This window comes from Sus scrofa, chromosome 10 (genome assembly GCF_054392235.1).
Source record: "Sus scrofa isolate SSC_HxYL_T2T_F1_AM1 chromosome 10, Sscrofa_HxYL_maternal_Yorkshire_Landrace_v2.0, whole genome shotgun sequence".
Classification (NCBI taxonomy): Eukaryota; Metazoa; Chordata; class Mammalia; order Artiodactyla; family Suidae; genus Sus; species Sus scrofa.
In genome coordinates this window covers 2,996,372-3,993,087 of record NC_139392.1, presented here as the reverse complement: position 1 = coordinate 3,993,087, position 996,716 = coordinate 2,996,372, and the positions used below count along the sequence as shown (strand labels likewise).

Sequence of the window (996,716 nt, the reverse complement as noted above, 5' to 3'; positions counted from 1 at the left end):
TTAGTAAGAGTATCATAGCATTCCAATCGCTGTCAGGGTCACTCAACTGATTCCCACTCTGTTCCCTTCAAATCAAAATAATTACTTACTCTCTAGCATGCTTGATAAAGAAATATGATTTTCTTGAGCACGTAAGAGACATTTTTGACATTTTGTGAAGGATCCTACAAAATATTAATTTGGAGACATGCTCCTATGTCTCATGATTCTCTGCTGATCGGAGTGCTGTAATGCCTTAGAAAGGCATGTGGCCTGGCACAGCCAGCTCTCAGATTTCTTCCTGTAGCTTTGGGATGTGAAACCTCCTATAAGGTCTCTATGCCTCCTGCAGCTTCTTCTCTCCTTCCACAGCCATCGCCACCCGCAAGAGCATCCCTGCCATGCAGTCTGCGTTGCTAGTGGTTTGTTGGAAGGAAAAATAAGTACTTGGGGGCAGAGGTCCTGGTGAAAAGAGAAGGAACGAAGACTCAGTAGTGTGGCTACCTAACAAGAGACCCTGGGGAACTGGGGAGGACACTGCCTGGATTTCCATCGGAAGAGCCAAGATCGAGCTTAGAGAGAAGCACAGCATCTTCTTGTATGATCTTAGTTAGCTTCTGTTCCATGCATCCGAGTCAGGATATGCCATTAAATGAAATCTGGGGTGCATGGTTTTCATCCACTGTCTTCTTTCTCAAATATAATGGAGATTTCACCCAGTGGTAGTTTATTTCTGCTTTAGTTTTTACGGTTATTTTTAAGATCTTGTCTTTTTCCCCCTGAGTTTTCTTGGTCAATATAAGGAGAAGTTTTGGCAGCACTACAACAAATACGGTTCAACAGAAGTTACTTTGAATGAGAACTTCTTTCCCAATTTGCTTTTATACCCTCTGGGATGGGTACTATTCCAGCAGAGTTCTAACATAAAACAGTAACAACACTCGCTAAGCAAATGGATGTATTTCTGTTCCTTTGGTTTTTCTATGCCATTTTCTTTTCTAACGGTCCGAAATAATAATCGAATTAATAACTACATTTATGGAGGGTGCAACGGGTGTTAAGCACAATATTCTATCCTTGCCCCTTACCAGTGCTTTGACTCTGACAAACAGCCTCATCTCTCTGTGACTGTCTTCCAACTCTAAAGGAGGCAATAATGATGTTACCTCCTCACAGTTTCCAGAGGACGAAATGAGTTAATGTGTCTAAAGGATTTAGACACATGTGTGACGTGGGATGGGCACTCGATGCGTGGTAGCTCTTATTCCACGTCAGCTTCTAAATAGCGGAACTACAGGTGGAAAGGAACTGCCAATCCTCCTTCTTCATCCCCCTTCCTTAAAGGAAATAATATTAAAGAAACAGTAACAGTATTTAAAAGAGGATTTTCCTTGATCTTGCCTCTTGCCTCCATGGTATGTGCGCGTGTGTGTGTGTGCACCCTTGCGCATTGTGGAAAGCAGAATTCTAAGACGACCTGCAAGTTTCTCAAGATTCCGGGGTGCTCAGGAATGGGAGTGTCGCCTGTGCACATGATGGGAGAGTCACCCCTGTAGTTACATAACATGAGCCAATACCTCGATTTCAGCCATCGGACCGAGAACTGAGGACTCCAGTGAGCGCTGCCCAGAGTCCTGACCCACTGCTAAACCTGCGGTGGTTTGTTAACACGACGACAAAAACATGAATCAATTTCTTTAGACCTCTAAACCCTTTATGAGCACACCTTCTATGGCATTTATATAGTCATCATCTTATTTTAGGTCAGGTATTAAATATGTATTGAACAACTATAATATATCATCAACATATAAGGAGTGCTGGGGATACGTAATATATAAACCAATAAATTAGACATGATCGACCACCTAATTTAAAGACGTTACACCCCCAATTGACCAAATACATCAGGTGATTCCACACCAGTGCAAAGTTCAATGGGACATCGATCTGACAGTAGACTTTGAGGCTGCCGAAGGAAGCAATAGATTTTTGGGGGCTATTTATTCAATGTTAGGTCATTTATTCCCACAGAGAAAATTCTTTTTGCAGTGACATTTTTAGAGAGGAGATCTGTTTCATTTTTCAGAGTTACTGTGAAACAGTACAAAGATATTAAAAAAGCACTTTAAGCCTCTTGAAGGAAGCATAACTTGCAAATGCTAAAGGAGGTTGCTATTAACAAAAGGCATTTGATTGACCTTATTTATAGACTCATCTGTAGCCAAATATATCTCTATGGTGTCCTATTTAAGAACAGACTTAAATTTTAGTTACTTCATCAGTTCAAATATCTTCCTCCATCTTTTAAAATATGTTAAGCAATGATTGTTGCTAGACATGAATATTAAATGACATTTAATAAGCATCTTATTAATCTTAATTTCAACAGGCATCAGGCTCACAGCTGATTATGGTTTCATAATTTCAAGTAGTATAGTTAATTAAGTTACCATCTTAGTTTTGACGCTAACTTAAACATTCACATGTAGAATTCCCAAGACAGATGTCAGTTTGGAGTGATACCTAATCCCACCACTTTTTCACTGCTTTCCCACCTAGTCCTATAAGCCTCCAAAAGAGACAATGGGTGTACTTACAGATGTGATCAATTCATTTGAGTAATAAAAAAAAGTAAAAAAAAATAAAAAATAAAAATAAATAAATGATGATGTTAAGGAAAAAAGAGAGACAACAGGTATACTGAAATTCTAATTTCCAATTGCCCACTGTCACACTTAACTTCTCCGGGATGCACGGAATGAAGATGCAATTCGAGACAGAAGGAAACCACAACACATAAAAAAACAGACACACACCTTTTCCAAAAGTCCAAGGGCACCTGCCTATGATGTGATTTGAAAAAAGAACACTGGGGAAACACTTACTTTTCAGATCACACATATACACCCCATCTGTCTTTAGTTTGAAGCAGAAAAGTAAAATGTCAATTGGAAGCAGCTATTGGTGCTACAGAGTGAATCTAAACCAGAAAGCAGCTGACATTTCTAGAATCTACTGTAACTGTCATTTGGAGATTAACACATTCTAAAGACTGTTTTATAAGCAGCTTTCATGACACTAAGTATTTGAACTTCTGAACAAATCCTTAGTGTACACTAGAATCATTAACTTTGAAAATGATTCTATGACTTCTGAAAACAAATGTGCAAAAACAAAACAAAAACAAAAACAAAAAACCCAAAAACCAACCCAAGCAAACGTGAAGTTAGATAGGAAATATCTTTCCTGTAAAGGCCTTTTTTTTTTTTTGTTTTTTTTTGGCCTTTTGGAACACTGCCTCTCTTTATTCTGGGATCAGAATTTTGTCTCATTCTTTATCAGACACACACTCTAGGCGCATGAGAAGGGGGTGGAAAGGTGGGAGAAGAGCAAAAGAATTTTGCTAAGAACTAAGGTTAGTTCTTCAGAACACAGGAGCTTGCGAGAAAGAATAATACCTGGGGAAAAAGGGCTTATGAAACACTGCTCATAGTAATTACAGTAGTGATATCCTAGCCACCATCACTCTAGCTGTTTACTTGCCTGTTTCTCCATGAAACTCGAGTTCCTTAAGGACATGAACAGTTGGGCAAAATAGAAAAACAGAACTAGTATTGGAGTCGCTCATACCCATGCTTTGACCTAGGCTTTCACTTTCTACCTAATTAGATTATTTGTCAAAAATGAACAGTGGCTTCATTTTTTTTTCCTTTTTTTTATTTTATTTTATAGCTGTACCCATGACAAATGTAAGTTCCCAGGCCAAGGGTCAAATCTGAGCTGCAGCCGATGCCTATGCCACAGCCACAGCAATGCCAGATCCAAGCAGCATCCGTGACCTACGCTGCAGCTCACAGCAACGCTGGATCCTTAACCCACTGATCAAGGTCAGGGATGAAATCTGCAGCCTCACAGAGCAATGTCAGATCCTTAACCCACTGAGCCACAAGGGTAACTCCCCAACTTGATTTTTTTGTTTTATGGTCTTGCCAAGGCTTGCGAAAGTTCCTGGGGTAGGGACTGAACCCCTGCCACTGCAGTAACCACGCTGGGTCCTTAACCACTAGGTAACCAAGGAACTCCCATTTTTCTGTCTTTATAAGTAAGCTAGGCTTGCTTTATAGTTTTGGTTTATTTACTTCTTTTTTAAAAAATTCTATTGACGTATAGTTGATTTGCAAGGTGGTGACAATTTCAGCTGTATAACAAAGTGATCCAGTTATACACACACACATATCCACTCTCGTTCAGATTCTTCTCCCACACAGATTATCACAGAATATTGGGTACAGTTCCCTGTGCTGTACGGCAGGTCCCCACTGCCTTTGTTTCCATGGTTGCCACGGGCTACAGCAGCGGTAGACGGATGTCCACCCGCCCACCTGAAAGAGGATAAGGACGAAGGGAAGAGTGCAAAGGGCTTCCCCCCAGTGGACCACCCACCACCTCCTTTCCGGAAAGGCTCCCCGCCAAGGACTTCTGTCTAATCACATCCGCTGTGTTCCCTGGTCACAGCAATACTGCAATTTCAAGTTGATGCTTTTCAAGTGAATGACATTTACATGATACATAGGAAAAGCCTGACGAAGTGCCTGTCCAATACTGACACCAAGTGAATATCAATTACATGAATGAATATATAGAATCTATTTATTGAGAAATTTGAAAATGTTCACTGAAGTGTGGAGGTTCCTTCCACATGGTCAAGGTGGGGGTGGCAGGATTGGATAGGTTGGTTTGTATTTCAGGATTTCATGTATATGCTGAGGGTTTAGACCGAAAAGAGATTTTCCCAGTCATACACTTTCCTGAGTAGCCTATTTAACACCAAAAAAAAAAAAAAATGCATACTACTATTTAGCATAAAATATACTCGGACTACGTCAGCAGAATAATGTATGTGTTGTACTGAGTGATTGGTAACTGAGTCAAAACAAACCACATCCGGATTAGGACAGGGGTGTCTCGGGAGGTATGTATATTGAGATGCTTGTACATTCATTTATGAGAATATCTCATTCTTATACCATCTTTATGGATGGTATATACATATGTGCTTATATGTATTTAACTGTTTAAGTAGCAGTATATGTTTTTTAACTTAAAATGTGGAGTCCATTCACTTCAGTTTATCCTTTTACTTTCTTTTGAAAACCAGGAGTCAGGATAAATGAATACGTTGATGATCTAACAGATCATCTAAGGAGAGACTGAACAGACCCATCAAGGAGAACTCTTGGCAGAATAAAGCCAATCATGAGTTAGCATTTTATTGCTATACAAGTTATTTCACTTCATGAAGACAGTCTGAAATTTGGGGGTATCAACGAAGACTTTGAATTACCTCCCTAGCTTCCTGTCCCTACCCCAGAGTTTAAGCATCAGGTGCCATGGCACCCTTCGATCAGTGGGGTATCAAGTCTGCATCGAATCATTCTTATGGTAGATCCCAGGCTACTTAGATACCTTATTTCCCTCAATTGGGTTCTCCCCATTCTAGTTCTGCAGAGACTTGTATAGCTGTGAGCTTGTAAGTATGAGGGCATTTAAATGCCCTTCCTGGAATACACCGGCTATGAGCATAGAAACTGGAGTATTATGAAGCTGACTGTATTTCTTTTTCTTTTTCTTTTTTCTTTTTTTTTTCTTTTTTTTTTTTTTGCTTTTTTAGGGCTGCACCCACAGCATAGGGAAGTTCCCAGACCAGGGGTCGAATCGGAGCTACAGCGGCTGGGCCTACGCCACACCCACAGCCATGCAGGATCTGAGCCACATCTGCAACCTACACCACAGCTCACAGCAATGCCAGATCCTTAACCCACTGAGCAAGGCCAGAGATCCAACCCACATCCTCAAGGATCCTAGTGGGGTTCGTTAACTGCTGAGCCACGAAGGGAGCTCCAGGAAGCTGAATTTAAATCTCTGCTCCAAAACACACTCTTCTGTGGATTTGCCCAAGTTGCTAAATGCTGTTTACTCATAATTTTTCTCATCAGTAAAATGAAAATAATTATTCTACTTTATTTATTTTTAGATTTTTAATGATAATCGATTTACAATATTCTGCTAGTTTCAGGTGTAATATAGTGATTATTTTTATAAATTATACTCCACTTAAGGTTATTATAAAATGTTGGCCTTATTCTCTGTGCTTCACAGTATATCCCTGTATCTTATTTCATTTTATTATTATTATTTGTCTTTTTAGGGCCACACCCATGGCATAGGGAGGTTCCCAGGCTAGGGGTCAAATCAGAGCTGCAGCTGTGGGCCTGCACCACAGCCACAGCAGTGCTGGATCCGAGCCGTATCTGTGACCTCCGCCACAGGTCACAGCAACGCCGGATCGCCGGCCCACTGATCGAGGCCAGGAATCAAACCCACATCCTCAGCCACGCAAGGAACTCCTTATTTTTTGTTTGGTTGGTTTTTGTTTGTTTGTTTGTTTGTCATCATCTTCTCTTATTTTTACTTATTCATTTTAGGAAATCCTTACTTATTTTATTTTATTTTATTTTATTTTTTTTTTTTTTTTTTTTTTTTTTTTTTGTCTTTTTGCTATTTCTTGGGCCGCTCCTGCGGCATATGGAGGTTCCCAGGCTAGGGGTCTAATCGGAGCCGTAGCCACTGACCTACGCCAGGGCCACAGCAACGCGGGATCCGAGCCGCGTCTGCAACCTACATCACAGCTCACGGCAACGCCGGATTGTTAACCCACTGAGCAAGGGCAGGGACCGAACCCGCAACCTCATGGTTCCTAGTCGGATTCGTTAACCACTGCGCCACGATGGGAACTCCACTTATTTTATACGTAATAGTTTGTACCTGTTAATCTCCTACCCCAGTATTGATCTTCCCCCTTCCGCATCCCCACTGATAACTACGAGTTTGTTCTCTATATTTGCGGGTTTGTTTCTGTTTTGTCATATACATTTTTGTGTGTTGTTTTTTAGATTTCACATGAGTGATAACATGAAGCATCTGCCTTTCTCTGACTTATTTCACTAAGCATGAAATTATTCCAGCCCATCCATGTTGTTGCAAATGACAACTCATCATTCTTTTTTAAGGGCTAATATTCCATTATAGGTATGTGTGTGTGTGTGTGTGTGTGTGTGTGTGTGTGTGTATACACACCTGTTCTTTATCCATTCTTCTGTTGATGGGACACTTAGGTTACTTTCATATCTTAGCTACTGTAAATAATGCTCTTATGAACACTGAAGTGCATTATGTTTTTGGGTTTGGGGTTTTTCTGCCTTTTTAGGGTACATGTTGTATGGCAAAACCCATACATATGGGAGTTTGGGGACTAGGAGTCCAGTTGGAGCTACAGCTGTCAGCCTACACCATAACCACAACAAAGTTAGATCCGAGCCACACCTGTGACCTACACCACAGCTCACGGCAACACTGGATCCTTAACCCACTGATCAGGGCCAGGGATTGAACCCACATTTTCATGGACACTAGTTGGAGTTGTTACTGCTGAGCCTCAATGGGAACTCCTGAAGGTATGTTTTTCAATCAGCGTTTTTGTTTTCTTCTGCTATATACTCAGGAATAGAGTTGCTGGATCATATGGTAGTTCTGTTTTCAGTTTTTTTGAGGAAGATTCTTAATTCATTTAATTGCTTGGGGAACTAAGTGAGATAAGATATTTACTCAGTTAACATTTGCTCAATACCCACTATGTTCAAGGTTCATAGTACTTAGAACAGAGAGGTTCTTTTATTTTATTGTTAAGAAAGCTTTTTCGCCTGGTCTCCTCGACATGTCTTGATTTTTGTCTTTCTGTCTATTCATAGGACTCCTATTTGTTTCCAGACTTATCTCAACATGGCTCTCTACTAAATACTCCCTGATTCTGAACTGAAAATAGTGTAGCCCTCTGCACACACTCACTACTCTTAATTCTCCAAAGATGTGCTCACCTCATTCTCAGAGACTCCTCATATCCTTTCTTTGGTAGAAATATTAGACATTTATCAAGATAAACACAGGATCTCCCCTTCCCACATTTCCAGTCCCAACTGCTGGAAATGCTCTAAATGCTAAAAACCCAGAGATCACATCCTGATGCAACTATCCTCTCTATGGATTTATGATTATTTATATTACATTCTATTATCCTCCCAATATAGAAGTCTCGTTGAAGATTCTAACTGTGGCTTATTTATCTTTGTATCCAACATAGCATCTCGTGAGAGCAGAAACTAAAAAAGTTTCAATGAATGAATGAATGCATTCACGAGCAGAAAAGCAGAAATTGACCTTTTTTAAGATTTTACAATAAAAATTGTTTTAAATATCCACTTCTGTCCTAACAACTAGAAGGTGAGAGGGGTTGAAATGGGATGAGACGCCAGATGCAAACTCAGAGATTTTCCAATTACAAGATACCCTTCTCATTACTTTTCTAATCAAAACGACAAATGAGAAGTACAAAGATGGAAACACTGAGGAAACAATGATACCACCGAGGAAAGCGCTTACTTAGGTAAAATTTAAAGTGTTCATTTTATCTAAAACATTTTTAGTCTTCCATTAAATTAAGACTACCGAAGAAATATAAGCAGAACTTAAAACGAAAAAAAAAAAAAAGGCAGAAAGAACAAAAACAGTAACAGGTAATTTCACATGCATGGTCATATATCAGACCCAACATATTTTGTTTTTGAAACTTTTATAACGTGGAGGTGTCTGGTATTCTCATTCGTATTCTGCCCAAACAGCTGCCATTCACCACCTGCTGTGCAAACCCACTCATACTTTTAAAAGCCTCTAGAATTATGTAAAAGAAACCTTGCTCCAAATCAGTGACGCAGTACTTCAAATGTCACCCACACCTTTGCTTGGCAGTCAAAAAAAAAAGTATCACAGTGAGAAAGTAAATAACACTAAGATTTACTTCTTACTCCCCTCCAAACCCACAAAATCCTTCACATGCTAGCACAATATATTTGGAATCCTGCTGAAGAGTTAGTGAGTGAAATGGGCACAGGAGAAAAACGTGGGCAAGAAGTTATCTGTATGTTTATGGCCATGTCTACCCCACACCAAGTTGTTCACCCATAGAAGACATTAAAAGAACCATAATTTGGGGACTGATGCCAGTTCTGAGGAGGAGACCCTGGTGCTGGCAGCTTCGCGATGCTTGCACGATCGGAGCCAAGCTTATACTCACGTTCACATTTAAGCTGAACTTGGCGATATCGTGGGTTCAGGTACAGACCATTGCCGTAAAGTGAATATTGCAATAAAGCGTGTCACGAGTTTTGGTTGTTTTCCAGTCATATAAAAGTTATATTTACACTATATTCTCGTCTATTAAGTGTGCAATAGCATTATGTCTAAAAAAACAGTGTACATACCTTAATTAAAATATGATGCTGCTGGGGAAACGGTGCTGGTAGGCTTGCTCAAGGCAGGGTTGCCACAAACCTTTCATTTGCAAAAAACAGCAACAACAAAAACAAACCACAATATCTGTGATGCCCAATAAAGCAAAAAAGCATGACAAAATGACTGCCTGTAAGTGCCTGGACACTTCTGAAAGGTCGGCTCCTCCAGGACAAGTCAGATAGCTTCCAACAACTATCTCAAAGCTGGTAGGAACGGGTTGTGCAGGCTCTGGGTTCAGCTTGGCTACTGTACTCTCCCCACAGGAATAGTGCATGTCTTTAGGAACCTAAAGCGACTCTTTCCTCGCTCATAGTTACGACACTGGCACCTCTTCGAGGGACAACAAAGACAAAAGGTGGTCCCGTCTAGAAGGGTCCGTGTGGAAGACACAGCGGCAATTTATCTGAACAACCACACGTCCACAGAGTTTGACATTTGTATTAAAACAAACTTTAAACCCACTGTTTCCCAGGGGGAAAGTGGCAGTGGGGGAGGAGCAAGATGGCACAACACACAGTGGCTGCCCTGAGCCAGTGTCACCACAAACCCATCAATTCTGTTCAGAGTTCCCACTGTGGCTCAGCAGGTTAAGGACCCAACATTGTCTCCGGGTGTATGCATGTTCCACCCCTGGCCTCACTCAATGGGTTGAGCATCTGGTGTTGCCACAAGCCATAGGTTGCAGATGCGGCTCAGAGCTGGCATTGCTGTGGCTGTGCCATGGGCCTGCAGCCAGCCTGAGAACTTCCTTATGCTGCAGGTGCAGCCCTGAAAAGGAAAAGGAAAAAGAAAAAGAATACTGTTCTGTCACTCTCTCTATGCACATGGCATCTCCTTTGCAATTTAGCGAGCTAATAGAAATACCCTTCCTGTCACACTGCACAATAAAATTGTAGCACTATATGAATAAGAAAGATAATGGAAGAAGATTTTTCCTGGAATTTCAATTTTCTGAACTTCATCTGTAATTTCTAAAGTTCTACTTGTGCAAACTTGACTCATCCCACCATGGAATTTTCATACAGTTGCCAAAGGTACTGGGAAGCACATTAAATCACTTAAATCCTGCCAGAGGGAAAAATAATAACCAGGAAGAGAGTTAATTCTGAAAAGTAATTTCTGAGCAAATAATCGAATTACCTTCTACAACAGCAAAAGAAGGAACACACTGTTTTCTTTCATTTCACATATGCTAATAGGTACAAACTACTGAAAAATAGAGATTTAATACTCTTTCAATCAAGGAAGATTTATTTTTAATCTAAGAGAAAGTTATTTTAGCCGTAAAATATGATAAGAATGACTAAATAAAGAATGCATAAAACACAGGGCCTGGGCATTTAGGAGGTTATTGTTCTAACAAAATTCAAGACGCACCCTCAACATATTGGGTCGCGTACATAACAAAGGTTGGGCCACATGAGCCTTGAGGACTTAGGAGGTGGCAATTTCTGCTTTGTTTCCGTCTTCTTTCATCCATGGACTATTTTCCATCAGTCTCTATTCTTACTGTTTACTATGTGCTTGGAGAGCAATTATATTCTATTTCCGCCATAAAAGGTTCAATATTTCAAAGCGAGGTGAAAGTGGAAAATCATTATAAGTTAAAACTACCAAAAGGCTAATATCATGCACAACAGAGGAGAGACAAGGAAAACTGATGAAAACAGGCAACTATGTTCAGTTTTCAGATAATCATTCCAGATATAAGGCTTTGGGGTTTTTTTTGTTGGTTTTTTTTTGTTGTTTTTTTGTTGTTTTTTTTGTTGTTGTCTTTTTGCCATTTCTTGGGCTGCTCCCATGGCATAAGGAGGTTTCCAGGCTAGGGGTCCAATTGGAGCTGTAGCTGCTGGCCTACACCACAGCCACAGCAACACTGGATCCAAGCAGTGTCTGCAACCTACACCACAGCTCACGGCAACACCGGATCCTTCACCCACTGAGCGAGGCCAGGGATCGAACCCACAACCTTATGGTTCCTAGTCAGATTCATTAACCACTGAGCCACGACGGGAACTCCTAGATATAAGGCTTTGTGACAACAACGAAAAATAAAGGCGCAAGTTACTGTTGGGCAGAGGTAGGTTGTCGTTAAGTTGTCTGCCTTCCTTATTCTAGGTTTGCAATATCTGCCCTTGGAGTCTCTCTTTACTCTGGTAATCACAACTAATCCCTTGACACAGTAACATGAAAATCCTCTACAAGACAGTTGGACAAAGTGATATTTTAAAGATTATCTTGAACAGCCTCTAGATACTACGGTACAGCCATCAACACATCATGGCTTGAATACCAAAAGTCAAGGAAACTTTCTTTCCAGACTGTTTCAAACGCAAGGCGACACTAAGACACATGTTCTCGAATGAGCACAATACATAGAGGAGAGAGATGGAGAGGGGCATTGCAGAGATGTGAGGAACGGATGGCTAAAGTCCACATGTAGGAAAGTGCTTGTCCCATCCTGAAAGTGCCCAGTACTTCGGATCAAAGTGGTGCGTGAAGCAGGAGATGGAGATGGGAATTGGCGAGCGGAGCTTTGTAGATGGTGTGGCTGGAAAGAGACTTAGGGGCAGATTGTAAATGGATGTGTTGTGGAAAGACCAGAACAACAGCCACCTGGTGAATGAATGGATCACCAGTGACATCTCACGCACAAAGGCCTAGCAGGTCCTCCGACGGGGCCAGAGCATTCATTGCGTGGTACCAGAGCTTATCCAAGAATGTATTGAAAAGGATAATTTATATGGCTCTGAGAGTGAAGAGAAGAGACGGCTGGGGTTATCCTGGCCCCTCAACCATAGAAATTCTACAACTTCTTTTTTTTTTTTTTTTTTTTTTTTTTTTTTTTTTTGCTTTTTGTTTTTTAGGGCTGCATCCATGGCATATGGAAGTTTCCACGCTAGGGGTTGAATCAGAGCTACAGCTGCTGGCCTACACCGCAGCCACAGCAATGCGGGATCCAAGCTGCATCTGTGACCTATATCACAGCTCAAAGCAATGCAGGATCCCCAATCCACTGGGATTGAACCTGCATCCTTACGGATACTAGTCAGATGCTCTTCCACTGCACCACACTGGGAAACCCTACAGCATGGAATTCTGGACTTGCCTTTTGGGAATTTGAAACAACCTTGGTGTTCATGACTGAGCGAAGAAACTGGGATCCACTTTTAACAAACCCACGCTTAAAGATTCAGGCGTTTCTGCTGTGGTGCAGTGGGTTAAGAATTTGACAGCGAGAGTTCATGCTGCAGCTCAGTGGGTTAAGAACCCACCACGGTGTCTGTGAGGATGCAGGCTCGATCCTTGGCCTCAGGGGGTCAAGGATCCGGCATTGCCACAAGCTGCAGAGAGGGTCGCAGATGTGGCTCAGATCCAGTGTTGCCATGGCTGTGGTATAGACAGGCAGCTGCAGCTTCAATTTGATCCCTGTCTCAAGGAACTTCCATATGCCACAGATGCAGCCATTAAAAAAAAAAGAAAAGAAAAGAAAAGAAAAAAAAACCCAACCCCCCCAAAATACAAAAACAAAAAAAGTAAAAGAAAAAAAAAAAAAGAATTTGACTCCAGTGGCTTGGGTCACTGTGGAGGTGTGGGTTTGATCCTCAGCCCAGCACAGTGGGTTAAAGGATCTGGTATTGCCATAACTGTGGCAAAGCTTGCAGCAGTGCAGCAATGGCTCAGATTTAATTCCTGGCAGAAGAACTTCCATGTGCTATGGGTGTGGCCATAAAGTTTAAAAAAAAAAAAAAAGATGCTCAGATTCAACAGCAAAAAAAAGTCTTAGTGCTTCACAGTGGCTACAATGTGACTAGAATGACAGATGATCAGACTATTAATTATAATAAATTTGATCAATATATGATGCCAAGCCCACTGGCAATATATAGGCAGCTAATATTTAAGAATGTCAGGGACAAATTCCTGAGGAAGTAACATTTAAACTAAGAGTTGATAGATGAATCACAGTCCTGCAGAAAAAAAGAGAATAAGGCTAGTATAAAAAGAGGTATATTCCAGGAATAAAAAAAGAAATTATTGCAAAAACAAAGAATAATTATTTTCTTCTTCTACTGTACAGCATGGTGACCTAGTTACACATACATGTACACATTCTTTTTTGTCACATTATCATGCTCCATCATAGTTCCCAGTGCTATGTATTGGGGAAATAAAAATTAATTATTTTAATTAATTAATTTTAAAAAGAATCATTATTGATAGGGATGAGGAGAAACTGAAACACTCCTGCACTGCTGAGGGAAACATAAAATGATGAGTGGCCTTGGAAAAGTGCCTCAGCAGTCTTTTAAAAGATGAAACGTAGTTACCATGTGACGCGGCAATTCTACTAAAAATTATACATTCAAGAGAACAGAAAATATATGTCCCCACAAAAATATACGCACAAATGTTCACAGCAGCACTGCTCATAATAGCTAAGAAGTAGAAACAAACCTAAGGCCATCAACTGATAAAGAGATAAACTGAAGTATTGCAATATCCATACAATGGAATGTTATTTGGCAGCAAAAAGAAATGAAGTATTTATTCAGGCCACACCATAGATGAAACTATTATGTTAAGTGAAAGTACAGAGACACAAATCATGACTGTATGATTCCACGGAAGACACGTCCACATTACGCAAATCTAAATAGACAGAAAGTAGATTAGTGGTTGCCTAGGGCTATGGAGGGTGGCCTGGACCAGAACGAGACAGACAATGACTGCTGATGGGTATGGGTCTTTTTTTAAGAGGGATGAAAATGTTCTAAAACTGGTTGCGTTGATGACTGCACAATTCTGTGGATACACGGACAGCCGCTGGATTGTACAATTTAAATGGGTGAAATGTATGGCATGTAAATTATATCTCAAAAAAAAAGTGCTGAAACTATGGCAGAGCCTAGGGCATAGGCAAAAGCATCAGTCCTTCAAGAAACAGGAGAATCCAGTAGAGTTAAAACTGGAGCATGCAGAGGAGACATCAACGAGGATTGGATATTTCTGGATTCACAAGCCGGGTTAAGAACTTTGGACTTTATGTTAACAGTGAAAGAAAACAATTAAGCGTTATGAACTAGGAGAAGGATACGACCATTTTTCTGTTTCCAAGAGAGGTCATTAAAGCATGAAAGAAAATAAATTAGAGAAAAATAAGAGGCTAAGCGATCATTAACAAGCTATGGGAGTAACACAGGAAAAATGATGGCGCATTGGTCTAATGTGCCGGCAATGGAGAAGGAAAGAAATGGATTAGCTGGAGAACAACTGAGAGTCAGATACAATGAGACTTGGTGATTCCTTAGAAGACAAAACAGATACAGACTATGCTTTGGTTGCTGGCTTGGCTAGTTGGGTATATATTGCTATAAATATATATATTTATATATCAAAAACACAGGCCAGCCAATTAAAAAATGGTCAGAAGATCTGCACAGACATTTCTCCAAAGGTAGCCAGATGGCCAAAAAGCACATGAAGAGATGCTCAACATCACTAATCATTAGAGAAATGCAAATCAAAACTACAATGAAGTACCATCTCACCCCAGGCAGAATGGCCATCATCAAAAAGTCTAAAAATAATAAATGCTGGAGAGGGTGTGGAGAAAAGGGAACCCTCCTACACTGTCAGGAGGAATATAAGCTGGTGGAACCACTGTGTAGAACAGTATGTAGGGTCCTTAAAAAACTAAATATCAAACTACCACATGAACCAGCAATCCCACTCCTGAGCATATATCTGCAGAAAACCGTAATTTGAAAGGATACATGCACCCCAATGTTCACTGCAGCACTATTTGCAATAGCCAAGACATGGAAGCAACCAAAATATCCATCAACAGAGGAACGGCTAAAGACGATGTGGCACATATGTGCAATGGAATATTACTCAGCCCTTAAAAAGAACGAAAACCTGCCATTTGCAGCAACACAGATGGACCTAGAAATTATCATACTAGGTGAAATAATTTAGACAAAGAAAGACAAATATCATATGAGATCCCTAATATGTAGATTCTAATAGAAATGACACACTAGAACTTACAGAATAGAAACAGACTGAAACCAAACTTAGGTTTACCAAAGGGGAGACATGGCAGGGGGGTGGGATAAATTACAGAGTTGGGACTGATGTAAACATATATTATATACAGAATAGCTGGGTAATGGGGACCTGCTGCATTGGAAAGGGAAGTTTACTAAGAAGTACAGTGTGGTAGCTAATTTGGGAAAAGAATGTGAAAAAAGAATGGATATATGTACATGTACAACCGATTTACTTTGCTGTACACCTGAGATTAACACAACTTTGTGAGTCAACTATAATCCAAAAAAATTTTTAAAAAAGGAAATATACTGTAAGTACAGTTTTTAAAATTATTTTTGTTGGGTAAACAATATTCTGTAAATCACATCTCAAGTTAACATCAACCTTCACCAACTAAGCAGAAGTAAACAGTCAATATTTGATATTCATGCACATCGTTAATACTGTCTGTTTTTCTATAAATCTGACATCTATCAAGATTCTTAGTAATATTAAATAATAGGAAAACCTTGTTTATTTCCACTTATTCAAGTAAAATATTAGGTGTAGAATCTGGCTGAGGTATATTGATAAAATTCTGACACATTAAGATCCCAGCCAACTATAAATAATGAAATAATAGTGGAAATTTTTTGCTAAGTTTAGATTTAAATTGTAAGGTATACTTGCTCTCTGAGCCGCTGCATCTGATATTCAAGTATTGGTTCTACTCTCCTGGTAGGTCCGGATAATCACTATGTAACATAGTATTTTAGAAAAGGAAGAGTCTGTGAATAAAACGAAGCTTTAAGAATGAGGGTTTTCTAGATACATGTACTCCGGTGTTCACTGTAGCTAGATACAATAGCCAAGACATGGGAGCAGCCTAAATGTCCACTGACAGAGGAGTGGATAAAGAAGATGGGGTACATACACACAATGGAATATTACTCAGCCATGAAAACAAATAATGCCACTTGCAGCAATATGGATGGACCTAGAAATTACCATGCTAAATGAAGTTAGGCTGTGAGACACCAATGTCATAATGCTATCACTTGTATGTATAGTCTAAAAAAATGGATACAATGGACTTTGCAGAATAGATACGGACCCACAGACTGAAAAATGTATGGTTTTCAAAAGAAGATGGGTTGGGGGTTGGGAGGATGGGCTGGGATTTGGGGATGGAAATGCTGGAAAATTGGGTTGTGATGATTATAAATGTCAGAAAATTCATTGAGTTAAAAAAAAGAATGAAGCTTTTCTATTAGATGACGGGCATTCAAATAAAAATGTAAAATGGATTATATTTTAAAAACAAAATTGATTGTATTAGATGATAGAAATTTGCTAAAATTAAGACAATATAAGTTTCAGTGCCAAATAAGTAGTAGAGGAGTTCCCGCTGCAGCTCAGCAGTAACAAACACGAGCATCCATGAGGCTGCATTTTCGATGACTGACCTTGCTCATCGGAGTGAGGGTCCGGCGTTGCTGCGAGCTGGGGTGCAGGTCACAGATGTAGCTTGGATCAGTGTGGCTGTGGCTGTGGCGTAGGCTGGCGGCTGCAGCTCCGATTTGAACCCCAGCCTGGGAACTTCTACATGCTGTCAGTGCGGCCCTAAGAAGCAAAAAACAAACAAAACTAAATATGTAGTAGAAATTATAGAAATGACGGAGCCTCTGCTATATATCAGGAATTAAAGTAGATCATTTATGCATCTATTACTGATCCTTGCAAGAACGCTGGAAGAAATGCACATTTTATGGCTGAGGAAAATGAGTTGGGGAAGAAGAGCCGAAGCATCAGGAGGAATGCACTTGAATCAAACAGCAACATTTACTCACTCCCTCTGCTTACTGAATTCCAGAAGATCGAGTCCTCCTCTACTGCAGGAAGATGTTTCCAGGAAATCATGGAGCGTATTTCTTTCATGTAATTCAAGATAGCGACCGTGGTCATATCTCCACTGTTGAATATATGTTCTATGAACTTGAAATCATGGACTTTCTTCCATTCAAAGCCTTTGAGAATTTTCAATTATTATAATTTTACTGTCTTCGGTGGTGCTTAATATTCACATTTGAAGTGCCAACTTTTACAAAGCCTAATGTAAACTTTCCCGTCTTTCAATTATTAAAACTTCTTGTGTTTGTTTTGGGTAGGTGTGTGCATAAGTACCAGGGCAAAGATAGCTCTCTACTCAAAACTATCTCGAGACTCTATTTTGTAATAGCGAAATAGCAAAATATTTTATCTTAAACTTGTTTACTGTTTGGATCACTCATATTTTCAATTCTTTCTTTTTCTTTTTTTTGGTCTGTAAGGGCCTTCTGTAACATGGAATGCATAGAAACATGTAATGTTTCTATGCAAACATAAGCTGAGAAGCAGATAGAGTTCTCATTTTTCAAAAGTGTCTTTTAAAGTTGTTAAAAGGTTTTTATTTTAAAATGGCATAAGCATACTTACATACATATCTATCTATCTATCTATCTATCTATCTATCTATCTATCTATCATCTATCTATCATCTATCTTTTTAGGGCTGCACCTGCGGCACATGGAGGTTCCCAGGCTAGGCGTCTCATTGGAGCTACAGCTGCTGGCTTACACCACAGCCAGAATATTGCAGTATCCGAGCCGTGTCTGCCACCTACACCACAGCTTATGGCGATGCCAGATCCTTAACCCACTGAGCGAGGCCAGGGATCAAACCTGCAACCACATAGTTTCTAGTCGATTCGTTTCCGCTGCAGCACGATGGGAACTCCCATTTATTTAATCTTATATTTAATTCTGAGGAGATGTTCCTTCTTTACCTGGTGGATTGCAAACATTTGAAAGAGAAACCAATACCAATTTTATTTTGATTTTCTGAATTTTCTTTTTTTTTTTTTTACTTTGAGTTTTTTCATTCTTAGAAAGAAAAATATGTCCATTATAGAATAATAGTTGAGTAGGTAATTGAGAAAACCTCTGAAATCACTTAGAAAAGATAGAAATAGTACAAAAATCATGTATCTGAAGTCACAGAAAGACCTGACAAGGCAGTGAAATACGTGACTAAGATACATGAAAAAAAATTAATCTAGTGAGAGAGGCTTGATATTGGGGAGCTTTTCCTATGTGAATCCCAAGCCTGGTGTGATGCTCAAATACTAAGCAGCATTTTCCATAACTTTAAAGAGCTGTAGAGTCAATGGAATCTAGGACACTAAGGGCAAGAAATTCTTAATAAACAAACCAGTCTCACAATTTCTACCCTGCAGGCACATATGTAATAGTATGGGTAATCTAGAAATAAAGTGAATCCTAGCTTCTAGATGCCCCAGTCACAGAAACTGAATTAAGAACATCTGAGATGACTAGCCCTTTGGCCTTAGGCTAGAAGAAAATTCCTCTCTAGGGGCAGAAAACTTCCTCTTAATTCTTAAATTATCTTGACTATTTTGATATAAACTTCCATAACTCCATTAAAAATAACTGGACACCTGAAAAGTTGATACAATAACAGGATCAAGAGACAGCAGAAAAAAGTCAATAGACATAAACTAACCAATGACACAGAAAATTAAGATACTGGACACAAACTTCAATAATTATTTTCAAAATGCTCCAAAAGATAAAAAATTATAAGGGCAGAAAATTGAAAATTACAAATAGCAAATGGAAATTCTAGGGCTGAAAAAAAATAAATGGAAAAAAGTGAACATGCATGGGTAGATTTAACAGCAGATTAAACATGGAGGAAAACAAAATTATTAACCTGAAAGGTGAATCAGAGGAAAATATCAGATTGAAAGTTGAAGAGATGAAAGTAACGGAAATTTCAGCGACAACAAAAAAGTTGAGAGTACAGATTATGGTAACATGTTCTAATACTTTTTTTTTTTTTTTTTTTTGTCTTTTGTTGCTGTTGTTGCTATTTCTTGGGCCGCTCCTGCAGCATATGGAGGTTCCCAGGCTAGGGGTCCAATTGGAGCTGAAGCCACTGGCCTACACCAGAGCCACAGCAACGCGGGATCCGAGCCGCGTCTGCAACCTACACCACAGCTCACGGCCACGCCGGATCGTTAACCCACTGAGCAAGGGCAGGGGCCGAACCCGCAACCTCATGGTTCCTAGTCGGATTCGTTAACCACTGCGCCACGACGGGAACTCCTCTAATGCTTATTTTAATTGAATTACCAAAAGAAGGGGACAGAGGAAATCGGAGAGGAAAAATATATGAAGAGGTAACTGAGAATTTTCCAAAGCTAATGAAAAGTTGATCGACCTATATATCTCAACCAGAATCATTAAAAAAAAAAATCAGCCTAATCTTGTCCTAGCAGAACTGTTGAAAGTCAAAGACAAAGAAAAAAATATAAAAAGGGTTGAAGTTTAAAAAAAAAGCGCCCGCATTTCCTTTAATAAAGCATCAGACCGACCATGAACTACTGAACAGAAATAAGGGAAGTAAGAAGTTAAAGAGGAGCAATATTCTCAAAGTCTTGAAGTAAAATAATTGCTCATGGAAAGCTATAGTCAGCAAAAAGAGTCATCAAGAATAAAAATGAGATACAAAGAGTTCCCTTGCGGCGCAGGGGGTGAAAGATCCAGTGTTCTCACTGCTGAGGCTCTGGTCACTGCTGTGTGGCAGGTTTGATCCCTGGTCTGGGAACTTCCACGTGTTGCAGGTATGGAAAAAAAAAAAATGAAATACAAACATATTTGGGCAAAGAAAAACTGAGACAAACCAACAACGGCAAATCCATTGTAATACAAAAACTAATAAATATTCTTCAGAGAGATGAAGAGTGATCTCAAATACACCTTTCACAAAAAAGTATAGTTTTCTTTTTTTTGGTAGTATCTTTGTGTGGTTTTGAACAAAAAAGTAACTCAAAATGGATCACGGAACTAAATGTCAGATGCAAAACTATTAAATCCTAAATGAAAACACAAGGAAAAGTCTAGATGATCTTAAGATTGGCTGTGACTTTCAGACAGAACCCTAAAAGCATAATCCATGAAACAAATAATTGCCATAAATCATTCAAATTTAAAACTTTCACTCTGCAGGACACTGTCAAAGAAATGAAAAGACAAGGCACTGACCGAGAAGAAATGATTGCAAAAGACATTATCTGAGAAAGGGTTGTGACTCCAAACATGCAAATAAGTCATAAAACTCACCAGTAAAAAATGAATAATCCAGTTTATAAATGAGCACAAGTTCTCAACAGACAACTCACCAAATGTATATACTGACAAAGAAGCACAGAGAGAGATGTTAACATCACATTATCAAGGAATTACAAAGTAAAACAATGAGATACTACTGCACACTTATTAGAAAGGCTAAAGTCCAAGAAAAAAAAAAAATGCTGGTGAGAATGTGAAGCAAGAGAAAACATCATTCATTGTTGGTGGGAATGAAAAACGGTCTGCCACTTTGGAAGGCAAAATTTGTCAAGATCTTACAAAACAAAGCATACTCTTACCTACTATTCAGCAATGACACTCCTTGGTATTTATCCAAAGGAGAGGAATACTTACGTCCACACAGATGCTTATAGGATAGTAGGTAAATGAATAAATAAACTACGCTCTGTCCAGACAATGGAATTTTATTTAGTCCTAAAAAGCAATGAACTACAAAAGGACGTGGAGGAATCTTAAATTTGTACTGCCAAGTGGAAGAAGCCGATCTGAAAAGGCTACAATACATATATCATTCCAACGATACGATCTTCTGGAAAGGACAAAACTATACAGGCTGGTGCTAAGGGCACCTTGGCTCCAGAAAGCAAATGCTGCCTATTCCTCACTGTCTGCCTTGCGCCCTCTGCTGACCAAGCTTAACGTCACGTCAGCCTGCAAAGCCACATTTAAAAAAATCTGTCTCCCAGACCACGGAACAGGAAAAGTTACGTGCATTTGGAGCCAAGTGGCAAGGAATTGATAACTGGAAGCATCAACAATATTTGTAGGGAGGAAAGCAAAGAAAATGATAAATAAGTGAGTAACTATAAATCAATACTGACTATACAAATTATAATAATTATTAATTTTGAACTTCAAAAAGAACAAGAATAAAATAATGTGACTACAGTAGTATATGTGCTGCTAGGTCGGAAATATGATCCCAGCAGTCTGCTCACTAAGATATTAAGATGGTAAAGAAATATTTAATAACTATGACAATGAAAGTATAAAATAAAATTGTTAAAAAATATATTTCAAAGAAAAACACACAACAGGCAACACAAATTGAAAGTAAATAGCTTGGAGTTCCCACTGTGGCACAGCAGAAGGAAATTCGACTAGGCACCATGAGGTTGCGGGTTCGATCCCTGGCCTCGCTCAGTGGGTTAAGGATCTGGCATTGCTGTGAGTTGTGGTGTAGGTCGCAGATGTGGCTCGGATCCGGAGTTACTGTGGCTCTGGTGTAGGCTGGCGGCTGTAGCTCTGATTAGACCCCTAGCCTGGGAACCACCATATGCCACGGGCGTGGCCCTAAAAGGACAAAAGACAATAAAATAAAATAAAATAAAATAAAATAAAACCATTCTCTAAAAAGAAGAAAGAAAGTAAATAGCTACATGGTAAATTTAAAACTAAATATATCAATAATTATGTTAAAGGTAAGTAAATGAGAAAAAGCTAAATATCGCGATGAAAAATGCTAGATTGTAATTTTTTGAAAAATTAAATAAATGCTGCTATTGAGAACACACCTTAAATATAAAGCAGAGAGGGTGAGGTGTAAAAGGATGGAAAACAAAAACCTGACAGAAGCAAACCAAAAGAAAGATACAGTAGCCATATTACTATTTCATAAAACAAGACTGCAAAGAAAAAACAGAACACAGAAAGATATTTTATAGGGTGAGAATTTTAATTCACCAGTACATTATAAAAATTGCAACATCTTATGCTATTAATAACAAAGCCTCAGAAAATATAAAAGAACAATGACTAAATAAAAGGGCTACAGAAAAAACACAATCAGTGAAATACTGTAATCTACCTCCCAAATAAGGATGAGTTATTATCTCTAAGAGTATGTAGGAATTTTTCTTTTTCTTTTCTTTTCATGGCTGCACCTGTGGCATATGGACATCCCTGGGTCAGGGACTGAACCTGAGTCATGCTGCGGTAATGCCAGATCCTTTAATCTACTGCATGGGGCCAGGAATTGAACCCATGCATCTGTAGTGACCTGGGCACTGCAGTCAGATTCTTAGTCCACTGTACCACAGCGGGAACTCCCAAGGAATATTTCTGATACAACTTCAATACACAAAAATAAGTTTTTCTATATAGTAGAACCAATTGTTAGGAACGTAAAAATGTCGAAGTTGCAATTTAATAGCACATCCAAATGTCAAATATCTAGATATAAATCACTTGAAAAAAGTTCAGGACTTATATACTGAACTATAAAACACTGAGGGGAGAAACGGAAAAATCCTAGATAGAGCTGCATCATGTTTATGGATTACAAAATTGACTACTCTGAAAATATAATTTCTCCCCAAATTAGTTCAAAGGTTAAAAAACTCTCACAAGTGGAGTTCCCATGATGGTGTGACAGGATCAGCAGTGTCTCTGGAAACCTGGGACCCAAGTCCCATCCCTCGCCTGGCACAGTGGGTTAAAGATCTGGCGTGGCCTTAGCTGCAAATGCAGCTCAGATGTGATCCCTGACCTGGGAATTCCATATGCCATGGGGTGGACAAAAAAGATTAAAAAAAAAAGCACTCATAATTGAAGCCTCAGAAAAATATATTAATGATACAAAAGAGCTTCTAAACTTTGTATGGAAATACAATGAGCCAACAGCCAAAACACCCCTAAAGAAAACAAGTTAGATAGACAGCGTCTACTAGACACTAACTTCTTAAGGAGCTATAAGTAAATGATCAGGATATTAACAAGAGACAAGTAGTCCAATGTTACAGATGGAAAAGCCCAAAAAGGCCTTATTATTGAATATTCTTTTTTTTAAAAGTTAAGTCAAACATTCCACTATAAACAAAATTCATTCCAGGTTCACTATAGACCTGAAAGTGACAGATAAAACCATAAAGCTTCTAGACATAATACAGGAGAATATTTTCATGGGCTATTCCTTAGGATAAGGAAATATATTTAAGCATGACAGAAGCAGGATTAAAATCAAAGTAAATATTGATATATTGGTGAACATTAAAATTAAGATTCTGTTCATCATAAGAACCTATAAGAGCGTCAAAACAAAACAAAACAAAACAAAATATAGGGAAGAGCCTTTTGATACATAAAGGCTAACACTCTAACATCCAGAATATACCTTTTCCTTTTTTAAAGGAAAAGAATTCTATAAATCAGTACCACTAAAAATAAAATACAAAAAAAAAAAAAATAGTAAGCATCACGAACATACCAACACGGTAGATGGTACCCAAATGACCAGGAGACATATTTTAAAAGTTCAGTCATTTGTCATCAGTAAAAGGGACATTCACATACAACGGCACATGCACCTACAATCTCAGATGCATGGATGCGTAGCTATGTGTGTGCGCGCATGCGTACCACCTAGGCATGCAGGCAGCCACCTGAAATACAGCTAAAAATAAAGGCGCAATAATGTAGGTAAAGAGCAATGGAAACTTTCACGTAAGTCCTGGTAAAAGTATACACGTGTAGCCTTTTAACAGACACTGAAATGAGAGGTGCCAAATGGACAAAGAAGCCCCATTTCAGAGAGAAATTTCCATCGATGAGCATGAGAAGTCGATCCGGCTTGTGAAATGCTGCTTAGTGCCGCATTCATTTCAGACAGGCCAGACCCCCAAGGAATGGGAGTAAAGCTCCCTGGAGGGTGTTTTATTTCCGATCGGCGGAGCATATAATGACCAGCAGCCACGGTCCGCAGAGCATCTGAGGACCACCAGCCGTGTTCCTACCACGATGCCAAAGGGTCTGATACAGGAAGAGCTGGCCCTGGTTTCTGTCTCGCAGATATTTCCTATTCTTTGATTGCAGTGTATTTGAATGTCTTCCTTCTTCTTTCCAGTTTATTTTCTTTCATTTAATTAGGTAATGAATTTTTGGATGGGAAAGGAATTTATTGGTGGAAATGAGGGGACAGCGCCCAGGCTCTCCTGTGTGTAGGGTGGGCCATTTGTCCAAACGGCCACCATTGGGGATGTATTTGATCCCACAACCATCCCAGAGGAGGCATTTTTCTGCTGCTATGTTTTGAAATCCATCTGCCTTAGACGTAGTAAACCCCCACCTCTTGGAAAGGTGGATTTTCTGACGGTCTGGGAGCTTGAACTTGGCCTGGGTAGGACCTGAATCACCTGCTCCTTATTCTGCACTTGGGGCGGATGGACATGATGACGTGGCCACTGTGCCCTGGGGCTTTCCAAGAGCACCACGCCTATCTGTCTGGAGCCTGGACTGGGGGCAGCACGCCAGACACGAATGTCCACTGGAAAGGGCTGCTCCAAGGTTCCCTAGAGCAATGCGTACAGGCAACAGGCTGCACACGTCACTGAGGACACTGCTGTTTGGGACCAAAGTACACTGACCCCTGCGGGGAGACGAGCATGGTCAGCTTGATTGGCTGCCAACGTTTAGAACTTTAAATCTTTGTGTGCACCATATACTCTTTAGAAAAAGTCATCAGATTGTCTTAATTTGTTAATAACTCAAAACTTAATAATGTAGAACATAAATTGTGTAAATACTTTTCAAAAAGGTGCATTTGATTATGTTTAATAATCCCCAGAACCTCATGAAAACAGTAAGTGGACATTTCTAATTTCCTCCAGTAGTGAAAGCTACAAACTCTTCAAGTATCACCCATATTACTTTTCCTAATTATTAAGAAATTGATTAGATTTTTTTTGAGAAAAGCTCTGACCCCTTCAAAATGATGGCTTTGCACCCTAGTAATTCTATGAGAAAAATATAGTTAGCTAGTTATAGTTCATTCTAGATTATTTCTTTTTACTTGAGAATTTGACAGTGCTAACAGAAGATGTTTCTTTTCACAGGTTAAAATAATTATTCCTTTGGGAACATTCTGTTAACTTCATTTATAGAGATCTAGATGCCATCTAAGCAAAAGGGAAAAAATGTGATACATAAAAAACTCAAGTGGAAAAACAAGTACGTAGATGACTCTGCATCAAGTGGAAATAGACTGAAAAATCAAACACCATTCCATAACTGTATTGACCTTCCCACTTGGTAGGCTGTGTGTGGAACTCAACTCGGTTGTCAGATGAAGGTGAACAGAATATGAGGTAAAGAAATACTGGAGTCTTTGCCTGGTACTCAAGGGACTGAAGCAAAGCAGAGAAAAATGTTCACAGTGTCAAACACTGCAAATACAGTGAGTAGCACTGAATACATAGAATAGAGTCAGGGTGTGTTTGGAGAATGCGAACAGCAGTGCTAGGGCATAAAACACGTGGCATGAAAACAAGGCTAAACTGCTTGTAGGATCTTTTCCACTGGTTCCCAAAACTCTTCTAACCACCTGGGGTGAATAAAAATTTATGTTCTCTCATTCAGATATCCTTACATATTTTTTCTTTTTATTACGGTATACTCGTTTTTAATCTAATTTAGAGTTATATAAATCATCTCTTGTGGTGTAATTTTTTCTTCTCAAGAAAATTTCTCAGGTATAGCTATTAATTTCTCCCTAGTGGAAAGTTATATGTCAGTTCTCTGGTAGACTGAGTGCTCCTTTTTCAATTTCAAAAACAGTGATCATATTTACAGATGTAAAGGGGGAATTTGCTGAAGCAAACTGTCATTCCTAAAGATGATGTGGGGAAAGAAATGCTAAATTCAAGTATGGTAGTAATTCAAATTGTTCTCACATTTTATTTGCATCAAGAAAGTAGAAAAAGCAAAGTTTACCTATTATTCTCTTATTTTGTTCAATAAAAATAATTTCATTTATGCATCTACTTGTTACTGTTACCAAAAAAAGATATCAGTAATATACAAAAGTACACTAGGGAGTTTCTGCTGTGGCTCAGTGGAAACGAATCTAACTAGTATCCATGAGGATGTGGGTTTGATCTCTGACCCTACTCAGTGGGTGAAGGATCTAGCGTTGCTGTGAGGTGCGGTGTAGGTCACAGATGTGGCTCAGATATGGTGGTGCCGCGGGTGTGGTGTAAGCCAGCAGCTGTAGCTCCGATTAGACCTCTATCCTGGGGACTTCCATATGCTGCACCTGCGGCCCTTTAAAAAAAAAAAAAAAGTACAATAAATTGTGAAGTTATTTTTATGAGAGTTGTGTGATTAAGTAAAGCAGAGGACATTGTGATTTAAAAAAAAAAATTATAGATTCCCTTCATTCAAGGGGCCAGAAGAGTATCCACTGTTCTATCCTAGGAAACAACTTTTAAACAGATTTCTTGAGAGCAAGGCCTCTAGGTTTCTGGGTGTACTTGACAAGTTGCATGAAGATATTAGACACCATTTCATAAGCTTATCATCCTGAAAATAGGATTTAACAAGTAAAGTAGAATAATGAGGATGTCAACTTTTTTTTGAAACTTCACCCCTTTCCTTCCCTCTTTTAGTTATCAGCAATTCTCCTTTCTTTTTCTTTCTTTCTCTTTCTTTCTTTCTCTTTCTTTCTTTCTCTCTCTCTCTCTCTCTCTCTCTCTTTCTTTCTCTTTCTTTCTTCTTTCCTTCCTTTCTTTCCTTCTTTCTTTCTCTTTTTAGGGGGGGATTATATGACATCTTATTTTAGTCTTGGTTGCCCTAGAGACATAGGAGGTGAATGAGAAAACAATGAACATCCAATAACTTGGCAAAATATTTCTAAACACGACTTCTGGTTTCCACTTCCATTCTCACAACAATAAAACCTGAGCAAACTGAAAATCAACAACTTGTCTTAGATCCATCTGAGGTGAGGTCGCAGGGCAACCTGCTGCCCTGAAAACTAGACAGATGGACACAGACAGTCATAGCTTACCAGGAGGGGAAGGCCAGAAGCAGCAGCCCACAGCTGGAGCCAATATCAGTAAGCACATGTGAAACTGCAATTGACTGATGGCTGTAGGCCCAGTGCAGACTAACCTGAGAGTCGAAATCTCCAAGGGGGCCCAGGCTTAGTGGAGCTACACTTTACAAGGATCTTACTGTGAGATCACAGAGTCATTCCCTAGTGCTTCCCGCAGAAAGTGGGAAATGTAACCACTGTGAGATATGCCCAGAGCTTTCTGTTATCCTTTACAAGGTCTGTTGTAAAGGAAAGTATTCTACCAGAGCCTAGCCCACTGGCCTGGGGGTAGGAAAACACCCAATTCCAGCCCCCTCTAGCCTTCCACATGGAGGAAGAGAAACACCCAATTCGTGCTTACTATATGACACAGACCTAATCATAGGACTATAGGGTGCTTTTCCTCCTCCCTTGCCATACCACCACACCAATAGAATTCCTAAAAAACTGCCAGCCTCGGATCTGACTTCAGAAGTCCCAAGGGACATCCCAAAGCAACAGGAGAAACATGAGCAAAAATACAAGAGAAAATTTTAGCCTCTGGCACTAAGACTCCAACAAACCATAAAAACAGCCAAACTCCTAGTCAGGGAAAAATGAAAACTTCACACTCAGAGTCTGTCTTCATCAGTTACTTTCACCTGATACTGTTGCCAAAACTGAGCCTCTGTGCACCAAGACAGAATTGATTCTTGAAGACAGAGTTTTGGGTAAAGAAGAAAAGAATATCTTTATTGCTTTGCCTGGAACAGGAGAACATAGCAGGCTTATGCCTTCAAAAATTGTGTGTTTGAAGAGTTCCCACTGTGGCACTGTGGGTTAAGAATTTGACTACATCAGCTTAGGTGGCTGCAGAGGCATGGGTTCAATCCCCAGCCCAGCACAGTGGGTTAAGGGGTCCATTGTTGCAGTAGCTGCAGTATAAGTCACAGCTGTGGCTCAGATTCAATCCATGGCCCGGGAATTTCCATATGCCATGGGTGCGGCCATTTAAAAAAAAAAATGTGTGTCCCAACTCAGGAGGATTTGATGAGAAGTTTTTTGTTTTTTGTTTTGTTTTGTCTTATTTTTTGTCTTTTTAGGGCCGCACCCATGGTATATGGTGGTTTCCACGCGAGGGGTCCAGTCGGAGCTGTAACTGCCAGCCTACACCAAAGCAACAACAATGCCAGATCTGAGCTGTATCTGTGACCTATACCACAGCTCATGGCAATGCCGGATCCTTGACCCACAGATCGAAGCCAGGGATAGAACCTGTGTCCTCATTGTTACTAGTCAGATTCATTTCCACTGAGCCATGATGGGAACTCCATTTTGTGTGTGTGTGTGAAAAGTTTTATAGCAATGCTTCAAGGATGGGGCTGCTGATAAGGATCAGGCTATGTGTGTATTCCTTTAATCAGACCTGATAGGGTCCTCCGATGAGCTTCTGTGGTTGTTGAGGTTATAAAACTGTGACCTTCTCTCTGGGATGAAGAAGACTTCTTCAGGAAGTTAACATCTTCCACTTGTTGGGGTTTTAGTTCTGCAGAAGAACTTAGATACTATTCTGTGTATCACTTAAGGGGGAACCAGGACTCTGTCCCCAGGCTGTACTGTTGTTTCTTGACTGTTTCTCGCTTGTCTCTGTATCCTTTCCCTTCCCCGATTAGCAAATGTTTGAACCTGCCCTCAGAGAAGGTCACGGAGGCCAAAGCGTATTCCCTACAAGCAAGAAACAGGGGATGCAAGAAAGCTTTCATGCCCAGGAGCCCCACAGGGTTCTGCTATGTTTCAATACATCATGCGTGGTTTCAACAAAATGTTACAAAGCATGCTAAAAGGCAAAACAAACAAACAAACAAAGACCCCCACATAATCTGATGTTCATATATGAGTAAATTTCTAAATGTTTAGATGGAGAAATCTGAATGTTCATAAATGGCAGAGAATTTAGAATTATCAGACTAGAAATTTAAAATAACTATGATTAACATGTTAAGGGCCGTAAAGGAGAGTAGACAACATGCAAAAACAGAAAGGTACTAGAACAATGGAAGCTCCAAGAATCAAAAGGAAATGTTAGAAATCAAAGACACTGTAACAGAAACGAAAAACAGAGCGGATGAGCTCATCAGTAGACTGGACACAGCCAAGGAAAGCATCAACAAGTATGCTACTGAAGGTGCATCAGTAGAAACTTCCAAACTTGAAAGGTAAATAGGAAGAAGAATGAAAAAGATGGAAGAGAATATCCAAAACCTGGAACAGTAAAACCAGGAGAAGAAAATAAAAAGGGAATAGACATAACAGTTGGAGAAATAATAACTGAGAATTTTTCAGAATTAATGACAGCCACTAAACCGATCCAGGAGGCACAGAGAACCCCAAGCATAATAAATACTAAAAAACCTACACACAGGCAGACCATAGTCTCACTGTAAGAAATCCAGACCAAGAGAAAATCTTGATGTAGAACAGCTGTGCCTGAGTCTTCTCCGATATTCACTATCTTGGACAAGGCCCTGGAAAGAATGATTCAATACCAAACGTATAAAGTATCTGACATATGGACTACGAAGAGGTTATCAAGGTATAACATGGTTGGGACCCAAGAGGAAAAAAAAATAAAAAAGCACATTAGGAGAACATAGACTCAGAGAAATGGAGTATATAGCCATGGTCTAACAAACTGGGTGAGCTATGCTGGTTCCTCTGGAGGAGGCATAGGATTTAGTTATGAGCTGGTCAGACAGGGATTTTCTAGGAGGGAGGACTCCCTTTGAATCTGCCAATCAACAAGTATGTACTTTGTTTCTGTGGTTTGCAAGGTACGTGGCAAAGTGGAGCGGATCATAAAAATGCCTCAGACATATGGAGTCCTCGCTGTGGCACGGTGGGTTAAGAATCCAGCCGCAGTGGCTTGGTTCACTGGGGCACATGGGTTTGATCCCTGGCCTGGTGCAGTGGGTTAAAGGATCCAGTGTTGTCACAACTACAGCTGTGGCATAAGATCAGATTCAATCCCTGGCCTGGGAATTCTACATGCCATGGGTAGGGCCATAAAAAAAAACAAAAAAATAGCATCAGACATGGGCCCATTTTTTAGTAACTTGAAATCTATTGGGAAAGAACCAGTAGCCATCATACAGAGAACAGTAAAGTCAGAGTCAGAGCTCTGGGAATCTCTTCAACTCTCTGAAATGAGTCAGTTTTATGGACTGGGGTAACTATTTCTTGTAATAATGAAAAGTTTATTCCCTTGAAAGATAATCAAACATTCCTTGTGTGTATTCTGCGAGGATTAAATGAAGTATACATGAAACTACCTGGTTTCTATTAGCAGTTTAATGCACACACACTGAATATCTTGACTGGGGCATCCAATAATGCAAGACTTTAAGAGTAAGACAAGGCAGCCATAGTCGATGTAAATGCTCTGAGTTCAGCCAAAGATCATATACAAAAAGTCGTCAAAGTTCTTAGAACCATCTCTGTTATCAATGACGGTAACTCAGATACAATACTGCGTTATGGGTGGAGGTATGAATATTGGTCTTAGAAGTAGTAGGAGTTTTGATTTCCGTTTCTCTAATACTTAGGGATGACGAACATCTTTTCATGTGCCTACTGGCCATCCATATGCTGGTTTTGGAGAAATGTCTATTTCGATCTTCTATGCATATTTTGATTGGGTTGGTTTTGTTGTTGGTTTTTGCTGTTGTTGTTGTTCCTGACTTGTAGTTGTTTACTATTCACAATAGCCAAGGCATGGAAGCAACCTAAATTTTCTTCAACAGAAGAATGGATTAAGATGTTGTGTAGGGTTAAGGTTGTACATATGTGTACACATACACAATGGAATACTACTCAGTCATAAAAAAAAAACAAAAGAATGCCATTGCAGCAACATGGATGGAACTAGAAATTCTCATACTAAGTGAAATAAGTCAGAAAGAGAAAGACAAGTAGCACGTGATATCATTTATATGTGGAATCTAAAGTATGGCACAAACGAATATTCTATTCTAGCTACAGAATAGAAACAGACTCATAGACATAGAGAACAGACTTGTGGTTGCTGGGGGTGGGGAGGGAAGGGAGTGGGATAGACTGGGAGCCTGGGGTTAGTAGATGCAAACCACCACATTTGAAATGGATAAGCAATGAGATTCTACTGTATAGCACAGGGAACTATATCCAATCTCCTAGGATAGAACATGATGGAAGATCACATGAGAAAAATAATGTGTATGCAGATACATCCATGACTGGGTCACTTTGCTGCACACAAGAAATTGGCACAAAACTGTGCATCAACTATACTTTGATTTTTAAAAGTTTAGGAACCTACAGAACATAATAATTTTAAAAAAGGTAATAGACGTGATGGTGCCCACCATATCTCCATATATCACATCAATATGATTTTCAAAAAATGGATCACTGGGATGGTAATACGTTGCCATTAACGTAAGCAAACAGTAAACCAGCTGCAGCTGTCGTGCCATATATGGTATATGGAGGCATCGCGTGCCAGAGATCAACGCTGCTTCCGGCACTTATTATGCAGTTTTGGACTAGAGCTGGAGTCAGCAATCTTTTTTTTTAAAGGGCCACTTAGTAAATATTGCAGACTGGCAGGCCACATAGTCTATGTCTCAATTACGCCTCTCTCACTGCAGCACAGAAGCAGGCATAGACGATACGTAAATAAATGGATGTGACTGTGTTCCAATAAAACTTCACAAAAATGGGTGATGGGGAGTTCCCACTGTGGCTCAGTGGGAATGAACCCAGCTAGTGTCCACGAGGATGTGAGTCTGATTCCCCAAAGCACCTGAGGTGTCCGACAGGGATGTGTGAGGGATGGACACGTACTCAGAGCAATCTTGGGCCCAAGGTGGGCGTCTGTACATAAATGCCCCTAGGTCCCCATTGCCTGGTAAGGCAGTGCAGAGGCTGGTGTCTCAGGCATAGCCCCAGTAGGCTCGAGTCCCAGGAGACCAGTGATAAACCACTAATAAATGCACATTCACGTGGCTTTTCTCTTGCCCCTATTTCTGCTTTCCCTCTTTCTTCCAGACTTCCTGTGGTCACCTCCTAAATGAAGGATCTGCATTCAAACCTTTGTTTCTAGGTCTGCTTTGGGGAAAACCCAACATAAATCATATGGCAACTCAAAATATAAAAAAAAATATGAGTTAAATATATGTAATAAAATGAATGTATAAATATCCATTTTAGGAATTCCCTTTGTGGCTCAGCAGTTAACAAACCTGACTAGGATCCATGAAGATACGGGTTCGAGCCCTGGCCTCACTCAGTGGGTTAAGGATCTGGCGTTGCCTTGAGCTGTGGTGTAGGTCACAGACGTGCTTGGATCCTGACCTACTGTGACTGTGGCGTAGGCTGGGAGCTCTAGCTCCGATTTGACCCCTAGCCTGGAAACTTCCATATGCCACAGGTGCAGCCCTAAAAAAAAGCAAAAAATATATATATATATATATTTTATGCTTTATATATGTTATATTTATACACACAGATTATATTAATTATAATAAATATAAATCATATTAATTATAATTAAATATAAATTATAGTTAAAATATTTAATAAAATTATATTCAATTATAATTACACATAAATTATAGTTAAAATATTAAATAGAAATTTATATTTAAATAGAAATTTATGGAGTTCCTGTCGTGGCACAGTGGCTAACGAATCCAACTAGGAACCATGAGGTTGTGGGTTCGGTCCCTGGCCTTGCTCAGTGGGTTAAGGATCTGGCGTTGCCGTGAGCTGTGGTGTAGGTCACAGACACAGCTTGGATCTGGCATTGCTGTGGCTCTGGCGTAGGCCGGTGGCTACAGCTCTGATTAGACTCCTAGCCTGGGAACCTCCATATGCCACAGGAGCAGCCCTAGAAAAGGCAAAAAGACAAAAAAAAAAAAAAAGAAGAAAAAAAGAAAAAAAAAGGAATTTAATTTATACATATATATAAAACAAAACCAGTTACATCACTTTATGTGGACACTGAATACATCACTCCTCAGAGGCAGGTCTTGCCCAGCAGTCATGTGGGTTGAAGGAATATGTGAGTCATGCTGTGATCCTAGCAATAGGAAACAGCACCAAAACCTTTCCAACCCATAATGCACACGGGCATAATATAATTAGATCAGCAAATCAAGCAGAGAGTTTAAAGTCTAAATGGAAGACAATTAAAATGATCCCTATTATTCACGCTGAGAAACCGATCCTGGGCAGCGCATGCATTGCAAGAATTGTTATGAGATAAAAGAGCACATAGTCTGCACAGTCTGACCAGTATCACATTCCCTGACCTGTTCTTGGAAGAGCTCTTAAGAAAGAAAAATTGAACCTACAGAATTAAGCAGTGGAAAATTGGTTCCTTCTGCTAAAGCGAAAAGAGCATTTGTTTATAAAATGTAAAGCCTCTGTAGAGAGAGTCTATTAGGCATCAGGAATAATCTAGATGCCTTTAAACATGCATATGAACTGAAGTAATGTGTTAAAGGCTAAGAGTTTCCACACTATGTGGCAATACAAGAGATCATCATTTTAAATTTCCATTTCCTATCCATAGATACATCAAGGGTCACGGTCAAAGCCTGAAATTTCTTCAGTATCAAACTCTCAACATTTAAAATTATAAATAATTCTCAATAAATCGAATGCTGAAAAATGCATTCTGTGTTAAAAATGAGATTTTTTAAATAACTGAAGACAAACATGAAGAGTTTAGCAAAGTCAAATAAAAGGATTTAAATATGTGATAGTTTCAAGATGTTTTAGCCCAATTTAATTTCTAATTTTCTTAACTGTCTTGTTTGACTTGATTTTTCTCATTCCAGAATTTTTCTCTTTCAGTGAAATTTGCTACAACCATGATATTCAGTAAATAATCTAGTGTATGAAAAGAGTATTTATGTTTCTTTTAAAATTATTGTTGTCACTTGGCCCTAAGAAATTTCATTTAGCGGCAGGTATTGAGTGGGTGAAGGCGGGAATGGAAAGGGGTTTAGATGATTTTACTGGGGTACAAAACCCATAATAAAAAAGACAAAAGGAGGAAAATGAAAGAAATATTAAGAACTGTACTTATTCTGACCTACTCTTCAATTTAATACAGATTTTATAAGAATTTAGAAAATCACACTAAATTATGTATAGTAAAAATACAAACTTGCAATCATTTATACTTGTAATTTCCTGATAATTTAAAGTGAAATGCATATTTTTATTAAAACTCAATAGTTTGAACTAAGTAAATAAATTTCATAGAAAAATTTACCATCCTTGTTACTTGTAGAATAAGAAATTAGGAGTTCCCGTCGTGGCGCAGTGGTTAAGCAATCGACTAGGAACCATGAGGTTGCGGGTTTGGTCCCTGCCCTTGCTCAGTGGGTTAACGATCCGGCGTTGCCATGAGCAGTGGTGTAGGTTGCAGACACGGCTCGGATCCAGCGTTGCTGTGGCTCTGGTGTAGGCCGATGGCTACAGCTCCGGCTGGACCGGAGCCTGGGAACCTCCATATGCCGCGGGAGCGGCCCAAGAAATAGCAAAAAGACAAAAAAAAAAAAAAAATTAAAAAAAAATATTGTCTAGATTTAATTTTGAGCTACTTTCCAGAGTTAAATTTTTAGCTAATACCCATCTCCATAAATATATTCTGTAATTCCTAGTGTTTTATGTTTCATATTGGAGAGGGATTAGACAAGCTCAGAAGTATAGAATTGTTGTTTAATATTAAATTTTATAAAGATTTGAAAATTTTTTTTTTTGTCTTTTTTTTTTTTTTTTGCTATTTCTTGGGTTGCTCCCGCGGCATATGGAGGTTCCCAGGCTAGGGGTTGAATCGGAGCTGTAGCCACCGGCCTACGCCAGAGCCACAACAACGCGGGATCCAAGCCGCGTCTGCGACCTACACCACAGCTCACGGCAACGCTGGATCCTTAACCCACTGAGCAAGGGCAGGGACCGAACCCGCAACCTCATGGTTCCTAGTTGGATTCGTTAACCACTGCGCCACGACGGGAACTCCTTGAAACTTTTTACTATGACTAAAAAGCCAAACGCGTATAAATGAAACAATTCTTAGTCATAAGAACCACGATGTCATAAGCGGAGTCCCCCAGAGAGGGCCGGGCCAAATCCTTGTTTTGGAAATGAAGAAATCTGCATTTAGGGACATTTAATAATAATCCTAAGAGTTAGAAAAACTGAATATTAGATAAAATATCTCCTGCCGTCTTTTCACATATTGCCTTAAATGTAAAAAATGCCTTAGACAGCAAACATTTCTGGCCCCAGAGAGTGGGGAAGCCATACTGATGAAACGGAAAATAGCATTTTTACGGTATGGGAGCTAGCCTCCTATTTTTTAGTAAAGTGATTCAAAATTCCAGACCTACCCGAACTTGAGAAACAACCATAAAGCATTTTGTTGTTGCTGTCCTCGACGTGATTTTTCAAAAATCCTAAGACTAATGTGTGAAAAAAAAATTAAAGATGATGAAAGTGAATCATGAAGCTATGAAGCAACAGTACCCAGTTTATACGCCCTTCCCCTTAAGAATGTAGGAGCCAAAAGGTACGAATCCGTAGTTACAGAAGAAAAAGTGCCATATATCTGTATTAGGCACTGTTCATCACCCTGTCGATACGATTCTTTGGGGCTTCAAACCTTCAACTACTTTATCTTAAGGTCTTTCACTTTTTGCTTCTCACCAAAGGTGGTATTTAATTGAGAACCCTAACCTGGCTCTATATATAATATGACCTAGAAAAAGCAGGGCGGCCAGCGTCAAGGGTGACACAAAACTGCTCTTAGCAGCAAACCCTAAATTTCTCAAAAGAATAAGAGATTTTTCTTTAAGAGTCTCATTCTGAATCTCAACTTAATTTTTTATTTTTATTTATTTATTTATTTATTTATTTTATGACTGCACCTGCAGCATATGGAAGCTCCTAGGCTAGGGGTTAAATCGGAGCTGGAGCTGCAGGCCTACGCCACACAAACTTCAGTAATTTTGTAAAGGAACAAATTGGTTTCCCAAACTCCCATCTATCTTTTCTCTTGGTTCCAATAAAGATGACACCAAAGGAAGGTTACTTAAACAGCGTCTTCTCTCAGAGCTGCTAGGAACCTTCTCGTCACTGCAAGCCTTTCCTTCTTTCACCGCCTGGCAGATGCTGCTTTCTTCACGCTGCCTCTAAGGTGGTTGGCAGAGAAGACAACCCCACACTCTCTTCTTCCAACAATTCACATATCTCCTTAACGTGAAATAGCAGGTAAGCCAAAACGGAAAATAAACTTTACTTGCCACTGAGCAGGGGGAGGAAATGCAGTTTTTTTGTTTTGTTTTCTTTTTTTAAAGCACAACTAGAAATAAGCGAGGAAAGGCCGTCCGTTCATCATGGAAGATGACATTTGCCTCTACTCTTCCAGGTGCTTCTGGCTGGTCTTAGAAGTAAGGTGATAAGAGGCAGATGAACAGGAGAAAATCAAACAAAAGCACAGTAATATGAGAGTTCCCGTCGTGGTGCAGTGGTTAACGAATCCGACTAGGAACCATGAGGTTGCAGGTTCCATCCCTGGCCTTGCTCAGTGGGTTAGGGATCCAGCATTGCCGTGAGCTGTGGTGTAGGTGGCAGATGTGGCTCGGATCCTGCGTTGCTATGGCTCTGGCGTGGGCCGGTGGCTACAGCTCCGATTGGACCCCTAGCCTGGGAACCTCCATATGCTGCGGGAGCGGCCCTAGAAATGGCAAAAAGACAAAAACAAACCAACAAACAAAAGCAGCAAAGTAACATGTACACAGGAGAGAGCGCCAGGAAAAGCGGCAGAATCACTTACCTTCAATACCATCTTCAGCTAAAGACAGAGGAGGATGTCGGGGGAGGGGCTTGGGGCTTTGAGAGGGACAAAGGCAATTCACATGCAGGTGGAAAAGCAAATATTTGGTAAATAAATGTTTGCGGGCCTTGAAGAGACACGGGGACACGGAGGGGAGTCTGATCTCTCACGGATTCCCCCCAGGCTGGCCCAGGTCCCATGCAGATGCTTCTGGGGATGCTCTGTCCTACAAGCCCTTGCATGTAAATTCTCGTGTTGGGCTTCAAGTCCCCTTCGAGGAGATGCAACTGAAAGCTTCTGGCCACAACAAGCATCACCTGCCAGACCCTTCTCATCGCCCCACAGGTCTCGTGGTACTGCCCCTTCCCCTCCCTACCAGGAAGGGTACGTGACCCACTCCTCACTCCGTCTCTGCAGGGGGAATATGGGAGAACATCCCTGTAACCTGTCTCCCATGCAAATAAGTGATGCTGCCCAAGACCCATCAGAAGATCAAACACACCCCACACAGAGACCAGTCAGCCCTTAGGTACCCGCAGTGGGTCAGGGCGGGAAGAATCCGTGGGCTGGGGAGGGAGAAATCAGCCCCCACTCAGGTCCACAGCACGGGCATACAAGGAAAACCCAAGTGTAACGTGGGGCCAGTCCCTCCTCAGGGGCAGCCTGCTCTCGCTCTGAGAGTGCACTTTTGCTTTAGTGAACTTTCTGGAACATGCCCGCGATGCAAGTCTGCTGCAGCGGTGGGAACCAAGGAACCAATGTACTTTTAGGCAGTGAGATCAAAGGTCAGAGTTTCTCCCTGCGTCTTTGGGGCAGTGATTGTTTTCAGCTTGAAATAACCAACACACCAAAGAGTCATTTGGGGGTGGCAAATTTTGTTCCCCTAAGCATTTTTCCTTTTCATGTCTCAGGAAAAAAAAAAAAAAAGACATAGCTGTTGACACAGTAGAACCAAGGGAGCATTGATTAAGAAAGAGCGAAGAATCAAAAAAGTGGCCATATATATTTGTTTGTGTGTATACATAGGTATACATGTGTATATTTGTATATGTGTGTGTGTGTGAATTTATATCTACAGTATTCAAGTGGGAAGAAACTTTTTTTTAAGGGCCACACCTGTAGCATATGGAAGTTCCCAGGCCAGTGGCTGAATTGTTGCTGCAGCTCCTGGCCTACACCACAGCCACAGCAACGCGGGATCTGAGCCTAGTCTGTAACCCACAGCTCACGGCAACACCGGATCCTTAACCCACTGAGCAAGGCCAGGGATCAAACCTGCAACCTCATGGTTCCTAGTGGGTTTCGTTAACCCCTGAGCCATGATGGGAACTCCTGTAAGAAACTCCAAAAAGAGAAAACATTTTCCCCATTTCATCATAGTAACTAATGCCAAGCCACGCTGAATTTAATTTAAATATACCTAAACATAGACGATGAATATAAAAATTTTCAAACTCTTCTGAAGGCAAACATGGAAGCATATAAAATGCTGTTTTCATTATTAGGTATAGCACTATTTCAATGGCTTATGTGGAGCTGAGATTGCAAAGCTAGAGCAGTGTCTTAGACATCACAGAGCAAATTTTAAAAAACAATTGCAATGAAAGATATAAAATGATCTTTCTTAAAAGCTTCTCAAATTTGTTTATGGCCCATTTAAGAAGAAAAAGGTTAGTAACAATATCAAGTCAACTGGGCTCTTTTGATTTTTTAGGAATTTGTGCTGTTTCCTGGGAACCTTTCTCAAAACCACAATACACATTTTAGCAAACGGTGGCAATGAAATGACTTGATGATACGAAGGACTGACAAACAGAAAAATTAAGAATATTCATGGCTTAAATTAAATATCCAGTGGCAGAGCTCCCACGGTGACACAACAGAATCCACAGTGTCTTGGGAGCACTGGGACCCTGGTTCAATCCCTGGACGCACACAGTGGGTTAAGGATCTGGCATTGCTGCAGCTGCAGCTTAGGTCACAACTGCAGCTGGGATCTGATCCTTGGCCCCGGAAGTCCATATACCGTGGGGTGGCTGAAATATATACACATGTATATTATAAATTTACAGTATAGAGATATACGCTCTCTCTCTCTCTATATATATATATACACATTAGAGGGATACTGATTTAAGAATAAAAACAAAAAACCAGTAATTAGCTTTACAATCTTGTAAGTCTATGTATTTTTCATTCAAAGCTACAAATTTTAGCAAGATCATGGGACCTAGGCCTCTACCTAAAACATCATAGGCCTTAACCATTTTTGCTTTTAAAAGATTTAGCATCGCGTTTAATGTAACACTTGGTAATTTCTTTTTGGCCATGCCCATGGCATGCAGAAGTTCCTGGGCCAGGGATTAAACCCCACCACAGATGTGACCTGAGCCACAGCATTGACAACTTGCATCCTTAACCCTGAGCCACCAGGGAACTCCTGGTCGTGTGTGTGTGTGTGTGTGTGTGTCTTTTTAGGGCCGTACCCACAGCATATGGAGGTTCTCTGGCTAGGGGTCGATTTGGACCTGAAGCTGCCAGCCTATGCCATAGTCACAGCAATGTCAGACCCAAGCTGCGTCGGCAACCTGCACCACAGCTCCCAGCAACGCCAGATCCTTAACCCACTGAGCAAGGCCAGGGATAAGAGTCAGAGTCGTTTCCTCTGAGCCCCAGTGGGACCTCCCTGGTCATTTTTTATAAAGCTACATCTGCATGCTATTTGTGAAATGCTTTAGAAGTTTGAATATCCTGACCAAAGTGGCACACAGCAGAGCACAGCACCGTCATGACCTGCTTGCAGAGTGTGGTCCCCGGATCCGGCTGGGCCTGGGGGAGGAAGACGGCTCACAATGCCTGTCATTCGTGTGCTCGCCAGAAACATCGGCCCCACGCTAGAAACTCCCACACGGAAGTGACGGTAGCAGACGAAGGGACGGGACTCGTGGCGAGGTCCATCGACTGCCGCTCAGTTTCCTGAAATGGCCCACTTAGAATATGCGTATCTAGACATGACAAGCCTCCCTTTCTCGAGTGTGAAGCCTGAGCTGACACGAGCTGACATAAGGTGCAGGACTATGTTCCCTGACACTGCATCTTCCAGAAAAAGGCCCGAGTATCCACCTAGAATTAAAGCGGCAGCCCCCCTCGGGCGGGACCCGGTGACACCCAGCAGCGGCCCAGGAGATTCACTCGGACCTTTATCCCGAGGACGGAAGAGGGGCCAGGGGCCACGGGAGAGTCTCAAAGCCCGAGTGTCCGCTCCTTCGTGCGGGCAGCCGGCCGATCACGAGTCAGAAGCCTGGCTAAAGGAATTACATTCCTCCCGGAACATTTTCAAAGCAGCCCCATTCATGTCTTCCGACAAACATCTTTTTTAAAAACAATGTCTGTCTGTGTGAGTCATCTGGAAAATTAAATGATAGAGCTTGACGTTCTTAACAAAATGAGACCTCTTTTGTCTCCGGGAATGTTTTTGAAAACTGGGAGGATTAAAATCCCCCGCGTGTGAAAGCAGTGAGCCGAGGGATACGATTTTCTCCTTCTGCAGCGTCACCTTCCCGGCTGGGAGGAGCTTTTTTCTTCGCAGTTCAGAGGCTAATGATGCTAAAGCCTTGTGTGGAGAAGAGAAACAGCATTGGAAGCGGCAGGGATCCTGTGTCCTCGCCTCCAAAGTCCAGGTGGACCGTAAATAAATGCTAGCTACCAAGTTTCCACCACCCCTTGGTTGTGGAGCAAAATGAGTCAGAAGAACCTAAGTGTGTAAAATACGCTTTCAATTTTTGTCTCATATAATTGTCATGCTTCCTGTGTTATGAATACAGGAAACCCTCTATGGTGTCTCTTGGTTACTAACTCTTCGACCAGGATTGGCTTACTTTGGTTTCGGGTAACAGGCATGTACCTCGGGCCCCTACCCCCAAAGAGGTCACGTATTCGAGTAGAATTCAGATCCCAGCTGCAGTTACTCGGGCCTCCGGGTTTTAAATGGCTTGGTTCTGAGTACGCTCCCCGGAATTCTGGGGGCCTCACACCAGCCTCACCCACACGTGAAATTCCCAGGACTTACACCAGCTCCGTCGCCTTGTTCCCGTTTAATTCTCGATTTAAAGTTCTCTCTCTTCTCCGTGGCCACACAGATGTTTGGCTTCACCCCTTTAATTTTCTCAAACCAAACAAAACCAAACCCTTATACAAGGCGTTTTGCTGTAGGACCAACCCAAGGGAAGGTTTGGGTTCTACTAGGGATGAGCTCCCAGTAGCACTAACAGTTATGAATACTAGAGGCGCCCCTCTCTCTCTCTCTCTCTCTCTCTCTCTCTCACACACACACACACACACACACACACACACACACACACGAGGTGCAGCTCCTCTCCCTTTAAACTTTCTCACCTTTGTATTTCCTTTCCTAAGCAGAATAACTGAGCTCAGCACCTTCCACTCAGCTCTGAGCTGACCGTTGTATGAATGCGCCCTGAGAAGGCACATCCATCTCTTAATTTCCTTCCCCCTCAGTTGCTTTTCTTTTTGCTTTTGGCTATTTTTAGGGCCACACCCACAACATACAGAAGTTCCCAGACTAGGAGTCGAATTGGAACTGCAGCTGCCAGCCTACGCCCCAGCCCCAGCCACGTGGGATTCGAGCTGCCTCTGTGACCTACACCACCGCTCATGGCAACACCAGAGCCCTGACCTACTGAGCGAGGCCATGGATCAAACCCACATCCTCCTGGATGCGAGTTGGATTTGCTTCCGCTGCACCACACCAGGAACTCCGCCCCGCAGTTACTGGAAAGGAGCCAGTGCCAATCCCCTTCTCGCCCTCCGCAGTCCTCACTCTAGTCCTTGATGCTCTTCTCGAAATGCCTCTGACTGTTCTCCCTGCCAGGCATGCGGTAGGGCTGTGCTTCCCGGCCCCTCGTGATGCACGAAGCTATGGGACATGTCCCAAACAATGAGTTATGGGTGGCGAATGTCACTTGTTCTTTGCTTGAATGGCCACACTCATGGTATATGGAAGTTTCAGGGCCAGGGATGGAATCTGGGGGGGTCACGCCACTTCTGCCTCCCTTCTGACCGTCCTCGAAGACAGCTCTGCTCTTTAGGGCTGATGTGGTGGAACGTCTGAGCATCTGTGAACACGGTTGTAGGATGAAGCGCATAGTATGACAACACACGCACAGAATTATCCTAATATACGAATCATATAATAATACTTCTGAGGCCAAAGAAAACGAGCCAATTGCTTTTGCTAAATAACATACGTGAGGATTTCATGGAAACCAGGAGCAGAGACTACGACTAGGAAGGGAACCCCAAAAGAAGGGAACCCCAACGGCAAAACCATAAGCAATCCCATGTTTCTTTCTCTCTGACTCTCATATTGGTCCCATATCTCCGTGTCTCTATAAATACAGCATTTTAATTTTACTTTGCTTTCTCTCTGCAAACTTGACCTTGAGTCTTCGTCGTACACGCTGTTGTACGAAGCTCCTTCCCCAAGTGAACTTAACCCCCAAGCTGATGTTAATGAAAGTTGAATAATCCAGACTGAGTCAAATTTTAGAACCACAGCTTCAAATTCCAGGAAGGGAATTCTCCCTGACCTTGCTTGGGTCTGTGTGGATATGAAAACATCAGATGCCTCCAGGGACATAAGGTCATTGAGCATGATTGTGCCTGATGTAATTCAATCTTACAAATAAGGAGAAAACTCTTTTTTTTTTTTCCTTTTTACAGCCTCACCCATGGCCTGTGGACGTTCCCAGGCTAGGGGTCAAATCGAAGCTGCAGCTGCAGGCCTACACCACAGCCATGGCAACACCAGTCCGAGCCATATCTGCGACCTATGCTGTAGCTTGCAGCAATACCGGATCCTTGACCCACTGAGCAAGGCCGGGGATTGAACCCGCACCCTCAGGGAGACTACATCGGGTTCTTCACCACAATGGCACCTGGGAAAAACTCTTCAGTTAAGAAATGTACCACCACGAGACCTATCTGGAGCCAAAGAATCCCCACCCACCCCAAAAGTAAAATCCTTGGAGCAGCCACCTGCTGAATGCCTTTGTTCCCCTCCTAAATGCAAAGACACCTGAATCAAGTGGCTCAGGTGCTGAAGACACTGTATTAGGGTGTCACTACCCAAACGTTAGGGAGAAATGACCTGGAAAACTGCTGAGCAGGTAGCACAAGGCAATCATGATCAATTAAAGTCACTGCTCACGACGGAGACACCAGAGGGATCTGGCTCAGCGGGCCGTTGTGTTTCTTCTCCCCATTCCATCCTGGGCATGATTCGTCACCCCCATTGGGACAAAGGTCCTTTAAGCTGCCAAAGGAAAAATAACCTACAGGCCTCTAGTTACTGACCAAGAAACTTTTCTGGATGATCTGTCAAAACGTACGCATCCTCTCCCTAACTTTAACTAGTTGATGAGAACTGATTTATTCGTGGAATTGTTCCATTTTTCACACTACTCCGTTTCATTTTGTTTGTTATTTTTCATCGCTTTCATTTCTATGTCAGATAAAAATAATTGGGGAAAGAAAAACATTTTCAGCTCCGATTATGTGTCTGCTATTTTAACCAAAGTTAAATGGATATCTACTAAGTGGCAGGCCATTTTTCTGGGCCCTGAAGGTACTGTCATAAACAAATCAGAAAGCATCTTTCCTTTGTGAAACTTGCAGTCTGGAAAGAGAAAAATGGTCAGCAACAAACAGCAATTAATTTTAGAGAGCTCTAAAATTAAGTGAGGAGGAAAATAAAAGGAGTGATATACCCACTAATGACTAGATGGTGGGTGATCTTTCAGTTTGTATGTCCCCAAAGGCCTCTATGAGGCGCGTTTGACAGGAAAAGAAGGAAGAGAGGAATCTTCGGGTGGCAATCAGAAGAGAGGAACATGCCAACCAGTAAAAATACCAGAAAGGAGAAATACAAGTGGTGTGTTCCAGGAACCCTAAAAGGCCAGAATTACCAGGGTGTAGATAAAAAGCAAATTATCATTGTAAAATAGTTGCCAGGGGAGAACTGGATAGAAAGAGGAGGGAATGAAGGAGGGAGAGAGACAGGGAGGGAGGGAGGGGAAGGAGGACGAGAGAAGAAAGAAGAAGAAAAAGAGAAGGATGAGAGAGAGACGTGATAAATGAGGGAGCTTTAGAAGGAGGCTACCCAGCTTGAGTAGGAGAAAATGCTGCATTGCTGAGTGTCGAGAAGGGACTATCACATGCCCTTGGAAAATGGGGAAGAAAAAAATCCATTTGAATACGCAACATGAGATACTCAATTGTGTGGTCAAGGAAGCGAATACATATAAGAGCCTAGAAGATGTAAAAGCGATTTGAATTTCTTATTTTCTCCCTTGCACTATGTCTCAATTGCATAAAGTCTGTAATTTCTTTTCTTCCCTGTTCTCTATATACATTTGTAACTCTAGCTATATTGAGTGGCAGTACTTAGAGTTCCTTAACAAATGTTGTCTCTCCTTCCTTTATCTTTCTAGTTGCTGTTCTTTCTGCGTCTAAGGACGTCTCCATCTGTCTTCAATTGTTAGCTCCAATATATCTTTTAAGAATTAGCCTAAACATCACTTCTTTTATCAGTTAACTTGCACTGCATTCCAGTCACAGAGAGCCCTACTTAACGGGCTTAAGGAGTGACAAAATTTATTAGCTCATATAGCTAGAAATGCAGAGGAAGGAGATATTTCTAAATGCGTCTAACCCAATGGTTCCAGCTCAATCAATTTCTCCTTATTTTCCCCCACCATAAACATCTCTGTGCTACTTTAATCCTCCGTCTGCATAGATACAAAATGGCTAGAGGGTTTCCTGGATGCTGTTCAAGGAAGAGACCAGAATTCAATATCTGAAATGAAAGCTTATTAATTAAGTAAGCAAGGGAGAAGAGCCTTTCCAGGCAGACTCTGTGGGAGGAACGTCAATCCTATATAAGATTTTTGGACACATAGACTTCAGAGGTTGGTGGGCTTTTAGAGGTGGGACCATTTAGGCATCAACCAAGTGTGACTAATGCCAAAGTTCTGATGGTCAGGGGTGGACTGCCACTCATTTGGAGAGCCTTCGGAAGTATGGCCAGTGAGGAGCATTGTCTTTGTTTAATTCAGTGCATGAAAACCGATGCTGGTGGATGTGTGTTACAATGGCTGCAGAACAATGAGCCTTTCCTAAGAGTATGGGAACTGAAAATTTTTCATTTCATACCTGCAAGCTTCAGTGCCCAAAGAAAGAGAACAGAGGCACTTCTGGAAACTCTCTCAGGAGATCATAGAACCATCTTTCCTAGAGGTCCCTACCTAGCCTGTCTTTACATACCATTGGGCAAAGTCACTGCATGCTTATTCTTGAAGAAATCTCCGTAGACTCCACAATCATGTATCCTAATGAGCTTAGAACTGCTTAGTTCAGAGAAAATCAACGGGGGGAGGGGAGTAGCATCACTGGATTGGCTTAGACAAATCCTGCCCTCCCCCGCAGTTGGGATGAGTCCCACAAACTGCAGCGTGGAGATGGAGATCCAGAGAGAGATCGCTGGATGCTGAGAGAAGACGGTGTTGTCCTTGCACCCCTCTGGAAGTATTCCCTGAAGCATCCCTTGTCATTCCCACAGGACATTTGCTGTCTTGGCTGCCCCTCTCAATGTTTCTGGCAAATGGCTCCCTACCTTTCTGACCAGTAAGACAAGGTAACAGGTAACATTCCCCCAAATGTCTTGGAATATGCATTCTGAGATAGAAGAAAGCAAAGCTCAGCTCCTCAGCAGGGTTGTCTACGGTTAGTCCTGAAGCATTACATGCTAATTTTTAATCCAATTTTTTATATCATAGTAATGCATGAACATGAAGACGATCTAAGTGGAGGGAGAAATAAGCAGGGATTCTCAGGCAAGATCACACTTGCAGTGAGTCTTTATGGACGAGAAAGTCTGAGCCAAGTGCGAAGGGTGGTCTAACTCCCCTACATAACCTTGTAGGTGGAGGCTGACAGTCCTACCTGCGATGCTACAGAGAAAAGCTAAAACTGTGGGGCTTTTTTCAGGTGAACACTCAGACCCACTCCTTTGCCTCTATCTTTATTCATGAAATCCCTTATATAATGGTCTTAATGGGCACAGATGTCTCTAGAAGACTAAAAGAAGAAGAAGGAAGCAAGAAAGAGGAAATGAGCGACAGAAATAGAGACTGAAGTGAGCCCAAAACTGGTTTCATGTCCCTCACATTCTCCCAGTGGTACCATGTGATGGCTGCTGCAATTTGCTGCCTACATGCCCTTCAAAGACTGAAGGACTTTCTGTTCCCCAGCCACGGGAACACTGCCAAAGGGCACCTTCGACTCGCAGCTACCCTCGTGTACCACCAGGAAAAAAAACTGAGTTTCCTAAGGTCACACTTCTTTCCAAAGCAGGCTGCCATCAATAAGTGGTGAGGCTGAGGGGGAAAATCCAGCCCCTCATCCAACCTGGGGTGATTCTGCAGACCTGTCTCAGCTGCAGAGCTCCTTCGTGTGATAGACGGAGACCTCTGCTGATCTGCATTGTGTTCCACTTCCCGTTCAGCCTGGTCTGTCTTCTTTCCTCTTCCTTCCACAGATACTTATCCTAAACACTCCCTAATAAAAATACGATATGCCAATCTTCACCTCAGAAGCTGATTCCCAGGGAACCCAACGTGCATCCGTTATTACCAGGACCAGGAGTGGTCCATAAAAACCAACACTGAGACGGGAACTTGGAAGTGGATTGCTTTCTATTAGGCAATGAGGATCAAGCCTAGGACTTATTGTAAGGGTAGCTGAGGTACAAAGGTGCAACTCCCAAAAGGAAGCAAGTCTGCCACACCAAGTCCAGAACCCTGGGTGGGAAAGGATAGGAATCTCTGGTCTAGACTTCTACCCCCAGTGTTTTAATTCCCAGATTCTTCAGAGCCATGTGAACACAAAGAAGGAGCCTATTCATCCAGGTTAAGAGCTAGGATGCCCATTTTTTTAATGAACATTTTGCACAAAACAAGGGCTTCCCTTGTGAACAACTTCTTCGACTCATAGCTCTCAGGCCGATGACTGGTCGTGAGGCCGAGTGAAACATGGATTTTTTTTCCTATGGAAGTGAATGGATTATACCATGAAGGAATGGCAAAAGACCTAGAAAATGTGTATGGGTAGAATCTGAGCGAGTCCATTCTAAGGTCATGGACTAAGGGGAATGGGTAACACACAAATTTGGATAAAAGGAAGATGATAGGTACAGGAGCACTCTCCTGGGTATAAGCGTTCACACTTTGGCAAGGAACCTGAGAAATGGTGTTAAAACATGGCTAGGATGGCTATTATAAATGGAGTAAGTGATGGCTCAGCTTAAGTGAAGTGGAAAGGCCAGAATTTCTGTAAAAGATTGAGGAAGAAGTTTAAGGTGCAGGGAAGTGAGCATTTGAAAGCAGACGTAAGAATTAAAACCCACCAGAGAAATATGTTCTACAGAGAAGCCAGTAGGGAACCGATTACCAACACAAATACGAAGGTGCTGGTGGCAGGTGCACCAGCACCACTAACAAAGCCGGCCGTGGTTCTCTGCCAGCGAGGACAGAGGGCAGTAGATAAGGCAACTGGACGAGGCTCCCTCAAAGAGAGGGGGTGATAAGACGCCAAAGTTTTAAACACCAGCTGGCAGCACCTAAGGGTCAGAAGCCACCTTGGCGCAATTATCATAATGAGCAGAAGAGTCATGGTGGCAAGAGTTCTGCTCAAAGTGAACACTCAAGACAAATGGATGATGAATCTTTAGGAGAGTGAAAGCAGTTTCCCCAATAGGGAGTTAAGATCGTTTACCCACTTTTCTAAGGCTCAGACAGTTTTCAAACCCAAATTCATTTACTGAAGGAAAGGCCAAGTTCTCAGGAGAAAGATGCCTGCCCTCCACAGCCAGTGCATATGCTACATAAGGACAATCACAGCAATCTTTCCTTAAAGGGACTTAGGGCCATCTCCCTGTGTTATACATTGAGGTGGGCAGAGCACACAGGCACTACGCAGTCTGAGTTGATACTCTGACACCCCAAGTGTCATTATGATGGCCCACATTTGAATGTGAGCGTATAGAGACCACGATACGGAGTCTTCACTTGGTCTTGGCTCAAAGAAGATCCTCTGGATCCACAAACGTACCTGGGGCCATTTCTATGGTCTCTAAGGATGAGGGGACCTAGAACAGAAGTTTATACACCCGGTAGTTGGACACACCAATGTGTCATTGACCTGAGAGTCTCAGAGTAGGGGACCTAGAACAGAAGTTTATACCCCCAGTAGTTGGACACACCAACGTGTGTCATTGACCTGAGAGTCTCAGAGTAGGGGACCTAGAACAGAAGTTTATACACCCAGTAGCTGGACACACCAACGTGTGTCATTGACCTGAGAGTCTCAGAGTAGGGGACCTAGAACAGAAGTTTATACACCCGGTAGTTGGACACACCAACGTGTGTCATTGACCTGAGAGTCTCAGAGTAGGGGACCTAGAACAGAAGTTTATACACCCGGTAGTTGGACACACCAATGAGTCATTGACCTGAGAGTCTCAGAGTAGGGGACCTAGAACAGAAGTTTATACACCCAGTAGTTGGACACACCAGTGTGTGTGTCATTGACCTGAGAGTCTCAGATTAGGGGACCTAGAACAGAAGTTTATACACCCAGTAGCTGGACACACCAATGTGTCATTGACCTGAGAGTCTCAGAGTAGGAAAGCCACGTGAAACCGCCCCATGCCCAGCCAAGATAGTACATCAGACATACAGCTGCACCCTGTGGGGGAACGTAAAAATATCGCTACCTTTGACCTGAAAGACCAGGTGTGAGGGGCCCCATCACATCGTCCTTTACTTCACTAGCCTGGCCTCTGCCAAACCAGATGCAACCCAGAGGGAGACAGCAGAGTGCTTGCAGATTCCACTGCATAGTGTCCCTAATGTAAGCCTATGGGCCAGAGATAGCATCTGTGCTGGAACAAACTATCACGTATGCAGACACAGAGAAGGTGACCGTTAGTCCAGCAGAGACATTCCTTTCTGCCTTAATGGTGCCCAGTGACTATTTTAACTCTCCTACCCTCTGTCATAACATAGACCTGGACCATCTGAACATCTGCCAGGGCATCACACTGGTCCACTGGATTGATGACCGCATGACGGCTGAGCTGGATAAGCAAAATTCCGTGAAAACTGAAAGGACCAGCCAAAGAAGTAAAATTTTTAGACTTCCATTTGCTGAAAGCATGCCAGGATATTTCTTCTATGAATTATATGTATTTTATAATGTATAAAGAAATATATTTATATGTAAATATAAAATATACATGTATCGAGAGAATATAAAAATTTCATACACATGTATACACATACACACAAACACACACACACACGTATAAAATATTGCACGTTTTGCAATTCCCACCACAAGGAAACAAAGAATAGGTATCTTTAGTCTTTAAATTCTGGAAAGCAGTACATTTCATATGTGGGAATATTGCTAAAAGCCACTGCTGTAGACAGAATTGTTTGTCCCCCAAATTCATGTGTTGCACCCCAAACCCCCCATATGACTGCATTTGGAGGAGGGGCCTATGTGGAGGTAATTAAGGTGGAATGAGATCATAAGCGTAGGGCCCTGATCTTATAGTGTCTTTATAAGAAGAGACAACAGGGAGCTCACTTTTTCTTTGTCTCCCTGTGTGCTCCCAAAGCAGAGGTCCCTTGAGCACATGGCAAGGCCTCACAGTGACGTCTGCCTTGCTGGCACCTTGACCTTGGACCGCGAGCCTCCGTCACTGTGAGGCAATATATTTCTGATGCTTAAACAACCCAGCCTATGGTATTATGTTAGGACAGCCCAAGCAGCCCAATACACCTACAAACCAGGTAATATAAAAAGCTCTAAGCTATGTATAAAGTCCATTAAAACCCTCTGCAGTAGATCCAAACTGTGGTACATGCTGGCCTGTGGCTGAAGCCAGATGACCTATCAGAACCTAAAGTTTTAGAGGTATCATCCATGATGAGGAAAATGCTGAGTAGGGTTTGTGCAAAGCCAGCTGGAGAATCTTTAGTTTAAAATTTTTTATGGCCAAACCTGCGGCACATGGAGGTTCCCAGGGTAGGGGTCGAACTGGAGCTGTAACTGCCGGCCTACACCACAGCCACAGCAAGGTCAGATCCAAGCTGCATCTGGGACCTACACTACAGCTCACGGCAATGCCAGATCCTTAATCCACTGAGCGAGGCCAGGGATTGAACCTGCATCCTCATGGATGCTAGGCAGATTTATTTCCAGCTGGAGAATCATAATGCAGATCCCTAGTGTCCAGGAGCCATTCTCTAACTGAAACGGAGAATCACGCACCTTTTAAAAATCAGTTCCCATGTTGCCGGCTCCTGGTAGAGACAGAGTGTCTGAGCATGGAACGCTCATGATGCCAGAATGGCCAATCATGAGGTGAGTTCTATCAGACTCCCCAAGTCAAAAATTTGGGCAGGCCCAGCCGTGGCCCACCGTGACACGATGGAAGCATTGCATCTGGGATTGAGCATGAACAGAACTGAGGACACTGCAAGAGCCCTCATCCCAGACTCTGGGTCGTCTCCTACTGGTGCACACCCCCCAGTCAGCTCCTGTTACAGCCACATCAAGGGAATCCTGCATAACCCATAACCAGCTGTCAGAGAGGAAAATTCTCGAGTTGGGTTTACTGGGGGATAAGCTTGGTATGTGGGTGAAAGCCAAAGATGGATTACTGTTGGACTACGAGCTAACTCAAAGTTGGCTACCAAAACAATGGTAAGGAGACAGAGCGCCCGTCGTGGCGCAGTGGAAACAAATCCGACGAGGAACCAGGTGGTTGCAGGTTCGATCCCTGGCCTCGCTCAGTGGGTGGGTTAAGAATCCAGCATTGCCGTGAGCTGTGGTGTAGGTCGCAGACCCAGCTCGGATCTGGCGTTGCCGTGGCTGTGGTATAGGCTGGTGGCTGCAGCTCCCATTAGACCCCTAGCCTGGGAACCTCCATGTGCCGAGAGTGCGGCCCTAAAAGGACAGAAGACATTAAAAAATTAAAGAAAAAAAAAAAAGAGAGACAATGGTAAGGAGATATTTGTGTGAAGACTTCTAGGCATTAATGAAAAGTTTGCCTTCGGTCAAAGGCTGCAGTAGGAATTTAGGAAGATCAGGGACCAGGCTTCCACTGTGAGGACCTTCAGTCACATGGTCATGTTCACCAGAGATCATGGCCACGGAAAAGGCACTAAACCACCCAGGGAGATGAAACAACTTGGCCGGCTGATGTCAGTGGGCCTCTAGCATCAGTCACCCCATCATTGGTCCATGAACCGAGTAGCCATGGTAACAGAGGTGGGAGCCATCCATGAGCCCAATGGCCTGGGCTCCCATGTACTGAGGCTGATCTAGCATCCACTACTGCTAAACATAGCAACTGATAACAACAGGGCCCCCAGTTCACCCCATTTGGTGGCAAATGGACAACACTGGACCTCTTTCAGTGAAGGGGTAGCTGTTTATTTTAACAGAAATACATACATAGTCCAGGCACAGGTTGAACTTTCCTTCCCACAGTCTCACCAAAAACCACTATCTGAGGGCTTAGAGAGTGCTTGACTCATTGGCATGATACTGCATCAGACCAGAAAGGACTTGCTTTATGTAGCAAAGGAGATGGAGAGGTGAGAGTGAGTCTGCTCATACTACAAACCATGGCACCCAGAAGCTGTCAGCCAGGTAAAGCACCGGAATGGCCCATTAAAGGGACAGCTGAAGCACCAGCTCAGAGCTAATACTTTACAAGGATGGCATACCATCCTCCAGGCACAATGTATAGTTTATTTATGTTTTAAACTTTATTTTACTGGAGTATCGTTGACTTACAATGACTGACAATGTTGTATGCTTACAGCAAAGTGAATCGGTCATACATACACATATATCCTTTCTTTTTCCCACATAGGCTATTACAAACTATTGAGTAGATTTCCCTGTGCTATACGGTAGGTTCTTGTTAATCATCTACTTTACATACTGGTGTGTATAACGCATGCACAATGCATATTATAAATAAAAGATCTTTATATGCTGTTATGTCCCCAGTAGGTGGAACACATGAGCCAGGGACCCAAGCAGGGGACACGGGACTGGGCCCGTTACCGTCAATCCCAGGGAATCATTTGGAGAATCTGTGTTCTCTGTACCCACAGCCCTGGAGGCTTCAAAGGCACCCCATCTGCCTTCCTGGGAAACCCCACACTGCACCCCCTCAGGCTCTGTCCCTGCCCCCAGCATCCTCATGGTATTCAAGAGAGGAGAATCATTCCTGCTGCGGGGCCTGGGGCTCTTCTTCAGGGGAAAGACTTGAGGAACAGGGAGGGATGGTCTCCTGGGAAAGAGGAGCTACTGGTCCCGAGGACACGCTGTGGCCTTGGCCCTTGGCAGACATCTGACTGGGGCTACAGGGGTCTATGCCATAAGCCCGCATTGCTACCCAGGACACTGGCATACCAGAAGGCCGTGGATCTGTGGCCCTTGCAGGTGTCGTTCAACACCCCCCACACCTCTTCTGGCCTTGGGAGGTCTCACCCCTCCACAGTTTTGGTATTATCCCCCTGCACCTGGCCAGGTCCCTGGGCAGAGGCATCACTGCCCTGTGACTCTGAGTTGGGAGTAAGGCTGGGGGGGTGAAGCATCCACAAGGACCGATAACCTACTTGGTAGGTGATGTGAACCAGACTTTTCAGGGGAAAATCTGGGAAGAGGGGCCTCCCGCACCAGCCATCCAGATCTTTCTCATCTCAGAATCCCTCTTCCTGCTCAACACGACTGGTGAGATCCTGAAAGACTGGGCTTCCTCTGCGAAGAGTGGGATCTGCAATGTTCCTCGGGCCTGGTTTCACGTTCTCTGAGCTCCCCAGATGCGCAGCGCACCCCAGCCCACCCTCTCCCTGCTCCTCCAGCGGGACCCTATGAGTTTAAAGGGTTCATAAAAGGATGAACTCCTTCCCCGGTGGACACCATGCACATTCCATGGAACTGGATCCCATGGCTGACACTTGGATCTTTTGGGGTCTTGATGCCAAGGGTCCCAGCAAGGGGGTCAATATCTTGGCGGGTGTAATTGATCCTGTCACCAGGAGGTGGGAGAGCTTTGCATACACCAAGGAGAGTAGGGAAGAATATTTCCGCACCCAAGGGTTGACTTTGGATTATTATGATGGAAGATGGACTAGAAGAGACATCTCCAAGTGAGAAGAAAAGAGAGACCAGGGTCACAGACCCTTTGAGGTTGAGGGTCTGTATCATGACAAACAAGGAAACCCCTGGGCCCAGCAGGGGCCTTCTTTGCTAAAGCTCAGGAGGGCCTGGCTTGGATACTGGAGAAGGGGTCATTACAGGGATGGGGCTGCAATATATCGTCTCCAGCTTCTTTTGCTAATTCTCCCCAGGAAGAGACACCCACCAGGATTTTGACAGAGCTGCTGCCAGAAGAGAATCTGTAAGGAAAATTGTACTAGAGAAGAGAATATACCTCTTGGTCTTTCTTCAAAACAATGGAAACACACACCTCTTTGCTGGGAGGGTATCAAAAAAACAGCTCTCCGTGTCTAATCTCCTTGGGGATTGCCTCGGATGCAAACCCGTGAGGCTCCAAGGCCCCTGCACCCAGAGGCACTCTGAATTCAATGGCTGTCAACGTGAGAATTAAAGGCCTGGATTCTCTCCCTAGCTGGAGACAAGAGTGAGTCCCAAGTCCACGGTCCCTGTGGGGGTCCGCGGAGGCCTTTATAAGGATGACTTCACGGCTGAGTGTCTGCCACTTCCTGCTTCCTTTTGTCCCCCCCACCGGGTGGATCTGCAAAGCACTCCTTGGCAAACACCCCACGCCTTCATCCCCATCTCAGAATTTGTTTCCCAGGGAAGCCAACCTATACCAGGTCCATGGTCTGTTAAAGTGGTTTTGCCAGCTCCACTGGCTACTGTGTCATCCAAGGCTAATGTCATACCCAGTTGGATCTCTGCAGAGTCGAAGCGAGATTTAAGTTTTGCGTGGAACTGCATTTCAGTAATAGAAGAACCACTATTTAAGTGCTTATTATCTGTGAAATTAACTTTTAAAAGAGTCTGATAATTTTAAACTTCAAACAATGTTACTATGGCACAGAAGGCTTTTTTCATTCCTTTGAGTCACTACTGGAAGCAAATTGATTAATAAATATATTTTGATCTGCAAACAGTTGGCATTAATGATAATTTGAACAACTGCAACCACAGTCCTAAAAAGGACGGTTTTCCTTGAAAGCTCGACAGAGAAAACGACAAATATTCATCCAAGATTGTTTTCCTTTGATGAAATCTTCACTCTTCTTAGCAACTGGCACTAAAAAAGGCAAAACTCATCTATTTCCTTCTATCACTAATGAAAGTTTTTTAGAAGGTCTTTGGAAATACTGTGTCCTTTTAGAGACTCAGACTCAGGGTAAACCTTTAAATAACAATCAATCAATAATGTTTCTTATACGTAATTGATACGCTTTCAATACACTAACCACAAAATATGAAAGCTTCTGCAGACGTTGATTTTGTTAGTGACGTTACCTTGCACACTTACCTCTGAAAGGTATCTGCATGCCAAATTCAGTTCGATTTGCATATTCCACCGAAGATTAACTAGCCTGTCACAGATCTGAAAAGCAGAAGAGAGAACAGATCATTAATATCATTAGCTTAATACATTGTTTATGAAAACCCCAAAGAAGAGAAACATTAAAAAAAAAAAAAACTGGAAAGCTCAGCACAGAAATTAGAAAGAAGTGTTTGTTTTTGAATAGAAGAAAATTTGTTTAATAGTTTGCTAGTCAAAGCAACAGAGGGAAACAACCAAGGTAATTTAAAGAGCAAGCAGACATTATTTGGGAAAACACAGAATATTAAAAGAAATGAGTCTTGATGGCCACATCACCCCTGCTCTTCCTAAATGGTACTGTATCCTCATGTATTTTATATACTTGTTGGAAAAGACGTTTAAACATTAATTTGTGCTGTAGTAAAATTACATTATGTAAAGTGCTTTAAATGCTAAAGCTTAGCCTGGTTAAGCGATGCTGAAACTATTGTGATGCTGCAGAAAACGAGCAAACTTATCTTCAAGAAAAGGAACCAAGAGCTTCAATTATCTGCCCACAGACTGTAATTTGAGTTTGTGTCTGTAGGCTTATAAAAAGAATTTTAAAAAGAAGATAAGTCCCGTGCATTTGTTTAGGAATTTTCAGCAGTATTCATGACCACTTAATTTCCATCTCAGTTTCCCAGGACTTACAGTAAATTATGTACAATCTCAGTTATCCTCTATTTAAAAAAGGGACCGATCCTTTAGATCTTTATTTACTCTCTGCTTTAGAGATTTGAGACTCTTAAGGAGGAAAGAGCTAAATTCACCATCTAGTCGTTCAAATCAGTAATTCTCATTTCGCTCGAGGAATGTGTTCCTTCGTCCTTTTTACATACCCAGCTCTCACCTATTTTTCAAAACCCAGTTCTCTCCCTCTTGCCAGAAGTGTTTTAACCTGTCCTTAACAAAATTTTCTTCTTAAAATTTTCATGACATTAATATCTGTACCACACATGTTAGCTTTTAGTAGCCTGTTTAGCATCATCTGACTCTCCCATTTGCATTGAATCCATCACTTGTAAACGGTGTAAATCATTTTCAGACAAATGTCATGTCATCTATCTTTGTCCCTCTGTTGCACACCATGCACAGAGAAAGTGACCAAAATAGGTACTCATGCATCGGGCCAGCAAAGATTTTTCTTTCATTTATGTTAAATTTAGGACTTCTTGAAATGAGATAATGAGCTGAGAACCTTTACACCTAAGCACCCATTTGTGACCTCTTTGTAAGAGCTCTCCTTGTTCTTAGGAATTCTAACGTTAAGCTCAGAGATTATTTTTAAAAACAATGCAAAATTTCTTAGAGGCACATCCAACCACATGAAGAAAGGAGAGGTATCCTTCATGCTTCGTGTCAAAAAGGTATATGCTTGGTAAGGTTTGACTGTATTTATTTGGTACCTTGGAAAGATGTGTTATGTCATTTTTGATGACTATAACATCTCTTGAGAACTCTCACGTCCCATTACTTATACCAACAACAATAATTCTGTCTCCATATCCTCAGGCTATCCTAACAGGGCTCAGCTAGAGCAGCTGTGGAAGAAACGTTTCTCAGAAGCTGTTGGAATGTGGGGGCTTCCTTTACATGAACTTCTCCCCAGCAGGTGACATTAGGGTGTCTACAGGGGCAACGGTGTTGAGAGGGAATGGTACAAGATTTTGGAGAGGGAAGGAAGGCAGGTGCCATTACCGCCGTTAGACCATCACGGTTGGATCGATGACATGACAAACAGCCGCAGGGCGGCTGCCCATCTTCCCACCTGTCCTCACGCAGCCCTGACCGTGGACCACCGGCCCTGCTGACTGAGAGCAGCAAAGCCCAAGTGCCGGGTGGCATAACAACCATCACAGCAGCTTCCCAGAGACTATCCCAAATCAGCACGCACACACGCTCGGCTTCTCAGCCAGATGAGTCAAGGGCAACCCGGATCATCCACTTCTCACTTCAGAACGTCGTTGTCTGACTTCTTTCCACACCTCTAGAGGTTTTCATTCCTCTGCTCTACCCCTGCAGCAGGCTCTGTTTTCCAAAGATGACTCCCCTTCTATGTGGTCACACCGTGGCTCTGATCCAGACGCTCCTCACACCCAGTGCAGGGCTGTACTCTTCACTCTCACAACTCGAATCTGGGGAGACACTCGTGACAACCTCAGGTGACAGAAGGGGGTGGTGGCGCTGCTGTATTCTTTCTCGCTCTCTTTTTTTGGCCATGCCTGTGCCATGCAGAAGTTCCCAGGCAGTGGATCGGACCTAAGCCACAGCAGGGACCTGAGCCACAGCAGGGATGCCAGGTCCTTAACCTGCTGAGTCATCAGGGAACTCTGACGTTGTACTGTTTCTGAGGCAGACCATCGTGGCATCATTCCAAGTGCCACACTTTCACTCTGCTTTCTTGCAATACTCACTCTTAGAAAGCATCTACCTCGCTGTGAGTCTCACACAGCCCACCTCCCTCAGTGGCTGTTGAAGAATTTATGTCTCTCCAACATGTTATCTTTTTCAAACTCTAAAATATTTCTTTTCTCCCCCCTTTTTAGGGCCACACCTGCGGTATATGGGAGTTCCCAGAGCAGGGGTCTAATTGGAGCTACAGCTTTAGGCCCGTACCACAGCGTCAGCAACGCCAGATCCTTAACCCACTGAGTGAGGCCAGGAATCAAACACACATCCTCACTGGATACCAGTTGGGTTCTTAACCCACTGGGCCACAAGGAGAACTCCTAAAATACTTCTTGAACATATCTCTTTATAAGAAAGTGAATTTTATCATCACAAAGCCCTTATTAAGTGTATCTAACCTCAAAGGGCCTTATAAATATTCCACTGTCAGCACAATTCCTGTACCACTAGAACAAGGAGCTCAGCTCTGCATCCCTCAAAGAGCATTCATTCATTTCCTATATGCAACACCTTCAATGCACGGATGATCATTCAGAGTAGCTGTGAAAAGAAATTTTTAAATGCAAAGTTCTCAGGTTTATGAGCTAAAATTTTTGAAATATCTTTCATTCGCAGGATCCAGAGCACAACCTAGTAGGTTTTTTCCCTGGGAAAAAATATGTATAGAAATAAACTTTACTATAAATAATCTTAATTAATATTGAACTGTAATATGTAGAAACTCTTTGAATAAGTAAATCATCCTTATAAACATTTGATAGATAAGAAGGCATGACTTATCTGGAAAAGTTTTTTTAAAGTGTGTATTTTTTAAAGTGTTGCTTTTCAATCTCATAATCTTGGAGTCAGGTTTTTTTTTTCACATTTACTATGCAATGATTCATAAATTCCTATAACCACCATTGAACATGCCTTGGCTTTTTGTGTTTCAGAATTCTTAATGCATTAGTAAAGAATTTTCTGCCCTGAGATGTATTTGATCTTGGGCTGATCTAATAAAAGTCAAATTTCATGATGAGGAAGATACTTTATAGCCAAATGTATTAGTATTAGGTTTCTTCAGAGAAATGGAACTAACAGTATATTGGGGGAGAGAGAAGGAAGGAGAGAGGGAGGGAGAGAAAATATTAATTTTCATAAATTGGCCCGTGTAGTCATGGGGCTGGCAAATCTAAAATCTGCAGGGAAGGCTGGCGGGCTGGAAGTTTCTAGAACAGTTCGTGTCACAGTCTGGAGTCTAAAGGCAACATGGAGGCAGAATTCCTTCCCCTTCCAGAGACCCCAGCCTTTTCTCATAAAGCTTTTGACTGATGGTGTGAAGCTCTCCCACACTATGGAAGGTAATCTGCTTTAGGCCAAGTCTACTGATTTCAGCGTCCATCACACTGGACAAATGTCTTCCCAACAACACCTAGACTGGCGTTTGTCCAAACAACTGGGCACTGCAGCCCGGCCAAGCGGACTAGCGGAATCAACCATCCCACCAAGGCAAGCTGATCCTGTAAACTTTTATTTTATCTCATTTTACAATGACTTTAGCTGCATAAAAATAATAGAAGCACATTATAGGCATACATCAAAGTCAAAATTAACACCAAAAATATAAGAAAATATGCATTATTTGAATGGGTTCTGTTAAACTTGCAATTATAAAACAAACTATGAATTTTTTTGCTTATGTTTACCATATACAATGGAAGTAAACGGAGTTGTTTTATAGCAAAATCTATTTTAATCAAACATTATTCAAAAATATCACTTCTTTAAACTTCCTTTGTGGAAAAATATGAAGTACATGACAAAGGTGAAATTGTATTCCCATATCTGCATTTCAATTTTAGCCAGAATTGAGTATCTCCTTGCTGTTAAGAATCTCCCGTAGGGCTGGGTCACATATGTGTTCTTTTTCCTAGACAACTCTTGACTAGGTATCTACTTGATTGACTCTTTTTCAATCTCCAGTTTTTATCACAATTCTCACAGAGGTTTCATATATCCCCTAACACTACTTATATTTTTTAAAAAGTTATTTTTTATATACTCTTGAATTTGTCTTCAACACAATTAAAGCTATCTGAAATATTTACTCAGTTAATTTTACATTATTGGGCATTTTCATTGTGGCTCAGCGGTAACAAACCCAACTAGTACCCCTGAGGACTCAGGTTTGATCCCTGGCCTTGCTCAGTGGGTTAAGGATCAGGCATTACTGCGGCTGTTGCAGCTCCAATTCAACCCCTGGCCTGGGAACTTCCATAGGACATGGGTGTGGCCCTAAAAGACAAAACAAAGAAAAAATTATATTATTGCCTCATTCCCCCTGGAAAGCAGTAAGACCTCTAATAATACAAATTTTAAAAATAAGTAAATAAATGATTGAATGAATGAATAAATCATGTTTGTTATTTGGAAGTAAGGTTTTACAGACTGTATGCTGAAGAATGTTGTTTTCCAAAAGGCATATTAACTAGACAAACACTACCTTATAAGATATAATTGGCTGAACATCGCAGAAATGTATTTTTTGTTCACACTAATTACTGAACGAGTGGTCCTGATCAGTTCGGACCTACGTGTTGATTCCTGTCTTAGAACCCCTCTGTCTCATCGTTCGGCCAGCCTCCACCATGACTTGCAAAATGATCAAGCTTGTCTGTATCAGAACAGTGGCCTGGGAAAGAAGAAGTAGAGAGCCTGGACCTCTGCCTTGATGTTAACAGACTTCATTGCAAGAACCACTCACGGGCTAAGACCTAGACACAAGGGAAGACACAGCCCCTTTCCAGCCACAACTGTGTACTGTGGAACGCTCAGGATTAAGTTCTGGAAATCTCTCTGCCATTGCATTTTTGGAAAAGTGACTGCATATTTTTTCAGTTATATCTTATTACATTTTCTCTGTCGGGCTTGCAAATGAAGCTGGTATATGGAGAATCCGACCCATCATCTTGCGTGAGGAGCGCACTCAGAGCCTCCTTCACAGACAGCGTCTGGCAAGGCCTCAACAGCATGATCCATTGTGTTAATCGCATTACTTTCTTTACACCGTTTTTATTCACGTGAGTTCCCATTTCGGGTTTCTCAAATGATTAAGTAAGTTCCATGCAGAAGTCCCAGGGTCTTCAGGCGCCAAGACAATCGGGTGTGACATAACTAGAATATCCTTGTTCTGGTTTTTTATTTCTGCTTATGTTCACTGCTCATTTTAAACTGTATGGTTAAAGATGCAGGATTAAAGATGTTTTCCTGCCTTTATATACCATCCAAAGAGATTATTTTATATATATATATATATAAAATATTGTCTTTTTAGGGCCGTACCCACGGCATATGGAGGTTCCAAGGCTAGGGGTTGAATGGGAGCTGTAGCTGCTGGCAGACACCACAGCCACAGCAACGCCAGATCTGAGCCACATCTGCGACCTACACTGCAGTTCACAGCGATGCCAGATCCTTAACCCACTAAGCAGGGCCAGGGATCAAACCTGTATCTTCATGGATACTAGTCAGATTTGTTTCCACTGAGCCATGACAGGAACTCCCCCAAAAATTCTTTCGTTGCTTACGAGTTTGGAATGTGGCATCTTGGGTCCATAAACAAGTAACAAATTTTGTTTTTCTCCATTTTCTCATCTTCGAAGGGGAAAAATATATTATTATAGCATCTACTTCACAGGGTTAGTTTAACAGATAAATTGGTAGCCTATGTAAAACGATTAGCCGAGTGCTTAGTACTTTGTACAGTCCAGTATTAAAAATTACACACAAACGTATCTATGAAACAAAAACAGTCTCACAGACATAGAGAACAGATTTGTGGTTGCTGGGGGCGGGGAGTGGGGGGCGGCGGTGGGAGAGGGAAGGATTGGGAGATTGGGATCAGCAGAGGAAAACTACCACATACAGGATGGAGGATGGATAAACAACGAGGTCCTACCGTAGAGCACAGGGAACTATATTCAATATCCTGTGATAAACCATAGTGGAAAAGAATATGAAAAAAGAACAGATAGATAGATAACTATCACTTTGCTGTACAGCAGAAATTACCACATCATTATAAATCAACTACACCTCAATGAAATTTTAAAAATTAAAAAATGAAAGGACAGAGTTTGATGTGCTTTTTTTTTTTTTTTTTTTTGCTTTTTAGAGCCCCACCTGTGGCATATGGAAATTCCCAGGGGAGGGTTGAATTGGAGCTGCAGCTGCCAGTCGATGCCACAGCCACTCAGGATCCAAGCCACATCTTCTACAACCTACAAAACAGCTCACAGCAACACCGGGTGCTTAACCCACCGAGTGAGGCCAGGGAACAAACCCCACATCCTCATGGTTACTAGTCGGGTTTGTGACCCACTGAGCCACAGCGGGAACTCCTGATGGGCCTCTTTAATTATGGAAGTATTATATTCCTCTTTCGTGGGTGGTTCTCTCACATTTGGATTTACTGAGTAATCCAACTTTGATTTCATAACCATCTACAGAAGAGAACACTGTGGCACCTTGGTTTCATGTAAATTAATTTTTTCCTGTGCCCTAACTTAGCAATACGAGGAGTAATGAAGCATGTTACTTGGTGTTGTTGTTCAGTAGAAAACTGGCCAAAATGACATTATTCCACCATGGTATTGAAGAGGCTAGGTTTTTGTGTTTCTTATAATTATGAACAGGTTAAAGGGCAATTTTTTTCTCCTCCAAATCTATGTTCTACCTAACTCCAGAAAGCTCTATGTTCTTGAACTTTGGATTCAAATAATTCTTTGTCTACCCAGAGCTGGCCAAAATGCAAAGATTCAGGGCACAGTACTGAGACTGTTGTCACTTCTGACACCAAGTGCAAGTTTGGGAGTTTCTCACAAGCATGCTCACATTCAATAATTCACTATAAGGACTTACAGAACCCACTCAAAGCAGTTACACTCATGGCGCAGTTTATTGCAGGGAAAGTTCAATAACTTTGTTCTCACCCAAACAAAGGCACTTGGCTTGTGTATGACACAGGTCATCTCTTAGAAGCCAAGGGCAAACGGAAGACATTTCTTTGGACAAAGCCAAAATCTCTACGATAGTGTAACCAGTAAGAGATGGCTTATTGCCTCTGAATGCCAACTTCTGCCCCAAAAAAACCTGATCCTGTGTTTTACATTCAAAATTCCCAAGAGAGGACTGATTGTTTGGCTGGTCACTATCATGGAGTGAATTTTGTGTAGAAATTTCACCTCAACCACTTCTCCAAAGACTTATAGTTTATAATAAACACTAACCACTATGGTTTTATTAAAACAATCATTGCATAATATAGATGGAAGATACATTCATTTATGTCCTCAGTTTACGCATAATGGAAAGAAAATATTGATAGGTAAAACAAGCAAAAGAAGAAAAAGTCATTTAGAGTTTGGCCATCAATTTTGCTCCATTATCTATATTCTTAACTTTCTGTTCCAAATCATGGTTTGCCCATATTTAATGATTTTTAGTGAATGGAAAAATACAGCTTTCATCAATAATCCACTTTCATGTCTAACTTCTCTTTGAACCAGAAAGACTTTTCTTATGCTTGATCCAAATTACTCTTGCTCAAATTTAAATGAATTTTCTTTGTTCTGTTTTTAGCAGTCAGATCAAGCACTGCATTGCAGAAAGGCAGTAACACAAAGCATTACTACTAACCATTTCCTAAATATGTCAAAGCCACTTTAAATTCTAATTCCTTTTCCCCAGATTTTAGCCATTCCTCTCACCATGAGGTCATCACAAATCTAATAAGAAATGCAGAATGCAAAAAAAAAACCCTCTCAAAACTATTCTAAAATATGCTCTTTAACAAAACTACATAAAAATGAGTTGTGTGTACTGTATTTTTTAAAGTTACTCATTGCACATAATAGAAAAACTGTCTCCATGCCTCACAACAGGACATGGAACCAACTATAGGGTTGAATCTTTTGCATCCTCAGTTTCTAAATTTTAGAAATGTTATGATTATGTTGCTAAGCAATGTGCAAATCAATGGCTCCTTAGGATCTTGTATCCTTTGGAAGAAGCTATATTTAACAGTTTGTTTATAATGTTTTTTCCTAAATGCAAAATATCTATAGCCCTGCTAGAACACCTGGCTTTAGGGTTATCTAATTAAACTTATTGGAAATACATATTAGGGATTTTCTCATTATATTATGTAAAATATAATGCAAATGTCCATATATATAGACTGTGCTATTATTACTTGTACATTTATACTAGAGGTCAAATTTCTGATTTTTCTAGATGTCAAATTCCAAGCGACTCATAGGAAGAACTGCTAATACTTGTTAACCAATGTAAGAGTTCCACTCAGCCATTTCCGTAATAGCCATAGAATGCGTCCATCAGCCCTTTGCTAAAGTCTCTCTTCTACATAGTCATGGCAACTTATCAATCCTGGCAGTCTAATCTAGGTGTATCAACCTCTCAACATGAACTAAAATTTCAGAGGTGCTCAAGAATCAAAATAACTCCTGTTAAATCCCAGAACTGAATCTTATAGAAATTTATAATTAAGGATCACTAAAATATTTTACCAGCTTATGCTTTTATGCACTCATGGATACTAGCCAGGTTCTTCACCCTCTGAACCACAGGGGGAATTCCCCTGGACCCTTACCTTCGATGACAAATGACAACCCCAAGTGAGGTACGTGTCCCTTCTGGACTAGAGCATGTACTTATTCATCAACATGAACACCTCTCATGTTTATTCTTTTCTCGGGCGCATGAATGGTAATGCCCCCAAAGCCAGTACTCCTGAAAGCTACGATGGTTGGAGCAACTTGCAGACCTGCCATGATCTGTAACAGGAACGAGAAATACACTTCTGCTGTTCTAAGCCACGGCAGTTTTTGACTTGTTTATTACTCCAGCATCAGAGGGCCTGATCTGGTTGATTCAAAAGCCTTTGGTGCAAAAACAGACAATTGGACCGATACACCAAAATGGAGAGCTCCCAGAATAGGGTGCCCCACAAATCAACAAGAAAAGGAAGGACTGTCGGGTGTGGGAAAATGGGCTGACCATACGGATGAATATAAAACTAGACCCTACCTAAGACCATTCAAAAATGAGAAATCCAGACGGATTAGAGACCTAAAGTTCAAATAAATGTTCAGTAAAAGAAATGCTGGAAAATTATTATGTCCAAGGAAAGAAAAAGAATTTCTAAAGCAAAACTTTCCAAGTATTACCTAAGAAGCAAAAAACAGACAACTAAATCTCACAATCAACCCAAAACAGAACCAAAAGCCCCTGCAGTCCCAAAACCAAAACAGGCAAAGGTCTTATCAGACCCTTTCCAGCAGAGAAAACCAAATAAAGTGACAAAAAGAAGATGAGGTGCTCAAAATCATAGTTGTCAGAGAAATGCAAATTAAAGGCACCAATAAACTTATCACTTTACTCCCACTGGAAAGCTGTTTCATGCCAAGTCTTGGGCACACAAGCCCTCATTCTCCGCTGTAGAAAGGTCAACTGCTGAGACCACACTGGAGAATGGTCCTGAATGGCTTAAATAAAATATACACAATCTGCTCCTGATTACACTTCCAGAGAAACTTTCACAAGACAGTTTAGAGGGCAGTGGAAATCGAGGTTCATTGCAGGGTCATTTACAGAGATGGACAATGAGTGCCCACCATGGTGGGCACACCCCATGGAATATTGTGAGGCAAGCCATGTATTAGAGATAATCTAAGAAATGAATCTTTTTTTTTTTTTTTTTGGTCTTTTTTGCCATTTTCTTGGGCCGCTCCTGCGGCATATGGAGATTCCCAGGCTAGGGGTGGAACTGGAGCTGTAGCCGCCGGTCTACACCAGCGCCACAGCGATGCAGGATCCGAGCCATGTCTGCAACCTACACCACAGCTCATGGCAACGCCAGCTCCTTAACCCACTGAGCAAGGCCAGGGATTGAACCCACAACCTCATGGTTCCTAGTCGGATTCGTTAACCTCTGAGCCACGACGGGAACTCCCTCTAGGAAATGAATAATTTTAATGTATTGATTAATCTTAAGAAGAAAACTAAATCATGACATATAATCCTATGATGCACTTTCAATCTGGAGACCAAAGAGTCTTGAGAAAAAGAACACAATGTAACAGACACAATAACAATAATAATCCAATATTAATAAGCACACGAACGTGACTGCCTACCTTAGCGGGGATTGTAGAATGCGCCTCAGGTATAAGGATAAAAAGAATAAGTAAGTAAATAGAAAGGATGAAGAAAAGAATGGAAAATAGTTGTACATGTCAAATGGTGACCCTTTGCAGACTGAGAACTCTGCATCCTATCAGAAGCAATAAGAAATGCCCTTCCTTTGAGTTAACATTTTGAGACTAGTTTTGATGATCTATATAAATCATCCAGGATGGAAAAATAAAAAAATATTGTGATAATTTGGAACATGCTGATTACTGACCAGCATTCATGACCAGATATGACAGTGTTGCAACTGTTATGGGCAAACCATAACAGTTTGATTCAAGTTCTAAAAGACTAATTTGTATGAAGAGATTCCAAAATGCTTCTGGGATTCAGTATATACTTTCACAAGACATCTCAAACTCATCTGTGCACGTAAAGCTGCTTTTTTTCACATTTAAAATACTTTGCTATGCCTACTCTCAAATTTTTCTTAATTCCTCCTTTTTCCACTACTACCTGCCTTTTCTGCCCATCTCTCAAACTTTGGGCCACCCGTTCTAAGCGACAGTCAATCCCTATGTTTGTTGTTAAGGCTGACATAAGTTTGCCACAAGCATGTGAAGAATTAAAAAAAACACGAACTATGGCCCTGCAGTCCTATTGTTGTAAAGTAAAGAGACAGATGTGAACATCTTACCATTTACTAATAACTCCAGAAAAAAGGATAGGAAGAACTGACTTACATGAACCTCTAGGATACAGCAGTGCAGGCGGCTGGATAAAAGGGGGTTTGTTTGTGGTGATGTGTGAGTGTGGTAACATGTGTTTGTGTGTGTATTCATGCTCCATTACTCTAGGAAACAGAGCGTTAGATTAAGTCTAGATTAAGTTAGATTAAGATATGCTGAACCAGAAGTTCCCAGCATGGCTCAGTGGAAATGAGTCTGATTGATATCCATGAGGACGTGGATTCAATCCCTGGCCTCACGCCGTGGGATGAGGAGCCAGCATTGCCGTGAGCTGTGGTATAGGTTGCAGATGCGGCTGGGATGCTGCATTGCTGTGGCCGTGGCTTAGACTGGGAGCTGTAGCTCACATTGCATGCCTAGCCTGGGAATTTCCATATGCTGTGAGTGTGGCCCTAAAAAGCGGGAAAAAAAAAAAAAAAAAAAAAAGACATGCCAAGTCAACGGCATTCACAGAAATGTGAACTGAATGGACGTCCGGAAGACACAGAGGTGATGTGGGACAGATTCAGGCTTCCTGTGAGCCACACCTGTGAGACGAGTGGACTTGACATATCACCTGTTCTGGAGAGAAAGTATGACTTTTCCTAATGCAGGAGGTCTAGAAAAAAATGAATGTCAGCTGCTGCGATTCAGAATTGCCATTTGGATAACTGTTCCTGGAGTGACTGTATTTCACAGGACACTGGTAGCCAATGTTGTGCAGTAGAAGAAAAACTGAAGAGCACAGTTAAGAGAAAACAAAGTTTCATATGCAACAGGATATACTTTAGATCCAAACAAAATTATAATATTCACCGCCAGGAATAAGAGAAAGAGCAATGAGTAGTACAAATGAAAAGTTTAACACTTGGGAAACAGAAGGGCACTGAACTGCTGTCGCAGACATTTTTAATTGCTCTGAAGACACGAAACAGATCCTATACCTAAAATACCACGGATAATGCAGAAATCTGACTTGAAACAAACTCTGCAATTATCATTTCACGTCTTGAATCGCTTGTTGCGACACTTACTAACACGGCAGTCGTCGGCTTTTCTCTAACTTGTCACTTATTTCTTTCCTAGAAGCAAGGCTCCTGACAAAACATCATATGCATTCATCTCTTCGTACAAAAGCACTTCCTTCTGTGTGTCTTGTTCAACATCCCACTTACACACACACAGAGTTTAACTGAGTGTCAGAATTCTGGAGGCACGATCCCACCAATCTGATCTACTCCTGTGTGATGCCAGGTCTTCGTCGTCATGTTAATCAATACTTTTTTCATCTCATGTCTAAATGTTACCCCAAGGTGTTTGTATGTGATCATCAAACATTTTTCCTGTATTTACCTCTCCTGAAGGGGAATTGATCTGTAACACCAATAACAGTCAACAACAAAATAACTAAATTAGACACTTGAGCATAAAAGTGTTTTCTAGCGGATTAAAAAAACCCTTGGCTCAGAATATTCTGAATACACTCATACCAACAGCAGTTTTCCATTTTTTTTTCTTGCATGGAAGACTAAGAATAGAATTATTAAAAATTAGAGGACTTCCATAATTCTGCACAAAAATAAAACATTGATAATTCTATTGTATGAAGTATATAGCCCCCAATTATCCTAATCTGAAGTAGACGCCTGGAGATTTTCCCCATGTAACAACAGCGAGTTCTCACTACAACCCTAACCACAGGGGTGGACTTTGGTAAGAGAAATGCATTTTGCATTGAAAGAGTTTACTTCTGCATGTGTACTTAAACATAATTGCTAAACGTAGCTGTGAACATGACAATTTAATGCGATGGGAAGAACACTGACCCAATGGCAAGACAAAACCAAGGCAGGACGTAGAACATTCTGCAATAAGCAAGGGCGATGTCATTTTTTGGCAAGTAGCTGCTACTTACAGAGAAACATTTCCCTCTTTCAAATGAAAGCAGATGCTTCTGCTGTAGAATTAAACAGATTTTTGAGTCTTTCATCTCGTCTAAGTTTTAGTACCGACATTCATATTAGCGTATGTGTCTGGTAAAACACCTAAAATGGTTGAGCTTTATATCTTCCAGGAACACAAATTAAAAATGAATAAAACACAATAAAGTCATTCCTCAGAAACAACACACCGAAGTCCAGTAAAAATCTACATTGCACAATGCATATATTTAAAAAACATAAAGTTGTACAATTAAAAATAAAAAGATGGAGTTCCCGTCGTGGCGCAGTGGAAGCGAATGCGACTAGGAACCATGAGGTTGTGGGTTCAACCCCTGGCCTTGCTTAGTGGGTTAAGGATCTGGTGTTGCCGTGAGCTGTGGTGCAGGTTGCAGACACAGCTCGGATCTTGCACTGCTGTGGCCCGGGTGTAGTCTGGCAGCTGTAGCTCCGATTGGACCCCTAACCTGGGCCCTCAGAAAAAGCCAAAAAATAAAAATAACCCAAAAAACCCAAGACTGATGAGAAGAAAAATCTCATATTTGAGGTCTTAGAAGATGTATAGAATTTAACCTAAGTTCCCAGGAAAATATTTGGATCAAGAAAGTAATTTTCTGAAAGTTCTATCTCTTGCTCCAAGGCTGTTTTCACGGTGTTCATGACCTAATTTCAAAGAAAGTGACAAAATGCAAGTAAAGAAACCACCATAAAGTGTGTTCTGTGTCTACGTGTCATTGATGCAGATGGTGAGTTAACCAAGCTGCTGCATGTTGATCTCATAGGAGGAAGTGCATAATTATATCTCGCCATAAATGGATTGTCCTCTTTACCGTTTTACACCTAAAAACGTGGCCTTTTGTTTTCGTATCCTTCTGTAGAAAGAGTTTTCTTTTTTAAATACAATCTGTCATTGAAAGCTCAGTAGTTATGAAAGTCCTGTAGGCAGACTTCTTTTAATCCACCCAGCCACTTGCTAGACTGGTCTTGAGAAAACAACCCTTCTGTATTCCAGTTTCTTTCTCTCTAAAAAGGGACTAATAGTGGTATTTACCTTGTAGGCATCTTTTAAAGATTAAATGAACTAAGATTAAATGAACAAAGTTTGATACATTATTTAATTATTAAAGTTGTTCAATCTAGACTGAGAAAGAGACAAGCAAAGATCTCATTAAAATAATAGGAAAAATAAAAATATGTGATGTGACCAACTTACTAGCAATACGTCATGGTGCCTTTCTGCATTTCATTCTTCGTGGAGAAGTGGCCTCCAGAACTGATGAGAGACCACATCAGTTGAGCAGTGAACCATGTTAAAGTTTCCAAAAGAGAGATAAAAGGCAAGAGGCTTAGAGAATGGAATAAAAAGGCATGGAGTCACAAAAGTGCATGAGAGATGCAGAAGACATCACGCAGTCTTGGGCAACTGGCGAGTTAAAATAAACATCTTTACTTAAGGGATGGATACTTTTTCATGGCAAAGGAATGAAAACACATGAGGCAGTGACTGCAAATCATCATGCCTCCCTTTCCTTGGCTCAGTGTTCCTATTTTTGCCTGGTCAAAATCCCACCCTTAGTGAGAAAGTAACAACCTCTCTCAGTCAAGCAGACACAACCAAAACTCCAGCCACACCACAGCGACTAGCTTGCTACCTAAGAGTTCCTGAAACACCACGTTTCTGAAGGATGTGCTGACCTCACCTGAGCCTCAGCCCCCATTAGGAAGCCTGACGGAAGCTCTCTTGGCTGAACGAGGCTTCACCAACCGGGATAATCATTTCAGTGCCGCTATGTGAAGTATTCTCGGTCGACTGTGACCTAGTTCCTTGCTCTTCGGGAGCTGTGTCAGTGAGCGCGCATCCGTTAGGCTGCAGCTAGAGAACCCAAAGTAAAAAGCTCACGAATCAGGACAGGCTGCGGAGCTTTCTTAGGAAAACATCCTGCAGTCTTGATCCGCTAAGTCCCTTGGGACGGCTGGGTCTTATGATGTGACTTTAGGGCTCCGGTGTTCTCACTCCCCGATAACCACCCCACTTCTTCTCCTGCCTCAAGGCTGGGGTAGACCCTTAAAAACAGTCTTGGTGCTGAGCTGGCACTGGGTCAGCACCTTCCACACACCTGCAGTCCTGGCAGAGGTCTGGGTGGCTCTCGAGAACATCACTTGGGCTCTTCCTCCTGTTTTGCTCAGGTGCCCACAAGCCTGGGTCGGCTTCACTATCAACAGCCACCCCAGGAATAACCCTGTTCGCGTATGAAACACGATTCTAGTTACCTCTGTTCTCAGATCACAGCCACATGGGCATTCTCTGCCCCAGTCTGGCCCTTGTACCAGTCAACATGTCTGACTCTCCTTACCGTTCACAGCTCAGCACAGGTCTCCCAGATTGATGCTGACACGTTCTGGGGTTGGGAATAGGAGTTTATTCTCTGTTCTCTGTCATTTCCTCTATCCCTGTATATCACCTCTAATTTCCTATAGTTTTTCTTCTCTAGTCCGTGAACTCTGGGAGGTGAAGGATCTTCTTTAACTTATCTTGTAAAGATAATCCCCAAATCAAAAAATGTCTGGCATGAAATACATGTTCAATAAATGTTTCTTGAATTAATGAATGAATGACCTGTTTTCTCCAAAATAATTTGGGTACTCAAAATGCTAATATTAAGATTCATTTATTTTTAAATAAACATTATCATTTAAATGTAATATTTTAAAACGATTTTTTTTTTGAAAATAGCACAAGAAATCTTTAATGTATAACTAAGAATCTCTTTCTTTCTTTTTTCTTCCTTTCTTTTTTTTTGACCACACCCACAGCATGTAGAATTTCCCGGGGCCAGGGATTAAACCCACACCAGAGAAGTGACCCAACCACTAGCATCCTTAACCACTAGGCTACCAGGGAACTCCTTGTAAATTTTTTTCTAAGTAACTAGGACAGAAAGATGAAGAATGAATTAAAAAAAAACTAGATGGGACCCTGAGGACAAACATTTTCTACTCCCAATTTCTTCAAATATACAAGTACCCTCGGATTTAAGGCACAGGTGTCTCCAACCACGCCAGCTAGCACTGGATGCTGCTAATACTGTAGAGCCAACGGAAGCTTCAAGCTACTTAGGGTCTGAGACAGTTGATATGGGTTTCATTAGAAATGTTTACATGCACCTAAGTGTTTTACACAGTGAAGGGTAAGTGACCACTAAATGGGAAAGACTGCATATGTTACTTTAATACATACACCAACACAATGCATCTGCTACAAAGCATAACCCATTAGGTTAACAATCTATGCTGAGGTGGCAAAAACATGAGGGAGGTGATTCACTGATTCCCTCACCCTTTCCTGGATCAGCTGCCCCCGGAATCCTAACTAGGAGTGCAAACCCTGGGCCTGGCTGACTGCAGGCCACAAGCTCCTTATAGCTTTCCCTTCTGCCTCTTGTTCCTTTATGTCCTCTTCTCAGCAGGATCAGTATCCACCACGTAGGTGAACCCTTATTTCCGGAATCTTTCCTGCCTCCACTTCTGCCATCCTACAGTTTTCCTTCTCTCATCCCCTGACCACTGTTTCCGAATCTTCTCCTCATGCCTTTTTCTCTCGACCCTTAAATTCAGAAATCCTTCACATCCTAAGACTCCTCCTGCTCCTCCTCTTTTCTCACGGTCCTCAGCGCCCACAATACCAACTATTTCCTCGGAAGGCTGGATTCCCACACCTTTCTTCCAGAGCTGTGCTTCTCACTGTCAGTACACGCACTGCGAAACACTGGATGCATATGCTGAAGCCCTAATACTTGAAGGGATGGTACCAGGAGCTGGGGCCTTTGGGAGGTAATTAGCTCATGAAAAGGGCATCTTCATGATGGAACAGGTGCCCTGAAAGGGAGGAAGAGACCACAGCTCTTCATGTGAGGGTCCAGCGAGGAGGCCGCCCCCTGAAAACCAGGGAGATGGTTTACAGAACCAAGAAGCCCACCCTGCTGGCACCCTGATCTCGGACCTCCAGCATCCTTAACTGTAGGACACAAATGTTAGTGGTTTAACCCACCCGGTTTATGGTATTTGAGCTAGAAAACTGAACTATCTAAGACATCCTCCACATCAATTTTTTTTTCTTTTTTTGCTTTTTAGGGCTGCACTTGCAGCATATGGAAGTTCCCAGGCTAGGGGCTGAATTGGAACTACAACCGCCAGCATATACCACAGCCATAGCAATAGCAACACAGGATTCGAGTTTTATGTCTGCCACCTACACCACAGCTCACAGCAATGCCAGATCCTTAACCCACTGAGCAGAGCCAGGGATCGAACCCATATCCTCACGGAGGCTAGCTGGGTTTATTACTGCTGAGCCACAGTGGGAACTCCCCACCTTAATATTTCAAAAAGAAAAAGTCCAAAATTCAACTTATCTCGTCCCCAAACCAATATAACCAATATGAAATATAATAATTCTTCAAATCCTCCAAGTTCAAAATGGCAAGCCATCCGGAAATCACTTCTTCTAAGCTCCTGCAGGGTAAGTTAATGATCGAGTTAATTTTAACTCACAAAGACCTCTAGAGTCACATCTACTTCCTGAACAAAAATCTGTCAGTTGCATGGAAAATAAACTTCCTGCTACCATTCGAGGTCTTTAATGTATATTTATTTCCTAGTTGTACTTGACCTTCCACAATAATTGGACTGCCTCTTTCCCAGCTGGGTCACTGATTACAGCGCTCATTTTGCTTGGGTTTTCCTGCCCTGGTTGTATTAAGTCCTACCTCAACTATGCGAACATTTCCATAATCCACTGACCTTCGTTTGACAACCAATAGCACTTTCCAGTATCTCGATTATAGTGCATACATTTTTTTATTTTATTATACTTTCGGGATATATTTTTTTATTACTCAAATGAATTGATCCCATCTGTAGTTGCATAATGACCATAACTATACTTCCAACAAATATTTGAATGTCCACCTTTGCTCAATGAAGGAGATTGGAAGAAGAAGAACACTGTTTTAGAAACTGAGACCTAAAGTTTAGTTGGCAAAAGTAGAACAATGTAGGCAAATTACAACAGAGTCAGTTTCATTACCCTGGACCAGTTGTAGCAAACTCTACCATTACAAGCCTCAACTGATGACGTATGATGCCCAGTTTACTCATAGGGAAATAGAAATCCTGAGTGCTAAACAAGTTATCACAGCTATTAAATCCTAGAGTTGGTAAGGAAGCCAAAGTAATTTAACATTAGAATCTAAGTTCTTAATTGATGTACTATACTGGATAAATTGCTATGAAACACAGGTCCTTTAATAATGAAGCCTTCATAGAAATCAGGAATGATATGTGAGAAATAGTTCTCCAGATGCCCACCGCCCCCTGCCAAAAAAAAAAAAAAAACCAAAACAATAAAAACAAAAAACAAATGGGAAATAGAGACAGAGATGATAGATAGAGACATTTACTTGAGGAAATGGGTCAATGAAAGCTGAAAAGTCCCACAATATATAATCTCCAAGCTGGACACCCAAGAAATCTGATGGTGTAACTCAGCCCCTGCGCAAAGATCTGAGGACCAGGGGATCAGGTGGCGTACGTCTCACTGCGAGAGCAAAGAAGACTGACCTCTCAGTAGAGTCAGGCAGAAAAAAACGGGGGTGAACCCTCCCTTCCATCCTTGGTTCTATTCAGGGCTCCGTGGACTGTATGACTCCCACACACCCGGGGGATGGCGACTGGCTTTACTGAGCTCACCGATTCGAAGGCTAGTCTCATCCAGAAACATCCTCGCAGCCACACCGGGAAATGATGTCTAGCCAAATGTCTGCTCCCCACCACTCCAGTTAAGTCAACACATGACATTAAGCATTACAGAGGACTTAGCTGATGGAAAGAAATCTAAGTCAAGTATAGATAATCTTTAGTCAAAGAGTTGGGGGTATGATTCTAGGTAATGAAAAAAATCTGAAGCTTCAAGTAGAGTGAGGGCTAGGAGAAAGCACAGTGAGCAGAGGGAGTGCAAAGAATGTGACTAGAAAAATTAGACTCAAATCAGATTGGGACCATATTTTAAAGTCTCTCTGCTACGTGAAAGAGGATGCATTTTCTCATGGAGTCAATGAGACACGAACCAGGATTTTTAAGGAAAAGGAGGGGGTGTACCTAGTTCCTGGAACAGCCTAGTGATGGGGAAACCAGTTAGGAAACTGGTTGATAATCCAAAGGAGACACCGTGAATAATGAGGCTAAAGTAAATGGAAATGTAGGAGAGACACTAAAGAAGAGAAATGTGTTAGAGTCTGCCTGGAAAGAGAAGGGGAGAGAAAAAAGTCTAGAATATTCTAGGGTTTTGGCTAGCACTAAATATACTCTGCTGTCATGGACCAGGAGCAAAAGCATTGTGAAAGAAGAAGGAAACATATGGCTTTTCATATAATAGGCACTCAAATATCTGAAGAACTGAATGAGAAAAAAATATGCTAATGCTAAATCAATCAGTGTTTTTTCCTCTGAGTCTTTTTCAGTATATATGTCTTTTTTTTTTTCCTCTGCCATATGTTCAGCCTAAGTAAATGGACGTCCTATCAGTACATTCTAAGTGAATGTATGGGATATGTGAGAAAGACGAGGCTGGGAGTTTGGGTTGTACAACTTAAAAAAAAAATCCTCATTCTAAGGTTTAATTTTGAAAGCGACTTTTAGCACCTCAACATTATGAGACAACTTGAAACATTTTGATAAGTATCAGTGGTCAACCCATATTTCCAGGGTGTGATCCACTGAATATTAGAATTACAGTTCTGGAAAAGACCCCATGAATCATTCAGTTCAATCATCAAAAGACTGTCCAGTTACATTCTTTAGTAGTGTTTTGTAAGGAAAAAATGACACTATAAACCAGTAGGCTTCCCAAATTCTGTTATAAATCCATAAAAAAGAGAAAGAAGATGAGAGAAGGAATAACCTGTAGCACAATTATAATTGATGACATCAAGAAGGAATTTGGAGCAAAAAAAATAAGGTTGAGAACCTGGATATACGTTATGCCAGAACTTTCTCCATGCAGCTCAAGAGCATATCAGTTGATCTATTCCAAAGCACTGGTTGTCCTATTCTGATTACACACACTGCTATAATTAACAGAAAGTTCTTTCTGATACAAAAATAAACTCTGCTTCCCTATAAAATTAACTGTGACCCCAGAGGATGCAAAATGTCACATGCCTTGTTATTTTAATAACAATATTATACAATAAGGAAAATATACACAGGGTTTATAAGAAATTATAATTTCATTAAATTCAATGCCTAGTACCAACCCAATCCTAGAAATATACTTTGTTTGTTCCAAGAATGTGGTATGCGTTGGAATTTAAACCTGAACAAGACAGATATGGGTTTATCCTTATAAAAATGAAAGTCCATAGGGAGAAAAATAAAGAAAAAATCATCTAGTGTGATACAGGCAGTGGTAGAACATACCATTTCAGAACCTTTGGCAGATGCCCAAAGTATTCTTCAGAGGCAAGACTGGAGAAATTGCCCCAGATACAAGGAGTTGTCATGGCAGAATACTCAAGGCAGAAGGAAAGTCCTGGTTAACATTTTAAAGAAATTTAGTGTGGCTAGACTCTGCGGTACAAGTGGTATTGGAAAAGGCATGAAAAAGGAAGATCAGAACTAACTCAAAGACAGCATTGGTTACCATGTTACAGAGTATTACTTTAGTCTATGTTAAATTATAGTTATGGGCTAAATTTGAAGCAGAAGTGTAATGTGATATTTCCATTGGAGAAACAGCTTCCAGGTGAAAAATGAATTGGAAAGGGCAATTCTGGATACAGGAAGACAACTTAGAAATGTGTTCAATAACCCAACTGAGAGAGAGCTGTACGTCTGGGGCTGGGGCAATTGATAAACGGGTGACAGCATGTGGACACGTTTCAAAGACATTTATGGACCAGAACTGATGAGGGGTTAGTAACTGATAATGTTTCTCAGATTGTAGGGAGAGAAACCATAGATGATGTCCAAGTTTCTGTCTTCACCTGCGTAGATATTAGCACCATTGCATCATGTTTAAGGACAAATGGAGGAGAGCAGGTTGGAGGAAGGGGATAAAGAGATTAGCTCTAGTTCCGAATACTGAGTGGAGGGTGTTATGAACAATCCAATTGGAAATATCCAGTATGGTGCTACATATATGCCTCTGATGTTATGGAAATATATGTGACAGCCACGGCTTTAAGACACACACTTAGGAGCCATCAGCTTCTTGGTGGAAACTGAAGGCTTGGAGATGCTTTGCATTGTCAGGTAGGAACATACTGCTGCTTAGGTGCACTTCTTATGTTCCGTGCACTCAGTTAAGCACGTTTAGTTCAGTCTCAGGACAGCAAATGATCTGGAGTGCGTGAGAACAGTATGAAGTATGTCAGTGCATGTTCCCGTTCTACAGAAGCTTCGAGGCTCACTCTCTACCCGAAACACACACCTAGGCTGGTGAACCACGTCGAAATAATTCCGGTGTCTTTGCTCTTAACCACTTAGCTACCCTTCATGTCACTGCACCAAACACATAGAATAAGAACTCTGGGCAATTCCAATATTTAATGGGAACAGAAAGTACAGTTAAGGAGTTCACACTTTGGCAAAATGGGTATCTGACTACAGCAGCTCAGGTCACTGCGGAGGTACGAGTCAATCCCTGGCCCAGCGCTGTGGGTTAAAGGATCTGGCATTGCCACAGATGCGGCTGCCACTCAGATTCCGTCCCTTGCCTGGGAACTGCCATATGCCATAGGTGTGGCCATTAAAAGAAAGAAAGTTCAGCTAATAAATGAAACAAAGAAAAGGCCAGGAGGGGTATGAAGAACATTAAGAGATGAGCATCAGAACAGGCAGGGAATGAGAGCTTTGCAAAAAGGCAGCAGTGATCCAGAGCAACCCCAGCTCTTGGAAATCTGGGCAATGTCAGGACTGAAAAGTGTCCTTAACGCATAAGCAACTTTGGCAAGATGATTATCAGTGGCGTTTGGTCTCTGTCTTTCACTCCCTCTTTAATCAAGAGAGCAGCCTTTTAAAACATTAAATCAAGATCTTAGAATGGCTCCTCGTTTTCCTTTGCAGCAAAGCCAAGCCCTCTGAACGGTGGACACGTCTCTGTGTGACCTGGCCTCTGTCATATCTCCCTGTCTCAGTCCTACTACACTTCCCTCCTTCATTCAACTCCAGTCCTGCTGGCTTTCCTGTGCTTCAAGCACCCCAGGCACACTTGCACCTGCTTCCACACGAGGACCCACGCCTGGCTATTCCTGTGCTTATGCTCAACACTGTGTTTCAGCACCGCTTCAACCATTGCGTAAACTATCATCTACGCCATGAGAACTACCTTGGGTATTTTTTTTTTTGATCTTAGATTTTTTATTAAAGTATAGTTGATTCACAATGTCATCTCAATTTCTGTTGTAGAGCAAAGTGACCCAGTCATATATAGATTTTTTTTTCTCGTATTAGCTTCCACGATGTTCCATTCCAAGAGACTGGGTGTAGTTTTCTGTGCTGTACAGCAGGACCTCATTGCCCATCATTCTAAAAGTAATAGATTGTATCCACTAACCCCAAACTCCCAGGCCATCCCCCTCCTTCCCCTTCCTGCTTGGCAAGCACAAGTCTATTCTCTATGTCTGTGAATGTGTTTCTGTTCTATAGAGAGGTTCATCTGTGCCATATTTTAGATTCCACATGTAAGTAGTATCATATGGTATTTGTCTTTTTCTTTATGACTGACTCCACTTAGTATGAGAATCTATAGTTGCAAATGGCATTATTTTGTTCCCTTTTACGGCTGAATAGTATTCCATTGTGTATATGTACCACATCTTCTTAATCCCTTCATCTTTCAGTGGACATTTAGGTTGTTTCCATGTCTTGGCTATTGTGACTTGTGCTGCTATGAACACACAATAACCGTCTTGGATAGTGCAATCCACTGCTGTTAGTCCGCCCTAGCGGTCCTGGTTCCATTCACTCAAGCAGTGCTTGACACAGAGATGGCACTTAATATTTGGTGAATGAATACTTAATTAAATGAGTAGTAAGAGTTATAAAGGAAACATTTACCCAGACACTGCTTTGTGCCAGACGTTGGTGTCAGAATTTAGCATTTGCTGTATCATTAAATATTCACAGCAATACCATGAGAGCTATACTAAGATCAGCACCATGCACTAGAAAATGCACAGAAAGTTTAAGCGATTTGTTCAAGGACACACAACTATTAAGTAGACAAACCTAGACAAACTTTAGAATTGAGGATTTTATTTTTCTCTTTCTGGCCACACCTGTGGCATATGGAAGTTCCCTGGTCATCATAGGGGTGGTTTATTCTGCAACAATAAATAATTGCTACCTTCCCTATTCAATTAAAATTCCCTCAATGGCAGGAATCATGTCTTATTCAGCTTTGTACATATGACAATTCTTCATTTATTGCCTTTTAGGTAAGAACTACTCAAGGGCTTACTGTTACGTTATTAGGAATAAATGTAACAGTAAGATTCTATGGATAAATGTGTGTATAAAAGATCATCATAATTCATTTAATTCTCACATTTAATACTTGTGATGCATACAGTATCAGTTTCATCTTACAGATGAACAAAATGAAGCTCAGAAAGAGTTTTAGTCTTAGGAATATATCTGGAAAAAGAAGGAAAACTCCAATTTGAAAAGACACAGGCACCCCAAGCTTCATGGCAGCACTATTTACAATAGCCAATACATGGAAGCAACCTAAATGCCCACTGACAGATAAATGGATAAGGGTGTGGTGTATATACACAATGGAATATTACTTGACCATAAAAAAGAATGAAGTAATGCCCATTTGCAGCAACGTGGATGGATCTAGAGATTATCTTACTAAGTAAAGTAACTCATACAAAGACAAATAGCACATAATATAACCTATATGTGGAATCCAAGAAAGTGATACAAAGAATCACAAATAGACTCATAGACATAGAAAACACAGAAAACAAACTTATGGTTACCAAAGGGGACAAGGGGTGGGAGGGATAAATTAGGAGTTTGGTATTAAGAGATAAACACTACTGAATATGAAGTCGGTAAATGCCAAGGATCTGCTGTAGAGCACAGAGATATTCAGTATCTTGTAATAACCTATCATGGAAAAAAATCTGAAAAAAGAATATATATATGTGTGTGTGAGTGTGTGTGTGGTGTGTGTGTAATGGAATCACGTGGATATACACCTGAAACCAACACAATACTGTAAATCAATTTCATTTCAATGAAAAATATTTTTAAAAGTAAAGCATTTTAGTTGTAGAGATATGAAGACCAAGACAAGTGTGTGTGTGTGTGTGTGTGTGTGTGTCTGTGTGTTTATACTTGAGGCAGGCATAATGTGTTGAGGAAACAGATGAACAGTTTCAACAGAATGTGATATGCACAAGGAGGATTAGAAAATGGCTAAAAATGGCATTCCTTAAGTTAAGTAACATACAGTCTTGAAGAGTAATGTCAGTCCTGCTACTACATGCAGTTATTACACAACCAGCTGAGGTCATTAAGAGTCAATCATGTGCTGGAAGATGATTAACGTATCACATAACGTACTTGTAGAGGAAGACACGTTGTGATGACTCAGACAATACCAGTTGCCGGGTGATGGTACAAGGAAGAAGAACTACACAGTTCAGTGGAAGAGAAATCCAATACGATTTATTCAGGGCAAAGCTGGCAAGGGGGTGACCAAGAAATTATGAGGTCCTAGATTCCTCATGGACCCATAATTCTGGGAGAATAGAAATTATCTTTATAGAGTACTAAAAGTAAGCTGTACTTTTGGTGTTCATATTTTTAGACAGTGTCTCTTTCCATCCCTCTAGATAAAACATGCACAAAATCTGAAATATCTAAAAAGCAAAGATTTTTCTGAAAATAAGTGTATTGTAAGCTATCCTGTTTGAGTATATAAATATGCCAATATACTTCTTGCCTCAAATTTTTCCTGCTCAGTTCTTACTTAGTATATTGAGGTTAATTCAGAGGGAATTCCATAGAGGATAAATGAATAAAAATACTTATATAATTAAATTTATATATCAATTTCTTATCAGTATTAAAGCTTAAAATAAATTTGTCATGTTTCTATACAAAACATGACTCATTTTTGCATTTTTGGGTGGCTTTTCCATTTCTGAAAGAATTTACAAGAGGCAATATTTTAAAACGAGGAGAAAAAGCAGAGCTAACACTGAATATTTTAGAATGACTACATTTAGGAAAAATACTTTAAAACTTCGTTATTTTACCATGAAATTAAAGCCACTCACTCAGCAAAAAAAAAAAAGTGTTTGTCCTCTGATATTGGAAACTTGAGTATTATACCAGTTTGATATGTTACATATGTTTAGAAAATATACTATTTCATTTGTTTCAGTTAAAATCTGGACACAAAATTCAAAGTGTATTTGAAACATAAAATGCTCTTTAATTTACTTCAGCTTGTTTAACATGACGATGGTGTTTGAAATCTTGTCATTACCATCATTTTGCATCAAGTTCCAAACCTACACAAAATAGACAGTATAAACTCCTCAGACTGTGGGAAGAAAAGCCGTGCAATCCGTTACAGTGACACACTTACTTGAGAGCTAAGTATTTAAAGAGTGGCTTTGTAATTTCCTGAGATAACTGCCATTGGTATTCACTTACAAAAAAGAAAAAGTTTAAAAAAGAACAGAAAGGAAAAAAAAAAACTATAAATGATTGTCTCATGATTTAAAATTCCTTTCACGCTAAAATATTTTCAGTCCTAGAAATCTATAGTTTGAAACTCCATCAAGTCAAACTTTGTCTTTTTTGGGGGGGCATGGGGCACGCTATACCTGTGGCATGTGGCAAGCCAGGGACTGAACCTGCACCACAGCAACGACCTAGGCTGCTGCAGTGACAATGCCAGATCCTTAAGCCATCACACCCCAAGGGAACTTCAAACTTTATCTTTTTTTAATTTTAGAAATATATGATGAATTGTGTATTTCACCGAGTCCTTGACACTAAAAATGAATCCATCCAATGAACATTTATCACCATGGGTCATACTCAAGGCAATATGCTTTACAAGTCAAAACTACAGGTTTTCTTACTGAACCTGCACATGCCACTTTTCTATTTCCCTTTCTCACACTTTAGATGCTAGCTGTCAATGAAATTAACTGATAGTGTTTTTCCTGTATATTATTCAACATTTAATAAATACTATGCATGCACAAACATAAGGCAACTCACCCTTAAAAATTATTTTATCAAATTCCCAGCTAGAAGAGCCTTTTTAAAAAAACAAACTTGAATGTACTGACTTGTGGAAATTTGTTTAAATTTTTTATTTATTTATTTTTTGCTTTTTGGGCATGCCCATGGCATATGGGAGGTTCCCAGGCTAGGGGTCCAATCAGAGCTACAGCTGCTGGCCTACACCACAGCCATGCTGGATCCAAGCCACATCTGCGACCTACACCACAGTTCATGGCAACACAGCTCATGGCAACGCCGGATCCCCAACCCACTGGGTAAGGGCAGGGGTTGAACCTGCATCCTCATGGATACTAGTCAGATTGGTTTTTGCTGTGCCACAATGGGAATTCTGACTTGTAGTGATTTTTGCAGAGGCTGCTCGTCTGGCCCCTGAGGTGTGCACTCCCCTTCCTAAAGATGCACAGCTGGACTGAGTTTCCCAGCTCCGTTGGCTATTACTCGCTTCCGTGGAACAAAGGACAAGCGTGAGCACTGCTCCCGGATCTTCCACCTCCTTCCATGGGCAAAACCCACAATGACCTTGGAGGTGACAGAGCCACCACTAACTAGCTCAGACTCCTGAACGAGCGTGGGTGACAGTGCTTCTGCTCCCTGGGGACAACTGCTCTGGACTCTTAGATAATAACGAAGTAAATTTCATACAGTCCACGAAATGTTGGAGGTTCACTGTCAGAGCAGTTCAATTCAGGAGGCTGAGAAAATTCTCAAGTGCTTTCTACATTAGTTTCTGATCTTTAGGAATATCTTACATAGATCCACGTAAACATCCTTGGGGTATTAAGATGCTGGTTTTGAAATAAAATTATTCTCATTCAGCACTTGTGACATAATTTTCTGAAAAGTTCATGTCTTTGACATCTTGCCCCTCAAGCTAAAGTGTTTTAGACAAAGTCTTTTTGCTACCTCTTTTTTTTTTTCTTTTGGCTGGGGGCAGGGCACACCCATGGCATATGGAAGTTCCCAGGCTAGGGGTCAATTGGAGCTGTAGCTACTGGCCTCCACCACAGCCACAACAACACCAGATCTGAACCACATCTGCGACCTACACCACAGCTCACGGCAATGCCAGATCTTTAACCCACTGAGCAAGGCCAGGGACTAATCATCTTCGTCACCTCTGAGTCACACCAGGAACTGCCGGAGACAAAGTCTTTTTGAACTCTTGTTATCTGTTCACAAGTTTCTTTCCCCCTCTCCCCGTTACCATGGCATCCAGCTCCATGGGAGGATAAGACTCCACTGGTCCACTAGCTCCAGGCTCTGGACATAACTTCCATCCATCAGTGGGAGGTTGGTGGGCCTGAAATGAGGGGCATGGCCTTCTCCCCGCAGGGATGCTGGTCCATGGAGATCCAGCAGATCTGAACTCAACCTGAAGTCTGAAGCAGATCCACCCAGCCACAGACATTTTTTAAAATTTAACTTTTTAAAAGTTATTTTTTATTTATTTTATCATAGTTGATTCACAATGATCTGTCAATTTCTGCTGCACAGCAGGTGACCCAGCTACACATCCGCATACATTCTTTTTTTTCCCATCATCCTCCATCATGTTCCATCACAAGTGATCAGATACTGTTCCCTGCGCTATGCAGCTATACAGCAGGATCTCATTGCTTCTCCATTTTAAGTGAGAAAAAGAAACAGTCGGTGACAGCTGCCGTTAAGGCATTGATTTTTATGCAACATTATCTCACCACCAGCTGATTGATATCTTATCTGTAATGCTCACTGAAAATGTGATCACAAGTACCAATTTTTTGAACACTAGTTTTTTTTTTTTTAATTTTCCCTGTTTTATTAGCATTAGGAACGCTGGACTCTAACAAAAGAAATTGTTTTTTAATGGCCTTTAAACAGGGGCATTGCAATGACATTTTACACTTGCAATCCTGAAATCATACACCTGGATATAATAATCTGCTCAATTTACTTACTTCCTTTTCTAGTTTTTCTGTCAGACAAACTCTCTATGCATCCCATACTAGCATTGATTGGAGTGGTTTCACTCTAATATTTTTTCATAAATAAAGAGTTTTATTTTAATAAAGGCAGTGCAAGAGCTTTGTAAGGATTTCATGAAGGGTGAACTTTTTAAAAGAGTTTTTTAATGGTGGACCTTAATTTATCTTTTGACAAATATTATTAATTCAGCAAAACTGTTCTAGATTCTGCACTAGGGCTAGAATGGAAATATGATTTTAAAAAATATGTCCTGCTCTCAAAGACAGCTACAAGCGTGGCAGGCAAATCTCTTGGGAGTATTCTGGGATATCAGCCTGTTGGGTTCATGTTTCTTCTTTTTCCTTCTCTTAACAGTCCCTGCTATAAAGGGAAATGTGTCAACGCTATAAAGAGATCATCTTGGCTGGAAGCCGGGGGAAGACCACTTCTTTCTTTTCAATCCCACACATCTCTCCTCTTCCACTCCCGCCTTAGGGCAAAGAAAAACACAGGCAGGGCAGGAGGTCTTGAAAGCAGAAGACTAAAACCTTACTGGCAGGGAGCAGGCCAGGGCAGCACAAAGAGCCCAGCATGAGATGACTGAGCCACGGGGCAGGTGACTGCATGGGCATCCTGACCCAACCTCCAGACCCTGAAAGGACCAGAGAGCCTCCTGGCTTGAAAGGCAGATGGTACTTCCCAATAGGTATCAGAGGGGTAACCTGAGGGGACAAATGACCAATGACCAGAGGAGCTGCAACCCCTCATACTGTGTCTGAAGGATCCAAGACAACTCACAGCAAGAAAGCAGCTTTACAAAGGGTCTCATGTTTCCCGCATCCTTAATCTATGTTTCAGCAACATGACTCCCATCTCAGCTCCTAAAACATCTCCTAAACGTTATGATACAGATTCACAGGCGTGAAAGGGAGATTCAGAAGAAGGGAGCCTTTCCCAGGTAGGGGGAATAAGAATATACTCTAGCACTGAAGTCACAGAACCATCAACCAAGTAATCCGGCTTGATAGCTGTGCCCGCCCCTCTCTGTCATAAGCCCAAGAAGATGCTTTCTTTGTAAATTCCCAGGACAAACATGAAGCTGTGTGGACCTACACGTTATCTGGAAGGAGAGGCTCTACAAATATCCCTTTACTCACATAGGTATTTCTTTAGCAAGGCCAGGGAATATACTATTAACCTTAGGTTGGGCAACCAATATTTCCTAGGCAATTTGCAAGCTACTCTGTATGAATTATCTCATTTAAACCTATCCGATGCGTTGTGAGAGAGAATTCCCAACTTCCATTTTACAGATAGAGATGCCATTGCCCTGAGGGTTTAAATTCTTGCCCAAGATGACAAGGAAACACTCAAAAAATAACACGATGAATACTAGTCCACATAAAATGAGATTTATCTTAATACAGCTGTCAAAGATACAAAGCAATGACTTTGGGCTCAGGGTTTTTTTAAATGTTTTAATATGTTTTATCTCTACAAGTCAATTACCATTTCCATTCACTCTACTTGGTTACAATTCAGGTAGATACACTAGTATTTGAGTTCAAAGGCTTTAGGTTCAGCAGGAGTGTTTGATAACTAGCAGTTATTCATTTTTTTAAAACAACACGAGAGTGCGCCAAAGGAATTCTTGAAGGTATCTCGCCGTAACATCCATACAACACTCGTCTCTTATTTCAAGTCGGCCTCTGCCCACATGCACATACATTTTTCAAAAATTGGCCCACAATCTTAGTCTTGAACGTGGCTTGCTGTACAAATGTGCCACATTTTAATTTAGCATTTATAACTATAAATACCTGATGGCCTGTTAAAATAATGCAGCATAACTTATCACCCCTTCTCATTTCTCATATCCAAATACCAGCAGGCACTCCACATGCTGTCTCCTGAACAGCTCTAGACTCTGGCCTCTCCTCTCGGCTCCTCCTTCCTCATTCTTGCCCTCATAACCATTCCCCTACTCTCTAACTGTGTTTCACCGAGCTGTCCTGTTTCTGGCATCATCCACAAATAAGCCAGCTTCGACAGCGCTGGCAAACTTGTCATCCTTGAAAAATATCCAATACGTAGTGAAACCTAAAACATGGCACTTAACATATTAGGTACCTGTACTGGAGCTTTATGTGGCTCAAGGTCATCTAAGGCCCTTCATTGCTAACCTCACCACCTCCCTCCCTACCCACCGTGAGTTATATCTGCCTGCTTTATTTGCATTTTATCAAGTACATTGTCCAATGAGATCCTGTGACGTGACAGGGAAAAAGAAATTGAATCTTTGCCTCTATTTCAAAAATACTACTGTTATTTACAAAATATGGATTGCGCGGTGTTATTTTTCCGTAGGGAAATTGAAACGAAAGGTAAAGGTCAGTTGAAATAAAGTCCAAGTAGCATCTGCAACTGAAAACTATAAAGCAGAATAATCACATTGATCAATTAGATAGAAAGGGAAAATCCAGAGGAACCCAGCAGAAGTTGAGTGATTTGAACCTTTAGACATATTCCCACAGTGGAGATGACATCCTTGTAAAAACCAACAAGTTTCACAGAGCAAGGAGAGATGGAAGGCCATTATCTTGCTAAGAAGTACCCACATTCCTAATACTGTTTATGGAACACTGAAATCAGAAAACACTCCACAAATAGGTGCCCAGCCTTAACAAAAGCTTCCACTGGGGAGACTGGCTTCCAGCAGGCTCCATGGCACCTCTTCACATCAAAAGCCCTTCCCTAACTTTATCTCAATATATCCCCACCCATCCTCTTATATTTTTGAGGGATTCTCCCACTTTCAATAATAACAGCAGTTTCCAGTCATCTGACCCTTTCTGCAGAACTTCAACCAACCTGAATTCAGATGCTATTTACTTGAATTTTAAAAGTAGCCAATTTTTTGTCCAAAGAATAAAGTCCTGGTTAACTGATTCAAATTGGAATCATAATTTTCTTAAGCAGAAAAGAAAAGAATGCATTATACTTGACAATCCAAACCGAGACTGACTGTTTTTATTGAGCAGGAGATTTCTCTATCTTTAAAAAAAATAATAATAATAGGGCCACACCTGTAGCATATGGACGTTCCCAGGCTAAGGGCTGAATCAGCTACAGCCGCCAGCCTACACCACAGCCACAGCAATGCCAGTTCCGAGCCACGTCTGCGACCTACACCACAGCTCATGGCGTCGCCAGATCCTTAATCCACTGAGCGGGGCCAGGGATCGAACCCCCATCCTCATGGATACTAGTCATGTTCGTTACTGCTGAGCCACAAAAAGAACTCCAGAATTCTACTCTCTAGACAGAGAAGCTTTATCTAACACTTGCCTAAAGATAGTGAAAAGTTTGTGGAAAGTTTGTGCTAATGCAAGCAATTCCAAAACTCCCAGGTCTCGGTATTTCTTACATCTCCCTCTGCCTCATCAGGACTCCCCGAGCCCTTAAAATGCCAATGTCATATTACAAATGCGTGCATACAAGTTTATTCAATAAATGCTTAGTTGAATGATAAATATAACAGGTGGGGGGGATTCTAGGTCTGGGCCATATGTGAGTGACCAGACTTCTTAGCTCTATGCTTCCTCTCCCAACAGTCCTGGAGTTTGCTTGTGATTGTTCCTAGAATTTAACTGTACAATTGAGTTGTTTGTTTGGGACCTAGTTATTCTCCCCAAAAATCCTCCTTATCTCAGTTGAGTTCCTTCTCTTGTTTAATCAGAGACAGTTCTTTAAAGGAAAATGATTCCTTAGGAGAAAAAAAAAATTTTTAGGCTAGAATCTTAAAGGAAATAAATAGCCACATATCTACGTGCATCCTTGCTTCCTTCCTAGCCTGCATTTCTTGTCCACTAAGAATGGAGAAGTGCTAGTCCTGGACCTTTGTTTTAAACAGACCACAATTGAGGAAGCAATGATTTTATATTTGCATTCACTTAATTTGTTATTAAGTGAATGCAAATATAAAAGATGATGGTGAGAAAATAAAATTCTGGTTCGTTCACTCTTCTGTCTCTACGTGGACTAGTGCATGGATTTGAACTAATTTAACTTCAATTCTGAGCTGTGCTAGTAAGGAAAAAACTTTCTAGTTTATGTGGAAAACGTCATAGGAAAAATATCATGATCTTTTTCCTCAAATGGTTAAACTGGCATTAAAAGACATTTAAAACGAAGCTATAATTTTCACACTGCACTTGCTCATATCCATAGTTGTTTTTTATGTGGCACCTTTTTTCGAAGCAGTACCACATGTTTTAGAGACTGTAAGTTACTAATCAAAAGGGTAACTATGCTTTAAATTTGAATAGATTTCACTTATCTTAAAGGTAAGTGCTATTTTTAATTTTCTGCACTTTCAGATTTTTTTCCACCTCTAAAAAGTAAGTCGAGCATCCTTCTGGATATAATAAACTGCCAACAACCTAAACATATTTCTAAAGTTAGGAGCTGGATGGAAAAGACAGGAGGAGGAAGACTGCTTTATGAGATCAGAACTTTGGTTTTTCTGTCTCAAAGTCTGACCTCTGGAAAAAATCTTACCTCTGGCAGTGGCCATTATCCGATGACTTACATGCTGAATGGAACATACTTTTGATTTTTGAATTTTCATGACTTTGCAGTATTCTACAGGGAAATACATTTTGCAAGAAATGTTTGCAGAAATATGTGATGAGAAAACCATGTGAGCACAACAGTCATCGATCATATTCATACAAAAACATTCCATAAAAACATGGATTTAAAAAAAACGGAGTTTCCATTCTGGCTGAGCAGTAATGAACCTGGCTAGCTGTATCCATGAGGATTCGGATTTGATCTCTGGCCCCACCCAGTGGGTTAAGGATCCAGCATTGCCGTGAGCTGTGGTACAGGTCGCAGACGTGGCTCAGATCTTAGCCTTGATGTGGCTGTAGCAGCAACTACAGCTCTGATTTCACCCCGAGCCTGGGAACTTCCATATGCCACGCATGTGGCCCGAAAAAAAAAATAAATAAATAAATAACAAAACTGAGTTGGGTACCCTAGGAATAAAGAAGCCAAATGATTACCTGAATTTTCACTTTCAACCAGCTTTTCAGTAGATGCACGTCAAAGACCAGCCACCCCTTGAAAAGGATTGCATGTGTGGGGAAACCTCTGAAAGGCAGCCCCTGTGAAGAAAGACGTCGGCAGCACTCATCACATCGTCTTTGCACACGGGTCCCCTTCTTTTCTCCCAGGACTCGAGCCGTGTTGTCCTTCTCCTCATGTCGGGCTCCTTTATGCCACTGCTGGAGCCTTTCCCTGATGGAGTCCCTGCCCTTCCGGGGCTCGTCCACCAGCGAGGCTGGGGACCCCACTGATAAGCCTTGGATTTATAGGCAGAAGCTGCCCTCCAATGCCTTGGACCTCTGTTTTTCATTTCCGCTGAAGAGCTGTCACCCGCTGAGGATGAAAAGACCAAGGAGGCTTTTCTTTCTTCTCTACGACTTCTTTTTCAAAAATCATGCCCGTGAGAGGATGTGTGTCTGGGTGTGTTTGAGTGAAGGTATTAAACTTACATTAAAAGTGCTGTAAGTCGGGTTAACAAACCCGACTAGGAACCATGAGGTTGCAGGTTCGGTCCCTGCCTTTGCTCAGTGGGTTAACGATCCGGCGTTGCCGTGAGCTGTGGTGTAGGTTGCAGACGCGGCTCGGATCCCGCGTTGCTGTGGCTCTGGCGGAGGCCGGTGGCTACAGCTCCGATTGGACCCCTAGCCTGGGAAACTCCATATGCCGCGGGAGCAGCCCTAGAAAAGACAAAAAAAAAAAAAAAAATGCTTTATTTATGGAAGTAGAGTTGATTCACAATGTTGTGTTAGTTTCTGTTATACAGCAAAGTGATGCCACTATATCCCCACACACATGTACACTCTTTTAAAACTTTTCCGTCAGGGTTTATCACCGTATATGGAACACAGCTCCCTGTGCTATACAGTGGGACCTTGTTATTTATCCAGTCCATATTTAGAATATTGAATGCTGCTCCTAAACTCATTTTTTTAAAAAATAAATCCTCCAGCCGCCCTGGGGCATATGGAAGTTCCCGGGCCAGGGATTGAACCTGAGCAGCAACTGCAGCAATGGCGGATCCTCCAACCCACTGCACTGGGCCAGGGATTGAACCCAGGCTTCCCCAGCCACCTGAGCCACTGCAGTCCGATTCTCAACCCATTGTGTCACAGCAGGAACTCCCCGAACTCACTTTTCACTCTTTAGCTTTGATTCATACGTCTTCTATACGAATACTTCAAACCAGAAATAAAACAGCAAAATGTAAAGACCAAATTTCTTCGTGAAATCTCTTTGCAACACTTGTTTTAAAAATACACATGTCTTGGGAGTCAAATTGCAAACACCTCTGAAAGTAAGAAAGAGCAGAGAATGAGAGGTGTTGATGTATTCCTAGTATCTCTGAGTAACTGCTGCCACGACCTAAGGGGATGGGGTCGGATACACCCGTGTGGATTATTTTTACTTCCTAAGGCAGAGATTACCTGACGAGGGGGAGAAAATCAGTTGGAGGGGTTTAAGAGCAGACTTCACGGAAGGCAAAGAGGGGAGAAGAGCTCCAAAGGACCCTCCTGGGAGTGGATCCCGAGGGGACCTGTCCCCGTGACCCGCAGGTATGTGCTAGGCCTGTCTCACTGCCTGAGGGATTTGCCAGTTGCACGCTTCCTGACTATGAGCTGGTCTCCACCTAGAGACGATGCAAGCATGTAAAAACATTCTTCAAACTTAAGTGATAACGAGCCGTTCCTGAAAAGGATGGAAGGGATAATCCAGTGAGGAAAAGTCAAAAGGAAAGAAAACTATGATTTTTAAAGACCAGAGGAGAATAAAACCAGAGACCGAAGGTTGATAAGTTATAGAAACTATGGCAGTAAAGGAAAAAGAAATGAAATTTGCACTCTCAGAGCTGTATACTTAGGAATCTTTTGGAGTTCCCATTGTGGCGCAGTGCGTTAAGGACCCAATGTTGTCTCAGTGAGGATGTGAGTTTGACCCCCGGCTTCACTCAGTGGGTTAAGGATCTGGCATTGCTGCAAGCTGCAGCACGGTTCCCAGCTGTGGCTCAGACCTGGTGTTGCTGTGGCTGTGGTGCAGACCTGCAGCTGCAGCTCCAATTCACCCCCTGGCCTGGGAACTTCCTTATTCCTCAGGTGCAGACATGAAAGAAAAAAAACCTTTTTTTTTTTTTTTTTGAGGTTGTTTCCAGTCATCTAAACTCATTTCTATCAGGAAAAGGAAATAAATAAACTGAACATGCGCCCTGAGTATATGTAGAATTATTTCTTTAAAATTTTATCCACAGACTAACGTGCTAACATGTTACATACATTAAAAATATACATAAAATACGATTCTTAAAAAAATGAGACAAATACGTTAATAAATCACTTATTGGCTAAGTGTACAAAAACTTTCTTAATGTAAATACTTCAATTTTTTTTTTTTTTTTGGAGCATCCAAATTTCCCTTCCATGTAAAGTGCATTTTGGTAATTGGGTTTAAGAGCTAAAATTAACATTTTTAGCAAAATAAAATACCTTGAAAACACTAAAATACAAATGGAAGGAATGTATCAGCAGCTGTATCAATAATGATGACACACATTTTTCAATCCCTATGTAAATAGGCTAAATTTTTAAAAATTAAGTTCCACGTTAAATTTCTGTACTGAATCAGTTGTTCTTAAGAACGGGTTAGAAAATGGTTTCTAGACCTTTTTTATAATAAGAACAATGAGAGTTTTTATAGGTGACATTTTTGCAAAAAACATTTCCAAATACCTATCTGCAGAATGTGCTCCTTGGCATGAGTTTCTTTCTCACTGTGGGGGAAAAAAAAAATGTGCACGTTTACCAAATGGCACATTTATTTCCTAATAAAATGTGATTCCTTTAAAAAAGAAATCTCAGGTGGCTTGGAATTGTATGATTAGATTACAGTCCCCAACTCTCCTCACCCACCGATCTATGCCTGACAAGAAGCTGAGGGAAGAACTCCAACCCTTATCTTCAAAACGAAGTTTCTTCCCAGGCATCCTTCCAAGCAACTGCTCCACTCTGTGAAAGTTTTGTCGAAATGAAATATGTAAACAATAAATCAGATAATTTAAATTTTGACTGAAGACACACTGAGGCTACTAGTATCAATCCATATTATTTATGTAATAAACATTTGGTGCATGTCTTTGGTGTTTAATCAAAATAGCTGTAAAGGGAAATGCTGATATCTCCTTCCAGGGGTCCAGCGGATTATCGTTAGCACTCTTTTGTCTGCATGCGTGCTATGTTGAAGACCTCTGGTCCAGGAAATGATGAATTACTTTAACATGTCCTAGCAGGTTGCAAACCATCAGGTTAGAGGTGGCGGGAGGCAGGTGCAAGCAGGAGAGAGAAAGGAGCGGTTTACGTAGTAGGCATTTCACTGACAACCAGTGAGGTAGCCGTTTCACTGATGAGAGACCCGAACTGCAAAGGTGTGAAGGAACTTTCTGAGTGCCACACAGTTACGAAAACCTTCAGGCCTGTGCTTTTAGGAAGTGCCATCCTCATTACAGACTTTCTGTTCAAAGCAGATGGAGCTTTCTGAATGCAAAATGGCCATGAATAACGAAACGTCTTCGTTGAGGCACTAGAGAACACATTTAATAGCCACAACGGAAAGTTCCTAAACCTTAAACTCCTGATTGGATTCCTTGGATCAGAGAGAACAATGCTGCCACCTTTAAAGCTTTAACAAGCAAAGCAGCATCCCCTTCTATTGATGACTTTAAGAGTTACAGTGAAACTATGTACTACAGGTACAAGCTATGTGCCAGACATGATAATTAAGGATTCATTCAGTCTGTATATCTCTGTCTATATATATCTGTTTTTTTTTTCTTTTTGCCTCGCCTGTGGCATATGAAAAGTCCCAGGCCAGGGGACTGAACCCACGCCACAGCAATAATCAGAGCCACAGCACTAATCAAAGCCACAGCAGAGACAACACCCGCTGAGCCGTCAGGGAACACCAATAAATTTTTATGTGAAACATTTCTAGGTGTCAGGCCCTAAAAATAAAATGGAGTAAGAATAGATACATTGATATCACCTTTTGAGAGACACAGTCATTAAGTACTAAAACCAAAGGGTTCAAGGGCAAACAAGGAGTACTCATTATGAAGAAAAGGGACGTGGCATTATGTGGGTTAAAAAAAAGGAGAACTGTCCAAAGCCATCGGTCATGAGAGGCTTCCCTAAGATCTGCAGGACGGTGTGGTGTGATCGAGCGGAGAGATGGGGGAGACGGTGCCGGGCACAGGAGCCATCTGTCAGGGCCTGTGAACGCAGGGAACATAGCATGATCTGGGAAGGAACAGAAGGCAAATGTGCCAGGAGGTCAAGAGGTGACAGGAGGAGCAGAATTCTGTGCGTCATGTGATGGAGGCGGGGGCAGAGTCCACCGTGGAGGACCTTTGGCGCATCAGCCTAGTGATGCTTCTTTACTATGTGAACAGTGAGAAGCTGTTCGAGAATTTTAAGGAGAGAAGGACATGATCAAAATTCACTGGGAAGGTAACCTGGTGGCAGAAGGGTGTAGGACTAGCGGAGGCCAGGTGGAGCTGAGAAGGGCGACGGAAGTAAAAATGAGAGTCTAATACGGAGGCAGAACACCCAGTTGTGGGGAGGAGGTTGAACATGCCACAAAGAGACGCTACCTACATAGTTATGTAGCAGAATGAGAAAGAAAAATCGCAAATTTCCTGAGAAACTAAGGGAGAGGGGTATGGTGAAGAGCCAGGGATGAACTACGGAAATATAAAGAAATAATTAGGATTTTAAATCTGAAGCACTAACCAAGATGACAATATCCCCAAATCAACTGCATTTCCCTATGCTAGCAATAAACATACCAAAAATAAAATTAATAATTCTATCAAAAATAGCATAATATATAATATATGTAAGAATAAAATACTTGGGTAAAAAGTTGACAAAGTAGCATAGATACTTGTACACTTTAAACAATAAACATGGTTGAAATGAACTGAGACATAAAGGGAAAGATAGCCCAAGTTTATGGATCTGTGGAGATCTTCCTGCAAAAAGAGCAGCAATCCTTAAATTGATCTATAGGTTCAATGCAACTCCTATCAAAATGTCAGCTGGTTATTTTTAGGAATTGCCAAGCTGATTCTAAAATGTATATGGAAATGGGAAGAATCTGAATAGCCAGAACAGGAGTTCCTGTCGTGGCTCGGTAGTTAACAAACCCGACTAGTATCCATGAGGACTTGGGTTTAATCCCTGGCCTCGTTTAGTGGGTTAAGGATCCGGTATTGCTGTGAGCTGTGCTATAGGTCGCCGATGCGGCTAAGATCTGGCATTGCTGTGGCTGTGGTGTAGGCCAGCAGCTGTCGCTCCGATGTGATCCCTAGCCTGGGAACCTCCATATGCTGCAGGTGCAACTCTTAAAAAAAGATTAAAAAAAAAAAAGAGTAGCCAGAACATTCTTGGAAAAAAGGACTCATTTGGAGGACTCGCAATTCCTGATTCTGAAACTTAACTACAAAAATAGAGTAAAGACATTGAGACATTTGCATAAGGACAGACGTAGAGGTCAAAGGAATAGAACTGAGAGTTCAGAAATAAATCTTTCCATTTGTGGTTAAATGACTTTTGACAAGGATACCAAGATAATTTGATAGGGAAAAACAGTCTCTTCAACAAATGGTGCTAAGAACATGTAGCTATCTACATGTAAGATAATGAAATTGGACCTGGCTCATATCATACACAAAAATCACCTCAAAATAGATCATAGACATAAGTCTAACAGTTAAAACTATAAAACTCTTAGAAGAAAACATAGGAGAAATATTTGTGAATTGTAGTAGTGGTTTCTTAGATATGTCGCCCAAACCTAAGGGACAGAATTAAAAAATGAATAAATTTGACTCCAATGAAATTAACCCACAAGTTGGGAAGAAATCTTTGCAAATCATACATCCCATAATGGATTTTTACCCAGAATATGCATATTAAAAAAACCCTCTCTCAACTCTGTAATAAAATGATAAATACTCAATTTTAAAAAGTGCAAAGGATCTGAACATAGATCCTTCTCTGAAAAAAGATATACCAATGGCCAATAAGAACATGAAAAGCTAGTATTTCATTAACTATCACAGAAATACAAGTCAAAACTATAACCGGATACGATTCTACATCCACTAGGAGGGCTAGACTACAAAAGACAATCTCAAGTGTTAGCAAGGCTATAGGAGAGAGAAATGCCCACAAACAACGTTACTTTCTTTGCGGGGGGCGGGGCATGCCCATGGTATATGGCGGGTCCCCAGGGCAGGGATCAAACCCTTGCCACAACAGTGACCCAAACTGCTACAGTGACAATGCCAGATCCTTAATCTGCTGTGCCACAAGAGGACTCTCTCCTAAACTTCTAACGTAAGACGGTCCCATTGCTTTAGAAAAAATGTTTGAGAGTTCCTCAAATGTGAAACCTAGAGTTGTCTTATAATCTAGCATTCCCACCTTTTCATACACAACCAAGAGGAATAAAAACATACATCCCATAAAAACCTTGTACATGAATACTCATGGTTGCCACATTCCCAATAGCTCCAAGTGGAAATAGCTGAAATGACCATTAACTAATAAATGGATAGATAAAATGCGGTGTATTCATGCCACGAAATATTTTTGGCAGTAAAAAAGGATGAAGTAATATACTTCGATATGGGTGTACTTTGAAAATATGCTAAGTGAAAATCACAAAACGCCATATATTGTATGATTCCATTTATTAAAAAAAAAAAAAACAGAAACAAACAAAAAACCCTTCCAGAATAGACAAAAATAAGATGGAAATAGACTAGTGGCTGCCTAGGACTGGTGGGGGGTGGGGTGAGCTAACAGTGTTTCTTTTGCTGGGGGACAAAAATGTTCTAGAATTGTATTTTGACGATGGCTACATAACTCTGTGAGTATGCTAAGAAACACGGAATTGTACAGGTTAAATGGGTGAATTATATGGTATGTGAATTATATAATAAATAAAACTGTCTTAAAAATCTTAGCTTTTGAAAATGATTTGTAATAGGAAGTGTATGGTAAGAGAGGGGAGAGATCAATGATGATAAATTAACATTTTTTCTGTTAGAGTAGATGGATTTTAGTGCCAGTCACTGAAATGGTTTGGAAAGAGTTTTGAATAGGTTGAGTCTGAAAACAAGAGGGAACGCGTGTGATCCAGAATGTGGAGGAGAGGGAACCCTCGTGCACTGTGGATGGGAATGCAAATTGGTGCAGCCCCTACGGAAAACAGTATGGAGGTTCTTCTAAAAATTAAACTACCATACAATCCTGCAATTCCTCTTCTGGGTATACATCCAAAAGAAACAAAATGATCATATCAAGGAGGTGTCTGTACCCCTTGTTCATTGCAGCATTATTTACAATAGCCAAGACCTGGAAACAACATAAATGTCCATCAACAGATGAATGGATAAGGAAGTGTAATATGTACATACAAAGGAACATCACTCAGCCATTAAAACAAAGATGGACATCCTGCCATTTGCAACAACACGAAGGAAACGTGGGGGCATTATTACAGATACCATGTGATCTTGGTCATACGTGAAATCTAGGAAGACCAAATTCACTGAAACAGAGAACGGATTGTTGGCTGGCAGGGGTAGGAGGTTGGGAGAAATGTTTGAAGGTTAGTCAAAGGGCGCAACCTTTCAGTTATAAGATGGATAACTTCTATAGGTGCAATGATAGCATGGCAACCACAGCTAAGGATACTGAATTATACACTTGAAAGTTGCTAAGGGAGTAAATCTCTTATTTTGTGGGGTGACAAACGCATGAACTAATATTACTGTGGCAAGCATTCTGCAATAGATATGCATATGCATTGATCACACTGCACACCTTAAATGGACCCAATGTGATACATTAATTATAGCTCAATAAAGCTAGGGGGCAGAGAGGATTCTAAGCTTACTGGCTGGATAGGGATCATTACTGCAAGTGGGAAGCAAAGTGCTCTGCACATCTTTTTGAAAAAGGAAAAAAATTCAATTGATGGAATTTACAGAAGTGACTAATCAGGAATTTTTTTTTTTACAAATTTAAGAAATCTGAAAAACAGAATGATTTGCCTTACATTCAATTGTAGTTGGTGGATAACTTTTAATCACACGGCAATTTTAAAGAAAGCAAACTATACTATGAAATACGAAATACTTTAGATTCAGTTTTCCTCTTTTTGTTTACCACCCAACCTCATCAATTAAGACTTATATTTGAGAAGTGTCTGATTAAGAAGATGACAAATGGGATGAAGATCTATAATCCAGCCACAGACACCTGGGAAACAAACCATTTTCAGCTATGATCTCTTTATAATTGTACTTTAAACAGCTCGTGCTGCTTATATGACTTGTCTGCCATCTAGAAGTGAGTGCTACTGCTTATAAAGCTAGAGACAGGTCAGTCCGTGGCCATAATGCCACTGACCAATCATCCACTAGCCATTACATGGCATCAACTTGAATTTACTTTTGATGGGCTATAGAATGTCAAAGCCCAGGAAAAGGACATTTTAAAGGTTAGTGTTAGACCCTGCCACATGAGACACTGGGGGCCTTTTTTTTGGAAAAATATAACCTGAGGTTATGGCAATGCTCATGTTTCTTTTCTCATTTATTCCACTTTGTTATTTGATCTGATTAGAAAAAGAGAAAGAAGGAAGTAGGTCATGTCTATTGTCAGTTTGCTCTACAGATACGTCCGTGTGGGGAAAAAAATTAGATGTAGCATAACCGCATAGCTGCCTAGATCAGGAAATATTCCTGTAATTCCTACATTTTCTTGATAAATCTTGTGAGTAAAATGTTGGTATAATTCAGCAAGCAAAGCCACATTGAAGTGAAAGGTTCCAGGCCAGGGACTGAATCTGAGCACCACTGCACCATGCCAGGGATTAAACCCATACCTCTTTAGCAACCCGAGCCACTGCAGTCAGATTCTTAACCTCCTGTGCCACCGCAGGAACTCCAGAGTTTGGGAATTTTTATCATTCAGTTATATCTTCAGTAGCCACCAGGAAATGAGCTAGACTTTGGGACACTGAACGTACTGAAAGTCTGACAAGGAAAACCATGCTGGAGTATTTATGTAAAACTATATTCTGAGTGTACTTAAGCACAAACCATGCTGTGTGGCACTCTATGGCTCACAAGTTAGACTCACTGTTTTCGTCTGTATTATAGAACAACTTGAGAATGCAAGTCGTGCAGGTATATTATGCCTGTTTTACTCATAAAGAAACTGGCATGAAGCGTCCCAAATGTCCTCTGAGAGACACACTGTGTTGCATTCTCTGCAAAATGTGATTGAACATTTTCATTAGATGTGTATGATGCCAAATTTACACATTTAGTGAGTTCAGTGGGTTCACATTTTTTTAATCCAAGCAGAACCGCCTACCATTTGGTAAACTAGAAGCTACATAATCGAAAGGTGAGATGATCTAAAACCCACCACCCCATACCCTTCCTGTCTCTGTAGTTCATCGGTTCTAAAACCACCGTCAGGTCATCCCTACAATGAATTAACAATCAAGACCAAAGTACAGCATTAAAATGTCTCTGGCTGGTCAAACTATTACACACAGGATGGAAAAACGATAAAGTTCTACTGAAGAGCATAGGGAACTCCATTCAATATCTCGTCATAAACCATAATGGCAAATAATATGAAAAAGAATATATATATATATACATTATATGTATAACTGAGACGCTTCGCTGTACAGCAGAAATTAACATAACATTGTAAACCAACAACACTTCAATAAAATTTTAAAAATAAAAGTAAGTTTATAAATAACCAATTTCTGGCTAAATGAAATCTTCCGTGAATGAGGAAAGCAAGCCCCGCTTCCATCTGCTACAAGCAATCCCAAGAGCCAATCCCAGTTGGCTCTTGTGATCTAATCTCACCAGGAAACATGGAGACAGAGACCCCGAGGAGCTGAGGTTTCCGTGACCAGAGCTTCAGTGGCGTTTGGAATAGAGAACAGAGGACGCACAAAACCGCAAGGGCAACCTCTCGAGGCCTGGCCAGGATGAACTCTCGATTAACCACCTGGTCCAGGGGAAGCAGGACGAGGTTGCAAGACACGAAAATAAATAAATAAAGGCACCCTCTGCTGATTTTGCAGTCGTGTCAAAGACTAATGCTATTCTCCTAATTCGACTTGCCAAGACAGTTTTCTATATTGACTTCACATACTCTTTTATTTCCTTCTAAAGTCTTTCTCAGTCTAAAAATGCACTTATCCTTCCTTTGTGTCCTCAAGAAAGACACACTGCAACTTCCCTTTTTAAAATGTAATGCTTCATAATATGTACTGGATTAAATTTTATCTTGGAGAATTGCGTTCTTTATATTCTTCTATAAATTACATATTTTTCCCAGCCATAAATATTTGAACCATTAGACTCTGCCTCTCTTGTCTGTTTTTTCTTTGGCTGCACCCACGGCTTATGGAAGGTCCTGGGCCAGGGATCAAACCTTCACCACAGCTGTGACAACACTGGATCCTTCACCTGCCAGGGAACTCCTGTGCCTCTTTTTCTTGCCCACAAATAATATGCTAAGCTCTCTGCCTTATGTCTCTGTATCTCCTCATTACCTTATTCCCTAACTCACTATCTTAATTTGAATTCCCTCATAGGCAAATTTACTTGCCTTTCGCCCTGTCTCATCCCTGATTTATTTTATACAGCTGCCACATTTTCTTTCTAAAACACAATTTTACTCAGGTCATAACTCCATGCAAACACCTTGACCCATCTTTCACTGCCCCACCCTCAAGTGTCTAATTGCAGGCTTGCATCTGAAGAGCTTTACAAATGGACAGCCTTCCTTTCCCATCTCGTTTCCCACTGTTCTCCCATCCATTCTGCACAGGCTAAAGAAAATGATTTTTCTAAATTTTTTAAACCTCATGCAGTTGCCGACAGGATTCAGTACTCCTGGGACGTCTCTTGTGACCTTCTTCTCCTATTTAATAACGCCTCGTGTTCTAAGACCCATATCAAGTGTCACCTGAAAATGATGCTTTCCCTGATACCACGGTCCTCTGAACTCCCACAGAGTCTTGTTTATACAATACATCACGTTCTACTTTATATTACAGTCATTTATACGCATCTATTCCCCACACATGAGAAAATTCTTAAAGCGATTTTACTGATTTAACTTTCAAATCCTCCACAATGTCCCCAATGAAATGATGCATTACAGAGAAATCAAATAGAGCTTGGTTAAATTTTTAAAATAATCACTTGCAACATCAATAATATTATCGAAACGATTTCCTTACAAATCCTCATGACAACAAATGACATATATGTTTTCTTTCCTTCATTCACTTGCTAATTCTACATGTTTTGAGGGTGGAGAAATGAACAATACAGATGCTGGCCTTAATAAAGAGAAGACAGAAGAAAAGTCAGCAAGAAGGAAAATCAGCCCAATAAGCTGCAATTTATATTACGATACTGAAAGAAATGACATCCAATTCTGTCAGAAAGCAAAGCATCTACCTCCTCGCACTGCTCACAAATATGAAATACTGTCTCATCTATGATGTGTTGTAAATCAGGACCCACACAATATCTCCTCTTTGAAATAGAAGGAATCATAATATTCTAATTCAGAGAATATTACCTAAACAGAGACACTGTTCTTTCTCATCTTTGTCACTCTCTGTGAGATTAACATATTAACACATTACTAACCTTTTCAAAATGTATGCAAAATACTATGTCATTTTTCTGCATGTATTTTCTTTGATTATTTCTATTGTTTCTACACTAAGGAGATTCAATAATCCCTTGGGCACATATCAAGACGTTTTGGTATGTAGATTGTCTGAGAATGCTTACGTGGCTTGGTTCATGGTTTAATTTGCTGAAATCCTGTTTTTTTTTTCCTTCCAAAAAGATGCTCAATATGTCTTGCAACACATATTAAAGTGGTGTATGTATCCTGAGTTATCTTTCAGCGAGTTGCTCAACTAATTTAGAAGGAGGCTGAAAAAGTAAAGATTAATCTAAAGATAGAAAACTATCAAGAAGGTGGGTACCTGTGGCACTTTACACATCTAGGGCAATATGCAAAAAAATGTTCAGTTTTATATAACTCATGGCTCAGGTGAAAGAACTATGCTAACAAAGATATACCAAAACTTGATGGCTCAGTCAATTGAGAAGTTCCCTTATTTCCCACATACCAATCCAGAGATAGGCAGCCAGTCCAGAATCCCGTTCCAGAGGTCTTAATAGCTATGAGCTTGTTCCTTGATCTTAGCATATCAACAATCCAGTAAGAAGAGAAACTGGAGGACAAGCTAGGTTCTCATAAAATTACGATGTAGCCCTCAAAGCCACTTCTTCCAGCTGAATACCTGCAAACAATTCCTAGTCACATGGCTGCACCCAGCTGCAAAGAGACCTGGGCAACAGCGGGAGCTAAACTCAGGGATTCCATTAATTAAAGGCAGAAAGGAACAGTGGGTGCTGGGAGGCCACTGAATTTGCAGACTCTGCCACAAAACTTGACATTAAAAAAATAAACACTGAGTTACAGGAAGACAGAGCAAAGCTCTTTAGATGGTAAATATAAATACATTGGGAATTTGAGAGAAAAACAATCCAAATAATGGTTATATGATGATGGACTCCAAAGCTATTGATTCTTACTGGGGAAAAAGAAGTAGTAGTCACTACTGCATGCTCTCTGAATGTATCAAAGAAGTAGGGTCCTCTGGATAAAAAGATTTATACCACCATGAGCAATGAGGAGTAGAATTTAATTTTACCCTTAAAGGATAACATCTTACACCGAAGAACTGAAGTCCCAGAAACAGTGATACACTTTAAAATATTAAAAGAGGGGATAAATAGAGAAGATAAAATAAGTCCTTTACATGAAGGAGAAAAATGGATGGTACCTATTATTCCAAAACTCAAAAAAAAAAAATTAGATTTGGCAATAATCTTTATAATGGATGATATGCTTGTAACAGATTCAGTTAAAGGGCAATTAAGATATTTGGGAGAACTAGAGCATTTTGAGACTGTCGTGGGTGACTTCCTCAGAAAGCATACTCCCTTCACCATTATTCTCTTGGTATCAGAGTCAGAGACAAACACCGTGTTTAAGGAACCAGAAATCTGACTTTTTAAAACAGACGTTGCCAAAGATTTTAAGTGTATAAATCACAGGGCCCTTAGGTAATCACTGGTGTCGTCAATACTGTTACAGGGTTTTGCAGACAAAATGGGTATAAGCTAAAGAATGCAATTAGACATTCGAATCTTATGTTTTCTGCTTTTTCTTCATCTAATTTACTAAATTTTAAGTGTTCTGTTAGAAACATATTACCTCTATTTAATATTAAGCAATGATATTAAGGCCATCAAATTAATAGAACCTAGAAAGGTCTAAAAGTCCATCCTTAAATGGAAAGGAAAAATGTAGACAAACATTAATCTTCACATGTTTTGATTGAAATAATAAAGTTCTCTAGTAAAGTTTAAGAGCAAAAGTTTTGTATCCTGATGTCATATATACATATATATATACACATATTTGTCTTTTTAGGACCACACTCATGGCACATGGAGGGTCCCAGGCTAGGGGTCAAATTGGAGCTGTAGCCACTAGCCTATGCCACAGCCACAGCAACACCCACATCTGAGCTGTGTCTGCAAACTACACCACAGCTCGTGGCAATGCCGGATCCTTAACCCACTGAGCGAGGCCAAGGATCGAACTTGCTTCCTCATGGATACAGGTCAGATTCATTTTCTCTGAGCCATGAAGGGAACTCCTCCTTGACATCATATTTTTATTGCCGTTGTTAACAGAGGCTCAGCCGCCCTAAAACAAAACATAGGGTCATCACCCTTTTGAAACAATATTAATTCATTTTGCTCCCTGTCCAACTCTGATTTCTCCAGGAGTTAAGAGGCTTCCTCTGAAATGTTCTTAAATACATCTCCCCTTTAGAAGCGTGGCATGCCTTTCCAACAGCATGAGAACCTGGGATCAAAGCCCACGCCTGTGCAAGAGTTTTCTTTCAACAAAGCTGAGAACGTTCTAATGATTGCCCTCATCTCGCAACGGCCCTGTGTGATTACCTTTGATCTCTTCATTATCCTCTTCTAATAAACTAAGCATATCCTGTTCAAAATGATAAGGTTGGATAAGGCAGGGAACCAGCCATTTTGAGCACTTGCAAAGTACAGATAGGATCCTAAAGGCTTTGCATATGTTACAGATTTGCCTTTAATTTCACTAAATCTTGCCAAGATAGAGAGAGGAGTGCTCTTGAACCGCTGAGAGAACCAAAGCGCAGCTTGCCTGAGTTTCCACAGGAATTAATTGGCAGAGCTGTAATGCTCCATATAAGTCCATGCAAGTGAAAGAAAAGCTGGAAAACAAACATGGACATTCAAGCTTTAATGCTGACTTCCCTTCTCGCTGGATTTCTTACCTTTTGCCTCCAGACTATGAGCCCTTCACGAGCACACCAGAGCATTTTTGTGAGTTGTTGTTGCTCTGTTTTCATGCAGCGACAACAACAACACTCAATAGAACAAAGAAGACGTGTTCGTTTATTTGAAATTGGTGCTCTCTGCATGTGTTGGAATGTAGAGCTTTACTGTCAGACTCTTTTGTGCTAATTCCCAGCTTTTCCCGTGCGTAAACTGACATCCAGAAATGACTGTCCTTCCTCTTCAATGCTGTTCAGCCAGAAGCAGCAGAACCAGGATTTGAACTTATGCCCTCTAAGTCAGCAAAACGCCCGCTCCACTGTTTTCCGACAGCAAGTAGACACCATAAAAGCAGGCGTTTTGAAACTGCATGTTGTTTCATAGTTTCTGCCTTCACTGGCTTTAATAGAGCACCTCTTCTATTTGGTGTCTGGACTGCCTTTTGCCAGAGATAAGCTCACCAACTCAAATCTCAGAGCACTCCAGAAAGAACCTGCTTCCACGGCAGGGTCTTGACCACCAAATTACCTTCGCTTTTCTTTTGACAAAATTCAAGTTTACTAAGTTTCATGGTGTTGCCCAAGGACCATGGCTAAATATAAGAGAAAGATTTATGCTCATAAAGTTATTTTTTCCTCTACTGTGTAAGCAAGCTCAAGGAAAACATCATGGAAGCCTAGAGAAGAAGAAAATGAAAATTTAAAATAAAGTATGGGTTTTCCTAATAATCTTCCTTACTTCTATTTTTATATATATTATACATAGTTTATACATAAATGTAAATTCTACACATATATTTAAATAAAAAATATATAAAACATATATATATACATGTCCCCCTTTCTTGCATTTATGTTATCATACATCTTTATGAACAAAACCTAACACTTATGGATTGATTGATTGATTTTCGGCCATGCCTGAAGCGTGCACAAATTCCCAGGCCAGGGATCAAACCCGCGCCACAGCAGTAACACCACCAGATCCTTAACTGCTAGGCCACCAGGGAACTTCCCAAAACCTAGCACTTTATAATTGTGCATTCAGCTTTTAGGTGGAGAGAGCTGAAGAAATGGATGTAAGTTCAGGCTCTCTGGTTCCAACTACAACAACCAACATAGTCTGCAAAGGTTTTTAATATTCATCTTTCTTCTATGTATTTACCAACTCAGAATGCTCCTTCGAATAATGCTTTCGGACCATAATACTGAAAAATTTGAGAGGGACACCTATTAAGCCATTCAGTCTCTGCTGTACATAAATTACACACAGACTCAGCCATGGAATTACCAACAATGATGGGAAAGCTTTAGTCAGCAAAGACAAAGGTCCTTATGGGTGACCCTAGCTGGGGAGGACAGCCTGAAACTCCATTCCTTAAGCCTCTCAACTACAGGTGAAAAATAATTTACATTCGATTTTGAAAAGCAAACGAATGAAAAAGAGATGTGATTTTTGGCGAAGCCTCAATCCCATAGTAATTTTCTTCCCATCACTTATTTTCTTCCACTTATACTGAGATATAATTGATCTACAGCACTGTCTAAGGTTAAGGTGCACAGCATAATGATTTGACTCACCTGCGTCATGAAATGATTATTGCGAAAAGTCTAGTAAACATCCATCACTGCGTACAGTTGCAAAATGAAAGAAAAGATGTAAAAACCCTTCCTTGTGTTGAGGATCCAAGATTCACTCTCTTAGCAACATCCATGGTACATCACATCCCCAGTACTTATCTATCTTAAAACCGGAACTTTGCACCCTGTCACCACCTTCCTCCAATTCCCCTCCCCCAACCCTCTCTCTGGGGACCACAAAGCCGATCTTTTATTCTATGAATATTTGTTTCTGATGTAAAATCGACCTGCAATACCGTGTTAGTTCCCGGTACACAACACAGTGATCCGATATTTCTATACATCTCAAAATGGTCACCGTGATATCTAGTTACTACGCCACCGAAGATATTACGTAATAATTACCTGCATTCCCTACACTGTATATCTAATACCTACCACCGATTAATTTTGTAACTGCAAGTCTGTACCTCTTCATCTCCCTCGCCCTTTCCTCTCCTCCCCGCTGGCAACCACCTGTCTGCTCCCTGCATCCATGACTGCTTCTGCTTTGTTATGTGTGTCCATTTGATTTCTAGATTCCAGATATAAGTGATGTCATATGGTATGTGTCTTTCTGTGTCTGACTTATTTCACTTATTTCCTCCCATTATTTTAAAAGTAGAACTTAAGAAAATGATACATTAAAAAAACGAACCTGACGGATGAACTGACCCTAAGCGGTGTGCGTGATAATGAGTAAATGTCAGGCTAAGGCAACATGAGCATAGGAAAAAGGACTCAGAACCTCGCTCTAACACATTTTCCTTGGATGGAACTAGAGACTCTCATACTGAGTGAAGGAAGTCAGAAAGAGAAAGCCAAGTACCATACGACATCACTGATATCTGGAACCTAATATAAGGCACACACGAACCTTTTCACACAAAAGAAAATCATGGACATGGAGAACAGACGTGTGGGATGTTTGGGGATAATAGATGCAAACGATTGCCTTTGGGATGATAAGCAGAGAGATCCTATTGTATAGCACTGGGAACTCTATCTAGTCATTGAGCATGATAATATGAGAAAAAGGAATGTATACATGTATGTGTAACTGGGTCACCATGCTGCACAGTAGAAAAGGGACAGAACACTGGAAACCAGCTATAATGGAAAACATAGAAATCATTATAAAAATTTTAAAAGTGTTTTTCTTATAGGAAAGACTTTTTTTTTTTTTTTGGCTGTTGAGGGCCACACCCCGCAGCATACGGAAGCTCCCAGGCTATGGATCAAATCCGAGCTGCAGCCGACCTACACCACAGCCACACCAACGTGGGATCCAAGCTGAGTCCTACCTACACCACGGCTCACGGCAGTGGCAGATCCTTAACCCCTCGAGTGAAGCCAGGGATCAAACCCACGTTCTCATGGATACTAGTCAGGTTCGTTACCACTAAGCCACAACAGGAACTCCATTATTATTTTATGCATCCATTACACAAAATATAAGCAATCTCGAAGGGCTTGTGGAATGAATACCTCCGTCTGAAATACCTGAAAAGAAAGGAAGGGAGTGACATCTTTCCCAGAATCCTTAAGGGAACGTTCCTCTCCAGTGAGTCGGCCCATTTCAGTTGTTTCATCACAAACTTTGAGTATCCACAGGAAATTCAATGCAAACTGTTATTGCCAGGAAGTGCTAAATAAATCAGCACAATAAGTCCCAATTTGAATATGTCTGGTTGTATATGTCTCATGCACAAAACAGCCATAAATCACAGGCATTATGTTGTTTAATGACCCTTTTATTTAAAAAAATAAAAAACACCTACACCATGATTTTCTCAACACTGAAAGCCAGCAAAACCAAAAAAACCCAACTTCGTTTCTTCCGACAGTCTTTACTATGTCAGTAAAAATAAAGCAAGATAAAACAAACAAAAAAAGCTGTGTTCCGTTGTGTTTCTCTTTTGATGGTATCTTCAGGTAATTTCAGAACTACCTTGTGTGCCTTAAGTGACTGCACCTGGAGCAGGAGCTCCATTTCCTTGTTTCACTTCTCCCTTTTTATCACCGGAGTCTGGTCTTTTCATCTACACTTTGTGGTAAAAATGAAAATGACTCAAATGAGAAAAGCCATGTATAGACCTGGTGAAGCATCTCAAAAAACCCTTCATCTGGAATAAAGAGTCTTTATGGAGTGATAGACAATACACTGGAATTACTCTGCTTATAATTATGACACATCATCAAGTTCCATTCTCCAGTATTTGCTGGGGCACAGCGTGTGGACAGAAAAGCAGAGGAATCACGAACAATTATCTCATCAAGTGCACATTGCTCTGTAAACCACCCAGCTCTCTCTGGAAGCTTCCATCACGATCCCTTTTAGTCATTTCCCTCCCAAAGGTATTGTTTTTCTGCCTCTATTAATTATCAATGACTAGTATTAACTGCTCTTGAACTAATTCATGGAAATGGGATAAACTGTCCCCTTGTTGTGACCAGTTTCTTTCACTCAACATGGCTGTGGTCTGCATCCACGTTGCTGCAGGTAGTGATAGTTCATTCTTTTTCACTGCTGTAGAGTGTTCCTTGCATGCAAATTCCACCATTAACTTTCTATTATAAGCAGGCATGTGGGTTATTTCTAGCGTGGGGTCTTTACGTTACTAATGACACTCTAATGCATATCTTTTTATTTATTTATTTAGTTTTTTTAGGGCCGCACCTACAGCATATGGAAGTTCCCAGGCTAGGGGTCGAATCAAGAACTGCAGCTGTCAGCCTACGCCAGAGCCACAGCCACATCAGATCCAAGCCATATCTGCGAACTACACTGCAGCTCATGGCAACTCCGGATCCTTAACCCACTGAGCAAGTCCAGGGATTGAACCTGCATCCTCATGGATACTAGTTGGGTTTCTTATCACTGAGCCACCACGGGAACTCCTGATGTGTATCTCTGAAGCCTGTGCCACTCTCTAGGAATTAGCAGGTCATGTTTGTGGCATATGGTCGGCTTTCAATGATAACTTCCAAACAATATTCTGAAATACCTGTAACAACCTACACTCCCATCAGAGCTGTGTGAGGGACCCCACTGCTCTACAGCCTTGCCTTAAATTGGTATCACCATCTCTTTTTAAAATTTTAGGCATTGTGTTGGGTATTTAATAATTTATTTCTCTGATGACTTAAATTAGTGGGGCATCTTTTCATTAGTTTATTAGCTGTTAAAATAGTCTCTGTTAGGAAGTGTGCTAGCTTAACCATTTTGCCTGTTTTGTTGTTGTTGTTGTTTTTCTGCCTTTTTTTTTTTTTTTTTTTTTTTTTTTTTTTTTGACCCTGCCTACAGCATCTGAGTTCCTGGACCAGGGATTGAACCAGAGCCATAGCAGCAACCCAGGCCGCTGCAGTGACAATGCCAGATCCTTAACCCACTGTGCCATAAGAGAACTCCTCGCCTGCTTTTTGTTTGCTTGTTTTTTAGTCATACTGCATCTCTTTTTCTTGATTTATTTATGAATTGTTTATATATTCTGCACACACGTCTTTGGTCAGATTAAACATTTTGCCCATACTGTCTCCTGCTCTGCTGCTATATTTTCTTTTACTCAAAGAGTATTTAAAACTATACTCGACATTTTGTAAGAACCTGTAAAAGAAACACATCTGAAAACAATACGTATGTATCACTGAATCACTCTGCTATGCACCTGAAACTAACACAACATATTAACTTTATACTTCAATTAAACACACGCATACAACCATCTTATCCACAGAAAAAGGAAAGCAAAACTCTTCCGTACAGGCTGTCTGATAACCAAAATCATGTTAAACCCCTGGCATAGAGTAGGAGCTCAATAAATATGTGTTGCATTAATTAATAAATGATGGCCTACATTTCAATTCTGTCCAATAAAATCCTTATCAAAATATCACTTCAATATCCAAGTCAATGTAGTAATGGCAGTTTTCCAGGGGAAAAAAACATGAATAAGAAAAATTTTGAAATATCTCGAAGGTCTGTTCATGTCTCACGGGCCAAAGAAGAGAAGCATGGCTGACTCTTCGTGACTATTCTGAAGGACTGTACTAATTTTACGAAATTCTTAATCCAGCTAAACCTGCCATACACCATTTTATTCTAACAGTACATCTAACTCCAAATGACATATTAAAGGAAAGAAACACAGAGAGGATAAAAAGCATGAAAGAGCCAAAAAGGAAATAGACAAACAAATGCATCGCTGGAAGACTTGAAAATGAGACCATTTCATGTGAATGGGACATTCACAATCACGTTCAACAGACAAAACGTGTTGGCTGCTCAACCACCATAAACCACTTTCAGGAGTTCCCGTTGTGGCTCAGCGGGTTAGGAACCTGACTAGTATCCACGAGGGGGCGGGTTCAATCCCCAGCCTCCCTCTATGGGTTAAGGCTCCGGCATTGCCACTAAGCTGCAGTGTCGGTCTCAGATGTGGCTCAGATCTGGTGTTGCAGTGGCTGTGGTGTAGGCCAGCAGCTGCAGCTCCAATTCGACTCCTAGCCCAAGAACTTCCATATGCTGCAGGTGTGGCCCTAAAAAGAAAAAAACCAAAAAACAAAACCTTACTTATTAAAAAAAAAAAAAGAGAAAGAAAAAGAAAAAAAAAAAGCTTTGTCAACTGCCTTGGATACTGTTCCTGGTTTTGTTTGTAAATAAGTTGCATGGAACCCCAGTAAAAAGCTCCATGGTGGACATGGATGCGAATAAAACCCTGGACCTGTGAACAGCTGCTCTTGTACTGGGAAAACGGTTTGGTTGGAGGAATACATGTAAATCTATATAAACAAAGTGAGCATTTTATAACAGCATCTTAATTTTGTGAATACTTCCTATAGCTCGTACATATTTCAACAGTTGCAATCAATTAGGGAATCTATTAACACTTTCTATTGTCAGTCCTATCATGTCATAAATATATATTACTTCTCAAGGTGAAATAATAAAAAGGACCATTTAAAGAATGAAACATTCCCTTAAAGTCAAGTCTTTTAACAGTGGCATAAAATAAGCACATCTGCAATCATTTCAGTAAAATGGTCAACCACTGACATCTATTGGCAAAAATAAGCAGACAAGTCTTGGTTAACTTATAAACTGGTCAGAATTTTTCTTCAACAGCTTCAGTTCACATATTATAAGTTTACTTAGAAATTAATGTTTAGCTATAGTTTTGGTTAAGTTATGTAAGGTAATGACGCTTTAAATATACAGCTCCAGGAGTTCCTGTCATGGTTCAGTGGAAATGAAACTGACTAGCATCCATGAGGACACAGGTTTGATCCCTGGCCTCGCTCAGTGGGTTAAGGATCCAGCGTTGCCATGAGCGGTGGTGTAGGTCGCAGACATGGCTGGGATCTGGGCATTGCCGTGGCTGTGGTGTAAGCTGGGGGCTATCACTCTTATTAGACCCCTAGCCTGGGAACTTCCATATGCCACAGGTGCGGCCCTAATATTTAAAAAAAAAAAAAAAAGATAAATACACAGCCCCACATACTAAAGTTGTGTTAGAAGTGGCCTAAATAATTGTTTTTTTCCCCTCATAAGATCACAAATCAGAAAGAATGCCAATTTTGTTTTTATAAAAAAGATGAAATGTGTGGTTTGAGAACAAGTTTCATGTTTGGCAAACTCAATTTTCTCATTTGCCAAAGGATTAGTTTAAGCTCATCAAATACACGGTATTCTTAACTTTTGTAAAAAGAGAAGAAGATACATCTCCTTAAATCATCAAGCAAGTCTGATCATAGTTCCGTTTCCCCCGTGAATTTCTTGGGCTTCTCATCGTCTGTGTTCCGTGCTTTGCTCTCATCTCCCTCTCCCACCAAATCCCCCTTCCTGGACCATCATCCAGTGACCTCTCCCAGCATTTTGTAACTTCAAGACGATGATGTCTTCTCAAGGTACCATCACACCAGCAAGCCTCTGGGTGTAACCTTCATTTACACATTAAACACCTACTGTCCACAATTTCAGCTGGTGTGATTCCAAAATAGATGAGATGGACACACGTGCCAGGTTACCAGGAGTTTTCCGTTCAAGTAATCAGAGAAAAAAGCAAAATTAATAGCATAGGATTCTGGACAGTATAAGGGCTATTGATGGGGGTATAACAATTAGGGAGAAGACAGGTTGCTGTGTGTTAGACAGAGTAAATGTAGTGGCGAGTAAGGCCTCACTGGACACTTGAACAAATGAGGGGAGGTCATAAGTCACCGAAAGGCTAGAGAAGGACTGTCCAGAACGAAGGCAACACTGCTGAGGAAGAAGGAGGCTTGGAGAAATAGAAAAAGTGGCAACGAGACCAATGTTGCTGCGGGGAGTGAGCCAAAGATCACATAACAGGAGACAATGTCAGAGAGGAGACAGGGCCAAATTCGGTGATGAGCTGCAGCTCGCTCCAGGGCACTGGCTATACCACTCAGGGGCGTGAGAAGCCGTGGGACAGGCGAAGTGGAGAAGCCTGTGATCTGACTTATTGGCAGATATTTTAGCGAATATTTTATATAAAAAGGAAAGAAACAGGGGAGACTAATGTGACTCCATCTGACAAACTTTTCCCTGCAATGAGCTTCATGCAGAGAACGTAGTGAGAGATGACACATTTCAGAAATACGTGTTTTAGGGTTAACGTTATAAAGAATTCTAAGTCAGAGAAAGAGCATATGAAATATAAAAAAGTAAAAATTCTTTTTTTCAGTAAAAAAAAAAAATACCATGTCCTTTAAGAAGCCTACTTTCAGCTGTTTATACGAACATTCTATCAGTAAAACTAGGGAATGAATTGAATTCACTATCTGCTACAACAAACCAAAAAACTTCTTGTTTTAGTCATAGACGTTTTTCAGTAAAATTTCACCACACGTCAGAGTATTCCCCCAGTTTGATCACTTCTCACTACCTCCGTTGTTGTCACCTCTTTTTAAGCCACCATCATTTGTCACCTGAATTATTTCAGGAGATTTTTAGTAGCCTGCATACTCCTGCTGAGGCTTTTCATTCTCTGTTTAATAGCGATCGGGATCCTATTAAAAGAGCTTTGACTTTGTCCCCTCTGTGTCTTCCCACCTTCCCAGAGAAATGGCAGAAAAAAATTAGGAGTTCCCATTGTCATCCTGCTGTTATGAAACCAACTAGTATCCATGAGGATGCGGGTTCCATCCCTGGCCTCGCTCCGTGGGTTAAGGATCCAGCATTGCCATGAGCTGTGGTGTGGGTCACAGACATGGCTCAGATCCTGTGTTGCTGTGGCTGTTATAGGCCGGCAGCTGCAACTCCGATTCAGCTCCTAGCCTGGGGACTTCGATATGCCGCAGGTGCAGCTCTAAAAAGAAAAAACAGAAAAGGATCCCCCAAGTTGCCAGATGTAGAATAGACCACAGGGGTGAAGGACGCAGAGATAATAGCCATCATTCAGGGAAGAGTTATCGCTTAATTCGTGTGGGGTTATGAAGGTGAATGAGTAAAAATCGGGGTGGGGGGATATGTCTTCGAAGTCCAATTAAAAGGCTTTGATAAGTAAATGTAAGAGTGTGAAAGAAAAAAAAAAAGAGTCAAAGGAAAAGTCTATAAACAAAGTCAAAAGGACTTCTTCTGCAATTCCCAGAAAAAAAGACTTCTCATCAATAGCTAGAGATTATTCTTGCCTTATTTGCACTTAAATCTGTGCTATATGGGTATACTAAAACTATCTGATAACATTCAAAAATTCAAGAACATTATGCTATCACTTATATCTGGTACCTAATATACAGCACAAAGGAACCTTTCCACAGAAAAGAAAATCAGGGACTTGGAGAATAGACTTGTGGTTGCCAAGGGGGAGGGGGAGGGAGTGGGGTAGATGGCGAGCTTGGGGTTAATGAATACAAACTATTGCTTTTGGAATGAATTAGCAATGAGGTCCTGCTGTGTAGCACTGAGAACCCTGTCTAGTTACTTACGACAGAGCATGCTAATGGGAGGAAAAAAAGTATGTATACATGTATGTGTAACTGGGTTCCCATACTGTATGGTGGGAAAAAAAAAATTATTTGGGGAAATAACAATAAAAAAAAGAAAAAAATCAAGAACATCGAATTACTTCTTTCATAAGATTTACAACAATTGCAAATGAAAAAATTCTAGTATTTTCTTTCCAAGTGTATATCAGACACAAAATATGTGATTTCACTTTATGGTAATATTACAGTATTAATTTTCTGTGAGCATTTTCTAAATCTGTTTTCCAAAGAAATACCCCTTCCTCAAGTCATAAGACATTGGCCATCAGAACCCCAGGTACATTCAACTATAAAATTCCAATTAATAATACATTCCAGTAAAAACATACTAGGGTTGCCTAATTAAAGCAACAATATTCTACCCAGATTTAGGCATGAAAGGAGTGGACACGTTTCCTGGGAACTCGCTGCAATTCAGTAGTGTTTGCAATTGGGACACTTGATTTGTTTCAAAGGCACTGTGTGGGCCAAGTTACCTGAGAACCACCTCTACACCAATTACAACATCCGGATATGCGGTCGGCAGCTCAACGTGAACCCTCTGGGTGGGTTCCCATTTCCGGTATTTCCTCCAACTCACTCGGGATACCTAAAAGTAGCCATAAATCCTCACGCCAGCTTTTCCTCCCGGCACCACCACATGAAGACTTTTATAGGGAAGTTCTTAAAATTTTTTTTCATCCTTCAGTATATCCCTGAAGTTTTCGGCCAAAAATAATTATTAAAATACTGTTTCTGCTGTACTTTTTCTTTTCAAACATTGCTTCCCTCAACATTTGTCCCAAGTTCACTCTGCTCTTTTTGATCACAGAATTCATTTTAACTTCATGCACTTCAAGTATTCACTTCTGAGTGCAGTTATCTTGGTGATTAAAAATCCTTTTAAAATACAATCTATTCTTGCACAGCAAAACTCGAAATGAAGATACTTCTGTTTAAAGTGTGCTTTGTTGTGCATGAGTGTGTATGCGTGTGAGTGTGTTCTTAGAAGGCTTTAAAATGTTCTCCTTTTCTTGAATCTAACCTTCCATTTTCCATACCCTTTGCTTCTCACTGGATTGTGAATGTGCCCTTTCGTAAGTCTGAAAATCTTTCAACCTTCACCCATTCATTCTGAGAATCAGCAATATGTTATGTTTTTATAGAACCTTTCTTCCAGGGAACAGAGAGTGTTTCATATATATTACCACATTCATCCTTTAAATTTCTCTCGCAACACCCATAGCCCTGGCTAAACTATGCCTCAGTTGAAATCTCAATCTGTATCTTTAGTTCTTTCTTTCTTGACTGCCTTTCCCATAAACTCCGTAAATCACAGTGCAGAATCCTGCGTCTGTAGAAAATAAGCATAATTCCATCACTCAAGTGACTTTTCTTTCTATCCTTGTTCTCAGGATTCACTATCTTTATTTCAAAACTTTACCACTGTGGACCTGGCAGGCCTTCAGTTACTCAAGTCTTGCTACTTCCTCCTGGAACTTCTCCCTCATGAGTGAAATAATTTTAAAACGGAGCAGAACCCTGCAGGACTCCCCTCCAAATACAAAACTGAGCAGTTAATGATGAGGGCAACACAGTCGCAGACTCACTGTCTGATGCCCATTCCTGAGTTGGTTTATAGGTACTAGAACTGCCACCAGAGGATGAAAAAAGCTACCTGCGTGATGACCAGACTGCAGCCATGACAGAAACTGCTCTATCTTGAGTAGCACTAAGACTATAGCCTGCACAGTTCCAAAAACTGGCCTCAAGAGAATGGGATTCACATGATGGCTCATAATAATCAATATCGGGAGTTCCCATCATGGCTCGGTGGTCAACAAATGCAACTAGGAACCATGAGGTGGCAGGTTCGATCCTTGGCCTTGCTCAGTGGGTTAAGGATCCAGCGTTGCTGTGAGCTGTGGTGTAGGTTGCAGACAAGGCTCGGATCCCGCGTTGCTGTGGCTTTGGCGTAGGCCGGCGGCTACAGCTCCAATTCGACCCCTAGCCTGGGAACCTCCATATGCCACGGGAGCGGCCCTAGAAAAGGCAAAAAAAGACAAAACAAAACAAAACAACATAATTATCAATAATCAATATCAGGCATCAAAATAACTGTAGCTTGCTCCGCCCATATATGTAAGCAGGCAACTAAAACTGTCAGCAAACATGCAAGAGACCCACGTTGGCATCTTCCACTCTGAGCACACGGTGCCCTGTGTTGGGATGAGGAGGCTGCACAAGACAGGTGATTGGCCCTAATGCCATAGAAATGGTGTGATGTTTGCCAGTGGGGAAGGGAAGGCAGCTCTCTGTCCCTTTGCTGTTCCCCTTAAAGAACCTGATTACAGGAATGAGATCACCAGGCGATTTCCACACCATGAATGCACGCCGTGCCTTGTCTAACCTGTTGATTCTTTTCCTAGCTATCAAGAAGAAGGAAGATTTGAGCAGTTAAAAAATGACTAGCTCTCTCCACCCAACAATCCTGCAGGCAGACCACACAGGCAAAAGAATACCTGAAGCATCGGCCCGTCTGCACGCCACTGAGAAGGATGCAGAACCCAACCTCCTGCTTCCACGAGGCACCGAGATTCTCCCCAGCCCATTTTAGCCTGTAGAAGCTGTCATGGCTGAGCAGAATCCTTGGAATGGATCTCTGGACACGAGTCCACCTTTTCCCCAGACTGCTGGTTCTTCTGATTAAAAAGCACCTTTCCTTCCTACTCACACTTGACTCCCAAATTAGTGGCTTATGAGCAGCAGGAGGCCAAACCTGGGTTTGGTTACAATTTGACTGGATAACCTGCTTTTTTTTCAACCATGTCACTGATCTTTGCTCTAAGTCAGAGTTGTGCTCCTTTTTAATTTATTTTTTCTACTCATAATTAAAAATCACATTCTAGGAGTTCCTGCTGTGGCACAATGGGATTGGCAGCATCTTGGGCGTGCTGGGATGCAGGTTCGATCCCCGGCCTGGCACGGTGGCTTAAGGTTCTGGCACGCCACAGCTGCAGCGTAGGTCACAACTGTGGCTCAGATCCAATCCCTGGCCCTGGAACTCCACCTGCTATGGGGCAGCCAAAAAAAAAAAAATTAAAATAAAAAAATAAATAAAAATCACATTCTAAGTTTTACATGATTTTATGTTATATAAAAATGTGTATCCCTGGTACTAATACAGAGGGTCTGTTAATTTTTACCATGAAGAAATCACTTTGATAAATGTTCTAGTCAATTGCCTCATTTAATCCTGACTATAGGCACAGAAGCTCAGGCCTATTTTATAGACATCAGAGATGGAAACACCCAAGATTTTCAAAGGTTAAATAACTTTCTCAAGGATGAGCAGAGTAAGTAGTTGAACATGGACTCAGACTGAAGGAGCCAAAACATATCACTATTTGTCACCCTACATTATCTCTGCACAATTATCTAAGATGGGCTTTTTTAAAGCAGTATTACTTTTCCTCAGAACTCATCAATTATCTGTGAAACACTGTATTTCACAGCTCAGTTCTGGGCTCAGACTAGTTCAGAAAATCAGTCTAAAATCTGACCATTTACTTAGACAAGCTTAGCAGACTATTCAAGAGTAAAAGTTTTGCAGGTTTAAAATAAGCTATTATCTTTCATCAGTCTTTAAAAAATAATTAACTTCAATATGTATTTTAAAATAAAATAAAACCATGAGAAAGAACGTCAAAGGAAGAGATATACTGTAAAGAATACATTTCTGATTTCTGTGTCCTAAGCTGTCCAGTTCTTTGCTTTGTTTTGCTTAATGAAATGCCTACTTATCTCCGTTGAAGCTATTCTGATCCAGATGGCCTACTTTATATAGCATTGACTTTTCCCTTTGACTTCTTAATTCTAAGGGCTTGCTCAGCATTTCTTTGCGAACTGGTTTCTTCTCACAAACCTCATTTCTCTTCGATCACTTCAGGTAGGACCCGAGAGACAAGGGCTCAGTCCCAGACACTGAGACAAAAGCAAAATTTAACAATCTAGTTTTAAGGATTGTCTGGGTAAACTGAACGACAGTGCTAAATGTTTGCCTTTACAGACTTATCGCATTTCACAAAGGACACTCATAAGTATAGTTAACAAAGCAAAATGCCAAGCGAATTACCAAATAAAGGAATATGAAGGTATTTCCTCCATAATGTAATACTGAAATAACACTACTAAATTTGAGGGCACGGGAGGGAGGGAAGAAGAGTTAATTATTTGAACTAAAACCCCAAAAGTTCAAGCGTAAAAATGTGACAAACTAATCTACTCAGCTTTTTCTATAATGTGGGTATTGCAGCACAAGAGATAATCCATATTCCATAAGTTAATCTTCGGTGCTTTAAGTCTTTAAGTAGGACGAGGAGCATGAACAATGATGCAGTAGGAGTTCCCACTGTGGTGCAGTGGGTTAAGGGTCTGGTGTTGGTGTAGGTAACAGCTGCGGCTCGGATTCGATCCCTCGCCCAGGAACTTCCACAGGCTGTGGGTGTGGCCCAAAGCATGTTATTAATGAAAAAAAATTTAAAAAGAATTAAAAAGAAAAGAAAAACTACCCAACAGCCACAACACTGCAGCAGCTGCTATTTCACAAGTACAAGAAAGAGTCAAAGATCTGGGCAGACACACTGGTTATTTCTTCCTTTTCCGCCACTTCGAGAATGTCTCCTCTGGTTTCGACTGATTCCTTTAAAAACTACAATGGCAGTTCCCCTTTGAGTCTCTTTAACCCAAGATTGTGTTTATGGATTCAAAATTATTTCCTAATTAGCTGAAATCATAAAAAATAGGTATGCAGCTTCTAAGCATTTTATACGTCCTTCAGATAAGCTTTGCGTCATTGAAACTAAAGGATACCAGCCACGCAGATGTAAAAGGAAAATTTCCTAGGCAAACATTTATACCATATAAAAGCCATGCAAATGCTGGCTTTCAGAGCGAAAAAAAAAAAAAGGCTTGTTCTTTTTTTTTCTCAAATGAAGGCCTTTCCTCAGAGCACAGTTGCAAAGTTGAGATTTACATATTTTTTGACTGAAAAAATAATTTTCATATCACAAGGTAAGTGACTTCACAGTGTGAAGAGTTCAGGACACTGGCGCTGCAGGTAACAGGCCATTAAAGAAAGAGGCCTCAGGGAGTCAAGTTCACGGTTGAACTTGATTATTTCTATTTAGTGGAAACGCCAACCAAGTCCTTCAAGTTAAAGATAAAATCTAAACATCCTGAGTATGGAATGGATTCAGTGGTGTTTAGATATTAAACTTGACCTCAAAAGTAATGCAGTTAGATGAAGACTGTGGAGGGAAAAAAAAAAAATAGGTGATAGGGACCATGTCAATATAGAAAAGTTTCCGCCTGGAAAAATATTCAGCGGCAGCAGCACAGATTCTTCCATCCATCCTGTCAACGAAGAAGACATCAAGAGAGCAAGAAGGAAAACGGTTTTCCCTGCACGGCGTTTGTGTGAGTATAGAGATTTAACGTTTGTGATATAAAGGAACTTGCGACAGAGATTAAAATGATGACATTTAACGATAAAATACTAAATATTAGATCCTATTCATCAAACTCTGCAAGTTTAGAATCATAAGATGCAAAACTCTTACTAGCTATTCATTTGGTAATGTTGGCAAAAAATAATATATTGTCACAGACTGTCAGAGAACTGACATTCTGCCAAGTAGTCTTTGATTCAAATTTGTAAAAGAGTGTGATGAGCAAAGGAGATCAGACTACAAGGAGGAAAAAAGAGACAAGACACAAAGACACAGGGGCATAGAACCCAAAGAATTTGGGAACTAGAAGAATGGGTAAAAACTATCTCATTCTTTTCCTCTATCTTTTTGGAAAAGCAACTAGAACAAGTAGTAATAGGACCTTTACTCAAGGGCACAGTCAGTAGGTGGCTGATTACCATACTTCAAGTAATATATTATAGAAATAAAGAAAACGTGATGCCCTATCCAGCAAACAAAAGCATATTAAATGTAAAATTACTCCTCCTATATATGTATTTCTATATAGTTAATAACTTGGGCAGAACTTAAAAGGGTAAAAGCACTACTTTTATAATCTTTAAAGTTTTGAAGATCTATTTAGAGTTTTCACTCTTCAGCTTTTTCAAAAATCATTTTGAAAAACACATCCTCATACCATCCCAAATAAAAGCGTAGGTCCGGAGTGCCCATCGTGCCGCAGTGGTTAACGAATCCGACTAGGAACCATGAGGTTGCGGGTTCGGTCCCTGCCCTTGCTCAGTGGGTCAAGGTTCTGGCATTGCCGTGAGCTGTGGTGTAGGTTGCAGACGCGGCTCAGATCCTGCGTTGCTGTGGCCCTGGTGAAGGCTGGTGGCTACAGCTCCGATTCAACCCCTAGCCTGGGAACCTCTATATGCCGCAGGAGCGGCCCAAGAAATGGCAAAAAAGACAAAAAAAAAAAAAAAAAAAAAGCGTAGGTCCTTTAAAAGAGTGCATTCTTTAAAAATCATTTATAGACTTTTAATTTGCAATTGAGTAAGATTTTGCTATTGTGTACATGTTCCAAACTCAAGAAGTGGTGTCACCTTATTTGAACATTTACTGTTGCATGTGCCATCCTAGTACCGACGTGCATCCAGTTACATACTGGAGATGTGGAGCATGCTCTAAAATTTACAACATCAGATGCTAACGGCTCTTATTTCTAATATGCATAATACGCAGTACTCACACATATGATTTTCTTCAGCATATATCGATATTTTAAAGAAAGCAGTGCCTCACTATTTCCAGACACTGTCAAAATATCGCATTACTGAAAAAACATCATCACTAAACAGAAATGTCAAGTATGCCTTCGGGTTTGTTAAGGGGATACTACGATTTTCCATTTGATTTGAAAATAAATCAGGCATCTACCATATCCTCAAAGTAACACTATTAATTACTTCTGCTAATTACCTTGGAGCCGAGTGAACCCTTGGTGGGGAAGAAGCAGAGTGAGCGCCTCTGTGGACTGATCTGAGGACATCGCAGGCTCTTTCTTACCCCGTCAGCCTGCCTCTAACTTCTCCCCTCCCCGTGTCTGGACTCTGACCTTCCTCCTTACATGGTGCTGAGCTCAACTCTCTGTTCCGGCCTTTCTGCTACACTGTCCTCTCCCAGAAGTGGTCTTCCAGCAGAAATACGGAGAGAAAGGTGTTCCTAATGGAAGAGCCAAACTTAATCTCCCTCCCAATTTTGGCTACCTCCTCTTTCTCTGTATCGATGATATTTATCATTAGGGAGATAGTCTGATTCTTAAACCTATACTGACTCATCCTTGCACGCATCACTGCTCAGGCTTAGTAGGGAAAAACCATCTATGGAAAGAAGAAGAAGGTTTGTTCAACCCTTTTCAGGAATTTTCAAAATGTTCCTTCAAAGAACAAATATGTACTGTTAATGACTCCCTGTCATTATTGCCCTAAAGACCTGGGTTTAATCCCAGGGGATGTTTATTTAGAGGAAAATGGTGGAGAAAGAATGTTCTAACAGGGTCTGGGTGTCCACCTGGACACCAGTGAACACAGGAAGGTGAGGTTCGAATAATCTTAAGCATGCAACAGGCTTCGTAATATGAGGTCCCATTTCTTTTTTTATTATTATTATAGTTGACTTACAATGTTTCTTCAATCTCTGCTGTATGAGGTCCCATTTCTAACTTTTGTTTTAAATCAATTTAGTTGTGAAGTGTTTTGTTTTCTAGGAAAATGAATCTCTAGCTCATTTCTGAAACTAGAAATGAACAGTTTCCAGTGTATTTCTGAAACTGGAAATGCATTTTCTATTGTTGCTGCCTCCTACAGGTTATTTAAAAGAAAACAGGCAAGCATATAGAATTTGGCGTTCGGAAAGAATTTCACACAAAACTTTGCCAAGAATGCTGATACCTGCAAACTGCCAAAATGAGATAAACACCTGGGTCATCAAGAAAACTTGCCCCATATTCTTACTTTTGTTTGTTTTTGTTTGTTTTTTTTTTTTAAAGAATACATTCGCTAAAATGAGACCTTATGGTTCAGTTAAAAAAAAAAAAAAAAATTAGCTTTGAGAGCCAACCAATATTGACTGAATTTCTGACTCTGCTGACAATCAGTGGTGAGAATTCAGGCTGCTTTTCTGATCTGTTAGTAGAGAGCCATTTTCGCTACTTCGCAGGACAACTAAGTAGATAAAGTTAATTACTGAACATAAAGTTTCTGCTATAATTTCTGACAGATAGAAGACATTTGCTAACTGGAGGTTACCTATCCAGTTTTGATTAGACCTATATAAAGTAGTATTTTTAGGGAGTTCCCATAGTGGCACAGAAGAAACAAATCTGACTAGTATCCATGAGGATGTGGGTTCAAGCCCTGGCCTCACTCAGTGGGTCAGGGATCCATCGTTGCCCTGAGCTATGGTGTAGGTCACAGATGCGGCTCAGATCTGGCATTGCTGTGGCTGTGGTGTATGCTGGCAGCTGCAGCTCTGATTTGACCCCTAGCCTGGGAACCTCCATATGCCACGGGGGTGTCCTTAAAAAGACAAAAATATAAAACAGTGTTTTTGCTCTTCACTACATACTATGTACCTTATTATAATGCTGATAGCATTGAGATTCATGGATTACTCATGAATTATTCTGCTTGACATAATTACAAAGGTCAAGGCTGACCCAGCACAGTCCTTCTAGAGACCACGTGATATATAATGTGCAAGATGGCTACTGATCTGAGCTTTGTGCTGGCGGAGCTGGGCATGCTGGTGGCATCTGGGTGGGGAGTTCTGATCCCAGCCATGCAATCCTGCTGAGATTACCAACTCCTCAGGCCTCAGCTTCCTTACAGAGAAAATGGGGATGGAGAGACGTCAAAAGAGGATGTTCAACTGAGTCAGACCTGTGGTTTCTGGGAGGTGGAAGCATCAGGGGAGAGGGCAGTGGAGGGGCCAAACAGAGCGTGAAAGCCAAGGGCACAGAGCAACATGGTTGCATCTTTGAAAAAAGCATAATGCAGATGAGAGACATTAAGAGGCAGCAGGAGATACACAACATTGTATCATTTAGTTAATTCAAGTGCATGCAGATACAGAGCAATACACAGAGTGCATGCACATTGCAGTGGTTGCAGGAGAGGCTGTGCATCAGAGGACAACACACAGCAGAAACCCAGAAAGGGCTAGTTCTGTAGCTCGGAACATTCAAAATGTAAAGGAAAGACTACCTGAAGATGCGTTTTAATTATTTCTTCAAGCTTTGCTGGTAAGAAAAATATTCGTTACCTAAAACAGGGCTACAAACAATGGACTTTTAAAATTTCGTCAGAACATGCTATTTATGATTTACTGTACTGCTGGTTTAATTTCCTACTGCTATATTAGCATTTTCAGGAAAAAAATGAGAATAGGAATAGCATGAAGAAATAAAAAAAATTTAGAACTAGCTAATTGACTAAAAATATTGAAAAATTCTTTCTTAGTTTGGTTGATCCTAAATTAATCATGTATATACTTTCAAATCTGGCTAGCCAAAAAAAAAGAAAAAGAAAGAAAAGAAAAATCGTAAAGGCTAATTACAATGCTTACGGATTTACCAAGATTTTAATCTCCAGGTCTTTTGTAAAGCCTGCAATTAGCATAATATCAAAGAATAGACTGTACAACAGGTAATATCATGACTTTGTCTTTATCCAATTAAACATCTATCTTAAAACTGAAGTCTCATATAATGAAAAATTCTAATATTTAAATTCTAAGCTAAAGCACTTCATCTTTAAGCATATTAAAGTTTATTAACAAAATCAAGTCAATATTCAAAATATTATTTTATTCTGTTAAATTTAGATTGCTATTAAACCCATTTTTCTGCTAAGCACTTACTTAGAAGAAGAAAGAACAATACATCTTGATTTTGCAAAAGAAATAAACTCTCTTAAACTGTCCATCAGCTAATGCAACTACCAATTTAATTACTTTTCCCATTCTCAAGAATATAAAATGATCTAATTTATAATTAGAGTTGTTATGACAAGTGCCTAATAAACTTATAATGATTTGACATTACGGCTGAATTTTCATTGGAACTAGTGGTAAGTTTTATGACTTGAGTTTCTAATCCCTAGGCATATGGATAAAATCCAACTAATAAAAAATCATCCTGATCCTTGCTGTTTTCTAATTATAAATTTAGGTACTAAACATTAAAAATATAAATCAATAAGAAAGTTAATGACACCTTACAGAAAGGAGTAAATTCTTATTGATTTTTTTAATGCCTTATTACTGCATTTACAAATTGTTTACATATTCATATATAATATAAACATGGAGATCAATTAAAATAGGTTCTATATGGCTGTACAATTAGTATAAATCAAAATACTTCTTCATTAATACTACCTGCATACACTGACATAATAAGAAGCCCTGATCTGAGAATAAGGTGCTTTTTGGCCGGTTTTTCAAATTCAGTACTCGAACAAAATCCTTCATTGTCCGTGCTACCTCACATTAGAATGGAAAATTTGACTGCTCCATAAAACAACCAAAACACAAGCCTGCACCAACCCTTCCCCCACACATGTAAATTACTGCATGCGAATCTTTTGTAGAGTCTCATTTTTAAAAAGAAATTTAATACAGATTTTTCATATGATGTCCTTGGAACCACACAATATGTTCCCAGGAAATTAAAAGGGAAACAGTTAATCCAATATCCTGCCCCTTGCAGGGGCCACAGCTGATGCTTTCAGGAAGGCCAACAACCACCAGGCCTTCCCCTCAGCTTCCTCGGTAGATGAGTCCGCCAGAAGTTAAAAGTGTCCCTTTAGCACCTGAGACAACTCGTTTGAATCAGGAAACATGGCCCTCAGATACTTAAGGTCAATCACCATTTTTGTAGCAGCTGAAGAAAAGCTATCATGACAGGCAGAAATCAAACTAGTTGACGCAGAGTGTCTGCCCCCTGCCTCCCCAAACCAGAACTTCCTTCAAAGGCCACACACAGGGCCTCTTAAGAAGGAATCTATACATTTGCAGTTCTAGTCAATGGCATATAGACTCTTTTCATTTTTTTCTTCAAATATTTTCCCATCCCGTGTTTGGCCTTATAACGGTCACCATTAGCTATGTAGTTAATAAATATTATTCTCAAACTAGGAATATAAAGGCTTCCTTGCAGTAATTCACGTTACTTCTTTATTCACTACCCTCTCTGCTTTGCACTCCCTAAATCAAATGTCCTCACAGTGTTTCCTGGTTTCCCAGGCTCCCCCACACACCACACATACCCATCCTGGCCCAGCCTCTGTCTGCGCTAGAACAGACACTCCAACTCCCCAGCAGGCCCTCTCCCACCTCTGCTACCCACAGCCCACTGTCCCTTCATTTCTTCAGAGTGTGAAGCATGATTGGCTCATTCATCTGATCAACTGTCTGAAATGTCATTTTCAATAGCTCCAGTGAACTTTCTCTTTATTAAAATAAGTGCTGGCTAGGAGTTCCTGTTGTAGCTCAGCAGGTTAAGAACCTGACTAGTATCCATGAGGATGCAGGTTAGATCCCTGGTCTCAGATGCTCAGTGGGTTAAGGATCTGGCATTGCTGTGAGATGTGGTGTGGGTTACAGATGCGGCTGGGATCTGGCGTTGCTGTGGCTGTGGCATAGACCAGCAGCTGCAGCTCTGATTTGACCCCTAGCCAAGGAACTTCCATAGGCCCTGGTCAAAGCCCTAAAAATATAAATGAAATAAGTAAATAAATTAGTGCTGGCTACAGGCACTGTGGCTTTCCAGAAGAGGTCTTGGAACAAAGGAAGGAAATGAGAGGGAAACCAGATGAAATCTGAATAAACGCTGGAGTGCAGTTAACGGTAATATGCCAATGCTGGATTCTTAGTTTGGATCTACATACATAATAATAATGTAGTATATTAGGGAGGAGCAGGTGGAATCAATGAGGAACTCTGTGTTGTCTTTGCAACTTCTCTATAAAACTAAAATTAGTGCAAAATAAATGGCTTATTTTTTTAAAAAAATATTGCCTTTTAAAACAAGACTTTGATTTATTAACACAAAGAAGGAAATTTCAGCTACCATGATGGTTCTGCAAAGAAAGAAGTTTGAGATGAGGAAATTCTCCCCTTTACCCCACAGAGGCAGCTGCCTCTCTCTGCCTTTTGCATAAAGGTTGGCTGTGAAGGAAACTGCCTTCATTTGCATGGCATCTGGTTGGGCATGGCCATCAGTGCAGATTTACTTTGCAGGAAGATAAATCGCAGTGGGTCAAGGAATGTGGCCTTTAGGATGGCATGAGAGGCCACCAGGTGAACAGCATAGGACTATCAAACGAGAGTCAAACGAGACTAACACAAGCCAAGGGAACGTGAAATGACGAATCAAGAGACAGTCAGAAACGACCCAGGACAAGGTAGAGAGAAGAGACAAGAGACTCCCAGGTTGCTTTCACTCAGGTTACTGAGTACATGACAGAAAAACTGACTGAAAAAAAAAATTATAAATGAAAGAACCATTTAGATAGAGAGCCAAGATAATAAGCATCTACATGCCCCTAAGTTTGTGGAGATTTTAAGTAGAGATGAAAGGATAAGACGCTCCAGGGAAAGATCTGATCTGCAGATGAAGATTTGCAAATTATCAGCCATCAAATGGTATGGATGGGAGTTCTCCTCGTGGCTCAGTGGGTTCAGAATCTGACTAGTATCCATGAGAATGAAGGTTCGATCCCTGCCGAGCTCAGTGGGTTAAAGGATCCTGTGTTGCCATGAGCTGTGGTACGGGTCGCAGATGTAGCTCAGATCCTGTGTTGCTATGGCTGTGCTGTAGGCTAGCAGTTGCAACTCCCATTTGACTCCTAGCCTGGAACCTCCATGTGCCATAGGTGTGTCCCTAAAAAGCAAAAAAAACCCACCAAAAAACAGTATGGATGAAGTCACTCAAGAGTATTCAAATAGTTATTGGGATGCTGCAAAAAGAATGGATATTTAGGCTAGAAAAAAGCCAGGTGCTAAACCTTAGATATGCACAGCCCTGTGATCATTTACCAAGTTATTTACTAGAGAGGTTCACAGCCTTACACTACAGAATTTATACCCCCAAAAAGTAGCTTATAGGGAAAAACTGATTGTTAAAAACTAATTTTGCCTTATGTAAATGTGTGTATCACGTTTCATTATCCATTCCTAAGAAATACTACAAGTGATAAAAAAGCAAATATGTAACCAAATACAGATAGAAAGGATACACATGCAACAATTATTGTTTCCACAGATACATGTATATTTCTCTGCAGTCCATAATGTCAAAAACATAAGAGACTTTTCTTTAATATTAAAAGATCAATGAGTCTCATAAATATTTAGTTAATTTTGGTTAAAATGAAGTTGATAAAGCACTAGGGTGAGGGCAAATTGTACAAGAAAAATTTTACAATTATTCTCCTTACATAATTTTCTCCCTAGGAGAGTTTTTGCTTCAGCTTATTGGTCTCCATTTGGTATAATTCTCCCCTTGTTTTAGTTTCTTTGTGAAAGAGATCTATTTCACAGAAGGATAAGGTATTAACACTTGCACTTACCTGTGATTTCATGTCGCACTGGTTGTGGAATTGAACTAAATGTCAAAAACATGATGTGCTGTTCCCTTTAGAATCGTATTTCACCTCAATGTGAATTTGACATTGGGAAATGGAAATAATGATTAGGTTAGACTGGGAAATCTGCACATAAAAACCCAGAAGTATTCACAGACAGATATATATTTATAAAATTTTAACTTTCAAGAATCTCCGCCTACAGAAAACATATGTTGGCTCCCTCTATATTTATTAAAAACCACTTATCCCTTTTAACTTTAATGTTGAAAATAAGTGATATCAAACTTCATGAAAGGTAAGCTGACAAAATCTATTCCATGCCAACTAATGTCTTGGTCACAAGGTAGTCAATCAGAAGCTGTATTGAAGTCACAGGAAACTGATGTTTCTAAGAACAGACTAGGAAAATGACATCTTTTAAGCTATGAAAAATCATTTCCCGAGAGAATAAGATAAAGTCACAAACAGAGAGAAACTATTTGCAAGGACACATCTGATTATCACAACACTGTAAATCAACCATACTTCAAGAAAACGTGAAAAGAAAACAGAAGAACCTGGCCAGAGATCTTAACAGACACCTCACCAAAGAAGATATACATCTGGCAAATAAGCATATGAAAAGATGTGCCACATTCTGTGTCATCAGGAAAATGCAAATTAAAGCAACAAGGTACCACCTCACACTTCTTAGAAGGGCCAAAATTCAGACACTGACAACAAATGCTGTCGAGGAAGTGGAGCAGCAAGAACTCTTGTTCATTATCCATAGGAATTCAAAATGGCACAGCCACTTTGGAAGAAAGTTTGGTGGTTTCTTAGAAAACTGAACGTAATTTTATCATACAGTCCAGCACTTAGGCTCTTTAGTATTTACCCAAAGGAGTTAAAAACCTCACCCACAGAAAACCATACCCAGCACAAACACCTGCTCATCAATGTTTGCATCAGCTTTCTTCATAAGTGCCCAAACTCGGTAGCGGCCATGGTGCCCTTCAGCAGGTGAATCGAGAAATCAATTGTGATACGTTCGAACAATGAAGTTTTATTCAGTGTGAAAGAGAAATTAGCTATAAAGTCATGAGAAGACATGGTAAATGCATGGTACCAAGTGAAAGGTGATCACTTGAAACGACTACCTACTGTGTGATTCCAAGTATAAAACATTCTGCAAAAGGTAAAACTATGGAGGAAGATCCCCTTGTGGCTCAGTGGTAACAAACCTGACTCGCATCTGTGAGGATGTGAGTTCGATCCCTGGCCTTGCTCAGCGGGTTAAGGATCTGGCATTGCCATGAGCTGTGGTGTAGGTTGCATGTGCACCTCGGATCCCACGTTGCTGTGGCGTAGGCTGGCGGCTACAGCTCTGATTGGACTCCTAGCCTAGGAACCTCCGTATGCCGTGACTACGGCCCTAAAAGACAAAGACAAAAAAAAAAAAAAGCCTCCTCTATAGCTAACAGTTAATACTGAAAGGTAACTATCCTGTATAATATATAACCCATATAATTTATACGCTATATTCTATAATACTATACCTATTACATCCTTATTACAAAGAATATAGAATGACCATTGTCTCCATAGACTGACAAATCTGGCGAGGCTTTGTGGGACTGGATTAAAAAAATACTAGACGTGATTTTGAAATAATGATATTCCTTTTCATGTTGTACTGCTTGATGAAACAAAAGTTATTTTAAAACACACAGTTATGACATAAACAATGACTTATAGCCAGGATTACTGGGCTAGAGAGGGAAAGAAAGAAGCCAAATTAGACTCCTCTAAGATTTTTGGACATACCTGGGTTCCAAATTTAACTCTATAGCTTGTTAATTTATGAACTGAGTCAATTTCCACACTCAAAAAAAAAAAATACAGCTACTTATCACAGCACTAACTCTGAGATGATTAATAGAAATAATTCTATAAGAACTAAATATATGCGTATGTTTATTATTTTTAAGTTGTACTGGCTCATCAAAACAAAATCTACCAAGAAAGTTGTCGTTACTTTGAAGAGTAAAATCGAAGTAACTGGCAATGTGAATATCCTATATCAAAAAAATTAAATAAATTTTTTCAGTTTTAGGGAAAAAATATACACAGTGATACAGTTCTGTTGAAATCAACACTGATTTTATAAGCAGGATGTACTAAATAACTCGGTTTATCTTTATAATATGCAAAACAACTGCTTTTTTAAATACAGTGTTTCTCCTAAACGTGAAAAGCAGCATCTGGATGTGACTCTCCATTATTTCAGACAAGAAGTACATCAACTGTACCAGCCACTTGCTCATAGCAGACAAATGACACCAATACGCTGGTGTACAATCTGCATAATTCCAACATGAATTATGACGCTGAAGTCCAAACCTTTCCAGAAAGTTCAACCAGACATATAAGTCTGCAGTCCCCCTTGGCCTGTTTTAGAGCATTGTCAAGAATGGTAGAAGAAACAAAATTTGCTTTGTGTTCTGATGAAATGGTTTTACAGTGACTTTTTGTCCAGAAAAGTCAACCATTTCCTTCAAACATAATAAGGGAAACTCTGGAAACATGTAAACTTTTTCAGTATGCGTTCAAGTAACATAGTGTTAAGCTTTTAACACGGATATTTTTCAGTATCCATTAAAGTAATATAGTGTTAAGGTTTTAAAAGAATCCTCAGAAGCTAAGAGTCCATCCAATACCCTGAATAAGGAGATGGATGAGGGGGTTACCAAGCAGTAAAAGGCACAGTGTGAAAAGAAACAAACAAAAAAAGAGCAGAGCCAGGAAAATGACAGCTCTCTAGCCACAAGCAGATTATACCATGTACAGATCATGTAAATGCTAGAAAGCACCAATTAAAAAATAAATATGAATGCTGAATCTCAAAAAGTATGAAATAAAAATACAGTATCTTTAAAGGAAAAGTGAAAGCATCCTAAGGGTTCTGCTTACTGGGAATCAAATTCTTATTAAATAATTAACTGAGCATTTAATGGAAAATCAGTTATAACCTCAAAATGATGAAAGGAGGAAAAGTTACTACGGCAATAAATTGAGACTCTGACTCCAACACCTGTAGCAATTGAGTATTGACAGTTCTTTATGAGATGCCTATTATTTTTAAGTCATATTGCCTAACCAAGTGAAAACCAAGAAGGCTTTTTACTTTGATGAATAAAATCCAAGTAATTGGCAATATGACTATATCCCATATACAAAATAAAATACAAATTCTCAATTTAAAAAAAATGAATGTATAATGATACAGACCTATTGCAATTAACACTAATTTTACATTGTGTATTATATACATAGCATATAATTTCCTATTAAGAACTCAGTTTATCAGATTGGAGGTAAAAGAATTGGAGAGAAAAGTTAAACACAGATGGTTATCATTTACCTGAAATTAGTTGTGTCACTTGTGTTTAGTAAGTTTCATTAATAATTTGTCTCTATTTTTTAATCAAATATGTGACAAGTTGCATACGAAATTTTTAACAAAAAAAAATGTCATAACATAGGTAATTGCCTGTTACCACTTTCTTCAATCAGAATGGCAAAGATTTAAAAAAATACTAACAAAAGCTCATTGGAGAAAATATTTGGATAAATGCTATTTGTATAAATGCAAATTGGTTAAAAGTTTCTAATGGGCAGCGGGACAATGAAAATACAAATTGTGCATAAAATTTGATGTGGAAATCTAGGCTTTAGGAATTCACACCGATGCAACAATATGTGGGTAAAAATGTGTGCAGATAAGAATGATCATCAGAGTATTATCCTCAATAGTGTAAAATGGGGAACAACCCAAACTTTAATAGAAAACTGATTAAATTGTGAAATAATTTGCAAACACTAGCTACTACGCTCAAGAAATACACTGATTGATGTCAACAGATTGTCTGATATCACATTATAAATACGATTAATTTATCAAGAATTATACAATTTTAGATGTTTTCAAACAGCTCAATTCTTACAATTCCATAAGCGTTTTTATCTCTCTTTCAATAAAAAAGAAATAACAGAAGTTAATCTCAGAGTAATGCCTGTGAAAGTTATCCTAGCCAACAAATCCCAAGTTTAACATTAACAAATATTTTTCATGAACATTTCATGGCTTAATAGCATCAGGTCTAACTGGCAATAAATGCAGCACCTCATTAAACTCAGAGAAAAAAGCATATATCGGACATCTAAAATATGCAGGACTGATCCCATTAATATGAGCACAAAATTCAATGACCTATTCTTTTTCCCTTTGGATGTATGTCAGCCTCAGGACGGACATAAACTGTCAAGCATTCCGCTGTTACTTTGACTCCTCAAGGCCGTTACCCTGAGATGAACTAGTAGGTCTTCTGTCTACCTCAGCCACGTTTTGACCATTTCTGATTCTGCAGTGTCCATTTCTGAAAAGGGTGAAATGTGGAAATGTCTTTTAATTTATCTGCTGGCTCCTACTAAGGGAAAAAAGGTATCTATGCAAACTGCAGCTTAACGTAAGAAAAATAAAACTGCAGAGCCACCTGTTAGTCTGACTTGAGGAAAACATTTCTGAGGAATTAAAATACTGAGGCCACTTGATGGACTTTATAAAGCAGAAGGCTGTTTCTCAAAGGATGTGTGTTATGCAATTAATGTAAAACTGTAGCCAAATCACTGTGCTACAATCTTGCTGCCTGAGGCCATCATACAAACGAGGAAGGAAGGTCAGCAGAGACAGCAAACAGCACTACAACTGACTCTTCCCCCAAGCCCCCCAAATCTACACAAAGCCCCCAGACCTTCCACATTACGCACAGGACTAGGCATAGGAGCTTGTTTATTTAAACAGAGCTTTTCTAACCCAGTGATAAAGCCCACCTTGCAGATTCATTCACAGCACGTTAAAGCCATGTTGCATGAAAGGCTCCCAAGCTTTTGAGGGAGGAATAAAAATATATTTGGTTTTTTTGTTTTGTTTTGTTTTTTGTCTTTTTGCAATTTCTTGGGCCACACCCGCAGCATATGGAGGTTCCCAGGCTAGGGGTTGAATCGGAGCTGTAGCCACCGGCCTACGTCAGAGCCACAGCACTGCAGGATCCGAGCTGCGTCTGTGACCTACACCACAGCTCACGGCAATGCCGGTTCCTTAACCCACTGAGCAAGGCCAGGGATCAAACCCATAACAACCTCATGGTTCCTAGTCAGATTTGTTAACCACTGTGCCACGGTGGGAACTCCCCAAATGTTCATTATTTTTTTCTACTCTACTGAAATAAATTTTTACATCTAACATTTTTAATATTACACGCCAGCCAGTTTTGTTGTGATGCATCAAGTAGTGTGCTCCTTACGGAGAAGACTTTCAAAACCGAATAAAAACCAAATACATTTAATCTCAAAATGTTCATAGTCTACTTGGTAAACTGAAGCCCCAGAAAAAGAAAATAAATTTTTAAAGCAGAAATTATCGGGAAATAATGAAAGAAAAATTTCCAGATCCAAAGAAGAGAAAGCCCCATATAGAAATAATCAATCATATGTCCAGCTCATTCAGTGAATGAAATAGAACCACACTAAGCAACAGTATCAAACAATTTCATGATACAAAAATAAAAATATAAAGAAATGAGAATTATGTCAGATCAGTCATCAGCAACACTGAATGGAAGCAGACTATGGAGTAATACTATCAGAATTGTAGGGGAAAGGATTTTCAACCTAAATTTCTATCCCAGCCAAATTATCAATAATACAGCCATAAGCAAAACAAAAACAACAACAACAAAAAAACAAAACAAAAAAGAACATACAGCTAAACTTCCACCTTCCATAAACGTTAACTCTAAATAGATTATAGGATTAAACATAAAACATAAAAACTTAAACTGTATAGACTGTAACAGGAGAAAATGTTTGAAATTTAGGACTGGGGGAAAACTCTTAGAAACAACACCAAAGGCACATCCATAAGCAAAAAAGCAATGTTAATAAATTGGAGCCCACTAAAATCACAACCTTTTGCTCTGTGAAAGACCCTGGCAAGAGGATCTAATAGTACTAGGAAACAATATCTTCAAGCTACATATATTTGACAAAGGACTCATATCTGATATACACAATTTCCAAATTTTAACAGTTTAAAAAAATAACCAGTAGCCCAATTAGAAAAGAGGAAAAACACATGAAGAGGTACTTCACCAAAGAGGATATAGAGATTGCAAAGAAGCACATGAAAAGATGTTCAAAATCACTAGCTATTAGAGAATTAAAATTAAGACCATGATGAGTTATTGCTACACACCTCTTAGAACAGATAAAATTTAAAAAGTGACAAATCTAAGCTAAAGAGATTGCAAACATAATGGATATTTCATACATTGTAGGTGGAAAATAAAATGGTAGCCTTTATGATAATATTTCAACTGTTTCTTTAAAAAAAGTGTGGATGTTATGTGTATACATATATATGTACATATGTATATATGTACATATATAAACATACATTTACCATATGAGCCAACAAGTGCAATCTCAGCATTTATTCCAAATACATGAAAATGTATGTCCACACAAAAACTTGCACCCACAGTTTCGTAACTCCCCAATTTATAACAGACCAACAACTCTAAACAAAGGGTATGTCCCTCAAGAGGTGAAGGATTAAGTGAAGAGTGGCCCATCCATACTATGGAAAACTACTCAGCAATCAAAAAGGAACACATACAGGACGACGACTTGGGTGGATCTCAAGGACATTTTGCTAAACGAAAACAGCCAGTCTCCACAGTTGCACACTGTACAATTTCATTCATGTAACATTATCAAAAGATATAAAAGACAAAGGAAAACAGATTGTTGATACCCAGAGGTCAGAGATGATGCAAAGGGGTAACTATAGAGGGAAAGCAAGAGGGAGATCAATGCGCTTCTGTATCTTTTTATTTATTTATTTTATTAATGAATACATAGTCAATCCACAAAGTTGTGCCAGTTTCTGCTGTCAGCAAAACAGTCATATTCTCTCATGTTATCTTCCATCATGGTCTATCCCAAGAGATTAGATATAGTTCCCTGTGCTGTACAGCAGGACCTCATTCCTTCCCCAATCTCAATGAAATAGTTTGCATCTACCAACCACAAACTCATCATCCATCCCACTCCCTTCCCTAGAGTTTCTGTATCTTGATTGCAGTGGTGGTTACATGAATCTACACATACGATAAATGACAGAACTAAACACACATGTGCTAATGTCAATTTGCCAGTTCTGACACTGTGCCATATTTTCATAAGACGCAAGCACTGCGGAAGACTCGAGTGAAGGGTTATATGGGACCTCTCTGTCCTATCTTTATAATTTCCTGTGCATCTATAACTGGGTCAAGATTAAAAACTTTTTAAAAAGTAAAACAAAACATATTGTATGAATTTAAATAGAACTCAAAATTTTATCATTAATCCTGTGGAAAGAGTGAACTACTTTAACATATGGCTCCCTAAGCACATTGGAGTTATAAAAAGATGGACTTCCTGTATATATACCACTGTTTTGGAGTCTGCATGTCCTTTGCTAATCTAGGCTTTATTTTAAAACAGAGAACTTCTCATCAGGAGTATAGTAGAAAACATACTTAGATTGAGAGACACCTAAGCTTCAATCCACAATTCAACAGTTAATCATTTAAGTTGACTTACTGTAAAGTTAGTCAGCAAAAGAGAAATATCATGAGATCACTAATATGTGGAATCTAACAAAAAGGGATACAAAAAAGCTTACAAAACAGAAATAGACTCAAATGATTTTGAAACCAAATTTATGATTACAAAAGGGGAATGTGGGATGGAAGGATAATTTAAGGGGTTGGAATTGACATATACACACTGCTATACATAAAATAGGTAACTAACAAGGACCTACTGTGTAGCACAGGGTAATCTACTCAATATTGTGTAATAACCTCCAAGGGAAAAGAATCTGAAAAGGAATGGATATAAGTACATGTATAACATTTGCTTTGCTGTACACCTGAAACTAATACAACTTTCTTCTTTTTTTTTTTTTTAGTCTTTTTGTCTTTTGTTGTTGTTGTTGCTATTTCTTGGGCCGCTCCCTCGGCATATGGAGGTTCCCAGGCTAGAGGTCTAATCGGAGCTGTAGCCACCGGCCTACACCAGAGCCACAGCAACGCGGGATCCGAGCCGAGTCTGCAACCTACACCACAGCTCACGGCAACGCCGGATCGTTAACCCACTGAGCAAGGGCAGGGACCGAACCCACAACCTCATGGTTCCTAGTCGGATTCATTAACCACTGCGCCACGACGGGAACTCCTAATACAACTTTCTAAGCCAACTATACTCAGAAAATGTTCATTTAAAAAAATATTTTAAAAAAAGAAGTTTACTAACTGCAGGCATAGGTTAAAAAAAATCCTAATCCATTTTCTGAGCTTCAGTTTACAAACTTCAAAGTACACATAATGAACAGTGATTGTTTAGTTTTGTGATCCAGATAAAACACAAATTACGAAGATGCTTCCATTTTAGTTTGAGTTGACTTTGTCTATTTTTTTTTTTAGTTTTATTTTATTTTTTATTTTTTATCATTTATTTATATATTTTTTATACTGTAAGCATGGTGACCCAGTTACACGTACATGTATACATTCTTTTTTGTCACATGACGTGTTCCATCATAAGTGACTAGACAGAGTTCCCGGTGCCACACAACAGGATCCCATTGCTAATCCATCCCGAAGGCAACATTCTGCCTCTATTTACCCCAAGCTCCCTGTGTTTTAGAGAAATGGGTTTACTTACCGCCATGCTAAGGACAGTAGACTTACTGGATAAGCAATGGGAAACCAATGCTCGGAAAGTATATTCGCCGCGGTAGCACCTTGGTTAACACCACATCCCTCTGTGCAAAGCATACTGTCTAAAAATCAATTGATTGAAAATTAATGTACAAATGACATTTCTGAATTTCCTGTAGCCAGTCTATAAGTCAAGCCTAAGCACCAGTGATCAGAAGATTAAAAGGCTCAAGTAGTCAGTCAAAGAATGACAAGTCCCATAGAAGACATTGCTCCTGTCCGATTCCCAGCAGTGCACATATTTGATGACTTCCTGCCTACTTCATAATATTGAGAAGAGAGTTCTTCCAGCAATAATATGCAAATTAAGAGAAGCCCATTCAGCCTGTCAAAAAATTAAATGGTTGAGTATGTCTAAGTATCTAGCCAGATATTTCACTAATCCTTTCTACAAAGAGTGAAGAGTTTTTCATTGCCTTTTCTCTCTCATTCCAGGCAAGTAAACGTCCTAAGTCTAGAAGTTAAAATATATACATATATATATATATGCACATGTACTATACACATATATGATATAAAAGCAAATTATTACACAGGAGGAAATATGTGGCTATGAAGAAAAGAAATAAAAATAATCTTGTCATATGTTGAGGAAGAAAGGTGACTGCATGAGAATTTTACTTGCCTTTTTCCTTTCCCTCCCCTGCCCTTTTTCCTTTTTTATTGTGGATAACTGATAACTAGGGTGGGCCACGTTTTCCCCAGCAGGAATTTGAATCTGCCTTTAATAACAGAATTAAGTAAAATTTATTTACATCATGGCTTAGGTAACTGATTTTAATAATATATAATAAAAGAAATGGAACCATTACCTTATAAAAGAGTACAGGATAATGTATGCCATGCTTGAAATGTATTTGGATGTAACAGAGTTTCTTTTTGGACAACATAGCCTGAATTCATGTTTCATCCCTTCTTCTTAGGTATTAGTGCTCTCTAATGTAAGGAGTACTTTGGTATCTTCTTTCTACTGTGTGTTTTTTAAATTAAAATGTACATAGAGTTCCCTGGTGGTCTAGTGGTTATGATTTCAGTGCTTCCACTCCTGTGGCCTGGGTTCCACCACTGGTCTGGGAACTGAGACCCCATATCAAGCTGCTGCATATTGTGGCAAAAAATAAAAATAATAATGATAATAAATAATGATTAAAATAAAAGGTACAGGGACTCACTCTTTTCATTGTGTCAAAATTCCACTACTCAGACTATGAACTCCTTACTAAAATGTCTTGAATATTTTGGCGGGGCCACAAAAATTGAACAAAATATTTTTAGCCAAAGATGTACACAGACTTTAGTTGAAATATTCTTTTAAATATTATACTTAGTGAACTGAGAGTTTAGGATTAGCAGACACAAACTATTCCATTTAGAATCGATCAGCAATAAGGTCCTGCTGTACAGCACAGGGAACTCTATCCAGTCTCTTGGGACAGAACATGATGGACGAAACCATGAGAAAAAGAATGTGTACTTAGGAATGACTGGGCTCACTTGTTATACAGCAGAAATTGGCACAACATTGCAAATCAACTATACTTTAAAAAAAATCAACAAAAAACCATGTATGTGCCTATTCAAAGTAGTAGAAGAATGCCAGATTAAAAAATAGATTTAATTTCTTAAAAGAATTACACTTAATTTTTCTTAAAAATTCTACTTAATTTTTCTTAAAAAAATTATTGTCTCCCATAACTGCTGTCCCACCTTATTATTTTTGCATAGAACACTGAACTCTATCAGATGGTAAGAAAAGAGAAGTTTAGCTCAGGGGCAAAGTCAAATGCTGTGCGTACAAGACAGCAACCCAGAAACGGGCACATCAGGGGACAACTGAATTTAATGGTTATTGTTCTCTGTTGTTAAAATACTGAGAGTAAAGCAAAACCACAGGCCGTCAATTAAGAACAGATATTACGAGACTGTGAAATAATGATATGGCATTGAATAGTCCTTACCAAGGGAAAAAGAGAAGTTGATCTTTTGATTTGCACAATTCATTGAGTTTTACTTATTTCTATCATATACTCAAATGTAATTCTCATTAATTAATTTAGGTATATGAATCTATTAAAATGTAAAATGGTATTTCATTTGGAAAACATAAAAGGCATTTTTTGCTTGCTTCAGAAGCGTGGTAACCTTTGAAACATTTCACTTTAGCAAGGCAGATGTTTCTTTGTACCAGTGACTTGGCATTCGAAGATAACAAAGTACACGGAGGACATATACAATCAGGAGATGTGACTCGCAAGTAATGTGATCGATTTATCCACCAGCATCCTAAGAACTAACCATCCAAATGAGCACCCCATTTCTAAGCTGCCACTCCAGGAGATCAGACACGTTTCAGCGGTGCTGCCTGTCCTGAACACATTGCAAACGTCTCCCACAGAATACTCTCAGAAATAATTTATGAATCATACCAAACTCAGGCTCATTGCTTTATAAATGGCACCTCATGGTGCAGCAACTTGAGGCAGAGCAGAAGTGAAATAGATAATTTTCTCTTCTCTCCTGTTTACCAAAAGGAACACATGTTAAATTATTTAGTCTCCAAATAAACTGTTTTTATAGGCCTATTACTTAAATCTAGAAAGGCCATTGTAAAAATAATCATTAAAAACATAATTATCATCGTCATTCTGCCTTTCCCCTTATAATTTTAATAGGAGCAGAATATGGACCAATAATCAGTGCAACTTTGATGTAAGCTACCTCACTCATCTAAGCCAATTTTTTTTTTATCTTTTTAGGGCCACACTCATGGCATATGGAGGTTCCCTGACATTCTTGATCACCTTTGTTTTCTCCTGAAAAAGGCAGTGTTTTGAAGGAAAGTGCACACCACTCCACGTCCTTAGTCTTTCTCTCACTACTGGGCCAGCTCTTCTTCCCCAGTTTGTATTAACTGTTGCTCTACGCAGTTACTAAATTATGTAAATATTCCTTGAATAAATAAATAGTGAAGCCCTTGGATCTCTGATCTGCTTTTCTATGCTACTTTCCTTGTTAAGCTAAATTTTACAGGTTTAGCTCTCAGCACTACTCAGTTATCAAGTCCCATTATTCAACCTTGCTCCATCTGTATCTCTCTCTAGTTTTGCAACCTTGATCAAGTCATTTCACCTCTCTGAGCCTCAGATTCCTCCTGTATAAAATAAGGATAAAAACATTGTCTCATAGAGGAGGGACCAGGGAAATAAGGCGTAGCATGTTTCTGATACATGTAAATGTTCAATTATTTTAGCTATTATTGTTTTCCCCAGATACTTCATGGTATCCTCACTTGAATGTTATAGGATCAATGCAGCATATTTTTTTAAAAATATAAGCATTACCTAGAATTTCCACCAAGATAACACATTACAACTTCACTTAGATTAAGTAATGCAAGTGCCAGATTTCAGTGATTTTTTTTTCTCTCCTACCTGTAGTAGTGAAGGGTAGGCAGCAGTAGTTTTCTGAAGTTAATAGAGAGGCTTCATGCAGATGGAAAAGCTCTGTATCATCTTGAGATATGCTGCCAAAATGTTGTGACTTCCAACTGATGGGAAAGTTAATCAAAACTGCGTCAACAGACTGTGTATCTCTAAACTTCCTTATACCTCCTACATTCCCGAGTCTGCTTTTCTTTTGTTATTGCTGACTTCTCTCGTGGGAACACCATTCTTTGAGGCTATCAGGTCTGAAAGCTCTTCCTTTTACCCTCACTGGCCCATCCCTTCCACACAAGCACTGCACTACAGAGGCCTTTTCACCCTTCTGTGATCCCCCTTTGTCCCAACCCTTGTCCTCTCACAGGTGGACCCCAACGCCATACTTCTTACTCACCCATGTTTATCTCCTGGTCATCCAATTCATTCCAAACACAACCTCATCTTGCTAATTTTCCAAAATCATCAATTTCACACGGCCTGCTTTAAGGGTTGCATTCCTCTCATGTACGTGCTTTTGCGCACCTATCCTAATTAATTATATAAAGTCAACACTCAAAAATTCTTATGCCCCAAAGAGTTTCATGTTTCATCTTAGCTATGGGGCTGTCAATGTCAAGCAAAGGAAAAGGATGCAAAACAAACATACGCAAATATCTTGTGTAGGATGCTCTGGCTTGGTCTGTTTCCACTTAGTCTCACACAATAACCTGTGACAAAGGCACTATCGCCATTTCAGCAGCCAGCAGCTCAGAGAGGTCAGGATTACTGTGCAGCAGAAAGGAGCCTCACTTGTATACAAACCCACTGCTCTGCCCTCATTCCGTTCCCATCGTCTTTTAGGCGGCATTTTACTTTATTTCATTTTTGTCTTTTTGCCTTTTCTAGGGCTGCTCCCATGGCATATGGAGGTTCCCAGGCTAAGGGTCTAATCGGAGCTACAGCTGCTGGCCTGCACCACAGCCCCAGCAAGGCCAGATCCAAGCCACATCTGCGACCTGCACCACAGCTCACGGCAACACTGGATCCTTAACCCACGGAGCAAGACCAGGGATCAAACCCGCAACCTCATGGCTCCTAGTTGGATTCATTACCCACTATGCCACAATGGGAACTCCATAGGGGGCATTTTAAAGACTAAAAGTCCCTTGGATGCATTGGTTTCCTATTGCTGCTGCAAGAAACTACCACAAATCTAGTGGTTTAGTACAATACAAATTTATCTTAGAATCCAGGAGGTCAGAAATACAAAATCAGTTTTACTGCACTAAAATCAAAGTGTTGGCAGGTAAAAATGTATATATATGGACATATACATATATATCTATGACATATACACATATATCTGTATATATACATATATACGCGTGCATATCCACATATATACATACATGTATACATGTATGTAATATACATGCAACACTGTATCACTTTGCTGTACAGCAGAAATTAACACAACAGGATACATCAACCATACTTCAACTTAAAAAAACTGTTAACGTGTTTCTGATACATGTAAACATTCCATTATTTTAACAATTTTTTTCCCAACTACTTCATGATATTCCCACTGGAATGTCATACAATCAATTCATCCTATTTTTTAAATATAAACATTACCTAGAATTTGCACCAAGATCACGTTACAACTTCACTCAGATGAAGGTATGCAAGTGCCAGATTTCAGTTACTGGTGGGTCTGGTTCCTGCTGGAGACTCTCAGAGGAAAACTGACGTCTCTGCCTCTTTTGGCTTTTAGGGGCTCCGGAACTAGTTGGATCCTGCCCTCCACACACCTCTCCATCCTCAGCTTCTGTCCTCACATATGTGTCTGCAGGCTTTTATGCTCCAGTCCCTCTCTTGTAAGGTCCCTTGTAATTACACTGGGTCCATCTGGCTCATCGAGAATCCTCGACCTCCCTTTTCCCTGTAGGATAACATATAGGTTCCAGGCGTTGACGCCTGGGCATCTCTGGGGGCTCTCAGCCTATTACACTGGGCATGAGCTCTGATAGAGAGTCTGAATCTCCTGAAACTCAGTGCTGGCCTAACAATACCTACACATGGCAATCTTGTGTCCAGATGTATTGAACATATAATCATTTAGACTAAGGTGACAGTTTATTTACTCATCTGCTCATGTATTATGAACTTTGAGAGTTTGGTAAACAAAATAAGTTCTGTTCTTCCTAAACACTTAAAAAAAGCTTGAAAGGAATGGGAAGCACACATCAAACTAATAACATTTGAGCATGTGGAAGGAGTTATGAGAAAGAGTATACTTGCTGTAACTGCACTGAATTCCAAATAGAAATTTCAATTTTTGAAACATTTTTATTAGAGTATAGTTGATTGCCAGTGTTGTGTCAATTTCTGCTCTACAGCATAGTGACCCAATCATGTATACATGATTGTGTGTATATATATATATATATATATATGTGTGTGTGTGTGTGTGTGTGTATATATATATATACACATATATATATACACACACTATTTTTCTAATTATCTTCCATCATGGTCTATCCCAAGAGACTAGATATGGTTCGCTCTGCTATACAGTAAGACCTCATTGCTTATCCATTCTAAATGTAATCTCAAATTTTAAAATTTTAATGTAAAATTAGTCTACTCTTGGCGCATATTTCTTACAGACTTAGCATGGTTTGTGACTGTGAGGGGCTTTAGATTTAGAAAGTTCATTTTTCCAAAATGTTCCAAGTTCAAGCATCGATAATAAAGTTAGTACTTCATTATCTCCCCCCTCAGCAAAACAAGTCGAAATATGTTTAATGATTCTGTTTTTGCATATCATAAGGACACTACCTAATGATGCTTGAATTAAACAAATGAATTGAGCTCACTGATGACATCCCTTCTTAATGATGCACTGACTTTTTAGGGCATCTCTCCTCCTTCCATCAGTCTCATTAGCCCAGCGCCACCTGCACAGGAAGTGCCCTCTGGCATTGCTGTAGATGAAGGAAATGGGGATGCTTCAAGGCCACCTCAGGGACAAGCAGCTTTTGTGCTGTCTTCTGATTCCTTTATTTCTTCCACCCTGAAAATCATCAGTCTTTCAGGAGTGTTTGTGTTGAGGACATAAACAGATACTGGTAGAATTTTACTACCAAATCACTCTGTCATATTGACATAAAAGCTTGATAAAGCATGGGGTAACAGTCTACAAACAGAAAGGCCAGGAGTTCCCGGTATGGCACAGTGAGTTAGGAATCGAATCTGACTGCAGTGGCCTGGGTCGAGGCAGAGGCATGGATCCAATGCCAGGCCCAGCTCAGTGGGGTAAAGGAAAGGACGTGGCATTGCCGCAGCTGCAGCACAGGTCAGAGCTTCGGCTTGGGTTCAATCTCTGGCCCAGGAATTTCCATATGCCCGGGGTACGGCCATAAATATGTATGTATTATATATGTATATATAGTCTTTGTCTTAATAAGTATATTCAAGTATTCTTGTCTCTAACATCAGCATTGCATAAAAAACAACGGCACAAACTGTCTTGAGTTTCATGGTTAAAATAAATCAAGAAATGCATGCTATTAAACTATAAACAAGTGCACCATTTTTTAACAAGTATGATACCCTGTGTTAGAGGATTTTAGTCCATGAATAAAACTGTAAAAATTCGTAAACACATAGAGTTAAGAGTATTAAAAAGAGGGGCTTCCTCAGACTTTGCGAAAATCAAGGAACAAAGGAACACAAAAGGATCTTGGAGACAGATTAGGGACCTAAAGGTGAATACGGAATTATATCGATGATTTTCTGACTTGATTTAACCACAGGTGAACAATGGTTGTCTTGTAAACAGATTTATATGAACTTTAGAAACCAGATTTTCAAGTGGAATTCATCTCAGTTATGCCATGGACTTGAGAAAATATCACACTTATTCAAAGAGTTATTGGCTACGTAGAAGTTTCAGGGTCCTGGCCAGTGAAAAATTAACAATAAAATGAAAAAAAAAAAAGGCCGAGAATAGCATGATTTAAAGAATGCCAATTTGTAACTCAGGAGATAGGTATTTGCATACTAATTGTCATGTTCCTGCTGTCACATTCCCTTCAGCCTGAAGATCAGTCAGAAAGAGAAATTCAGCATCATCTGTGACAGTCAGACAGTGGAACGAAAAAATGCCAGTGAAGTGAGTTGCTGTTTAAAGCTATTTTTATCTCAGAAGCTGTATCAATGAGACACTTGAGTCTTCATTAGTCTGGATGTTTTGTTTCCTTCATTTATGATAAATATGCTAATTGTTGTCTTTCTTCCCGATTTTTTCTTCTCCTTTCTCCATAGATTTCTTCCTCTTTGCTAAAATATGTCAACAATGCCTAGCTCGCTTTTGCAGTTAATTCTTTCTACTTGATAAGATAAAGAAAGGTTACAAAGTGGAGAAAAACCACTGAGCTCTCTCTAAATGAAGCTTTGCCAAACTGTTAAATGTTCAAAAGACTTCAGATATATACATACGATCTTTGCAAAAATGATTTGTTCTTGCAACGGTGACTGAAAAATCTGAACCTAGAGATGAAATGCTGGGTAAGGCAGCAGCTGTCACTTGCAGGAGCACCCAGGCTCCTTGCATGAATCTCCGCTCCCCAGCACAAGGCTAATTGAGTGTGGAGAGCACAGTTGTAGGCGCCCACTCTTTTAATGCACTGCAACTGGTTCCGGCTGGCACAATTAGCAAGATAACTGGGAGCTTTCACGCAGTTCCCATCTGTCCTGGCTCTTCTCCGGACACAGAGCATGGGGACTGCTGGCCTTGACGGCACCCGCTTAATGAAGGAAACAGGAAGGAAATCAGCCAAAACCCCATGAAATACCAAGTGCAATTTTGTCTCCAGCTACACAGTGAATTTCCATAGCACGTCATCCTCAGACCCACACACTGTTTTACAGGAAATATACACCTACACACAAAGAAAAGCTAGACAAAAGCTTTGAAAAGTTAGGACTAAAATCCAAATAAAAGGGGGAAAAAGGGAGAGGGAAAGAGGGAGGGAGTGGCGTTTCGTCCATTTATTTAAGGTTAACATTTAAGGGTCCCTTCACTGTATTTTTCAGTCAGCCACCCGCTGCACCCTCCACTTTAATTCCACAGAGTCTGTTCTTAACATTGATTCAGTTGCAGTTTTAAAACTTTAGGGAGTTCCCGTTGTGGCTCAGCAGTTAATAAACCCAACTAGTATCCAGGAGGATGCAGGTTCGATCCCTGGCCTCGCTCAGTGGGTTAAGGATCCGGCATTGACGTGAGCTGTGGTGTAGGTCGCAGATGCGGCTCGGATCCTCTGTTGCTGTGGCTCTGGTGTAGGCCGGCGGCTACAGCTCCAATTCGACCCCTAGCCTGGGAACCTCCATATGCCGAGGGTGCGGCCCTAAAAAAACAAAAAAAAAAGAAAAAAAAGATTACATTAAAAAAAGAAAGAAAACTTTTAAACATATGTGTCAGTCACATTTAACCTAAGAAATGTCCTATTTTTGTTTGATAATATGCAAAATTTAAGAATCACTGTGTTCTGAAAACTTTCTACTTGCTAGAAATTCCTACAATTTAACTGTTCTTTAGAAAAAATACGTGACATGGGACCAACCATTAGAGAAAAAGCCTTCTAGAACTTATTTGAAACATTTCCTACAGACGTCCTAAAACATCAGCAGAATATAAGCCCATGTGCATGGACTCTGCCATTCCAGGAAAATTTGTAGAAAGACTTCAAGTTCCAAGCAGATTATGCTGTGTTTGAATTTTAACTGCTCATTGTTCCGTGTGATATTAGACCAGTTACTAGCATCCACTCTCTTTCCTCACTGGTAACACGGGATTAAAATAGACTGTCATTTTCCAGATTGAATGAGGTTAAGTCTAGGATATATTTAACTGTCATTTTCCAGATTGAACGAGGTTAAGTCTAGGATATATTTAACACAACTATAAGCACTCGGTACATTGTTTTGCACTTTAGTGCCATTATATAAGTTATCTTCCAAGTTTCTCCATACACAGCAATAAATTACTCTTCCACAGAATTATGTACAATCGACCCCACATTATAAAATTTCAACAGCAAATTAACAGTGTTTCTTAAAATAGTTGCATTTTGCCTAACTTCTGGAAGTCAATACTGCATTACCACCAAGAATTCCATCATTTTAGGATGGTCAAAATTGTGTCTTTCAAGCCAAAATTGCCAACTGCTGGCCAACAGTGAGCTGAGGTCAATCTAGGCACTGTCACACACCAGCAGAGGTATTTCTTCAGAGGGTTGAAGGACCACATTTTCCTTTATATCAATGTCAGCATCTGGTGGACCTTAAATGATGCCACGATATCCTAGTATCTCTAATTCTGTTACCACTAACACTCTCTGTATACAATACGTCCATGTACCTTTCTAATTCAAAACATTCAGAATTCTCTTTTGCCCTTGGTTCCACAGCATCTCCCAGCCTTTGCTTTTGTTTTTCTGTTCACTTACATTAATGACGATAATAAGAATAGCTACCACTCATTTCAATACTTCCATCCCCAAAAGACTCCTCTACGTCCATTCCCTTCAGGGAAGATCCCTTTGCTTTCGGCTTAAGCACACACTGGCTCTCCTCCAAGGACACAGCCTGCCTTGATGCCTTCGGGGTGGACGTTGTCCATTTCCTCCAGCTCCAGAGGCTCAGGTTGAGAGTGAGGTCCGTGGCCCATCACTGCCCAGCCACGCTTTCACATCACGTCTCCCCTGTCTCACCCACAACACACTCTGAAGCGACTATGACTCACCTATACCTTTAATAACGTCTTAGCACTGTCATCTACCCCGCATCTTGAAAGCCACTGCACCACTTCCACTGATGGCTTTACTGCCTGCCCTCTTTGGGGTTTGGCCATTCATGACGGATCTATATGTTCAGCAAATATTTCTTGAACCAGACATCCTGTTCTTGGTGTTAAAAAATAACTTCTTCCTGACATCAAAGAACATATATACTAATAGGGGATAATATATTCATCCTTGAATGATTTTGCCTAGATTTTATTTCTCAGGTTTTTATCTGATGGCTATTCCTTATTCCTAATAGGTGTACTATGTGGCAGGCTGGGCATCAGAGCTCCTCTTTTCCCTATTATTCATTAACAAACATTCCAAAGGTACCAAGGAGCAATTTGAATACCCTGCTAACGCCACATTTCAATTTATAAGTAGAGACAATATTTTACACACGGACATTTTGGGGTTCCCATTGTGGCACAGTGGTAACAAACTCAATTAGTAACCATGAGGATGCAGGTTCAATCCCGGGTCTTGCTTAGTGGGTTAAGCATCCGGTGTTGGCAGTGCCATGAACTATGGTCTAGGTCCCAAGCATTGCTGTGCCTGTGGTGCAGGCTGGCAGCTGCAGCTCCAATTCGATCCCTAGCCTGGGAATTTCCATATGCTGCAGGAGTGGTCATGGAAAGCAAAAAAAAAAAAAAACTCTAATTAAAAAAAAAAAAGGGTATTTTAAGTGGTCCTATGATCATTGTAGCACTATTTGATAGAATTCCTAATATCTCACAGAAGACCTCATATTTGAGTCCTAGATGAAGTACAACGCAAGCATGGTAGAGTAACAGGTTCTAGAGTGTACACAAGATCTTCAACATAAAATTAAATCTTACATTGGTTCCCACTCTACATTTATGAAAGACAGAAACAAGCCAAACCATTTAAAATGTCCAACCGGGGGAGTTCCCGTTGTGGCTCAGTGGTTAACGAATTTGACTAGGAACCATGAGGTTGCGGGTTCAATCCCTGGCCTTGCTCAGTGGGTTAAGGATCTTGCGTTGCCATGAGCTGTGGTGCAGATCGCAGACGTGGCTCAGATCTGGCCTTGCTGGGGCTGTGGTGCAGGCCAGCAGCTGTAGCTCCCATTAGACCCCCAGCCTGGGAACCTCCATATGCCATGGGAGCAGCCCTAGAAAAGGCAAAAAGACAAAAAAAAAAAAAAAACAAAAAAAGTCCAACTGAATGAAAAACCACTGCTTCAAAATGCCTTCATAGGAAACCTGAGTCCCCAAGATTTAGGAGAACAAGAGAGTAAGGAAAATTAGCTGCCTGCCATTGGGGAAGAAAATAAAAGAAAGGAGAGACCGGAAATTAAAGGGATGGGAAATAGCAAAGTGAGTTCCCGGTCACGTGCCCTGCCCGTGTCCCCACCCCCCACCCCTCCCCGCGCAGCCTCTACAAAGTCAGGCTTCACTCTCTGAAAATACACCTGCGACAGCAGAGGGAGCACAGTCCGTACTAACACAATGAAAACTGCAGCAAACCACAGCAAGTACCAGAATATAAAAGCCTAGAGATCACTTCACCCTAACACAGTTAGGTTCCTCACCTTGATCTGCCAATGTAAAATTCTAGAAGAATGCCTGGATATCAGACGATGCTATTACCCCTCATTATAAAGCAACCTGCAGTTACACCTTTTCCTTCCATAACTAAGTCGCTTGCACATCACAGCGGCATAATCTGCGATTTTTTTTTTTTCTGGGCAGCAGATGCTTTCTATGGATGGAGGCTTATTTCATCCCAATCTTTGTTTATTAAGGGGAATAATGCATGATATATTTACCTCTCGGAAAGTTTGTATCTTAAATTTATCATCTCTACATCACATCCCCAAAAGTATACCTTCTTCAGAAGACTTAAATCAATAAATTTTTGGGCTGCTTTGGAAAAGATATTTCTCTGTCCTGACAGATTCCTAGATTTAAATAAATCAGCTCAGAACTAGAAGCACACCAGTCTGGAGAGAAATAAAGGCTGTCTCAGGGTGGCATGAAGATTCCACAAAACACTATAAATAAACATTTTCAATATCACCACATGGTAGAAATCCTTAAAACTTTTTAAAAAAAAACTTTAAGATGCATAATTACGAAGTGGACAATTTTGTATACCACGAACACTTAGAAAACAGTCTGTTCATCCCTACTGAACCCATCATAACTTTTTAGGAAGAGACACATGAGTGCCCCGTCAATTAACCACGAATATAATTGAGAAGAAATTCACAGCTCCAGAGAACAATGAGCCCTCTCTCTTGTGTCTTTACCAGATTTCAAGAATTTGCAAATATTGTTAACACTGTTGGCTAGATTAATAAATAATTTGCTGGTGCCAAATGGCATTCCGCTTTGCTTGGCTCTGGCTGCCCACTGTGGAAAAACATTCTCTAATTTGTGTTGACCTTTCCCAGCTTAGGGATGCAAAGCCCACTGAAAGGATAGAATTCCACAAATCACATACTCAACGATCACCGTAGGTTATAGAAGAAAAAGATTACGATGCTATTGTCAAGGGTAGATGCTGTTTCCACAGGTCACCGCCTACAGAGACAATGGCCTGGTCTGAGAACATGGACACCCTTCTAAGCAACCAAGGTAAGAGCTGACTGATAACAGGTTCAAAAACAGTGATGAGGAAAAGCTGTAGACATGTTACTAAGCAGGAGTTTCATCAGTATTTGAAGCCTAAGATTGCCAAAGGCATACCCAAGTATACACGCCCGAAGTTTAAATGGAATTAGGCTGGGTTAAAACAAGATTACAGAAATTCCAAACATGAACAAGAAAACCCCAAAGAGGCAGTGATAAAGCTGTCAATTCCTCAGACTCGTTATCATTTCATGTGTATCATGACCACTTTTGTTACAAGTTGAAAAGTTGAAAGGTTAAATAAATCACTTGTTTTCCATAAGGTTTTAAGTACTGATTTCAATTGGGTTTCTCTTATTTCAGGGAATAGAAAAATATAGAGGGGGTATGTGTATGTATTAATATATACACTTTACATGTTATGCATATCAACTATAAATGTCTATATATATACATTTATGATTGATATGATGGCTTAATAAGGTAATTTTGGTCAATTATAAGTATCCCAGCATTTAATACCAAAAGAGTCATTTTCAACATTATCTAGAACTTCTGTTTCTGTTGTACATTACCCTGCTTTGCAGCATTTCTGTCTCCTATGGGATAGAAATGACACTGTAGCAGTATACACAGAAAGTGTTTAAAATGCAGTATTATTGGCTCCAATCAAATAGCATTTCCACTGTATAAAGTAGGAGTTCCTGTCCTGGTGCGGCAGAAACGAATCTGACTAGGAACCACGAGGTTGCGGGTTCGGTCCCTGGCCTTGCTCAGTGGGTTAAGGATCCGGCGTTGCCATTGCCGTGAGCTGTGCTCTAAGTCACAGACATGGCTTGGATCCCGTGTTGCTGTGGCTCTGGCGTAGGCCGGCGGCTACAGCTCGGATTCGACCCCTAGCCTGGGAACCTCCATATGCCACAGGTGTGGGCCTCAAAAGACAAAAGACAAAAATAATAATAATAAAATCAATTTATAAAGTAAATATCAGAATATTAGAAAAGTTTAAAACATGGTAAAAGCTGAGTAAGTTCTTCATGGCTATTTATTTATATATAAAGTTAAATTGAAGTAGATGAAATTACACCCTCATGTTTTTATTCTGAAACTACCTATTCCTAAACCATAGACATAAAATAATCAATAGTGCCACTAGAATCCAATTAAGTACATGTACTAAAGACGTCAAGGGGAGTTCCCGTTGTAGCTCAGTGGTTAACAAATCCGACTAGGAACCATGAGGTTGCAGGTTCGATCCCTGGACTCACTCAGTGGGTTAAGAATCCAGTGTTGCCCTGAGCTGTGGTGTAGGTCGCAGACGTGGCTTGGATTCGGATCCCGAGTTGCTGTGGCTCTGGCGTAGGCCGGCTACAGCTACAGCTCCAATTTGACCCATAGCCTGGGAACCTCCATATCCCGTGGGAGCGGCCCTAGAAAAGGCACAAAGACAAAAAAAAAAAAAATTAAAAAAATAAAATAAAGACGTCAAGGGTATGGAATTGCATTTGTGAAAGTCGTGAATGGAATGGTTCGTTTTTACTTAACAGCAGGTTTGCTAAGGGCCTCAGGAAGTCAGACGCTTTTGCCCATTATCGGCCTGTTTTGTGACCTGAGGACAAGCCTTGCATGTGCCGGGCACAGGTCCTAGGGTGGGTTTCCCACCTTCTGCGGAGTCAGCCCTCGTCCCCCCAACAGCCACTGCCTCTGGCCCCCGGAGCACCCTCAGCAACAGGGCTGTGACTGTGGGTAGCTCCTGACATCTTCTGAATATTCCAACTGAATGTACAGAAGAGCAGTTCAACAACAGTGCATCCTTGCAGAGATAACCAGCAACGGTGGGAGCTGTTTCCTGGGCTCCCTTGTGTCCTCAACAGAGCCGTGGGAGGAGAAGAGCAGGCAATGGGTGCTAGGTCCCTGCCGCCCTTCATTAAAACGGCAGGATGGGAAAACACACAGCTTCTTCTGTATACAGATACACAGTTCACCTCTGGGATGCCTTTAGATAATCTGAATTGGGAACAGCTTCACATGCCCTAAGGACACACATGTAAAATGACACCAGACGAGAATCTACACTATGCCTTCGGTACTGGCGAAGTATATACTTTTCCTTCTCTATAAAATAGATTTTAGTCGAAATTCAGCTTCAACCTCTTAAATTCATCATGGGCTGGACCACACTCACAGCACATTTTAACTGTGATCCTAAGACACATTTTTTAGAACCCAACTTGTGTCACAGAAGCTTCTCGGATGTGTTTTTAAAGTGCAAGAGATGTGCAATTAACTGAATTTTTTTAGAGGGCTCACGTATTAATGACATCCACCCTCCCCCACACTTCTACCAAGAATTTTAATTGGCACCTGCTAACCTTCTGCGAGGACCTGTTATTTCAACTCTACTTGCAATAATTTTTAAAAAATTGTCTATTTTCAATCCCATGTTTTTAGACACTTTTTTTAGCCTTCTTCCATGAAGCTCTCGTCTGTATTCTCTCCCTGACCCTGACAATACTTTCCACCTGCGGCAACCTACGAGCCACTCAGGCCCCCTTTCCCTACACTTTTCTCTGATAGCTTCTTTTTCTCATCAGTTCTTCCTTGCCCCCACTTCTCTGTAAGTTTATTTTTCCCTACTTCGCAACATGAAGAGTCAGCCTCCAGCACAGCGTCAGGGGGATGCTGCTGGGAGCCCAGGCAGAGCGGCCCTCAGGGCAGGGCGAGGAGAAAGCCACCAGAGTGCAGGGGGGCCAATCCCTCTGAGTGACCAATGTGCCAACAGGTGTCTCCTCCTCAGAGACACAGTCTCAGTTCTGCACAGACACGTGCTGGCAGAAGGGACCAACTGAAACGGAGGAACCTCAACGCCAAGTACTGGCATAGTTCTGCCAACTGCAGGAACCTGATAATGACTTTTCTCCCTTGCCCCTCGGTGGAGGCAGCTTTTGTCATCCTCAGCCCTAAAGGATTTAGAATTACGGTCTCCAAGGAGCTCCAGGTGTTCCCAAGAAAGACGCTTTCAGAGCACATCTTGATGAGGAAAGAGGGGCAGGGGAGAGACAACGCAGGGGGTCACACACTTAAGGGTTAGGACAGCAAAAGAAATAGCAAAAAGTGTGAAGCTGGCTGAAAATAAGATCGTGGAAAGAGCCAGGACCTATGAGAATCCCAAGCTTCACCCAATACCTGTGGTTACTCAATTTAAAACATGCTCAGTGTTTAAATACACCTACAAGTATTTTGCTCATGACGGCTGATCCGAAATAAGGTTTTCTAAAGTTCAGAATACATCTATAGGAGTTCCCGTCGTGGCGCAGTGGTTAACGAATCCGACTAGGAACCATGTGGTTGCGGGTTCGGTCCCTGCCCTTGCTCAGTGGGTTAACGATCCGGCGTTGCCGTGAGCTGTGGTGTAGGTTGCAGACGCGGCTCGGATCCTGCGTTGCAGTGGCTCTGGCGTAGGCCGGTGGCTACAGCTCCGATTCAACCCCTAGCCTGGGAACCTCCATATGCCGCCAGAGCGGCCCAGGAAATAGCAACAACAACAAAAGACAAAAAGACAAAAAAAGACAGAATACATCTATAAATGTTAGATGCAGACAAATGCAAAGTATTTGGCACTGAATCCTCAAATGCTCACCCTGTGCAGTGTACTCACTTGGGTCGTGTTACAGGAGTTTTTCTCATGTATCTTCCAGCTGGCCTAGATGCTTTTCGAACATTCCTCAAATCGGAGTTTAGTGAAGAAAATGTGGAGTTCTGGCTCGCCTGCGAAGACTTTAAGAAAACAGAAAGTGCAGAAAAACTTGTCTCCAAAGCCAAGGTGATTTATTCGGAATTCATCGAAGCGGATGCCCCTAAAGAGGTAAGTGAAATATGCCATGGTCCCGAACGTTCGGCCGCTAACAAATCTGCTCCCGACTGAAAGACGCTGAGTCCGTCTCCAGGTAAACGAAATGGTCACGAGGGAGTCAAACAGAAAATATCCATCGACTCCAACAGAACCTCCTTAGAGTGATCCTCTAGCCTGACTCAGCAAATATGTTTAAGCAGCTTCTAAATGCTTCCACGGTTCTGTTTCCTGAACACAGCATGCAGGCTCTTAAAAAATCCTGTCCAGTATCACAGATGAACGGCTCACCCGATAGAAATCCTACCTGCATGTGCTGCTGGATTTCAAATTCTCTTTCGCTTTTCCTCTGTCAACCACATGAGTCAATTTGGAATAGAACTCTTGAATTAAGTTTTAAAATTAAAAAGAAGTATATGGGACCAACTACTACCAACATAATACTACTGCTAACAGCGTAAATTCTTTAAGTTGACTATTTCGAAGGCCCACATTCTAGCAGATAATCACGTCTTACCTTCTCAAAGAGGCGTTTGCTTACCTTTATTTCTTTGGTGGTTGTTGGGCGGGAGCCTGCTGGCCTCCAAGCCCCCGTGCTCGCCCAACTTCAAGACCAAAGAAAGGGCCCAGCATCAGCGACAATGGTTTAATGGATGGGGGTGCGTCCTGGCTGAAGCAAAGTTCTAGAGCGGCACCCCACCTGGGGGGCAGCCGATGGGGCAGAACAGGGCCGGCAGCCTTTGCTCCGTGGGAGAACGGACTTCAGATTGGCTCATTGGTCACCAGGGAAACCAGAAGCACAACAGCCCTCATGAGCCCTTGGGCCCCGACCCTTTGTTACACTATCAAAGGGGAGCCACTGTGATCAAAAGAAGGCAACAAACACCAGCTGGGTGGCAGCGAGTACGTGGGTGTTTCCTGATTGGGCTCCCCCTCCCCCATTTAGGAGGAAGGTCAACACGTGAGGAGGATGTAGGTGAAGCAGGGACCGGTCCAGCCGGAGAGTAGCTATCTTGGGTGGCCGGACCACACAAGGGGGAAAATGAGCCAAAGGTGTGAGGCCTGGTCTCGAGTGGTCAGGACCCACCTGGGCTGCTTAAAGATCTGGTAAATAGAAAAGGCCTTAGAGAGAAACCTGGAATGACTCCCAGAATAGCTCCCCGAAGTGTTTTGTGTGTGTGATGTCTCATTCATATTGGACTTCGTTTCCAGGACCAAACCAGGAGCAGCTCCACATATCCCTTTCATGGTTACAGTTTAATCTATTTAAGCTACTTACACTTGAAAACTGCTTTGAGGATTTCCTACTGTGGCTCAGCAGTAACAAACCCGACCAGTATCCTTGAGGAGGCGGGTTCAATCCCTGGCCTTGCTCAGTGGGTTAAGGATCCGGCGTTGCCCTGAGCTGTGGTGTAGGTTGCAGACATGACTCAGATAATTTCCATAGGTTGCAGGTGCAGCCCTCACAAGCAATAAATACATAAATAAATAAATACTTTAAAAAATTTAAAAAAAAACCTGCCTTAGTCCTCACTGAACATAATGCATAAGCAAAGAGTTTTCATGCACAAACAGCACCCAGGAAGCTACATTAAGCACTAGCCCCAAGCCTAACCTACCAGCATAAGTCATCATCTTTCCTTACAGAGTTGAAATACTTATATTCTCCTAAGTGACAGCTACTATGTTTTCTAATCCAAAATTAAAATTCATGTATGAGAAGTTACTGTACTTACGAGGACAGAGGACAGAAGAGATGAAATGCACGCATTTCTGAAACTCTAGGACAGAAGGGTGCTGAATCAATAGCTCAAGTTGAGATGGACATTAATTACTGCAGTGTCTACTGGCACAGCAGAACGTGGCAGGCATAGGAACCGGTGAAGCTTAGTCTGGAATTCAAGGGGAAAGAGAAAGGGACTGAACTCCTGCGGAGCTATTCTAACATTCATTTCCCAGTCACTATCTAAGAATCAATAAATAATTCCGGAAAATTGAAAATGTAGTATACAAGACTGTCAAGTTGACCAATGTGTCAGTCCCTCAAAGGATTCGAAACCAACGCTAAGGCTATCCTACTTATTGTGATATTGGCTTGAAAGCCAGATTTTTTTTCCTTCTTTTATGAATCTATCCACTTAATGATTCTTTTAGGAAAATGTCCGCAAATATTATGTGTGAAAAATCATCTAATAAGAAATGAGGAGTTTCCCGTGTGGCACAATGCATTCAGAAGCCGACTGTAGCGGTTTGGGTGGCTGAAGAGGTGTGAGTTCAATCCCCAGCCTGGTGCAGTGGGTTAAAGGATCTGGCATTGCTGCAGTTGCAGCACAGGTCACAGCTGTGGCTCAGATTCAAACTTTGGCCTGGGAATTTCCATATGCAGTGATTGCAGCCATAAAAAAAAAAAAAGGAATCTTTTAATTATAGCTGAATTCAAAGTTACAGTATATAAAAATTATCAATTTTAACAAAATAGTTTTAATTACCTTCCTAACTTCTTCCACAATAAATTTATATAGCAATAATTTTTTAAAGTAGTACAGTTATTATTCTAGGATATAAAACATTTAGTTCTTCAATAAGTTGTCCATCTAATAAATTTTTATGATATAAAATATAATTAAATGTATAGCTTCTTTCCAAATAATAATCATATTGCCTCCTTGAAGTGTCTATAAGTATTATAGAATATGACAAAATTCTCATTGAAAACAAAGAAGTATACATATACATTTGAAAGAGTTATTATCTTTCTTATTATTTGCCATTAATAATTTCCAATTTAAATTACTAACGGCGAGTTCTCGTCCTGGCTCAGCAGAAATGACTCCGACTGGTATCCCTGAGGACACAGGTTCGATCCTTGGCCTCGCTCAGTGGATTAAGGATCCGGCGCTGCCGTGAGCTGTGGTGTAGGTTGCAGATGCAGCTTGGTCCCGCATTGCTATGGCTGTGGTATAGGCCAGCAGTTGCAGTTCCGATTTGACCCCTAGCCTGGAAACATCCATATGCCTCGGGTACAGCCCTAGAAATAAAAAAACAAATTACTAATGGGCATTGGTCTCTTGTAGAGCGGCTGCTGTCTTCAAGGTGCCCCCTGTAGTCCACCATTTCTACGTTAAATATAATGCTACTGTTAGTATGTGGACTCACTAAATGGATTTTTTGAGTGCCTCTTCCCACCATGAAGCCACACAGGGGAGACGGACATGTGATAAAACCAGTCAAATACACAATGAGCAACACGGTAATTTACATGATTTAAAGTCTGTTATTAGCAGAGTGGGAAAGAGCGACTAAGTCTATCTGGAGAGTTAGGCGATGGACTTGCAGAGTGTTCACGCGGGAAAAAGTCCTGTTAGGAAAGAAATAAGTAACATTTACCAAGACCGCAAATGAGGAAAGGCTATTTAGGACTAAGGGCGCAGTGTGTCGCAAGGATGTACGAAGCTCCCAGGTGTTTCCCAGAAACCGCAAGCATTTCGCTATTGTTAGTGAGGAGCAGGGGATAAGGCTGGACAGGCAGCAGCAGAGGTAAAGGGAAGAATTCCAGATTTCTCTAGTAGGCAGACATAACGAGACAAGGTGGCATATTTGACGTGGAGGTTAGAATATATGATTTCCATAGGTGGAAAATTAATTCAAGGATGAGATGCATATGAAAGTATCCTCCCGTTTTCTATATTTAACTATAGTTGTATAACTGACTCTCGTCAAGAATCAAAATTACAACCAATTTCCTCGGCGGAAAACCCTGAAACAGAGAACACTAACAAGGTCACATCATCCAGACGTCAGTTAGAGGCCGTTCACTTTCTTTCCAACTTGTTTTCTTTTTTTGTCTTTTTTAGGGCCACACCTATGGCATATGGAGGTTCCCAGGCTAGGGGTCGAATCGGAGCTGCAGCCACTGGCCTACACCACAGCCACAGCAATGCAGGATCCAAGGATCCGAGCCGCGTCTGGGACCTACACCACAGGTCATGGCAACACCGAACCCTTAACCCGCTGAGCGAGGCCGGGGAATGAACCTGCACAACAATCATTTTTAATTGATGCAATTAGACAGTTCACAATGAGACTATACTAAAGGTATGAAAATGATCCCTGTCTATAAACTGAGGTCACGAGGGCTTCTCAGCTTCCTGCTCTAATAGGCAAAGCTGCACATGCAAATTGAACTTTCAGGTCTCAGCGAGAGGTGGGAGTAATCGCTTGATGCCCTCTGTCAGTGGTACCATCTCTCTAGTCTCTACTCTCGTAGCGAGAGTTAGTGTGATGTTTAGAACATGTACGGACTAGAGATATGAATTCACATCCTGTCATCGTGTGGTGACCCGTTTTACCCCCTGAGCCTCCGTTTCCTTACCTATGACAAAGCATATATCAGCCACACAGGGCAGAGGAGCATGATGAGCCAGATCACATTTCTAGGGTTTACATCCTGCCCAACAATTGCGAAGAAATTTTCAGCCCTTCCTTTCTTTATACAAGTCAATCCAAATGCCCCCGAACCAGCTTGAAAGCAACCACTGCAGAAGGCCTAAGAACAAACGACTTTAAAAGGCTGGGTAAGAACTTCCCTGGTGGCTCAGTAGGTTAGGGACCCCGTGTTGTCGCTGCCCGTGCTCCGGTTCTATCCCTGGCCCAGGAATTTCTGCCTGGCGCAGTCACCAGCATCCCCCCCCCCCAAAAAAAACAAAAGACTTGATGAATGTATGTATATGAACACATATTAGAAAAACATATTAGCAAATCACTAGTCTCAGATAGAGCTGCTCATTGAATGGATTGTACCTAGATATTTTCAGAAGAAGATGCTGCAGGAAAAAAAGAAGTGTGAGCCAGGTATTTTGACTAAGCGATTTGAAAAAAGAGAACATTGTTAGATAAGAATTGTGTATTTCAGGAGTTCCCGTCGTGGCGCAGTGGTTAACGAATCCGACTAGGAACCATGAGGTTGCGGGTTCGGTCCCTGCCCTTGCTCAGTGGGTTAACGATCCGGCGTTGCCGTGAGCTGTGGTGTAGGTTGCAGACGCAGCTCGGATCCCGCGTTGCTGTGGCTCTGGCGTAGGCCAGTGGCTACAGCTCCGATTCGACCCCTAGCCTGGGAACCTCCATATGCCATGGGAGCGGCCCAAGAAATAGCTAAAAAGAAAAAAAAAAAAAAAAAAAAAGAATTGTGTATTTCAAAGCATCCCTCCTTTGCAAGCACTAAGAACCTGTGGGTGACAAAGGGAAAAAATTCTTAACTCTTACTTATTTTTCCTTCGACTTAGACCAGTCGTTTTAGAATATTTGGAAATTTTCAAGAAAACATAGCTTGATTTCAAAAGAGTATATACATCTTCAAAAAATTAAAATAGTATTTTCATATTCAGCCAAGATCCTGACATGTCTATTATCTTTATATCATTTATATACATTATATTTGTATCGTCATCCCTTATATTGCAAAGAGAAGTGGTCAGGATGGAAAATACGTGATTAAAGAGTACTGCCATTCTGTGATTGCCATTCTGTGAGATTAGAAAATGATCCAAATCACGCGTGTTGTAGTATCTTAAACGTCAGGTAAATTCAAATTCATAACATGACTAATCCAGGAACAAGCACACTGGCCATTTTTCAAGTCAAAAATACCAGTAGAAAATATTTAATTCTTAAATGGTTTTATTAAATGTGAGGATATCATAACTCTTTAAACAGAAGAAACTATAGGAGTTCCCCTCGTGGCGCAGTGGTTAACGAATCTGGCTAGGAACCATGAGGTTTCGGGTTCAATCCCTGACCTTGCTCAGCAGGTTAAGGATCCAGCGTTGCTGTGACCTGTGGTGTAGGTCACAGATGCCGCTTGGATCTGGAGTTGCTGTGGCTGTGGTGGAGGCCGGCAGCTACAGCTCCAATTAGACCCCTAGCCTGGGAACCTCCATATGCCACGGATGTGGCCCTAGAAGAACACAAAAAAAAAAAAAAAGAAAAAAAAAACAAACAGAGGAAACTATAGTCATAAAGGGAAAGGTATCTTAATGGGTCTGTGCAGGACACTTTTTAAATATCTGTGTCTGGATTTTTTGCTTTTATTTTTAATGCAGTACGATGTTATTTATTGACTTGTATTTTATTTCACATCAGTAAATGCTTGTTTTGCACCAATTATTACTCACCTTCATAAGATAAATTCCCTTCAAGGAAGGGAAGCTCGGTCTAAGCAAGAGAAAAGGGAATGAACACATAAATATAATTTTAATGTGCTGTGTGAACAAGGCAGCTCAATAAGGAAACACAAGGGAAAAAATAGATTGAAATGATGGTTTGGCTCAAAAAAACCTTTCACTCTAAATGGATTAAAAAATGAAATTCATAAGGAGTTCCCTGATGGTCTAGTGGTTAGGGCCAGAGCTTTCACCCTTGTGGCCCAGGTTCAATCCCTGGTCTGGGAATGAGGTCCCACATCAAGCCCCTACAGGCAGGACCCCTCCCCCCAAAAAAATATATACATATACATAGAATAGGAAAAAATATCAAAGCAACAAATGACTAAATGCAAATTAAAAAAAAAAAAAAGCAGATTAAATTGCTTGCATTGTACCTGAAAGGATAAGATTCAACAGTATGCAGGCAGAATATTGAGATAAAGCCTTTGTTTTAAATGAGGTTCGTTTTAACAGAATCTTGAGGGAGGAAACAGACACGCGGATTATTGGTGGAGAGAAGCCCCGGGGCAGGGGTTTCATGATGTGATGACACTGCCAATTCTGTATTCTCCATTTTATATTCCTATTTTCTTTGCATTTTAAGTGCCACTTCCCCCAGGTGCTGATGTTATTTTGAACCCCGGTCCTGCCCTACACGTTGCCAGCAGTGGCCTCCGCCACTATAGAATCACCTCCAGATATAATGTTTGCTTACTTAGTCATTTCCTAAGTGTTTGTACACTGATCAAAAGTTAGGTGTCTATTAGAGACCAAGCACCATTCTGGTGCAGTTAAGAAAAAAGAGAGTCTCTGAATACATAAAGCCAGCCATCCTGGTAGGAAGATTCTAGATAAAAAAATAAACCAATAATTACAGGAGTTCACTGTGGTGCTGGGCGTTAAGTCTCCAGTATTGGGCTGCGGCCACTCAGGTCACTGCTGAGGTGAGAGTTCAATCCTTGACCTGGGAACTTCTGTATCCCACAGGTGCAGCCCAAAACAAACAAACAAAAACAAAACACTAATTGCAATAAACTTTCCTGAGGGTCGTGAGAAGGGAATACAGGTGATGTGGCGGCATGCTCAGGACATCCAAGTCTAAGGGGACAGGAAATGTATCTCAGAGGAAGTAATTAGTAAGCTTTGATCAGAAATTTGAGTGTAGAAGGAAACAAGACAGGATGGGAGGAGGGAGGGACAACAGGCGAGCAAGAGAAAGAAGCGTTAAGCAAAGGACCAGCCAGTGCTGCAAAGGCTGGTCCAGGAGTGCAGGAAGCCTGGCACTGTGTGCCTTGCGGTGGAAGGTGCGGCAACAGCACCTCCTGGACCCCCGAGATTTCTGCATCCTTACTTATTTCATCTTAAACTCTGAAGACAGCAGGTGGAGGTGGGGAGGTGGAAGAAGAGGAGGAGGAAGAGGGGAGAAGAAGGGAAGGAGGGGAGGAGGAAGAGGTGGGAAGAAAAGCAGAGCTAAAGAAACTCTAAGCCACACATGCCCAGATGCTCTGACATGGACTTTCTGATGTGACCACCGCATGTGCTGTCTTAGGGAGGCATGCGGGTCCTCCCCCTTGTACGGGTAAAAGATGAAGCGAGCCTTAAAGGTAAAATGATGAGTCCTGCAGTCATTAAGACACACAGACTGTGGGGAGGCAGGGCTTCGGCCCCTGCTTTTCCATTTCAGGTTCCTTCTCTAAATCTACTGCTTGTTTCCCATGTTCATGACCCAGCCCGGGAGCCCGGGTGTTTATGCGAAAGGCGAAAGCATACAATCATCTTCCCGTGCAGGGTCTGTCTTCCTTCCCATTAAACGCTGCATTTCTCTTGTCATAGGCTCTCTAATTTGTATAACTTCTTCAACAACAACAAAAAAAAAAATGGCAGGAATATGTCCTCTCATACTTTGCAGCATCATTTTGGCCCTTTGCAAAACTGATTGCTGCCTTTCAACTAAAACTCAAAACGCTCAGGTGTGTTTTGAATTTTTACACCCCTCCGTGCCACTGAAATTAATCTTGCGCTAGCCCGTTAGGGTTGGTGAAGGAAACCAGTGGGTTGGACTCCCTTTTAGCTGCTCTGGAAAGCACAGGCTATGTACATCTATTTTTAGCAACCCGCATCCATTATGCTTTTATATATTTTGATCACGACGTTTGATTCTTTTTTGTACATGCCCCATTTAGGGTGTGAGTACTGCTTCCCAGCCCGTGTCATTTATTTCTGTCTTTAAAACCCATGATGACAAAAGGATCCAGTCCTGTGCAGGGTGGATGCCTTCTGATGTTACAAACGCGGCTGGTCTCAACGTTAAGAGCCCCCCTTTCCCGGTACATTTCAGGGTATTCCTGTGCCTTTAATGATGCCAAAAATGAAGTCATACCAGAGGTGTTCGTGGTGATTAAATAGAATTATGTAACCCCAAACACGATTATAGGCGGCTTTAATTTGAATCGTAATTTTCCAGCTCTGTTGTGAATGAGGTCTAGGGAGCTGCCTGCCCGCCCCATTTGAGTAAAGCATTTTGCATATGCATGCACACACTTTTTGCATAATGACGTTCTCTGGCTCCACTATACATTCTAAATGAGGGAAAGGCTACCTAATTTGAATGTGAGAGCTCGATTGAAAACTTCTCATTCAAATTATGTAAAAATATATAAAGCACAGTTGAGGGTCACAGGAAAGCCAAAAGGTACAGCCAAAAATGTCTTCTTCCAGCGAAAATAACTTGTTGGAAGCCAAAAGAATTTAAAACGGCTGGTGTAGAAAAGAGGCATTGGCTTGCATAACTTGCTGTGATCAAAATCACCTGAGTATTAAAAACCCCCTGCCTCATTATAATAAAATCGTTTTTAAACAGCTACCACAAACGTCAGTCAGAGGGCAGTCATTTTAATGCAATGGATTGCTGTCGGTGGCAGCTGTGTCAAGGCTTTTTCAAAATTGACAGCATTTAAAAGCCGCTAAACAGTCGCGGTGACATCTCAGCTGTCATTCTGTAAGAATCGCAATCCTAAGTCTTGTTTTCTGAGATTGGCAGTGCAGCGGTCTCAGGTACTTGAGATAACGTGCGACCTTTTGAAAAAAAAGCAAAGTAAATGTATTTCTCAGCGTCCTTGAAACGTGGGTGTCTCCATAAAATACACGGCAGTAAATACTGTAAAATACTATAAAATACACGTCAGTAATTAATACAGATATAACTGTTGATGTCATCAGTTGATACACCATTCAACCAAGCTCTGGACCAACTAGTTTGGAGATAGTCAGCCAAGTTTAAGTTTCCCTGCACCTCCCAGGAGCTCAGGAGGGGCTCAGGGCCATAGAGTTGGAAGGTCTTTCGTCTCTGAATTACCTCCTTTCCGGGGTGCCACCTTCCGTCTGCTCCAAGATCAACATCTCTTTCTCCTGTTTTTGAGAGAGAGATTTCTCTGTGAATCTTCCAGTAGAGCCCAGCCAAAAATCAAATTTGAGATGAGAGTCAAGTTGGGAGAATGGTCTGCGGACACGTCCCCCAAAGGGATGACATGAAAGGAATGGATGTGTCAAAATATACAGTAGGCTTAATACTTTCACTGTTGTCTGACCCTGAAGTTTTGGGGGCGTCAAGGAGGACAGACAGGGCGCTTTGGGTAGCCTAGCCTCAATGTCACCTGGGCTGACTGCTCATGAGCATAGACAGCACTGACCAGCCTCTCGTAGCTGAGGGACTACCCTCAATCGGCTGCTAGGGCTCACATGGCCTCCTGGCTCACGGATTGCTCTTCACATCCTTGCTCTTCCTACTCAGGAGTCAGCACACCCTCCAAGAGGAGGAATGGGCCTCATCTGTTTCCTGCTTACGCTTACTCTCCTTGGTGATCTTCCAGTCCTCTGGCTTTTTGTTTGCTTTCTGATTGTGTGTGTGTGTGTGTGCTTTTAGGGTTATACCTGCCGCATATGGAAATTCCTACACTAGAGGCTGAATCAGCGCTGCAGCTGCTGGCCACAGGCACGCCAGATCGGAGCATCTATGAGCTACATTGCAGTCACAGCAACGCCGGATCCTGACCCCACTGAGCAAGTCAGGGATCAAACCCACATCTTCATGGACACTAGTTGGGGTTGGTAACCTGCTGAGCCACAGTGAGAACTCCTCGTCTTCTGGCTTTAAAGGGGCATCCTGTGTGGCCTCTGACCACCGGTGCTGAACAGAAATGTTTTGACCAAGCTCTGGGTGGACCGAGGCCAAGTTTCTGGCCACTTTCTTCTGAGTCTCTCCATCTCAGTTAATGGCCACTCCGTTCTTTTTGCTCCAGCCAAGTAACTGATAGTCATGGCCCTTGTTCTCTTCTGCTCATCTGCCATATTCCATCCGTGAACACTCAGTCACTTCAGAAGATTTCTTAAATTCATTCTTAAAGATTTCAGTCCTTCTTAAAGATTGTGTTCCTCATCCTACCTCATAAATATTCAGGCACAAGCTCCCTCCATTCTGCTCTCGAAATATCTTTGAAATCCATGCATTTCCCTCCATTCTCTTGACACAACCCAGCCTGATCCACCATCATTGCCCCCTGAATTTCTGCTACGACTTCCTAATTTTTCATCCCTTTATCCACACCAAGCTATTACATCACAGAGCAACCAGTGATAGGTTTTTTCCAAGCGTGTTTATATCAGCCCCTTACTTAAAATCCCCTCATGGCTCTCAGGATACGTAAAAATTATTTGATAGACCTCTGCCGTCTACGTGACTGGACCTTCATGCTTCTCCTGGTAGTTAGTTCCTCTTCCTCCCCTGAAAATCCCCACTGGGCTTCTTTTAATTTTTCCTCCCATGTACAAGTCCCTTCCTTAATCTTCCAGACTCATAATGATACTTTGACGAGCAGCTTAAAATCTCATTTCTTTCAGAAAAGCTTTTTTTCAGAAGATATTTTTCCCCCTTTGGATGACTTTCTCAAAATCTGTCTTCTTGGTTGACTTTCAACTTCATCATATGTAATCTTCAGATTTGAGCACACTTCCTAAGCACCCATTCCATGAAATACTTTCCATGGATGAATTATAATAATGACTCCCAAAAAGCAATACTTTTTCAGATGAGCTTTTTTTTTTTTCCTCAGAAAAAAACGGGGATAATAATCCTACCCATCTGATAGCTGGATGGACGAGAGAAAGTAGCCATGTGAACACTTAGCACATGTGGTGATATTTGATAAATGTCAACGTATTATTTTCCGTTGAAATAATCATCTTTAAATATCTTTATGTTTTTTTAGAGATAAGGCCAATTGCTCAAACATTTTGAAATGGGAGCAAAGTCACCAAGGGAAAAAAAATCCAGATGTGGGGACAGATCTTAGATAATGCATATCTGTCCTGCTCATATTTTGAGGGACATGCAGAGAAAAAAGAATTGGTAAAATAGTCGGGAAGAGATGGCAGATAAAAGGTGAAGTGCCTGCCGCAGACGACTGGATTGCCTTTGTAGTGACCAGTCTTCTTTCCCTGATGATCAGACTGAAGGCTTAACACTACCAAAGTTACTGTAGCCGAATCTGCTTAAGCAAGAAATCAATTTTTTTTTAAGATTTCTAAGTCCAAATGATGAATGATAATAAGGAAGTGATAGTGGCTTTCCTTCTGGGATCAGGGGAGGCTTCTTGGAGGATATTCAACTTAGCTAAATCATAAGGGATTGAAGATAATCTGTACAGAATAAATTGTGGCGGCAAGAGGGATTTTCGATGGCGAAGCAGCATAAACAAGGACTTTAGATGAAAGATTCATTTTGGGAAGAGAAAGTATGGATATCACCAAAGATAAATAGATGATTTCAAAACAACGCACTGAACTCCAGGCATGAGGAAGCGCAAATGCTGGGGTAGGATGTTTACATGTTATGTTCTAGAAAGTAATGCGTTGTCAGCTGAATAGTTATATAATGAAACTGACATTTTGGTGAAATTGATGTAGTAAGCTGTCCAGAGTGTTTAGAAGGGAAAGACGTTATAAGAAGAAGTATCAGGTAAGGGGTAAGTTCTATGATTTAAGGAAGAGATTAGGCTATAGAAGGTTAAACTGAGAGAGAGGCGTGAGAATGAAAAAGAGCCCTGCGGGTGTTCTCATGGTGGCTCAGGGGTTAATGACCCCGACTAGTATCCATGAGAATGTGGCTTCAATCCCTGGCCTCGCTCAGTGGGTTAAGGATCTGGCGTTGCCTCAAGTTGCAGCATAGATCTCAGGTGCGGCTCTGTGGGTGTGGTGTAGGCTTCAACTGCAGCTCCAATTCAACCCCTAGCCCAGGAAATTCCAATGCTTCAGGTGCAGCCATTAAAAAAAAAAAAAAAAAAAAGGGAAATGAAATAAAAGGTGAATAAGCAAAGCATCATACACACACACACACACACACACACAGAGTGTATAAAAGAGAGACATCAGAAGGAAAAAGAAGTGTCAGAGGGGAGTCTTAAGTTTCAAGCTTGAACACCTTGGAGAAAAATAATGACACTGATACAAACATGTGGGTGTGATATTTTGTCTCTGACATTAAACCGAATTGCCAAGACACGTCTTCACGAGACCAGTGATTCCAGGCATTATCTCCTGGGAACGGTGTCCCTGCTTGTCACGTAGCGATCAGTAGCTGAGATGGGGCAGCCTCTGGGTAGGAATGCAGGCAAATCAGAAAAGTGAGAGGGATCAGTCAGAAGTACCAGCTTGGCATTTTTGAACAAATAATATTATCGGTTTTAAACTGAAATGGAATAGTTCTGCTTAAAATGAAACTGGTGGGTTTTTTTTTTTGTTTTGTTTTTGGTTTTTTTGGGTCTTTTTGCCTTTTCTAGGGCAGTACCCGCAGTATATGGAGGTTCCCAGGGTAGGGGTCTAATCAGAGCTGAGCCGCCGGCCTACACCAGAGCCACAGCAACTCGGGATCCAAGCCGCGTCTGCGACCTACACCACAACTCATGGCAACGCCAGATCCCCAACTCACTAAGCAAGGCCAGGGACCGAACCCGAAACCCCATGGTTCCTAGTTGGATTCGTTAACCACTGTGCCACGACAGGAACTCCTAAATGTAACATGACTTTTAACAAATGTGGAAACCTCTTTACATATTTATTGAACCCTTATGCTGTGCAAGGCATGGGGAGGGACAGATGAAATGTAAGTATCTCCTTTTGGGGGTCAGAAAAGGGGAAAAATCCACGAATTAACTTCACAAGGTAGATGTTATTTGGGGGTTTTTTTTTTGGGGGGGCGTGGTTTTTTGGCACTGCCCACAGCATGTGGATGTTGCTAGGCCAGGGACTGAACCCACACCACAGAAGTGGTCCAAGCTGCAGTGACAATGCTGGATCCTTAACCTGCTGCACTACAAGGGAACTCCTTTTTTTGTTCTTTTTTTTTCTTTTTATGGCTGCACCTACGCTATACAGAGGTTCCCAGGCTAGGGGTCGAATTGGAGCTGCAGCTGGTGGCCTACACCATAGCCGTAGCAATGCAGGATCTGAGCTGCATCTGTGACCTACACCACGGCTCATGGGAATGCCAGATCCTTAATCCACGGCACAAGACCAGGGATCGAACCCACATCCTCAAGGATACTAGTCAAACCCTCTGAGTCAGAACAGGAACTCCAAGGTAGATGTTATTTGAATGTAGGCTTAAGAACATAAAAGATAGGAGTTCCCGTCGTGGCGCAGTGGTTAACAAATCTGACTAGGAACCATGAGGTTTCGGGTTCCATCCCTGGCCTTGCTCTGAGGGTTAAGGATCCGGCGTTGCCGTGAGCTGTGGTGTAGGCCGGCGGCTGCAGCTCTGATCAGACCCCTAGCCTGGGAACCTCCATATGCCATGAGAAGCAGCCCTAAAAAAGGCAAAAAGAGAAGGAAAAAAAAAAAAAACCACATAGAAGACGGAAAGATTTGGGTGAGAAGGAGTGATTTTCAGCTAGACCAGGATGGCATGGGAAAATGTGCATCAGTAACAAAATACAAGGAATCTGAGGGGAAGGGTCCAGTTGGGTGGGGATTCAGGGCACGCAGAGGAGGGAAATGTTTGAGCATTATTATAAAGGCCACGAATGCCACGATCAGGGCTTTGGGCTTTTTGAGTGGGGAATGAGGCGCGACTGTAGGGGTTCAGCTGCGATTAAGAACCTCAAAGTAAGAAGCCAGCACCCTGCACCAGGCCCTGTGCTGGCACACTGGCCCTGGCGTCAGTGAACACGCACCCAGTGAATGAAGGTCTAAAGGCGCTAACTTGCTCCCTTTACCACTACAGGGGATATACGGTTAAACAAACTGCAGATGATGCATTAAAGAATTAACGGCATAGTTAAAGGAGGAAACAGGCCACATAGAGTCTCACGTCCTCACCACACAAGACAGGATTTATGAAACCAGATTTTTAGAAACCACTACAAGCTCTCACTCATAACCACCACTCACTAATTCTCACTGGGAGGCGGGTGCTATACCAGGTTCGTGACGTGTTATTACACCTCTTTCCTGCTCAGAACTCATCATCAGTGTCTTCCCAGAGCTTCTAGTAGAAAAATAAGAACCCCCAACTCTGGAGATAAGCCCCCCAAGACTTGACCTGCAACACCTCTCCCACCCTGATAGCAGGAACGTTCCTTCTCGCTCACAGCACCCGCCCCGCAACCAGGCACCATGGCTCTTCAGAACATAGTCAATTCTTCCTTGCTTCAGGGACTCTGCATGTGCTGCTTATCCTGCCAGAAACGTTCTTCCCCAGATTCTTCAAGAACTGGCTTCTTCTCATCTTTCAAATACAAATCTAAACTACTACTATGTATTTAGATGCTAGTGGCCTTTCTCCAACCATAGAAAGGAGCTGGACTATAACAATCATAATATTTATGGGGTCAATGATTGCTTAGATGATCTCACTTTAATTCTTCTAACAACTCAGTCCAGAACTGCCTCACTTGAAGACAAAAAATCAGGGCTTGGAAATATGAAAGTGACTCACCCCAGGTCACTGAGCTCATAACTGTTAGAACACAGATTTGAAAACTATCCTAAAATCTTTCCACTACCCAATGCCATCTTCCTATATAAAGAAGCAGAGATTGATTCCAGATTTTGAGGCCTTCAAAGATAGTGCAGCATTTCATCTGGAAGTTTGATGGAGGACCTAAGAGGATGGTCAAAGAAATAAAAGAGCAGGTGTATCCTGGGATCCCTGAAAACCTGAAATCTCTACAGAAAGAACAAAATAATCAGCGAGCAAATAGTGGCCTTGGGTAATTCTTTTCAAAATATTTTTTTTCTTCTTTGTACAATAGTGCTATTAAAGTAGTTTGATACCACTTAACTCATTTTGTCCTTAAACCTTAAAATTACACCATGGTGATTGAAAAGTGAAGGAAATTATAGAACTTGTTTCACACATATGAATAGAAAGTAGCTACGGAGAGATCTGATAGAAGGTCTGTCTGCCTCTCTTTAATTTCAACTCAAAAAGCATAAATGGTCATTGAGAGTCTTTTACCAGAACCCCTCCCCCCAAATTCTGGCATTTTCTTACAATCACTCCCATTTTGTCAACAGATATTTTAATTCTATTCAATCAGTATTTATTGAATGTCCATTATGTGGTGGCTATTCTTCTAAGTACCAAAAAATAAAATGTTGAATAAGACAGATATAGCACCTGCCTTTGGTGAGCTTTGAATTTTAAGATTCAAGTTTTTTCTGCACTTCAGGGATATTTTCAGTTTACATGGAATAACCTGGATGTAACATTTTCTGCCTCTCAGAATATGGATGGAAATGGACAAGTACCCCTACAAGTTTTAGGGCATTTTACAAATTTGCAGGTGAACGGTGTGTCCTAATATCATAGATTTCTATTAGACCTTGCTTAAAATTTTATGTGCAGTTGTCTAAGGGGAAAAAGATATATCTGCACAAACATGTGCATGCATATATACATACATTCTGTGGGAGGCATGGAAGCCTGTGTCATAAACTTAGGGGGTGTTCTTTAGTACATTTGGAAACAGAAAGAAATGCAAATTAATATAGAACTACCATATGACCCAGCAATCCCACTCTTGGGCATATATCTGAACAAAACTTTCCTTGAAAAAGGCACATGCATCCGTATGGTCATTGCAGCACTATTCACAATAGCCAAGACATGGCAACAACCTAAATGTCCATTGACAGATGAATGGATGAAGAAGATGTGGTATATATACACAATGGAATACTACTCAGCCATAAAAAGAACAAAATAATGCCATTTGCAGCAACATGGGTGGAACTAGAGACCCTCATACTAAGTGAAGTAAGTCAGAAAGAGAAAGACAAATACCACATGATATCACTTATATCTGGAATCTAATATATGGCATAAATGAACCTTTCTATAGAAAATAAACTCATGGACTTGGAGAACAGACTTGTGGTTGCCAAGGAGGAGGGGGAGGGAGTGGGATGGACTGGGAGTCTGGGGTTAATATATGCAAACTATTGCCTTTGGAGTGGATAAGCAATGAGATCCTGCTGTATAGCACTGGGAACTATATCTAGTCACTTGTGATGCAGCAGGATGGAGGATAATGTGAGAAAAAGAATGTAGATATGTGTGTATGACTGGACCACGTTGCTGTATAGTAGAAAATTGCCAGGACACTGTAAACTAGCTATAATAGAAAAAATAAAAATCATTTGAAAAAATAAAATTAAAAAAAAGAAATACAAATTAGAATGAAAAGCAATATATGAGAAACAACCCAGGAAGGATGGAGAGTGGAAACGGGTAGGTGAAAGGCAGCCTGGTACAATGTAATTGTTGTTCTTCCTCTGAGAAGGGCATTCTAGGTATTAAGGTCAAAGCACTAGAAAGAAATAAAGGGCAGGTAAGAAAAGAAATTTAAAATCATCACATGTCTTGGTTGCCTTTTCATAGGCCATCTTTCATAATCTCAGACTAAGGCCTGACCTCTGTTCTCTGTCAGTCCTAACCCGCTCCACCTAACCCTCTCAACCTAGGAAGAGCAATTAAACCAAGCATGGGTTCTGCATTTCGGAAAATGAATGTACGGCCTTTCTGTCCTTCTGTGTCAGGTTAACTTCGCATTGAGAAAAAAATGCAAACGCGGTGTATCTGGCATCTGTACACACCGTGCATTCTTTGATTGCACTAACGCAGTGCGATGCAATTTCCTCCCACAGATTAACATCGACTTCAGTACCAGGGACCTCATCTCAAAGAACATCGCGGAACCGACTCGCAAATGTTTTGACGAGGCTCAGAAGCTAATCTACAGTCTCATGGCTAAGGATTCCTTTCCTCGATTTCTCAAGTCAGAGATTTATAAGGAACTGGTACATAGCAGACAGGTTGGAAATCATAAAAAATGGCTCCCTTTCTTGTAGAGAAGGCAAATGACAAACTAACAATCCGGTTATAAATGGGGAAAAAACAACCGATAGGACAGATCAACTCTTATCACTCCAAGGCTAGAATGGTTTAAGTATTTCAATGCAATATATGGCTCTTTAGGGTTTAGAAGACATGTTTTACTCCAATAGGGAAATCATTTTACGTACGAAACCTGAATGTCTAAGTCACTTGTTTAGAATGCGTTTATTTTATCAGGTACTTAAATCTCGCCTCTACTGGGAGAGTACAAAGGACGTTTAAGAAGACACAGCACACTCTTAAAACCTAAGTGGATGTTCTTATGACATTATACATTCCAGAAACTATATATCTTCATGTTGCTGCGTGGGAGACTGTTTAGCATTATGTACATGATTTGAAATACCATTTGCATTATTCAAAACCTCATTTCTATAAAAGAGAGAAATTCCGACCCGAAACATAACATGTCCTTTAGAATATTCAGCTATTTCTTTTCGACCAGGGTCTACTACATAATGTGGTGGTTATCTAAACTGCCATGGCCCTCAGATTAATTAAAAGGAAAAATGCCTATATATTTATATGTATGTGTGTGTGTACACACACACACACATATATATGCCATTGATCAAACTGTCAAAATATATCACTTGGTTTAATTCAATGGCATCACACATGCATATTTAAAAAGGGCCTCGAGGGTGGGAAGGATTGATTTTTTTAGCTTAATAAAAATACAAAGGGAAGAGGAGGACGAAGGGGCACGGATCAGTCCTTCTACAACGAACTGCGAACTGCGTAGCAGTGACTATCTCATGAAATAAAAGATTATTGCAACATCGTCTATTCAAATAAGAGTGAGGTTAAGTGCCTGTTCTCTCCTTCAGCACTGGACCTTGATAAAATTCAAAGAAATGTTTTAAATGCATTTATTTTGAGATGTTCCTAAAACTGCTTCTTTGTACCTATAAATGTCCCACGATACGTATGAATAATTTCATGTCAACATGAGAGGCTATGAAGAGTCAACAGATCTTGCATGTTTCCATTTTGTTTTCACAGATTAATTCAGCTTTGCTGAAATCTCCATTTTGCAGATTATTTGAACATTAGAAAATAGATGAAAAACAGCATAATTTATTTTATGTTTCTACAAACCATTCATTTGATAGACAAAGTTTGGTCTCCCCTGTTCTCTTGAAAAACAAACATTTAAACACATGCAGATGGAACATCCCCAGGACACCTGCAAATTCTTTAAAAGAAGACATAATGCAAACTGGTGGTGAAGTATTCAGCGCGCCTGTAGGTGCACTTAAGGGAAAAGAACTACACCCTTTTCGACATTTATTCTGGCGCTTCAAACCTGAATTGAGTCTCTGTTTAAATTCGGAATTTAAAAATTATTCCGAGATGAAAAAGACTTTAAAAGGTAAAAGGGACTTTAGACATTAAAGTTACATTCCTTCTTTTAGACATTAAAAAAAAAAAAAAAAGTGCTCTTGGTTATTTTCCTAAGGTGCTCTGCTGATGAGAAGGACCAGTGCTTTTCCCACGAGGCCACAACCAGCACCTTGTTCCCAGGGCAGCAGAGGAAGCTCCCCATTAGAACTGCGCTGAGACCTGGAGCTCTAATATCCTCGAATATCCAGGCACTGTTCCTGTCGTTGAATATTCAGATTGTCCTTTTACAATCAGTTTGCAAACTCCTTCTTGTTACTGTAGAGCAAGACTCCAGGGTCACTGACTGCCTCTCGCCTTTTTTCTAAGAATGCACAAGAAGTCACAGATCAAACGCAGAAGGAGACAATGGGTAGAGCGTAAAAATACAGTGGGTGTCAAAATGATCTGTTCAAAAACTGGATGTTGAATGACCTCTAATAGATCCCAACCAAAGACGCTCAGCGGTGATCCTTCCCTCCCACCTCGTCCACTCACCCCCCCCCCATCCCAACCTATAGATGTTCTGACTTAATAGAACAGAAAGAATAGAATACGTCAGGAGGTCCTGTCCTAGTATCCGTGAGGACGCAGGTTCGATCCCTGGCCTCAACCAGTGGGTTAAGGATCCAGCGTTGCCAACAGCTGTGGTGTAGGTCGCAGACGAGGCTCGGATCCCACATTGCTGTGGCTGTGGCGTAGGCCAGCAGCTGTAGCTCCGATTCAACCCCTAGCCTAGGAACTCCATATGCCTCGGGTGCGGCCCTAAAAAAAAAAGAATATTTCAAAAACAACTGCGGGTTTTTGAAATAAAAACAACTTCAGGCTTTTGGAATACTTGGTAGTGAGGATTTGCTGTGAAATATCAGATGTACACCCTTCGTATGTTGTTCTATATCCTCTTTCACTCTATATGTTACTTATTTCATCAATTATCATTGATGAGTGATTTTATGGATGGAATTTTAAAATAAAAGATGAACTTGCAAAAAAAAAGAATAACAATATTAACATTCCTAGTAACATACTTAAATATTCACTATGTGTAATGCCGTGTTCTGAAAATATTTACATTGGCTTTAAGAAATGAAGTAATAATATTAAAACGTAAGCTAAGCAGGAAAGCAGGAAGAAAATTACAAGATAGTGACATAGATATGATCTTCAACTTTTAAGAAGCGTTTTCCCAAGCAGTGTTTTCCATTTTCTGGCATTTCCTACAAAATATATTTTAAAACAATTTGTGTTTGCCCTCCATTAGATGAGAGCTAAAGAAATCAAATGATACACATATTTCAAAATGAATTTTAGCTTCTTTAACAATCCTATGTGGCGCTACAATCCATGAACATCTAAAATCCTTTTGAATTTATTTGAATATCAGTATCAAAAGTGATAATTCATCAATAATGAGTGCTGATTTCCTATAAGCTTTGCAAATAGTGTCTTACACTTGCATAGGAAGGCTCTATTTCAGCCTCAAAATACAATTAACAGATTTTTTTTTTTTTACTAACACTATATTGTAAAAATCTAAAACCCTTAGGGCATTATAAACATGAGCTAGTGTCAAACCTTTTCTCCAAACATTTTTTTTTTAAGTTTGTGTTTATTTAGAAGTCACTCTAATCACCTATATTGTTTTACTTTTTTCTAGAGTTTTTCCAATTGCGCGTGATATAGTAACTATATGTATCCATAATATTCCTGGTGAGAGTCTATGTTGATGTAATAAAAGCAAAGAATGTCTTGTGTTCTTTGTGTTTGTTTCCTTTCCAATATCCTTTCTAACAAGCTTAGTATCAGCTTGGCTTTTAAACAGTAGGAGCATTCTGGCCCAAACCTTTGGAGAATTGTCTGGATTTATGTTCTGGAATTTCAAGGAAAGTTCAAACCCATTCTCCAGAACTTTAAGTTATATAGACCTGGTTTCCTTTAAATGGAAGCCAGTCAGCTAATCTTCCCAATCATTTAGGGCATGTTCTAACATAACGAGTCACTACGAATCACTGTTAGATAACTTAAGAGATCCATGAAAGAAAGACAGACAGACAGACAGAAAGGGAGTAAGAAAGAAAAGAAGAAAGAAGGGAAGAAAGAAAAAAGAAAGATCTCTTTAAAAACAAAAACAGGCAATTTGGTCTCAGTGTCACTAACCTCCACACATTTATTGCCTCTGCAAAAATTCCATCCCTAGCTTTCACCCACACAATACCTATATTTCACTCCAATTATATCAATTGTGGGCTAGATTTGCTTTCGAACTACATAGTCAGGTAATTTTTTTTTTCATGGTGATGCCAATTAATTCGAAGGAACTCTTTTCACAACTATGTGAAAAAGATGGGAGGTTATCACAGCAGTAATCAATTATTACAGGAATAAAGAGCCATTGTTCTATGTTCCCTTTATTGTTTTGTCATTTGCCATCGCATTTTAATTGGAAAGCACAGAGAATGAGTATTAAGAGATAACTATTCACTTCAGCTATACCATTTCAGAAGAGTTGTATATGTTTTATTATAACTACTATCTACAGTGGGCATTTGAATGTAAAATACATGTGCGTAATTAATTATAATAATGAACAGATATTGGTTGTTTCCATTTATAACAAACAGAGGGTGGGAAAATAACATTTTTTAAATGACCTCATTTCTTTAAGAAATCACATCATTTTTCTTTCATTTCATTTAAGATTCAAAAATAGGACTGGATGTCTAGTAAAGCGGAAAAAAAAAAAAAAAAAACACCCCATGAAGTTTAATTGGGTTATTGTTCAGCCATTGGATATTTAGGTCTTGTCTTACATCCAGAGTCAATTCAGAGATGGGTATTTCTAAAGAAAGAAAACTATCTTAACAAATTCACATTTTTTCTTGGATGATTGTTTTAACTAACATTCCTGGATATCTCACATAAAACATCATTCATTGACTTATATTTTTAAAAATAAGAATTTTGAAGCAGTTAATTTTTTGCAAATATGGTTTAAAAAATTGGTAGTTTTGGTAGTTATGGTAGTTTCCTTGTTCTGATACATTTATTCATTTTGTGCATTATGGAAAATAAGTTGTAAATTAATTTTGTGTATGATGATGACTTAGACATAAAATACAATAAATACCTGGCTCTTTTTAAAAACTGGTAAGAACACAAATGTTTCATAATGTAGCTATATTAAATATTATTGCATATGTTTCATATATATTTTAATTAAAATGTCTTATGGTATCAGTTTTAGGTCTTTAAAAAGTAAATATTTTGTGAGTTATGCCTTTGAATTATTGCTTTTGTTCTACTTTCCAAATATGCCATGTTTAGCACAAAGACATAATCATGAATCAAAATCACATGACTGGTTTTCCTTACTTCTTATAAACAGAAAAGACACAGGAAATTCCTATTATGTACTAGAAAAAGTAGATTTTAAAACTAATCATTCACAGCACCGTTTGTTTAATGTCTGAATATGAACCTTTTATGGGATATACCAAAATCTATTATTAAAAACCAACAGCACCTTCAAGGGACATTTGAATGTTGAACTTATGATTGAGCAACTAAAAATCTGCTTTTAAAGCATTGTTTATTGTCAAAAAATTTTACAGATTCTTTTATAGGATTTTCTTTTTTTGTTAGATGCAGTCTTTCAAAATGAGTAAATAAGCCCCAACACTAGAAGGTCAAAGATTGATTGGAGACTTCAAACCATGAGCCCTCAATGCGATTTAAGCCTGATAAAAGCCATTTTCCCAAATGTAGTTTTCATATTAAGTGGTAAAAGCCAGTGAAGAGTAAAAAGCATCATTATGTGATGGCTTGAAGTAAATTTAGAACTTCATTGAGAAATCTAAGGTTACATGTATATATGAACATATACATACACACACATACACACACACACACACACACACATACATATATATATCCACTTAAGAAACTGTTTCTTTTTAAGCTTCTGTCTTTTGAAAGCATAAATTACTTAGTTCAGTTGATTATTTTTAAGTCTATATAAAGTGGGTTTCAGAATACCATTTCTAGCAAGTGTAAAGCCTCAGGAAAAAAAAAAGTGAAAACAAGTGTTACTTAAAAGATCTATTTTCTAAACCAATATCTTTGGGGGAAAGGTCTAAATATAAGCAAAATACATATTTTCTCCTTCTGTAATTAAAATTAAAATTTAATCATTAGCCCTGAAACGTGAAGGAATATTTCTTAAGTCAATGTTGAAAGACTCCAACAGCATATTTCTAAGCATTTAATAACTACTGTCTGATCAGTTGAGTTTTAAGAATTTCTCATCGAATTAACAATGCTGAGGCAATTAGTGCGGAAAACGCAAAAGGTTTTCTAAAGCCTTCCAAGAGTGTACCATAAACTGGAAAGACAGCAGCATTTGTACAATAGCTTCTAGTTTAAAGTTATTTTCACAGAGAAAAGTTTTTTCTTTGTACGAAATGTACAATTAAAAGAACTCCAGCGTAAATGTTACCTGCAGGACTACGAACATGTGGAATATATGTTTAAAATATATAAACATATAAATATAAAGACATGGAATTAGCTGAGACGGAGGAAAGAGAAATTGTGAAATAATGGATGAAACCACCGCAGGTGCACCTACGTATGTACGAGCGTGGAGGGTCGGGGAGCAGGAGGAGCAGAGAAGGCGCAGGCGCAGTGAAGAGAAAGGGCGGGGAAAAGGCTCAGGTCCCCGGCGGTTGGCTCAACACTGGGGACGAGGCGGGGGTTCAAGATTTGGGCCTTGGAAGAATGGAGGAGCAATGCTTAACCGAACAGAAGTGTCTTGCAGAGAAGCAGAAGAACCGAAGGGAGACCAAGACGTAGGCTTAGGTTAAAGGGCTTCCACTGAACAAATCAGGTGGGAGCGCTGCCCACGTCTCGTGGTTTTGAAGGATGTCAGGAAGCGCAGGCTTCTCTCTGGTTTCCGTGAGCAGCTGCAAAGGCGCACGTCTTCGCCTTTGTCGTGAGACAGCTTCTCTCACTGTTTGTCCCTCTGCTCTCTTTCTACCATAATGTATACCCTTCACTTCTAAGCGTCGGGAAAATGCGATCCGCACTTCTGTCCTTCACTTCCTCATCCTCAGTTCGTGTGGGGCTTTTGTCATTGTCCCTCATGTGTCCCTGAACCTGCCAAGGCTGTTTGCAATGAAATCTTGTGTCCAATTCCCAGCCCTCTCCTGATAGCCGTTGGCTTCCTCCTGAAAACTCAACTCACGAGGTCTCGGAGACGTCTTTTCCCAATAGTGCCTTTGTTCCCTAGCTGCTGCTGTTTCGTCTGCTTCCAGGGCTCCTCCTTCTCTGCCTGCTGCCTAGTTGCCCAAAGGCAGGTTTCCATTCCCCTTCTCCTTCCCTGCGGTCAGAACACGCTCTGGGGCACCTGCGCCCCCCAGTCTCCATCACTGTGGCTATTCTGACTCCCCGGGGACTCAGGTCTTCTGAGGTCTGAGCTTATATCATTTGGAGCACCCTCTTTAAGAAAAGGAATACAGACGTCTGAACACAAAATTAGTTTAAAAAATGAATACAGATGACAAATACCACAGTATCATAGAAACCAAAAGAGTAACACATTTTCATTAATTGTCTGACACAGTTCTATGCTTTGCTCCCCTTTCATTGATTATTTTGTACTATTGTGGAGAGATGAGAAAGATAAATCAGTCTTTCATCTGGTGTGGTTAGTCGGACGTGGTTTCTTACTACTGATGTTTTGAATGCAAAAAAAAAAGTGAGCACAGATGAACTTACCGTGTGTAACCTTCTTATAGGTTTGTGTCCAATGAACATAGGAATTCAGATAAAGTTCATTTCTTAAATTCCCTTCAAAATAAAAAAATATGGTGCATTTATAATTATGTGCTTCATCATCAAATATTGTGAAAGAAAATGAACTTCTGTTTCGATCAAGCATTAGTAGAAGTCGTTGATTCAGTTTATTTCCATATCCCCTATTGCTGCTGTATGTCAGCGCCCCAGAATTTCCTCTGCCTTTGCAACAGCCACCGAACAGGCACCCTCTTTGCCAGTCTTGCCTCACCATGACTCCCTTGTGTATTTCTGAGAGCTTTTTGATCAGAAAATCATATAATCACCCTCTTACCTAAACTGTTAATGGACACTCATTATGCTCAAGATAGTTTCCAAACTTCTTAGTCTGGCAATCAAAACCCATTCCTAACATCATTCCTGCTTCTTATTTGAACCTCACCTCTCATGGAATATCCACCCCTCATCTCGACACCATCCTACATTCCAATGAGACCAAAATGTTAGAATTGGCTATGCCATGGTCAAATATGTATATCCACTGCTCCTTCTGCCAGAAGTATCACCACATAAAAACTTGTTTAAACCCCTCTGGTCTTTTAAACTCCTCTCCAAAATGCCTTTTCTGTCCACTGACACCACTCTTTATCCCTCTAACCTAAATCACGACTCACCAGATGAACCTATTCTGTATCTTTACCAGGGTATGAATCATGCATTATAATTGATATTCATATTTTTAAAAATCCATTAATTTGGTAGGCAAGGCTCTGATACCTGGAGGGAACTGTGATATTGATATTTTGTGAAATGTTCCGTGAGCGTTGATAATAATCCAAAATTCCCAGAAAGCCAGAAGCTATATAATTTTCATAAACTCAAGACTTTCTAATCTCAGATCATCAAAATACCTGCTCAAATACCTTTATGTTTTTTAAGCCCCTTAGGTGACTGCAGGTCATCTTGTTCAATAAGATGAGGACTGGTTAAAGTGGGGAATCATAAAAATAAATACATAAATAAATAAGGAAGCACTACCTAAAATATTTTTTCTGTGAGTATGAATCAGTGATTTGGGTTTCAGTTTGTCGTCCTTATCTTTTGACTTTAGACTCATCATAAGAATTCTTCACATTACAGTTCCAGTTTCTTTAAAGTGAAGGAGAACTTAAAGAAATAGGCTGAATGGAATTCCTGTCATGGCTCAGTGGTTAACGAATCTGACTAGGAACCATGAGGTTGCGGGTTCGACCCCTGGCCTTGTTCAGTGGGTTAAGGATCCGGCGTTGCCATGAGCTGTGGTGTAGGTAGCAGATGTGGCTCGGACCTGGCATTGCTGTGGCTGTGGTGTAGGCTGGCAGCTACAGCTCCAATTAGACCCCTAGCCTGGGAACCTCCATACGCCATGGTAGCAGCCCTAGAAAAGGCAAAAAGACAAAAAAAAAAAAAAAAAAAAAAAAAAAAAAGAGAGAGAGAGAAAAGAAAAGAAATAGGCTGAGTGCAGGAATTCTTCCAGATTTGTATTTTCCAAGGGTGGGAGCCCAGTCTAGGCATGGGGTCCGCACTTAGAATATTTATGGTAATTCCCTATGGTTTCTTAACTTGCGTAGGAAAGCTCAATAGGCACTGCTTTCCCATGGCTCTCAGATGCCTTACAGGTGTATTCTGGATTCCGGGCCATAGGTTAAGAGAGAGGAGCCTCCTTGTGATGGGGCCTTTAACCCCAGTTAACTCCTCTTAGCTCCAATGGCAACCTAAGAAGATGTTGTTACATCTGTATGAGCTCCGTATGACCCATAAAGCATACGATGGCCACAGTGAACAGAGGGGCCTGACAAGGAGCACAGGTGTTTCAAAACCGGGCATTTCCAAGCAGAGGCCTGGTCACAGTCAAGCTTGCCAACCTCTGGCTGTGGCTTCACCCAGACGTAACTGCAGGGCGATTATTTAGCAATTCATCTTTGTTTTTCGTAGCCTTTAGCATAGTTCATTGACTCCACTCTCTCTTCCTGCACTGATTTTATTTGCTTGTGTATTATTGAATCAAATTGCATATGAACAATAAGTAAAACTTCATAAAGAGAAAAGAAAAAAAAAACACGCTCTCTTAATAAACATACAACTCTTAGGTATGAAGAGATGAGCATTAGAGACAAAAGACTCAACACTGCAGATATCAGACCATATGTTAAAAAAGAGAAAGTGGAGTAACTCAGAGAGGCCTCTGATTAGAGTTCTGGTGTGAGAACACCCAGACTTGTTTTTAAGATAAGCAATATAGGCAAATCCACGGTGATCCCACATCATGTGGTAGTAAAACCCCAAAAGAACTGAGAGCTAAATAGGAAAGACGGAGGCGGCCCATGGACTGTCAAAGCTTAAATTCTAAGAGTGTAAAATTCATTCAAATGCAAATGTAAAATAAACACATGTTGACAAAATCATTTTCCTTCTTAAGAAGGGAACCAGCAGGGTAGTACATGTTTCCAAAGAGAATGAGAGAGACTGAACTACTCCTCCTCAGTTGAAGATGCTAAAATACAATTGCAAGGTGATGTAGGAAACTAATTAAGGTCCTGGCGAGCACTGCGGCCATGTTCTTTCTCTTTCTCACCAGACACAAATCCCTTGCTTTCCAATGGATCTGCAACTCGTCAGTCTGTAAGCTATCATCTACTTTCATGGAAGCTAAACCCTGATCAACAGTAAGGAGTTACGTCAAACAATGGTTCACTCCTCCACAGCAGGGCTGGGGGTTGGCAAACATTCTCTATCGAGTGCCTGATAGGAAATATTTTAGTATTTGTGTGCTAAAAACAAACAAAAAAAAAACCTTTATCACATATTAGTCTCAGTTTATTTCCACTTTAAAAAAAATTTTATTTTTGGCCACCCCCATGGCATGTGAAAGTTCCTAGGTCAGGGATTGAACCTGAGCCACAGCAGTGACAATACCAGATCCTTAGGCCACTACACCACCAGGGAACTCCCTTTTTTTTTCTTTTTAAAAATGTAAAGTCCACACTTATCTTAAGGGCTGAACACACAGGCCTTGGGCTGGATCTCATCCATGAGCCATAATTTGCCAAACCTTTGCCCTAGACAATAAAATAATCCTTGTATGAACCTGTCACACAATGCTTCAGTGTGACACTGAGAAAACTTGCCATCTTCCCCTGCTTCTTCCAAGGTTAGGGTAATCTGCTAACCATGAAATGAGGCAGGAGAGACAGTAAGAGGTAATTAGCGCAAAGCTCTAAAGCCAGATGAGTGGCTGGGACTGGAGTTGGACTTCAATGCCCTGCTCTCCTTTCATCTCTCTTAATCATGTATCTGCATACAACACACACACACACACACACACACACACATACAACACACACACACACACACACACGCATACAACACACACACACACACACACACACACACACAATGACAGTTTTGATGAACTATTTTTTTTTTTTTTTTTACTTTTTAGGGCTACACCCATGGCACATGGAAGTTCCCAGGCTAGGGGTCAAATCAGAGCTGCACCTGCCAGTCTACACCACAGCCACAGCAACACAGGATCTGAGCCATGTCTGTGACCTACACCACAGCTCACAGCAGCACTAGATCCCTGACCCAGTGAGGGAGGCCAGAGATTGAACCTACATCGTCATAGATACTAGTGGGATTCATTTCCACTGTGCCACAGTGGGAACTCCCTGAGGAACTATTTTTTAAAAGACTTTATTTTATTTATGTTATAATATGATACGTAAGATGTTTACCAAGAAATTCCGTTGGCATTTTTTTCCATACTGCAAAATTGGGTAGCTGTCATCATGGGCTATGCTATCTGCAAAAAAGTCAATGCCAGTTGAGGGGGTCAAAAGCTAAAAGAGATGAGAGAAGAACCTAGAGGAAAGGCTAAAAGGAAATGAAACCCTGACTAGAAGAGAAATAAAATGTTTTATCCCTTCAAGAGAGTTTTCAGGGTCCAGTAGGAAAAACAGAAGCCATTCTGGGTAAGATAAAAAGAAGAAGGAGTTCCCCCTGTGGTTCAGTGGGTTAAGAATCAACTGCAGCAATTTGGGTTCTGCAGAGGTGCAGGTTTGATCCCTGGCCCGGGGCAGTGGATTAAAAGAACTGCAGCATTGCTGCAGCTGCTGTGTATGTTGCAGCTGTGGCTTGGATTCAGTCTTAGACCCAGGAATTTCCATATGCTGCAGGGACAGCCATTAAAAAAAAAGAAGAAATTTAATACACAGCACTAGTTATAAAAGAGATGGGTGAGGGAGTTCCCTAGTGGTCTAGTGGTTAGGGGTCCTCACTTCCACCACTGTGGCCTGGATTCAGTCATTGGTCTGGGAACTGAGATTGCACATCAAGCATGCCACGTCCAAAAAAAAAAAAAAAAAAAAAAAAAAAAATACAAAGGAAAAAAGTGATGGGTGAGCAGAAAAGCTAGGCAGAGGCCAGTGGTGAAACACTGAGACTGACATTAGCAGGAAGCACTATTGCTTTAGGGCTAGAGGCACACAAGAGGAGGGGGTATAAACAGACCCTGAAAGTGGGAAATGTCTGTTGGGGCTGGAAGGCCATGTGAGCAGCCTGGCACGAGTTGGAACCACAGAAAGAAAGTCATGTTTGGATGGATGGAAAACACAGTCCCTGATGGGAGACACCATCTAACACCCAAGACAGACAGGGAAACACTCTGGAGTCTTCCTTCCCCTCCACCCACCAAGCCCTGCCTGTGACTCCCTTGGGCCAGCCCTCTAAGGGTGTAAAAAACAAACAAACAAAAAGGGAAGAAGAAAGCAAGGTAATCATGGAAACAGAAGCAGGGAAGAAATAAGCACCAAAGAAGAACTAAGAGAAAAGAAAGTACAGTGCGCATGAAAGCATGCTGATTCTTGCGAGTCAGCTGTCATTTCTGCACAACGGAAGTTGCCAGCCCCTAATAAACTACCCGAGTTGGTCTATGAAATATAGGGTGTTGAAAAAGGAAAAAAAAAACCATAAAATATACATAACTCACTCATCTCAAACACATTTATTACTATTAAATTATAATTATCAGACAATATTTTTAAAAATCTGCTAAAATTGCATAATGAAAAAGAACATTATTATATCTCCCTGAATTTGCATTTTCAGGCAATTCTAAACCCTAAGTATAATAACAAAATTATTATGCTGAATTACCTTTATTAAATCTATAGTATGAAATAAAGACGTATTTAAATCAAAGTAAAGTGCTAATGAAAATTTTTTTATGAAATGCATCTATTATGAAACTGTATTTGAATTATTTAAAACTGTTGTTTAAATTAGGCTTCTTAAATATTTTAAGAGAATGCTACCAAACTTATAAACAATTATAATGTTCCATGAATTTAAGAAATTATTTAGTAGTAATTAAACTATACAAGTTTTAAAATATAACCATATTTGAATGTGAACAGAGAGAGTTTTATTAAGCATGAGTGCCTCTGAATCATGCCTTAGGAGAAGTATAATTTCTTGGGGACATGCAATGTGAGAAAATAAACGAGGAACCGTAAAGGTAGAAAGGACCTGGGAATTTTTAACAACTGTTTTTACTTAAGTTTACTCTTCTCTCAAGATTAAAATGCTAAGCTTAGAAGAGTAGCAACTTTTCAACAAAGCACGCAATGTACTGGCTGTGAAGAGCTATGCTATACATTATGCAAACTGAGTTTTACCCTCCCTCTAACACCGAATATACGCACATACAGAAACCAAATGAAACATTTCTTCTTCGTACTATTCTAAACTTAACACACAACGCAGCCATCAGTAAAGTGTTATTCAATATATACGTGTTTGTTAAAACCAAAGTTTTAATTTAAAAAAACCCAAAGCTTTAATTAATTAATTCCATATCACAATGCTTAAGATAATATATCTTATCTCACCATCCTCACTCACTGGAAGAATACGGGATGTTATCCTATTTTTAAGCTAACAATTAGCCAACTACAATCCCATAGATGCTAGGAGAGGACACGAGACTCCTAAATCTGAAACAAAAGATGTTATTACTCCAAGCAAAAGCACTAGCCAAAGTATCAGGACACTGGAGTCCCACGGCCACAAAGTAAGGTGCAGAGGCAGGGTAACAGCTGCATATTCAACGGTTTGTGTTACATACTCAAGGGTCTGCATTACAAGACTTACAAGACAGAAAGCCTGAACTCAAGGAACCCGAATCTTTATAATGGGCAGTAAACACACTTAGCCTTTGCTCTGGAGAGAGAGACACTATTTTCCAAGGCAGTTTACAAAAGCCATCAGTGCCTCTGCTTGCAAGATGGGCAGAAATATGAGATGCCCGTGGAGAACGGTCTCCCAACGACTACCCAAAGACTGGAAAAGAACAAGTCTTATTACAGGGAACACTGGGAGAATGCTCAGACACCTTTGCCCTGTGGACTGTGAATGCAGATCTGCATGGGAACTTGCGGAAGCCCTTCCCTGAGAGCAGGAGGCATTTATCCACAGTCATCCTTCATTAGAAGAGACACTTGCCATGAAAACGAGTCAAAGTATATTACATCGAATGAGATGGGATTTTTCTCTTTGGAAGCACTTCAACAAGCTGCCTACACACGGATAAGAGAAATGCCCTCGAAAAAAGGGCCTATGTTTTCCAAAGTCGGTAATACTTGGAGTTAAACAGATTGCATTTAAAGTAAGTGTCACAAGTGAGATGACTCAACTGAAACTTTGCTGCTCCCAGCTCTGCTGTTTGCTGTCTACTAAAAAGAAGTCATCATTTCAGATCTTAAATGTACCATAAAATAGTTTCAGTTGTGTCATACCCCTTGTGGCTCCATATTTCAGTTATGCAATATTGCAGTGGGACAATGCTGCTCACTTGAAAGTCAGCTTCATTTACTGTGTTGCCGGAGTTCTGAAAGCGCTCTGAGTAGACATCAAAGCAATCATTCCATTTCTGTGTGTCACATCAAAGCAATCGTCACACATTTCTGCGTGTCTGTTGGAAGTAATACTAAATTCTGGTGCTATACAAATTTTAAAAATAATTAAACATACTTCCCACTAGATGTGGCACCAAACACCTCCTTATGAATCCACTAATTCCTCAAGCACACAGATATAATTTATGCACCCATTAGGCAAATTATATAATAAGAACCATAATCAAAACAATGCATTAAAATCACAGATTTTTCTTTTCTTTTTTATTTTTGGCCTCATTTAAAAAATTTTTGCGGTTCCCGTCGTGGCGCAGTGGTTAACAAATCCAACTAGGAACCATGAGGTTGCGGGTTCAATCCCCGGCCTTGCTCAGTGGGTTAAGGATCCAGCGTTGCCGTGAACTGTGGTGTAGGTTGAAGACGCGGCTCGGATCCCATGTTGCTGTGGCTGTGGTGTAGGCCGGCAGCCACAGCTCTGATTATCTGATTAGACCCCTAGCCTGGGAACCTCCATATGCCCCAGAGTGGCCCTAGGAAAAAAGGCAAAAAGACCAAAAAAAAAAAAAAAAAAAATTTTTTTTGTGTTATCTCTACTCCAACCCTAACAAAAATCTGCACAAAATAGGGAGATATCTTAACTTGATACAGTATTGTACAATATAAATGTTTAAGAAGGTGCACCAGACTACTTGAAATAAGAATAGTTTACTTGGCTTATTATTTTGTTATTAATTCCTTCCTGCATTGTTTTTACTCTCATCTACAATCCAAATCGACACGTTAAGGTAAAAAAGCAATTACGGCTGCAATTCATCCATCCCTTCATCCGTCCACTCATTTATCCAGTCATCTATATAATCCTTTCAACCCTTAATGAATCCAGCAAATAATCGCTTCATAATTGTGGCTGATTAAAAAAAGTGAGTGGGAAAAAAAAAACAAAGCAAGTGAGCAGGGGCTTCTCTCAGTGGGTTAAATAATATGCTACTTTCACTGATCCCATAACAGGGAACTCATTACAGGAATACAGTGATAGAAGGGCCTGTATTGTGAGTCAGCTGGGATGGAGCAGAGTTTTAGTGAAAAAGAGTGGGGGGGGGGGTGAGATTGCCTGTGTCTCTATCTATTTGGAACAGGAAGAGTCTCAGAAGAAATCTAAAGGATAAGTTAGGCTTAAATCTATCTTTAAAACCTACCAGATAGGGCGATAGCACATGAAAGGGTGTTGGGGAAAAAAGAGAGAGCACTGAGGTTTAGGAAACCTGAATGTCCAGCCAGCTCTAAGCCTGCATGAAAGATTTTCAGTCTTGTCCGGGTTCTATTCACATTCACTGGTCCCCTCGTTTCTGTAGCTGAATCTGAGCGTGCAGACACATGGCAGCCCTGGAAATTCTACCACTCCTCTCCCCAACCGACACCTAATAAGCCAAGATTGTAGGTGTCCACCCAAGAGAGGAGTAGAACTTCTCCTTCTGGCTTTGCCTTGTTGCCTGCCGATGTGCCACGAGTTAGAGGCATTAATATTCACACATTCCAGAAATGCTTACTGAACAACTGTTGTGAGGCATGCAATGCACCAACCAGTTTCTCGGGATATGACAATGAACAGGGCGGAGAGAGCACCTGCCTCTTTGAAAAGTACAGCTTAGCAGTGGAGAGAAAACTAGACAAGCCCAATAATATGGCCTATTAAAGAAAAGTTCATAGAGGGCACCCCAGAGTCTTTGACAGGGAGCAGAGCTCAAAGGATGAGATCATGGGAGCAGAGTCAGGAGAAACCCAGCATGGGGTTTAAGCAACAAAGTAACACAATTAAAGTTTCTTTTAGAGAGATGTTTCAAGTATTGAAATGCCTTGGAAATGAACCACTTTTCCACCTGGAGATGTTAAATGTTTATGTATAATCTCCAGAGTGGAGGCATGTTCACCCCGATAGCCTATATTTTCTATCTACCTTTTCACATACAAGTTACAAGCATCTTTAGGGCGAGAAACTTTTTCACTAAGCGGTGGAAACGCATTTTAAATACTCTTGCCATGTCTAATCCAAACCCAGACAATACAACAGAAGCTGGCAGTGCTGGTTTGCTTTCTGCAAATGAGAAATAAGCTGGTCATAAACCCTAAAAGTGGTCAGAAATATGGTTGACGTAATTATAAACACCTTGATTTTCTTTATCTTTTTGCCTTTTCTGGGTCTGCTCCTGCGGCATATGGGGGTTCCCAGGCTAGGGGTCTAATTAGAGCTGTAGCCATCAGCCTGCGCCAGAGCCACAGCAACACGGGATCCGAGCCTCGTCTGCAACCTACACCACAGCTCACAGCAATGTCGGATCCTTAACCCGCTGAGTGAGGCCAGGGATCGAACCTGCAACCTCATGGTTCCTAGTCGGATTTGTTAACCATTGAGCCATGACTGGAACTCCATAAACACCTTGATTTTTCAAGCCTCTCATGTTCCATAGACCATGGAATTAAAAAATTATGTCAAAGTTTGACTCTGTAACCAGGTTCTTAAAAATATCAATTAGCCTCCCACTACTTATTTCTCTGGTCTACACCCTCGGAGGATGGATTCACGGATGGGAAGAACGACTCACGCTTTTCTCAGTCAACTCTTACAGGATCCTCTTCAGATAATCGTCAGAAGGGACCCCCAGTTGGGACACCCATTGGTATTTTACAATGACAGCAACTTCTGCCTGGTGATGCCACATCAAACTTCATACCATTAGAGGGGAAAATTCACCTCTAAACTTCCACCCAGGTAAAAGTCGAAAAATGGGAAGAAATGAAAGAGAACCTGGTGGAAAAATGAAGGCTTTCTGCTAATTAGGCGTCTCCACAATACCCCGGAAGGTGGGTAGCCAATTAAGCTTAATTGCTGAGCACCAGGCCTTGGGGTCCGGTCCCTGCAGAACTCACAGCTGTGGCTACAGGGACTTCTTTGCCCAGAGCAGGGTTTCAACCCCACACTAATCTCAGTGATGCTTTACCCTAAAGCACTCAAGCTAAGAGAGGGCAGATCCACCTTTAGAAGGCTACCCTATTGTTTAGGATTGATTTTCAATTAGGTTTTTTTGAATTTTACCCTATTCCCTAGACGTTGCTCTTTACCTAGGCTATGACGAACAAGAGATGTGCTGGAGAAAAACACACCTGTGGGAAAAGGGGACTGCAAATTATTATAAAACTCAAAAATGCACAAGTAAATAAAATCCAGAACTTGCTCCAGATATATTTTTTAAATTTCACACCTTGCCCCTAATTTAGAAAATATTCCCCAAAATTTTCAGTTGTAGAAATCTCAAATAACCTAAAGATCAGTTTATGTTATATCCCCACCTTCGTAAAGGTAGGGTTTTCTTACTATTCCTTCTCTAAAGCTTATTTTTTAGGGTCCCAATAGCAAAGACTTTTCGGGCTATCTCCATCTAACGTTGACAGGAGTGAAGTTGCAAACCTGCGCCTGACTCCCTCTCTTTTCAGATTTATTTTTATAAGTGAGTTGCTATGCCTCCTTGTCACCATGACAGCTTTCTGCAGCGCTGAAAACACTCCCTTTCCCTCTGACACTCTTGTCCCATTCGGATTCCACAATTTGCATTGAAAATGAACGTATCCTGAATGATATTCTTATTCCAGGCCTTCTGCAAATGGATTCGTATCCAGGTTGCTGCTGGAGTGTGAATAATTTCCATTCTGCATTCATTAGTCATAGAAACAGGCAAAGATGATTTATAGGAAATGATGGGATCTGGAGGCTAACTTTTTTTCTCTCTGATGGTATTATTGATTTGTTGATTTCTTTTCTTTTTTCTTTAGTTCTAGGGACACAAAGCATAGGCAAGAAATTTCCTAAAACATAATTAAACAATTATATTATTTTCTTCAAGGGAAAAAAAAAAAAACTATATGTGAACTGGGACAGGAAGAGTATATGCATGTGAGATAAGTATAGAAAAAAGACAGGCAGTGATGCCCCAACAGGTAGGAAGAATGAAAAAAGGAGGCCGGAAAAGAACAAGGCGATGATGTCAGTACTATCGCAACGGTGGCTCGAAAGAATGTCATGGATTTTGCTCTGCGTTCCTTTGACACCTGTGTCCTCACGATCTGGTTACACGTTGCATTCATGCACACTGTGTCCTGGCAGTTTTCTCTATGAGGATCAACAGGTCCCAAGGTTCCTGATTCTCCAAAATTGTGTGAATGTGTCAAAAGAGAAAGGTAACCGGAAAAGGAAGTGACATCATGGAAACTATTTTAAATCCTATCTTCTTAAGCTGTAGTTTAATTAATTAAACAACATTACAAGTAAATTCATGGGACAATTAGGAAAAGAACTTTAAAAACAGACTTATATATATACATTTCTACTAAGCAATGACTCCTGCGAGAAAGCTTCGAGAATCCTGAGCATATTTAGAGGAGAAGAAAGCTGTATATTTTTCAGAACTTCAATCAAGGGTTGCTAGTGTTGTCACAGCCAAGAGTCACACTGGAATATGGTGTATTAACAGGTCTGCAGGCTATAAGTCTGAAATCAAGATGTGGCAGTTTTCTGAGGGGCAAGAGGTAACACCTGTTCTGTGTCTGCTGCCAGCTTATAGACGCCGTCTTCATGTTCGCGTGGCATTCTTCCTATAGACATGCCTGTGTCCAAATACCCCCCTTTTTCAACTCCACTCTCTATTCCATTATGACCTTATCTTAATTAATTATATCTGCAACAATCCTATTTCCAAATAAGGACCCATTCTGAGGTACTGCGGTTTATGACTTCAACCTATAAAATTTGGGCAGCACACAGTTCTACCCATAACAGTTACGAAATTCTTTTAAAGGGAAAAATATTTTGGCAGATAGCCAACATTAATTATTTTATTTGAATGTTACCTGAATGAGTAACAAAAGAAACATATTTTTATAATTCACATAATGCTAAGCAGACAAAGACAAAATTTAAAATTATACACATATAAATTTAAATTAACAATACTGGGAGTTCCTGTTGTGGCACAGTGGAAACAAATCCACCTAGTATGCGTGAGAATGTGTGTTCGACTCCTGGCCTCGCTCAGTGGGTTAAGGATCCAGCGTTGCCCTGGGCTGTGGTGTAGGTTGCAGATGTAGCTTGCATCCTGAGTTGCTGTGGCTGTGGCATAAGCTGAAAGCTACACCTCCGCTTTGACCTTCAACCCCTAGCCTCGGAAGTTCCATATGCCACTGATGCGGCTCTAAAAAGCAAAAACAAACAAACAAAAAAACACAAACTTATCATAACAGAAATGTCATAATGTCACTTGGCTGGAGCTGAATTACATGTCGAATGTGAATGTGCTTTTAGTAGCAACAGTATTCATTCTTTGGATTTCAGTATGGGCCATGGATGATTCCATTTTTCCATCACCTTTCTCTATTTGAACTTCTAAAAGCCACTATGGTCTCAGCAGTTCACTTAGGAATTGGGTATAATTGAGTTAAGAAACAAGATCATCTCTTGCCCTGAACCTCTCTTGAGAGAATTAATGTAACAGTGGATTCCTCTGCTTAAATAACTCATGTATACATTCCTTTACCGTCAACTACTTCTCCCCCCTTCTCTCCATCTATCCCCAAACTCTTCTGCCTGTGGGAAGGACATTAGGCTCAGCCACTGGTCCAGCAGGTATCCCCTCAGTCCACTCCCCTTCAGACAGGGGGAGGCCACCTGGGTGCAGAACCAGTGGTTCTCTAGACCAGTAGGCAGTCCAGCTGCATTCACTGCTGGGCCCAGTTTTGCTAGATGGGCAAAGGCACAACCCACCCTTCCAGGCCCTCAGGAATTTGGATGCAAAGGTTTAAAGATCTAGTTACAGTTTCTAGCTTAGGAATCATCTCTTTCCAGCAGTTGTATTTGCAGCCTTGTGACCACTGCATCAGGTAATAAAAAGAAAGTTGAGGTGATTTGCAGAAGAAGGAAAGGAAAGGAAGGGATAGTCATACCTCCTCCACCCTTCTTCTCTGGACCCACCAGAAAAACAGGGGAATCTCTCCAGTGGGGACCCGCCTCCAGCCCCTCTCATGTACTCAATACACATGTGAAGATGCAACGCAGTCCCTCATCTTAATCTCTTCCCATTTTTGGCAACCAGAGTTTCAGCTACCAGTTCCAATTCTCTATCACATATTTTTAGGGCCACACCTGGTGGCATATGGAAGTTCCCGGGCTAGGAGTCAAATCAGAGCCACTGCTGCCAGCCTACACCACTGCCACTGCAACATGGGATCCAAGACTTATCTGCAACCTACACTGCCGCTTAGAGCAATGCTGGATCCTTAACCCCCTGAGTGAGGCCAGGGATCAAATCTATATCCTCATGGATACTAGTCAGGTTCGTTTCCACTGAGCCACAACAGGAACCTCTCTATCATACTATTATTCCAAGAAGAATATCTGTCTATTGGTGGACACTGTGGGTTATAAAGCATCTTCCTTGTTCTAAAGAAATGATGATTGACTGTCCGAACTGTGCAATTTCTTCATTCTGGTTCTTTTCCAGCATTATGAGCCCTGGTTTTGCTTGCTTCCACACTGACTGCCCTCTTGGTGGCCAAGGTCTTGGAGCTACTTGCTGTTGACCCCTTTGTGGGTGGCTCTGACGCTAGTGGTCAAAGCTCAAACTGATGAAATTCTGAGGTCGGTCCATCATCAAGGACCAACTCAGCACTTTCTTTTACTCTCATTGTAGCTCTTGTGGATTAAAATAGCCAAGAGATCATATACTGAGCTTTTTTATTATTGGTTTGCGTTTCCTTAAGTATCCAGTGAGCCAAGTCCCTGGAGTTCGGTCCAACTCTAAATTCCGTTAGTGACTTTTAGTAACTAAAGGCACAGCTACTTTCCTACCATGAGTGACCACGTGGCCACCCAGGAACCAGGGTTCCTCATCCCCCACCCTTTCATCCTTTCTCTTCCCAAACCACACGCTTCCACAAGCCAGGGCTGTTCTAGCAAATCCTACTCCTATGACTCCAGTTAAAAGAGAAATACTTGATCCTATACTCACACAGCCACACTTCACTTCTAACACCAAGTGTGGGGGTGTTTTCTCACACCAACCAATTCTCCAACTCTCCAGATACCAATTGGGTGTCCTATCATTCAATTCTGACACTAGGTAGCTGGATTTAGGGCAGACCTGCAAGTTAGGGGCTCAGTTCCACAGGAGCCCCCCTGCTTCAAAACCAATCCCAGGTTGTAGAGTTCCCAGTTATCCACACTTCTATCTCATTTGGCTGACAAAGCAGGAGTTCCCATGACTTTTTCCTCAGGCTCAGATAACTTGCTAAAATGACCCACGGAATTCAGGAAAACACTCACATTTACCTGCTTATTATGAAAGATGTGACAAAGGATGCAAATGAATAAGCAGATGAAGAGATGCTTAGGGCTCGGTCCGGAAGGATCTCCAACGCAGGAGCTTCTGTCTCTGCGAAGTTGGGGTGCGCCAGCCTCCTGTCGCATTGATGTGTTCGCCAGTCCCAAAGTTCTCCAAACCCCATGGATTTATATGGTGGCTTCATCACAAAGGCATGCTTATCCACTCAATCTCCAGCCTTTCTCCCCTCCTCGGAGGATCAGGAGTGGAGTTGAAAGTTCCAAACTTCTAATCATGGCTTGGTCTTTCAGTGACTAGCATCCCCCCAATTCAGGAGATATCTAGAGATCGCTATCCACCCGTTGTGTCATTAGCTTATAAAAAGCTGTTCTCACTGACCCAGAGTTTCCAAGGATCTTAAAAGATCTTGATGTCAGAAACCAGAGTTAAAACCCAAATATTGGGGTGGGGGGTGGGAGAGATGCTCTTAATACCTGTATGGCTTAGAGAGACATGAGGCTTTGTACCTGGGGCTGGGAGCAGAGACCAAATATGTGATTCTTGTTATGTCATAGAACTCTCTTAGTCTGAGAGCCTACCATATCAGCCTGGGTCCAATCGAGGCAGAGAAACTACTCAATTAAGACTGAGAATGTTTAATATAAAGAATTATTAACTATTACAAGGGATGAGAGTAACAAAAGATTGGCTAGTAAGTAAAGAGAACTTAAAGAACCCAAAATTATCAGGTAAAACAAACAACCTTTACTCTACAGTTAAGACAGAGCACTCAAGGAAGAGACACTGCAGGGCTGAGATCCAGAACCTGCAGCTGTGCCTCGTTTTATGGCAAAATGAGCTTGCTAGGAATACCTCCTTTAGGATACCAGGTAAAGCCACTCACTGGGAGACGTCCCAGCAGATTCTCCCTCCTACAAAACCTCTCAAGACGGCACCAAGGGGAAGCTGTTGGCTGCCATGCACTGCAGGAGCCAGCAGCTCCTGCACTCCCTCCATTGGAAAGAGAAATTATTTAAAGAGACGATGTCCATTTTCACTGACTAGACAAAACGTGTGAATTTATAGCTAAGAGGCGATGCATCAAGAAGCTACACTACCATCACTGAGTGTACCAGTCACTTCTACGTCCGGGTCATTCCATTCTTTTCTTTTCTTTTCTTTTTTTAATTAATTAATTAATTTTTTTTAATATTTTTTTATTTTCCCACTGTACAGCAAGGGGGTCAGGTTATCCTTACATGTATACATTACAATTACATTTTTTCCCCCACCCTTTCTTCTGTTGCAACATGAGTATCTAGACAAAGTTCTCAATGCTATTCAGCAGGATCTCCTTGTAAATCTATTCTAAGTTGTGTCTGATAAGCCCAAGCTCCTGATCCCTCCCACTCCCTCCCCCTCCCATCAGGCAGCCACAAGTCTCTTCTTTTCTTATTTGGCAATAAGAACAAAGTACTACTGCTTTGCAACTTCTCATCCTCCCTGTATATTCTTGAAAATGATTTGAAAGTGATTTTCATAATGTATTAATGGTAAAACCTGAGCTGATCTAGCAGGGGAATGTTTATAGTCTTTACCTCTCACTTGCTTGGATAGACACATCCATCAGTGTGTTGGTTTCAGGGTTCTGCCCCCCGCCAACCTGGAAGTTATATACTTGTAGTGTGCACACACCATATACCTTTCTCAGATCCAGAATTATAAAAGACTTCCATTCCCAAGGGTTTTGGATAAGGGGTTGTAGACCATACTACTTGGAACCAATTTGATCTTTTTTTTTTTTTTTTTTTTTTTTTGTCTTTTTGTCTTTTTAGGGCTGCACCCGGGGCATTGGAAGTTCCCAGGCTAGGGTCCAACTGGAGCTGTAGCCGACAGCCTACGGCACAGCCACATCAACATCAGATCTGAGCTGTGTCTGCAACCTACACCACAGCTCATGTCAACGCCAGATCCTTAACCCACTGAACGAGGTCAGGGATCAAACCCGCAACCTTATGGTTCCTAGTCGGATTCATTAACCACTGCACCACGACAGGAACTCCCCAATTTGATCTTAAATACAAAAACAGATATGAGGAGGTTACATTTAGCAAAATGGCAGAACGGGAAACTCCAGCCCTCATTTCCCAACAGACACATCAATTTAACAACAAACAATATGCCATCCAAGAAGTCTTTCTGAGAATTCCAGAAACCAGTTAGGAAGTTTCAGTGCCCTATACAAGGCCAAGGCCAAGGCCAATCCCATAGAAATGGGCAGGAAAAGCCATTTCATTTCAGCTACATTAGTGCCTCCCCTAAGCTGGCACTGCTCACCAGTAGGAGCAAAAAGCCCACCTCCCCGTGAGAGGGGGAGAAGAGCAGATTGTTCACCCAAAGCTCCAGCTCTTCAGTCTGCCTGAGGGACTGGTTTCTGTCTCGCCTGGTTGGATAGCTGATGGGGAACCAGCATACTTTGGATGCCTGAGGCTGCTGAGAAAAAAAAAAAAAGAAGAAGAACTCAAAGGCTTATGTCAACATCAGGAAATTGCAGCACTATAGACAGAAGGCTATAGCTGTCATGATCAGGAGAAAGCGCTTAGCTCAAGACTTCAGCCTTTTGGGGGGGGTGGGTTGGGGGCTGGGCAGCCTGCCCTAAGGACTGGTTTCTGCCCTGCCTAACTCAGGGTACTGATAAAACCGGCACACTGGATATCTGGGGTCTGTGGAGGAGAGAACTAAACCTGCAGTACCACAGAGAAACACCAGAGGGGGTAAGATAACACAACCTCCTAAAAGAGAAACCACTAAATTTCTTTCTTTTTTTTTTTTAGGGCCACACTTGAGGCATATGGAAGTTCTCAGCTAGAGGTCAACTGAATCGGAGCTGCATCCAAGCCTACGTGACAGCCACAGCAACACCGGACCCAAGCCTCATCTGCTACCCTCGCTGCAGGCTGAGGTAATGCTGGATCCTTAACTCACCGAGTGAGGCCAGGGATCAAACCTGCATCCTCAAGAATGCTATGTCTAGTTTTAAGCCGCTGAGCCACAGTGGGAACTCCCTGTTTGTTTTTCAAATTTCCAGCCGGGAAATGGTATACTCAAGCCCAGAGAAGACCCCTGCTGATAAAAGGTTTGGAAGGCCCCCAGAGTCTCTACCCAAACTGACTGGTAAGGGTCTTCTCCTGTATGAGAGCATCTGTGTAATGACTGTGAGAAGTGCCTGCTTTTGTCAAATGCAAAAATCATGACAAACAAACAAATGAAAAAAAAACAAGTCATATGAAGAAACAGGGAAACGGGAATTATGGCCTAATCAAAGGAACAAACTAAATCTCCAGAAACAACACTAAAGAAATGGAAATATGGATATCTCTTGTGGTGAAGTGGGTTAGGGATCTGACATTGTCACTACAGCAGCTTGGGTCACTGCTGTGGCACGAGTTCAACCCCTGGCCTGGGAACTTCTACATGCCTTGGGAAGTAGAATGGTGGCTGCCAGGAGCTGGAAGGAGGAGGAAATATTTTATATTATATTTTTTATAATAATAGTAATTATAATGATAATAATCAAACAGACAGGAGCCCTGAAATGGCTCACCTGTACTCAGTTACAACGTGGTTATCAGGTGATTCCGAATATGCTTCCATTGTTTTTAAGGTAAATGAAATTAAAAAAAAACAGATTTTCCTTATAAGGATATGGAGTCCCCCCTAGGATATTTCTAGAATGTGGGGAGTTGGATGGGAGGCGTGTGGAGGAGGTAGAGGGGTCCTTCCATCCCCAAATTTGAGGAACGCAGGGTAGACAATTAATTCAGACCTCATATATGACAGAGCAAAGCTTTAGACACTGCTTAATTGTCCTTTCAAATGCCAGACTGCTGGGAAGAAGCAAAATACAGGCTGCCGACACCCACAGTCAACCCTATCCCTGACTGTAACCTTGGCTTCAGTGAATTCTTGTTTTCGATAAACAATAAGAAACTTTAAATGAATCTTGTTGTAAGTGGGAGCTGTGATGAATACAGTGGTTTCTAATCACAAGACATCGGACTGGTCTTAGATTAAAATCTCCACCATGATCTAACATTTCTAAACATTAAGCAATCTGGTCATAGCTTCTGAGTTGTTTCTTTAGTTGCCATTCATTATTTTGAACTATACTAAGTGTCAGTACATGTGCTTCGTAAGTTCCATCGTCTGGAACTTTACACTCTCAACGTTCATTTTAATTGAAATTAAAAGTGTGAGGCCATCGGTTTTCTTTTCTAAAAAAACAAACAAACGTTGTCTCATAAGGTTGTCGTAAGTTTGAGCACCACCATGTCCCCCCCACACAGCGCAGAGCAGACATGATTCACTTCCTTCACGTAGCTCTTATCAAGTCCATGCTTCCATCCTTTACTGTAACTGCCGTGACAGAATATGTTACCAGGTGTCACCTCTTGGGCTGAGGTGACCTGAAGGATCTATTCAACCCAATGCAGAAATCATTCAAATGAGGCCAGACATTCATCAAATATTAGACATGCAACAGGGCACCTCATAACAGTCATGCAATCATTTAATTAAAACAACCGTATGAAATAAAATAGTGGCCAGAGATTTAGCAATAATTAAGCATTAAGGGACATACTGAATAGCCACCGAAAAGATGAGCTTCCTTATTGCACATTTGGCAGGTAAATGAAGACAATAACATCCCCAGCTACTGCTCGAATATAAGCATTATTAGCACTTTGATATTTGCAAAGACGGCTCAGATAATGGCCATAAACCCCTGGGAGTACACGCTGTCAAGCATTCCTGTACCTGACCCTACGCACTTGGAAAAATGTTCTCTCGGAAAATGTAACTGGCTCAGAGCGTGGCCGTCTGAAACGAAAGTACAGGTGCGCTATTTGAAAATTAAAATACAGCTCCATGCACTGTTATAGACAGATATTGTTAATCCTTTCATGAGAAAGTTTAAAATAATGGGCACCTCAAATAATTTTAAGCTTCAGTGAATGATGGTAAAAATGGCAAAGCTGGCCGGTCAACGAGCAGCAGGCTACCTTTGAACAGCATGGGTCTGACCTGCCCTGGTCCTCAGAGAGGTGGATTTTTTTAAATAAATATATAAAATAAGCACATAGTCGGCCTACTATATAACCAGGTTTGGCATCCGTGAGGCAAAATTTCCATCCGTGGTTTGTTGAATCCACAGATACGAAACCCTTGGATATGCAGGGTCAGCCATGGGAACTTAGCATCTGAGAATCTTGGGTATATGGAAGCTCCTGGAACCAATCCCTCTCAGATACTGAGGGACAAGGCATGAGGTCTGCTTAGGCCCAGGCTTCCGTCAGAGATGGAAAGAAATACTTCTAAACTTTTACACTATCTTATGATTCAAGCTGCTGCTTATACACACAGGAACTTCCACAGGTGATTATGTTCATGCTAGTATTTTTAACCTAAAAGAACATTCATCTTTAAAAAAGTTCTAATAATATTATGCAAGCATTCATCAAGTGGCAACTACGGTGCTTAAAATCATAACTTTGGGAGGGAATTTTTTTTTTTTTTAATGGCTGCATCTGTGGCATATGGAAGTTCCCAGGCTAGGGGTTGAACTAGAGCTGCAGCAGAGGCCTGTGTCACAGCCATGGCAACACCAGATCCTTAACCCACTGAGCAAGGCCAGGGATTGAACCCATATCCTCACAGAGACAATGTCGGGTCCTTAACCTTCTGAGTCACAATGGAAACTCTGGATTTTTTAATATCAAAAAAAAAAAAAGACACTAGGAAGGCATGCAAAGAACCAGCACGATTCCCTGTACTGTTAGTCTATTGTCTTAGGGCCTCCTCGAGCTACCTGGGTATGATCTGAAATAATCCCTGTCTCCCCTCCCCACGACCCAGAGGGCAGTGAGAGACAAAAGAGGCAGATCACTCCAGATTGGTAGGTTTATTTTTTTTATTTTTTATTTTATTTGTCTTCTTGCCATTTCTTGGGCCGCTCCCACAGCATACGGAGGTTCCCAGGCTAGGGGTTGAATCAGAGCTGTAGCTGCCAAGCCTACACCAGAGCCACAACAACACCAGATCTGAGCCGTGTCTGTGACCTACACCACAGCTCACGGCAACGCAGGATCCTTAACCCACTGAGCAAGGCCAGGGATCGAACCCGCAACCTCATGGTTCCTAGTCGGATTCGTTAACCACTGAGCCACGACAGGAACTTCAAATGGTAGGTTTAATAAAGGAACTTGAAGGAGGCTTGTCTTGCAAGACGAGTGGATCCCTCCATCCACCTGCCAGAATCTTAAAAGTTTATGAAGAGACCTTAAAAGGGGTCAGTGACGTATTCATCCCGGAGACCTTCCGCAGCACATTCCGACTTCAAGGCTGTGTGCCTGGAGCAGCTTCTGGGCGCTGGGAAGCAAGCAGCATGCAATAGCCCAGGACGGGAGTTGAGGGTGGGGAACCTCCAATGGCTGGAGGCCAGCTTGTGGGTCAGCTGGAGGCCATGTCTTTTCCATGGCCTCCTCCAACAGCCCTGTGACATGTCAGAAGTAATGCTGAGAATGTAAAGGTACCATGAAGCCAGGCACACCCTTAAACTAGCTCAAAGCATAACACCCCAGGCAAGAAAACAGAGCAAATGCAAGAGGAAGCTCTCCTTGGAAAGTGCCCCTGCCTTTAGTCCTAGGAGAAATTAAAAGCTATTTGGGATCTATCAACCCCAACCCCATAATTTATGCCCTCCCCCCGCCACACACACATTTCCCCTTTGGTTGAACATAAACGTGGTTTGGAAATCTTTGAGCCTGTTTCTGTTTTGTTACGGGGACCTACTGTAGAGCACAGGGAAATTTACTCAGTACTGTTTGCTAGCTTGCCTGGGAAAAGAATCTGAAAAGGCATGGATATATGTATACATATAACTGATTACTTCGCTGTACGCCTGAGATTAACACAACTTTGTGAGTCAACTGTATTTCAATAAAATTAAAAAACAAACAAACAAACAAACAAAAAAAACCTATCTGGTGACCTAGTAGGCGCTAACTCTCCCCTCAGCTTGACTAAATTTTAGACTCCAGGCCCCTGACATCCTAGTTCTTAGAGCATTTTCTTGAGAAAACTTGTGATAGTAAATCCATTCTCTGCCTCTGTGAGAAGTTAAGTCCTTAATCCACTGAGCCAGGATGGGAACTCCAATATGTTCTTAATTTATTCCTTGTCAGCTAGAATCTCCTGCTGCCTGCCTTCTACACTGACTCTGAGTGGGGAAACTTAAACTGGGTTTCTGGACAAATAAAGGTAAATTGAGCCAGAGGAAGGCGAATGAGGTGGAGAAACAAAATACAGAGAAGGAAGAAAAGAGAAGCAGCAGGAGAAGGAGAAGGAAGAAAAGGAGTAGTGGTTGGCATTCAACTCTCAGTTGGGAGGAAGAAGTCCTCAGAATATCCTGAAGAAATCTGAGACGCCTCAATCTAAACAGCAAGAGATTATTTTTTTTGCTTTGCTTTAAAAAATTTTTAACCATGGAGTTCCCGTTGTGGCTCAGTGGTTAACGAATCCGACTAGGAACCATGAGGTTGCGGGTTCGGTCCCTGCCCTTGCTCACTGGGTTAAGGACTCAGCGTTGCCGTGAGCTGTGGTGTGGGTTGCAGACTCGGCTTGGATCTGGTGTTGTTGTGGCTCTGGTGTAGGCCAGTGGCTACAGCTCTGATTCGACCCCTAGCCTGGGAACCTCCATATGCCACGGGAGCAGCCCAAGTAATGGCAAAAAGACAAAAAAAAAAATAAATTAATTAATCCATGCAACATTATATGTTACAGGCATACCATAGAGTGATTTGCAAATTTTAAAGGTTATCCTCCATTTATGGTTATTATAAAATATTGGCTCTATTCCTCGTTTTGTACAGTACACCCTTGTAGCTTATTTATTTTATATACAACCGTCTGTGTCTCTTCCTTCCCTTTTATATTACCCCCCCTCCCCTCTTCCCACTGGTAACCACTAGGTTGTTCTCTACATTTGCAAGTCTGCTTTTTTGTTTTCTTCACCAGTTTGTTGTATTTTTTAGATTCCATAATGAGCGATGTCATACAGTATTTGTTCTTTCTCTGTTTGGCTTATTTCACTTATCATAACACCCTCCATGTCCATCTATGTTATTGCAAATGGCCACGTTTTGTTCTTTTCTATGGCTGAGCAATATTCCATTGCATATATGCACCACATCTTTTTTATCCATTCCCCTGTCCATTGGCACTTTGGCTCCTCCCATTTCTTGGCAACTGTAAATAATGCTATTATGCATATCTCTTTTTGAATCTGTTTTGTTTTTCTGAAAATATACTCAGAGTGGAATTAAGTCATACAATAGTTTCACTTATAAACAGTGAAAAAGATTAAGGCCAGCACAGAGGAGGAAGACTTTCCCACACTTAGACATAGACAGTCTAAACGGCAAATTTATTCGCCCAACAAATATTTCCTGAGTGCCTGGTATGTTCCACAGAGTGACTCACAAATTTTAAAGGTTATACGTACAGCACCAGAGTAGACAGAGGAGGTAGAGAGACAGACAGAGGAGAGAAGATCAACCAAGTTGTGTCTCAGGCAGCTTATATTCTTGTGGGGGAAGAAAACAAACAAACAATAATACAAATAAGAAAACAGGAGATAATAACACTTGCCAGAGGAAAACGAAAGTAGGATGATTTGATAAAGCCATTTTTATAATTTTATTATTCGACTGGATGCTCAGGAAAGGCTAACAAAGGTGGAGATGTTTAACCCAAGAACCCAAAAAGAGGCCACCCAGTTGAAGGTCAAGAGGGCAGCTAATCTAAAAACCCTGAGGCAAAGGACCTGGCTGTAGGAGGGGCACAGCGGTGGGCTAACACACCAGGTAGGAGGTAGGGGGCAGAATAAGAAGGGGTGGTAGGGGATCCCGGGAGGGCTTTGAAGAAGGTAGGAGCCACGAGTCAAGGGATCTTTACTGAGGAGCTGGTCTGGACAGCCAGCCCCTGGGGTGCTGGGTTCTAGGGAGACCCAGCTATGTAATGATAACAACAGCCATTAATTGGTCAAGTAATCTTTGTGCCATAGAATCCAAACCTGCAAGTACCCAATAATCTACACTTCTTTCCATTTTACAGCTTGAAAACTAAACCTTAGGGAAGGGAGGGGACTCAATAAGGCCCCTGCAGCATCACTGGTAGAGTTTGCAGTAGTTTACGAATCTCCTGGGTTTGATTCCTTGGTGAAAGTATGTGGAGGTGTGAGCTGGCTGAGGGGACACTTCCTGCTTCCTTACTTCTTTTTGTGCCTTCTCGCCACTGGGCCCTGGGCTCCCTCCTGCCCTCCCTGACTCAGGTCGGTCTTTGGCCGGAAAAAATGTTCACCGTTGTGAATTATTAGAGAAATGCAAATCAAAACTACAATGAGCTACCACTTGCCACTGTCATGAGATGGCCATCATCATCAAGTCAACAAATTATCACAAACCCTGGAGAGGGTGTGGAGACAAGGGAGCCTTCCTTCACTATGGGGGGGAGCGGAAATTTGGTACAACCACTATGGGAAACAGGATGGAGATTGCTCAGAAAACTAACTATAGAACCACCATATGATCTAGCAATCCCACTCCTGGGCATATATCCCAACAACTTTCATTCAAAAAGACACATGCACCCCAATGTTCACTGCAGCACTATTCACAATATCCAAGGCATGGAAACAACCTAAATATCCATCAACGGATGAAAGGTAGAGGTGAAACTCAAGGGGAGGCGTCTGCTCCACCAAAAAATTGTTAGAGCAGACTCTGTGCCAGAAAAGTCATCTTCCAAGGGGCCCCCTTTACGAATTTATCCTTTGAAAGGTGCTCCCTAATCATTAAAAGGAGTAGCAGCTTGGAATACAAGTGCATTTTTAGTGTAATCTAAATGTAGATCATTTAAGATTTCTTGCAGAGACCGGCTCAGCAGGTTGGGGCTGAAGAACAGGTGCTATGAAACTTAAGGAAAAAAGCTAACATAAAACAAGACACAGAGACATTGATCTTAAGCAAAGGTGGGAACCGGGGGACTCAAGGTCTCAGGGACCAAGAGCGCGGCCTCAAGAAACCACACTGCTTTGATTGTGCTCTTGAGGATGGCGTCAAGTGAGGGGGCTATAGGTGCAGGATATAGTGGGTTTTTTTATTATTTTATAAGTTCTTTTATTATTTTAAAAGTCACTTAGCTGGTAGATGGTTAAGCTTTTACTGGGACCTTTAGGCATTTAACAATCATTAGCATTGAGGAAGCTTGGCCTTAGCTATCTAGGCATAGCATCTAGAGAATCTTCACTGTGCTTCTGCAAACTGCATGCCTATCTGTGGCAACCTGGTGTGCCTAGGTTTGCACCTTGGTTCTCCTGGCTAATGCATATTCTGTTAAGGACCGCTCATAAACCACCTGGGGCCTTGAGGTTCCTCTTTCTCTTATTCTTAAGAGGACATATGCTGTGCAAACAGCGTGCTGATCTGCACAGGTCCGGTGTGCCTAGGCCAAAGCATTACGTCCTCATTCAGCTGACCCTATGAATAACTTAGGCCTTTAGGTCTTTGTTCTTAAGCTTAAGCCATTTACCAGCACTGCACCTGTTTTCTAAGCAGGAAGATGGGGTAAAGCAAAGCAGGACAAGATGGGGATTTCAGCAAAGAGGCTAAGAAAATAGTGTAGAAACATGTCTCGTGACAATTTCTAATACACATATGGTTAAAAAAAAATTAACCAGGATAGGAGTTCCCGTCATGGCACAGTGGTTAACAAATCCAACTAGGAACCATGAGGTTGCGGGTTCGATCCCTGGCCTTGCTCAGTGGGTTAGGGATCTGGCGTTGCCATGAGCTGTCAGGTAGGTCGAGGACGCCGCTCAGATCCTGCATTGCTGTGGCTGTGGTGTCGGCCAGTGGCTACAGCTCCGATTGGACCCCAGCCCCTCCATACGCCATGGGTGCGGCCCTAGAAAAGGCAAAACAAAACAACAACAACAACAGTTAACAAGATATTTAACTAATTAGAACATTCCCACCCCCCAGCCTCTGGGTAGCATAAACGTATTCTGCCCATCGTTCCCTTACCCAGGCCACTACTGCTTTTCCTATTAAACACGGAACATGCAGCTTAAAACATGCTACAGGACGCAATAAGGGCAAGACGGTAACCGCACATTCGAGTCCGAGAACATTGCAAAGTAACTTTGAAATGGCAGGAGTTCCTTTAAAAACCGAAGAAGCAAGTTTATTAAATTCCCACTTGTGATGAGTGTGTATAAGAAAAAAAAAAATAAATTGCTCTACTTTCCTCCTGAAAAGGAAAAACTCATTTCATATAAGGAACATTCCACAGATTTTTATTTCACCCCACGCCTCTGACGGCGTGTGTCTGAAGCCCTTCCGCACCTCTCAGTCTGTCATCCTTCTGCACTTATTTAGAATTCAGTGAAACATCACAGAGCATAACACCCTCACTTGATAACCATTTGGGTGTCCCATTTATTTCTATAGGTGTTCAATTGTAATTCAACATTCCTGGAAACTCAGGAAAAGCCTTAGCCTTAATGTCTAGAGCTGCCCGCTGTCAGAAGCCATCCTTTGCATCTAAAGCAGCCTATTTGCATGTACAATGTATTCTTAATCTGAGCTTTATATTTTAAAGAATCTCTTTTTCCTGATTATCACGGTTCGATGCAAATTTTTGATACACTGCTAGTCTGCACAGTCGTGAAGAAATCTTATGAAGCAAGAGATTCCTTAGGTTAGGCAGAACCGCAAAAGTGATGGGCACGTGGGCTATTTTCTCATCCCAAAAAAGTCCGCGGTGCCAAAATAACTGAAGCAAAACTGCCACTTTTTCCGCTGGCAAAACCCAAGCAGGGCTGTGTTAAAATATAACTCTCCCACGGGAAGTTGTCTTACATTTTTTGGGTTTTGAGGAAGGCGATCCCTTACATGTGACCTCTTTATGTGGCAGCGAGGGAGCCGAATACAAACACAGGGGGTCAGAACACAGTTTTGGAAGCGAGTGGATGCTTCTGAGGTTTAAGGGCCAGCACGAGACTTGAAAAGCGGGAGTGAGAAGAACGTGGATGGACATGTTCCAGCTCCGATGACAGATATAACAAGAGAGATGTTAAATCAGAATTTTAATTCTGATCTGCTGAACTAAGTCTACGGGGTCACAGTAAAATGTAAATATGTGTGTATGTGATAAAGAACTTTCCATTGTGCATCAGGTAGCAATATGAACCAAACCATGATAATTACAGCTCCCTGAAAATTACAACTTACATGAGCTGCACTCAAAAGTATAATAAATATATGTAAGTACACATGTATTTTATACAGCTAGAATGGTTTACTATTGGCTAGGCAGCATATGATTCTTCATTGTAAACAAGATCGAAAATACATTAAAAATAAAATTTCCAATTTATTGGAAAGATGGAAGAAGGTGAAACCCCATTTCACAGAAACAAGCAGAAGCAGAAGTAAATTTCTGAATTTGTAATTCGGTTAACTCATCATGAACTTAAAAACAGGGCTGACTTTCCTCCCATATTTTTCTATGGGTTTTAAATACGTTCAGTTGTCTTCAATTCTCAAAGCCAATATATTCTCTATTGAGAAAATCAGCTGAGAAGCCATAAATCATTTGCGAAATTAATTTTTTTTTCTTCTTATGGCCACACCTGCAACATAAGGAAATTCCCAGGCCAGGAGCTGAATCACAGCTGCAGCTGCCAGCCTTTGCCACAGCCACAGCCACACCAGATCCAAACCACATCTGTGACCTACTCTGCAGCTTGTGGCCACACCGGATCCTTAACCCACTGAGCGAGGCCAGAGACTGAACCAGCATCCTCACAGAGACAGCGTCAGGTCCCTAACCCGCTGAGCCACAACAGGAACTCCCAAACGAATTGATTCTTATTTCTCATTGGCCTTGGAAAAGCTAAATCACAGATGAATGAATGAACTGTAAACAGACTGATGAATAAGTAATTACCCAGCTCTACTTTTGAGATTCTGTGGAATCATCCACCCACACAGAGAAGCACGCAGTGTCCTGTGCCACCACTTGGCTATTCCCTGGGAGGTGACACCACCTTCTCCGAAGTGGCTCCCATCTTCAGACTGAGAAGCTCTCCTTGCTAAGAACTCGAAAAAGGAAGGAGTGCCTGTTGCGGCTCAGCAGGGGCCAACAGAGTCTCTATGAGGGTGCGGGTTTGATCCCTGGCCTCACTCAGTGGGTTGAGGATCCAGCTTTGCTGTGGCTATGGTGTAGGCCTGCAGCTACAGCTCCAATTCAGCCCCTGGCTTGGGAATTTCCATATGCCACAGGAGGGGCCCTAAAAAGAAAAAAAAGTCTTAACCAAAAAATAACTGAAATGGCACAGCGGCCCTTTTAAACAGCATGTCAGTCATGCAATAGAGGAAAAAAAATGTGCGATCATTTAGCATGTATAATTATACCAGCTGAGATAAAATATTTTTAAAAAGAAAATTTTATTTAAGAGAGATGTAAGAGGAGACTTTTAAAGAATCATGGATTCTTTTTTCCAACTACTATTCCTAGCCCAAATGTCTCTGCTTTACCATATGTTTGCAGATCTTATTTTTAATTTTTTTTAGACTGTAAATTCTCCAAATGGTATGCGGTTATCACGAGTTCACATCATTTAATACATGAAAGAAAATTTTCATTTAAAAAGATCGTTTTCTATTTCAAATTTTTCAATTAGGGATATTCAAGATTCCCCAAGGCAGTCTTTAGTGAGGAATTTTTCTTGACAAACACGATCAATCAAAATTCCCAAGGAATGGAAGATAAAAGATGTTTCAAGGAATTTTTATGCCATGAAAAAAAAAAGCTAGAATTTGTTATGACATCTAAGTGTCTCTGAATAACTAAATAGTAAGCGAACTGCATGAAATAAGACATCTGTTCTTGTCTTTCAAGGATGAATTCTTTGTTTGACCTTGAGATGGTGGTCATACCACATTACACTTTCTAACTTTATCACATGGAATGCTGTTGGCCTTAGATGCTATTTAAAAACCACTCAAACTTGTCTCCAAGGGGTAGGGGAGACAGCCTTTCCAGCAAGCAGATTATTAACCCCTTGCCTAATGAGATGAGTTTGTTTCCCCTGTGGGTTGAGATATTCTATCCAGAATGATTTCTTTTCAGAGGGTATCTGCTTGATCAGAGATGGCAGATAAACATTTAATCACCTCCTGTCTCTCCTCCTTTTTCCTGACCTGTTTCCTAAGCGGGAAGGGCTGGTTGCCAAGCAACAGAGGACTCTGAAGAGCCCACCTCCTTTAACTCAGTAAGAGGCAGGCAGAACTGAGGCTTGGCCAAGAGGAAGGGGCTTTGGCTGGGTCACCTTTCCCGGCTAGGACAGCACTAAAGTCAACCGTAGAGTCTGGTAGCCATAGACTTGCATAGTCGCAAAATATGAAATGCTTTTGTAATAAGTTGCTAAATTAGACTTGATCTTAGCCAAAAGGCTGAGAAGTGATATAAGTTACTAAATTAGAGTGAACTAAATGTTTAAGAAGTACTAAAAATAATTAACCTAAGTCTCAGGAGTACATAATAAATCCAAAATGTACTGTTTAGTTTCCAGACAATAACTTTTGTGTTCTCACATGGGTTAGACTAGAAAGCAGAATGATATTTTATGCATATATTTAATTGCTTTACTTATCAATCTACCGATGTATCTGTGCATTTATTCACTTATGTTGGAGGGAACACTTTGGTTTATTAATAAACACATAACAAATTTCATCTGAAGGCTGTTCATTAGATTTTCGCTGACTTCAATTATGCTGTCCTGCGATTTACATAGTTGATTTTTAAATTGAAAATTCACTTAATGTCCCAGGAATAAAGACCTTTTTGGTTGCATTCTGTGAATGAAAGAATAGCCATGTCTACAGAACCTCTAAATTGTTTGAAATTTCAGCATTTCTTGTCATCAGAAGTGAATTCCTAACTCTTAATTCTTTGGTAAAATTGCTGCTCTGCCCAAAGTTTTAAACAAATCAACAAGATTCAATAAACTTGTCTTTGCTCTATTTCAGAACGTGTATGAGCCGTGATTTCATGAGAGATACATTTAGTCTCTTTATTAAAAGAGAATCTTGCAAAAGTGCGCTATGTTTTTCTCATTAGTGTGCACACACATACATACACACTAACACGCAATGGAATAATACTCAGCTATAAAAAAGAATGAAATCATACTGTTTGTAGCAACATGGATGGACCAAGAGATTATCATACTAAGTGAAATAAGTCTGACAGAGAAAGACGAATATCATATATGGCTTATTACATGAAATCTTAAAAAAAAAAAAGTGATACAAATGAACTTATTTACAAAAAAAGAACTATACTCAGAGACACAGAAAACTAACATATGGTTACCAAAGGGGAAAGGGGATTAACGGATACACACCACTATGTATAAAATAATCAACAAGGACCTACTGTCTCTCCCAGGGAACCATACTCAATAGCTTGTAATAACCTAAAATGGAAAAGAATCTGAAATATACATGTACAGGAGTTCCCGTCATGGCACAGAGGTTAACGAATCCGACTAGGAACCATGAGGTTGCAGGTTTGATCCCTGGCCTCGCTCAGTGGGTTAAGGATCCGGCGTTGCCATGAGCTATGGTGTAGGTCACAGACGCGGCTCGGATCCCACGTTGCTGGGGCTCTGGTGTAGGCCGGTGGCTGCAGCTCCGATGCGACTCCTAGCCTGGGAACCTCCATATGCCGTGGGAAGCGGCCCTAAAAAAGGACAAAAAGACAAAAAAAAAAAAAAAGTATATATGTACAACTGAATTACTTTGCTGTACACCTGAAACTAACACACTGTGCATCAATGATATTTAATGAAAAAAAAGTTTAAAAATCCCCCCCAAAACCAAAACAGAAGTGCTAAAGTAACTAAAAGAATGAATTTTTTCCACCCGGATTTTACTGACACACACTCTGAATCTCTGGACTCCACCCCAGTAGAAACAGCTATAGTCTTGCCTTCATGGAGCAGACAGTCTAGTAACCTGACGGACTTTGTTTTTTAAAAAATTACCGTGTGCCTGTTATGTCCCTGCCTTGTCTGGGTGCTGAGGATGCAGCAGTAAACAAAGCAGACAGATGACATCTTAGCTCTCGGGAGCTCACAACTGCAGCTGGGAGAGGCAAACAAGATACAGAGTCGCTCCTGTGTCAGACTGTGAGCCGTTCCACGAAAATCAATAGGGTAGGAAGGAAGGAAGCGGTGGCAGACAGAGGACAGAGCAGGCAGAGGAGAGGGCCATTTCCCCAGGACTGGCTGACAAAGGTAATTTTCACTCGTGATACAGAGTTGGACTCTGTGTTTGATGATTGACTGCGGACAGCTTTCAGACATCCTGTCTCCCACTTTTCCTCTTTCGCCACATCTGTGCAACCAACACGTAAACCCTGGGTTCTTCTTTCCCTAGCACAGGGCAGCGTTCAAACCATGTCAGTCCCCACCCCGCCTGGGAACCTTCACCTCACCTGCCCTCTGACCCCAAGAAAAACTGAAGCCAAGTGCCTCCCCCATGTCTCAAGCCATTTGCAAACCATCTTGACAGCCTGCTCCCCATTCCCCGGGAACCCTCTTTCTGCGAGGAATACGGGTCTTCACACCCTCCCCCACAGCGTCTGCACAGGGTCCCCAGTCCTGACACAGAGCAGGTGAACCCTGCCCTCCCTGGGGCGATGACACAACAGCTACTTAGAGTTTTCAGGGAGCTCCAGCAATTTGAACCTTGAGAGAAGTGTTCTGATCTGTACATGTGATGATCTAGTTACTGACTGTTTCATAGTTAACTAGTTACACTTTTTAGTAGTTACCAAAATATCACCATTCAGCAAAAAAGACACAGAAAGGTCAAGAATCTCACTGAGACTAGACCGAGGGTCAGAAACTCTACATGTCTTCACATGTGTTGTAGGAATTTCTTGTAAAAGCCCCTTGAAGTTTTCCTCAGGTAAAAGTCAGTAAATAAGTATAAATACACTGGCGTCTTCAAACAAAACATTCACACGGAATATACCTGCCCCAGCGACAGGAGACGCCTGAGAAGAAAAAATGAAATTACAAACATTTATTCCAGATGCAAAACATTTCAGATGTTTCCACTGGTCCCTTTTTTTTTTTAATCTTTTTAGGGCCACACTCACAACATTTGGAGGTTCCCAGGCTAGGGGTCAAATCAGAGCTGTAGCTGCTGGCCTACACCACAGCCACTGCAACTCGGGATCTGAGCCACATCTGCAACCTACGGGACAGCTCACGGCAGCGCCGGATCCTTAACCCACTGAGTGAGGCCAGGGGTTGAACCTGCATCCTTGTGGATACTAGTCAGAGTCATGTCCACTGTGCCACAACGGGAACCCCCGGTGCTGGGTTTTTTGTATTTGTTTTCTCTAACGTAGGTGCTAATCTACCTTTAGGTTTGCTCTATAACGTGTGTGACTCTGTATCACCAAGAAGGCCCGCTGCCCCTTCCATTTCAAGTTGAGAGAGTGTTCGGGAACCGCAGACTGACAGTTCAGGAAGAAGAGGGGAAATGGGGCCGGGAGGGAAGGCGAACCCGGGACCCAGTCTCAGTCTGTGGCTCCGGGAATAGGTAGGGGTTCAATCCCTGGGGCAGTCTTAGGGAAAGCACAAGTCTTTGAAAGCTCAGGTCCTGACTCTAAACATCAAGGGTATTTCCTGAATCATATCACATTATAAAAAACAAACTGACGTCTCTATCTAGAGAAGCTGCAAACTGCAGCTATTTCACGGGAAGACACTGGAGGTGAGAGAGTTGGCCCTGAGGCAGGCATTTCGTGCATTTTGCTCAAGTGAAATCAAAGACCTAAATCGAGAAAGATACTAGGAGAGACGTGCAGCAGAGCCACCGGGGATTTGCCCTGATCCCCCACATAACTGAACCCCACGGCCTACCAGCTGTCCTACCGTGACCGTCTTAGCACCTTTCAAAACACAATGAGCATTCCTCATTATCACTTCACCTTTTTTTTCTGCCAGTGTTATTCTGATTCAACAGGTTGTTTTCGAGTTGTTGTCAGGCATCTTACCTGTACCCAGAGTTTTCTCAACTTCAAAATAAACTCTAAGCCTTGTGGTGTTCTAAAGAGTTTGACTACTGAAATGAATTCTGCCCCAAATCATCATTAGTGAATGTAAGATGACGGCAAAAAGAGGAATTTAGTAGAAAAAAAAACATGTTTTCCTGCTCGGCGTCACAAGATAAGGGTGAATTTATTTGCTCCCCCCCAAACTCATGAGCAAAAAGGAACCCCCCAATTATATCCATTCCAAAGTGGTCTTAAAAAACCTAGAGATAGCACATCTTTGGATGTCCGCTTTACTGTGTCACCTGAAAGTAAGAAAAAATTTCAGATTATGAACTCAGCATTTCTCATTTGAACCAAGATACACTCCTACGCCACTTCAAACTCCATTCAGTTTGTTCTTTTTTTTGGTCCAAATAAGAAAAAAAGTAGCATAGTAAAAACAATTAGTTTAATATATGAGTCACATCAAGGAAAAAGCCCACGAAATCCCCCTCTCTCCTTTATCAGACTCGTTCACATAACTGGAAGTCCACGGCAATTAAAATCTAAACCGTGGAGTTCCCGTCTCGGCTCAGTGGTGAACGAATCCGACTAGGAACCATCAAGTTGCGGGTTCGGTCCCTGGCCTTGCTCAGTGGGTTAAGGATCCGGCATTGCCGTGAGCTGTGGTGTAGGTTGCAGACGCGGCTCGGATCCAGTGTTGCTGTGGCTGTGGCTGTGGTGTAGGCCGGGGACTACTGCTCCAATTAAACCCCTAGCCTGGGAACCTCCATATGCCACAGAAGTGGGCCTAGAAAAGGCAAAAAAAGACAAAAAGAAAACAAAAATCTAAGCTGCGATGCTGACATTTGGGAAATTATCCCCTCCGAAGTGAAGGTGCTGGATGCTTTGTCTTCCTGTTACCTTTTTAAACTGAGAATCCTGTTGTCGGCTCCTATTTCTCACAATACCTTTTTCACTGACTGTTACTGTGTCTTTCAAAGAAATCATGAGAAGTTTGCATTAAAACTTTAATACTGCCTTGTTAATCTGACCTTAAGGAGTAGTCTAAATTTCTTCTGGCTTTCTTTGTTTCAAATAAATATTATTCTCAATATTGATTAGTCTATTCCTAGATTATATAATTGCTCAAGAAACAGGGGAGGAAACGTTGAATGTTGGAGACATAAGAAATATGAATGAGAACATGAAAGAGGGCACGTACGTGCAGAGCTAAGCGTAGAAATTAACCTGACGGTAGTTTTCATGACTCACTCGCCTTTTGGGTTTCATCTCAGCTGAGAACCTGAGTCCCCCATAAACATGGAATACGTTATCATGCCGTTAGTCATATCTTTGAAATGAGGCATGCAAATGTTTCTATAAAACTATGAATATAAATATAAATATGGGATATGTTAATCATTACTCCAACTTCTACTCCTACAATTACAGAGCCTATCAGTTGTCTAAACACATCAAATGAGCTTTGAGGAGCAAATACCACTCCCAGCAGAGTCCTTCCAGCAGAAAGCTCCCGTAGTATTTATGCAACACAAACACACGTGGACTGAGGGTCCCTGTTTGGTGTTTAGTAATTATCTCAGGCAATTCTTATGCACATTACATTGTGATAACTGCATAGAAGGTGATCGCAAAGAAGACACACAAAAGGAAGGCGTAGCGTAAAAGGACATTAATAGTCGGGCTACTAACTCTCTCCAAGGATTAATTGGTGAGAAGACTCCTCAATTAACGAAGTATCAAAGACTCAGCCAGTAGGCGTTTAGGCCAATAAGGCTTCAAGGACGAGCACCTGCTCCCTGTTGCCCCTCATTGTGCTGAATTCCCAGAAATTCCCTTGATTCCAGGTTTCCTTGGACTGAATGCGGAGAACAAAGCGAGATCATCAGCTACACCTGGGAGGCTTGTTAAATTAATGTTTTGAGACACTGTTGTTCTCCACCAGTTGGGGTGCTGCTCCTGCGTGGATGACTGTGTAAGACCCTGCACTGTGTGGCCGTGAACGCTAAGAATGTGAAGAGCCACAGGAGTTTCCTACAAGGCCAGAAATCTCTCAAGCGGAAATTCAGAACAATATTTTAAAATTCCTTCTCTTCTTCCATAAGCTAAAGAAACATAACCACCACCACAACAAATCTGGATTCAGAAAGAAATGAATTCTTCACTAGCAGCTTACTCATGCACGACCTGGCCCCAGTGTGCAGGCACAGAACATCCGTGATCAAAAGTGCCGCTGTCTTGCACAGCTGGTAACGGGAGCATCAAAAGATGCTCCCTGTCGCTCATCATCAGGGAAATGCAAATCCAAACCACAAGGAGATACCTCCTCACGACTCAGAATGGCCATCATCAAAAAGAACACAAATAGCAAATGTTGATGTGGATGCGGAGAAAAGGGAACAGTTGGGCACTGTTGCCGGGAGTGTAAATTGGGGCAGCTGCTGCGGACACCAGTATGGAGGTGTCTCAAAAAACGAAAAACACAACGGCCATATAACCCAGCATTTCCACTTCTGGGTATATCGCTTAAAAAACAACCAAAACAAAAAAGCCCAAAATGAGAAGACAAACACGAAAGGATGTATGCACTTCAGTGTTCACAGCAGCATCAGTTACAAACGCCGAGAAACGGGAACAACCTAAATGCCTACCGACAGCTGAACGGATAAAGAAGATGTATATTTACACAACGGAATCCTACTCCGTTATAAAAATAATGAAATGCTGTCCTTCGCAGCAAACAGGAATGGACTTGGAGGGCATTGCGCCTCAGTGAAATAAGTCAGACAAAAACAAACACTGTAGGATATCACATGGAATCTGAAATATACAAGAAACTAGTGAGTAAAACAAAAAAGACGCAGACCAACGGATATAGAGGACACACTAGTGGGAACCAGTGGGGAGAAGGGCAATACAGGTGGGGGAAAACGGTTATTATGGGGCTACATGAAACCGTGCGTGTGAAACTTTGGAACACTGTAAAGCACTAGACTTAAAGAATCATTCAGTTAAAAAACGTTAAAAGATACACCAAGAAAGGAGTTGTCTTTCAAGCAAGATCACTTTCAGCATTCAGCATATATTAAACTATTATTTAAAACTAATTTTGGAAATTAGAATGATAACATCCCAAGTATCGTATCTGTCATTCCAATATCTATTGCATTTTGAAAAGACTATGCTATACTCTCTGTTAGCATTTCAGAGTTTGAGCTGCATATGACAGAAAAATGTGCCATCTAGAAGTGTATTCTACTCTAAGGACCATCCCCACTCACCTCCAGACACACCAGAACTTTTCATACCTGCATTTACAACAAAGAAATGTCTCTAATAGGGTATCTACCCACTCTGAAGTTAGTTATTTTTCACTCTGCCCTCCAAACACACACACACACACACACACACACAGACACCACATAAATACACAAATTACGATGTCAGAGAAAAGCAACATTTTTAAATGTGAAAAGTTGACTTCGTTGTTAATACCAAAACCATTTTCCCAGACTTTTTAGAATTCCCTCAGGACAATTTTGACAGCAATTTAATCTTAATGACATAAACAAAGTCGTTGCTCAATAATTCATTTCCTAAAACCATAGGGAAAGATGGAGCAAATGCAGGACACTAAATCACTCTTTGGATCTTAAGAATGCCTCACAGTCACCAGCCCAGCTATTCTCTTTTTTTTTTTTCTTTTTTTTTTTTTTGGTCTTTTTTTTTGTATTTCTTGGGCCACTCCTGTGGCACATGGAGGTTCCCAGGCTAGGGGTCGAATCGGAGCTGTAGCCACTGGCCTACACCACAGCCATAGCAACGCAGGATCCAAGCCGCATCTGCGGCCTACACCACAGCTCACGGCAACACCGGATCCTTAACCCACTGAGCAAGACCAGGGACTGAACCCGCAACCTCGTGGTTCCTAGTCAGATTCGTTAACCACTGCGCCACGACGGGAACTCCCCAGCCCAGCTATTCTTAATGAGCGTGTAGTTTCCTGGGAGAGGTACTACTTTTAATTTTACTAGCCAGGCTATTCTTTCTTTATAAATCTGCAGGTTTCTCAGGAAGATACAGAGTTTAATTGTAGATATATGGAGAAAAAAATGTGCATATTGCTTCAGATTCCTAAGGACTTGTAAAACCTTTTATAGCATAGGCTCTGTTAATTCGAAATGTATGGTAATGTGCATAGAGAAAATTTACTTAAATTCATCCTTTATATAGGAAGAAAGAAATGTTGAATAAGTGGATGGATAAGGGAGTTTCCACTGTGGCACAGTGTTAAGAACCTGACTGCAGTGGCTCAGGCCACTGCGGAGGTGCAAGTTCAATCCCTGGCCCAGTGCAGCGGGTTAAAGGAGCTGGTGTTGCCATAGCTGTGGTGTAGGTTGCAGCTGCAGCTTGGATTCAGGAAGTTCCCTGGCCTGGGAACTTCCATATGCCGTGGGCATGGCCATAAAATAATTGTTGAATAAACGAAAGTTCAACCAATTGAAGGAGTCAAATTTTGTTTTCACAAATTTTTACATTCACATTCAACACATTTCATATGATAGTAGTAGTAATATCAATTAATCTGGGAATACCAGACATAGGGACTAATAGTTGTTCTTAATGAATCCAGTCCAGGGTGTGAGCTTTAGTTATGAAACACACATGAAATAATATTCCTCTGTCATTATTTACAGCATGCATTTCACAAATGATCACATAACTGTGGCATCTTTTTAAATTTCTAACACAATTTTCTATTATTTTTCAACTTTTTATTTGCTTATTATTTCTTGAGCCTGGTACTAATTTATATATATAAATATGTATAACATATATATATATTCTACAACACCTACCTGGAATAAATGTTCATTGCTTAAAATTTTTTCTTTAAATTTTATTAATATGTCATTATGTAATAAGTATAATTTTTTTAGAATTACTATTTAAATCTAGTTACACTATTAAATTGGTATATATCTGGAGTAATTCCTGTTTTTTTTTTTTCTACATATACCAAATATACATGGTTTATCTATATGAACAACATCTTACCAGAGTAGAGTTTTGGGATCCCTTTTCTTATAAAAATCCTAAGAGGGAGTTCCTGTCGTCACTCAGTGGTTAACAAATCCGACTAGGAACCATGAGGTTGCAGGATCAATTCCTGGCCTTGCTCAGTGGGTTAAGGATCCGGCGTTGCCGTGGGCTGTGGTGCAGGTTGCAGACACGGCTCGGATCCTGCGTTATTGTGGCTCTGGCGTAGGCCGGTGGCTACAGCTCCGATTTGACCCCTAGCCTGGGAACCTCCATATGCCGCGGGAGCAGCTCAAGAAACAGCAAAAAAACAAACAAACAAACAAAAAATCCCAATACTTAACTGTTTAATTTGTACATAGAAAGTACATGATGACTCCATGGACTGTCGCTGCAGGCTAACTGGACTGTCACTGCTAACTGGGCTCTAGTTCAAATGGGAAGGACAGTGCCTGTTAAGCGGGGAAGAGCCCAGAGCCAGTAAATTCAGAGGCAAAGATCCCGCCTTCCATTGACGACACTTCCTGCAAACAGGCTGGTTGTTCTTCAGCTCAACAACCAGTGTGTCATCATTTCTGTTGTATACACCTTCCTCCCAGAAGGATCAACAATTGGAACACTTTGAAGTCACTTGCAGTGATGTCATATATAAATAAAAACAACCTGTTCTCATTTTTCAGACAAGCACTTAATTATTTCCTTCTGGTTTTCTACAGTTCAACATGTATAGCAAAATACAACTTAACATCGGATAAGTAATGGCACTCCCCTCAAATTCCTATCCCGCGGTGATGGGGCCACTAAAAAGCAGGCAATTTCTGTTCGGTTTGAGCAAAGTATCTACTAGGTTTGTTTCATGAAAAAGGACCCAAGTCAACAACTACATTCGGGTTCTATCTAAGAAAAAAACAGGTAGAATTTGAGGTTCATCTAAAATTAGGTTCAATCCATGGCACAACAAAATTAACAAGAAATAGTTTTGACTAAATAATTACAAATTTTCTAAATACAAGGAAATTTAACAATGACAGATTGATTGTCTATTATGCAGGTGTTATGGAGTATTTAGGGTGCTATTAAACTTACTGCGTGAACTCAAGAAAAATTAAATAATCAATTTAAAAATCGACAGAAGTGCTTGCTATAAATAAAAATTTTAAAAGAGATGTCATAGAATGGCATATGATTCATGCTAAGAGGTAGTATAAGCAATGAGCCAGGAATTCCTGTTGCAGCTCAGCAGAAATGAACCTGACTAGCATCCATGAGGACGCAGGTTCAATCCCTGGCCTCGCTCAGTGGGTTAAGGATCTGGCATTGCCGTGAGCTGTGGTGTAGGTCATAGATGCGGCTCAGATTTCGTGTTGCTGTGGCTGTGGTATAGGCCGATTTGATCCCTAGCCTGGGAGCCTCCATATGCTGTGGGTGCGGCACTTTAAAAAAAAAGAGAGAGAGTCAGTAGGGATATTCTTTCATGTATACTCCATAATCAAACCTCAGAATGACTTCATTGTTAGCCAAGAATGATTAATAATCAAGTCAGGTGTTCACATATGAATAGATCCTGCAACAAAGTTTGAAGTTTTCTGAAAACCTAAACATCTATTTCTACATAACTATATGCATCAATAGTAAACAAATATTACACCATATTGTCCACTTTTATATATAACATTAATATGAATAAATAAGATGAACAGCTTTTAATATTCAATGATGGGTTTATTGAACTTACTGTGAACACAGGTACAATAAATTATATGTGGATTTTTGATAAAAGAAGAAATCTGTAATCCTTTCTATTAACTTGTATTCTCTGTACCTGTTAACCTTTAAGAGTCCCTAAGTCGTATTAGCCATTGTATCAAGTAAAATTTCCTTATTTTTATTCATTGCTAAGATTTGAAATATGCGTATTTATCCTAGCATTTTGAGATTTTTTTTTTGTAGGAAAAAACTGTTTACCTCATCTGTGTCATTCATGATTCTATATGTTTAGCATTGATTTCTATTTAGTTTATTTTTTAGGCTTTTAAGCCTAAAAGTTTATACCCACTTCTGTCTATTTTACAGCTTTAGATTTTGGAAAGAATTCTTCTGAGTAAATGTCTTTTTGTTTCTTTTCATTAATTGCGCTAGCTCTTTCGGTTGCTGCATTACCATACGTGAACACCTTAGGATTCCACGTCTGAAACTAAGACGCTTTCTGCTACCAGCGTCGATAGCTATTAAACATTTAACTGCTTAAAAAAAATTCTGTCGTTTTACTTTTTACCAAACATAAAACTAACCTGATAACTTTCTACCAATGCAAAGGGTGACATGTCTTTTTAGCCCAGAATAACTTGTACCCTTGCCTTCTATTCTCTGGCTCTAAGCCACTTTCTTGGGGGGAAAAAAACTATTTATGTTACACGGATATAGCATATTTAACCCTAGTTCTTTGTGGAGTCCCTAAGTGACTCTTTAAAAATTAAATAGATTGTATAAACTGGGTCCTTTTTCATTTATATAACCTAAATTAGCATGATTTGCCACTGGATGAGTGAAAAAAATCACATAACCTATTTTTTCTAATTTGTCATTTAGTTAGATATTCAGAGTTTTGTTTTTTCTTCTCCTGTTTATAAACATCTATAGTTTATCCACTAGGGAGGTGAGGCTAAATAAATCCTTAAGATGAATTAAATTGATAATCGAATTTGAAATAGGGCCATTAAGATTTTCATATATGAATTATAGATTTTGCCTCATAAAGCCTGTTTTCAGATTCCTTTAAATCTCTCAGATATATTCCATGCCAATGTGTTGATTCATCTGTATTGATTTTGTTGGACTGGCTTAAAAACTTCTCGTGAACTGGCTACACCAATCCAATTCAAGAAATAATTTTAGGGAGAAACTACTTGCTTTGCACGGCAAATACAGATGTATTCCAAGTAATTGTCGATACAGGCCTATTCTTTCTCTCAGGATGTTAACTATTCTCATTTCTAAATCTAGCTTTCCGTCAGTTATTATCATAATGAAGATTCATTTTGTAATCTGAAGATTTCTGAAGAAAAGTGTAATGAAACCAGGTTTAAGTATAATTCTTGCACAAAATGACTGATTCAAAGTCTATAATAACACAACGCCTGGGATGACTTTAAACTAGAATACAATCATCTCCCAATCGTGTTTCATTTAAAATTCCACTGCCTTTTAAAATGAAAATCTTCCTTCCAATCTCCTTAAGAGCTTCGGATTTTTTCTTCTAAGCATTTCAGGTTCTGCCAACATATTGTTCTGTAATTAGTGGCTTAAGGCCAATAAATTCATCCTGCACATCAGTCTTTCCATTTCTGCTAACTTCGGGCCATGACGTGAAAAGCAAATCACTGCAATGGCTTCTCAGACTTGCAAGTGAACTTGACAAACACTCTCTGGGAGTTTTGTAGACGAGGAACGTGAACCACAGACAGCAGTGACACCTGTGACAAAGGCCATGGTCTAACTGCACGGCAGATCTTCAGCTCCTGCTGCCTGCAGGAAAGTCCTGAGCAGGTAAGAAGATACACAAGTGAATGCCTAACACATTTCTTGTGGCATACAGAAAATGTCACATTTCTCACTGAATCTGGGAGTTCCAGGTTCCACGGGATGACACTTTTTTTGGTCTGCTATTTAAATAATGTCCATTTTGGCATATTATTCCAAATAGATCTCAGGTCCAACCACATTGCCCTAAGAATGTAGTCTCAAAAGCGTAGTTATGAAAGACAAAAACTATCATCCATTAACGATGAGTGCTGGGCAAGTCAGAAGTCAAGCCAGCAGAAGATGATGAAGCAATTTCAGAAAATGTTAGAACAACGAAGGAAATCAGAGATCTTTTAACACGATGTCTTAACCTAAGAGAAAACACAGGCTCAGAAAAGAAAATGAGAGACCAGGGTCAAAAGTCAGTTAGTGACAGAACCGGGAATAAAAATCAAGTCTTGTTTTCATTCTGATGTTTTTGTATCAGTGAATTTCCAGCAGAAAAAAAACCCTATAGTCTCAACTTTTATCATTTCCAACTTTTTTCTACTATAAATCCAAAGATACTCAAATCTAGGGATGCTTCTCCAGATCATTATTTTATCAACCACAAGTTCCTTTTTACAGTGACAAATTCCAAATAATTTGCATGTTAATGTGGGTTTCGAAACCCAATTTATTTTGAAAAATTAACCTGACTCATGTATTTATCACCTAAGTAAATGTTACTGCAATGATCATTTTAAAAGTTCTATTTAGAATATCTTTAACTTTCTCTCGTTCCTTCAGAGCCTCTTTTAAAATTCAAAAAACATCAGGCAGAAATGTACTTTGTGTTGGCTTAACTTGTAGTTGAATGATAAACTCAGCCGTGTTCTCCTCCAGCTTTCCTCCACCTCAAGGGCTGTATCCAAAAAAGACAAAAGGGCAGGGTAGCTTTTGGTCTCTAATTAGTGTTCTGGCTATTGTTCCAGCATTCAAGCACAAACAAGTTGAGAACCTCAGTGGACTCCTTTGGAAAATGAAGGCACTGGTTGACTTTTGATTGGTGCTTCAAAAAAATATCCTGAGGAAATATTTCATCTTTTATACCTGCGCATTCCTGACCTCATAAGAGAACAAGTGCTCCCAACAGCTTGCAGGTGTTACGTATTACCTTAAAAGTAAAAGCTCTTGAAAATGGCATGCAGTTTCCTAGTATCAGTACTTCCACTGATATCATGAAATAAAAATGAATAAATCAATGAATAATGAGAAATCACAAATGTGCTTGCTTTGTCCTCTCATATAAATTATGATGGGACAAGAAGAGTCCCACAGTGAATTCAAAGAATTAAAACATCGGTGTTGCTGGAGGGGCTGTGGAGAAAAGGGAACCCTCCTGAACTGTTGGTGGGAATTTAAACTGGTACAGCCACTATGGAGAACAGTTTGGAGATACCTTAGAAATCTGTACATAGAACTTCCATATGACCCCGCAATCCCACTCTTGGGTATCTATCCGGACAAAACTCTACTTAAAAGAGACACGTGCACCCGCATGTTCATTGCAGCACTAGTCACAATAGCCAAGACATGGAAACAACCCAAATGTCCATCGACAGATGAGTGGATTCGGAAGATGTGGTATATATACACAATGGAATACTACTCAGCCACAAAAAAGAATGACATCATGCCATTTGCAGCAACATGGATGGAACTAGAGAATCTCATCCTGAGTGAAATGAGCCAGAAAGACAAAGACAAATACCATATGATATCACTTATAACTGGAATCTAATATCCAGCAAAAATGAACATCTCCTCAGAAAAGAAAATCATGGACTTGGAGAAGAGACTTGTGGCTGCCTGATGGGAGGGGGAGGGAGTGGGAGGGATCGGGAGCTTGGGCTTATCAGACACAACTTAGAATAGATTTACAAGGAGATCCTGCTGAACAGCATTGAGAACTTTGTCTAGATACTCATGTTGCAACAGAACAAATGGTGGGGAAAAACTGTAATTGTAATGTATACATGTAAGGATAACCTGACCCCCTTGCTGTACAGTGGGAAAATTAAAAAAAAAAAAACTGAAAAAAAAATAAAACATCGGTGTTAAAAAAAAAGATGGATGCTAGAGACTGCCACCAAGCAGGACCCTATGGGGCCTTCCTAGGACAGAACGCCGCCCCCCCCCACCCCTTTTCCTCTGCCTGCCTTTTGTCTGCAGAAAAACCTTAACCCCCCAGGCCTTGCCCAAGTTCCAAAGAGTAAATTTAATCAGAGGAGGGAGAAAATGCAGAAAAAAGAAAAACAATCAAGCAAGACAAAATAATAATAGTTTAGCTATTAGACAAAGTCAAGGACGTTTAGTTTCTCCCAAGGGCTATGGATAATATTCTGAGCCAAATCCCTTGAGCTGTTGTGCAGATACTGAAGCCCCCACCAGGTGGAAGAAGTGAACTGTACGCTGCCCACAGCACGTAGAACCCAGACCGGCTGGAACCAGGTTGGTGAGGTCGACTCCTGATTATCTCACCACCAACCAACCAGAAGAATGTTCACGTGCCGGTCACACCCCCACCATCCTGCTCCCTCACCTTGTCTTTAACAATCTTTCCCGGAAGGCCTTTGGAAAGTTCAGGCCTTTTAAGCATCAGCCACCTGGACGTCTTGCTCGGTACCTGCAATAAACGCTGGACCGTCCTTCACCACTACTTGGTGTCAACAGATTGGCTTTACTGTGTTTGGGCAAGCGGACCCCACTTTGGCTCAGTAACAAGAGGACTACGTCTAGAAATGCACAGTGCAGACCCGCAGCGGTCAGGATGCGCTGATGGACTACCCTGGGACCACACCAGTACAAAAGGACTTTGTGGTAACCGATACATTTTTCACTGATGCACAACTATGGCTTCCTGTTTTAATACCAGCTGAAAATTTGGTTGCCACAGGCAATGTGTGGGCCCCAGAAGCAGAAGAGCAAAAGTGGTGAATTCAAATCTCGAAGGGTCAGTGAAGAGTTGTCTTAGTGTAGAAGCATAAGCTAAATAATTTACAGAATGATAAGGAAGAGTATTGCATCAATTCCATGACTTTAGGGGATGCTTTGCCAAACACTTACTGGAAATCTACCAATAGATGCACCAGGTCGCATGCTGGGGGCTTCATTTATATCTCATTTACCCTTCACAACAGCTACGGGACTAAGCCTACTTACACCTACCTGACAAAGAAACTGAGAGTCCATGAGCTTAAACAGCATGATCAAGGTGACGCAACCAGTAAGAGCAGAGGTGTTTTTTTAAACAATTTCCCACTGTTATTCTTCAGCAAAAGTAATAGAGCATGTTGACATGTTTAATATTTCAAAAAACTAATAGAGCATGTTGACATGCTTAATATTTCAAAAAATATAATATTTAGTGTTTTATAAATGGCTGGAATTTGGCGTGCATGTTTTCTTACCAGAAGAATTTATCTTGCCAATTTAAGGGAATACGGTCCCTTTCCAACCTAAAATTAAATCAGACCAAGTCCTCTTCCTCTTCCTGCTCTCCACCCCCTTCTTGCTCCTTCTTCTCCCTGAGCTTATGCTAATTCCAGCTGGCCTCGTACGTTTTCCTAGAACTGAAGGAAGGGCATCTTGCCCGTGTAATGGCACACGCCGTCACTGGCCTCCCCTGAACCCAGCTCATCCTCCCTTGTCTGGGTACCATCTTCTATCTCTACTGCATCTGCTGCTCAAGCCTTGGATCCTCCAGGACATCCAGTTGACAGGCTCACCCTCCATATATCCCTTTTTCCAAAGGTGAGGCTCACACACCTATTTCCACACCTTTCTTGGAAACAGTCAACTGATAAATCTTCCCTCAACATGCCTGGCCTGGGGATGTGCGCAACTCCACTGCATTGCTAGGACTCAGGCTGGTCCACCAGGTACCTCACTCAACCACTGACAACCTGCAGTTCTGATGTGCCAAAACACTTGCCATCTGGCTTAGCTGTGCCCCGAGACTCACTCAGTCGTGGTATATTCAGTTCGGAGATACCTCTACTTAGCTGGGGTCTCCAGAGACATGCCTTCTCCCCAGACTCAGCTGAAAGGAGTATAGCAAAGACTGAAGCTCTTTCCAAAGACTCAGCAACCGTTACACTAAATGGGTTTTCCTCCAATCTCTTTCCCGCCCTGTGGTTGAATCCATCTTCTTCAAGAAGAGTTCCTGGGAAGAAAAGCATTAAGGAGGATGTCTGCAATCCACAGTCCCCTTTGCGGCAGGAGGAGGGAGATGGGGGAGACGCCCGGGGACACAAAGAAGCTAATCTAGCCAAGCCTCCTTGCAAACATGCCGATGATAGTTCTCCCGGTGCACATGCTAATAGCGCTCTCTCTCAAGAGAGTCCTCATCTAGGAAAATATTTTAGCAGCACATACTTGCTTTGTCTGTGACTGTCTGTACTAAACAAACCTGGGATCTAGAAATTTATTGCATACAGCTTCTTGGAAAATGTCACCTAAGCTATCCAACCACCTGGAAATGAAATGATAATGTGTCACGGCAAAACGGCCCTCTTTTGTGTCATTTACACAGACACAAATATCACATAGGGGCCCATGTAGTAACCGGAGCCAGAGCACGCCTTGACGGCCAAGAAGTAACCCGAGACCTGCAGAGAAGGTCTGGGTTGCTCCGTTTCACCTGTAGCTCATGAGTACACGTCTTCTTGAAATTATTAGCAAAGCTTGTTACTGGGTAAGATTTCTCACGTGACTGTGTGGGATCTGACAATCCAGCCCGTTGTATTTCTCAACTCATCATCAATTCTCTCTCACTGATTTCAACCCTATGCTCCAAGTCATCCAAATGTGAGCTATTGATATTTTAAAATGAGACTATGAAATCCACTAAAGGCTTTTCTCTTTAAAGCACTTGGTTCTTTTTTTTTTTTTTTTCATTTTTTACAATTTTTATTGTAGAGTTGATCTACAATGTTAATTTCTGTTGTGCAGCAAAGTGATTCGGTTATACATATTCACTTTATCCATCTTTTTCAGATTCCTGTCCCAGACAGGTCATCCCAGAATACCGAGTTCCCTGTGCTGTATGATAAGCCCTTGTGGACCATCCACTCCAGAGACCACAGTGTGCATAGGCCAGTCCCAAACTCCCCATCCCGCCCTCCCTCCCACCTGGTAATCATAAGCTTGTTTCTGAAATCTGTGAAGCACTCGACTCTTAACAACTAAAAGTAGGGATATTTCTGACTCCTGTATGCTTGACACAGTGAACATAAGACTATGACTGATGCGTGAATAGTGAGCGGCAGAGTAAGAATAACAAAAATATTAAAAACTCATAATCTGATACTAAAATACGACATTGGAAAAAGAGTAATAGTACTTCTTCCAGATGGTTACATGACAGTGTCACGACATCATCTTTAGAATATATTAGAGTGCTACTTTTATTACCCTATCTCCGTGAAATTTTAACCCAATGAAAATTTAACTATTTTAGCTAGATGCTAGTTATCAATATAATTTTTAAATTTATGATATTGTGAATAGATTGATAACCTCCTATGTCATCATATATTTTCAAATATTGTTTAAATCAAACATGAACGGCTGGAGTTCCCGTCATGGCTCAGTGGTTAACGAATCAGACTAGGAACCATGAGGATGCGCAGATGTGGCTCGGATCCCGCGTTGCTGTGGCTCTGGTGTAGGCCGGTGGCTACAGCTGCGATTCGACCCCTAGCCTGGGAACCTCCATATGCCACAGGAGTGGCCCAAGAAATGGCAAAAAGAGAAAAAACAAACAAACAAACATGAATTGCTTCCATGTCTTGGCTACTGAAAACAGTGCTGCAATGAACACTGAGGTGTATATATATTTTCAAATTATGTTTTTTTTTCTTCAGATAGATGCCTAGAACTGGGATTGTAGGATGATATGGCAGCTCTATTTTTAGTTTTTTTAAGGAAACTTAATACTGTTCACCAAAGTGTCTGCACCAATATACATTCCCACCAACCATATAGGAGGGTTCCCTTTTCTCCACAGCCTCTCCAGCATTTGTTATTTGTAGACTTTTTGATGATGGCCGTTCTGACTGGTGTGAGGTGATACCACTGCAGTTTTGATTAGCATTTCTCTGATAATTCGTGATGTTGAGCATTTTTCCATGTGCCTATTAGCCATCTATATGAATTCTTCAGAGAAATATCTACTTTGATCTTTGGCTCATTTTTTAATTGGGTATTTTTTTTGATATTCAGCTATACAAGCTGTTTGTATATTTTGGAGATTAATCCCTTGTCAGTTGCATCATTTGTAATTATTTTCTCCCATTCCTGGGTTGCGTTTTCATTTTGCTTATGGTTCCCTTTGCTGTGGAAAAAAGCTTTTTAGTTAAATTAGGTCCCATTTGTTTACTTTTGTTTTTATTTCCATTACCCTAGGAGATGGATCCATAAAAATATTGTTGTGATTTATGTCAAAGAGTGTCCTGCTTGTGTTCCCCTCTAGGATTTTTATAGTAACCAGTCTTACATCTAGGCATTTAATCCATTTTGAGTTTATTTTTATGTATGGTGTTAGAGAATGTTCTAATTTCATTCTTTCACTTGTAGCTGTTCAGTTTCCCAGCACCACTTATTGAAGAGACCGTCTTTTCTCCATTGCATATTCCTGCTTCCTTTGTCGTAGATTAACTGACCGTAGGTGTATGGGTTTATTCTGGGCTTTCTATTCTGTTCCATCAATCTATATTTCTGTTTTTGTGCCAATACCATACTGATTTGACTAAATGTCCATCCACAGAGGAATGAACAAAGGAGATATGGCATATATATATATATATATATATATATATATATATATACACACATACACAGTGGAATATTGTAAATCAACTATACCTGAATAAAAAACAAACATAGGCTATTAACAATTTCATGCACAGAAAGATTGAGTGAAATATTCAATTACAACAATCAAACTGTAAGAATTAGATTTGTTGGGTTTTTTTTCTCTTTTTGCTTTTCGGGGCTACACTTATGATATATTGAAGTTCCCAGGCTAGGGCTGAATCTGAGCTACACCTGCTGGCCACGGCCACAGCCACGCAGGATCTGAGCCACATCTGCAACCCACACTATAGCTCATGGCAACACCAGATCCTTAACCCACTGAGCGAGGCCAGGGATCATACCTGAGTTCTCATGCATGCTAGTCAGGTTCAGTCCTGCTGCACCACAATGGGAACTCCTATTGAATTCTTATAAAGAGGTTTCTATGAAAGTTTATCAGACATGATTTGAGTACTAGAAAAGTCACATACACAGATATCTTGTTAAATTGACATAAAATGATTAACCATTTCATAAACAAAGTATCATATTCAGTGACCAAAACACAACAAATTAAAGAGCCTAAAGCTGACATAAGACAAAATGTAATATAGAACCCCCAAAGCAATCTATACAAATTAGCTATTTTCCTGTTGATATGAATAATATTTTCAACTTTAACTGAAACTAACTATAAGTGAATAAAAAAACTTTATCATTAGGGAAGAATAAAGAAGCATTCTGGGTTTTCCAAATGAATCTACCATTATGGACCAAACTGTATGATAAATACTTGAGAATTTAATTATTTCACATTAAAGTTAAGTATATTTCAACTGGTAACTACAAAGTCGTCTATTTTTCATGTTTATGTTTGGCATTTTTTCTTGTCGTTGATGTAAAAGAGCTAACAAAATTTTATGAATGTAGGAAGGGAAAAAAAAGGACAAGGACCTTGAAAAAGAAAGTTTGAAACCTTACTTTTAGGCCATTTCTTTTAAGGTAAGAATGAATGAAAACAGTTCTAATCATATTTCCTAGTATCACAAAATTTTCAAACTTAAAAATTACAATTCCAATGAGGTTCTGCAAATGTATCACTGCTTATGAGAAACTGGCACTGTTTCGCTACTAGAAGAAAATAATCAGAATATAAAATTTTAAAATCCAGGTATTTCTACAGGATCTTGAGGAGATGTATCATGATGGTGTTTCTTAAGGCAATACATTTTAATAAACCTAGGGGACAACGGAGCTCTAGAGCAAATCTATACATTTAACTTAAAAGAGCAGAGATGCTGTTTGCATGCAAAACATCTTCTGTACCAATGACAGAGTAACAGAGGGAGCCAAGCACACCTTTGATGATATATGTCTACATAGCTTTGAACTAAATGTGACAAAACAGGTCCAGCACCTGTTTAAATTCACATTCTTTCATACACATTATTAAAGAACAAGAAGTTTTTCAAGCAACGTTTACATAAGATGCTTCACTGGATGGGACCTGTTCTATTTTTACATCAGCGCTGCCTAAGCAGAAGTAACCTTCCCAAGTGAAATAACAAAGCAAAAGTGTGTGTTGCTGGAATGGCATTCTGCGGAAGGATATCACTTAGCATAGTCTAAAATCTAGAATAAATGTAGTCTATCGGTAGCCATCACAATATGGTATATATTAGACTATGGGCTCTTTCATACTTAACTTTTTTTTTTTTTACCCTGAGTCTTTTACATAGTATAAATAACTATACTATGAATAGTTAACTATAAATAACTCAGAAAATTTCTATTTTGATACACTTGGATATAGAGTATCCTCAGGCTGAAGAACAGAAAACTTACCTTATAGCTATCAAGAGAGAAAGAGGAAGGAAGGAAAGGAAGAAGGAAGGAAGGAAAAACACTGGTGGAAATTAAAAACAAAAGGGCTTTCTGGACAGAACAGTATCAGTCCCAAAGAACAACCTATTCTTTGGCCTGCGGGTACCTTTGGATGGAAGAGTGTATCTGTCAGCAAAGAAGACTCACACACTGACTAACCTTTGCCAACTCAGAGTAGAAAGTCAAAATACACCATGCCTAATAGTTTATAACATTTCTCATACACAATGAATATTGCTTTACAAATGCCTGTTTGGCTAATTTTAATTATTTCTCGAAATTCAAGTTCAGAGTGGCAAGCTTATGAGTTTAGATCAAAGTTTTTTAATCCAGGACCCTGGACTCCAGGGTTCACACCAAAACGGATTCCAAAATGACAAGGCCAATGCTAATGATGTTACCAATAAGAAAAGGCACTCAGTGTGTGCCTACTATATTACAAAAATTTCCATATATGGTACATGTATTAAATACTTAATCCTTTAACAGGCTATGAGCTTCACATGTTTCATTCTACAGGTGAGGAGACGATGAATGTACAGAGACGTGAGGAATTTTTCCCCAGGTCATTCAGTTACCAGCTGAGTTAAGATTTGAATCCAAGCCACCTCGATATTTCAATCGCTGATGCATAGCATCTTTCGAGAGAGCCATGGGAAGTCTGTGAGCTATTTGCAATCCCAAATTGTCTTAGAAACATGCACATTTATCTATTTTGGGTGAAATAAATAAAACACTGTTTCTCTGACTTTGGTCAAAATTATGTCAATTCACAGTGGTAACACTGAGTGAAAATTATGCTCTGAAGTCTGTAGACATCTTGGGACGCGAGGCAGATCATGGCTTATCCATCGTCTGACGTGGGTAATAAAGTTAAAACAAGAAAACCCAGCCCGGCCCATCTGTTCCTGAACCTCCATCTACCTTCCTTTAACATAACAGGACATCAGAATCTCCTTCACACAACGTTTCATGGTTTTCACTGCACTTTCTAACCTTAGCACATTTGAAACATCCGGAGCTAATGCTTTAAAGATTTGCAAACTTTTAAAGAGGCTTCTATGCTCCCAAAAAAAAAAAAAAAAAAAAAGAAAGAAAGAAAGAAACAAGGGAAAACCTACTTTTCCTCCAGTCAGCACATCCTCTGGTAACATTCTGTTTCTTCCATCTAATTTTAAGGTGCCCGGTTGCAATGGTGTATAACAACCCAATAAGGTTTCATTGCAAAATTCAGTCACAGGGTAGGTCAGTCTGGAAAAAAAAATAATAATGTTCACATAAATCCGATCTGGATCAAAATTTTTATTGCAGACATGAAAGGCAGCTAGGGTTGGGGCAGAAATGAAAGCGCTATAGAAATGTAGCACACTTACAATCTTTCATTTCTGCCCTGGAGAGGCTTGAAATGTGGAAGCCAGGAAATAGAATGTGATCAAACAGCCCTGCTTGGATGTGACTAAATTGATAAAAGCCAGGAAAACCTAAATCTAAATTATAAAGCACATTTATGAAGTCCTATCAAACTGAATTGTTATCTTTAGGTGTTTTAAACAGAAATTCTGGACACTGAATAATGGACCAATAAATGCTTAATGAAGGAATGAATATATGGTACTATCAACCTACACTTTATCAGCTGAGAGAGTTTCTTTCCCATCTCTAAAATCCACATGAAGCCGAGACTTACAACCTATCCCAAGTGATTTGTGGAAGAAGGAGAAGGTGCTGCATTACTCAGAGCAGAAATCTTACGCATTTTGAATATGGAGAAGTTATTTTAAAATGTGAATAGAAACAGAATCTGTCCTAAGACTACTTGTTTGCTGTAGTGAATTGTCACGGGATCCCACAAATTATCTGCTAATCACAATCGCTAAAACAAAAAATGTAGAAGTGACAGATATGACATGTGGGCCATTTCGTTAATTTTAAACTGTCATGGGGTAGGTTTAAAAAAAAATGAAGACTAATTCAAAGCTGAATGGCCAATGTGTATAACCATTTTAAGCTTAAGTATTTAATCTGAGAAAAACATCCAATCATTCAGATTGGAGAAGTGGGAAATTCTATCGCATATGAATAAGGACAGAAGAAAGAAAGACTATAACCTCATAATTTCACACATTTAAAATTGCATGTCCTGTATGGTTTGAAGACTGGACATGCTGGAAATACATCTACCATAACAGTGTTAAGCTGTAGGTGTTGGCTTGCTAGGTCACGCAAATATTATACATCCATTCCTCAATACTCCCCTAAATTACCTAGAAAAGGAAGGGAAACACTTTGACAGGTACTTATAACATTTAAAAAAATTTTAATAGTTATTTCCCCAACACAATTGTTTTTCTACTGTACAGCATGGTGCCCCAGTTACACATGCATGCACACATTCTATTTTTGCATATGACCACGCTCCATCATAAGTGACTAGACATAGTTCCCAGGGCTATACAGTAGGACCTCATTGCTAATCCATTCCAAAGGCAATAGTTTGTATCTATTAACCCCAAGCTCCCCAACCACCCCACTCCCTCCCCCTCTTATCATAACATCTTAACTCCATGTTTTTTACGTGAATAAATTGTTACACGTGCATACATTTTCTCCAAGTGTCCTTTCCATGACTACTACTTGACATAAAAAGTTAAAATTACTATAGATACAGTAGAATGCTCCTCAGCCTTAAAAAGAATGAGACAATGCCATTTTCAGCAACATAGCTGGACCTAGAGATTATTACACTAAATGAAGTAACTCAGAAAGAGAAAGACAGGTGTCACATGGCATCACATATATGTGCCATCTAAATATGATAAAAATGAACTCATCTATGAAACAGAAACAGACTCACAGACACAGAGAACAATCTTGTGGTTGCCAAGGGGCAGGAGGGGTGGCAGAGGGAGGAATGGGAGTTTGGGATTAGCAGATGGAAACTATTTTATATACAGGATAAACAATAAGGTCCTAATGTATAGCACAGGAAACCACATTCGGTACCCTGTAATAAACCATAGCGGAAAGAATGTGAAAAAGAACATATATATACATATATAACCGAATCACTGTGCTGTAAACCAGGAACACACCATTGTAAACCAACTATACTTTGATAAAATAATTTTTTTTAAAGTTTAAATTAATCATACCCACTAGGGAGTTCCCATCATGGCACAGTGGAAACAAATCTGACTAGGAACCATGAGGTTGCAAGTTCGATCCCTGGCCTCGCTCAGTGGGTTGAGGATCCGGCGTTGTCACGAGCTGTGGTGCAGGCTGCAGATGCCGCTCGGATCTGGTGTTGCTGTGGCTCTGGGATTGGCCAGGAGCTGCAGCTCCGATTCGACCCCTAGCCTGGGAACCTACATATGCCAGGGGCGCAGTCCTAAAAAGACAACATAAAAGAAAAAAGAAAACTAATAATAATTATACCCACTAAATATGTCCTTTAATAAGCAGTCTACTGAAATGATCACAACCTGGTGAATCAGCTTCCATAAAACTTACAAAAATGAAAAAAAGCATTCAACAAGCGTTTTTGTCCTTAAAGACAAAACAACATGAATATTTCCTGAATCATGGAAATAAACCATCAGTGCTAAGGCGCTAACTCTTCCACAGCTGCTAGAGAAGTAAGTAATCTTTCATACAGCTCTTATTTCCTTTGCTTTTACTCTGAGCTGTGTTTCCAACAATAACAACAAAATAAGGAATAGAAAAAATATCCTCTATGTAGGAAATAAAAGATGTAATCTAATCATCAATCGCAAAGTTTTCTGGGCCTGGTATATAGGAAAATAGGCTTGGGCAGTGCCCCTTGCACTGCCCTCCTTGGACCAGGGCCAGACAAAAAAACTGATCCCCGTGGGCGGTGAGATAGGAGCTTGAAACGGAATTTGTCAACCATCGTCACCAACCAATATTTACTTCCAGTCCTATATTTTTCTCTTCTTCTTTTTTTTTTTTTTTTTGTCTTTTTGCCATTTCTAGGGCCACTTCCCGCAGCATATGGAGGTTCCCAGGCTAGGGGTCTAATCAGAGTTGTAGCCACCGGCCTACGCCAGAGCCACAGCAACGTGAGATCCGAGCCGCGTCTGCAACCTACACCACAGCTCACAGCAACGCTGGATCATTAACCCACTGAGCAAGGGCAGGGACCGAACCCGCAACCTCATGGTTCCTAGTCGGATTCGTTAACCACTGAGCCATGACAGGAACTCCAGTCCTATATTTTTCATCAAAAGCCTGCCTTGATGAGGAAAGCGCCGTGTAGACGTACCTTCTGACAGAAGTTCTTTACCCCATTCCTAGACTGGTAACGACAATGAGTAACACTGAACAAGAACAGGGCTCGGCAAATTAAGGCCTGTGAGCCAAATCTCACCCATGATCTTTTTTTTTTTTTTTGTAAATAAAGGTTTTTTCAAACAGTCATACCCTTTTTTTTTTAACTCTCTCTGTCTGCCCTCCCTCTACAAAGACAGAGTTGAATACTTGCAGCAGAGATCATCTGCTTCACAAAGCCTAAAATTTTTACCATCTGGCTCTTTATTTATTTTGCTGTTTTGTTTGTTTTAGGGCCGCACCCACGGTATACGGAGGTTCCCAGGCCAGGGGTCTAATCGGAGCTACAGCTGCTGGGCTATGCCACTACCACAGCAATGCCAGATCTGAGCCACATCTGCAACCTACATCACATCTCATGGCAATGCCAGATCCTTAACCCACTGAGCAAAGCCAGGGATCGAACCCGCAACCTCATGGTTCCTAGTCAGATTCATTTCCCCTGCACCACAACAGGAACTCCCATCTGACTCTTTAAAGAAAATGTTTGCTGACTCCTGAGTTGGAGAACAAAGACTATCTTGAAAGCTTTTGAAAAGGAAAGCTGAGTATCGAAAACAATAATCAAATGAGAGACATGAATAACAAATATCTCTAAATGTGCATGTTAGGACACACGTATTTATTGTCTGCTACTCTGTAGGAAATGGCATGGCCTTCAGGAATATAAGCCAAATTACAGTTTGAGAAGAACCATATAATCTAACCAGATGTTCTGACTTGGATGTCAAGAGTAATTAAATATTTCTAGGGAAATCATGAGGATTATTCAGGTTTTAGCCTGAACAGCAGTCAACCTGGAATATGGTCTACAGCAGAGAATTTCTACTCCCTATTCTGAGAGTGATGAATGACTCCCACATGACAAGATATTTTTACTCCTTTATAGAAAGGCCGAACATTTTTCAACAATAACCGTGAGGGATCTTTAAAAAAATTAAAAAAAAATAAATAAGGTCATGCCCTACATATACAAAACTATATCTGAGAAAAGGTAAATTTAGAAAGACATAAATGGGAGTTCCCATCATGGCTCAGAGGAAACGAATCTGACTAGTATCCATCAGGACGCAGGTTCGATACCTGGCCTTGCTCAGTGGGTTAAGGATAAGGAATTGCCGTGAGCTGTGGTATAGGTCACAGATGCGGCTGAGATCTGGTGTTGCTGTGGCTGTGGTATAGGCCAGCTGTTACAGCTCCAGTTCAACCCCTAGCCTGGGAACCTCCATGGGCCACAGGTCCAGCCCTAAAAGGACAAAAAAAACAAAAAAAGGACATAAATGAAAATAAGCCCAATAAACCTCTTCTCCATTAATTTGAAATGTTTCCTTTAAATTATGATATATTTTTACTTCTCTCAAGCCATATTCGAATATGTTATTCTTTCTCTCTATGCTTTAACTAAAAGGAAGAGGATACTATGAAAGAAGTTTATTTAAAATTGTATTTAATTGAGGAAATAGAAGTTTCCTGGTGGTCTAACTTATAGTTAAGAATTCAGCACTGTCACTACTGGGGCTCAGGTTTGATACCAGGCTCAAGAACTCCCACGTGCCACAGGTGGTGGCAAAGAGAAAGAAAGACTCAATTGAAGAAACAATTATTTACATACATGAATATATATCTATTTGTGGATCTACACATATACACATATATACAAGAAAATGGGAAACCAAAATATTATCTAATCTTGATTAGTCAGGATAAATGGCAATGAAAATTTGATATGATGTATCACATATAAAATAGTTGAATATGTTAAATAAGCACAAGTTTACATATAACATCTGATTGTTTAAATAATCTAAACAATTTGTTTATACATGTAGATGAGACACTTACAATGTGTAGGCCAAAGTGATATGGCAAAGTGGCAGGATAGACCAAAGCCAACTGCTTTCTTAGAGAAGAGAAATGAAAAATTAAAAATTAAATTCAAAATTTAAAGCATGATACAATTTTTATTAGCATCATAAATTTGAATACTTATGTATATATCTAACAAAATATGTGCAAGATCTATACGAGGAAAACTCCAAAACTCTGACTGAAAAAATAAAAAAACGAAAGGAAAAGTTATTCCATGTTCATAGACAGAAAGACTCAAAAATCTCAGGATGTCAGTTCTCAGCTTTATTTATAGTTTCAACACAACCCCAATCAAAATCCCTGCAACTTATTTTGTGGAGATTGATAACTCGAGTCTAAAGTTAATAAAGGCAAAAGGCACCAGAGAGTCAACACAATACTGAAGGAGCACCAAGCTGGAAGACTGACAGACACCAGCCGGCTTCAAGAGCTACTGCAGAGCTACAGTAATCAAGACAGTGTGGTGGTGATAAAAGAATAGACAAATACATCAACAGGACAGAAGGGAAAGCCCAGAAATAGATCCAGACATAGAGTCAAGTGATGTGTGACAAAGGAGCAAAGGCAATACAGTGGAGCAAAGTCAGTCTTTTCAACACATGGTGCTGGAAAAACTAGATGTCCACTTGCAAGAGAAACAAATCTAGACACAGATGTGACACCCTTCACAAAAATAAACTCAAACTGGATCACACAGACTTAAGTGTAAAATGCAAAATTATAAAATCCTAGGAGAAAACATAGGAATAAATCTGGATGCTACTGCGTTTGGCAATGACTTTTAGACACACCACCAACAGCACAATCCATGACGGAAATAATTGATACGTTTAACTTCATTAAAATAAAATTCTGTTCTGCATGAGATCTTGTCAAAAGAATTAGAAGAGAAGCCATAGACTGGGAGAAAATATGTGCAAAAGACATAATTGATAGAGAATTATTCCAAAATATACCCAGAAAGCTAGTAAAACTTAACGATAAGAAAATGAACCACCCACTTACAAATGGGCCATAGACTTTTAACAGATACTGCTCAAAAGAAGACACACGAATGGCAAATACGTGTAGGAAAAAATGCTCCACATCACCTGTCATCACGAAGATGTAAATTAAAACAAGATACCGCCACACACCCATTAAAACAGCCCAGATCCAGAAGATGGGCAGCAAGCAACGCCAACGAGGAGTATCAGGAACGCGCATGCTCTTCCGGCGAGGATGCAGAATGGTACAGACACTCTGCAAGGCAGTTCATCGTCTTCTCACAAGACGAAACATATTTTTGCCACAGGATCCAGCAACAGCATTCCTTGGTGTTTACCCAAAGGAGTTCAACACGTATGTCCACACAAACACCTGCCCATAGGTGTTTATGACATCTTGGCTCAAAACTTCTCAAAACTTGGAAGCAACCAAGAGGTCCTTCGGTAGGTGAATGGATAAAGTGTGATACATCCAGCAAAGGTAATAATGTTTAGCACGAAAAAAGAAACGAGTTCTTGAAAAACAAGGAACTATACACGCATATTACTAAGGGAAAGAAGTATAATTTCAGCGTAAGGACATTCTGGGAAAGGCAGAACTCTGAAGACCTTGTCAGCACATGGAGGGAGAGACAGACTAATAGATGGAGCGCAGAGGATTTCAGAGCATGGAGCCACTCTGTATGATCCCAGAACCAGAACACTGTATCCATACCACTACACATTCATTCAAAGCCACAGAATGTACAGCACGGAGAGTGAACCCTATGTAAGCCATGGACTTCGGGTGATGATAATGTGTCACTTCAAGTCCACAGGTTCAGCAAATGCACCAGGGAAGGGTATGTGAGAACCCAGCAGGTACAGGAAAAAAATCTCCACACCTTCTTAATGCTGCTGTAAACCTAAGACTGCACTAAAATAATAGTCTGTTAAAGATACGCTGGCCACTAGAAATCCCTAGTTAACGCTGAAATGAAAATGCACCGACAGGCTAAAGACCTATCCTTCCAAATCCCCAGAGGAGTGTCCAGAGGAGGGAATGACTCAGTAATCAAGAATTAAAAGGAAAAATATTCTAGGAGTTCCCGCCGTGTCTCATTAGCTAATGAATCCGACTAGGAACCATGAGGTTGCGGGTTCGATCCCTGGCCTTGCTCAGTGAGTTAAGGATCTGGCGTTGCGGTGAGCTGTGGTGTGGGTCGCAGACGCGGCTCAGATTCCACGTTGCTGTGGCTGTGGTGTAGGCTGGTGGCTACAGCTCTGATTCGACCCCTAGCCTGGGAACCTCCATATGCCACAGGTGTGGCCCTAGAAAAGGCAAAAAGACAAAAAATGAAATAAATAAAATAAAAATTTTAAAAGTCAGGATCAATGGTGACTTCCATTGTCTGTTTCATGTTTTCAGTTTGCTTGGAAACATATATATATACACATATATTTTACAAAGACTACCTTTGTAATTTCACAACAAGCTAAAACATACAAGGAAGGCTGAGAATCATATGTAACCACTAAGGAAAAAAAGAGAGGCCTGTTCACAAGTTTTTAAAACACCCTGATCTTTAAGACCTGGCCATAACCTCTGACAATTTCTTCAATCTAATTGCCAGGGAGAACATTAGGGCGGGAAAGATGGAAAAGATGCTGGTTTAAATACAACAGGAATTAATTCACGCCTTCATCTTGGTTTCACTGAGCATGTTTTCTTATGAAGATGGATAATCTTGGAGCTGTCGTCGTGGCTCAGCAGAAAGGAATCTGCCTAGTATCCATGAGGATGTGGGATCGACCCCTGGCCTCGCTCAGTAAATTAAGGAGCTGGCGTTGCCGTGAGCTGGGGTGTAGGTCGCAGAGGCAGCTCGGATCTGGCAATGCTGTGGCTGTGGCAGAGGCCAGCGGCTATAGTTCCAATTCAACCCCTAGCCTGGGAACTTCCATATGCTGCACATGCAGCCCTAAAAAGACAAAAAAAAAGAGAGAGAGAGAGAGAAAATAATCTTTGGTAGCATGGCTCTAAGGGGGAATTAATGATATTTTATATGTCAAGAATTTGTAAGAGAATAAAGAAAATCAGTGTTTAAAATATTTATGTGCGCAAATGTACACATATCTTCACTTTGATCGGGGGGTGCATGGGTGGTTTTAGAGATTCCTCTGTAAACTAGGTTGCTGGTTCTCATGTGAAAACAGAAAGAGATGCTAGGACATCAAAGCACAGCCTTGGCCCGACCTGCGGCCAACAAAGCCTCTGGCACTCGGAGGGGGAACGGATTTGAACTTCAGCCTCCTGGAGGTGACAGAGCATGTCTAAAATCTCTGCCAAGTCCCTCACATGGATGACTGATAATCAGCTGAGACTGAGAAAACGGGCGCCCTATGCCACCTGTAAACTGGTTTGTGGAAATGCTGGTGGAGCCAGGTGCCCAGGGGCCTGGGGACCAAGCGTACACAGACCCCCCAGGTGGGGAAGGCAGTGTATGGCCCAGGCCAGTGAGGGGTGAACCCACACATAACCCTCAAAGGAACTGGGCTTGGCCAGACTCAGACAGGCGTTTCTTTATCCAAATATGACTTGCTTTCCCCATGGGATGCAATGGGTATGCAACTGCATCCTTCATCTTTGCTCGCTAACTGAACATAACTGAGACAATAAGAAGTGGTGGGAATTAAAAAAAATAAAATTCCACGAAGAGACGTTCCTAACTTCAAGGAGCTTATGCTCTATTACAGAATCTATGAGAACAAAAAAATAATATTTAAAATGTACGTTGGAAGTGAATAAGCACCAAAGGCTAGACTAGCCCAGGCAGAGCACTGCAGGGATTCAGCAGAAAGGAGAGGTAGCCACAGTATATCTGTCTGTGCACTAGACGTGAGCTAGAAAATTCTGCATTACAGCTTAAAAAGCAGTATGCTTTTAGCCCAATCAGTTAAACGCGCTCATCTGCAAAGAACATATTACCACCTGTTTCAAAGGATCATTTTAGGAATTAAAGAATATAATAACGCATTTGTGAATTATTTTTTGAAACCCTATAAATAGATAAGCACTAATCAAAGACTAGAAAACGCAAGAAATACTGAGTTAGAAAAGAGAGCATTTGAGCTCCATGAAAGGGTAGGGGCAGGAAGAGGCTAGCTGCCACGGGAGGGAAAACACACCACCAGGGAGGCTTGGAGAACAGATCTTCTCATTAATTCTCTAATAAAACAGGGGAGGCAGACAGCTCCATGGGAGGCTGGAAGGTTAAGAAAATCCAGAAGCAGGAGTTCCCGTCGTGGCGCAGTGGTTAACGAATCCGACTAGGAACCATGAGGTTGTGGGTTCGGTCCCTGCCCTTGCTCAGTGGGTTAAGGATCCGGCGTTGCCATGAGCTGTGGTGTAGGTCGCAGATGTGGCTCGGATCCCGCGTTGCTGTGGCTCTGGCGTAGGCTGGTGGCTACAGCTCTGATTAGACCCCTAGCCTGGGAACCTCGCGGGTATGGCCCTAGAAAAAGCAAAAAGACAAGAAAGAAAATCCAGAAGCAGCCCAGAATGCCAGAATAAGGAGCTGATAATTTATTTCTTAGACTTTAAGGAAACACTGGCATTTCAAAGGTTGCTTATTGCACGATCAGAGACATGTTAGGGAAACACTCAAAGTTTGTGGGACTGAGGAGCGAGAGAGACCTGGAGGGACACGGGCGCCTCATAAATTACGGACACAGCTCGCGTAAGAAAAACTAGCGGACATCTAAGGCAAACCACTTTTATTCTCGCGATTGCATTTCTAGGATGTAGCGTACGCGAGTCCAGGTGTATCCACATGAAAGTGTGTGTACAGAAGAAAGTGCATGACTACGGAAGAACAGCGACCTTGTTTAAAAATGGAGCTCCCTGAATGCTATCAAGGGGATAGGAAATAAATGCCAGTGCATCCAGACTATGCGATGCCATCCCAAAAAGAGACTTAAACTGATGGGAAGTCTCATATTTCTTTTTTTTTTTTCTTTTTTTTTTTTTTTTTGCCTTTTCTAGGGCCGCTCCTGCAGCATATGGAGGTTCCCAGGCTAGGGATCGAATCGCAGCTGTAGCCACCAGCCTACGCCAGAGCCACAGCAACGCCAGATCCGGGCCGCGTCTGCGACCTACACCACAGCTCACGGCAACACCGGATCCTTAACCCACGGAGCAAGGCCAGGGATTGAACCCTCAACCTTGTGGTTCCTATTTGGATTCATTAACCACTGCGCCACGACGGGAACTCCAATATTTCTGAAACATGTGAACTGGAAATAGCAAGTCAAAGACAAGACATAAAGTGAAATCACATTCAAGGGTTTCCACGTCCGTATTGCACCTGTATACGCGTGAACACAAGTGCAACTGGAAGGTCATAACCGAAGCAGACTCCGGAGAGAAGGACCGAGAGGGCTAGGAAGGAGAAACTCCACTTGTCTGTCCACACTTGCTCCTCTCTCGACACTGCTCCACATGCTGGGAACAAAACTCTAAAAAGACAGCAAGTCACCGTCTCCAGGTCGCTTCCATTCTGGTGACGTGTAGATAACAGCTGATGTGTAGGTAGCAACGTACCGTATGGACCGAGGCTGGACCCAGGCGTTAGGCAGAGAATCAAAACAGAGAGGTGGGTAGAGGGGAGAACAGAGGGCAGACTTTAGACTGCATGATTGTTTTGATTTTCTGTTGCTACAAATGTAGTGACTTAAGGTAACACCCACCTATTATCTTAGCTTCCATGGGGCAGATTTTCTGGATCCTCTGCCCACGTTTAGGTGGTGGCCAAGCTGCCTTCATTCTAGAGCCCAGGGCCCTCCTCCAAGCTCACCCGATGGCCGGCAGAGCTCGTTTCCTCTGGGCCATCTGATTGGGAGACCTGCTTCTTCCTGCTGGAAGCAGCCCCAGGTCCTAGAGGTGACTGCCTTCTGTGCCCTGGGGCACATCACAGCAAGGCCTGTGACAGCCCCTCTCAGACTGCTCTGCCGAGATGAAATCTTGTGTAACATGACGTGACCACAGGGCCGGCATCCCACCATCGCTGCCCTGTTCTGTCTGGGAGAAGCAAGCCATGGATTCCACCCTCGCTCCGGGGAGAGGATGACACATGAATGACTCTTTGGGCGACAAAAACCAAAGAACCCAATCAAAAAATGGGCAGATGACCCAAACAAACATTTCCCCAAAGAAGAGAGACAGATGGTCAGTAGGCACATAAAAAGATGCTCCGCATCCTTAATTTTAGAGAAAAACACACCAAAACTATAGTGAAGTAACACCTCGCACCCGTGAGAACGGACGTCATTAACAAGCCTACGAACAGCAAATGCTGGAGAGGACGTGGAGAAGAGGGAACCTCCCACACTGTGGGAGGGAATGTAACTTAGTACCACCACTGTGGAGAACAGCGTGAGGGTTCCTCAAGAAACTAAAAACAGAGCTGCCATAGGATCCAGCAGTCCCACTCCCAGGCATCTGCCCAGAGAAAACCATAATTCGAAAAGATACATGCACCCAGGGCTCACAGCAGCACCATTCCAAAGCAACACGGAAGCAACCTAAATGTCCACTGACAGATGAATGGATTAAGATTCAGGTATATACAATGGAATACTACTCAGCCATTAAAAAGAATGAAATAATGCTATTCACAGCAACAAGGATAGAACTTACTTCATACTAAGGGACGTAAGTCAGAAAGAGAAGGACAAATACCATCTATCACTTATACATGGACTCTAGAATATGGCACGAATGAACCTATCTACAAAACAGACCCACAGACATAAAGAACAGACTTGTGGTTGCCAAGGAGGAGGGGGGAGGGGATGGGATGGATGGGGAGTTTGGGGTTAGTAGATACAAACTACTACATTTAGAATGGATAAAAAGGAGTTCCTGTTGTGGTGCAGTGGTTAATGAATCCAACTAGGAACCATGAGGTTGTGGGTTCGATCTCTGGCCTCGCTCGGTGGGTTAAGGATCGGGCATTGCCATGAGCTGTGGTGTAGGTCGCAGATGCTGCTCCGATCTGGCTCGGATCCTCCATTGCTGTGGCTCTGGTGTAGACCCCTAGCCTGGGAACCCCCATATGCCGCAGGAAGTGGCCCTAGAGAAGGCAAAAAGACAAAAAAAAATGGATAAACAGTAAGAGCTATATATTTTTTAAAATGTATATACATGTATAACTAAGTCACTTTGCTGTTCAGCAGAGATTGGCACATAGTAAATCAACTACACTTTAATTTTTTTTTTAAAGGAATGGCTCTTTGGGGATTGGGAAAGCCCTTCTGAATAGGTGACACTTAGGCTGAGATCTGAATAGTGAGGAATGGACAGTTAGGGTGGACCCTGTGATGGACCAGCCACAAGTCCCTAAGGACTGACGGATATTCCCCCAGCAGCTACAAGTGCTGCTGCCTGGAAGTGCCTGATTGCATTAAATTAATTAAACAAGGAGGCCATTAGGCAGAGATGGCTCTCCTGTGTGGCAGCCTATAAATGTCTCAAGATTACAAAATAAAACCTACGAACAACCAACCACCAACAGGCAACTAGGATTTAAGCTACAGCCAATCAGTAATTTCCTTACTTTGTTAGGGCCTTTTCTCTATAAAAGTCTCCCGCAAGATCCCATCTGTGGAGCACTCCTAACCGCTTCAGGTTTGGCCCTGCCAAGTTCAAATTCATCTCTGCTCAGGTACAGGGAAAACGTCTCAGTTTACTTTGCAGCAGTGCACAGCCCTCTCTGGAGAGGGCAGCCTTGCCCAGGATCACACCTGTTCCAAGAGCGGTTCTCCGTCACTCCCTGTTCAGGGTGGCCCCTCAACCCACTCCGGACACGTCTGAGGGGCCAGCCCAGCCTCAAAGCTCCCCTTGGGGTCACCTAGGCCTCTACCGAGGCTGGAACGCAGCCCGCTTTCCATTCCCACACATGCGCAGTGCTGATCCCACGGCAGTCACTCATAAACCCCAGGCATCCTAATTTCCACGTCAGAGCCTCTTTCCCCCGGGAAGCTGAGCCTGCAGCCCTAGCCTGATCACAGGGGTGAGCATGAAGCACTTTCCAGGAAGAAGGGCTCCTGGGGCTGAGGCTTCTCAAGAAGGAAGGAAAGGAAAAAAAACGGGGGTGGGATGAGGTTAGAGTTATCTGTTCAAAAGTAGGGCTCGACTTGAGGTCTGAAGATTAAGCCAGGATTAGATCACGAAGGGCTATGTGAGCCAGGAAGCAGAAGTTCGACTTTTGAGTGCGATGGAAAACCATTTATACTCTACTTATATGTTAAAAAAAATTTTTTTTAAAAATCAGTAAAAAGCAATTCAATGTCAAGATGAAAATAGGCAAACAGTAAGAGGATAAGTGAGTAGATACATTGGGTAACAGGCGAAATAAAGGATGCGAAAGCCTGGAAAGGGAAAAGATGCAAGTGTCTCTTACTAATGCAACAGACAAGTAAGTTATGTACTCTCAGTTGTTCATATCTAACTTTGTTTTAATAAAAACACCACTGAGTCCACGATGGTGACAAACCTATATTTGAAAAATTCTCATTGATGTTGCCATACACTTTTAAATTCCGCTTTTTTTTGCAGCAATATGGATGGAACTAGAGACTCACATGCTGAGTGAAGTAAGTCAGAAAGAGAAAGACAGATACCATATGACATCACTCATATGTGGAATCTAACATATGGCACACATGATCCAGCTACAAAACAGAAGAGATCATAGACGTGGAGGACCAGCTTGTGGTTGCCAAGAGGGAGGAGGAGGAGGTGGGATGGACTGGGAGTCTGGGGTTAGTGGATCCAAACTGTTGCGTGTGGAGTGGATGGGCAGTGGGGTCCTGCCGTAGAGCACAGGCAGCTATATCTAGTCACTTGCGATGGAACAGAATGGAGGATAATGTGGGAAAAAGGATATATGTATATATATACGTATAACTGGGTCACTCTGCTGTCCAGCAGAAATTGGCAGAACATTGTAAATCAATTATAATAAAAACACATAAACAAATCAATCAAGCAAGCAGCTCTTCAAAATTCAAAATTGACATATCCTCTGCAAACAATACCAAACCAGTTGACCTGCTAAATCACGGCATCCTAACAGGAAACAATACTTGCATAGAACCTAAAATCTATAATGTTCAATCCTCTCAAGCTGTGCAATGGAGTCCTGCAAAGAGTCAGACTTTTCTCCGCCAAGTACAGGACGAGGAGCGCTTGGCAAGGCAGGGCCCGTGTGGCTCCATCGACAATGGGTTCTGTTCAAAAGCAGAGGAATCTGACCAAAAAGATGTTTGAGAAGTAGGATTTGAAGAATTTCCTAAATTCCTCTCTTTCTTTCCAATTAAGGACAATTCAAATCGCTTGCTTCTCCCCCAGAAGACAAGATGGTATTAAGCTTTTACCCTTGACAGAGAGGAAAACTGCAGTATCGTTGTGTAGGAGGCTGCCTGCTGAGCGCCACTAGAAACTTAAAATTCCTTCTCAAGTGGAAAGATGAACATTCTTGGCAAATTTCATCGGGGAGAGTCAAACATTAGATCTCTAGGACTTAAAGGTAGAATTGTGTTAAGATTTCAATCAATTCTCTACTTTCGCTGCGAATACTAAGAGCTCAGTCATTCAAGGGGTGCAAAAAGGTAACTCGAATGGATACTAATTGCTTTCGACCCAAGTACCTAATGAACCACAGGGTCCAAGCAGATGAAAACGACTTTCCCTTATTTAGCATCAACTCCGCTTTAGAGCTTTGGCCACAGGAGTGAACGGAAGACACAGTTGGTCTTGATCTTATTCAAGATGACAGTGGAAAAACTACCCCCATAAGTAGGGCTGTTTGTTTATATAAGGTGCTGTCACAGGCATTCCCTTCCCTGTTATCAGAGCCCTGCGGGGCAATAACAGGAAAATAAATATATCCCCCACTTTACACAAGAGAAAACAAGTTCAGGGACCTCTAACAGTTTGTCCAATCCACACGGCCACTAAAGGGCAAAGACCGAGACACACTCACTTCTTCCCGTTCGACACAACTCGGGCGGTACTATCACTGGGTAAGCTGCCGCCTAAGCACCACCGCAGGTGCCTTCGAATGCTGTCTCCGAGAGCTAAAGGCACCTGTTAGATTTCATCAGAAGAAGACTTCCGACACGGCTATAGCCCTGTGAGAACATTAAAAAGTGTACGTAGTCACTGTGCTGTCTGATTTCAGCCTCTTTGGTTAATACCAGTTTATTTTCTCGATATCGCCTCTTTACGAGCTAAAACGTTTCGACAACAGAGGGTACCTGTAACGGTCTGTGAAGGATGTAATGCACATGCCCAAATGTACAGTTTGCTGAGTGGACATGGGAACTACAAACAGGCAGGAGGGACTCTCGGGGAGACATGGACATGTTGCAAAACTGGGTTTTGATGAAGGTGGAGCAACACCACAAATTTACGCGAATCCCTGGACTGCACACTCCCAATGTGACGGTCACGGTTCATACGTTATACCTGCATAAGGCTGTTTTTAAAAGGGTAAGAAAGAAGGGGGGCTGCACATGCCTGTTAAATAGGAATCTGTGGATATAAACTAATTGATACCAGATTTGAAGGAAAGCACAATACAGCGTCACCGAGGGCCTGGATTTCAGGCCCTGAGCACTTAGGGCCTAAAGAGGGAACAGGGGAGGGAAGTGACGGCAACACGGAGCCTTCTGCGGTGCATCCCCACTGCACTGCCCAGAGGCAAGAGGACTGAGCGACGGGGTGTCACCGAGCCTCCATTTATACGCCCCAGAGGAGAAGGAAGTGTGGAGAGGGAGGGGGCCTCCACCAAGATGAGAGAACAAGTCTCGGCACTGCGTTTCCTACTTGGCCCCCAGAATGTAACCTTGCACCCCAAAGAAGTTGGATTTGTCCAGAGTATTTCCGTTATTTCTAATACTCATCTATTCAATAAACTTCTGTTGAGCAACTCGTACATGCCAGACACAATCCATCAGCTAATCCTCCTGTCTAATCCCATGAGACAGAATCGTCACGTCACTGTGATTTTAATGGCATGTGTGTCTCCTGAGTCATGACCAACCCAGGAGGACACATGTGGTCATATGAGCAACACCAACCCCTGTTCTCCTGGCTCTGGCTACACGTCCCTCACAGGATCCCAAAGACTTGCAAAGGCCGCCACTTTAAAATATTTCTGAGCATCCCAAGGATTGTGCTCTAGGAGAAGCTCTGAGATACCGCTCTGCACATCTCTGGACTCTGTAGAGGCCGGGCAGAAACAAGAAGTGTCTCTGACAAAGGGCTCAATGCCTCTCATCTTCTCTGGAACACAGACCCCCAGGGCAAGGTTGCCTGCACATCCAATATTTTAAAATACCTTTAGTACAAATGCTCACTCTTCTAGTTCCAAGCAGAAGCCATCAGTCTGTGATGAAGTCATGCACCAGCCACCACTCTGAACTCACAGCCACTGCTGCCCTAAGACCATCAGGGCGTTGCTGCTGAGTGCATCCCAGCAGGTCTGGCTTCATCTCTGCTTTTTCTGTGCCATCTCCCAGGAGAGTTCACCTTACTTGCTCAGGGAGATCCCTAGGGATCCCTTCAGCCCCTTCACTTTCCCGCACACATTATACAATCTGAATCCAGATTAGACAGCGCTGGGATCCTACACTTTTAGGGATTTGGTGATGAGCCTGTCATTTGCCTGGAGGACACACTCCCATATGGGGCATAATCCCTCCTGAGTTAGGAACTCTTTGTCCTGCATTCATCCTATTAAATACCTCGAAGAAATCTTTCTAATATCACACAAAATTAATTATATTACATACGTGCAAATGGATTCTATAATGCAAATTTTGTGCTTATAAATAAACCAGTCCCTAGATGTTGATTCAATTCTCAATATTCCTAATTTCTTAATCAATCATGCTAACAACTCAAATTTAAACTCAGCCTTTTCAAATAGCATATCACAAAACTGACGGTGGAATTAAAAGTTAAGGGAAAGTGATAACGTGGAATAAATGCCTTTTAAATACAGCAAAACAGCTCACCATTAAACGAAAACATATGGGTTTGGGCTTTTTTTTTTTTTTTCCTATTTTCTCTGGCTGTGAAGAGAAATCTGCAGAGATAAAGTAAGTCATTTGCAGGAGAGCTCAGTAAACAACAGTAATATTTACACAGTTCTTCACATAAGCCTTGAAAAAACTGAGCACATGGCCAGACTCCCATCTAAGTTTTATGATGCACATAATTCACAATCGTTGCTAGTCCAGGTTTAGAAGATTGTTAAATTATACTCTTGATCTCATGTGTATGCAAGAAGAATCAATTTACACTTGGCTATGTAGTCTTGCATGAAACATAATTTTAAGATCAGAACATTTATAATTTGAGAGTATTGACTAAAACTTTGACCTGACTGGTTCTGCATTTAGCTTACAGCTGAAATTTCTACATTTTCCTGTATTTGTTGGAAAAAACATGCAAAATAGTATTTTAAAAGTTCATGGTAATAGCTCCCAAAAGGATACATAGAGGGGTTTTATTTTTATTTTATTTTTTATTTATTTATTTATTTTGGTCTTCTTAGGGCCATGGAGGCTCCCAGGATAGGGGTCTAATCAGAGCTGTAGCCACCTGCCTACACTACAGCCACAGAAATGCCAGATCCAAGCCGTGTCTGTGACCTACACCACAGCTCATGGCAATGCTGGATCCTTAAGTCACTGAGCGAGGCAAGGGATCCAATCCATAACCTCATGGCTCCTAGTCAGATTTGTTCCCACTGCACCACAATGGGAACTCCTATTTTTAACAATAACATATTTAAAATGAAGATACAAACCGAGCCAGATTCTCCTAGGATCTAAAATGACTCCTAATATAGGTTATTTGATTAGGGCAGTTCCATCAGAAAAGGACCTATAGCCTGATGGTGGCTCTTAGGGAAGAAAAATAACCCATAAAATCCAACTGATAAAGAAATACACATTGAATGTTTCTGATGAGTATAACTTTTCTGGCCACGCCCATGGCATGGAGAAGGTCCCAGGCCAGGAATCAAACCCATGCCACAGAAATGGCAAAGCTGGATCCTCAACCCACTAGGCTACCAATAAACTCCCCAGTGGGTATAAGTTTTGATAAATATCTGATGGATGGAAAATTAGTTTATTTCATTTGAATATAAACATATTATAATATTTTATACATTATCCTATTGATTCAATGAATATTTCCTGATGTTTAGGCGAGGCACTCTGATACGAACTAGGATTAAATATGGTAAACAAATCAGACAAAAATCTGGGGTTCCTGGTTGCTCAGCGGGTTAAGGACCCAATGTTGTCACTGCTGTGCCTCGCGCGACTGCTGTGGCTTGGGCTTGATCCCTGCCCTGTGGGGCGTGGCCCAAAAAAAGTAAACAAATCAGACAAAAATCCTTGCCTTCACAGAACTTGCTTTCCAGTGAAAGAACAGTAAACAAAATAAGGGAATAAATGATACATCAGATGGTAGAAAGGTTACGGTAGGAAAAATAAAGCAGAGCAGGATGCTGGGGACAGATGGAATGGCTATGATGTAAACAGGACAGCCTGAAGACCTCAGTGAAAAGGCGACATTTGCACAGGGTCCTGGAGAGGAGAGCGCCGGTCCCCTGGCTTTCTAGAAGACAAGAAACCCAGGACACAGGATGACTGCAAAGGCCCGGATGGAGGCATGCTTGGTAGGAGGACGGGATAGGTTTGGGGAAGACAACAGGGGAGAAAACTAGAAAGGATAGATGTTAGTGTGGGGGCTTTTAGGCCATTATGAGAACTTGGATTTTTGTTCAAGTAAAATGGGAAGATACTGAGTAAGATAACAAGGTTTTGAACAAAAAAGTAGCATGAACTAGTTTATATTTTTTTAAAAAATTATTCTGACTGCCTTGTTGAAAACAGACTAGAAAAAGGCAAATGCATAAGCACTGAGGCCAGAGATGAGGTTATGAACACATATTGCAGGAGCAGGGATGGTGGGGTGCACCAGGGTCACAGCCTTGAATGTGAGAAAAGGTGACAATATGAAAACACAGACAAAAGAAATACCTTCCACACTGAATGCAATGATGTGAGAAAGAGAGGAGACAACAGGCAGCAGATGATTTTGATTCCGAGCAAATGAAAGCACAGGGCAGAGTGAAGGGGAAGGGGGTTTCTAGGGGGGAGGGCAGGTCAGAAGGTACTAGGATGTCAGCAATTCCATTTTGAACATGTTAAGCTTGAGATGCTATGAGACAACCAAGTGGAGAGGTAGAATAGGGGGCCTGAGCCAGAAATTATGTGTATGTGAAAGCTGAGATAGAGAGATGAGATAGATGATAGATAGATAGATAGATAGATAGAGATAGATGATAGATATAGAAAGATTATATAGATAGATGATAGATATAGATGATAGATAATAGATGATAGATAGATAGATAGAGATAGATGATAGATTGAGATAGATGATAGATATAGACAGATGATAGATAGATAATAGTTAGATGATAGATATAGATAGATGATAGATAATAGATGATAGATGATAGATGATAGATATAGATAGATGACAGATAGATAAATAGAGATAGATGATAGATAGATATAGATAGATGATAGATAATAGTTAGATGATAGATAGATAGATAGATGATAGATAGATGATAGATAGGTGATAGATAGATGACAGATAGATAGATGGATGGTTTTTAAGGCCATGGAACCGGATGAGGTCGCTAAGTCAGGGAGTTGGCAGTGCAGAACAAAACAGGTGCAAGGACGGCATCCTGAGGCACTTCTGAGGTTGGAAGCTGAGAAAAGGAAGAACCATTCAAAGACACCAAAACGGATTTGCCATCCACGTATAATGAGTTGTCTCCACAAAGACATTCCGTCCTTTCAGATCCAAGAGGCTGAAGCACCTGCATAGTGTTGCCCCGTGGAGAAAGGTCGGACCGTTCACTGTCACACAGAATCACGAATCTACAGTGGCCAAAGTTCTTGTAGCTCATTTCAGGAAAAGGAATCAAGTACTACTGAGACCAAGAACCCCAAGGTGTGATCAGGAGGCAGAACCAGCTCAGTCACCACATCATTTACCTTCATTCCACTGAGAAAGACTGAGAGCCAACTATGTGAGCCACTGTCCCAGGTGCTGAAATCCGAGTGCAAGTAAATTCAGAGCCCACTGCTAATCCTACACATGCAGAAAGATGCATGGACATATGTTATAATGACTTATCCCCTTTACAACGAATGGGAAAAAATAGGTTTGGGTTCAGTTAGTCTGGCCAAGCACTATGCAGAGAGAGTGCATTAAACAAGGATGACAATAGTATTTCCTACCTTTGGGCTCTCCTGCCCTGTGACCTTGTCCATGCCTGGGTAGCACCTAATTCCCCTTCACTTGGGACCTAGGCTGGACGTAGTGACCAGCATGTAACCAAAAGAACATAAAGCAAGTGACACTCCGTGACACCTGGAGGCCAGGTCAGAAAAGTTACTCATCTTCTAACTGCTCGCCTTGACATGCATGCTTTCCAGACACCACTCCGAGGCCAGGGCCTCTTGGAACCCAGCCCCCACCGTGTCAGAAGCACAAACAAGACAGAGAGGCCACACATAGGAGCTGCAGCGGACAACTCCAGAGGAGCCTGCTCCTCAAGTCAGCACCGATCAGGCATTGATTAAGAGCTCTCCATACAACAGCACCCCGTCATTGCTGCCCTGCTTCTCCGTCTTCTGAGCTGAGGCCCCGCAATGCCATGACGCCTATCTGAAATTTTGAGCATAACACCATAGGACTTAGGGGTTTTTTTTTGGGGGGGGGTTGTTGTTGTTTTTATCTTTTTAGGGCCGCATCTGTGGCATATGGAGGTTCCCAGGCTAGGGGTCAAATCAGAGCTACAGCTGCTGGCCTGTGCCACAGCCACAGCAACTCGGGACTCAAGCCACATCTGAGACCTATATACCACAGCTCATGCAATGCTGGATCCTAAACCCACTGAGTGAGGCCAAGGATCAAATCTACATCCTCGTGGATGCTGTTCAGATTCGTTTCCACGGAACCACAACAGGAACTCCTCGGGGTGGTTTATTAAGCAGCAACAGATGACAGGAATAATTACATTCATGCCATTTAATTCATTTAATCTGCAAAAGAAATCTGTTAGTGGGGTAGCATTGCTCACTGCATTCTGCAATGGGAACTGAGTCTTAAGAATGGTTAATGCAACTGATAAACCATAGAACCAAGATTCAAACACAGTTACAGCACTAGAAATGACAAAGAACGTCATAGGTACACAGAATGGTGGGAAACTCTGCCAGGTACTGAGTAAATATGAAACATGTAGAGGGATAACCCCTGTCTTTGATACTGCTGAAACCAAATAAGGAGTCAAAGACATGCATGTGTGGCACTGGCTCTCAAAGTCTTTAACTCAACAGCCTGGGGAATGGTCATTCATTCATTACCCAAGCCTTCCAAAATGGCCATTGGGTGCTGGACCTTGTATTAATCAGAAAACCAGCTAACCAGAGAGGCAGAGGGAGCAAAAAGTAGTGAAACGAAAGAGAGTGTGCCTTTATCAATCAACCATTTGTGCCCTAAGATTTCTAAAACACCTTGCTGATAAAAGAAAAACCAGTCGGATTGAAGGATGAGAAAATGGTTCATCAAAGTGATCCATGACTCACACAGAGAGAAACCGATTCTAAAAGATTACATAAAGCACGGAAGCAATGACTAAAATAGGTACGTATGTTCCCGGTGGGAGAGGAAACAGGGAGGAGGGAGCCAGCGTGGGGCTGTTTCTGGGAAGAAGAAACTGAATCTGGTGCGGCATATGCAGCATTCAGAAGTGTTCATGTTTAAGGGCAGGATGTATGTGCACAGATTTAGATCAGGATGCATATTTTTCAGATTTTATTTACAAATTCCACATAACACGTTCGGAGGAATAAAAAAAGGGGGTTTCGTCCACACTGCCAGGGAAAACAAGAATGGCTCCTTACAAAAGAGAGTATGTTTCTTTCTCTTCTGGATTTCCTAGGTCAAGTAGTGCATGTATATATATTTTTTTAATCTGAGCAAATTTAAGAAAAATCTAAGATGGCAGGACCAGAGCACTAGGACTGCAGATTTGGCACCATCTCTCAGTTCGCCCAGTCAAGGTCATGGGAGACTTGTGTTTGGCCAGGATGCATTAGCGTCACCTGTTTGTAATCTCATGTCACTAAAGATCTTAATGAGAGGAGACAGAGACGTGTGTGTACGCGCGCGCGCGTGTGGTTTCTTTAGTGTATTGGTTTTTAGCAGAAATGAGATCTAGGTCAACTCCATTTAGTACCTTTAACATGGAAATTAATTAAAATATTGGGATGTATTGGGTGTAAGATAGGCTACGAGAATGTTTTGCACAGCACAGCAACTATAGCCAATATTTAGTAATAACTGTAAATGGAGTACAACTTTTAAACATTCCATAAAAACTTAAAATTAAAAAAACACACAAGGAAATACTGTGTTTGTTAAAATATGACCACAGAAAATACCATTCCAATTTTACATAAAGCAAACTTAGTTATTTTAAACACTTTTCTTCAAAGAAACTAAACTACTCACAAAGGTATTCATTAGTCCACATGGCTCCAAGATACTGTGTCTTTATTTAGCTGAGCATTTGGTTCTTGAAAATGAAGTCTCATTGGCCCAGGATTTGAGCATTGGTGCATTATTTGAAAATAAGCAGAAGGTGTGTAAACAGGGGGTTTAAAAAATTAGAGATCTAAACTCAAGGCTGATGAAGGAATGCCAACTAGCATATGGAAGGCTCAATGCTGAGCCTCGTTTTAACTGATGGGGTTTACCGCTGCAGTGACTGGGGAGGTGGGAGAAGTTCACAGTCCAGGTTGTGTGCAAAGTGGTGAAGATAACGGTTACCAAGCTAATCCTGCTGTCTATTAATATTAGTTGCTTCCACCCCACACCCCAAGACAGAGGAAGAAGAGTAAACATTTAACAACAATTTTCATATTAATAATATCAGCAAATTTCTCTTTCTGATCTTTCATTGTTAGTGTACAGGGATGCAATAAATTTCTGTGTGTTAATTTGGGGCTTTGCAACCTTACCAAGTTCCTTTGATGAGCTCTAGTAGTTTTCTGGCAGCACCTTTGGATTTCTATGCATAGCATCATGTCATCTACATATAATGTCATCTACACATCTTCTTTTTCTATTTGGATTCTGTTTCATTTCTTTTTCCCCTCTGATTGCCATGGCTGGGACCTCCAATGCTATGTTGCTTAACCGTGAGGAGTGGACATCCTTGTCTTGTTCCTGACCTTAGTGGTAATGCTTTCAGCCTTTCGCCATTGAGAATGGTATTTGCTGTAGGTTTGTTATATACGGTCTTTACTGTGTCGAGGTAGGTTCCCTCTCTTCTCCCTCTCTGGAGAGTTTTTATCAGAAACTGGTGTCAAAAGCCTTTTCGGTATCTATTGACATGATCCTACGGTTTTTATTTTTTAGTTTGTTGGTATGCTGTATCACATTGATTGATTTGCATATACTGAGGAATCCTTGCATTCCAGGGATAAATCCCACTTGTTCATGGTGTATGCTTTTAATGCATTGTTGGATTTTGTTTTCCAGTAACTTGTTGAGGATTCACCTATATTCATCAAGGATATTTTCTCTTTTTTGTGGTGTCTTTGTCTGGTTCTGGTACCAGAGGGATGGTGGCCTCATAAAATGAGCTTGGGAGTGCTGCTTTCTCTGAAATTATTTTGGAAGAATTTCAGAAGGATGGATGTTAATTCTTCTCTAAATGTTTGATGGGATTCACCTGTGAAGCCACCTGGTCCTAGATTTTGGATTTTGGAGGTTTTTAAATCACAGTTTCAATTTCAGAACTTGTGATTTATCTATTCATATTTTCTATTTCTTCCTGGTTCAGTTCTGAAGGTTATACCTTTATAAGAATTGGTTCATTTCTTCTAAGTTGTCTATTTTATTGGCGTATAGTTGCTTGTGGTAGTATTTTATGAGCCTTTGTATTTCTGTATTGTGAGTTGTAATTTCTCCTTCCCATTTGCTATCACATCAAAGAGAATAAAACACCCAGGAATAAACACACCCAAAAGACAAAAGACCTGTATTATGAAACCTATAAGACACTGATGAAGGAAATCAAAGGTGACACAAAGAGATGGAAAGAAATACCAAGCTCTTGGATTGCAAGAATCAACTCTGTCAAAATGAGTATATGCGCCGAGGAAATCTACTGAGTCAATGCAATTCCTATCAAATTACCCATGGCATTTTTCTCAGAACTAGAACAAAAAATTTTTAAATTTCTATGGAACTACAAAAGACCCAGAATAACTGAAGCTATCTTGAGAAAGAAAAATGGAACTAGAAGAATCAGGCTCCGCAATGTCAGACTATACTATACAACTATATTCATTAAAACAGTAGACACAGAAATATAGATTAGTAGAACAGGAGAGAAGAACAGAAATAAACCTGCACTCTATGGTCAAGTAATCTGTGACAAAGGAGGCAAGAATATACAATGGAGAAAATGTAGTCTTTTCAATATGGTGCTGGGAAAACTGGACAGCCACATGGAAAAGAATGAAATGAGAACCTTCTTTCATACCCACCCATTCCATGCACAAAAATCAACTCAAAATAAAGACCTAAATCTAAGGCAGGAAACTATAAAACTCATAGAGGAAAATGTAGGCAGAGACTCTTTGATATAAATTGCAGAAATATCCTGTTTGATGCACATCCCAGTAAGGAAAATAAAAACAAAAACCAACAAATGGGACCTAATTATACTTACGGGCATTTGTGCAGCAAAGGAAACCATTAAAAAACTGAAAAGATACCCCATAGAATGGGAGCACATCCTTGCAAATGAAGTGACTGACAAGGGATTAATATCCAAAATATATAAACATCTCATACAGCTTTATATCAAAAAACAAACACACAGCCCAATCAAAAAAAAAAGGGTTCTTTTTCTGAATATGTGAATATTAAGAAAATTTAAATAGACCTTTCTCCAAATAAGACATACAAATGGTCAAAAAATACATGAAAAGATGCTCAATATCACTAATTATTAGAGAAATGCAAATCAAAGCCACCATGAGGTACCTACCACCTTATATCAGCCAGAATGGACATCATCAAAAGGTCTACAAACAATAAGTGCTGGAAGGATGTGGAGAAAAGAAAACCCTCCTACACTCCTGGTGGGAATGCAGGTTGATGAAGCCATTATGGAGATCCATGTGGAGGTTCTTTATAAAACTAAAAATGGAAATACCATAGAATCCAGCAATCCCACTCCTGTGTATCTATCTAGAGAAAACCATAATTTGAAAAGATACATGCACCCCAACGGTCACTTCAGCACTATTTACAATAGCCAAGACATGGAGGCAAACTAAATGTTCATTGACAGAGGAGTGGATAAAGAAGATGTGGTACATATATGCAATGGAATATTACTCGGCCATAAAAAAGAATGAAATAATACCATGGATGGGTCTAGAAATTATCATACTAAGTGAAGTAAATCAGACAAATATATGAGATCACTAACATATGGAATGTAATAAAAATGATACAAAAGAACTTATTCACAAAAGAGAAACAGACTCAGATTTCAAAACCATACTTACCAAAGGAGAAACACTGCAGGGAGCAACAGACTGGGAGGTTGGTACTGGCATGTGTATATATATATATATATAATATACAAAATGAGTCTGTAGCAAGGACTCACTATACAGCTCAGGAAAATCTATTCAGCACCCTGTGATAGTCTATATGGGGAAAGAGTCTGAAAAAGAATGGATGTATATGTATGTGTGGCTGATTCACTTTGCTGTACACCCGAAACACAACAGGGTAAGTCACCTCTACTCCAGTAAAATTTATTTTACATATGATAATATTAGCAAAAAGCATGACAAATCCATAAATTTTTGATCAGCACTATTGATTAAATGCGATTAATGTCAACATGAGCCAGAAAATGCTGACATTTTGGACCGTAATTTATGTATATTCTCTGTTTTGTGCACTTTCTTCCCCATAGTCTTCTGTCAGCATGGAATGCCTGACGTTCATTCACAAAGCTTTTCTTAGGCGCCTCATATGTGCCAGGCTCTGGGAGTCAAAACCAAATAAGATACAGTTCCTTTTCCAAAGGACTCACAGTTAAAGAAAAAATGGCAGGTAAGGAAGTAAATTAATGCACTTAGAAGGCATAGATACTGAGAGAAAGTTGCATAAGGAAACCATGGGACACAGACAAAAAAGCAAGTAATAATTTTTTTTTAACCCAGGAGAGGTATCAGGTTTCCTAGTGGAGTCTAGTTAGGAACATGGGGCAGAGGCAATTCCAGAAAAGGCATGAAGGCACAAAACAGCCCAGCTTGCTTCCTTTCAAGAAAATATTCTGCTCTGAGAGATAGATAGATGAAAAAGGATAGATAGGGATAGAAAAAAATTATAGAATAGACATATTCCATTATATACATGATATAGGCATTATATAAAATACGTATATGTAATACATGACTATATGTAATATAGGAATGTGCAGTATGTGAATACACAGGGGTGAACATAGACATATCTATAGATACACACACACATGTTCGTACGTATGCATCCTGCATTCTTTCAAGCAGAGTAGACATCTTCCCCAGCCGATGGGATGCTCTTTGCTACACATCACTTCTTTGGCCCTTTATTTCTGACTTGATCCAGAGTTTGGCTTTTTAACATGCGTCCTCGGTGAGCTTTCACATTGAGAGCAAAACACCACCCAGAAACTATATGAAATTTAAAATTTCAATCCTGTTTTTATTAGGTCACTTACATATAAATCTAAAATGTTTTTAACAGAACACCGTGCCCTCATTGTTTGGGAATCAGCAGCGCTAAATGCACTTACTTCAAGTACTCTGGTGCCCCCTTGTGGTTTATTTCCATATGACACCCACTGATAAATGGACCGCTTTTATTTTCTTGTAGAAAACTTTAAAAATGCTAGCGTCATGCTCAACAACTGTTTATTAAGCATTATGTTGGATCAGAAATAGTCTTAGTCATTTAGGTTCACAAAAGTAAATAATAAATGGATATTTTCTCAAGGGATGTAATTTCTTTTGCGTGTGTGTGTGTGTGTGTGTGTGTGTATTTTTTTTCAGGGCCTCATGTGCTGCATATGGAAGTTCCCAGGATAGGGGTCGAATCGGAGCTGCAGCTGCCAGCCTACACCACAGCCGCAGCAATGCCAGGATCTGAGCCACATCTGCGACCTAGACCACAGCTCACGGCAACACTGGATCCTTTAACCCACTGAGCAAGGCCAGGGATCGAACCCACATCCTCATGGATACCAGCTGGCTTTGTTACCCCTGAGCCACATGGGAACTCCAAGGGATGTAATTTCTGACATGTGTGTTGAGGGAGGGACTGGAGATGAGACATAAAGATCAGACACCGTTAGGGCATCTGTAACAGACCTGGAAATCACGGCCGTATCTTCACCATCATTTGCGTCCCAGTAAAAAAGTCCCTGGGCCGCATTCCATCAGCTTGGGAAAGTTCGAAAGTTATGTCTACGTCTCCTCAGGAGACTGAAAATCTAAAGAAGTAGTTGGTCATTTGAAAGTCTGTCAAACTGTGGAATTTACCTTTTTCGGGGAAGAAAGAGCATCCTGGTCTCACCTAGTAAGTAACGGCAGCAACAGCAGGCCTCAGTTCACCTGGAACTCCCTCGGCTACTCAAACCTCCTTGCACTTTCTCCTCTCTTGCCCCAGGGTCCCCGCAAACTACCTCAAACCCAGTTCTGCTCCTGAAGCAGGGCTAGACCACACCTGCTGTCCCCTGAGAAACCCTGACCCGCTTCAACAGCAGGAGGTCTCCTGGGCTGCAGAGCTTAAGGAGCCTCTCTGGCGTCGTCACTGCAGCGGCTCAGGCTGGGGCTGTGGTCCCTGGCCCAGGAGCTTCCACATGCTGCAGGCATGGCTTTGGTCCCCGGCTCAAAAACGCAGGCACCCAGGTCAGACAAAAAGGGAAGACGTGCCCTTAAAAGTCCTCCACCACCTCCCGCCACCCCACGGCCATCACCCATCTGGTGACGGTCCTTCACTTTCAGTGATAGGGACTGAGAAGCGCCACGATTATAACTATTCTTATACTATTATTCTTTCTCAAGAAATACTGACATTTTGGAGTCCCTGTCGTGGCGCAGTGGTTAACAAATCCTACTGGGAACCATGACATTGTGGGTTCGATCCCTGGCCTTGCTCAGTGGGTTAAGGATCCGGTGTTGCCGTGAGCTGTGGTGTAGGTCGCAGAGGTGGCTCAGGTCTGGCGTTGCTGTGGCTGTGGTGTAGGCCGGTGGCTACAGCTTTGATTAGACCCCTAGCCTGGGAACCTCCATATGCCGAAGGAGTGGCCCTAGAAATAGCAAAAAGACAAAAAAAAAAAAAGAAAAAGAAAAAGAAAAGAAAGACTGAGAGCTTTCTATAACTCAACATTGAGAGAAGTGCTTTATATAAAAATTTCTCATTTAGTCTTCATTAAGCTTCAGCAGTGGATGAAAAAACAGAGACTTAGAGACTAAGTAATTTGGCCACATAATTTTCACCTGTAGTAAGTGACAGAGAGAACTTGATACATGAAGTTGTTTCTGATGTTTTGTTTTTCTTTTGAGGGTCACACCTGCCGCATGTGGACCTTCAGGGTTAGAGGTGGAAGTGGAGCTGTAGCCACAGCAACACCGGCTTGAGGCGCATTTGTGCCCACACAGCAGCCTGCAGCCATGCCAGATCCTTTACCCACTGAGTGAGGCCAGGGATCGAACCCATATCCTCACGGACACTATGCTGGATTCTTAATCTGCAAGCTGCAATGGGAACTCCATTTCTGATTCCTTTTTTTTTTTTTTTTTTTTTTTTTTGTCTTTTTGCCATTTCTTGGGCCGCTCCTGCGGCATATGGAGGTTCCCAGGCTAGGGGTCCAATCGGAGCTATAGCCACCGGCCTACACCAGAGCCACAGCAACGTGGGATCCGAGCCACATCTGTGACCTACACCACAGCTCACGGCAACACCGGATTCTTAACCCACTGAGCAAGGGCAGGGACCGAACCCGCAACCTCGTGGTTCCTAGTTGGATTCGTTAACCACTGCGCCATGACGGGAACTCCATTTCTGATTCTTAATGCCAGGCTTACTTCTGATTTTCTTCTTTCTCTCCCTCCCACTCCCTCCCTCCCTCTCCATCTTTCTCTCTCTCTATATTCACTCCTCCCTATTCTCTGAAACAAATTTTCATATATCACCTAAAATGCCTCCATTTTTTTTTCCATCAGAATCCAGCCCATGTGTCAAATCCTACCCAGAGCCTGCATCCTCCGTACAGGCATCCCCATCAGCTTAGGTCAAAGTCACCTCTCCCTCCTGCCAAACCAGGGGTTCCCACCGTTGGCTGGATATCGGAATCACCTGCGCAGACCTGCTGTAACTGGTTGGGGGAGACACCTCGGCATCCCAATGCTCAGTCTCTCAGGGGATGCTGATGTACAGCCAAGGTTGAAAAGGGGCTCTCCGCGCTTCATGCTTTTTCGGACACTGGAATCACAGACGAGCATGACTTGGGGATGGATGGGGAGATCAGCTATTTTATCCGTAAACGCTGAAGAGCACCAGCAATGTTCAAAAACACCTGGCAAAATACTCTGACGTTATTTGGAGACACATCCAAAATACGGTTATTTTAAAAGAAGAAAGGTGAACTCCTTGTACAGAAATGGGAAAAGGAAAAGTCAGAATCCATGAACGTGCGTCCCTCCCTCATTACGGCCCTGGGCTCTCCAAGGGAACTGCATGATCAAACCCTGGATATCCTGAGTTAATCAGTCCCTTCCCTCTGCAAGAGCTGGACAGCCCAATGTGGCATCGTGGCCACATGGAAGCCCAAGGAGCGCTCTAGGGGTCATCTCTATCAGACTACTTCTCCCTGACCACATGTCACTTAGCTAACAGTTTCTGTTTCTTAGGGAATGATATTTATCTAATAAACAATAGGCATATTTTCAAATGACCTAGAAATGGCACCGTGTACCAAACAGCCGGTATTAAATATTTCAAACTCACCGCCTCCTCTGAGAGCAAATACTAGTAGAACCCTTTCTCCAGGGAGGAAACTGAAGGTTGAGTGACTCACCTCCCAGTGGGGTACAGTTTAGGGCCAAACTCCCCACTCCTAATCCAATTTATTCCATTTTTAATAAATATTTGATGTAGCAGGTTCTTCACCTGCCATCCTGGGCTTAACCACAGTTCCCCTGAGGAGTCGCACAGAGCTACTGGGAACCAAAGTTCAGCTAGAATTTGGTCTAACAGACAATTCGCATTTCCGGAGATGAGGGAGCAGGTGGGAAACCACAATACAGTTTTGCATTCACGTACCATAAAATGTAGTGGAGACATTTTTCTTTCCACGACAAATACAAAGTAAGATTCTTTGCAACAACAACAACAAAAAGTGGCATATTGAGCTTGAATTCCACAACTCTCAAGGAAAGATGAGAGAAGAAATAAATCAATGGCGAAAACCTGTTATTTCAAAACAGATCAAATGGTAACAAAAGGAAGACCATTTTTACAATCTTCTGGCATGGACATCTCAGCTTTCTGAGAAAGCTCTGCTTGCCGCAGCTCATTTTTATTCCCATCTTAGCGTCTTCTCTTTTCCCATCGGATCATTTTCCTTCCTAAATGGGGATCAGTGCAGAGGTCTGCCATGTGATGCTGTCACGAGAATACAAGAGAGAAAAGACTCTGGAGAGGGAGGGAGGCTTGGGTGAATGGTCCATCAGGAAATGCCACCACTAAGTCAAGGTAATAACACAGTCAGGAGGAGGCCCATCCGTCCACAGGACTGAGTCCTTTCACTTTAGTATCTCTTACTCCTTGTGCCGACAGTCTTTAAAGTGTGAAAGGCACAGCATATACCCTATAAATTACAGAGTGATTGCTCTTTTTATTAACAGCCAAATAAAAAGAACCCAGTATCAAGAGAACGGAATAACTGAAGGCTTATTTAAAAGAACTGACTTCAATACTAAACCTGCCGTTCTTCCATTAAAGACACATCTGCTCTCAATTCTTAAATCTCCTTAAGAAAAGACCTGTAAGGATGTGGAAGCTGGTCAGGTGTGTTTAACGGCATACACATTGAATAATATGTGTTCTAATCTAATACTTAGCTAACACTTTTACCTTAATTACGTGTTGAGAAAACACTGCTTTTTCATTTTAAATAAGAAATCCATTGGCTGACATCTGGCTTAACTGAGAAACGATTTTAGGCGGACGGCACTGACATGGTTTAGGGGGAATAGATGGAGGTGTGATCTGGACATAATGTGTCGAAAGCCTTCAGCTCTCTTCAGGGGACTGAGCCAGGAATTTCATAAGCATGGGCTGTCGTGCTGGGCACAGCTGTTTGGAGACCTGAAGGCAGCCATCCACAAGTGACTGTCACAGGATTCCATCCCTAAGAAATGCACTTATAACAAATGATGACAACACAACCAAAATAAATCCTCTGGCTTGTGGAGTCTGAATGGGAAGCTTGCAAAGACAATCAGCAGCAGCAGGCGTAAAGGCAGGTGAGAGAGAGACAGACTGGGGCATAAAATTGCCAAGCTCCCTAGGAAAGAAGATGGACCGATGTTTCTGGTGGCATCAGAGAACCAGGTTCCAACCAGAGCCATGCTGAACGCTAAGCCAAGGTCCCCTTCTCCCCAAGGCACGACGGCAGAACTGCGCTTGTATTCTGAAGTAGGACCTAGAGATGCAGCTTTTCTGGCTACTTCCTGCCCATCATTCATCAGAAGCCCTATTACATATGTAACCAAACACATCTCTGTTCCTTGCAGCCTCGAAAATCCATATGCCTTACAGATGTCTGCCTTAGATGCCTTTAACTGAATATGGTATGGTTTAAAAAAAAAAAAAAGGAGTTCCCCTTGTGGCTCAGGGGAAATGAACCTGACTCGCATCCATGAGGACGCAGGTTTAATCTCTGGCCTCGGTAAGTGGGTTAAGGATCCGGCATTGCCGTGAGCTGTGGTGCAGGTCTCAGATGCAGCTCGGATCCTGTGTTGCTGTGGCTGTGGTGTAGGCCGGTGCAACAGCTCCCTTTCAACCCCTAGCCTGGGAACGTCCGTATGGCACAGGTGCAGCTCTAAAAAGACAAAAAAAAAAAAAAAAAAAAAAAAGGACTGGATTTCAGGGCTCACTGCTCTTTTTCCTTTTGACCTGAGTATTTTTTCAAAATTTCCTCGACCTTACCCCATAGCCGACCAGCAACACTAAGTAATTGTAACCCGTATTATAAATGCTGCAGCGGTGGTAGAACACAGAGAGGAAGGGCAGGGCTCCGGGGCACTGGTTCAGGCTACCCGAGAGCTCTGCGACCTTGGGCGTGTGTCTGAACGTCTCTGGATCTCGGTCTCCTCCTCTGTACAGCAGAGACACTAATGCTGTCTCCCTCATACAGTTTTTGTGAAAATGAAGTAGGTGAAGCACTTAGAAGGTCGGCTGACAACAAGCGCTGTATGAGAACATTTAAATGAGAAAATAAACACTACAAGATTGCGTTTCGATTTTAAAACAGCATCATCTGCTTTAAAAGGGTGATTCATCTTAGCGGAAATGGGTGGCATGCTTTTGTCCCCTGAGGGCAGCCATGGGTATTATTCCACTAAAATACAAAGGTGAAGGAGTTCCCGCTGTGGCTCAGCAGTAACGAATCCAACTCATATCCATGAGGAAGAGGGTTTGGTCCCCGGCTTCCTTCGGTGGGTTAAACGATCTGGCATTGCTGTGGCTGTGGCTTAGGCCAGTAGCCTCTGCAATTCGACCCCTAGCCTGGGAACTTCCATATGCTGCAGGTGCAGCCCTAAAAAGACAAAAAAATTAAAACAAAATCAAAAGGTGACAATGAAAGCAACTCTCAAGAGACACCAAGCAGACACATCGTTTCATTACACTTAACTTCAGATACAAGATCTGGCAAGAGAAATATGCTTAACCAAATTATGCTGAATTCTTCTATGACCCAGACAAGAACCCTAAGCTCTTTAGAAAAAGTCCAGGCCCCAGGATATTCACTGGGGCTGCTCATCAAAGAATTCACACAGCTGATAAAGAGTTGACCGAAACAAAAAGAACTGAATGCCTCCCTAAGGAGCCAGAGTGAGTCTCTGGCAAAAACAAGAAGCTATTGTGTCTTATCCCATTTACTTGGTCTGGTGATTCGAAGAACACTCCTCCACCCACTGTCGTCATTTCCCTTTCTAAGGTCCTTCTATTCATTAGGAAATGTCCTCAGCGACCCTAAAGCGTTCACATTTATGACCCGCATTAGATTGAACAAACTGGACACGGCCTAGCCGAGTGATAACACAGCAGCAGCCAGCAGATGCTGACATGAGTGCCCGAACGTGGCTTTCAGGGGTCCTCTTCCTGGCCAGTCCCTCCCCACCGGAGTCCACCCTCACTTGGTTCCCTCTGCACCCCTCTCCCCCCAACTTCCTTTCCTGTTTGCACTCAGGGCTGGAGAGTTTTTATAAGCAAGAGGATTAATGGGCCCGGAAGCAGATGCTTTTTTACAGTAAGTGCTCTTGCCATCTCACCTGTGCCTTCGTGGGCGTGATGCCAATCCCTCCCCAAGGAGACAAGTCTTAAATCTCTATTTTAAGATCCCACATTGTGGTCATTTTGTTAAGTGAGAAATTAAACACTTGCCAGCTAAAGTGCATCAGTGCCTACAGACAAAACGGTGCTTGGAGCCCCTTGCAAACCATGTCTTCTCCGCAGTGTTCAACGAAACCCACGTCCAGCTAAATCCAGGGCCAAACGAGTGAACACCCGGGATGCGCCTCTCCCACCGGCCACAGAAAAGCCCGGTCCCAGGGCTGCCTAAGGTCTGAGAAGGGCGCGGGGACGCCAGCATCACAGCGCAGACCCCTCAACTTGCATCTGCGGAGCTCTTCCGCAGTTTTCACGATAAGCATGCTGGATTTTTCTCTGGCCCTTCCAACAGAAAAAGTATAATCCCAGGGTTTCCTCTGAGTGGCATGAGAGGCGGGAAGCAGTCAATGTAGAAAGCATGTCCCAGGGCTGACTCGTTCTAGCCTTGACTTAATTCTAAAGTGATAGGTGTGCCCTGGGTGAGCGGGAGGGAGACACAAATGCAATTAATTATGGAGGCTTCGTTCATTCGTTGTCAATACTGATTACCCATTTACTGATGATCATTTTGGTAAATGCAAACCAAGAAGGAAAATCAAGAAAATGAACGACGAAGAAAGGTGACATCATACAGAGTCTTAACATGGTTCTCTCGTGTGCTTTGACCTGACGGACTGCAAACCGTCTCTGCATCTCTTTCCCCAAGCAGTTTATCACCTAGTGACCTCTGCGTAAACATAGTATGAGCTATGTTTCCCTACAAGAAAAATGTTTGGTGCATCAAGCATTTTTCTTTTTGTAAAGCCTTTCATTATTTTATTAATTTTTTTGGTCTTTTGTCTTTTTAGGACCGCACCTGAGGCATATAGTGGTTCCCAGGCTAGGGGTCGAATGGGAGCTGTACCTGCTGGCCTACACCACAGCCACAGCCACACGGGATCCAAGCTGCATCTGTGACCTACACCCCAGCTCCCGGCAATGCCAGATCCTTAACCCACTGAGCGAGGCCAGGGATCGAATCTGCGTCCTCATGGATGCGAGTCAGATTCGTTTCCCCTGAGCCGCTTTGCAAAGCCCTCATTGTCCTTTTTTTTTTTTTAATTTTTTTTAATTTTTTCAACTATTTTAGCCTGTGCCACTTTCATGCACGGCGCCGTGATGGGAAAGGCATCTCTCTTTTCCTCCAGTTATTCTAAAGAGAAGGAGAAAGGACCTGTGGCCTTGAGGGGTGGACCATGGGATTAGCAGAGCGTGGGGACGGGACAACACCTGCAACCACATCACCGAAAGGCAGGTCACTCACTCGAGGCATCTGATGGGTATGGATCAGGCGCTGTGGCAGTCCGGTCCTTTGTCTCTACTGGCAGCCTCAATACTGCTTCCTGGGAAGAAAAGCTTTCCTTGACCTTGAGGTTGCCGAAGATTGATATGATGGGAAGGTCTTAATAATTAAGGTCCAGTCCCAGGAATAAAAGCAGGGAGAGCTCGCTGTTTGTGGCGACATAGACCTATCAACCTGAGCGCCTTTTTTATTGTAGTCATCAGGGCCCTTTGTGACTGGCATATTTTCAGAAAGGAAGCAGAGACCACGCCTGAAGGAACGTTAACACATTTTACTGCTCGCAGGGTATCTTCTGGGTCCCAGGAGTCAGACGATATAATTTAACTCAGAGAGCACAGATTTCATAGGATCTGATGAGCTAAAACAGTATTCTCTTCTCCAGGATGCTTCTAGATGGCAGCCCTTCCCATTTCCACGACAAAATAAGAGGAAGGAGAGGGTTTGGCATCTTATCTAAGAAATGATTGCCTCATTCAAAGCTCTAAGATTTATAACACTTTCCATATATTCGGAACAGAACACCCCAAGTCTCCTTTTAATGAGGTTAGTTCCATTCAGAATACAGGGAATTGCAAGAACGTTATTTGTGAATTGAGAGAGAGAGAGAGAGAGAGGATGGAAGGAAGGAAGGAAGGAAGGAAGGAAGGAAGGAAGGAAGGAAGGAAGGAAAGAAGGAAGAAAGGAAAGGAAAGCCTTTACACAAATGCCTGGCCTCTCACCATTACTACCCCGGGAGAAATGAAGTCTGACTTAACAGACAGAAAATGGGAAAACAATTCAGCAAGTTCCAAAGGGCACTGACCACTTAATTCCTCTTAAATTCTATTCTACATAAGGCTGAAGATCAGACCTCTCTCGCCTCAAATCTCTATTTCCTTAACTGTTTAAATACATCTTACAATTTGTAACAGAGCTTCAGGATAACATATGCCGGGCTGTAATCAAGATAATGATTTTAAAACAGAGCTAAGACTTTCCACTTCTCTTGTTATTTTTCCTTAAGCTTTATCTGCTTCCCTTTATCCAGTTAAGAGATGGTTAACGAATGCCTATGCACAGAACTGAAGATACGATAGTAAATGTGGCCAATACAGGCTTCTTGCCCTGAGGGAGTTTGTGGTGTGTGGGGAGACACAGACAGGCAAGGAGGCAATTCCAGCGTGACATGTGCCTTGACAGGGAGGAGCAGTTTGCTGAAGGATGCTATTTTATTTTATTTTTTTGGCTTTTTTTTTTTTTTTTTTTTTTTTTTTTTGCTTTTTAGGGCCGCACCCTCAGCACATGGAGGTTCCCAGGCTAGGGGTTGAATCAGAGCTGTAGCTGCCAGTCTATACCACAGCCACAGCAACGCCAGATCCGAGCCTCGTCTGCAACCTACACCACAGCTCACAGCTACGCCAGATCCTTAACCCACTGAGGGAGGCCAGGGATCGAACCTGTAACCTTGTAACCGCATGGTTCCTAGTCAGGTTCGTTAACCACTAAGCCATGACAGGCGCTCCAAGGATGGCATTTTAAAAAGGCACCTAGAAGTTCCCTCCGTGGCTCAGCAGAAACGAATCTGACTAGTATCCATGAGGATGCAGATTCAAACCCTGGCCTCGCTCAGTGGGTTAAGGACATGGAGTTGCTGTGAGCTGTGGTGTAGGTCACAGATGCGCTGGGATCTGCCGTTACCGTGGCTGTGGCGTAGGCCCAATTCGACCCCTAGCCTGAGAACCTCCACATGCCTCAGGTGTGGCCCTAAAAAAGACAAAAATATAAAAAATAAAAAAAATTAATAAAAAGGCCTCTAGACCAGACTGCAGGATTCTGGCCTGATTTCTAGACGAAGCGACATCGAAGCTGCCTCTTGAGTGATGAGCCTTTAGCCAGATGCAGGAGGATGATGGTTTGAAGAAAAGGAGCCCAATACGGCAGCGGGGAGAGAGAAGCCAACAGCTTTACTTGAAAATATCCGAGCCGCCTGTCTAGGTCCAAAGGTGGAAGGGAGGGACCCAGTGGGGAGGACGAAGGTGAGGCTGGAGAAGAGCGTGGAGGCAGCTGAAAGAACCAGGGCCTGGTGGGGGCCCAGCCCAGCCGAGGAACGGGTCTGGGGAAGGACCGAGACACGGCAGTGGACGGAAGAGACACAGAAGAACGAGCAAATGTAACCGTCCAGTGGCAGGAAACTGAGAAGATTCCCACAGTGGGGTTTTGGTTTTTCTTTTTTTGGAGAAAATGGTTAAAATGCTACTTTATGGATAACATTTTGTTAGTACTACATCTCTCTTTGTGTTACTACTCAGTGAACTGATCACATCTGTAGTTGCATAATGATCATCAATCCAATGTCACAGGCCTTCCACCCCACAGCCCTGCACGTCCCCCACCCCCCGGGGTTTTGATTCTTAACAGGAATTCAGTAATCCACGTTGATCGATTGTTTTATATCTCAATCAGAGTGGTCAGCGTTCATCTAACACTGAGAACTTTCTGCGACTTTGACAATATCTTCCTAACTCACAGATGAAAAAAGAAAAAATCCCTCAGAGAAGATAGAGTTTGCCCAGGACCACAGAATGTGTCAAACACAGGAGCTCAGATTCTCCGCACTACGTGTTTCTTTCCAGTCCCTCCAACAAGAAGAAACCGTTCTCTGCCGTGAGCCTGAGAGGGAAATGGAGACAGAAGACTAAAAAGAAGAGAGAGGAAAGGATGAAGATGCCCACCCATGTCTCCCGAGCCAGTGCGGAGGGCTCCACGCCCCACTCCCTGTCGATGGCACGGCAGGGAATGGATGGGGTCACCAACCATTTGGAAAACACAAGATCTTCTCAGCAGCTCAAACAAGCGTGGACAGGGAAACAGTAGGAAGCTGGACTGAGCCAGGAGAGGGATTATTCAGGTAGACGGTGTCTTAGCTCAGGCAGCCCTAACAAAATGCTATAGACCAAGCAGCTTAAACAATAGGATATAAATATTTCTCAGCATTCTGGAGGCTCGCCTATTTAATTCTGTCGTGAGGACTCTCTTCTTAGATGGCAGACAGCTACCTTCTCTCTGTGTCCTCAGAGAGAGAGAGAGGGAGGGAGAGAGGAGGGCTCAGGGGTCGCTCTTCCTCCTCTGAGGACACTAATCGCATCCCCCATTCCGGGGACTTACGTTTATGGCCTCATCTAAACCTCACCGTCTCCCAAAGCACCCCCTCTCCAAACACCATCGCAAGGGGCGTTACAGCATCAACACATGAATGTGAGGGCAACACCATTCAGTAGGAGGTAGACCAAAAAAAAAAAAAAAAGAAAGAAAGAAAGATAACTGAATATGCAACTCAAAATGTTTAAGGGGGTGGACCATGAAAAGCCACCATGAAGGGGAAAGGCAGTGAGGGCCAGAGGGCTCTCGGGGAGGGTGCAGGTGCTGGCGCCCTGCTGAGAATGTGGTACAGGGAGCCACTCAGCTCCAAGAAAACCGATGGAAGAAGAGGGGACGGAATTGACTTTTCAATCTTTAATAGCTCCCATATTCATTTTTTAGTTAATATCTAAAAACACAAAAGGGTCTGATATTCTACAGGCAGAAAGAACCCATTTGTTTGGAGTGTGCCGTGCAAACATACCTGAGGTCAGAAAGAGGCTGGCAGATTTGGAGAAGGAACGGCTCTTGAAGTTTCCAGGAGAGAAGAAAGGGAGACAAAGGCAGCTGAAAGAGACCCCCGCAGGCACCCCAGTAAAATCCCGCCCTGTGGCTGGTCAAAGGGAAACACAGGTGACCATGTGGACAAAAGGCAGTTCCTACTGGATGTCAGCTACACTCACTGCATGAGGTTTAATCATTTCAGTGCTTGACTGATTGAAGGACATTTTCAAAAAGAGTAAGAGTCAGTACTCATTGAAGAAAATGTGATAAATATTAAGCTATAATTTCAAAAGCAGGTTAAATTAACAGAACTTTTTTGATCCCATCAACTTTCACCCACCCAGACCACAGAGACACTGTCACCTTCCCTCTGCTGCGTCATCAATGACAGACTCCAAGGAAGAGGGCTAGCAAAGAAGGGAAAATAGTCAACCAATTTAATCCCCAGGAGACATTTTTAATCATCAAAATATAATTTTATCCAATCAACAACTTATTTAAGTAAGATTAAGAAAACAAAAATGAGGAGTTCCCATTGTGGCTCAGTGGTAATAAACCCAACTCATATCCATGAGGATGTGGGTTCGATCCCTGGCCTCACTGAGTTAAGTTGCCAGGATCTATGGTGTGGGTCACAGAGGTGGCTCGGATCCTGCATTGCTGTGGCTGTGGTGTAGGCCGGCAGCTGCAGCTCTGTTCTACCCCTAGCCCAGGAAATTCCATAAGCCATGGGTATGGCTCTAAAGTGTAAAAAAAAAAAAAATTCATTTTCAAGGAGTTCAAAAAGAGAAAGGACCACTAAAGTCTACTGAAGTCACACTAAGTGATACTGAAACACATCACTGAATAATCTAGTACAGCAGGTCTCAAAGCGTCATCTTCAGACCCCCAGGGTCCCCTCAATCCCCTCAGGAGGCCAGCAAGGTCGGAGCCATTTTAACAATGAGACTCAAAGTGTCGCGTTTTCACTGTGCTGACACTTGCACTTTACACGCAAAACGATGGTGGATTAAGCAGCTGGCCCTTTAGAATGAACGGAGGCAGTGGCCCCAAACTGTGCTCCTCATTGTCTTCACATTCACCCACATCTGTTTCCACTTAAGGATGTCACTGATAAGGCAGCAAAACTCTCAATATTACTAGATCGGGACCCTGGAGTACGTGTCTTTTTTTTTTTTAATTTATTTATTTATTTTGTCTTTTTGCCATTTCTTGGGCTGCTCCCGTGGCACATGGAGGTTCCCAAGCTAGGGGTCAAATAGGAGCTGTAGCTGCCAGCCTACGCCAGAGCCACAGCAACGTGGGATCCGAGCCGTCTGCAACCTACACCACAGCTCAAGGCAACGCCAGATCCTTAACCCACTGAGCACGGGCAGGGATCGAACCCGCAAGCTCAAGGTTCCTAGTCGAATTCATTAACCACTGCACCATGTGGTTCCACATATGGAACTCCATATGTGTCTTTTGAACATGCTATGTGACAACACGGAAAGCCACATAAGGCATGTATGTCGCATGTCAAGGTAAGGTGGTTGTCATAAAGAAAGGCATCTGGGAAATTGTTTACGTTGTGAGCCGAACCTTCCACTGTTTCCATGAAATAGCATGGTTACGAAAAAGAACAAGTGGCAGACAAATACCGTTATTCAGACTTGAATATGTGTCAGACACGTTCTCAAAAATGAGCAACGTGAGGGTGTCGCTTAAGGAAAACAACTGACAGTATTTATTGCCGATAACACAACTGAAGCTTCAAATTAGCTTGACAGCTTTCCAAAACTTCCAGACTTTTTTGGTAAAATTGGTAGCGACATTAATGAAAATCGTTGGTATTGTATAATGAAATTCAACAACACTTGGAAGAGCTGCAGAACTCAACATAATAAGGTTTTCCAAATATTCAATGCGTCATATGACAGAAGCACGCATCGTTAAAAATGACATTCAAATAGCACGACAGACCAATCAATGGATTTTAATGTAATGCAAAATTTACTGGTAGGGTTTGAGATTTTACGTTACAATTAGCCTTTAAGAAGCTACCATTTACTGCACTGGGATGTAATACTAAAGAAGAAGGTTCTTCACAACTACGTATAAAAGCGATTAAATGCTCCTCTCTTTTCCAACTACATATATGTGTGCAACCTGGATTTTCGTTACTGACTTCAACCTATCACCAAAGACTGAATGGGAGAGAGGCAGCTATGTTAAGCTGGGAATCCACTTTTTGGCAGATATTGAAGAGATTTGCAGAAATGTAAAACACTGCCACGCCTCTGGCTGATTTTTCTAAAACCTAGTTATTTCATTAAAATATGTTACTTACATTAACATGTGATGAGATTATTACTGCTTTTCAGATGAATCAATAGAAACAGGTAAACTTTTATTTGAATGTCTACTCTTACAAACATCAATATACAAACCAGATTTCTTATATGTCTTACAGTGTTTCCGTGTGTCAAGGGCTCCAAAACCAACAGTTTTGAGAATTCTTACTTTCGTGAAGCCAAATTCACCAGCAATTGTGATTTCCAGCACATTCAACATTAAGTTACTAAATTTTAAATGTTATAGTCCCCTAAATTCTCAAGATATACGCATCTAAGAAAAAATATCTAGGACTCAGGTTTGACTTTAAGAGATTCCAAATATACCTGACGCTATGAAAATTGTCAATCCATTTACTCTTCTCCTTTCCCACTTCTTTATTTACTTATTTATTTTTTTCAGATTCTATAAGTCGGTTCTTGCCAAAGTCGGACTAAGGGCTTTGGCAATGACACTGACCCTGCACTGGCAACCCAACCACATTCAACATACAGCAATTTTGATTCCCGCTCCCTGAGCTGGAAAACTCTTCCTCCTCAGGGAGCTTTCTGGCGTCCAAGCCAAGTGGCTTGGATAAGTTTTCTGCTTTCCTCCTGCTTTGGGGAAACTCAGTCCTACAGAGAGCTGAGCACAGACTCTGAAGCTGCTCCATGGTTTCCCAAGACAGTCCAAGGAAGCCGGACACAGGACACAGACAATGGAGAACTGGCTTTGGGTCCATAGGTCAAGGTTGGCATAACTAGCCAAGGTCTTGACAAATGACCCTGAATTCATACATGTATTTGTTGAATAGAAAGAGACAGAGATGATGTTTGTTAGAAAACCCTTTTTTTTCTTTTTTGCTTTTTAGGGCCACACCGGCAGCATATGGAAGTTCGCAGGCTAGGGGCTGAATCAGAGCTGCAGCTGCACCACAGCCACAGTGACACAGGATCTGAGCTTCGTCTGCAACCCACACCACAGCTCATGGCAAGGCCTGATCCCTAACCCACTGAGCAAGGCCAGGGATTTAACCCGAGTCCTCATGGATCCTAGTCGGGTTAGTTACTGCTGAGCCACAACAGGAACACTTAGAAATACTTTTACAAGATACCTAACTCACTATGTTTACCAATCCAAGGAAAACAGAGGTATGAATGAGTGAGGTGGGTAAGGGGAGAGCCAGTGAGTGAAGCCAGATCAGAGCTGCCCCAACCTGCCAAGCAGGTGAAGGCACCTCCTGCACTAGAATTCACCTGTCTGCCCTGTGGGTGTGGGTCTTTCCTACTGAGGTCAAATAGAATATTCAAGAAGGATGGCTTGAGGCACCCTGCCTGCTGTAGCAATTCTGCGTCTCCTCCAGTAAGGTCCTGAGCAAACCTGAGAGCAGGATAGAGGGGGTGTTTCTTTTCTGAGTCAGCCCATGATGCAGCCTCTGCTGCTCCTTGCCCCCCCAACCCCACCCCACCCAGTTGCGGTCCCCTGCTGACTGGCTGATCCCTCCTGCTGGATTTCATCTTTCCTCGGCCAGAACACCAGTGCTGGTCTCCTGCCAAGCCCACAGGGTCACCTTGTCTCTCAGACTTGTTGCCTGGGTCGGGGGAGGGAGGGGGGGAGAGGGAGTAGGATGGACGGGGAGTCTGGGGTTTGGGATGCAAACTGTTACATTTGGAATGGATGGGCGATGGGGCCCTACTGTACAGCACAGGGAACTGGGTGTGACTGGGTCGCTCTGCTGTACGACAGATGCCGAAGAAACACTGTAAGTCAACGCTACTTTAATAAAAAAAAAAAAAAAAAGAAGAAAGAAAGAAAGAAGAAGAACCCTAATTTTCGGCTAGATGACTTGCCGTCAGCTCAAAGCCCAGCCTGCTGTGTCTCTGAGTACCAGGGAGTAAGCTGTGCAGGCGGTTCTGCCTAAATGCAGGTGGTCTGTGCATCTTCCATGGGGAAGCCTCACGGCAAAAGAGGAAACATGCCCCCCTTCCTCCTCCCTCCCCCTCCCCCCCCCATGCAGGTATGCTGCCTGCTGTAGTGACCACAGGGGACTGCTGGGGTGAGAGCCTCGGGGTGGCTGAATGGAGACCAGGAGGGGTCCCTGGTGGTGCGAAGACGGGCACCGCCACCCTGGATGGCCCTCCCCTGGAATTTTTTTGTAATTATAGTATAATTGATTTACAATGTTGTGCCAATTTCTGCCGTACAGCGAAGTGCCCCAGTCATACGTACAGAAATCTTTACATGAGAAAGAAACTTCCCGTCCTGTTTAAAGCACGTTCTTTCCAGTTTCCTGCCACACGGAGCCCTGTCCAGTCCTAACCAAAACTCTTCCTTTCTTTCCCCAAATTATAGATAACACGAGGCTATTGTGAACCAACAACAACAACACTTTCAGCGGGAGCTTGATGGTGACCATATACAAGTATGAACTGGAAAGAAACGAGTGCAGATTCAGTGGAGCACATCTGGTTTCCAGAGCCTTGCTCCCACTTCTCTGCCGCAGGAACCCTCACCCACGTGCACACTGACCCCAAGTCCCCTGCCGTGCATCGCGTTCCTAAGGCTCTCTGTCCTTCCGAACCTGTCCCTTAAATGATCTCAAAGCCCCTCTCACTTTAACTTGTCGGACAGTCCCTGCCTGTCTTCCGCCCACTCGCGGCATCCCAACCAGCTCCCAGCACCTCATCCCTCAAGCAAAACTGCCATCAGAGCCCATCCCAGTGTTCTCATCAACAAAGCAACCATCTACCCCGAGGATCATTTCAGCAACTCTGCTAGAAAGCAGCAGCAGCTACCATCCGTCTTTTAAGAGTATTTTCTTTCTACTCCATTCTTTAAGAAGCAGGGAAAATACAACTGTGAAAATTTAATGAAATGAGAAATTCCTGCAGAGATTTTTAGCAGAGTTTCTGTGTATCGTGAAAAAGGACCTAGCAAGGCACAAGCCCAGACACTGATGCAGCTCATGTGACTTATGTGAAGACGAGAAGCCATCTCTCCCAATAGAGGTCCACCTCGGGCAACCTGCTGTCCCCCCAAGTCCATCCCCACCCCCGACTCCAGCAGTTCTGGCTGAGACACACAGACGCTGCTCCCCAAGCCTGCCCTTCAGGACTTTTTTGGTTAAACCATCATGAGATGCAGCTTCTCGCATTTAAGATGCAGCATAAAATGTTTGCTCTCTTACTCTCTCTTCCAGAGCTTCCAACTAATGCATATTCTCTGAGAACTCTGCAGTGGGATCCACGGCCATCTCTTCAACCCCAATTACTGCCATTTTCCTTCCATTTTCACATGGATGATTGAATCAAGACAGCAGCTTGAAGGTTTCTTGCCTCATCTCCATTATTCTCTTCTCCACTCAACTTCAGACACTCCTGGCATAGTTGAACACGCCACCATCTAACACTTCACCCCTTAAACTTCTTAAAAAATCTGTTTTATTAAAGTATACTTGATTTACAAAGTTGTTTAATTTCCACTGGACAGCAAAGTGATTCAGGTACATATACGCCTGTGTATGTGAATATATGATAATTCTTGTTCATATTCTTTCCACCGTGGTTATTAAAGGGTATTGAATAGGTCCCTGTGCTCTTCAGTAGGACCTTGTTCTTCATCCATCTTTTGTGGATCTTTTACATCTTAAATCCTAATTTTCCATTACCAACAATTTTGAGCCTTCTGTCTTTTGCTTCTTCACTCTGTTTCAATTATTTTCAAGCCTCTTGAGAGAATTTTGGGAAAAGAAGGCACAGCAAAAGATTCCCCATCCTTCTCTTTCTTAGAAATGACTCAAAAATAAGGAGAAAAACAGAAAAGACCCCCTCATCTTCCAGGATAGCTCTGGATGAAAATTCATAAACATAAGAGCTTCAAAGGGCAATGGAAATGAGACCGGGGCATTGCCATTTTGGCCGCGACCTTGGCAGAAGCCGGGCAGGGTGTCCAGTACACTTTCCCCATAGCTACATCCCACCTTGGGGGCAAACAGTGGTCCCAGGTCAGCAGAGCAAGGTACCTATGGGGAAGGGACAGCAGGAGCCTTGAGATGCCTTTGTGTTGCTAAGAGGTGGCCAGGAAGGCGGAAGTGAAAGAGGAAATATATAAAAAAAGCTGTCTGCAGAGGAAGTGACAGCACAGAGAAGAAAATGTGGTAGAAAGCAGCACTGCAGGTGCCAGTCTGGACACCTGGAGAAGGAAAAAAGATCCTAGCTTGGCGGTGTGTACACAAGTGGACAAACGTGCTCGTGACGCAGGTGTACATGCACCCCCACCTCTTAGCAAATCAGAAACATACTAGACCTCACAGAGCCTCCCCGGCCCCAGGAACCTCCTTATGCTGTGGGTACAGCACTAAAAAGACAAAAAGACCAAAACGCTGCAAGCCCACCCTTTTCTCTGATACCTCATGCAATTCTTTAGAACTGCTCACTTTTTCAAGATGAATGATATTAAGAATAATAAGAAAACATTAAGGAGAATGCAGACAAGAATACACCACACAAGTGGCAGACGAAAGACATCTGTCAAAAAAATAAATAAAGACAACAAAGGAGGTGATATTACTTGCACACATGACCCTCTGCCCCAGACTGTGGACCAGTGCTCCCAGCACCTGGCAGTGTGACTTGTACAGACTAAACATTTCATCAAGATTTGATGAGTAAAGGGAGTTCCCGTTGCGGCTCAGCAGAAATGAATCCGATTAGTATCCATGAGGGTGCAGGTTCCATCGCTGGTCTCGCTTGGGGGTCGGGGATCTGGCATTGCCATGAGCTGTGGTGAAGGTTACAGATACGGCTCAGATCCCATGTTGCTGTGGCTATGGCTGTGGCTGGCAGCTGTAGCTCTGATGATTAGACCCTAGACTGGGAACTTCCATATGCCACAGGCGTAGCCCTAAAAAGCAAAAAAAAAAAAAAAAAAAAAAAAAGAGAGAGAGAGAAAAACATGAAAAAGAATATGCATGTTTTATATATATATCTAAAATACATATATTATATATATCGATAACTGAATCACTTTGCTGTATCGGAAACTAACACAAGTCAAAAGCTGAACAGACTGTAAAACCAACAGCTCTTCTAGAACCCATGAGAGACATGAGGACACAGGGCAAACTATGCCCCCAAGATTGGAGAGACAGTCAAACACAGGGAGTCACGGGTTCCTAGAGGAGCAGTTCATGAGCAGCAACAGCTCTGGGAACCCTGCACTGTGCAGACAACGCCGAGAGTTAACAACTCCAGGTAAACAGTCACAGCTCCCACCCCAGCCAGTCTGATGACACTTACCTCCAGGACCCCTGAAACCCCATCCTTTATTTCTGCAACCCCAGACCCTACTGCGTTTCCCTGTATCTCACCTCAGACTCACCTTTGATGGCTTCACTGCATCTACCTGATCTCAGGAAGCTAGACCTCCCCAGGTTCAAGTCAGCTTCTTTGTGTTAGTTTTTCTAACCTCTTAGATAGAGCTAATTTCATAATTAGATAGAGCTAATTTCATTCATTTCCACGGCTTTCAATAATGCACATGGTTAGATCAGGAGGGCCACATGGAGAGCCCAATTCCCAATTCTGCTCTGAGCTCTAAATTCCTAGAGTGTGTCCATTGACACATGAGCATACAGCCACCACCGGCATCTCAAAGCCAAGAAGCCCAGCAAGCGCTTTCCCACCTCACATGCCCACTTCCGCTTCTCTGCCATCACAATAAACTGCGCCACCCTCTCCCAGTGCCTGAAGACCAATATTTCAGGGCTGGTTAAGCCTCTCACCCAGGTCATCGACAAGACCCGCCTTCGAATACTTCTCTGGAACCCGTGCATGTCTCTACACCTGCAACTCTACCACCAGCATCTCCTGTCGCCTGGCCTGTGGCCAGCATTCCCCACGGACCTCAGTTTCTCCTCCGGCCTGTCCAACCTCTCGTCCCTGACCCGTCTGACCCGCCCACATCCCGCTTGCTAACAACCTCCAGGGACTTCCCACGGAGCTTCCAGTAAAGTGCGGGCGGAGAGGGCTGGTTCCCGCTACCTCCTCTTGATCCCCTGGCCATGGTCCTCACTGGCCATCAGCTTGTCTCCCCTTCGCCTGTAAACCTGCTCGGCTCGTCCCCTCCTGCTCTCGCGCTCTCGCTCTCGCTCTCTCTCTCTGTCTCTCTCGCTCTCTCGACCTGATGATTCTTCCCCTATGCTCCGTGCAGCTGACTGTTGTCCTTCCATATCTTGCCTCTGCAGGCACCTCAGCCCATCCCTGACAATCCTGCCAAAGACGCCAGCACACCCACAAGACGCTGTCACACCTGCACGTTTGTGGCCCCCACCCCCAGCCCACCCGGAGCAGCCAGATGATCTGCATTGACTCTTGATCATGAAGGGGTGATGCTGGGCTGGGCGGCATGGGGGTCTGGTTTGTCGTCTCTCCACACACACCGCACACACATCCCTGCAGGCAGAGAGCTTGTCTAGCTGACCACTGTAATCCCCACGGCCAGAGCGATGCTGGCACAAAATAGCTCCTAAGTTAACATTTGTTGGACAAATCAATGCATCATCCTCATGATAAGCAGATCAAGACTAGTACAAAAAGATGTGATTATTTTTCAGAAGCTATCATCCTTGTGCATGCCCATGGGAAGTGAGTCTGAGGAAGCCAGTCCGGGTTACAAGGCAACATGACCTAAAATAAGGACCTTCTAAGGGGACAGACATCCCTAGGGGCCCTGAGGTCTGCGGATGGAGATAATTCAGCACCAATTTTTGCAGGCAATTTCAGATAAAAGACACAGCTCATGGCATCCACACCTGCTTTTCAGACTGCAGCTCCTAATACCGTGAAGTAAAAATCCTGGACTCCCAGGGTTCTTTCCTCCCTATTCCTCTTGTTCACAGAAATGCTATTTTCACTAAAATGTAGTTCAGACTTTGGCCACTTGAGGGCACTTGAGCTCTTTTATAGAGACTCCCTTTGAAAAAATGCCAGGCACCTTTCAAAAAGGCAAGAATTAATTTGCCTGCAAGTATCACATCCTTGATGCCGACACTTTTAAATCTCCAGCTCTGAAAATTCAAACTCGCTTTTTCTATCTAATCCAGAAAACTGACATCAGGAACTCACGACTTATTCTACGTGACATTACAACCCCGGAGCCTTCTCTCTCGAGTTTCGCCAGAAGAGCACAGCACTATCCATTTTAGGCTAATGACCCACCACGAGAGGGAGCTTAGACTCAGGCCAGGGAATTTTTAAAACGTGCCCTTCTAATCCCACTCCGTCCGTGCGCATGCATTAAATTACAACCACCAGGGGGTAGCATTAGTTTACAAGTGCTTCTAATACCCTCCCATGAAGACAAAGCCAACATTTTCAACCAGCCTTGAAAAAATACGTGTACACCCACACACGAACAACTGCGCCTCCGAAGAGATGAGACGCAGGACCCCAGCCCCATCCCAGACCCATCCACAGGGATCATGAGCGTTTCCCTAAAGCCTGGTCAAGATGTGACTGTCTCCAAAGTCGGCATAAAACGTTTCGTTGTACCTTCAGTCCCTCTGGGCCTAGAGCTGTGCAGTCAGGCTGGCCTGATGTGCACCACGTCCACCTCGAAGCTGAGCACCGTGTCCGGTGAGCAGGGGAGGGGAGGCGAGGCTGGTGAGCCTGGCTGGACAGTTGGGAGCAGCACCTAGCGCTCTGCCATCTTCCTCGCCTCCATCCGCAGCCTCTGCCCTGAGCAGATGCCCGGCTCCACTCCCGACATCCGCCACCTGCTCGCCCTTCCGGCGCCTGCGAGGCCTCGGGCGCCCTCTGCTGGGCAAACTCACACGTGTCACTCTCACTTTCGCTTGTCCGGCAAGAACATGAGCGCAACGGAGGCTTGCATTTTGATTTTACATATTAAAAAAAAAAAAAGGTGGAGTTCCCGTCATGGGGCAGTGGTTAATGAATCCGACTAGAAACCATGGGGTTGCGGTTCGATCCCTGGCCTCGCTCAGTGGGTTAAGGATCCGGCGACGTGGCTCAGATCCCACGTTGCTGTGGCTGTGGCTTAGGCCGGCGGCTACAGCTTGGATTGGACCCCTAGCCTGGGAACCTCCATATGCCTCAGGTGCTGCCCTGAAAAAAAAAAAAATGTAACTTTACTGGAGTGTAGTTAACTTACAACTACATGTATGAGTTTCAAGTGCACAGCACCCTGGATCAGTCATACATATAAATATATCCATTCTTTCTTCCCCTATAGGTTATTACAAACTATTGAGTAGATTTTCCTGTGCTATATGGTAGGTTCTGTTGCTCATCTACTGTATATAGTCGAGTGTATGTGTTATTCCTACCCTCCCAATTCTTCTCTCCCCAACGGGTTCACCTACGGAAACCGTAAGTTCCATTTTGAAATCGAAGTTTGTTTCTGGTTTTATTTGTTTTTGTCTTTCTAGGGCTGAACCAACAGCACATGGAGGTTCCCAGGCTAGGGGCTGAAACTAAGCTGCAGCCACCGGCCTACACCACAGTCACAGCAACACCAGATCCCATCTGTGTCTGCGACCTACACCACAGCTCATGGCAACACTGGATTCTTAACCCACTGAGCGAGGCCAGGAATCGAACCTGCGTCCCGGTGGATACTAGTCTTATTTGTTTCCTCTGAGCCATGACAGGAATGCCTGTCTCTGTTTTCTCACTAAGTTCTCGTATATCATTTTCAATAGATTCCACATATAAGCCATATCATATGGTATTTGTCTTCTCTTCTGACTTCACTCCATATGATAATCTCTAGGTCCATCCATGTTGCTGCAAATGACATTATTTCATTTTTGTGGCTGAGTAATTTTCCAGTGCATATATGAACTGCATCTTCTTATCCATCGCTCTGTCAATGGACATTTAGGTTGCTGCCATGTCTTGACTATTACTGTACATGGTGCTGCAATGAACACGGGGTGCATGTATCATTTTGGATTAGAGTTTTCTCTGAATTTAACTTTCTTTCTATCCACAGCCTAGGAAGCCAGCTCACTCAGGAGACAATGGGAGAGCACCTTCAACTCACTTCTCTCTGGATGTGGGTCTCATCCTGACAAAAGCATGAAGAGAAACGTATTTGCAGGCGGCAGTGTTTCCACATCATTCTAACAGTGAGTTAACACTGACCTGGTGTGAGTCTCTGCACAGGGCGATGTGCTGGGCTTTGGAATGAAAGGGCAAGTGCCCCTTTCTGAGTCTCCAGTGTGTTGTTTCAGTGGCTGGTGCCTCTACTCCTCTTCTACAAAAGGGAGAAACAAAACCATGCCTCTCTGGGTGGGGGTGGGGGTGGGAGAGGACGGAAAGCAGGTCGTGTGTGACGACGCAGCCCCCTGCCCCACAGCCACCCCCTGCCTGTGCTTCTTCCGGGTCCACTGCGGCCAGAGGCTCCATCGCCCCAACTCCCAGCAGCAAAGGGCTCTGGGTGGGAAACATGTTTCGTCCTCAGCTTGGCTGCCGGCTGGCAAGCAAGGTGGCAGAACCAGGAGGTTTCCTGCAGCAGAGATGGAGTCCACTTTCCGGAATTTTCAGTCTTGGGAGACTGGTGGCATCGTGTCAGGGACGGCCTCAGTGGTGGGGGCGCCCATTGGGTCAGTTCTGCATTGCTAGGTGGTCATCCCGGAGGTGGGGGGGCCGTTGACTCGAGAACCTACTTCTCTGGCCCTTCCAGAGCTGTAAGGACCCACCCTCGCCCTCTCCCACTCGAAGTCTCTGGAGCGGCTTCTATTTCCTACCCTCCACTCTGCCTGATACAGACATACGAAGTGCTTAGTGGAGTTTCTGACGCTTACAAATTGCCATTAACATGTTAGCTATTATTACTTATATTTGACCTTTTTATTACAATATAGTTGAACATTATAAACTACTGGTGTTCAACACAGCTAGTCACAATTTTTAAAAGTTATACTCCATTTATAGTTATTACAAAATATCGGCTAGATTCCCTGTGTTGTACAGTCTATCCTTGCACTCTATTTTCCGCATAGCAGTTTTTGTACGTTTTCACCCCCTCCCCCCGCCCCTCCCCACTGGTAACCAGTAGTTTCTTCTCTACACCAGCGAGTTTGTTTCCTTTTTGTTATCTTCCCTAGTGTGTTGTATTTTTTTAGATTCTACACATCAGTGACATCATATATTTGACCTTAATGAAGCTGCTTAACCACATGAAGCCTGAATTTTCCTCTCCATAAAAGGGTGACCTGCTTCTGGAGCAAAAGTATAGATAAAATCAGATCATGTATGGACGGTGCTTCGTACAATGAGTAAGGGCTCAAACATGCTCATCTATAATGATTATTTTGATTTTTTTTCATTTCTTTATTATTTTAATCAACATATAAAATATTTTGTTATTGGTCTTTTTAGGATGGAGCTGGAAATTTTGTGCAATGGACAACACTATGTCTAACAGCACTGAACAGGTTTATGCCAATGTCTAGGCCACTGACATGTCACAGGTTTCCCAATGTAGTAAGACATGACCCACAGAGGTAGGCTAAACTAGAAAAAACAAGCAATAATAACCGTGTCTCAAAAATTCATCATCTGATTCTAATCTGTGGAATGTTTCTTTGGACTTTGCTCTACAACCACTAGAGGGCAGACAAGTACAGTGGAAAAGCAGCACATCCAGACAAAGATTAGGTTCTCTGCGTGTTCGACGGAGCTGGGGTGTGGAAACCATGTTTTCAGCTTCTCCTGCTGCAGCAGCCAACAGAGAACATCAAATAAAGATGCTTAATGTGAAGGACACAGATTTCAGTTAAAATATTTGGTACTGATTTTCACTTAATAGTTTCATAAAATTAATAAGCATAATGTTCTACCAACAGACCTACATACATTTTAAAGCAATACCTCTCAACAACCTGTTCATAGATTTCTTTTTAATTTAGAGGAGAATTAAGCAGTCCATTAGTCATTAGAGAAGAGGCAGAAGCAGCACCCCGTGCAATCACAGTGAGAACACGATGCTCCCAGGCACAGGCAGACCTAGGAATACATAAATGAGCCCATCAGACACGCTAGATGCCACAGGCACAGAGCTTGGGGCTTACAAATTGTATAAGGTACTATAAAAATAAGTGAGAATTGTAGAAAAATTCACTCCCAACTTTGAAATAAAAACTGCTTTTTCATTTCTCTCTGTCTCTCTCACACACACACACACACAGGTTAACCAAACCCCCAAAGAACAAACAACTGCTGGGATTTTGATTGAACAGCATGAATCAGTTTTCTTAAAATCGCCATCTTTATAAGACTGAGTCTTAACATTCCATGAATTCAATAGTATTTAGGTCTTATTTAACCCCTTCATAGGATATTTTACAATTTTCCACATAGAGGTCTTACACATAGAATTAGGTATCTAGATTTTTTTTTTTTTTATGACCACATCCATAGTATATGGAAGTTCCCCACCCAGGGATCAAACTTGAGCCTCTGCAGCAACCTAAGCTGCTGCAGTTGGATCCTTAACCGACTGTGCCACAGTGGGAACTCCAGGTATTTGGATTTTTTATACTGCCTTAATTAGCATTTGATTCTTAAAATTTAATTCCTAACTATGTTATTTACATATGCAAATGCAATGATTTCTGTACACTGGCTGTAGTCAGCAAACTTGCTAAATTCTCTTACTAATCGATACTATTAGTAAGAGATACTAGTCATGCATACAATCTCAGGTTTTCTGTATATATCATTATTTCTTCTGCAAACCATGCCAATTTCCCATGTTTCTAATATTAAAGTGTCTTAATTTTCTTACTGCATCGCTTGGGCCTCCAGTATGCTCGGAAATAAAGTTGTGGCAGCAGCATCCTAGCTTGTTCCTGACGTCAGTGGAGGCTTCCAGTCTTTCCCCACCGCAGACAATATTTGCTAAGGGTTCAGCGGTTTTACTCATCCTTTGCATTTAGCAAGTCTGACTTTATTAATTCCTTTTATTGTGAGCTTCCTCTGTTGCATTCATCTTTTATGCTACTGTATCATTCTCTTCCTTTCATGTCTTTGGAATTAATTTGCTGTTCTTTCTCTAATATCTAGCAGTGAAATGGAGACTTAACTCCATTTTACAGTATACGATTTAATGTTGTTGTAAGTCTTGGAGTCAAGGAATACATTGAGTGACGGTTTTTTCTCATCCCACTCTCCCGAGAAACGTATGAACCCTCTCTGAGTTCATCCACACGAATTCCAGAATCACTTCATTGGAGTCTAAGACATTGCTCGTCCCTGCCCCTGTCCTGGGGAAAAAAATCATAATAAAACTAACTCAAACCTATAAATTAATTTTGGGGGAAAAAATGACATCTTTATAATATTGAGTGTTCTCAACCAGGAACATAGCGTAAGTTATCTATTCAAGTCTTCATTTATTTCTGCCAAATGACTGCTGCTATCATTTTCTCCATGTACTCCTGTATACTTTTTATTCAAGTTCATAGTTTGTGTTTTTTAAAACAATGGATGGAGACTTAGTTGATTTTTAGCATTTCTTTTAAAATATATGCATATGAGACATTCATGATACATTTCCAATAATTATGGAAAGTGAGTTGGGAATAATCAGTTTTACAGACTCAACCTGAAGTTCCCAGTATCCTCATTCAGAAATTACTTTATAAAGAATGAAATTAGAATACTCTCTAATGCCACACAGAAAAATAAACTCAAAATGGATTAAAGACCTACATATATGACTGGATACTATAAAACTTTTAGAGGAAAACAAAGGCAGAACACACTTGGACATAAACTGCAGCAGTATCTTTTTTAATCCACCTTTTAATCCACCTCTGAGAGTAATAAAAATAAAAACAAAAATAAATAAATGGGAGCTAATTAAACTGAAAAGATTTTGCACAGCAAAGGAAACCATAAACAAAATGGAAAGACAACCCAGAGAATGGGAGAAAGTGTTTGCAAATGAAGTGACTGGTAAGTGGTTCCTTAATCGCCGTAGTATCCAAACAACTCATGCAGGTCAATATCAAAAAAAAAAAAAAAATCAAAAGATAGGCAGAAGATGTAAACAGATACTTCACCAACGAAGACAGACAGCCAAAAGGCACATGAAAAAGTGCTCAACATTGCTAATTATTAGAGAAATGCAAATCAAAACCACGATAAGGTACCACCTTACAGCAGCCAGAAGGACCATCATCCAAAAGTTTACCAAGGGCACAGGGCGGGAGAGGGTGCATGAGTCAGCGCACACCCACAGACTCCTCTAGAAAACACAGCCACGGCCGTTGGGGACGGTGTTATGAATCACCTCAGCAGATGGAAAGCCCATTAGGAACGACTTCTTCCAGATGCCAGCAAGCGACCAGCTTATCCAAGAACTGCTATGGCCCAAGCTCTTTGGATTGAATGATGCAAGAGGAAGGTGCTTAGCACAACTCTAAATAAGGAGAGTCATCCATACCTGGCAGTTTCGGGAGGCCGTAATTTCTGGAGAACAGCCCAAACCTTTGACCTCGAGGCAATTCATCCAACTGTCATGTCTCCAAATCTCACGTCTCAGAGAATCACACCACCTTCACATCACTACTGAGGGAGAGGAAAGCCATCACCGGCCACTGCCTGACACTTCCCGGGGTCAAATGGCCAGGCAGAGATTGGGATTTGTGTATGTTCCCTGAAGGCAAGAAGTTCACTTGGCCAAGGTATAGGCATACAACATCTGTATAATAAATATGCATTGAATTATTGATTTCATAATGAATCAATCATACTATTTCATGAACACTTTTTAAAAAATGAGATGCTTACGAAAAGATGTTTGATAATGGCGGTAAACATTGGGACCATTTTAAAAGACTATGTTACACGAGGCCATTGCTCAAGAAAAAAAATGGCACGTGGTTATTCAGTCATTTTCAGGACTGCAATGCAATCACACATTAGAAGTGTGTTAATGCTAATCCTTAAGCAAGTATCTCCACCGAAGTAATCACCCTAAACCTAGGGGCACAGCCATGAGGTCGTTCACTAACCGATGTTCAATGGGTACCAGGTAAAAGTTACAAAGAAAAATTACGCTACAAATGTTTCCAGAAAATTTATTTTCCTTCTTTTTATTTTGAAATTTTAAAATCTACAGAAATGTTGCACAAGTAGGAAGAGAAACACCTACATGCCCTTTGTCTGGTTTCCTCAGTATTAATCTTTTGCTGGACTTGTCTCTTTCTCTCTTGTGTGTGTGCATGCACGCGCGTGTGTGCCTGTGTGTGTGGGGAGGGGGGGTGTTGGACCATTTGAGAATTACTTGGAGATAGTGTAACACCTCATTCCTATATGCCAATCTCCTAAGAACAAAGGCATTCTCCTATATAATACAATTATCTTACTCAGGAAGTATAACATTAATGCAATGTCCTTATCTAATACACCATCCACTTCCAAATTTCCCCAATTATACCAACACTGTCCTTTGTTTTTCTAATTTACTCTTCCTCCCAAGGGCCTCAGATCACACAGGTCACACATTACAATTATTGGTCATGTCTCTCCAATCTCCTTTACTCTGGGACCCAGCCTTGTTTCTCACTCATGATGTTGACATTTTTCAAAAGTCCAGGCCAGTGGTTTTCCAGAATGTGCTACAATTTGGACTGTCCAGATGATAAGACTCAGTTTAAACATTCTGAGCACAAATACTACGCAGGTGAAATGCATCTTTCTTGGTGCATCAGCAATGATATCCGTTTCTCCCGTGGAACTTGCCCTCCTGGCGCCCTACATGCAAACGCTGCTGCTCCTCACCTGCTGAATCAATCAGGGGGTCTCCTTCTCCTGCCTCTGCTAGCACAGCCCACCTGCATGGACCGTTCTCTCTCTCCTGCTACCCAAGGGTTTCTTTTGTTCACGGCTCAACTCACACATTACCACTTAGCACACAACTTTCCACACTACACTCCTCCAGAGGTACACACCTTTCTCCAAAATTTCTAGAGTTGTCCAAAATCCGCCCAGTGCTTCATCACGACGAATGACTTTACAGCCCCCTTGTACTAATGCTCATCTGTGAACCTCATCATCCCACTACAGCGCCAGCCACTGACGGCAGCAACCATGGCCCTTGAGTTCTCTCTGTTTGCACTGTATTTCCCAGAAATGACCAGGATCCAGAGCACTTAATAAACAGCCATGCTGTGGTCCCTGATGAACACGAGAGATGAACATTTCCTTAGGAAAAAAATCCATCCTGTGAGATCCATCCCCCTACCATAGTTAAGGTCGCATCCAAAAAAAAAAAAAAAAAACAAAAACACTCCGTGTTTTCAGTTTAGCCCCCAGAGGGTCATACAGACCCCACCCACCCCCGAACTTTTTTTCTGCCTCTATAAGTAACTGCATTTTTAAAAAACTTTTATTTTAAAAAACTTAAATTCTCAAAGGAAATTTTTCATCAATTAAGAATGGATAAAATGAGCCAATTGAAAAAGTGCTTCCTCTTTTTTCCAACAACAGCATTCCCTCTATTCTTCAATGAGATGACCTGAAATAATCATAATAAAACAAAAAAAATTGAGACGATAAAGCATATCCTGCTCTCTCAAGTTACTACAGTATTCATTCTTTATTATTTTGCACATCACTTTCCTGGAAACTCAAGGCTGTACAGCTCCACATGTTATGCTCTGTTGGTAGCTACACGTACTTCTGTTTTCGTGTAGAATATATTTTCCAGGGCTAAATTCTTCTTCTTTATATCGTACACTCATTAACCTCCGGCGTCAACTTACCTCATCCCAGATGAGCAAATGCAGACGGCTCTCGGTTGGGGCCCTGCTCTGTCATGGTTTCCCGTTGCTAGGAACACACAGAAGCACTGCCAGCTGCAGCTTCTCCTGTTGGTCTGTTACCTAAATATGGGTGAATTTTTCTATGAGGAAAACACCACGCGCATTTTTATTTTTTCCATTAGAGCCTGATTATGAAATAAGCAAAGAATTGACTGAATCAAATAACAACACAACTGATCTTCAACATGGGGCTTCTGACACATCCCAGAGGTCCATCGAAACCAGGTATAATCCTCAAACATGGCTCGGGTCAGGAAAATCCCTGCTGACTGAGGCTGCGGGGAACGGCATTCACACACACTTTTAGCAAAAATAACAAGTCTTACGTTCTGACACCTTTTCAGGTTTAGTCTGGAGTGGGGAGGGGGGCAAAAGAGTACATTCCATGATCTTGCAAACCCAGGAAGCAGTACAAGTGCAACATCACACAGACCTCAAAAGAGACAGAAATGCTCAGACTTGACTTAATATTATTTTGTACTCTGAAGCTTCACAAAGGGAATAGAGGGTTTCCCCCTGCTAAAACATACAGAGTAGCTTATGGCAATTACAGAAGACATGGCTTAAGACACACGAGTTCCATACGTATTTGCTTGTCACCTGCCAGGCCGTGCACTGTAGTAGAGCATGGGAGGCAGAGGGCCTGAATTCTTCTCCTGCCTTGGTCAGTAATTCCCTGAACAGTGACGGCCAAGGCCTTGGACGCAGCATTTCTGTTCCTAGGCCTCAGTTTCTGATTTATAAAATGGAGGTAACATCATAAGACGATAGCGAAAAATCAAGTTAATAAATTCATAGGGAAACTGCTGTATAAACTGAAAAGCACGGTATGGATGAGTTCATATTCTATTTTTATAATAATTTTCCAATATGTTTCCTTGACGATTCATAAGACCTGCTTTTTCTAATTAGAAGCCCTACTCTCCGAGTGTCTATAGCTACAAAATGAGGCAAACTTCTGATAAAGCTGTCTAACTACGGGATCAGATTATGCGACGACAGGACCGTGGGTGAAAGGGCTTCTAATTTTCAAGTTTTAAAAAAATGCTTTCAAATAGGGAATAAAAATATAAACGTACTCATGTTTTGAAGTAAGATAAACCAAAAGCTATTTAAAAATGGCTACTATGGGGCAAGAAACAGAAATATGAACTGGACGTCTCTCTATGTATATTTGAGAATCCTGTAAAAACCTTCTGTAAACAGAAAATACAACTATTTCATCAATGAAGACGAAGAAATTCCTAAACGTGATGAAAAGAATCTAACTCCATAACAAATTGTTGACATAAACATACAGAGAATTATTTCAAGTGACTTTAAAATGCAAAATATGTTTGACTGTCCACCACTAGTGAGATATAACCTCAGGATAAAACTACCACAAATAAATCACAGGCTGTCTTCAGTAGCTTTATTTTTAATGACGCTGGTATTGTTATTGTGAAATCACTGTGACAAATTAAAGAAGTAATGAAATGCACGTTATGTTCGCAAGATTTTCAGTGTAAGAAAATATGAGAAGAAAAGTATAAAACTAAATAGATGTCCTGTGAAATCAGATTATTATGATCATTATACAACTACAGATGTGATAAATTCATTTGAGTAATAAAAAAATGGAAAAAAAATTAAAAAAAAACTAAACAGATGCACACACGGTCATCACACATTTATTTGAAAGAGAAATATCATTCTGGATCCAAACATTTTTTTCTTAAGAAAATACACATTCTGATTGTTATGGACTGAATGTTTCCTTCCCCTCAAAATTCTCATGTGGAAGCCCTAATTCCCAGTGTGATGTGTGGGAAGAGGGAGCTTTGGGGCCGTAATTAGGTTATAAGAGGGGCCTTTATACAAGAGGCTGGAGAAATCGTTCCCCTCACGTGCGGATACAGCGGGATGGTGACGGCCTATGAGCCAGGAGACGGCCCTCGCACCAGACACTAAATGCCCTGGCATCTTGACCTGGACTCCCCAGCCTTTAGAATTATGAAAAATAAATGTTGTTTGGGCCGTGCCATCTGTGCTATTTGTTACAGCAGCCTGAACTGACAAAGACACCTGCATCTATTTATCTTTTTGTAAAAATACACATTATATAAATACCTGTCCGCTGAGGAGTCCCAGGAGCAGTGACAAGTCAGTAGCGGTGACCCCCTCGGGGATTTTGAGTCTGGTCTCAGAACTTTATTTTCCTCCTTGAGAAAATGGCATCTGATGGATTCCAGGTCTGGGTGGAAAATATGCTGAGGAGATCTATGGCCCCTTGTGCTGAAAAGCAAAAGCTGTCAAAAATTACAGCGGTCATGGCCAAGAGACAGAGGAAACAGAGCAGGTGCCACTGGCTAATTTTCAGAACCGTCTGAGCATCAATAGCAATGGCTGGAAAGGCCTGAAATAGATCTTGTACATTTAAACTCTGTTGATAGTTTTGAAAATTATTGCTTTAATCTAGAGAAGAGACTATTAATAGATTGTTCAGAATTTAACCTGCCAGTTTCAGACAGATTTTTTCAACTTTCAGCATTTCAAAGAGCATAAAAATATAGTCAAAAATTAACCACAATTATAAAACAAAAATATTAAATAAAAAATTCAAAAGATGGATAAACTGCAATAAAATACTTAAAATGTTGCAAAATTACCCATTGTGCGCCAAAATCATTGACATTGCAACATAATTTTAGACCTCCACCATTTCTGCTTAATTGTCGTATTCTATTTTCTTTAGGCCATTACTTTTAGCTAAATTTTTATTAACTGTTTTCTACTGATCATATGTCAATTATTTTATTTTTAAGATCTGATTTTAAATAGACAGCTAGAAAATGTCTCTGATCATGTGTTTCTTTGCTTGAATTGAGTAAATAATGAGTTACTTCTAATGGGAAAACTGTGGCCTCTAGAAATGTTGTTTTGTCTGCAGTGACAAATTCTGGAAATGGGTTGATTGGTTCATACACATAATGTGGTCTCTGTCTCTCAGTCTCTACTTCCTGTCTCTGTCTCTCCGCACCCACTCCATCACTGACACTCAGCACCAGAATAGCCAAGACTCATCTGGTCCTTTTCCTCCTAGAGGAGGTTCTCATCAGGATATTTCAAAGTCACCAACCCTAGGAGGCAACACTGGATATCACACTTTCCTGCAGGAATCTTGAAGTCATGTTGTCACATTCATGATTTAAAAAATTCCCAATGCTATGTTGATACATGTAACTCATGTTTATAAATACGTGTATAAACGGACAGATATTTTCAGACACTCCTAACTTTGTTTTGTCGACGTCTACATTCTTTCATCTCTAGGGCCCCAGAAAATCAGCGCTTTACACAAATCTCTGTTTCACGCTTGACTGTAAACTATCCATGTTTGTAACATACAGCTCTTGTAACATCAGAAACAGTATGGCTTTTCTTTCAGTTGAATAGAAACATCCCAAGCTGTCTGAGTTTAATTAACATGATACACTCCCTCACAAATCTGTCCTTCCCATCAATATATGAAAAAGTATGCAGGGTAAAATTCCATAATTATTTTAAAAATAATTCATATTCAAATTTTATTTTTAATTTTGCTTAACAGACCATACTTAGGGATGACTTCTGGAAAAAATATTTGATTAGGAAAATGCATGATAGAATGGTATGTGTCCATATGTGTCTAGTAAAATACATAAGGTTGCATAATCCCTAATGTGATTTCTCTTTCATTTTTAAAAATCTAAATAGTTCTGTATATAGACATTTAAACATATGGAACTACGCATCCAAAAAGTTCACAGGGATCACCTTTAACGAGTAAAATTAAAGAAATACTAACTTCCTATTTTACTTATTTCTATACATGTTGATTTTTTATAATGAGTATGTATTAAGGTTAAAGGAGATAAAGGATAAATATGTCTGTTTAAAGAATTTAATGTATATGTATATTTAAGTGTCTACATATACATATTATATATGTTTTAATATAGCTCTTTATTTAAATGAGATTAATTCTTAAGAAAAAAACACCCCCGTTGCTTTTACAAGTTTTTGTAATCTGTTCCTATTGTCTTTATTCTCTGACTCTATCAAAACAAATTTTTAATTCTGTGCTAGGCTCTGAATTTTTCAAAGAAATGTCCCTTGACCTTAAAGAACTTTGTGAAATGAACCTTCATCTTTTGCGGATTTGTTTAAAACATGCTTGACCTTCATTCCACTCAAGATAAGAGCATCTATCAAATTAGGTTGTAATGGACATTACATTGAACTGGGCCTTGTGCTGTAAGGACACATGTAAAAAGACACAGGAGACCAGCCCTGATGAGATTACGTTAGCCACAAAAAAAAAAAAAAAAAAAAAAAAAAAAAAAAAAAAAAGTTAAGACTAATCAGAGAGTTGAGGATGAAAAGAAACCTACAGGAACAAAGTCCAAAGAGAGGTGAGCCTTCCCAGGAGAGAAGGGAGCCAAACTGCTTTCCTCCAGCAGGGAGGTGTCGAAAGAATGGGAAACTACCACAGAGAGAGTAAGGGGAAATGACCCAAACTCTTTTCTCCTTTTTTTTTTTTTTTTCTTTTGGTCTTTTGTCCTTTTTAGGGCCGCACCCACAGCATATGGAGGTTCCCAGGCTAGGGGTCTAATCAGAGCTGTAACCACCAGCCTACCGCACAGCCACAGCAATGCCAGATCCAAGCTGCATCTGTGACCTACACCACAGCTGATGGCAACGCCAGATTCTGAACCCACTGAGGAAGGCCAGGGATCGAGCCCACAACCTCATGGTTCCTAGTCGGATTCGTTTCTGCTGTGCCACGATAGGAACTCCACAACACAAACTCTTAATGACCTCTCCAGGACCACATTAGGGCTTGCTGATGAGCCAGAACCCCCAGGAGCCCTGACCTCAGAGCCTGTCTCCTCCCACCCACCATCTGCTCCCTGCCCTTCCCGAATATGGACTGAGCGCTGGGACAGGACCAGCATGCAGTCTCCCTCAGAGAAGCTGTCCCCTGAACACTGGGGACAGGGCAAGACAAATCCAGAGTCACCTGAGGCTCTCAATGGAGGCAGGCGATGGCCACTCGAGGTTGGCGGTGAGGCAGAGAGAGGAAGAGAGAGGAGACTGAGAGTGAGAATGGTAACAAAGCGTGTTCAGAGCCATTGAAAAAGCCAGCAGCCAGGGCACCCCAAAGAACCTGGCTGTAAAGCCTAACAAGAACCTTGAGATCTTGACAGAGCTCAGATCCAAGTCCTACCGAAGGGAAAGTCCTGATCCAAACCTTCAAAACGTGTGAGACCTGTGATGATCCAAATCTTACTAAAGCTGTAGCAGAGCAGAGACAGCGGAAAGTCATCAGACTGGGCGGACTGAGGCACCCATGCTAGAGGCTTAAAAGAGAAAAAGAAGCTTGATTTGGGAGCATGGGGGCAGTTAGTAATACTACTTTATTCTGGACTATTCTTTTATTCACAATCCCCATCATAAAATCAAGAAATCTGAGACATCCAAAGTGAGAAGTGAGCTGCTCAAAAGAATAAATAGTCAATAGAAACAAGCCCAGAGATGACAGGTTGGAATTATGACAGGGAACTTTTTCTTTCTTTTTGTCTTTTTTTAGGGCCACATCCACAGCACATAGAGGTTCCTAGGCTAGGGGTCGAATAGGAGATGTAGCCACCAGACTATGCCACAGCCACAGCAATGTGGGATCCGACACACATCTGTGTCCTACACCACAGCTCACGGCAATGCCGTTAACTCACCGAGCAAGGTCAGGGATTGAACCCACAGCTGCATAGATAGCAGTCAGATTTGTCTCTGCTGAGCCACAATGGAACTCCTATCACAGGGACTTTAAAAGATTACAATAAATATTATAAAGACTCTAGTGGAGATGGTATTCAACACAGGAAAACAGAAGAATTGCAGCAAAAATGGAAACTATTAAAAAAGAGACAGATGTAAATGTTAGAAATATAAAATGCAGTATCAGAAATAAAAAGTTTATTAAATGGCTAACCAGAAAACTGGACACAGGAGTTCTTGTCATGGCACAGCAGAAATGAATCCAACTAGGAACCATGAGGTATATATAATATAATCTCTACAATGTTTGGCCCATATATATTCTATACAACACAAATTTATGGGGCATTTAAAGAAATTCTGGGTGATAACCTACTCCCCACAGTCACATGAACCACTTCTTTAAAATAAAGCTTTTTAGGGAGTTCCCATTGTGGCACAGTGGAAATGAACTCGACTAGGAACCATGAGGTTGCCAGTTCGATCCCTGGCCTCACTCAGTGGGTTAAGGATCCGGTGTTGCTGTGAGCAGTGGTGTAGGTCAAAGACGTGGCTCAGATCCTGCATTGCTGTGGCTCTGGCATAGGCCGGCAGCTGTAGCTCCTATTCGACCCTTAGCCTGAGAACCTCCATATGCTGTGGGTGTGGCCCTAAAAAGAAAAAATAAAATAGCAATAAAAAAATAAGAAATAAAGCTCTTTAACTATACACCGATTCTCTTCTCTGGAGAACACTGAGACATAAGTAAGACATAACTAAGACATAAGTAAGTAGCTCCGTCTACTTACTTATGTCTGTGACTAACACAGCCATGCAATGGAAAACTGCTCAGTCATGAAGAGGAACAAAATACTTCTACGTTCAAATACGCGCAAATTGTATTGAGTGAAAAAAGCCAGACACAAAATCATGCATACTCTGCCACTTCACATATATGAAGTCCAAGAACAGATAAAACCAACCTGTGATGATAGAAATGAGAAAAAGGTTGCATAGGATCGGGAGGTGTGGATGTGACGTGGCTGGAAATAGACAGGAGACATCTTTCTGGAGTGATGAAAAAACCGTGCCATATCTTGTTTTGGGTTGTGTTACCTGGCTGTGTACCTTTGTCAAAACTCTGAGAACTGAATGGCCAAGGGCTATGCATTTCATTCTACGTAAGTTATACCTTGAAAAACAGCATATGAAAAATCACATATTATGTCACATTTCAATTCTGTCAGCATGCATACATTTATTTCAATCTATTTCAAATATGAATTTTCAAAAACAAGTCACTGAATATTTGTCACGAAATACGTTCATGATGGACTTGGCACCAGCTGGACTATCCAAACCCGGGTCTGCATTCTTTTTCGGACCAGAGTTGAAACCCTGAGCCCCAAGCTCCAGGACCAGTTCTGTCCCAGAGGGTCTCTTTGAACAAGGTAAAGGTCACGGGCAGCCTTCCTGGAGCTGCGCAGGTGAAGCTCCTCCATTTCCTAAGTCCTGTCCTTTCGGACCGGACTCATTCCCCCCCTCACACCAAACACGCACGCAGGCATACGCACGCACACATGCACACATACATACGCACGCACACACAAACACGCACGCAGGCATACGCACGCACGCACACACACCCCTCTTGGACCGTCCTTCCTTAACTCCCAAGTGAGGTCTGTTAGAGCAGATCTTGCTGGACATTGAGTTTTACCATCAAAAGGAACTCCTTGTTCTGTACCTACAAGTAACCCGTTTTGCTCAGGGCTGTTGTCGTCACAGCTCATTGACTCTTCGGCTCTGAGGTAAGAGGGCCAATTTCAAGGCTGCTCTGGAGGAAGCACAAGAGTGACTGCAGAGCGACACCACATTTTTCAGAAAGAGAAAGGCGAAAAGGGATGAGTGACTGGAGGTGAAGGGTGAAAAAGACAATCCACGTCCCTTCCTTAGATTCCAAAACTTGTCCGTGTGGTTACACATCCATGAGCGATTTGGGGCAAGGTAGAAACTTCTGTTGAGTTGCCATAACCTCCTGTGATGGGGTGAGATGTGAGCATGCTAGTATTTCCATTAAAACTGTGCAGTCTAACAAGGCGAAGCCTGAAGGCTGGGGCCCTGATGTGAAAAACGGAACTTAAGGAAACAGTGGACAGAGGCAGATGGCAGCATATCCGTTCCTTGGCAACCCCGAAACCTCGTCACACATGCATTTGCTTCTCCTACCAACTGGAAACTCACAGCTGCTTGTCCACAGGGATATAGGGACCTGACTCCCTTCCAATCCTTTGAGACGTTCCTGCTCAATTTAGAATAAGACTCGCCCATATCTGTCCCTGAATCAACACTCAGTCTACCTGTAGACAGAAGCTCAAAGGAGCATGAGGGACACAGGCCCTGCTAGTTATAAAACTTTTAAAAGTCACTGTTCTAGGGCCATGGAGGAGAGGGGAGGAGTCAGATCAGCACGGGGTCGGAGGAGTTGCTCCTTCTGTCCTTAAGAAGCCTCGCTTGAGCACCAGGAAAGCACCTCAGCACTAGCAGGACCCCGAAGGCCAGGCAGGCAGGGCGAGACTGTGCTTAGACAACCACCCTCCCGTGGGGATCAGTGCAGCCTGATGAGGTCCATGAAAATCGATGCTTAGATCAAACAGGGAACCGCCATTTGAGTGAAAGTTTAATGGATCTCCTTACTTTACTGTTTTATTTTTTCATTCTTTTGTCTTTTTAGGGCATCGCATGAAGCATATGGAAGTTCCCAGGCTAGGGGTTGAACTGAAGCTACAGCTCTGCGCCTACACAGACACAGCAACACAGGATCTAGGCCGCATCTGAGACCTACACCACAGCTCACAACAACGCTAGATCCTTAACCCACTGAGCAAGGCCAGGAATCGAACTTGCAACCTCATGGTTCCTAGTTCCTAGGTGGATTCGTTGCCACTGCACCACAATGGGAACTCTGATCTCATTTTTTTAATACCAAATAATAAAGTTGAACACGTCAGTTATATCCATGTTATTAATTCCTTATAGGCTAAGATCGTGTTTTACATTTTTCTCTCTCTCCCAAAAGACTTAAGACAGCCTGAATATATATGTTTGGGAATTGTATTGATAAATACATCAGCTGTTTGTTTTGGTTTTGTCCAGGGAAAAAGCTTCCCCTACCCACCCAAAGTTATCCCCCCCTATACCATGGAAGAGATCCATCAGTTTGAGCGCAGCCCTCTAGAGGCATTTAATCCACTGTGGTTTTTTCCCCCTAGGGAGAGAATGCATTTCATTTTGAAAAGTAAAATAAAATATGGAATCTATGGAACAGGAGGAAGACAGAGAGATGGTAAAGGCAGAGGAAGATGACAAAAATGAAGGGAAAAAAGCAGAGGAGGAGTACAAGGAGGAAGAAAAAATGTAGAAATGGCAAGGACACAAAATCAGGAGTTAAAACAAAACTCAGCTTCAGCCTCTAAATTCTTAGGCATAAACATTTACCTCTCTGAATGACTTTAAAAATCAGGATACATCTTGATGCAATACAGTACTGATTCTCTATGTTAATAATTATTCCTAGTTGAGATTTCTGCCTCGAGTTTCAAGACAGAGACACAAATGACAATTTTTTAAAGTATTGTTTCACTCTCAACCCAACAGAGGTCATTCCATACATTCCATATACTGAGTAAATTCCAATAACACAAATATGTATAACATTCCTGCATACACTTGAAAACCAAAAAAAAAAAAATAATAATATCAACATGCATAAAAGATTTAAGCGCCCAATATTTATATGGGAAATGAAAACCAGCCAGATGAGGACACACATATAGAAGTTAAAAAACTCAGTGTAAATTTATACACAAAGAAATGCTAAAGTCACAGTGAGTATCTGTAGATTTCTAGTCGTGTTTATTAATGTAAGATTTTTTCTTAACTATTATATAAACATATATTATATGGTAATTGATTGCCATATCTGTTCTAGCCGTAAACTATTCTATGGGGACAGACAATGAAGAGAATATATAAAAATATATAATACGCTATATGTTGAAAAATACTAAGGAGAAGCATCAGGCTGGGGAAGTAGCTAGAAATTATGAGTAGGGCGTCATTACTTTAAGTTAGGTGGCCAAGGAGAGCTTCCCTGAAAAGGTGGTGTGTGAGCAAAGCCTTGAGAGGCCAGAAGAAGCCATGTCAACATTTGCAGGAACAGCATCCTTGGGCTGGGGAACAGCAGGAGCAGCGCTCTGCGTAGGGAGCCGCCTAGTGGGTTTGAGAAACTGCGCTCTGAGCGGGATGCTCTCCTCGGGACAGGAGAGCTTCAGCAGCCAACTGCCCAGAGGACAGGAGGGCACAGGTGCAGGGGTCTTGCGAAACCATTGGACAGTTGTCTTTCCCTCCGTGAGGTGAGAAGCCACTGGAGCGCTGCGCCCAGAGAAATAAAATGATCTGTTTACCGGGAAGGGGGATGGGGACTGGGGGGGGCCAGGGTCAGCCGTGGAGAAGCCGTACCTATAGGAACTGCGAGAGGACAGTGGCGTGGACCGGGCGTGGGAGGGGACGCAGGGGGAGCGCTTGGATTCCGGACCCGCTCATCAAATTATTCACAGGTCCCTCAAGAGAAAAAATCTGGAAAACATTTAATATATTTTCTTAAAAAGAAGAAAATAATCATTAGGGGCGAAATGCTATCAGTGAAGTTATCACATTAAGAATTTGGAAAAAAGCACATTAGGCGAGGTGAGCTATATATGAATGATCAATAATGTCTGGATAAAGTAATAACTGCTGAGGAGTTCCCGTCATGGTGCAGTGGTTAACAAACCCGACTAGGAACCATGAGGTTGCAGGTTCGATCCCCGCCCTGGCCCAGTGGGTTAAGGATCCGGCGTTGCTGTGAGCTGTGGTGTAGGTCAAAGACATGGCTCAGATCCTGCATTGCTGTGGCTGTGGCGTAGGCTGGCGACTACAGCTCCGATGAGACCCCTAGCCTGGGAACCTCCACATGCCGTGGGAAGCGGCCCTAGAAAAGGCAAAGAGACAAAAAAAAAAAAAAAAAAAAAAAAAAAGTAATAACTGCTGACATTCACTGTGTCCATCACCTGCCAGGACCAGGTCAGGTCCTTTGCGGGCATCATCTCTGCCCCTCTAACCTCCACCACTGACCTCTGAGTAACTGGCCACTAGGCCCTGTTTCCTACACGAAGAAGCCAAAGGAAGCGTGAAAAAGTTAAGGAAGCTGTCCAAGGCCCGTAGCTAGGATGTTGTCATGATCTGTCTTTTATTAAAGCCCACGCTCTAAGCCAGCCCCATTCTGACTCCCTATATAACGGAGGGGTGGGAAGGACCTTCTAAACTGGGGAATCGTGTGAGTCAGGGTTAGGAATTCACAGCGTTTGATGTGGGGGGTGAGAAGACGCCGCTGGAGTCACGGTGCGTGCTGGGAAACAGTAAGAGTGACGGTGGAGACGGCAGAAGCCCTTTAGAGCTGGGCAGAAAAGCTGCAGTTACCTTCAGGACACAAGGAGGATCTAACATGAACGTGGGAGGGAAAAAAAAAGTAAGTTACTGGGTGTCGGGTGAGGCGGAGGCCAGCAGCATAGCAAGAAACAAATGTGATAATTCAGCGGCAGTAATGAGCGTTGGTAAAAAGCAGGGAGGGAAGGAGAAGATACAGCTCAGCACTATTTCTCAGAAAGGACTTTTTTTTTAATTCCAATTCCAGCGCAGCATCTGGTTCTGCGTTGTGTACAAAAAATACAGAGTTTAGAATGCAAGCCGTCTTCACGATTAGTTAATGGGAACTTGGATGAGTTACTTTGCTGGACCACGTCTCCATCCAGGAAGGTGTTGGAGCGGATGATCTCTTCTTTGCCTTCTCGCTCTAGGGCACCAGGACGAGCTGCTTCTCTGTTTTAAGCTCCAGTTCAGAGCAATGCAAGAGATGTCAGCATCTATTTCTTTAAAGGCATTAAGATTAAACTTCATCCCCAGTGCATGGTACCACGTTTGCAACAGAGAAAATGCACAAAATGATTTCCTAAATTGAATTGAATTGAATCAAGAAATCATCAAAGAAAAAGAATGAATTCTAGGCTCATATCCAGAGCTGACGCAGCCTGAATGCCGAGGAGAAAATGTTCAGAACCTGCCCCTGTTTCCTACTGTCCTGCTCACTTCCTCAGCCAGGCCTGTTCCAAGTGCAGTCCTGGACCAGAGTGTCAGCACCCGTGAGGGCTTGTTGCCCATGAAAATCTCAGATGCCACTGCAGAGCCCGAACCAGAAAGGCAGAGGTGACCCCCACGGGTTTGGGTTTTACCAGCCCCACAGGTGATGCTGAGGAACACTGAAATTTGAGAGCTGTTCCTCTTCTTCTTCTTCGTTTTTTTTTTTTTTTTTTTTTTGCTTTTTAGGGCTGCACCCTAAGCATATGGAAGTTCCCAGGCTAGGGGTTGAATCGGAGCTACAGCCGCCAGCCTACACCACAGCCACAGCAACACCAGATCCGAGCCACGTCTGCAACCTATACCATAGCTCATGGCAATGCTGCATCCCTAACCCACTGAGCAAGGCTGGGGATAGAACCCGCATCTTCATGGATCCTAGTCAGGTTCATTAACCAATAAGCTATAAGGGGAACTCCCAGAGAGCTGTTCTAAAATACCCTCAGGATCTATAGTAATTAATTATGGCTCAGAATGGGATCCTAGACTTAGAACCAGAGTTTCTGATTAAGACAGTTTAAAATCCAAAGGTGACTAAATAACTTACACGTAATACAATCACGTGACATATATAGACATATCTGTATGCGTATGTATATATATAGTCACTCTAGGCTTTCTTTCAAACTGGAAGTCACCTCACGGCCCTAGGCAGCAAAGCTATACCTGTGAATATTCTAGAACCTTCCAAATCTTCCCAGGCGCCCTGTACCCTCTCCAAGAAGCAAAAGACAGAACAGCCTTATCAGGAAGGCGTTGCTCGTGATCTTTCTAAGCAAAGCCATTGTATGAGGTACAACAACATAAAGGAGATCTGAGTGGTTGCTCGCTTGATTTTTTATTTTTTTTATTTTATTTTTTGCCTTTTTGCCATTTCTTGGGCTGCTCCCACAGTATATGGAGGTTCCCAGGCTAGGGGTCGAATCGGAACTGTAGCCACTGGCCTGCACCACAGCCACAGCAATGTGGGATCCGAGCCCGCGTCTGCGACCTACACCACAGCCCACGGCAACGCCAGATCCTTAACCCACTGAGCGAGGCCAGGATCAAACCCGCAACCTCATGGTTCCTAGTTGGATTCGTTAACCACTGCGCCACAACGGGAACGCCTTGCTTAATTTCTTTAACCAGGAGAGATGCTCGTGTGTAAAGGCTTTGCTTTGCAGCTCTCTCTACACCCTGCTTCCAGCGCAGTGAGGCAGAAGAGTGTCAGCTCTGCGAGCTGACAGACACGGGTCCCAAACCATGGTTCGGTCTCTCCTGGCTGCACAACCTCAGGCAGATTCCTGAATCTCTCGGAGCCCGGGTCCTCCTTTGAAAATTACATAAGACACCGTGGTCGTCGCAGAGTGTCTGACACAAGGTCCGAACCATATGTGCAGTTCCTTCTTCCGTCTTCAATTTGTCAACAGTTTTTGCTTCGAGACCCCTTTCCCAAGCCCTAGAACCGACACAGAAAGTAGGCCCCCTCCTCCCCGACCACGGTGTGAAGCGGAGGAAATACCCATTTGGGGAAGTGAGTGTCCAAGTGTGTCTAAGGCTGATTCCCAGATGCTCCCGCCCCACATCCACCCACAGGGAAAAGGAAGAGAAACCTCTTCCCACAGCAGCGCTTTCTTCATTTGCCGCAGAAAAAGGATCGCGGTTCCCGGAGCAAGTGCAACCCAGCCGAGCTGGGAGGCTCTCGGCCACCAAGAGAGCACTTCCGGCGCTTCAACAGGCCAGGCCTCGGCCTTCCTCCTTACTGCTTGTCTGCAACCTACTATTTTGCGTTAAGTAAAATCTTCTCTTTTTCACTCTACAGCCTACACTGCAGCTCACAGCAACACCCGATCCTTACTCCACTGAGCAAGGCCAGGGATCGAACCCACATCCTCATGGATACTAGTCAGGTTCATAACCCGCTGAGCCACAACGGGAACTTTCAGATCTGTAGTTACCGCATATTTTTCCAAAAAGAGATGGGGTGGGGGGTGGGATAGGGGTGAGTGGGGTGGGATGATTTTGCATTGACTATGAGCCCTCCATGGGCTAAAAATAGCTGGTTTCATTTCATTTTCACGCTAGATATAATACAAAAATAAACCCCACGTGTATTTCTCCGCAGGCACTACAGGCGCGTAGGTAAAGCATTATCAAATTAGATGCTCTCTAACTGTAACTTATTTAAAGTTACAGAAAATTCAAACTCTTGATGTTTATCCCTCCTAAATCTTAAGAATTCTTCCTGCATTTTAGGACCAAAAATCAAAAAAAGAAAAGAAACAGGCAATGAAAATGAAAGGCCTCTTGATTTTGAATTTGAATGTATTCTGCCCAGGTTGCGCGTGGGGTGAGGCCCACAGCACCCCACGTGTCCCACAAGGAGGCTGGTCTCTATCACGGCCAGGCCTTCCTGGCAGCCTGCCTACCCGCAGGGACAGGGAGCTGGCTCCCGGGCCACCGCGCACCCTTCTCAGCGGGTAAGCGGGACCCACACTGGCATCAAACCAAGGAAAGCCACCTTCTCTACGCAGCTGTGCCTTTTCCTTTCCTCTCACAACCTGCCATCCATCCAAGTTGATGCATTATCATTCAACAGGAGGTCTTTCTTGTTTCTGAGGATTTCTCTTAATCACTAATCATTAATCCCGTTTGGCTACAAGCTTACCAGGGCAAAGCAAAATAGATGTTCTGTCATCACCAAAACAGGGAAGATGGTAGGGTTGTGGCTGCTGTTATTTGAGTTTATTCTATTTGGCAACTGTTTGGGCTTGATCAGCTTACAGAGATCTTTTTTTTTTTTTCCTTCTCCAGGATTCCCAAAGACATTCCTAGTTTCCCAAAACAGAACCACTTATTATTTCAGTCTGCGTTAGTACCTTGGAAACCAGAGACATTTGTTACATCGCCCTTTACAAGCGCACTGAGCAACCGCTACGCCAGGACTGATGTTGGATTCTCTTTGTGATGGTGAGTCCTGCTGACACACATAATGGGTTAGGTTGATTCCGGTCAATGACTGTGAAATAGCAACTGTAACACTTGACTTAAGCCCTGCCACGAGCTCAATTCTTAAACCTCTAAGGGATACATGTCCTTAGACAGATAAACATGTGGACGCTTGTGGATACATACACGTATAGATACACAGGTATTGCCTTTATAATGGAAAGAACTGTTGTTACTAACTCTTTCAGTCATTACGTATGTAAGGTTGTGAATTCACCCACTCAAATACGCAAATGTAATGACTTTTTAAATTAAGGCAGTCAAAATGGAAAGGATTTGTATTTATTAAGCATCTATTATGGACGTGGTTTCATGCCAAGGGTTTCAGAATTATTTCATCAATTAAAATTTCACAGCATTCTTTTTTTTTTTTTTTTTTTTTTTTGGTCTTTTTAGGGCCACACACACAGCAATATGAAGTTCCCAGGCTAGGGGTGAAATCGGAGCTGTAGCTGCCAGCCACACCACAGCCATGCCAGATTCGAGCTGTGTCTGCAAACTACACCACAGCTCACAGCAATGCCAGATCCTTAACCCACTGATAGAGGCCAAGGATTGAATCCGCATCCTCATGGATGCTAGTCGGGTTGCTACCACTAGCCACAACGGGAACTCCCTACATTTCACTGCATTCCAAATCTCACCCTGGAATTCAGAGTTGAGGGACCACCGATCCAATTTTCGTGGAAGGAAAGGCACTCAAATCAACAGGGATGATGGGAAGCATCTTAGGTTTAGGATGAAGAGATCAGGACACACATTCTGCCTTGGTGATGTGTTCTTGAACTGCGAATCCTTGTTTTTTTATTAATAACTGGGGATAATAAAACCAGCTCTTGATGTGTTCACGAAGATGAAAGGAGATGAGGCAAAAGAGCAGCTGGAAAGTAAGGGCCTCAGTGTCACTTCACTTCTCTCATTCACTTTCCCCCTCCTTCCTCTCTCCCTCTAGGCTTCTCTCCTGTCTCTTACTCCACTTCTGTTGGGCTGTTCACTAAAATCAGGAAATGGTAAAACTGAAAGCAGCCCTAGTGACCATCAAATGACCTTCTTTAACAAATAGAAAGAATAAGGTCCAAAGTGTCTGGAGACAGAAACACAGTGAAGTGGTGGCAAATTTAGTAAAACAAAAAATAAAACAAAACCAAAAAAGCACCCCAGTTTCACACTCTTTCTGTCATACTTAGCTAAGGTACACAGCTAAATTAAAAGCAGTTAATTGCCACTCACCTTCCCTTCCCCCTCTCATTCTAAACTTAATGAAGAATCCTCAAACACTCGTGTGTCATGCACACTGTGACTGTACAGTCCCATGTGCCTCAAAATGCACACAGTGACAGCCTGCCAACATTATCCGCGTGCCCTATTTCACAGCTGCAGCTGCTGTTCGGATAATCACTGCTATGCAGAAATGCTGACCCACCGCCGTTGCTGGATATTTTTCAAGAATAGATGGACATCTGAATACGGATACAAAATTTTTCTATTTTGTTTAAACATTACGAGGGCCAAACACACCATCAGTTTGTGCATTCTAGTACAATGGGTTCGGGGAGGAAACAAGCAATACCACGCTCCAGGACCGTGCATCCAGGGTCTGCACACGCAGGCAAGGAATGAGGGGAGAAGAACAGACAATTCTTTTCCTCCTCCTTTCTCTTTCCACTTGCTTTCACTGAAACCGGGTAAAAAAGCTCCTTTGGGAGCTTGTCCCATCCTCTTGCCGCTGCACTCTCTGAAGTCCATGACTCACAAGAAGGTCTGAACCAAGTGTTACCCCCTGATTCGCTGGTTGTGGGACTGGGGCCCATGCGCTTTACCTCCCATACACTTGTCCTTGATTGCTTTATTCTATCTCCAAATATCTATCCAATAAACATTCACTGAGCCCCTGCAACCTTGCAGGCCCTGTGCTGGGGACGATGAAGAAATAAATAAGAAAATGGTTCCTACCTTCCCAGAACTCCAAGTCTAAAAGAGGACAGGGGTAGGTAGTAAGGAACTCTTTTTGGCCGTATGTGACAGCTGTACTGGGGGTGACTCCCTGTAAAGTGGTGTTTGCTTTGCTGACTTCCCACCACCTTTCACATGTCACATTGTCAAGAGCCTCAGCACTTAAAAAAAAAAAAAAAAAAAAAAAAGTGCAGCTGTCAGTAGTGATTAACGCAACGGCGAGACACGGGGTATGAGAACGGATATAGGTGGTTTTATAAGGACCATGTGGTTACGTGGGACACGCATGCTGAACAGAGAGTGCAGACACTTGGCCCCAAACTTCCTTTTGCACCCTGCGGATGTAAATGAGCCTTGCGTGGAAGTCTTTGCTTCCGGAATAGGAAAATCGACTAACCCGTGAAGCTCTTTATTACTCATTTCAGCAATCATCTGCTTTTCTCGATGCAACATACAAAACTGGTACAAGACACGGCAAAGGAATTTAGCTGGGTCACCCACATTAATTTAGGGCACATTTCTGTCAACTCTATGTGTTAAAATTTATGACAAAGTCAAAAGAGGCTGGGCTTAAACAAACAGCATCTCTGAGAATCGCAGATCAAAACTTATATGAGAGTTCGAGGGAAGATGATTCAGCAATTTTAATTTCAGTTAAACTACCCAAGACTATTCTAGATGAAATTATGTTCTGAATACCTTCTATCTGCTTAGTACTCTTACAGATGCTGTAGAGAGAAGATATATAAAATACATACGCCTCTGTTCCTCAAGGAAGTTGCAATCCACTTGGGGGGAGGAAGTTTTAGGCATGTGAAAAAAAGAAGTAGCAAAACCAGGCGCAGGCAATACATTGCCAAATGACTGAGGCTGATAATCAGAGAGACGTATACAGTGAGCCACAATTATGAGTGAGGGCAATAAAGCTAGAAAAAAAATCATACTCAGTGTGAGCTTTGGCAAAGAGGACCACTTGGATCAAACAGAAGAAGAGAAACAGGGATAAGACTAGAGAAGGACAGTGGACCAAAGGAGCGGGGGAGTGGGGCAGCATCAGGAAGTTTGCAAAAGTGGGATTGGACTTACATGGCTGGAGCAGAGGAATCCAGGGGAAGAGTAAGAACTAGGGCTGAGACTCAGCTGGAAGTCAGACGAGCCAGAACATGAGTGCAAAGCAAGGCGTTCAGACCTCCTTCCGCAGGTCATGCTGAGCCCCAAGTCCTTTCCGTCAGCCAAGTGATGCGAGGAACGTGGGGAGGGAGGGCAGGAGAAGAGCAGGAGTCAGAGTGAGGACAGGTATGTGGGGCAGAGGCAGAAGGCCCATGAGGCGAATCACAAGGCATCTCTTCAAATGAATGTATTCTTTAAATAGCTTTTTAGGAGCTGCTTAGTAAGGTGTGCAGGAGCTTCTGCAAGTGTAGATTACATGCCACTTTATATTAAAAACAGAGGCATTATGATCACGGACTCTAGCGTCGGCACTTTTGGAACTTGCTGGTGTTCAAGTTGGAAATTGTTTCCCACTTTTCAGAAGTCATGTTTTCCCTCGTTTCCCCCCATGAGTCCTTAGAACATTCAAATTCTTGGCATGGGGTTAAAAATGTAGATTTGAAGCCCATTGTTCACCCCAGTAAATAGTGCTCTCTGGTGCATTACTCATTTTCAGAATTTCAGGGCCCTCAGACTGGTTTCAGGGTTGATGGTGGGGTCTTTGGGGCACCATCTAACTTCCTACACACCTGTCATCAAAATACCAAGCCCAGATGGGTCAGGGTCAGCGAGGGGAGTGTGTTCAGTGTTCACCCTGGGGCACTGCCTCTTTTGGTACATCTTGCCAGCGATGAAAAGTGACCTGGCCCTTCATTCTGATGTACCATAGAGACATCTACTATCACACAGTCAGGCAACCCGGAGAGCTGCCTGGCTGGCCCCCCTCTTCACCGGAACACGATGAGAACAATCAAGCTTTCCCTCTTAACTAGTCCGTTTAAAAAAAAAAAAGGCAGTTTGATGGCTCTAGACCGGGTGCCACCCACTGAGTCAGAATCCAGGTGGGGACATGCACTGAGGTTCAGATTTGCATGATCCAGATCATAGATCACCCAGGGGTAAGGTTAAATCTAAGTGTCGCCTTGTCTGATCTGGTCCTGAACGTGACTGAACGTTTGGCTCTGGGGTTACCTGTTCTTACTCATATCTGCTAAAAAAGCAGGTAGGCACTGCAGAAGACTTTCCTGGATTCAATATTAAATCACATGACTTTATCTACGATATAACTTTATCGGACGGTAAAATGTTTAACATGGAACCATCTGAAGAGAAATGAGCTCCATTAGTAATAAGGCATCATAATTTGTAGGACTGATTTGCAGTCTTTTTAAAGGCAGACTTTAGCAGACCAAAGACCCTGAAAGACCCCTCTCCATTTCCTCATGGCCGTGCCAGACAAAATATACCCCCCTGTGCAAAAAAAGAAAAAAAAAAAAGTTGAGAAAACAAAACTTTAAAAGCAGAACTATTCATATAGACTTTGATGGCAATGTTTTATTAAATACGTCATCAAGCATTCTTAATTGAGGCCAAAAAATACACAGAAATCACCACACTTAGAAACCTCATCTCTCTAAGAGATCATCATAAATGATCCACAAAACTACCCAAGTTTCTCCCGATCACACTGGCTGAGTAGAACAGTGTGACCGACAAGCCGAGAGATGTTCACACTTCGGAGCGAGCTTCTGTCATTGGTGGAGAATGAATTGGTGGTTTTGCTCAAACACACCAAAGGTGAATAGAAGAAAACCCACACCACCACTGAAAGGATAGACCTCGTCAAGAGTCCTGGGCTGGGGAGGGGGGCGGGCAGTGTTGTCAAGGAGAAGTCCTTTCTGGAGCCGACAAGCCAGCAGAAACGTGAGCTCTCTGCACAGGTCCTCTCATTCTGCCACACTTTTCAATCTCATGCTTAACCTCTGTCCACATATTCCTGAATATATGGGAGAAGGGACACCATTTCTCCCTAAAAAGAACCTTCTGCAACAGCAGCTCTGCAGCGGTCAACAGAGCACTGTGCTGTGAAGCCCATCAGCAGAACCTTAAATACAGGCTGAGAGAAACAACAAGAAGCTACCACACACCTTAGGAACTTTTCAAGACAGTTCCAGAAATGTGGAGTCTGTGAGTTACGAATCATGAGATGCTTTCCTTACTTCTAAAGATATGTACGGACTTCCCGTGTGGCTCCAACAGGACTGCTCAGCGTTGCTTCTACAGTGGATGTGGCCTGACCCCTGGCTTGGGAACTTCCATATGCCGCAGGTGCGGCACTTGTTAAAATAAATAAATAAAGACAGTCCTGCCTTAGCAGATGGATTACATTATATAGACAGTGTCCTATAGAAGGACAGACACTAGACTCAGGTGAAAAGCTGGGCACACACTGCCACTAAGTATCTACAGCATCTTGAAACAGTTCTCTAGACCTCGGCTTTTTCATCTGCCCATTAAGGGTGATTTGTGTGTGTGTTCATAAAAAATTGAGGACTGGAACAGGTGCTGCAACAGAAGGAGGGCTGAGTGGGGAAAAGTTCTATTTAAAGTACTTGAAGTTAGGGAGAGTCTCTGAGGAAGGGACATTTAAGGCTCAACCGTGCAAGACAGGAAAGAGTGCATCCAGCAAGGGGAGGGGTGTGTTTGCTGCACATGGGTGACTCTGCATGAAGGAACGTTTTCAACTTACCACCAAAGAAGCAGTGCTCAACAGCACGCCAACCCGCAGAGCCAGGAGGTATGACAGCAAACAACACTGAGTCCGAGCTCCTTCTCTTGGCTTTTTCCTCAACTTATTCCCTGTGCATCGCTACCCGCTCCTGGGGTGTGTTCTGAGCTCTGACTCTACTGACTCAAGTGTTTTTCAAATTATCATGATCCCCAGAGATAACTGGTTTTTTAGAAAGGTATGTTCTGGAGCTCCCACCCTAGGATTTTAATTTTTATTATTTTTTATTTATTTATATATTTTTTTGCCTTTTTGCCTTTTCTAGGGCCGCTCCCACGGCCTATGGAGGTTCCCAGGCTAGGGGTCCAATCGGAGCTGTAGCCACCAGCCTACACCACAGCCACAGCAATGTGGGATCTCAGCCGCATCTGCAACCTACAGCTCATGGCAATGCCGGATCCTTAACCCACGGAGCAAGGCCAGGGATCGAACCTGCAACCTCATGGTTCTTAGTCGGATTCGTTAACCACTGAGCCACGACGGGAACTCCACACGCTGGAATTTTTAAATCGCAGTACCTGGGGGGAGGGGCCTTGGCATATGCATTGATAACGAACGCCTCAGATGACTTTGGTGGCCAAGAGAATGTGGAAACTGCTGGACTGGGCACTAAACCAGGTGCCACATTCAAATACAAACAGACCCTTGTGTTCCCTGGGCGCAAAGACTTCACCATATAGACGAGGTAATACGATACGTATACGTGAATATATCATTAACACAACATCTTAGGATACAAGGTGTAACCTATTAACGGCTGAAGATGGAGCTCAGGAGTTGGAGATGGAGGGAAATAGCAGCTTCTCAGCTGGAGTCACAAATGCCTTTCCATGAGTCACCCTGCAAAGTGGAGGTGAAGCTCAACTGCTATGAATTACATGGGCTTCATGAAGGTGCAGGAGCCAGGAACTTAGCTCAGAGCCCCAGGGACATTAGAGATGTCCTCATCAGCATTTGGGGAACACGTGTACAGGACAGACTTACCCAAATCTTCAACAACAGACCACCTGTAAGACAGAGAGGAGAGGAGAGAAAAACACAAGTGAACAGAGCCCGGAGGTGCCAGGAATGCACCTGAAACACCGCTGGAAAAACTGACCCAGGAAAAATGATCTTGGTCACTACAAACTCAGTGTCTAGGAATTCAGTCCATCTCTTCAAGCCTTGTTCTCACACTCCATCCAAACATACACAAGCCTTCATTTATAAAATCAGAACTGTCCACCACTGAGGTAGCTCTAGCCTTGGAAAGAAGAAATGCTACAAGCTGCACCAGAAAGGCTTTGGCTCAGGATTGAACCACACGCTACGTAACCATGGCTACCCATTCCTGTTTCCCAAACTGATGCCCAGATTGAGGTACTTTACTAAGAAGATTTTCTACCTGGATGCTTGCTTCATCCTTCTTTATTATCTTAATCTCCAAGGTCAGTTTGAATTTTGCTTGGACTGGATTTTCTAATCACTAGACCTGTAATGTCTTTTACTCTTTCCTACATTGATCCATCCTGCTGAACCTGACCTCAGACTTCAAGTAATACCACCTTTCTGATGTTATATCATAATGGCAATCAGTACTGGCAAAAGACATATGATCCAGCAATCCCACTCCTGGGCATATAGCTGGACAAAAACATAATTCAAAAAGATACAAGCACCTATATGTTTATAGCACACTAGTCACAATAGCCAAGACATGGAAACAACCTAAATGTCAACTGGCAGAGGAATGAATTAAGAAGATATGATACATATACACAATGGAGTATTACTTAGCCATGAAAAGAAAAAATAATGCCATTGGCAGCAACATAGATGGAACTAGAGATCATCACACTAAGTAAGTCAACAGAGAAAGACAAATATCATATGATATCAATTATATGTGGAATCTAAAATATGACACAAATGAACTTTTATTAAACAGAAACAGAGTCACAGACTTAGATAACAGATTTGTGGTTGCCAAGGGGGAGCAGGTGGTGAGAGAGGAATGAAGAGGGAGCTTGGGGTTAGTAGATGCAAACTATTATATTCAAGTGGATAAACAACAAGTCCTACTGTCAAGCAGAGAGAACTCTATTGAACATTCTGTGATAAGCCATAATGGAAAGGGATATTTACAAAAGAATGTGCTTGTTTACACAAAAACTACTTGATCTGATAAAAGAATTCAGCAAAGTAGCAGGATGTAAGATTAACATTCAGAAATTGGTTGCATTTCTGTAAACTAACAATGAAATATTAGAAAAGGATGTACAAAAAATACCTTTTAAAATCACACCAAAGGGAGTTCCTGCTGTGGTGCAGTGGGTTAAAGGATCCGGTTATTGCCACAGCTGTGGCATAGGCAGTAGCTGCAGCTCAGATTCAATCCCTGGCCCGGGAACTTCCATATGCCGTGGGTACAACCATAAACGAAATTGCACCAATAAAATAAAGTAAAATAACTAGGAATAAACCTGACCAAGGAAGTGAAAGGCTTATTTGCTGAGAACTAAAAAACATTAATCAAGGCAATTAAAGAAGATTCAAAGAAATGGGAAGACAGCTCATGCTCCGGGATTGGAATTAATATTGTTAAAATGGCCATACATCCCAAAGCAACCCATAGATTTAATGCAATCCCTATCAAAGTATCCACAGCATTTTTCACAGAACTAGAACAAACAATCCAAAAATGTATATGGAACCACAGAAGACCCAGAATTGCCAAAGCAATCCCGAGGGGAAAAAAACCAAGCAGGAATCATAACACTCCCAGGCTTCAGACAGTATTACAAAGCTATAGTCAACAAGACAGGGTGGGCTGGTACAGAAACAGACGTATGGACAAGCGCCACAGAATAGAGGGCCCAGAAATAAACCCAGACACTTCAGGTCAACTCATCATTCTCCGTATCTCCACTCTCCATCCTCTAAGTAACTCAGTGGCCCGGGATGTGGAGGAGCTTTCCTAGGGTCCATCGCCGCCTGTCCCTGTGTGAATTGTTCAAGTGAGCATCTGGCTGTGGATACCGCTAGCAGCTGCCATCCCTACAGCACATATCCCCTTCCAGAGTGTATGGATGAATACGTGATACAGAGGGACTTCCCATCCCAGCTGGGAAAGATTCTCAGCAACAACTGGCTTACTATTCATGGAGGCGTACTGCACACAAGCCCAAAAGTCAGCACTCTCCTGATCTTCTGTCTCTGCTTATGAGTCCCCCAAAGTCAGCAATGCCGTGATCCACTGTGAAGGCTCCACAGGAAACCTACTCTGTGGCCTTTTCAGAAGACCATGACCTGCTTTGGCCATGGGTTCAGAACAGGGTGCTCAGAACTGCATTGATGAGACTGCCCACAGCTCAGCTGTGCATGCATCCATCTGGCTCTTGGGCCATCTGCATGTTAGACATGGGCTCTGGACTCAAAGTTGGGGGTCCCTCATTTATTTCCTGTGTGCATTTTTTTTTTTTTTTTTTTTTTAGGGCCACACCAATAGCATGTGGACATTACCAGGCTAGGGGCCAAACAGGAGCTGCAGTTGCATCTATGCTACGGCCACAGCAACACCAGATCCGAGCCACATGTGCAAACTACACCACAGCCCATGGTAACACTGGATCCTTAACCCACTGAATGAGGCCAGGAATCAAACCCTCGTTCTCAGGGATACTGGTTGGGTTTGTTACCGCTGAGCCACAATGGAACTCCCTGTGTGTTTTTAATAAAACTACCTACCCATGCTTGGTGCTGGAATTTTCCTCTATATAATGTTTCCTATATTTTATGGAGTTTCCATCGTGGCTCAGTGGTTAACGAGTCTGAGTAGGAACCATGAGGCTGCGGGTTCGATCCCTGGCCTCACTCAGTGGGTTAAGGATCCAGCGTTACCTTGAGCTGTGGTGTACGTTACAGATGCGGCTTGGATCTGGTGTTGCTGTGGCTCTGGCGTAGGCCTGTGGCTGCAGCTCCGATTCGACCCCTAGCCTGGAAACCTCCATATGCTGCAGGAGCAGCCCAAGAAATAGCAAAAAAAAGAAAAAAAAAAGTTTCTTCTATTTTGAATGTATTAGTAAATAGATATCAATAAAATCTAATTTAATGGATTAGATAAAATAATTTGTCTAATTTATTAGATAAAATAAAATGTAATGGGATGGTTGGGAAAATTAAGAAAGCTGATAAAGAGGGTCCCGCCTGATGCTGGGGACAGATGAAGTGTTCAGATGTCAGCTGAACTGCTGACATGAGACTGACCAATATGCTCAGGCCACCGCAGAGGCTTTTTTTTTTCTTTTTAATCATACACTGAAAAGGTTTTTCATTTCTCAAAAATTCCTGCCAAGGAAACAGGAATTGTTCTGTCTTTACTCCCCGGAAAGTTCCCAGGCAAAAATTCAACATGTGAGATAAACCTCCAAATCCCCCAAGTTCGACCCACCTCCACTAACTAAAATGCAGCATTTTCCCGTTTCCTCCTCTTTCCGTGTTCCAGGCAGTTAATGAGAAGGTGCGGGTTAAGAGTAGTGGTTTCCCCTAAAATACATTCCTTGACCTTCTGCCCTTTCTAAAGGTGTTTCCCTCTGCAACATTTGAAGAACTGTAAAGTTTCACTTTTCCCACGAGATAGCCAGTGACCACGTAAGCGAGCTGCTAACCGAAAGGCTGGACAAGAAGAAGCGGGAAAAAGAATGTTCCCAGGGAGATACGACTTACCGCACCCATTTGCCTGGAAGCCTTGTGACACGGTAAGGACGAATCTTTCCCTCCTGGAGAGATCGGCCCTCCTGAAACACGAAGATACCAAGGAATCAACACACCGTGGGATCAACATTGGCAAGTGGGCATAACAGGAAATTCAAAAGAATACACTGTCCCGCTGTGTCCTCTTCTTTAAGGGGCTAAGAATTCAGCATCGCCGCAGCCGGGGCTCGTGGCTCAGATTCAGTCCCTGGGAACGTCCATATGTTGCTCCTGTGGCCATTTAACAAAGCAGCAGCAGCAGCAGCACACTATTTAGATATTAGTGGGGAAAGCTAAATGGAACTTGGTTTTCAAAAGTTACCTTACGGTTTCTAACGCGGAGACCCCAGAGAGTGGCAGGAAATAGGTGTGAAACGCTGACAATAGATACAGAGTCCACAGTCTTTATTGTAAGCAACGGCCTAAGAGCGAGAGGCCCTCACATTTAGTTATGAAAGGAAAAAAAGAAAAGAAAAGCTTTCTCCAAAGAATTAATCGTGGCTACTGAGGTGACTACAGGATTCTGACTATGAGAAAGACAGGAAAGTATTAGCAGACAACGGAGACCTGGGATGAGAAAAGAAAGGGCTCTTTGAGAAACTTAAAAACATCCCCCATCTTGTTAATGACTGCCCAAGAATCTTCCTCTTTCACACTCCAGGGGTGAATGATCATTCTTTCTCTCTCTCTCTTTTTTTTTTTTTTTTTTTTTGTCTTTTTGCCATTTCTTGGGCCGCTCCCATGGCATATGGAAGTTCCCAGGCTAGGGGTCCAATGGGAGCCTACACCACAGCCACAGCAACGCGGGATCCGAGCCGCGTCTGCAACCTACACCACAGCTCACGGCAACGCCGGATCCTTAACCCACTGAGCAAGGCCAGGGATTGAACCTGCAACCTCATGGTTCCCTGTCGGATTCATTAACCACTGCGCCACCACGGGAACTGCTGATCATTCTTCCTCTTGATCCATCAGCAGCATCTGACACACCCAGACTTCCTCCTTTAAAATAATACTTTCTCTCTTCGCGGCCTTCAGGAGCTGATGATCCCCCTGGAGCCCGTCTCCCCACGCCCACTCCCTGCGTCGTCACTGGAACACCCCCTTCTTCCTGCCTCTCCTCACTTCCTCAGAGTTGACGCCCTTCTCTTCTCTGGCGGTGCTTACTCCTCAGGTGCCCCCCAAATCCCATCCCTGTGCTGGGGCACCTCCAGCCTCCCCTCTCTCTAAAAGCCAGACTCCTGCATCCAGCAGTGCGTGGTGTCTCCTCACGGGCTTTGCAAAGGTAACACAATCAAAGGGAACTCTTCATTCTCACCCAGGCATCCAATCCATTCCTTCCCCGCAAAGCCTCCCCTGGGCCACGAGGGACCCTTCTGAGGCACCCTCTGCTCGGCCCCAAACCTGAGTGTTTCCCTGACTCCTCTCTCTCCCCGACATCCCACATCCACTCCTTCGGCGCATCCCAGCCACTCTTCGTCTAGATTTTACTGTGAATCGGGACGGGCGCTTTACCTCTGCTGTGTTCGATGCCCCAGCCCCAGACCAGGCACCATCAGCTTCCCCTGGCCTCCCCCCGAGGCTCCCATCCCATCTCCCTGCTTCTGTTTTTCCTCTCTTGCCTAAGTCTATGCTCTAGAGCAAACACGGATTCTTTTTAACGGGAAGGAGTTCCTGTTGTGGTACAGCAGAAATGAATCTGACTAGTATCCATGAGGATGCGGGTTCGATCCCTGGCCTTGCTCCGTGGTTTGGGGATCTGGCCTTGCCGTGAGCTGTGGCAGAGGTCGCTGACACGGCTTGGATCCCACATTGCTGTGGCTATGGTGTAGGCCAGCAGCTGTGGCTCGGATTCAACCCCTAGCCTGGGAACGTCCATATGCCACAGGTGCAGCCCTCAAAAGCAATTTTAAAAAAGGGAGTAAAATCCTATCATTGTCTTCCTTGGGAAATCGTGTGACTTCCCATATCGCTAAGAACACAACCCAGCCTCCTCAGGTTAGTCCACAAAGGCCTCCGTTATCCAAAAAGGCTTCAAGCACTGCTCCCATCAGCATCCACCATCTCATCATCTCCTACCGGAGGAGATGCTGTTCTTTCTGGACAGGTGCACGCCCTGCGATGCAGCACTCTCCCAGCACCTGTTCCTTACTCTCTCCCATTATCGTCTACTCTTCTCCTCTCGTGGCTCACACGTCCCTGCCACGCGTTACATCCCTTATTCACCCATTTGCTTGCTGTCCGCACCACCACTGCCACTGGCACGGAAGTTCCAGGAGGGCAGGAATCTGTTTTGCTCTCTGCTCTGCTTTCAGTGTTCAGAACAATTCCCCAAGCAGAGTGGGAAGTAATAAATGGTTTTTAAATAAAATTCATTACTAATGGAATATATTTATTTATTTAGTAAGCTACACGTCGCTTATCATATGGGTGTGGTCCAGCTCAGTGAGCTCTCTCGGTTTTATAAAGTCCGCAGTTGAATCCCTATGGGCCTGGCTGGTGGTAACAGACAAGCTTCGGCATCAGTTTCTGCGTGGATGAGCGTCACATCCCTTACACACAAACACCAAGTGTGACTTTCACCCACAGTAACTAAACCTGGACACTAACCAGTTTCTATTGAACTAAAGGTAGTAAACTGTTATCAGTACATCTGAAGGCACAGAGTCAAAGTGCTCAAGACACCAAAAAAAGCAAACAAACAAAAAGGCACACACAAGGCAAAGGCCAATGATTAATATTCACACATGTGGTGACTGACCTGAGATTACACAACCATAGGAGACGATCAAAGCCAAATCATTTGATTCATGATCAACCACATGAGCAACCTACACAGTTTCCATGGAAAACAGAGAAGCTTCTAGGGCCATCTGTCTTTCCTCTAGAATCTTCAGAAGATGGTATGAGGTCTGCCCATGAGTCTTTCTGTAAGTCGCTCCAAGCAGAAACACCTGGGGGCCTCACTGACTGACCGCCCAGTGGACCCAGGCTTCCTTCCGCACACACCTGAAATGCAGGATGGGGGCTTGAGGGAAGCGCCCTGTGAAGGTCAAGTTAAGCCTCCTTGGAGATTCCAGGAACTAAATGACTTTCACCATTAGTCACTTTCACAAGGGCCCCTTGCCATTTACTCTGGCCAAGGATCAGGAAAGTCATGAGGGAAACCAGATGCCTGGCTTTCATGACAAAATCCCGGGGATTTCTCAAGGACGGTCCCTTTCTCTTGAGCAGATTCAAATGCAGCCACAAATGGGGCACAGGCACAGACACACAGATACAAGCTACCTTGGCTCTATCACAAGAGATGACAGGAGACACAGCAATCATGCATGCACTCCTTCCGGGTTTTTTTCCGATCTATAATTTTCGTGTTTCAGAGAGGATCGTGAGACTAATACATCTGAGAATCAGGGTGTGTGCACACTGGGGGAGATTCAACCATGGAAAGGCAGATTGTTAAGAAATGTCACGTGTTTTCCATCGTTGTTACTTTAAAGTTTTATTGACCTATAGTTGATTCACAACGTTGTGATAATTTCGTTGCACAACAAAGTGATTCGGTTATGTCCTACTCTCTCCTCGTCTCTCCTTCACAGAACACATCCTGGGGGAGAACAGGGTCAGCTCGGCCCCCTCTTCAGGGTGGCCGGGGAAGTGGCTGGTATCAAAGGGCTGCTACTCGCCCACATGCCACATCGCGAGCTGAAAACAGGGATTATAAAATAGCCATTAAAGATGCCACTTGATGTGGTTATGGAACAGTTTCTAACCCCGAAGAGAACCTAAGGAAAGACAAGAATGGGGTTAGATAGGAAAGCAGGAGGAAAATGCCAGGCAGGACTGAAGGAGCGGTTGACTTCCATTCCCAAAGAGTCTCTCCTTAAAAAAATTACTGAAAGTAGCTCTGTCTCACTTTGTTTTCATCTAAGCGTCTCTCCTGGATCACGTGGCCTAAAATAGACCTTAAACTTCTCCCCTTCGCTCATCAAATTCTGTAAATGCTAATAATCAAATATACATGTCTATAATCAATGGACACCAAGTGTATTCATGCACTTATTAAACAGATATTTAATGAGCATCTACTCTGTGACAAGCACTGCTCAGACACCAGGGCCACATGATGGACAAAAAGATAAACATACTTCCTCTTATGGGAATTAGATTCTAGTGTAAGGAGAAAGAAGATAAAAAGGTGTAAATACATAGAATGCTAGATGATAATAATTGCTGTGGATGAAGCTCCATCAATGAGGATGAAAAAGTGTTTTGAAGGGCTCAGTGTAAATATGGTAGTCCGGGAAGACTTCACTGGGAAGCAAAGCCTGGCATTTTCAACCCAGCAATACCACTCCCGGGCATATATCCAGACAAAATTTTCATTGAAAAAGACACATGCACCCGTATGTTCATCGCAGCACTATTCACAATAGCCAAGACATGGAAACAACCTAAATACCCATCGACAGATGAATGGATTAGGAAGATGTGGCACAGATATACAATGGAATACTACTGAGCCATAAAAAAGGACACAACAATGCCATTTACAGCAACATGGATGGAACTAGAGACTCTCATACTGAGTGAAGTAAGTCAGAAAAAGAAAGACAGACACCGTATGATATCATGTATATGTGGAGTCTAAAATATGGCACACATGATCCATCTACAAAACAGAACAGATCATAGACGTGGAGGACAGAGGGGAGAGGGAGGGAGTGGGATGGACTGGGAGTCTGGGGTTAGTGGATGAAAACTGTTGCATTTGGAGTGGATGGGCAATGGGGTCCTGCTGTAGAGCACAGGGAACTAATCACTTGAGATAAGGAGCAGGATGGAGGATCATGTGAGAAAAAGAATGTGTGTGTCAGTGTATAGGTGTGTGTGTGTGTGTGTGTGTGTGTGTGTGTGTGTAAACTGGGTCACTGTGTGCTACAGCAGAAATTAACAGGACATTGTGAATCAATTATGATAGAACATTCTTAAAAATAAATGACATTAATACATTCCTTCCCGAAGAAGAAGAAGAAAAGGGGGAGCACGTCCTCCAAGTACTCAAGTGGACGTGACAATGGGTGCAGAGGGAATGCGCCGGGCATGGCCAGGAAGACGTGGGGGTGGAGGGAAGCGCTCTGGAAGAAGATGAAGTTAGATTAGAAAAGGTCAGATGGCTGACAGCCTGGTAGTGACTTTGGCTTTTACTCTGAGTAACACGGAAAGTCGACAGAGGGTTTCGCGCAGAGGAGTGAATAATCAACTTTTCTTTTTTTTTTTTTTTAATGGCTGCTATTTTGAGACTAGACGAAAGGTGAGAGATGCAGTGAAGATAGTAAGAGAAGACTAGACAAGAGGTTGCTGCGATGATCTAAGCAGAGGATAACGACGTCTCAGACCAGGTGAGAAGCCGTGGCAGCGATAAGAAGGAGTCAGAGGCTGACTATTTTGACAACAAAGCTAACAGGATGTACTACAGACACGAAGCGAGAGGCATGGTGATTGACTCCCAAGAGGAGGGCCTGGGCACCTAGAAGAACGGAGTTTCTGTAGGTCCCTGGATCCCAGGAGGAATGCAGCAAGAGTGAGTTGAGAGGGAAGGGAAACACAGACGTCCCCACCTAGAGAGCACAATCTGCACGTTCCAGCTGCGATACTTCAATGTCGTGTGAAAAGGGGAGATCCAGGGAGAAAATAAATGCAGGGTTTTTCAGCATACGGCGGGCCTTCAGACCCTTAAGGAATTCGGCAAGAAGGGAAGAGGGATGGAGGACTGAGCCTCAGGCCACTTCAAAACGAAGACGTCAAGCCATGAAGAAGAATCGCAGTGGAAAATGAAGGAGCCCGTGAAGTGAAAGGAAAACCAGCTGTATTCTGGAAGACGGGCAAAAAAAAAAATCAAGAAGGAAGCGATAATCAAGCCTATCTGATTCTTACTCATGGTTCAGGTAAGCGGGGCTTGAGCACAGATCTTGGTTTTAGTGACACAAGATTTTAGTGATGAAGACAAGGGCCGTCTCTGGGAAATACTGAAAGCAAAACAGGACACTGAAGACAGCAGGACAGATGACTCTTCTATGGACATTTACCATTTTAAAAAAGAGGAAAAATGGGGCAGTGGCTGAAGAGGCGTCCTGAGACCAAGCAATCTGGGGTTTTGCATGGGAAACAGAGAGAGGACTCAGTCCTAGTTACCTGCTGGAGGAAACAAGCTCGCGAGCTAAAAGGGGGGCTCCCAAGGGAAGAAGTGCTGGAGCCGCCTCCTTCTGGAAGGGCCGGCACTGGCTCGGACTCCAGCGTGGACAAGGCCTCCGCGTCAATGGACAGAAACGAGATTTGTGGGCGCAGAGGCCAGGAGTCGGGGGGGGGGGGTGAGGGCACGAGCCTGTGCCTCTCCTTCTAACTGCCTCTCCTTCCTCAGTGAAATGGGAAACAAGATCATCACCCGAGAGGCGAAGCTCGAAGAATAAAACTCACAGCCTAACTGGAGCGGGAAACACCCAGGCACACGCTTGTGCCCTCATGCACCCGACTCCGGCCTCTGCGCCCCCCATTCTCGTTTCTGTCCAGAGAGGAAGGGCTGGCACCTGCGGGTCCCCTGCCGTCTCGCTCCAGATAAACATCGCGACAGGTGCCCAGGACAGAACACGATGTGCTGTACAGATGCAGGCTGACCCCGAGCCCACGCCTGCAGGGCGAGCAGAGCTGCGCACAGAGACAGACTTAAAGGAAGTAAAACGAAGGCAGGCAGGCCCAGCGGTCGCCTCTGCCTCCAGTTCTGTCCAGACTCCTTCACCACCACCAACGGGTTTCGGTTTGACACACCAGGAAGTTCTTTATGTACTTAAACTCGGTTATTTCTGGCGGGGAGGGGATGTAAGGAATGGAGCTGTATGTATTTTGTTGTTTGTTTTCAATTGGGAAAAACCCCAATCAACTAGGTTTTTATATGTGTCTTGCAAGGTCACCCATGCCCCTCTCCACCAAATATTTTCGATTTCAAAACGGGCCTAACGTTGTCTACTTTTATACAGACTGGAACTCTCTCACATGCCTCTGGAGTCTTGGATATGTTATTTTTTAAAATTAGAATGAAACAAGTCGCATAAGGACACAACACAGAGATTTGCTGTGAATGACATGACTCACCTAATTCCGTGAAAACCGTATGTTATTATTCCCTGTTACACACAGTGAACCATGGAGGGTGTTGCTGGGACTCTGTTATCAATCTCCAATGATTATTAATTCATTCAACAAACACTTTCTAAGTCTCTAGCAGGGGTCAGGCCCATGGCATACCGCAGGAAAGAACAGATAGAGACCTTTGCCTTCATGAAGCTTTATATTCAAAAGGGAGAAATAAAGATAATGGGCAGTTAACATATTAAGAGGAAATTAATATATAAGAAAGGCCTAAGGACAAGGACAGAAAAATATGGCAGGGGCAGTAGAGGAGGAAGCCAGTTTGCAGTGTATAAATGGTGTGGCCAGTATAGTTCGAGGGGCCCAGTAACATAAAAACATGGGGCCCTTTTTCAAAATTATGAAGAATTTCAAGACAGCTCCAGCAGATCCTTCACCCACACACCAGGACCCAAAAGCGCAGGTGACAGGCTCATAAAGGCAGCTTTGGCAGGAGACGAAGTCGGGTAAGCGGGTGAGGGAACATACCTGAGGGCCTCCCAGGCCCTCGCAAGAACACTGCCTCATACCCTGAGCGAAACGGCACATGATGGGAGGGTTTTAATCTGGGCGACAGCATCTGTGTTGAAACATGCGACCCCGAGTCAAAACTGGAGATGAGACCAAGGATTGTCGTAACCACCACGGTGAGAGACGGGGGTGGTTTGGTCCAAAGATGGTACCCACAGGGGCGGTCAGAAGCTGAGAGACGGTGGCTAGGTCCAAAGGTGATAGCTGCAGGGGTAGCTCCAGACTCTGACACATCTAGAAGATGAAACGCACCAGATGAGGGATGGGTTTTCGGCAGGGAGAAAGGGAAGTTTCAAAAAGAGTGAAGAATGACCCCAAGGGTTTTGGCTTGAGGAACAGAAAAATGGGAGTTGCCCTGAGTCTAAACAAGGATGTCTAGACAGCTGCAGAGGTGGTGGAGGGGGTCTAGGGGGAGTTGCTCCCCCCCGGACGTCAAGATGCCACTTAGACCGTCAGGTAGTGGCGACAGTGAGCCGGCAGCTGGATTCTCAAGGGCTGTGCTGCTCCGGAGAGTGGCTGGGCTGGAGTATACACGCGGAAGTAATCAGAAAAGCCCTGATGCTGCAGAACGGCTAGAAGGAAAGGGTGCCGACAGATACAGGGTCTCCAAAAGTTCTAGACTAATCGAAATGCTTCTGTGCCACAGTCCTCTTGACCGATGCCATCTATACTGCGGTATTTACTTTTTACTCCAAAGAACTGAGATTCGAGTCTTTTGTTTGTTTCTTCTCTCAGTGTGCAGCATGTCTTGGTGAAACCGAACACCAAGGAGTTTGAAACGTGACTGAGAAGAAGTTGGGAAAACTGTTTCTAAAGATCACCATGTGTTTTCTGCAAGAGGCGTCCTATTTGATTTTGGAAGAGACTGTTTTTTTTTTTTTAGGGCTGCACCCGCAGCCTATAGAAGTTCCCACGCTAGGAGGCGAATTGGAGCGGCCGCCTACGCCACAGCCACAGCAACACAGGGTCCGCGCTGCATCTGCGACCTACACCACAGCTCACGACAAGGCCAGATCCTTAACCCACTGGGTGAGGCCAGGGGTCGAACCGCATCCTCATGGATCCTAGTCGGGTTTGTTACCGCTGAGCCACAGTGGGAACTCCTAGACCATTTATTTTGTAGTCTTCGGAATAACCCTTCTGTTGCATTAAATGTAAAGAAAGACAACTAGCACATTTGTGTTGTCATAATGAACCCAAATTTAGATAATAAATATTCTGGAATAAATGTAATAAATAGTTGGGAAAGTTAACTAGGAGGTTGCCCAGAGGCTGCGTGTTATTTACGTTTGGCAGTGGAAAGAAGGAGCTGTCCAGAGACGGGAGAGACCAGCAAGGGACTGGGTATGGGCTGTGGCTTGTACCTCGTGAAAGGGTTGCTTGTGGCAGACATGGCACAGAGGGGCCCCTTTACCCAGCTCTTACGACTGTCTATGTTCAAGCAATGCTGTGGGAAGGCCTCAAAAGGAGGCCCGAGAGTGGAGGGCTGTTTTCCCCAGGTCTATTCGGAACCAAATCCACGAGGCCGGCCCGCCTCCCAGGACGACAGGGAGCAGCTGCTCCTCCCGGAGCATCTGGAGACAGCTTCCCTGGCAGGCCCCCGTCACCTCCTGAGAGGCGTCCTCAAGAGAGCGAGGATGCGGGGGGGCTGGGGGGGTGAAGACAGGAAACACCGGCAGGTGGAGGAGACAGACGGCAGGAGGTGAGGGCCACGGGGCCACTTCTGAGGCACCCCTTTCAAGGAGCTCAGGTATTTGAAGATGTCTTACAGAAAAGGAGTGATACTCAGACATGACAGCAAAAGACCCATCGGGGTCACTGTAGTTTAGCGCACTGTTTGTTTGTCTGTTTTTAGGGCCACACCTGGGGCATAAGGAAGTTCCCAAGCTAGGGGTCACATGGGAGCTGCAGCTGCCAGCGGATGCCACAGCCACAGCCACACAGGATCCGAGCCGCATCTGTGGCTTATGCCACAGCTCGCGGCAATGCCAGATCCTCGACCCACTGAGCAAGGCCAGGGATTGAACACGGTGCCGTGTGAGCAACTGGGGAGAGATGATTTTGGAGAGAGGCAATGTCAGGTTCTTAACCTGCTGAGCCATGATGGGAAACTCCTAGCTCACTGTTTATTGATATGATCCCCCCCCACCCCCAGTTGGTGAAAAAGATGGGCTCGCACCTGCAGGTGTTCTAGCTCCACCGAGGGCCTGAGGGACTGTGTATTTCTCAGCGGATTTCTTTGCAATGGGTTTTTCTTCGACGCGGCCCGCTGGCCACGGGGAAGTAACACAGGACCCCTTCGTCTCTCTAAGCCTAGTGAGGGGCAGTCACTTTCTTTCCAGTCTTCCTCTGATCGCCTTTCTCGAACCCGTGTCACAGTCGGAGAGATGAGCGGGAAGAGAATGCTCGAGACTAGAACCCGAAATGCGTACAGATTCACGCTGCCTGTGGCAATTGGAAACGCAGAGGCCCAAGCCTGGGAACTGTGTCTGGTCACGTATGATGGAGCATGAGAATGTGAGAAAATAGAATGCGTACGTGTGTGTGACTGGGGCACCATGCTGTACAGCAGGAAAAAAAAAAACTGTACTGGGGAAATAATTAAAAATATATATATATATGTATATATATATAAAGAGATGCAGAGACCCTTGCTGAGCAAGGGTATTACACGCCCACCGCCTCTCACAGGTCAACGGGATGAGCAAACCCTAGAGGTGATGCTATTCAGCAACTCGGGGTGCTATGGGTTCCAGTGCTGCTTCCAGTGCTGTTTTCAAGGCCAGTGTCAAGTAGAGCTCTTCCGCCTTCCAACGTGCATTCAGTTTATCCTCGGAAGCAAAGACAGCTTCCATCTGGGGGTGTATGAATGGGCCAGAAGAGGTGAATTGGCCCTAATACATGAAGAGAAGAGGGAATATGTCTCCTTTTCATGTTTTTTTTTTTTTTTTTTTTTTTTTTTTTTTGTCTTTTTGCTATTTCTTGGGCCGCTCCCGCGGCATATGGAGGTTCCCAGGCTAGGGGTCTAATCGAAGCTGTAGCCACTGGCCTACGCCAGAGCCACAGCAACGCGGGATCCGAGCCGCATCTGCAACCTACACCACAGCTCACGGCAATGCCGGATCGTTAACCCACTGAGCAAGGGCAGGGACCGAACCTGCAACCTCATGGTTCCTAGTCAGATTTGTTAACCACTGCGCCAACACGGGAACTCCATGTTTTTTTTTTTTTAACTTTTTTTTTTTTTTTGGCTCTGTCCATGGCATGTGAAAGTTCCCGGGCCAGGGGTTGAACCTCCGCCACAGCTGTGACAACACTGGATCCTTAACCCACGGCAACACTGGGGAACTCCTCCTTTTCATGTTTTAAAAAATATAACTATCTCCTGCAGTTTCAAACGGGATAAAACATGCCTAACTGTTAAACTTTAAGTTTTGTAATCTGAAAATAACAAAAAAGCTTTAGGATTATATCATGTATGTCAGGTAACTTTTTCATTCTGAGACGTCACATAAAATAGAGTTTCTGAGAGTTCCCGTTGTGGCTCAGCGGTAAGGAATCCAACTAGGATCCATGCGGATGAAGGTTCGATTCCTGGCCTTGTTCAGTGGGTTAAGGATATGGCACTGCCATGAGCAGTGGTGTAGGTCGCAGATGCAGCTCAGATCCCACACTGCTGTGGCTGTGCTGGAGGCCGGCACCCAGAGCTCTGATTCGACCCCTAGTCTGGGAACTTCCATAGGCTGCTGGTGTGGCCCTAAAAAGAAAAAAAAAATCATTAAAAAATAAGTAAAATGAGGAGCATTTAAAAAAAAAATAGGGTTTCTCAGCCCAGGCATGACAGACAGGTGGGCTGGATGGTTTTCACTGAAGGAGGGCACCCTGTGCCCACAGCACATGGACCACCACCCCAGTCTCTAACCTGCCTCAGAGTTTTCTTTTTTCTTTTTTCTTTTTCTTTTTTTTTTGTCTTTTGTCTTTTTAGGGCCACATCCGTGGCATATGGAGGTTCCCAGGCTAGGGGTCTAATCAGAGCTGTAGCCGCCGGCCTACGCCACAGCCACAGCAACAGAGGATCTGAGCCGAATCTGCGACCTACACCACAGCTCACGGCAACCACTCCAAGTGTCTCCTGAAGCTGCTGTTCCCTGGGTGGCAAAAGCACCCCTGCCAGAGAACCACCGACACAGGATCTATCACTTTACCATTATAATAGAGATGGAAAGTTCTTTTTCAGGCTATATTTTGTTATTCTTTCATGGTGGACAACCATTTTGAGGTCACTGACCAAGGGAAGATGGCACAGCGTTGCCAAAAGGATGATATAAAACATCCCTCCTCCCCAAATCATCACACCATGTACCCTGTCACTTGAAGAAGCACACAGTGATCCTTTATCTCTGTAGCACAGCCTACTGCTCCCTGATGACACAGCTGACTAACCTACTTCCTTCTTCAGAAATGCAACGGCCTAGAAACAGCAAGTCTCAGGCAATTTCTGTCCACTCAGTAGGATCTATGTCACTAAGCCGGGCAACCGGCAGGAAGACCACAAAACTCCGCTGGAGGAGCCTGTCAGTTTGTCATTTGTTTACTGATAACGGCTTAACTTTGAGCACACGGTACCACGGGTATCTTTTAGAAACAACTGCTTTTCACGTCTGACATTTAAGAGGCTCTTTGATAATTACTTAGATTTCCATTCCACGGGAGAAAGGAAATGGGTAGAAACTTGGAAATGACTGGACTCAATAAATAAGTCCAGGCTCTTTTTTTTTTTTTTTTTTCTTGTGTAACCCGTGACAGTCTTGTTTGCCCTTGGATGAAAAGCTCATATGCCAGAGTCCCTGCAGCTACACCACTTCTTCCCAGGAGTATAAGGAGGATCTTTGGGGTGGAGCGTATTTTCAAGACTAGATGAACAAGCCACTGATTTCAAGTAATATTTGGTGTAAAATGAAACCAGCAAAGTCACTGAATCTGGCTAGTTTCTATACTATATGATGTTCACTCTTGATGGCAGTTGAACTGCTGATCCTGTTTGGCTGACTTTCTTCCATTAGGTATCAAAGGTCTGGAGACGAAGAAACAAAACTTGGCACAGGTGGATGTTTGGAAATAATGCGGACACAATGTTGCATTCAACCCCTATTTTTAAACTTCCTCTACTTAAACTTTTTTCAGAGCTCTCCCCCTTTCAAAGGAGTTCTCCAGACCAGAACATTCAGGTGGTGCCATGTCTGAAAAAAAAAAAAAAAAAAAAAAGGATGTAAAGAGGAAAAACCTGTTTCAATTATTCCCAGGCTGTTTTAATGAGGAACCAGCAAGAAAGGAGGGAACAGGATCTTCCTCTGCTCTCAGACCAGAAAACAGAGCAGCAGAGTCAGGTGGATACTTTCTACTGTGAGCGAAACTTAGCCAGATAATAACATGCAGACGTCTGAATAAAACTTCATTCTTTGGAAAGTCTTCAGATGTTTTTCGGTGAATTTCTTGCTGCACATAAAACGATTTTTGAGAAATGTTTTTCCCTCTCTAATTAAAAAATAATAATAATATTCAATAGCAACTGTCAAGACGGGGAGAAAAAAAGGAAAGAAAACAAGCCAAGCCGCAAAGCCCCATCTTCGCCGAGTTCCTGTTCGCTCAGGGCAGCTTGTGACGTAGGCTCGCTCTATTTTGAATTGACAGATTAGACACATTCATTCAGAGAGGAAACTGGCTTTGGCACAGTCTGCAGAAGAAAATAGCATTCACAGAACTGTTATTCAAGAAGAAGCCCACAGCGCTGTATTTCTTGTTTAAATGAACCTTAGCTTAGCTCACACAAGAGGGAAAACAGGTGTATTTTACAGTGGGTGACTTCTGATTTAAAATGTGAACAAAGCCTTGTCAACAATTATTGGAATCTGACAAAGAACCATACCTCATAACCTAGGGGGTGGCGGGTTTGGGGTCCCGCTGCTGGAACCCCAGCAGCATTGGAAGAGGGAGACCTGCTTTGCTCCGGGTGCCTTACAGAGCCTGGAGCGGTGCTGCCTTGTTTACCCGCAACCACCTCGGGGCTGAGATGGGAAACAGCTGTGCTTGTGACATCAGCAGCAGAGCTGAGATGCTCAGGCTACCAAGTTCTTTGCCCAGGCCTGCCCGGCCTTGTCTGTAACCCTCACCTGGCACTGAAGCTTCTTGGAACTCTGAGATGTCACATCTCCGCCTAGGATCGAATTTAATGCAATAAAGAATAATTCTCTTACGGAAGAGACCTGGTCCACCCTTTTGAACAAGAAGCGTGCGTGCCTGAAATGTGAAGATGATTTCTGGCTGCCATAATTTCATGGCCTTGGACCACTGTGCGCCATAGACTACCGCTCTGCTCTAAACATTTAGGCAATTCCATAGCAACGCACATAAATCACGGCCCCTAGAGGTCTGCATTCCTCCACCTCTGTGTCAAGGACCAGAGAAACTCCTGAGGAGAGGAGCCAGGCTGCGGAGCACTGCGTCTGAACTGCTCCCTTGTGGTAGCGATCGCGGGAACTTGGAACAGAAACGCATCCCAGGATTTTACATTCCGTTCTTGACATGCCTCCCCCACCCCAATCCTTGCAGTTCTCTGGTTTGATCTAAACGGCATCAAGTAATCCTCTTATTCAATTCTTTGAAGGGCTAATAAAAGGTGACTACTTTATAGCTCATCTTCTTTTTCTTTCCAAAGTGGAAAACTAGATTATCACCTTTCTATTACCTAACGTGTTTTGTATAAAAGTATTACTGGAGAGGACAGAGGTGCACATGTGTCTTTCTAAGGTCTCCTTCTCCTTCTGTGGCTCTTGACTTGTGGAAGTACATTCCTCATTGCGGCTTGCCTTTGACCCAGACAACAAAAATTCTACTTTATCATAATAGCCATTGGCATTCAAATCGGGTTTCTACAGTGTCCAGCACAGAGGTTTTGTTTTTTGTTTTTTTGGGGTTTTTTGTCTTTTTGTCATTTTAGGGCCACACCTGCCAGCATATGGACGTTCCCAGGCTAGAGGTCCAATCGGAGCTGTAGCCACAGGCCTACAGGGATCCAAGCTGCATGTGTTACCTGCACCACAGCTCACAGCAACGCCGGATCCTTAACCCCTGCGGGAGGCCAGGAATCAAACCCATGTCCTCATGGATCCTAGTCGGGTTCGTTAACCACTGAGCCATGACAGCAACTGCCCAGCACAGAGGTTTTGTTTTTTTTTTTTTTTTTTTTTATTTTCATTTTAGCAGCTTAAACAACAAACATTTCTCTTCTCAGACTTTCTCCAGAAGCAGACTAGCTGGGCGGTTCTGGTGTAAGATCTCTCGTTCATGAGACTGTGGTCAAGCTGTCCGCAGGGTCCACAGCCATCCGTTTTCATATTCTTGGCTTTGTTATATAACGTTCAACAGATTCTCTCTTTTCCTTTTTGGGTTTAAATTTGCCATTAAGGGATTTGTCCTTTGTCATTAAGGGATCATCAGCCTCCCTCTGGCTGAAGCATCTCGTCTTCACGTGACGTCCTTGGAAAGCAGGACCATTGGTTGAAATAATCCCCCTACTGCATCGGTGGGGAGGGAGCCCTGAAGCAGGTCCAGTCAGGGGGACCACTCCAAGTCCCCGGGGCTCCGTCCGCTGGTCAGAGGTGCACATAAATCACCGGACCTCCTGTGAGATGCAGATTCCGCTTCCTGAGCCTGCGATCCGGCATCAAACGCAGAGATTTTCAAACAATGTGCGCGGTACCCCCTCTGCCGCATCCTCCCTCTATCAACCTTACGAGGCAAGTAACTACCCTCCCCACATTCTGTTCAAACATCTTCCGAGACGTTACTCTCCAGCTGCAAAGGCCCTACTTACGTCCCGGTGATGTCTCCTCACACGGGTCTAAACTTACTGCCTGATACTTGGCTTCTTTTCAACTGTGTCCTGTAGTCATTTGCAGAATCGCTTCTACAGCCGTCACACCTGACCCTCAAACCACCTGTGTGGCAGGCAAGGCCAACAATATCCCAGCTTTGTGAACAAGGAAATAGGCACAGAAAGGGCACGTTCTCAAGGTCACGAAGCTAAGCTGCGGCACTGAAACTCCAGCTCTACATACCAGTTCCCCAAACTTAATTCTTTTTTTTTTTTTTTTGCCTTTTTTAGGGCCGCACCTGTGGCATAAGGAGGTCCCCAGGCTTGGGGTCGAATTGGAGCCACAGCCACCGGCCTACGCCTCAGCCATGCCAGATCCAAGCTGCATCTGTGACCTACACCACAGCTCAAGGCAACACTGGATCTTTAACCCACTGAGTGAGGCCAGGGATGGAACCTGCATCCTCATGGATACCAATCAGATTCGTTTCCGCCGAGCCACGATGGGAACGCCCCCAAACTTAATTCTGCCTCCCCAAGGCCAAATAACAATAGTACCACAATCAAACCTGCGAAAGATTTCAGCCCATCTTAAAGACCTGCAGCAACTGAGAACTGGAAATGGCCTTACAGGTTATGAAATGTAATGGGCCCCCCTTTATACACTGTGGCTCTGGGACTCCAGGACTATGTGACACTGCAGAGCTACTCGGCCGTACCATGACCTACTGACCTCCAGAGACGGCATCTTCTGCTACACTTGACGATCTCACTCCCTTAAAAGCCCCCTGGCTTTTTTTTTTTTTTTTTTTGCTTTTTAGGACCACACCCATGGAGTATGGAAGTTCCCAGGCTAGGGGTTGAATGGGAGCTACAGCTGCCAGCCTACACCTCACGGCAGTGATGGATCTGTAACCCCCTGATCGGGGCCAGGGATTGAACCCACATCCTCATGGATACTAGTCAGTTTGTTACTGCTGAGCCACAATGGGGACTCCCCCACTTAGCATTTTTACCTTTCCAAGAGAAGTGCCAGTCACCTCTCTGTGGTTCGAGACTGCTAGTCTGAGAGATGTGCCTCCGCCAAAGAGATGTCCCGCCTCCCACAGCTGGACCACACTCACGTCACCTCTGGACAGTAGATCCCGCGGCCCACTGAGCCCAGAGCACTGGCCCTGTACTGTTATTCAAGCTGTAATCAGAGTCCCCCCTCCACCAAGTCCTGGCTGCCCTCCCGGACGGCAGGAAACCTCTCCTCCCTAGGAGCTCAGAGCACCTGCAGCTTCATCTCACCATCTCCCAGAGACCCTGCCCACCGTCTCACTTCTCACGGCCCCATCCCGCCCCCACGGCGCCCTTTCCCCAGGAGTCCAGGACTGTGGCTACATAGCCAGCTATTTCTTCTTCCTAGAACCCTCTTCTAACCCCACATATTAAACCATCTAGAAAATTCCTGCTTAGCCTTAACATCTCAGTAAAAAGACCGCTTCTTCCCTGAAGTCCCTACTGATGTCCCCAGGTGACACAGGAGGGCCCCTTGGGTCCCCAGCTCATGCTGTACGATGCTCCCGCAGATCAGCGCTCTGACGAGACTGCTGGTGTCCTCAGGTCTGGTTCTTCTCTGAAAGTTCACGTTAGGGACACAACCATCTGCTTCTCTGCGCTGAGGACAGGGCCCCGCACACAGCCAGAGCTTCGTCGGTGTTCAGGGAATCACAAAGTGAAAGGCGAGTGCCCACACAGTGAAGACATCCTGTGCTCTGAGCTTGAGAAGCAGAGTTAGACGCTTGGAGGAGAAGCGGTCAGCAGGGAGCCGGTCGTGGGCATCACAGGCCTGGCTAATTCCTCCAGCAATTGTAGGGCGAGGCTGGAGAAAGACACAGCGGCCCCTTGTTGAGTATCATTGTTCTTTCAGGAGCCGGAGCATCGTGCCTGCAGGTGAGGTCTCGTCTCCAACCGCACGTCTCCAGAGCTAGCACCCTGGCTGTACTGACCTCTACCCCTCCACTCAGCAGACTTTCGGAAACCTACCTTCTTCGGTTATTTGTCCCGTTTCAGCAGATGCTCCAGCTCCTCCCCACGGGACAACCTTGTAATCAGCCTTCCCTGGACAGCATTAAGGCGGCCTGGGGACAACTGCTCCGATTCCTTCTGGAGCTCACCTCTTCTATGTTCCCAAACTCTCCATCCACAACGAGTCAAGCCTCTAACCCGCGGGCCCGAGACGGTGCGTCTGTCTTCCTGCCAGACCGTGAACTACATAGAAGCATGGGACTCACCTATATCATGTGTGGTTTTCAAAGCTCATCAAGGGTTAGCACTTTTCATGGAACAAGAATGTACTAATACACGTAAAAGATACGAGAGGGAAGAAAAGCAGGAGGAAAGCAGAAAGACACAAAGACCCCTGGGTGGCTAGTTTTCCTTCCGGATGCAAAGTAGTTTCTGTCGATTAAAAGATTTGGAAGTATGGCAAAGTCATAGCGATTTCTTTCTTCCGCTCGGGAGCAAGGGTGCAGACGCAGGAGGCGGTCTGGAGCCAACTTCCAGGCCCTGCTCTAGAGCTTCTTGGATGTCAGGAGTCAGTACCCAGCCCTCAGCCATGGGAACCCACTTGCTGGTGTCCCAGTGTTGGAAGATGGTCACAATGGCGGCAGCGACAGCTTCTTTTTCTTGTTTTCGTCTTTTTGACTTTTAGGGCCACACCCACGGCATATGGAAGTTCCCAGGCTAGGGGTCCAATCGGAGCCAGAGCAACATGGGATGTGAGCCATGTCTGCAACCTACACCACAGCTCATGGCAACGCCGGATCCCTAACTCACTGAGCAAGGCCAGGGATTGAACCTACATCCTCATGGATGCTAGTCGGGTTCATTAACCGCTGAACCACGACAGGAACTCCTTTTTTTCTTTTTTCTTTTCTTTCTTTCTTTTTTTTTTGATGCCAACACCGGCAGCATATGGAAGTTCTCAGGCCAAGGGTTGAATTAGAGCTGCAGTTGCCGGCTTACACCACAGTCACGGCAATACCCGGTCTGAGTCCCATCTGCGACCTACACCGCCGCTGGTGGCAACTAGATCCTTAATCCCCTGAGCAGGGCCAGGGATCAAACCCGTATCTTCACAGACACTATGTCGGGTTCTTAACCTGCTGGGCCACGACGGGAACTCCAGCAATAGTTTCTTAATGCCCAGATGCTAACACCTGCATTACAGCTCCAGGAACTGCTATAGATCTTAGAGCTCTAGCAAAGACCTCAAGGTCGCAGCTTCCTAGTGGGGCCAATCCGGGGTCAGGCCTGAGGCCCAGCCGAGACTCATCTCTTGTCACTTCTAATATTTGTGAAAGCACATAATTTCCTGTATTAAAACCATTATTGCTAAAACATCTAGAGTGATAGTTTCTGTTTCTTATCATTGATCTTGTCAGGTACAGTAACAGGGACCAAGAGGATGGGGGACGTGCGGGTGGGAAGAGGGGGTGTTCCTGTCTGGAAAAGCTCAGAGCTGTCAAAAGCATCGACCTTTGTTCCAGGCAACACCTGCTGACAGCCGCTGACCTCGCTTCTTTTTTTTTTTTTGTCTTTTTGCCATTTCTTGGGCTGCTTCCGAGGCATGTGGAGGTTCCCAGGCTAGGGGTCGAATTGGAGCTGTAGCCACCAGCCACAGCCACAGCCACAGCAGCGTGGGATCCGAGCCGCCTCTGGGACCTACACCACAGCTCCCAGCAACACCGGATCTTTAACCCACTGAGCGAGGCCAGGGCTCAAATCCGCAACCTCTTGGTTCCTAGTCGTATACGTTAACCACTGCGCCACGACGGGAACTCCTGACCTCCCTTCTTTAGAGCACGGGAGGAAAAGGATCTACGTCGGGGAGTCCTTCCTGGTCCCTTCTGAGATGTGCCTGCATCTCCTGCAACTCAGGTGGGCCTTTCTCCAGGACCCCAAAGCCCCTCGTCTGAAATGGAACCATCAGGAAGGACAGGGCCTCTGACTTCCAGTCTCTGCTCGAGAACAGAGTCCTGACGTCCCCAGCCGCCAGCTGGCAGACACCTGGCCTCATCTTCTGCCCACACCAACCCTTTACAGTTTTCACTTCCCCGACCTGCCTTGAGCCCCGCCCTCCACCCCCCACTCCTTGCCGGGGCCCCTCCAAGCGCATCTGAATGGAGCTCAGTGATTTTGCCCGCTGTCAGTAGATACTGAAGAAAGTCTGATTTCACCCCTTTAATGGGCAGCTTTGCTTGTCTTTGAGAAGAGAAAGCTCTACCCTTTCTTTTTCTTCTACTCTTGTTAGTGCTATTTGCTGTCCAATGAAATCAAAATAATATAAATATTTTTTCTTTTTAGGACCACACCTAAAACCATGTGGAGGTTCCCAGGCTAGGGGTCGAATCCGAGGTGCAGCGGCCTGCCTACACCACAGCCACAGCAACACCAGATCCGAGCCGCATCTGCAAACTACACCACGGCTCCCCACAACGCCAGATCCTTCACTCACTGAGCGAGGCCAGGGATGGTTCTGTATCGTCCTCAAGATACTAGTGGGGTTCATAACCTGCTGAGCCACAACGGGAACTCCTAATTTTTCCATAAAGCTTCGTATTGCTTTATTTTAAACCCCAAAGATTATGAAATGTCATAATGATTTGCTTTGGGTGGCTATGAAAGCACATTTTCTGTACCTCTTTTAATGGGGGAGATGTTTTCCAGAATTCCAGATGAAACCCAGAGATTCCCTCCAGAATTTCCTGTGATTTTTACCCAGATCTGATAGACTAGTCAGTATTACACTTAGTATTACAAACCAATCAATGAATGTTACAAATTTCTAGTCTCCTTAGAGTGTCAGGCTAAATATTAATCATCAGTGTCCCTTCAAATTTCATCTGCACAACTTGGATTTAGTGTAGGAACTATAAACTATGAAATAAGCTCACACCAAGAGTCATTTTTGCCAACAGGCTGCAAAGAAATTCCTGTTGCTGGTTCAGAAGGGACATTTTCTGGAATAGAGACAGAGGTTCACTCTTTCCCTGGCCTTTGATTAAACAGAAGTCCTTCAAAGGAGCGTGAATTCTCTGAAATTTATAGAAACGTGTGTATTATAAGACGCAGCTCGCTACCCTCTTCGTTTCATAAAACTGCTAGGTTTTGCATTTGCAGGAAATGAGTAATTAGTCAAACAGGCAGAGTCCCACTATTTTCAGGTCTCTTGAGCGGATGAAAACGGTTGCTCAAGAGGGACTTTATAGGTACATAGCATTTGAGGCTATACTTGTTCAATGCTTCTGACCTGGCAGACAGACACGCTGACAGATGCGGTTCTGGGTTAAGCTTTAAGAACGTTTGCAAAATCCCCCTGTTGACTAAGTCTCAGTTCACTGTCGTCCCAGGGAGGTGGCCTCTGGACATCCCCTTTGAACTTTTTTTTTTTTTTCCTTTGAAGGGCTCATGCAAGGAACTGTGATTCACTGAATATTCTTTCCTAAAAAGAAAAGCACCTCCATGGACACCTTGAAAATTTCCAGTAAGAAGAGCCCACCGCCAATTTTTCTCATTTTTCCTGGTCACTTCTAATGAGGCACCCGTGAAAAAAGTGAACACCCTCCAAGCTACAGCCTGAGCATCCGTAGGTCTCCGTGAGGCCCCACCTCACCAGCTCCCAGGGAAATCTGGAACGTTTCTCCATTTTTAAAAGAAATATCCCTCTTTTCCGCTTCTGACCTCCTGAGACTAGCACACAGATGGAAGAAGAGAGAACCTGCCCCAAGCTATGTGAAGTCTTTAGGAGAGATTAGTATCTGTGGCTACAATACAGGGATTATAATGGTAATTATTGGGGATAACATGATGAAAACAATCATTTATACTTTTCCTAACGGAGGGAGGAAGGCAGCCTTTTGGAGCTCTAAGTATGATTTCCAATTGTGCAAACTTTCTTCACATGAATGGTCTCCCATTTCTATGTGATACCAAGTTAGGACCAACAAAACCGCAAACAAACAGGGCTTGGCTGTCATGAGAGCAGTAAGAACAGATGTCACTCGGGAGGTACTGCGAGAGGAGAAAGGGGATTTCAGCGCAGATCTGGGCTCAGTGCTGAGGATGGCACTGGGCATGTGGGAATTTACAGCCAAGGAGCAGGGCGGGCGGCGGTGGGTGGAAAGTATGAAAAGGAACCACAGGGGGAGGGAGCATCCTGGCCCAAGTGACCTAATGGGATTCCCTCTGAAGACAGGCCAGGGGAGCAGACACCTCCCGTGGTTGGCGAAGGATGAGGAAACCAGTCGCATCCTGAGGGGGACGGGACACAGAGGAGGGAGGTGCTTGCTAATACGCGGACTCAGCAGGAGTCTGGCTGAAACTGGACTTTTCAAGAAGGTGCACAAGTGGGCCTACGAGAAGGTTCCGATGCCTGATGACAGTTGGGTCGAGCAAAGCATCTTTGGCATGAGCATCTCTGGCACTGAGGAAATTTCCGTGCCAAGAAATTCAGCAAAAATGACAGACGGCGTGTCCCCACGGTGTACGACTCTTCCACTGAGAATACGCACTTGATCGCAGCCCACTGCATTCTTGTTATAAATGAGGAGCAATTGAACTACACAGGCGGGTACAAAAATTATGACATGAGAGTCAAAAAGAGGAAGGCACAGAAGACGAGGTGCCCTGAAGTGGGTGCTATTCTGGTTGCAATTCTGGCTGAAAACTGTACCTGAGGTTTCATCAAAACCCGACCCCAACCTCTTAGACGACAGACCTGCTAAAGAAGCCAAAGTAAGGTTTTATATAATTGGAAGACATGTCCCTCAGCTTAGAAGATGAAAAGGAAATCCAAATTTAACACATTTTTTTCTGGTTACTTCAGATTTAGTTCCATCATGCTGTTGAAAGCAAAATTATTTATCTACTTCAATTGTTTTACATAAGTTAATATATAAACAGGAAAGTATTTTTTAGTCATTGGATTATTTAAAGTACCCATTAAAATAGTATATCATACTGAAAAAAACCCAAAAAACCCGACCCCAGACGGTAGCCAAGGCAGAGCTGTGTGTGCACGGAGGCCAGCGGAGGAAAGACCTGTGTCCAAGGCGGCCCGAGGGCCCAGAGCTCCTGGGCAATGACGGCCCTTAGAGGAACTTTGAACCCCCGTCCCCAGGAATACTGCAGGGCGGCTCGGGACAGACCCAGCCGGTCCCAGCTGCTGGCCTCCATGGAGCGGAGGTCGCAGAAACGCCCATTAACGTCTGAAAGGCCAGGAGACCCAGAGTCCCTCTGTGGACTTTCCTGACACACCGACTCCCTTGCAAAGGAGCTGCTGCTGCGTCTTTGTACATTCGAGTACCTGTCTGTCATGCGATCCACCCTACAGGCCCCACTGTGGGCAGAAAATGTGCACGAGTGCCTTATGCAAGTGCATGTCCATCGCTGATTTTTTCTTTTTTTTCTTTTTGTCTTTTCTAGGGCCGCACCCATGGCATATGGAAGTTCCCAGGCTAGGGGTCTGATGGGCACTGCAGCTGCCCGCCTATGCCACAGCCACAGCCACCAAGGATCCAAGCCGCATCTGTGACCTACACCACAGCTCACGGTAAGGCTGGATCCTTAACCCACTGAGCGAGACCAGGGATCAAACCCACAACCTCTTGGTTCCTAGTCAGATTCGTTAACCACTGCGCCACGACGGGAACTCCCCAAAATAACTCCATTTTTAAATAAACATGAACTCTTTTTAAGCTTATGGCTGTTGAAAGGGTCTGGATGCAACATCAAAAATACAAAATAAATGAATGATAGCATGCTTACGCTATCGGATAAGTGAAACAAAACAAAACAAAACAAAAAAACCCTTCTATAAAAGCATTCATACAATTATCATCCTGGGCAGGAGGGCTGAGCTTCTATTTTCTGGCCATGCTTTACATACGGCTAACTTTCCATGGTCCACGATTCCCAACGACTCCACTTATGTGAGCTTTTGCAGCTCCTTTTGCCTCACAATCATGATAGAGGCTGAAGCAGGCGCAAATGGCTGGTGCACAAAGATACCAGCTGGAGAAAAGCTTCATGTGCTTCTCCTACTGCTACCCAAACCGGAGGAATTCGGCTGTCTCCAGCTGCTGTGGTTGTGTCCTTACTTCCAAAAAGAGGCAGGAAAAGGAGAGATGTGTTATCACTCCTTGCTTTTCAGATTGAACCCTGTGTTGAAACGATTCGCGGTCTATTAGGTAGATCATGACACAAGCTGGAAATATAAATGGAAAGATCACAGAGTCCACCTCGTTTTCATGCAGCAATTCACAAGAGCAGTCCATTAAGACATGAAAAATCTGGGACAAATGTGGACATGAACATAAACATGAAGCATAAACCAGAGCTGGTTTAAGTAAACCAATAATGGGTGAGGAAAAAATATCAGAGAATTAATACGGCATAAAATCACACAATTAATATTCTAATTTTACTGTTTTTCTTTCTACGACTTTATCTTTTTTTCAGGGCTGTTTTAGAGTCACAGCAACACGGAGGGGAAGGTGCAGGGATTTCCCACATGGCCCCGGCCCCGTACCTGCAGAGCCTCCCCCGTTAGCAACATCCGCACCTGATGGTACACCGGTGACAATGGATGGACCTGAACTGGCATAGCTGGCATTCGGGTTCTTTCTCAGTGTTATACACCCATGGCTTGGACAAATGTGCACGACACGAACCCCCCTTATAGCCTCATACAGGGCAGGCTCGCTGCCCTAAAAATGCTCCGTGCTCCGAAAATTTCTGCCTCGCTTCCCAGGAACCTGCCCACCACTCGCCTTTTCACTGTCTCCATGTCTAGGTTTTTCCAGAAGGTGATGCTGTATGTTCTGGCTTCTTTTCTTTTCTTCTCTTTTGCTTTTTAGGGCCGCACTTGTGGCATGGGGAGGTTCCGAGGCTAGGGGTCGAATGGGAGCTGTAGGAGCTGAAGCCACCGGCCTACACCACAGCCACAGCAACACGGGATCCAAGTCTCGTCTGCAACCTCCACCACAGCTCACGGCAATGCCAGATCCTGAATCCAATGAGCCAGGCCAGGGACTGAACCTGCGTCCTCATGAATCCTGGGGGGTTTGTTAACCACTGAGCCATGAAGGGAACTCCTCTTTTTTATATATTTTCTTCTTTTCTGGTCACTCCAAGACATATGGCGTTCCCAGGCCAGGGATCAGCTCCAAGCCACAGTTGTGACCTAAGCTGCAGCTGGGGCAGTGTCACATCTTTAACCCACTGTGCCAGGCCGGGGGCTGAGCCTGAGTCCCAGTGCTCCCAAGACACCGCTGATTCTGTTCTACCAAAGTGGGAACTCCTGGCTTCCATCTTTTTGGGTTGACTTCTTTCACTGGGTAATATGCTTGTAAGGTTTCCCCGTGTCTTTTCATGACTTGATAGTTCACTTCTTTTTAGCATCAAATAGTATTCTGTGTCTGGATGGACCACAGTTCGGTTTTACTTTTTACAATACTTTATCTTAAAAAATATTAAGATATTTCAAATGTATAGAAAACTTTGAATTACAACAAACAGCCATATATTTGCCAGGCCAACTTAACTGGTGGGGTTTTTTCTCATTTATATGAGAAAATTTTTAAAGAAAACAATATTTGGATACAAAATATTTACTTTCCTCCATCTCAGAAATGCCACACTATAGCTGCCATGTGCTCTAACAGTTAGCTGTTGCCATGAAGAATACGGTCTAATAAATGGCTCAAAAACTCCTTGGCTTGGAGTTCCCGTCGTGGCTCAGCGGTTAGCAAACCATGAGACTGTGGGTTCGCTCCCTGGCCTTGCTCCATGGGTTAAGGATCCGGCGTTGCCGTGAGCTGTGGTGTAGGTCGCAGACGCGGCTCGGATCCCCTGTTGCTGTGGCTCTGGCGTAGGCCGGTGGCTACAGCTCCGATTCAACCCCTAGCCTGGGAACCTCCATATGCCGAGGGAGCAGCCCAAGAAATGGCAAAAAGACAAACAAACAAAAAAAACCTCCTTGGCTTAAAACTACAGCTTTTATGTTCAGGGAACCGAGGAAGAGCTGAGGTTTCGGCTGGTCTAGGCTGGGCTCCAGGGGTGGCTCTGCAGCTCTCCAGGGAGGCCATTCACCTGCAGGAGGGCTGGCTGGGGAGCCCCTGCGGAAGTCTGGACCTCGCTGGGCCCTCCGGCTCTCGCGAGTGTGCCTGCCCTCAGGCCTGGCCACTAGCCTCGAGTGCTCTTCCGTGAGCCGCGCAGGGGCACAGGGAGCAAGCAGAAATGCCATGTCTCTGGGCTTAGGCTTGGAACTCACAAACCATCACTCCCATCCTGTCCTCTGGCCAACGCAGGACACGTGGGCACATCCAAGGTGAAGCGGGGGCTCACGCATCAGGAGAGGGCCCTGTGCGTTACAGGCCGTGTGGACTGTGCGTCCTGAGCCGTGAAAAATGGAGCCAGAATGCTCTCCCTCTCAGCTCCCATCCCTAGTTTCATACATCATCACTTATCTAGTTGTTTAATAATACATCTTTTTATTTGTTCTTTTTTACTTTTCTATTTTTTAAAATTGTTGCCTATTTTTAGGGCTACACTGCGGCATATGGAGGTTCCCAGGCTAGGGGTTGAACTGTAGCTACAGCTGCCGGCCTACGCCACAGACATGGCAACCAAGGATCCAAGCCGCGTCTGCGACCCGCCCCACAGCTCACGGCAATGCCAGATCCTTAACCCACTGAGCAAGGCCAAGGATGGAACCTGTGTCCTCATGGATACCAGTTAGATTCGTTTCCACTGCACCACGATGGGAAGTCCACACTTCATTTCTATCCATGAACAATGAACTACTGGTTTGAGAACTTTTATTTATTTATTTACTTTCTTTTTTGCAGAAGTTCCTGGGCCAGGAACCACAGAAGTTCCTGGGCCAGAGCCACAGCAATAACAAGGTCAAATCCTTAACTTCTAGGTTACCAGGGAACTCCTTTAATTTTTAAAATTTACATTAAAGTGACATAACATTTTACCTAATCTTGTACAATTTCCCACTTTTAGCCATTGTGTTTGTGATATTATCTATGCTAATCAGTAAATGTAGATTATTTTTTACAGGTGCATTGTTTCCATTATAGAAATATATTGTAATTTATGCATTCTTCTATTGATAAACATGCAAATTGTTTATAATTTCATGTTATTACAAAAAATAATGCAATAAAAGTCTTGCATATGTCTCTTCATGCAAAAGTATGAAGACTTCTTAGAATGTATCTAAAATATCTGAGGGTTTTTTTTTTGGTTTTTGGTTTTTTTGTCTTTTGTCCTCTTAGGGCCGCACCCGCAGCATATGGAGGTTCCCAGGCTAAGGGTCTAATAGGAGCTGTAGCAGCCAGCCTATGCCACAGGCACAGCAATGCCAGATCCGAGCCACATCTGCAGCCTACACCACAGCTCACAGCATGGCCAGATCCTTAACCCACTGAGCGAGGCCAGGGATCGAACCTGCAACCTCATGGTTCCTAGTCGGATTTGTTTCCGCTACACCACAATGGGAACTCCCTAAAATATCTGAGTTTCATGTAAATACTTCATTTACATTCAAGATCAGTGTGTCTAATAGAAATATATATTTTTAAAGATTTTTATTTTTTCTATTACAGTTGATTTACAATGTTCTGTCAATTTCTGCTATAAGAAATAGAAGGTGATCACGATAGGTTATTTTAAATGTTCTAGTTCCCATGTTAATCAATATTGGAGTTCCCACTGTGGCACAGTGGATTAAGACTTTGACTGTAGCAGCTCAGGAAGCTTCGGAGCTGTAGGTTTGATCCCCAGCCCAGCACAGTAGGTTAAAGGATCTGGCGTTGCTGCAGCTGTGGCACAGGTTGCGGCTGCAGCTTGAATTCAGTCCCTGGCCTGGGAACTTCCATAGGCTGTGGGTGCAGGCGTTTAAAAAGTGCACTTCTTACTGATCTACTTGCTCAAGTATTGGTACTAAAATATGAGAGTTCCAATTATTGTGTATCCTTATCAACAGTTGTGAAGGTTAAGTAGAAAAAGGATATTGGTGAAAAAATGGGGAAATCTGTTTAGAAGGCTATGGTTTAGTTAACAGTTTTGCGCCAGTGTTAGTGTCCTAGTTTATTAGTTGTAAAGAAGTTACATAAGATGTTAATATTTATACGTGAACTCTATACTTCGTTTCTAAGCCTTCCGTCAAAAATGGTATCAATAGGAAGTTTTTAAAAAGCACCTCTGAATTGAATTTGAATTTCATTTTTTTCCTACAGATCACCAGGTATACCACTTCATCAAGCCTCCCGAAGTTTCAGGTACGTTCACCGCAGCTGTTTTTGATTTAGCTACAATAGGAGCGGCAAGTTGCCGCCCCCGCTCCCCGTGCACTCCATCTGCAGTGAGGACTGGCCGGCCCATCTGGTCAGTGGACACCAGGACCAGGTGAGGGAGGAAGGGAGGAACCCGGCCTCTCCTGTGAGTCCTGCACCTTTTCAATCTCGTGCTGCCTCTCCGAAGGTCTCTAATGACCCTGATTTTATTCTGCCACGTATTCGACACAACTGCACAAGCTGCACCAGCGCTTTCTCTACTGGGTTAAAAAAAAAAACAAAAACAAAAAAACACTGAATTCCTTTGAAATCCCTTCAAATAGAGTGCAGTGCACACTGATGAAACGTCTTCGCTTGAGTAGCTGATGACAGTAACATCCAACCCTGACAAGACGTTAAAAGGCCACACGCTCCTTTCACTGGAATGTGGCTTTAACCATAAATGCTGCCTTTCCCCCAAAGCATTCCTCAGAAGTCTTCAAAATTGCCATCTACTAACTCAAAGTTTTAACCAAAAAGAAAAAAATAAAATAACAAGTAAACAGCTGTGGCCAGCAACTGCCCTACTTAAAGTTACTCTGAAGCTGTGAGCCTCCAAGGAGGATGGCCGGGGCTTTGGTGAGGAAGTCGTGGTTTTTCGTGAACTCTGGGTGTGGGTCCCGAGGCGGTGCCACTTGCAAACCCGGGAGTCCCCTCCAGGGGCAGAGGGCTGCTCTCCCCGTGCTGTGCCAGCCTCCAGCCAGCCTGGAACCTGCCCCTACAGTCCCTGGGAAGAAGGTGGCCTCTGCTTCACAAACGCTCAGTTAGAACTCACTTCCATAATGAACAGCCAAGCACGTCTCCTTTTCAGATGACCTTGGAAGGTCCAAAAACTGGGGCCTCTTCAGACTCAGCATCATGGGGGCTAATGTAACTTGCAAAGGACAACCCTGAGCTAAAGAACCTTCCCTTTAATCGCCACAAGAACGGATGACAACATATGGGGAACAGATGTTTTCAAGGACACCCCATGAAGAGTGATGCAGGAGATGGCAGGGCATCCAGCCCCAATTCCACATCACTCAGGAGTGTGACTTCAGCGGGAGTTTTTGTTTTTTGTTTTTTTGCTCTTTAGGGCTGAACCTGTGGCACATGGAGGTTCCCAGGCTAGGGGTCAAATCAGAGCTGTAGCCACCAGCCTATGCCACAGCCACAGCAACTGAGGATCCAAGCCTCATCTGTGACCTACGCCACAGCTCACAGCAATGCTGGATCCTTAATCCACTGAGGAAAGTCAGGGATCGAACCTGCATCCTCACGGATGCTAGTCAGATTCAGTAACCACTGAGCCATGATGGGAACTCCTACCTGGAGTTTTTTGCCCCCATCTTCAAGGATAAGGTTTTCAGTTGCATTTTCTCCCGAGCATCACTCCCCCGAGGGCATCCGTCTGCAGCTTCATCTCCTTTCTTGGGAGCTGTGTGTGGCCGGCCAGGGCTCCCAGCCTGAGCCCCACTCAGCAAGGGACTTTCCAGTGGAGGTAAAGGACTGAAGCCCCATCCTGGCCCATGCAGCCTATGGCCAACTGTGGCCACCAGCTTTCATGCTGGCATTTTCCAAACATCGGAGCCATTTATTTTGAAAGAAAGAGAGTACCCCAGGCTGCCACCATCCTGAACAACTGTCAGCAGGAACACTTCCCTCTCAGCACATGTCATGGGGGAAGTTCAAGAGTGAGAGTGAAACTGAGAAGGGGAGTGGACCTGTGAGGGGACCCCAAGGACACAGCCATGGGTTCTGCACAGCCATGTTCTACGTGCAGCTCTGAAGCCGAAGGGCAGGGGCAGTACCCCAGGGTGACGTGGCACCACTTCTCTCAAAGGGCTTTCCTGGCTGAATCAAAGTCGAGGCTTTGCAAAGGACACAGGGAACATGTCTCAAATATTCTGAGAAGTGCCTTGGGGAGATTTGATTATGATGATGTTTTATCCACACTTATGACCGCAGTGGCAACTGGTCATGGTCCAGGGTCCTTTGCAGATAAGGGGCTCTTGGGGATATTGACCCCTGAGCTGCTGAAGCATCCATCCTGTCAGGCTTAGCCAAGGGCATCTTGGGGCAGATATGTCTACAGTTGTACTTGCATGTGCAATACATTATGTAAAAAAGAATTCCTGTTGTGGGGAACCATCTATTTGTTGAGACTTCCACGCCAGTTAAATTCCTGCACTTATACAACTGACCGCTCTCAGAGTGGACGCTCCATGGGCAATGGAGTCAGAGGTCCTGGGTGTGGGTCCCTCCTCTGTCCAATGGGCCAGGGAAAGGAAATACAGTGGAGGGGACAGCCACTGGGCAGCAAATCAGGCACCCGACACTGAGAACCCCAGCCTACATGGTGCTGACGTTGTTAACTCAGATCCCTAACTAACCTCTCAGAGCTATGGTCACCTCATCTGTCCCACAGAGACAACGCTGTCCTTTCTTCTGGGGTCCTGTGAGGACCGACAAATATACAGCAAACAGCCCATACTGAGTTCTCAATGTATGTACTTCTTATTCCAGTTGTGATCTGAAGCAGGTGTAAAAAGAAAAAACCTCTGAGCCTGGATTTTCCGCTGTACAACATAAGAACAGCAATAGCTGTCTCGCAGTGTTGCTGTGAAGACAAACTGATATATGTGGCAAAGAGGGTGCTTCTGCTCTAAAAGTCTGAGTCAGTCATGTCAGTCGTTCCCTTTTTAAACCACCATGTCCTTCTAGTAAAGGGTTGTTTTTTTTTTTTCTTTTTCTTTTTAGGGCTGCACCTGCAGCATATGGAAGTTCCCAAGCAAGGGGTCAAATTGGAGCTGCAGCTGCCAGCCTACACCACAGCCACAGCACTCACAGCAACACAGGGTCCGAGATCCATCTGTGACCTATCCTGCAGCTTGCAGCAATGCCGGATCCCTCATCCACTGAGTGAGGCTAGGGATTGAACCTGCATCCACATGGACGCTATGTCAGGTTCTTAACCCGTGGAGTCACAAGGGAAACTCGTAGCAAGGATCCTTAGAGATTCTTTAGGAGAAGTGTAATATGTCAGAATTATCCTAAAATGTCTCTTGAATGATCCATGGATATAGAAACATGAGAAAGCATACATAACATTCAGACGCATGTGTCCACATGCCAGAGTTTGTGGTGGGCATCAGAACACACGATGGCACGAACGAAGATGCTTGGGAATTGGAGTGTGGATGTCCTCCCATCGCTGTATTTTAAGTATATCACGTGAGAAATAATCAACCACTGATTCCCGGAAACGGCTGCATTAGTGTGAACTAGTGTGCGGGGCATCCTGCATCGCTATTGTATATCTTTCTCATCTTTTTTGAAGCTATTTCCTGAACTGCAAAGAAACTGACACAGGATGCTTGTGAAACGAGATTTAATTTCAGTCCAGTTCAGTTACCGCCGAACATCAGAAAGCCCCTAGATTTCACAGAACTAAATTTTAATGTTTTTCTAATGGAAAGCCCCATGGTGTGCAGGGTTCTCATAAAGCCCTTGGAATCATAGTGTTACAGTCGGCCTCATACTTCTTTCTGAGCTTACTGCCATCAAAGAAAAATCTGTCATATTTGCTGCAAGAGCTTCTCTTCCTGAGTGATCTTAAAGCATTGCCTTGAAGATCAACACAGTCTGGGAAGAGACCTCCCCACACTGCAGTTTTCAAAGCACACTCAAAGTCATCGTGCAACAGAGGAATGTGAAACCCCAAATGAGAGGGATGCTGGATTGGGGATGCTCAGTGAGACATGCAACTCTCGAGCCCTGTCCTAAGAGTGATGGCACCTCATTCTTAGTCTAGTCTTGGACTGAAAGAGTTAGAGCTTCTAAATCACCCTTGACAATTAGGCAGAGGTCCGAACACGCTGTTAAAAACCAGTCTTCATATACGGAGGAGACTTTCTGCAAGAAGAACTGCGTGGGACAAGACAGCCCCTGACGACGTTGAGGGGATACCTTTCAGCTATGGAAGAGAAGTTTCCAGGGAAGAGCTTCCTCTATGAGCTGTGCCCACACACGGTTGTTCACCCCCAAACCAAAAGCCAACCTGGGAAAGACGCCAATCCAAAACAGAAACTACAGGAGAGGAGTTCCCTCTGTAGCTCAGTCGTAATGAACCCGACTAGTATCCATGAGGACGTGGGTTCGACCCCTGGCCTCGCTCAGGGGGTTAAGGATATGGTGTTGCCGTGAGCTGCAGTGTAGGTCGCAGACGCAGTTCGGATCCTGCATTGCTGTGGCTGTGATGTAGTCTGGCAGCTGCAGCTCCAGTTAGACCCCTAGCCTGGGAACTTCCATATGCCATGGTGCGCCCTTAAAAAAAGAAGAAGCTACACAAGAGGCCTCAGGACCACCCGAGGGAGGGAAAATCTTGGTCTGGATGGGAAAGATTTTCCCCCGTGGTGCTAAGAAAGTCCCCAGGGGAAACGCTTTGACACCCAGGGCAGTGGCACCATGGAGCACTGTCACCTTGAGCCACACAAAGCAGCGATTTGGAGAATCGGCTTAAAACTCTGGAACGAGCACCACCTCCAACGTCACACTTCAGTTCTATTCCAAGTTTCAGCACATTCGGTGAGAAAAGGAGACTCCATGGAACTCGGTTGTCTAACCTGTTACATGGGGATGATGCCATTTGTCTCAAGGGATAAGTTACTAAAGCTCAGACCAAGTGATCCAGAATGTCCGAGATGACCTTATATCTGTCGTCTTACTTGATCACTGGCTGTGGCTCTTACTTTTACGAGCGGGGTGAAATGACTTCCATACTGAATCTGAAGCGGGGAGACAGGCAGGTGTGGTCTAGAGTAATATTTCTTTGGAATCACCGTCTATAGAACAAAAGCGCATTGACCCAGAACTGCGCCGGTGAGAGCAGAAGTCCCCTGACAGCCAGCCCCCCCCCCCCCCAGAACACTTTACTTCCCTGAGTTTATCCCTTCCCAGATCACAACACTGAAGGATCCACCAGGTGACACCCGTTTTGAAGGGGATTTTCATTTTCAGATGCAGGTACTGTGGCAAGGCTTTCTTTACAGGTGAAACTGTTGGAAATACACTGTGTTATTGCCTGCAGTGATAGGGTAGAGTGATGTATGCTCGTCCAGGAATGAATTTCTAGACCGGCCTGTGACACGTCCAAACATGAGAGTCACAGGAGGTCCCCTTGTGGCTCAAGGGGTTAAGAACCCAACTAGTATCCATGAGGATGTGGGCTCGATCCCCGGCCTTACTCAGTGGGTGAAGGATCTGGCATTGCCACGACCTGCAGTGCAGGTCCCAGATATGGTTCGGATCCTGCATTGCTCTGACTGTGGCATAGACTGACAGCTGCAGCTCTGACTGGACCCCTAGCCTGGGAACTTTCATATGCCACAGGGGCGGCCCTAAAAAGAAAAAAAAAAAATACAAACTTGAGCGTCACCATGTGACATACACACCCTCGTGAAACGAGCAGTGCCTCCTTTATCACAAGCAGGGTTTGAACGATGGACAGTGTGGGCTGGAGGTCAGGACAAGTGCTTGGAAGTCATGTTCCCAAGAGGCGTCCCCATCTCTGACAGTGATCGGTGGCTGACCCCGGGGGGTCATTTGACCAGTGAGAGCCCATCTGTCCATTTACACTACTTCTTTCCAACCTCAAATGCCATCACGCCAGAGACAGAGTCTAACACTCCAGCTTAAAAAACGGCAAATCCAGGTCACTTGCTAAGAACTACAATCATTATATTACATTATGTCTAATGTATAAACATAATACGTTATAGTAGGTTCATCAGTGAGCATCATAAGGTCAGTAGGGCAGTGCTCGGAAGGTCGCAGTTGTAATCAAGTCACTGTCTGAATGAAGAATAACATTTTGACAGGAATGGGCTGTCAACGTGGAATGCCACAGCAAGGAGTTAGGACCCGGTCATGCTTATATCCACGTAAAAGTGACATGATACCATGGCCAGTGGATCTGAGGATGTCGCTAAGCTGGGGATCTCTTTATTCGAAGACTCCCTGTGTTAGGGCTCAAAACATCAGGCCTAATGTGAGGACCTGATGAGCCAGGACCCTAGGGAGCCAGGAGATGCTTTCAGCGGGAAGCCTGGAGCCCAGCAGGGCACCAGAGCCTTCCTGAGAAAGAGGCAATGCTGGGGTTGAGAGGGACCAGAGCAGCTAGCGTCAGCAGGAAAAAAAAAAAAAATGGAAAAGAATGAGCCACACGGAGAAATGACTGTCCAGCTTGCAGAGGGCCCACATCACATCAGGTGAGCACTGATAAGCGCGTGTCTGGGATGAAACCGCCTGAGGCCAAGGAGAGAACCACGGAAAAGGAAAAGGATACACGGGAACAATACTCAGGGATCCCATGGAGACAGAATTAGTCCCCAAACCAGAGCACAAGACCTAAAATTCAAAGGATCCTGGGTAAAGTACCACAAACAGCCTTGTCTCCAAAGCAGGAAAGAAAGCAGCCTGCGACCAAACACTGCTTTGATCCCAGCTAAGAAATCCCAACCTAGAAAAATCAAAATGCTGTCAAGTCACTGTGTCGAAGAAAATTCATAAGCACGAAAATTATCTGGCACCCCCAAAGGTAAAATCCTAACTTCTGGCATCCAATGAAAAAATGACCAGGCATGCAAAAAAAACGACAATCCACACTAATGATGGAAATCAGTCAGCTGCAGCTTCTCCCGAAATGATACCAGTAATACAACCAGCATGCCAGCACATCGGAAGGGTCACTATAACTGCACCCCGCATGTTCAAGAAATGAGAAGACTGAAGATGTTAGCAGAAGATACGGAAGATATAAAAAGATACAAATTAAACTTCTTGAGAGGGAAACTACCATTTCCAAAATGAAAACTGCACTGGATGGAATAAAGTCCTATTACACAACCAAGACTAAACCTCCAGGGAGAACATAAGAGTGTGTGTGTGTGTGTGTGTGTGTGTGTGTCCCATTCATTGCAGTTCCTGAAAAGGAAGTTATAGGCAGCGCCTCAAGATATAAAAACTTAAACCCTTTTATTGATTAACAGAGAAAACTTCAATGGTATGTAAAAATGTCCTATCACTGGGGAAAAAAAAAGAGAGAGAGAGGTCACTTTTTTATTTTTATTTTTACTTTTATTTTTTTGGCTGCACCCACAGCATATAGAAGTTTCTGGGCCAGGGATTAAACCCGGGCCACAGCTGTCACCAGAACCACAGCAGTGACAATACAGAATCCTTAACCCACTGGGCCAGGAGGGAACTTCCACACACACAAAAAACCCACTTTAGATGGGAGATTTTTACTTCCTTTTTTAGGGGCATTAATTGTGTGTGTGTTCCTTTTCCTTCGAGAGGGGGAGGGACAGAAACGACGGCAGAGCCAAGGGGAGGAGGTGTTCCCTGCCGGGCCCCAGAGATCCAGGAATGAAGGGAGAGCCACGAGCAGACACCGCAAGGGACCAGCCTCTAAGAGAAGTGAGACGGTTCCTCAGGAGGGAGCTGGCCCTTGGCCCGGAGAACAGAGCAGGCAGGGCCCGAGGGGCCGGGGAGGAGGGTTCTTCCTCTCGGTTCACCACGGGGATGGGCTGTGATGGTGGGTGTGCTACGTCATCAATCCCCCTCGGCCTCCCTTTCCTTATCTAAGTGGAAGTAGTTATATTGACCTCATGAACTGTTGGAAAGATTCAATGGTATCATTTCATAATCAGGCTGCTCAACAGGAGCTCCTTGCTCAGGAGTGCGGGCGGGGGCGGGGGCGGGATGGTGGGAGGTGGAGAGTCAGTTGTGAACTGTGATGACCAGACACCCAGACCTGGGTCCTCAGCAGGCGACAGAACAGGAAGCTGGCCTGAGGCTCGGCTGACCTTGCCATCACCTTCACCGCCTCCTTTCAGCACATGTGTCCAAGTTAAGCTTGACAAGCTATTCTTTTCCCATCTTTATTTTATTAGTAGTAGCATTATTTTGCTTTTTAGGGCCATACCCGCGCATATGAGAGTTTCCTGGCTAAGGGTCAAACCAGAGCTCGTGGCAACGACGGATCCTTAACCCACTGAGAAAAGCCAGGGACCAAACCCACATCTTCATGGATACTAGTTGGATGCATTTCCAATGAGCCACAAAGGGAACCCCCTCTTTCCCCATTTTTAAAGGCACTCAGAGCGGTATGATAGAGCGAGCAGCGCCTCTTTCAAAATAACCTAAGAGGAATGAGGTCAAAGCTGCAAACAGCTGTGCCCACACTCGAGGCTCAAGAGAGTGAAAGACAAACATGCTATCACTAATGTGTGGAATCTTAAAAAACAGGATACAAATGAACTTATTTGCAGAACAGAAACAGACTCACAGACTTTGAAAAACTTACGGTTCCCAAAGGGGACAGGTTGTGGGGGGTGGACTGGGTCTGGGCGTTGGCGTGTGCACACTGAGTATACGGAATGGCTGGCCAGTGGGGACCTGCTGTAGAGCACAGAGAATTCTACCCAGAGTCCTGGGATTCGTCTGTGTAGGAAAGGAATCGGAGAGAGAATGGATGTGTGTCCTTGCATACAACGGAGTCACCTTGTTGGACAACCTGTCAATCAACTCCATGCCAGTAAAACGTTAAAACATGAACAGAGAGAGAGAAGCCCCCCAGTGTGGAGTCCCCATGTATATCCAGGAGCCACTGAGTCTCTGAACAGAGTTCCGAGCTCTGTTTCTAAGCAGAGTTTAAACAGGGAGTGTTCGGACACAGCTCCTGATGCAACAACGAGGAAAATAAAAACAGAAAAATAGCCACAACATCATCGTCTTCCCTGGTACTTCTTAAAAGTGTTCCTACTTACAGGTTTAATTTCTCCCCACCCTGAAATATAACTGACATGGGACACTGAGCTAGTGGCAGGTGTGCAACACCGTGATTCAACACGTGCACAGGCTGAAATGAGCACGATGAGTTTAGTCAACATCCGTCACCTCCCAACACTCTTTTCTGGTGGCGAGAACGTCCATGATCTGCTTACTCTCTCGGCAACTTTCAAACGTACAGGACGGTGCTGTTACCCCGGGTCAGCAGGCTGCACGTCCAGGACGACGTTGTCTCATACCGGAGTTTGTGCGTTTGACCTCCTTCCCTCACTTCCTGCACACCCCGCCCCTCACCTCTGGCAACCCCTGATCTGGGTTCCATATCTACGAGTTGCGTTGCTTCTTTCTACACATCAATTGGAGTGTAGCTGATGTGCAGTGTTGGGTTCGTTTCAGGTGTACAGCAAAGTGAATCAGCCAGACATGTACATGTGTATCCATTCTTTTTCAGATTCTCGCCCCACGTGGGCTATTACAGAGTATTGACTAGGTTTCCCCAAGCTATGCAGTAAGTCCTTGATGCGGATCAGTTGGGAACAGAGGGGGGTGTATGCCCATCCCAACCTCTCAATCCATCCCTCCCCCCAAGTGTTTCCCCTTTGGTAACCACGAGTCTGGTTTTGAAATCTTGGAGTCTATTTCTGTTTTGTGAATAAGGTATGAGTTGTTTGGGGGTTTTTTTATTCCATTTTATAAGTGAGATCATACAGTGTTTGCCTCTGTCTGACTTATTTCACTTAGCCTAATGTCCTCAAGTTTTATGCAATTTGTCCCCAATAGCAATTTGTCTTCCTTTTTATGGCTGAGTGATACTTCATTATCTATAATAGAAGGTAGATAGATAGATAGATAGATAGATAATATTATAGTCATCCATCAATGGACACTTAGGTTGTAACCATGTCTTGGCTACTGTAAGTAATGCTACTATGGTGCTCATTTTTGGCAGCACATATACTAAAATTGGAATGACACAGGAGTTCCCATCGTGGTTCAGTGGTTAATGAATCTGACTAGGAACCATGAGGTTGTAGGTTCGATCCCTGGCCTTGCTCAATGGGTTAAGGATCCGGCATTGCCATGAGCTGTGGTGTAGGTTGCAGACGCGCTCGGATCCTGAGTTACTGTGGCTCTGGCGTAGGCCAGTGGCTGCGGCTCCGATTAGACCCCTAGCCTGGGAATCTCCATATGCCACATGAAGCAGCCCTAGAAACAGCAAAAAGACAAAAAAATAAAAAATTAAAAAAAAATAAAAATGGAATGATACAAAGAAGATTAGAATGGCCCCTGCGCAAGGATGACACGCAAATTCCGGAAGCGTTCCATATTTTTGCCTTCGGAATGGATAACAATGAGCTCCTGCTGTATAGCACTGGGAACTGTATCTAGTCACTTATGATGGAGCAGGATGGAGGATAATGTGAGAAAAAGCATGTATGTGTGTGTGTGTGTGTGTGTGTGTGTGTGTGTGTGTGTGTGTGTGTGTTATTGGGTCACTTTGCTATACAGTAGAAAACTGACAGAACACTGGAAACAAACTATGATGGAAAAAATAAAAATCATTAAAAAATAATAACACTACTATGAACACTGGGGTGCGGGTGATATCTTTTCAAGACAGTAATTTCAAAGAATGTCACATTTTTTGAGATAACAGATTGTTATAGAAGCAAAGAAAACTCGAATTAAGACTCAGAGAGGGCAGAGCCCTTTGTTGGTGGGCAGAGAACACCATTCCTTCGCCACAGGCAGGCAGAGGCGGAGGGAGGACTTCGGACGAGGCAGAGAGGACGCCACAGTGGAGAAGACAGGAGCAGAGCTCTCCGTGGCCGCATGGGCTGCCCGAATGGGTCAGAATCTAGAGTCCCGAGCACACGCTCCGTTTTCCACACAGCTCGCCTGCTTTGTGCTTTTGCTGCATAGGGGGCTGAGCTTCTGTCTTAGACAGCGAATGAAATCTCTGGCCCTCTGCTGCATTCAGCTGTCCCTATGGCTTTGGGAAAGAAGCCTTTGGTGCACAACTGCTGATGAAAGCAACTAGAAAAAGGCGGAGGAGGCTTCTCTTTGCCTGGTCTCTCTCTGGAGCATGAACTCCTTCCAGAAAGGCTGGAGCCCACATCCCCTCACCATCTTCATGCCCCAATCACCCAGGGGCGGATGCTCCAATGAACAAAAGTTGGAGAGGGCGGGCAGGGCAGAGGTCACTGGGGATATCCTGAGGTTCCCGTCTTACATTTGCTGGGGGTCAAGTGAGAACGCAAAGCCGAGCCGAGTTAATAGTATTTGAAAGTATTGAGACAAGCTAAGAAAATATCAGATGCCAACAATGTATTGCGGAGGGAAAGGAGAGAAGCAGGGAAAGTAAGGTATACTATCAGGATGATAATTCATAGCAAGAGACACCACTGAAAGCAGTAAAGGCTAAAGCATACAACCATAAAGTCATCGTTACAAAGATAACCGCAGGGGCCAAAAAGCAAACCTTCGCATTAATCAGGAGGAATACAAATACCAACTAAGACAACAGCGGAAAAGAAATCACCCAGCCTATGTGTGTTACAGCAGTAAGAACAGAAAGTGTAGCATAATGTCGGTGAGATGACTGAGTCTGTGCGTTTTCTTTTTCTCTGGTCCAAGAGACCCGGCGGGCTGCTGACCAGGCTCATGCTGTGGCTCTGGAATTGCATCGGAGCCCCAGGTCCTCTTTGGTTCTGCTCAGCCATCCTTGGCTTCCGGCTTTTGCCCTTGGAAAGCTCGTGGTGGCAAAGTGGCAGCTGGCTGAGTGCAGAAAGCAAAAGGGCAAAGGACGGAAGCACCTGCCCGTTGAGCGTGGCCGCTCTCAGAGGGCCTGGAACAGTAACTGGCACAGAGTAAGTACTATGTGTTGAGTGAATTTATGTTTCATCACCCTGCTGATACGGGCTTAGGTGCCAGTTTACCTCCTTCCCCCACAAAATACCCTGTGCTTAACCCTACGCACTACACGTAACATAGGTTCTGTAATTTCCCACTTATATGTCACTCTCCAGGATAAGATTCATCTCTAGAACCCTAATACTTAGCAGAGCAGTTGCTATGCAATAAGCACTCAATAAATATTTGTTGGAGAGCTAAAGGCATTAGTGTAAGCCTCAGCCCTTCACCTCTTCTTCAATAAGCTTTGGCATAGGTTGCAGCTACAGCTTGGATCTGATCTCAGGAATTCCACATGCTGTGAGGCGGCAAAAAAAAAAAAAAAAGAATAGGAAGACAAAGATGAAGAAGAAATCTGCTTTGCTTGTAGATTTTGACTGAAAGGCTATAGATTCTACTGGAGCGGAGGGAGGCAGAGCCCTCAGAGGCAGTAAGCTTTCCACTAACCAGTAGCTTTCTCTGTGCCTCTAATTACACAAAGAAAGACTTAATGAAGCTGAGGGTTTCACAGTGAAATCAGGTAGCCATGGTCTGTCCACACAGTCAGAAGCTAACGAAGTCAGGGAAGAAAAAAAGGCGGGGACGGGGGCAAAGAAGAGTGTTTGGGTGCAAACATGCAAGGGTTTTAGCCAAAAAAGCAAATCAGAGGAGGAGGAAAGGGGGCTGTTCCGTGCTTCTGAGAAAAAAAATTTGGATAATGACCTGTTTACTTCCTATGTAATAGGAATATGGAGCTTCCCAGGCTAGGGCTTGAATCAGAGCTGTAGCCGCTGGCCTACACCACAGCCACAGCCACAGCCACAGCCACGCAGGACCCGAGCCTCATTTGCAACCCACACCACAGCTCATGGCAACACCGGATCCTTAACCCACTGAGTAGGGCCAGGGATCAAACCTGCATCTTCATAGATACTAGTCAGATTCCTTTCTGCTGAGCCATGACGGGAACTCCTTACTGTGTAATATTTGGTACAGTTTAATCATTGGTTAAAACCAACTATTGCCAATGAGGTATGAGGCTGTGGCTATTAAAACAGACTTTAATTTGCTGTGATCACGGGCCCTTTATGGTCTGTGAGATCAGACACCTGGTCAGCATTCTCACCTTTCGGCAGCTCTGCCGTCAGACGCCCCTCTGCTTTTAGGGACATTCACAGCTGCTCAGACCCTCCTCCTGTGAACTGACCGATGCCCGATTTGACGGTTGGGTGTGGTTTCGGCCAGGAGGAAAAAAAAAAAAAATCCAACCCCAACATTTCAAAGCTCTTTGATCCTGAGTTCTGGCGTGATATACTGTGCCAAGCACCTTTGCTGCTAAAAGGAGAACTGAGATGGAAAGCTTCTCCCCGGTATTCCCGGGACCACTCCACTATCTTGCAAAGTGTCCCCAGTCAGGGGACTTCTGTAGAAAGGGGGAGGAATCTCATTTTGAGGTTCCTTGTCTGCGCAAGGTGAACAATGGATCCCTGAATGATGTAAAGGATGAATCATAAAAGGTAGCCATCCACCAGAGACGGGTTTGAAAGAATGTGACTTCCAGAACGGGAGAGAATCTTGTGATTCACGAGGCCCCTACTCCCTACACAGGTCACCGTTTTCTCAGGAACCAGCTGCTGCTGAAGGGTGAACAGTGAAGGCAGGTGAGGGTCGGGTCAGAGAGCACAACACGGCAGCCCCGTGACACTGGCAGTCCTTCCCCTGCTCTGACCAGCTTCCCTCCTTTCTTGCCCACGGCCCCCCTCCTGCTGTGATTCAGTGCACACTTCACCACGCATCTCCCTTTGCACTGCCTGCTCACTTGCGCATGTGGGGGAGGCACACAGCCTCAATTCTGCATCAACAAGATGTGAGAAAAGAAACCCCAGGCTGGAAGAATGGAACAAACTCCCACGCAAACCAGGCTGCTTTTAATAGTTCGAGGCACTGTCTTTGGTGTGGTCAGATCTCACCGGCTCACACTGGGGGCCTGGGCAAAACAGAATCACAAAGGGAAAAAGGCAGAGGGGAGATAAACAAGACACCAAATCAAGATGAGCTAGAATTTAAAACCTCACAAAGATAAGAAATAAAAGACAAAATTTTCTCAAGGTAAAAATTACCTGATTTTCACAAAGAATATAACAGAAGGCCAGAGCAGCTTGTAGTTTAGATATCCTGCTCTTCTGTATCATCAAATAAACTTATCATAAAGTAAGACTATGATCTTGGGTGTTCCCGGGATGATGCCTGTGGTAATGAACTAGACGAGTATCCATGACATTGCAGGTTCGATCCCTGGCCTCGCTCGGTGGGTCAAGGATCTGGCATTGCCATGAGCTGTGGTGCAGGTTGCAGATACAGCTCAGATCTGGTGTTGCCGTGACTGTGGTGTTGGCAGGCAGATGTAGCTCCTATTTGACCCCTGGCCTGGGAACCTCTCTATGCTGCAGGTGTGACCCTAAAAAGACAAAAAAAAAAAAAAGAGAGAGAGAGAGCTTGTTCTAACTTTGAATTCCCACCATACTGCCCTAATCTCCTGCTTCTACAAATATAACCAAACACATAAGAGAAGAAAACAGAAGAAGAAGAGACTAGAAGAAGGGCTCCTTGTACTCTGGGATTCAGCTACCTTTGGAATTGTCAGAAAAGCCTTCCCAGGTGGTGGCAGCCGTGTTTTCTCAATTTGTAGATATCCCTGATCTAATCCAAACTGAATTGACTCGGACCATCACGGACTGGCTCAGAAACTGGAGCTGGATAAGGCCTGGAGCTGGGAATGTTGGCTCCTTCCAGCTGTGGGTATCTGCAAAAAGCAGATGGCGAGATAATCAGATGGGGGTTGGCTGAGACAGTCTGTGATGTTTCCACATCATTAACATCTGAACATACATTTGTCCTAACATATTAGTCTACAAAAATACACCAGCTAGGAGCAAAGGAGAGCTATGAGAAATACACATCGCCAGAAAAAGGAACAGTCTGGAAGATGAGCCCTGTGGATGCAGCATTGCATGGCAAGAGCACTGCCTCTGGAGCAGCTGGGTTGCCAAATTCTAGGAGTTTTAGGAAGGAGGAATCTAGGCAAAGGGCTCTAACCTACAAATAAAACTAGAAAACCTACTACCTAGAACAAATTCCATCTAAGTCCCATTTTTTCTGGGTCTAGTCTTGGTAACTGCAGAAGCTCAAAAGGAGCAAAAATCTCCCTCCAGCCCTGCCACAGCGACAAGCTGCTGAAGGGTCACCTGTGACTTCTGCACAGAGGAAGCCAGCAAGAAGTTGGCTGATAACGATCAAACACACGAGTCAGGCCAAACGTACAGCCTGGCACTGAACCCCCACCACGGCCCTCTGACATGCGGCGACATTAGCAAGACAAAGATGCAGTGGGTTCAAACCCTTTTGCTCAATCAAAAAAGAAAAAGAAAAAAAAAGGAAAAGGGGGATAGTGAACCAAGCCTCCTTGGAAAGGACAGAGCAGACACAGGAAACAGGAGAACCACAGACCACTGGTGCCCACAAGAGAAGCAGAACCACGCTGCAGTGGTCAGTGCTGACAGAGGTGTCCACCGGAGAAGGAGAGGGTGACATTTGCAGAGGGTCTGACATCAGTACTTGGTTTAAAAAAAAAAACAAAAAACGTAAGTAAACACAAAAGCAAATCTTGAGAACAGAGGAAATGCAGTCCGGATGTGTCAAGAAACAGGCGGCATGGCTTTGGGAAGGACAGAGCATGTCAGGCAACCTCGATAGACGCTTTCAGGAAAAATCACACAGTGGAGAAAAACAAAGGCTCTAAGTCACTACCGTGAACCGTTTTAGTGTGTGGGAGAAGCAAAGGCAAACCGTTGGAATCCTGATATTAGAAATTGGAAAAATGAAGCACAGTCGCTTATGGAAGTTGTTCTCTGATAACCAGATAGATGCTCCTTTCCAAACGGCCTCTCCAGGCTGCCTCTGTGCATCTCTGCTCTGGCATTTAAGTCCTGTGTCATGTAAGAGAATGTTCCAGTCCAACCGCAAATAAGGTGTCCGTGTTCTTGCAGCAACATTTCCGTTTATTTGAACTTGGAAATAAGACACCAGCTTTGGTCCTTGCTCAACTTCATTTGCAAAACCTAACCAAATAGAGTCTGACATGACCACTCGCTTTGGTGGAAATGATTAGAAGTCAGAGGCTGACAATAAATGAAAATGAATCCAATGTGCAGAAAGTGTATGTTCATCAAGAATGACTTGAAAGAAGGGCCTCCTGATGAAAATGTTACTGATAAGATGAGATCCAAGTTGAGGGAGGTTTATAGAATCACATGTGCCCAGTTCACTTAAGGTCCCACATTCGATTTTCTTATAATCTCTTAAATTATAGAAAGGAGGTATTTGGTGTTTACTATAAGTAGATTAGAACAGGGTGAGAAAAAGAAACTAGATTCTTATCTTGTTCAGCTTGCATTTACTGAGGTCACTGAATTTCCCCAACTTGCCAAGATCTTCTCTTAATAAAACCTATCAGTTGATTTCTTTTCTTTTTTGTCTTTTTAGGGCTGCACCCGCAGCATAGGGAGGTTCTCAGGCTAGGGGTCCAATCGGAGCTGTAGCCACTGGCCTGCACCACAGCCACAGCCATGCGGGATCTGAGCGGTGTCTGTGACCTACACCACAGCTCACGGCAATGCCGAATCCTTAACCTACTGAGTGAGGCCAGGGGTCACACCTGCGTCCTCATGGATGCTAGTTGGGTTCACTAACTGCTGAGCCACAACGGGAACTCCCTGAGTCATGACAGGAACACCAGTTGATTTCTTCATTTAGAAAATAAAATCATGAACAAGTCTAAAATGTTTAATCCTTTTATTCATAAACAATGTAAGTATCACCGTCCCCACCAATGCTCTACATGGACACAGAGGAAAATCCTTCCAGATTCACCTTGGTTGAAGCTTTTCAAATAAACTCTGAAATGAAGCTGAAACACTGTCAGGAGCCCTACCCACAAGCCGGGGGGTGAAGGAACCGTGACAGAGCCAGGGAGGGACACTTTGTCCTAATTCCCTAATCACAGAGTGGTTATGCTAATTCGACAAAGTCTTGCAGAGCCTCTTCTAAAGTGGGCAAAGCTTTGTGTCTTCACGGCCACTCTGCCGTGGTCTCCATGTGGGTCAGAGATGTCTACTCGCCGAAGACCCGTTTCTCCAATGCAGTGTTTTGTACTTTCCAAGGGGCGTAGATCTCAGTGCAGGAAGAGGCAGGATAGTCCGTGTTGATTTTGTAGTAAATGGCAAGGGCACGTTTTTTTATTGGAGTGCGGTTGATTTCCAGTATGGTGTTAGTTTCAGTGTCCAGCAAAGTGATTCAGCTGTATTCCTTTTTCCCATTCTTTTCCCTTACAGATTATTACAGACACCGACTAGAGCTCCCTGTGCTCTCCGGTAGACCCTTGTTGGTCATCTACTGTACACTCGGCAGTGGGTATCTGCTCATCCCACACTCCCAATTTATCCCTCTGGCCCTTTCCCTTTTGGTAGCCATCAACTGGTTTTCCATGTTTGAGTCTGTTTCCGTCTTATAAATAGATTCGTTTCTACTATTTTTTCTTAGATTCCACATGTAAGTGCAAGGTTTTGTCTTTGTCTGATTTACTTCCTTAGTGTGATAATCTCCAGGTCCATCCATCTTACTGTGAATGGTAATATTCACTCTTTTTCATGACTAATATTCCAGTGTGTGTGTGTGTGTGTGTGTGTGTGTGTGTGTGTACATATACCACACGCACACAATATCATGCCTTCTTTACCCATTCATCTGTCAATGGACATTCAGGATCCTTCCATGTTGGAAATCATGCTGCAATGAACATTAGGGTGCGTAATTTTTTTTAAAGTACGGTTTTCTCTGGATATATGCCCAGGAATGGGATTGCTGGATCATAGGGCAACTCTATTTTCAGTTTTTAAGGAACCTCCCTACTGTTCTCCATGGTGGCTGCACCAATTGACAGTCCCACCAACAATTTAGGAGGGTTCCCTTTTCTCCACACCCTCTGCAGTATTTATCATTGATAGACATTTTAGTGATGGCCAGTATGAGGTGGTACCTCCTTGTACTTTCGATTTGCATTTCTCTGAAAATTAACAATGTTGAGCATCTTTTCATGTGCCTGTTGGCCGTTTATGTATCATCTTTGGGAAAATATCTATTTAGGTCTTCTACTCATTTTCTAATTGAGATATATATATATATATATATATATATATATATATATAGTTGTATGAGCTGTTTGTATATTTTAGAAATTAAGCCTTTGTCAGTCACACGATTTGCAAATATTTCCTCCCAATCTGTAGAATGTCTTTTCGTTTTGTTTACGCTTTCCTTTGCTGTGCAAAAGCTTTTAAGTTTGATTCGTTTTCATTTGTTTACTTTTGATTTTATTAATTTTCCCCTGGGAGATTGATCGAAGAAACACTGCTATGATTTATGACAGAGACGATTTTGCTAATATTCTCTGCTAGGAGTTTCATGGTGTCATGTCTTCTGTTTAAGTATTTAAGTCATTTTGAGTCTATTTATTTATTTTTACTTTTATTTTCTTGGCCTCGCACATGGCGTGCAGAAGTTCTCAGGTCAGGGACAGAACCCGCACCACAGCAGTGACAACGCAGGAGCCGTAACGCGCTGAGCCACCAGGGAACACTGGGTTTATTTTTGCACATGGTGCGAGGGTGTGTTCCAACTTCTCTCATTTACATGTGGCAGTCCAGCTTTCCCAACACCATTTGCTGGAGAGACTCTCTTTTTTCCTTTGTATACTCTTGCCTCCTTTGTTGAAGATTAATTGACCGTAGGTGTGTGAGGTTATTTCTGGGCTCTCTAATAACAGCATTTTTCCTCTGTCCCATCATTTCGGAGTTAATCCCTGCTCAGAGCAGTCCTCTCTGATGGCACTTTTCACTTTGATCACTTGCTTGAGTATCTGTCTGTCCAACTGAACTGTGAGCCCCTCTGGACAGAGATTCATTCATCTTTCTATCTCTAGTACCAGATCTGATACATAGTAGGACTATAATTTAAAGTTTGTTAAGTCAAGATATTTTGTTTCACTGGATCAAAATTTTGCTCATGTCACTGAGTCTTAACACATAAATATATTTCTATTTTCAAAATACAATCTTGGAGTTCCCGCATAGCTCAGAGGTTAACGAACCTGACTAGTATCCATGAGGAGGCAGGTTTGATCCTTGGACTTGCTCAGTGGGTTAAGGATCCAGTGTTGCCATCAGCTGTGGTGCAGGTCACAGATGTGGCTCGGATCCAGCGTTGCTGTGGCTGTGGTGTAGGCCAGACGCTACAGCTCCGATTCTACCCTTACCCTGGGAACCTCCATATGCCACGGGTATGGCCCTAAAAAGACAAAAAAAAAAAAAAAACTAATCTCATACTCCTTACTTGTCCTTTTCCCATATCGCCTAATGTCCAGAATACAGTTTCAGCAGTATTATAAGGGCTCAACATAGTTTTCTGTTTTTTTTGTCTTTTTGTCCTTTTTAGGGCCACACCCTAGGTATATGGAGGTTCCCAGGCTAGGGGTCTAATTGGAGCTATAGCTGCCAAGCCCACGCCAGAGCCACAGCAACACAGGATCCAAGCCAAGTCTGCAACCTACACCACAGCTCACGGCAACACCGGATCCTTAACCCGGCGGGTGAGGCCAGGGATCGAACCCGCAACCTCATGGTTCCTAGTCAGATTCGTTTCCGCTGCACCACGACGAGAACCCACTCAACATCAGTTTACTCAATATAAAGACTGAAAAAGTCGTTCGGTAAAGCACTCCTCACAAGGATTCAGGCAGTAGGAATGAGTGGCAATTAAAGGTAAACTCAACTGTGCCAGGATTAAAACGTACCCTGTTGAAACTGATAGCCGTAATCTGAAATGTTTTACTGAACCAATCTCTTAGACATTTTAAAATATAACACTGGGATTTTTAAGGCAGAAGTACCATTCTTATGACGATATAACAGTAGAAATACATCATTATGCATCTGTCAAAACCCAAGGAACAGAACGAGTGAAACTGAAGGGCAATGTAAACGGGGGACTTGGGTCGATGACGATGCGTCCGTGCAGGTTCCTCACTGACTGTGGGACAAACAGACCACACGGGTGCGAGATGGTGGTGGTGACGGCGAAGGCTACAGGGGCGGGGGGTGGAAGGGGTTCGTGGAAACGCTGTACTTTCAGCTCGATTTTGCTATAAAGCTAAAACTGCTCTAAAAATACAGCGTTAATTTTTTTAAAAAAATATATACCATTAAGACTACACGCAGTATTCCTTGTCTTAGGACCCCAGTCTGGTTACTTAAGCACAGTCTCACACAGGAAAGAGACAAACAAGATATATCTATGGGAGAGCCACTGTTTATTCTATTGGCTTTTGTCAACTCCTCTACAACTTCAATTAAAGTCAGTAAAGATACTATTTAATATTTAATGATTTGTGGTTTCTGGTGTTTGTTTGTTTGTTTGTTTGTTTGTTTGTTTGTTTAGGGCCTAACCTGCAGCACACAGAGGCTCCCAGGCTAGGGGTCGAATGAGAGCTACAGCTGCTGGCCTACACCACAGCCACAGCAACGCCAGATCCAAGTCATGTCTGCGACTTACACCACAGCTACGGCAACACTGGATCCTTAACCCACTGAGCGAGGCCAAAGATGGAACCCACAACCTCATGGTGCCTAGTCGGATTCATTTCCACTGCGCCACAACGGGAACTCCCATTTGTGGTTTCTTAATGAATTTCATAAAGAGGGACCAGGCAGTGATGCTGTGTGTGACTGCTAGGAAACTATGATGCCAGCCATGCAACTTCACAGACGTGCCAGCTCTGGGCCATAGAGATTTTCTGTGAGTTTCCAAGCAGCCTTTGAAATGGCAGCTACATTACTGGGCCATTGAGGTGGCTTTAACAGCCAATGGGGATGTAGGAATTTCAGATGGACCCCCTCTATCAGGAGTTTGGGCTTGGAAGCACACCACTGTAGTTGCTTGCAAATGCTGGAGCTTCAAAGTCTATACTGAGGTAGCCAAAGGTTGGAGGTGTATCGAGTATTAATATATAAGATATGCATTTCTCTCTCAGACAAAAGCTTCCTAAGGTGGTGTCAAGAGAACAGTATTTCTGCAAACTGTTTTCCCTACGTACTGAGAATTCAGCTCTCAAAAATGTTAGGACACTGCTGCATTTAAAAGAATGACCCATGTGCATTAACATATTAAAGGTTCTCAGAAGATCTTCAGTGATCAATTTAAAAAACTTACTCTGAGTTCCCACTGTGGCTCGGTGGGTTGAGAAACCAGCTAGTATCCATGAGGATGCAGGTTGGATCCCTGGCCTCACTCAGTGGGTTAAAGGATCTGGCATTGTCCTGAGCTGCTGTGTGGGTCGCAGATGCAGCTTGGATCCCGTGTTGCTGTGTCTGTGGTATGGGCCAGCAGCTGCAGCTCTGATTCGACCCCTAACCTGGAAACGTCTATATGCTGTATGCTACAGGTGTGGTCCCCCAAAAGAAAACAAACAAACAAACGGAAAACGTATTCAACTCTAAGCCAGCATTTCCCAAATGAATGTGGCCTCTGAACCTCTGCAGCTGCTGTCATAGTCTTTACATTTGCTTATTAACATCCAAAGGAACTAACCATTGTTATAGAAACATGCCTCGGAAATTACCAGCGTGTTTGGATAGTAATAACAGTGGCCATTAAAAATAAACTTTAAGTCATTTTTCTCTAATGTAACTTACAATTATCTAGAGGATGGAGAGGTTACTAAATAAACAAATATGAGCAATGCTGACGATTTTAACAGAAAGGCTAAGTATGGACTGAACCACAAGAAATAGCCAAGCAAATGCCTTTCTGTCATCAGTCTCGGAACTCTATCATTTTGTTTGGGTTCCTTCCAAAGTGGCCGGCTTATCTCACTAGGTCTCTTCCTTCATGCATCACTTTATCGTTCAAACATCAAATGATGCTTGCTAGGTAGTAAGTAGAGTCAATGTAAATAGGATTCCTTCAAATATTTTTTATCCTGATGATAGAACTAAGACAGGAAAAGGAATGCTCAATTCCCTTTTGTCAGCTTTATCTAATACCTTCAGAAACTCTCTAAGTAAAATTTGTTTTGTCTTTCCAGAGGTAAAAGCCAAAGAAGGTTTAAATTAACCTGGACACCCCAGAAATGAGCCACATTCTACATAAGACTCTGTTACAGCTTATAGTGCACCAAGCCCCTCTTCTCTGATGAGCCCTGAGGAGTGATTAGTCATCAAATTCCTTGGAGTTTTATTTTAATCCTTAATCTTAATGAAAGCTGTATCACTCCAGAGATGCTGCTGAAATTTGGAAGATTGTCACCTAAGAAGTATACTATTGGTCTGTCCAAATATGCTTTTTTTTTTTTTTTCTTTTTTCTATTTCTGCTTTGTAGGGCCACACCCGTGGCATATGGAAGTTCCCAGGCAAGGAGTCAAATCAGAGCTGCAGCCGGCCTACCCCTTAGCCACAGCAACTCCACATCGGAGCCATGCCTGCGACCTGCACCACAGTTCATGGCAGCGCCAAATTCCTACCCGCTGAGTGGGGCCAGGAATTGCACCTGCATGCCCACGGATCCTAGTCGGGTTTGCTACCTCTGAGCCACGATGGGAACTCTCCAAATATGCTCTCATTTTTACGGTAAGTAGTTTTTCTCCTGATAACTGTGCAATTCTTTTGTATCAGCATTTTTACATATTATATCATATTTTTGTGTTAACTATACTTTTATTCGTTTACAGCTCTGTTTTTACTTTTACCTTATTCTTATCCTAAGCAGTAATATGCAAAAAAATCCCAGTTTGATGCATTAGTTATATTCCTAATAAATATCGAAATCCCTGCACCCCTTAAAATCATCTTGGATGTCACAGGTAGAAGGTCCAGGACACCCTGAAAAACAGTAACATGGAAATCTCTTGCCATGGAAATAAGGGATGAGCTTTGGAGCAGGAAAGTTAAAATAACTTCTCATGACTCTCTTCCTACCAGACATATGCACGCATAAACGAAAAAGCATTTGCTTACATTGCTTCTGAAAAGACAAAATAAAACTCTCTTTAAGATACTGTGATCAGCTGAGTGTTATAGTCAAGGACTATCCCACATGGAAGGGTCCATCTCTATAATCAATGGGATACAAACAAAGACACCAGTGAAACAGTTCACTGAAATCAATGCAACTGTTATGAAGACACAAACATCCTCTAGAACCAAACTGATCTTGCCAAGGCTTTAGACATGTGTGTGTGTGCGCGCGCGTGTGTGTGTGTCCACATGTGTGTGCGGCTCTGCAGGTTTAATTTTCTTTCTTTCTGTCTTAATCAAGTGACCTAGTCTCATTTGGTTAAGTTTCAACCACAAAACATCACTGTGTGCTTTTTTTTTAAGATACACGTCACAACACAGCAAGAAAGGGGGAACTTCCAGTGTCTGTGGTAACATCACTTGATAAACAGACTCTTTTGAGCAGCCAGGGCCTGTGAGCCGTCACTATATAAAGCAGCAGAGCCGCGGACCAGCAGGCACTTGCCTTCCGAGGACGATGCGAGCAGCAGCTATCTCCTCGCCGGGGCTGGACAAGATGCCAGGCATGTTTCTCTCGGCTCATCCAAAGGAACTCAGGGGAACTGACCATTCACTGCTAGACAACAAAGCGCAAAAACGGAGGCCAAAGACTTTGTAAGTCCCCTCAGGGTCTCACTCTGAGTTTTGACTCCGTCAGTCTTTAACGGCAGAAGGATGGAGAATGCAGGGAAGCAAAGATGAGCCTTTGGCTTGGCCAGAGCAGCGCAATTAGCTCTTGTGACTTCTAAGTGTCTTCGGGTGTGTCTAAGAATGAATCTTGATAGGGCATTAAATGAGGTGGGAATGTTTCCAGACTTTTGGCTCATAAAAAATCAGCTCAATCTTAACATAGCAATATGTTGTAGCAACTATTTTTATCATGGACTTATTCCTTGGGGAAGTTTACATCAAGCTGTCCTCTTTCTACAAAGAAAATGCGTTCTACTGAAGAGATAGGAATATTTACCTTTTTTGTCTTTTGTAGTGGAATGGACGTGAAAGCGTACCTGAGATCAATGATCCCACATCTGGAATCTGGAATGAAGCCTGCCAAGTCCAAAGACATGTATGTACACTCATACCCTGAGCTATCGTTATAAAAGGGGCCTGTATATTAGTTCCATATTCTAGCAAGACAGGAATATACTACACATAATGGACTTCACTTCTTTTAAGTAACAAACCTGAGAAGATTTAGGTACCTTAGTATCAATGTAAATTAAATGCAAGGGTGTGTGCATACCTTTGCTATTTATTACACTGTTGCGGTATGTTTGGTGGTTTTTTTTACATTTTATTGGCAAATGTTTTCATAACTATAGTAATTCTAAGGAAATTTTTCTTTCCTTATACATACATTTTAATAACACTTATTGGAATGGGAGTCTTAGTTTGTGACATTATTAAAATGCACCATCCATTCTGATTTCACTTGTGCTTACACCAAAAAAAACACTAATTGGTGGAAATCTTGCCTCCTGCAGACTCTCTGCGGATGAAGTCATGCAGTGGTCTCAGTCTCTGGAAAAACTTCTTGCCAACCAAAGTAAGTAGAGAGTAACTACTGAATGTGCCTGGGTTTATCGCAATATGTTCACAGGCTGAGTGGCTTCATTAGAACGTAGGATTCTGGATGGGAGGGTGTGTGAAAAGTTGTATCCTGGCTGTTCTGCAGCTTCAGCATACGCCACGCTGCGGTGTAGGCATGACTCAGCACTCACTTCTATCACTGCCCTTTAGACAGACTTGCCAAGGCACCTCAGTGTTGCCAGGCATCATTACAGGAGCAAAATTTACAATTACGCTGGAGTTCTGAAGTTTCACATTATTGTAAAAACAAACCACACCTCTCCAGCTACGAGCTGCTATCCTGAAAGCTACGTATGGGATGTATTTTTGCACCGCTGGATGTAGGACTCACTCGGTCAGTCATGTCCTGTTCCACATACATTAAGTCACTCACTCAGCCCACCTTTATGGGCAAGTGCAGGTGTTTTAGAAGCACCAAGGATTCAAAAGCGAAGACACGGTGCTTCCTGCCTTGAAGGTGGTTGAGATACAGGGCACATAATTACACCAGATACAATGTGACACATGTGATAACACAGATATGAGAAAACGACTTTTTAAACACAGTCTTGCGGGGAGTTTCTGACGAGAGAAGGTGAAAGACAGAGATGTGCCTGCCTTAACCTGCAGCACGGGCGGTGCAACTCCACTGGGTTCAGTACCTTGGGCAGGGGGGTGGGTGGGCAGCTGGGCCCCATCCGAGCTGATCCTCTTCTGCCCCAACCGCTCGACAGAGCCTCACACGGGGATGAAGTAGTTCAGCAGGTTTCACCTACGTCTTATCTTAGTTTATGATTCCACGTAACAAACGATGCTCTAGAAATGGCCCATGGAAAGTCTCAGTGACGCCAGCAAACACAACCCGCACCTCACACACAAGCCTCACATCTCCTGACCAACACAAGTTGGTTGGAGAAATTGCATTTGTTAAGGGTTAACATGATGTGAGTGCCTTTTGTCAATATTTGATTCCTAAAATGCTGTGCACCCCGGCTAAGGGTTGGTATTAGAAGAGGAGAGATGGCTGTGTAATCCACAGGGCAGCATTTTTTTATCTTGTTACTTTTTAAATGAGTTTTATTTTTTCCATTATAGTTGGTAACAGAGCAGAATTTTAATTGAATTAGTAGATGGAAATAAAGCATGGTTTCCTAGCTACTGCTAAGCGGCTATGCGACTGTGACAAGTTAGTCTGACCCCAGATAAACTACAAGTGAAAGAATCCCTAAAGCCCTCCTTCCTATCTCGACAAATGATGACACAGCTATTTCAGCAGCAACCATTGTTCATTTCTGTGCACAGAGGATGCAGTGGTAATTTCCTTCCAAATGTCTTCGAGGTATCCATTTATTGGCTCCATTAACTTATCTCACCCTCACCCTTTCTTTTTAGCTGGTCAAGATGTCTTCGGAAATTTCCTAAAGTCTGAGTTCAGTGAGGAGAATATTGAGTTCTGGCTGGCTTGTGAAGACTATAAAAAAACAGAGTCCGATCTTTTGCATCGCAAGGCAGAACAAATTTATAAAGCATTTGTGCAGTCGGACGCTGCCAAACAAGTGAGTGTGAAGGTCCTTACCACCGGGTCATATGTAAAGGGGCTTAGCTGCAGAGTAGCATTTAACAGCAAGATGAGATCCCTTTTGAGCACCATAATTTCACTGCTATCTACACATGTTGCTGTATCATATAGGTCAGTGCAATGATAGTTTAATTTGCCATATGTGTGAAAAGACTGGATAAAAGATGGGATTTGTAGAATGGACTCAAGTGATTGGGTGGGATACCAGCCAGAGTCACATGTCAGGGGCTCCTTAACAAGCTAGCTCATCTTGGTTGAGAATAAAATGCAGATTAGTGCAATCCATGGAGCAGTGCCCACTGTCCAGTTCCCTGTTCCTGGTTAGGGCAGCAAATAGTTGCACAGAATGTCCTCTCCTGCTGTCAATCTTACATGTGCCCTCGCTTTTTTGGTGCACGCATCATCTTGTATAAATATTTAAATTCTTTATGTCTGCCTCTTTTGCATTTCCCAGATACACTATGAGCTCACGTGGAACAAAGATATTCTTGCTGTCTTGTGGCATATGCCTTTTTAACTCCTCCACACCTAGGATAAGGCACTCGAGAAACACAATAAAAGAGCAGGCCTTCGAGAGAGATTTGAGCTGATTTAAATGAGGGCTTAAAGTCACTGCCTTGAAGGGCTTCCAAAAGCACAGGCACATCACAAAATATGCAGCTGAGGCGGAAGTATGCCTAAACTAATGAGGATTTCTTTTCAGATCAATATTGACTTTCACACTCGGGAAGCTACAGCCAGGAAGATCAAAGCAGCAACACCCACGTGTTTTGATGAAGCCCAGAAAATCATATACACTCTTATGGAGAAGGACTCCTACCCCAGGTTCCTCAAATCAAATATATACTTAAATCTTCTGAATGACCTTCAGGCCAATAGTCTAAAGTGACCGGTTCCCGGCTGTGAGATACTCAAGATGGTATCAAGTCCAGAAAGAATGTACCAGCCGGCCTCCCTGGGGGAACACTCTGGCCTTTGGGGATGAGTCACAGGCCCAGAAGGAGAAGCAATGACTCAGAATGGACTAACGTGGCAGTTATCCAGGCTCAGGGCTAGAGAAGCATGAGATGAAAACCGAGAGTGGGTAGAAGGAAGGAGACGCACGGCACTGTCATAAAACTCAGGGGACCTAGGGAGCAGAACATCCCTCAGAACAGAGAAGGCCGGGTCATTCGAGCTCCACAAAAACTGTGAATAAAGGTTGTGAAACTGGTTAAACTGTGCTATAAGCTTCAAGGTCAACTGACACTTATGCTGCATGTCGTTGTATACAGACGGCGCTGAGCTGCAGAAGTCTCTTTTATTTAGAGGACTGTTGGGAAAGTACCATTGCTGTTATTGACACAAAGTGTTTCGTGTTGTTTGTCTGATTGTTTGGGGCTTGAAAGAGATGAAGAAGCAAACAATGTATTTAACTTATGCTATTGCCTTAAAGTTGGGAAAGTCAGAACATATTTGTAAATTAAGTTATAGCGTCAACAATAAATATGAGTTTTGTATTAAACATACAGAAGCAATTTCTATTTACATATCTTTGTCATCTTTCAAGGCTGGCATTTACTTTTCAGGTTTAACAAAAATTAAGCAAGGGTCTTCTATTTTCTATTACTTCTTTACTATCTAAAACTATTATCCAATTAACCTGATATTTTACATATTATGTACATGTGTTAGACAGAATCCACTAGTTTTCTATCACAATGTATAAAGACCAAACACATATACTCTCAGGTAGTCAAGCTTCAAACAGATAAGGAATGGAAGAAGTCTTTTAAAAAGGGCTGGAAAATTTATTTCAAGAAGTAATCTAATTAACCACTAAAATTTATTGTGCTTTAAAGCTCATAAAAGGCAGGTATATTTTCTCATTGAATGTTCATGGCAATCCAGTGAAAACTGAGATTAGGAAGATTAAATTACTTCCCAAATTTAGCTATCAAAATTGCCTAGAATGCTAAAAAACAAACACCAATTTCAGGGCCCTATCCCAGACAGAATGACTCAGAATCCCCAAGGGATAGCTATAAGAACCCAGATTTGCAAAGGAACTTCCAGGCGACTCTGAAGATGCTCTGGTAATCCAGGGATGGGAACCCTGGGGTTAAGAGACAGTCATGCAGTCAAAAATCCTCTGACCATACAATTTGTGCTCCTTCCCCTGTGCAACACTGCCCCCCACTGACCAGAAGATGTTTCCTAAATCATTCAGGTCTTCAACAGTCCTGGGTGTGACCTAAGTAGGAAAGTCAGCTCTGTGGGAGAACCTACAGTAAGACGGCCAGGATGATGCCCATTCCAGCACAGCCCGTGTGCTGCACCTTCCCAAGCACCCTGTTGCATATATTTTTATTTATTTATGTATTTATATCTTTTTGCCTTTTCTAGGGCCGCTCCCGCAGCACATGGAGGTTCCCAGACTGGGGGTCTAACTGGAGCTCTAGCTACCAGCCTACACCACAGCCACAGCAATGAGGGATGGATCCGAGCCATGTCTGCAACCTACACCACAGCTCATGGCAATGCCAGATCCTTAACCCACTGAGCAAGGCCAGGGATTGAACCTGCAACCTCATGGTTCCTAGTCGGATTTGTTAGCCACTGAGCCACGATGGGAACTCCTTCCTGTTGCATATATTATTGAATCACTAGCCATCCCCACACCACAGTGAAACACTGAATATTCATGGTACAGGCTTGTCCAGCCATCAGGCATGCAGCAATTGCATGGGGCAATGTATAGATGGGCTTAAAATTATTCTCCTTGAATTTCCATGGGACAAAGTTCACATGGCTCTACTTTAAGCTTAATTCCATGAGTTAGCAGGTTAAATATATTAAAGGAGGTGTAGGAAGGGGAGTCTGGTTTCATCACCGCCACCATCATTGTCATCAGGTATTTCTCCCCCTTACTCACTCTCTCCCTTACTCTCTTACACGCCAAATTCCCTCCATCCTCCCTCTGGAATCAGTGTCTGCAGTTGGCACGTTGCCTGCCCATTTTCAGCCACCCCTGCCCTAGCATAGGCTCTCCTTGCTTGCTAATTCATGTGACTGGTTTTCTTTCTTTCCAGCCCCTTATTTTCAGTTCATCCTCTGAATAGCCACAAACGCCACCTTCTGAAACGCAGATTTGGCCAGGTCATGCCTGCGATATACAACATGCCTTTCAAACTTCCCTTTATGGATTCAAAACACTCCCGGCGAGACCTTCAGAGTGTCATTTCCATCACTCCTCTAGGTGCACTTTCTACCTTGATACAGCGCTGGATTAACTGCCTTTTTCTTGATGGCGCTCTCGTCCTCACCATCCTGTGGTTAATCTTCTCCCTCTCGAAAATGTTTTTTCCTACCTCTTCTCAGCTTTCAAAGTCCCACCAGGTCTTCAAGGTCCAGGTAGAATTTACTCTTCCATAAAGGCTCTCCAAGACCTTACAGCACTGTGTCGTTACTTTCAATGTCTGATGGAGCTGACCTGAGTCCATATAAACACAAGCCGCTCTGCTCCTATTTTGAGTATTACTGTCACATTAAAAAGTCCAGGCCCTTCGAACTGAGAGGCATGAGAATCGTAACTGTCCAACACACACACCGATCATAAAAGGGATGCTTCTGGTCTTTGTCTTGATAAGATGCCATGTTAGAGAGCCATCCAATTTTTGGACAGATGGCTAAAACAAACATCTAAGACACCTCTTCATTTTCAAAAAGGAAACAAAAAGTCACCATGGCTGTCCAGATTCAAGATGTTATAAGATACCTGAAAAGACAACTTCTTTTTCATTGGAATTGTTTGTAGGGCTTAGCAGTTCTATTACATCAATCACAGAAATGTGATTAGCTCTACGGTTTAATAATAAAATGTATTATTCTAACGGTTTAGAGAAATCGGATCCATCCGAGATTCTCTGCCGATCTCCTGCCTTCTATCGTGACCCTAAGCAGGGGCAGTCAACAAAATGTACCATTTAAAACCAATTCATTTAAAAAGTAAAAACAAATTGACTTTTCTCAGACACAATTTTACATTCTTTCTCACACATATAATATAGAAGAGTGGGAATCTATGAAGATAGAAATTTGAGTCCCCAGTGTTCTATAAAAAGGACCTATGTACCTATTTAGCTCATGTGGGATAAAGTTCAAGTTGCTTTCTTTCTGTGTGCAAACACGGGCTGGAGTAGAGTAATAGGAATCTTTGATGATTTATGCTTGAAAAGAAGGAATTCTGAAATACATGAAGGGAAAAATAGAGTAAATGGTGATTTAAACTATCATAGATATAAATAATTGCTATTATACATAGAATTGTAGATTTTCCTCAGACTGGTGTGAAACCTAATCTATAGGACAAAAAAAATACTGATCAACAGCAGAAATACTACCATCCATTTTGTTAAGATCAGTATTTTAAAAGCGTTAACGACCCAAACTTGGATCCACTTGCCCAATGCACAACAAAGGCACCCTGCTGACACCAGGCTGTGGGGAAGGAAGGTACATGCAGCATTTACTGCAAGGCCCCCCACGTTGGGACCAAGCAAGGAGAACAGGCAGCTCAGACTCAAAAGACCTGACCTCCCCAAAGGCAGTTTTCAGGGAAGGGTTTTGAAAGTCAGTGTTGGGGGGAGGGTTGTAGGGGGTCTGATCAGCTTGTGGATGCTCTTCTGGCGGGTTGGTGGTAAAAGGGAGACATTTGGGGAATCAGCATCACCGACCTTCTCGTTCCAACCAGTCTGCAGTCTATGGGCTTGCAGTCTGCATTCAGTCAACTTTTTCCACCTGGCGGGGGTTTTAGTGTCTGCAAAACAACTCGAGGATATGCCTCAGGATATCATCTATAGCTTTTGGGGAGGAACTTGAGGCTCCTGACTCTGTTCTGCAGCTAAACTACTATTATTTTATCTTGCTTGACTTTTTTTTTTTTTTCTGTATTTCCTCTCTTCCCTGATTAAATTTGCTTTTTGGACCTTGGGGAAGCCCTAGGAGGCTGAAGCTTTTCTATAGACAAGAGGCTGGGGACACATGGGGGGGAGGAAAGATCTGCCTCCAGAAGGCCCTTCAAAGTTGCTTAGTTTCAAAAGCTAAAAATGTATTATTCTAACGGCAAAATCTTGCACCTTAGTCTCTGCCTAACCAAAACGAAACTTCTCCACAAATACGTCATTGGCAAAATACAGAATACGGATACTTCTATATAGTCAATATTTGACTAGGTATTTTCTCTCAGGTACCCTTTCACTTGAATTTGAAAAAAAGAAAAAGAAAAAAAGACAGAAGGAAAATGAAGGGGAGGGATGGAGGGAGAAGGGGAGAAAGAGAAAGAGAACTGGCTGCACATCTTAAATGTTCATATTACCTTACATCTCGTTTGAAAATCTGAGGACCCTGAAATGCCACACTCACATTTTATCTTCTCAAAGTGAACTTTTAAGCTTAAAGGAATCGTGCTACAGTTTAGAGTTGACCATGTTACTTTGACATTCACAATAACTGACAGGAAATTAGGTAGGGATTTGAACTCAACCCCAAAAGAGCCACATTTATAAAGCCATGGGGACCTTGCCCTAATTTGGAATGTTGTCATTTGGGGAAGATGTGGCCTTAGGTTTGAGGGCTGAAAAAGAAGTCACGCTCATGGGATTAGGGAGCTGACTGGCTTCTGTAAGAAGAAAAGGTCTGTCATAAGCACGTGATTCAGATTTAGAAAGCTGCCCGTTACACTTGAGAATTAGATGATCACACCCTCCTCCCTCTCTCTCCGGTCAAACCCCAAGCAGAATCAGATGTCTAGGATCCACGGAGCTGAGTATCAATAGTCAAAGGGTTTAGGGACAGTCTGATCAGACACTCTCTTATGTCACCCAAGAAATAAACCAACCTCCACATCTCAAGTGAAAAATGTAAGCCTTTTAAAAGGTCTCGGAGTTCCCGTAGTGCATCAGTGGTTAACGAACCCGACTAGGAACCATGAGGTTGCAAGTTCGATCCCTGGCCCTGCTCGGTGGGTCAAGGATCCGGCGTTGCCATGAGCTGTGGTGTAGGTTGCAGACACAGCTTGGATCCCACGTTGCTGTTGCTGTGGTGCAGGTGGCAGCTGTAGCTCCAATTGAACCCCTAGTGTGGGACCCTCCCTATGCCGAGGGTGCGGCCCTAAAAAGACAAAAAGACCAAAAAAAAAAAAAAAAAGTCTCTAACTCCAAGTGTTCTCAGCAAAAAAAAGTATTCATTCAAATCATAATGAATTATAACAGACATTAGATGTGTTCATCCAGAAAAGGCACTGGCTTTTGTTCTATAGTTAACATGGATTTTTACTTGTTCTATTATCAGTTGGCTGATGTTCTCCCATTTTTCTTTCCCACAGGAAAGAGATAACTGGGGTGGATCTTGAAGAGTAAATAAAACCCAACCAGAGAAGAAAGAAAGAAAGAACATTTTGGGTGCAGGGAAAAGTCTGTGGAAGCTGGGAAGTCAGGCAATGGTGATGTATTTCGAGTGGCTGCAACATGCGGGGGAAGCGAGAGGCGAAGAGGGAAGGCTGAAAGGGGGGCTTAGGGCAGATTCTGAGACGAGACACAGTCCCGCCCAGAGGTCAGCGCTGTCTTTTATATGAGAGGGAACCTCTGCAGTTTTAAGCAAATGACAGAAGTGCTCATGCGAGATCCACGAGCCCTCGTTTCGTCCACGCCAGCGCTCTTGGACATAAGTACCCCTCACCTTTTTCTTTTTCTATCTTTTTAAATTTTTATTAAAGTATAGTTGATTTACAATGTTGGGCCAATGCCTGCTGCACAGCAGAGTGACCCGGTCATACCTATACCTATATATACACTCCTTTTCTCAGATTATCTTCCACCGCAGTCGACCCCAAGAGACTGGATAGAGTTCCCTGTGCTGTACCACAGGACCTCACTGCTTAGCCATTCTAAATGTCATAGTTTGCATCTGCTAACCCCAAGCTCCCCCTCCATCCCACTTCCTCCCCCTACCCCCTTGGCAACCACAAGTCTGTTCTCAGGGTCTGAGATCTATTTCTGTTTTCTTTCAAAAAGATACATGCAACTCTATGTTCACTGCAGCACTATTCACAATTGCCTCATTTTCTTGATCAACAAATGCAGAACCAAAAAGGTGAACAAATTTATCTACGGACACATGACTGGTGAGTGGCAGACCCAGGGTTTGAACGCAGGTATCTGTCTCCAAAGTGGATCCGTGATCTTGTGCTTCCTCCTGCGAGTTACATGATGACTTTGTGTGTTAAACTGTTCGTTCTGGATTGAGTGTGGAAGACTGCTACGACAGGGGCAAAACTGAGGAAGCAAAGCCACACCACACCGGAAGCCCGTTCTGCAGCCCAGCAGGAGAGAATCAAAGCTGGAACTAGGGCAAAAATCAAGGCCAGGGGAAGAAAGGGCGCAAGACAGTACCTGGTGAGCGGTGTGCTCTGGGGAATAATTAAGCGAGAGATACAGAGTGCCTCTGGGGTGTTGAGCCTGCACCCTCACAATGGCAGCAAAGTCCTTTCTGGCTCAATTTTAAATATCATCGTTGAGGTTCTACAGTTACAAATGTCCAGAAGAGGACACTGGAGGAAGAGTAAGGCATGTGCATTTAAGAGGCTCCACATGCAAAAGAGCTTATATAGCGCTCTCAGCAGATTAGCCTTATTCACAATGAGCCTGGAGATGAAGCATTCCACATGTTTTTCCTCAAAGCTTGCTTTCCTCTTAGACAAAAGCAGAGGCTTGCATGTCATCATCCAGGCTGCAAACAAAAACCAAGGACCGGTGGATGTGCAGCAAGAAACTGCTCTACAGTTGAGAGCAGACTTTTAAAGAGAGCAGACAAAACTGAGGTCTAGGATTCGGGCGTGGAGACTATGGGCAAAGCAGTTGCCAGACAGAAACAGAAACTGCCAGAAGGGTGAAGGGCACTAGCCAGCACGAAGGAGTGTGATGAAATTAGCTCTGGAGCAGGAATTCTGCCTCCTTATATGGCAGGCCTGGCCTTTAGCTTGACAGTTGGGTCTGTGTCACCAGTGGAATGTTCTGGTGTCCACTTCTTGTCACAAGAGTGACAAAAAAGAGGACAGGAAACTTGAAGGTGGCCAGCCACTCTCTTGGCACATTTTTTCATTCAATCATTCTTACTTTAACTCTTCAAAACAGGTGACGTGACTTTTATCCTTTATTTCTGGGTAGACAGGGAAAAAAAATAAAGACAAGAATCTTGCGGATTTCAGATATTTTCCTAGCCTCCCACCAAACTGTCTGTTGCTATTGTGGTCAAACTTAGAATGTGAACATTCAGTGGGTTTGGTTTAAATCAACTGAATGTTTATTTGGCAGACTTTTGACTAGAATGATGATCTATGGGGGTGATGAGAAGTGCCAAAACTGAGGGGGGAAAAAAGCACTAAATATTCCTCGCTCAGAGGTTTCTATATTCATCTTCAGAATTCTAGGCTCCACGAGACATTTCTAGAACAGTCTAGATGATGGCTTCCTGGAGAGACTCACCAGTTAGTGACACCGGCTGTGTGCCAAAGGCTCTGCTCGTTGCCAGGGAAACAGAGATGAGTAAGACACAGGTCTCAACTAGGGAGAGGCTCATAGGGCTCCTGGGAAGGAAAAAGCCCAGAGAACTCCAGGCCCACAGGTCAGCGTCTCGAGAGGAATATCAGGTAAGACTGAGAAACCACCTCCAGGGCTCCTCTCTCCAGGTACCTGCTGAAATGCCAGATGGACAGGTGGCCCCTCCTCCTTGCAGTAGGAAAGAGTGGACACTGCCTACTTGTCAAAAGGTCTGCTGGTGCTGTCAGCTCCATACGCAACGTCCTTGGGCATCAAGTCGTATCAAGTGTGTCTCCTTCAGCAAGCTGCTCCCTCTGCCATCACAGACTCAGCTGCGTGGTCCGTGCTCCTCTGCAGAGAGTGTATGAAGGTGGGAGCGGTGAAAAGGCAAGCGCCACCTCCCCTTCGTGGGATGTGGGGGCCTGTGGACCACGGCCTCCTGCCCTTCTGTGCCCGTGGCCTTCCAGGGGCCCAAGCCAGCCTCCTCTTGGGAGACAGGAACAATGTGCCCTGTGAACTCAGAGGAGGGACAGTCATTCTTCCTGGAGGAAGGGGATGGCTTCAGAGAAGTGACAGATGCATAAGAAAACGTGGATTAAATGCGAAGTAACCCAAGTTCCTTTTTGAACTATTATACTACCGGATTAACTGCAACCTCTGAAACTCACAAATAAATGTAACTTCTGGCATTTCCGGGCTGCAGAAGGGCTGGAATAAGTCTGTCCTACTACTTAGTAATATGATTTTTCCCACATCACTGTCTTTTTGCTTTAGCCATGACTATTGTCCCCAAATAATTATTTTTCTTCCTCTTTCCTTTTAGGAAGTATGATGAGCCTGCCTAGATGCTTGCCAGTCTTAGGCCCTATCCCTGGACATGAGAAAAACCACATTTTCCAGCCCCCTTCAAATGAACAGCAAATGTAGCACCTTCTACAAATGTTCCTATACAGTCAGTATCTGGGTATATACTTCTCAGTAGCTCTTTCATTCAAATTTGGTCTGGTTTCTTACACTGTAATTTGATATTTTACCTTGAATTATTAGGGCCACAAAACTGAGTTCTGTGTGGTGAGCAGAAGGGATGGGTACAAGTTGCGAGGCTGCCAAGAAGACACCCAGACTGTCTCTCTCTTCTCCATGTACAGTCTAGAAGCAAAGCACTCCGACACTGCAAAGCCACGTGGAGACACTGGCCCACCCAGAAGAGTCATTCAACCTGCACTGGCATTTCTGTGAGTGAAAACTGAAAGCCTCATAAGATCTGAGGATGAGCTGTTAACTAGAGAGTTTTCTCCTGATAAATATAAAGACACGGACATATATTTGTTTCACTCAAAAAGAAACAATTCCGTTTTCATTCACAAAGGTAACGTGAAGCCATCATGGAAAAAACCAGGGCAACAGCTCCACCACAGTGCAGCCTTATTTAGTTCCCCATTAGGCAAAGGCTATCTCTCTGACCTCCTGATGGTCTCCAAGATAGAGCTGCCTGGAAGAGAGGATGTGAGCTATGGATGAGAACAATCTGTGAAACGCTTGTTTCAGATGTGGCCGAAAATAGAAAATGCCAAAAACAACACAAAAAAGGGAGGTGAGGAACAAGAAGCAGGAAAAGAATAAGTGATGGAAAATTTTGCAATTGATGAAAACATTATGTGAAAATGAGTTAACCAGACCGCATGTATTTTTCATTCACCGGCAATGACTCCATTTAGGGCCACAGAGGATAGATATGGAGGTAAATACTCTGAGGTTTAAACTGGCCCCTCACCCAGGAGAAGTCGGGATTCCAGGCGAATGTACGGTGGGGCTCTGGCAAGCAGACCTGTGGTTAAGCTGGGAAGTGTGAATTCAGGGCACAGTGGGAAAACTACAGGGGGAAACTCAAGGGCCAATTTCCTGAGACACCAAAGAACCACCAATGAAACAATTCATCCCCAAAGAAGGGAGTTTCATGGTGCACAACGCGGCCTAGACACAGCGGGACAGAGCTGGAGGAGACCGCTGCCTGAACGAGCGCAGGTGCCTGACACTCACGCTGCCCGCATCTGAGGACAGCAGAGAGCCGTGAAAGAGGGACGAACACCCAGAGGCCCAGCTCCCTGGACACTCCGCACACCGGTGAGCACACCCGCGGAACCGGAACCCCCGCCTGAGCTGGGACCGCAGCGCTGCGAGCCTGGCCGGGTCAGGTCCCGGCTCCACACCCGGAAGCGGGAGAACCCGAAGGGGCGGAGCTTCAGGAGAGGCCACCTCCCCCTCAGCGGGCGCGTCGTGGTCCCCCAGGGGCTCCTGAAGGGCCATGAGGTCCTTCTTCCCGACCCAGGCTCTGGGACTTTGAGAAGTAGAAGAGTAAGGGGAAGGTGGGGGCCAGGGTGTGAACATGAAACAGTGAGGCCAGAGAACGGAGCCCTGGGAGAGGGTCGAACCAGTGCCGGATGATGCAACCCCAGAATTAGATCAACCTGCCGCCCCGCTGCAGGTAGTCAGGCTGCGGTATGGACTGCATACAATGGACGGCCAGAGTGGGCAGCCAACACCCAGGTGTTCCATCTCAGGACGAATGTGAGCAATCGGTCCAGCTCAGAGCGCCCGGCATGCGCCTGGGCCTCACTGAGATCGAGTGTCTTTTCACGAGCTGAGTTCTATCAGACCACCAGGCCATAAGGTCAGGTGGGCCCAGCAGCAATCCACGGAGAGATGGAAGTGGTAAACTCGGGGGTGAACAAGAGCAGGGCTTCCATGTGCCCTGGGGCAGCGCGGGACTCCCCTACCACTAATGATGGAGGAAGAAAATCATTAAGTTTGTGCTGGGACAGTAGGTAGGTGCAAGCTGAAGACGGACTGATTCTGCAATGCGTTTCTGCTAAGAGAGCAGTGAGGGAAAAGCCTCCCTAGGGGCAGGACCTGGAGCAATGCACCTGCTCAGCTACTTCATGTGGAAAGACATGCGAGCTGAGGTTAGATTACATATGGCTCGTGGGCAGTGGAGAATGGCTTGGGGAGTGAATAGGGCCTGAGAGGAGAATAGTTCGAACATTGGGAATAAGAAGGGCTCTGGGAGATGCATGTGGATGGACCCATGAGAATATATTCAAAAGTATGAACGTCTCTGTACCACATGGTAACGCCCAGCAGAGATCACCCACCACACAAACTACATAAAGCACCGAGTAGCCAAAATAACTGTGCCAGCTGACCTCAGCCAGCCTCCAGCGTCAGCCGCCTGTCAGGGTTTAGGAACAACATGGCCGTGGTGGCAAAGATACGTATGCATTGGTCCCACAGAGTGAACGTCCACCCATGAAAGCCAGCCTAGCTTCTGCCCTTGCCAAATTCCAACCATCACGAAAAAGAGACCGATGCTGAGAAAATGAAACCTCTGAGAGAACAACCGACCATCTCATGGCAAATTGATTACACGGGACTTCTTCCACCTTGAAGGAGGCACTGAGCATCTTGACTCGAATCAACATATATCTGGGCCATAGGTTCGCCTTTCCCGCCAGAAGGGCCTTAGCCAGCGTCGCTATAAGATGGCTTGCAGATTGGACCCACCAGTTCGGGATCTCATACGATATCACATCAGACCAAAGGGCCCTACTTCACAGCAAAGGTGGTGTGGCAGTGGCCACATGGCCCATGGGTCCTATCACGTGCCATAAGACCCAGGTGCTGCCAGCCTGATGGAGTGATGGCATGGTCTTATGAGGGCACCGTCTTGAGATGATACCCTTCCAGGAAGCTGTGTCATCCTTAGAATAAAGGATTAATAGCCATCACAGGTGGTTATTCATGGTAATAACCATTACACGTGCCCCCAGTGTGTGGAATACATACATGGGTCTGGGAACCAAAGGGTCAGAATAGGAGTGTCCCCGTTTGCTATCATTCCCAGGGACCTTCTTCCCAGAAGATGAATTCTTTCAGCAAGGGACAAAACCAGAGTCATTTTAATTTTTAAATTGCAGGCACCTATGGCTTACTTTGAGTCCCCTGGACCAAGAGACCAGCAGGCAAAGAAAGGAGGCATCATCCCAGCAGAGGTAACTGATCTTGATTATTAAGAAAAAGTGGAGCTGCTGTTACAGGTGGGGGTAAGGGAAAATATTTCGGACACTCAGATGATTCCACGGTGCATCTCCTGACACGTGAACAGACAGGGACGAGGGTAGCAGCCAGGCCCTGGGTCACTTTACCACACAAGCCACCAACACCAGCAGGAGCACGGAGCCAGGCTGAGAGGAATCTAGAAGGGGTCATAGAAAAGAAAGGACCGACCGTGGTCCCTAGACAAGGACAGCGATGGGGCTGGCGGAGTACTCCATCCCTCTGATTGGCCTCTGAAAAGTTCCCCCCAGGCCAAGAGTCCTTCAGGAATCAGCAGCAGCTGTCTTTGGATGCAGGTGAATACACTACAGGACACAACTTTCATGGGCGGTGCAAGGGGCAGATGGTAGTGGATACTGGGGCGGGGGGGACGATCCCCCTCAGACCCAAGGGGCCCACTCTCTCTCTCTGTCCCTCTCTCTCTCTCTCCCAGCAGCTGCTGGTTCAAGCTGCCGACGGCTCACGAACACAGGAACCACCCTTGTCCCAAGGAAGCTGCCTCGGGAGGTTTGCACCCCCTCTTTGGAAGTAGATTGTAGTCAATGACGGGTCAGCGCAGAGTCTCAATATCTGCCCCCCCGCCCCCGCTTCTACTGGGTCACATATGAAGGACTATTCCACCTCCAAGACGCCTGCAAGGGTCACCTCCGATGCAACTACGTTATACATGTTTCAGACTCAGAATCCGTCTCCTTCAAAAAAGGAACTGTTGGTGTTCCCGTTGTGGCTCAGTGGTAACAAACCCGACTAGAAACCATGAGGATACAGATTCGACGCCTGGCCTCACTCAGTGGGTGAAGGATCTGGCTTTGCCAAGAGCTGTGGTGTCGGTCGCAGATGTGGCTCGGATCCCGCACTGCTGTGGCTGTGGTGCAGGCCAGCCGCTGCAGCTCTGAGTTGACCCCTAGCCTGGGAACCTCCATATGCCACAGGTGTGGCCCTAAAAAGCAAAAAAATAAATAAGTAAATAAAAAACAAACCATCTTAGGTTATCCAATTAGCATATTATATAACAGAATAAATTACAATGAAATAAGGCAAAACTATCGAAAGGGAATATCTGTCCACTGTTCACAATAAACATTAAATAAGGCTACTCTGTAAATAAGGTCCTGGGGCAGGTGCTCTGAGCAACCAGGCACATCCTGTGCCATCGGTATGGGCACAATTTAATCTAGAAGATGGCATTTGCATGAACAAGTACAAGGAGGAATGTAGGACCCTCTCACAGTATTCACGACTCCAGCATATATCGTTTCCTTGATTCTAGAACAGCGCCATGAGCCAGAGAGGGCTGTTACTATTCCTGTTTTATGGATATTAAACCAGGGTTCATTATTCACTTATTTATTTATTTATTTATTGCCTTTTTGCCTTTTCTTGGGCCGTTGCCGCAGCATGGGGAGATTCCCAGGCTAGGGGGTGAATCGGAGCTGCAGTCACCAGCCTACGCCAGAGCCACAGCAACGCGGGATCTGAGCCTCATCTGCAGCCTACACCACAGCTCATGGCAACGCCAGATCCTTGACCCACTGAGCAAGGCCAGGGATCGAACCCGCAACCTCATGGTTCCTAGTCGGATTCGTTAACCACTGAGCCAGGATGGGAACTCCCAAACCAAGGTTCTTTCAAGTGACTTACCCAACTAGTGACAGAATTAACTTTGGCTTTAAATCCAACTGTTCTTTCACATTAGGATAAATGTTTGTTTGGATGAAGGTATTACCCAAAAAGAGTATACGCTTGCTGAGACATTATCAAAAAGCTTCAGAAAGACATGTGTTTACATCATTTAACCATTTTGAGAATTTACGTCACCTTGCTTCATAGCCTGCGTTATTTTTCCGTATGTAGAAAACACTCCATGTCTCTGGGTGCTGCTGGGGACTATCTGCAGAATGCATCTTGCAAGCTTCCTGAGATTAGAGTGACAACTTGGCTATTCGCTGACTCACAGCCTAGGTATTTCCACTGTTGTGAAACTGCTGCTTCACAGAAGGACGTTTGTTTAACGGTAATAGAAACCATCAAAGAAAATAAAGACAGAATTCGATTTTCCAAAGATTAGGTTCGAAGGTCAGGCTTTCAACAAAGAAGCCTGTGGGAGCAGATGACTCATCAGATGGGAAAGGCTTACTTGACGGGAGGATACCCAATGGAAAGAGAAGGACAGAGGGGACACAGAGGCATGGCTTATCCTGGACAGAGGCTGGGCTGAGGTAAGGGAGGGTCACCAGAAGAGCTGCCCAGAGGGTCCTTGTTGACCGGGAGACGAGGCCCGAGGTGCCCTCTGCCCTTGAAGGACTGAGGGCCCTTGCTTGGGAAATAGACTAAGGCTCAGGACAGACACTGCAAAGAGGCAAAAAAAATAGACAACGGATGTTAGAACAAGTGCTGAACACTTGTTCTAACAAGTGACAGAGAACGGGGCAGGAGCTTGAGCAACTCGAGAAAGGGGACCTGGGGTGAGTTTTACCCCCTGCAGCCTCTCACCGGGGAGCCGTCCTGAGATGGAGAGCTGCTTCGGTGTAACCTGCTGGTCAGAGCTTGTGGCGGGTCCGTCAGATTCTCAACCCGCCTCATCTCAGGGGGGAAAGTCTGGTTCTGATCTAGCAGCAAGCGAAGGGGATGGGGAGGGAGCTGGAGCAGAGAGCGAGACAGAACCACCCCTGTGGAGCAAAGAGCACACAGACGAGGCTTTCCTTTCTCTCCTTGCTTCGATTTCTCTGAGTGCCTATACCCCCAGACTCATAAACCACTCTAGGGTGGGTGTGTGTTTAAAATAACTTCATCTTGGAGTTCCCATTGTGGCGCAGTGGTTAACGAATCCGACTAGGAACCATGAGGTTGCGGGTTCGATCCCTGCCCTTGCTCAGTGGGTTAATGATCCGGCGTTGCCGTGAGCTGTGGTGTAGCTTGCAGACGCGGCTCGGATCCCGCGTTGCTGTGGCTCTGGCGTAGGCCGGTGGCTACAGCTCCGATTCAACCCCTAGCCTGGGAACCTCCATATGCTGCGGAAGCGGCCTAAGAAATAGCAAAAAAAAAAAAAAGACAAAAAAATAAATTAATTAATTAAATTAAATAAAATAACTTCATCTTGGTGGTTATCTGCATTTGTGAATCAACTGAATATACTTGTATTTATCACTCAAAAAAAAATCTTGTTCTAGCTGAAATAATAAGAAAAACTCAAATGGCTTTTTGACATTTTCTTTTGAAGATCTCAAGGCATACAGTCTAATCTTCATACAAGAATTTAACTGTGCATCATAAGCAAAGTAACTGACTAAGCATCTTGAAAGACAATCAGAGAACCAATGTTTCTGGACTCAAAAGTATCTTTCGGTAAAGTAAATTCTGCCTGCGTGAATGGGGGAAAAGACAAAATCTCAGGGGTTCAACATTGTAGACATTTATTTCCCAACGGTGCAAAGTCCGTTTTTTGTTGGTTTAAGGTGGAGCCTAGAAGCGGTATGAGAGTTTCAAGTCCAGATTCTATTGACCTGGCCTCCGAAGTCCTCAAGGGAGACCAGGAGATGCAGTCTAGCTGGAGAGCCACTTCCCTGTCATAAATGTTCCCTGCAGAAGTGAAACATGAAGACACGGCAGACAGCCAGCCGAGCCTGCCTCCAGCTGCTTAGTAGGAGAAGCGAGTGACCCACAAACGTTGTTCTAAGGCTGGGTTACAAGGATGGTGGTGGAGAGTGTGGGCGCTCAGCAGCATCTGCTCCATCCCTCCCTGGGCAGGCAGGTGTGGCCGGAGTCCTCTGAGGTGGGCTGTCACTCAGGTGACATGTCCCGCGGATGCCCAGGCCTCGAGGCAGTGGCCCTGTCCTCCACCTTGGTCCATGTGCTGCCAGCTGGAACCCAGGCTGCCCCACCCAGCATTCGGTCTGTAGGAGGTGACAGTGACCCAGAGGCGGGCAAGCCTGCCCTTGAGCCTGGGTCCCTGGTTGACATGGGGGGGCCGTGGGAGGGGTCCACCTGCCCTAATTCTTGAGGGGGTGCCCTGGGAGTTTCTTTGTTATAACCGTTCTCCTAGCGAACACACCAGAACATTTACTACCCGCTGTATCTAAATTTCAGGTCAACAAGGATACTTAACTCCCTGGTCCTCGGGGGTGGTCAGGTTGGGCCTGGTGGTGGCCCACGTGCCAGAGCTGGCCGATCACACTGACAACGGGTGTCTTCAAGTGCTCGCCACAGCGACACACACACGCGTTGTGTCATTGTCTAAAGGCGCGCCTTGATGCGAAAAGAGCAGGCAGGTGTTCATTGAGAGTTTTCTAAACATTCTTAAGTTTCTTCTGTAAATGACTCTGTCCATTTTTAAAATTTTTATTTATTTATTTATTTACTTCGGGCTGTCCCCGAGCCACACGGAAGTTCCCGGGGGCCAGGAATCAAATCCAAGCTGCAGCGGTGAACCATGGCCCAGCTGTGGGGACAGCGGATCCTTAACCCACTGTGCCAGGCTGGGGATTGAACCCGAGCCGCCGCAGGGACCTGAGCCGCGGCAGAGACAACACTGGATCCTTGACCTGCTGCGCCGCAGCAGGAACGCCGTTCTTTCTATGTTTTTCCCACTTCATAGCAGGACATCGCCCGCCGTCCTCAGTGACGCCGTGCAGGTGGCCTCACGCCAGACGCTGCACGTTCAAACAGACAAACAAAACACTCGCCGACAGCTACCTCCTCCTTCGCAAGGGCCTCCTCATCCTTTCTTTCATTTTTCCCTCATCTTGGCAGGAGCCAGAGGCCTCAGGATAGATTTTCCGTTGGACTCAAATTGGAAACGGAAAGGCCCTCCACCAGCCACTTCCCCCCCAGACAGACTCCTCGGCGACCACAAAGGGAGTGTCGGTGACTCTCCTGTGGTCAGAGGACAGGCCCTTCCTTTCACATTCTGCTCTCCGCTTAGGCTTTGGAGCCTTTTTCTGTCACCCGTGGTTTCTGTTTCTCTCTCTGGGTGTTTGCTCATCGAGTTTCTGAGGTGGGATGGTGGTGTGTTTCCCCGAGATTCTCTTTGAAACATGCAGCTCCCTGGCCTGGACTGCTTTACTTTTCATTGGTCAAAATGAACTCATGTCCCCACCTCGGCAACATAATGACAAGAAAAAAGTTTCCAGCGTGTCCCCTGTGGCTGAGTGGGTTAAGAGCTTGACTAGCATCCATGAGGATATGGGGTCATCAGTGGGCGGCCTGGCCTCCCTCGGTGCAGCAAGGATCTGGCGTTGCCACAGCTGCAGTGTAGGTCACAGCTGTGGCTCGGAGCCCGCGTCGCTGTGACTATGGCTGTGGCGTAGGCCAGCAGCTACAGCTCTGATTTGACCCCCAGCCTGGGAATTTCCATATGCCGTAGGTGTGGCTTCCCCCCCCAAAAAGAAAAAAAAAATTCCAATTATAAATGAAACTTCAAGTAAATTCCAGAAAAATACCTGACTAAAACAACTTTCCTCATGGGCATCAACAAAAGAAACATCACTGATAAATGGGGCATCTTCCCCTGAAGCCCAAATCCGGAGAATATTTGCAAAACTCTGAGGGCTCCTGACCATCCTGAAAGAGCACCTCTCCGACAAACAAGGACCCTTACATCTGTCCCCCTCCATCGCGTCTGGGAGGAAATCAGTCGTGAGATGGGAAAGCCAAGAGGGCCTTCTCTGTAGCCAAGGGCTTTCTCGTCTACCCCGTGGGAGGGAAGCAGAAGCCCGCACAATTCTACGCCACTGTCTGGAATCAGAGGACGTCAGAGGTAGTGCTGCCTAATGTCCTCTCCCTGTTTGTAGATTACAAACCCCAGTAAAAAGATTAAGCGGTGTATCCACGGCCACCCCAGCCATCGAGTCCCAAAGCCGAGCGTCCACAAGCAGATCACGCACTGGACCTCGTGTCTGACGGGCCACCACAGCTGGTGCACACGACTGCAACGGGGTCATATTTCAGCACGACGTCAGTGAAACCGGGCCCCGTAATTCTTCAGGCCTACACCGCTGCAGGCTGCTCTCTGTTTTCTGTAAAGGCACTAGAATAAAGCAGTTTGCCACGTATCCAGGTATACACCAGTAGCAAGTCTATGGCTTACAAAGCTTCTCAAGGTGGACATGTCAATAATAGTATTGGAATATCTTGTTAAACAGTCACTATGGAGTCTCTATGGTGTGTCCAGCCAGTGACTCTTCCGCACGCCAGCATCAGGAGACTGACCCTATCCTGACTCCCCATCACAACCGCAAAGAGCCAGTGTGCTGACCCACGGCTTACACACTCCTCATCATCTCACACTCTGTCGGAGAAGATTTGGCAAGCCATTATCCTCAAAGCTGGGAAACAGCAAAATTCCACTAAATACTGTCATAAAATTGCTGCTGGTAATTTGGCTGCGTGGCTGTAGGCTGAATAAATTGCAAACTCTTCCTCTTGCCTTTTGCTTTCCCTTTATCGTCACCCCACCTTTGCATCACTTCTCAGCTTTCTCTACACCTGCCCTTCCCTTTACCCAACACCCAGCTTGAATCATTAGAAAAGCACTTTCCATTTCCCCAGGGTTCACTACCTACCTTCAGAGCATTTAATAGTTACTTTTCAAGATGACGTGTGTCAGCCACACCCAAACCGTGTCAAGAAAAGTCATCCAGCCCTTCTTCGATGGCCCCGATCCACCCCAAACACAGGCTTATCATAGCACGGACCACAGGTCTCGGTGTAATTCATTTAAATGCTAATCACTGGATTGCGATATCTTGGAAGTCAAATGCCTTATTTATCTTTGCACCTCCATTCCTATTTACGCCTGAGAAACATGCATGTTTGCATAATGAATGACACGTCAGTCAATCTCTCAGCAAGTTCCCGCAGTGCTCACCATGATACATCGTGTACGGAAGCGTAGAAACACTGCTTCGAATGCTTTCAGAAGAAAAACACTAAACATTCCTCTGGGGCTGCCGAAAGAGCAGAGGAAGGCAAAGAACTTCCCCTGTGGTTTGAGAGCAGCTTTCCATAGAACAGGAAATAATCCGGGAATGATTCTTTACCTGGATATTATGTTTTCCTGGGTAAAAGTATTACTTTAGGTTCCATTATTTTCATCACTTGCAACAAATATTAGGCAGTTTTTCATTGCCTTTTTATTAGGCAGTTTTTGCACTTAATGTCTCATTGTTCCCTAATGTTAATTACAGTATGTCTGATAAACAGTCGGTATTTTTCTTAGAATAAATTAGACTCTAAGGACATGGCACCAGAAGGAATATGAGATGATCCAGCTCTCCTACACCTGGGTATTTATTCAAAAAATATGAAAACACTGCTTTGAGATGATAGCTGCACCCTGTGTTCATTGCAGCATCATAAATCCAAGTGCCCTTCAATGGATGGATAGATGAAGAAGGTGTGTTTACACACGCACACACGCACACACACACGCACACACGCACATGCACACACTGGAATACTACTCAGCCATAAAAAGATCAAACTGTGACAACAGTTCATCTGCCAGTTGTAGCAACATGGAGAGACCTTGAGGGTGTTACGCTAAGTGAAATAAGTCAGAGGAGAAATACAAGCATCATATGATTTCATTCATATGTGGAATATAAAAAATAAACAAGCAATGAAAATAACTGAACAAACCAAACAAACATATACATCTGGAGGACAGATCAGTAGTTACCAGAGGGGAAGAGGAAGGAGGCTGAAATGGGTGAAGGGGATTTTGACTATAGGGTGAGGAGAGGAAACTAGGTTTTTGGTGGCGAGCAGGCTGTAGGGCCCGCTGAAGCGCAAATATGATGCTAGAGCCATGAGACTTGTATCCTGTTATAAGCCAATGTCATGCCAATTAAAAAAATCTAACATATGAGAAAAAATTTATAAAAAGAATGAATAGGGAAGAGGAAAGATGTTCCATAAGCTTCCTACTCGCAAAGCTGTTCTAACAGCTCTTCGAAGGAAGTGATAGGTATAAATACAGAAGACAGAAACAGGAGAGAGGAGAGCAGGGCCGGAAGAATCCAGAGCAGGGAGAAGGCGGTGAAGCCACGCGGCAAATGCTGGATACCTGTTGTGTCATTTGAGGCTGTTTGAAGTGTTATGATGCGACTCTTTTCATTTCATCCAACTTCCCAGATACATATACACACAGGTGTTTTTTTAACATTTTCCTCCATCGTAACACCTATTTAATTGCCTAATAAATGCTTCGTGTGAGTGGAGAAAATATTTCACCATTGTTGCTAATGAAGCACAAAGTCTGAGCTTGTCTGCGTTGAGGTGCTAAATCAAAAGCAAAGCCTACAAAGAAATACCGAAAAGAAACTCCAGAAGCGGTGGAAACCATGGCTACAAACCCTCTAACTCCTCCTCGTCCCCAGCTCTCTGCTACCTCAGAGTTCACGGAACATGCCGTGTGGTTTTTGGATCACGCAGGCGATGAGACTGAAGTTTCAGGGACATTTTTACCAAGGACACAGAGGGAGAAAGAAAGCCCCATAAGAGGTATGATTTGCACATGGTTTCTGAGAATGAACTCTCTAATGTGAACTACAATAAAATGATTAAAAGAGGGCTTCAGAGACATATATAGATGGATGGATTTCAATTTTATTAAACTAGACTCGGTGCTTGTCTTGACTTTGAACCTGTATTCATCCTCACGTTGAAAGGCAATGAGAAAATGTATCTAAGAAAAGTGGAAGTCTCAGCTTGCTTTACAGGATGCTGTTTCAACGATGAGCTACAGAGGCCAGACATTATCTGCTACAAGATGTTTTTGCTTCAATGAGTGAGTGTGAAGTGGTAGCAAGAAATGAAAAGGAAATCTTAACAAAAGTGGCATATTTCGCAATTATGTATTATGAAGTATAAATGTCTTACAAGTATCGGCCATAACGCTACCTGAAAGGATACAATTTTAAAACTTTTTTGTTGTTGGAATCAAAACAGTACTTTTGATCTTTCAGAATTCTATGGTTCCCTGAAGATCTCAGCCCGCAAAATTTAATCTGGAGATTTAATGTAACAATTCATGAAAGGAGTCCTTTGTACTTGGCAAAAAAAGGAAAAAGAAAGCAAGGAAAACTGCTAATCCTATCATTTGGGCGATTTTCTTCACCCCACAAAGTTGAGTGTGATGATTAGCTTTCTGTTCCAATGAGGCTGGGCTAGAGCATCCAGTTGTTCATACAGCACTAACCTAGGTGCTGCTACAAAGAGTAGTTTATAGATGCGGTCCACAGTCACAATCGCTGACTCCAAGTGTAGGAAGTCATCCTTGATCATGTGAGAGGGCCTCATCCAATCAGTCGAAAGGCCTGATGAGCAAAATCAAGGGTTCCTGGGGAGAGATGAAATTCTGCCTCAAAACTGCAGATACGAGTCCCCGCCCAACAGTTCCCAGCCAGTCAGAAAAAGAGATTATCCGATGGAGGTCAAACTGAAACTGACAGTATTAACGGCCTGAGCCCAACCAGAATACAGATGGGGACTTGAACCCAAGGTTTTAAATTAGAATCCCTCACCCTGTGTCTGGACGCTCTGAGGTTCAGGCTCTTCGTGTCTCCGCGCAGAAGGAATTCAGCGAGAGACAAAGTGATAGGTAAGAAATAGATTCATTAGGATAGGATGCTTGTGAGAGATGCAAGTGGGCAGGCAAGGAAGCTCTGCCCTGATCCGTGGGCTACAGTTTTCTCCTGCCAGGCAAGGGGGTGGGAAGAGACTGCCTCTTCCTTTCTGGGAGTAGTAGCTCCTCCTTAGTATCCGGTAAGGGGTGTATTCAAATCCGCAGAAGGGTGGTCCTCAAACTCTAGCCCTCGGTCCGAATGTGAATGCAGGCCCCATGCCATCCCCCACCCAATGACCCGAGGCCATTTTCAAGGCTCCACTAAGGAAGCAAGCCTGCCTTGTACTTATGGTTTGCTTGGGCAACTTATTAACTTAGAGTGATGCCCCAATGTCCCCTAAGTTTCCCTCTTTAAAAATGGTCCTTTCTCAGGACTTCTACAACAACCTGTGCCTACTCCATCCCTATCAAAACCAGGTAACAGCTCTTTCCCAGGATGCTTCGCTTGGCTTCTCAACCATTATACATTCAAAGCATTTCATAGAGACAAGCTGGAAGTCAGGGGCAAGGGCAGAGTGTCAGACCGATGTAAGCCTATATTCCAGCATCACCACCACCTTTGTGACTTTGGACAAGGTACTTAACCTCTCTGAGCCTCAGAGCTCCCAACTACAACCTGAGAACAGTACCTCAGTGACAGGATGTGCGTGTGTATCTGTGTGTGTATCTGTGTGTGTCTGTGTGCATGCAGGAGAAAATACTGTTGGTAAAGCTGGCAGTTCAGTGTCTATGGAAAATTAGTAAACGGTGGCTGGATGTGATGTACTTGATATTTGAAAGCTATGCAATCTCTGAGGTGACAAGTTCCTCAAGCAAAGTGACCAGCATGCTAAATACTTCCTCATAGTTATAAGAGCACAGGGACCTCTCTCAAGCTAGGGGAGGCTCCCTTCTTTCAGGATGACTTTAAACCATTAGTCTATTCAAAGGAAAATCCCCAGCTTGTGATGGTGACACTACAAAAAGAAATTTCCAGGGAAAAAATAGAGACACAGGTTGATGTTCACCTAATTATATGTATGTAATTTATAAGTATATTTGTCTTTTTTTTTAATGAGAGTTGCAACTTTTATTTCAGGTTCTCTCTTTTGTTGTTGGTTTTGGGGTTGGCTTTGTTTTTAGTTTTTTTCTTTTTTGCCACACAGGCAACAGGCGGAAGTTCCCCGGCCAGGGACTGAACCTGCACCACACAGCAGCAACCAGAGCCACAGCAGTGAGCATGCAGGAGCCTTAACCTGCTAGGCCGTCAGAGACCTCCCTGTAGTTTATACCTATAAATAGCAGGTATATAGAGACTCTTGAGCATCAGAGGTATTACATCTGGAGGAAGTGCTAGATCTCCTTGTACAAAAGTTTAGGAAAGCAGAATAACTCTTCCAAGGGCGCCAATTCATTAGTGACCAAGTGAGGACAACTCGTCAGTTCAGAGATATCTTCCTATTCCTCAATGTATCTCCATTCGTTAGCATTATGCAAACGCTGTTCCCCAAACAAATCCTAATACTTACACACTTTTTGTAAAACTACAAAGCACTTTCCCAACATAACTCAGGCTTCTTAATAAAAGTCCCCGGTCATGGCATGAGAGGCACCAGGGAGAGGTAGCAGGATGGCTGCCTGGCTCTTCCCGTGTGCCAGGCAACCCTTGAAGGTACGAGCTTTTATTTTCAGCATCATCCAGATGGGGTAACTCGGCTCAGAGAGGTTAAATTTGTACAAATTCCCACTGCTACAGTGGGAAGGCAAGACTTCAAGCTATTCAGGCTGACTCCAGAGGCCAGCGATGGGGACTAAAAAAAAAAAATACAATTTGAAAGTTGAGAGTTCAGTTTTATTTGGGGTGAAATTAGGACGTAAGCCCGGGAGACAGCAGCTCAGGTAGCCCTGAGAAACCGCTCTGAGGAGGCAAGAGGGGAGCTAGGCTATTTGAGTTTTTGCAGCAAAGGGGAGGTGTCAGAGACAAAGATTTACAGATCAGATTTACTGAAGATTTACAGGAAATCGGTCCTATGGGACGATGCAAAGCTCTGGGCTTCCTGGAATCACTCCTTCGACGTGCTGTCCTGAGTTCCCTCAGGGCTCCCTGGCCCTCCCTTGGGAGTGGCTCTTCTCACAGACGACTGTGACATCTTTTGTTTTGCCCACTAACTCAAGAGGAGAGGGGGCCTATCAAGATGTAAGTTGCAAAGGTGAGGGGAGGTGCAGGCAGCCGCACACCCAGGTTACGGGCATTTCTGCTGGCCTCTGAAGGTCACTGTCACACAAACATCGGTCATCATGGACGGATTTTAGTCTTTTCTTAAAAGACTGCTTTTAGTGTTTCTATAGATATGTTTTACAGATATGAGGAGATGCAAGAACTGGGCCCATAAAATCTCCTAAAAATATCCATCTGAAGACCTGTTCTTCCAGTTTCCCCAGAGCACAGAGGGCTTCATCCTGGTCTCCACCCTGAGCAGCACTCAGGGGGGCGGCAGGTCGGCCGCTGCAGTGGCTCATGTTTGACTCCATGGAGAGGCTGATGGCAAGGGCCAGACTTGAGTTGGCAGGACTCTGGGTTGTAAATCCTTCCTTTTAATCTTACTTTCCAGGGTCCAGCCTTCCCCATGGAATCCATGACACACGCCTGAAGGCTTCACCCGATTCTCTAGCTGGATAACTGGAGTCAGTTTTCTGACCAGCCCCGGGGGTTCGTGCTGTGTGGCTCAGGAGCGGGGCGGGGGCGGGGGTGGGGGTGGGTCAGCCTGGCCTTTGGTGAATGATGTGACACAGGAGGGCAGCTCTGGGGGTACAAGCAGGACCACCTAACACCAGGGCCCTGTGGACCTGAAGAGAATCAAAACTTTCTTCCCAGAGGCTTCTCAAGTGACTGAGGAAATGGCATCACCCAAGCATCTTTGAAAGGCCCCTGCCTTAAGCAATTCTCTTTGCTAATCTATGCTAAATTCAAACAGAAAATGGGTACAGGGTGATAAGCAGTGTTTGCTTCTTCAGGTCACACCAACATCCCCCAGAGAAGCTGAAGAAGAGAATCAGGCAGCGTCTCTACTTGCATACAAGTAACCCAACGCCAGGAATAAATAACACTTTTTTTTTTTTTTTTTTTTTTTTTTTTTTTTTTTTTTTTTTTGCTTTTTAGGCCCACACCCACGGCACATGGAAGATCCCAGGCTAGAGATCAAATCATAGCTGTAGCTGCCGGCCTACACCACAGGCACAGCCACGCCAGATCCCCACCGTGTCTATGACCTACACCACAGCTCACGGCAACACCAGATCCTTAACCCACTGAGCAAGGCCAGGGATCAAACTTGTGTCCTCGTGGATTCTAGTCAGGGTCATTACTGCTGAGCTGTAACGGGAGCTCCAATACCACGTTTATAGAGCTGGTCATTTGACAAAGAGTATGGAAATTGCATCAGACTGAAATTGTAAACATGGGTCTAACTCACATCAGCCATAGAGCCTTGGCTCGTCAGCAAAACCCTGGATGAACCTCAGTACCTTTTCTATAGCGGAACTGGTTTAATTTACTTTACACCGTGTGTTTATTACGGCCATCAAATTGAGGCAGGAGACAGATGGGCTCCAGGATGGGCTTCTCGAGGCAGGAGACAGGTCCAACTAGCCTCCTCCCGATTATACTTCCTAAGGCAGGAGACAGGTGGGCTCTGGGAGAGACATTTATAACCAGCCATCTATCGATACTTCAACGTAAAAATGACCGCAGGCACAAGGCACATAACTGGCACTTGTCTTCCGCGATCTTGTTGAACAATGGTAACGACAGGATCCGAGACAGACTGAGCCCTGCTTTGGACCAAAGACCAAGAAGCCACTACTCGCCATCCGCAGGGCCAGGGAGACCCCAACTACGCATGCGCAGAGAGATCCCTCTGGGTCAGAAAGGGAGAGGGCGCCAGACCACAGTAGGTCCTGCTACCTTCCCATGAGGCTTTGCTTAGGAATCCAGCGGGCCAAAAGATGCGCACACACAGATGAGGAGGGCCCTGGGTCGGCTGGGTGGGGTGGGAAAGATACAACGAGGTCAGTGGCAAAGGAAAACAAGACCTGGAAGAACTGGTGCCTGGAAGTGGTTTAAATCTGGTGCGCTCCTCACTGACGGGGACGCCTGCACCGGCGCTCCTGCTTTGGGTGCGTCTTACTGCCTTGCCTCTGCCTTAAATAGACAGACTGCAGTGTGCTCTCCCACATGTGGCACTGTGGTTTTTTGTTTGTTTGTTTTTTTGTTTGTTTGTTTTGTCTTTTTGCCATTTCTTGGGCCACTCTCATGGCATATGGAGGTTTCCAGGCTAGGAGTCTAATCGGAGCTGTAGCCACCGGCCCACGTCAGAGCCACAGCAGTGTGGGATCCGAGCCTTGTCTGCGACCTACACCACAGCTCACAGCAATGCCGGATCCTTAACCCACTGAGCAAGGGCGGGGACCGAACCCGCAACCTCATGGATCCCAGTCGGATTCGTTAACCACTGCGCCATGACGGGAACTCCTGTACTGTGCTTCTAACAATAAATTTTATACCTGGTTTCACAATCTGTGCCTCCTTGAACCATTCTTGCTTTCAAAAGGGAGCAAGAATCAGGGCAATTCTGCTCTCAGCCTTTTGCTTGTCTAGTGGCTAGGATGCCTAGTTTTCATCCAGGCTGACCAGGTCCAATTCCAGAGCAGAGAATTAAGATCTTGCTTCAAGGCAGTATGCACTGCTGTCTCTCCAAAATCAAAATGAGACTGTTTTGGACACGGATGTGAAAAACATAAAATACCATGCAAATCTCTGATACTGTTGCTAGTAATTAATAATATTTGAAAAGGCTTTGGGAGGTTCGTTATGAAATGTTCGTTGAGGATGTTTACTGAGGTGGGGCTGTATCAACGATACAAACCACCCACCGAGGACACTGCTGTCACATTGTTAAAGGGAAGCCCTCCTGTCCACGAGAGGCCACAGACTCCGAAGAGCAGGGCTGGCAGGGATTTTAGAGCTGACCACCCAGAACCCCTGACCACACACCTGGGGAACCAGAGGACTGTGGTTTGCCCTCACCTACACAGCTCACCAGAACAAAAGGGGACTAGAAGTCAGCTCTCCGGGATTTCAGGGAGGGGCTCTTTCAATGCTGTTTTACTCTCTTCTGCATTTTGATTATTAAAATCTAACTTTACGTGAAAATAATCCAATAGGAGGAATTTTCATGATTAAGCTCATGGCCTCTAGTGGCCAGAGAGCATCTTCTGAAAGCCTCACAGGACAATCCAGACTCCGGAGAAGAGACTTAGAGCAGGGCCACCAGGAGACAAGAGCTAGCAAATCGTCACTAAAGATGACAAGCGTCTTTCTGGTGACGAGCTAAATGACATAGCCACACACGCTGTGTGACTCTTCGCCTTCTCACTGTGGTTATCCAAGAAGTAAGAAAGCACCAGCCCTTGGGGAACTTCAGGGAAGAGAAAAAAAAAGAGAGACTAGATGAGACACATTTTCTCCTCAGGTTTATTTAAAACCCAGAGGTGGAGATCAGCTGCTGCAGGATATTAACCACGCTCTTTCCTCCTCAAACACCCCTGTACTTCCACCCACTCAACGCCTTTTATAAATAAGACCACTCGGCCCCGGCAGAAAGGGAAACAACAGAGACTGGGGGATGCGTACTTACCTCTTGGGTTAACAAGGTTTAAGGGACTTCGGTAGACACCCACATGTGCAGTGGAAGATTTAGAACTGCCTAAATTGTTGGAGTTGGAAACACACCAAGCGCTTCTCTCATCAGTCTCGCCTGAACCCGAGGAGATGCCCCCGTGAGGTCGTGCGTAGAGAGCCACCTGGCGGCTCCCAGAACTGAGCTAGAAACAAGCACTCCTCAGGGAAGGATGGAAGCCAGACGAGGGGAAGTCCACTTCATTTATGCATAATCATCATAATTATTCAAATAGCTAACTCCCCACAGCGTCTACCTGCACCTCCCTCCTGCACTCACCTCAGTTCCCTTTCAGTGTTACAACCTCTCGCTTTTTCCATGCAGTGCCTGTGTGCCTGTCTTTGCTTTTTCTTTTTCTTCTCCTTCTTCTTCCTCCTCCTCTCTCTCTCTCTTTTTTTTTTTTTTTTTTTTTTTTTTTGCCTTTTCTAGGGCCACACCCGCGGCATATGGAGGTTCCCAGGCTAGGGGTCTAATCAGAGCTGTAGCCGCCGGCCTATGCCAGAGCCACAGCAACGTGGGATCCGAGCCACATCTGCCACCTACACCACAGCTCACGGCAATGCCGGATCCTTCACCCACTGAGCAAGGCCAGGGACCGAACCTGCAACCTCATGATTTCTAGTAGGATTCGTTAACCACTGCGCCACGACGGGAACTCCCCTCCTCCTCCTCTTCTTATCATTATTATTATTAAGGTGTAATTGATTTACAGCATTGTGCCAATTTCTGCTGCACAGCAAAGTGTCCCAGTCACAGACGTGTGTGTGTGTGTGTGTGTGTGTGTGTGTGTGTGTGTGAGTGTATAAAAGCATATTCTTTTTCTCACACTACCTTCCATCATGTTCCATCCCAGGAAACGGGATCTAGTTCCCTGTGCTGCACAGCAGGACATCGGTTCTTATCGAAACGTAATAGTTGGCATCTACAAACCTCAACCTCCCCATCCATCCCCTTCCCTTCCCCTTCCCCTTCCCCTTCCCCTTGGCAACCACAAGTCTGTTCTATGTCTGTGAGTCTGTTTCTGCTTTGTAGAGAGGTTCACTGGTGCCGTATTTTAGATTCCACATACTAAGTGATTTCATAGGGTACCTGTCTTTCTCTGTCTGACTTACTTCCCTTAGTATGAGAACCTCTAGTTGCATCCACGTTGCTGCAAATCGCAATATAATTCTCCCCATTCCCCAGCATCCCGCAATAGATGCCCAATAAATGCTTCATGATTTCATGCTTAATGGTTTTGGTATATTCCCTAGAGATGTGCAGAACAAATCGAGTTGGTTTTTTCACATGACATCCCTGACGTGGTTTTCAATATCTAACAGATCTCCTCTTCTCCAGAATTAACAAGCCTATATCCTGTGGCAGCTCCTGACCCGACGGGTCCAAGAACCTGCTCCACTGGAGTCACTGTCCGCGGAATGTGCCTGGTTAGTTAAAATCCCCTAGAAAGTCTGCCAAAGACTGAAAGCAGAGGATTCCAGCAGAGCACAACCAAACTGTTACCTCCCTGGAGCCCCTTCGCCTCCGTCAGCACAGTCTGTGTTCGTATCCCTGCCTTATTTAATCCCATAACTTTTTTTTTTTTGTCTTTTTGTCTTTTTGTCTTTTCTAGGGCCACTCCCATGGCATATGGAGGTTCCCAGGCTAGGGGTCGAATCGGAGCTGTAGCCACTGGCCTACGCCAGAGCCACAGCAACACGGGATCCGAACCACATCTACGACCTACACCACAGCTCACGGCAACGCCAGATCCTTAACCCACTGAGCAAGGCCAGGGATTGAACCCGCAACCTCATGGTTCCTGGTCGGATTTGTTAACCACTGCACCACGACAGGAACTCCAATCCCATAACATTTTTGAACCATATTACATTAAGTTCCTACTCATTGTCAGTGACTTTTTTTGAAGGAAGCACTTCCTATTGTTTGAACCTAAAGACAAGATTTAAATTTATTTCTGCTAACTTTTTTCAGTTCATATTCTACGTTACTAAGAACATTGTTTACTCTTTGTTTAACAGGAGAAAATCAAAGTTTAACATGTAAACTCATACAAGAGGAATAGAAGAGGCATCGCCTGAGTGCCAAAAAGTTGAAGCTTTTTATACTTGACAGCCAATTAGAGGGTTTTCAAATCTAAGCTAATCAATTTTCGTAAGTCTGCGTTACTTTTCCATGCCCACCTGTATTCCCGATGAGAACCGAGACTTAGCTTTCACCATTCCCTGTGCTCACTCCTGGGCCTGTATCCAATTTGCTACTCAACCCTAGCACGTCCTCCTTCAAAGGGTCAGTAAGACTTTTCTTTTTCTTCATTTTCTAGGCTCAGTTTATTTAATTTACTTAGGAAACACTGATGAACTTGCTGCCCTATGTGAGAATGTGCCAAGAGCCATACTTAAAAGTATTATAAGTATAATTAATTTATATCCCCATCTAATTCCAGGAAGTAATATACATGATTATAAGTTTACAAAGGAAAGAAGGAAGGAGGGAGGAAAAGAGAACATTGAAAACAGGAGCAAATGGGAGAAAATTAAGACAAAGGCCATAAAATGGAGCCAGGGATTAAGCTTGAAAATCCATAGATCTATACAGGTCCTACGGGTGGATCAGAGCTAACTTGAATTTTTTCCAGTCAAGCGAAATGGAAAAACCTGATCAACTTCACCATCAGAAGCGTCTGTAAATAAAAAACACGAATTGCCCACAAGTACCATCCTTCTTGGTCCTGAAGGCAGAGAAGTGTTTTAACTCGGGCGTCCACAGAGAAATGGTCAGTTGACTTCTTTCTTTGAAAATCAAAGCGATACCCCGAGTTCCTCTCCAACTGCTTTCCTTTTCATTTTTCCTCTCGCCCAGGCCTTCTCTCGACTCACTTCCTGTTCACTTTCCACCCACGGCCCTGAAACTTCCACCCTCATAACGTCTTTGCAACCGCCTGACACATGAGGTGAAGGCCCCACGACTCGCCCTTCCCTCTGCCCACCTCCCTTTTCCCACCACCTCCAGGGCCCCGGCCAGAGGAGGCTGGGTGAGCAGCTACCCTGAGGGGGGTGCCCCCCCGAAGAACCTCCTGCAGATCAGCCACATCCAACCCGGTCTGTTCTCCCCGTTTCTAAGGTATTTATTCCCGGGACTCACACGCGAGCTCTCGGATCCACCTGAGGAGAACGGCGCCTTTGGCTCCCAACCCCTGGATCCCTCCTACCTCTGAAGCCTCAGGACCCCTACACACAGGTTCAGCGCCACCTCTAGGCTCTGGAAAATCCTACGCATAAAACGAGGGAATTTGGGAGTCCAGCTAGGAAGGCCTTTCTGGTGGCGGGTGGCCTGCCCTTGCTGCTCACGTCCACGCTGGCAGGAGGAACCTCCGCCCTTTCTTCTCCGCAGCAGCACCTCGCACTGACCTAACTGACTTTGGAGGAGCCCCCAGGCACGCGCTGCTGCCAGACCTCCCCGGAGGCACCTCCTCCGGCTGCCCACCTCCCGGCCCTCCGGGTGTCGGCTGCTCTCTCACCCTCTGCTGACGGCGAGCCCCGCTCCCGGCTGACTCGTCCTTGTTGTGGACCCTCCACGAGAGTTGCCCACGTGGCCTCCTCTCAGCAAAGGTCCCGGTTGCACAGACGGACCAACAGATCCACTTCTCACATGACCTTGACCTCACCTTCCAGAGAGGGCCTCGGTTTGAGTCCCTTGAGCCTCACTCCTAAAGCGCCGCAGGCGGGCCCATCCGACCAGCAAACTCTGCCCTTGCCTTACAGGATCCACACAATACTCATTCCACTCCCATGTGTTTGTCCCCCCCGCCCCGACTTTTATCGAAGTGTAAGTGAAAAACGAAAATTCTGTGATTTTAAGAGACACCGTGTCTTCTTGTTGCAGTTGCTGTTGCTGAGCTTTTGCTTTTTAGGGCCGCACCTGAGGCATGTGGAAGTGCCCAGGCTAGGGGTCACATCAGAGCTGCAGCTGCCAGCCTATACCACAGCCACAGTAACACGGGATCCGAGCCGCATCTGCAACCTACAGCACAGTTCAGGGCAACGCCGGATCCTGAACCCACCAAGCGAGGCCAGGGATGGAACCTGCATCCTCAAGGAGACTAGCCAGGTTCACAAGCCACCGAGCCACAAAGGGAACACCTGATGTTTGGATATACACATACATTGTGAAGTAATTACCACGACTGAGCATCCATTTCACATGGTTCTCTTTCCTATTTGATTGACTGATTGATTTGGTGAGAACAATTATGGGCGACTCTCTTAGCAAATCTTAAGTTTACAAGGGAGTATTACTACGTATAGCCACCCAATGTACATTAGCTCTCCAGACCGCCTCTCTTCTGCAAAGCGGAAACTCTGAAACTTGGGAGCAGCTCCTCCCCACTTGCGCCAGCCCTCAGCCCCTGGTGACCACGCGCTACTCTCTGCTTCTATGAGTCCCATTTATTTTTGCTGCTCCCATTTGTAGGATGTGATACCTTTCTTCTGCAAAGCTAAATCTATCCTTCAAAGCCCCCTTCAAATGCTACTTCATCAAAAATACTCGAGTTTTTCACTAACCTCTCCTCTCTGAACGTGGAAGTCGTTAGAATCCGTACTACATAAAAAGTCGAATCCTCCTCTGTTCCCCCAGGAGTAAAACCTCACTGCTGCGAAGAGCACGCAGCTACATAACAGATATTTGATTCCACACGACCTGCATGTCCATGATCAGCATATTTCAAAACAGGAGAGTTGTGTGGAATTGTTATAAAATGAATTATAAAGTGTTAGATTATACGTTTAACCAAAATACAGATATGGAACGATAGTTAGATCATTTACATGACGTCGAAGCTAAGGAAAAATGTTATCCTCAAGCTTTCAATTATCTTCCAATATAAATTCTACTGCGCTGTTGGTCTTTATCTAAAGAATGTGTATCATAAGGACACTAAAAACAAACTGGGGAGCTCCCATCACGGCGCAGTGGAAACGAATCTGACTAGAACCATGAGGTTGCGGGTTCGATCCCTGCCCTTGCTCAGTGGGTTAAGGATCTGGCGTTGCCGTGAGCTGTGGTGTAGGTCGAAGACACAGCTCAGATCCCAAGCTGCTGTGGCTGTGGTGTAGGCTGGCAGCTGTCGCTCCATTTGGACCCCTAGCCTAGGAACCTCCAATAAGACGTGGGTGCAGCCCTAAAAAGCGAAAGGCGGGGAAAAAAAAGAAAAAGAAAAAAACACTACTGGGAAGAGTAAAACATAAACCATATAACGTAAACAGATTTAAGTTATATCCTCTCTTGAGAGGTTATGGTAATTGTTCCAATATATGAAGTTGGGACTTCTTTGTACATTAAAACAAAGTATTTAGCATCATGTGATCCAACTTGCCACACACTATATTTATTTGTGGGTTTTTTTGTATTTTTTGACAAACATGGACAGATAAAATTTGGTTTTGATGGATTAACAGAAAGGAAATGTTACACCACCAAGTGAAATGAGACGACCAGTAGATCTCTAGGATCTATCGAGTCTTAGAATTCCGGGATTGGATGAAATACTAGGTGATCTGCTACCAACAGATTCTTGAGATAACGTTCACTCAAAAACATGCAGACCGTATGCACAGAAATGGACCTGGACGATGGTTTTAAGGTGTCCAGCTATCTTCCAAGACGACGGTCTTGTGACCAGAGACTAGCTTGGGTCTGGGCTCCACCGTAAACAGACATACACCCGGGACGAGTCTTTTAACTTCTCTCACCTTATTCCCTCATTCGCACCGTAAGGATAATAAGATCAATGACCCTGTCTTTCTCGAGGTAACATTATGAAAACCGTATGACACAAATGCTAGCGAATAATGTTTTATATAAAATTCGCTTATTGCCTTAACATAACCCTCTAGAAATGATGTCTTTTGAGCTTACAGTCATTCAACTTGAAAAGCTAAAATTTTGCATTTGTATCAGCTGCTTCTTTCCCCTTTTGTGACTGGGGAACGGCTAAGCTTGTTGCTGTAAATAAATGGGCACCAGGATGTTTCTAAAAAATACACATGGCTCAACATTAGACTCCTTCCGCTTTGTGGTCTCACATGTCTGACCACAGGGACTATTTTTAATCCTGGCCTCTGCTTTTTAGCGGCATCTAACTCCACACAGAAGAGTCATCACCCTTATCAAGACGCAGAGATGTGTGACGTGTTTGCTTACCTTGTACTTCTTTGTTTTTTTTAAATTAATCCTTGTGACTTGTGTTTCTACCCTGGGAATTTTGAAAACAATCTGATCACCTTGCTTCACTGAGGTAGGCAGAGACCACTCCTTTTTTTTTTTTTTTTCCTATCTCTTTTCTTTTCCCCTTTTTTCTTTTTTTTAATTTTAATTTTATTTTTTTTACTTATTTCCAACCACTACTTTCTTAAGTCTATAAAGTTCTGACATGAGAATGGGCTAGCTAACTGTCCCGGACTCCATTTAATGAATAAAAATGTTGCCAAAGAAAGTTTATAAGATGACAACGAATTGCCATTATTTTCAACTCCAGCTGAACCAAAAGAGTATTAGATGCTGAACAACTGTATTGTAATAACCACCTGGAATCCCAGCTTAGGCTGTGTCTCTAATGCTAGTGCGTAGTGGTGCACGCTCCCTGTCTCTTTAGCTGGTCAGCCTTGATGGAGAAAATGGGCAAAAACTCATGAGTACGTAGTCCGTGGGATGAGCTAAAACAGCATCCATATATGGGATTATGAGTTTTGTGCAGTGTTCCGGAATGAACAAAGAGCTTATGCATGCAGTGCGTTGTCCTGGACTGAGCAACAATTGGGAAGTTTAAATCCCAACCATCCTGTCTCCTAGCCCTGTGAACTCAGGCAATACAGTTATTTGTATTATCTGTGAAGCAGATATCATAACATTTCTCAGGAAATTGTTTTGAAGAGTCAATGCAAAGTTAAGATACTTATAGCAGTACCTGATATATTAATAAAAGACTACTGGCGTTCCCGTCGTGGCGCAGTGGTTAACGAATCCGACTAGGAACCATGAGGTTGTGGGTTCGATCCCTGGCCTTGCTCAGTGGGTTAAGGATCGGGCATTGCCGTGAGCTGTGGTGTAGGTTGCAGACGCGGCTCGGATCCCGCATTGCTGTGGCTCTGGCGTAGGCTGGTGGCTACAGCTCCCATTCGCCCCCTAGCCTGGGAACCTCCATATGCCGCGGGAGCGGCCCTAGAAAAGGCAAAAAAAGACTACCTTCTCTTTCTTCCTATTATCTGTAAAAATTATAAGCTTAAAAAGGCAGGCATTCTCATTATTCTTGTTTAGGGTAAGACTCAAAGTTTAATGACTTACTCAATGTCACAATATTTGCAAATAACATACATGGCGAAAGACCCCCAGTCCCAGGCCAAGTCCAGTGCTCTCTACCGTACATCAGGGGCTGACCTATTTCTCCGAAAAGGGTTTTGTCATCTGACATCATTTAGCCTCATCACTGACCCCTAAAAACTACCCGTTGCACACAGCATGTGCAAGTCACTGTAAAATCTACACACGAGCAGTGAGTCGAAATTATGGGTGAGCCAATGCCCAACATTTCCACGTACCGATATAGATACGATGTAAATGGTTGTGTTCTGGATTTTAATAACGCAATGCAATTCTATTTCTGCATCTATTATATTTTACTTCTAACAGTTGCGACAGAAACTGTGTCTCTATCTTAGTGCTGTTGTATACGACCATGTGAGAAAATGACACCCATCAGAAATAAACACATCACCTGGAGTTCCTGTCCTGGCTCAGTGGTTAACGAATCTGACTAGGAATGATGAGGCTGCGGGTTCAATCCCTGGCCTTGCTCAGTGGGTTAAGGATCTGGCATTGCCACGAGCTGTGGTGTAGGTCACAGATGTGGCTTGGATCCCACGTTGCTGTGGCTGTGGCATAGGTTGGCGACTACAGCTCCGATGGAACCCCTAGCCTGGGAACCTCCATATGCCAGAGAGGTTCTTTTTTTTTTTTCCTTTCTTTCTTTTTTTTTCCTGGCCATGCCCCAGCATGTGGATGTTCCTGGGCCAGGGATCGAACCCATGCCACAGCAATGACCTGAGTCACTGCAGTGATAACACCAGATCCTTAACCCACTATACAACACAAGGGAACTCCTTAAGAGTTTTTACAATGTGCATAAACAATCATTACTGTAATTTCATTCCTAAGAGCCCGATTAAACAGGTAAAGTATCTGTGAAGATGTGCTACAAGAGCAAATTTCGCACCCACTGAATCATGCGGATTTTTCTAAATCCGTAGATTATTACAGAGAAGACAGTTTTGACACATCCGTCTCCGGGAAGTCAGGAGGAATCTATGACCCAAATAAATGTCCGACACTCTGAGTCCAGTCTCCTGGTCAGAGTGTCATCAACTTCTCTCTTCACGTGTGCATGCAGAAAGGACAAGTCCCGGAATACAGGAGGGCTGGGAGAAGTCAGCATCCTCAAGTGACTGCAGGCCACAGGTGAGCACGAAGAAGACACGGGAAATGGGGAGCCAGCGGCCCATCCCACAGGACGGGATAAGCCGCGCGGGGCATTTCAGCCCTGGAGATGGGACGGGGGATGGCACAGGCTGGGATGGGGGACGATCAGCACAAAGATGTCAGCCGCTGACTGTGTCTCCACACCGTCCTCTCAACCACTGCAACCTATCACGGTGTTCCTTCCAAATGCTTCTAACATGGCGCATTTCCACAGATGGGTAAAAATCCGTCTGACCCCATACATGTGTGTACCGTCTCCAGAGAGAATACATGTGGAGTTCCCACTGTGGCTCAGTGGGATAAGGGTCTGGTGTTGCCACAGCACTGGGGGCAACAAATGCAGCTCGGGTTTGACTCTTGGCCCAGAAACTTCCATATGGCTGAAAAAGGGAAAAAAAAGAGAGAGAAAAAAATAGCTGCATTTTCAAAGGACCAAAGAGAATATTGGAGAAGCTGATCACAAAGAAAGTCCTCAGTGAAGTCCCAAAAGAAGAAATTACGCAGGCCACCATGCAATAAAAATGTGATATTAAAAGCACGCATTTAAACTAAAAATAGTTTTGTGGTTATAGCATTCTACAAAAACCTCAAGTCAAAGGAAAACATAAAGGACTATATGTAAAATAAAATACAGAACTATTTGGGCAACAAAATTGAGATCTCTACACAGTAAATCACAACTTCATAGCTTCTTTTTTAAAAAAGAAAACAGATGTATTAAATATTCATCACAAAAAGAATGAAGAAATAGTCACAAGAGAAAGCAGTCAGTCAATGAACAACGAAGGTAATTAGCGAAGACAATATTGGGTTAAAAGCTAAAATCAATAAATTATAAATTGAGGCATCTAGGAAAAGTTAATTGGGAGAAAATGAAAGAATTAGATAGAAAAAGCTCTGTTCACTCTGTTGGAAGAAAATTAAATTGTATTCCAAAGGAAATATAATAATAAGGAGAAGGTGCCTTATCTATTCATTCGTGGGTTTGTTCTTTCAGAAGGTCAGTGGTCCATGAAGTGCCAAGGGCTGGGATACGACAAAGAAGGACATGGAAAGGGCCTCACCTTGTTGGGCCAATTTTCCAGTGGGAGAGACTGATGACAACAGAGAGGAAGAGGGAGGAAGGAAAAGTGTGGACGCAAAGACAGGAAGGAAGAAAGAAGAAACCTAAGAACATAAGCAACCAAGGGAGACAACCGCAGCAGGTGCTCAAATGGGGAAATGACGGGATTAAAGGCAAAGCGAGAACGGGGGCAGAGAGGGTGGCTCGGGGCAAGTCCCTGCGATGCGAGAGCCTGGTACCGGAGGAGCGTGCCGAGCTGTGTGCTTATGGGAGGACATTTCTGGGAGAACCAGCAGCAAGGGCCTGGGCCCACCCTGTCAAGAGGTTCCAACGGCAGGCAGCGGGGAGGAATATCACCGACTCTCCGTGGTACGGGATCCAGGTGCGGAGGAAGGTGCTGGGTTGATTCTGAGAAAGCAGCACATGGGCCGGGGACTCCCCACACCCGACAGACACAAAAGCCGCAGAGAAGAGCACCCGGGGTCTCCAGGCAGCAGGGCTCCAGAAGCTCCAGCCCCACCCTGAGTCGCGGGGAACTCGGGAAGAGCTGCAGAGTTGGACGGGAAAGACCTTGCAGCCAGAGATGAGGAGAACTCAGCAGGCACCTGCTTGCAACACCTGGGGACCAGCCAGGAGTGGGGATGCTAGGCCATCGGCGTGGCTGGCCCACCGAGGCCCAGAGGGCAGTGTGAGGGATGCCAGGATGGACAGAGGACAGAACTTAGGACCAGGTGGTCCCTTCTGCTAAAAACAAGAGAACAGGACCCAATGGAGTCGCTTAGGCTAAGCCCCACGTCACCACACGGAGACTCCATTCGCTTTGGCTCTCCCAGAAATGGAATCTTAACCCAGGCCATCAGGATCCACCTGATCAGCCCCAGGAATAGCCCCCACCATCACTTAAAGGAAAGTGACGGTGCCATCACCAGTCCCCGCCTTTTTGCAAAGATACTTCCCCTGTTCCTGCTCCCTCTGCCTCAACGTCTTTCCCCGGGGTCCAGCTCGTTGCAGCGCCTCTCTACCTTCTAGATCAGATGCTGCCCAATCCGAGTCAGCACGGGCTCAAATAAACTCTTAAAATTTGTAGTATGTCTCAGTTTATTTTGTTAACGGTCCCTACCCTCATGCGACAGTTCAATGAACTTCCAGAACAGCCAGAGATTCTGACATCACATCAGAGGCCATGAGAAATTTCATGTCTTGAATACATGAGCTAAGGGATTGAAATCCACATTGATTCAACTGTGGAGCGTCGTGAGAATGCAAATGTATATATTTCTAGACAGATACGAAATACACCCTGGGCATGGAATACATGGACTGGTGACAAGACATTTTTTTTTTCTTGCTCTATTTTCTCTGGGATTAATATTATCTAAGCTTTGCAGAGTTCATCCGTCTTTTGCAGACCAGGTCCTGCATGTGCTAGGTAAATAATATTCTACTGTAATTAAGAAAATAAGTCACAGGCAAGAAAGTGCTATGAAGAAGTGTGGTATCGTGAGAGCAGAGAGCAGGGGAATCTGATGGAAGATTGAAGATCAAGATAGGGAATGGCTTCTCTAAGCAAGTGGGTTTTAACCCAGTTTCCCGAGTGAGGGAGGCTCACCACAAGCCTGGTTAGGAGTTTTTCTCACACCCACCGGGCAGGGGAGGAAAAGGGTGACAGTGTTTTCCTGCGGGAGGCAGGCACCAGGGCGCAGAAGGGGTGTCACGGAGCTTTATCTAACTTCATCTGTAATTGTTTACTCTTCACGGGGAGAAGAGTTTTGTGTATTACTTGTGTGATTAAACATCCGTTTTTACATAAGTTTAAGTAAATCACACCTGAGATCACCTGGCAAAAAAACTGCCAATGCTGGAATTTCAGCTCGGGTTTGTCGGATCCCAAAGTTCACAGTCACTAAGCTCTGGAAAACATCCAAGCGCCCAGTAAGAAGCATCGGGTACGGAACGAACGGCAAAAAGATACAGAATGAGACATTTTAACTGGGGGTCTGAGGCGAGGTGCCGTGGATGTGTAGACAAGGTCTACAACAGATCCGCCAGCACTGGGGAGTTTTTTTTTTTTTTTCTTTTTAGGGTGGCACCCAGGGCATATGGAAGTTCCCAGGCTAGGGATCAAATAGGAGCTGCAGCTGCCAGCCTACCCCACAGCCACAGCAACGCCGCATCTGAGCCACATCTGCGACCTATACCACAGCTCCCAGCAACACTAGATCCTTAACCCAACTGAGTGGGGCCAGCGATCAAACCTCCATCCTCATGGATACTAATCAGGTTCATTACTGCTGAGCCACAGTGGGAACTCCACAGGGACTTTAATAACTGCTCCAGGGCAAGGAGCCCACACCTTTCCTCCTATATAGCTACATTCTGTTTCTATCCTTTTTTTTTTTTTTTTTTTTTTTTGTCTTTTTGCCTTTTCTAGGGCCGCTCCCATAGCATATGGAGGCTCTGAGGCTAGGGGTCGAATTGGAGCTGTAGCCACCGGCCTACACCACAGTCACAGCAATGGGGGATCCGAGCCACATCTGCAACCTACACCACAGCTCACGGCAACGCCGGATCCTTAACCCACTGAGCAAGGCCAGGGATCGAACCCGCAACCCCATGGTTCCTAGTCGGATTCCTTAACCACTGAGCCATGATGGAAACTCCTGTTTTTCTCCATTTATGGCTGTGATATTCCTCTAGCTACAGGTACTATAACGTGTATGTGGTGTTCTGAAACATGAAGGGAAGATTCAGAATTCAAACAAATAAATAAATAAATACCAAGGCCAGGACCTGGCTCCTTGGCCTCTGCTGGCAGACATCTCTCCTGGTTGTGAACACACACACACACACACACACACACACACACACACGCAGGACACACACCATGCCCACCACCACTATTTTATCCAGCTTATTACTGGCAGCTAAGAGGAAACCCATGACAATCTGGTAAGAAAGGCTGATAGGTCTTATTTTATCACGATATAAGCATCAACATTTCAGTGCATTGGAAACTGGAAATATGTGAGTCAGCATGCTTTGTTGTAAGCAAAAATAAGACAAAACGAAAAGCTGAGGAAGCACAAAAGGAATTTATGCATTGCTGGGCTATTGGGCAGCTCTTAGATTCGCCACAAGGCTCACAGGTTGGAAACTCACTGTAACTCCTGCTGCAAAACCGTCCCACACGAGGGCCATCGGCAGCACAGCCCCGGGAAGAGGCACTCAGTGCCAACACTCCAAACCCGGATCGCCCCGAGGGAAGAGTTTTCACTAGAGACACAACCCCCCAGCTGAAGAGGCAGCTGTGTGCCCATCAGCAGCTTTGCTAGCCCCATACCACCCTTGTAAGCTTGTAGCAAGGATGTGCCTTATGTCCTCGCTAGCAGCCCTGCCAACCTGGCTCCAAGCATATTGTGTATCCGCTTCACTTTTGTCCTCTTGGTGGCTCAGCTTCCTAGGCGGGAACTCTGCTCAGGGAAGGGGGAGGCCCAGGACTATGTACTGGGAAAAGCTTAAGACCTGCAGGTCTGTGTTGTATAAAAGCTATGTGAACAAAGACCTGGTGCTCAGACTCTGGAGACACCGCCTCTGAGCCGCACCGGTGCTGAATAAACCTGGCTCTTCCACGGCTCCGAAGGCTGCTCGTCTCTTTCCGCCGCCACGGTTTTCTGCAGCAGCCCTAAGCGGCTTCCAGACGGCTCAGCACTGTTGCCCCTGGAAACGGATGGCAGCCGCTCCCCACCACTGTCACCGGAAGGACCTGCAGTTCCCCTTTTCCGCGTGACAACTCCTGACTCACACTGGTGGGTGTGCCGAGGGATCTGCCTGGCAGGAGCCCTGGCACGAGCCCCTGACCCCACTGCAAGGGAGCCTGACACAGTCTCAGTTTTCATTCACAAAGTGGGGGGTGGGCTCCATCTTATAAAGCAGGGGGTCTTCAAGGGGTTCCGATGATGAGAAATCCAACAGAGCGACACCTACCCACCAGGGAGGGCCACGCAGAAATGAAGGGAACCCCAAATGTCGTCTTCGATCTTTGTTTTCTTTTCTGAAACAAGGGATTGAAACGCCAAAGTCCATGACAGATGAGATAGCCTCATTCTGAAAACTCCTTCACAGCTTCATTTCAGCCCAAAGTGGGTATTTTACCTGAAGAGCCTTCATACAGGCACACGTGTGATGCTGCAAATTGGTGCAGGAGAAAGTAGAGGCCCATCTGGTTTCCGGTCAGCCGGGCCCAGTCAAGTGCCCTTGAGGCAGCCAAGCTGCGGCTCCTGCAGAACCACCACAGGTGATGCCCCTCCTTGCACCCCTGCACCCCGTCTCTCGTGTGACACGTGCATGCGGAGTGGACTCTCAAGCCAAGATGAACACTGTCGTTATTTAACACGGCTGAGACGCGCGGTTTTGGTCACTAAAATCCTCTCGGCACTCTATTTCATGGACGATGAAAACCTCTATGTGAAATCTATTCCTAACTAATTTTTCTGCTTAGGGCTTAGATAAGGGATACCAGTGCTGGTGGGGGGGGGGGGGATAAAAAAAGAGAGCGAGAGAGAGGTGCTGCGTCCTGCTTCAGGAAAAATGCTGCTATTGACATCCCCCCCCACCCCACCCCCCCAAAAAAATCATTCGGCTCAGCTTTTAATTACAGTGGGCTATGGTGACACCTAGTGGCGAATAGGCATATTTTGAAATTCCCAATTTGACCAGTTTAATCCGTTTTCCATATTTTTTTCCATAAATGCAGACATAAGGTTTCCACTTACAGATTCCAGCACATTTAAAGAAGAAAGGAAATATAGGAATTTCCCCTTCCCTATTACAAAGACAGAAACGCTCAAAAGAGCTCTCTCTAATTAAGAAAGGCCACCTTTTAAAAATTCTACTCAGGAGTTTCCGTTGTGGCACAGCAGAAACGAATCCAACTAGGAACCATGAGGATGCAGGTTCAATCCCTTGCCTTGCTCAGTGGGTTAAGGATCCAGCGTGGCCATGAGCGGTGGTGTAGGTTGCAGATGTGGCTTGGATCTGGCATTGCTGTGGCTATGGTGTAGGCTGGCAGCTGTAGCTCTGATTGAACCCCTAGCCTGAGAGCCTCCATATGCCTCAGATGCGGCCCTAAAAAGCAAAATAAAATAAAATAAAATAAATAAAAATCCTACTTCAATCTCCTGATATCAGCTATTAATCATAAAGAGTTAAAGAAGTGCAGAAAATAAAAATACGCAAGTTCAGAGCAAATTATGCGTTTTAATCAGTTAACCCCCCAAAGTATGGGAATATCAGGCAGAACTGGTTAGCATCAAATTGCTGGGGTAGAAGTCACAGGTCTGACAGCCATGAATTATTGTAACCTTGAGCAAACTATGTGACTTCTCTGGGCCACAATTCCATAACCGGTAATATGAGAAGGCTGGGATTTAGATGGTTTTTGAGAGACCGCCAATGTGAGACTATAAATTACTGTCACGTGGCATTTCTCACCGTGACCACCGGCAGAACATCGGGGTGCTCTGTCCTGACTCAGGGTCCACACGGCTCAGCGCGTGGGGCACATGAATTTTCTTCTAGGTCATACAGTTTAGGTGCCTAAAGTTTAATTCATGTGTAGTCTCAACCTTGAGTCAACGGTTCCTAATTTCTTTAGTTACTGAATGAAGTGATGCCTGCTTTGAATGCTTCCTCCATCCCATGAAGACGAACAAGGAGGCAGTAGCATCTTTGGCTTCGTATTTAATAATCTGCTCCATGAGATTTTCTTTCTTTCTTTTGTTTTCTTTTTAGGACCGCAAGTGCGGCGCGTGGATGTTCCGAGGCCAGGGGTCGCATCAGAGCTGTAGCTGCCGGTCTCCGCCACAGCCCCAGCGATGCGGGATCCAAGGACTTTTATCTATTGGTGGGCTGAAATATGCTAATAAATTTCTTAATGGTGAAAATTTCCTTGCATTCTGAAACAAACCCATTTATCCTAATGTATGTTTTTACTCAACATTAGACTGAATTTGTCAATATCTTAGGATTTTTTTAAAAAGGTTCATTTTATTTATTTATTTAATCTCTCTTTCTCTCGTTCTTTCTTTCTTTCTCTATTGATTTACTTATTTTTGGTTGTGGCCTGCAGCAGTTTGATGTGCGATCTCAGCTCTCCGACCAGGAATCGAATGCGGGCCACAGAAGTGAAAGCAGCAAAGCCTCACCACGAGACCAGCAGGGAACTCCCAATAGCTTAGGAATTTTTCTTATAAATTCACAGGAAAGATGAGCCTATAATTTTCCCTCCTTATGTTGTCTTTCTTTGGTTTTGACAGAGGTTTTACGAGTCTCATAGAATGTGTTTACAAGGGTACTGGTTCTCTACTCGTTGGAAAAGCTTATGTCCTGGGATTATCTGTTGATGACATTTGGTAAAAAGCATCTGTAAAATTACCTGGGGGTGGATGGGCATGTTTGTGAGTGTGAGTGAAGGGGAGAGGGGAGAATTGTGTGCCAGAGATTTTCAATCTTTCCATCCAATTCCCTTGATAGAGATTTATAAAAAAATTTTACTCGTTTTTCAGTCAGCTCAGATAGGTTATATTTTTGTAGAAATCTGGTCCTTTCTCTCCTGCACTCATAGCACTCGCCTGTGACTTTGCCAAGAGCGTGCTGGATCTGTAGATCTGCATCCTGGCCTTTATCCACCCTTAATACTGTCACAGACCAGATCTCTTTTTCACTCATCACTGTTGCCAGACATACTTCCTTATTAACTCCACTTAGAAACAGACAAATATCTTTCTTTTTTTTTTTTTTTTTACTTTTTACTTTTAGGGCCACACCTACAGCATATGGAGGTTCCCAGGCTAAGGGTCTAATCGGAGCAACACCTGCAGGGCTCAGTCACAGCCCCAGCAACATGTGATTCGAGCTGTGTCTGCAACCTACACCACAGCTCATAGCAACACCAGATCCTTAACCCAGTGAGCGAAGCCAGGGATCGAACCCACAGACCCATGGATCCTAGTCAGATCCGTTAACTGCTGAGCCATGAAGGGAACGCCAACAAATTTATTTCTTAATTATATGTTCCCTTTCTATTCTATCAGAATTACACATTTTTATTTTATTAATCTTCACTACAGGCCAATATCCCAGTGAACACAGATGTAAAAATTCACGGTAAAATACTAGTGAACCAAAGTCAGCAGGACACTAAAAGCATCATGCACTGTGATGAAATGGGATTTATCCCTGGGATGCATATGGCCTGACATATGCAAATCAATCACTGTGATACATCACATTAACACACAAAAGAAAATAATCATATGATTATCTACTCGATAGACACAGAAAAGTCATTTGACAAAATTCAACATCCATTTATGACAAAACGTCTTAACAAATTCAGCAGAGAAAAAACACACCTCAACATAAGAAAGCTCCCATAAGACATGCCTATGCTAACATCATTCTCAATAGTGAAAGGTTGAAAGATTTTCCTCTAAGATCAGGAATAAGACAAAGGTGCCCAATCTCACACTGCTAGTCAACATATTATTAGATATCCTAGTGAGAGCAATCAGGCAAAAAAATAAATAAATAAAAGGTATCAGAATTGGAAAAGGAGAAGTAACACTGTCTCTATTTGCAGATGATATGATTTTATACATAAAATCAACCAAAAGATGGTTAATCAGTGAAATTAGTAAAGCGACAGGATAAAAATGAACATGCAAAAATAACAATGGATTTTCTGAAAAAGAAATAAAGCAATCCCATTTACAATACCATCAAAACCAATAAAACACTTGGGTAAAAGATCTCTACTCTGAAAACTACAAGACACTGATGAAAGAAATTAAAGACACAAGTACATGGAAAGGTATGTCATGATGATGAATTGGAAGAATTAATATTGTAAAATGTCAATACCACCAAAAGCCATCTATAGATTCAACGCAATCCCTATCAATATCAATATCAATGGCATTTTTTATAGAAGTAGAAAAAACACTTCTAAGATTTATATGGAGACTACAAAAGACCCAAACAGCCAAAGCAATCCTGAGAGAGCAGATCAAAGCAACAGGAATCACACTTCTGTTTCAAGCTGTCCTATAAAACTACAGTCATCAAAATAGTATGGTACTGGCATTAAGACAGAAAAAGAGACCAATGAAACAGAACTGAGAGCACAGAAATAAACCCAATATGCAGTCAACTAATATTTGACAATGGAGTCAAGAATACTCTATGAAGAAAAGATAGTTTCTTCAATAAATGGTACTCAATAATTGGATACTACACATAAAAACTTAAACCTCTCACAAAAATTAACTCAAAATGGATTAAAATCTTAAATGTAAGACCTAAAACCTTGAAACTCCCAGAAGAAACATAGGAAATAATAAAACACTTTCATATGGGTTCTGATCATAACTTCTCCTGTTTTCTTTTTCTTTCTGTGTGTCACGTCTATTTGAGAAGGTAGATGTTAACGGAAACTATGGTGGTAATTACTTCACGATATATGTAAATCAAATCATCATGCTACACATCTTAAAGCTATTCAGTGAGGCATGTCAGTAGTATCTCAATAAAACTGGAAACATGGGTGTGAACATCTATATGTACTGGATCAGCAGCATTATGGAAAACAGTAATAATTAAGTCAAAATATTCGTAACATTTCCAGTCATTCAGAACTTGAGATGTGTCATTATTTCTAACCCTTGTAATAATTCCCGGCTTCCCTCAGGACACCAGCATCTGTAATGTTAAGAAGCAGCTCATCATCTTGCAGCTGATTGGAGGACTCAATGGGGAAAGCAGATCCACCTTTTTCTGAAGCCAAGTTGGCAACCTCTCCACACAGGAACTTCCACATGTCACTCATGGATCATAACCATGGAGCCCTAGTGCTTATTTTCGGTGTTTATTTGTGAATGCTTAAACTCGCGCTTACCCAAGTAGAACTCATGTGCCTCTTCTCGTTGTTCCCTACAGTCTCCTCCATCAGCTCACACATCCAGAGCTGACATTTCTATCTGTAAACGGATGTAAGGTGTCACAAATAGATTCAAGTCACAAAGGATATGCAAATGGAGTCAAGGCAGGAGACTGTGTATTATTCACCTGCGTCATCCCAGAACCTCATGTAGCGCCTGATTTTGCTCAAGTCCGTGGGCGCTGCAATTTTTTACCTCGCAGAGTGCTTCATAAAGTACCTTACCGTTCATAAATAAAATATATTATAAATATCATCCTTTCTAGAAATGACTGAAACCTCAGCCGTTAGCAACGTCTCTCGAAAAACCTTTTATATAGTGTAAAAAATCAAGAGAGAAACTGAATTTAAGACCTAAAAATTCAAAATCATAATTCTCTCATTAGCTATTCTGTCAGTCAACAAAGCCAAGTGCACAAAAAACTTCATTTTTTTAGAGTGAACTTCCGGTCCATCGATAAGTTTAGACTTGCCGTGAATGAAACCCATGAGGCTGATTACCATCGTGTGACTTAGAGCATGTGGCTTCAGGGAACGGTGGCATCTTGCTCTTTTCCGCGGCACTGGCAAAACCACAGAGACATTTCCGTCATCCTTTCCCGTCCATCCCTTCCACGATCAGCCCCTGCTGGGTAGCTAACTCTCCTCTCCTCAGAACAGAAGGTCCTGCTGCTACTCAGGCTGTCCTTTCCTTCTGTGGCACTGGGAGTCTTTATTTAACTTGGGGACAGAGACAGCAGAATTTCTACTTGTCCTTCCTTAAAATCTGTATTTTATATTCTTTTTTTGTTTTTTCTCTTTATAGCTGCACCTGTGGCATATGGAAGTTTCTGGGCTAGGGGCCCCATAAGAGCTGCAGCTGAGGCCACGCCACAGCCACAGCAACGCTGGATCCTTAACCCACTGAGCAAGGCCAGGGATCAAACCCACATCCTCACAGAGACTATGTCGGGTCCTTAACATGCTGAGCCACAGCAGGAACTCCTATTTATTTATTCATTTATTTATTTGGTCTTCTGTCCTTTTAGGGCCACACCCATGGCATGTGGAGGTTCCCAGGCTAAGGGTCAAATTGGAGCTGTGGCCACCGGCCTACGCCAGAGCCACAGCAACACCAGATCTGAGCCGCATCTGTGACCTACACCACAGCTCACAGCAATGCCGGATCCTTAATCCACTGAGCAATGCCAGGGGCAAACCCAAAACCTCATGGTTCCTAGTCAGATTTGTTTCCACTGCACCACAATGGGAACTCCAGGAACTCCTATATTTTATATTCTGATTTAAGAACTGGAATTGTACTTCCTTGTTGCTGTTCTTCCTGCATTTTACATATCATTCTTCCCTGAAGCAAGACCTGAGTAACTGCCCATATGTTTGAACAGGTTAGGGTTGCAGAGCATGGAAGTAAAGAAATTTCCAAAGAAATGAGGTAATGTCTCTTTCATCTGCAAAGAGACAGGTCTTGGAAGCCAACAAGAGTTGGCTTTAAACATAAGTAAAGATACTAGCTTGAATCATATATATAAATATTTTGCTTTTTAGGGCTGAGCCCGTGGCATATGGAGGTTCCCAGGCTAGGGGTCGAATTGGAGCTACAGCTACCAGCCTACACCACAGCCACAGCTTTCGGGATCTGAGCCACAACAGCAACCTACACCACAGCTCACAGCAACACATTTTCCTTAACCCAGTAATTGAGGCCAGGGATCAAACCTGTATCCTCACGGATACTAGCTAGATTTGTTTCCACTGAGCCATAGCAGGAACCCCAAATCATATAAAATTATTAATAAATTACCACCTTTACCTTATAAAAAGGCAATTTCATGTGGCTTAACCTAACATAAGCATGTACATGTTTTGAGTCAGTTCATCAGCTTAACATATTTTCTCTTTAAGAGGAAAATCAAGGATGATTCTGAATCTATATAACCTACATTCCTCTATAGAGGAGGGTGGTAATTCCTTTCATAGTGCCCTCTGAAGGGGTGAGGATTATAAACTCTCCACCACCTATGAAATTTTATAGTATAAAAGCTATCTGGGCAGATCATGAACCCCTAGAAAGTGGCAGCATGGACTGTGGCATATAAGAGAATATATGTAGGAGCCAGACAGTTTGGGTTCTAACCCAAGCGTCATCATTTGCAAGCTATATGATCTTCCTGTGTTTAAGGGTTTTTTTTTTGTTTGTTTTTGTTTTTGTTTGTCTTTTTGCTATTTCTTGGGCCGCTCCCGCAGCATATGGAGGTTCCCAGGCTAGGGGTCGAATTGGAGCTGGAGCCACAGGCCTACACCAGAGCCACAGCTCACGGCATCCAGATCGTTAACCCACTGAGCAAGGGCAGGGACGAACCCGCAACCTCATGGTTCCTAGTCGGATTCGTCAACCACTGCGCCACGACGGGAACTCCCTGTGCTTCAGTTTTTTAACCTATAGAGAAGGGATAATAATAGAAACCATGTCCTAGGGTTTTATGGGGATTAAATGAGTTAATGTTTGCAAGCGCTTGGCAGAACAGAGTGGCATATTCTGTGCCATGTGCTTGTTGTTGATGGTCATTATAGATATTACATCTTGAATTCTGTCCACCAAAGTTTCATAGGTTGAAATCCTAACCCTCCAGGAGCACAGAAGGTGATTTTATTTGAAAATAGGCTTGTTGCAGATGCAGTCAGTTCAGATAAAATCAGACTGGAGTAAGGTGGGACAAAAAAAAAAAGGGCAATGGACACAGAGAGGCATGCACGGGGGACACACTGGGAGGATCAAGGCAGAGACTGGGGTGATGCTTCTATGAGCCAAAGAATAGCAGACATTTCTAGCAAACCACTGGAAGCTGTGAGAGAATCATGGGACAGGTTCTCCCCCAAAACCCTGAGAAGGAACCAGCACCCCTGACACCTTGATCTTGGACTTCCAGCCTCCAGACTGTGAGACAATAAATCCCTGTTGTTTGAGCCACTCAGTTTGCAGCTGTCTGTTACAGTGGCTCTGGCAAACAAATGCACTGGACAAAGCACTTCCATATAGAAACATGACCAAGACGTCTAATGGCAATGAAACACAGTTCAGTCTGACAAAGGAGAGCCTCCATAAGCACTGACCACAGAGGGCACTGGTCCCACTCTGCCTGAATAACCCACGTGCAGAGTCCAATGTGACTCTGGCAGCCTTGAATTCCAGGTACATGCCCAGCAAGCTCTCTGCACTCACACCTGAGGCCAGGACAGAAGTCAGTGCAATGGGCATGATGTGTTCTTCCAACTCAGGAAAATACCTCTGCCAACACAGCCGACATTTATGAGAAAAAGAATGTGTATACATATGTACATATGTATAACTGGGTCACTACGTTGTTTAGCAGAAATTGACTCAACACTGTAAATCAACTATACTTTAATGCGAACATTTTTTAAGTAAAATAAAATCAAGATCAACTACACTCAGGACAAACTTAAAATTATCCTAATAAATATTTTTTTCCTCGCTGAAAAACAAAAAGGGATTATCACATTATTCAATCGAAGTGAACTAGAAATTTCAGGTGAATGTCTTGGTGTCTAATTCATTTGTTTCATGTCTTCAACTCTATATGAACCGCTTGTGTCCTTTTTTATTTAGTTCAGTATCTGGCCTCTCTACAGGATGAAACCTTGAATTTTACGATTCACTTACAAAAGAATGTTAATCTCAACTTCCTGAGTTACCATATTTTTAAAATACAGGAAACATGCTTTACTTCAAACAAACAAACAAACAAAAAACTAGGGCATTCCCGTTGGGGCTCAGCGGAAACGTGAATCTAACTAGCATCTATGAGGACGCAGGTTGGATCCCTGGCCTCACTCAGTGGGTTACGGATCCGGCGTTGCCATGAGTGGTAGCGTAGGTCACAGATGTGGCTCAGATCTCTCGTTGCTGTGGCTGTGGTGTAGGCTGGCAGCTACAGCTCCGATTCAACCCCTAGCCTGGGAACTTCCATATGCCATGGATGCAGCCCTAAAAAGACCAAAAAAAAAGAAAAAAAGATAAACCTATAGAGACTGAAAGTAGACCCGTGGTTGCCAGGGGCTGGGAAGAGAGAGCAATGCACACATGATCTTTTGGGAGTCATGGATATGTTATTGGTTTCGTAACTCTACATATTTACTAAAAATCACTGATTTTTACGATTGAAATGAATGATTTGTATAGCATATAAATTAGTTCTCAATAAAGCTGTTGAAAATAATAAAAACATGTTGGTCATCTTTAATAAACTATGTCTCTATGTGATTTTTATTTTCCTAGCCAGCAACGCAGAGCTATAGACCTGGGGGATGAATGGAGAAGCTTAGGGCTGGAAAAGAAAACTGTTGCCATGGGACACTTAACTAACATCTTTACCATCCATGCCATGTCCTTCTATTAGCAACACACACACACACACACACACACACACACACACACACACACACACACACACGGCGGATCTGTGGCCATCCACGCCATGGAAACATTTTACTGTTTCTAACCTAATAGTTTTGCAATCTTCATCTAAGGAAAAGCTAGCTGATCCCACACTGGGGCTGACCAATATTTAGACAGCACCCACTATATTTTACGTTCAAGATACTGTCATTTGAGAAAGGGCTATTTACCATAACAAATCTTAAATGGAAAATGAAACATAATTTTAACTCAAAAAATGTTCCTGGGCGAGAGCATACGAGCATTGCGAGAGGGAAATCAAACTTCCCTTTAAAGTGGTTTTAATTATTCAGAGTCTCTGACGTGATTTCAATATAATTCAAGCCACATGTTTCTGGATTCTTCTCTGCCAGGTCTGACGAGAAGTGTGCTGCTGACATCCTGGAGTCCATACCAGCATTCTCAGTGCCCGTGAGGACTGAGTCACTGAGCTGGAGCGCACGTTAACCGAGCTTCCTAGCTGGCTCTAAAATGCCCTCTGCATCCTTTTTCAGAACAATTTTTAAAATTTTTATTGGCATATAGTTGATTTACAATGCTGTATAGAAACAACTTTTGCTTTTGGGTTTTTGTTTTGTTCTGTTTTTTGGGCTTTTTTTTTTTTTTTTGTCTTTTGTATTTTTAGGGCCACACCTGAGGCATATAGAGGTTCCCAGGTTAGAGGTCGAATCAGAGCTGTAGCTTCCAGCCTACACCACAGCCACAGCAACGCGGGATCCAAGCCACATCTGCAAACTATAGCACAGCTCATGGCAACACCAGTTCCTTAACCCTCTGAGCAAGGCCAGGGAGTGAAACTGCATCCTCACAGATACTAGCTGGGTTCATTAACCACTGAGCCATGACAGGAACTCTGGAACAAACTTTTAAGAGTCAGATCTATACAATCTAAATCCCAGGCTCCTGGGCTGCCAGCCACCCACACTGGAAGTTTTTTACTGTTTCCCCTAGAAAGGCACAACGTCCCACACTACCGTTTCCGCACCATCTTGCATAACGATTTCTTTTTTAAAATGGAGCATAGTCGACTTCCAAGGGGCCATTCGTGGCAGGTGCACAACACAGTGACTGATGTTTTTATTTTTTTTATTTTTTATTTTTATTTTTTTGTCTTTTTTGCTATTTCTTGGGCCGCTTCCGCGGCATATGGAGGTTCCCAGGCTAGGGGTTGAATCGGAGCTGTAGCCACCGGCCTACGCCAGAGCCACAGCAACGCGGGATCCAAGCCGCGTCTGCAACCTACACCACAGCTCACGGCAACGCCAGGTCCTTAAGCCACTGAGCAAGGGCAGGGACCGAACCCGCAACCTCATGGTTCCTAGTCGGATTCGTTAACCACTGCGCCATGACGGGAACTCCTGATTGATGTTTTTAATGCATTACAATCGATCACCACTATCGACCTGGTAACCACCGGTCACCACACACAAAGTCGTTGCGATCTTACTGAGTACATTCCCTGTTCTGCCTCTTACGTCCCTGGGACTTCCTTCTTTCATAACCGGCAGCCTGTTCCTCTTGATCCCCGTCAACGATTTCTCTCATCCCATCACCACCCTCTCCTGTGGCCACCACAAGTTTGTTCTCTGTATCGGTGAGTCTGTTTCTGCTTTATGTTTGTTCATTCGTTTTGAATTGTAGATGCTACACAGAAGTGAAATCATGTAGTTATTTGTCTTTATCCGACTTAGTTCACTTGGCATAAAACCCTCCAGGTCCATCCATGTTGTCATAGACGGTAAGAGTTCAGTCTTTCTCCGGCCGTGCGGTAGTCCACTGTCTGCGGGCCTATATTCCATGTTTTGTTTACCCATGGACACTTAGGTTGCTTCCATATTTCAGCTAATAATGCTGCATCAGAAACGGATTTCTCCAGTCCATGGTACTCTAGCCAACTGACGTTCACTCGATACTCAACTCTGCCAAGGAGTCTGGGCCGTTCCTAAAGGCAGAGACCATGTCAGCACCCATCGTCAAGTGCCACCCATTTTTCAAGAATTGTCCCAAGACCACTCCTCCCATTATATTTCTATCACCAATCAGACAATTTCTTACTCCTATACTCTCTCTATACTGTACCTCTTCTATCACATGTATTATGTTCTCTTTTATTATACAGTAACTTGATTATTTTTCTTCCTGTCCGTTATACTCTAAGCTCGGGAAAATAAGAGGTCCTTTGTGCAGCCTTTTGTGCTTCATTTTGCTCCCAGACCTCCATGTGAGGCAGCATCATTCCCAGGATTAGAAAATGCTCCACAACATCAGTTAGATCCAACGGTCATCACTATGCCACCCTTACCTCTAAGCCCAGTATACATGTATATCCATTCGAATGGCAGAAACAGGGGGCAAAGATACCTCATTGAGTTTCTTTGTCTAAGGAGCAAAAAATATTTCTACTCGATGAAAATAACTCCTCTGTGAAAATTTCGAAGGGATTACATCTCCTTACCAGGGTCCTTTTGCCCATCAACGTATCTACAAACCTCCCGCCTCTCAGGCTTTGCACGTCTCCATCAGCATCCGGACTGACTCTGAGATCACTCTACCTCCTGACACCCAAAGCAGTGAGGTGAGCAGAGAAGCAGGTGCTCTGCAGCCACACAGACCCAGTTCCAGGTGGAGGAGCTCAGCTGCGAGGCCTGGGCAGGCTGCTTGCTCTGAGCTCCAGATTCCTTGTCTGTAAGACGAAGATCCAAATAACAACCCACATGGTTATTGAGGGGATTATATGGGCAAGCGTGCTTCGGACACATTTTGCAATGAGTGGCCTATGAAAGGCACCAACTCAATTAAGCAAATATTTACTGAGTGCCCACTGAAGGCCATGCATTAATTTGCTCCAAGGACCCAATAATGAAAGAGCTCAAGAGTTCCCATCGTGGCTCAGTGGAAACAAATGACTAGCATCCATGAAGACGAAGGTTCAGTCCCTGGTCTTGCTCAGGGAGTTAAGGATCCAGCATTGCCACGAGCTGGGGTGTAGGTCACAAATGTGGCTTGGATCCTGCGTTGCTGTGGCTGTGGTGTCGGCCAGCAAATACAGCTCTGATTTGACCCCTAGACTGGGAACCTCCATATGCCTTGGGTATGGCCCTAAAAACTCAGAAGAAAAAAAAAAAAGAAAAAAAGAAGAAAAAGAAAAAAGAAAGAGCTAGAGTCTATTGAAAGAGCCAGAAGTCTGAACATGCAAAGCAGTACCTGCAACAGGCCTAGTAATGCAGAAATAAGCAGGTGCTTGTAGGGCACAAATGAGGGGCCCTTATGGCATCAGAACAGAGTTTTTCGCTCTTCTGATATTTTCAGTTGCTGTGAAAACTCAATACCTGCCAAACACAGTCATTACTAACGTTCGCTCTACTTCATGGTCCAGGGCTGGGGGCAGTGCCCGGCGAACAGCAGAGACTCACCACTCCTCTACAGGCATGCCCAGTCACCAGGAGGAACAGGAATCAGATCGACACACATCCACCCTTCAGAAGATACAAAAGCGCCTCAAGATGAAAGCATAACCAACGCACGTCTTGCATTTGCATATTTTCCTATTGGGGGTCATTAGTTAAAACTCAACGTGAAGACACAGGGATGGACGAGCAGTTTCCGTAAAGCAGATGCCCCTGTTGAGCTTCTGAAGCCTGCTGTCTTCATTGTCTAAAATAGCATGCTATTTAAAAGGCAAAATAACAAAAGACACACAGGGTGGTGAGTGGAAAAGTTTCAAAGCACAAGAGGCCAATTTCTCATGACAAGTGGCCCCTGGGGAGAGATGAGAAACTTGCACTCCACTTGCCAAACAGGAACCTGGGGGCTAGTTTACACTTCACTGTGCTCGGAGCAGCCCTCGCCGGCCGCCAAGGTTACGGGGGAAACAACACGCGTTTAGGTAAAGGAAGTCTGGTACCTTCACTGATTGGCACAGGTGACACGTCTAGGGGCCGCATCCTGGACAGGTCTGGCAAGGGCGCTGTGGGAGCGAAGGCCACCACGTCCACGAGCCCCTCCCCAGACTGGCAGCACCACACTCCTCTTACTAGGCTTGGCACCCCCTGCGCCTGGCGACTATGCACCCTCTGACTGGCAGCCTACATCCTGAGCATCCTGGGCAAGCACAGCCCAGAAAGGCCTCCCATTTCTAGTCAGGTCTGCTTAGATTGACTTCAAATTGTGTCCTTTCTTGTCATCAAAATACTCTGCTTGACTCTGTCTTCCAGACAACTGACAACTATGCACAGGGCAGCCTCATGTGCCCACCAAGCAGCCCCCTGGGAGCTGTTATTCAGGCCTGGACTGTTACCTCTCTCACCTGGACTGAATCTTCTGCGTCCTCAACAGGAAAAAGGAATGAAACTACATACCTCGAACAAAGGCTGATGACGGAGACCTGGGTGCGGCAAGACAATAGCGAGTGCTCTAGGGCTTGCTGGGCAGCGAAGGATGGAACGGGAGCGCCCGCACCACCTGCCCTGCAGCCTGTGCAAGAGCCACGGCTGCTAAAATCTGCCTGAGGCCGATCTGACGAAGAGCAGGGGATATTCAGCCCCAATTTCCTCTTCTGGAAAGTGAAAATCCTAAGATCTGCCTCTGAAGGCGCTTGAAAGGATCGGGTGAGGTCCTGAGCCGACTGTGCCCATCACGGCCCCGGTATAAATGGTCCTTATTAATAGCAGTATTACTCTGACTAATAAGCGCCCCACAGCAATCGTGGGACATGTGTAAATACAGAATGCAATTGAACACCTCAAATACTCCGATTATAGACCTGACTGCCCAGAAGACGTGGGATTTCAGGGAACCAAAAGTAAAACATATGGTCACTAGATAGGGCTCGGGACAGCGAGCTGTACAACTTGGGCCATGGGCCACCCACTGCCTTCCTCTCTTCTGGTTTCTTTTTTTCTTCTTTTGCTTTTTTAGGGCTGCACCTGAGGTATTTGGAAGTTCCCAGGCTAGGGGTCGAATCGGAGCTGCTGCAGCTGCCGGCCTACCCCACAGCCACAGCAATGCGGGATCCGAGCTGTGTCTGCAACCTGCACCGTAGCTCAGGGCAACGCCAGATCCTTAACCCACTGAGTGAGGCCAGGGATCAAACCTGTGACCTCATGGATACTAGTCGGGTTCGTTACTGCTGAGCCATGACAGGAACTCCTCTCTTCCAGTTTCATCCCTGGAGAACTAGGAGTTGAACTCATGGTAACATCGCTGAGAATCCACAGACTATTATTTTTAAGAATCCTCCGGCTTAAGCAGGGCCCTGCGACCACATCCAAGAAACCCAATCTAACCCCATACTTAACGCTGCGAGAATATATAAGTAGGTAACAAACAGGACCTTGGGGGCAGAAGGGTGGCTACTGCAGAAAAGGTATCTCCCGGAAGAACAGCCAAGCAGTGAAGCTGGACTCCTCAACCTCTTTAAACCACATCCTCCTGGGCAACTCTGCTGGACCCCAAATGCATTTTCTGTTGAAGGGGACAGGCTGCTGCACTGACTGATAAAACGCCTGTCTCCCAGGGCTTAGAGCCCTGGACAGACGCTATCACCCTCAAACTGTCAGTTGCTAGAGCGAAGCGAGGATAAGACATCACTCCACTGATAAGGAATCTGAAACATTAAACTTGAATTGACTTTCTTGGGCACCAAGCAAGTCAAAGGCCACAGAACTCTCCAGATCCTCTTGGCGCCGCAGGCTTTCTCTTCAGGTCAGCTGCAAACTGCCCAGGGTGGTCGCTGCTGTGGGTCTCTCCCCAGGCGGCCCCGGCTGTGCCTGCTCCTCTGAGACCCCAGGCCTGGCTCCCCCGACCCACCCCACTGCTCCCGTCCTGTGAACCTGATGCTGCCCTTCACTCCACCACGTCCCCTCCACTGTCACCGCCCTCCCCTCTGAGCAAGCCCACGGTCAACGCCCTCGGGACCTCTGCTCCAATCGGAATATGCCTTCTTTCTAACCCCCATGAGAGAGAACGTTCAGCCCCCAGAGCAATTTAAACAACATGTACCCTCCGATACTATCTCCTGACCTTTTATCTCCCTTTCCAGCTAAAGAATGTGTGGGGCCCAGTGCAAAATGAAAGCAAATAGCCTCTGTCCCCTAAAAATGAAGACTTTTAAGATCATGACAACAGAGCCATAAACCACCTAGGCCTGGGCCCCGTGTCCCTGTAGACGAGTCACCTGCACATGACTGGGCGCTGCCTCCCAGGGTCTCCTCTTGATCTCTGAACACCTTGGAAGATGTGTGCTCTGTCTTCATCCACCCTGGACCACATCCCGTCTCGCCACGGCCACCTCCGGGGATGGGCCACGAACCCTTCATCTGTGCCCTGCTGCTGCTGTCACAGCCCCTGAGAGACCATGCTGCCCGCTAGTTAACACGCTCGATAGAGGAAGTGGGCCAGGGGTGCCCTGGAAAGCCCCCCACCCTCTCACCCCCAGGTCGAGTTCAACCTCCAGGAGCCCGGCTGCGTCCTTCTGAGGAACTCGTCCCCCATGGGCCAGGGGAACCCTGTGTGTGGGGACAGGGTGACTCCCAGCATCTCTCACGTCGCCTTGCGTGTGGCCCACTTAGAAACGGGTTTAAGCCCAGAGACAGTCTCCTGGGGGTGGGGGGTAACCGGTTCCCCTTCTCTAGGCTGACAGACCAAACGTCTCATTTCTCATTCTCTGCAACCAAATACACGTGTGTCAGCCAAGAGCCGCTGCGCCAATGAGCGGAGGCTGCAGCCTGAATCAATAAACGGCCGCCTAAAAATAAAGCCACACGGCCCCTTTGGAGCCCTGCTTGGCTTGAAACAGCCCTAAGTGGAATATTCCTTAATTACCACTGTTTCATAATACTTTTTTTGACCCTCTTTTCTCAGGCATGTTCGCCTCTCCAGGGTATTTCTAGGCTTTGCAATTCAGCAATTTTAAATCTGTTTCCCATCTCCAGATAGTATCATTCATCCTACAACACAACCCGGGCCTCGCAGAGGGTAAAAACAAAATACGAAGAAGTGCATTTCATTCCTCCGTCAATGGACGTCTAGGTTGCTTCCACGTCCTGGCCGTTGTGCATGGTGCTGCTGTGAACATGGGGGTGCCCCATCTCTCTGCATTTCCGTTTTGTCCTGTTAGATGCCCAGGAGCGGGGGTGCTGGATCATATGGCAGTTCCATATTTAGTTTTCTGAAGAACCTCATATTAGTCTCCATAATGAGAGTAACAATTTACATTCCCACCAACAGTGCAGGAGGGTTGCCTTTTTTCTCCACTCCCTCTCCAGCATTTGATACTTATAGACGTGTTAATGAAGGCCATTCCCTATGACCCGGCCGCTGGGCTGTGCAGCAGAAACGGACACATTGTAAATCAACTATGCTTCCATAAAAACAATTAAGACGGAACTGTAGGGTGACATTTTGGGGGAAAAAACGACATATATTATTTAGTATATTATTGTTCGCATCATCAGCTATAACTAGCATTCTGAACGGCTAATGTTATTTGGAAAAGTCTGGGTGTTTTTCATGTGTCATCAAATCCAAGTACATTTTTCTTTTTCTTTTTCTTTTTTTTTTTTTCGGTCTTTTTGTCTTTTTAGGGCCTTGCCCACGGCATATGGAGGTTCGGAGGTTCCCAGGCTAGGGGTCTAATTGGAGCTGTAGCCGCCAGCCTACGCCAGAGCCACAGCAACGCGGGATCCGAGCCGCGTCTGCGACCCACACCACAGCTCACAGCAACACCGGATCCTTAACCCACTGAGCAAGGCCAGGGGTCGAACCCGCAACCTCATGGCTCCTAGTCGGATTCGTTAACCACTGCGCCACGACGGGAAGTCCCAAGTACATTTCGCTTTATGGTATGTTCCTGAACTACGGAGCCTCAACTGAGTTTCGGAAATGTAAACGGGACGAACTCACTCTGGGAGTCTTTATGGAATTCTATTGTAAAATAAATCTCTATTTTCAGTACGAATAAGCATCCCTTCATCTATATTTTCCATCAGGTATCCTACATGTTCCAGTTGTAGGCAGCATATATTGCATTTCTTCAAAGGAACGATGGCCTAAGCGCATCATCGGACACAGAGAAATCGGATTCAGAGGCATTACATTCTAGTTAGTCAACTCATGAAACCCCCAGGGGAGAGTCCAAGTTCTTCACATGAAATGAATTCACGACTGCGACGAGAAGGCAGCAAGAACGAGGCAGAATTCGTGTCATCACAGCCGTGGGTTCCACATGTCTTCCTGGTACAGAAAAGGAAGGCAGAGGGTGTAGACCGCACGTGGCTCAACGCTCTTTATGACATCAATTCAAATGAGATTGTCTAAAATATGCCTCGTTTGTTGCTTTTCAATCAGAAGTAAATCAGAGAAGGCATGTAAGAGTTTACAGTAAAAAAAAAAAAAAAAAAAGCAAAAACTCTTGGATCAGGAGGCCTGGGTTTTAGCATGATTTGGAACAATGCAGAAGAAATCAGTTCCTTTTTCAACAACATGAAAGCTTTGACCTAGATTCTTTCCAAAGTCCCTTTAACTCTTGATTTCTGAGGCAGACCTTCTGCTTTAAGATGGGGCTGGGGAAGCAGCTCTGATGGGAGCTCTTCAACCCCGTACGTAGACAAGCGAGGTTTCAATATAGAAATATCACCTTTATTGTAAAAGTCTCTTTCCCAAAACTGTTCAACAGAGGAGTTAAGAAAGCAACCAATTAATACAAGTCACATTTTTATCTGCCCTCTGCCTACTCACTTAAAAAGCAATAGGATGGGATCAATGTCCACTAACCTGAAAAAAATACCATGTTCCTATATTCTTATGTTGAAGACTTTTCAATAAAGTTAAACGAGTTTCATGTTTTATTAAATATTATTTTCTGTATGATTTGAAAGCATGTTTGAGAAAAAACGGATATTTGTGATTACAGCTCAGAAATTCTACACCACAGCCACAGCAACGCCAGACCTGAGCCACATCTGCGCCCGACACCACAGCTCATGGCAGTGCTGGATCCCGAACCCACTGAGCGAGGCCAGGGATCGAACCCACATCCTCATGGATACTAGCCAGGTTTGCTACCACTGAGACACGACGGGAACTCCAGAAATTCTTCTTTTTTAAACTAAGTCCTGCTTCTTGTGGGTCAGCCCCCACTTTTCTAATTCCCATTTCGCCCCTTCCCTGGCTTCATCTATAAAAAGCATTCAATCATCTCCACTGCTCTGATGGCCCACATTCAGAATGTGCTACATGATTCACAGCCCCCAGGGTTCTACCTTTTATAATGGCAAGTACTTCTCCTTTTCCTTTGGATACGAATGTCTCTGGGCTAAATTACTTTTCCTTCACGTACAAATGATTTAAGCATAGATTTTCTATGTCTTAAAAACTCGTTTATCTGATGGACTCCTTTTCCAATTGTTAAAGCAACTCCCGAATAGCCAAACTCAAGGGAGGAAAAACATATGTATATATATTTTTTGGAGGATAGCATATGCAAGTAGGTTTCTAATGCTCTAGGACTGCAATGTTTTAAATTCCTTGCCTTTCCTAAAAATTAAACATGTTTTAACTCATCTTAGTGGCATATCGTGTCCTTCCAAAGGTTTTAAGGTATAGTTTCATTTCATTACTTTTCAGATCTGAAAGACAAACGTTTGTTTTGTGTTTTATTTGAGTTCCTTATTTGATAGACTCATAAGGACGCCATTGTTTGAATTTGCATGCTTCATAAAAATACGTATTTAAGCAAATGACACTTACAGAGCTCAGCCTTGGCAGCTGCATCTCAAGAATGACCACACTAACGACAGGTTATGAAAAGGTTACAGTGGAGACAGAGAACTGCCTCTCAGGAAAGTCTGTGATGGGAAAAACTTGTGCAACATAACCCTGTTTCCCAAACTCCACACTTTTTGCTTAAATGAAAGTTTACAAGATCATTAAGCATAGTTTTTATTTTTGGATGAATCTTGTTTGAAAGGGAACGTATGCATTGACTGGTCAAATATTCACGGAGCAGCAACCCCACCCGTCTCAGCACTACAGGTGCAGCGGATGCTGACTGCAAGAGGCACGAGATTCCCTTGGTAAAGGAGGCGGACCCGTGCAGCCTGACCTTGAGCTCGCTACCCTTTTAAGCACCGCCTGCTGCCCACCGGAGGACCTGTTTCTCACCAAACTGCCCTTACCTCCGAGTCAATACCTAGCCATCTGCTTCCCTGAGTGCCCAGACACCCCCTGGACCTCCATGAAAGGGACAGAGCAATTCATCACCATTCACCCCTACCCTGGGGACAGATGGGTTTGGTGTCCAGATGGTCAAATTTTGAAACATCCATCTGCACAAGAGCCATTTTAATCTCTGTGATAAACAAACAAACAAACAAACAAAATTTAACCAAATCCCAGGAAATGGGGCCCGGGTGTGCCTTTCCTGCCTGTCTATAGCAGAAAATACGTCAACCTTGCAGAAAGTGACGGGCTGACCTAAAGAATAAGAGCAGCAAAGTGAAAAATGGAGGCGGTGAAAAACCAGACCGGCCTCGGCTCTGCAGCCACTTCCAGCAGACCTGGCATGTCTAAGGCGCTTCTCACTTAAAGAAGCAAATAATGATGCTTTTTCTGTCTGTGAAAACGAGGACATCCTGCCGTTCCAGCTTCCTTGATGTGGCATTTGATTTTGTTTAAAAAATGAATGTACCACATTATTTCGTATAAAAGAAAATAAGGATGATGGTAGGCAAGACATATTTAGAAAGATGTTCTCACTACCAGACACCTAGAAATTTTATAAAAAAATACATAACAACTACCCCCATTTAGAGGCACAGTTGAGCTCATAAAAAGTAAGGGAAATCCTTAGGGGAAAACAGAGGGGCTCCTACACCAGAGGAAAAGCATTACATGTAGGGCCGAGCTCAGCACGGGCTAACCTCGGATACCCAGAGGCTGGCTTGGGGAGTCCTCTGCAAGCCAGGAAGAGCCATCCCAGGCTGTACCAGGTAGAAAGAGAAGCCAGGGACTCTCAGAGTGCTTCTTGCTCAGGGAAGGAGTAGACAGGAAAAACCAGTTATCCGCAAAGACTGAGGACCACATGAAGCAGGCATGCTGGATTCAGCATAATAGCAGGTGCGTGCTTTCCTGGATTTATCATTAAATTCACCCTACCTGTGTGGTCCAGGAACCTCCCGACAACCCCCCTCCCAAGCCGAAAAAGAAAAAGAAAGTAGCCCTGAGTTGGAAGGGCCTGGGCCTCTGGCGGAGCCAATGCAAATCTTCAAAGGGATTTGCAGAGGGTTCCACAGATAAACAGCCTGAATATACAAAACGGCTCACAGACGCAGCCGGGTCCAAATGAAACAAAGGTGCATTGTCTTTTTTTCCAGGAAATGACCTGCTTTGCCAGCTGGGTTAATGTTGCCTTAAATACAGAGGGGAAAGAAAATTCTAAACAATCCCCTGGAACCTAAGTGGTAAGGATGGAGTAAGACCACTGAGTGCTCAGGAGAGAATGGAGACCAGGCAGGGCTGCTGCTGCTTTGCAATTAGGATCCAGAGATGGGAAGCCTGAGAGCATTACTGACGTCCTGGGGAAGCTGCAAGAATGTCCAGCAGCTGCTCTGTGGAAACTGTAAAGATTGGGAGGCAGTGGCTGACCTAACGGCAGAACCACGCCTATCATAAAGGCACCTTTACAGCAAGTCATTTGAATAAGTGCAGACAAAACTGGCAGCTACTTTTAATTGCTATTTAAGTGCATTTTGTCCTAGCCACAGTGTCTGGTGCTCAGGAGGCTGTTTCAAGCTGATGCTGTTACTATGTTTCTAGCTCATAGAGGGGGAGTGGCCAGCGTTAGACGGTGTCTAGTTGGTAGCCAGCCAGAGCAGACAAGCCCAGGTCTTGGCGGCAGAACCGAGGGCCACCCTCGAGGACACAGCCCTCGAGTCCAGGATGACAGACCCCTGCCCTGCAAGCACGGGACGCAGGAAGAAAACGCCGGCAGAAAGGGCCAAGCGCAGAGGCGAGGGGGGATGAAAGCAGGCGCAGATGCCTCTCACCCCAAGCCATGGGCACAGGTGGACGAGGGGCAATCCACCCAGACACGAAGAGGGGTGTCGGGGGGTCTGGGAAAGGCAGCAGGGCGCTCACAAAATGCAGGTCGGAATATCTGCTTGCTCCAGAAAAAGGGCCTCATCTCTTACTTAGTGATACACTGAGGATTCTGGTGAAGAAACTAGTAGTTTGGGCAGCTTCTTAGAGCAAGTCACTATACATGACACAGAACTCAATGTTTTCCAATCGTTTAGTAAAAATTCTGCATCTTTGTAAATAAGAACTTGAATAAATCTAAAAAACACTTTAATGAAAGAATGCGGCGCTAAAAAAGTTTTCTTTTCTTTTTTTTTTTTTTTTTTGTCTTTTTAGGGCCACACTCGAAGCATATGGAAGTTCCCAGGGTAGAGGTGGAATCAGAGCTGCAGCTGCTGGCCTATGTCACAGCCACAGCCACACCAGATCTGGGTCTGCGACCTACACCACAGTTCACAGCAATGCCAGATCCTTAACCCTCTGAGGCAAGGCCAGGGATTGAACTTGCAACTTCCTGGATACCAAGGCCTCGTTACTGCTGAGCCACAATGGGAACTTCTGAAACAACTGCTTTATTTAAAAAGTTTCTGTTAAAGCCTAGAGGCAATGACTGACATATTCACATCATCCAAAGTCGTCTTTGACAGACTGTTCTGATGTATCTTTCTCTTGTTCATCTTTTTCAATTAGCAAATGAGAATTAGCATTTTTATACAGCACTTAAGCATCACTGTAAAATTTTTAACTATTATCTAATCACTTAATTTTCAGTTTAAAGGAAATGAAACCATATTCTAAATGAGTTTCCTAAGTATCAGATGAACACAGCTAGAGCAAGCTGCCAAATATGATTATAAAATCTGGTTTGAAAAGAAATATACTTCTGTAGGCAGGTAAACAGAAAACGCTGGGAGTTCCCATCGTGGCACAGCGGAAACGAATCCGACTAGAAACCATGAGGTTGCAGGTTCGATCCCTGGCCTTGCTCGGTGGGTTAAGGATCTGGCATTGCTGTGAGCTGTGCTATAGGTCGCAGATGTGGCTCAGATCCGGCGTTGCTGCAGCCATGGTGTAGGCTGGCAGCTGTAACTCCGATTCGACCCCTAGCCCAGGAACTTCCCTATGCCAAGGGTGCGGCACTAAAAAAAGACCACAAAAAAAAAAAAAAAAAAAAAAAAACCAAAAAACCTCTGGATAGCAGCAAGTGTACAGGGTCTCAAAACAGGTGGAAAATATTTGCAGCCACGTAGGAAAATCTCTCCTATAGGGAGTGAAAACATTGCCACAAACTGTCAACTGCTGGGTACATTTCACTGAAGAACTCAGCAGTGCCTACCCGTCAATTCACCCGGGGCTTCTTTTTCTTCTAGAATATATTAAAAACCAAAACCCTATGAATGAATGGCAACTACTATTTAAGGAGGATGCACTGCAAATAGTAGGCTTATTTCTTAAACTACCACCACAGTCGCCAGTTTCCAACATTTCATTATTCTGGTTGTACGAAGTTCACATTGGATTTTAACCACACGACAGATATTAAACATCCACTGATTTTGCATATTTGAATTTGTGTGTCTTTGGACTTAGTTTGGCCAAAAGAGAAGCAAAGTGCTTCGGCAGAGAACGAAGACGGAAGTTAGAGAGAAATAGCCGTTCAAAGGCAGGGGCATTCCCCAACTGCACTAGCAGAAGCACGGTGATCCTGGTACCCGTCCTGACACCTCTGAATCAGCTGGACCCACTTGGGCACCAAGGGCTGCACTGCTCTGACCCCATTTATTGTGCTGACAAACCCTTTTCCAGAGACACCACAGGGGCTCCGACACCTGCCACATCTACCCCTTGTATGGGCATTCTTCCAGGGCCACTTTCTGCCCACCCTTCATGCTCTACTCTTCGCCCCATGCCTTTCTGGTACCCAGCCTGCCAATAGCCAGTCCCTCCACCGGAAGATGCTCCACTTTGTTCTGACAGGCAGGCTCCGAAACGGCCACTGTACAGCGTGTTACCTTCAGAAACTTCCTGCCTGCTCTCTGCACTCAGACCCCGAGAGAGAGAGGACTCGTTCCCCAATGCCACGCTCACTGCCTGGGGAAATCCCAAATGCCCTGAGGTGAGGAAGGAACTGGACAACTGGAAACCAACGAAAACAGCCTGGGAGTTCCCATCATGGCGCAGCGGTTAACGAATCCGACTACAAGCCATGAGGTTTCGGGTTCAATCCCTGGCCTTGCTCAGTGGGTTAAGGATCCGGCATTGCTGTGAGCTGTGGGGTAGGTCAAAGGCGCGGCTCGGATCCCGAGTTGCTGTGGCTCTGGCGTAGGCCGGTGGCTACAGCTCCGATTTGATCCCTAGCCTGGGAACCTCCATATGCCGTGGAGTGGCCCTAGAAAATACAAAAAGACATTAAAAAAAAAAAAAAGAAAGAAAACAGCCTGGATCCTTCCCAACTCATCCAAACCTCACACTTGACTTCCTGCATCCCTGCCGCAACTCCTCGGCGACCAACTTTCTGAAGTCTGTCTGCCTTTTCTAGTCCCAAATGTATCCTTTAGGCCTGACAAATTCAATGTCTCTGGGTTTAAACTGCAAAATCATAAAATACAAGCAAAGGTAATCTGCTCCATCAGGCTTCCAAATACTTTCAGGAGCGCTCCCTCAGCACAGCCTGGTCTTCTTTTCCTGCTGTTTACTCAGCATCCGCCACCCCCGCCACACTGCTTCTTCCCCACCCCCCCCCAAACACACAATCCCATGAGACACGGGACAAGAGCATTAACCACGTGACCATTCTCTGTGTCCCCCATCCTTGTCTGGTGTTCAGTTCTGGTTTAACAGGTATGTTGCCAAAACCGAGAAGGATGAAAAGTCCAGAAGCTGCCCTAGGAGGACTAATGGAAAGAATGAGAGCGATTTAACTAGAAAAGACACCTCTTTAGGTCTTTCCATTGCTACCAGTCCTTAATTCATATTGACAAACTATTCTAAACAGATTGATTTGAATGGTTCTTGATAATTCGAGAGCAAGCGTTTGTGTGGTAGTCAACTTACTGGGGTTCAGTTCTCTGTCTTTTTTTTAAAGGGAGATTTTATTTTAAGCCATGCATTTTTTAAAACGAGAAAAGCGAATTATTTGGGGAAAAAAAGGTTTGACCTTGGAGTTCCCGTCATGGCGCAGTGGAAACAAATCTACTAGGAACCATGAGGTTGCGGGTTTGATCCCTGGCCTCGCTCAGTGGGTTAAGGATCTGGCATTGCCCGTGAGCTGTGGTGTAGGTCGCAGATGCGGCTCGGATCCTGCATGGCTGTGGCTGTGGTGTAGGCCGGTGGCTGTTGCTGTGATTTGACCCCTAGCCAGGAAACCTCCATATGCTGCGGGTGCAGCCCTAAAAAGCAAAAATTAAAAAAAAAAAAAAAAAAAAAAGGTTTGACCTTGAAGAGTTATGGGGCTACTGCTCTGACCATCTGATCACTGCAGACGGGCTGATGAAGTTAGATAAATGTTCTTTATCAGCAAGGCACTGGCTCCCACAGCACTAATTTCCATATTCAACAAAACCTCTCTTTGCATAGATACGTATGTAAAAACAGAACATTTGGTGCAGAGGCCAGCCTGCTATTGGAGGTAATTACAGAGACAGTAAAGTTCTTTTACGCCAGGAAAAAAAATGCTGGGTGTCTCAGAAAATTTCGGAACCTGATTTCAAAAGATCACACCGGGAGGAAATAAAATTTAGCATGGTGGACCCCTCTATAGCATACACTTGTAAGTATGAGACGCTTATTATAAAACGGTTGACGAATGCAATAAGGCTAGCTTGATATAAATGAATAGTGGGTGTTTATTTCAACAGCAGAAATATTAGCAGATTCTTCTAAGGAAAACAAAAAACAAACTAGCAAACTCCTATGGCTGCGTGGCCTAGGCTTTCCAATCTCAAAATAAAAAACTGACAGTCACTCGTGTATAAATGAAGCTTCTAAAATGAGCAGCAGAGGAAATATTACAGTTTTAAAGTAAAATGAGGTCTTTGGTTTAATGTGTTTCATGTGGACGCATGTGCGCATATGTTTAGATAAGGAGATGGTAAAAAAGCAGGTATTTTAGAATTGTTTCCAAAAATCATGCATTACTAAATGATGAGTTCCCTCATTTACTCGACTTACAGTCTGTGTTGTTAGAAGATTTCTATGAAGCACTAACTTGATTTTACAAAATGTCTTCATTCTTTAATGTTATGCCTAAATACGACTACACACAAATTACTTGTACTTTAAAGGGCAAGAATTTTGTGTGCTATGGCAAACAAAAGCTCACTAAACTAAAAAACTGTTCCAGGTTTTCCTAAATCTTATGTGACATACTTCTTTATAAAATAAACACATTTAAATGCAGGCATTATATATGAATATTATCCTGCTCGATGGTCTATCAGGATACTAAAAATGTTTCAATATGACATTAAAAGGCTCAATTTAAGAAAATTTATTTTCATATCACTTTGAGGAAGATTTCATTTAAATGATAAAGGAAACTTGATTTTATTCCGGGCATGATATACATATAACTCAATTAATAACTAATGCATTTATAACCGCTCTAAGAATTAGAGTCCATACATAAAATGTATTCTTTCTTTAAAATGATTAGGAAATACAAATCAACTATATTTCAATAAAAATAAAATAATGAGGAAAAAACATTGGTGGCAAAATTATACGGAAACCTGATATTGTTCTAAATATTGTTCTAAATATTCTATGCTTAGATATTAAAAGTGCATGTTTGTTTTACCAAGAGGATATTGAAAAATTAAAAAGAGAGGTAAATTAATGCATAACATTAAATAAGGTAAAATATCTTCTAAAAGCAAAGGAAAATGCAAATAAAAGGCATAGGGATTTTTATAATATCAATGCATGGGAATTACAAAATTCTTATTAAATAAGGAGTTAATGAAAATGGGGATAACTATATTCTAACACTTAACAAAGTGAAAAAAATATTTACTTAAAATGTAAGGCAAAGTTTTTACCGGGATCTTTCCCAAATGTGCATTCTCCAGGAAGCACACAATATTTTTTGTTGTTCTTGTTTGCCTTTGCCATTATTTTATTTTTAGGTCAACGGAATTTTCCCACATCTCATACCACCAACATGAGAAAAAAATGATTATCGTTGATGGGACGCTTGGTGAGTTTCTCCAATTTAAGTTAATTCCACAGCCTCTCAGTTCAAGTCATCCTGTCACAGGGAACTCTTTCTGCCAAAAGAGACTTGCAGTTCTATGTAATTGCTGAGGTTCATTCTTATTCTTACCAGTAAATGACCATGTGTGCTTTAAATTGAAAGGTATAATTTAGCTGCAAACGTTCTTAAGTGGATTTAACTATAGGTTTATCAATAAGATAGTTTAATCAAATTCTTGTGAAGACCTACACCTTACATTTTTTTTGGTTTTAGAATTTACTCCTTTTGGAATCACCAAAAGTATTTCCTAAGAGTCCGCGACTATAAATAGGAAAGCATTTCACCCTGCCGCTCTGCCTTGGTTTATCAGGCCGTAGATGTGGATGCAGCGCTGCGTGATAGACACTGTTGCACGCAGGACTGCAGAGACTTCTTTTTAAACCACGGGTGATTTGGGACGTCCTCTGCCCTCGCACTCCGAATGGTATTTTCTTCACGTTGTCAGAGGAAATTCCACAGACTACCTTTTCTCAGGGTAGAGGTATGAGAATTTTTATTTCTATCCCTTTGTCTGCTTTCCATCTTCCAGAATTCATTTGAAATTGCCTTCTGTCTCCTTGTTAAGCCTTACACATGCCTTACACATGCCTTTAGCATCATCTGAGCAGGGTCAGCTGGAAGAAGTAATACACGCAGGGGCCACTCTGTTTGGTCTCTGGGCAGAGGCTGGGTTAAACACGAGTGCGTTTCTCTCTTGGGTTCAACGTAGAAGGCATCAGTGGTTCCAAGTGATGGGGCACAGGGATAACGTATCCCTAAGGAGGCGAAGGAGGGAGTGCATGCGCGCAAGCACACCCGCAGCCCCAGGAATCTTCTAAGACGGGCACTGGGACTGCATCCAGCAAGTTCCATTTCTTAATGCACTAGGAAACCAGAAAACTTCGTACACTCCTGTTCCATGATCTTGTTTTTCTAGAGAGAATACATCTTGTACATAACTTGGTCACTAAGTATTCTCTTTAATGGTGGATGCTTTTATTTATTTATTTATTTTTTTGCCTTTTGTCTTTTAGAGCCACACCCATTGCACGTGGAGGTTCCCAGGCTAGGGGTCTAATTGGAGCTATAGCCACCGGCCCATGCCAGAGCCACAGCAATGTGGGATCCAAGCCCCATCTTCGACCTACACCACAGGTCACGGCAACACCGGATCCTTAACCCGCTGAGCAAGGCCAGGGATCGAACCTGCAAACTCATGGTTCCTAGTCGGATTCGTTAACCCCTGAGCCACGATGGGAACTTGTGGTTGATGCTTTTTATGTCATTATATTCTGTCAGCATTCCGTAACTTAGTACATTTGTGAGTGTCTGACAGCACACTGGAGGACATATAAACAACTACTGATACATAATTACCAAGTCACGTCTGAATGTAACACTTCAGTGTATGTATGTAGTAGAAGTAGTTCAGGCAGAGATATAAAGAACATGTTGATATACTTGCGTATATTTTATATAGAGTACAATTTATATTGTACATTATATATCATTATACTATATATACATTTATAATTATATTCCACTCCTTTCCATTGTCATCTAGCTAATGAGCCACTGAGGCCAGAGAACTTCCCTCTAAATCCATCCGAGGGCTGAGCACAGGGCTGCTACTGGCTTTTGCTGGAATTTAAAAAAGCAGCCTTTCCACCACACGGATGAAACCCCACCCACGGGCCACAGCCTGGAAAGGGAAGTGTGGGTGGGTCTCAGTCCTTCTCCTCCAGACCAGGCACCTGTCTCCGGAGCGACTGCACAAACTTGTGGGCAGAAGCTCTGGCCGGGCTGTCCTCGGGTCCCCTCGCCTCTGGCACGCGAGCTTGCCCCAGCTCTTCTGGCCGAACAAATCCTTCTTAGCAGCCTCACCCCTTCAACAGGACACACATGCCAAACGTGTCTAAACCTCTGCAGCCGACCCAGCTAAGGACAAAGCTGGGACCTAAGCTACTGACACAGTAGGTGAACAAGAGAAAAATAGGAACACAAGCACACACACACATGAAGGCAGGAGGAGCTGCAGGGAGCCTGCTGACGCAGTGAAGGATGGATAAGATCAGCTGGAACGGCTTACGGGGTCAGCGCAAATTTAAAAAGAGGAAGGAATGCAGTCAGACAGAATGTGCGTTTCCTGTACATACAGAAGAGCTTAGGAAATAGTTCCTGAATGACTGAGGGCGAGACGTTGAAGGAAGATCAGATTAACGGGAAGAGAAAGGTCTCGCCTACATGCATTTTCTAATATTTGCAGGTCCATTTTAGAGAAAAGGAAATTAGGAAAGTGAGATGCAGACTCGTAGCCACGTGAACTGCAGGGTCCGGGTGCACGTGGGACCAGTTCGGGCGAGTCAGTCACTCTAACAGTTTTCTCAGCCTCCGGGATTTCCGTGCTGATCACCTCCAGCAGCTCTACCCTTCTAGAAAAAGACTTCTTTTCATCGCACTGCTATTGACAGAACGTGCCCCTCGCCTGACGGCGCAGCCGCACCTCCGTCCGGCGCTGCAATTGCCTCTGCTTCGCCTCCGTCTGGTTTCCGCTCCGCCCTCCACTGAAGCCACCCGGCAGGGTTACTGACGACCTTCCCTTCACAAACCCGACGGATCTTTGCAGCCCTTTGCTCTCCCAATCGCTTCCCAGCTTCTAACGCTCCCTTGGCCACTCTTCCTGGATCACTCCGCCCTGGGCTTCTGCGATACCTTCTTCCGGTTTTCCGCCTGCGGCTCCTCTTTCTCAGTCTCTCGCTTAAACACGTGCGCACTCGGCTCCCGCGGCGGGAGCCACCCGCTTTCCTCTGGCTCTGCGGTCTCCTGGACCAGCTTTGCTTTTGGCGTCTCTCGTATGTATTATGAACACTGCGCGTGTTTGAGGCTGTCTCCCCTGAACTTGTTTCCTTCTGCCACCGTCACCCAACGCCTACACACGATCGGATGGCTCCTCCTCCAAAATAGCTAAAGATCGAGATACCCTTCCCACCATTTCGGCTGCCACCCTGCTCAGCTAAGCCCGTCACGCCCTCCCCAGGGCTCCTGCAGTCACCTCCTAGCTGGTCCCCTTAACTCCACTCTGACACCCTAGAGGCCGTTTTACTACGAAGTCACGTCCACATGCGAACACGTCTGTTCTGCATTTCAAAACCAGCGAAGGCCTTTTCAGCTTCTTACCATGAAACCGACGGTGTGGAAGGCCTAGGGCGCCCGGCTTCTGCCTGCTCTTCCAACGTCATCGCCACCTCGCTCTTGCTGCAAGGAGCACTCTGGCGCCTCTTCCTCTGAGCTCCCTCCTCGCCACCGTCTGGATTCATGTAGGGGCCACGCACCTTTCACCTCCTCCGCTAGGACTTGACTGCTGCCTCCTGCCTTGGCCCCGCAGCTTCCCTCCTGCACGCGGCACGTTCCTGCACATCCTGGAGCTTCCAGCTCAGCTACTGCTTTTCTGGGATGCCCTCTCTCACCACCCCAGGTGTGGTGAAGTGGTCCTCGTGTGCCCTCGTGGGCCCTGGTACTTCCTGCCTCAAAGTCCCCACCGCGTGAACGTTCACAGCTGGTGAGCGAGGGTGGGGAGAGGAAAGCCGGGATCTATGGAGACCCCTGGTGGCCAGAGCGTGGCACGCAACACGCCTTCAGCAGAGGTTTCTAGCGCATCTATCAAGACTGATACAAAAGCTCACTGTTTACCCTTAATACCTCCTTGTGGATAAGTGACGAAATCCTTGGCAAAACATATTTCCGGATCTCATCATAAAGTGTGGATGTAATTATTTTTAACACATGTTTGCCTTGTTTTCTCAAAGGGCAAAGTGAAAAATCCTCTATGACCTACATTGCTGGCGAAAGCCTGGAGCTAACCAAACTCCATCTGAATGCTCAAGTCCAAGGTAAACCCTCCAGAACGGGGACAGCCAGGTAAGGCGCCCTCCATTCGGAATTCACCCTTAAAAAAGGCTTATTTTTTGTTTGGCTACTTAGACTACGTTATTTGGCTAATTACAGAGAGGCCACATTCTTGTTCAGTATATGGAGAGATCTTTCTAAAAATAAGTTATCCCAAAACGGAGGGCGCAGAGGTTGGCACATTTCTTGTCAGGAGGCCCTACGTGGAAAGATCTATTTCAGAGAGCTGTGTATTGTAGAGCCATTACTAGACTAGGTAGGCCGCAGGGGTTCTCAAGTCACAACTCAAAGCATCTATGCGCCTATAAATATTCATGAGATGAGTCCCTTCATTCTCTTCCCTCCCCCCATCCCCACCCGTGGTTTCGTATTTCATTAACTTCAAGAATTCACCTTTATTTTTTTTTTATGACTCATACCTCTCTGTGTTCTTTGGAAATTGACTCTATCATATAATCATTTTAAATGACTGAATTATACTCAATATATGCTGCATTTCTTTAGAAAAAATGAACAGGCGGAATTGTTGGATTTGTAAGATGTGCAGAGCTGTATCTAAGAGGCCCCCTTCCAAGTAAGTAGCACTGACATTCTATTTCCATTCTAATGCATCTTTATCAGTGATAAATAGGTGTACGCTTATTCCATTGCTGCCTCGAGGTATTTTGCTCAGAAAGAAAAGTAGGCATTTACCCACGAGGAATTCCACCAGAAGGGCAATCGCCAACTAGGCTAAGGTTCCAGTCTCATCATCCATGGTTTACACCTGAGAATTCAGCAAGTTTCATGTTTTTAGAGTCTGGTGTGAACAAATATTCTTAGATTTTTTTAAAGTATTCTACTGTTAAAACTTTATGTATTAAAGTGAGACTCTTCAATCCACAATCTGTACATGGTTCAAACCCTCCAGCGGCAAAGTGCCAGGCCCCTCGGCCCAGGCAGGAAAAGGTGAGACTGTGGGGGAACCACGTGCTCCTCAAGCTCCCAGGTCGTCCCTTAACGCAACACGAAGCCTTTAGCTGGTACCTGTGATTATATTAAAATGCCAAGTGTCATCCGCGGGGAGGGTGAGAAGCCATCTGAGGGTTTTGTCCCCCTCAAAGAACTCCCAGGTAGAGGATCCCTGTTCGCTTAACCAGAGAGCCTGACCTCCTCTGCCTGGAGACCTCGGTTCTGGTCACCTGCTCCTCTGCCGTCGGAGCTCCTGGGGAGCACGCTCCGGTCCTCGAGCAAAAACATGTCCAAAGATGCTTACCAGCTGCCGTGTGTGGGGAGGACGGGAGCTCCCGGAGGGGGGAGACAGGAAGACCCAAAGCTGGGCATTTGGACGGATCAGTGAGGCTGCGGAAAGGCACAGGCGCCTGTGAAGAAGAGACGAAACTGGCTAGACTGGGAAACGCTTCCTTCTCTTGCGCTGATCACCCCCAAAGGGCACCACTGTCGACACCTGCCTTCCTCTCTCCCCGGCCTATAGACCCACCGTCGGGGAGGGCGAAGGCCATGGAGAGAGATTCACATTCTGGGCAAACCAGGAGATAACACAGTCCTTTGATAAGTGACTGGTATTCGTGATGTAACTACATTTTCAAAATCACATGGTGAGGTAGCTATTATTATCCCCCTTTTATGAATTGTAAAACCGAAGCTTAGAGTTTGTTTTTTTTTTGTTTGTTTGTTTGTTTTTTTTTTGTCTTTTTGCCTTTTCTAGGGCCGCTCCCATGGCATATGGAGGTTCCCAGGCTAGGGGTGTAATTGGACCTGTAGCCGCTGGCCTACACCACAGCCACAGCAACTCGGGATCCTAGCTGTGTCTGTGACCTACACCACAGCTCATGGCAATGCTGGATCCTTAACCCACTGAGCAAGGCCAGGGATTGAACCTGCAACCTCATGGTTCCTAGTTGGATTCATTAACCACTGAGCCACGACAGGAACTCCCCGAAGCTTAGAGATTTTTAAGTAAGACAAAAAGCGATTAAGCCCAGTACTAGAAGTAGAGCCCAGGACTGTCACACCTCAAACACTCCTGGGTCCTCTCTCTGCAACGTGGCGACGTCTCAGGAAGCGCCCACCTGTTTGGTATCTGCTCTGTGTCCAGAAGAATGGCGGGGATGCAGAAGTGGAGACTGTTTGGAGAAAAGCCAGTGGATGAGGGGACAGAGGTGTTTAGAATGATGTTGATAAGGGAAAATGGTAGCTGTGGGACAGCCTGCAATTGGTAAAATACTCAAAAAAATTACAAGCAAAAATGGGATTAAATGGGATTAAACCAAAACTAAATTTTACTTCACGTCTTTACCTCCAACCATAACTACCCCAATCGTGCTATATCTCCACAAATCTCATGAATCGTAGACGTAAAGGAATTCCTTTGCCAAAGTGACCAGCACCAAACTTTGAGCTAAGCCAAGGCAGTGATGGGATCTCCATTCATATACTGTTGAATTTTACTCTTTCCTCCGTGACGGTGGCTGGTGGGACAGTTAGGTCTGCAGTCCCCTTTGCCAAGTGCTTCTCATCTCCCTGAACTGAAAAGGCTATTTTAGGTTTCTGTTTCTAAAGTTCTAATAAGAGAAAGGACAGTGAGTCAGACAACATTTCATGGAAATGTTTGTTGAAAGCAATCTCAACGGCAGGACACTGTTAAGCCTCAGTGCTGATGCAAAGAGTCCATCTAAAACCAGCAAGAGCCATCTGAATTTGAGAAAACAAAGGATGTTTGACCTTTTTAGGACTCCCAATATGTTTCCATGTCCCAGGTTATTTTTTAACCTCTTTAACTAATCTTCTGTCATTGTGTTAAGTACCTGCTAATGCTGATGGCTGTTCCCTCAACACTGAGTACTGAACCCACTATACCAGGTACTAGCCAGTGGGCAGTGTTTGCTTGTATCTAGAGCTGCCTTTGATTAGATGGAGTTATGGAAACCAGGAAAATTAAGAGTGTATCATAAAATGAATGGCAATGAATGCACTGAGTGCATTTTTTTTTTTTTTTTGGTCTTTTTAGGGCCACACCCACAGCATATGGAAGTTCCCAGGCTAGGGGTTGAATTGGAGCTAGAGCCATGGCCTATGCCACAGCCACAGAAACGTGGGATCCAAATTGTGTCTGTGACCCACACCACAGTTCATGGCAACACCAGATCCTTAACCCACTGAGCAAGGCCAGGGATGGAACCCAGAACCCACGTCCTCATGGATGCTAGTCAGGTTCGTTAACCCATGAGCCATGACAGAACTCCTGCACTGAGCATTTTAAAGAAGGGAAATAAAATGATCCTGCGTACGAACAGTCACTTAACCCATTCACCTCAACAAGTCCAACAAAATGGGCAGAAATAAAATCTTGAAGCCAGGATATTTCACAGAGATTTTTCAGTGAATAGCTTTCTTCATATCGTTTAGGTCAAATGCAACTTGACTCATTATTCACAGGCATAAAAACGAAAACCCTCCATGTAAAAATAACAGAGCGAATAACTGACCAAGAATATATTTATTCACAACAGTTACTAACTTTATTATAGGAACGCATGCCAGTAGGCTTTGTGGATAAACTCTAAGATTCCAACAGGTAAATGGGCAAACACATTGCCAGTGGCAACAGCAAGCAATGTATAACCCTTTTAAAAAGCACCCACTCTGCTTCTGTTATGGTCCTAAGAATTGCCCTCACTGTGGGCATGGCAAGCCTCAATCACGACCAGGCTATGTCTGGTTTTAATGGTGAAAAATTTGGACATGATCAAGTCACTCAGTGAAAATAACTATATAAACCGTGGAACTTCCCTTTGTAGAAGACTCCATAGTCACTTTAAATGATGGTGACTATGATTACAAATTTACAGTTAATCATTTATAGTGTTAGAGGTCATTAGACAACTGTGAAGATGACAAAAGGCTTATTACAAGGGCAAGTATATGTGTGTACGAATGTATATATTAAACTCCGTATGTATACACCCCCCCCCACACACACAGAATGATTACTTTCTGGTTAAAGGCGTACAAATATGCACACAACCAAAACACTAAAATGATGCACATCAAAATAATAACAATGCCAATTTGGGATTATAAAGATTGCAGGATTATCTTTCTAAATTTATTTTATCATATTTTCAGATTGTTCTACCTTCATTATTTTTTAATAATTTTAACTAGGCAGAAAGTAAAAATAAAACATTAAAAGATCCCTGGGAGACAAATTTCCATCCCAACCTATGCACAGAGAGGGTATAACTATGTTTGGGCATTAGTTTCAAAATAGCGTATTTCTATTTCATTTGGCAAAACCTTGAGACTGTATCAGTGCCATGAGCATGCTTTGTTTCTTTTCACAGCCTTACCTTGGAGGAAGTACTGCAGTGGGCCCAGTCTTTTGAAAAGTTGATGGCTACAAAATGTGAGTATGGCACCCACGTCATTCCTTACTAGCGCGTCAGTTTTACTCTTTGAGGAGAAGGCGGGCACCCGCTGAGGAAGGCGGCTGCTTTGCCCACACCCTCCAAGTGGCAGCTGCCGCAATCAAAACAGAAACCCGAAAACGCTTTGTTGTGTCAACCAGTATTATTTCCTTCGGTATTAATGAAAACAGGATTAGTCACTGTGAATATTTATTCTTCGCAAGTATATACCTAAAATCCCTTGGAAAATATGCTTACATAGTAACACATAATGAAATACCCTGCCTCACTGTAGCTTGCTACAGTTACAACTAAAAAAAACAAAATAAAATAACCATTTGCTGTTGTTAGTGCCTGGAGAAGTAAGAATAAATTGACTTTTTTTTTTTTTTTGACTTTTTGCAATTTCTTGGGCTGCTCCCGCGGGCATACAGAGGTTCCCAGGCTCGGGGTCGAATCAGAGCTGTAGCCACCGGCCTACGCCAGAGCCACAGCAATGTAGGATCCGAGCCGCGTCTGCAATCTGCACCACAGGTCACGGCAACGCCGGATCCTTAACCCACTGAGCAAGGCCAGGGATCGATCCTGCAACCTCATGGTTCCTAGTCAGATTCGTTAACCACTGCTCCACGACAGGAGCTCCAGAATGAATTGACGTTTGATATTCTAAAACTCCTCCCAGCTTGCCTCTAGCTTGACCAGTGTCTGATTTAAGGGGGCCTTACATGTCCATGTTTAGCTATACATAAGTGGCAGCACTGCGATGGTGTAAACGAAAGACAGTAGTGATGGGTGTGCGGACGCCTGAGTCCAAGGCTCGGTGGAAGAAACATGAAGGAGTCAGCCGTGTTTGGGGAAGGACATGGGCAGGTGGCCGAAAATACACATATCAGAGGCCAGGTACAGAACAAAACTAAGGGCACCCAAAGAAAATCTCTCTGTTTGCTGAACACGGTACTTTCTTAAAGAATGGCGTTTGTTCCCATGTGCCTGCTAATTATGTGCCTCTTTTTATTTGAGATGCTCCTCAGCCTCTCCATGAAGGTTTCATCTGTTTCCTCCTACTGACCATGGAAGGGGCACTGGCTGAGGGGCTCAGGGTGGGAATTAGTGGGGTGCCAGGGGTTACTGTGGACAGGGCTCCTCCTGTCCCCCTGGGCTGGCCATGTTCCTGGGCACTCTCTCTCTCTTCCTGACCCCAAGCCTGGGCAGCAACAGCAGGGGTAGGTCCCCAGCTATGCCTCCTGACACATCTTCACCAGCCACTCTGGCTTGTCCTCCCTGCCCCTCTCGAGCTGGATCCACCTCCAGCTCGGGTCACCACCTGCACTCCCACCTCAGGCAAGAGTCAATTTATTCTTACTTCTCAAGGCACCAACAACTCCCTTTCTGATGAGCATTTAAGGCCTCACTTGCTTTCTTTGATGCAACCGCCCTGGCCTCTTACTTTTTGGGTGGACCTCAAAGTTTGTGATCCAGTTTGCCAGACTGATTTCACATTTTTTTAAATGTATCTTTTTGGTCAACATTAGGACATGGCATAGGAGGAAGAGACAAAAGGGTACGTTCAGTCAGCTGTGTTGACTGATCCAGGTGTCCATCCCAACCCCCCAGTTATCCATACTTTGCAGCATTGCCAGATTATTCTCCCTCTTGGAGTTTCAGAGTCTTCATTTGCAAAATGGGGTAATACCATCTATCCTTTCAGCATTATTGTGCAGGTTAGATACGAGCCGCCTAGCTCGATGCCTCATCTAGGTCAGGTGCACAATAACTAAGCGTTGTTTTCCTTCGTAATACAGGGCTTGTCGTGAATATCATTCCTTTTTCTCTGCTGCCTACCAGAAAGTCCAAGATCTCTAACTTGGGTTTCAGGACTCTCGTCCCTAACCCAACAGACCTTCCACCACGTATTTCCATCTCTGACCCTTCACATGACATTCTCTTCTGCCGACGTGTCTACTGCTCCATCCTCGACAGCCAGGACTCCACTGGTCCAGGCTTTTGCACAGAGTCCTCTCCGTCTCCTCTGCCTACTCTTGTCCATCCTTAAAAGTAAAACTCAAGTTCCACCTTTTCCTCTTGGAAACCTCTTGGAAATATTTTTTTCTCTCTCTTTTGTTTATCACTATCATCATTTATTCTGCTTCTAATTATAGCTATTTCGTGTACTGGGCTTTTTCCACAGCCACTTTGTCACTAGGTTGCAAATCCCTAAGAGCACAGATGATTGCTCATTCACCTCTCATCTCCCCTCCCGGACGCGGAAGACGTGCTTTGCACCTAATGGGCATGCGGTAAATGTTCAGGGAATAGATACAAGACAAATATTAGTAAGAAAAGGTCAAAACACCAAGCCGTGTTATGTAAGAGTTTCTGTACCAGTTCTGGAAGCCTCATAAACAAAGTGAATAGAGCTAAGTCCTCGGAAAAAATTGTCAAGTGGGCTCTTGGCTAGAAGTAGCAACTCAGAGGTCTAGCGTCATGAGAATAAGGAAATCCCACAGAAAAGACGAGGACAGGAAAAAAGCATACGGCTCTTTATTAAAAAAAAAAACAACAGGGTAAGACTCTTACCAGAAATTGGACTACGGTGAAATTCATGTAAAAATTCAACAGTCACATAATAAAAAGGTGATAAAATAAATCACTCTCTGGGACATGCAATCAGAAAGACAAAACTAAGAATACAACATTATGCCAGCAAATAGAGCGTGTTTACATTAGCCAAGTTCAGGGGTCTAATGCCTCCTGCAGCTAAGATATACAGATGCCTCCACACAGAGAAAAAGACTGTTCCTGGGAACATGGACTTCAGAACCTTCCAGGGGAAAGAGTCTCACAAGGGGCAAATTTTGAGCTGGGACTCAAATCACTCAGACCGTTGTAAAATGATAAAGAGGTCTGACTACATATTTTAAAGATAGAAAATGGTTTTAGAAGAAGTTAAGTACAGTAAAGATAAATGGATGGGTTTTTTCCAAAGAAGACATGGAGTGTGAAGGACTCCTCAGAACTTGATGTGCAAGGTGTTCTTATTAAAAACTCTCCACGGTGAATTCCACAGAGAGGATCTGGCAGAAGTTCCAAGTCCACAGATGATCAAAAGTCCGTCACACTTTCCAAACATCCAAGTGTTTAGGGGAAAAAAAATAAATTATTTTCAAATGGACGTAAAAGTAGTAATAATCTCTTAGACGGATCAAGAAAAGTTTGAGCTATCAGAGTCACCTCCCCCCAAAAATACCTGAGTCTTAGCGAAGATATTTCCTTGAATGAAATTGACCTAAAATATCATTCATTGCACCCAACAATGTCATTAACGTGTGAGGCATCACCAAGATGAAAAATGGAAAGAAAATCCTGTGGGCACTGCTGATGGCTAAATCGAGTGGAGATCAAAGAGATTCAGAAATGTGCACTTGATGGAGTTCCCGTTGTGGCTCAGAGGAAATGAATCTGACTCATAAGCATGAGGATACAGGTTTGATCCCTGGCCTCACTCAGTGGGTTAAGGATCCGGCATTGCCATGAGCTGTGGTGTGGGTTGCAGACGCGGCTCGGATCTGGCGTTGCTGTGGCCGTGGTGTAGGCCAGTGACTACAGCTCCAATTGGACTCCTAGCCTGGGAAGCTCCATATGCTGCGGGTGAGGCCCTAAAAAGACAAAAGGAAGAAAGAAATGTGCATTTGAAATGACCAGGGAACCAACAATCACCTAAAACCTGAGGGCTTTTCAAACTGAAAAAGTCAAGACTAAAAAAGATTAAAATCAAAACTGTGTAATCAACGTTTTTTTTTTAAATTTTATTTTAATTAAAATGTCAGAAAATAATGCCCCGGGGGGGGGGGGGCGCTGCAGAAGGCTCAGACATCTATTTATTGGCCAAATCTCAAAAGATGAGGATGGAGTTTGCCCACTAATATTTGAGTAAAGTATCTTTAATATAAATACAAATAAGTTTAAAGTGGCAACGAATGCCCTTGGAGGAGTCATCAGGCCTCCCCTATGCCTGACCCACCTTCCCAGCCAGGCCAGCGCAGCAAGAGGGGCCTAGAGGGTCCCTGTGCTCAGCTCACGTGCTCCCTCTAGAGGGACGAGAGAGACAAACAGGCAAGCTAACGAAGGGGTAAATTTATTCCAGAAAGTCTTAAGTGCTTTGAAAGAAAACAAAGCCAGGCCATTGGACAAAGAAAGGCTGCAGCAGGAGGGCCATTCAATGGGATGACTGGAGACAAACTGTCAGGAGGTGTAAATTTTTAGCGAAGACCTGAATGACAAGAGTGTAGCTAGTAGCATTGAGGTCTGAGGGCAGAGTGGCCTGAACAAGAGGAAAACTGTGTTCAAAAGGGCCTGAGGCATGAGAGGTGACTGTCCCCAAATAACCGAAAGAAATTCAGCATGACAGGAGCACAGGCCCTTACAGGTCAAGTGGATGATCTTAAACTGTGGAGCAACCAGCATTCATGCGCTTTTAAAAATACCCTCTGGTGTGTGCGGGGGTGGACAAAAGAAAGGAGGGGATTAATAGGTACAAACCACGAGGTAATAAAATAAGTAAGATACAAAGATGCAATGTCAGGCACAGGGAACGTAGCCTATATTTTATAATAATGAAATAATTATAATAATTATAATAACTCTATACAGAGGATAATCTGTAGAAATACCGAATTACTATGTTGTACCCCTGAAACTACTATAATAGTCTAAGCCACCTATACGTCAGTAAAAAATAAAGAAAAGCCCCCTCTGAAGAAAAGAAGCAGTGAGTCCAGCCAGAAGGCTGTTGCGATAAACCAGGTGGGACTGGAGCTCAGGAGGGAAGATGAAACCAGAAGTAATTAGCCGAAGGATGGCCAAGCAAAGCCACAGGGCGACGAGATCCCTGAGAGGGAGAGTTCAGAGAGGCCGGCAGAGATCCAGACATGAGTCTAAGGGCACACAAATATTTCCAAGTCCATGGAAGAGGAGGAGTCGGTGAAGGAGCTGGAAAAAGGGCATCAGGTGAGCGAAGCGTGACCAGAGCGCACAGCCTCATGGAAGACAAAGAAGAGAGCGTTTCAGGAAGGGGGCTGTGCCCCTGTCTAAGGCTGCTGAGAGGTCAGGCAAGGTGTGGAAGGAACAGTGCCCCTGGTTGTGGCAACATGGAAGCCAATGGTGCCTTGACGAGGGGAGCCTGGGGGTGTGGGGGAGATGCATCGGAGAAGAGGGAGCAAGACAGGTCAGAGAAGCATTAGTCACACAGGCATTGCTGTGACACTGAGCAGAGAAAAGCACAGAGCCGGGAAGCAGGCGTCGACGAGGTCCATGCTGGCATAAAGAGTCCGCAGGTGTCACTGGTTTGGGGGAAAGAAAGCAGCATGTTTGCACAGGACGGAAGCCACGAGAGAGGAAGAGAGAATGATGCAGAACAGAGTGGGGACCATTCGAAGAGCAGAGGAGAAATGCAAAGCGACAGAGAAAGCAAAATGAGGTGGGAGCTGCAAAATAATTGTCTGGCCAACCCCAAAGGAACTGGGACCCTTCCCTCTCAGCCGGGCTTGGGAAGGGCAGGCGCCAGTGGAGGGGAGGTAGACTGGTGCAGGGAAGAGGAGGGGCTCCCCCCCGGATTAACTCTGTGCTCTAAATTTGAGGCAAGGTCGTCAGCAGCGAGCTGAGGAGCTGATGAGTGGCACCGTAAAAGGAGAGAGACAGGAAGCCGTTTCTGGAGAACTGGAGAGCCATGCCGTGGGGAAGAATGGTAGGATGGCGGGGTAGTGATGGGTACCCACTTAGAATCTGCAGCAACGGTGTTCCTGCTGTGGCTCAGCAGCAAGGAACCTGACTAGAATCCATGAGGATGCAGGTTCAATCCCCGGCACTGCTCAGTGGGTTACAGATCTGGCATTGCCCTGATATGTGGTATAGGTCAAAGATGCTGCTCAGATCCAGTGTTGCTGTGGCTGTGGTACAGACCAGCGGCTGCAGCTCCAATTCAACACCTAGCCTGGGAACTTCCATATGCTGAGAGTGTGGCCCTAAAAAGACCAAAAAAAAAAAAAAAACTCATTGGTGATGAGTCCAAGTGAGAAAGTACAGTTGCCCACTTTCACTGCCTGTTCTGTTCTCTCCACACAAACACAAGAACGGACACAGGGTTGAGCCCTTCTGGATGGGCATGTGTTCTGAAGCCCCGAGTCTGCGTCCAACTTAATTGTGGCTGAAATGGTCTTTACCTCGCTGAATGCTGCCCTCCCTCTCCCAATGACCGCCATCACTGCAGACAGCCGTGGACATGCCAGGCTTAACATCCTGGTGCTGGAGGCCGGGAGGCGGTCCCACGCTCACGAAGTCGAAGCTGCACGGTGCAGAGCCGACACTGAACGTGGGCCGGAGGGATGGTGCTCCCCCCACCCCGTGAGTCCGGGTTCCCGAAGCGGCGCCCTTCCCTCCGGGCTCCACCTGCGAGATTCTGGACTGCTCACTGCGGATTGGCGGCTTCTGCCCATCCTTCCTCCTCAGCGCGGCGACACCGCTGTCGCCATGGTTCCCTCGCCGGCCCGCGGATTCCTGATGCTGCGGCGCCTCGGCCCCTCCGCCTGGCACTTTTGTTTTACCTTCCTCTGCACATCCTCACCGTGCAGGGAAGACAAGAAAACCCCAACACCTGGCCTTTCCTAGACCTCACGGTTCAGTTAGTATGTTTTCTGTCTCCCTCTCAAGACACCAAAAAGGAACAATGTGCCAGGTATACTCCTCGGGTCCTCGGTGCTCCCTGGCTGCTGAATTATTAGAGCCTCTGCCTCTTCGATCGTTAGAAACTAGGCAGAGTCGCTTTAAAATGGAGAAGCATGAGGATCCAAAAGCCTGGACTGACAAACATTTCTCACTGGAACGTGCTGCGTGTCAGGCAGAGTGCAGCACAGAGCAGAGGAAGAGGAAGGAACTGCCATCCCTTGTCAAAGGGCTCGCGGGCGCATGCAGGAGAAAGAGAAGTACACCAAGAAACACAACAGCCTGCAACACAGAGTGAGATAGAGTGATAACGACCCTAAGTACAGACTTGACTGACGGGAAGCACTTACCTAACCTGCTGGGGGGGGGGGGGGATTCAGAGAGATGTTTTTTAGAAACTGGGATACCAAAGCTGAGTCTTAGGTCAGAGCAGAGAGCCCGCGCCACAGAAGAAACTGCATATCCAGTGGCAGAGGGGGAACACGCTACTCGGCCAGGAGCAGCAAGGCTCAAATCAGGACAGAGCTCAGGGGTGACAGAGGATGAGCCTGCCAAAGTAGAGGCTGTATCCTCATGCGTCCTGCAGCCACTGCTAAGAGGGCAGGCTTTGACCAGCGGGAAAGGTTGAAAAGGTAGAAAAGTTATACATAAAGGGTCATGGCCAGGTTTTTGTTTTAGAGACTTTTCTCGAATAAAAGTACAGGAAAGACCGAAAGCAGATCAGATAGATGAATGCAGGCTTTTTCAGACTGGATGGTTTACGAATATCCCCAAAGTTATAAACAAAAATAACATGTCAAAGGAAAAGATAATGCTATAGTGTCTTTAATATATAAAGAGACCTGGAAAATCAAGAAAACACTAACAATGCAAAAGAAAAATGGACAAAGATTTGAAAGTCACAGAAAGAAAAGAAATGATCTGGAAGAAAGAGAAAACACTTGGGCACAAATATGTTGACAATAACAATTTAAACAATTACGAGTCACTGCTTTTATCCAATCAGACTGGAAAGAATGGAGTAAGTGGACACTTCAATGCTGCTGTTACTAACGAAAAATAATGACATCTTTCTGAAAGCAATGTTACAATAGGTATGAAGAGTCTCCAAAAAATTGCAGAAAACCATCCTGGAATAGATGGACTGCTGTTCTGACTCGACAAGAGGACTGTCCCTTTCCTTTCTGCATTGAGATACCAGCCTGTGTCACCTTGTGTGTCATAGAAATACCTATTTCATTGATTAGCTTAAAAGAACATGCCAGGGAGTCCCAAAGGCACCCCTTGCATTCTTCAAGGAAAAAGCCTACACTGTGTAGGACAGAAACCCGCTCCTTCCATCTTCTCCCCTAAGGAGCAATGCTGTTTGTCTGCGTCACTCTGCCCGAGCAGAATCATGGTCTCTTGAGCGTAGTGCTCAGGCAGGAGCATCATTTAAAACTTAAGAATGAGCCGCACTGGGCTGCATCGCCTGATGTGGAAAAGGCTTTCCCACCTTGTCATCCCCTTGTTGTATGAGTCAATAGAAATTCGAAACTGAGCAGTTCAGTTCTAACTTTATAATTGCTCAGATTCCTGGAACACTTATGTACAAATGTATTTTCAGCTCCTTACTTGGGTAACATAAAAATGGGCCTCTGAGGTCCTACAGCACAGCACAAGGAACTATATCTAATCTCTTGGGATGGAACATGATGGAAGACAGTATGAGAAAAGGATTGTGTGTGTGTGTATGTGTGTGTGTGTGTGTGTATGACTGGGCCACTATGCTGTACAGCAGAAATTGGCACAACACTGTAAATCAACTATAGTTTAATTTTTAAAAAAAGCTTATAAAAAACAAAATTTGGAGTTCCTATCGTGGCTTAGCAGTTAGCGAACCCGACTAGCATCCATGAGAATGCAGGTTTGATCCCTGGCCTCACTCAGTGGGTTAAGGGCCCAGTGTTGCCATGAGCTGTGGTGTAGGTTGCAGATGAGGCTCTGATCCCGCATTGCTGTGGCTGTGGCATAGGCCAGTAGCTACAGCTCCAATTCAACCCCTAGCCTGGGAACCTCCATATGCCACAGGTGCGGCCCTAAAAAAAAATTAAAAATGTAACATACCAAGCAAAAAAAAAGAATAACCCAAAGAAGACAAAATTTTGGGAAACACACCAATCATGTGAAATCTACTTGTTCTACACACCTGAGTCATATCAGAAATAACAGACAGGTTCAAGTGGTCCAGGTCGGCTATCAGTAGAGTTATGACACAGTAACACAAGGCCTTAGAGTCTCGCTAATTTACACGAAGAAAGGGACAGTCCTTGTCCATGCTACACAATGACTGGGGTCAGCTGTAGCTCTGCCCTAGGCATTCATTCTGGCCTTCAGGCTAAAGGAGCAGTTCTTCCGGAATGCATCCTTTCCATGGTGGGGGAAGGAGCAGTGGCAGGACCACCTGCCTGTGCATGAATTTCACATGGCTCTTTCCATGAATTTCATTGGCTGACAAAGGCCAATGAGCAAGGCTGATGTGAGTGGGACATGAAAGTCTAGTCCTCCTAAAAGAAGAGCGGGAATAAGTGAGCATAACACCACCACCTACCACACTAAGGACTTGCATAAAAGCATATGTCACAGTGCATGGATGGCTTCATCAGCAGAGGACTTGGGTTATGTTGGGAACTGTTGAGCCATTGGCCCCCAGAGGATCTCTCCTCCACCCAGTCAAGAGGGAAGCTAAAGAAGGCAGATACTGATGCAGGCAGATTCTAGAATAAGAACCCCTAAACATTTTGCTATATAGTTAAGCTAAGCGTAAACATCAACACAAATTCAAAATACTGTAACACGGCATCTAATGCTGCTTTCCACATCCTCTCCCTCATGCCGCCCACCCATCCGCTGAGCCTGTCCACGCAACCTGGTACCTAACTCTCATTCCAGGATCTGCAGATTGTATCCGGTACCTCATTTTTCTTCCTGTTTCATAACTCGGTTCTTTATTTTCGGATCTTTATTTCCTGTTCCTAACGAAGCAGTCAGAATGCCTCTAAATACGAAGTATTTCGAATTGCTTTTTATTTTCTTAAATAGAACTCTTTCTATCAATACACACTGCAAACTATTGGCTTCCAATTTTACTTATTAAGCCAGAAAGGGCTTTTTGTTTTGATTTGTTTTGCTTTTTGCCGTGCCTACCCACTCAGCTCTTTCTCTAGCAGGAACCAAAAACGGCTACATCTGTAGTCTGTGACCTCAGATTTCTGTGCCTGTGACAAGGCGAGGCACATCTTAAAGCTAACTGCTTGTTTTAGGTTTACGGTAAAATGTATTCCCCCGTTGGGTAGAAATATCTAACCCACAGCCTTTCCTACGTTTCCTCTGTATACATGCCCTTCCCCCATCTCATGTGTCCTCTCAATTCAGCTGATGTTTCTTTTGAACCACCTCTAATCAAGGTCATGAAGGCTGCAACTTGCCAGTAAGATAATAACGGACCAAGCTCTAATTCTGTGTCTTCCTCGGGTGGCATGTTCCTTGCAGACTGCCAGCCTTCCCTAACCCTAATGCCTCCTTAGGTGGGGTCTTCTTCTCTTTGAGTTTTTCTTTTGAATACAAAATACTTTAATTGCCGTCTTTATTTTTGTGGCCCTGCTGACAGAGCCATTGGACGCCAAGGAGTCAAGGAGCCTGGTTTTCTAGGGCTGGGAAACTCCATCCCACCTGAAATGTGAAGATCTAGGAAGATTTTATTCATCATTGCCATTCCCTCTGATCACCTTCATTTCCTGTGACAGTGAATGAGGCGAAGAAGATACTGTGAATTGAAATCCTTTGGTTACACAGTCAATGTGCCTACATACACTTTTTAAATTACTCAATGAATTTATTACATGTATAGTTGTACAATGATCATCACAATCCAGTTTCATAGGATTTCCATCCCACAGTACACATTTCTATCAATGGAAAATGATGTCGTCATTTTATAGCTTCGTAATTCAATTTCTCGGAGGTACCAAGAGACTTTCCAGTCACCTTAAGAAGTTTAAGGTTTTTATCAGACTGTTCATCCTGCATCTATCTTTTTTTTTTTTTTTTTTAACTCTCAAGAATACTTGATCCCTCCAAAGATTCTTATTAGTGTGTTAGATTTGTGAAAGCTCGGCTTCTGCAAACACTAGTTCCTACAAGAGAGCGGCTCAGTGGAGCAGTTCCTCCCCCACCTCCGCCCTCATCTACGCACTTCAGAACGCCGCCCGCCCGAAGACCAGAGCCGAGGGGGACCACGTCCAGCATCGCTTCACACTTGTCCTGCACACACCCACTGTCCTGCTCTAGATGTGGAGGCAGTTTCTGATACCCCGTCCACGTTCTATTCTTTGCCTGGTCTTTCACTTCCGATGTGAACCATAGCCAAGAGCAGGAGGTCGAATTCTTCATTTTCCATGTTCTCCCGTTCCGGTGGGACCCTGAGAAACAGCCTGGGCTGAACAACAGGAGGCATCCCTTCTACATGGTTTGCATCATTTTCTTTCGACCCTGACCTGCCTGTTTAGATTCTAAACCTCGCCCTTACCCTCCAGTTTCTTTGCGGTCTTAGATTTGTCAGGTCAGTTTCGTGATCGTCCTGCTGCTGGCTCCTTGTGACCTACCCTCACCTAGACCCCCCACCCGAGTGGGCATTTTGCTCTGGGTATCTCAGAATAAAGGAATGAAAGGATAACCCCACCCCTGAGTGGTGTTGTCAAGACACATGCTTCAGATGTATAGATCCAGGGACAGTGTTCCGAGTGTGTGTGTGTGATGATGTGATATTCACTTGCTAATAATACGGTCTTAGGATAGCACATGTTGGAAGAGAGCATGAGAAAAACAATGTATACATGCGTATGACTGGGTCTATGCTGGACAGCAGAGATTGACTCGACACTGTAAACCAACTATACCCTAATAAAAGATAAATTTTAAAAAAAGAACAGGACAAAAAATAATTTGGAAGATTTGATTCAGGCTTTCATTTTAAACTGTACTAAAGTGTGTTCGGGGAGTTCCCGTTGCAGCTCAGCAGTGACGAAACTGACTAGTATCCATGAGGAAGCGGGTTCGATCCCTGGCCTTGCTCAGGGGGTTAAAGGATCCAGCAATGCTGTGAGCTGTGGTGCAGATTGCAGACGTGGCTCAGATCCCACATTGCTGTGTCTGTGACTATGGCCGGCTACTATAGCTCTGATTCAACCCCTGTCCTGGGAACTTCCAAATGCTGCAGGTGCAGCCCTAAAAAAAAAAAAAAAAAAAAAAGTATTCAGACTTTTAGTGATTTTGACCCATTAAAAATAAATGCATTTTTCTTTTGCCTTTAGATGGCCCAGTAGTCTATGCAGCATACTTAAAAATGGAGCACAGCGATGAGAATATTAAATTCTGGATGGCATGTGAAACCTACAAGAAGATTGCCTCGCGCTGGAGCAGAACGTCTAGGGCAAAGAAGCTGTATAAGATTTACATCCAGCCGGAGTCCCCTAGAGAGGTAACAGCCTCACAGGGATGGGAACGGAAAGCAATACCACCCGAGTGGGTGTTAGGCTCTGTCAGCCACACACACGCACCGGCACTTCCATCCGGTATCTCCACTAACGCTCTGGAGTCGGTGTTGCTGACTGCATTGGCAGATGAGACACCCGGGACTCTGAGAAGTCACTTTAACGTCTTTAGTGTCACACAGCAGTGACGTGGGACAGCTAGGCCTGTCTGGCTCCAAAGGCTCTCCTCATTAAAGTATCTTAATTCCCAGGAAAGTTAAACAGTAGAGGTCCTTGTAAGAAGAACGGACGTGGCTGCAAGGACCTGCAGGCACCACAGGTGTGCTGGCTTCCCCAGCGGCCCTGGGCTAGGTCGGTGCCATCGCCACAGTGCCCTGCTCACCTTAGTGTCAACCAGCAAACCCAGCAAACATGCACGCTGATATCACTGCCCATCACCTACAACCGCAGAAAGAAAATAAAGGGTCCTGCACGAGGCAGACATCCTGAGCCTCCTCCAGGTGGAGAGAGGACGGCCAAGAAAGTTGTCAGGAGGTAGCGGATGGTTTAGGAGAGTCCTGGCCCTCTGGAGAGCCCCAGCGTATCGATTTGTTCCTCAAACTCTTGTCTGGAAAATACCTGGTTTCCTGAAATAACCACTTCTCTCCTCTGTTTTTCCACTTCTCTTCACTTCCTTCCCATTTCAGGGCACATTAGGTTAAATCAACATTCAGGACTGTGCAGGAAGATAAGCTTTAAAATAGCACCAACTTCCCTTTGCTTTAAAAGAGGTTTCCATCTCATAAGCTCATGGCTCCACCCACAGACTGCTCGCATCCACCTAAGTAAGCAGTGGTTTCTGCGATGTCTCTGGTCTTGGGCCTCGTGTTTTGTGTCTGTTTCTTAGTCTGGGACGTGGAGTTGGATGTTCTTTTTTTTTTTAAAGCAAGCAGTTTATCTCTTATATGACGTTTAAGATACCAAGGTAACTGCAAACCAAATTACCCTACTCTACTGAAAAGGAGAGGGGAGAATAAATTAGACCTTTCCTTTCTCTTTTCCTCTCCACCTAATGCCTCCTGACGCTCGACCTGTGATTTCACTTTTCAGATTAACATCGACAGCTCAACAAGGGAAACCATCATCAAGAATATTCGAGAACCCACTCCCACGTGTTTTGAGGAGGCCCAAAAAATAGTGTATATGCACATGGAAAGGGATTCCTATCCCAGGTTTCTGAAGTCGGAAATGTACCAGAAACTTCTGAAGACTATTCAGCCCAACCACAATTCTTGACGACCACTCACTAGTTTGAACTGAAGATGGTATACTGAAAGTACTGACCTTGTCCTTTTAATATTTAACCCCCCCCCCGTCAAATCAGACATAGAGTAGGAATGGAATAGAAGAAATCAAACTACAAAGTGATTTCTAGTTCTCAAAGAGAAACAGATCCCCAAAGGGGTGGCCCTAGAGTTCTTACCACATAAATAACTCAATGATGGCAGACCTACATAGCTTGCTTAGTATATAAGGAAAAGCATCTCCCTTCATGACAGCAATATTACGAAGCATTTACTGGAGAAATCAACTAATGGTATTTTCTTACTAATGAAATTTTGCTGTCCTAATGCCTAGATCAGTTCTTTAAAAACTGTTGCTGTATGAGTTGTATCTCTAGCGCAAATGTCTTTTTTAGACTGCTCGTAAAAACTTTAATGAGTAGACAAACTTGGCAAAGTATAATCAATTGAATTATATCTTGAACAACATTAAAAGCTGTGCTCTTGGAGAATATCTTACCTGTAAAATTTTCCTACTATTATGTTCACACCTGAAGTTCTATATTGCATATATCTACTACGCAGGAAAAACTCTGAATGAGTCTCAGCTATTCATGTGCATGAATTTCTTCATTTATTTCTATACCTATATTGCTAGAGGATAGAAATTTTGGTTCCTACATTGTAAGATTTTTTTTCTTACAATGTGAGTCCACCATGGCCCAAATAATCAATAAATCCAAATATAAACCAAAACCTTTATACATATGTGATTTTTTCAAAGACATGATGAAGTTATTTTTCTAGTAAAAGACGTTTTTTAACTGTCCTGTCATAGAAGCTTCTTAGAATTGGTTAGAAGATTCCAGAGAAAAGAACTCCCATCTGTTTGTTTTGTTTGCTTTGTCTGGCACATAGCACAGGATAAATGTTGCACTAGAATGGATGGCCTGTGCTTGACAAAGAATAAGATACCTAAACTATTTAATATTAATTTTTCCAAAGAATTAGCTGTAAGAAATTTTTGTTCAAGATTTTTAGTTTTCGTACGAAGACTGTTTCTCAGGCCTCAGATTTGACTGAAAGAGCATGACTATTTCTGTTTTATAGAAAGCTAAGCTGTATCACATGAAAATAAATATTAACTGGCATTGTTCTCATTAAACACAGATTTATTGTCAACAGTATTAACAGTTATGGATTCATTTCTGAGAAAGGGAATTGGCTGTGCAAGAGAGTATTTTTTGTTTAGAAGCATAGAGTTGAGAAGTTCCCATCGTGGCACAGTGAAAACGAATCTGTCTAGGAACCTGTCTAGGCCAGGTTCGATCCCTGGCCTTGCTCAGTGGGTTAAGGATCTGATATTGCTGTGAGCTGTGGTGTAGGTTGTAGATTCAGCTCAGTTCCCAAGTTGCTGTGGCTGTGGCACAGGCCAGCAGCTACAGCTCCAACTAGACCCCTAGCCTGGGAATCCCCACATGCTGTGAGTACAGCCCTAAAAAAAAAAAAGAAACATATAGTTGATTACTTGGAATTCTAGTTACTTGTCCCAGGTGTTGTACCACAGTAGTCCAATTTAATCTAACCTACTGAATTTAATTTCTTTCTTTTCAAAATACCAACATAAGGATAGCAGTATAAGGAAACTTGATAATGATCCCCAGGCACAATAAGCCAGAAAAAAAAAGAAAAACTGCTTCTTCATGTTTCAAATAGCCTCCTTATCTCAGTCCATCAGCAAATGCGAATATTTCAGCAAGTCAAAAAGGTCATTCCTACATAGTGTTGATGCACCTGTTTCAACTCTCCTGAGCCCTTCTCACTCAAACTGTACTAAGTCCGCCAAACACTGATGTAACTAATAAACAGAATAATCAGCATCTTTGCTACTAATGCTTCCCTTTGTCCTCCAATACAGGATAAGCCCAGAATTCCACTTTTGCTGATGTGCTGACTTTATCTTGCACACTCGGTCCCTCTGACCAGCTCCCGTCCGCATGGTAGGGAAACAGGAAACAACACTCTTTGGACTGAGACACAAAGCAACTGCATCAGCGCCTCGCCGCTCGCCTGATGTCTTGGTACCTCGAGTGCCCACAAGCCTCAGTCTCCTCATCCGTGAAAGAAAGAAAGGGGACTGGCTGATGGAGGGAGGGAGCCCTGCCCAGCGTGTTTCATCACATCCATCACTCTCGGCTTCCTCACTTTTTTTGTTTGTTTGTTTGTTTGTTTGCCATTTCTTGGGCTGCTCCCACAGCACATGGAGGTTCCCAGGCTTGGGGTCGAATCGGAGCTGCAGCCACCGGCCTACACCAGAGCCACAGCAACATGGGATCTGAGCCACATCTGCAACCTACACCACAGCTCACAGCAATGCTGGATCGTCAACCCACTGAGCAAGGGCAAGGACCGAACCCACAACCTCATGGTTCCTAGTCAGATTCGTTAACCACTGAGCCACGACGGGAACTCCCTTCCTCACGTTCTTTAAGCCTGGGCTCATTCTGAAAAGCAATGCCTCCGAAAAGTTTTTTTTTTTTAATTTTGTTGTTGTTGTTGTTGTTGTTGTTGTTGTAGTTGTTGCTATTTCTTGGGCCGCTCCCGCGGCATATGGAGGTTCCCAGGCCAGGGGTCGAATTGGAGCTGTAGCCACCGGCCTACGCCAGAGCCACAGCAACTCGGGATCCAAGCCGAGTCTGCAACCTACACCACAGCTCACGGCAACGCCGGATCATTAACCCACTGAGCAGGGGCAGGGACCGAACCCGCAACCTCATGGTTCCTAGCCGGATTCGTTAACCACGGCGCCACGACGGGAACTCCCAAAAATTGTTTTCATGGGAAGTGGATAAGGAACTATTTTTTTCATGTTTAACCATGGCAGAGTTCCAAAATTTTTTCCTTAGAACCGAGAATTTACACCTTTTCAAGAATTCTACACAGACGTATGTGTTTCCTGCAACTGACAGTTAAAATAGTTTTCGGATCATTTTCACTTAGTATTTTAAATCCTGTTCGCTTTTCTTAGGGTTGTTTAAAAACAGTGATATACCTCATTTTCTCACAACAAAGGAGTGATGATATGTACCCAGTAGCTACAAGAATATGTTCATATTAACACATTTCACATGACAGCTGTTTTAGCCCGCGTAGTTCCACATTAATACATCAGGAACTTACTGTTAGATTTCTGAGAGCAGAACCTGGATATATTTGTACGTTCTTCCCTTCTTAGATACACATTTTCAAATTCTGGAGATGTACAAGATAAGCCTGCCTTCATTGTTGCCTCATAAAAAATAAAGCCCTATCTTCTCCAAAAGAAGATACCCCCAGAGATTTACACAGTTCAGATTCAAGCATCTTGGCGGAGATGAACACTTTCCTATTTATAATTTATCAGTCGCACCACAGCTTCATCAACCGCGAAGGGCTTTCTACCCATTTGGGAAGGATGATGACAGAAAAGAGGTGTATGATGCTTTCTTCAAAGACAGAATAGGGTGTCATCTGAAGAAAATCACAAGATCCCACTGCCTCAAAATATCCTTCCCTATCTAGGACCTGAAATTCCCATCATGGTCATAGGAGATGAAAAAGGCATCTGAATCCAAGCTTTAGGTACAGAGTGAAGCACTGGTGCTGACACTTTACCTGCTGCCTAGCAAGGAGCAAAACTTGGGAAAAAAAGATGACGGGCATACAGAGTGGCACAGAAAAATCGGCTGAGAGAGCCAAGATGTGAGGGTACACAGAGGTCACCACATTCCAAACAGGAGTGGGAACTGGGGCGGGAGAAACAACGGAAAGGGATTTCTTAGTAAAATCTCCCTACGCTGCTAACAGAAAACCAAAAGGAGATGGTGGGTTTAGCTTAAAAATCAAGTGTTAAGAGGTGCAAACTACTACGCATAAAATAAATAATAAGGATACGGTGTACAACACAGGGAATGCAGCCAGTGCTCTGTGATCACGGAGATGGTGCCATGCACCTGAAACTAACAAAACATTGTCGGAGTTCCCGTCGTGGCGCCGTGGTTAACGAATCCGACTAGGAACCATGAGGTTGCGGGTTCTATCCCTGGCCTTGCTCAGTGGGTCGAGGATCCAGCGTTGCCGTGAGCTGTGGTGTACGTTTCAGACGCGGCTCGGATCCCGCGTTGCTGTGGCTCTGGTGTAGGCCAGCGGCTACAGCTCCGATTTGACCCCTAGCCTGGGAACCTCCATATGCCGCGGGAGCGGCCCAAAGAAATAGGAAAAAGACAAAAACATAAATAAATAAATAAATAAAACAGTTCTTATAAAAAAAAAAATAAATAAAACATTGTCAATCAACTCTACCTCAATTTAAAAAATAAGAATAAAATTAAGTATACAGGAAAAAGTCACTGTGCCTGTTCAGGCTACTTTGAATTGCGATTTCCCGCTGAATCAACAGCAGTCGAATGACTTTGTTAAAGCAGCTAGTCCCAAGTGCTAACTATAAATTTTAGCAGGAAAAAAATAAGTAGCATTCCTATAAAAATAAAAAGCAAGTATTAAGTTCCTCCCACACAATATTTTAGAAGCACTTCTTTAATAAAAACCTGTCCAGCTTCGATTCAATACAGATACTGTCCATATGATCGTTAATTAGATGAGGTTTCTGCCCCAAAGGATGTGTGACCTGATAACTAAAATACAAAGTAATAATGGCCAAGGTTGACATGTGTGCAGAGGGTGGTGGAATCCCAGCAGAAGCATCTATGTCCACCCAGCAGAATCTGGGAAGAGCAGAGGAGATGGGGCGCAAGACAATTCTTATTTTATTTTATTTTTTTGTCTTTTTAGGGCTGCGCCCATGGCATATGAAGGTTCCCAGGCTAGGGGTCTAATCAGAGTTGTAGCCACCAGCCTACGCCAGAGCCATAGCAACGCGGGATCCGAGCCTCGTCTGTGACCTACAGCACAGCTCACGGCAACGCTGGATCCTTAACCCACTGAGCGAGGCCAGGGATAGAACCCGCAACCTCATGGTTCCTAGTCGGATTCGTTAACCACTGCGCCACGACAGGAACTCCCACTAGATGATTCTTAAAGGGTAATTAAGAGATCGTTCAGAGGAAAGAGGAAGGTGGTGTGGACGGAGACGAGGGCTCGAGAAGGGAAACCCTGTGACAATTAGGAAGATTTCAAAGAAGGCGGAGCCCCTGGCATCAGATCTCAGTCCAAACCCGGCTCCCACAGTCAGCAGCTTTGGGAGTTCAAGAAACTGCTAAACCTCTCTGCGCCTTGTTTTTCCTTCCTCTGTAAAAGGATCATGACACTATCATTAATGACATCTACCTAGCTTTTGGAGATTTAAATGCATATCAAGCCCCGAGGCTGTGTTCAATAAAATTTAACCACATTATTCGTTGCCATGAAAGTCCAAATGAGCTGGGCAAGGGAGGACCAAAAAAATATTTCGGAGGGAGAATCTGTGAACTGGTCGGATAAGGGAAGTGATAGAGCGATTGAGGCGAATCCAAAGCTTCTCACCAGAGCATCAGGGTGAGAACAGCCACCCTTAGAGGAGAAAGCAGCTTGGAAGGTGAGCAGGACAGGAGGCCTGGGAGTGTGCATGTGCACAAGCCATGACGGGGCTTCAGACAGGCAGGAAGGGAGACCTGGGACCTGTGTGCAGGGCTGTCACTGACCAGAGACGGTCGTTTAGGGAAAACTGCAGAACGGACCCAAAGCACCCAATCAAACTTGAGAAAAAAAAATCATACTAATGACTCTTAAATTCTCCTATAGAGGATTGGATAAAGAAGATGCGGTCCATATATACCAGGGAATATCACTCAGCCATAAAAAAGAAGGAAATAACGCCATGTGCAGCAACATGGTTGGACCTAGAGATTATCATACTCACTGAAGCTAAGCCAGACAGAGAAAGGCAAATATGATATGAGATCACTAACGCGTGGCATCCAATAAAAACAATGCAAAAGAACTTGCAAAACAGAAACAAACCCAAAGACTTTGAAACCAAATTTACGGCTACCAAATATGTGGGGGAGGATAAATCTGGAGGATGGGATTGACGTACACACGGTTCCCTCTGTGGGAAAAGAATCTGAAAAGGAATGAATATAAGTATACGCACACCTGAGTGACTTTTCTGGACACCTGAAACCAACCCAACATGTTCAGCCAACTACACTCCAAGGACATTTTAAAAATTCTCACTGTAGCCTCATCACGATGTTTACAGTGATGGTGATGATCGTTTACTGGGTGTTACATGTTGCAGACATTGTGCGAAGTGCTTGGATAGTCATTCAACAAACAGTGATGGTGCCCCTGCCAAATGTCAGCCTGGTTCTCAGAGACGGGGCGTCACCATGGAGCCCGGCAGGAAAAAGCTTGTGTAGCCCTGGTGTAATAAAACACTAACCAAATAAAGACAATCACACCGGATTATGCCAAGTGCTATAAAGAAAGGAAACCAAAACAGTTCGATGGAGAGCAGCAGGACGGGGTGTTGAGACTGGAGAAAGGGGTCAGGGCATCCGCTCTGCAAGCCCCCCCCCCCCATAACCCGTCCAAAGCTGGGGCATCCAGGCTTTGAGGAGTTAAGTAACTTTCTCAGTGCCTCTTGGCAAGAACCAAGGTTTTTCTAACTCAAATGCCTTAACCATGATACGTGTGCCCCCCTCCCCACCAAGCTAGACGGAAAGTAAATGCACGACAATCTACTGTATTAAAATACGCACTCGAATGTCAAGTGCCATAACCTATGGAGCCTGTTTGCATCTGGAAGGCCACTATCATAGCTGTCACTCGCTCCTCCTGCTAAAAAACCCATACGAGACTGGTTTAAAACATCGTTGAGGCGTTCCCATCGTGGCTCCGTAGTAACAACCCCGACGAGTAGCCATGAGGACGCGGGTTCCATCCCTAGCCTCCCTCGAGTGGGTTAAGGATCTGGTGTTGCCGTGAGCTACAGTGTAGGTCACAGACACAGCCTGGATCCTGCGCTGCTGTGGCTGTGGTGTAGGCTGGCAGCTACAGCTCCAATTCCACCCCTAGCCTGGGAACGTCCATATGGCACAGGTGCGGCTCTAAAAAGACAAAAAAAAAAAAAAAATCATTGATGCTGAGATCTCTGATAGGAAGAATTACCAGGCAAGTGATACCCAAATGCTAATAATAAGATAAAACCTCCTCTCTCTAGTCAGCAAGTATATTGTTCGAGCCAGGAGCGGAAACACACACACTGGGTACTCAGTGTATATTTCTGAAAGTGAGGGGTGGGGAGGGGAAGAGGGCAAGTCCCGAGCCTGTCAGGAGGCCGGGGGTCCCGGTACTCACCGTGCTGCCCCCACGCTCTCACCGCTGCCCCGGATGCACAATGAGCGGGAGGTCCAGGCTTAGGACCATGGTCAAGGTCAGTCAGTACTAACTGGCGCATCTTCAGTTTTGGGTCCTGGAGGGACAGATGTGGGCAAATAGCGGAAAATGTCATTAGCAACACGAAAAGCCAACAAGAGAAAGTGCTCGAAGAACCTCGACTCTGTGGCCAACAAATTGAGAGAAAATGAAGGAAATCATGAGGGAATTTCATTTTGTTTAACAAGCAGCGTCTGTCTCACTTGAGGTCTTCTTAAAAGATCTCTCAGCCGTACATGCAGCAGCGCTGGCCACCTTCTGAAGACAGCACCCAACATCTGGCACCAAAACTGTCCCCTTGTCCCGCAGTTCTGCTTAAAATTAGGAACCAGTCACACAGGGCTTAGGTTTTTAACCTACATAAAAAGTATGTTTATATAAAGGTTTGACCAGTGGCATTTTCAAATGCTAGCAGTTAATGGGCAGAACGCCTTAGAAAGAACAGCTCATTTTCAAAAACCAATAGTCTTCAACGTTCAGGAAAAGTGTGGATGGCTATCACATTAACGTGAGCCTCAAAACCACCCTGCCAGGATGCAGGTTCGTCCCTGATGCGCAGAGGAAGAGAGTGGGGGCCCCAGGCACGTGGCCCGGGGAGGGTGAGTGCTGAGGTCCCCAAGAATCCAGCGGCAGGTGGCCGCAGGACCTGTCCTAGGGAGGCGCAGCACGAGGTCCGTGAGGTGATGGACTGAGATGTCCAGACCGCTGTACCTGGCAGACCACTGCAAGCCTCAAGACAGCTCTCGAGACAGAGCTTGGAATTTTAGAGAGTCGTGGTGCATGAGAATCAGACGGGGGAAGGCTGTAGGCAGGATAGGAGAGGAAACTCAAACGCAGCACCTGAGCGGAAACAGAAGGAGCCGTGTTGTCAGCGGAGGGGAGCAGGGCCTCCGAGGCCAATCGCTGGAAGGGACAAGGGAGAAAGGGAGAAACGCGCTGCGTGCAGAGACCCTGAGAGTAAACAAGCAGTGCTTCTCTGTAATGATCAACACCCTTCATTAGCGAGCTTCCACTCTTAATAAGGAAAGGAAACTTTTCCATACGAGAAAGGAACTGGCCAGATCTATAAACACCCTTCGTTTCAAACTTATCCTTTAAAAGGCATGGTTTACAGCCGGAGGTGGGAAAACCCGCTGGCTAATTTGACATCTTGACAGGATTCCAGCTCATCTTGCTGCTTCTAATTAATAGCGCAGGGAGCTATATTGCTAGACACTTTGAGGTGCGTTTCTGGCAGCATTAGTCAGTGAGTTCTTTCTCAGGGGCCCCTGCTGGTGAGAAGAAGAAGAAATGACAGATAAGGTAAACAGAGTCTGCTGTCAGGCTCCAAGGCTGTTTTTAGGCTCTGAGAGCACCCCCACCCCGACCCTGCCTTTCGGTGATTCACCTATAAGTTACCTCCCAAGCAACTCAACCTAAAATTGGACCCTAAGTGCCGGCTCAGTGGTTATGCCTCAGCTTGGCAGTTTGTTTCCAAAACTGCCACAAATGAATGTTATTATTAGCCTAAAGGTTTGGTGAAAAGTGTCCTCGAGGCTTATTCTTTGAGAAGAGGAAAAAGAAAAAAAGATACTGAGGTCCTGTTTCCAGGAAAATCGTTGGAAGCTGCTAGGCGTCAGGCACTGTGATGGTCATGCTGCATTTACCTCACTTAGGTCTCAGGCTAAATGTGCAAAGCCGTTGTTAACTCCACTTGAACCTTGAGCTTCGGAGCTTCGGAGAGTTTAAAAACTTGTCCAAGCTCACCCAAGGAACCAAGAAACCCAGCCAGGACTAACACTAAGAACATTCTGACCCTGAAATCCCTCCTCTTCCCATAAATCAAAAGAGATGTTGCTGATTAAAGACCAAAATTGCAACTTCTTTCCATCACTTGCCTACAAATCAGCCTCATTTTTAGAGGAGGCGCTTGTGGCACTGAGAAATGACTGATTTCCTGGATAAATAAATCCCTGAGGAGCTACTGTCATCAAACTACACCATGAGGAGGGGTGCAGCCACCATCCGAAAGACTTACAAGGTAGGAAGTTCTTTCCATGCAAAATGCAACAGTTACCGATGTGTGCTCGGATGCGTATTTTAAGACAAAAATAAATGTAATTTTAAAAGATACTGCTTTCTTGGAGCTCTCCTGTGGTTCAGCAGGTTAAGGACCCCGAGCTGTCACTGCAGGGGCTCAGGTCGCTGTTGTGGCACAGGTTTGATCCCTGGCCCAGGAACTTCTGCATGCCACGGATGGGGCCAAAATATATATATATTACTTTCTTCAGTAACTCCATGTCTTCCCAAAGGCAGGGGAATTATTCAGATAAACTGAACTGAATAATCTGAATATTCTGAACTGATAATTGCTTAGAAAACAGGAAGACATTCAGAGGCCATTCCTTGCTTGCTAGACCTGTCTGGGGTAGCCTCTGACCAGCCAATCATCTACACGCCCAGCCCGGATCTCTGTCCTGCACTCCAGACCTACCCTGGGCAAAGCCACCACATTTCAGGGCCACCATGCACAGTGTGCCTTTCTTGTCAGTTATTGTGCTAAAGATACATTATCATCACTCAGCCTCAGTACCTCTGAAAAGTGGAAGATCTGAATCCCACTTTTCAGATGATGAAACTGTTACCTACCTGAAGTCACAAAACCGAACAACCGAGAGAGAGCTAAGCAGTAATCCAAGGCCAGGTCTTGCTGGTTCCAAGGCTGATCCTTGTGGCTCCTGCCCTGACGGGCTCGCCATACGATCCCCCATCCCCACCTGTGGTGCCAGAGCTTTCCTCGTCCTTCTGTGTCAAGAACTGAGTGCACGTGTTCTCCTTAGGCTTCACCTCTGCTCTTTTTCTCCCAGATTCTTTATCAGCATGAGTGGCATCACTTATCCACTGAGACACATGTCTGTGCTCGCCTGTCTATCTCCTCCTCTGAATTCCCAGGTACCTGTGTGTGCCTTCAACCTCTCAGAGGGTCTGACACACCTAATATACAAACAATTGCTTAGTAAATGATGCTCTCCAGTCCTTCAAGACTCACTCCTCTCCTTTGCTCCCTAAGACCGAGAGTTACCAAGTAGAGTCAGTCATATTGTAATTATTCTGCGTGATGAGAGATGGTTACCAGAGCTATCATCGTGATCCATTTCTAACATGTATAAAGGTAGAACCACCATGTCGTTCACCTGCCATTAATACAGTACTGTATGTCAGCTATATTTCAATAAAAACATTTAAAACAAAATAGAGTGAGTCTTCAAAAGTGATCCTTCGTACAGAATTTCTAATCATAAAATAGCTCATTTCACATGTTCAAAATATGGAAATGTATTTCTTGTATTAAATACCACCCAGTACTTTATCTCATCTTCTTATTTATATATCTCAGTTGGTCTCACCTTCATTACCATGTAGTATTTGTAGAAGGAAAAAAAATGAGATATTAACCAAAAAATGTTACTTGGGGGGTGGGGGATGGGTGAATTAGGTGAAGGGGTCAAAAGCTATAAACTTCCAGTTATAGAAAAAGCCATGGGGGTGTGATGTCCAAATGGTGACTATAGTTAACGGTACTATGTGACATGTTGAAAGTCACTGAGAGAGTAAATCTTACCAGGTCTCATCAAAAGAAAAACATTTTGTAACTGCATGTGGTGACCGATGATAACTGACTCGCGGTGGTAACTGTTTCTCAACATATGCAAATATCAACTCACGATGTTGTACACTTGAAACGAATGTTATATGTCAGTTATAGCTCAATTTTTAAAAATGGATTTTTAGTTGCATTTCTACGGCCCTCCTTCATTTTGTCAGCAGCAAAGAGCAGCTCAAGGAAACATGTAAAGAGAGCACAGAAAGCAAATGGTCAAAAGCTTGGCTTTAGAGCTGCGACATAAGACCTGAAACTCGTAGTGACAATGACCTTAAAATATCGTTATGGACAAGCACAGACATTTCATACTTCGAGATGGTCTTCTCGAAAACCCAAGCATCGTGCTGACGCCATTGGAAAAACAAGAAGGTCTCTAATAAGGAATAGTTAGAATCACTCTTTAACGAAATTTTCTAAACGTTTTGTCCTTAGCATGGAAAATATTATTTCAAGTTTATTTTTTATAGTTTTATATATATACACGTATTCACCTTCTAGTCTTTATACTTTACCAGTAGAACTCTAGAAAACAATTCATGAGAAATTCTGCTTTGATAAAGATCAGAACATTCTTATAAACACTGTTTCCATAAATGCACTTGCTTCCTCTGGGTTCGGCACTTTTCCCTGTTAGATTTCACCGGCCTGAAATTTCTGCCCCCTTCCTCTTGGCTCCAAACAAATCCTGTGCCTCCTTCGATACCCGGTTCACATCCCACTGTGTCTTCCCGAAGTCCTCATGACCATCCCAGGCCAGGGAGCATCTCTCTGTCACCTCTGGACACCCACAGCAACCCTTGCAAATGAAATCCACGGGCCATAAATCTTCTACGCTTCTGTCATCGTGTTTACCCTTCTGCAACTATTTGAACCACTTTTTAATATTGTTATTATCATATTATTTTCAAGAATACAACTCTTATTTCTGCCACTAGAGTATAAACTTTTGGAGGGAAGTTACTAAGTTTTCCATCTTTATATCCAACAGAGACCACATAAGTGGTTTGCAGGGGGTAAAGGCTAAAAGTACATTTGATGCACTATTTTATCATTTAGTGATTATTATAACAACTTATAATGCCATCAAGTTAATAATTATATAATAGTATATTAGTAATTATTGATATATAATACTAATAACTGTTATATATTGATTACATATTATTATTTATTAGGCATTTGCCATGTGCCAGGTAGCATGCCAATCATTTCATATGGACCATTGCCTTCAACTCTCACAAAAACTTATAAATTTGGTTCCATCATTACCTTTAATGTTTAGCACATAAAAGAGACTTTAGAGTCTTTAGAGGTAAATAATTTATTCTAAGCTACACAGCTAGAAATGGAAAACCAGAACTTAACTTTATCTCCAATGCTAAATTCCTCCTTGCAGGAATCCGCATGTAGGAATCCCTCAGGAAGAGAAAGTTTTATTATCTGTTTTACTGATGTCATTGTTTTAGGTGCTTTTTTGTTTTGTTTTTTGTTTTTGTTTTTTAGGGCCCCACCCATGGACATGGAGATTCCCAGCTTAAGGGCCCAACTGGAGCTGCACCTGCTGGTCTATACCACAGCCAGAGCAATGCATGATTCGAGCCATGTCTGCGACCTATACCACAGTTTGGGGCAACGCTGGATCCTTAACCCACGGAGTGAGGCCAGGGATCGAACCCATGTCCTCGTGGATACTGGCTGGGTTTGTTTCCGCTGAGCCACAACGGGAACTCCTAGGTATTTTTTTTTAATGTTTATTTTTATTTTATTTTTATACAATTTTTAAAGGTTAATACTCCATATATGATTATTACAAAATATTGGCTCTATTCCCCATGCTGTACAATAATACATCCTTGGAGCCTCTAGTTCATACCTCTGATTCCCTGACTGCTACACTGGGCGAGTATTCCTTTCTAATAACCAATCTGCATCCGAGTATCTAGATCACCAGAAAGCAACGGGAAGGCGCCCTGAAACAGTCTCCCGAAGTAAGAAGTGGACGCGTTGCTTTAACGAAGTAAAATAAATTTTCAGAGGAAAAAAAACCACTAAATCGCATTAATAGAAAACATAATGAACCAGAACTCAGCCATAAATAATGACAAATATTACACAGAGAGGTCTAACTATGACAGTCGGTACTAATTCTGAAAAACAACTCGGCAGTTAAAAAGTACAACGGGGAATAAAACAATTATTGTCAACTAAATCACTGTGAGAGAGAAAAGTGTTTTTTTAAAACCTCCTGATAAGATCTGGAATTGGTGAAATCATCTACTTGTGAATCACAACGAAAGATAAAGAGGCTATAAAGTACTTTGAGTACAATACTATCTGTTCTTGGTTTATTGCGTCTAACAGACAAAGAACTAATACACATAAAAGGAGTTGGAAATATGCAAGGACCTCTAGAGAGTTAGGGTGTCTAAAAAGACATTTCAAAACTAATATGTCCAAAAAGGAATTCTTGACCTTCCTCCAATACCTACCCCTTTCCAATTTTCCTCATCTCGGCAACCACCACTGCCCCTTCTCAGTTCTGCTGAGTTTTTCCTGTTAAATTTCAACAGCCTGAAATGTCTGCCTCCCTCTCTTGGCTTCAAGCAAGTCCTGTTCCTCCCTCAATATCCAGTTCAAATCCTACCATGTTTTCCCAAAGCCCTCGGGATCACCCCAGGCTAGGAAGCCACCTCTCCGTCACCTCTGAATGCCCACAACAACCATAATCAATGCTGCTCATAGGCCATGAAAACTTGGGTCCCAACCTTGGGAATCTCCCTGAACTCTGCTCAGTCACAGCCCACACGCAATGCATCAGTCAATCCCGTCACCTCTTCCTTTGAAATAGACCCTGAATCCTATTAAGCCACTACTTTGACCAAGCCGCTCTCGTGGTGTGCCTGGACTAGTGCAGAGACCTCTGGTTAGCCTTCCAGCGTCTCCCTCTTCACTCTAGTCATTTTCCCCAACACACACACGCTCGTGCACGTACACGAGCCAAAGGATTCTTTTGAGATAGTGTCAGATGACATCACTCTTCAAAAATCCTCCAGTGATTTTAACAGCATTCAAGGGAAAAAGCCCCTAATCCTTGCCGTGTTCTAGCAGGCCCACAGATATCCCATCATCAAGCCCATCTAATTCTCTTCCTACCATTCTCTACTGCTCTACCTCCACCAGCGAAATCTCACCGCCATTCCCGCTACTCCAGACACTCTTCTGTGAACTCACCATTCTCTCCTCCCCTACACCAAGGCATGTGCACATGCTAATCCCTGGGTCTGGAGTGTTCTCCGTTCAGTTCTCTGCTCGGATGCCTTCGGGAGACTTTCTCTGATCACCCTCCGTAAAGCAGCGTTGTTATCATTACCACCTCTTTCCGTCCCCCCAATCTTACTACTCTTCACAAACACTCGTCAAACCCTAACATTATTTTAATACATGTATATATTTAAAAATAAGCTTGTGGGAGGGTCTATCTAATAGGTGTCTGCCATAAATAAACAGATAACGTATATGAACACCAGTTTTTCATATATCCTTAGTTGGTTATGTTGCAAACTTCTCAACAATGCAATTGTCCAAAAATGCAACTGCAGGATACAAAGAGGTCGGGCTGATGAGCAAGGTGAGATGCAGTGCAGCATCAGTGAAAACATGTCCACACAAAAACCTGCACTTTAGTGTAGCAGCTTTAATCATAATTGCTAAAACTTGGAAGCAACCAAGACGTCCTTCAGTAGGTGAGCGGATGACCCATGACAAGGGGATGTTATTCGGGGCTAAAGAGAAAGGAGCCATCGCGCCCTGAGAAGAAATGGAGGAGCCTTAAGTGCACATGACTCAGTGAAAGAAGCTCATCTGGAAAGGCTACATATTACATGAAGCCGGCTGTGTGATATTTTGGAAAAGATAAAACCATGGAGGCAGTAAAAAGATAAGTGGTTGCCGGACGTTGTGGGAAGGGGGACGGACAAATAAGGCAGAGCTCAGAGGACTTTTCGGACAATGTAGGATATGCGATAATGCCATATGCCATTACACACGCGTCCAAATGCACAGAATGAAAACACCAACAGTGACCGTCCATGGACGGTCAACCATGGACTCTGGGTGACTATGGCGTGTCGGCGTAGGCTCATCCACTCTAATGAATGTGGGTGGGGGAGGATCTGCGAGTGGGGGGGCAGGGGATACACGGGAAATCTGTGTCTCTTCCTCTCAATTTTGCTGTGAACCTAAAACTGCTCTAAAAAATAATAAAGCAGTATTAGTGGATAAAACTTACTTCAGAGTTGCCATGAAGATTTCATTATTCTCAATAGCATAGGTAAAGTATCTAATAAATTGGCAAGCTCATCATCACAAGCCTTCAGTAAATGTTCACTTGGAGGTCCTGTCGTGGCGCAGTGGTTAACGAATCCGACTAGGAACCATGAGGTTGTGGGTTCGATCCCTGGTCTTGCTCAGTGGGTTAAGGATCCAGCGTTGCCGTGAGCTGTGGTGTAGGTTGCAGACACGGCTCGGATCCCTTGTTGCTGTGGCTCTGGCGTAGGCCGGCGGCTACAGCTCCGATTCAACCCCTAGCCTGGGAACCTCCATATGCCGAGAGGGGCTCAAAGAAATAGCAAAAAAGACAAAAAAAAAAATGTTCACAAACCCATATTTTTCCCCCTATTACGCCCATTTTCTTTTCCATAAATAGGAAAGCCCAGCTGTCTAGAGAGTATGATCATTCAATACAGTCCCTGACGTAGGTAACACAATAATTGCAAATTGAAGAGTGACAAGTGTAGCCTATCAGTCTGCATTGTTTACCATAACCATCAACATGTAGGATTGTATAAGAAGCAAAATAACATCATAAAAGCCTATTCCATTATGGGCTACGTCTTCTCTCTGATATCACATCTACACAATGTCAAGGACCTGTGGGGTTTTTTTAATTACTCAATGAATTTCTTGCATTTATAGGTGTACAATGATCATCACAATCCAATTTCACAGGATTTCCATCCCACACCTCCAGCGCATCCCCCAATCCCCCAAACTGTCTCCTTTGGAAACCACAAGTTTTTCAAAGTCTGTGAGTCAGTATCTGGTCTGCAAAGAAGTCCATTCTGTCCTTTTTTCAGATTCCACATGTCAGTGAAAGCATTTGACGTTGGTGTCTCATTGACTGACTGACTTCACTTAGCATGCTAATTTCTAGGTCCATCCATGCTGCTAAAAATGCTGGTATTTCATTCCTTTTAATGGCTGAGTAATATTCCATTGTGTATATGGACCACACCTTCTTGATCCACTCCTCTGTCGATGGACATTTAGGTTGTTTCCATGTCTTGGCTATTGAAAATAGTGCTGCAGTGAACATCAGAGTACATGTGTCTTTGCAAGTCGTGGTTTTCTCTGGGTAGATGCCCAGGAGTGGGATTGCTGGATCAAATGGTAGTTCTATGTTTAGTTTTCTGAGGAATCCCCATACTGTTTCCCACAGTGGCTGCACCAATTTACAATCCCACCAACAGTGTATTAGGGTTCCTTTTTCTCCACACCCTCTCCAACACTTCTTGTTTGTAGACTTTTGGATGATGGCCATTCTGGCTGGTGTAAGGTAGTACCTCATTGTGGTTTTGATTTGCATTTCTCTAATAATGAGTGATGTTGAACATCTCTTCATGTGGTTGTTGGCCATCTGTATGTCCTTTTTGGAGAATTGTCTATTTAGGCCTTCTGCCCATTTTTCGATGGGGTTGTTTGTTTTTTTTGGTATGGAGCTGCAGAAGGTGTTTATAAATTTTGGAGATTAATCCCTTGTCAGTTGATGCACTTGCAAAGATATTCTCCCATTCTGTGGGTTGTCTTTTCGTTTTGTTTAGGGTTTCCTTTGCTGTGCAGAAACTTGTAAGTTTGATTAGGTCCCATTTGTTTATGTTTGTTTTTATTGTCAATACTCTGATAGGTGGATCTGAGAAGATGTTGCTGTCATTTACGTCTATGTTTGGCCTATGTTTTTCCTCTGGGAGTTTGATAGTGTCTGGTCTTCTATCTAGGTCTTTAATCCATTTGGAGTTTATTTTTGTGGATGGTGTTAGGGAGTGTTCTCATTTCATTCTTTTCCATGTGGCTGTCCAGTTTTCCCAACACCACTTATTGAACAGGCTGTCTTTTCTCCATTGTATATTCTTGCCTCCTTTGTCATAGATTAGTTGGCTGTAGGTGCATGGGTTTAATTCTGAAGGACCTGTGTTTGAAGAACCAATTTTCATGATAATTTTACATAAATATGCTTATGTAACTAGCACCTATTTTATTACCCAATATGTCCTGGAAACTCTGATTATTAGAGAGAAATGAGGCGATCCTGTGTCCATAAGTTCAGGCTAGTATCTTCTGCCATCTAATGTTTTAAGAATCTTTGAACATTTTCGGATTATAGTTCAAATTAAACAAAAACAGTCAAGTAGCACGCACAGACCCCACTCTCAACTCTCTGCCAGCTGAGAGGATGAATAATACAACGAGACGTGTTAATTATTTGCTTTCCAGCAGCTGGGATTGATTAGTTTTGACTGCTACATCTCGCTAAGGTGATCGAGGACAGTAAATACTGGGGCTTCGATTTTTTCCAGGGCAAGGAAACCATGGTTTCTAATGACTTGCTTCATCTGTAGCTTTCCATGCAATTTGCCAGAGTGATACTAGACGCCAGTTAATCTCTTTACTCAGTGAATTCCATGTTGGGAGACCCATCACCAAGCCTGGTGTCTCTGCTAAGGTTTCAGAGCCCTCTGTCTCAGGTGCATTAATAACAAGCAGAAACCAAACCTAGGGAGCTCCTAAGACCCCAGCTACCATATGCACTTTTCTGTCTTTCTACTTAAGAACATCTTTTTAAAACATGTTGTGTTTGTTTTTTTTTTTTTCTTTTTTAAATGTCAAACACCTTTTATGAGCCTGTGAGCGGTCACACCAGACAGGGTATTAGATTTGAAATCTTTGAACTGAACGTCACACGTTTTGAATCACAGCCATTTAGCAGAAACTGCCGCTAGAGGTGGGTCTCTCGATGTTTTGTTCATCCTCCCTAAAGAGCCTTTTTTATATGTTTTCCCTACACGTCTCCTCCTCATGAAATTTTAAAACCTCAGATACACTACAGCTGGTGGTGTACGACAGCCCCTTCTGGGGCCACAAGCACTGTCACATCTAAGCTTTTCCTGATCCCCCAGGAACCCGCTTTCATCTCCTGGAGGCAGTAACACCCCTGCTGAGCATGTGCTCTTGGGACGCTTCCCTCTGCCCCCTCTTCATCATCATCTAAATCACATACTCTCCCTGGACATGTGAGCTCGTGTTTCCCATACAAACTGGTGAAGCAGGCACACCCCAGTCTAGCTCTGACCCTCAAAGGAAGGAGCAAGACAACACGCATGGTTTCACCCTCTCTCTCTGCCTCCCCAGGAACAGGGGCTGAAGCAGATTCAAATAACTTCAAGGTAGTTTTTAATTTCCTTTTTGATTTCCTCATTGACCCATTGGTTTTTTAGTAGCATGTTGTTTAGTCTCCATGTAGTAGGTTTTTTCTCTTTCTTTTTCCCATGGTTGATTTCTAATTTCATGGCATTGTGGTCAGAGAAGATACTTGAGATAATTTCTACGCTCCTAAATTTATTGAGATTCACTTTGTGTCCCAATATGTGGTCGATTCTTGAGAATGTTCCATGAGCATTTGAGAAGAATGTGTATGCTGATTTTTTTGGATGTAGTGTCCTGAAGATATCAATTAAGTCTAACTTTTCTATTGAGATCCCGCTGAATAGCATTGAGAACTATGTCTAGATACTCATGTTGCAACAGAACAAAGGGTGGGGGAAAATGTAATTGTAACGTATACATGTAAGGATAACCTGACCCCCATGCTGTACAGTGGGAAAATTAAAAAAAAAAAAAGTATTTCTAAAGTCAAAAAAAAAACAACAACAAATAACTTCAAGGCAACCTTGAAGGCAGAAACTTCCCAAGAGCCATGCGCAGATAGGGACTGCCGAAAGACGGGACACGTTAGACTCCACAGTCTACCTACTTTAATGAAGCGCTTCGCTTTTCTGAGCTTTAGCATCCACACCTATTAAGCAGAAATAGCAATGGTTATCTTTGCCCATTTATGAACTTAATAGATATGTGTTGGTTCGGTATAAAAAAAAAAATGCCAATGAAGACAACCAAAAAGACATACTGATCAAAAGAAGCTAAGTTTCCTAAATTGACTGCAAAAGTAAGAAGAGCATTTGAACAGTCTTCGACTCTCCAAAGGGAGAAAATTAAGGAAGGCTATTTAGAGGATTATAGGGCCTATGCTGAAAGGTGTTAAGGTGTTTTTGAAAAGCAAAGAACCAGAGTTCCCGTTGTGGCACAGCAGAAACGCGTCTGAGTAGGAACCATGAGGTTGAGGGTTCAATCCCCGGCCTCACTCAGTGGGTTAAGGATCTGGCATTGCTGTGGCTGTGGTGTAGGCTGGCAGCTGTAGCTCTGATTAAACTCCTAGCCTAGGAAGCTCCAGATGCCATAGGTACGGCCCTAAAAAAAAGGAAAAAAAAAAAGAAAAGTAAGGAACAAATTAATGACACAATAACTTGGGACTGGTGGCCACAGAAGTGAGGTTTTTTGTTTGTTTGTTTTGTTTTTTTTTCCCCCACTGTACGGCATGGGGACCAAGTTACACATACATGTATACATACTATTTCCTCCCATTGTTGTGTTGCGATGTAAGTGTCTAGACATAGTTCTCAACGCTACACAGCAGGATCTCACTGTAAATCTATTCCAAGAGCAATAGTTTGCATCCGTTAACCCCAAGCTACTGGTCCCTCCCATTCCGTCCCTCTCCCCCTGGGCAGCCACCAGTCTACTCTCCATAAGGCTTAAGGTGAGCCTTGGTAAATAAGCCTTCTCAGCGAAGTCCTGAGGAGCTAGCTACTTGCTTGCGTATGTTATTTTAGTTGGGTTGTGGTCTTAGCTTCCTAGAATGCAACAAACACGATACGTTTTGCTTGGTCCTAGCATCATTCAGCACAGAGACTGGAATTTGTTTCAATCCCAGCTCCTGCAAATATATCAGATGTTTATTTAGGCACCAAAGGGAGAGCTAGGAACAAGGCAAGTTCCCTATCCCCATAGAAGCTTCGATTCCAGCAAGAAAAATAAGCTTCAACAATACATTGCTTGGCTCAACTCTTTTCAAGAAGTGTAGGCTGCTAGGGTAGTGAGCAGCAGAGGAGATCATTAATGAGGAAAATGAAGTGTTTTTTTGTAAAATGCCTAGCAAGGTCTCCAAGACCCGACAAGAAGGAAAATAACTACTGGCTTGTCAGGGCTCTGGCCTAAAGGTGGAAGGTGGAGTGGAGTGGTTTTCCCCGTTTTTCCAGTTTTCATTTGGAGGGATCTACCGATTAAATGATTTAATCTATAACTGTATACGGATTACAGATTAATCTGCAGCCATCTTTCATAAAATCCTAAGGAAGACAGACTCCCCCACCTTGGTGTGTGACGTCAAGTATAAAATTAAGGAATAGGGAGTTTCCGTCGTGGCGCAGTGGTTAACGAATCTGACTAGGAACCATGAGGTTGCAGGTTCGATCCCTATCCTTGCTCAGTGGGTTAAGGATCTGGCATTGCCGTGAGCTGTGCTGTAGGTCACAGACGAGGCTCAGATCCCACATTGCTGTGGCTCTGGCATAGGCTGGTGGTTACAGCTCTGATTAGACCCCTAGCCTGGGAACCTCCATAGGCCGCGGGAAGCAGCCCTAGAAAAGGCAAAAAGACAAAAAAAAAAAAAAAGGAGCCACCAGACTCCAAGAGAAAAAAAAAAAAAATAAGGAATAGGAGCTACCAAGGCGATAATCTAAAAACTAAGAGTTTTAGTTAACCCAATTTGTCTGGGACTGCAATCAGGAGAAGTATGTGCCCTGGTTTTAGTAAACTGCATCTCAATAGGTCTGAAGATCATAATGCATGTCTACGAATCATGACTAAATGTTTCCTTGATCCACGTCTTGGAGTCCAAAGGGTCTAACTCCTAAACCCAAACTCATCAGCAGGTGCAAACCAGAGTTCCTGAAACCGTGAAAGTTAAATCTCCTCAAGAAGCCCAAGCAGAGCCCGGAGCACAGGACACCTACACGTCGTGGACTTTGGCTCTGTCCATTCGGGCTCAGCTCCGACGGATCCTCCAGCAGAGCCTTCACCAGCCAAGAGCTCCTGCCACACGACAACTCCATCTCCACCCTGCTTCTCAGATCCGGCCCGGCCCAGGGGCGCCCTTCTCCCTGTCTGCGAAAACTGGCTCCGTCTCCAACATACCCATGCCGGGCGAACCTGCGCTAGTCCGTCCCATACGTCCTAGTGTTGAAACACGAAGGAAGTCACACTCTCGTGCTTGACTTTTCTCCCCTAAAAACAGGGGTAATGATAAAGACTAATGTCTAGCTTTTAGAGCTGTTCCGAGGTTGAAGGAAAAGAAGGCATGAAAATGGTAAGGCACACAATTTAAAAACAGAGAAGTAAACATTTAGCTATTGTTACTATTCACACCTTCCAAGTGTCCTTTTGTTTTTGTTTTTGTTTTTTGCTTTTCAAGGCCACACCTGCAGCATATGGAAGTTCCTAGGCAAGGGGTCGTCAAGTCAGAGCTACTGTTACCAGCCTACGCCACAGGCACAGCAATGCAGGATCCGAGCCATGTCTGCAACCTACACCATAGCCCACGACAACACCAGATCCTTAACCCCCTGAATGAGGCCAGGGATCGAACCTGCAGCCTCATGGATACTAGTCAGATTCATAGCTCACTAAGCCACAGAGGGAACTCCCTGATGCCGTCTCTTTTTAATTGTTGCTGATTCCAACAGAATCTTAACTGTCATCGCCTCACGTCTGAGTATTTAAGAGCTTTCCCACGGGTTTCTTCACCGTCAAGTCCCCCCTTCGTGAGCTGAGGCGTTAGTTGTTAGTTATTCCCCACTTTGGCCTCCCCATGGCATCCAGCTCCAGGCCTGAACACACAAGTGCCTCACCCTCCCCCACTGGACCAGGGTAAACCCCTGGCTGACTCACAGCTCACTCTCCGGGGCAGTTTCCAGGAACCACCAGGAGCCAGCGGGAGATGCGTTACACCCCCTCTCTCCACAGGCGTGGCCCTCACAGTGACCCCAAGATGCAAGCAAGACGGAAGCTGCCTCTGCCAGCTGGGCAAAAATATCTGACCCCCACACCACCAGACCAGCTGTTCTGAAAGCCTGACGGGGGTCTCTGTCTCTGTCCCTTCTGGTGTCCCCACAGCGTCCCGAAAGGAAAAGGGACCTGAAGCAGATTCTGCGCCTTCTGTTCCCAGCTCTACTGAGAGAGAAGGGACACACAACGGCAGGTACGTCAGGTGTACCACACGCTGATCTGAGAACTGACACGTCGCAGAACGATCGCCACCCCGTGTGAGCGAAGCTCCTTCACGTCACATCCTCCCCACTCCTTTTGGGGGCGAGGACGTTTAAGACCGAGGCTCTCAGCGACGCCCAAGTGCATGACGTGGTGTGATTAACTACAGTCACTCAGCGGAACTTAAGTCCTCAACGTGTTTGTCTTAAAACTGGGAGTCCGCACCCTTTAACCAGCATCTCCCCGCTTCCCCCACCCTCTACCCTGTGCTAAGGGCAGGATTCAAGTCACCTGGTCCGAGTTCATCGGCAGGATTCTCTGCTGAACTGAGCCCAGGTCAAGTGCAGAAGCCTGAGCCCGGGGAGCCTTTCCGAAGCGCGTGGCCTTTGGGATCGCCCTGGTCAGGCACCAGCTCCAGGCCTGCAGGGCATTTCTCGACGCATCAGGGCTCATGTCATGGGCTAACACATAATACCTAACATCTGCTATACAAACAAGAAGGCAAGTGATATGAATTGGAAGAAGCACACTGAAGCTCTCGCCCTGCCCGGGCCTCTGGACCTGGGGCTTCTGGTTAGTTTTTCATACGCCGACGAACCATCTCCACAGTGCACATGCCTGACTAAGGTACCTAAAATGTTAACTACCTGCCCTTAGAGTGTCGATTAGGTTAACCAGCGCTTTCTATGATGAAGCGCTGAATAGCAAAGCGGAAGACCTCACCGCTAACTTAGCGCCCCCTGTTCCCGCCACACACATTCACCCACCGTGGCACCACGGCCGTTTGACGAGAAATCCTCTTACGGGGGTGGGCTGTGCGTTCCAGGACGCTTCGTGCACCAGCGCTGTTTCCCCTCACGATGCCGGCGGCCCTCCGTCGGGAGGGACAGCCACGCGTCTGCAGACACCAGACACCGCGGGACCGTCCCCGGAGGAAAGCTGGCCGCGCCAGGGAACTGCTGCCCCGACCCAGGCTCACTCAGGGCTACCCCCACCCACCAAGCTACGATTCTTTCCTAATCTGGCTTACAGGTGGCCCCAATCTGACCTTCTCTTACTCACAGGGGACCCTCCTTGAAGACAAGGTAGCTACAAGCACCTCCAAAGCCGGGAGATGCTCTCAGGAGGGATGTAGGGTGCCCCCGAATGCAGTGTCCAGACCCCACAGTCCCCACAGCTCCGGCTGCCCTGGAGGGTCCCCCTCTGTCTGCTTATTCCATCTATGTCACCTGCTGGGTCCTCTAAGAATATACTTAGAAAGTTACACCCTAATATTTATTTATTTATTTATTTTTGTCTTTTTGCCGTTTCTAGGGCCGCTTCCCGCAGCACATGGAGGTTCCCAGGCTAAGGGTCGAATTGGAGCTGTAGCCGCCTGGCCTAGGCCAGAGCCACAGCAACGCAGGATCCAAGCCACGTCTGCCACCTAACCACAGCTCACGGTAACGCCGGATCCTTAACCCCCTGAGCAAGGCCAGGGATCAAACCTGCAACCTCATGGTTCCTAGTCAGATGTGTTAACCACTGCTCCACGACGGGAACTCCAACACCCTAATATTAAGCATAAGTCATCCTTCCATAAAATTTCCCACTATGTCCATACGAATCTGACTTCTCCCTTCTCTGGAAAAGTTTGACACTGTACAGAGGGAGGGGGTAGCGGGGAGAGATGGAGGGAGGAAAGAGGGAAGGGAGGAAGAAGGAAAGAAAAAAAGAAAGAAAAGAAAAAAAATTCGACACACTTCCTGTACTAAAATTTCCTGCAGCTTAAATGGCTCCTGGTAACAGAAGCAAACTATGAAACCACAGCATACAAAATTCATGTATTGTGTAAAATAGTCACAGATTTATACAAGCAGTTAGGCTGGCTAAGATATTGTTTGTGAGGGTTAATACAGATTATGAGCTATCCTGCCAGCCTCAAAAGATCCACGCCCAGAGAAGACAGAGTTCTTCATAAAAATTCATGTGGGGACGTCCATTTACGTGGCAATTGGTGAAACTGTCTGTACTAGGCCAAGGGTACAAGGGATGATTTTTTGTGTGAACTACAGCCCCAGTTTTTTTAAACACTGTCTTGGGCTTCTAAAAATAAGCCCTATCATATTACATCAAAAACATCATAAAAGCAAATGTTGGCAAAATACAAAGTTAGGCGAGCAGTGGCTGTTCTCAGCAAGGCTTAATAAACATAAAAGGAGGCCTAACAAATAAATGATGATTACAAACACTGTGAAAATGCAGTGCTACATCTGCGCCTCAATTATAAATGTAGGTTAAGACCCTTGAACGTACTTCTACCTGAATCCAGTTTGTAATACGTAAGGAAGATTTTACAATTTTCACTAAAATACAAATGAGGTAAGAACTTGCCAATCTCTTACTAAAATACACTCTTGCCTCCTTATTTTTATGGTAAAAGCCTTCAGCAGTGCAGAAAATATTTCCCAGACTGAAATACTTTTCTGTTTTCTTTTTAGGGCCTCACCCGAGGCATGTGGAAGTTCCCCGGCCAGGGGCTGAGTCACAGCTGCAGCTGCCGGTCTACGCCACGGCCACAGCAACACCAGATCCAAGCCGCATCCTCAACCTCCACCACAGCTCACGGCAACGCTGGGTCCTTTACCCACTGAGTGAGGTCGGAGACAATGTCAGCTTCTTAAGCCACTGAGCCACAACGGAGAACTCCGAAGCAAATACATTTACCAGGAGAACAGCACGCGTGTCTGGGAACTCTCCACTTTTGTAAAGGAACACACGTTACATCACGGATTCTCTCACTCCTTTCCTTTTCAGTTTTGCCGTTCTTATCAAACACTCCACAGTGGCCCCAGCACGGCCAGACACCCCCCCCAAAAAAAAGCCTCTTTTTAGATAATAGGGCATTTTCTAGTCCTCACAGCTACTCCTGGGGCAGTTATATTCAGCTTATAGACAAGAAAATGAAATCTCAGAGAAGTTAAGACGACCGCCTAACCTCCCAAGTGGAGAACGCAGAACCCAAACCCCAGTATAACGGGCTCCAGTCTGTGATCCTTAAGCTACGCAAGCTGCTCGTCAGCGTGCTCCCTCTGAGCTATGGGATCCTGACTGAACTGGTCAGTAGGATCTAGTTAGTTCCATTATCTCCGTGTAACCATTTCAAAAGGTTCTTCTGAAAAAAAAAAAAAAAAATTGGCACCGGGTAAGATAACCAAAACCTTATTTGAGAATGCAGTGAATAACCCCTAGCACGAGTAAGACGTGGATGGCTATACAGAGACATGGCTATGCATGAGAATGCGTTAGCAAATTAGTAGTATCCATGCAAAGCATTGATGATAAGCATCCAATGTAGAAAAATGAGGCTGTGAATAAACGTTCGTGGCTTTCTCACAATGGAACCAGGAAAACTCGTAACCGGTATGGCTAAGAGAACAGGTTCCATTCTGGTCTGGGATTCTCTCTTTTTTTTTTTTTTCTTTAGCATCTTCTTTTTCTTTAACAAATACTTCACTATTTTTGGCCATCCTCGTCCATTACGGAACATTGGTTTATTGAACATCAGGGATCTTTATTTTCAGTGCCTCGTTTGCCACATGCTGCCAGTTCAAGGATGAGATTTCGCACTACGTTCTCGTAATATCCACTCGTCACCACTACTCAGTATTTGCTAATTCCTTGGTGAAATCGATGACACTTATCATCGCCTGCCCTCTTTAAAGAACACTTCGAGGCAGACAATTTCTCCTCCACGGTGTAGCTGAGGACCCTGAGGCTTACGGGTCCTGTGTGAGCGGAACTCAGAGGCAGAGGTGTCGGATTCCCAGCTGCACACGCAGCCCCTGGGCGGCCCGGCTCAGGGCGGGATGCTTCTCTAACCGGCTTTGCAGGTCAGCGGCATATGCTCTCCCCGCCAACCCGGACGGGTTCTCTTCCTCTGTGGACATGGCCTCTGAGCTCTGGGTGAGGCAGCTACTCTCTGTGCCAAAGGCAAGAAGGGACCTTGACTCAGTTCCCCGTGAAGAGAAGAGGACTGACGGCTTCCATGGAAAAAGGATGGCTTCCAGGGCGACGACTGAGCTGAAAATGGAGCATCCACTGGGCAAACATGCCCCACAGGGCGGCATTAAATATTCTCCAGTGACGTGCTCAGGGGATGTTGGCAGTTAATTCTCTCTAAAAGGAGATTACACTTTTATATCAATTTAACCAACTTATACACTCGATACAATTTATATATTTAATTAAGTTCGACAACTTAGCTATTGTCGTTTAAATGAATAATGGAACATAATTGTAGCTATCACAGAACTTAATTCAACCTTAAGTCCAACTTTTCCTAGATGCCGGGATATTAAAGAGTCTGAAGAAAATGTTTCAAGTGGAAATTTAAACTATTACTTTTTGGGGGTTTTTTTGGCTTTTTGAGGCTGCTTCCCCAGCCTCATATGGCATATGGAAGTTCCCAGGTGAGGGGTCGAATCAGAGCTACAGCTGCTGGCCTACACCACAGCCACAGCAGTGCCAGATCCGAGCCATGTCTGCAACCTACACCACAGCTCACAGCAATGCCAGATCCTTCATTCACTGACCGAGGCCGGGGATCAAACCCGAGTCCTCATGGAAACTAGTCAGATTCATTTCCATTGTGCCATAACAGGAACTCCCAGAAATTTAAAATTCTAATGGAAAATGCTATAATCACATGCTTAAAAATACCCTGTTATGTGCAAAGGGGAAATCTGTGACTTTTTTCAGTGTGTGATGTTATGTTTCCCAAGAAAGAGCATCAGGAAGAACTTTGCTAATCTGTCTCCATTTCTTACCTGGTTCCTGCAGAAAGCAATGAGGCACCTGTAAAAATGTCTCTCTGGGAGTTCCCGTCGTGGCTCAGTGGTTAACGAATCCGACTAGGAACCATGAGGTTTCGGGTTCGGTCCCTGCCCTTGCTCAGTGGGTTAACGATCCGGCGTTGCCGTGAGCTGTGGTGTAGGTTGCAGACGCGGCTCGGATCCCGCGTTGCTGTGGCTCTGGCGTAGGCCGGCGGCTACAGCTCCGATTCAACCCCTGGCCTGGGAACCTCCATATGCCGCGGGAGCGGCCCAAGAAATAGCAACAACAACAACAACAGATCAAAAAGACAAAAAAAAAAAAAAAATGTCTCTCTGTAGTGTTATAAAGCTAACGGGGCCACTTGAGCTACACTCCCAATCTCCATTTTCTGAACCCCATGCTAAAACCGACTGAACTCTTCGGTCTTCTAGGTAACAAAGGTTTACTCCGCCAGGCTAAAGGTCTAGAGGAATTACTATGTAGTAATTTTGGAGAGTTTTTTCGTTAACCCTAATTAAATGCAGCTTTAAAGTTTATTCTGAGAAATTTATTTTACAGCAGAAATTTACCCCCTGGTGGGAGTTCCCGTTGTAGCACAGCAGAAACAAATCCAACTAGGAACCATGAGGTTGCGGGTTCAGTCCCTGGCCTCGCTCAGTGGGTCAAGGATCTGGCATTGCTGTGAGCTGTGGTGTAGGTTGCAGACACGGCTCGGATCCGGCGCGTTGCCGTGGCTGTGGTATAGGCCCGCGGCAACAGCTCCTATTAGACCCTTAGCCTGGGAACCTCCATATGCTGTGGGTGCAGCTCTAAAAAGGCAAAAAAAAGAAGAAAGAAAGAAGGAAAGAAGGCAGACAGGCAGGCAGGCAGGCAGGCAGAAGGAAAGAAAGAAAGAAAGAAAGAAAGAGAGAGAGAGAGAAAGAAAGAGAGAGAGAGAGAGAGAGAGAGAGAAAGAAAGAAAGAAAGAAAGAAAGAAAGAGAGAAAGAAAAAAGAAAAGAAAGAGAGAAAGAAAGAAAGAAAAAGAAATTTACCCCCTGGGTATTTAAGTCAAGTTTTTGTCCCCTAAATACTTCACAAAGCAGTATGCTAGAAGGCGCACATCTGGTTTCTGCCATAACACAACTTTTAATAGACATACAAGTGCATTTTAGCCAAAATCCACAGGCTTGGCTAGGGATGAATACAGCTACTATTTACAGTTAAATATTTCCTCTACCTGGAGAGAGTTCTATCCTGGAAGGATCTGAGAACATGAAGTGCTAATATCTTATTTTGAAAATAAAGTGAGTAACAGTCTTTTACCACCCTTACCCAGAAGAAAAGAAATGCTAAAAATAGATTGTGAAACTCTGCCTTGGAGAGATTGAATCATACTTGTATAAACCTGTGAAGTCATGGCAACTTTCCATCACAAACCAGCTAATTGTTACATTTTCAAAACTCTATACTTCCTTATACTTTTATAGGTGCTTTTGTAATCACTGGATCCTTTTTAACCACTCCCCACATCTTTTTACATGAAAGCCCAGAAAGACTGATGCGCTAGCTTAAAAAGGTAATCACAGAGGAACACACAAAACAGGATTTGAACGCCCCCCCAGAAACCCAGAAATACAGCAAGTATCCACACTTCGTTCAAAACAGCAATTGGGAGTTCCTGTCATGGCGCAGTGGAAGCGAATCCAACTAGGAACCATGAGGATGCGGGTTTGATCCCTGGCTTTGCTCCGTGGGTTAAGGATCCCGCATTGCTGTGAGCTGTGGTGTAGGTCGCAGACGAGGCTTGGATCCCACGTTGCTGTGGCTCTGGCGTAGGCTGGTGGCTACAGCTCCGATTAGACCCCTAGCCTGGGAACCCCCATATGCTGTAGAGTGGCCTAAGAAAAGGCAAAAAGACAAAAAATAAATAAATAAATAAATAAAATTAAATTAAAAGAAAAAAAAAAAACAGTAATTGAATTCAAGTACCACACAGCAGTCATTCTAATGGGGTTTCCCTGTAACACGAGGTCGTCTTTCTTATGCACGAACATATGTGATGCTTGCAGCCATTGCTTGACGAGACTATGGTTATCAAAATCCTCGCTGTATAAATAAGAAAACAGTAAGTCAGAAAACGGAGGTGTCTCCTAGGTCTCAGACGAGCTCCTCCGCGTTTTCTAAGGCAGGTCCCGAACTAGCAAGGTAAATCTTCATCAGCGAGGACGACCAGGGAGGACACAGGTCGAACTGCACTTGAGGAAACCCACCTGCTGCACCGGCTACAGCCGCTCTTCCGTGGGTCTCGAAAACGAGACCAGTTCCACAATCGTGCGTGTGCCCAGGGTGATAGCGGCAAAAAGCTTACCTGTCTGGTTATAACGAAAACCTACGTCACATAACACACGCCTCACAGCTTTCTGTCTCCGTAGTAAAGATGTTGCCCTCGCACGGGGTGGTTTCTAGTTGCGGAGGAATCGTCATTGCCCAGGGAAGAGGTAAAAAGAGACGAACTTGAGTTTCTCAGCAGAAGCGCCGTCTGCATGTGCAGCGTCTCTGAGCATGTCCACGACTCTACTCCCCCATCTCCAGGCAATAACATAACTCAAGTCTGAAGCCGTACATAAAGTCAGGACAGGATTCTACCTACACTTTGATTCTATGATTCTGACATAATGGAACTTACGCCTTACCCAGAGACTTCTAGAGCCCCCGGGACTCAAAAGTTTAGCTTTCAATTAATACTAACGCGGTCCAGTTGCACCAGAACGCAGCAGGACTCGCGACTTCGTGTACTTTGGAGATGGAGCAGCTGCATCCACTGTCTTTCACCCCACACACTAGGGGCTTGACTGAATCACACGTGGGTACTTTGAAAGTGTATACTGCTTGCTCCTTAACCTTTTCTGTATTCATTATCCCATGTTTATTACTACACACTTATTTGCACGCACACAGACGCAGTTTAATTCCCTACCTCTTTTTCAATCTTTTTAAAGCTTAGTGCTTTTCTCTTTAACTTTCTGAACAATTTCATCTGCAATTATTCATCTGCACAGTCAGCCTCTACACTCTGTGCTCTCCCTAACCCCAGATCCACAGGTCCGGTTTTCCGGCAGACCTCTGGAATGTGAGTGTTCCCAGAAGCAGCTCAGACGCCTCGTGACTCCAACCCCCGCCCGTTCCCATGTCTGAGCCTCAGACTTGCAAATCACCCGCTTTCTTCCTCGACTCTCCTTCTCTAACCTGTGCATCCTCTCGTGGACCTACGGTCATCCGAAGCCGTGCTTCCACTCCCCTCTCACTCAGCCCTCGCATCCATTTTCGCACCATTTCCCCTGTCACGTCCCTCGTTTATCCCTCCCTTCAGGTTTCCTCCTCTTCAACCTGCCAGGAGCTTCGACCTCTTGCCACCCCTTTATCCCTCATGAAGGTACAGTGAACGGGAACTCAGATTACAAATTAAGATCTGGCCATGGTATGGCTCCCCAAATTTGCAATGGCTCCCGATAGCCAAAGAACAGGATTCAGCTCTCTGGATCTAGTATTCGAGAGCTTTCTCTAGTGGATCCAACCCAACTTCAAGTGTTTCTCCTGGTCTATTGCTGTTCCCTTGGTCTCTACTGTGAATTAATCATGATTCCAGTTACACACTTTCTATGACCTAAGACTACTTCCTTTACCTTTCAGGGAATGGCTTTTGTTCTCTCCCGCCCTTCCTTGCATTTTGAAACACTGCAATTCCCTATAACTCTGGACTTTCTCAGTTCCCTGAGTCAGAATGACTGTTTCCCCTTCTTTTCTTCATTATCCTTTGTTTGCATCTTTGCCATGATCCCACTATACCACTGTAAATCATACCAGGCTTAGTTCAATCCAGTAAACATTTACGGAGGGTCTTCTTTGCACGGGGCCAGTGCTAAGGAAGACAAAATGAGTCAGACAGAGTCTCCCCTCAAAAACGTACAATCCAAACAATCCATTATAGCAGGCAGATTTTAGATCGCAAAAACATACAAACGAGGTCTTGGGAAGGCTTAAGTGAAGGAAATCTTTACGTGTCTTCCTTTCCCAGAAAAGAGAAGGAACCATTTTTTCTTTTCCTTTCTCTTCCCTTCTCTCTCTCTCTCATAAACAAACACACGTACACACAGAGTAACACACAACAAACATGCCACTGTGAGGGTCACGTAGTAAATACTGAATGGAATTCTTTAACTCAGTAAGTTATCAAGGTAGATGTAATGCATATTATGGGCTGCATATGTTGAAGTCCTAGCCCCTAGGACCTCAGAATGGGAATGAATTTGCAGCTGGGATCTCTAAAGAGATGATTAAGTTAAATGAGATTTAAGTGATTACGTCAAAGTGGCCTTAATCCAATCTAACCGATATCCCTATACAAGAGAAACTGTGGACACACTAAGAGATACCAGGGAAGTGCAGTCACAGAGGAAGGACCGTGGAAGGACACTGTGGCCATTTGCAAGCCAAGGAAAGAGGCCTCAGAAGAAGCCAAGCTTAATCTTAGACCTCAAGCCTCTAGAACTATGAGAATTAAACTTCTCGGTTGTTTAAAGCCAATCAGAACTTTGTCATGGCAGCCCCGGCAAACTAACACACTGCATATCCAAATGGGCGAAAATGATACCCTAAAAACTAAGTAGAAAACAAGCACATAATTGAAAAATAAGCTGTGTCATTTGTATAGGTCTACATAATGCAAAAGCAAAAATAATAGTCTGACTGAAGGAGGTTTATGTAACCAAAGAGGAGAGCTATGGTGCTGTGTGCTCTGCAACAGGGGCTTGACTGGGGCTCCCAGTTATTTCGCTCTAAGGCACGCTCTTATTATTTGTCCCCTCCGTTGCACCCCAAGTATTTGCTGCTAATTGTGTTTTCTTGTTCACTGAATCCGTCAAATAAATCATGTATTATTTTCCTATATATTAAAGAAAATGTGTGTGTGTCCCTGGGTGTATTTTTCATTAAGGTGAGAATAGCCTGACATTTCAGTTATCTATACAATCATACTGCAGGTAAACACACAATGCTGGCAGACTTTTAGAAATACTGGAAGCAGCTTGAATAGCATCCTCCCTGGCAACTTTCCGGGGTCATTGAGCGTCTGGATCTCTATGGCCAATGTGATATAATCAGACCACTAAATCCATACTCTTCCATGTTTGGCAGAGTTGTTTTTTTTTTTTAAACTAATGTCGACACAAATTTGAACATTCATTGAGAGTACATTCCCAAGACATCTTCTCAAAGTTATTTACACAATAGAAATAGACCCACAGACAGAAAGCAAACTTGTGGCTATCAAAAGGGAAAGGGATGGAGAGAGAGAAATTGGGGATTGGGGATTGACATATACAACCACTATATGTAAAAGAGATAAACATCAATGACCTACTATATAGCACAGGAAACTATACTCAATATCTGGCAATAACTTATCATGAAAAGAATCTAGAAAAATATGTGAAAAAAAGTGTGATAAAACTGAATCACTTTGCTGTACACCTGAAACTAACATATCAATCAACTACATTTCAATATAAAAAAATAAACAGAGGTATCAAAAATAGAAATTACAGCCACTATGGAGAACAGTGTATAGGTACCTTAGAAATCTATACATAGAACTACCATATTACACAGCAGTCCCACTCTTGGGCATAAATCGGACAAAACTTGCCTTAAAAAAGACACATGCACCCGCATGTTCATCGCAGCACTATTCACAATAGCCAAGACATGGAAACAACCCAAATATCCATCAACAGACGATTGGATGTGGTATATATACACAACGGAATACTACTCAGCCATAAAAAAAGAACAGCATAATGCCATTTGCAGCAACGTGGATGGAACTAGAGACTCTCATACTGAGTGAAAGAAGTCAGAAAGAGAAAGACAAGTACCATATGATATCATTTATAACTGGAATCTAATACACAGCATAAACAAACGTTTAAACAGAAAAGAAAATCATAGACTTGGAGAACAGACTTGTGGCTGCCCAGGGGGAAAGGGAGGGAGTGGGAGGGATTGGGACCTTGGGTTTAACAGATGCAAACTATTAATGGATTTACAACGAGATCCTGCTGTATAGCGTTGAGAACTATGTCTAGATACTTACATCGCAACACAACAATGGGAGGAAAAAGTATGTATACATGCATGTGTAACTTGGTCCCCATGCTGTATGGCGGAAAAATAAATAAATAAATAAATAAATAAATAAATCTTCCTAAGTGACTGAATGATAAAATTGTATTTTAAACATTTTTTACTACTATGACCTTATATACATGACTTTCTGGCTTCAGGCCAACATTAAACAAATAAATACAAACCCACTGGTTCACAGCTCGACTTATGTTCCATACACGCCACAGAAAGAATGTGGAGCAATGCTATTTATCTACAAAGTCTTGTGCAACAAATTAGTTGTAAGTAAAACTAAACATAACTTAGTGATACTGAATTGCCACAGAGGATTTCTCTGGCAAACTGACTAGAGCAAGAACTTACTGCCATGACTATTGAAAACAACGAAGAGCATCCCTCCACACCAAGGTCAAGTAAGAGGCTGAAACTTCACTAGCATCATGTTCTAGTCACTGAGGATGGATGTTGATGAGAAAAGCTCCACCAGCGTCAAAATCCTCAGCTGACGTTGTGTAATTCATTAGTCGACAGGACAAATCATTAAAGGAAAAACAGCAAAACTAGACTGAGACGCGGACACTTTTAGTTCACTTTCTTGATTATAATAGTTGTATATAACGCAACTGATTATCACGTCATTCATGTATCTTGGAAATTAAAACACGGCAAATAAAATCTCATCAACAGGGCGTTCCCACTTGACACAGTGGAAACAAACCCGACTAGTACCCATGAGGACATGGGTTCGATCCCTGGCCTCACTCAGTGGATTGGGGATCTGGCATTGCCATGAGCTGCGGTGCAGGTCAGAGACGAGGCTTGGATCCTGAGTTGCTGTGGCTGTGGTGTAGGCCAGCAGCTGCATCTCTGATTTGACTCCTAGTCTGGGAACTTCCACACGTTGTGGGTGTGGCCCTAAAAAAAAATCACATTAACAGTTAAAGCAGCGTGTTCAGATCAAGATGTCAAGATGATCCTTCTGTTGAAGCAGTCAACTAATAGTGAGGACGTTTAAGGGGCCCGAATTTCTCCATTTCTAAATGCAGCTGGTCAGGGCCACTCCAGAGGGTTCTACAGGTTGTCTCTGCACAAAGCCAAGGAAGTGAGTGGGGGCTGAAAGCCAGCCTGAGCCCACTCCCCAAGCCACGTGAACGTAGATTTTCAGAGCCCAGAGGAGGTGGCTTTAACTCACACAAAGGCACCCTTTGTGCCCTAGAGGCCCTGAGGCTGTCACTATTTTCTTCAACTAAATGACGCTAAAAATCCCACATATTCTTAGAATCCACTCTAACAAATATCCAAATAGACTGTGACTCATGAGTCAAGTAAACCATAGAATTCTTTAGAACATAATTTGAGCTTAAACAATTGTAAATAGTTTTAAATTTCTGAATGGCTATACTTTGGCAAAAGATAAATATTACATTCTAACTATTTTCTAAACATTACACTGCCAACATTGGATTCAGCAACTTAATAGAACGGGAAGGTGATTTGGTGACTGGTAAGATATTATCTCAATGAAAATAGCATTAGGAAATGCACGTCAACATTATTCAAATCAAGGATCAAGAAGTAACCGAAGTAGGCTCTGCCCCACATTTCCTAACATTTTCCAGCATCATAATCTCAACATTTTCGGCAAGTAAAGCAATGCACTGTGAAATCATGGAATCCTCCCTTTCTCCTGTCTTGGTTCTCTACGACAAGAAGCCAACTATGAGCAAAATGTTTCAGATCCCAAGAGTAAGCCATGTACCAAATGAATAGTAAGGCAATTATGAAGGGAGCCCCATGAAATAAGTACACAGAAATATTTCTTTTCCAGTAATTTCTTATCTCGAAATTCTTTTTTAAAAATATCAACCAGGTTAGCAACCTAAACAAAGTTAGCACCTGCTTCTTGGATAGTGACGACACCTGCGAGGGGAGAGAAGCAAAAGTTGGCGGCTGGTATCTGAGTGCTTACCTTTCACTAATCCAAGAGGCGGGTATTTTCTGAGCATGTTCTGTATGCTCTGGGGCACGTAAGGCTGGCATGGGTGCCCTCAGCCCTTCAGAAGCATTCTTAGACTCTGAGAGACTGAAATTCTTATCATGGACACAAATGTTTACAAGAGCAGAGTAGCATTTTGTTTCTTTTCATTCATCGGATTCACTGAATTTTGCTGCCAAGTGGGGTCTTTGAGTTATTTTTGCTCAGAGAGTATATTTTCAGGATGTATGTGCTGCTTACTATCCTTTTGTTCTTCTTTTCCCTGCTGCATCCTTAATTTTTTTTGTTTGTTTGTTTGTTGTTTGTCTTTTTGTCCATTCAGGGCCACACCCGTGGCATATGGAGGTTCCCCGGCTAGGGGTTGGATTGGAGCTGAAGCTGTCAGCCTACACCACAGCCACAGCAACGCCAGATCCAACCTGTGTCTGCGATGCACACCACAGCTCACAGCAACGCCAGATCTTTAACCCACTGACTGAGGCCAGGGATCGAACTCGAATTCTCATGGTTACTAGTCAGGTTCGTTTACCACTGAGCTATGACAGGAATTCCCATACCTAGTTTTATTTATTTTCTTTTTTTTTTTTTTTTTTTTTGTCTTTTTGCCTTTTCTAGGGCCGCTTCCTGCAGCCTATGGCGGTTCCCAGGCCAGGGGTCGAATCGGAGCTGTAGCCGCCGGCCTACACCACAGCAACGCGGGATCCGAGCTGCGTCTGCAACCTATACCACAGCTCACGGCAACGCTGGATCCTTAACCCACTGAGCAAGGGCAGGGACTGAACCCACAACCTCAAGGTTCCTAGTCGGATTCGTTAACCACTGCGCCACGAGGGGAACTCCTGCCCATACTTAATTTAAAATTTTTATTACTAACCTTAAGAAGAGGTCTAAGGGGGCCCTTTTCTTTTCTTCAAAAGATCACTTAAGACTTTTCTCGGGGACTGGAGTCACGAGTATGTACAACAACTATTTCACTGTCTGTGGGAGAAACAGCGCTGTGTTTATCAACCCACATTTCCTTTGCTTCCTGGACAAGTGCAAAGACTGCATCCTCCCCTATCGCCATTTGCAGTGTCCAGGTGACTAACTTCTGGTCAATGCAATGCAGTGTAAAGGACCTAGACCACTTCTCGGCCCGGCTCCTCCACACGAGCCCCTGTTTATCCACTTGAGCCGCCCCCCTCCCCTGTTACTCACCCAGGACAGCAGACGAGCGGAGGCTCCCGGTGCAGAGTCACGGCAGCAGCGCTCAGCAAAAGGCATCGGTCCCCGAGAGAACACGTGGGTGGCACACAGTCTCCCTTCAGCCTGACGGGCGTGTGCAGGGAACGGGAAGGACACTTACACGCCTTTGAGAGGCCGGGGTGTTGATTGTGACGATTAGCCTCGTAGGCTGCGCTTTTGACTCACTGATAATTTCCAAGCCTCCTGAGACAAGGAGAACCTGTTTGTTAACAGCACAGGTCGTGCTTTAGAGTCAATGCAGCGCTTTCAGATGCCTTCTCGTTGTTAAGCCTATGCTGAATGACACCTTCCCCGAACTCTTTTTGGTTTTTATGATGCTATAGATACATGCTAGATCGACGGGAGGTAGGTAGGTTGGTAGGTGGATGGAAGGAAAGGAAAGGGGAAGAAAGAAGGAGAGGAAGGAAGGGAGGAAGGAAGGAGGGAAGGAGGGAGGGAGGAAATTGGTCAGAGCCTCGAGAGAAACAGAATCAACAAGTGTAAGATGCAGACAGAGGGACAGAAATTTATTTTAAGGGATTGGCTCAAGTGATGGGGGGAGATGGCAAGTCCAAAATCAGATGGGCAGGCGGGCAGGCTGGAGAGCCAGAGAGGAGTTCTGAGATCAAGGCGCAAGGCGGTCTGCTGGCAGAATCCTCTTCCCCTGCCGATGCCCATTTTTCATCTCTCAAGGTCTTCAAATGATTGTACGAGGCCTGTCCACGCCATGAGAGTGATCTGCTGTACTCAAATCTACTGATTTAAACGTTAATGTCATCTAAATAATACCGTCCCAGAAACAAATATTTGCCCACATAGCTAGGTACCGTGGTGAGTCAAGTTGACACCTAAAATGCTCACAGATGTGCAGCTGACCCGCGCATATCCTCACGGATAGACAGATGTTATTATCACTACCCTTTTGCCTTTGTCTCCCCTCAGCTCTCAGGTGGTGCTTCTACACGAAAAGCACCGTACCTGCCTCTGCACCTCTTTCCCTCTGCTTTGATTTCCCGTTTCTCATCCGAGAGGTGGATAAAGAGAAGCACAGATCTGAGTGTAAAATGGAAAAAAGCGAAGGCCTGTCAGTGACGGCCAGGGTGCTTGCCCGTCAGTGAGAGGCCTTCAGGGAGGGGTAGCCATGCGGATTTGGTGGTTCTGAGCCTGGTACCCCAAATTCTTTCTCATTCAGTTTTACACGTCCATTTATCCTGGGGCCTGAGCTTGCCAAGCATATGTGAGGGAAGAACTTCAATGAGACTTTCCTAAGAAGTGATTATGCTTTCTTTCTTTGTCTTTTTGCCTTTTCTAGGGCCGCTCCCGTGGCATATGGAGGTTCCCAGGCTAGGGGTCTAATCGGAGCTGTAGCCACCAGCCTACACCACAGCCACGGCAACATGAGATCCGAGCAGCATCTGCAACCTACACCACAGCTCAGGGCAACACCAGATCCTTAACCCACTGAGCAAGGCCAGGGACCGAACCTGCAACCTCATGGTTCCTCATTGAGTTCGTTAACCACTGGGCCACGACGGGAACCTCTATTTACCCATTTTTAACACAGAAAAGTGTATGGCAAACTTACTGCAATTATTTGATGTGTGAATATAATGATCAATTTTCTTGACTTTATGGAGAATAAAATCGGCACTTTATGAATTCTTCCTCATATTTATGAATAAGAATCTACATGCCCTTCTACCCTTTGCAGAGCATGACTTATCTCTCACCTGATTCAAGAAAGAATCTAGGGACTCTGACAGAGTAAATCAAGTATCAGGAAGTTACATCAATTTTAATGTATTACAATAGCCATCAGAAAAAAAGCTAAATAGTTGAGTCTCTCTTTTTTTTTTTTTTTTTTGTCTTTTGTCTTTTTAGGGCTGCACGCACAGCATATGGAGGTTCCCAGGCTAGGGGTCTAATTGGAGTTGTAGCCGCCAGCCTACGCCAGAGCCACAGCAATGCAGGATCCGAGCCGCGTCTGCGACCTACACCACAGCTCATGGCAACGCCGGATCCTTAACCCACTGAGCAAGGCCAGGGATCGAACCCACAACCTCATGGTTCCTAGTCAGATTCGTTTCCACTGCGCCACGATGGGGACTCCTAGTTGAGTATCTTTTTAAAGTCTAATGATAATGCCCCTTTCAGAAAAGTGCATATGCTATCTTGTTGAGGCAGACTTGTCCTGTTTTAAGAATTTAAAGGAACACTTGATGGAGAGTACATCATTTCATGAAGCTACATCATAGTTCAATTTTCTTACACATTTTCATTAATCTTATAAAATCCGATAATTCAAAAATAACAAGACTGTCTTAACTAATGGACACCATGAATAGTTGACATGACTGCCAATCAAATATTTAAAGAGGGTTAATGTTTTTATTTATCCTCTTTCATAAAACTAACTTCTCAAGTTTCTACCTCAACACTACAGACTGTAATGGAGATGGAAACCAGTCATCACTTCAGCTTCCTGGAATTTATGACAATTAATCTTTAACTATATTAAGCCAAAATGTTTGAGGCCTCTAACTGGGAAAGCGACATAACAATGAAGTTATTGAATCCATAGCATCACTACTTCCAAATTAACAATGGAAACATAATACCAATGGTCTATAAATAAAGTCACTTGCAATTAATACTGGGTTTCTCGTCTCCGCTCTGTTATGCCTGTGAGGGAACAGGCAAGAAGCCAGACACAGCCTTCCTCGAATCTTTGCTATGAAGAAAGCTCTTTGTTATGGGCTAAACGTGCTATATCCATCTTTGGTGCTTGTCTGCCCTTAAACTGTCTTATTTATCACCTACTATAAGTAGTTTAGCCCCAGCTACGAAGGCTTCACTCACTGTTAAGTATGCCACTCACTGCTAGAGCGTGACTCAAGAACACACGTCCTTACCATCAGGTTGTTTCCAGTTTCCGAGTCAGAAAGTACCGAGTAAGGGAATGGAAAGTCCTAGCAGGGAGTTCCCATTGGGGCGCAGCGGAAATGAATCTGACTAGGAACCGAGGAGGGTGCAGATTCGACCCTGGCCTTGCTCAGTGGGTTAAGGATCCAGCGTTGCCGTGAGCTGTGGTGGAGGTTGCAAAGGTGGCTTGAATCCTGCCTTGCTGTGGCTCTGGTGTAGGCCGGCAGCCGTAGCTCTGATTTGACCCCTTGCTTGGGAACCTCCACATGCCCCAGGTGCAGCCCTAAAAAAAAAAGTCCTAACCACAGGAGAATGCTTGCCAAAATCAGTGACTGTGACTTCCTAAGGCACTCTAGATTCGAAAAGAGGCTGGATGTTATTTCTTTTAAGGGGAAATAAAACAATCATGACTCTTAAAAAGATGTCTCAAATAAGGCATCTTTCCTCAGGAAATAAGTAACAGAGCACTATCTAAAGACATGTCCCAGTGCCCAGCCAGGCAGCATTGCCAACACTCAAAACTGGAGTTTCTGCCTCAGACATTGTAGGGACCAGAAAGAGAGAGGACTCTTAGGAGGGGACACCCAGAGCTCACACACCGCTCCTGTTGTTCTCTCCGCACGGCTGACGGCACCAGAAACATGCACACACATTAGGTCGGCTTGTGACAACAGGCATTGCCTCATAGACACAGTGTGGAGTTAATTCCCGCAGGCTAACTTTTCTAACTTGATCTGATGTTGAGAGAGCCGAACGGTGCTTTGAGCTTCACGTCTGTGTTGGGATTCAAGTATCTTTCAGGATAAGCTTTGATGTTTGCCGGCACTGGTTTTGGATCCTTCCTTGCAAACACCCACCTGCGGGGGGCCTGCCACTTGGGGCCCACCCTGCCAAAGGAAGCGCACTGCTCTGACCACAAGCAGGTCAAAGCGCATTCAGGCTGGGATGCACTGACATCACGGCCCTTTCACAGAGATGTAAAACAGAGGTGCAGCCAGAGTTCTCACGGGAAAAAAGAAAAAGTCGTCAATTTCTCTCCCTAAGGTTGATAATTTAATTCTCCACAGGAAACGATATAGAGAGTAAGCCCCAGCAAAATTACCAAGCCTGGAAAGTGCCCCCAGAATCCGTGTCCAGGCTATGGCCCAACACCTCCTGTCTATCCACACCCCTTGAAAGAATCTAGAAAGGGCAGAGCTGAAGGTCCCAGGCTCACCCAGGCTCGCGTGGGAGGCCAGCGCTGAGGGCTCTGCGCGCCACCTCCAGGGTCAGGCCGCCTGGGCCCATCCCGGCTCCAACAGTCACCTGCTCCAGTGGACGTCACTTAAAGCCTCCGTACCTTGGTCCCTCCAGATGTACGGAGAAATGAAGATTCCAGTAACAAGACTGTTCTGACTAGTTAATGCGACGGCCCCCCTGACGTCACGAGTAAAATGACTACAATGGCGAGATGCTTCTTTGTAAAACGGTCTACTAGCCGCCCAGAGAGAAACAGGAAATGACCTGCGGACGTCACTCGGGTCTGAGGGAAGGAATGTGGCTTCTTCTCCTGTGACTTAGATGGGGATGGGTCACACCGCATCATTCTGCCACCACCCCGGGTACCTCCTTGCATTTCCTCGAGCTCCTCAGACGCAATCCTTGCACGCCCTGTTCCTTCTGCATGGAATGCTGTGCCCCAGGTAGGTGGCCACCGTGTCCCTTTCTCCAGGGTTCTGCTCAAGCGCTGCCCCTGCAGAGCGGATGCGCCTGACCACTGCATTCAAAATGACAGCCAGCATGGTTCTCTGTTCTCTTAAAGCCTTTGCTTTCCTTCACAGCATTAGGGCCATTCTGATGGTTCCTTATGTGTTGACTTTCTTAGCGTCTGTCTCACCACCTGTGAAGGTGAGACTCGTTCACTGTGCTCCCTGACCCCTGGAACAGTGACCAGCACAGTATAGGTACGCAACAATTTAGTAAATGAGAGTTGTAACTGCACGAGTCCTAACCTATCAGGTTATACGGGGGGACAGGGGTGCCCGGTGTGTGTGAGACAGCACGCTGGGTCTGTCTCCCTGGAGCCCAGCCTCCCTGCCAGGGTGGCCCCATGTTGCATCCACGCTAAGACCCTAGAGAGAAAACGAGGATTTCTCTTCACTCTTTGACCTTAGGTTGTTTCAGTTTATTTCCGAAAAGATAAATGTTTGCTTCAAGATTTTTCACGGTGGTCACAGAAAAGAGACTGAAATTCACACGTGTTCTCCTACCATCATCTGTACTCTACAACCACCCAGGTCTGAGACAGTGGTGGCGCCCAGCTGACAGCCAGGTGTTTGTGTTCCTTGATGAGGGGCATGGATCTTTTTCATTTCTAGTCCACAGATCTTGCCATAAAACGTGTGTAAGATCAGATTCAGGTTATGTTCCAGGTGGCTGAGCTTGCACACTGGAGGAGGTCAAATCCATGCCACCCTGTGGGCTCACAGATGGTCTGGTTGTTTAAATAAGCCAACACCTACGTGTCCCCTGCATGGGAAAGGGGGGGACAAAAGCAATCACGTGGCTGTCTGTGTGCTGGACCTAATAGATGCTTCATGAGGCTCCATCATCCTGGTAGACCGAGTGCCCTCCAAAATGCTTTTCCCAAAGATTCAGTAGCTCTATGGTAAGTGGTACCCTGAGTCTAGGTCTGCGAGACATTTTTTTCTCACGCAGTAAGCACAACTGGGTGCTTATTCAGGGTGATGTTTGTGGAACTCCTCTCCGGAAACTTTTCTAACTTCATTTTCATTTGAAGAGCAGTCTAGGCACTACTCAGGAAATTCCTCTAAGAGAAGTAAAGGGCCTACGGAGAAAACCCATCTCACAAAGGAGGAAGTGGGGGTTACCCTTGGCGCAGGTTCTGTTTGAAAAGTCAGATCAGAAGACTGGGTCAGAGCCTAAATGAATGCTCTAAAAAAAGGAATGATTTCCTTCCTAGCATGTTTTTCACACTTAGCAATCAATGCCAGGGTCATGTTTTCATTTTTACAATTTCCCTTTAGCTTTGTGCCAGCACCAATGGCTATTAGTCACTAGCCTTGAAAAGGGATCAAGACATTGAGAGGTGGCATGTGGATTTTTTTAGAATGGGATATGACTCTTTTACCGCAGTGCATTAGTTTTAAGTATACAACATAGTTATTTGATATATATATATATATATATGTATATATATATATATAGAAATGAATACCTGAATAAATCTAGTTAACATCCATCACCACACAGAGTTAGCAACTTTCAAATACATACAATAGTATTGTTAACTAGTCTCCATGCTGTAAATTACAGGATTTATTTCTCTTATAACTGGAGGTTGGCACCTTTTGTCCACTCTAAGCCCATTTTGCCCAACCCTCCACCCTCCACCTCCAGCAACTACCAATCTCTGTGAGTTCAGACTTTTGGGTTGTTTTTAGATTCCACATGTAAGTGAGATCTTCTGGTATTTGCCCTTTTCTGTTTGACTTATTTCATTTAGCCTCGTGTGCACAAGGCTAAACATTCACATTGTCGCAGGTGGCAGGATTTTCTTCTTTTTTATGGCAAAATAATTTTCTGTTATTTTCTTTATTCATTCACCCTTCAGTGGACAATTAAGTCGTTTCCATGTGTCAGCTATTACAAACAATGTTGCAGTGAACACAGAGGTACAATTGTGTTTTCAAGGTGACGTCTGGCTTCCTTTGGATAAATACCTGCAAGTGGAATGGCAGAATCACAAGGCACCTCCGTGTTTAGTTTTCTGAGAAAACTCCATCCTGTTCTCCATAATGACTACACCCATTTACATTCCCACCAACAGCGCCCAAGGGTCCCTCCCCGTTTTTCCAACCCTTTGTCAACATCTCCTATTTCTTGTCTTTTTGACAATAGCCATTCTAACAGGTGAGAAGATAACTAGGGATGGTGAGCTCTTTTTCAGGTACCTGTTCACCATCTGCAGGTCTTCTTTATTTTATTTTATTTTTTGTCTTTTTTAGGGCCACACCTGCAGTGGCCTATCGAAGGTCCCAGGCCAGGGGTTGAATCAGAGCTGTAGCTGCCGGCTGCACCACAGCCATAGCAACACATGCAGCCTACACCACAGCTCACAGTAATGCCAGATCCTTAACCCACTGAGCGAGGCCAGGGATTGAACTCACATCCTCATGGATACAAGTCAGGTTTGTTTCTGCTGCACCACAGTGGGAACTCCCACTACTGGGATCTTGGTAATGATTCCATTGAATCCGTAGATTACTTTTGGCAGTAGGGACACTTTACCAATATCAATTCTTCCAATCCATGAGCACAGAGTATTTTCATTTATGTGTGTCTTCTTCAATTTCTTTCACTGGTATCTTGGGTTATCAGCATACAAGTCTTTCACTCTTTGGTTAACTCTCTATCTAGGTATTTTATTTTTTTAGATACAACTGTAAATGGAATTGGTTCTTTATTAGAGTGTAGAAATGCAACTAATTTTTATAAATAGATTTTGTATCTTCCAACTTTACTGAATGTGTTTATTAGTTCCAACAGGTTTGTGTGCGTGTGTGCGTGCGTGTGTGTGTGTGTGTGTGTGTGTGTGTGTGTGTGAAGTCTTTAGGATTTTTCTATCTATAATATTATGGCATCTACAAAGAGAGACAGTTTTACTTCTTTCTTTCCAATTTGGATGACTTTATTTCTTTTTCTTGCCTGTTTGTTATGGATAAGACTTCCAATGTTATGCTGAATAAAAGTGGAAGAGTGGGCATCCTTGTCTTGTTCTTGGCCTTAGGGGAACTGCTTTCAGCTTTTCAATGTTGGATACGACATCACCTACACACATGGTCTTTATTATCCTAAGGTGCATTACCTCCATGCCTACTTTGTTGAGATTTTTGTCGTCATGAATGGATGCTGAATTTTATCAAATGCTTTTTTTTTTTTTTGTATTTACTGGGATGATCATATAATTTGTATCCTTCGTTTTGTTCATGTGGTATATCCCACTGATGTGCAGATGTGGAACTACGCTTGTGTCCCTGGAATGAATCCGATCTGGTCGTGGTGTATGATCCCTTTAATGTACTGTTGAATTCGTTTTACTGATATTTTGTTGAGGATTTTTGCATCAATGTTCGTCAGGATGTTGGCCTATAATTTTATTTCCATGTAGTATCTAGTTTTGGTGTCAGGGTAATGCTGGCCTTCCTTGTGAAATGAGTTTGGAAATATTCCCTTCTATTTTTTGGAAGAGTTTGAGAAGGATTGGTATTGGTTCTTTTTTAGATGTTTGGTAGAATTAATCAGCGAAGCAATCTGGTCTTGAGCTTTTGTTTGTTGGGTGCAATGTGTTTTTTTAATAAATCAGTTTCAAAGGACACAGTGTGTCTTAATAAACAGACAACATGAGAGGAGTGCTTACTGAGACAATTATTTCCTCAGAGAACATTAACTTCAACATCATAATTATCGGGGCACTAATTCAATAAAAGCTCTTTCTCCTTTGCATAAGTTACAGTACTTAAATCTTAGCGAAGTGGCACAATCATAAAATTAAGAAAAACACTGCATACTGGAAACCTACGACAAATACGCCGAACTATCAATAACCTGCCTAATTTTTAATGGCCCATTGATCAGAAAATGCCACGTTACTGCTCCAACAGATCCCCGAGTGCCTGTAGCTTCATGACTGAGAACTGGGACCAGGCCAAACTCTCCATAAGGCATAGTCATGCCTGACTTCTTCCCAAAATTTTCACATGCACAAAACATGAACTTAAGTGAGAATCACAGCACTCCTCTTCTTCAAGATTAAAACAAGCTCCTGTTGTGTCTGGTGCCACAGTTGCCGAATCTGGGGTCCCCACGGCCTCCGCCACAGCTGGGGTACAACTCCGAATGGCCTCCTTAGACAGCACAACTCCTGAAAGTTGGACAAATGCACTTCCTTAGGCTTGGCGCGGAGGCGCTCCGTGACAAAACGGGCTTGAGCGTCAAAGGGGCAAGGTCTTTGACTCGGCAACACAGACACTGCTCACTGCTCTGGGTGAGTGCTCTGACTAGACCTGTGCGCTGCCAGCTGCATCGCAGTCTCACAAGCAGTACTTCTGAACCTCCAGCCCCGAGACAGCGCCTCATCCTGGAGACACACCTGTTCCAGTGGGACGAATGCCTTCAGGAGCATCGCTGCTCTTCCCCACAAGCAAGCTAAAGTGACGGCCGCCCGAAGTAATTAAAAATGTTTGACAACTTTGGATTCCAAAGCAAGGTGTCCGTGTGGGCCCCTTTCCTCAGAGGAAACGGCCCGACTTTATGTCAGTTTATGGCTACAGATGGATTCACCGTTTCTCCCTCTGTCCCTCAGGTAACAACTAAACGCCAACAGATATAAGAGGAGCAGAGTAAAATCCATTCCCTACATCCTGAGCAGGTACCCTGGCACAGCTGAAGTATCTGTTTCAAAGACTATACATATAATCATAATCCCTGCACATGATGACTGTTTATCAAGGAAAGGTCCTTTGCAGGGCCACTGAAGGGCAGTGGTGGTTCTTAGAAATGTGATCACAGTGTACAGATTCTGCCAACTAGATACAGGAATCAGCCTAGGGAACGGCAACCAGCCTTTACTGCCACCTTCCTAGTCATGCACATATTCACTGAAAAAGGAGAGCTCCCGTCAGTACAGCACAGACGTTCTTAAGAGCCCACATTCTTTGCATTTTTCTCCACCTCTAAATTTTACATTTGCAAGTAAATGACCATAGCATGCTGACTAACAACCTAAAATGTTAACATGATAACAGTCTGTGTTTTCACCAGTAAGTAGAATTGGCCCGGCTTTGGAAAAGAAAGAAAAAAAAAGGCAAAACTCATAGAAGTAGGATAAAGTGGAATCAGTTGTACGTATACCTTCACCAGCTTACACACAAGTAAAGAACACACACTGCTTTTAATCCTAGCATCTAGAGACCAGTCTCCTCCTTTTCATTTGTCCGAAGAGACTGAGGAGGGAATGGGATGGGCTTCATCGGCAGGCATCTCTGCCTGGCATCAGCACCCCAGGCTCTGGTGCACCCAGCTGACAATGGGACACACACTCTCTGAACATACACTAACAACGGCTTAGACTTATACAGAACTTACTGTGCATCAGAGACCGCTCTGCGTACTCATGCATCATAGAATCGCCACAATCCCCCTGGGAGAAAGCTGCTATCATTATGCTCACTTTAAAGATGGGAGAATTGAGGCCTAAGTTCACATAGCTCGAAAGTGGCAGAGGTGGCATTTAAACTCAGGCCACCTGAACTCTGGAGTCTGTGTTTTCAGCCACCACGCTCTACTGCCCAGAGTAGAACCATCTCCCCGAAGTGCCACCACAGAAAGTGCTACTCTTCCTGGGAACAGGAGTGCCGCTGTCTCTTATTTTTATCTGGTGATCCTGGGACCCCGGGATTTTTCAGACTTGGAGTGTCTGCAGCTCACACTAGCAGAGCTCCTGGGTCACTGGGGGAAGTCGAACAGGTCACTTAATTAGTCAACTGTACAGTAGGACTTCTTGTTCCCTGAGAAGCACTGCACTGAGCACTGAGAACTTACAGAGTGAAGGGACAATGGCCCTGCTGAAGATGCCCACCCTAACGGGCGTACTCCAGATGGCCTCTGGGAGGTAATGAGGTTTAGGTGAGGTCATGAGGGTGCGGCCCTCATAATGGGATTAGTGCCCGTATAGGAAAGGAGGCCATGCAGCTTGCTCTGCTCATTCTCTGCCTTATTAGGATGCTGAGAAGGTGGCAGTCTGTCAACCCAGGGAGGAAGCCCTCGCTAGAAACCAATCACGTTTGCACCCCAATCTCTGACATCCGTCTCTAGAACTATGAGCAAGTAAATGCCTATTCTTCAAGCCACCAGTCTCTGATATCTGGCATGGCAGCCCACGCTAAGATAGACACAGCGTTTAATGACAAAGACAGGACAGACCCTGAAATCTGTGTTCATGGAAGAGATTCAGATAGGAGGGAGAAACCATATTTAGAGGATCACTGGCAGAAATACGTGTGCATTTTTTGGAGTTCCGTTGTGGCTCAGCAGTCACGAACCCGACTACGATCCATGAGGATGCGGGTTTGATCCCTGGCCTTGCTCGGGGAGTGAAGGATCTGGCGTTGCCGTGAGCTGCAGTGTAGGTCACGGGCGCGGCTCAGATGCTGAGTTGCTGTGGCTGTGGTGTAGACTGGCAGCCGCAGCTCCAACTCAACCCCTACCTTGGGAACTTCCATATGCCACACATTTGACCCTAAAAAACCCCAAAAGAATAGAAATATGTATGCATTTTAGAAGAGAAGGTAAACAGGGAAGGCTGGGTGTTTATCGTGGAGGCAGATAATTATTATCATCATGACTCTTGCTGTTTCTGAATATTTAACAAAGTACTTTCTCATTTGATCCTCAGAACAACTCTACTCAAAACTAAAATTTAGAGGGACTAGGTCGTTTCCCCAGAGCCCACAACAGTAACCGACAGGACAAGACCGGGTCCTGGCTCTGACTCCAAAGCCCGCCTCTCTGGCTTGTGTGATAGAGAAGGTGGCAGAACAGGTCTGTGTTTGCCTGGCGAAGCTTCCCGCGTAGCTGAAATCCAGGCAGGTGGAAACCCAGCACACACTGCCTAGACTCAGGGTTTTCAAAAAGAGCAACAAGGTAGCGCTTTTTAAGCTCCTGCCAAGATGAAGGAAAACAGCAGCTTATCGGTAACCCGAGCCTCCCTTTGAAACGCATCCCAGGTGAAGAGCCCAGGTTTCACACAAAGACGGCCCTCGATCTCAAAAGAATCTAAAAGGGCCGTGGATGTGGATACTCACACCTGTCTCGTTCAGTCTCAGATCGCATTCCCTTTCGGGCGAGCGTGAAATCTGGGAAGACTGGCTATTTAAAATTTGGTCACAATCCAGTATATCAAGAGCCGGGATTTAAAATCTCAAGCACTCGGCCGCCCGCTTCACCCAGAAAACCTGCGTGTGCTCCACAGTGAATCGGCTCAGGACCGAAAAGTTTCAAAACACCTACCAGGTCTCTGCAGTATGGCTACATTTCTGGTTTGAAGCTCTCTGCTCACGTGAGCATGCTGTTCTCGGGAACAGCCGAGCACTTAGGAAAAACTGTCCCACAAATCAGTTAAGGCATTCTTTGTCGACCATCTGGCAGGCTATTAAATGCATAATTTTTTTCTTTTTTTCCCAGCCAAGTGATTTCAGCACAATCGACTACCAGATGTCTTCTGTTTCTGAACAAATGATGACAGAAAGCAATTTCTGTCTATCCACAAAGGTATAAATAGTGAATAATCTTGGCCCCATTTAAAAATGTAATAGGACAAACCGTGGAGCCCTGAACTCTGAGACATGCTATGCAATTTTCTCTCCATTTTCTTAGGGATATTTTCTATCTCCCAAAACTATTCTGAAGAATGAGCAGAATGATGCATTCGGAGAGAAACAGATGATAAATGGTGGCTCTGTGTGTTTTGTTTTAAGAATACAATTTGCCTCAGGAATGACAAAGTATTTATATATGTGAGCAGAATTCAAGAGAATTAAATAAAAGCCTTAAGAGAACTTTCTATTGACTAGCATTTTAAAATATTCATGATGGTTGCTCTGCATGTTAAGCACACTCAAAATTATTTCAATAAACGTAATGTTTAAATACAAAAATCACTTTTATGTGTCAAACGACTTAGACCCCTCCTTTTTCCAAAAGAATTTAAAATAGCTTACAAAAAAAAAAAACTATGAAAAGTAGAACCCTCATACTAAGATCTAATACATGGTAGACAGACAGACAGATAGATAGATAGACAGACAGACAGGAAGAATAATCAATTGTGTGGCTACCATTATACCATTACAGGGAAAAACATGCCAACTCTTTAAAGAAAAAGAATCTTCCCTGGCACTAAATTCGAACAAAGAGTTTACAGGTTGAGAGAGAGAACGGGTGGATTAAAAAGAAATACATTCTCAACGCCCCTCTGGATAATCTTCAGAACAGAAACCAGAAAGTCTCTATGGCGACGGGCCATGCTGACAACATTCCAGGCGTTCCAAGAGGACAGGATCAGCCCCGCAAAGATGCTGAAACAAAGCCAGCAGGGATCCTCTTCTTCCCAGGACTAGAGTAGATGAAGATGACAGACTCGGGTGATTTCAGGGTCCAGGCAGTTCTGAGAGGCTGTGGCTCAGCAGGTCCAACACCACGGGGGCCTGGGGTCTGGTGGGGTCTGTGGCACAGAGAAGGCAGGCCCCCAGCAGAGTAAGGACCCAGCCCTAGGAGAAACATGACGTCAAAAACACATTCTTTGCAAGCAAGTTCAACCCACAGGCCACGTGACTGTGTTCTCAGTTTCGAGCAAACAAAAATCATGTGTGAAATACTTCACATCAGAGGCTCAGCAACAGGACTTCCATTCCAGGAAAGATGTGGTAGGTCAGGCAGGCAACTCTTGCAACCATTAGAAAAAGCCGAATAAATTACCCAAAAAAATCATACCTTTAAAGACACTAAGAGCTATGGGAACAATGAGGACTACATGTGCTGAAACCACAGGAAGGGCAGGTTCCGTCCCAGGCGGCCAGCTAATCAGAGAGGCGGATGCAAGGCAAAAGGGCCACGCTCAGAGCTTCCAAAAGGGGAAACCGAATCCCCTACTCTTTTAGGGCAGAGGAGACAGACCAACTGGAAAAGCCTACAAGGTCACACCTGAAGAACCCAGATAAACTCGTCCTGGCAAATACTCAGAGAGCATGTAACTCAGGGTTGTAGCTCTGAAAACATTACCTTCTTTGATAAAAACCCCACGAGCCGGCAGCTCAGCCCAAACCTCACTACTTTCCGTTATAAGCCCGTAGGGCCCTTCCCTCTAAGGATGATTTCTCTAAATCCTCAGCACACTCATTTGTGTTTTCAGCCTGCGCTGGCCTGGCCACTGTATAAAATTAGTTAGATCAGCTTATTCTCCACTAGATGAAGACGTGTATATCATCATTCCAGATTCTCTCTCCTTTCTTGTATATTTTGGGATTTCGTAAAAATTACTTATAATTCCTTTTATTAACTAATCCATTTATAATAGAATTTGAATATGCTTGCTTCTGAGTTTTCCATTTCTAGGCTGCAAGGCACTAAAATATTTAGTCTGTTACTCACAATATCCTTTTTACTTGCAACGTTGTAAAACTTATTTTTAAATACACAGTAAACACATGAAGACATTCTCTGTGTTGCAACATTTCTGAATGCAGATTTTGCGACCCCCATCCAATTCCCCCTCTTCCTCAGAAGTAACCAATTCCATGTAAATCCTTTCAGTCCTTTAAAAAATATATTTATAGTCATATAAGTGCACATGGAAGTATATTTAGGTTTTTATATCAAATATTTATGCAAGTATTACATAATACATTTCAACTTGGTTTATTCAAGTAAAAGAAACAAGCTCCCTAGAAATTGGCGCAACCTTGTAAATCAACTATATTTTAATTTTTTTAAAAAAAATTCTCCTCCTAGGTACAGACACCCCTGCACATGGTATTTAGCAACAAGGATGCTTGCGTAGAAAGTGATCTTTGTCGGGAGAACAACTGTCCAGCCTGCTGAATCCTGGTGTAGAAAGAAGTTCGTGACTCTTTCATTAAAAAAGAAACGTTTCCAAGTGTCTCTCTCCCTGTTGTTCTCGGTGGTCCGTATTTTCACTCAAAGTCTCATCCACACACGTTCCATTCTTTTTGCTTCTGTGCCTGGCCGCCTGCCTCTTTTGGCGCAAGGCCCTTCCCCACAGCGACAGGTGCTCAAGCCGGGCCAGCCTTCAAGGTGGCCCGCTGACCTCGCCTCCAAAATCACCTGCTTCCTTTACTTTTCAATCAACAGCTGTGCTCCCTGGGACGAGCCGCTAAAAGCTTTAACTCTATCTCCCCAGAGAATGAAAGGACCTCTCATTTCCCCCCAGGACTCATGGGCCATGGTTCTAAGAATCCCGCTGGAGGGAGGAGCCCCCATTGCATTTATCACACGTTCTTCGCTGGGGCTACTGAAGGTCTTCCTTGTGTGATGCGGCCGGATCACCTCGCAGGCTGGGCGCGGAGGGAAGCCGCGTGGACAGGGCTCACCGGCGAGCGTTGTATTCACCGTGACTGGGTCCTTACTATTTTTCGTCTTTAACAGCTTTATGGAGGTTCAGCTGACACACAATAAGCTGTGTGCAGCTGTAAAGTAAAATTTACACTTAGGTGTGTTTGTGTGTTTTGACACATTTATGCAACCAAGAATCCAACAGCTCAGTCGAGATCGTGAACGCACACACGCCCCCAAAGGCTTCCTTGACCCTGTCTGCACTCTGCTTATTCAAAAATGCTTTCTTCAATTAGGCGTCTAGATAATTACAGATTCTTTCATACAAATGATATTTAACTCAGGCTTCCCCTCTGAATGCCTTAATTAAATTTCAGCAAGGGCCTTACCATCCAGTTTTGATTAGGAATCATTGATTCCCTAAACAACTGCTTTTCAACCTTTTTGCTAAGGCAACCAATCCTATGAGTGACTCCTCTCATTATGGGGAGACTCTCATATAACTTTACGGTAAAAATTCTTAGTCTTGTATGACTGGCACAAGGGGCTCAACAGATGTCTCCGCAGTCTTTAAAAATCAAAAGCAACTCTTTAGAAAATACGCATGCATAAGAAATCACTATACTCTGATCATGACGTTTTAGAACAAGAAGGCACTAATAGTTTGACAAGCGTTTCAAGAAACAGAAGTTCCCAGGAAAATCAGGCCCCTTACACAATAGGTCATAAAGTAATTCACTCAACAAGTACTAACCTTAGTATCACCTCCACCTCTCACACACACGCCCTCTCAAGATCACTTCCAAAGGAAACCTGCTCAGCCACCGCATCCTCAGTGACAACATGAAGATAAGAAATCCTACCTGGAGCCTCAACACTTGAGTATTCAAGGAACAGAACTGTTTGAAACCAGTCTTTCATGATCATATATTTTTAAAATGACCTTATGATTAGCACAGGGAACATCATATAGTAATGATGAAATTCATCAGACCACCAAAGGCCTGGCCACAAGATGCAGACAATATCACACAGATTTTACTGGAAGACGGCAGTGACATCGCAGCAAATCTCCGATGATGCATGGCTTGTGACAATCTGTGACAATTCCTAGTTGTCGATGGGGGGGGTGAATAACCGTGTGTGTGGGGGGGCTTTTCGAGAGGCTAAGATATCTGCAAATAATTGGGGAAATGTCTTCATCTAGAACAGACCCATCCCAGACACTCTGAGAACATTATCTTCCACTAAAGTTTATTTCCGAGGTGATGAGCTGACCTTAAAATCTGGGGATACTCACCCTTGGCACTGCTTCCAGAGTCCGTTCTTGTGCCAGATTTACCTTCTGCCTCCCGGATTGAACAGTCTGATCCAAATGTTGTTGGGTGAGGAAGGACAGAGTTCATAAATGTAGAGGAGAGAAGCCAGGTGGTGGTCACAGACCTGAACTGACGAAAGGGGCAACTGCTTCTAGAACAGGCACTTTTGTTCCATCTGCTCACTTCGCAATTGTGCGATGACATCGCAGTCACCAGGGGACAGAGGGATGGTGGCAAAGGAAAGAGGCACAGCAGTCAGAGGCAGAGAGCGCCGTGTTGCAGCATCACGGCGCCAGTACCTACATAGAAACTGGGACGGCTTCTTTCATCTCGCTGCCCCTCGGGTGCAAAGTGGAGGCAATACCGCGGGATCGTCACCGGATCATCTGAGGATGGAATGAGTTAATATAAACAAAGTTCAAAGAACAGTGAGTGCCGGGCATGTGATAAGCCCAAGTCATCGCCGTGACCACCCCAATATTTATTTGATGCTAATTTCACACCCAAATAATAGGGGAGAACTGGGTGAACATAAAATACTTTGGATCCTCGGTTATAAGGGATAGAAACCCAGATCAGATTGGGCTTTTCAAGGAGAGAACCTGAGGAAGGTGTGTGTCGCATGGGACAGTGGGGCAGGGCGGTGTAAGACGGCGCTTCGGCCAACAGCAGAACCAGAGGGAACTCCACCACCACCAGCCTGCCCTCCCCCACGCTCTTCTCCACGATGGCCTCCCTGTTTTGTCTTTTTCTCTGCAGACTGCCTCCCCCCTCTCTGAAATCATGCCAGGAAACACCGGGCTGACACACTGTAAGCCCTACACCCCACATTTTAGGAACATCTTGCTCCAACCCTGCATCGGCTTTCCCCAGTTCCACTTTTAAGAACCTGCCAAGGGATGGCCTCCTATGACCCGTTCTCCAGGCAGCCCCAAGGGTCCAGATGGAGGAGCTGCCGGGAGTGAGGCCGCGGGGCACTGCTAATCGTTCTGGAACATCTTCTGAAAGGAATTTTCATGAACAGAAGATGACATAAGGGCAAAAATAGAGTTCCTCCTCTGAATCAGTGCCCACTGTCTTCTCTGCCAGGTTTCCTCAATTGGCTTTTCATCTCAAGCTCAGTAAGACTCCAAGAGCAAATCTCCCGACTTCCTGATCCTTTGCCACACTTGGAACAGGACTGCGTCTGTACGATGCTCATTTCTGAATGGGTCTTGCTTGTGGTACGCTATTTGTCTGGGCTAAGTTTCGAGTCTAGATGCCTAAGTGAGCTGGAGGACTCTCATTCTTGGTCCTAACCGCAGGTTTCTGTTTTTAGGCTGCAGCTTGGAAAATCATGCCATTTGATTCATGTCATGGAAATGTTGCGGCTATGTATCATAAACTCTGAAAGAGAGTTTTGGTAAATGAAAACCACTTTATAGTCTGTTTGAAAGTTTGCTGCAATCTGTTTGGCACACAGGTATGGCTGTGCATGTGTGCGTGTGTTTGGAATGATGTTTTCAGAACTTGTATTTTCATTAAGAAAACAATATGCTGTCTTCTAAATAATTCCTGATCTCCCATAAGGAAGACACTGTTCGCCTCTTACACGTGCAGCTTTAAGGGCAGCGCCTTGCACACAAAAGTGGCTCAAGAAGAAATTCTTTAAAATCTGAATGAGTGGGAGGGATGGCCAAGGCGTCTGAGGAGGAAGACGCTGAGCTCCTGCCACGCCACACCCAAACCACAGCTCTTACAGAACAAGTATCTATGAGAATGACCTCAAGACCCACAGCAAAGATCTTCCACCCCCAAGAACATGAAGAAGGAACTCCAACGAGGTGACTAGGAGGAGCAGAGAGACACAATACAGGCAGGAGCAATACCCCCTGGGGTCCGTGACCCACACATGGGACCAACATCCCATTCAAAGACCTCTCCAGGGAGCAAGGGGCCCGGCCCACGCTGGGCTCCTCAGCCCAGGGGTCCTGCACCAGGAGGACGAGCCCCCAGAACATCTCACTGGAAGCCAATGAGACTTAGGTCCGGGAGAGCCAGGGGCTATGGGAAACAGACACTTCATCCCTAAGAGCATGTACAAAATCTCAAATGTCTGGAGTCCCAGTGGAGAGGCAGCAGGTGGAAAGGAGCTTGGGTCAGATGCCCGTGCTGATCTTGATCTTGACCCCAGAGAGACAGGAGCCGCCTGGGACTCCCCCTGGGGGACGCAGATGCTGGCCGAGCCATTTAAAGAGCTTATTCTACCCTGGTAACACCGGGCTAGCAAGCGCCACTTTGGATCCTCCTGCTTGTCTATGAGCATTGGGGGTGTCTCTGCCCATGGGCTGGCCAGCGCAAGGCCCTGGGGCCACACAGACAACTGCTCAGGGAACCAGCTCCACCCACAAGGAGCTGGCAGCAACCCATTTCCGAGCACGCAGCCAACCACACAGAAAGCTTACCTCGCTTCTCGGTCGGCCCACCATCCCCACATGAGAGAGGGCCTTGCATCCAACTGGACTGGGGGCAGTCAAACCTACCTGTGCAATCACAGGAGTCGGCCTCCCCACCACAACAGAAGGGCACAAGCAGCCCACATAGGGGCAACTCGAGAGCACACAGACCTGGAGACCAGAGGGAGTGAGCTGCTGGATTCGCCAGGATGACCCTACATAGTCCAGTTCCCCGAGACTGGGGAGTGTAACTGACCCAACACAGAGAATGAACACAGAAAACAGAAAGAGGAGACAAGGGAGTATCTTCCAATAAAGAAATAAGATAGGAGTTCCCGTCGTGGCGCAGTGGTTAACGAATCCGACTAGGAACCATGAGGTTGCGGGTTCGGTCCCTGCCCTTGCTCAGTGGGTTAACGATCCGGCATTGCCATGAACTGTGGTGTAGGTTGCAGATGCGGCTCGGATCCCAAGTTGCTGTGGCTCTGGCGTAGGCCGGTGGCTACAGCTCTGATTCGACCCCTAGCCTGGGAACCTCCATATGCTTCGGGAGCGGCCCAAGAAATCTCAAAAAAAAAAAGACAAAAAAAAAAAAAAAAAAGAAAAAAGAAATAAGATAGAATCTCAGAAAAAGAACAAAACATGGAGTTCCCACTGTGGTGCAGTGGTTAAGGAACCTGACTAGGAACCATGAGGTTGCAGGTTCGATCCCTGGCCTTGCTCATTGGGTTAAGGATCCAATGTTGCTGTGAGCTGTGGTGTAGGTCACAGACAAGGCTCAGATCTAGTGTTGCTGTGGCTGTGGCATAAGTCAGCAGCTACAGCTCCGATTTGACCCCTAGCCTGGGAACCTCCATATGCCACTGGTGGAGCCCTAAAAAGACAAAAAATAAATAAAAATAAAAAATAAAACCTTGTCATTTGTGACAACATAAGTCAGACAAGGAAAGAAAAATACCATACGATATCACTTAAACGTGGAATCTAAATAAAAAAACAAATGAGCAAATATTACAAATCAAACAGACTCAAAGATACAGAGGACAAACTGGTGGTTGCCACTGTCAGAGGAAACGGCCCTGGGGGTGGGGGTGAAACAGGTGAAGAGGATTGAGAAGCACAACTTCCACTTATAAAATAACTAAGCCGCAGGGTTATAAGACACATGATCAGTAATATCGTAATAACTTTTATGGGGACAGATGGTTATTAAAACGATGTGGTGCTCATTTCATAGCATATGAAGGATCAAATCACCAGGTAGTATACATGAACATAATACTCATAATTTGTATGTCAATAAAATAAATAACAGCTTTTAAAAGTGAATGGATGAATACACGATTGGAAAACGGGAAAGGAGATGAAATATCTCCAGTCCTGTTAGTTACAGTTCGAAAGCTGCCACGCAGAGAAGAAACAGGGCCACTTTGTCAGGGGAGCAGTGATCCAGACTAAAATCAACTTCAGAACCAAATGCGAGGAGTGGCACTTAACTGGACTTTGGTTTTGGGAGACAAAAGCAGCTGCATAAAACAACATGGTATAACCAGGGAAACGGCTGACGATCCAATTACATTAATTTATAATGGCACCATGATTATGTAAGAAATCATCCTTCCTTTGATAGGGACAGGGACGTACTTGAAATAAATAGGATATTCATTGTATCTTTTTTTTTTTTTTTCCTTTCTACAGCCTCACCTGTGGCATAGGAAGTTCCTGGGCCACGGTTTGAATCGGACCTGCAGCTGCAGCCTACATGACAGCTATGGTCATACTGGATCTGAGCTGCATATGTGACACTGGATCCTTAACCCACTGAGTGAGGCCAGGGATCGAACCCGCATCCTCATGGACACTATGTCGGGGTCTCAACCTGCTGAGCCACACAGGAAGTTCCTATTTTAAAATATCTTAACAACAACAAAAAAATGAGAGGAAAGACAGCCAAAGGTTCTGATATATGTATATATGGTGTTAAGAAACAAAACTCAACCTAGGAAATTTAAAGATCTAATTGGCTTTGTCAGCTGATTCATGAATTGGGCAGGCTCCCATCTAGCACCTAGAAAGGCCCTCCAGGGAGTGGTACAAATGGGAGGTTTGCAGAAAGGAAGGTGCAGCAAGGACGTCATTAGCCGCAGAAGAGAAAGGGTTATTTTGAGCCAGGCCATCATCTTTTTGGGGGGGGAGGGAATGGCAAGGCTTTTATCATGCAAACTGCCTCTTCTGTCTCTGGGGGCGGTGGCGGGGTGGGAAGTGGAGAGGAGAGGACCCCTGCAACAGCTGACCTCACTGGTGCATGGCAGAAAACTCCAGACAGGCGGATGAATACTGCATTTCTGGGGAAGGCTGAAGTTGTAATTAGTGTGGGCGTTACACCTAGGGTTGCTATCATGGGCTTGAGCACAATGATGCCTTTCGGGGCCTGTGGTTTTTCTCTGTAACAATGGGAAAGAAGCCTCTGCCTACAACGGTGCCTTACGTAGTTTTAAAACTATTCTATGATCTTGGAGGTTTACGGTCCGCAGGTGTAATACACATGCCTTTTTCCTCTATGGAGAAATCCAAGGACACCTTTTAAATGACACCAACCTTATTTTCCAGTATTTTTTTCAAACCTTTATCTTTCTAATTCACCGTACCTGAGACAAATCAGCCTACGCACTATGCAGGCTGTTCACATCCCTCTCTCCGCTTGGAGTAGCCTTTACTCTGTGACAACCTGAAGGTGCAGGTGAAGCTTATCTAGATGAGGAAGCAGGCTCAGCAGGAAGTAATCGTGCTGTTCTATCATGCTACCGACTTGGTGTCAAGACACTGGTGAGTACCGGGCACCATCGTGGATGTTTTTAAACCCGCACGACTCCAAATTCATACCTCAAGACATTGGGATGAACAGGTAGCAGTAGGAGTCAAGAAATCTGTATGTTCAGTAAGTTTCCAGGTAATTCTGATGCAAGTGTGCTAAGGACTTCACGCTGAAACAAATATTTGTCTACACATACCTTTGAACCTTCCTCATGGTTTGGAATACATGTTTTTTTTCCAGCATAGATGTAATAAACCTTAAAAACAAAAATCACAACTTACGGTTTTCATACCCCCCCAAGAGTTTGGCACAGTATACTGTCCCATATAAAGCAATATTAAATATATATACATACTAATATTATTATAAATATATAATATTAAATATTTGTTACAAAAAAGTGAGTTAGTAAGAAATCCTAATTTTTCACAAATATTTATATTTCTTGAAATAGTGTCCCATTGATTTTTTTTTTTAATATTTAAAGCTGCTGTACTAGTACCCCTAGTTTTTTGGGGGTTTTTTGTCTTTTTGTCCTTTTTAGGGCCACACCCATGGCATATGGAGGAGGTTCCCAGGCTAGGGATCTTAATTGGAGCTGCAGCCACTGGCCTATGCCACAGCCATAGCAATGCCAGATCTGAGCCACGTCTGTGACCCACACCACAGCTCATGGCAACGCCAGATCCTTAACCCACTGAGTGAGGCCAGGGATCGAACCCGAAACCTCATGGTTCGTAGTGGGATTTATTTCCGCTGCGCCACGATGGGAACTCCACCCCTAGATTTAACATTAACTTTGTAATACAAATAACTTTATAACACAGACTTTATGTCATTGTTGGTACTTAGGTGGCTTTTTTATACAAAATCATATAATACATATTGTTCATAATCATAAAATATATTATTCTACAAAATCATATAATTATTTTTTTTACTTTTCAGAACCTTTAATATGCTGATATAAAGTATGAATCAAAAAAGATCATTTATGCTGGGCATTTCTCATACTTTACTTTTTTTTTCCTTTTTTATTACTTAATGAATTGTATTACATTTACAAGTGTATAACAATCATCACAACCAAATTTTACAGCATGTCCATCCCAAATCCTCAGTACATCCCCCCACCTCCCAACCTGTCTCATTTGGAAACCATAAGTTTTTCAAAGTCTGTGAGTCAGATCTGTTCTGCAAAGAAGTCCATTCTGTCCTTTTTTTAGGTTCCACATGAAGTGAAAGCATTTGATGTTGGTGTCTCATTGTCTGGCTGACTTCACTTAGCATGATCATTTCTAGGTCCATCCATGCTGCCCCAAATGTCCTTATTTCTTTCCTTTTAATGGCTGAGTAATATTCCATTGTGTATATGTACCACATATTCTGGATCCACGCCTCTGTCAATGGACACTGAGGTTGTTTCCATGTCTTGGCTATTGCAAATAGTGCTGCAGTGACCATCAGAGTACATGTGTCTTTGCGAGTCGTGGTTTTCTCTGGATAGATGCCCAGGAGTGGGATTGCTGGATCAACTGGTAGTTCTATGTTTAGTTTTCTGAGGCGTCTCCATACCGTTTCCCACAGTGGCTGCACCAATTTACAATCCCACCAACAGTGTACTAGGGTTCCTTTCTCTCCACACCATACTTATTTTACTTATTTCATACTTAATCCCCTTTTCACAGAATATAGTTAAGGATATACAAGTGTATCTATACATATGAACAAACTTAAAGAGAACAGTTTTAGAGGAATTCAAACCAAATAAGATGTGATTTTAAAATATTATCAATGCTAATCCACAGAATGGGAGAAAATCTTTATACATGGTATGTATGATAAGGGAGTTGTATTTGAAAAATATGTAAAAAACTACCACAAATTAGTAATGAAAAGACAAATAAGAAAAACAAACCGAGGATCTAAAAAACTGTTTTTCCAATGAAGTTACACAAATGATCAATAAGCACATGAAGTGATACTTGACATAATTAGCCATCAAAGGAATGCAAATCAAAGTCACAATGAGATACCATTTCACACCTACCCAAATGACTACAATCAGAAAGCCAGGTAATAACGAGTGTTATTGAAAGTGTGGAGTAATGGAAAAACACATACGCTGCTGGTCAGAATGTAAAATGATGCAATTGCCTTAGAAAACGGTTTGGCAGTTCCTCAAAAGGTTAAATAGAGTGTTATCAAATGACCCAGCAATTCCAGTCCTTAATGATTATACCGAAGAGAAATAAAAACCATAGGTGCATACTACAACTTGGACATAAATGTTCATAGCAATATTATTCGTAATAACCAAAAAGCGAAACACCCCCAAATGCCTGTCAGCTAACAAATGGCTACATAAAATTCCATACACCCGTATAATGGAATATTATTCAGCAAGAGAAAGAAATATGGACTCATGCTACAACATGAACTTTGAAATACATCAAGTGAAAGAAGCCACTCCCAAAGGACCGCATATTACAGGACCCATCTGCATGAAATACTCAGGACAGGCAAGTTAGAGAGAGGCAGGAGATTGCTGGTTGCTCAAGGTCAGGGAGAAGGTTATGAGTGGATGGCAGTGAGAGTTACTGCGAGCCTCTTTATTTCAAGCCACTTCCATCTCTCCTTGAGGAGTCTTCCTCTGTATTACTGAGTTTCGTAGTCAGTCCTACAGAACGTAAGCTTTTCTTCTTTCATGTGAAAACAATGTATGATTTTTAATGTTCACATTTATAATTTATTCCAGAAATATACTGTTCTACCAAAACCATATAATTATAAACAATGAGCAATCCACCTTTCACAGATTTTAGTTTATTTTTTTATTTTTATCTGTATTTTTTGTCTTCTGTCTTTTTTTTGGGGGGCCGCACCCGTGGCATACGGAGGTTCCCAGGCGAGGGGTAGAATCGGAGCTGTAGCCACTGGCCTACACCACAGCCAAGGCAACGCGGGATCCGAGCCAGGTCTTCAAGCTACACCACACAGCTCACAGCAACGCCGGATCCTTAACCCACTGAGCGAGGCCAGGGATCGAACCCGCAACCTCACAGTTCCTAGTTGGATTCGCTAACCACTGAGCCACACAGGAACTCCAGCAGGACCTTGTTTTGATCCATCTTACACAGAACCGTTTGCATCAGGTACCCTCTAAGTACAAAGAACGTTGAGTTTTCCCATCACTTGATTCATGAAACGAAGGTACCCTCCATTCTCAATGCTCCTGTTATCTCCTGTGCCCTGTGACTCTGATGTGCTCAGGAGTAAAAGTCTCTGTGTTTATCTTTGGGTTTGTTGGGTTTTTTGAACAGTAAATCAATGTTTTCATTAAACTGGGGAGGTCTGGGCCATTATTCCCTCCATTTTTCTTTCTTTCTAGCTCAGCAGTCAACCATGGAGTTGGACAACTTAGGCTCCGAAGTTGTGACTCTCTCCGGAGGGCCTGGTGCTGGGAGGGTTTCTCTTCAACTTGCAGCTGCTTTCCCAGTCCCATCTCCAATCCTGGCGTCATCAGTGGTGAGGCTGCCCTGTTTCCACCGCAGTCTCCCACAGTCACACCCATGGGAGCTGAGTACCACCCTTGGACCAAAAGCTGCAAACCCACAATTCCTAGCCATTCCAGCTACAGGTTTTCAAAACCCCTTACAGACACATGTTTTAATGTACTTTTTAATGGCTTGCAATATCTTTCTATAGATTTGTAACCCAATATTTGACAGCTGCCATCGGTAACTATTTTACTCTGTCCTTAGCTCTATTCTTTTTCGAGCTACCGTTTATCATGGCTAATACATGCCGAAATATGCACTAAAAAGTTACATGAGATAAGCTTACCTAGTATAACAATCCCATTAGATTTACGTTAAAACCAAGATCAAACAGGTCAACTAACTCATCCAAGGTCACTTAACTACTAAGTCTAGGATTAGGAATTAAACCCAGATCTCTAAGACTCTAGCATTATTTGGGGATCCATTGTTTATAATTAAATAATGATGATTGTTTAATGCCCTCTTACTGTGTATCTGGTACGATATCAAGATTCACTAATTCTAATTAATACATTCATTCCTCACCATAAGCCTATGAAACTGGTATTACTGCCAGCCCATTTTACAGATGAGAAAATTCAGCCACGGTTTAGGTTGTCTGAAGTGACACTGGTATCACATCAACAGTAATATCAACAGTTCTGATTTAAATGTAGGTCAACTTGCTCTAGACTCAGGAACAAATTAAACTTTCTAGAATTGTAACAAGATAAAGTGTACATACCTATAAAGATAATTGGCTATAACTTCCTAAACTGTGAACTGTCATAAAAATTACATCAAAATAACAACAACAAAAAAAAAGACAAAAAAAAAAAAAAAAGGAGTTCCCGTCGTGGTGCAGAGGTTAACGAATCCGACTAGGAACCATGAGGTTGCGGGTTCGGTCCCTGCCCTTGCTCAGTGGGTTAACGATCCGGCGTTGCCGTGAGCTGTGGTGTAGGTTGCAGACGCGGCTCGGATCCCGAGTTGCTGTGGCTCTGGCGTAGGCCAGCGACTACAGCTGCGATTCAACCCCTAGCCTGGGAACCTCCATATGCCGCGGGAGCGGCCCAAGAAATAGCAACAACAACAAAAAGACAAAAAAAAAAAAAAAAAAAAATTACATCTGCCCTGCCTCATTCAGCAGCTGGAATTAAAACAGAGAGTCTTATAAAATAATAGAATGTCGAGACTTAGTCATATACTGACATTAATGTCAATTAATAGGATTTTCAAAACAATAATTCTTTCATTCAAATAAATAGACCTAAAAACATTCGCTAAACAAAGACTTGGGTTTAAAATCTGTAACAGGTGAAACTTAAAAAAAAAACCTTTTAAGTCCAAATGATATACATTTATAAAACTGAACACTTTTTTAAAATCTGTAACAGGTGAAACTTAACAAAAAAACCTTTTAAGTCCAAATGATATACATTTATAAAACTGAACACTTTTTTCTTAAGTATACACCAAAACAAATCAGCTATTTAAATACTGCTTCTGTACATAGTTTTTCCAAACACAAGCACCACCATAATCATTATCATGACAAGTACAGCCTTCTTTTTAAAGCTTGTTTTTTATCCGGAATTTTACATATTGACTTTTCAGTTGGACATTTAACTTCCACTGTTAATTATGAGTCACTTCATAAGTAATGATAATCGGAACCAAATTATTGTCATCTGACTTAATTTTATTAAAACAAAAAAACTGTAGTCACTTTTGAGAAAGTGAATTTTAGGCAGCAAAGCTACATAAGATCAACTATTTATGTAAATCAAGATCTAGAGAAATGACAATGGTCTTAAGGTGACTGCTAAATTTTTATTCTCCTAGAAGAGATTCTTCAGGTAACTTTAGAAACCCCCCTCGGTGAGTTACCTGTCTCAGGTGACTGTTTTCCTAGTGTTCACATAGCAACAGTTTTCTTCTTGGGATTTCCCAAAATGAAACAGTCACTGTTTCCTCTGCTCTACCCAAGCCCGCAAGGCAGACTGCGATGAGATAAATTATTTCTGTGACTGCCAAATGCTTTTGATTTCCAATAAGGAAGTGGCGGATGGAATTAGTAAAATGAGTACAAAGCATGATAACACATTGGGAAAGTATTAGCTACGCTTCTTGGCCCAGTGCCCTCCAATACAAAGTCAAAGCAGGCAACCCTCTGAAGAAATCAACTCCACTCATTTCTTCCTGTAAGAAAACCCAAATCATATCAATCAGGGCACTTACTCCACGTAAAGTAGCTCTGATGGTCCATTTTGTGACATGACATTTAAAAGGCAATGCAATGGGTAAGACTTCCTTAAGTTGGGAGTTAGCTGAAGTGACTTTGACTCTTCCGTCTCATTTTCTGCCACATATCATTCTTGCAAAAGTACCTGCTAGCAACACGTTAAAAAAAACCAAAAAACATTTTGTACTTCAAGATGTCTTCCCAGCCACTGAAAAAAAACTATGAAAATAGTCCTTCAAGCCAATTACTTTCATTTTCCTAGAATGTCTTACTCTCAAAAAGTTGGCAACTCATCTCCAACAACAACCAAACAAATTACTCCTTCTAGGAGTAATTTCATTTCAAAAATGGCCTCTTGAATTTGAAGGTCCTTCTAGATTCAACGAATAGATCTCATGTCTGGGATGTGGACAGAGGGACAGAACAACGAGGGACGCGTCCTTTCTGAGCAGAGGGTATTTCTCGGTAACCTCTCCAATCGCACAGCTCGGGTGTGGGACTCTGAGTTCTCAGCTCACTCCCCGGGCTGACACAGGACCTATGGGGGAAGACTGGTTTTGCTTTGGACCTCTTCGCCACTTTATTCGCATTCAAGGGGGTAAAGCTTGAGGGTTTTGACTATTTCTGAAACATAACTTAAAAGGAGACAGAACGGAGGAACCCAGAAACAGCGGGTGGTCAACAGGAGATACCGGACCACACTGCAAAACAAAACAAACTGCTCAACTGGAACCAGCACATCCCACAGAGGAAACCTCCATCCGTGCTCCAGTAAACAAAGGCCGAGTGTCTCACTGTGTCATCAGCTTGTCAGGGATTCTTAGTTTTGTGTTTGTTTTTTAACTTTATGGCTGCACCCACAGCATACAGACATCCCCAGGCCAGGGACTGAACCCGAGGCACAGCTGCCATCTATTCCACAACGGAAGTGATGCCAGATCCTTTCGCCCACCATGCCAGGCTGGAGACTGAACCTGCACCGCCTCAGTGACCTGAGCCACTGCAGTCGGATGCTTAACCTACTGTGCCACAGCAGGAACGTCACCAGAGTCTCAGTAGGTTTTTTCTGTTTTGTTTTTAATTTTTTTTTTATTGTTATTTCCCCAATACAACTGTTTTTCTACTGTACAGCATGGTGACCCAGGTACACACGCATGAACACATTCTCTTTTTGCACATGATCATGCTCCATCATAAGTGACCAGACATAGTTCCCAGGGCTACAGAGCAGGATCTCATTGCCGATCCAGTCCAAAGGCAAGAGTTTGCATCTATTAACCCCGAGCTCAGGGGAGGGGGAGGGAGTGGGATGGATTGAGTCTCAGTTTTTTTGTTTTTTTATTTTTAATTTATTTTTATTTATTTAATTTTTTTTGGCAGTGCCTGAGGCATGTGGGAGTTCCCAGGCCAGGGATCAAACCCAAGCCACAGCAGGGACAATGCCACTGAGCTAGTAGGGAACTCCTATTACCCCCCATTTTTGTTTTGTTTTTTGTTTTTTGTTTTTTGTCTTTTTGTCTTTTCTAGGGCCACACCTGCGGCATATGGAGGTTCCCAGGCTAGGAGTCCAATCAGAGCTGTAGCTGCCGGCCTACACCAGGACCACAGCAACGCGGGATCCGAGCCTCGTCTGTGACCCACACCACAGCTCACGGCAACGCTGGATCCCTAACCCACTGAGCAAGGCCAGGGATCGAACCTTCAACCTCACGGTTCCTAGTCGGATTCGTTAACCACTGCGCCACAGAGGGAACTCCAAGTCTCAGTTTTTATCTCATCATATTTCAAGGGAAAACAGAAGTCGGTAGGGAAATCCTTTTAGTGTGCTTCATAGAAATATATTTTACAGTCAATTCTGCTGTAATAAATCTGCTCTACAAAATCATGGAGATATTTCTCTACCACATACCATATACTTTCATTACTATTCTCACACACTCTATCCCATTTTCATGTTTCTCAAAGGCCACATCAACTGAAACACACTGGTCTAAGGTTTTGTTTCTGGAACTCACGGGAAAATAACTGTCTTTCCTGCTGCTTCCTTGGGTCACATGGCTTCCGTCAGCTTTTAAATGAGCTGGACAGCACCTGACCTCACACCTGGGCTAGAGGAGGAGACGTGTGCCCAGCTTCAGCTGCGTTCCACCGGAAGGACAGCTTCATGCTCAGGAGAAGGCAGTTTGGATGGGTTTTTAAGCTTTCCCTTCGTTTTGTGAATCAAATGGTGGGCAAACTGAAGGTTCTTTTTACTTCCTGCGACCTGCACCGCAGCTCAAGGCAACACCGGATCCCCGACCCACTGATTGAGGCCAGGGATCCAAGCCGCATCCTCATGGATACTGGTCCGATTCGCTTCCCCGGCGCCACAGTGGGAGCTCCTGTTAAAGCCGCTTTAAGTGTTTGGTAGATTTCACCTGTGAAGCTATCATGTCCTGGATTTTTTTTGTTGTTGGGAGTTTTTTAAATTACTGATTACATTTCAGTAAATCGGTGTTCATATTTCCTTCCTGATCCAGTCCATTTCTAGAAATGTATCCATTTCATCTAAGTTGGATATTTTATTGGAATATAACTGTTGATAGCAGTCCCTTATGCTCCTTTGTCGTTCTGTGTTGTTGATTATAAGGGTTCCTGTTTCACGTCTCGTTTTATTTATTCAGACCCCCTTTCTTTCTTCCTTTGAGACTGGCTAAAGGTTTATCAATGTTATTAAGGTTCTTTTCCTATGAAGCGTTTTTCGAAGTCTTTGATCTTCTGTAGTCTTTATTTTGTTGTGCTTTGGTCCTGATTAGCTCTTTCCTTCCACTAACTTTAGGTTCTGTTTTATTTATTTTTTAGTTCTCTTAGATTAAATAATTATTTATTTGTAATCTCCACTACTCTGTCTTCTGGTTCACTTAGGTGTTCCTCTTTATCAGTTTCCTGCCTATTTCTTGGAGTATATTTTTAATATCAGGTATTGTATTCTTCAACTTTGGTTCTTCTTGTTTTCTGCTCTTTGTTAAACTTTTCACTGCGTCCATTCTTCTGAGTTTTTTGAGCTTCTTGATCATTACACTGAACTCTTTATTGGGTAGATTGTTTATCTCCACTTAGTTCTTTTGGGGTTATGTCTTGTTCCCTTATTTGGAACCTATTCCTCTGTTTCCTCATTTTGTCTGATTCTTTGTGTTGATTTCTGTGTTAGGTAAGTCAGGTACGTTTCATTTCCTAGACTTGGAGAGGTGACCTGATGTAGGATATGTCCTCTAGGGCCCAGTGGCACACCTGCCTCTTGTCACCTGAGCTGTGTGCTCTCAGGGTGCCACCTGTGTGGACTGCTTGGGCCTTTCTGCTGCGGAGGGGCCGACCGTTTGGGACATGCTGCTGGGCGAGGCTGGCCCCCAGTCTGGTGGACGGCTAAGCCCTGCCTTGTGCAGTGGCTGCAGGCCCAGGCGTGGGCAGGGTTGGGTCCCTCCAGCTTGCTGTACAGCCCAGAGGGGTCTCAGGGTTGGTGCTGGCCCATTAGTGTGTGTGTGTGTGGGGGTGCCAGGTCCCATTCCACCCTTTGTTTTTGAAATGCTTTCCCAGGATAATTCCACAAATGTCTGCAGCTGCTGAAGGATGTGGTGGGTAGGTACCGTCTTACATTTTAGCTTTGTTACGAGTGACTTTGCTGTATTTAGTAAGAAGGAAGTAAAAAGAACCTTCAGTTTGCCCACCATTTGATTCACAAAACGAAGGGAAAGCTTAAAAACCCATCCAAACTGCCTTCTCCTGAGCATGAAGCTGTCCTTCCGGTGGAACGCAGCTGAAGCTGGGCACACGTCTCCTCCTCTAGCCCAGGTGTGAGGTCAGGTGCTGTCCAGCTCATTTAAAAGCTGACGGAAGCCATGTGACCCAAGGAAGCAGCAGGAAAGACAGTTATTTTCCCGTGAGTTCCAGAAACAAAACCTTAGACCAGTGTGTTTCAGTTGATGTGGCCTTTGAGAAACATGAAAATGGGATAGAGTGTGTGAGAGGTACAGACCTCAGGTTATCAAATAAGCATGGGATGTAAGGTACAGCACAGGAAATACACTCGATAATAGTGTAATAACTTGGTGACATGTTCACTAAACGTACCACAATGATCACTTTGTAAGGTATAAAAATACTGCATCAGCAAGCTGTACACCTGAAACTAATATACTACTGTAAGGACTTACACTTCCATTAAAAATCCTCAAATCAAGTTAAAAAAACAGACAAGGAGCCTGCAAACTTCAACTGTGGCAAACATGTTTAGTAAAATCCCTTGGAATATTAGTCCAAAACAAGAGTAATGACCAAATTATGAGTTTAATTCTTATAAAAGTGACTCAAGTCTAGTTTAAAGACTGAAAATACATATAGTGATAATTGAAAAGGTTTTCTTTTACATGAATTAAGAAATAGCTAGTATTTTTAAATATTTAAAAGAGGAGAGCGTTTGAATAAAAATACATATCAGATTTAATTTAATTTGTTTTTCTTTTTATGGCCACACCTGCAGCATGTGGAAGTTCCCAGGACAGGGGTTGAATCAGTGCTGCAGCTGTAACCTACACCACAGCCACAGCAACACCAGAAACGAGCCTCATCTGCGATCTACCCCACAGCTCATGGCAACTCAAGGTCCTTAACCCACTGAACAGCGCCAGGGATCAAACACGCATCCTCGCAGAAACAACATCTGGTCCTTAACCCACTGAGCTGCAACAAGAACTCCTGTATCAGATTTAATTTTATTCATGAATTCTGAATTTCTGCTTTGTGATATCTTTCCAAGGGAAGTCAGGTGGCGTTCTCATAATTAGGACGGATTCCCTCTAGTGCCCCCAGTGAGGAAGCTTCGATCATCCCAGCGGGAAGCTTAACAAACAAGATTTTCTATTTGGTGGTGAAAATGCAGAGGGTTAAGAAAGGAACCAGAGGTGAAGTTCTGAGCTTGACCCTCCCAGTGAACACGAATGAGACCCTCCATTTGGGTTCTGAGAGCATCTCCTTTCCTTCACCACCACGGGTTTCTCCGTTTAACTCCTATCTCGCCAGATGTACACTAGCTTTCACTTCTAAAATCAACAATGACGTATATGCTCTAGTAATACAACAAGAATCTCTGGCATTTGCATAGTTAATAGTCCATGAATTAATGTGAGTTATTAATGTGTGAAATAATGATGTATCAGCAAATAATGCATTACTTGGCAGAAAGCATTTTCTTTTCTTTTTTTTTTTTTGCTTTGTAGGGCCACACCCACAGCATACCGACATTCCCAGGTTAAGGGTCAAATCAGAGCTACAGCTGCACACCCACACTACAGCCACAGTGACGCCAGATCCGAGCCACATCTGCAACCTACACCACAGCTCAGGGCACCACCAGATCCTTAACCCACTGAGCAAGGCCAGGGATTGAACCCGTAACCTCATGGTTCCTAGTTGGATTCACTTCTGCTAAACCACGACAGGAACTCCAGAAAGCATTTTCAACACAAACTGTTCTATAAGAATCTTTAAGAGTCTTTTTTAATTTTTCTTTTCTTTTTTTTTTCCTGGTTTTTTTTTTTTTTTTTTTTTTTTTTTGTCTTTTGTCTTTTGTTGTTGTTGTTGTTGTTGCTATTTCTTGGGCCGCTCCCGCGGCATATGGAGGTTCCCAGGCTAGGGGTTGAATCGGAGCTGTAGCCACCGGCCTACGCCAGAGCCACAGCAACGCGGGATCCGAGCCGTGTCTGCAACCTACACCACAGCTCACGGCAACGCCGGATCGTTAACCCACTGAGCAAGGGCAGGGACCGAACCCGCAACCTCATGGTTCCTAGTCGGATTCGTTAACCACTGCGCCACGACGGGAACTCCTTTTTTCCTGTTTTTTATTTATTTACTTTCTTTAAGGGCCACCTGCAGCATAACAGCAATGCCTGATCCTTAACCCACTGAGGGAGGCCCGGGATTGAACCCGAATCCTCACAGATACTATGCTGGGTTCTTAACCCACTAAGCCACAACAGAAACTCCAAGTCTTTAATGTTTTACCTCTGGAGCCGAAATTAAGAAATTATGCATGTTTGTGTATGCATGAATACTCGTGCCAGCTTTTAGAAACGGATTCTCCGCCTCCCGTCTCCTGGCCCCTCTAAAGAGCCTAACACCTTGATTCGATTTGGAAATGTATCTCGGCAAAAAGTTCTCCTCACCCGCCCAAGTGAGAACCAAGTCCCCACAGGAAACGGTTTAGAAATCAGACCCGCGAGGGGAGATTATTCCATCTACCGAGGCAGTGCTGGTGCTACTGCTGACACCGTTTTGTTGACAGTTACCCTGGAATGTGAGAACCCACGCTGGCCGCTGGGGAAACAAGACAAGCCAAGTTCTACCTGATGATCGGCTGACGTGTTCTTGCAGAACGGCAGTGACAGCACAGCTAGAACCCATTTCATTTTCAGACGAAAACAAAGTTTTGTTCCTGCAGTAGTGAGGAATAACAACAGGCTTCCAGCGGGTAAGGCGAGGGTGGTATCAAGGTTTTATTTAGCAACGAGCACTAAAAATAGTCCCCCAGAGACGTGAGCCCATGGGTAACAGCTTTGACAGAAAGGCCCTGGGGTAGTTCTAGTTCTTACTCATTGATTCATGTTCTTCTTGAGAAAAAAACGAAAACTTTTTAACAAAAAAACACAGCGACCTTGGAGTGTGCAGACACCGTCAAGGTGCATCTTCTCTTTCTCTTCGCCGCGAGCTTTGCCCCCGCACCGACCCCCTTCCTGTCTTAGCAGCAAACTGATCAAATCGTGACTGCGGGACCTGAGAACAAAACTCCAGGTACTGAGGACTCCATGGAAGGTTCGCCCCCTGTGCTGATTCCCAGTTCTTCTCCATGGAAACGGCTTCATTTTTTCCCCAACGAATAGTCACTGGCAGGTGACACTGTAAACGGAATAAACTTTTGCCTAAGGTTTGTTGTACACATTCAAAGTCCTCCAAGTGACCTCATCAACATGTCCCAGAGCTGAGAACACCTCAAGGTTTCCAGGGCTAAAAATTTGCTAACATTTCTAAGGCACTCATAGACTGAATATGGCACATCACGGATGTATCTTAAGAAGTCATCTTTTATTACGGAGAAAAGCATACTTTTGCAAAAAGGAAAGGAAACAAGTCATAAATCCACGGTAAAAGTATACTGACAGGGGGAGTTCCTTTGTGGCACAGTGGGTTAAAGATCTGGCCTTGTCACTGCAGCAGCCTGAGTCGCAGCCATGGGGTGGGTTTGATTCCGGCCTGGGAATTTCCACACACTGTGGGTACAGCCCGCACACAAAACAGTACATGGATAGGTATTTTTCTTTTTTTAACAAACAAATACTGATTGAGATTCAATGGATCCACGTGCAGGGGAGGGGCAGCTGCAGAGCGTCTGAAAATATATGCTGCAGCCAGCTAACATTCCACAAGAATTTACAGTCTGGGGTTGGAGGAGATTCAAATGGATGAAAGGTTAATTCTACTGTAAGGTAACATCATTTAGGAGACAAGACTATGTATTTGAATCCAAGTCACACGAATTTTAGCTGGTGGCCTTCATTTAAATTCTTCGAGAGGTTTCCTCATCCCTAAGGTGAGGATAGGAATAGTGCCTTTCTCATGGGTTTGAGGAGGAAGGCGGAAAATGCTCTTAGCACAAGACCTGGCACGTGCTGAGCACTCAGGAAAGGCTGTCTCTGGCACATGGTGCGAAGTATGTACTGCAGACAGGTCATGAGAGCCTGGAACCGGAGAGGAGGCACAATGAAAGACAACAAGGGACCGTCACACCCGAGAGAGACCACTTCGACAGGCGCTTGGAAGAGTCTTAGGACAAGGATGGGCAGAGGGCCGTCCTATTACAGGCTGTTGGGATGGAGCAGAGGAAGGACAGACATGTCATGTCTGCTGGACCAGCCTGACTAGAGCAGAAGGTGTGCAATGAAGGGTCCTAGGACATAAGATTGGAAAAGGAAGTGGAGGCCAAATGCTGAGGAACTCTGAACAAAAAGCAACATCACCTTGACTTTGTTGGTAGCGGGGAGTGATGAGAGGTTGCTGCCATTGCATGTTTACCAAAAACAGCGACATGAACTTATCAAATGTATCCTTTGACAACAAACCCTGGAGAATAAGATCCAGGATGGTGATGAGAGAAACGGACCTGTTCAGAGGGGTGTATAGAATTCCTAAGCCAAGCATCACAGGCATATCCCTGCTCTGGTCTCAGTCTGTTTTCAGATAGATGTACTTTCAGTGGAAAAGGTGATAGTTGCTCTGCTTTTACCTAAGAAGCAAACATGTCTGGCCCACTGAGGTCTCTAAGCAGGACAGAATAACACAGTGGTAAACAGAACTAGTGCATCAACCACGTGCCTGGCCTTCAAAAAATGTCTGCAGATGACATCGCTGTGACTACAAGCCTGCTGTCGTCAGATCTCTTAGTTAGGTGAGCACACCAAATTACACCTCATAATACTTAACGCAGAGGGATTGGAGGGCATACCGAAGATTCCTATACAGTTCATGCCCTCCGGAATATTGAAAACAGAAGTAGACTAATAGAAGTTTTCATTTTAAAGTTCCAGAACTCTTAAAAACTTCAAAACCTAATGCAGGTTTCCATGTACACCGTTTTAGATTTTAAAATACACTGTTGGCTTTTTTCTGTGACTAAATATTACAGAACAGCAAGCACAGCCTATACGCCCTTCTTCAGACATCGTACGGAGATAAGTGAGTCATTTTAGTCTTGGTAGAAATTTCTCTATTACTCTAGAATAAAAGTTAGTAGTGGACATGGAGAATTATGGATCCTCTCTGACCTGCATTTATTCCTCTCTTTTCCTTCAGTGTAGATATGGCTCAGGACCAAATCTAAAAAAAATTACGTGAAGCATATATAAATATAGATATAGGAAAGCATTTATCATCTTTTACCAAAGAATAGCTTTCAACTCCAAAGACCAGTGTTTCGCAGCTGGGAATTATAACAGCAAAGGTTAGAAGTGGCCAGAGACAAAGCTGTGGAGGAAGCTGTGTGGGGTGTTTTCAGCCCCTTGGATCCCACGCGGCAGCCTCCTGAAAGAACAGGGCTGCATTTTACAGCACCCAGCTCCTCACTGCAGAGAGCCTTGTGCTCAGAAAACAGGTTTCTGCCTTTCTTTCCATCAGCCCCAGTGAAGCCAAGTCTCTGTAGTCCGTCTGATGAATTACGAATGCGCCTGAGAATCAAAAGAATGATGACGCTATGAGTCACACCTTCGGGGGCCTGGGGACCGAGGGGTCCATGTGATGAGACACTTTCAGGGAGAGCATTTAACGGCTGCCTCTACCGACAGAAGGGACTGGGGAGACACGCTTCCCCACCGAATCCCTGAGTCAGGCCATTCAGACAACCAGTCAGCCCACCAGGGAGGTCGCCCTGCCTGAGGATAAGGGGTGCCTGTCCCCAGGGGCCGGTCCAGCACTGTGGAAAGGAGTATCGCTGATTCCTCAACTCCGGGCCCAGAGTGCTACGCAGAGCACTGTGTGAGCTAATTCCGGGCTGCAGTTCTCCCCTGGCTGCCTGGTGCCACGGTGACCCTCGGCTACCAAGCCTGGGAAAGCGTTGCTGTGACGAATGCAAGGGCAGGGTCAGCTTGGAATCTTATTTCAGTTCCCTTCCACCTGGACGGCCAACACCTCGGCCCATCCCTGGCAGGGCTGGTGTGTCGTGCTATGTGACAAAGGCTGAGCTCCACTGATGCAGGATAAGAAGTGACCCTTACTCTCCTGACCCACAGCAACTCCCACCCCCGAGGGCCCCCCCACCCGCCCACAGGTGTGCTCCTGAGCCCCAGCAGCACAGGAACCCTGGAAGAGGCGGTGCAGGAGAGCCGTCACCTGGCAGAGGTCACTTCAACAGCCCTAATCTTAAAATAAAATAAAATGTTACTAGCCTGAAAACTTCTTGAGTGCAAGGATTATGTTTTATAATCCGTTGTAACATTCAGCATAAGCCCTATAGCTAATGTTTATTGAGCAAATAAGTGAAAAATTAAAAAGACTGGGAAAGGAATGCTGCTGAGAGCAGTTAGACCTACTGAACTGTGATTTTTAAACTGGTTTAGCATCAGGATCTTTGATGCCACTGAAAGCTTCTGTTGGTCAAAGGGTAAAACGGAGAAAGAGCAACTGACTGAAGCTTCTGGGAAAAGGAGGAGCCAGGCACTGCCGGCGCTTCTCCCCCACCCGGCGCCCCTTTACCAGCTGCCTGAGCCACCGCCCTGAGAGCTTTCTCAGCACACAGGGTAAAGACAAGCACATGCGACGTTCAATGCCACAACTGCAAGGATAAAATTTACCAGGTTTATTATTGCAATTCTCACACAGACCATAGGTTCTGGCACATGGTAGGTGCTCAGTAAACATGAATAAATGAGTAGAGGATAGTCGCATTTAAATAAACCGCTCAAGGAAATGAGGTAAGGTTTAAAAAGACTCAACAGTGACAACACCACGTTTGGGGGGCAGGGGTCCTGCCTGCGGCATGTGGAAGTTCCTGGGCCAGATGTGGTACCCACGCCACAGCTGTGACACCAACCCCTGAAGTGACAATGCCAGATCCTTAACCCAGGGCTCCACAAGAGAATGGCTATAAAGGCTCAGTAGTGATCAACTTACTCATCCTAGCATCCATATAAAATTACCTTTATGGAGTTCCCGTCGTGGCTCAGTGGTTAACGAATCCGACCAAGAACCATGAGGTTGTGGGTTCAATCCCTGGCCTCGCTCAGTGGGTTAAGGATCTGGTGTTGCTGTGACCTGTGGTGTAGGTTGCAGACACGGCTTGGATCTGGTGTTGCTGTGGCTCTGGTGCAGGCCTGCAGTTACAGCTCCAATTGGACCCCTAGCCTGGGAACCTCCATATGCCGTGGGTGCAGCCCTAAAGGGACAAAAGACAAAAGACCAAAAAAAAAAAATTGCCTTTAAAAAATGTTAAGGTCTAGACAAAAAAAATTTCTCAAAATGTATTTGGAGAAATTTTATTTTACAGCAGGAAATACAGCATTCATGGTGTGAGTCTTCAAGTACAGAAAATTAATTTTCATTAATCTATTTCCAAAGAGCTATTCCATTGTGCTTGAATAGAGTGAACAACAATTTACCTTCAAACTCAAAGCTCGTCATTACCCTGAAAGTGAGGTGTGCATTATTTATTCATCTTTCATAGAATTTTTCTTCTCCTGGTCACCAGCTGCAGATGCTGAAATGAGTGATTCTTTCCTGAGGCTCCTGATCTGGCTTTGTTCCAGTTTCACACCTTGTGCTACTCAATGTTTATTATCAAGTCACAGCTTACAGAACGTTCTCCCCAATCCAGAGCAAGAGACTCATGTTTCACTCAGAATCATGGGTACACTTGTTTGAAGGTTGCTCAAATGCAAATCCTCCTAGAAGTTTATCAGGGACATTTTTTTTTCCTTTTTTTTGGTCTTTTGTCTTTTTAGGGCTGCACCCATGGCATATGGAGGTTCCTAGGCTAGGGGCTGAATCAAAGCTGTAGCCGCCGGCCTACACCAGAGCCACAGCAACACTGGATCCAAGCCGGATCTGTGACTTACACCACAGCTCACAGCACTGCTGGATCCTTAACATACTGAGCAAGGCCAGGGATCGAACTCGAGTCCTCATGGTTGCTAACAAACTTGTCGGGCTCATTAACCACTGAGCCTCGACGGGAACCCCAAGGGGCATTTCTTAATTAGACCAGCATACACCGGTTGCTAAAGACAAGGAACTATAGAAAGTTGGTTGACTTACACTATATGAATTTATAAAGCAAATTTACCAAAACAAACCACACAGTTCTTCCCTACAGTCAAATGAATATTTTCTACAGCAAGCTATATATTCAACAGTCTTTTGACAGGAGAGCCTTTTATACATATTCATTTCCTGGAAATTATGGAAAAGCAGTTCCAAAAGTTTAATTAAGTTTATGCACACAAAAGTACACAGTTATAAGACCAACACTGTTCATAGTTTATATTGATCAAATTTAATGAAAGTATTAATGGACTAAAGTATTTTGAGAGCTGGAAGCAGATTGTGGACGTAGAAAAAAAAAAAGAGTGATTGATTAGAAAATATGACTTTTTTTTTTTTTTTTTTTTTTTTTTGGCTTTTTAGGGCCACATCCTCAGCACATGGAAGTTTCCAGGCTAGGGGTTGAATCAGAGGAACTGGAGCTACAGCTGCCAGCCTACACCACAGCCACAGCAACACCAGATCCAAGCCACGTCTGCAACCGACAGCACGGCTCAAGGCAATGTCAGATCTTGAACCCACTGAGCCAGGCCAGGATTCAAACCCGAGTCCTCACGGACTCTAGTCGGGTTCGTTACCGCTGAGTCGTGATGGTGTCATTTCTAACTCCGGGTTGACATCCGTCATTATTAGCATTCGCCTGATTTTAGAAATTCCGTGAAAGAGAGGACGTAAGCCGCTGGACTCAAGTCTACACTTTCACCAGATGTTCCAAATCATAAGGATATTCTAAGGTTGATACTCATTTCAAAATTTTAACTTCTAGGAATTCAAAGACGCACTTTCCTCTCTGAAAGATGGGTACTTGTTAATTCAGACAACTCCTAAGGTTGGTTCAAAAACTTGACGATAATGGGTACTCAAACCCTATGACTCATCTTGAAAACGGTGGCTTTGTTTCCACCGGAAAGCTCTGAAATCCTCCAAAACTCATCATTCCATTTGAGTCGGAACATTCAAGCAACGGAGGAAAACTCAGGTTTTTTTCAGCACGTGGTCTATCCACACATCCTTTTTCAGCCAAAATACTTGTATTTCCCTGTACCAATTAGCACTAACTGATTTTTCTGTGCACCAAATTGATTTTCTCAAAATCTTTTAAATGACAAAAAAAAAAAAAAACTTGATCTAAAATAAAGCAGCTCCAGGAACATCTTCAATAACTTTCACTCCCTGTCCATCTAACACCTCTTCCTACTTCAACTTCTTCCAAATGCGCCATGAACTATTTAAGGGCTAAGGGGAAGACAACAGAAGAGAGTTTCAAACTTGCTCACTATCCCCTCTGTACTATTGACTTGGTTTGCAAAGTTTATTGTTAAATTCTGTTAGCGTATAATACAATGGAAGCTGTGCAAAGAAATAGTAAAGACAATTATTAAATAAATGACTTTCTCCTTTTCCTTGAAAATGCCTTGTGGCAAATGAACTCAGTTTTTATTGCTTTTAAGGTGATGGACATTCTCTATCTCTTGATCTTGGTTGTAGCTGCAATATTCAAAAGTTATATTTGTGACATGTTACAAGGTATACACTTAAGATTTGAATTTTTTTTACCATATGTTAATAATACCACTATAAGAATATGTTCACATCTTAAAGCAGCTAGATCTTTGCAAAGCTGACCTGGGTTCTCAGTTGTCGTAGATATAAAAGAGTGATGGCAATGCTGTCTCCTCCTCATGGTTGTGTGATTTACGTAACCACATGAAGAGCTATTTCCTGCCCAATAAAAATTTCCTATATAAAACAGGTGGCACTGATGTTGAGAAACAAAGGTTAAGCCCATTGTGATTACTTTGAAGGGTTTGGGAATCTGGGCAAGGCTATGGCTCCCTCCCTGCCTCCCTGCTCCTGGCTGTGGTGTGAGTACTGCTCCAACCCGACCACTACCTACGCCGCCAAGAAGAGCTGGCCTGACCCTGACGCGCCCAGGGGTGTGAGGGTGCTCTGTGGCAGTGCTGAGACCGACCTCTGAACACTGGCCAGGGTGCCAGGAACCCGCTGTTTGCCTTTCCGGAAAGCAGCCACCGGCTTCCTGAGCCTACTCTTAATTACAGTGTGGACCTTCAACGGAAAACCCCTTTATCCCCAGGTTTGTGTCTGGATGGTCCTCTGGGCCTTTCCCCTTGTATTCCCACTCCTTTGTCCCAAAGATAAAGGGAATGCAACCTAAGAAGAAGCTATCCAGGTGACAAAGCGTCTCCCCTTCATTTTGAGACGGGGACTGGGCAAGCAACTGTGTGCTGAACACTAGATTATGTTTCAGGTTTTAATACAAACATTTGCCATCACAGTCTGATGAGTAATATTAGCGATTTTTTTTTTTTTTGCTTTTTTTTAGGGCCACATCCATGGCTTATGGAAGTTCCCAGGCTAGGGGTGGAATCGGAGCTGCAGCTGCCAGCCTACGCCACAGCCACAGCAGCATGGGATCCAAGTCGCATCTATGACCTACACCACAGCTCACAGCAATGCCAGATCCTTAACTCACTGAGCGAGGCCAGGGATTGAACCTGCGTCCTCATGCTCCCTGAACCACCACGGGGACTCCCTTTTTTTTTTTCTTAAGAAAACAAGTCCCAATTCCTTTGGTAAAGCTTAAACTAAGACTTACATATAACAGAGCATGAGATAAGGAGACGCATGCAGGTATTTCTTCATAGAGAAAAGAAATTTTAAGTCATATTAGCTTACAGGCTAAGCTGCTGGGAAGCCGTCTCCTTTGAGCAAGAAAAGCCTTTAGAGAACAACTTGACACGGGGCCCTTTGGCGGTGTCTCCAACACGGTTTCCCTAATCATGGGTTTGATGTCCTTAAATGGCCATCTGCGGCACACCGCCTGACCCCGCTACAAGTTTCAGCAAATGACACTCAACTACTCTTGGAGCTGAAGCCAGACAGCCAGTAATCTTTCGAGATGAAGATACCATTCTTATCAAAGAGTTACTTTTACCATCATTTACAGCAGTTTATTTCCTAAACATACGGCGTGTACAAAGTATCACTAAAATCTATTTAAATTCTTTTTTATCATTACTATTGCTTCTATGTTTAGGAAGTGGTGTAGGTATGAATTAATATTAGGTATGAATACTAGGTAATATTTACCAAGTCCGTAGTATGCCAGACACTATGCTAAATTAGCTCACCCAATCCTCAGAAAAGCGCTACAGAAATATATTAGCATTAGCCCTGTTCTACAAATGAAAAAAATGAGCTCAGAGAGGGTAAGTAACTTGCCCAAAGTTGCATAACCAGTCATTTTCATTGAGGCAGCATGGCTCCAGAGCACAGGTGCCTAACTCCACGAAACGTGGCACAGCTAGATCACCTACCACTTACACACAACTCAGCAAGATCGCATCTTGACAGACAAATAGCAAACTTAAACGGCAGGAAAACATCCATGTTCTGGCTTTTTTTTTTTTTTTTAATCAGCACTTCACATCATTTCCTGGGTGACACCCCTGTGCCTGGCACCAGCTGCGCACACAGGGAATGTGACAGACACAATTCCTGCCCTCAAGGAGGTTACTTCTAGTTGGACCAGGAAGAGACAGAGAACAAAACTGTAAACAAAGGGAGTTCCTGTTGTGGCTCAGTGGAAACGAACCCAACTTGTATCCAGGAGGATTTGGGTTCAATTCCTAGCCTCGCTCAGTGGGTTAAGGATCAGGTGTTGCCATGAGCTGTGGTGTAGGTCACAGATGCGGCTCGGATCTTAAGTCACTGTGGCTGTGGTGGAGGCCGGCAGCTGTAGCTCTGATTCCACCCCTAGCCTGGGAACTTCCATATGCCGCACATGCAGCCCTAAAAAGCCAAAACAAAAAACAAACAAACAAACAAAAAACACCTGTAAACAAGACCGACTCAGAGGCTGTGAAGGAAAACCGAATACTCTGATGACAAGTACCTCTGACACAAGAAGATGGTTCTTTAGGCAGAATGGTCAGGAACGGCCTCTCTGAGGAGATGGCATGAGAGCTTTAAAAAGTCTTGAGAAGGCAATTAGCAGAAACCCGCTTTCCTGAATTGTGAGATTAGGATTCAGGCAGAGGAAATAACAAATCACAAAGGCCTTAAGACAGAAAAGCCCTCCCTTTGCGCAAAGCACTGAAAAGAAAGAAAAGGGGACCCAGACGACGAAAGCCTAGGGAGCCAGGTTAGCAGGGGAACATGCTCGAGTCAGGCAGAGAAGCAGCAAAGCTCGGACACGGCCCGTGGCGCTTTTGTCCCCAGCACAATGGGAAAGAAACCGCTGGAGGGTTTCCACCAGGGTGAGCGGACCACACCGGGTTACGTGCGGACTTGGCAGAGACGGGAGCAGATGCGGGAGCGGCGTCGGCAGGCCTCCGTCTCTAAAGTGAGAGGGGGTGGCCTGAGCCAGCAGTGTGCCTGGAGGAGAAGGGGGCTCCCGGCTTCCGAGAATATCTGGGACGCACCCGGATAAGACTGGCCGAGGGCTGACCTGAGATGAGGAGGTGCGGGAAGGGCAGGGCGGGGAGAACAGACTCCAGATCCCGTCTGGGGTGCACTGTGTTTGAAGCGTTCGATTCATATCCAAATAGAGATCATTTATGTGAATTTAAATTCTTCAGCCTTTGATTTGGACAAGACAGGGCTGCGATGCGGCAGTTCCATACACATTTCCGGGCAGAGCCCAGATAAACCTGCAGGGCTGGCTCACCCCACTGGTAGTGACGGGATGGAAATTTAGTCTCAGGAGAATGTCGCTGTTTCAAGGCGTAATGCCTTCCCTACCTGAAACCCTTTCAGACAGTGGGGAAGGCTGCGGATGTTTATAGCACAGAGAAGAACCCTAACCCTAACCGCGGGGAGGGGGCCTCCAGAGCTGTTCCCCCAGGACACGGTAACTGTAGCCCCTCCTCTCCCAGACGACTCGCCCAGGATGCTTCCTCTCTCCCCACGCTTCTCAGCCAAGGACCTTGCTTCCATGACTGTGCTTCTCACTTCCAGAACAACCCACCTGTGTCTGCGCCCACATGGCCTTCCTTCCCGCCAGTTAGCCACCTGGAAATGCCCTGCAGAGGGGACACGAAGGCCCGGCGGCTGGGGGACGGGCCCCTCTCCTCCCCGAGCAAGCCTTCCTTTCATGCGGATCTAGGGTCCTTCGCATCACAGGCCAATGCACATTTTTCGCTAAGAAAAACAGTATCTGGATCCCCACTTTTCCTGCCAGCTACGGTCCTGTTCCCGCTCCTCTCTGCAGCGAGCTCCCGAAAACTGTCTCTATTCACCATCTCAATCTCTCTCCTCCACCCTCGCATTCTGTCTTAAAGCCACGGCAAACTTTCTCCCCACCCCTCCTCTAAAAACTGCTCTCCTCAACCTTGCCAATAATTCGGGGGTTGGAGCCCCTTGGCATCTTGTGTGGCTTTGCTTGAGTGCAGGGTGTAACACAGCAATTACTCACTCCTCCCGGGAATGGCTTGTTGCTTCCTGGGCTTCAGCTCTCTTGACTTCCTCCCACTTCACAGCCCGAGGTGCTCAGGCTCCCAAGGCAGCCCTCTCCTTCTCTCTACCCCTCAGCCCCGAACATCTCCTTAGCTCCATCACTCCTTTGGCACCCTCTGCAGACGATCACATGCTGTCAGCTCCCAAATGACAACCTCCCTCCCAACCCTCTCTCTGACATTTGCAACCAACTTCCCACTCAAGAGCTGCCCCTGGATATCCAAAAGGCGTCCTGTACCCAATGGGGCCAACACCCAGCACCACCTCCAAACCCTCATCCCAGTGGATGGTGACTCCACCCTTCCAAGCGCTCAGGCCAAAAATACGGCATCATTCTTTTTTTTTTTTTTTCTTTATGTCTTTTTGCCTTTTCTAGGGCTGCATCCACGGCATATAGAGGTTCCCAGGCTAGGGGTCCAATCGGAGCTGTAGCCGCTGGCCCATGCCAGAGCCACAGCAACGTGGGATCCGAGCTGCGTCTGCAACCTACACCACAGCTCAGGGCAATGCCAGATCGTTAACCCACTGAGCAAGGCCAGGAATCGAACCCACAACCTCATGGTTCCTAGTCGGATTCGTTAACCACTGAGCCACGATGGGAACTCCAACGAATCATTCTAGATGCCTGTTTCTCTCTCATACTCCACACCTAATCCACCGTTATCTTTGTCTGACAGCTAAGAGAGACTAAGTGATTGGCCCAGGATTCCTCAGCTGGGATTCAGATCCAGCTCTCTCCAGCACTAGAGGGAGACGGTGCCAAACAGGGAAGAGTGCAGCCTTAAACATTTGCCTGAAAATGAGTCATCAAACCAACCACTGGAATAGGAAAGGAATATATATGGTGTATGCAAATATTCCCAGGATTCTGTGTGGTGGCTGGGTGGTAACGCTAAACCAAGATATTGTCTACAATACCTTACACTTTCACAGTGGGCAAAAGAAACGTACCAGCTGTGTGGTACAGTTTGGTGGGCACGCTGACTAAAGACAAGTTATTGAAGATGTAGGAGGGTTTTCTTCTGCTCTGCCCTTAAACAAAACCACGAGGCACAAAACCCCCCTTTTACCACATTTGCCTAGAATTCAGAGGAGCAGATTTTCCAATGTTCTTACCAGAAGTGACAGTCAAAGACATTCTCGGATCTTCCTCACTCTGCCTCTGCGCTTTTTATGTGGCTGGCTGAGTTTGGCAACTGTCAACAGACTTACGAAGCTGTGGGAAGTTGCCTATGACCCCATTTCATTCTTGCTACCCTCTGTAATTCTGGAACACAGCCATGATCAGATTGGCTCGAAGATGTTATCTGTCTCAACTGTTTGGATTCCTTGCCCCCAGTGTTTTTGTTCCCCATACGCTACATGATGTCAGGACCTGTGGTTTCCAGAGAAGGGCTGGGAGAAGCCGCTTCGCTCACTGAGCATAAACACTGTTTACAAGCACCGTGATGGGTCAGTTCCTTTCACTGGGGCAGCTTCACTGGTGGCCTCTCTAAAGTTTTGCAGCGCTGGTTTTAAATCCCAATATTTAGCTTCCTAATCCTTCAGGCTTTCAGGAGGCCGTGGCCACCATCTGTTAGGGAGGACAATGAGGTACGGAGGGAGTAAGTTTAAAGAACAGTCATTTTCATGATTCAGAAGTCTTTCCTCCATGATGGACTGCAAATAGTGACTATTTTTTGTTATGGTTTGTAAATAATCTAACAATTTCTCCATCCCCTTCTCAAAGAAACTGTCATCTCTACCTTTTCCTTACGACGTTTTCGACTTGCTCATTCCCCCCGGGACAATGCTCCTCTGTCACAACCACAGGGGTCTGGCTGCTAATGTTTTATTTTTTCCCGTGAGTGTAACGAGTCAAATTCAACAATTCCTTAAAGCTGTTGCCGAAAGAAAGTCAACCAGAAAAAACTCAGCCTGCACCCTCTCTTCTCCAAGTCTCCATCGTTACTTGCATTGAACAGTATCTATTGCCAAGGCCACTGTCAGTTACAGACAGCATCTAAAATACAGGATACGCTCTTACCAAAATCTTGGATTAAGAACGTGAACCAGCCCAAAGAGTTCAGGGTACGTTTACCAATGAACATTAGGTGTGCAGGCAGTCAGAACCATCAACCAACCTGTGACTGTCCGACCAATGCGCCTACACCACTGCCTTTATCCAGCGACAGGACCGCATTCAAAACTGCAGAGTGTTGCTTCATGTTTCCAGCCTACGACCTTCCTCGACGAGGTCCTCCCTGGAGGCACGTCATTCAGTCCTCGCTCTGGGCTTTGCTTTCATAGGCTGTTCCCACAAAAGCTCAGAAGCTCAGAGCCGGGCAAAGAACCTCCTCTGATCACTCCGGGTCAAGTGCCATCGACATGTGAGCCTGGGAGCAGCTGCAAGCTACACCACGCCATCAGCCACCTCTCATCTTCCTTGTTCGGTGTCTTTAAAGGCTTGGCCGTCTTATTCAAGAGGAAGTGGCCTTTCTCCCCACCGCGGTCTCCTTTCTATTTTTCCTTACGTCGCCTTTCTGAGACAGCCCTTGAGAATGCCCCTTCCATACATTTCTAGTTCAGTCCATTACGTACTAAGAGGTTTCTGTTTGCGTTTTAAATTGTAAGCATGATGTTTAAGGGTAATGACGAACATGGAAGAAAGTTTTGGGTAATCTACAGTCTAATGACCATGGAGATTCCAATTGTATAAAATAGAGCCAAATAAAGAGAATTCCTCAAGAAACGCAATTAAGAAAAGAGAATGAAGCGAACAGAGAGTCTAAATTGACATGGTGGCCGGGGGAGGGAGGAGGGCGTGGGACGGCTGGCAGTTTGGGGCAGTAGATGCAAACTGCTGCATTTAGAGTGGATGAGCCACGAGGTCCTGCCGTACAGCACAGGGACCTCTGTCCAGTCTCCTGGGTTAGAACATGACGGAAGCCAGTACAAAAAATGGACACATACGTAAGACTGGGTCATTTCGCTGTGCCACAGAAATGGAAGGAACACTGCAAGGCAACCATACTTTAATAAAAGTTTTTTACACATTAATATGGTTGGGTAACAGGTCAAGTTTAAAGCATGACTGAAGTCACACAGCACCACATCCCTTAAAATCTGGGACTCAGAGTCGACCAGAGAAAGGTCAGTTCAAATTTGCACAGAGCGAGCTAAAGATCCCAACCGCCTTTTCTTTTGATGTTCAGCATTATCAGAACATCTCTCATCACTGAGGTACTCCTAACGAAGAGCTCAGGTGTTTAAACTTGTGACCAAGGCTCAATGGAAGACCTGGATTCCCTTGGGGAAAGCCGGCGGCAGGCTCTACCCGTACCTGACTCAGCTCCTATAGCTTGAGGACGTGGGGCTGCTGACCGAGACTGTAACAGTAAAACAGGAGGCAGTAACACGGCGAGGCCAGGGCCAAGGGGACTTGGGGCAAACAAAGCTGAGCCCCGCCCTGGGCAGAGAGTTGGCTTTGCCTCACACTCTGAGAAGCGACTGTCTGATCCGAAGAGATACCACTGTTGCAGTAAACAAGACAGTATCTCATCTACTGTTTTCACAGCAACACCAAATGGCAGGGACTGCACGTTCTCCAAGAAGAGAAACTCACAAGAACACTGCGTCTGTATCGAGCCATTATAAGCCACTGAAATCCCCAGTCAAACCATGCTTCCATAACAGCAGTGTAAAGCTCCAATTCCAGGAAGACAAGGCAATAATTCCCCTTATAAGAACAAAGAAACCTCCACAGAAAAAGACAATAGCTATTGTATAAAATTTCTTCTTATAGAAGGAACTATTTACACTCAATAGTAGAAGGATAAAATTTCCTAAATTCAAAGTCAAATGGAAGGATAATTGTCATCTTATCTACAAATAATAATTTTTGGACCTGATGTCATGATCATATGCTAATTTGTAGATAATGAATAAATATCAAGTCATAAATCAACTTCTTTAGGTGGGAAAAAAAAGGAGAAAGAGTAGTGATTTTTTTTTCCAGGATTTTCTCACTGGGTAGAAGGATAGGACAAATTCTAAGGCATTGCTAATCTTAAAAGCTTACTCATTTGTATGTGTCGTGCATTCGTTTTTTAGAAGTCTCTCCCCAGCTGGAAGGCCTCCCCTTACTCAGAGACAGGTGCGCTCCCTGCTTTGCCTGCAGGTTACAAGAAACCTTTTTCTTTGCCCGCAGGTTACAAGATCCCTCAGAACACCACGCATCACCACCAGGCCCAGTACTAGCCACAGGAAATGTCACAGAATTTTGTAATTGCGGCGACCGAAATGCTCGGTTATGAATACGCAGTAGCTGTTTGCTACATGGGACAGTACTTGGCCTGGGGGCCCAGGTCTCAATGTTCAGACTCAGTAGCATCGCTGTAACTTGCAAATGCGAGTTGCCTTCTGCTTTCCCTTCTCCCTGCTCTGCACCCACTTTCTAGCTTGCGTCCCTCATACGGACACCAGTTCACACAGACTGTGCCAAAAGGGTCACCTTCTACTTCCTGTAAAAGAACTTTGAAGTGACACATGCACATCAGCTGACACATACAGGAACACGTATACAGGAGGGGACAGGAGCACGCTTGGGATCATGAAGATTTACGGCCACAGATGTTTCCCATTAGAGCTGAATGTAGACCATCAACCAAACATAAAGGGGGGGGGGCCTTGGCCCTGCTTTAATACACATTGTGGTTAGTATTTATAGTGTACTTACAGTCATATATAGATATGGAAAATATAGTCATATATATATATATACACACACACATATATAAACTATGGTCCTATAGATATAATATGGAAAAGGCACACCCATGAAGTCTGACGGATGCAACCTTAACCAAATAATCAACGTTACAATCACCAGATTGAAGCCCCTGGTGTGCAATGAGAAGAACACCTCGCCTCGAGTGTTCTTTGCAAAAATCCATAATCCCAGTGCATCAGAGGAAAACATCAGACCGGCTCAAAATGAGGGGCCCTTTACAAAATGCCAAACCATAGGTAGCTCTTTAAAGTTTAGTCTCAAGGTCATGAGCGGCAAGGAAAGACTGGGTAACTTTCCAGAGTAGAGAGGTCTTTGGACAGAACAGTTAACACAGGATGCTAGCCTGGGGTGGATACTGAGCAAAGGGACATGAGCAAAAAAACTGGTGAAAGGCAAATAAAGTCTGTAGTTTCGTTAATACCATGGTACCAGTGTTAGCTGTTTCTCGGTTTTGACAGAACACACCGTGGATCACACAGGATGTTAACAGGGGTGATCCCGGATGAGGAACACACAGGAACTCTCTTCTGTCTCTGCAACCTTCCTGTAAATCTAAAATTTTTCCCCAAAAAAGTTACTTAAAAAATACTATTAACATATTGTGAAATATGACCAAATGCCAGCTACAGAGACCAAGGAATAGGACTGAGTTAACCTCCTGAGATTCACGCAAGAAAATGTGGTACCTTCAATTTAAGATTCCCCTCTCCTTCCTTACAGACACCTGGATGTAACTAATGCCACGACCAGCATTCCAGCGACACATCTTTACACTCCACTACCTTGGAGCACATGAAACATATTCTGAAGAGAATAAAATGAAAAATTTTGAAAATTTCCAAATTTCTTCAAATCACAATTGACTGCCTGGCTTCTTAACCTTTCCATGTATTTTTAAAAAGAAAGAAAGGGCTACTTCTACTTTTTTATTTTCTCCTTTTGCTGAGCTAATAAAACCAACCTTTCCTTTACATTGCCTTACATTGACTTTAACGGGGCATCAAATGTGACAAGACGCATACTTCACTTCCAAGAACTACGTACCCAGCTTACAAATTGAACGGGCACGACACCATTTCTGTTAAAAGGGTTGGTGTGTGAGTCTGGGGATGGCAGTGTGGAAAGACACGCATCGGCCATGACAAGACAGAGACAGCAAGCTGACCTCCAAGGACCCAGGCTCTCCTTCCTGAGGGTAACGGTGCTGCTGGAAAAGTGATTCTCTCATTCCCAAGCCCCCTTCCTTCTAAGGGAAGCTATGTTACTAGTTTGGATCCATTTACTGTGACTGTGTATCAATTCCACGTCCAACTCTGTTCCCTCCACACTCTCCTTGCTTTGCCCGACAACCCTGTAGGCAAACTGCACGGAACTATCCTGCTTCGAAAGCAAAGCTATGAAACAGTAAGAAAAGTAACACATGATTAACTTTATACTAAATTTCACTCACCTTATGTCTATGTAAGGAGAGGCTACCCATGTCAACACAAGTCTTATATACAATGTTATACACATATATTTTCATATATTTACTGGAAAAAAATCCACGTATAAACAGATCTATGCTATTCAAACCCATGTTGTTCAAAGGAGAACTACAGATGCTGCGTGGGGAAGAGAAGAACAAGTTCTTTCATCTTTCAGTCTCAACCACCTTCCTCCTCTTGTAATTTGAAAGAAGGTACCTCTTCCTACTAGATTAAAAAATATTTTTCTCTTTAGGATAAAATCACCTGCAAATGTGAACAAGTATCCTCTGTTTTCGATCCAGGATCACAAATGCAGTATTGCAGTGCAGGTGTGCACATCACTCTGAAAATACAGGTCACCTAGAGGCATGACCACCAGAAGTCAAAAGGATGTGAAGATTCCACCAGGTGTCAGAACTCAGAAACATGGAAAGCCATAGACACAACCCACACCTCCAAACGGGGACGGGGGAGGGGATCACTATTTGTTTACATGTCCATGGCAATACTTCTTTTAAAAAAATCATATATTAAAAGCAAAACCAACAAACTAAGACTATGCTTTCGACCTCACAAAAATTTCAGTATCTACTCCTTTCTCTCAGTCTCATGATATAACCACCGTGGTACAGACAGGCAATTCTCGCCATCCGCACAATCCTGGTCCTAGAGACAGGATGCTCCAGGACCAGCTCTGAGAAGTCACAGCTAGTTGTGAGAAGTGATGTGTGTGGCTGCCGGCAGTGACAAATCCCAGAGGGATCCTGCCCAGATTTCATCCTCTGCCTCCGTGAAAGGAAAACTAGGGTTGAGACGATAGAGTCAAGATGGAGTCCTGAATCATTGCTTAAAGGAAGCTGTCTTGGCGACCTGGCAGGCACAGCAAGGGCTTTTATTTAGAAACACACTGATATTCTGAGCTGGCCTGTTAGGGCAGCATAGCCCAGCCTCCCCAACTACTACAGCACCTTCCAACTTTCTCTCTCCTTTGAATGCCATGCCTTTCAATCCATTAACGACAAAGGTATTTACCTCGATGTACGCTTTGGGCACTGTTATTTAAACAAAGCCTTTGCTTAGTCTAACTCAAAGTCTTCAGGTTAGACAAGCATATTCTCGAGACCTCTCATTCACTGCCTTATGGAAAGCATGGTATGAAATAATGAATCTTAAAAAAAAAAAATAACGGCACATCCCAGACCACTGTCTAAATTCATGAACACAAGAGACATCAACAACATGCATGGATAGGGAACACAACTAACCAACAGTCTCTATTTTCTCTCTGTCGGCCACAACGAAGAGAGCTAAATGCCATTTGCTCATTTAGGGGAAGGACCAGAGATCAGTTTGTTCACATTAAAAAATATACATGTGAGAAGTAAAAATATCTCAGCTTTGCACAATAAAGTCAACAGCAACCCACCATCCAGAAGGACTGCAGATAAGGCAGAATGTTGTCCATTATAATCAACAGAACAGGCGGAAATGCTGGCATAACTCCAGCTGGCATCTAAAGCCACCGGGGTAGGCCTCTAAACACAAACCTGTATGTTAATGACAAAATGACTCAGCTCAACACGGCGGCCTTACCTGCGGCATCCCAGTGGCCGTGGCCACGCTGCAGCCACACGCACTCTCCCAGCACAGCCAGAACAGTGCTCACCCGTTCCCCTGATGGATTCCTCATGAAATATAAACCCGATTTTTTTTTTTTTAATAATTGGAAAGTTTTATTCAAGCCAAATGGGAGGATTCTAACCCGGGGAAAGCATCTCAGAAGGCTCTGAGAACTGGCCTCCCCGTGAGAAGTCAAGGCAGAGTTCGAGAAGTTTTTTGAGACAGAGCACTGCACATCAGACGCGTTACTGCCAGTTCACATAACCTAGATCTGAGGGCCATGACGGTGGGTCTGAGGACTCGTTACGAGATCAAGAAGGAATGCTATCTCTTTTTTTTTACATTTTCTTATTACGGTATAGTTGATTTACAGTGTTGTGTCAATTCCTGCTGTACAGCAGAGTGAGTGAGCCCGTCATACATATATATACACATTCTTTTTTTCATGCTATCTTCCACCATGGTCTATCCCAAGAGACTGGGCAGAGGTCCCTGTGCTGTACAGGAGGACCTCATGGCTTATCCACTCTAAATCTAAGAGTTTGCACCTACCAACCCCAACCCCCCAGTCCATCCCCTCCCTCCCCGCTCCCTCTTGGCAACCACAAGTCTGTTCTGTTTGTGAGTCTGTTTCTGTTATAAACCCTTTTTAAAACAGCACTGTTATAAACCTTATTTTAAAAAGGTTTAAAAAATAGGTAAACCCTATTAAAACAGGGCCAGCAAAAACCTGTGACACATACATTCAGGTGTACATAACACTACATTTTCCAGCTCAGCACCATCTCGCAACATAAATTCCTCGGGATTTACTTTTTTTTTAATGATTTTTATTTTTTCCATTATAGTTGGTTTACAGTGTTCTGTCAGTTTTCTACTGTACAGCAAAGTGACCCAGTCACACACACACACACACAAATATATATATATATATATATATATATATATACACACATTCTTTTGCTCACATTATCATGCTCCATCACAAGTGACTAGATATAGTTCCCAGTGCTATACAACAGGATCTCATTGCTAATCCATCCCAAAGGCAATAGTCTGCATCTATTAAGCCCAGATTCTCAGTCTATCCCACTCCCTCCCCCTCCTCCTTGGCAACCACAAGTCTGTTCTCCAAGTCCATGAGTTTCTTTTCTGTAGAAAGGTTCATTTGTGCCGTATACTAGATTCCAGATATAAGTGATATCATATGGTATTTGTCTTTCTCTTCTGACTTACTTCACTTAGTATGAGAGTCTCTAGTTCCATCCATGTTGCTGCAAATGGCATTGTTCTTTTTATGGCTTAGTAGTATTCCGTCATGTATGTATACCACATCTTCCTAATCCATTCATCTGTCGATGGACATTTGGGTTGTTTCCATGTCTTGGCTATTGTGAATAGAGCTACAATGAACATGCAGGTGCATGTGTCTTTTTCAAGGAAAGTTTTGTCCAGATATGTGCCCAAGAGTGGGATTGCTGGGTCACATGGTAGTTCTATATTTAGTTTTCTGAGGTACCTCCATACTGTTTTCCACAGTGATTGTACAAATTTACATTCCCACCAACAGTGTGGGAGGGCTCCCTTTTCTCCACACCCCCTCCAGCATTTGGTATTTGTGGACTTGTTAACGATGGCCATTCTGAGGTGTGAGGTGGTATCTCAGAGCAGTTTTGATTTGCATTTCTCTATAATAATCAGTGATGTTGAGCATTTTTTCATGTGCTTGTTGGCTGTCTGCATGTCTTTAGAGAAACATCTATTCAGGTCTTTTGCCCATTTTTCCATTGGGTTGTTGGCAAATTCCGAAAGATTTAATGAGATGCCATTTTCAGCACAGAAGGCTTGTGCTTAACTTTGCGCATTAGAAGAGTGATTTTTAGGATGGAGCAGGAGTGAGGTAGGAGAAGGTGAGGGAGGCATATTAAAATCAAACCAGCTGGTATCCCACTGCCCCTCACCTTGGGCATCTGGGGAGCCCTTTGAGTCTCAGGCCTTGAGGGTTTGGGGATCAGAGGTACAGGCTTCAGGGGCCTCAGCGATCCTGCTCTATCCCCAAACCTTCCCCTGTTTAAAGCTCCTGGAATGAAAAAATACATGTTTCTTCTTTGTAAGATTTTTTTAAAGCTGGACTCCGGAGAGAACAAATACAAGCCAAACATCCAGCAGAACAGCCGTGGTGTTCCTGAATCAGACTGAACCTAACGTCTCCTGAGCAAGCTCCTTCACGCTCTCGTTAGCCCTAAGGGAAACAGCGTGTTCCAGCTTTCTCACTCACGCTCACATTCTAGGAAACAGAATGTCTCACGACACTGGATAGAACTGAAGGGACTGTGCTGAAAATCTCTTGCAGATGGCTTCTCAGAGTTTTCATGCAAATGTAAATGTTATGGTCTGGTCCAAAGATAACGCTCTGTGCCCTCCCAAAATTTCTTCACCAAATTTTACTCTTTCATTGAAACAACACATACCTATGGCATGCTATGCAGTAGCATCTGTCAGCAATACTCAACCAATTCTACTTGATTCACTTGTATAAACTTACTCTTAGGCTTCAGATCCTTCTGACTTAACCTCAAAATATATCAGGAGTTCCCTGGGGACCTAACAGTAAAGGATTCGGTGCTGTCACTGCTGTGGCTCAGGTCACTGCTGTGGGTTTGATCCCTGGCCCAGGAATTTCTGTGTGCCATGAGTGTGGCAAAAAAAAAAGAAAGAAAGAAAGAAAAAAAGCTTTAATTATACTTCTCCTTTAACTCTACTCCTAGAGCAGTAAACTCAATTCATCACCTTTCTCAGGAAAGCATCATCTTCAGACGACTTACCCATCAGGCTACGTCGTAAAATGCCTTGCCCTCCAGTCCAAATCGGTGTCATGCTCGATGAAAACCTGCTGTTGCTTACGCACAGCCTTAAGGACAAAGACTAAGCTTCTTTGCCAAAGACCTTCTGCAAGAGCTTCAGACTCAATCCATGCAGCTCCCCACTGTGTTCCGTATTCTCAGGTCTCACTATACTCGTTAGATTTTTAAAAATTACTCCTGAATACAACAAGACTCTTCTTTGACTTCACATGTGCCAGCTACTAGGCTTAGAATGGCTTCCCCCACTTCTTCACTAAAAAGAATAAATAAAATTTCCTGTTGGGCCTTCCGGAACCAACTCTCATTACACTCTGTCCTCAGAGTGTCTTGATTAGCTGATGCTGTGTTGTAAGTTCCTCTAAAACATAGCCACTTTCAAGACAAGAAACATTTATCTCACATTTGAGGTCAGAAACGTGGATGGAGCTTAGCTGGTGGTTCCAGCCACCATCCTCTCATGCTGTCAGGACACTGACTGGCGCCATCGTGACCGGACACCTTGACAGGCCTGGAGAATCCCCTTCCAAGCCGGCTCGCTCGCATGGCTTGGACGGAAGTTCCCCGTCGGCTGCTGGCAGGAAGCCTCAGTTCCCCTGGACCTGAGCCTGAACCTCTCCACAGCGCCGATTAGTGATCTAATGACAAGGCAGCTGCCCTGGATGAGAACCCTGAGGGGGGAGGATGAAACTAGCACCTTGTATCTGTTCTGACCCATTCTATTCCGTCCTGATGACGCTCAAGGAAAGCAAAGCCTTCACCTTTGCAGGGAGGACTGCCAAAGAAATTAGACGTATTTTAAAACCATTACAAAAGGCTTCCAAAATTTCCCCAGGAAACCAGTTCTTTCCTCCATATCCCCATACTATTTCTTCATACCTGTATTGCAAAACTTAAGGTATTGTGTAATAAATTCATGTGAGGAGAATGGGCTTTAACATGTAAATAGAAAACTTCTATTTTTCCATTTCCATATGTTTAAATCCCAAGAGCCCCAAAATTTGGTTATGCAATAAATGACACAGGGATAACTGCCTAGCCATTTGACAGGAGAAAGCTATAACTCTATTTCGCTCCTTATATTTAAAGAAATTCCAAGTGAGAGAAAGATCTTTAATTTTTAAATAAAATGATAACTGTACCCTGGAAAAATATGAACAAACATTTTTACCATCTTGGAGTAAAAAAGGTCTTTGTGAGAATGACATAAAAGCTCAAATTCATAAGGAGGAAAAAACTAATAAAAATGAAATGGTAAATCAGGTGTATATAAGAAAAAAAGGATTTAAACAAAAAGAAAACATGAGAAAGACAAACATGGAAATATTAGCAGCATGGTAAACAAAAAACTAATTTTCTTAATATAGAGAGATCTTACAAGAAAATGTGTTACATGAGCAAAGGGACTTCCATTTCAAGAAAGCAGAGCACAGGCTACAATCTCTGCATCCTACAGAAAATCCTGAAATGTTATAAAATAATTTTCAAATGCTTAGTTGCCCTTGAAAACACAAAGAAATTGCTCCATGTACTGTAATTATGGAAAATCCCCTGTTTAGGAGTTAAAATTAGATTTGTAGATATCAGTGACCCAAAATAAAAGCAGCATAAGTGAGATTATATGCATCTTATTATATGTGTTTATCTTACGTAATCCCACCTGTATGTGCCAGATCACACACATACAAGTAGAAGACTCACAGATATTTTTCTGGCACATGAAAGCCCCCAGGCAGAGTGCAGACCAGCACAGCAGCTCTACCTCAGCATTCATTAAACCAGGGTATCTAAGGGTCCCCATTCTGCCATCCTTGCCGTGTGGCTGTAATTCTTATGGTCTAAGATGTCAGCTAGATCTCCAGTCTCTACATCTCCATTCCAGGAAGTATCTAAAAAGAGGCCATTGTTTGAAGTAAGCTCTAAAACCATCACATGCATTTCTGCTCACATCTCACTGACTAGAACTCAGTCATAAGACTACAGCTAAGCCAAAGAGGTTTGGGAATATGGCCTTCATTTTGCATGTTCGGACACCCCGCTGAAAAGCAGGGATTCTATTATGAGAGAGAAGGGGAAGAATAGGTATTTGGAAACATGAGCATCCTCTAAATGCATTAAAAGTCAAGGATAAGATAGAAGGAGATTTAAGAGAAACCCCTAAAATATTTCTGAAACTTAGCATTCAAAGATGTGTGGCCTGAGATCATTAGAGCCACTCCATAGAAAATGCCCGTGAGCTCTGGGTACTAAGCCTTGGAGCGGCTCCGGATCTTTATATTTCCACGACTTGGTTAATCATGTTCTCTTTAGATGGTAAGATGCACCCCAGTTTCAAACCAGTGGGTGATAACTTGCCTCTCTCTCTCAAATTAGCCGGAATCGGTTTCTGCAGTTTACAACAAGAAATAATCTCAACCGATACGTTTTAAGACGTTTATTCCAAAAATCTTCAAACAGTCAAGTGTACCTGCATACACACACACACACACACACACACACACACACACACACACACACACACACACACACACACACACACCGTACATGTCTCTTCAGAAATAAAGGCTGTGTTGTGTAGCTCACAAGCAATGACCTACGTCAGCAGGAAGGGGTGGATGTGGAGGTCTCTTTTGGGGCACCGGGCTAAGCACCGGGCGTTATCACTGCTGTGGCTCAGTTTGATCCCTGGCCTGGGAACTTTCACATGCCGAGTGCGCAGTCAAGGGGTGGGGGGGCAGATTTATGTCCACCTCACTCCACCCTTCTGAATATCACCTCAGAGCTTCAACAGAGGTTCCAAAATATCTCAGGGTAATTCACTGTGAACTTCCTGTTTTAAATGCAGATATAATTATATTATTTCCTTACTTAAAACTCCAAGATTAATCTCTATCATTTTTCAGGAAGAAGTTCAAACTCCTTATCATGACACAGCAATCTCTTCATAAGCTGGCCTCTTGCATTAATCCGCACCCTTTTCTGTGTTATCTGCGCCATCTCTTAGTCAACACAATTGTTTACTGACAATAACTGTGTGCCAGTGCCTGTTCTAGAAGCTAGATAAACACTCAGGAATGATATCTAAGATATATGGCAACTTGCATAATATTACATAGACTAATTATAGTGGATACCCAACCAGTAGACACCAGCTATAAACAACAAAGTTGAACCAGTGTGTGTTATCAGAATACCAATGTAAATACAATAATAAATACAACAGAACCCCTACCTGCAAAGAGCTACACTTTTTTTTTTCTTTTTACGGCTGTTCCCGCAGCATATGGAGGTTCCCAGGCTAGAGGTCGAATCAGAGCTGTAGCCACTGGCCTACACCACAGCCACAGCAACATCAGATCCGAGCCGTGTCTGCAACCTATACCACGGCTCACAGAAATGCCGGATCCTTAACCTGCTGAGCAAGGCACAGGGATCGAACCTGCATCCTCATGGATGCCAGTCAGATTCATTTCCACCGAGCCACAACGGGAACTCCAAGTACATTTTTTAAATGGAAAGGGAGACAATACATAAAATATCAACCAAATTATTATGAAAATTTCAAGTACAAGAGTATAAAGAAGGTAGAGAAAGTGTCATCTGAAAAGGGGACATTTGAGTTGAGAAGATGTAATGAGGTGAAATGTGCCCCCACCAAGACTGTGTCCAGGTCCCGATCCTCAGAACCTGCAAGTGGTGACCATATTTAGAAAGGGCAGGACTACAGATGTGAGTAAATTAGGACCTTGAGGTAAGGAAGCCATCCTGGACCATGCAGGTGGACACAACGACCCCTGTCCTTAGAAGAGAAAGGCAGGTGGAGATGTGAGAAAGAAAGGAGAGAAAGACACAGAGCCGAGGAAGCGATGGAGACAGGCAGCACCTGGAGTGGTGCTCACAAGGCAAGGGTGCCCACAGGCACCAGAAGTCGGAAGAGACAGAGAAGGGATGCTCCCGTCCTGGGGGTGGGGCTTCAGCAGGAGACACTCCCTCCTCAGAGTTCGGGAGGCTGGGAAAGCCAAGGCCAAGATGCTGGCTGGGCCAGGTCCCCAGGGAGGGCTCTCTTCGTGGATCAAGACGGCCACTTTCTGTTGTTTTAATTCACATTGCATAGGAATTTGTTACAGCAACCCTAAGAATCTAGCACAGAGGCAATTACGGAGAATCCGACGGAAGTACATTCTAATCAGAATGAACAGCAAGTGAAAACTTCCAAGGCGAACTATAGAGAAGACACCATGTACCAAAGGTCATGAAAGAAGAGGTGAGGGAAACATACCCGGTTCATAAAGATGCCGTTTTTCTCCAAGGCAGTCGAAAAATCCAATGCTCTCCCAATCAGTTCTCACACAAATTTACAAAGTGATTTTAAAACTTATCTGGAAGATCACAGTCAAAACAATTCTGAAAAATACAAGAACAACAGGTGTAATATTTTCTTAACATATATTGTCTTATTATAAAGTTATAGTAATTAAGAGAATGTGATATTGCTATAAAGATAAACAAATCAATAGAGTTAAATTTCAAAACCTAGAAAGAGACCTCTATTTAAAATATATATATAAACAACAATAATATATATATATATATATATATATATATATATATATATACACTTGAAAAGTCAACAAAGCTGGCATGTAGATGAGCAGAACAAAGAAAATTTAATAAATGATGCAGGCACACCACAGATCCCTCTTGTATCACATGTAAAAGTAAATTCTTGATAGATTTTAAAAGTATATAGAAAAAAATCAAACTTTACAAGTTTTAAAAGAATATATTGAGAAATACCTTTGTGACCTCAGAATTTAAAAGGTTTTCTTAAGTAAGACCCCAAAATCCAGAACTGTAGAGTATTTCCAGAATTCAACGACTTAAAATAGTTAAGGACCGTATTCAAAGAGGGAAAGGAAAAGGCTCAGAGGATCATTCATCTAGAATTTACATAAATGACAAGACTGAGTGTCCAGAACACATAAACATGATGTCCAAAGCCAGTAAGAAAAAGACGAACAACTAAATTGTAAAAAATGAGGAAAGGATGAGATCATTCATAGAAGCAAGAACCAAAATTGCTAAGAGATGTATAGGAAGATGTGTGACCTTGCCCAAAATCATGGAAATGAAAGTTAAAACCACAATGAGCTATTGTCTAAAATGCCTAAGTTTGCTTGGAAAGGGAGAAGTAAAACTATCCCTATTTGTAGATGACATGATACTATACCTAGAGAATCCTAAAGACTCTAGAAAACTCATCCACGAATTTGGCAAAGTCGCAGGATACAAAATTAATACACAGAAATCGATGATGTTTCTATACACTAACAATGAAAGAGCAGAAAGAGAAATTAGGGAAGCAATCCCGTTTACCATCACATCCAAATGAATAAAATACCTAGGAGTAAACCTACCTAAAGAGACAAAAGACCTGTACTCTGAAAACTATGACACTGATGAAAGAAATCAAAGATAACACAAATAGATGGAAAGATATACCATGCTCGTGGATTGGAAGAGTTATTATTATCAAAATGACTATACTACCTAAGGCAAGCTACAGATTCAATGCAATCCCTATCAAATTACCAAGGACATTTTTCACAGAACTCAAACAAAATACTTTACAGTTTCTATGGAAGCACAAAAGACCCAGAATAGCCAAAGACATCCTGAAAAAGAAAAATGGAGCTGAAGGAATCAGGCTCCTGGACTTCAGACTATACCACAAAGAAACAATCATCAAAACGGTATGGTACTGGCACAAAGACAGAAATATAGATCAGTAGAACAGGATAGAAAGCCCAGAATTAAACCCACACACCTACAGCCAACTAAGCTATGACAAAAGAGGCGAGAATATACAATGGAGAAAAGACAGCCTGTTCAATAAGTGGTGTTGGGAAAACTGGACAGCCACATGGAAAAGAATGAAATGAGAACACTCCCTAACACCACACACAAAAATAAACTCCAAATGGATTAAAGACCTAGACAGAAGACCAGACACTATCAAACTCCTAGAGGAAAACATAGGCCAAACACTCTCTGACATAAACGACAGCAACATCTTCTCAGATCCATCTCTTAGAGTATTGACAATAAGAACAAAAATAAACAAATGGGACCTAATCAAACTTACAAGTTTCTGCACAGCAAAGGAAACCCTAAACAAAATGAAAAGACAACCCACAGAATGGGAGAAAATCTTTGCAAGTGAATCGACGGACAAGGGATTCATCTCCAAAATTTATAAACACCAGCAGCTTAATACCAAAAAAACAAACAACCCCACCCAAAAATGGGCAGAAGCTCTAAACAGAAAATTCTCCAAAGAAGACATACAGATGGCCAAAAAACGCAGGAAAAGATGTTCAGCATCAATCATTACTAGAGAAATGCAAATCAAAACCACTCTGAGGTACCACCTTACACCAGCCAGAATGGGCATCATCAAAAAGTCTACAAACAAGAAGTGCTGGCTGGAGAGGGTGTGGAGAAAAAGGAACCCTAGTACACTGTTGGTGGGATTGTAAATTGGTGCAGCCACTGTGGGAAACAGTATGGGGATTCCTCAGAAAACTAAACATAGAACTACCATTTGATCCAGCAATCCCACTCCTGGCCATCTATCCAGGGAAAAACCATGACTCGCAAAGACACATGTACTCTGATGTTCATTGCAGCACTATTTGCAATAGCCAAGACATGGAAACAACCTCAATGTCCATTGACAGAGGAGTGGATCAAGAAGAGGTGGTACATATACACCATGGAATATTACTCAGCCATTAAAAGGAATGAAATACCAGCATTTTTAGCAACATGGATGGACCTAGAAATTACCATGCTAACTGAAGTCAGCCATACAATGAGACACCAACATCCAATGCTTTCACTGACATGTGGAATCTGAAAAAAGGACAGACTGAGCTTCTTTGCAGAACAGATGCTGACTCACAGACATTGAAAAACTTATGGTCTCCGGAGGAGACAGTTTGGGGTTGGAGGAATGTGCTTGGGGTGTGGGATGGAAATCCTGTGAAATCAGATTGTTATGATGATTATACAACTACAGATGTGATAAATTCATTTGAGTAATAAGAAAAAGAAAAGAAAACAATTGTTTAAGCTTGAAAAAAAAAACAATGGTTTAAGCTTGGAAAAAAATAAGTAAATAAAATGCCTAAATTTGGGGACTATGTGAAAGACCAGTGACCCGTGTCCAGCAAGCACAGAGAAGGAGGGCTCTGATGAACCAGGGACGAGAGCTCACGATGCTGAAACAAGCACTTTGGAAAACAGTTTGGAAATGTGTGAAAGGTGCATTTTCCAGACCACCACAAACCTCCACGGAGGGCAGTGGTCCTAGGAGCTATGGTTCCTGGAGGCTCCCTGAGATGCTTCTTTCAGGGAGTCTCAAGATCAAAACTATTTTCCTCATACGACTAAGACCCCGTTTGCTTTTCCACATTCGTGGGCACAGGGGAATTTGCAGATGCTGCACAAAGTACAAACCTCCGAAATGCCTCCATCAGGGGAATGGTCCCTCCTCAGGGAGGAGGCGGAGTGGGGTCAGAGAGGGACAGACAACAACCACGCATGCACCATTTCCTGCTTGACCTTTTTTTTAATCACTTATTTATATATATATTTTTTTCTACTATACAGCACGGTGACCCAGTTACACATACATATATACATTCTTTTTTGACCTTTTATTTCTAGTCACATGGTGTTTGGTTGTTTTTGATACAGGTTTCTTATCAATGACCCCACAATAAATAAAAACCCAACACCATTAGCAAGCAGAGAGGAAACGAAAAGGACCACAAGGAACTGATCCATTATCTTCCCCATAACCTTGAACAGATGCAAAATGCTCATTATCTACTTTTCGCAATTCTCCTTCCTGGATCACATATTTAAAGAGTTCACATCTCCTGGTCTGTAATTACATCCACAAACAGTATTTGCCAGTTTAACATTATTATGTTTAAGCAACAATTCTTATAGTGATTATAAGTTCTTGTACTACAGCCTCTAGCTCTTTGGAAGCAGAAAAATGACAGGATTTAAAGAGAATAGGTAGCTCAGTAGAGGAAAAGCCACAAAAGCCTTGGATGAGAAGAGCCCAGATTTGGCATTCAGCCGTGCCTGTTGCACACGTGACGCCACATTCGTGAACCTCCTGCCTCTGTTCCTATGAACTCTTCTTAAGTGGCAATGTATGTCCAGGAGGTGCCTAGTGAAAAGAGGATTCAAAACCTCTTTAAGCCAGAAATGACCTCGTGGGGTGGAGATTTGTTTTTCTCTTTGGATTCCACGGTTACTCAACACAACCCCTGTCTCCTTCCTTTGCAAACATCCTTAACTCCCTTGCAGTTCAGAAAAGATTCACAGTAGGAGTCACCCTTCCCAGGGGCAAGCAAGAAGGGGTGCTGTGCCTAGAGAGAATTAAGAAATGACGATGAGGCCAACTGAAAGCCTGCCTGCTGTTTACTGCTACCACGTGCTGGCAGCTCCAGATCAGGCCAGGGCTAACACACTCCTCCTCGCAAGGCAGACCACGCCCTCTGCCCGCCCCCTGGGCGCGCCGCTCTAGGGCTCCTTGCTCTCCGTGTAGGACATGCAATTTAAATTCCAGCCCTGTCCCAGTACAGCAGTCTGCCCGCTCTGAATCCGACTCTGAAGCAGCTGAATGTGGCTGAAGAAAAACACGACCAAGCAAACAATTCCAGTTCTGCCTTCATGACCTCAGATCTCAAATGGGCACTCACTACTGGAATGTTACTCTCCTTTCTGGGATTATTTGTCTTCCCCTGGTTTAAGATGACCGTACCACCCCTTTCTTTCCCTTCTCAAATCACAACACCTCGGCGCTGCCATTTCTCTTGTAATCAGCTGATGACCTGACTCGGGCTTCACGGAGCAAGTAGAAGGACTGAGATGAGAATCCCCTCCGCTTTCTACCTGTGAAGGCTACCTTTCCGCCTCCTCTCCCAATAGATGAGGTGTTCCTACCTGCTTCTCTTCAGACCACATCCCTATGGCCATTTCAAAGACTTGAGGCATACAACCACCTCCTCTCTCTCAACTGATAACTTTAAGTGAGGAAAGGATGGAGAGGGGTGGATGGTGGAAGGCTGGATGAGCTGCCCCAGACTGTGAAACAGAGCCTTAGAGTCATACTCATCCTCTAGCAAGGAGCAGGAGTATTTTTTGGACTCTACTGTAGGTCATTTCACTCTATCCGATACTCACTCTATTCAAAACTCCTAACAATAAATCCGAACACACTCACCACTTGCAAGGTAACTCCTACAAGCCCTTGACGCCTAGTACACGCTGGGTAGACGGTAGCTGATATCACCAATTACCTAAGGGGCACCCGAGCTATGTTACACAAGGCTCCCAGAAATTTCCAAGAAGTTACAGGCCCTGATTGACATACCCTTAGAGTTTACATTCTCTTTGGGTTATAACGGGAATACATATGAATTTGAACAGCAACAAAATTCAAAAGAAAGTGAGCCCAAAGTTAGTATTCCAAAAATACATGCTGCAGAAGTTCCATGAAAGGACATTGTGTTGTACGTTTAATATAAAAATTACTGAGTTCAGGATATCAACGGGCGATACAAATCCTGCCACCCCAGAAGGTCTCCTCGGCATGCAGATTATACTGAAATGAAAGTAATCAGGGCTCCAGAGACTCAAGAAGAAATGCTGACCTTCCCCATAACTGCCTGAAACAAATCTAGATGGAGGGTCTGTTGCTGGAAGGGAGCTCTCCCCACAGATCATGCAGTAGGAACAGGTGTACGCACAGGGAGGGCTGGCAAAGCCTGCTGTTAAAATTCCTCTCTCTGTCCCACTGTCTCTTCAGGCCCCAGCAAATATTTATGTACCAAACATTTGCTGTTCTGTCTCCACGTGAATCGCCTTCCTCCCCTACGAAGCCCCAGAGCCGCCCCGACATCCCCTGCGTCTTTATCTGAAGATGGTACTGAAGGTGCCAGTCTCAGCCATGTCGGGATGTGCTCGTGTGTCCGGGCTTCTCCCATGGACACATGCTATTAAACTCGTGTTTGATTTCTCTCCTGCTAATCTCACATTAATTTAATGCCTAGACCAGCCAGGAGAACCCAGAAGGGTAGAGAAAAAGTTCTTCCTCCCAACACAAATACGTCTGATTATTCTTCCTCCGATTTCATAAAAACCTTAGTTAGTAACAACCATAACTTCTACAGCATATGCCTCAATTGGGGATACAGCAAATACCATTTTTAACTAAAATATTTTAAAATACTATACAGGTTTAAGGATAAACATTCTCAATGATTTTGATTAAACTTGGTTAAATATAAAATTTTGATGGTCTTAAAACATTAAATAATAATGTGCAAGAGTGACCCCCCCCAAAAAAACAACATGCAGCCAGAAATTCTATTTAGTCATCTGTTGGGGTGACTCGGCTACATAAAGTTAAATATGTCAAACATACAACCAAAGCATCATAAATATTTCTTTATAAAATAACCACGTATAAGATGTTAGTATACTTGAGCCATGTTTAGTGCTGTTCGGGGGAATGGAATGTTTTTTCTGCATGTGTTTTTCTTGACAAAACAGGAATGTTATTCCCACAGAAACCCTCGGAGGCTGATGGTCTCCCTGCCTGCTTGTTGATCAGGCCCCAGAAAATCACAGATATTTTTCTGTTTTAAAGCCAGACATGATATTTTGGCAGCTTTTTATTCCACCTTAGAACTAGACACAACCGACTTCAGAGCCGGTCCTTCCTTCCGAATCATTCCTTCACTTGTGCTCCGAGGGCCGGGTGAAGAAACCCACAAAGTTCAACGTGCCGAGAGTCACCGAAACGCTGTTCCGATAAGCATGCCGAGCAAGGACATGTCCAAAAAAGGCGCTGATTTATTTCGAGAGCTTACTCAACGAGGCCCCTAAGCTGAATTTTTCGGCCCGTAAATTGGTTTAAATACGAAGGAAGCCCTAGGATAACATCGGTCCACCCTTCAGGACTTTTCCACTTCGAGAAACTGCCTACCACAAAACCACAGGCCTCGCCGTTCTCACCTGCAGCCAAGCTTTCTGCAGAAGCCACTCTTGCCTCAATACTTAAAGGATAATGAAGGGCAACAGTCAGAAGTGAAGAGACTCCCAGAACAGAGCTCCACCCCCAGAAAGACCCCTGAGCCTGAACCGCGACTGCAAGTGACTTGAGCGGAAGAAACCACTCGCAGACCATCCGCTGCCATCGCCCAAGACTAAGTCTCTCCGGGGGGGAGCTGCCTTGTTTTAACTTTTTTTTAGGTAAATGCTTAGGGCCCGTAGTACTTTTCACAAAGAGAAAAGCACAAAAACTGTACTGACCTGTGTGATTTATCATGGTTAACAAACCCGATTTTTAAAAAGAAAAAAAAAAAAACTGCAATAAAGCATATTGTTGAACAAGATGAGAAAATCAGGTAAGCATTTAAAAACTCCCCTGGGAAAAAGAGGCTGCCGCGTCTGCGTAGGTCCATGTGGGTCAATTATTTCGGTGCCCACCAGACTGTGGACACAGGATTGTGCTCTTTGCCGACTGATCCTTCCAGCGTGTATCTACTTTGTCTGATTTTCTGTCGTTTCTTCCTTTTCGAAATAAAGAGGACGGTGCTCCTGCCCCTTGGTCTCCCTCTTTATTTGGGGGAGTAGGGACGGCACGGAACCAGGACTCAGGGAAATTGTTCTGGGACTGGAGTGTCACTAACGACGTCGGGCCAACCTCAGGAGCCTCATCTTGAAAACACAGACGGATGCTGTGTCCTTTTCGACTTCATGTCGTTTTGTAACCATGAAATGAGATGAGGCACGTGAAAAACAATCTCAAGTTGTAATATCCTCCATAAAAGGAAGATGCTGTGAGCAGGACTTTAAGGTGAAAGCTCAAGACACTGTTGGGGACCTACCAATAATTGGTCACAGCCTCCGTCATGTGTAGATCTTAGATGACCCTCGGTCTTTCAAGACCCCAAGTATTCATGTTTCCTGAAGCCCAGGACTGCCTACCAGTCAAAAATCCCTGGCATGATGTTCCAGAAGCCTAGTTCTTACTCCGTGAAAGCCTGACAGACCTGAAAAGGATAAAAATCTGGCTTATGTTAATGCCTGCACTCAATTATGTAAGAGTGCACATACCAAAGATTTCCAGAAGCTATTTCGGAACAGCAGAACAGCAGAACCAGGTCTCAAGTGCAAAATGAACACAGGCCTTGTCCAGTTCCTCTTCTCTGTTAACTGGCCACACTCTGAGACCATCCTTGACCCGAGCCTTGCTTGGTAACCTCACCTTCATGACATTCTGCGTAAACTTTGCTGTTAGGCGCTGCTTTCCATTTGAGTTGCATATTACTGATGGTTAAGTACCCGAGACTATATTGGGTGGGAGGGAGTTTGAGGGATACCTTCTCCAACCTTCGTGGGGGGAAAAACCACACCACCTAGTTTCGTGGTGATGCGTCAAGGGCACGTAGCACTGCACAATATCCCCAGCATCTTGCTCACATTCACAAGAGGAGAGCACACACGCAAACTCCAGAACGGAATCGAAGGATTTTTCATTGTTAATGAGCTCCCTAGATGACAGCCAGTCCTTTGATCTCACACCTTTTCACCCACAAAATGAAATCAAATTCCCATTTCACCTTCCAAGGAACCTGTGCACATCCTCTGAACTGAAGTTGTGGGGGTGTAAAAACTCTTGGATCACACACACATAAACAGTCTCTTGCTTCATTACAGAAATCACTCTCAGCATTCATGGGCTTTCCACTAATTAACTAATTCATTATTTCATTCACCAATTACACTGCGCCTATAATTACTGTGTACCAAGCCATGTATTCAAGTTTCCCGAGCCCAACTTTCACCACCAGCCTCCTCCAGACCGTAATTCCACAGCCGGGCTATCCTCCAGGAAGGAGACACCTGCCGACAACCTAAACGGAACCTCGCAGGGAAACGCCCGCTCTACACTGGGACGACTGCGGGCCTGGGATTCAAACCTGCCAGACACGCTTCCTGTTGATTTGAGGCAGTCTCTTCGCATCTCCAAGCATCTAGAAAAAGGGCCTAGCAGCCTCGGGAAGTGTCAGGCTATGAGATGAGGACACCGTGTGTGAAGTGCCTGGTCAGTGGGTGGCACATGCAATACGCGTTCAATGAACAAAACTCACTGCCATCGTTATTAAAGGGGCAGAGCCAGCCTTTTCCTTTTCCTTTTCCTTTCTTTTAAAGGGCCACACCCGCGGCATATGGAGGTTCCCAGGCGAGGGGTCAAATCAGAGCTGCAGCTGACGGCCTCCACCACAGCCACAGCCACAGCCGCGCCAGATCCGAGCCACGTCTGCAACCTACACCGCAGCTCACGGCAACGCCGGATCCTTTACCCACTGAGCGAGGCCAGGCATCAAACCCACAACCTCATAGGTATTAGTCAGGCTCCTTTCCACTGAGCCACAAGGGGAACGCCCAGTGTTTCTTCTAAGGAAGATTCATGAAAAAGCCCATTATCACGTCCTACTAATATTCTCATTTTGTTTCAAATGGAAAAGAAAGGTAAACTTTAAAACTTAAGCTCAGGGAGGTGAAACCGTTCACTGATGTAACAGGCAGCGTCACACTGCCTGTGGGCCGGACCAGGCTGGTCTCTGCAGACAGAGGGATGAAGAGGTCAGAGTCCCTGGCCTCAGGCACCCCCTGTTCTCAGTGGGGACACAGGCGAGGGCGAGGGCCCAGAGCGGGGAGCCGTGGGCGGGGACGGCACACCGGGTGAGCTCCTTCGGGGTTGGGGCAGCCCCCTGCGGGCTGTCCTGGCTGGTCATGAGGGGAGAACGTGAGAAACGCAATGAACCGCCAGCAGCCTGGCATGAATGACACGGAATCCTTGGCCCCAGGACCTGCCAGTGCACCACTGCCCCCTGATTGGATCCGGCGAGCGGGTACTTTCTCAGCACTCACTTGATGGAAAAGCCTGTCCCAGGTGGGAACAAAGGCCAACAGTGGTGGTCTCAGCTCACGAAAGTAAGGGGACCTGAGGCAGACGGACAGACAAGCATCTCGACCAACACCGATCGTCAGTCTGATGTTTAAAGTCAAGGGCTGGACCTCCTGCTTGAGCTCTCGCCTCGTTCCCAGGCTTTCCGTGTGGACGCCAGCGGGCCCTGGCATGCCCTGCGGTAGCAGCCGCTTCATCCGCAAACTGCAATATCAATTCTGTATTATCTGCTTCACACACATGAAAAGGAGCTTCTTTTTGTCACGTGTAGCTGCCACAAATTCTCTGCTGCACTGTGCACCGTTTCTCCTTCCTTTAAACTGTTTACAGGGGAACCTACTTAAACTATTTTTCTTAAGGGATCTGCCTCTTCCTAGTTGAATTCTTTCTTGAGTTTTGAGGGCTTCCTTCATCAGATGTGGGGAATCAGAATTCTGTTTATCTCAAAAGTATTACTGAAGAAGCTTCCTGTCTCTCTGGGCATTGGAGCAATACAGGAATTGCCTGACCCCTGGCAGCTTTATTCACCTCCTAAAAAAATCCAGTCCTCACTTAGAGCCCTGCTCCCTGCTCAGGACAGGCTCACCTCCAGACTCCCGAACCTGGCACTCTACAGGGCCCGTAAGGGACACACGTGAACGCTTTAATTTATTCTCTCTCTTTCTTCTGTTACATGTGGAATCTAGAAAATAAAACAAGGGAACGAATGTAACAAAACAGAAACAGACTTGCAAACATAGAGAACAAACTCCTGGTTACAGTGGGGAGGGAAAGGGGGGGTTAGGGAGGTGAAGGGGATTCAGAGGCATGAACTGGTAGGTATGAAATAAATAAGACACAAGGAGGTAACACACCACAGAGGACACAGAGCCACTGATTTATAATAACTTCATATGAGTATAATCTATAAAATACTGAATCACTATTCTGGACACCTGAAACTAATGCAGGAGTTGACTGTAAATTAAATATACTTCAATGAAAAAAAGAAAAAAAAGATCGAGACAAGTTATTTTCTGGGTATGGCTTTGCCCACATCCCACACATTTTCACAGCTGGCTCTCCCATTTTAACAATTTCTAAACAGCTTTTGACCTTTATTTTTATTTCCTCCTTAGCCTACAAGTTATTATTATTATTTTTTTTTTTTGCCTTTTCTGGGGCCGCTCCCGCGGCATATGGAGGTTCCCAGGCTAGGGGTCCAATCGGAGCTGCAGCCACCGGCCTACACCACGGCCACAGCCACGCGGAATCCGAGCCATGTCTGCAACCTACACCACAGCTCATGGCAACGCCGGATCCTTAACCCACTGAGCAAGGCCAGGGATCGAACCCACAACCTCATGGTTCCCAGTCGGATTCGTTAACCACTGAGCCATGATGGGAACTCCTACAGGTTCTTCATTTAGTACCCTGCCCATACGAAGCAAAACCCAGGGGAAATTACGATGTGAGTCATTGTACAGCCTCTAAAATTACGTAATTTCGCCCTCACCCATGCCCCTTTGTTCAAACCTCTGTTGCTCCAAAAAGGAAACTGTCTTGGGTGACACTGAGGAAAGCATCCCCTTACCTCTCCTGAGCCGCCGACACACCTGCCTGTCAAATCTGACGGGTTTTGCTTCTATTGGGCGCTTTCTGTCTCACATACTCCCCAAGTTCCTTATTCCTTGTGTGTCAGCGGTACCTTTTCCTCCGTTCTAGCAGTCCTACGAAGTTTTCCTGTTTTCTTCTCTTTCTTTTAAATGTTTCCATTTTTAGCTCTTTCAGTGGATTGAGGGGAATGGGGCGGGGGGAGTGCACAGGCTCAAGACAAGATCTTAAAGCAGAGACCCAGAAATTTTTTTAACTCTTCCAAGGGCTACCCAATTGACCACACTCTCAGTTAGGCTTTCCTATTTGTTTTCCTCTTCTGGAACCTAAGAAAATCATCTAAACTGACAACTATCCGCTTTGTCCTTGATGTGTTATAACGTTACAATAACTTTGACCATTACAATCCAAATAACGCAACGGTGATTATATGCGAATAGAAATTCGGAGCTTAAAAGCGAAGTATAAAGTGAAACTATTTTCTTTCATTATGAAAGTTTTAAAACCATTAGGTAACGTTCCATCCTCTAAAAGGCATTAGGCCTCAGTTCATTTGCCTACAAGAAGCAAAAAGAGGCAACCTATGACATAATGGTCCAAAATGAAAATTTCTAAAAAGTCTCAGAAACAAGCTACTTTCACACTAGATGTTTAAACTGTCTAGTGAAGCTATGCATGTATATACACACATACGCACACATACATGTATGTAGATGGCTTCCTTCAAATACATATTATAACAGACAGTGAAATGAGGACAAATGATGAAACCACGGGACCTTTTTAATCCTGTGGGGGTCGGTTAAAACATTTTCATTAGAGGCAATGTGAGACGTCCACATGTTCATGGTGTTTTAACTGAAAAACCCGCGTGTATCGCTGCCTTGTCAAGTTGCCTTCTGATGTGGAAGCAGTTTTATAAACAAAGTTTATTCTAGCTATTTACAATAGGTAAAAGTCAATGTTTTAACCAGCAAATAGATTATTTCATAAATCGCAAAGAGAAAGAATAGAAAACTTACCTATAAACACTGCCAAGTTCAGCGTTAACAAGGAAACTTTGCACGGTTACCACAGAAATTAATTCTAGGTAACAGGACCCCATGAGCCTCTGGCGCAAGTTACAACGATCACAGACGTCAGGCTCCCTGGAAAAGCAGCCACGCCTCCAGCCACACTCCACGCAGCCCTGCCTTCAGCAAAGATTTACCGGGGACCCGCTATGTCCCAGGAGACGATCGTTTTTTAAGAGAAGGGAGGAGGAGAAGGAGGGAGGGAGAGGAGACAGAGAAGACACTGTCTAGGGAGGAACAGCGACAAGAAGCAGGCCACTGCAGTCCGTCGGGGTAAGGAGATGCACATGTGCTCTGAGAGTCTTTAAGGGCAGCACCTGATCCGGATTTGCTGGTGGGGTCGGAAAAGTGTGGAGGTGGCATGTGCAGGATATCCACTTAAGCGATGCCTGAAAAAGTAGGAATAACGTAGAAGACAGACAAACAGTGGGGAGAATGGAAAAAGTCTAAGGAGGGGGAGCGAGAAAACGGCTAAAGGGAAGAGCAAGCATGGCAGGTGGAAGGAGTTAGAAAATATAGCGCAGGATAAGGGCACAGGGCAAGGCAGTGGCGATAAGGAAGGCTGGAGAGGCTTTCAGGCGCCAGATAAAAGGGATCCTGAAAGGCACCTGAAGGAATTTGGAACGTATCTTAAGGGCAATGGAAAGCCATTAGTGGTTTCAATCAGAAAAGCGACAATGATAAGTGTTTCGGTAAAACTGTGCTGGCTGGAAACAGTAAATTCATTGGAGAGAATCAGTTAGAAAGTAGAAAGTCAATGAGAATTCTGGCTTGGGGTCCATACAAGAGATGAAGAGAGAAACGGGAGTGAAGAGAAGAGTATCGTCTCAAGGTACGTTTAAGGAGCAGAACGCAGAGGCAGGAAGAAGCTGACCTGGCACCAGGAGCGGCTGGAACTCAAAGGAGCCCACTGCCTCCACTCTCAGGCTTCGTCCCAGGAAACCGAGTCAGTGACAGCACACTCACTGAGATGGAGAACAAGGGCACGGGGGTCGAGTGAATCAAGCTCACGCACAGTTAGCTACAGGGGTCGGAGATGAGGAGCGACCAGCAGGGAGATTCATCAGCACCCAGACCACACCCACACGGATGGGCGTGAATGCAGAGTGTGAAAATGCAGGGCAGAGAGCAGAGACACCTAAAGAATGCATTTAAGGAACAAACGAGCAGATGCTGCAAAGGAGGTGGAGAGGAGAACCCTTCCCAGACAGAAAGTCCGCGTGATGGCTCCATAAAAATTCTCTGCTTAGATCTGGGGGAGTCTGGAGAGCGTCCCCTGGACCACCTGGGAGGTGCCTCTTCGCGAGGCTTTCTAACATCTCCCTGCCACCCTCACCCGCCTCCGCCCTCCGTGACACACACCCGCTCACACACTTCTGCCTTTTCATCAAGTTCGTAAGCACTTCTCTCTTTAAAATCAAAAAGCAGGGTCTGTTAAGAAGGTCTGTTTATATAGTATATGGGGAGAAAAAAAAAAAACCTTTAACATTTAAAAGCACAGAAGATGCTCCATGCTGGTGGTGGCCCCACAAAGCCAAGACAACCTCCTCCAAAAGCCCCTCGGTCACCCACCGGCCCAAGAGATCACACTGTTCCCCAGGGGGCAGGACAGCCGGGGTCGCCCAGAGGTGGAAAAGAAGTGAGAAAGAACAAAATGTCAGGTTCGCTGAAATTCTGCCGCTCTTAATTGCAACTGGGTGTTTCGGGACAAGAATTAAAGGCTTATCCCCTTTGGGAAAGACAGGAGGGATGATTCAGAGCATTATTCCTGCACCCTGACATTCGTGTTGGTTGATTCGTTCAAGAAACCCTACAGTAGTTTTTTAAAAATTAGCACTTTTAGAGAAAAATTATCTCAGCCCTGCCGAAGATGAACTTTTCACATCAGCTTGAGCTCCACCAGATTCAGACTGTGGATGTTATTCACATATTTCCTGCTCTTCAGAGAGGGAATTGGAGGCCTGCAAGAATATGAAGCGGCTTCCCTGGAGTCCTGCAGTGACTCAGCCTTTGGTCCTGCTGCATCACCGCCTTGGACGGACACCCAAGCTGTCATCCCCCCATTGGACAGAGTGCCATGAGGCGCTTCCCGCACCTGGCCAGCAGGGGGCAGTGCTCTGGGGACTCTCATTCAGCCATCTCCACCAATTAAGGCGTCCCGACTTCTCAGTGACCCATGAACCAACCACAGAGAGAGAGAGGCAGTGGGTTACTACATCAACTCCCACTCCACTTCCCAATCCCAGAAAACCTACCGCCTTCCTCGGGATCATAACTCAGAGAAGAGAAAAGGCCACCAAGTGAGATGCTGGCATCTCACAGTGAGGACGAGTTTTTTAAAGCCCATACTGGATAACTGCTCTCCAACGGTTGTCTTAGGCTCTGCCATTGCCACGGGAAGGAGACCAGGCTTCACCACAGATTACAAGACAAGGGTGAGAGATACGACGGGCAGAGCCGAGCATTGACCCCCTACATCAGCTGACCCCCAGGTGAGCTCAAGACACATGAGAAACCCAGCCAGGACACTTCCAGAGCCACCCTGCCCCGCCCTGGCCAGCCCTACCCATGTGCAGCTCACTCCAAGGCATCCGAGTGAGCCCAGACACCTCGGGCAAGACACTCAGCCCAACCAAAGCCAGGGAGCTCCCAGCCAACCTGCGGACTTATCATCCAAAAGACGGAAGAGTTAAATAAGCCAGACAAAGTGGAGGTCCCCCGGGTGTAAGGGCTCAGCCGATTCAGGCTTGGCTAGGCCAGTGACCATGCTGACCTTAGCTGGATTTATTTTTATTTTACTTTTTTATTTTATTATTACTGTTATTATTATTTTGTCTCTTTAGGGCCGAACCCACGGCATACGGAGGTTCCTAGGCGAGGGGTCAAATCGGATCTGTAGCCACTGGCCTACAGCACAGCCACAGCAACGCCAGATCTGAGCCGAGTCTTCGACCTACACCACAGCTTGCGGCAACGCCAGATCCTTAACCCACTCAGTGAGGCCAGGGATCGAACCTGCAACCTCACAGTTCCTAGTCGGATTCGTTAACCACTGAGCCACGATGGGAATTCCATGGGTTTATTTTTAAATGTGCTTAAAAACCAAAGGTATATTGAATTAACTCAAAGAGATGAAACAACAGAAGCACTGAAAGACTCTAAGTCTCCAAGTAAGACAGCTTCGCAGTGATAGTGAGGGGTGGGGCCGTACTTAGGACCAGGCAGAGGTCACTTTACATCCTTCCTATGCAGCAGTGAGAAAAAGAAAGAAATTTTCACCAAATACCCAATGTCGAGAGAATTTGTACTGAGAAGATAGGGGAGAATTCTGTCAAAACCGATGGAAATAGAAGCATGTGAAGAGCTAGACATGTCGAAACATTTTTTTCCTTTGCTTTTTTTTTTTTTTTTAGGGCCTCGCCTGTGGCACACAGAAGTTCCCAGGCTAGGCGTGGAATTGGAGCTGCGGCTGCTGGCTGCACCACAGCCACAGCAATGCCAGATCCATGCAACATGCATCTGTGACCTACATCTGTAACCACCACAGCTCACAGCCATGCCAGATCCTTAACCCATGGAGCAAGGCCAGGGATCGAACCTGCATCCTCATGGATACTACTTGGATTTTCAGCCTGCCGAGCCACAACAGGAACTCCCCAAAACATTTTTGAGGAAGAACTTAAACATTTCAAGAAGTAACGGTACATCACAGATGTTCCTGATGGAGCATCAGAAGAGCATAAGCGGCCACTAGGGGGCGCAATGGATGAACAGACCCCCAGAGAGCAGGCGGGTCAGGAGTGATGGCACAGGATCCTGGGCCAGGACCACAGACAAAAGGGCCCTCCGTTAGGCTAGAACCATCCTTATCACAGTAAGTCCTCCGCTGAAGCAAGACAGGGCTTGTCCTGATGCTCCGCAGCCTGGCAGACACTCAGAGCCTTCTTCTGAGTCAACCCTTCCACCTGAATGGGAGACCTGCCCCCCTTGGAGCAGGAGCCAAGAGTGGCTGCTGAGAAAGCAACAAGAAAACAGGAAAATGAGTCTCCTGGAAGAAAACAGTTCTACCACATGGTTTTGCTGAACACCAGACCTGTGCACTGTGAGCTGTCAGCAACCACGCCCCACAATGTTTTAACTCCTGCAAAGGAAGGTGCTGTAATTCCTCCACCCTGAGGATACGGAGCCCGGGCTCAAGAAGGCTGAGCAATTTGCCTGGGGTCATAACTAAAGCAAAGCAAACAAGACCAAAGGCCAGGATCCCAAGACGGCAAACTCCCCAACCATTCTGCTCTCCTAGGGATAAGCTGTGGAAACGGGAAGGCAATGTTGTCCGTCTTTTGAAGTTGAGGCTGTTTGGCTCAGCCTTTAAGACTTGACTCTTTCTAACACGATGGTTGTTGGGTCAGGGCCTACTGGTGTCTCCTTGAGAGCATCGTTATTTTTCCAATTAATTTGGTTAAGATTTAGGAAATTTTGTTTGTTTAAAAAAAAAAAAAAGTTTGGGAGAGAAAATCCACAAGGTTTTAGGTTCTTGTGAAGGAGTCCACGGATCAAACATCTTTGAAAACCAATGTCTACAACGAATTTAGGGAAGAAATTCTTAACTTTACCTCTGCAGAATACAGACAATATGCCATCCACGTAGCCTATTTCACAAGGAAGTGCTTCTAACGGCCTCCTCGCCCCAGAGAGTCCACGTAGGCCACTGTCACAGAAAAGAGCAGCAATGGGCATCCCGTGGAAACAACCTCCCACCCTCCATCTCACACCACCTGTTCTAACTACACACACCTGCTGGATGCATTTCAATTCAACATACCTCAGTGTTTTTATTGGGGAAAGAAAAAAAATTGCTGTGCTCCTGTTGCCGGTTTCCAAAGAAAGCCCAGATGCCTGACTTCGTAAGGGGGGAATTAGTCAATGTTAAGTGGGACATGCTTCCCACGGTGGGTGGATTTAAGGCTGAACCACGGACCTGCTTGTATTGGAATTACCAACGCAAGGACTGGTGGAAGTATTAACTCCTTTATAATATATGTCAGTGTTTGGTTGAAACTCTGATTCGTTCCTGACTAAAACTCTAACTTTCTCTCTCATCAGCTTCTGAGGATGCAGATTACATTCTCAGAAGGACAGCAATTACGATTTTTAAATCTCAGCTCATACTGCGAGTACAGCGTTTGGAATCCTATGAGGTTATATGTTCGTTCCGTTAAAAGAATATTCCACCAATTGAAGTTAAATGAGAATGAGACCAAAAAAGAAAAAAGACAACGAGACAGGTGTCACACTTCCTCAAATAAGCTCAACAATTAGGATACTAAAGTTTTCATTATTTCCAGTTACTCATACATCCTTTGCCACATAGTACCTAATTTCCTAAATTTTTTCCCCTTTTTTTAACTTCCCCCCGGTGTGGGAGTTCATGAGGTAAGCAGCAGGTCTGCAGCTTTTACTAATTCAGGAACTGACTGAAAAAGAAAGGCGGACTTACGCACAGAATGATCCTTGTATGTTTTTGAAAGTATATATCCTGTATTCTAAATTGCTAAAGCTTCGGTATGAAATTTTTTATGTCCAAACATGTATATATTTGTCTTTTTAGGCCCGCACCTGCAGCACATGGAGGTTCCCAGGCCAGCGATCCACGTGGAGCTACAGCAGCCGGCCTGCGCCAGAGCCACAGCAACGCCAGGTCGGGCCATGTCTGCAACCTATGCCACAGCTCCCAGCAACACCGGATCCTTAACCCACGGAGCGAGGCCAGGGATCAAACCTGCGTCCTCATGGATACTCGTCAGATGCGTTTCCCCTGAGCCACGACAGGAACTGCCGTGTCTGAATGTTTTTAGACAGTAATACTTAATGTGTTTCGTAATAACAGCATACAGTGGGAGGAGAAGAGAGAAATGGCAGGGGACACGTTTGCTTTTCAGAGTGTCCCTTTGGTGTTACTAGAAACTTGTCTTTTTTGTGTGCCTTCTTCTGTCACTGAGACTTTCTGCCACACAAAAAGTTCAAGAGCTACCCCGCAAGCTTGCGCCACTAACATGCACCTCAGGCAGCCTCTCCAGCAGAGGGCACGGTAGCCTCCCGCTGCAAAATGGATGTGTGGCTGACGGAGCCCCTCCAGCTGCGGTGCTGCTGTGCAGCGTTCACAGCCTACTGCACTGTTTCCTCCTCCGCCACAGAATGGAAAATATGTGTCATCTTAATATTGAGCAATTCCGCGGACCTAAAAGCCAGTTACAAAATACAAAAATCAAAAAAAAAAAACAAAGGGAAGTCATCAAACACTGCAGCTTTTGCTTTAAACGTACCTCTGCCTGTCTTAACATCAGTCGTCAGAAAGGAAATGGTCTGTGAAAAAAAGCAAATAACTACACAAAACACCAAAAAGTCTACAATAGTCTAGCTTTAAACCAGCTACTTGCATGATGACACATACATTCACTTTTGTATCGAGATCATTACACCTTTGGGGCTTGAAGACCTCTGTAAAGCTGAAATATCCGTTGCTCATTTTCTTATTTTTTGTTACCAGGAGAATATTTATTAACTATCTGTGATGAAGTTTGTTACTCTACAAAGCTATATGGCCTTATTTTGATATTTTAATAGTACCTACACATTTATAATCGAATTAAGTGTGAGTTAATCCTTTAATGATTTTTAATGATTTTTCTATCTTCAGTCGCCTATGCCTCCAGAGATTCTTTCATCCATGTGCAAATTAAGAAAAACAACAAACTTTTGTATAGTACTTTAAAATGCACAAAGCACTTTGAAGAAAGAGTCACAAACTATCCAATGAGGTTGGCAAGAAAGACACTTTTAACAGAGGCGAGAAACTCGGGCTCAGGAAAGTGGGATGGGGCTGCCCCAGAACATATTTAGCATTTACTGGCTAATAAACACTCTTGAGACTACAGCCAGGTATCCTGACACAAGTCCAGCTCTCTCATTGCTGCCTCTTGGTCAGAACTCCTGCTTTTCCCACTAGGAGTGAATTCTACCATCAAATGTTCTAAGTGAAAAAATATGTCGAGGTTTGTATTAGCCAGGAGCAGCAAGTGCCTGCATATTACACATATTTAGTAAAATAAGTACTGAATCATCAGAAAGTGAAAAGAGATGTAGGAAATAAACAAAACCTTTGAGAGATGAAGCGCACATCCTTGAGATAAATTATATTCTTGCATCTCACAACCATGCTTTCAAGTATTTACTACTGAAATCTAAACGATCTTCCTCTCCATAGCTGAGTACATGGCTGTTCTCTTTAGTAATAGAAACGTTTTGCTCTCCAAGTCAATCCTGGAGCTCCAGCTACTGGCAGCTCCTCATCAGAATATGGTAAACCAGTTCCAATTTTCTTTTAACAGTTCTAATGCAAAGGAGAGAGAATTCTGCAGCCTAATACCTTGTGGTTCATCTCCCTGCTACTTCGATGCTTGGCAGGAAAACCCCTTGAACATTCCACTGCACAGATCTAATAAAATTGTTCGCTATCCGATCACACCGGGGTTGAGGTCACCTACTCGTCCTTACCAATCAAACCGTTTAAATCGTGCTACAGCAGGACAATTTCTGAAGAATTTAGCAAATTAAGCTCCTTCAAGCAAACTGTTAACCTAGCCTTCCCTCCACCCCCACCTCTCCTTTTTGCCAAGTAAATGTTCTGGTAAATTCTAGGCCGACTAAGAATGACTCATGAGGAAATCCTGCATCTTTGCATTCTTACACTAAAATGACAGCTGCGAGGTCCTGGTGTTTCCCTCTACGTCCTGAGAAGGAGATCTGTGACTTCCCCGTGTGTTCCCTAAGGACAAGCAGCCAAGGACTCCAGAGGAGGAGCACGCAACCCCAAGGACCGACCCAGCCTCGTGTGTGTTGGTGACTAAAACTGCACACCCAGGTAAAGCACTTCTTCTCCTGTTCCTTCCCCTGACCGACGATGTCCCTCCCAAACGTTCTCCAAGTTGTCCAGGGAAGCTGCAGAGCAGGTCACACCGCCCGCCCCTGCGCCGCCCCCCCTTCTCCCTTTCCTTCCGCCAATGAATCGGTGCCGCAAAGAGGAGCAGGTGAGCATCTCCCCGCGGCCTCAGTTTACAGACCAAGAAAGGAGGCGCGGGGAGAGGGTGTGCGCTCCAAAAAAAGAGGGAACACATCCGAATTCAAAACCGAGTAACTGCACTCAGGTTCCCAGCAAGTAACCTTGACCTGCTGGGGACTCCCCCCTCCCTTTGGGGTCCGGAGCAAGTGCGCGTGGGGGAGGGGACGGAGGCGAGGAGGGGGAGGGGCGGGCGAGCGCCCCGCGGGGCCTGCAGCCAACCCGCCCCACGCCTCCCAAGCTCTGCCACCCCGCCGGCCGCCCCAAGCCGGCAGAGGCCTCCGGCGGCTGCCCGAAGGGAAACTCCTCGGCCCCCACCAGCAGCCCCAGCGCCTCGCCGCGGGGGGCTCGCCTGCGCACGACGCTGCGGCCGCAAACGTCAGCGGCGCCCTCCCTTCCAGACCCTTCGGCGGTGCCCGGGACTGCGCAGACTCCGCCCCAGGCCCGGAGCCAGCCGGCCAATCGGCACCCGCTGAAGGCGGGCCCAGCGTCGTGAGGCGCCGCCCACGAGCCTCCGACTCTTATAAATACCGCGGCGCGCTCCTGGCAGCAGAGAGCGGGCACCCGGGAGCGTAGACGATAATGCAAAGTGCTATGTTCCTGACTGTCCATCACGACTGCGGACCCATGGACAAGAGCGCAGGCACCGGCCCCAAAAGCGAGGAGAAGCGGGAGAAGATGAAGCGGACCCTGTAAGTACGGCTTTCTTCTCTCCCCTGCCAGCCCCGCGGACCTAGCTGTCCCGGGCGGCTGCAAACGCGGTACATCCGCGCTTGGCTTCCACCCTGGAGCGGTGCCTCCATCTCTGCAGGGGAAAACATTGTGTAAAAGATACACTTGCTAGGTAGGGTTAAATCTATGTGGTGGGTCCTTTGTGATGTAACCGAAGGACTCGAGGGTAGAGTCGAGGAACTGCGGCAAATTCGTGATGCAGAGGCGGTGGTAGATGAGCTGAGGAATCGCAGGTTGGGTTTTTATCTCCCCGCATCGAAAATGACACCAGAGAATCCTGCAGCCCAGGCGCGTCCCCAGCATTCGTACGTTGCATTGTAAATTCTCATCAACTTACACAGCTGCTGGGATGGAAATATTTTTGCTAGCTCTGAATATATTATTTTAAAATCTTTTTTTTTTCCAGTTGAACAACAGATCTCACCCACCCAGCACTAAGGAACAAATAATTGTTCTGCATCATCTGGTTAAAATGGGTGTTGTAGTTGCGATCACACACGCGCGCACACACGCACACGCACCTCACCTCATTGTTCACAGCTTCTAGAGTGGTCCAGATCCTCCTGCTCTAAGGGTGGAAGGGAAATACCCATGGCTGGCTCCGGGCAGTTCCACTGTCCGTTTCATCAAGTGTGAAATGTCTCAGAATTGTAATTAACATTGCAGAACTGCTGCTGCCTTTTGTGGGCCAGAAATAGCATCTGCCTTTTGAACTATGCCAGCTAAATTCATTAAATACCCTATAATTGTAGGTTATCCTACGCGTAGTTATAAAACTAGCAGTTATGTTCAGATGAGTAGATGAAACTGTTCCAGGCATAGGTGCTGGGTTTATATTTTAAAGGGGTAAGACTGACTTGAAGGAGGACTGTTTTGTCTTACTTCGTTGTCTGTAGCTACTGGGAGTGACTTTATTTGGTTTAAAAAAAAAAAAAAAAAAAAAAACCTTTAGCTGCAGTGGTGTGGCCATTTCAAGTGTTGGCACTTAGTAAAAGTCTTTTTTTTTTTTTTTTTTTTTTCTTCTTTAAGATTAAAAGATTGGAAGACCCGTTTGAGCTACTTCTTGCAAAACTCCTCCTCTCCTGGGAAGCCCAAAACCGGCAAGAAAAGCAAACCGCAAACCTTCATCAAGTAAGTTGAAAATCTCAGTCCTTGCAAAGCTAGGCCACCAGCTGCTGAACAGAAGGGGGAAACAGACAGGTGTGAGCTGACATGTGACCGTCTCTTGCAGGCCTTCTCCTGAGGAAGCACAGCTGTGGGCAGAAGCATTTGATGAGCTGCTAGCCAGCAAATGTGAGTTAACCCCTTGAATTTGGTCCTTTTCAAGGAGCCCAAGCGTCTAGAAAGGAGGAGCATCCGGCCCCAGGGAGTTTGACTTTACTGTCTCCAGCATCTGAGGCCTGTTTCTTCCCCCGCCGTTTCCCGGGGATTATCCCTGGAAACGCAGGGCTTATTCACTCCAGGTGGGACGCAAAATCAGCGCCAAACTGGAATGGCCCTTGGTGTAAGCTTGAGCCAGCTTTTCCATTGCATACAGTGTTCTCAAGAGGCTTAGTTCACACAGAGAACCAAAGCTCCCCCGTAAACGGCTGGGTCAACAGCAAAGCTGAGCACAGCAGGGCGCCACCTTAAGCATTTTGCAGACTGGCATCTTCGTCTCTGAAGAGCTCAGTTCTAAAGCGGGAGTGAAATCTAGAAATCTTGCTTTCATCTAGAGATAAGAAAATTAGGGGGCCAGGGCCAGGGAGGCCTAGGAGAAAAGTGAAGGGATTATGAGGTCCCTCAGTTCACGTTCTTCATGCTTCCTCTCCTCTGCCCCCCAGATGGTCTTGCTGCATTCAGAGCTTTTTTGAAATCTGAATTCTGTGAAGAAAATATTGAATTCTGGCTGGCCTGTGAAGACTTCAAAAAAACAAAGTCACCCCAAAAGCTGTCCTCCAAAGCCAGGAAAATATACACTGACTTCATAGAAAAAGAAGCTCCAAAAGAGGTAAGGAGGAAAAAAAAAATGTCCTTGTTTCCGTATCTGTTGAACATTCTTAGCACCAGAGTGAAACGAAAGAATAGAAGAGTCCTCAAGCTAAAAGGAGGGGTAAATATTTTCCCCTCTGGCTTTCAGCGAGATGAATGACCTTTCTACGGGGGCGGCTGGGGCACCTCTTCCGCCCCTCATGGTTTTGGAGGTCTTTTGCTTGTTCATTTGCTTTCATGTATCGCATAGACGTCAGTCTCCACCTCTGAATATGCAGTAAACCGCTATTTTTGTTTCATTTCAGATAAACATAGACTTTCAAACCAAAACTCTCATTGCCCAAAACATACAAGAGGCTACAAGTGGCTGCTTTACAACTGCCCAGAAAAGGGTGTACAGCTTGATGGAGAACAACTCTTATCCCCGTTTCTTGGAGTCTGAATTCTACCAAGACTTGTGTAGGAAGCCGCCGCAGATCACCACAGAGCCCCATGCCACATGAGATGGAAACGGGAGCCCCGCAACGAGGACATTGCTTTTTTTCTTTTTGTTTCCTAAGGGGAAAGGCTGTCACCTGCCGAAAAGACTGACCTTGAATTCAGCCTGGGTGTTGAGGAAACATCACTCAGAACTATTGATTCGGAGTTAGTGAGTCAGGAAGCCAGGAGCAGTCTAGGAGAAGCCGGCACTGGGACAGCTTCCAGAACTGATGGAGCACAGGGAGGCAGTGGCCAGGATGTGGCGTGTCTCACGCTGGGAAAGCAGGCACGCGAGACTGAAGGGTGACAGTGTAACGCTATGGTCCAAGAGCACTGAAAATCAATAGGTCTGGGATTATGTGGCCTTAGCTAGCTGGCTGTACATACTTCCCTAACTCAGTCCTTGTCACCCCAGAGTGGTTTAGTGGTAGCTTTTTAGTCCTAGGTGCCATGTTTACTCTGTACAGGGGTCTCGACGTTCTTACGACTACAGGTCCTCAGTACTGGCCCGCGTGACTCTAAACCTGAAACGGTCTGTGTTTAAATGGTCAGTTGCTGTGTGTCACAGGATGAGTGCTGTGGTGTAGAAAGCGACAATGTCCGTGAGGAGTGCCAAAAACTGTCCTGATGGCAGCTACACTTTGACATGGTCTTTGAAGACTTTTAATAAATTTATTTTGATAAATACCATTATTGAATATTTGGTCCAGATGTGGATTGGGGTTTGGGTTTGTTCGGGTTTTTTGGTTGTTTTTTTTTTTTTTTGTAATTTAAATATGGCACATACAAGTTAAAGTGTCTATTCTGTGGCAAAGAAAAGGTTTCCATTGATGGGCCTGTTGAGTGAGAATCAACAGTCCTGGGAACTGAGAAATGAGAGTTTCAGGGAAGACATACTCCCATCTCTACAGGGCTTTTGCAGGTCTAAGGCGGTCCAATCACATCCTCGGAACCACCCTGGCATCAGGCGCTCTCATGCCGTCTTGTAAAAATCAAGCGTGTTACCCAAAGAACAATGGCTTTAAGGCATTTCATGAGTATCTGTTAAGGATCAGCTAAAAATGAGAAAATGATGTAAGAGACAAAACACCAATTTGTTGTTGTTGTTGTCTGCTGTCTTTTGAGGGCCACACCCGCAGCATCTGGAGGTTCCCAGGCTAGGGGTCAAATCGGAGCTGTAGCCACCGGCCTACGCCAGAGCCACGGCAACATGAGATCCAAGCCACGTCTGCAACCTACACCACAGCTCACGGCAACGCCAGATCCTTAACCCACTAAGCAAGGCCAGGGATCAAACCTGCAACCTTATGGTTCCTAGTTGGGTTTGTTTCCACTGCGCCACGACGGGAACTTCCCAAATCACCGAAATTATTCATGTAACTAAGTTGCTCAAACAAAGAAAACAGCCAAGGGAAAGTAGGCCTGCCTTTGGGTTTCCAAGTTCCCCTGCAAGGCACTGGCCTGCGATTCCAAGATCTGTCCCTGAAATCGTGGACGTCCATGGTGGATCCATCAAAAGCAGAACCTCCCTAGTTCATTTGGCCTGGAACGAATCTGGTCATGTTACTGCAGCTGATGATGAAGGCGAGAAGCCCACTTTGGTGGCTTGGACCTAATCTAGCAGTGTGCTCTTCCCCTAGCTGAGAGAGACCTTGAATCTATTTCCCAAACTGGCTCTTTAGAAAAGGAATACCCTTCTCCAGCAGGCGGCATTTTCAACCTCCTTGACGACAGTTCTCATGTGGCAGAGGAGGGGTGAACCTCCTCTTGGAAACCCTGAGCCCACACAATGATTTCTCACAGCTCTGTGGCCCTGGGAGAACCATCTTCCCCGGCTCCTCAGTTCACACCTGCGTCCCCCTGGTTCCCGGGAGGGAGTAAGGGGCTTCAGAAAGTGTAAAGCATTGGTGGGGGGCACCCCCGAAGCACATGGAAGTTCCTGGGCCAGGGATCAAATGGGTGCTAGAGCTGCAGCAACACTGGATCCTCAACCCACTGTGCCCGGCTGGGGGCCAAGCCTGCTCCACCACAATGTTGGATCCTTAACCTGCTGCACCACTGCGTGAACGCCCGTCAAGCATTTTTTTAAATGCATTTATTCTGATGTGTCAGGGGAAAAATTGACCTCCCACAGCTTAAATACAATTTTCATTGTGCTCGCACTAATTTTCACCTTTAGCCGACTTTCTGAAACCAAGAGGCACAAACTCCATGAGAGGAGATTTTCATTTGTTAACTCCTAGGTCACCAGCAGCCAAAACACATACCGGATGTGCCATACACAGCAACAGAATAAAATTCCAAAGGGTCAGTAAAAGAGAGATTTCTCTGGAAAATAAATGGGTTGGTTCTGCAGATGCCTTCCTTTGGAAACAGTTTGGGCCGACAGAGAAACCCAGGAGTCAGGCCATGTATCCAATTTGTCAAAAGTCCTATTTCTTTGACTTCAAGTCTCTCTCCTGCCTGCTTTCTGTCACCCCCCAATCAAAGATGCCACATCTGCTCGGGCAACTGCCACGGCCTCCACCCACCTGCATGCATTCGCTTTCGCCACTACGGTGTGTCCCCTGCTTTTTAACTCCAGCAATCCTCTCAACACAGAAACCTGATCTTGCCTCCTGTTGCTTATAAACCCATGACAGGTTTCCCAAACAATCCGGACAAAGGCACGATCCCTCCTAGGGTCTAACACCTGCATGTCTGACCCCTTCTTCCATTCACCCTTGTCTCCGCCACTGGGCTCTCTGCAGGCTCACCAGGCTACTTCCATTCCCCTGGTCCCACAGGCACATTACAGTCCCCTGCGCCGAATGAAGCTTTAGCTCCTATGCATCATTCAGAGGTCAGCGCAATTGTCACGTCCTCAGGGAAGCCTTCCAAGCCTTCCCTGACCTCCTCGCCCGGGTCAGATCCCCTTTCGACATTCTCATAGCACCAGCTTCTCTAATTTAGCATGCGTGGTGGAATTCTCATTGATTTGTAAGATAATTCGTAATTCTCTCTTCTCCCCCTGGACTGTGTCTTCACAGGACTTCATGTCTTTTTCGGCTCCCTGCTGAACTCCAGCACCCTGCCTGGCACACACACCCTGCCTGGCACATCATGCCAGCTGCATAAGTCACTGCCGAATGAATGAATGAATATTTAAAAACGCTTAAAGTTTGATCAAGCAGAAAGTATCCGGCAAGGCACAAGGAACGAAGGACAAGGTTTTAAAAGCCCCATTTCCTCCCACATCTGAAAATATGCGCAGAGATTTTTTTCTTAGCAAAAAGAAATATCTCTTTCTCAGCATGATCTTTCCAACTTTTGACATTTACTGAAAGGAGACGCCAGGCTACAGTCACTAAAAGCAGGAGTTCTGACTTTTGCAGGGCTGCTCAGTCAGGTGGTATCTCCCAATGTTCTTTGTGGAGAACAAGCTGAAACAGATCTACGATTAGAAACCACACACGCCTCCACAAAGAAACAAGACTGACTGTTCCCGTCCCTCGGAGTTCGTCCACTTAGGATCCACAGTCCATTCATTGTGGGGACATGTCATTTGCCATATATTTCATCTGAGGAATTTTTTTTTAAGGACAGAAATGAATTTATTTGCAGACAAGAAACAGGCTCACAGACTTCGAAAAGCATGGTTACCAAAGGGACAGGGGGAGAGGGAGGGGCTGGGGGGCTGGGATTGGCAAATGCACACGGAGGCCTGTGGCACGACTGGCCGACGGGGCCCTGCTGCAGTGCACCGGGAGCCGTATCCCGCAGTCTGCGGTGACCCGTGCGGGCAAAGGGTCTGAACGGGAACGGATGTTTCCATGCGAATGACTGACTCACTCTGCAGAAATGACGACGACCCCTAAACCGGCCACATCGCCATCAAAGGACTTTCTTAAAAGAAATGGTCGCCTGTCGAGAAGGAAAGAAAGGGAAAGGCGGGAAGGTGCAAAATCACAGTCAAACCTCGCTTGATTTTTCTCAAAAACAGATTTCAGTAAGATCAGCCAGCCCAGTCCTCAAGCTCGTCACTGTCACGGTCCCCTCGACTGGACCTTCATAGGTCAGATCCCGTGTCCTGCTTCTCATCTGTGCCCAAGACTCTCTTTGGCCATATTTGGACATGCAGAAGTTCCTGGGCCAGGGATCAAACCCGCACCACAGCAGGGACCTGAGCCGCAGCAGCTGACAATGCCGGATTCACATACAGTATGTGAACTCTCTGCAGTCTCCCAAATCAAGATAAACCCTGTCTAAGGCTAAAACTTCTCCAGCATGTGGCCTTTCTCTGCCCAGCCAAACTTATTTCTCACCACTGACTCCAAACATGCAATGCTGAATTTTCTTTTCATTTCTTTGTTTCTCTTGACTTTTTAGGGCCACACTCAAGGCGTTATAGAAGTTCCCAGGCTAGGGGTTGAATCAGCCCTGCGGCTGCCAGCCTACACCACAGCCACAGCCACGCAGGATCTGAGCCTCATCTGTGACCTACACCATAGCTCAAGAGGCACAAACTCCATGAGAGGAGATTTTCATTTGTTAACTCCTAGGTCACCAGCAGCCAAAACAACACATACCGGGTGTGCCATACACAGCAACAGAATAAAATTCCAAAGGGTCAGTAAAAGAGAGATTTCTCTGGAAAATAAATGGGTCCAGATCCTTAACCCACGGAACGAGGCCGCAGATCGAACCTGAGTCCTCCTGGATCCGAGTCCAGTTCCTGACCACTAAGCCACAAGGAGCTCCAACGGCAGATTTTCTCACTGTTTTCCTGAGAGATGTTATTTTTCTCCTGTTATTAGATCAAATTGTCCCCCTTGCTTAGAATCGCCCTTTCTTCCCTTCGATTTTCAAGGCTCAGATCAAGAGTCACTTTTATAAAATACTGCCAAGGCAATGTCAGTCTTCTCTTCCAACTAAATGGCGAATAACTGGACCATTTTGGTTTATGCTACCTACTCTTTGGATTAACTAGTAAAGTTCCAGACATGGAAGACATGCAGTGCCCCTGGCTCATGGATTAATTACTTAGCTCACTGACTGATTGATCAAACTCCTCAGTTAAAAAAAAAAAAAATGCATGCAGAGATATAAAGGATTTCAGGCACATTTGCTAAACTCATTTGCAAAACAATCTTTTTTCAGGAGTCAACATAGCCTTTTTATATTTGCCTTTACATTTTTTCCTTGCAAATTTAAAAGAAGAACAAAAAACAACTAGCAACTATGTGGATCTTGGATAAGATCCTAACATTAGGTTTTCTCAAATCCCACATTCATCAGATATTTATACAGTTTAAAAAGCACACTGACCTATATGGAAACTCCCCGTAAGTGAGGCTGCATGTTTGTTTAGCTGTTGTATATCTTAGACATGCACAGACGTCACACCAAGTCAAAATAAAGAAAAAGAGAAGTGGGCCAAAAAGGAGCGTAAGAAGAAACTATGTGCTGCTGGCTGCTTTGGGATAAGAAGGGAACTGATTTTTTTTTTTTTTTAATGCATTTGCAACTTTCAGTCTCATAGACTTACCCCCACTTCCAGCCCAAGCTCTCCGTCTTTAGCTTCAGAATGCAACTACAGCTAATCTACGCTGGGTACATTTTTCAACTACAATATTGAAAGAACTAAAAAAACCATGCAGTTTATGTGAGCCATGGTGCAGTCTGAGGAAGACCAGACATAAAGCTTTGGTTTGAAAAGCAGGTGGTACTTAGTAGACCATTGCCCTGTTTATAATACAAAAACGGGGAAGTTTACAGTATTAAATCCCCATTTGGCACAAAGCTGTGCCTTTGCACAGAGAGTGCTTTCTTCCAGAAGTGGCCCCTGAGCACGGCAACCCAGATGTCAGGACTTTTAAGTTCTACCTCTCCCTAATTTCTTCTACTTCTGTTTTCAGATTCCAGAATTCTCCAAAGCCTTCTACAAAAGTGCTAGTAAAGATGACTAGCATTTTAGGAGTGGCTGTGAACACCAATTTCACTTGGTCTTAGCCAAAAGGCTGAGAAGCGACTGCTAACACTCATTTCAGAGGGAAAAAAAATGTAATAACCCATCTGCTATGGAAAGTGCTACTATTAGTAAAGTATCTCTGAGATAGTTTTTAATCCAGAAAAATGTAGAGAGAACCTACAAACAGCACTGAACACAAAATCCCTAAAGTAGTGCTGTCCAATAAAAAGATAATATAATACCCACTACATGTCATTTTAAGTCTTATAACCAAATGAAAATATGTAGACAAATAAAATTAACTTATTTATCCTACATTACCCAGAATATTCAGAATATTATCATTTCAGCATGTGATCCAGATAGCTCATTATAAAAGAGAGATTTTATATCCTTTTTTCTTATTAAGTCCTCAAAATCTGGTGTCAGTTTTACGCGTATAGCACATCCAAATCACAGCAGCCACATTCCAAGGGCTTACAGCCACATGTGGCCAGTGGCTTCTCACTGGCAAACGTAACTGTCAGGGCCGAGTCTGAGGTGAGAGATTACAAACCAGAGTCAATTTACCCCTTGTCTCATTTCTTCCCGATCCCCAGAATACGCTGCATAGCCAGCGGCCCTCAAAATTCTTTACCACCTTTGCTGCTTTTCATTAGGAAAACCGCCTTCTGTTTGCTGCATAAAAGCAGTCAAGCTAGATGGCCTGAGGTGAAACCCCACCTCCATCTCTTACTGGTTGTATGACAACTGTGGACAGAGCATGAAAACTCTTCATCTCTCTTGCTGTCGCTCATCTACAAAACAACACATGAATAGATCCCCTTACAGGCTTCTTGGCTCTTTTAAATCTTTTTCAAAAAAAAAATGGGTTGATACCTGTCAAACGCTTATGAGAGGGCTAGCGAATGATGTTTAATAGCAACATTATTTCTTTAAGAGTTAGCTGTTAACACTACTTTGCATGGTTTTTCAGACATGATGGAGATGAGTAAATATCACCGGCTGGAAGACCCCTAGGAAAATCCTGACTTGGAAGAAGCAGCTTCTCAAGGGAACTGACCCCTCTGCGCATCCGAATTAGAATGAGGACTCAGATTAGAACGCAGCTTTCCCTCATTCAGCAGTACTTAGCCAGGTGCTCAACTGAGCATCGCACAAGATGCTGTCTCTGCTGCAGTGCATTTCCACTCTCTTTTCCTTGCATACATCCGTCCTTAGGGTGACGTTTGTCTGCAAGCAGCCGAACACGCCCATCGTTTTGGCTTTTGCAAAAATACAGACGTTCAAAGACAGGGTTACAACCCCAGTCATCGTGCAATCCGAACTCCCCCTGGGATCCGGCAGTGTTCCTCTCAGCCTTCCTCTAGCTTCAGTTCTGTCCGCAGACTGGCTTCTGCCAGGGTCACAGAATGACTGCCACTAGTGAGGGGAGTGATGGAGACAAAAAGGCAGCTCCGCCAGCTGCAGGGAAAACGGTGTCTACTGGGGGCAACCCGTAGTGGTGCAGAGCAGAAACCGCGCACTGATCGGCTTAAGGCTGGGTTTTCTAAGCATCTTTAGCAAAGGAGTGGAATCATCACCCAGATCCAACACCACTCTCTGGTCCAGGAGGGAGCGTGTGGAGGGCTGAGGTGGGTGGCTGAAGGAGAGGAGGGTGGTGTCTGTCTGTTTGATTTGGCTTTTTAGGTCCGCACTCACAGCACATGGAGGTTCCCAGGCTAGGGGTCACATCGGAGCTGCAGCTGCCCGCCTACACCACAGCCACAGCAATGCCAGATCCAAGCCACATCGGCGACCTACACCACTGCTCGCTGCAACGCCAAATCCTTAACCTGCTGAGCAAGGCCAGGGATCGAACCTTCATCCTCATGGATGCTAGTCAGATTCGTTAACCACAGAGCCATGACAGGAACTCCAAAATTAGGTTTTGTTAGTTAGTAAGGAGGAACTGAAACTGTGTGGCTAGTCAACAGTGTCTATCACACACTGCTAAAAAGGAATTTAGATTCCTGCAATTGTCCTAAAGTCACTGAAGACTCAAAAGGTAGCTGGCGAGAAATGAAATTTAGGACATGCATGATTTTTATCCCAACTGCATGGTCTGCTGTGTTTATCAGTTCAGCCTTGTCTGAAAAGTGTTAAATGAACAAATACATTTAAGACAAGGAATAGATTTAGAAATATGATTGCAGCTCTACTTCTTACAACATAATTTCCTAGTCTATTGCCTGTTCTCTTGGAATTAGTTTTTCCTTTCCAACTCACCCTTACATATGGAAGTCAGATTATTTTTCATGAACGCCAACTTGCCCATATACCATCTTTCATTCAAACAATTTCAGTGCTTTCCCATGTCCAAAGGAGCACAGAAAGAGCACTGGAGGAGTTCTCTTGTGACAGAGAGGGTTAAGGATCCAGTGTTGTCACTGCAGTGACGGAGGTTCTGTCCCTGGCCTGGGAACATCCATATGCTGTAGGTGAGACCAAAAAAAAAAAAAGGCTAGATCGGAGTTCCCACCGTGGCTCAGTAGCAACAAATCTGACTAGTACCCATCAAGTCGCAGATTCAATCCCTGGCCTCCCTCAGTGGGTTAAGGATCCAGCGTTACTGTGGCTGTGGTGTAGGCCAGCGGCTGCAGCTCCAGTTCAACTCCTAGCATGGGATCCTCCATGTGCTGCAAGTATGGCCCTAAAAAGACAAAAAATTAAAAAAAAAAAAAACTATTAAAAGAAGTACTAATTCAGAAAGACTTACGTAAGTCATTTTAAAAAAACCTAAGAAAAAGAAAGAGCACTAAATAGGAAGTCAACAGAATAAGATTTCTAGTCATTTAGCTACCTAGTTTCCCCATCACCAGAAAATAAATAAATAAATAAACGAGGAGTTCCCGCTGTGGCACAACAGGATTGGCAGCATCTACGTAGTGCCAGAATATAGGTTCGATCCCTAGCCTAAACAGTGGTTTAAGAATCCATCATTGCCACAGCTGAGGCCAAGGTCACAACTGCGGTTTGGATCTGTCCCTGGCCCGGGCACTCCATATGCCATGGGAGTGGAGGAATGAATGAACAGTTAACCCTTCACCTCTGGACACCTCTGCCACTTCATCTTTAAGGGAGCCGACGGGATCTCAAAAATCTCTCCCAGCTCCAAAGTCCTGCTTGGCTTTGGACATTTCCTGCACTTTTCCCCTCCTGCAACCACTTTAACCTTCCCTCCCAACAACCTGACATCGAATCACTGCCTTAATCCCTCTGCTCTCCTCCTTATCCCCATGAACAAAGCCACCATCATCTCACTCGTACCCACCTGTGGAGGAGGCTCCCTCCTCCACGTACGCTATGCCCATGCCATAGATGCTTCAAGACCTAGCCCACATCCCTTGGCACACAGTTTATTCATCTCTGCATCTAATTTCTCATCCAGCCAATATGCACTGAGAACCCACTCTGTGCCAAGCACCACAGACACCACGTTGAAGAAGACAGAGAGGTTTCCTGCCCCTGGATCTTACATTCCCCTGGGGTCAACATACAATGAACAAGTAAACAAGATAATTCCAGATTATGACAAATGCTTACCAAAAAATAATGATGGAAGTGGTGAGACAGGGAAGAGCCTGGGTGGTGTGGGAAGATGCATTTTAGCTGTGCAGTGTTGTCAGATGCTCTCTGACTGTGTAATGACCAACAGATTAACTGAATGAAAGCCTCGTTCGACTTTGCAATTACAAATCCTCTTTGAATAAAACGGACCTAGAACTTATGGTAGCTAAGCTTTCTATTAATTCCAAATGTTTACGCATAAGAAAAAGAATCTTTTCATCAACATGTTACATTCGGTTTTTTTAAAGATCTAAAAAATAAAACCCCCTTGACATATTTCTCAAATCACTAAAGATACCAGGTTTCTTCAAATTTTTTGCTACTGTTACTTTGATACCCCAGGCAAATGTTTCTAGAGAGTTTTGACCTTTTGGCGATTTTTTTTATAGTTCACTTCTGCAGGTAGCACCCTGCTTCTTTTCCTGGTACCCAGACTTTATCACTCACTTTATTCACTGAGGAAAAAACCCACCACTATATACACTTTTTGGGGGCAGGGGGGAGCTGCACACATGGCATGTAGAGGTTCCTAGGCTAGGGGTCAAATCCAAGCTGCAGCTGCAGGCCTACGCCATAGCCACAGCAACTTGGGATCCGAGCCACATCTGCAACCTACATCACAGCTCATGGCATATGCTGGATATTTAATCCACAGAGCGAGGCCAGGGATCGAACCTGCATCGTCATGCATACTAGTCAGAATCGTTTCCACTGAGCCACAATGGGAACGCCTATATACACTTCTTATGAAAGTCGGAAACCTCAGCCATTCACATTACTGAGTTACTAAATGCCAGAGATTCTCCTCACAGCTCTACTCCTTAAATTTACAACCTGAAGACATCAATAAAACTGGAAAATAAAATGAAATAGGAGAGAAAAAAAAATGCACCTGAAAACAACCAACAACAAAAGTATTCTAAGTAGTTCCAAGGGAGTACTGTGTCTCAAATTTTTTTTTAATCTGGAGAAAGCCATAATTGAAAAAGATACATGCACCCCACTGTTCACTGCAGCTCTATTTACAACATTCAAGATATGGAAGCTACCTAAATGTCCATCAGCAGAGGAATGGCTAAAGATGTGGTATAGACAATGGAATATTACTCAGCCATAAATTACTGGCCAATGGGGATCTGCTATACAGCACAGGAGAGTCTACCCAGTATTTTGTGATGATCTGTATGGGAAAAGAATATGAAAAAGAACAGATGTGTGCATATGTATAACTAAATTACTTTGTTGTACAGAAGAAATGATCACACCACTGTGAAACAACTATACATCAATAAAACTTTAAAAAATGGGGGAAAATACATGGTGCTTACATGCAACGGAGTACTACTCAGCCATAAAAAAGAACAAAATAATGCCATTTGCCGCAATATGGATAGACCTAGAGATGATCATACTAAGTGAAGTAAGTCAGAGAAAGGCAAATATCCTATGAGATCATTAATAAGTGGAATCTAATAAAAATGATATAAAAGAACTTATTCACGAAACAGAAACAGACTCAAAGATTTCAAAAGCAAACTGATAATGACCAAAGGGGAAACACTGGGGGGAGGGCTAAATTAGGAGGATGGGATTCACCTATATGAACTATTATGTATATAAAATAGATAGATAACAAGAAGCTACTTACAGAACAGGGAAATCCACTCAATACTGTATAACAATCTATATGGGGAAGGAATCGGAAAAGGAATGGGTATGCATACATATGGATAATTGATTCACTTTGCTATACACCTGAAACTAACACAACATCGTAAGTCAACTGAATGCCATAAAATTTAAAAAAAATTTTTTTACACAAAAACAGTGTACCTTGGGGCAGGTCCTCACCCTCTCTCCCCTGGATTCTTGACTACAGCTTTTCCTGGAAGTTCTCCCATCTCCTGACTGGACACTCTGAGTTCATACTAAGAATGGAGTGGAAAGAGGGTGGAGAAGAACGAACCATTAGACTCTAGCTGTTATCTGGATTCCACCATTGGAAGGGCTCAGGCTCTGCCCTGGTACTCCCCCCCTCAGACTGGTCTCCTGCTTGCACTTTGTATCAAGCTCATCCATGGTTTTGAGAAGTCTGAGAAACACAGCATGCACTGTACCTACCCACTGGGCTGGCCCTGGTAGGCCTTCGCGTTTGTCGACACCCCTTCCCTCCTAAAACTCAAGCCAGATCACTTCACCTCTCCACCCAGGAAAGCCTGTTCACACCCCATGTTGCTTATACATTCAGCTCCCCATCTTGTAGCAGGCTCTTCTCATCCTGGCTCCATTACTTCTCCAGCTTGCTTTCAGTTTCCTAAAGGATTCTCCTCACTGCCTCCAGGGCACCTGGGCCCCGTACCAATCGGATATCTCAACCTTCCCAGAGAGCTTGAGCTTCTCCTGGGCTCCAGGCCCAGGCCTGGCATGTACTGTTTCCTTGCCTGAAATGCCCTTCTTTCCTCCTCTGATTGAGATTTCCTTACTCCCTCTCCAAATCCCTGATAAAACTTCAGTTTCTTTAAAATCTCACTGACACACTCCAGGCAGGGCGAACTCTTCCTTCTCTGATCTCCCACGTTACTTTGTTCTCACCTCCATACCGAATTTTTACTGAGATAATATCTATCCCCAAACATTATTGTTTTCTCCTCTGTCCTCACTGGTAGGGACACTCACTTCCCTGTCAATCAGAAGCATTCACACTGCTTGGCAAGACGTAGGATTGTTCCCCCGGAAGAAAGAGTATCCTCTTTACCACTTATGTTTTGAGGTGGTTTTTTGGTAAGCCTGCCTTACTTTCTCTTGCTTTCATGAGGCAAAAACTAAAAGTAAGTCTAAGGGTGAAAAGTGGTCTTGGTTTTCCTTCATCAGAGACTGTCTCGATTTCCACTTCATTCATTCCTGAAGGACATTTGCACTGGGTATAGAATTTGAGGTTGAAAGTTCTTTTCTTTAAGAACTTGGAAAATGATATCCCTTTTAGCCTGCATAGTTTCTTATAAATCTGCCATCATTCAAACTGTTTTCCCCCTATAGATAAGGTCATTTCTCTTGGTACTCAGCAAGATTTTTTTTGCTTTTCTTTTTAGGGCCGCACCTGCAGCATACGGAAGTTCCCAGGCTAGGGGTCAAATCAGAGCTGCTGCTGCCAGCCACAGTCATGGCCGCAGCAACACAGGATCCTTAACCCACTGAGCGAGGTCAGAGATCAAATCCGCATCCTCATGGATACTAGTCAGATTTGTAACGCAATGAGCCACAATGGGAACTCCCCTTTCCGCCCCTTTTTTATTGCATTATATTAATTGCAATATTACTTTAGTTTCAGGTATACCACATAGGATAGTTTTACACACTATCAAATAATACCACGATAAGACCAATTACCATCTGTCACTAAACAAAGTTGTTAGAATATTATTGACCATACTCTCCATGTGTGCATTACATCTCCATGACTTATTTTATGAATGGAAGTTTGGGAGCTCCCGTCATGGTGCAGAGGAAATGAATCTGCCTAGGAACCATGAGGTTGCAGATTCCATCCCTGGCCTCGCTCACTGGGTTAAGGATCTGGCATTGCCTGAGCCGTGGCTCTGGTGTAGGCCAAAAGCTACAGCTTCAATTCGACCCCTAGCCTGGGAACCTCCATATGCCACAGGTGTAGCCCTAAAAAGGACAAAAGAATTAAAAAAAAAAATGAAAGTTTGCACCTTTTAATGCCCTTCACCTATCTCATCTGTCCCTTCCCACCCCTACCTGGCAACCAACCACCAGCTTGTTCTCTATGAGTCTGTTTCTGTTTTTATTCCTTTGTTTTTTAGTTTCCACATATAAGTGAAATACAGTACTTCTCTTTCTCTGACTTATTTCATTTAGCATAAAGTCCATTCATGTTATGGCAAATGGCAAGGTTTCATTTTTAATGGCTAAATAATATTCCATTCTACGTATACAGACTTCATCTTCTTTATCCATTCATCTATCAATGGACACTTAGGTTGTTTCCACATCTTGGCTATTAATAATGTTGCAGTGAACATTGGCGTGCATGTATCTTCTTGAACTGTTTTCTTTTTCTTTGGATAAATACCACAAAGTGAAATAGCTGGATCACATGGTAGTTCTATTTTTACTTTTTTCAAGAAATCCCCATTTAGTTTTAGAAATTTGGCTTTGATTTTTTTTACTTTTTTTTTTTTTGTCTTATTTCTGTGGCTAGAAATTCCAGTACTATGTTGAGTACAAGCAGTAATAGGGGGCGTCCTTTTCTTGGTCCAGATTTTAGCAGGAAGGCTTTCAGCTTTTCTCCATGGAATATTATATTGTCTGTGGGTTTGTCACAGTGGCACCTGACACTTTGTTAAGAGTTTTTATCATGCATGAATATTGGATTTTGTTAAATGCTTTTTCTGCATCCATTGAGATGATCATGTGGTTTTGGTCTTTCCTTTTGTTAACAGGCTGCATCACATTCACTGACTTGCTGTGTTGAACTATCCTTGTAAACTTGGGATGAATCCCACTTGATCATGGTGTGTGATCTTTTTGATGTGGGTCTTTTGGATTTGATTTGCTAAAATTTTGTTGAGAATTTTTGCATCTATACTCAGACTTTGATATATTTTGAGGTGGATTTCTATAGATTAACCCATGTGTATATGTGTGTGGTCCACTCAGCCTCTTGAAAATGTAGGTTTAGCTCTCTTGCCAAATTAGGAAATTTTCAACCATTTCCTTTCAGTCACCTTTTCTCCTTTCAAGGCTCTGATGACACAGATGTTGACTTTCTTGTTATAATCTCACAAATACCTGTTGCTCTGTTCACTTTTAAAAAAATTTGTTCTTTATTGATCTGTAGTTGATTACAATGTTGTGTTAGTTTCAGGTGTAGGGCACATTTTTTTTTCCCTCAGCCTCTTTTCTCTCTTTTTTTTCAGATTGGGTAATTCCTATCTTTTTTTTTTTTTTTTTTTTTTTTTGGCTACCCTCCAGCATATGGAAGTTCCTGGGCCAGGGATCAGATCTGAGCCACAGTTGCAACTTACACATAGCTGTTACAACACCAAATCCTTAACCCACTATGCTGGGCCAAGGATCGAACCTGCGTCCTGGCACTGCAGGGATGCCCTCAATCCCATCGCACCACAGGGGAACCCCAGGTAATCTTATCTTCAAGTTCAATGCATTGTCTCCTCTGTCTTATCCATTTTGTTCTTGGGCTCATCCTTTGAGTGTTTTTATTTAGTTTCTTATATTTTACAGTTCTAATTTTTCCATTTGGTTCTTTTTTTATATCCTCTATTCGTTTGCTGAAAATTTTTATTTATCAAGTGTTTTAAGTATGCTCTTAAGTGTTTACTCAAGTGTTTTTAGAAAGGCTGCTTCAGAATCTTTGTCGGCTCATTTTGACATCTCTGTCTTCTCATTGTTGGCATCTACTGATAGTCTTCTCTCACTCATGTCGAGAGTTTCCTGGTTCTTGGCAAGACAAATAATTTTGTATTAAAATATGGACATTCTGAGTATTTTGAAATCAGACTCTGGGTCTTATTTAAACCTTCTCTGTTAGTTAGCTTCATATCTCGCTGCTCCGATAGGAGAAAGTAGATACTGCCTTATTATTTGCAGGTAGATTAGAAGTCCAAGTTTCCCACTTGGCCTCTGTTGACACCTGAGGGAGAGAGATGCTCATTCTTACTATGGGACATGGGGTGGGGTTTAAGCCCTCCACTGGATCTCCAATGATACTTCGCTGACTCAGGGCCTGACAAAGGTGGAGGACTACACTTACCATTCAGCTTTTGCTAACATGGGCATGAGTATAGCCATAGGGGGGAAAATTTTTTTTTTTTTTTGTAGTGTTTGGCCAAACTAAGTACTTATTGTTGAAAAATTTTCTGTCTTGCTAGGCTGCCCCTTTTTTGGTCCTTTGACTAAAGAAATAAGGCTTTTGTTGAGATTTTTCTGTCTGCACACCTTGACATTTCTGGGTTACCAGCTTTTTTAGCTCCAGATCCGGGAGAGGAGGCAAAGAGACAACCTAGGAAAGTCATCATCATATTATTCCTTGGGCCCTTTAGTATCCAGCAGGTCTTCTTACTTCTTTCCACTTTTCAGAGTATTTTTATGTATGTTTCATATATAATATGTAGGGATTTTAATCGTATTGAATGGGAGGAATAGGGGAAAGAACAGCTATTTCATCTTCCAAGAAGTGGAAGTCTCCTCTATTATTTTTTTAAAACATTTTGATGACTATGTTTCAATATAATTGGTTTCCTCTGCAATCCCATATGTTTTATTTGTTCCTTTATAAACAATCTTCCAAGAATCACCAGGCAACCACAGAGGTCTACAGCACAGAACCACCACTTCAGAGAAAAAATTAAAAAAAAAAAAGACTTGAAGGAAGCAGCACAGAATTAATTCCAAGATGATGCAACTGGCCCAGCTCCCTTCTTTAAAGCACACACTGGCTCTTCTAACTTCTATGCATCCTCTCCAACGCCACCCTGGGTTACACGGAGAAGGGGAACTACAGCTAGTACTAGGACAATTTCACGGAGAGGAGCAGGGAGCTATTCATCACCAAGCAAGGGTGTGGCTTAGCAGGTGACCTAAGCCTACGGACCTTTCTTAAAACTCTAAAGAACACTGCCTGTCATTCTGGGAAAAGTGATCATAGCCCTTCTTCCCATCACTTTGGGTGGGGGTTTTCCATTCGCTGAGATAGTCCGTTTTTAATTGTGCCACATGGGAAATCCCGTTTTCAATGACCTCGTGTACTTACAGGCATGTCTCCCACCTGGAAAGGGATGACCGTCGTGGTCACTCTGACGGCAGACAGAGAAGTAGAAGAAAGACTACACACAAGACTTGAGAGGACAGGTCAACCACTATCACACGCTATGCAATGTGTATCTACCCTTTCCTTAGACTGTGAACTCCTCAAAAGAAATTATATATATAACACACACGTATGTAACATATTACATATTATATTTTATATATTTACAAGTTTAATTACCAGTGCTTATCACAGGTGGAGTGGAGGCATAGGACAGATACCTACTCGGTGTGGCTAAATGAACATATAAGCAAATCTGTCTCACAGAGAAATGGCATGTATTAGAATTTACCAAAAGACCTCGGGCTGTATGTTTTTGTCTTAGTTGGAAAAACATTCTTGGACTATTTAAGACAAATATTAGTCATGTCTTGGGTTTCACTCCTAATTTCTTATCCATCCACCATAACTCACTCAAATGTGGACAATAAAATATATGCATCCAAATTGACAGAACATTGTAAAAATCAACTATGATAGAAGAAATAAAAATCTTCTAAAAAAGTCAAAAAATGTAGGCCTGCTGCATCCATTTCACAGACCATCCGGCACGGATGTCGTGCATGCTGCTACCTCATAAATATGCCAACAAATGGCTCAAGGTTTCACGGTCCAGTCACAGCAATGCCATTCCCCTCCTCCACCTCCCCACCCTGACCCCAAGGGGCAAGGTGAACACATCCTGCGGTGACATTCTGAACTGTACTGCCCTAGAAACAAGTTTGATTCAGATAAACTCAAGTGACCTGCCAATGACTGATGGAAGTACCTTTAGTTAACTAGAGTCTGGAAACACAAAAAGATAAATATTGAGTGTGGGCAGTATCATAAATCTTCACCCCAGGGAGCACTCCTCAACAGCAAACTTTTCTTGAAAGCTAATGACAATACAGAGAAAACATTTGCATGTCTCCATGTTAAACAGCTACACAACCAAGTCCAAGAAATGAATATTATTACCCAGGAGTTGAAAGGAAATGACTAAGTAAGAGTTGGGAAATGGCTCACAGCATCAGAATGACAGTTGTAAACTAGGTGACATTCCTGCCCTCCTCTCTGGGCAGGACAAACAGGACAGCCTATGACCTGCCATGAAAGACAGACTCAGGTTGGTCTTACTAAGGCCCATGACAAAGGAATCTTGGCAGCGAATGTGACAGCTAATACTGTGAGGGGGGCCACTGACGACAATAATTAGTGAATAATCCTCCTGGAACTCTTCATCAGTGCGGTGGAACCACTGGGGAATGAACAGCTCCAGATCTCAGAAAGAACCCCTTCTTCCTAAGCCAGACAGATAAAGAAATTAAAAGAGTGTCTTTTTAAAGGCAGATCTATTGATCCTTACCTTAAGTAGAAAAGACGTGTTGTTTGAATTAAGACAAATATCTGACGTAAATAAAAAGTTTTGATGAAATAAATAAAAGACATTTTAGATGTACTACAAGTATAGCGCTTACAAAATATGGCTATTTATTTTGGAATTTGGTGATGTTTTCAAACTGTCCCGCCTTATTATTATAAAATCAGCATTATGGAGGTATAACTTTCATAAAACCACCCAGACCTCACATCAAATAAGTTGTCTACACTGGTGAGACTTCCAAATGGATTAACTTCTTCTTCACACAGACTGAGTTTCTGTGTGTGTCCATGCGTGTGTTCATCCTGAGTCAGACGAAGCTGTGGGGGCAGTGGGGGGACAGCTACTAAAATCTCCTCTACAATCATCGCCTAGAAGAATAAGATGAAAACTTGAGTTGACCATTAGACTGGTGACTAGATGGAACAGAAAATAGGAACAGAGAAGTTACATAAACCTACAAGGGCCAGAATCTCTCTTCTCCTATAAGACTCTGGAGAATTCTGAGTCACACAGTAACTGACCTCTTTACTGTATCACAAGATTTCTACACGATACAGTTCCCTTTATCCCTGATTCGATTTTTATACTTTCCCATTTCAAGTACTCCTCCTGGTTATGCTCAGCTTACAGTGGATAATCTTGTTAATCACTCATTTAATGCAGAAAAGGCTTAATGACACCTGTTAAGAGGCGACGTGCTAGAAATAAGTGGGAAAAAAATGATGTCACCTGTATGTGTAGTGTTTTCTACAATAAACAGTTTAGGGGTATACCATAAGTAATTATGCTACGCTAAAGTATTGTGGACAATAAATACTAGCAATTATGCTGATGCCGAATAGCAATTCAGTAATTCTGTTTTTAATTGAAAAATTGCTTTTGACTCCTTATCTTTCCTCTAGCCAGAGTTTCTAGTATCCTTGCCAAAAGGAGAAAGTACCAAACATGCTACAAAAGGGTGAAAAGTTTACTCCTTTGGAAACCATCAACCCAGGAAAGGAGACAGCCTTGTCATGAAAAATAAAAACATACATACATATATAAGTAAGCTCCAACTTCAAAACAGGTCTAGAACTTGCATACATTTTGACTTTTAGGTGTTTGGGGTTTTTTGTTTCTTTTTTTTTAGGGCTGCACCTGTGACATATGGAAGGTCCCAGGCTAGGGGTCAAATCGGTGCTGTAGCTGCCAGCCTTCTGAGCTGCACTTGCAAACTACACCACAGCTTGTGACAATGCTGGATCCTTAACCTGCTGAGTGAGCCCAGGGAACGTACCCGCATCCTCACAGATGCCATGTCAGGTTCTTCACCTGCTGAGCCCCAACAGGAACTCCTAACTATTTTAATTAAACATTTATATTTGGGAGGGAAAATGGCTCATGAACTCAGATGTTTCTTTTTTTAAATTTCTTTATATATATATATATTTTTTTTTTTCTACTGCACAGCAAGGGTCTTTATAGACCCTAAAAGAACCCAAAAGCCAAGCAGTTCTTGACAAAGAAGCCCCTCGTCTTGGGCTATTTATACTGCTAATAAGGCTTTAGAACTGTACGATACCTCACGGTTTACAAAGCCCTTCCCCAGTCATGTGATGCTTACAATAAGACAGTGGTATATAAACCAGGGCTTTTAATAGACAGAGGAACTAATCCAATCCCCTTATTTCATAAGAAAGGAAGAAGCGGGGAGGTGAAATGACTTGCCACTGTCACTCTGCTCGTTTGGAATAGAACTAAGATGAGACTTCAGAGGCAAGTCATTTCCCTCTACACCGGCTGCCTCAGCTAGATTAGCCCATATTTTCAGGACTCCAAGCTGAGGCCTTAGGAGTTTAGGTGACTTTTCATTTATTTTATTTCATTTTATTGTCTTTTTAGGGCCGCACCCTTGACATATAGAAGTTTCCAGGCTAGGGGTCAAATCAGAGCTGCAGCTGCCAGCCCACACCACAGCTGCAGCAACACAGGATCTGAGCCATGTCTGGGACTCACACCAGCGCTCACAGCAACATCGGATCCTTAATCCACTGAGCAAGGCCAGCGATTGAGCCTGCGTCCTCATGGCTGCTAGTCAGATCTGTTTCCCCTGAGCCACAACGGGACTCCCTAGGTGACTTTTTAAAGGTTAAACGGCAAATCAGGGCCAGAGTCAAAAGCAAACTCACTTGCCAAGTCTGTCTCTTTTCCTCAGCCGTTGCGGAAGTTTGATTTACAATGGAAGACGGAGGACATAACATTTACAAAAAGAAGGATGGATTTTTCTTTAAACTTAATCATGAAACTACTTTCAACCATCCGAGAAGTCATTTTCATGGAGGATGTAGACACATGTTTTTTGTTTCCTCCAGGCAATTGAAAATGCACATTTGGAACCAGATGGACAAGTCAGCACCGAAGACCAGGACCTTGGCGTCCTCATTGTGTCCCTACAAGGTAATGCATGAGATCAAGTTAGGTCCCACAAGAAGGTAACAGACAAGGCCATGCATCTGTTAGAAGCTATCGGCATCAGAGAGACGTAGAGACCCATCTGAGAGGCATTAAACAGAGACAGCAGCCTAGACGAGAGAGAATGCTAGTCTATAAGCTAAGGGAAAAAAGGTTTGAAAAAGAAGTTTGGGGAGCTCAGCAGAAGGGAACACAACTAGTATCCATGAGGATGCTGGTTCGATCCCTGACCTCGCTCATGGTGTTAAGGATCCAGCACGGCCATGAGCTGTGGTATAAGTCACAGAAGCGGCTGGGGATCCCAAGCTGCTGTGGCTGTGGTGTAGGCCAGCAGCTACAGCTCCGATTCGACCCCTAGAATGGCAACTTCCATATGCCAAGGATGCAGCCCTGAAAAGACAAAAAAAAGAAAAAAAGAAAAAGAAAAAATACGTTTAGGTCAAACAGTTCAAAATCCTAAGGGAACACTGGATAAGACTTAAGAGGCCACTGGATCTCGGTTATTTATCTAGTTAAATATTTTGTTTTCTTCTGTTTTTATTGAAGTATAATTGATTTACAATGTTGTGCCAATTTCTGCTGTACAGCAAAGGGACCCAGTCATACATACATATATATACACATTCTTTTTCTCATATTATTTTCTATCATGTTCTATCCCCCAAAATTGGACATAGTTCCCTGTGCTGTACAGTAGGATGTCATTTGCTTATCCATTCTAAATGTAATAATTTGCATCTACCAACCCCAAACTCCCAGTCCCTCCCACTCCGCCAGCCCTCTTTCTTGGCAAACAGAAGTCTGTTCTCTATGTCCCTGAGTCTACCTCTGCTCTGTAGATAGGTTCACTTGTGGCTAAACATTCTGTAATAAGCCATAAGTGGAAAGTAACCTTTAAAAATTACATAAAATTTTGGAGTTCCCGTTGTGGCTCAGTGGTTAATGAATGCGACTAGGAACCATGAGGGTGCAGGTTCCATCCCTGGCCTTGCTCAGTGGGTTAAGGATCCGGTGTTGCCGTGAGCTGTGGTGTAGGTCGCAGACGCGGCTCAGACCCCACGTTGCTGTGGCTCTGGTGTAGGCTGGTGGCTACAGCTCCGATTAGACTCTAGCCTGGGAACCTCCACATGCCACAGGAGCGGCCCTAGAAAAGGCAAAAAACAAAAACAAAAAAAATAAATAAATAAGTAAAAATTATATAAAATTTTAAAAATTAATAAAAATTATAAATATATTTTTTGAATGTAAAACCACATCACTCTCCTCACGAATATCTTTTAGTCTTGGAAAATATATTAACTTTACACAAAATATTAGTTTAATGTGTAATGGGCTTATTAATATTTTTAATGAATTAATAAAGATTCTAAACACTAAAAAAAATCGGGCTAAAGATATTACACATTATGGTTAAAGAAATCTTTAAGGTTAAGGAGTCTTTTTCAAACCATTTTTGTGCAAAAGAGTAACAAAACGAGAATTGTCCTCAACAAGTCTGGCCTGGCCAGGTCATGGAGGGTAGATTAAGACGGGAAGAAATTGCAAGAAAGAAAGATCACAGTTTTTCAAACATATAAAAAGAAACACAAATTGAGGCCAGGAGGTTAGCTGTAGGCACAGAAATCTGAGCGACAAGACAATCACTATTTAGAAGCAATAAAAGCAAACGATCTCTATAGATTACACCTTGAACCTCAGAGTAATGTACTCAAGGGGAAATAAAATCTTAAGCAATGAAAATACTGGTTGATGTTAAAAGTCCAGGATCCACGTGTGAAAGAGGAACACCTACGACACAGTCGGTGACGACATCCCGAAAACCTTGACGAAGAAGTGTGGGTACCAGCCGGTCTCTCAAGATACATTCCATTCATATCGAAGCCTGGTAGCAATTTTTTAGAGTTGAAGAGAAAGTGATGATTTAAAGCTACGTATTAACTGCTGATAAGGAGATGGGTAATTAAGCCAGAGTGGAGAGAATCCTTTAAACAGGCATCTGGTCAACCCGTAATGACGCCTTCCCTTCCTTGCTGAAGAGGAAAGTGACTGTAGACAGCTCTATAGACGTCCTTCTCTAAATACTGGGACCCAGAGGCCAGTGTTAACAACAGTTTGCCAGCGTTCTCTAAGGCAGGATCTCACAATGTCCCCTGAGTCGCCTGTGACGACATCAAGAGAAAAATGTAAAACACAAAACCTACGACAGGCACCCTGAGAGCCGGACTCTAAAGGAAATTGCGCTACCCCCACACGCCCTGCAGCTGATTTAGGAATCGCAGTCTTTGAGAGCATATGGTTCACAATCTGAAAAAGAACAGAACTGTCTGCCTGAGACTAAGGAGGGAGGTTTCGACCCTTCCCCCGGTGCCTGCCTTCAGGCACTGAAACCGTGAGGCCACCGGGGAACTGCGGCGCCCCCACCCCCAGTGCTCCCATCAGACGCCTCCCTCCATCGACACAGGCAGAGACTGCAGCCCCATCTAGTCGCAGCCTTTTCACTTTGGGAGGGAAAAAAAAAAAGGAGGGGAGCCAGAAAAAACGTGAGGGGCCGGTAGAGGGGCATTGCGTGCTGGGAGGGGAGCGCCAACCAGGAGTGGGCAGGGGAGGGGCGGGGGAGCCCTGGAAGCCTGTGCAGGAGGGTTGCAGCATCCCTGCATTTCACTGCTTCGGAGAGAGACGGGGCCTGTCCCAGCTCAAGCATCACTATGGCTCTGGATGCCATGCAAAGAACATGTCCTCCTGGGGTTCCCCCCAAAGGCCCCTTCTTTTCCCGGCCTCCCACCTCTTGGACCATCTCATGTCTGTTGGCACATCTGGTTGGTTATGAAGAGAGTGTCTGATACAAAGGCAGCTGGTTCAGGGAGGAGAGGAATTTGCTCAGGGCTGGAGTCCTGGTTAGCGCAGGTGCAGAGCTGGCCTTGGGGGAGGGAGGGGTGCCAGGCAGCTTTCTCATTATTTGGCCCAGAAGGAATGTCCTTTTCTAACAGGCAGCCCTGCCTCTCGTCCACTCCCCGAGCTCCAACTATCATGTGTGTTTTGATATCTGACTTCAAACCAGATCTACAACCGAGTGCTACTTGGACAGGAGAATGTTGGTGGAAGCTTCTGAGAAAGAAAGAGGAGGAAGAGTTCCCACTGAGGCTCAGCAGATTAAGAACCCGACTAGTATCCATGAGGATGTGCATTCAATCCCTGGCCTCACCCAGTGGTTAAGGATCAGGTGTTGCCTTGAGCTGCAGCATAGGCTGCACATGCAGCTCAGATCCAGCATTGCTGTGGCTGTGGCATAGGCCTCAGCTGCAGCTCTGATCTGACCACTAGCCTGGGAACCTCATACGCTACAGGTGTGGCCCTAAAAAGAAAAGAAAGAAGAAATAGGAGGAAACGCTTCTCTCTTTCTGGTAGATGGGGATAAGAAAGTGGGTGATCCTGATTACAAGCAGCAGCTTTCTTGTTACCACAGGGAGAAGCAACTCCTGCATGAAGCTGATGCTTTGGGCTGCCGTGCAGAGGAGGAAAAAAAAAAAAAAACCTATAATCTTGTTAGCATCCCTTAGCTGCTGAATCAACCAACCTGGAAGACCACTCTCTGTCTGAATCTCCTTTTGCGTCAGAGAACAAGTGTCTTACTTGTTCAAGCCAGTTTGAATTGGATTTTCAGTAACAGAGTCAAAAACATCACGTAGCCGGTACTCCATATTGGATTGATTATGGCAAGAGCTTCCCACTGAACTTTCCACATTTACCAAACGGGCCACTAAAAGGGCAAGCCCACCAGTTAGTCTCATTAAAAAGGTACCCTGACTAGAGACAGAAGACCAGTAGGGATCTTTCGTCCGATTCATCTTAGACATGACAAACACCCTTCAGTGCCTCCGAGGACCCAAGTTTGAGCAGCCAGTAGCTGCGTGACCTTGAGAAAGTCACTTGGATTCTCTGGGCGCAATTCCTCCTCCTACAAATGGAGACATCCTGTCTTAGAAGGTTACTGTCAGGATCCAGTGAAATGATACATGTGTAATAATTGGGACTGTTTCAGCTATGGATAGCATTTTAAAAATAACTGGCTTGGGAGTTCCCACTGTGGCACAAAGGGACCAGCAGCATCTCTGCAGCACCAGGATGCAGGATCCATGCTCATCCAGGCATAGAGGGTTAAAGCATCCGTCGATGCCACAGTTACAGTGTAAGTTGCACCTGCAGCTCGGATCTGAGCCCTGGCCAGGAATTCCATATGCCATGGGGCAGCCAAAAGAGAAAAGAAAGAAAGAAAAAAAACTGGCTTCTAAGACAAGCATGGCCTTTTATAATATCAGAGACTCAGAATGCATGTACCAGGTGGCCTCAGCCTCAAGCTTCTTTCATGGTACATGATTCAGTCCCCATTCCATGCAAGGAGGACAGAAACAGCAGAGAAGGTTCTTACTTTTTAATGTTTTACCACTTCCATACTTATTAGAAAATGTTGTCTTTATACCCTAGGCTGCACAATATGTCCCTGCAGCTTATTTATTTACATAAAATAGTTTGTACCTCTGACTCCCTTCCCCCTATCTGGCCCCTTCCCCCTTCCCTCTCCCCACTGGTCACCACTAGTTTGTTCTCTGTATCTTTGAGTCTGCTTCTTTTTTTGTTACCTTCACTAGTTTCTTGTGTTTTTTAGGCTCCACATATAAGTGATATCAAAGTATGTGTCTTTCTCTGTCTGACATTTCACTAAGCATAATACCCTCCAATTCCATCCATGTTGCTCCAAATGGCAAATTTTTCATTCTTTTTTATGGCTTAGTAGTACGCCATTCTCTGTGCGTGTGTTTCACTCCTTTATCCCTTCATCTGTTGATGGACACTCAGGTTGCATCTGTATCTTGGCAATTATAAATAAGGCTGCTCTGAACATTGGGGTGCAAGTATCTTTAACGTGTAGGGTTTTCCTTTTCTTCAGATAGACATGTGGGAGGGGAACCGCACATCTATGCAGGATGGGTCACACAGGAGTTCTACTTTTAGTTTTTTGAGGAACCTCCAAACGTTTCCCGCAGTGGCTGTAGCAATTTCCATTCCCATCCACAGTGTACGGGGGTTCTCTTCCCTTCCCATCCTCGCCAACATGTGTCACGTGCAGTCTGTTTTCTGATGGCCGTTCTGACAGGTGGGAGGCTTCCGCTCTTCAGGACGTTTGCTGGAAGTAGCTCATGCCGCATCAGCAGGTGTGTCAGCTGAAGGTCCAAGGGTGTGCTGTGGGCAAAGGGGAGAAGACACCCAACGTCTCCCACACCCTGGGAGCTGTGGATGCGGCAGTTACTCCTATGAGCCATCTCCGCTGCTTGAGGTCCTACCCTGGCAAACGACGTGGATGAACCTGGAGGACGTCGTGCTACTACGTAAAGCCAGCCAGACGCAGGACGGATGTCCCACGGTCCCACTTCGATGAGCAGTCAAAACCAGACTCGTGGGAGCAGAAGGGAGAACGGCGGAGTTCCCTTTCTGGCTCAGTGGAATGAAGCCGAAGAGGATCCATGAGGATGTGGGTTCGATTCCTGGCCTCGCTCAGTGGATTAAGGATCCAGCATTGCTGTGAGCTGTGGTGTAGGTCGCACAAGTGGCTCAGATCCCGCGTTGCTGTGGCGGTGGTGTAAGCTGGCAGCTACAGCTCTGATTCAAGCCCTAGCCTGGGAACCTCCATATGCCACAGGTGTGGACCTAAAAAAAAAAAAAAAAAAAAAAAAAAAAAAAAAAAGCAGAAGGTAGCATGGTTCTTGCCAGAGGTGGGAGAGGGGCAATGAGGAGTCAGTCTCTAAAGGGTCTCCAGTTTCAGTTACACAAGCTGAGTAAGTCCTAGAGATCTGATATACAACATACACTTAAAAATGTAAGAGGGTGGACCGCATATTAAGTGTTCTTACCCCAAAATAAACCTCCACTTCCCTTTATCCCAAGAGCAGGCCCTCCCGCAAGCCTCCCACCCCCAGCTTCACTTCCATCAAAATCTCACCCTATCTCTCAGGTCCAATGGCAGTCTCTTTAAACTAAGAGTTACCGAGATACCAACCACACTGTGTAGGCACAAGGCATTCAGAAAGAAAGACACAAGTCAAGACACAAGATACCCTCAAGAAGCTCACTGTGAAGTGAAAGCTACTGTTAAGTCGCTCCTGCGAAGCTGAGCCTGGTTTCCAGCAAGTGCTCAGAGGGTCTTTTCAGTGCTGATTCTTGCGGCTCGGGGCCTCCAGGCTGGGATCAGCAGGGTTGAGTTTGAATTCCTGCTCTGCCACTTACTTCTGTGTGGCCTTGGACAAGCCACTAAACTTCTCTGTGCAGCTGCCCTGTCTTCACTCTGACAGCTGCATGCGGCATTTCCTGTGCTACAGGGAAGAACACTGCATCTTGAAATTCTTTGCTAGCCTCAAGTGTTGCTGATCCAGCCCTCCAAGAACGGCCTGTCCAGAATGCGGCGTTCCAAACATCACTACATGAGAAAGGAGCGTGATGACTCTTCTCTAAATTCCCTCGTGGTATCTGACCAAGTGGTTCTAAACCGGTTCCTTTAACCAGTAATACTAACATGTCAAGTGTTTGAGGTTCCAAGATACCAAATCCTATGACAGAGGAACAAACAGTCTAGAAAAACACATAAGAACCTTTGTTCAAATGTACTCATTTTTCCAGAGGAAGCTAGCACATGTAATCCTGTACCTTGCAATTCTAAAAATAGCTTTTTCAGGAAAGGCCAGATCTCCAAAATGCGAATTAGAGACGCTGATAAACAGAGCATTTAGGCTTGTTTTATCCACAAGCTTTCAGGGAATAGAAGTTAAGCATGAATAAAGATTTGGCTGAAAAAAATTAATTAAAAAAACAAATGAAAAGAAATAAAAAGAGTTCCCACTGTGGCTCAGCAGGTTAAGAACCCAGCTAGTATCCGTGAGGGTGTGGGTTAGCTCCCTAGCCCCGCTCAGTGGGTTAAGGATCCGGCCTTGCCATGAGCTGTGGTACAGAGGTCACAGATGTGACTCACATCTGGCATGGCTGTGGCTGTGGTGTAGGCTGGCAGCTGCAGCTCGGATTCGACCTCTAGCCTGGAAACTTCCACATGCTGCAGGTGCAGCCCTCAAAAGCAAAAAAAAAAGGATCTGGATGGGTACATGTGCAGCCAATGTGTTGGTTTTATCATGAGAAGTTTAAAAATAGATGCTTCTCGTAAAAACACTCCCTGGATTCACTAGAATAAGAAGGGAAGGAAAGTGGGGAGAGAAGAAGAAGAAGTAAAAGGAGGAAGGGAATATTAACGTGTCTATATTCACTGGGGATGAGTGTTCCAGGCACCGCAGCAGAAGAACGGCCATCCGATGCTTGGTGTTGGCAAAAGAAAAACCCAATTCCCTCTCTCCGAGGCAGCCTCCCTGGGCAGGAAGACAGCTCAGCCAGAGAGTATCTAGTCATTTTCTAGAGGGACAGTCTGCCTTGAAGTTACCTAAAATGTTTCTCATCCTTTGTGCAAACAATGACGCACTAAGTCAAAGACTGTCATTTAACCATTTACGGAGCAGGTGGCCGGCTTCCAGAAGTGCAGTTTTGTCCACAACATGCCTTGCCAGGAAGTTTTCCCATCCTCAGTCAAAGCCTAGAAACCCAAAACTATGAGTCAAATGTATGCACGAAAAAAAAAAAAAAACTGTGTCCTAGAAACCAAAGATTCTTCTAATTTTTTCTTTTTTCTTTTTACGGCTGCACCTGCGGCACATGGAAGTTCCCCGGCTAGGGGTGGAACTGGAGCTGCTGCTTCCAGCCTACACCACAGCCACAGCAACGTGGGATCTGAGCCACATCTGCAACCTACACCACAGCTCGCAGCAACACAGGATCCTTAACCCACTGAGCAGGGCCAGGGACTGAACCCGCATCTTCACGGAGACAACATTGGGTCCTTAACCTGCAGAGCCACAATGGGAACTCTGATTTCTCTAAACCTGAAGTCCGTAACACTGTATCGGGAGATCCCTGATCAAAGGAGCTCAGCTCATGTTCTCTTGTTCATCTCTCACATGTTATTCCTCCATCCTTACTGTGTCCTGTCCAGATGGAAACTCACTGTGACATCAAGAGCAATGCTCTCAGATCAACACTTCCCCGCAACTGCCCAGAGACAACGGAGGTTGGGGGGAGACCTGTGGGAAATATTCTGAATGCCTCGCTGTTGATAATCATGCTTTGGTGTTGAAGAAGCAAACCTGACTCAAATGATGCCAACAAAACTGAAGAAAGAGAGAAAAGTCAACGTGCAGATGCAGTGCTCAGTTCAGTCTGGACGCGGCCGGAAGGACACCATGCATTGGCTTCTCCGTGTTCTCTCAGCTCTGCCCTCCTCCTGGTTTAGGCTCTGTCCTCTGGCTGCCTTCCTTCACGATGCAAAGATCTGCAGGAGTTTCAGACTTCACGCTCTCCTGCCACAGCATCCAGGAGAAGGGGGAACGTGCCATCACTTTCCCGAATGCAAGTGGGAGCGCTCCCCCCAGAGCCTCCTCGCCACTCCTTCAGTGGTGCTGGGCAGAGGTGGTATTCACAGCGCCCTCGAAACCAACCACTGAAACGGAAGCCAGGGCTTAGCCGACTGGCAACAGGGGCCCTTCCCTGAAGCCAGCCCCACCTCCTTCATCTGCCGTGATAATGGGGAACATGAAAATAAACCTCCCCCAAAGAAATATCCAGATGCTGGGAGAAAAGGGGAAGGCAGGTGGACAGGAGTCGAGGCAGAATTCTAAGGAAGAACATAATAGATGTTCGCTACAATTATTTAGGATTCTTCCTTTTTAATGGCAGAAACCAATTCTAACTGGCCTAAGCAGAAACATGGAACTCTATAATAAAAGCCCTCGGAAATCAGAAATCTCGTAGGCTAAGCATTGGAATAAACAGTGTGTTTGCAGAGCTAGCTGACAAATTGTAGAAAAGGTTAAACATTATATACCTTGTTTCTCACCACATGACCTGTGGGTCAATGAAAAAACGTTCAAAATGTACTTAAATGAAAAAAACAACATATGCTCTCTGAATAAGTGCCTTCCTAGTCTGTCTCCAAGTATTTAACTGATGAAATTAACATCATCTAAGGTTGTCATTTGTTAGGAAACTTTATGAAAAGGAGCCCAAGACCATGTATTTAGAATACTGGAGTAGGATTCAGTAAGTGTTTGTTTGTGAAAGAATGTTGACTCTGATTATATCTTACAAAAGGCTTCCTCACATGTTTCGCATCACGGCCTCTCTAAAAAATTGGTCAAGACCAGCGAGTGTGCTCCACGAGGCCACTCCAGGTCCCAGGTGATCAGGAGTGTGGGGCTGAGAATCCCGGGGGGACTGCAGGGATGCATCCCTCATAGGACAGCCCAGAGGAAGACATGATGTGTGGTCTGAATTTTTCATCCTAGGTGGCGCAGCGGAAACGAATCTGACTAGGAACCATGCGGTTGCCTGTTCCATCCCGGGCCTCGCTCACTGGCGTTGCCGTGAGCTTCAGTGTAGGTCACAGACACAGCTCAGATCCCGTGTTGCTGTGGCTGTGGCCTAGGCTGGTAGCTGTAGCTCTGATTCGACCCCTAGCCTGGGAACTTCCAGATGCCACAGGTGTGGCCCTAAAAAGCAACAAAAATTAAAATCTGCTGAATTTTTCATGCTAGATGACTCAACCCCTCTTGGGCTGAGTGGGCCTTGCAGAGGCCTTTCTGTTTGAAAGTCATCTTTTAGGCAAGTCATTTTTAGCATTCCTGCCCACAACACTCTCTGTTACACAAGGATCATGATTCCAGGCAGAACCGTGGGGAACACTGATTCGGAGTGACGTGTCCTAGTATCTCAGCGCCTGAAACACCAGCTACCAGAGACCTGGGTTTCTGCTGGAGGAAATAACACGGGCCCTTCTTCTCTCCATCTCCTTTTCTCCTGTTGAGGAGTTAGCCCAGCTGCAACATCTGGGATTGTGGACGGAGGTTTCCCGGCAGGCACAGAGGACACACAAAACCACTGCAGGACACTTGCAAACACCAGGACCATAGATTCTCCTGCCCATACAACTTGTCTTTCAGGAGGAGTCACGGACGCCCCAAATGCAGCTCATTCCCAGCCTGTCTTCTTAGACACATCAGCTCTCTCCTCCCTGAGGTCCCCCGTTTTCCTCCTCCTCTTTGCTCCTCTTGCATCTCCACTTACAGTCACCCAGGCCAGGGCCTTGCCGTCACCGCGAGTCTCTCCTCCCACCCCCACCTCCCTTAGCGAACCAGCCACTACCGCCCACTTCACCACACACACCGTCTCGCCTGTGCCATCTCCCTCCACCCTCGTCTTCACTTCCCAGAGTCCTTTTCAAACCCACCCCCCCGCCCCCCACCCCGCCTTCATTCCCACCTACTTTAATCCATTCCCACTACTCCCGCCAGAGTGATGTCCTTAAACACGGAAATGCACAGCCATCCCTCTACGCAAAAATAGCCAGTGGGTTCCTTTTCCCCTAAGAGACTGGTTAGAGCAGCGCCCCTCTCAGCGCAGCCCCTCAGACTTAAAGAGCCTCAGACAGCCTTCCATTTTCAAGGATCCCCGTTCCCTCACATTTCTCGGCCTGTGCGCTAGTGCTCTTTCTTCCCAGAGGAGATGTACTGTGTTCCACCGCATCTGCCTCAGGGAAATCTTTTGTCTTCGGGAGTGGACTCGAGCGCCACTTTCCGGAGTTCCTGTGGTGGCTCAGTGGGTTAAGAACCCAACGTAACATCTGGGAGGAGGCGGGTTCCACCCCTGGTTTCACTCAGTGGGTTAAGGATCTGGTGTTGCCGTGAGCTGCGGTGGAGTTTGCAGATGCGGCTTGGGTCTGGCGTGGCTGTGGCTGTGGTGTAGGCCAGCAGATGTAGCTCCAATTCGACCCCTAGCCTGGGAACCTCCACATGCTGCAGGTGCAGCTGTAAAAAAGAATGCCTTCTGTGGTGGGACTTGCCCTGAGCCCCCCAGATGCCCAGTCCCGCGTCTCCTCGGTCCTTCGCACTTCAGGGTGCTCGGCTCTGCTTTCCAGCTGCCTGTACCCGCCTTTCTCTGCTTGTGCCGCAAGCCCGGACCAGCTTGGATGAATAAGTGTGAATACAATTGGAAGACATAAAAGAATTTTATTATAAGAAATAAAATATGTTTAGATGTCCAGGAAAACTGTCGGCAGCCAGTCGCAGGAAACAGGACAGGAAGGCAGGTCCAGGTCAGACCCTAAGAGGCTTTCAACGCACAAGGGAGGGCCCGGCCTTCTCTGGAGGACCCCATCTTCCATTTGTATAAGGCTTCCTTTTCCCCACGCATCACCTTTCTGCAGAGTCCCCCAAAACTTGAAGGCAGGTGGACGGCCTCGCTTACCCCCACTTTAATGCAGATAAGGAACCTGAGTCTGAGTGACTTGCCAGCCAGCAAATACCAGAGTCCGACGAGAAACTGGACCCCACTGCCAGGCTTTCGGCACAGGCCCGTGGGAGCCGCAGAAGAGCCTTGGTTACACAGGCCCTTGCAAGTGGAAGCCAGCGCAGTCGACGCTGGAATGCTTGCCTTGATTTGTTTGCGGGACAGAAGAATTAAATAAACAGAATGGAAATCTCAAGGCTGGCAGCAGTCCATGAGGATGAACTGGAGAAAAGGGATGCGAAGATCAGGCCTGGAGAAGCACCAAGAGGAGGAAACCCGGGAAAACGTATTTGCAAAGCTGTGCATTTAAGTTCAAAAACAGGTACCTCATCAGCTCAGGCTGCACAAGAACTGAAGGAGCAGTTCGTAGGGAAGAGACCTATGGCTGCTAATTAACCACAAGAGTAACGCCAGCTTGGTGTCAGGTAGCCGTTAAAAATAAATGTCCTGGAGTTCCCGTCGTGGCTCAGCGGTTAACCCACCCGACTAGCATCCATGAGGATGTGGGTTCGGTCCCCGGCCTCATTCCGTGGGTTAAGCATCCGGCACTGCCGTGAGCTGTGGTGTAGGTCGCAGACGCGGCTCAGAACCCCACTTTGCTGTGGCTGTGGTGTAGGCCAGTGGCTACAGCTCCGACTGAGCCCTAGCCTGGGAATTGCCATATGCCCTGAGTGCAGCCCTAAAAAGCAAAAAAAAACACAAAAAACAAAAAACAAAAAACCACAGAATGTCCTGTTTGGCTGTGTTATCAGAAAATTAATGTCCAGAAGAAGAAAGATAAGACAGTACATGCTGTTTATACCACCCTCTAGAAGCATATCCAGTTCCAGGCATTAAACTCTAAAAAGTACACTCTTTGTAAACTGAAGTGGCCTAAAACAAAACAGCTAGGATGATGGTTCAGGACCTGGAAAAACCATGGGAGTCTTACAGGAAAATGTGACCTCTAACAGGAGAAAAGGGAGACACATTCGCAAGAGCCAAAGCCACAAGGGAGAAAGAGGGCCCATGGTGGGGCTGCACAGTTTGACCAAATGCAGGATATTCTCCCCCTGTGAAAAGTCATCGGTGAAACCCGAAGCCTGATGTCCTAAATACACAAGCAATAGCCGGGGGTGAAGAGCTGGAGGCTAAGCGCATTGGGACTAATTGCCAGTGTGCATAGAAGGTTTTGAGATCTCTAAAAAAAAAAAAAAAACTTTATAATGTCATTGTTATTTTGTTCATATTTTTTAAAGATCTTTTTTTTCTATTATAGTTGATTTACCTTGTTCTGTCGATTTCTGCTGGAAAGCAAAGTGATCCAGTTGTATGCGTGTGTGTATGTATTATCACATCATCCTCCGTGTCACATCACAAGTGACTAGATAGAGCTCCCTGCGCTATACAGCGGGATCTCAGTGCTTATCCACACATAATGGTTATTATAAACTTTCAGCAGAGTTCCCACTGTGGCTCAGCACGAACGAATAAGACTAGCAGCCATGAGGATGTGGGTTCCATCCCTGGCCTCGCTCAGTGGGTTAAGGATCTGGCACTGCCATGAGCTGTGGTGTAGATGGCAGATTCAATTCCAATCTGGCATTGCTATGGCTATGGTGTAGGCTGGCAGCTGGAGTTCCGATTCAACCCCTAGCCTGGGAACTCCCATATGCTGCAGGTGCAGCCCTAAAAAGACGACAAAGACAGACAGACAGACAGACAGATAGATAAAGTACATACATTCAGGGAGCTCTGCTGTGGCACAGAGGGTTAAGAATCTGACTCCAGTGGCTCAGGTGCTGCAGAGGTGTGAGTTTGACCCCCAGACTCATCTGTGATGTAGGTCCCAGTTGTGGTGTGGATTCAGTGTCTGGCCTGGGACCTTCCGTATGCCATGGATGCGGCCGTTAAAAAAAATTTTTTTTTTCTTCAGAAAATTCAGAAGAAAAGGAAGATAAAAAATTATGGCATTTAAGAATAGAGAAACTTTATTATAGTTCATGCAATCCCAATACACTGTATTATATTTCTTCTTTTTCTGTCCATCAGTAGAGAATCACATGACACTATTTCTATTCTACGACTATGAGGAATGATGGCCATATGTGCTGATAGGAATTTATGAATCACCATTTTCATTATTTGTAAATCTGTAAAATAATTTACAAAATGGTGATTTTTGAGTTACTCTGTATTTCTTTGGGGGGCCTTATAAAGACAGTTGCTACTTTCTAAATGACTTACCAATATTAATTATTAAATTCCAGGAATATAATATCAAACATTCGTCATTCAAAGCTTCTTGCTTCTCATAATTTATATGTGCTTTAAGGAAGACACGACTACGCAACTATGCACATATATTCACAGTTTTCTAACTTGTTTTCTACATGCTTGTCTAATTTAATGTCTGTGATTTCCCACATGTTGAACTGGGAACAATCTGACTATATAGCAAATGCCTTTGTAGTTTATGCACATGATAAAACCAAGCCTATCATTTACTATGCTGTTAATGAGAGCCTTTTTCTAGCTGCTAATTCTGCATTTGGAAATAAAGTGACGTCACTCTGAAGCATCTAGATTAGTCCCTTGGCTATCCACTGAAACATATTCAAATTAGATATAAAGTGTACCTAGTCATCTTCTTATTCTCTGTAAATTACTATTCCAAGTAGTACATAAATCACATTTTTAACCACAAATCTCCCTTCTCAATCAAAAAATCCAAAACCCATTTATCAAGCACAGAACCCAAATTTCTTTTCTACGCATAAGAGAAATACAAAAAGTAAAATTTGTGGGACGCTTTCAGTGAGCTTATGAGCTGTTCAATGAAATTAGGTATTTGTGAAGATATAATTAGAAGTACTACAAATCTTTTACAAAGAGAGCTACCTGAGTAATGATAACTACTATCAACATTATTGTGACAAAATCATCTCATTTTTTCAATTCTCCTTGTATCACTGATTCCTCCTTTTGGTTAAATGAACTCAAAAGAGAACAACAGGTAAACCATAGGATCTATATGTTTGACCAGCTAATATTATTGCATCATTTCTAGGAAGTGTCTCTTGATTTATGACCAGCACGAGTTTCCCTATGATTTCACTGTTTATAACACTTTACATACAATACAGTGAGAATCCTGCAGAAACTCGAGAAGGAATCCTTCAGTTGGCTTTAAACAATTGTGGTCGGTTGTTCTTTTTTTTTTTTTTCTTTTTTTTTTTTTTAAATGGGCACATTCTGTTCTAGTCTTATTTATATTTCAGGGGATTTTTCTTTTACTGCATCTCCTCAAAGATTAATTTTATTTATTTTGTTTCATTTGCCAATGACGCATCATTTAGGGGAGGGTCAGACGCAGCTATTCTAAACCAGGGATCATTTCTCTCATCTGACAAGGTCCCCTGGAAACAAAGCAGTTAATATTTACGTACCAAATCTTGACATCTGAGGGATTTTCAAAACATTGTCCTCCTGCCTAGGGATGTCTTTAAGGTGATAAATACTGTTGCTAGAGAAAGAAATCAATTGATTATTGAGCATCACTAAAATGACCAATACCGTTCAACACCGGTATTGAAGAGTTGTTCCCATGCCTCGGCTTCTCAGCTATTTTTATCTATCGTTAGAGCTGCATGTCAGGACGTGTCTCTTATTATCACCCACTATGAGATATAACTTGGCTTTTTTTTTTTTTTTTTTTTTTTTTTTTAAAGAGCATGCTATAATTCAAATGCCCTAAGAGCTATTTAGAAGCAAAGATACAAAACCAGGTTATTCTCTTTTAAAAGTCGTAAGTGCACTTCTTGGAGAATGTGATGTTTCATAGTGATAAATATGTACAATCATTTTTAGAATACATTCTCTCTAGTCAACAGCTTGTAATAAAGGTAAATTATACACCAGCAATTAGAGAAGGGTCATAAAAAATCCTAAACCCGCAGAGGATTAGTTAGTCTCCTGAAGACCAGCCCAGAAGGAATTCACTCCACACTGTGGTTAGTCATGAGCCAACCACCCCAAAAGTAATCAATCAAGAGAGATACTATCACAGACAGAGAGCACAGACTTGTGGTTTCCAAGGGGGCGTGGGGAGGGAGTGGGGTGGAGGGGGAGTTTGGGGCGAGGAGATGCAAACTACGACATTTAGAATGGATAAGTAGTGAGGTCTGGCTATACAGCACAGGAAACTCTATCCAGTCTCTTGGGGCGGACCATGCTGGAAGACAGTATGAGAAAAAGAATGTGTGTGTATATGTATGCCTGGGGCACTATGCTGTACAGCCGAAAATGGACACAACACACTCTAATAAAAATAAAATTTTTTAAAAATGAACTTAGGAGTTCCCGTGTGGCTCAGCATTAACAAACCCTACTAGCATTCATGAGGATGCGGGCTTGATCCCTGGCCTTGCTCAGTGGGTTAAGGATCTGGCGTTGCCATGAGCTGTGGTATAGGTCACAGCTCAGATTCCAGGTTGCTGTGGCTGTGGTGTAGGCGGGCAGCTACAGCTCTGATTTGACCCCTGGGAACTTCCATAGTTTTAGGGCGGGTGCTGCCTCCCCCAAAAAACAAAAAAACACAGACCTTGGAACAGACTATGACAGTACATTAAAATGAGAGAGTGACATGACAGTCAGTGCAAACTCAAAGTAGTGATCACGAAAGCATTTTAGGAACATGAGAGTTGAAAAACATAAATGAATCAGCCCTGGTTTAAGATCCCGTGTGATTATTCCAGGCCAATCAGAGAAGAAAAACTCTTCAGGGCATCCCCATTTGATAAAAAGATGTCTTTACAATATTCAATTTCCTTTGCTTATTCTCTAGTCACCAAATTCTTAAACACTATCTTTTTTTCCTGAGTGGAAATTTCCAGGAAGAGAACATCTCGGGCAGAACCTGCTCTCATGCATTAATAAAACTGGTGAACTTGTTTAGCACAAGTCAGTTAAGAGCTTCTGAGGCCTCAGATCCAGACTGGGAGCAAAGAGGTACCAATTTGTGAGACGTGAGCCAGACCGCCAATCCCTCCTTTGTGCTCCTGCTGCCAGTTCATTGCTAAATACGGATCATGTATAAACATTTATAAACCTCACAAACAGTGTCCACATAAGTAGAATCTCATAAGACTGCAACGTGATACCCCTATCAGCAGACCTAAAGACTTTTTGTTTTTAATATTAAAGGCCCAGCTACACAGACAGTTGAAAGAACTTAAAATTTTATTCCACTAACGAAAAAAATATATGTAAGACTGAACTCTGAGATCAGAATAAGTCAAACAGTATTCACTTCCTATGTGGGAGGCATATAAAAATAAACACGACACAGGTCCTGTCCTCAGAGCAGTCACAGTCAATTCGGGAAGATAATATCCACGGAGGGAAAAAAAAGAAAAAAAGGTTGACTCACAGAGCCAGACACTAAAGTGAAGGGGAAAACACCCGTGTAGGTGAGGAAGCAGGGAACGCTAAGGAAATGGCACGACTTGAGCAGGCCGGATTGGCACAAAGAGGGGAACTAGGTAAGGAAAAAATCGAGGCTCGGGAGGGATCCAGGACGCACAAAGCACACCCGCGAGAAGATGCCCGCCACGCGCAGGACGTGAGCAGGGAGTTCATGCAAGAGTCGGCGGAAGACAAGTTAGGAAACACAGGAGCATCAGATTTTAAAAGCCACTGAAAGTAAAGACGGATTAGGCTTTAAGACGGTATTCAAGGAAAGGAAATGCATCTTATCTACTTTGGTAGTTTCCTGTGAGCCTAGCCCACTGCTTCTTACACTGTAGGTACAGAGTGTGTGTGTGTGTGACTGAGTTGGCTTCTATGGAAACATAAAACAATTAAAGTCTTGTACTAGTGACAGGACATGAAAAGCAATGCCTCACAAAGCTTTCCACAGCTAAGCCAGATGCCTACCCAGGGGAAAGGTTGGCGTGCGGGAGATCACTTATGATTTAGAGAAGTTTAACCTCCTCTCTATTTGTTGTAGCAGACGTCAAGCAGCTCTTACAGGTTTACTTTTAAAGGCAAGATGATAAAGCCAGCATGACAAAGATGCCCACAGAGTAATTAACCCGTCACGTGACGCTGTGACTACAAGCTGTACCAAACAGACGTTACAATTACGATGTGTGCCATTACTATCAGTGGCAGCATCTAAGTGGCAGCCAGACATTTCTCCCAGATTTAGAAAGTGGTGGGGCATATACCAACTCCACATAAAAAGATTTTCCTAGGGTGCTTCCATCATGGCTCAGTGGTAAACGAACCCAACTAGCATCCATGAGGACACGGGTTCGATCCCTGGCCTCCATCCATGCCGTCAGCTGCACTGTAGGTCGCACACACAGCTCGGATTCCGAGTTGCTGTGGCTGTGCTGTAGGCCAGCAGCCATATCTCTGATTTGACCCCTAGCCTGGGAACCTCCATATGCCACGGGGGCAGCCCTAAAAGACAAAAAAAAAAAAAAAAGATTTTCGTGGAAGAAGACAGGAAAAATACATACTTTCATGTTTTCTACACAAAGTAGCTTTGAAATTTTCATTTATTATAATTGATACACCATAAAAAGCTGGAGCAATGTTAAACAGGATTTTGATGGGAATTTCAGCTTAATCCCACAGGCAAGGTATGTGGAAAACTGAGGCCAATATGTCAGTGTGGCTCTAGATATCTGGTTCATAAAAAAGAAGACGTAGAGGAAAAAGAGGAAGCTACTTGAAGCAACTTGAAGCTTCAGCGGGTTTTATTGTTGTCTTTTAAAAATCACCCACGGTACAAGTAAGTTTCGTACACAGGCTTGGATTGAGAATCAGGTCACTTGGGAGGTTTTACACTTTACGGTTCTCTGTTCCTAGGAGGGAGACGGTGGTCCCTCACAGGTGACCTAGTCATCACGTCATGCACACACCTAAGCTTCACCCGGAAAGCAAATTGCACTCGGCCTCCAACAGGAGGAGGGCGAACCACCGCCACTGTGCTCCTGGGAAAACAAGAAGCCAAAGGCACATTCACGCCTCTGAATCACGGGAGGCCCCAAAACAAGATGCTCCTCCTTTTAGGGCCACATTCGAAACAGTAGGGATGGGAAGCGCTAAGATGGGAGTGACAGGAGCCAGGTGACCCATGCGCCACCCCACAGTGCTCTGTGTGCCTCGCGATGTGCAGGATAATTTACAGCTGCACAAAAGCCCTGCAAAAATAAAGCTGGATTCAGTGCAATCCTCATCAAAATACCAATGGCGCTTCTCACAGAACGAGAACAAATAATTTCACAACATGTAAGAAAACACAGAAGACCCCTAATAACCAAAACAATCTTGAGAAAGAACAGAGCGGGAGGAATCATGCTTCCTCATTTCAGACTATACTACAAACAAAATAGCATGATACTACCACAAAAACAGATATGGATCAATGGAACAGGAGCTCAGAAATAAACCCACACACTTATGGTCAGCTGAACTGTGACAAAAGAGGCACGAATATACAACAGACAAAAGAGAGTCTCTTCGCTTCGTGGTACTCAGAAAACTGAACAGCTACAGGTAAAAAAATACAAGTATATCACCCTCTAACACCATAAAGAAAAATACATTCAAAACGGATTAAAGACCTACATATAAGATTGAATACTATTAAAATCCTAGAGGAAAACATAAGCAGAACACTTTTTGACATAAATCTTTTCTTTCTTTTTTTTTTTTTTTTTTTTTTTGTTTGTCTTTTTGTCTTTTCTAGAGCCACTCCCATGGCATATGGAGGTTACCAGGCTAGGGGTATAATTGGAGCTGTAGCTGCCAGCCTATGCCAGAGCCACAGCAATGCCAGATCCCAGCCTCGTCTGTGACCTACACCACAGCTCACAGCAACACCAGATCCCCAACCCATTGAGCAAGGCCAGGGATCAAACTCGCAACCTCATGGTTCCTAGTCGGATTTGTTAACCACTGAGCCACGACGGGAACTCTGAATCTTAACAATATTTCTTGGATCCATCTCCTAAAGCAAAGGAAATAAAAGCAAAAATAAATAAATGGGATCCAATTAAACTTAAAGGTTTTGCATAGCAAAGAAAACATCAACTAAAAAAAAAACATACTGAATTAGAGAAAATATTTGTAAATGATGATTGATAAGAGATTACTATCCAACATTTAAGAACAGCTCATACAACTCAACATAAAAAAAAAAAGTATTTTAAAATGGGCAGAAGAACTGAATAAACATTTTTCCAAAGAGGAAATGCAGAGGCCAAAAGGCACACGAAAACATGCTGGACATCACCGATCATCCGAGAAATGAAAATCAAAGCAACAATGAGAGGTCACCTCACACCTGTCAGAATGGCTATCATCAAAAAGCACACACAGCAACGAATGTTGGCTAGGACGTGGGACAAGGCAATCCTCACACATTCTTGGTGGGACCATCAATTGGTGCAGCCTCTGTGGGAAACAGTACAGAGGTTCCTCAAAAAAACTACAAACAGAACGACCACATGACCTAACATTGCCACTCCAAGGTACACACTGGAAAAAACCAAAAACACTCACTCAAACAGGTACATGCACCTTCCTGTTCGGAGCAGCATTATCCACAGGAGCCAAGATATGAGAGCAACCTAAGTGCCCACTGACAGAGGAATGGGTAAAGAAGACGTAGGTAACCTAAACCTACAAATAGCGGAACACCACTCCGCCACCCAAAGAGAAGGAAAAGCCTGGAGGGCCCTGTGCTACGTGAGAAAAGTCAGGCAGAGGAAGACATCACTCATACGTGCAATCGAAAAACGCAACGAACTAAGGAACATAACAGAAAAGCAGCAGACCCACAGACCGAGAGAACAAACTGGCCGTTCCCAGTGGGGTGAGAGAAGAGGTACAAACCACTATGTCTAAAGCGACAAGGATACACTGCCCAACATTTTACAATAACATAAATGGAGTATAACCGTTTACATTGGGAATCTATATGCTATACACTTTTTTTTTTTGTCTTTTGTCCTTTTTAGGGCCAAACCCCGGCATATGGAGGTTCCCAGGGTAGGGGTCCAATAGGAGCTGCAGCCGCCAGCCTATGCCACAGCCATGGCAATGCCAGATCTGAGCTGCGTCTGTGACCTACACCACAGCTCACCGCAACGCAACGCTGGATCCTTAACCTGCTGAGCGAGGCCGGAGACTGAACCTCGTGGTTCCTGGTCGGATCCGTTTCCATTGTGCCATGACGGGAACTCCTGTACACTTGTGACTTATGTATGTTTGTACATAAACCATACTCCAAGGCAAATTTTTTAATAAAGTTAAATTTTGACAAGAGATGGAGCAGCTGTACACACAGAAGAAGAGAACAGTCATGAGTTTCCTGCCCTTGCGAGACACCAACAAATCCAACAAACTGGCCTCTCCCATAAATCACTCCAGCAAACTGAGCCATTATCATTTCCTCAGGTGACCATTAAGAAGCAAAATTTCCACGTGGCTAGAACAACGGGAGTCATTACACCCCTCATGCATTTATTAATCCACGGAGTGCCTTGTCAGACACTGGTGATGCCGACCCTTCTAGGTTCGGGGAGCAAAGAGGATGATAAAGTCGCTCCTCTCATGGACTTTAGTGAGGAGAGAGACAGCAGCCAAGTGTGTCGAATGCCAGCGGGTGATGGGCATCAATGAAAAAACATCATGAAGAGGGGAGGGGTGGAGTGCCCACCGTGGAAAAGGAAGAATGGAAAAAAGTGGGCTCGTGAAGCAGAGGCATCCACAAGAATGGAAGGGTCCGAGGCCAAGAGAAGATGGTGCTTCAAAGAGGGAAGAAGCGACTGTGAGAATGGATGAGCACGGAGGCCCTGCTGAGCTGCACAGGGGCCTCTCGCCAGGCTCTTGGGAGAAACCACGAGGGAAGATAGTATAAGAAAGGGACTGTGTGTGAGTGTGTGTGTGTGTGAGTGTGTGTGCGTGCATGACTGGGTCACTTTGCTGCACAGCAGAAGTGGGCACAACACTATAAACAAACTAGACTTTAATAAAAACAGATAAATAGGAGTTCCCATCCTGGCACAGCAGAAATGAATCTGACCAGTATCCATGAGGATGCAGGTGCAGTCCCTGTCCTTGCTCAGTGGGTCGGGGATCCGGCGTTGCCATGAGCTGGGGTGTAAGCCAGCAACTCTAGCTCTGCTTCGACGCCTGGCCTGGGAACCTCCATACGCTATAGGTGCGGCCTAAAAAGCAAAAACAAAAACAAAAATAAAAGCCAAAACCAAAGAAAGAAAGCAAGCTGTGGGTATGGATGAGATCACCTAGGAGGGCGGAAGGGAAGGGAAGAGGCTCCAAGAAGAGCCCTCAAGTACTTGGACCTGCTGCATCGGGATGAGGAACAAGACGCTGGCAAAAAAAAAAAAAAAAAAAAAAAAAAAGCAGCAGCAGCAGCTGGGGAGGGCTGGGAAAATGGTCCCTTTGGGTCAGACGGATGTGGTACCAAGACAGCCAGGAAAGGGGTCCATCAAGGAACCTTCCCATTGGGCCAAAGGCCGGCGAGAAGTGAGGAAAACAAGGACAGAGAAGCATGGGTTCAATGTGGAGACGCGGCACCTGCCACCAACAGGCGCCAGTTCTTTGAGGAGGGAGAGTAGACTCTGCACGGGCCTGGGGGGTTGAGGAGCCCGGGAGAGGGGAGGAGAGGGAGGGAGGGAGTGATGACCACGACAGGGGCCGAGAATCGGGGAGACGTGGGGGCACCGCGGGCTTTTCCACGCGGGGATGTGCCGGGACGTGAAAGGGATGGTCGAGAATGTTGGGTTATTTGCACACACGATGGATTCGAGTCGCACGGCCCCAAGCGGAAGTGGGTACGAGCCCTCCCCGGACGGGAGCCGAGAGACCCCCGCACAGAGGAGCTCAGAGCAAAGCAAGGACGTAGCGCGAGGGGCTTGAGCGTGGCCTTGGCCGTGTCTGGCAAGTTCTGTGTGGGTGGCTGCTTGCGACGGACTGTCCCTCAGGGGCTGGTCTCTTACTGGCTTTGATTGGGGTTTCGCCTGCGGAGGCCGCGAAGCTCTTAGAGCCACCTCCGTCGACGGCCTCTGCGACTGACTGAACAGGAGATGGGGCAGGCTGCCCGTAGGATGGCAGAAATGACCCGGTCGAGAGGCGGTAACACGGAAAGGAGAGGAGTTCCCTGGCGGCCTAGTGGTTAGGGATGCGTCATTGTCACTGCTGTGGTGTGGGTTCCATCCCTGGCCCAGGAACTTCCCCATGTTACAGGCATCACTGAAAGACAGACAGACAGACAGAAAGGCGAATATTGTGTGAATTCCTAAGGAAATTGAGGGGGAAGGGGGTCCATGGCCCAAGTGGAGACAACAGCCATTAACGTAAGAGAGACACTACTTCTTCCTTATTATAAGGGGAAAAATAGAAAACAGATGCCAACATAGACTGGTTTGTCAAATTGACAACAGGAAGGAAGAGAAAGGAATTTGCTAATTAAAAACAAAGCCAGAGTCTGAACTCAGACCTGTCCACATCGAGGCAGCCTGGCCAGGGATGCGTAGCCTTTAAAAACCAGCTTCCAGTTGTGAGTGGGGTCTCCCCAGCCTGTACCTGCCTCCTCATGGCATCATGGCTCAGAGATTTAAGCCAAGGACTGAAGGGAGAGAGCTCTCCTTATTCCGGAGAAAAGGCCCAGCAGGGGGCTTCTGCCCCACACGTGAGGGCACAGAACCCAATTCACCGGGTCTCGTTCTCTTGACCCTTTCACAGGATTAACTCAAAATCTAACTACTGAGCCTTTCTGGGTTTCCAACTTCACAACAGTGACTGTGGCGCATATCAAAGTTGGAAACCGAGAGGCCAGTTTTCCCAAAACACCAGCTAGGAAAGGGCTCCTTTCCCCTCCTTTCTGGGCCACTGTGCTGCCTGGTCCTGGAGATTCCTGCCAAGGCAACGTCACAGCCCTTCTCCTCTACCTGTTCTACTCCTTGTCTTTGCCACCCTCGTCGTCTACTCAGTGTCTCACCCAGAGGGCGTGTTCTTCCCGTGGCGATTCTCAGGTTAGCGTCCTGTGTTCTACACCAAACACCGCATGCGATTATGTCTACGTGGCATCGAAAATATGACATAAATGAACTCCCTTGCAAAACAGAAACAGACTCACAGACCCAGAGAGAACAGACCTCTGGTGGCCAAGGGGGATGGAGGCGGGGGAGGGGTGGGCTGGGAGCGCGGGGTCAGCAGATGCAAACCGCTCTGTACATCCCGGATCAACAAGGTCCTTCTGTACCGCACAGGGGACTGTATTCGGTATCCTGAGATAAACCATAATGGAAAAGGATACAAAGAAGAGAGTGTGTGTGTGTGTGTGTGTGTGTGTGTGTGTGTGTAATTGAATCACTTTGCTACACAGCAGAAATGGACACAACACTGCAAACCACCTACACTTCAAGTAAAAATATTTTAAAATCCCCATGTCCTTCAAGATGGCACTTAGCAGAGGCCACATTCTGCCTTCCAGAATGGTTTCTGGCAAAGTCACAGAACAGCCCTGAATTAAAGAATCCAAGCGGCTCCACGTACTGGTGTTGGAAAAGCCACACCAGCCCGATGGCTCTCCCGCGCAGCAATTTCAGGACTGCATTTTCTCCCCAAGATCTTCCCCCACCCCTACTCTCGGCGTTCCTGGCTGCTCCTCGGCTATTATCTCTCCCCTCATTCCGCTCAGTCAGTTCCTCCCACTCCTCATCACGCTCCTCGGTAATCTTGTCAAAAAATCAATTTGCTCCTTCCTCTGCTGTTAAGCAAAGTGGCTCAGCCCGCAGCTCTTCCCTTTTATGGAAGAGAAATAACGATGGCAACGAGCTTTCCTTGGTTGGTCCCCAAAGCAGGCATGACTGGGTTTCTAACACAGGTTCTGTGTCATTGCAGATAATTTACAGAGCCCGGGCACGTTAATCAAACCCACTGCATGGAAATATGCGTTGCAATCCAGGAGTGCTTGCTGAATTGTACCTTATTTGTTCACTGGAAGCACTGACTTTTAGGGTAATGGATGATGATCAAGGCTCCTGGCTTTTCCATGTGCCTAGAACTAGACCAGGGACAAAGAGATCACGAAATAAATAATAATAATAATAATAAAATAAAAAGAGTTCAGATCTGTAGGGAATTCTGGATCTTAGATGCTAAGCAGCCTCATTAGGGGCTGGGGCAGCCTTGTGTTTGGTCCACCTGGGGGAAGGGAGGGTAAAGATACTGCAGGATTTGGAAACTAAAGCCCCAAACTTGCAGGGAGGGATTGTCCTCTGAAAAGCTTAAACTGCGTAGTTAACACAGGTGGATGTTTCACTATACCCACCCCGGTCTCTGCCCGTCGGTGATTCTTTTCCTGCGTTACTTGCTTGCAAGGGGCAGACACCAGGCCCCTATTCAGCAGCCCCCAGCGGAGTCGTCTGCTGCCATGACATCCAACCAAGACATCACAGTTTCATCCTCTGCCAGGACGGGGACCTTTAAACAGACCATCTGAAATTTCCTCAGCCCTAGTGAGGTGATCTGCATAACACGGTCCCTACCGTTCCCCCCCAAAGAAGACGGCCTGTCCCCAAACAATTCTTTCCCTTTGCCAAGAACTTCTTTGCCCAGCCCTCCTTGTGCCCATAAAAACGTCCGGTTATGGTACCTCTGCTCCCACCCTCTTCCAGTCACCAACCGGATGCTGCTCGATTCATGAATCACTTAACCAAGCCGATCAGATCTTCAGACTTACGCAGTTAAATTTCGCTTTCCAGAGTTCCCGTCGTGGCTCAGCAGTAAGGAACCTGACTAGTATCCATGAGGACGTGGGTTTGATCCCCGGCCTCACTCAGTGTATTAACCATACGGCATCATCTCAAGCTACGGTGTAGGTCAAAGAATTTCCATATGCCGCGGGTTCGGCTCTAAAAAAAACAAATACATACATACATACATATGTATATGTGTGTGTGTGTGTGTGTGTGTGTGTGTGTGTAAATTTTGTGTTCCAACACCCCTTTACCCGTATATACTTCAGTGTGTATTTCTTAACTGGCCACGGTACAAGTGTCAAAATGAGGACACTAACTTGACACTCTCACGTCTTCCGTGCACCTTATCTGGATTTCACCGGTTACCCCAGTAACGTCCTTTGTGACACCACCACAAATTGATCATCAAACATTGATCTGTCTTCATGTCAGCTTCTTACCTGGAACTCTTCCTCCATCCGTTTTTTTGCTTGTTTCTTTTTAGGGCCGCACTCACGACATAGGGAAGTTCCCAGGCCAGGGCTCGAACTGGAGCTGCCAATGCCAGCCTACGCTGCAGCCACAGCAACACAGGACCGAGCCGTGTCTGCAACCTACACCACAGGTCACGGCAACTTGGATCCTGAACCCAGTGAGCAAGGCCAGGGTACAAACCCACGTCCTCCAGGATACTCCTCGGGTTCTTAACCCGCTGAGCCACAACGGCAGCTCCCCTGTCCTTCCTGACAGTGACAATGGAACAGTATATGCCACCTATGTCATAGACTGGCTCTCAGTTTGGGTTTTTCTGATGCTTGAATACGATTTGGCCACTGATGCCTTTTTGGCAGGAATGTCACCTAGTGATGCTCTCTCCTCAGTGCTTAGAGATTGTATCAAGAGGCTCTGATGTCACTTTGCCCTAGCACAGTGAAGCTTAATCCCTGCGTTAAGGTATTTTCTGCCAGGCTTCTCCACTGCAGGGGATTCTTTTCCCATTTATTTGGTGCAGCGCCCACCCCACCCCCAATAGCAAAGGTGTTACCACTAAGCTCCTTCCCCATGGACCACACCAAGCATCGCAGCATCAAGCTGCCACAGCTTCCAACTGCGTCTGTGAGCATCTGGAGTTTATCTTCCTTTATTTTGTGCTTCCTTAGCGAGACTTCTTAGCTTTATGCCCTCTCAGATTAGGCAAGGTTTGGAATTAAGCTCCTTCAGAGGGAGGAGGGTTTAAAGGTCAGGTCTCCCCACCCACAGAGCCCACAATTTCCACCTGCTGCTACCAAGTCTTTGTACAACGTTTCTGCCATAACTGCCAAGGAGGCAAAGGACCTGGGTGTCCCCCTTCTCCAAACCCCTGCCCCCCTCACCTCTCCCTGCCCTGGCAGTCCAAAGAGGCACAGACCAAGAGACAAGGTAGATTCACCTGCTGCTCCTTAAAAATAGCTGAGACCCATTAACCAAGACGCCATGTGCAGGAGACAGCGTGGCTGTCTTTAAAAGGGGCAGGTGAGCCTTGACTCTGAACCCAGCCTCCTGTGTTGTACACCTTGTCCTCTCCCTGTTTCTCTTCTTTCTTGACCCCAAACCAAAAAAAAAAAAAAAAACAAGCAAGAGAAAAGTGTCACCCTTCTTCCCACGGTGCTGAAGGCATTAAATAAGATCCTATAGGGCGTGCGCTTCAGTCGTAAACAGTGCTCCATCAAGGGTGCCGATGGCGAGTTATTTTGACTATTTCAATCTCTGGTAAGTGGCATAAACATATTGGGGGGAAGAGGAAAGGAAGGGTGATACCATCCCAACCCTCAAAGATACGCCTGTTCCAAGAGTTCTGATTCCAATTCATCTGCCCTCAGAGGGCAGAGCTACAGATGTTTTCCCTCTCTGTCTCTCAGCACAGGTCAGGCATATAACTGCTGAATTTGTTATTTTGAAAACTATTGATCTAATGAAAAAAATAGCCTAAGGTGAAATTAATGCCCCAGACATAGGTGTCACTGTGACATTTGAGTAAGTTATTTAACTCCATCTTGTCTTAGTTTGTCTGCTGGTTGGAATGAAGCATGCTTGTCTAACCACTTACCCAAGAGCTGTGAGACAACTGAGACACAAGCACACCTGCCATGGTACAAACGCCAACTAAGACATTCAGATAATACGGCGTTGCCGTGAGCTGTGCTGTAGGTCACAGGTGCGGCTCGGATCTGGTGTTGCTGTGACTCTGGCGTGGGCTGGCAGCTACAGCTCTGATTAGACCCCTAGCTTGGGAACCTCCATATGTCGTGGGTTCAGCTGAAAAAAGACAAAAAAAAGACCCCAAAAAATCCAAACAGATAATAATGCTTTTTATTTTCTTTCTAAAGGATATTTTTAAGCAAAAGAGGTATGTATAACATTACCTATGTTTCACGTGGCTATTCTGAGAATTAGAAGTGATGCTCTAAGACTCAGAGACATAGAGAACAGACTTGTTGCCAAAGGGGAGAAGGGAAGGAGAGGGATGAATGGAGAGGGATGGATGGGGCATGTGGGGTTGGTAGATGCAAGCTAATCCATTTGGAGTGGATCGGCAATGACGTCCTACTGTAAGCACAGGGAACTCTATCCAGCCTCTTGGGATAGACCATGATGGAAGACAATATATCAAAGGGAATGTGTGTGTGTGTGTGTGTGTGTGTGTGACTGGGTCACTTTGCAGTACAGCAGAAATTGGCACAACGCTGCAAATCGACAATTCTTTAATAACAATATTTTTTAAAAGATGCATGTAAAACCCTTGCAGTGAGTGACGTACAAGAGGAGACCAAAAAATTAATAGCCACTCTTTGCATCATTAGTATTCATTCCCGAGGGTCTTTAAAATCATTTCCGCCTTCAGACTGTGACAGAACAGCCGTGCAGACGAGCACCAGGTCCTTGGGATTAATAGAAAATGTTCACGCCCCAGCGTTCAGGGGTCCACTGCGTTCTCGTCTGCTAAACGAGGACGCCATGAGCAATGAAGAGGAGTCCGTTCCGTCCAGCCTTCCTGGACGTAAAATTTGGCACAATGTCCATGAGCTCTTTACATGCGCACTGGTGAGTCTCGACAGACTCAAACTGCAACGTAAAGAGGGTGTTTACCACCACACCCTGAAAGTCACCCAGAGTCTCAGCCTGTCCCTGAGACACTCCCAAAGCAAAGAACAAGAATACCTCTGTCCAGACTTAGCATTTAGTCCGGCTCAATGTATGGCCAGACTCTCGGATGACCATGCAGAATGTTCCCTAGCTTTGCCACCCACAGGAAGTCTATTACACTTGCCCAGCAGGTTTTCATGCTTCTTTGCTCAGCTGATCCTCCTTCCGCCCCTTCACGAGAGGTGCCACTCATTATCACGATCTCTACTCGACGCACGTTAAAACTGAGAGGCCAGGAGGTGACGTGGCTTCGGCAGGGTCCTCAGTGAAGACAGAACAATAATCCAGGTTTCTGGGTCTAGCTTCTTTCCACGGCACTTTGCTACTTTCACCTATCTCCAGGGCTCCAGGGAAAGAAAAAGCCTCTAAGCAATTCACCCAGGTTTTTTTTAATAATCGCAAACCATCTATCGAGACAATTAGAATGCTAATTATTCTAGGGAGCACATCCAGTCTTGCTATTAGAAATGCGTGAGACGAAAATAGTATCCAGAAGAGACACGTCCATAGTTGCTAAAGATAAGAACTGATCTCTGTTGGAAAACTGATCCCATCTAAATGGGCAGGCAAAGGGAAGAGCTTCAGGTCAGAAGGCTGAGTTCCTGGTCAGTTCTGGCTCTGAGCAGCTACGTTCCCTGGATCAGTTCCTTATCTCTCTGGGGTTCCATCTTATCATCTATATAATCGGCGAGTTGGACGGAATGTAGCTGCAGAATGTTGACAGTTTCCTATCCACCCATCACACTGACTACCTCCGTGGAGGCACTCCTTACTTTAGCATCGACACAGATAAGATGAAGATCAGAGGCTCATAAAGTTTACAGCAGTGTTCTGTACAATAAAATACCTGAGTGACTCTCATGGACCAGCTGCCGTAAAACATATGGTTGCACCAACAAACACACCGGAGCCTTATCAACGTCAGAATGAATGATCGCAGCATCCCCACTTAGGGCTTCCTGAAATGTCCTTGTCACTGCAATGTTCTAATTTTAGGAGAAACAGATTTTCAGAGTTCTGTTGTGGCTCAGCGAGTCAAGGACCTCGTGTTGCCTCTGTGAAGATGCAGGTTGAATCCTGATCTCCCTCGGTGGGTTAAGGAACTGGTGTTGCCACAGGCTGCGGTATGGGTCACAGATGCACTAAAAAGAGAGAAAGAAAAAAAGAACAACAGCTCTTCCCAGCTTTGTGCTCAGCTCCCCTGCGGGTGCCGGGGAGGTAGGAGAAGCAGCCTTCCCGAGAACTGCTTGAAGAGGTCTCGTCTGTCCCGGAAAAGCCAGCCGATCCGACCACTCACAGCAAGAGGACCGTCTCTGCAGGGGAGAGGGACCGGCTTTCTCATCTTCCACACAGTCCTCTAAACGGTTCTTGTTTTGGTTTGTTTTTTCAGGGCCACGCCCGTGGCACATGGAAGTTCCCAAGCTAGGGGTCTACTCAGAGCTGCAGCTGCCAACCTGTACCAAAGCCGCAGCACTGCGGGATCCAAGCCACATCTTTGGCCTATGCCGAAGCTCTCAGCAAAGCTGGATCCTTAAACCACCGAGCGAGGCCAGGGATCATACCCTTGGACTCATGGATACTAGTTGGATTCGCTTCTGCTGCGCCGCAAGGGGAACTCTCAAGGTGTATTTTTTATGCTTACGTTTCCCTCTTAAAGACTCCTGAAATGAATGTGAACCCGGTTTTACCTGACCCCTGTCCCAGAGAGCAATCCTGTTTCCTTATTGCAATTGCCCTTTAATCAAAAACTCCTTAGGAAAACAACTTCAGCTCTCTTTGGCTTCATAAACATGAAGCAAGTACGTCTGTCTCTCTTGCATGCTGCTGAAAGTCCCTTTGAACACTTGCCCTCATCTGGAGAGAAGGGGATTATCACAGTTCTCAGACGCTCCTCGAGAGAGACCATTAATGAATAATGACAGATCCTTCCCGGATCCCTGGAGAAAGAGAGAGAATTTCAGATGGCTGAAAACTAACGCTTCCTCTTCTGTTAGGAATTGGAAACAATTCGTTATTTTACCACCATATATGCTTTAGTACATAACCCCCAAAAGAGCAGCACAAACCTTTGGCATTCTAAGAAAGGCTTCTTCCCTTCAGAATTGCTCAAAGTGTGGCTTATTCCATCATAGAGCATGTATATGATCTAGGTTTGCTAAACCCATCCTAATGTCTTTTCTTTTATGGCTGCACCCACGGCACATGGACGTCCCCAGGCCAGGGGTCGAATCGAAGCTGCAGCTACTGGCCTACGCCACAGCCACGCCAGATCCGGGCCGCGTCTGCAACCCACACCACAGCTCACAGCGATGTCAGATCCTTCATCCACTGAGCGAGGCCAGGGATTGAATCTGTGTCCTCATGGACACCAGTCAGATTCGTTTCCCCTGCACCACTTCGGGAACTCCGGCTGCAATAATGTTGATCATTCACTGACGGTGAGGTGGGGATGAGACTAAGCTTAAAGAGTCAGTCGTCTTTGGGAGGGAAAACAATCGTTTTCGCCTCTTTTTATTCTATTTATTTCTTTAGAACAAGAGAACGACTAGCTGTGTGAGGTTGATGAACTTGGGCAATTCAATTAATTTAGGCCTCAGGTTATTATTTGGTAAAACAAGGAGACAATTAAATGAGCACTAAAATTTCTTTTAGCTTTAACATTTTATGGGTTTAGGGTTTATCTGTGTATATATGTAAAACATTCACGACTGCACTAAGAAATTCATTATAGGAGTGTCTGTTGGGGCTCAGCAGGCTAAGAGCCCGAAAAAGTATCTGCGAGGATCCAGGTTCAATCCCTGGCCTCACATAGTAGGTTAAGGAGCCAGTGTTGCCGTGAGCTGTGGTGCAGCTCACAGATAAGGCTTGGATTGACACTGCTGTGGCTGTGGTGCAGGCTGGCAGCTGCAGCTCCGAATCAGCCTCTGGCCCAGGAAACGTCCACATGCTGCAGGTGGGGCCATTAAATAAAAGACCAAAAAAAAAAGGTAATAATAAAATTTTTAAAAGAAATCCATTATAAATATACTTTAGGGTAGAGAGAGGGGCATTGAGTAAAAGCGGTGATGCTATCAGCTCCAGAAGGAAAAGGTGGCCTTGGATTTGGCCGCAGAATCCTCTCCCCAGGAGAGAAAGCCCTGCAACGTTCTAGGTTAAATCACCCACTTTTGTCTCTGGGCCCCTCCCATTTTCTGGCTGGGATTTGCTACCCGCTGTATCTGAAAACACTTCCGTGGAGCAGGTTCGGCACCATGAATCTCCAGGGCACACAATTAAGATCAGACGCTGGGTCTCCAGGACAAGACAGCAAAGACTTCGCACCTCATCCTCTTCAGGCCTTGAAGACAGCAGATAGGCGTGGGGCAACAAATGAAAATATTTGGAAAAGCAATTAAAGGAACTACAAAATAAGTCTGGTCACCGAGAGCTTTGTTTGCTTATTTTTCAAGAGTCTTGTGACACCGTCTCTGGGTTATGCTTGTTAAAACCAGTGGTTAGTTACACAGAGTCTCTGCTCTGGTACCGCGAGGGGAATTCGGTTAAAATCTGATCAGCGCTGGGAGGAGGCACACCAGGGCTGGTCTGGTAGATATAACATCCCTACTCGTAAGAATCCCATTTTTAAACATCGCTTTTTTAAAAGGGGAAAGACTGATCAGAAGTTGTTGGAGCAGTGCTTGCTTTGTTCTAAAACACATATTTTATTTATTGATTTTGGCTGCTCTGGGGCATATGGAGTTCCTAGGCCAGGGATAAGAGCTGAGTCCCAGTTGCCATCCACGCCGCAGCTGCGGCAACGCTGGATCCTTTCACCGCTGTGCTGGGCCAGGGATCAAACCCGAGTCCTGGCGCTGCGTAGACGCCGCTGATTCTGTTGTGTCCCAGTGGGAACCCCTGGAATGGGGTTTTTCAATGTGTGGCTTGAGGTCCACCTGCATATGAATTATTTTTGTTTTGTTTTTTGTCTTTTTAGGGCCGCACCCACGGCATGTGGAGGTTCCCAGACTAGAGGTCAAACCAGAGTTGTATCCGCTGGCCTGCACCACAGCCACAGCAAGGCCAGATCCAAGCTGCGTCTGTGACCTACAGCACAGCTCATAGCAATGCTGGATCCTTAACCCACTGAGTGAGGCCAGGGACAGAACCTGCGTCCTCGTGGATGCGAGTCAGATTCGTTTCCGCGGAGCCACGATGGGAGTTCCGGCATATGAGTTATTTGAGGAACTCGGCAAACAAGCAGATTCCTGAACCCCATTCCAGATCGCAGAATCAGAATGCCTCGGTGGAGCACGGAAATTCTGGTTTGTATCAACAACCCCAGATGATCCTAAGGAACGGTGCTGAACAGCTCCTAAACATACGCAGCGATTCTAAAGGAACTTAGGTGGTAAAAAGACAAATCTATGGTTTGTGTGTACGTGTGTGCAATAAATTGGATGCCCAATGCTGACAAGAACCAACTAAAATAACTGCTCATCTGTCCTCTGATTCAAGTGCTCATGGTGAGTCTTTGGCCTTGACCTGGCCATGCTGCCATAGGATAGTTCACAACCATCAGTAAAGAGAAACATTAAAGACAGAACGGGCACCACTTACTGGATAAAATGTTCTCATTCCCATGGTTTGTGTCCATTGGCCTTTTTCACCCCCGGGAAGTGCCATCCCTAATACTCTTACGACAGTCTGTCACGATCAACATAAGGAAACCATACTGCACACTTTTTTATTATTGAAGTGTAGTTGACTTACCATGTTTGTTCATTTTTTTTGCTGTACAGTAAAGTGATTCGGTTATACCTGTATATATACGTTCTTTTTTAACATAGCCTTTTCCGTTGTGGTTTATCATGGGATATTGGACATAGTGCCCTGCGCTCTACTGTAGGGCCTCGCACTTCATCCCTCCCTGTAAAACAGCTTGCATTTACGAATGACCCCGCTCTGCCCCTCCTCCTCCAGCCCCAAACCCCTTGGCAACATGTCTGTTCTCTATGTCTGTGCGTCTGTTTCTGCTTCATAGACAGGAAACCGTACCACAGACTATTTCATGACACTGCATCCAAAATTCGCATGATGAACAAGCACGCTGTAAGAGAAACACCCCGATTTTATCCAGTGTCAATCAAAAGACCACCAAATATCTGAATGTAGCAATACACATAATTCGTATATTTCTAGATATCTATCGGATATGTCTGACATTACACAAACAAGTGAGAATGTCTGGGTTTTTGCTGAAAAATGTCCACTTTCCTTAATCATGTATGTAAGGCCTCCTACTGTCAAAAATTATTTCTAGAAAAATCTTTTTTTTTTTTTTTTTTTTTTTGTCTTTTTGCTATTTCTTTGGGCTGCTCCCATGGCATATGGAGGTTCCCAGGCTAGGGGTCGAATCGGAGCTGTAGCCACTGGCCTACGCCAGAGCCACAGCAACGCGGGATCCGAGCCACGTCTGCCACCTACACCACAGCTCACAGCAACGCCGGATCATTAACCCACGGAGCAAGGGCAGGGACCGAACCCACAACCTCATGGTTCCTAGTCGGATTCGTTAACCACTGTGCCACGACGGGAACTCCCTAGGAAAATCTTCTACCTCGTGAACACTCCATTGAGCTGTACAGATGATAATAAAATTAAAGAATTTTGCCTATTCTGCTATTAAAAATAAAACTAATCTATTAGGAAACAATTTGAGAAAGTTGGACCTAAAAGGGAACAGGGAACCATTCTGGCTTGAAACATCCAGAAAATGGGTCTTTTTTGGACGTAATGTATCCTAAAGCTTCTTTGGATAAAAACTTGGCAATAGTGTATTTTTCTCTTCATTGAATGATGTTAGGTAAGCTTAAGTGATCCACCATGCCCTTTGAAAAGAAATTAAAACAATCCCACATTTAAGAGTTTGCAAAGAGAGAGAGAGAATCAGAATGAGCATCCTTTCTCTTTGCTAAATTACTTTATTTTATTTATTTATTTTTTTTTTTTAGTCTTTTTGCCTTTTCTTGGGCCGCTCCCGCGGCATACGGAGGTTCCCAGGCTAGGGGTCGAATCGGAGCTGTAGCTGCCGGCCTACGCCAGAGCCACAGCAACGCGGGATCTGAGCCGCGTCTGCGACCTACACCACAGCTCACGGCAACGCCGGATCCTTAACCCACCGAGCAAGGCAGCGATCGAACCTGCAACCTCATGGTTCTAGTCAGATTCGTTCCCACTGTGCCACGACAGGAACTCCCATAATTTTCTTTTCGTCAATAGCTGGTGAGCACTTTCTCAGTGGCGCCTATGCCCCGAGGGAGGGAGGAGACAGAGAGAAGTCCCCGTTGTTAAGCGGTTTGTACTCTCAGTAGAGGTCACAGGCGGTACAGGTGGCTGCTCTGAACTAAGAGAACACACAAGGAAGGAGGTCACCTCCACACGGAGAAGAGGGAGAGGAAGCCGGAGACAGAAGAGCGGGAGGAGAGGAGACCTCAGTGACTGACCTACAATCTCAGCGACCGTCCAGGCTCTTCCAGGACCCCAGGAGCGACCTCGGCCCCTCTGGGCCCCCCGGGGAAGGCGCCCCACTTCGGCAGTTCACCAACTCCAGAACGTTCCTCACCCTGACACACCATCACAACGGTTACTCACTGTGTGTTCCAGGACCCGGGGAACTGGCGTTTTTAATCATGAATTTTAATGAATTCGCGCATACCTCGAGTCACTTAAGTGTTACACCGTCCAGATGATATGTATGTTTCAGTAGCACTTTTCCACCTCATGCATTTATGTTATTGAAGTGTCTTCATTCCGGTTCTCTCAGAAGCTGATCCAGAATAAAAATTCACTACAAATAGTTATTTGGGACGTCTGGTCCAGGAGACAGTGGGGGAGGGAGGAAGCGAGGGGTAGTTGGAGCAAATACAGAGGGAGTTACCAGGCAGCTTAGCCCACTGGGGAAACACCCTCTGGGGGACCTGGGCACCACTGCACCCCCCTCCCAGTGGAGAGGGAACGAGGGATTTCCACACCAACTACCAACTTCGGGCTGCTCCCCAAGGGACGTGAACTTTTTGGTGCTTTCAGCCACCTGATGGAATTGAGTCAGGCGGCCAGAGAAAGCCCTCAAATACTGAAATCAGATACAGGGGCTGGCAGCTGCCCATTGAGCCAGTGTCCCTAAAGTAGACGCACAGAGAGAGAGAGAAAGATGGTGGCCTTGGCAGTATTTGCTCCAGGGAGGAAGAATCTTTTGAAAACATTTTGAAAGAAATAATTAGTTTAGGCATTCCCATGGTGGCTCAGCGGTAATGAAACAGACTGGGATGCCTGAGGACACGACGTGGGTTTGATCCCTGGCTTTGCTCAGTGGGTTAACGATCTGGTGTTGCCGTGAGCTGTGGTGTAGGTCGCAGAAGAGTCTCAGATCCTGTGTTGCTATGGCCGTGGTACTGGCAGAGGGCTGTAGCTCTGATTCGACCCCTAGCCTGGGAACCTCCATGTGCTGCGGAAGCGGCCCCAGAAAAGGCAGAAAGACCAAAAAAAAAAAAAAAAAAAAAAAAAACGCAATAACCTTCAAGCCTGTTTAAGATATTTAGACTTTCTGTTTCTAGAGCCTCTTAACCAATATTTTTATGAAATGAGTGATGAGGTTTTCTCTCTACTCATCCAACCTCCAAGTTAAAAGAAAAGTGCTTGACAAGAGAAAGAAAAGAGCCTCCTAAACCCTTTATCAATAGCTTTTACACAACTACTAGCTGTTTGGGATGAATGACTTTTTAAAATGATACAAGTCAGATACAAATTTTTCATCCATATAAGAACAAGAATTTGAATCTATATCCACCAAGTAAACCTGTTAAAAAGTTATAACTAAGTCAAATACAGAAAAAAATACTAAATTTGCATATACACTTCCTCCCTTCACAGAATTCAAGACAATACTTGATTTAGTCATATCCCAGACATTAAAGAAATTAAATTAATAATCCTGATTCACACAATTCCTGGCTTTTACACTCAGTACTGTTGTTTCTTTTCCTGTTTTCAATTTTTCTTGATTAGCTGCATGTTTGCAGTCATTGCTACAGACAAAATTGCTTCAGACTCTTTCCTAAATGAAATTATGCAATGTCTCTCACTCCTTTGATTAAAAAAAAAATCATTATTTCTTTTCCAAGTAGAGTAAGAAAAATGCACCGTGGAAAATCCCTCCTAGAGATTTACCCGGTGTAGCTTCTCTCTAGGGATGAAATTCAAATTATCTTTTGGGCCACCTGGTCCCCACTGAAGCAATTTCTTTTTTTTTTTTTTTTTTTTTTTTTTTTGTCTTTTGTCTTTTTTGTTGTTGTTTTGTTGTTGTTGTTGTTGTTGCTATTTCTTGGGCCGCTCCTGCGGCATATGGAGGTTCCCAGGCTAGGGGTCCAATCGGAGCTGTAGCCACCGGCCTACACCAGAGCCACAGCAACGCGGGATCCGAGCCGCGTCTGCAACCTACACCACAGCTCATGGCAACGCCGAATCGTTAACCCACTGAGCAAGGGCAGGGACCGAACCCGCAACCTCATGGTTCCTAGTCGGATTCGTTAACCACTGCGCCATGACGGGAACTCCTGAAGCAATTTCTTAATTGAAGTATTGTGGATTTACAATGTTGTGTCAGCTTCTCCTATACACCACAGCAACCCAGCCATACATATTTTTTTTCTCATATTATCTTCCATCATATTCCATCCCAAGGGATTGGACAGAGGTCCCTGTGCTGTACAGTAGGACCTCATTGCTTATCCACTCTAAATGTAACACTTTGCATCTACTGACCCAAAACTCCGGGTCCACCCCCCCGCCCGGCAACCCGAAGTCTGTTCACCATGTCTGTGAGTCTGGCGAGGTTTTGTATCCCACTATTCAAGGCACTGGGGATACACAAATATCTGAGAAAAACCCACTCAGCAAGCGCAAGTCCCCTGCCGACAGTGGAGGAAACATAAGCGTGAACCAGATCTTTCAATACAGTGACAGGTAGATGCACAGTCCGCAGGAAGGAATGGAAAGCCAACTGACTTTCAGGAGTTTTTTTCTTTTCCCCAAAAATGTGAAGCTTTGGTAAACACCTCTCAGAAAGGCTAAGTTCCCTTCTTACTGTACCTGGAAGGTCTTTTTACTTTCTCTCATCAAACATTATGGGTCCTAGTCCAACGATAATATATGAAGTGACTGGGAAATGCACACTAAGCTTCCCCAGGAGGCTGCAGCTGACTTAGGAAAGATTTGCAAGCCCCATGTCGATGAAAGTACAGCTATATCGGGCGTATGTCAGAAGCAAGCAGATGAGACGATCTAACCCAACCACTGCAATGCAGTTAGACGCGGGAACACCTGGGTCCCTCACTTACTTACAGGCAAGGAGATGGAGGTTGGAGAGATCCAGTGCCTCATCCAGGGCCACACAGCTAGTGGCTAAGAAGCCTCAAAGCTCAGTCCCCCAACTTTCACTCCTTTCCTCCTTCATCCCTTTCATGGGCTTTACAGAGCATCTATAGCACAGAACTTGGGCAGAGCCCTACAAGGAATTCAGAATGCCTGCATCAGGCTCTCTCCTCCTCCTCCTTCAATTTAACGCTGAATGTCAGTGGCGTCTTATGACCGAGATAAAGAGTTAAACTGGAGAGACTGCTGACCTGAAGAGATGAGGTGAACACAATTTAAAAGCCTGAATTAATATGAAGTATCCAAGGTGACATGAGTCCTCGGGTAAGACAATTAATGAGCCATCGCGTCTTGGTAGAAACTAATGGATGTTCCCCTCTCATCAGAACAGAGCTCACTGGGCAAGGATACATGACCTGAACTGTGCCTTTGATCTTCATCTTAGGGACAGAGAAGAGAGAGGAGTAGCAGCGGGGAACTAGCTTTCTAAACCAAGGATTAAGTTAAAGACTAAGATAGGAAACTGGCTCCTGTTCGTTGACCAAAAAAAGGGGTGGGAGCTTCACCTTGGGGGCCCACTATTTGCAAGCCTTAGCTCTGCAGAACCAGACTACAGTGGAAGGCTATTAGAATTCCTATTGAAATCCCTTTAAGGTTTAAAAAAAAAAAAATGATCTCTGTGAGTTCTTTTTTTTTTGTCTTTTTGCCATTTCTTGGGCCGCTCCCGTGGCATATGGAGATTCCCAGGCTAGGGGTTGAATCGGAGCTGTGGCCGCTGGCCTACACCAGAGCCACAGCAATGCAGGATCTGAGCCGCGTCTGTGACCTACACCACAGCTCACGGCAACACTGGATCCTTAACCCACTGAGCGAGGCCAGGGATCAGACCCGCAACCTCGTGGTTCCCAGTCATATTCATTAACCACTGTGCCGCGACGGGAACTCCTGATCTCTGTGAGTTCTTCATTGCGGTGTTTCCTGAACTGTTCCCAGATGTGACTCAGTGGGCTCAGCTGTTAGACGGGGCTGGCTGCACGCCCATCAGCAATCCAGACTGAGGATATGTTCATGGCTCCTTGCGTCTCTGGCTACTGGAATCTCTGCAAGAACCTTCTGCCAGTTGTTGTCCTTTTGGACACAGGGGCTCGTACATCCCAGACTGCCTGCTGTTCCAAGGATTTGCTCAGACCTCAGAGAAGATAAGTGTGGATTTCTCATCCTTTCTCTACCTACATCTTCTTTGGACTGCTACACAGTGTCTGATTTCATTATGATGCAATACAATTATGATTATGTTATAATACCAAGAACCGACAGGAGTTCCCATCCCGGCTCAGTGGTTAACAAGCCCAACTAGGATCCATGAGGACTTGTGTTCGATCCCTGGCCTTGCTCAGTGGGTTAGGGATCCAGCGTTGCCATGAGCTGTGGTGTAGGTCTCAGCTGTGGCTCAGATCCTGTGTTGCTGTGGTGTAAGCCAGAGCTGATTCAACTCCTAGCCTGGGAACCTCCTTATCGTGCGGGTGTGACCCTAAAAAGACAAAAAACAAACAAACAAACAAAAAAAACCAAAAACCAACAGCCTGGTCAGAGTCTTGGTGAATAACATTGAAATGTATCCCTTTAGCAGGGGAAGAACATGGACTCTGGATTCAGAATCATCTGGATTTAGACCCTAAACATGTCACTTAGTAGGGTTTCATCTTAGAGCCTAAGTTTCACCTGTCAAATGAGATTCTAATACTAAATAATTGCAACTGTAGTTTATATAACAATGTATCAAAATGCTTGATACCTAGCACAAACATAAAAAATAAACAAATGTTATCCTTTTAAACATCAAGTTAACATCTTTCCTATATCCTGTCACAGGAGAAAACAGCCTCAAAGAGAAGCAAGGACCACAGGGTGCCTGATCTTGTGTGAATTCCTCCTTTTCCGGTCACTGCCAGGCAGAACATAAACATACCTATCTGCTTTTCTAAGGAAACTTGTACTCGAAGTGGGGAAATAAACAAGATTTGGCTTCACAGAAATACTGGGGTCATCCTTTCACAATGCAAATGGGGAAAGATTGGCAATATGAGTCCCATTTTTTAAAAAATGCCTTCTGATTAATGCCTTCCTTTTCTCAATGCACCACACAAGAGAAAGTGGGGTGGCTGGTTACAGGCCTTTAGGGGAGGGGGGAAATGTGTGCCTGGAATAAAGCATATCAGGCTTCCAAGTTGCAATTAAAGTCATCCGCAGGTGTAGGGACCTTTTGAAAAAGTTCATGTCCAGAAACAGGTTTTCAGAAATGGGGTGGAGAGTTCCAGCACTACCTAGAAGTGGTGAGTGCACCGAATTTGATGAAGATATTTAGGCAGTAAATCCTACAGAAGACGGTCATGGTACTATCGGCATTTTATCTTCACCCAAATCTTTGATGAAAACAAGACCAAGACAAGCGTACATTCCTTGTTTGTTTGCTTTTGAGGGTTTGAAGGAATTTTTTCGTTATTTTATTTCTTGTTTCAACTGGTGCTTGGGGGGAACCTCTTATGAGTTCCTCTATCGGTCCAGCTTTGGGCTGAAACGAGCTGCCCTGGCCCTCTTGCCTAACACGTGTACTTCCGCAGATTGGATACATTCTGTGCATGTAAAACCTGCAATCATGAAGCAAGGGCACTTGCGGTTGACCACAAAGCAGATTGGGTAAATGACCCTAATGCAAGATTATCAGGCAGCGTCTGCAGAGGTGACTGACCCCTGTTTGCTCCAGCATCTGGTCCTTCTCTTGACCTTGTGAAAAGAGTACCATTCAAAACATGGGCTGCAACAGGAGCAGTCAGGCAAACCCCACTGCCTGCTTTTCTATTCCATTTTTTTTTTTTTTTTAGGGCTGCACCTGCAGCATATGGAAGTTCCCAGGCTAGGGGTTGACAGAGCTGCAGCTGCCAGCCTACACCAGAGCCACAGCCATGCCAGATCCAAGCCACATCAGCAACCTACACCAGAGCCACAGCATCACTGTATCCTTAACCCACTGAGCGAGGCCAGGGATCAAGCCTGCATCGTCGTGCACACTAGCTGGGTTCTCCCTGTTTCCTATTCTACAGAGTCCCAGGGCATGGATGGGACAGGAGCATCCCCATCATCCCCCCACCACGGGCCCTGAGCTTTCTTCAACCGTCTGTAGTAAAACTACATGAAACACTTCTTGTGTCAACTTCATTTTCGGAGGTTTTTTTTTTTTTTTTTTGGTCAACTTCATTTTCAAATTCAGCTTGGCCTGTGCGATTTCTGTAACGCAGTGACGTCAGACAGACCGGATTTAAATTCTGCATTCCACCCGCCACGTGGGATCAGCCGTGTACCTTGAGCAGTGGACTCGGACTCAGAGCGTGCATGGTCCCATCAGCGGGGCAGCTCAGCAGGTCTCTAGGAAATACCGCAGACCATGCTGGGCACAGGGGAGAGAAGGGATAGAGCAGGCAGACCAGCCCTGGAAGCTGGGGAACAATGCAGTGGCTGTGGAAAGAGGCTGCAGAACGGCCAGAGCCTAGTGCCCACTGGAGTGGAGGCCACCTGGTTACCACGAAGCTGGGGCCCAGGAGAGTTCTGCTGCCAGCACCCATTCTGGGACACGAAGCAGGGGGACTCATGTGGCCTTTTTCCAGCCCTGCAGAGAGGCGGCTGGTTCTCCAGCTGTGGCTGTCCCCCAGCGGCTCATGGAACGAAACCACGCAGCCCAGGAAGAGCCCTGCCAGGAGCTCTCGCCAAGTTCGGAAAAACTCAGCCCTGGATCTTCCTCCAAAACCACAACACTTTTCTCTTTGGAGTAGAAGGAAGGAGATGGGGAGCCCGAGGGAGAGGGAATCTGGCAAGTAAACAGAGGGCACCCTTAGGCCGATCCTCCCTTCCAGAGGCTGAGGCAGGAGGCACGGCAAAGCCTCCCGAGATGAAGGCAAGTGGGGGAGAAGGCTGCAGGCCTGCTCTGAACAAAGAGCCACTGTCTCCTAATCTGTCCAAGTGCAAGGTTAGGCCATACTTTTTTTTTTTTTTTTTTGGTCGCACCCACAGCATGCAGAAATTCCCAGGCCAGGGATCAAACCCACGCCACAGCACAGCAGTAACCCAAGCCAGAGCGGTGACAGTGCCAGATCCTTAACCCCTGGGCCATCAAGGAACTCCTAGGCCAGACTATTGTTCAGATTCTTCAACACCTTGTCATGCCCCAAGTGATGCCTAAGATAGCACCGGGACATGGGAGGTGCCCATTAAACACCTGGTGAATCCATGAACAAAGGATCGACACAGAAAGGACCCCACTCCCCTGAGCTTCCCATTCCAGTGGGAACCCGGTCCTGGGCTGCAGCCCGGAGAGCAGGCCAGGGCTGGGGTACACAGGGAGGAAGCCAACCCAGGTCTGGGAAGGCAGAGCAGGGTCCCAGGAGGAAATAGCCCATCAAGCATGACCTGCACAATGAGAAGTTAGACAAAGAAAAAACAAACAAACCAGGGTTGCAATGAAATGAAATCAGTAAGAAGAAGAAGAAAGAACCTTTGAAGGCCAAGGAATGACTCAAGAAGATGGCAAACCGGCAGAAAACAAGCTAGATTTCAGCCACAGAGAGTTTGCATTTGGCCAGAGAGTTGGCTTGGGCTTAAACATGAGAATTTACAGGAAATACCAGGGATTATGCTCTCTTTAAAAACCTATAGTTGGAGTTCCAGTCATGGCGCAGAGGAAACAAATCCGACTAGCTGCCATGAGGACACGGGTTCAATCCCTGGCCTCACTCAGTGGGTTAAGGATCCAGTGTTTCCATGAACTGTGGTGTAGGTCACAGATGGGGCTCGGATCTCACGCTGCTGTGGCTGTGGTGTAGGCTGGCAGTTACAGCAATTAGACCCCTAGCTGGGAACCTCCATATGCCATGAGTGCAGCCCTAAAAAGACAAAAACAAAAAATAAAAAAACCCCATAGAAAGGCTGATCACTGAAAGAGACGGTGGGGCCTTAATCTAAGGTATTGAAAATGGGCTGTGGCCATGAAGTGATGTGCCACCCAGAGAGGGACGATGCCATCATGTCCAGGTTTTGAAGGCCTTTGAAGGCCACTTTAAGGAATTTGAACTTGATCGTGAGAGCAGCAAAGAGCCCTTGAAGCTCTCTGAGTGAGTGAGTGACACGCTCCCGTTTGTGTTCCAGGAAGATGGCTGGACTGAAGTGCACAGAGTGGACGGAGCTGCACAAGACTGGAGGTTAAGTGACCAGTGAGAAGACCAGGGCAGGCGCCCAGGCCAGACAGGACACCGGCTGAGAGCAGGAGGGGGGCAAAGAACAGGGCCCTTCCAGAGGCAGCCACGCTCCCTTTTACCGTTATTAACGTCAGCCCCCTTCGTGTAGGGTGGCTCTGTGCCAGTCAGACACCTCCCCAGATTGCTCTGCGGAGCCCTGGCGATTTCCTAGAACAGCTGCACCAGCCCTGGGCAGTCTTCCTGCAGGTTGTGTGTTGAGCAAGGAAAATAAGTCTATTTCTTATCACCATGCATTCAATACAATGCATCTATCAGGAGAGAGCCCTGACAGAACGGAGCAGACAAAGGATGGATACGTGTTTTATCAAGATGTAAGGATTCAGAATGTAGAGTAACGAACACGATCCAAAATAGCGGCAGGCAAGACCCTTTATTTTACAATATTCCCTCTCTCTGGCCCTGATGAGGAGTAAGCATACTTGGGCCAGCAACGGAAGATTCTGGTCCCCTTCCTTTCGACTTAGGAAATAGCACGTGAACGGCATATCACACATTATATATGCCAAGCATTTGATACTGATCCATAGGATTTTTTTTTTTTTTTATGGCCACAACTGAGGCATATGGGATTTCCCAGGCCAGGGACTGAATCTGAGCCACAGCTTCACCCTTCACTGCAGCTGTAGCAATGCCGGGTCTTTAACCCACTGTGCCAGGCTGGTGATCACACCCATCCCCCCTCAGTAAGCTGACCTGCTGCAGTCAGATTCTTTTTTTTTTTTTTTTTTTTTTTTTTTGTCTTTTTTGCTATTTCTTTGGGCCGCTCCTGCAGCATATGGAGGTACCCAGGCTAGGGGTCGAATCAGAGCTGTAGCCACCAGCCTACGCCAGAGCCACAGCAACGCGGGATCCAAGCCGCGTCTGCAACTTACCCACAGCTCAAGGCAACGCCGGATCGTTAACCCACTGAGCAAGGGCAGGGACCGAACCCGCAACCTCATGGTTCCTAGTCGGATTCGCTAACCACTGCGCCACGACAGGAACTCCTGCTGCAGTCAGATTCTTAACCCACTGTACCACAGCGGGAAGTCCCACTAGGAATTTTAATAAATGTCTAAATATGACTTAGACATACAGAAAGTAATGTTTAGAGCAAGTGTCTTCAGATACAAGAAAAATCCCAAATGGAGGATTCAGACTGATGGTAGTAAGTTTGATCAGTTTTGACATAGTTACAGCAAAAGCAGAAATGGTCTTTATTTTCGAAGATTTTATTCTCATTAGATAATCTTTGGATTAGAGCTGATCGTGGAAAAGAGTATCAGATGCAGAAAGCAAACATAAAAAGACCACTGAGAGATAGCAAAGCAAGCAACAAACTACATACAGTTCCCTCTCTTTCAATGCAGGTATTTTATGTAAAGGATAGAGATTATTTAGGTACATGTGTCTTGATCTTCTTCATGTCTGCTGAGAACGAAGTGAATTTAAAGCAAAAATCAACTAAAACGTAACAACAAATACCATCTCAACTCTATTGGGAAAAAAATTATCCATCGCTGTGCAGAGTAAGGAAAGCCACACAAGAGGACCAGAAGGAAGCATAGTACGAAATGCCCAAATATAATCACAAAAGGCAGAGTGGTGTGGGATTCGCTATAGTTCTAAATTTTCCATGATGGCATGTATTCCTTTTATAGTCCGGAAAAAAAGATTTTTATTAAAAAGTGCTGAGCATTCCCAGTGTGGTTCAGCGGGTTAAGATTCTGACTACTGGAGTTCCCGTCGTGGCGCAGTGGTTAGCGAATCCGACTAGGAACCATGAGGTTGAGGGTTCGGTCCCTGCCCTTGCTCAGTGGGTTAACGATCCGGCGTTGCCGTGAGCTGTGGTGTAGGTTGCAGACGCGGCTCGGATCTCGCGTTGCTGTGGCTCTGGGGTAGGCCGGAGACTACAGCTCCAATTGGACCCCTAGCCTGGGAACCTCCATATGCTGCAGGAGCGGCCCAAGAAATAGCAAAAAAAAAAAAGAAGATTCTGACTACTATCCATGAGGATGTGGGTTCGACCCCTGGCCTTGCTCAGTGGGTTAAGGATCCAGTGTTGCTGTGAACTGCAGCATAGGTTGCGGATGCAACTCAGATCTGGCATGGCTATGGTTGTGGCTGTGGTGTAGGTTGGCAGCTGCAGCTCTGATTCAACCCCTAGCCTGGGAATTTCCATAGGCTGCCCTTCAGCCATTTAAAAAAAAAAAAAAAAAAAGTGTTTTCCATAGCATTCCTTTGACAGAGTTGTTTATGGGTCTTCAACCTAGCAAGTCTCTAGAGGGCCTTTAGTCTTTGTTGGTGATTTTTATCCCCTCTTCACAGGAGTCTGAAGAAGGGGAAAAATATGGAGTATGGATAAGAACCACGGACAGAAGCACCCAACAATATTAACTTTGAAAATTCATATTACTCAACTGATAAGCGCTTTGAGTTTGAACTTGGAAAATTATTTCGAGGCATTCCCACCATGGCACAGTGGACTAAGGGTCTGACTGCAGCAGTTCATGTTGCTGCAGAGAAGCAGGTCGATCCCCGGCCTGGCCCAGTGGGACGTAGGTTGCAGCTGTGGCTCGGATTCAATCCCTGGCCTGGGAACCTCCATATGCCACAGGTGTGGCCATTGGAAAAAAAAATTACTTTGATATCACAAATTCATTGCACACAATAAAACAGGACTGCAATGGAAACAGGTGTGATGATCACAGGGTCTGTGCTTTGTCTTGTCACCTAACAGTGTACGAGTGCTCTTTGGTAGCTGCAGAAATCTAGCCAACTACAAACAAAAGGAGTTCCCATCATGACGCAGTGGTTAACGTATCCGACTAGGAACCATGAGGTTGCAGGTTCGACCCCTGGCCTTGCTCAGTGGGTTAAGGATCCAGCGTTGCCGTGAGCTGTGGGTAGGTTGCAGATGCGGCTCGGACCCTGCATTGCTGTGGCTCTGGCCTAGGCCGGCAGCTACAGCTCCGATTCCACCCCTAGCCTGGGAACCTCCGTATGCCGTGGGAGCAGCCCAAGAAATGGCAAAAAGACAAAAAACAAAAACAAAAACAAAACTACAAACGAAGGGCACAATGATGCCCTCAAACCAAAGCTCATTCAAGTCTCCTCAGAAAAGAAAATCATGGACTTGGAGAAGAGACTTGTGGCTGCCTGATGGGAGGGGGAGGGAGTGGGAGGGATCGGGAGCTTGGGCTTATCAGACACAACCTAGAATAGATTTACAAGGAGATCCTGCTGAATAGCATTGAGAACTATGTCTAGATACTCATGTTGCAACAGAAGAAAGGGTGGGGGAAAAATTGTAATTGCAATGTATACATGTAAGGATAACCTGACCCCCTTGCTGTACAGTGGGAAAATAAAAAAAATAATAATAATAATAATAAATAAAAAATAAATAAAATAGGTAAAAAAAAAAAAAAAAAAAGAAAGAGCAGAGTCCCTTCCTATGAAATATGACCCTTTGCTGTGAACTTATTTGCCAGAGAAAGGTACTTGAACGGAAAGGAAAAAAAAACGAATTGGCTTCTAAAAAGAAAAAGGATCTTCCAAGCGTATCTGGTATTTGTGGGGAGCGGGACCATGTCTCTGGGCACAGAGATTTGACAATTTAACATTTCCAAAGCAGAAACTCAATAATATTAACTGATGAGCCAGGTATTAGGTTAAAGAAATAGAGCTAACTGAATTTTCTCTCCTTACGTAATACAATAAGAATAAAAGAAAGGACATTGGGTTAAGGACCCTGAGGGAAAAAGCAAATTAAGTTGGCTGATTGGACTGACATTTCTCAGAAGTTTGCTTTTGACATCTCAAAAACAAAACAAAACAAAAAAGCCGGGGGTGAGGGGGGACTTGCTAGGGAAGTAAGCTAAGAAAGAGAATGGTTACATGCCTGGCAGTGGCATGGTGCCCTTGCAGTGTGGGAAGTAAGGGCATCTGAAGGTCAGGCCGGTGCACGAGGGCTATAAAATAAGCAGAGCTGCAACAAAAAGCAGGCTGACGAAGTGCAAGGAGAATGAGAAAGAAGCACAATGTCCTAAGAGGCAGTGGAAAGTCAGACACCCTCAAACTTGACCGAAAGGAGATTTTTAAAAAGCCAATAGTGATGACAAGTGACAAACTGTAGTGTCTGAACAGAAATGAGGAAGAGAGAAGTCACATGTCCTCAAGTTTACAGATAGGGGGAGTCCAGGCAGGACTGTGGGGTCTCTGAGTCCCCCGTTCCCCCCCCCTCCCCGGCAAAAGGCAGGGACAGTGGTCTCCCACTGTGACTGGACTTCCTCTTGTGCAGCAGCGTGGCAGGCTGTGTATCTGCAGGAGAGGGAAGGACATTTAAGGTTAAAAAAACAGAAATGTAAGTGGAAGGTTCCAGCACTCTTGCCTGCCACTACTGCAATTTCCTGAACCCCACGGCAAAGCACAGCACGTCCACAGACGGATGCTTTGAACATCAGATTGTTGGCAGACCCTCTTATCTGATGAAGGCTTTTTTGAAGCAGAGCTGATCTTACTTTGTTTGGGTTCACACCAAGGAATTTTCACGGAACATGACTCAACTCTTACCAACATGGTTTTCATGATTTTGTTTCCACCCCAACTGGCACATTGCAGTTAATTTCTACTAGCCACCCCACAAATCAAGGGCTTAGTCCTCCACAAGACTGACCCCGCTTCAGATGCCAGCCACACGTTTAGGGTCCCAGGCCGCTCGTACATCCAATCGACTAGCAACAAATGTGGGGGTTCCCATGACCCTCGCAGGTTCGATAATTCACTAGAGGGACTCACAAACCTCAGGGAAATTCAGGAGAAGAGGACCCGCCACACGAAGAGACGCAGAGAGCCAGATCTAGGAGGCACCAGAGGGCAGAGCTTCTGGACCTTCTGACTATCAAATTGGGCTGCATCACCCTCTCAGCACATCACTGTGGCCTCCAGCTCAGAAGCCCCACTAAGCTCTGTGCCCAGGGTTTCCCCTCTAGGCCTGATCAATGAAAGTGCTGACCATGCGACTGAACTTAATCTCCAGCCTCACTGCCCGCCCCAGATGTCAGGATGGCTCCGAGTGCCAACTCTCTAAGTGGGTGGCTGGTCTCTGGTGACCACCTCCATCCTGAAGCCATCTAGGGCATGCCTGAGAGGGACCTCCTTAGCATAAACTCAGGTGGGATCCAGGGGGCTCGTGAATAACAAAAACTCTTCCATCACTTAGGAAATTCCAAGGGGGTTAGAGGCTTCCTGCCAGGAACTGGGAACAAAGACCAGACAAATTCTTTTCATGCAACAGATGTCTTAAACCAAGAACTGCAAAATAACGCAAAAACAACAGATATGTGCAAGAAGAACAGAAAAGTCTGTGTTTCTGATTACCGTACACATCTACAGAACGAGAAGGACAAGTTGTGCGTGAATAACACAGTTTTTGCCAACTCGAATATATACCGAAGTAAGAAAACATCAAGCACCAAGACCACGGCCACTGCAGACCGCCCTTCATCCTGGGACACGGGGAGCAGCCGGAATGCATGGCTTCCCTCACGCCCCCACGCACCAGGTTCTTGGGGAACCTGGTGCTAAACCATTCGCAGACAACCTGCTTCGGGGTCGGGGTCTCTTACAAAGCAGAGCAGCTCTTCACTGTGATCTAGTGAAAGTCAGCCCTCAACAGGGGGGTTTGGAAAAAGAAAGGACAGGAAAAAAATTCTCAGGAAAGAAATTAAACTAAAAAAAGAAGAAAAACAGAAATTTAAAAATTTTAAATAAATAAAAGGATTTTTTTAAATTTTTTAAAAGAAAGAAAACATCAATTCTATCCCAAGGAAGGTTGGCTTGGGGCAAAAGACAAAGAGGAAATTGCTTTCTTTTCAATACACTGTTTTGTTCATTTTTACTTATTTATTATTTGCTTTTTAGGGCCACACCTGCAGCATATGAAAGTTCCTGGGCTAGGGCTCAAATCAGAGCTGCAGCTGCCAGCCACAGGCACAACCACAGCAGCTTGGGATCTGAACCATGTTTGAGGCCAACACCACATCTCACAGCAACTCGGGATCTTTAACCCACTGAGCGAGGCCAGGGATCGAACCCGCCTCCTCAGGGATACTACTTGGGTTCTTCACCCACGGAGCCACAACGGAACTCCTCAACACACTTTTTATTTCGATGCCCCACTGCCCTAAGTGTCAGGCTTGCTCACAGGTCTCTGTTGATTACATCTCCCAGTGTTAACTTTAATAAACATTTATTCAGCAGCTCCAATATACAGAGCGCTGTCGCAACTAGTCCTCACAAACCTGCCAGTCTAAAGGGAGGGACATGAGGTTAAAAATTAAACAGCATGACAAAGGCCGAAACAAAGGACTCTGGGAGTGTTTGAAGCCTGAGCCCTTAGTGGGAGAGATAGATCCTGGAGGCGGCCTGGAGGAGGCAGTCCTGCCAGAGGGTGTTGAAGAGGGAGCAGGATTTCACACAAGATGGAAAGGCAAGAACTTTCCCAGCTGAGTGAAGGGACAGGAAAATCCAGAAGCTTTAAAACCTGCGTAGTGAACCCATGTGGCTGCAATAAAATGCACGTGGCTGAGTGTTTTAGGAGAAGACAGAGAAGAGGTGGTTGAGGCCACATCCGGGGGGGGGGGGGGCGGGGAGGGGGGTTCTAAATTCTGGGCTGACTTGAATGTTATTCTGCAGGCAATGGAAAGCCACCCAAGACTGTGGAACGAGATGCTTCACGGTGCCTTGAGCTCCTCTTCCACTAAGTCCTTCAGAAGCTCAGAGACAAAAATTGAACCAATTTCGAATGCACTGAAATAGTCCAGACAATGAATGGCCAGGCACCATGATGCTGAACAAGGCAGGAAACCAGAAAAAAGAACCAAGAGAATCAAGTCGTGGGTGGTGGGGGCAGAAACAGGAGGAACTGAAGACGATTTCAGAGGGTCCAGCCTGCCTGCCTGGGATGCGGTGTCACCGAAAGAAGAGAAGGACGGTCCCAGCCAGCACGGGCCGCTGCAGTAAAATGCCATCCACTGGGTGCCTTTGGCAACAGACATTTGTCACAAATGGAAGCTGGGAAGTCCACGATTTGGGGGCCAGCCAATTCAGTTCCTGGGAGGGCCCTCTTTCCTGCTCGCCAACAGCTACCTTCTTATTGCACCCTCACAAGGCAGAGAAAGAAGAAGCAAGCTCTCTGGTTCAGGAACAAATCTCGCCTTTCACTCTAATTCTACAACTCACGTTGCACTCACCCCAAGCATCCTCACCGTGACCCCCAAGGTCCCCCTGACCTGGCTCCTGCCTCCTTCTTCAGCATCATTTATTATCACTTTATTTCACTCTGGTCACTCAACAGTGTTGAGAGCCATGTAATTCATGGGTGTGTCACAATGTTTTAAGGTTCCCTCTCCGACCTCATGCTGTTCCCTGTCTGCTATATGCTCTTTCACATCCAAGTCTTTATTTTCTTAATGACACCTGTCTTTCAAGTTCCACCAGGGCATCTTCTTTTTGTAACACTTTCTGAGACTTGTCCCGCAAGCTGAACTGAGCTGCCTTTTCCATTGGATGGTTAGTCCTTAAGAGCAGGGATTTCTTCAATATGCTTTTTATTGAAGCCTCGTTGACTAACAATATTGTGCCAATTTCTGCTGTACAGCAAAGTGACCCAGTCATGCACACACACACACACGCACATTCCTTTTCTTATATTATCTTCTATCATGGACTATCCCAAGAGGCTGGATATAGTTCCCAGAACAGGGATTATTTTATTCTGCTTTTCTACTTCCAACATGTAATAGTACATGGCCGATGACTGCATGTAAAATTAAAAAAAAAAAAAAAAACCCTAAAGTGTATCCAATGAGTTACTGAATGGACTTGTCAATATGCAGACATTCATGGGGCTAAACATACAAAACAACACCTCTTTTCCTTGTGCCACACTCAATATTTAAGAGTCTATGCTTGGGGTCAGCAGATGCGAACTGCTATCTACAGGATGGATAAACAGCAAGGTCCTACTGTGCAGCACAGGCAATTACAGTCAATATCCTGTGATAAACCACGATGGGAAAGCATATGAAAAAGTATCTATAAAAGTATATACTTATAGCTGAATCATTTTGTTGTACAGCAGAAATACAACACCGTAAATCAACTATCCTTCAATAAAAGTTTTCAAAAAATTACAAAAAAATTTTTCAAAAAATGCTTACGTCTATTTAAAGGGTCCATGTTTAGACTGGCCAAAGAAGGTGAGAACAAAACACTGTAAATGCAAATTTCCCTTAAGAAATATAATCAGTTTTAAAACCTGCCCCCCATGGACCATCCCCAGGAGAGCAGAGTAGACTAGAGCATCTTCTCACGAGTCAACTCACTAAGCCATTCGCTGTGAAGAACAGGGAAGAGGGTTTATTTGAAATGAAAACCCTGAAGATGAGAAACAGAGAAGAATTATGTGGACATGGAAAAACCAGCCAAAGATGCTAAAGAGTAAAAAGGGAAATTGAGACTGACACACAAACACAGAGAAACCATTTTTCTGGAAGAAAATAGATGGGACCAAAGATGTTACGAGAAAAGATGATTTGTGCAGAGAAGTCTAGACGACATTAAATCATAAATCCCATTTGTTCAGACCACAGAGTATTTTCTTTGAGAATGCAAGCTCCTAACCCCAGGACCATTTTAACTGAACTCCCACAGCATTGAGGCTTGGTTCAGCTGAGTCTAACAAAACATCAGTGTAAATCATTCAGCCAGCATGGTCAAAGGATCACTACAGCAATAATGAATCAGGCTTCAAGTTCATTCTCCTTTCCAAGGGGTTAAAAAGTTGGAACTATTATGTCTGATAAAGTAAAATCTGCCATACATCTGCTGGGTCCAGAAAAATCCATTATAAAACAAAAACATGCCCCAAACAAAAACTATTTGGCCACTTACATTATTTTCCGAAGCATTTTTAAACACATCCATTCTAAAATTAGATTTTTAAAACAAGTCGTTATCAATGTGAAAAAGAACACAGAGTTAATTACTTTATAATCTTGAGCAGAAATAAATGGTCCATTAATTGCATAAACTTTACTTTAGCAAAATCTCATCATGGCATCCTGGTCAATAGTCTGTAAGCCAAAAAATACTCAATACCTGTAACAACAGCAGGACGGGCAGCTTCTAAAAGAGCTGATATATCAACAACCAATAGCAAACCTCCAAAAATGAAAGACTTGGGCCTAAGGGAAATACTGAAAAATGGGCCTAATGGAAAGACTGATTAATAAAATCTTGTAAAAGAGCTATGAAACTGAGTTCTGAGAATTAAAAGAATGCTTATGATTTCTAGTTTGCTTGAGGATAGGTAACAAGCCAAGAAAATCTGATACATTTGAATATATTTTTTGGCCACACCTGAGGCATGCAGAAGTTCCCAGGCCAGGGATTGAACCTGTGCCACAGGAGTGACAACACCAAATACTTAACCCCAAGGGACTCCAACATTTTAACATTTTTGAGAATTAATTGTTTTTGTATGTGATTCAGGGTCTAATTCTTTAATCTGAAACAATATTTTTGGAGCACCTACTATATACCAGGAATTAGATGAATTAAAACAAAATGCCTGTTCTCAAGGAACCCACACACTAGTTGCAGAAACTGCCATGAAATTAATTATGACACTAAAGATCCATCTCAATGATAAATGTATCAGCCGAGAGAGGGATTATCTTGCGAGTTTGGTCTCCTAGAGGCACTGACAGTTGAAAGATCAGCCATCTGAGAAGGGGAAGAAATGCTTTACCTCACAAACTAGAGGATAATTCACTGAAGGCAGAGGCTTCTCTTCCTTCTTGGTATAATTCGCCAAGTTAATAGTAAATTTCACATAGTGAATTTTCAATAATGTATGCTGGGTAATTGCCAAAGACGGTTCTGCTTGCTAAGCCCAGGTGATTTGGAATTTGAAGAACTAGAGGCATCAGATGAAAGAGTCAATGGAACAATAAGGAGAAAAACCTTCACCAAAGCTAAAAAGAATAGTCTTTATTATATCCTAATAAGAAAAAATTAGTCAGAGGTGGCCCCAGGGTTGACATAATTCTGAAGACAGGTATTCTGCTTCCAGGCTTACTGGCTCATGTGGCTTATAACTCAGTCACTGACAACCACCAGCACACTCAAAGTCACGGTTTTGGGGACCTAGGATATGGGATTTCTGGCTGTGAATACCAAGGGGCTCTGAGTTGTCCTTGGAAAAAAATATAATAGGGTTGAAATCATTCTAATTCTGAGTACGACCAAGAGATTTGAGGCTTTTTCATTTGAGACAAGAATGGGAAAGAAAAATGAAAAAAGGCAGGAGAAATATGAGTAAGGGGAATAGGAGTTCCCATTGTGGCTCAGTGGGTTAAGAACCTGACACAGTGCCCATGAGGATTCAGGTTCAGTCCCTGGCCTCGCTCAGTGGGTCAAGGATCCGATGTTGCCACGAGCTGCACCACAGATCTATGTTGATAGTTCCGGTGTTGCTATGGCTGTGGTGTAGGCCTGCAGCAACAGCTCTGATTTGGCCCCTAGCCTGAGACCTTCCAGATGCTGTAGGTATGGACCTAAAAAGAAGGGAATAAAAAGAGGGAAGGAGGAAAAAGGAAAGAATATTGTGGGGAAAACCAGAGCCAGCGAGATACTATCCCTGAGATCCAAACTCCTTGCCAAGTTCCACAGCAGGAAAATCTGTGCGATCGCATCACTAATCCTGCAAGATTTGGGCAACAACTGCATGTGTCAAAAAGCACAGACATTCCTACAAGCCACACCTTAGTCTCTGGAAACTGGAACTGTTCTCTTCTGCTATTTATGATTTGAGAGGCAAGTTTGCTCAGACTTCCTGTTAAGTATGTGCCTCCTTGAGCGTATTCTCAAGGGTCTCTTCAAATCAACTGTTAACCCCACCCCCGCCCCTTGGAACTCATCGTGACGCGTCAGGCCAGCCAATGCTGTTGTCCCAGATGCAGGAGGGGAGCCAGAGGTGGAGTTTCTGGTTCCCTGGGAAGCCAAGGAAACACTTTCTTCTTGACATTGTTGGCCAGAGCCCGTCATCTGGGGACTCTGGTGTCATTCACTGCGCAATCATACCTGCCAGATGAGGCACAGCTGTCAGCATTCTGCAGTTTACAAGGGTAATAGGTTTTTAGGGCGGCTCCGTGAGGGACACGTCTTTGGTCTATGAAGTGTTGTGTGACCAGCAGGCACACACATTGGAGGGCGCAGGCAATGCCATTCAAGAGCCAACCCACTCGTCTCACCCCTTTGTTGCTTTCATTGCGTTTTCACCACTGAGGATACTCTGGCTCTTAAGTGGAGATTGCCCATTTCTTGTTCTTTAATTGCGTTGGAGAGCGAGCAAGCCTTTGTACTACTTACTGAAGTCACTATTATCATAAAACTTGACTCTTTCCTCTAGATACATTTTCATTTTGATTTACAAGCTCTGGTGCAAGTTCAGGGAATGATTTCATTCCTCTTCGTTGTTCTGAGCTAAATAAAAGACTAGGAGAGGGGTCTCTGTGTGTGTCCGTCTATCAGAGGAGAGTCTGTAAGGTGAAAAAGGTGTGATGGAACATGACAGAGGACAGTGTGAGAAAAAGAATGTACATTAGGTATGGCTGGGTCACTTTGTTGTCGGGCAGAAATTGACAGAACACTGAAAATCAATCATAATTTTAAAAATTTAATAGATAAATAAACTGATAGCTTATTTTTCCTCTGGGGGAAAAAAGATGAAAAGGGAAAGACAAGGATATCACTCTGATTTTTTTTTTTTTTCTGCTTTCTTATGAGAAGAATTAGGTTTCTCTAAAGACAGAGCTTACGGATGTAGAAGGCATTTATGTAGAACGTATCACTTTCACTAAGTCCTCCAGACAATCAGAGTCAAAAAGAAAAAAAAAAAAAGCGATGTAGCTATAGTCCCTTAAATACGCTCCACAGGTGACCTTACCAAAACCAAGTGTCTTTGTAGATGGGGTCTCCTTGCCTGAGATGTTCAGACGTGCAGCGCTTCACGAGGCACCTTCGTCACCTCACGCTCATCCGAGAGCCATAAGTAGATATTGAAATAGCTTTTTTTAAAAACCTAGTGTCTTGTCTTCTCATGTGAAAGACAGAAAACTATGACTCAAAAGTCGAAAATCGCGTTATCTATAATCACAAGGACAGTAAGAGACACACACGCCTCCAATCTCCTGACAAACCTCCAGGGAGCTCCTTCAATATTGATCCCAAAGAACGACCCAGATATCATTACAGCTGCTAAGGGGAGACTGAAGCTGGTTCCTCTGCTGATACCCCGCCTAGAGCCCCGTATTCCAAGCCTGCATTTCTCTGTGGAAGGTGTCTGGTAATAGGCACCTCTTTGTCTGCAACCAAAGTCACACATTAAATATCAGGCGTGACGCAACAGAACTCTTGTCTTCTGCTAGCAGTGCAGGCTTCAGGGTAGAGGCTGAAAACTGACACCCATGGACTGGATTCTGCCCTAGATGTATTTGTTTGGCAAACAGTGATTTTTTAATTAAGAGTTTGACCTTGAGACATTTTAACCATTACTCAAAAATTTTCCCCATTAAAGAAAAACCATCCTGTCAACACTGGTACCACACTTGCATTCAGCAACAGTCTAGTTAAAGCTAAGCTGCTGCTCTGCCTTGAGACGGGAGTTCTCTGCATTGGCGACAGCCCAACCTCTTCTCACGGTCTCTTTCTGGCTGGCTCCTCTCCTTTGTGCTACCTGCCTGCTCCCTGTGACATCTGAATGGGCCACATTTTAGAGCCTTAGTTGACAGTCATCGGTCCATGCTTTAAATGACAGAATAAAAAAAGATTCAAAGGCATTCGAAGGATGAAATGTTGGAAGGAAAGCAGAGCATTCAAGGCACACCAGAAATGTGGACTCAGTCTGGGATTTGACAAGTGTGGGACTGACGTATGTGGCCTCCGTGACATGTGCAAGACCTAGGTCAAGGATATAAATGGGAGGACCTTGGCCACAGCCAATCTCCTTTCTCTTTCCAGCCCTGGTTCCGGCCCACGTTGCCAGGGGCCTCTTGCACACACATGTGAACAGCCTGGCTTTGTGTCCAAGGAGTGCTGACAACATACACTTTATGAACAAACAGCCAGGTCTTGGCCATGCGCACCGTGGACGTGGGCTAAGGGTGCTTCGGGGAGGGAATTCCAGGATTCCAGCACAGGAGGGAGAATCTGGCTGGGCGAACCCCTGAGCCCAGGCACTTCTCACCCCACTGAAGGACGTATATTACCTTGTCCTTCAACTTCTGGGTCTTTGCCAATCTAATGATGGAGAAACCTAGCCTCCAGAGAGTCCTAACGGATGTGTCTCTTCCTATGAATGACAATGAGCATACTTCATCCTCAATGTAAACCATTCGCAAGCCCAGGACTCCTACTGCCCATACAGATTACCTGGGATTTTAGGAGTCCTCGCTGTGGCCCGGTGGGTTAAGAACCCACCTGTAGCAGATCAGGCCACTGCAGAGGCGTGGGTTCGATCCCTGACCCAGTCAGGTGGGATACAGGATCTGGCATTGCTGCAATAGCATCGTAGGTCACAGTTGTAGGTGGGATTCACCCTGACCCAGGAACTTCCAAAGGCCGTGGGTACGTGTCATTACAACAAACAAACAAACAGGAGCCACAGGTTAGGAGAAAATATCGGCAAAATAAGTATCTGATAAAATACATAAAGAAATCTCAAAAAATATGAACAAATTTTTTAAGTGAGAAAATATTTGCTCGAACATACACGAAGGAAGATGGAAAATAAGATGCACTCTTAGTTATTAGGGAAAAGCAAAATAAAACCGTAATGCAAGGAGCTCCCCTTGTGGCTCAGCGGTAACCAACCTGACTAGTATTCATGAGGATGTGGGTTCGATCCCTGGCCTCACTCAGTGGGTTAAGGGTCCAGCATTGCCGTGAGCTGTGGTGTAGGTTGCAGAGCAGCTTGGATCCGGTGTTGCTGTGGCTGCGGTGTTGGCTGGCAGGTGCAGCTCTGATGGGACCCTTAGCCTGGGAACTTCCACATGCTGTGGTGTGGCCCTAAAAAAGAAAATAAGTAACCACAATGTATTATCACTACACACCTATAAAAAGGTGGTTAAAACAAAAATTAATAAAATAACAGTCTCAAGTGCTGGTAAGGATGTGGAGAAAGTGGACTATACACACATGGCTAATTGCACTAGAGAAGTCACTTTGGAAAATGGGTTGGCATTTCCACTTCAAGTTAGACATACACTTACCATGTGACCCAGTATTCCTCTTCTTAGGTGTTTATTTTCCAGGTGAAATTAAAACTTCTGTCCATTCAAAAGCCTATACCTATGTTTACGGTGGTTTTATTCCCGATCACCAAAAACTGCTCCAGCGCTCTTCAGCTGGTGAGCAGGTGAACTGTGGTACCCCGTACAATAGACACACGGCACTCCAATAACCAGGCACTGATCTGCAAAGAACGGGCGACCTGCCACACTCTAACCAAGGGGACTCAGACTCAATCCCTCAGACTGTGACTCACACGTATGATTCGATTTACATAACACTCTGTAAAAGGCAGAATTACACAAATGGACCAGTGATTGACAGGAGGTAGTGGTGGAGGAAAGCGTTGACACTAAGGAGACAGGAGAAAATCAGGAAGTGACAGGACTGTTCTGTATCTTTTCTTTTTGGGGGGGGGGCGCCGCAGGGGGCTGCACCCGAGGCACATGGAAGTTCCCAGGCGAGGGGCTGAATCAGAGCTGCAGCTGCTGGCCTCCACCACAGCTCACGCAACACCAGATCCTTAACCCACTGAGCAAGGCCAGGGACTGAACCCGAGTCCTCATGGATACTAGCCAGGTCCTTAACCTTATGAGCCACAGTGGGAACTCCCCATTCTGAGTCTTACTGTGGTGACTACACACCTGCATCCATTTGTTGGAACTCACAGAGAGGTGCACTAGAAGGGGTAAACTTGACTTCAGTCAGTTACACTCCAATTTAAAAAACAAAACAAAACTAAACATGGAAAACACCTCCCCTTGGCAGGTCCAGCCCTTGGCGATCTCCTCTGAGGGCCTGTTTCACATCATCCCTGCACCTGAGCTCAGTTTCTCAATCACAGCAAGTTTAGGGGCTTGTCCTTCAATGCTGCTCCTGCCTTTAACCCCCCCCCCCAACTCCCCTCTGTCAACTTTGCATGGCTCTGTCCTTCTAGTATTTGGGATCTCGGTTTAAATGCCAGCTCCTTTGAAAGGCCTTTGCTAGCCAGTGCAAAACTGCCAACCAGCGACTCCTATTATTTATGTTCCTGCTTTAATTTTTCGGTATCGTACTTACCATGTCCCAATGTTTGTTTCTGACTTTTTAGGGCTGCACCAGTAGCATGTGGAGGTTCCCAGGCTAGGGGTGGGATCAGAGTTGCAGCCGCAGCCCACACCACAGCCACAGCCACCCCAGTTCCACGTGGCATCTCCAACCTACACCACAGCTCAGGGCAACACTGGATGCTTTAACCCACTGAGCAAGGCCAGGCATCGAACCCGCGTCCTCATGGATACTAGTCGGGTTCGTTACCACTGAACCACAACTGGAACTCCCCCTGTGTTTTTTAATCATTCATTTACTAGTATATTTCCCATCTTTCCCTTCTTCTAGAATAAGCTCTATTCAAGCTCCATATTTTTCCACGTAGAGCTTCTAGATTTAATATGGAAAAAAAAAAGGGAATTTGATTACAGTTGGTTAAACATTTCAATTAAGAGAGCAAGGACGCTGCCCACGGACCCGCAGCGTGGACAGTCTGTGTCGGACACTGGGAACACACCGGCTTGACTCGGAAGAAACGGGCAATGTTTCATTTCATGCCGTTTCCCCTTGGCCCTGGTTATAGGTCCGAAGCCAAGAAGTCCTTCGTGCCCCAACGGGGTCCAAACGGCCTGTCATTTCAGATCTCTCTGCAACGCTCTGGCGAGTCCCTGAGTTCTGATGTGGCTTTTATCCCCATGGCACGCTGCCTCCCACTCTGGCAGCAGTCTCCCAGTGACGAAAGCAAGCTGTGCAAATGAACAGCTGATCCCAAGGCTGTGCCAGGGGTATTCCCCGGCAGGTGCCAAGTCTAAACACAAGCTACACAGGGAAGGCTCTCCTGCTCGTGTGAAGGGGAATCCCAGGCCCCTGTGTAGCATCGGCTCCCAAGTGACGGGGGGCCGAGTGACTCTTTAGAGACATCTATGTTTATGCCACCAAGGCACAGCCGAAAGGGTTTCTCGTTCTCAGGTCCTTGCTTCTGCTTCTCATAATTGTAGAGGGTAAAGAAATTTCTAGATGCTCCATGCAAACTGTATACAACTATTCTATTCCTCTGCCTCTATTGCCTTTAGAGTACCCCAAATATCTTCTTTCAACCCCAACTCCCATAACTGATACATGGCTTCTTTTTTTCCCCAATTTTCTAATTTCCTTGTCTTGCTAAGAGCCCATGAAAGTTCTTTCATCTGTTTATAACACTTCCACAAATCGGCCCTTCTCTAAAGGAGCAGCTGTTGGCAAAACCTACTGCCCACATGGCTGGGTGAAAGGCTTAGGAAATTTAAAGGAAAACTTGAAGATGTTTCTCAGTCTGATATTAATTTGAAAATTAATTCAAGTTAATCATGCAAAGTCCAGTTCAGCAACCTCAGATGGTCTGGAGGAATCACAGGATCCTAAGAAGTGCCCAGGAAACAGCTTCGAGTGGCCTAAGTAATGCATTCATTTTCCTCAGAAGGCATTGTCTTTCTCAGCCTCAGTATCAGAGATTGAAGAATAGCAGAAGTGCATGAAATTGGCATTTATGTGGTGTCTGGCAGTTCAAAACACATAGAGTCTTGTTAGTGACTTAGGATAAGTGACTTACTCTAAGATGAAGTGGAAAAAACAGGATACAAAATGGTGTATGTACTTTTTGCTTAAAAAAAATGTTAGCAGGAGTTCCCGTCGTGGCGCAGTGGTTAACGAATCCGACTAGGAACCATGAGGTTGCGGGTTCGGTCCCTGCTCTTACTCAGTGGGTCAAGGTTCCGGCGTTGCCATGAGCTGTGGTGTAGGTCGCAGACGCGGCTCGGATCCTGTGTTGCTGTGGCTCTGGCGTAGGCTGGCAGCTACAGCTCCGATTCGACCCCTAGCCTGGGAACCTCCATATGCTGCAGGAGCGGCCTAAGAAATGGCAAAAAGACAAAAAAAAAAAAAAAAAAAAAAAAAAAGTTAGCAGTAAGCTCCAGCTAGTAGAATAACGCATTGCTTTATTATTCACTGTTTTAGCTTAAAACTTTTCTACAGTCAATACATAGTATTTTATAATTTAAAAAACTATGTGACGGGGTTCCCTGGTGGCTCAGCAGGTTAAGGACCTAGTATTGTCACTGCTGTGGTATGGGTTCGATCCCTGGCCTGGGAACTTCTGCATGCTGCAGGCATGGCCAAAAAATTAAAAAAAAAAACAACTCTTTGAAAATGCCTCAACATATTTCAGTACATACTCACATATTCTGTAAATGTGAATCTCCTGATTCAACTGGTGGAAAATTGCTCGGATAGTAGAGATAGCAACTTGCTCCAAAGTTTGAATATTCCTTTTTTTTTTTTTTTTTTTTTTTTTGTCTTTTTAGGGCCATACCCGTGGCATATGGTCATTCCCAGGCTAGGGGTCCATCGGAACTGCAGTTGCCGGCCTGCACCACAGCCACAGCAACACAGGATCTGAGCCGTGTCTGCGACCTACGCCACCACTCCCGGCAACGCCAGATCCTTACCCCACTGAGCGACACCACGTCCCCATGGATTTTAGTTGGGTTTGTTACCCCACTGAGTGACACCACGTCCCCATGGATCTGAGCCACGATGGGAACTCCTGAATATTCTTTATAGTTGCTGACTTTTCACAGAATCCTCCTGCCAGAGAGAGGAAGTGGGGCTGTGAGTAGATTAAAGGAAGAAGAGAAGGTGGGGGGAATATATGTTTTCTTCATGGCGCTGACCTATCACAACTGCGTCCATGCTAAGTGCCCATCGCAGCCCTTTTGAGGTCAGTGTGTGAGGCATGCACTGTTCCAGGGATCGGAAAGCTCCCAGTAGGCTGGTTTTGGTGATAAAACCTCCAGCCACTTGCTCTAACATTAAAGGAAAGCAAAAGGAACATACGTCACCAGCTGCTAACTTACCGACAGCAGTCGGCTGTGATTCATTATTTTGGCAAACGTATCAGAGATACTAATGTTTTATTTAGAAGTTTTGCACAGTTTAGCAATGTGCAGAGGTCACGTTTCTCAGGGCTTTGCGAGGGGTACGTCACGGAGGTTTTGCAGATGCATCGAAATCAATAATGCACGGCTCCCTTAATTTAAGCACATAATAAAAAATAATCAACTTTCTTATTATTTTCTGATATTGTATTTAATCCTGGGGCTATAAACGGGAACATCATAAACCTCAGCATCTCTGCTAAACTGATTCACCTGTTTATCACCATGAATTGCAAGGCATTTCCAACTACTAACGTCAGTCCTTGGAGGAAATTATGAATTCTTTCCTACCACACTCCTCATGGATGGGGGAACAAGACGAAAGAGCTACTGGTTTGAAGAAAAATAGTCCTTTTTTTTCCCATTCTCCTTTCTTCTTTCTCGCTGAAAAAGATAGAGCCCTACGAAGAGGAAATAATGACATCCAAGCTTTGATCCCTGCACGGTCTGGCAGGGGGACCACCCTGTTCTGACTGGCATTTCCTGCAGTGAATTTTTATAAACGTGGGGGAGGGGCGGGGGTTTGACGCCCTGTTAGGTCAATTTCACATGCGTCTTACTTTGTTTTTTCACATTACTGACCACTGAAGAAAATACCAATATGAAAAAAAACTTAAGTATCAGACTTTGTAGGTCAATTGCCAAGGATTACAAATTTTCTTCCGGCAGGAATTCGATTACGAGGCCCTACATAATCAGTACGGGAGTAATTCAAGGTACCTGATTAAGGTTTATAAGTGCTTTTTCTTCTTAGAAAAATAAGCCACCCTCATAAAAAATTCGAACGAGGTGCAATATGAAGTAGAAAATTAAAGTCCCGCTCTGCAATTTACTCTTGCCGTTGACAGTATTGTGCTCATTTAAAACAACACATCTTTTTGAGAGCACAGAGTCGACCTCCGTTAAATCTGGCTTTCTTACGGCTGCCTCCACGACTCAGTGGGTAACCTTGAATATGTTAAGAACGGGTCATTTGTCTGCCAGAGGAAGCAAGGAGTTCATTGTTTAATTTGTTCAACAAATATTTGTTTCTTTATATTTATTATATTACATGTATTTATTCCTAGGACCCTGTGAAGAGTACTAGGACTCTCTCAAACTGTCTATATTGCTGCAGTTTTTTCCTTAGAAATTCACGAGAGCATATAAGTCGTTTTCCTCTCCAAAAATTAATAACAACATTTACTTGATAGACGCCATGGACCCAGCACTAAAATCTTTTGCCTGTGGTGTTTTATTTAACGGTCACATTAACCCCATGGATTAGGGACTTTTATTTCCCTGTCATAGCTGAGGACGGAGGGTGAAGCCACCTGCTCAAACCCAGGCCTCTGGCTCCCAGCCTGTCCTCCCAACCACAGCACCCTGTTGCCCCACCCTGCACGCTTTGCGGGGAGAGAAGGAAGCCTCTGGATCCCGAGCATTTTCATAGAGGGGGTGTTCATGGTGGGAGGGGGTGCAGGAGACAGGGCGAAGTGGTCGGTTGGAGAAACAGGATGGCTCTGGGCATCTTAGGGGAAGGAAGCCCGGAGAGGAGAAAAACAGTGAGAGATGACTCAAAAATATTCCCCTAACGCGCGACTTTATCTAAGGGCAAAGCTGAACAAGTCACTGGCATCTATGCTCAATTCTCCTCATCTGAACACCATTCTGCGGGCCGCACACTGTTCTTCCTACTCCAGGCAGAGTCACAAACGGACTGCTGAGTGGTCAAGCCACTTCGGACTCTCAGTCCAACCAAATATTAGTAGGTGAGTCCGCGACAATCTCATCCACCACATTTCCTTCCTTACCTTTTCAACCAAAAAGTCAAGTGTAGTGGTGACCAATAATTTGGGGAGTTCCCTTCGTGGCTTAGCAGTTAGCGAGCCCAACTGGGATCCTTGAGGTTGCCGATTCAATCCCTGGCCTTGCTGTCAGCTGTGGTGCAGGTTACAGATGCAGCTCAGATCCTGTGTCGCTGTGGCTGTGAGGCAGGCCTACAGCTGTAGCTCCGATTTGATCCCTAGCCTGAGAACTTCCATTCGCCACAGGTGCGGCCCTCAAAAGCAAAAAATAACAATAACAAGAATAATAATTTTGGAATATGGTTTTTTGGTAGACACCAGTAATACATGTGGTCACAAGTACACAGGCTAGATTATATAGATACCTGAAGAAAAAAAAATAAAACAGAGACAAAGGTAGAAAATGTTTCTGTTTTCAAAGTCTAGATCTAATCTGTCCAATGAGGTAGTCAGGTGGGATTATTTAAATTTCAATAAATGAAATCAAGCATCTAAAAATGGGGGGATAAAAGTATATCAAGGAAAATTTCAGTTCCTCAATCACATGAGCTGCATTTTAGTGCTCCCTACCCATCTGTGACCGGCAGCTACCGACGGGCCGGCCCAGACAGAACCTGCCATCACCGCAGAAACTTCTGTTAGACACAGCGCTGGTCTGGATGCACACCCCAGAGTCAGAGGCCATTATTGGTCATACAGTTAATGAACGTCATGAAAGAAGAGAAAAAATAAAAGGAGGCAATTTAAGAAGAGTCGCTTAACGACATATATTTGATGAAAAAAGAATAAGAAATACTAAGGAGGAGTTCCCATTGTGGCGCAGTGGTTAACGAATCCGACTAGGAACCATGAGGTTGCGGGTTCAATCCCTGCCCTTGCTCGGTGGGTTGACGATCCGGCGTTGCCGTGAGCTGTGGTGTAGGCTGCAGATGCGGCTCGGATCCTGCGTTGTTGTGGCTCTGGCGTAGGCCGGTGGCTGCAGTTCCGATTTGACCCCTAGCCTGGGAACCTCCATGTGCCGTGGGAGCGGCCCAAGAAATAGCAACAACAACAACAACAACAACAAAAGACAAAAAAAAAAAAAAAAAAAAAAGAAAGAAATACTAAGGAGACATCAAGAGTCACTCACATTAATTGCTGTCAAGATAAATCAAGATAAAAACAATCTGTACTTTTGAATCTAATGCTCGTTATATCTGTCATGCTCACTAGAGTTGAAAATGAGATGACATCAGTAATATGAACAGAATTTTTTTTGTTTGGTTTTTTTTTTTTTTTTTGTCTTTTCACAGCTGAACCCACAGCATATGGAAGCTCCCAGGCTAGGGGTCAAATCAGAGCTATAGCTGCCGGCCTACACCACAGCCACAGCATCTCGGGATCCAAACCACGTCTGTGACCTACACCACAGCTCCTGGTAACGCCGGGTCCTTACCCCACTGAGCAAGGCCAGGGATCGAACCTGCATCCTCACGGATGCTAGTCAGATTCGTTTCCACTGTGCCATCCTGGGAACTCTGAACAGAAAAAAAATTTTTACAAGCTTCAAAAATTCTGCTGTGGGTTAAGGAGACAAAGACGACCAAGCTGACTGTTAAAAGGTGAGAACCACAGGCTGAGAATCTGAAGAGAAAAACTCCCATGAGGGCTAAGACTGGTTAAATCACCACACCAATGTGATGACAACACAGAGAAATGAAAGAAGAAAATTTGCTGCAAGGAAGTTGTGGAAATGAATGAGATTACATTTGGCAACTGGGCTCCCAGTTCAGCATGTCTCTGGTTGCTTGTTATGTGTGTGCTGTGTTGTGACTATTGCAAATGTGTTTTGAAAATAAAAAAATAAAAAATAAATAAGGGAGTTCCCGTCGTGGCTCAGCAGAAGTGAACCTGACTGGCATCCACGAGGACACGGGCTCGACCCCTGGCCTTGCTCAGTGGGTTAAGGATCCAGCACTGCCGTGAGCTGTGGTGTGGGTCACAGACGCATCTCGGGTCTGGCGTTGCTGTGGTTGCGGTGCAGGCTGGCAGCTGTAGCTCAGATTCGACCTCTAGCCTGGGACCCTCCATATGTTGCAGGTGCAGTCCTAAAAAGACAAAAGCAAAAAGAAAGTGGCAGAGGGTAAAATGTGTCTCATGCCCTTTGGCACAACTCCCATCAGGACATTTCTGAGATGAAGAAAACACTGCTTCCACCACCTCTAGAGAAAGACATGTCACCACAAAGGCTCTTGTGTCCTGGACGCCTCTTTTTGTCGGCATGAGGCTGTGTCCTTCACAGCAAAATGTCATCCTCACACTCTCCCTCCCTGATCGGCTCCGAAACCCCCGGACGCGCCGTATGTCACGTCCCTGGAGGCTGTTCTCAGTCCATTTATGCAGCGGCACAAAATGAGCCTATTGGGGTATAACCGGCGTCTTACGGGAGTTACTTCAATTATTACCCAGTTTTGTAAACGTTCTAGGTGCTCAGAGGTGGACCTAGTGCCAGCAAAGGCACCGGGTGGAACAAGGCTTGTGGTACCTGGGAGAGTCCGTCCATGAAGAGCATGTAAATACAGAAACGTCTGCAGTGTTAGTGCCCAGGAGAATGTTGCCGCTCAGAGAGTTTCCGCTGCCTAAGGTCAGGCCACAAGCTCGTGGCCGAGCCAGGGGGAGGCCCTGGGTTTCTGCGTCTGCAAAATCCAGTCCCATCTGGGCCCTGTGCATGCACCCTCCCACCGACTGTATCATGGGACAGGATGAGCAGAGGTGGCACGACTTTCTGGCAGGAAGAGCAGGCGTCTTGACACCTGTTTTAAGCTGGGCTCCCCCAGAAGCAGCCCCTGAGGAAAGGGTGTGTCGGGGGTCATCCGGACAGAGACCCCGGGAAGCACGGCCGGTGCCGTGGGGAAGCAGGCTAGGGTAGGCAGGACGTCCATACGAGGTGTGCAGATGAAAGGATGCATCCTGCTCGTAAAAGGGGCTATGAGTTCCCTCTGGGGACCTCTGAGAAATGGTGGAGACCACTCCCCAAAGTTGTTCACCCAGAAGAGGAAGCGGAGACATTCCTTCTTCCAACTTTCTCCTTTACTGGCTGAGGGCTACTCCCAGGGCCAGGCACTCTCCAACCCCTCTGGACTGCCCCAGGCATGAACCCCCGCGCCCCAAACAGCCGCCAGGCAGAAGGCCTCCGGTGCCTGGAGTCAGAAGGGCTGAGAGGTGGGAACGGTTTGTGCCAAGAGGAGCCGGGATGGGCTCGGGCAGCTGCTCTACGACCCCAGACAGACGAAGACAAGTTCTGATGAGGACTCTGCCGCCACGGGTTTAAGACTTTGGGCAAATAAGGATCTCACGGAAGAGGAAACACTGCACTCGGTTGTTTTAAATCTGCTAGATCTCCGTCTAGAATGGGTCTTCTTCTTCCTTATTTTTTTCCTGTATAAAACTGTTGGCTGGAATCAGACCAGTTGTCTTAGACGAGGTCTCATTCATGCCTTCGCTGGTTTCCTGACCTAATATTCTCCCATGGTCCTCTATTTGCCGTGTCCCCTACAAACTGGCTGTCAGAGCTAAAGACATTAGATTTCAGCTCAACATTATGGCAAAAAGCTCCTTCGTGGAGGTGAGCTGTCGCTTGCAATGCGACCATCAGGAGGCTCGCCACACCTGCTGCTTCCCTCATCAGTTAAGCTGAGTTTATCACTGGACAGGTAGTGACGGCCAGGTCGCTCTGCCGCTCAGATCCTTTACTGGTCACAGGGAGTCCAGACAGCCATGTTGCTGGAGCCCGGGAGAATTCAAGGATACAGTCAATGGCCCTGGCACAATCCGTAAATCTAGCAGGGGCTCCGTTAATGACAAGTATAATACGTCTGGAGAGTTCCCACTGCGGTACAGTGGAAACGAATCTGACTAGGATCCATGACAATTCGAGTTCCAACCCTGGCCTCGCTCAGTGGGTTAAGGATCTGGCATTGCTATGAGCTGTGGTGTGAGTCAGAGACTCAACGCAGATCTCGTGATGCTGCAGCTGTGGTGTAGGCCAGCAGCTGCAGCTCCAATTCGACCGCTAGCCTAGGAACCTCCATATGCTTCAAGTGAGGCCCTAAAAAGCAAAAAAAAAAAAAAAAAAAAAGCATCTGGAATAAGTACATCGGGGAAGAGAAGGAACTACCAGGAATGTACCCTTGACAGCTTCAGAAGGACATAATTTTAAACTGACTTTTCAGAAGGCATGAGGGAGAACTGCCTCCCAGTGTGAGTTACAAAGGAGAACAGAAACACAGAGTGCGTGGTACGAAGAGCAGCATGGACTGGGAAGGAGATGAAAGTCAAAGCAGGAAAGCTGTGATGAGCAGTGGTTTGGGAGGATTTAGGTATCATGTTAAGCACACTGGATTTTATTCTGTGTACAAGAGGAAGCCATCCAAGATGAGACTTTGATTTAAGCAAGATCTTTTTGGATCCACCTCCTAGACTAATGAAAATAAAAACAAAAACAAATGGAACCTAATTAAACTTAAAAGCGTTTGCACAACAAAGGAAACCATAAAAGAGAGAGAGAGAGAAAAGACAACCCAGAGAATGGGAGAAAATCTTTGCAAATGATGCAACCAACGAGGGATTAATCTCCAAAATATGGAAACAACTCATTCAGCTCAATATCAAAACAACAAAAACCCAATCAAAAAATGGACAGAAGATCTAAATATACATTTCTCCGAAGAAGACAGACAGGTGGCCAAAAAAGCACATGAAAAGATGTTCAATATCACTAGTTGTTAGAGAAATGCAAATTGAAACTTCCATGTCACTTCACACCAGGTAGAATGGCCATCATCAAAAAGTCTACAAACAATGCTGGACAGGGTGTGGAGAAGAGGGAACCCACCTACACTGTTGGTGGGAATATAAATTGGTCCAGCCACTATAGAGAGCAGTATGGAGAGTCTTCAAAAAACTAAATATATCATACCATATGATCCAGCAATCCCACTCTTGGACATATATCCAGAGAAAATTCTAGTTCAAAAAGATACATGCGCCCAGTGTTCATTGCAACACTATTTACAACATCCAAGACATGGAAACAACCTAAATGCCCATCAACAGAGGACTGGATAAAGAAGATGTAGTACATATGTATACAGTGGAGTATTACTCAACCATGAAAAAGAATGGACTGTCAGTGGCAGCAACATGGATGAACCTAGAGATTACCATACTAAGTGAAGTAAGCCAGAGAGAGAAAAACATCATGTGATATTATTATATATATATATATAAAAACAAATGCTACAAATGAACTTATTTACAAAACAGACACAGACTCGAAGACTTTAAAAACAGACTTATTCTCACCAGAGGGGACAGGCGGGAGGGAGGGATAGACTGGGGGTTTGAGACTGGCACGTGCACACTTCTGTATTTGGATGGAACGGACCGAAAATGAGGCCCTGCTGTACAGCACAGAGCACTCCACCCAATATTCTGTGATAACCTACATGGGAGAAGAATCTGAAGAGGAGTGGATGTGCGTGTGTATATAACTGAGTCACTCTGCTGCACAGCAGAGATCATCACCACACTGTCCATCAACTACACTTCAATAAAACTTCCAAAAAACTGAAAAAAAAAAGAGAATCATTTGACGTGAGTTTCCTAGAGGTTCAAGAGTATAGTGATACCCAAGATCTTCTGTTGGTCCTTTGAGACCTTCTCTCACCTTCCTCGACCTAATTCTCTGTCCCCAAAGGCCACACCGGCTGGACCCCATCAGTGTCCTCTGTTGGTTTGGGGGTTCTGAGGAGTTTGGCCTAGGGAGGAGCCCCCGCAGTCCAGGCAGAGAGGGAAGTGAGGTTCGAGGTCACCGCGGGAAAGCCTTCTGCCCGAGGAGACAGTTCCACGGGAGGCGTGTGCTCCACAGCAGCCCCCACTCCAGGTTACAGGGAAGACTGCAGTGAGGGGTGCAGGCTCACCATCCCCCACCGGCACCATGTACACCGGCCCTGTATACAGCTGTCTTTGGATCCTGTTATGTGTACTGCCATTTGTTTCCTGCTGCATATATTAATACAGGCATCCTCTCCGTTTGGAAACTTTGCTTCATACCCCTCTGCTTTTACAAAAGACCTACCTCAGTGTCTGCTTTTGCTACTGGAAAGAAATCCAGAGAGGATCTTCACTTAAAAATATATATGTGTGTGTGTGTGTGTGTGTGTGTGTGTGTTTCGATGCATATATCGAAACATGAAAAGAGCGTTCAGCATTTGTTTTGCAGTGAGCGAGGCGGCACCACCCAGCTCCATCCCCGGAACCACACTCAGCATCTCAGCACCAAGCCGCCACAGCTCTGAACTGTGTCTGAGCATCTGGGCTTTAGCTCCACTTATCTGTGCCTTCCTTAGCAAGATGCATTCTAACCTAATTGCTTCTTCTTCATCTTATGCCCTATTTGACTTTATAGAAACAGTCTGCTTTCCAACAGCAAGGGAAACCCATAGTACAAAAAAAAAAAAACCGATCCAAGTAACAGACCCTCAAAATAAGTTTCTGGGTTGATTTGCTTATCTATTTAAGGATCCTAGAAGAATAAAGTTTGGATATCCCACCAGGAAAGAACTGTCCAGTCACAGCCCCGGCAGAGGAAAAGCGGACACAGAGACAGACTGTGCGACGGAGGAAAAGGAACTCTGACGGCCAAACTCTGCTGTGTCGAGCTACAGGTGTGGGGACAGCATCAGCTACTGTTTGTGCCCCTTGGTTACTTTTTTTTTTCTCTTCCCCTCTGCTTCCTTACAGGAAAACCCCCACGATCACTAATGTTTTTGTTCTAGACCCGGGCGTGCCTGAAGGAACATCACCAGGTGACGATTCAGCAGCTGCTAGGAACTCGTGTGTCCCCTGGGAAAGGGACACAAACTTTTTTCACAAACACGAGTAGATGCTAACGGCCCCAAGGAAGGTGGGACCAGAGAGCTTGTCTGTCACTCTAGATCCAGACGTTTGGCTGTTAAGGGATACCCGTTGTCTCCCTCACGGTTCCTGCACAGTCCCAGCAGATCTGATGAAAGCAGGAGGTGAAGGTGCTTACGCCTCTGCTCCCATCCTGGCGGCTGTCTCTGCCTGGCTGCTCCTGGGACTGGAGGACACAGGTCCTGTCGTGGGGAGTGTTAGGAGTCACCCCCCAATCCGTATGCGGACACTCTAACCTTGAATGCCACTGCATTTGGAATAAGGAAGAAATTCAAGTTAAACAAGATCATGGGGTGGGGCTCGTGTTCATCCAGAAGAGACACCAAATGGCTTATTCTCTCTCCACACTGTGAGGACACGGCCAGAAGGCAGCCAGCTGCAAGCCAGGAAGAGAGCTTTCAGCAGAGACCCCATCAGCTGGCACCTTGAACTCAGGCTTCCCGGCCTCTAAACTGTGAGATATGAACTTCGGGAGTTCCCACTGTGGTTCAGCGGAAACAAACCCGATTCATATCCATGAGGACACGGGTTCAACCCCCGGCCTCGCTCAATGGGTCAAGGACCCAGAGTTGCTGTGGCTGTGGTGTAGGCCGGCAGCGACAGCTCCAATTCGACCCCTAGCCTGGGAACCTCCATATGCCCCAGAAAATGAACTTGGCTTATTTAAGCCACATTGCCTATGGTAATGCAGCAAAGACAGTGAGTCTCTCCCTGGGACCCTCTTTTGTCAGGCATTTGCCACAGCCCCTGACTTGCCTCTTCAGCCCTCTGGACAGTAAGCATTCCTCTCTTCCTTCTCAATCCTCTCACAGCCCCTCTATGAACCCCCTCTTTACTCTCTTCTAAGCATTTTTCCCGTTGGGCCTTGACTGATGATGGAAATAATTCTGGACTTCCTGTGACCGTTGAAATGCAGAATGTGGGAAAATCGAGGCAGGGCAATGCTTCTGGATCCTTTCTCTTTAACAAGGATGCACTAAGCCCCGGCTTTGTGCTGGGCAGTAAAGAAGAGAGAAAAGGAAACCTGCCCTCAAGAACATTCCAGTGTGGGAGACACATGAAAAATAAGTGAGCAGAGAGCAAGGAGATAATTTCAGGCTGTGCCCTGAGCAATGAGGGAAACACACAGCATGCAGAGATGGAGAAGAGATGGGTTGAGAGGTGATCTAAAAAGGCCTTAGAGGATATGGAGAAAAGGGAATCCTCCTACACTGCTGGTGGGAATGTAAGTTGGCATAACCAACTATAGTACGGAGGTTCCTCAGAAAACTAAGCATAGAGTTAACTTACGATATAGCAATCTCACTCCTGGGCACATATCCTTCTAAAGCTATAATTCAAAAAGCTACAGTCGCCCTATGTTCATAACACAATTCACAACAGCCAAGACATGGAAACAACCTAAATATCCAGCAACAGATGAATGAATATAAAAGATGTGGTACATACATACGATGGAATACTACTCAGCCATAAAAAAGAACACAAGAATGCCCTTTGCAGCAGTATGGATGGACCCTGAGATTATCATACTAAGTCAGACAGAGAAATGCAAATACCATACGACATCACTCATATGTGGAATCTCAAATAGGACACAAATGAACCTGTCTATGAAACAAACAGATTCGTGGACATAGAGAACAGACTTGTGGTTGCCAAGGGGGAGGGACTTGGGAGAGGGATGGGGTGGGAGGTTGAGGTTAGCAGATGATGCGTGGAGGGGATAAACCACGAGGTCCTACTGTGCAGCACAGAGAGCTATGTTCAATGTCCTATGAAAAACCACAATGAAAAAGAATGTTTTAAAAAAGCATGCATATATGTGTATGACAGAATCACTTTGCTGTACAGCAGAAATTAACACAACACTATAAATCACCCACACTTCATTTTTACAAAACGGCCTTGGAGAAGATGACAGAAAAACTACTGAGAAGGGAGAATCGATAATACCAATTAGGAGTTCCTGTCGTGGCTCAGCAGTAATGAACCCAACTTGTATCTGTGAGGATGCAAGTTTGATTCCTGGCCTCGCTCAGTGGGTTAAGGATCCAGTGTTGCTGTGAGCGGTGGTGTAGGCTGCAGATGCAGTTCAGATCTGGTGTAGCCATGGCTGTGATGTAGGCCAGCAGCTACAGCTCCGATTCCAATCCTAGTCTGGGAACTTCCATTTGCCACAGGTGCAGGCCTAAAAAGACAAAAAAATAATAATACTGATAAATGATTAAATGTGGAAAATAAAGGAGGAAAAAGAATCAAAAATAATCCCAAGATTTCCATCTGAGTAACTAGGAGAACATAGAACCTACCTAGCATTGGAGTTCCCATCGTGGTGCAGTGGTTAACGAATCTGACTAGGAACCATGGGGTTTCGGGTTCGATCCCTGGCCTTGCTCAGTGGGTTAAGGATCCTGCGTTGCCGTGAGCCGTGGTGTGGGTTGCAGACGTGGCTCGGATCCTGCATTGCTGTGGCTCTGGCATAGGCCGGCAGCTGCAGCTCCAATTAGACCCCTAGCCTGGGAACCTCCATATGCCATGGGAGCGGCACAAGAAATGGCAAAAAGACAAAAAAAAAAAAAAAAAATCTAACAGATATAAAATAGATCTACATTTTTCCAGCAGAGGTAGGCAAACTACAAATTCATCCTGCCCCTCATTTTTGTAAATTAAATGTTGTTGCAAAAAAAACACATTCATTTATTGCCTATGGTTGCTCTCAGCCTACAACCATACAGTAGAGTTGCATCATTTCAACAGAGACTGTATAGCCTGCAAAGCTGAAAATACTGATTAACTAGCTCTTCGCAGGAAAAGTTTGCTGATTCCTTCTCTTTGGCATGTTACCATCGCATCATGACACAGGGAACTGAGGAAGGGGTTCGGTTTCCTCTAGGAAGTGTTTGGCAGCAGGTAGGATCCTCTTTGCCATTCCTGAGAAGACTGGAGGAAAATTCACACTCAAGCTTAAGCAGTACTCGGGATGTGGGGCAATGCTCCTTTCCCATCCCTTAAATAAACACGTCCAGGAACCGTCAGAAATGCCCTTGTCAGTGATGAGGAAACAAGCAGAAAAGAAAGCTCCACCCCCTGACCTTGGTCCGACCACGGAGCGCATTTCTGCCTGAGCCGGCAACTTCTGCACAGTTCTCCCGTCCCCACCCCTTCTTCCTATGTTGTCCTGCGGACTCTGGCTGCTAATAACACCTCATCACCCCACAGCATCGACGTCAGAGAAAACGAGGGGATCAAAGGCTCCCCCCGCCCCCACCACCGCCTCCCCCCCTGCAGCCTTGGAGCAGGGCTGTGCCGCTGTCTGCACGTTCAGACTGGCTGGAAGCCTTACCTCCCAGAGAAGGCGCAAGTGTTACCCTCCCGAGAGTCAGGGCGGTAGCGTGTCCTCGACAAAGCAACCCGCTGCGAAGCTGAATGGGCATTAGCTCCAAGGCCATCTCATGATTGAAATAAGAGAAAATCCTTTCTTTCAAAGCAAGACTCTGTGCACAGATGATCCCTGTCGCGATTTGCAAATCTGAATCCAATGAACAGCACAGGCTGGCCCACATCCCCCGCTCAGCTTGACACCCCCCCCCCAGCTCCGTGTTACCACTTGTTTGTATCCATTTTTCTGGGTTACTATTTTTGGCCATGCTTTTAGCCAGAGGATTAAGTCTGAGAACAGGCAGATATGGACTCAAGAAAGATAGATGGTGGTTTTAATTTATTCTCCCAGAATGAGGAGCTGAATGACCTTTTGTTCAGAGAGCCCTCAAAGCTGGCTAGCTGACTGCCAATTTCAAGCAACCTCCCAAAACATGACAAATTTATAGGATTCTTGTCATCATGTCCACTAGTAAGAGAAACTCCCATATGGATGATCATAAATTCATACACTTTAGAGCAAAATAGCTGTGAGATTGGTGAGGATGTGACAGCACCCTGGACTTGGGTGTGAAACGACCTGGGCATGACCTTGGGCTGTGGCCCTTACTCTTTGTCCCCCCAGAAACATCTAGCCTGCAGGGTACTCTCTGGAAAAAGAAAGGACTGCATCACAGAGTACTAGGAAAATGAATAAAGGAAAGCCTCATTCCAAAGGGAGTCAGGACGCCCTGAAGGGGGAGCGACTCTTTCCAGGTGACTTACATAACCCAGCAGGAAGATGAAAGATTCTCTCCTCAGGCAGCAATGACCCGGCCAATGAGAAATTGCTACAACTCAGCCAATGAGAAACCTACACAACCCCAGTTCTCTTGCAAGCACCATCCCCAACTTCCTCCTTTCCTCTATAAATGAAGAGTGAAAAAATGAAAACAAAAGGGTAATTGTGCTAAGAAAAAAAAAAATGCTCCCCTCCTTTGCCCATGATTCTGCATCGTTCATGTGTCACAACTGCAGTTCCTGTGCTACTCGCCAGTAACCTGGATGTGGCTACGTGAACTGTTTCTCTTTTTCTTTGAAAGGCTGACTACCTTCCAGCGTGAAAACTCTGTTCATCACCACCTCTTCTAGGGGAAGCCCTTCCATGAAAGATCAAAACCTGACACACACAAAGGAGAAATCCAAGGTGGTTTGTTACTGCAAGAGTTTGGAATCAGAGCCTTTCATATTTTGTTTTAGATTAACTGTGTGTGGGGGTGGGGGGTGGGGGGGTGTTCTGAGAAGCTTAGAATCCTAAGATTATCCCTGGCTCTGGACCTAACTCCGTGAGAATTTCTGCATCTTTCTGTTCTTAAGGTAAAAGGACCACAGAGAATGTGCAGTGGCCCCATACTCAGCTTATAGGCAGGAACTGACAAGACACCCCAGCCTGGAACACCAGATCTGGAGCATTCTCCACCTGCACCCTAGAACATCTGAGGACCTGAAGAAAGCTGTGGCTTATTTTGACTTTCGAACTAAGTGGTATTTCCCAATTTTTCTTAGTAGTGAATGACGTACCAAAAAAGCTAATGATTAAATGTCATTTGTTGAGTTCTTTCCTAATTAAAAATCATTTTCTAGGAGTCACCAACTGATTAGTATAAGGACTTTATTGTGGCATGATTTTAATTTTACTCTAGAAAAAAGGATTATACCAATTACCTTGACCTCAGAAGTCTTGGAATGGAAAATTCTGCTTGTGAAAGTACATATTTGTTGGATAATTTTAAAATAAAATTGTGCCTCCAGATAGCACAGTCTCCATCACATGAGGCATTTCATCAAGAATATAATCATTTAGGAGTTCCTGTTGTGGCTCAGTGGTTAACGAACCTGACGAGCATCCATGAGGACTTGGGTTCCATCCCTGGCCTCGTTCAGTGGGTTAAGGATCTGGTGTTGCTGTGAGCTGCGGTGTAGGTTGCAGACATGTCTTGGATCCCAAGTTGCTGGGGCTGTGGTGTAGGCTGGTGGCTAAAGCTCCGATTCAACCCCTAGCCTGGGAACCTCCATATGTCAAGGGTGCGGCCCTAAAATGACCAAAAAAAAAAGAAAAGAATATAATCATTTAGTAAATTTGTTGCTCTGAAATGCAGATGTACTTTTACAAACTTTATTCAATACAAAGGAAACCCTCTGCCCAAACAATATGAACCCAGTCCATTTACTGATGCTACTGCTTTGACACTGTGCATAATTAAATCAATCAAAAACATCACCGCCCTGGTGATGTCTGATAGGAGATTAATTAAACACAGTATGACACATTCATAAAACGGAAGGCCATCCATTTCAAGAGCAGTTTTAGAAAAATATATCTATTTGCATAACTTAAAATATTCATTATTAAAAACAGCTCACAAATGATCTGTACCCTATCATCCCCAAGTCTGTGTGTATAAAATTCTGAAAATGAATTGTATCAGAAATTTCAAGTCGGTTTTGAGTATACTGTTTGAAAAATGAACTAATGTTTTGAAAAACGAAAAATGAGACTTTTTCTTTAACTGGAAAAATTCACCCCCATCACACTCCTTCCCCATTTCACTTCCACCCACTCAGCAAAAGCCACCATTTCCTCATCAGAATTGATATGTATTTAAAAATCATTCCATGTCTTTTTTACACTTTAGAAAGCTTCAAGGTTCAATGACAGTAAGAAAATCTAGGAGACTAAAATAGATTTGTCTTTGGTTTGTTTTTCCACTTAATGAGGAAATATGCTGTTCTGATACTATAAAAAATGATTCAATATGAATCAATTCTCAAAATGCCATAAATCATAGATATTGCAACTTCAAAGCCAAAGTTACTTGCTTGTGTAACTGGAACAGAGGAAACCTACACGTACTCTTTCCCAACTCCTGCCCCACAGTGCAGGGGTTGTTTTGTACTGAAGGGCCTACTGGCCTGGCCTGGTTTACAGAGAATGGCCTGAGACATATCCTGCCACCCCTGGGACAGCCATCAGCCTATGGCTAGGAGAAGAAACACGTCAAAGCTTTGGTCTCTTCTCTGTGTTCCCACCAAGAGAAGGCTTTGTCGTGGGCCCTGATTTCTTGTGGAGGTCAGCGTGGGGCCCAATCTGGGCCAGAGAGGCAAATCGGGTGAAAAGTGACCTTGAACTATATACTAATAATAAATCCCTGTCTTGATACTGCTGTAGACGCCGTGGTTGGTGTGCCTAGTTCTGCCCAGATCTACTTTCTGTACCTGTTACCCAGCTGCCAGCAGTACTGGCGGTGAACAGCTCATACCCACACCGCTCCTCCAAGCAAGCCCCCTGCTGACCGGAGCCAAGGCTAGGATGGAGCCTCTCCTTTCCTCCCACCAGAGCCCGCAGCCCCCATCTGACACGGGCTCCACGAGCTTGGCCCCGGACCTCAAGGAAGGACCACTCTGCAGAGCCCAGCCCCAGCCCCACCCCCACCCCCTGGAAGGGGCCAGGGCCAGACTCCCCCTCATGTCACATCCTTCTCAGCCCCATCTCTCCCTCTGCCCTCTTCCCTTGGTCCCTGCAAGCTTTCTCCTGAAGAGCTGACCTTCAACGGATTATAGGAAGCCCTGTCCCCGCCTCACACTCTGCCTCCTGGGAGCCTGTCCTAAGACAGGGAGAGGGCTTGAGGAGGAAAGATTTTTATTTCCTGATTAAGTTCCCGGATTCCTGTAGTAGGTGATCCGTGGGGACTCAGCACGACCATGATGGGGGTTCCAACGGACCCCCAGGCTGGCCGGCACCCTATCTGGATCGCACTCCATCTGGGAACGACAGTGTATCTTTGCGTCTGTGTGTCTGAGTGTCTCTGTGTCTGGGGAGGGCTGGGGGTGGCCCACTAGTTTCGTGCTGATGGTGCAGACAAATCATCCTTCTGCCTTGCACACTTGGAGGCACCTGGCCTTGGAAAACCCAAGGCCAAATCCCCATCACGTAGAGGCAAAAATGGGTCACGCCGAACCCTGGGTCCCCAGCGATCACCTACAGCAGGAATGGCTCTCAGGGTAAGATCACCCCTGGGAGGGGCTGGGGTTCTTTCTTTCTGTCTTTCTCTCTCTCTCCCTCTTTCTTTCTTGCTACAGTTGCGGCATATGGAAGTTCCCAGGCTAGGAGTCAAATGGGAGCTGCAGCTGCCAGCCTACACCAAAGCTCACAGAAACGCCAGAGCCTTTAACCCACTGCGGGAGGCCAGAGATCGAACCCGCATCCTCATGAATACTAGTCAGGTTTGTTTCTGCTGGGCCATGATGGGACCTCTGTGGCTGGAAGTTCTTCAAAGAAAAGATGGATAAAGGTTCTGTGTGTTGCAGAATACTCTTCAAACACAACAGACGGTCTGAACTCCCTCTGGTGTTTAGTTATTTTCCTCTCTGAAGAGCACTTTCTCCAAACCGTATGTACCCTCAAGGCTCTACTGTGTGCAGGGACCTCCCAGCCCCGCATCTGCCCCAACACTCCGTGTCGCCAGACTCTCTCCTCTCCCACTTTCCACGACTCCTGCTGCCTAGACCACTCTTTGAGCAGCTCCTACACATGATCATGCACTGCACTGCCCCGCTAGCTTCGGATTTATGTGTCTTCTCCCCACCTGATTTGAAAAGCTCTCGAGGAGAGGAACCTACCTGCAACTCTCCGTAAACGGAACTCCCACCGCAGACACCAAGTAGATGTTTATGAATGACGGTGACGCGTACACTCACTGCCGAGCTTGCAAAATGCTACGGCTATTTGTGGATGATGGGATTTTGTGAGGGCTGCTAGTCAAGGTCTTTTCCCGCCCAGGGAGGTGAGGAAATGACGGCAGGGATGGAAGAGGGGTTGGTGCTCTGCTGGAAGCAGAGAGATTAAACTTAAGTCCAAAGAGGGCTGCACTCTTACACGTAGCCCCTCCTCGGCAAGGGAGGACGATCCGGGCTGTCTGGAGATGGAGGGAGAAATACGGTGTTTGCAGAGCACAGGCCAGCCTCTCCGACAGACAGCCTTTTTTGAACTGCTTTCTGTCTCAAAAACTTGAGGTCTAAGTTCAAGAGGAGAGACGTGCTTCTGAAGTTTTCATGTAACTGAGAGATGGTGACAGTGGCACTTTGTTGCCCAGCTGGATGTTCTCTGAGCCAACAGAATGGCCAACTGGCCCCAATGCCAGTAGAGCTCAGGGCAGAACGAGCGAGGCAGAGAAGGGCCAGGAACTCCCCGGACACACGAGATGGTACCTGCCTGAGCCTGAGGCTCCAGGGTCGGGACCACAGGGGAGGGACTGGGGCCAAGGTGGGTGCAACAGAGTCCTGCCTACTTCAGATGGATGCTGCATGAGACTGCCAACTAGAGGTCAGCCAGGGTGGCAGCCAGGTCCCAGGAGAGAGGGCCACTACCTAGAAAAGCTCCCTGGGCTTGAGTCCCTTATCACCAGGATCGTGGAGGAGGGCTCCATCTGCAAGCCCCAAGTCTGTAGACAAGCTGCCAGAGGAACTACAAGGAATGACAGAAAGCAAAGAGCATCCCCTTCATCCCCAGCATGTCCCCAGAGCCAACCTGCCCCTTCTCCACCCTAACTAGAGTTGCCGGAGGGTCGAGCAGGGGAGAGAAGGTGGGGGCGCACTCAGTTGAACACAAGATTAGGGACTGCAAAGGGATAAGAGGATTAAAACGCAGCAACCAGAGTTCCCATCGTGGCTTAGCGGGGTAAGGACCCAACATTGTCTCTGTGAGGCTGTGGCTGTGATCCCTGGCCTTGCTCAGGGGGTTAAGGATCAGGCACTGCCATGGCTGTGACACAAGCCCTGCCCGCAGCTTCCATCTGGCTTTGGCCTAGGAATTCCATATGCTGCAGGTGCGGCCACAAAAAGAGAAAAATATACATATATAACAACCCGGGCTGGTGACATAATTTTTAAGGTCCAATGCCAAATGAAAATATGAGGCTCCCTGTTTAAAAAGCAAGAAAAATCACCCATAAGGGTACTAAAATATAAAGCTTTCCCCTTTCATCCAGGGTCTGTCAACCTGTCATGGAGGTTTTTTTATTCGTATTTAACGTCACTCTTCTTCAAGCACAGGGACCCTCACAGGCTCCAGGGGCCCAAACAGGGTGCAGGCTGCACTGGGGCTTGAGGCTGGGGGGGTCCCCTTCCCGAGGCTGCTGGACCCCTCAAGGGTGTTGCAACCTCAGCACTGGATCTGAGTTGGGAGGCCAGGCGAGGCTCACTCCGCCTGCGTCCCCTCACCCCAGGGCCCTGTACCCTGCGTGGAAACCCTGGGCTCGGCGACTCCTCCAGACCCCTGGGGACAGATGACAGCAGCCATCACTGGGCAGCAGCAGGGAGGGGAGCATTTCACGAGGCCTGAGGCCTGGCAGAGCACCTCCCACGTGGGGCTGAAGCTCCAAGCCTCGGGCACCCTGTCGCATCAGATTCCAAGCACAAATTCAAAGACGTCATCCCTGAGAACATCAAGGTGGCGACTGTAGAGCCTGAACCTCAAGCCCAGGGCCCTGCTGAGAGCGGGATCACTGCGGCCGCACTGGCCCTGCCCACCGCCCCCAGGAGCTTCCCCGAGAGCCACTGAAATAGGACCGTGAATACAGAAAATGATGGAAAAGGCACTGACTGGGCCTGCAACGTCATTAAAGGAAGCTGTCGGAGTTCCCGTCGTGGCTCAGCAGCAAACAAATACGACTAGGAACCATGAGGTTGCGGGTTCGATCCCTGGCCTTGCTCAGTGGGTTGAGGGTCCTGCGTTGCCGTGAGCTGTGGTGTAGGTCACAGACGCGGCTCGGATCCCGCATGGTTGTGGCTGTGGCGCAGGCCGGCGGCTACAGCTCCGATTAGACCCCTAGCCTGGGAGCCTCCATATGCCATGGGAAAAAGACAAAAAAAAAAAAAAAGGAAGCTGTCATCCAGCCAGAAAGGCTGGCTGAAGGAGTACCACTGGAAATAGCCTTGGGGCAGAGGGAATAAAATGTACTATTTACACATCAAGGAGGTGAGACCCTAAGCCAAATCCATAACATACCCATTTCCCCACAGCAGGTTGTGGGGGTTTTTTTGGGGGGGGGGTATTGGGGGATTTTTTGATTTTTTGCTTTTCAGGGCCACACCCGAGGCATATGGACGTTCCCAGGCTAGGCATCAAACTGAAGCTGCAGCTGCCGGCCTGCACCACAGCCACAGCAAGACCAGATCCAAGCCGCGTCTGCAACCTACACCACAGCTCACAGCAACGCAGGACCCTCGACCCACTGAGCGGGGCCAGGGATGGAACCCACATCCTCCCCGATCCTAGCCAGGTTCGTTTCCGCTGAAGCACAGCAGGAAGTCTAAAACACAGCAGGGTTCAAGTGCAGTGACTTGATCCTCTCCTTCCCCATCTCCTTCCGCACTTGGCTCTCAGGTTCTCTCTGTGGTTCTTCCTGCCTCCCACCCAACCCCGTTCCCTCCCTGCACATGCTGGATTAGACCAGCCTTGAACGGGCCACCAGGCACCCCAACCCCACCCCCGGCCAGCCCACACTCCACGGCCCACAGACCTGGGCTCCAGCAGTGACCCAGCTCCTGCCAGCCCTTTGCTAGACGCCGCATCTTACTTAGCCCTGTGTGGGCTCAGGACCTTCACGGCCCACGGCCATCCGAGGATTGACCGACACGACCCTCCTCCCCACCTAACGAAGCCGGCCAGCCTCTTCTCTGCCAGGTTACAAGGGCTGGGTTGTTCTCTAACTTAGCATCGTGCACGGATTTTCCTCAAGCACAGCCTGCCTGGACCTAATGGACGGTTTCTTCAGCAGTGCTGCCTACAAAGATTCTATCTCATCCCTCTTATATGGGAATATAATGTTTACCCATCACGGAGACTTTGGGCCTGGGCCCAGAAGTGCTGTAACTGGCCAGAGAAGGACCTTAAAAGGGCAAGAATGGAGAAGCCCGGGACATAGATACCATCAGAGTGGCAACCAATGAAACACTCTAATAATGTCCAGGGACACATGCAATGAGGCACTTTTTTATTTTGGAGAAATACATGTGATGCACCTTGCAATCTAAAAAAGTCTGGGTGCGGTACACAGGCGTGCTTCTAAGAGGGGTTTTCTCTTTTTGCTGCCTAGGGTTATTCAATAGAAGACTCTATTTAAAAGCTGTTCTTGCTTGTTAGAGACTTTTTCCCCTCACCTCCTGGCTCTGAATCCACATGGCAGAAGACGGGTGGCTGCAAATTAAGATTTTGCAATATTAAGGCTAAGAGCGCTTCCCATCCACTCTTCCCCTGGAATACCTGCTTTCCCTAAAATCGGCACCGAGATTTGCTTCGCTTCTCCTCACTCGGTACATAATTCACTGCCCCCAGGTTCCAGTGCAGACAACGGTACCCATTTCCCCAAAGCTTTCTTGCACTAGTATTTCTGGCTATCTCGCCTACTTTTGTACACATCCTTAATTCTTAATTGGTTCACCTGTAAATATAGTTTTGTATGATGGTATCTTTGTGGGAGGGAGAGAGGCAAGCTGAGCTGGGGTCCAGATTTATATATTACAATTCCAGGGTTCTGCCACTCTGGAGCATGACCAGATATACAAACCTACGTGTTAAGGTGGGAAAAAAAAAAAAAGACGTTCTTAATATATCCAAGCATTTACACTGGAAACACTCAATAAATGTGCATTTTTCAAAGGTGTTTGGAGTCACAGAACGGGATGAACAAAAAATCAGAATGCAGGAAATCCATGCTTGTTCATGAGTGGGAAGGATCCTTACAAAGTCGTTCAAGGCTGTTACTCTAAGGAGGTGGCATGTAGGGGGAGTGAGGAAAATTCACTTACCCAAACTAGGTGATGACAGAACCCACTACAACCAAGTCTGCCGCCTGGAAAACAGTGGGTGTCCATGACCCCCAAGGGTCAGTCCCTGCAGACAAGGATTTGGCGGACAATGGCTGAACACACACTTAAATCTCATCTATGTCTCTCAGAGCTGCGACTGTGTTAGGGGTGATATACAGTCTCCGAGTGTTTCCTTTCATGTCGTTTTGGCATCACCTGCATCGACTGCAAAGACATACACATTTTCTATCCCCGTGTCTTAAGACTGTATGCACATGCCTATCATACGTAGCACAGACGTGTCCGTCCATGAAGGGCACAAGCATTCATTTGCTTCTTCTCCTGCAGTGCCTGGAGCGCACCTGCCACGTATGACATAGACGACAAATTTAAGGAACTGGCATTGGAGTGGAAATCCTCTTTGACAGATGAGTCGCTTAAAGGAACACCAACGAGGTAGCAGAGGGCTCTCCCTCCCTGCACAGGCTGTGCCCCCTCTGTCCGCTCTGACAAAGACGTGGAACCCCAGGGAGCCTGCAGGGTTCGGCCAAGGGCACACACAGCACCTTAGCAGTGGGACTGGAGCTGGAAAACTGGCCTCCTCAGGGGAGACACAGTTTATCATGCGGAACATTTTACTCCTGGTGATCTATGCTTCAGAAGGCAGTCTCTCCCCACCCCATACACACACCGTAATCTCACCGAGGGCAGATGCAAAGTCTCCTCTTTTGTACAGACGCTCCCCGCGTCCAGCGTCCAACATACGTACAATAACCCACCCGTGCTCTTAACTAACAAGAAGATGAGGAGGAAGCCTGGTGAGCATGTGGTTTTACACCTTTCAGGCAAAGACGGAGTGCAATTCTCCCTCTGACCCCAGGCAGCCCTGGTGACTTGCTTCTAATTATATGATGCTGTAGGAGTTCCCAACGTGGTGCAGTGCTTAATGAATCCGACTAGGAACCATGAGGTTGCGCGTTCGATCCCTGGCCTTGCTCAGTGGGTTAAGGACCCAGCGTTGCCATGAGCTGTGGTGTAGGTCGCAGACACAGCTTGGATCCTGCGTTGCTGTGGCTCTGGCGTAGGCTGGTGGCTACGGTTCCGATTAGACCCCTAGCCTGGGAACCTCCACATGCTGCAGGAAGTGGCCCCAGAAAAGGCAAAAAGATACACACACAAAAAAAATATGATGGGTCCCTCCTGTGGCTGGGCTGCAAAGAGGACCTATCTCTCAGGACACGGCCTTAGGAAGCGTTTGCCAATGTGTGGGAAGTCTGGTTACCCGAAGCCACCATCCTGGAAAGACCACAGTGAGAAGCCACCTGGAGATACACAGACACACCAGGAGCCCCACTGCCCAGGCCCCAGCTGTGTGAGTCTTCGGAGCATCACCCACAAGACAGGTGTGGTGATTCTGGCCTTGGTCTTTGAAACACAGCTGCTGCAGGTGAGCGGAACAGAGATGAGTCTTCTCCTAGGCGCCCGGCCTGAGACCCTGACGACAGAAGTGAGGCGTGGAACAGAGGGTTGCTTGAAGCTACTAGCTTTTCCCAGGTATTTTGTTATGCAGCATTAGATAACCAAAACAGATGGTTAAATGACGCTGGTAACAAACAACACTTTTGATAATCCCATTGCATCCTACCACGTTTCTGGGTAATCCACAAAACTAGATTTTTTTTCCGTTTTTTTGAAGTTTCACTGAAGTGTGGCTGATCTACAATGTTGTGCCATTTTCTCCTGCACAGCAAAGTGAGCTAGTCACACACGTACACACCCCTTCCCTTTCTTATGTCAGCTTCCATCTCGATCTATCCCAAGAGACTAGATATCGTTTCCTGTTCCTGTACCAGCACCTCATTGCTTATCCCATTGGAAATGCAATAGTTGGCATCTACCAACCTCAAACTCCCAGTCCCTTCCCCCTTTTAATTACAACTAATATTCGTCTTTTATGAGAAGTATTAGTTAAGTCTTGGAAGGCAGTGCAGAATACAAAGCCTAAAGCATTAGCTCCTGCTTTAATTTTATCATTAACTATCTTTTTAATAAACACTTGCTCTGAGCCAGCCTTTGTGCTAAGCACGTTACATCTAGTATCTCAGGACACATGTCCTACACGTAGCTGTGATACGCACGAAAGCCACGAATCTCCTTTCAAGGTGGGCAGCACCTCTAGGAGGTGAGTGTTAGCAAGACCCCACGTCCACAAATGAGGAAACTTGGGCGAAGAGGTGTTGATGGCCCTAAGATCCCGCGTCTGAACCAGGAATTGAATCCAGTTATGAATGACCTTCCATCAGATACAGGCTCCCTCTAATTTTGATCTCAGGCCATCGGTTAAGTTCTCTGAAGCTCAGGTTGGTCACTGGTAAAGTGAGGTGATTGTAAATACTCTGCCTGCCTCATAGAAGTCTCATAAGGACCATATAAGAAAATAAGCAAAGTTGAACATTGTAGTCAAATCTATAAAAAGCACTCAAAATCAACTAAATTTAGATTTCTACTTTTCCAAAAGGCTTCCCAATGAATAAATATTTAATCTGTTATTGTTTCTGACCTATGTGTTGCAAAGTCCATAAAAACAAATTAATTTCAAAGACCAAGGGTGCTTTGTTTCAATGAGTTTAGAGGAAAATGCTATTTCTTGAAGCATGATTTAAAAGCATCCTTAGTTTCCGATGAAGCCATTAATTACTCAAACCCTCTGGAAACAAATAATTCAGAGCAGTGGTTTTCAATTTTTTATCTTTGGGGGCCTAGGCGGTCCCCCCTCAGAGTTGTTTTCTTTGAATCTATTTTTTTTTTTTTTTGTCTTTTTTGCTATTTCTTGGGCCGCTCCCACGGCATATGGAGGTTCCCAGGCTAGGGTCCAATCGGAGCAGTAGCCACCGGCCTACGCCAGAGCCACAGCAACACGGAATCCGAGCCATGTCTGCAACCTACACCACAGCTCATGGCAACGCCAGATAGTTAACCCACTGAGCAAGGGCAGGGACCGAACCCGCAACCTCATGGTTCCTAGTCGGATTCGTTAACCACTGCGCCATGACAGGAACTCCTGAATCTATTTTTAATAGCTAGTACAGGAGGAAATAGTGTCACATGTGCTTTTGTTTCTGGGGAGAGAAGTGACACCTATTATTAGATTCGAGGAAGAACGCAAGACTCGGGAGAGGTCAAAAGCCACTATCCGAGAACGTAAAGAGAAAACAGAGATGTGAGGTGTCATCTCCTCTGATCATCCTGAAAGTGAAACCTGTCCGGCCTGTGCTAGAGCCTTCCAAAACAGTTGCCTACAATTCCGTCTCTGGGGGAATTCAGACATTTGGAAAGAAATCATTTTCCTGCAATTTCATGTCCCCGCTGGTCTGAATTCCAGTATCTACCACACTTGGTCTAAATGTTACCCCTTGGTGTTTAGAACAAGGCTAAACTCTTACCCTTATTCTCACCCTTAAAATATCTGAAGGCAAGTAGCATGCTCTCCCCTCTTCCCAATTCCTCTGACTGTCCCCAAAGACAGTTTCCTAAGGGTTCAACACACCCTGTGTGTGACCAAGACTACATTACAATAGAAGAGTGTCACCAACCTCCTTATGGGCCCCAGGGGTGTATAAAAACAGCCTAAAGTTTAACGACTCCTTGGCTATGCACCTGGCATCCTAGCATTCCAGGTATTAAAGCCTGGCGCTGCCCCCCAACTCCTCACCACCTAGATCCCTAGATGAATGAATGAATGGACACAAATTAAAAGGGCTTGAGCATTTGGGATCAGCAAAGAGGGTTCTAGATAAAGAAGGAAATGGCTATTTTATTGTCACATCCCTCAAGTCAAAAAACTGGAACAGATAATACAGAGGATCCAATTCGGGTTGGAAAAAGGAAGTGAGTATTCGCACAGGACCAAATCAGAAAAAACTTCCCGTGATTCAGGGAGACATTTAGGCTTTTTTTTTTTTTTTTGTCTTTTGTCTTTTGGCCATTTCTTGGGCCGCTCCCACGGCATAGGGAGGTTTCCCAGCTAGGGGTCGAATCAGAGCTGTAGCCACCGGCCTACACCAGAGCCACAGCAACGCGGGATCCGAGCCGCGTCTGCAACCTACACCACAGTTCACAGCAACGCTGGATCCTTAACCCACTGAGCAAGGCCAGGGATCGAACCCGCAACCTCATGGTTCCTAGTCAGATTTGTTAACCACTGAGCCACAACGGGAACTCCCATGAATTTTTTAAAAAGGAATCAAAACCTGTACTGTACCCATGTCCCCCTATACACACCCCCATCCCCCTACACACACACACGCACCTCAACACCCCCACCAGAATCCAACACAATACCAAGGAGCTGAAATGCAGCCCTTTTTGTGAATTAACATGTGTTTTCACTTGGAAATAAAGAACAAAAGACCGACACAGTTTATGAGCAACACATAATAGCAATATTGTGCCTTTGCAAATCTCTGAAATAAAATTTCAGAGTTCTATCTCCTTTTTAATTAAAAAGGCAATATGAATTCCGTCTCCTTTTTAATTAAAAATTAATATACTCTCAAGGTTCCTTTCAGTTGGATCTTCGTCAAGCTAGTTTACCTTCTTTTCCCTTCTAAGGTGGATTCTTCCTTCCTCCCTTCCCATTTCTCTGGTATTACAACAATTAGAGTAGGTCAAGTTCATGACCACTTCTTACTTCATGCAATTCTGCCTTCTCATGTGTTCCTTTTCCCACAGGCAAAAAAAAAGGAATTCATGAACAGTTTCCCCTTGACATTGTTTTACTAACAGAATTAAATTGTTTAGTTGGTCCTGTTGCCAGAAGTGTGTTCTACACCAGAAATCTCAGTGCCATTGCGCAGGGACCAAGCCACCCAGTGACTCCAGCAAACAGGCTGATGGCCTTGGATACTTGGCAACTGCAGGTGGCCACCACTTCTGCCGTAACCCAGCCAACGAATTCCTATATCAGATCATGTGTATTTATTTATTTTTTTCTCTTTATGGCCATATCTTTTTATGGCATATGGAAGTACCCAGGCTAGGGGTCGAATCTGAGCTGCAACTGTGGCCTACACCTCAGCCACAGCAAGGCCAGTTCCGAGCCACATCTGCAGCCTACATCACAGATCACAGCAACACCAGATCCTTAACCCACTGAGCGGTGCCAGGGATCGAACCAGCATCCTCATAGACACTATGTCAGGTTCTGAACCTGCTGTGCCACAGTGGGAATTCCAGTTTGTGTGCTTTTTTTTTTTTTTTTTTTTTTATTTGCTTGTTAGGGCCGCACCTGCAGCATGCGGAAGTTCCCAGACTAGGCGGTCGAATTGGAGCTGCAACTGCTGGCCTATGCAACAGCCACAGCCACAGCAACATGGGATCCAAGCTGAGTCTACAACCTACACCACAGCTCTCAGCAACGCTGGATCCTTTAATCCACGGAGCGAGGCAGGGATCAAACCCACATCCTCATGGATACTAGCTGGGCTCTCGTACTGCTGAGCCACAACAGGAACGCCTGGCTTGTGTGCTTTTAATTTCATTTACTTTGAATAGGTAATATCTTTGAAAGGCAAAAGAAGAAAAGTCCAAAGACACGAAAGGACTTGAATCTTGTCCCCGGCCACTGAGATTCTCTAGGGAGCAACTACACAAGCAAAAACGTAATTTTCCACAAATCCTCACACTGCACACATTCTCTTGCGCCTCGCCTTCCTACCTTTAACTGTGGGCTATCATCCATACCGTGAAACAGGGAGAGCCATCCACGGAGGTATCCTGGAAACCACAGAAAGGGTTTCAAGAAGGAGGTTGTGGTACATCCACCACGAAAACAGTGTCGACGGACCTCAGAAAACTATACATAGAACTACCCTATGACCCAGCAATCCCACTCTTGGGCCTGTATCCAGACAAACCTTCATTCATTTCATATGCACCTCAAATGTTCATTGCAGTACTATTCACAATAGCTGGACATGGAAACAACCTCAATGTCCATCAAAAGATGAATGGATTCAGGAGATGTGGTATATATACACAATGGAATACTACTCAGCTATAAAAAAGAACAAAATAATGCCATTTGCAGCAACATGGATGGAACCAGTCAGAAAGAGAAAGACAAATACCATATGATATCACTTATATCTGGAATCTAATATACGGCACAAATGAATCTTTCTACAAAAAATAAACTCATGGACTTGGAGAACAGACATATGGTTGCTGAGGGGGAGGGGGAAGGGAGGGAGTGGGATGGACGGGGAGTCTCAGGTTAACAGATGAAAACTGTTGCACTTGGAATGGATAAGCAATGAGATCCTGGGAAGGGGCACTGGGAACTATATCTAGTCACTTGTGATATATGTGTGACAGGGTCTCTTTGCTGTGCAGTAGAAAATTAACACTGTAAACCAACTATAATGGAAAAAATAGAAATCATTTTAAAAAAATTTTTTTAAAAAAGAGGTTGTGCTCAGGGGTGCAAAATGCTTCAGTGAGATGAGGACTGATCACCGGATGTGACAAAAAAGAGGCCAGTTATGCCTGCGGCAAGGGCTGTTCCTAGGGGGTGGGGGGCGCATATCTGATTGCAGTGGATTCTAGGGAGAAAGGAGGGAAGGGCGCCTGTGGACAGCTGTGTCAGGCAGATGCACACAGACGATTCCTACGGGCCGGTGCTGAGAAGGGCAAGCGCTCACTGGCTGTGGCTGGGGTCTGAGAGGCAGCAATCAGGAGTGAGCCTTTAGAGCTGGAAGGCTGGCCGCAGAGCGTAAGGGGGAGGCAGCTGCAGGGGCACCGTCCCCAAGCGGGGGAGGGAAGGGGCCCAGGGCACATGCGGAGGATTGGCCCGGCTTCCCACGGACCAGCGCCTCCCAAAGGACGGGCAGAGGCAGGTATGCGGCCGCAGACGCGGGCAGCGCAGGTGGATGACGGGGTGAGGGCGCAGATCTAAGGCATCTGGCTCTGGCTTCTAAAGTCTCCCTTTCAAAAGCGGTCGGGGAGGCGGGGAGGAGAATTTGGGCGGGTGGGGAGTCTGCGTCCAGAGGAGGAAGCGATCAGGCAGGTGCGAGAGCTGGACATGCCGAAGGGGGTCACATGGGCCAAGCGGGTGGTGGAATTTGTGGTTAAGCCCGCAAAGCGGGATCAGGGAGGATGTGGGTGAGGTTTTCTCACCCACGTGAGAATACGCGTTCAGCAAAAAGGTGTTAACTGGGAAGTGGTGTTTCGGAGGATGTGGTCAATAGCGTGATGGATGGACAAAGGGCAGATCTGGGTCCCCGGTATGGGAGGAGCCTGCGGAGGTGGTGACCCCTCCCAGTTACACCATGTTACGTGGCAACGATGGAGAGAAGGTCTAAGTCCCTCATCAGGTACTTAGAGCGCAGCGCGGGCCATTGTCCTGGGAGGGCCAAGCTCGTCCAGCAGGCCCTCCAAGAAGGGCAGGCTCGTGGGCTCCGAGAGGCTCTGCCACCGGCTTTTGGGCAGCAAAGCGCCCCGAGCCCTGCAGCTTCGGGAGACGGGCTCTGTGCACAATGGGAAGAGCCCTGGACACGAAGGCAGCCCCAACCTTGATCATGGCTGGTTGCAGGGTCCTGAGACCCCAGGAAAGGATGTGGCTGAGGGGTGACTGGCCTCCCGCCCCTTGGAAACTGTGTGATACCAATTAAGTGTGGTTCTGACCCCCGAAGTCTATGATGCTTCATTACTGCAGCACAGAAAACTAACATGAGGGAGCAAGAAGCAGCAGAGGGAAGACCAGTTGTGAGGAAGGATTAGGGGAACTGAGCTGAGGGGGGTGGGAACTGCGAGGCACCTTCAGAGAGAGCAAGGGAGCAGCCTGCCTTTACCTCTGAAAGGTGTGCTGGGTGCCTCACCAGGTGGGGGCTCCAGGGAGAGAGGGGATGCTACCTGGCAGAAGAAGAGCTGGTGAAACAGGATTTGGAGGCAGCTCTCACTGGCTGGAAGCACAGGCCCCAGGCGGCTGTGGGGATGTCCTGCCACCCAGTGTCATTTGGAACCACAAACGATGGGGCTGGGTGGTTTCCCCAGGGACGCAGGTCCTGCACCATGGCACCAGCCAGGACGTTAGCATGTTTGCTGGCCCTCCCAAAGGGCCCTCCGCTCAGGTCCCAGAGCCAAAGAAAAACACAGCTACCTGAGCAGGTGCTCCACCTGAGGACAACTTGTGTAAGCTTCCCGGAAAGGATGCAGCAAAGGCCCCGAAGCGGGGGACTGGAGAGCTGGAATGCAGACTCAGGGAGAGGGAGGCGACAGACAGAACTAGAAAGAGAACCTATAAATCTGAAAGCAAAGCAGGCTTCTTTTCTTCCTAGGTGCTGACAGGTTGAGCAGAGGACTCTGAAACCCTTAATTAAGAGATGAGGCTTCAAAGTGATTTAAAATGACCCCCAATCCTAAGAAGGGCTCATGGGTTGAAATTAAGTGCACCACAGCGGGGCTGGTGATTCTTTTCCCTTTGAGCCCAGCTACTCCCATCTGCAGCTGGACAACCTTGCAGCCATCTCCCGTCATCCCAACAGGCGTCAGAATTCTCAAAACAAAATTAGATTTAATCCGGAGAGTTACTTTATCCCCTCAGGAGAAAGGGTAGAGAAGGACAGATTTTTTTAAAAAATCAAACAGAGGCTGTTCTAACACCAAAAAGGGTTATTAGGTTTAGGGTTAGGAAAAGCCTGGAAATCATTTGCACAAACCTTTAGTTAATAAATGCAAGATGCAGTTGCCACCTCCCCACTGTGCAATTTTTATGTGCTGCTGGGCGGCACTTTATCGGCACTCCTGGCAACAGAAAGGATGCAAAGCAGGCAGGGTCCTTCAGCAAACAGCGCTTTCCTTAGCTGTACCAAAGCATCCTCTTTTGTTTAACTCCTCCTGTTGTCTTTCCAGAGCCAGTCCTGAAAAGACAGCACATGGACGGGAAAGAGTCCCTTCAGGGCTTGTTTTCTGCCTTTGATGCATCTTCCCTACCTATTGAACTCATGACTACAAGGGAAACCAGCCAGAACAAAACAGGCAAAAGAAGGAGAACGGGGCGGCTGCAACACTGGTCCGCTCGAAGGCACTGTTTCTGAGCAAGCGAGAGAGCTCAGTATTAATTCGTCCCTATCGAGGACAACGATCTTTTCTATGAGCTCTAACCCTTGTGTTTGCGTGTGATCTCTGAGCAGTACAAGAAGATCAGAGGAAGGCTTTTTGACAAAGGCAACCCCAGCCTCTTTTTTTTTAAATTGAATTAAATTTAAATAATGTAGTTCTTGACAATCTTTGAAAGTTCCACGCGTTTTCTGTCACCCACGCTAATCCTTTCTGCCTCTACCTGAACACGGCCTCCCGCACTCAGTGGGAACCACTAGCTTGTTCTCCGTCTCCGTGCGTCTGCTGCTTTTTTGTTTTATTCACGGGTTGGTTTGGGATTCCGCATATAAGTGAGGTCATACGGTATTCGTCTTTCTCTGACTTATTTCACTTCACACCATTCTCTCCAGGTCCACCATCCACGTGGCTTCGAATGGCAAATTTTCATTCTTTTTTTTTAATACCAGCCTCCTTCTCGAGGCCCTTCTTCATCTGGGTGCCACAACACCCCTGCGGAGGGTTTCTCCCAGCCCCCTGGGCTCTCCTCAGTCTCCTTGGCCAGTCCCTCCTTGTCACCAGGACCCCCGACTCTCTACGTGCACTCTGCCACCTTCCCGCCCACTCCCCACCCTTGGCCTGCAGCCGTCCCGAGACCCCAGGGAGGAAATCGCAGCGTTGTACCAATGACGGCAGCCTGGGTGTTCTCTGCTCAGTGTTTCCTCCCCATCGAGGTATTTTTCCAGTACGCAACATGCCAGCCCTGCCTCTCCAGAAGCTTATGTGTGGAGCCTGTTCTAGACGTGCAAGTGATACTCGCTGATCAAAACCAGCACCAGGTCTGCGGAGGGGACGTTCTCTCAGGACTCTACGGGAAAGCGTAACAATACTCATTACACCTGCCATTTCCGAAGGCTCCTATTCCCTGGATACATCCACACGGTCGTTACCTCATTTAGTTTTTATTCCAACCCCCAGTAAGCTACTACCATTTTGGTTGATAAAGAAATGGACACTGATACATGTGGAGTAAATCAGCCTAGAGTGCTCAGTGAAGACAAAGGATGCTAAGGCTGACCCGTCTGCCTCCAAAGCCCATACGCTCTCCTATGAACCCAAATACCTTCCAGAGCAGAGAGAGATTTCCTGCGGAACTCGTTCCGACCAGTAATGAGAGCAGAAAGCCGATATGGAGGGCACCGGTCAATCACTCTCTGGAATTTTTTTCTTGGGGACTTCCTCCTCTCTCTCTCTCTCCTGCTCTATCTTTCCCTCCCTCCCTCTCTCTCTCTCTGTTTCCATTTTAAAGGCCACACCTGCAGAATACGGAGGTTCCCAGGCTGGGGGGCGAATCAGAACTGCAGCTGCCGGCCTACACCACAGCCACAGCAACAGCAACACCAGATCCAAGCCACATCTTCGACCTATGCCACAGCTTGCAGCAACCCCAGATCCTTAACCCACTGAGCAAGGCCAGGGATGGAACCCACATCCTCATAGGGACAATGTTGGGCCCTTAACCTGCTGAGCTACAATGGGAACTCCCTCTTGGGCAGTTCAAAGGCAAAACGATGCCTTGTGCAGATTTTACAAATCATAGAATCCTTTACCCCTCGTGTGGGGTAGCCTAATATCCGGGACATTATAGATACCCAGGAAATATTTGGTGAAGGTTAGTGAATAAATTTACATGCAAATTCGCAACCCTTTCAGAGGACAAGATACTGTTCCTTTCTTCTATGGGATCACACAGGATTTAGCTGGGGGGAGAGCAGATAAGCCCAGGTAGGTATCACACTCATAGTGGGATTCCTCAAAGGAGCAGCGAAGGGATGCCCATCACACACGCTCCACACCCCCGACCGAGGGCAATGATGGGTTTTAAAGACTCCGTTGTAGGGTGGTGACCACCAATGCTCATATCTATCATGTGAAGCCTCAGAAGCCTTTGACCCTTGCAGCCTGGTTCCCTGAGCCTCTGCTCCACCACTCTCCCTCCTTTTATGCACGCCTCTAACGAACAGACAGTGACCCCTACAGAGACACAGGCTCTGTTCCTAATTCCAGGGATATGAAATGAGGGAGACTCAGTCCCTGCCCTAATGGGGGCAGAAGCGGTAATAGGAGCGAGATATAGAAAATAAAGGCACTGAAGAATTAGAGGAGCTATGCACATCTGCCGTGTACAGTGAGGAGCAGCTCAGAAACAGAAGCGGAAATTCTACCTAAGGACAGGGAAAAGGGGGATCAGGAAAGGCTTCAGCGAAAGGAGCTTCCAGGGACTGCTTAGGAGCCCCCAGCTGGGGAGGAAAAGGTGTAAGATAGGCAGAGAAAAAAAAGGTTCCCAGGAGTTCCTGTCATGGCGCAGTGGAAGCGAATCCGACTAGGAACCATGAGGATGCGGGTTCGATCCATGGCTTTGCTCCATGGGTTAAGGATCCGGTGTTGCCGTGAGCTGTGGTGTAGGTCACAGATGCGGCTTGGATCCCGAGTTGCTGTGGCTCTGGCGTAGGCCGGTGGCTACAGCTCTGATTCGACCCCTAGCCTGGGAACCTCCATATGCCACGGGTGTGGCCCTAAAGAGAGACAAAAAGAGACAAAAAAAAAAAAAAAAACTGTTCCCAGATAGAAGAAATGCACCAAGCAGAAGTGCAGAGCTCTTGAACCACTGTGTCTTACAAAGACTTCCAGCAGGTCAGTTTAGTGGCTACTTTTCACTGTGAAGAAATGGCCATCTCTCAAAAACATAATTCGACTGAACACAAGAGACGTGTCCTGGTGCCTTCCTCTTCTGCAGGTGGCACGAGCCTTTTTTTTTTTTTTTTTTTTTTTGGTCTCTCCTAGGGCTGCATCCACAGCAGATAGAGGTTCCCAGGCTAGGGTTCCAATCCGAGCTGTAGCCACAGGCCTACACCAGGGCCACAACAATGTTGGATCCAAGCCTCATCTGTGACCTACACCACAGCTCACGGCAACACTGGATCCTTAACCCACTGAACAAGGCCAGGGATCGAACCCACAACCTCATGATTCCTAGTCAGATTCGTTAATCACTGAGCCACGATGGGAACTCCGAGGGCTCTTTTTTTTTTTTTTTTTTTAATGCAGAAATTCCCAGGTCAAGGATCGAACCTGCATCATAGCAGTGACTCCAGCCGCAGCAGCAACAACAATGCCAGATCCTTAACCACTAGGCCACCAGGGAATTCCAGGTGGCCTTTGCTTGCCGCTGCGGGTCTCCCCAGGCTGTGCTGCTTCTGGACAAGTGCACAGCAGGGTTTCTGCTTCAGCAGCTTCAGATGAAGCTTCCCCACTCCTGCCCTTTTACCCTGGGACAGCAGCCTTCGTCTTCTCCCTCCAGCTGTCTTCTCCACATCCCACCACCATCTCCTCTCTTGGGTGGAACCGTCCAAGCAGCTCATGTGTACCTAGCTGCCACCTCTTATGTGAGCCAACAGACCTCACTGAGGTCGCAGTGGAAAAACAAGCAGAGATGTGATGCATCATTAAGCTGAAGCAAAACAGCGTCTCCGGGAGTTTCATACGTGTGTCTTTCCCGTGTTCCTGAACCTTCAAAACGAGAATTTGAGGTAAATGAGCAAGGGAGGATTTTGAGTCCTTGAACTCTGTATACTTCCCCCCGTTCTGTATTTATTTTGTACCCATCACTTAATCTACACGAAGCAAAGTCTGCAGGCAGGAAAGTCTCTCTGAAAGATCATGTGAGCGAATGATTAAGATTTCGACGTGTACTTCTGCATCTGTGCTGCAAGCTTATCCCGGGAGAAGTATCTTGGAAAGACAGTATTTCCGAGTCTAAATGTCAAATCGGGTTCAAAAATAGCCCACTAGAGTGTTTCCCCTCAAGCAAAGCAAATCCCCCTCCAAGACCAACATGTTAGGCGTGTGCAAAGTTTAAAACAAGGGCGGATAACGCTACAATAAAACACCAAACACTGGCAGCCAGTGGAAATTTATGACCAGCCACGGACTAGGGGATTCTATTTTCAGCACATTCTTCCCAAACAAGGGGACTTTCTGCATGTGCAAAGAGCCAGCCTGAAGAGTCATCAAAAAGTAAATATCACATGAAAAGATATCCAAAAATAGAAGTTCGGCTTGAAAAATGCTAATGTTTTTTTAAAAAAAAAAACTCAACATAATCATATTTCACCACCGCCCACACTCATGGTTTCTCTTTTATCTCCTTTTCAAAGCTCCAACGTCTATGTACCTCTAAGAACCACGGTTGCACTTCACTTTCACCTTCGGCACGGTCCCCTAGAGTCAGCAAGGATCTTAAGCATCGCTTCATCCAATGCTCTCATTTCACCCATGACCAATCTGGCCATTTCTATGGAGCATCTGCTACCTAGGAAGCAATGGACCAGGGTTGGAGGAGAAATTCTACTATGAAACCTACATGACTGCATGAATCATTCATCATCATCCATTTCACTTCTGCTTTCAAGAAGTTCCACATTTATTTTAGGAGCCTGATAAGGTATCCACACAGAGTAAAGCAGACAAGGATATCTGTAAAAAGACTAATTCAAACCAAGGGCAACGCATAGATGAAGTTATTTTAACAGGTGGCATGTTACAGGATCTGGCGTAGATCTGAGGAACGGATGTATTTTCACGAGACCTAAGTTATCTTCCACAGATGGAAGTGTTGGTATACGTTCATAAAGAATCAAGAGTCAGTATGTCTCAGAAGCTCTGAGACTTGATGTGGGAGCCTCAATGGAAGAAGTGTCTGAGGTTGGAAAGGCATAGGATCTGGAGTTCCCGTCGTGGCGCAGCGGAAATGAGTCCAACTAGGAATCATGAGGTTGCGGGTTCGATCCCTGACCTCACTCAGTGCGTTAAGGATCCGGCGTTGCCGTGAGCTGTGATATAGGCTGGCGGCTACAGCTCCAATTGGACCCCTAGCTCCATGTGGCTCGGGTGAGGCCCTAGAATAGACAAAAAAAAAAAAAGACAACAACAACAAAAAAATTAAAAGAAAGGCATAGGAGTTCCTGTCGTGGTGCAGTGGTTAACGAATCCGACTAGGAACCATGAGGTTGCGGGTTCGGTCCCTGCCCTTGCTCAGTGGGTTAACGATCCGGCGTTGCCGTGAGCTGTGGTGTAGGTTGCAGACGCGGCTCCGATCCCGCGTTGCTGTGGCCCTGGCGTAGGCCGGTGGCTACAGCTCCGATTCAACCCCTAGCCTGGGAACCTCCATATGCGACAGGAGCGGCCCAAGAAATAGCAAAAAAAGACAAAAAATAAAAATAAAAAAAATTAAAAGAAAGGCATAGAATCTAACCAGGAGGAGAAGTCTTATTTTTTCACCATTTTTTTAACAGCACTTTGGTGTAAGTGGAAATTATGACGGGAGAAAGTAAAGAGAAGAGAGATTATGTAATGAAAGCATTTCATCCAGAATTGCTTCAGAGGAGGGCCTCCCAACACTGAGCGTTGCACAGTAAGGATGCTCCTGATTGCAAATGGACCCCTCAACTTCCACAAGTCCGTCACCTTATTATCTCACGTGAAGAAAGAGGCCCAGAGACAGGTACTCCCAGGATGCTAATTCAGTGGCTTATCAAATCCATCATGGAGTCTTTTCCCCTCGTTTTTTCCTATTCTGCCATCCTCAGCACCTTGAGTGGAAACTCTCTTCACGCCACAAGGGAGCTTCTGCCGTTCTTGGTCTCACACCACGTACCACAGCTCCCAAATAAGAAAAGAGACTATTTACTCCCTGGGTTTTCTTTTTCTTTCTTTCTTTCTGTCTTTTCTAGGGCTGCTTCCTGAGGCATATGGAGGTTCCCAGGCTAGGGGTCGAATCGGAGCTGTAGCCGCCAGCCTACACCACAGCCACGGCTACGCAGGATCTAAGCCACGTCTGCGACCTACACCACAGCTCCCCAGCAACACCAGATCCTTAACCCACTGAGCAAGGCCAGGGATTGGACCCCCTCCTCATGGATGCTAGTCGGGTTCGCCAACCACTGAGCCACGATGGGAACTCCCTCTCTGGGTTCTAAGAATGAAGCTCCTTCCCAGAAGCCCTGCAGCTGACTCTTCATGAGCTACAGCTTGATCGTGTTCTCAGCCCCGAATCAATCGCTGACAACGGAATAGGGTCACTAAAGCTAATCAGGATTTCATCACTGAGTCACGGGTGGAGAAGTGAACACCCCAAGTTGTGTCTGTCTGGCAAAGATAAAAGGAGACTGACTTCCCAGCAGGCATCCATGCTGTTAGGTGATCAGAGCTATTCCCAACACCCTTTTCTGGGAGAAGGTCAAGTCAAGGCTTCTCTGTTTTCAGAATAATGGCTGGTCCACAAAGGCTGGAAAAGATGAAGGCTACGATGCCCTCTAGGCAGCAACAGGCCTGGTTTAATAGACCAAGGTCTGGGATTGGTAGTTGTGCATTTAGTTTGGGGTTTCTGGTAAGGAACCCCTGCACTGTTCTCCACAGAGGTTTCACCAGCTTACATTCCCACCAACAGTATAAGAGGGCTCCCTTCTCTCCACACCCTCTCCAGCATTTACTGTTGGTAGCCTTTTTGATGTTGGCCATTCTAACTTGTATGAGGTAATACCTCACGGTGGTTTTGATTTGCAATTTCGCCAATAATTAGTGATGTCGAGTATCTTTTCATGTGCTTTTTGGCCACGTGTCTGTCTTTGGATAAATGTCTGTTTAGATCTTCTGACCATTTTTGAATTGGGTTGTTTGTTTTTTGATATAAAGCTATATGAGATGCTGGCCTATTTTTGAGATTAATCCCTTGTCAGTTGCTTTGTTTGCCAAGATTTTTTTCCCATATGCAGCAATCCCAATCCTGGGCGTCTATCTGAAGAAAACCATGAATTCAAAAAGTATATAGGCCCCTCAATGTTCACCGAAACACTGTTTACAACAGCTGTCACATGGAAGCCACCTAAATGTCCATCAGCAGAGGACTGGATAAAGAAAATGTGGTACATATCTACAGTGGAATATTACTCAGCCATTAAAAAGAATGAAATAATGCTATTGGCGGCAACATGGATGGACTTAGAAATTATACTAAGTCAGAGAAAGACAAACATCATAAGATGACTGATGTGAAACCTAACAAAAATGATACAATAGAACTTACAAAATAGAAACAGAATCAAAGATTTCAAAATGAAACTTATGTTTACCAAAGGGGAAATGTGGGGGCGGGGGATAAGTTGGAGGTTGGGCTTGACAGATGCACCCTACTACATATAAAATAGACAGATAACAAGGACCAACTGTATAGCACGGGAAAAATGTACCCAAGACTGTGTAATAACCTATATGGGAAAAGAATCTGAAAAGGAACGGGTATATATATATGTATAACTGATTTACTTTGCTGTACACCTGAAATAAACAAAGTGTGTAAATCAACTACATCACGATAAAAGTTTGAGAAAAGCTTTTGGACTGGGACCTCAGTTTCTTCCCATCCTGCTCTGTCTGCCTTGTGTTGGCAGGAACCCCAACACCTCATGAACCACTCTTGGGCCCTAGGAAGGCAGGTCTTTCCCAAGGCACGCCTCCCACCTGTCACATAATGCCCAGAACATAGACGAGAGAACGTCTCCAATCCATTTATTATTTTCTCAGTCACTGGATTCCATAACATGACATCAGAACTCTTACTCCCTCAGGGAAGGTATGTTTTGGGGAAGGCCACCGTTCCATCCTGCGTCAAGGGGGTATCATCTGCGGCCCAAATCAATTTCCATAATCATATGTTGCTATGTTGTTGTTTTAGGAAGAAAATGATGATGATGTTTTGTGAAACCACACCTTTTTTTTTTTAGCCCCTGTTTTTTACTTTATGATAAGAGGGAATTAGACACAAAAACAGAATGAGTCATGCCATTGCCACCACTTCCCTTTCATTTTCCTTCCTGTTTTCTCATTGGAGGCTGCAGAGAAGGTCACTGCTGGGCTCACTAGATTCTCAAATCGGGCTTAGATACAAGGGCTGAGGAGACCTTCTGTCCTTCACTCAGCAAATATTTATTCCAGATACTGTGCTAGAGGAAAAAAAAAAAAAAAAGAAAATCCAAAGCCATGGGGTCTCACGAAGCAGCTGTTAAAAAATGGTAAAATAAATACAGTGATGGACATGGAAAGATGGCCAAAAGAAATGCAAATCTTTATCTCGAAGCACTGCTTACACTAGTGTGTGCCTGTATCCATCCAGATATGCTTTTATTCATTACTCAAATATACACACAGACACATCTTGGGGTGGGGAGTGCTATTTTAAGCGAACAAAAACACCTGACTGCAGTCATCTGTCTTCGAAGGGCTGGGAGGAGCAGGAGGGAGCAGGGGGGATGGTGGGCAGAAGGGCAGGATTCACGCCCGGGGTGAATAAGTGTCTACACAAACAGAGACCAGGGCTAACTGGTCACAAGGTTTTCATCACGTCGCATGACAGACCATCTTTTCAGAACCTGGGTTACTTGTCCTACTAGATTTGAGCTTTCCTGCCACGCACCTCATCTGCACATGAAAAACCTAAAAGGATATAGTTCGCATCTTCAAGGAGCGCTTATAGAAAAGAACATGTAAATAAGATATTGCCCTGCTATAGGGGATAAAAGGGATGTGTGTGTGTGTACAGAGTGGGTATGTGCATACACGCATGAAAGCAGAAGGGGAAAAGCCACGAGCCCTACCGGGAGGTGCCCACAAAGGCTTCCCCTAGGATTTGGCCTTGGAATTGGGTAAAGATAGGACACTGTATGCTCAAGCACAAAGGAGCCTGACAGTCCAGCAGGACTGGATCCTGGATGGTTGCACATAGAGACCCAGGCAAGGGGAAGCTTACTAAGTGGTGGGAAGAAGAGGCTGTCACAGGAGATAGGGACCAGACAACCAAAATCCAAGTCATCTTCAAAAGTGGAGACTTCATCTCAAACATGATCAAAACTCAGTGGAGACAGTATTTTTCCTTTAACAAAAAAGTAAACACTATCTCGGGTTTTTTTTTTTTTTTTCCATGTAAATTTCTTCGTAATTCTAGAACAAAGGAAATAGAGAACAAACCCTTTTCATAACCTGAAGCTTTAGGTCCTTTAGACTAATTCCTTCCGATTGGAACAGGATGTCCAAAATGAGTCCCCAGATCGCGGTCAGTCAGTAATAAATGTTTCACGGGTCTAAGCAGCAACATGAGAAATACGTATGGGGTAGTGAATTTTATATAAAACTGAATCTACTCAATTTTTTAATTTGTTTCTGGCATTTGTCATTAGCACAACAAAAAATAATCTTATGTGGGTGGCCCCTAATTTTTTTTAGCTTCTTGTCCATGAAAGAAAGTTTAAATACAGGGAATCACTGGATGAGAGTTGTCCAGTTTTATGAGATGCTGAAAATAGACGGAAAAAGGAAAATAAGCAGAGCAAAAGCACGGAAAAAAAAAGAGAGAGAGAGAAATCAGAGTTAGAGGAAATTCCAATCATTTAGGAGAAAGTGTGGAGGTGAAAAAGGAACTAAATTTAATAACAAAGCATTTGTTCTCTGCAAGACTAGAATTAATCTTTTATTTTAAGAGAGACACAGTACATCCTTCTTTTAAATGTTTCATGCCAAATACTTAGTTTCCATGTTAGTATTTTTAGGAGAATAATTTGGAGCCTGAAATGCAAGGTGCATGTACAAATTTCTTTTCCTGGAAGTTCCTTTGAGGCATAGCAGGTTAAGGATCTTGCATGGGTTCAATCCCTGGCCCAGGAACTTCCACATGCCATGGTTGGGTTGCAGCCAAAAAAAAAATGCTTTGCTTTATGAGATATATGTCTTCACAGAGTTGAAAGATATGTCTTTCTTTTTATGGCTGCACCTGTGCCATATGAAAGTTCCTGGGCTAGGGGTCGAATTGGAGCTACAGCTGAGGGCTACGCCACAGCCACGGCAACACCAGATTCAACCTACATCTGTGACCTATGCTGCAGCTTGCAGCAACACTGGATCCCTAACCCACTGAGCAAGGCCAGGAATGGAACCTGCATCCTCATGGACAGTATACTGGGTTCTTAATCCACTGAGCCATAGTGAGACTCCCCATTATTTTTGCTACTGCAACAAATAAGACTTCAGTAGATCATGCTGACAATTTTAGCAAGGAAGCTATTAGGATCATGTTCTGGCTTGTGCAATGCAAAGAAATTGTGGGATCCTTGCTGGGAGTTTCACCTTATAATTCATTCTCCTTTGCATGATCTTTTCCCCAGGTTGTTCTTTGTCCTCTAGTCTGTTCATGCACACACAGTTGTGTGTCTTGAATAGTTGTGTTCTATGAACTAGAGGTTTACAAACTCCTTGAGTTGTTACCCTGGCTTCTGTGCCCACAGGGCACCGAGGCCTATAGACTCACTGAAGTTTGTTTACCCACTTTTCCTTTCTACAAAGAGCAATAAAGAAAATGACCTTGTGGTCCATAATTCTCAACCCTTATTTACAAACTCAGGCATCCCATTAGGGGTTTTAATTTCAATCCTATCAATCAATCATGTTTTGGCAGGTTATCTCCAAGTTAAACATCATAAAGCTAGATTTAAGGTTAACTTATTGCTGTATAAATGGAAAAATCCTTTTCATATTTCACTTTCCATTTGTGTTGGATCATAATAAAATTAAATCCATCTGTCTCGAGCACATGCACAGTATGTTCAGTTAGAGACAAGAATAGAAATTAGAAGGACAGCTTGGAAGACAGGTTTAAAAATGACAGACAGAGATATTCAAATAAGACTTTGCTTTCTAAAGAGCAAACATGTATTTCACAAAATCCACCAAACGTATGTTTTCTTATAAATACCAAGAGGAGAATAAATTTTAAAGCCGTGCATACGCATTTTAGAAATGTTCATTTTTTTGCCAGGTAAGAAAACGTTTTGAGTGTACACTGCTATTTTCTTCTTCTCCATAATTACCTTTTGCATACAAATAACTTATAAATACATTTTCACTATAAGTGGTTTAAATTTTCCATACCTGTTTTTGGTAAAATATATACATCTCTCCTTAATCTCATTCTGCTTTTTCCACTCCCCTACCTAAAAATAACTACCATATGAGTTGTGTGTATTCTTCCTCTTTGGAGTCTATTTTAAGCAGGCAATAGTGAATCCCATTTCTCAATAACTCAGAGCATGTATCAAAAAGATATATTCATGAAACACAGAGGCTCCCACTGAAGAAAATTTGCCACTATCACCACTTTTTTTTATGGCCACACCCACAGCCATAAAAATTCTGCAGCTATGAAAGTTCCCAGGCTGGAGAGTGAATCTGAGCCGCAGCTGTGACCTGTGCCACAGCTGTGGCAATGCCGGACCCTTCAACCCATTGTGCTGGCCCAGAGATCAAACTCATGCCTCCATAAGCAACTCGAGCTGCTGCAGTCAGATTCTTAACCCACTGCACGGCAGCACAACTCCTATCATCACTTTGGAAGTTAGATTCGTATTAGCATCCAGAGTACTTAACAGGTAACTAAAAAGTTGATACACACACATACACACACACACAAACGCATATACATCTACATTTATACATACATAAATGCAGGCCTATTAATTTTATTTATTCTTTTTTAATGACACAGGAGCTGCTTATAACTATTAACAACAACAATATTAATAGCAAGCACTTCAACAACACATACTTCAAAGACTTTTCTTTATCTTATTAGGGCCGCACCTTCAGCAAATGGAAGTTCCCAGGCTAGGGGTCCAGTTGGCTAGGGGTTGAATCGGAGCTGCACCTGAGGCTTACACCACAGTCAGAGGACTACCAGATGCAAGCCACATCTGCGACCTCCACCAGATCCTTTAACCCAGTGAGTGAGGCCAGACACCAAACCCACATCCTCATGGATATTGGTCAGGTTCTTAACCCACCAAGCCACAACAGGAACTCCAAGTACTTTTATAAAAGTTTTTATTGAAATACAGTTGATTTACAATGCTGCGTTATTTTCGGGTGTATAACAAAGTGATTCATTTATACATACAACTGTATCTATTATTTTTCAGACTCTTTTCCCTTACAGGTTATTGCAAAATATTGAGTATAGTTCCCCATGCTACACAGTAAGTACTCATACTAGAACATTCTCTAACACTACACACAAAAATAAACTCGAATGGATTGAAGACCTGAATGTTAAGACTGGATACTATAAAACTCTAGAGAAAAACCCTGGCAGAATACCCCTCAACATAAATTGTAGCAGGATCTTTTTGGATCCACCTCCTAGAGTAATGGAAATAAAAACAAACAAACAAACAAAACAAATGGAACCTAATTAAACTTAAAAGCTTTTGCACAGAAAAGAAAACCATAAACAACATGAAAAGACAACCTACAGGACGGGAGAAAACACTTGCAAATGATGCAACCAATAATGGATTCATCTCCAAAATACACAAACAGCTCATACAGCTCTCTATCAAAAAAGAAACCCTATCAAAAGACAGGCAGAATATCTAAACAGACATTTCTCTAAAGAAGACATACACACGGTTAACTGGCACATGTTCCACGTCACTAATTATCAGAGAAATGAAAATCAAAACTACAACCAAGTTATCACCTCACATGGGTCAGAACGGCCATCATCAAAGAGTCTACAAACAATAAGTGCTGGAAAGGGTGTGGAGAAAAGGGAACCCTCCCACACTGTTGGTGGGGATGTAAATTGGTACAACCACTATAGAGAACGGCATGAATATTTCCTTAAAAAAACTAAAAATACAATTACCATATGATCCTGCAATCCCAATCCTGGGCATATATCCAGAGAAAACTCTAACTGGAAAAGACTCATGCACCGCAATGTTCCTGAAACACTATTTACAATAGCTGAAATACGGAAGCTACCTCTATGTCCATCAACAGAGGAATGGATAAAGAAGATGTGATATATTTATACACTGGAATATTCCTCAGCCATAAAAAGAACTGAATAATGCCATTTGCAGCAGGATGGATGGATCTAGAGATTATCATACTAAATGAAGTCAGAGAAAGTCCAATATCCTGTGATACCACTTACATGTGGAATCTCCAAAAAATGATGCAAATGAACAAACACGAAACAGAAATAAATCCATAGACATGGGAAACAAACTCATGGTTACCACAGGGGAGACATGGCAGGGATGGATAAATCAGAAGCTTGGGATAAACATGTACACACCACTATACACAAGACGGTGGGTAAATCTAGTACCAACAAGGACTTTTTAAGCCTTATATATGGTTAACTCATCTAATTCACACAGCAAATCTAGGAGGTAGTTACTGTTGCTCTCTCTGTTTTACAGATGAGGAAACTGAGGCATGAAGAGGTTAGGACACCTGTCCTGGGTCCCGCAAGGAGTAAGGGGCCAAATTAGACTTTGAGCCTAACCAGTCTTGTTCCATCATCTGGAGCCTAAGAAACAGATGAATGAATGAACCAGAATGATATCTGTCAACATCAATCAAATTGCCCCACTGCCTTCGGGGATGCCACACTGCATGCGGGATAAAAATGATAACGTCTCAGGCCAGCCTGTAAGGTCTTGCATGATCTCCGACTTTGGTGCAGCATTTTTCTTTTTCTTTTTTTCTAATTCAGGCCCTTCGCACATGCTGTTTCTTCTCTCTGGAAGGTCATTGCTATGGTCTTAACTGGTTAATTCCTACTCATCCTGTGAGACGCCGTCTAAGTGCACCTACTTATGAGCTTCCGACAGGCCCATATAACCCAGACACCCACTCTAGTTATAGAGCCCAATAACAACACAATTTCATCCTGGGCTTGCCAGTCTGTGTGGATTTGATTGCCTTTCTCTTTCCTTCCCCTTAAATGTGAGGAGAGCACAGACTATGACGCGTTCTTCCTAAATAGGATCTGCACTAGGTCCTTGATAAAGGTTTCTGAAAGTAATGAGTGAAAAAACAATTCCATCAAGAGCATTATTCACGAGGCATTCTCAGCGTACTGGAGGCACATGTGAATGATTGAACGGGGCCAAGTGTTTCTGCCAGCCTTGCCTTAAAAAGCAGTATACACTGATTTCTTGGCAATGTGCTGTCAATGAATGCTCAAATTCCTATCTACATTAGTAAAAAAAAAAAAAACAAAAACAAAAACCACTATGCCAACCATGGAAGAGCATGGATTCAGTGGTGTGGTCTATCACACTGGATACAGAGATCCAAACTCTTAAGGACCCCGGAAGGTTGCCAAAGATTTTTAAATAGGTTATGCCGTCTTCATCTTAGGAAAGAATAAATCTGACTCCAAACTGGCTGTTTCTTTTACTTTAACCTTTGTACGCTGTTGCTTTTGCTACAAGTTAATCACTAAAGGGTGTTGCCTAGAGCTTCAAGTATACATAATAGCCCATCTCCAGGAACCCTGCCTCCCATGCCTGAGCCTTAAGCTGAAACACCTTGGTCGAAGCTCACAGGCAACACCCTGACCAGCCTCACCTGTGAATGGCTGCAGTCAAGAAATTAACACATCCCCTCCAGGAGCCTGGCCAAGAGCAGGAAATATTTGCAACATATGGCTTGTTAATTTTACCTCCTCACCTCCCTCCCGCTATCAGTTCTATTAAAAAAAAAAAAACTAGCATCCAAACCCAGGCAAGGTGATTCACTGGAGAGTCCCGCTCGTCTCCTTCTGCTGGCTTTCTGAGTGAAGCCGCTCTCCTTGCCCCAATACCTGGTACCTCATCCCTCCATGTGCTGGCCTGTCATGCAGCAAAGCAGGACAAGCATGGCCTCCGTAACACAGGAGGTTATCACGTCAAGGATGCAATGAAAACCAAGGCAGAGCTACCTCCCCTTTTCTTCCTCTCGGTCTGAAAAATGGTAACTGCAGTTTTATCTGCTGAACCTGCAGTGAGGGCACAACCCCTCTTCTAGGAGAAAGTGCCCCCCCATCTCAGGGCACTGGCCCAGTGTGAACACAGGACCACGCCAGGTCTCGGGACCTCTAGCAGCAGATTCATTCAGAGAAGGAGCCCAAGAGCCCTCGCCCTGACTGCCATGCGATTTCAAGGCAGGGGCATTTCTTCTCTGCCTTTGGAGTGGCGGTTGTGGGAGGAGTTAAATGTGAGGCTGCTTCCTGGCCATCTTCCCAAGACACACAAAAGAAACCTCTTACACTACAAGACAAAGAGGCCAGGGTGCCAACACAGACGGAAACAGAGGTAAGAAACAGAGAAACCTCGGAGTTCCCGTTGTGGCTCGGCAGTAACAAACCTGACTAGCATCCATGAGGATGCAGGTTCGATTCTTGGCTTCACTCAGTGGGTTAAGGATCCGGCGTTGCTGTGGCTGTGGCACACAGCTGGCAGCTACAGCTCCAAATTGACCCCTAGCCTAGGAACTTCCATATGCTGCAGGTGTGGCTCTAGAAAGACAAGGGGGAAAACAAAATAGACAGAAACCAAGAGAAACCTGTAGTATCAGGTAAACCCTCACTCCCAACGGTACGCAAAGTCAGCTGTATCCAGATTTCCCAGGATGTGAGCCAATGTTGGTGACATAGCTAATTTGAGACCACCTTTCTGTCACCGCAGCCACTTGCCTGATCCATCCATCTTCCCAAGCAACTGACATGTCTGGCACTTGAAAGCACAAGGCCTTGAAGAGAGAGGCCGGTTTCAAGATCCCCAGATCGCGAAGAGGCTGCTGGTTTGACTCAGGTCTGCGGTGCGCGTACACAGAGGAGAGAGAAACAGCAAATCCTGTCCCGTCGTAAAATCACGCAGAGCCGAGCCAAAGAAGGGAAAGTGGAACATCCCCAAGGAAGGAAGAGGAAAGGAAGACACTTACCCCGTCCTGGGCAGCTCCTGACCTCACCCACCGAGGGCCGCTGCAGCTCCCTGTGCGGATGCGGGGAAACACGCCCCGGGCTGATGAGCATCCAGCAGATCCAGCTGCAGGGCTTCTTGGAGACCCGTGGGCCTACGGGGGCTGCTGTTTGCTTTCACCTAAGTCTCGGTGATCACGAAACTTCGAGAACAGATCATCCTACTATCCTCTTGCAACAGGTGTCGCTTCACAGGTCTGAGTGGCGGCGTTACCGTGAGTTACAGGGAAAGGTGTTTATCTTCACTGCTCCATGGAGCTCCTCGGTGCCGCAGAAGCTGAGAGCGAAACTGCATTGAGGACAAAGAAGTTAAATGAGCTTCTAAAGAGATTTTTTTTTCCTTCTAATAGAGGGAAAATGGGTTTCTCTGGGTGAATCCCAATTAACCTACCTTGAGGAACCAGTGTACCTACCTGGAGGTTTTTTGACAAGGATTTAACAAGTGTCTAGCTGTCAAAGTGACTTGGATTGTAAATTGGAAATATCCTTCTGTTAAATTCACAAAAATGATCAGTGACAAGCTGAGTATGTTTGTGATGTTTCTTTGAAGCGTGTACTTCATGAAATGTATCAAAGAAAATTACCGAAGTTGCTTTATAAATTACAACTAGATGTAAATATTCAAATAACTGGATTTGAGCAACTGTAAACTATCAATAAAATCCAAAATCTCAGAGTTCCTGTTGTGGCTCAGCAGAAATGAAACTGACTAGCATCCATGAGGACACAGGTTCAATCCCTGGCCTTGATCAGTGGGTTAAGGAGCCAGCGTTGCCATGAGCTGTGGTGTAGGTCCCAGACGCAGCTTAGATCTGCCATGGCTGTGGCTGTGGTGCAGGCCAGCAGCTGTAGCTCTGATTAGACCCCTGGCCTGGGAATCTCGATATGCCTCGGGTACAGCCCTAAAAAGATGAAAAAAAAATCCAAAATCTCTAAAAAAAAAAAAAGACTTTTTTTTTGTCTTTTTAGGGCCACACCCATAGCATATGGAGATTCCCGAGCTAGGGGTCTAACCAGAGCTGCACCTGCTGGCCTATACCATAGCTCACGGCAACGCCAGATCCTTAACCCACTGAGCGAGGCCAGGGATCGAACCCCCAACCTCAGGGTTCTCAGTCGGATTCATTTCTGCTGCACCACGACAGGAGCTCTGTTTTTTGGTGGGGTTTTGTTTTAACTCAAAGCATAAGCAACAGTCTGAAGGCTAAGTGTGGGCTCAGCTACCAGTGTGGTCTTGTGGACACTGAATTCTGTCCACGTGTTTTAGTATTTTTTTAATTCCAAGAGCTTGGTTTTCCAAAGAGAGAAGGACTCAGGGGCACGTTAACTGTTACCCTTTAGAAGAGCATTTATTAGAAGGCAGGTGCTGTGGCTTCTCATTTAACAGGGTTCAGCCTTTTGAATGGTCTTATTGTCTTTATTGTGCTAAACAGAAATTACAAAGAGGGTGGATTATTTGTTCAAATTCCTCTAATATTTCCTGTGTACCTATCTTTGCCAGAACCTCAGGCCTGCCCACCACACTTGGGTATCTCCAGTCAGCTCTTTCTGCCTTTTGGCAGTGCAGCAATTATACCTCTGTATTACCCTACATTTGGCAATTCTGTTCTACTTTCCAAGAGAGTCCTCAGCTTTATCTCCCATTTTTTTGCTAGCCTTTCCTGAAATGTCGATAAACATTAAAGATGAAATTTTAATAAACAATTCCCAAAAGCTCTCTTTCATCTGACGAATTCCCTTTGCCACTCATTCCTCCTTAAAGGATGTGTATTAGAATGGATGCGTGGAGTTCCCATCGTGGTGCAGTGGGAACGAATCCGACTAAGAACCATGAGGTTGCAGGTTTGATCCCTGGCCTCGCTCAGTGGGTTAAGGATCCGGTGTTGCTGTGAGCTGTGGTGGAGGTCGCAGACGAGGCTCGGATCCTGTATGGCTGTGGCTGTGGTGTAGGCCTGCAGCTGTAGCTCTGGAAACCACATGCTGCAGGTGCAGCCCCCAAAAAAAGCACAGAAAAAAAATTTAAAAAAAAAGAAAGGCTGCATGTTTCTCTTTTGTTCCTTGCCCTATATCCATGCCCCCAGGGGCATTCTGTTTCTTTTCTGCTGGGGTTGGAGAGGCACAAATTCTTTGTTCCTATCTGAACATAAGTGGAGCAGGAGGCAAAAGGGGAACATGATATGCTGATGGTTGTGAAACCATACACAAGCCCCTGAGCCCTTGTGTTTGAAGGAAAAGGCTTTCCTTGAGCCTCCCAGGCCTCCTCTCCATGTCAAAAGGTGGACCCAAGCGCGTGAGGAGGAAACACTGTCATAGCCAACAACTAGTTACAACAGTCGCCACTGTGTCACGCCCTGCCGTGGCCCGCTAACTTTCTCTAACCAGCTTTTCCCAAATGTTTCTCGCTTGCATAGTCGCTTTCTTTTACTACCAGTTGCTTCCTAGGCAGAGTTAGAGTGGACCTGGGGTTCTCTTCCCCTTAAAACACACTCCCTAGGACCCCCTTCCTCTCCTCAACTGTCTCCACTGCAGAGGAGGGCAAGGTGGGATAATCCCGAAGGTCACCAGAACCTGGGGCCCACCCGACTCCAGCCTTAAGGACCTTGAAAAAGGGGGGTTGGAGAACACAGGCACCCAAATCCTCATCAAAAGACCTGTGTTTTTCAAGCTAAACCTGTCAGACCCCTTTCCACCCCCTCTCAAGGGAGGTCACAGTTTGGAGGGCATTAGGCTGCGGTGGCCTCCTTTGCCGGGCAAAGCAATAAACCTGTTCTTTCCAGTTCATTCGAACCTCTGGGGCTTAACGGGTGCCGGTGTGCAAAGGGCGAGTTACAGTTACCGCTGCTGGGTGGACCCCGAGAACGGTGTCCTTTGACCCTCACATGCCAGCAGAGGAGGACTTTTTTTAGGACCGCACGCAGGCCCATGAAGTTCCCAGGGTAGGGGTCGAATGGGGGCTGCAGCTGCCAGCTTATGCCACAGCCGCAGCGATGCCAGATCCAGGCCGTGTCTGCGGTCTACGCCACAGCTCACGCGGCATGCTGTAACCCACCGAGCAGGACCAGGGATCGAACCCGCGTCCTCATGACAACCAGTCGGGTTCGTCCGCGCTGCGCCGCACTTCGAACTCCGGGAGGACTTTCAAAGAGCTGCCCTGACGGTGAGAGAGCTACACAGGGACGGGCTCGTGCGGCTGCTCCCCAGGCACCGTGCTCGGGGCGGAGCCGTCTGGGTGAGAGCGCGATTCTGGGCTCCGAGGTCTTCGTGCGCCGAGACCTGCGCCGTCAGGACGCTGACCCAGCCTCATCTTTCTTCCAGACCCTTCCCAGGGGGGTCTCCGAGTCTTCACCCGGGAGTGACCGCCTAACGCACCGCGTGCCTCGCGCCGCGACCGGCGAGTTCCTCACCTGCGCTCTCGGGAGGCCCTGCCTTCCGGCGGCAGGATCAGCCTTCTTCTTCTTCCTTCTGACAGTGGGAAAGGTTTTAAAGGTTTTCTGGCCAAAAGAGGCTGTTTCTGCCTGAAGTCCGAAACCACAATATATCTGACCCTTGCGTACTGCCCTTAAAAGCCCTCCGCCCATGAACGGGGTGGAAGCCGCCTGGCGCTGCCTCCCTCAGGACTGCGCCTGTCTCGACGCCTCGCCCGCTGCAGACAGTGTCCTCTGCGCATGCCCCTCAGCTGAGCCTGGCTTCCCCGCCGCATGAGGTGTTGTCTGCGCATGCCCCTCAGCTGAGCCTTGCTTCCCCGCCGTATGAGGTGCTGTCTGCGCATGCCCCTCAGCTGAGCCTTGCTTCCCCGGCCATATGAGGTGTCCTCTGCGCATGCCCCTCAGCTGAGCCTTGTTTCCCCACCGCGTGAGGTGTCCTCTGCGCATGCCCCTCAGTTGAGTCTTGCTTCCCCGGCCATATGAGGTGTCCTCTGCGCATGCCCCTCAGCTGAGCCTTGCTTCCCCGGCCGTATGAGGGGTTGTTTGCGCATGCCCCAAAACCCACAGCCTTCCTAGGCATCGCCCCCAGCTGCGGGGCTGCCTTGACCAAGTGTCTGTCCTCTCCCCACCCAATCGACCTGCATCCAATGACCTATCAATGTGGGTGTACAAAGGCCTGGCCCCCCATCTTAATTTGGGAGAACTCTGAAGGCCAGCCCAGCTCCAGAACTCCTGTAAGATGGGCTGAGGTTTCAGCGGCAATCACGTCCTGGGTCAGCTTCTGCCTCTGCCTCATCCTGCCTTCCTCCCTTTCTTGGAAACATTCTGCATGAAGCCATCCATCTGAGTCTGTTCCAGGGAACCCAATCTAATGACTAAGGTCATTAAAGCTTAATAATCTCTTCATTTCCAGTATTTCATGGGTTACATTAAATCTATTCAAGTGTGGAAACAGAAATGAATCATTGATTCTGCTATCAAAAGGCAGTTGTCTAGGAGTTACCAATGTGGCGTAAGAATCCAGCTGGGGTTCAGAATGTTGTGGAGGCCTGGGTTCAAGCCCCACCCAGGCAGTTAAAGGATCCTGCGTTGCCACAGCTGCAGCCTAGGTCACAGGAGCCCCTCAGATTCAACCCCTGGCCCTGGAACTTCCATATGCCGAGAGTGCAGCCATAAATTAAAAAGAGAGGATTGTCTAATTCACAATAATTTAAATTTTCCTCCAAAGTATTGGCCATTATACATTTAGTAATTTGTATTTATTGATGCATGGGAGAAATATGAATCAGATGAAAAAAGCACACTACCTGATTCAAGTTTTATTTAGTTCTATTTATTTCATTTGTTCTTATTTTAGGACAAAGCATTTCTAGATCATTTGAAACATCCTATCCATAACTCGCCTTTGTTTTTAGTTTCAAGACTTTAGGTTCATGGTGAAATGTACGAGCTTCAAGTACACCCAGGTTTTGTCTGCCCCGCTTTCCTTCCTTTGGGGAAACTCCCCATCCCTGCAGCATCTGATTCTGATGGGCTTTCAGTCATGATGCTGCTCGGTCCCCAAACATAGGCAGTGGTCCAGACTGGCCGGTAAGCATGCTCCAGCTCCTTGGCACAGGGGTTGGGCCAGAGGTGAGTTTATAGCCCAAATAAAGCTAATGAGATTCTTCCCTGCTATTTACATACACGTGCTGGGGGATTAAAAGGATATAACTTTGGAGCTTCCTGGAGCTACCTTTTCTTCTGCTTGCCCAGATCTAATGATCAGAATGAAGCCAACACTAAGAAAGAAGCAAAACTGCAAAGTAGTGTGAGTCCCTGGTTACAGTCAGGGGATCCAACTGCCTTTTGGAGTTCCCACTCACATAAGCCAGTAATTCCATTTCCTTGACTCATGTGACTCATGTTTTCCGTCACTTAAAAAGATACCTAACGCACACGTTTGCATCACTCTCTTTACACTCAAAACTCATCCCTCTGTGGCCATGCAGAGGCACAAACCTCCAGTTGCAAAATGAATGAGTCATGGTACAAAATGCACAGTGTGAGGGAAATGGGCGATAATTATGTAATATCTTTGTGACAGATGGTAACTGGCCTTATCTTGATGATCCGTTTGTAATGTATAGAAACGAATTACCATGTGGCCTAACAGGAAATAACAGAGTGTCGGGCAATTTTACTTCAAAAACAAAGTCCAAGGAAGAAAGATCAGATTGGTGGTTACCAGAGATGAGGGATGGGTCAACGAAGAATTGAATGAAGGTGGGAGTTCCCGTCGTGGCGCAGTGGTTAATGAATCCGACTAGGAACCATGAGGTTGTGGGTTAAGTCCCTGGCCTTGCTCAGTGGGTTAAGGATCGGGCATTGCCATGAGCTGTGGTGTGAGTCAGAGACACGGCTCAGATCTGGTGTTGTGGCTGTGGTGTAGGCCGGCTACAGCTACAGCCCCGATTGGACCCCTGATCTGGGAACCTCCATATGCCGTGGGAGCGACCTCAGAAAAGGCAAAAAGACAAAAAAAAAAAAAAAAAAAAAAGAATTGGATGAAGGTGGTCCAAAGGTACAACCTTCCAGTCATGAGCCAAGAAATTACCAGGGGTGCAAAAGTATGAAAGGATAAGCCAAGCCACACTGTCTGCCTTGTGTTCCCGACAGTTGTTAAGAGGGTAAACTCTAAAAGGTCTCATTACCAGGAGAAATTTTTTTCGGTTTTTCTTTAATTTTTGTATCTATATGACATGATGGATGTTCGCTAAATGTTTGGTATCATTTCGTGACATAAGTCACATCATCATACTGTACGCCTTAACCCTATATAGTCTCATAAGTCAATTATATCTCTGTAAACCTGGAATAGAAAAAATTTTCTAGTTAAAAAAAAAATCATCCCTCTGGGGAATCAACGTGCAGCATCTTCTTTCAAAGGCCACTCTAGTCCACACACAGCTAGACTTTCTGCAATCATGTCCCCATCCTCCTCTACCTATTGTCCTAATTTGGCCGTAGCCCCTGATATTTTTAGCCAGCCACGGCTTATATTTATTCATACAGCACTACTTTATAGTTGGCAGCAAATGTATCCCACTTTCCGACACAGGCCGGTTTCCAAGTGAGGGACCCACGTCCTGGTGGTGATACATTTTTTTCCACAGTGATTTGTCTGGGTAAAGATGAGTTCTAGGACTGTGAAACTGCAACCGAGGCACAATGGTTTCCCTGCTGGCAATTTTCTCAAATTGCTGACATATTGCTTACAAGAAAATAGCCTCTAGGGCTACGTGGGCAAACCGAAAACTGTGGAGGCAGCAAATATCACATGCTTCATGAAAATAGTGAAGTCGGTCATGGGACAACCAATTGGGAAACCTGCCGTTTCAAGTGCTTAATAAAGCATCCAGGAGACTCCTCAGAGCTGGCTTCTTCTGCCGTCTTTAATACGTCCCAAGAATCCCGGTGATAAGATTAGCTCAGCAACCAATGATTTCTGCAGCTCTAGAGTGAAGCTGTTCTGCAAACAAAAAGCCCAGGACTTGGGTGATGAAGCAAGTTTAAGCTGATGTTCAACCCATCTGTTCTCTGTGGACATTTTCACAGGTGCGCAGGAGGCATGAGTGTGGAGGCTAAAATAGAAGCCCAAGCAGAACACACACAGTTGGTGCCTCTTTGGTCACTAAGGAAGCTTTACAGCTCATATAAAGCACGGTGTGTACCCTATTTGCATAAGCAGTTCTCCACTGCAGAATCACAGGATGTTAGAATCAAGAAGCACATCACAGATCATCTGGCGTAATTCCTTGAAATGGAAGCTCTGGGCGATAAAGTGATTCACCTAAGGTTTCACAGCTGGTGGTTGGCACAGCTGGGAACAGAACGCCATTTCCTTGCCATCGGTCTGGAACCACCTCACTATTTTGCGCCAGTAAACTCTTCCTTCACCAGAACCCACAGGTTTGCTCCAAACACTAGCTGCGCTTTAGTGGCAACAGAGCCAAACCTAGGGTTAGAGGACCCAGATTTAAGTCCTGGCCTTGACACTTTCTGGATTTGTGATCTTGGTCAAATCACATGAGCTTTCCGGTCTCCATTTTCTGCATCTTTATCTCTTCTCTCGGGGCTGTCATTAGAGTTAAAGGAAGTGACACATAAAGCCCTTTGTAAACTACACATCCTTTTGCAGACACCAAGTATAATCATTATAACCACCTTGTGATAGTGGTTAAAAGAAAAATGGTCACAGTGACCCTAGGAACTAGTCAGTACTTTCTCAGCAAAGCATTCAGCTAATTTCTCGACAGGGATTTTTGTTCCTGTAGAGAGAGTCTGTATCTAGAAGTGGTTTACGTTCCAAAGGACAACAAAAGAACAAATGGATTTCTGGAGCTTACAAACCTAAGAGTATTTTGCCTATTGAACAAAGATGCAGTGAACTTGGGAGACAGTAACTTTGAATGCCTTGAACTGTGAGCACCAAGAAGCCATGACTCACCATGTTGGAACAACAGAAGTCAAGCAGCTCCAGCTGTGACTTGTTAGGGTCCCAGTTCAGTGTCTCTGCACTTCCCTTGGCTCTGCCCTTCTCCACACACTGGCTTCTTCCCCACGTGGGTGCAGCATTTCCAGGCATCACATCCAGACAGGGTCAAGTTAGAGGTTAAAAAGCACGGCTTGGAGTTCCCGTCGTGGCGCAGTGGTTAACGAATCCGACTAGGAACCATGAGGTTGCGGGTTTGGTCCCTGCCCTTGCTCAGTGGGTTAACGATCCGGCGTTGCCGTGAGCTGTGGTGTAGGTTGCAGACTTGGCTCGGATCCCGCGTTGCTTTGGCTCTGGCGTAGGCCGGTGGCTACAGCTCCGATTCAACCCCTAGCCTGGGAACCTCCATATGCCGCAGGAGCGGCCCAAGAAATAGCAACAACAACAACAACAACAAAAGACAAAAAAAAAAAAAAAAAAAACACGGCTTCTTCAGAAACAAACTCATAGACTTTGAAGACAAACTCATGGTTCCCAAAGGGGACAGGTGTGGCAGGGGGGAGGGATGGACTAGGGGTTTGGGAATGGCATATGCATACTGAGGTATATGGAATGAGAGGCCACCTGGGACTTGCTGGAAAGCACAGGGAACTCTACCCAGCATCTGTGAGAATCTACATGGGAAACGAATCTGTGGGAGAATGGATGTGTCCATATGTACAACTGAATCACTTTGTTGTACAGCAGAAATTATCACAACAGATTGCGGGAATCTAGAAGGAAGAGCAGCATCGGTTTGGAAGACTGAGGAGAATAATGATGTGAGATAAGAGGCATCAGATGGACCCCCACTTGACACAGGAAATGGGGCTGAACACATGAGGAAGGCTGAGCAAACATATGGGAAACCCAAGAGCAAGGGTGGCAGAATGGTCCAACAGAAGAATGAAACATAACCACATTCACAACGAGTTTAAAGAAACACTTAGAGCCAGATGTGGCCCTCGGGCTGCCAGTCTATGACTATTAACCACTCTGGAGGTGGGAAGTTCCCGTGTGGCGCAGGAGATTAAGAATCCCCCGCATTGCTGCAACTGAGGAATGAGTTCATTCCCTGGCCAGGGAATTGCCACAAGCTGTAGGTGTGGTCAAAAAACAAAAAAGCTAACCCTAAACAAAACGAAAACACAACCCATAGGATGGGAAAAAATCTTTGCAAAGAAGTCAACTGACAAGGGATTTATCCCCAAAATTTATAAACACCTTCTGCAGCTCCATACCAAAAAAACAAACACCACCATCCAAAAATGGGCAGAAGATCTAAACAGACGATTCTCCAAAGAAGACATACAGATGGCCAAAAAGCACATGAAAAGATGTTCAACATCACTCATTATTAGAGAAATGCAAATCAAAACCCCTCTGAGGTACCACCTTACACCAGCCAGAATGGCCATCATCAGAAAGTCTACAAACAATAAGTGCTAGAGAGAGTGTGGAGAAAAAGGAACCCTAGTACACTGTTGGTGGGATTGTAAATTGGTGCAACCACTGTGGAAAGCAGTATGGAGATTCCTCAGAAAACTAAACATAGAACTATCATTTGATCCAGCAATCCCACTCCTGGGCATCTATCCCGAGAAAACCACGACTCTCAAAGACACATGTACTCTGATGTTCATTGCAGCACTATTTGCAATAGCCAAGACATGGAAACAACCTAAATGTCCATCGACAGAGGAGTGGATCAAGAAGAGGTGGTACATATACACCATGGAATATTACTCAGCCATTAAAAGGAATGAAATACAAGCATTTTTAGCAGCATGGATGGACCTAGAAATTACCATGCTAACTGAAGTCAGCCATACAATGAGACACCAACATCAAATGCTTTCACTGACATGTGGAATCTGAAAAAAGGACACAATGACCTTCTTCACAGACCAGATGCTGACTCACAGACATTGAAAAACTAATGGTCTCCGGAGGAGACAGTTTGGGGGGGTGGGGGGGATGCACTGGGGTTGTGGGATGGAAATCCTGTAAAATTGGGTTGTGATGATCATGGTACAACTATAAACATAATAAATTCATCGAGTAAAAAAATAAAAAATAAATAAAATACATATAAGCCATTTTAAAAAAAGCTAAAAAGAGAGAAGTTGAGGAGAATCAGTAGAGGATATATGACTTCCTGTAGCCAAATGGAGTCATTTGCAGAAGTCTAAAGTTTATCTGTTTTTTTTTTCTAAAAAAAAAGTCTTATCCTTTATTTTAAAAAGAAAATAAAATTTTCTATCTATTCAACATGAGTTCTATTTGGCTCTATTTCACTGACATGGATCATTTCACCTATACTATCAAATATAAAAACTTCCCTAAATTGTTATCCCCCAAAATTGTATGTTTTCAAAGCTGATTCCCAACGTTAACTAAAACAGCTCCTGTTCCTCGGTACTAAGACCCTTGCATGCCCAGGAAATTCAATCCCAGTGTTTATTTCTACTCAGGTGGCATCGGATGCAGCACAAGTTGAATACTCTCTTCTTTCCAGCCGCGTATCAGCGATGGCTGCTTTCCTTCCCTCCTTTAAGTGCTCTGACCTCTGTGTGCTGCCCACATTCAGACAAAGAGGGGTGATTTCCTTTGCCACTTTGTAGACTGTTTCACTTTACAGCCACAGTGCACATGGCCACCCTGCAGTTTGGCTTTGCGCTCTTACGCCTTCTTACCCCCAACTCGAATTACCATAAAAGACAAATGCAGTCACCTTCTCAACCACGTCAGGAGACCAGAGCGATGACTGTACAAATGTCAAAATACTTCAGTGTCCATTAGCGCATGGAGACGGGACAGACGTACCTGAATCTATTTTTGGCTGCTGAAAACTCTTACCATCTTTGGCGGTGTGAACAGTCACGCGCGGGCAGTCTCAGCTCAGTGCAAACACCGGCAGTAGCTTTGATTTGTTTCTATGGTTTCAAAGCATTGCAGACGACACGGTGATGCAGCTGACAGCAATGCTTGCGGCTAGAACTTTGGTTGTAACGCCATCCTTGTCCAGTTCCCTTTAAGAAATACTATCACAAAAGCAGCAGTTCTGAGTTCCTGGGTTTTCTGGCATCACCACTTTCAAAAGAAAACCTCTCAAAGTGTTGATGTTTCTTTAATGATGGTCTAGAGAGAAAAAGAGTTCGAGTTGGGTTGATCGCATATCTATGTGCCCAAGACGAGAAAAGTCAGTTTTGAGTTTGGAGAATTATGCTCCTGACTCAACACATATCATCACTGATATTTAATGAAACCTCAGTGAGCCTGCACCAATCTTTTGTCTGGATGGTATTTTGCTAGGTAATCATTCGCTTTGGTCAGTTTAAAATATTTTGGATTTCCCGCTGTGGCTCAGAGGGTTAAGAACCCAGCATGGTCTCCGTGAGGATGTGGGTTCGATCCCTGGCTCCACTTAGTGGGTTAAAGATTGGGTGCTGCTGTAAGCTGCAGTGTAGGTCGCAGATGTGGCTTGGATCCAGGGTTGCTATGTCTGTGGTGTAAACCAGGAGCTGCAGCTCCAATTTGGCCCCTAGCCCAGGAACTTCCAAATGCTGCAGGTTAGGCCTCAAAAAAAAAAAAAAAAAAAAAAAAAGAAAAGAAAAAAGAAAAAAGAAATTAAATGGAACACTAGATATGTTAAATAAACGAGGCTGCACCTAAGAAATTTCAGCAGCAGGGAGTTCCCGTCGTGGCGCAGTGGTTAATGAATCCGACTAGGAACCATGAGGTTGCAGGTTCGGTCCCTGGCCTTGCTCAGTGGGTTAAGGATCTGGCGTTGCCGTGAGCTGTGGTGTAGGTTGCAGACGCGGCTCGGATCCCGCATTGCTGTGGCTCTGGCGTAGGCCGGTGGCTACAGCTCCGATTCAACCCCTAGCCTGGAACCTCCATATGCCGCGGGAGCAGCCCAAGAAATAGCAAAAAGACAAAAAACAAAAAAAAAAGGAAATTTCAGGAGCAATAATCAAAGTTAGATGTGTCCGCATGGTAAGGGTGGCAAGAACACAAAAGGATTTCTGAGTTCTAGACCCACCACTTCCCGACACAGCAAATTGGTAAGAGACATTTGCAGAGTGGATACATTGCAAAAATAGACACTGTATCCATAGGGATTTGACTAGAAACTCCTTATGGCACTCCCACTTTTATGTGGTGGGCTGAAAAATGTCCCTGCCAAGTGCAAGTCCCCCCAGAGCCTACAGCAGCGGCGATAAAGAGAAGTAGATGGACGGTATGATGTGAGGGACGTGATTTCCAGAGGGACAGGGTCACAAGGGAGAGAGACAAACCGAGTCTCACTCCCTACCTCCGGTTTGGGATCCTGTGTTCATGGTGGTACCACTGACTGAAACGAGAAACGATGGGACGTAAAGGGAAGGATGAGAGAGATGAGATGGTTTACGTTCAAGATACGTGCAGTATCGCAATCAGGACTGCATTCAGCTGAACTGAAGAAACCCTATGGGCAGTGGCCAATTCTCGTTTCCTCACACAGACAAAAACCTGGGAGTGGACAGGACAGGCTGCATTCTGTGTCCAAACAATGCCATTGAGACCTGTTTCCTTCAGGCTTCCTGTTCTCTACCCTCACTGCGTGGTTTTCATTCCCTGTGATCCCACATGTGCCTCCAGAGGTCTAGGCAGGAGAAAGGAGTAAGGAGAAGATGCGGCACCAGGCGTGACATTTGTAGGACTTTTAACACAGCCACCCTTAACTATAAAGGAGGCTTGAAAGCGGAGCTTTAAATCTCTTACCATCACCATGGAAGAAACAGGAATGAATGTGAAATGGACCATCTGCAGTATGTGACACCCTGAGACTGGAACATCTTGCAACATCCCTTCGGAGATCAAGAGTTGGAAGAGAGGAATACAAAGATGGCAACCCAGCCCTTCAGGGTGAACGAGACTGATCACTCATGAAAAGCGGGTCTAGAGAAGACCAGGGTGGGACTGTGGAGAAAGGCACACCCTACACACGAGAAAAAGAGGACAGCGTGAAAGACGCCAAAGGAGAGAAGATAAAGGTTAGGGAAAACAGAAAATCTGATGCCAAGGAAAATAAACAGGCAGCGATCCACATGGCACTACACAGGGGAATGAAAATGGTTCGGCATTGCTGGAATGTAAATAAGAAGAAGGTCTGATGGGTCTGGAATGCTGTCAAGAGAGATGCGGCAGATCATGAAAAGCCTCATCATGACGTGCTTTCCAACTTCTTGAACTGCCTGTCTATAATGAGGCTCCATGAAAGGTTCTTAAAGGAGGAAAAAGGAGGCAACACACAGGTACCTGGACCGTTTTACTCAGCAGGCTGAGGCTCTAATCCCAGCAACGACTACTGCTTTGTGTTGTTTTGAGGAAGTTTCTCAATGTCTTTGAACCTGTTTTCCAATGTAATACAAAAGGATTAAGCAAAATGATCTCTTGAGGTCTTGGAGGGTATGCATACAAGTCAATGTTATCCCCAGGTGGGGGGAAGTGCTTCGGTTTTGTGGGATGGAAATCCTGTGAAATTTGATTGTGACGATCATTATACAACTACAGATGTGATACATTCATTGAGTAATAAAAAAAAATAGGTAGAAAAAAAAGAAAATGGATAGGAATACAGAGAAAAATTTATAGTAATATATATCACATTCTAAATCACATCAAATTAAAGAATTAACTATTCAAAACCATCTATGAACAAAGCTAAAAGAAAATAGAATCCTAAATCTTACATTTGTTGTGGAAAGGAGATAATTTCTTGATAATTAAACTAATAAAAATATCTATGGTTTAAAAAAAAAATGTTATCCCCAATAATCGTGTATTCCTAACCAGGCTTTGTTTCTGTTCCTTGAATCCTGAGTTAATAAAATATCTCAGAAAAATAAGTTTTAATTTAAAAAAGGGGGAGATTAAGCAACATGTGCCTGAACAACAAATGGCTCAAAGAAATCAAAAGTTAAATTAAAAAACTTGAGACAAATGAAAATGGAAATATAATCAAAACTTTTGAAATGCAGCAAAAGCAGTCCTAAGAGGACAATTCAGAGTGACAAGTGCCTACATTAAAAATTAAGGGAGTTCCCATCGTGGCACAGTGGTTAATGAATCCAATTAGGAACCATGAGGTTGTGGGATCTATCCCTGGCCTTGCTCAGTGGATTAAGGATCCGGCGTTGCTGTGAGCTGTGGTGTGGGTCGCAGACGCGGCTCAGATCCCGAGTTGCTGTGGCTCTGGCATAGCCTGGCAGCTACAGCTCCGATTCGTCCCCTAGCCTGGGAACCTCCATATGCCGCGGAAGCAGCCCAAGAAATAGCAAAAAGACCAAAAAACAAATATATATATAAAACGACCATGTGACCTAGAAATTCCACTTCTGGCTATTTATCCAAAGGAAACAAAATCACAATTTCAAAGATTTTTGCACCTCCATGCTCACTGCAGCAGTATTGGAAATAGCAAAGACATGGAAATAACCTAAATGTCCACAGACAAATGAATGGATAAAGAAAACGTGGGATCTACGCAATGAATATTAGTCAGCAGCAGAAAAGAAGGAAATTTGGCTGACTGCCATGTTCATGGGTCTTAAGGGCATTCTGCCAAGTGAAATAAGTCAGACAGAGAAAGATAAATATCACATATATGATTTCACTTATATGTGGACTCTAAAAAACCCCTAGGAGTTCCCATCATAGCTCAGCAGAAGTGAATCTGACTAGCATCCATGAGGACACAGGTTCGATACTTGGCCTCGCTCAGCAGGTTAAGGATTTGGCATTGCTGTGAGCCGTGGTGGAGCTGCAGATGTGGCTCAGATTTGGCATTGCTGTGACTGTGGCATAGGCCAGCAGCTGCAGCTCCAATTAGACCCCTACACTGGGAAACTCCATATGCCACGAGTGTAGCCCTAAAAAATAAAATAAAATAAAATAAAAAACTTAAAAACCCTGAACTTACAGATACAGAAAACAGACTGGTGTTGCAGGGAGTGGGGGATGGGCAAAATGGGTCAATGTGACCGAAAGGTACAAACTTCCAATTATAGGACAAATCATGCAGTCGCTATAGAGAATGGTATGGAGATTCCTTAAGCGACTCAAATAGACTGACCATATGATCTTGCAATCCCACTCCTGGGCATCTATCTGCCAAAAACTCTAATGTGAAAAGACTCATGCAGCCAGATGTTCATAGCAGCGTTATTTACAATAGCCAAGACATGGAAGCAATCTAAGTGTCCATCAGCAGATGAATGGACAGAAGATGTTTAGACAGACAGATAGACAGATGGATACACACATACACACACGACAGAACATTAATGAGCCAGAAAAAAAGATTGAGATAACGCCATTTGCAGCAACATGGATGGACCTAGAGATTGACATATCAAATGAAGTCAGACGGAGAAAGACAAATAACATACGATATCACTTACATGTAGGATCTAAGAAAAAGATACAAATGAACTTATTTACAAAACAGAAATAGACTCGCAGACATCGAAGACAAAGTTATGGTTACCAAAGGTTCCCCTGGTGGGGGGAGGGGGAGAGATAAATTAAGAGTTGGGGATTAGCATATAAACAGTACCACACGCAAAAGAGCTCATTCACCGAGGGCCTACTGTGTAGCAGGGACACATACTCGGTATCTTGTAATAATAACCTATAATGGGGAGTTCCCGTCGTGGCGCAGTGGTTAACGAATCCGACTGGGAACCATGAGCTTGCGGGTTCGGTCCCTGCCCTTGCTCAGTGGGTTAACGATCCGGCGTTACCGTGAGCTGTGGTGTAGGTTGCAGACGTGGCTCGGATCCTGCATTGCTGGGGCTCTGGTGTAGGCCAGGGGCTACAGCTCCGATTCGACCCCTAGCCTGGGAACCTCCATATGCCGCGGGAGCGGCCCAAGAAATGGCAAAAAGACAAAAAATAAAAAATAACCTATAATGGAAAATAATCGGAAAAAGAACGTACGTATGTGTGTGTGTGTATATGTATAACTGAATCACTTTGTTGTACACCTGAAACTCACACAACACTGTAAATAACTACACTTCAAGCTAGAACATGGTTAACAAGAAGCCCAGTCGTGAGGCTCCCATGCACCGCATGGGGATGAGAGTTAACAATGTTTTATATCCGAAAGTTGCTGTGAGAGTGGATCTTAAAAATTCTCATCACAAGAAAACAATTTGTAGCTATGTCTGTGATGAATGTTCACTAAATTTATTGTGGTGATCCGTTCATGATAAATGCACCGGGCAAATTGTTAAGTAGAACACTGACAACCAACACAAGGTTCTATGTCAGTCACATCTCAGTTTCTTGGAAGTAGGGAAAAAGTAAAAATGAGTGAATTTAGAGATCATTCCGTTAAAAATCTACTGTATAGGAGTTCCCGTCGTGGCGCAGTGGTTAACGAATCCGACTAGGAACCATGAGGTTGCAGGTTCGGTCCCTGCCCTTGCTCAGTGGGTTAACGATCCGGCGTTGCCGTGAGCTGTGGTGTAGGTTGCAGACGCGGCTCGGATCCCGCATTGCTGTGGCTCTGGCATAGGCCGGTGGCTACAGCTCCAATTCAACCCCTAGCCTGGGAACCTCCATATGCCGCGGGAGTGGCCCAAGAAATAGCAACAACAACAACAACAACAATAACAACAACAACAACAACAACAAAAAAAAGACAAAAAAAAAAATCTACTGTATAGATGGGGACTCCAAGTCCCAAAGGATGAAAGCAGTTGTCCAGTTCTACGCGGCTGGTTGGTGGCGGAGTCAGAAGCAGACACCCAGACCTGGGTAAGCTTCACTTCATGGCTCTTTCCATCAAATCACATTGTATGTTTCTAGATGTCCCTGTTCTAAAGGAGCACGTCTGAAAGGCAGACCCAGATAAAATGCACAGACCTTAAATAATCAGAGAACAAGTCTAAGGTTATATAATTAAATCAAAGGCACAGATCACCCTTGGACTAGTTCATTGGTACTTGAGTAGGTAGTTGAATCATTCAGTTCTGATGATAGCAGTTAGTGACTCCTTCAAATGTGATTGAATAATTAATTAAAATAATGGTGAGTCTCGTTGTTACAGATTATGCTACAAATTATCCTCAATTTGTTTCTAAATTATGTCACCCTGAAACTGCATCTCCCTAGTGGTAGCTAAGCTAAATCAAAGGTTGAAATACACTTTTGAGTCAGTAAAAATCTGAACCTGGCCTGTGATGTGATGTTTGTTCTGCTCAACCCCAGTGACTTAAATATCTTAAGGCTTGTTTATATTACATTAATCAAATAAATGGGGGAAAAACCAAGATAGATTATTTAGCCTTAGTCCAAAAAGAAAAAGCTAGCTATCAAATTAACGGAAAAATGAAGGTTTTTTCTAAATATTATTTTTTAATTTAAATATTATTTTAAAGCATCGTTTTCAAGATTTCTCTAAGTGCAAGTGCCATACTCCTCCATTTCAAAAATGTTTAAAGTTACATTATTGGAGAAGCAGCAATAAATTAAGTCTGTGGCTTAAAAATCTCTCAGACTTATAAACAGGATTGCAAACTCTTTCTTTTTTCTTTCCTTCTTTCTTTCTTTCTTTTTTTTATCACCATACCTTCCGCATATGGCATTTCCTGGGTCAGGGGTTGAATCTGAACTGCAGCTATGCCCTAACTGCGGCAACGCCAGATGCTTGAATCCACTGTGCAGGGTCAGGGGTCAACCCACGTTCCACAGTGACCCATGCCACTGCAGTCAGATTCTTAACCCACGGCACCACAGCAGGAACGCCTCCAACACTTTCTAAATAATTAGAGTCAATTGGATTCATGACATTTAATTCACTTTTACCAACACCATGCAAAACCTGGGACGGCACACATATGAATTAGACCTGGGCTCCACCCTCATGGTTTACTCAGGAAACTAAATATTATTTAAAATGAAATAACATTTATTTAGAACCTTCTGTGTACCGTTCATGCACTGCCGTATAATTCCATGATATTCCTTCTACATATTTGACAGAGGAAGGAAAAGGAAACCCAGGGAGGTGGGTGTGACTCTGCCCAAACACAGAGGCAACAGCAGCTGAGCTGAAATTTGAAAATTGTTTTCTTTTCTTCAGGTTCATTTACTTTTTTTTTTTTTTTTTAAAGGATGGCAGGTGCAACATACAGAAGTTCCCAGGCTAGGGGTTGAATTGGAGCCGAAGCTGGCAGCCTATGCCACAGCCACAGCCATGCCAGATCTGAGCTGCATTTTTTACCTACGCCACAACTTGTGGCAATGCCAGATCCTTTACCCACTGAGCGAGGCCAGGGATCAAACCTGAATCCTCAGGGATACTAATCGGCTTCATTTCACCTGAGCCACATTGGGAACTCCCAGTTACTCTTTACAACACCACACTTACCTTCAAGGAAGCATAAGACAGAGAGAGGAAGAGAGAGAGAAAAAGAGAGACAGTCAGCTTTGGAGACTGAGAGAAGGAAGCATATACATCAGTTCCAGAGAATAAAATGTTAACGGGAAATCCTATCTGGCAAAGCTCCTGTGGGAAACAAACAGAAGGAGCAGCACCTGCCAGCCCAGCTCAGCCAGAAATCCAGGCGGGGAAGGGAGGGGAGGCTGGGATAGAATTCCCAGCCAACCCTGAGAATCCAGGGTGGGACCTCAAGGGGGTGGGGTGGGGAGGGTGAGATGGGATTTACAGAGAACCTGCCTGGGAATGAGACTGAGGAACAGGATAATTGCGTAAGTGGAGAAGGGAAGAAAAGGAATTGGAGATGGATCCCAGGAACAGACGCTTTTTAACAGCCCTCCCCAGTAATTCTAGCGCACGTTAAAATCTGAGACCCACATCTTTAGATAGTTCGCAAATATGTCACTGTAATAAATCACTACATCTAATTTGACAGGGAAAGATCATCAAAAGGAAAGAGATCATTCCTGCTCCAAGGCCAAATACTGAACATTTCAGAGGAAGAGTACATTTTAGCTAGGGCTGAAGTTTCTTTTGTTGTTGCTTTGTTTGTTTGTTTCACTTTGTTTCTTTTTAGGGCCGAACCCATGGCATATGGAAGTTCCCAGGCTAGGGGTGGAATCAGAGCTGCGGCTGCTGTCCTGTGCCACCAGCGCTCAGGCCAATGCCAGATCCCAACCCCCTGAGCAAGGCCAGGGATCAAACCCTCTTCTTGGATACTAGTCAGATTCGTTTCTGCTGCACCACAAATGGGAACTCCCAGGACGGAAGTTTTTGTATAAGTACTTTCCAGTTGCATGTTCCAACTGAAATTTATTTATTGAATACCTAATCCCAAAAGGACTGTGTTAAAAGATTGACAAGGATAAATTAGGTATTTTCTCTGTTATTAAATATGTCACAGTCTATTAAGAGAGAATGATACGTAAGCAACAGTTGGCTCAAAGAGTGATAAGTGCTATGGATGTGATTCATGCGCAGTGTGGGGCAATGGAACTAGAACCAGGGCTGCAGAGTTCATGGTGGGAAAGGCACAGGATGCAAGAAAGATTTCTGGAGTTCCCATCGTGGCTCAGCAGAAACGAATCTGATGAATATCCATGAGGATGCAGGTTCAACCCCTGGCCTCGCTCAGTGGGTTAAGGATTGGGCGTTGCCGTGAGCTGCAGTGTAGGTCACAGACGTGGCTCGGATCTGGCATTGCTGTGGCTGTGGTGTAGGCTGGCAGTTACAGCTCAGATTCGACCCCTAGCCTGAGAACCTCCATATGCTGCAGGTGGAGCCCTAAAAAGACAAAAAAAAAAAAGAGAGAGAGAAAGAGAGAGAGAGAGAGAAATCGAGAAAGCGAGAAAGAAAAAGCAAGCAAGCAAGCAAGCAAGCAAGAAAGAAAGAAAGAAAAGAAGGAAGGAAGGAAGGAGGGAGGGAAGGAGGGAGAAGGAAGGTTTTCTTGGAAAACAGATTTGAGCTGTGCTCGAACAACCAGAAGGCATTTATCAAACAAATAAAGGTGGGAGTTTATAACTTCAAAAACCAACAGAGTGATAAAATAGAATGATTAAAAAAAATCCCAAACCAACTTAAATCCAAAGAAGCCCAGAAAAGAAAGACAAAGAAATTTCAAAGAGATGGGAAAACTGGAAGCCATCCAGCAAAACGGCAGATTTAAAATCAAACATAGCAGCAATTATACTAAATGCGGTAAACGCTCAAGGAGACATCAGGTATTGAGAACTTAGGTGTAACTTTGCTCTGTGTTGTTGACAAAAGACTCCCCAAACGTAAGTACGCAGAAGGATTGAACATTTAAAAGTGGGAGGTCCCATCGTGGCTCAGCGGGTTAAGAACACAACATACTGTCTGTGAGGATGGAGGTTCCATCCCTGGCCTCACTCAGTGGGTTAAGGATCCAGCAGGGCCACAAGCTTCAGTGTAGGTCAGAGATGCGGCTCGGATCCTGCACTGCTGTGGCTGTGGTATAGGCTGTAGCCGCAGCTCTGATGTCGACCCTAGCCTGGGAACTTCCGTATGCCACAGGTGTGGCTGTAAAAAGAATAAAAAAGAAAGAAAGAAATAAAAAAGTGGGAAAGATACTCACATACTAAAACAATGTAATAATTATATCAGATGCAAGATCAATACAGTACTGAAGGTAAAGAGAATATCCCCACTGTGATAAAACAATTGACTGCACTGAAGATTACAATTCTAAATGTATATGTGCTTAAGAACATGCTTCCAAAGAATAAACACAGTATGATTCTATTTCCAAAGAGTTAAAACAGCAAACCGTGCATCAGGTTCTTTAGAGAGGCGAACACAATTTGCAAAACTCTGTCAAACAGAGATCACAAGTAGTACAATTACAGTTACTTCCAGAAGAGAGGAAGGGGGTACAGCTAACCAGGACGATCCAGGAGTCTCCAGCCGGGCTTGGAAAATTCTGTCTTTTTACCGGATATGTTTCCAGAGGTGTTTGCTTTTTAATTTTTCACTACACTGCCTATTTATGATTTGCGCACTTTTCTGGCATATTATATGTCTCATTTTTTTAAATTAAAAAAAGACATTTTAAAAGACTGGAAATGGTCCCAGAGGTAGTTAATATACAGATGAGAGCTTCAGAGGGGAAGCCTGGGCTGGAGAAGCCAAGATGGGAGTTGTCCTCTGAAGCCAGCTGCAGAAGCCGGGATGCACAGAGAGGGGAAGTGAGCTCTCCAGTCAGGCTTAGGGAGCACAGACATTTAAAGCATAGACGGCCTTTAAAAAGAAGTATATGGGGAGTTCCCATCGTGGCTCAGTGGAAACAAGCCCCACTAGTTTCCATGAAGATGTGAGTTCGATCCCTGGCCCTGCTCAGTGGGTTAAGGATCTGGCGTTGCTATGAGCCGTGGTGTAGGTTGCAGACTCGGCTCAGATCTGCCATTGCTGTGGCTGTGGCCAGCAGCTGTGGCTCTGATTCAACCCCTAGCCTGAGATCCTCCCTAGGCCACACCTGCAGCCCTACAAAATTTTTAAAAATTAAAAAAATACAAAGAAGTGTAAGGAATGATTGGCCAGTGGGTCCAGCTGTATAGCACAGAGGACTCTACCCAATATTCTGTGATAATCTGTGTGGGAAGAAAAAGAGAATGGATGTGTGTACACATACAGCTGAAAATCACTTTGCTGTACAGAAGAAATGATCACAACCTCAAAATATACTTCAGTAAAACTTTTTAAAAAACGGAAAAAAAAAAGGAGCAGTTGCTAGGAAAGAGCCATCGCAGAGGCTGCAGAAGAACAAAGAGAAAGTTCATGATTCAGAAACAGAAGGAGTGGGCTGCCTTCCTTTCCTAAGAAGGAAACAGTTAACACGGACCAATCCCCCACCCAGGCGAGTGAGTTAAGAAGCGACGAGTCATGCGGACAAGCAATTCCAAGGTCAATTCACTTAGGAAGCGTGGTTTTCATTTCTATCAAAACCGTAACATGGAAATCAACTTACAGGAATCATGGGTAAACTCTACCTGTCCTAAAGACTCACAGGCTTTACTTTATCACATGAGTCATTTTCTCTCGAATCTAAAACAGCTGGGAACACTGATTCATTGTTTGAAAAACCCAGCCCTTAATTTTTTGAAACAGGTGTAATGCAGTGTCCGTTCTCCGGCAGTTTAATCACACACAGTGGCAGACATTGCCCACGTCCCCTCCCTAGCCATTCTGCCTTCCTTTTAGAATCCAAGTTCTCCTGTTCTTCAGGAGGTTGTTGGCTGTCCAGCCCAAGGACTGCATGTCCCCGTCCCCACTGTGGCGAGGAGGCCGATGACCAAGTTCTGGCCACTGACCTCGGCGTGGAGATGGCCAACGAGAGCCCGGGACCCACTCCCCTCTTTGCCTTGGGTCCTAGAAACATCTCGGCCATTTGAGGCTCCGACACTATTACGCTGTGTGGCCATCAGTCCGTGGGGAGGGGACAGTCAGCTTCCCCAAGAGGACGCCCTGGTCTCACAGCTGCCACTTCTTGTTGGCTGAGAAATGACCACGGGCAAGAACGGGGGCAGCCTTGTAACCCTCGCGTTGAGGGCGGCAGAGCCATCTCCCAAGCCTGGGTGCCCTGGATGACTTTGTGGCACAGAGCCACCTACCTGGCACTGTCCTTTGCCCTCTTTTATGACGCAGCTTAATGGGATGATCTAAATAAACAAGCTGTGCAGCACTTCCTGGGGCGCCTTGAAAGCAGGGGGCACCGTCTCCCTGGACCCCACGCGGTTGTTGGGAGGGGACCTCCAACAGCCCAGGAGGCACTCCCAGCGAGGTGACCTTGGGAGGGGGGCCATGTTTAGCAAAACAAGGTAGAAACGACCTTGGTCCCTGATTCCAAGGACCTGCTGAGGCCTAAGGACATCTGCAGTTGTTCTCCTTTTTTATTTTTGCTTTTTTTTAGGGCAGCACCCTCGGCCTATGGAGGTTCCCAGGCGAGGGGTCGAATCAGAGCTACAGCTGCCGGCCTACACCACAGCTCATGGCAACACTGGATCCTTCACCCACTGAGCGAGGCCGGGGATCGAACCTGCAACCTCATGGTTCCTGGTCCGAGGTGTGTCCTCTGTGCCACGTCGGAACTCCCAGACGGTCTCCTTTTAAGCCATTGCTCTTTTTTTATTCTTTTTTTCCTTTTAGGGCCATACCCACGGCATATGGAGGTTTCCAGGCTACGGGTCAAATCAGAGCCGTCGCTGCCGGCCTACGCCACAGCCACAACGCCAGATCTGAGACATGTCTGCAACCTGCACCACAGCTCACGGCAACGCCAGATCCTTCACCCACTGAGCAAGGCCAGGAATTGAACCCGCACCTCATGGATATCAGTCACTGAGCCACAACGCGACTCCTAAGCCATTACTCTTGACGTCCGTTACTCTCTGTCTACTGAAATCACAGCTGATCTACAGAGAGCGAGCCTAGTCCTCAGTGGTCCCACAGCCCAGACTCACAGCACAGCAAGAGCCATGATCCACTCCGAAGGGAGGTGGGACATAAGAACCAACACTTGTGACGAGTTTATCATTTAAACAGAGACCGCCATCTTCACTGTAACTCTGTCAGATAAGGAACAGCAGGGCTGGAAGAAGTTGAGACCTAGAGAGAGAGGAAGTGGCTTGGTTATCATCCAGGGTGCAAATAAAGGATTTGAACTTGAACACGGTTCTCATGAACAAAGTCCATACACCATCGTATACCTTCTTTTGCTTCCACAAAAGACGAAGCAGAAGACAGATTCACTAGAACAAAAACTGCTTGTGCACAAATATGAGTAATTTCCTCGGTCAGAACAAAAAAATGTTCTGACTCACCCTAGATTCAAGGCAGGTTACCATACGTTGAAGAAACAAATTATTCTGCAAACTTATTAGAACAGAATTGTCTCGTTCCCGTAAGAGTTTCTTAGAGTTTGTTTCCCTGAATCAAAGGGCAGAAAGACCCTCTTGTATCTAACACGTTGCTTCTTATTTTCATTCTGGAATAAAAGAGACTTTTCAAACTCTAAGGGTAAGAGTTGGGATCGACCACATGGGCCATTAAAATAGCTCCTAATGTTATTTTCTCTGTTATTTCATATTTTACTTGGAATTTCTATTTTTTGAGTATTCTTGGAAAGCTCTACCTGTAACCTGCTTTTGTTACTTAAGAAAGAAAAAGGGAGTTCCCACTGTGGCTGAATGGTAATGAACCTGACTAGCATCCATGAGGACACAGGTTCCATCCCTGGCCTCACTCATAGGGTTAAAGATCCAGCATAGCTGTGAGCTGTGGAGTAGGTCACAGACGTGCTTGTTCAGGTGTTGCTATGGCATAGGCCAGCAGCTACAGCTCGGATTTGACCCCTAGCATGGGAAAAAGAAAGAGACAGAAGAGAGGACGGAAGGAGGGAAGGGAGGAAGGAAGGGAGAGACTTGGGAGTGGTCTCTACAAAGTCCATACCTTGTCTGACTCTTGTAACAGAGCAAATACACTTAATCATGGTACAAAAGTGCCTCCCAGGCTTTGCAATGAAGTCATGTAAATTAGCATGTGACTATTAACTTTCGTAATAAAATCAAGCTGAAAAGATTCAGATATACATATACCTGATTATAAACTCACACGCATGCGTGGTTGGTATCATTCATACAGTATGTATAGAGAATACATGTATTATATCCTTTTTGCAGCTTATTTCTTCTAAGATTTCAGTATTTCATCTGTTACCTATGTAAACCAAATTCATTCAAGTTTCTACATAGTATGAGACTGTATAATATGATAATGTGTAATATATCATATGTAATAACCACAACTTATATACTTGCTTCCTTATAGACAGATTTCTACATTTTCCTTCTTAACAGCACTAGAGCAAACATTTACAAGATTTTGTTTGGGGCAGGGTTTTTTCTTTTACGGCCGCACCCGCTGCACATGGAAGTTCCTGGGCCAGGGATTGAATCCAAGCCTTAGTTACAACCGAGGCCGCAGCTTTAGCCATGCTGGATCTTTAAGCCACTGCGCGGGGCTGGGGATGGAACCCACACTTACACAAGGGCAGAAGGATTCTTAACCTACCACACCACAGCTGGAGCTCCCGGCAGGATTTTTAGTTTGCTTTTCTTTCTTTGGTCAGACTTACTGAGAATTTACAAACGCTAAATTCATCCTCTTTATGTATGCAGTTCAGTGAGATTTGACAAATGTGTGCAGTCATGTAACTATCATTCACATCAAAATATAGAGTATTTCCTTTATCCCAAAAGTTTTCCTCATGCTTCTGTGCAGAATCCCCTCACCAACCCCAAGCCCCGGAAACCACGAGTCTGATTATTTCTCTAGTTTTTTTTTTTTTCTTCCCAGAATGTTATATAAATGGAATCCTATAGTGTGTAAGCTTTTGGATCTACTCCTTTCACTTAAAATGGCCTTTGAGATTCATCTGTATTGTTGCTGGTCTCGGTAATTCATTTCTTTTATCCCTGAGTAATATTCCGTTGGAGGCACATGTAACCCCGTTTGTCTGTTGACCAGTTAATGAACATCTGAGTTGTTTCCAGTTGGGGGCCATCATAAACAAAGCTTCTGTAAACGCTCATGGACAGGTTTTTGTGTTGACATATGCTTTCATACCTCTCGGGTAAATACCTATTAACTTTGTGCCAAACAATTTTCCAAGGTGACCACACAATTTTGAATTTTCCTCAACAGCAGATGAGAGTTTCAGTTGCCTTCATCTTTGCTGGCACATGGCATGGTCAGCCTTTGCATTATTTTTCTTTTCGTTTTTGGCCTCACCTGCGGCATGCAGAAGTTCCTGGGCCAGGGACTGAACCCACAGCACAGATGCAACCCAAGCTGTTGCAATGACAATGCTGAATCCTTATCCCTCTGAGCCACAAGTGAACTCTCATGGTCAGCCCTTTTAATTTTTGACTGTCTAGGAGGCATGTAGTACTATCTATTTTTATGGTGTGCATCTTTTTACGCACTTATTTGCCATCCCTTTATCTCCTTTGTTTAAAAATCCAGGCCTGATGGCCAACAGGCACATGAAAAAATGCTCAACATCACTAATTATTAGAGAAATGCAAATCAAAACTACCATGAGGTACCACCTCACACTGGTCAGAACGGCCATCGTTAACAAGTGTACGAACAACAAATGCTGGAGAGGGTACAGAGAAAAGGGAACCCTCCCACACTGTCGGTGGGAATGTAAACTGGTACAACCACTACGGAAAACAGTATGGAGGGACCTCAGTAAACTGATCCAGAAACCCCATGCCTGGGCATATATCCGGATGAAACTTTCATTCAAAAAGATACATGCACCCATATGTTAACTTGATTGCAGCACTATTCATAATAGCCCAGGCATGGAAACAACTTAAATGTCCATCAAAAGAGGAATGGATTAAGAAGATGTGGTATATATACACAACGGAATACTACTCAGCCATAAAAAAGAACAAACTAATGTCATTTGCAGCAACATGGATGGAACTAGAGACTCTCATACTAAGTGAAGTTAGAAAGAGAAAGACAAATACCATATGATATCACTTATATCTGGAATCTAGTACACGGCACAAATGAACCTTTCTGCAGAAAAGAAACAAGCAAATGGACTTGGAGAACAGACTTGTGGTTGCCAGGGGGGAGGCGGAGGGAGTGGGATGGACTGGCAGTTTGGGGTTAGTAGGTGAAAACTATTGCCTTTGGAGCAGATAAGCAATGAGATCGTGCTGTAGAGCACAGGCAACTCTATCTAATCATTTGTGACGGAAGATGATGGAGGATAATGTGAGAAAAAGAATATATATACACCCACACATATATGTGTATGACTGGGTCACTTTTCTGTACAGCAGAATTTGACAGAACATTGTAAATCAACCATGATAGAAAAAATAAAAATCTTAGAAAAATAAAATAAAAATCCAGTCCTTTGCCCAATTTCTTAATGGGTTATTCATCGTCTTATAACTGAGCTATAAGCGTTCAGGCACATTTTGTATTTTTTTGTCTTTTTGCCTTTTCTGGGGCCGCTCCCGCGGCATATGGAGGTTCCCAGGGTAGGGGTCTAATCGGAGCTGTAGCTGCCAGCCTAAGTCACAGCCACAGCAACTCAGGATCCGAGCCATGTCTGCGACCTACAGCTCACGGCAATGCTGGATCTGTAACCCACTGAGCAAGGCCAGGGATCGAACCCGCAACCTCATGGTTCCTAGTCGGATTCGTTAACCACTGAGCCATGATGGGAACTCCCAGCACATTTTTTTAAACATACAAAACATATTATATATTATTTTTAACACACATGTATGTAGTAAAAGCCCAAAGCATGCATGTGTGGATTGACTGATCTGGCGTTTCTGTGGAGCTGTGGGTTCAATCCCCAGCCCAGCGTGGTGGGTTACAGATCCGGCAATGCTGCAGCTGTGGCATAGATCATGCAGCTCATGCATGCATGGACTGAGTTGGATACAGAGTAATTTCAGGATAGTGGTTACTCAGAGATGAATGTGGAGTTAGAGATGGTAAGGCTTTGACGATGTCTGCAGAAAGTGTTTGAAAACAAATACTGTACAATAGTAACACTTATTAAAGTATTAACAGTCGGTCCGCAGGTACTCGTCGTATCCTTCTCTACACTTTTCTGTATACGTAAAATATTTCCTTTTAAATATGAATAACCTTTTTTTTTTTTTTTCCCTATGCCCCACTACATAATGGCATTTCCCAGCCTGGATCCTGAGCGGGAGCTGAGACTTCTGCCACAGCTGCAGCAATGCTGGATCCAAAGCCCATGACTCTGGGCTGGGGACCGAACTTGCACCTCCACAGAGATGCCAAATCACTAACCCCACAGACCACATCAGGAATGGCACATCTTTTTCCAATGACTATGGGCCACGCCCGGTACTCTGCATTAGAAATACAGAAATAAACTGGAAGAGGCCTGTTCTCATTCAGCTACAAGCATTTCTCAGGCCGTCCTCCTCAGAACAGCAGTTCTAGGAATGCTGAGAGCTGTGGTGGGAAGAAAGGATTTTTTAGTCAAATACGATTGGTAAACTCTAGGACCTAGGGTTGTGGGTAAACTGAAGTCAATAGCTGTCATTATTCCAGATCTTCTGAGAAATTTTAATGACTTATTTTGCTTTATGACTCCAAGAGCAAGTATTTCCCAAACGTATTCCACCATGGAAGTGGGTTTGGTTTGGCTTTGTTTTGCAGAGAAAACAAAACATCTGTCATGTTCCACAGATGTCTTTGGGATTAAGCCAGTCTAGCACCCTGACTTCTGACCCAGCAGTCACCAAATCCACCATTTGATGGGTCTGGAGCACCCAATGGCCATTGTTTTTGGACTGAATACATAACAGGTCACATGCAGCTACTGCTGTTTTCAAATGTATCTACTGTATTGAATTTAAAAATACACTTTTCTTTCAAAGCATTAATAAATTCAAAGTGGAGCTCCTGTGGCAGCTCAGTGGTAATGTACCGCAACTAGTAACTGCGAGGACGTGGGTTTGATACCTGGCTCTGCTCAATGGGTGAACGATCCCGAATTGCCGTGAGCTGTGGTGTAGGTCGCAGACGTGGCTCAGATCTGGCATGGCTGTGGCTGTGGAGTAGGCCGGCCACTGCAGCTCTGATTTGATACCTAGCCTGGGAACTTCCACATGCTGCACCTGCGGCCCTAAAAAAGCAATAAAATAAAATAAAAATTAAATAAATTCAAAGCAACTTTGTCATTGTGCATTTCCTTAATCGTTGTATATCAAAGTATAATTACTATAATATTCGAATCTGAGCTTTTTTAACTTTATTAATATTGAAAAGACAGAGAACTGTTGTCTAGAGCAGAAATGGGTTGTTTCAGAACCACCCGAGTTGCTAGTTCCCAGCCTCCACTCCTGACCCTAAGAATCAGAATCTAACAGAAGCAATTATAACGACAGCTACCTTCTGTTGAGCAGTTAACTTGTTCCAGGCACCGTGCTAACAGCTTTACACAATATAATCCATTTCATCCCCAGGACAACAAACTAGTGAGTCAGGTGCAATTATCACTCCTATGTTTCAGATAAGAAAATTAACTCCTCTTGATTCCAGATTAAGGCACTTGCCCAAGGTTGTACAGTTTGTAATAAATTCTTGTTTGGATGCATCTGTCTCTGCTTTTCCATAATAATTAGTAGCAAAATATTTACATGGACACAAGTCTTTGGGAGGAGCTGGGGAAACTACTTTTTAATCTGTAAGAAACCACTTCCTAATTCATAAGAGGAACTCCGCCCATCGTGGCTCAGCGGTTAACAAACCCGACTAGCGTCCATGAGGACGAGGGTCAATCCCTGGCCTCGCTCAGGGGGTCAAGGATCCGGCATTGCCAGGAGCTGTGGTGTAAGTCGCAGATGCAGCTTGGATTCCATATGCCGAGGGTGCAGTCCTGAAAAAATAAATCCATCAATAAATAGAAACTCCAACAGTTTTGAGAGTGGAAGGGTTCACTGTTTTATTTTCTGCAGTAGCAAGTGGAAGTTACTGATGCCACTGACAACTTAAAATCCAAAAATATTTAAGAAATACATAGAAAGGGAGTTCCCGTTGTAGCTCAGTGGGTTAGGAACCCAACATAGTGTTTGTGAGGATGTGGGTTCAATCCCTGGCCTGTGGGTTAAGGATTTGGCATTGCCGCAAGCTGCAGCGTAGCTCACAGATGCGGCTGGGACCTGGTGTTGCCACGGCTGTGGCGTAGGCCTGCAGCTACAGCTCCAACTCGACCCCTAACCTGGGAATATCCATGTGCCATGGATGCAGCCCTAAAAAGACACAAGATTAAAATATAAAAAGAAACAGGGAGTTCTCTTGTGGTACTGTGGGTTAAGGATCCAGCATTGTCACTGCAGCAGCTTGGGTCACTGCTATGGTGCAGGTTCAATTCCTGGCCTGGGAACTTCTGTATCCCTTGGGCAGAGTTGTTCCTACCCCACCCAAAAAAGAAAAAAAAAAAAGAAGCCCACAGACAAGTAAAAAACACAGAGAGTAAAAGAAGAGAAAAATGTATTATAGGACAGATGAAAAAACACTCTCCACTTAACTTTTTTGGTTAAAACAAACAAACAAAAAAAGGACGAAAAAGAAAGTGAAAAAGGAAACCCAAGAATAGGGTGTGGGCTGCTTAGGAAAATGCTAATTAATCTCACCGGCACCTAATCTGCTGGGTACAAGCAGAACCTCTCCTGGGGGAGCCAGTCAGTGTTTTTGTAAGTGTGAAGGAAGCAGCGCCCCTTCATCTGAAATTCAACAGCCTGTGGGAAGGGAAGACTCCGGTTAGCAGAATTCAGAGCAGATGGGAGGAGAGGAAAGTCCAAGTCAGAGCTCTGTGGGTCAACTTTAGAAAGAGTTAGCAGCCAGCTTCATCTGTATGCCAGTCCATGTCTAGGACACCTTTGGTTTTGTGGGTTTTTCCTTTTTCTTGTCTTAAAGTTAGTTGATTTACAGTGTTTCTTCAAGTTCTGTTGTCCAGCAAAGTGACCAAGCACACACAGTCCCCTGTGCTGCACAGCAGGGCCCCAGGGCCCATCCATTCCAAACACAACAGTTTGCATCCCTAAAACCCCCCAGATCCCCATGCATCCCACTCCCTCCCTCTCCCCGCTGGAAACCCCAAGTCTGCGCTCCCTGGCCATGGTCTGCTTTCTGTGTTTTTAGACAGGATCATCCGCTCCACATGTTAGATTCCACACATAAGTCACATCGTATGGTATTTGTCTTTCTCTTTCTGACTCACTTCACTTAGTATGAGAATCTGTGATTGCATCCATGTTGCTGAAAATGGCATGAGTCTGTCTTTTTTAATGGTTGAGGGGAATGTGATCCCTGGCCTGGGAACTTCCATATGCCATGGGTGCAGTCCTAAAAAGCAAAAAGATAAAAATAAAGGGTAGATGACGGAGGAATGAATAAAGAAGATGTAGCACATATATACAATGGAATACGACTCAGCCATAAAAAAGAATGAAATAATGCCATTTGCAGCAATAAGGATGGACCTAGAGATTATTGTACTAAGTGACGTCAAGCCAGACAAATATCATTATATGTGGAATCCAATATCGATATGTGGGTTAAAACTTGACTTCAGTGGTTTGGGTCACTGCAGCAGCGTGGCTTTGAGAATCTGGCCCATGCTTTTGAAAAAAAAAACAGTCATCTATACACTTTGATATAGTGGAAGATTTACTCACTGCCACAAGAGAGACCTCAAGTATTCTATGGGATCCGAGGAGAACCTAGGCGCCCCCAATTCTGCTTGCTTGTTATTGAAGGGAATGGTTGGATGAAGAGAAAATATTTGACATGGACTCCGAAAAATAACCAGAATTTCTCTATGAAAGATAGGAGGGAAGTTGAGAAAGGAGTCTAGTCGGAGGGAGTCGGCATAAGGCAGGCAGAAAGGAAGGGTCACAAAGGAACATTTAGGGCACAGGAAGTCCAACCCGACTGCCATGTGAGGCAGAGGGAGGGAAAATGGCTTAAAAGATGGGCTCTGGCCAAACTGCGCTGAAGCCACGTACTTAACACAAACAGCCTGCATGGTTTGTTCATTGGGTAGGTGAGAGAGAGCATGTCAATCATCCTGAGACGAAAAAGAGTTATGACTGGGGAAGATTACTTCAGAAGAGAATAAAGCAAATCCAAGTGAGATACAGGCAGTCAGGTAATTAAAAAGCACAATATTTGTATTCATCTGGGTAAGGCTGACCTCTCTTCACTGACAATAAACTTAGGGCAACCATAAAACTGAGATATCAGGAAAACAAAAAGGGAGCTCCCTGGTGACCTGGTGGTTAAGGATCCAGCATGGTCACTGCGGTGGCTTCGGTCACTGCTGGTGGGATGGGTTCCGTCCTGGCCCAGGAATTTCTGCATGCCACGGGTGTGGCCAAAAAAACTCCCCAAAGTTCAGTGTGAGTGAATATACACAGAATTTTGCATTCATAAATTCTAGCAAGTGATTTTTTAAATGTAAACTTCCTGTGTTAGGGTTTGGTAGAGCTTTACATGGGCGGGAGGGCCGGGGAGGAGGGCAACAGCGCTTTAAGGACGGCCTGGCCAGTGTCAGCCGGGGTGCCAGCACCCACACGCCAAGTGGTGATGACAGGTCATGACACAGACGAAGGCCCTGCACGAGACAGTCGACCAAGGAGGAGAAGGGCAAGGCGACTCGGAGATGACGACAGCCTTTCACCTTTGCTGTCCAGTTACCAGCAAGGGAACAGGTAAGTCAGGAAGACGTGGGTGTATTTTCGGCCCCGAGAGAGCTTTGCGATGACAGAAGACAGATGGAGACGTTTGGCAGGAGGCTGGACAGGCACTTGGGAGAGAAACAAGACCCTGGGAGTCATAAGCGTGACATCTGTCTTTTTTTTTTTTTTTTTTTTTCCATTTCTTGGGCTGCTCCCGCGGCATATGGAGGTTCCCGGGCTAGGGGTCGAATCAGAGCTGTAGCCGCCGGCCTACACCACTGCCACAGCAACACAGGATCCGAGCCGCATCTGCAACCTACCCACAGCTCACAGCAACGCTGGATCGTTAACCCACTGAGCAAGGGCAAGGACCGAACCTGCAACCTCATGGTTCCTAGTCGGATTCATTAACCGCTGAGCCACGACGGGAACTCCAAGAGCGTGACATGTGCCCTGAACCTGTGAGAATGGAGGCATCTAAGCAAGAGAGCAGTGTGACAGGCGAAGCACTGTGGTTTTCCTTGAAAGTCCCATTACATCCGAAGAGAATGAAAGCCTTGGAGTTCCTGTTGTGGCTTAGCGACTGGTGTCCATGGGGCAGTGGATTTGATCCCTGGCCTCCATCTGTGGGTTAGGGATCCGGTGCTGCTGTGAGCGGTGGTGACGGTCGCAGCCGCAGCTCAGATCCAGCAGGGCTGTGGCTGTGGTGTAGGCCGGCAGCTGCAGCTCCGATTCCAACTCTAGCCTGGGAATGTGCGTGGGCCCCAGGGGCGGCCCTAAAAAGCCAACACGAGCCAAAGCCAAGAAAGAATGGAAGCCTTAGACATTGGCAGGACGCAGTAAAATCGACTATCATGGGAAGAATAAACATCATTTGAAAAGGAGAAAGCAAGCCTTGCTCCCTGCTTGTGCTGGGTGTGGGCGGGACCTGACTCAGAGGCTCATGCGGCGAGGGTGGGAAGGGGAGCGGGGAAGACAGGGCGCCAGGGTGGCAGACGCTGCATCCGTCCTCCGCCCAGCGGCTTGTGCAGGAACCTGGATGCTTCCCGGAGGCACCTCCGGGCTCCTGCGGCTGATGGGAAGTGAGCGGTCAGACTCCGCGGGAATGGGGTGGCCTCTGAGGATGGCTCAGCCTTGTGGGGGCAGCGTGTGAGAGGACCACAGACAGGTGCTGAGGACACCGTGGGAAGAACCCGGACGCTGAGAAAAGCCCCGAGTCAGAAGGCACCTAGGCCATACAGAACTCGACCGGCAGGGAGGTGTCACCCACAAGACAGAGGCGGCGCAAGGGCACCAGGGTCCCCTCCAGCTGGGGGAGGAGCCACCATGATGGCCGTGTCACTCCGCCGATGAAGCCCCTTGAACGACTTGTATTCGTCTTAAAGGCCAAACTCAGAGCAACTCATAAAATTCTGCACAGTCACGACTGCTGGCTCTCCAGACGGAACACGTGGCACCTCAGGCACATGGCAACCTCTACTCCTTGCTGGCTCCCAGCTTTGTGCTGCCTTCTGCCTAGGACGCTTCCCGCCCCACACACCTCCCAGCTCTGGTCTACCTACCCCCGCCCCCGCCCCGTCCTTCGGATTTTAGTTCAAACGCCCCCCAAGATGATGGGGTCTCCCAGGATCTATGACGACCTCACCGAAAGCTTTCCTTCCGGAGCACACAGACTGCTTCCTAACTACGAATTCGAGCCGATGGGTGCAGGTTCCTCAACCTCCCTGGAGCGTAAACCGCAGGAAGACAAAGGGCACGTCTGCTGTCTTTACACAACATGCCCAGAACCTCCTTAAATACCTGACGCTCAGTATGGGCGATAAATACTTAATAAACCGCTTGATCCAGAAGACACTGTCTCCAGCACAAGGAGACAGATGTCATTCGCCTCAAGCCATACAATATCCTGCCTTTTTTATGGATAGAGGGAACCTGACGGCAGAGCAGCCTCAGGAGGACAACGTCAGCTTTCCTCAGAACCCAGTATTTCTTAGTATCTACAAAGCTATTAAAAAAAATCAGTATTTTTTAGTATCTCAAAAGCTATGACAAATTAATGACATTAATTTAAAAAACATTAATACAGCAATAGGAAAAAAATGGGCTAAATACATGACAAGTACTTCACTAGCAAAAAAAAAAAAAAAAAAAAAAAAAAAAAACCCAAAAACAAATGGCCATTAAACACACACAAAAAAGATGAACTCCACAGTAATCAGAGAACATGGAAATACCAAGTATGCCTCTAGTGCAGGGGTAAGACCTACATATACTTTCAATGAAATTAGTTTCAATTTTTAAAAATAATTAAGAGGTACTAGTTGGAATCTAAAAAACAAAATAAGGGGACTCCCTTGTGGCACTGTGGGTTAAGGATCCAGCCTTGTCACTGCAGCAGCTTGGGTTTGGTCCCAGGCCCAGGGACCTCCGCATGCTGCAGATGCAGCCAGAAAAAAAAATTCAAAAATAAAAATAAAAACAGCAAACAAAACAGAAACAGACTCATGGAGACAGAGAACAAGCTGAACAAAGCTGGCGAATGGATTAAGAGGGAAAAACTTTCAGTTATAAAATACTGAAGTCACAGGAATATCATGCATAAAAAAGGTAAAACGGTCAATAATATTAAAATAACTAAATGGTAACAGATGATAAGTCTTTACCATCTCGTAAAGTACACAAATGTGGATTCACTATACTGGACACCTGAACACACAACATGACATTAAATGGTGTGTGTCAATTATATTGCAGTTTAAGAAAGAACTCTGTTAGGAAACCCTGACAGCTTTTACATGGAGCAAGTAACAGAGGATGAAGCTCACTGTCTAGGGACTCCGTCCCGGGAGTGGACCCAATCTCCTGCTTACGACAACGGTAAACAAAAAGCAGTGGATGAAAAGATCCAAGTACCAACACGGTAAACAGGAATTACCAGCCCAAAGAAACAAGAACAACGCAAGAGAGAAAAGAGCCCAGGAAAGATGTTTTTGCTTGTCAGACATCTGCTAAACTCCGAAAAATTTACCTTTCATTTTTACAGCCTCCCAGGCCAACAGGAATAGTAATCAAAGCCCCATTTGCCATAAAAATTGTTCAGTCGGAAACCCATCCCGCTAAAAACCATTCAAACTCCAAAGGATTACACACCGTGATCAGGAAGAACCATACTTAAATCAGCCCTTGCAGAGCCTCAGGTTCGCACCACGGGGGAAGCTCAGGAAACCTCCGCGCTCAAGAGTTTAGGGTTTTTCCAAACGGACTGAGCCTTGGGTACCTGGTAGAAGCCTGTAAGCCTACTCCCAAGGAAATCTACAGCCCAGCCTTCAAAATATGCCTAAGAATAACTTTTCAAGAACAATGAGATAAGGAACACACATCTGAGTGTGTGCACAAGTACACACACACACGCGCAAGGCAACTTGAGCAAAAACTAACAGAAATCGCTACATCAAAAACAGCCACCACTGGAGTTCCCACTGCGGCACAGTGGATTAAGAATCTGATTGGAGCAGGTCAGGTTGCTGTGGAGGTGCAGGTTCAATCCCTGGCCCAGCGGGTTAAAGGATCCAGTGTGGAATAGGTTGCAGCTGCAGCTTGGATTCAGTCCCTGGCCCAGGGACTCCATGTGCCATGGATGTGGCCATGAAAAAACAAAAAAATACAAAAAAAAAAAAAACCACACAAAAAAACAGAGGCACCAGGACTTCAGATATTGGAAATTATCAGAGTCATTGCGTGGAAGCATAATCTTACCATCAAAATTCAAGTAATAAAGTATGACAAAGGAAAAGTGAAGACCAATACAGGCACAGATATAGAGCCAAAATCCCAAACAAAATGTTAGCAAAGAGAATCTCGTAACACATAATGACACAACAATCCCCAAATACACAGCAATACATCAATCTCAAACAAAATTACTATGTAGCGCACAGTAGGACAAAAATCCCCAACAAAATGCTAGCAAACGGAATGGAGCAATACATAAAAGCACCTATTACAGAGGGATCAAATGAGGTTTCTCCAAGGAATTCAAGGTGCGATTCACACTGGAAATATCTAAGTGTTATGATCAGAGGTACCCAGGCACGTAGCGGGAGAGACACTTCCTTTGGACGGACTTCGAGAGATTCTCCGACTCGGTAATAGCCGCACGTTTATCGCTGGCCATTCCCTTTTGACTAACTCCTCTGGTTTTAGCTACGTTTACACAATATGAATATATTCAGTCATCTCAGAGCAGAGGCTATGGAGACTTTGGGTCAAATTCAGCCCACAGACAGATGTGTTTTTTTGTTTTTGGTTTTTTTTCAAATTTTCATAAGCTTTACTATTTATAAGTGATTTTTATTTTTTCCATTCTAGTTGGCTTACAATGTTCTGTCAATTTTCTACTGTACAGCAAAGTGACCCAATCTCTCACACACACGCACACGCACATTCTTTTTTTTACACTATCCTCCATCGTGCTCTGTCCTAAGTGACTAGATATAATTCCCAGTGGCCTGCAGTGGTGTAAAGCCAACACTTAGCAATTGAGAAATTTCAATAAATCCTGGTTTGTGGGTGGTTTTTTTGGGGGGGCTTCTTTCAAAACATGAGGTTATCTGGCAACAAGGGCCCCTGATTTTCCCCTGGCGACAGTCAGCCGCAGCTGCGGAACAGCTCCTCCCCTTTGGAAACCGTGTGTGTTCTGCTCACGGGTGTCTGCTGTGCTGGCCAAGTGTCACTTGCCATTGATCCGCATGTGTGCTCCCCACTCCCCCCTTGAGAGGAAAATAAAATACGTGTTGTTCTATCTCACGGATGAGAGAAAAGGCAACTGAACAGAGGGGCCTCTTTGTCACCAAAAAAGAAAAAGAAAACAAGAAAGAAAAGCACACGTTTGTGGAAGTGGTTATTACGCGAGTACCGGGTCAGCTTCGCTCCTTTCTGTGACCTGTCCGCCTCTGCTGGCGTCACCTTTGTGACCTCTGGGCTATAGTCACGTCCAAACGTCCTGGGAGAAGTCTGCTTTATGCTGAGGACTTGCGACTTTCATACCCCTGTTGACCTCATCATTAAACTTCCAGAATGCGATCTTGTTTTCCCTGATTCCCAAGTTTCTGAAAAGCCCTCTCCAGCACCCAAATGCTGAGAGAACCTAGAAGTCGCCGTCGTTCTCATGCATCTCGAACCTCAACTGCAGACCAGCTAACCCTTCGGTTCTCTTTCCTCCCCCGGTGCCACCCCGCCAAAGAAGCTGTTACTGACTCTGGAAAAAAAGAAAAACGCTGCTAGCAGGAATGTTTACACTGTGACCACAACACGGCACAGTCGGCGGGCAGCCCAAGTGGAAGCTGAGTCTCATAAACATTTGCTCCAACGGCATAAATATTATTCCTGCATGTGAGGCAACTGGACTCCTTTTCGACTGTTTTGTCTAATGGACGGGGAATCGTTACTTATCAAGTGGTCCCTGCTCTTTGGGGAAGTCACGGCCGGGGACTATTTCAACCTCACCAGGTGAAGACGCAGCCTGAGTCGACAGGGCGAGACCGCGTCGCTTCATCCACGTGTTCCCAACCCAGCAGCCACCCTCGGGCTGAAGGAGCCAGGGAGCGGCAAGCAGATGTGCAAGCCTGTCTCCGACCTGGCCTCTCCTGTTGTAATAGCATCACGTGGCACTTACAATAGGGCTTCTGCCCTGCCGTCTTCCTGTGTTAAAATACATAATTCAAATTTTTTACATGTCAATTCTATTCCAAGGCCCCAAGAATGGTCTACCTTTACTTAAAGACGTATCCAGAAGACAGCTGATTTTTCTTTGTGAACACACTGGCAAAGAAGCTATAAAGATGATATATACAAAGGAGGCGAAGTCGCATCGGAGATGCTGTGTCAGAATAGAGTTGCTTATATTCCTAAGCCTGATTTCTTGTGTTTAGACTCAGCCATGAGAGAGTGATCAAGAGAGTGCCAGAGTGTGTGTGTCTAATACAAGGAAGCTTTAATAGAGCAATATTTGTTTTAAGGGTTAGTCGTATAAACAGATGTGAAAGCCATCTGTTTGCTCTGTAAGTGCTACTTGAAAATTATAACAGGGAACTATATCTAGTCACTTGCGATGGAGCGTGATGGAGGATAATGTAAGAAAAAAGAACATTTACATGTATGTGCAACTGGGTCACCTCGCCGTACAGTAGAAATTTGACAGAACCCTGTAAGTCAGCTATAGTGGAAAAAATAAAAATCATTGCATATTGACAATAAGAAAATTATAACAAAGAACAACGTACCATTTCAGCAGATAACAGAATGTGGTCAGGATCACACAGTAGTTCACAATATACAGCAAGACTAGAATCCCAGGTCTCCCAAGTCCAAGTTCAGTAGCCTGCACACCAACATTCTGCACCATGGGGTTACAACAGCATATGCAGAAAGGCTAGTGTTTTAACTGTGAAGGTGAATTTACCAGCTTTAGGAAAGTCAGAAGACCCAGTTCTTAGAATGGCAGTAGAGGCTAGACAGACAAGTGACTCACAAGACATGAAGAGGTAACTTTAGCAAACACAGCCGTGTTTGGACTGTAAATGTTTTTTTAAAGTACTCGATGTGCAGGGCCTTCCCAACGAGTGAACCAGACAGACACTATTTCAGGGATGGGGTGCTAAGAAGGGTCACGCCGGCAACATTGGAATAAAACGCTGGGGGTTCCCATCATGGCTCAGTGGTAACGAACTCAACCAGTATCCATGAGGATGCAGGTTCGACCCCTGGCCTCGCTCCCTGGGTGAAGCATCTGGCGTTGCCACGAGTTGTATAGGTTGCAGACGAGGCTGGGATCCCACGTTTGTGGCTGTGATGTAGGCTGGCAGCTGCAGCTCCGATTGGACCTCTAGTCTGGGAACTTCCATACGCCGTGCAGGTGCGGCCCTAAAAAAGCCAAAAAAAAAAAAAAAAAAAAGAAAAGAAACACTGATTCCTCATACATAGGTGTTACATGGGGTTGTAGGAAATCGTCCCTTTATCTGGAGACAGTTTGAAAACTTAGAGCCCCTCCAGATGTCAGTAAAAAGCCAGATTAGAATAAAAGGATAATTAAAAAACTTAAATTACGACATATTTGAACACCTTTGTGACATGAGAGGGGCGGTAGGAAAACATCAACCAGGAAAGTGACCATCACGGAGTTTCCATTGTTGGCACTGAGTCCCCAGGAATGTGCAGGAAAACACTGGAGTAGCATCTTCTCCAAGGACGTGTAGGGAACCAGGCAGGTCTGGCTGATGTCAGGTATGGCAAACACGTCAAGGCTCTCCCAGCCAGGGTCTCTAAGAAACAAGTCATTTCCTCTGGACCCGCTCTAGGGTCAACCAACCTTCTGGTCGTAATGTGGTTTCCTTGGTGAGTTTATCTACGAGGGAGAGAGCGGTTGAGAGGCCAGTAGGAATGTCTGGCCCGCCTGGCAGTTGTAATTGCCAAGTAAATTAATAAAGGGTCTTTCACGTGTACCTTAGTCTCCAGCAGGTTTTATTGAGTTGTCTCAACTAGCCAATGTCCTTATCACCTTCAGTGAGCACCCCCTCGAATCCTAAGCGGAAAGGGCAGGTCCTGGACTTTGGTCACCTCACTGGGAGACGCAGCCTGGGAGGCCCAACCGGGTAGCTTGTTGGTCTCTCATCAAGAGCATTATCAGGACCAGGCCACAGAGAGCCCCTGGGTCCCGGGCTCCGGGTTACCCCTCGCTGTGGGCTTCCCTTAATAACTCAGCAAAGGTCACCGACGTCTCCTGCAGAGCTTCTAATGAAGCCGGAGACAGCTTTCTCACGGGAGGGCTTCCACTCCACGGCTCTGTCCACCATGCAACCTGCAGCTGTAAAGATGGAGGGCCGGGAGGAAGGAAGAGAGGGAAGGAAGGAGAGAGGGAAGGGTGGCTGGGAGAAGGGCGGGAAGAAGGAAGGGGGGAAGCAGGGGCAAGGGAGGGAAGAGGGAGAAAGGAAAACAGGACTAGAAAGAGGGAGAAGGAGAGGGAGAGGGAGAGGCAAGAAGGATGATTTACAGTGCGAGTCTGGAGCCTGGGTGCTCCTTACTGGAACCCGAGCAAGGTACTATCTTAGTGCTTTAGTGTCCTCAAGTGAAAACGGGCTAACAGGGTCTACTTCCTATCTTGTGAGGATTAGACTTAACATGTAAAATACTTGGGACAGTGCCTGGCACATGGTGAATGGTTTTCTATTTTATTCCTAATTGAGGTTTTGACTGATTGCACTTCTGCATTTTGCTATGGAAACTGTAAAGATCGTAAAACCAATTTCCTTTTTTTTTTTTTCCATTTCCCTCCTGTTTTATTTTTAAAGATATTTTATAATAGTTTATTTATAATGCTGTTAAAGTAAAACCAATTTATCTTTTTTAATGATTTTTATTTTTTCCATTATAGTCGGTTTACAGTGTTCTGCCAATTTTCTACTGCACAGCAAAGTGACCCCGTCACACGTACGTACATACATACATGCTCTTTCTCCCATTATCCTCCATCCTGTTCCATCACAAGGGACTAGACAGAGCTCCCCGTGCTCTACAGCAGGATCTCATTGCTTATCCGCTCCAAAGGCAGTAGTTTGCATCTATGAACCCTCGACTCCCAGTCCATCCCACTCCCTCCCCCTCCCCCTCGGCAACCACAAGTCTGTTCTCCAAGTCCAGGAGTAAAACCAATTTAAGTGCAGCAAATAAAGCACAGTGCCCACTAATTATGAAAACAACATTTATTCCTATAACAAATGAGGCTGTGCTTATAAAGTAGTTCTTTTTTTTTTTTTTTTTTTTTTTTTTTTTTTGTCTTTTGTCTTTTTTGTTGTTGTTGCTATTTCTTGGGCCGCTCCCGCGGCATATGGAGATTCCCAGGCTAGGGGTTGAATTGGAGCTGTAGCCACCGGCCTACGCCAGAGCCACAGCAACGCGGGATCCGAGCCGCGTCTGCAACCTACACCACAGCTCACGGCAACGCCGGATCGTTAACCCACTGAGCAAGGGCAGGGACCGAACCCGCAACCTCATGGTTCCTAGTCGGATTCGTTAACCACTGCGCCACGACGGGAACTCCTAAAGTAGTTCTTAGAATGAAATTGTTCTCAAAACTCAATATGCACCATTGAATTTTGAGAACTTCCCAACTGCTTTTCAAAACAGCTTCTACCGCTGGCCAGGGAGCATGCCTGTTTATGTCCACACTGTAAAAATGGACATTAGCAATTACTCTAGCTTCTCTGTGATCTGACAGGGAAAAGGCATCCTTTCATTATTTTACCTTTCATTTTCTTAATCACTAGTGGGATTTACTATCTTTTATATTGTCACAAGCCGTTTTAATTTCTTCTGTGAATTGCCAGTTCATACCACTTGCCAATTTTTCTCATATATCATCTTTTCCCTTTGTTTTGTAAGACAAATCTGTATACTACACATTTTACTATACATATTTTTATGGCTTAACTTGGTTTGTCTCTTAAAATTGTATGGTGTATGTTACTGTATAGAAATGTTTATAGAGTCAAGCATTTCATTTCTGGATTATCATTATTATTATTTTTAATGTTTCATTTCCCAGACTTCCTGCAGAAAAGCCTAACCTTAGGTTTGGAAGTGAAAAGACAGGCAGAAGCCATCTCCATGGCATGTGCAGCCATGGAGAGGTTGCCTTCTTCTGCTTTCCCATGTTTTGTCACTCGGTGCCAGCAGACAGGTGTGGCAGCCTCCCACTCCCAGAACACAACCACCGCAGCATGTTCTAGTGTGAGACACCCCAGGGCCAGGAGTTCCCAAAGTGGCTCAGCGGTAAGGAACCCAAAGAGCATCCATGAGGACATGGGTTCGATCCCCGGCCTCATGCAGTGGGTTAAGGATCTGGCATTGCCGAGAGCTGTGGCACAGGTCACAGACGCAGCTCGGATCTGGTGTTGCTGCGGCTGTGGCTGTGGCGTAGGCCAACAGCTGCAGCTCCAATTCAACCCCTAGCCTGGGAATTTTCATATGCTGCACCTATGGCCCTAAAAAGAAAGAAAGAAAAAGAAATCTAGTGCTGAAGCCCTTGACTGTTACAGCAGTAGCAATCCCCCTGGTGCGCCAGTAACATGTTCTGCTGGAAGTCACTTCTGGAGAGCAGAACTCGAGGCCACTCCTCTGTATCTTCCAATGACTTTGAAAGGAACTAAGTAGTTTCAAAATTCCCACTGTTAATTCCCATTCCTCTTAAAAGAGCAAGAGTGGTTTGCTACCTGCAAGTAAGTTGTCAATGATACAAAAGAGACGCGTTGCGTAGCATCAACATTAAAAACAATGTGCACAACATAAATCTACTTCAGAACGTGGAGAGGGCATGGAAGACGAACCCCCGAGAACACCCGGGGGGTGGGGTGGGGGTGGGGGGCGGAGGATCACTGCAATGTTAATGTCATCTCTGGCGGTGGAACTGTGGGGAAGTGAAATTATTATTTTTGCTTATTTTTAAAAAATTTTTCTCCTTTTTTGTCTTTTTAGGACCACACCCTAAAAAGTGGCATCTGGAGGTTCCCAGGCTAGGGGTGAAATTGGAGCTGCAGCCACCGGCCCATGCCATAGCCACAGCAGATCTAAGAAGCATCCATGACCTACACTGAAGCCCCTTTACCCACGGAGCAAGGCCAGGATCAAACCTGAACCGCGTCCTCATGGATTCTAGTCCTGTTCACTGCCGCTGAGCCACAACAGGAACGCCCTCCTTTTTTTCTTTTTTTTTTTTTTTTTAAGAGAAAAACTTAAAAGCCATGTTATTTCTCAAATGAAAGAAAAAGTCCTCTTGCAGGAAGAATAATTTCTGTATGTGTCCTGACATGTTTTAGGCAACTACAATTAATAACTCAAGGTATTAATCTGCAGGTAACACCCTAAGACACAGGCATATGTGTCACGGTCTAAGTGGGGGAGCACATCCCCATGGCTCATGATCCCAGAACAAATGTTTGTCTATTCTCGTGACACAGTCAAGCTGACTGCTCTCCGCTAGAAAAAGGGCAGCTATCTTGGGAACTAAACATATGAAGTGAGACTAGCCAGTACTGCAGCTGTTGGCAAGCTTTCCTTGTTTATAAGAGCAGAAGTATATCCCTTAGAATTGGCAAGCTATTTCAAGGCATAAAACAGAATGGAAGTGCCTTCACCTACCCAACCATTAAATGAGGTTTTAGAAAAGAAAGGGCAAAACGAGCAAAGGAGACTTTCTTTTAAACACATCTTTTAAAAAAGATTCTCCTCAACAGCAAAAAAACCAAATAATCCAATTGAAAAATGGGCAGAAGAGTAAACAGACATGTCTCCAAAGAAGACATACAGATGCCCAGCAGGCACATACAAAAATGCTCCACATAACAAATTAGAAGAGAAATGCAAATCAAAACTACAATGAGGTACCACCTCACACAAGTTAGAATAACTATCATCAATAAGTCCACAGGAGTTCCCGTAGTGGCAGTGGAAACGAATCTGACCAGGAACCATGAGGTTGCAGGTTCGATCCCTGCCCTTGCTCAGTAGGTTAAGGATCCGGCATTGATGTGAGCTGTGGTGTAGGTCGTAGACGTGGCTCGGATCTGGTGTTGCTGTGGCCGTGGTGTAGGCCAGCAGCTGTAGCTCTGATTCGACCTCCCTAGCCTGAGAACCTCCATATACCACAGGTGCGGCCCTAAAAAAAAAAAAAAGTCTGCAAATAACAAAAGCTGGAGAGGGTGTGGAGAAAAAGGTACCCTCCTACACTGTTGGTAGGAATGTAAATTGGTACCTCCACTATGGAGAACAGTATGGAGGTACCTCAGAAAACTAAATATAGAACTAGCATATGATCCAGTAATACCACTCCTGGGCATATATCCGAATAAAACTTTCATTCAAAAAGATACATGCACTCCTATGTTCACTGCAGCACTAACTATAGTCAAGACATGGAAACAACCTAAATGTCCATCGACCGATGAATGGATTAAGATGTGGTACATATATACAATGGAATACTACTCAGCCATAAAAAAGAACACAATACTGCTGTTTGTAGTAACATGGATAGAAATATAGATTCTCATACTAAGTGAAGTAGGTCAGAAAGACAAATACCATATGTTACCACTTGCAGGTGGAATCTAAAATATGGCACAAATAAACCTATCTCCAGAACAGAAACAAACTCATGGATAGAGAAAACAGACCTGTGCTTGCCAAGGGGGAGGGACTGGGAGTTTGGGGTTAGTAGATACAAACTATTGCATTTGAGGTGATTAAGCAACGAGGTCCTGCTGTACAGCACAGGTAACTGTATATAATCACTTGTGACGGAATATGATGGAAAATATTATGAGAAAAAGAATATATATATATATATACACACACACACACACACATATACATGCATGTATAACTGGGTCACTCCTGTACAGCAGAAATTGGCACAACACTGTAAATCAACTATAATAAAAAACTTAAAAACAACGAGTTCCCTTTGTGGCTCAGCAGTTAACGAACCTGATTAGGAACCATGAGGATGTGGGTTCAATTGCTGGCCTCGCTCAGTGGGTGAAAGATCTAGCACAGCTGTGAGCTGTGGTGTAGGTCACAGACTTGGCTTGAAACTCAGTGGCTGTGGTGTAGGCCAGCAGCTGTAGCTCCAATTGGACCCCTAGCCTGGGAACCTCTGTACGCCACAGGTGTGGCCCTAAAAATCACACACAAAAATAATTAATTAAAAAACAAAGAAAAGACAATGGGTTCAAGTCCCCTCCCCACCAAAAAATTGTGAAGAAAAAAAATTTTCCACATAACATTTATGTATTTCCTCCGTTTTCTCTGCCCACTAGCTTCATAACTGAGGACACAGAAAAGGATTAGTCATACTTCTTTATTCACTGGCAGAAATTAATATGAAGGGTCACAATGCATTTGCAATCATCAAAGAAGCAGCAAATAAACCATTCTGAAGTCATGGAAATGACTATCGAGGGATTTTATTAGATTCAGATTAAGAAAATATCCTTATATCTATTTACTCAGTGGTTTTATATGGCTAATTTTTCTTTTTTTTTTTTAATGGCTGCACCTGCTGCATATGGAAGTTGCTGGGCCAGGGGTCGAATTGGAGCTGCAGCTGTGGGTCTATGCTACAACTCACAGCAATACCAGATCCTTAACCCACTGAGCAAGTCCAGGGATTGAACCTGCATTGTCACAGAGACAATGCTGGGTCCTTAATCCACTGAGCCACAATGGGAGTGCAAGGCTAATTTTATTTTTTTATCTTCTTAATGAAAAATTTTTTTTTTTTTTTTTTTTTTTTTTTTTTGCTTTTTAGTGCCATACCCACAGCATATGAGAGTTCCCAGGCTAGGGGTCAAATGAGAGCTACAGCTGCTGGCCCACATCACAGCCACAACAACGCGGGATCCAAGCCATGTCTGTGATCTACATGACAGTTCACGGCATCTCCATGGATACTAGTCGGATTCCTTCCCACTGTGCCACAGTGGGAACTCCTCAAGGCCTATTTTAAAATGTCATTTGATACTAACTAGTTATTTTGTTAAAAACATCTTTCAATCACAAGTTTTTCACTTTCATGAACACTAATTCTTTCATGGTCATTACTATCCAGATATTGATTTCCTATATAAAGCTTTATATTTCAGCTGTTACATTTAGGGGTATGATCCATCTGAAATTAGTTTGTGTGAGGTAGGGGATCACGTTTCATTTTTTTCCACAGGGCTATTTAGCTGTTCTGGCTCCATTTAATGGAAAGATTTTCCTTCTCTTTTGGATTGCTTTGATAGCTTTGTCTCAGATCACGTGACCGTAAGAATGCAGGTTTGTTAAGGCTCTCCCTCCTAGTCCACCGAGGTATTTCCTGATCCTCATGCCAGCATCACTCCGGATACCACTTACGACAATGCTCCTAGCAGTGCGCCACAAAATCTAAGGTTCTACAGAAGAGGGTGTATAAATGAAGTTGAAATAAATGTATGGGATCCAGATGAGCTTAAAATAATTCTTAGGAAGTCATTTTTAAACTGCATCATGGCTTTGAAAACACTCCATAATCACTCTCACATCCAAAGTAAAATATATTTACCCACAAACATATGAACAAATTCTTCTTCATGACCTTCAACTGAAATTATGTACGAAAAATATTTCATTAATTTTACCACTCAATTTCCCATCAAGTTTTCTCACATTATTTATTTATTAATACCATAATGTGGAGCTCCCACTGTGGCTCAGTGGGTTAAGAACCTGACTAGTATCCATGAGGATGTGGGTTTAATCCCTGGTCTCCCTCAGTGGGTTAAGGATCCGACACTGCCACAAGCTGGAGTGCAGGTTGCAGATGCAACACAGATCTGGCATTGCTGTGGCCAGCAGCTGCTGTTCCAATTTGACCTCTAGCCCAGAAACTTCCATATGCTGCGGCTGCGGCCCTAAAAAGACAACAACAACAACAACAACAAAGTACGGTAAGTAAGCTTAATAATAACCCTTAAAATATTCATGCATACACAGCCCCCTCTACATGTTTAAATCTTTCCACAATAAAAATGTTAAAAAGTCATCTACTAATTTCAGAAATGTACCTATTAAAAAAAAAAAAGATCACTTCCTCTATAAAGAAAAGTTTTATAAAATTTTCTTTAAAGTTTAACTTGGAAAGGCAGATTAAGAGCAAGAATATAATATTACTTCATAAAATAAAAAAATTCCAAAAAAGTTCCACTGTGGGCAAACTGCAGAGGGCTCCTGGACACTACGAGACTGTACTAACTTGTTCAAACTGGCACAGAAGCATCGTCTACCACACCGTCCTTTTCTAAAAAGAAGCAGATAGGTAGCCTGGTTACCGAACCCCAACTAATAAAGATACATCTTAGCAGCTTGAAAACATGTTGCCAAACTGAAAGTAACACCAGAAATCTTTTACAATTTGTTCTTAACCTAAAATTTCTCTTTGACATACAGTACACCTTCCTGAAACAACTCTGTAATACATAAAGAAAGAACCCCAAGCACCGAAAAAAGTTTGCTAAAATAAAATCGGGATGTTTATTACTTTTTCTACTAGTAGCAATGAAAATCAGTAGAAATTATTCTTTTGCTCTTTTTCAAACGATCTGCATTAAAATCAAGCTTTTCCAAATAACTGACATATAGGAGATAATCGTTTTGAAATCCTCAAAATATTCAGATACCAAACACAGAAATACTGATTTTTTCTCATTGATGATGAAAACAAGACATTCAGTTCACTCAAGGTCTGGTATTTATAAATTTTACGCATTTAACCAAGCTAAAAGATTGCAAAATTAATCATAACCATTACAGATAGAGACTATCATTTGTTCATTTTCTAGGTTCATTATGGTGTACATTATATATGCAGAGAACCAGCAGGAGTTCTCAGATCCAATGTCAAAAAATGGAATGGGGGCAAGCACTCCGAACATCACCTTTATTTAAATGCACTCCATGCACAGGATGCAGATAGGGAGAGCTTGTGAATCCATGCATTAATAATGGACTAGACAGACTGGTACTACCGCCAAACGTGCAGAGTCAATTCCAATGTTGCTCAAAGTTCTTTATACCTAATGGATTCCACGAAAATAAGTGCAGAAGCAGAAATGCGTACACATCCCAAAGCATGTTCTTCATTTGGTTTCCTGTGCCTTCTTCGCATTCTGTTTTTCTTTTGCCTAGAAATTAAAGACAGTAAGTTATAAAAACCTAAAAATCTGTCTTAGATCATATTAAAATAGAATGTGTCTAAGAGGGCATTCTTAAACTAAAAGGCTTGAAAAGCACTGTTTGTAAGATTTCTAGAGCATTATCTTTTATAGCTTGCAAACTGGAACAAACTATTCCGAGGATGTTTGGTTTGCAGTTCTTTCTTAAGTTGAAATGTGTTATTATAATAAAAATACATACTTATTCATTCCATCAAGTCATACTCGTTCACAACTATTTCAGAACAATGTATTTACATATGTGCCCATTTATCAAACAAATCGAGTATGAGCAAAATTCTGTATTAATTTCTGCATATTTGAATAAATGAGTTTTACATAAGAGTTTAAACGCAGACTGCTTCAGTGAAATGCCCCTAGGATCTAAATTTCTAACACACTCTCAGGTAATGACAGTTCTGCTGGTCCTCAGGCAATACTTTGAGAAGCAAGCTTTTAGAAGACTAGAATATTATGCTCTTTCCACTATGGAGAAACAGACAAAAGCTAGGAAGTCAGTAACGACCTTTTCAATAAAACCAATACAAACACCAGAACACTGAGTTGGTAGTCCACCAACACTAGGCATTCATATACTGCCACCGTGTGTCCAAAATAATGTGAACTAGGGAAGCATGGTTCTAACCCAAAAGCGGAAAAGCTGTTTGTACTCTAACTTTCCTCTTAAAAAGTAAGAAAATATGCTGTCATTAAAATCAAACAAGAATGGACCTTTTATTAATTTGCACAAAAATGTTTATTCATAGACCAATTTGAAAGAAAATACATACATTTAAAATGTCTCTAGTAACGTTTGGTCTCAATACATTTATCTACACTTAAAACCCGGTAACATGATTTAGCACCACAGTCCTTATCATTCCTTTGTTTAACATTTTCAAGAAAGAAACATTTCAGGAGTTCCCATCGTGGTGCAGCAGAAACGAATCCGACTACGAGCCATGAGGTTACGCGTTCAGCCCCTGGCCTAGCTCAGTGGGTTAAGGATCCGGTGTTGCCGTGAGCTGTGGTGTAGGTTGCAGACACGGCTTGGATCCTACCTTGCTGTGGCTGGGGTGTAGGCTGGCAGCTGCAGCTCCAATTAGACCCCAGCCTGGGAACCTCCATAGGCTGTGGGTGTGGCTCTAAAAAAAAAGAAAAAAAAAAAAAGAAAGAAACATTCCACAGTGCTTCATACAAAGAACACAGTATCTAGGTACCCTGCTACCAACCAATTTTGAGAGTCACAGGACCTTAACTGTTAACCTAAAACTTTAATGTTTCCCATCTTGGACTTTTATGACTTTAACATGTCGAGACCCATGAATAGAAAAATCTATATGGAAAAGAGAAGATTTAGCTGTCTTTTTTGCAATAATTCCTACATTTAATGCTAAACGTTGGATCTAAGCTGTATAAGGTATTCACCAAAACCTCAATTCACATCTTGGATGATTTAGCAGGTATGATGATATAAAACAATTGCGTTGAAATGTATCTTTGCTTCATGAACTTTTAAATTAATAAGAAAAATATACCTACCATGTATTCTGGTCTTTAAGTTAATGGTCCCAAATTTTACTTGCCTAGTAGTTCTTCTCAAAGTATTTCTCAAAATGTGGTAAATAGACCAGGTGCATTAGAATCACTTGGGGGAACTTATTAAAGATTCTTTCCCCATATCAGAGTATCTGGGGAGGGGCCAGGTAATATGTATTTTAAAGAGTATCCAGTGAAAGTCGCCACTTTCAGAACACTGATACAGAATAAACTTGAAAACACTGACACAGAATAAACTTGAATCTGCATATATTCAAAAATTTTATTAAAGTGCCTTATGCTGAAGGAAAAAAGTCTTAGGAGTCAGAATTTTTCAGTAACCTATACTAGTTTTCCCCTAGTGAAAAAAAAATACTCTCTTAGGAATAAGAAAACCTGTTTCATTGGCTAAGCTACATTCCCCCACCCCCTTCAATATCCACTCTAGTTCTAAGTCTATGATAATTTAAACTTTTGCTAAATTAAATACGAAAAAAAATCTCTTACTTCAACTATTAAAATCAATAATTTCTTTTCAGCTTAAAGAAAGGAAAATGTTTTAAAATTTCATTCTAATGTAACACAACCGGGATTCCTGAAGACTACAGAAGCAGTGCACAACCCTCTATTTTCATCTTCCAATTTTAGGTTGAACTAATCTCATCTAGTATGTAAAACAACAGGTAAAGGCAAAAAGTGCATATTAAAAAGCTTCAACAAATTTATCTCTACTCAAGCCAAAAAAGTGTTTTGGAAAATCTCAATCTAATTTAGGAATTTACCAATAAATACTTACCTTTTCTACGAGAGGTATTAACTGCTGGTGTTCTGCTAAAGTCTTTAACAGTTCCATAATGAAAGGCAGATAATTATGCTTCCTTCTGATGTTTTCAATCTGCAAACAAAATATTAAACCACACTACCTTTACATTTTCACTAAGTTTCTGATAATTTTTTCAGCCAACTCAAAATAGAAATGGAAGAAAAGGACTTCCTATCGTGGTGCAGTGGAAACAAATCTGACTAGGAACCATGAGGTTGCGGGTTTGATCCCTGGCTTCACTCAGTGGGTTAAGGATCCTGAGTTGCCATGAGCTTTGCTGTAGGTCACAAATGTGGCTTGGATCCTACGTTGCTATGGCTGTGGCGCAGACTGGCAGCAACAGCTCCCATTCGACCCCTAGCCTGGGAATTGCCATGTGCCATGAGTGCGGCCCTAAAAAAAAAAAAAAGAAAAAAAAATGGAAGTAAATACTCAATTTTCATAGGAGAAAATACTAGAAATAAATGAGACTCCATTCCCACTGAGAATAAAGACTATTTCAATAAAACATATGGAGAGAGTTCCTTGGCTGTAGCTTTCTACTCTTGGCTTAGCAAATACAGAGGCTTCTGAAAGTCTAATCTGAAAAAACAAGAACCTACAGTACAACACAGGGAACTATAGTCAGTATCTTGTGTTAATCTATAATGGAAAAAAAGCTGAAAAAGAATACACACACACACACACAAACAGAATGGAATCACTGCTCTATACCTGAAACCTCATAAATCAACTGTGCTTCAATTTAAAAAGGTGCGATCTGAAATAATTTTTGAAAAATTAACTTATGAAAGCAAATTTAAGGCCCACATAACAAATTAATCTTGTTTCTATACCTATAATAATAATCAGGCCACATGTAATGAAACCAGCTTTACTGTGTGATTAGGAACAATCTTCCTTTGAATTAGTTTTGACCAAAAGGGAACAGACTGTAGGGAAAAAATCTGTGCTTCATGGGAAAACCACGTGCATCTAAAGCACACTCTCCCAAGTTACATGATTCTAGCCTTTCATGCCACTGAGCTATTAAATATTGTCTGGGAGGAGTTCAATTTACTTTCTTTTCCATAGAAAAACAACAATTTCTATCTTTTGCAAATTCATTTCAACATTCCTTTACTTCATATAAATTCGAATTTCTCTGACTTCTCCTTTGAACTCATTGTGACAACTTACAGGTTCGTTCCAGTAATTAACAAACTAAATAAAATCTTAACAGGTGTTCATTTTATATCAGCATGAGAATCAGTTTATCTCTGTCTGAACAAAGCATTCTCAAACAACGTAGCAGGAAAAGATTCTAAAAACTTTGTTTTATTTGAGGCAAATACAGTTAGTTAATTATGTAGAAACACTGCATAAGAATATACAAATAATCAATAGTTCTCTTTTTGTATCATGTAAAATAGAAGATAATATTCGAGCTTTCAACCCTTACTTTCCTGACTCCATGAATCCGGCCCTCTTTTCTCCTGCCTGGAATACTCTGGAGTCAGCCCCTACCACATTCAGCTGAAGAAATCCTACTAGTCCAAGGTGCATTTATTTTAACGATCATTTGTTTGCTGGTTACTATGTTGCAAAGCACTATGCCCACACTGCAGAAGTAACAAAAAGAAAAAGAACAATATCCCTGCCTTCAGCTGAACTTCAAATGCAAACCTGCTCTTTCTACTGTGACAGCCACTCCCAAAGTCCTACAAGAGCCAATGTTCCCTTCACTCTCCGAAAAAAAGCTTATCAGACAGATTGCAAGTAAAGGAGAAAGACATTATAGAGACAGCCCTGCTTAGTATCTGACTCCAAGTTACATGTCTGACATAATTAAAATTAAATAAAAATCTAAAACACTAAAAAACTGGAAAATGAAATAAAACAAATGAACCCATCTGTATATAAATTGGTGGTTAAAAAAAAAATCAAGAGAAAAAAATTTTCAAGTGAATTTAAAAAAATGCACTAATTTAGAGTTCCTGTTATGGCTCAGTGTTAACGAACCCAACTAGTATCCATGCGGACATGGGTTTTATCCCTGGCCCTGCTCTGTGGGTTAAGGATCTGGCACTGCCATGAGCTGTGGTATAGGCTGCAGACGTGGCTTGGATCTGGCACTGCTGTGGTTGTGGCTGTGGCCAGCAGCTACAGCTCTGATTTGACCCTTAGCCTGGAAACTTCCATATGCTGTGAGTGGGGGCCTAAAAAGAAAAAAAAAGCACTAATTTGATTGTACATCCCGAATGAAATACACCCTAAGGAAAAGTCAACTTAAGAAAAATCTTCTCAGCTGTCACTAATACTGTTATTCTGAACCTTTTTGTATATGCTTAGATACACATATGTACACACACATACAGGTAGCATAAAGCAAGTCATTATATTAATGTGTTAGAAACCAAGTATTTCAGCTGAAATGAAAATATACAAATGCTTGACTTTAAACATAAAGCGCATCAATCCTAAATCTGAGTTTTAATATGAATTCACGTTGTATTTTTCTCTTCAAAGATAAAACAGGAAATATATTTTAAATAGTATTTCTTAGCTTCTAAACATCTTAGAAATCATGACCAATCACTGAGCACCCTGAGCATCTAAAGAGTGGTTCTAAACACCACTTCTCACCAAAACCACTCAGGACTGCTTGAAAAAGCAGACGATTCCAAGTTTGAAGCAGACGTACAGAGGAGTTTGAAACATCTTGTCATAGTGGAGAGCGAGGAAGTTATCAAAGATGAAGAGTCACATCAAAAGGACTGAGGAGGCAGCCTGAAAGGGGCTTCTAATGGCCAAAGATAGGATAATTTGAGCATCAGCAATAATTTCAGTGAACTGAAGCATCAAGTATGTTAAAAATCTGTTCGTAGTTAACTATACACCAATAAAATGTATTTAAAATTTTTTTTAATCTGTTCATCATAATCCTTTAAAAAAATAAAAAAGAGGCGTTCCTGTTGTGGCTCAGTAGTAACAAACCCAACTAGTATCCATGAGGACACAGGTTCGATCCCTAGCCTTTCTCAGTGGGTTAAAGATCTGGCATTGTTGTGAGCTGTGATATTAGTCGCAGATGTGGCTCGGATCTCATATTGCTGTGGCTGTGGTGTAGGCCGGCAGCTACAGCTCCAATTTGACCCCTAGCCTGGGAACTTCCATATGTCATAGGTGTGGCCCTAAAAAGAAAAAAAAAGAAAAAAAATTAATAAATAAAAATAAATTTAAAAACTAAAAAGAAACCTCACTAGTTACCTTTCTTCTAGAGTGCCAGGGAATCAACTCTTTATTCTGAAAATGTGTAAGTGATGCGGCAAACAATCAAGCATTTGATATACCTTCATGCTAAAATGTGCCCCTCTGTATTAAAACATTAAAGGAACAAATCGAAAACACATACCTTATATCTTTTTAATTTCTGTACTTCTTCTTCAATAAGCATCTGATTTTTGGCAACTTCTGACTGAATAGCACTTAACATGTTACTACCCTGATCTGTATCCATGGGTTCCTCCTTAGGGGAAAGAAAAAGAAACAGCGCACCCTAGTGACTGAGACTTATGTTTAAAATATTTTTAAGTAATAAACATGGTACAGTTACTCCCAAATTTTCATCTTAATACCGATGACAGAATACCAACTTAATAACTTCACTATGAAAAGACAAAACCCTAAGTAGCACCTTTCAAATTTATACGTTCTACAACAACACATAAATTTTTACCTAAAAACAACCTATGCTATAATATACTGATTGCTATCCCCTTCTATTCAGCTATCAAATACATAAATGTGCTTATACTCTGAAGAAAATGCCATCAGGGAGTTCTCAATGTGGCTCAGTGGATTACAAACCCAACTAGTATCCATGAGGACGCAGGTCCGACCCCTGGCCTCCTCTCTCAGTGGGTTAAGGATCTGGTGATGCCTGTGAGCTGTGCTGTAGGTTGCAGACGCAGCTCGGATTCCACGTTGCTGTGGCTGTGGTGCAGGCTGGCATCTGTAGCTCTGATTCAGCCCCTAGCCAGGGAACTTCCATACGCCACAGGGGTAGCCCTAAAAAGCAACAACAACAACAAAAAGTGTTCAAAGGTGTGTTTAAAAAAAAGGTCTTCTCCAATTATGTAAAGACTACATGTGAATCTAAATGTACCCAATTAATTCTGTGAGAAATATATTCTAACTTGCTTAATTACATAATAAAAATACAGTAATTTATAATAATAATAATAATAATAGCTAACACTTATTTAGCACTTACTATTTGTCAGTCACTTTTTTAAGTGGTTTATACATATATTATCTCAGTTAATCCTCACAACAACCTTATAAAGTAAATATTATTATCCCCATTTTACATGAAGAAACCGAGGCACAAAGAATTACACACTAATTCATACTTCCTTTAACTGGCAAAGGCAGGAGCTGAATCTAGGCAGCCTGACTCCAGAGTGTATTCTTTTAACCACTACTAAAGAGACTTGAGTAACTATATTTTTAAAAAAGAAAGGAAGGAAAAAAGAAAAGTGAAGTTATTCCCTGAGAGAATAACTAAGCTAGAAATTTATATGTAAAAACATGACCACAAACCTCAGCAAGCTGTCTTTGTAACTCTGCTATCTTCTGTTCATATATCATTTTCCTGTCAGACACAATGGCCATTAAGTTAAATCGAATTTCACCTTCACTGTACCTAAAAAAAAAAGTTAATGTTTATAACGTAATAAAGAATTGTAACATTATTACAATTAAGATAATCTATTGCCAATTAAGATAATCTATTGTGGCTACCCCCTTATTCTCTGAGGTGAACACCAATCTATCAATAAGCGAATAATAAAAACTGACATTTCCAAAAGCTTTCTTAAAGAGAAGTTACCATCAACATCACAAATATAATCATAGCTATATCAATAAATAGGGCAACCTAGAAGAAATGGATAAATCACTAGAAACAAATAACCTTCCAAGAATATGCACCAGGAGGACACAGAAAATCTGAACAGACTGACTGACAGCAACATAATTACACCAGCGATCAGAAAATCCCAGCAAAGTCCAGGACCAGACATCTTCACAGCGGAATTCTACTAAACTTTTCAACAGTTAGTATCTGTATTTCTCAAACTATTACAAAAAATTCAAGAGAAAGAAACACTTCCAAACACATTCTATAAGGCCAACATTACCCTGATACGACAACCAGACAAAGACACTACAGAAAAAGAAAATTACAGGCCAACATCTCTGATGAACTCAGGTGCAAAAATCTTCAATAAACTATTACCACACCAAATTCAACAATACCTTAAAAATATCATAGTCCTTGGAGTTCCCACTGTGGCGCAGTGGAAACGAATCCGACTAGGAACCATGAGGCGGCAAGTTCAATCCCTGGGCTTGCTCAGTGGGTTAAGGATCCAGCATTGCCGTGAGCTATGGTGTAGGTTGCAGACACGACTCAGATCCCTTGTTGCTGTGGCTCTTGCGTAGGCCGGCGGCTATAGCTCCAATTAGACACATAGCCTGGGAACCTCCATATGCCGCGGGTGCGGCCCTCAGAAGACAAAGATCAAAAAAAAAAAATTATATATATAGATATATCTATATGTATATATCATAGTCCGTGAGGTATCATGGGGTATTTATTTCCAGGGATGCAAAGATGGTTCAATATCCATAAATCAATCAATGTGATAACCGCATCAACAAAAAAAGGGACAAAAGTCATATGAGCATCTTAATAGAGGCAGAAAAGGCATCTGACAAAATTCAACATCTATTCCTGATACAAACTCTCAACAAACTTGTTATGGGGGAACATACGTCAATATAATAAAGGCCATTTACGACAAACCTATAGCTAACAGCATACTCAACTGTGAAAAGCTCAAAGCTTTGCCTTGATCGGGAACAAGACAACGATATCCACGCTCACCACTGTTACTTAAAGTAATACTAAAAATACTAGCCATAGCAATTATACAATAAAAAGAAATAAAAGACATCCAAATTCAAAGACCTCACTATCTGCAGATGACATGATACTAAATATAAAAAACCATAAAGATTCCACTACAAACTCTTCAAACTAATAAATAAAATCACTAAAGGTGCAGCCTAAAGAAAATCAAGATACAGGAGTTCCTGGTGTGGTGTAGTACAGTGGGTTAAGGATCTGGCTGCAGTGTTCTGAGCCCTTGGGGCGGGGGCAGGCCTGGTATTGTCACAGCTGTAGTGTAGGCAGAAGCTGTGGCTGGCTTTGATCCCTGGCCTGGAAACTTCCATATGCCACGAGTGCAGCAAAAAAAAAAAAAAAAAAAAAAAAAAAAAGTTTCATCAAAGAAACAGAGGATACAAATAAAAACCAAATGGAAATTTTACAACTGAAATATGCAATGATTAAAAAAAAGTTCAGTGATTAAGCTCAAGAGCAGAATGGAGAAGACAGAGGAAAGAATTAGTGAATTGAAAGATAGAAAAATAGAAATTACCCAATTGAACAAAGAAAAGAGATTAAAATAAATAGTTAAGAGAGCCTCAGGGACTTGTGGGACTAAAGCAGGGACATATCTGTCACTGGAGTCCTAGAAAGGTGAGAGAGAGGGTGAGGCTGGAGAAATGCTCCAAATTCCAAAGGCTGAAAACTTCCTATATTTGACAAGAGACTTAAACCCACAGATTCAAGATGCTGAACAAAATCCAAAGAGGATAAATGCATAGAAATCCACACCAAGACACATCATATTCAAATATATGAAAACGAAAACCAAAAAAAAAAAAAAAAAATTTTTTTTTTTTGAGAGGAATACAGGAGAAACATCTCCTTATGTAAAGGGTAATAAACAGTTTAAACGGTGGATTTATCATGAACAGTGGAGGCCAGAGGGGAGTGGAATAACATTTTCCAAGTGCTTAAAGACTGTGAACCCAGAATCCTATGCACAGTGAAAATAACCTTCCAGAATGAAAGGGAAATCAAGACATTCGCAGATGAAGAAAAACTAGCACTCTGTTGACAGCACATCCACCCTCAAAGAATGGCTCAAGGACGTTTTCTAAACAGACGGAAAAGGATGAAAGAATTGCGTTCTGGAACATGAGGAAGGAAGCACAATGCAAACAGTTAAAATAGGAGTAAATAAAATGTATTTTCCTTCTCAAGTTTTCTAAATATGTTTCACAGTTAAAACAAAAATTATAATATTGTCTGATAAAGTCCTAAATGTACGTAAAGAAATTATTTAAGATAATTATAACTATGGACAGTAAGAGTACACACAGGAAGGTAAGAGTTTTCTACTTCATTCAAACTGGGAAAATGTTAACATCAACAAACTGGAATAAATTAAAGAAACTATGAGAAAAGCCATACAATGAAATAAACTCAAAACTATTATAGATGTCCAAGTAACTCACAGAAAAGCAGGAAAAAGAAAACAAAGAAACAAAGAAAAGAGAAAAAATTTAAATGGTAGATTTAAACCATAACATATCATTATTATTATATTGTATTAATTAATTAAACATATTCTATGAAATACATTTCATTTTACATGTAATTTTATAAATCCATTACATTCCATGGAAATGGCTAAACCCACCAAATGAAACAGAGAATGGCAGAGCAGACTAAAAAACATGGTCATATATGCTGCCTGTAAGAAATTCACTTCAAATACAATGAAATAGGTTGAAAGTAAAAGGATATAAAAAAAACATCGTCCATGTATTTCATGCATATTTTTCTTTCATTCATGAAAAGAAAGCAGGAGTGGCTATATTACTATGAGATAAACTTCAAAGCAAAGAAAATTACTAGAGAGGGATATTGCGCAATAATGAAAAGGTCAAAAATCCACCAAGAAGAAACAGTGAATATAGATGTTTATGCACCAAACAGACCTGCAAAAACATGTGAAGCAAAACCGACAGAATTAAAATTAGAAACAGACAAATTCAAAACTGTCCCTCTTTGAAAACATGATTATCTATGTAGGAAATGCCACGGAATTCACACACACACACACACACACACACACACACACATACACACACACACACCCCTTCTAAAATGGTGGATTATTTCAACAAGGTCAAAGGATACAAGACAAAGGAAAAAAATCACCTGCATTTCTTATGCTAACAATGATCACATGTAAACTGAAAATAAAAACACACTACCTTTTGTAACCATTCAAAAAATATGAAGCATTTGAGTATAAACATGACAAAACATGTATGGAACTAGTATGCTGAAAACTAAAAAATGCTGATGAAAGAAATTAGAGTAGATCCAAGCAGATGGAGAGACACACCAATTCATGGATTGCAAGAAAAAAGGTAAAATGCCATAGTAAAAATGCCAATTTTCCCAAAATTGATCTTTGACACAGTTGCTATCAAAGTCCCAGACGAACTTTTGTAGACAGACAAGATTACACTAAAAATCTACACAGGAAAGTAAAGTAACTACAACAGCTAAAACAATTTTGAAGGAGAAAAGAATAAAACTGGAGGCATAAAGTTGGAGGCATCGAGCTACCTGATTTCACAACGTACAGCTATGGTAATCAAGCCTGTAGTACTGGCAGAGAGCAGACAGAGACCTGGGACACAACAGTGAATTCGCAAACAGTTTTTTAACAAGGATGCAGGAGCAGTTCAGTAGAGGAAGGACAACCTTTTTAATAAATGGTGCTAGACCAGCTGGACAAACGGAGACAAAAAAATAAACCTTGAATAAACTTCACACCACACAAAAATTCATTCAAAATGGATTACAGAATTAAACGTAAAAATGTTAAACTATAAGCCTTTTAGAAAAAGGAGGAGAAAACCTTTGGAGTCTAGGGAGAGGCAAAGAATTCTTAGACTAGATAACAAAAACACAATTCATAGCTGGAAAGACTGACAGATGAGACTTTGTTAGAGTTAAGTGTGTTTGCTCTGCGAAAGGCCACGTCGGGAGGATCAAAGAACGGCCTGTAGACTGGGGGAGAATATCTTCATACAACACTTATGACCAAGGACGAGTAATTATCTAGAGTATGTGAAGAACTTCAAGGCTCAAGAGTCAAAAAGCAAACAACCCAGTTACAAAATAAACACAAGGCAGGAAAAGATTTTCAACATCAGTCATTAGGGAAATGCAGACCAAAACCACAATGACGTATCAGTACCCACCTATCAAAACGGCTAAAATAAAAAATTCTGACAAAACCAAATGCTAGCTAAGGTTGCGGAGAAAATGGATCATTCATACTACACTGCTGGTGGGAATATAAAATAAAATAGTAGAGCCACCCTGGAAGAGTCTGCCAATTTCTTAAAAAATCAAACATGCATTTACCATACAGCTCAGCAAGTGCACCCCTAGGCAATCAAAGAAACCAAACCTTACATTTTTACAAAAATCTGCATGCAAGTGTTTACTGCAGCTTTATTCATAATAGCCCCAAACTGGAAACAATCCAGCTGTCTTTTAAGGGTAAAGAATGCACTACTGCCACATCAGCGGCCTAGAATCTCCAGAGAACTATGCTAAGTGAAAGAAGCCAATTCAAAAAGCCAATCATACATATTACATCAATCCATTTATGGAGCATTCTGTAAATGACAGAAATTATAAAACTAGTGATTAAGGATGGGGGGTGGTAGTGGGAGGGAAGAGTGGGTGTAGCTATAAAAAGGCAACATGAAGAGCAAGTGTGGTGATAGAACTATTCTGTATCTTGGCTACCTCAATGTCAAGATCTGGCTGTGACTGTATTTTTGCAAGATGCTACCGCTGCAGGGTAAAGGGTACATAGGACCTCACTGTATTTTTTTTTTTTTTTTCTTTTTCTTTTTTGGCTGTACCCTCGGCCTGTGGAAATTACCATGCCAGGGACTGAATCCAAGCTGCTCCTGACCTAGGCCACAGCTGCGGCAACACGGGATCCTTAACCATGGCACCGGGCTGGGGATCAAACCAGCAATGCCACAGAGACAAGCCAAATCATTAGTCCCTGGTACCACAGCAGGAACTCCCTCAGTGATTTATTTTTAAAACTGAATGTGAATATATAATTATCTCAAAATAAAGTTTAGTTTGAAAAAGATACTCCTAAAAACAAGACTACAAAGTAACTGTACAAAATATCTAACTTAATGGAGGTGTGCATGTATAATTTCTATAAAGACATGATGACGGACTGCTATGCAGAATTTAGATTTTCTGAATGGATTTCCTAAGCATACTAATCCCATCAAAAGGAGATGGTGAAGGAGTTCCTGCTGCGATACAGTAGGTTAAGAACCTGACTGCACAGCTCGGGTCTCTGTGAAGGTGCAGGTGGGACCAGTGGGGTGAAGGATCCAGGGCCGTGGATCTTATGTTGCAACTGGGGCTTGGGTTCAATTCCCGGCCCAGGAACTTCCACATGCCACGGGTGCAGTCATTTAAAAAAAAAAAAAAGAGAGAGATTCAATAAGTTTTGCTAAAACAACAATACAATAAAGGTTTACAGAACGTTGAAAAACCGAAGCATTAGTTATTCCAATGAGACGAGCTGAGCATTTACTTTTGTATCCTTTTTTCTATGACTGGCCTCACTGCGCTGATCCAGTCATCTTGATTGCATGCACCTAGAAAGAAATTTAAAAGCATTTATGTCGAACAATATCAACAGTAACATTATTTCAATAGTTTGGTCCAAAACATCTTTTAGCTAATATTTTAGCATATTCAAGACAGTAAAAACCTTTTAGCATAACTGTGCTAAGCTTCAACTCTTTCCTAGTCATGGCTGGGGAAAGATTATTATCATCATTTGCATTGCTCCTTATTGTGTCACTTGGCAGTGCTAAACAAGTGTCTGAGAACGCAGTGAATTAGGGAATTATTTCATTAAAACTCATGACTCTGAAGACAGGCTATCTACCTTCACGTTTGAGATGATGAAAACTGAGGGCTAAGAAAAACCAGCACACATGCTAGTGGCAAAATAAGGAGTCAATCCTTGTCTGGCTCCTCACCACCATAACTATAGAGAAACAAAACAAAACAAAACCTGAAGTCTTCATATAATGCAAAACTAATTTTAGCCAGTTGTTTTCAATCCTCTTTTTCAGCCAAATTTTAGCATAGCCACCAGCTGTATAACAAAACTGGCTAAGAATAGTTTTGACATTTTATTTCCTTCATATCTGATCCATCTAATGAATAGAGAATGGCTGACCAGATAGAAACCAAGAGAAAAAATGCAGAGATCAGATCAACCACCAAATCAGAGGAAATCAATTTCCAGGGAATCAAAAGAACACTCTATTAATTTTCTGTGTGAAACAAAGAAAAGTAAGTTTTTGGTGGTTTTTTTTTTTTTTTTTTTTTTGGCTTTTTAGGGCTGCGCCCACAGCACATGGAGGTTCCCAGGCTAGGCGTCGAATCAGAGCTGTAGCTGCCAGCCTACACCACAGCCACGCCAGATCCAAGCCATGTCTGTGAACTACACCACAGCTCATGGCAATGCCAGATCCTTAACCCACTGAGCGAGGCCATGGATCAAACCTGCATTCTCATAGATACTAGTCAGATTCATTTCTGCTGAGCCACAAGGAAAAATAAGTATTTTTAAACATGTAACTCTTCATTAGATGAACTGTTGGTTCTAGACATGGGCATGGTTATTTTGGTACAAGCAAAATGAAATTGTAAATTTTTTCATTAAAAAAAAATTTTTTTTTGTCTTTTGTTTTTTTAGGGCCACAGCTGAGACATATGGAAGTTTCAGGGCTAGGGGTCAAACTGGAACTATGGCTGCTTGCCGGCCTATACCACAGCCACAGCAAGGGGGGATCAGAGCCACCTCTGTGACCTACACCACACACCACAGCTCATGGCAACGCCAGATCCTTAACCCACTGAGCGAGGCCAGGGATTGAACTCGTGTCCTCATGGATGCTAGCTGGGTTTGCTAACCACTGAGCCATGACAGGAACTCCCTGTTAATTTTTTAAAAAATCTCAAAGTATAAAGTTTTATGAATAGCAGATAATGTTAGATTCCATTAAAATAGGTTTCATTAAAATAGATCTTAAAATTAGGACTTAAAGCTAATTTTAAAAAAAGAAAACTTAATGAGGTAAAAATACGGAGTTAAAATTCCTTTGAGGGCCTATTAGTTCATTGCTGTACCAGAACCACCAACTGTACCCTCAGTCTCAATAACCAATTAATAGTTGGCTCAAGATTGGACATGGGTGGGATCAGCATAAATCCACCCTTTGGCACAAAGGGCGGCACACTGATGCCCTACTTAAGTAGAAACTTTAAAGGAAAATATTTTTAGAGTGTTAAACATTGAATTACAGTGATTCTGAATGATCCAAAGGAAAATACTTTGAATACAAGATGACAGAGCTAGTATTTATCGACAGGTTAAAAATGACAATAACTTGAATTCACTAAAAGAAGTTTTCACAAGTTAACTGAAAAATAAAAAATAAATTATGGGAGTTCCCGTCGTGGCGCAGTGGTTAACGAATCCGACTAGGAACCATGAGGTTGCAGGTTCGGTCCCTGCCCTTGCTCAGTGGGTTGACAATCCGGCGTTGCCGTGAGCTGTGGTGTAGGTTGCAGACATGGCTTGGATCCCGCGTTGCTGTGGCTCTGGTGTAGGCCGGCGGCTACAGCTCCAATTCGACCCCTAGCCTGGGGACCTCCACATGCCGTGGGAGCAGCCCAAGAAATAGCAAAAAAAAAAGAAAATAAATAAATAAATAAAAATAAATTTTAAAAAATGAAAAAAGTGTATAAAAAATAAAAAAATAAAAAAAAAATAAATTATGTAATCTACAGGTTAAACATTTTTTTCTCTTAGGACCAAACTAAATGCACTACAGCAGTCAACTCTGCCCTTGGTACCTGCTACTTAATTTCTTAAAGTACCGAAGAGCTTAGGGCCTGCTTGATACTACATCTTACAGGCCTCTCCCCTTTCCAAACTCAGGCAGCACTGTGGCTGAAACAAAGGTGAACAGCCAATCTTTCTTCCTTGTCAAAGGTGAAATACCAGCAATAGGAACCAGATTACCTAAATCGATCGGTCCTTCTCTTAATCCATCTAATTCGTACAGTCTTCCATTCACAGGAACGTAACTGACAAAGTGAAAAGCATCTTCTTCTTTTGCTGATGTCTTTGCATCAAATTCAAACATTTGCTGTCTACAGTGGAAAAGAAAAAAAGTGAGAGACAAACAAGCAAAGAAAGAAACAGTATTTACTGAACACACGGCGTCTCTACCTGGCGAAACTGTTGTGTACTTGGCGAATCACATCCGAATTACTCAGGGCCAAACCTTTCATCTGAAATAAACAATAATCAATACATTATTTCCACTTAACACTTTACTTATTTTAACAGTAACCTATTAAAGTAAGAAGCACTACAAATTGGGCGTTTTAGGAATAATAAAATTATACTCACAGCTGCATCAAAACTTTGTGAGAATTCCTTAAACTCTGACAATGTCTCTCCTAAATGGACATCCTGATGGGTACAGTTCAATAACACACTTACTATGGCTTGAGTAGCACAAGCATTATTAATTACCTGTAAAATATAAAAGCAAAAATATTATCAATTTGTTAAAAAAAATATTTCAACTGATGACAGTAATCCTCCAAATATGAAAAAAATTAAGTTTCCAAATTTTATTTCGCATAGTCTTAGCGTAAGTATGATAAACAAGATTAATTTCCATTCTGATCTCTTTTCAGCAATTTGCTGCAATTCTGGAACTGAAGATTCTGGGAAATCAAATAAATTAAATGAACTCATCATCTCACTGAAGACCAATCTGGTTAGGGTAGCAAGGCCACTCTTTCCCGGTCTAAAACACATCTGATTAATAAGCCAGAAGAGCTTTTCCTTCCCTCTTTGTCAATTCCTCCTAAGCTCACTTCTACCTATAAACATTCAACCCCTATTATAGGACCGCAGCAAGCTCTAACTCACCTACTTGGCTCTTACGGAAATTATCCAACAACTCACATTAGCTTCTTCCCTCATTTGAATTCTGAGAAGCGTATACATGGCCCACACATTTTCCAGCTTTACAGCACTGTCATCTAGCCATTGTTTATTTAACAATTTATTAACAGGTATTAACTGTTAATTAATACTGTTTATTTGACAGATTCTAGTCAGAGTTCATTTAGATAGCACCTACTATGTGCCAGGTACTTTGCTAGGCATTTCACATGTATTAATTCTTTCAATCCTGTCAACGACCTATGAAGGAGTAATATTATTATCCCCACTTTACATCTGTGGAAGCTGAGGCACAAGGAGGTAAAAAACCTGCCCCAAGGGCACAGAGCTAAGCAAGAGGCAGGTGATCTGGTTCTAGAACGTCAGGCACTTGCCCACCATTTGAGGCTGGCTCTGTATGCATGTGGTCTCTCCAACAAGACCATCACCTACTTACAGACAAGGGCTTCTGCCACACTCCCTACAGCATCTACACTGGGCTGAGATGACAGACATGGAAAGAGGCACAGGGGATCAGTGCGAACACCAGCAAAGTTAATTGATCTAAACCTGAAAAATGATTTTTCCCTCCATTTTAGGGCCGCACCTGTAGCATATCAAAGTTCCTGGGCTGGGGGTCGAACTGAAGCTGCAGCTGCATCAGGAATATGCACAGGAATATGGGATGTGAGCTGCATCTGTGACCTATGCTACAGCTTGTAGCAACGCTGAATCATCCTTAGCCCAGAGCAAGGTGAGGAATTGAACCTGCACCCTCAGGGATATTTGTCAGTTTCTTAACCCACTGGGCCACAACAGGAACTTCAAAAAATAATTTTTTTTGAAGTACAGCTTAGTTCTACTGCTTTCTTTATTTATTTATTTTTAACTATTTTGTAATTAAATACCATTTTCTATTAGAGTCTTTCCAAAAATGCTAATGTGCTTATGATTTTACAGTTTGGTAAATTATTTTTATCTTGACTGATTTCAAAAGAAAAATTTTCAATTATCTTCCCTCATTAATTCTTATATTCCTCTACTTTTCTGTTGCCAGAGCCTTCTGAGGTCCTGTGAACATCCACCAGTGCTCAGGTTTTTCACCGCAGCATGTTTGAGAAATGCCCTGACAAGACTGTTTTCTGAGTAGAGAACAGTTCTCAAATATCGGTACCACTACACTCCCATAATTTCTCTTAATAATTTTGTACAAAACTACCTTATGATTGCCAATTAGGGAATGTAACAGGAGATCCAGAATCCAATTAACATTGCTGCTTGTTTCTTTTAATACGTATCCTGACCTGAATCACAGTTCTTAAGTAAATCTGGATGAATATTTGGAATGATTAAAGGCGGTATCACAAAGGTCATTAACTGAAACAAGATTTCATGCTCCCTTATCTTGGACCAAAATTATCCGAGTGTGGGTTGGTAGGAGGAAGTCAGCAAAAGTTAAAATTTGTACTCATTCATACGTTCTTTCAAAATGATGACACACTAAAGCCATAATCTGTACCCAATGTTAGGCCAGATGCTGAGGCTATGGGAGAAAATACTATCAAACGTTCCTATGATCTAAGGACTACAAATCAGTAATCCATCGCTCTAAGAATTTATTTTTTAAGAATTAGGAAAAAATTGCCTTCCAAACTCATCAAACCGTATATATTAAACATGTGCAGGTTGTGTGTATCAATTATATTTCAATAAAGCTTCTTTTTGTCTTTTTTTTTTTTTTTAACTAGGGCCGCACCCACAGCATGTGGAAATTCCCAGGCTAGGGGTCGAACTGGAGCTGTAGCTGCCAGCCACAGCCACAGGAACACCACATCTGTGCCATGTCTTCATACTACCACAACCCATGGGAACACCAGATCCTTAACCCACTGGGTGAGGCTGGTGCTCAAACCCGAGTCCTCATGGATACTAGTCAAGTTTGTTTCTGCTGAGCCACAATGCGAACCCCCAATAAAGCTTTTTCTCTTTTTACAGAGGCATCTGTTGTAAATGTGAGTTCCCAGGCCAAGGGTCAAATTGCAGCTGCAACTGCAGGCCTATGCCAAAGCCACACAATATCGAAGCCACATCTGCAACCTACACAGCAGCCTGCAGCAATGCGGGATCCTTAACCCACTGAACTTCAAGGTCAGGGATCAAACCCAGAATCCTTGTAGACATGGTCGGGTTCTTAACCTGCTGACCCACAAGAGGAACTCCAAAGCTCCTTCTTTGTCTCGCTCTCTCTCAAATTTTTTTTTTTTAAAGGAGGGAAAAGAAAGATCTTTGGATACTGGTCTTCTGATGTTAATAAGGATTTATGCAGAGTTCCCATTGTGGCTCGGCAGTTACAAACCCAACTAGTACCCATGAGGATGTGGGTTTGATCACTGGCACCATTCAGTGGGTTAAGGATCTGGTATTGCCACGAGCTGTGGTGTAAGTTGCAGATGAGGCTTGGATCTGGCATTGTTGTGGTTGTAGGCCAGCAGGTGCAGCTCCAATTAGACCCTTAGCCTGGGAACTTACATATGCTGCAGGTGTGGCTCTAAAAAAAAAATAAATAAAATAAGGATTTACGCTGTCCACAATTTATTAAGCTCATTTTGTGCATGAGTGAACAGTCATGGCTATAAAAGACAGCTCTGCTGGTTCTAAAATGAGTTTAGCGCCACCAAGTGGTTATGCTATATATAGCACAAGAATCCAATTACCCTTGGGTGAGACCTTCCAAGACCCCTGGTGAGTGGATGCCTCAAAGATGGACAGTACCAACCCCTGATGTATATGATATTTTTCCCTACACTAACGGGCTGGCAGCACACACGAGGGCAAAGGGAGTCTTCACATCCCACATGGGACAGAGAAGGACAGCATAAGATTTCATCACACTATCCAGAACAGCACATGATTTAAAACTGGTTTATTAGGGAGTTCCCACCATGGCTCAGTGGTTGATGAACCTGACTAGCATCTACGAGGACGCGAGTTTGATCCCTAACCTTGCTTGGTGGGTTAAGGATCTGGTGTTGCCCTGAGCTGTGGTGTAGACCAGGAGCTACAGCTCCAATTCAACCCCTAGCCTGGCAACCTCCACACGCTGCCAGTGCGGCCCTAAAAGACCAGAAGACAAACAAAATAAAATAAAACCGGTTTATTTCATTTAATATTCTCAGCCAGAATTGGCTGAAACCTAGAAAGTGAAATGGCAGGTGGAAAAGTGGAATGCTGATCCAGAGAGTAAACACTCTTTATGTATTTCATGCAATTACTATTTGCAGCAGCAAAATAACTATCATAATAAACATGGATAAATCTTACTCATCTATAATATCGGCGTTCCTGTTGTGGCTCAGTGGTTAACAAATTTGACTAGGAACCATGAGGTTATAGGTTCGATCCCTGGCCTTGCTCAGGGGGTTGAGGATCCGGCGTTGCTATGAGCTGTGGTGTAGGTTGCAGACGCGGCTCAGATTCCCATGTTGCTGTGGCTGTGGTGTAGGCCAGTGGCTACAGCTCCGATTAGACCCCTAGCCTGGGAACCTCCATATGATACGCTGCAGGAGCAGCCCTGGAAAAAGCAAAAAAGACAAAAAAAAAATAATAATAATAATATCTAATATCAAGTCAAAAAAATAAGTCCTCCAAAACTACATAGAGCATGATCCTTTTTACAAAAACACAGCCTTTTGAAGATTAGAAAAAAATACAGTAAAAGGAAACAAGGCAACAGTATAGAGAATTCAACCTTGGGGTTACCTTGATGAAGGGAGGGACAGAGGGAAAGGACAGTTAAAGTTTACTGGGGTGGTGAGCACTTAAAGTAGCCAAATAAATAAACAAAAGGAGGCTATGAGTGTGTGTCATCGATCAAGGATTATCATTTTTTAAAGGGAAAAAGGAAACACACAGGCATCCTCCCTGGTATGCTCTCTTCCCGCATCTCTGTAGCCAACCATCAGGGTAAGGGCGTATCATAGGGGAGGTTGCTCCCAACCTGTTCACATCTACCCTCGGAGCAGTCGTGCAGGGACCGCTGCGAAAGCCGCCTACCTATGTGCCATCTCGCGTCCTGCACCGCGCCCTCCTCCTCCGCTGCACTCCCCACACTGGAGTCCAAGTCATCTCCTCTAGAAGAACCCTGATCGAGTCCCCTCCTCAGACACCTCTGGAACCTACTGCTCTTGGGGTAGAGACAAAAGCCTCGGGCACGGCCCAAGACGTCCTGCGTGACCCGACTCTGCGGCGGGCGCAGGCAGCTCTTCTCTAGGAGCCACCTTCTGCCTGGTCCATTCGAACAGAGGGTCCAAGTTGTATCTGGGTCCATGTCCCCCTGGAATGAGGGCAGTTCCCACTCGCCTCAGCCACGTGACTGAGGTCTGGCCAAAGAGAAAGCATGTGGGCGCGGGCAGGTTCCGGCAAGTGTCGCCAGGGAGCGGGGAGGGGAGCCCCTCCTGCTGGCTGGAGGGGGCACCGAGACAGGACGGCCGGAGCGCCATCAGCCGCCGCGACCACGACGTCCCCTTTGGGCTAGAAACCACACACAAAGGAACAAAGCGAGAGGGCCTGTGGTCCGGACAGGCGCCGCAGTGGATGTGAAAGAGGGCTCCTTGCGGTGCTTACGAACCGCCGGGTCTCCGCCGAGCCGCCCTGAAAGCGGACTGACAGGCCGATCTTCCAGCTGCGCATCTCCGGCCGGGGTGTCGCGCCTGCTCCCCTGCCCCAGTCACACCGCCCGACCGAAGGACGTTTGACAGTCTAACTCTCTTCTGCCACGAAGCTCCTAGGAATCTGGGACCACCCTCAGCCTCTCTCCCCAGACAATACCCGCTTAACCTTCAGATTTCGGCTGAATCGTCCCTCATTCAGAGACGCTTTCTCAGACCTCTCAAGGGATGGGTCCCACGTCTATGTGTGCAGTAAAGGGCTGAATCCGGCCCCCAGAGAGGCTGGCCTTCGCCTTGGCTCCTGGCAGCTGAGCTCTCACCTCTTGCAAAGCCATGCCTCATAAAAGCGTCTTGTCTCCCTGGGGGCTGTGGGCACACTGTGGCTTAGGGTTCTGGGTCAGCAGTATCAGCTCAACCTCCAGGGTGGCTGGAGATGGAGGGCCAAAGAAAACTCCAGATACCAGGAATGGCCGAGATGGCCCGAATGGCAACACCCTGCACACTGTCACACGCCACTTCCATGCAAGGTACCGCCATCTGTGACCCCCGTGGGAGAAGACAACCGGATGCTGTGCAGATGGAACGTTCCTGGACTCTGCCCCAGGCGTCTCTTCCCTTGGCTGGATTGAATCTGTAGCCTCTCACTGTCCTAAGCGACAACGGTGAGGTCAATGAGCTTTTCTAACAAACTACAGAACATGAGGGCGTCTTGGGGACTTGCTAAACTTGCAGGTGTCAGAGGTGACGGTGGTTTGGGGGACTGTGACCCCTGCGGTTGGTGTGTGAGTGAAGACAGTCTTAACAGATTGTTTCCAACCTCAGAACATGGTTCTCACCTCACTCCCTGGAGCACCTGTTACCCCTGTAATTGTGCACTTCGCTGATTAATACCCATCTCCTCCCCTCGACGCGAAACACCCTAGAGGGGAGGGATCATTCCCCAAGCATGGGCACAGCACCTGGCACACTGCAGACACTCAACCATCCTTTCCTGAAAGACTGAACAGGTGGAGAAACACACAAACCCAGCACCAAGCAAGGCTACATGACCTTGGGCAGTAAGTCAGACAGACCTTAGCTTTCTCATCATTGAAGGGGTAACAAGACAACACTGTTTTGCAGAGAACTGTCACCAAGAAGGTCATTCCTGGATCCTCATATGCGAACTTAATTACTAGAAGACAGTATCTTTCGCTCGGTATTTTGCTAATCCGTGATCCACACACATGCACACTCTCAATTAGAGCATATGATCAGCAGATAACAAGCCAGCATTATCTCTACGAACTGATGCAACTCCATCCACAAGTACCAAAACTACACTCTTAATCTGTATGACCTCATCACAAATAATATAATTTTAATCAAAATCCTCAAATGCCTGAAAGTATTCCTCTGAGTCTAGAAACACTGGATTGGAAAACATTACTATCAGCTCTTCAAGTCTACAACCAAGGATTATATATTTAGGCAATACACACTATAAACTATCCAGCATATGCTCAGAGGAGGTATACACTACAAAGACTGATAAATGGCATTGCAGTACTGATCAATTTAATTGAAACGGGCATAATATAGTATAAAAATATGAAACTATGGGAAATCACTAATCTGACATATTAATAAATGTGGCAGGACCAATGCAATACAAATAAAACATTATAGTAAGGCAGAAATGTAATACAGAACTAGAAAAATATCAAGGGACTCTAAAAATTATAAATCCATACTCTAGGATTTATTTATTTATTTATTTTTAGGGCCAGACCCACGGCATATGGAGGTTCCCAGGTAGGGGTCAAATTGGAGCTGTAGCTGCTGGCCTACGACATAGCCACAGTGACGCCAGATCCGAACCATGTCGGCAACCTAGACAACAGCTCATGGCAACACCGGATCCTTAACCCATTGAGCAAGGCCAGGGACTGAACCTGCATCCTCATGGATGCTAGTCAGGTTTGTTACCACCAAGCCACAAAGGGAACTCCTCCTTTTTTTTTTTTTTTTTTTTTTCACAGCCACATCTGCAGCATATGGATGTTCCCAGGCTAGGGGTTGAATTGGAGCTGCAGCTGCTGGCCTGAACCACAGCCACAGCAACGCCAGATCTGAGACGCATCTGTGACCAACACTGCAAGCCTGCAACAACACTGGATCTTTTAATCCACTGAGCAAGGTCAGGGATTGAACCCACATCCTATGTTAGGTCTTTACTTGCTGAGCCACAATAGGAACTCCTAGAGTACTTTCTACACCTTAAAAATACTTAGGTCTTATAATAATATACATTATATTAACAAGACAAAAAATTAGTTTTACTGAAGCATGTCTTTGCTAAAGCAGTCAAAATTATTTTTCTTCCATTTTTACCTCAGAGCACAAGCCCCAGTGAATGAGACAGACAGCACAAGCAGAGCCCTTCTGCTGCAAACCCAAACGTGCTGGCTGTCTCCAGGACGGCCACGAGCTCGACCGTCTGAGCTGTCGGCTAAGCCGGCTGCTGTTTTCCTGGAACATTCGCTTTGACTTGAAAGGACATACGGCAAACACACACCATTGTTCAGACAGGGTGGCTGGCAGATAGTTTCTTGAAAACAGGGGAAACGAGTCTGTCACTTCAAGGAAAACACCTGACAGTATTTGTTGTCCTGGATAAAATCAGCACTTTCAAGTGAAAATTAGGATTTTTAAGACTTCAATCCGCCACTGTGAGTTTGAGTTTCATGAGACTTAACAACTTTTCTGATGACATAAATGGTAATATTAACGACTGGGCTTTACTGACAATGGATATAACTAAAATAGTCAAATGAGTCCACATTTAGAAGATCTGTGTAAGTCAGCAAATTTTCAAAACGACCAGTGCATGATGTTATCAGATCCTGCATGAGTAAAAGAGCCTTTTGAAGAGCAAGATAAACCAAAAGATTTTAATATAACAAAATACAAAGCTCATTGATGATTTCAGATGTCATATTACAACCAATCTTTAGAAGTGGAACATTTCTGGTGTTTTTTAAATAATATCAAACATATCCATAATTTCCTTAATAAGAAACTAACATACTCTTCCCCCTCCAACTACACATATACGGGACACTGAATTTTCTTCATGAGCTTCAACCAAAAATAAAACAAAAGCACTGCAAGAGAACGAATAAAGAGGCAGACAGGAGAATCCAGCTGTGTGCAATTAAGCCAGGCATTAAAGATATTTACAAAAATGTAAAACAATACCTTCCTTTCACTACTCTTTTGCAATATACTTATGTTTCATTTAAAAATATGTTACCATTAACAATACAAGGAATTTATTGTTATTTTTAAATCAATTAATAAATATTTTAAATGTCTAGGTTTTTTTTTTTTTCTTTTCTTTTCTGTGTATGGTCACACCTGCAGTAAATGGAAGTTCCCAGGCTAGGGGCTGAATTGGAGCTGTGGCAACACCAGATCCTTAACCCAGTGAGCTAGGCCAGGGATCAAACACGCATCCTTACCGAGACAACATCAGGTCCTTAGCCCACCAAACCACAACAGGAACCCTCCTAAGTGTCTCCGTTTTAATGTATAAATGACAAACATTAATAAATAATCCACACAGACAGAAACTCTTTGGGGATCCCAATAATTTTTAAGAATGTAGGAATTGCCATTGTGGCTCAGCAGGTTAAGAACCTGACTAGCATCCATGAGGATGCGGGTTCGATCTGTGGGTGTAGGCTGCAGATGCATCTTGGATCTCGCATTGCTGTGGCTGTGGTGTAGGCCGGCAGCTGCAGCTCTGATTCAATCACTAGCCTGGGAGCTTCCATATGTCGTGGGTGGGCCCTAAAAAGACAAAACGAAAAAAAAAAGCAAGTGTAAAACCAAAAAGTTGGAGCACCACTACATTAGAGACTCACAGGTAGAAAAGAGTCCTGTAGAGTCCTGTTGATAAAAAGGGTTGCTCTTGAGACGTCAGCATATCCAAGGACCATACCTGCTTGGCAAAAAATATCGTGTCAAGTCGGGAGTCCTGAACCACAGAGCCTGCTGGTTCTTCTCCGGGCTGCCACTTGAAAAGAAAAATCAGCCCATGAACTGGCCTACAAAATAAAATACAAATTATGGACACCAAATCTTGCTTCTTATAACACACTGTCAATATATTAAGTTTTAGTCAGCTACTTAAGAAATACAATGCAAATGAAGTAAATCTGAACATTTGTTAAAAAGATTTCTAGGACTTCCCGTCGTGGCGCAGTGGTTAATGAATCCGGCTAGGAACCATGAGGTTGCGGGTTCGGTCCCTGCCCTTGCTCAGTGGGTTGACGATCGGTGTTGCCGTGAGCTGTGGTGTGGGTTGCAGACGCGGCTTGGATTCTGCATTGCTGTGGCTCTGGCGTGGGCCGGTGGCTGCAGCTCTGATTAGACCCCTAGCCTGGGAACCTCCATATGCCGTGGGAGCGACCCAAGAAATGGCAAAAAGACAAAAAAAAAAAAAAGATTTCTATTGCCACCCATAGTTAGTAGAATGCTGCCCAAGACAAGGCTAAAAAACTTGAAATTACATCAATTAAAATGGAATTGTAATGAAAGGTTTATTGTCAAATCTGTCGATTATTCAATTCTACCTTCTATCACCTCACTTAAAAACAGAAAGAACATAACAAAATAGAAGAAAGTGTTAACTCTAGACTGAGTCCCAGTATACACGAACAAAGTTCTCACAGGATGCTCACAAGCAACTGGCTGAGAACATGCACAGTAGGAAGTAGAGGAAGTCACCTTCACACAACTCTTCTAAGACCTGACTGGATGCTGCACCTCCTGCATGATGAAGTCATCCATCTCCCAAAAGGAGGAATGCCCCCCGTGAACCCTTAAATCTGCTTTCGGGTTCTCTCCAGCCTATCTTTCACCACTGCCTTCCATGCAACAAAAAGCTTTCCTGTCCCCTAAAGACATAACAAATGATGCATCTTTAATTAACCTTCCCTCATAAATTCTCAGCTAGAATTTATCTCTTATTCCATCTAAAATGATTGCTCTTTTTGTGGGGAAAGGGCAAACAGAGGGGAACAATTAAAAAAAATATCCTGGCAGTCCCCCCTGGGACTCAGAGAACGCTTCCCCAAGGGAAAGCCCCTCCAACCCCCATTTGCAATACAGGGTGTTAAGGCTTCAGAGCAGGCAGGTTGGGTGGTGGGGGAATAAGAAGAGGCTCAGAGGAGTGATTCTAGTCAGAGGGTTGGGCTAAGAGGAAGGCACTTTCTGGCATGAACGTTTGGAATCTGAATAGTAACCTCCCCAAGAAGCAATGTAATTACATATAAACAAATTCTGAAGTACTATTAATATACATTATCTATTAAGCATGGCTTTGTAGAGTGACCTGTTATTCATGCGTTTTATGTTAAAATGCGTTCCATGTTCTAACACTATTGATCTATAAGTGAATGTTGTTAGAAAAAAAAAAATCAATCGATCAGTACACTGTTGATTTGGAAGCACAGACAGTTGTGAAACCCTTGCAAATTACTCATCTATGAGTCTCAGGTTCTTGGTTATAAAATGGGAATAATAACACCCATACCTCACAGAGCTGAAAAAAACCTTAAAGGAGGCAGTTTTCAGCATAAGGTAATCCAAGTAAAATAAACAGACAAAAGTTTGTGTAAATACAGACATATTCTTTCTAACATAACTAAAAATACACTTACTTTAATTTTTCAAAATTCTCAGGCTCTAAACTCCATATTTCTTCTACTTGGGCTCCTCGGCAACCTGAAACAAGAAATTATTTCTTGAGAAAACAAAATAACTCATTCTTTCTTTGCCATTAAATAAAACCCTAACTGAAAGAAATGGACATTTGAAATCAATATACTTTGACAAAATAAATAAATTATAAAAATCAATCAATCCACCACTTGTAAGTCCATGAACCTTAGGGAGGGCTGGAGGGAACAGATGCACATTTGGGGGCAGTAAGACATGACAAATGGTAAAATGGATAAAACTCACAATTGAGTCCTGTTCCTTCCTTTATTATATTCTAATTATTTACAATGGGAACATACTACTTTCTAACTTTAAAAAGCTCAAAGACTTTCCGTATGTCCCACCCCATGACTGTCCCTCTCAGTCTCTCTCAATCTCTGGCTCCTCTCCACCCACTCCCTTCATTCAGCTGCTGAGGTGCCACAGCTCTGCTCTCGGCCTTCTCATTTTCCTACTGTATGCTTTTTTTTAAGTCGTAATAGTTAACTACTACCTAACAGTGACTTTCAAATCACATGTTTCATGACAACTGCATCTTAAATCCTAATTCTATACATTTTAAAATTAAATTTAGTTTAATTTCAACGACATCAGAATCCCGTACTAAACCTGCTCTTCTTCGAGAACAGAGGTTCTCAACCAGGGTAATTTTTTGTTCCCTGGGGAACATTTCAAAGCATCTGGAGACATTTTTACTGCCACCATTGTCACTTAAGGGTGGGGACGCAAAGCACAGGAGAGCCAACAACAAAAAGAACAATCTGGCCCGAAGTGTTAGGATGAAATCCGTTATCCAACCCAAGTGTCTAATCACTACAAGGCGCAGCCAAAGTACCAAGGTCAAGAACCCTGCTCCAGTAATTCACGGTGCAGTGATGGAGAATTCGTTAAGAGTCAGCCTCCAATGTGAACCCTGGCTTGCTGTTTACTAGTTATAGGACCAATGAACCGCTCTGTTCGCCATACTCACAGAGCTGGTTTGAGGTATAAACGAGTTACCTTATTATCTCTTTAGATAATTTACTCTGCATGAGATACATTTATAGCACACTGCCCTGCACACTCTAAGGGTTCGCTAAATGTCAGCTGGTATCACTATCACAGCAGAAAAAAAGAGCCAAATTTACCAGGATCTTCTACGAATAAAGTGCTTTAAATGCACTTTCTCCAATCCCTGCAAGGCAAGTATCACATGAAAGAGGCTTAGAGATATTAGGTGGTTAAGTTAACCTAATTCACTACAGCTAATAAATGTCAAGAAACTAATTAAAACCCATGTCTGATTCCAAAGTCTGGGCACTTTTTAATAGTCCAGAATACTTCAAGTGAGAGGTGAAGAAGCCTTTAGACCACCTACAAAAGCCAGGGGTTTAAAAAAAAAAAAAAAAAAAAAAAAAAGTTGGACCAACCCTGAGACTTCGGGCACTCTTGCAATTCAGGACCTCGATCTGCTCTGTTCAGCAAGTATCTCTTAGCGCCCACTCAAGTTTTATTTATTTATTTATTTATTTTTGTCTTTTTTTTGTCTTTTGTTGTTGCTATTTCTTGGGCCGCTCCCAAGGCATATGGAGGTTCCCAGGCTAGGGGTCGAATCGGAGCTGTAGCCACCGGCCTACGCCAGAGCCACAGCAACGCGGGATCCGAGCCGCGTCTGCAACCTACACCACAGCTCACAGCAACGCCGGATCGTTAACCCACTGAGCAAGGGCAGGGACCGAACCCGCAACCTCATGGTTCCTAGTCGGATTCGTTAACCACTGCGCCACGACGGGAACTCCCCACTCAAGTTTTATTAAAGATACAAGTGTAAGGAGAGTTACTCCATTTTTGCAGGAGAAGAGAACGAGAAACAATCAGAATGTCTACAACAGGGTGCAACATCCACATACACTTAGTTGCGGAAAAAACCTTATAAATGTAAACCTACAGTTAACGAGTGTGGAGACGGGCACGAAAAGACACTAAGGCAATTGTTAACACTGATGCTGCTGCTGCAAATCAACTATAAAAGACCAAACATTAAAACATCGCGCATCTCACACAAAAACACAACAAAGCCACTGAATTAAAAGAGCCCCAAAATCTTTTGGAAAAATGCAATTTCAAGTGGAAATACTGTTTAAATGATCTCACGGTAGACACATACACACTGCTGTGCAAGGAAAACTGTGTGCTCAACTGTCAGCACCTATCTCCTTGCACATTCAATTCTCATAATTCCCTCATGTACGATAATCAAGACGTGGATTCTAATTCTAGTACTGCCTTCGAGTTCTTTACCTTGAGCAAGAACAAGTCTTTGAGCCTCACTTTCCTCATGTTTACAACAAGGATACTACCTGCTTCCTCCAAGCCACACAATTCTTGCGACGTAAACATTCTCAAACACTAAACTCAAGGCATCACTTAATGCTGACTCCTCTCACATATGCTAAGCAAAAAGCTGAGGGGAGGCTAGGCTTTAAAAGCTAACAAATCACCGCTATTTAACAAATATTTTTGGCTGGTTCTGTATCCATGGATTCAACCAACTGCAGGTGCCAAGTCCAAGACAGAAAATAATAAACTATCTGAACAATACTTAAGAACTTTAATCTACTAGGAAACAAGAACATATAAATCAAAGACAAGAACATATAACTCAAAGACAGTACAGTACATACTTTGCATATGAAAGGTACATAGGATACCTTCTGGAAGTTAAGAGGTAAGACTCCGCTGACTAGAAAAAACTTTATTAAATAGCTGGATTAAGTTTCAAATAGGATGACCAAATAAGCTGTCATTCAAATCAGAACACTGTTATTATTAAATTGATTTTAAGTTATAAAATACTAAGTACAATGTAATTAATTCGCTAAATTAAAATGTTTAAAAATATTTGATTAATGCATTTTTATTATAACACTGGTGGCTCTACAAAATAGCTCTATTACAAACCTTATTTCAAAAACAATCTTCTCAACAATATACCTGGAGCCTTTTTCCCCTGAGGCTCTCCAGAGCTGCTGCAGTGCCTGGGATGGCATCTGAGGTATGTGGGCCTCAGGTGCTGTCTTCCAACAGCGCTGACCACAGGACTGCTAGTTCCCTAACCTTATCAACAGGTCTACCCGGAGCAGCAGGCGTGACCCCAGCTTCTGCACCTCCCACAAAAAACAGCCCCAGTTATGTCCTCCCTAACCCCGTTTTCTTCCTTTCTTTCCTTTTTTTTTCTTTTTTTCTTTTTTCGCTTTTTAGGGCAGCATCTGTGGCATATGGAGGTTCCCAGGCTAGGGGCTGAATCACAGCTGTAGGCACCAGCCTATGCCACAGCCACAACACCAGATCCGAGCCTCATCTGCAACCTACATCACAGCTCACAGCAAGGCCGGATCCTTAACCCACCGAGCGAGGGCAGGGATCAAACCCGCTATCTCTTGGTTACCAGTTGGATTTGTTTCTGCTGCACCACAACGGGAACTCCCCTAACCCTGTTTTCAGTTATTTCATGGCATGACAAATGTTAAAGCTGGTGACGTGACTAAATAGGAAAAACCGGATCATCCGTTCTCAGGCAACCTCTCCAAAAACAAGGACTAGATTCGATTATCTGACATGAGCAGGGGGCCCTAAGTTGGAGCCACTGTTCACTTGGACCCCTAAGACGGTCCCAACGATTGTAATCAGCACCTGCCTTCGAAGGTACTGTGTACACCCAGCCAAGTATTAACTTGCCTCTCCCCCAAAACAAAGTGACAGGCACCTTAGGAGTGGCTGAAACAGACCTTCATGCAAACACCACCGTGGCCCTGAGTCACTCAGATCTGCCTGAACTCACAGGCCAGAGTTGAGGATGAGGGAATTCTGCTAGATTTCTCCCCGCAGACCCAGGCAGCGTCTGCACGGTCACCAACGCCCACTGCTACACCTGAGTTAATGCCTTAAACCAAGAGGAAACGTCAACACAACCATGAGAAAGCCCCCTGGCTTCCTAACGTCAACACTTCAAGAGACTAATGATAAACAGATTTGGCACCAGCCCTGCAGGTCAGGTCAGATCAGTCAGAGTAGCTGAGGGAAGGGCGTATTTGGTACAGAAAGAAAGGATGGATTTTGTTGGGAGACAATTCTCAATAGTGTCCCTCTATTACTCCTTGCTTCTAAGAATTTACCAGATTTGTGCAGGACTCTCTTCTCAAAATAATAATGTCAAAGAGTATATGTCAAAATAATAAACAGACTTGAAAGGCAGAGACAGTGTAAACCCTCTGAGGCAGAGGGAAGACTTATATCCTCCGAGAGCCAAAGGCTGACTGAGTTTGCTAGCAGCCTCTTTATAAAATTGGGAGCTCCATGGAGTTCCCAAGTGGCTTAGTTGTTAAGGATCCCACATTATGGCTAGGGTCTGATCCCTGGCCAGGGAACATCTTCATGCAAAAGGTAAGGCCAAAATTAAAAAAAAAAAAAAAAAAGAGAGAGAGAGAGCCCTCTAAGCTCAGAGTTCCTTAGCCATGAGACTCTCACGCACAGCATCCACCTGTGTCCAGCTCCACTCCATGGACTTGGAGGACTGAGGAACCACTGCAAATGGAAATGTCCTGCTGCCGACTTTGCCAGCAGTGATTCTGTCCCTTAAAGCTGAAGCTGTCTGACAGTATCTACAAAGCGGTGACAGGCACACTTGTTAGCTGGCAACCAGGGTAAAATCTAACACTTCGTGATTCTTAACAGATGTTGGATTTTTCCAAATACTTTTGCATTTACTGAGACACATTATGGTTTTTTTGGTTTCTTAATACGGTGGATTACACTGAATCACAAATGTTAAACCAACTCTGAATTCCTGTGACAAGCTCATCTCAGTCAGGATAGGTTGTCTTCAATATATTATGGACTTGATTTGCTACAATTTTGTTTAGAATTTTTACACCCGTGTTGATAGTGGATATGGGTCTCTAGTTTTCTTGTAACATCTTGGATTGGGGTGTCTGGATAATGATGATCTTCATAAAATGAAGTGGAAAGTTGTTTCTTCCTCTCCAATGTTTTCAGAAAAGTCTGGGTAGGTATTACTTATTCCTTAAATATTCCACAGAATTTACCAGTGAAGCCATTTGTCTGGGTAGGAAAGTTCCAAATTAACATTTCGCTTTCTTTAATACACATAAGGCTACACTGTTTACCTACCACTTCTTGAGTGAACTTTGGTCATTTCTGTCTTTAAAGGAATTTGTACATTTCATCTAAGTCTTCAGATTTATTTGCATAAATATTTCCTAGAGCACTCACTGATCCTGGAGCTCCTACTGTGGCACAATGGGACTGGTGGCATCTTGGGAGCGCTGGGGTGTGGGTTCCATCCCCAGCCTGGCACAGTGAGTTAAGGATCCAGCATTGCTCAGCTGCAGCTTAGGTTACAACTGAGCTCAGATCTGATCCCTGGCCTGGGAGCTCCGTATGTTGCAGGGCAGCCAAAAATAAAAAAATATATATATATTCACCTATCCTTTTAACATCTGTAGAATCAGTAGTAATGTCATCTCTCTCATTCCTGATATTGGTCATCTGTATCCTCTCCTTTTAACAGTCACCCTGACTAGAGGTGTATCCATTTTCTTGATCCTTGAGAAATCAGCTTTTACTTTCATGGACTTTCTCTAATATTTTTCTCCTTTCTATTTGACTGCTTTCAACTCTGATGCTACTATTTCCTTTAATCTGCTTACATTAGGTTTAATCTGCTCATTTTTTTTCTAGTTTCTTTTTTTCCCCCCTTTTTACAGCTGCACCTGCGGCATATGGAAGTTCCAGGGCTAGCGGTTGAATCGGAACTGCAGCTGAGGCCTATGCCACAGCTTGTGGCAACGCCAGATCCTTAACCCACTGAGGTGGGTCAGGGATCAAACCTGCATCCTCACAAAATCGTGTTCTTAACCTGCTGAGCCACAAAAGAAACTCCTTTTCCTAGTTTCTTGAAGTGAAAGCTGAAGTCACTGATTTGTCATGGTAAATTAATTCCTTATTACTCCATCTTGGATGGAATTAGAAATTCACAGCTTCTATTTTTAATTGGTAGATTATCACAATTTGTTTTGCTGTATTTATGAAGTATATATGCACTGTATCAATTAGAAGTCTAGTTCTGCTCCATCTTTTTTCTTTTCTTTCTTTTTTTTTTTTATTTTGTCCTTTTAGGGCCACACCCATGGCATATGGAGGTTCCCAGGCTAGGGGTCCAATCGGAGCTGCTGCTGCCAGCCTACACCACAGCCACAGCAACGCTGGATCCTTAACCCACTGAGCGAGGCCAGGGATCAAACCCGCACCCTCATGGTTCCTAGTCGGATTCGTTAACCACTGCGCCACGACGGGAACTCCTCCATCTTTTTTCTTTTCAGTCACACCTGTGGCATGAGTAAGTTCCCGGGTCAGGGACTGAACCTATGCCATAGCAGTGACTTGCACCTCAGCAGTGACAATGCCAAATCCACTCAGCCACCAGGGATCTCCCATCAGTTTCTTAATAAAAACTCTGTTTTACCATGGCATTACATTCCACCCAAATTTTTATATATTCACTGAATTCACAAATAATTCCCTCCTCCAGGAAAAAACTTAAATTTACACTAGCATTCATAGTACAATAAGATGTTTCACTTGAAAGAAAGAACTTTCAAAAGCTTTTTTGAGGAGTTCCCATCGTGGCTCAGTGGTTAACGAACCCGACGAGGAACCATGAGGTTGTGGGTTAGATCCCTGGCCTTGCTCAGTGGGTTAAGGATCCGGTGTTGCCATGAGCTGTGGTGTAGGTTGCAGGACACAGCTCAGATCCCGTGTTGCTGTGGCTCTGGCGTAGGCCAGTGGCTATAGCTCCAATTCGACCCCTAGCCTGGGAACCTCTATATGCCACAGGAGCGGCCCAAGAAATGGCAAAAAGACAAAAAAAAAAAAAAAAAAAAAAGCTTTTTTGAATCCATGAATTGGATGAGAAAAAAAAAGGGGAAGATTAGAATAAACTTATTTTCTCTTTGAAGCATCTGATGACGACACACAACTACCATCACTTAACTTTTTACAAAGTTCTTTGGCTAATCAAGTCAATCCATGAATAACTACAGCTTCACTTTTCTTATATGCAGGTAGAAAAGGTACAGAGCCATAAGTCTCTTATGGCATGTCTTTATTTCAAAATTATCTTCAATTTCAAGTTTTCTGCACATGTGAAACTGAAACAGTAGCTGTTGATAGAATGGACTGATTTTATTTTTTTTTAATTTTAAAATCAATAAACTTGCCTGGTACAACATTTCTTACGGTTAACGTTGATATGTCCTAAAAGTTAAACTTTGAAGGTAAAGTTTAGAGCTACATCTGCAGACATCTCAAACTCAGTGAATGTCCAAAGCTGAACCCATTTTCTTGTCCATCAAGTCTACTCTTCCCTTGTGCCTGTACTTCCCAATCTCCCAAGCTAGACACCATAGAAGATTTTCACCTCTTTTGGGGTACACCCAGTCAGTTAACAGTCCTGTGGATTTAAATACGGCAAAAATGATTGAACCTACCTCTTCCTCTCTAAAGTCTTGACGACTTTATGTCAAGCCCATCATCTGAAAAGGACCATTGTGAGAAGCTTCTAGCTTCTTTCATTTCATTCCAATCCACTCTGCACACCACACACAGTAAATTTTTTACTTTTAAAGCTGTTATTTCAGCATTGAGATAGCTTTGACAGTTAAGTCCCCAGGGACTACAGGGCAATGCACACTGCCCAACATGGCCTCAGTTTACCCTTTCGGCTTCCGATTCAAACACTCCTCTACTCGGTTACACCATGTTTTAGTCCCTTCCTTAGCTGTTCTCGAAGCCATATACTTTAGCCTCACTACCGTTTGTGCCTTTTCATCTGCCTATGTTCTCGCCACCTATGTGCACATACGCTAAAGCAGCAATTAATACACCCTATTACAATGTGCTTCTTAGTTCTTTAGAACAGCAGTCCTGCTTTATTCGCCTGAAAAATTCCCAAACCCGGAGTTCCCCGATGGCCTAGCAGTTAGGGATCCTGAGGATCCGGTGCCGTCACTGCTGCGGCACAGGTTTGATCCCTGATCCGGGCATTTCCGCAATTCGCAGGCATGGCCAAGATAAGCAAATAATTAATTACAGTTTTTAAAATCAAAAATCAAAAATTCCCAAACCCTACTGGCGGGTCTGAGATACAGACCTGATAAATGATATCCAAATAGACAGCTACGTACCAGACAGTATCTACATCAACAGAGAATGTCTACCCCAGCACAAGTTTCAACACATCAGCTAAAATCAGTAATACTTGAGGAAATGTAACAGCTACACACAAGTCTTACTGCCAAAGAGGAAGGTGGGCACAAGAGGGACAGGGCAGGCTGAAGAGGCCAGTATGCTGATCACCTGGGATGAGAGACAAGGACTAGAGCCAGAAGGAAATTAGGAGGCAAGCATGTGGCCTCCAGTCTCGAGCACCGGCTGGAGAAGGCACCCTGCGCCGGAAGAGCCGCGAATGAGCAGAACCAGCGCGGGGGCCCCGGCGTCCCCCGCAGCCAGTCCGAGCGGACGTCCTAGGGGCCCGTCCCCTCCCGCGCTGCGCCGCCGCCAGCAGCCAGAAAGGTCGGGCTCCTGGGCGCCCTGGACCCCACCCTCGACAAGGCACACCTGACTCTGCCTGCGCGGCAAGGGGCCGGAGTCGGGCACCGGGCACACCTGCCCGGGACGGGGGCTGCGTGGGTCGAGGGAGCTGGGACTTGAGCGCCGAGTCGCGGAGACACGGCGGGGCCGAGGACCGCCACGACCCTGACCGCGTGGGGTGGCTCCCCAGCCCGCCCCGGGGACGCGCCTGCCCCCGGCCGAGGAGGGCCGGAGTCCTGCCTCTCCCTTCCCCGGCCCCACGGTCCGGGGAGTCGCCTCCTCCGCAGACACGGGGCGGCGGGGCCGCACGGAAGCACCCCGTGCCCGGCTCAGGCCTCCGCCCGTGAGTCCCGACCCAGGACGGCCCCCGCGGCTCTCACCGAATCCTTTAATGAGCTCGGTGAAGACTCCGGGGTCGCTTTCCATGAGGCACCACTCCCCGGCATTGCCCGTCATGGCCCCGGCCAAACGCCGCCCCGCGCCCCCTCCGGCTGCGGCCGACCCCGGCTCCAGCTGCCGCCGGCCCCTGAGCTCGGCAAACCCGCCGCTGGCTCGTCAAGCCCACGTCACCCCGCCTACTTCCCGACAGCCTCCGGGCGCCGTCACCTGCCGCGCGACAGAGGCGGGAGGACGCTCTAGCCGCCCAGAAGACGCCGAAACTCTTCCTGGGCCGCGGAGGACCCGGCGCCGACGCGAGAGGGCGGGGCCGCGGAGGAAGGGCGGGCTTCCGGGCGCCAGAGGAGGGAACATCCGGGCTCCTCGCCAGTCGGGGGCGGGGCCCGGCGAGGGGGCGGGGCTCGCTCCGGGAGCCGAACCCGGAGGCCCTGGCGGCGGAGCCGGAGCGGTCACCGCCCGTCAGGCCGCCGCGCGTCGTCGTCCCGCGGCGAGGCGCAGCGTTTCTCCCGGCGGCGCGGCGGCTTCCGAGAGTGGGCCGCCGGGCACAGGTGAGGAAACTGCGGGCAGCCGACCGGGGCCCTTTGTGCGGTGTGCGCGGCCCCGGGGACGCGTCCGGTGCTCCGCGCGCCGCAGCCCGCGTCCCCGCGGCCGGGGCCGGCGCCCGCCCGGCCTCGCGCCCTCTGGCCCGGGGCGCGGAACCTGCCTCCCCGAGGGGCATCCTCGCTCTCTCCGGCCCTTCCGGACGCCGGGCCGCCCCCGCCGGCCCTCGACTTGCGGAGCTTCCCGCAGGCCGGCGTCGGGAGGGCCGCTTACTCCTCCTCTTCCTCCCCGCCCCCCGCCGCCGCCGCCGCGCCGAGAGGCGTCGCCGGGACCTGGGCTTGGGAAGACGGATCTTTGTGCGGGAGGAGGACGAGTTTGCCTGGGAGGGAGTGCCGAGGGAGGGAGAAGCCGCTGCCGGTGGGCCGGGGGAAGATAAACAAGTGCAAGGGGAGGCGGTGCCTCCGAGGAGCTGAGGTTGGAAAATTGTGTGTTCATCCGAACACGTCTGTAGTAGTCGTGAGGCCGAAGGAGGTGTTAAATCAAAAATGCCCGTCTTCCCCAATCCCGAAATCGCCCTCCTTCCCCCGCCTCTGGCGGAAAGCTCGTGCTAAGTAAGACTCACGTCTGCAACAGGAGTATCGTCTGTGCATCGCTCCTTAAGGCTCTGAGTTCCAGGAAGGGCCCTTGGCTTCCAGAAAAAAAAATTCTTGCCTTGTTGAAACTCCGACTCTTTGCTTCTCAGACAGGTAGTCCGTTCCTTGGAATAAGGAAACTTTGTGCTTCAGGACTACGTGAAGCCACAAAATAGGATGTATTTTACTGAGGGAAACAGTAGCTTTATATTAAACCAAGAATGGGTATACTGTAGAGGGAAAGCCAGCGTGTGTACCAAGTGTTAAATTTAAAGGCAAAAAAAAAAAAAAAAAAGGAAATTTTCATGAAGTTTATTCCCGGGAGACTTCGACCTCAAACTGGGGTGGAGAGCAAAGGGTGGGGGGGGCTTCTGTTCTGTTAAGTGTAATTAGATGGGAAAGTTTGTGAGGCACAGGAGTCTAGCCTTATTTCCTTATCAACCATACCTAGAATGAGTGTCATCAGAGCCCAGAGCTCTTTGCAGTACTTTGTGGTCTTTTTTTAATCTGTAATTTTGGTGTGAACTTGGAAGTGTTTTTTGGCGCTAAATAAATACATCAGAAGTAACATTTGCTACCGGCTTATTATGGTGCATGTTGTAGAAATACCAAACTGAAAATTCAGCCCTTGACACAACTTATAAGTAATCAGGAAGTGGGGGGGGGGGGGATTTCTTTAATTATGTTGTTAACATTTAATTCTAAGAGCTCACATAAAAATCCTGATTTCTGGGTGTTTGAGAAAAAACGAGACGATCTGGCAATAACGGGCCATGCTGTCCTGTGTGCAACAGTTCCTCACAGCTTTTTATTGCAGTCTCACTTGACTTGATCCACTCATGTCTGTTACCAGTCTAAGTGGTAGTGATCTGAATTTGTGGCCCCAGTTTTTGTGGTATTGTTTCTTTTACAGCTGTCTTGCCCTCTCTCATAGATGTAAGTCAGCTTTGACTTCATTTACAAGGAATAAACTGGGAGTTCCTATTGTAGCTCAGCGGTAATGGACCTGACTAGTATCCATGGAAATGCAGGTTTGATCCCTGGCCTTGCTCAGTGGGTTACGGATCCATTGTCGCCACAAGCTGTGGTTGCAGGTTGCAGACTCAGCTCAGATCCAGTGTTGCTGTGGCTGTGGCATAGGCTGGCAGCTGCAGCTCCGATTCGACCTCCAGCCTGGGAACTTCCATGTGCAGTGGGTGCGGCCCTAAAAAGACAAAAAAAAAAAAAAGAATAAACTGAAAACTTGTTTGACCTCTTTGGATGAAGTGATCAAAAAGCTTTGGAAAGACATTTAGATAAGTGTACATTCAAGAAAAACATAGGACTCCTTAGAAGTATTAGATCATTAGTGCTGGTGTACTGTAGATGTTCTAGTTTCAATGAATAAAAAGCAGAAAGAAGTGCTGTTACATACTGTGTATTACTAGTACTCACTGATTTCGCATCCAAAATTAGGAAGAAGAAGCGGGCAATGTATAAAATAAGCATAAAAAGAGAAGTGGATAATTTCAGAGTGATCTGTTTAATTTCTTCCCCAAAGGTTTACTTTATAGACATTTAATACAGCTTCAGCGGTATTAGATTTCTTTGAAGGACTGTGCTTTCAGAGCACTGACTAGGTCAGGCAACCGAAAGAATTAACTCTCTTTTGTTGTTGTTAATCTGGATTTACAACACTTGATTATTCAGGAGTGGATTAACTAGTGACCAGTCTCTGACCTCACTCACTGCCCAACAGCCTATTAAACCAGTGACAGTAGAGCTTAAGCTTGAAGAAGGGAGATGGCGGCAGGTGGGGAAGGAAGAAATTAAGGTTCCACGTGTATGTGTCTGTGTGTATCTCTGATCCCCAGCAGGATTGCCCTTATTTCGGAAAACAGCTTCTGGTTGGGTTGCAGTCTGCTCACACTTCTGCCTGGCCAACGACAAATTTAGGGTCCTACAACCCTCTCAGGGTCAGTAATTCAATAAAACACCTCAATTCACTAAAAGCACTCTGTGTACGGTTACAGTTTTATTATAAGGGATGGCAGCCAATGGGGGCAGACAGGGGATTCCTTCTGTTTGTGGGGTCCTGCTTGGCCCATCACCCTCCCTTCACACACCCGCATTCACTAGCTTGGAATCTCCACTGAATTTGATGTCCAGAGTCTGCAGATGGGGCCTCATGACTAGGCATGGTTGATTAAATCATTGACCACATGGTTGAGCAAAGTCTCCGGCCTTCCTCCCCGGAGACATTGATCTGGCCCGAGTTCCAACCCTCGAATCAAATGATTGGTCTTTCTGGTGACCCCATCCAGGAGCTATCCAAAGGCCCAGAAGGACTCACCTCATTAGCATAACAGACATTCCCCCCAGGAAGGAAATTTCAGGATTTTCTTTTTATCTCTTTTTTTATTGAAAGATTCTTTACCTTCTATGGTGCTTTACAGTTTTCAAAAGTTGCACACCCACACTTCCATATAATCCCCTAAAACCCCCGTTTATTAATATCTTACCCCTCTATTGCCCCTGCTCTTTCCCTGTCCCTGCTGGTAACCAGTAGTTTGTTCTCTGTATACATGTGTCTGCTGCTTTTTTGTAAGGGTCACAGTTTGTATTTTTTTTAGATTCCACATGGAAGTGGTATCAAAAAGTGTCTTTATCTAACTTACTTCACTTAGCATAATGCTCTCCAAGTCCATCCATGTTGCTGCACATGACACAATCTCAGTTTTTTATGGATGAGTAGTATTCCAGTGTGTGTGTGTGTGTGTGTGTGTACATACACATCTTCTTATTCACACTTAGATCCCTTCCATACCTGGCTACTGTAAATAACTGCTATGAATACTGCAGCGCATGTATCTTTTTGAATTAGTGTTTTGGGGGTTTTTGATAAAAATTCAGGAGTGGTCTTTGAAGCCCTGTGAAGATCATGAACAAAAACCAGATTTTTTTTCTGTACAATTTTTTAAGTTATTAACTCCATTTACAGTCATTACAAACTATTGGCTGTGTTCCCTGTGTTGTGTAATAACACATCCTTGTAGCCTGTCTTACACTTAACAGTCTATGCTTCCAAAAGAGGCCAGATATTCTTTTTTTTTTTTTTTTTTGTCTTTTGTCTTTTTTTGTTGTTGTTGTTGTTGCTATTTCTTGGGCCGCTCCCGCGGCATATGGAGGTTCCCAGGCTAGGGGTCCAATCGGAGCTGTAGCCACCGGCCTACGCCAGAGCCACAGCAACGCCGGATCGTTAACCCACTGAGCAAGGGCAGGGACCAAACCCGCAACCTCATGGTTCCTAGTCGGATTCGTTAACCACTGCGCCACGACAGGAACTCCCAGATATTCTTTATTATACCACTGTGTCTCATCACCTACCCAATTTTAAGGCTAATTTGTGTATCACCACTCAGTGACAGAGTAGCTTGGGACATGCTGCTGTTCTGTTTTTTAAGTTACATGTTAAAAATTAGACTGGGAGTTCCTGCTGTGGTGCAGTGAGTGGGTTAAGGATCCAGTGTTGCTGCAACTGTGGCATAGGTTGCAGCTTCGGCTTGCATTCGATCCATGGCTGTCGGTGCAGCCAGAAAAAAAATGAAAAGAAAAATATATTTATATACCATGTATGTATATGAAGAACTTGACAGAGAAATGCGATTCTCAGGTGACGTTTTTACTCGATGCTCATAACTTTGTAACTTTTTCATGTTTTCCTTTGTTTTTTTTTTTCTTTTTAGGGCCACACCCGCAGTATATGGACATTCCCAGGTTAGGGTTCCAGTCAGAGTTGCACCTGCCAGCCTACCCTCAGCCACAGCAACACCAGATCCAAGACACATCTGTGACCTACACCAGTGCTTGTGGTAACACTGGATCCTTAATCCACTGAGTGAGGCCAGGGATACAAGTTCATGGGAACTCCACGTTTCATTTTTGATTGTATTTCTATTACCTGCATATAAAACATTTGTTATTTTATGCTGATGTCAGAATTTATCCTAAAGGCTTGAATTATATTTTTAATTTCATGCATTGAGTCTTATTTTCAAAATAAATGTGTTACGGGGGAAAAAAAAGCCAATCATGCATAATTCTTGGATAAATGATTCAGAAAATCAACTTTAATCTTGCTTCATGATCCTTAACTATAAATACACTACTACTTACTTAAAAGTGGTGGCTCAGGGCCAGGGGAAGGACTCACAAATAAGACCTGGTCCCTGTTCTCAAAGGAGCCGATGATGTCAGCTGGATATGCTCACAAAAAATAATAAGGGAAAGAACTTGGAGGAGGGGATTTTGAGGTTTGAATTGGAACCTTGAAATCTCACCACTTGGGCCCTGGTGCCGGGAAACTGACATGGTAATATAATCTGATAATTGAATGTCACTTCGGAAGTATTCCTCTAGGAGTTCCCGTTGTGGCGCAGTGGTTAACGAATCCGACTAGGAACCATGAGGTTGCAGGTTTGATCCCTGCTCTTGCTCAGTGGGTTAAGGATCCGGCATTGCCGTGAGCTGTGGTGTGGGTCGCAGATGTGGCTCGGATCCCACATTGCTGTGGCTCTGGCCTAGGCCGGCAGCTACAGCTCCGATTGGACCCCTAGCCTGGGAACCTCCATATGCAGCGGGAGCAGCCCTCAAAAGGCAAAAAGACAAAAAAAAAAAAGTATTCCTCTAACAAATATAGCTAATAAGCAGGAAATAGCCAGGTGGAAGTAACCCCAGAGAGAGTGTGTTTTTGTAAAATCTAAAGGAGAGGCTGGCAGTGTCACATCCAGTGTAAAGATTGAAATAATATTTTCTACCGGAACTGCAGTTAATTGTGTCAGTGTTTAAGAAGCCTGTCGGTGTTTTTGGATTGAAAGGCAGAGGTAGATGCTATAGTGGAAAGTGGTTAAGAATAAAAGCCATCAGCTGCTGCAGGAGGAGTTGCAGCCTGTGCTGCACTCAGTAATTGTCAGTGGGTCCCCGGAGACACATGTCACGTGATCGCTGCCTCTGAAGGCACCTGAGGCCGGGGCCTGCTCCAGCATCAGCTACTTTCTATCAGAGCCTGATTTGGAAGGTGGACACCCATATTTCCAGCACAGTTCACGTCGCTGTCCTCAGTCATGGTCAAAATGGGAGGCTTTGGCGCAAGCACCTGTCCGCACCAGCGTGTTCCCCCTCCGAGACCCAAGCAGGCATTGCTCCTGACTCGCCAGACTTCCCCGCAGTGGGAACCCCCTCAATTTCCTTATTCCTCTTCCCTCCTCGAACATCCCTTCACCCCCCCCCCCCCCCCAGTGAGTGACATCTTTCTCTTGCTCTCAAGGGCCAGACCCACCCCGAATGCTCTAAAGCTGCTCTCAGGGATCTTACTCCCTCCCTTAGGCCTTTCTCCGAGGTCTTCAACTCTCCAGAGCTTCCTCCTCAGTGTCCTCTCATCTGGAAAGGTAAAAAGAGTCTTCCTCCAGCTCCCTCCCCTTCTCCTACCTTCTCTCTGTGACTCAGCCTCTGGAAAGCACCGTCTGCCTGTGAGGTCTCCTTGCTGCAGGCCCTCCTGACTGCTGGGCCAGCTGCTTCCTGCAGTGTTCTCCCCAGCTGCCCTTCCTCAGTGGTGCTGGGCCAGTTGCAGCCTTGTTTTACTTGCCTGCTGAGCTTCTGAAATGACCAGCCATTCATTCACTCCTTGTGTTCTCACTCTCCCCCTGTTCGCTAAATCTCTGTGCCCCTTCCTTTCTTTAGAGAGCACTCTTCTCTGTAGCTTTTTTTTTTTTTTTTTTTTTGCTTTTTAGGGCTGCACCCAGGGCACATGGAAGTTCCCAGGCTAGGGATTAAATCAGAGCTGCAGCTGCTGGCCTACACCACAGCCACCACAACACAGGATCCGAGCCGCATCTACGACCTACACCACAGCTCTCGGCAATGCCAGATCCTTAACCCACTGATCAAGGCCAGATGTCGAATCCACATCTTCATGGATACTTGTCGGGTTTGTTAGTGTTAAGCCACAACGGGAACTCCGCTTCTTAGCTTTTAATTGTTAATATTCAAAGGATTCTGTCTTTAGCCTTCCCCACAGTAAACACACATGCTTAGGCTTGTATCATCTTCCCAACAAAATTCTTCACCTGTGTTCCTCTTTAAGCGCCTACCTTACCTGTCAGTGTTTCCTTGCAGTATACTTAGTATTTCTGTCTATATGTCATATATGTCAGTATACTTAGTTCCTTTTCTAAAATTAAAGGCAGAGCAAGATTTCAGAAACTCCTTCCTGGAATGCTTTCCCCAGACTTTAGACACCAGTTTTTCAGTCTTCCGGGCTTTCTGAGCCAGCGTTTCTTTATCCTCCTTTGCCCATTCACAGTACTTCTGTATTGAAGCACTTGATAACCGTTTGCTCTGTATTGTCTGTACGTTTCTACCTCATCAAATAGACTGATTTCCGAAAGAACAGGAAAAGTAATTTTTTGAGCGGAACAGAAAGCTCTGTGTGTACACATAGTATGCAGTAATGGTTGGTTGCATTGTGTCGTCGTTTGCCGTCAAGAGAAGCCCAGTGCACTGTTGTGGTCCAGGCTGGAGACCTGAGGGTAAACATGATACTGCGGTGAGAGCAGTGGTGGACTGATAAGTAGTGGATGATTGTGGTTACGCCAGTAGGCAGAGAAGAGGGGATACTGTTGTGAGACAGCTAGTCGTAGCAGCTTCAGAGGTGATGGCAGGCGCGCCGTGGGTAGTCACAGGGGACATAAGCTGTAGATGAGCACTGTGGATACGGGATGTCAAGCAGGATGCTCTCGGCTACAGGTAAGAGAAACATAAATGGCATAAACAGTAAAGATAACGCTTACGATACATTAAGAAATTCCAGGTAACCTGATGATCTCAGCGACCGAGATTCCCCCCGCCCTGAGTCTGCCATCCTCGTAAATTAATGTCTCTTCTTACACTGGCTCCCCCAGCGCGTGGCTCAAGGTAGTTGACCCAGCTTCAGGCATCCTGTGCCAATGACCGTCTCAGGGCAGAAAGGGGAACATTCCTTTGTAAGAGCCCAAGCTGCTTTTTAAGAGTAAAGACAACCTCAGAAGCATATCCAGCAAACTTACGTGTCTCAGTGGCTGGAATTGGGACGCTTGCCCAGTACCTGTGCCAGTCACACGGCAGGGAGTGAGCGTGCTCCCTGGGAACCTGTGATAAGTACAGGTGCTCGACCTCACCCAGACCTGCTGAATTGGGGAAGAAGCTTTAGGTGTTCTCTGATGGCGCGGCGGGTTAAGGCTCCGGCGGTGTTGCTGCAGCCGCTCAAGTCACTGCTGTGCGCGGGTCCTAGGGGAACTTCGCCTTGCCAAGAGTGTGGCCAGAAAAGAAAGCAGCTTTGGAGGTGGTGATGAGGACCCGTCGTTTTGTAGCCAAACGAGCACTTCAGGTGATTGCGATGCACACAGAACTTGCGAACCACCGACTCCGAGCAATCAAGATTCGTCCTTTGGGGCTGGGGCGAGGCCTGGTCCCCCGAGGGACAGTCCTACCAGGAAAGGGGAGGAGAGAAGGGGCCGGGAAGGAACAGCTGCCAGGACACAGTCGGATGTCTGCATGGTGATTCAGGGAGTAAAGGGAGTGTCAGCCACAGCTGCTGCCTCACCCCCTTATTCTCCTCTGTCTGGTCCTCTGGACCCCGTGCTTAGCTGTCTGCTCAGGCTCTGCAGCAACAAACCGTACCCCAACAATGCAGCTTCTTAGTTGTTGCTTCTGAGTATCATATCACCACCTAACGGAGCTTAAAAAATATTTTTAGGAGTTCCCATTGTGGCTCAGTGGTTAACGAATCCGACTGGGAACCGTGAGGTTGCGGGTTCAGTCCCTGGCCTTGCTCAGTGGGTTAAGGATCCGGCATTATCGTGAGCTGTGGTGTGGGTCGCAGATGCTGCTTGGATCCCTAGTTGCTGTGGCTCTGGCGTGGACCGGCGGCTGCAGCTGTGATTCAACCCCTAGCCTGGGAACCTCCGTATGCCACAGAAGCAGCCCAAGAAACGGCAAATAGACCAAAAAAAAAAAGACCAAAAAAGTCTTTAAATTAAAAGATTTCATGGCAGATTTCAATACGTATAGATTAATAGTTTTCCTTGTTATAATTTTATTGTTCCTCTCTAGCTGTAACCACGTTTTGCTTTTTGATAGGTTTCTAAAAGGCAGAAAGATGGAGGAATCAGTAACCCAAATGCAGCCGATGCACGAGACGCAGCTCGCCAGTTCCGAAGGCGGGTACGTGTGGCAGGTCACTGACATGAATCGGCTGCACCGCTTCTTATGTTTTGGTTCCGAAGGTGGGACGTATTATATCCAAGAACAGAGGCTGGGCCTCCAGAACGCTGAAGCTTTACTTCGACTGATTGAAGACGGCAGGGGATGTGAAGTGATACAGGAAATAAAGTCATTTAGTCAGGAGGGCAGAAACGCAAAGCAGGAGCCCACGCTCTTTGCACTCGCCATTTGCTCCCAGTGCTCCGACACCAGCACCAAGCAAGCCGCCTTCAAAGCTGTTTCCGAAGTTTGTCGCATCCCCACACATCTCTTTACCTTCATCCAGTTTAAGAAAGATCTCAAGGAAAGCATGCATTGCGGCATGTGGGGTCGTGCCCTCCGCAAGGCCGTGGCCGACTGGTACAACGAAAAAGGAGGCATGGCCCTCGCCCTGGCAGTTACAAAATACAAACAGAGAAATGGCTGGTCTCACAAAGATCTCTTAAGATTGTCGCACCTCAAGCCTTCCAGTGAAGGTAAGTGTAAGGTCTTGCTGCGGGGTGTGGGCTGCACGCGTGCAATAGCCAGCATTCACTGGGTGTCCGTCAGTTGCGTGATACTTTCGGGACTAGCCTTTCCTTCTCCAAGGCCGTTGATTGACTAATTCATGTGTGTTCGATGCCCACCTGGAAGTAAGCACCTAGACATTAATGATTGAGAAGCAAATGACCGATGCACAGGTCACTCTTCTGCATCTTCACGTGTCCCTGTGCTGGCCAGAAGGCTCACCCGGTGACCGCGGAGTCTGAGAGCAGCGCGGACGTGATTGAACGAAGCAAAGCGCTCCTAGCCGGTCAGTGGATGGCAGGGGCCAGGCTGTGCTGCTCAGGCTGTTTTTCTCCCCCCGTCTTCCTGGGACATGTGTTCCTGAAAGTACTGGAACTAGTGCTGAACTAACAATGCAGGATGTTAACTGCCTCCAAGCAGCCAGCCAGGAGCCAGGGGAACGCGGGGCAGTTGTCCTGTGTCTTTGGGCAGAGACCTTTGAGAAGTCAGGTGGATTTACGATGCCTCCTTAGTCCCTCTTAGAAGGGAAATAAGCAAACCTTTTGCGCAGGAATAATTTTAAGTGAACTTTCACAAAATGAGCATGTCCAAAACCTGACATTTTTTTTTTTTACACCAGAAGTGAAACTTGAAAAGATTGCCCCTCAGGTGGGTTCAAATTTCAGTTCTACTTATTACTTTGTGTCCTTACGCCAAGTGACTTAACCTTTCTGAATCCCTGTATGTTCATCTATTCGAAAAGGTAGAAAGGGAATAACCCTTAAAATGATTGTGACGATACGTGACGGTGTTATTAAAATACTTACAGTTCCTGACACAGGTTAAAGGGCAGTGCTGGTTCCCTCCCACGTATCTTGTATAATGATATCTTCATGCATAGAATCTCAGTAATTCCTAATTCACCCCTTTTTTTAAAAGAAATAGACTTTTTCAAATGAAATTCAAGCAATAAATTACTGTAAATATTTATATATATACAAATACATTTACATTTTTATTTTCCATTAGAAATTGCATGCTTGTCTTAAGATAACTGGGTGATACAAAAAAATAATAATGTAGGAAAGTTATCCTGCTCTTCAAAAGAAGTCACTGTGTATATTACTCTCAGTGTTTCCTAAATATATGCTATGTTTTATTTTTAAAAATTTTATAAACATTATTTGTTTCATTTAAAAGTATATCACTGATATTTTTTCAGGTCAATAAAAATGCATATATATCATTACATGAATATATTATAATTTCTTTAACAAGTCTCTTGGTGATAACAGTTAAGTAGCTTCTGTTTTTTATACCATTACAAAAATACTACAGTGCAAAAAATTTGCATAGCATAATTCTTTCTATAATTTCTATAATAGTTAAATCCACAGAGCATATGAAAGTGGCCACTTTTTCCCCACATTTGAACACTGGTTATTACCAGTGTTGTTTAATCTTTACCAATGATAGATGAAAATTTTTTTAGTCTTGGGAGTTTCCATGGTGACTCAGCGGGTTAAGAATCCAACTAGTCTCCGTGAGAATGAGGGTTTGATCCCTGGCCCCACTCAGTGGGTTAAGGATCCAGCATTGTCGTCAGCTCTGGTGTAGGTTGTGGTTGCGGCTTGGATCCCTGATGGCTGTGGCTATGGCACAGGCTGGTAGCTGTAGTTCTGATAGGACCCCTAGCCTGGGAACTTCATATGCCGCAGGTGTGGCCCTAAAAAGCAAAAAAAAAAAAAAAAAAGAAAGAAAAAAACCTTGTTTGAATCTGAATTTGTGTATTTGGACAAAAGCTCATCTTTTCATGTGCTTACTGGTTGTTGTTTTTTTTTTTTAATATATTGTATCTTTTTTATCTATTGAGTTGCTATTTTTATTTTATTTTTTAGGAATATAATACTATTTTATTAACACTTAAAATTTCACTGACAGTGCTGGTCATGCCTTATGCTCAGATTCTTGAACTAGACACGTGGCCAGAACTTTACAGGAGCAATGTGCAAGTGAATTTTCGATTAACTGACAGAAACCTGTCGTCTCTGAGTTGTTCTGAGATTGTGGACCTGAGAGAGGCACTGCCTACCAATGATGCTAGTGTCTTAAAAAACAAGCAAAAACTCTGTATTAAGGGAGTTCCCGCCGTGGCTCAGTGGTTAACAAATCCGACTAGGAACCATGAGGTTGCAGGTTCGATCCCTGGCCTTGCTCCGTGGGTTAAGGATCTGGCGTTGCCGTGAGCTGTGCTGTAGGTTGCAGACGCAGCTCGGATCTGGCGTTGCTGTGGCTGTGGCATGGGCCGGCAGCTGTAGCTCCAATTAGACCCCTAGCCTGGGAACCTCCGTATGCCACGGGAACAGCCCAAGAAATGGCAAAAAGACAAAAACTCGGTATTAAATGACTTGGGATGTCAGCCTTTTCCCTCCAGAATCTCATATGAAAACGGTTTTGATGAAATAGGCAAAAATAGTTGCCTCCTTTTGCTTAAATGAGTTTGTCTTCCCAGAAAGTATCTCGGTCTCAGTTCCTGTGCATCTAGTGGTGCCTTCCCCTAAAAGCCTCAGCGACACGTCCTGTCCTTACCTGCTAAGCCTACATGCCTTGTCACGTCTTTGTTTTGTTAAAGGACTTGCTATTGTCACCAAATACATCACCAAGGGCTGGAAAGAGGTCCATGACACATACAAAGAAAAAGCCCTCTCCGTGGAGACGGAAAGGTTACTCAAGTACCTGGAGGCTGTGGAGAAAGTGAAACGCACCAGAGACGAACTGGAAGTCATCCATCTGATAGAAGAGCACAGGCTGGTTCGGGAGCATCTCCTGACAAATCACCTCAAGTCCAAAGAGGTGAGTGGGAGCTTCTCTGTGGCTTAGCAGGTGAAGGACCTGGTGTCGGCACTGTCTTGGCGCCGGTCGCTGCCGTGGCAGGGAACTTCCGCATGCCACACGTGTGGCCACACGTTAAACAAACAAAACAAAAAATTAAATGAAGAAGTAAATAAATGATGCTACAGCATGTGATTAGGCAGGAGGAACTTTACGATATGTCTTAAAAGAATAAATGTAGGGCAACTATATATTCATTAATACTTTTTAAAAAAATTGTAACATTTATGTAAAACACCTCCCACAATGCCCAAATGTAGTTAGCATTCAATAAGTGTTAGTTCTGCTCCCGAAAATGTTTGTCGGATAATTTTGCCTTACTAATTAAAATAACTGAAATTCTTTTCTGCAGTTCCTTCACAAACATCGCCTTCTTACTCTGGTATAGAGCGAGTGATTTTTTTTAATGAGCCTTTGACCAGTTCACAGAAATGTTTATTTAGAAAGTGCTCTGAGGAGGTCCTGCTGTGGCACGGCAGGTTAAGGATCTGGTGCTGTCTCTGCAGCAGGGTGGGTTCACGCCCTGGCCCAGCACAGTAGGTTAAGGAACCAGCACAGCTGCAGTTGTGGCATAGGTCGCAGCTGTGGCTCAGATTCGATCCCTGGCCCAGGAACTTCCATATGCTGCAGGTGCAGCCAAAAAAAAAAGTGCTCTGAATCCCAAAAGAAAGCTTTAAAGACCCTGTTCTTAATTGATATAGTATACTTATTAATTTCCCCTTAATTCCTTACATTCTACCTATGCAACAGGTATGGAAAGCTTTGTTACAAGAAATGCCTCTTACAGCGTTACTAAGAAACCTTGGAAAAATGACCGCGAATTCAGTGCTTGAACCAGGAAACTCAGAAGTATCTTTAGTATGTGAAAAACTGTGTAATGAGAAGCTGTTAAAAAAGGTAAGCATTAGCTTAGTTAGCTAGTACTAATTTTAAATATTAGCTCCTAAATTTTGGAAATAGAGTTGGCACATTTCTTAGGAGTTCTGAGACTTACTGTACCACATTGCATTTTGACTCTAAGATTCATGTGTCCTCATTTTTCGCCTTCTTTATGAAATATGCTTATTAGCTACAATAACAAAAATCTAAGAGACATACTGTTTTTCACTTGAATTTGACATTTACTTTCTGTGTCGTATTTCTAGGCTCGGATACATCCACTTCATGTGTTAGTTGCATTAGAAACTTATAAAACAGGTCACGGGCTCAGAGGAAAACTGAAGTGGCGCCCTGATGAAGAAATTTTGCAAGCTTTGGATGCTGCTTTTTACAAAACATTTAAGGTAATGGTTTGATTTTTGTTTTAAAACAAAAGCCCCAGTTAGGAGTTAAAATCTTCTGTAACAACATATTTTAAAGATGGTGTTAGTAGTTTAACCATTTTTGATTAGATATTCATTTGTTTCTCCTTAGTTCATTTGAAAATGAGTATGTAATTAACATTGTAGGATTTCCCGTCATGGCGCAGGAGTTCAGAACCTGACTAGAGGAGTTCCCATCGTGGCTCAGTGGTTAACGAATCCGACTAGGAACCATGAGGTTGCAGGTTCGATCCCTGGCCTTGTTCAGTGGCTTAAGGATCCGGCCTTGCCATGAGCTGTGGTGTAGGTCGCAGACGCGGCTCAGATCCTGTGTTGCTGTGGCTCTGGCTAATACAGATCCGATTAGCCCCCTAGCCTGGGAACCTCCATGTGCCGTGGGAGCGGCCCTAGAAAAGACAAAAAGACAAAAAAAAAAAAAGAACCTGACTAGAATCCATGAGGACTCTGGTTCGATTCCTGGCCTTGCTCACTGGGTTAAGGATGTGGCATTGCCATGAGCTGTGGTAAAGGTCAAAGATATGGCTCAGATCCTACATGGCTATGGCTATGGTGTAGGCTGGTGGCTACAGCTCAGATTAGACCCCTACCCTGGGAACTTCCATATTCCACGGGTGCAGCCCTAAAAAGACAAAAAAACAAAAAATAACAATAATAATTAACATTGTAAGTTTATGAATAAATATCTCTCTACCTTTAGACAACAACCAGTTATGCTAAGATTTTTGGTAAGTTTTAAATCACCAACTCACAGTTCCCATCATGGCGCAGTGGAAAGGAATCCGACTAGGAACCATGAGGTTTTGGGTTTGATCCCTGGCCTCGCTCAGTGGGTTAAGGATCTGGCGTTGCTGTGAGCTGTGGTGTAGGTCGCAGACATGGCTCAGATCTGCTGTTGCTGTGGCTCTGGCGTAGGCTGGCAGTGACAGCTCCGACTAGACCCCTAGCCTGGGAACCTCCATATGCCGCGGGTGCAGCCCTAAAAAGACAAAAGACAAAAAAATTAAATAAAATAAATTACCAACTCTAAAATTTTGGAGTTCCCATTGTGGCTCAGTGGTTAATGAACCTGACTAGTATCCATGAGGATGCCGGTTCGATCCCTGTCCTTGCTCAGTGGGTTAATGATCTAGCAGTGCCGTGAGCTACAGTATAGGTCACAGACGTGGCCCGGATCCCGCGTTGCTGTGGCTGTGGCATAGGCTGGCGACTACAACTCCAACTGGATCCTTAGCCTGGGAACCTCTGAATGCCATGGGCACAGCTCTAAAAAGACAAACAAATAAATAAAAATATAAATAAAAATTTGCATTTCTCTGGGATCCTGTGACTTGCTCCTCTGTCTTTCCTATTAATCAGTAGTGGATCTCCTCTGTTTTGATAGAAAGTCATTTTTTAGGAATGGAAATTCTATCTCAGAGCCATCAGGTAAACTTTTAGTTTTTAAGTCTTGCTATTCAACAAAATAAGTTGAGACTTATCCTCAACACGCAGAGATCATTGAGTATAAGTAAAATCAATCAGTGCAACAAACACATTAAAAAGCAGCCACGTATCATCTCAAATGATGGAGATAAAGCATTTGACAAAAGTCAGCAGTACCCGTTCTGACTTTAAACAGGCCACTCGGGGAGTTCCCGTTGTGACTCAGCGGTAACCTACCCAACTAGCAGCCACGAGGACGCAGGTTCGATCCCTGGCCTCACTCAGTGGGTTAAGGATCTGACATTGCTGTGAGCTGTGGTGTAGGTCACAGATGCAGCTTAGATCTGGCATGGCTGTGGTCTGCAACTGCAGCTCCGATTTTACCCCAGCCTGAGAACTTCATATGCCACAGCTGTGGCCCTTGGAAAAAAAGGAAAAACAGACAACGCTGTACACCATTCGGTGACCTAGGCGTCGAAGTGGACGTCCTCAGCGCGATAAAAGTCACGTGACCCACCGCTGTCGTCGTGCTCAGTGGCAAAGACCGACCTCATTTTCTCCAAGGTCGGGATGGGACAAGGATGCCTCCTCTTCCCGCTTGGGCTCCACGCACGCTGGAGATTCTAGCAGCTAGGAGAGGAGACGAAATCAGAGGCATCCGCACTGGAAGGGAGGAGATGCCACTGTGGAACAGTGGGATCAGCAGCATCTTGGGAGCGCTGGGACGCAGGTTCGATCCCTGGCCCAGCACAGTGGGTTAAGGATCCAGCATTGCTGCAGCTGCATCTTAGGTCACAACTGCAGCTCAGATCTGATCCCTGACCCAGGAATTCCACATGCTGCAGGGCAGCCAAAAAAGAGGCAAAAAAAAAAAGGGGAAGAAAAAATATCTCTGTTCTCAGATGATGTGCACTTATATGTAGAAAACCCTAAAGAATCCATAAAATAATAGTAGAGCTAGCTAACAAATGGACTCAGCAAAGTTGCAGGTAGAAATTCAAGAAGCAAAAATCAGTAGTGTTCTTTTTTTGGTTTTTTTTGTTTGTTTGTTTGTTTTTTGTCTTTTTGCCATTTCTAGGGCTGCTCCCGCGGCATGTGGAGATTCCCAGGGTAGGGGTCGAATCGGAGCTGTAGCTGTAGCCGCCGGCCTACACCACAGCCATAGCAACTTGGGATCCGAGCCGCGTCTGCAACCTACACCACAGCTCACGGCAGCACCGGATCGTTAACCCACTGAGCAAGGGCAGGGACCGAACCCACAACCTCATGGTTCCTAGTCGGATTCGTTAACCACTGCGCCACCACGGGAACTCCAATCAGTAGTATTCTTATACACTAGCAGTGAACAATCCAAAAGGAAAGTTAAGAAAATGTTCCCATTTACAGTAGCATCAAAAAGCATGAAAGACTTCCAAACAGATTGAACTATGAAGTGTAAGACTTACACACTGAAAACTAAAAAGCATCGCTGAAAGGAGTTTAAGAAGAAATACATAAATAGGAAAATATTCCATGTTCATAGTTAGGAACACTTCATAGTGTTAAGATGACAGGACTACCCAAAGCAACCTACCGATTGCAGTCCTTATGAAAGTTTTATAGAAACAGAAAAAGCCTTCCCAAGATTTGTATGGACTCTCCAGGGACCCCCAAAGTGAAACCAATCTTGAAAAAGAACAAAGTTGGAAGAGTCACACTTCCAAACTTAGGATTTCAGAAATTACTACAAAGCCACAGTAATCAAAACAGTGTAGAAGTGGCATAAATTCAGACATACAGACCAATGGAATAGAATAGAGAGCCTGGAAATAAACTCTCATGTGTGTGGCACTTGATTTTTTGTTTTTGTCTTTTTAAGGCCACACCCGCAGCATATGGCAGTTCCCAGGCTAGGGGTCAAATCAGAGCTTCAGCAACTGGCCTACACCACACACACAGCAACGCAGGACCCAGGCTGCGTCTGCGACCTACACCATAGCTCATGGCAATGCCAGATCCTTAACCCACTGAGCCAGGGGATCGAACCTGCGTCCTTGTGGATGCAAGGCCAGGGATCGAACCTGCGTCCTTGTGGATGCAAGTCAGATTCGTTTTTGCTGAGCCGCAACAGGAACTCCTGTCACTTGAGTTTTGACTAGAGTATCAAGACAGTTCAACAGGGAAAAGAGAGTCTTTGAACAAAGGGTGCTGGGGAAGCTGGACATCCACATGCAGAAGATGAAGCCAGACCATTACACCACATACAAAAAGTAGCTCAGAGCAGACCACAACCTGTGTGTAAGAGCTAAAACTATCAAACTTTTAGCAGACAGCATAAAAGCTTCATGACATTGAGTTTGGCAATAGTTCCTTAGATATACCAAAGCACAAGAAACAAAAGAAAAAGTGGATAAATTGGACTTAATCAAAATTTAAGTCTTTTGTGCATCAAAGGACACTATCAAGAGAGTGGGAAGATAACCTGCAGAATAGGAGAAAATATTTGCAGATCTGACGGGGTTCGTGACCAGAATACATACATAGATAACTCCTACTCCTAGTAGCGGACTCGCCAATAAAAATAGAAACAACCCCATTCAAAAGTGAGCAAAGTACTTGAATGGACATTTCTCCAAGGAAGATAAACAAATGGTCAGTGAAGCGCAGGGAAAGATGCTCAGCATCCTTAGTCTGGCAAATGCAAATCAGAACCACAGTTCAAATGCTACTTCACACCTGGTTAGATGGCTCTTACCCAAAAATGAGACATAACTAGTTTTTGGAAGGGCATGGTGTACGGCTGGCAGGAATGTAAACTGGTGCAGCTCCCGTGGGAAACAGTTTAGTTGTTCCTCCAAAGTTAAACATAGGACCACTGCAGCAGCCAGCGTGTTCACCATCTAGGTACCTGCTCCCAGCAGTTGAAAACACGACCTCAGACAGATGCTCACACATACCTGTTCACAGAAGCATCAGTCGCAGTAGCCGAACGGCGGAAACAACCCAGGTAGTCCTCAGCAGGTGGACGGATGCACGAAGCATGGTACCTACGCAGGGTGGAGTTTTTAGCCGTACAGACTGTCGACTATGGGACAGGCCGCGACGTGGACGAACCCTGAACGCACGAGGCTGGGCGAGATACGCCCTGTCGACACGAAAGGACAAATGCTGTTTCCACTCCTCCGATGCCTCTAAAATAGGCAAATTCCCGGGTACAGAAAGTGAAACGGGAATTGCCTGGGGCTGGAGGGCGATGGGAACGGGGTGTCGGTGCGTCCAGAGGTTCTGTTTGGGATGGTGAAGAGGTCTGGAAGTAGGTAGTAATGACGGTTACACCACATTGTGACTGAACTTCACGCCACCACGTTGTACACTTAAGGTGACTAAAAAGGGAGTGTTAGGTTATCTGTACTTCACCACAGAAAAAATCTTCTTGTAAGAAGTTCCCAGGTTACGTCGTGAGGAAAGACTTTTAAAAAGGAAGATGGTCAACTTCCTTACGTTGCTGAATAGGCCGTCTTACCTGTTTTACCTCTAGTAAAAGCGAAGCATTTGTAACTCCCTGTCGATTGGTAAGTCAAAAACGGGATCCTATGGAAGTTCTCTGGCGGTGCAGGGGTTAAGGATCTGGCATTGTCACTGCAGCAGCTTGGGTCACTGCTGTGGCACGGTTTTGTTGTTGTTGTTGTTGTTGCTTTTTAGGGCCACAGCCATGGCATATGGAAGTTTCTGAGCTAGGGGTTGAATCGGAGCTACAGCTGCCGGCCACAGCCACAGCCGCAGCAGTGCCAGATCCAAGCCACATCTGCAACGTGCACCGCAGCTCACAGCAACGCCAGATCCTCGACCCACTGAACGAGGCCAGGGATCAAACTTGCATCCTCATGGATACTAGTTGGGCTCTTCACCGCTGAGTCATGATGGGAACTCCCTGTGGTGCGGGTTTAATCTCTGCCCGAGGAACTTCCACATGCCGTGTCTGCGGACCAAAAAAAATGAATAATTTCAAAATTTTGGAGTCTTGAATGAAAATTCAGTAAATATTGTTTGTTAGAAATATAATCTGTTTATAATTTCTGGGATTGCTTTTTATGACTTTCGTTTTCTCTTTCCAGATGGTTGAGCCAACGGGAAAGCGTTTCCTGCTGGCAGTTGATGTCAGCGGGTCTATGGAGCAAAGGGTTTTGGGCAGCATCCTCAGCGCTAGCACAGTGGCTGCAGCCATGTGCATGGTGAGAACCCCGAGAATTTTGCCGCCCCAAGACGTTCTCTCCGGGACGAAACCATAAAGTTAGAGACGATCAATAATTCTGTTTTCACTTGTTTTAAGCAAATTTTAAGTATTGTATATGTCCTCAAGTATACTTATATAATTATATATACGTAGGTATGATACAGTCTTGTAGATATATTGAAAAAGCATGTCTAAAGAAAAGTCTGAATAGAAACTTTAATTTGGGAGTTCCCATTGTGGCACAGCAGAAACAAATCCAACTAGGAACCGGGAGGTTGCGTGTTTGATCCCTAGCCTCCCTCAGAGGGTTAAGGATCTGGTGTTGCTGTGAGCTGTGGTATCGGTCGGCAGACGCAGCTCAGATCCTGAGTTGCTGTGATTTTGGTTTAGGCCAGCGGCTAACAGCTCCGTTTGGATCCCTAGCCTGGGAACTTCCATATGCCACAGGTGCAGCCCTAAAAAAAGCAAAAAAAAAAACAACCTTAAATTTTACAACAACGTATTAAATATTACCAGTATTTTTAAGGAAATAGATAATTGTTTAGAGAAATTTTTGATGAATTAATGATGTTCAAAGATCAGAAACTAATAACAGCCAAGAGACTTTGGTTCTAGCCTGATTCTGCCACTGAGTATCAAGTAAATGAATCACAGGTGAGCTTCTTGGCGTCTCTTCTGTGACTTTCTTCCTTATTTAATAAAATGAGAAGAATAATATATACTCTCTTTGCTTCAAAGGATTGTTGTGAAAACCAGTTTCTTTAAAGAGTTTTGGAAAGTACTTTGAAAGCTCTCCTGCCGTTATCTGTATAGTTCCCAAACAAAGTAATGTAAATTTAGAAATAAAATAAGCATCATACGGTACTTTCTTTTGAAGATGAAGTTTCATGAACGTTAAGATAATGTATTTCTCCCAATTCTACTGAAAATTACTACTATTGAATTTTGCAGGTGGTCACACGAACAGAAAGCGACTCTTACATAGTTGCTTTTTCAGATGAAATGGTACCCTGTCCACTGACAACAGATATGACCTTACAGCAGGTTCTAATGGCTATGAGTCAGGTAAGGACCAGTTTTATCAAGCTTGCTTTTTGGATGTTTTATTTTGTTTTTGCTTTTGAGGGCCGCACCCACGACATGTGGAGCTTCCCAGGCTAGGGGTCGAATTGGAGCTACAGCTGCTGGCCTACACCACAGCCACAGCAGTGCATGATCCGAGCCACATCTGCAGCCTACACCACAGCTCACAGCAGTGCATGATCCGAGCCACATCTGCAGCCTACACCACAGCTCACAGCAGTGCATGATCCGAGCCACATCTGCAGCCTACACCACAGCCACAGCAGTGCATGATCCGAGCCACATCTGCAGCCTACACCACAGCTCACAGCAGTGCATGATCCGAGCCACATCTGCAGCCTACACCACAGCTCACAGCAGTGCATGATCCGAGCCACATCTGCAGCCTACACCACAGCCACAGCAGTGCATGATCCGAGCCACATCTGCAGCCTACACCACAGCTCACAGCAGTGCATGATCCGAGCCACATCTGCAGCCTACACCACAGCTCACAGCAGTGCATGATCCGAGCCACATCTGCAGCCTACACCACAGCTCACAGCAGTGCATGATCCGAGCCACATCTGCAGCCTACACCACAGCCACAGCAGTGCATGATCCGAGCCACATCTGCAACCTACACCACAGCCACAGCAGTGCATGATCCGAGCCACATCTGCAGCCTACACCACAGCTCATAGCAGTGCATGATCCGAGCCACATCTGCAACCTACACCACAGCCACAGCAGTGCATGATCCAAGCCACATCTGCAACCTACACCACAGCCACAGCAGTGCATGATCCGAGCCACATCTGCGACCTACACCACAGCTCACAGCAATGTTGCATCCTTTAGCCTACTGAGCAAGGCCAGGGATTGCATCCTTGTCGGGTTCTTTACCACTGAGCTGCAACCAAAACTCCAGTGTTATTAAGTTTACTTAACACAGCAGTCCCCTGGTGGCTTGGTGGGTTAAGGATCTGGCGTGGTTACAGCTGTGCTGCTGGTTTGCTCCCTGGCCCCGGAACTTCCTCATGCCATGGGTGCAGCCAAAAAAAAAAAAAAAGTTTAAACATGCGTTAAATATTAATTTTATATTGATGTCACGCCTGATAGTAATAAATTTGTATGAACAAATTGTTTCAATTTCCTCATGACGACCAAGTTCAAATACATGTACAGGCTTTGGGAAAGCCTGTGTATTGGCTCTAAACAAAAGGACATGCTAAGCAGTATTTTTAATTATTTAATTCATACATCTCAGTACGAAAACTAGGGCACTTTTGTTTATTCTTATCCGTGATTCTTTGTTCTGAGTTAGATCCCAGCAGGGGAAACAGATTGTTCTCTTCCAATGATCTGGGCTCAGAAGACAAACACAGCTGCTGACGTCTTCATTGTGTTCACTGATAATGAGACCTTTGCTGGAAGTGTCCACCCTGCTGCCGCTCTGAGGGAGTATCGAAAGGTATCAGAAGTTCTGATATTCCTTCTCACCCAAGTAAGATGCGATTCTCAGGCACTCACTGTACTTTTCAGAAAATGGTTCCGTGTGCTCCTTGAACACGTCAAGCATCATTTCTGAGTTTTGCCAAGGACCGCATACCATTAAAGCAAAGCTGTAGTCTCTGTTTTAAGTTTATGGGTCTTTCTCTGCTCTGGCCAGTGCTCCCCAGGTGAGCTTTCTGCAATGTTCTGTCGCCCCCTGTCCAGTATGGACTCTCTGGTTGCGTGAGGCGTTGAGCGCCTGAACTGTGGCGAGTGTGACTGGAAGCAGAAACAGAGCCTGAAGAGCAGTGGTTCTTCAAGCGTGGTCTCCCTACTAGCAGCCTTAGCATCTCCTGGGACCTTGTTAGAGATGCATATTCCTGGGCCCCGTGGGAGGGACCTGCCGGATCAGGACCTCTGGGGGTGGAACTGAGTTTTCACGAGCCCTCCCGGGGGTTCTGGTGATGCTGAAGTTGGAGAACGAGTGAGAGGACGGAATTTGGAGTCAAGCCAGCCCGGGGTCTGAGTCGGGTCTTCTCTTGGACTAACTGGACCCGCGTGAATCGTCCGATTCCGCTGCTGTGCTGTGTGTCGTGGTAGTTTTGAGGACCACCCCTTCTAGGGCTGTTGTAACAGTTACATTCGCTAAACTGCCTCGAGGGCCAGGGTGTCTGCCGTAGCGCACACTCGGTGACTGCTGGAGTTTCTCAGAAACGCGGCTATTTTACCCTTAAATCACAGCTCCAGAGAACGTGTTGTCACCTGTGACTTTATCTGTGTTATACACAGCAAAGTTGTGCACCCAAAATTGATCATTGCAGGGAACTATTTCCTTATGTTTATAATACCCGGCCACACTGCCCCAGTGTTTGATATGCTGGTAAAAATATGTCTGATGACCCCGAATATCCTGGTAGGTTTCGCAAGTCCAGAGCCCGCTGCGGCTCAGGAGTGTGTTCTGTGTTCATAAGCGAGTGATAAGGCAGAACAGGGAGGCAGGGATTTCGGGCAGGTTGTTTACATACTCAGTGTTCTCCCCTTCTGAAGATCACATGGTCTCGCCCTCAAAGGTTGACAGATTTTATGGAGGAAAAAAATCGACTTTGTAATGGAAAGCTGTGATAGAATTTAACATGTTTTAACTGCGGAGGTTATTTGCTTTTGTTTACTGTTTTTGAAATATGTGTGTGGATCTTTTCCTACAGAAAATGGGTATTCCGGCTAAACTGATTGTTTGCGGAATGGCATCCAATGGTTTCACCATTGCCGACCCAGATGACAGAGGCATGTTGGATATGTGTGGCTTTGACACAGGCGCCCTGGATGTCATTCGAAACTTCACGTTAGATGTGATCTAACCACCAGCACCAGCACAATCCAAGAGGTCCGTTGCCAGCAGTGATCGCGCTAAAAAAAAATACGCAGCTACTTCCCAGCTGATCTTAATCCAACAGACAGAGTAAGGCGATGGTATAGAGTGGGAAAATGGAAAGTTTACCTTACCAAAAAAAAAAAAAAAAAGGAAGGGAAGTACAATGAGCCCAAAGTTTTTTCTGTTTCTCCTAAACTAGCTCTTGGGAAATAGCTTCAGAATACACTGTAGCCCCTCTATCTAAGAGAGAACTCGTTAATAGACACTGTACAATAGTTTTGCTTTGGTGAATAATCACATTTGTACTTAAAAGAAACGAGAGCCAAAAGTGTAAGTAGTTCCCTATCCTGTCACCTGTTTGAGAAATGCTTAAAGTTTTCTTAAATGTTTTCATCGGTAAAGGACAGCTTTGATAATGTCCCCATTCTCTGAAATGCACTGGACCATGTAACTGTGATGGAATATGAAACTCATCTGTAAACTCTTATACCAAGGGAGTTAAAACGGAACCAAGATGTTCGATTAAATTATGAGTTTTACAAATTCCTTTAACAGTTTTCTACAGTCACACAAATAGCAGCTTTCTTAGTGAAGAAAATACTTTGTTTCTCATCTTTTTTTTGCTTTTCTTTTTTCCCCCAATGGCCACACGTGTTGCATGTGGAAGTTGCTAGGCCAGGGATTGAATGGGAACCATGGCTGTGGCAATGCTGGATCCTTTAACCTACTGCTCCAGGCCAGGGATCAAACGTGTGCCTCCACAGCGACGCGAGTCGCAAGCCCACTTGCCCTGGTGGGCTCCTCTGGTGTTTTATCTACACTTGTGGAATTGTTGCTGTTAACCAGAAACAGAGTGGGAGACCCCTGGGTGGAGAGTCTAAAATGGGTGCCAGCTGAGCAAGTCTGTGTGGTTTGCTTTTGTTTCCTGCTGTGAGTGAGGGCATGACCTGACAGTTTCCTCTCACTTATAACGACATTGCCGGTGTAGGCACAGGCTCTGGTTTTAATACGCTTTTTTTTTTTTTTTTTTTTTTTTTTTTTTGGTCTTTTTAGGGCCGTACCTCGGCATATGGAAGTACCCAGGCTAGGGGTCTGATAGGAGCTGCAGCTGCCGGCCTACACCACAGCCACAGCAACCTGGGATCCGAGCCGCGCCTGCGACCTACACCACAGCTCATGGCAATGCCCGATCCTTAACCCACATCCTCATGGATATGAGTCAGGTTCATTAACCATTGAGCCATGACGGGAACTCCTGTCTTTCATACTCTTAAATGAAAGCATAAGATGTTTCAGTGATTTAACTCATAATCTGAAAGTGTGACAGTTATAAAATCTCAGCTCTAATCAGATTAGCTTTTTCCTTACTTTAAAAGTATTGTTTTACTTTTAACAATTTTTTATCCAATTGTAAATGAGTTTTAGATAGTTGTTTGTTTTTTAATGGCCACACCTGCAGCATATGGAAGTTCCTGGGCCTGGGATTGAATCTGAGGTAGAGCAGCAACCAATGCTGCACCTGCTCAGGCCGCATCCTTTAAGCCACCGCACCAGGCTGGGGACCAAACCCGGCCTCCGCAGCAACCCAGGCTGTTGCAGTCAGATTCGTAACCCAGTGTGCCACTGCAGGAACTCCAGTTTTAGATCCTTCTAACTGTAAATATGTCAGTGGCCTCCTGTCTCTTTGTCCATTATTCGTTTGTTGTGATAGAGTAAAAAAGTAATAAAGTGAGCTTGCTCTTTCAGATTTGAAAGGCAGTTTTTGAGTGGCATATTACCACTAACAAGCCTGTTAGAAATTAATTTGTTCTGTTTATTTGTATAAACTTCCTCTTTATTATATATACATAATTTTTTTTTTTTTTTTGGGTCCTTTTAGGGCCACAGGTGAGGCACATGGAAGTTCCCAGGCTAGGGGTCGGATCAGCTGCAGCTGCTGGCCTACACCACAGCCATGGCCACACCAGATCCAAGCAGTGTCTGTGACCTACACAGAAGCCCATAGCGACACCAGATCCTTAACCCCCTGAGTGAGGACAGGGATCGAACCTGCGTCCTCAGAGATGTTAGTCGGGTTCTTTACCTCTGAGCTACAACAGGAACTCCTCCACTTCATGATAAAGTGCATTATTTTCTTGAGCAAATAGCCCTTCTTTGTGGGCAGGTGTAACCTGTTGAAATGCCAGTATATTTGCTCAAAATTATATCATGGTTGTCTAAAATAAGGTACAGAGAAAACTTCAGTTTTTATGTATTATTCTTTAACTGTAATTAGAGGTTTACTGGGAATTTATAAAGCCCTTCTCACTATTATATGAAAAGTCAAACTAGTAAATATAAATTACAGACCTGTGTGTGCTTGGGAGTTAGAGGCTGTAGCTTATGGGGCAAGGGGGACTTAGGAATGTCAGCGTTGGCATAGACAGTTCCTTCTGTTCCCTGAGAAATTTGGGCTCTGGGAGTGACAAGAAAATGTTCCTTTCAGACTTACTCGATATAATATAATGCTGGCTCTAATATGCAGCCCTTCTTTCAAGGCAACTGGTAGCAATTTGTAAATATTGTGATTGACATGAGTTGTTGTTGTTTTTTTTTTTTTTTTTTTTTTTTTTGGTCAGCAAAGTTAGTAGCACCACTCCTCACAGCTCCCCCCGCCCCAAACACATTGCTTCTCATATTTTTCTGTTTTTACCCTCTGTCAGGCATTGGATTGTTAGCTACTTTTGATACATTAAAATACTAGGTTCAGATTGAATTTAAAGAACTTAGTAACATTATGTATTAGTACTTGAATTCAAGTAAACCTACTGTCTTAAAAGAAAAATTATAATATGAGCTAACCTTTAATGCATAGTAGAAACTTTAAGTGGACTATAGAATATTTATTTCCTTCCGTTAAGTACTGTTTCTACATTGCTTTTAGATATGTTCAGGAACTAATATTAAATCCGTCAGAGAAGTAAGATTAGATAAGACCTTTCACAAGTCACATAGGTAAGTCTATTAAATGGCTGAGGGTCAGGTTTAAGAAGCAAAAAAGAAGGAAAAGCAACCACAGGGGGTAGTTTTATTTTCAAATCTTGGCGCTTTGGAGCTGGAAGAAAGGTTAGACATTTAAAAGGTAAATTTTTTCTTTTCAATTTTTTTGCTTTTTAGGGCTGCACCCGAGGCATATGGAGGTTCCTGGGCTAGGGGTCAAATCGGAACTGCCGGTGGCAGCTCATGGCAGTGCCCCATCCCTGACCCGCCGAGCAAGGCCAGGGATCGAACCTGCATCTTTCTGGATACTCGTCGGATTGACTTCCGCTGAGCCACAGCAGGACCTCCAAAAGGTCATTTTTACATTTAGAACAGGGATCTGAGGTCTGAGAGTGGGTGGCTTTGGAGCAAGAGATCTAGAATGCTTGGTCTCTTCACTCTCATTCCAGTATGCGTTTCCCCGCCAAAACGGGAAGATACTGACTTGCAAGAGCAGGGGTAAAACAGAATGATTCCAGGCTTTTATCTTCTTAGGTATTAGGAAATAATGTATATACCTGATTGCTTCCGGAGGGGAAAGAGGAGTTGAGAACATGTAAACCTCTGTAGCTCACAGCAGCCCTCAAGCACCATTAATGTCTTAATAACCGTGTTGCGACGCAGCGTAGTTCCTTAGGAAGAGTAAGAAAACTGCACCCCGTTATGAGTAAGAGGTGCTCAAGTGACCAAGAAGTTTTATTTTCCGAATTACTTTTAGCTTTTTTGCTGATGGGGAAAATGTTGCTTTTAAAAAACAATCCTAAGAAACATCAACTTTATTTCCTAGAAAATACGTAAATATTTTCAGGATATAGTCGTACTTAGTAAAACCAAAACTCCTAATTCTCTCCTTCCTCGTTAGTTGACATTTCTTGGGAATTCCACTCACTAACCCTGTTACGTATTATTCAGCTTAGCAACCATCGGATGGGAGCGTTAGGAAGGTGATCGGAGTGGGGTTTATTTAGCGTCACTCTCTGGAACCTCCTTCGCTTCATCTAACTTACTGTGTGTGACTGCAGACCGCCTTTAAAAAGGAACATATCTGATGCTTGGATCCTAGGGCAATTATATCTTTGTAAAGTTTCTGTTGGGAAGAGGGCTTGCCATACAAGTTAGAACTTTTGAAACTTAAAAACACTTCATAGGATATATGTTTCCAAAGATAAAATGTTTCTGAAAAATAGCTCAATAGGCTCAGTCATTTTTTAGAGCACTCCTGTTCTGAATGGGAAAATGTGAAAGAAGAACTTTAACAGAGAAGCGAATGACTAAGAGGTTACTATTCCCTGATTAGAGAAAGAAGGAATATGTTCCAAGTCTAAGATCCCATTGCACAGAAGGAAAACAAACCCTAAATGAGAAGGATGCTCTTAGGAACCTGTGCGCAATGATTTAAAACAGCAGCTAAATCTACCAGTGGCAGAAGGTTGGTTCATCAGGTTTTTTTCCCCCGAGATTCTGCAAAAACAATTTAAAATTGTTTTGGAAATTTAAGACAGAATTCCTGAGTGCATTTCAAGATCTGACAGTTAAGTGAGAAGCATCTTCAGAAGCACAGTAGAGTTCTAGCTACACAATTAATGGGAAACCATTGTGCTCACTTTTTGGACTGACTCTAATTTGACCCAAAGATCATCTACCCACAGGTTTCTTGGCAAATCCCTTACAGTTAAAATCAAAAAGGAAAAGTTCTAGTCTTGTGCACCACAGATGTGGGGTGTACCCCTCCTGGAGAAATGTCAGCGCTTCCGTGTAAACCCGTACAAGGGAGAATTTGAAAAAAAGGATAAACGATTCGAATAGTCATAGGTACTGTGTGGGTTTTATTTAATACATCCCAATTATCTGCTCTTTAATGTCTTATTTGTTGGAAGATTATCTCTGTACCTTTTCTTTCCTTTAAAATTTCTTCTAACGTTTTTGTCTTGGTTTTTCTAGTCCTGCTCTACTTGGGTAATAAAATGAGTGACAGGAAAGTCACCCAAATACAGGTTCAGGATACATCTTTTGCTGATTGCTTTTTGTTTCATGGTGATTTAAGATTTTTTTTTTTCCCAAGTTAATAATGGGCAGGTCTCTTGGAACAAAAACCGAGCTGATAAATGCTCTCCCCAAATCAGTGACATCATGTACCTTTTGTATTAGGCGTTTGCAGAAATGTGGTGGCCTTTCAGTAAAACGAATTATTCAGCTCTTGTTGGCAATTACTAGATGGAACTAGCTCTTAGAAAAAGCACTCTAAAAAATAATTAATCAAATACTCTTTCAGAAAATAGACTGTCTCAGTGGTTGCATTTCCGTAAGTAGAAAGATCACCCTCAAAATCTCTGGCCCACCAAGTACCTCACGGAACTTATGTGTGTGTGGTGGTAGCATAAGAGATCTTGCAAATTACCTGTATCCACTTTCAACCTTTTTTTAACATAACATTCACATTTTTTATGTTCTATTTGCTTTTGATAATTAGTAAGACAATTTAAAAATTAATCCTATGGTAATATTTTTCATGTAGAAAACTAATAATGTAGTTAAACATACTGTTGGAGTAGAATTATAATAAATGACACATTTTCCTAAACCCTGAAAATACCAAATTATACAGGGAATTGGTAGAAAGAATCAAACTTAGGAATTATGTTGCAAAATTCAATTACTGAAATTAAGATGATTGTTTTCAATGAGAATTAATTTTATAAATACGACGAAAATATATAAAAAGATATTTCCGAGCCTTAGGAGATTTTTTTTCCCTTTTGCTTCTATTCAATTTAGCACCGCCATGCACCATATTAATTTAATGAACATAAGTGATACTCTTTCATTTTAAAATACATTTAACTTTCTCTCCTTTTAGAAGTTATCAGAATCTGTACTAAGTTAGCTATGTTTCACCGGTTTCACTTAATGAACACTTAGGGTAGTTAATCTGGTTAGAGCCTTGCTATTTTACTTACCATTACCACTTACAATTGATGGAATACTATATTAGTACAAACATGGCATCAAAACTTGTGTTAAAATACTAACTAGACTGCAGCTGCAGTGCAGACGCCTTAGAATCCATACAAATTAAATATTACACAATTAATGAATAGTAGCCAAGAAAAATGTTTTTCTTGCACTGTTACTCTGAAGATGGGGTGCATGTCATTTGGTGTGTGGTGTAACTAGACAGAACTGCGTGTCACGCATTGGCGTTACAAGGTCCTCCTCTGTTGCCAGCTTCTGGTAATGAAGACTTTCTCCAGTTTCTGACATAAATACATGAAATCATCTTTTTTTAGAAAAAATTGGTTGGGGAGGAGGTGTTGTAATCCAGTTCTGAACTGTCCATTTGCTTCATATAAAGGCTTCGGTGTCCATATTTGCCCACTCGATAAACATTTTCATGATATAGACTAATGCCTGCATAGAATAAAAATTAAGTATGCAAGAGCCTTAAAGTGAACTAAATGAAACTGTTGACTGCCTTAACGATGACCAGCTTTCCACACGGGCATACTACTCCTTTGCATAGGATCTGTTCATTAAGTAATGCCTTAATAGTGCCAGGGTTTCTGAAGCATAGACTCAAAGGGACTTTTATATAAAGGACAGAAATTTGACTATTAAGTATTAAAGCCTGATTGTACATCAGTAGTTGAAGCACCCACTATCGGGATAATCTAGGCACACTGATGCGTTACACACAGGTGACTTGCTAACCTCAGTACTGTTTTGTGGTAGTTCAGGTTTTTACTGTTTTGTATAACAGATTATCCAAGAAGCTGGACTTTATGTAATAGGATCTTCAAGGACCAAGTTGCATATTTAAACGCTATAAGCGAAAAAGTACAGATTTACAGAAATGTACCAATCAAAAATGATTCCTTTTTTACGGGAATTTTTCGAGAGAAGAGGCAAAAATTTTGTTTAAAGCCTACAAGCAAATTCATTCAAAGAACTGAATACAGCTGTAGAACATTGTGACTATTGCAATAAGAAGTATCCAGGCCAGTGATGTTTAATTATATGAACGTTTTTACATTCACTATGCCTTTCAAAGCAGGGATATTTTATAAAACTGAGAGAAAACTTTAAATCGTCAAGCTGGTGCTTTAAAGTACATAAAGTCTGATCTGTAACAAGCTCCATTTCAAAGGGAAAGACCTTGAAAGGAGAGGCAGGGGGCTTCCTAAGTCTGTTGATGAACTCACTGATGCTTTGAGTCTTCCAAGTTCACTGTAAATAACATACCTAACAATGTAATGTTGCTGTTTTCTAACAGAAGATGGACGAAATGATAATGTATGGAATTTATTTCATTACACAACAGTTTTCACTGATACTGTGAAATCTGGACTCTCCTTTCCAGCCCTGCCAAACCCCATACTGAACAAATCATTCTGGACACAGAGGGCGGGTAGGCCCTGTGCGAACTGTTCTGGTCACTTATATTCTTGTAGAAACTGGTAGATGTACCAAATAAATTCTATGCACATCAAATAATTGTCTTTTTATTTCTTTAAAGAACTCTCTTAAAAAGAGGAAGGCTGTTCGCAGTCTGTTATGGTATTTGAATAGATAAGGTGTGAGCATTAACAGTGGTCTTAAAAATGCCTCTAATTGCATATAACTATTATTTCTTTAAAATACATGGTTGGGAGACGGGATTAAGATGGCGGAATAGAAGGACTGGAGCTCAACTTCTCTCCTAAAAACCACAAAATTCACAACTAAAGACTGAGCAGTCTCCACCCAAATGGACCGGAAACCCATACCCTACTCCAGAAGAAAAAGAGGAGGCCACAGCCACAGGTAGGAGGGGTGATTTTGTGATATAAACAACCTCATACCTCCCAGGTGGGAAGCTCCACAGACTGAAAACTAACTGGTTCACAGAGACTCACCTACAGGACTGAGAGTTCGAGCCCCACATCAAACCCTCATGTGCAGGAATCTGGCACTGGGTGAAAGAGCCCCTGGAGCATCTGGCATTGAAGGCCAGTGGGGCTTGTGCGCAGGAGCTCCGCAGGACTGGGGGAAACAGACACCCCCATTCTTAAAAGGCGCACATGGACTTTCACGTGCACTGGGTCCCAGGGCAGAGCGAGGTCTCCACAGGAACCTAGGTCAAACCTGACTGCAGTTCTTGGAGGACATCCTGGGAAAACAGGGGTGAATGTGGCTTGTTGTGAGGGAAGGACATTGGAAGCAAAGCTCTTGGGAATAGTCAGCGGCTGCCTTTCTCTGGAGGGGGCCATTTGGGGAAAATCTGGCCCCACCTGTCAGTCAGTGCTGAGAAGCCCCAGGGCAAACAACAACCCAGGTGGGATCACAGCCCCGCCCCTCAGTAAACAGGCTCCCTAAAGACCCCTCAGGCACACAGCTGCCTCTAATCCCACCCAGAGACTAAGCCCCACCCACCAGAGGGAGTAGAATCAGCTCCACCTACCAGTGGGCAGGCATCAGCCCCTCCCATCAGGAAGGCTACAGCAAACTGCCATACTGACTTCAGCCACAGGGGGGCAGACACCAGAAGTAAGAGAGGCTACGACCTTATTATCTGTAAAAAGCTCACCACACCAAAAACTTACAAAAATGAAGACAGAGAACAATAACTCAGATGAGGGAGAAAGGAAAAGCCCCAGAAAAACAGCTAAGTGATCAGGAGATTCTCAGCCTCCAGGAAAAAGACTTTAGACTGTTGGTGCTGAAGATGACACAAGACATTGGAAATAAACTGGAGGCAAAGATGGATAACTTACAAGAAACACTGAGCAAAGAGATACAAGATATAAAACTTAAACAAGAAGAGATGCAAAATATAATAACTGAAATAAAAAACTCACTAGAAGCAGCTAACAGCAGAATACAGGAGGCAGAAGAATGAATAAGCAAGGTGGAGGACAGATTAGAAGAAATTAGGGATGCAGAACAGAAAAGAGAAAAAAGATTGAAAAAAAATGAAGAGAGGCTCAGGGAACTCTGGGACAATGTTAAACGTACATACATCCATATTATAGGGGTGCCAAAAGAAGAGAGAGAGAAGGGGACAGAAAAAATATTCCAAGAGATAATAGCCAAAAATTTCCCTCACATGGGGAAGGAACCACTCACTCAAATCCAGGAAGCACAACGAGTACCATATAAAATAAACCCAAGGAGGAATACACCGAGACACATATTAATCAAACTGACCAAAATTAAAGACAAAGAGAAAATATTGAAAGCAGCTAGGGAAAAGAAACAAGTAACATACAAAGGAACCCCCATAAGGTTATCGGCAGATTTTTCAGCAGAAACTCTGCAGGCCAGAAGGGAGTGGCATGATATACTTAACGTGATGAAAAAACCTCCAACCAAGATCACCCAGCAAGGCTCTCATTCAGATTTGAAGGAGAAATCAAAACCTTCACAGATAAGCAAAAGTTGAGAGAATTCAGCACTACTAAACCAGCCTTACAACAAATACTAAAGGAACTTCTCTAGGCAGAAAAGAAAAGACAGCAACAGGAAACAAAAAATTCCACAAATGACAAGGCTCACCAGTCAAGGTATATATATACAGTAAAGATAAAATACATGGTTGGGCGTTCCTGTCCAATTTTTTTTTTTTTTTTTTTTGGTTTTTAGGGCTGCACCTGCGGCATATGGAGGTTCCCAGGCTAGGGGTCTAATTGGAGCTACAGCTGCGGGCCCATGCCACAGCCACAGCAACACCAGATCTGAGCTGCGTCTGTGACCTACACCACAGCTCACAGCAACGCTGGATCCTTAACCCACTGAGCAAGGCCAGGGATCGAACCTGTAACCTCATGGTTCCTAGTTGTATTTGTTTCCACTGTGCCATGACAGGAAATCGCCTAATGGATTTTTTTTTTAATTTTTAAATTTTATTATTATTATTATTGTCTTTTTCAGGGCCACACCAGTGGCGGCATATGGAGGTTCCCAGGCTAGGGGTCCAATCTGAGCTGTAGCCGCCGGCCTACGCCACAGCCACAGCAACGCCAGATCTGAGCTGTGTCTGCGACCTACACCACAGCTCACAGCAACGCTGAATCCTTAACCCACTGATTGAGGCCAGGGATCAAACCCGAAACCTCATGGTTCCTCGTCAGATTCATTTCTGCTGCACCACGACAGGAACTCCATCCCAATGGGTTTTTAATTGTAGGATCAAAACAGCTAGATTTAGTATAAATACACACTATTAAAAATTTGAGTTGTAAAATAGGATTCTCTAGTGGGAAAAAAAAAAACCTCTTCGAAGTTGCCTTTGGCAAAAGTTAATAGTAACAGTCAATTGTGCAAATAAAAGTATTTTAAGTGCCAATTTGCAGAAATGTCTCTGAATTCCCATAAAACTTTCAAATGGAAAGTTCTGCAGTTCCCTGGTGACTCAGCAGGTTAAGGATTGACCATCGTCACTGCTGTGGCTTGGGTCGCTGCTGTGACAGGGGTTTGATCCCTGGCCCCGGAACTTCATAAGCCGTGGGCACAGCCAAAAGAAGGACATTCTAAGGTCTGGGCTGTAGGTTATAAAGAAGAGAACAAGTTAGGTCAGAATATACCCACCAAAACTTTGCACACGTGTTGACGGTATGGTTCTCCACCGAAGGATGACAGGCATCTTACGGAGATGCAGAAAGGAAGACTGCCGTCTACCACGGACCTTGAACGACCTGGGTCTGAGCTGTGCGGCCCACCTACACGTGGGTTCTTCACTAGGAAGTTTCACAGTACTACGCAGCCTGAGGTGGGTTGGATCTGGGGAGGGATGCGGAGCTTGGGAAAGAGAGGGCTGACTGTAAATTACAGAGATTTTCAAAGTAGGGTGTCCGAGCCCCAACTCCTGTGCTGTTCAACTCCTGTGCTCACAGATGAAGAAAACTTAACAAAAACCTAGGCGACACTGGAGTGTTAACCCACTGAGCCACAGCCGGAACTCCATAATCAGCCCTCGACTTCGTAGCCAGCCCCCGCATAACCCGCTAAAACCAAAGCTCTTGGTCATCCAGGACTGCATGTCAGCAGGGCAGCTGCCCGGCTCCACGAGACGGACACTCCAGCCCTCACTCCAGATGCCAGCCTGGATGCCAAGTCCACGTCACCAGTGCTTCTGACTGACCAGATACAGACGGGATTCCGGCCACCCCCTGCTTGGGTTTAATTTGCTAGAGCAGCTCACAAAACTCAGAGACACATTTTACGTTCTAGAGGACTGGTTTATTATAAAAGAGTACCACTTGGGAACAGCCAGCTGTAAACCCCCTGGAGGGCACGGGGTGGGGGAAGGGCAGAGATGCCTCCCGCCCCCAGGCACGTTGTTCTCCCCGACCTCCACGCCTTCACCAACCCAGACGCTTGACAGTTCCAGTCCTTGAGGGTTTTATAGAGGCATGAGCGAGTACTAGCCACTGACGACCGAACTCAATCGCCAGCCCTTCTCTCCCCAGAGGCTGGGGGTAGGGCTAAAATCTCCAAGGCTGGTTCTCATGGCCACCAGCGTCCAACCTAGGGGCTTCCTAAAAGTCACCTCATTAACCTAACAAGAGACACTTCAACAGCATTAGATACTCCAGCGGTTTGAGCTGCGTGCTAGGAAGGGCATGAAGACTATAACTCACCTGACACAGGTGACAGATTCCCTCTGCTCTACCAAAGAATTTACCAGAGAGCTAGCAAACAAGAGTTCCTCATGCCATGACGCAAGATAAAGCACGAAGGGAAGTGATTCCACTGTTCCATGCCAGCGTTACAACTTATCCCAGGAGAATCAAACAGTCCAAATCCTCCCTTTATCAAGGTCTAGCGACAGGGGCAAACCATGTAGGAAGCATCAGTGATGGCAAATGGCAAATAGTAATAGTAATAATAATAATAAAAGCCACCTGCTGTCTTCTGCAGAACCAGCCCAGCTTCCTTGGTGCATCTTTTTTTTTTTTTTTTTTTTTTTTTTTTTTGCCATGCCTGTGGCACATGGAAGGTCCCTGTGTGAACTGGAGTGTGGAACTTGCCATCAACTGCCACCAGCCCCTGCGTGGATTTTTATTTTTTTATATAATGACGTTTATTTTTTTCCATCATAGCTGGTTTACAGTGGTCTGTCAATTAAACCACAAACCACTGCAGCGGCAGCCCGCAGCATCTCCTGGGTGGAGCTCCAGGGAGGAGACTGGGAGTGAGGCCCTCTGCGCTCTGGGCAGACTGGAGGAACAGGCCTTCAGATAGCTAGATATTTTTAGGAGATTTTATGAGCCCAATTCTTGCATCTCCTCATATCTAGAAAAACAACTCGAACCCTTCATGGCGAGGTCCGCTCCTCACGACCAGGAGTAACCTTCGTGAGACCAGCAGCAAATGTTTGTAAAATGCGTGAGTGGCCGCGGGCGTCTCCCCTCACCTCGATCCTCTGTATCCCAGCTCCCCCCTCGCCTCCGCAGAGCGGATTTCTCGGGGCTACCTGAAATACTGTCTTCCAAGCTTCAGTCCTAATTTCACCCCAAATAAAACTTAAACTCTCAGCTGTCATGTGGTGCATTTTAAGTCAACACCAGGCAAAGGGGTCAAATCGGAGCTGCAGCTGCAGGCCTACATCACAGCCACAGCAGCACAGCATCTGAGCCACCTACACCGCTGCTCACAGCAATGCCAGATCCTTAGCCCACGGAGCAAGGCCAGGGTTCAAACTCACATGCTCAGGGACACTACGCTGGGTGCCTAACCCACTGAGCCACAAGAGGAACTCCCCTTTGGCACATCTTAACCAGAAAGTGAAACTCAACATTTTTTTTTTTTTTTTTTTTGTCTTTTGTCTTTTTGTAGCCGCCCCCGTGGCATATGGAGGTTCCCAGGCTAGAGGTCCAATCGGAGCTACAGCTGCCAGCCTACGCCGCAGGCACAGCAACTCGGAGTCTGAACCACACCACGGCTCATGGGGACACCAGACCTTTAATGCACTGAGTGATGCCTGGGATTGAACCCGAAACCTCATGGTTCCCAGTCGGATTCGTTTCTGCTGCGCCACAACGCGAACACACACCACACTTCTCTTAAAATTTGTTTCCCATCCACTTTTGAGGAAGAGTTTTCTCTTCCCAGCATCTGGTAGATCTGCCCCTAGTGACCCTGTGGGATGAGCTAGAAAAACGCTCCTTGGGGGAGTTCCCGTTGTGGCTCAGCAATAAGAACCCGACAAGCATCCATGGGGATGTTTGATTCCTGGCCTTGCTCAGTTGGTTACGGACCCAGCATTCCCTGAGCCGTGGCGTGGGTCGCAGACGCAGCTCAGCTCCTGGTGGCTATGGCGTTGGCGTAGGCGGTGGCTGTAGCTCCAATTTGACCCCAGGCCTGGGAACGTTCACAGACTGTCCCTGGGGCCCTCAAAGCCAAGAAAAAACAACAAACCACTCCTCAGGCACTTAAAAAATCCTAGATGGAAGGAAATGAGAAATACTGACTTGGTTAATCGAGTATCCAAAGTACTATCCACTATTCTACAGTGAGACTTCCTGTAAGAGAAATCCTATGTGCTAGGTCTCTGAAATAAAATCAGTCTGACTCGTCTTCCCAGTCACAAAAGTGAAGCACAACTCCCTCAGAAGGCACTTCAGGGACATTCAGTCTCATCTCCTTCCGTGACTGTCAGTCTCCCGGTCCCCGTCTCACCATAACAAAGCATTGCAATGGTGGACGTTTTACAAATGTATTAAAGCAAAGTACATTTTCAGAGAGGAATATAGGACTCATGTGCTTCCTGGCTAAAACGAGGGCCCGACTCACAGTGCAATAGCCTTTATACCCCACAATGTGGACCAGGGACCCCGTTTGGTCTTCTGATTGGTCTTGGGCAGGAGACCTTATCTGCATGGGAAACAGGTCATATGGTGACCAGGTGAGGAATGGGTGACATTCCTTCTCCAGCAGGAAGCAAGCAGCCCAGGAAGGGGCATTACAGTGAGACCTGGCCAGAGGCTTTGGGGTTTCAGCTCCTTCAAGTGGAGTAGAAGCCTATAACACTTCCAATACCTGATCCCTTAATGGAACATTTCCAACAGCTTCCATCACATTCTGGAAAGCACAACTATTCATCTCGCACGCTAACTCACTTATTTCTAAATTGTTTCGGAACTTCATCCTCATACAATGCTGGAATCTTCCTCCTTTTAATTTCTGCCCAGAGGGGCAGTTTGTCATCTAGAACTACTAGTCATCAGATGAATAATTTGGTTTTCCAGAGTAAATTTCATTCCATCCCCCAAATCCAATATACTTCCAGCACTCACCACGGAAAGCAGTAATGGAAAGGACTTAATTCCTTCTGAACACTAGACACAACACAGAATCCCAAATGCTTGCTTTCTAGCTCTTGGTTGTAAAATGCACTCATAAATTCCTAATAAGACATTCTTTCATAATCTTTCGAGGCATCTCCACTCCTTCAGTTTCAAATGTCATCCCTTTTGCTCAAGAACTGGCAAATAAGAAGAGAAGGTTTCCACCGTGATTTATTGCTCATTATTTTTATGACTTTTTCAACAAGATAATTCCTATTTTTAAAACACTACCAAATATGTAAAAGGCATTATCAGACATTGTCACTTAAAACCTACAGCCAACATTTTACTAGCAAAGTTGTAAGCGCCTCTATCACTAAAATTCTTTCCTCTTACTTTTTTTTAAGTAACACTGGTGAACTAGTGGAAGCAGTTTCCCTTCTTGGTGAAGCCTATGAGTGTCCATTGCGCCTCCAATAAAAGTTCCATTGACAAATATTCTTGGCACCTGTTGGATAAACAAAAGATTAGATGTCACCCTAGTTTCAGATGTATAAGGCCATTTACATGAGAGTAACAGATGCTCACACTGTTTGTACCTGTTTAAACTTTACAACCCTTAAGGGAGGTACTATTTTTAGCTTTATTTGGTTTTGGCTTTGGTTTCGGCTGTGCTGTTGGAATGTGGAATTTCCAGACCTGGGATCAAACCCGTGCCACAGCAGCAACCTGAGCCACACCAACAACAACACTAGATCGTTAACCCACTGAGTTACCAGGGAACTCCTCTTCAGCCTTACTTTGGGACCAAAAGAGTCACAGGAACTCCCCCAAGGTCACAATGATAGTAAATGACAGGTGGGATTTAAATCCAGGACAATCTGACTCTCAACCCTTTCCTCATCACTATGGCATAGAAAAGGTAAAATAAGGCGATCTCCAATTATGAATAATGGCCAGGGGGTTCTTTCTTATAGTTGTTTACTAAAGGGAAAGAGTACACTGTAAATTCCACCCGGGCCCATATAAACAAGAAGGGAGGGAGTTCCTGTTGTGGCTCAGCGGTAACGAACCCGACTAGCATCCACGAGGATGAGGGGATTCCATCCCCAGCCTTGCTCAGTGGGTTAAGGACCCAGTGTTGCCGTGAGCTGAGGTGTAGGTGGCAGACAAGGCTCGGATTCCAGTTGCTGTAGCTGTGGTGTAGGCTGGCAGCTGTAGCTCTGCTTGGACCCCTAAGCCTGGGAACTTCCATGTGCCACCAGTGCGGCCCCAAAAAGCAAAAAATATATAAATAAAATGAATGAACTCTGCTGTTTCCTACTCTATGATTATGGTCCCTGGATCTGCCATTTCTTTTTTCTTTTTTTCACCCTGCCCTCGGCATGTGGAAGTTCCCAGGCTAGAGATCACACCTGTGCCACAGCAGTGAAAATAGTGGATCTTTAGCCTGCTGAGCCACCAGGGAACTCTCGCCATTTCTTCATCCATGTAAGATACTCAGAGAATGGCTGGCTCACGTGCTGCTCGCCAGGGTGCCCCCCTCGCCAGGGCGCCCAGCTCACTGCCTCCTTCAGGGACAGGCGCTACACTGGGATACTCACAGTCCTGTCACCTGTCATTGTGCAAAGAGCGTCTTGAAACTGGCTTCCGTATTCAAGCAGGTCCAGCTCCACCACCTTATAGCTAACATTCATGTCATGGAAAAGCTTTTTTGCCATGGTACAGTAAGAACAAGATGTTTTGGAGAAAATCACCACACAGTTATTAGAAATTGTTTCCTGCAGTAAAACAAACCAAAACAGACAAACACACAAACAAAGAAATCCCTTTAGATTCTAGACATTACCTTTTGGAAAGAAATCATGATACAGGAGGAAGGGTAAGGATTTTGGAGTCTCACCACTGAGGCCTCGGACCTCGCCTCCATCATCGCTTTTCGCATCCAGAGATTGAGGGCAATAGTATTCATTCCCAAGGAACCTTCTTAGGAAAAGAGGATCTAACCGGTGGCAAGTGTTGGCAGGGAGTAACCACACCAGTAGGCATAGCCACTCCCTATGCAGCAAACATTCCCATGTGCGGACACAATTCCCAACACCCTACTGGCTCATTCAAACGTGACTACAACCTGAACTAGGTCCTTTGGGCACCTCCACTTCACGGATGAGCAGAGGGAGGCATGGAGGAGGGTAAAAAGCTTACTTGTGGTCCTTAGCTGGTAAGCAGGTGAGCTGGGATTTGAACTCAGGAAAGGCTGATTCTATAGCCCAGCCACTTAACCTCTGTCCTGCTGCTTCTCAAATACTCAGTCGGTATTAGGAGTTAACGCCTTACCTGCCTTAACGTTCTTTCTTAACTTATTAATTTTTTTACCACCTTAATTATTCTTTGTTTTAAAAAAAGACTGAAGTGGGAGTTCCCGTCGTGGCGCAGTGGTTAACGATTCCAACTAGGAACCACGAGGTTGGGGGTTCGATCCCTGGGCTTGCTCAGTGGGTTAAGGATCTGGCGTTTCCGTGAGCTGTGGTGTGGGTCGCAGACGAGGCTCAGATCCCACGTTGCTGTGGCTGTGGTGTAGGCGGGTGGCTACAGCTCCGATTCGACCCCTAGCCTGGGAACCTCCATGTACCGCAGGTGCGGCCCTAGAAAAGACAAAAAATAAAATAAAATAAAATAAAATATAAAAAAAGACTGAAGTGGAGTTCCTGTTGTGGTGCAGCGGAAATGAACCTGAATAGTATCCATGAGGATTCGAGCTCCATCCCTGGCCTCGTTCCATGGGTTAAGGATCCAGCGTTGCCCTGAGCTGTGGTGTAGGTCACAGATGCAGCTCAGATCCTGTGTTGCTGTGGCTGTGGTGTAGGCCAGCAGCTGCAGCTCCTATTCGACCCCAGCCCAGGAACTTCCAAATGCTGTAGGTGTGGCCCTAAAAAGCCAAAAAAAAAAAAAAAGAAAGAAAGCAATTCCCTCACTAGAGGTCTCCTGCATTGCTGTTACATTCGGTGGCTGGGAGTAAACAGTTTCAGAGCCAAGTAAGTCCAAGGCAGTAATGTTACGGATGTGGTGGCGTTTGGTGGCGAGGAACAGAGAGACAGATTTGAGGAGTGAGTCCTGTAGGCTGCAAAGGAAGAAAACACCCACGCAAGAGGAATTTCTGAGGAGAACCAACTGGGCTTTGCAGTGAGAGCAAGGGGAAAACCAGAGGGCACAGGAGGGCACAGTCTCCCCGAGGCAGTGGCGCAGAGCAACTGCTGCACACTAGCTTCTGGGTTAGGGAGACAGCTTCCCCACCAGAACCAAAGAGGCTCCCTGGCTGCGGGCAGTCTGACTGGCACCGGCACCAGCACCAACAGTAGACCTGGGCTGGGTGTGGTGCAAAGAGCCACCAACGTCACAGACCCAACTTAGGAGGAGCGAAAAGTCTATGAAGAATAAATCTCATAGGAGTTCCCACTGTGGCGCAATGGGAGAGGCGGCGTCTCTGCAGCTCTGGACGCAGGTTTGATTCCCAATCTGGCAGCTGCATCGTAGGTCACAACTGGAGCTGGCATCTTATTCCTGGCCCAGGAATTCCATATGCCATGGGGTGGCCAAAAAAGGAGAAAAAAAAAAGAAGAAATCTCATAAATTTTAACAGAATGAATGACAACTTCTCTGTCACATGCATTATTTTGATAGCAGATTTAAAAACATATATATATATATATATATTTTTTTTTTTTTTTTTTTTTTTTTTTGCTTTTTAGAGCCACACCTGTGGCATATGGAGGTTCCCAGGCTAGGGGTCGAATCGGAGCTATAGCCACCAGCCTACGCCACAGCCACAGCAACGCGGGATCCGAGCCGAGTCTGCAACCTACACCACAGCTCACGGCAACGCCGGATCCTTAACCCACTAAGCAAGGCCAGGGATTGAAGCCGAGTCCTCATGGATCCTAGGTGGGTTCTTTAACCACTAAGCCACGATAGGAACTCCTTACAATGTATGAGTAACCCATTTGCTGGACTATGTCAGGTTAGGATAGGAATGAGCATATTAAGCATGTAAGACAATTCAGCAATGAGGTCCTTCTGTACAGCACAGGGAACTCTATCCAATCACTTGTGATGGAGCACGATGGATGGTAACATGAGAAAAAGAATGTGTATATATGTATAACTGGGTCACTTTGCTGTAGAGTAGAAATGGACAGAACACTGGACATCAACTATAATAAAAATTTTACAGATGAAAAATAAACACATAGGATGATTCTTTTTCCACAGAGGAAAGGTTTTCTCACGCGTCCCCCTCACTCACTTGGATCTGATTCACGGGAGCAGCTGCTGTGTTCCCCAAAGAAGATGACGTGTGGTTCCCCATCCTAAAAGGAATTTTAACAAAGGCAGTGCGGTTTATTAAACATTAGAGATAATATATCAGATGAGATCAAACTGAAGAAAACCTTTGATATGCAAAATGTATATCAAAACTTTTAAAAGAGAAAAAAGCTACTATCAGTACAAAATATTAGTTTACCAAGTATTCCTTTACCACCATCCAAAGGGCCTGCGGGCTCCTCGATCTAGGCTCCCAATAACCTTAATTATTTGATAAACCACATTCACTGTGTTTAAAGCCTGGTACACTCTCACTTCTATTTGAAAGCCACATTTCAAATGGACTGTCGTGATGACTGGCCCTAAGACCTGACCATGAATTTAAACATACAGTTTCCAGAGTTCCCACCGTGGCACAGTTAAGGATCCAGCATTGCTCCGCCTGTGCCGCAGGTTGCAGCTGTGGCTTGGATTCGATTCTTATAGGGAACATCCATATGCTGTGGGTGTTGCTGGAAAAAAAAAAAAGAAGAAGGAGAAGAAGAAAAAATATATATATAGTTCCATTTTTCTTCTTAAGACATGCCAAAACTCTATGAACACTCTGTGAAACAGAGAACCTACAAATATTCAAAGGTTTTTAAGGAAACTAAGATTATCTCAGCCACAAGGGTCCATAGCTCTCATTTCCCCATCTGTAAAATGGGAACCATAGTCGCCCCGTCCTCAGGGGGGTTGGGAAGATTAAATGAATTGATACACAGCACGAAGATCAGTGCCTTAACCACAGTAAATGTTTGACAGTATTCCTTTTATTTTCTGACTATAGGAACACTTATTATCTCAGTATTTATTATCCGGATCCTTGAAAAGGGATGCAGTCACTGCAACAGGAATATATGAATTAAAATGGACCAGTTTAATATCAGCAACTCCCCAGAGCTTTTCCTCGGCTACTACAGTTCTTGATCAGTCAAGCCCTGCTGATTGTGAAACAACAGCAAACACCAGGATGCTAAATAATTGCAGAGCGAATTCACAAATCGTGCAAAAGGATATGAGGTAATCGGGGCTTCAGAAAAGAATTATTCAAATATCTAAGGACTAAGAGAGTAAGATAAAGAACTGAGGCTGCAGGGAGTTCCCTGGTGGTCTAGCGGTTAGGATTTGCGCTTTCACTGCTGAGGCTGGAGGTTCAATCCTTGGTCTGGGAACTGAGATTGCATATCGAACCACTGCATGTCACAACCAAAAAAGAATTGAGGCTTCAAATATTTAAAATGATGTTCTTCATGATTATGCCGCAAAGCTCAAATTTGTTTTGTTTTGTTTGTTTGTCTTTCTAGGGCCCTACCTGCGGCATATGGAGGTTCCCAGGCTAGGGGCTGAATCAGAGCTACAGCTGCTGGCCTATGCACAGCCACAGCAACACCAGCTGCAACGCCACAGTGACAGCGGGCTGGATCCTTAACCCACTGAGTGAGGCCAGGGATTGAACCTGAGTCCTCAAGGATACGAGAGATTCGTTTCCTCTGATCCACGACAGGAACTCCCAAAGCTCAAGTTTTAACAGGAAAGTTTCTCCCTCCAAGTCAGCACTTCATTCATTGTGAATGCTCTTAGAATTGATATGGCGTTAAATATAAAAATAAGCTACTCTTTATGTTTAGTTTCATTTTTCTCAAAGGTATCAATTGACACTTTTTTAGTGGCATTGTAAGAATCCACTTTAAGTAGCTTTTTACATGTTACCCTTGGACACAGAGCCATGCCTGCACTCTCAGCAATGAGGAAGCCGTAACGACCAAAACCCTCAGCAGTAACAGAGTTAGAGACAGAAACTACTCCGTTGGAACATCCTATCACCCCAATATTTCCAGCCTATTAGTCCATGCTTCCCCACAGATCAGCAAGAAAACCTTCAGAGCAAAAAGGGCCTGTGTGCTTATCTCGGAAAAGCTGGAAAAATGCAGTGCGCTACGGAGACCTCAGCCAACTCAGGAGGAGAGTGGAAGGTGCAGCTTTAAGAAAAACAGACGCAGGCTGGACGCTACCATCCATCATTCTAGAGGGACTTGAAAGATTGTGTCCATGGCTGTACAACTATAAATGCAATAAAATTCATTGAGAGAAAAAAGGAAAGAAGGAAAAATGCAGGCAGGCTTCCTAGAACTAAACCAGAGCAGACAGAGGAGGTCAAGGGGTGCTGCCCTGGACCTAAGCAGGAGCTTTGGTGGAAAACAACCTATTTGTTTTACCAACTAAGAAAACACGTCCTTTTCATCTCAATTCCAGCATTTAATAATCATCCCCAAACCATCTACTATTTGGATCTACTATGGAAGATTGAGTTTCAGCAGAATTTTCATGAGAGAATGTTTTCTTGGGTTCTGAGAGGAGGTGGGAGGTGCATTCTGAAATACCACCCTCTTCGAAACTAAATAAAAGAGAAAGTTTCTGGAAGGCACTTTTCTCCAATTCTAGTGGAGCTTGGTAAAAGCTGCCACCTGTTAAGGAAAGAGACATCAACTGAGAAGTGTACAATAAACGTTTCGCTTCTACACTGATGGAGTAGCCACTAGCCATGCCACATTTATGGAGCACCTACTCTGTGCCAAGCAGGCAAAGGGCTAAATACCCCCCGAGACGTATCACTGGAAAACCGCAAAGGAGCCTCAAGGACCTGTCAGTCAAACAGTTACACTGTGTGATGCGCACCCTCTGGAAAAGGTCTCTAGTGGTGCCGAAAATTAACCGAGTTTCGGCAGTCTTGCAAAACGAGTAGGAGTTACCAGATCAAGTAGGTAGGAAGAAACTTCCAGAAAGAGGGATGGCTGCTCGGATACGTGAGCTGGCAGGACAGCCTCGACCCGCCGCGCGCGAGTGCGGCAGGTAGAGCATCCGCCTAGGCAGGAGGTCTCACACCGCAGGCCTGCGAGCCGCAGGCATTCCTGGTGGAGAAGCGCAGGGGAAGCACGGTCCTTGCTCTAGCTGGAGGGACACCGGCAGGAATAAGTCACCGTCATATCCTCAAAGACTAGACCATTTAGTAGAAAGCGTCACTTTCACTTCCTGCCGCAGGGTTGCCAGATTTGGCAAATGAACGTGCATATCGGTCGGATAAATTAGAATTTCAGATAAACAGCGAATACCTGTTTAGCCTAAGCACGTCCCTTGCAATCCTGGGGATATTCGTAGACCGCACCATCATTAGCTGTTTATTTGAAATTCCCATTAATCAGGGCATCTTGTATTTTATCTGGCAACCAAAGGGGAGAGGAGGTCCAAGCGCACAGGATTCAGAATTTTCAACCTGAGAGTCACCTGATCCTTAAGTCCACTTGAGCGCTTAGGGCACCCTTCCCTCCCCACCCGTCCCGGGCCTTCCGCACTCGAAGGGGCCTCGCTGAACTCAGGGCCCACACTCGGCGCCGCAAAGAGGCGCCCCCGCCCACCGCTAGGTCCAGACCCCCGCGATGCCTCCCGCTCGCAGCTCCCCTTACCCAGAGGCCGAAGCTCCCGGTGCCCCGCCAAACCGCCCCGTCGAGCCGCTCACCCTCCGGACCAGCCGTGTCCCCGCCAAAGCAGCGCGGAGCCAGTACATGGTAGCAGCGCTGGTCCGCCGCAAGCCGACGCGCCGACGACTGCCCCTCGGGAGAGCCCGCCTCCGCCCGTTGGCCCCGCCCCCGCCGTTGGCCCCGCCCCCGCCGCCGGCCCCGCCTCCGTCCGCAGACCAGCCACGCCCCCGCCGCCGGCCACGCCTCCCCGGGCTGCCCGCGCTGCCCGTCTCAACCGCACCGACCGGTCCTACCCCTCCCCGCCTCCCACGCGACCGGAGGGCGGGATCCCGGCGAGGCCCACCCACTGGGGAAGGGCAGTCGGAGGCCCGCAGGTGCCTCGGCTGCCTGTCTGCAGGGTTCATCCAAGCCCTGCACCTGTTCCTTTAGGGTTAGGGACGCTCCTAAAGGATCGCGGGCACGTGTCGTCAGTGCTGGGGATGGTGGTCAACCTTCTGACGAAACGGAGGAGAAAGATAATCTGTCTGACGCCGAATCGAAGTGCCTGGGATATTTACATAGCACGGTAGCATAATTACAACTTCCTGTCGGGCAGGTCTTTGTGTTGGAGAAATAACAACCTAAATATGTCATTACAAAAGATCTCACAGAAGTTGTGGGATGATTGGATTTTAGAAAAAAAAGTGATCCGTTGTAGAACGTTCATTCCAAAGAAAACAAAGATAGTGTATTCAAAATGAAATTAGGCAAATAAAACTAAATATAGCCCAGAGGGGTCTGATGGCTTGAGTGCTGCTAATGACATCATCGTGTCCTTAGTCGTGGTAATAATAGCCCTTTGTGCGTTGCTTTACAAAAAGAGGTGGGTCAGCCTTTATTTTTATTTACTGAGGACCAGGACATTGAAATCTATTTGTTAAGGTCAAAGGTCAGATGGTGTCTAAAATTCTAAACAATTATTGGAACAATCCAGGCCTTTTTTGAGTCTTCATGCTCAATTAGCTAAACTGAAGATTCATGTTACCAAGTTACAAAATGAGCATTTCTGTTTCTGATAGTTTTTTTCCCTGCTTTCAAGTGGGCCACGTTTTTCATTACTTCATAAAAGGATAAAAGGGTAGTTGCAAAAACGAAGACCCCAAAAAGTGTAAAGTCATTTCTCGTAAATCCAAAATTAACTTTAAAAATAAGATGTAAAAAAATAAAAATAAGATATGTTATCAACAGTGTTGTGGGGGTTTGTGGAGTTTTGAAATTGAAAGATAGCTGTTTAGGAATTTACTGTGTCATTTTTGTTTTGAGGTAGAATTTTACCTTATTGTTTCAAATTGTGTATTGAGAGGTAAAATAATCATGCCACGATTTAATTTTAATATAGTATTGATGGCCCATGTTAAGCACATAAATCACTGGACAGGTTTTTTGTTTTTTGGGTTTTTTTTTTTTTTTTTTTTTTTTTGTCTTTTTAGGGCCACACCTGGGGCACGTGGAAGTTCCCAGGCTAGGGGTCGAATCAGAGCTACAGCAATGCTGAATCCCTGACCCACTGAGGGAGGCCAGGGATCAAACCTGCATCCTCATGGATACTAGTCAGATTAATTTCCGCTGTGCCACGAAAGGAACTCCTGGAAAGATATTTTAAAAAGGGATCTCAAGTGAAGGCACTTCAAACAAGGAGCTCCCGTTGTGGCTCAGCAGGTTAAGAACCCTACGGCTAGTATTTATGCCTTGCTCAGCAGGTTAAGGATCCAGCATTGCCTGAGCTGGGGGGTAAGTCACAGACATGGCTCAGATCCCTTGTTGAGGTGGCTGTGGTGTCGGCCAGCAGCTGCAGCTCCCATTCAACCTCTAGCCTGGGAACTTCCACCTGCTGCATGTGCGGCCCTAAAAAGCAAAGGAGAAAAATGAGCTACAAGAATATGCTGTACAGCTCAGGGAATATAACCAATATTTATGATAACCATAAATAGAGTATAACTTTAAAAAATCGTGTATCAGTAAGTTGTACACACGAAACTTAATATTGTAAATCAACTATACCTCGATTTAAAAAAAAAAAAGGTCTCTAGTCTTCTATGAGCCTTGCACCAGGCAAATTAATAACTAAGTGCCATCTGGTGTTGAACAAACAGCATTTTCTGATAGATGTTTCCTAACTTTTGCATTCTGAGCTTTTGTCTTTTCTTTCTTTCTTTTTTTTTTTTTTGGTAGGTTCCTTGGGAATTTCTACATAGTAAATCACATCACATGTAAATTGGGAGGGTTTTCTTATTTTTTCCTTTCCAATCCAAATATATTTCCTTTTCTTGCCATATTGATTTTGCTAGAACTTTTTTTTTTTTTTTTTTTTGGTCTTTTGTCTTTTTAGGGTTGCACCCATGGCAAATGGAGGTTCCTAGGCTAGGGGTTGAATCGGAGCTATTGCTGCTGGCCTACGCCACAGCCACAGCAATATCAGATCCGAGCCGTGTCTGTGACCTACACCATAGCTCATGGCAACACCGCTGGATCCTTAACCCACTGAGTGAGGCGAGGGATCACACCTGCAACCTCAAGTTTCCTAGTCGGATTTGTTTCCACTGCTCTGCGACAGGAACTCCTGAGCTTTTGTCTTTTCAAAGACATTGAGCTCCTTGTCATCCTGGTCTATATCTTTCCTTGAGAGGAGCTCAACTTGTATTTTTATTCCTATTTTCTTTTCTTATGATTTCAAAGAGAGAATGAATGAGAAGCTATGTTTTTGATTTTACTGGTGAATGTATTTACATTTGAGATAAAAAAAAATTCACTGAATAGTATAGGAAGTTTGAACTGTGGGTGTAGATGAGTAAAATCTTTGTCTTGCAAAATTTACTGACCACCCAGAGTGAGGGAGTAAATTCACATACAAAAGTGAGTAACATTACTTGGTTCAGACTGAAGACTGGGAAACTTCGGTGGCATTTCTTACAAAAGCTATAATGCAGATGTGTTCCACTAAACCTGACTCCCTAACACGCAATGACTGATACAAAGGTGACACAAGTGCAGCAGGGTGGTGGATCTAATCAAATTCCCTTAAACCTAATTGAATTCCCTGCTAATCTTAGAGACCTGATCAATTCATCTAAATTAGCAACATCTTTGCTTTGCTTTATTATTATTATTATTACTACTATTTTTCTTTTTTGGCCACCCTGTGGCACATGACTGCACTGCAGCTGCGGCAATGGATGATGCCGAGGCCTTAACCCACTGTGCTGGGGACTGAACCTGCATCCTGGTGCTACAGAGATGCCACCCATCCCATTGTGCCGCCGTGGGAACTCCTGCTCTGCTTTATTTTTCTCCAGGGCACTTATCACCAACTGCTTTTGTAGTTAGGTTCCTAGGTATACCTGTGTTTCATTGTCTCTTGCTCCATGAGAATGAAAGCACCAAAGGGCTAGGAAAATGTTCTCTTCACTGCTGGATCCCACCTAAGTTTACTTAAAAACTGCATTGTTTTCATCATAATTGCAGAAATAATGCAAAAAAGCAAAAATCTGTGCATTTTAGAATTTAATAAATGGCGTAAAATAAGGGATACGTAAACTCACAATGGAAATTTGATAACATTTGATGAGAACAGTAGGCTGACAATTTTCAGAGAAAAAGAACTACAATGATTTTACAAATTATACTGAATAGGATAACTTAGTTTAATGCATATTCTGCAACACAAATACAGGAGGGAAGAGAGCAAAGGAATGGGAGCTCTTTTTAATCCTTTCTAGCTCTTTTTTACCTAATGAACCAGCTTGTCAAAGAGGTCTTCTCTGATAACATTATATAGAGTAGCTAACGCATTCTGCGCTTCCTGTATCGTTTGCTGATTAATTTTCCTTGAGAACATTTATCACCTCTTTTAAAAAATTACCCTTTTTTTTTTCTTTTTTGGCTGCCCGGCGGCACATGGAATTCCTGGGCCAGGGGTCAGATGTGAGCTGCAACCTACACCGAAGCTGTGGCAACACCCACTCCTCAACCCACTGTGCCAGAACACAGATCAAATCTGCATCCCAGGGCTTCAGAGATCCCGTTGCGCCACAGCAGGAGCTCCTAAATTTTTACTTTTTAAAAATAGAGATATAATAGTTTTACTGTATCATTTAACTTTCAGGTGTACCACAGTGATTCAAAATTTTTATAGATGATATTCCCTTCATAGTTATTATAAAATAGTGGCTGTAGTCCCTGTACTGTACACTATATCCTTGTAGCTTATTTATTTTGCAGAGCAGTTTGGCTCTGTTAATCTCCTACCCTTATGTTGTCTGTTTCACCTTCTTTCTCCCTACTGGTGACTGCTAATTTGTTTGCTATCTTTGTGACCCTGTTTCTTTCTTGCTTGCTCTCTTTCTTTCTTCCTTCCCTCCTTTCTTTATTTCTTTCTTTCCCACAACATACTGAAGTTCCCAGGTAGATACTGAACCTGAACCACAGCAGTGACAACAGTGACCACATCAGGTCCTTAACCAATAGGCCACCAGGGAACTCCTTGTTTCTTTTTTGTTATAGTCACTAGTTGTATTTTTTAGATTCCATAAGTGATAAATACAGTACTTGACTTTCTCTTTCCGACCTACTTCGCTAAGCATAATACCTCCAAAGTCCATCCATGTTGTTGCAAATGGCAAAATTTTATTCTTTTTTATGGTTGGGTAGCATTTATTACCTCTTGACACTGTATGTGCCTTTGTATTTATATTTATTATCTGTCTTCCCTCAAAGAATGTAAGATCCATGAAGGCAAGTACCTCAGCTCTTTGGTTCACTGCTGCATTTCCAGGTCTTAGAACAGGATCTAGCATGCTGTAGATATAACAAAGAATTAGTACATATGTGATTATGTTACATTTTAGTTTAGAGTATAATGTTCTAATTTAGCAGTCACTAAAACATATTCAGAGCTGTCTTTTGAAAAATAGAATTTTTATTACAGTATCTCATATAAGTATTCCTATCTCAGACAGTGTAAAGTGTTTTAATTGCCATTAGTAGCAATTAAACCTCCTTTTAAGTTGTAAAAAACAAGTTGAAAGCACATATTGTTGCAATAGTGAATCATTATGTTAAAACTATTACAGGAGTTCCCATCGTTGTGGCTCAGTGGAAAGGAATCTGACTAGTATCCATGAGGACGCAGGTTTGATCCCTGGCCTCACTCAGTGGGTTAAGGATCTGGCATGGCTGTGAGCTGGGGTGATTTTGTTGTGAACGTTAAGCTATCTATACTCAAGTGGAAAGATATTAAGCATATGGGAGATGGGTTCTACAATGAAGCAGCTGCGTAGGTTTTTCCCAGACTGAAAATCTGCTACAATGAATAAAACCTCAACATGCGGGTGTTCTCTGTGGCCCCGTGGGCTAAGCGGGTTGAAGATCTGGTGTCATCACTGCAGTGGCTCAGGTTGCTGATGGGGTGCAGGTTTGATCCCTGACCCAGGAACTTTCACATGCCTCGGGCAGGGCCAAACAAACAAAAAACCTTGAACACACAAATACTTCTTAAGTAAAAATAGGAAAACCTTTTTTTAAAAATTTTTTAATTTATTTTTATTATTTTTTTAAATTTATTTTTGTCTTTTTGCCTTTTCCAGGGCTGCACCGGCAGCATATAGAGGTTCCCAGGTTAGAGATCGAATCAGAGCCGTAGCTACCGGCCTACACCAGAGCCACAGCAACTCGGGATCCGAGCCTTGTCTGCAACCTGCACCACAGCTCATGGCAACGCCGGATCCTTAACCCACTGAGCGAGGCCAGGGATCAACCCCGACACCTCATGATTCTTAGTCGGATTCGTTAACCACTGAGCCACGATGGGAACTCCAAAATAAGAAAAGCTTTTAATTGTGATGTTCTCCTTTCATCTTATAATTCTTGTCATTACATATAGTGGTGTCTTCGTACTTATTTGCCTTATTAAATGCTTCTTTAATAATGATAGCAACAGGAGTTACCATGGTGGCACAGCGGAAACAAATCTGACTAGTAACCATGACGAAGCAAGTTCTATCCCTGGCCTTGCTCAGTGGGTTAAGGATCCGGCGTTGCCGTGAGCTGTGGTGTAGGTCGAAGATGCAGCTTGAATCCTGCATTGCTGTGGATGTGGTGTAGGCTGGCACCTGCAGCTCTGATTCAACCGCTAGCCTGGGAACCTCCATATGCCACGGGTGCTGCCCTAAAAAAGCAAAAAAGCAAAAAAAAAAATGATAGCAAGAGTTTTTAATTGGGGTGTTTTGTTTTCTTTTTTGTCTTTGTTTTTTTTTTTTTGCTATTTCTTGGGCCACTCCCACGGCATATGGAGGTTCCCAGGCTAGGGGTCCAATGGGAGCTGTAGCCACTGGCCTACGCCAGAGCCACAGCAACTCGGGATCCAAGCTGCGTCTGCAACCTACACCACAGCTCATGGCAACGCCGGATCGTTAACCCACTGAGCAAGGGCAGGGACCGAACCCACAACCTCATGGTTCCTAGTCGGATTTGTTAACCACTGCGCCATGACGGGAACTCCTGTTTTCATCTTATAATTCTTGTCATCACATACAGTCTTTGTACTTATTCGCCTTGATATAAAGTAAATTTATTTTGGTATGCACTCGTCATTGATTTCATTGGGTTTTCTGATTTCCCGAATAATTTAACTTTTTAAATAAAGTTATCATAAAAACTATTTCTTGAAAAGTAGACAGTTATAATTCAAAAGCCGAGTTTATAATTAGAAAATAATTTCCCACTGTAAAAATAAATACAGACTCTCCAAGTGAAAACAAACTGAGGTGATTTTTAATATATTATTTTATTTTATTTTGCTTTTTAGGGCCACACCTGCAGCATATGGAAGTTCCCAGACTAGGGGTCGAATTGAAGCCATAGCTGCCGGCCTCCACCACAGCCACAGCCACAGCCACAACGGATCCGAGCCACCTTTGGGGCTTACGCCACAACTCACAGCAATGCCAGATCCTGAACCCATGGAGCGAGGCCAGAGATCGAACCCACATCCTCATGGATACTAGTCGGGTTTGTTCCCACTGAGTCATAATAGGAACTCCAAACAGAGGCTCTTTTTAGAGAGTTTGCCATAGCAAGAAAGCAACTATCGCTGTGTTTGATAAAGATTCAAAGGCAGGCAGGGATGTGGGAAAGCTTTATCAGGAAGAAAAGAAAAGGCTTCAGGCGTGCTCTGCTAGGATGTTGTAGCTGTGGGCAAAGTGGACACCACTGTAACGGGAGGAAAGGGCCAGAAGCCAAAGCCTTGGGGCCCCTGTGAACCCTGCCAGGAGGGTTTTGCACAAACTCCTCTAGCAATGAGCTAAGAATATGTGCATGTTGTTTGTTTATTCTCAGGGCAGGCATAGGGTTTTCCTTAGTGGGGGGCTATAATTCCATTTTCCACCTTTCACAAGCTTAATGAAAACCCAAGAAAATTAATAGTATTCTAAAACTGAAACTAGCAAAGCTGTCAGAAACGGAACTTCCATGGCCTTCTGTATTCCCGTTTCCCTGGATGGCAGTAAGATCGCCCCCAACCCTGAGCCCACAGAGCATCTCAAGAGTCAACAACCACCCCCAACTCCATGCTTTACCTCCATCACCCCTTGTATTTGAAAAGTCTGCTTCCAGAGTTCCCTTCATGGCTCAGTGGTTAACGAACCCGACTAGGAACCAGGAGGACGCAGGTTGAATTAAGGATCCAGCATTGCCATGAGCTGTGGTGTAGGTTGCAGACTTGGCTCAGATCCCGCATTGCTGTGGCTGAGGTATAGGCTGGCAGCTGTGGCTCCAATTTGATCCCTAGCCTGGGAACTTCCACATGCTGAGACTGTGGCCCTAAAAAAAAAAAAAAGAAAAAAATTCTGCTTCCAAGCCTAGATTCTATCCATTACAGACCAATGTGAATAAATAAGACATTTATGGCGCCTCCAGAGTTATCACTAGCAGGCTCCAGTTGCATTTCCAAAATATCTGCTGAGGAGTTCCTATTGTGGCTCAGTGGGTTAAGAACCCGACTAGTATCCATGAGGATGCAGGTTCGATCCCCGGACTCACTCACTGGGTTAGGGATCAATGTTTCCATGAGCTGTGGTATAGGTCACAGACATTGCTTGGATCTGGTGTTGCTGTGGCTGTGGTGTACATCGGCAGCTGCAGCTCTGAATCGACTTCAGCCTGGGAACTTCCATATGCTGCAGGCATGGCACTTAAAAAACAGAAACAAAACAAAGCAAAATACCTACTGAAACAGACCTTTCCTGATCTAAAACCTGGAGGTGAATCAATACAAGACATCAGAATAAAACTGCCCTTGGACATTGGTGGGCAGGTCCTTATCGGGTCTTGTTAACAGAGGACATAGTGGTAAAAGCCCACGGTCATCATCTTGGACCCGCAGCTTCTGACTGAAAAGATGAGCCACTTTCTCCTCATTGCCGGAGATTTATCCTATCAGGAGACTTCAAACCGAGATTGCAAGGAGTTCTTTAGAAACTGATGACTGGAGAAGTAGGCAGCTTTTATCCAAAGCAAAGAGACACAATGAATTTTCCAAACTTTTTCTAGTTAATTTTCTAACTTTTCAACGCTAGTACTGATCTTGCCTTTTATCGTAATTGGACGCACTATTATTGAACCAACATTAGTTGGTTAATTGTAAGGGGTTTAAAAACAAAGTGATCTGCGATTTTTGGTCCTTTAACTGTTGTTAACAACAGGTGACGAATGACCTACCTCCTTACATTGAGTTTAAGACTCGTCATCCTCAGGGTGTGAAGACAGGGAACCCCCCCCGCCCCCCCGCACTGTCGGCAGGAATGTAAACAGGCACAGCCACTACGAAAAACGGCATGGAGGTTCCTTAAAAAACTAAAAATAGAGTTACTGTATGATCCAGCAATCCTACTCCTGGGTATATATCTGGACACAACTCTAATTCAAAAAGGGGAGTTCCCGTCGTGGCGCAGTGGTTAACGAATCCGACTAGGAACCATGAGGTTGCGGGTTCGGTCCCTGCCCTTGCTCGGTGGGTTAACCATCCGGCGTTGCCGTGAGCTGTGGTGCAGGTTGCAGACGCGGCTCGGATCCCGCGTTGCTGTGGCTCTGGCGTAGGCCGGTGGCTACAGCTCCCATTGGACCCCTAGCCTGGGAACTTCCATATGCCACGGGAGCGGCCCAAAGAAATAGCAAAAAAAAAACCAAACAAACAAACAAAAAAAAAAAGTACACCCCAATGGTCACAGAAGCACTATTTATAATAGCCAAGACGTGGAAGCCACCTAAATGTCCATTGACAGATGAATGGATTGAGAAGATGTGGTACGGAGTTCTCTTGTGGCACAGTGGGTTAAGGATCTGGTTGTCACTGCAGTGGCTTGGATTGCTGCTATGGCACCATTCAACCCCTGGCTCGGGAACTTTCACAGGCCGTGGGTGTGGCAGAAAAAAAAAGTTATGGTGTGTGTGTGTATAGATACTACTCAGCATAAAAAAATAATGAAATAATGCCACTGGCACCAACATGGACGGACCCAGAGATTATCCTACTAAGTAAGTTAGACAAAGGCAAATACATGTTTTTGCCATATATTTTTTATTATAGTTCATTTACAATGTTCTGTCAACTTCTGCTGTACAGCAAAGTGATCCAGTGGTACATACATATATACATCCTTTTTCTCACGTTATCCCCCATCATGTTCCATCACAAGTGATTGGATATAGTTCCCTGTGCTTATACAGCAGGATCCCATTGCTCATCCACTCCAAAGGCAACAGGAGGCAAATATATTCTGATATCACATATATATGGAATCTAAAATATGATACAAAGGAACTTATTTACAAAACAGAAACAGACGCAGGGACATAGAAAACAAACTCATGGTTACAAGAGGGGAAGGGGGTGGGGAGGGATAAATTAGAAGTTTGGGATTAGCAGATACAAACTACTATATGTAAAACAGATAAACAATAAGGTTCTACTGTATGGTGTAGGAAACAATATTCGCTACTTTGTGATAAAGTATACTAGAAAAGAAAAAAATCAATACCCTCCAAAAAACATAATTTACCCCAAGAGAGAGACTGTTTAGTCACTGCTATAAAACGGAAGGCTTGTGGCCCCTCCAAATTCATATACTGAAATGCTAACTGTAGGGTGATGGTACTAGCAGTGAGACCTTTAGGGGTGGTGACTAGGACCTTATATAAAAGACCCCAGGGAGCTCCTTTCTTTCCACCAGCTGAGGATGCAACATAAAGCATGACCCAGGAAGCAGGTTCTCACCTGACTCTGAGTCTGCAGGTACTTTGGTCTTGGACTTGCTAGCCTTCAGAACTACCAGAAATAAATTTGTTTATAGTCTGTAGCATTCCCTTATAGCAGCCTAAATGGTCTAACATAGTCACTGCGTATGAAATAACATTAAGCATCTTTTGAGTGGACAGTAATTGACTCTAAGTTATCATAAAACTTTGACTTTTTAAAACTCATCTATACACTTTTTGATTTAACATTTTTAAGGATCAAGAAATGTGACAAATAATGTGCTAGACACTTCGATAGGAGGACACAGGTCTATTGTCCTTTACTTTTGTAGGGGGATGCATTCAGGTAGCACTGGGTGCTCTGATATAAGTGCAAAAAGTAGATACTGCTGGGATAAGTAAGAAAATTTCTGTTTAATGTAAATGTCTGCAGGGAAGTTTAGAAAAGTGTCGCAGTAACAGGAACATTTGCAGGATAGCCAAAATTTCTCAAATTCAGTTGCAAAATGGCTATATAGTATAGAAAATGAACTGCATACTTCTATATATTTCTCTGCAGTGCACATAAGGAAAACTGTTCCTTTTAAAGCAGATCTAAGAATTTGGTTATGTCAGTCACAAAGCTGAATTTTTTCCTTTCTGCTATAGTAAAAGGAATTTAAAAGAATGGCCACAGGATGCGTTTGAGGTATACAGTTATAATTATCTTAATAAATTGAGTTTACATCCTCTCATTTTCCTATTAGCATCTTGGAACAGTCATTCAAATGTAGCCCTTTGGGGTTGGTGGGGAGAAGGGGACAGGATGGAAAAAGTCACCATCTAAGGAACTGAAGGTAAGATCCAACATTTATATTTTGATGATTTACGAGAGGTCTTCACCTTCTTATACCAACTCCATTTCCTCCACTAACCAATTGATGTTGTGAGAAAGCGCGTAACCTGACTTCCATCAAAAGGCAGGTAACCAACACCCGAGTGAGGTATTGATTTGCACTGGACCCAGGCCTTTTCACTATATGAATCCACCAAACCCACAAACATAAAAACCCACTCCTCAAAACCAAGCCCTCCCCTCCCAAACCTCTCCCTTGCTAAAGGAACCTTAATAACTAAGTGGACACTTGCTAGGCGGGGCGATCTAGTTGGGAAGGTCATCCTGGTTCTGCAAACTTCCTGCCGAGCTCCATCCCGGCTAAAGGAGAGACTCGAGGGCCTCGGGCCGCACTCCCGGTGGGTCGTGGAGCATCCCGCGCTGGGGCTGGAAGCAGCGGCGTGCTCGCGCAGGTGCGCGCGCACCTGTCGCCTGCGGCGTGCGCGTCGTGGGGGTTGTGTGCGCGGAAGAGGTACGTGCCGCGCGCGCGCGCGTGCGCGGGGCACGGCTCCCTGTACGTGCGCCGTACGTGGGCGCGGCGTCCCCGCGCTCCGAGTTTCGGGCCGGGAGTCGGCCCCGCGCCGCGTGGGAGTCTGGGAGGGGCGTTTCCCCGGGCGGCGGGGCGCCCCCTGGCGGCGGGCGGCGCGGGCGGCGCGCGGTCAGGCGTTCTCCGCGGGCAGCCCGCGGCGGGGCCTTGCCTCCCAGCGCGGGGTCCTCGGCGCCCGGGTGGCTCCTTCCCCCGCTGCTGTCGTAGGCGCGGACCGCTGCCAGTGCGGCTGCAGTTGGTTCGCTGCGGCGGCGGCGGCGGCGGCGGCGGCGGCCGAGGCGGAGGGCCCGACGGCAGGCGAAGGGGGCGGCGGCGGCGGCGGGGCCCGGGGCGGGCGGCGGCGAGGGGGCGAAGATGGCGGACGTGCTTAGCGTCCTGCGACAGTACAACATCCAGAAGAAGGAGATTGTGGTGAAGGGGGACGAAGTGATCTTCGGCGAGTTCTCCTGGCCCAAGAATGTGAAGACCAACTACGTGGTCTGGGGGTGAGTCCGGCGCGGCCGCGGGGGCGGCGGGGGCGGCGGGGCGGAGAGGGGCGCCCCCGGCCCCCGCTACCGCCCCCTCCCCCCGCCCCCTCGGGGATGGGGAGAGACCGGTGCCCCGGGAAAAGTTTTGTTGGGAGCAGAAGTTGCACTTGCAGGTGAGGCGGGCACGGGAGGGGCGCGTCGGGGCCGGTGCATCCACCTACTCCCCGCGAAGCCGAAGGGGAAGGTGCGGTGGGACTTCGTGGCTCCCCAGCTGGTCTTTGCGCCTCTGCCGGCCGCCGCTGCGCAGAGGTGCGCCGAGGGGCGCACCGTCCAGCCCCGGACGTCTGTCTTTGCTCTCGAGCTTCTCCTCGTTCTCCGAGGCTGCTCTGCACCTCGCTCTGCCGGCCCTTGCAGCTGCCGGTCCGTCTGTCTCCTGTCCTTTCCTGGTCCCCTCGAGAGAGAGAAGGGGGCCAGCCCGGTGAAGTTAGGATGGGAAAGCGGTCCGGTTACTTTGGAAGCGTGACCGCGGTCTGTGTTGGACGTGAAGGCAGGCTTCCCTCAGCAGAAAGTTCTTGCTGAGAACGGAGTAGACTTTGCAGATCTCCGCGAGACATTGATGGAGTGTGCGGTCTGGGGAAGTGTGTGTGTTTTAAAGAGAGTGTTTTGGAGTGTGGATCCCGGTTGGGCGGTGGGGGTGTCCTGCATTTAAGTCCCGGAGGGAGACGTCTAGAGAGGGGGTCCGATCCTCGCTGGGGGCCTTTTGAGCGATGTCGCTCCTTGGTTTGATTTGGAGAGCTGGCACTCTGGGCCAGAACTTTCACGCTTGTTTTGTCTGATTGAATGGAAGCAATTGATTGGCTTTAGAAGGGTTGAGGGTTGATGAGCTAGGGGAAGACGAGTTGATTGGTTTTTAATTTTTTGTTTTTTTGGTTTTTTTTGGCCTTTTGGGTGGTGTTTCTCATTGGTGTTTGATTTGGAGAGCTGGCACTCTGGGCCAGAACTTTCACACTTGTTTTGTCTGATTGAATGGAAGCAATTGATTGGCTTTAGAAGGGTTGAGGGTTGATGAGCTAGGGGAAGACGAGTTGATTGGTTTTTAATTTTTTTTTTTCCGCTAGGGCTTGTGATTTAACTACTTTATGAAATGATGGACAGATCATTCTGTGTTTTTTCCCCTTCTGAAAGGAATTTGCACAGGCAGAATCACATTGGATTAGATTTTTAAAATTGTGGGGGTTTGATTTGGGCAGTGCCAAGCTAGAAGAGGTTAGGAGCCCTCTGCCCCACCTGTAAGAAGGGCAAGGCCCTGATGGGGTTGTTCACTGATGGGTTTTTCTCTAAAAAATGGTTTGAGTACTCAAGCTGTAGGGCCGTTCAACCTGAGAACTAGAAAAAGTTCTCAGGACCCTGGTCGGTGCATCAAAGCAGGTTACCTCAGTGGAGAGAGAGAAACCTAACTTTGGCAAGAGTCACATTCCAGCTCTTGAGAGAGCAGTCACTTGTAGCTGGGGGTGTTAGGAAAGGTTTCAGAGAAGTGTGTTTGTCTTGTAGCTGTGCTGCGCTGCGCGTTTACTTGAATAGATGGCTGAACAAATCAATAAGCATTAAGGAATGGAGAGGTATTCTGAGGGTGAAGTGGTGGGTTGGGTCTTCCAGGATGAGGAAACCGTGCTTAGAGGCAGAAGAGCTGGAAAAGAAAGGTTTTGAGAGCCATTCAGTGACGCCAGTAGGAAGGAGGCGTGCTTAGAATAGTAGATTTCAAACTTTCACAGCAGATACAATTTTGTTTACTATTTCTCTGTGCCCATGTAAATATGTACACATTCATAACATTAAGCAATACTTTAATTGCACGCATTCTGTTTTTCTATGTCATGAAGAGACGCCAGTTTTTATCTATATATTCTTCATACTAACGTAACTGATAAGTGACGTGCGGTTTGAAATACATTGGTTAGGAGGAAAAGTGGAAATAGACGCTAGAAAAGTAGGTTTGGGGGAGAATGGAGTAGGAAGGCTGGGATTGGACAGTAACGCTGCTGAACAAGAATGTGCTTGCCTTGAATTGCTTACTCCCGTCAACGGCAGGCTTTATCACAGGTGGAATTCATTTTGGTTTTACATCATCGGTTTAATTTGAGGGATGGTGTAAGAAACATACTTGTGAAATTAATTCTGTTGAAGGGTGGTGTTCAGCCATATCTTACTTAGGAGACAGGAGACATTTAAATTCAGCATCAGTGGTTGTGCTTTTTCTGATCAGGTTGATTGTTTTCCCTTATGGATCCTCTCCATTCTGTAACCGATTAGGTTTCTCTATTGGCAAAGCCTGGAACCTAAGCTGGACCAGATTGTAAAAAGTCTGGAGTGATACAGTATGACTGTGATGTGTCTTCCTTACTTCTTGCTGTTTATGATTGTCTCTCTTTGCGCTCCTTTTGCCCTGATGACAGTGTCACTAATTTGATTTCATACGCCATACGTATTTTTTTTTTAAGCCACGTTAAATCCGGTTTTGGATGGCAGAGTTGGTATGGGTAAATTAATACGTGTGATGGAGTTTCCTTGTGGCTCAGTGGGTTTAGGATAGAGCATTGTCACTGCTGCGGCTGGGTTGCCGCTGTGGTCTGGGTTTGATCCCTGGCCCGGGAACTTCCACATGCCGCAGTTAGGCCAGTTAGGCCGAGAAGGAAAAAAACAAACAAACATATGATTAAGCCCAAGGAGTTGTATTAGAATTGTGAGTAAAAAGTCTTGTCGGAATTGTTTCAGGACTGGAAAAGAAGGCCAACCCAGAGAGTACTACACGCTGGATTCTATCTTGTTTCTGCTGAATAATGTCCACCTGTCTCATCCTGTTTATGTCCGACGTGCAGCTGTAAGTAGAATTCATTTAAAACCCTTTTTGATGTGATAGTTGGTATCATGTTTCATGGATGACTTTTTTCGTGGGTTTCAGATCAAAATAACAAAATGTTTGGAATTGTGCTCCTGTCTTGGTTGCGAACCTGACTAGTATCCACGAGCATGCTGGTTCGATCCCTGGCCTGGCTCAGTGGGTTAAGGATCTGGCATTGCTGTGAGCTGTGGTGTAGGTTGTGCATGATACTCAGATCTGGCGTTGCTCTGATTGTGGTGTAGGCTGGCAGCTGCAGCTCCAGTTCGACTCTTAGCCTGGGTATGTCTATATGCCTCAGGTAAGGCCCTAGAAAGAAAAAAAGAAAGAATGAAATGTTTGTATGGAAGTCTCTTGGAGTGTCAGAATTAGATCACTGTGATTTATGCAGATTTAAAGATTTTTTTTTAATTACAAATTTTTTAAAAGAATTTTATGTCTGCACCTTCGGGATTTGGAAGTTCCTAGGCCAGGGATTGAATCTGAGCTGCACATACCCGGCTGGGGATTGAACCCACGCCTCTGCAGCAGCCCAGGATGCTGGAGAGTCAGCCCAGCCGCTACAGTTGGATTCTTGACCCACGGTGCCGCAGTAGAAACTCCTATCCATGCAGATTTTTAGTCTGTGTTTTTTTTTTTTTTTTTTTTTTTACACTTAAGATGTAAATGATAGGGAGTTCCCATCGTGGCTCAGTGATTAACGAATCTGACTAGGAACCATGAGGTTGCGGGTTCGTTCCCTGGCCTTACTCACTGGTTTAAGGATCCAGTGTTGCCGTGAGCTGTGGTGTAGGTTGCTACAGCTCTGATTAGACCCCTAGCCTGGGAACCTCCATATACTGCAGGTGTGGCCCTGGAAAAGACAAAAAAAAGGATGTCAAAGATGTGAATAATGTTTATAACAACAGAAGCTGGGATGTTTTAAAAAAATTATGAGAAATTAAAAAAAAATTATGAGAAATTAAAAAAAAAATTATGAGCCTATGGAAGGACCCTGATAACAGAACTCTGGTTTAATCCTAAGAAAGGAAACATTTTTTGGCATCCGAAAGAATCAAGAGTAACAGGCAACTTTTTAAAATGAATTTTTAGTCAATAATAAACTTTTTTCATGCTTCAGTGACAAATTCATTTGTTTTCAGATGCTGGAAAGATGCCTGCTTTCTGCATCTGAGTATTTGAACGCTGGTTTTCTGAACAAGAAATACGTATTTAGTGTCAGGTATATATATTGAAAAAATAATACATAGGGTAAAACTATGTGGGCCTTGGGAAATGGGATAAAATAGCTGTGTCTCCATCTGTAAAGCTGTGTCAGATCTTTCCGGACCGAATCAGGCCCTAAGTGGAATGACTTGCAGCATGTGGGGGCCTTCATTTTGGGGTGATCGGGATGACCCAGATACTTGGTTTGGATGTAGATCGTGTCCCCTTTGAGTGACGGTAGCACGTAGCTGATGCTGTCATTGCGACCGTGGTCCTCGGCCTTTGGTCACATAGGACTGAACTCGGTGTTTGTCTTAAATATTCGAGAGGCTGATGAAAGTGCAGGATTCTAAAATTCTGGTTTGTTTCCTTCTACCTCCTTTTGTGGTGTTTGCTCCTTCTTGCGAGCACACCACTTCTGAAACGAGTCTTCCCCACTCAGACTCCTGATTTAGTGTGAGTGGACTCACCTTTTCCTGTTGGTGGTGATGGACGCATCCTTCACAAGTGACCAAATGATGCAGCGTATCGTTATACCTCCAACACGGGAACTGAAACGGCTAAGATATTTGAATAATTTTATAGTATTTTACGCAGACTAGTTTAAAAACAAGCCCAAAGAAATCTGGGTTTTTGAGTTCCTGTTGTGGCTTAGTGGGAACAAACCCAACTAGTACACCTGAAGATGCAAGTTCGATCCCTGGATCCAGTGCTGCCATGAGCTGTGGTGTAGGTCCCAGACGTGGCTCAAATCCTGCATTGCTGTGGCTGTGGTGTAGGCCGGCAGCTGCAGCTCTGATTCGACCCCAGCCTGGGAACTTCCATGTGCCACAAGGGTGGCCTGAAAAGGAAAAAAAGAAAGGAAAGAGAAAATCTAATCTGTGGGGTCTTACTTGCTTATACTCAAAAGCAGAACTTGAGAGTGAATCTAACTTTTAATGAAACAGTAATTTTAAAGGATTAAATATCATTCATCTCTGTCATTGAAGAATATGGCGAATGTTTAGTGCAATGAAATGTAATCACTACTCAGTATAAGTGGCCGAAGATATTAAGGGTTTTTGTTCATTGTGCTTGTATCAGGCGAAAAGGGGACTGTAACTATATAATCCTGTAAGCACCTGTCTTCCTGTACGCCCTTGTTGTTTGTTTACGTTATAAAAATGATTTGGGAGATTGTAATGACATGATTCATTGAATTCATGGACCAGAGATGACTTGGTGTCTAAAGTATACTGTGTTCTTTGTTTTGCACACCTCTTTACAAATTGCTAACATAGGAGATTAAAGGAAAATTACCCATTTTACCAAATTAGTTTTCAGTCTTTTCCACCAACTTACAAAATTTGTACACACTCAAGGATAAGAAAAGAAATATGTAATATAGAAAGTAAATAACTGCCATTCACATTGTTTCATAGGAGTTCCCACTATGGCATGGTGGGATAAGGACTGCAGCAGGTCAGGTCTCTGCAGAAGCTCAGGCTTATTCTCCGGCCCAAGCGTGCTGATTTAGGGCTCAGGCATTGCCACAGCTGCAGCACAGGTTGCACCTGTGGCTCAGATTGGATCCCCGGCCTGGGAACTTTCATATGCCATGGTGTGGCCAAAAAAACCCAAAAAAACAAAAAAAAACCCCCAGCCACTTTCTTGAATAATCTAATTTTTCTCCATACCTAAACAATACATACTGGTTTTTAAAGATATTTTTATTTATTTTTTGGGTGCACCCCAGCTTACGGAAGTTCCTAGGCAAGGGATCAAATCTGAGCTGCAGCTTCGACCTGTGCCAGAGCTGTGCCCATGGCACTGCCACAGAGACATGCTAGATCCTTAACCTGCTGCGCCACAGTGGGAACTCCTCCTTTTAATTTTTTAATTGAAGTATAGTTGGCATACGATATTGCCTTAGCTTCATGTGCACCGCGTGATGATATGACATGTAATACACATTGTGAATGGATCACTGCAGGAGGTCTGGTCACCATCTGTCACCCTGCAGAGTTCCTGCAGCATTGCCGGCTGTGGTCCTTATGCTGTCCTCTCACATTCCCATGGCTGACTTCTCTTATAGTAGAGAGTTTGTGCCTCTTCATCTCCTTCATCCTTTTTTTTTTTTTTTTTTTTTTGTCTTTTTGCCTTTCCTAGGGCCACTCCCTCGGCATATGGAGGTTCTGAGGCTAGGGGTTGAGTCGGAGCTGTAGCCACCTGCCTACGCCAGAGCCACAGCAACACGGGATCCGAGCCGTATCTGTAACCTACACCACAGCTCATGGCAACGCCGGATCCTTAAGCCACTGAGTAAGGCCAGGGTTCGAACCCGCAACCTCATGGTTCCTAGTTGGATTCGTTAACCACTGTGCCATAACGGGAACTCCTTTCCAACAGTGTCTTTTAAAGTTAAACATACCCTTTGATCTGGCAGTTCCACTCATAGGTATTCATATAAGAGACGTGAAAGCAAATGTCCACAAAAAGACTTAAACTCACATCATCTCATCACTTCTTTTGTTTGCCTTTTTTTTTTCTTTCTTTTCTTTTCTTTTTAGGGCTTATCCTGTGGTATACGGAGGTTCCCAGGCTAGGGGTCAAATCAGACCTGCAGCTATTGGCCTACACCACAGCCACAGCAACACCCGATCCGAGCTGTATCTGCAGCCTCCACCACAGCTCACGGCTGCCCACTTTTTAATCATGTTGTTTTTGATCCTGAGTTCTGTGAGTTCTTTGCATATTTTGGTTATTGTGTCTATTTTTTTTGCAAATATCTTCTCTAGTTTGCGAGATTACCTTTTCTTTTTGTCGATAGTGTCCCTTGCTGTATAAAAGCTTGTCAGTTTGATGTAGTCCATTAGTTTATGTTTTTTTTTTTTCTTCGTTGTCATTGCCTGAGGAGAGAGAACCAAAAAAATATTGCTAAGATCCGTATCAAAGAATGTACTGCCTATGTTATTTTCTAGGAGTTTTAATGCTTTAATTCGTATTGAGTTGATTTTTGTCTGTGGTATAAGGAAGCAGTCTGGTTAGATTCTTTTGCATGTAGCTGTCCAGTTTTCCCAAAACCATTTATTGAAGAGCCAGTCTTTTTTTTTTTTTGATCTTTTTGCCTTTTCTAGGGCCGCTTCCGTGCCATATGGAGGTTCCCAGGCTAGGGGTCCAGTCAGAGCTGTAGCTGTCGGCCTATATGAGAGCCACAGTGATGCCAGATCCGAGCCGCGTCTGTGACCTACACCACAGCTCATGGCAACACCGGATCCTTAACCTACTGAGCAAGACCAGGGATCGAACCCGCAACCTTATGGTTCCTTGTCGGATTTGTTAACCACTGAGCCACGACGGGAACTCCATGAAGAGCCAGTCTTTTTCTCGGTAAATATTCTTGGAACATGTGCTTGTTGTTAATTATGAAAATTTAGTTTTGGTGGATAACTTAGTTTATTTGAAAGAGCTTCAGTACAGTATTTTGATGAGGTCGGATGTGGGTGTGGGGGAAGAAAGCATTTTGGAACCTTGAATAAAATGAGCAAGCAGTGGGCCTAAAAAGATAACTTGCCCTGAAATGTAAAACATCATGATTAAAATTATAAAATAAATACTTAGAATAAGTCAAGGGGGAGAAAGTCTGTAATTGTTATTTTGAAGGGGGATAGGGTTTTTGCTTTCCTTTTTTTTTTTTTTTAATTTTTACGGTTACATATGCTTATCTCAGGGCAGGGGTTGAATCCGAGCTGCAGCTGCAGGCCTATGCCACAGCCACACCAGATCCAAGCTGCATCTGCGACCTACACTGCAGCTCACAGCAACATCAGATCCTTAACCCCCTGAGTGAGGCCAGGGTTCAAACCCACATCCTCCCGGTGACAATGTTAGGTCCTTGACTACTGAGCCACGAAGGGAACTCCCGGTTTTTGTTTATTTCTAACGCTTATCTTTGTATAGCTTACTGAAATTTCAAGAATAAAGTCACCAAAATGTAATATGCTTAAAATTTTCAAGGTATTATAAAGTTCTTTCAGCCTCCTTAAGTTTTCTAAAAACATGATTCTAAATATATGTCACCAAGAGACAATGGAATAAAATTCAGACATTATAAGGTATTTATCTTTACCACATTTCTTAAAATTGTTACTGATTTTATATCTAATTTAAAATTTTGACTTTAGACTGAAAATATTCCTGTGGTTAGAAGACCTGATCGAAAAGACCTGCTTGGATATCTCAATGGTGAAGCATGTGAGTAAAGTTTAAACTGTTCTCCTTCTTACTTGACACTGGGCCTTCTTCCTTCCCTGGGAAGGAAGAGTCAGTGGGAAGAGAGTTGGTGTTCCCACTGGAAAATGACCCTACCTGCCACCGTCCGCACACCGCCGTTTCCTTCCTGTCGCGGTGAATGCGCTGTCTTCGCTGCTGAGGCCAGTCACCCCTCCCTTTGTATGGATTCCGCCTCCTTTCACGTTGAGAGATTGTGCCTTTAAACTGTCGCTTCTCCCTCGCCTCATCAGTTTTGTCCTTTCTTCTGCATCCTTCCCTTTGGAATGCACACGGTAGGGTCTCTCATCAAGATTTGTTTTGATCCCCCCGCCTTCCTACTCTCTGCTGCTCCATTGTGTCTTCTCCCTTTTATTACAAAACTCTTTGCAAGAGTCTCCTTCCTCTTTCCCGCTGAGTCTCCCACATCTACTCCAGTCTGAGTCTCTTCCTCACCATCTCCCTAAAGTCATGCTGACAAGGTCCACCCTGGCCCAAGGATTGCCACATCCTCGGGCTTCTCCTCTTCACACACAGTCGCGTACGATGCTGTGGACTCCTTACTCGCTTTACTTGGCATTTTTTGGGCGCCAGACTCTTGAGGGTCTTGTTTCTCATTGTCTGCCTTATTTCTGTTTGTTTCCTCCTTCCTTGTCACCAGTGCTGACATAGTCCTGAGCTCAGGTTTATAAATGCACCATCAGCATTTCCCCTTGGGTCTTGAACAGGCACCTGATGTTTAGTGTGTCCGAACTAGGGTGCCGGGTCCTCCTCCCTCCCCTGCAAGCAGAACTAACATGGCCCGTCTGTCCTGCCAGTGTTCCCGTCTCAGTGGTGAGGCCAGAGCCCCTCCCCATTTCTCATCGCTCGCGTCCATTCCATCAGCAAGCCCTTTCTTTCCCTGTAAAGCTGTGACAGCTTCTCACCATTGGGCTCCCAGCCTGGTCCATCCTTGTCTCTAGACTGTTGCATAGCCCTCTGAAAGGTTTTCACGCTGGTCTTTTCTGCTGTGTAGTCTCTGCTTAGCCGTTGGTGACGTGTGTTTGGAAAAGTGCATCATCTTGATGGTGTTTCTCAGGGCCGCCCTGTGGCTTCTCATCACACGCAGGGTAAAGCTCACGCGCCTTAGCCTGACTCCGCGACCATGCTTCTCCAGGCCCCGTGACCTCACCTTCTGCAGTCTGCCTTTGCTCGCAGAGGTCCCGTCTTACTGGGTCTTGTAGCTTTTCTAGCCTCAAGCTTTTGTACTTTCTGTCCCCTCGGTGTTACATTTTGTTTCTCTACATTGTCATGGCTCGCTCCTACCCCTCCATTCCGAGCCCAAATGGTCTTCCCTCCTGTACATGTGTGTTTGTCTTTATTTATGTCTGTATCCACTTTATGTACCTGTGTCGTGACACTGGAGGATGTTCTTTATTAGTTTCAGGAGTTCCCATCATGGCTCAGTGGTTAATGAATCTGACTAGGAACCATGAGGTCACAGGTTTGATCCCTGGCCTCGCTCAGTGGGTTAAGGATCCGGCGTTGCTGGGAGCTGTGGTGTAGGTCGCAGACGCGGCTCGGATCCCGCGTTGCTGTGGCTCTGGTGTGGGCCGGTGGCTACAGCTCCGATTGGACCCCTAGCCTGGGAACCTCCATATGCTGCAGGAGCGGCCCAAGAAATGGCAAAAAGACCAAAAAAAAAAAAAAAAGAAATGAAGTTGATTTCAGTCAGATCATCTCAGTTTGTAAACTAAATGGTCAAAAATAGTTTGTCCTCTTACAGATTTTCTAATACAGACTAACCTTTTATAATAAAATGCTTCTACAAACCTGTTTAAAAACATACTGTTTTTAGGAACATCCCTGTGTATAAAGTAAGACATTCAGCAAGTCTCAGGCATTTCCCTTGTGATAGGCAGTGACGTCTGTTCAGATACGTGTCTCACATCAATCTTTTTGCCTTTTCAGCAACGTCGGCAAGTATAGACAGAAGCGCCCCTCTAGAAATAGGTCTTCAGAGATCTACGCAAGGTACGTCTTGCTGTGTGTTTATATGGAACTTTCAAAAACGTGTCCCCAAACCGTGCATTTATTTCCTTGCCTTCTGTTACAGTCAAACGAGCTGCAGATGAAGTTTTGGCCGAAGCAAAAAAACCACGAATTGAGGTAATGAAACTTTGTTTTAAAAGTGTTTGGTTGTGTTATGGAGATTGGAATTGTGTCGTAATGAGAGTTCTTTGCTCGTAGTAGACCTAAGAGCTTTTTTTCTGGAAAAGTGTTTGTCTTAGAATGAACAGCTGATTGGTAAGTAGCTTGACCTGTAGTTTCCCGTCTCTTACAAACAGGCTCTGTGATCACTTTATTTCTTTTGTCTTTATGTCCTTATTGAGGAAATGGTTAGATGAGCTCAGTGGTCAGAAGGCTTTTCCTATAAAGATTCCGATGGAACTGCTCTAGGCTCTTGGGGCCTTCGTCTTTGTCCAGCTGCTCTGCTCTGCACTTGTGGTGTGAAAACGGGCATGGATGCTATCGAATGAAGGGCGAGGCTGTGTTCCACTAGAAGTTGACAAAACAGGTCTCAGGCCACATTTGGCCTTTGTGATTCGGTTTGCCTACCCCTGCGATAAGGTGGAGTCGGGGTCTGCTTCCCTCTGCAGAGCTGTGAACATGTAGTGCTTACTGTAGTTACTTCCGAAAATGTTGACGTGTCAGATTACGTGGTATTTTTGTTGTTGTTGTTGTTTTTTGGTAGCTTTTAATAACCAGCAAGTGGTATATTGTATTGGTAAACAAGGATATAGTTCATCTTAAGTAGGAGATAGGTAAGAAATGCAGTTAACGTTGGAAAGGAAATTTGTTGACCATCTGGTGAGTGTACTGTGTGAGACAGTTAAATCTTAGGAATTTAAAATGTAGGATTACAGTACTGTGTGTTTAAATTTGTAACGAGTCCCGGGTCTGTTACATGTGAAGCTCTCTGAAGATGGAGCAACATGCATTAGAGGCACACTTAAAATCTGGGAAGGGATGAAACTGGTTACCTATCACTTAACACCAGTTAACAGGAATAGCACTTGTAGTCAGCAGCAGTGCTAACAGTGCCGGGACCTCTGAAGTCTTTTCGTTTCACACTAGTAGGAAAAATCAAAGAGTTGTGCCTTTTGCACGCTAGTGAATAGCAGGGCATCCACAATTAAGGGAGGGTGAGAAGGGTAGCCACACAGGGACAGGGCAGGCTTTAAGTACTTGCAGGAGAATCCCTGACAAAATGCCATGCTGTGATTCTGTAATTTTCCTCAAGCGTAGAGTGGCCCTGATGCTTTTCTCAGAATGATAATGGTAATTAGCCTTGCTGTTACGACGCGGTGCTGTGGGTGATAGTCTCTGCGCTTTCTGTATATTACTGACTCACGTAATCCTCACCGCCCCCTCCCGAAATTGACGGTCCTGGGCATGCTCCTGAGAGCAGACAGGCTCAGAAAGGAGGGTCTTGCTGAGGCGTGTGTCGCCGTCGCCGGGGTTCAGGTCCAGGCCATGTGAGCCTTGACCTTTCCCCTCTGCTGGAGACAAGCTTGTGGCAGTAAAACTGGGATTTCCCCCCACTCTCTGTGCGAAAGGAAGTTATGACCCACTGTGTACAAAATGAGTAAATTTAGAGAGACCAGTTATTTGGAAAAAGCTGAAATTCATGGTTTAATTATTTGAACAAATTGCACCTATTAGGAAAGCACATTTGCTGGGATTCTAGTAACTTCAAAAATCAGCCTGAAATAGCATAATAGAATTCTTTCCAGAGCATCTGTAGAGTCAAAGTGAATTACATAAATAGCTCTATTACATAAACAGTTTTTAGTTCAGCAAATGTAGATGGAGGACCTTCTAGACACAGTGCTAGGAGAGAAGGCTTGTTAAAAATCTAGGCTGTAGTTGCCTTTAAAATCAGTTTCCTGAGGAACTTGAGTAATATGTGTTAAACCTTTATTACAAATGGCGAGACTAAAGCATTTGTTAAAGTATTAATCTTTGCACTCACCTCGGCAGTATGCCTGGTTTTGGATCTTTGTGGCTATCTTGAATATACTGATGGTTTTATATAACTTCCTGATGTTACCTGTAAACTCCAACTCTGGGTCTCAGTTTCCTTATTTGTTGAATGTGGGAACTGAACTGGATCAGTTAGTAAGCGTTGTTTCTAAGTAACCAGACACTGAGATTCTAATATCTAGAGATGAAAGCTGAGCTGCCAAGGTTCCTTTCCGATAAGAAGTGGCTCACGGGCGCTTTGGAGGAAGCGCCTAGGGTTCTGAGGAACATACTTTGAAAACCATCATGGCTGCACTTCTGGTAGTTTGTTCTGTGCTGAGAGATTCAGGACCTGGGGCAACAGATGGAAAAAAAAAATCTAGATCCAAAGTGACATTCTTTTTTTTTTTTTGTCTTTTTGCTATTTCTTTGGGCCACTCCCGCGGCATATGGAGGTTCCCAGGCTAGGGATCGAATCGGAGCTGTAGCCACCGGCCTACACCAGAGCCACAGCAACGCGGGATCTGAGCCGCATCTGCGACCTACACCACAGCTCACGGCAACGCCGGATCCTTAACCCACTGAGCAAGGCCAGGGACTGAACCCGCAACCTCATGGCCCCTAGTCGGATTCGTTAACCACTGCGCTACGATGGGAACTCTGAAAGTGACATTCTTGATGACTTCTCATAAAATTTAGTTCTAAACTCCTGAAGAGAAGGAATTTATTTGTCGTAGGATGCCTTTCTGAATAAAAGTAGCTATCGTATATTATAGGAAGACCACCTACTCATAAAACTTGGGGAGTTTCCTTTATGGCTCAGCGGTTAACGAACCCGACTAGGATCCATGAGGATACATGTTCGATCCCTGGCCTTGCTCAGTGGGTTAATGATCCAGTGTTGCCATGAGCTGTGGTCTAGGTCGCAGATGTGGCTCGGATCCCATGTTGCTGTGGCTGTGGTGTAGGCCTGCGGCTGTAGCTCTGATTCCACCCCTAGCCTGGGAACTTTCATATGCTCTAGGTGAGGCCCTAAAAAGCCAAAAAAGAAAAAGAAAAAGAAGACTCACTAAAGTTTATTTATAAGCTTTTCGTTCTAATCTTATGTGATCAGCATATTGTTTAGTGTTTTGTCTTTATGTAACTAGAAGTATTTTAAAGTTGATGTAGGGCCAGTGATGCCTAAAACTCTTGGGCAGGAACTTTTTTAAGGAAAAGTTACGTGTGGTTTTTTTGGTTATTGTTCTGAAAGTTAAGTAGAAATTGAATATTCACTCGTGAGTGATTATTTTCAGGATGAAGAGTGCGTGCGCCTTGACAAGGAGAGGCTGGCTGCTCGTTTGGAGGGTCACAAGGAAGGGATTGTCCAGACGGAGCAGATCAGGTAAGAGTTGGGTCAGCGGGCAGTGGGCCGTCGAGATGATGGGAGTGAGTATAGAAAAAGGGACGCTCACGTGCTCTCTGCCCACCCTGCCGCCGTTTTTATAGGCCCCTGTGCCGTCAGTTCAGAAGAAGGCGCTTGAGCCTCTTTTAAGGTGGGGTGTTGGAGGCCACTGTGCCACTTACACTTTCTGGAAGATCTTCTTGCTTCCAGCATCACATCGATCCTTCTCTTTTCTTTACCTCTCTTTTTTGTTGTTGTTGTCTTTTTGCCCTTTCCAGGGCCGCTCCCGCGGCATATGGAGGTTCCCAGGCTCGGGGTCGAATCGGAGCTGTAGCCCCCGGCCTACACCGCAGCCACAGCAACGTGGGATCTGAGTCGTGTCTGCGACCTACTCCACAGCTCACGGCAACGCCGTGACCCTTCTTTTTAAAAAGTGACTCCAAGCCACTCGCTGTAGCAGTGGTGGGCACGCTGCTCTGCCAGGTACCGCGTATGCACTTTTACGTGTGCAACGTGATACACATGTTTACATTTAATACGATTATCATCGGTAAGTTTGATTCTAGCGCATCGATTTGCTTTCTTTTTCGTCGCTTCTGTTCTTTATCCTCTTCTGGGACTTCGTTGGGGTTAAAGGAGTACATGCTGTAATCCCATGACACCTTCTGGGTTGGCCGTGGGTGCTCTTCTTTGTTGGTGCTGTGGGTGCGCAGGGTGCTGAGTGAGCCTGGTTTGGGACAGGACAGTGCGGCCACCTCGCTGCCTCTGCTGGACCCCTTCGGGGGGGAAGGGGGACCTCAACTGCAGGTAGGTCCCGCCAGCACCAGCGGTGTTGCTCCTGCGCGGGTCACCAGCGCACCGCGTGCTGTTCTGGCCCTTGGTCGGACGGTTCTCTTTGGAGGAGCTCTGAGTCGCGGGGGGCAGTTTTGCTGGGCTCTGCCCGCCTCTTCTCTCCTGCCCTAGACCCATCGACCGAGTTTTTCCTTCTGCCTCAGAGACTTCTTTTAACACTTCTTTTTGGGTAGGTCTTCTGGTGATGAATTCTTTCAGCTTTTTGATTTCTGAAAAAGTTATTCCCGCTCCCCCTTTTTTTACGGGGCGAGGGGAGGGGTTTTTCACTGGATGTGGAATTCTAAGCTGCATCTTTTTTTTTTTTTCTTTTTTGCTACACCCGCAGCATATGGACATTCCTGGGCCAGGGACTGAATTCCAGCTGCAGTCAGGGCAGCGCTGGATCCTTAAGTCACTGCTCCGGGCGGGGATGGAGCCTGAGCCTCAGCAGCGACCCGAGCCGCTGCAGAGACGGCAGTGGACCTTAACCTGCTGCCACAGCGGGATGCCTGAGCTACATCTTTTTAAGAACTTTAAAGAGGTTGTACCGCTGCTTTCTTGATTGTATTGGTTCTGATTAGAAACCAGCTGTGATCCTTATTTTTGTTTCTTTAGACAAAAATTTAAAGAATTAAATGTATAGAATTTAAATTTATATTTTGTGTCTTTTTTCCTCTGACTACATTAAACATTTCTGTATTGCTTCTTTTGAGCTATTTATTTATCACATGGCTTGAGGGAATTTTCTTCATGGTTCTTGTGCTTGAGGCCCATGGAGCTTTTTTCCGGGGATTTTGGGGTTCATAATTTTCATTGAATTTAGGAAATTTTTGGTATTACTTCTACAAAGTTTTTTTTTCTTTTTCCTTCCTTCTGGCCTGATTACTCACACTCTGATTCAAGTCCCAATAGCCAGTCTTATGTTCTTTTCCCTTTTTGTGGATTCTTTTTTTCTGTTTAATTTCTCTTTTTTTTGGAGTCTTTGTCCTCTCCATCTTGGATAATTTCTGTAGCTCCCTCGTTCACTCATATTTTTTTGTGGTTACATTTGCGTTGCGTTTGGCGTCTCCACCACTGTATTGTTTATCTCTACAAGTTTGTTCGCCTCACAGTCTGTGTCTGTACTTGTTGAACATATGGAGTTATTTCGTAAGGATTTTAATGTTCTTGTTTACTGCTCCTGCATCTGTGTCACTGTACAGTTGTGTTTAATTCCCCTCATTCTGGCTCGTATTGTCCTGTTCCTTCACCTGCCACTTCATCTTGGGATAGCAGACATTTTATATTTTATGTTGTGAGTGCTACATGCGTTTTGGGACGTGGTTAAATCACTTGGAACAATTTGTTCCTTTCAGGTCTTGATTTTAAGGTTTGTTCATTGACTGCTGGTCAGTTAGGGTAAGCATTCTCCCCGCTTCTGCAGCAAGGCCGCTCTGAACATGCTCCCGGATGCCCCGGAGTGCTCGGAGGTCTGCAGCCTGGCTGGTGGGAGCAGGTGCTCGTCTTGGTTCTGTGTGGGCGCCTTGTTCCCTCGAACCCTCCTGGGTGGTTTATTCCTTGCTGTAGTTCCCACGCTCTTTGGTGCTAACCAGTCTTCGGCCAGAGTTCTGGGTGGGGAAGCTCTCTCCTCAGCACGCTGGCCCTTGGGTTCCACGCTCCTTCCTCTTGCTGGAATCCAAGTTCCATTTTCTCAAATCAGGGAGTCCAGTAAGTTGCCTGGGTTCTTTGCTTATGCCTTGTTGGAACCTTTCAAGGCCATAAACTGCGGCATTCATAGGGCTTATTTGTCAGAGGTCACTGTCTTTCACTGCTTGACGTCACATCTGGAGTAAGCTCTTGTTTGGTATGTTTTGACTTGTTGTTTCAAGGCAGGATGGTTAATCCAGTTCCTGTTGCTTCGTCTTGTCTGGAAGTAAACGTCCAGAGATTGGCTGTCCAGGGCATGTTTGACTATAACTTGGGAAGGTGTTTGACTTTGGCACAAGGTATGCCAGTGTGCTCTGGCTTTTAAGGGAAAAGAGTCACACGCTGATGTGCACTGAGCATCTGCTGTAAAGACCCTTCACGCCTAATGGAAATGAAATAGCGTATATATGACACTGCTGTGTTTGAACCTGCCCGAACTCCCGACCTTTTCCCACATGTTGTTTCCATGTATTTGAGGATTGTCATCTTGTGATGAGAGTAATAATTTCATCAACTGCCGTTGAGATATCTGAACCCTTTTTTGTATTACATTGTCAAAAATTCGGCTAAGCCTAAGATTATCATTTTAATGAAATCTATTTTCATTAAGTCTTTTTTTTATAGTTATGAAATCATAGCTTCTGTTTGCCATTTTACATGTTATTTGAAAGTGAAATAAAGGAAAAGAAAAGGAAAATTTCAGAATACTGTTTTACCTTCCATACCTTAAAGGGAATAAAAGTTTTTTCTACGTGGCATATAAAAGCTTCTGTCACCTATAAAATTGATGTGTTGTTACACTATGACACAGATTTGAAACCTTGAAATAAACTTCAAGGAAAGTGTGAACTTTGTTTTTTGTAGAATGAAGTATTTTTGCCCCCTTCCAAGGTGGTGGTGTGCACATGCTTACACATGCGTGTGTGTTTGTGTAATTTGTGTGGCTGGGAGGATTAGCAAATACGGGTCTCATATAAAAGACTTTTTTTTTTTTTTTTTTGCAGGGGCAGGGTGGGGTCCCGAGAAAGGTTTTTGTAGGGCCAAGCAAGGAGAATGGCTAACTCATGCCCCCCAAACCCAGACTCTTCAAAGGGTTTCAGCAAAGCAGTTTGAAATGCAAGGTGAGGGAGGGGTGTCCCAGGGTATGTGATCAACTTGTGCAGAATTCTCTGATTGGTTGATGGTGATTAATCTAAAAGGCCGTATTAGTGAATGCTTTTGAGGGGGCAAAATGAAAAAACGCAAAATGTTTTGTATTGTTCCTCCTAAGAAATTACTAATCTGCTTATGGTGCAGTAATTCTACCTGGACTCTCCTTTACATGGTTATAAGTCATCAAGTCTGTCAGTTTTATAGATAAGAAGGAAATCTTAATTATGGCCACTTAAAGTGTTATTATCAGGAGCTTGTAAATGCAGCAAAATATTTTATGATGTACTCAAGCGATCCTTGCTATACACATACTAAAAAAGAAATTGCTTTCAGGTCTTTGTCTGAAGCTATGTCAGTGGAAAAAATTGCCGCAATCAAAGCCAAAATTATGGCTAAGAAAAGATCTACAATCAAGACGGACTTAGATGATGATATAACAGCCCTCAAGCAGAGGAGCTTCGTGGATGCTGAAGTGGACGTGACCCGAGATATTGTCAGCAGAGAGCGAGTGTGGAGGACTCGAACGACCATCTTGCAGAGCACGGGGAAGGTAGTCAGAGTAGCTCACTGCGTCTCGAGAGTTGGTGTGCGCGCGTGTGTGTGTGTGTGTGTGTGTGTGCAAGCTGTGATTGCTTACGAAGTTGGCTGAAGTCTCCTGTGCAACATGAGTCATGCTGTAGATTTCTCGGTGGTGGCCGTGTTTACCGTTCCAGTCTAGGGTGTGGTTGGTCGGTGGTCACCAGAAAAGGTGATGAAGAAGTCCGAATCAAAGGCAGGTCCTTGATGTCCACCTCATTGGTAAATCCAAACAGAGGCCCAGTGTTCTCGCCCATGAGGTTTTTGTTTAAATCTAATGAGCAGGGAATATTGGTAGCAAGCTCTCTAGGCATTAATTCCATTGTTAATGTTTTCCTCACAAAGGAGAGAACTTAGGAAAATCAGTCAGCAAACATGCTTTGAGTGTATTTGATATATTCTTTTTTTTTTTTTTTTTTGTCTTTTTTTGTCTTTTGTTGTTGTTGCTATTTCTTGGGCCACTCCTGCGGCATATGGAGGTTCCCAGGCTAGGGGTTGAATCGGAGCTGTAGCCACCGGCCTACGCCAGAGCCACAGCAACACGGGATCCGAGCCGTGTCTGCAACCTACACCACAGCTCCCGGCAACGCCGGATCATTAACCCACTGAGCAAGGGCAGGGACCGAACCTGCAACCTCATGGTTCCTAGTCGGATTCGTTAACCACTGCGCTACGACGGGAACTCCTATTTGATATATTCTGTTGTATGGAGGTAACAGCATTTGTTTATTCCTGATTAATGGAGTTGGTTTTTGCTGCAGTATTGTGGGTTTTCTTCCTTCCCTTCCTCCCCGCTTTCCTTCTCGCTGTTTCCTTCCTTCCCTTCCTTTCCATGATTGCGAACAGCTGCATTGAAAAAAGTCCTTGTACATACACACCTTCATGCCTTTATGTCTGCATATAGCAGAAGCATTACTTCCTGGAAGTGAACTGTTGTTTAAAGGAGATATGTAAATTTTGAACGATAAAAAGTTGAAAGATACTGAATGTTCCGTATCTTAGTAGCTCCCCAAACAGTTTGCATCAGTTCCTTTTCACTTACCTATTTTCAGCTGTTTTCCCCGCCCACATCCCAGTTTCCCCTTAAATGTTAATTCTTCACTGATGCACAGTTGTTCGTGGTGGCGATTTGGTGGGAAGGTTTATACAAGTTGTGAGGTGACTGATGGAAGCGAACTTTAGCATTGGCCTAGGCAGGCTGGTTTTGTCTGCACAATTGTTTGGATTCCAGCCTTAAGTTACTGTGCTGTTTTAGTAGGAATATGACCACTAGAGGAGAGTATATGAAGGAAAGAATTCTTTTTCTCTTGTACTTAGAGTTGTTTCACACAGTACTCGAGGTCAAGATCAAGAATCATTCTCCTGAGCTTAAAATCATGGAGAAATCTGAGAATGTGGGTGGACCTTCTTCTCTGTATTTAAAATAAGGCGATCTACTGGTATTCATTTTTACTGCCTAGTGTGGCTAATAGTTGAATATTCGTACTTACATTGTTCTGTCAATGTTCATTGTAATTTTTGAAATGAACAATTTTCTTTGAGCTCTAGGTGGCAGGATTGTACCACCATTCGAAACTTAGTGTCTAATTTAATTTAATGTCGTTGGCACCAGTGTGTAATTTTACAAGTAAGTTAATACTTGGAAGAATTGTTTGGTAGCTAGGTTTGCTTCTGTGAATATTAACATTTTAAAATCAAAAACAACAATTTTGACTTTTAGTTTCTCTGTATGCTGTTTTCACCTGCCAAACTCTAAGAAACTTTTTAGGTACTTAACAGCCCTAAGAGGCTCTATGATTTTAGATAGATCTTCATTATTATCAGGTATCAGGGCTTTCTTATTTTCTGAGTTTTGGGACCAAAAGACAGGTTCAAAATTTCCATGAGAAAATACAAATACATACTTTTCTAGTTATTACTCTTGCAAGCACCCCACCTAAGGCAGCCTTTTTTTTTTAATAATGCCATTAAAAATATACTTTTAAACTTACATAAACTAGTATTTGTTCGTTATTGAAAAATATATAAAAAGATTATAAGAAGATAATAATCACCTGTAATTGTACTTCACAAATATAGCTGGTAACATTTTGATGGATTCTTCTAGAGTTTGTTTCTCTCATGCAGTACTTCATTACTTTCGAAGTAATGAAATTTGATTTTCACTTGTTCAGCCATTTTCATAATAGGATTTATTTGCATGTTCCCCTGTATTGACCTTGGAACTGCTGGTGCAAAAGCAGTGGTTGGTTTACTGCTGGCATCTAGGAATGCATCAAAGCATTGGCACCAAACTTTGCCCAAAGCCATTTTGGTCTTCACTCATTAATGATATCCTTGGTGAAATTTGAAAATTTACTAATTTTCTCGAGTCTTGGCCTTTGAGCAGATGTCTCTGTAGTATCTTCTGGGATGAGTCGGAACCAAAGAGCACGTCCGCAGTTAGAGTGGGGTGCTTGTCTCCCATGAAGAGCACTTGTGCATTAAGTTTCATGCTGACCCAGCTGCTTCTTCATAGAAAACCTTTTTTGTTGTTTGAATGACTAAGTTATTCAGACTTGTTATTTGGCTGACTTTTTTTTTTTTTTGAAAATGAGGGAAGAAAGCCTGTTCCTTCAAGAAATGCAGCTGACAGTATATGTTTCCAGTAATAAAATGTGAACTTTCATGAGAAATTCAGAATTTGGGAGGTTTGTTTTTGCTACTGAGACCTTTACAGTTTGCTAAACTTAGTGCCACTTTTTTGTACATTTTGGAGAATAGTTTTTCATAAAGATGTTTTTTCACATGAATGGTTTTTTCCCCCTTGTTTTTGAACTAATTAATATTTTTAAAATGTTTCAGCTTAAATTTCTAATGTGATACAGTAACCTAGGTAAGCTGTGTAAGTATAGATATTGTGAACTATGTAAACTTGGTCCAAGCAAGGAAATGGTGTTCTTAATTGTTTGGAGAAGAGAAATCAGGTCGCATTTGAGGTTCACGAGAACAGGAGCTGTGTCTAGTCACCGTTATATGCGAGTGCCAAGCAAGGTGTTTGGCTGATAATAATGCATATTGCTTAAAATGATATGTGATTGGCAAGCAGAATTAGGAGAGCCCCAAAGGAACCGAAGGAGAGTCTCAGGAGAAAAAAGAGTATTTGATGAAGGAAAGAGTAGTCAGATCAGCCAGCTTTGTTCATTGTTGCTCATGTTGTTCATGTGAAAGTTCATTAAGTTTAACGATGCTTCCCAACTTCCAAAATTTTGAAAAGTGCGTATCGACTCCTAATGAACAGTATTTCAAAACTTTCAGCATCTCGTATAAATTCTAGCAGTCTGAAATTAGCGCTGGAGCTTATTATATCTTTAAGAGAATATGGTAGTTGATTTCTTTCAGAATTAAGACGCCCTGTTGGCAACAGACCTGCCATATTTTAATTTTTTTTTAGAATGTTAACTTGTTTCCTGCTTGCAAATTTGAATAAATGGAGATTATGAATACATTTATAGCCAATTATGTGCTTTAAGTAAAATGAAAATAAATGAATAACACAGTTTAAAGTACTTAGTTGCTGGATGAATTTCCTAGTAGTAGTTGATTTTTACTTATGTGTGTAATAATCAAACCTCGTTATGATATGGTAGGGAAGAATTGATAGGAAGAAAACAGAGGCTGAAATTATTTGTTAAATAAACTTACCATCTTTGACTATTTAGTCTTAAGTGGACTTATTAAAATCCATTTGTATTTTAGAACTTTTCCAAGAATATTTTTGCAATTCTTCAATCAGTGAAGGCCAGAGAAGAAGGGCGTGCACCCGAGCAGCGGCCGGCCCCGAACGCGGCACCTGTGGTAAGAATGGTTTGCTCCTTACGTGGTGGTTTTAATTAAAGTGATTGCTCACTGTTGAAAACATCTTAAAATACGTATTTAATTTTTAAAATTGATGTATGGTTGACACACAATATTATGTTAGTTTCAGGCACACAACATAGTGATTCGATATTTATGTATGGTACAAATCGCTGAGACTCTCATCACACAGACTTGCTGCAGGACTGCTGACTCTTCCCTACTCTGTGTATTGCAGCCCTGTGACTTGGTCATTTTTATAACTGGAAGTTTGCACTTCTTCGTCCTCTTTACTTATTTTGCCCCAACTCCCTCTGCCCTTTTCGGTGATCACTAGTTTGTCCTCTGCATCTGTGAGTCTGTTTGTTTTGTTTTGTTTGTTTATTTGTTGCTGTTGTTTTTAGATTCCATATGTAACTGAAATCATACGGTATTCGTTTTTGTCTCTCTGGCTAGACTCCTTCCCATCTTGATGTGGCCTTTTCTTTGTATTCTGCTTGTAGAAAATTTGTTCTGCTTGTCGTAGATCATTCTCGGAGATAGCTGGTCTGTGTGTGCTTGTGGTTTTGGCCTGTGTGGGAAGGACTGAGTTCGGGATCTTCCGATTCCACCATCGTGATGAGGGACCTTAGAGTTGTAAAATCAGTAGCTTCTGAGCCTTTTACTGCCTCACCACACATGGGGGTGTGAAACCCTCCCTCCATTCAAAAGTTTCTTCAGCTGTGCTTAACTGGAGACATACCTGGATTATTTCCTGTAAAGGGTTAGTTTGGAGAAGTCCTCTGTGTGGGTAAGCTGTAGCTGGCTTACTCTTTGTTGCTTGGGAGAATCACTAACCATGTTAAAAATATAAATGTCTAGGAGTTCCCAGGGGTCATATTAGAGCTGCGGCTGAGGCCTGTACTGCAGCTTGCGGCAGCACTAGATCCTTAACCCGCTGAGTGAGGCCAGGGATCAGACCTGCATCCTCACAGAGACAACGCTGGGTCCTGAACCAGCTGAACCACAACAGAAACTCCCAAGAACTGCTAGTTTAATTCACAGGTCCTTCGTGTTTAACTTTTTAGAGGTAGTGAATTTTTTGCTGGTATTTAGATAAATGTTTGAAGTGACTTTCTGGCAAGTATTAACGTGCCTTCTATTTGCCAGGCAATGAGCTGACAAAGACACAAGTGAGAGAGGAACTAAAAGTCCACAGCCTTTGCTCTCTTTGAGCTTAGGGTCTAGGGGGACGTACAGATGAGGCAGAGGTAATGGGACAAGTTGTTAGGTCAAATACAAGGTGCTTATAATTATCAATTGGTGGATGTCTTGAATAGCAATTAGTAGGAAACGTGTCAACATCTTAGAACAGTGCTGTAGAAGTGTACACCTGGTGACAGTCTTGAATAAGTATCTTTTATTTGGAATAAAAATTAGAGTAACGTCCTACTGTAACAGAATGAAGAATATTGCCGTCTTTAGGAATACCGTGAACTTCCCAGGCAATTTTGGGAATATTTAAAGACATTTTTTTTAAGATTATTACAGACTGAGTTTTAAGTAACGTATTTGTGAATTAAATGATAGGTCATTAGATTGGCTAGTTTTTCTAAGTATTTTTAAAAAATAAGGTCTTCGTTAACTGCAGTCTTACACTGCATGTGTATAAATGGGTTTATTGTCATTGTTGTCTTATTTAAGTATTAATAATTTGGAAAATAATTAGCTTAAAGGCTCCAAAATGTCAGCTCAGTAAACTTTGAATTATAAGGTTTTTTGTTGTTGCTGTTGCTGAAGAAAGATAATTGATGATTGGAAGGAGCTTACTAATTTATAAAGAAATTTACGTAATTAAGTGAAATTAATAAGTATACCCGTTTTATTTTTGTACTTTGTAAGATTGTGCTTTTTACTTTGGGGCGCATTTGCCGAGGGTCCCTTGCCTTGTTCCTGGTGGGGATGGTGATTCTCCAGGAGTCAGTAGTCTCTTGAAAAGAAGCTTCAAATGACTCCCCACTTTTGTCTGCTCCTTCCTGTTATTGGCTATAGGAAGAAAAAGGCTTATTGTGGTTTTTCTTCTGAGTGTTAAGTGACTCTTCAGACAGTTCGAATGTGTGACTCAAAGTTGCTGTGTTTTTTGACAGGATCCCACGTTGCGTACCAAACAGCCCATTCCAGCTGCCTACAACAGATACGACCAGGAGAGATTCAAAGGGAAAGAAGGCAAGTCACTTCGTTTTTGTCTCCCCGTCACTGTGGTTGTGCTGAACTTGAGAGGCAGTGCGGCCTGACGGTCACAGTGGGGCGTGGCACACGCGTGTGCACAGGCCGGGTGTGTACCCTGCATGTTTCTGGTGACAGCCACACGCATGCGGTGCTGTATTCTCCACGGCTCCTCTAGTGCCGGCTCAGCCGTCTTGAAGTGTGACCGAGATCATGCGGCCGGCAAAGCCCAAAAGCACCATCTGGCACCTGATAGAATAACTGTGCTACGTTACTTGAACCGCAATCTGTGTGTGTCTCGTCCTGTGTGTGGCTACCGTGCTGAAGGCAGGATGAGCAGTAGTCCCGCTCTCTTAGGGCTACTGTGGGGATTCAGCGAGTTAAGAAGGTCCCTAGACTAGTGACGGGTAGGTAGTAGTTATCTGTAAATAATGGCTATTGTCTGCCTGAATTCTGTTTTTCAAAAAGTTAACTCTGCGGTGGAGATTCTGTGTATCAGCTGGTAACCCTCCCCGTTATAAGTGTGCACCTTGAGATCTTGGGAGCACAGGGAGGAGGGACCTGTGGGCACTGCTCTGCCACAGCCACACGGCTGCCTCACAGGGGCCCATTTCCCCGCAGCGAGGCAGGAGGTGTGTGAGGGTGGGACTCCTGTCAGCGCGACTCGTCCCCGGAGCTTGGTTTATCTCAGCTTCGTCCATGAAAGATGAGAAGAGGCACCGGGAAGTTCCACCTTGGTGGTGTTTTCCTGCTTGATCTGCAGCCTCCGCTCACGTTTTCTGACGGGTATAGGGCCCTCAGGCAGTGGATTCTGTGGCCTGATTCCACCTCCTGGCTGAAGGCAGGCGCTGAACACATGCCCTGGAAAGGCGGTTGTCCACTCTTTGATCCTTTGGGAGTGAATTACATAAAGTCGGGCGTGGCGGGGAAGAGCCCACCGACCAGACCCAACCTCCTTGGGCCGAGTCCGGCGGCGCTCGTTTGTTTACAGCGTAGTTGGTCCTGCTCCTGGGCTTCAGCTGCCCGAGTCGGGGGTCGTGATGGAGACTGTCTGGCTCGCTGTCTGCAGAGCCTGTAGTACCTGCCAGGACACTCGGGAGGCTCTGCCGGGCCTCTGTCCCGGGAGCCCTCTTGCTCTGCCCCACATGGCTGCTCTCCGAATCACGTCGCGAGGCCAGCGTCTTGGGGTGGCGAAGTCCTTCCTTCAGCCTCCTTTCCGACATCCCCAGCCAGCTCCGTGGCTCTGGTGCAGGCCGTCCTCGCCGCCTCTGCACGGTTGGGCTCCCGGGGGGGTACTGAGTAGATTTCCGCGACTGTCATGCATTCTTTGTCAGGTTTTTACCTTCACAGGTATGTAGTTTAACCTTATTTGTTTAGTAGATTAAAGGCTTTGTTAACTCTGTGGAGCGGCCCGCTGTAAAGCAGGTGGTTAATTTAGATAAGATCGAATGGCACCTCCCTTCTCTTTACAGAAACGGAAGGCTTCAAAATTGACACGATGGGCACCTACCACGGGATGACGCTCAAGTCGGTGACGGTAAGTGGCGCTGGCCGCCGAGATTCCGGCGTTCCCGCAAGGCAAGGCGTGTGAGGGGCAGCGTGGAAGGAGGTCCCTGCTCTTCGGTGTTTCCCCTTTGAGGCTTTTCTCTCTAGTGACCGGTTGTGCTGACAGGTCTGTGAGGTGATGATTTGATTTACGGGTGTCTTTTTTTTTTTGAAACTGAGTTGAGCGTGTGCCAATAAAAGCTGTTTTGGTTAATTTGCAAGTAGGTTGGATGCTGCCTGGTTAGAGAATTGAAAGCCAGTGAGGAGCCGTGAGGTTCCGTTTGGGAGCGTTCCCAGTTGCCCTCACATCGTAGGTCCCTCGGGATGCAGTGCCTCACACTGTAACGGAACAGATGGCAGCGGGTGACGTCGTGCTGCCAGGGGCACACCTGACAAAAGCAAACACTGGATGTCCGGGATTATAAGCCTTTGGTTCACTTACAGCAGCCATTCCTCTTCATTTTGTAACCGCCCGAAGATGGCTGTTGCTGGATGATCTGACCAAGCCCTGTTTTTTAAAGGAGAACTTTGGTTTGCGCGGCATTGGAAGTCTGCGTCTGTCCCCCGACACCGTTATCCCCCCCCCGCCCCGGGTCGGGTCGCCAGCCGGCCTCGTGTGGCTGAGCCGTTTCCCTCACCTTCCGTGGCGTCTTCCTCTGGTCGTCACTCCTCTGCGCGCCAGTCGTGGTATCTTTGCGTTTTTGCTTCGTCTGTTCGTTTCTTTTGTTCAGGTTTCACATATGAATGAAGTCACGGGACATTTGTCTTTGTCACCTCTGTTTTGCTGATACATTCATAATTGTCAGCAGACTTGCTTTTGACCTAGTGGAGTTGTGTGTGGACTCCTTACTTGTCCAGCAGGTGCTTCCTGAGTCCCTGTGTCGGGCCCGGTTGCCGTGGCCACGCCAGGCCGGGCGTCTTCGGTGCGGAGTCAGAGCAGCCCTCTGAGGGGCGACCCCTCTGGGGTGGTGACGGTTGAAGGGGATTCCGTGACGGCCCGCAGGGCTCAGGGCTGAGGCCCGCGTGGCGGCAGCACCGGGGCCGCTGTCTCCAGAGTCGAGTGCTTGAGGAGAGGGGTGCGGGACTAGGTAGCCTCTTCCATGACATCTGCCTAGTTCTTCCTGACTTCAGACGGTAACGGGAGCTGTGAGATCTAACTTAGGCTCTTCTAGCCTCACTTAATGACATTTCCTTGGGTTCCGAACTTGCCTCCCAGCCATTCCTCAAATGAGTTGTCATGAAACTGATGTTTTTATTCTTATTGGTAGCCATCAAAATAAGGGTTTTGTGGTTATTGCTGTTGTCGTTGGTTTTACTTTCGTCTCATCTGAAATGCTGTGAAATTGACTTCATGTCTGAGCTTCTATACCAGGAGTAAAGTCATTGATGGTGTGTGTGTGTGTGTGTGTGTGTGTGTGTGTTTGTTTTGGGGGCTGCACCCGCCACATATGGAGGTTCCCAGGCTAGAGATCGGAGCTACAGCTGCCGGCCTCCACCAGAGCCACAGCAGTGTGGGATCCAAGCCCTGTCTGTGACCTACACCACAGCTCACGGCAATGCCAGATCCTTAACCCACTGAGCGAGGCCAGGGATCGAACACGCAACCTCATGGTTTCTAGTGGGATTGATTTCTGCTGCGCCATGATGGGAACTCTAGTGTTGGTTTTTAATAGATGCTTTTTTCAGAACAGTTTTTCTGAAATCCAGGGACAGCTTTTTAATTATACAGTGTGAGAATGCCATTGTGGCTCTGCTTCCTTATCAGAAACTTTGTTCCTAAAAATATGTAACAAGAGGCAAATTTAAACAAACCTATGGTGTGTGATTTTCCAGAGCTAATCACACAAAAACATGGATGGGAGTGCAACAGAAGGATTAAAAATGGTCGCATTGTTAGCATTTTTAATATTTTAAAGCCCAGTTTGAATCTCTGTGCTGATGTGACTTGATTGATTTTAGTAGTTGTTAGTAAAACATAGAGAACTTTGAAATATGAAAGCCTTGAAATTACTCAAAGAATTAATTCTCTTTTTAGTTGAATCTCAAACTTATCCTTTCGGTGTAATGTTTTTTCTCCTCTTTTTTTCTTTTGAAATGGTGACCTGTTTGTAAGCTTATGAGTTTCTGCTTTTTTTCTTCGATTAAGGACATTTCTTTTATAAGATCCACCCAGACATATAAAGCAGTTAAAGGCTTTGTGGTACAGATTGAACTTCCTTTCTAAGTTACTTGCAGTTTATTTTGCTGCCATTGTTCTTCAGGGTTTTGATGTATAGTTACTAAATTAGTTTCAGTCTGCATTGGAAGTGATCTGGCTTATTCATGTTTGGGGGGGGGGCGGGGGAACGACGACATGTTCTGGCTCCTATTTATTCTTTCCTTCCTTCTTCCTGAATATCACTGACTTGGGATTACCGTGCTGTCTTCATTTTTGAGGAAACTTTTGCACTGTGAAATCCTGCAGATTTCCTTTAAGGTCATTATTTGAAGCAATTCCAGCAGACACTCTAGTTGTCATAATCTCTTTTTTAAAAAATCATTTTCCTGATAGTACTAAACTCGGGTGGATTTCCAGTACCATCAACTTTTCCTTTTCCGAAGGATCCAGAATCTCAGTCTCCACAAATTTACCTTCTTAGCGGGGAGTGCGTACATGAGCCCGTCAGTGACCGCCCCGTCCCGGTTCTGAGAGCTGCTTCCCTTCTCACTTGGTTGTCAGGTCGCTTGTTCGGCTCTGCGGGAAGTGTCGCGGGCGTGCGCTGCACCCGAACGCTCTGCGGCTGGGGCGCCAGCTGGGCCTCCGAAGATGGCCAGAGTCCATTACGACTCTCTGACTGGAGACAGACCCCCCCCGCCCCTCCCCCTCCCCTCCCCCGCCCCTTCCCTCCTGCCTCCCCCTCCCTCCTCCCCTCCCTCCTCCTCTTCCCCTTTCCCCTCCCCCCTCGCCTGCCCCCTCCCCTCCCTCCTCCTCTTCCCCTCCCCTCCCTCTTCCCCTCCCTCTTCCCCCTTCCCCTCCCTCCTTCTCTCCCTCCTCCTCTCCCTCCTCCCCTCCCTCCTTCTCTCCCTCCTCCCCTCCCTCCTCCTCTCCCTCCTCCCCTCCCTCCTCCTCTCCCTCCTCCCCTGCCTCCTCCCCTCTCCTCCCCTCCCCCGTCCCCTCCCCCTCCTCCCCACCCCTCCCCCTCCCTCGTCCCCTCCCTCTACTCTTCGGTCAGGTCCTCAGAGCCGGTCAGCAGAGCGCCCTGGCGCGTGCCGTGTCCTGAGCCAGGGGCTGGGAGGGCAGCATGCGCCACACCCGGCACGTGCTCCTGGGCTGTGTCCTGGTCTGTTGGAGAGACACGTTCGTCCGTCTCTCCCCTATAAAATGAGGGCTGGGCCAGGTGTGTGGAGGTGCCCGCTGCTGGGAGCCCCCTACCTGGAGGGTTTTCTGTGGGCGTCAGCGCTTCCTCGAGGAGGTGGCGCGTGGAGTGGGGGAGTGGGAGTGGGAGCCGACCTGAGGTGGACTCGAAGGCAGCCCGCCAGGCTCGTCCCACCCGGGCGCTTCTCCGGCGTCCCGCTGACCCCCCCCCCCGACCCCCCCCCCCCCCCGCAACCTGCAACCCGCGCCGTCCCGCCCCACTCTTGCCAGGGCCTCTGCGCGTCCTCGCGCGGCCCCCCGCGGCCCCCCGTGGCTCCGCAGGCCTCCGCCGGCTGTCCGAGCTCCTTTTACTCACCAGCGCCGAGGACGGCAGAGCCTGGCACACAGCGGGGCTGCGCGTGCAGCTTCTGGGAGCGGCGCGGGGCCCTGGGCCCGCCGCCTCCGGGGGGGGGGTGTCCCCAGCTCGCCCCTGGCCTCGGCCCCCCGGCCGGCGCTGCTTCCCCTCCTCCCCCGACGACCCTCTGCCTCCAGACGGCGCTGGCTCGTTGGAAGGTCCTCGGCTGGAAGCACTGCAGAGGTGCGGCGTTGAGGGCAGCGCTGGCTTTGACGCTCGGCCCGCCCTCTCCTCTGCCGCACCTGCAGCCGAGAACGCAGGGAACCTTCCTATGGGCGGGCTCGGTGCTGTGTTACAGTGAGGCTAACAGCACTCACATTGCAGCGTTATCGATGAGTTGAAGAGACTCTGTAGAATGCTTAGCACAAAAAGGACTCAACAAATAAAGGGTAGCTACCTTTATTTTATGTATAATGTCGGTTTCATGGGTAAATGTAGGCAACTGTAGCTTCAGTGATGTACTTTACGTGTTTAATGATACAGTTTTCCTTCAAGGCTATGCAGATGCGTTTATTTAAATACTCCTTTCCCTCTCCAGTAACGAATTTTTTTTACTCTGGCTCTGTATGTTTATCGTATAGTAAAGTTCTTTAGCCTTTGAGAGAAGACTGCTACAAAAGTTACACAAGGTGTGTGACTGCTTAGCTAGGTTAATAGAGAGGTGTTTTTCTGTTAGGGCTCATATAGAGAAAGAAATGTAATTTATTTAGATTTCAGTTAGTTACTTTGATCTGGAAAGTATATAAAGTGTTAAAATGTTGAGGTGTGCCGCAGAATTATGAGTATTACTTTTATAATAACTTTCTGTAGTCTACATTTAGTTGGCATTTGATTTTGCTTGAGAATATGTTACACTTGAAAGAATTTTCAAAAGTGTGTTGCCTCTCTTGATGTGTCAGCCAGAGCAGTGTAAAGGGCACCCCGAAATAAAACACAGTGTATGTTTTCTGTCAGAACCTGTTATATGTCTTAAGCATTTGAAAGTTAATTTTATGTATTCATTACCTGTTAACATGAAATAATACTCAAGTGTTAACATATTACTGTTTTGTGCTTGGCTTATTTTTTTAAATCATATCTGCATTTCATAGACTTTTCATCACTAAATTGAACAATGCTGTTTTCTCTCTACTCACAACTTCCTTTATGTGCCTTTTATATAGTAGTTTTCCCTGAGGGATTTTTTTTTTAATAATGTGCTTATTATTAAAAATAATAATAATAATAATAAAATTTAAAAAGGAGTTCCCGTTGTGGCGCAGTGGTTAATGAATCCGACTAGGAACCATGAGGTTGCAGGTTTGATCCCTGGCCTCGCTCACTGGGTTAAGGATCCAGCGTTTCTGTGAGCTGTGGTGTAGGTCCCAGACGCAGCTCAGATCTGGTGTTGCTGTGGCTCTGGCGTAGGCCGGTGGCTGCAGCTCTGATTCGACCCCTAGGCTGGGAACCTCCATATGCGGCCCTAGAAAAGACCAATAAATACATAAATAAATAAATACGGTGCTCGTTATCGATCTGGAGCATACCTCGATACAGGGAAGACAGAGTAGAAAGCCTGCTATTACGATTTGTGTGCCTCTTTGTGCAGCACATACGGCATCAGGTTTTCTCATCTGAAAAGTGGTATTGTGATAACTTCCTCTGGGATTTCTTCACGGTTTAATGTGCACAGGTGGGGCCTGTGTGGCATTGTCTCCTTCAGCGCCGTCGGTAGCTTACCGTACGGTACACGTCTCATAAGCGTTTATACCGAGTAACGCAGAGGGACCCCCTCTGGATGAACAGGATGACCTGCAGAGTGAGCAGTTAACTTGGGTGGGTTCAGTCACTTTACAGTGATCCCTTCCTAAAGGTGTTAAAATCTCCTTTTAACCTTAATATTTAATGAGCAGAATCAGCATTTTGATGCTAATTACTTAGAGAAAAATGAGTAATATTACAGAACATAATAAATGTCAGGGAATTGTAATGCCTAAAACTTATTTTTGTCATGTTACCTTTTTTTATTTTTATGGCCATGCCTGTGGCATGTAGAAGTTCCCAGGCTAGGGGGCAAATTGAAGCTGCAGCTGTGGCCTGTGCCACAGCCTCAGCAAGAGTGGATCCAAGGTGCATCTACGACCTACACCAAACCTTGTGGCAGTGCCAGACCTTAACCCATAGAGTGAGGCCGGGGTTTGAACCCACACCCTCACAGAGTTGACGGCGGGTCCTCAAACCTGCTGAGCCACAGTGGGAACTTGCAGATACTATTTTATATCTTTTTCTTCATTAATTTGAAGGAAAAAGATGAATATTTAATACTTCTTTTACTTTCATGACATGATTTGAATTAGCTCATTCATTTGAAAAAGTGTAGTATATTAATATACTTAAATTGGGTGATTAGGTATTTTCTTGATGGGAACTTTTCTGTTGTCTGCTGTTGGCCAAGTTTTAGTTTGCTTTATCAATTTCTGCATCTTTTAAAATTTATATATTTTTAATTCTTCAGTGAATTTTTTTTTTTTTTTTAATTTTCCCACTGTGCAGCAAGGGGGTCAGGTTGAATTTTTGATCTTTTATATGAATCCTACATACAGCTTTTATTTTCCTAGCATTTTCGTGTTTTCGTCTTGATAGTCATTGGATCGTGCTGTCAGTTTGTCCCTTCCCCTCCCCTCTGTCCCACACCCTGCCAGCCTCAGTGGGTCTTTAATTCTAAGTTTTGGTTTCTTTTCCAGGTCTTTTTCTTGATGGATGTTTCTTTTATGTTGTTCTTCTCTTTCCTGCTTCTCATGTTCCTCTGTGAGTGACTGTTCCACGTTATTTTAAATATCTGTTTTTTTAAAAATTCTTAACTGTTTCTGGTCTGGGCAAATCTTATTGTTTAGAAACTAAGTTCTTATTTGAGATTTCAGAAGGGAGCTTTGCTGTGGAAAAGGTGGAGATGTATTCACTTGAAATGCTAAGGAACTAAAGCCTTTTAAGATTTTATTTTTGTTTTAATTGGAGACAAAATTCGCACTGTAGGTCTCAGGTAGTTGCCTCATTGTTGGAGTCGTATAGGACTCAGGTAGTTGCCTCATTGTTGGAGTTGTATAGGACTGAAAAGCATTTGTTCCTTAACATTTAAGTTTGTGTAGAAGCGTATATGATTAAACACAAAATTACTTTGAAATCAAGTCAGTTTAACATTTTTTCGAATTACCATTTATGTCAGAAAGAGTTGATTCAGTATTTTATCATCATCTACAAACAGTGAATTCTGGACACTATCAGTCTAATTATTTAAACTCCTCTCACCCCCAATTTTGATATTTTAGATAGATGCTTCAGTCTTGATGCAGTGTATTTTTGTCATTTCTATCTTTCATGTATGTTGCTATGAACATTCTGGAATTCAACTCCTTATATATTTTAATACACAAGTGTGAGGATAAAATTAAGCATCTCTTTGACCTTTCAGAAGAATTTTAACTGCTGTGACGTGAAAGGCTTTTAGATTTCTTTTTTTCTTTTTTTTTTGTCTTTTTAGGGCTACACTCGTGGCATGTGGACGTTCCCAGGCTAGGGGTCAAACCAGAGTCGGCCCACGCGATAGCCACAGCAATGCCAGATCCGAGCTGTGTCTGCTACCTGCACCACAGCTCACGGCAACGCTGGATCCTTAACCCACTGAGCGAGGCCAGGAATTGAACCTGTGTCCTCATGGATGCTAGTCAGATTTGTTTCCACTGAGTCATGATAGGAACTCCAGCTTTTAGTTTTGTTTATGCCACCCCTGGCATAAAGAAATGTGGCTTCTGATATGATTGGAGCATTATAATTTATCTTAAAAGGCTATTCAAAATACTTCATAGTGTCCTTTAGGAATTGTTGGCTTTTAACATAGAGAGCTATATTATAATAACGAACCATTCTGATAGTAAATTTATGGACTTATTAAAATTATCGAGAACTTTAGTAGATATTAGCACATCCTCCCATTTTCTCCAAGTTACATTAACAGGAAAAATAAATGTTAAAAAATTTAGCTGTTTAAATAAATTGACTTGGAACACTTTTTTCTTTATCTGGATTAAGTATAATAGATATAATTGATCTAACACCTTCTAAAGACATTGAAACCAATTTTGGGGAGACTTGATATACATTTGACTTATTTCTAAACTTTCGGAGTCATTATTAGTATTTTTGAAAAGTTTATGTAACTTTTTTTAAAGCTTTAAACCTTAGCATAAAGGTCGGATGGTAGATTTTACGAAACCTGCTTCACTACGGCATGCCGGTAGCGGTAGAATTCCATCTCCCTTTACGTGGGAACCTCTCGGAGACCCCCGAAGACCAGTCCCTAGTCATACAGTCTGCTTCTAAGGCCCTGAAGACTTTTCACCACCGTCTTTGCCAGGTAGCAGGTCAGGGCACAAGTAGCTGCTGGGGAGGAGCAGCGGTGCAGAAGTCACTGCTCTCCTCCCCAGCAAAGATGAGTCGTGTGGATCCCAAGTTGCCTCATAGGGTGGTATTTCTTAAGGAATTTGCCGTGGCCCACAGGAAGGGTGAGAAGTGGTAGTTTGAATGTACTGGGAGAGATTGATTCAAGCTTATGAAACAGTAGCATTTTAAATGCTCAATGCTGATATCTTAATTTACATTGAGAAATGTAATTGCCAAGGCCACTGGGCACTCAGCTCCTCTATCTAGGAGAAGCCACTTGGAAAATCAGAGTATAATGATCCGCTTGCCCAGTGAGTACATTCTGAATTATATCCCGCACATGTTTAATGATAGTGGAGCTAGATGCTGAGGTCTCTTCAGTAAAGGCAGCTCTGCGGCACAGCCAGGAAACCTTTACCCTTGGGCACGGCTTGGGGGGCTCCGCCATTGCAACTTCTCTTTGTTGGTGTGTCTGACTGCCGTCTCTCAGGTGGATATGATGTGGTCCTTTAGATGGACAAGTTACTGACCTCAAGACGAGCATCTCATTCCCTTCGATTTATTTCAGAAGTGTTGGAGATGTTTGCATAATGGCTCTTGCCTCCGTACTGTAGTTAAAACTGTTATTTCTGTTCGTCTTAGGAAATGCAAGTCTATGTTATCACTGATGGATTTGGGTTGCAGACAAAGAGCAGTGAGACAATAAGATGTATTTGCTCGTTCTGAAGGAAGTAAATTTTTATTAACAAATTTTTCATGATCAGGAACTTTTGATTGCTTAAAGCCAGATAGAATGCATATTTGGTGTTTTTTTTTAGAGAGAAAATTTCTCTTAATGCATGAAAGAATATCCGTTTTTGCTAAGGCATCTGCCTGGTGTGTAACAGCAGTGATACTTGGGAAACAAAGTTACAAGGCTTTTTGTCAGCCAGGCTGAGAAGACACAGTGAGTGTGCCGAGTTAATGACAGGGTGGTGTGACAGGCGTGCGAAGAGATGAGCGCACCCCCTTCCTGCAGGGCAAGGCCTTGTTACTCTTCCTATGCTGAGTACGCTAAGCCCACTCCCATTATGCCAAGGGGTAGGGGTCCTGTTGGTTCTAGTCATTTTTTGACAACCTGGGAATCATCTTGTGTGGTTCAGTGGCTTCAGTGGCCTAAACACGTGCAGCATCACCCCAGCGCCCCCCGAAGCTCCTGGCTTCCTGCCAGTCGTGAAAGGGACAGTGGCCCGGCCTGGCGTTGTTTGTGTGTATTCCAAGCCACTACCTTCCCGCTCCTCCCCCCACCCCGTTCTTCTGAATTGTCAGGTTCTCCTAAGGATAAAGCCTGAATGCCATCAGTGCTTGTTAGCTTAAGACTATAATTTATTATTTTTCCTAAACCACCGCTATTTCTAATGCCAGGATGTGTTAGTTTGATCAAAGACTAATTTTCCAGGCCCGGAGAGTGGGGATAATGGGAAATAGGTTATTTTTCTCTCTGAAATGAATGCCATTAGACAGGTAGTGCATGCTCACAGGATGCGAATGATGCCGAAGCAGGCCGTGCTGCTGCCTGCTGGCTTCCCTGGACGTGGCGGTGGGGGAGGAGGAGGAAGGTCCCCCAGCTTTTACCCTCAGGTCCCGGGCTCAGGCTGCATGAGCCCCGAGAGGGAGCAGCTGCTTCTAGTTCGCAGCAGTGTCCCGAGGCAACTTTCTTCCCTCTGAGGGGCTCTGTTTGGCAAAGTAATTACTGAATGCCCCCTTCGCTTTTCTTAATAATGAAAAATTTCAAACAAATGTAATCAGGGAAAATAATGCATGTTTTTTTATTTAATCCACCCATCGCACAGATTCTGTGTACTTTCTTTTTTTTTTTTTTGTCATTTCTTGGGCCGCTCCCGCGGCACATGGAGGTTCCCAGGCCAGGGGCCGAATCGGAGCTGCAGCCACCGGCCTACGCCAGAGCCACAGCAACGCGGGATCCGAGCCGCGTCTGCAGCCTACACCACAGCTCACGGCAACACTGGATCCTTAACCCACTGAGCAAGGCCAGGGATCGAACCCGCAACCTCATGGTTCCTAGTCGGATTCATTAACCACTGCGCCACGACGGGAACTCCCAAGATTCTGTATCCTTTCTAAGCTGTCGCACATCTCCCTTCTTCCCGGAAGTCTTGTGAAACAAAACCCAGATGCTGACGTTTTGTTCCTCCATACTGGGCGCTTCTAAGAATCATGAACTTTTTTTTTAAACCTAGGAACAGAGGCATTATTTCATATCACAAAATAAATAATAATTTGTTGGTATCATCTAATTCTCAGTGTATTTTCTAGCTTCTTTTATTTTTCTGAAAAATCTTTTTGTAGTTCACTTGTTGAAGATAGGATGCAGACAGACACCAAGAGTTGCATTTAGTTAATAGGAATCTTACATTTCTTTTTTTCTAGATTAGATGTTCGTAATATTTTTTGGTGGCACGGACCCATTTAGTAGACAGGTGAACCCTATGAATCCTCTTAATGCAGAAAACAAAACGTATGGGATAACAAAGCTAACCAATTGTATAAAATAAGATTATAAAGATATTTAGGAACTACAGATTTATGCCTGGTACTTTGTGCTGCATTTACTAATGCATCATATAACAAGATCTAGTGACAAAATCTAGTCAATACCAGAATTTTAAAGTGCGAGCATGCATAATATTTCAGGACATTTGTACTGGGATAGGAGAACGTTTCACTTCTGTTGGGGACAGAGTTACACTCGTTGTTAATAGTACTGTGGTTTGTTTCCTACATTCATGAGAGAAGGGAATGCCAATTTCTGTTAGAGGTTGCTGAAAGTAAAATTGTGAGTTTTTTCCCCGTCCGAGGTAGGCACCCTCTGAATTGCATCCACAGCCCTCTCTGCTCTGGAATAAAGGCATTAAGAAAGGTCCTGGCTGCAGTTGTGTTTCACTGGCTTCTTTTATTTTTCTACAGACTCGTCAAGTTCTTCTCAGCCTCCTGGCCTTTTTCTTTGTAGTTCTGTTTGCCTGGATCCTTCTTCCTCTTGCTTTTAATAAGACTGGCTCCTCAGAATTCAGGTCTTGGTTTAAAGGTCACTTTGCTACGAAGACCTCCCAGTTCTTTTCTTGTGGTAATATTGTTATAATACAGTATACAAATGCGTATTTTTTCGCATGATGGTTTTCTTCACATGTGAGGATCCGAAGGTAGGAGCCACATCTTTCTTGCCCTCCACTCTTTCTCCAGTGCTGAGGACAAAGCGCTGGGCACATAGGTGTTGCTTGAGAAGTATCGAATGAGTGATTCTTCATCTCAAGTGATCCGTGCATTTTTAGTTACTTTCCGTTCTCTCATATATGTGTAGAATAGCACTTAAAATTTATTATTAGTATTACTCAATAAGTAAGATCATTTTGAAATGAATACACAGATGAATTAATTTGTCACACCTGAGGCATTAGGAAGTTCTCAGGCCAGGGAGCGAGCCCGAGCCACGACAGTTACCTGAGCTGCTGCAGGAACAAGGCCGGATCCTTAACCTGCTGAGCCACAAGAGAACTCCGAAAATTTGTTATTGATGCTTTGTTACATTAAGGCCCCTTGTGCCACTCGACAGCCCTTCTATAGATTTTTAAAAAATGATTTTTATTTTTTCATTTTAGTGGGTTTACAGTGTTCCGTCAGTTTTCTCCAGTACAGCAGTGACCCTGTCGTACATGTGTGTGTGCACATCTACACTCTTTTTTCTCACATTATTCTCCGTCCTGCTCCATCACAAGGCACTAGGGAGAGTTCCCACTGCTCTACAGCAGGATCTCATGGCTTATCCACTCCCCATGCCATAGTTTGCATCTCTTACCCCGATTCCCGTCCCTCCCTCTCCCTCCCCTCCCCCCTTGGCAACCACAAGTCTGTTCTCCATGGCCCTGCATTTTTTCTGTGCAGAGAGTCATTTGTGCCCGTGTAAGTGATACCATATGGTATTTGTGCCAGGTGTAACGGATATCATATAGTATTTGTCTTTCTCTTTCTGACTTCTGTACATTTTTAAATTGCTCTTTATTTTGTTGTCCTTGGTGAGTCAGGTTCTCGCACAGTGTCTGCCCACTCATCATCCTTTCGGTGCCCAGGCCAGGGTCTGAGGCCTCGCCTCGTACTCCCTCCCCCTCACGTCCAGTATCCACCCACCATGAGGGCCTGCTGACCTTAAGTGCTAACCTCTGCAATGCCTTATCTCCCTATCGCTGCCATCCTTCCTGGCGCAGCTATTTTTGCATCTTCCCTGGATTATGCAGTAGTCTTACAATTGGTCTTCTCCACATCACTCCTATGTCTCTCATCTATTCTCACGTTGCAACTAGGATGCTTTGAGGCATGAGCAAGCCTCAGGGTTTTTTTTCTGCTGTTTTCCAAATACTTCAGTATCTCCAATAGCTTTCCATTGCTTTTAGGATTAAGCTGTAATTCTTAATATGTTCTGCAAATCTTCATGTGGTTTTACCTGTCTCTTTTTTTTTAAACCATTCTGCAGTCACCTCATACCAATCTTCCTTTTTATTTATTTATTTTGGCTGTGCCCACGACATGCAGAAGTTCCCGGGCCAGGGATTGAACCTACATCACAGCAGTGACAGCACTGGATCCTTAACCACTTGGCCACAGGGAACTCCACTAATTGTCCTTTTTATTTTTGTGTCACTCTTTACTCCAACCTTAGGGCCATTGCACCTGTTGGTCCCTCAAAAATTGTCCCCTTTGGCCTCTTGACATCTAGTTATCTCATGCGTTAACACAAACATTTTCTCGGAGAAGGCTTTTCTGACCCTAGGTCAGATTCCCCGTTACATGCTTGCAAAGCCCTGTGTTTTTCCTTTCATGACATAGCACAGTTATCCTTTCCATTTATTTGTATGAGGATCTGATGTGTGGCTTTCTCTGTCAAAGAAGTATTGTCCTAGCAACTTAATGATGGCTTTTATTTGTCATTCTGTCTGCAGCGCATGTCTTAATCCTAGGCTCTCAGTAAATGTTCATCAAGCGGGTGGACTGCCTGTTGGCTGTTTCTTCGGTGCTAAGGAGGCCTGGACTCAAGAATACCTGTTAGCTTAAGAGTTGTAGAAATCAGCATGTAAAATGGGTCTGTTTGGGAAACGATGCTTAGTGGTTTCATCTGTGTTGAATTTGTACTGAAGAGTGTTAAAGCTTCTTTTTTAAATTAAATGTATTTATGTATTCATTTATTTATGGTTTTGTGGCCACCCTGTGGCGTATGGAATTCCTGGACGAGAGGTCATATCTAGGCTGAGGATCAGATCTCTGCAGAGATGCTGCTGATCCCTGTGTGCAGCGGTGGGAACTCCAGGTAACGCTTCTTGCTCTTCCTCAGCATCACGGTCCCCGCTTAGGAGTGCACTGTCATATGGGGGACCTTCAAATTTGATTATAGTAATTATTTCCAGAATACTTGTACTTTCTTTTTATCAGCATATATTTACTTGTATGTTGTTTTATTTGCAAAGTGGGTGAGCCCATATTCAAATCAGTGGTTGAGACTTACTACTCTGGAGAAAAATTGATTTGACACCTTAAAAATAGTTTCCTTTCAAATAAGACGAAAATGTTCCAAACCAGAAAGGTGAGGTGCTTGGTTGAGTCAAATTTCAGTTCACCGTTTCTGATGTAGGATTTTTTGTTTGTTTGTTTGCTTATTGCTTTTAAAATCATTCTTGAAGAGGAGAGAGGATAATTTATAGAATGAAGTAAAAGGCAGGACTGGGGTCAAAAGATTGAGGAGAAGAGTTCCCGTCGTGGCACAGTGGTTAACGAATCCGACTAGGAACCATGAGGTTGCGGCTTCGGTCCCTGCCCTTGCTCAGTGGGTTGACGATCCGGCGTTGCCGCGAGCTGTGGTGTAGGTTGCAGACGCGGCTCGGATCCCGCGTTGCTGTGGCTCTGGCGTAGGCCGGTTACAGCTCTGATTCGACCCCTAGCCTGGGAACCTCCATATGCCGCGGGAGCGGCCCAAGAAATAGCAACAACAACAACAACAACAACAAAACAACAACAACAACAACAACAAAAGACAAAAAGACAAAAAAAAAAAAAAAAAAAGATTGAGGAGAGCTAGTCGCTTTAGTGAGAGAGAATTATTCATGGACCCTGTAGCAGCCAAGGACTTTGGGGATTTGGATGTGTATCCTGAGAACCCTGGGGAGCCGTTGAAGCAGTGGGACGATGTGACTGGCTTTGTGGTCTTGAAAGTGTCATTCTGGCTGGGGTGCGGGAGAGAGTGTGTGGCTCTGGAGAAGCCGGTCCTGACGGCGTCGCTCACTTGAGCTGCTGGAGGGTGGGTGCAGGGGAGTGGGTGGTGACCCTGGGAAGCCAGCCTTGAGGGTGCGCTTGGTATTTCGATGTGGCCACTGATTGGATAAGGCCGTTCGCCAGACAGGAAATGTTCCTCTTTCAAAAGTTACGAAGTTTGCAGCCAGGAGAAAATAATTGGGTTTAAATACATCGTCAGATGTGTGAAGGGAAAGGCTCTCAGACATGCAGCTTCCTTTGGTTTGGGATTATGCTTATGAACTTGTTCTTGCACTTCATTTTATTTTTGTAAAAATTAACTTGTCTTTTTTTGCCCAATTATTAATTTTATCCTTTCATTGAAGAGGAGGCAGTCATTCTCTTCCCTTTTGTAACATAAATCTTGGGGGAAGACAGATGTAGCTTGTTTTTTATTTTTATTTTTATTAAAAAAAAAAATCCTTATCAGGAGACAGAGAAATCTCTGATGAAGGGATGCAGGTTTTTTTTTTTTTTTTTCTTTTTCTTTTTACAGCCACACCTGCAGCATTCGAAAGTTCCCAGCCTAGGGCTTGAATTGGCGCCGGGGCCGCCCATCATGCACCACAGCCGCAGCAGCCACTCGGGATCTGAGCCACATCTGCGGCGGTCCCCAACCCACTGAGCCAGGCCAGGGCTGGAACTCACATCCTCACGGATACTAGTCAGGTTCTTAACCTGCTGAGCCACAATGGGAACTCCTGGGATGGAGTTTTAAAGAGTGGATGTGAAGGTGTGGTCCAGTCTTCTCTGTTGTGTAATTTCTAAGCTCCCGACAGCCTTTTGCGGCAGAGCGGACCCAGGCAGCCAGTATTGGTGGCCACCTGCTGGCTCTCCCTCATGGCAGGGTGACTTTAGAAACAAGGCTCCCCTCACCTGTTGCCCTGACCCCTCCTCAGTGATAACGTGTCTGTAGCAACAGTGTTTCAGCTGTATTATGTTAGAGGCACAGAAACCGCTTTGTGGCTCTTGTGAGGCTTGGCCATGAATATGGGTTCTGAATGGCTCTAACATTTTCAGCCTGTTTTCTTGAAGAAAAGTTGTTTTGGGATCCTGGTGCACTCCTGGTTCGTTCAGGTGGCAGAGCACATAGAGGGCACGGTCTCCTAGAGCGCTCTGGAGTCGTCGAAGGACCCAGGGCCACGTTATTACTGCACAATTTGCTAGTGGTAGGTTTTCTGTCACTTTGGATTCTTTGGTGTTAAAGTAAAAATTGACTAACAGAAGCCAAAAAAAAAAAAAAGTATTGTAATATTATGGGTGACCTCATAAAATTAAAGAGCCAAGTGGTAAGAAGGGACAGGAACCATAGCAGCTCTGGGGATCTAGAGAGCAAGAACTAATGTGTAATTTCTGCAGCACTCTGAGATTCCAGAGACTCAGCTCCAGCCCTTGTCTTTGTGTGTGTGTGTGTGTGTGTGCGCACGCGCGCGCGTTCCCCTCGGGATTCAGATCAGTAGAAGAGGAAGTCCCAGATTATTTTAGCTTGACTACTGCAAGGCAGGGTCCCTTGATTGAAAGTTTTCCTAGAACTTTCTTATTTGAGGGTAGAGTAACTTCCCAAATAAAACCTGCCAATATGTTAAAAAGTTCTTGTTGTCATCACAATCTCATGCTAGTTCTGTTTGTTATCTGTATTCAAATATGTGCTTTTAACAGCATTTTAGGTATGACAGTGAAGCAAAAAACTCCGTTACTTTTTTTATATTGTATGAATTAATATCTTTTAAACATTTGATTAAAAACTTATACAAGCATGAATTTAAGATTTTGCGTATAGTTACAGCTTTCTGTTATTTAATATTTTTTTTGTGATGCTGTTGATTTATTTTCAGTTTTTTCAATGTTTAGAATACTGTCTGAAGTGAAATTCAGATTTAGAATCTGTAGGATTCAGTTGGAAGTTGAAATAACTAGATTAATAAGCAGACGGAGGCAGTTGCTTTCACTCCAGTTGTCCTTTAGCTCAGATGTTTGCTGGAAACAGCTCCTGTAGATAAGAAATGGTTTTCTTCCTTCTCTGGCAAATCATATCTTGAAAGTAGTACGGGCTGCATTGTGCCTGAAGGAGGGCGTGGGTGCCCATGGCGTGTGTACAGCAGGAGGTCTCAGCTGAAACTCAGCTCCCTTTTTAGCATTGGGGGCACACTGCCCGTCTTCTGAGAATACGGTTACATGGTGCACTGATGCTCTGTGAGGTGTGTGAGCACATGGGCATGGGAGAGATTTTTTCTTTTTCTTTTGCCTTAAGTCTGTATTAATGGTCAAATTTTGTATTTCAGCAGTAAAAACTGAAAACTAGCAAAAAAGCCCGAATCAGCTGGATAAGTGGGTTTTACCCCTCATCACAAAGCAGTGGGTGACTAAGCAGCAGAGTGAGTGGAGGCAGTGCTACTCTTGTCTATTAAGTGATCCAATTGTACTTCAAAGCAAGCCCCTTTTATATAATTTCTAAGTGCCACCGGCCTCTTTTCAGATGTGTCTCAGTGCCCAGAGGAGCAAGAGATAAGCAGTGATTCTTAGCTTTTCTAAGTTTCTGGCCCCTGGACATCAACAAATGAAAAGGAGAAGAAAACAGTAACAGAGGGATCCGTTTTTCTCTCCTTTCTCTCCTCTTTATTTGCGCCCAACGCCAGCTGTCCCTCTCGTGTGCAGAGCCAGTTATGAAGACTGGAGGCCCGAACAGAAGGCAGAGAGCCCAGGGTAGGAGAATAGAGGCCGGGCCGGTTTTGCTTATCAGCTTCTAGCGGGTCTCGTGTGTGAGCTGTGCCGCAGAGTAGAGTAACGGCTAAGAATCTTTGAGGTGAAACCCTGCCGCTTTTCTAGTTGTGTGATCTTAGGTGTTGAACCTCCTGAATGGGTCTTTCGCGTCTCTTCGGGTTACACAGAAGCACCACAGGGCTGCCGTGTGTCTAGCGCTTGAACGCAGTCCCAGGCACACAGTGTTCGCTCAGGCTCAGTCGGTAAATAGCTCCTGCTGCTGCTGGTGTTATTTTTACAGGGGTTTTTGGTAATAGATGTTAGTAAGACTCCAGTTGATTATATGTGGTTATACTGTATGTATACTAAGAGGTGAGAAATTTAAATTATTTGCTTGAAGTAGAATTTCATCACATGTGATGCTGATCAAAATAAACTAGTGTAACTATTGAAAGGTTTGATATTTTTATCTTTTAAAATATCTGTTAATACTTTGACATAAAGATTACATAGTTGTCCCTATAGTTTTTTCTTTGACCAAATGCAATGCTGTCATTTAAAATGTTTTCATGTATAATAAAAATTAGGTAGTACTATGCGTGAATAAGGCACACTATGTTTAAATATCATATTTTTAAATATTGTAACATGAAAATTCATATTTTGCTGAAGAAGTCAGCTTGCATATTCAGAGTGGAAGTTCAAAAATAAATGAATTAGGAGGAATTTATTTTAAAATAAAGATTTTTTAGCAGCACTAAAACACTTTATTAGTTGATCCCAGTGCCCTTTGAGAACTCAGAAGGTTATCAGATGCCCATCAGTTTTCAAGATAGTATTATCAGGGATACAGAAATGATTTTTAATTGATGCCTTAGATGGGAATTTAGTTGTCTTTTATGAATTCCGTTTTCCTTAAGTCATCTTTTTAAACTTGAGTTTTTTCTGGAAGGAAAGTACTTTGTTTTAAGATATTGCACTATAGCAATGATTTGGACAAGTGGTGTCTGCAGCACCAGGTCACAGATTTGATCCCCAGCCTGACACAGTGGGTTAAAGGAGCTGGTGTGGCCACAGCTGCGGTGTAGGTTGCAACTATGGCTCAGATCTGATCCCTGGCTTGGGAACTGCATATGCTGCAGGGTGAGCAAAAAAGGAAAAAAAAAATTGGGGCAAATAGTGCTTGGATTCTGTTTCTGAGAACATACCTATGCACACACACATGCGTAGACATACACTTTTCAAAAAAGAAGCCTTGTGAGGTGTTAACGAGAAGACGCTGTAGTGAGGAAGGGAGTTCTTTTGTCTTTCATCATAGCGGCCTGGTTTGGTATCATCCTCTTATGTGTGACCTTTGTTAAGGAATTTTGGTATTTAGTAATTTTAGTCTTTTTATAATGATACAGATCAGATTAAGTGAAAACCACTTAGCCGGTAGCTCTTCTTAGAATAGAATTAAGGATAAAAAAATGATTGTTATTACAATTAGGATTAAGTAACATCCTGACTAAATTACAATTGATAAATTTTGGTACTTACAAGAAATGAAAAACACTAAAGTTCATGGGTTTGTATTTCTTGGTTTTAAAATTTTTAATGGAGCCAAACAAAATTACTGTGAAATATTTGGACCATAACACTCAGAAAAAGTTTTTTGTTTACCTTTTTTTATTAAAAACTTGATGAAAGTGCGTTGTATACATTGTTCATCCTGGAATCAGGTGTTCATCAAACATCTGTAGTTTTCCCCCACCCTCCCCAACAAGCTTTTAATCGGTGGTGCAGAGTATTTGTCATCCACCAAATTAAAAACTGCAGGTTTGTAAACTTGGCACTCAGAGAGAGAAGTAGGTGCCATAAAATGATTAAGTATTGGCATGTGTACACCTGCTGTCAGGAAATAAACTTCCCATATGTTGCAGTTTGGCAGACATGCGTCTTGAAATGTACTGAATGAAACTGCTGTACTCTTGATCTCTTTCAGCAGTGCATTCTCTTTGTGCCTGGAAGGTATCACTTTTGGAGGAAGATAATATGTTTTTTCAGATATGCTTGAAGTTAAGTGGTGGTGCCTCTTAAGAGTATGGTGACTGGCTAATTGAATAATTATCCAAGCACTAGCTTGGCCCTGGACACCACCGAGGAAACAGACCTACTATTTTGAAACATTTAGTTTTTTTTATAAAAACTTGAGCCTGAGACACATTGATTTTTCACATTTTATCACGTCATGTCAAAATAATTTCCCCCAATATATGGATATTTAGAAAAGAAAATGAATATCTCAGCTGTTCTTAAAAAGTAAATACTTAGATGAGAACTGCATTGATGAAACATCTGAACTTTATAAATACGTTTATGGAATAACTCAGCTAAATCTTATTGCAAGGAAAATGTTTTTTTTAAAACCCTAGAATAGGTCAGAAAATTTGTCCTTCGCACAATTATAAAGTTTCCTTAAAATCGACAGTTATGTTTTATTTACATTTAATTATATATTGAAATGAAAAACTGAATCTAAAACAAAGGGTCTTTTGAATGTCTCCATTTCTTAAATTAAAATTTTTGTGGAAAATATATGCAGATACATCTTGTTGGCTCCTAGCATAAGACTTGAACCATTGATGGACTCCTGCCTGTTACTGCCTGTTAATACACGGGATCCCCGTGTGTGGGATTTCAGTAGATTCTTTGGGGATACCTTTTTGTCGTATCATGTTGTATTTTGAATAATTACCTTCTTCAGAAAGTCAAATATTTTTCGTTCCCTTTATGTGATGAGTTAACTAAAACTTGTCCTATGAATGTAATCCGTTTTAACTGCACATGCTTTTAGCAATATTTTACAGATTGCACGTTTGGGAAAAAGAACAAAGTTGTCTTTCCTAGTGTAGTTTACGATGGCGATACCTGCCTGCCTTTTCTTTTGCTGCGTTGGCACAGGCATTGTGCTTATTTTGTTGCAAATGGTTCCAGTATTTTATCAGTTCACTCGGCTGGAACTGATGAGAGGTAATTAGGTGGCTGTATTTACAGCTCGAGTAAGAAACTCGCCAGTGATTGAACACAAACTCATTGGGGGGGGGCACAGGATCAATTCTCAGCTTGGCAAGGCAGATCCCTACATAGACGTCTTCCAAGTGCAAACGACGGATGCCTAACGAAACTTTGAATATCTTCTCTGCCAGATCCCCAGAAAAAACATAACCGGTCCCGGAGCAGAAGACAGGGTAGCGCTCGCTGGGGTAGAGGTCTGGGGGCATGTACCACTTGCTGTCTCTGTTGCGATTGGGAGCGTAGCCTCGCATTAGGTAACCCGTGAAGTAGTTGTGTCTGGGAGGCAGGTCTGGCTTCAGCAACTTGTGTATTAAGTATTCGGTGTTGACAAACATGTCGCTGTCGGTTTTCATAACGTACGGACTCTGCGGGCAGTATGTTGCCACCCAGTTCATCCCCATCAGCGTTTTAATGGTCAGGTTGTAGTACGTGTCTAAGTACTCCTGCTGAATTATGTCGTGGTGCTGTCTGCTTTCTTCCAGTATTGCACGTTGAAGGTGGCCCTGTAACTTAACACTCACGCCCAGCAGAAAAATCCGTGTGATCCGAATGCCGGGTGCTAGACTTTCGTTGCCCCAGGTTTGCCGAATAGCTCTTCTAGCTTCTATTTGTCCAGGTTCTGCAGCTATTAGTAGTATTAAAAAAGGGCTTTTCTCCTGGCATTTTTCAGGTTCATTGATAATGTACTTGAAATGGTAAGAATTTGGGTGGCCAGTGCCCTTTTCACTGTAAATACTTCCGTTGGCACTGAGCGTGTTCTCCAGCCCGGTCACTCCTTGTGGGGACAGATCCGTGTGGTTGGAGTTAGTTGCTGTTTGAGGCCTCAGAGTCTGAGGGACTGTTTCTTTCCAAATGTTCCGAAGAGAGCTGTGGTTTGTCTCACTTTTTGTAGAACGAAATCCACGGAGAGTGTATGTCACAGGGTTTTCTTTGAATCCAGCTCTGCCTGGCAGCCAGTCATGGTGGTTGAAACACAAAAACATAGCGAACAGAAAGACCAGAGAAAGAACGGCAGTGAGGCGGGTCCGGAACAGAGACCTCTTGGCGCTCCAGCTCATCTTTGCAAAGCAGCAGTGTCTTCTCCTCCGCTGAAGCATGTTGCGACAGCCAGCGGTGGGACGTGAGATCCCAGTGGCAGAAGATGTGTCCTCTCCTGAATCAGTGCTGCTCTTTGGGAATCATGTTCTCGTCTGGCCGTGCCGTCTCCCTTGCTGCCTGTCTGTAAGGATGAAGTATAAAAGTTGACAGAATGCCCACGCATGCAGGACTGCCCGAGAGAGACTTTGGATGCTAATAAAATCAGGGCCCAGGGGGATTTTTAAGCCATGAAAACACTTTGACCCAGGAACAGAGTTTACCATTTGTCTTCCCTTGGCAACATGTAACATCCTGAGAACAGGATGCATTTCTTTAAAAATATGCCTGCGGAGCACAGTGAACACTTTAAAGAGAGGTGATGGATTAATTTGCTTCCACTGACTTCCTCATCTCAGTAGCTTTGGTCATTTGTACTTTTGACTTAAAGATGAAAAGTTGTGCACGTGTCGAAGAGAAGAGCGTTACTAGGTTCCCGAGAGGCTGTGTGAGAAGGCCTGAGAGCAGATGGAAAGTTTATTGGCATTCATTAAAATTGATTTGACATAACATGGGCGGTGTGGTGCATGGTCAGCGGCCTTTTTTGTAAAATGGTCATGTATCAGGTGTGGGACAGACGGCGCAAGGTTGATCATGACCGGGTTCTGTTAGTCACAGGACACTGCTTGGCATGTTTCCATTGGCCCCTACTGTGTGGAGAAAGTCAATGAGAAGATGCACCTGTCAAAATTAATTTTCAGGGTTCAGTAACTTCATGCAGGATTTTAAGACAGGAATAAATGATGAACATTCTCAAGTACTCTTTCCTGATTTTAACCTTCTCCCTCAGACATGAGGTGTTCAGGAGATCATTGTCCTTTACTAAGACTTAAGATCGATGTTTAAAATATAACCGCTCATTATCTTCAATTATCTCTGACCTTCACAGAGTGCTGTCGCATGTCTCAGTTGAATCCCCACGTTAGAATTAAACAAAGAACTGCTCTGAGCAGTCTTTTCAGATTTCTTACAAAATACAGACGCTAGGTACTGTTACAGCCAACTAGCTAACATTTGAGATTTCACAAAATGCATTTTAAAAAGATTTTTGAGTTATGCTGTGTTCTAAATTAGCATGTAGAGAATTTATTACATTTTTAGGATTTCTGCTAGCATGAGACTCAGGACTGTAGGTTTAGAAAAAAATGAGGTGTCAGTATGGGAGGTTCATGACACCCCATCTTGAGTGGTCTTTGAACACGTTTTTTCAGTGTTTAGCACACATTTCTTCAGCGTTTTTCAGTTTGTTCTTAGTTTTTCTGAAACACGGTGTGGGGGTAGAGGATGGGGAAGGAGCTGTAGCTTGAATTCTATTAAAAGAGGAAAAAAACTTTTTGAGAAGGGGACTAATGTGTCAATTTAATTTTTTCAACTTAATTTATTGTGAGGAGTGTTTCTTTAAGTAAAAGAAAACTGGCCAATTAAAAATTTTATTGTAGGGGTGTTTGTTTATTTGAAATTATAATATATGTACATGTATGAATGTGTTTAGCCTGGGACATTGAGAGATTTATGGCTGATACCAAATTTTGCTTAATCTCAATATGAAATTTAGTTATTTTGGGAAAAAATGGCATTTCCATGGAAGTCCGAATAGAATTGAATAATTGCAGAATAACCTTCACTTGCACAATGTGAAGTATTTTGAAATAATGATTTAAAGTGTTCGACATAATGTATGAATGAAAGTGCTCCTGTTCTAGTAACAGCCACTAGGAGGAGCAAGTGGGTGGGAATTTGAACAGATTTCTGAAGTGTAATAGTATAGGTGCCAGCTTTTGTTAATTTCTAGTATCTGAAATTACGTAGTACTTTCAGAAGTTACGGTATTTTTAAAGTGTAAAAAATGATTTAATCATTTTGTGAGAAACAAGCAGTGATTTTTTTTTCAAGTTTTGGAGTTTTAAAAATACAGGCTCTAGTTATTTATTAGAATTTGTTTGCATGAATTTTAGTTTCACTTTACGCTGATGAAGACTGAGATACTTCACTGTACCAGTAAAACATAGTTGTGTCGTGAGCTAAGCTGAAAATAATAAAGCTGAGTGTTCTGATTTGGAAACTCCCTTCTTTCTTCCTTATGCGTATAAATAATTGGCCATTCTGTTTAGATGAGGAAACTCTGGCTAAGCTTCTATTTTTCAAGTAAAATATTTGATAAATTGTAGTAATTCTTCCTCCACCTGGTAGCCGGTGGATAAAAGGATTATGCATGTAAATGTAAAAGAAACAAAAGTTGCTTTCCAATTTTATTTGATCATCCATTTTAAACATTCCCAAACTAAATCACATGGATCAGCTTTCTGTTGACATAAGAATGCTTGGAATCTGGTTGACATTTTATTTAGATCTTTTAAAAGTGTAAATTTGGTGGTTTAAGAAGCAGTAAATATAAGTTCAGATGTTTGAATGAATGATTGCATAAAGGACTGAAAAAAATGAATTAGTAAACTGTATTTTTATGAGAACATGATGCCTGAAGTGGTCTCTATAAAGTCTTTCAGTGTTTTAGAAAACAGCAGATTATTATATATTGTAATCTAGAAAAACCTCGTCGTAGTTTATGGTCCTATATATTTTGTAGCAATAGGTAATGGAGATGCATCTTAATTTAAATTCATGGTATTAGTATGTTTGTAAATATGAAGCTGCTCAGGCTTGAACTATATACACACTCATTTGTTCATCTCCCATTGATAAATGTAAGTGCAAGTGTCTAGCCTTAAAAAAAATTCTTTATTGAAAGTTTCTCAGCTATTTATCACAATATTTCTGTTAAAAAGAAAGTAAAAAGTCACTGTTCCTCCTTTTACTAAATGATAAAATTACTCTCCAGTTACTTCCTGTTGTACTTTAATTCTTAAGAATGAATTAATTCTGGGAACAAGACCAGAAAGGTGAGATAGTTTGGCATTCTAAGTAGTTTTGTCCTTTTACATTTTCAGCTGTTTAGCTTTGACTTATCTCTTCCGGATTTTATGGTAATGTTGTCAAGTTATTAACATGTCTTTACATCTTAGGGATTGAAGTTCCTGGAGAGAATGTTACTGTGCAATGTGGTTCTGTTACTTCTCTCCCTCTCTCTCCCTCCCTCCCTCCCTCTCTCTCTCTCTCTCTCTCTCTCTCCCTCCCTCCCTCCCTCTCCCTCTCCCTCTCTTTCTCTCTCTCTCTCTCTCTCTCTCTCACACACACACACACACACACACACGCACTGTTTTTATCATTTGGCTTTTAAAAGCGTTGGTGTCTTTAGTCCCTTGGAACCGTTCTCGATTGAAGGAGTGCTTGAGGAAAACACTCTACCCTCTTGTTTTGAGATACCTCGCTTATAGAAATGTTTAATCGGTGGCTTTACCATTGAGAGATAAGATAAAGGCACTAAGAGAGACTTGAGGTTTTTTACAGTCGTATTTTTTGTTGGTTTAATACCATCGCATTCTTTACTGGAATAAAAGTTCATGCTCTGAGTGAGAGTTGATGTTGAGCTATAATAAGAACAGGGCCTGATAAACTTGTTCAATCTTAATTTTAGAACGGAATGCTTATATATGTCTTAAAAATATTTGCCTTTTGTGATGATTAGTAATAGGTTGTTGAGTTGTATTGTGAAATGGAGCAAAAATAAGGATCTTTGATGATCTGCAAAGCTTTTAGAAATAGCTGAGTTTCTGAGCTGTGAGTTACGATTCTGTGATTGTTGCTAAAATAGTTTATTAGATTTATTTCTGCCCTGCACACACATACTGTGGCAGTAGTTCATTACTACATATTGGTATAGTCTGGAAGCACAGTCGTTACATTTATGTTTCATTTTTGACCTTGTATTGCTGCGACATAGATATTTTTCTGTCCAAGTATTTTCATATTATGTTTTTGAATTGCACTTTAGGAATGATCACCAAAAACAGCCTTACATTTTGATCCTGTAGAATCAGGCTGTGGCTTACAATAAAGGCTCACTATTTGAAAAGGGGGTGATTTCAGCAGCTATTGCTATTTCTTTGTTTCACGTTGTACTCACGGGCACGGTAATGACATGCAAGTCCCCCGTGGTGTTGTGCTGTGCATAAACTCACCTGCCTCATGTGATCCCGAGCAGTGCTTTCTTTTGAGTGTCTCACAGCTTGGTGATACTTAAAATTGGCTGATAGGCTTAGAGGTTGTACTCATCTTTATTTAGGGAGATGGGTATGGGAGGGAAGATTTCGTGAGGTTACCTAAAGGTGTTACATACCAAGATTCTGTTTCCAAAGGACTGAAAAAAGCTCTTAATGTTAGGATCATCTTTGATACTGTTTAATGTCATCTTACTGCATTGACTCTTTGGATAGCCATTTTTAAGAGAGCACTTTAATTTATTGCATCAGGATTCAGTTTGACCTAATTTGATCGAGGGTTGCTAGGTTTTCTTTAGAGGGCTACAAATCTTTTTTAAAGTTTAATTTTTCAGAGAATCCTTTAGGCACATCTCGTTACTATTTGCCTTTTCTGTCATCCGTAATTACTCCAAGCCACACGTTTACTTGCATAAAGCAGTGACGGCTTGTCTTCTAAACAATGACACATTTTAAAATCATCTGTTAGGAAACCCTTGCGTCGTTTCAAGGACAGTGATCTGTTTGAACTTGTTTATTAGATATCAGCGCCCCCGGGGCTATGCAAAGGTACTGGACGTTTAAATGAACATCACACACAAGACAGCGACATACCTTCCCTGGTCAGGCCATTGCCGTGGAGAGGATCATGCCCCCCGAAGATACTTTTGGCACACGCCATCGCTTCAGCCAGAAGATGCTGTGGAGCACGGGCGCATCCCCCAGAGCCTGCCTCCCGCGGCTGCTCCCCACCGCGTCCACAGTGTCCATCTGTCCGCTGGTATCCGAGCTGCCCTCCTCGTTCATAGAGGTCCTGGGCTTCCGAGGCTTTTCCTTCCTTTCATTTTCTTTCTCTTTCTTTAAACAAAAGGGCTGTAGCTGTTGGTGCTGTTTGGAGCACTGTCGACTCTTGCCGACAGTTGATGCATGGAAGCTTTTTACATCTGCTGTTTTCCTGGCCGGACAATGCAGTGCTGTGTTCTCGTCTCAGTATCCATATTTCTGGTGCGAACACTGAGCTGCAGGGCAGAGCAGCCAGAGCGAGAATGGAGTGCCTCGACTGTATCGCAAAAGAGTAGGATTTCACTCTCTTTCCTCGTCGCCTGGCAGCTGCAGGAAGGATTTTGAGCCCTGTTACTGGGGTTTTAGTCTATAATATGAAATCCACGGTTCCTCAGCTGCTGCACAGGCAGGCAGGCAGCAGTTTAAATGTGGGCTTGACAGATGCTCTCTCTGACAGAGCAGAATTTAACGTCACTGCTTGGCTGAATCCCACGTGATTGTTTGCATTCATTTTGACTAAAAACCCAAGGTAGGGAGAAGCCTAGAGACTTTGCTTCTGTGTGATACATTATATATCTTCAGCATAAGTGTACTGATGAGTGAAGAATAGAAAAATGGGATGATTATTAAATGAATGGTTATAATTTTATTTTTTTCCAGCTTCTTTTTTTTTTTTTTTTTAACTTTATGCTCAAGCACAGGCTTTCTAAATGTTTTCCGTGTCCGATGTTGGTTTTCATGCTGCTTGCATGATTTTATAGGGCGTAACCAATATAAGCTTTTAAGTGTATCTTGGTATAATTTAACCCCTTCATTGCACTCCTTCCCTTGAAGTCCCCCCCCCCCCCCCACACAGACTTCTCTAATTTTAATATTACTGATACCTGGCTATGACTCAGACCATTTTTAATCTGTAACATAGGACCCCTCCTCCCCACTTTCTGGGGTTTACATGGAGCAGCTGCCGCGGAGTGCTTTACGGCCTCAGGGTGTGATACAGCCGCTTTTTTTTTCTTTTGAACTCTTGGGTGGTTTCTAGGGTTCTTGAAGGCAGCAGAGCTTTATTTTTAAGCACTTTTTAACATCAGCATTTACGTTTCATTTTTCCTTTTCTTTACAATTACGTGTGTGGGGGAATGCAGCACGGCGGTGTGTTGGACCTGGCACACTTGGCTGGGGTCTTCTCGGTGGGTAATGAGGGTTTTACTAACCATGTTTATTTGGCCCGATATTTTTTCAGGGTGGTTCAGTAATTTGTCATCAAGCAAATTTTTAGTAAGCCCTGGATACTCAACTCTGAAATATGTGTAATGGTTTGTCTCTTGGGCACCTCGCTGCTTGTTTTCTGCAGAGGACTGGAGCACTGGCTTTTTTTTTTTTTTTTAACAACCTGAATTAGTTTTTCCTCTGAGACTTTAGGGACACAAAGTCATAGAAATTTACTGTTTTGGAACTGAAGCTGTATGTTTGTAATCATGTATTTTTCACCTCAGCCATCTTCCTCAGTAATGTGTGTTGTTGCAAATATAACTTATGTTTTCTCTCATTTTTAATTTTTTTGTCCTAACAGTATTTTTTAGTGTAGCTGATGAGATGTGTTTTGTAGTTTTAGGAATCTTAAGACTGTTTTTAGGAGTATATGTAACTCTCCTAGAAATGTTAGAAGGAACATGAAGACGTGTAAATGGGAAACCTAAGGCCTGGGCTTTGACTTCTAGTTGAGTGTGAAGGAGATACTCAAACCCAAGTTTCTTGGCATTTAGTTCCTAAGTGCACCATGCCCCCCCCCCCCCAATTAAATTTAGGTGTCAGAGTAATGCCAAATAGCTTATGAAAATAACTTATTTTATAAACATATAAGTGGATTTTAGTAGATTATTGTTTATCAATAATTCCTGACATAGGATTTGACTCTGCAACTAGCAGCAGTGACCAAATTCATATTGCGTGCTAAGCCTACTTGAGCCGTTTCACAAATGATGTTTTTTTCTCATAATGGTTTTATTATTATAATACCCATTTTAAAGATGAGGAACTAGTGTTTGTTTGTTTTAATGGCCGCACCATGACATACGGAAGTTTCTGGGCCAAGGACTGAATCTGAGCCTCACCTGTGACAACGCCCGATCCTTTAACCCACTGCACTGGGCTGGGGATCAAAGTCTCACCTCCACAGCAACCTGAGCTGCTGCAATCAGATTTTTAATGCACTACTCCAGGAACTAGTGTTCAGAGTTGTAAAATAATTATTCCAAATATCAGATCATTAGTGATGAGAAAGAGTCCAGCTGAGAGTTAAAGCAAAATAATCTAAATCCTTATGCTCTATTCTTATTAATCATTATGCTACATGGCACTGCTGGAGAAACTGGGGGAATTTTTCCCTGTTACTAGCATAGTATACTCAGAAATCATTCATATGAGTATAAATGCATGTTAGCATTTTCACTTTATTTACTTGTTTGACAAATATATATCTGATTCAGCTACTACATGCCAGCCAACATTTGTAGTTAGGCCCAGCTTATCAAATGTTAGAGATACCAAGGTGGTTTAGATACATTCCCTGCCCTTTCTCCAGAAAGGATAAAACAGTTATTTTTGGCTTTTCTTTTAATTGGACTCTTTTTTTGATGCCCTACTGGATTTCTTATGGATCTTTTTTTTGCGGGGGGCGTGGGTGGGGAGTAGGATTGGACCCATGCCATGGCAGAGCAAGGACCCAAGCCGCTGCAGCAGCAATGCCAGATCCTTAACCCCCTGTACCTCAGGGGAGCTCCTCATGGATCTTGATTCTTAAGAGAACTCAGTGGGTAACCTGCTGCCTCACCTGCTGCTTGGTGGTTCCCTGTGGTAGTAGGTGGAGACCCTGAATTCACAGTGCACTGGTTTTTCAAGTGTGCTTGCCATGGGGCAGGTGTTGATATAGCAAACGAGACTCCCGAAAGCTGACCAAAAGGTGCCCGTGTATTTAATCAGCATTTACTTTAAACTTTAGGTGCAACCGCGTTCTGCTTCTTGTTGAGCTGGTTAGGAACTTCACATAACATACAGATAAACAGCAGACAGAAGATAAAAGTTCCTCTAGTGACTTATTTCTAGCACCCTGCATGTTTGTAGCCCAGAGAAACTGTAAAAATCTTACGACAGGCAAGCTTGTAGAAACTCTTGCTTTAGTCTGGTTTCTTTTAACATCTGAATTCTTTGGTTAAACCTCCTCAGTAAATGTGACAGGCTTCTTTGTCATACTCAGCAAACTGGCAGCTATTTTGTTAAGTTTTATAGCTATCAATGTCTTGTAACTTTTCCTTGCCTGGGTCTGCTTTTTAATTTTATAATACATCCTCGGTGGGAAACTGGGTGGCTGTTACTCTGTGTCTTATGGCCAGGATTGTCCAGGGGGGTTTCAGGCTTTTCCTGGGCACGTCCAGAATATCCCTCAGGCAGTCAGAATTTAGGCAGGGATTTGTTAGGCCTCCTAATAACCCTTAGTTGCTTCTGGGTGCAGAAATAGTTGTTACTTTTTTACGCATGTGATTAATAGCTCTTGAGTGGTTACTCTGTAGATTTGTTCCTTGTGTGCTAGTAAAGACAGTAATTTCTTTATACTCCAGTGAGCCGTCTACTGCGGTGGGAAGTAGTCCTCTGCTCCCAGAGGTAGAGCACTTGGTGAGCGCTGCCTCGCAGCGGAGGCTCACTGGCTCTTCACCCGGGTGCAGAAACTCAGCGGAGCGTCCTCGCTGGGAAGGAGGCGCAGGACGGAGTGAGGGGGGCGGAGGCTCCGCCGTGGTGGGCGGAGTCCGCTCCCGGAGGACTGAGCAGGTAGCCTGGAGCCAGGTGGGGAGGAAGGCGGGGAATCGGGCTTTGCCTGCACCGTCTCCACCCCAGTGTGCACTTTGGTCGGACCGGCTGATCCCTAAGTGCAGGTCGTTTCTCCCACCTGAAGAACTAGCTGTGTTTTCTTCCAGTGCTGCAGAAAAATCCTAATGTTTGGGGTCAGGCGTAATTTCCAACATAGTCCTCTGAAAAATTCCACTTGGCACAGTTACTTAGACAGCAGCTTTAGTTTTATTGAGATCAATCAGCAATTTATTTAGCAAACCAGTATTTGCTTGGACGTATTTATCTCTTGACTTTTGACTTCAAATCAGGTGACATCTATTTCACTACGAAGAAGTTCCTGCGAATGGCTTGTTTTTGGCTGTTTATTATTCGTAATTTTCCCTTTTTGGAAAAAATACTGTGTTTATTAATACTCTGACTTTTCCTTTGAAGTCAGTAGATGATTTATGAACCGGTTTTACTTGTCTTTGAACTCACAGAGTGGGAATTAGCTGATTGCAAATTAGCAGTCTCAGAATGACCACAAGTGTCAGTGTTTGCCTGCTTTATTCTTTCCCTTCAGTTTTCACAAACTTGTGCAGCAGCTGCTCACATTGTTTAGGAATTTCTTTTGACTGGAAAGCAGAACAAAATTTAAGTGTCTTTCAAAACTAACTGCAAACACCTTTATCTGTTTTAATTCAGACAAACTATTATTGATCCTAGGGGAAAAAGAAAGCATCTAAAATCAGTAGTAATTTTGCAAAGTACTTCCTGTAACAAGCAGATTTTGCAGTAAAATGAGTCACTTGACTTTGTGGCTTCCTCATGCATAGAAGAGTTGTTTGATAATAGTATTGTGTCTAAAAAAAGGTACGTATCTTAACTAAAAAATGGTAACCATCATCTGACAGCATAGGGTTGCCACTAACTTTCAACTTCTAAAAAAATACTCTGTTGGAATTCCCACGGTGAAGGATCCAGTGTTGTTTCTGTAGCAGCTTGGGTTGCTGTTGAGGCACGGGTTCGAGCCCTGGCCCGGCACATTGGGTTAAGGATTTGGCGTTGCTGCAGCTGCAGTTCAGATTTGATCCCTGGTCCAGTAACTTTGATATGCTGCAGTTGCGGCCAAAACAAACAAACAAACAAACAAACCCCTCCAATATCTGTCAAGTGCAATAAAACAAGTTATGTTTGTATGTTTCTTAGTAGCATAGCTATTTCATTTTAGCACAGATCACCCAGAATTTTTCCGTTGTTATTTGGCATGCACAGGATACTCTTGGTTAAGAGTATTGTGGGCTTCTGGGAGGGTGGTACTGGGCCTGATTCTGCTTTCCTAGGAGGTATTCTAGAAGTTGGGGGGAGAGTGTTTTGAGTGACAAAATAATTGAAGCACATCTAGTGAGTGCAGCCAAGGAAGGTAGTTTGTAGTGTGTGGGACAATTTTAGAAAATAATAAAGACCAGTCCTTTGATGCAGGACTTGTGAATGTCTCATTGGGGGTGTGTGTGTGTGTGCGCGTGCGCGCGCGTCCTAATAATTAAATGGTTTCCATTAAAAATTTATATACATAGGTTAGTTATATTACCTTTGGGTGTTTCATTTTATTTATTTATTTATTTATTTATTTTTAAAAGGTTAGATTTTATTTATTACCCAGATCCTCTATTTTTTTCTTTTTTTTTTTTTTTTTAATTTTCCCACTGTACAGCAAGGGGGTCAGGTTATCCTTACATGTATACATTGCAATTACAGTTTTTCCCCCATCCTTTCTTCTGTTGCAACATGAGTATCTAGACATAGTTCTCAATGCTATTCAGCCGGATCTCCTTGTAAATCTATTCTAGGTTGTGTCTGATAAGCCCAAGCTCCCGATCCTGCCCACTCCCTCCCCCTCCCATCAGGCAGCCACAAGTCTCTTCTCCAAGTCCATGATTTTCTTTTCTGAGGAGATGTTCATTTGTGCTGGATATTAGATTCCAGCTATAAGTGATATCATATGGTATTTGTCTTTGTCTTTCTGGCTCATTTCACTCAGTATGAGATTCTCTAGTTCCATCCATGTTGCTGCAAATGGCATTATGTCATTCTTTTTTATGGCTGAGTAGTATTCCATTGTGTATATATACCACCTCTTCCGAATCCAATCATCTGTCGATGGACATTTGGGTTGTTTCCATGTCCTGGCTATTGTGAATAGTGCTGCAATGAACATGCGGGTGCAAGTGTCTCTTTTAAGTAGAGCTTTGTCTGGATAGATGCCCAAGAGTGGGATTGCAGGGTCATATGGAAGTTCTATGTATAGATTTCTAAGGTATCTCCAACCTGTTCTCCATAGTGGCTGTACCAGTTTACATTCCCACCAGCAGTGCAGGAGGGTTCCCTTTTCTCCACAGCCCCTCCAGCACTTGTTATTTGTGGATTTATTAATGATGGCCATTCTGACTGGTGTGAGGTGGTATCTCATGGTAGTTTTGATTTGCATTTCTCTTATAATCAGGGATGTTGAGCATTTTTTCATGTGTTTGTTGGCCATCTGTATATCTTCTTTGGAGAAATGTCTATTCAGGTCTTTTGCCCATTTTTCCATTGATTGATTGGTTTTTTTGCTGTTGGGTTGTATAAGTTGCTTATATATTCTAGAGATTAAGCCCTTGTCAGTTGCATCATTTGAAACTGTTTTCTCCCATTCTGTAAGTTGTCTTTTTGTTTTCTTTTTGGTTTCCTTTGCTGTGCAAAAGCTTTTCAGTTTGATGAGGTCCCATGGGTTTATTTTTGCTCTAATTTCTATTGCTTTGGGAGACTGACCTGAGAAAATATTCATGATGTTGATGTCAGAGAGTGTTTTGCCTATGTTTTCTTCTAGGAGTTTGATGGTGTCCTGTCGTATATTTAAGTCTTTCAGCCATTTGGAGTTTATTTTTGTGCGTGGTGTGAGGGTGTGTTCTAGTTTCATTGCTTTGCATGCAGCTGTCCAGGTTTCCCAGCAATGCTTGCTGAATAGACTTTCCTTTTCCCATTTGATGTTCTTGCCTCCCTTGTCAAAGATTAATTGACCATAGGTGTCTGGTGTTTCATTTTAGATTATTAGAGGGACCAGTGTAAGATATTTCTTACATGAAGGGGGTGTGTTGAGTTTGGTAAGCGTTGTGAAGCCTACTTGTCAGTTTCTTTAAATTTTTTCAGGCATCTTACTCCCAACTCCCTGCTCCTCAGCACATTGTAGCACTTAAAGATTGTAACAGTATTAATTCATTGCAAAGTACAACAATTCAGATAGATGTAATACTTAAAAAAAAAAAAACGGGTACGTATGGGTGGCTGGGTCACTTTGCTGTATGACAGAGGCTGAAGGACCGTCGTAAATCAACTGTACTTTCATAAAAGTTGATTAAAAATACGTACGGGGCATAGGAGGTTTGGTACATCCTTAGGAACTGAGAGACCATAATAAAGCCAGCAGAGCAACTGGAAGTAAGTACTAGTTATTTACGTTTTTTCCCTCTGGGTACAGATTGTCGTCTTCAGTTCACTGTGGTGTCACCCGGTTTCACCGTTTCCATCTATCCACTGGTAGTTACTTTTGGGTTACATTTAATCCTTTGAATTCCGTATTTCTAGTGTTTTTATCCCCTTTTCATAAAGAAGAATGGGCCTCACATATGACACAGTTGCTGAGGTTTAGTCACCTGAAATTGAAAGCGAAAATTTATGTATTTCAGTTTGTACCCTCCATTTTTAGTATCTCTTTGATCACTTTTCACATATTGAGTCTGTTCCTTTGTCATAAGTATCCTTTTAGTACTTTATCTGACTTCACAGAATACGGGTGTATTAACACCTTGGGAATTTATAGCGTTGCAGCATGAAGATTGCTGTTTTAGTGCGTGTGGTTTCAAATAGTTAAGTCGGTACAGCTGGTGATTTGTGTTAGCTTCCTTAGTCAGTTTCTTCAGTCAGTAAGTACTGAATAATTTTTTTAAAGTTTATCATATTGGTAATTCTCTTTCTACCTATATTGCCAGTAGCTTTAAGTCTTTGATTCCCCAAACAACCAATTTAATTCCAAACATAGAACCTTTGATAGAGGGAGCTGGGCAGGAGAATGTTTTTATTCACATGAAACAAAAGAAGAACACATTTGTAAGCTCTGGAGCAAAACTAGAAGTGTACGGGTTTGAACAAACCCATATTGAATTAGGTCTTCAAACTTGATCAGTTAATTGAGCACTTGAGGTTGGGCTGTAATGGAGTTGTTGCTGGTGAAAAGGTATTACTTACCGTAGGATAATGGCATTTCAGAGCGGAGTTGGACCTTCGATGCCATCGAGAAATCTGCTTTCCTCCTTTTACCAGCAAGGTAACTAAGACCCTGAGAAGTTGTGATTTTTCTCAAAGGTCCACTCTTAACGTGGCAGAGCCCAAGCTAGAATGTTGAGCTGAAGACTTGTAAATCACGTGTTTGGTTTTTGTCTTTTTTTTGCACTGCTTTGCTGTGTCTCTAGTTACATCAGTTTATTTGTTTCGAGTCCTTGGACCCATGAGCTGCAGAGATGACCCTGTGAACCTCCCACTTTACCTGTGTCCCCTGCCACGAGGAAAGCAATCCTGCCCGTTTTCCGTGAGAAAGCTAATGCTCTTATCAGACCTCAGGGAGACATAGGAGAGAATCGTTCCCTTGTGCCAGAAGGTATGTGATCGTCACGGACTTTGGTGTTCACGGAGCTCAGCACACACGCTTCGGTTGGTCTCTCCTTGCGGTTCTGTGATTAGCATTTCATCCCCATTCACATGAACGTCGTTTTTAAATCTCTAGATAAGACCGTTTTAAAAATCTCACGTTTTCCCAGTGCGAAAGAATGCCAAAACTCTTTAAAGATCTTGTGTTCTGGAGTTCCCTGGTGTTGAAGTAGGTTAAGGATCTGGTGTAATCATTGCTATGGTTTGGGTCGTTGATGTGGTGTGTGTTTGATTTCTGGCCCTGGAACTCTGTATACCACAAAAAAAGATTTTATGTTCTGTCTCACTCTCTTTTGGTCCATATTTTCATTGCTGTACATAAAAAAATCAGTTGGATGGGTGGATAGTACGTAGGTAGGTAGATAGCAATTAGCACTTGTAATTAGGGAGACTGCAGAGTCCCGGGGTTTGCAGTTGGTGAGCTGATGACCCCTGGAAGCTGCTGTATAGCTCCAGTCTGAACCTGAACGACTGAGAACTAGGGGGGTCTCTGGTGTAAGCTGCATTCTGGGACTGAGCCATAAGGCAGGAGAATACAGATGTTCTAGCTTGACGACAGCCTGGCAGAGTGAATTCTCTTCTACCTGCTCCCAGCTTTTTTTCCTGGTCTTTTTAGGGTCGTACTCATGGCATATGGAGGTTGCCAGGCTAGGGGTCAGGTTGGAGCTGTAGCTGCCGGCGTATGCCACAGGCACAGCAATGTGGGATCTGAGCCACGTCAGCGACCTACACCACAGCTCACGGCAACGCCGGCTCCTTAACCCACTGAGTGAGGCCAGGGATCGAACCCCGCGTCCTCATGGGTCCTGGTTGGGTTTGTTAACCACTGAGCCACGACGGGAGCTCCTGCCTTCGTGTTCTCTCTCTTCAGTCCTTCAGTAGATTGCATGAGGCCAAGCCCACTGGGGAGGACAGTCTGCTTTCCTCAGTCTGATGATTCACGTGTTCGTCTCAGAAATGTCCTCGGAGACACATCCAGGATGGTGTTTTAACCACATGTCTGGGGTATTAATCCTTTATCAAGTACATGATGTGCACATATTTTCTCCGATTCTTTGGGTTGTCTTCACTCTGTGGATAGTGTCCTTTGCTGCAGAAAAGCTTTTAATTTTGATGAAGTCCAGTTTATGTTTGCCTTTTGCTTTCTGTTTTGTATACAATGTAAGGTAATGGGCTTAACAGCTTCATTCTTTTGCATGGGACTGTCCAGTTTTCCCAGCACCAGTTATTGAAAAGATTGTCCTTTCTCCATTGCCTGGTTTTAGCTCCTTTGTCCAAAATCAGTTTGCCATGTATGTTGTTTTGGAGCTGTCTTGTTCTGTTGATCTTTAGTTCTGTCTTTATGCCATGCTATGGTGTTTTAATTACTATAGTTTTGTAGTAAGTTTTGAAATCCAGAGGTTTGAGTTCTCCAACTTTGTTCTTTTTTTTTTTTTTCAAGATTAGTTTGGCTATTTGGGGTTCTTTGAGATTCTATATGAATTCTAGGTTGTTTTTTTTTCTTTCTGCAAAAACACCTTTGGAATATTAATAGTGATTGCATTGAGTTTGTAGGTTGCATTGGGTAGTATTGAAATCTCAGTACTGTTACTCCTAGCAGTCCATGAACAAGGGTGCCTTTCCATTTACAGCCTTAATTTCTTTCAGCACCATTTTGTAGCTTTCATTCTACAGATTTTCTTTGCTTCTTGGTTATATTTATTTCCGAGTATTTGATTCTTTTTAATGCCATTACGAGTGGAATAATTTTCTTAATTTCTTCTTAAGATTGGTAATTGGTAGTGTATAGAAACAGTGGATTTTTGTGTATTGATTTTGTGTCCTGCAATTTTTCTCAAATAGTTTATTAGTTGTGGCAGGGTTATGCCCCACCCCCAACCCCCAGATCCTTTCCCATGGAATCTTAAGGTTTTCTACATGTAAATCTTGCCATCTGAAAACAGATAATTGCGTCACTTCCTTTCAAATTTAGATGCCTTTTAATTCTTTTTTGACTAACTACTCTGGCTAGAATTTCAGACGCTTTGTTGAAAAAAGGTAAGGGGAGTGGATCTCGTTCTTGATCTTAGGGGAACATTTCCATCTTTCATCATCGTGCATGGTCTTAGCTTGTGGGCTTTTCACATATGTAGCCTTTATGATGTTGAGGAAGTTTCCTTCCTTTCCTGGTGTGTTGAAGTTTTTTTATTTTTGTTTATTGTTATTATTATTTTTTTGATCTTTTTGTCTTTTCTAGGGCCACACCCGGGCTATATGGAGGTTCCCAGGCTAGGGGTCTAATTGGAGCTGTAGCCACCAGCCTACGCCACAGCCACGGCAACGCGGGATCCGGGCCGTATCTGCGACCTACGCCACAGCTCAGAGCAGGGCCAGGGATCGAACCCTCATCCTCATGGTTCCTAGTCAGATTCGTTAACCACTGAGCCACGATGAGAACTCCGGTTTTTTATTTTTGAATCATGGAATGATGTTGACTTTTGTCAGATGCTTTTTCTGCGTTTATTGAGGTGATCATGAAGCTATTTTCCCTTCTTTCTGTTATCATGATTTTACAATGATCGATTTCCATGTATTGAGCCATCCTTGCATTCTAGGAATAAATCCCATTTGGTCATGGTGTATAATTATTTTAATATGGAGTTGAATTTGGTTTGCTAGTTCTTATCCTTATGTAGAGAATGTTTCTTTATGGAAAGAAGATGGTTGAACAGTTACTAGTCTCTCTTTATTTTAATTTTTATCTTTTTGGTCTTTCTGTCCTTTTATGGCCACACCCACGGCATATGAGGTTCCTAGGCTAGGGATGAAATTGGAACTGTAGCTGCCAGCCTACACCATAGCCACAGCAACACGGGATCCGAGCTGCACCTGTGACCTACACCACAGCTCATGGCAATGCTGGATCCTTAACCCACCAAGCGAGGCCAGGGATTGAACCTGCATCCTTTGTGGATGCTAGTTGGGTCCGCTCACTGCTGAGCCACGACAGGAACTCCAGTCTCTATTTTAGTCAGTGAACTGGACAGACAGGCATATAGACACATAAACACTTTTACAGGCAAATATACACATATGTACATTATGCATGGTTAAATACATATGTAGTATGTTTCTAATTTTTAGACTTTTATTCATTCATTCATTCATTCATTCGTACATTCGCTGGCCTCCTCCATTAGACTGCAGGTCTCAAAGGACAGGGAACACTTTACTCTTGATTGTGCTCTTCTTTGATACTTGATGCTCTCTGAGTATATGCGGAATGAATAAACACACTTTGTTTAATCTCAGTAATCTTTTATGTTATTTTTACCATTTTCGTTTAATAGATTAAAACAGTTTAGCCAGTGTAACAGTAGTGAAATAGTAACGGTAAGGCAAATGGGTTTGTTTTAACTAATTACTTAATAAAAGGGCATTGGAAATGCGATGAGATAGTCCCCAAATTCAAGTAATTTGTGGTCTGGTTGAGAGACTTAGATATATTATAAGACTTACATATATTAGCGTAATGAGACATTTGATAGGTGCTTGGTATTTACCCAGCATACCTCATTTTATTGTGCTTCACTCCGTGGGACCTTGCAGGTAGTGCATGTTTTTCTCAGTGGAAGGTTTGTGGCAGGTCTGCATTATCGGAGGACGGTTAGTGTTTTTTAGCAATAAGATATTTTTTAACTAAGGTACGTACATTTTCCAAAGTCACCATGTTATCGTACATGTCACAGACTGCAATACAGTGTAAACGTGACTTTTGTATGCACTGGGCAACCAGAAAATCTGAGTGACTCACCTGACTGCGGTATTAGCTTCATTGTAGTAGTGTGGTAGCACCCTGCAGCAGCTCGGAGGTGTGCCTGTAGAGATGCACTACAGTGTATTTTAGAAATGTCACCTGTTTTCGCGGTTGGCAGACCTTGTAAACATAGGCCTCCAGGTTGTGACAAGTCTGAAAAAAACAAATTGTACTTAGAATTTGTGTCGGAGTGTTTTGTTCCTAAAATTTTTAGTGTTTTTCAGCCTCACTATGGTTTGCTCAGAATTGCAGTTTCCTTTTTCTACATAGTTTTACTAAAGTATTTTTTTTAGACACTCAATGTACTTAAAAATTCATTTGCTTAAAAAAATCCTAATATTTGGGAATTCTAAATATCAAATCCAGATTTCATGGGAATACGTTACATTTTTAAAAGACAAAAACATGCGAGCCTTACAATTAGTATTTATTTACTTTTTAAAATGTATTACTTTTGCTGTCATAAATATAATAGTCACAAAGGTAGATTATAAACTCCTGGAATCTGCGTATATATTCTGTATGTTTTTTTTTCATTAAGAATTTTCAGGAGTTCCCGTCATGGCGCAGTGGTTAACGAATCCGACTAGGAACCAAGAGGTTGCGGGTTCGGTCCCTGCCCTTGCTCAGTGGGTTAACGATCCGGCGTTGCCGTGAGCTGTGGTGTAGGTTGCAGACGCGGCTCGGATCCCACGTTGCTGTGGCTCTGGCGTAGGCCGGTGGCTACAGCTCCGATTCGACCCCTAGCCTGGGAACCTCCATATGCCGCGGGAGCGGCCCAAGAAATAGCAACAACAACAAAAGACAAAAAAAAAAAAAAAAAAAAAAAGAATTTTCACTGTTTCCTGTAAACAGCATTTTTCAAAATTAAGTATAGTATATTTTTTATGTTGATATTTGTTACAAATAAAAATTTTTGATGATATTTTATATTAGGTCATTAATTTCTACTTGTTCAAGCAGCAAATACCAGTATTCTCTCTCCTAACACCAGAAGATTTTAGATTATCTCACTTGCTAAAAGAAGGCAAGGAGGGATTATAAACAGTTTGTCTTGGTATGTTTTGCAGATATGATTCTCTCACAATTTCCCCTATCCCTTTTATAGCAGTTGCTTCTCTTCTAGAATGCCTCGAGTCTTGGTGAAATTGTAATGATTCCAACTTTTCAAGAGAAAGCAGACTTTCCTCTCCAGTTAGCACAACTTGTCAGCTTTTTAAGTTGTTTTTGTGCTGATACCTTTCTTTTCCCAGCTGGGCAGTGTTTTCCTCCCAATCCAGATAGCTTTGCAAGTGTAGAACTGTCAGTCTATTCCATATTACTGCCAATTACTTCTTTTTCTTAATGTATGCCAGACAGAGCTCTGTGTGTAGCCTTTGAAAAACTACTTTACTTCCTCTTCCTCTTTAGAATAAAGGGTGCTGGCCTTGGATTATATGATGTCTGAGGTCCTTTATGAAATGACTTCCCCAAATTTATTTCAAAATAACGCAGATCAGAGTAGAATGAGCTTTTAGCTCTTAGTGTCAGCTGAAGAGTCCTAGAAGTGGCCATAAACTAATGATGTGATTAGCGAAGGTCGTCCAGGTTATCATTTCAGGAGCTCACAGCCCACCGGAGTATCGTAGATGTGTGTGTGGGGGTGTGTGTTTACCAGCTCTAAAATTAAGCAAATTAATAACTTAGGCAACTCAAAATTTGCAGTGACTCTGAGAGGACGAAATTACATAAAACTATTCTGGTTGCAATAAACAGATCCTTCTCAACTAATTAAGACAAAAAAGTGCTTGTGTGGGGTGCATGGAATAAGATGAGAGATGTTAATGGCTCTTAAAATCAGGAAGAGTTAGAGAGGAAAGTAGGTCTTACCGGCCACGAGAACTAGATAGGTGTTCTGAGGGATGTTGTATTTTGCTTCTTTTCCTGCATGCTAATAACCTCATTGTGTCCTTCTCCATGAGTCAAGAGGTACGATTATCTGTGACTTTAGATTTACCTTTTTCTAGCTATTTAATAGCTCCAATTTATAAAACAAGCGTCAGAGACAAACTCTTGATAGACCTAGCTTTGGGCATGCCTTCCCCAGTGACCGGGCATGAGAGGCTTACTGCCAAAATGGAATCATCGGGAATGGAAAAGGGTCGTCAAGCAAAGATTGCTTACTTGGCAAACAGAAAAATGCCCACTGTTGGTATTTTCAAGGGTCTAGTTTTGAATTTATTCAGAAGTAGACACAAGTACTCGAGAGTTCGAATTTGTGGCAGAAAAGACTTCTTCCCATTTTGCGGAGATAGGTTTAAACGTCCCTTTTGCTGACGAGGCTGTGAGAGCCATACTCTTGGTTAATGTAGAGTAGGTATGTTTTAGTAGTCAGGTGGCTCGGTTTTGGTTTGGATAATTCTCTTCACACACACACGGTGCTATCTGTATTTTAGCGATTTTGGTCTAAGTCTGCTCTGTTGAGAAGACAAGGGCTCTGATTAGGATTCAGCCGGCCTTGTGGTCCGATGAGACGGGGAGCTCTGCCTCCCCCCGTCCGCCCCTGCTGGTGCTCATTGTTCTTCCTCTGCTACTTCACCCACACCAGTGAGTCGGTGTTGACATACGGGAATTCGTAGGGGATGGGGTTACAGCTTAATCTTGTTATCATATTGTACAGTATATACAGTGTCGAGTTGATTCCTCTTTATAGCGGAATATGGGAGAGAAAGCTAAAAATCTTGGATTTCTGTGTAATGATTATCCCTCGGCTTCTGATTTTTAAAAATCTGTTAGTTCACATGAGAAACATTTGCTGCGTATCTGCTATGTTATAGGTACTGGATTTACAAAGATGAGTAAAAGCAGTTATGTCCCTTGACATGAACTTAGAGAAAAATATAAACAGAAAATTTCAACACATGAAGTTAAATGCTTAATATGTTTTCCACCTTAATAATGACTCACTTTTTTTACATTTAAAATTTTACTTGAGGAGTTCCTGTCCTGGCTCAGTGGAAACGAATCTGACTAGCATCCAGGAGGACGCAGGTTCCATCCCTGGCCTCACTCAGTGGGTTAAGGATCCGGCATTGCCGCGTGCTATGGTGTAGGTCGAAGATGAGGCTCAGATCTGGCGTTGTGGCTGTGGCGTAGGCTGGTGGCTACAGCCACAATTCGACCCCTGGGAATCTCCATGTGCCGTGGGTGCGGCCCTAAAAAGACAAAAAAATCAAAAATATAAAAAAATCAAACTTTACTTGAATACAATTTACTTGCAGTAAAAGGACAAACTTAGCACATCTATGAAACCAGCATCCAAAGTGACTCAGTCTCAACCACACGAATGAATAATGAAATGCACAATAGTGAAAATACCGGAAAAGGCTGTTCTTCTGTCCTCACATGCTTTTTTTTTTTGTCCCACCCAAAGAGTTTTTGCTAGGTGCCTCTGCTGCTGCTGCTTCTTGCAGTAAAGAATGGTTTCTTTAGCATTTAAACTGAATGCCAGGAATTCCATTGTATTGAAAATGAAGTGCATTCTCTTTATTAGCACTGATTTTTATAATCATTAAAAAAAAAGGCGCTGTTGGATAGCTTACTATTCCAAATGACCTTACTATGTAAAATCTCAAATGTTAAAATGTAGTAATATTAAAATTAATATTACTTAGCAGGGTTTCTTTAGAAATATTTCTATGATTTTTATTATGGATTCTTGTAACTTTCCTGACATTTGTCAAATTTCCTTCCCTTGAGTACAACTAGAATAAAATCTCCTTGAGCTACTAGCTGTTTTGAAATTTACACTTGCAGTTTTTCTATAAAGAAAAATGTTTTAACGAAAAATTTGGTGTGAATGTGGTTGAAGCTGTTGCGCTAAAGATAGACAACTTTTGAAGTATCTTAAGCATTTCAGAGGCTTAAGTATATAATTAAGTGTATAATTGATGTACTTCAGTACTTAGCATCTTTGCTTGATATATTACATGCTTAGTAATTAGTTGAAATTTGTTCCTCAGTTTTTAAGATACTTTCAGCCACTCTTGAATGTAACAGATCTCATCTTTGTAAATAGGATTGTTTTCTCTGAATATTTTAAAGGCATTTGATTAAAAATATTTGTTTTTAATGCACCTGAAGTAACACTGTTCACATCATTCTAATGTGAGATTATGTATCCCTTAGTCATTTTGAGACTCTTGAAGGGAAAAAAAATTGACTTAGTTTTAAAAAACTAGTCATGGTATGTCTGAGAATGTTAAAATTGTCACTAATTAAGCAAATCATTGAATATTTGAAAAGTATTGCATATTTACAATAAGTACTGAAGGATAGCAATTGACGTATATTTTCCACTGAAGCGTTCTCTCACTACCCCACAACCACATAGCCTGAGAGATACGGGGACGGTTTCTCTTTTTAAACTCTTGGGATCCAGCATGTTCCGTGGAGTAAGTGATGGAGAGACAGAGATATGGAATTTCTTTTCAGTGATTAAATGCAAGTTTTTATTATGCAAAGGAATGTGACATAGCAATTCTTATTCTTTTAAAGGAGGGTGCATCGGCTCGTAAGACACAGACTCCTGCAGCACAACCAGTACCAAGACCAGGTAAAAATATGAAACTTTCTGTTTTTTTCTTTTATAACCACAACAGTGAAAATTTTTGATATGTATAATTCTTTGAAGGAATTGAAAATTTACTTAAAATACCAACAAACTAGTATCATAAGAATGTTTCCTTGCGTAAATAAGTATAGTTTGAGAGTTAAAGAAAATTTTTAAGAAAATGTTTTTAAGATTTTAGAAGAATGTTTTAAGAAGCTGTTTTTATAAAAAAATAAATAAATCAACACCCAGTGTGAAGACTGATCTAAAGCAAGGTCGGTGAATTAAGGCGGGCAGATCGATTGCTATTAAGGAAGCTCTCGGTGAGAGTCATCCCGGCTGCCTTGGTAGAGTGTCTGTCTTTGTTGCCTGGTGTGTTAGGTAACCTCTGTGGCCTGAAACCATCTATGAGCAGACAGCTTATACACACTTCATGTGGGGTTATTAATAAATTGATAAAGAAATTTATTTAATGTATTTAATAATTTAATTAATAAATTAAATCGTTTATATTTAATAAATTAAATTATTAATAAATTAATTAAATTGATAAAGAAATAATAAAGAAATAGGTTGAGAGAGAAAGAAATAATAAACAATAATTAAATTGATAAATTAATAAAGAAATAGGTTGAGAGAGAAAAATAATAAATTGATAAAGAAATTTATTTGTAAATTTAATGTATTTAATTAATAAACTAAATCATTTATATTTAATAAATTAAATTATTAATAAATTAATAATTTAATTAATAAATTTATTAAATAAATAAAGTAATAAATTAAGTAAATTAAATTGATAAAGAAATTAATAAAGAAATAGGTTGAGAAAGAAATAATAAATTGATAAAGAAATAGGCTGATAGAGAAATAATAAATTGATAAATAGGTTGAGAGAGAAAGAAACAAGCCAGAAAAGAAGCAAGATTTTCCTGCACAAATGAAGGAATGGCAGTTGGAACCTTAAGGAAAAACCAGTCTTTGCACACACACACACACACTTATCTTCGTAAGTACGGAAGTGCAGGGGTCGATAAAAAAGCAAGAATGCTGTCATGACGTGACGTGTGGGGAGCTGAGTGTTTGAATGGAGCTGCGTGGGGTAGCATGGCCTCAGGGCTCTGAAAGCCTGTGAGGGAGAAGTAGCCCACTTGGAAGGGCAGTTTTTAGGACTTAAAGTGGAGGAAGGGAAAAAAATTAAAAAAACAGTTATTTTGTATGTGTCCATCCCTCCTCAATTCCTCCTTCGAGTTCCGTGATAGGGTGTGTGGATGCGATTGTTTTCTCCTATAGAAGCATAGAACCATAATTTCACTAGTCTGATAGGGAGGTTTGATGTTTGGAATTTCAGATTTCTCTGTTATTGAGCATATAAGGTTCTATAGTCATTTTTAAAAATGTGTGTTGATAAGCACAGGTGGTATTCAACTTTAGACGTAAATTCCTCTTCCTAGGACCTAAAAAGATTGATCTTTATAAATGCGTATAGATACCCAACACTGTTTTCATTTCAGGTGCTTTGGGCTGTCTTTGGTGCTCATTTGTTGTATTTTGCATTTAGCATGTTATCGGTGCTGTTGAAAGCGACTGTGAAGATTTGAAAGGCGCAGGCAGGAATTTAACTGGGTGATCTTCCTTTTCAGTCTGTTAGTGTCAGTAGTACAGGCTTGGATGTCTTTTTATTCGTAGTATGATCACATACAGGCTAATTCATCAGTTATGTAGATTTTAGGTATTGAATATTTCTGGAAACATTTTAAAAGTACGTCGTTAAGAGGGTTTCACTGGGATGGTTTGTACACGATGTCACCATGTCCCAGGTTCTGACACCTAGATCTCGACATGACTCCCTTTTCTGTTTCTTCTTCTTCTTCTTCTTTTTTTTTTTTAATGACAGTGGGTTTGTCTGAAGTTTTGTTCAAGCTGGGGCGCATTGGATATCATGTATTTCAGACGACAGGACCATGGGACTTTTCAGTAGAGAGGACTCTACCACAAGCTGTTGGGAGAGCATAAGGAAGAGCAGTTGAATTCAACAAACGTTATTTGAATGCCTTCCATGTACTCAGTGCCAGAAACTCGGAGGAGCTAAAGGAGCTCTGATTTTCAGGAAGGAAGACGAAAGTCCAGGAGATAGGAATGGGCAGACTGAGCTGGATCCAGAGAAGACAGCCTCCCAAGTAGAGGACTATTGTGGAAGCAATGGAGTGACAGAGAATTGCTCTCCCTTGGAAGGGAGGGTGGCAGGCTGTAGTTGGTCATTTAAAGAAGATCCCGTGAGAGACTCAGAAATGGCATGAAAAGGAAAACATGACCTCCTAAAGACTAACTCTGTTTTGCGTTATGTGATAAATAATTGTCTCCAGGTCACAGTTTCTCAAACTCATTTGGCAGACAAAGGAAAGGGGTGGGGATGGCCTAGCACCTGAGGAAGCTAGGTGGTTCGCACGTGCCCTGTGGTACAGTGATGTGCCTGGAGCTGGGTTCTGCCAGCTGCTTATGTGATCTTAGAAAAGGGCACAGGAGACATAAGGAGTTTGGGGTCATTTCTCCTCTTCATACTCCCCCATTCTGTTTCGATTGTCTTACCAAGGTGCACTGTTTCATGACATGACAGATATTCTGACGCCCGTCCAGCTGAGGGCTCCTCCTCTTCCACTTCCCGATCGACTCCCGTAGGTCTGCCGTCCCCACCCACCCCTCCACGAGCAAAAGGACGATAACGTTTTTAGCACTCATTGGTCAGTAAGACCTGACTGGAGCGGGTGTTAGCAGTTTGTTGTCTTTATTTGTCTTGATGAGTGAATTTTCCTTTTGCAGAAATACTTTTTGGACGCTGCCTGATTTTGAAGGGATATTGTGTCATACATGGCATGTGCACCGGGATTATCTTGCTAAAATAGAAAAAAATGAATGCCCAGAATGTTTCTGGCAATGAACCATGTTATAGATGAGACAGCTATAACCGTAGATCTGTACGGTTTGGGGTAGAGTTTGAATTATTTGGAAATAGGGGACTGAACTGCTGCTGCTTTTTTCCTTCCGTGAAGGAACTCAAGGGTGGTGCTTTATTGTTGATCATTTTTTAATTTTTTATCTGTTCTTTCATCAAATATTTATTTAGCACTAAATGTGCCAGGCATGTCCCTCGGTAAATTTAATATTTTAAAATGTTTACACTTACTCCCAACTTCGAAACCTTCATTTAGGGAACATGACTAGCGAGAGGCACATGTTTTCCACTGAATTAATAGTTCAAGCCTTTGATGAGCTGCAGTCCTGGACCTTCATGTTGGTTCCTTTGATGCCGATTAAATCCCTTGGCCCTTCCCTCTCCTTCCTGCCCCGTCTGATGCAGTTGATGCATCCTTCACTTCTCCGCTTCCACTCTTCTGTTTCGTAGGTCTTCTCTCCAGCTCTGGCTAATCTCTGTACTGCTCCCGTGAGCTTGAGAGTTGGCCGTTTGTACATTTTGAAAGGATTTCTCCTGCTCTTCTGTCATCCACTTCATCACCGGGGGAGCTGAAGGTTTTCAAACTCGGGTCTCCGGTTCGGGTGTTTGTTCTCACCTCTGGTGTCTTCTGTTAGCTGCTTACATTTGGATGTGCCGTAGGCATCTTAAAACGGATTTAACGTCTTTGTTCCCTGATGTTTTGCCCCAGTTGTTTTACGCCACATTCTTCTGCTGCTTCATGCTTAAGTGGCACCCCTGCCAACTGTTTCTTAAGTCGGAAACTCAGGACTTATTCTTCCTTCTTCACATTTGCCTGACCCTCTCCTCTAATATCTCAGTAGTTCTGTGAAACCTTTCTTTTCTGTATTCCAGGTTTATCTGCTCTCTCTCTGTTTCCACCCCCAAGTCGAAACCACCACCCTTCCTCTAGACCAGTGCATCGTAGAGTATTAGTTCCTGGTCTGACGATTTTGGGTCCTAGCAAGATGCAGGTGGAAATCTGGAATACGCTGCTGCCGTGGCGTCCAGGTGCACAGGCAGTCTCCCCGCAGTTGGTTGGTCTTGCATCTTACTCGGTTGGCCTTGGAAAGCTTACCGGTAAACCCTTATCTTTAACCACGCATAATTTGAGTAGCACCGCTGTAAACTTGGTGAAGTCTAACTGCGCTGCCTGTTCTCACGCCTGTCTCCCCTTTGATCCCTTACCTGAATTTACTGTTTTTCCCTTACGAAAGGTGTGATGTGAAAATCAGATTGTACCACTTTCTGGCTTAAACGTTATGGGGTTTTCCATCGGTCCTTAAATATGCACATAACATTGTGTAGAAAGCCCCACATAAACCGGCTCCTGTGTATATTTTTAACCTCGTCTCCTCCGCTCTTCCTTTTGGGCCGTCGGTCTGTCTGCGCGTTTGCAGTTCCCTCAGCACAACAGTTTCTTCCTGCCTTTGGCATTTGCCTACATTCCTGCCTCTTGTCTGGACTGTTCTTTCACTTCTTCTTTCCAAGTTGGCTCCGTTTCATCCTTCAAATCTCAGCCTAAATGCCATTTCCTTTGAGAGGCTTTTTCTAAGCATTCTGCCTAAAGGACACTTTAATATCCATATACATGCTTTCTGTTCCGTAATAGCCTACTCACATTTGTTTATGTGTGTTCGTTTGCCTGTTTGTTATGTCTGGCCCCCTTACTTTACTGAAAGTTCTTTGAGGGCAGGAAGTATTTCTGTTTTTAGCATTATAAAAGAACCGAGGAGAGTGCCTTGCGCATAGGCTCTGAGTAAATGTTTAAGTAAAGAATGCAGTTGAGTTTGAAATGAAGCGCAGCAGCAGTAGTTGCCTATTCTCAGCTTGTAAAGGCCGTTCGTTGCCTTTGGTGAGGGCCTCGGTCATGCTGGTGGTACTAGAAGCTGCCGTGGTTCGTAAGCACCACCTGGACCACAAGGTTCAGTAAAAGGCTAGTAAGTGCCAAGACCTGGGCAAGGACCTGACTTGCCCTTGTGTTTTTAAGACCCTTACAGCAGGGCCAAGATGGGAAACAGTGATGCCTCTTTTGTGGCATGGACAGCTGAAGCTGCGCAGGCGTGCATTTTGGCCTCCTGCCGGGGTGATTTGCTAGGAAGCGGCAAGATGGGGGTAGAACTGAGCTTCTCTGAGTGCAGACTCTTTGCCCTCAGTCCCCCTCCATGTGGACTCAGGTCATCCGGCTCTTTCCTCCCCCTTTGAGTCGGGCTTGTTCTTAGCGTGTTCATCGCAGTGCCCCTGCCTTGGTCCTCAATCCCAGTAAGTTTTACTAAACATGTAAAGGTTTGCTGTGCTCGTTTTTTACTCTGCGGGCTTTTTCTTACATTAGGTCTTCTCAGTTTTGATTTTAGTGACTCTTTTCCTAGATCCCTGAGACCACTCGGAGCTCCCTTGGCAGATAGTGATGCTTTAATTGACGGTGTCTTTATCGTTCGCACATACTCTCCTAGCAGCTCCCGTCTCCAGTTTATCCCTCTCTCTACCCGGCTTGTCCTTACTTTATCCCTCCAACAAATTCCAAGTGTTTATTGAGATTACATTATATTCCAAAGGACACTGCCTAGCTCTGTCTATGAATATGTCAGATATATCCCTGAGTCCTGTTTTTAAAAACAATTTAAGAAAGCTTTAGTGTTTTTTTTCTCAGCAAGAAGAAAGGTGAGCACACTAAAATATGTGTATGAACTTGTATTTGTATGTAAGTTTCTCTGCTCTCTGTTGAGAAGAATCATTCCACTGGGCTCCATACTATTTTACCACAATGGAATAGCTATACAAAGAGTGCAAAAGTATTAGTTAAAACGTGGCATTTTACTGCTTTTAAAATAGAATATGTTCCAAATATAGGTATGCTTTCCTTTGAAAGTGGTATCTCTAACAGCTGGTGTTGAATTAGAATTTTAAACTGTTGAATTTTTATTTATTTATCTTTTTGTGATTTTACAAAACAAGTTCTAGCAGAGCACATGGCACATAGAAGGCAGTCAATAAAAATTTATTGTGTGGATAAGTACTGAAAGTTGAACATACAGCACTTTTTATCCTGAATATATTACCCTTGAACCAGGCTGATACTACCATTATTACGCCAGCAGTTATTTTTGTATGTTATATACAGCACTTTTTATCCTAAAATGTAGTAACCTTGAACTAGGCTGATATTACCATTATTATGCCAACAGTTATTTTTGTATGTTATAAAGTCTGTTGTATATAGAAATAATGAAAATCTATGAATATTCACATTTTATAACATATATTCAAAGTTATTTATAACATGGGCAGTTCCAGAATACAGACCTTCACCTGACTCATTGCCTATTATGTTTTCTTTTGCTAATAAAAAAAGCAAAAACAATTTTAAAAAGAGAGAGAAAAAGATAAGTATTTTAGGTCTTAGTTCCCAGTAACTCCTTTTTTTTCTCCTCTGAGATGGTCAAGCACATTCCCCCCCCGCCCCCAACTGCCCTCCACCCACTGTTACATGGACTCGTGCTTGCATTTATTCCATTATAATCAGTTAATTCTAAAATTATTTATTTGCTTCCTTTTTCTTTCTTACAGTTTCTCAAGCCAGACCTCCCCCAAATCAGAAGAAAGGTGAGGTTCTGCATATGACTCTATGCTTACTTCAAACCGTAAATGTGGGAGTTCCCGTTGTGGCTTGGCCTGTTAAGAACCTGTCTAGTAACTGTGAGGATGCAGGTTCAATCCCTGGCCTCACTCAGTGGGTTAAGGATCCGGCTTTGCCTCTAGGTCCAGCCTGGGTCGCAGCCACAGCTCGGATCTGGTGTTGCTGTGGCTGTGGTATAGGCTGGCAGCTGTAGCTGTCTCTCAACCCCTAGCCTGGGAACTTTGATAGGCTGAGGCTGAGGCCCTTAAAAGAAAAAGAAACTGGAAAAAGTTAATGTGAGTAGCTAGACTGCAGCGCCAGGGCTGATGGCATGCTTGCACGGTTACACCCAGTGTTTGTGTCTGGGATCCGTTCTGACGGGTCAGTGCTGAAGCTGTCTGAGGATGACGTATTCTGAGCGCCGCTGCTGACTTACAATAGTTTTTGGCTCGAAGGAGTTGAAGTTACACATTCACAAACTTTCTAACTGTTAAATGGGAAAGTAACTGTAATTTCTTTTAATAACCTGTTTGCTACTGTCAAAATTTTGTCTTTATAGGATCTCGAACACCTATTATCATAATTCCTGCAGCTACCACTTCTTTAATAACGATGCTTAACGCAAAGGACCTTCTGCAGGACCTGAAGTGAGTAATTGTTAAACCGTCCTTTTGGTAGGATCTGGAGATGTTGCTGGGAGTTAGTAGTTACTCATTTCTCGTGTGTATGTATGTGCGTGTGTGTAGGATTTTATTTTGTTTTCTTTTCCATTATGATTATCACGGGATATTGACTATTAGGACCTTGTTGTTTGTCCGCTCTTGAGTCAGTATTTCTCATTTCAAGAAGACACATTGCAGCTTCAGGCCTCTATACAGGCTCTCACAGATACTCTCAAAGAAAATTTTCCAAACAGTATGTTCTTTTATATCTGAATCCTTTAGGGAAAATTATAGAAACTCCAGCTGAAGTCTTAATAAAAAGAGCACTGTTGTATTTTAAATACGAATTTTTTGCTTTGGCTGAAGAGCTTAAAGAGGCTCTAAAACAAATTTCAGATTGTTGTTTTCTCCCTGCTTCCAAGTTGCAGATGAAGAACCAGAAAAGTCATACGACCTTATGATTATTAGATGTATGCCCTGTGGGAGAGGAGGGGGGACCATCGTTTTGTCACCTAGACATTAGTGAAAGTCAGTTGAAGACGTGAAAATGAAATCTATGTCCTTTGTTAAAATTCCCAGATGTTCAACTTTTTCAGTAAAATAATGATGGCAATTCTTAAAAAAAGAAACGAAGATAACCTCACCTCCAAAAAGAAAACCATGCTGCTCTAAATAACCTAGGACTAGTTAAACATGAGTAGCAGTGAGAGTTCCCATTGTGGCTCAGTGGTAATGAACGCCAGCTCGTACCCATGAGGACATGGGTTCCATCCCTGGCCTCAACTCAGTGGGTTAAGGATCCAGCGTTGCCGTGACCTGTGGTGTGGGTCGCAGATGAAGCTTGGATCCAGCATTGCTGCAGCTGTGGTGTAGGCTGGCGGCTACAGCTCTGATTCTATCCCTAGCCTGGGAACTTCCATATGCCTTGGAGCGTGGCCCTAAAAAAAAAAAAAAAAAAGTGTGGCAAAATAAGTTGTAATACTTGCTGATTCCAGGTTTTACCAGATGCAGAATTGAATTTTAAGTGTCTGTGACTTCAATAGCTGTCTAAAAACCTATACAGCTGGCACATAGTAGTATATTCATACAGTATTTCTTCTTCAGTACTGTTTTTTGGCCGTGCCCACAACATGTGGAAGTTCCTGGGCCAGGGATTGAGCCTCTGTCACAGCAGAGACCCAGGCCACTGCATGCCAGATGAAGCTGCTGCACCACAAGGGAACTCCAGTTACTTTTGAGTGGAAATCTGATCTTTGATCCCTGGTCTAGGAACTTCTGAGTGCCACAGGTGCAGCAAAAAAAAAAAAAGAAAGGATAGTAAGTAGTGCATAGAAATAACTAAATTTTCGTCTCTCTCTCCTTAGTCCTACTGTAGAGAAGCCAAACAACTGAACAGACTGTATTCTTTGGACAGATCCTTCCTAGTTTTTCTTCTAAGTTTAAAACCCTCCCTTTATTATTTAACACCTCATTGCAGCTGACATCTCCCCTAGAGTTGAGTCAGCTGGAGGCTTTGCTATGTAATTAATGCATAATTGAAACCTCCTCCACACAATTATAGTACTGGCTGTAACCCATAGCTCATGTTGGCATAGATTCTGTTTGGTTTCATGTAAGATTGAGGATTCTTCAGTTTTCTAGCCCGTCAATAAGTAAATGAAACGAAACAAGATAAAACCTGCTGTAACCTTTAACATTCTGAGAAACGAAATTAAGGTTCTATTATGGAAGTCTTTAAAAAGCACAGTTCGCGTGTATAAACAGGGTCTTGAGAGGAGTTTCCCTGGGATTGTAAGTTTATTCAAACTAAACTGCTCGAGTGGCCCTGCCCGTGCTGGCCATGGAGGTACTTTGCGGGGGGCAGAGTTCCGACGAGGGCGCCTGCGCAGAGCCAGTGGCTCCCCGCATCCATCGCCTGCTCTTCAGCACAGGCCGGTGCGGCGACTCCGCGGGGCCTGGAGGAGAAACCGCCAGGGCAGCCGGTGCAGCTTACCCTGGGCTGCGAATGGTTCCTGTTCCAACAGCCACAGGCAGCGTGCGGTGTCGCACCCACTTTGGAGAAGCTTAGAGGAGTGAATTTGTTTTTTCCTCCTTATTACATTGACGACACTGCAGCCTCCTGTCCTGGCTGCCTTCGTGGATGATGATCGGGCAGCAGCAGTAGACTGTCCTGGGAAGGACATCTGCTTTCTCATGTTATTTGGAAGGTCATTTAACATTTACCTGTGGTACCCGAGTGCAGCTACATTGCATATCCCACTTTGGGATTCCTCAGAATTAAATCTGTGACCTGTGCTTTTCATCAGTTCGGAAAGTCTTGGCTCTCGTTTCTTGAGGTATTATTACCGCTCTGCCCCACCCCCGCCCCCCTCCTCTGGAGTCTCATGAAATGTAGTAAAAGGCCAAGCCTGCGTTTGGCCGGTTTGCCGGTGCCTCTTCCGTGGATAAGCGTCTGCAGTGCTATTCTGACCTCTTCGCGTTCCCTTCTTGACTCGGTCTTTGGCTCAAGAATTCTTTATTTCTTGCCAGGTGGCTTAGAGATGCCTGTAAGACGTTCTTTATACTTTAATCCCACTTTGAAAAACTTTCTGACAGTGTCTTCTTTTTCTTTTTTTTTTTTCCTCCTGTCTTTTTTGCCTTTTCTAGGGCTGCTCTCACGGCATATGGAGGTTCCCAGGCTAGGGGTCTAATTGGAGCCATCACCGCCGGCCTACACCAGAGTCACAGCAACACGGGATCCGAGCTGCATCTGCAACCTACACCACAGCTCACGGCAACGCCGGATCCTTAAGCCACTGAGCAAGGCCAGGGTTCGAACCTACAACCTCATGGTTCCTAGTTGGATTCGTTAACCACTGTGCCAGGACGGGAACTCCTTTCCGACAGTGTCTTTTAAAGTTAAACATACCCTTTGATCCGGCAGTTCCACTCATAGATATTTATATAAGAGATGTGAAAACAAATGTCCACAAAAAGACTTAAACTGGATTATTTGTAGTAGCTTTGTTTGTAATTACCCCGGTTTTGGAACCACTCAGACGTCCATTCCAGGAGACTATGTAAACGACTTGTGGTCTAGTTACGCAGTGGCATTTGACTCAGCAGTGTACAAGCGTGAACACCAGTACGTCCCTCAGCATGGGGGAGTGTCGGAAACCTTAAACTGAGTGAAGGAGGCCAGGCGGAGAAGGGCGCAGTCCCGTATGCGTCCCCGTACTTGAACTCCTGGAGCAGGCAGAGCCCAGCTGTGACGGTGGCAGGCAGACGTGTGTGGTTGTCTGGTGGGGGAGCAGGACGGGGATGTCCTGGAAGGTGCACAAGGGCCTTTGCTGCTTCGGGGCGCGGGTTCTGTATCTTGATGGGAGGGGCGTTTAAAACGTGGAAATGGCGTTTTGTGAAACTCTTGGCTGCAGTCGCCCAGGTGACCACAGCAGCTTCATTTCCAGTGACTCGTCATTTATGGTAACGTTGCCCTCTTGCTAGCATTTGCGAAATCAGGGATTATTGTGGCCATTTGTGTAACCAGTTGAGAATGCGAAGTACTGGATGAAGGAAGGTAAATTTCGAGTTCTGGTCTAAGTGAATTTGACTCTGCTTGGTGTGCAGAGGAAGGCCCATACTCCTCAGGCATAGATACCTGTACATGCAGGGCAGGTTATTTTAAAAGTAATGTTTTTGGTTTAAAATTATCATTATTTAAAAAATAATTTCAAAGGAACAGTTTCTTTTTCTCATTCACTGATTCCTGTGGAATCATTTGACCTTTTCTCATATTTCCTCTTTTAAAGATTTGTCCCATCAGATGAAAAGAAGAAGCAAGGCTGCCAACGAGAAAATGAAACCCTGATACAGAGAAGAAAAGACCAGATGCAACCAGGGGGCACTGCAATTAGTGTCACAGTTCCCTACAGAGTAGTAGACCAGCCCCTTAAACTAATGCCTCAAGACTGGTAAGTCTCTCTTTTTTTTCGTGGTCATTAATTTGCGTGGAATGACCAAGTCTCACATTTTGTTGCGCTCGGAACAGACCCTGTCCTTGACGCTTCCGTTACAGTCCGCATTGGCCACCAATAATGTTAACATCTGGTAATACCCCAGTAAATGGATTTTGGATGTCTAAACTTTAGTTTACTTAAAAAAGAAACACCAAATTAGTGAGTGAAAATTCTCTCCAGTTTTAGAACAAAACTTTTAGAACAAGAAGGAAACTTTCAGATAGACTGATGTTGTTTTAGAAGGCCTATAGTTTAGACTTTTGACTGGGAGAATTCAGATTTTCTGGTAAGAAATAAGTGAACGCATTGTCCCCTTTATTGTAAGGGAATAATTTACTGCAAATAAGGACATGATCACGCCGGTTCAACTCTCTTATTGCCTTGAAACGTCTGTTAATGAAATACTAAGCTGTTTACAATATCCAGTGCCTGTAAATGCAGACACATGCTAAGCTGGAGTAAAAACGGAGTCGTGTGTATCTCTCTTCTACAGAGCGCGTAACACATAGACACGGTGGCTGAAATTCACCTTTGAAGTACTCCTCCATCTTCAGATGGTAGGAAGCCAAGCCATTGAGATCATTAGTATGTGAAAAATTTGCTGAAGAATTAAGGGTTATTATGTTAGAATTCTCCCCTGGTACCTAACAGAGATACTTTGCGTCATATGTGAAAATGTAAGATGAGAATTTCAGGTATCAAGTTTAAAACTTGTAGGGAGTAGGAAGTTACCTCATTTATATGTTTGCAGTTATTCGCAGAAAATGATAATAACCTGGCCTGTGCAAGTGCCGTCCCTGTGCCCCGTTGTCGTGCTCTGTGTGTTAGCTTGGTTCCTGCGTTGGCGTCCTCACCTAGGGATAATGCATTTTTCCTTGCCTTTCTTCCACTTGTCCTTTCAAGAATTCACTGGGACTAGTATTTTTATTACCCAGCTCCCCTGGTAATCCTTGGAGACCTGGTAGATCCAGGTCACCGCTATCTAGCACATTCCCTCTAGTTGGGCAGGCTCCTTGGGTCTTCAGCTGCTGTGTGATGCAAGTTACGTCGTAAAATGAAGAGGCCATTTCATTGTGTGCTCCATTTCAGAGGTGGTTTTGGCAACACGGGGCATTTATCCCATTACAGGAGGGAATGTTTTCTTTAACTTGAGCTTTAGAGATTTTGAGCAGGTGTAGAATTTCAAGAATTTCACCGTCACTTCGATCATTGACGTAGGTATATAACTTTAATAGAGCATAACCTTGGATTCTTCACCTGCTGCACCACAGCGAGACCTCACAAGACACATTTGAATTCTAAATGATCCTCTTTTTTTAAAAAAAAGAATTCATTCACACTCTCCTCTGTGCTTTGAATATACATTCTGCCTACTCTTCCCACAGTGGGAATTTTTCTAAGGGCATAGCCTTGAGAGCTTAAGGTTTTGTTGCGTCCGTCTGGACTACATATGTGACTGAACCCAAATAATCCTTTATGTGTGTTTTTAAGATTCTGTTGGACAAGTGTAGAGATATATTTCTCTTGGGGCTTCCCAAGAAAAATCTCATAATTTTGTTCTCTTGCTTATTAAAACTGCCACCTACCAAAAAAACCCCAAAAAAACAAAAAAACAATTTTTTCAGTTATCAGACGAACTGGTGTTCTCTCTTGCAGTGGAAAAATGGGCCTTTTCTCTAATCAGCAGACGAGGCAGAGATAACAGGCTAACAGGATCACATACAGGCCTGTGCACGTGATGATGCTTAACTCACCTGGTGTAGAAAAGCCGGTGCGTGGGAGGTACGGTGATCAGCAGAGTACTGGGACGGCCGTGCAGTCCCTTGGTCGCCTCCTGGAGTGTTGCCAGGAGACTGTGCCACACGGATAAGAAAGGAGCTCTGTAGGATCACAGTAACAAGACTCTCTGAGACCCTCAGTCTCCTGTCTCCCCTCCCTCTTTCTGTTGCAGGGACCGGGTTGTGGCAGTTTTCGTGCAGGGTCCTGCATGGCAGTTCAAAGGCTGGCCGTGGCTCTTGCCTGATGGATCACCAGTGGACATATTTGCTAAAAGTAAGGTTCTCTTTATTTTTACTGCTCATCTAATATAGAAACGCTCTTGCTTTATTGAAGAGAAAGAACTGGTGGTGGCTTTGCATGTGTGATATGTCTATCAAAGCATTCCCATTAATAAATACCATACATTAAAAAAATGAAGGTGTTCCCATAGTGGCTCAGTGGTAATAAACCCAACTAGTATCCTTGAGGACACGGGTTAGATTCCATGGCCCTGCTCGGTGGGTTAAGGATCCAGTGTGGCTGTAAGCTGAGGGTCTAAGTCCCACATACGGCTTGGATCTGGCACTGCCATGACTGTGGCTGGGAGCTGCAGCTCCAAATCAGCCCCTAGCCTGGGAACGTCCATATGCTGCGGGTACAGCTCTAAAAAGGCAAAAAAATTATTTATATATTATTAATTATTATTATATATAATTTAAGTTATAAATTATTATAAAAATAAATGATATATTATTAATAATATATAATAATATTATATATAGTATATATGTTTTAACTTTTATGCACCTGTGAAATATTTTAAAGCCTTTTTTTGAATGCTATTTTTTTGGTGTACTTAATATCTAATAGTGAATTATTATCTATCCCCAAGCAGAGTAATTAATAATTACTTTTTTTTTTTTTTGGTCTTTTTGCTATTTCTTTGGGCCACTCCTGCGGCATATGGAGGTTCCCAGGCTAGGGGTCGAATCGGAGCTGTAGCCGCCAGCCTACGCCAGAGCCACGGCAACGAGGGATCCGAGCCGAGTCTGCAACCTACACCACAGCTCACGGCAACGCCAGATCCTTAACTCACTGAGCAATGGCAGGGACCGAACCCGCAACCTCATGGTTCCTAGTCGGATTCGTTAACCACCACGCTGAGACGGGAACTCCAGTAATTACTTTTTAGGTTGCTTGGAAATCATTCCTTTGTTGTACGTCTGTGGGTTTTTATTAACATGATAGCCAGTCTTTAAATGGGGAGATGTGTGCTGAGCAGCAGTGTCGCTGTGACAGAAAGGGCGGCCGACTTTGGCGGGCTCTTCCCATCGTCTGGGACGGTCGTGGCTCCGCTGGCTCTGCCTGTTCCGTCAGGTCTCAGCCAGCCCTCTCTCCTTTCGGGAACCTTTCTCTGACCATCCTTGCAGTGGCCATTGCTTCCTCCCAGTTACTCCGATGGTCACACTGAACTGTTGCTGACATTAGCTGACTTGATAGTATGTGTATGGCAAGTCTTCCCCGGCTCCGGGGCCGATTCCAGCCCGATCAGCCTGGCCTGCCCTCGTCTCGTCAGTGCAGCAGAGAGCAGAGCCTGGCTCTCGGTAGGCACCTGGCACGTGCAGAGACTTCACGTATCTTACCCCTGTCGTTGAGCACGTTTTGCCATGATTCATGTACCAAAGGTAGATGAATTTAAGCCGGTCTTCTTGTTAATAGGGATCCTGTCCGTTGTTATTAATGCACCTGTTCAAGTTGGTAATAGTAGTAAAAATACTTTCTAAAGCGCATACTCATGAAGCAAGTATATTAGAAATAACAACTTCGGTTATTATGAATGTAGATTGTGCTGCTGGGAAATCCAGCTTTTTTTTTTTTAAAGCCATGTCAGTTTTTGTTAGTGGTACCACCATTCTTCCAGGCTAGGAACTGCCCAAGCTTGACAGCTTTCAATTGTTTGTTCTACTTTGATTCTGTTTTCAAAATGAATTCTAACATTACTAATATAATAGCTTTTTATGTTATTTCTGAAATATGAGTCATGCACACATTTGGTAAATAGAAGTCGAAGAGAGAGAGAATGGGAATTCTAATGAAAGTAAGATGTCAGTGAACGCTAATTGTTGTGTTTTACTTGCCTTATTGAGTGGCACTGTCATAAAAAATGATGATAATGTCTTCAAGATATAAATGATCTCTACATTTCATTAAGAATGTAAGAGTGTATTTTTTGTTTGTTTTGTCTTTTGTCTTTTTAGGGCCACACCCAGGGCATATGGCGATTCCCAGGCTAGGGGTCTAATCGGAGCTACAGCTGCTGGCCTGCACCACAGCCATGGCAATGCCAGGTCCAAGCCATGTCTGCTACCTACACCATAGCTCACGTCAACACCGGATCCTTAACCCTCTGAGCGAGGCCAGGGATTGAACCCACAGCCTCGTGGTTCCTAGTTGGATTTGTTTCCATTGCGCTGCGGTGGGAACTCTGAGTGTTTTAATTGTTGTTTTGTTCAGGTTGTTTGTCTGCCGAAATTTAGATAAGAACATAGAGAGTTTTTAAAAAGTCATTGAGGTTGATTTTCTTCAGTGAGTTATCCTCTTTCTCTTCACCCTTCCTTCTTTACCTAGCAACGTTTAAAATGAAATATTAAAAACAAAGCCCTTCCTCTTTGCCTCTCCTTTTCTCCCAGCTCCCTCTCCTTTGCTTTTGCAGCCAAGCCTTTGAAAGGATGGTCCTACTGGCTCGCCCTCTGCTTGGCGACTCCTGCGCTCCCTCTGAACTGTTCCCACCCGACTCGGCAGTGACCCAAATATTGGATACTTCTGATCTCCTTTTCAGAATCTTATTCTCTCGATACTTTTCCTCCTTTGTTAAATGTTCTCTTCCGAGGGCGTGTGACATTTTCTCAGGCTCTCTAGCTGCTTTTCCTCTGGCTTTCAACGACATGTATACGTTCTGTTTCTCTTCTTCTTTAATTACAGATACGCTCTCAAGGAGATCTGATAGCTTTCAGTTACCACCTACATCCTCTGATTCGAAGAGTTAGGTCCCTAGCTTGCTGTCTCGCTGATGACCAGATAATGCCCCGCGAGGCCCCAGGGGTACCTCAGCCTCAGCCTGTTGCCAAAGGAGTCTGTTGTCTTCTGCTCTCTATCCTCCTGAAGCTGCTGCTTTTCCTCATTTAGTTTTTTCCTTTTTTTTAGTAATTTGCCTAAGCCAGGAATTTAGAAATGTGTGATGTCTTAGCTTTTAGCTGGTCTCCTTGCTTCTGCTCTTTCCCTCTCTCATCCCACCTTGACCGTGTAACCCACATGGAATACGTTAGTATCTCTATAGCTTAGGGGGAGGACCTGGGGGTACTTGGTAAAAAAAATTTTATTTTTTCATATTGCATAAAATACAATTCAAAGGTTCAGAGAAGATTTTAAATATTGCATTGTACAAAATTGCCTAATAAAATCTTTTCAAAATTATGAGAAATTTGAGCTTGTAACTAGATGTAGCTTTTTAAAAATATTAATTTTTTGTGCTTGAAGTAGCTACATGCATTTGTTGATCAGGATTTTTTAATAATGATTTCTTCAGATATTTCAGTTGTCATTGACAGAATGTTTTCATTCCGTAATCTGTACTATGTTGCCCCTTTGTCATTTGACACAACCACCCTGTATGTATAAATATTATTCAAGAGCGCCTTTTCTATTTCTTTTCCTTCTTTGTTCCTGCAAAAAAAAAAAAAAAAAAGGCATTGACAACATTCAGGCAGTTTGCAGAAAGTGAACAGTTCTGAACTGTGGGCTTCACTTTCGTGCTCATCGCCCCCAGATAACTAGCTTCTTAGGAAAGAGCTTGACTTCTTCTGTTTTTGCTAAGGTTTAAAAAAAAATTTTTTTTTTTCCTGAGTAAGAAAGATGTTTTATGATAATGCATATCTTGGTATAAGTTTGCTTCATGCTAATAAAATATTTTGTATGATGAGAGAAACCTTATGTATCCTCATTTGTGACTTCAACCTTCTGGACTCTGGTGTTCCAGTTTTAATTTAAAAATTTATGTTTTCTGTTGAAAAAATAAGTGGTCTACAAACTAAATCTATTGGAATTAGTTAAGGGTGACTGTAGTAGGCCTTTATGGCTTTAGATAAATAATTTCAGAAGTTATAGCTCATGTGTTTTTAAGAATGATTTAAAGCAAATCATACTGAGAAGATTAGAAGAGAGAAATATGTATTAAGCAGAACGGAGAGTATTGAAGTACTGACTTCATTTAATTTAAAAATTTAAAGAGGGAGTTCCCTTCATGGCTCAGCAGCTAATGAATCCAACTAGGATCCATGAGGACGCAGGTTCGATCCTTGGCCTCGCTCCGTGGGTTGAGGTTCTGGCATTGCCGTGAGCTGTGGTGTAGATCACAGACGTGGCTTGGATCCCACGTTGCTGTGGCTGTGGTGTAGGCCGGCAGCTGTAGCTCCGATTCGACCTCTAGCCTGGGAACCTCCAAGTACCACAAGTGTGGCCCTAAAAAGGCAAAACAAACAAACAAACAAACCAAAAAAAGTTTAAAGAAACTTAAAAAATATTTTTTACATGTATAAATAATAAGTGTGTTGAAAATGGATTTTTTGAATCTGTAACATATAGCCCCTTTAATAAAATGGTTTAAATTCATTAATTTGAATTAAGTTAAAAATGAATAATTAATTGTTCAATGAGGAGACCTTTATAAAAGCAAATGATTTTGTCATGGTGTTTATGTGTTTTGGGGGTTGGGGGCACAAGTGTTTTATTTTGGATTTGCATCAAGAATTAGACCTTGAATAGTTGTTAACATCAAAAGCCAGTAGCCTGCAAGCAGTATGGAGCAGGCAGTTGATAAGGTAGCTGTCACAAAAAGTAACAGTCAGTTGTTTTCTCTTGCAAAACCCCTGACACTAGATGATAATGGTGAGAGTAGCAGTCATATCTTACATGTTAGGGAAAAAGTTTAAAAACTGGAAGAAAAGTTAACTTTCATCTTCCCTGTGCACAGGTTAAAACTAATTCTCGCACTGATGACGCACTGATTACAAATGCAGTAAACCCTGCGAGGATGGTCCAGGTAGATGAGCAAGGAGAAGGATTCAGAGTCAGCATTTTAAGGTCACCTGTTAACCTCTTCAGCACGCACCTGTTAGGAGGTTTTGTCCTAGGGTCTTCTTTTTTTTTTTTTTTTTTTGACTTTTTGCCTTTTCTAGGGCCGCTCCCACGGGATATGGAGGTTCCCAGGCTAGGGGTCAAATCGGAGCTGTAGCCACTGGCCTACGCCAGAGCCACAGCAACGTGGGATCCGAGCCGCGTCTGCCACCTACACCACAGCTCACGGCAATGCCAGATCGTTAACCCACTGAGGAAGGGCAGGAATCGAACCTGCAACCTCATGGTTTCTAGTCGGATTCATTAGCCACTGTGCCACGATGGGAACTCCTGTCCTAGAGTCTTCTATCTGCCCACTACCAGAGGTAGCTTTTGAAAATGAACATCAGAGAATTTCGCCTTCCTGCTCCAAACTGTCTAGTAGTTTCTTATCCCATTTGGAATAACATTCCGATTTTTCTTGTTTGTTTGTTTTGACCGCAGCTAAAAAGGCTCTATGTATAAGACGTTGCCTACAAAAGTTGTTCTTGTTTGTGGGCGTTCCAAGCTTGCTGCTGCCTTAGGGCCTCTGTGCCGTCTGTTCCCTCTGCCTGAAGCCCTTTTCTTCCAGATCTTTGCTAGACTCTTTTTATATCATGTGAATAGCTGCTCCCAGGGAGCCTTCTCCAGAGGCCTTCCAGTTTTTGTCTCTTTCCTTTTTCACCATTTCTTTCCAAGTCCCATTAGTTTTCACTCCTTAATTGTCTCTTGCATCTTTCGTGTCATATCTGTGTCTGTCTTTTACTGAACTGAGCAAATCTGTCCTCTTTCCTCTAGGTTACTGTGTGGTACCACTAGTCTCTGCTAAACACTCAGCCTGCAGTGATTCTCCATGGCTCTTGGATAAAAGTCCAAACTCAGGCCATACAAGGCCAGCATTGCTCTGAACTTCTCCGTCTGTAACCTCTGACTCATTCCTTCTGTCACTTTGCATGATGCGTGAAATTTCTTCAGTTCCTAGGCTAAACCATTTTCTCTTTGAGCATGCTCTTCTTGTGAACCAGGTCACTTTTGTTCAGTGTTTTGCCTGGTTTTACTCCACCCCACCTTTCCAAGCCGTTTCTGATTTCCGGAGTCTGGGTAAGGTACTCTCTTGTGTTCGTATGAGACTCTAGTACCTTCACTGTTCTGTTCAGCAGTATTCTTTTTCTTACTACCCCTCACTGGGTCATGTGCATTTTATCTTGCCTTATTCTTCATCTCAGTCCCGAGAGGCTGGCATGTATAAGCCTCAGTAAATTTTTGTTGAATTGCCTGTTTTAGGGGATACCAGTGCTTAGCCTTATTTCAAAGATTTTGGTTCTGATACAGCTTTGACTGGTGGAAGAAAGGTTGACATTTAAAAAAAATTTTTTTTTTGGTTAATGTCTGTTTTTTTTAATAAAATATTTTTATAATCTTGATTACAGTTACAATAAAGTAGCATTTCTCCCCACGTAGTTAAAGCCTTCCATCTCAAGTATGACGAAGTTCGCCTGGATCCGAACGTTCAGAAGTGGGACGTGACAGTGCTGGAACTCAGCTACCACAAACGCCACCTGGACAGACCCGTTTTCTTACGATTCTGGGAGACACTGGATAGGTAATTCTGATCCTAAAATGCGGTTACTTCGTGCCTTATTGTGTAGTTTTCCTGACTCCTCGGGTGTTAAGTTCCTTGCAGCCGTGGACCATGTCCTCAGCTCCTCTTTTTGAACACTGCCCGTTGTTGGTGCTGATCTGAGGTAGGGAACGGATGAGTATCTTTGTTACGGTGGCTTGAGAAGCAGACGGAGAAAGGGCTTCTAGCTCCGTAGAAAGAACACGAAATCTGAATCAGAAGACCTCCGTTTTAGTCCTGATTTTGGGATCTGGCTCTAATGGACTGTGTGACTTTTCTGAACCTTGTTTCCTGTCTATCCAAGGAACTTGGATTAAGTGTCTCCGTTTGTTGGCAGTACCAAAAGGTCTCTGTCTCTGGACTGGAGTTACGGGTAGCTGGTAGCTCATGAAAGGAATTCAGTTTTTTAAATTTATCTTAATTACTAGTATAAATTGAGTTCTCAAAGCCTTTTACAAGAATACCAGTTGTATAATTGAAAATTAACAACAACGTATGATCACAAGACTGCTGAATCTATTGCTCTTATTTGAGGTGCTCTTTAAAATCTGTAACTTTCTTGTTCTCACTGCATATTATGGGTTTCCTCAAGATCAGAGATGATTGAGGTAACCCAGTGGTTATAACTGATAATATTTTAAAGAGAAACATTCATTATTCTAGCCAGAAGCTCTTACATTATAGAATTTAATCAGAAGATTTTTTTCCAGCTTACTTCAGAAACCCTTCTATTACCAAAGATTACAATATCTGTTTTTTAGGAAGCAAAAGCATCCGGTACCACTGTTGACTTTAAGTTTTTAAAAAAAGTTAACTTATTTTTTACACGTAATATTCTAAGAATTCTTGAATCCCTATACTCATAATCTCTTATAATATTTTCCAGGTACATGGTAAAGCACAAATCCCATTTGAGATTCTGAATTACTTGATTTCCTCCCTTTCTGGAAATCTGGATTAAGAAGCATGGATATACCTTGATCTAAAGACTGAGACTCAAGCTTTATGAATTTATCAAGAACTTACAAATGAAGAAGGTTACAGATCGATCTTTTATAAAACCTTATTTGATGATTTATGCTTCAAAGGGGTGATGCCTGTCATCCATATAAGCAAACTTTTTGGCTTATAACTATTTTTTTAATATTAGCCTTTTAGTCTGTAATGGAAATTGTATATTTTGATAGAAGTTTTTTCTCCATTGGTTATATTAGCATTACTTAAAATTTGTTTCTTTAGAAAATAAATGCAGGTTACAAAATGTGTGTATATTTAGAGGTTATAAGGCTCTCTAAGCCATCTTGCTTCTGATTTTTCATTGCTCTATACTTCCTTTTATTGAAAATACTATGTTATGAATGGTATTAAATTTTAGTCTCTGAAACTTCCAAAACCAAGCAAAGGGATGTGACTATTTTGAATGAATCAAAATGTCAACCTGTATGTGTACTATATCTATACTTTGTCTTTATTTAAGAAGGAATAATGAAAAATCAAGAACAATTCTTCAGCTTTGGTTGAACTGTTGGGCTTTTCCAGACTTCTTTACTTATAATGAATACATCTAATGAATGTACATCCTGCTCACTGACTTTGGTAATTTTAAAACTTAGAATGATAGATTTCTATCTGTGATATCTTTCCACTTGAAAATCTCACAACACAGATTGAAAACCTCATAGGCTATAGTACTTTTTATTTTGGGAGCCAGAGTATGATTTGGGGGAACGAAATGTATTAGTCCTACTGCAGTGCAAATTTTAACTATCTTTTCTCATGAGTCCATCTTTGATTCTTTCTTTATATGGTATAGGATTTGGAGTCTTCTGTTTCTAGGCACGTTCTTACCGTCCGTTATCCTTAAATATTGATAAACTCTTCCAGACACCAAAGAACACATTTGCTTAAATAAGTGTCTGAACAGAAGCAAGAAAAAAAACACTGGTATTTTTATGTGCGTATTCAATATCATATAAAATATAAAACCTATATTTTAACTTAGTAAAATATTTTACTACTTCTGTGCTTTAGACAGAGTGTTGCATCCAGGATACAATGAATGAGCATTTTTCTTGAGTCTCGATTCCCCCTTTTTATTCCTTAAGGGCAGCTTGGAGCCTTTACTCCCCTGAAGAGTTTTTGCCACTAGAATCGTCGCTGGTCATTAATCTTAGGTCATTTCCCCGCCAGTAATCTCTCTTAGGTTAACATATTTTTTTGTAAACATTTAGCCTCTCCTTGTGTTAAGCTGACATTACCTAGCCTCATTTTGAAATTTAATGCTATCATAAAAATGAGAAGCACTTATTATTTATTTTTAAAGTAACCACAGAAGTCCATGCCAATAATGAATAGAAAAAGTATTTATGCATTTGGAATTCACTAGGTTCTTAGGGAAGAAAAGCAGTCACCGTTTTATTAGGTTTTAGGATATTTATAAGGTTTGAACAGATTCTGCCTCCTCTTTCTTCCCTTCTCTGCATCTTCTCTTCTTGAAAATAAAAGAAAAATCAAATTTGTTCACATTAGAATTTCTCAGCACATAAATCTGTTTTCAGAATAAATTATGTATTGTATAAACTTTCTCCATGATGAAATAGTCAAGGACTAGAATCTGTAATATTTTAATGTAAGATTACTTGTTAAGACTACTACGAGTGGATGTGAACTACCTTTCTATAAAGATTTTTAGTATTTATACTTATGTATGAAATTTACTTTTACAGAGTGTGGTTAAAATTGGGAACATCTACTTTAAACAGGGTTTATTTTTCTATCTTGAATTTGCCTTACATGTATTCAGAGGCTCTGGAAATAACATGAGGAAAAGTACAAATATGCTATTTCATGTATTTTAAAATCAGACCCTTGGTTATGTACCTTCTTTCTTTGTCTACCCCCCCCACCCCTTTTTGAAAGTTTATTCCCTTATTTAGGTCGGTGTGATTCATTTTATAGTCATTAATTCTAAGGAAAAAAAGCTCTCAGCCAATCACTCTTGGTTCTCTGTCACTGCAGGTCCTGTAGGAGCACCTGTGACAGTGCCTTGCACATAGTAGGTGTTCAATAAATATGTATGTGCAGGAAGGATTGATGGCTTTTCAGTGTAACTGATTTATTACAAAAAAGTACTTTGACTCTCCTTGGTCTTGGAGCTTAAAAATGCAGAATAAGAGAGAATGCAGAGTCCTATGCCAATATTTTCGTGGAAGTGAAGTACACATTGATAAACTAAACTTAGCCATAGGTAACTGGAGACACCCTTGTGTTGTCCCGCCAGTTAAAAGAAAGCTCCCCTTCTTTATTCATCCGACACCTTTCTGAGTCAGGTGACAGCAGGAAGCTGGTGGGTTTCAGTCCGCAGCTCTCAACCCTGACTCTACCTTAGAATCACTTGGGGACCTTTAAAAAATTCCGTTGCCTGAATCCTGTTTCTCATTTACTTTGGGATGAGACCAGGTAATTTTATGTTTGAAAAGGATTGAGAATCACTGGTTTAACTTCCTTATGAAAACAGTACCAGTATTAAATGTTGTCTCCTCTTTTTTTTCTTTTCGCGGTCGCCTTTTGCGCTAGGCTGTCTGTCCCTGTTCTTGGTGGTATTGGCCTGTCGTTCCACATGACAAATTCAAGTCTTATTTATTTAATACAGGAATATTTTGCTGTTTAATATTTAAACAATGTTTAATATATTTCATTATAAACTGGTGTTGTAGTTTATGACTTGTTTCCCACGTGTCCATATCCTTTCCTAACTTTTTTTTTTTAACAGCAGCGTGACAACAGTCCATATAGAGAAATAACCGATTCATAACGAGGACCACTTCGTCATTAATTCTAAAGCAGAAGGAAGTAAAGCATTTCTCATCTGCTGTGCAGAAGTAGACAAATAGACTTTGCTTATGGAAGGGAAGAGGCGTCCTTTTTAATTGGTCTGCACAGGAAAGTAAAAGTCAATTATTCATTTAAATCAAATTCCTTATCTAATAAACATTGAAGGAAATATTTTTCCTAAATAAAAATTTTGTGACTCCTGATGCCGTGAAGGTGATGACACTGTTCTTTGGAGGGTGGGGCGGCGAGGGTATTTAGGTGCCGTATTTCTTCCTGTGTGTCACTAACAGTTGCCTTCTGTTGGTGTTAACAGTGGAGACAGTGATGATGAGACGTACGGCGGTGCCACTTTGCCAGATCACTGTTACGTAGGTCTCAGATGTCAGACTGATGAGTTGGTAAAATTCTTGGAGTCCAACAACCATATATTCTATAATATGACAAAGAGAACAATGACAGAAGCTGGTCAGAAGGAAAGGAGACATGAAAAATAGGGTTAATTTCATTAGCCTTAATATGACTTCACTGAGTTTTTATTATGCCCTTGGGTTTGACATTCAGCCCGATACTCTAACCGTGATGCGTTAACTTGAGAAATAAATAAGGGAGAATGACTGAGTTTGACTTAGGGCTTGAGTTGGAAATTTTGAAACGCCGCGTCCTGTGTGTTCTGGCCGATTCATTACCTCCTTTGGATATATATTGACCCCAGCATGGTTTCTATATTAATGTGTTGGAATAATAACTAAGGAAAAATTAAAACTGTGTAATAGATGTATAAGGAATTTTTTATATTTAGTAAATGCGTAATGGGGTAATAACACCTTCAGGTTATTGATCTGTTTGGGCTTTTATGTATTACTTTAGATAGTGTTTATAAGACTATCCTGGGAGTTATAACTAAATGTGTGCCATTTAAATGAGTCAAGCCAATGAAATAAAACTAGTTTTATTGCCAAAATTGAAAAAGTGGGGTGATACTATGTCAAATTCAAGTAAATGATCTTATCTCTCTGAGAATTTTGTTTGCCACTGAGTTCCATTTCCATCCACTTGGAATTTACTAAATGCCTCTTAACCTCCAAGTTTGATTATAGCGCTCAAAATGTAATGCAGTTCGTGTACATGGTGTAGGCACTCTAAATAATGGTTTAACCACCAATTTTACTATCTCTCAAGAAAGTGGTTCTTAAATGGAGTTGAAAGTTGGACTGTGTAATGTGATAGAGTATTCTACTCATCCTGATTTATTCTCAGTGGATTTTTAAGTTTCAGGTTTAATTGGGAGGAAAACATTTTGAGGTACCTTAAAGAGTCCTGAGGACTGCCCAGCCATAATTCTCCCAGCCAGAAAAATCCCATTCAGCAGAGAGGGCGGAAGCTGGATTGTAGGGTAGGACGTGGATGATGAAAGCCTTTGCGTGAGATGATTCATGAGACTTTTCTGGCATAGTATTCTTCTGTTTTGGAAGTAAACACAATTTAAGTTTTGACTTTGAAAACTACCGAAAGTACATTTCTAGTCACCTTTTTCTGATAATGAAATAATACGGAGCGTCGTAACTCTTCATAAAGGCAGCAGGTACGTGCTGCCGCCGAGCTGAATTGCACCTTGGCTGTGGTCACAGCCTCTGTCCTTGCAATGGCACTACGAGGGTGTCCTGGTAAATTGCATTATCTCCACAGTTTGAGCATCTTGATTGTCACATAGTCTCAAAACAAACTGTCCTCCCTCGTAATCAGATCCTTCGCAGCAGCAGCATATTTGTGGTGCCAGTAGTCACGGGACTCTTCTGCAACGGAATTTCTTTAATGAAGAGCTTAATGGGCCATGTTTGAGGTTAATTTCCCTCCGGTTCATAAGTGCCTGCTAAATATGTCTTTTATTCTGCTTTCTGTTCCTTTGATCGTCTGTTCTTGGGTGAGTTTTCGCATCACTAAAGTAGCCATAGCATGAGTTGTAAATGTTGAATTTTTTTAGGGCTCGAAGGTGCTAGTATATAAATAACGGCACATTGCCAAATAAGCTCTTTTTCTCTCATTTTCTAAAACTTTCCTTTTATATTTAATCCTGTAATGATCAACATTTATGGGGGGTTAAAAGGCTTTTCCTCTCCATTTTCTTAATGACCGTGGAAACCATTAAAAGGAGCTCTAGAGAAGTCTGTGTAGATAGAGTCTGTCCCATGATTATCTGTAGATCCTTTGGCATGGAATTATTTATAATGCACCCTTATCTAGAGAACGTTGATTTATGTCACATAACTGATGTAAACAGGGCTGAAGCCATATGAAACAGAAGACATCCGAGGACTTCTGTGTATCATATTTGGATGTTTTATTGGGCTGTGCTTCATTTGCCCCCCCCCAAAAAAAAAAAAAATGGAAACACATTGGGTTATACAGCATTCACTGTGATAAAATACAGTAATATACTCAGAACTGCCACCGTGGAGTTTAGAGTGTTGAAGATGTAAATTTGGTAATGGCATCTATTTTAAAATTTGTGAGATAACGTGGACGTGTTTTCCGTTCAGATGGAATAGTCTGAAGGTTTATCAAGTCAGCGTGTGTAAAGCTTGGGGACCATCGCGTGAGCTTGTTCCTGGCTCGTTCAGTTATTTTAGCACCGTTGGGCCTCACGGATGTTTATGGTGTTGACTATAAAGTTCTCTTGAAGAATTTGTATCCCTCAGTTATGTATTTTCATTCCATAATGCACCCCTGAGCAGAAAAAGTAAATGTGAGAGTTAACTGATGGTGAAATAAAATAAAGAGCATTCATGTAGTTTTAAGCCAGTGGACACAGGAGTTTGGGAAGGGGTGTGAGAAGTCTGTCTCAGTGGGAGAATAGGGTAGGATTCGAGGGGTGACGTAGCCTTTTGGAGGTTTGGTCGTACATTTAAGTGAAACAAGGCAAACCTGTGCTATGATTTTTTTTTTTCCCCCTCCAGCAGTGCTTTGCTGCAGGTGCAGAGAAAGACGGTAGTTAGATTTTTGACTTTTGACGGCAGTAGAAGCAGGCCAAAGAGTTGGAGATACTCATAAGGTGATGACCTTATCCCTTCAAGGAGTGAAGGAGGGATGGTGCTGGATTTCGGGAACGCGACGCTGAGTCTGAACGGAAAGGCCCCGGGACCTGAGGCTGAAGGATGAGCGGGTCAGAGGGAGGGGGTGTGAGCACTCGCTGTCGGGCTCGTAGCATCCTGATGCTGGGAAGTCCAGACCTGGGACGTGGCCGAGGTGGGAGCAGGAGGTGGAGGGGATCTGAGGCCGCAGTCGTCACCGTGCGTGTTGAAGTAACTGAGAATGAGCGTGGGGGACGGACGACAGCCACAGGCCGGGGGCCGGGGTGATGGCAGCAAGAAGCTTTGAGGGGTCCGTGCGCAGAGCAAATCCGCGATGTTCTAGTGAGAGACCCGTGAATGTACGTTCAGGTATTTTAAGATGATAAAAACGGTATGTGTCATTTCCGTGTCTCCCTTAAACACACTTTTTGTCCTATTAGCGCAGATTACGATGAGGCCTTGGACGCCACGAAGCGTAAATTCTAACGGCGGCCTCCCCGCCTTCGCCATGTGTTGTCTTCCCGTTTGCTTCCCTGGGGGGCTCGTTCTTGGACTTTTCGATCTTCTGGAGCCCTCGATGCCGAGGATGCTAAGTGCTTTGGGAGACCCGAGCCCTGCCCTCCCCCGAGGTCGCTGCCCCCGTGATGTGTGCGTCTCCTCACTAAGGGAGAGCGCCAGGCCCCGTTCCCAGGCTGCAGGCGAGGGGCTGGGAGAAGGATTCCCGGGGCGGAAGCATTTTTCCTTCCTGGGGGTTTCAGCGATTTTTCTGAGGGAGCCTCTTGTGGCCTCAGTTTACTTGTCCTCTCTGGCTGAAAAGTCTTAGAGCGAGATGCCGTTTTGAGCCGGAACCTGTTTCTTGGTTTCGCCGTTAGCGGGAGGTGGTTGCCTTTTCTTGGTACTAGCGCAAAGCCTTCCCTCCTCCCACCCTCCCGGCTGTGTTCCTGCCCTACCTGACCGTCTTTACCCAGAAGTGACCTTATCTCGTCTGGACTTCCAGTCCTGTGTCTGTCTCACCAGCAGGTATGCGTGGAATATTCTTTTTTCTTTCTTCCCATCGCCCGGGTTTAAACGTCCTCTCACCCGCCAGGGAAGTGTCTGCTCCTCCCAGTGCTCCCACGGCCTCCCGCACTGGCACGAGCGTTGCACCGTTGCTGTTGGCTCTGCAGCTCGTAGCTTCTTCTCGGCACCTTGCACTCACCCCTTTCCACCCCCCTTTCAACTTGGTCGCCCCTTTCGTCTTAAACGAGATTCTAGGGACGTGGCTTGAGTCTGTGAGAGCCTCGCTCTCAAAGATCCCTGGACCTGGAGGAAAAGTACTGTCATCCGCAGGTGACCTTGGCCTCTGGGTACCTGCTAGGTGGCCGAGGGGTGGGCTCAGCCCCACATCCTCCCACGAGGCTGGGGTCGGGGGCGGGTCCGTGTAAACAGAGGACGTGACGAAGAGGAGGTTTTCTCGTGTCTCTGGTGGGGCCGGCACCCTGCTGGCCCGATACTTGATCAGCCCCTGGGGCTGAGAACTGGCTTCTGTTGCTCACGGGTTTATTGCCGCTCAAGTGTCCCCCAGCTTGATGTGTGCCAGAGGGGGAAACAGGCGACAAAGGGAAAGTAGTGTAAAGAAAACCAGCCAGAATCTAGAGAGGAAAAACATTCAGAAATGGGTGGTTGTAAAAAGAACTGCTGTGGGGATCAGTGACAGCTTTAATTCTGACGCAGCGCACGAGGAAATTCAGTGTGTAAGATAAGCTTTCCAGAAATTCAAACAAAGACCCAGCAACACGAACTGTGGAGAAAGGAGGGAAACGGCCACATCAGCGGCCTGGAAACGTGTGTAGCAGTAATTATCTTTGGGAGAGCAAACCCCAAGGAGACGGAAATCGTGGCAACGACGGCGGCATCTCAAAGGCAAGTCTAGGATGTTGACTGCAAAGAACCGTAAGGGAAAAAGGCAGCATTAGTGAACGTGAGTCTGAAAGGGCTCCTGCTTTATAGGCTGCAGGCGACATTGGGAGGAGACGCTCCCAGACATTTCGTTGGAATATTTACCATCGTCTACTCCGTGCCATGAACGGCACTGTTTTAGTCTCAGGGGTACGCGGTGGGCAACGCATCGGGCCACTCCCTTGGCGTGTGGGAGAGGTGGACATCAGGCGGGAGGGAGGGACAGAAAACAAAACAAAAGGAAGCGACGCGGAGTGACCAGGCCGTGTCAGGGTGAGGTAGGGGCAGGGTTTGCGCTGGACTCAGGTGGGCAGAGACATCTCAGGGAAGCCGACCCTGGAGCAGTCGTGGGAAGGAAGCAAGGGAGCCAGCCTCGGTCACATCGCGGGCAACAGCCCCGCGTGGGAAGCGGCAGTTGAAGAACCCTCCAAAGCCCGGCAGGGAGGCCCCTTGGCCAGAGGAGGAGGTGAAGCAGCGGCAGGAAGCAGGCTCGCGAGGGCCTCTGTGGACTCCGAGGAGGCCTGGGCGCCCGTGGGAAACCGAGGCGTGGCTTCTCGTGCACTGTTTGAAGAGAACGGGCAAAAGCAGGGAGACCAGGTCGCTAGGATGCTGCGGTAAGTCAGGTGAGGAAGGACAAGGGCGCGGACCAGCGTCTCAGGGAGGGCACGTGGGCAGATTCTGGACGTATTTTGAAAGCAGGTGCATTGGCTAAGGTGTGCGGTAACCAACAGAGTCGATAGGTTCGCTTTTGCCTGAATAGCTGGAAAGGATGGAGTTTGTGCTTTAATGACAGGAAAGATGCGGTAAGGATTAGGTTTGCGGATGGTAGTGGCTTAATTGGGATGCGGAGTCTGAGATGCTCGTGAGGCTGGAGGACACACTCAAGTTCCTGAATTTCAGGGTAAAGAGGAATTTACAAAGGAGGAAGAGGGAGAAGGAAAACTCCAGGCTTAAGGGAAAGACCATAACTAAGAATCCCCTTCCCAGCTGCGATCGTTTATCTTGAGGCTGGGGCACAGTCCAAAGACTATGTCTCCCCAAAACTTGAAACAGCACCTTGAAGCACCTTTGGTGATAGAGTGGGCATTTGGGACATGCCTAGCAAGTTCTCTCCCCGTGGGAAGGACATGCTCTGTGGAAGACTCCCATCAGGAATGGCAGGTGCTAAGCTGCCAGCCCTCACTTCGGGTCGGGCATGGAGAAGAGTCAGGAAAAGCATTCGCACTTTCTCATCCCCACGAAGGAAAGTGACTTCATGCAAGAGGAACGATGCTGGTTGCAGCCGATCAGAAGTTAGACGTTTTTGACAGATAACTTTCTAGAACCCACTGAAGCACTTTGAAATATATTTTTTTTAAGGTATTAAGGTTTTGGAGATTTTGTAATAGGTCAGGAAATTATTTCCAAGTTGTGAAGACATGCAAATTTCAGAAGGTATGAATTATACACGTTTCAACCTCAAAAGCACAAAACATTTCCAATACCCACTTTCAAAATGTTCTTTCCATAGTATAATTTTTTTCCCCAACAGTAGTACTTTTTCACTCATTCACAGACTCTCCCCACCCCCCGCCCCCACAGATGCACATGCAGCATATAGAAGTTTCCAGGCTAGGGATTGAATCAGAGCTGTAGCTTCCGGCCTACACCACAGCTCACAGCAATGCCAGATCCCCCACCCACTGATCGAGGACAGAGATTGAACCTGCATCCTCATGGCTGCTGTTGGGTTCTCAGCCTGCTGGGCCACATGGGAACGTCTCATTCACAGCGTTCTGATTGTGATTTTTAGCCTCGTAACCGGGCAAAATAGGTTTAGGAGAAAGTTCGACTCTCAATTGTCTTGTTCCCACACCCTTCTGTTACTGCTGTTACTTTAATCTCGGGCTGTGTGTTTCTCAGATGTTTTATGCCGCTTGTCCACGTTGGAAGGCGTCTGCGAGGCCTTGTCTGTCGTGGTTTTGCTGGAGGAGGGAGGGAGGACCTTGCCGTCGGGTCCTGTCCTCCCTAGTTCCCCTTGTATGCAGATCAAGTGGCTGCGTCCGTGTCAGCCCACGTGTTAACTGTGAATAAAGCCTGATTTACACGCAGAGGGGCATTTTAGTGTCTTCTTCCCGCTCCCACTCCCGCGTCCCGCACGCTTCCTGGAGTGTGCCTGCCTGTCCTCCGGGGACCAGCGGCACTGAGAAGTGACTGGACGGTGGTGTGAAGGTCCAGGGGCATCTCACCGCGGGGCCGGATGGTGTGATGGTGCCAACGCAGATGCCTCCGCCTCTGTCCCAGATTTACTGAGCAGGTTTTTCCGGAATGGAGCATACACATCTATACATCCAACAAGATGTGCTTGTTACTCGTAGGTGTATGATTTTGAGAGTCATTGAGTAAAAACCTGAAGCCAAGTCATCTTTTCAATCTCATTCGACCCTTTCCTCCCCAAGACTCAGGTCGTCGTGCTTTGCAGCCTCTCAACACGCTCCCTTCACACATCTCCTGGCCCTAGTTTGTTTTCCTTTTGCCTGAAAAAGGTGTTCCCACCTTTCAAGACTCAGTTCGAATTCACATCCATACACATCAAATAATGTGTGCTTTTTTGTGATTTCTTTCTGCCCATTGTGAGCAGCTTAAGGTATTGGCCATTGTTAGTACCCTTCCGTGTGGGAAGCACAAACCAGACTGACCTTAATGCCCTTAGAACCAGTTGAACAGAGCAGAGCTGGCACCAGCGTCACCCGTGTGCCGACTGGTCATTTCCCACCCATGGGTTCCGACCCCTCGCCTAGAGATCTGCTCTGTGAGGGTTGTCACGGAGGCTGTCTCTGCAGAAATGACCGCAGTACAAACGGAATAGGTGCAGACGACTAGGCAAGCGTGTACCAGTATCAAGAAGGAGGAATTAAAGCCTCCCGTCTTTCCTCCTCTGTACTTGTATGGCGCCTGCACACCCTTCTCTTGGAGCGCTCGCCACACGTAACCAGCCACATCCCAAGAACCGAGTGGCTGGCTGTCAGCTCCAAATCCACCCTTCTGGGCTGGGCCTGCGTTGTAATGTGGAAACTGGCCCCTGCACGGTTTTCTCCTTTGCCAGTGGGCTTGACGTGAGGCCAGTGCATGAGGAAAGAGCTGCTGTTCTGGTCCCGGGTGCTGTGTTTCACTTGGGCACCGGACTCCACTACCTGGTGAGGGGTCCCGCCAGGCTGGCTCTGCCCTCTGTCTCCGCCGTGGCCAGTCTCTGTTCCTGTGGCAGCCAGGCCCTCCCCAGCCGGTTCTGAATCTCGGCGCTGGGGTGGGGCGGGGGTCGGGTGCGATGGGGGAGGGTGGCTTGTGTAAGTTCCTAGTTTCTGTTGTATTCTGCCATAACCATTTCCACTCCTGGCAACCAACGAATCTGTTCTCCTCTCTATACTTTTGCCATTTTGAGACTATCACATAAGTGGAATCATAACATTTAAGACTGGCTTGTCTCGCTCTGCCTGATTCCCTTGAGATCCACCCACTAGTCCATAGAACCACAGAAAACAAACAAACAAAAAACGAGTTGCAAAAGCCATCTTGGAGAACAGAACTGGAGGCATCACACTTCCTGATTTCAAAATCTGTTACAAGGTGCTGGGAGCCACAAAGTGGCTAAGAAGAATAATCCTGCGTGAGGCCTGACTGTGAGCAAAGCTACAGCAGAGGCTGAAGAAACTGAAGCTGCAAAGCAGTTTCGAAGAATCCCCCAGCCGATCCTGTTTAGTAAAAATTCCTGAAATATGATTTTCTCTCCTATTCTTGCACTTCTTTCCTGACGTTTATGTGTGTTGTGAGTCATTCTTGGCTCATACATAATATGGGAACCTTCTCAAATTCCTGAGCTTCCACCCAAGCATGGGCCATTACCTACTTATAAACCTAAGCCCTTGTCTAATAGGTTGAAAACAATTGAACCATGCATGAAGAACTTTCCTAAGAATGGGAGGTTTCCCTTCAGAGGACTAATAGTAAATATTACGCGGAACTGCCACGTAAGCCTGGAGATCTTCGTTGGACTTTGGTCCGTCCCCATGGAGACAGATTAGGGGGTGGTTTGGGTGTTGCCCATGGCCCGAAAATTGTGAATATTATAAGGCAAGATATTTTTTTCTACAATAAACACTACCTGTTGGGACCCAGCAGGTGGAAATTATTATTATAACTGGCAAGATTCTTTTGATATATAGATTTTATAATTAATAAAGATTTCTATAATAGATAAGGTTTATTTAAGACTGTTTATGTTCCCACAACCTGCTAATGGTCTGAGGTCAGCCTGACCTTGAAAGCAAGCCACGTGTGAATACCCCACTCCCCGTCAATGGCTGTTCATGCCTGCTAGAGGAGCACAATAGGTAGCTTGAGGCAAGAATATCTATCACCTTATGCCAAATCATTGTTAAAGTAAAAATTAGATACCTATTATTCTGCTTGCTATTTACTTATTTTCTAAGAATAAAGTACAGTTTGTACGTATTTTCTACTTAATCTTTATTTTAAGTCTAAAACTAAAAGAATAGTTTGGAATAATAAATTAGCATATATTGTTGTTTTGTATAATCATGCACAAGAGTAAAATGTACAAAAGCTGATGCTCTCCTTTCAATAAACGGGGCATCTGCAGCACTGGCTGAGGGAGTTGGCTCCAATTCTTTCGCGCCTGTTTGTAGCCCCTCCTCCTGTTCGTCGTCTCCTGGCTGCTGGGGCTGGACCCCGGCAACAAGGCTGTAGTAGCCAAGCGTAAAGGCAGATACGTAGACCAAAGGGACATCATCGGAGCTCAGAAATAAACCCACACACTAACTGTTGGTAAGAGAACCGAGGATGCTTAGTGAAGAAAAGGTCTCTGATAAAGAGGTGCCAGAGAAGCCGGATGTCCACAGAAAAGAAAGAAATTGGGTCCCTTTCTTCAACCACTCACAGACATTAACTGGAAATGGATTAAGGACTTAAATGTAAGACCTGAAACAGTAAGACTACTCTAAGAACATAGGGAAAAAGCTGTTTGACATTTGGCAATAATTTTTTTGGATGTGACACCAAAAGCATAAGCAACAAAAGCAAAAATCAGCAAGTGGGACTATGTCAAACTCAAAAGCTTCTGCACAGAAGAGGAACCCAACCACAAAACAGAAAGGCCACGTGCTGAATGGGAAAAAATGTTTGCAAATTTGTATCGGATAAGGGGTTTATATCCAAAATATATAGAACTCATACAACAGTAACTGAAAAAAAAAATCAGTCTGATTAAAAAATGGGCAAATAACTTGAACAGACATTTTTCCAAAGAACACATTCAAATGGCCACCATACATGGAAGGATGCTCAACATCACTGGTCATCAGGGGAATGCAATTCAAATGTCACCTCATTCTTGTTAGGATGGCTGTTATCAAAAAGATGAGATTAAAAGTGTGACTGAAGGTGTGGAGAGAAGGGAACCCTTGTGCGTGGATGGTAGGGATGTAAACTGGTAGAGCCACTACGGAAACAGCATGTATGTTCCTCAAAAAATTAAAACTGGAACTACCAGATGACCCAGCAATTCCACTTCTGAGTGTATATTCCAAGGGGGCGAGATCACTGACCTAAGATACTTGTACTCACATATTCACTGCAGCATCGTTTACAGTCGCCTTAATCTGGAAACAACCTAGATGCCCTCCGTGGATAAATGGATAAAGAAGAAAGATGTGATATGTGAGTATTATTTGACCATAAAAAAGAAGAAAATCCTACCATTTGTGACACACGGGGGGGAACCTAGAGGGCTTTATGCCAAGACAAATAAGACAAAGAAAGACGGATACTGTATGGTATCGCTTATACATGGAGTCTGAAAAAGCAAAATTAATAGATTCGGGGAAGCTTTTTCGCTTTCGCAATTGAGTATGATGTTAGCTGTGGCTTGTCCAATATGGCCTTTATTTTGTTGAGGTATGTTTCTTCTATACACACCTTGTTGAAAGTTTTTTTTTTTTTTTGCATGAAAAGATGTTGAATTTTGTCAAATGCTTTTTGTGCATTTGTTGAAATGATCATATGAGATTTATTTTTCATTGTATTAATGTGATATATTACATTTATTGATTTGTGTATTGAATCATCCTTGCATTCCAGGGATAAATCCCACTTGATCATGGTACATCATGCTTTTAATGTGCTGTTGAATTCGGTTTGTTAGTATTTTGATGAGAATTTGTGCATCTGTATTCATCAGGGATATTGGCCTGCAGTTTTCTTCTCTTGGAGTACCCCTATCTGGCTTTGGTACCCACATAACGCTGGCCTCACAAAATGAGTTTGGGAGTATTTTCTCCCCTTTGGTTTTTTGGAACTGTTTGCAAAGAACTGGCACAAATTCCTTTTCAAATGTTTTGTAGAATTCACCTGTGAAGCCATCTGATCCTGGGATTTTCTTTGTTGCATGAATTTGATTACTGATTCAATATGTTTAATAGTAATTTGTCTGTTCAGGTTTCTTATTTCTTCATGATTCAGACTTGATACATGTTTCTAAGAACGTATCCATTTCTTATAGGTCTTCCAATTCGTTAGCTTATAATTATTCATAGTAGTCTCTTATGATCCTTTATATTCTGTGGTATCTGTTGTAATGTCTCCTTTTTCATTTCTTAATTTATTTTACTTTTTTTTAAAGCTATAACAGTCAATATTGAACTGATAATAACTTTGATCACATCCAAAAATTCTACCCTTTTATATACCCCTTTTGTTCTTGATGTCCCAGTGTAAATCTTTTTACACATAATTTGTATCCCTTAACAAATTATTACGGCTATATTTATTTTTAACATTTCTGTCCTTTAGCCTTTATACTTAAGTGATTAACACATCACCATATTATAGTATTGGAATATTTTGAATTTGCGTACTTATCTTTACCAGTCGTTAGTAGTTATCAAATTTTTTTTTTTTCGTTTCAGCTTGAAGAACTCCTCTTACATTTGAAGGAGCAATCACCTCTTTCAGACTCTAGGGACTGACACGGGTAAGGAAAGACGTTTCCTGGTGGGTGGGGGCAGACTGGAGCAAGCTCTGACCCTGGATCCAGTGGGGCAGGATGTTAAATGTGGGGGCATGTGACAGCTCTGGGTCTGGGGGAGGATGATGTTTTGTCAGCTCAGGGTCTATTTATTAGATAGCTGTGGAATCTTTGGTCATAGCTGTGAGGGTTCTGCAGTAGCTGCAAAGGCTATTGGGCAAGCAGCTAGGGACTGGTGTGGGCATTGGGGGAGGCCAGAGCTGGTGGTGTGCACACGCTTGGCTGCAGAGGCCAGCTGCAGGTAACCTCCGTGGTGGCAGGGGCCATGCGTAGTGGTGAGGGACGGGACCAAGTGTGGGTGCAGGTGCACAGCAACAGGGCCTGCAGGTGAGCCCGGCTATGAAGGCCAGTGACATGAAACATGGCCAGATTTGGACCCACAGTAGCTGCTGTGGCTTTGGCTGTCAGCATGGACTCCAGTGGCTGCAGCTCTCACCACAGGTGCCTGCAGGTCTCGCCACAGGTGCTTGCTTGGCACTGAATGCTGGTGACAGGAGTTGGGCCAGCTGGGTCCGGATGCTTAGGTGCAGGCTCCAGCCCTGAGCACATACAGATTGATGGGGATCAGCTGCAAGAGGCGAGGCTGACGTCTTGCACAAAGGCAGCCACAGAGACTGGGGATGGCTGCAGGTGCAGATCTGAATTCTGGTTGAGGCATGGAGCAGAGAGGGACTCGGGCATCTGGTGTCCGCAAATCTGAAGACCTGTGGAGGGGAAAGCTCGCGGAAAAATCTGCCCAGAGTCTGAAGCAGCCCTGGTTCTCCAGCGGTGAACCTGCTGAGTCCTCTGTAGGACGGACCCCTGAGAACCACAGTTGCTCTTGCTGCGTGGCTGGTCCTGGGGGTCCCTGCCCTCACTCCCAGCTGGGATCTGGGTGGGTCCCTTGTGGAGAGCCTGAACAGCTGGGGAAGCTGGTGTCTCATCCCACCTCCTTTTCCCAGCAAGGAGAACTCTTTGGGGTTTGTCCCTCTTGGCCTGGACAGTGCTGGCCTGGGGATGGGATGATCAGGCAATGAAACTGTTCCTCCTTCCTTTTGGTGCAGTTGTTTTTGTTCTGTTGTGTTGCTAACGCTTCTTAGGTGGACTCCAGAGATCTCCCAGGGCTGTTTTTGTTTGTGGTTAGCTGTCTAATTGTGGCCCTTTGGGAGTGGGGGGGGGCAGGGGCTGAAGTCCCCTCCTGTGATGCCTTGATGATGTCACTCTCTATGCATGAGTTTGAGTTGCCACAGTTTAGCTAAATAACACCGTTCACACTTCAGCTACCATGGTATATTAACAAGAAGTGATAGAGAGATACAGTTTTTGTTGTTAGCTCTTCCGCCACGAATTGCAACATCAATAATAGATGCCCGTCATGATCAATGACCAATCACTTCCCTACTTTCATAGGCTGTTGGTAATTGATCAGGCACATTGCTTATTCAGATGGAAAGCAAAGTGTGTGACCATGTGACCTCCTTGTCTCCCAGTGATAAGCCCATATGACATTTTATAAAAACGAGTAACTGAAAGAGGGTTTGGCCAACAGAGAGGAACGTTCAGTGCAGAAACACAAGCTTACACTACTGGTAATGAAATTGACACTAAACCATAAATGGAGTTTTAGAAGCAGGAGCTGCCTATGAGAATGTTTGATCCTGCTCCCATTCAGGAGACTCTAGATACGCAGACCGAGGAATTTAGTGTCCATGAGCCTGTTCATGTTAACAAGGAGAATGGTGGTGGGAGCCAGTGAAGGTGTCCCGAGGAGAAGGCACTCCTGGAGGAGCTCTCGGAGATGCTTTGGGACATTGAAAACCCCAAAGACAAAATGTTGGAAGCTGATCCACACTGAGAAAGGATTATGACAATTCACCAAAACAGGGAAAAGATGCTTGCTTTGTATTGTACATTAGAAGGTAAGCACCGCTCAAACTACTCTTGGTGAAGTTTTTAACAAAGGAATAAAATGCTTTATCAGTGTTTCTCATCTTTAAATTAAAATGTACGAAGGAAGAGCTTTTCTACGTGTACAGTGTTTCTAGATTTATTACTAAAAATAAGAAAGTTTTACTGTTTCGACGCAAATATTCAAGCCATGGGACAGCGGCATCTCCCCCGACCCCGCCACCGATGGTGAAGACTGCGTTGTGTGACTGTAACGTGCCCGGTCCTCTTGGTGGTTTCACCCTCCGGGGCAAAGCCAGGGCTCCCTGTGTGTTCTAGGTACAAATCCTTTGTTGGACCTGTGGTTTGCAAATATTTGCCTCCCAGTCTGCAGCTTGTCTTTTCATCTTTTTTTAAAAATTATGGTTGATTTACGGTGGCGTGCCAATTTCTGCTGTACGCGGTGACACAGTCATACATACCTACCTATGCATTCCCTTTCTTATGTTACCTTCCATCGTGGCCTCTCCCAGGAGACTGGATACAGTTCCCTGTGCTATTCAGCAGGACCTCATTGCTTATCCTTTTTAAATTTTCATCCTTTTAGCAGGATCTTTCATTTGAAGGGAATCAGTTTATCAGTTCTTCTCTTTTATAGATTATGTTTTTGGTGTCACGGCTAGGAACTCCACCTGGCTGTGTGTCCTAAAGATTTTATGTTTTCTTGTAAAAGTTTTATAAGTTTATGCTCTACGTTTAAATCTGTGGTCCATTTTGAGTAAACATTTGTATAAAGTGTGAGAATTAGGTTCATGTTTTTGTTTTTGTTCTTTGTTGGCCTGTGCATGTCCAGTTGCTTTAGCGCTTTTGGTTGAATGGAGTTCTTCCCTGCTCGCATCCTTCTTTTGCACCTCGAAAATCAGCTCTCAGATCTTCATCTATGTATGCGTCTATTTCCAGATTCTCTAATCTGTCCCACCGACTTATGCCTTTATCCCTCTGCCTTGATGAGGTAGCCATCTGTTACGACTCACTGTTGGGTTAATCGTTTCCTCCCACTTTACTCTTTTTGTTCCGAATTGTATTAGTCGAATTCCTTGGCCTTTCCACATACATTTTAAAACCAACTTGCTTATATTTCCCCCAAAAACTTGCTGATTTTAGCTTTTGTTAACGTTCTAGATTAATTGGGGAGAACTGACATCTTCACTGTGTTGAGTCTTCTAATCTCTGCACACAGTATGTATTTCTCCTTATTTTTTTCCTTTGATTTCTTCCATCAGCAGTCTATGGTTTTCAGCATACAAGAGTTGTTATACCTGTTTCTCTTTTTTAAGTTAATGTGTATGGCATTGTGTTCTTAATTTCATTGCTAGTCTACAGAAATACACTTGAGGTCTCTGTGTTGATTTTGTATCCTGTACCCTTTCTAAACTCACTCAGCAGTGCTGGAAATTTTTGTTTTTTGTAGATTCTTGGCGTTTTCTACATAGATTTTTTTCTTTTTTCTTTTCTTCCTTCCTTTCTTTCTTTTCTTTTCTTCTCTTTTCTTCCCCCCCACCCCCAGGCCGGGGCCACACTGCAGCATATGGAGGTTCCTAGGCTAAGGGTTGAATCAGAGCTGTAGCTGCCGGCCTACACCACAGCCACAGCAGCACAGGATCTGAGCTGTGTCTCCGACCTTCACCACAGCTCACGGCAATGCTGGATCCCCCACCACTGAGCGAGGCCAGGGATCGAACCCACATCCCTGTGGATACTAGATTCATTTCTGCTGCACCACAACAGGAACTCCTCTCTGTAGATTTTTATGCCATCAGGGCCAGTTTTACTTTTTCCTTCTCAATCTGTGTGCCTTTTATTTCTTGCCTTACTGCATTGTTTAGAATTCCCATCAGAATATTGACTTAGAGATACACTGCATTTTTAAAAAAGAGCCTGCAGTCAAAGTCTACAGCAGGTCTTGCAATCTGAAATACTCCTTCCTGGGATCAGGCAAACAGCACGTAAGTTGACTGGGCTGACGAAGATAGTAGGAATTGGCGGGAACGTAGTAAACTAAAGAATATGTGAACCTCCTAAGAGTAATCAAATCCAAGACTTAAAACGCATGTTTTTGTTGCTGGCGAAACAAAACGCATTTTCAAGGATTTGACATGGATTAGGGTCAGGGTCAGGGTCAGGGTTAGGATTTGACTCTGGATATCACTGGTCTCCAATCTCTGTGTGGAAATGTATTCAAAGAAAGCAGGAACTCCACAGGCCTTGAAGGATAATTTATATCCTGCATGTATCAAATAAGAGCCCTGCTTTGGGGATTACAATCAGATCTTGTTCTTGAACTAGGGCTTAAGACTTAGCTGGCAGAGGATGTTATATCAGTTAGCTACTCATGCATCGCCTGTCGCCCCAAACCATTTACTCTAGTGTTTACGACTAGTCTGTGCATCCGTTGTCTCTGTTGGGCTTGCTCTTGACGTGGGTCCTGTGGGACTGACTTTGGCTGGTGGCTGTGGTCTGGCTGGTCTAGGGCAGACTTGGTCGTGTGTGTGAAGCTGGCTGGCCAGCAACTAGGGCACCATCAGGTACGTAGGCTGCATGTCTCCCATGTTCCCGGGGAGGACTGCAGGTGTGTCCAGGGCAAAGACGTAGGCATCAGAGGAAGCAGAAACAGGCCAGGTGTCTTGGGGCCTGGGTTCAGAACTGCCTTGCTTTCACTTCCACCACTTTTTTGCTGGCTGTCACAAATCCCCGTCCAGCCTGGACTGAAAGGCAAGGAGAGAGCGATTCTACCTCTTGGTAGAACAGACACTTGGAGTATTTTACAAGGGGTGTGGGAGCAGGGCAACCATTAATTGGGACCATCTCTGCAAACCACCTACTGTAAGCAGGTGGGGGGATTCCCCTTAAGTTCAGAGATGACTCTTCATCTTTTCATCTTCTTCTCTGGAAGAATGTCTTGCGTGTAATTAGTATGTACTTCCTTCTGTATATATTTACGCATAAGATATGTATATATGTACTTATTAGTTCTTGGAACCTGGTGATGTATATGCTTTCATTCCTCTTGTGCAGGTGAGAAACGTAGACACAGGAGAAACTTGCCCTCAGTCCTAGAGAGAGGAGCCGCATTTTCACGTATTGTCCGTAATTCTTGTCATACGTAATGAATATTGTAATATTATTGATAATAAGGGTTATCTTTTTTAAAAATAAATTTTATTGGAGTGTAGTTGACACAAAGTTGTGTTAGTTTCAGGCGTATAGCAAAGTAAATCAGTTGTACAGTTATATAATGTCTGTTCATTTTCAGATTCTTTTTCCACATAGGTTATTACACAGCACCGAGGAGGCTGCCCTGTGCTGTCCCGAAGGTCCTTGTGACCCATCTCTTTTACATATAGAAGTGTGCACTTGTCCATCCCAACCCCTTAATTTATCCATCCCTCTCCTGTTTCCGGTAAGGGCTGTCTTCTATTTTCATCTCCAAATAGATGCTGTTTGACTGAAGGAGTTGCCATTCTCTGTAAAAATGTAAGCGCTTGACTGTTTGCTAGCTAGAGCTTTGCATTTTTGCATGCAAGTATCAACAAAGATGCCACCAAGTATCGCGTGTGTCCCCAACCCCCAGAATATAGCTGTGGATCTGCTTGAGTGCTTATGTGTAAGTCCTTGGCCCAAGCACATTGTGGAAGTGGAATTAGAATTAACTTAAAATATTTTAAGGTAGGTTTTTTACAACCGACCTTATAACCTTTGCAAAAACCTCAGTATGTATTCAACTGTGCAGTGAATAAAATTTCTGATAGAACTTCCTGAATAATTTAACTGAAAAAAAAAAACTATTCCCAAATTAATGAGTTAATTGTCCTGGTAAATGAGTTTATTAAAGACAGTCCATTAGATGTTGGCTAATGCCCGTAAAACACAATGATTGCAGTCTGAAGGAGCTGTATCTTTTAACAGTAGTTATATAACAAGTCCAACTGCGTTTAAACAACCCTTTCTCATCACAGACAAATCCTGTCATTTAATGTTTTCTGCAGTTGTTGAACTTGCTTCCAATTCACAGATGATTCCGAATTGTTTGCCAAAATCCTAGAAACAGTAGAAAGTGGACTGTGAATTAAAATAGAATCGTAATTTTGTGTGATATCAAACCTAATTCCCTTGAGAGCAGACGGGAATGATATTTCCAGTCCAGCCCCAGGAGCATGTATTGATGGTGACTCTGGGGAAGCCCCCCCCATACCCACGACTGATTGATGAAGAGAGATGGCTCCTGCTCAGAGAATCAAAGGTGATAATGAAAAGTTGATGAAAGCTCCGAGGAGCCTCCGATCTATTTTTTTGGAGCAGGACGTGCGCCAGTGGTGACGAATCCCGGGACCATTGCATCGAGACACTCAGTATCTCGCCCTTTGCGTGTAGTTAGGGTTGTGTTCAGGGCTACATATCAAAGCCCTGCAGACCGTGCGGCCTAAATAACAGAAACTTATCTTCACAGTTCTGGAGGCTAGAAGTCAAGGATGAAGGTGTCGGCCAGGTTGGCTTCTTCCGAGTGCTTTCTCCTTGGCCTGGAGATGGCTCTGTCCTCATGTAGCCTTCCCTCTCTGTGTGTCTGTGTTCTCATCTCCTCTTCTTACGAAGACACCAGAAATATTGGCCTCAGACCCACCCCAGTGACCTCATCTGAACCTCATGGCCTCTTTACAGCCTCTTTCCCAGTGTACTTGCATTCTGAGGACCTGGGCTTCAGGACTTCACATGAATTCGGTGGGGGGAGCCCAATGAAGCCCCTCACACGTGCTGAGTAGGAAGAAGCTCCCTCTACTCTCCTACAGTCCTTTAGAAGCTCTCCAAATGGAAATTGTTACAAAATAGATTTACACGATAGCATCCATAAACCAAACCTTAGAAGCATAATCAGTACATTAAAGAGGGCGGACTTGTGATGTTGCCACATTGCAGTTTGTCTTGTGTAAGCTTTTCGTTTGTCTCCAGTTAAACTTTTCAGCAGGCCCCTCACTGTGCTTCTCTGTCTTACTTTACGATACTGTAGTGATTTAAGTCGTAAACGCAGTCTGAATTCAGATGTTAAAGAGTGCATCGATCCTGCTCCCGGACATCTGTCTGGAGAAAACCGTAATTTGAAGAGATACATGCACCCCAGTGTTCACTGCAGCACTGTTCACAGTACCCAAGACAACACACACACACACACGTTTCCTTTGAACATTACTCAGCCATAAAACGACTGAAATAATGTCATTTGCAGCAACATGGATGAACCTAGAAATGATGATACTAAGTTAAGGCAGACAGTGAAAGACAAACATGCAATATCACTCATATGTGGAATCTAGAAAAAGGATACAAATGAACTTGCACAATGGAAACAGACTCGCAGACTTTGAAAAACTTTCGGTTCCAGAGGAGACAGGTCAGGGGGAGGGAGGGACTGGGGGTCTGGCATTGGCATACGCACAGCGAAGTATATGGAATGATTGGCCAACAGGAGCCTGTGGTATAGCAGAGAACTCTTACCCCCAATTCTGTGATAGTCCATGTGGAAAAAGAATCCGAAAGAGAATGGATGTGTGGACACATATAACTGAATCGCTTTGTTGTACAGCAGAAATTATCGCAATCTTGTAAATCAACTAGACTTCAAAAAATTAAAAAAAAAAAAAAAAAAAAAAAAAAAAAAAGGAAAAGCTGTAGAAAGCATCACCAAAACTCGAACTTGGTGCCACATCCGCAGCGCCTTTCTTTCTGGGAAGCAGGGAAGCACCTAGCAGGTGGGGCAGCTGCTCTAGTTTTCACTGCCTGCCTGTGTGGGTGTAAAGCCGACTTTGGTTGTTACAGGTGTCACTTGGGGGCTCTGGGTGACGCTTCTGCAGCAGACAGTGGCCTGCCTTGCTCCTGGTGGCCTCTTGAAGTGCCTTCTTCCGCCCCCAGGAGCACCGTGTTTACCTCCAGCTTCTCCTTTTCCAAGGTCAGAGCAGCTCGCTCTTCCGCCGCATCTGGTCCACGGGAAACATCTGTACAGCTGTGGCTCAGGTACCATCGGTGTTGCCCCCCCCCCCCCCAGGTGTGGAGAAGTGTGAGTTCTCCGAGACCTTTGGCCACAGGAACATGCTCATTCTCCCCGGAGTCCCGAGAACCCCCTTCACTGTGCTTGAGGGAGGGAAACAGCCGCCTCCAAGCTCCGTCCCTCGGTCCCAGTGTGGCCACCGGCCCTCTGCAGCTGATCACCCCCCAACTTTCTCCTCTCTCCGCGGGGCCTTTTCTTTTATCGGAACCATTTCTTCACACTGGCTTCATCAGTTTGGCAGATGGCGACTGCGTTTTGGAATTTCACATCTCCTACATCTTCTGTCTCAGTCAAAACTTTCATTTTCGCATTCTGTTACATTTCTGATTACCTGTCTTTCTCAGAGGAAAGTCATCAGAATTTCTGAAGTTATGAATGTGGAAAATAGGAGCTTATCTCGGGTCTCCTAGGCTACAAGAGGGCATATGAGAAAATCTCTTCTGAGCTAAAAACGAGAGAAAAAAATGTTACGTTCTGTTACCAAAAAGCCCAAAATGTATTATTAGTGGCTTGTATCAGCTTACGCTCTACATGGTCAGGCTAATATTCTGTACTGACACAGTGGGGAATTACTTTAAATTTGTTATTCGTTCTGCCACATAGGGCAGGAAAATGGAAAAAATTTAGTCCTTTGCTTAATCATATCACTTTTTAAAATAACCGTTTCCAAGAAAATCTGATTTCTTGGTCATTTGAGAAAACAAACCCTATCTGTTATCACAAAACAATACCCATGTAAAAATGTGGGCGTTAGCACTTAGCCTTCACAGAATTGTCACCAAGATGTAGTTCACTTAAATTTTTATTGCATGCCGTTGACTCACGACGTTGTGTTAGCTTGAGGTGTGCAGCAAAGGGAATCAGCTATACCTATAACAATATATGTATTCTTTTTTCCCATTTAGGTTATTAGAGAATATTGAGTGGATTTCTCTGTGCTATAGAGTAGGTCCTTATTTTTTTGTTTTCTCTTTTGACCACCCCACGGGGTGGAGTGGAGTTCTCAGGTCAGGGATCAGATCTGAGCTACAGTTGAGACCTACCCAGCAGCTGCAACAACGCTGGATCCCTTACCTCACTGTTCCAGGCAGGGGATCGAACCTATGTCCTGGAGCTGCAGAGATGCCGCTGATTCCTTTGTGCCATAGCAGGAGTGCCTACAGTGGGTCCTTGTTAGTTTTCTGTTTTGTATGTAATAGTGCGTAGGTGTAGTTAACTTTTTTTTTTCGTTTTTCTTTGTAGGGCCGCACTCGTGGCATATGGAAATTCCCAGGCTAGGGGTTGAATCGGAGCTACAGCTGCTGGCCTACACCACAGGCACAGTGATGTGGGATCCAAGCTGCATCTGTGACCTACACTGCAGCTCGTGGCAACGCCAGATCCCCGACCCAATGAATGAGGCCAGGGATCGATTCCACAGCTTCATGGATCCTAGTCAGATTTGCTTCTGCTCACCACAATGGGGAACTCTCAGTTAACCTTTTTTAAAAAGGGTATTTTGATTAGCCCCTTAAATAAACCGATGTCCTAGAATTTAAAAGAGTCATTGATAAACCCTGCTTGAATTTGCTACCACGCTTTTGCATCTGTTTTATTTCTAACTCCACGTTAAAAGTTTTCCCGCCGCTTTGGTACTGGCGATGCTCTTCGCCCTGTCGTCGTTGCCATGTACTGTTTCAGAGGATGAGTTCCTTTGGTGCGTAACAGACCGCAGCAGAACTTAGTGGTTAAGACACTAAGCATTTGTTATTCCTCATGATTCTGGAATTGTCTGGATAGTTCTTTTGGTCTGGCTGGCTCGGCTAGGACTGCGTAGTTGACAGAGGTATCACTCACATAACTGGCCATCCTTGGTCTGGTTAGTCCTGCTGAAAAGCATCTCTAGATGCTTCCTTGGTGGGAAGCTTGGTTTGATTGGGAGCATGGAGCTTGTCTCTGTGGCCTGCGGCGTCTCATGATCACGTGGGCTTAGACGGGCTTCTTCCCTCGGCGGTCCTGGGTCCTCACCAAGCGAGGCAGTGAGGGCTCCAGTGCCCGCGCACCTGTCACGCTTCCGCTTACATCATGGACATGGGCGTCTCGTGGGCTGAAACAAGTGACACAGCCACACGCAGGTTCAAAACGTGCAGCTGTGGACCGTCTCTCTCAGCGGGAGGAGCCGTGCGGTCACTCCTCTGAGGGGTGCGCGTATGGGAACAGAGGACTTTGCAGCCATGTCTGTGACCTGTCGCAGGTGTGTTAGCCTCCTTTTCTCTCCTCGTTTTGTCATGAGGCTGTCATTGAAGACAGTCAAAACCAACCTCTTGGTAAGGCAAACGTACGCCACTTGAGAGCTTGCATTTATTTTTTTGCCTTCAGAATAAAGTCACAGAATCTCATTACGTAGTCTGTCATTTTCTTCACCTCCGTCCTTAATCAGCATATCTCCTTCATCTTTGTGGGGTTTAGAGCCCACATCCGTTAGTAATTATGATAAGTACAATGGAGCTCTTTTTTGTTTTTTAAATTATAGTTGATTTACAATGTTTTGGCAATTTCTGCTGTACAGCAAAGTGACCCAGAGACCAATATATATTTATACACACACACACACACATTCTTTTTCTCATATTATCTTACATTATGATAATTTCTCATATTATCTTCCATCATGTTCCATCATAAGTGATTGGTTATAGTTCCCTGGGCTACAGAGCGTGAAGCTGTTTCTTTTCTCCCCCCAAAATATTACAGGGTGGCACAAATAAAATTTTGACTTACCGTTGAATTAGAAAATGAAAACTTAACAATGGTAATAGTTTGTGAATCTGCTTAACAACTACTGTTTTTAAACACTGTATGCTGGGAGTTTCCATTGTGGCTCAGCGGCTTAAGAACCCATCATAGTGCTCATGAGGATGCGGGTTCGATCCCCGGCCTCACTCACTGGGTTAAGGATCCAGTGTTGCTGCGAGCTGTGGCATAGGTTGCAGATGTGGCTCAGATCCAGCATTGCTGTGGCTGTGGCGTAGGTTTCCTCTGTAGCTCTGATTTGACCCCTAGCCTGGGAACTTCCATATGCTGCAAGTGCGGTCATAAACAAACAAAAAACTGTGCTAAATCTACCCAAGTGAATTCAAATTCAAGTCAGTTGAGCACATATGGATGAAAGCTCCCTGTGTGCTGACATTGTTCTACGTGCAGAGAATACAGCGAACAAAACAGACCAGACTCTTTTTACTAGGCGCACATCTTGGGGTGAAGGCTCCTAACAAGTAACAAGGGAATAATTTTACATTGTCATTAGTGTTAAAGGTAAATGATAAAAATGATGGTGGACGAGTTCCCTTCGTGGCGCAGTGGTTAACGAATCCAGCTAGGTAACCACGAGGTTGTGGGTTCGATCCCTGGCCTTGCTCAGTAGGTTAACGATCTGGCGTTGCCGTGAGCTGTGGGGTAGGTAGCAGATGCAGCTTGGATCCCATGTTGCTGTGGCTCTAGTGTAGGCCGGCGGCTACAGCTCCAATTCAACCCCTAGCCTGGGAGCCTCCATATGCCACGGGTGCAGCCCTAGAAAAGACAAAAAAAAAAAAAAAAAAAAAAAATGATGGTGGAGAAATTAAGTGTCCTAGTTACCATTCCCACGAATATATATCAGATGCTCATTAAAATTACTGTGGATTGCTGATTACATATAAAGTTGAGGTGTTCAAAAATCAATCTTGAATTTACACACGTTAAAAAAAAAACCCATGTAAAGCAAGTATAATGGAAAAAATAAAAATGATTAAAAAAAAAAAAAAAAAAAAAACGCCAAATGGAGGCACCCCTGTTCTGGGAAAAAAAAAAAAAAGAAAGTTTCTTACTCTCGTTTTAGAAAATCCAAGGAAATAAAAGAATGCAACTGCATGTACAGTAAGCATATGTATACCAAACTTTAAGAAAGCTTACATTCATGTTTTTTGGCTGTGAGAAACCCAAATCAGTTGTAATTAACTTAAGATGGGCACAAAGCTTGGAGGGCACGGGAGAGCTCAGAGAATTAAAGGGATGCGTCAACGACCAGGAGGAGAAAAGGGGAGAAGCAGAGGATCTGGACTGGCTTTGGGCTGCTGTGTGTGACAGACAGATAGTCCAGCCGGCTGGGATACTCGGTCTCCCGCTCTGCCTACAGGCTTTGTCATGGAACTGCCCTCATATGCTCCCACTATGAGTGGGGCTTTCTGTCCCCCTCCTTGACTCTGGGCTGAACTTGGGGATGTCAGTCAACGCGACAGAAGCAAAAGCTGAGACGTTTTGCACCATCGTGTCCTTGGCTCTCACTACGCTGTCATCACTGGGCCAGCCAACTAGGAAGGAAGCCACACAGCCCAGTGTCCTGTCATCACCTTCAACAGCCAGCTCCCCGCCAGGCGTGTGGACAAGATCAGCCAGGACAAGAAGAACCACTTGGCTGAGCCCAGCCGCAATCACCCACCTGTGGGTTGGGAGCCACAGAAATGCTTCCTCCTTCAAGGAGCTGAGTTTTAGAGGAGTTGGTTCCACGACATTATTGTGGCAAAAAGCAACTGCTGTGTGTGGGTCTCAGAAGAGTAACCAGTGGGTGGTTATTTTAGGTGCAGCTGTGTTCAGTCCCTGGCGTGGCTGTGGCTGTGGTGCAGGCCAGCAGCTGCAGCTCCAATTCAGCCCCTAGCCTGGGAACCTCCATATGCTGCAGATGTGGGTGAAAAAAGGAAAAACAATTTTTAAGTTTTATGATATTGAAAAAAATATAAATATGAGGGTTTTTAAAAAGAAGTGAAATGATTCTTTATCTAAGTTTGATTAGGATTCACTCGTTCAGTAAGCTGACCTGGTACCCTGTATAAGGTGCCGTGCCAGGGTTACAGCCCCAGGAACAGCAGGTCTGCACTTTCTCTCTTCTCAACATCTTTGCCATTCGGAGAGACAAGCAGTGAGTCCTGGGATTGTCTTGTGTCGAGTGTGAAGTTGAAATGTGTACGGGGTGAGATGAGAGGAGGCTGTGGTCAGGGCCTACCTCCAGCTGGGGGATCTCAAAGAACTCAAGACAAAGGTTGTTGTAGGCAGAGGCACCTCAGGGGCAAAGCAAGAAGGAACAGGGGAGAGGGCGGATTGAGGGAACTGCTTGTAAGTGGTTGCACCAGAGTGAACCGAGAGTGAAAGGCAGGCAGGGGCCAGATCACGCAGACTTTGAAATGGTAAGAGGTTTGGATCTTGTCCAAAGGTGATGGAAAAACTATTGAGAAATTTTATCGATTGACGGATGGATTTTAGGGCCGCACCTGTGGCACATGGAGGTTCCCAGGCTAGGGGTTGAATCGGAGCTGCAGCTGCCAGCCTACACCGCAGCCACAGCAGCATGGGATCGGAGCCGAGCTGCATCTGAGACCCACACCACACTCAGGCAATGCTGGATCCCTGACCCCACTGAGCGAGGCCAGGGATCAAACCCGCGTCCTCATGGATGCTAGTTGGATTTGTTTCCACTGAGCCACAAGGGAACTCTGAGAAATTTTAAATAAAAGGATGACAGGCCCATGAGTTTTTCAATCGTGGTAAGAATCATATCATGTGGAATTTACCTTCTTTGCCATTTTGAGGCGTGCAGTCCAGCAGTGCCAGCTGACTCACGCTGCTGTGAAACATGTCCCTTGAAAGTCTGCACCTTGGAGATCCGAAACACCCACCCCCTGAGCAGCAACCCCTTGCTTCCCTCCCACCCGCCCAGCCCGGGGTAACCACGGTGTGACTTTCTGTTTCTGTGGGTTTGACTGCTTTTGCTAGCTCATAGTACTGGACTCATACTGTATTCGTCTTGCTGCAACAGGCTTATTTCACCTAACGTCCTGTCCTCAAGATCCAGAGAGCAGCATGTGACAGGACTTCCTTTCCCTGTAAGGGCGAATCGTGTTCCGTGCTGTGTGTTTCCTTCTCTCTTCATGTGTCCACGGGCCCTTGGGTTGTTGTCCCTCTTGCTGTTGTCGGTGATGGTGCTGCCACACACAGGGTGCAGGCATCGGCCTGGTTGTTTCTGGAGACGCTTGGCCAGCCCTGGGTCTGGAGGAGGGGCTGGGGTAGTTCGTACCTGGAGTTGGGGGAACGTAGGATGGTTAGTGCTGAACTCAGAGCAGTTGCTGTGGGGATGGAGAGATTTAAAAAAGACTTGGGCTCATAGAATTGGAAATACTGCAGTTCCTGTTGCGGCTTGGTGGGAATGACTGCCTAGTATTCTTGAGGATGCAGGTTCCATCCCTGGCCTCACTCAGAGTGTTAAATGATCCGGCGTTGCCGTGAGCGGTGGCGGGTCACAGACGCGGCTCAGATCTGGTGTGGCTGGGGCTGGGGCTTAGGCTGCAGGCGACAGCTTCGATTCAACCCCCTCGTCTGGCAACGTCCATATAAAAGCAAAAAAAAAAAAAAAAGGAATTGGAAATACTTCATAATGCGATGGTTGAACACCATGTGGCAGGAAAAGGGTGATTACCGCTGATTTATAGGTAGAGGAGGAATGAAGCCTTTGGTTTTGAGCTTCTGTCACCCCAGGGATGCACTCGTGCAGAGAGGCCATGGCTGAGAGCACGGGAAGGGAACAAAGGGCCCCACCAGTTCCTCAGCGTCCAGGTCTGGCTTATGTGTTGGACAGGAAAGAGTGACAAGAACACAGGGGCCAGTCACGGCCGCACTCTTTTCGTGAACTTGTAGCACGGAAGGGGCTCGTAGAGAAGAAACGTCGGAGGCGGCCTCTGCCCTCGATGAAGCACGTTCTCGACAACGGGGTTCAGTCCTCTTGCATCAGGATCAAAGGCTGTGTGTGATGCCAACATCCTCAAGTTCACGCCCAGCTTTGAAACTCGTGAACCTCAAAAGCACGTACAACATTAGCGTAATCCTGGACAGCGTAAAACGAAGTGGCCGCGCACCTCAAAACTATTTTAGCTGAGGTCATTCCCGAATGCGTGCGTGGTCTAGGACCTGGTTTATATTCACACCAGTTGTCCACGTGGCTTAGAGAAGTTAGCATCCTCAAAATGTGCATGTTTTAATATTTAATGTTTGCTGCAGGAGTCCCTTTGTCTACATATTTAGATTTTCTTTAATTTTATTTTTTCTGAAGATTATTTATTTAAAATTTTTTTCCCCATAGACAGCAAACTTAGAAAAACTTCACAGTAAAAGCACGTAGGTCTGTCATCCAGCTTTCATCATTGACAAGTTGCCGAGAGCCTCCTTAAGGTATGGCTTCCATGCCATACCCTTCACCTATGGAAAGTTGGATATTTGGACTTTCTATGAAGACTTGGTGTTTAAAAATTTTTATCTGGAAATAATTTCAAATGTACAGAAAATGTGTAGGAAACGTACTAAGAAAACCCAAATATCCTTTACACAGATTTACATAATCTTTTTTTTTTTTTTTTTTGGCTCTGCTTGTGGTATGTGGAAGTTCCCAGGCCAGGTATTGAATCTCACTATAGTAGTGACCCAGCTTCTGCAGTGACAATGCTGGATCCTTAACCTGCTGAGCCACAAGGGAACTCCCAGACGTACATAATTTTTTTAAAATTGAAGAGCACGATATTTTATTTTATTTAGGGCTGCACCTGTGGGCATATGGAAGTTTCCAGGCTAGGGGTCGATTCAGAGCTTCAGCTGCAGGCCTACACCACAGCCACAGCAGTGTGGGATCGGAGCCACATCTGCAACCTATGCTGCAGCCTGTGGCAACGCCCGATCCTCAGCCCGCTCATCGAGGCCAGGGATCGAACCCACATCCTCATAGATACCAGTCAGGTTCTTAACCTGCTGTACCGTAGGGGAACTCCCAGATTTACATAATCTTGATATATTTTAACAATGTTACAGAGTTTTCCTGCCACCTGCGAGTAAGTGGTATCATTGTCTTAGGATTTACCAGCAACTGGTTAAGAAGGGGGATATTTTCCGAAGTAACCACAGTATAGTTGTCCATGTAAATACGTTATAACACATATGTTATACATACAAATAATACATATAATACATACATTATACATACAAATAATACATATATTTGATTTTAGGGCCTCATCTGTGGCATACGGAGGTTCCCAGGCTAGGGGTCAAATCGGAGCTGCGACTGCAGGCCGACGCCACAGCCACAGCCACAGCAACGCTGGATCCTTCACCTCTTGAGCGAGGCCAGGGGTGGGACCTGCATCCTCACGGGTAGTTGTCGGGTTTGTTACCGCTGAGCCATGATGGAAATTCCTCCATTTCATGTGGATGCAGTACTTTTCTCTACTGTCTCTATTCCGACTTTGTCTAGTAGCCGAATGATGTCCTTTTAATGCCTTTTCCTCTTCCAGGACAGTGTCAAGTCTGGGATCATCTATCCGTTTAATTGTCCCGACTGTTATTCTTCCATCTGGAAGAGTTAGCCAGGCCTTGACGACACTGACATGCTTAAAGGGGACAAGCCCTCCTTTGGGAGCGAATGCTCCTCCTCCTCCTGGGCTGGTCAGGTGTTTCCTCATGACTATTTGCGGGCCGTCATCCTTTTCCTACACCTGTAGTTCTGCGGCCTCTCCAGGTGCCACATCCCGAGGCCTCCATTTGTCCCCTTTGGCGGTGATACTCTGGATCACCTGTCTCCACTGTATTTTTAGTGCATTTTCCTCCTGGATTTAACAAGCCGTTTGTGGAAAGATACTTGGACTGTGCAAACACAGTGCTGCTCGGCCAGACTTTCCCGGTAGCTGTAGCGCCCACGGACGTTTCCTGCCTGAGCTCATCTTTCCCGCGAGGGCGAAATAGTCACCGTCTAACTCCGGCAGCCTCGCCACGCTCCCTACTCGGCACTCGGAACTCTGGGGCGCGTGGGAGAGGAGCCCTTCCCGCTCCCATCTGGCTACTTAGATGTCCATCCCTTGTTATCAGTTCATACTCCCGAATTTGCATTTTTTTCAATGGCCTGTAATTTCTTACTGTCCCACGTTTGGCTGCGGGATGCCCTTCCGGTTATTTCCTGCATCCTGGGGACAACCTCCCAGCAGACTTCCTGAGCATTTTCTTGCCTTTTGGCGCATTCAGACTCAGAAGACTCGGATCTGATCATCTGAATCCTGCCCTGTCATACCTGTGGCGTAAAGCCCGGTCCTTGTGTTCACTTGGTAAATCATGATCTAGGGATGAAAGCGATGAAAGAACTGCCTACACTTACCCCCCCCCCCCCCCCAAGACAGACTATCATCCGAGAAACCCACTGTTGCCACATCAAACCTACGGCATCTGACAGATCATTCAGGTACATTGCTACATTGAACCTACGGCAAGCGACAGAACATTCGGAATAAGAAAGGATTTCAGTAAGTCCTTGCTCTGTAAATGTTAAAAGTTTGCTTGGTGGCCCAGTGTTAGTGACATGGCTTACTTTCAAGCAATCTTTTCTTTCTTTTTTTTTTTTTTTTGTCTTTTTGCTATTTCTTGGGCCGCTCCCAAGGCATATGGAGGTTCCCAGGCTAGGGGTCTAATTGGAGCTGTAGCTGCCAGCCTACGCCAGAGCCACAGCAACTCGGGATCCGAGCCGCGTCTGCAACCTACACCACAGCTCACGGCAACGCCGGATCGTTAACCCACTGAGCAAGGCCAGGGATGGAACCCGCAACCTCATGGTTCCTAGTCGGATTCCTTAACCACTGTGCCACGACGGGAACTCCACTTTCAAGCAATCTTAGTGGGAGTATCATGAACTAAACAAAGCTTTGAAGATCGTCTCTCTGCAAACGGTGTGTAACAAGCAGGTCTCAACTCAGAGCAATGTTCCTTTTGTTTATTATTCTTTTAGACTTATTGCGCTACTTTAAGCAAGTTCTCAAGAACTTTTGCTCTAGATAGTTCTTTTTGCATGTCTATAATTCAGCATCGTAGCAATATTTCATGCTAATTGTCACGTTCCTCCATCTGTGACTTTTTACTTCCTGCGGAGTTTCTCCTCTCCTAAACATGCTTTTCTATCCACTTTGACTGCGCGAAAGAGGAATCAAAGTTACAGAGATCCTCGTCAGGGGTCTTCTTCCGAGGAACTACCCCTGGCGCCAAATTATTGGAATGGTGTCGAGAATCAAAACTTTGGAGAGAAGTAGTTTCTGTGTGTGTGCTATCCTTCTTGATCCAATTGTTACCCCTTGCATAAACAATGTTCTGGGAGTTCCCATCGTGGCTCAGTGGTTAATGAATCCAACTAGGAACCATGAGGTTGTGGGTTCGATCCCTGGCCTCGCTCAGTGGATTAAGGATCCAGCGTTGCTGTGAGTGGTGGTGTGGGTTGCAGACATGGCTCGGATCCCGCGTTGCTGTAGCTGTGGCATAGGCCAGCGGCTACAGCTCTGATTAGACCCCTAGCCTGGGAACCTCCATATGCCACAGGAGTGGCCCTAGAAAAGAGAAGAAGATAAAGAAAAAAAATTTTTCTAACTGCAACAAGGTGAACAAACATTCCAGAGTATGCCCTATTAAAAGCAATTAAATGGAATTAAAAATGAATTGGGCAAGTATTGATAGGTCCCTCACTATGTACTGGGCATCCTGCAAATTTAGAGGCATCAAAAAAGTCATGTAATACGCATTCCCAAGAAAAACTAAGACTTTGGGGAGATATGAGACCATCACAAGAAAGATGACAGCGAGAACTACTGGATTTGAAGTAAAAGGAGGGCTACCGATTCGATGGGGTTGTGCTTGGCAGTCCCTCTCCACTGTTTATCTGTTGGTGTGTATCAAAGCATTCTGAAATTTAGCAGCTTAAAACCACAAACAATTAGGTGTTCCCTTGCGGCCTAGCGGTTAAGGATCCAGCACTGTCACTGCTGTGGCTCGGGTCTCTGCTATGGTGTGGGTTTGATTGATCTGCTGAGGGCACAGCCAAAAAAAGAAAGAAACTTGAACAGATAAGTATTATCTGGCACCACTGATGAGGGTCAGAAAGCCCGGAGGGGCTTAGCTGGGTGGTTTCGGCTCAGAGTCTGTCTGGAGGTGCAGGGAAGCTGTCGATCAGGCTGTAGCAGGAGAGACTCTGCTTCTGAGCTGATGGATATCAAGGCACGTGGGTCTCAGTTCTTCTGTGGCTGTTGGCTGGAGGTTTCCGTTCCTCTCCAGGTAAACCTGCCCCCTGGGGATGCTCGCAGCCTGGCCACCCGCTTCCCTGGGACTGAGCCTCTAAGAGGGAGAGAGAGCAAGCGCCCAAGGTGAGGTCACAGTCCTTTCTCACAGTCTGATCTTGGAGGGACATGTGCTGTATACATGTCTGCTGTATACGAGGGAGCAGCTGCCGCTCAGCTTCCCCCACTGCTGCCCGTTGAGAAAGTGGGCCCATTGCTGGAAGAGCTGCTGCCTTTTCAAGAGATGCCGTGACTCTCACTTTTCACGTGGCTTCCCCTGACCTTGAAAAGGCAGTCTTAAACAGACCAAGAGCAAACACCGCTGGGGCCAAATCCCCATTCTGCAGGCTGAGGGACCTGTGGGCTGCCACGGACTGGGGCTCCACGGTAAGTGGGAAAGGTGGGAGCAGGTCTGCTGCCTGGGAGAATCACAGCTGTGCGAGTGAAGCTGAGCCACATCTGTGTGCCACTGCTGTCTGGCCAGGGGCTGGGCAGCAGAGGGGACAGTTAGCTGTCTGGGCCCTGTCCTGTGTGGAGACACGGAGAAGGGGAGGAGACGCAGTGGGGGCCACACGACCCTAGTCTGCTCTTCATTTGGCCACAAACCCTCTGGCCTAAGTGCACTGCTGTGTACCCAGATCGCTGAGGGGGAGACCCCACAAAGAGATGGTTGATTTCCTTCTTAATGGGGCTGGACAGGTCTTGGCCATTAGCTGGACAGAGAGAAGAGAGAGAACTATGTTCCGATCAGATGGATGAAGCAAAGGTTACAGGTGCGGGCGAGAAGCGATAAGAAGGCTTAACAGAAGGATGTGCCCTGCTCTTGAGTGGGGAAGCCTCTGAAAATCACCTGAAGCTGAGATATGAGAGGTGAATAGCCGGCAAGCGGGTAAAAGGCAGAAAAAGAGATCTTTGTGAAGAGGGACTCCTGTGAGCTGGCCTGGGTGGGAAAGACGGCTGTGCAGTTGGGGAAACATAAGCCGAGACGGAGCGTGACGCTCAGGGACCTGGAGTGGTGCGAGGCTAAGGCCATCAAATTGTCGTGTCGCAAAGGTGCCGACCTTTAGTCCTCAGACTAGTTATTTAATGTTTAATAGGACCGTGGCATGATCAGACTCATTTTTTTTTAAGTAGATTTTTTTTTTTTTTCTTTTCATGGCCACCCTCGTGGCATCTGGAAGTTCCCAGGCTAAGGGCTGAATCGGGGCTGCAGCTGCAGGCCTGTGCCACAGCCACGGCAACGCGGGATTTGAGCCACATCTGTGACCTACACCGCAGCTCCCAAGGCTGGACCCTTAAACCCACCAGGGGTCAAACCTGCATCCACATGGCCACAATGTCTGGTTCTTCATTGGCTGAGCCACAATGGGAACTCCTTAAGGAGAATTTTTCTTGAAGTGTCACATTCGTACAGAAAAGAGTGTGACTCCTAAGTGTGTAGCTTACTGAATTTGCCAAGGGGACTCCCCTCACGTAGCTGATACTCAGAATTCCCGCTTCCGGTCATCGTCTCCCCTCCCCCATGCCGCCAGGGCCACCAGTCATCCATAAATCACACGTGGATGTCGCCTAAGGGACCTGAATAGGCACGTTTTGAAGAAGATGTACAAATAAATGGCCAACAGGCACATGAAAGTGATCAGCATCGTTGATCACCAGGGAGATGCCAGCCAAAGCAGCAGTGTCTTCTCACCTCACATCTGTCAGCAAGGCTTTTATCAAACACAGAAGTGTTAACAAGGGCTGACAAGGATGTGGGGAGAAGGGACCCCTCTTCTACTGCCGGTGGGAACGCAGATGGTGCGGCCGCCATGGAAGACAGCATGGAAGTTCCTCCCGAAATTCCGAATAGGACTGCCACCTCATCTAGCAATTGCCCCCCAGGGACCAGGTCCAAGAGACATGAAAAGAGGATCTCAGAGAGATACATGCGCTTTCACGTTTATTGCTACATGTTGTTCAGGATGGACGAGATATGAAAACAACCGAAGTGCCCACCTGAGAATGGATGGCTGAAGAAGATATGGTGTGTGTGGAAGTTCTGCCATTTGTGACAGCACGGCTGGACCGCGGGAGCAAAATGCAAAGTGAAATTAGACAGACAGGAAAAGACAAGGGCTGCACGATCTCGCGGGTGGGATCTTTTTTAGAAGAAGCCAAACTCAGAGTTCCCGTTGTGGCTCAGCAGGTTATGAACCCGACTAGTATCAGTGAGGACGCAGGTTCAGTCCCTGGCCTCACTCACTGGGTTAAAGATCTGGCCTTTCCGTGAGCTGTGGTGTAGGTTGCAGATGCGGCTTCGGATCCCATGCTGCGGCGGCCGTGGTGTAGGCCTGCCGTTGCAGCTCCGATTTGACCCCTATCCTGGGAAATTCCACATGCCATGGGTGTGACTCTCAAAAGCTAAAAAAAAAAGCAACACTCATAGTCACACGAGTAGAATGGTCACTAGGGGCTCAGAGGTGGGAGAGTTGAAGAGCCATTGGTTAGAGAGGACACGTCTTCAATTGAAGATGAATAAATTCTGGGGATCTACGATACAGCACGATAATTATAGTTATTAGTACTGTATTGTGTACTTGAAATTCGCTGGCAGAGTAGATCTTCAGTGTGTAGTAAATCTTAACACACACACACACACACACACATGTATACACATACACACACACACACATGATAACTCTGTGAGGTGAGGTGCTAGATGTGTTCACTGACCTGATGGTGATAATCATTTCACCAGTATACATACGTCAAATCATTGGGTTGTACGCTTTAAATGTATACAGTTTTATTTGTCAGTTACACCCCAGGAAACCTGGAGAGAAGGAACACCATGGCTTCGCCCAGGACTGAACCTTATGTACGCATACATGGCATTATAAACAGGTGCCCCTCTTTGGTGGCCTTCACTCTGCATCCTGTCTCTGAGAGCTGTCCTAACGCGCCACTGCTTGTATCTCATTCTCCTTTCCTTGACGTGTGGAATTTCCGTGTCACCCTTCCTCCTGTTAGGGACCTTTGGGTTGTGTGTGGTTTGACACTATGCTAGATAATAGTTAACACTAGTTCTTGTAGATGTCTCCTGGTAAATAGCGTACGTGTCTGTTTCTGTTGATGATAGTTCATGTTTAAAAAATGTCCTTCTAGCTTCCGTTGTTGAATGGAACGAAGGGGAGGAAAGAGTGGCTGTGGGAGGAGTGGAGACCGTTGTGGTCCTCCGGGCGCTGGGGTGGTGCTGGTGTGGACTGAGGCATTGGCAGTGACGACGGCGGGTTGATGGATCCTAGAGCTTTTAGGAGCATTGCCCCGGCTTGGTTACTGATTGGCTATAGCAGATGAAAGATGGGCAGATGTCAAGGGTGCTGCCAAGGTTTCTGTCTTGTCTCATGTGGAAACTGATCTTCAGCTCAAAATTAATTACGCCGTTCTCTTCTCACTAACTTAGAAGGCATCTGTGGAAGTGTATGAACTGTCATTGCTTAAGTTCAGAACTTTGAATTTGAAAAAGTATGATCTTAGCGCGTCAACTAAAACGAGACATAAGGAGGAGCTCCTGTTGTGGTGCAGGGGAAACCAATCCGACTAGGAACCATGAGGTTGCAGGTTTGATCCCTGGCCTTGCTCAGTGGGTTAAGGTTCCAGCATTGCCATGAGCTGTGGAGCAGGTCGCAGATGTGGCTCGGATCCTGCGTTGCTGTGACTGTGGTGTAGGCCTGCAGCTACAGCTCCGTTTCAACCCCTAGCCTGGGAACCTCCATGTGTTGCAAGTGTGGCCCTAAAAAGCAACATAAATAAATACATAAAACAAGGCATAATTACTTGTAAACAATTTTTTTGCAGTAACCTGGATACTGTAATCTTAAGCTTACAAAATTGATACATATCTATATTCTCCCTAAAGTGATTTTAAATGTTCTCGTTAGCAATATTCCAATTAAGAAAATACTCACATTTAAAAGGATGTAGATGAGTAGGGAGTAGATTTCAATTCCCGAGGGAATTCAAGCATTTCCCCATTTTGTCATGGCTTGATAGAGATGGAATTATACCACTTGATGACAGGGTATTGTGTAAAATGAATCGTTCTCAATTCAGTTCCTTATAGACCAATGCCTTCAACCCCTAAATTGCTCTTGTAATAGCCACCGTGTTGGCAGTCTTAGCAACTGGGGCTGAAGCTGAAAGAGCAAAAACTCAAGCACTGATTTATGCCTGAGCCTGGACTTGGATACAGGTTGAGAAGCCTAGGGGCCAAGTAGTGTGGGAGCTTCCAGTACCTCAATTGTTGAAACAAGGATCTTGTTTTCACAGCTTCGAGCTACACCTCACTAAAATTCAGGTTAATAAGAAACGATGCCTGATGCAAAGATTCCTAAGTCCCACTTAATTGTGGTTAATTTTTATCTTCCCCTTCTCTTTTTATCTTGTATTTGGAAACAAGAAATAACTAAATTGAAAGACAGCTGTAGAATGAATCTCACCAATACATGTAGTCAAAGCCATTATCTCAGGGCAGAGCTCCCTTTCTTAGGTCAAATGTGTAGGGTAACTGGCTTTTATAGAGTTTGTGGACAGCAGGGGATGCCTCTGGTACTTTGAGATGAACCTGAGATTGAGTCTTGGCCCTAAGATCTTGGAAACATCAAAACTGAGGAAGTTGCCATTTTAAAATTGCATGTTATGTGGAATCTATAAAAAGGACACAATGAACTTCTTTGCAGAAGAGATACTGACTCACAGACTTTGACAAACTTACGGTTTCCAAAGGGGACAGGTTGGAGGATGGTCTGGGATGGAAATGCTATAAAGTGGGGTTGTGATGAACGTTGTACAGCTATAAATGTAATACAATTCATTGAGTAATAAAAATAGTCAACAAAAAAAAGAGAAAGACAGCGATAGCCTTCCTTTTAGGTATCAATCGTTTAATTCCTCGAGTATAAGGTTGCCGTTGAATTGTAATATCCCTCGTCGTAAAGTCCTGCAGCTGGTTGTGGCTTAACTCCATGGCACAGGTTGTTTTTATTCTACTCATTTGTATCCTGCTTTACCTGTGATATGTCACTTACAGTCCTTTCTTTGTCCCTGAGATGCCTCTGTACCTCTCTGCGTTCCTTTTCACTGACGTGACTCACTGGGCAGAGGGCTGGGTGCCAAGGGAGACGTGGGTTATGGAAAACACCATCTTTGCCCTCCTGTTCTCTGGTTTTAAATGCCCTTTGGGTAGAGGAAGTCAGAATAGGTTTTTTGAGAACAATCTGTTGTTTTCATTTTAAAAAGGCTTGATCAAATGTGCAAGATGTGTGTGTCATGGGTGTGATCCAGAATTCATTCCCACTGTAGGGTGGCACTGTGGAGAGAGCATTAGCGCACGACTCAGAAAATCTAAGCAGCGATTCCAGATGTGAGGATTTCTCACCATCTCATCTTTTGACAGGTCCCAAGATGCTTTAAGCTTTGTTTTTCTCATCTATAAAGTCAGGATAGTAACATCTGTTCTCGTGACCTGAAGGAGTTGTGAAGATCAAATGAGACCCCGAGAAACGTTTGAAAAATTGAAATGTGCTGTCTGAAGCTACCAGGAAATTGATATATTATAATCAACAGTTGTTTTTGCTAAGTTGTTTTGACTGCTTGCAACAGAAACTCAAATTAACGGTGCCTTGAAAAAGATTGAGTTTTGTGTCTCTCAGATGGAAGAGGCTGATCTGAACAGTCACCAGGGCATCCATGTCCTTTGATCCGGCTGCTCTGCCATCTGGAGGCCTCTGTCCTCCTTTTCAAGGCCCAAGGAGGTTCATCACTCTGTCTCAGTTCTGGCCAGGAGTGGGAATGAATCAAGAGGCGTGGAAGGGGACATCCTTGCTTTGTAAAAACCACATATGCCATTTGCGCTGCAAAGCCAGGGGCCACACCAGCTGCAAGGGATGCTGGGAACAGTGGTTCTCATTCCGACAGTCACCCACACAGCTGAAAACTACAGGCACTCTCACCAAACAAGATGGGGTGAGAGCTACTGGAATACATTTCTAAGCCTCCGAAGCTAGGAGAATGAGAATAGGACTGAACGTTAAAAGACATGCTGTGGAACAGCTCTGTCAGGTATATAATGTCTCATCTTCCCAGCAGTCATAGTCAAAGTAAAAAAGAACCAGGGGAAGTTCATTTTCATGGTATATTTTATTTAACCCAACAGATCCAAAAGGTCAACGTGGAGTAAATACAAAAATGATTAATACAGTATTTTACATTTTTTGTGCAACGTCTTTGAAGTCAAGGGTGTTAACTTCAGTGAGATGGATTTAATTCTTAATTTAGCAGTTAAGACAAGGAGTATTGGGTGCAATGGCCAAACGGACTTAGATCTACAACGGGGGAATAGGGTGGCGGATGATCAAGAACATGTGTACAGATGGCCAAAAGGCACGTGAAAAGATACCTAACATTGCTAATGACTACAGAAATCCAAATCAAAGTTACAATGTGGTGCCAACTCGTTCTGGTCAGAGTGGCCATCGTTAAAGAGTCTGTAAATAACAAATACTGGAGAGAGTGGAGAGGAAAGGGAACTCTCCTAAGCTGCTGGTGGGAATGTAAATAGTGTTGGTGCAACCACTATGGAAAACAGCAGGGAGGTTCTTCAGAAAACTACATATTGAACGACCATATGACCAAGCAATCCCTGACATGTATCCAGACAAAAAACCTACCATTCAAAAAGATATGCACACCCCTGTGTTTATAGCAGCACTCTTTGTAATAGTCAAGGCATGGAAACAACCTAAATGCCCATTGACAAACAAATGGATAAAGAAGATGTGGTACTTATATACAATGGAATACTACTCAGCCATAAAAAAGAATGACATAATGCCATTTGAAGCAACATGGGCGCAACTAGAGATTCTCATGCTAAGTGAAGTAAGTCAGAAAGAGAAAGACAAATACTATATGATATCACTAATAGGTGGAATCTAATATATGGTGCAAATGAACCTATCTACAGAACAGAAACAGACTCACAGACATGGAGAACAGACTTGTGGTTGCCAAGTGGGTGGAAATTGGGGGCAGGATGGAGTGGGAAGTTGGAGTTGGCAGATATAGGCTATTATATATAGAACGAATAAACAACAAGGTTCTACTGTATAGCACAGAATATTCAGTATCCTGTGATAAACCATAAACCATAACAGAAAATAGTATTTAAAAAAGAATGTATATATGTATGACTGGGTCACTTTACTGTACAGCAGAAATTGTCACAACATCGTAAATCAACTATACTTCAAAAAGTGTTATCACTAAAAGTGGACAGTTCAGATTAAGGTAAGGCATATAATATCATTAGAGAGTCAGTTTTTAGCTGAAAAAAGATAGGTGCCATGATTGCTTATGACTCTGGTTTCTTGGAATTTCTGAATGCAGTTTCCAAAAGTCTTACCTGTACCTTTTGTTTGTTGTATTATTTGTCAATAAGGCCAGCTCTATTTGCTGAAGCATTGAGAAAATGGATTTTCCTAATTTGTTTTATTGTATGAAGTGCTCTTATTTGTGAAGAGAAAGAAAAAGATAGGTAAAGTGAGATAGTTTGGACAATTTAGTCCTGATTAGGCACAAATTGCTTGAGTTTAAATCCTCTCAGTTATTTCAGAATATTTTTGAATGAAATACGCAATGTATGTAAATTGAAGCCAGCATGGTAGGAAGTTGTTGGTATTTTGCTTTGACACAATGTTGGTGCACTTCATTCATTCAGTGACTTACGCATCCTGTATCCCCTTGGCTTATTCCTCCCGTATCCCCTACCTCATCTTACGATGCTGTGCCAGGTGTTATAAAAATCATAAGCAAGATACCCAGGAGTGGGATTACTGGATCAAATGGTAGTTCTATTTTTAGTTTTTGGAGGTACCTCCATCTTGTTTTCCACAGTGACTGTAGCAATTTACCTTCCCGTCAACAGTGTAGGAGGGTTCTCTTTTCTCCACACCTTCTCCAGCATTCATTGTTTGTAGACTTCTTGGTGATGGCCATTCTGGCTGGTGTAAGATGATACCTCAGAGTAGTTTTTATTTGAATTTGCATTTCTCTAATAATTAGCAACGATGAGCATCTTTTCATGTGTTTTTTAGTTATTTGTATGTCTTTGGAGAAATATCTATTTAGATCTTCTGCCCATTTTTTGATTGGGTTGTTTCTTTTTTTTTGATATTGAGCTGTATGGGCATCTGTCTGGAGAAATCCATAATTCGAAAAGATACATGCACCCCAGTGTTCATTGCAGCACTATTCACAAGAGCCAAGACGTGAAAGCAACCTGAATGTCAGTTAACAGAGGAATGGATAAAGAAGATGAGGTACACATATACAGTGGAATATTACTTAGCCATAAAAAGAATGAACTAATGCCTTTTGCAGCAACATGGACGGACCAAGAAATGATCGTATTAAGTGAAGTTAGTTAGACAGCGAAAGACAAACATCATATGATGTCACCTATATGGGGAATATACAAAAAGGTACAAATGAACTTCTTTGCAGAACAGAAGCAGACTTGCAGGCTTTGAAAACAAACTTGCAGTTACCAAAGGGGGAAGTTGGGGTGAGGGGTGTCCTGGGGCTTTGGGAATGGCATATGCACACTGTGGTATATGGAATCACTGGCCAATGGGGACAAGCACAGAGAACTCTACCCATTCTTCTGTGATAACCTATGTGGGAAAAGAATCGGAAAGCAAACGGATGTGTGTACGTGTGTAACTGAGTCACTTTGTTGTGCAGCAGAAATTATCACCACATTGTAAACCAACTGTATACTGCAATAAAACTTTAAAAAATGAAAAGAAAATTATCATAAAGATAAAGATGAGTAAGGTTCTTTTTGCTCTTTAGCCGATGGAAGAGAGAGAAATATAGAAACTGATTAAACAATGTAGATGAACAGTTAATAGAGATTTGACAGGGAATTAGAGCTGAGATAGAATCTCTGAAGACTTCTTGGAGGCAGTGTCAGCTTTCCTCTAAAGGGATAACCAAAGATTAACTTTGAAACCACATAAAGGAAAGCCATTCCCGGGAGAGAGCGAGCATCACCTTCAGAATCATTCTGTTTTAGAGTCAGGAGAAAATAAATTGCTGAGTCCTGGGTACATGCACAGAGAAGTAATTTATGACTTCTATCCGCACCGGAGTCACATACGAATTTATAGCATCATAGAAAAATGGAGTCAGAGAGTCACCGCGCAGAGGTTATATGTTTTGAGACGTGCATTTTATGTATTTTTCTTTTTTATGCCTTATGTATGGAAGAGAACTCTGTAGGCAGATACATTTTGCCAATAATAGTAAACGTTTATTGAGTGCTTACAACATGCAGGGTCTGTTCTGAGTACTTCATACGTATTATTGAATTTCATCCTCACACCTGCCCATGATGTACAGGAGACACTAAGAGCCACACGGCTTATACGAGGTCATCAGGCAAATAGAAAATCCAGACTTTGAACCAGGGCAGAATTTTACTGCAGACTCACCGACAGCCTTTTTGAAAGTTTCCATGAAGAATCATAGCACGTGACTCTCAAAATACGAAAACATGGGGATTTCACATTCCCCTGTGTGATCACGTTGCCGTTCATTTTTTCTGACCGTGATAAACGCATGGACAAAGCTTGATGGGGAAGGACATCTTCTATTGGGAGAAACATGGACGAGAGCGTCCAGTTCACACTAAATTTCAGTAGCGTTTGGGGGTGAGGCGGGCCGTCTCTTAGCAGGATGCTCCCAACCTGCCTGTCACAGCAAACCTCTGAAAGGAAGGTGTCCAGGAGGGGCCCAGGGGACTCCTGAAACCTGTGGCCACTCTTAACGCCTTTACCGAATAAGACATGGGTTCTGAGAGCTACCGCATATCAGATGCTTGTCAAAATATCAGCCCAAGAGAGAGCCAGCCAAGGAGCTGCTTGACAGGCTGTATGCTTCGGGGAGCACAGGGACCAGACATTGTCACGCACGGGCATGCAGACAATTACAACCGAGAGGAAACAAAGTATTTCCCTTGAAGAAATCGAATCCCTCCCCCAAATCAGTGTGAGTGTATACGCCACGGTTCTCCCAAAGGAAAGGATGCCTTACCTTCTCCAATAAAAATGAATTTCAGCAGGAAAAGATGGTCTCAGCCTGTCTGGTTACAAGTTATTAGGCAGACTCTTTAGCTGAAATTCTTTTTTTTTTTTTCCTTTGCCTGCAACAGTCTCATGCTGGTTTTAATCCGTTTTGAAAGACTTCAGCGTAGGAAGGACAAGTGTACCGCATTTAGGGTGGACAATCCCTTATCTGCACTTCTGAGATCTGAAATTCTTGGCAAAGTGAAAGTATTCCAGAAATTTGGCAACCAAATGCAAGTAGAAAACTTGACCCAAAATGACGTGAAGTGATATGTTTTTATTTATCACACTTTGCATAATATCCGTACCTTGTGTTGCAAAAATCTTAATGCCTTTCATTCTGCAGTGCTTTTCTAGACCCTGCTGTGGGTGATACATGATAAATAGTGTATGTACCACAGTACTTTTCTAAAATCTGAAAACATCCTGAATTCCCAAGTGCATCTGGCCTCATGGCTTCCTGGTGAAATTTGTAGACGCACTTGAACGCGCAAATTGAATGACCTGTGGACTGTCTCTTCATATAGTTTATACTTCTAGTTGTTTTGAGAAGGCACCATATCAAAAATTAAAAATAAAATTGCACGATTACCAGCTTTGTATTGTTAGTCAGTATGCATATGGGCTTACCCTGGGGGTATGGTGGGTTTGGTTCCAGACCACAGCAATGAAGAGAATAAAGACTACAACAAAGTGAGTCATACAAGTTTTTTGGTTTCCCAGAGCAAATAAAAGTTCTGTTTATCATATAGTTGTTGTTGTTGTTGTTTTTTTTTTTTTTTCAGAGCCATACCTGTGCCCATGGACGTTCCCAGGCCAGGGGTCAAATTGGAGCTGTAGCTGCTGGCCTACAGCACAGCCACAGCAGCACTGCAGCTATGCTGCCAGTTGTGGCAATGCAGGATCCTCAACCCACGGAGTGAGGCCAGCGATCTAACCCAACAGAGTGTCCATGGGGACACTGTGGCGGTTTCCTAACCCGCTGAGCCACACTGGGAACTGCTAATACTGTCGTCTATTAAACGTACAGTGTTAGCGATAGGTCTTAGAAAAACAATGTACACAATTAACACTTTATTGCTAAAAAATGCTATCATCAATTAAACAACACGTTATTGCTAAAAAATGCTTTCATCTGATCCTTTAGCGGTTCACAGCGCAGCATCACAGATCACTGCTCACTGACCGTGGATCACCATAGCAAATACAATGCTAATGAAACCGCTGGAAATATCGCAAGAATGACCAAACTGGGGTATAGCGACAAGGACTGAGCAAACGCTGTTGGAAAAATGGCATCCATAAACCTGCTCAAGGCGGAGTGGCCATATACCCTCAATTTGAATAGCAACACATCTGGGAAGCAAGATAAAGCAAAGCATAAGAACACAGGATACACCTGCGAAGGAAAGGACACCCTATGTGAACTGTGAACCGCCACGTAGCATGAAGGACTGAAGGGCTCGCCCCGGCGCTGTGCAAAGAGACTGGCTGACTCGAGCCTGGCTTCCACCTGTAGGAGCCAAGTGCCCAGTGCTGGCCTCGGCTCCCGTACGGTGTGTTTGCACAAGAAAACACAATGCTGCCAAACCGCAGAGCTTCCGTGTTCCCATCCACCTTACCAAACCACTTTCGGTAATTTTCCACGGCTCCCTGTCTGTAATTTTCCGCTTCCTCTTAGCCCCCAGTCCCATTTCTCTTCTCTCCTTTTCCTTTCCCTAGAGTTTCCTTTTTCTTTTCCCTCTGTCCTCCCTTTAAAAACCTCAGTGGCCTTTGCCTCACTTGGAGCTGAGCTTGGCTTATGCTATGGTTGCTTTCCCCTTCTGCAGGAATCTGGATCAAATCTGTCTTGCTGTCTTGCACAAGTGCTCAGGACTGTTTTTCTTTGACACTGGCCTCTGGTCCAGTGTGTGAGGAGCTTGGAAGTTGTCACTGTTATAACGTGTAGCAGACTGAACATGCTGAAAATCAACGCGTTGCCCTCCCAGTTGGAGAGACAGATGGGGGGATACAGAGAGTCACACTTATTGAAGCAGAAACACCCACGATAACTGGGGCTGGAGAAGGGAAATCTGAGCTGTTCTTGATGGTTGGCTGGAGGCTCCATTGGGACAAATGTGAGGCTTAAAAACTCCAGTCTTAGGAAAGTCCCTTGCCTTTGCGGATTTTATCTCCAGTTCTCCCAGGGAAGACAGGAGAAAACTCTCACCTGCTTCAGACGGAGGCAAAAAGTAACCCTTTTGAAATATGCATTCTTTTCTTTTGAAGAAGCCCTGCTTTCAAGATAAATGATTTTTCTGGACCCCAATGCAAATGGGAATGCAAAATGGTACAGACACCTTGGAAGACAGTTTGGGGGTTTCTTATAAAACTGATCATTTTCTTACCAATCATCCCACGACTGTACTCCTCGGAATTACCTAAAGAGGGAAAAAAACACCAACACCGCTCACTTCCATATCAACATTTGCACACAGAGGTTTATAGCAGCTCTGTTAATAACTGTCTTAACTTGGAAGCAATCTTTTGTTTTTTTGGAAACAATCTTTATTTATTCCTTCTCTACCATCCTTCTTGTGTAGACTTGAGTGTTTTTTCTTCTTTTTTAAAGTGTAATTGATTTACAATGTTGTGCCAGTTTCTTCTGTACAGCAAATTGATCCAGTCATACACACACACACACACACACACACACACACATTCTTTTTCTCGTATTATCTTCCATCACGTTCTAGCCCAAGTGATGGGATATAGTTCCCTGTGATATAAAGCTGGACCTCAGTGCTTATCCATTCTAAAGGTAATAGTTTGACTTGAGTTTCTGACCTAAATCCTTTTCTTTTTCTCTGAAGAACATCTTTTACTGTTTCTTGCACGGCAGGTCTACTGGCAACAATTCAGTTTTCATCTTTCTGAGATGGTCTAATGATCAGTCACGTCTTTTTTTCTAATTCACATCCGTCACCATACATAGTTACAGATTTTTTTTTTTTTTTTTGATGAGAGCTTTTAAAAATTTATTGTCTTGGGAATTTTAAAATATGCAAATACAGTACTTTGAATAATAGCAGCCATCCTGTGCATTACAGCCCCATGACTTATTTATTTTACAGCTGGAAATTTGTCTCTTTTGCTCTCCTTCACCCGTTTGGCTCCCCTCCCCCTCCCCACCTCTAGCAACCACCAGTCTGCTTTCTGTCTTTACCTATGAGCTCTCTCGCTTTTTTTAGATTTCATGTATAAGTGAGCTCAGGCAGTATTTGTCTTTCTCTGTCTGATTTTTTATGAGGTCTGATTTTTTAAATTGCAGTAGACTTGATTTACAATGTTGTATTAGTTTCAGGTGTACAGCAAAGTGATTCAGTTATTTTTATATATGATATATTAAAATATATTTATATATTATTTTTGTATTCTTATTTTATTATGGGTTATTACAGGATATTAAATATAGTTCCCTGTGATATAAGTAGGTTTGAGGCCAGTGATCAAACCTGCATCCTCACGGATACTAGTTAGATTCGCTTCTGCTGTGCCGCAACGGGAACTCCATGCTGTTCGGTATTTTGAATAGAACCTTGTTCATATTTCTTTGGGCTTGTTGAGAAGATACCAGTATATTTGCACAAAAGTGAAATTTTGTTTTACCATTTGAAAGCTGAAGCAATTCAATCAGATGGTTGGAAATTTCTAGAGATGTAACATAGGAAGAATCTTAAACTAAGCTATGATAACTGCTAACTTCTCTGTGGAAAGGCTGGTCAAAAGAGAAACTGCTTGGTGTCAAGGTCTTAGAATCAGGGAAGTGATGATACAAAAGATAAGCTAAAACACCTCTCATATCATTTTTAGATAAAACTTGTCTATCATTAGGAAGTGGTACAACACTGAAGTAGGTAGAATTTGTTTGCAACTGAATGAAAAAAATCCTATTGGACTTTATTTTTTGTGTTATATAAATCAGAACTCAACAAACTATAGCCTATGAGTCAAATCCGGGTGGCTGCCTGGCTTATTTTTGTAAATAAAGTTTTACAGAAGCACAGCCATGCCCCTGTGTTTTCAGACTTCCCATGGCTTCCTTTGAGCCTTGAAGGTGGAGTTGAGTAGGTGCAGTAGACTCTGTAGACTGCAAAGCAAAAATCATTTACTATCTGGACCTTTCCAGATAAAGTTTGGAGACCTGTGGTTTACATGACGAAAACACACTTTTAAAATCATCAGACCAAGCACCCAATGTGCTGCAAGCAACCTTTACTAAATAAGTCTTTTCAAAAAATTAAAAAAAAATTTTAATTGTTATTTCCCCAATACAAAATACAATTTTTTTCTACTGTACAGCATGGTGACCTAGTTACACACACATGTACACATTCTCTTTTTTCTCCCGTTATCATGCTCCATCATAAGTGACTAGACATAGTTCCCAGTGCTACACAGCAGGATCTCATTGCTAATCCATTCCAAAGGCAATAGTTTGCATCTATTAACCCCAAGCTCCCCATCCATCCCACTCTCTCCCCCACCCCCTTGGCAACCACAAGTCTATTCTCTAAGACCATAATTTTCTTTTCTGTGGAAAGGGGTTCATTTGTGCCATATGTTAAATTCCAGATGTAAGTGATATAATATGGTATTTGTCTTTCTCTTTCTGACTGACTTCACATAGCATGAGAGTCTCTAGTTCCATCCATGTTGCTGCAAATGGCATTATTTCATTCTTTTTTATGGCTGAGTAGTATTCCACATCTTCCTAATCCAATCATCTGTCAATGGACATTTGGGTTGTTTCCATGTCTTGGCTATTGTGAATAGTGCTGCAATGAACATGTGGGTGCATGTGTCTCTTTTAAGGAAACTTTGTCCAGATACATGCCCAAGAGTGGGGTTGCTGGGTCATATGGTAGATCTATGTATAGTTTTCTAACATATATCTCCATACTGTTCTCTATAGTGGTTGTACATTCCTAGCTTACATTCCCACCAACACTGCAGGAGGGATCACTTTTTCCCACACCCCCTCCAGCATTTGTTATTTGTGGACTTATTAACGATGGCCACTCTAACTAGTGTGAGGTAGTATCTCATGGTAGTTTTGATTTGCAGTCACATTGCTATATACTAACAATGAAATTTTAGAAAAGGAATACAAAAATACAATGCCTTTTAAAATTGCACCCCAAAAAATAAAATACTGGTTAATACACCTGACCAAGGAGGTCAAAGACTTATAAGCTGAGAACTATAACACACTAATCAAGGAAATTAAAGAAGATGTAAAGAAATGGAAAGATATTCCATGCTCCTGGGTTGGAAAAATTAATATTGTAAAAATGGCCATACTACCCAAAGCATCTACAGATTCAATGCAATCCCTGTCAAATTACCCAGGACATTTTGCACAGAACTAGAACAAACAACCCCAAAATTTATATGGAACCACAAAAGACCCAGAATTGCCAAAGCAATTCTGAGGACCAAAAGCCAAGCAGGAGGCATCACTCTCCCAGACTTCAGGCAGTATTACAAAGCCACAGATGTCAAGACAGTGTGGGACTGGTACCAAAACAGACAGACAGACCAGTGGAACAGAACAGAGAACCCAGAAATAAACCCAGACACCTAGGGTCAATTAATCTTGGACAAAGGAGGCAAGAACACAAAATGGGGAAAAGACAGTCTTTTCAGCAAGCATTGCTGGGAAACCTGGACAGCTGCATGCACGTCAAGGAAACTAGAACACACCCTCACACCACGCACCAAAATAAACTCCAAATGGCTTGAAAGACTTAAATAGAAGGCAAGACACCATCAAACTCCTGGAAGAGAACATAGGCAAGACATTCTCTGACATCAACCTTACAAATGTGTTCTCAGGTCCATCTCCCAAAGCAACAGAAATAAAAGCAAAAATGAACCAATGGGACCTAACCAAACTGACAAGCTTTTGCCCAGCAAAGGAAACCAAAAAGAAAACAAAAGACAACTCACAGGATGGGAGAAAAAACTTTCAAATGATGCAACTGACAAGGGCTTAATCTCTAAAATATACAAACAACGTATACAACTCAACAGCAAAAAAGCCAACAAAATGGGCAAAAGACCTGAATAGAATTTCTCCAAGGAAGACAGACAGATGGCCAACAAGCCCATGAAAAAATGCTCAACATCCCTGATTATTAGAGAAATGCAAATCAAAATTTTAAGACATTATTTTTGTCAAAACAAGGACCAAAGATTTAGGTATCTATATTTTGCATTTTTCTCTTACCAAGAAAAGTTGCTAAGGGTTGCTTTTTTAAAATTTCATTTTTTCCTTTTTCTTCTTTTTTAATTTGAAAATCCTCTCCTAGACAAGTTAAATAAAATATTGGAATTCAATGTCATGTCCACTGTTCCTCTTAAATTTCCACTGACAACAAAATATGTTTTGTGTTATGACATTTCTCATAAGAGTTAAGTGTTGGAATAGCAGATAAAATACCAGAAGACATCTAATAACCAGCTTTATCTGGCAGAATCCTAAAGTATTCCCCGGAGTTCAGGGGGTGAATGGGTATTCTAGATAATGGAACAACATTTCAGAAATTGTTATTTTGTCTTCTTACTTCTAAAATAAGTCCTAACTTCATGAGTTTAAATAACCTTATAGGATTTCTCTGGAGTGAAACCACTTTATTTTAAAAGCCAGAAGTTTTCACCCAATTATACATTAATTTTATTGTTGTCATTTAACACAATGCCTGGCAATTTAAAATTAAGAGCATTAATATGACTGTATCCTAGGAAGTAATTGAGTTGTAAGACAACAGCCTTTTCAAAAAATTAAATTTCCTGTTAAATGAGAGTCAGTTGGAACAACCACATGCTCAAGTGCTCTTGATTAATATTTAAGAATCTCTGTGAATACATTTGCATATATGTGTATTATGAAAACAGTATATGAAATCAGCTCTGAGTTGAAATAAAGATTTGGGGCAGGGCATTTATATGCTTCCACTTTCACCTTATAACAAAAAGATAGCTTTTCAATCCAATGAGAAAGTCAGATTATTAGAGCCATGAGAAAAAAATATAAAACCACTGATTATTTTGCATATCCACTGAATCTAATTTAATTATAATTTCCATGTATTTTAATAAGTCATTATAAGCACACATCAGATATTTGTTCAGTTATTTTAGTGCAAGGAATTTTAGGTATTAAGGAAATGAATAAAACATGATTTCTGCCATCAAGGAGTTTATAGTCTTGGGAGAGAGATCTTGTGTATATAAAACCATTTATTCATTCAACAGATCTTTAGTCTGTATTTGCTGTGTGCTTGGCACTGTCTGTGAGCTGGGCCAGAGGGATGCAAATGGGCACAGAATAACATTGCTTTCATTGGATATAATATAGAAAAAGCTGACTGAGAAAGATCACAGGAAAAGTAACCAAAAATGCAAAGAGAGATTAAAACAGGAAAAAAAAAAATGACTGACTCCTTAGGACATGAGCTTGGGCGGAAAACTTTCGTGAAAGATGAAGCCAATGGATTGCGCCCAAATGGATGGCAGAATTCAACACATAAGCCTTGGAAAGGCGTTCCAGGAAGGAGAGAGAACAGATAAGGATGCAGAACTGAGAAAATAATGATGCGTTAAAGAACAGCAATCTCAGCATAATCACTTTGGCAATCTGTGTACCAGTTTCTACTAAAATTAAACAAATACCTTAATTTCTCACCCACACATTCCACATGCATGTGTTCACAAAAAGACTCCCAAGAATATTCATATTAGCTTCCCTCATGGTAGGACAATTCTCATCAAGAGGAGAACGGATGAACAATTTATATTATATTTATACAATAAATCGGCTGTATAACATGCAGCGTAAACGTGTAATGTTTATGGATAAATTTCATAGACTGGTTGAGCTAGCTAAGTCGGACACCTGAGTACACACTCAATGACTTCATTTACGTGATGTTCTGGAACGGACGAAACTCACCTGTGTTGTTAGGGATCCGAGTAGTCGTTGCCTTGAGGGGTGGGGGTAAACTGTCTGGCAAAGGGCACGGGAGAACTTTCTCGGGTGATGCAATTTGTCTGTACTTAAATTCATGGAGCACTTATGCATTTTGCTGTACCTAAATTGTATCTCAATAAATTACTGCTAGTTTAAAGAAGAAGACCACCAAGTGGCCCCTTTGACTGGAGTATGAGACGCATGACAACCTAGTGATTTTAATGTAATAACTAAAAATTGTAATAAAGGGCATGACAGCAGTAGTTTATTCTTACTGGTTCTTGTTTAATAGGAAGGAAAGTAAGAGGAAAGATCATATGCTGAAAAGAGCAGGGATTGAGGATTTAAGGGGAGAGAAAAGTTGGGAAGAGCTGAATATAGAAGGGTGTTATGACAACTAAGATAAATTAATTTCTCTTCTGCCTTCCTTCCTCCCTCCCTCCCTTCCTCCCTTCCTTCCATTTTACCCAGAACATGATAGGAAGACAACCAATATCAACTCTTTTTCTTCCTTCCTTCCTTCCTTCCTTCCTTCCTTTCTTTCTTTCTTTCTTTCTTTCTTTCTTTCTTTCTTTCTTTCTTTCTTTCTTTCTTTCTCTCTTTCTCTCTTTCTCTCTTTCTCTCTTTCTCTTTCTCTCTTTCTCTCTTTCTCTCTTTCTTTCTCATCCTTCCTTCCTTCTTTCTTTTTTCTTTCCTTTCCTTTTCCTTTTCCTTCCTTCCTTCTTTCTTTTTTCCTTCCTTCCTTCTTTCTTTTCTTTTCTTTCCTTTCCTTTTCCTTTTCCTTCCTTCCTTCTTTCTTTTTTCTTTCCTTCCTTCCTTCTTTCTTTTCTTTTCTTTCCTTTCCTTTCCTTTCCTTTTCCTTCCTTCCTTCTTTCTTTTTTCCTTCCTTCCTTCTTTCTTTTTTCCTTCCTTCCTTCCTTCCTTCCTTCCTTCCTTCCTTTCTTTCTTTCTTTCTCTCTTTCTCTCTTTCTTTCTCGTCCTTCCTTCCTTCTTTCTTTTCTTTCCTTTCCTTTCCTTTTCCTTTTCCTTCCTTCCTTCTTTCTTTTTTCCTTCCTTCCTTCCTTCTTTTCTTTTTTCTTTTCTTTCCTTTCCTTTTCCTTTTCCTTCCTTCCTTCCTTCCTGATATCCAAAGTTGTTTCTGCCTTACACCTCTGAGTTTGTTGCATAAGGCATTTGTGGTAGATTGAACAAGATGTGTAGACTGATATACTTGGTTGATTAGATCATGGGGAAAATGAGCCCTGTCTCTGCAAAGACTTGAAGAAAAACAAATTAAGGAGTTCCTGTTGTAGCTCCGCAGGTTAAGAACCCGACATTGTGTCTGTGAGGACGGGGGTTTGATCCCTGGCCTCACCCCAGTGGGTTAAGAATCCGGTGTTGCTATGGCTGTGGCATAAGCCAGGAGCCGTAGCTCCGATTCGACCCCTAGCCTGGGAACTTCCATATGCTGCAGGTGCAGCCCTAGCTAGAGAGGTGGGGTGGGGGAGAGAAAGACACAGCGGAGAAGTAGATCACGGACTATTGGACAACAGCGCCCTGTGTCTGCTCTTAATGTTCTCCCAGGATGTAAATCATGTTTCACTGCACGTGGTGGCTCTTCTTCATTAAGGATGGTGTCGACTTGTGTCGTATCTCTAGTTACTGTGTATCATTTGGCGTCTCATTTTTCAACGGGTTTCAAAGGGGAGAGTGGACAGGAATAACTATTCCCCTCCATTTTTAACCAGAAGTCACCAGAACTACTTGTTCAGATTAGCTTTTTCTGGGTGCAGGGGCACGCGGCCGTATGTGTAATGTCAAGTCTGTCAGCACTGCTTGTCGAGGGTTCCCAGTGAGCTTTGTCTAATGCTTAGGAGACCCCCGAATGCAAGATTTGGAGCTGGATAGACAGGTGTGGCTGCAGTGCGTTATTTTTGTTTCCTTGTCTGGTAAATGGATCTGTCCAATAGCCGCAGGGAGGGTGGGTTCTGAAAACTAGCAACGATGTGTGCAGAGTGGCCACCAGGGCACCCAGGGTAAGGTGGAAAGACAGTCAATATCGACTCGAATGGTTTGCGGGTGAGTTTATTTATTTATTTATTTAATATATGGTTTATTACTTGGTTTTCACTTCATTCTTATTTTGTTTTTGTCTTTTTAGGGCCTCACCCGCAGCATATGGAGGTTCCCAGGCTAAGGGTTGAATCAGAGCTGCAGCTGCCAACCTACACCAGAGCTCACGGCAGTGCCAGAGCCTTAACCCACTGAGTGAGGCCATGGATCGAGCCTGAGTCCTTACGGATATGAGTCAGATTCATTTCCGCTGAGCTGTGATGGAAACTCCAACTAGTGAGTTTACTGAAGTCTTTTTATAGCTATAATGCTTGCCACTGAATAGTCCATCAATCTGATTTGGATGTGGAGATTACTAAAGAGTTATTTTGTTTTGTTTCATTTTTTTCCCCGAAAAGTACTAAATAAGGTCATTAAAGGTACGTGTTATGAGGTAACTCAATGGCAAACAGGTACCAAGCCTCATGTACGGTTGAAACTGCCAGTATCTAGAACAGGAAAATACAAGCTGCGGGTCAGACCAGAAGTTTTTTTTTTGTCAGAGCGTTCGTTATTTTTCCTAGAGCAGGAGGCAGCAAACTCTGAAAAAAGGGCCAGACAGTAAATATTTTTGGCTTTGAGTATCACACAGCCTCAATGCTGCCATTGTAACAGGGGAGAGCCAGGCGGTGCCTGAACCTCATTTACAAAAACACAGCACTGGCCAGATTGACCCCCACGTTACATTATCCTGCTCGATCCTGGCAGGTTCAATAGTACATGATGCTTGGTACCTGTTGGCTGTTTACTTACCTCCTAACGCTTACCTCAAATGATTTTATTTTATGGATAAGTTTGTTGATATTTGGGGTGGTATTCCGAACATGGAATTTTTTTAAATGGTCGATATCTTTCTTCCCCCAGCTTTATTGAGGTAAAATTGACAAATAAAATTGTAGGATATTTAAAGTGTACAATGGTATGGTCAAACTTGGAATTTTGATTGCTTTGAGGATGTTTACCAAAAGCTCCCTTAGAGATAATTCACCCAAGTAGCTCCAAGAAAAAATATGCTGAAAAAAATTCAGTTATAATATAAGAGAGATCAGGTCGTAATGTCCACATCTGAGAAATAATAGTGTCTCTGTGCAAAAAATTGTTAAAGATTTCAGGGTACAGAGGCCTTTAGGATTTTTCTCTCCTTGGGGACTGCTTTAAGGAAATTACTTTTTGGAGTTCCTGCTGTGGTTCAATGGATTACTAACCCTCCGTGGTACCCACAAGACGTGGGTTTGATCCCTGGACCCACTCAGTGGGTTAAGGATCCAGTTGCCTTAAGCCGTGGTGGAGGTTGAAGATGCAGGTCTGCGAGTTCCCATCACAGCTCAGCAGAAATGAATCTGACTAGCATCCATGAGGACACAAGTTCAATCCCTGGCCTCGCTCGGTGGGTTAAGTAAGGATCCAGTATTGCTGTGAGCTGTAGTGTAGGTTGAAGACACGGCTCAGATCCTGGGTTGCTGTGGCTGTGGTGTAGGCCAGCAGCTGCAGCTCCAGTTTGGCCCCTATCCTGGGAACCTCTATATGCCTTGGGTGCAGCCCTAAAAAAAAAAAAAAAAAGAAAGAAAGAAAGAAGATGTGGCTCCGATTTGACCGACCCCTAGCTGCGGAATTTCCATATGCTGCAGGTGTGGCCGTAAAAAAGAAAAATAGGGAAAAGCTCTTTTTTTAGTGGATTTGGATTCCTAATTGTATTTGGTTAATCATGCGCAAAGCTCACCAGCACATCTGTTTTTGAACTTGGGGAAAAGGTGACACGTGTAAGTAGCTGTCGATCTAGGCCTATGTATGCTGTGCTGCCCTGTTCCCCAAAAGCCTTATCATCTCTAGGATTTCACTTTTTTTTTTTTTTTTTGGTCTCTTTATGGCTGCACCCACAGCATATGGAGGTTCCCAGGCTAGGGATCCAATCAGGACTGAAGCCGCTGGCCTACGCCACAGCCACCGCAACACGGGGTCCAAGCTGCATCTGCGACCTACACCATAGCTCATGGCAGTGCTGAATCCTTAACCCACTGAGAGAGGCCAGGGGTCGAACCTGCGTCCTCATGAATGCTAGTCAGGTTTGTTTCCTCTGAGCCGTGACAGGAACTCCCAGGGTTTCACTATTAACGTCTATCTTTAGTCTACAGACCAAATGCTTACTCAGTAGACGCCGTTGTTAGATTTTTAACATATATCAGGTAGAACCCAAACTCCTGTACAGGAAACGCTCCGACATTTGTGTGCTCAAACATATCTGTGACAACAACTGGAAGAATCTCCTGCAAATATAACATGATGGCCACAAACATTTTAGCATGTGTTAAACTTTCAAGAAGAATGTACAGGAGTTCCCGTCGTGGCTCAGAGGTTAGCGAATCCGACTAGGAACCATGAGGTTGCGGGTTTGATCCTTGGCCTGGCTCAGTGGGTTAAGGATCCGGCGTTGCCGTGAGCTGTGGTGTAGGTTGCAGACGCGGCTCGGATCCCGTGTTGCTGTGGCTCTGGCGTAGGCCGGCGGCTACAGCTCTGATTCGACCCCTAGCCTGGGAACCTCCATGTGCTGCAGGAGTGGCTCTAGAAATGGCAAAAAGCCAAAAAAAAAAAAAAATAAAAAAAAATAAAAAAAGAAAAAAAAGAAAAAGAAAAGAAGAATGAACAGATCTTCCTCACTTACAGTGCGGTTAGGTCGTGATGAACATATCAGAGATTGAAAATATCCAAGTTGAAAATGCATGGAATACCCCTAACCTACCCAACATCACAGCTTCGCCTCGCCCACCTTACACGCGCTCAGCACACTTACATTAGCCTGCAGTTGGGCAGAATCACCTAACGGAACGCCGCTTGTGTGATCAAGTGTGGAACACCTCCTGGAATTACTTGCACACCGGAAGAAGAGGATGCGGTACGTGTGCCAGCTGGTCCCCTTTGTGGTCGTGTGGCTGGCTGGGCGCTGCGGTGGCCACTGCCCAGCGTTACGAGAGAGGGTGGTGCTCTGTACGACCAGCCGGGTGAGCTCGAAATGCGGCGGAGTTTCTAGGGAACCCATCACGTTTGCACGAAAGTCGAAAAAGGGTGTGTCGAATCATCATACATCAGGGACCATCTGTAGTTTATTTTATGTCTAATAAGATGACAGGGTCGTCACGCAACACGCAGAGGGTTCAAGGGGGAGAACGGTCTTGACCTCTGACGGACAAGGAAATGCAGGGCGTGGTTTGCGGGTGGACCCGCGGGTGCCCGCCTTGTCCGCCCTGGGTTGGTCTCAGTGGAGGAAGCGCAGGCGAAGGCACTTTCCCCAGTGGAGAATGGTCTTTCCACACGTCCTTGCACGACTTCTTATGTGCCAGGAGCTGTTACACTACTCGGGGGATTCCGATTGTCACAAGCAGGACACCAAACTCCTCGTCCTCATGGAGCCCCCAGCCTTATGGGGGGGACTGGGTACCTGGGCTATGGGAACATATGATATTTTGCAGTGAAGTGACGCTTAAGCTAGAACACATATTGAAACTTTCAGAGAAAAAGAGATTCAATGGTCTTGTCAGAAACACCCAGAGAGAGTCTGAATCAAGAGGATTAGGCTTTTTTTTTTTTTTTTTGCTTTTTAGGGCCTCACCCACAGCATTTAGAAATTCCTAGGCTAGGAGTCGAATCAGAGCTACAGCTGCCGGCCTGCACCACAGCCACAGCCATGTGAGATCTGAGCCGCGGCTGTGACCTGCAGCACAGCTCACAGCAATGCCAGATTCTTAACCCACTGAGCGAGGCCAGGGATTGAACCTGTATCCCCATGGATGCTAGTTGGGTTTGTAACCTGCGGCGCCACCACGGAAGCGCCTAGGCTTTCTCTAGATCCCTGCTGAGCGTGTCCCGAAGTGTATTATACCATCTCATTTACTCTTCAGGACAACGCTCTCAAGACGTCTGATCATTCGTGCTTGGCAGATGAGAAAACAGGCTGGGAGAGGCTGAGGCATTTGGCCTCAGGGCTGTCTTCCAGTGGAAGAGCCAGGACGGCAGGTAGGTCAGGGTATTGCCCGCCGTGGCCCTGAGTGGCTTGTGGGCCCGGAAGCATCTGGAAGAGAAAGGCCTCCATCTCAGCATCAGTCCGCTGGGCTCAGAACTCTTAAAGGGCATGTACACACCAGGAGGCCAGGCAGCCAGGACTCACACCCAGAAGCAGCAGGGACTTGTACGGGTATCACGACCGGAAGATCCTCTCAGAAGCCTAAGACACAGAATACACCGATGTTCCTGGCAGAGGCAGCACGGTCAGGCACCACTGGATGCCATTCCTCTGGAATTAGTCTCCTTGAGGGCAGGGATTTTTGTCACCTTGAATCAGTGCTGCATCTGGAATGATGGCCGGCGTGCAGCGGGCACGCCCCGTGGCCACCACAGCCCTGGTTTTCACACGGCCACCAGCCTCGCTGAGTTCTTTCCGGAGAGTCTTGTGGGCAAGATGGAGAAATGAGGCTTCACAGCTGAAAACAGAGAGTCTGGAGAAATGCACGGATGCAAAAAGGGCTGGAGTTCTTGCCTCTGTACTGGAAAACTTTTCCACAAATGTTGCCCATAAAGAAATAGCAAAATCTGGGGGGCCTCGTCCTTACCCTGGAATTTAGGGCCGAGAGGCTGGCTGGAAAGGAGAGGGGAGGGCATCCAGCAACTTCAAAAGTACCCCCCCCAGTTGCTTACAGAGAATAATTTGCTGTAATGGGATTAAAAAGAAAAGGTAGCCGTATAAAATATGCGGTTGATAAACATCTTGGAGGGAGAGGGCTGCCTGCTCTTATGTCGAATGAATGCAGGATCAGAAAGAGCCCAGTAGCCTAGCAGCTTGGTCTGAAACCAACGATTTTTTTTTTAAAAGTAGAAGGTGGGAAAAATTTGTTTTGACAGCAGTTTATGTGAAGTCTCTTGGGAATTTAGTTAACTGTAAACTCCTTAAAAGCCTATTGTAGGATCTGACTATTCAAATTATTATAATCTTTTTTTTTTTTTTCTGGTCTGGGCTGCACCCCCAGTACACAAATGTCCCAGGCCTGGGATTGAACCCGCTAACCCATGCCATATTCATGGCAATGCTGGATCTTTAACCCACCGAGCCACCAGGGAACTCCAGGGCTGGTGGTTTGATGAGCATTTCGTGGTTTTTTTGTTTGTTTATCTGCTTGCTTTTTTATGGCCACACTAGTGGCATCTGGAGGTTCCCAGGCTAGAGGTCGAATCGGAGCTACAGCTGCCGGCCTACCCTACAGCCACAGCTACTTGAGATCTGAGCTGGTGTCTGTGACCCACACCACAGCTCACAGCAAGGCCAGATCCTTAACCCACAGAGCAAGGCCAGGGATCGAACCCGCCACCTCATGGTTCCTCGTCAGATTCATTTCTGCTGCGTCATGACGGGAGCTCCTTGGTGAGCATTTGAATGGCCTCTGTGGGGAAAGAGAGGGGAAAGAAACTCACCTTTATTGAGCTTTTTCTTGGTGTAACAGCCTTTAATTTTGAAGACACTCAAGCCTATCCCTTTCACTGGATGAAAAGAATAGACGGTCGCCAACATTTCTGAATGACTTGCCCAGATGCCCACAGCCAACAGCAGCCCGGGGGGGACCCAGACGCAGTCCTGCCTGACTTTCAGACACGCCTCCCACCTTTATGTAACTTCCTTGGTAGAAGAATTCAGAAGGTTTATTTTTGCTCAAGAGCTTATCCGTCGAGGGGCCATTATTCGTCTTTATTCGCATCGTGGTTGCCCCTTTTTGTGTGGGACCTGACTCTGCTTTAGAATGTAACTCCCAGGAATCATGAACCCTTTCAGTCTGCCATTCCCCCTGCTCTTCGTTGTGTTTAAGTATAAACCCATCAGGATTGAGCTTCCGTGGTGAATAGAGGAGTTCATGGGTCTCCAGCAGAACTTCCCTTAGCAGGAGGGCGCGACGTAGGACTTGTGAGGTCACGGCTCGTTATGTGGAATCCTGGAGTTTATGTTCTCGTGTTCCCGGTGGATGAAGCCAAGGAGTATGTACGGCGCTGTATGTCAAACAGAGCAGGGGCCTCACGTTTCCAGAAACGTCCTTGTCCTTCGGGAAAATGACCCCATTTACGTTTTTAATTAAAAAAATGCATAAAGTTGCTAAAATAGGGTGGGTCACTATAAGATAGGCAGACATGGTGGTTTTTCAGTTGATCACAATATAAAAGCCCCCCAAAATGAATGAATTGGGAGTTCCCACCATGGCTCAGAGAGTTACCATTGTGGCTCAGGAGTAATGAACCTGACTAGTACCCATGAGGACTCAGGTTCGACCCCTGGCCTCGCTTGGTGGGTTAAGGATCTGGTGTTGCCATGAGCTGTGGTGTTGGTCGCAGATAAGGCTTGAGTCTGGCATGGCTGTGGCTGTGGTGGAGACCGGCAGCTGTAGTGCCGATTCGACCTCTAGCCTGGGAGCTTCCATATGCCACACACCCTTGGCATATGAAGTTTCCCAGGCTAGGGGATGAGTTGAATTGGAGCTGTAGTCACTGGCCTACACTGCGGCCACAGCCACGCCAGATCCCAGCCTCATCTGTGACCTACACCACACTTCACCGCAAGGCCAGATCCTTCACCCACTGAGTGAAGCCAGGGATCAAACCCGCATCCTCATGGATGCCAGTTGGATTCGTTTCTGCCGAGCCAGGACAGGAAGTCCAGACAGACTGCCTTTTGATGTGCGTGCTCTTGCTCTTGTCACTTGAGGTGCCAAGGCATCATCATTAGTCAGCTGGATGGACTTGCGGGAGTTGGGTGGGGTGGGCAATGGTTTGTCTGTGGGAGCCGACTGTTCTCAAATCGTTATTCCTTGTCTCAGGGGGCTGTGTTTGTATTTCCTCTGGGGTTGTCACCCCAGAACGTGCCCTCGGTTGGAATCTCCACGCGTGACATTGCAGATTTGAAGTGCTCCTGTCGTCTCTGTACAGAGAGCACTCCTGCTTTGGTATAACATGTCCTGATGACGCGTCCCGTCTTCCAGTTCAACAGGAGGTGCCGCACGAGAACGTGATGGGCCAGCCTCCGTTACTCTGGCAAATGCCTGCAGTGGATCCTGGCATCCTCCGCCTCACGTCCTCACCGCCCGCCTCCTGCCAGTCACTCGGCCGCCTTCACAGGGGGGTTCCACCCACAGCAGGAGGAATCACCCGTGTTCACAGTTGGGAAAAAACATGGGGAGACCCTCGTGCTCTGTCTTGAACAGGTCCTGTGCCAATCTGATGAAAGTAACTTGGCATCTTATTGAAGGAGGGAGAACGATGGTGTGGGACAGATGGGGTTTTACTTCAGCAAGAACGCCTTCATGCTGTTGCGTGTGGCTTCGGCTTCTTTTGCGTTCTCGTGTCCAGGTGTGCGTTCCCTCTGGTTTCCCCACGTTTCCTTACACCTGGCGTTGCACCGAGGCGGGCTTTCCCCTGTCCTCCTGCTCCGGAGCCGGATGTGGGCACCGCTGTCCTGGGTTAAGGCCCTCTTTAGAGGAGGAGCTGGGGTGGGAGGGTCACCAAAAGATTGTTTTTTTCTTCCAAAGAATGCAGTCTTTGGTTTCATAGACTTTCCCAACAAGCTCTTTTTTTTTCCAGCTGTGGCAGGATGATAACTGTTCTTTCAATAACCAGCTCCAGTGCTGTGGTCGAGGGGACCCCGGTTATGTTTCAAGTCAACAGCAAGGTAGGCTTCTCTGGGGGGTGCAGGGGGCAGGTTTAAGGTTGTGACTTGGAAGATGGGTAATGATGAGAGGTCGGCCCGCCACAGAGGTCACAGGGATTTGAGGGAGGGGGGGAAACAGCCCGAGAAAAGGGGAGGGAGGTGACAACATGAGGGCTCCCTCTCAGGAAGGCCTGGGAGAAAACGAAATGGAAAGGGGGCCAAAAGACTTCAGGAACAGGAAGGTTTTTTTTTGGTTTTTTTGATCTTTTGTCTTTTCAGGGCTGTACCCTCGGCATATGGAGGTTCCCAGACTAGGGGTCAAATCGGGGCTGCAGGTGCCGTCCTGCACCACAGCCACAGCAATGTGGGATCTGAGCTGCGTCTGCGACCTATACCAGAGCTCACAGCTCGATCCTTAACCCACTGAACAAGGCCAGGGGTGGAACCTGCATCCTCATGGATACTAGTCAGATTCGTTTCCACGGAGCCAGGATGGGAACGCAAAGAATAGGAAGTTCTTTGATGTTAAAACTTTGCCAGTGTTGTGAGGAACCTTTCATTACTTGAATTTTTTTTTTTTTATTTTTTATTTTTTTTTTTATTTTCAGGGCCACACTTGTGGCCTATGGAAATTTCCAGGCTAGTGGTTGCGTGGGCGCTGCTGCTGCCAACCACAGCCTCAGCCATGTGGGATCTGAGCCACGTCTGCGACCTATAGCACAGCTCACAGCAATGCCGGACCCTTAACCCATGGAGTGGGGCTAAGGATCGAACCCACATCCTCATGGATACTAGTCAGGTATGTAACCCACCGAGTCACAATGGGAACTCCCAGATTTGAAGTATTTAGTTGCAGTCTGCTCTCTACTGAACCTTGTGTTGGTGGTGTTCAGGGCAGTGATGAGATTGGGGCGGGTGTCCCACCCAAAGTGAT

General features: G+C 43.9%; 9 protein-coding genes, 5 long non-coding RNA genes, 1 other non-coding gene and 1 pseudogene across 55 annotated transcripts; 7 read left to right on the top strand and 9 right to left on the bottom strand.

The window, feature by feature from the left end:
- Nucleotides 1-24,906: 24,906 nt before the first annotated feature.
- LOC146398765 (small nucleolar RNA SNORA70) lies at nucleotides 24,907-25,039 on the bottom strand. The gene has a single exon (XR_014818506.1). It is a non-coding gene; the product is annotated as a small nucleolar RNA SNORA70 (small nucleolar RNA).
- A 16,793-nt stretch (nucleotides 25,040-41,832) lies between these two features.
- Nucleotides 41,833-713,478, bottom strand: LOC102166310 (uncharacterized). Of its 20 annotated transcripts, XM_084979028.1 has the most exons (10): nucleotides 668,509-668,702; nucleotides 551,017-551,141; nucleotides 461,939-462,053; nucleotides 437,937-438,042; nucleotides 310,321-310,391; nucleotides 286,992-287,156; nucleotides 284,820-284,939; nucleotides 227,817-227,946; nucleotides 54,991-55,065; nucleotides 41,833-42,445 (listed from the first exon to the last, which is right to left on the bottom strand). In XM_084979028.1, exons 7-10 carry the CDS (start codon nucleotides 284,822-284,824, stop codon nucleotides 42,152-42,154), a joined length of 504 nt encoding a protein of 167 aa, XP_084835154.1. In that variant the 5' UTR covers nucleotides 284,825-284,939; nucleotides 286,992-287,156; nucleotides 310,321-310,391; nucleotides 437,937-438,042; nucleotides 461,939-462,053; nucleotides 551,017-551,141; nucleotides 668,509-668,702; the 3' UTR covers nucleotides 41,833-42,151. The 20 variants fall into 20 exon arrangements, 2 of the variants coding, with proteins under 2 accessions (XP_084835154.1, XP_084835155.1); XR_014817249.1 differs by lacking the exons at nucleotides 41,833-42,445; nucleotides 54,991-55,065; nucleotides 437,937-438,042; ... (1 more) ...; nucleotides 551,017-551,141; nucleotides 668,509-668,702 and adding exons at nucleotides 215,271-217,987; nucleotides 339,640-339,968; XR_014817251.1 differs by lacking the exons at nucleotides 41,833-42,445; nucleotides 54,991-55,065; nucleotides 227,817-227,946; ... (2 more) ...; nucleotides 551,017-551,141; nucleotides 668,509-668,702 and adding exons at nucleotides 282,497-282,754; nucleotides 306,601-306,623; nucleotides 339,640-339,953.
- Nucleotides 83,412-88,976, bottom strand: LOC146398764 (uncharacterized). The gene is made up of 2 exons (XR_014817265.1): nucleotides 87,518-88,976; nucleotides 83,412-87,215 (listed from the first exon to the last, which is right to left on the bottom strand). It is a non-coding gene; the product is annotated as an uncharacterized LOC146398764 (long non-coding RNA).
- RGS21 (regulator of G protein signaling 21) lies at nucleotides 148,140-172,085 on the top strand. Its single transcript, XM_021064097.2, has 3 exons — nucleotides 148,140-148,210; nucleotides 151,903-152,069; nucleotides 169,457-172,085. Exons 1-3 carry the CDS (start codon nucleotides 148,168-148,170, stop codon nucleotides 169,658-169,660), a joined length of 414 nt encoding a protein of 137 aa, XP_020919756.1. The 5' UTR covers nucleotides 148,140-148,167; the 3' UTR covers nucleotides 169,661-172,085.
- Nucleotides 348,403-348,495, top strand: LOC146398763 (U6 spliceosomal RNA; annotated as a pseudogene).
- RGS1 (regulator of G protein signaling 1) lies at nucleotides 361,675-365,870 on the top strand. 2 transcript variants are annotated; one of them, XM_003357617.5, is made up of 5 exons: nucleotides 361,675-361,833; nucleotides 362,204-362,284; nucleotides 362,703-362,764; nucleotides 364,180-364,343; nucleotides 365,070-365,870. In XM_003357617.5, the coding sequence occupies exons 1-5, from the start codon at nucleotides 361,697-361,699 to the stop codon at nucleotides 365,253-365,255; spliced, it is 630 nt and encodes a 209-aa protein (XP_003357665.1). In that variant the 5' UTR covers nucleotides 361,675-361,696; the 3' UTR covers nucleotides 365,256-365,870. The 2 variants fall into 2 exon arrangements, with proteins under 2 accessions (XP_003357665.1, XP_005667970.1); XM_005667913.4 differs by having other exon boundaries at nucleotides 364,821-365,870.
- LOC146398762 (uncharacterized) lies at nucleotides 373,705-377,965 on the bottom strand. The gene is made up of 2 exons (XR_014818203.1): nucleotides 377,650-377,965; nucleotides 373,705-377,411 (listed from the first exon to the last, which is right to left on the bottom strand). It is a non-coding gene; the product is annotated as an uncharacterized LOC146398762 (long non-coding RNA).
- On the top strand, nucleotides 433,010-455,787 carry RGS13 (regulator of G protein signaling 13). Of its 3 annotated transcripts, none has more exons than XM_021064093.2 (6): nucleotides 433,010-433,277; nucleotides 436,582-436,693; nucleotides 437,186-437,255; nucleotides 441,028-441,089; nucleotides 453,159-453,325; nucleotides 454,428-455,787. In XM_021064093.2, the coding sequence occupies exons 2-6, from the start codon at nucleotides 436,651-436,653 to the stop codon at nucleotides 454,611-454,613; spliced, it is 528 nt and encodes a 175-aa protein (XP_020919752.1). In that variant the 5' UTR covers nucleotides 433,010-433,277; nucleotides 436,582-436,650; the 3' UTR covers nucleotides 454,614-455,787. The 3 variants fall into 3 exon arrangements, with proteins under 3 accessions (XP_020919752.1, XP_084835153.1, XP_020919754.1); XM_084979027.1 differs by lacking the exon at nucleotides 433,010-433,277 and adding an exon at nucleotides 434,960-436,250; XM_021064095.2 differs by lacking the exon at nucleotides 433,010-433,277 and adding an exon at nucleotides 434,960-436,334.
- On the top strand, nucleotides 572,151-575,401 carry RGS2 (regulator of G protein signaling 2). Its single transcript, NM_001044600.1, is given in 5 exon segments — nucleotides 572,151-572,276; nucleotides 573,346-573,447; nucleotides 573,548-573,609; nucleotides 574,140-574,306; nucleotides 574,593-575,401. Coding segments are annotated over 5 exon segments (639 nt in total). The 5' UTR covers nucleotides 572,151-572,166; the 3' UTR covers nucleotides 574,791-575,401.
- A 36,213-nt stretch (nucleotides 713,479-749,691) lies between the features above and the next one.
- UCHL5 (ubiquitin C-terminal hydrolase L5) lies at nucleotides 749,692-787,072 on the bottom strand. Of its 12 annotated transcripts, none has more exons than XM_084978638.1 (11): nucleotides 786,951-787,072; nucleotides 777,142-777,205; nucleotides 775,419-775,524; nucleotides 766,221-766,346; nucleotides 766,038-766,099; nucleotides 765,828-765,958; nucleotides 763,317-763,380; nucleotides 757,342-757,444; nucleotides 756,152-756,265; nucleotides 752,731-752,829; nucleotides 749,692-750,365 (listed from the first exon to the last, which is right to left on the bottom strand). In XM_084978638.1, exons 5-11 carry the CDS (start codon nucleotides 766,097-766,099, stop codon nucleotides 750,321-750,323), a joined length of 618 nt encoding a protein of 205 aa, XP_084834764.1. In that variant the 5' UTR covers nucleotides 766,221-766,346; nucleotides 775,419-775,524; nucleotides 777,142-777,205; nucleotides 786,951-787,072; the 3' UTR covers nucleotides 749,692-750,320. The 12 variants fall into 12 exon arrangements, 11 of the variants coding, with proteins under 11 accessions (XP_084834764.1, XP_084834768.1, XP_084834761.1 ...); XM_084978642.1 differs by having other exon boundaries at nucleotides 756,152-756,262; XM_084978635.1 differs by lacking the exon at nucleotides 786,951-787,072 and adding an exon at nucleotides 786,232-786,379 and having other exon boundaries at nucleotides 756,152-756,262.
- On the top strand, nucleotides 786,657-817,465 carry RO60 (Ro60, Y RNA binding protein). Of its 4 annotated transcripts, XR_014817232.1 has the most exons (10): nucleotides 786,657-786,795; nucleotides 795,574-796,172; nucleotides 798,815-799,035; nucleotides 799,825-799,971; nucleotides 800,220-800,357; nucleotides 805,913-806,029; nucleotides 806,983-807,096; nucleotides 808,421-808,567; nucleotides 809,793-811,861; nucleotides 813,139-817,465. It is a non-coding gene; the product is annotated as a Ro60, Y RNA binding protein (long non-coding RNA). The 4 variants fall into 4 exon arrangements; XR_002336171.2 differs by having other exon boundaries at nucleotides 809,793-817,465; XR_002336172.2 differs by lacking the exon at nucleotides 786,657-786,795 and adding an exon at nucleotides 794,801-794,821 and having other exon boundaries at nucleotides 809,793-817,465.
- On the bottom strand, nucleotides 795,510-797,108 carry LOC146398761 (uncharacterized). The gene is made up of 2 exons (XR_014817260.1): nucleotides 797,010-797,108; nucleotides 795,510-796,322 (listed from the first exon to the last, which is right to left on the bottom strand). It is a non-coding gene; the product is annotated as an uncharacterized LOC146398761 (long non-coding RNA).
- Nucleotides 797,144-805,776, bottom strand: LOC146398760 (uncharacterized). The gene is made up of 5 exons (XR_014817256.1): nucleotides 805,690-805,776; nucleotides 805,321-805,399; nucleotides 804,755-804,844; nucleotides 801,629-802,448; nucleotides 797,144-801,341 (listed from the first exon to the last, which is right to left on the bottom strand). It is a non-coding gene; the product is annotated as an uncharacterized LOC146398760 (long non-coding RNA).
- A 6,989-nt stretch (nucleotides 817,466-824,454) lies between the features above and the next one.
- On the bottom strand, nucleotides 824,455-832,213 carry GLRX2 (glutaredoxin 2). Of its 3 annotated transcripts, none has more exons than XM_021063986.2 (4): nucleotides 832,121-832,213; nucleotides 828,545-828,608; nucleotides 825,846-826,022; nucleotides 824,455-824,749 (listed from the first exon to the last, which is right to left on the bottom strand). In XM_021063986.2, the coding sequence occupies exons 2-4, from the start codon at nucleotides 828,605-828,607 to the stop codon at nucleotides 824,618-824,620; spliced, it is 372 nt and encodes a 123-aa protein (XP_020919645.1). In that variant the 5' UTR covers nucleotide 828,608; nucleotides 832,121-832,213; the 3' UTR covers nucleotides 824,455-824,617.
- An 11,715-nt stretch (nucleotides 832,214-843,928) lies between these two features.
- CDC73 (cell division cycle 73) lies at nucleotides 843,929-936,857 on the top strand. Its single transcript, XM_021064289.2, has 17 exons — nucleotides 843,929-844,275; nucleotides 847,030-847,135; nucleotides 852,523-852,592; nucleotides 854,558-854,620; nucleotides 854,703-854,755; nucleotides 857,908-857,996; nucleotides 861,999-862,215; nucleotides 865,980-866,078; nucleotides 868,205-868,283; nucleotides 869,756-869,820; nucleotides 912,992-913,049; nucleotides 919,585-919,620; nucleotides 920,193-920,280; nucleotides 924,084-924,245; nucleotides 926,242-926,342; nucleotides 932,661-932,802; nucleotides 933,707-936,857. The coding sequence occupies exons 1-17, from the start codon at nucleotides 844,145-844,147 to the stop codon at nucleotides 933,741-933,743; spliced, it is 1,596 nt and encodes a 531-aa protein (XP_020919948.1). The 5' UTR covers nucleotides 843,929-844,144; the 3' UTR covers nucleotides 933,744-936,857.
- Nucleotides 888,595-896,494, bottom strand: B3GALT2 (beta-1,3-galactosyltransferase 2). Of its 3 annotated transcripts, none has more exons than XM_005656775.4 (2): nucleotides 895,927-896,494; nucleotides 888,595-891,898 (listed from the first exon to the last, which is right to left on the bottom strand). In XM_005656775.4, the coding sequence occupies exon 2, from the start codon at nucleotides 891,178-891,180 to the stop codon at nucleotides 889,912-889,914; it is 1,269 nt and encodes a 422-aa protein (XP_005656832.1). In that variant the 5' UTR covers nucleotides 891,181-891,898; nucleotides 895,927-896,494; the 3' UTR covers nucleotides 888,595-889,911. The 3 variants fall into 3 exon arrangements, with proteins under 3 accessions (XP_005656832.1, XP_084835152.1, XP_020919949.1); XM_084979026.1 differs by having other exon boundaries at nucleotides 888,595-891,867; XM_021064290.2 differs by having other exon boundaries at nucleotides 888,595-891,302.
- Nucleotides 936,858-996,716: the final 59,859 nt, after the last annotated feature.

Excerpts from the sequence above, each read along its gene's own strand:
- GLRX2 (XM_084978731.1), bottom strand. The coding sequence starts at position 831,799 with ATGGGAATTTCAAATAAACAGCTAATGATGGTGCGGTCTACGAATATC. Across the intron at positions 826,023-828,544 it reads CTCCCGTGAATCAGATCCAA|GAAACAATTTCTAATAACTG; the intron begins GTGAGTGAGGGG and ends GTTTTACTGCAG. Across the intron at positions 824,750-825,845 it reads CAATGACAGGTGACAGGACT|GTGCCAAGAATATTTGTCAA; the intron begins GTGAGTATCCCA and ends TTTATCCAACAG.
- RGS13 (XM_021064093.2), top strand. The coding sequence starts at position 436,651 with ATGCTCAAGTCCAAGGTAAACCCTCCAGAACGGGGACAGCCAG. Across the intron at positions 437,256-441,027 it reads TCTAAGAGGCCCCCTTCCAA|CCTTACCTTGGAGGAAGTAC; the intron begins GTAAGTAGCACT and ends TTCTTTTCACAG. Across the intron at positions 441,090-453,158 it reads AAAGTTGATGGCTACAAAAT|ATGGCCCAGTAGTCTATGCA; the intron begins GTGAGTATGGCA and ends TTTTGCCTTTAG.
- CDC73 (XM_021064289.2), top strand. The coding sequence starts at position 844,145 with ATGGCGGACGTGCTTAGCGTCCTGCGACAGTACAACATCCAGAAGAAG. Across the intron at positions 862,216-865,979 it reads TCTTGCAGAGCACGGGGAAG|AACTTTTCCAAGAATATTTT; the intron begins GTAGTCAGAGTA and ends TTTGTATTTTAG. Across the intron at positions 869,821-912,991 it reads TGACGCTCAAGTCGGTGACG|GAGGGTGCATCGGCTCGTAA; the intron begins GTAAGTGGCGCT and ends ATTCTTTTAAAG.
- B3GALT2 (XM_005656775.4), bottom strand. The coding sequence starts at position 891,180 with ATGCTTCAGCGGAGGAGAAGACACTGCTGCTTTGCAAAGATGAGCTGG.
- RGS21 (XM_021064097.2), top strand. The coding sequence starts at position 148,168 with ATGGCCTGGTCTGAGAACATGGACACCCTTCTAAGCAACCAAG. Across the intron at positions 148,211-151,902 it reads CACCCTTCTAAGCAACCAAG|CTGGCCTAGATGCTTTTCGA; the intron begins GTAAGAGCTGAC and ends TGTATCTTCCAG. Across the intron at positions 152,070-169,456 it reads AAGCGGATGCCCCTAAAGAG|ATTAACATCGACTTCAGTAC; the intron begins GTAAGTGAAATA and ends TTCCTCCCACAG.
- RGS1 (XM_003357617.5), top strand. The coding sequence starts at position 361,697 with ATGCGAGCAGCAGCTATCTCCTCGCCGGGGCTGGACAAGATGCCAGGC. Across the intron at positions 362,285-362,702 it reads CCTGCCAAGTCCAAAGACAT|ACTCTCTGCGGATGAAGTCA; the intron begins GTATGTACACTC and ends TGCCTCCTGCAG. Across the intron at positions 364,344-365,069 it reads AGTCGGACGCTGCCAAACAA|ATCAATATTGACTTTCACAC; the intron begins GTGAGTGTGAAG and ends ATTTCTTTTCAG.
- UCHL5 (NM_001123210.1), bottom strand. The coding sequence starts at position 786,307 with ATGACGGGCAATGCCGGGGAGTGGTGCCTCATGGAAAGCGACCCCGGA. Across the intron at positions 766,100-766,220 it reads CACAAAGTTTTGATGCAGCT|ATGAAAGGTTTGGCCCTGAG; the intron begins GTGAGTATAATT and ends TGTTTATTTCAG. Across the intron at positions 756,266-757,341 it reads TACAAAGACAGCTTGCTGAG|GAGGAACCCATGGATACAGA; the intron begins GTTTGTGGTCAT and ends CTTTCCCCTAAG.
- LOC102166310 (XM_084979028.1), bottom strand. Across the intron at positions 55,066-227,816 it reads ATGTGCTGACTGGAGGAAAA|ATCTGTGACAGGCTAGTTAA; the intron begins GTAGGTTTTCCC and ends TCTGCTTTTCAG. Across the intron at positions 42,446-54,990 it reads CATGCAGATACCTTTCAGAG|ATGCTCAGACGTTCCACCAC; the intron begins GTAAGTGTGCAA and ends CCGTGTTCACAG.